Consider the following 917,998-nt stretch of genomic DNA (forward strand, 5'->3'; position numbering starts at 1 on the left):
CTGACAGTTGGGATAAAATAACCTATTTTTAGTGATGAAACCTTCTTATATGTTGTGATAGATTAGTCGTAAAACAAGAAATAATATTCAAACTCAAGTCTGGTTCAAAACTTTTTTTTAAGATCTACAAATCAGTAAGCTCTCACGGGCAACATCATGGTATCCCCCAAGAAAAACTGAAGCCTGAAACCCTATTCTTCAAATATTCCAATTTTAATAAGTACTTATTATAGTCAATGTTATATTCGATCCTGTCTTTCCACACTGATGAATCCTACAACGCTACCGAAGCTGTTGTTTGGGTCTAAACCCAGAATTAATCAAAGCAGAACTACGCCTATCTTGCTCCAAATAGATCTATCTATTAATCTACCTGTCTGTGCTCCCTTATGAGGGAACACAAAATGCAGCTGAATGATGACGTGTTTGACACTTGAATGACTAATGCCGTCTGCACCTGGCCATTAACAGCATTTATCTTTCACGCGATCCACGCGAGCAGCCCATCACATGTGATATGAGGGAGTGTCTCCCTTCCATTCCCTTTTATGGAACTCTGAATTTCGTCTGCTTTCATTGTTGTCCCAGCAAGCGAATGATCATTTCCGCATTTTGTACACTATAGATGATAATAACGCCGAAGAATGAAATGAATAAATGAGGATTGGACTTTTACTGATTTATTGTCATCTGAAGATTAGTGATGAGATTTCTATCAGTCTCATCATAAATAGGGTAATTCAATCATTTATACTCACGATGAAAATATTATGGCCCTCACACTAGAATGTATTTCACTTGTGGAATCGGCAACTCAGATATCTCGTATGTTCGAATTCAAATGGATTCATTTTAATTCGAATGTGTCCCAACTATATCAATTCATATTATTTGTTTTAACTATATTGTTTTACAGTTGATTTCGTCTATGCAGATTACCGTAACAATCTCCAAAAATTTTCGAAACGGTGATTGATCTATTCTAGAGTTTATTCACCTTATCAAAAAATTTGACTATCATCATGAGAATGACAATCGAATCGCTTCAATAGTGGATTAAGGTACAATACTCTCTATCATGTACTGCGTTTGACAACGATCATGTGCTTCTCGAAAAATATTTTCTTCGCCATTAAATCTGGGAACACAACTAAGTTTTTTCCTTTCTCTAACATTCTGATGGAACGTGCACATATTGTATAGATTGTTCCACGCTGTCAAGAAACATAATTTGAATCTAATGGTACAAGTAAGCATGCCTTATCTCCAATGATATATTTTGAATCTTTGAAATATCATGAATTTCATCAAGTTGGGTGGAGAGCAATGTTTTAAGACAGGTTGATTAGTTTTATTATATCCTCATTACTCTCTCGTCTCACTACATGTCAGCTTACTATATTTACTTGTTACGCTTACTGCTATCTTAGGTTACAATATACGTTTTCACATCAATATTATTGATACTACCATTCTTTGATATTGACCTACCTCAGCAACATTGATACGATACAGCTTGAACGTAGGAGCTGGCATGTTGGTAGTGAGCCTGGGATGACATGCGTGGCGGCAATGCACAGCACAGCATCGCATGCATCATTTGACGGGTTCACAGGCATCGAGACACGTCGCTCGTCTCAAGTCGTGCACTGATGTCACCTGATGTTGGCTTTATTAGCTGGTGTTGTTCGGCATACGATCAAACGCCGGAGATGATCGCCGCCCAAAGCCTCAGCCGCAGCGGCTACAAGTCTCAGGGGACACTTGTCATGTTTCCCTGTGCTGATAATTAATTATTGCCAATAGCCGCCCGCTATTGTCAGGCTTCTCTGTTATGACAGACGTGACTGGCTACCTCACCGATGCTAGTACATGTCTCTCGGCTTCACTCATGTCCACATGTTTGTTGATTCATCGCTGACATAGGATAGGATAGGAGAGTGAAAAGATTTTTTTTCTATTGAGTTCCCTCTCGAGTCAATATAGGTGTTGCATGATAAGAGAATGATGAGGAATAGCTTTTTCTAATGGGATACTCACATTTCATTCCCATATGGCTTTCATAAGCAATATTATATTTATGGAAGGATAATGGAAAGGATGATGAAGATAGATGAATAGAACTAGAGTTTGCAAAGAGTTTCAAACATTTTAACCCTCTTTCAGGCTCAAACTGTTTTCAAACAGAGTTGACTACAATTAGGCTTAAGACTAGGGCCACACGAGCGCACAAAGTGCGTCCGTTGCAACTTACTTTTTGACGTCCGTTGTAGAAATACAACATAGGAGTGAATTGGTGACAACACACGAGGTACGTGCGTACCAAGTAACGGAATTCGTAACGGACGGTGATTTTTGAACTGTACAGAAATGCTACAACGCACGTCGAGACGTGCAAAAGTTATTGCTTCGTCTGGTTGAATTGCGTAAAGCCAACTGACGTTGACGCAGCACACTCAACGCTCGTGTGGTGTCATTGGCGACGGCCGCAATAAGTAAGTTGCAACGGACGCAGTATGTGCGCTCGTGAGGACCTAGCCTAAGTTGCAACGGACGCACTATGTGCGCTCGTGTGGCCTACAAGTTGTGTCTACAATTGAAATCTCCAGAATTCTATGACTTATTCATAATTGAGATCTGATACTAAAAATTCTTCACACTTTCAAATTCAATAACATCATTTATATCAACCGCTGATATGACTGATGTTTATCGGTTTGTTAGATGTAAAAAACTAGTTAGGTTTTGTGAGAGATATTAGCATTGGAGAATGCAATCTTTGAATATGAACTAAACCTCTCGACTGTGTTTCTCTTAATTGGATCAGTTTTGGGCGTGAGCCTGTTGTTTGATTTGTGATTGTTTGTAATGTATTCTTAACGAATAAATCAAAGTATATGAAAAAAACATTCAAGTTGGGAATGGGTTGAGAAAGTAGAGCGATGAATATGTGCATGAAAATAGGGAAGAAGAGAAGACAGAGGGAGTTGTAGTACTCTCAGCTCAACCCATTTACAGATAATCAGGAGAGACATTATAGTATTTTGTTTTGTGTCCATGCAGGAAGAGATATATTCAGTTTGAAATGGAACCGTCTTAAGTTTGAATCACAAATAAAAATATATAAGCGCTCTACTTATCCCTCGATAAGTGGCTCCGAACAATTATTACATGGAGAAAGAAACAAGAGATTTTGTAAAAATCGTGTGAATCATGTGAAAGTACTACTAGACAAACTGAATTCACAAGGAGGTTGAAGAGAACAAAGCCTTTCGATTTGGTGTAGTGCTAGTGGAGTGAAAAATAAAAAAGTATATTGAATAAAAGTGTAGTGGAATAATTTAAAGTAGTGAAATTATAGATTGAAACTGTGGGCTTCACTGGGAGATTTCAGCAATAAAAATTAATTCAGGATAAGAAATAACAGAACAAAATTAATGGTTAGTCCTAGTGACTAGTTTTCATAGGAATAACAAAAAAATGTGAAAGTATCTTTAGGAAGAGCTTTCTACATAATGATTATTGTTTGGTTCTCTTCTGCGTTTGAAAAGCGATATCGTTTGGACGGTTAATCTATGTCAATATAACAAGAATTTCGTTCACCAAGAAAGAAATCTTCAAAACATCGAGAATAAGGACAACTGAATAATTCAAGGTTCAATGAATCAAGAGAATCGTGTGAAATGAGTGACATACGTCCAGAAAAAGCTAATTTGAAACGGAAGTTAGCTCCTTTTGACTGGGGATATTCTGATTGAAGACGACTTGGAATTCAAACTTCTGGTGCAATGCAGAGTCAGCTGCTTTTGATTTACTCTTATTAATTTCAGTCATCTGAACTGACAAAGAAATGAACAAAATATGACATTAATTTTCTTTTCGAAAGAGACACCGCTCCGCAGGAAACATGTGGCGCTAGTGGCATCAGAAACGCTCTCTATCAATCCTTTTTATACTTTGCTTTCTTTTTTTTGAAATGTTCTCTCATCCATACATTCCCCTACTTCTTTCTCAACCACTTCCCTGAATTATCTAAGACAGTTAAACATATACCGCGATTTTGAAAAAAATGAACATGAAATTTGTAATGTATGTGATGTGAGAGCGCACAAAAGCACACATACATTGTAACTTTTATAAAAAAAATGAAAACAAAACAAATATGGAAAGAGTAGCAGATGTGGAGCATAAGGATTAGGAACGATTAATGAAGTGTGCTTCAAATAGAAGTCTAACTCGTAAATTTCACGTCAAGAGCAATAATTAATATCAGAAAAGTTTTGATAAAGAGATCATGTGGTTACGATTGAAATATATATCCATGACGTAAGAAACTTTCTATGAATTCGGTTCAGTTCAACTTCAACACATACTAGAATATTAGGTTTGACTCTAATACATTTAATGTACCGTATTTTGCAACCTACGTTTATTGAGAATATTCTCAAATTTTGATTTCATTAATCGATTGACAGATTTTTAAAATATTTTCTTTGTTTAAAGTATACTGTAAATGTGATGAGAATGTAGATCGATGAGTTTTTGGATTATAATGGATGATCATTACACATCGACTGATGAAAATTGGAATGGAAAAATTATTTTTATAATACCAGTAGCCTATCATATTCTTGTCTTATTATCATATTATTAGTAACATAATATTTACCCATAAAACCTGAGTAACATACCAGAATCAACTACAATTATTCCGTTATTGTTTTCAGAAAATGAATAGTAGAAGTATGTCTGGTGAGAAGTAGAAGAGAATAGTTCATTAATTAAGTACATTATGGAAAAATTCAACAAAATTATTTTTAATTCCCTACGAATGTACTCTTTCCATGATTGATATGAATGGTTTCCAAGCCGATAGTTTCAACAAAGTTCAATAATCGCATGTTCCATACTGCCCACATTTCCCATTCCTAAAAACACCCAACAATTTCAAAAAATAATAATTAATCTCATTATTACCTCTATTCTCAGGTTTTGTATCATTGGCAACATTTTATTGACTCATTTACATCATACGAATTTTTCCATTCAAAAGCATCCACTGACAAATCCAATAATAATTGTTCGATTTGCATGCAATTATAGCTTCGAATAATGCTTTTGAAACCTCGCTGATGTAGAATACAGACTATAATTCACCTACAGAGAAAAATAATATTCAGACGTCATGAACAAGCTATGTAGCTTTGCATAGTAAATTATTCAATACTGTTCTTCGTACGGATTATATTTGCACGGGCAATTTGAAGCATAAATTGTGAATCCACTTCAGTTCAAATGCATCAAATCAGTTCTCATTAACCTATAGCTAATAACAAAAACTGTGCAATGACCATGTCGGGGATTACACAATAATTATTATGAAAATTACAATGAAGTGACTGAATCATTTTTGACTCACTTATTTTTCTGAACATTTCGGTTCGAACTGAATTGGATTACTGGACTCTTGTCAATATTGGTCATCCTAATCTGCGTATAAATTAGAATTAGAAGCTGAATATTGTGTGTGAGTTATTCAATAATTATTCATGATTATTCCGAATTTTAAATTTGAAAATCGGAATTGAGTCATCAAGTTTAAATTAAGTTTACACAGAATTAGGCAAATGACCATTATTGAACTTTGATCTACAATATTCGCATAGCAGAGTTCCTACAAGTGCATACAAGTTACAATAGAAGTTTCGATTCATATTCATCTTCTAAACAAACTGAATCATCATTCATCATTCTAAACAATCATAGTCCAACTAATAAATACAAAAATACATCGAATAAAAAACCAGTAACATATAATAATTAATATATTGTTGATTTCACACCTAAGTTTTCAATTATTCTCCTAATAATACCAGTATTATTTCTTGTTTTATGCAATATCATCTTTAATGCATATTGGCTTATTTGAGCGTCTTGCATTCCTTTTTTTCGTAGATTTGACTTCACTTGAAAATTGATGCATTCTGGCTTTTGTAGTCTATGAGGTGACTCTATACACAGGTCGCAATATATCTGGTAAATGCCAAGAGAGACTAGGAACAGAGAAGTTAGAGGTCCTGAGCTAATAATATTATTGGTAGAGGATCAGTTATCGAAGTTTGGAGAATCACATTGATTCTAGAAAATAAGTGTTATATTGGATGAAACATCTACAGAGCAGAGAATCATAGAGAATTCAACTTACTCTGCACTAAGAGAAAAATTACAAGGATTTAGGCAATCTGACCATTGTTTGATGATAGAACACAAATTTTGACCTGGTATCCCACGTTACATTCGGGCAATTGTTTCTTCATCTACTAGCATACTGTAATGGTCCCCTCAGAGCAGTGGTGTCATTAGTCTGTGGCCATATAGTTGGAGTGAGCGGGGTGACAAGGGTTGGCTAGCTCAGCCAACTAACTAAACATCCATCTTGTCTTGTCGTTTGAATGATCATCAATATTTAGGAGCACACCGTCACTTTGACAGATCGTCTACTATACAGGGTGTCTCAGTGTCTTTCAGTGTTTCACCGCTTTAATGAGTCTGTTAAAACCTTTTAACAACTTCCCTTCTCGGATCACCCCCTAGTGTCTTGCCGCTGTCATGAAAGCCAACATTATAAATTAAAAATGGGAGTTTGTGGAACACTTTTAAACGTCGTCTCTGAGGAGAAGGAAATTATCATTTAATGTTGTACTTATTCATTTTAGACCCCTCAACTCATGAAGCGTCCAATAATGTCACTGTAAGGGGCTCTACAGCTTTTAAAAAGTAGTAATACTTGTCAATGAACCTTACAACTTGAAAACTAGCTCTTTCAAACTCACATTATTTGTCCTGATGCTGTTTGGAGATATAGGTGAATATTTCTCAATGACGCGATATTAGAAGTACTCCACAAATTCTGATGCAGTGATATATTCTAGGGTATTGAAAAAGATATGTTCATGTTACATAATATATTTTGATGGTATAATACGGGAGTCGGAAATGATTAATTATGTTGTCGGCGATTTTCACTCTTCTTGTACATCACACTTCTATCTTCTATGAATTTTTCTGTGTACATCTCTACTGAGAACAAACCAAATATTAGTGTTTTGATCATTATTACATCCAAAAATATATGATGTTGGATAGGAACTGTGTGCCTCCCGCCAAACATTCAGCAGCAGTGGCGCAGTTGTGTGCCAAAGAAGATAGATAAGATAATTTTGAATAAAATTTAGAATTTAGAAATAGGCCGACACATCTAGAAAATACCTGAGTCTATACCTAATTCATGCAGGTGAACGGGCTAGAGTCAAGAAAACTTCAATTAATCTTGCCATGCCTGATTTAATAGGTTTATACTATAGAATAACACTACAATTTGAAATAATAGAAAAATACAAACAGCTTCAATAAACATTGGCAACTAAAATCGAACAACAGAAACAATAATTTCATGTTACTTTGGTGACATTCTTCATCTGATTCGGGGGCGCATTACTATCCCCGATTAGATAGCAATACGTCACAAAACCAAACAATATCAGTCATCAAATAACAAGTTCATTTCAACATGGAATTACTCAAGAAAGAAAAGCCCGTTGAACCCAAGTTTCGTCGATAGTAACCCATATAACCCATTTCATAATAATTTTGAATCCCCACTTTTTATTGACATTCTCGAATGAACCTTTGTTTCACTACACTGCACTTTCGTTGGTTTGTACGTTGCTTTATCGTCGGGGTTACAGTACCTTGTTTTTGGCGGTGAGCTTTTACCGGTTGAATTTGGCTTGACGGCGACGTCCTCTTACGTCCCTAGACCTGTCGTCTGAACGGGTGTCTTGAAGCGGTGTTACATAAAGTTGCGGAACCAAAGGGGTGGTAGTACAAGAAGTTGGTTAGGGGACACACATGAACCGCTTAGCGGTTATTTGAAGAAACAATTATTCGTACATGATGAAGAAACACAATTAAACTTTTCAGGACATGGCACTACTAGAAAATTTTAACTTTAATAAAAAATAAAACTAGCTCCTACATTAACTAGTGAAATAAACTTATAAACCTGCCCAAAAAGGGCAAAACATAATGACTACATCTTTACTCTTGTAGTGCTCCTAGCAAAGTCCTCCGGAACGTAATCTGGTCTCTCGACTGGGAAATCCCCACTACTGTATTTAGAAACAGGTCTCCTATTGGGCGAATGGAATCAATTTGACCAATCGTCGCGTGGCTTCTAGAGTCTTTGGACCAAATAGTAACTGCAAAATCGGTAGTTTGTTATAATTTCAATGCTTGCTGTTTTCCAACTTATCACACTTTATGTCGCGACAAGAAGGCTAAGTTTTAGAGATAATTCCATAATCTACATTCCTCGACGACTCGGAGCCACAATTTTCAAATATCTATCATGGGAAACTCGAAGTCATGGCCGTTCATAATAGAGAGAGAAAATAATTTATTTCGCTAACTCACTTACAATAATGGCTCTAGTCTATTGCGTATTAAATTTACTATTATAACTCGGGAAAAGGCCTGAATTAAAAGGAGTGCTCGGCACACTCCCCTTCCTTACGGTGTGAAACACGCAAAAAGAAATCTAATCAGGATATGTTACCATAGAGGCATTCTGTATGATTTGGAGAGTCGAATTTCTGGATTGATAGTAGGATCCAATTTGAAGCGGGCCCTCTTCAAAAGAAATCTCTTTAATCATTCCGAAATTCAGCAAAATGTATAACTAATTGAGATTTGTGGCAAGAGTCTTTAAAACTGTGGCAAGAGTCAGGACAAAACAATATGGGCGTGTCCACTTTTTAAGTAGGTACTAAAGACGGACTGAGTATAATAATCTTGAATACTTCTATCACTTTATTGAGTCCCTGGTTATTTTCTTGGCAAACTCTAACAAGGGAAAACGTTTAAAAGACATCATAGTTTTAATTGCTTCTATGTTACTCTGCTGTTGTAAAATATGAAGTACGTTGATCATAATAGTAAAGGATGAGACTTTTTCACTCAGCTGAATGTATTGAAATCTAACTATCATTACTATAGAGTTGAGAGTGCAACATATTTTTAACAATATAAAGCAATTCAGTAGGCAATACTATTCTACATAGGCTACGATTCAAAGATAATAATGGTTGAAACTGCAACGCTAGCGAGCCATCGGAGAGCAATGACACACGCTTGATGTACATTCCGTAGCTACGAAAATTTTCTATCGATTATTGTATTCCAGCAGGAAAACTCTATCACTGAATTGTATTAAAGTGAACTAAAACGGAATCAGTTGAACTGAATAAACCTATGATAAGATTATAATTATATTAATCACGGAAGGTAAACTAATAAAGAATAGGGATATCAACAAAATAATATGAAATATAAAGCGAATAGAATATAAAATATGAGGCCTTAGACATTATTCTTATTATTTTATGAATGAGAATATATTCTATCTATATGTACTAACTCCTAACTATGTGAATGTATAATTCTTAACTATGAATGGATGAGTATTAAGCTATTGAAAATGGGTATAGTATAGAATATTATGATAAATCGTCTTATGCTAAATAACTTATTATTATTATTAGAGACATCATTTACATACATTGTATTATGACTGTTGATGACTTCAAAAATTGATCATCACCCGATTTACCAAACAATCAATTATCTACTACCGTGGGAAAACTGTACAATCATTTACCACGAGTATGCAGCCGTGCATGAAATAAAATTAAACATAATTCACCTACCTAAATATATTTAATATTACGAAGTTAATAACATAATTTAATGACTAATCTATTTGCGCAAGTTATTTACATTCCGGAATTTCTTCTATATACATTATATTGTCACGTAACAAAATCTTTGACTAATAAACCCTTCATGAACCCGTAATGAATCCTTCTAACAAATACGGTAAATATCTTTATCATAACTCTTTTTCTCCTTTCTCCTTCTCATTCATTAGGAATCATCTCGTTGAGTGTATAGGGACAAGGCTACAGAGTGGCGCCATACTCACAAAAACTTATCCAATTATAACTCACGACAAAAAATCTTGTCTTCAATAGACTGATCTGTTTCCTATTTTTTTCTGATCTGTTTCGGATATTTTTCAACATGACTCAAACGTGATTTTGCATTATAATATCCAGTAGGAAACCTTCACGACAGAACGCTAGTCAAAACAGAACTATGATCAAGTGCCAGGCTTTAATCGACAATAATAATTCTGTATTTCGCTTCTCACTAGAGTACGTGACATTTTCTCTAAACACTGGAAGCATACTTTTCATCGCATGATTTAATAATATGAAAGTTCAGCTCTAACTTAGCATTGTTGGACTGCTACTGCTTGCCTTCTGATTACCAACATTATTGAATTTACCAACACATTAACACATTAATAGGCTACTAATACACTATTACTGATTCTCAAGTTCACTGACATTTTCAACCTTACTGGAGCCTCACATAATTATTCCTCAACTATAAACTTCATATCCAACTAGTTTCAATTACTCTACTAGATCTCAAAATATCTCAACTTATTCACATGGAAAACTTGATTGCAATTTTACTATTCATCATTAAAAAAATTGATCATTTCATTAAAGATTTTCCTATTTTTTTTTATTTATTAATTGTTTTTGACTACTTATCTCTAAAGGGCCCTACTACTGTTAATTACCTCAATTATTTAATTTTCCCAACAAAAATTCTATTTCCTTTTTGACAAGAATTTTCCTACATATTTCTACTTTTATATCCCCAATTAACCTTTTAATCAACCTTTCAACTCTCAACTACAGAATAATTTAAACTCATGCTTAACTCAAGAGATTTTTCCCTTTTCATTTCAAATTCAACTAGAAGAATTTCACTGTTAATTTTATTTTAATTTAACCCGTTCATTAGTGTTCCAATATTTATTTCTACTTTCACTGATAACCATTTTAACATTACCTAGGTACTCGAAAAAGTTTCTCTGTTATTTTATTTGTATACCTTAACTAATCACTTTAAATATTCATTGTCTAAAACCTTCAATTTTCGTTACCATACCAAATTTCTAAGCAACTTTAAACTCAATAATATCCCCCTTTTTTCACCAATTATTACTTGTGTTTTTGCGGCTGACTTTCCTACCAAACTTTAACGAACCTTTTGACTGGGCTTCCCTAAACTGCATTACGCTGATTGTTTTCCTTACAATCACTAAGAAGACTCACTAAATATTCTAGATTTCGGTTTACGTTATTCTACTGACGAGCCCCATAACTCTCGAATGAACCAGACCGTTTACTAGATACAATTAAATCTTAGCTCACACCATCTTCGGTGCCTTTCGCTAAAATTATACAATTCCACCGTACAAATTTGCAAGGTTAGTCACAGCTAAATTCCTTGATTTGTTACATGGACAGCTTTCGGGCAGTGCTCCGTTCTCTCTGGACACGGGCCTACACTCGCGCCGATTACCTAAATTCAACAACAACACACACAGGCAGGACATCCCCTTGTCCTCCTCTAAATCTTGAGTCTCAACTAAACAAACAAAAAAATTCCCCACAGTCTACAGGAAACGTCACCAACACAACGGATCTTTACACTATCACTACGCATGCCTACCGCAAAAATCACACCCTAAAAAAAATATTTCCAATAATAAAACTGATTCACCTTTTCGAGAATAAACATTACTGATAAAGGGACTTAACAACCTCATCTGAATCAACTTATTTTCATACAAATTCCCAATGATTTGATCATCTTTTCAATTTCAATCTACAATACCTAATTATTTAGTTTAAACATCTCAAGGCCAAAACTACTCATCAACTTTTCAAAACTACATATCAACAATAACTAATAAAACAGTTTCCTATTTATTCTCTGATTACCTTCGATCTACCTAAACTTATCAAAAAAATTTCCTATTTTCCTCAAACATTCTCCCATAATAATTTCCGAATTTTCCTAATTTACTTGGGTTGACCTTTAAAATCTCAATATTCCCTTTCACTACTACTATACTATGATGATACTCAAGTACCCGATGCGTGAGACCAGAATACGTACGTTGACATTACAATAATTTCTATCATCATTCACGGAATTACAGAATGCAAAAAATTTATTCAGCACTTAGAATCAGTTGTTTTTCACCTATGCTAGTTTCTTCTACTAATTTTTATTCTACCGTTAAACCTTTAATTTCTCAATGATCAATTTCAATATAAAGTTTTAGAATACTTTCAACTTGAGCTTCAATGATACCTAACTTTATCTTTAAGCACTACAAAAGATTTTCATTTTAATGAATTTACTGAACTGAATAACATTCCTATTTCATCTACAATTATTTAAACTTCAGAAAAATTGGAGTAGCAACTATAAATTATTCAATCAACTCCAAACCCAAAATATTGACAGTTAACACGTTCACAGAATGAATTATTAAGTATCGACTCAGAAAAATTAATCTTAACTAATTAGAATGAGTTAGAAAATTTGATTTTGTTTTTTAAATTTGAATTTCAGAGATATAAAATGCTCTGTAGCAGAGTCGGCGCAGTTGTGTGCAAAAGAAGATAATTTAGAATAAAATTTAGAATTTAGAAATAGGCCGACACATCTAGAAAATACCTGAGTCTATACCTAATTCATGCAGGTGAACGGGCTAGAGTCAAGAAAACTTCAATTAATCTTGCCATGCCTGATTTAATAGGTTTATACTATAGAATAACACTACAATTTGAAATAATAGAAAAATACAAACAGCTTCAATAAACATTGGCAACTAAAATCGAACAACAGAAACAATAATTTCATGTTACTTTGGTGACATTCTTCATCTGATTCGGGGGCGCATTACTATCCCCGATTAGATAGCAATACGTCACAAAACCAAACAATATCAGTCATCAAATAACAAGTTCATTTCAACATGGAATTACTCAAGAAAGAAAAGCCCGTTGAACCCAAGTTTCGTCGATAGTAACCCATATAACCCATTTCATAATAATTTTGAATCCCCACTTTTTATTGACATTCTCGAATGAACCTTTGTTTCACTACACTGCACTTTCGTTGGTTTGTACGTTGCTTTATCGTCGGGGTTACAGTACCTTGTTTTTGGCGGTGAGCTTTTACCGGTTGAATTTGGCTTGACGGCGACGTCCTCTTACGTCCCTAGACCTGTCGTCTGAACGGGTGTCTTGAAGCGGTGTTACATAAAGTTGCGGAACCAAAGGGGTGGTAGTACAAGAAGTTGGTTAGGGGACACACATGAACCGCTTAGCGGTTATTTGAAGAAACAATTATTCGTACATGATGAAGAAACACAATTAAACTTTTCAGGACATGGCACTACTAGAAAATTTTAACTTTAATAAAAAATAAAACTAGCTCCTACATTAACTAGTGAAATAAACTTATAAACCTGCCCAAAAAGGGCAAAACATAATGACTACATCTTTACTCTTGTAGTGCTCCTAGCAAAGTCCTCCGGAACGTAATCTGGTCTCTCGACTGGGAAATCCCCACTACTGTATTTAGAAACAGGTCTCCTATTGGGCGAATGGAATCAATTTGACCATCGTCGCGTGGCTTCTAGAGTCTTTGGACCAAATAGTAACTGCAAAATCGGTAGTTTGTTATAATTTCAATGCTTGCTGTTTTCCAACTTATCGCACTTTATGTCGCGACAAGAAGGCTAAGTTTTAGAGATAATTCCATAATCTACATTCCTCGACGACTCGGAGCCACAATTTTTAAATATCTATCATGGGAAACTCGAAGTCATGGCCGTTCATAATAGAGAGAGAAAATAATTTATTTCGCTAACTCACTTACAATAATGGATCTAGTCTATTGCGTATTAAATTTACTATTATAACTCGGGAAAAGGCCTGAATTAAAAGGAGTGCTCGGCACAGAACGCAGTATTCATATTATAGCAAAACGATGATTTATCATAATTTGGATTCATCATTCAGAATTCACTTCATCACTACTCCAACATGAGCCCATAGAATGACAGTTATTGGAGTACCATTTCAACATCGTGTTCGTGAGATTCCAGCCGATCAATTTTGATGGTTAAAAAGAATGAGCAGAATGCAAATATAACATTTTTTCAACATGATTCTTTGCCTTTTTTCTTATTAACACGTTACTCCGTCCAAACTCTTTTGCCCAAGACTACAATGTAAGGAACGAAAGAAAACAATGATACTATAAAGGTCATCCTTAAACTCAGTAGGCGCGACTTGAATCCGTTCATGAAAGTTCACTAGAGCGGCTGCTTGGACAGAAATGATCTCGTTATGTATCACTTATTTCTCTCGTTTCAGCTGGCATCATTGCTACCATGTTGGTGGAAACTGCTTGCAGCGAAAAATAGAGGGTACTTCTGAAAATAATGAAGTTAGAAGGCGCCACAGGCACTAGGCGATCCCATTGCTCGGCCAATCAAATGTGACGTAATATAACAAACGGACCGTTTTATCAGGCATTGTTGGTGCACCGAAAAGACCTGGACTGCGAGACGAAGAGCAGAGAGCAAGGATGTTGAGATCAAGATTAAAAATATAAATCGAGAAGTGACGCCGCGGGCCAGAGTATAATAGGAAAGAAATTCGCCATTGTGAGTCGAAGAATTGCTTTCATCGCATTAGAAAGCACAATATTTCTCTCTCGCTGCCTTTGTTGTTGTTGCCATTCTTTTCTTTCCTATGCAATTGCTTGTCCGATTACAAAGCACGGCTATAGTGACTAGTGTGCTTCACATATCCTCCCTCGCTGCTGGAATACAGGTGGTTCACGATATTGCGCGGTCAATCCTCTAACTGAACCAAACAATAACAGCAAAAACTCAAATATAATTATCACTTTCCATTTCGAAGAATATTTTCAGATAATGCACATTGAGAATGGGTTAAGCTACCTTGATTGCATTTGGGAAGATAAATTCACAATCATCGAACATCTTTCATTACAGATTACAAAACAAATCTTGATTTTATCAATTTATTAGCTCAAATACCTTTTCTACAATAATTTATCTTGTTCACAACATCAACATAATTCTCAGTTAATCATTTGACATGATGAAATAGATTCTATAAGTATCTATTTCATGATTGATTATAATTAGGTAAGCATAAAATAAGATACATTAATAATCATTGTGGATCGCTGCACTTTACAGAGGCTACTTATTATTATCCGGCAGATTCTTCGGCAGTACAAAATACTCATTACAATGCAGTACTGCTCCTTCATAGTAATACAATTCACCAAACACAGAATGATTCTATTTATAGAATTATTGAGATAACTAACATTGAGAGACTCACAAAGCTGCAAAACTGTAAAAAGTGTGGTTCTATGAGCAGTGTATCTCTGTGTTTATTAAGTTGTGATAATTTCATAGTTTCTGACACATCACGTATGTTATGATTGTGATACATGCCATTCAGTCATCTATATCAGATTGTTTATTGTATGATTCAGTTCATGGAAATATACAACATTGTGGCCGATTATTTGTCATGAATTTCTACCATCAATGAGCCATCTCATTGGTATTACAATACTTATTATACTTATTATTGTTCTTCATTGAAAAGTCTTTTGTCATGGAAGTGATAATTGAATCGATCGCTTGAGCGGGACATACAATATTCAGTAATATAACTGTTTCATACATTATCATTACTCATAAGGGCCAGTGAAGCTTTTCGAACAATGGGAATACCAGAAACTCCCTGTTATGTTGAAAAATCGCTTCTATTCCAATCTCGATCATTTTACAATTTTTTTGTTCAATATGACACGGAATCTTTCCAGTTCCCTCCGATTCTATTTCCTCTTGATCTTGTTTTCTCATCTCCTCATAACGAACGTGTTTGTAGTTTGCAAAAACCCAGTATCAGAAACAGTGAGTGTGGAACGTAATCTATACTCACTGATCAGAACAGAAAATTAGTAAAGCTACTTTTCCTTTTTATTTTTTCAATTATTGTGTTTAAAGTTTGAATACTTCAATGAAAAGGGAGACATACTCATTACTCATCACGCCAGTAACAAATTTGTGCTTCTATCCAAGCATAGTTGAAGCCAGTGAGATAAAAGTTGTTCTTTATTCTAGAAATTCATTCCTGTTTACAGCATTATTTTACACCCTGCTAGTATAATACTTCAAGCGGGGAAGGAAAAACTTGTATCTTGGTGGAGGAACGAGATTGAACGCTGAATTTATAGGCTGTATCACGTGCTCGAACGCATTATAGCGTAATACTATAGTCTGATGTGATGAATAAACTGGGTCGTCAGCTCACTTGGCAGACGCTAGGATTTTTCTGCTACGGAGAAAAAAAACGAGCAAAGCAGAAGACGTTGAGAATTATTAATTCGAATCGGAGTTATCCTCTCGCAAAGCAGAAAATTAAGTGAGATTTAGAGAAGTGAACGAACGAACTGGAAAACTGGACGGCTGGATGAAGGGAAACTGAAAGCTTATCCTTTTGGGAAAAGGATTCTGTGTGAGGAAAGAAGTGTGTGCGTGTGGGAGTTGAAGAAGGATGGAAAGAAAGTAGGAACAGAATATTACGGACGGAAACGTTTTGCCATAACTTTGGTGGATTCCGCGAAGAGCACAGACGTAAAACTAACGATCTTAAAGCACTTTGGCGAAGTTTGCAGGATGGATTTACTCGACCGATATTACAATAACTTTCGACAATGGAATTTCATTTTATTTCATGTTGGACGAAATATTTTTTCGTTTCTATCCCCTTTTTTCTACTTCCTACCCAAATGGGATGAAAGCCACAGGATCTGTTTGTTGCTTAGACAGCTGAAACCTTTCGGCTACTTGTGTGACTTGCTCTTTATCAAGCTGCGGCTGCCGGCAAGTCTTCCGTCCTACCAAACTTTCCACTCAGTCTTTTCCTAAAACAGTTTAATGTCCTCCGCCAAGAACTTTGCAGGAGTTGATGCTCAAGCTCCGCCTAATAAAATTTAATTACATTCTGTGCACAGCTCCCTTGAGATTCATTACTGTTGGACGTCGTACACTATAACCGCTGCAACTACATAACGCTCAATGTAACCAAATACAGTATAGACGTTGTCACGTGGTATTTTAGCACCACAAAATACTTTTGAAATAAGCTATTGAGCTTTAATAGAATTATAAAATAGAAAGAATAGATAGCCTAGTCAAGGTACCGCTCAAGTAGAATCGAATGTTATTCATGATAAAGAGAAATCATGTTATCTATTAAGCGATTAGAGAACCATGCAAAATTGTAATTCAACAATAATGAGAATTCTTTGGCAGAAATAAAAATTATAAAGCGGCTTATTTATTATTGGCAGATCATGAAAAATAAAAGTTTGCATGTACATTTTGAGGTTAGAATGCTTTATTTTGATTTAATACATCAATCGATCTAGGATCAATCGACAGTTTTTTGAATCGATACCTAACAAATCAGCTGTTTGCTAAATCAACCATTACGAATTGAATTATAAGTTTTACTCACAAAATAAATATTATATACACTAGGGAAGGTTTATGTAAATATATAAGGACAACTATTATTGTTACACGAGTATTTATTGCAATCTAAAAAAGTATGAAAACCAAGAGTACACAAAACTCATTTTATAGCATCATATATCGAGATTTAATTATTAAAATACTCTCAGTCTATCACCTAATTCATTTATATAGGAACTTTTTATTTATCTTTGTATAACCAAGTTAGGAAAACCCTGAATCTTAAAGAACCAATTACATTGAGTCTTACTAAGATTAGAAAGCCAATCAGAAGGAAGCTTATAAATAATTCAAGGAAGAGATGAAACTTTTCTAGAAATCACTCTCTCTGGCTTGTGATCTCGATCTGTGAGGAGCACATGGAGATTAGGGTTCTTTCTTCCAATTAATTTTTAAAAGCATCAAGCCAATCCCTTTTTAAATGTGAAGTATATGTAATTAATGTTTGATTATTTGTGAACTCAGTGTTTCTAAAGAGTTCTTAATTGTAATTTATTCCTGTAAAATATATTTTTTATACTGATAGAGATTTATAAGAAATCTGGACCATGCACGAGCCCAGCAGAGACGAAAAGGACCTGCCTAATTAATTATTGGAAATAATTAATTATTCTACAAGAACTACAAGAACATCATCACTGTGAGTGAATTAGTTCTAATGAGCTCATTAGCCGGCCTTTATCAGTGAATTGGGGAATTAATTAAAGCGCTATATAAATTTATTCAAGTTTAAGAAATTCGCAATGTGTCGACTACTATCATATAAGTTATAAAAACTCTTTTATGAATTTATTGATTTATGTAGGAAGCTTATTTCCATGCACGGCACGAACTCATAAACCCTGAGATTATTGAATTGTTATTTTTATTAATTATTATTTGTTCATTGATCAAAGTAATCTACAGACCGAACAGGTTTTGAGTTGTAGAATTCTGGATTGACTTGAAGTCTACGTATCAGTATTAAATATACCTATATATTTTTTAAAGCACACAATATTGTGAATGTTCATGAACTCTGTGATAATTATTCAAATATTAGAAAAGAATTTATTTAACGAAAATTATAGATATAAGAATATTTTGTATATATTATTTTATGGGAATAAATTTTATGTTTTATGTCAGCATACAAAATCTTAGAGGTTTTTATTATTTCCTAACTCATCTCGTGATATACAGTTTGAGCTGTCTTGATACCAAGAAATATTCGTCTGCAGCAAATAAAATCAGTGAATCAATTAATATTGATCTTATTCAGAGCATTTATTACTTATCATCCTTTGATGATAGTCACACTATTCAGCCAGAAATATCATACTGATAATTATATTAATAAGTCTACAGTCTATCATATAAGGATCCAGAGAACTTCAAGAGCAGGCGTTGTAAGTTTCCAGGAATTTCAAAGGGATAAATTGGTGCATACCTGTATTCATGACGAGAGTTTTAAAGATCACCTAGAAAAGTCATAGTTGGTCTTCATTGTTCTTGATTGAATATATGGTTACTGAAAATCAGTCACCAACTATCTTTTTGATTTCCTTATTGGTATTCTTCCAGAACTCAATTCAATTCAATTTTATTTCCATGAAAAAAAACATCAATAAAACATTTACATCTCAATTCAATAACAAATATTTTCAGGAAATAAATATTCCCCCACATAGACTATTGGTCCGTGTGTGGGGGAAGAATTCCTATCTATAATAACTGTAAAATAAAAAATTCTGCAGAATTCTACCTTAATATTATTCTCACTTAACTATTACAATATTGGAAATATGTTATATAAAGAAAAATAAACATATATTATTAATAATTTTTTTTTAATAGACAGAGCATGATGTCGTGGGTTTCTTTTATTAAAGACTTAGTATTATGTTGGAGTACCTATCTCCTAAAGTTTTTAAATTACTTATTATAATGTTCAGAGTGCTGCATCACAGTACCAGAGTTAACAGAGTTTGAATCAGAATCTACATATAGGGCGAGTTTATGAGGGCTTCTGATGCCTCCCGACCAATACCAAGCAACCATGTGACTATCTTCTTTTTGTTAGCAACACTGCATCCCTCAGCCTCTTTTATTGTGATTGGAAGATTGCGATGAAGTAGGTGAGCAATACGAAATGGGTTGTTATCGACCGATGTAAAGGTAGCTCTAGGTGTATCAAACCCAAAATACGTCTAGTGGGGTAGTTATGGTTCAGCTGTGTAAAAATTTCTGTTCTGTACGATTTGATAAAAATAAGAAGAGTTTTAATGTAGATTTGTCTTATGTCAAGAACAGGAAATTCGGTGTAGAGTTGTTCAGTAGGAAATCGGATATTTTTATTTAGAATTATTTTGATGAGTGATCTCTGTGTGACAGCTAGTGGATGCAGCGCGGCGGCCGAGACTCCCCCCCACGCCAGAACACCATACTGGAGCAACGACTGCACGTAGGCAAAGTAAACCGTCCTACACTGACCCACAGTCAGCACCCCTCCAAGCTGCGAAAAGGCGTAAATGAGTTTTCTAAGCCTGTTTTTAACTCCCTGAATGTGTGGAACCCAGGATAATTTATGATCAATTATTACACCTAAATATTTGTATTGTTCCACACGCTCTATGACATTGCAACCGCAGTCCACCGACTGCAGGTCACCACATGTGTAGAGGGCCAGCCCTCTCGGAGCAGGGTCACTGTCACTTCTGAAAAATATTGGCAGATGCTTGGTTTTTTCCACATTTAATGTTAAGGTATTCTGCTCCAACCAGCGTTTGATTTTGACCAAGTCTGTCCCCGCCTGTTCGTAAGCTTCGTCCCACGTGCAGCCGGACGACACCACCGCCGCGTCATCAGCGAAAAGGAACAACCTGCCACCCGTGGAAACCTTCTCTAAATTATTGATGTATATCAGGAACAAAAGCGGCCCCAGTGTACTTTCCTGAACCACTCCATAGTCGATTCCAGCCTTTTCACTGTTAATGCCATTTATACTAACGTATGGGATGCGGTTCTCCAGGTAGCTTATGAACCACTCCAACGATTTAACACCTATGTAATGCAATTTTGAAATTAACTTATGTTGATCTATGGAGTCGAATGCTTTAGCTAGGTCCAGGAAAGTAACCAGGACACGTCTCTTATCTCCAATCTCCTTAGCTATGTTTTTAGAAAACTAAAAAAATGCATGAGACGTGCTCCTGTCCTTTCTAAAACCGAACTGGAGATCTGATATTATTTTCTCACGCTCCAAGTAATCAGCAAGCTGTAATTTAACACATTTTTCAATGATCTTAGATAAGGTGCAAAGCAGAGAAATCGGTCTGTAATTAGATGTTAAGTTTTTTTGACCTGATTTATAGATTGGTACCACTTTGGCTATTTTACATGGTTTTGGAAATTTATTTGTGTTGAAGCTGAGGTTAACTATATGAAGCAAGGGAGTAATCAAAGTGGCAATATTGTTTTTAATAAATTTTGATGGTATATTATCCCAGCCCGGCGCAGAGTTGCCCTTAATGCTCTCTACCACCTCAATAAGCTCCTGCCGTGTAACTGGCCGCAGCCGGAACATAGAATCAGCGGCGTGGTCAGCGTCGTCCACCTCAAGTGGACCGGCGGGGTCGAGAGCCTCAGCCAGCCCGCGACCGACTGATACATAATACCTATTAAACTCATTACCTATTTGTTTGATATCTTCGGAAGAGGGGGGTGCAGTGTTACTATGTCCCTCAAAAGCATTCAAGGGAAATTTGAAGATATTCATATTATGAAACAAATATATACATAATTATGATGCTAAATAATCATTGAAAACAAGAATCCATAGGGAGAGAGAGGAAAAAAGAAACAATCAAAAACCTCGAAGAAAGCAATAACATTTCACCCTAATGTTACATGCTTTCACTATATATTCTCCCCCCATGTATTACTGTAGTACCTCAGCAATCAGGATGAAATAATTATTATTATTTTTATTACATAAATATTGTTAGTAAATAGCTTGAATTTCACGATCTATTGGGTTAAATGCTAGTGATAGTTTATTCAGTTTATTTCACCGCATGGGCTATCTTTGAAACACTCTCACCAATCGTTCTAATGTGTTACTTTTCATAATTATACATATAAAAATATTATTTTCACTGATATCACACTACTCGTGTTTTTGGAATTTTAATGAAGAACTGAGGAAATTGATGTTGTTACCTTGGCTGGAGACACTTGCCTATTGATGCGGCACTCACTTCACTTGACCAGGCTGGCGGTTGAGTTGGCGTTGGTTGCAGTGGGGCGTAGCGGCGCCCCGTCGGCCTGGATGGGGGCGGCGTCTTCCTCGGAGGCGGTTGCGGGTGGAGTCCTCTCCTCCAGGTCCTTTAGACAATTCACTCTGAATGGATGAGATGTTGGAGTTCTCTTGGCCATCACACGTCCATCGTTTGTCCACACGGAAGCCATCTTGTTCTCCTTAATCATACTCCTTGCCGTTTTGAATAGTACACTTGTATCCTTAGTGAGTTGTTCATTCAAATAAATTTGGACGTCTTGAAAATCGTTGTCGATTTTTCTCGCCTTCAGGAATCTTTTGTGACGTCTTGCGAGGAGCCATTCATTTTTAACCAGTCTTGACACGAATGAAACTACAATTGACTGAGATCTCGGCTCGCCCCCCCCCCCGGACAGGGAGCCAATGGGCAGCGTTGATGTCTGTTTGGTAGTATGTAAGTTTCAGGAGTTCAGCTATCTCAATGATAATGGGAAATACATTGGTCCCTTTTGATTGAATTGGGATGCCAGAAATTACTATGTTGTTTTTCCTAGTTTGTATTTGAAGATCGTGAATTTCTCTCTTCGCAACGGCTAATTCTTGATGAAATTTACAATTTTCATCAGCTAGCTGCTGCACCCTTGTTTCTGTACTGGTCGCTTTCTCGACTATTTCGTCCATTTTTGTTTTAAGGCAAGTAATGTCTTTGTTCATATTACTCATCTCTTCCTGTATGCTATCCAATTTCTTGTTGTTAACGTCCCACTGGTTCTTCATATCCTCTTTTAAGGCAGCAATCGCTTTCACAATTATTTCATTAACCCGCTCGTAGTCGATCGTTGGTTTAACTATGGTGTCTGTCTGCTCACTGCAACACTTTACACATTTCCAAGATTTTTGTGAACCACGTGTAACACATTCACTGACACATGAATTATGAAATTGTGCCTGGCAGCTCACACACGTGCTGCTCCCGTCTTTTGTCGGTGCAATGTCCTTTGTACATTTGTTACACTTCACCATGTTGCTGATTACTAATTTCTACTAAGTAGAAGTTCCACTGATTACTAAATTCCACTAAAATTACTGCTACAAATTAAATTCACTATGAATTTTTCACTGCTAACCGGCCGATACGCTGAGACACGCTTAGAAGTTGTTTTTCGACAGCGATAAACTCCGATCCGACTTCATCGGCTGCCCGATAAGAACTGTGGAAGCAGCTTCACGGAAGCAGCGGTAAGAATTATTGATCACCAGTCATTGAACTCTGTGGTGATTAAATATATTTGGAATATTCATGCATCTACTACTGAGCTAGAGCTGTGGTTTGAACCCAGCATATTTGCGAGCCGGACGGCCTTAACTTTTTGCAAATTTATTTGCAAAATAGGGATTTTAGCAACCGCTACGGTATATATCAAATATACCGCACCACATATGAATGGTTGGCAATTTACCACTTTACACAATGTCGCCCAACATGGATGGCAAAAATTCACACCATTACAACGTAGGCATAGAGGGTAGAAATTCATGGCAGATTTAGAAACCAGAATGTATAAGAGAGTTTAGGTGATGGAATTTCAAGGATATCGTAAAACAATCAACGATTCAAGTTTATCTTAGTATTATCACGATTATTGCAAATCTCAAGTCCTAACAAAAATGAGTAATCTATATTTGACTAAAACATGGATTACTCATTTACTAAATCCCTCATTTTACATTATTTACAAACAACAACATGGGAAAATCAATTTCATACAGGATTTTTCAAATTTTACACCACAGAATTGTATTTTATTATCAGCAGTTCATAGTAGCTACATAATGTTTTAATTTTGTTTATTTTTTTGAATGTACATCTTGAACTTTACACTCATTCCAGGTTAGTCGTCAAAGCGGAAAAATATCATTTGACTATTTCTATCCAAATTAAGAGATAGAGGATGTTGGATGTGTAGTTTCCCGCAATCGGGAACTATGTTTGAGAAAACTTTTTTTACATGGAGTAAAACGGAATTTACATTCAAGGGAAAGCAATCTGTTCATTTATGCCTTGTAATAGTAAAACACTAGTACAACTACATTCTACTAGGGAAAAACTGAACTCTGTGACAACTTAGGCCAGCTGCAAAGGATAATAATTCATGACGCAAGATTATTAAGGCGCTTATTAAAGTTGAATCTATGTTGTCACTGATAATTTACCGTGAATACTTCTCGGACAAACTCGCCATTTTGCATAGTAGGTGTCTAATCCTTTTTAAGAGCATTAAATGAATGCTGTCGGGTGCGGGAGGGGTTATGGCTTGGCCGAATTTCGGTGGTCTTTCCACTTGGGTGGATTGTTTCCATGCAATGGCAATGTGTGAGAGAGGATTGGGTTGCAAGAGTGCTAGTACGTAAATCATCTTGGAAGCCATGTTGCATTACGCTCTGGCTAGGAACCTGCAGGTGCGGGGAGGGGTGCAAGGAGACCAGGGGCACCTTTTCAGCTGGAGCAAGGAGCCTGCCCATTATTCACTCAGCATTGCCTGCCTGTTCAACGCTGGCCGTTTTTCTGGGTCCGATAAAGTTCTGCAGACTCTGATGATGCTCATCTTGTCCTCTCACTCCTTCATCCCTCCCTCTTCCTTCTCTTTTAACGCCATTCATCCCCTCATAAGATCCTCTAGGACTTCACCTTGTGCCAGTGCATCTCCGTGTCATTTTCGTGGTAGACTTCTCCTGGAACTTGCTAAATTAATTTCGTTCACGGTAACTTAACAGGCCGCATTTTATTATGTTGATATACTGGCTCAAGATAGCTTTGCGAAACCTCAACGTTTTCAGGGCTTGCAATTTCATACAACTCTAAACTCTAAAATTGAACAATTTTCGTCAAATTGATTCAATCACTTGGAATACAATTAGAATGTCTTTGTAATGTTGGAAGAAACTACAATAAATATTTTCAGTTCTTCTCGCAAAATTTTATATTATTCTGAGCCTTCATTAAAGTTATTGAATAACAACCACATCATGAATCTTCTGTGATAGAAATAATCTGTCTGGTTGATTGATATCGAGACCAAAAGATCTATTCTAATAATAAATCAGAAGAAGCTTCATAGATCTTGTTAATATATAGCCGCTATACTTCACTCACTATGTAAAACACACTGCATCTTTTCAGGATGAGTTTCGATAGATGAATTGATGTTTTCATCGCGCCACTATTACTCCCTTGCTCTTTGAATGTAGGCCTAAGCTGCATCCTACAGTCAAATGACAGTGATTGAAATCCGAAATCGACCTACACTGCTACACATTCTCATGAGTTTTCCATAAAAATGGCCTCGGCTATTATTTCCAATAATGTGATCTTGATTTCTTGAATTTTTCGTAACAATTTTTCGCCTCTAATAATATTGATAGTCAATAATCCTCATCACATATTCCTTCAGCAGAGTAACAGTGCCATGGAGAATGTAAAGTATAGGAAAAATACTTCAAGACTTTGTTCAAATACTTTTGTTCAAAACAAAAAAGAATCACTCCATTCAACGATTATACCCGTATAATACTTCTTATACTCGTTATACTTCTGTCATTCCTGCTAGATAAATTTGATTAATCTGAACTAACTCTCTTGTAATTAATGAAACAATGCAAAAACTCCAACTAGCTTTAAAACAGCGATTTCAACACTTTGAAGTACGTACTAAACAACATGTACATACCGCTCGTATTTCAAACAATAGCATGACACTGGCCTAACGCGCTTTTGCAATTTCAGCCGATGCGCTACGTCGTAAAGTAAATTGGCAATGTTCTTTGAAGAGCTCGTTCGTTGCACTCTCTCTCCAGTGCTCACTCTTCGCACCACAGTCGCTGCTTCCAATTGATTATCAGTGAATGCTTTGTGCACAGCCTAAAGCTAGAGTTTCAAGTGTTTTCTAGGGCAACAACATCAGGCAGTTTGTCAGTGTCATGTTCTTGTGCATCCAGAAATCGATGTTACACGTAAATTGTAAATTAGCAAGATATATTATTCTCCAGATATCACATCATTCTCCAGGAATAGAGACAATAATCTATCTGAAAAGAGTAAAGTATTCTCAAAAGTTCAAGCCAAGAAACTATTTCAAAACAATCATTATTATTTTCAATTTTCCGCATAGCATTGGGTATGATATTTTCTTTATCTTATAATGAAACGGTATACATTTGAAGGTAACTCTGATAAGAGTCTCAAGGAAGTTGTTGAAAACACACAAACGAACAAACAGGGTGCGTACAGACTTACGCGCTGCACGACAGATAAAAGGAACGAGAGCACTACGCAAGATGATCGCAGATCGCGCGTTTCCGCTTCGCGTGAAACAAACTGGCTGAGCTTCCGCCGACAACAATGGAACACGTGGCAAGCTCGCGCTCTGATCTCGATCACCGTAGGAAGTTATCAAATTCATTTCATGCTCCTTAAAAATCTCCCCACACATATTATCAAGTTTGAATTTTCACTTCCCACATGAATTTCCTAAAACACTTTACTGAAAGCTATTGAGTTACCGTTACAAGGAGTCAAACGTCGTCAATACTTGTCAAGTTTAATATAGTTATTTGTGCAACTAGTGCGCAAAGTGACAGTTTGCTGCATCGAAAGAAACGTTCACGCGGAATGGTTTCTTGAGTGCAGCAAACGAACTTTGCGCACGTATTTCACATTAAATTTTTCCTACAGTTACCATTGAATATGAAAAGTGGGTAATTATGGGTAAAATTGCCTGAATAATGTAGTAGTGTTTGAATGGCGAGGCGGCTGTGTGGTGTGTGCTGTGGTGGCACTGTGCTGTCGTTGTCCTTGGTTATAATATCTACTTAATAATTAGCGCGTTGTGCTTCGTTGCACCTCTGCTCACTATAGCAGCCCACTCACTGTTACCAACTTAATTTTGATTTTGCTGCACTGGTGCTCCATATAACCTACTAACTATTTTGCGTTGTCATGCTGCAAATCTGGAGTACGCAAAGTACTCACTTTGCGCACTAGTGCGGAAAAGTGATTCTTTGCAGCCTGCAATCAGTGCACAAATGGTCACTTTTCAGGGTATCTGTAGTAAAAAGTAATTTGTTAAGTTTGATAAAAGTGTACTAGAGGTTTTTTCCTGGAAATGATGTAAACGAAACCTGCACTCCCCCGTTCACTTTCTATCAGTTCCCTCACATTCACCTCAAAGATTGTTGGAAAACAACTCCATTACTAATTGATTCCGTCTTATTGTAGCGTCTTACAAATAAATTGATAATGGCAATTTAAGTGTAATAATGACGACGATGCTGATAGAATTTCGCTGGTGAAAATTGAAAGGAAGCACCGGGTAGCACCGGGTAGTCCTCCGCCTCCATATTATTACTTCCAATTAATAACAGCGCGTGTTCCGCTTCAGGTTACTCTTCTCTCTCACTCTTTCTCTCTGCTCACTCATTAATGGCACCGAATCGAACAGTGGCCGCTCATCGATGCCAATAACCATCCAATATCTTGCTCGATCAATATCTTTACTTTTATTCCTTCATTGCTTCAATTTTTCCTTTTCCACTCCTAAGAAAACTATAGTCGAGTCTCGGAATAATATTTAATGAACCTCCCATAGAACAGGATTGGTGGAAAATTTCATCCTCAAATACCTTGAACCATTAGTGACTTCCTAACTGTTTATTATCGACTGCAATGTGTTTCCTAGAGTATAACATACTCTATAAGTATACTGTGTAAACATATAAAGATTTATTGTTGATATTTATTGACTGACTGTTCTTCATCCACATTTCCTACACTTGTTCTACAAATTATTGTAGAGTACATAAGTAGTGTAACCCGAGAATTACTAAACATAAAATCAAATAATGAACATGATAAAACTAACAAAAAAAATCCTCAATACAAAGTAAAGCAAAATAATCATTAAAAAAATATTTTCATAATTAGCCTCGAATGATAATAATCAATCCTTCTACACGAAAAGTAACGTTGTTAATGAAAATAAGAGATTTTTGGCGCCTCCTGCTAAACAAAGTTTCAGTGCTGACAGCATACATTTAAAATGAAAAACATCAAATTTAGAAAAAATAAATAATTGAAATTAAAATAAATGAAAGGAAATCAATGAATGAATCATTATTATAATATAAATAAAAAGGAGAATAAATTACAATATGAGGTCACCAGGAAGGAATACTTCCCATAAAAGCCCTCTTGACACAACCAAAAATTACAATTCTAATATATTAATAGTATATAGTGTCTGCTGTCTGTGGCTGTCCACCTATTGAACAAGTTGAACAGTACAGGTATCTGGGTGTTGTATTCGATCATAGGCTGAGCTGGGCAGCTCATGTCCAGTACCTTAAGCTGCGGCTTCAAAAATTGAACTACGAATTTGGTCAGCTGGGGCGAGTCCTGGGAGCCGATCACTGCAAGAACGTTTATCATGCTTATGTTCATTCCCTGCTGGAGTATGGAATCTTGGCGTGGGGTGGGGGTGGGGTTTGTTGCCTCATCCAATGTATTGCAGCCCCTTGCAGTATCACAAAGATCACTAATTAAAACACTTCTTTTGAAAAATAATAGAATATACCCCACACATTTGTTGTTCCTGGAATTTCCAGTTTTGAATATTAAACAGCTCTTCATTAAGAACCTTTTAATCTTAAAAAAAACAATTACATATTCACAGAAATTCAACATAACTATTCAACCAGAAATAGATTAAATATTAACATCCAAATCCCTCGTCTCGAAAACTCAATGCAATTGTCAAACTCTTTCCATTTGGCCCATTGGCTTTATCGTAATGCTCCTCCACAAATTCTATCAATTAGTGAGGGGTGTAGCATCGCCGTCTATAAGCCGGGATTGAGCAGGTGGCTTCTCAGTATTGGCCCGGCTGCTCCGGAGGCTCTGTTGCGGTCTCCCTATGTCTAGTGATATTGTTCCTAATAGTCCGTCCTTACCTATTGGTTCTGTTCAGTTTTTTTTGTCCCTTCAACCAAATGTTCCATCTTTTTTATATATATTTTGATTGTATGATGCTTTAAATGCCGCAAATTAATTTAATTTTTTTTCAGTTCGTCACTTAGCTAAAAGATTTTTTATTGTATCTAGTGTCAATAAAGTATAGCTATTCTTTTTCTTATCGATTGTCAGAAGATTCCTCCATGCACACGAACTTGTCATCCAAGCATGGAGTTATTAATTTTTTACTTTCTACTTGTTTTTCAATGTTACAAACTAATGTATCGCCTTTATTTTGTTTTACATGCTATGTAATGTATAAAGTTTTTGAATGAAATGAATTGAATTGATAATATAATATATTATAAGACTAATCTAATATAGAAAATTCACTAAATTTAAGAAAGATAGAAACTAAAATAGTTTTTTAAACTGAAATTGAAGATGAAAAAGTGGAATATGATGATGATGATAAATATAAATTAATAAGAAAAAAGATCAAGATCATGATGTCATTATCACTTTCCTTGCCCTATTACCATAGGTAAGGAAAGTATTGCTTTCCGAAAAAAATTAAGGTACCCCAATTTCTAAATTACTATACGTATCTATATATCCCTGAGTCCAAAAAAGTGGTTTTTGGACATTGGTCTGTATGTATGTATGTATGAATATATATATATATATATTATATATATATATATATATATATATATATATATATATTATATATATATATTATATATATATATATATATATATATATATATATATATTAGTGTGTGTGTGTGTGTGTGTGTGTGTGTGAGTGTATGTGCGTCTGTGTACACGATATCTCATCTCCCAATTAACGGAATGACTTGAAATTTGGAACTTAAGGTCCTTACAATATAAGGATCCGACACGAACAATTTCAATCAAATGCAATTCAAGATAGCGGCTGAAATGGTGAAAATGTTGTCAAAAACAGGGTTTTTCGCGATTTTCACGAAAACGGCTCCAACGATTTTGATCAAATTCATACATAAAATAGTCATTGATATGCTCTATCAACTGCCACAAGTCTCATATCTGAAAAAAAATCAGGAACTCTGCCCCATCTATGCAAAGTTCGATTTTAGGTTTCCAATTATCAGGCTTCAAATAAAATTAAAAAAAAAAAAATTAAGTGGAAAAGATTGAGCATGAAAATCTCTACAATTAATGTTCAATAACATTTCCACCTAGAATTGAAAATAAGCTTGAAATTCGAGAAAATGTTATTATTTCAATTGCAAACTGTTGGCAACTGTTGATTCTATTGAATCATTCACTATGAAGAGATAGCAGACTTCGTGTGTTTTCTGCGTTATTGTCCTGTCACCAGCTGGCGTATTTCTTTGAATAATAGTAGACTGTGATGCGCGTGAACACTAGCGTCAGGTGATCAATTTTCATAACGGCAAGGAAAGTTCTGTGAGTGTGCCACACCAGATTTTTTTAACCAGCAATTGAAGATGAGAACGAGGGTTTGATGATGATGATGATGATGATGATGATGATGATGAGATGATGATGATGATGATAATGACGATAACGATGATGATGATCATCATCATCATCATTACGACGACTATGTTGATGAGTGTAAATTAAAAAGAAAAATAATAACGAAAAAAAAGAACAAGATCATGTCAATAATATATACCAATGGAGAGAGGGCAAGACAACAAAAACTAAAAATAGATTATTACTACCATTGTTCCACATATAATCTCCAGATTACTACCATTATCCAAGATATTTTGCAATGTACCTTGAATACATTTTTAAATGTAGTCTAGGTACATTGATATTCTGTCTTTCTCACTCTTCCAAGTTTCTGACAATCACCGCCGGCATCTCTCTCCCGCAAGCCTTCCACCTCTCTATAATCATTATGATGAGTACAGTCTGAGTGGACTTTCATACAAATTTGAAATGTTTACAGTAAATTTCAACTCATGCTGGTTCAGCCTTGATCTCACTTTAGTTAGACCAGACACTCAGGACTCAATCGAATGCTTAGTTTATTGCCAATAATTAAATCAAGTGAAGATTCACTGAATATCAAGGACTCATATCTTCTGCATGACTTTCATCAATATTAATTTTCAATAATTTATTGATATACACTAAAAATGATATGTTCGAGAGAACTGCACCATTTGGAAGACCATATTCAGATAATGTAGGCTTACTGGTTTCAAGGATCTGTTCTCTTTTATGCAAGTGAATTTGAAATAAATTAAACACAGTACCCGGAAACCTGTTCTATTCTAATGATTAAGAAGTACAATATTTATGAATAACAACAGGTACAGAAACATTCAAATACGAAAAACAACATTCTCCAGTAATTGAGTCAACAATCGTTCTCAAGCTAGTGTGCTAATAGACATTCTAATATCAATATTAGTAATACATTTATTAATTTAGTATTTTTTTTCATCTAGTACTCATGATGATCACTTTAATATTATGTACTGGAGAACGTATCCAATTTTGATGATGTACTCATTGTATGAATCAATTCTATGAATAAAATGCGATGTACCATCGCATTTACGCAATTAGATATGCACACGTCTACGTTCTAGAATAAATTTTTCATCTTCAACCTCATTAAAATAATCCTCTTCTGAAAAAAAATGTCAAACTCGTCACTTCATGATGGAATAGGGCTCAAAATGAGAAAACGAGGATTGGTTGAGCTTATTGGAGGGGAAGAGATTCGTGAATGTATTGGCAAGTTGTACTTGATGTCTCCTGGTCCACTCTCTCCTTATGAAATAAGGAAATCCCTCTACGACAGGCGTCAGATAGTTCGACTCCAGAGTTTCTTCAGTTTAACCCAACATTCTCCTTCTCATTCTGTCTTATAGCACTAATTTCTACCCAATGTTTTCTCCTTTTTCTTCTTCCTTCTTCACTTCCTTCATTCTTCATCCCTCTCTGGCTCCCACTCCATCATCTTCGTTCTTTTCTTAATCCTTCTTGTTCGTCTTTGGATCCACCCCTCGAAAACAATTGGACCTGTCAAAACAAGCTGCATCGTGCCTCACCTTCCAGCTTGTTTGCTTAGGAGGGTAGACCTCCCTTCTGCTTATCCCGGAGCTTTCACAGCATTTTTGTACGCCAAACTTATTTACATCATCAGATCTTCTCGAGTCATATTCAGTTGTAATAGTTTATCATAAGTTGCACAACGGCCTGAGTGAGTGATGCTTCACGAGTTAGTGCTTGCTCATGACACTCGTTGTTTTGTTGTTTCAACACTCCTGCAGGAGCAGGATTAACAACATCAAACTTGTGCTTTATCTTGGAATACTCTTATGATATGGAACGTTCAACGACTTACTTCATTCTATGAACGCATTATACATGTTATAGAATATTATAGTGTTTATTGGATGCGAGGGCTATAACTAAGCTAATATATTGTCCATTCCTCTGGTCCAGTGGTACAATACAATAGTGGTATCACATCGATATTCACAATTCAGAGCTTACAACCTTTTTCTCAAAATAATTGTGAGTTCAAGATCCGTGTTAATCTTTCTCATGGAGCTCGAAAAAGAGAATATTAACGAATTTTCATATTCACAATACATTCTTATTCATCAATTACTAGTTTGCTACTCATTCACAATTTACTTATCCTTCATATCAACTTTTGTAGGGCTGATTAACTGAATAGATTTGAATATGGAGCTACTTCCAAATAATATGTTATTGGTTGGAAATTTCCAAATCAGTTTATCTGAAGCAATCCACACTGCTTCCTCCACTCTTCCTGTTCTTAATAAGAATTCCATTGCAGTATTGGATTAAATCATGAATTGTCATGTTATGAAACTAATATTGAAAATAGTATGGTACTTGAAAAAAAAAATAATATTAATATTCTCATTTGCCATGTGAATCCATTCCTAGCCTAGTCTAAAATCTCCAAAATCAATTGAAACAAAATTTCTGCTCTTTTCAAGAGAGTGAGAGTGAGTTATTATAAGCATGCGAACACTTTATAACCATTCCAAGAAGTAGAACATATTAGAAACTGGGTGACAGAAAAAAGGGGAAGAAAGATTATCACTGAGCTGAAACCAAAAGAACTAAGAGTCAAGTTACTGTTTCCACTGGATCAAAGTAAAAATAACACACAGATCCGATAAAGTGGACATAATTCTTCGATGCAGATGACATTCGAAAATAGATCCGCTACATATATTCGAGCGATTTGGAGTTGAAACTGTGTGACAGCTGGTCTCTTTCGTTCTCTTACCTCTTTCCTCTCACTGTCCGACTCTCTCTGTTGAGCATTGAGAGTTGGTTTTCCAATTCCTGCATGTGTGTGAATGAGAGAAGAGGGGAAAAAGGGACAGAGAACAGAGTCAGAGGAAGAGGATGAGAAAGATTGGGAAAAGGGAAAGGGTGTTATGCCAGGGTAGTTAAAGCGCGAAGTGTGATTACAGCACTGTTCCCTTCTAGCACAACATTAATAATCCCGCCTAAGAGAAGAATAAGAAGATGAAGAACAAACGAAAACCTCCCATTTCCAAAAATAGTGGAGAATTAGTGAGCACGTGTTGTGGAGTACGGGTTTTGAAAAAATCCGTTTGAAGATCACAGATCTTTTGCTGCTTGGCTCGAATACTACCACCCAGATTTAAATGTTCAGTTAAAGCATCAATAAATAGTTCAGTTCCGTTAATCCTCAAGCTTTTATGGACTAACAAATTTCCAGTTCAAGGCTTTCAAACGAGGTGGAAAGCTTGGATGCTTCAACTAATAATTATCACTCAAACATATCTAATGATTCATTCAAAATCTTTCACAGTATCACAGTGATTTTCTAAAATCTCAAATAAATTGTGCTGAAAATATAAGACAATGTTCTAAGTAAACGAAACAAATCTTCACTAATCGTCACTATTCAAATTGTCAGATTCTCATCTATGAATCCTTAATGACTGTAGTTAATTGAGCATGAAGTTTATCCCTACCATAAAAGTCTTGTGAAGCAAGACCAATAGCTGAGCCAAATAGACAATTCGTGTTCTATAGTGAGGTCCACGTTATAATGACAGTATTTGATCAACTTTGGTTTTGCTATCCTTGTCTATCATTCGAAAAAGCCGGTGGTACAACTTTTTTCTCGGTCTACAACGATGCCAGTTATGTTTTTGACAGTGTTGAAATATAATTGATTGAAAAAGAGAATCGGCATCGCTATTCTTCTAACGTGGACCTCACTATAGCTCTATGCTCGTTTGGTGAAATCCTAGTCTTACATGAAGGTCGATCGAAAGCGTGACCTTAACTAAGAGCCTAACATCTTTCATATCCGTACATACCCTAACGATTGTTCAAAATTTTGGTTCCTCCTATGTCTTTTTCGCTATAAGAACTACACAATCTCAACGCTATAGTGCTACGAATTGAAATAGATTAACACTTTATTAAGTTGCACACACACATCGATCTTCATCGATTTACGGACATACAATTTTTTTCCGTTCTTAAAATTGTATTACTACATTAAACAGATGATGTTTGTCAAGTTACGTTCAATCTGGTAAAATACAAGGACGCCAAAAATCGAACGTCCAAAATTCGATGCGTGTGAATGGCTTTACTGTATTACATACTCTGCTCCTGTTTATGTTCGAAAAGGCCTGAACCACCGCAATAGAAACTGGAAGAACATGCGATGTTTCGCTTATTAACTTTTTAACAGTAGTGAATTAAAATTAGCCCGCCTTGCTACCAACTCGAGGGTGGAAGGTGGACCTTACAGGCCGAACACCTACACATGACTGTGCGTCCCTCCAGAAATGCTTTACGTCTGTAAACAAGTTTATTTTCGGAGAAATATTTTTAAATATATCATTCGGAAAGAGGTACTGTAAAAACTCGTAATAAATGACTCTGGATCCTTGAACACGCATGCAAAGCGTAAAGCACACAGCTGCCGAACTACAGTGGGACGCCGGTTGATCTGAGGGCCCCCCGCTAGTAAATATAGGTCTCTAGGCGACCGAATCACCGCTCTCTCAATGTACAATCACACCAACACACTCATACAGTGAAACACACACATAAAAACTTCCTCCTCTCATCGACACAACGCTTTCTCTCACGCTTTGCTCTCATCCCATTCTTCCTTCATCACTATATTTCATTCCACTCGCTCTCGTGTTCGCATGTGGATTCCAATGAATTATTAATTCATTCTCCTATTCATCTATTGTGTGAGCCATGAAACACAATATTCAGGAATTCAACAGGATGTGTAGCCTGTTGAGTGAAATTACAGCTGTAGGGTGTTGGAGTGGACTGAACTCAATTCAACAAATATTTGATTAGTTGATGTAAATCACATTACTGACACTGATTATTCTCAATTCTGTCACACTGGTTTATCCACCTTGGTTCATCCCCGATTAGTACTGATTATGCTGTAATAGTTCAATAATATGCTATAATAGTTTGTGCATGTTGTGGTGCGGTATATTGATATCCTTGTTGGGTGATATTCTTACAAGAAATAGTATATTGGATATATACAGGAGCAGTTGTTAAAATCCCTAGTTTGCAAATAAATTTGCAATAAGTTAAGGCCGTCCGTCTCGCAAATATGCTGGGTTCAGACCACAGCTCTAGCTCAGTAGTAGATGCATGAATATTCAAAGTATAATGAATCACCATAGGGCTCAATAACTGGTGATCAATAATCCTTACCGCTGCTTCCGTGAAGTTATTGAAGAATACCAATAAGGAAGTCAAAAAGATAGTTGGTGACTGATTATCAGAAACCATATACTCAATCGAGAATAATGAAAATCAACTATGGTTTTTCTAGTTGATCCTTAAAACGCTCGTCTTGAATACAGGTATGCACCAATTTATCCTTTCGAAATCCATTGAAACTTACAACGCCAATTCTTGAAGTTCTCTGGATCCTTATTATGATATATTGTAGACTTATTAATGAAGATATCAGTAAGATTTTCTGACTGAATAGTATTACTATCATCGAAGGATGATAAGTAATAAATGCTCTGAATGAGATCAATATTAATTAACTCCTTGATTATATATGCTGCAGAATAAAAATGCTTGGTACCAAGACAGCTCAAACTGTATATCACGAGATGGATTAGGAAAATAATAAAACTTCTAAGATCTTGTATGCTGACATAAAACATAAAATATATTCCCATAAAATAATATATATAAAATATTTCTTGATAAATATAATTTTCTTTGAATAGATGAATTTTCCAATATTTGAATAATTATCACAAGATTCATTAGCATTCACAATATTGTAAGCTGTAAAAAATATATATATATATTTAATACTGGTACGTGGACTTCAAGTCGGTTCAGAACTTAACAACTTGGAACCTGTACAGTCTATAGATTTAACAGAACATACTTTGATCAATGAATAATAATTAATAAAATAATAATTTAAGATCTCAGGGTTTGTGTGTTCGTGCCGTGCATGGAAATAAACTTCCTACATATATCAATAAAATTCATGAAAAAAGTTCTTATAACTTATATGATAGTGGTCGACACGTTGCGAATTTCTTAAATTTGAACAAAATTTTATATAGCGCTTTGATCAATTCCCCAATTCACTGATAAAGGCCTGCTAATGAGCTCATTAGAATAACTAGCACACTCACTATAATGATGTTCTGAAGTTCTCGTAGAATAATTAATTATCTCCAATAATTAATTAGCCGGATCCTTCCGTCTCTGCAGGGCTCGTGTATGGTCCAGATTTCTTACAAGTTTCTATTAGTATTGAAGATATATTTACTGGAATAAGTTACAGTTAAGAACTTTTTAACATCACTGAGTTCACAAATAATCAAACATTTATTACATATACTTGACATTTAAAAAAGGGATTGGCTTGATGCTTTTAAAAAATTAATTGGAAAAATCTGGTGTGGTACACTCACACAACTTTCCTTGCTCATATTCGAAACTACGATCAGACTTTTGTATATGTGTATATATAATTGTTTTCAGAGTACTTTTCGAGAAAACCGTGAAAAACCTGGTTTTTGGTCATTATCCGCCATTTTTCTCAAGAATATTACGGAGCTCATGGAATTTTCCCAGAAATGAGACTCATGCCAGTTGATAGTGCTTATGAATATCTATCCATGGTATGAATTTGAAGTAAATCGTTAGAGCAGTTTTCGAGTAAACGGTGAAAACATGGATTTTTAGTCATTATCCGCCATTTTTCTCAAGAATATTACGGAGCTCCTGAAATTTTCCCAGAAATGAAACTTATGCCAGTTGATAGGGCTTAAAATAGCTATCCATGGTATAAATTTGAAGAAAATCGTTGGAGCCGTTTTCGAGAAAACCGTGAAAAACATGGTTTTTTAGTCATTTTTCCGCCATTTTTCTCAAGAATTTTATGGAGCTCCTGAAATTTTCCCAGAAATGAGACTTATGCTAGTTGATAGGGCTTATAAATATCTATCCATGATATAAATTTGAAGAAAATCGTTAGAGCCATTTTCGAGAAAAACGTGAAAAACATGGTTTTTTAGTAATTATCCGCCATTTTTTCCGCCATCTTGAATTGAATTTTATTGAATTTCTTAATGTCGGGTCCTCATGGTATAGGGACCTTAAGTTTAAAATTTTCAAGTCGATCGGTTAATTAGGAATGGAGTTATCGTGTTCACAGACATACACACACACACACATACACACATACACACACACAGACCAATACCCAAAAATCATGTTTTTGGACTCAGGGGACCTTGAAACGTATAGAAAACTTGAAATTGGGGTACCTTAATTTTTTTTGGAAAGCAATACTTTCCTTACCTATGGTAGTAGGGCAAGGAAAGTAAAAAAGACCCGATTCTGCATGTGCTTCGTATAGGTCGAGATCACAAGCCAGAGAGAGCAGTTCTCAGGAAAATTTCATCTCTTCCTTGAACGATTTATAAGCTTTCCTCTGATTGGCCTTCTAATCTTAGTAAGACGCGATGTAATTGGTTACTTAAGATTCAGGGTTTCTCCAACTTTGTTATACAAAAATAAATAAAAGTTTATAAATAAATAAATTAGGTAATAGTCTGAGAGTATTCCAACAAATAAATCTCAATATATGAAGCTATAATATGATATTCATTTAATTTTTTATGTGAGCTTTGTGTACTCTTGGTTTTCATACTTTTTTAGATTTCAATAAATATTCGAGTAACAATAATAGTCGTTGTAATCTTATTACATAAACCTTCCCTAATATAAAATATATATTTTTTGTGAGTAAAAATGATAATTATTCAATTCATATTAGTTGCTCGAGCAATCAGCTGATTGGTTTGATATCAATTCAATAAATTGTCGATTGATCTAAGATCGATTGATGCATCAAATCAAAACAAAGGATTCTAATCTCAAATTGTACAAGCAATCTTTTTTTTTATAATATGCCAATAATAAACAAGCCGCTTTATAATTTTATTTTCTGCCAAAGAATTCTCATTATTGTTTAATTACAACTTTGCTTGGTTTTCTTATCGCTTAATAGATAACATGATTACTTTTTATCATGAATAATATTCGATTTTATTTGAGTGGTACCTTGACTAGGCTATCTATTCTTTCAATTTTACAATTCTACTAAAGCTCAGTTATTTACTTCAAAATTATTTTATGGTGTTAAGATACAACGTCATAATGTGCATGATTATACACAAACAATACCATAATTAGTCCAGGAAACGAATGCTCAAATAAAGGTATAGAAGGAAGATTTTAGAACACAATTTTCAACTGCACAGCTCTTTTAAGGATAGTAAGAGGATCAACACATCAAAAGTCCTCACCTTTACCCCCTGTGCTAAGGGGGTGGGGGTGGTTTGAAAGTACCATTTTTCGCATATATCTCGGAAACTATGCATCTTATGAACATTTATATCACATGCAAAAAAACTTTGTCCTTTGTCCAAAAAGTTTTGTCCTTTAAATTTTTTCCATATCTCTCATAGTTTATGAGATATCCGCTCTTGAAGGTGAGAAATTTTTTGAAAAAACACTTTTGCCTCCAATATTTTCATCTTATCGGCCTTATAATTTTTGAACGATTGATGAAAAAAATCCGTGCTGATAGAGCATCAAATCATCTTTAATTTGATGTATATTTTCACTATTTCACGCATTTCCCTACGACTGTTGCAAGAGTTCTAGTGTTGAGAGTGAAATTTTCTATTCAGCAACAATAGATCAGTTGACAATGGAATTTGGAGGGAATGTTCGGAACACAATTTTCGACTTTGCAGTTTTGTTAATACTAGTTTGGAGGTGAGCATATCAAAAGTCTCAACTCCTACATCATGTGCTGGAGGGATGAGGGGTGATTTGAAAATTGCATTTTCCACTTATTACTTACATGCTTATATATTGGAAACAATGTGTCTATTGACATAATCAACTACATAAAAATGAAGCTTAATAAATTCCCTACAAGTTTAGTACATTAGGTATTTTCGATAAATCCGATACTTTTCAAGATATTTATGTTCTAAAGTGATGTATTTTCGAAAAAAAACAGATTTTCTTATATTTTTTCGCTCTTTCAAGTCTTATTACTTTTCAACAATTTATAAAGACAAGAATTTACTGATTACGAGATTGTAGAGCATTGAATTATCTTTCATTTCATGAATAATTCGACTATTTCACGCATTCCCATACGACTGTTACAGCAGTTTTAGTTTTGAGTGTCAAATCGCAAGATTCGCAACATGTGCCTTACTTGGAATGTCACACTATTCTGTCGTCATAAATTGGCAGTGTGCCTCAGTATGAACATTCATTTTGAGTATCTATTGGAACGTCAGTGGAACTAAACACAGGGGGTGTTTCTAAACTTCCTACCAAACAAAGACACTCAAAACTGAAACTGCTGCAACAGTCGAATGGGAATGTGTGAAATAGTCGAATCATACATGAAATGGAAGATAATTTAATGCTCTACAATCTCGTAATGAGTACATTCTTGTCTCATCAATTGTTGAAAAGTTATAAGACTTGAAAGAGCGAAAAAATATAAGAAAATCTGTTTTTTCGAAAGTACATCACTTTAGCACCACTCCCACCCCTTTAGCACAGGGGGTAGGGGTGAGGACTTTTGATATATTGATCCTCAAAAGAGCTGTGTAGTTGTAAATTGTGTTCCAAACTTTTCCCCCCCATAATCTTTCGTTGACTGGACTAAATAGATTATGCTATAATAGTTCACTTTCCCATTCATCCAGGTGTCTTGTAAATGTAGATGATCTACCTGTATTCTAAACTTCATAAAATTCATAAAATTTAATTTTATGTGACGTACATGACCTATTTCACTTTTTCAGTTCAAATATAGACTGAATTTGAATTTTCAGATCGGAAAATGATGATGAGATCAACAGATAATTGGATACCGTCAATTTTCATGTTACATCCATCACTCTGTATATCAATTGCATAAAAATATCGGAGGAATATTTTTTTGTGTAGTTGTGAAGTTGATATTGTGGTAATTATCCATATTGAATGAAAAAGACTGAAAAATTGTCAAAAAACCACTGATTTATTGATAATTAGAAAGACCAGTTTCGGTTATTACACCATTGTCAATCTCTGATAATCTCCGAAACCGGTCTTTCTAATTATCAATAAATCAGTGGTTTCTTGACAATTTCTTAGTCTTTTTCATTCAAATATTATTTGGTTTGAAACATTGTTTGATGTGCTAGCTTATTCAATCGCGATATTTTTGTCCTTCAACCATTGAACAATCATAAACCTTGCAAATGAAGTCACGTTTGTTACGAGGAAGCATCTTGAGTAATTCAATTGTGAAGATATAATAGAGTTAACATTAATTTAATACCCAAACCGCATTAGTCGAGCATTGTGTGCTAAATAATAATAATACGCATCAGAAGCTGCTGGTAATATGAGTGGCAGAGGAATGTATGGAGTGCGATTCAAACGTTTGCTGTTGTGGAATCGAGAGGAGCTCACCTTACAAACGTCTCGTTAGATTATTCCAATATTATGCTGGCGTCGGTGCGTATGAGAGAGACGGAAGCATACATGAAGAGCTCCATATTTGATATGGAGTTCCAATGCCGCGAAGGGAGAAGCAGTGGTGTCAGAAAATCAAGGCAATCCGATTCCTTCAAGACGAGTGTTATCGAGCGTGAAATTTCATCTTGCTTCTGGTTGGTAATTATGAATGCTGTGATCAAACGTCCCATTCAACTAGCTCATCCATGTTGAATATGCTTTACATGCTCATCAAAAGGGTTTGTTCACATTTCACAATATTTTCTGTTTTCTGTGGATGGTAATATTTCTAGAACAGTGATGAGGTTACACATCTTGCAATTTATTGTTTCGAACTATAGATTTCATTTTCAAGTTAGACCTCATTTTGATCCAATCGGTAACATGACCGACCAATGAATAGAAGATTAAAATAGTGAAATGTCCGAATCATTTTGAATTCATAGTGGGGAGTTTTTAATGATTGTTTTGAAGCATATTATGGCTTGAAATAGCAATGGTTTATAATTGAACTGAATATCACCAATAGCTGTACTAGTTGCCATCTACTAGATTCCAGCTTCACTAAATTCATCCATTGTCATAATATTCATTGTCAATGAATATGAGGAATATTGAACGTGACACTGGACTTTTCCATAATATCGCATTTTATTGTTGGGTTCATTATAGAGAAGACGTCCCTGAAAACATACTTCGGAAACACTTTTTAATTAAGAAAAAACAACTATTGAAAAGCATAACTCCAAATTTAAAATTCCATGATTCCTGTTGGATCCCATGAGCACAATTAGTCCAGGGCCCGGTTGCTAGGACATTAATTGTATCCGATGGACCTTCAAATTCTTATATAATGGTCTCATGAACATATTAATGGTGGATTCAATAACTGTCCTAGAAACTTCTCTAACGTTCATTAATACACACACATTATAACATACACAGGCTTTCTAAATACAAATGAGGTATTGGTGGCAAGAGATCCAATTAAAGGGAATAATTATCTTCTTCTTTCTATTCAATATCAGTTCCATCAAAGACTTTATGCCTCATCAATCAATGTAATGTTCACCTGCTGTCCCAGTTTGCAGCATATGAGGATGAGACTGATATTTCCGAGTCAAGTATTTCGATTTTCCAAATTAATCTGTTCCGAGTTATTGGGGAAGAGAATAACGAGGTGACGTCACAAGACACAGACTTTGCTTTTATCGCATTCCAGGTCGACATTTCTTTCTGTTTGGTGAGGTGGCAGTGGCAGTGGCAGAGCGGAGCAGTTGCCCGGATTCTGGAGGAAATTCAGGGGAATCCATTCGCACAAGATTTAACGGCGCTCACTTCCCCTTAGCTGGGGGAAAACAATAATCTTCCTTTATCTCTTCCATCTCTCGCTAACCACGCCCCTATCTCGAAATCCCCCCCCAGCGTTCCCCCCTCGCAGCGACCCCTGGTTTGCTTTTACACTTTCGCCTTGATCATTGTTCCGCTAACATATCCTATTGTGCTTGCTTCTAAGGGCGCACAAACTCCCCTGTGCTGTGCAGATCCGATAAAAGAAGTTGTTTTTTGTTAGCAGCGACTTGAATAGAGGAAGGATGTGATACAAATCTACGCATTACTGTGACATTCAAAAACCACCGGAAAGTCACGAAAAAAGAAATTTCATTTAGTTGCTGGAAGAAAACTGGCTACGAGCATTGAGTTATTATGTTTCGTTATACCTGAGGTAATGAATTAACTTAAAAAGTACTTTCTTCGCTAAAAAATGCTAGAAAGCGGATATGAATATAATATATAAAAGTGGATATAATATATATTATTAGCACTCGTCATAGAATTTTGTGTGAGAGGGATCTTCATATCGGGCTTGACATTTTTTAATATCACAAGAAACATTATGATGTATCTATTATTATATAACTGCATATTTTGTTTATTTTGTTGTCTTATATTTTTATTAATGTGTTGAGGAATATTGGAACTGTTTCACAGATTACCTAGGTTCAGTACGGACCAAATTCTTGTAAACAAAAAATTTGTTTCTTTGGAGAGCTGGAAGAGATGGGAACATAATAAAAGCGGTTTCCTATACAGGGTGTTTCAGAAGTAGTGTCGAGAATTTTAGGGTATTGTACCTGGATGCTAGGAGACTACAAATGTCATATTTTAAGTGTCCAAAACTCAGCGGTTATCCTTATAGCTGCCATTTTGTTTTTTTCACTTAAAAATTTTTATCTCAAGAACGAAATGTTGTATTGATCTGAAATTTGGCATGAATATTTATGCTATAAAGACTCAACTATAAAAAATAAAAAAAAATTTTCGTTGAAATTTTTCAAAATGGCGGCCATTTTAAATTTTGATGGCGAATATCTCGAAAACCGTCCATTTTACAGAAAATTTACAAGAGACAAAAAAGTTAGCAAATTTTTTCACGATTCCAATGATACCTAATTTATTAAGATTGGTCGAAGAATAACAGAGAAATTAATTTTTTTCGTACTGCATGCATGACCACTTTTCACCATAAGATCAATATTAATTTTTTAATTCCAGATGTATTTAAGATGAAGCTTTGAAACTCGGTATGGCTCCATATGGGCAAACAGATGATTTTACAATGGTTTTCAGATGATAATGTTTGTCTTGTAAAAGTATTGTTGTTTCATTAAAAGTAAAGAACCAGATGTAGTGCTTCCTATTTCTTAGTCTCACGTTTCCTAGGTCTTATTTCTATCTTAAATTCCAGTTTCAATATTTTCTTACGTTGCTTCTACACAAATATTTAATTATTGTAATGGAATTTAGTTCGCTGGAGTACACCGATATTCACTTCATGTATGGAGCAGCTCTTGGCAATGCGACCGAAGCAAGAAGAATGTATGCAGCTGCATTTCCAAACCGCCGTCTCCCTTCCGACAAGGTGTTCACAAGAACTCACAATCGGCTGAGAGAAGTTGGTTCATTTGAACGGAACAGGGTAATTGCTGGTAGGCCTCGAGCAGTTCGAAATGTTGCTTTTGAAGAGGAAGTATTGCAGAAATTCGATTTCAATCCTAGAACGAGTACGAGAGCAGTTGCAAAGCAAATCAATTCAAGTGCTTCTTCTGTGTGGCGTGTACTAAACAAGGAAAGACTTCACCCCTTCCGCTTTCAAAAAGTTCACTCATTGGTTGAACGCGACTATGAGCCAAGAGTAAACTGTGCCCGTTGGTTTCTTCAGCAAGACATTATCCAACCAAATTTTCTAGAAAATGTGTTATTTACCGATGAGTCCAGCTTTACAAGAGAAGGAATCTTCAACTCTCGCAACAGTCACGTCTGGGCCTTAGACAATCCTCATGAGGTCAAAGTGCGTGGTTATCAGCATAGATTTTCGCTGAATGTTTGGACGGGTATCTTAGGTAATCGCGTGATTGGACCATACATTCTTCCTAATCGTCTGAATTCTCCCACGTACATTACTTTTTTAAGAGACATACTACCAGAACTTTTGGAAGATGTGCCTCTTGCAAACAGATATAATATTTGGTTTCAACATGATGGTGCCCCTGCTCATTTCGGAAATGTTGTTACGGACTTTCTGAACATGACCTATCGTCAGCGGTGGATTGGGCGGGGTGGACCAGTACCGTGGCCCGCACGTTCACCTGACCTCAACCCTTTAGATTTTTTTTCTGGGGCCATATGAAGACCTTGTTTACAGCACGCCAGTAGAAAACGAAGAAGACCTTGTGGCAAGAGTGGTTGCTGCAGCAGGTGCCATTCAAGATGATGAAAATGCTTTTATAGCAGTTCGACGGTCCATGATTGAAAGGTGCAGACTGTGTAATCAAGTTGAAGGACGGCATTTTGAGCAATTGCTGCATTAGTATCAGTGAACCGATTTGAGTGAAATTAATATTTTTCAATGTAAAATAAAATTTGGAGGAAAGTTATTCTTGTATATTTCTGTAATAAGAACGGTTTTCATGAAATTATAAAAAAAATTAATATTGATCTTTAAATGGTGAAAAGTGGTCATGCATGCAGTACGAAAAAATAAATTTCTCTGTTATTCTTCGACCAATCTTAATAAATTAGGTATCATTGAATTGTGAAAAAATTTGCTAACTTTTTTGTCTCTTGTAAATTTTCTGTAAAATGGACGGTTTTCGAGATATTCGCCATCAAAAATTTAAAATGGCCGCCATTTTGAAAAATTTCAACGAAAAATTTTTTTTTTATTTTTTATAGTTGAGTCTTTATAGCATAAATATTCATGCCAAATTTCAGATCAATACAACATTTCGTTCTTGAGATAAAATTTTTAAGTGAAAAAAACAAAATGGCAGCTATAAGGATAACCGCTGAGTTTTGGACACTTCAAATATGACATTTGTAGTCTCCTAGCATCCAGTACAATACCCTAAAATTCTCGACACTACTTCTGAAACACCCTGTATAGTTGAAATATAGGAGGAATATCCTATCTCTCTATATCTCTCGATATTATTAGTTGTGAAAACATAAAATGAATATTGAGTTCTATATGTTGAATTGCTGGAAATTTCAGCCACAGAGTTATCATAAAACACTCTTTCAAAAAACAATAAAGTAATGTAACCAAACATTTGCTCTAGGCAAATACACTATGACAAGTATCTGAGAAGAGATGAATTTCAGTTGTTTCAACACCTTAATTTGTGGTAGTGAGCTGTATTGAGCGGAGAGGGATAGCATTTGCTAAAGCAATCAAATTAGAGGAACAGTTAGTTGGAATGGTGTGAGATTGGATTGAGCATCATGGCAGCCAGTTGTCCGATTGTTTCGAGGAACGAGGAGGGGAAGCAGCCACAAGTGGGAAGGGTGAAGAGTGATACTGCGGAGTTTCGGATAGGAGGGCTGAGGGCCTCTCTGTGAGTAGCAGACGTGCTCAAGCCTCGCTCCAGCTATGCACCACGGATCCGTGCATCCGTCTCCACCCCTTTGCCACCCTGTAGTTGTACTTACTTGTACCTTTCAGAACTGATTAGGCCGGTTTCCATTGTACAGTGCCAGACCGCTGGCCGACCTGCCCCGAGTTTAGTGCGCTTCTGTTCTAATCGAATCCCGCTGAAAAGTTGCACTCTGCATAGTTTCTCTGCCAGTCTGCAGCTCAACGTCCTAATCGTCCATGCTCCGTCCAACAGTAGCCAATTGCTGAGGCAACCGAAAATATTCAAATCATCCTAAACTTCTGCTTCGCCTTTCACCATCATCTCCTCTATTTGACACAAGTTATTCAATTTTGTCAAATGTGAACAGTAAAATTGGAATAAGAAAGTGAGACTTGATATTGATAATACAGTCATGTTCCAAACCATAAAGTGCTTTCGAAATGTAAGAAAAATGAGAGATGTATGAAACTTTATTTGAATCTTTCGCGAATCAGTAAACTCTATTGTTCCACATTCACTTAGTGGAAGTCCAATATAATACCAATAGTAACTATTATGAAATTCAAATATTTACATATTTGTTTTATTATCTTTCACACTTGTTTTCTTGGTTCTTATTTTGTACTGAAGATAAATTTTATTATCATGGCGATTCTGTTGCTTAAGCCGCCATTTTGTCACACCGTTGAGGGGGAGGAGACTGTCTAGCTAGGCTAATGGCAGGCGTTCATGCCCTCGACCAATAGCAGTACTCGCCTACTAGTATAAATTCTGCTTCTCTTGTATTTAGTTTTAGTTTATCAGAGATTGACAATGGTGTAATAACCGAAACCGGTCTTTCTAATTATCAATAAATTTCTTAGTCTTAGACAATTCTTAGTCTTTTTCATTCAATATGAATAATTACCACAATATCAACTTCTCAACTACACAAAAAAAGAAGATGGAAATCATAAGTAATCCATTTATGTAGAATTCTGTTCTAGGGAAAAAGCTTAAGATTATACACCGTGTCCCACGAAGAGGATTACACGTTCAATTTTGTACTACGTACTCATTCAACCACCGAACTTTTTTAAATTTTACACAGTAGTCCGGGCGCAAATGTCATTCCGCGGTCATTTTTGGGTAACAGCCGTGGAAGATGTCTCAATTACTTCGTTAGGTCTAGCATAATGAGGATTGTGATGACGATAAGTCGAAATCAGAGGCAAACATCTCTGAAACAAGATGGCCACCAAAATTTTTAGGATTTTGCTATATCGCTTGTATTTCAATAACCGTTCAAGATATTCAACCGTTTTTTGAACAGAAATAATTCTGAAAGTCTTCCTCTACAAAAGTTTCCTCTAAAACACATATTTTATTAGTTATAACCTTGAAAAACCCAAAAAATGTTTTTCTAAATTAAAAATAATATCTTTTCATTATAACTTTTTTGTGCAAGAGATACAGATGAATTTCAAAACAATGAAATTTAGTTCGTTTCTTCAGCTTTAAAACTATATATAACTGATAAGATTTTTCTTAAGCAAACAGTATTATATTCAATGATCTGTAATATCATTTGTATAATGGAATTTGTCATGTATGTGATATCAATGAATAAAAATTGATTTGATTTGATATTTTCATGCGCTGTACATCAACAAATGTGTTGCGCAAATTAGTTCAATTTCCTTCAAATACACCATAATTATTATTATATAATATGTTACAATTTAGGGGCAACTTTATATCACAGTATGCTGCACCTTTCTTTCACCTTAATCATTATTTACAATAAATGTTGCAGCTTGACGCAGGAGCTTGTGTCAATGAAAACGGATGGGCACTGAATTGAACAGAACTCTACGTCAACCGCTGATTAAATCAAACGCAGACATATTGCATTCTGCTACCGCTAGATGCCAGCACCCGCTGCACCCGTTTAATTACAGTATTGTATCATTAGATTTAATTTCGTTGACAGCATCTGTTGATGTGGGGTGGTTCATGAAATCTGTTCCTTCCGTAATATGGTAGCTGCTGACACCTTACTCACTTGTGAGCAGCTCTCGCTTACAACTAGCGATTATTCGACCACGAAATATGATGCAGTAAACAATTCACAATGATTTAGGTGGGAGAAGATTGATGAGTGATAACAGATTCACAGTTGATCTTGCAATAATATAAATCTTTCGATGTTAGGGAGAGCAATGTGTAACTGGAGAAGTTTTAAGGGAGTGGGAATAATAATATTGTTATCAAATGCAGACAAAGTTTGTGATTAACACCTTGATGAGTTCTTGTCACATCTCTATCCTATGTTCATAATATTCTTTGAAAAGTATTCGAATTGAAGAATGTCTAACTGTAAAATCATGGATGGTTTTGAGAGAGGAGAAAACATAGCTATTGAATTTATGAAAGTTCGAAAATGAACATTAACATAGATAATGGAATAATTGATGAATTATGCAGCCCAGACACATTCGATATACGTAATTTTGAATCCCAATTCAATTATTTGACACCACAAAAATTTAACCCCCATTCCAAACTTACTTTTACATTCGACTGGTGCTGATATTGAGGTATTCTGTTTTCTTTTGTTATAGTGAGTACAATAACGATTTGGGCAGCCGAGGGTCAAGACGCAGAGTTGCCGTGCGATGTGAGCGCTCCTGCCGGTGATCATTTGAACATGGTGCTCTGGTTCAAAGATTCAACTGGAATTCCACTGTATAGGTGAGCTTAGAATGATTATCATAATGATAAGATATTTGACATTTTCATAATAAACTAGTTCCACGATAATTTATATTTTGCTCCACTGTTTTATCTCCAATTCTGTTTGAAAATTATATATTCGTGGAATGAAAATTGTGAGAATTTCAATAATGAACTGAAGTAGTTGAATACTCAATCCGGTTATCATAATTTATCCATAATTTACAGATCATATATATTCACCTCATATTCATCAAAAAATTCATTACAATATCAGCAATAGAAAACTCTCATGAAAAATTAACGTGTAACTCTACAATAAATCTTCAATATATCCGTTGACTAATATAGAAGGCAGAACCAATGGTTCTTACTTTCATAAAAAATATCCTTATCGATTTAAGTCTATAGAATAGTCAGACTCTAATTAGGTGATGTAATAATGATGAGGAGAAATTCTACAGGAGAGAAGAAAATACCCTAATGGTGATGCTAATAATTAATAAAAGTGACATTTTGAGGACAACTTGGATATTTCATTCAACTCGATAGATTTTTTGAACAAAATTAAAATGGATTATGGCCAAGGAGTTCAGGCTTCAATTCTTGCACTTCCAATAGTCTGATTGATGATGAATGAGACTATGATAATGAAGATAATAGTTTATCCACTCCAAGTAGTGATTCTTATCCACCAAAACAGGCTATTCAGGCCAAGAATGAATCAGTATAGAAATGAGATAATAATACAGAGATGATAAAATACTACTATAAAAACGGAAACAGAAATAAATTATGAAACCATGTGAACTTGAGCTTTGAAACGGAGGACGTATCCTTGAAATTTGAGTGAGTTTGTAGTAGAGAGAAAGCTGCGTGTTCAATGAACTGGCGATGAGATGAGAGACGTTTATGATGCGAAGTCGAGCGCGGCTACTAGAATAGATTCAATATTACGAGTTGTAATAAACTTTGAATGCAAGCCAAGTTAGAATGCTGTTGCTGCTAGGAACGTGGAAATCAACTGACAAGTGGGCCGGAAGTCACTCATACGACCTCCACTGTTCCAACTTCAGAAAGGAACATCTGCTATGTAGTATATTATGGAAACTCCTACTGGCAACTACAGGTTTATTACGAATGCCTGCTTGGGTCCTTGCTGCTTACATACAGAAATAGATCAATCACATGGAATCAAAGGGATTGTAGGAAGATTCAATTCTAATTGAGACGGCAACACAAGTCTTCCAACTACAGTTTATTTGAGCTGACTCTGTAACTGTGACATCTGAGAAAAGCTGGTCCCACTCTCACTTCATTCCTCTCTTACATCATTGATCTCCCTCTTAGTGGTGAATTCAAATTATTTTAACTAGTCATAACAGATTAATTGATTCTTGTTTGATGACTTCGATTTAACAAAATAGGAATAACTCTTATATCGTTGTCTTTTTTTTAGTTCCTGAATTAATTACTAGAATTTGTCCTATTCCAAGATAATGAGAGAAATTATTGAGAATGGGTCTATTATTCTCGGTCTTTTATTCCTATTGCTGGATGAATATACCTCAAAAAAGAAGATAAATGAGCATCTGTTGAACTGAATCTATGAAGAAATTTTTTGAGCGGAAACATAACTCTCATTTTTATCATAAAATCCAAGATGAGCTCGAAGAGCCTTCACTATAAGAAAACGGGGATTTTCATTTATCTGTCACTTGCACAAACTGGATTTTGGCATGAGTCGTGTAGATTATAATAAAACATGGGATTTGATAGCTCCTCAAGCACATTGAAATTTAAATTTATTTTCATATTTAATTTTCAATAGTAAAATCAGGATCACTAGAAAGCCAAATGGCGCTGACTGAATGAAAAATCGCAGAGCTTCAGAGTGGTGGAACTTTCCAGTCTCCCCACCAGCCGGCATTTTCATATTAGATTTTCCCACTTTTCCCACTTTTTCAAGTTGGTCTCTTTTGTGCCGCTCCTCCGAACACCCAAAGACTCTGACTGGCCAGGACCTGGACCTTCCTCTAGACCTCACCTTCCAGCCAAAGCTGACGAGATGGTCATCATAAAGGTGATTGGTATTGTACTCAATCAATTATTCATCAATTTATTAGTTATATTGTCATGTTTTTTTTTTTATAGGAATTTGAAAATAATAAATAAAATGTAGAGAAATCTAACCAAAACGAAAATCCTCAAAATATTAAATACCTATATAGTTTTAAAATTTGATCAAATTGAAATAAATAGAAACTCATTTTTATAAAAGATAATTAAGACTTGTTCGATAATAATTTGTTTACCTTTTTTCATAGCCTAATTTATATAACTTTTATATTTTGAAATAATTTTCTTTTTAAATTTTGTAAACCAAAAAATGTTGTATTTCTTAAAATGATTTCATCTTTTTATTCCTTTAAAATATCTGCTCTATCATCTTCAGCTATGTATCTCCTTTGTAACTCTTCGTTCCATCTGGGAAGTGGTGGAGCACCCAATATTTACGAAAAAATTACAACATTGGTTACAAATGGTGATACATATTAATTGTTTTTTTTAATGTTTCGAAATTGTGAAAGCATAATTTCCGATACGTTACAAAATGTAATAAAATGATTCTCACCTCACTGAAACACCTACTGTGAGGTGTGTATTGAGAGGTGAAACTTTTCAAAATAACATAAACAGGTAGCTTCCTGATTTAATGAGGAATTGTTCAAGACGAACAGGATATTGGAATAAGAACAAGGTCTAATACGTCTCAATTTCTCTAGATTTCCAATAACGATTGTCATGTTCAGCTCTATTGAGCTGTTACTGAAATATCCAATGTGTAATAATTATTGATCCTGCTACTTTGTCATGAACGAATGGAACCAGTAAATTCAAAGTCAACATATACATATCACGATCATTTGAAATTGGGAACTCTATTCGTGACAAAACGGTGAATACAAGTACGGGGAGTCCGATCACACTTGGCATCAAACCTGCAAAATTGTAGAAATCAATCTGAAAAGAATGAATAAAGTAAGTTATGAGTAAAAACAATAGCATAAGTAAAACAATAATTCCAATTTGATACATGGGCGCGAATGTATTCAGTAGCGGAAGTGGAAACTAGTGTAACGAATGTTGGAGCCGCTAGCGAGGCAAGATGAATTATAATGTGAGGTGAGGTGATATGAGGCAAGTGAGTCGAATGTAGAATTGGCCGCCATGGTCGATATTGGGCAGAGACAGTGCTGCAGCTGGTAGACCAGGGAAGCAAAGGCGGCCTCAGCAGTGTGTGTAGTCGGTTCATTTCCCAAAGTGGAACAGAAGAATTATCGGCTGATAAATTGGAGGGTGAACGTTTTGAATGGTGAGTTGGACCGTGGCCAACCCCTCCTTCCTCAAATCCACCTCCTCCACCTTTCTCTCCATCTCCTCATCCTCCTTACACCTGACCCAGCATCCAAGATCCCTCTGGACCTCCTCACCACCTGGAACCCAACCCCTGATGTCTGACATCGACCTCTACTCTAGGTGAGGACCACCTTTGGGCCCAACATCTCTTCCATCAATCTGAAGATCTTTGTATTAATTGAGAGGGCGTTTTGGTACGGTGCACCTTTCCTGCGGCCAGAATTATCCTTAAATTCTTATCGAGTAGAACATTAATGGCTATTCTGTCATTCTCGAACTATTGATTAATTCATTTCTCGAATTGGAGATACCTCCAATATTATCATTAATAATAGTTGATGGCATTGCCACCTGAATAAGATAATGTGAATGTGGTGCATGTGTGGTTGGGTACTGATCAAAATTATGACGAATAGTGTCATAAGTAAAACAATAATTCCAATTTGATACATGGGCGCGAATGTATGCCTTATGCTATATTCAATATCATAATAGTATAATATGATACAAGTACAGTGGTCGATATCATAAAATGAAATTAGCTTATCATAATGAAACGCAAGTATGCTGGAATATACAATGATGAGTTCATTGGGTTCTAGAAGAGAACTGGGTGAAGTTTTCATTATTTTATGACTTGGAAAAGTTGGACAATGATGTGCACTATGTTTTACTGCAGATGATGCCCACATGAGCTTTCTGCTCGTGCGTGGGTAATGGAAGTTCGTTTGTGAATCGACGATAACGCCAATGTCATCAGCGAGATACAAACCCACAAACCCAGGCGGTGTCAGCTGACTGAAGTTTGTATTGCTTCTTACCACTAGAGTCCATTCTAGTGACTAGACGAACCCGGCCAGTTTCAATTGAACAAGAAAATTACAGAATCGAAGACACTATTATCAAGTAATAGGCAATAGAAGAATTGTTGCTCAATGACAAGAAAAAATTCACTTATAATACAATTTTCTCAAACTTGATTGCTCTAATACAGAATAGAAGGGATATTTCCTAGTGGACCACCATAGCTGGAGCACAGCTTCAAAGATACAATCCGACAGTATTTATGGAGGTGCAGCAGTTTTAGAGTGCAATTTGTTACAGCGAATCGAGCGGTGGTTACTTTAACAAAGTTATGATATTCGAAACCACTCTGCGCGAAATACGATCAGCTATTTCGGTGGAAATGCGAAAGTCTGTGCTGTGCTCTCGAGATTGAAACAAAACGCCAACTTCTGTTAGAAGAGGACTTAATCTTAGCGCTGGAGAAGCTCTCCCGTAGTCCGTTCAATGTAGGCTGAGCCGCTCGAGCTGTACACAGTGTTGAGTTGCTAAGTTCAATATAAACTTGAATAATTAATATACCTCGTTAGCTTCATTACGCTTCAGCAAACGATGTTCAACTTGTCTTCTTGCCTTGCTGATTCAGCCACTTCTCCAACATCTCTCTCTTAAAATTCGACACTAAGATTGCTGCTACTGATGCTGAGTCTTCTCTTATTCATTCACTATTGGTATTCGCGTCCCTTCTGTAGTGTTTGACGTTAGTTCTCCAGTTGAAATGACTCAACATCTGACCGCAGAGCCACAAATTCAGTAACTGAAGAATTACAAGTGGCTCAAGGACTTGATTGAAAATGCTGTACATTTTCATACTTATTCAAACTTTGATTCTATTGAACATAATTGTTTGAATCCGAATATTAATAGTTTTGAATCACTATTATCATATTAAGTTTGCATTGAATACGTTCCATGAAAACCTAAAAACATTTTACAACTTGAGATCTGTGATGTGGTAAATCTTTATCTACCAGTTCACATAATTATAAAGGCTTATTGATCATGGAAACAGAGCCACCAGCACTAGATTCGCTATTCAATATCAATTCAAGAAATCACTAGATTTAATTCATACAAAAGTAGATCGGTTGATTTCCTCAAAAAATTACAGGGAATTCAAATCCAAATTTATACTCTCAGTAGATTTGAGAGGTTTAAGAATTGGATAGATTCATTTGATCATGATCACAGACGGCTACGGAAGCTATGTCATTTCAACTAGTGTTGAACACAGAATCCTGTGACTAGGATGATTATCACTGCATGGCTGAAACTAACAATCAGCTGATCATAGACAGAAATTAGATAATGAGTTTTTAGTACGTGAAGTACTTGGAGTTTTACGCGCATGGAACAATTTTTCTATTCAATATGACGATGTGTTGTGACCCCATAAAATAATTTCGAAGAAACCAACTAATCTTTAATAGAATTGTGAAATTGAAAGAACAGATAGCCTAGTCAAGGTATCACTCCAATAAAATCGAATCTTATTCATAATAAGGAGTAGTCGTATTATCTATAAAGCGATAAGAGAACCATGCAAAATTGTAATTAAGCAGTAATGAGAATTCTTTGGGAAAAATAAAATTATAAAGTGGCTTTGTTTATTATTGGCAGATTATAGAAAAAAAAGGGGATTGCTTGTACAATTTGAGGTTAGAATCCTTTGTTTTGATTTAATACATCAATCGATCTTAGATCAATCGACAATTTATTGAATTAATATCGAATAAATCAGCTGATTGCTCAATCAACCATTATGAATTAAATTATATTTTACTCGGATAATTGTAAATATTATATGTTAAAGAAGGTTTATGTAACGAAAAAAAACGGTTACTATGTTGTTCGAATATTTATTGAAATCTGAAAAAGTATGAAAACCAAGAGTATACAAAGCTCACATAAAAAAATTGAATGTATACCGCATTGTAGTATCACATATTGAGATTTATTTATTGGAATGCTCAAAGGCTATCATATAAGTTATTTATGTATAAATTTTTATTTATCTTTGTATAACAAAGTTGGAGAAACCCTGAATCTTAAGAAACCAATTACATCACGTTTTACTAAGACTAGAAAGCCAATCAGAAGAAGGCTTACAAATTGTTAGAGGAAGAGATGAGAATTTTCTGAGAACTTCTTCTCTCTGGTTTGTGAACTCGACCAATATGGCAGCATAGGGAGATAGGGTCTCTTTTCAATCATTTTTAAAGCCTCAATCCAGTCTCTTTTTTAAATGTTATATAAGTGTAGTAATGTTTGACTATTTGTGAACTCAGTGCTATTTAAGAGTTCTTAACTGTAATTTATTCCCGTAAATGTATCATTAGTACTGATAGAAACTTATATGTAATCTGGACCATACACGAGCCCTGCAGAGTCGAAAGGATCTGACTCATTAATTATTGGAGATAATCAATTATTCTACAAGAACTTCAGAACATCATTATAGTGAGTGCGAATTATCCTAATGAGCTCATTAGCAGGCCTTTATCAGTGAATTGGGAAATTATGTAAAACGCTATATAAATTTCATTCAAGTTTAAAACATTCGCAATGTGTCGACCTATTAGGTATATGGAACTAGAGCAATCTACAGAAATATATTCAATACTATAGGAAGCTTATTTCCATGCATGGCACGAATCCACATATGTTACCCTGAGATTATAAAAATTATTATTTCTTATTGATTATTATTGTTCATTGGTTAAAAGTATGTTCTATCGAATCTATGTACTGAACAGGTTCCAATTTGTTAAATTCTGATTCAACCTGAAGTTCCACATCTCAGTATTAATAAATGAATAGATATTTTTACAGCTCACAATATTGTGAATGCTAACAACTCCTGTGATAGTTATTAAAATATTAGAGAATTCATTTATTCAAAGAAAATTATATTTATCAAGAAATATTTTTGTCTATGTTATTTTATGGGAATATATTTTGTGTTTTATGTCAGCATACAATATTCTAGAAGTTTTATTATTTTCCTAATTTATCTCGTGATATACAGTTCGAGCTGTCTTGGTACCAAGCATTCTTATTCTGCAGCATATATAATTAGTGAATCAATTAATATTGATCTTATTCTGAGCACTTATTACTTATTATCCTTTGATGATAGTAGTACTATTCAGCCAGCACAATATTACTAATATTTGTATTAATAAGTCTACAATATATCATATAAGGATCCAGAGAACTTCAAGAACTGGCGTTGTAAGTCTCAAGGAATTTCGAATGGTTAAATTAGTGCATACCTGTATTCATGACAAGCGTTTTAAGGATCAACTGGAAAAACAATAGTTGATTTTCATTATTCCCGATTGAATATATGGTTACTGATAATCAGTCACTAACTATCTTTTTGACTTCCTTATTTATAATCTTCAATATCTTCAAGAGAGGAGCTGTAAGAATTGTTAATCATCATTTATTGAAACCCATGGTGGTTCATTACATTGAGAGTATTCATGCATCTACAACTGAGCTAGAGCTGTGGTCTGACCCCAGTATATTTGCGAGCCGGACGGCCTTAACTTTTTGCAAATTTATTAATTGCAAGCTAGGGATATTAACAGCTACACTGTTATATAAAAAATACCATTTCACATAAGAATGTCGCCCAACATGGATGGCTATATATCACTTCACATCAATAATTAATGAACCAATAGAATCATACACTACAACTGAAAGCTAAACAAATCATATAGTATGTGAGATGAAGAAGAAGAAGAAGAAAAGAGAAGAAGAAGAAAAAGAAGAAGAAGAAGAAAAAGAAGAAGAGAAGAAGAAGAAGAAGAAGAAGAAGAAGAAGACTACATTATAATGGTCTTAGTCAAACAACGAAGATATCCCTACAAGGAAAACAGTTTGCCTCGAGTTGGAACACAAATATAGCCCAGCGATTACAAGTTGACTTATCTGAAGTTCCTTCTGCAAAATTCAGAGGAATTGAACTCGCCAAGAAAAGACGGCAGCTGGGTGCTTCTACTCCCTCCAAGGAGCTTCCGTGTAGTTGAGGGGGGGGGAAATGGAGGAGAATAAGAGCTAGTTTCAAATATACGCCAGGAAAGACTCTTGTTGGCGGCACAGAGCCATTCAGGTGTATATTGTTGATAAGCCGCATCACACGCTAAATAAAGCTCAAACTTGGTCTCTTCTCTCTTACATTCAGTTTGGAACGAGCGACAATAATCGCGCATAAATCGCTTTGCTTCCAGGGTCGAGCGATACAAACTCCTCAGACAACTTCCTTAATTACTCAGACAGCAACTGAATTTGTGGATTGAAATATCACCCTCTGTTGACACAAGGCTGGTACACGTGCAATAAACTTTCAGATTTTCTACAGATTTCCTGTTACTACAACCAATCATTGAATTAATAATGTCGGCTATTGGAAGATGGTAGACATCAATCTTCTTTGAATTACTTCAAAGTTATCAAGTTATTTCGAATCTCAATCACAACATCAGAGATAATCAAAAGCTTCGATCCAAACAGCGCTTCCGATGATTAGAGCGCTGTTTGGATCGAAGCTTTTGATTATCTCTGATGTTGTGATTGAGATTCGAAATAACTTGATAACTTTGAAGTAATTCAAAGAAGATTGATGTCTACCATCTTCCAATAGCCGACATTATTAATTCAATGATTGGTTGTAGTAACAGGAAATCTGTAGAAAATCTGAAAGTTTATTGCACGTGTACCAGCCTTGTGTCAACAGAGGGTGATATTTCAATCCACAAATTCAGTTGCTGTCTGAGTAATTAAGGAAGTTGTCTGAGGAGTTTGTATCGCTCGACCCTGGAAGCAAAGCGATTTATGCGCGATTATTGTCGCTCGTTCCAAACTGAATGTAAGAGAGAAGAGACCAAGTTTGAGCTTTATTTAGCGTGTGATGCGGCTTATCAACAATATACACCTGAATGGCTCTGTGCCGCCAACAAGAGTCTTTCCTGGCGTATATTTGAAACTAGCTCTTATTCTCCTCCATTTCCCCCCCCTCAACTACACGGAAGCTCCTTGGAGGGAGTAGAAGCACCCAGCTGCCGTCTTTTCTTGGCGAGTTCAATTCCTCTGAATTTTGCAGAAGGAACTTCAGATAAGTCAACTTGTAATCGCTGGGCTATATTTGTGTTCCAACTCGAGGCAAACTGTTTTCCTTGTAGGGATATCTTCGTTGTTTGACTAAGACCATTATAATGTAGTCCAATATTCTCCCTTGTTGTATTCCAATCCCAACCTCTTTGTATATTTATCTATTGATTATAAACACATAATCATGAAATGATTGGAAATGAAAAAACAGGTTTATAGCCCTTACTATTCCATTCCCGAATTTTCATTGCAAATTAGTCCGAAAAGAGGTCATGATTCTTCAGCACAAACTTATTCATTTTGTAAAGTGAATATGCTGCTCTAGGATCCCCGGATAATTCACAAATTCATAGGGAATTGCTTTTATTCCAAGAAAATGAAAGAGAACCAGGAATTACTATTCTATCCATTATCCATTTCATCTCCTGTTTGAGCTCGGAATATTCTTGGTAAATATTTATGAACTTTTCTTATGATGGAGCGTAATTCAGTTACACACTTCGTATTTGAATTCCAAGAAGTAAACTGGATAAACTGGATGATCTTTAATTTCATCGTTGACAGAATCTTCGTATCCAGCTCTCCAAAGTTCTTGGAACGGTGTTCTACTCGTTAATTCTGAAATCTCAGACTTTACATAAATCATTTCTGCTGAATATTCTTCCATAAAACTCTCCTTCCAGTTGTGAGAGAATTTCCAATAATTCACTAAGTTATTGAAAAAAATATATGAGATTTTCAATAACTTAGTGAATTATTGGAAATTCTCTCACAACTGGAAGGAGAGTTTTATGGAAGAATATTCAGCAGGAATGATTTATGTAAAGTCTGAGATTTCAGAATTAACGAGTAGAACACCGTTCCAAGAACTTTGGAGAGCTGGATACGAAGATTCTGTCAACGATGAAATTAAAGACCATCCAGTTTATCCAGTTTACTTCTTGGAATTCAAATACGAAGTGTGTAACTGAATTACGCTCCATCATAAGAAAAGTTCATAAATATTTACCAAGAATATTCCGAGCTCAAACAGGAGATGAAATGGATAATGGATAGAATAGTAATTCCTGGTTCTCTTTCATTTTCTTGGAATTAAAGCAATTCCCTATGAATTTGTGAATTATCCGGGGATCCTAGAGCAGCATATTCACTTACAAAATGAATAAGTTTGTGCTGAAGAATCATGACCTCTTTTCGGACTAATTTGCAATGAAAATTCGGGAATGGAATAGTAAGGGCTATAAACCTGTTTTTTCATTTCCAATCATTTCATGATTATGTGTTTTATAATCAATAGATAAATATACAAAGAGGTTGGGATTGGAATACAACAAGGGAGAATATTGGACTACATTATAATGGTCTTAGTCAAACAACGAAGATATCCCTACAAGGAAAACAGTTTGCCTCGAGTTGGAACACAAATATAGCCCAGCGATTACAAGTTGACTTATCTGAAGTTCCTTCTGCAAAATTCAGAGGAATTGAACTCGCCAAGAAAAGACGGCAGCTGGGTGCTTCTACTCCCTCCAAGGAGCTTCCGTGTAGTTGAGGGGGGGGGAAATGGAGGAGAATAAGAGCTAGTTTCAAATATACGCCAGGAAAGACTCTTGTTGGCGGCACAGAGCCATTCAGGTGTATATTGTTGATAAGCCGCATCACACGCTAAATAAAGCTCAAACTTGGTCTCTTCTCTCTTACATTCAGTTTGGAACGAGCGACAATAATCGCGCATAAATCGCTTTGCTTCCAGGGTCGAGCGATACAAACTCCTCAGACAACTTCCTTAATTACTCAGACAGCAACTGAATTTGTGGATTGAAATATCACCCTCTGTTGACACAAGGCTGGTACACGTGCAATAAACTTTCAGATTTTCTACAGATTTCCTGTTACTACAACCAATCATTGAATTAATAATGTCGGCTATTGGAAGATGGTAGACATCAATCTTCTTTAAATTACTTCAAAGTTATCAAGTTATTTCGAATCTCAATCACAACATCAGAGATAATCAAAAAGCTTCGATCCAAACAGCGCTTCCGATGATTAGTCGAAAATTAATTGATTGAAGAAGGAACTGTCAGAATGATATGGAATGAGATGTAATGAGCCCTTCTAGCACTAAAGAACTAATGGTTGATTTTCTGGGGAAATTAATTCTAGTGAATTATTATTCTTAAACATAATTTTCTCAACTAGTGACATACAATTTCATTATTTGCGAAATTCCTAATGCGGTTCAATAATAGTCCAGTCACAATATACATTGGTGCATGCAATTCATATTGTAGTTCTGATTTTTTAATATATCATTTGGGTACATAAGAGAAGTCCAGAACCAATTTCTTCATGCAAAATTTCCTTGTGCTAGATACAGGGTGGCCCAAAAACCTCGTATTTTCGGCTCATTTACCAGTTTTCAGCTATTTATGCCAAATCACGTGATCGGACCGGAAAATTTGCTCTTGCCTTTATTTCAGATTATAAAATTCTGAATAGAATGAGATCATTCGGAACTCTCTATCTCCAATGAGTACTGAGTTATGATTTTTCAAAAATGAGTGGAATTTGAAAAGAAAAATCAATTTTGATGAATTTCAGTTTTTGATCAACAATATCTTCCGATTGTCACCATTTGGATGTTTAATTCAAAATCCCTCCGGGCAAATTCTTGTGCTCTACAATCTGGGATCAGGTAGAGCGCTCTATCTTATAAAGATTTCCAGGCACACCTGAAAACAATGCTCCTTGTATTGTGAAAAACACCTAATTTTCAGCTTCAACCATTATCACCAACTACATTTTCCTCACATTGATATTTCACACAATGACATAAGTTCATGATATTAAGTTCTATGAGAATAACCCGTTAGATGCACTTCATTTTAGTATTTCCTAGTGGAGAGGCGCGATTAAGGACACCTCAAGGATCAAAATTTCAAACACATAACTTTTGACACAATGCTCAGATTTTATCGTACTACACTTCATTCTTCTCCTCTCGTCAAGGCGGTCCAAAATAATGCATCATAGGTCAAATTCTGTCGAAAAATGGAAAATGTATTGTTGAGTGTGCTTAAGCCCATATTCCAATACCAAAAAAATGGCCAATTTCTATATTCAAAGCTATGTATCTCGGTAACCCCTTATTATAAAAATCATTACTTGATTTTGAAATGTACAATAGAATTTACCCTTTCATCTGCTGTGAACGATTCATGAAAAAAAATGTTCCTAAAGTGAGTTTTAATTGTTGAAAAAAATACAATGTGGATGGTGATGAAGGTTGAAGCTGAAAATTAGGTGTTTTTCACAATACAAGGAGCATTGTTGTCAGGTGTACCTGGATATCTTCATAAGATAGAGCGCTCTACATGATCTCAGATTGTAGAGCACAAAAACTCGTACATCTAAATGGTGACAATCGGAAGATATTGTTGATCAATTCTGAAATTCATCAAAATTGATTTTTTCTCCAAATTTTACTCATATTTGAAAAATCATAACTCGGTACTCATTAGAGATAGAGAGTTCCGAATTATCTCATTTTATTCAGAATTTCATAATCTAGAAAAACGACAGGAGCAAATTTTTCTGTCCGATTACGAGATTTGGCATAAATAGCTGAAAACTGGAAAATGATCCGAAAATACGAGGTTTTTGGGCCATTCTGTATCTAGCACAAGGAAATTTTGCATGAAGAAATTGGTTCTGGACTTCTCTTATGTACCCAAATGATATATTGAAAAATCAGAACTACAATATAAATAGCAAGCACACCCCCTTTTTTATGTCTATATTGACTGGACTATAAGCTCATGATAATTCATGTGAATGGACTTTGAAGTGAGATCATAATAATCAATCATATAAACATCATTATAAACCTTATAAGGTATGGAGAGAATCAATAATTTATTGTTCTTTTCCATTCCGATAACGTACTTTGTATGAAGAAATGTTTTAGGAGTTAGAAGTGAATGCATTATCTATTTTATTTTCGCTATTTTCAAATTCGAATTCGTTTGGAATATAGTTGTGTTCTTGTGTATGGGATATGATATAAATGAATATCTGTATTTCGAACACAAAACTGTATTGGTTTGAGTAACTTTGATTATTCATGTTTTGTTCAGTCTGAAAATAAAAATGTAAGTACAAGCTCGAAGTGCCTTTGTACTCGCTCACTACGATCATAAAAATGATTGAAACAGTCATTAGTTACATCATCATGAATAAATATGTACGACTACATGTCTCTCCCTTGGAGTATCATGTTAACCACATGTAAATGTCATGTTCATATACTATTTGTTGCATGATAACGACATTATTATTATTCGAATACAAAACCTAGTAGCGACGAATAGGCTACCAGTGTTGAAAAATTGTTCTGTACTGAGAAGAAATACTATGTTGCGTGTACAATGTACGTCCACAATGTATTTTTGTAGCATAACGGACCTCCAGCAAGGTAATCTTGACTGAAGCGCTTGTGTCGGCTTTTTGTATGAAGCTGCGCCAGCTCTGTTGCGTGTTTCATTATGTCTTGGGACTTGAGCTACCTGCGTGCGTCGAGTGAAGTTCAACATTTTTTCAGTCTCATGGCGTTCCAGTCTCACAAACTCCACGCTCACAGCCAAAAACGTAATCAACAGACATCAAGATTATCTTCATGCCTGCGAAACCGTTAATTGAATTCACTTAACATCAGTTACTCACTTATTATCTTTTAATTGAATTATGTCACTTGGATAATGAACGTTGAACTACTGCTAATTTACTGTTCAAGTGTTGATTAATGTGGTACATAGTGTGCTTTCAAGATAAAGACCCAAAGGGAGTCCGTTGATTCAAGTGTGCATTTTTATGGGAACTTACATTGTTTTTTTCAGAATCATATACTTCGTTTCATGGTGTCTAAGAAAAGAGTATTGGAGTATATTATCCTATACCGTGATTTGCCTTATGAATGAATCAATGATTTGAAATTGGAGAATTATTTTGATTGGTTGTGTTTATTTTTGTAGCTATTATCAATCAAGAAAATATAATGAATATTCCAATGAGAAATCATGAATAATTATTGAAATTTTTCATATACTATAGGTGAAGTGTAGTCCTGTATAATGTGGAAGAGTGAGAATTGATGTATTTTAAAAGAGTCTAAAACGTAGGAATCAAGACTCATGACTGCTGCAAAACAATATTTTGCTAGGCTTTTTACGATATGTATCATAGAACCTATACGTTTTTTTATATTTATGAGCTCATCCGACGTATTTATAACTCATGATTGAGACTCAGCAATCTTGAAATGCATTAAAGAGCATACACATTTCAGTATTTAAAATAATAAGAATTCGGCTCTTAGATCACACTTCACTCATTCAATTCTCTCATCTCTGGATACATTGAGTGAATCTGCCAGTATACCAAATAACTTGACTAGACTCGATGGAACTATTTCTTAAAAATCAAAAACAGATTGCACCGTTGTTGGCCAATGTAATTTGGTGTGAGGTAACTACAACAATATGAAACATGCAAAGCGGGATTCTGTGCAAAAGGATCACAGCAGAGCTCACCTGAATACTGAACAGTCCAATAGTCCGAGTAGCTTCACAGCGAATAAGTCGGTTTGCCGGACTATTAATTGAATTTATTGAGATCTATTGTTTGAGCACCAAACTTGTCAAAATTGCAGTCCACTAAATGTTCTGTGTGGATAAGATGCGCCAAAGCCGGGGCAAACAAGGCAACTCAGCTTACATAATTGAATAAGCGATGCAAAGCTTAATCATCATCTACAGCTGGTACCAATCAACTAAACTTCAAGTCCAAACTACCGTATTAATACCACAATTATCAGTACACAATTTATCTGTTCATTACAGCTGGTAACTATAGATGCTAAATCATTTTATCACAAAATGATCTTGAATCATAATCATCTTCCCGTTCTTCGGTAGCCGCTCGGCCGAGAATTTCAAAAACATAGGTCTGTAAAGTGAGATATAGATATAATGTTATTCTATGATTCTAATATGTCCAAGGGTTATTGATGAACGCAACGAGCACTTATGTAGAGCAGAAATCGATCTTTATTATAAGTAAAAAAATAAATTTATAAAACTTTGCATTTTTAGGGTAGTGAATAGTAAACACTAACACTCTGCATCAAGTTTAAGTGTCTACTGACATGAATTTACATGGGTCACAATGGACAGTAAACAAACGGAAGCAAATTCATAGCTAAAACAGAAATTGCCCGGGTCCCTGGGACCCAGGGTCACGACTAGAAGGGGTACCCAATCAGTCATCATCTTTGTATATTAGCTAGAGACAATTATTATTCAAATATGATATTCAAAAGTTTAAATATCATCTCATACTGTAGTCTCTATTATTTTCTATCATTTATCATTTTCAAGTAGTCATTCATCTTGAAGTAGTCATGGAAAATCAATTTTATAGTCCTTGCTACCTCATGCCTATGGAAAAACGCACCAGAAATCATGTAGGGTTTTCTTTAGAGGGCGCTGCAGAACACATTTGTTGACGTACAGCGCATGAGGATATATCATTTTAAAGCTGAAGAAGCGATCTTAATTTTATAGATTTGAAATTTCTAGCACAAAAAAAGATAGAATGAGAAGAAATTTGACGAAAATGGAAACACCTTTTTTGGGCTTTTGGAGGTTATAACACTAATGAAATATGTGTTTTAGATGGAAATTTTATAGAACAAAATTTGTAGAAGAAGTCCATTAAAATATTTTCGTTCAAGAAACGATTGAATATCTTAAACGGTTATTGAAATACAAGCGATATAGCAAAGCCCTAGAAATTTTGGAGCCATCTTTTTTTTCGAGGTCTTTGCCTGTGATTTTGACTCTTATCATCATCACGTTCCTTATTATGCTAGACCTTACAAAGAAATTTAGAAATCTACCACGGTTGTTACTCAAAAATGACCACGGAATGACGCAGTTACTAATTTTGCGCCCTTACTAATAATTGATGAGTTCTCCTTCCATGAATTTGATACCTTATTCAAATTCATATTTGTTTACAACCTAATTGAAAGACAATGCAACAGAAATAATAATAGTATATTTATTTCCGTAAAAATGATACATAATAAGTGACGTATACAATTTCGTTATATGAAACGTAAAATGACGTTTTCATGATACCATAATTGGATAAATCACGTCATGATGGAGTACCAGAGAAAAAACAAAATCAAATGTGACAGAAAAATAGAGAGAAAAGACAAGTAAGCTAGCGCTAATCAAATCGAAAATCATTTGAGAATTCATCACGCAGAATGGAATGCGAGGAAAGACAAATAAAAAAGAATAATCATATTTTTATTATTGTTTATTTCTTATTTTAATTTATTCTATTATTTATTTATATAATAACGGATCAAAGACAATAGTATGATAAGAAGAATTGTGTTGGATTATCAGGAACAAAACTGTATTAAAAGTAGAATCGATTCGCGTGTGTGGAGATAGTGACAGTACTTCACATAGTAATAAGACAAATAGTTAGTGAGTGCACTCTTTGAGGGTACATTGACCAGACACACACCAAACTTCAAAATTGCTTTCCCAGACAGTCGTGTCAATAGCTACTACGTACTTGACTATGCACTCAAGGGGACTCAGCATTGCATTCCTTTCCTCTCGAGCTAAATAATTCTATTGCTCACCTACACGTTGGATTCAAACAACCAATAAAAAAACTCTATAGATTGTAAAAATAATTTTATTTTGCATGTTCAGGCCGCGTATAGGCAGAGAAACTGTCCGACATTTTTTTTCTCAAATTGCATTCTTTCAGCAAAACACGAAATGAATGAAATTTCAACTTTGAAGGAGTTAAACTGTATGACAAGGCGCTCATTCTGCCTATCAACTTTCATCATTTTCGATTATTAATGAGAGCGACAATAACAATGATAGAAATTCGTAAATGGAAGAAATAATAATATGTTGTTGGAAAGTGGCAGCACGTCATTACAAGCCACTCCTTCTTCTCATTTTTCTTCTGGTTCTGATTTCTTTTCTTACTCTTTCTTCGTCTTCGTATATTCGCCTTCTACTCAACTCCCTGATACTTCTCCTTATTCTCCCAGGAATGCGGTGGAGGAGGTTTATGAGGAGGAGTGATAAACCTTCTTTTCCTTCTTCCCATTTTTCCATTTCTCATTCTCCGTCTCCTTCTAAACTCTCCTCCCTCCTCATCCGATCTGATCCAAATGAAGTTGGACAAAATCTTTTCTCCCTCATCCTGCGTTTACCCTAATTCTCACTTCTTTTCGTCTTCTTTGAGAAAAACAATCGAGAAAACAAATTAAGCAGGTCAATACTTCTAATATAAGGACTTCATGAATAAGGTATTATTATTTCGTTGAATTATGGTTTTACTATCCACTATCATTAAAGTCATGATGATGATCATCATTAAATCAATCTAGATGGGGTGTTCAGAATAACAAGGTAACATATGACAATAATCGAGCTTCTTGGAACATAATTACTGCGATCCATAATATTGTGTTCCAGTGTCCACAAATAATTCCAAACTACAGTGTGAAGTGTGATCCACTTGATGCTGTAAACGATGGTTGAATGGTCTGTATTGATATAATTGATAGCAAATAATGATTGTTAGTGTTGTTTCTCAAAAATTAAGATGGGGAGTGCATAGATGGATATCATACTCGTCCTATAATCGTTGTCGTTTTGCTTTCAGTTTAGATAACAGAGTGGGCGGCCTGGACTCTGCGACGCACATGGCAATCAGCAATGAGCTGGGAGCCCGCAGTTACTTCCTGACGCACGGCGGCGCGCGCCTTAGGATATCACGCGTCACGTCACACGACGAGGGTGTGTTCAGGTGCCGTGTCGACTTCTTCAACTCACCCACGCGCAACTACAAAGTCAATCTCACGCTTGTCGGTAAGTTCGGTTCACAGCATGTTCTGTTCACAGACATAAATCAAATTCACTTGACATAAATAAAATTCACTTGGGATCAGGAATATAAAATGTGAGATATAATGGAAAATGTGGAATGTGAACAGATGTAGGCTAAAAAATCAAAATTAATCCGAAATGGCAAGGGCAGATGTGGAATAATGCGGAACAAGATCCGTGAATGAGTTTCTTTGGAATGTATACTACTAGGAATGTGTTGGGAGCTGTTATGTGTACAATAATATTATAAAGAATCAAACAAACGTCCTCCACTGACACATAATTTGTCCCAAATTATTTATTTTAATAATTTAAAAATAATAATAAATTATTTTTTTATTCAATTTTTTTTCTGATATGATGCTTTAATAATATGGTGATGGGAATTTATCTCGAATAGCTAAGGTTGTGCACAGAATTCAGTATTCATTTGAAAATTTCAACACACCTTGAAAGTTCTTGATTTACCAATGCCAGTCTCAGAATAGAAAATCATCCAATCAAATTCTACCATGAGAATATTCAACTTGCTAATACGAATTCAATCAAGAGATAGGATGAATTGATCGCAACAAGATGGGTTAGTATATTATTACGTGGCTGAAATTCGACAAAAATGCGCCTCATCCAACCAATACTCTCACTCTATCACTCTATGCAAAACTGTCGAGAATGATGTCTGCTAAGAGGAAAGCTGCAATGTCCAGCACTGTAAGTTTGTTATGGTTGAGTAGTATAGATTGAAGGACTAATGAGGATAGCGGTTTGTCTCAGTGTTTCCGCTGATAAGCTATCGCTTATGAGTTAAGAACCAAGCACCTTGTACTCCCGTTAAAGGCAACTCCTCTGAATACGATTCATGAGTTGAAAAATCACATGCGACTGGTTCGGAACCCACCCAAAACTGAAGGTCCCCTCATCTCTTATTATTATGAGCCTCATTACCCACGGACAAGCCTAGAGCTCATATGGGCATCACCCTAGAAAAAAGTAGTCTATGTAGAGGCAGAGATGAAAAGATGGTTGCCTATCCTGCCCCTTCCATGCTAGAAGACGAAAATTGGCTTTGTTATACAAACATTTTGCATACGCGACTTCTTTCAACATTCTTTATCACACAGTATTCATATTGCACATGCACATACTACTATGCGTTATTTGAAAAAAAAAAACAATTATAACTGATCCTGTATTCACTAGCTGACTATTTTTGACAAGCTCTTCAATTTATTTCCAGTCAATAAATTAAAGTCTAAACTCCAACTCTAGATCTTAAAGTTTTTTTTTGAAACGTGGCTACAATCCGACATCATTGTTGATGAACTGTTTCTCTGTTAACTCTGTTTCTCATGTAACCCTTTTTACAGTGCCCCCTGACACACCGATAATTCTGGATGGGCGAGGAGATGAAGTAGCGGGGGTAGCTGGGCCGTTCCTTGAAGGATACGACATGCAGCTATCTTGTCATGTGACTGGAGGTGAGTAGAATAATTTCTAGAGAGAATAGAATTGCAATATCAAAATAACTTCAAATAAGATCATTGACTGTAGTCAGAGATCATTGGTGGAGATAATTGGATGTAGTCAGTTACAAGATGACGTGTTGGGCGATTGGGGATTTGAGATTCTTAGATATCATTCTCAGATGTCTGATATCAGATATCATATCATACTTAGTTATTTGGAATGATTCGAAGAAACAGATTCATAAATTAGGATTATCAATAATCAAATGCTAAGATGGATCCTTCCTTAGTCGCCAACCAAAACTTTCGCAAATGGTTGGAGTTATTTTGGAAAATGATGCCATATAGAGAATATAGCGTAAGCTACCACGTATCTCTCCGGTGCTCCTCTCAGTTCCATAACAACTTCTTCTCCAGAGAAGATCTAAAGAATGTCTGATAAATATTCCAAATCTGTATCTTTTGAACAAATTCGTATTTCTAGGTTCATTGAAAAACTGACATCTCTTGATTTTTCTGTATGCTACATTGACCAAACTATTACTATATTCCTGTGCGTAATTTCAAATCAAGAGTTATGCATGTCGTCACTTGGTTTATTCGGTTCCACTGTTACCTGTTGTTCAAAGATGTTGAAATTGTTCTATTTTATTTCATGATTTTACACTCCAATTTGTTAAATTTCACTCCAATTTATAGATTTATGTTTAGGCATAAGTTTCAAAAAAAATTTCTTGCAACCAATTACTCTAATGTATTCACAGAAACGATTCCTTGAAGAATAAATACATTCGAATCCTCTCCAATTCCTATCAATTCATTTTTAATTTCCTTAGTGCAAAAACAAACAAACATGGATTTCAACTAATAGTGATCATTGGAATGTTGACAGGCCAGCCACCACCGACAGTGGCCTGGTGGCAAGATGGCTCGCTGGTTGATGACGTCATGGAGACTGTTCGCGAGCACGAAGTGATGAATCGGCTGTTTGTGGCTAGCGTGCAGCGCAGCATGCGAAGTGCCACACTGGAGTGTCGCGCCACCAGCGCTCAGGCACCTGCTGTCGTCAGGAGGGTCGGCCTCGACGTCTATTGTAAGTTCAAAATAAAATATTTCAGTTTGTTCAACTCTGAGTTCAGTGGAAGTACATGACGTATACCACTCCTACTTGCAAAGATGAATTCATTATTAGAGAAGTAATTGTGTAAGGAATGACTATCTGAACAAAATTGGATTACTTCTATTCAACTGGAAATATTTCAATTGAAATCAGTAGTTGAATATAATTATAATATTCAATTAAAATTTCAGTATATTGGGAAGTGACTTCCCAATACCCCTTTATCATATTTTCATTCTTGGTGAAGGCTATACTCGTATTTAATAAACATTAGAAATCTAAATACCTTTTTCTTTACTTCATTTTATCTCTTCTAATTTCCTCAATTTCTTTTCATTCCCAGTAGTCATTTTTCTCATTTATACTCATTTCATGTAATACATATTATGAAGACTTGGCTTTTATAGTTCAATGTTCAGTTCAATTGGCGCAATCTTAAAAATTTTGGCTTAGAAATCAATTCTATCGAACGATCTTGAAACATATAAATCCAGCAAACACAATTTTAACAACAGTTACCTCTTATCAATCGAAATGAGTTTCAAAGCTGGTTTTTCAAAATTCAGGTGAGATGTACCAATGTATAAAGAAAGATCCCCCTAACGAATCGATTCCTATTGAGTGCGTAATTTCATAATGATCCAATCAGGAGATTGTTGCTATAATATTGATTATTTATACGATTATGTATCAGCCTCAGACAAGAGTGATGAAAGGTTTCTCTAATCTTTAATATAATTCACTGTGGAATAGTAAGGATTTAAGATTGAATAAATAGTTCTCATCAACTTCTCTCAAGCATTACAAATGTCCACTGTGAGCTAAAGTGTCAATAATCTTTTCAATGAGAATAGAATAGCACCAAATGCTTAAAAAAATCTGTCATCAACACTTATCAATGAGAATAGAATAGCATCAAATGCTACAAAAAAAGCTGTCATCAACAATAGGATTCCATTCATCGACACAATTATTTATTATATTCCATGCTATTTTCCCACATTACAAGCTATTCCACAGGCTATTCGCGATTATAGCATGAGAATGGAACTACATTTTTTATGACTAATCAGCACAAGACTATATATTTGATATTATTCTGTTGATGATTATCTCTACAACATCTCTCAGACTAGAATCCGACTAATTCATATTGGATTTGATTTTATAAGACATGAATAGCAATCTTGAGAGTTCCACAAGTTGACCAAAATTTTCGCGATAGCAGCTCTCGAGTTCAAATCATAGAACACTGGCAACGCAGGCACCTTTGAAGTAGACAGACATCTTTGTTGAGAACTTTTATCGCCGGTGATTACTTCTTACTCTCTGCGTTTCGGTTCACCGTTATAAATTTTCAAGTGACTACAAAGTTTAATGTATAAAGTTGCAACTTATCAACCGGCCGATTCAACAATGCGCGCTCCCGGCAAGAGTGAACTGAGCTGTTTGGGCTTATCCGTCCGTCTACGAATCCAAAGTCCTCCAGACTTGGGCTGCCGGCAGGTTCCCCAACTTTGCCCCCTCCCAGAGACTACCCTCTCCACTCCCCGAAACATCAGCAACCACTTCAGCGACCAGCGGCGGTGGCAACTATGCTGGAAGTTTGTCGACTTGTCGCAATACTTCGGAATCCGGCGAGTGAACAGCACCAGAGTCATTCATCAAGTTGAAGCAGCTCTGCTTTGGTGAACTGCCAGCCTATCCTGCCTTCGTGACAAGAAACTTATCGAGTGCCTTCTTGTAATCGGCATCGAAAACACTTTCGTCACAAGTCTTTGCCGAGCTTGCTACCCTTTTCCCCAACAAAAGAATATATAGGCGAATCAATAGGAATATTCATAATGTGATATAGAACTATGATGACAGTTCAAGAATTAGTTGTAGGTGTAGTCCATAGATGTTATAGTTGATAGTTGCTGATCTCCAATCGTACTGGAGTCAATTGCCTATTCATTTACTCAACAATGATGAAACACCTAATCATAAAATGATTGGAAATGGAAAAACAAGCTTATAGCCTTTACCATTCCATTCCAGAATTTTGATTGAAAATTGATTAACTTATAGTAAGCATAAATGGATCATGAATAAATCAATCCCATCTATTCTTATCGAACACGATAATATTATTCACATTTTTATTAAACATGGTAATATATATTTCAGTCAATGAGAAGAATCATAAAATAGTTATTTGTATATCTAGAGTGAAAAGCACTGCTTTTTCTCCCTGAGGGAAAAGTTTGAAGCCCGAGGCAAAGCCGAGGGCAACAATTTTCCTGAGGGAGAAAAACATTCTTCACTCGTGATATACACAACATTTTTCCTCCACCTACATTTCTATAAAAACTGCAAATAAAATAATATTTAAAAAAACTTACTTGATAAGTCCAGTAACAATGTGTTACAACATAATCTAAAAAGTGAACAGATGGAAGTAATCACAATTCACCACCGACAGCGCTACACGCTATCTGTCGGCAAAAGTTGCAACAACAATGGCCGGCTCACATGTTCACGTTCCAAATTTGATGTGAAATATTTGTTGGCTGGTATTTTTAGTATCATGGAATATTAAAAAATATTTCTAAATTTTTATAGTATACTAATATGAAGTATGTAATAGGTAATTTTAGCTTATAAACATATATTTTATACGTTGATCAAATTTCTGTTCGAGGTAATTAATATAGTTGGCTCAATGACTACTATATTATGCTTCGTCATCTGAGCTTAGACCTTCTAACCTATTTCCAATGTAAGTTTTCGAAATAGAGATGCTTTCCATGTTATTTAAATGAATAAATAATCATTTTATTTGTTCACGGACCAGCCATACAAATACAGAAATACAGTTAAATAGTAAAATACATGCACAATTATCCTATAATTTCAACAATAACCTCCAGTAGAAATGAATTCCAAAGTAAAGTGTCAGTTCGTGAGAGATCACGATTTCACTCTCTATGTCTGTTATTAATGTCTCCACTCCATGTGGATTATCGAACAATCAAGACTAATAGAATATTACTGCATAACTGAAAATTTATAACATGAAATATTGTATCAAGACATCAATGGAATAACTATAATTTAAATAGAAACTTGAATAACACAGCAATATAACAATAATAGATCATTTACTCTCGCATCACTACAATTCAAACAATTGCGTTATTTCAAACATTATACGAAAAACTTACGTGAATAAATAATAACTAATAGATAATTGTATAATAAATATTTGTTTATAGTATATAATAGAAGCATATTTTCCAACCGGATTTTTCAAATGATTTCAGACGTTCTAATGGGGAAAGAATTATTCATTTTGAAGGTTATTTGATTTTCTATCACCAACATTAAGTACGAATTGGGACTCTATAGTACGGGACTCTGAGAAAACGATAGATTACGTTTGGGTTCAAGATGAAAGATTCTGGCCTACATGATGTATGATGATTATCCAGCCACTTCATAATCATTCTAATTCACATTCTGAGTAATAAATCTCCAATCATAGAACTCTTGATTCCATACGTCAGTGATTATACTTAATCACACCTCAATGTCATCCGAAGTTTCAAGCTAAATTTGTGGGCATATAGTTGATTTTTCTATTCTTGCAAACTACTCCATCCTCTACTATCTTGCAAGAGAGCCTTTTCCAGACCGTTCCTAACAGGAATGCTTTTTCCTCATCCGCCACTCCTATACTATAAAACTGATGTAGTATAGTAATTGTCAACTAACATTTTTTGTATTTTATCAATCAAGAATGAAGTTCAATTTCATTTATTCAACATTATTCAATGGCAGGGAGGACTTGAAGTTCCAACTTCATCCTCAATGAAGGTAATAGAAGCTCTAGAAGACTTCTAATTTTTTCCAGATCAAATCCCACATTCATTTCATTCTTTCTCCCATTCCATAATTCAATATGATTTCCCATTATTATTACTCATAGAACTTTTTAATCCTAATATAATATAGGCGTTGCCAGCATAACAAAGTTTGTGCGCTAGCAACGAGCATTCAGTAAGCACTCCAATTAGAGAAATATAGAAGAAAAGTAACTGTATTAGACAAAAAATTTAGCAAACAAAACAAAAAATTAGCATACACTTTCAAAAGAGAAATAATACGATATTGGAGTATTCACATGTCACATTTTTTTATCACACTGATTAGTGAAAGTTGCTTATTTTGATATATCCAAATCTTCTGACGTCTGCAGATCGAATCTAAGTAAGTGTTATTTTGTTGTTACAGTGAAGCCACTGAACGTGAAGATAATTACGGCGAACGAAGTGCTTTCCGCCGGAAAGTCGAAGCAACTTGTTTGCGAATCAACAGGATCCGTGCCACCGGCCAAGTTGTCCTGGCTTCTTGACGGCGAGCCAATTAAGCACGCCGCCACTGTTGTAAGTTAACAACAACAACTCACACTAATAGCAGCACTAGCAATAGCAATAAACGTACCAATACCAATCACGATAGCAATAGCTAACACAACATAAATGATAATATGAAAATCTATGGCATCATTTTCTACCAAATCAATACACTTAGCAATATTGATAAATGAGAAATAATCAGAAAGGGTTTTCTAATTACAGTTACACTCTTCGACTATTTGATTAGCTTCCACTCCTAAATGAATAATATGCAGGTATAATAAACAATATGTAAAGAGATGGGAACGCCCGGCATCGTTGGGAAGGGTTTTCTAGTTAGAGTAACGACTTCATGAGTGGCTAACATTTTGTACTGATGTAGTAGATTTATTAATTTTGAGAGTTGATATTATCATCAATAGATGTTTTCAGTTGGAAAGATTCACTCTTTGACTTGTATCCTATTGATTTATTTCAGTTATGAAAGTAACTCGATCATTGAAGTTCACTGTGTTTCTACGTAAATATTTGGAAAACACTTACTTTCGATGAGAAATGAGGAATGCATTTCACTCCAGAGGAGGAGCTTCATCAGCCTATAGATTAGAAGACCAGGAGTTGTATGTTCAAATGAATTGATTTGATCAATTTTCAGTTGCATTTGGCGGCTTTGGCTTCAAACAACCAATTAGTGAAAGAAGACCGCATTTGATTTAGTCGTTGATTTTATTAGATTTTCCTCACACCCATTTTGGTCAAACAGTACAACCCTTGAAAAACAAGCACCCCTTGTGGCAGGAAGATGAAGTACCCCGGGATTAAAATACATTCCACTTTCATCATCAAAAAATGAGTGTTTTTCAAATATTTAAATGAAAATACAGTGTATAGACTACAACAAAGTTATTATGAAGTGTTTCGTCATGGGAAACAACATCAATTAAAATTTAATAATATAACTTTTCTATTATTTGTATGATTCTCCAGATATAAATCAGGTAATAATGAATAGCATAGAATACTTCCATTGAAAGTAATGATAAGCTTAAAAATACCACTACACGAAAAGTTGAGTTCGGTAGTACGGGTAATTCTGCAGGGTACAGATGGACAAGTACCCGAAAAAATTGGATCATAAATCAAGTTTATTATAGTAAAATAGTATCATTACAGTTCCTTCTTTCCCCATAGTTGCATAGACAGAAACCGTATCCATGTGAAGTAAAGAGAACAAGTAACGACGCTAAATAGTTACCGTAGCAATTTATTTATGTATTGCATATTTCTATGGATGATATTATGCTATAATTATATGGATGCATAACAATAATAGAATGAATAGTCCAGTCAAAGGAAGGTTATAGAGGGAGATGTTTGGAAGACAATTTTTGACCCCACAGTTCTGTTTAGGGTAGTAAGGAGGTAAACATAACATTTCCCTCTATCCTCTTTTTTGAAAATTCATTGCCTGGTCTAAAATCAATTGGAGCTTTAATATGTCATCACCTAAGTCGAATTACAATAGAAATAAGAACACGATATGCTTCCGGAACTGTTGAATCTGAACTGTTAATTTTCTCGGTAATGGAGTGTTGTATGGGAGAATGAACTCTTTTATTTCTTGTACAGTCAATAATCCTCCCTATGGATTAATCGACTAAATTCATTGATTCAAATTAAAAAAAAAAAAATAATAATAATCATACACTAAAATATAGAAATAGATAATTTCAAGCCTAAGATTAAAATCTAACTGTTTCTAGTCCAATTTCTTGTACCAATCTTATTTTTCAATCATCAATAATTCATCTTAATAGGCTACTTGTGAGTTCAATTGAATATAAATTACTAGTGCCCTTACCATATTTTTTTGGACATGATAAGTTATTGTATATTGGAGATACAGAAATAAATGTACAATATATTGAAATAAGAAGCTTATTGGTCGTGAGTAGGTTACTGGTTTCACTGATGAACTTACTGGCATGTGCAAAAAGATAGTGAAATAGGCCGATCCCAACCTACTGAGCGTCATCTAATTAGGAGCCACGTCTTCCAACAGAGCAATCAACAAGAGAATTCGCTGTTTACTGATCATAAACAACTGCTTCGTGTCCTGCCGCAATCACCTTTTAGGATGAGTGTTTGGGGCTTGCAAAAGAGAGATGAGATAAGATGAGAGAGCAAAATGTTGAAATGGAGAAACGAATGAGGGAGGAGGCTGGAGGAATAGAATGAGAGGAGAGAGTGTAGAAAAGGGTTGAGAGGGTGAGAAGGAAAGAGAGAGAGGAAGACAGAGTGAGCGAGAGTGTGAGTGAGGAGGTAGTGAGAAGAGGATGAGTAGGAAAGAGGGTAGTTGGCGCTGTACTCACCATTCACCAATGACATCGTTCAATTACTGGCACCGCAATAAAAGCTTTATTATAGGTATTGTGGCACTGATGTTGCGATGAAGCTCTCAACATTCCCTCACTGCTCGACTTAGTGGTTGATGTGGCCTCAGTGGTTTGTTATATCACTCATATATATCACTATTATTTGTCATAGGAAATATCATAAACGATCATAGCTCCGAACTTCCTCCATGTGTTTTAGAGAGTGTTTTAAAGAGTTTTGAGTTATCCTTTTTAATATTGAAATCTCCAACAGAAACATGACTATGCAAATTAATGGTTTTCAATGGGATTACATAGTCTAATTATTATTGGTGATGCGATATTTTCCATATCTTGAGTTCTTATTGGGTTGAAAGCCATGAGTTGAGAGTTGTGTATCTCAATATACGAATCGATGTGTGGTCTCATTACATAAGTTACAGTTTGTCGTTCAAAATCATGTTCACAAACGAATATGAATATCTATCTTCATATGATATGTTAATCATTATTGGTTACATGTATTTTTTATTATGACGTTTCATTTCTTTTAACTTTGACTAATGACTGACTTTGACTAACTTTGACTAACAGATGACTGACTAATATGGAAATGTGACTCAATATAAAGAAATCGGTTATAATAATTCTTTCATCTGTCACTGAAACCCTCAATACTGATATCACACTCAATCTGGTAAAATGATGGGAAATAATAATGGAGTTCAGGCTGATTTTTCCAGGATCACATTCAATTTTGGCTATTTATGTCAGATCTTGTTTAATGAGGAATTAATAAGGTAAAACTATTTGTTTGCGATTTGAATAATTTTGTTCCGCTTGATTAGTGATTCAAATATAGTTTTCATGCAATCACGTGCTGAGTCCAGCAGTATATCGTAATGATTTCAATTTATTTCTTCCGCTCATTATTTTCGTAAGTTGGCTTGATTATCCAATTCTCTCGTTTTCTCGGTTCATCCATTTCGAAATGTTCTATCTTTACGAATTGAATCAATACGATTCAGGTGCGATAGCACATTTATTACGTTTCACATTTTCTGAGTCAAATAATGTCTTGGGCACAGTATCTCGGTTATTCGGAAATCATGAGCCGTAACTCCCATGAAAAATAACGCCAGGTGCAAGATAAGATGAGTTGGCTGCTTGACAAATTAAAAATAATAACAAGATGTTTCTTTCAACTACTCACAAATATGCACAAATAGATGAAAGAGAAAGTAGGTCAATTTAAAAAGTTAATAAACCGAAATATCTTTGCGATACATACAATGTTTGTCGCGTTAAGAAGTAGGTCCTTCTTGAAACTCCGAATCTAGTTCCAAAATCAATTCATTCTGCATTTTCTCAAATAGAATTAATGTTATTATCCTGATCGGTGTTATGATAATTATCTAATATATAACGGTATTATCCTGGAGGAATAAATTTTGCTTGTGTGGGCGAAAGAGACTGCCAAATTTATAATTTCCTGGATAATGATATTTGTTGTGTTTAATAATGGATTATAGGAAAACGTGAGCTTTTAAGTGTAATTTCTAGTCCTACAGACATTCATCGACATTCGATATTCGATTTAGCCAAATTGATGACGAATTCGTGTGACAATTCCTTAGTTTACTTAACCTCCTGATTCATTCCTTTTTTTTCTCAAAATAAACTTATTCTATTTTTCTAGATAAAGGATGTTATTTCATATTGGAAGCGTTGTTCTATCGATGATCAGCATTTGGCTTTGGCTTGATCACTGAACCACAAAATAGAACGATTTCACTCAAAGCGTGATGAGAAGCCACAAGCCTCTTATTAGCTCGGCTCCTTTGCACAAATTGTGTAATTAAGATCGCAAGACCTATCCTGCTTTTCATTGAGAGGACACTCTATCCACCTTCAAAGATGGCTGATGGGTTAGGTATCTGTAGACCCTGCTAGTGAGTAAGATGACAGAGTGGATGACTTCATTGTAGCGTATCCAGGACAGAATTCCAAGGAATACCTCGAGATCAACCAATAGAGCTTGCATTGGAATGAGGAAACCCAGTTGAAGCTTAATGGAACTCTATCCGCAACAGTTAGGGCGAGGGAAATTTTATCCAGAGATGGATTTTTGTTCCTATGATGTTCAATTGCTTAATGTTCCTTGTTTCTTTGTGATTTCAAAAGTCAATTTGGTGATAAAATTAGTGATTTTAATATGATTGAGGAACTCTTCCATAAAATTTGTCATTTCCAGAATCCATATCAATAAATTATATAGATGAGATAAAGGAAATTGATTCATTGAAACTCAGAATGGGATCGATTCGCTTTCCAAAAAGAGAAAAAAATAGTATTTTGGATCATAGAATAACACTGTTGCATTTTCAAATTACGCCTCAGTCTTTGAAACAAGTTTCAGGTGATTCATTAAAAAAAAAATATTCTCAACTTTCATGAATTACCTGAGAATCGAGAATTTGAGAACTCTTGCTCTTGTGCAGGCTCTTCTGCAATGCCTTGTTGTCTTTCCAGATTGTGCAATCATTCAGCCCATTTTTATTTCTTTGGGAAATAATCCCTTGGAGTACTTTACTAATGGTGCCAGTTGCTTTTCCTTCTTGCTGCTAGATGAATTAGTTTCTATCATATTCTTTGGATTAATAGGATTAAAGCACAAGTTATAAGCTCTTTCATTCCATTTTTGTAACGGAAACTAAATTTTTCACCTGAGAAATAATTTCTTATTTTACTACCATTATAAAGATAATAAGAACACAAGGTAGCACAATAAGAACAAGGATGGATATGGAATGACCACGATCATTAAAAAACCTACTAAGTCTACTTCATGGAGGTTACTGAAGATTTTCAATATGATATAGATTTCAAGTCATATAATATAGCCACACATTGCAACTGTTTTACACCTGAGAAATACAAGAGAGATGATCCTACTACCCACGAGAATCAAGCTTATCTACTCCAGCCTTCACTGATATGAATTTTCTATTGCTAAGTTAGCGATAGTCTTGAAGTTGGTCTTCGAGTTTGTCAAAATCTTTATTGATTTTACACTAGTTTGGAACAATGAAAAGCTCTCTCACGTGCTAGTGTGAATTACTGTAAAGGTCAGACTCTGGAATATTTATAGTTTCTTGGATTGAAAACATAAGCAGGGAATTTTTAATTTAACTGAACAAATATAAACTTCCCAAAGTACGTGTTCTGAATTGAACGATAAAGACGATAAACTTCCCACCGTCATTATATTTGTTATATTTGGTATCTTTATCTTACTATTCTATACCAATGTTGATTCGTCATCAAACTTGAATCTAATCTCGAATCAGCACTTTCTGAAATAATTACCTTGTTTATGTAACTAATGGTTGAAGATTTAGAACCACCTCTACTGAAAAACAGTTTTATTGTACCGGCAAACTTCTTGATGGTCTCATTAAAACAGCAGATGCGAATTCATGTCCGGAAAAGCTAGCGCTAACTGAAATTGTGCAAGCTCTTTAAACCGCGGCTGTTCTAGCACAGCGGCTGCCGTTAGAGGCAATCTAATAACTGCCCTCTCTCTCCTCTCATACCTCTCTCTCATCTTCTCACTGCAACCTTTCCCCTACTCTGCTCTCAGACACACTTTATTTACTAATCTTGAGCCGTTAGCCGTTGATTTATGACAAAACTTCCACCGGAAGAGCTTGATACACTCCGCATTATTGTGCATTAAATGTTTATTTCACGTTTTGAAGAAATTTATCAAGCGAGTACATTGAGTTTGCTCTAATAAAGGCTATAAGAAGTCATAAATCTTGGAGAGGATCGCCATTAAAAGCATTTATTGTCGAACGAGCTAGATAGCCCGATAGCCTGTGCATTTTTCGCCGCTGTTGAGGTTGCTTAATAAGAAGACGTGATACGTCTTAACGGTGCGATAAATCCTAATTCAATTTTCTCGAGTGCGGATTATCTGGTTAGTTCAGCAAACGGCAGATGTCTGATGCAATCAATCTTTTCAACTCAAACAATGAGGAATTGAGTTTTTCAAAGTAAATAACATGATTTATTATTTCACTGAGCAATACAATAGTAAACGCTATTGGGTTTGATTCCAAGAATTGATCAGGTGATATCTTATACTAATGATCTATACTTGTGATCATGCACTTCCAACCACAAGTAACAACACAACACACTCCTCTAAAGTCAGTACATGTGGAAATGTTTTCTTAATATGTGAAGAGAAATTTATTAGAATAATCTAGAAACACTCAACCATTATAATATTAATATGGATTGTTCAGAGGGAGACTCATCCGAGAATCTGAGATATACTGCATTCGTTGAGAAACAAGCTAATCGTCGTCAAACTGTTATAGTATCCAATCGAAACTTCACCTGCCCAACACTATGGCGAAATATGAATGAGGAATATCACTTATTATGTTAATAATTATTGTTTAAAATATCATCAATTTGAAGTACTCATGATTCAGATTGCAATTAGTCTGGTTTCCATGCAATCTTTGTATATTATTGAAATGAATAGATGATACTATAAACTATTTTCAGATCTCGGAGACAGCAAACAGCACAAAGAGCATTTTGACATTGAGACCAGATGCTGAGAATGACAAGAAGGAGCTTGCCTGCAGAGCAGAAAACCAACACTTCCCTGGTGGCATAATGGAGGATAGGCGGTTCCTTCGTATCGCCTGTGAGTATTCTCATTCTCATTATTTTATTTGAAAAGCTACTGAGAAACTATCATTCATTCTCACATTCTAGAGGAGTCAATAACATCAAGACTGATTATTTCAATCAATTTATCAAGAATTATACATTTTTGTGCATTTTTATTTTACTGAATCAGGTGACTATTTGTAATGATGATATTTTATCATTTTTTGACTTGTATAATCAGGGCGATTAGAATACATTTTTATTTATACCCTTTGATGTAATGATAAGCAGTATTTTTCTTTTATTGTTTGGGGGTTCGCCGAATTAATTTTTAGTAAAAAATTGGATTTCTGTTCTTTTTTACATTTTTCAATACTCCCTGTCTTTCTGATGACAATGATATATAATATGCAGCTGTTTGAACTTTGTTTTGACGAATAGAAATTAATTTTTGAGACCTCCGCACTGAAAAATCATTCCAATCAAAAATTATTTAAAGTTTTGGATGTTTTGAAAAAATCATTTTATGTAATACTGGAGAATGCCTATGTCTTAGAATAGAGAAATAAAAGGGGAATAAAACAAAAAAAAGTTGTCAACTGGTTGTTGAGGAAAATGTACCTGAATATTGGAAATTTTAACATTGTTGGTATAGGTATTTGCGAACCACCATGAGTTTAAATGCGTTTTTCTCAAAAAAATTTTTTTTTACACTGAGCTACATTTTTCTCAGCAACCATTGGAGATATTTCAACAAACTCAACGTTGTTTGTTGCATACTGGAGATATCTATATTTTAACACAGGATTATAGAAAAATATTGATGCCGAACATTATTAAAAGAAGTTTTTTGTTAAAAAAGTATTTGAAGTTTTGGATGTTTTGAAAAACAATATTTAAAAAATTATTTCATGTAATACGGAAAAATGCCTGTGTCTCAGAATAGAGAAATAAAAGTAGAATGAAACAAAAAAAATTATAGCTATATCTCTACTGGTTGTTGAGAAAAAAGTACCTGAATACAAATACCTTCTTGGTATAGGAATCTGCGAACCCCCTTAAAACTAGACATTAGGACTAACCATTAATTTTTTTCTTTCATTTCTTATCCTAAAATATCAATTTTTATTGCAAAAGTCTTCCAGTGAAGCCTACAGTTCCAATGTATAATTTCACTACTTTGAATTCTTCCACTACACTTTTATCTAATATACTTTTCTCACTTCACGATAGCACCACACCAACTCGAAGGGCTTTGCTCTCTTCAATCTCCTTGTGAGTTCAGTGTTGTCTAGTAGTTGGATGGCTTCGTTGTTGTCGTGTTGATGAAGACGTGACTCATGATTGGCTGCCAATCGTCTTATCTCACTGGTCACATAGGGGATGTGCAGATCTCTGTGCAAATCGCTGTTCCTTATGAACCAGGGCCCATTCACCATGTTTTGCAGTACTTTGTTTTGGAATGTTTGTATCTGATTGATGTTAGAAGTTCTAGAGCAGCCCATGAGCTGAATTCCATACGTCCAGACAGGTTTTAGAATTTGTTTGTGGATCAAAATTTTGTTGTGATAAGCAGTATGATCACAGTTATTATTACTGTTGAATCATAATGTGATTGAAAATTATGTTTTTTTTAGTTATTAATAATTTTTTACAAGGGTCCTCAGAATCATATCACCCTAGGAATTCCATTTCTTGAAAAGCTTCTAGTACTAGACTCATCATCTTCTTGCTTTGTGAACGCGAAATATATCCTTAAACTTGCTTTTAGCTATTCATCAACATTGTCCTCGATGTCCACCTCTCAAAGTACTTGTCGTACAGTGATGCTGCAACGTGAGCATGTTCAAATTGGAGTTGACAAATTACTGTTCCCTGTAAAGTTGTAGTCAAATGGATGGAGTTTAAAGGAGTAGTTGGCAAAATAGAGAGGACAAAATAACCAGCGACCGGGTGGCTATTCGTGTGAGATGACTGAACAGGGTCACCATCTGTCCATGAGGGGGTGAGAGAGGGAGGTGAAGCCAAGAGGGAATTTGGAGACGATAAATAGCAAAAGGAAAACGGAAGCAAAAGCAGCTGAGGACGAAGCAATACAGAGCGAATTGAGAGGAATTACGGGGAACGGTCATCCCACCACTGTTCCACCACTTGCTTCGCCAAACTACAAATGTATTGTTCTTTTGGGAAACCTTCGCCCAGAGTAGAAGACGGTGGTGGTCTTCCTGGTTGGAGCTCTCACTCCTCACTCTCTCATTCCCTATCGCTTCTACGCATCCTCTTTCTCTTTTTCCATGCTTGATCATCCCTCTCCTTCACCTGTTTATCAATAGCACCCCCTCTGTAGTACCCAGGAAGAATACCCCTGGTAAACCTGTCGCGTTAGGGCTGCTGCAGCATGAACGGACCGCCTTATAATGGTGTCTCAGTTGGATTCGAGATGAGTTCATCTCGTGCAGTGGACTAAACCCGGTCTAGCAAGAGAGGTCAGGACCCCTACCCTCTCCCCAGAGACCATTCGTTCCCATGCCAACCCTTTGATAATAATCCCAGTCACGATCCGAGCAGACCAACTCGACCTGGACCTACTACAACACTTGAACAACCCAGAAACGTCTGCCCCATTTAATAAGCTCGTTCTTGCCCATCCGTTTTGTTTTGCGTCTGTGTTTTTGCTTACAATTCAGCTAAGAGCACCGTCTTCAATTAGCCAGCTAAGGATACATCTTCCTTCTAGCCTCTATCTAATTGTGTCGTTACCGACAACAATGACCACTTATTAGATTTTCATCTAAGTAAGATTATTAATCAGGAGTAAGTACTATAACGTTCAATTAATTAGTTGATTGATCAACCATTCATGAATTTATGAGTAAATCGAATAAATCAGGTAGCAATTGAATTGAAATTGTGATTGAACGAGCGTTAGCAAAGTTCCCACTTTTGACTTACTAGAGCTCAAAGTCGTTTTCTGTCTGTTTGTATGTTCGACAAGAATTTTAGAGAGAATTGATAAATAAGCTTCAAATTTTGTAGCTTATTTACGAATTCTTCGAACCTATTTACAGGTCAAGTTCGTTGGACGACAAAATTGGCTCACTCCTTCGTCTTTTTTCAGTATATAAAAATAATATTGAAAGTACATAAGAAAAAAAAATTGTTTTGATTTATCAGTCAGCTGAAGTTATTTGCATTACATGTTAATATCGTGGCACCGAGTTTCACTCGTTATTTTTATTTATTGATAAACAGAACACAATTCTCTAAAATGATCGTGTTTATATTTCACAGCTGGCTATACGTCATCTTATGGATTTCAGGGATGCGATATTTTGATTTTTCACATACTCATGAACCTACTATGTTCCAAATTTCGTGAAAATCGTTAGAGCCGTTTTCGAGATCCGTTGAACATAAATAACCAGATATAAAAATAGCCAGATATAAAAATAACCAGATATATAAATTCAATACAGGAATTATTGCTCGCTTAATATAATAGGATTTCTTTGGAAGTTGTCACACAGACTGTCAGACAGACAGACTTTACGCGCCCACACATGATTTCAGCTAAATAATACACAACATTGATTTATAATTTCTATATTAACTCGCTTCCGTTAACGTTAGTCTGCCTGTCTGTAACACACGTGATCAATATTACTCGTGAAAGCAGTTGCTATGACAAATTTTCCTTGTTCAAATGTTAAAATGTGATTAGAAGCTACTATTAGTGTTTACTAACACTTGATTATTCAATGTATGAAGATACCGTACTGATTCATTTCATTTTTGTATAATTCATTAGTACCTTCAAAAGTTCAGATCATTGAAACGGTTTGAGATATCGATGTGCGGATTTCGCCATAAACTTACCTTTGGAATTCTGTATCGAAATCATGTATCACATGACCATCTTCGCATTTAAGAAAATCAAGTTGGATCCATATGATGGATCCAAGATGGCGGACAAAAGTTTTGAAGCGACAGAAAGTTTTTCTCAATTGGAATAGGATTCCCATGGAACCTAATGTGATACTTGTAATATCATACTAACTTATAAAGATATATTCAGCTGTTCCCATAATAATTTTCACCAACTCTTTATAATTATTTGCGGATCTCAGCGATCAATATAACAGTTCATGAGCGAGTTCTTCAACCCAGGGGGTCTTTAGTCGTATTACTCCTTTTTAACAACTCGAGTATAATTATTAGATTCAGTTTATAGAATCTATCACTGTCTTGTAATGGAATGAATGTATTGAACACTAACGAATTCTACATAATATGGAACTGATATCATAAACTAATCATATTTGTAACATTTTGTATTAGAGCTGTACTATTGTGGTTCAAAACGTTTCAAATAGGAATTGAAAATTATAAAACTATATTATTATGTCGTTTTTCAGCTTTACATCTCAGCAATACAACTTCCAACATCCAAATTCCTGTTATCTTCCAACATTAAATCGACAAGACTTCATTAAGTGTTTTTGAGATTAAGTTCCACTATAATTTCGATTAAAAACGTATATTATTCGAATTTAATATTGTATTACAGATGCTCCGGCTGTGAGTGTCACTCTGGGTTCGGACGTGAATCCCGAGTCATTGAAGGAGGGAGACGATGTCAGGCTAACCTGTGAGATAAAGGCGAATCCAGATGCTGACAAAATCATATGGTATCATGGGGTGAGTACATCGATCACTTTATTTGTCAATTTATAATTCTTAAGAAAGGGTAATTTTCGAATACAAGCATAAGCTCTGCGTAAAATTTTTAGAGGAAACTAAACTGAAACTTATACCTGCTTTATTTGATTGATGAATAATACACTACTGAAGATTTTTTCATGAAGGACGGCAGAATGCATTAACGATCAGATATTATTAGCCTAGCAAGCCTAGTCCACCTTCTTTGAGACTTAGTATTTCTGAGTAGAGAACCAGTCATGTTTTAAAATTCATTACAAACTGGTTGAACAATTTTTTATTATTATAATTATCAGAGATTATGAATGAACTGTAGTTAAATTCCCAGTATAGGAAGTCTTCATTCTCTCATTGACCGAACGTAGTGAGGTCTATGTTTTAACTCGGATTTTCTTTTGTCTGTTTGTACGAGTATGTAACGCGATTACGGCCAAACGCGTTGATAGAATTCGATGAGACTTGGCAGGAATATTCCTTTTTCAACTGCGCGTCGATGTATACACAAGGTTTTTGAAATTTTGCATTTCAAGGATAATATAAAAAGAAAATATCATCTACTCCGAAGATAGGATTAATCAGACTATAGAATTATTCATAATCAATCAGCTGACAAGTGGATTATTCATTGCATGCATTACACATGTGTCTGACCGTGTCTATTTCTATCCCTACAGAGACACACTTACTTTATGCTAACACAGTGAACACACTGGGGTGTTGAACATCCCAATTTAATTTTGCATGTTTCTTTGAAAAATATAGAGAAAAAGTACTTAGCCCATACTTCATCATTTCTTAATAATTTTTGTTCCAAGTGCATACAGGAATCGAAAGTAAAGCACTGCTTATCAATATTTATACTAATCATTTTAGAAGTACGTATGTTCCGCCTGAGTGTTGGAGCTCCTCTGGTTTGAAGGAATGGCTTGATCATTGCCAATGACAACTTCATCAAAAACTCACGCCTCTTCATTCTATTGTTTTGAATCTCAAGTTGTAGAGAATCATAGCATTCATTCCAATCTGATCCATCATCCCACACCACATTCGTAGTGACAATACAAGTAAATCTTTGTGATAAAAGTGTTTGATGAAAGTCCTACGTAAAAGACACGCTGGGGTGTTAGACACCCCAACGAAGAACAAGATGGTCTGGTAACCTTGTAGAATTCTATTACTGTCTGGAAGTGCGGTGGAGAGTAGTTGACAATACCACAAACCTAATTTAGACTGGGCATAAATTCCCATCTGTTTGATATTGTCAACTGCAGAACAGAAAAAAAATCCCTGGGGTGTGAAACACCCCAGTGTGTCTCTTTGCGGCTATAAGGTAGGGTTTCAATATTTTTTATAATGCGTGCTCATCAGTATCAATATTCTCACATTTTAAAAACAAATTTAATAGGTGATTGAATATAAAAAATGATTAAATTAACTAAATAATGCTAAAGAAATTATGATATTCTTGATTAAAAAATAATAATTTTAAAATATTTTTATCAGATGAAAAGATTATCACGGAACTGAATAAATTATCATATGGGATACAAATTCAAACGTGAACTGAGTTCATTAACATAAGTGAGTTTTTGATCTTGGAGAGAACAAATGACAGTTTTCAATAGTAAATTATGATTCAACTGTGAATTGTGATTCAACTGAATCAACTAGAACAGGTGACATCAGATACTTGTGGATGAGAAAACTGCGTGAGGTTTACTGTTCACAGAACTACTAGTATGGGATTGGTATGGATATTCAGTTCAATTATGGGAAAAATCCAATTGGCCTATGGCATTCGCAAAAAATTAGGAATATTGAATAAATCGAGGACCATGGACAAATCCGAAGGTTGAAAGCTTTACTGATGAACGGGAATATACAATACTGTACTTCATTGAATTCATGAAGAAACAGGAGAGAAATATCAATATTGGTGTACAAATTCTGTGAGTGGTATTTCTTATCAATTTGTAGTGCAATAGTGAATATTCCCACTTTCTCAGTGGAAAATTTAACGCTCCATTGTGCATCGAATTAATTTGTGCAAGGATAAGAGGTTCGAGTATGATTCATAAAAGCTGTAATATAATGGAGGTAAGAATAATACTATTTTCATAGTTGGAGTGAATGGCACAGAAAGGGAGAAAAATGGTTGGAGCAGCGTTTGCAAAGAAGCTGAGCTTGGAAGGTAAGGAACGGTGGGTTTTATTCGGTGAAAGCTGCAGCAATCCTGTGGGAAAATAGCTCAACATTCCTGTGATTAAATTTTAAAAGGACACGGTAAGGGGAACGGCAGTTGCGACCAAAAAAGTAAATGTTTCGAGAAGTGGGAGACGGCCGGTCATTTGGATATCCCTTTAGTGCCGTTTGCGTGTCCCGCTTCTGTCGAGTTGAGGCTGTTAGTGGCTAGGCCGGGGCAACGATCAGGCCAGAGAGGATAGGGGAAAGGATTGGAAGAGGGAGAGAACGAAGGAGATGTGATGACGAAAAGAGAGACGGGAATAGAAACTAGGTTAGAGGACGAAAGAGGGTGAAAGAACGGGTTAGTGATCAGGTTTCAGAGAAGAAGTACGTAGCATGGAATAAGACTGGAAGATGAAAAAGTGGAGGAGAGGAGTAGTTGATAAACGGGAGGAGAGAGGGGAAAGAAGCCTGAGGATAGACTTAGACTGAGATTAGACAGTTGCCAAAATCAAAATAGAGTGAGAGGGGTGGAATTTAATGTAAAATAAAATCAGTAATAATGTTCAAATAATCGTAATACTTTATTTCTTCACCGATATAACCTTCAAAACCAGATATATAAATTCAATACAGGAATTATTGCTCGCTTAATATAATAGGATTTCTTTGGAAGTTGTCACACAGACTGTCAGACAGACAGACTTTACGCGCCCACACATGATTTCAGCTAAATAATACACAACATTGATTTATAATTTCTATATTAACTCGCTTCCGTTAACGTTAGTCTGCCTGTCTGTAACACACGTGATCAATATTACTCGTGAAAGCAGTTGCTATGACAAATTTTCCTTGTTCAAAGTGTTAAAATGTGATTAGAAGCTACTATTAGTGTTTACTAACACTTGATTATTCAATGTATGAAGATACCGTACTGATTCATTTCATTTTTGTATAATTTATTAGTACCTTCAAAAGTTCAGATCATTGAAACGGTTTGAGATATCGATGTGCGGATTTCGCCATAAACTTACCTTTGGAATTCTGTATCGAAATCATGTATCACATGACCATCTTCGCATTTAAGAAAATCAAGTTGGATCCATATGATGGATCCAAGATGGCGGACAAAAGTTTTGAAGCGACAGAAAGTTTTTCTCAATTGGAATAGGATTCCCATGGAACCTAATGTGATACTTGTAATATCATACTTATAAAGATATATTCAGCTGTTCCCATAATAATTCTCACCAACTCTTTATAATTATTTGCGGATCTCAGCGATCAATATAACAGTTCATGAGCGAGTTCTTCAACCCAGGGGGTCTTTAGTCGTATTATTCCTTTCTAACAACGCGAGTATAATTATTAGATTCAGTTTATAGAATCTATCACTGTCTTGTAATGGAATGAATGTATTGAACACTAACGAATTCTACATAATATGGAACTGATATCATAAACTAATCATATTTGTAACATTTTGTATTAGAGCTGTACTATTGTGGTTCAAAACGTTTCAAATAGGAATTGAAAATTATAAAACTATATTATTATGTCGTTTTCCAGCTTTACATCTCAGCAATACAACTTCCAACATCCAAATTCCTGTTATCTTCCAACATTAAATCGACAAGACTTCATTAAGTGTTTTTGAGATTAAGTTCCACTATAATTTCGATTAAAAACGTATATTATTCGAATTTAATATTGTATTACAGATGCTCCGGCTGTGAGTGTCACTCTGGGTTCGGACGTGAATCCCGAGTCATTGAAGGAGGGAGACGATGTCAGGCTAACCTGTGAGATAAAGGCGAATCCAGATGCTGACAAAATCATATGGTATCATGGGGTGAGTACATCGATCACTTTATTTGTCAATTTATAATTCTTAAGAAAGGGTAATTTTCGAATACAAGCATAAGCTCTGCGTAAAATTTTTAGAGGAAACTAAACTGAAACTTATACCTGCTTTATTTGATTGATGAATAATACACTACTGAAGATTTTTTCATGAAGGACGGCAGAATGCATTAACGATCAGATATTATTAGCCTAGCAAGCCTAGTCCACCTTCTTTGAGACTTAGTATTTCTGAGTAGAGAACCAGTCATGTTTTAAAATTCATTACAAACTGGTTGAACAATTTTTTATTATTATAATTATCAGAGATTATGAATGAACTGTAGTTGAATTCCCAGTATAGGAAGTCTTCATTCTCTCATTGACCGAACGTAGTGAGGTCTATGTTTTAACTCGGATTTTCTTTTGTCTGTTTGTACGAGTATGTAACGCGATTACGGCCAAACGCGTTGATAGAATTCGATGAGACTTGGCAGGAATATTCCTTTTTCAACTGCGCGTCGATGTATACACAAGGTTTTTTGAAATTTTGCATTTCAAGGATAATATAAAAAGAAAATATCATCTACTCCGAAGATAGGATTAATCAGACTATAGAATTATTCATAATCAATCAGCTGACAAGTGGATTATTCATTGCATGCATTACACATGTGTCTGACCGTGTCTATTTCTATCCCTACAGAGACACACTTACTTTATGCTAACACAGTGAACACACTGGGGTGTTGAACATCCCAATTTAATTTTGCATGTTTCTTTGAAAAATATAGAGAAAAAGTACTTAGCCCATACTTCATCATTTCTTAATAATTTTTGTTCCAAGTGCATACAGGAATCGAAAGTAAAGCACTGCTTATCAATATTTATACTAATCATTTTAGAAGTACGTATGTTCCGCCTGAGTGTTGGAGCTCCTCTGGTTTGAAGGAATGGCTTGATCATTGCCAATGACAACTTCATCAAAAACTCACGCCTCTTCATTCTATTGTTTTGAATCTCAAGTTGTAGAGAATCATAGCATTCATTCCAATCTGATCCATCATCCCACACCACATTCGTAGTGACAATACAAGTAAATCTTTGTGATAAAAGTGTTTGATGAAAGTCCTACGTAAAAGACACGCTGGGGTGTTAGACACCCCAAACGAAGAACAAGATGGTCTGGTGACCTTGTAGAATTCTATTACTGTCTGGAAGTGCGGTGGAGAGTAGTTGACAATACCACAAACCTAATTTAGACTGGGCATAAATTCCCATCTGTTTGATATTGTCAACTGCAAAACAGAAAAAAAATCCCTGGGGTGTGAAACACCCCAGTGTGTCTCTTTGCGGCTATAAGGTAGGGTTTCAATATTTTTTATAATGCGTGCTCATCAGTATCAATATTCTCACATTTTAAAAACAAATTTAATAGGTGATTGAATATAAAAAATGATTAAATTAACTAAATAATGCTAAAGAAATTATGATATTCTTGATTAAAAAAAATAATTTTAAAATATTTTTATCAGATGAAAAGATTATCACGGAACTGAATAAATTATCATATGGGATACAAATTCAAACGTGAACTGAGTTCATTAACATAAGTGAGTTTTTGATCTTGGAGAGAACAAATGACAGTTTTCAATAGTAAATTATGATTCAACTGTGAATTGTGATTCAACTGAATCAACTAGAACAGGTGACATCAGATACTTGTGGATGAGAAAACTGCGTGAGGTTTACTGTTCACAGAACTACTAGTATGGGATTGGTATGGATATTCAGTTCAATTATGGGAAAAAATCCAATTGGCCTATGGCATTCGCAAAAAATTAGGAATATTGAATAAATCGAGGACCATGGACAAATCCGAAGGTTGAAAGCTTTACTGATGAACGGGAATATACAATACTGTACTTCATTGAATTCATGAAGAAACAGGAGAGAAATATCAATATTGGTGTACAAATTCTGTGAGTGGTATTTCTTATCAATTTGTAGTGCAATAGTGAATATTCCCACTTTCTCAGTGGAAAATTTAACGCTCCATTGTGCATCGAATTAATTTGTGCAAGGATAAGAGGTTCCAGTATGATTCATAAAAGCTGTAATATAATGGAGGTAAGAATAATACTATTTTCATAGTTGGAGTGAATGGCACAGAAAGGGAGAAAAATGGTTGGAGCAGCGTTTGCAAAGAAGCTGAGCTTGGAAGGTAAGGAACGGTGGGTTTTATTCGGTGAAAGCTGCAGCAATCCTGTGGGAAAATAGCTCAACATTCCTGTGATTAAATTTTAAAAGGACACGGTAAGGGGGAACGGCAGTTGCGACCGAAAAAAGTAAATGTTTCGAGAAGTGGGAGACGGCCGGTCATTTGGATATCCCTTTAGTGCCGTTTGCGTGTCCCGCTTCTGTCGAGTTGAGGCTGTTAGTGGCTAGGCCGGGGCAACGATCAGGCCAGAGAGGATAGGGGAAAGGATTGGAAGAGGGAGAGAACGAAGGAGATGTGATGACGAAAAGAGAGACGGGAATAGAAACTAGGTTAGAGGACGAAAGAGGGTGAAAGAACGGGTTAGTGATCAGGTTTCAGGAAGAAGTACGTAGCATGGAATAAGACTGGAAGATGAAAAAGTGGAGGAGAGGAGTAGTTGATAAACGGGAGGAGAGAGGGGAAAGAAGCCTGAGGATAGACTTAGACTGAGATTAGACAGTTGCCAAAATCAAAATAGAGTGAGAGGGGTGGAAGGAGGTATGGAGAAGAGAGATTAATATATCAGATGCATCTATGTCGATAACAATACATTCTGGCTTACATTATAGTTTTGATTGTCAAAATAAACCGTTCTGTGGTAATAGGCAAGACATGATTGAAGTTTCGCCCGCATTTGTGTCATGGATTGAGGCTTTGGATGTAGGATTATAGCTGGATTGTACTGGACAGAGAATGTTTCCATAAACAACACATGGAGATAAAATCTCTGCTAATTAAAATTTTCCTTGTTAATATTCTTATTATATAACATCAATGTTCATTTATGCATTTGAGTTTTAGCCATACGATAATTGAAAAAAATATTCAGTTTATAACGATTCAATGAATTTACAAAGTGTAAACTCTCAAAGATGATTTCGGTTGATGATGATGATGATGCTGATTATAAGGTTATCTTCTATTGGTGGATAACGGAGGATGTAATGAGGAGAGTTTATTGAGAGATTAAGAATAAACGCGAGAGGAGTTCCATGAAGAAAAGGTCTAAACGTAATAATAAACAGTAAAGGAATGGTTCAGACAAGGAAAAATATCGAACAGTGATAGGGAGAAATACTGTGAAGAACAAGCTGAGAAAAGTGAGTACAAAAAGAGAATTGGGTTGAGTGAAACTGTAGGAAGGATTTGGTGAGCATGAAAATAGTGTTTAATGGGGCGTAACAAAATGATAGTTTCTTTTTGATTGATTTCCTTCTATGGTGGTTCTCAAAATATCGCGGTCCAACAACAACTTGATAATCTCAAGATGCTTTCTGACAAATCGTAAGGTCATGTCTTTTGGATTGCATCAAGACTACTCCAAGTAACGTGGAGCTATTCTCATCTACTTTAATCAATTGCATAGTGCATATTTCTCTCTCTCCGCTCAACGAACTCCATCTTATACTTCATCTTCATTCTTCATTATCTGTGGACCACTCCTCCATCCTTTTTCTCTTTTTTTTCTGCAAACATAACTCACCTTTTCCCTTTTATATTCCTTTGTTATTTTTCATCTTTCCTCTATCTCTTCTTACTTCTGCTTTCTCATCTCATATTCCTTCTTCCAGTTTTTAATGTTTATTTTCTCCTTCCCTCCTCCTCCTCTCTCTTTCTTCTACCTCTTTCTCATTTCTCATCCTTTTTTCACTTTCCATTTTTTCTTCTTTCTTCCATTTTTCTTCTTTTTCTCCTATTTCTACTCCTTTTTCCGACCACCCAAATCTTAATTCTTCTATATGGGTCATTGATTTTCTTTCCTGTTTTTCTCCCAATTTTATTCTGTCAACTCTTCCTTCATCCTCTATCATTGTCAACCATATTCTGCCAAGTTCCTACTCTCTCTCCCAGTTCCCTTTACTCTTTCCCTTTTCTATTTTCATTCTCTATTCTCTTCCTCCACTCCTTTCTCAGTTGATTCTGTTCTTCTGAGAATGTATCTTACAATTTATTAACTATCATCTTTCCACTTCTTCTACTGAACTGTCTTCTCTTCGTTACACTCCTCCTATTCTATAGTATCCCTCCTTTCCATTTTCTCTCTTTGCCTGAGCTTGTCGTTTATTTCGGTCATTTAGGAGATTGTGTGGGTAGGGGTAGGGTAAGGCTGGTGTAACGCACCAAAGTGTATTCTAAGTGCGGCAATTTCTCTACGCTACCATTGGCTGTAGCGACTCTTTCTATGTGAATGCTCCAACCTGAATTAATGCTATGATGATGATACGGCTACTTAACGACTACTGCTAGTGCTACATACTTGACGCACTATGAAATGGAGCGTTCAACTTTCTCCACCCTACGGTGAACATATCGTAAGCTAAAACATGATAGACCATATACGATGAAACGTGTGAAAATTTGCTGAAACTCGATTACCATATGAGTTTTAATATATGAATTCATTTTATTTATTCATTTATTATTTTCACAAGGATGCACTGATCGAGAAAGAAAAACTGGGGATACTTCTTGTACTATTTCTCTGCCAAATTTAGATAACATTTTAAAAGTCCAAAATAGGGTTATGATTCCACTCTTTAGTCCATTTTTACTCAGAAACAACAAAAACTGAAGACTTTATTCGATCATCTTTGATTGGTTCAGAGAGTCATTCGAGTCGTTCAGTTATTCAATTTGTTCAATCCATTTGATTTATTAAATCATCTATCATCATGATTATGCACTAGATATTTGGTAGGAGTTTTCCCTAGTATGTTAAAATTCTATTAATAGAAGCCAGAAGAATTACCAATTGCATTCAATCTCCTTGACGTTGAAAATCATTATGACATTCACATTGAATTAACTGGTAAAAGTTTCATAAAAACTTTTAAAGAATTATCACACAAAACTAATTTGAAGCAATGGAAATATAAATCTGTAATAAAATGGCTTTGAACAACTTTTTCCTATTGTCAAGACTAAATAATTGATTGAATTTGTGGAAATGTCTTGATTCATTGAAAATTATATCGAATCACGATGAATATTTTGAAGGCTCTGTAATTCTCTAGTGCAGTAGTTTTTTATAAGCAAATGTTATACTTGTTATTCTTTTTTCCATCTGATCGCACTCGAATCGATTTATTCGCGTTCTATACCATCCGATCCAGCTACCCAGCTCCACGGGTTTTTTGAGCAATGTTGCGTCATCTAAATCCCACAGCACATTTCAATTATATTGCATCGGACACGAAGGGATTGCTTCGGCAAGATTCACGGACCTAATTTCCAGCACTAATCCAAAGGCTTTGGAGACACAGACTCATTTTTCTTTTGTCTCTGTATCTCTTCTACTTCTTCTCTCTTTCTCTCATCCCAGCCGAATGTCATCCTCACTCTTACAAGGAGGGAGGAGGGAGGCTTTTGCTTACGCACCAGAAATTACTCCCCAGAGTGGAAAGATGTTCATGTTTAACAAGGGCAACGACAAATCTCCTAGGTTTTAAATCGGGAAAGACATTTCACTCAGTTAACGACCAAGCAACACAGAATGTAATAATTTTATGGTCGGACTACTACATCGGTAGACTCTTACTAACTGAAGAAAAGTAAACTTGAAAATAAACGTCTGTATCAGGAATGTTTTCCATAATAGCACACATTTTCTATAATATGCCAACAGCCCTATTACTTGGGAATATCTGGAACTAAAGATGGACATATCGTCTGTGAATAAATTCATACGGAAAATCATACTATATTGTAGTATTATAATATTTCTCAGAGTATTATACGCAGAGTATTATAATATACAGAGGAATATACGCAGAGTATTATTTTATACTTATTACTGTATGATCACTCATAGTGGTTCGCATTGTCCAATCATTGATACATTTTTCTCAAAAGTTCAACTATTCTACTGATCCAGGAGAAAATCTGCATATTCTATTTGTAATCGAATTCCATGAACTTCGAACATGTATCATAATATATGGTACAAACAAATCAGGAAATTACTTCTTGAATATTAACTTACATAGCTATTCATTTAAGTCCTGTGCAAGGAGAAGTAGCCTCGTAGATAAAAGTATATTTCAAGCAGTGATGAAGCCAGGGATTCAAACATTGTTTGTCATTAAATTTAATAGGTTTCTTTGATCATACTTGCAAAATATTGGAAATTCATATCCTCTTACAGTCATGTATAATTTTAATAAGGGTATAATCCGATTTGAATGATGAAGTGAACAGTTGGTGGGGTAAACCAACATCATTCTTAGAATAATTATATTGTAGGATCCTATTATATTAAGCGAGCAATTTCTGATTTTTATATCTGGATATTTATTTTCAACGGATCTCGAAAACGGCTCTAACGATATTCACGAAATTTGGAACAAAGTAGGAGGTTTATGATATAAATGTTCTATTGCACTAGGTCTCATCCTTGAGAAAACTCGCTGAACGACATTAAAAGGATAGTTCATCCTTGGCTAAAGCAGCTTTGGATAGTAAAAACGTGAGTGAGCGAGTGAGTATGTGAAAAATCAAAATATCGGATCCCCGAAATTCATAAGATGACTTATAGTCAGCTGTGAAATATAAACACGATCATTTTAGAGAATTGTGTTCTGTTTATCAATAAATAAAAATCTTGTGTGCCGCACTCACACAACTTTCCTTGCCGTTATGAAAATTGACCACCTGAGCCAGCTGGTGACAGTTCAATAACGCTGGATACACACGAGATCTGTTATCTCTTCATAGTGAATGATTTAATAGAATCAACAATTGCCAAAAGTTTGCAATTGAATAATTACATTTTCTCAAATTTCAAGCTTATTTTCAATTTCAGGTTAAAATGTTACTGGACATTAATTGAAGAGATTTCCATGCTCAATTTTTTCCACTCGAAATTTTTCGTTTCAATTATATCTGAGACCTGATGATTGGAAATCTAAAATCGAACTTTGGATAGAAGGGGCGGAGCTCCTGAAATTTTCACAGATATGGGACTTGTGGCAGTTGATATAGCTTATCAATGACTATTTTAGGTATAAATTTGATCAAAATCTTTGGAGCCATTTTAGAGAAAATCGCGAAAAACCCTGCTTTTGACAACATTTTCGCCAATTTAGCCGCCATCTTGAATCGCATTTGATCGAAATTGTTCGTGTCGGATCCTCATAGTGTAAGGACCTTAAGTTCCAAATTTCAAGTCATTCCGTTAATTGGGAAATGAGATATCGTGTACACAGACGCACATACACTCATACACACACACACACACACACACACAACACACACACACACAACACACACACACACACACACAACACACACACACACACACCACACACACACACACAGACCAATACCCAAAAACCACTTTTTTGGACTCAGGGGACCTTGAAACGTATAGAAATTTAGAAATTGGGGTACCTTAATTTTTTTCGGAAAGCAATACTTTCCTTACTATGGTAATAGGGCAAGGAAAGTGAAAATAACGAGGGAAGCTCGGTGCCCCGATATTGGTAGTAAAGCTGTCACTGTAAGTCTGAATAAGCATTGTTTTTCAGTGTTCATATCGCCTCTTCTTATTTATTCCATGGACCACTCACTTATCACCAAGCAAACTCTCTTTCCCTAATTTTTTCCGAGACCCTCAATTCTTTTCTCCTTTCCGCAAACAACTTATCGAACGGTGTCCTCTTCATTATTCGTTTTTATTGGCTCTCAAGAGTAGCGCCAAAATTTGTCAACGGAATGGAAATTCCAAAATACAAATAAAAATGCTAATTGTCCGACCGCTCCAAGAGTGTTTCATGAAAATGCATCGCATCGGCATTCATTTTGAACGCGAACTTGCGAAAAGCCTAATTTGGTTAACAAATAGCAATCTCATCGTCTCCAGAAGGAAACCGCTTCGTGATTTTGTTTCGCGTAGGCAGCTCCCAGAAACTTTCATAGTAGACTTTCACCTCCAGTGTTTGGAATGCGTACATGTTTATTACTTCTTCAATACTACAGCCAGTTTGTAAACGAATTAGAGTTCAATCATCACAGTAGTTACAATTTTGAAATTACATTCATGCAAAACCAAAGTAACGCAAAAATTTCTGTTATAAATTTTGACTATGACTGCGACTGCGCCCCGTTTCGGAAAGCCAATTTTCTGACTCTAGCTGTTCAAGTCTTAGCTAAATCCCGAGCTTGGAAACCGGCCCTGTGTTTTCTATCAATTGTGATTATTTTCCCTTTGAATATCAATATCGCGGCACCGAGCTCCACTCGTCATTTACTTTTTGATAAACAGAACACAATTCTTTAAAATGATTGGGGAAGGACTAACAGGCACATCCCAAAACTGTTTATTCCCGAATTTTGATTTATACACTACAAATAGTCCAAAAAGTAGGTTATGTTGCATACACTTGAATTCAGGTCCAATTTTCAGTCCAATCATCAGAAAACAGAGAAGTTTTAATTTAGATTGTCTACAAACCAATAATTGAATAACAAAATAACACTCACTAATCAATTAAAACTGTAAAATAATGATTGAATTTGAAAATTCAGATATACTTTAATTTCGAATGATATACTATGTCATGTGAACAATTCAGATATTTTGATCAAGTTGATTAAAATTTCTAGATAATATTCATTTCTTGGTTGTAATTAATATTAGTCTGATTGATTGATAGCCACCCAGCAGCTGAGTGCATCTGCTAAAAATAGTTTTAGGGTTGAAGGATTAAAAGAAAAATTAACTTTTTTGATGAATTTGGAAACATCGCGAAAATGTGTTTTTATTTCAAATATGATTATTATTTCTGATCAATTATGGATTATTTCACCTTTCAAACCCGGTTTCTTCATCTTTCAGGTCCCGTTTATATTTTACAGCTGGCTGTATGTCAGCTTTTGAATTTCGGGGATGAGATATTTTGATTTTCCACAGATGCACTCCCTCACACACTTATTATCCACAGATGAGTCTCAGCTGTTTTTCCAAGGATGAATTATTATCCTTTCAATTTCGTTCAGCGAGTTTTCCTAGGGATGAGACCTAGTGCATTCGAATTTTTATATCATAAACCTACTATGTTCCAAATTCCGATAAAATCATTAGAGCCGTTTTCGAGATCCGTTGGACATAAATAACCAGGTAAATAACCATATAAATATATACATAAATTGCTCGCTTAATAAAATAGGATGAGACTTCTTCAAATATAAAATTTACTACTATTCCTGCAATAATTTTAGCATGTACTGTGAGTCGATTGAATAGAAGCTAGAATCTAGTAACCAGCAAAAAGTAATTAATTTTATCAAATATTGCTGAAATTCAGTTGAATAAACAAATGCCAGTTCTCTAAGCATTGGGTAGATGCTTACGTGAAATTCTTTAGCAAATGGTCTATGAACTGATACTGATGAACTGAACTGAACTGATACTGATAAGCTCATCTGCATCTCAGACTGGAATCCTTTCAGTTGCTTCAGAATTACTTAGAATTAGCAACTGCTAGTTTCTATTCAGTCCATGTATTCTATTTTGGCGGACGAATCAACTTCAAGCTTCACAGATCACTTTTAGATATTTGAGATGTTAAAAAGTGAGATTCATGAGCTTGATCTCATTACAAAATAGTGCTCTGCAACTTCTGTTAATATAGAAATAGAAGTTTTACAATGATTAATTACTTTTCCGGAATGGTATGCAAGTGTTGGAGGTTAGGCTTCCTCTACCTTAGTGGAATAAGGTGTTGATGGCATTCCAATATAACGTTCTATAAAATTATATTACCATTATCCTTCCGGCAATTACACACATTTTCAACTTTTCCCTACAAATGGGAGTTTTCCTTCACTTTGGAAGCATTCTTTAATATGTCCCGTCCCTAAAGTAAGTAGTCCTTGCTCCCCTGAAAACTTCCGTCCTATCAGCATAGTTTGCACTATTTCTAAGGCGCTTGAGAGGGTGGTACATGAGCAGACGACATCATACCTGAATTCATTCAATTTCTTTGATCAAAATCAGTCTGGCTATAGCTCATCGCATAGTACATCTACAGCTCTTTTGAAAATAACAGATGACATTCGTAATGCCATGGACAACCGTAAGTTCTCTCTCCTTGTCACATTTGATTTCACTAAAGCTTTTGATAACGTTTGCCATTCAATTCTGCTACATAAACTTGCAAATCAATGTAATTTTTCTTGTTCATGTCTCTCCTGGTTTGAATGTTACCTGAGCAATAGATATCAACGTGTGAGAGGAGCTGATGGCAAAACTTCAGAGTGGTTACCTGTTGTAGCAGGCGTTCCTCAGGGAACAATACTTGGTCCCCTCCTCTTCTCTATTTATATGAATAATCTCCCTCGAATTTTTCATGACATATCATACCATATTTATGCTGATGACCTTGTGTGTTACAATCACTTTCCTTCCGACAGTGCTGCTGACTCTATTGCCGCGATGAATGTTAACATTCAGAATTTGATTGTTTGGGCTAATGCGCACTGCTTGAGACTCAATGCAAATAAATGCAAAAGCATCATTATCGCTTATGGTCGGTTGTATAACCAAATAGATTTTAATACACTTCCTCGAGTAATGCTGGCCAATCATGCTCTGCACTTTGAAAGTTGTGTGAAAGTCTTGGGCATACAGCTTGATAGAAACATGAATTGGTCGAATAAGATTGGTGAACTGACAAAGCGAGTGTTTGCCACTATGCATCAATTGAAACGGTTGAAAAATTTCCTTCCAACCCACCTTCGTGTTTCACTAGTACAGAGCTTGGTAATTCCCATCATTGATTACTGCAGCATCTTTTATAACGACATTACTGAGGAGCTGAATTTGAATTTACAACGATCGCTCAACTACGCAATTCGGTTTATTTTTGATGCGAGAAGAGATGACCACATCACTCCATATTACAGGAGGTTAAATTGGATGAAGTTGAAGGAGAGGAGACAATACTTCATGTTGAGTCTTGTTTATCAGCTGATTGTCGGGGGGAGAGGTCCTCAGTATTTGAGGGAAAGATTCACACTCCTGGCTCATATTCACAGCAGGAACACGAGACAGCATGAATACTTCCTTCAAATACCTCGTCACCGCACAGTTATGTATAATAACTCATTTACGGTCACGGCCTCAAGACTTGGAACGATCTGCCCAATGATGTTATTTTTGCGGCAACCTTGGGTACGTTCAGGTCCAGGGTTGTTGCTCTGTTGAATGGGAATACATAGATATGTTTTTAGCCACAATCTTTTTGTAGATGTTGTGAATACTTTTTTATTGGAAATTTGCAATAATCGTTGTACAGTAACAATATTATTTTGCTTGTTTTGCTGGAGTATTGGAGCGTTTGATTGACACCTACTAATACCTGTAAATCATAATATCCAATGGCATTTTATTTTCGTTTATTGTATGTATTATTATGCATCTTACATTCTTTGTTAATTTTTTTAGAGTTATATAGAATTATTATCTATGTATTATCATATCTCTTATTATTATGAGAATGTAATAGAATAATTTATGTTATGTAGCTGTGTTATCATTTAAGAATTTGTATTTTTTTTGTAAGATTTGTAAGAATTTGTAAAACTGTAATTTTGTAACCATGTTACCATAGGCGACAAGCCTAGTAACAATTGTAAAATAAAATCTATCTATCTATCTATCTATCTACCTTGAACTACTTTACTTTGAATATTTGCTAAAATAAATTAGTAAAATATAATTAAGCTGTCAAATAATAATCCAGATAGTTTGTTTTTATAGAGTGATAGTTCATTTCTTTCGGAATTGCGTTATTGATAAAGATTTTCCAAGATTTCCACTGATGTGTTTGGTGAGGCTAGTTTTTCTTTTTTTTTAATTTCCATTCTCCTCTCCATAATCATGATTTTCCAAGGAAATATTGAGCTAGTCGTGACAATATATACATAAATTGCTCGCTTAATAAAATAGGATGAGACTTCTTCAAATATAAAATTTACTACTATTCCTGCAATAATTTTAGCATGTACTGTGAGTCGATTGAATAGAAGCTAGAATCTAGTAACCAGCAAAAAGTAATTAATTTTATCAAATATTGCTGAAATTCAGTTGAACAAACAAATGCCAGTTGTCTAGGCATTGGGTAGATGCTTACGTGAAATTCTTTAGCAAATGGTCTATGAGCTGATACTGATGAACTGAACTGAACTGATACTGATAAGCTCATCTGCATCTCAGACTGGAATCCTTTCATTTGCTTCAAAATTACTTAGAATTAGCAACTGCTAGTTTCTATCCAGTCCATGTATTCTATTTTGGCCGACGAATCAACTTCAAGCTTCACAGATCTACTCTTATGTTTAGAAAAGGGAAGTATGAGCATGGACTAATATTGTCGTTTATTAAAAAAAACACTCATCAAGTGTTATGAACTTATGCTGCTTATTCAATTTGTAAGAAAACTCACATTTTATTCATCAAAAGACATTTAAGTCTTTGAGCCCGCTATAGAATGGAGTCAAAAGGCCTATCAAAACACAAGATGAGGTTATACAGAAGCTGAGTGGGCGTTATCTGCTTAAAGATACCTTTTCGCTCTCTCCTGGGAATTAATTGAAAAAGAAGCGATTAAGGTGTAAGCTGGAGTTTGAGGGGGTTTCCGCCATTTTAAAAATACTTATGTATAAGATGAATTTTGGATAAAGGTTTAAGAATATGAGTGGGTGGCCAAAATTGAGAATTACAATCACTGATACCATAGAGAAAAGATGGCATAATGCTATATTTTCTCTATGCTGATACTACCTTGATCCGGTGATTAATAATTTATCATCAGATTCGATAACGGAAAAGAAGTTGCAATTTGCTCTCGATAATATTAATCTGACGTAATTCTGATCCTGATTCAACTACCTTATTCGTTCAAATTTCTAAAATGTGAAAAATTTGCCGAACAGCTTCCATTTCTATAGAGAGTGTGGATATCTTCTCATAGAGATATTCTACGGAATTCAAGTTTTCTGATTCTGTTATTTAAGTTAAGTGTTTATTAGATTCAAGTTACTAGCGAACAATCATTTTTATTGTATGAGCGATTGAATTGCTATTGGATTGTATGAGAATTCGGGACCAACTGAAGTTTGATGAGCTTCCTAAATTAATTTTATTAAAACTCAAGTATGTTTAAGAATCATCCACATTATTCGTCACTATTGTGGAGGATTGTATGGCAGATAAGACCTGGGAAATCGAAAAATTGAGGCATTTGATCGATAATTGGAAAATCATGTTTTGAAAAACAAAAGAGTAATAGTGTTATCAAAAATAAAATTCTTATCAACTCTGTAGAAGAGGTTTTTTCTGCTGATCATATTGATAGAAGAAACAGGATCAAATTTCGTGACTCTTATCTATTCACTAGGAATATCTCCTATTGTGTAATGTATAGGGGGTGTAAGTTGATCGCATAACAGCTTCCCAAACTGGATGATATCGTGTATCCAGTTGTAAAATGTGAGAAGGAAGAATCGTATTGCATTATGTATCAGGGTTTTGGTGTTCCGCACATCATATCAGGGTTCATACTGCTGTTGTGGAGACATTCTCTCACCAGTAGAATGGCTAGAAAGGAGCTGGTTCTCTAGAAAAACAACCCGAAAACTGCCAGCTTGCATATGCAGGTATTGGACTGTATGGATTTGTACGAAAGAACAGGTCCTGTATATTGTATGGAAAAATCCCGAAAGTGTTTGAGAGTGGATTTGTGTGCCAGAAAGAAGAGATAGGAGATATTGGATTCATCCATATAATAGGAGACGAGAAGAAGAGAATACATTAGAAAATCTTATTCTTCAGCTGAAAAGTGATAAAAGAGTTCTATGATTATCATCTATCATTTACTATTTCAAGTTCTAGAGCTATATGGGATATAAGAAAATGAAAGAGATTATATCGAATAATCACGAAAATATGCTTCAATAAGTAAAGGCGAGCGATTTCACGTATAATCCACTATAAGCTGCATTATAAAATACAAATTTTTGGAATCTTCATGGCGGCGGCGGCGGGAAAAAAGCTTAAGAATATTCTACCGTGATTCAAATATTTCATGAAATATTGTATTTTAAATTGAGCCGCAAAAATATTCTGAATTAAGATTATTAGAAGTTCGATTCAATGAATTGGATAAGGGAGGAAATACAATAAAATTGAAATCTATCTTCCTGAATATTTATCTAGATCAGTGGTTCCCAATAAGTGGTCCACGAGGAGCCCGAGGGAAGAAGAATTTATTTTCCAAGCGTTATTAGTGGTATTCAAATTATCTTTATTTGACTATATTTAAGTGTAATCTATCTCCCTTCGAAAATGTTATACGAAACTCATCGGAAGTTTGAAATATGTTTCCAATCGGTAAAAGAAGTGATATGTTTCAAATTTCCATTTCAATAAGATAGGACTATAAAGTTTGCTTGGAATCTTAATGGCAGATATGTATCACGTGATTGAACCAGACAATCAAAAGCGTGACAGTCAATGGCCATACTGTGGTTATATAGTTACTGTAGTCTGATGGTGACTGGTAGAAAAATAGTGCAAGCCCAACACGGAGAAAAGAGATATTTACATACAGTGACTAATCGGTGTGAGATTTATAAGCAACTATGTGAATTATTTTGACTAAAAGTGACCAATCCTGACTAAACGTGACGAAACGTCTTGTCTTGACTAACCGGTGTACGCCCAGCCAGCTTGCCTTTCCAACCAAAGTTGTAGCACAGAATACAACAGTTCCATAAGAATTATATAATACAGAATTATAGCAGTTTTCTCTGGTTGTAGCCTATTGAAGATTGTCTCGCTCCCGAAGTCATCCCGCATCCTGCTTCAAGAAGTTCTAGGTTCAAAAAGATACATTAATTTTTTATCCTCGATCAAAACTAAAAACATTCGGTATTTAAATGATCAGCTAGTTGTTCAATTTGAAGACATTGTATCAAACGCACTATTGCTTCAAATTCCAGTAATACTTGTGAACCTTTTTCTTGAACTTCTCTATCATTCCCATATTGAACAAGGATAATATCTCACCTTGATATTTCTATAATTCGTAATGGAAAACAGTTATTTTCCAATCATAGCTGTGGTGGACATGCTGTAGCTGTGGTATGCTACCGTATGCTGTAGTACGCCAATTCACAGAAAGTGAGGTGGTAGGTTCAATTTCATTATGTAGTGGAATTTGCTCAATCAATCAATTTCTATTCCAATCAATACAATACAATATACATAGAAGAAATCAAAACACAAAAAAATCACAATCAAAAATACATTTCAAATTAAATACAAAAACGGGGGTGTGCTGAAAAGAAAGAAAGGAGGAAAAATACCTAGCCAACTATGGTTTCCCATGTAATATACTTATTCAATCATTACTGTACTAGGAATAGTCTAGAAGATGGTTGTAGAAGAAGGTGCGTTCACATGAGAATATCCTCTGGGCACAAGACTGGGGAATAGGACGTGAGACGTGACCCACATATGTGTAAAACAACAGGAAATACTGCTGTTAAATTGTAAGATGGATCAGTGGTTGGAAGGGGCTGACGGGTGGAGGCTCACACTCACACACCACAGTTGTGCTCTCGATTTATCTAGGAGAAAGATGTAGATGCGGGTGTGCCTATGAGTGGGGGGGGGGAGGACTAGCAAGTCCATGACAAATTGCAAGCCACGATTTATGAACACACCAAGACACTACATCAAATGAATGCTGATTGTTTTCTAGCATCGAACACCCGCAGGGATATACTCCATTCCACTCCAACTCCACACACAGCGCGGCTGTACTAAATGAGTTTCGCGCTTCCTGTCTACGCACGCGCAATCACGCGAGAACGCGACATGAGAAATGTTGCTCGACACTTTGCAAGATGCTATGCTGTTGCCGCACATTGAGTTGAATGCAATGCGGTTAGCACACGCCTATTGCGAATAAACAACACAGCTGACATTTCATTGTGCGGTTAACTCAATGTCCATTCTGTTGTAAATCGTTGTGAAGCAACTGAACGAATAACTATTGACTCTAATTTGCAGTTTATCATATAAATTATTCTATAACTCTCATGTCAGGGCTCGTCATGAGTGTCAAACTATACTTGTTCATAGAAATTTATGTTCCTTTCCATATTGAGTATGATGGGAATGGTTAAAATAGTTTGACAAGAAATAGTAAAAACTGAATGAAAAATCGTACCTTTATTTTTATTGTTTTCTCCGAGGTAGAACTTTGGAAAATAACACTAAACACTTCCAGTTCTATTGTTTCATTAAAATTGAAACTAAAAATTATACAGTAAACATGAAAATCATTTCTCCTGGAAGTTGAATTATTTCACAAACGTAATATGATGATCTACTAGCTATTTTGGAGTCCAGAAATTTCAGGATGAAAGCTACTAGCAAAAAGGATAGTGATGATGGAGTGATATCGTTGCAAGCTGGCTATTTTGCCTTTCAGAATCCACGTTGGACATCCTCTGTATTTGATGGCTCAACAGCTCATAACTGACATGTGAATGAGTGTTCAGCACTTTTGTGACGTTCTGCTTCAAGCTAGAAAACTTGACATGATTTGATATATTCTCTCTCGAAAAGTTGGTGTTGGTGAGATCTGTTCTGTCAATTGCTCAAATTGATATACGTTTGACCTGCATATTTTAGACATAGCTTCCTCTCACCTGTTTGTCAGTTACAATATATATATAGGATATTATTGTGTTACTATTTGAAGCATGGTTTGTCAAAACTTCGTCAAACTATGAAACTGAGACATTCAGGTAAAATCCCCTTGTTCTCTCATAATGCCCTGATTTTCAGCATTCAATACATGAATCTGCTCATACCACTTCATTTTGTGTTATGACGAGAAATTGTCTCATCTAATTTGTGTAGTTTGCTTCTTATCCTCATACCTTTCAAAATTATATTTTAATTTTCTATTGTTGATCTTGCATTATTTTGTTATTCCAACCCAGCATATGAAAATCATATATTACTGAATTTGTTTCCAACTGTCAGTCCTGGTTCAAATTTCTCATCCTACATAGGAGAAAATAAATCTTCTTTATTAATATCAAATATAAAAAGACTGGTCAAGCTTCTCAAGCTTTTCCAATCCATGACTAAAGTCATGTTCGTCGATTGACTAAAGTCAATTTGTGCATCGTTGCAGTTGCACAGATCTTCAGGAATCGAGAACACAGAGAGAATGGAGAGGGTGGGTTGAGTTAGGTGAGTTGCCTTAATGGAGACCCTGACCCAGAAGATGATGATAAGCTGTTGTTTTCTTGGATGATAATGAAGATGTTCCTATTAGGTTGATAATTATTACGTTTTAGCATAGTTTTTTCTATTTTCTAATATTATGATGGTAATATTTGTCCTATTATAATTATGTTGCTCTATTTTTGATGCATCGAAAGCCAAGTGCTTTTATCTCTTTGTTGTGATTGAATGATTATTGTCCTGAAAATGTATTCTCATCTTTAGTTCATTCATTTATTTATTCAATTTGCCTTTTTAAGATTAATTTCGAAAAGACTAGTATCTCACGTTAATTTTTTTCTATGTCATGTGTGAATTCATCTTTATTTATTTAATCTTTCCATCTTTAAACTCGAATTATATTGTCTAAAATTTAAAGCCCTACAAAACTCTTTTTTGTCTATAAATAAAAATTATCTCTTTTATTTTATCCTTTCATTTTAAGCTATCCATTTATAAATTTATTTTTTTTTTCTATTCTTTTGTTTTTTGTATTGAATCTATTGCTGTAAATGCTGAAAATAGAAAATGCTTTCCTTGTAAAATAGAACTCACTGCTGGCGCTCAAGTTGTACTTCTGCCGGCAGTGCCAAAAAAGTTAATAAGGCGCTATTATTAGGCCAAGATAGGCTTACAAGTATTTTTATTTGATAATATTAAAAGTTGTATTGTGTCAAATTTTGTATATATATTGTTTTTTGCACTTTGTTGCTTCAGTCTGCATAAGAATTTTGTATTTGTAATTTGTTTTTTGGCAATAAAATACATTCATTCAAGAAGAGGGAACCTGGATGAGCGTCACTCACACCACATCATCAAATAATATTAATACATTATTCTCTCATTGGACATTTTCTGACCTATTCTAAATGGTTCCCTATTCGTCCCTAATAATTTGTTGAATATACTCCATTATTCAAGTATATATCAAACAACAGAAAGTTGATGTATTCTATACAACCAAACCACATAAATATTGATAAAGGAGTAATGACAATCTAGTACCTAGGTCACATAACGAGGTGAAGGAAATATGAAATATTGCACCTCATTATGCAAGGAAAAATAACTGGCAAGAGATTAGTGGGAAGAAGACGAATATCTTGGTTGCGCAACTTAAGGGATTGGTTCCAGTGTACATCCAACGACCTATTCAGAGCAGCTGTGAATAACATAAAAATCGCCATCATGATAGCCACCCTCCGCCATGGAGACGGTACATGAAGAAGGAGGAGAAATAGCAATCAAGCGTTGCTTGAAACTCACCTCGAAATTCAAATTCATCTCTCAACGTTATCATCCAACGATTCCTCGTGCACAGGCCAAGAACATTAAAAAAACACACATAGGATAGTAATTAAATAATGCTTGTGCTTGATCGCTCAGCCAGCCAACAAAGAAAAAACTGGAGTCTTTATAAACATGAAGTTCCTCTGAGCCCCCCCAATCGATTGCTAACATGAGAAAAGCCTGAAACAACTTCATAGCCTATATGGTATTTGTACGAACAAACATATCTCCATGTCATCACACCACACTTATAATCCCCTGTTCTTCAGCCTTCAACAGATGAATATACTCATACCACTTTATTATGGTGTTTTGACGAGAAAATTCACTTGATAGAATGACATGGTACCTTCTGCACCAGACGAGTGATTATTGAATTAAGAGGAGTGGATTCAACTTGTCAATTCAATTTAAGTTACACTCTTTCATAAAGTTTCATCTGTCAATGACATGTACTATCCAAATAGAGGGAGAGTTCACTACATTCACTCATTCATCGAAACCATAACTCTTTTGACAAATTAATAGCAAACTGGCGTTATATGTGAGTTTAATAAAACTCGTTGGGAATTGGAACGGATATTCCTTGTGTGCTAGCTGGAAAAACGGGAGAGGATTCCTAGAAATAATTGCGGAAAAACGTAATGGTGTGCACACGGAATACGTTTGTGGGGTTTTCACGTTCGGGAAATCCCTTATGAATGTTGGCCAGCTTTAGAGCGTTGGTTGGCAACCCATTGTTCTTAATCTGGTTTAGCGGCAGATGATACGCTTTTTGGAGGACCTCAATTGGAGCTCACACAAGTGGAATCATTGGAGCTCATCTGTAAATTACGACTCATTTTCTTATGGAATTTATAACATTCCTTGTAGCCCAATTATTGAATAAAAACTGCGTGAAATTCCATTTTCTATTAATCTTTGAGTCTCTGAGTAATTCATAGTTGAATCTATGAGATTGCTGGTCCTAAGTAATTCACACTACGTAAGTTGCCGCTATGATGAAATCGTTCATGTGGACTACCATTACTTGATTGTTAGACTGCTTAAAATTTGATTCAGAAACTTCACAGAATGCGAAAAAGATCACGGAGCGCTAGTTTAACAGCTTTTGGCTTTTAAGGTGCATCACATCAGATTGTTCCATTCTCGAATATTTGTGGCGTGAATTTATCCTCATTAAGACGAGAGTAGCAGTGTAGAGCGGGTTTCTATTTGCTACAGAGTGAGTGGCCTTGTAGCAATCGAATCAGATGAACACATTTTGGTAGCATTCTATCTTCAACTGTAGAGAGCATTTTCATCGCGACCTCTTTATTCACGGGAGTGGATTCCCGTGCATTCATAACTTATTCACCAGCCTAAAATCGTATGCTTCGTATGACCCAGGCTTACTGGCTTTACCTGAATGAATCCGTGAGCCCACATTCTTCTTCTCATTCAACCCAGTCTCTGGGTTGAAAGCATCCACCTGATGAATTGGCATCGCCTTGTGACAATTGAATCCGATCAAAAATCTCAATTAATAGTAGAATATGGATACATGAAATAAGTAATGAGGAGTTATTAATTCATTTATAAATGACTCATCCTCATAATTGAATAAGTACACTAATAGTCTCTCATTATGGCTGTGGATGAATTTTACAAAATACTGTACTCACACTTGGATGATTGTATTCCGAAGATTAAAGTGAAAGAGCACAATCCTAAATATCCTCCTTGGTTCTCTGCAGATATAGTATCTGATCTAAAGATGAAGAATAAATGTGCAGGGAAGAGGAAAGTTTCACCTCATCACGACAATCTTTTTAAAACTTTGAGAACCTCCTTGAAGACTAGAATTACTTTAGCATATAATAACTATATACATTCCATTCAATCTGGTCTGTGTGGTAATGTGAGAAACTTTTGGAGATACGTAAATTGCAAGAGAAAGACATCCTTTGTGGAGTCGACTATGATGACGCTGAGTGGGGAGTCCTACATTGATCCTCATATTGTGGATGGATTTGCACGTTACTTCGAGTCAGTTTATGAGGCTGATACACCTGTTGCATCTGATGAATGCGGGGGTGGTCCGGGGATGTCTGGCGGCCTGGGATTGAGTGTAGGCATTGGTCATGTTTCTTCTGATGAGATCCTATCTGCTATAGCGGGATTAAAATGTGGTTACTCTGAAGGCCCTGATTTTGTTCCCACATTTATTGTTAAGGGTTGTGCAGCAGTTCTTCTTGAACCTTTAAAGTTTATTTTCAATCTATCTATAAAAACTTCTAAATTCCCTGAAAAATGGAAGATTGCTCGAATAACCCCGGTTTTTAAGTCGGGGAAAAGAACAGACATAAGGAATTACAGACCTATTTCTATTTTGAAATGTTTTTCCAAAATTTTTGAAAAAGTACTACATGCAATTATACTTGGACAGGTCAAGAGAGTTATTGCAGAGGAGCAGCATGGTTTCTTACCAGGGCGCTCCGCTGTAACTAATCTAATGGTATTCAGCAATGAAGTGTCCACAGTGTTAGACGGTGGGGGAAGGGTTGATGCCATATATACAGATCTTTCTAAGGCATTTGATACAATAAATCACAGATTGTTAGTTAAGAAACTCAGAGTAATGGGTTTCTTTGATAACTCAGTCAAACTTCTGGAGAGTTACTTACATTTGAGATTGCATTATGTTATGATACATAATCATGAATCTGATTCCTTTTATTGTTCATCTGGCGTGCCACAGGGCTCTAATCTTGGGCCACTACTTTTTCTATTATTCATTAACGATCTTCATTTGTTAAAAATTCTTCTTGCCTCATGTATGCTGACGATGTTAAACTATTCAGAGGAATAAAGAATGTCAATGATTGCATTAACCTTCAGAGGGATGTTGATAGTTTATTAGTCTGGTGTGAAACTAATAAACTGAAAATGAATGTGGCCAAGTGCAAAGTTATTAGTTTCACTTGACAGTTGGCTCCTTTTGAAAATATATATAATATTGGTGGCACCCCTTTGGAAGAGATGAAAACTTTCAAAGATCTCGGTGTAGTGTTTGACCAGTGATTTTACTTTTAATTGTCATGTGGACCTCATATGCAGTAGGGCTAATCAGCAGATGGGTTTCATCTTAAGGACATGCTCACCATTTAGTGATGTTGCCCCTCTCTTATTCTTATACAAGTCACTAGTTAGAAATCTCCTAGAATATGCCTCTGAGATCTGGAATCCATATTGCAATGGCCAAATTCTCATTCTGGAGCGTTTACAAAACAAATTTTTGAGATATATGTATTACAAGAAGTTTACTGTCTACTGTCCATTTGATATTCCAACTGATACGCTGAGGTGTATATTTGGAATTGAAACATTAAAATCAAGGAGGGATGTCAGATCCCTTATTTTCCTTTACAACTTACTTAACAATGAAATAGATTCTGCTTATTTACTTTCTAAACTTAATATCTACATATCATCCATAGCTCGTCATTCTTCATTTTCTTTTCTTGTAACACGCTCCAGAACAGAGAGTCATTATAACTATCCAATTAATAGAATCCAAAGGCTTTTCAATCTCTTTTCTGGGCGCCTAGACGTCTTTGGTGCTCTCGTGGCAGATTCCGCAGCACTCTGAAGGGCTTAATTTAGGATAGATATTTGTAGCCAGGTTTCCGTATGACATTTTTCTTTCTCTCTTTTTTTCTTCTCAGTGCCCACATGATTCTTTGTTATTTCTGTATTGCATGGTTTGTACCCATGTAAGATATTTTAAGTGCATATTTTCCCACCTCCCATATTTTATCTTGGAAAGTAGTTTCCAAGATAGCAATAGATAGGATAAGATAGATTCAGGATAGATGGGAATCCTAGCTATAAGATAGGATTTTTTTTAATAAAAACACATATTTCTCTTAAGATGCTTTTTTTTGTTATATAATTTATTTTGTCCTTATTTTATTTTACTCTTGTTTTATTCTCAGCTTGATGTTAATTTTAAATCTAATTTTTTGAATGAAGAATGTTGTAATGTTTCAAGGAGACATATAAGGGTTTAACCTGTTGTCTCCATGTATGTATTTATGTAAATAAATAAATAAATTATACTCAAAATAACAAGTTACTTGCAAAATAAGATAGAATAACATAAATGGCGGTCACCTATATGTCAATCAGGCACCAGTGGAAAGATTAAAGACGTAACCTGGGAACCATAATAAATGAAGAATGGGATATTACTGAGGGAATAAAATCAAGAATAGGAAAGGCCAGATCAGCTTTCAATATTATGGACGCCATCTTCAAGAGCAAGATTTTCTTCCTAGGAACAAAGATAGAATGTTTAGGTGTTATGTTTTTACAGTCCTATTATATGGTGCAGAGTCCTGGACTCTGAATGAAGCCATTAGTAAAAGATTTGTTTTTTTCGAGATGTGGGCCTACAGAAGAATTCTGAGGATACCGTGGACTGATCACGTAACAAACATTGAGGTTCTAGGGAGAATGGGGAAAGACATTGAGATAATCACCACCATCAAATGCAAAAAGATCTAGTAACTGGGACATGTAATGAGAAATGACGTAATATATTCTCTCTATTACATGTGATTCACCATGGAAAGATTTTTGGAAAGAGGGGCCCAGGTAGAAAAGAAGAATTTCTTGGCTAAACAACATCCGATCCTGGTGTGGAAAAAGCTCCATAGAAATATTTCGTATTGCCGTGGATAAAGTGAAAATCGCCATGTTGATCGCCTTCGTTCGTAGCGGACAGGCACAATAAGAAGAGAAGATACTCAAAAAAATTATATTTTCTGCAACCGCTCGTGAAGTTCTTCTTTAAGGTGCATACAGATATACGCGCCGCGAACATGAGTCATTCACTTTTAATCAGCTGACTATATCTGTATTTTCACAGAAACGGTAAGATACAGATATAAAAAGCTTGGCATCAGCTGATTAAAAGTGAATTGCTCATGTTCGCGGCGCGTATATCTGTACGCACCTTTACGAACCGAAAACTCATTATAAAACAGCTAGCTGTTTTGTAAGGAGCGAGCGAGAATCTATTTCACGCTCGCCAGCTGTTTACGCTCACTAACCGCATCACATACACTGTAGGCTACATGTTTTGTGTAAGCTAGATTTGAAGGTTATCATCATATCAACTCAACAATGAATTCAGCAATGGACATGAGCGATGACGAATTAACTGTAACACCACACTGTTTATTGTATTGGAATCCAATACTGCAGTTGTAGAAAAAAATGTATGTAATTCGAGTGGAAAGATTCTTTATCGTTCTCGTCAAAATTACCACGCGACGCATAGCGGAGTTTTGGCTCGAGCGATAAAGTCGCGTTTTACGCTCTTAATACATAAATAACTTTTGTGATGATAACTATAATTGATTCATATCATTGCATGCATTCCTTATCAACTCTAGATACTTTATTTTATTTTGATGATTGAAATTTCAGTTTTTTTGGCGACCACACATTCTATATTCCTCTAGAATAATAGGTTTCACATTATCGTCCCTACTTGTAACATCAATTCATCCAACTTTTCCAAATATATGCAGCTTATATGTAGTATACAATGCTACTTCAATATTATTCAATTCAATTCCAACTAATTTATTGGATTTATTCATTTCCAATTTTATTAGAAAACTTTCTAATAGTAGTAGTTTTATAAATTTTCCAATAACTCTAGTAAAATTCGAACTAAAACAAAACAAGTTTACAAGACCAACCTGTTCTTCACATTACAGAAAATTAACCTATTAAATCTAATTTATAGTACCTAGGCGCCTTCCATTATTTTTACCACAAAGACTTAGATTGTGTCAGGGGTGATTAAACACTTTTAGAAATGCTAATCACACCAAACACAGTCTGTATTGGCGAACCCCTCCCCATTTTGAAACAGTTCATAATCCACTTCGTTTTCCCGGTTTACACCTTTTCACGATGAAATTTTTTTTCTTATACCTTGTTCCGATGATCGTACTGGGTATTGTATTGATTTGATACTGACGGTTTGTTGCTGTCCCTGACACGTCCTGCGAGTTCGTAGTACAGAGCCCGTTGTTAGAATCCACTGCGGCCATCCTTATAATGATTCGAGGGTTCCTGGTCGATTGTGAAGGCGGTGGGTCGTCAACTCGTAAACCACTGTTTGAAATGAAATAAAACTAGATAATTTCGATGTCTCTAGCGAGAGTTCAAAGCAACTAACACTAATACAAAACACAATTCTACGATCTAACTTCAAATTAAAATCAAAATACAGATGATCCAGAGACTACTCTATGTTTGCTTCAAAGTAGAACAACTACAAATCATAAATACAGCTGTTGCTTCAAGAAAATGTATGAAATTACCCTATTTCAGTTCACAGCAACTTAAGAGCTGAAATAATTTACAAAAACAATAATGCTAAACAAAAATAATTTCAACTCCTTATCTCGCTAAGTTATTCCAGTAGTTATGGTATTATGAGTCCATAAATTGAATCACTCAGTGGTTTTATTGAGTACTCTTATTAAGTTATCTCAGTTAAAATTACTTTCAAGTAATTTAAAATAACAGGAAACAATACCTAACCTCAAAACGGTTACATCAGACGCCCTTGATAAAAGGTTACATCAGATCATAAACTGAAATGAAAAAAAAATTGTTTGGAAAATCAATTTGATGAATCTATAAACTACAAGTTACAAATCTTTTTTATAAAATACGTACCTCTAAGCGGAAATTGTTCAAGGGTAAAATCGAGCCATTTTCGTATCTCTCTCTTTCCTAGTTTACATGAAATTTATTAGAACATAAAAGAAGAAAAAATAATACTAAAGAATATGTACAATTTGGTCACAACCAATGATCGACTACATATTTTTACTAGAAACCAAAACTAGAATAAATTGCAACAAAAATATTCGGGCAGAGATATGCAGATGTTCCCTGGCTCCAAAGTTTTTCCAAGTGACGGGCAACGCCTTAGAAAAATCCCAGATCCAGCTCAATCAGGCTTGCCAATTAATAGAGGACAAAATTAATTCCCCTCATAAGCATACCTTTCTCTCAATAATAAGTGAGAGAGAAGACAAGTTGTGAGACCGATACGCTGTAAACTGATGACATCAGGAAACAAACGATAAGAAAACAAAACTTCACAGACGAGAAAATTGTAATCTATATTACCAAACGTAACACAGATAAAATAATATTGATTTATTTATTTATTTTGGGGTATCATAATTAGAACTAAGTTTACTATTAGCAACATTTGTATGGATAATATAATAATTATGTATATGTTTAGTCAATAAACTCCTCTGGTTGCAATTCATTGGCAATCTAATACATTATTATTGATCATAGTAGAAAAATACAAAATTAACAATAGTTATACATTATAACGAATAATACAAATACAATACACAACATATATTCATATACAACATAGGCCTACTTAGAATCAAGTAGTACTAAATTATACATTACATACTTGAATTGAATAAAACCGAATAAATTTATTCACCCATGCTACACTGATGAAATTATTGAAAAAATGAAAGTTCTCATATCCATTATCATCTGTATTGATCCATTGAATCTTTTGTTCAATGAATCTTCCTAAAATGGAATATTGCGCTTGCTAGAAGTCAGCAATATTATTTTGGAGCCTTCCAATATACATTTCAATATTTTAAAATATCCTTACGATGTTGAGAAACACGATGGAAACATATTAGTAACTTGATTAACCAGATTATTGTACATTGACACAAATTTCGTTAATCTGTGATACCTTCTTTTTTGAGATGAATATCGGGGGACCAAGCTTTGCTCTGGAGTGAAAAAGCATAGAAAATTTGTAACGATAGATTTAATTTATGGTTTATATTTACTTATATATTTTTTCTCGTACAATTATTTTCAAAGTTATATGAGGAGGCACAACAGGCTTATGCCCAAAACTCTCCCTTTTCAAATGTATACTACAGTCCAAATCAAAATCCAGGTTGAGCTAATATTATCACTCATCAAAATAAAAATGTATAAACACTTCAAAGAACAAACATATCATAAATTACAAATAGATATACTATGAATCCGATTTAGAATGATATACAATGTTTGCTACAATATTTGTTAATATACTATCTACTATTTACACTAATAGCATCTAGTTACCATTTTGGACTTTCTGAAGTGAGCATGTTCTCTGAAAAAAAAGAGAAATAAACAAAAATGAGTTTTTCCTCCACCTCCTGTCTAAAGAGCCCACTTTACTCCCTGAAACATAATACTAAAGTGTCACTTTTTCGCTCTCGGTAGGAAAAAACAGAAAAACTCCCTAGAGCTTAAAATTAACTCCATTTAAATAACATGGAAAGCATCTCTATTTCAAAAACTTACATTTGAGATAGGTAAGAAGGTCTAAGCTCAGATGAGGAAGCATATAGAGTAGTCAGTCATTAAACCAAATAAATTCAATGCCTCAACCAGACATTTGATCAATATATGAAAAACATGATAGAATGATTACAAACTACATATCAGTATACTATAAAAATGTATAAATATTTTTTTTATATTCCATGTTATTCAAAATGCCAATCAACGAATATTCCTCATTAACTAATCAAATTTGAAACGGGAACTTCATCATAGTATTGTAGTCGAGTCAGCGGCCATTGTTGTTACAACTTTTACTGACAGATAGCGCTGTCGGCGGTGAACTGTGTGATCACAAGACAGCTGTTTAATTTTTAAGTTATGTTGTAACACATTTTACTGGTCACGTAAGTTTTTAAAAATTATTTTATTTGCAATTTTTGTAAAAATGTAGGTGGAGGAAAAATGTTGTGTACATCACAAGTGAAAAATGTTTTTTCCCCTCAGGAAAATTGTTAACCTGGGTTTCGCCTCGGGCTTCAAACTTTTCCCTCGGGGAGAAAAACAGTACTTTTCACTCTAGATATATAAACATAAACATCTAAACAGAAATTGCTCGTACAGGATAGTCTCTAGATATATTCCGGGCTGCAATGTATCAACAGCAACACACGATTCTGATGGGTTTTTTTACAACGATGTGCAGTCAAATTCTGTTTACTTTCTGACTGGAGTACCTTCAAACAGCAAGTCACAAGTTGGTTTCTCTCAGTAAGTAATAGTACTCCTAGTACCAGTTGCACAAAAGCTGGTTAAATTTTAATCCTAATTAATTCCATGTATAATAGATGAAATGAGTTATAAAATCGCTACCCGGTGGTTCGAACCAACCTAAAATTGTAGGTCCATTCATCTCCCATTATCATCCGCCCCTAGAACTCATTTATAGACATCACCTCCAGAGAAAAAAACAGATTACATTTTTATGTGAATTATTGACTGCACGTCTTTGTAAAAACCCTTCGAATCCTTCTGTTTTTCATACGATAGAGATTTTTCTTGTAGGAGTTTGTTGAAAAATTATAAGCAATAACTTCTAGAGAGAAACTGGAACTGATAACTGATGAATATGTATGTTGACAAATGATATAAACGTTGATTATTTCATGTTGACTGATCGAACTATGAATAATGTAGAACTGATGAAGCTATAAGTGTTGATAATATTTAATGTTGACAGATCGAACTACGAATAATGTAGAACTGATGAAGCTATAAATGTTGCTAACTTAATGTTGACAGATCAAACTATGAATAATGTAGAACTGATAAAGCTATAAATGTTGCTAACTTATTGTTGACAGATCGAGGTGGTGTCTCGGAACAACAGCACACAGGGCAGAGTGCTGCACCTGCAGACCCTGAGACGACAGGACGCCGGCGAGTATGTGTGCGTGGCATCCAACAAGGAAGGCTCAGCTCGCAGTCGTGCCTTATCACTCTCAATACAATGTCAGTACGCTCTCTCTCCTTCAACACACCTCTCCAATGCACAAGTTGATAAGACAGATTCCCGCACAGCAAAGTACAACCACCAGTCATCCGATTCTCGCCAAGAACTTCCCAAATACCAACTTCCATTCGCCAAAACCTTGCCTGATAATTATTATTGTTTGCTCAGACTTCGTTTAGTCCCGCCTATTAATTATCGCAACGGCCACCAGCGAATGCCTGCTCTTTTAATGAGAACCATGAATAGCTGTAATTGTTCCACTCTTGTTACGCCAATGTTAGCTTAGAACGTGAGCCTGTTGCTTGCTGCTCCAATTTGCGTTTGGCTCTCGATTATGATTATTGTAATAGTGGTGTTAGTAAGCATATAGACAATCTAAATAGGCTGTTTCAATATTGAATATGCAATAGGAGAACCGTTCCAAGAATAATAACAAGATACATTGTAGTATAATATCACTTGCTGTTGATTTCATCCAATATTCATGCGCAATACATTATTTTTAGTTATGAAGGAGAATCGGTAGCAAAGATTTCTCATTAGGTATGACTGAACGCCTGTCTGATTATTTGGTGCTCAGGGTTCTATTTATAAAAAATTGAAAAGAAATTCATTCAATGAATCTGTTGTCCTCAATCGTTATTATATACGTTTTGAACCTAGTAAAAACATATGACGGCATAGTTGCCAATTTTCTACTTTCACCGCTTTGTATAGCAAATTCAAGAGCCATCTTGGGATGATAATTGATATAGGATTAATGTTGAATCATGTTGCTTCTTGGTGATAATGATCAATCAGTTCTCAAATATATTATTTTTAGCAAGAAGATATATTTGTTCCATTTAATAATGAATTTTCCAAGTTGAGATTGAATATTCTGGTGCTTCATCACATTTCTTTATAGCATACAAAATATTTGACATCGGTGCGGAGCTAGAAAAGGATAAAATCAGCTTTGTCTAATGACAGATTATAGCATGAAACTCACCTTAATATGTATTCTATCTACCTCATAGTATTTTATCAGTAAAAAATGAAAGTAACAAATGTGGTTCCATATGTCAGAAAAATTACACTTTACATACTACATCGTATAGATACTATTAAACTATTCATATCACATTCTATTCGTGCATTCTCCGAAAACGGGGTTTCTATTCATTCAGCCCATCTGCATGAAATGGCCGTGATGTCATTGTTTTTCCGCATAAGACCTACCTACCCAGCACAGTCCCTTCACAAGACAGTCGTTACTTGCGAATTTAAAAGGATTGCGCAGATGCGAATCTTGTCTGTTTTGTTTTAAATAAACCCGCGCATACAATGGCTATAGACATAGTACCTACTACTGTATATAGGGACTAACGTCGCATAACAACAATATCGCTTTCCAGTTCGCTGGCCTGAGAAAAATCCCTGTAAATAATACTTTTCTCGAACGGATACACACAAAGACAGGAAATAAAAATGAGACGTCAGTCAGGAAACGGCTAAAAACTAAGCTGGCTAGAATGACAAAATGCAATTCATTCTTCTACTTTGCCTTCTCAATCCCAAAATAGATTCTCTTGTTTAATTTCATGAATTGAAACTGATAAATTGTTCTTGCTTTTCCCCATTGAAAAATAGAAGACCTTCATTGATATGATTCCAAAGTTGGTGTAGCGTGATGGATGATTTGTTGACTCTACCATACAAAACGACGTTTGAACAAAACTGCGATGGAGTTGATGAGTAGAGATATTCTGGTAGGTTTCAATCATTTTTGAAGTGGTGAATCAGTTGAATCATGACAATATAATTCAAATAGCGTTAATGAGTGAAAATTAGCAACTATTCATAAAATTCACAAATTAAAAATCTCATGCATGTGTGGCGAAAGAAATTCATTCCCAACAAAGGAAGCAATGCTATCTCTCGTTGACGAACAGCTACTTGCGAGGAAATTATCCGATACAGTTCATTATTAATATAGGAAGCAATCAATATGAGGTAAGTATTCGGAAAATTCCGAAAAAGGAATTACAAAAATGTGATTGAAAATTAATGAATGCAACAAAAACAAAGGTTGCTATATCAAAACTACAAAAAAGAACATACTCATGTCATAGATTAGCCACTTGTCTTGATCTTATTGAACGAATACAAGAGCGCGATAGGAAGCAATTTCATAATAAATTGTTAGAGTTTAGAATATTGCTGTACTCACTATACTCTTCAAGTACAAATGGCAATAATAATAATTATTATTATTTCTCTGATTGCCAATGAATTGCAACTAGAGGAGTCTATTGACAAAACATATACATAATTATTATAATATACATACAAACGTTGCTAATAATAAACTTAATCCCAATTATGATACCCCACTAAAATAATATTTGTCGGGGTGATCATAATATTCTTTTTTGAAACAATAATCATGAGTTTAGACTTTATTTTTATATATTGAGAATAATAGATAATGTAATAAGATCAATCAATATCAGTTTAGGATGTTTAGACGTTTGTCATGGATTGATTTAATAATTTTTCATTGGCAAGTTGATAATCCTGATAGCAGAAGATTGTTCTATCTTCAATTATCACAAAAGCATGATCGACACCAATTATGTTTCAACTACAAATGATCACGCTCACAACTCTAAAGCTCACATGCTCATTGGAAGAAACTAAGCCCTAGAGTGTTCTCCTCGTAGATAAAATTCAATTCAATTCAAATCAATTATTCTTCATTGTCATATACAGTGCACAAGAATACATAGATATATGCTTTTAGTCTATAGGAATGAATATCAATTTACAAAGATGTATTGCATTATCGACCTAGAATATTATTGCTAAGCCATAAAAAGTTTGCAAGTCTCGCAAAAAATTAACAAGACTCTTGCAACTCTGTTATTCAAAATTGCGAGCCATCGGTCGACGACTGCATCGCAAACACGCCCACTATACTGTATATTATTTAATAACAAACAACCACGACACAGCCGCCAACCGATGGCCCAAAACAACTAGCCTATACGAAATAAATATCTTTCAAAATACATCAATGACTTGCACCGACACAACAACAAATTAGTTGTTAGGTATGTGAGCTAAGTGGCCAGATATGAAAATTAATTTTAAAAATAATGAATACAAGAAAGTTACAAGCTACAGCAGTTACAAGCTACAGCATGCGGGAATTCAAAAAATTCCGCAATGCAGAACGCAGATACTAATTTTTCAATTTGTAAGTCACTCAACCATCATCAGCAATGTGAGCTCCGTTCGCAATGTTTCTGAGAAGAAAGAGTTGAAACATAATTTATGAACGTGAGCATTACACAATTTTGTAGGTTGCTATCTGATAGCATGCTCACTCTGTTGGAAAAACGTTCGTAGATTCCACCAAAATTAATAACAATTACGAAGAGAATCCACGCGTAAGACACATAGCTCTGATAAAAAAGAGTAATTGTAAAACTTTTCATTAGCTTTCTCGAATGTCTTACGAGATGATTTATTTCCATGGAGATTTTTGTGCTGAATTACCTTGGTACTCCAGTCGTCGGTGTTTGAAAAAAGATATAAATTACTGAGGGCTAGTAATAAAGTTATACATTTTTGTGTTGGCTAATAAGGTTTAATGGTGTGTTATTTGAGTCTTATCTAAGGCCTCTCCTGTCGACCGTTATCCGTTCAGAGGTTTTTATCATGATGAACAATTAATCAATTGCGAGTAATATTTTCTCTGTGAAGTCAACCCTGTGAAGTAACCATTGAAAATCATTGTTGATATCGGCCAATAACTATAATGATAATTGAATCCATTACACATCTCCATGGTGAGATCCACTATGAACTTCCAACTTTGGTTGGGAAGAATTGATGTTATCTACAATATCAAACATAACCCTCTTCATGAATCAAAGTTCGGCGGAGAAACTGTTTTGGCCTTTCCTTCCTAGAATATTTAACGTTGATCCTTGAATAATATTTAGGGTTAATCCTTCCTGGATCAACTTAATGAATAATTGTGTATCTTGAATTGATAAATGAATGATTTAATATTGATTTCAAGTCATAGTGATATTGACTTCCACTTTAATCTGTCAGAATATCGTTGAATACGGAGGATTGATGTTATTGATTGGGAATATTTATACTTAAGTGGTGGATCTGAACCGTATAGGAATGTTGTTTCAGTCGCGCCGGTGTGCAAGCCAGGAACTGATGAGGTGGCGGTGGGCGCCATGCGACACGAGAGCCTGGAGGCACGTTGCGAGGTGCTGGCCTCGCCGGGCGGACCGCACCTCAAGTTCTCGTGGACCTACAGCAAGGGCAAGGACGTGCTTCCCGTGCCGCAGCATCGCGTCGTCTCAAAGGACCACGTCAGCACAATTCAGTACACACCCGTCTCCGAGAGCGACTTCGGCACTTTCGCCTGCTGGGCCACCAATCCTGTCGGCCGACAATCCAAGCCCTGTCTCGTCAATATTGTACATGCAAGTACGTTTCCAGTTATATCATGAAGTTTTCATGCTTTCATCAAATTATTGATCACAATGTTCAATTCTGCTTCTTATAAGCTGCGTACAGACTAGAGCACCACAAACACTTCAAGTTTTCATCAGCTGATTATATCTGTATTTCTACAAAAAAGGAAGATACACAGAAGGATGAAAAGTGATAAATGCGCATGCTTGTGGCGCTCAAGTCTGTACACACCTATAGATGTGTATGTTTCAAAATAATGCTACATTTCTGTGACATGTATGAACTTACCAATAAATTCCAAAGAACTCCATGAAGGCTTTTACAGGTTTGACAAAGGAACGGTTCCATACCCTTTGAAGAAAACTTTTCGTCTTCTGAAGATCATTGCATATTTCTCTCAATCAACACTCAAAACACGGCAAAAACTATTTCAAATCCTGTTTCTTCAAATATTTAAAAGCAATATCACAATAATATGGCAAAGATATATTTCTCTAGCCAACAAGAAACTCTATCTGAAACTCTCTATAGAAACTCTCTACATTGTTTATCTGATTAAACAGCATCAATAAAAATATTTCAATAGTTCTCTACAAGAAACTCTCTATATTGTTTATCTGATTAAACAGCATTAATAAAAATATTTCAATTGTTTAATTTCGAAATATTCGAGGAGTATAGTGTTTTATTCATTCAAATATTTCCATAAGAGTACGAGTAGTTAATGGTATGTTTTTGATGAAAAAATCTTCTATATTCGTCTGTGCTTCTCCTTTTCTTGATGTAAAGTATGATACACATACTTTTTTGTTGTCTCACCTCCTAAAATGTGTGATATCATAGATGGTGATCATTGGAAGCCATTGACTGCAAGACCAAGCAAGCTGAGATGGAGATAGCATTTATGGAACAGTGTGTTTATACGGCAGGCACTATGTAACCAACCAGTTTCAAATGTGAAAACATTTTCTCCCACAATTTCTGCAGAAGCTCTGCTCGTACGGATGGTAATGTAATGAGAAAGAAGGGAGAGCCATTTGATAGCACTTGCAGAGTGAGGTGGAGAGAGTAGAGAGGTGAAGGAGTGAAAGAGAGAGGAGAAGTTCTATTTGTATAATTCAGCCACAGGTGTTGGCAAGGGCAAATAAAATTTCCCTCTCGGCTCTCTCAGCTTATATATGCGCCTGAATCCAACATGTCGGCCGCCTCCCTCGCTGTGTAATTCTCTCGCAAATCCCAATTCCCTTTGTCCGGTCTATATGACCAATATTGAGATAAGAGACAACGGTAAGCTACGAGCCAGTTGAGTGCTAGCCGAAGATTAATCAGTTCAATTTGCTCTGTTGTGTGATATGCCGACATTTCGTTAACCAAATCCAAACATACCCTTCACCTTCTCGCCACTCCATCTTCCATTTAAGCAACAACTTTTTCGTCAATGGAACTCTCAATTCTATTATTTGCAATTGCATTATTTTCTATCATCCTTTTTCATCATTCAACCCATGATTCTTGTCAGTAGAGCTTATAAATCACCCTCACGATATTGCTCTTCTTATAATAAAAACAGCTCTATTCAAAGAGCAAAACATAATTCAAACGATAATTGGCAAAAACTTCCCACTATGCTTCAGGTACAACGAATAGAAAGCACTCTCTGGATGAAACGTGTCTTATAAGTATTCACTGGAATGATGAAATGAATACCTTGTTTGAAACAGAGATTGATTGACTTCAACAGAGATAGATGATGGCGAGGATAATAAAAATAAGCTATCTACCCGAGATATATGAATCGGAAGTATATCTTTGTTTGTAATTTAAATTTGTAGATAATAAGTTTCTTAACTAATTTGGTGAAGCTTCGATTAAATATGTATTTTTCAATATGTTCAATTCACCAATACAATATATACAGTCATACAAAATAGTTAGGTCTATAAGCCATATATAGACAGTTATACAGTCATACAAAATATTGAAAATAGTGTTTTCGTGACATCAATCACTAGCGATCCAATTATAGAAAAGAATAACATTTATCTTGTCTATAGAATGACTCCGCAATTCAGGGTTCGAGGACTTTGAAAGTTTGAAACACACTCTTCCATCCTCCCGTTGTTTACAAGCGGCGTTGAAATGAAACCACGTGGAAATGTGTCTCATAAGGGGCACATTGAATACAGTGCAGGCAGCTGTTATAATTTGACTCCGGTGCTGGAGAGTCAAACGCCATACTCACACGGAGGTCTGTCGGTGTTTTTGAAAGTGAGGAGTAAAATCAAAAGTGAAAAAAAAATGCTAATAGAAAGCCAGTCTGCGGCTGTTTAAAAGTGCGCTTATTGCCATTTGGAGTCGGGAAGGATAGGCAGTCATGCCATATGTTGCCGCTCCAAATTATCTGTACGCACACACACACTCGTGTGCGTCGTCGGTAAATGGAGGACACGTTGCGTCGTAAACGTCCCGGCCACACGTTTAGCGACAATAATTTTTGTATTTTTTATGCCGCTCTGGACACTGGAGCATAACCAACGAGCTTCCTCCTACTCTACACCTTTCAGCCCTTTGCTTTCCAACACACACACACACACACACACACACACACACACACACAGTCAGCCACCCTCGACGCTTTACACTTCCCAGCAGATGAGTCTCATGAGACATTCAGCATCACTCTCTCCAGGTTATGATTATTTTTATCTGTTCGCGAACTTATGCTACACTTTACAGCTGCCTGGCAGAATTGTTGACATACAACAATTGTCTGTACTTATTGTACAGATTCTTTGACTAATCCATGGAGCGAAGGATGAAATCTATCGAATAATCATGATGCGATGAACTTTGACCACAAAAAGACCGAAAAAACAGAAAAGAATTATCAAACCGAATAGTTCAATATTATTGTTGATTTAGTGGAAATTTGAATATTGATAAATGGTAACTAAAATGGAAACCAAAAAAAAAAAAAAAAAAAAAAAAAAAAAAAAAAAATAGCATTTGAAATGATAATACAATGGTATGAAAAAGCTCTTGTAGACGTATAGCTCTTGTATTCATGTGAATCTACACTGCAATATAATATCGATTAATAGGGAATCAAAAAACCATACAAATACAAGTTGGTACTGAGTGTGGACGAATTTTTTTTTTGCATCGGTGGAATTTCTCAAATCAGTTAATGTGCCAGTATTTATACATCATGATAATAAATCATCTTCATGTCATTCTATTTTTCGTATGAAGGAGTTTTCTTAATGTACTGTGTTTAAATTTTCATTATTTGATTCGACAAATTAACTTGAATTTGAATACATCTCACCTAGTGATCAATATGAATCCTCGGATATCTTCTCAAATTCATACTGGTAAAGTTGTCTCAGTATTTCAATGAAGTCTAATTTCCAAAGTTCATTCTTTATTCTAATCGCATGATACAGTATAAAAGTACTATTCAAGTAATTTCAATATAAATTTCCAATGAAAAGTTCATATTTAATTTCTGGTTTCATACCTTACGTCTCTCACCAACATTTCAAGAAATATACTAAACACAGCTCTAGATTGGATAACTTCAATTATTTATTACTAAAAAAAATAATACTTTATAGATAATAATATAGTAATTGGATGAATCACTTACCTCCATGTTCCATAGAGAGTTATGCAATAGAACATAGCTTAGTCATACAGTATAACCATAATATATCAGTGCGAAGCAATATTTTAATCTCACCTCACATGGTCGACGATGTATCTCTCTCGGGAGACACGGCTGACAGCTAAAGGAATAGAAGGTGAAGATATATACAGTGCACTCCATTATACTCTCGAAAATATTCTCGGAGGATTGAGACGAGTAAAAGAGGGTGACCGTGTGTGTGGAGTGTATTTGTAGTTCAAGAGAAGAACCTGAAGAGAGGGAGAATGATGAAGTGAGAAGAGGTGAGAGAAGAGTGGAAAGATGACAAGGAAGCGTTAATATTTGAGTTGTGCCGTGCAATATGTTTGGCTGTTGGTTAAAGGCTGTAGGCGCGTGCATGGAGGACTGCGTGCGTGCATGCGTTCACATATTCCCTTCGCACTTGGCACTTTATGTCTGTGAAATTCGGTGACATTTGTCATACTTACTTTGAACGAATTAAGTCATACTTTCTTCTTCACTTGCCGGGAATAGAACAGCGAGACGAAGATATACTGCGCTGAATGAAAGCTCGCAAAGGGGAGGCAAATGCTGAGAAACTGGTAAAATGTGTGTGGAATGTGGGTGGAGGCAGCAAGAATAATGGAAGATAGCTGGATCCACGCAGTATGTGCGAAACGTGAGAGAAAATCAAGTCAATGGCTCGTAAGAGTATTCTCGATAGCTTACTGCAATTCCAATGATTGTTAAAGACACGGATTTTCCATGCTGTTTGTTTGATTCGATGCCGCCTCCAAAGCTCTGAGTATCCTCTGAAAGTGTATCAAGGACCATCTACAAGTATGGCGTTGAAGAGCATGATACTTATTGAATTTTATATATATATTTATTTTGAATAATATTTTTTCTGTTGTTTTTTCAGTTCTTTCAACATGCATGAGATTCATCTAAATTCTTTCATCGCAATATTCATACGAAGATTCAAATGAAAATGGTGTACAAATGTAAAATGCCTGTACATTCCAATTTGTGAGATATGGATTAGGAATGATTCGTATGATAGAATCTTATATCCATTGACATAGAATGAACAATCTGTAGTATAAGTTTGTACACTTTCATCCAAAGATAGAGAGAACCCAAAATTTGGGTTATAACACTATCAAATGTTGGTCTTGTTACACACACATCGATTTTTGGACGTCCTTATAAATTCTATTAGATTAAACAGATAATATCAATCAATGATGTTGTTCAAGTAGGTACCGTTTAATCTAATAGAATTCATGAAGATGGCAAAAAATCGAACGTCCTTAAATTGATGTGTATGTAGCTGGTCTTACTTGAGATAGCATGACACTCAGGTAACATTTAGGCAGCATAACCAAACACTTAGTTAATTATTGTTTTTCGATGAGATTTTTCATCGACTTGTTGGATTGTTGCAGAACGACCAGACCCCCCGAAGGGCTGCCAGCTGCAGAACAGCAGCAGCGGCAGCGGACGCCTGGAGCTGAGCTGCGAGCCTGGCAACAACGGAGGCCTGGCGCAACACTTCATCCTGGAGGTGACGGAGGCCGGCCGCCAGGACGACCAGGCTCAAGGATCACCGGGAGTCAGAGGCCCGTCCAACCCGCTCTACCGGCTGACTGGCTTCGTGCCCCGGTTCACACTGCGGGGCCTCCAGCCCGGCACTGAGTACCGCCTTGCCGTCTTCGCCAAAAACGCCATGGGTGCCAGTCAGCCCCCTGTACTTATACCCGGGGTACGCGTGTCTGCCTCCACCGCTCGTCTCACCAACAACGGTCAGCTTCCTTTCAAATTCAAATTTAATTTCAACAAACACAGAGTGTGCAGACCATATAATTTTTACTGCTCTCATAGTATCATAATTATTTTGGTCGTCAATGGTTCTACAGTGTGAGGTTTATAGCAAGATGAAAATCAATGGATAGTCGCTGAGACTAGTTTTGATGACGATAAAAACATTCAACAAACAATATCAATAAACGATACATCAAATCTTTCTGGCCCCCTCGGAAAAAATGGCTAGTTCTAAATAAACTGTGTGGAAATCCGAGAAAAACTAGATCTCATGATGAATTGAAAATAGAACACAGGAATGAAATTGTAACGGATCCAAAAACAATAGCAAATCTATTTAATGATTCTTTTGTTAACATTGGCAGAGACGTTTTAGCTACTTCTTATGGTGCAGCTGATAATGAAAATGACTACCATAACACCTTCAAGGAAAGAAACCATCAAGCGTCTATGTTTTTTGAAGCTGTCACCTATGATGAACTGTTAATTTACATAAAACAATTAAAAAATGGTACTTCTTCTGGAGATGATCTTATATCTTCTAGAATTTTGAAGGAGGTTGCTCTGACCATTGTTCCCATTCTAGTTGATATTTTCAATTGCAGTCTATCTACAGGAATATTTCCTTCTGGGATGAAGCTAGCAAGAGTGGTGCCAATCTACAAATCCGGTTCTAGATTTAAGTTGAACAATTATAGACCTATATCTCTGCTGTCTGTCTTCTCAAAGATATTGGAAAAGATAGTGAAAAGAAGACTTCTCAATTTCCTCAACTCATATAACTTTTTCTATAATAAACAGTTTGGCTTTCGTGAACGCATGAATACTGAAATGGCTCTTGAAAGATTCATGTTGGTTGTTTTCTGTGGCTTCAACTTCAGGCCAGCGCGCTGTGTTGCAGGACTGTTTTTGGACATCAGAAAGGCATTTGACACGGTTAACCATTCAATCTTGTTGAATAAATTATCTAAGGCTGGTATCAGGGGCATGGTTCTGGATTGGTTCTCTTCATATTTGAAGGACAGGCAGCAATATGTATCTATTGGGAGAGTGAAGAGTGAGGTTCAGGGAGTGGACTGTGGTGTACCACAGGGTTCCGTCCTTGGACCAATCTTGTTTCTCATCTTTATAAATGATCTCTATTCGTGTGAGTTCAATGGCATGCCTGTGTCCTTTGCAGATGACACTGCCTTGGCATATTGTGGACTGGATGGCCCCAACTTAGAGAGAATGATACAGGATGATTTGGATAGGCTATTGCTTTGGTTCAGGCACAATAGAATACAGCTCAATCTTACAAAAACAAAATATATATTGTTCACATTAACAACACCATGGACAATGCCTTCTGCACTGAAGTTTCATGGTGCCTGTGATCGGAATGACTGTGACTGTGAGGTCGTTGGTCAGACCAATGCCATTAAATATTTAGGTGTGATTGTTGATGAAAAGCTTAACTGGTCTCAGCATATATCTATCATAAAAAACTATCTGTTACTTGTCCTGCGAAAATTCTATTTCTTGAATAAATTTCTCCCTTTAAATGTTCTTAGGCAGTTATATTTTGCATTTGTTGATCCAAAAATAAGTTATGGTATTAATTGTTGGGGCTCCACCTATGTTTGTCACTTGAAACCATTGATAACGGTGCAGAAATCGATAGTCCGTGTTATAAATAGAAAGGGTAGATATGAACATTCTTTTCCTCTATTTCAGTGCATTGGATGTTTGCCTCTTAGATATATGTATGTGTTTAAGGTCCTGTATATGTTCTTTGTAATGTCTGGAAACGGTGGTCATACGTTGCTCAGGGATGTTCCCAGCTATCAAACTAGGAGAGTGACAGCTGATTTACTGAGACTTCCCAAATCGTATACCACTTGTTTCCAGAAATCGTTTGTATTTCTTGGCCCCAAGTTTTTTAATAACATCCCAATTGAAATCAAGAGGCTTCAAAATCAACTTGTTTTCAAAAAAAGAATTCTTAGATGGCTCAGAGGTCTTATGCCTGACCATTTAGAATCCTTATTCAATGTTATTTCGTAGTTAAAATGTAATTTTGGTGGCTGGCAATAAGCATTAGTAAGATGAGCTGTTTTTGGAAAGTGTGCAAGGTGTGTGAATGTGAGAGTGAATGGTTGCTAGTCTTTTCTTTCTCTTTTCTTTTTCTTTCTCCTTTTATTCATGCATTTAAAATAAGTTGAAGTGATATTCATTCCTGCTTGCAAACGTGGAGTATTGTATACTTCCAGCAGGTAGTATTTTTTATTCCGATTCACAAATTTACCGTATATCTAATAAAACATACCAGTATTTATTTTATTAATCTTCCATTAATTATTTTTTATCTTACTCAGCTGAGTGTTTTGTTTTTCTTATTGATTCTGAATGTGAATATTGTGAGTTTGAATAAATAAAATTTGAATTTGAATTTGAAATTTGATTTGTCTACTTTCTACAGTAAGACTGTTAGTAAGATAAGATACACAGTATTCAGTGAAATAAAATCATCTTGTTGAGAACAGATTCAACCATATCTTGTATTTTTGAGATGAATTTGGAGTAATTTTCCTCTTCTTCCCATTTATACAGTCTAGTGTGTAGAAGCAAATTTTATGCTGCAAAATGAGAACTTGTAGCATCGGATGATCACCCGTTACAATGAATGAATCATTCATGAATCATTCACAAACAATTGAATCATTCTGGACTCATTCCATTTATTTATTTATACATAGACAATAGATACAATTCAGGTGTAAACAACAGGCCTTCACCTAAAACTGCTTCAACCTTGTTTAGTTTCTGAATAAACTTTTCCAACTTTTGCAGATGCAGGCTATCACGACTCAACAATGGCGAGAGCCGCTTTCTGGACGAACATAGTGACGAACGTGATAGTGGCTGGAATAGCGGTTGTCACCTGTATCATAATCATGACCATCATCGTCGTCATAATCTGCTGGCGACGGAGGTCTCGTGACCGACACCTCCCCCGCACACCCCACCCACTCAACAACCTCGCCGACCAGCAGCTCAAACGATCCACAGAATCTTTGGAGGAAGATCAGGGTGGAGGAATGTAGAACTCGCTAACTTCCAAATGTGCAAAAGAGACTGATTAGAATTCTAGTAATATAAGTTTTACTACCTACTAGTAATAAGCTTCGTTACTAGTTATAAGTTTGTGCGGGGAACTAGTTATCAGCTTCTAAGAGCATATAAAACCGGTATGGTTGTACGAGTTAACCAGATAAAATTGAAAATAAAACTAGTATTATTTGAATAAATGTACCATGTAAGATATGATTACCCCCTTCAATACGTTGTACAAAAATAGTAATATAAGTTCTGAAATTGGGAGGTTAGTTCGAAGAATCGAATGTTGTGAATTTTCATTATGAGAATAAGATCTGATCAGCTTCTGTGATTCTGTCTTAAAAGAAATATCACGAGTTTACTCTAGCATTTAACATACAAATGAATAAGAATAGAATTGAAGATGACATCACTTTTTCACTCTTGTTGATCTGTTGCTATTTGATTTGCGAACACTGGTGAAAATGAGATGATTTTCTATTGAAATCAAATTCTGATAAATTATGGAGCTGCTGGACAATAAAGTACTTGAGAGAAAGAGCAACAATGTTCCTCGAAAAATCACTCATACATATCAATGTATAGATTCCACTCTAATCACTGTTAAGGTTTCAACATACTATGCTGGAGCATCATTTAGACAAATAGTTCATTATTCTCAGAAAATATCGAATTACAAGACTTATCGAACATGTTTGACTTGAATCTCTAAACCTCTGAACAGTATTCCGACATCGAGAATATAGCAATAAATCATCAACAATGGTCATGCGGTGAGGAGGATGTAAATCCTTACTATAGAAATAAGTTATATTCCAACTTCCAATAATCCGGTGCTAAATAAACATGAGTTTTCATCTTTTTTGAGAGAATTTCAATAATGGAAGTATTTGAATGATTCCAAATCATATCAAAATGTAATCACTAAAACCTTTAACATTATTAATTTTCTTCATCTCCTAGACTTTGAATAATGTTATTTGTAAGGGATAAGCTTAGGAATGGGGTCACATCATAAATTCGTTGTTTGTGGAACTAATTTCAAATTCGAATTGGATTCGTATATGGAAGAAATAAATAATGGATCTATTATTGCTCATTGACAAGAGGACTCTTTCCTTGAATTATCGATTCATCTCAAATATAATTATTGTGGATTTGTATGTCCTTGATGCTCATTACACCTTCTCATGGGAAATGATAGAAAACAAAATAATAAAGTAAGTTCATCAATATCATAGATATATTTTGTGAGCTTAACTGAGTCGTTTTAATTGAAAAGTTCTGAATCAAGATAGGAGAAAATACAGTGATGGAATTTGTAAATCATTTTCTTCGGAATTTGCATTACTGTGGCATGAATATCGTTCATATCATATTTTCATGGTGAGATCTATGTTTCTATAATAATGTTAGTCGGTGGGGAATAACATCTAGGAATACATTACTATTTAATTCTAAAACTCACACCTATAATAATTTTCTTCCATTCACATCAAAAGCATTTTTATATAACATCTAACATTACATGATTATGAATGATCCATTGTGCCACTATTATAAGAGTATACTAATAATTTCTGAAGTTCCTGTATCATAATATATTATGAATAATCTGTAGATATGGTTATAGATGGAAAATGAAATATATTACTAGCCTTAGATAATATCAAAGATAATTATTTAACCTCTAGGAGTTTGTTGTAGATTTGTTTGTGAATTGCAAGTGTTCCAGAATGAATTATTTTTGTAGAATATTTTTTAATGAGCACTTCCGAATATAACTTATAAAGCCATTTGAAATTATATTGTAGGCTCTATATTGTTATTGAACGAATCTATGAAGAAAGTATAGATTTATCGGTTCTGAGTAATATTGATGTGATTCGTTGAGGTCTCAGCTTTAAGTACATAAACTAGTTTTATATAAGTACTGTGTGAGTTAGTGGTTGAATGATAAACTCCAATGAATTGATAGTTTATGAAGAGTTTAAGAGTATATGATGAGATTATGAAGCAAGTAGGATTCTTCCTCCAAGTTATCAATTATTTAGGACCAATAGGAGATTTTCTCATTAATAAAATACCGTACTCATATGAATTATAACTCTATCGCACATCGTATTTTTGAATTGTTTACGAAATTGTGACTTGAAAAATAAAATCTGATAATTATGAAAGTCCTTATTGTATCGATCCTGTTTTGAAATCCTCATATACCAATAATATTATTAATTGATTTCAAACTCTATTTCTGTTGTTCATCAAGTAACTTTTGAACAATTCTGAGTCATTCGTTAAGAATGATTGTCACCTGAATGACACTAATGTGTTCTAAAAAAATGTATTTTTAATTTTTGGCAATAAATTGAATTCAATTCAATCCAATTTAATTAAGATCATGGACAAACTAACAGGAACTTGCAAGCCTGGAATAATCTTTCAATGTTCATGAACTATTGAGAACTTTGAAGTTGAAGTTATTCGAATAATTATTACTATCATCATTGGTACGAGTATTGTACTAGCGATAATTCTGTGCAGGCAGAGTGCTGCCACTTGTGAAGAGAATCATTCAACAATACGAATTGCCCTGAAAACCTCATGACTAGTAGTTCTGTGAACAGTAGACCTCTCGCCGTCATTAATCATAGCCTCCTCCAAGGCCACAATTAATTCCGGCGTCTTAAATGCGCTGAATGTTTTTTGTTCCTTGGCCAGATGCGTCAATTCCTTGACTCCTTAATAGCATAAACTATAAGAGCGAAACGAACGTTCCCCATAAGAGACCATGCATTTCCTGAGGTCACGTGCAATAAATTCAGCGCGTTCCAATTGGGGCCATAATGTCAACTTGTCAGCCAGAGTTGAAGGCAGAGAAAGATAAAGATAAATATTAATATTAAGGCACTACGTACACTAGCTACTTCATACATCAGCGTTCAAAGTGAGTGTTTTGTCAACTACAAATTTTCAAATTCTGAACAAAACTAGCAAATTGTCATTTCAAAACTGAAACCTATTCCCAAATTTCTCTCTAAGCTATCTCAAACCTTTCATTCATTTCTTCTTTACTCTAATCATGATCCTAACCTCAAATGACGTTCAAGACGTTCTGCGTTCCGGATCCATTCATTGTATACTCGCGACTTAGTTTCCGGACGACTGGACATGCTAGTCGCCAAGAGATGTGAGACTGGAGTATCCTATATGTTCAATAAAGTGATGTTTGGGATTTGAGGTGAAATAAGAACGAGAATACGTTCAAATTTGTTGTGAAAGTAGTATAATTTTTCATTTCACACAATTTATTGAAAAAGTTTGTTGGGAATAAGCGTTTAATTTAACAGATTTGAATAATTCAAATCGAAAGACTGGTACCCACGACTGATTAATTCACGAATGATTAGTCACGCTAGTGTACTCGATCCAACATAGTAGTATCTAAGTGACCTTGACCAAGTTGCACGAAAGCCTGTTACATTGTAATCGTAATTAAATGACACAAGAATCAATCAGAGAAGGCTCTTCCGTGAACAATACATCACTGATTTGTTCTCGTGGCCTTTATTCACGATCAAAATTCAACAGGCTTTTGTGCAACGGGGGCTTCGATGGATGCTTATTGCATGTAATTGATAACTAAGAGTGGTCACCAATGACTACTGAATGGAGATATACAAAATGCGCATGCAATTCATAATCCAATTGACAGCTGATTGATTATGAATAACTCTATAGTCTGATTTCCCCTGTTTTCAAGTGGATAATGTATACAGAGTTGGTGAAAATTATGGAAACTGCTCAATATTCTTTCTCCAAAGATAATTTGACAGTAGGTTTCGTTGGGATCCTATTCAAATTGGAAAGACTATTTTCCTATCGCTTCAAAATTTTGTATGCCTTCTTGTATCCGTCATATTGAATACAACTTGATTTTTTTCAATGAGAAAGAGATAGCTTCTTATAATATAATATGATGTGTTTCAGGTATATCTGTCTAATCGGTAGAACTGAAAATTCCAAAAAAGCCAATCTTGTTGAATACATTCTATTCTTTTTCAGAATAATTTTTAATATTAAATTTTGTATTGTTTTTACTGGTTTTAGAACATTTGTATATGCACCACCCCAACCCACAATACCATATTGGAGCAATGACTGTGCCAGTGCATAATACACTATCTTCATGACTTTCATAGGCAAAACAGAACGTAATTTAACAAATAAATAAATAAGTTTTCTAGATCGTGTAGTAAGCTGCGACAAATGTACATCCCACTTCAAATGCTGATCAACCATTACTCCAAGATATCTGATACTGCTAACCTTCTCTATTTTATTACAATTAACTGAACACCCTAAATCTACATGACTAAGACAATTTGGAGAATGCAAAACAAGTGACATATTAACTGGCTGATTCTGTATATTCAAGGAAAAAGAGATGTATTTTGTTTTGGACAAATTCAGAGTCAGTTTTCTTCTATCAAGCCATGTTTTTACTTCTCCCAGTTCCCTAGCAGCTGAGTCATATGTGCTAGCCCAGTTTTCTTCATGAAAAATTAAAACTGCATCATCTGCAAATGACAATATTTTCCCATTGATTAAATTAAGGTTACAAAAGTCATTAATATAGATCAGGAAGAGGCAAGGTCCAATCACTGTTCCCTGCGGGATTCCCATTTTAACAGATTTATATTCACTAACAGTGTTATTGACTCTAACACATTGTTGCCTATTCTTCAAATAACTGCAAAACCATCCCAGTGCCACATCCTCAAGACCAAGGCTACGGAGACAATCAAGTAGACGATCATGGCAAACTGTATCAAAGGCTTTTGCAAGATCAAGAAAAATAGCTATTTGTCTCCTACCTACATCCAAGTTTAAGATTGTTTCTTGAACAAAAGCAGCAATTGCTTCCTGTGTTCCCATCCCCTCTCTAAAACCAAATTGATTTTTTGACAGAATATTATTCACTTCCAAAAATTTATGTAGCTGTCTCTTTACACATTTTTCAATTATTTTAGCCAAATTCGAAAGTCAACTTATAGGTCTATAGTTGGTAATTTTCCTTTTGTCTTGTGATTTGAATATTGGTTTTACTACAGTTGTTTTAAAAGAATCTGGAAAAATACCTTGATCAAAACTTACATTAATAATGTGTTTGAGTGGAGAGGCAACAATACTTTTAACAGATTTTAAAACAGATACAGTAATGCCATCATGACCAGGCCCAGATGCACCTCTAAGACTCTCGATCGCCTCCACAACCTCAGTCTCTGATACACATTGAAAAGTAAAATAATCTTGCGGATTGAGGGGATTGTCTGGTTGCAAATCGTCACCAGGCTCACTAGGAATATTTTGTACCATTTTCTCTCCTATAGAGATGAAAAAATCGTTAAAAGCATTAGCACATATATTGGGATTGTCCCTAGCACTATAGACATTACCATCAATTTCAATTTCTTCCAAACACTCCTTTCTTATTTTACAACCAGCTACCTCCCTAACTACATTCCAAGTCCGTTTTACATCATTTCCAGCCTCCTCAATTTTTCTGCTATAATACAATCGTTTAGCTTCTCTAATAAGGACTGTCAATCTATTTCGATAACTTCTAAAATAGTTTCTCAGATTTAAATTGAATGGTTCCTTTTCACATTTGTTAAATAGAGCTTGCTTTCTTCTAATAGAAAATACTAAACCTTGAGTAATCCATGGCTTGATTTTTTTAAACCTCGAACTAGATTTGGCTACATTTATAGTATTTTTTCCTAAATTTAAATTCGAAAGCAGCTCAGCTAAAGAGTTAACAAAGTCCTGGCAATTATCATTAGGTGATCTGTAAGCACAAACAATAACCCACTCCTCCTCAAAAATTTTCAGCTCTATCACGAGACAACTAGCCCCAACTATTGTGCATTCCCGCACATGAACATGATCATAATCTTTTTTCAAGTAAACTACTACACCCCCATTTCTATTTGTGTGATTCATTGAATAGTACTGATTAAAACCAGGTATATCACACCCTATGGGCCTAACACCTTGGTGACCCGTCTCACATTAAAAGAATATACTTCATACATTATGAGTCTGGTCAAGAGCAAACTCATTTTGGTAGTGAACGGTTGTTTCGAGATTTTTGCGCGATGGCAGATGTGGATATGAGGGACGTTTAGTATTACAAGACCCGCTTACCTACACTTTTTCGTGAATTTAAAGCTTTATACCACTTTGAAAAAGAAAATGTACAGTGGCTTGCAGACAGATCCTCAGGAACAAGTGATGAAACTCGAGCAGATGCTTTGTTATCTGTTAATAGGATGAAGGTTTGTCTGCGTTATCTCAGTGATTCTGATATAGACTAATTAAACTTGGTAAGATTGGTAGCCTATCAACTGAATCTCGGACTGTGAATACAGTGATTGACAGCATACTTGCACATAAAGGTATGTCCACTCATGCCGAACCGAACCTGGAACAGCGCAGCAAACTAATGAATGGATAAATTCCAATATTATTGACCAAGACCTCTGTAACATGACATTCGTTTAATAAAATTATTTCATTAAGAATTATAAACATCTTATCATTTAATACTAATGATTAATTTAACTAACTGATCATAAATTGACTGTAATAGATTCGGTGAATTCCATACTTTTATTTATTTATTTTTTAGAAACATCTAGCTTTTTCTCGGTTCAAATTGTTCAAATTCGCTGTGCGGTTCACTGCACGGCGCGATGCACGGCGGATTGCGCGGATTGCTGCGTTGTTCGAGTTGGGTTCAACATGTTGTGTGGACTGTGCAATAGGCTAAAAAAATCCTCTTTACTGGTTATATTTTTCTATTTTTCGAAGTTTATTGGTTTTTATACTATCAAGCTATCAAAATAAAAAAAGGTTTCTCGCAAAACAATTTTTTCCGATCGTTATTTTTTGAGATGTTAGAGCCTAAAGTTTCTTGGCAGATCATTTTAAATTCGGCAAGAGATAAATCCGTGAAATTTTGAGGATAAATTCTTCATGATATTGTTGATTGAATGGAGCAAAAATTTCTAAAAATATGAATTTTTGTGAAAGGTATTCAATTTACCAAAAATAACTCAACTAAAAGTTACTTTTGGTCATTTTTAGTAAATTGGATAATTTTCTCAAAAATTTATATTTTTAGGAAATTTTTGTTTTATTCAATCAATAATACAAGAGAATGAAGAATTTATTCATATCGTTTCATGTATTTATCTCTTACCTAATTTTAAATGATTTACTATGAATTTTTAAGCCACTTGTAATACTAAAGAAATGTTCACTAGTTTAGTCGTTAGTTGGCATGATATGTTGGAAAGTAAAAGCCAACCTTTTACTTTTTTGATAGAAGGATATCCTTCAAGTATAAGGTAATCATTATGAATACGGGAGGAAGGAAATGCTTGTACTTCTACCTTTTACTTCACAAGGATAACCTTATACTTCTACCTTTTACTCTGAAGGATATCCATCATTTTTATGAATACGGCCCAATGTTCTATGAGTGTTTAATAAGACTCAAATACCTAACTAAAATGAAAATTCAAATTTAAATTTAAATTCAAATTCGAATTCATTCATTCGCCATAAAATACTACACATTGATAAAATAAATATTCTAACTTACAAAATGGCACTACCGGCAAAGAAAATTTGTGCGCCGGCAGTGAGTTCGAACAACTAGGTACAGCAAACATGACCATAGTAAGAAGAAGAGCTTATTCAAACCACTAGAATGAATAAAATTATGGAAACCAGGTCACATCTCAATTCTTACAAACGATGAGACAGAGCAGCAAAATCACAAGCAAATGACAAACTCAAAAATACCAATTCAAGGAAGCCATGGCAAATATTTTTTTAATTTATAAGACAAGAATGAAACACTACATAATGGATATGAATAATTTTAAATAAACATTTATCCTAATCCAATCCAGTATGAAATTCATCATGGTTTTTGTAATTCTATTAATAATGAATTCAGTTGGGACTTTATTTATAAACAAGTAACACTGATATTCAAACTGACGTCTTCATATACTTAAGCTGGTAAAGTCAATATCGAATTGTAACAGATTGGAGGGACGCAAATTATATGGATTACTCCTTAAGTTGAACGTATCACTATTCTTATTAATGAATAATATCATTCTTTTAACATATGTTTGCCTCACTGTAAGCACCTGGAATTCTTGAAAAAGAAGTCTACTAGGGTACAATCTTGGCCTGCATAATGCAGTCCTGATAAGGTGTTTCTGTAATGTGAATAAATTGTTCATATGGATATCATAAGCAGTCCCCCATATCTCAATTCCATATTGAAAAAGTGATTGCGCATAAGCATAATAAATCGTTTTCATTATTACCATATAAGCTATTTGATTTAGTTTTCAAAACTCATAAATTACATATTTAAGCCGTCTGCACATATATTCAATATGAGTATCCCATTTTATATGATCATACATCATTATACCCAAATATTTCAAGGATTTCACCTTGAGAATGCAAAGCGTGAGAATGCATTTGTAAAGACAAAGTTTGTACTGGTTGACCTATTTCGGTAGGAGAAAAAGTCATAAATTAAGTCTTCTCCAGATTCATGGTGAGTACATATCTATCAAACAATGATTTTACAATTCTCAAGCCCTCATTTTCATTGTTATATACATCTCCCCATGACACACCAGAAAAAAGTAGAGCCGGTCATCAGCAAATAAAATTACCCTGTAGTTGGGTATTTTCAGATTTGAAAGGTCATTAACATATATCAAAAAGAGCAATGGTGAAAGGACTTTGCCTTGAGGAAGACCAAATACAGAAAGATTTTTCAAACTTGTTTTACCATTAATTGTCAAATATTGAGAGCGATTCGTTAGATAACTCGCAAACAGTTCGTTTGCTATGCCCCGAACTCCACAATTATATAATTTTTGCAATAGTATTTTGTGTGGTATGGAATCAAACGCCTTTTCAAGGTCTAAAAAAACTGATAGTGTTTTATGCTTGGATTTGAAATTGTTATTTATTATGTTAGTCAATGGTAGACTTACCAGATTGAAACCCATATTGATTACTATGAATGAATTTTATTTTATCTTGGAAACAAACTAATCTAAGAAATCAATTGTTTTTTTTCTACAGATTTGAAGGACTCATTCAATCCATTTGTATATGATATGATCATTATATGATCTATGGAAAGGTTTGAAAGGTTCGATGTACGGTTTTGGAGTCAATAGTCAGCTCTTGATATTTTTCTCCCTGGAAAACATTACTTACTCTATCCAATCTGCAAATTTAGCTAATCTGTATCAGTCTTCATTCAAACTCGCTCTATCACCTCTCTTCTTTTAATTTATCCGGATGAAATCCCGTTTTTTGAACCAATCATTTTGCATCATTAGTGCAAAAACAGAGCCCGAATTATTCAATTAGCCCCACTGCTATCGCTCTCATTAATGTATCGAAGTCGGCCGACCCAATTCAGTGATAATGCAGTTGCATAATGAGCAAACTGGGATTATTATCCTTGTGATAAATTATTCATGAGCATTGATAGCGAGCACTCGATCAAGCCAAGGACTATATAGTTAAGATTTGCATACCATCAACTGATTATCACTCACCTAAACAATCCTGGCTCATCTATAACCATGCCCGCATTACTGTTCAATTTGTCTCTAATTATATGAATGGAGAAGAATCACTGGATAAGCTCTGGCCCAATTCATCCCTCAAATCCTGATAAATAATTAACTATTCAAATTTGAATCATACAAATAACGCACGTTAATTATACAAATATATTGATTAATTGAATTTATTTATTTCGTCTATTATAATTTATTATTATCCACTATCTCCACCAGTTGCATTAAAAAATACTACAGTAACAATGGTTGAACTGTTACTGTAGAAAATACAAGCTTATATTCTCGTGATTTCCTGATAATCAGCTGACTACCAATATCATTCTTCGTATTTTCTCATGCAACAGGCTTCAGTTAATAATAATTTCTGTTGGCCAGCGCTGCGCTGAACAGCAGCAGTTCATGCTTTTAATACAAGAGAGCTCAATCTATTAGAATTCAAATATGAAACTTATCTATTTACTTCGATAATCTATCGCTGTAAGCATTCAAATTTGACAACTGTGCCACTATGTACTATTTCTGTTACTTAGAAAATCTTATCTGATTTGGCTACAAATTAATGAAAATCCAACATTATAGAATTTTGATATCGCGTAAAATTATGGAACGATTTTCATCCCAGAATAATATCCTGAAACAGAATCTTGAATCGACAGAATAGTTATTTGTGTAACCAGTGCGCAAAGTGATAGTTTGAAGAAACTTTTACGCACGAGCCGTAGGCGAGGGCGGAATGGTTTCTTGAGTGAAGCAGAGAACTTAGCGCACGTATTTCACATTCAATTTTTCCTACAGTTACCATTGAATATGAGGAGTGGTTGATTATGGGTAAAATGATGACTGAAATCCATCAAATGTTTGTCTGTATAATTTTGTTATTGATAACAACTTTAATTTATTTTAAACTTGATAATCCAATTGAAAATTAATAAACAATAATTTATTCAGATTAAATTGATTTGAAAATTTGAATAATTTTGAGTAAATCTTAATTTCTAAATAATTTTCCAACCTAGCAATTTATGAATGGGAAAAATATTTTTTGAAATAATAAATAATCAATACTATTGAAATTGTATAATTCAATGAGTTCTCATTTTCATCTATTCAAAAATCAGAAAAAATATAGATAGATAGAACAAATTCGCATTCAAAATACGCCAACAATGTCAACAGCTGATTGGGATGGCTGCAAGATAATACGCAAAGATTCTTTGCGTTCTGTAATCAGTGAAGGAATGGTCACTTTTCAAGGTAACTGCGGGAAAAAGTATTTTTCAATTCGAATAGGATCCAATGAAACCTATTATCGAATAATCCTTGTAGAAGAAGAAGTTATAGTAGTTATAGTAGAAGAAGTTATTGGTATTAAGCTGTTTCCATAATTCTCATCAACTCTGTATGATGTACGTGCATGTACATCACCTTGTTACTGTTCCTTGTCTTTCTGACCTTCCTCGTCGACCATAATGAGTCAACGAGACATTCTCTAATCAATAGCTCTTGCTAATTTTTCATGTCAACAAAATTAAATGGATTTGCACAGTACAATTGGAAGGTAATAAAACGCCAAAGGCTTCTTTTACAATATGGTAGCACATTTGATGAACTTCATACTGTATACATTCAGTCGATTGTTCTAGCATGTTTGCCATTTCGTAGAAGTGTTTTATGAATTGACAGACATGTGCTATGTAGTCCAGGCATGAGAGGTTGGTGAATTTCAATCTAATCAAGATTGTTGTTGTTTGTTTTGGTACTTGTTGATGTAGCATGTATTGCCAACATCCAGGATCCCAGTTCTGAGACATCATTTTGATGCTTTCAAATTCACGGAATCTACATATTCCTGTTTACCTCATAGCTACGTGACAAGTTGCATAATCAATATGATGCCTGTTAGGGGAATCCAGTATATATGAGAATAGAACAAGTCAACATCAGTCTGATGTGTAGCATAATTTATGCGAAATTCACCACAACAATACACAATCGTTGAATAATATGTGTGTTCAGTTAAGATGTTGAGCTAGAATTTCAGGTTGATGGTAAAGACCTAATAGATATAACATAGCAGATATCACAATGTTCTCTTCCCAAAAATATATGGACCCGAGTGGATAAAATTTATCAAAACAAATTATATCAAGAAAGGGTGCATAATAATACTGTTTATTCTGATCAACAAATTTCATCATTCAATACTGGAAATTTTCTCACTGAGGTATTTTTATCTACAATTTATTAATAACACACAAAAAAATGAGGAAACCAATATAAAATAAAACAATATTAAAAGGACAGTTACAATATAATGATATAACACAATAAAGACAAATTGCTAAAATGATGTGGTGTGATAGACTTGCCAACAATGGTTTCCCATGTAATAGGCAGATGAGGTATAACAGCAAGGGACAAGGTATTGCATGAAAGAGGAAGAGGATAAGTGCTATCTTGGTAGGACTGAGAGAAGGTATGATAATATGTGAAATAACGGTTCAGGTGATAGAGTTACGATAATTTGAAGATTAAAGGTGTAGTATTTCCAAGAGTTGATTCTAGGCTAGTACCTTGTTGCAAAGAGTAAGACTCCTGGATTTCAAGACAGTGCTATAGCACAGAAATCTATCAAGTTATAGCCTACCGTACATTTAGTATACCTCAAAATTAGAAGATCGGAATTTTTATCATCCATACAAATAATTTGAAAAATTCCATTTGATTTGCACTGAATGAGAATGTGAGAAAAATTCGCAGAAACTCCCCTCTCATGGATCAGGTATGCTGCTTTCTACATGATGTGAGTTTGGAAAAATTGTTGGGAAGATGTCGTCTGTAGAGTGTACTTTGAAGTGGTCTGATTCGGAAATATGAATGAATGTAGCAGAGAGTAGTCATTAAAATCAAGTTGCAGGCAGTCACGCGTAATGAATTGCGGAGTCTGCCTAATCGGATACAAGGAAAGAGAAAATATGATCCTGGGGATGGCTGGAGGGAGTGAATGGTGACGGAGTGTGTGAGGGGGGAGCTGAGTAAAATGAAGGATGACGACTGAAAATAAATGTGGAGAAGGAAGGAGACAAGAGATAAGAAGAGGGCTGAAGAGTGAAAGCAGAAGTCAGGTTGAAGATGATAGAAAGAGTAGAGAGTAAAAAGTATGGAGGGAGACTGTCAAAAGAGAAAGTTAGAGCAAGAGAAAGATGTGAAGGAGTAAGAGAAACGACAAGAAAATGAAAGAGCGGAAAATTCGTTCAAGAATAGAAGAAGAATAGAAGAAGAGTAGAAAGGAAAACACTGTAATATTTATGTTTAAGATTGATGTAGTTTAGAGTTTTGTAATATAAAGAGAGAGATTATGGCGATGAAAATGTGAAAATTTTGGGAGAACAATGTTCCAAAATGGTGGATAGACAATTTCTGAAAACAAAGGTGTTGGAAAATTGATTTGATAGGGTTGAGCTGAATGAACAGCTTGGAGTGAAGGATAAAGAGCATTCAAGAAGTGGAATAATAATATATTTAGTAGATGATAATATGGTTGGAGAAAACTGGGATATTGATAGTAATAGTGGGTGAGAAGTGATTGATAAAAAAATGATATAAAAAAACGAAGGGAGTGGAGTGAATTGTGGGAATGTTACAATGCAGAAGAGAACTAAAGAGGAGGAAGAGAGCGAGTCGAGAGTGACAAACATGTTGATAATATAGAAGAAGAATGAGAGCAAAATGTATGTCTAAGGAGTAACAAGATAGAGAAAGGAATAAAGAGAAGAAGATGATAAAAATGTATTTGAAAAGAGGGAGTGAAAAGAAGTGAATAAGAGAGAAATGAATAGAGCGGGAATCATATGTCTTGAGACGTCGTTATGGCATAGAAAAATGTAAAGTGAAAAGCGCCGTCTTGGTGAAAGTGGAGGTGGAAGAGCGATATAAACCGCAGTCAAAGACTTTTATTAAATAAATGTTCGACGTATAAGGGCCATAAAGCTCTTTGTATGTTAAGACGGTGTGCTTCATACCCCGACACATAAATTTTGTCAGTTTCCACGCCTTTGCTTCCACGGTCATTCATGACTTCTCTCTCCTCATTCCTTCTTTCTCAACCGCACCAAGAGTTGCTCTATCATACAGTTACATTGTGTCACAAACAATAAACCACAAACCATTTATGCAATTTATCCATTCAAATCTCTCCACTAGATTGATATAGAGCAAAATCTGATACTGCATTAGTGGCTGTCTAAAAAGGGGTCTGCTTTGTTTTTTTTCTAATCAAGAATTTATTGGGAGGTATATTATAATCACCTTGCAGAAATACAATGTTGTCGTACTAAAAGAATTAAATAATTTGATTCAGGCTAGATCTATGATAAGTTGACTCCTTTTTTTATTTTCCATCATCAATTTCCCAGAAGAAACAGGAAATGAATGCCTTGAGTCCGAAGTCTGATTATATGAATCACTTGTATGAAATTCCAACACAGGTAAGTTCATTTACAATAGTACTTTATTAATCAGACTGTGAATGTATAACATTCATATTGGAGAGGAACGAGAGGAGATACACACACAAAAGCAGGAGTGAGCGTCATGAGGAAGCGCTATTACAAGTGAACGTCGAAATGAGTTCTCTGCATCATTTTGATAAGAGGGATGAACATGTGAAATATGTGGGATTGCTGGTTGAACAACCTGCATGTTTCATTCTCTCACACATTCTCCCTTTACCATCTCTTTTTCATCCACAAATACTCCAACACTTTCTCTCTCCATCACTCAGAGAATTGCTCAGTTAGTGTTACCGAAACGATGCTTGGAGAACAAGGTTATTGTACTTAATCCCTGGGTCGTCCTTAACTAAGTTAACCAGTTTTAACTTAATAGACAATCATTAGCATTTTGAGCTCCACATCCTTGGAGACCGACAAAGTGTAATTTGTTGCTGAGCAGTAGTTACGCTGTTCAGCGGCAATATAACGTGTCGTCTCAGAAGCACACTATTTGGTCCTGGTATGAGAGGTTGGTGAATTTCAATCTAATCAAGATTGTTGTTGTTTGTTTTGGTACTTGTTGATGTAGCATGTATTGCCAACATCCAGGATCCCAGTTCTGAGACATCATTTTGATGCTTTCAAATTCACGGAATCTACATATTCCTGTTTACCTCATAGCTACGTGACAAGTTGCATAATCAATATGATGCCTGTTAGGGGAATCCAGTATATATGAGAATAGAACAAGTCAACATCAGTCTGATGTGTAGCATAATTTATGCGAAATTCACCACAACAATACACAATCGCTGAATAATATGTGTGTTCAGTTAAGATGTTGAGCTAGAATTTCAGGTTGATGGTAAAGACCTAATAGATATAACATAGCAGATATCACAATGTTCTCTTCCCAAAAATATATGGACCCGAGTGGATAAAATTTATCAAAACAAATTATATCAAGGAAGGGTGCATAATAATACTGTTTATTCTGATCAACAAATTTCATCATTCAATACTGGAAATTTTCTCACTGAGGTATTTTTATCTACAATTTATTAATAACACGCAGAAAAATGAGGAAACCAATATAAAATAAAACAATATTAAAAGGACAGTTACAATATAATGATATAACACAATAAAGACAAATTGCTAAAATGATGTGGTGTGATAGACTTGCCAACAATGGTTTCCCATGTAATAGGCAGATGAGGTATAACAGCAAGGGACAAGGTATTGCATGAAAGAGGAAGAGGATAAGTGCTATCTTGGTAGGACTGAGAGAAGGTATGATAATATGTGAAATAACGGTTCAGGTGATAGAGTTACGATAATTTGAAGATTAAAGGTGTAGTATTTCCAAGAGTTGATTCTAGGCTAGTACCTTGTTGCAAAGAGTAAGACTCCTGGATTTCAAGACAGTGCTATAGCACAGAAATCTATCAAGTTATAGCCTACCGTACATTTAGTATACCTCAAAATTAGAAGATCGGAATTTTTATCATCCATACAAATAATTTGAAAAATTCCATTTGATTTGCACTGAATGAGAATGTGAGAAAAATTCGCAGAAACTCCCCTCTCATGGATCAGGTATGCTGCTTTCTACATGATGTGAGTTTGGAAAAATTGTTGGGAAGATGTCGTCTGTAGAGTGTACTTTGAAGTGGTCTGATTCGGAAACATGAATGAATGTAGCAGAGAGTAGTCATTAAAATCGAGTTGCAGGCAGTCACGCGTAATGAATTGCGGAGTCTGCCTAATCGGATACAAGGAAAGAGAAAATATGATCCTGGGGATGGCTGGAGGGAGTGAATGGTGACGAAGTGTATGAGGGGGGAGCTGAGTAAAATGAAGGATGACGACTGAAAATAAATGTGGAGAAGGAAGGAGACAAGAGATAAGAAGAGGGCTGAAGAGTGAGAGCAGAAGTCAGGTTGAAGATGATAGAAAGAGTAGAGAGTAAAAAGTATGGAGGGAGACTGTCAAAAGAGAAAGTTAGAGCAAGAGAAAGATGTGAAGGAGTAAGAGAAACGACAAGAAAATGAAAGAGCGGAAAACTCGTTCAAGAATAGAAGAATTGCTGATATTGTCCATGAATATCCATCTCCATCTATCAAATTTATAGTTTCCCATAATATTCCAATTCTTACAAATTCTCTAATATTATTGAGAACATTTTCGGTACGGTAGCTCTCATTTTATAGTCAGTTTGATGTGAGTGTATACTCACAAAAAAAATCTGGTGTGGTACACTCACACAACTTTCCTTGCTGATTGAACTGTAAGCCTCATTCTAAGACGAGAATAATTTAGGGCAATAACATAATGACGACTGGCGGAAAAATATTTGCAACTACAATCAGACTACTGTGTATGTGTATAATTATATATATAATTGTTTTCAGAGTACTTTTTCCTTTGTGTAAATTGTTAAATTCGATTATTTTTTTCAAAAGTCGTCAAAACAGCTGCTCTACAGATGAAATATCTCGACTATGAGTGTGTTATTTTTATAAACTGCTCTACCTACCTACCTCATGCACCAGAAGGAGGTTACAAAGTCCATTTTTCAAGGATGGGGTGGACTTGAAAAATGGACTTTGTAACCTCCTTCTGGTGCATGAGGTAGGTAGGTAGAGCAGTTTATAAAAATAACACACTCATAGTCGAGATATTTCATCTGTAGAGCAGCTGTTTTGACGACTTTTAAAAAAAATAATCGAATTTAACAATTTACACAAAGGAAAAAGTACTCTGAAAACAATTATATATATATAATTATACACATACACAGTAGTCTGATTGTAGTTGCAAATATTTTTCCGCCAGTCGTCATTATGTTATTGCCCTAAATTATTCTCGTCTTAGAATGAGGCTTACAGTTCAATCAGCAAGGAAAGTTGTGTGAGTGTACCACACCAGATTTTTTTTGTGAGTATACACTCACATCAAACTGACTATAAAATGAGAGCTACCGTACCGAAAATGTTCTCAATAATATTAGAGAATTTGTAAGAATTGGAATATTATGGGAAACTATAAATTTGATAGATGGAGATGGATATTCATGGACAATATCAGCAATTCATTACACTGAAAGTATTTTGAAAAATAGAAATACTGATTTCAGAGCCAAAAACACAATATACCAGGACCAAATAGTGTGCTTCTGAGACGACACGTTATATTGCCGCTGAACAGCGTAACTACTGCTCAGCAACAAATTACACTTTGTCGGTCTCCAAGGATGTGGAGCTCAAAATGCTAATGATTGTCTATTAAGTTAAAACTGGTTAACTTAGTTAAGGACGACCCAGGGATTAAGTACAATAACCCTGTTCTCCAAGCATCGTTTCGGTAACACTAACTGAGCAATTCTCTGAGTGATGGAGAGAGAAAGTGTTGGAGTATTTGTGGATGAAAAAGAGATGGTAAAGGGAGAATGTGTGAGAGAATGAAACATGCAGGTTGTTCAACCAGCAATCCCACATATTTCACATGTTCATCCCTCTTATCAAAATGATGCAGAGAACTCATTTCGACGTTCACTTGTAATAGCGCTTCCTCATGACGCTCACTCCTGCTTTTGTGTGTGTATCTCCTCTCGTTCCTCTCCAATAAGAATGTTATACGTTCACAGTTTGATTAATAAAGTACTATTGTAAATGAGTCTACCTGTGTTGGAATTTCATACAAGTGATTCATATAATCAGACTTCGGACTCAAGGCATTCATTTCCTGTTTCTTCTAGGAAATTGATGATGGAAAATAAAAAAAGGAGTCAACTTATCATAGATCTAGCCTGAATCAAATTATTTAATTCTTTTAGTACGACAACATTGTATTTCTGCAAGGTGATTATAATATACCTCCCAATAAATTCTTCATTAGAAAAAAAACAAAGCAGACCCTTTTTAGACAGCCACTAATGCAGTATCAGATTTTGCTCTATATCAATCTAGTGGAGAGATTTGAATGACGAAAAACGATTTACAGTTGCATAAATGGTTTGTGGTTTATTGTTTGTGACACAATGTAACTGTATGATAGAGCAACTCTTGGTGCGGTTGAGAAAGAAGGAATGAGGAGAGAGAAGTCATGAATGACCGTGGAAGCAAAGGCGTGGAAACTGACAAAATTTATGTGTCGGGGTATGAAGCACACATAAATTTTGTCAGTTTCCACGCCTTTGCTTCCACGGTCATTCATGACTTCTCTCTCCTCATTCCTTCTTTCTCAACCGCACCAAGAGTTGCTCTATCATACAGTTACATTGTGTCACAAACAATAAACCACAAACCATTTATGCAACTGTAAATCGTTTTTCGTCATTCAAATCTCTCCACTAGATTGATATAGAGCAAAATCTGATACTGCATTAGTGGCTGTCTAAAAAGGGGTCTGCTTTGTTTTTTTTCTAATCAAGAATTTATTGGGAGGTATATTATAATCACCTTGCAGAAATACAATGTTGTCGTACTAAAAGAATTAAATAATTTGATTCAGGCTAGATCTATGATAAGTTGACTCCTTTATTTATTTTCCATCATCAATTTCCTAGAAGAAACAGGAAATGGATGCCTTGAGTCCGAAGTCTGATTATATGAATCACTTGTATGAAATTCCAACACAGGTAGACTCATTTACAATAGTACTTTATTAATCAAACTGTGAACGTATAACATTCTTATTGGAGAGGAACGAGAGGAGATACACACACAAAAGCAGGAGTGAGCGTCATGAGGAAGCGCTATTACAAGTGAACGTCGAAATGAGTTCTCTGCATCATTTTGATAAGAGGGATGAACATGTGAAATATGTGGGATTGCTGGTTGAACAACCTGCATGTTTCATTCTCTCACACATTCTCCCTTTACCATCTCTTTTTCATCCACAAATACTCCAACACTTTCTCTCTCCATCACTCAGAGAATTGCTCAGTTAGTGTTACCGAAACGATGCTTGGAGAACAGGGTTATTGTACTTAATCCCTGGGTCGTCCTTAACTAAGTTAACCAGTTTTAACTTAATAGACAATCATTAGCATTTTGAGCTCCACATCCTTGGAGACCGACAAAGTGTAATTTGTTGCTGAGCAGTAGTTACGCTGTTCAGCGGCAATATAACGTGTCGTCTCAGAAGCACACTATTTGGTCCTGGTATATTGTGTTTTTGGCTCTGAAATCAGTATTTCTATTTTTCAAAATACTTTCAGTGTAATGAATTGCTGATATTGTCCATGAATATCCATCTCCATCTATCAAATTTATAGTTTCCCATAATATTCCAATTCTTACAAATTCTCTAATATTATTGAATTTGTTATTGTCGGATCCTTATGGTATAAGGACCTTAAGTCAATCGGTTAATTAGGAATGGAGTTATCGTGTTCACAGACATACACACATACACACACACACACACACACACACACACACACACACACACACACACACACACACACACACACACACACACACACACACACACACACACACACACACACACACACACACACACACACACACACACACACACACACACACACACACACACACACACACACACACACACACACACCACACACACACACGTAATAGGGCAAGGAAAGTAAAAATTATATGATTGAAAAAAAATAAATTGATTTGATTTGATTAAAAAGTGTAGCCTCTTAATGTTAGTCAGTTCGATGATGGTGTATCATATTATCTCAAGTTCAATCCAGATGATAATGTCAGCTTGTCAAGTTAATTCTACAGTCACCGTCTGTCTTATTAATTCCTTTATATTACTATCCTTATTATCTTATTTTTCTTTTGTAGTGTAAGCTGACAATCAACTGTCAAAATTCCAATAAAGTAAACTCAATTCACTCGTACAACATTTGATACAGTGAATGCAATTCCACAATAATTTATTCGGAACAAATTCAATGATAATTTTATCTCAAAACTCTGGAAATTATCCAAGTTTTTAATAAAAGTTTCATAAATTCTATCGCCAATGATTCAAAACTACCCTAAAGTCCAATTGTATATGTCCATCATTCCAATGTATATATTTTTTCTGCTTGATCATTTGTTTGAGAAGTTTTATTATCCGAGGAAAATGATTCGTCTTAACCTTCTCCAGGCTATTAGTATTAAACTATTTTTCTTCCAAGATATTCCAGCAGAGTTTCGTCTTGAGACGGTTAGCTGAGGGAAAGACACTAAAATAGAGACTCAATTCCTCAACGCCACCAACTTGTGAGAAGTTACTCTAAAGTTTAATTATACAATCGAAATGTAGTTGGTTGGAGTGTAGTTCCAGCACACCACTCTGCTCAAACAACTTCTGCCTGCCTGCCGCACATTAACATCCACTATAGTATCCAACTAGTTGGAACAAGTCCATTCCAATTAAAGAAATTTTATTGAAGATTGATTGAGATCAGATGTTGATACATCAAGTTCCATAATTCTTATGAGTTCTATTGAACATCTATCAACGTAAGTGTAGGTTATAGACTTAATACACGCTATCAAGATAAATAGGAACGTGAATTTTCTAGGTTGTATGTACATTTTTTGAATATCTCAAAAACATTCTTGTGAAATGGATAGGGGAGAAATTTTTTTCTCACATGGATTCTGAAGATTTTAAATTGTATCATAATAACATCATACTTTTTTCTTGGCGGGTATCTCTCTTTTCTCTATGAATATTATGCATTTTTATCCTTTTGACTGATAGGCTACATTCTAACTAAAATTCTTGTTTTGACTTGAATCCTAGTGTTGTTTTGGCTCAAAAGTTTTGAATTCTCAAATTTATTGCTATATTCATATTTAATCTTTTTCAAGATTAATTTGGAAAATTCTTTATAAGGCGGAGATAGGAATTCTAAGTCCTCTCTTCCACTCAATCACCTCAAGCTGTGATAGCCTAATTTGTTAGTTGAACAGACATTTAGGATAAATACTTGTTCACATTCCATACTCCAAACATATCTATTATTTATTGGAGCAAACAATTCGGATAAGTAAAAGTAGGCTACTCCCCAAAACTTTCTCAATTTCCTAATTTTGTCTTAAATTGTCCAGATATTATGTAGTTTATGTCTGTATTTTATTGATCTGTATGTTATAATTGCTTGTGAAGGAAGAAGAGTATGACTCCTATTATTTTGGTCGCACAGTGGCGTGTGATACACATGGAAAATGCGTCACAATTACGCTGCACTCAATCAAGCAGCGATTCCAGAACATCGATCGCCTGCTAAACGCATTGTGGCGAATTTTCCGACAGATTTCAATTTTCCATCATACTCGCTACTGATTCATTGTGAGCGACTGCAGCGCAACTCACTTTTCAAAGGAGCGCGATGAATGACAATACACAAAAAATCGTAATCCGTTCTATCAGCACAATTGGGCCGGATGTCTGATTTCCAAAGATGACAAAGCAGGGAAAAAAGTCAGCGGCAATTGTGCAAAGTTTGAGAGGATTGGGATCGTCGACGCGAGCGCTGTCTGGCGCCAGAACTTCTCATTACTCAGCCGCCAAAAGCTCGAGCGAGACAAATCTGAGGCCTTTATTCTTCGGGTAGTATCGTCAGCCAATCCGCAAACAAAGACAGCGCCATACCACCCCACCCTCCCGCCTAACTGCGGTATCGGCTTTGAATTTATTATTCGGAAAAGAATCATTACCGCGCCTCCAGGATTTCCAGCGTTTGCCTCGCGATCCGCCAACTTTTTCACCCAGATACGATTCCCGCCAATTCTTAGCAATTCGTCTACCTTTTTTCTCTTCGACGAGGCACACGCAAGACAGCATACGCACTGCAACTTTGCCAGTGATAAAGACGGAGAAAAACTCGAGGGAGGATCAGTACGACTGATGGATGTATTTCATCAGTAGCACATAGTAGCGCACCTAAAGCTCAACTTTTTCAAACACGAGATGCTTCCCTCGCAAATAGCACAATGATTGGAAAGAGGATTCCATTTGTTGGCTATCAGTATAATCTATAAGATTTCAATCCAATCATCCCTTATTGATTGACGTTTAACTGCTCGCATTTTCCATTATACTTTTGTATACTATTATATTTCATATTAACCCAATCATGGATATGAGGAACAGACAAAAACTCATAGAATTGTGATGGCCACCGTTTGAAATTCCAAGAATTATAGTTGATTTCTTCAGATACAATATCAAATAATATGGCAAGAATCATAACACTCAACCTTGCGGCAGGCGTGCTGTTGTAGAAAGTACAACATTGTCAGTTTGTTTGCTGCAAAAAACTATTGAATAGGGTGATGTCTGTGAATGAGTCACCTATGCATTCAAAAACTTCCCCCCCCCCCACCTTCACACCACTGAGTTGCAGTATCAACCGAGCAAAGGTTCAGTCTTTAGGTGCCATTTAGTCACAACAGTGCATAAGACAGGGAAAGACTGTATAAAGGGGACTGTAAACGAACCAATAACACAGGATTGATGGCTTTGCTTGATGTACCTTATTGGGCTATGAAATGGTAATCATATCCAAATGTTCATAGGCGTAAAATAATCAAAGAAGATGAAAAAAGTAAATATATATTATTAATTAATATGCTCCCAATATTAATCAATATGTTCAAGCGGAAAGAGGAGGAAATTCTCTAAAACCTTGACTTCTTCTCGGATTTTTTAACTGAAGTGTTTCACAAGATACGCAACTTTGAATATACGAAACTGTGAAAATGATTAACATATCACAAATTTCTCGCATATTCAAAGTTGCATATCTTCTGGAACACTTCAGTTAAAAAACCGAAAAGGAGTCAAGAATGTAGAAAATTTTCCGCTACCATTAATCGTTTTACTGATTTCAATACCGTTCAAAAGTTACAGCCAATTGAAAAAAATATTTTTTTCATTTTCTCATTTTTTCTGCGAATTTACTGTTATTCAAGAGTCTCTAAAACGAGTAAGATACATGATAGAAACTTGCGATTGGTCTCAAATGGAAGAGAATTACATTCTTCATAAGCTACGTTGCCTTAAATGCATCATGCATGACTGCTTATTATCGAAAACATATATATGTCGAGATTGTGAAAATGAGGAGAATATCGCGAATTTCTAGATTTTTTAAACAAACGTATCTTTCTTCACGATTATATTTTTACAAAATTCATTTACCTCACATGAAAGAGGGGATTCTGTTTAAATGAAGACCAAGTACTATTTTTTATCATTTCGGGACCACTCCATTTATTGGAAATTTCATTATCTTTATATCTTTAGTTTTCGAGACTAAATGGAAAAATAAAAAAAAGTTTAACATTTTAGGGGTTTTTGGGGGTGAAGCCGCCCTGTGGTGTGTCAGCAAATTTCAGATTCGAATTCAGCGACCCAAAATACATGAAGAACCGTCGAGAAAAATTCTTTCGGGGCTGTTTCCTGAAAAACGACCATTTGACTGGACTATTTGTTGCGATTTTGTTCGAAAGAAATTGATTATTCAAGATTTGATATAAATCAAAATATTTAAAATGTGATAGTTAAGATGTGTTCAGAACTACTTAATATTTTAAATTGAATCAATTTGTATGTTCCCTCTCGTTTTTCATTTTTTTTTAAACACGAAATTGGAATTTATTTCCCAAATAATTTTATAGACATTTCTACAATATCTAAATAATAACAATAATTCTATTCATGTATTTTTCAATAGCTAATATGGAATCAAATAAGAGTTTCCAATCTATAAGAGGACGATTGGAATATTTTGCATACATCCTTATGTTCATGAATGTTGAAGGCTGGTTGATTGATGGCCACTAAGGAGCTGTTCAATTATAACATATTAGTGACAATCATAAATAACATATAATCATAGTCATATAATGATTATGATATCCCATAACCTTTGACAAAAGAACACATTGACAATATTAACATTCGTGTGTTTGCAGGGAGATACAACACTTCTCAGAAGTCGTCCAGATCAATAAGTCATGTTGAACAAGGGCCAGACTGCAGCAGATAGTGTAACCTGGCGTGTACTTTGCAAATGAAGTATGGAGGCAACTCGACTTGTAGTGGGGAACGGAGCAAACATTGCTGTATATTCTATTGTCAAGATTACGACTCAGCTTGGAATGAAATCAAACAATAATGTCGTGCGAATATAATCGTGAATTGGGTGGTGCAGCAGGGGTACAATTAGCATTCGTCTAGTGAGGTAAGAGGATTAGATACTGGCGTCGTTGGGGGATGGAATTGGGTGTTGCTGATTGCTGGGGGGGGGATGCTGAGGAAGAAGGAGACGAAGCACATGGGCTTAGCTCGATGACAAGAGGCTTAAAGGTATAATGACCGATCCCGAATTCGGCGGCCTGTGCCGGGTTAATAGCGAAGCCGAGGTATTGGCAGAAGTAGGGGTCGAGGGGGGCTATGATAAATTGCTCCGGTTTAAAACGCATCGCAGGTTGGGGAATAGAAGCCGGAGAGGATTCTCCTCTCAACGGATATCACAACTACCTTCTCTTCTGCAATACACCACCACCTTGTCCCCCTCCCTCCTTTCACGAATTAGGATCAATGATCATTTCTCTCGACATAGACCCCTCTCACACATTAGTTGTGTAATGATACCAGACAAATGTTCGCCCGTATTCGACCCACTCTTCCAACAAACCTTACCCAACTTCCGTTCTACTCAGCTTTACTCGCCAAACAGGAAGCTGTTACCGAACAACTTGTATCAGCGTAAACCTGCTGTAAACGTTCTTGCTGTAAATAATAGCCTAAAAACTGTTTAATGGATTGGATAGCAAATATTCTCACTGCAGATCAGAATATCTAAGAACATAATGGAATTTTTAATGTTCGAACTCATGTTAACCCTTTGCTTTCATCAATTTTAACATAAATGCAGCTCAAAATAAAATTTACTATTATGCTGTAGATTAAGCCTATCTGTAACAAGAATTCAACTTGAGAATACCCTAGAAGTGTGGGACTGTTCTATAAAAAACAAAAACACAACATTATTCAATCTTTTTCAAATGGGATATCATTAGAAATCAATTATCTGTTTTCTTGAGCCAGATAGGCAATAATAAGATCTTTGTTTGATTTGACAGGTGCTAAAAGAACACATCAAAACGAACTCATTAGAGGAACCTTGAGTATGAGTAGTTTGATGGATAATAATGAACTCTATTTGAATTCTATATTGTTGATCATTCTAACAGCCCCCATAACAAAATAATAGAAATATCATTCGAATGAATGATTCTCAGTGAACTGCCAATTTTTATTTAACGCGTTGCTTCTGCTCTGTGCGAACACGGTCAGGTGGAATGATTTTTGGAGGCAATGGGTTGAGTGATGGTTGGGCCAGAGCAACCAATTGAAATGCGAGTCGAGAGAACAAGTAAATATCAATATTGATAGAGCACTTGCGAATTGGCCGTTAAATGGGCATCCGCTAGTTCACAGCAAATAGGCAAATGCGCGTCTTGTTTATCCAGCTAAAACGAGTGTCCCACCTTCGACCCCTGCCATAACCCAGTCCATGCACAAAACTGCATCGATCTTATTCTGATCACATTGGAAATGAATTCAGGTAATTGTTCTGACATTTTCAACCAATATTATTAGCATATGTTTTTTGCCGTGTTTAACACTGAGATAATTATCGACGGTAAATATTTTCATTAAAAAACGAAAACAATTCACAATACAGTAAGAATAAAATTAAGATTTATACAAATCTATCTATACTTACTTACTCCTTGGTGTTACAGCTCATTCAGAGCCTTGATCTCTTTTGAAAAAAAACTCTCCATTCTTTTCCATCGGTAGCCTTTCGTCTCCATCCCCTGACACCCAGGCTCCCAATGTCGCCCTCCACATCCTCCAGCCTACGCTTTCTCGGACGTCCGTGATACAGATCAGGCAGCTCTTGATTTGATCGTATTCGCCATTCACTATACTGGGCAAAATATCTTTCTCAAAACCTTCCGCTCCCAAATAGTTAATAGATCTTCAGAGTCTATCTATGATTACGATAATAATTTCCATATTATTTCCTGGTGATGGATGATAGTTGATTGGCTAGAACAGTTTTTCAATTAGGAACATGACTTGTAGATAAATGTAAATTCTATTTGAGTTTGAAATACTAGATTTATGAAACGAAAGGTTCTATAAATCATAGAATTTATCATGAAAAACACAAATTGGATTTTTCCAACCACTTTTTTGTAGTTGAAAACTACATCTGACAATATTTCAATTTGTGATTTTCATATTACAAAAGTACAAAAACATCACACACAACACAACTGTAATTAGTAAAAAGTAATTCACTATTATGAAGAAAATCTCTGAAGAGACTATGAGAATTATCTTATGATTCGTCTATTATTAGAAATACGAATAGTTCAATTGTTCACCGTTCGAACGTGGAATTGATTTACTTTACGTGTTCGTTATTTTAAACTGCATCGAGGAAGAAACGCTCCCGCAGTATATGACACGTCAAAATGTAATCTAATATATTACTGATATCCTCCATACATCAAACACAACAGTCAAGAGAACACACCAGATTTCACAAAACATACATTAACCAAAAATTAACCAGCAACACTCTGAGTTTAAACTTTATATATTTAATACAATTCGACTTTCATTTGCAGCAGGAATTCAAAACATTCTCACATTAAATGATGGTCTTATTCAAAATCGTTGATCCCAACTTATCACAGAAATTGATCTTTTAATAGTTGTGTTTTGAAATGCATGTAATTGAAAACGTCCAGCTATAACATTGGAGACATGCTATTGTCAGTTTGCACATGTCGCCCTCGCCTTGAGCCACTCAATTTGAACGGGTCTCGACTCGCACGAGGTGAAGCACTAGGCACTCGATGGCACGTTAGGCCGCTCCTCGAATGTATCGAAGGGACTAACGACTCCCTCCTGGCCCTAACACCTCGTCACCAGGCGCCCTTATAGCCCCGATTAACTGTTAATTGTTTACTTACGACTATTCAATTATGCGCCATAGCCTTGGCCCTTTCCCTGCACACAAGGTAATAACAATTCGGGCTCGGATCTGGTCTTTCTAGTCCCAAATGAATTCGATTCGGCCGTAATGGACTCGGTTACACGGCACCAATACACTAGTAGTTAGTCGACCGGAATCAATCTCCCAAACCATTGCACCGATCTGCGCGAAATTATTTCCAATTGTGAGCACTGACCTAGGTATGTTATGCTCTCGGCTGCTGCATTTGTTACCCAGCCATCATATTGAACTGTCTATGATACAATGGAATGAATATTTCGAGGCTATTTAAAATTATTTTTAATTATTATAAGCATTGACCTGTTAATATTATTATGATATTCATTGTACTACTCTAATATAATAGGTATAGCTTTCTTCTAAAAGTACATATTTCTCCTTCCATGGTTTGGCATGTATTTCTTCTTCTTCTCCTTCTTCTTCTTCTTCTTCCTCTTCTTTTTTTTTGTTCTGGTGCCTATCCATTACCGAATGCTGGAAATAATTCTTGCATTTATAACTTCTTAGACAGCTGCTCTAATGTTCCAGGGTAGACACTGTCAACCTTCTTCTCAACACTTTTTCAGCCAGGAAATTCGCTTCCTATGAACGCCTCAAATATTTTATTGTAATGTATGTGGAAACAAGTGGTGTAGACCAAAATTCAAATATACTCGTACATGAGTACGATGAACGAGATAGAGCGGATTATCATGAATATTATGACTCACAATGATAGGTTATTCGAACAAAAACCAGATTATATTGAAAGGAAATCTTATAACAAGCTACTACAGCTCCTCAAAAGTAATGATGATGATTTGAAGATATTCAAAAAACATTTTGAAGAATGTTCAGTTGATAGGGTATTTTATATTGTACAAGTGGAAAGTTCCTTTCAAACCATAACTAGGTTTGATTCACTAAGTGTTGATTTTGTAAAACTATTGAACTGATTTTTTGTCTTATACAACGTAACTAGAGTCCTCAGGACGTCATATTGGAAATAAGTACCGAACACATTTAGCTAATAAAATATTTGTCTTATGTGAACACTAGTTCTCATTTTAAAACTTCAAAGTTACAAATTTAGTACACATTTCAATATTCACATTAATTATTCATCTCAGTCTTCTTAATGAATTTGTTGTTGAAGAGCCCTATTGTAGTAAATGTCGTATATCCATTTTTTTTCAGGATCAAATGTTTCAAGTATCTTTTTTATTGTTCCAATCAGGACATAAGATTCTACTCTATACAATAAAATAAATTTATATAACATATAAGGAAGGATTGATCAAGGATAACTTTATGCGACTTGAATACCTTCGACATGCTCTTGAACGCTGCTCTCGCCTCTCCAATCCGAGCCCTCACCTACTGAGAATTGTCCCACTGCTCATTCTAAACTGTACACAGTAATGTTGGCACTCGCTCCTTTATCACACAATCAAAGACAGAAGGACTTTGATCACAGGTATCTATGAAACATTCGAACTTGGATGTTGGTTGATAGGGAAACATGATAGAGGATGGCAGTTAGACGTACCAACATTAAGTTAGCTCTTCACTAAAATATTTTTCAAATCTCTCAACGCTATCGTTTTGAGCTGATTTGAGCTATTTTTATTTCGTTTTGAGCACCCACCGTTTTCGAGATATGACGTCTCAAAAATTGGAGAGCCAACTTAAAGCTAGCTCTTCACTTTTCGAGATCAAAAAACAAAACACGCAATTGTTTTAAGCTCGTTTTGTGCTGATTTGAGCAACTTTTATTTCGTTTTGAGCACCCACCGTTTTCGAGAAATTCCCACTCATACTATGCTCTATATACTATATGAGAAAAAAAAACTCCTGAACTGGAAGTGCTAAAACGTGGAAACCTTGGCACAATGGTAGATGACTATAAGGAGCTGCTCTCAGCAGAAATAAACGTTTTGGGCCATCCCAGTTTTCGAGAAATTCCCACTCATAGTATGCTCCATGTACTTTATGGGATATCGAAAGCAGCTGCTCATGGGAATTTTATGCAGGCTCTCACGTTTTGAGCACTTCAAGTTGAAGAGTTATTATTTGTTTCTGTTCCCAATACAGTACATGAAGCATACTATGAGTGGGAATTTCTCGAGATCTGTGATTACTCAAAACGTCGATTTCTGCTCCTTATAGTCATCTACCATTGTGCAAGCTTTCACGTTCTGAGCATCTCTAGTTAAGGAGTTATATATATATATATTATATATATATATATTATATATATATATATATATATATATATATATATATATTTTATTTCTCATATAGAACATGGAACATGCCATTGATGAAAATTTCTCGAAAACTGTGATGGCTCAAAACGTCGATTTCTGCTGAGAGCAGCTCCTTATATTCCTCTACCCTCGCGCAGATTTTTACGTTTTGAGCACCTCTAGTTCAGGAGTTCTAGTTTTTTTCGATTTATCATATAGGACATGGAGCATACTATGAGTGGGGATTTCTCGAAAACTGTGATGGCTCAAAATTTTCGCTGAGAGCAGCTCCTCATAGTCCTTTACCCTTGTGCATGTCTTCACGTTTTGAGCACCCCTAGTTCAGGAGTTCTAGTTTTTAATCTATTTATCATATGGGACATGGAGCATACTATGAGTGGGAATTTCTCGAAAACTGTAATGCTTAATATGTAAATTTTTGCTGAGAACAGCTCCTTATATTCCTCTACCGTTGTGCAGGTTCTCACGTTTTGAGCACCTCTAGTTCAGGAGTTCTACTTTTTTATCTATTTCTCATATAGTACATAGAGCATACTATGAGTGGGAATTTTCTCGGAAACGGTTGGTGCTCAAAACGGGATAAAAGTTGCTCATTTTAGCTCAAAACGATGGCCTGTTCAGTCTTCCGATTTTGAAAAGTGGTGAGTTATCATTAAGTTGGCTCTCCAATTCTTGAGACGTCATATCTCAAAAGCCGTGGGCGCTCTAAACGAAATGAAATTTGCACAAATCAGCTGAAAACGAGCTTTCAAAATATTTTTGTGGAGAGCCAACTTAATGTTGGTGTTAAACGTAATGCAAATGTTTGTCTAAATCAATAAATATTGGATGAAAAGACTGGATATTGTCCACAAGATGATATCTCTACTCTTTTCATTTTATCATAGATAACCATCACAATACCACTCTCTATCTACAAGATAATGAAATAATAATTACTGCGAATCTGCAGTTCCAATAAAAGTGAAGAAGCTGGAGCAAAAGGGGCGAAATGATGAAGAACTGCAGTTGGATGGAAAGCAAATATATTTTTCAAAAAATGTCAAATTCTGGATTGTGACTCCAGCCAGTATAATTCAAGCTCCATAATCCAACAAATTTATCCCGAATACTCAATTTATCAGCTGAACTCGGCAAAGGAGGAAGGAAAAGCGACACAATGATTGTGGTTCTCACAATCCTCTTACAGACAGTAATTAATTTCCTATTCCAGTTACAATAACCATCAAATGGAATTGAGCGTTTGACAGAAACTTAGTTATGCACCTAATTGCTGAGCGGTTACAAGACAAAATGAGGAAAGCGAGAAATCATTGTTCAGATATTCAGACTGACAAGTTCAAATAGATATGAATATGTATATAATGTAAAACACTTTGTTATGTAGCATGCCCTGTCAGCTCCTTTGTATTCAGGTTTAGAGCCTGTGTTGATAATAGCTTGAAATTAGAAGATGAGAGGTTCATATGAATGTTGCGCTTCTCCTCATTTTCAACTCGAACACGATTGAGGAAGGTTCACATTGTACAGCATTTGGGCGCATTCTACAAACATGAATGATTGATTGAATATTCACTTTTCTAAAATAATAATCATCTGGGGTGCTGAAGTCTGATGATTCAAACACTTTGAATACAAATCATAGGACCAAACCAAATAATTGTAGATGAAAGATATTAAAAAAAATCAGATATTACCCATGAGGTTTTCCTGATCTTACAGATTCAACAGATCTTCCAGCTCTTACACAGTCGTGGGGAGAATATTCCTACTTGATTTCTTACGTATCTACTATGCAATTCGCGAATTGAATAGTGAGAATCAATCACATGAATTGGTGATCTATGCCAATATTAACTTTTGATAAAACTCTGTCAGAAATTGCTTATATGACTACTAATCAATCAGATTGATGCTCGAAGGTAAATGTGAATTCAATGAATTCATGTGTGAATTTTTCACTTCTTCACATGAGAAAATATCTTGTAGCCTTCACTGGTACACAATAGAACAATCATTGTAGAAAAATATGACTGACGTTTGTACTATCCCATTGAAGCATTGCTTTCATTCGAGATATTAATCATTTCAATGTATTAATCATATTCATCAGACTTGAAATTATTGAAATCAGATACATTCACAGAAAGTTTAAATATAATCTATGTTTCTAACTGCGTTACAAAGTATTCAGAGTGACATAAATATCCAAATCAGATTAAATGGTAGTAATTCGAATACAATTGATGCGATTTTGAATCCGGGTTATTGGAAAACAACTAAGCACTGTTGGATCAATTCGCATACGCGCCTGACGAGTTGGAGAGCATTCAATACTCCTCCAAGTTCTCTCCATTTCTTCAAATTCTGTTGAAACCTCGCCGTACATTTCGCATTCTCTGTTCGTCGGTGATGACAGGTCGAAGATCGAATTCGTCAGCCGCGGGAATGATGAGGCCACGTCATCTTAACATTTTTATTTACGAGCGTGTTTACAAGATCGACACGCAAATTTATTCGACAGGCCGCCGTCACTAGACGGTTATGAATGTTTGAGGCAGCGAGATACCGGTACGCCTTTCGCATCGCGCCTCCATTAGACGGTGTTGCCAAAACAAACATTCGTTTATGTCTTTCCGATAATTCGATTCATTTATCTTATTCGATTTCCGCGGCGGTGAAGCGACACGATGGATGTCTTTGCGAATGGAATGTGATGGGAGGGGGTAAGAGGCGCAAATCATCTTCCCCCAATCCCTTCTTCCAATCTCTTCTTTATAGCAATAACTCGGTTCTTCATCATCTCATTCCACTTCTTCTCCCATTGCTCCTACGTGCTACTCCTTCTCCTTCCATCAACGTCCTCTTCTCCTTCTTCTTCTATGCACCCGTCTCCTATTTCCTCCAAGTTCATTCCTACCTCTATCTCCTTGGCCAGTTCTGTTTCTCTCCTGGCTCATCCCTTCAACATTCATCTGATACATCTCCATCTCCTTTCTTATTCATCCCTCAACTCCACCTTCATAGATCTTGTCTGTTGTTCATCTCATCTCCTTCTATATCAATCCACCTCTCTCTAATTTATCTCAACATTTTCCTTCAGTTCCTGTGCCTTTTTTGCAGTCATTTCTCTGCACTAAGTTGCACTAAGTCTGCACTTGTTTTCCCCTATGTTCTCCCTCACTCTGAATATCCTATTTATTTCATTCTATGAAATTTATCCAAATTTCTTGATTCCAGTGCCCTCATTTACCTCTTTCCTGTAACTTTCCTTTTCTCTTCCTTCATTTTACCTAGATTGCACTTCCTCTTCATTTCGATCGTTCTGAACTCTCATCTATTTACTTCTACTAGAATTTCTCGTCTAGAACCATCGTCTTTTCTCAAACTCATTCCACTTATTCAACTCCTCTGAACCCTTTAACATTCTGTCTCTCTCTTTTCTCCCCTCATCCGGCATTTTTCTAGTTTCCGTACTCTGTTTTTCCAAAGCTGATTCATCTAATTTTTTATGGTTGTTTCTTCCTCATTACTTTGTTATATACTTTCTGTTGGGGAATTCAGTTTCACAAGATGTCAAAGTATCATGATATAATCTGAAAAACTCTAATTAATACTTCTTGTCACCTCCGGTTACCTGTGTCTTAACCTTCTCTTCAATTCCATTTGAAGACTCACAGGACTCTTCTTTCCTATAGCTCCTACGGCTTCTCAATCTTATTTTGCTCCGCATTTTAAACTTTACCTTCCATCTAGTATCTTCCTCGTATTCTATAAATTCCGGCTCACCCCGATTCGTCTGTCTCGAATGAGGAAGAGGAATGAGAGGAAAAACAGTAACTGGATCCAGACGGGTTACGGTGTGGCTGTGCGTCGGCAAAAACATGCTAGCCTAGCCGACCGTTCGCCATTGCAAGCCACTCGCTTTACATCAAACTCTCACCAACGAAGCATTTTGCATTAGGACTGGCCAACGTGACTCGAATCCTCAACGCAGACTCCTTCACCCCCTTTCATGCCACAAACCACCCTCCCATTCGTATTCGCATCAGTCCGTCGACCCATATTACTCACGTTTTACGACAAACGAGGCTAGGAGGCAAGATGGACGAGGCAAATGGCAAGAGGCTTGATGCAAGGTGCATACGAGTAGTGTTTGGTGAATATGAGGCAAGAGGCAAGAGGCAAGACGTAAGGCATGTAGTGGCAAGCGATTTGTGAGCAAGAGGCAGATCTTGTCTGCCGCAAAACTGCACCGCAAGACGCACTAAATAAATTGACGCCTGACTTTCTATCATTGATATTTACAATGGCACGTTCCATCACCACATGGCTCCGGTCACCTATAAAACCAACGCACTTGCTATGGGGGATGCTCGAATTTAGTCTCCACCCCCATTCATGGAGATACTTGTCTGATATCCACCTAGCTTGTGATGTGTTGAGTCTTGATGAGATTTTTGCAATGAACGAACCTATCGATCCATGAACCATGACATAGACTGTACTGAGTTTAAACCTCGATTATGATTTGTAGTGAGTTCTAAATTTGCAATAGTAGATTTATAGTGGATAAGATTCTGAGATTTCAATTCCAGTAATCCATGTTAAACAGTAACTCTGCAGAAGTACACTATGAAAAATAATTCAACTCAGGAACCTCACCGAGAACCTATGGTATCATTACAATGATAATTGATATCCAATATCCGTTGAAGTATAGTGTTTAACCAGTTCTTGAACATGGAAAAAATATTTATGAACATTCTATTGTAATATCGCAGTCTTGAGTCCAAACAGAGCATTAAATTCATGAATAATCAATTGTTCTATATCAATTTTCACTATTCAATTCTCGTACATGTCCCAAGTTTGTACTAGTGGTGGAAACCTTGGAAAATATGTTTTTTTTTCAATATTACAACTCAATAATCAACTCAATCATCGCCATGGTTGAAGTTACACATGCAATAGTTACACTATAGATTGGCCATGACTCAATAGACGAGTGAATAACTGAGCTTAAAACTTACCTACTCCATAGAAATTCAAAATCAAATTAGTTTACTGTAAAAGATTCGTCAAGAGTATTACAAATAGAGTGACTCGCAACTTTCTATGTTGGAAGAAGAGGATATGTTGTGATGGATTATCATCACTATAGAGATTTAATAGATCAATAATAAATATCGATGATAATTATTATCATCACCATAAAGCGAGATTGAACTGAATATCATAAACTTTGTAGCAGACTTGTTGTAAGTTGGGAGAAATCTCGAGTAATAAAACAGATAAACCTCTTCTTGAATGGTGGAGAAGATGTCGTTAGAGGGAAGATGATGTGAGAAAAAGTGGAATATCAGCAGTGAGCGGCGCCGAGATTGGATAAAAATAATAATGAAGCGACTGCTACTGCGGGTGAAATAGGCCTAGTGAGGTTGGTGATGAGTGTCTGAACAGGCTTTTCTCCAGCAGGCTGTTATGTTTTCCAACATCTTGTTCCCCCAAGGATAAGCAGTGCCACAATTCCCCAGATAACAGTGACAGCAAATTGAGGTGAATAAAAAAATTCTTGCGACTTGCTAGCCGCGTGTAGCCTACCCTGGCTGCCTCCTTGCCTCCCTGCCACTTCCACTCTACTCAGCATCGAAATTAAGAAGCGTTAGAACTTGTTGGCAAAAGTTTATATTGCTGTCAACCGACATGGGAGTGGGGCGAGGCGACCAACTTTTCTGACTTTGCTCTGCGAACTTTGAAGTGGAACGCCGTGCTTTCTCCCCCCACCACCAACCGACACCAACATCATCCACCAACTTCCAAAAAGAACGTTCAATTGCTTGTAGCTTGTCAGCTAGCGCAGCGCTCAAGCATCAGCAGCTGTCGAACTTTAGTCCACTTTTCGACCACTCTAGCTGTGATATCCAAACTTGTGCTCGCTTCATCCTGCAAATAATCCAGTCGCATCCAAATGAGGTTAAATCGCGATTGCGGCCGCACTTGATTATCAATCCGAGACGGTTAATCAGAGTGGGAAATAAGTTGTCGAATCGTTTGTGGTTTAATTAATGTCATCCACAAATTAGCTGACGTTTCCTTCGATTTTGGCATTAGTAGTCTCTCAATGTAAGCAGCGTACAAATCTTTCAGAGAGTTGCAGTTGAAAATGAATAAGGGTTGATTTTCCCATCACATAGTCATTAAATTATTATCTACTAATTTAAAAATTATCTACTAACATTATAACCTACTATTGTATTTGAAGAAAGCAACACATCATTATCATTGTGTGTGCTCATGTTAGTTTATATCATGCAAGCAGAAAATTCCTGTTATATATTCAAAAATTACATTTTCAATAAACCGATCAAAATTACTAGTTTATTACGAATCATTTCCATATGATTTATTCAAATAGCTGATTCTTTCATTAATCACAAAACCCGATTGATTTATATTATTTATTGCCAAATTGTATTGTACAATAAATTGTGAAAGTTGGATTAAAAAGCTGTTCTATCCGTAAGTGGCAAGTTCTCTCCTCTGAATATTCGAGAAGTTCATCGAATATCCTTGTGTCAGTAACATTAATGAACTCTAAAAAAAGAGACTACTCAAATCGTTTTTCAAGAGTCATTATTTCGAGTTGGACTTGTCATTTCTCTGTAGGCAAGATATATGAGTTTTTGAATAGATAAATGTTTTTTCTTGGGAAAATTATTTCTTGTTCAGGATCACATCTCATATTAGAATAGAATAGAATAGCTGCCTTTATTTTCACCCAGGAGGGCGCAGTTAGGCGCAGCCGGCCCTCTCTTACACTCAACCCACACTCATGTATGTTGTCATATGAAATGATAATAAATTATAAAAAAGTACATATTATGGAAATATAAGTAAGATTGATGGAGTGCGATCATGTATTAAGGTTGAGGAAATGTGAACATTGAATGCGATATTTCATTTCTGTTGTTATAATTGAAAATTCAATTTTTATTCGCTTATAATAGGGTCTTTCTAAATGATGGACCCATTTTCAAAAATTGGTATTTATTAAAGTAATAATGCAAAATGGACAACCTCTACACCAGTGGAAAGAAAAAGTCTCAAAGTTTTTTTAATATCTTACAAATGTTCAATGTGGCCTAGAAATGTTCTTCATCCTAGAATATCTCTGGTCCCTATCCTATTGAGAGTGTTGTCATGCCGTCGGCTTGTGCCGCTTGCTAGTCCTGGTTGGGTCGGTGTGGGTCCGGATTGATCGGGTGTGGCCAGCATTGATGATGCTGCCTGGCGTGTTGACAGTCTTGATAATACTAGAGTGAAATTTTCCATTGACTTAGCTTTCTGTCACTCTTTCTGTCCATCTTTGCTTTCTCTTTCTGGTCTTCCTTGACTGATTTCTCCCCTTTTCTTCTTTCAATTTCTTTTCACTATCCCTTTCCATCTAACATGTGGGATTGTAACTCGGGAATTCGTTCCCCCCCCCCCATCAAGGTGCGCCTTGAATAGTCAATTATGCTAAGTCTTTTGGGGAAAAAAATACACCGTCAGTGAGCGGGCTGAGAAGTTGCCATTCGGATCCGGTGGGGCGACACTCACAAGACAGCTGAACGCAGCGCCTGACAACTGCGTGTCCATCAGCAAAAATGAGCTCAAATCAAAGAGAATAACATACTCTGCAGCACATACTATATTCAAGTAATTCAAAGACATATTAATTATAATATAATATAATATATATAATTATAATAATAATATAATATATTCAGAAGACATACTAATTCAATCGTATCATCAGGAAAACTAAAATGTCTTACAGAAACAAAGAGAAAATCCCAATAATGGCATTGCAAGAGCTGAAATCAAAGAGAATAACATACTTTGTAGCACATAATATAAATTAAATCGTATCACCAGGAAAACTAAAATGTGTTACAGACATTTGTAATAAAGAGAAAATCCTGATAATGGCATTACAAGAGCTAAGAAATACTGATCAGAGTGCAATTGAAAGCCAGGGATACAGACTATATAAAAGAATTTCATGAAGAATTCCATGAAGGAAGTTATGAAGAATCGTGTTCCTAATTTTCGATGTGGTTTTTTGGTGGATCTGGAAATAATAGATTCTATTTTGGAATTCAAATCTCAGTCCTCCAGATTGGCCACTTTGACTTTAAAATCTGCAAACAAGATCTATACCTCCAACTAACAAGAAAAACAACATACGAAAAGAGCAGGAAGAACTTCAAAAGTTTTGGGATGAAGCAATAGTCAAAGTACCACCAGATCAAGGGAAAATTTTGGTAGGGGATTTCAATGTTCAATTGGAAAAGGAAAAGAGATTCAGAGATATTATAGGTAGATGGCCAGCACAGAAAAGAACCAACAAGAACGGCCTTCATGCCATTGAAATCTGTAGAAATAATTGTCTTATATCTGAATCAACCTGCTTTAAAAGATTTCCACATGTACTGAAAACATGGAAACATCCGGATTTTAGGAAAAGTGAGTGGCAAATTGATTATGTATTTATGGATAAGAACTTCCATAGAGAGATGTATCAGAATGTAAAGGTATTGAGAGGAACCGATTCCCGATCTGATGATTACATTGTCTAGATAAAAATCAAACTAACACCATCCAGAAGAAGAAGGCCGCCTGTGAGAGTTAAAAGAAGAATGAAACCAGAATCTCTGATAGGAAACGAAGCATATAAGAGAAGAACTGATTAAGAAGTGGGAAGCACTCAGAATTCAGACAACCTCGTTTCTAAACTTGAAATAATAGCAGAAGAGGGTGCTCCAGTAAAGCCTCGGAAGAAATACTTGTGGTAAAATGAGGAATGCAATCTTGCTGTGGAGGAAAGGCACATGGCTTGGATAAACCACCAAACACAGAAAATGGGAAGATCTTATGAGGCTCTTATTTGACAGAGAAAAGTGACCACCAAAGTTATTAGAAACACAAAACCAAACTATCACAAAGAGTCTTCAAATCAGATTGAAGAGTATTTTAGAAAGAATAAGTCGAGAGACTACTTCAAGGTGTTTGGAAGATTTCTGAAACGGTTTGAAACTCCAACGCTAATGTTCAGGTGCTCGGAAGGAAGAATGGCTCATAGTAATTCGAAAAATGTTGAAATACGGGCAGCATTATTCCACTAGGCTTTATAATATGGGAGGGGCCCACAGAGTTACTCTTAGTCGAAACTAGACAGGGGTTATTGCCCAAACCAGAGCAGGCAGAGCCAACATCTATCGATGAAGTAATGCAAGCGGTAACAAAGATGAAGGCATGTGGAGAGGATCAGATTTTTGCGGAATTATGGAAGAATTGCAGTCAAAATACATTAACAGAGTTGAATAAACATTTTGTGAGCATATGAAATGAAGAAATGCTTCCAGAGCACTGGACAACTGGTATCTTTCATGCACTCTTCAAAAAAGGAGAAAGGACAGATCCTAATAATTACAGGGGAATCACTCTGTTGGACTATACGTATGAAACTATTTCCAGAATAATCTTGAATAGATCAAGAGGTGTATTGGAACCTCAACTCGGGGAATATCAGGGAGGATTCAGGCCTTACATAAGTTGTACGGACCAGATAAGATTCTGGCTTTGAAGTTGATAATTGAGAACTTTAAAATCAATAAAAAACAGCTGTTTATAACATTTTTTGATTTCAAGAAGGTGTTTGATTGCATTCACAGGCCAACTTCGTTGAAGATTCTTGAGTATTATGGTCTACATCCAAAGTTGATAAAGATGATAGGATTTGCTTCGACAAATTCACAGTCAAAAGTTAAATTCAGAGGAGAGCTTTCTGAACCTTTCCCAATAAAGACTGGACTGAGACAAGGAGATGGGCTTCCCCCACTTCTATTCAATATTGCACTGGACTATATAATAAAAATTTGGCAAGTAGAAAACCCAGTGAGTACTAGGATAGGGGTAGGACGAGACGCAATAAAGTTCAATATACTAGGATTTGCAGATGATCTGGCCGTATTGTCGGTGAATATGAGAAAAGTTAGATCACAGATTGAGTGTCTTGAACGAATTTCACGGAAGATTGGTTTGAACATATCGTATGAGAAAACGGAAATTATAGCAATAGATCCTTTCTGTGTGGACAAGATCAAAATTAATAATAAAGAATTGAAATTGGTTGATCATTTCAAGTACTTGGGAGAAATTATTCACTGCAGATTGGAAGAGAACCGAACATGGCGGAACCGAATAATGAAAATGAAGAGAGCTCAACATTGGACTTGGAATATTTACAATAAAAAATGTCTCTCTATAAAATCAAAAATTCGCCACTATAATAGTGTCCGTCCAGAAGCGCTTTATGCGTGTGAAACTCTGTTTCAAATCAAAAATGAGATCAAGACAGATCACGTGAGCAAAACAGAGAGACGGTCCATAAGAGCCATCATCAATAAAAGTTATCAAAAGAATGGAGTCTGGAGAATTGCAACCAATGAGACAGTCTATGAGGAAGTAGAGCCCATCCTCAGTATAATAAAAAAACAAAGAATTTCCAATTTTTTCCATGTTCTGCTAGTGCCTGAGAATCGAGTTCTGAAACAGCTTGTAATGCGTAATTTAAAAAAGAGAAAATGTGTCAAGTATGTTGATGAACTGAAACAGGATCTTCAAGAAATAGGCTTGGAAGTTAAGGATGTCATTGATAAAGTGAAAATAAACCTTTCACTTAAAACACACATATTCAATTTGCCAAAAATGCACAGGGAGATTGTTATCACTGATGCAGAAAGACGACAGCGATCTGAGAGAATGGAGAAATATTGGGCTGATCGAAAAGCCAGAGAGCTTCAGAACCAAGGACGTTTTAAGTTGATTGACTTAAGTGGTCCAATGTGGCAAAAAATACGAAAAAAATACCAATTTTTGAAAATGGGTCCATCATTTTGAAAGACCCTATTCAGTCGAGACCTGTAAAGTGTATAATGATGATAATAATTTTTAGTAAAACGATGATCAGTTTGGAATGGTTTAGAAAAGCTGTAGGAGGTCACTCTATTTTTCATCAATTTAATGAATATCAGTGTCCCATAATGTAGAAGGGTTGAGAAAAGCTGCAGGAGGTCACTCCACTTCCCATCAATTTGATAAATATTAGTGTCTCATATAATAGAAAATTCGTTGAATGTACAATATTTCGTTGTATTCGTTGTCAAAAATTGGATGTAGGTGGAGACTTCCTATGGTTCAAGTAAGATGCCATAATCGTTTAAAATTCCTCCTTCTAATCACTTATCCTATGATCGAGGATTTCTAAAAAAAATATATGATTCATCTCTTTGCGGTGATTGTTTTGCCGCAACTAATCCATGCGTGAGGAGGGTCTGAATTGAAACACTTGCTAACAAAATGATAATAATATTTATCGACAATTTATTATTTGAAACATTTGTTATTATTTACAATATTTATATAAAATGTTGAGTTCTATATACAGCTTTCTTGTATGCGGTGTGAGGCGGTGACCACCTCGGGGCCAGTCTTGTGGTTGTGTAGACCGACACCAGGGCGCACCACTATCGAGTTGTTCGCCGTCACTCCTTTGTGCACGCGCAGGGTGCCGCAGTTGCCAACCTGCAATATCACATAAAAATATACAAAATTCAAAGATATATCCATTTGAATTATCAATTATATCCATAAATTTAAATAGGTATGATTCCAATAGCTTCCATAGTTTAAATACAAGAGATAGACACAAACTTAGAATTCCGTTGTACAGTCATACTGAATCACAAAGAAACTAGCACTTCACATCTATCAAATTATATGATTTCACACCTGACCACTTGAGAGTACTCACATTCATACAATTTAGAAAAGTATTAAAAGCAGTGTTAATTGATGAATGTTTGTACACCATACATGAATATTTTAGAGCAGATTGGAATCGTTTTATGTGATTTATATTCTATTTTATTGTACTGATAGCCTTCTGACTGATCTTGGTGTTTTTGTGTTTGTTTTGACTTACTTTAGTGATAAAAAATAGACGAAGTCCATGTATTCATGTGAATATTTTATGACCAATAAAATTCTATTCTATTCTATTCTAATTTCTATTCCTATTCCTATCCCTATCCCTATTCTCATTCCCATTCCCATTCCCATTCCCATTCCCATTCTCATTCCTATTCCTATTCCTATTCCTATTCCTATTCCTATTCCTATTCCTATTCCTATTCCTATTCCTATTCCTATTCCTATTCCTATTCCTATTCCTATTCCTAATCCTATTCCTATTCCTATTCCTATTCCTATTCCTATTCCTATTCCTATTCATAATCATATTCCTATTCCTATTCCTATTCCTTTTCCCATTCCTATTCCTATTCCTATTCCTATTCCTATTCCTATTCCTATTCCTATCCTATTCCTATTCCTTCCTATTCCTATTCCTATTCCTATTCTATTCTATTCCTATTCCTATTCCTATTCCTTTTCCTATTCCTATTCCTATTCCTATTCCTATTCCTATTCCTATTCCTATTCTATTCCTATTCCTATTCCTATTCCTATTCCTATTCCTATTCCTATTCCTATTCCTATTCCTATTCCTATTCCTATTCCTATTCCTATTCCTATTCCTATTCCTATCCTATTCCTATTCCTATTCCTATTCCTATTCCTATTCCTATTCCTATTCCTATTCCTATTCCTATTCCTATCCTATTCCTATTCCTATTCCTATTCTATTCCTATTCCTATTCCTATTCCTATTCCTATTCCTATTCCTATTCCTATTCTATTCTATTCTATTCTATTCTATTCTATTCTATTCTATTCTATTCTATTCTTTTCTATTCTATTCTATTCTATTCTATTCTATTCTATTCTATTCTATTCTATTCTATTCTATTTATCATATCCATTTTTACATGAATATTGATATTTCACGAAGATATATTGAATTTGTGAGAAATGTATCCATTTCATGTGACCTGAATGGATGGACAAACAATGAATGCATCTTATATTCAATTGCTTCCCTAATTTTACATTAATCAATCCCTGGGACTGAAATTATGGAAGCAAAATCAGAATTCACTGTTCTATGGAATGGAACAATCCTGGTTGTGATTATTTTGGGAATAATCATAATTTTGCATTATAATCAGACTTGAATTCAGGATTATATTTATCCACTTCATTTGACTTGAATAAATAAAAAAACAATTTATGTATGTGATATTCAATTGTTGCTTTCCTTATTTCACATTGATCAATCCCTGGGACTAAAATGATTGGAGCAAAATCAGAATAATAATTATTAACTCATTCTACTGTTTCATGGAATAGAAAATTCCTGGTTGAGATTATTTTGAAAATAATCTACATTTTATAAATTATAATTGGGCTTCAGATTGCGAGCTCCCAAATTCGCTTGTATTTCCAAAACATAATTGATTCAGTTATCCAACAATCGCAAATTGACTGCAGCAAGAGAGAAAACTCATTTAATTGATTCAAATTTGTGCTATGAGTCCAGTAGCAACTTACATTGTTGACTTGGTGATTGGAGTCTTTGGATGATTGGTGATGGTTCTGTAAGGGATGAGGCACTACTTCCATCCCACCCCCTCCACCATCCCCGCATTCTGTGAGGTCGGCCAGCTCCCCCTCATCGCCATCGTCGCCATCCCCACCATCATCGTCCTTTTTCCTCCGCCGCTGCGGGGGTGTTTTGTACATCTTCATGAATCCCTTCAGCGGTCGCCTCTCTGCGAACAGAAGCACGTGATCTACATTTAGACAGAAAAAATGAAAAGGAGGATAGTTGAGAAATAACGAATTGAGAATCTACTGTTGCAGATATTATACCGAAGGAAGTGGAATGATAGAAGTGGTCTTTATGCCTGGATTCAGCAAGTTCGTTCAAGACATTTGAACAAGACCAGCCGGGTTCAATTCACAAAAGTGCACTGGAATATTATAATATCATCGATAGTAACACCATCGAATCCTTCATGTTCCAGTGCACTCGTTGTAAAGCGTACCTGATTCGACCAAGTCAAATGTCTTGACCGAGCTTGCTGAAACCGCTCATAAATGTTTCTATCCATAAGAAATCAATCAAGGGCTGTTCACTTTTAACTCTCAAATGGCGTTATAGGATTAATTGGGAAGGTCTTATCAATCTTATGACAGAAATCAATCAATCGATTTTATAATATGTATTTTATATGTAGTCACGTGATCACTATCACTATTTGTCAGTTAGCACTATTTGTCAGCAGCCACCAGACATTTCACTCATGACAAGTCCATATAGTACAATGCTTGTTTATTCCCTGAATAAAAATGATTTTCTACATTTTGTTCTATCGTATGTTTCAATTCAACGTTTCATTCAATAGCTTCCATTTGTTGGTTATACTGTTTTATGTTTCAAATGTCTTGATCGAGCTTGGGGAAACCGGACATAAATGTTTATATCCATAAGATATCAATCAATCAAGGGCTGTTTACTGGTATCTCTCAAATGGCGTTATAGGATTAATTTATTTAAAAGGTCTTATTATTCCAATGACAGAAATCAATCAATCGATTTTATATGCAGTCACTGTGATCACTATCCAATTAGCACTAATTGTCGGCAGCCACTAGATATTACATAATATAATATAATCTCTATTATAACATACACAATATAATCTCTAATATGCAGAATTTTCATTTGTATGAAAGTTCATCTATTGTATCTAGTATCCGAAATATTTGATTTCACAGTAGCTTTAATTAGAGAGATTTCTGCTCAATGCCGTTCATCCGATTTTATATGATCCGAATGGAGGTAACAGACTGATAACATTCAATGATAAGCTGTATTAAATTGAACTCCATATGATAGGAAACTGTGAGGGAGACGGTGTATATCAAAAATGTATGATACACAATGTCTATTAAGTTCAAAGGACGTCTGCATATAATGGGTGATTTCGTCTCGCATGGAATATGGGTAATCGGAAATTCACAGTGATAATAAATTGTCCAACAATGTCTTGTCTTGCCTTGTGAAGAAACTTTCACTTGAAGAACGATCCATTATCGTGATGCATTACGCCTTGTGATAATATAATGAAGTCGGTTATTTTAATATATGTTTATTTCATAGTGCATAACATTTTTAATTGATTTCATGCTGACAATCAATCAATATTATTACAGATCACCAGTTACAAAAGGCATGAACAGTGAGTTTGACTTCAACTAAGAAGAAATGAGACAACAATAAGGGAAATCACTTCTGGTTTTTTTCCTAACGCTTTAGAAGTTTATAATTTATAATCGTTAATTATGATTCGATATAGAGCTCTTAATAAATCCGCTACATATAGAAGATATCCCTTCATATCAGATGAAGGAACATATAGAGTACCCTTTCGGTCTCTTTGTTTCAAACTCAATATCAACACAACTTATATTCCACCATACGGATTATAAAAACCGTGCATGAAAAGAGAGAATGGGAGAAACCTATAAGTGGATAGCTATTTTAAGACCATCCGGGAATAAAACGAGATGAATGATCGATGAAAGACAACCGACAAGGTTATTGCCGTGGGAAGTTCCTGGTCTGCTCACTAGAGCGCACTGATCAAACACACGCGTTCTCCCGCCTTTTCTAATTTTACAACCCCGACCTATTCTCAATGAACTAACCCTCAATGAATGAACAAACTCCAGGATAGCATCCGCTTGGGAATAGCACGGGTTGAGTGGGTGAGTGACTATCCTCTTGCGGGGGATGATCTGTTCCTCTAATGGCTGGGAATAGAAAATTTCACCCACAGCCCGTCTGAGATTACAGCAGAGGCCTACTCATTTACTTTTCTGGTCCGAATGTGTAATTCGATGGAATGGATGCAGTGCGAGGGCGAACACTAATGTCAAGCCTACGATATATTATGTAATAATAATATAATATACAAATTTCCCTGTTACACGATGAGTGAACATTCGAATTCTACATTTTCTAGCCTCATTGAATCTGTTTCTTATTATGCTACCTACCAAGAGTTCTTCAATGTTTAAAATAATGAGGCACGAAGTGAATACTGAATATGAATTGGAGCTATCAACTCTGTTGAATAAAAAACATGTAAAGCAATGAGGCTATCAAAATACCATTGAAGAACTATCAAAATAGTGAGATGCTCCAGCAATTAGGATATGAGAGCTGATTTTATTGGAAGCATAATAAATGACAACTCAATACCCAGCTTTCGTATCATGAGGAACATTGGAAACCGATTCAAATTTCAATTCTAGCTCAATTTCGCTGTGATTCGTCAAAAAATTCGACAAAAAATAATTGATTATATTCTTTATTGAAAATACACCTTGTAATCCCAATGCTTTATTGACGTTGATGATCGGCTCAAGCACTTTTTCTCACTCAGCTAAGTAGCCTATGATTTACGCATGCAGAAAATGTCAAACTTGACGGATCAATTCAAGGTTCACATTGTTGTCCTTTTCCTATCAGAATAGTCACGATTATATTACTGAATGCTGTAATAATTTGTGAAGAATGAATAATTAGAAGTTATTCAGCAAGGGGTCGGATATACTCGGTCAGTCATACGAAAAGCTCTTTATTCTGAATCAGTTTTCACTGTATTCCTTCAAGAAAACCATCAATAATGGAATTTTTCTAATTAATAATTTCTTACAGCTTATTGATAGGTGTGAAAGTTGATACTGACCATATTTGTTGGGTATGATGTCGGGATCAGTGTCATCAGGGGCGGGGGAGCGGTGCGAGGGGGGCGGCGTGGAGTTGTTGGGTGCAATGAGCACGGCACCATGGCAGGCATCGTCACCGTCCACCGCCTCCAGCTTGGTGCCTCGGGGGCCGAGTCGTCCCCTGCCCCCCGAGTGCCGCCTCCGGCACAGGGCTACCACCACACAGCACACCACCACCAGCAGGGCGGCCGCCAGAGCTGCCAGGCCCGACAGCAGTTGTGTTGGTACCACTGCTGCATTATCTGAAAACAAGTGGAACGTGATTAAATGTTCAAGATCTAAAATGTTCTATTATTAGTATAGGGACAAATACATCAATATTTTATAGCATTATTCTTTATTTCTCTTATAATTTGGGAAGTCATCTGAATTAGAAAGAAGATAATTATAAGGTCAGGATTCTTTTGGTGCTTGGCTCACATCTTAGAGGGAACACTTTTTTTGAGAACTTTGTGTCATTAACGCTAGAGGAACGGAGGGTAGACTCATTCCCACAATTATGTTATTCAATGAACAGGTTCATTACAGTACATCTCAATTATCGAATAAGAATATCCATCAACTAATTCCAATTCAAAACAATATTGAACTCTTGCAGCAGTAAAACTGAAACGTTTTTGAAAACTAAAAACTAAAGAACAATTTTTCGATTCCTTTCCTAAATCTGTGTTTTAGATTTATGTCGTGATCCTTATCCATTTGGGTAGGGTAGGATGATCAATTTCTTCAGCTCAAAGAAAGACTCTATCAATTATGTTCCTTTAGTTTTTCCAATTGTGACTTTTTTGCACAAATCTATTCAATCGGACCTGAGTCTGATTTTCCAAGTATAAGAGGAATAGAGTCAGAATCTAGTAGATACAAGTACTTTTCCATGAAATATTATTGATTTTATAATGCTACTTTGAAAAAACAAAAACCAAGGCGAAGTCATGCAAGGCGGAGAGTGAGAATCTTGTCAACCTCAACAACGTTATTCAAAATTGGGCAAGTTGATGCATATTCCTATTGGTTATAGTTGAGGTCACTTCTCTGTAGATGAAGTAGTTGGGACAGTCAACTAGCAAGTTAATTTGCGAATATTGGCGGAGGGAGCAGTGACACATCAAAGCAGACAAGCACAGCGAGCAGTGATGATTGAGGGGCGGAAGGCCAAGGAGACGACGTGAGTCCTTGGTCCTTGGTGCTTGATGCTTGGTCCTTATTAGGCCAGAGTGGACCTCCTTGATTGGGTGCGCGCGCATCGTCAAAGGCTCAATTTATCGTTGGCCGTGAAGCGGCGAGTGTTTGATCGCCGCTGGTAATTATCGCTGATGAATTCGGAGCAGCTCAAGTCATGCTGCTCTGCTTGCCACTTCACTTTGTAGAACAGCGCGCAGTCAATGTAGAGCTCTGCAGATGATAGACAAGAAACACTAGTGGCTGGCCATTTGGGGTCGCCAATACTTTCCTCCTATGATTTACAGAAAGCACAAAATTTTACCTCAAAAACAGTTCTTTTGGTGATGGAGCACCTCCTTTTTCGAGTAATAATCGATGAAGGCATTCAAATTCAAATATCAATATCAAATAGATACGAGTATTCCAGTTGATAGACCACAAATTCAAATTGATAAGACAGTGGCCATTGAAAAAACATTATTGATGAATGACCATATATTATGATATTATAAAGAATATGTGATGAATAATTATGATTATTTGAGTAATAATATATATTATCATAGGAATGTGATGTGATGAGATCACCTTTGAGGAGACTTACAAAAGATAACTTACCCCTTTATCTTGCAATCCCCAACCAAAATTTATGATGTTATCAATACATCAATAACAATAGAATAAAAATATCATCATACAGATTAACATGTTCCACTGTTCTACTTGCATAAAAATTTCTTAGGCCTACATTGAGAAAGCAGGAGGTGTAGTTCCTCATTCTTTTTCAACACAAATTCATATGAGAAGCCTACTTCAATTTCCCATGGATGCTTCTAAGATCATTGGTACCTATACATTGTTCCTACATTGGTTTACATTGCAAGAAGTGTCAAATTACTTCCAATCTGAGAATGGGTTTCTGGAACAGAATCCAGCTTTTTCATGATGATGGAAACATTCAAATTTATATTGTGAAAACAACTTACATGAAGAAATCCAAACTCTCAATAATTGAAAAAGTCATAGTCACATAAACTGAGAGAAATGATTGGAGTAGTGTTGGAAAAGTACTCTGTTATCCAATTTTTGCATATCAATTTCCAGAGAAAAATTCATTTTTTTATTTTTTTCACAATCATTTCCTTCCTCAACTCATCCTGGTGAAAAATATTGATTCCATGAAGAAAATATTGCCAAAGGGATAACATTGAATATCGCTCGCATCGCATCTGGATGTATGCATTGGGATTAAGTGCGGCTGGATTGTACCCGATTGAGAAAGTGAGATTAAATTTTTATTGCCACTGAACTGAGCAATTGCAGAATCCAACAGAGCAGCTCGTCTACTGCCCAGGGAATTCGTTTCGTCTCATCTCAATGAAGTTGAAGCGCATCAATTTCACGAGCCTATAAATTCGAAACTTTATGACGGTAAGTACAGTAATATGCGTTGCGTATAACTGCATGCACCAGTGTCGGGCTGCGAATGTTTTCAACTGCATGTTCAGCATTATTAACCTTTGATTGTTTGCATTTTTCAATGATAGTATGGATGTTTTTAACTGTTGAATAGAAACACAGGAGAGTATTGTGATGGACTATTTTTTCAATGAATAATTCAACACATTATTTTGAATCATTTTCTTGTTCTGGAGCTCGATGGACTATCCAGTCTGATTCACCTTACGTTATATTGTGTGGAATTCTGCTCCCAAGGGGAAATAGATGCCACAGAAAAATAATTGTAGACTTTGAGGTTATGAAAGTGAGCGTTGAAAATGATAGGTTATGTTGATATTTGCACTGTTATACGATAGCATAGGCCGTGGCTGAAGCAGAAGGAACAGTATATACTAAAAAGATCCAATTGAAAAAGTAATTGCTTAAACGGGTGGGTTGACGGTCCAGAAAGTAGCCGATTTTGGAACTAAAATCTTCTAAAATATTGCTATGGCTCAAGGTACAATGAAATGATATTAAATTGACTTCAATGCCAGTATGCAGTTCAATCTGAATCTGCTTGTTATAATCAATGCTGTCACCAGGATCAAGCAGAGATTCAAACTCTGGAATAAATTCACTGACTGGATGACGATCAGAATACTTAAAATCTAGTGTTTTACAGTTGAAGGCGATATCAAATCACATGAGACAACAAACCAAATGGCAACTCCATGCGAACCAGGTCTCTGATAAGTACTATGGTTAATGATATGGCACTGCATTGAACCTGAATAGTATACGTTTCGAGTACCGAGTGTAATATGGATGCTGTATATGTGATTAAATACCTCCCCTTAAAGCATTAGCCGGTTATCACTGCTGGATCCAATAAACCTCTGTATGGTAGCTTGATGGCAGTCGATCTGATTTGATTTTTGAGGATATCTCCAATAAAATGTTTTATTACTTGATAGGAATATCGACTACCATCTACCACCAGATGAAATAATGTTCTAATACTAATTAGGATTTTCAAGAATATCTGATTACTATAAAGCAAGTTGTGTCTTGCACGATCGATATGTGTCAGTTGAGAAAGAACGGATGCTTTCCGTAATGAAATAGATTTAGAGGAGTAAATGGACAAGATAAGAATACATTACTGAAATCGTTATAAATAATTGAATAGCAGAAAATTAAATTGGCAGATAAATTGGTTAGACAATATTTATATATATATATAAGTACTGATAATGACTAAATGATAAATAATAATGGAATTGAATTTTAAAATAACAATTACTGTTTGAGTAATGATATTAAACTGTTTGAATAAGCTGATTGATAACCCTTGTTAAGGGTCATACAACATTCAGAAACAAGTAGGCTAAGTAGGTTTTACAAAAGATATGATTTGATAATATTATAAATGAATAGAAAAATTAATACCTCAGGGTGAGGTTCGCCTAAGGAAATTGACCCTTTGACTAAGTACAGCGCGTAAATATTAAATTTTACTTATGAGGTAGGACTTATTCATATAATTTTCGGTACCCTTAAAGCTACAGTCATGACCTTTCCCAAAACGACGAATTTATACGCTGCATAATTTTCGCAGAATAGCGGAGATCTCCTTTGAGATATTCGAATAACTTACGTAGCCTTTTGTTTCCGTTTTGGTAGTTGAAATATTAGGCCGTAGAATATTTCGTACAGGCTGGATCCTTCACGCGTGGCGAAATTCGTTGATCAGAGCTCACTATTCAAATTTTAGGGACTCTTTAAATGAATTTGTAGAAATGAATATCACATATGATTTTAGGAACTTTAGAACAACTTCTAAAACAGAAAAACAAATATCAAATTACATTAAGACATAAATTAAAGCTTTAAAAATTTTAGATTGTGGACCAGGTCTGTATCCTACACGACGATTTGTCTAATGGCCGAGAGCCTTTCTCTCACAATTTCCACCTGGGTCTCTAAGAAATTATTGCTCTCCAAATTTGCATAATAATTCGGGATTGGTCAGATCCCATGACGTAACAAATACGCCAATTGAGTAGTGCAAATAGATCCAACTTTAAAGCTTTTATTGAAATAAGTTCCGTATTGTAAGCTGTTCTAAATTACCAGAATGTCCCTTTAAAACAATATAAAAACACATAATCACGAATACAAGAACATAAATACATTAATGAGAAAGATTTGAAGGTGGATTAAATAGAACTGGCACTAATTTTGTGAGCTTCAAATGCGCAGATTTGTAAAAAAATATAACATAATTCTAATAAATAAATTGATATGATAATGGACATGCATGTAACATCAACAATAAATATTTTCTTTTGTTTACATTGTTTTTTATATGATTAGATGTCAATCCGAAAGGACTATATATATCCTGGGCTTTGGGGAAGATTGAAAACTTTATAAATTAATTTAGCTTAATGACTACTATGAATTAATATTTGAACCCATTCGGCAGACGAATTTTGATATTTAAAAAACAATATAATTATTCAAGGTTGGTTGACACTGATAACAGACTATTAAGCGAGCTGCCTTCTGAATTGGCAAGTTGTTGGTACAAGTAAGCTCTGGTTTATTTGGGGTTATGTAGCTGGGTTTTTCCAACCTCGAAGCATTCAAAATGCCACTCAAAAAGATGACCACTATAAATAGAATATGGCTTAATTAATTGATTTTCCAAAAATATTATAATTATACACAATTTGGTGAGTACAGTTTCTATATCTCTGATAAGATTTTGATTTGTATTTGACATTGAAAACTGTATCCTTCACTGTGACTGTTTCTGAATTCTTTATTAATTTTTCTAATTCTTCGAATAATTTCGGATGTGAAATCAATCGTTTTGTCAAAATTGGTAGGACACTGATAAACCAAAATGTTAGATTCGAATCTCAACAATCCTGGAATTTAAAAGAGAATACTATTGATGAAAAAACATCTATTACTACGTTGGGAAGTTCAATTTTCTTGGAAAAAATTATCTAATTGAACTTTGTGAGGCACCTGGATGATTTAAGTTTACATCCTATTCATGAGAGTGATGAAAAGATGATCTTTCAAATGAAATTTCTAAGTAGACCGACCATCTCTGTAAACTTTGTTGGGCACCAGATTGAATTAATTTTACATCCTAATAATGAGGAATAAAAAGGTAAATCATCTTCCGACCAATATTTTTGAGTACACCGACTTCTAATTTCCTCAACATAATATTTTTCGCATTGCAAGGCTTGCGGTGTAATGTGGGTTAATGAATGTTCCAAAATATTTGAAGTGTCACATCTTCTTCCGAGGGATATCACAACAAGACGAATGAATAATGCATTACTGCATATGGTAACAAAGAATATAAGTAAATTTAAAGACATTTTAAAGTCGAACAGTTTCCATTAAACAGTCTATGGAACAGAGTATGACCTTTCAATTACTGTGAGTGATCAATTGCATTGCACAAACGGATGTTGACACTTCAAAGCTTGAGAAAATAAATTTATGAATATCTAATCATACTGAGTAGAACTAGTAGAGTAAATTGATCCCACTAAGTAAATTCTAAAGTAGTGTTCTACTTGTACAGTTCAAAAATAGTCATGATTGCAAACCTTAATGAATTCATTTGAAAAGAAATAATAGTAACGATCATTCAGCATCCCTCAACAATTATTATTATTTCTCAATGGTAATGACATCGGCCAGATCCCAGTAAGTCGTAATTTATGAAAATTTTAATACAGATTGATAATGATGTACATAAGGAACCTAATATCACAATATCTTTCATCACTGTTACTCACCCTCACCCCCTTCTCATGGAGCTATACTTCTCACTCTGTCCAATACCTCTTACACTATCATTCCAACACACTAACACTAACATGAATAGTACTCCTCTCTCTTACTTACACATAATCTCCTTATAGTTCCTTTTCAGTCATTACTCTTCATCTCTCCCACCTTACCACATCCTCCATCCTCTCTCGATTTCATGGAGAAGGTATTAACAGGTGAGTTCAGCATGAAACGAGATTAATGAAAGGCCTGAGCCAAGCTGAGCTGAGCAAGATGGCGACTAGTCCCCTCCTCAACCCAACCAAGTAAGTGGGTACCCCCGATTCAAACCACTCTTGACACACTGCTATACCAGCACAGCATCCCACATCCCACTCAACTATAACACCCCATCGTCAAATTCCCACTGTCTTCGTTGATTTATTACATTTACACCTCCACCGTCACACCAAGCCACTGATAGCTATTACCCTGTGCAATCTTTGACCACAGACTGCCCATCATCATATCATCATTTAACATTTTATCTCTTGTCAACCTACTAAGTTCATCGTCTGCTCGAGAAAGTAATCTTTCTGGTTAGATGAATCATTAAATTGGATCCATTAAATACTCATGAGATTTTAAGCAATAGTTTCTCCCCCATTCATTATAGCTTATTTGGGAGTTCCACGACCACTAAGCAAAGGGGATCACATACCCCTATCTACATTTTCAGTTATTATTTGATCGATATTTCCTATCCACACATCTTAAAGATGAATTTATCAAATTAGCCTATTATCATGTTATCTCATTATGGAAATTCATATCGAAGTTTAATCATCATTCAGGCTATCAACTATTTCCACTATTCTTCTGCGAAAAAAACATTATTCCAGTATGAGAGTAAAATTTGAGACATGATCCATTATAATATGGAATCTCAAAAATTGAGTTGCATTATCGTCAAATGAATAATATTTCGACAATCTTGGAATAGTTTATTCATTTGTTTATTCACTCCGTTTGCTTTATGTGATTACCACTCTTTGCTTCTTCTTTGCTCCACCTCATTATTCCCATTCAGTATCTGTTAAATGTCCCTCAGCTTTCTTCTCAAGTCGCTGAAAATTCATATTTCAATTCATTGAGCTTTTTCAAGACTACTCTGAAATTTCAAGTTTAATGATGTGAATTGGATTCACTTGTTGCTTCCATTAGCTAATCCAACTGATATTACTGAAGTATTTAAGATCATTAACAAAATATATGCTTTTAACAACGAGTCACTCATTGGTGTTATTAAATATTTCATACGAAAAAGTTGGGATTCAGGCTATTCCAGGAATGGAGAATGACATTTTCGAACAATTTTCTTTGTTTGGAAGAGCTGAATCTGTAATTTTCATATGGTGATTGCGAAATAATCACAGTACAATCAATTGAAACAAAAATGAATGATAATTTTCCATTTTAGAATATTGACCAAGAAATGCATTAACAATTTTCGATAGATTCAATCCATATTATTTTATGAATCTTATCCTGTGATGAAGATTCCATTAATGAAATCATTAAATTAATGAAAAATTAGGAAAATATTGAGTGCTATAACGTCAAGTCCTATAACGTCACGTTGCCTATGAGCTGGGGAACCATTCCAGACATTGACCGAGCAATTGGCACAGTGGAAAATAAAAAAGTTATCCAAGCTGGCTTAGCTGGCGGAACTGTATAAGATTGACAAGAGAAACCGTCTGTAAAAACGCAACTCCGGCCGCAACCCATTTCTCTCGGAGAAGATTCCAATTATGAATTACGACCCTCTGATAAGCAAGAAAAATGAGTTCTTTAACCCCATTCATTCTTATTTCAGCAATCTTTGTGTTTTATTATCATGAAATTGTCTCTCAACATAAAACAGCCCAAGTTTCATCTTCTTTATCTCACGTTTGAACGAACACCGAGTCACTGTGCTTCCACAAGCTCTTCTCTTCTCATCAACTTACTACGTGAACAAGATTTGAAGCTTCTCTCTAGTATCAAATTCACAAACAAACATACGGCATCAAGAATCACATTCTCTACACAGTACTTAAAGACACGAATTGAATCGTTTATTTTCTAATATCTAAGATAAGGGAGGATTTATAGAGAAGATAGAATTATTCATTGAATGGTATGTCATAAGGCTAAACACCCATAAAAAGGAATTATCATTCTACAAATAGAAATGTACAAATTGAATACTACAGAGAGCATTTAATAATTCATTTCAAATAATTTATATATTTTGATTATAATAAATTAATTATGTTAATTATATATGTTATTATAATTCATATTAATTGATTATATTTTATAATTTATTTGAAATATTTGCATAGGAAAAACTAGTTGATATTACTCTATTTGTATCTAACTATCAGTATCAAATAGAAGCAACCTTTACCAATGACTTTTCAAAAGAGCATGAACCGTTCAACGTACAACTATGTGTCAAAAAAGTCTACTGAATGCCCATTGGGTTAATAGGAAATGAGATTGTATGAACTAATATCATTACCAAAGACTACGGACTACTAGAATAGAATTTATTGAATCAGAATAGTAGTTTATGAAACTACAGAATAGAATAGAATTTATTGAATCACAATGAACATTATGGAGCATTGCTCAGCAGTATGTGAAATGTCAAAAAGATGACGGGATGAAGAACATCATGATTGGCCAAAGTGATACAATGGTATTCTTATAGATCATCAGCAATATCCTATATCAAGTATGACAGTCGTGAACAATATGACAATACCAATGAAGTTTAATCTCATTCATTCTAATGAATGAGTCGAATTTCTGATCTACTGTTCGACCATTGTGACTTGCTAAGAGAGATGGCATTTATACTGCCATATACTAAGAAAGAATGTGACATACTCAGGTCACATCAATCAATAAGGTCAGAATAAAGCAGATTAATAGATTCATGAACAGTCGAAACCAAACTTGAAAATATAAAATTAACACTGATTGATAATAAAAATTTTATCATTTTTCTTTAAACTATTTTCTAGAGATTCAAGCTATACTTTGCAGCGAACCAATAGTAGGAGTCATTGGTGAATAAGATGAATCTCCTCAATAATTACTCATTCCAATAGTGGAATCGATTGTCGAATTTGAGGTTACAGTCGACTTCCATCAACAGTCGCATGATTGTTTCCAAACCAAATTACCAAACAACTTTATAAGACAAACACATCATTCAATAATTCCATGAAACTAAAAGTTCATTGTAACATAAATCAAATCAGTGTCATATTAAAAAAAATATAGATTATTTGAACTATTAAACAACATTACTTCAGGCGAAGACATGAATAATGTGATGAAATAAACTTTATGGGAAGACTAACATGATGGACCTATTGAAGCAACCAACCCAACTGCAGTATATAGAAGACGATGCTTAGTCGAGGTGACAACTACCTGACATGAGCAAAACTTAAGACCAGGCACGTCGATGTACACATTTGCAAGTCTAAAAGTGCGGTGGTCCCTTTTAGTAAACAATGATGACTTTGCATAAATGGCATACATAAAAGATAAACTCGCCTGGAGACGCGACACAGTTTCTGATGAAATTCACAAATTCACAAACCTTCTTGAAATAATAGAATCAGGTCCAAACCTGAGCAGGTGAGGGAGTCCACAGACTGAATAAAACATGAACATCACACATTGTCGCCACTGTATTACACAGCACTTGTTCCTTATTATGAGGCAATGAGCAGGAAGCAAGAATCCCGCCCCTCTTGAATTATACTCTCGTAGTGACGGTGTGAACGATCTCATCTACATCAACAATGCAAGTCACACTGTAACAAACGGTGTACTTGAAAAATAGACTGGTACTGAAATACTCTATTCTGAAAAATTCTCTGAGATACATTATAATACAATACATTCAGATATAGGATTCTAATTAGGTATATCTGTAAATCCATACGGAAATTATGAACTATATTGTTTCTTACTAGTGACTAGTAACAATGATTTTATATTATTAGATCTGATAGTTTCATAAAGAAGAAATTAACCCAGCTAATCAAGATTGGAAATGATAGGCCCATTGATGGCTTGAATTATGAATTCAGGCTAGGGACCTTCCCTTAATGAATCACTACCAACAAAAAGCCTCCGAATTCACTTTTTACAGAAGAGTTAGTTCCAATAATGGAGTTATTTTACCCAACATGAATGATCTTCTTCTAGTGAAATAAATGAAAGCAGTCGAATACAAAGAAATCAAAGCTCTTATCACAAAAACTCGATTGTAAACTGAACAATAAATTGTTTTAATGGCGTAATAATAATAATAATAATATATCAATGTATTGTTTTTTTAATGTATGAATCCAGGGCCACTTTCTTGTATTTATGGAATATAATTAGAGTACCCTTTTAAAATTAATAAAATATAAAAAACCAGAATACAAATGTATTGTATTGTATAAAAATACAAGAATGTATTGTTGTAACAATTTGATATTATCAATGAATACTACGTGTCAAAATTTTTAATAAAAATAAGAAAATTTGTAATTGTAACACGACAGTTTCTTAATCACCAAGTGTGTCATAATATGGGCCAACCATCTAAAATATTGTTATGATTCTACCAATCTTATCCAATACATAGTTCGTACTCCTTTGAATTCAATATCTATTATTCTATCAACCCAAATCTTTGAATAATTGCATAACTATTCATTTTGAAACATGCATTTATTCATAGGATGCAAGTTATTGAACAGGGGATAGACTATTGACAGAATATATGCAGAAGCAGGCATTGAGATGAGAGGTGCACCTGATCCATCAGTTTATTGAATGTAGCACGATTGCTTATAGATTGATAGAAATATTATAGATTGCCTGACGGCAGTGAAGGGTGGCGTCCAAAGCAAATTGGAGCTGTCTACGGCAGAACTGGAGTCAGCAGTTTATGTGGTTGGGTGGTGAGGGGTGGGGGGTAGTGCACATATGAGTCACTTCCTTCTCCTCCTCTCCCATATGATCCCCTGTACCTTCACTCCTTCACCTCCTCTTCCTTTTTCTCCTTCTCCTTCACCTCATCCTCCTCCTCTATCTTCTTCTCTTTCGCCACCACCCCTCTACACCATCCTCAAAGCACTCCTACTCCTTCTCCACCACCACCACCTCATTTCCTAAGGCAGCATAGGTGGCAGGAGGTATATAGTTCAGAACAGTATTTCTTGGCAGAATCGCCAGCAATAGCATAGACTGTGCTTACTCACACTTTTCCTCCTTCTCACCCACACCTACTCTCTTTCTCACTCTTCGTCTCATTACCATATTTTATACAGGTTCATGTTTAATTCAGACTTATAGCAGCCGAGACGCGCCTACCAGAAAAGCGACAGAAGACACGGTAGCTGCTGCTCAATTTCGCATACAATTTTGCTGTGTTTTAGGCTGGAGCGACAGCAGTGTACGAGACCACACTCACACATGCAACAATCTCGAGACTGCGGAGTTTCATCGGCACACACGACGCTATTCTTTAAGCCCACAGTGAACCATTTGTGTCCGGAATGTTGCCAAAATATTTGCAGATTTGCAACGAGAAACCAAGGATGAAGCACTGACTGAATCCTAGATTTTTTTGAATGGTAAGGAAGCCAAAATAAAATAGGATAAGAATCAAGAAAGAGACATTTAAGTACTCCTTCATTACTTCGAATTGAAGGAAGAAGATAACGGATCAATTGATATGCAGTGAAAACCCAATACAAATCGGTTTGTAGAATAATAAAAATATTTGAACAGTGATACAGGACAAAATATTTTAATTAGATTAAATTCTAATATGTGGAGTATAATGTATACTGATGATGGAAGGTGGAATAGGATAACCAAGCATTTTTTTGAAGACGACAGAGATGAATTCGGAAAAGAATTGGAACAAAAGGCGAGTTATGACTTTAGTGGTACCAGGAATGTGAGTTTTTGTGAAGGTGGGGAAAAAGGACACAGTCATATTGCTGAAAAATCAGAATCATTACAATCAATCATTTAGTAAAAATCACCAATTTCAGAGGTATAAGATACATGAAAGAAGGTCATTCTATGGATAATCATGATTGAATACTTGCTCATACATTCTGCATTTTTTAATTAAATTATTGGAAGTGAAACAGTAGAATTCAAATGTGCTCTTCTCAAAGTTTTTCAGAGGACTCACTCTTGTATTTGATACTATAGTAAAGTACTCCAATGACAAGTAAAGGTGACATGCTACATCTTTGTTTGAAGGAGAGAATGGAGGATTTTGAATGAAAGTTTGATATTAGGACTGCTGCAGCATTCAATTTTCATTCTAATTCCATGATTGCATGGAAAGCATTCAAATGAGATAACATTCTTTATAATTTTGCATAATTGTCTCAATAATAACAGATTATTAGTAATCATGATCATAAGTAGCTAAATCCAAAGTGAGTTATTCTATCCGTATTTTTGGTAAAAACAAGAAAAAATAAAAATTGTCACATTAATAATTAATAATGTATAGCATGGGAAGTGATAATCTGGAACTAATTTATCATGATCAAGGAACCCTACGCAAACTTAGTACGGAATCTATAAGAAAATTCATAGCTTATTATTACAGTGTTCTTTGTATACAAACTATGAGTTCTTCCAATAATTGAAATTAACAAAAAATAACAGTCTCTGTATGATATTGATAGATGTTCTCATCATAAGGCGGATAATGTTGATTGGGCAAATTATAAGGTCCATGTTGGATAGAGTGAATAATGATGTCACTTGATCCTTTATACTGTATAATGCACGGACCGGATGCCTTGTTAGTCTAATAAGCTCGCCGGGGTCGGAGGCTGACAGCTCGCTGGCAGTGGCAAGAGAACCAAGGCAAGGAGGAGGATCATGATGATGAGGGGGAAAGAAGGAGGAACGGGAAAAAATGAGAGCAGAAAGGTGATGATGGGGGCCAAAGAGGGGGGCAAATAAATGGGGAAAATGACTTTGAGTCGAAAAGACAGAGGGCGAGAAGAAAGAGACGTCGCTTAGCAACAGTAAGTTCTCAAGAGAACTTAATTTCCCGTGAGCATTGACACAATAAATGTAAATACAACATTTTTCTCGCTATGGAAACACGTCTTGCCCCTATTCCACGGTCTGACTTCCATCGGGCGGAACGGAACTTTGCAAAAATACATTAGATTCTGTCAGCGCAGGGCGATTTCCTCGAGTAGACTGTCAGCTCGCAATATTGAAATGAGGAGGTCGGCGAAATGAAAACCTGCATCTTGCATGTGACGATTGAGCTTATTCTTAGCCGCTCAATGGTAGAGGTTGGACATATTCATCTGAAATGAGCCTAGTTAAATTCGAGTCGTTTCGTGAAAATCCTGTTCATTCATGGAATTAATTATGGTTAGGAATAATCGGAAAATGTTCCCAAAACAGGCACCAACATCTACATTGTTAGAAGACAACTTGGAAATTCGATGGTCATACAATAATTAATATTCGTGAGTACAAGCTTTTGAAAATTCTTGGAAAAATCCTTTTTCGCACACAGTTACTCATTATCTGTCAAAAATTAGAGTACTGCTACATGTTCAAACACAGACAACCAGGTATGTATCTGTGGTTTCATTCATATTTTATTTTCGTATCATGTTCACTGCTCACATAAACTTCACGAAGGGATTCATTGGAAGACATTATTCAATTATCAGAGTCTATTTCAATTTTCAAGTTATTTTGATTTGGGACCGAACAAGTAAAGAGTCAAGTATAACTGTAAAATCTTCCAAATCTTCAACACTGATTTGTAGAATAAGAACAGCTTCCTATTGTCCTTCACTACAAATCATTTTTGATAAGAGAGAGCCTAATGTAATGAATCTATATAATAAGAGAGAGTAGGATTGTGTTTGTTCATGATGTGTTCGTTTGTTTGTTTGTTCGCATCAAAACATGTCAACTTGTGGATTGCATACCGGAAAAACGGAAATGATTTAGATCTCCAAATTTTGAACATAGATTCTAAAAATATCAAAATCGTGCACCTCGAAGCCCAAATTTCAATTTTCTTTCTAGATTTTTCAGAATTAATGTTTAAATTTGATTCATGGAACATCATACTGCATACCTACATTGATGTAGATGTGTTTGTATAAAGGAAGCTCACAGAGAAATTGATACGCTGGTAACAATGTGTTGCAATATGTGTTTCGATACAGGAAGCTCATGTTTCGATACCGGAGTTTTGATACAAATGCTGGCAGCTTATAGCGATTGTGATAATATTATATTATTGTGAGTTGTTAAGTTTTGAATATCAACATTTTATTGATTCTCAATCCTTCAAGTTTTCGAAAAGCTGTTTTTGTCATCTTTAAATATGATATTAAACACTAAAAATCATCTACCATACAACACTACCGCCGCCGGTACGAGCAGTGAGTTAAATATTATGTAAGAGTTTTGATTTTAAGTGAAATCAATACAATAATATAGCCAACATACAATAATAATATTGTTCCGCTGACAAATTCCTAAATTGGTGAAATATTGAAAACTTTTTCTCAACATAAGAGATGTATTTCAAGTATGATGAAGGTTAGGTACGGTATCGTATGTAGCCTACTGAAATCCGTGTACCAGAAACGAAAATTTGTTGAACCCAATTGAAGAGCTATATTATTCAGCTCTTTGAACAAACATTTTAAATAATACGTGTCGGATTATTTTGAACAAAGTGCTATAAATAATCATTTACTAGCTATTTTGGGGGTGAATTCAATAGCAGTCCAAAATTTAACAGCATTTTATTTGAATATTGCCGGCATGTTCTGCAATTTATTTGTATCACTTAATAAATAGATGCAAAAATTAATGGATATCGTTATGAATTATCAGACAGAAACGAATTGAATCTTTATTAAATGAAATATGCCACATTTATTTTCATTCTAGGTAGTAAGGATAATGTGATATAACGTTAGTTACTAGGCAATTCATCTCAACAGCTTTCGTGGAGTATTGGTAAAGAGCTCGGCTTCTATGCGAAAAGTAACTTGGTTCGAGTCCCGAAGAAGTTTTAATTTTTTTGTTCTCAATTTTTTCCCTCGAAACATATTATTATAAATTATTTTTTTAAGGAGGTTGTTTTCATTACGATTGAACTTGGATTTTATCAAATAATTATTCAATGTAAAATTTTGCAATCAAGTTAATTATTAATAGGTATGGTGGTACTATAAGAAAGGAAAGAACTAGCTTAAACACGTATACACGTGTAAAGGATAGTAAAATTATGTTTGACGCATCATCACGTCTGAACTACTGGACTGATTTACTTGAAATGTTTAATTAGCCGAGGATTCTTATAGGCCTATTTTCAATTCTTCTAGATTTCATTACGTCAATTTTTCAGTTTGTCAAGTTTTAAAAATACCCTTGCGAAGCATGGGTTACCTGCTAGTAGTGAATAATTCATGTTTGCGAATGAATAAAGTGTGATTTTACGATTTATTATCAAGAAATCAAATTGTGTGGTACGGTATGCGAATAATAATTTGTTTTGCTGGAACAGATAGGATGAAGATAAAAATAGAAAAAAAAATCTCGATGAAAACACAAATTGAAAAATACTATTAGATCAACATTGAGTGAAAGTAATCCAAACAACAACCATGAACAGTAGTGAATACAAAATAGGTTATTGGATGTCCTAACGGAATACATAGGATACACTCATGGGAGACAGCAGCAGAAACAAAATGCAATCGATACCATGAAACGATCATCGATAAAATTTCACGACCAACAACACAAATGAATAAAACGGAACAATCGACGAAACATTACACACGGCGAGACCGCACACAACGAATAAAAATGATACTCTAATTGTTATAGCGTCTATTAGGGGGATCTCAGCAAGCGGGGCAGACACAATAGGTTTCCAACAAAAATATATAACTTTTACTTCTTTCTCCACCCTGAGTACTCGATTCCAAGAACGTGTGCGTGCGTGTGGGAGAACTGAAAGAGCTATCAGCTCATGAGTGGCTCAAATACGTTCACGATTTTCGTGGGGGATTTTGGAAAAGAAGGGGAATACGCTTAGATACAGGTGGGATATGATGGGATGAGAGGCGGATGGAAGCGATGGGTGGGGGGGTTAATAGGCCGTACCGGTCAGTAGCGAATTTAGACTCAATGATCCGTTAAGAGTGCGATATCATCTTGAGTGATGGCGCCTATTTCACCCTTCAACGATCCCCCTTCCATCCCTCCAACACCACCAAAGACTAGAATCATCGTTCGAGCTCAACCACCAAGGCTATCGCCCCAAATTCCCATCATAAAGTATTTCTCTTCCCATTCAAGTGACCACGAGCTCCATTGCAATTGATTTTTCGCTCAAGGCCCCGTGCAACTCAGTGGCTCCAACTCAAGTTTTTGCTGCCTTCGCTCGGCCCCAGACAAGCCGTCTCCCCCTATATTCTGCCAACCACCAACTATCAAATGGCGTATCTTGGCTTTTTTATTCTATAAATATAAATAAGTCGTCATAGATATCTTGTCTTATCATCATCTTATAAAGTAATTATAATATTTCGAATCAGTCCCAAAGGAAAGGAATTTCTCCATCTTGAGTTATATAAAATGTTTGGTACACTATCAGTACAGTATTAGTGGGATTATTTCTTTAATATAATATTGGTTCCAAGTGATCGCTTCTGCTTCTGTACCTTTGTCAGATATAAGAAAATTCATTGTGCCTCACCTTATTATGTTTCACTTCATTAGTTACCTGGAAATGAATTGCACCAGAGATATTTTGGAATTCCGACTAAGTAGAAAATACTGCAAATGAGAGGAGAATACATAGGCGTACATAGCAGTACAAATTCACGATATAAGATCATAATATATTATTGATACTGGGAATGAAGCAAATCTGATGAGTAGATTCATGACAAACTGTTCAATAAGCATTGACAATTTCCGATACAACTATTTTCTGGTGAATGTGAGGCTCGATAGATATTGGTTATTGAAATTAATTTAATTCATGATAGTGCGAAGGTATTCATCTATTTAAAATATTATACAGGTTTATCAAGAGTGAATGACAAGTAAAATTAGAACAAATGAGGAAATCATTCCGAAAAAATTGTAATGCAATGATAGTAGTCTTATAGTCTACAGGTTGAGAAGGTCAAATCTCAGTAAATAAATTGAGTCCCCTATTTACCGCATATTTCTCTTGCAATCATTGTTCATTTCTCGGAATTAGCATAGTAGCATAGACACTCACTTGCAACATTGTAAAACGTTGAGAGAAACAGATCTTGAGAAACAGAAGAAAGACACGGTAACAGCATCTCAAAGGAACTGACCTCCTTCAAGCGATTACAACAATATGAATATTTCAATAGCTAAATGAAGCGTTCAGGGGTCCATCGTGAGTCGGCTGCTATACTCACAAAAGGGCGGTTAGGGTGGGGGACAGAGAATTATTTTTGAGGAATATTCGAGCAGCTTCTGTTACTATACTGTCAAGCTCAGTCTCTATGTAGGTTACTCGGCAGAAGTCGCCTGCAGTAGCATACTTGCTATCTTCCCCCTCACTCTCACTCTAGGAACCTTCACTATCTCACTCACTCTCTTCCTCGCTTCCTCCTTTCGGTCTCCACAGCCCGGACCCGAACGAATAGAGTACTTTGGAGTAATTAAAGCCTTATGAATATGCAGATTAAGTATTTAGAAGGACGAAATACGTCCACCGAGCTCCTCCGAGTCATGCCACACCCTTCCCCCAAATACTTTCCCAATGACGTCTACCATCGCTAATAATTACTATTGCTCCTCTCTTTCGGCTCGATGTACGGCCGGCCGCGCATACGAGAGAAGTTCCAAAAAAAATTTCCACTCTGCCACCCGCTAACAACTTACTTGAACGCCTACAGACAGGCAACCGCCAAACGCATCCGATAACATAAATTCGAAACGAGTTTTTCCTAAATTAAATGTCTCTCAAACAGCTCGCTGGGATTTTCAATTTTCATGTACCGAAATTGAATATTGATAAAGAACAAGCATAGTCTCGAATTGAATACTGTACTTCTGAAATATTATAAAAATCACCTCCATTTTCAATATTTAATACGAAATGACGATGATCTCATCGATCAATCACTGTTTGCTTGGTAAGAATATTCCCTATCGAATCGTTATTGTTTATCATAATGGTGAATGATTTTTCTTCATGTGTGGAAAACCAGATTGTAAGCTACACCGATGACACATCATTGTTCTCCAGTAATGTTGATTTGGAAATGCTGAGGACTCAGATGAGCAGTGCCAATGAGAATGTATCGGCTTGGTTCCAGGCTGAGTACCTTTCTTTGAATGAAGCGAAACGCAGACAATTATTAACGTGACGAATAAAATTGAAACCGTTAAACTCCTTGGTATAATGTTGGATACCAAGCTAACTTGGACAAGTCACATTGATTGAGTGTGTGGACGACTAAGCAGGGTGGTGTTTCTGTTAAGACGACTGAAAAATCTTGTTCCTCATCAGTATTTGAAGATTTCATACTTTGGGTTTTTCCAGAGTGTAATGATGTACGGGCTTATTCTCTGGGGTGGGGCAGCTAATGTGGGAAGAAATCTATTACTCCAGAAAAAAAAACTGAGAATAATGACTGGTTCAGACTACTATGCGCATTGTCGTCCTCTTCTTAAATCACAACATATTATGACAGTGTTCAGTTTGTATGTTATGCTCCTTCTAATAAAAGTAAAAAATGAGTTGCATACTTTGAAGTGTAGATCAAAAATGCATAGGCACGACACTAGACAGAGTAACTATTTGAATGTTCTATGTAAGATTGAGAAAGTTGCAGTGTCAATCTGACGTTATATCAATAAGAGCTTTCAATAGATTATCGTTCTGTTCCAGGAATCTGAGTATATCTGTTTTCAAACCAAATGTGAAAAGGATGCTTTTGAGAACCCACTGTACAGTGTTGGAGAGTTCTTTGATCTCCCTTGTGATATTGTAAATAATTTCTTCCAAGCTGACTGATATATTTATATAATTAAGAGAATTGTTATGTTATAATTATTGATTGATGTTTATTTATGTGACATGGCCCACTGTACTATTTTAAGTATTTATCGGCTAATAAATATATTTCTATATTTCTTTTTTCATATTTCTATATTTCAAATACCATCTTATGGACCAGTTTATTGATTCCTCATGTTGGAGCATCAATATTCTTGAGTGACATCATTCATTCCAAGGAATAATATACTTTCATACACATCCTAACTATCACAGGTATAGCTTCACTTGTGTGGTCATATTATGTCATTTTAATGAGAAGTGAATGAGGAAGTTCACTATGGTGCAGAACAAACTAATTATGGGTTTCATACGGGTATTCATTATTTCTATTTTTGAAAAATAACTTTATGCTTGTTGAAATATGTCAAAATTTCATGCTTGTAAGTATCCATTTATGTTAAGATAGAATTATAATGACAACCTGAATATACTCAGTATGATAAGCATTATGACACCATACTCCGTAAAAAATCGACTATTAATCTTACTAAAGCTTTACTGATTCTTTATGAGCTCTTATATATTGCATCAAAGTTATTGATTGATGTTACATTAAAGAAGTAGATTTGTATAAATCTGTAGCTTTTTTCTTCATGAGGAGTGCTTACGTGATATACCTGGCCTGAATATATTATTGGAGCTCTCAATGGGCCTTACGACTGTCCATACCTCAGCCGGGTTTTTCGATAGGCTCCCTGATAGAATAAGAGAGCTGCCTCTGGTAGGCTTTAAGGAGAGGATCAAGTCATCGCTGGTCACCAATTCATTATTCTATTCCATACATGAGTTTGATGAGTCTGACCCAAGCACTATATTTTTTGACAGACAGACAGACAGAGAAAAGATATTTATTTCAAAAAAAGGCACTTTACATACAAAGTAATAATCTTATGTACTCATTATCAATATAAAACAACAACAAAAAATAAAAACAACCTCATGGATACAGTAAGCCAAATAAATCTTTAGAAAATGGTCTGCATGGGCAAAAAAAGCCTGTGCGCAAACCAGAGTTGCATATTATAAGTTTGATAGGGAGTAAATTGACTATGATAATAGTTTTTATGGTTTTAGTCTGTCCAAAATGTATTGTGAAAATAGATATAGATTAAAATTAGAATAGGCTGTATAGACTGTGAAAGAATTAAAGTTTAGTAATTGTTTATTGTTCTTCCTGTGATTTTTATGAAAAACCGAATAGCTTTGAAGCCTGCTCTTACACTGCATGTTGTGTATTATCTTTATTCAAGTATTGTTATTGCAGTTTTATTGTAATGACATGACCTAGTGTGTTGTATGTATTTTCTAGATGTAATGAAATCATTGAATCATCCACTAGACCAAGGACTACTTCTATAGTTGCAATAATCATATCGCAATCCAATCATTGAAATATAACGGTTATGGTGGACTCACCAGTATACTTGGCGACTCCCTTGAAAGTAATTGTTTCGAGGGTGATTGGGTCACTGCGACCCTTGGCGTTGACAGCGAACAGGTTCACTCGGTAGGACACACCAGGCTGGATGCCGTAGAGCGCGAACGACGGCGGACCGTGCGTCACGGTCACGTTGAACCGAGACACCAGTTCCGGCAGTTGCAGCAGTTCCATCACAAAGCTCTGCGGCAGTCCGCCATCGAAGCTCTCCGCACAGTCCACGTGGAGCGAGTCTGATGTCTGGTTTGTCACCGAACAGTTGAGCAGCGGGAATGGTCGGCCTGTCGAAAGACGAATAGCATTAATGCTATACAATAGATAAGAATCACTCTCATAATACACTTGTCATGTAAAATGTAAAATTACTTACGTCTAAACATGAATTCTACTGAATCATACAAGAGGATACCTCCATCTAAAAACGTGACTCTTGAGAATGTTGAAAAATATTATTGAAATCATTTAGATATACTTAGAGCTCTCAGATAACTTGAATACTGTACTGCTGTTGAAGATTTAAGGATCACATGGATTTTGTGAGAAGAAAACAAGTTGAAAATTAAGTGGAATAGTATATTTTGCACCTAGGGCCGAAAATGAGACCTTTCCGGCTCGAAATTGGTTTTCAACCAGATTGAGAGCCGGAAACACATTTTTTCCCGTGGTGCGAACGCTATTTTCCGCCACATAGAAAAATAAAACAATATATATATTGTATATGAGAATAATTGTTTTATTAGGCACCTCCGAAAGCAAAACTGGAAGGTCATAGCTCTATAGCAAATCTGAGGTAATCTGAATATCAGGAAATTGTCAAGTATTCTTATTTTTTATTCTGATTTGTCTAAATAGCCTTATATTCCCGGCAATGAATGCTCTAAAAATGGTTTAGAGGGAAATGTTTGGAAAATGATTTTCGACCCAGCAGTTCTGTTTAGGTGGTAAGGAGGTAAACATATCTAAAGTTTCCACCCCTACCATCAGTGCTAAGAGTGTGGGGGTGGTTTGAAGGTGTCATTTTTTGGTTTCTCGCAAAAAACAAAAAAAACCATGACTTAAGGACTTGACTGTCATATAACAAATTAAAGCTTACATAAATTCCTACAATATTCATTTCACAACGTTTCTTATATCTCCTCTAGTTTTTGAGATAACCGCTCTTGAAGGTGTGACATTTTTGAAAAAAAAAATCTGGTGTTGCGCACTCACACAACTAACTTTCCTTGCCGTTATGAATATTCATCACCTGACGCTAGTGTTCACACGCATCTCAAGTCTACTACCTATTGAAAGATCCAAGTCAGCTGGTGACAGGACAATAACGCTGGAGACACACGAAGTCTATCTTTTCATAGTGAATGATTTAATAGAATCAACAGTCGCCAACAGTTTGCAATTGAAATAATAACATTTTCTCGAATTTCGAGCTTATTTTTAATTTTAGGTGAAAATGTTACCGAACATTAATTGTAGAGATTTTCATTCTCAGTCTTCTCCATATGAAATTTATTGTTAAAATTGTATTTGAAGCCTGATAATTGGGAATCTAAAATCGAACTTTGCATAGATGGGGTGAAACTCCTGGATTTTTTACTGATATGGAACTTGTGGCAATTGATAGAACTTATCAATAACTATTCTAGGTATGAATTTGATCAAAATCGTTGGAGCCGTTTTCGAGAAAATCGTGAAAAACCCTGTTTCTAACAACATTTTCGCCATTTTAGCCGCCATCTTAAATTGTATTAGATCGAAATTGTTCGTGTCGGATCCTTACATTGTAAGGACCTTAAGTTCCAAAGCTCAAGTCATTCCGTTGATTGGGAGATGAGATATTGTGTACACACACACACACACACACCACACACACACACACCACACACCACACACCACACTACACATACAAACCAATACCCAAAAATCACTTTTCTGGACTCAGGGGACCTTGAAACGTATAGCAATTTAGTAATTGAGGTATCTTAATTTTTTTCGGAAAGCAATACTTTCCTTACCTAAAGTAGGGCAAGGAAAGTAAAAAAACACGTTTGCCACCAATTTCTTTCTATTTTTTCTTTTAAAATTTTTCAATAATCGATGGGAAAATTCATGTTCATTATAATCATATAGAGCATTGGAGAATTATAAGTCCTGAAAGAGAGAAACATTGCATAAAAACCTGTTATTTCAACAAATTCACACCTTCAAGACCGAATATCTCGGGAACTGTTGGGAATATCTAAAAATTTTACTGATCAAAAAGTGTAGAGAATTTATCAAGCTTCATTTTCGAATGGTTATTTATGTCGGTTGAAGGCATTGTTCTCAAGATATGAGCGTGGAGGCAAAACGCTGAAAAAAAACTTTTAAACCACCCTCATCACCTTAGCACTTGAGTTAGGAATGGGGACTTTTGATATGTTCTCCTCCTAACTAGTCTCATAAAAGCTGCAGAGACAAAAATTCTGTTTGAAACATTCCTTCCAAATTCCATTATCAATTCGCTTCTATTGTTGCAAAAATGGAGATTTCACACTCAACACTGAAGCTGTTGCAAAATATGTAGAGAGACTCGTAAAGTGTGAAATTATACATCAAATTGAAGCGAATGTAATGCTCTATAAGCTTATAATCAACATGAATTTTTTCATCGATATTTGAAAAGTTATAAGAGAAAAAAAGAAGAAATTGGTGGCAAACGTGTTTTTTTTTTCAAATGTCACACCTTCAAGAGCGGATATCTCAAAAACTAGAGGAGATTAAAGAAACGTTGAGGAATGAATATTGTAGGAAATTATGTAAGCTTCAATTTGTTATATGTCAGTCAAGTCCTTAAGATTCATGGTTTTTGAGTTTTATGCGAGAAACCAAAAAATGGCACCTTCAAACCACCCTCACCCCCTTAACACAGGTGGTAGGGGTGATGACTTTTGATATGATCACCTCCTTACTACCCCGAACAGAACTATGGGGTCAAGAATTGTCTTCCCAACTTTTCCCTCTATAACCTTTCCTTGACTGTACTATAAAAGATTATGTTCAATTATGTTTTAATGTGGGAGGTTGAGTTTATACTTTCAAATGAGAATAAGATGATATTGATATAAATAATTTTTTGATTCTTGAATAATAAACACAAATAATGAATTTTGATCAGCTGTTTTACTACACTTGGCCAATCAATTTGGCAATTTGGCCAATCTGAATGTCAACGTCAACAATGCTTGTTGTCGTCGACTGCGGAAGTTTAGGTTAGAAGTTCAATCCTACTCTGAGATCGAATTTGAATAGTTTATGATACATCTTATCTGTATTCCATTCATCCAAAAGAAAAGATAGTGTCTTATGGCATAATACTTTATTCAATTTTAGAAGCATAAACTGATTACGTTTCATAGACTTTTTGTAAAAACGTTCAGCATCAAGGATATTGCCCAAGTAGTTCCAAAATTATCCACCAGGTTTCGTGATGAACGCAGTACTATGAGGTTAGAGGTTAGATTCGATTATACTCTGAGAATTGAATTTGAGTAGTTTATAATATCTTATTTGTATTTCATTCATCCAAATAAAATGATAGTATCTTATTGCAAAATACTTTATTCAATTCTAGAAGCATAGACTGATTCCGTTTACTATTTTGTAAACACGTTCACATCAAATAAAAATCAGCTGACTTCAAGGTTATTCTCCAGCCCTAGGGCCGTAAAAATTTCACCGGCCTGGTCAGAAAACAATCACATTCGGCCTTCATATGACGCACGAAAACCAGCTCATTGCATCCAAGTGGGGCGAAAAATCTTATTCCAAGTAAAATTTCATCATTTTTTCGGATAATAATTCAATGGAGAAGATTTTTAGAACTGTTAGAGGATTATTATATAGAATTATTATTTGAATGATTAAGATACGATGCTAGTAGAAGATTATAGAACATATTATGAATGTAAAGTAGAATTTGAAATTATACTTCGAATAATATTGTACAATACCGTTGGTTGGATTATTTTGAACCTTTTATTATAATCATATAATAATCACATAACATATAAGTGAAGTTTTTAAACTATGTTTTTTATGTAGATTATTACAATATAAGACCAAAACCTTTGAACCTTCATGAACGTTTTTTTCAATTGTAAGGATGAAAATGGAAAAAAGTCATTGCAAAGTGTAATTTACTTTGTATTATCTCACTCAAATTTGAAATAACTCGATGTAAAAGATCACTACTAGATCCAAAGTTCACAAATAATTGAAAGAGTATGAATAAGATGTAAGAACTTATTCAGTGCACCTGGGAATGAATTGAACGTTCTTTTTCCATTATTAGCCCACATTCACCATTTACTACTGATCTGAACTATTGGTACAAATCATTTCTCACTGATCGCAATTCCGACACAATCCATAAAACACAGTGGCAGCAATTCATCCAGCATGAAACCGTTCCCTTGTCAACCAAACACAACCCATATACAAAACGATCAATTCGTTTCAGAGAAACGAGAGCTGAAGATGAAAAGGCAGCAGCAGCAGCAAAGTTTAGTGAGTTGAACAAGTTCTTTCATTCGGTGATTAATCGTCGGCTTTGCTCACTTCGATCCTGCATGCGATGTAGTTGCGGGGAGGGGAAGAGGAAACACGCGGACCAATCATTGAAGCTTATTGATGTTGGATGGTGATGGTGTGGTGGAGGGTAGGGTGACGGAGTCAGGTTATACCTCCCTTGTCGCCTGTTGTAGACATTTGTAGCAAAGTCTACCGCACAATCAAAGGTGTGTGATTAGAAGGGCCAGGCATGTGCCACCGCAAGTCGAGGAAACAGAGTGGGAGGGTAGTCGATCTACGAGAAGTGTTAACTGAGGTTTGATTTTTGAGCGAAAATAATTTCGCTTGTGATTTTCCGGTGTGTTGTGGAGTAGGGGTAAAGAGTAAAGAGGGGGTGCGAAAGTGACAAGGAATGTTGTGTAGAGCGGTGAAGAAGAATGGAGAGGGGATGCTGTGAAGTTGGTCTCGTCCGCTGGCTGAGTCGCTGTCAGGTCCAAATTGAAATCTCGGTTTTTATGTTTCAGTGCGTGCAACTGATAGTCGACAGCCTGACACCGCATTCGAACGCCCTTTCAAAGCGTCACTTGTCTCTCACTCCTTCACACTCCTTCTGTCACTATCTTCTCTCTTTCTCTCTTTCCTCCTCACTCACTTCAAACTCTTCCTCTATCCACCCTTCTCTCCCTGCCACTCACTCACTCACGACCACGTCCATTCTATTACTATCTTTCATTGCCCTATACTGATACCTCCCCGACCCTCACTAACCGTAAATCTCCGTCGCTCCAAAAATTCTCGTCTCTATTCCTAGAACTCATCCTCGTTCTACCTTCTCATTTCACCTATCATCTAATTATTCATCCCGCCTCATCTGGTAATTCGCTAACATTATAAATCTTCACTCTCGTTCGTCTACCAAATGTCACACATTCGCCAAACCATACTGTCGTCTTAATGAGGACGGACGTATAACAGGTCAATGAGAACAAGTTAGTGAGGCTAACCACAAACGAGGTATTTCTGAAAATTTGGATGGCAGATTGATTCAGTTCTTAACAAATCTGAAATATTTCCCATTTATAATATTATGAGATGGTGCAATGACATTGGTCCCTTGTTACTTTAGATTGAATTAAATTCCTTGAATTTTCCAAGAAATCTAAATAGAAAATAAACATGAGGGACACTAATTTTTTTAATTGACAAATTTCCAAGTCCACTATCATCAAATCTGGGAATCTGATATTTTAGGAAATCTAGTCCACCACTTCAAAATTTCAACGGAATTATTTGATCAGTTATGTGCATAATCAGCATTCATTTAACATTAATTTATACATTCATAGATACAATATCATTCTCAACTATGAATGATTGGTAAAATGAATGAGAATATATTATGACTGGTAGATCAATGGATCTACATTATTCAATAATAATTTGACAGAGAACATGTGAACTCGAGTAAGGAATATCACGAAGCGATCCCATTAGGCATTTTATTTGAAGTCTCGAGATCGTTAGCATGAGACGTTCACAAAGAAAGAGCCAGACTCCTCCAGAAATGAGTAAGATGTTAGCTGCCTGCTGCGGGCTACGAAATAAAAGTCTGGTGAGCCTATTTGGAATCCCTCTAGGAATATGCCTCATGATTTTCGTTAGAACGACGTGAATCTCTCTAAAAGTGGTACTGCCTCTAATGAATGTAGCACATAATGTAGGATTAAAAAGAGAAAAAATTGAAAATTCATAGGAGATGGTTAATGGAGATCGAGAAAGTAAAATATGAAAGCATGAGCCCAGGCAAGAGGATTAGCCATAATAAAGGAGCCACTAGAAATCTCTGTTTGCACTGCGGAAAAAGGACCCACAAAAAGCCATTGCAAATGAATAATGCGTTTTAGTGACTAAAAACGAGTCGAATATATTGCGGACTAACAATAGAGTATAGAGTTATATGAGCAAATATGATTTGTTCATTGCGCTGAATTGATGCCTGAATTATATCTTACTATATAAAAAGTGTCCTGCGATTCTACTTTGAATAAAATTCGCATCTATCTTGGAAGCTGAGAAAGATTATGGCTGAGAACTAGAGGAATATATCCCAGTATCCATGCCATTGGTCGCAAATTTATGAATGGGGTCGACTTGTCTAGCTCTTACAACTAAGATTGATAATGGATGTTCCATGTGAAGCGAATAAATAAATGCATTTCATGACTAAAAAGTATCGGTTTCACAAAGTTACAACTGAGCGTTGTAGTTTTCACCCAATAATTATATGAAATCAAGCTATGGACAGTTTTCACTGTAAAATAAGTTCTTTTTGAATTTGTGGATCACACCAACTAACTATTCACGTTCCTATTTGCCGAGGAATCGAATCAGGTTGATGATGATCGATCTGGAGTATGAACATAAAAATAATATGATCTTATTGTATTCTCCAATCCTTCCCTTTGAGGGTACTGTTTCTGTCTTATTTGGCCGTTCAACAGAGTAATATCAATTTCTACAATTACAATATTTGGTAGTGTTTGAGGGATTGATTAGCATAACTGAATCATCTTCCATGGAATTTATCAAACCCGGGAAAATAATTAAACTGATAGGATTCAGATACACCAATGTTTGTACAATGTTGATATAGCAACCATTTTATCCCTACTTAAATTTACAGTGTCTTACGAACTACAAGCGCAAGATATATTCTCAACATATGGCTATTATCACTAATCAACTGCGTTAGTAGTATGAAGGTCAATCAATGTTTGATTGTTAATTGAGCAGTCAATTACCTAACAATTCCTGATACACTCAGATGATAACCATCATACATGAGATAATCAACTCATGATACTGTCAAATCGTGGGTCAAAATCAAGTTAGGAAGGTTCATCAGAAACTCTAGAATGAGTACTCAAAGACAATATAAAAATACTGAGAATGTTCCACTCACAATAAATAAAAAGTTTGTTATTGAATATTTTTCCCAGGGATGCTCACACAAGGTCATGGGCGCACCCCACCTAAATTAAAAAAAACTGCTTCCACTACTCCCTCATTTACAAAAAAATGTCATCAGTAGCCATTACAAACCACGGATGACCACAAACCACTGATGACCTTTTTTGAGACTCCGTGAAGATTCGATTCCCTCAAACTTTCCATGCATCCCATCCATCCAAAAACATTTTTTTTTCATTATTAGTGTATCATTTAACACCGAAAATTCGGGTTCCTTTATATACATCATCTTCTATATTCTACATCCTTACCCCTCACCTAGCCTTAATATCCTCCAACTTGTACCTTTCATATTTTCCACTTCCCTGTAAATTCTCCAGATTTCATTCACCCATCATTTTCATTCTTAGCATGAATTTTCCCAAATATGTTTTATTATGTTCTATTATTGTAATTAATTTTTTATCATGGAAGTGTTATTATTTCGTTTAATAAGATGGTTTGTTTAATTAAGTGTTTGCCACAGGTCTAGTCAGACCTAGCAATGTAAGAAGTATTAAATAAATATCAAATTCCATTCATTTATAATAAAAGGTATGAATCCTTTACTATTTAACGAGTAATTTCTGTTTATACGTTTGTATTTCACCGGATCTCGAAAACGGCTCTAACCGATTCTCACGAAATTCAGAACATAGTAGGTTTACAATATAAAAAATCGATTGCACTAGGTCTCATCCTTGGGAAAACTCGCTGAAGGACATCAAAAGGATAGTTATTATTCACATTTCGAAAAACTGCTGATAATAATAATTATTTCGTCGTCTGTTGAAGATGGAAGTGAGTGAGCGAGTTCATGTGTGTGGGACTGTGTCAAAATCATGACTCAGCTGTTGAACTTTTGTAATCATTCAATCAGGTACTTAGTGCCGGTTGCTAAAAAGCCGGGCTGTTTTCAATCCTGATTAACTCCAGTACATCCATCTTCTTGAAATGGTCTTCTCTGATTTTGTTCTCGTGAAATTAAACAGGACTTAAATTTAAGCGGCTTTGTGCAACCGGGCCTTTGTGAGGGAAATTTTTGCATTCCTCTGGGAATTAATCTCAATTCACTGTGATTAGATAGAACATTAATTTCTGTATGAACTATGAATGTTATTATAATTTATTCTTTCGTAATATATTTTTTATGCTTTTGTACTTCCGAGCGAAGCTCGGTCCCCGAAATTGAATGAGTAAGTCGTGAAATTGAATTACTACTCACCAGCAACCACCACTTGGAACAAGCAGGGCGTTTTCTGTTGACCAACGGCATTGGATCCCCAGCAGGCGAGCGTGCCGTAGTCCATGTCGGAGGCGGGCGTGTAGTTCAGCCTGGAGACGGTGCCAGCGCTAGTGTAACGCGTGTTTGCCACGTCCACCAGGTCGCCTGAATTGTTGAACGTCCAGTGGAAGGTGACTCGCGGCGGATTCGCCTCCACTTCGCACTTCAGAGCCACTGTCTCCTGCTTCAGTGCACCGTAAAGCTCGTCTCGCTCGTCTTTACAAGTTGGAACAACTGGAAAAAACAAAAAAAAAATTGCCAAAAAATTACAAGAGAATATTGTAAGATTATAGGATTGAGGATAAATATCTATCTATGATATAACTATGTATGAGTTCAATGCAAATACAAACTAATAAAATGTTAGTACAATACAATACACAATGAATATATATATGAATATATAGGTGTTCTCACAATGATTGCGTGGACTTACGGTGAACGTCAATACAAACTTATTTAGCGAAGACCCTGAAAATTCAACCGTGGACTCTCCTATGAACTCTTACCTATATTAATCAACTTGAATCTGTTACTGATGTTATTTAAACGTATTAAATTCACCTTAATTAAAGTTCACTCACCCCTCACAAGAAAGTTAAGTTAGGTTGAATGTCTGGAAAGATGACTAATTGGAAACAAATGGAAAAGCTGGAGAACAATCAAACAATTATGTTTAATGATAATTAAACATAATAACTGCGAACAATGGAGGTAATAGGAGGAGTAGATTATTTGAATAATTCAAGATAATGGAAACTAGATTTAGTCTTGTAGTTCAGATTCTGTCACTGGAAGCATATAAAATTTAGAATCATTGAGATGAACAATAGTTGTCCCAAGAAAAGATCTTAGTATAATAGTATAATATTATGAAGGCTATCCCAAACCGAGGAAAGTCATAGCATAATGTTCAGGTGTTGATAGGCAGACCAGTAGACACTAAGGAAGGGTCTGAAAAAAATGTATACACTAATTATTGACAGTGAACGCAAATATGACGAAAACAACGTACAACTATTAATTTAACTATGTATCGTTGTTCAATATTTTGTCAAAAGATAGTGTGGTATGAAAGCCCACATTCAAAGTGTGAGGCCGTTTCAGACCGTCGTAGCATCTTCGGGTGATGTAGCACGTATCCCAGCGTATACAGTTCGAACAAAAATATATTATTGAGTTTGATAACGTTTTGAGCTATGATCGACTTTCATCGTCTAGCACTCTAGTTCTCGCATGCACTGCCCAAAATATGTAGTGACGGATACATTGAGAACCGTAGTATTGTCGACGCTAATTTATTAATTTAATTTATCAATTTCTTAATTTATTTCTGGAGCCTGTTTGAAATGGACACTATAATGAACATTGGGAGGTATAGTAAGTCTTTCAAAAGACGTCGCTCAAGCTATCAAGACGGCGGTCTGAAACGGCCTGCCAGAGAGTTACCAAGATATTAACTACAGAATGTGTAGTTTTTTCAGGCCCCTCAGTAACAATTTAATTTATCAGTGATAGAAAATTTAATTCAATTTCAAAAATTTACTCAATTTGCAAAGTATAATTTTTTTAAAATATTTTCAGTCAGTCTCTATTCTGACCCATCAAGAAATTTCTTAATTTATTCACCAAGTCAAGCATCTTCCATCAAGAATGAATTTGTAGTATTTCTCAAACTTGGAGACCTACAAATCAGTTACAGTGAATTTTCACTTGAGCAACGTGCTATAAGAGCCCTCGATCTTGCACGAGTCTCGGTGATGTGAAGAATCGATATCCTCAACTAGCATCATGACTCCTCGGTTCTCTGGCGACTTGCATCGAACTCAGAATGATATTCCGACATGAGTGACATGTAAGTGCTTTGTTGGCAGGCAAATAAGGTCGAACAAGAGCCATATCGGTTTTGAAGACCGACTGTTCGCTATTGAGCCCTGGCATGCATGGATAGCATGGATAGCCCTATCAACTGACATGAGTCTTATTTCTGGGAAAATTGCAGGAGCTCCGTAATATTCTTGAGAAAAATGGCGGATAGTTACTAAAAAACCATGTTTTTCACGATTTTCTTAAAAATGACTTGACTGATTTATTTCAAATTCATACCCTATATACTTATTTATCAGCTCTATCAACTGGCATGAGTCTTTTCCTGAGAATTTGATGGGGTCCACCCCATCATTGAGAAATGGACTTTGTAAACTCCCTCTCGTGCATGAGGTAGGTAGTTAGAGCAGTTTATTAAAAGAACACATAGTCGAGATATTTCATCTGTAGAACAGCTGTTTTAACGACTTTTAAAAAATCATCGAATTTCACAATTTACACAAAGAAAAAAGTACTCTGAAAACAATTATATATGTACACATTATACAGTAGTCTGATCGTAGTTTCAAATATGTTGCCGCCAATCGTCATTATGTTATTCCCCTAAATTATTCTCGTTTAAGAATGAGGCTTACAGTTCAATGAGCAAGGAAAGTTGTGTGAGTGTACCACACCAGATTTTTATGTTAGGAACAGATATGGTACACAATAAGAAAACATAATTAAGACGGTAGTTCTAAATCAAGAGACTGCAACAGAGTATTGGTCCGATTTAACTTGCTAAGTAATCAAAACTACAATTGCTACAACACGAGTTTGTTCAACAAACTTGTTTAATTAAGTAGAATTCGTCTGACCTTTGCATAGAAGAATTCCTTCTCTAGTTCTTCAAGATCTAGGGACTGAGATATTTTATGTTCGCTAGACCACTCAGACGTTCCTGGGACATTGTTGATCTTAGATATATGTCTTTATTAGCTTTAGTTTGGAAAAGCTTCTTATAAAATTTTACTATTCACATGAAATTTATTATTTATTTGCATTTAAAAATGTTCCGTTCCTTAAAATTTGCCGCCCCCAAAAATCTGCCGCCCTGTGCGGCCGCCCGGTCCGCCCACCCCTGGGGCCGGGCCTGCGGATACATTGAGAACCGTAGCATTGTCGACGCGTATTATATAGCGTCAGCGATGCTGCGCCTGTTTGAAATGGACACTATAATGAACATTGGGAGGTATAGTAAGTCTTTCAAAAGACGTCGCTCAAGCTATCAAGACGGCGGTCTGAAACGGCCTGCCAGAGAGTTACCAAGATATTAACTAGAGAATGTGTAGTTTTTTTCAGGCCCCTCAGTATCAATTTAATTTATCAGTGATAGAAAATTTAATTCAATTTCAAAAATTTACTCGATTTGCAAAGTATAATTTTTTTTAATAATTTCAGTCATTCTCTATTCTGACCCATCAAGAAATTTCTTAATTTATTCACCAAGTCAAGCATCAAGAATGAATTTGTAGTATTTCTCAAACTTGGAGACCTACAAATCAGTTACAGTGAATTCTCACTTGAGCAACTATGAGAGCCCTCGATCTTGCACGAGTCTCGGTGATGTGAAGAATCGATATCCTCAACTAGCATCATGACTCCTCGGTTCTCTGGCGACTTGCATCGAACTCAGAATGATATTCCGACATGAGTGACATGTAAGTGCTTTGTTGGCAGGCAAATAAGGTCGAACAAGAGCCATATCGGTTTTGAAGACCGACTGTTCGCTATTGTAAGTGCTGGCAGGATGCTTTCTGGATGCGATTTGTTGTGAAAATACGAATCTGTGGTGGCGTTCATCCAAAGGTACCAATCGCACCCATTCGCACTCCCTTCCACGCACGCCCAACCCCAAGCATCCGCGCCATTCACTTGCCTGATAGGTTTCCAGCCAGCCTTTCATTTCTCAAATTGCTTTCTTCGGTGTGGTTTTGTATACGAACGCGAATAATCCATAACTCGCAAAAGAGACCGACATCATTCCCAACACCCCCTGCCTCGAAGCCCCCAATCTAAGATAGATTACGCCAGGCTTTATCTCGGATTACTGGACATTTCCATTATCCAATCCTCATCTCTATCCCTGTCCGTTATCCCTTGTCCGTCTTTTCTACACAGGCGAGCCCCGCCAAGAAGATTTTCCTTCAAACTACCTCTCTTTTGTTGAGTTTTCCTCCTCTCACAAAAATACTCACCCTTGTTGTTCGGGTTGATGGGATTAACATCTCTGAAATTGACTCTCTAATGAACAATAATAGAAAATAAACAATAATAACTCATTTTTATCTTAAATTTTTAGGTTTATTTTTGTAACTTTCTGAAGGCAAAAACTAACTACAAGGAAGCATGAACTTAGGCTTCCAGCACTGAACATTATCGGATCCAATAATTAGGCAAAATATTTGTGATAAGAAACTTGTTATTTCATCATGGGACATTTGTGCCAAAAATGATTCCTTACTGATTTGTGCATTTGAAACGTTTGATTGGTTCAATGGAAGCATTGAAATTCCTCAATAAGGTTCTGTTATATTACTCTTTTCAGTAAGTCAAGACCCCTCGACAATCATAACCGTGAAATCCGCTTACAGAATATTAAAGCCTACAAAAACATTATTGAGGAGAATAATGTGAGAGCTTATCATTAGAGAAGTATACCAATCCCGTTCATGCTGTCATAATATCCTATTTCTCCCCTCTAAAACAGAACAAAGCCAGTCCTCAACTGGAATTTCCCCATTCGCATTCGGATACCAATTATTGTGACTGTATATTGTTTCAGGAAGATATGAGTACAATACCTGGCATACAGAAAGAGAAAAACAATAGAGTGCTATGGAGTAAGAATGGATACAGAGAGAGAGAAAGAGAATGAAAAAGGCCGAGAAAAACAAAAACCTGTTCGGTCTATAAGTTTGATATGATATACTTTGTTCAAATAACAAAATTATAATTAATAAGTTATTATTCAAACATGAGATCTCAGGGATTTATATGAATTCGGGCCTTGCGTGGAAGTAAGCTTCCTACATATATCAAATAAATTTATAAAATGTTCTTATGAATTATGTGATATTATTCAACACGTGGTGACTTTTTATTTAATTTAAGTCAATTTGAATAGCGCTTTTTAAATAATTCCCCCACTTTACGCAGAAAATCTAAAACGAGCTCGTTTGACTTGTTCTTGACGGTCTCGTGGATTGAATTAATTATTTCCAATAATTGATTAGGTAGGCTCCTTTCGTCTTTGCTGGGCTAGCGCGTGATCCAGATTCTTATAAGTTTCTTTCCGAATTAAAGATATATTTATGGGGAATAGTTACAAATTACGAACTCTTAGACAGCACTGAGTTCACAGATAATTTAACAGTTAATACAAATATTTCACATTAAAAAAGGGTTTGGCTTAATAGTTTTAAAATTTTAAAAAGAGGAAGAAAGAACCCTAGACTCTGTGTGCATCCTCTCAGGTCAAAATCTTAAGCCAGAAGAAGGAAGTTTTCAGAAAAATTTGTTTCTTTCAAGAATAATTCTGTAAGCTACTCTCTGATTGGCCTTCAATTTAATAAACTCAATACAATTGGTTGCCTTGGGAATCAGGGCTTCCTCGACTTTATAATAGAAAAAATTAAATAAAAAAGAGTTTTTATACAAATATATGGAGTGTTTATCTTAAATTGATTTCCTAAATAAATCATAACATGCGATTTTAATACATTTAGTTTTTTATATGAGTTTTGTATACTCTTGATTTATCATGCTTTTTTAGATTATAATAAATATTTATACAGAGATAATGGGTGTTCGTATTTCTACACATCGACTTCCTTTAGTATACATCCTTTGTGAGTAAATTTTATATAATTGAACCTGTTATACTGGTTGATCGAATAATCAGCTGATTCGTTCAGCATTGATTCTACTAATTATCGATTTATTCAAGATCGACTAATTCTTTTCAAAATGTAAACAAATAATTCTAACCTCAATGTTCGCTATTGTAAGTGCTGGCAGGATGCTTTCTGGATGCGATTTGTTGTGAAAATACGAATCTGTGGTGGCGTTCATCCAAAGGTACCAATCGCACCCATTCGCACTCCCTTCCACGCACGCCCAACCCCAAGCATCCGCGCCATTCACTTGCCTGATAGGTTTCCAGCCAGCCTTTCATTTCTCAAATTGCTTTCTTCGGTGTGGTTTTGTATACGAACGCGAATAATCCATAACTCGCAAAAGAGACCGACATCATTCCCAACACCCCCTGCCTCGAAGCCCCCAATCTAAGATAGATTACGCCAGGCTTTATCTCGGATTACTGGACATTTCCATTATCCAATCCTCATCTCTATCCCTGTCCGTTATCCCTTGTCCGTCTTTTCTACACAGGCGAGCCCCGCCAAGAAGATTTTCCTTCAAACTACCTCTCTTTTGTTGAGTTTTCCTCCTCTCACAAAAATACTCACCCTTGTTGTTCGGGTTGATGGGATTAACATCTCTGAAATTGACTCTCTAATGAACAATAATAGAAAATAAACAATAATAACTCATTTTTATCTTAAATTTTTTGGTTTATTTTTGTAACTTTCTGAAGGCAAAAACAAACTACAAGGAAGCATGAACTTAGGCTTCCAGCACTGAAAATTATCGGATCCAATGATTAGGCAAAATATTTGTAATAAGAAACTTGTTATTTCATCATGGGACATTTGTGCCGAAAATGATTCCTTACTGATTTGTGCATTTGAAACGTTTGATTGGTTCAATGGAAGCATTGAAATTCCTCAATAAGGTTCTGTTATATTACTCTTTTCAGTAAGTCAAGACCACTCGACAATCATAACCGTGAAATCCGCTTACAGAATATTACAGCCTACAAAAACATTATCGAGGAGAATAATGTGAGAGCTTATCATTAGTGAAGCATACCAATTCCGTTCATGCTGTCATAATATCCTATTTCTCCCCTCTAAAACAGAACAAAGCCAGTCCTCAACTGGAATTTCCCCATTCGCATTCGGATACCAATTATTGTGACTGTATATTGTTTCAGGAAGATATGAGTACAATACCTGGCATACAGAAAGAGAAAAACAATAGAGTGCTATGGAGTAAGAATGGATACAGAGAGAGAGAAAGAGAATGAAAAAGGCCGAGAAGACAATTAGAAGAGGAATAATTGGCAATCTATTTGTGCCGGCCAGTACAGTCAGGGGAAATTGGATGCATCATTCATCAGCTGATGACATCGTGTCGGTCATGAAATCGGATTTTTCGGACTGAATTTCAAGGATGCAATTGTTGATTGACTTTCAAGTGATATTGAATCAGTGTTCAGAATAGAATTCAATTATATCTTAAAAACATAAACAATAACAAATTTCAGCAGCGAAAATGTCCATTGATAATAAAAGAGTATAAAAGAACAATAATACACGTTGGATAACGTTACAGTGACTTAGATGGATAGGAGTCTGTTGATAATCAAAGATGAGAATTATTATCCATTTGGCTGTTCATGATAACATCTATTGATTTCCATATTTCTTGTTCTGAGCTGATAAAAAAGGCTCTATCATTTCAAGACAGGATGATTGTTCCACACCTGGATAGAATATTGATATATCATTTTGAAGTTAGATAGAGGTTATAGAATATTCGATTGTAGCATTGTTTCTATCAATCATTAGAGAAAATGCTCAAAAATTCAAAATTGATTGTTGAAGTCACGAAGTTGTTATTCTAAAGATCACAATCCAGCCTCAGGAATAAATAATATAATGTGTATCCAAGCCATGCTGGAATAATATCAATGAGACTTCAAATATTCTGTAATGATATTTATTTCTTCCCTGAGTGAATGAAAATAGAATTAATGGAATCATTGCTGAAGTTGTCAACTTACTGTCTCATAGTTTTCTGATCAATGAGATTCATCCATAAACGCAATTGGAATAAACTTAGCTTATCACTGTGATGGAATAAGCAAATAATTATTTGTTCAATCTTTATTGGAAAGCACTAGAATATGATTTTATATTTGAGTGGAATGAACTATATGGGAACTAACTCAAATGACTAAGAAGATATAGCAAATTGACAAGATAGATAGATAAGAAGTTCTATGCATGATTGCGATAAGAGTAGAAAATTTGAAACCAAGTCGAATGAATGTTTTTCAATTTACTTGTCAGGAGAAGTTGATCGCCTCCTTTCCACCGGCAGTTTCCCTCAGACTGAATATTTAACTATCAAGTTTTCCCATGAAATCCAGCTCGTTGTTAGAAAGAGAGTATGATAGAAGGAGTGAGGGAGAGCGAGTGCGCTAGCTGCAAATAAAATACCGAAGTCTTTCTAGTGGAAAACTCAATTTTGCCAGCCTGGTTTTCCCGGCATAAAAAGTGGGATTCGAAAAGGAAGAAGGTTTATGAAAAGTAATATTTTTGCTATTCGTTTTTGCGGTATCAAGTGTTAGTGGCGAGAAACAAGAGTTCGATTTGGCTCCGTGAAAGAAGTAAAAGAAGAAGTGGCGCGTTGGTCGGTGAAGAGAATCTATTACTAGAGCTAGACGACAGTCGACCTGCTTTTCCCACAATTGGTTTCTCCAACTGCACTTTTGCCCTCCACATAAATCCAACTTGCCCGTTCAAGTAGGCAAATCTCCTGGGATACTCAGAAAGGATATTATGGTCTATAGAAGTGATAGGATGTGTCATAGGAAAGATGTGAAAGAGAGGATTGAATTATCGTAAAGTTCAACGCTACTCTGAAATAATTATGCAATTTAGTTTTCAAAATTCGAAAATACATTTGATGCTGTAATGGCTATATGCAATATCAACATTCAACCCTAACCTACAATTACAAGAATTTGGTGGAATTCATTATAATGTGTTTCATTCCAGGCTTAAATCAACAGCTGATTTATCTCTGTTTAAACCGAGATGGTGCATTATGGGTATAAGTAAATTTACAAACTATGATAGAATGGATTCCAACATGGAAACTATTTTGTTTTTTCAATATTCGCAAAGCATTAGATCTAATACCTCATAATACTCTGTTTTATAAACTATAATCCTATGATTTTGGATGAATTCCCTCCATCTCTTTCACGAGCTCTTGAACAATAAAGGGACAGTTTAGTGTCACCAATCTGGCTCCATATGTTCTTACTTGATGTACTGTGGTTTTCATTATCCTCTTCATTGTACTGTACGTGCATGATTTATCAAATTTAAGATTTGTTGACTCAACTGTGATATACATTGCAAATAATATAATAAATTCAGTTATTCTCCACGGTAAATCATGGGATAAAGTATATACTTAGCTGGACATAACGTGTTATACAGAGTTGGTGGAAATTATGAAACCAGCTTAATATTCATTTTACAGAGGAATTTCGACAGTAGCGTTCATTGGAAATCCTATTCGAATTAAAAAATCACTTTTTTCTGTCGCTTCAAAAGCTTGGATCCATCATTTAGAATCTAACTTCATTCTATTAAATGAAAATATGATACATATTTTCGATACAGAATTCAATTAGAAAATTAATAGCGGGAACTGCACATTGATATCTAAAACTTTTTCAAAGATATTAAAATGTAAAGATACTAATAAATCATACAAGAATGACATAAATGAGTTACAATAATGTTGGAGCCAGCTCTAGTTTTCATTTTTCGTTTTTGAATTGGACGCGCGCTCCTCGTTCAGTTCGTATTTCTTTCACTTGAGTGCGTCGCGCTCACTAGCCGGTAGGCTGTTTCTTTCAGTTCAGTCTCGTTTTGTAATAGCTTGCCTCGAGTCGGGAATTATTCGATTATTATGAGTTATATTATTCGTCTTATTTATGAGTTATATTATTACGAGTTATATTATTCAATTATTATGAGTTATATTATTCGTCGATCATTCCCAGAAGAAAATCGTTCTTCAAATTATTATTTTTTCGTTAATGTTAAATCGTACACCATAAACCTACGTTTGGAAGAGTGTTTGCCAAACTCCCTTTAGTTGAAAGTTTCAAACTATTATTTTTCGATTGGAAAGTTCACCGATCTATAGTCTTTAAAGACATTGTAAATATCTCGTCAGAAATATATGTGCAACGTTATATGATGGAAGCCGAATTTACCAACAGTAGATGACAATTAAGCTTGCCTTTTCACCATCCTTGATTCATCTCCTACCTCGGGGACACCTGAATACCTTACCTGGGAGTTGTAAGCTCAATAATATAAATATTACATTAGGTACTCTGCAGATTTTTGGTGAGTTGTTCTTTTATATATTCATTGCATGTACTTGTTTCTGTAGAGATATCACTTGTTTCTTTTCTATTCAATACAGTCCACTTTACATCAAAATTATTGATTACCAATTTAAAATCAATATAAATTTCGTAAAGTTGAACCTTAGAGTTTACATTGGTCATCCAGGCCGAATTTTATTGGCTATTTTTTATTCAAATATTTGGCAAGCACTTATCCAATTTTATTGTAAATCGTTCGTGCATGCTAGGGTTCAAACCTGTTTGTACATTATGAATTGAGCCGATCAAGTTGGTTCACTCTTATCTCTATTGTCCGATCGGAACCGTTACTTTGCAATGCTGATAACGTTATCACTTAGCTTGCTTCGTCTATTGAGCTTTCTCTGTTCAATTTGTACTAACATTATCATTTTGCTTGCTTGAATCATCAATGAAAATCGTTCATTGTTGCATTCGTAATTTTATTCGAAAATTAGTAAATGAAAATCATTAAGACCTTTCCAATATCCAATCATGAGTGAAAAGAAGTTAAAGCTCAAACGAGCTAAACTTGAGCAATATTTCTATCGTATTCAACGTACTTTCGATTTGTCGAAAAAGGCTTTAAAAGAAGAAGCTAGTGCTAAACAATTTCTAATTCTCTATAGTTCCACTCTTAAAACTGTTCAGGATTATGAAGCTGTTGAAATGGAAATACAGGAGCTTGAAATGGAAAAAGACCCGGAATTTGTACCCAAATTTAGTAGTTCACATAATGGAAATGTTCGAACATATGGAAGCAATTGCTAGTGAATTGAAAAAACGCAGTCAGGTTGTACCTAGTGTTTCTACCCCGGCTCAACCTGTATCTTCCAATAAGGATTTGTCTAATATTTTACCGAAAATTGAAATTCCTGTGTTCGACGGAGATCAATCAAAATGGGCGGTATTCTACGAAATGTTTAAATGCATGATTCATGACAACAAATCGATTCCAAATCAACAAAAGGTCCAATATCTGGTGTCCAAACTATCTGGAGAAGCGGCTAATATTTCACGTCATCTACCACCTATTGCTAATAATTATGAAATTATTTGGGATGCATTAATTAAGCGGTTCAATGACCCCCGCTCACTCTCAAATGTGTACTTGAAACAAATTTTCGAATTCAATTGTCTAAAATCTGAGTCTCGTGCAGGTTTAGTTTCTATAGTCGATCAGTTCTGTGGTTCAATTACTGCTTTAAAACGCCTACGAGGTGAAGATGTATCTGATGCAATATTTCTGTTCCAAGCGTTGAAAATTTTAGATCCTGTTTCTCGAAAGGCATTTGAAGCTTCAGTTCATACTAAGGATGATCCCACATATACTGATTTTGTTTCATTCATCGAAAGGCAGATTAAATCGTTACCGCATGACGAATCGTCTAAACAATGCAAGCCAGTAGTGAAACCAATACCAAAATCCAAAGTGTTGGTTGTTCAATCGAATTCGCAAGTGACCAAATCACCGGTAAAAATATCAGAATGTCTGAAATGTTCGATGACAAATCATAAATTGATCAATTGTCGTCTTTTTCGTCAGTTATCACCTTGGGACCGTTTTCGTTTTGTTAAGGAGAAGGGTTGCTGTTTGAAATGTTTCTCGCCAGCCCATCATAGTAAAGATTGTACTTCTTCCAACTGCGAGGAATGTAGTCAGAAGCATAATTCGCTTTTACATTTCGGAAATGCTTCAAATTCGTCATCAAATTAGGATGCGAAAAAGGTAGAAAATAATACTATTACCTGTTGTTCTATCGATTCGAAGTCGGCACCGTATTGTGTTCTACTATCAACTGCTCAAGTCGAGGTACCTGATAAGAGAGGTAGATTGCACAAAATAAGAGTTTTAGTTGATTCAGCTAGTCAAAGTCATTTCATTACTCGTAAACTTTGTCGTAAATTGCAACTATCGATTTCTCCTTTCCAATTAATTGTGAATGGTTTTGGTGGAAATTCGCAATCAGTTTTTGGTCGTATTTTTGTCACGCTTCAATCTCGACTCGATTCTAGTGTTAAATTTTCCATTGAACCATTAGTTGTCGAAAAAATCATGGAACAGCTTCCCACTAGTAAAATTGATAATTCTAAATTATCAAATTTGTTTGGTCTTCGACTTGCTGATGAAAGTTATCACATTCCCAGCGAAATTGACGCTATTATAGGAGCTGAATTAGTGCCCCATATTTTCCGAAATGGTCGTGTGGAAATTGATTCGAATTATTTGATGGCCTTGGAAAGTGTTTTCGGTTATATTTTGATGGGTAGAGCCCCTATTTTAACTCAATCTTCAGAAAATTCAACGTGTTTGATGACTTGTCTAACATCACCGTTGGATAAGTTAGTTCGAAAATTTTGGGAAGTGGAAAGCGTTCCAGATGTAGGAAAACAACTCACTGCTGATGAGTTGGAATGCGAGAAGGATTTTGCATCATCCGTTCGTCGTGAAAATTCGGGTAGATTCGTTGTCTCATTATCGTTTTCAAAATCCCCTGATTGTCTTGGTAATTCTTATGCTATGTCAGAACGTCGACTCATCAGTTTGGAGAAACGACTGGCACGTGATCCAAACATGCATTTAGTGTATCACGATGTCCTCTTGGATTATCTCAAACAAGGACACATGGAATTGATAAAAAATCAGAGTGATAAAAGTGGTTATTTTATACCTCATCATGCTGTAATCAAAACTCAGAGTCAATCAACGCCTTTGCGTATTGTCTTTGACGCAGGTGCGAAAACTACTATTGGAGTATCATTGAATGATATACTTCATATCGGCCCCAAGTTGCAAACGGATATTTTCGTTCTGTTAGTCAATTTTCGGTTATTTTCTATCGCTGTAACTGCTGATATAAAGCAGATGTATAGACAGATTCTTGTCGATGAATCATGTCGCAAATTTCAGCGTTTGTTATGGAGATTTTCGTCCAATGATCCCATACAAATTTTTGAATTAAAAACTGTCGTATTTGGTCTGAGTGAGTCACCGTTTCTAGCTCTCAGAACTGTCCATCAACTTGTTCAAGAAGAAGGTGAAAATTTCCCTGATGCTAAAGCTCGTATTCCGAGTGACATGTTTATGGATGATTTGGTGACAAGTGTGTCTTCTTTAGGTGAAGCAAATCGTCTTTGTAGTCAGGCTAAAGAATTGTTCGAGAGAGGCGGATTCGAACTTACTAAATGGAGTTCCAATTCACCTGAATTGATGAATGATTTCTCGGAAGATGAAAAATCGACCTTGTCTAAAGATTTCGAGATGGGAAATTTGTTGGCTGTCCTAGGTTTGAAATGGCAACCTGGTAGTGATTCGTTTTGTTTTTCAGTGAATCCTAATCAGTCTCTTCCTACCAAACGTCACATTTTATCGGTAGTAGCACGCATTTTCGATCCTTTGGGACTCTTGTCACCCCTAACTTTGTTTCTTAAATGTTTAATTAAACAATTATGGAATGCTGGTCTTGATTGGGACGATTCAGTACCTCCCTCTATTGCGCTTCAATGGGAGACATGTCAGAAGGAGTTCCCTTTATTGTCCAATCTCTTCATACCACGTCATTTAGGAGTGATGAATGATTCGAAAATTACTGTCATTGGTTTCTGTGATGCATCGACTTTAGGTTATGGTGGTGTGATCTACATGAAATCTCAAATGGATATGCAACCTGCAACTATCACATTGTTGTGCGCTAAATCAAAAGTCATGCCATCTAAGACTTTATCCATACCTAGGCTTGAATTATGCGCGGCGCTCTTGCTCGCTGAATTAATACAGGTTGTTGTCTCTGTTTTGAGCCTTCGTTGTCACGTGACTCGCGTTGTTGCATTATCGGATTCAACTGTTGTCTTACATTGGATCAGGGGCTGTCCATCTAGATGGCAATCTTTCGTCGCTAATCGAGTTACGAAAATTCAAGACTGTCCTATCAACGACTGGTTACACGTGGCAGGAAATTCAAACCCAGCTGATCCCATTTCGAGAGGTTTATCCCCTTCTGAAATAATTAATCATGATTTGTGGTGGTCTGGCCCCTCTTGGCTAATGTTAGAAGAGAGTGATTGGCCCGTCAAGGTCGATCTGGAACCTATAGAGTGTCTACCTGAGGTCAAGGTTCACTCAATTGTCACTGTAGTACAGTCGGAAAATTCATCTATTAATTCGATTCATCTTTTAATTGCTCGTTGTTCCAACTACCAACGTCTATTGCGTATCATGGTGTTAATATTGAAAGTACTTCGTCTATTGCCTAAACCTCATGAATTAGATTTCGATTTGGCGGAAAAACATTTGTGTAAAGTCGTACAAAAAATTCATTTTTCGAAAGAATTACTGGAATTGAAAGCTGGGAAAGAATGTACTTCTCATCTTCAACAACTGTCACCCTTTCTTGATCATGATATTATTCGTGTGGGTGGACGTTTACAAAATTCTGAGTTGAATTATGACAGCTGTCATCCGATTATATTACCGAAAAATGATCCATTGGTCACGCTTTTGATTGATTATTTTCATGAAAAGCACTGTCACGCTGGACCTCATTTATTGGCGTCTATTTTGAGACAAAAATATTGGATTTTATCAGCCCGTGTCCTTATAAGGAGTCATGTACGAAAATGTAACAAGTGTTTTCACTATCGTCCCACTCTTACACCGCCGAAAATGGGCAATCTGCCAGCCTGTAGAACTCTGTCGTCTAAACCGTTTGTCCAATGTGGAGTTGATTATGGTGGACCCATTCGAATCACCATGGCCAGGCGTCGGAATCCTTTCATATTTGAATCGTACATTTGTCTTTTTGTCTGTATGGCAACAACAACAACAGCCGTTCACATTGAATTAGTTTCGGACTTATCGACCCAAATGTTCTTATCAGCTTTTCGCCGTTTCCTTGCTCGACGAGGTCCTTGTAAGGTCATGTATTCCGATAATGGTACCAACTTCGTCGGCGCCTATGATGAGCTAATAAAATTGTCACGGATGCTGAACTCCAAGGAATATCAAATCCTGCTCCAGAATGAACTTGCTGATCATAGCATTGAGTGGAATTTCATCCCGCCAGGTTCACCTCACTTCGACGGTCTTTGGGAGGCGAATATAAAATCAGTAAAGTCACACCTGTTTTGAGTTATTGGTAACCAGTTGTTGACTTACGAAGAATTGAACACTGTCTTAGTTCAAATTGAGGCTGTACTTAACTCACGCCCGTTATGTCAAATGAGCGTGGATCCGAGTGAACCCCTCGCCCTCACACCGGCTCATTTTCTCACTTTGACACCTCTTAAGTACCTTCCTATGTTAAATGTGGAAGATCGTCCAATGAATCGCTTGGATCGGTTTGAATTAGTCAATCAAATGGTTCAGTCTTTCTGGAGTCGTTGGCGCAAAGAATACTTACATGAATTACAAACCCGTGTGAAATGGTGTAAGGATTCCACCCCTCTCACGGTTGGTACAATCGTCCTAGTGGATCAACCAAATGTCGCACCGTTGAAATGGCCTCTGGGGGTGATTGAGGAAGTATTTCCCGGTGCTGACGGTGTCGTTCGAGTGGCTATGGTGCGGTGCGCCAATGGTCGCTTCAAAAGGCCGGCTACAAAGTTGTATCCATTGCCTACTCAATAATTTTCCTTTTGCATTTTTTGTTTTATTCTCGTTTTGTTTTATTTTTATTGCTTTCGTCGTTTATTCATTGTTTTTTCGTTTCTTTGTTCTCTAGCCTTGTCTGAAAATAGCTTTTCAGCCGGGGGGGGATGTTGGAGCCAGCTCTAGTTTTCATTTTTCGTTTTTGAATTGGACGCGCGCTCCTCGTTCAGTTCGTATTTCTTTCACTTGAGTGCGTCGCGCTCACTAGCCGGTAGGCTGTTTCTTTAAGTTCAGTCTCGTTTTGTAATAGCTTGCCTCGAGTCAGGAATTGATATTATTCGTCGATCATTCCCAGAAGAAAATCGTTCTTCAAATTATTATTTTTTCGTTAATGTTAAATCGTACACCATAAACCTACGTTTGGAAGAGTGTTTGCCAAACTCCCTTTAGTTGAAAGTTTTAAACTATTATTTTTCGATTGGAAAGTTCACCGATCTATAGTCTTTAAAGACATTATAAATATCTCGTCAGAAATATATGTGCAACGTTATATGATGGAAGCCGAATTTACCAACAGTAGATGACAATTAAGCTTGCCTTTTCACCATCCTTGATTCATCTCCTACGTCGGGGACACCTGAATACCTTACCTGGGAGTTGTAAGCTCAATAATATAAATATTACATTAGGTACTCTGCAGATTTTTTGGTGAGTTGTTCTTTTATATATTCATTGCATGTACTTGTTTCTGTAGAGATATCACTTGTTTCTTTTCTATTCAATACAGTCCACTTTACATCAAAATTATTGATTACCAATTTAAAATCAATATAAATTTCGTAAAGTTGAACCTTAGAGTTTACAAATAAAATCAGATCAAAATAGTTCTCTTTTCTGATAATATATAATTCAGATGTTCACTTGCACTTGAAAAAGTTGAATCCGATATGGTAGTTTAGATCTTCTAACTAGGGAATACCACGATTCTGGAGAAAAATGAATTACGATTGAATCGATGAGATAAAAGTCAGATAGTTCTGGACTGAATTCATAGGTAAAACAGCTTGGAGCATTAAAAAGATTGTAATCGTAATCACTCATTGGAGTATTGTAGTAGGTTTTTTAAGGCATAATGTATCAGTCACTAATCCAAATCATTTTGTTTTTAAGTAGATTTGGCCAAAAAAGTATTTGAATTTTGGTTACTTGCCAGTCGGATGAACTTTTAAATTGATTACATTGGATTTCTTCCATTATTATCGGTGACATAACACATAAAAATTACACATTATAAATAATAGGAAATTCACATAGAAATTATAGTACATACAACAGTTTCATAATGAGGGCCTTTAACGCACGAGTTAGATATGTCAAGACACAAGCGAGCGAGTGAATTCATTATGATTCAGGATTATGGAATTCAACAACAAACATTCAACAAGTATTTTGGAATCAGCACTGGTTTGACAATAAAATTATTGGTGGTTGCATTATGCCACATCAGCTGACTTCTTCAATTCCAGAATTTTTGCCTAATGCTGCTAATATGTATGCTTTCTAGATTCGAAGATAATACAGATGAAAATAGATTGAATATATTTTTTTTTGAATTAGATGCTGGATTATTGGTTTATGGATAAGAATTTGAGAACAGATAGTGTTCGAAACAGCTGATTTCAGCTTAGCAATAACATTTTCAGCACATACTGTTCGTGGGTAATCCTGCATTGTGATTGGTCGACAGCCTATTGCAAAATACAATACAATATCGAATAACGAAAAGGAAACTTTCCAATAAAGTTTTGAAAATCCATTACGAAAAGGCATCTGTTACGGAGTTGATTGTTATGTTTCAATGTTTAAATTATTATAACATAGTAGTGTATAAGAAAAATTATCTCCCATCACTTCCAAAAAGCAGTAAGAGGGAGAGCTTTCAAAAACTTTACCAATTATTTATTTTATCTGATAAGAAAGTCCTATATACAGAGTGTTCATGAACTCCCTATCAATACTCTAGGTCAATGTTCCTGGGTAAAAAACATATCTAGATATCATATTTAATTTGTCCGGAAGTCTTCAGTTACTCACACAGCGGCCATTTTGCTTTTCTCACTTTTTTTCTAAATAATGGTTGAATATACGAAATCAAAGCTTTGCACAATCATCTACAACAACTAGACCAAGCTACAAAAAATTATAGATTTTTTCAATTTCATAAAACTAAATGGCGACCATTTGAAATTTTGTTTCTCGAATAACTCAGAAACTGTTGGTTTTACAATAAAATTATTAAAAGAATAATTTTTTCAGTAGATTTAATTGCCTATCAATTTTTCTAAGATTGGACCAATATTAACTGAGATATAGCAGCCTCAATGATAGATGACCACTGAAAGTTTGTTGCAGTGCAAACCAAAGCATGCTGATAGAGTCGCCTCAATGATACAACAATCTCTATTTGCATTGCATGTTGATAGTACGCGATTTTTGGTCATTTCAAACAATAAAATGACGTTACAACCCTCTAAAGGTGCGTCACCAACCACTAAAACTGCCATCCCAGTTAATATTGATCCAATCTTAAAGAAATCGAAAGGCAATTAATTTTACTAAAAAAAATTATTTTTTTGTTAAACCAACGGTTTATGAGTTATTTGAGAAATAACATTTTAAATGGTAGCCATTTTGTTTCATGAATTTCAAAAATCATCATAATTTTTTTGGTGGCTTTTTCTAGTTGTAATAAATGATTGTGCAAAGTTTTAATTTTGTATGTAGAATCATTATTTATGAAAAAAAATAATAAGTGAAAAAAGCAGAATGACCGCTGTGTGAATAACTGAAGACCTCCGAAAAATTTAAATATGATATTTGGATATGTTTTTACCCAGGAATAATGCTTGCCCTAGAGTATTGGTAGGGAGTTCCTTAACACCCTGTATATACGTTGATATAGGAAAATTTCTATTCCTAAATAGGATATTTAGTTTTATTTTATATAGAGCCAGAGACAAATAATCCAGATTAGATTAAACGGTATCTTCCACTTTATGATGGAGCCCTCTAAAATAAAAGAGTGAGAGTCCTAGTATCATGAAGCCCTACCGTTGCATAATATTAATGGAACTATCATATTCTAGGGAAAATAATTTTGAATGGATAGGAAAATATTGACAATGACTGGAAAAACAATCAGTAATCAATGAAATTAGCATGACAAAAACTGCTGTTAACTGTTTGTGTGGGCTGTGTACTAATTAGAAGGGACTTGTAAACCAAGTCACTAATATAAACATTGTGCATTGAAATAACCAGCTCAACAGGTATCAAAACACCAGGACGACAATGTCCCTCATGCAATGCACAACTCAACCAAACAACAGCTATTTGATGAACACAATCAATATTAACAGAGTGATGTAACAGGGTTATACCGCATAACAATAGCTGTTCTATGATGTTTTAGACGAAGGTTGCATCACAACCAATCCCATGCATTATGAAGGGAGTCAGGATAATGCATATCAAACATTGAACAGCTTTCACAGAAAATGTATAAGTGCATTGACATAGGTATTTCTGGGAATTACCTATTCAATACTCTATTTCCCAATGCGTTCATGGGAAAATACCAAAATGTACTTCCCGGAAAGTTGATATCATCATAATTAGTGAACAGAAACTTGACATGACACTTGACTAAAAATATTACTGGTTTTGATATAATTAGGCATTAATGCGATGATATACATATAACAGACCAAAAATAACCAAAAAGCACCATATTTTTGATTAGTCCAGGCAATGAATGCCCAAAAAAAGGGTTTAGTAGGAAAAGCTTGGAAAACAATTTTTGAACCAGCAGTTTCTGTTTAGGGTAGTGAGGAGGTAAACATATCATAAGTCCCCACCCCCACCCTCTGTGCTTAGAGGGTGGGGGAGGTTCAAAGGTACCATTTTTTGGTTTCTCGCATATAACTCGAATTTTTGCATCTTGCAGACATGACTGTTCCATACGAAATTAAAGCTTACATAATTTCCTAGAATATTCATCGTACATCTATACGGCTATCTTCTATAGTTTCCGAGATATCAGCTCTTCAAGGTGTGACATTTTTGTAAAAAACGTTTGCCTCAAACTGTTTGCAATTTTTGCTCTTATAACTTCTTGGAAATCTGTGGGTAAAATCCATGCTGATTGTAAGCTTATAGAGCATCAATTCTCTTCAATTTGATTTATAATTTTACACTTTTAGCCTTGTTTTAACAATGCTATATTAAGAGTAAATTTTGAGATTCGTGAAATTTGTAAATATTTTTAAAATGTTAATGTGATTGAAATTGGCAAACTTAGCAAGCGTTTCCACACAAACATGGTTTTCATCTGAATGGTCTTTGGAAATATTATATTGCTGATAGAATTTTGGAAATATTCAATAATTTTTCTTCAAATACTAATAATCGAGGTTGTTGTTACACAAATCAAGCAATTCCTCTTCATGATAGTGTTTTTTTCAGGAATAACAGTAGATGCGGATCATATTTAAATGCGGTGAGAGCTGGATTGAATCTGAATATATTGTCATGGAACTGTCAAGGCCTGGGTACTAAAGTTGACTATCTTGAAGTAATAGCACGTTGAATTTATTCAGACATAATTGCTGTTTGTGAGCGCTGGATGAAAACAGTTGAAATTGATAGTGTTGTCATAGGAAAGTACAAAATAGGATCACATTTTTGTAGGTCAAATCGAATTCATGGAGGTGCTGCCATTTCTGTCAAGGATACTTTTGATTACACTGAGATAACGAAAGTCAGGGATATGTCACAGGAGATGGTGTGTGAAGATAGTGCCATTGAAATTCCAAAAATTAATATTATTGTTCTGCCTTTATACAGGCCCTACAGCAGTGACAATGCGTACTTCGATAAATTCCTAGTCATTGTTGATGATATTTTGAACCATCTTTTCACGTTTAAAAATTTTAATGTTGTTCTGTGTGGAGAATTTAATGTTAATTTCAATGTTCAGACCACTAATAGAGATGATTTAATTAAACTCCTTATTAGTTTCAATATGTTTATAACTACGACTAAGATTACAAGACCTAATGATTCTACGGGTGGCTCATGTATAGACTGATATTGTAACTGATATCATAGCCACCTCTAATACAAGGTCCCGGCCTACGATATTGAAACGTCGCAATGTAGGCCTAGAATCTAACACATGATTGGTGAAAGAAAAATTAAAAATACCAGCTGATCTTTTCCACCAATCATGTATTAGATTCTAGGCCTACACTGCGACGTTGCAATATCGTAGGCCAGGGCCATTTATTAGAGGTGGCTATGCTGATATTAATTCAAGTAGATGGAAAAGTGAAATAGTCTACACGGCTCTCTCTGATCATTTTGCTGTGGGTTTAAATATGGAATTAGATGATTTTCAGAATAACAAACCTATTAAAATAATGTTCAGACAGATAAACTATATTGATATAAGTGTGTTTCTTAAAGGTCTCTCTGATATAAATTGGTTTTCGGTGTACCGTACTCAGTAGAGAGTGTAACGGATCAGATTCATGTATTCCAGAAGTTTATGCACATTGTAAATTTGGCGTTTCCGTTGATGAGACAGAAAATATCTTCTGCTCGTTCCAAATGTGAGTGGTATAATTCGGAGCTATATGATTTGAAAAATAAGTGTGAACAATATTGTATTATTTGCATAGAAGTCATGGTAGCCATGTCACACGATTAGCATAAAATAACTATAATAATGTGAGACGAGATAATCGGGAGGCAATAAAAAAAGCCAAACTTACTTATAATAGTAAATTGATCAAATATATGGTAAAAATAAGACTAAAGCAGCATGGAGAGTCATAAATAAAAACATTAGTAAGAACAGTAAATTATTGGGAGATGAGTGCCAAATATCGAAAAATGATATTAACTCGTTTTTCCTGGACAAAGTGGAACAGATTAGCAATAATGTACCTGATTGTAAGCATGATTCTGTTATTATATGAATAACTGTACTAGATCTAATAAAACCTTCAAATTTGCACATTTCAAGGTTGAAGAGGTTTTTGAAGCAATAATAATATGTTAAACAATAGTAGCTGTCTAGATATCTATGGATTGAATTCTTATATAATTAAATTGGCAGCTCCTAATATAGCTGAAGTCTTAACTTTCACTTTCAATAATTGCATAGATTTAGGTATTTTTCCAGATCAGTTAAAAAAGTCAAGGTGATTCCTGTTTACAAAAAAGGTACATATCCAACATTGGAAACTATAGACCTATATGTATAGTTGACATATTATCTAAGATTTTTGAGAAATTACTTTATTCACAGTTAGCAGCTTATTTTGAAGAAAATGACCGATTCTCTAATAATCAGTACGGTTTCAGGAAAACCGTAGCACTTTTGACAACGTTTTAAAACTAGTGAATGAAGTAATTGAAGTTCTGGAAGAGCATAAGTGCACTTTAGATGTTATGATATGTCCTGTGCATTCGATACTGTTGAGCTTAGCGAATTATGTGATAAACTCTCCTTTTATGGCTTGGAAAAACCTGCTGTTAATTTGATAGGTTCCTATCTTATGAATAGAGTGCGATTTGTATTCAAAAATTCAGAATTCTCAGAGGTTAAAATCGCTAAATTTGGTGTTCCACAAGGCTCTTTCCTAGGACCGCTCCTATTTATAATTTATATCAATGATTTGCCTAGTTCGATAAATTTTTGTAATAAAATTGGCCATTCTTATTTGTATGCAGATAATTTAGGACTTAGAATAGATGATAAGAGCAAGGAAAATTCACAGGCAATGCTCACTGGAAATACCCCAATGATAAATTATTGGTGTGTGGCTAATAATTTGAGCTTGAACGTTGACAAAACGATTGACATGAAATTTAGCTTTGATAGGAGAACAACGGAAATAACATCCATGACATTTCTAGAAATGATGCTTGACACAAATTTAACATGGCATGAACATGTTGGACACATCTCAAAAAGAGTTAACAAAGGCATCTATCTTCTTCGGAGACATTCAACTATGGCGAAATTCCTCATCCTCAGATGTCTTGTTCAAAACAGGCTTTGAGAATGATATGTAAGAAGGCCCCTCTCATTCCATGCAGAGATTTAATAAATAAATTTTGTGAGTATGGGACTGTTGACAGACCATCATTGTAATGGGTGATTTTTTTGAGGTTAGGATTTTCATGCATTAGTATTTGCTCAGATTTTTTTGAGGTTATGATTTTCATGCATTAGTATTTGCTCAGTATGCTTTGACATTTCATCATGAATAGACTTACTAATGAGCAACGCTTGCAAATCATTGAATTTTATTACCAAAATCAGTGTTCGGTTCGAAATGTGTTTCGCGCTTTACGCCCGATTTATGGTCTACATAATCGACCAAGTGAGCAAACAATTAATGCGATTGTGACCAAGTTTCGCACTCAGTTTACTTTATTGGACATTAAACCAACCACACGAATGCTACAGTGCGTACAGAAGAGAATATTGCGTCTGTTTCTGAGAGTGTTGCTGAAGACCGTGAAATGTCTATTCGTCGCCGTTCGCAGCAATTGGGTTTGTGTTATTCGACCACATGGAAGATTTTACGCAAAGATCTTGGGGTAAAACCGTATAAAATACAGCTCCTGCAACAACTGAAGCCGAACGATCTGCCACAACGTCGAATTTTCAGTGAATGGGCCCTAGAAAAGTTGGCAGAAAATCCGCTTTTTTATCAACAAATTTTGTTCAGCGATGAGGCTCATTTCTGGTTGAATGGCTATGTAAATAAGCAAAATTGCCGCATTTGGAGTGAAGAGCAACCAGAAGCCGTTCAAGAACTGCCCAGGCATCCCGAAAAATGCACTGTTTGGTGTGGTTTGTACGCTGGTGGAATCATTGGTCCGTATTTTTTCAAAGATGCTGTTGGACGCAACGTTACAGTGAATGGCGATCGCTATCGTTCGATGCTAACAAACTTTTTGTTGCCAAAAATGGAAGAACTGAACTTGGTTGACATGTGGTTTCAACAAGATGGCGCTACATGCCACACAGCTCGCGATTCTATGGCCATTTTGAGGGAAAACTTCGGAGAACAATTCATCTCAAGAAATGGACCGGTAAGTTGGCCACCAAGATCATGCGATTTGACGCCTTTAGACTATTTTTGTGGGGCTACGTCAAGTCTAAAGTCTACAGAAATAAGCCAGTAACTATTCCAGCTTTGGAAGACAACATTTCCGAAGAAATTCGGGCTATTCCGGCCGAAATGCTCGAAAAAGTTGCCCAAAATTGGACTTTCCGAATGGACCACCTAAGACGCAGCCGCGGTCAACATTTAAATGAAATTATCTTCAAAAAGTAAATGTCATGTACCAATCTAACATTTCAAATAAAGAACCGATGAGATTTTGCAAATTTTATGCGTTTTATTGTTTAAAAAAGTTCTCAAGCTCTTAAAAAATCACCCGTTATATACTGGCATGCCTAACATCAATGAAAAAAAAAATATTAGAGAATATGTGTTGAACAGTAAAGTTGCCTACATAGTTATGGAACTGGGCATGGAAATAATATTAGAGTGAATTATTGTCAGTATGTAGGATCGCAATATTATCTTACATCACAAGACGGGAAGGGGCCTTTTGCAGGCGAAAATGTTGTTTCTAGTTGAGGCGTTAGCCAAGACTAGAATTTTATTCGAGCACTGCAAAAGACATTCACGTCCAAGTAACGTACATTATTTTTTGTAATTATAATCTGAAGAAGAATAATTGAGAAATAGAAAACATAACCTGCTTGTGCTGAAGTTACTACATGCATTCTATAAACGTAACTTAGTTTACAAGTTTCGAACAAGGAATTTCTTGATTGTAGTTGACAAAACTGCTTTCACCTGAAGCGCTGAAGGTGTTTTTTTTTTGTAGCAGTTTTGCTGTTCCTACTTCGGAACTGGGAAACATATGGTTTCATTACAGTACATTATGCTGTAATGAGAATCATATGTTTATTTGTTCTGCAATCAGCTGTTTACCGGCTTGGTTTCATGCATGGAAAACAGCTGAAATTGAATGACTATGACAAAAAAGAATTGGCAATACATGTCTATGAAACTTTTAAATGCTCTCCCTAATGAGATAAGAGTGATTGACTGAGAGTTTTAAACGGATTTTAAAGAATTTGCTCGTTGGAAAGTGTTTATATAAGATAGATGAGTTTTTCGAAATTGAATTTTAAAAGTTATTTGTGTGAATGTTTTTTTTTTTTTGACTTGAGTGCTAGGCAATTGATTTTAAAAATAAAATAGATTAGAATGATGAAAATAAAATGTGATATTGCAGTAAGCTGATGACGTTGCTATGGCATTTCTATGTTTTTGACAATAAATTATTTATCTATTTATTATATACACTTTTCCTTTCGACTGTTGCAGCAGCTTTAGTGTTGAGTGTGGAATCTCCAGTTTTGCAACAATAGAACAATCGACAAAAGGATTTTCAGCACAATTTTTGACTTTGAAATTTTGTTGGGACTAATGAGGAGAAGAGCATAATATCAAAAGTCCCTATTCATACTCCATGTCCTGAAGGGCTGAGAGTGGTTTAAATGTTGCATTTTTCAGTTTTTTGCTTCCACGCTTATATCATGGGAACAATGCGTTTATCGAAATTGACTAACGATTCAAAAATGAAGTTTGATTAATTCTCTACAATTTTTGTTAAGTGAAGTTTTGTGACAAATCCAACAGTTTTCGAAATATCTGCTCTTGAAAGTGAGGAATTGTCGAAATAAGAGGTTCTTATCCACTGTTTTGCTCTTTAAACCTAGCGCCGCAGTGCAGGATGGTTTCTTACAGCTTGGCGTTGTTGTCATTCGAGATTGGTGTCTGGCTTGGAAGTGTTTCGGCCGCATTGCAGGATGACTGTTAACGGTTGCCGGAAGCTCAACAGCTCGATTTTTTTCGTTATTTTTCGTGATAGAGAAATTCTGATTGCAGATTCGTTCTCAGCGACCCCAAGTTTAGCCTAAAGGCTCAGAATGTCAACAATGTTTTTAAATAATTAAAAATCATCATGAAAAGTCATTAATATGGTAGTAAACCACGTTTCTGAGAACTTTTTACTGGTGACTGGAGTTATTACTGACACACAAAAATCAAAATAATCGTGAGAAAGAAAACTGCTGATGAACGCGAATACGACCGCCAATCCATTGTTCTATTGTCTCGGCTGCTTGGCTGAGCCTGGCTGGAGGGATCAAATAACCGACTGGTTTGTTCTTTCGTCTGTCCGCTAGGCGGAACTAAGCCGACCATTGCTGGGTGGAAGATGTTACTGCGGCCGATCGCATTCCCACCAACGCTGCTATTATTTGCTGTCTCAGCGCCTGGTCCGATTCAGCCAAGCAACCAGCCTGCACTGCGGAGCTAGGTTTAGGGCTTATAACTCTCCAACAATGCATTGTAAAAATCTTTGCTCATTGTAAGTTTGCACAGCATTGAATTCTCTTTGATTTGATGTATTATTCCACTACTCCAAGTTATCCTTACATTGTTATAGCAGCTTTAATGTGGGGGTGGAATTTTCAATTTTGAGACAAGTGTCACTCAGCGGTTCCACACCTTTAACAGAGGGGATGTAAAATGGTCCCTTTTGCTATGATCATCTTCCAACTAGTCCCAATTGTGCTGCAAAATCAAATATTGGCTTCCACACACCCCCTTCAAATTGCATTGTCAAATGATTGGTTGTTGCAGAATTAAACATTAGGAAACTCTAGGAAACATGGCTTTTCAATCACAACACGACATCTCATCGGGACAACATTTTAATACTTTTGTGTCTACACTCTAGCTCGTCTACTGTGCTACTGCTTGATGGTAAACTTACACATGACTCTGAGTGTGACAGGATTGCTGGTGCCTTTTCCCTCGGTGTTGGCAGCTAGACAAGTGAAGTCGCCCGCAGTGTGCCTGGTCACTCCTTGCAGCACCAGACTGTGATCACTCAGTATAATGCCAGCCGTCACGTTATGATGGATCTCCTCGCCCTGAAAACAACAAAACGTGATTTTAGAAGTCGTTGGAAAACTATTACAATATCAGATTTGTGCGAAGCACTTCAACATTAGTGAAATGGAGGATGTTATTGTACTTTTAATCCAGAGTTTAATTTATCGAATCCAAACTGTAGATGATGAAAGTTAGCGCTAGACTTAGATCTTTCTCCAACAGTCATCAAAATTGTAAGCTTAAAAATTTTCTAGTAGATATTCCAGGTTTGCTTACATAATACAATAATCTACCCAGCTGTTTAAGGGAAGAGAATGAAGTGCAACATGTTCTATCTTATCTATCAATAAATTTGTATGACATTGATAATTCACACTGGGCCGCTCTGGGTGTACTCGACAAGTACTTGAAAGAACGCATGTGTAACAATGACTGAGGCAAGGGAAATGAGGCGCCAACTGCATGAATGTATGATACAAGAGTCCATTTGGAGGTACTTTAAAGGCGGAACGAATATTTTTTATAAGTGCAGAAAAATGACCTTGATCGTTCATGACTGGGTGTAAAGAACTTGCGAGACCTCCAGGGTTAATTAATACAGTTAACTGAATTCTGATAACTTTCAAATCATATTGATTTTGTATCTTAATAATGATTATTCAATATAAGCCTTTCTCCTCTTCTCAATCATTTTATGATTGCTAAATAGATGAATAAACAAAAAAAATTGTTTACGGCCAAATGCGTTGATAGAATTCAATGAGATTTGACAGAAATATTCCTTTTTTAACTGTACGTCGATGTATACACAAGGTTTCTTTAAATTTTGCATTTTATGGATAATATGAAAAGAAAAGGAGTTCCTCCACTATATATATATATATATTATATATATATATATATATATAATATATATATATATATATATATATATATATATATATATATATCATCTACTTTGAAGATAGGATTAATCAGACTATAGAATAATTCATAATCAATCAGCTGACAAGTGGATTATCCATATATGCATTACACAGATGTCTGGCCGTGTCTATTTCTATAAGGTGAGGGTTTCAATATTTTTTATGAGCCCATCAGTATCAATATTCTCATATTTGAAAAACAATTTTAAAAGGTGATTGGAAATAAAAAAAAAAATATTGAATGAACTGAATAATGTTGAAGAAATAATAATATTCTTGATTGAAAAAAGTAATCTTAAAATAGTTGAGAAATATTTTTATCAGATGGAAAGATTATCACGAAACTGAATAAATCATCATATGGGATTCAAATTAAAACGTGATTTGAGTTTATCAACATAAGTGAGTTTTTGATCTTGCAAAAAACAAAAACTGTGAATTCAACTGTGAATTTTGTGATTTAACTGAATTAACAGGTGATATCATGTACTTGTGGATGAGAAAACTGAGTGAGGTCTTCTGTTCACAGAACTACTAGTTTCGGTGTTTTCATATACAGCTAAAATCTTGACGTATCATGATCCATTCTTGTACAATTTTATGTATATTTGAATAAAGATGATTGATTGATTAACTGTCAGCATTACGTACAGATTAGGCTACATTCTGTCAATGTTGACAGTCCAGGTGAATCACACTATAATGAACAAATGTTCAATATGGCCTACTTTGTCTTCAATATGGTGATCAATTATTTAAATTGAAAATCAGCAGAAATGTCGACTGGCACAGTCAAGATCACTTGAAAATGGCATCAATGTTGAAACATGTTGTGATGAAATAATTCAAAAAGGGTACTGAGATTTTATTTTTCTTTCTATTTATACTACATAAGTATCCCTTTACAAAAAAGAGATTCTGAGATGTCCTCTGTCTTTGCTGACCCATCTGGCCTCGGCACGTATGCACTTTTCCAATCCCTTTTGAGAGCTCCAAATTCTCTTCTGAGAATATATAAATTCTCTTCTGTTCTTCATATAAGTTAGCTCAGGTCCTGATATAATCAAGAGATTGGGGGAAGAAGAATATACATGCTTAAAGACGAACTTCAAACCCCTAAAAACCACCCTTAGAGTTTAAATATTGCTAAAATATTTCTTAGTGAGCACCTAGGACGTATAAGGAAGCTATATTCCAAGTTTTGTTGCAATCCATCCAGTAGTTTTCCAGAAATCAATTTCAATTTATTCGAAAACGTTATACATTACATAGTATGTAAAAACAAAGTAAACGCAATATTAGTTTGTAACATTAATATGGAAAACAAGTAAAAAGTAAATGAATAACTCCATGCTTGGACGATAAGTCCGTGTGCATGGAGGAGTCTTCTGACAATCGATAAGAAAAATAATAACAATACTTTATTGACACTAGATCTATATATATAAAAGCGAAATGGCACTCACTCACTGACTGACTGACTGACTGACTCACTCACTCACTCACTCACTCACTCACTCACTCACTCACTCGCATAACTAAAAATCTACCGGACCAAAAACGTTCAAATTTGGTAGGTATGTTAAGTTGGCCCTTTAGAGGCGCACTAAGAAATCTTTTGGCAATATTTTAACTCTAAGGGTTGTTTTTAAGGGTTTAAAGTTCGTCTTTTAGCATGTATATTCTTCTTCTCCCAATCTCTTAATTATAATTGAAATTTCCATATCATATGTTACTATAGAACTATAATCTAGATAGAGTACCTCTTCGAAACAGTTGTTAACTGGCAACTAAATTAATAATTTTGTCAGGTTGGCATTAAGTTGAGTTGACTTTGTTAGGTTGGCACCAAGTTGAAGATTTAAATGCATTTATCGCGGAAAAATTGATTGGGCACTGCTACTTCAATCCTGGGAATGTTATATTACTAGCAGTGAGGCTCGCTTCGCTCGCCATATCCGTTTAGCCAGCCGTTTAGTCTGGGCCCCCGACTGGATTGTCCCAACATTATGATAAAAATGCCCAAATGAAAAATGCAGGCGAGCGAAGCGAGCCTACCGATCTCATTCTTGGACGATCCAGTCGGGGGTCCAGGGGGCGGAGCCTGACGGCTAGTACTATATAAAACCTAGTTACAAAAAACTTACTACAGTGATAAAATAAGAAATTGGAAATTATAAGCAAGAATAATAGTTTAAAATCGTGATCAGTGAGTGATTGAGTGAGTGAGATAAGAATTTTATAAGTATGGAAGATTTAACCAATAGTCTCTGTTTAGATCGCTGAATGTAATATCTTCAAATCAACAGAGACAATTGGATTCTTCTTGATTAGTATTCAAATTTGATAAACATCGTGATTTTTTCTGTAATAATTCTCAGTGGATGTAATTCTTCCTCAGACCTTCATTCTATGCACTCGTTTTTGTGTGATGAACATCAAATCTTCGAATTTCCTGTTATTTGAATGAATAACAATAATTATGAAGCTGATTTTGGCCTGCTCTTGATGTTCACCTATTGGTCTCTGGCTAGTAACTTGAATAGCCTCCACAATTATTCGGGAGCGGCAGAGTGTTAGTTTGGCAATGGTGTAGGTTAGTGACAAACGGTAAGCAAGTTTGAGATTCGACTTTGATTTGAAAATAGGTTCCCGCATCACTAACAATCACAGCAATCTGATGTTGAACTTCTGTGAAGTGATGCTAACCTTCCTGTGGTGTGATTGTTAGTGATGCGAGAACCTATTCTCAAATCCAAGTCGAATCTCAAACTTGCTTACCGGTTGTCACCAACCTAAACCATTGCCAAAGTAACACACTGCCGCTACCGAATAATTGTGGAGGCTATTCAAGTTACTAGCCAGAGACCAATAGGTGAACATCAATAGCAGGGTGCACTTCCTTTTGAGACTTCTCTTCATTTATTGACTTATCTAGTTTTTCACCTTTTCCAACACTGCGACGACAATCAATTATTTTCTTCAACGAGGCGTTGTCTCGCAACACACGTTGTTGCATTTCTTTCGACCTTAACCCCAATGCAATCATAGCTTTCAATAACTTTTTCTCTTGCTCTCCAAATTCGCATCTTGTCACTAGCCCCTTTAAAGTTGAATGAAATGAATTACCTTCCTCTTGTTCGCAAGCTATGAAATTGTATACATTCATGATCTCATTCTTTTTTGGTAAACAATAGCTCTCTAGTATTTTTTATATTGATTCTACCGTTTCTGGCTCATTCACATCTTCTAACAATTCATACAAAATCAAAGCTTCATTGCCTAATAGGTTTTTCAATCTTGCAACTTGAATTTGGTTGGATTTTTCATTTGTCTCAGTTGCTATAAAATAATTTACGATATTTTTTCTGATTAGTTCAAAATTTTCTGAGACATTTTCCCCGTTGCATAGTAATGGTTCTGGCTTAATAATTGTTGAAATCCATGTTTGTCTTTTAAGAAGAAAAATAATTATACAATGATTACTCAATTTTATTACTCACTCAATCCTGTCGTTATCATTCTCCTTTTCTGTTCAATTCCTCGACTGCGCCATGTTTGAATACCTTATTAATAAATTATTAGCCATTTCATGCAACCAACTTTATTTACGTAGAAAACAAACTAAAGTAAGTAAACAACTTATTATATTATCAAACAGTTACAATGTGATTAAGTAACATCACATGATATACGAACAACTATTTTCAGATTATTTCCATGTGATAATATTTATCACAGCATTTTTTGGAATGAACAATAGAGGAATGATACCGGAAAGTTTCCACTTTGAAAAGATGAATAATTTACAGCAAAGTTTAAAGCTAATCTCAACTAATGAGTTCTAAATATTGTCCACTCTTGGATAATCATCAAGGTCTGAAAAGTTACAACAATGATTCTTCGTCCTGATAAACAGCTAAAGTGGAGATTCATATAAATCCAGCGTATGGAGTTCTAGCCATGTTTGACCCTACAAGATGCAAAATTTTGTTTCAGACTTAACCAAACATGCGAGTGGCGAATCAGCTTACAACATTGAGTTCACAAGAACAAAGTTAATCTCTGCTAGACTACAAGTAACACCATCTTATATTACTCACACCACAAAGTCTCCCTTCTCAAAACAGAGTAAACACACTTTTCACCTCCACAAAGCAAAACTTTCAGATAACGCACTGAGATATTTGCTGGAAACCTGAGTACTCAACACAAACTTCTGTGTTGTTTTGAGGTTGTGAATGAATATAAGCTGAAAACTCAATCTTAAATGATTATGAAGCTTCTACCTCTCAATTGGAGTCTTTGGGTCTTCCATTGTGTTTTTATACAGTAGAGACTTATTCCCACTGAAAAAATGTGCATAGTATGTTCAGATGCAAATGTAGCCTATGAAACGACTGCCGAATACCAACTTCTGTTGAAATGGAATAAATCAATAAGATTAACAAACTATATGTCTTTCTTGAAAAATTTTTATACCGCATAGGTCAAAAGAATGTCAATCCTATAAAAAATCAGATAGTTATGAGGTGAAACTATATTCCATTATACATATTATTCATTATATATTCCATTAACACTATATTATTTTTTATACATTTTTGTGAGAGAAGCATTCCAAGTGGTTCCCAAATGGAATGTATGAAATGTGGCCAATATTTAGAACTCATTAATTGAGATTAGCTTTGAACTTCACTGTAAATTATTCATGTGGTATTAAGTCGACTCAAAACATGATTGAGAAGAAAGCATTATCGGAATATGAGTACCATGAAGCATATGAATAACCTCGTGAACTCTTTGATGATTTTATCAATGATATGTGATTTTTCTACAAACCAGAGTAAAAGTATTTTGAGACAGCAGAGTCCAAGAATTGATACAAAAATATACCATAGATTCAATCCTATATTTCACTCATCTTATCGTTGAAATTTTTAGATATTCATACTTGAATCATACTACTACATCATTCTCAAGATGAGAGTCTCATCTCCCTGTGTTGATTAGATTCATTCACATGCTGTATTTATTGGTATTGTTGACTACAATAAATTATTAACTCATGCAGATCAATTCAATTCAAATATATATACTAGGGAATAAGATTAGTTAAATCTGATTACTCACATTATGGAACCAGGCAAGTTTATAGGCTTTTGGGTTGGCTCTAATGTTGCATTCAAAGTAGACGTCATCCCCTTCTTTGATGTCATCAGGATTCAAGCTGGAGCCCATCTTCAGAGAAACAACTGGCATATCTATGGAAACAAAAATGTTCTATGTTTAATCTTGCTGCCTTTAATAGAATATTGGATTGAACAATATTGCTGAGCAGACGTATCAAAAGTACAATCATCTTCATGTTTTTCCATCAATCCTTACGTCCTTCGTATTAGAGGACTCTTATCCATGGACTCAGGGATGAGTTCAAGATGCTGATAGTTTGGGTTTGCTGCATTATAGTTCTTTATCAATATTAATTGTTTTTCAAATCAATATTATGAAGTTCAAGGCTGATTTGAGTAGATGAAAATATTGTGTAGTATTGTAGGTGCAATACACCTCAAGATGAAACTATACTTTTTGTACAGTATTCATGTTAGTTGATATCCAGTGTGTTTTTCCCTGGAATGATAGTATTATAACATTATTCCAATCATGGGTTGATTGAAACCACTCGATTTTCTCCAAGAAAAGCATAAACATCACTTTATTTCTGGAATTGCTCACAGGAATATTCAATAGACGCTTCCAGCTACAGAAATACCTCAGGAAAATATAGAAGAACGTTATCACAAATGAGTTGAAACAATGATTGATCTTAAGACCAGATTGGATCAGAATTCAAGAATTCTGTCGGGGAATAAATAAAATTTGATTGCTGTTCACATAATTTATCATCGATAACCGATGTGAAGTTATCACCGCGTTTTTAAAATACGATGTGGAACTTATAACTGGAGAAAAAGAAGTTATTGTATAGATGAAGCAGAGAAGGAGGTGAAAATAGGAGCACATCACAATAATATTCTATCCTGAGGTGGTTTGAAGAAGCCTCCTGAGGACGTTGTACAGAAACGATAGAGGAAGTATTGAGTGAGCACACGATGGGAATAGGAAATTGAAGGGGCGAGTAAACAATATGGAATTGAAGATGTTTTATTCACTCCAGGGCTCTCCTTACTCACTCACTGCGACATGGCAGGAGCGCTCCCTTATAACGTACAGTCGACGATATACAACACATCATCATGATATAGCCACCGAATGCGTAGGATGTTGCAATTTCCTCAATTTTAAGATTCGATATTAGATCTGTTGCAAATTACATAGTCACAAAGTTTATTCTTAAAGGACAATAGATTAAGTTAACTAATCCTTAAGTTAAGGATAATAGATAAGTCAACATACTTTTTTGTATCCATAATATTGGAATCCTGATTTATGATGAAAGAATTGTCACTATTGACTAGAGGTAAAAACAAAGAACCTAACTTGAATTCATGAAGGTCCTGAATATACTCGATTGAGCAAAAAGAAGAGTTAAAAACAAAACTCTTGCTTCAAGTTTTTGACAGTCATTAAAAATGTCAATTTCCATGACATTTGGCGGGGACTTCCTTTTCTCAAAAGCCCGAAGGAGTAATAATCTAATATTACATAATAAGAGAAAATTGAATCTCTCATACTTCTCTATCAAGTAAGCAAACAATTTGTTAGAGTTCAATGAGCAGTTATTTTCTTTGTTCATATACATAAAACGGTGATAAATAATTTAATGAATGTTTCATTGCAGTAGCAAAAGAAAACATGGAATGCATTACTACGTCAAGTCAAACAATAACTCATGAAAACAGCAAACATTAGACACATAACAGAATAAATACAACGAATAGAATATTATTACTATCAGTAAAAAATGATATACCCTAATAAATCTTAATAAATCTCCAACCCATCAAAAACTTCCTCAAACTCATCACATTTGGGATACTTCATATTCATATATAAACTCAGCAACATCCACAATAACAAACAAACCCACATTACAATGATATCCAGCCAGTATGAAGACAGTGCTACTGTACAAACTCCACTCTCCAGTCGTCTAGACGTGCAACTCATACGTGGAGTTTACATGTGCGGTTACGAGTGGCAAGAGACCGGCTGCACTAATACAGTGATGGAAGCGCTGCTTATAATGTAGCTTACAGAAGCTCCAATTCAGTTGGCATGCCACATACATACAGTTCAGATCTGGAGTACTGAATATACCTGTATGGGCTATAGAGTAGCAAGCAACTAGAGGCGTCAGGTGTGTTATAAGCCTAACTGGCCGGCCCTACCTGCAGTCATCTCACCCATGCATTGTCGGTAGGGGAGTGCTGGGCCCCACGTTATTACACACGTCCGATATGTACTGCCAGTTTGTTACTCGGTACAGTGCGCTCTGAACGTGATTTCGGTCTAGGCCCAAACTAATTCCCTCACAACGCCCTCTCATCAGGCATGGATGCCCGCATACTCGTCTCATTAGAAAGTAGTTAAGGTAGGCTCAAGCCGATAAGAAGACTTACTGGTGATTAGAAGGTTGCGATATCCAGATGGGACTTCCTCAGGGTTATCCAAAAACTGATCTCTGCCATGTTGACATTTTCATTAATCGAATGATGAGTGTCTGATAAGATAAGAGTTTTTCACTGATACTAAATTTCAAGCCTTCCATAATTTGCTACAATTTAGACTACCTGAATTATTGAATCCTAGCCTCTTCAAACCAGAACTGATTTAATATCGATAATAATTCAAGAAAGACATTAAGATACGCAATACAAATACGAGGTGATTATAAATATCAAATAAAATAACTCTATTTTTATTTATAACTTTATTTTCATTTATTTCTATTCTATTCTATTCTATTCTATTCTATTATATTCTATTCTATGCACACGATGATATAAAACATCGTGTAAATGATACTATAATCATCCATTAGAACGTGGACGAGATAAAGATGATAACTTTTGACTTCACATAGATATATGAAATTATTGGAACTAATAGAGTAACTATAGACACATAGAATTCATTGAGTAACTTATAGACACCATCAAAATTCCACAAAACTGCCGGGTGCTCATGTTACTCATTCGACACCATCATCAATCACTGAAGCATGTGGCCAATGATCAATTCTCCATAAATAACAATGAAATTTCCAAAAAATAATCAAAGTTTATGATTGAATAGTCTTGAACTCTTATCTCACAAAATCATAATTTGACAATCATTGTTTTGCAACTATGACCTATTTAATGAATGATATTCATTCTATCGTACTCTGTCTGCTTTGAGGTTGGAAATACATATTTATGTGTGAGGTAGAAACATACTGGGTGGGTGAAAAGTCCGAGAACAACTTAATATCTCATACACAATGGTAATTAGACAGTGAGTGTGATTGGGGATACTACTCAAATTGAAAATACTACTCTACTATGACTTTAAAAATCTGTTCCGCCATCTTGGATCCGCCATATTAAATGCAACTTAATTTTTTTAAGTAGGAAGGTGGTCATGCAATACATGATTTCGATACGGAATTTTAAGAAATAATGAATGGCGAAAACCGCGTATCGTTATCTCAAGCCGTTTCGAAGATATTCAAATAATTAATCAATAATATTCAAAGCAGAAAGGAGCTATAAAGGTCCGAGAACGGCTTAATATCTCATACACAATAGTTATTTGTATATCTAGAGTGAAAAGTACGACTTTTTCTCCCTGAGGGAAAAGTTTGAAGCCCGAGGCGAAGCCGAGGGCAACAATTTTCCTGAGGGAGAAAAAGTATTTTTCACTCGTGATGTACACAACATTTTTCCTCCATCTACATTTTTTTATAGAAACTGCAAATAAAATCATTTTAATAACTTACGTATTGGTGACAATGTTTCCTAACAACATAACCTAAAATCTAAAACCTAAAAACCGGGCATCTGGGTCTGATTGGCACTGCCGATTGCGCTGTCTAGCAAAAGTTGTAACAATTATATTAGCTGGGTGTCTACCAAAAATGGCTGACTCCAGATCATGCGGTTCAGATTTGAATTGCAGATCAAAAATATTTGTTGGCTGGTATTTTGAATAGAATAAGATATTTTAAAAATTGTATAAATTTTTATCGTCTACTAATATTAAGAATATAATATCATACAAACATATATTTCATGAGTTGATCAAATTTCTGGTTGTGGTATTGAATTCAGTTGACTCAATGACAGACACCTCTTTATGCTTTCTCATCTGAGCTTAGACCTTCTAACCTATTATAATGTGAGTTTTTAAATTAGAGATGCTTCCCATGTTATTTAAATTGAGTCACTTTTACTCCCTAGGGAGTTTTTCTGTTTTTTACTACCGAGAGCGAAAAAGTGACACTTTAGTATTATGTTTCAGGGGGTAAAGTAAGTACACATGAAGGAACATATGAGGGAGGAATGTTGTAAGAACAGGATCATGTAAGAACACATGAAGGAGCATGTGAGGGAGGAATGTTGTAAGAACTATTACAACAAGCAACAGGACGACTGTAGGAATCAATAATTTCAAAATAATATTTTCACATTTCACAATTATCAGATTTGAGCCTGTGGATAGAGATTTCTGTAAAATGTTTTGTTGACATTATCAGCAACAACAAGCAATGGAACGATTCCAGGTAATACCATCAGGAGCAGTCGGGAAATGGAAGAGGCTCACGTTTCAGAGAAATTACATGACTTGCCAGTGAGAGATAGGTGACTTTCAAGGAAATATACAAACAATGGGGAAGAGAGGGGCGATTTTTCCGTCCAAGCGGCACAGAGCCCCAAGCAATCAGTTAAAATAAGATGAACTTCAGTAACAAGGGTTGGTACAGCTTGTTGTTAGAAAGAAAGGAGATGGATGAGAAACCAAGATAGAATTATGATCTCAACTGAGATGAACTGGCTTGCTGTTTGTTCAGTACTGAATCTAGTCGAGCCGATGACGAGTGTTTTTTCACACTCAAGCAGAAAATTAATTGGAGCAGAGAACGTTGTACTTCTTGAAGAATAACCATGATACCTTTGGATGAAGTGACTTTATTTCAGCTGGATATAGTCTCCATAGATCATCGGCTTTTTCAGTGGTTTAGTGTTAACTACATTTTCTCTAATTACAGCAAGATTTACTTTTCCCGGTCTCACCAATCTCAGTTAAGACATTTGAACTTGTACGCTTCACAGGTGTGCACTGGAATTATTGATAGTTACTACCGCCATAGAAATCGTTAAGTTCCAATGCACCGTGATTTGACCATGTCCAGAAGTCATGACCGAGTTAGGTGGAACCGGGAATTGGAAAATCAAATTTCAATGGAACAGAACATAATAAGAAAGAAGTTAGAATATCTTCTGATATGGAATAGTGTTTTCAGAATAGAACTATAGAGTGCAGTAGAGAATATGGTTATAGAATGCCCTCTGATATTACCAGCATGTTTTATCAATCACATCACAATGATACGACATTTTGGACCTTTGTAGAGATTGCCGTGTATGAAAGTTTTTGATAGAGAACGTTTATTCGTAGAGATTCAACGTTTCAATTTCCAATAATTTTAATATGTGGACGTGGACTCAAACGGGAATAGGACAAGTTACCATGTCCATAGTTCGCTTATTTGTTCTATTGTGGTTCATATTAATTATTTGGTTAGCTTGAGTCTTCATTTTTCTTGAATCTCCATTTTTGTCTTTCTCAATATCAAGATATATTTTGTCGCCATGATATTCAATCTCTCATATCCGCATGTATTGCTGAATCCCTCCTTTTTTACCTTCTTTATTGCTGACTAGCAAGTAACCCGTGTTCCGCAAGGTCCAATTCAAAACTTGTAAAACTGAAAACTTCATTAAATGAAATCTTGAAGGATTGAGAAATAGGTCTACAGCCATCCACGGTGAATGAAGAATCTATATGAAAAATTCCAAGTTAATCAGTCTAGTGGTTCAGACGTGATGATGCGTCATTCGTGACTCTCGTATCCCGTACATGTATAAGCCAGTTCTTTCCTTTCTTATTATAGAGATTAACTTACTTTCCTTTTTTATCAATCTCTTGAACTGTTCAAGGGAGATTATATTGTCTCTCCATTATTTTTCTTCTTCATCTCTAACTATTTATTGATAGGAATTTCCTTTGTTAAATTATAATTATTATTTATTATACTATTATATAGAACTCCTCCCCACACACAGATTTGTGCATTCTGGTTTGTGAATCAATTAAATCGAATCGAAAGGTAAGTTTTCTCCTTTCGACCTATATCCACACAGTTATTATGAAATATTACCGATTATGGATAAGATCACAATGTTTATTCTGATGAAAATGGTGTCAGTATAACTTTTGAATACTTTCAACACGACATTCATAGGATACGTCAATATAGAATACTCAGCTGATATTTCATAGCAGCAGTAATACGTTACTATTTATTTATTTATTCATTCATATACAAATCCTATATTATTAAACGAGCAGCTTCTGCTTATATGTTTAGATGTTCAGATGTTTAGATGTTTAGATGTTTTGATGTTTAGATGTTCATATGTTTATATGTTTGTATTTCACCGGATCTCGAAAATGATTCTCACGAGATCCAGAATTATAGGTTTATAATATAAAGATTCGATCGCCGAAGGACATTAAAAGGATAATTATTATTGATCCTTGGAAAAAACAGATGATAATAATTATTTCGTCGTCTGTTGGTGATGGAGGTGAGTGAGCGAGTTCATATGTGTGGGACTGTGTCAAAATTATGACTCAGCTGTTGAACTTTTGTAATCATTCAATCAGGTACTTAGTGCCGGTTGCAAAAAAGCCGGGTTATTCTCAATCCTGATTAATTCTAGTAGATCCATCTTTGTAAATGGTCTTCTCTGATTTGGTTCACGTGAAGTCGATCAGGATTAAAATTTAACTGGCTTTTGTGCAACTGGACCTTTGTGAGGAAAATTTTTGCATACCTCTGGGAATTGATATCAATTTACTGTGATTAGATAGGACATTTCTGTATGAATGTAATTATAATTTCTTCTTCCGTAATAAATTTTTCATGCTTTTGTACTCCAGAGCGAAGCTCTCCGCTATTAAAATTAAGGTAAAAACAACAGGCATTCGCCAAAAACTGTTCTAAACCTCAATTTGGAATACACAGTCTAAAGGTCATGTAAATGATAACTATATTTACAAACTATTTTGAGTCCAAAAAATTTATCTACTCCAATTTTGAATCTATCAGAGTAATTAACTCCAAAATTAATATTGATAATAAAATAAAAATAATGTGGGATTTATGTTTACTCCATAAGATCAAAGTCATATGATATAAAAATCATATAATGTTACCGTATAATCGTTTTCAGTAATTTATTTTAGTACTAGGAGACTAGCTTTTCATGAGAAAATTAATTCTAACCCAGTAAACATTGAATTGAACTGTCACGTGCGACTGAACGTTATACGACACTGACCATTTCTCACATAATACTCCTGGTATAGGTGATGAATGCTATCACGAATAAAATCTGAAGCATGACTGACTCAATTTATGACGTGAAAATGGAAATTTAAAGACAGTTCGACCACACCCGTCCAATCACTCTCAGAAAAGGGATGGAACAGTGATTTTTCACTGTTATCACCGGCTCATCTGCATGAATGTACCTGTTACAAATTGTTGCACATTGTGATCAATGGCCTGCTATCAGTTACTACGCTCCTTCATTTAGTTTCGAATTGCATGCTGCTGATTCCAGCAACTGATAACAACTGAACATTGAATTGGAGCATGAATAACACTTTTTATTACTTTCCTTGCCCTATTACCATAGGTGAGGAAAGTATTGCTTTCCCGAAAAAATTAAGATACCCTTATTTCAAGTTTTCTATACGTTTCAAGGTCCCCTGAGTCCAAAAACATGATTTTTGGGTGTTGGTCTGTGTGTGTTTATGTGTGTGTTTATGTGTGTGTGTGTGTGTGTGTGTGTGTGTGTGTGTGTGTGTGTGTGTGTGTGTGTGTGTGTGTGTGTGTGTGTGTGTGTGTGTGTGTGTGTGTGTATGTGTGTGTGTGTGTGTGTGTGTGTATGTCTGTGAACACGATAACTCCATTCCTAATTATTAACCGATTGACTTGAAGTTTTAAACTTAAGGTCCTTATACGATGAGGATCCGACAATAAGAAATTCAATAGAATTAAATTCAAGATTGCGGAAAAAATGGAAGATAGTTACTAAAAAACCATGTTTTTCACGTTTTTTTCGAAAACGACTCTAACGTTTTTCTTCAAATTTATACCATGGATAAGCTATTCATTCATAGATCCTATCAACTGACATGAGTCTCATTTCTGGGAAAATTGCAGGAGCTCTGTATTATTCTTGAGAAAAATGGCGGATAATTACTAAAAAACCATGTTTTTACGATTTTCTCAAAAATGACTTGACCGATTTCTTTCAAACTCATACCCTGAATAGATATTCATCAGCTCTATCAACCGGCATTAGTCTTTTTCCTGGGAAACTAATGGTGGTTGTACCCCATCCTTGAGAAATGGACTGTGTAACCTCCTTCTCGTGCATGAGGTAGGTAGGTGAGCAGTTTATATAAAAACACATAGTCGAGATATTTCATCTGTAGAACAGCTATTTTGACGACTTTAAAAAAATTAATCGAATTTCACAATTTAATTTACATAAAGGAAAAAGTACTCCGAAAACAATTATAATTTACACATGTACAGTAGTCTGATTGTAGTTTCAAATATGTTGTCGCCAATCGTCATTATGTTATTCCCCTAAATTATTCTCGTTTAAGAATGAGACTTATAGTTCAATGAGCAAGGAAAGTTGTGTTAGTGTACCACACCAGACTTTTTATCTATTTTCATTAAGACTCCGGTGGAGTTCCATGATAAAGGATAACTAATTTATGAGGTATTCTTCAAGTGATAAAGTGTTCAAAAAATAATTTTAGCATACCGATCCAATCTTAAATGTTACTTATTTTATCTTGTTGCGTTCCGAATCACAGAATTCACAAAGCGAATTGTAAAATAATTTACATAAAGGAAAAAATACTCTGAAAACAATTTACATATGAATAATGATAATGACATGAATAGTAATGTAACATATAGTTCCCATCCTGGCTTTGTAGGAAGAATATAACAGAGTAATGAGCAAGGAATTATTTTGAAGATGAATGGGATGGATACCGGTAACCGGGTATCTTGTGAGAGGATTTACCTCCGAGGACCAATACTATGATAACATCATACTGTATGATAAACTCACACAATTATTTAACAATTCTATCAATATTCGAATAATTTGTCGAATAAGATAAGACGAGCTTCTCACATCGCATTTGTCTTGAATGTTGTAATAGTAATGTTATAATAATTATGTAGGGTGTATATTCTTGATATTGTCGTTACTATCTTATCAGTGAACTAATTCAACATTAATTTATTTAGTGAATGACCATCATAGTTTTCCGAAGATTAACAAATGCCAGCTTTAGCGGAGTTGAAGCTTACTGTTGTAGTAGAAATCAGCAACAATGAATGACTACTTGCCTGGAAGACAAATCGTCGGACGTTTTAAAAATGAAGAGAACCATATCGAGAGCGGCTATTTGGAGGCTTTCCAAAACAGAAATCGTGTTTAATATTCCGGGTCGTTGTCGGAGGCAACGTTATTCAAATTACGGGCCGACGAAAAGTTCGGTGCCCGGTTTTTCTTCTGCTGCTTTTCGGGTTTTAATTGTCGCCGCTTTTTTCGGGTAGACCGGCCGGCCATTTTTCTGTTTTTCCGCGGCGATGAAATTGCAGCGTGATTTGGGTCTTGGCTGGAGCGATAAATTGCGAATCTAAATAATAGCCGATTGGACAAGCTGATTGCCACAGCATTGACGACTGCCTAACCCCCTCCCCCCTCTTACAATGATCACCACACCACTTCCCACCATCGCAGCTGCAACACTCTTGATTTTCAAGCGATCAGGCCCAAAAAATGGAAACTACAGCAGTATTCCACATTGTTTATGGATCTCTGAAAAAGTGTAGTTGATTCTTCTACAATGAGAGAGTTTTTTTTAAAGTTGATTTTTCGAAAAAAATCAATTTGAAGTAATTATATTTAATTTATCAATGGATGTGAAAATATTCGTATGATAGAACTATTCCAATATTTATTCTGTCATTTTATTCAATTGAGAATGGCGAATTTTCCAAAATAAACAATTCAAACTGAGTTACAATAACATTAATTACCAATTCATTATTCCTAAGTCAATACAGAGTTGATGTGCTTCCCTGGAATAAACTTCATCCAAATATGATCATCTTCCTGAATATTGTATCGACCATCCATACATGACTGATCGTTGAGGATTTCTTCCTGTTGAGGACCAGTTTCAGACAGAGAACATTTAATTTGGAATACTATTTTTCCAAAACATCAAAAATGTTCTACTTTCAGCCACAGTCTTCTTGTCTCGATTCTATGAATGAAGTAATGCTGTAATCTACCAACAGTGATTACAGTAACACCTGTATAGATATGAGCTTAATTGAACACTCACACCAACGTTGTATTGTGAATAGTCAATTCTGATTACCAGGATTTCTTTTTGATTTTTTTATTCCAGAACAATATTCCAAGTTTCCAGCCTTGAACTGCTAGACTAACAGATTATCAACTCCAGCTGAGACGGCCGCACTGTATGGTAAGATAAAGATATAGGATCTGTATCAATAGTAATGATAATCAATGAACTTACAATGGACATTGAGCCGCCACTTGTCTTCCAAAGCCGAGTCGGAGAAAGCGGGATTCTCAGCTCGACATGTCAGATATTTGCCGTCATCATCGATGACCGGGGTGAACGACAGCATGCTGATGCTCTGGTTGTTGTCTTGTGAGTGCTGTGGACAGGCACAAATGTTCATTTTTTGAGAACGTCAGTAACATGACTATAATAAAGTTGAGAGTTAATTTAATTTAGGCTACAAATTGATGAGATTTGTACCATACAGAAACGTAATAGTGTACATTTGAAATGTTCGAACTACCTCTTGGACAACGAAAAGCAAGGTATGAAATGAATGAACAGAAGTGTTTTTTTGGTCGGTTGATAGACATGAGTCGTATAAGAGATGGAATGAACTCATTATTTTCTTTATATTTCGAAAATTTTGTGTAGGCCTAGCAGGAAAGTTATTCATTACTCAAATGCAATAAATAAACAAGGTCTAGAATCAGAATGTCAATGTACCAGAGAGGTATATACAAGGTAGTAGGGCACTATTTCAGGTTAGAAAAAAATTCATAAATAATTTTTGCAAGTAATATATTTCAACCAATCGTGGAAACACAAATGGAAATTTTTGTTTCATTCATAATAGTTGTTATTTCATAAATATTACTCCAGTAAAGTAGTGATCCTAATATTGCCATATTGTCCAAGTCTCACGCTAAAATACTCATTATAATTATTTCCTAGACGCCAAAGAGTTGTGAACTTTGACTTTTTTAAAGAATCTTAGAATCTTAAAATGGAAGTAAAATCGTATTGAATCTATCCAATACATCAGAATAAATCAATGTGAAATTTCACAAGTGTTGGAGACTTTTTACTGATATCAAGCAATGCATGTTTATACAGTCTTCTATTGTTTGTTGGTGCATTTTTGAATTTTGATTTTGGTACAACAGAGAATGAATATCTTGAAAAGAAAATGAATTGGCTGAATAAGTATTCAACATTGAAACATCATACAAAATAGAAAAACTTCAATTACAGGTTGATTATTTATGTGAAATAAAAGTGGAGGTTGACAAGGCTTCATAGAGAATATAAACTCCGTGAATTGAAGCAAACAAGCAATCTTTGTGAGAAGATAACAGCCAAATAATTCAGCAGAAGCGCAAAATAATATTCAACGGGAAACAAGAAATCAACTGTGCATTTATTCGTGGAATGGTACGCGGTTATCTAGTAAGAAGTCGTGTTGTAGGCCTACACTCTGACAATGGGCGTGTCGTCTTGTTAAATTACACGTCACAGAAACAATGCAGTAACTCTGATAAACACGTTCTTTGTTTGTTATGTGTATAAAGTCGAAAACTCACGCCTAATATATTCAGACGCAGTATTCGTTTGTCGACAAACTTATTTCACTTAGCGCCTGTATGCATTATTCTTGTCCGACATCTTGGTGGGGGCTGAGTTCTTCAGACAAGCAGTTTCCACTTTTGAGGGAGTAAACTTGAGATCATTGTGGAGGGGAATAGTTGGGAGAGAAGTGAAGAACAAGGAAGTGGAGTGAGAGAGATAGGAAGAATGATGTAGAAGGAGTAAGTGAGGTGAACCGTTCGCAGACGACCGCAGAGTTGCGGACTCGCAAAACACTACAAAAGATCCTTCGCATTTTACACGCGGGGGACTTTGCGCACGCTTCAAGACTGTATGCGCTTGCTGAGTTTGAAACTTCCGAAATGTTCTGGCAAAAGTTGTCCCCGAGGAGAAAGACATGTTGTTAGTTGGATGAATGAAGAATGTAACAGATCTTACGGATGGTGGAGGATATGACAAATTACTTATGAGCAGGTGTTAAACATGATTTCTATATACTTTCAAATGAAACTTGTTCTCGACTCTCCGAAATCATTTGAAGGTTTCATCATTGTACTGATCAGTTCACATTATTCATCATACCATGCACTAACACTATTTTATTCAGGATCCAATCTTCACATGACTTGTGTTCTCTCATTTACGGTATCAACAATCTCTCAGATTTGAATTTTCCAATATAGGAGCCTTGAAATATTCTCATTGATATGTTGATCAAACTACAAAGAATCTATAACACAGTTTTTCTGTATAATTGATTGTTAGAATAAAAATAGAATCAAAAAATATTTTATAAAATATATTCAATTTATGAATTAATGAGGATGACATATTCCAAAAATTTGTGAAAGTAAATGGAGTTTAAGATAAAGAAAGGAAAAAAGTGTTAAATGGAGTTTGATCACAAGTGGAAGGTCAAATCCTATGTAGGCTATTCACTCTTCCCTTCACTCTCAACAATTCTCATGTATTAGGAGTTTATCTCGAATAATGACCGATTCAATAATAATCATGTGCCATTATTAATTTGTAAGTTCAATAAAGCACTCACAGTAAAAAATTATATCTAATGATTATAGCATTATAGATATAGCATTATATCTAATGCTATTTTGATAGTACGCATGAAAACATTTGGATATCGTCAAGTGTCTGGAAGTTGAGAAAGGTGTTATATTCAATTCATGTATCAGCTAGAGATAAAAAATTATGAGGAATCAATTTATTTGCAGAAGAGAAATGATTGAAGATGAATAATGAGTAATTAATCTCAAAGCAGGAGGTTCATGGATATTGAGGCATTTTATGATTTGAGTGTATCCTACGCGAATTTGAATATCTTTTGTGAATATAGTATTTTGGCACTCACATTTTTAGCAATTTTCTTCATTTGTCGACTCCCCTTCCACCATGTTATCACAGCATCCGGCCTTGATCCAAAAGCTCTGCACTCGACGTCATATCTTTTGTCGGCTGATATCGCTTGCGGCTTCGTTGTTATCCGCACTTCCAGAGGCTTCACTGCAAGTGACAAAAATCAGGTTAACCAGAATGCTGCTGTAATTTCCAAGAGAAATAAAAACTGAAATATTACTAAAAGTGAAGAATATTCATCAAATAATAATTTATTGTTATTGGCATGGTATCACTCAAATGGATATATTCATATTTGGACAGTTATCTCTTCACATAACTAGATGCGGGCGCTCCTTTGTGATAGACTGATCAAATTGAGAATTGAGAATAATTTCTATCATATAATTGATTACAAGTTGAAAATTATATAACTCTTCATATTGAGAGAAAAATAACTAGTAATTGTATTTGGATCGAAAAAATCTTGTTTGTAGAGTTGAGTGATATTTGTATTGAGATGACTGAATTCTCCGATCAATTGCTACTATTTCCTTTGTCGACTTTTCCAGTGAAAAGAGCCATTGTTCTAATTTCTTACTGAGTAGATGGTTCTCGATTTAGAAGCTGAAGAAATGAAAGTTTCTTGAAACTACAATCTGCTCGATTGTAGGATTTCTAAATAATTATATAAATAGATAAATCATTCTGTAGCAGTTGTTATGTACTGTAGATTACAATATAATGTGTAATATATGGTGGAAATTGATAAATTATTACTATATTCATAAATTGGTGATACAATTCAACATCATTGTCAGAGTGAACAGCTTTACATGAAAACATGTTGTATCATTTTTGAACTTCATATTTTTGGAAATGATTGTGAAACTGATCTTAGTATGCAACGTTCAATTCTGAATACTGCTCTGCTTTGCAGTTTCACAACTATTCAAGTCCTATATCAATCTGCACTATGAAACTCTTGCACTTCTAAAATCTGTTAGTGAGAGAATTGAAAATGTAATATCCACTTTTTAAATTTTTGAAGTTATACAATTGAAGATATCATTTGAATCTGTTATCTGTACAAGCTAAGAAACCTATCTGCTAGTAGGACTCTGCCTATAGTCCGTCCTCTCCCACTTCTGTCTCGATATCCACAGACATCCAGCTTTATAGTAGATCCAGTTCAATCGATTTGCATGGCGGGGATCACAGTGAGACTACCTCGTTCAATCCATCCCTAGCACAGTGATCACTTTCAAACGACAGATAAGAAAAGCATTGTGTCGGTGGAAACAAGCAGAGCATTGACTTACGATTGATGTTGAGGATGACGTATTTGAAGGTGGGTGACGCGAGGTTGGTGTTGGACGCCTGGCACATGAGCTTCGAGTTGAGATGCTGTCGTCCGACATTGGCGAATGTCATCGTGTTGACGGTGAGGCCTGACTCTTTGTGCTCGAAAGACTCGTCAATCACGTTGTTCTCCCAGTACCAGATCACTTTTGGCCTTGGACGTCCTGGGGCAACAACACAAACACCGAACAACTTCAGTCTCTAACCGATATCATGGAATCAGGAAGGTCAATAATCGATGATGAGATATTTTGGTCTATAAGTCGAATGGAGTGCACAAGATTTTGATGCTCTGAATTTAGTATTCACTTGGATATAGTATAATATGACAGTTCTCCTTGTCACCAAGCTGATGGAAATATAATATGTTCATCAGTCCCATTGAATCAATATGTGACGATATTGAATGGGGATAAACCAGCTTTATAGATGAATTACGAGATGAAAATTATGAAGAAGGAAGTAATAGTTTTGGAATGTATTTGTCTTGTGAATTTTGAGATACCTTGATACCTCGTTCATCTCGACACAAAATAAATTTGTGAAAACTTGAAACATTTCAACAGAAATTATTGATAACATGATGATGAAAAGGTGTAATGTAGCTGTAATGTTTGTGCAGTTGAAAGCATCAATCTTGATATTATTCAGTTTCAAGATCTGATAAATGAATAGGGAAACATTTCTCCAAAGTTTTGAACTCCATGCAGATTACTCTGATATACGGCTTATGTTTATTCTCATTGAGAATATGGCAGCTTCATGAATAATAATATTCTATCCTACTTGTCTATCTTTCTAGTCTTTTTTAGAGTAATCCCCATCATTAATGTACTTATGTATTATAATTTTAGTTTTTTATTATGTTTATTAATGTACAGTGCTATTTTATTTCTGTAGCACCATGGGTCTCATCAGATTCAGTGGGAATTGTCATATTGTATATCAAAGATCAATCTCTTAATGTGCAAGAGGCTTTAAACGGACACTGAGATTCTAGGGGTAGGTTTGTATGGAATGGAGCTATGAGTGAGAGAGGATAGGAAAACGAGATAGAGGATGATGCTGGAATTGGTTGAGATGAATACCACATGAGAGAGCTAGATGGAAGTTTGTGAGAGTATTCGAGGTGGAAAGATGGTCTAGTAGAGGAAAAGTGGGCCATAGGGTTTTCTTCCAGATGGAGAGATTATTGAATGATAATTAGAACATTATGAAAGTGAGTGGGATGTTGGGTGTAAGTGTAATGTAAATGAGATGTTAGTATGAACATTATAGGTCTAGGTTTAAAATTGTTTTAGAGTGCAGCCATTATATTTGTTGTGATGAAACATCATTCTGTAGCTATACAGGCTATCGAATCGTAGTCAGAAGTAGATTTGATGAACAGTTTTAGACAAATAACAGGAAAGAATCCAAGATATTTCCAATCACTAAGATATTCATTGTGAAAATTCAAGAATGGAATATTATTTTATTCTATACGTTTTTATGTGACGGGATTTGCTTCTTCTTCCAGCATGTCACAATGTCCAAGGGTAGGCTACTGTATGTCTCTTTGAATCCTATGTATGAAGATATATTATATCAAAATAGAAGTTTCTGAGGAAATTAAACAGGAATTTTTCTTTCCGAATTGCACGTCAATGTAGGTGTACGGTTTTTGGAAAACTTGCAATTCAAGGGTAGTACAAAAGGATAAATAAGTGTTCAATACTATGATATTGATACATTCATAATCTGTTACTGAACTCCTGATTATAAATGGACGACACTATTTATCCAGATCAAGATTGAATTCATGATTATATTAAATTAGACTGTCGTTCCGATTATTGAGCTATTGATTGAGGGAAACTCCATTTCAATTCCTTTTTCATTCTAAAAATAAACTAACATTGGCCTATGTCATTTGGGAGAAATATTATCAAAAATCATACAGTATAATTATGTGGGGAACTTTGAAAAAATAATTGTGTATCATTGAATCAATAAAAGAATAATGAATGAATTGACTTTTTTCATTCAACAGAGACAAACCCACATAATCATAATTTTGGTGTTTGTTGTCCACAAACAGATGATGAGCATAGGAATTTTTGAATGACCAATTCGAAAAATTCATTTTAATAATGCTAATATAACTTATTACTAATAATCAATTTTTAATATATGAATTATCAGTTGCATAGAATATCGTTCAACATGATATTATCCTTCTTGTAATTGAATTTAAAAAATAAGATATATTTTAACTGACCTCCGGACACCTCGCATATGAGATTGATGTCACTGCCTTCGTTGTAAGGCTCCAGCACCTTCGTCCGATCCCTTCGCTTCCCATCGAATATAATTGGCTTGTCTGGAGGAACTGTGAACAGAAAATCAAAGAAACCATTATTGCCAAATAAATGCAACTATCAAAAATATAGAAAAGAGTTGATAATAATTCTACAAATTTCTGGCGGAGATATTGTTATTCTCTATTCTTCCAGCTAAAAATTTTAGTAATGGCAAGTGAAGTCCTTATCCATGGATTGAATTTAATTAGATATTTTACATAACGCTCAGTGCACTAATTAGGGAATACTGGATGTGGGCTATTCATTGTAACATGAAGCCATGACTGTAACTCCAGTGAATGAATAGAATCGGTATCTATGTGTGTATAGAAACTGGTTAATTTATTTTCCGGTTCATTCACCCATTTTTCCATCTCCCTTGCAGACTTGTTAACTCATGGAGTGATGCATTGTGTCGGATTCGAAAAGATAGAATAATTATTTCTATGTACGAGTATTACAAATTTTCCATATCATTATCCACAAATACAGTACTTTTTCAGCCTCATCATCCTATCACTTTCAGCCTCTATCAATTTTTCTGATCGAATGAGAATGAATCATTTTACACACCAGATGTATAATTATTCAAACCGATCAAGAAACATGAATCAAGCGTGAAGTTCTTCTGGTGTAACAGAATAATATCATTGTATCACTGGAAGAGTATTATTTTCTCTCCTGTAGTTATAGAGTTATGTTAACTGAAAATATAAGAGTCAGTCATGGCATCTGCCCAAGAAGAATATCATGTTTTATGCATTCATATAGAACCAACCAGATATTATATGAATACAGTACAGTTATTACCTCTATCCAAGGAAAATAGTTCGTTTCCTGCAGTAACAGAGAGCTATTGAAGAAGTGACACTCATCATTTGAAAAATTCTTACCATTTACTAGCTCCTAAAACTGTTTAAGGGAACATCGTGCCATATTTTCCAATCAAGGAAAATTTTTAACCAGAATTCACAGAAACACTCACTTCATGAATAATACAGAGGATAAAAGTATTATAAATCGGTGGCAAACAAAAGGAAGCTGTTGTAGAGAATCTGTTAGGGACATTCAATAATTGAAATGTTGCCACAATGCCAATAGTAAGTGGATAGTGATGAAGGGAGGGGGTGAGAGGGTCAACAGGACCCAGGGACAAGAGTTCAATCCCTGTGTAATGGCCGTAGCTTATCACTTGTGGAGCTAAGTGCTGAGCTTTGGGCGTAAGTCCAACATCTCTGCATCGCTAAGCAGTTACAGATGAACGCGAGGCGAGGGCATCCTTGACTATTATCACATGTTGCGTTTGGCAACTTGGTTATCAATTATTTGGCGACAAGCATCGTTTCTCACTCGGAAACACTGTAATGGAATCTCTGCCAGAATAAAAGTATCTCCAGATATGGAGCTGAGTCTATTTAGAACCCATAGCCTACAGCAAAGTATTTCCATCCTTGGCATAAGCCAAATTAATTGCTACTTCTGCTTCATGTTTGGAGCATTCGATTGGCTACTGTCATGAGATCCATAACTTTTCTATAATCTGGTTCATGCAAATATGAACCTATATTTCTGCTTATAAGACATATTCTTTAAGAATGTTTATTCGCTAGATATATTACTTCTCTTAAAGCATCTCTGAAGCCTTTTTATTCTCATAAGACACGACCAGTTTCAGCTGATAATATTGAAAAAATTATAGAATGAATTGAGAACTGATAATATAATTTATGAACAACTAAACTTAGTTGTCAAATGAATTCAAAGAGCTGCATCATCACATAGCTTCACACCGTTTATCATACCACAATAGGTCTACCTGATCCATCAAATTGATGATTGAGATTCCACATCATACAATCAACAATTAGCCGCTGAACATCGAATTAGTAGTAGCTTACTCAATCCCATCTTATAAATCAGGCTCCTCCGAAGATTCAAACCGGGAACAGAGTATCTATTAGGCATCACTGATTTGAATCTAATTACCACTGGCTGAGATTAGGAGCATGCATATGCAAATATCCCACCATGCAGCATATCTACAGACGAATAAGCCTACACTACATTCTCTATAGATATCCCACATAATGTTTCAATTTAGATATCATTGTACGGATAGACAGACTGATTAATCCTAATTGAGATGAGCTCTGTGACAAAAAATTGTTAGAGGCTTGACGCATGGAGATTGTAGATTCTAGTGATGTGTCCAAAGAGTTATGAAAGCAAAAATGAAGATCTGGTGTGGCGCACTCACACAACTTTCCTTGCCTTTATGAAAATTGATCACCTGACGCTAGTGTTTACGCGCATCTCAAGTCTACTATTCAAAGATCTGAGAGCCAGCTGGTGACAGGACAATAACGCTGGAGACACACGAGATCTGCTATCTCTTCATAGTGAATGATTTAATAGAATCAACAGTTGCCAACAGTTTGCAATTGATTAATCACATTTTCCCGAATTTCAATCTTATTTTCAATCTTAGGAGGCTGTTTCAACTGTCATATTGCTGAATTATTTGTAGCACAAAACTGATAATTAAAACTATATTAAACAAACCCAGGCTCTATCCAACGGATATGGTTTTTAGTGATTTTGAGGTCATGACTATACGTCAATTATACATAAAAACCGTAATTGAGTACTTAATAAAATATAGATCCGATTTTCCTCTCACAATAAACTCTACTCTTAATTATTATAATCTAAGGGCCACTGCTAACAAATATGTAACCTATAACACTAATATTGAATGTATAAGGAGGCAATTAATTTACATAGGTACTAAAATACTAAACCTCATTCCAAATCACTTTCTCATGGATAATAAGATCAGCGGAAAAATTAAACTGGATATAAAAAACTGGACATACAGTAATTTCTTCTTCCATTTAGATATATGACTCGAGATTTCTGCTCCAGCATTTTTTTTTTCATTAGTTTTTTTTCATTTTTCAGTGGACTCGCTTACCTTTATTTCAAGTACCTATTCCTCTGTTTTTCTTCCTTCCCCCCATTTCTCCCTTCCTTTTTTCCTCATTACTTCTCTTCTCTTCTTTGCCTGCCTATTACATGGGAAACCATAGTTGGCTAGGTATCTTCCTCTCTTTTTTTTTTCTCTTCTCCAACACACCCAAACATTAAGCCCATGGTTTTTTATATTTGTAACATTTTATCGTGTTTTATTTGTTTCGTAAATCTTTGTAATTTTGTTTTGTCTTGTTTTTTGTGTGTTTTTAATAAATTGAAATTGAAATTGAAATTGAAATTGAAATTTTCAATTTTAGGTAAAAATGTTATAGTCCAGTCAAGGAAAGGTTATAGAGGGAAAAGTTTGGAAGACAATTTTTGAACCAGCAGTTCTGTTTAGGGTAGTAAGAAGGTAAACATATCAAAAGTCTCCACCCCTACCTCCTGTGCTAAGGGGGTGGGGGTGGTTCAAAGATATCATTTTTTGGTTTCTCGCATATAACTCGAAACCGATGTATCTTATGAGCATAACTGTTTTATACAAAATAAAAGCTCACATAATTCCCTACCATATTCATCCAACAACTTTTCTCATAAATCTTTTCTAGTTTTCGAGATATCCGCTCTTGATGGTGTGACATTTTCTAAAAAAACGCGTCTTCCTCCATTTTTTCTATTTTTGCTCTTATAACTCTTTGGAAATCGATGAGAAAAACCCATGCTGATCATGAGCTCATAGAGCATAAAATTCTTTTCAATTTGATGTATGATTACACACTTTTACGCATTTTTCTACAACTGTTGCAGCAGCTTTATAGTTTAGTGTGAAATCTCCAGTTTTTCAACAATAGACCAATTGACAAAGGAATTTGGAGAGAATGTTTTGAACAAAATTTTTGACTATGCAGCTTTGTTTAGACTAGCTGAAAGGGTAACATATCAGAAGTTCCCATCCCTAACTCATGTGCTAAGGGGATGAGGGTGGTTAAAAAGTTGCATTTTTCAGCGTTTTGCTTCCACGCTCATATCTTGATAACAATGCTCTCAACCGACATAACTAACGATTTAAAAATGAAGATTGATAAATTCTCTACACTTTTTGTTTTGTGGAATTTTGTGATATTCCCAACAGTTCCCGAGATATTCGCTCTTGAAGGTGTGTAATTGTGAATTGTCTGACGGTCTAGGATATGTGCAATAGATCAAATGCCGTTCAGAAGATACTTCGTGGACAGAATCTTTCAAAGTTTCAGGCTCTATTGTGTGATTTCTTACGCTGTAGCTGTTTCTGCTCTGTGGTAGGAACTTTTATTCCTAAGTTGGAGTAGGGCACAGATAGAAGCTGACATATTAGCAGGTAAGGACAGAGAACGTATGATCTCGATCTGACCCCACTCAATATTTTCACTTAGATCTGTTCCTTTAACCAGATTTGGATCAATTATTTCAATGATCGTTCTTGATCGGTGCTTAACAAGTACAAACGTGCCAAACACAAAATCTGAAGGGCTAAAGGAATAATCGAACTCAGGAAATAAGTAATAAATTTGAAATATAATGAGCAATAATAATAGTTAATAAACAATACAGTTTCAAGATTTGATAAACAAGTTTTGAATAATTTTCTGCTGACAAGCTTATATGAATTAGTGCTATGATGCTAGGCTATCATGCAAGTTATTTTTACAGAGTTTAAAAATCCTTAAAGATGAATTATGATTCCAAATGATTTAACCAGAAAATATTACAATATGTGAAATTTAATCAGGGTTCAGGCAGTGGTTAAGGCAGATAAGGACAGTTAAACGACCACAAAACTTACAATTATGATTCAGTACACTTACACTATTGCGCTTTCGACGTGGCCATTAATAATTAGCGGAGTAAAATTGAAGTAATTTCTGTACTTTTTGAAGCGAAGGGTGGGGCCCCATAAAATAAAAAGAAAACTCATGTGATCCTTCTTGGTATGGTAGTTTCTTTGAATTAATTTAGATTCGATAGTTCGTCCAAACTTTGATCTTCAGCACGTGGGAGATTTTTTAGAAATTAATTATTTCCTTCACCAATCAAAAATTGAATAATAAAATTTAGATTCATGGAAGCAATCAATTGACAGATTAATTTACAAATATAACAAATAGTATTGCCTCAGGTATAGGCTAACAATTAAAATACATGAATTTAACAAATAAGAATCTCACTAGAAAAATGGTGACTTTCAGAACAAGGTCTTTACAGTGAAGGCATTTTAAAAGGGAAGTAGTGTCTCTCTTCTCAAAACTTTAGCTGAGCAGTTCCGTTTTACTTAATTTGCATATAAATTTTGCTATTGGTGGAACCAGTATACATCACGTCAGAGATGAGTAAGAGAACAGTTCTTGCTTCACAATAAATAAACTTAAATTATCTGTCTTTTATTAGTAATTAAATTATCTTCATATTTCTCCTTATTCAACATACAATGTGTTATCGCATATGTTAAGGCCTTTCCTAGTTGCTGATAACAAAAATAGAATATCATGTTCGAATATCATCCCTTTTTGGTGTCATTTTTCTGACCTATGATTGGCCTGAACGGGTTACAGAGATTTTTACATCAGTACATTGTGGTTGATTCTATAATAGTTATTGTATAATATAATATTCTGTACAAGAGATTCTTATTACAATAATAAATAACAAAAAATGAATATTATAATAATTCTTATCAGTGATAATGCTTGTACCATGATCATGCTCGCTTTTTTATAATATCTTACATGTTGTACATTTCCATTAATAAATTATTCCAACAATAATAAATATATTTTTATTTTGAAACTCTTATCCTTATTACAATAATTATTGGTTTTTAGAAGTAATTATATCATCGTTATGAAACGAAAGTTCAGCAGTACAAATAATAATTCATTTTGACTAATTTCTTGACTGCATTCAAAAAAGCTGTTTTAAACACTAACATAAACAAAGTTGTAACCTCTAAAGTTGATGGTTGACTATAAACAATTTACAAATCATTTGCAATAAATTATAATTTTCAATAAATAATTCTTCCAAAATATGCCATATAGAACGGTGCTCTCATCTCAGTCTCAGCTGTTGATAAGTATAATCTTCATTGCTATCAGGTAACAGTACATTTGATACTCTTCCTAGCCTTTGATAATAATAATATCTTCTATTACTTCGATTTATTTTATTTCATGGTCTCAATAATTTTAAAATGTCACAATATGTTAGGAAATTATGTATGCTTCAATTTGTTATATGACAGTCAAGTCCTTAAGATATATAGTTTTTGAGTTATTTGCGAGGGAACAAAAAGTGGTACCTTCAAACCAACTCCACCCCTTTAGCACAGCGGGTAGGGGTTGGGACTTTTGATATGTTCATCTCCTTACTACCCTTAAAAGACCTGTGGGGTCAAAAATTGTCTTCCAAACATTCCCTTTTTTGAGCATTCATTGCCCGGACTATACTGAACATAATTTGTAGAGATTTTCATGCTCAGTTTTTCCCACTGAATTTTTTTTTTTGTTTAAATTGTATGTGGAGTCTGATGATTGAGAATTTAAAATCAAACTTTGCATAGATGGGGCGGAGCTCCTGAAATTTTTACAGATATGCGACTTATGGCAGTTGATGGAGCTTATCAATGACTTTTTTAGGTATAAATTTGATCAAAATCGTTGGAGCCGTTTTCGAGAAAATCGAGAAAAACCCTGTTTTGATCGAAATTTTCTTGTCGGATCCTTATAGTATAAGGACCTTAAGTTCCAAATTTCAAGTCATTCCGTTAATGGGGAGATGAGATATCGTGTACACAGACGCACATACACTCATACATACACACACACACACACACACACACTCACACACACACACACACATACAGACCAATACCCAAAAACCACCTTTTTGGACTCAGGGGACCTTGAAATGTATAGAAATTTAGAAATTGGGGTACCTTAGTTTTTTCGGAAAGCAATACTTTCCTTACCTATGGTAATAGGGCAAGTAAAGTGAAAAAATTGGAGGCGAGCGTGTTTTTTCAAAAATGTCACATCTTTAAGAGAAGATATTTCTAAAACTATGGAAGATGAAGAAGAAGTTGTATGATCAATACTGTGAGAAATTTTCGTGAGCTTCAGTTTCGTATAGAATAAGTCATGTTTTTAAGAAGCATAGTTCCCGAGTTATATGCGAGAAGACAGAAAGTAGTACCTTTGAACCACCCCCACCCGCTAAGCATAGTGGGTAGGGGTGCGGTCTTTCGATATGTTTACCTCCTTACTGCCCTTAATAGAAATGCGGGGTCAAAAATTGTGTCTTAAACTTTTTCCTCTATAACCTTTTGTTGATTATACTCCTAAACAGGTTTTTCCTCATAAACATATGCCATACACTATACCTATGAAATCAACATGATAATCTTTCATTAAATTTCTCACTGATCTGTAAAATTGATTCCATTGAGTAACCCGTCTATTCATTTATTCATTTATTTTAGTACCTTTTTGCTTTCTCTTTCAGGAGTGAAGTGATTTAGTTAATTGAAAGATACTGTAAAGACACTGAAAGACAATTCAGTTTATTTTTTAAGACTCGACTTTTATTTCCTTTAGTACTTTTACTTCCATTACCACCTTGAAATATATATATTTTTCCAATACAACATCTATTAATCAACTTTGTTGATTAATAGTTGATTAATAACATCCTACTGTCGTATTGAACGTACTTTTGACCTTCTGATACGAATTCAATCCAAGAATTCTAGTATGATGGTGTGTTGGAAATACTCATCAGCTTGGTGGGTTATAAAGATGAACGTTCTCATATATGACGCATATACTCACTGGTATGTGCTCAGTTGAACTGCGTTATGGACTATTTCACGTATACTAAGTCTGTGTTCTACGAGGTAATACTCATAAAAAAGCTCTAAAATACAACGAGTAACGGCCGTATTTTTACTGCGCGCTCTATCATTTTACTGAATTGCCGTCCAGAAGTTGGAAAAGTGAATCGGTGTCATAAAGCAAAACCATCATGGCTTCTCTTGTCCTCCATTTCATCGAATTTATTCCACACTAGTCTGCATATGACTGAAGAAAAATTACAGTCACTATGAAGAATTTTTTAATGCAATTTTCAAACTACAAATTATAAAATCTAGAACTGTTACTGAAATTATAGGATTGTTAAGAGTTTGAAGCTGAGCACAGCTATCAATAACAGAAATCATTAGAGTGGGTATCATCTTTTGTTCTTGTATCATTTCCTAATCTTGAAAATTTATTGAAAAAGTTGAAAATATTTTTTATGATCGAAATTATGAAATGGGAAGTATACACATAAGTGTAACGGAAAATACATAAGTATTAAGGATTAGAAAATTCTCAAAATAGAATATCCTACAACTTTTAATAAATTTGTAATCTTTCAAAAGTATCGAGAATCGTTAGTGATATGAATTATGATATTCAAATTATAAAAATTCAAGTGTATGAATGTTCTTCAAAATGAATCACATTTCAATATCATGTATGTAATGGGAAAGAGTAGGCTACTCTCATTGAACGTGGGGAATGATGAGAATGGACCATGAGAATCAACAGCATCTTGGTATACAGACTACTTGTTAAAATCTGATTCACACATGTAGGCACAGATTGCTTATGGAAAGAGCATTTTAGACAGGAATCAAAGTTGAGATGAAGTTTAGAGAAGCTGCCGCCATATTCGTTGCTGGAGTATCTTTTGTTTTGAAGAGGATGATGTGACAGACAGGAGATGAGATGCTAAACTTTGAGCTCGTTTCCAAACTATACAATAAACCACATGACGGGTTTGGCTGCAGAGGTATCTTTACCAGACGTTGCTACTTGGAGAGGAATATTTTTCAATATTGCTGCTTATAGCTATAAAAAAAAAAAATTAGTGAATTTACAAACTAAATCACCTGGTCTGAATAGGACATTGATTATCAGCTATGACACAGTTTTTGAATCTCGCAGTATTTTGGTCAGCAGGTAGGCCTACTGGTCAGCAGTATAAAAAAATATACTCTTTGGTTTTCTTGATAATGAATGGTTCATATTAATTTATTAATACGATAATAATAAATGGTTCAGATAATAATACGAGATAATAAATGGTTCGTATATAATTTGATTGATTCTTTGTTATATCCAATTCCAGTTCTTTTCCAGAGGACTTTTCGTTGAATTATCAACGAATCATTGATTAAATCTATATATTTAATTCCATTTCTTCATTGGTTCTTAATTCTTCAAAATAACTCAATTAATGAACTCAATTAATATTTCTTAAATAACTGAATATTTTCCACATACACTGGGGAACATGGTTCACAAGAACCAAGTTCGCCGATCCAAGTTCCCTAGTGTATGGGGCCCTTAACTGTTCATGAATACAGAAGTAGGCCTATATGGGCTTTTTTTATTCGATTAAATCCATGTTTTGAACAATAATTCATTGTTACGAATGATAAATTGTTAGACCTGATAAATATTTTCTAATTCAAATAAAATAACTTCTGGAAAAATAAAGATTGGATAAATACCAATATTGAAAATTATATTGTTGACCAGGAACTCAGTACAACGGACAATATTCATTCAACTAATTCTGTATTGATGAAATTATAATAGTGAATCTGTACGCACCTTATGAATTGCATCAGGAAAACGAAGTTTCAAAACTATGTTTTTTCTAAACAGATGTTTTTGAGATAAGTTCTTTGATGCAGCTGTTTCACATTCATCAAATTATACAGAGTTTGTGAAAATAAAAATATTATTAATTATCAAAACAATACTATCATAATATTAATAATAATATTATTATTGGAATATCTATTAATCATCAAAACAATATTATTGAGGTTAAGTGGAATCAGGTAGAAGCAATAATAGAACAGCTGTTTTTTTAATTTTATTTAATTTTAATTTTATTCATCCAGAATGCTGGATGAATACCAGAGACTGTACTCTGAGGACCCTTTGGCGAGGAAACAATAGGACTAGGTGTAAGAGTGACCACGACAAGTATGGCCCGACATAATAATGGATTGAAACACTAGAACGTCTAGACATGACGCATAGTAGCAAAATAGCCTGGAATCTCATCAAGAAACAGTGAGACCCTTGTGTAATAAACCTGCCTGGAAGAGTTACCTCAAACATGATTGCCCACCAATTACTCTTAAATGGAAAAACCAAAGGAAAACTAACCCGTAGGAAAATAATACGCAAAGAAGAGTCGGAAACAAATTACTTGAACAACCCATCATGATGGAAGAACTGGATTCCGCTCTAAAAACAATGAAAAATGGAAAAGCCCCAGGCATAGATGATATCTGTACAGACCAAATAATCACTTTGGAATGAAAACCAGAACATGGCTACTGGAACTCTTCAACACATGCATAAACACCTTTGCCTTGCCGAAAATCTGGAGAAAGTCAAAAGTGATCGCCTTATTGAAGCCAGGAAAATCACCAGACCTTGCCACTAGCTATAGACCCATATCTCTCTTGTGTCATCTATATAAAATATATGAGCGTATCATATTCCAACGAATAGGGCCTTTTATTGAGGAAAAGCTGATCCCCCAACAGCAGGATTTCGCCCTGGGAAATGCTGTACCAGCCAAATACTGAACCTGACTGAACACATTGAGACTGGATATGAGGAAGGTACTGTTACAGGAGTAGCCCTTATAGATCTTACAGCTGCGTATGATACAGTCAACCACAACCTACTTATGACAAAACTATACAACCTAACTCAAGACTTCCACCTAGTCAGAACAATTCAGTCTCTCCTTCAAAACAGGCGTTTCTATGTGAGTCTCAATGGGAACAAAAGCAGATGGAGAAATCAGATTAATGGACTGGCCCAAGGAAGCGTGCTCTCACCTCTTCTTTTTAACATATATACCAACGACCAGCCTATAGCTCCTGATGCACGTCACTTCCTTTATGCTGACGACTTGGCCATCGCAGTTCAAAGTCGGACTTTTGAAGCAGTGGAAGGAAAACTAACTGCAATACTATCTGCCATGTCAGTATACTACAGACAAAACAGTTTAAAGCCAATCCATTAAAAACACAACTGTGTGCCTTCCACATACGATCAAAGGAGGCCAGAAGAGAACTGAATGTTCAATGGGAAGGCCAACAATTAGAACATACAGACTCACCCAAATACCTAGGCGTCACCCTCGACAGATCACTAACATATAAAACACACTGCCAAAACACTGCTTCAAAAGTCAACGCGAGAAACAACATAATCAAAAAACTGCGTAACAGCAAGTGGGGAGCAAGCCCAAGGTTCTCTTGACATCTGGAAAAGCACTCAGTTTCTCAGTTGGAGAATATGCATGCCCGGTGTGGTGTCGATCCACACACTCCAAAAAGATAGACGTGGCACTTAACGAAACCTGCCGTATCATGACTGGATGCATGAAGCCGACTCCCATCACCCAACTCTACAAAGCAGCAGGAGTAGTCGCCCCTAACATCCGGAGAGCCACCCATGAGTATCTGGCTTGAATAATTTTGGGATTGTAATTAAATAAAATGGAAGAGAATGATTTATTCATGTAAAAATATCAACACCATTATTCAAAGCCATATTAACTGCATGCGTTTTCATATTGCCGATACAGCATTGATAAAATTGTTTATTCAGCACTGTCTCAAAAAACTGTTCTAGCTGGAAAATTAATAAACCATGCCACGTGTAGGCCTTAAGGTGCGTACAGATATACGCGCCGCGAACATAAGCAATCCACTTTTAATCAGCTGACTATATCTGTATTTTTACAGAAACGGTAAGATACAGATATAAAAAGCTTGGCATCAGCTGATTAAAAGTGAATTGCTTATGTTCGCGGTTCGTGAATCTGTACGCACCTTATGAATTGCATCAGGAAAACGAAGTTTCAAAACTATGTTTTTTCTAAACAGATGTTTTTGAGATAAGTTCTTTGATGCAGCTGTTTCACATTCATCAAATTATACAGAGTTTGTGAAAATAAAAATATTTATTAATTATCAAAACAATACTATTATAATATTAATAATAATATTATTATTGGAATATCTATTAATCATCAAAACAATATTATTGAGGTTAAGTGGAATCAGGTAGAAAGCAATAATAGAACAGCTGTTTTTTTTTTAATTTCTAACATATGATTTGAATGTGAATTCGCCGTATGAGATCGTGTGTTCCATAAATGAAATTTGAACATTAATTATGGAAAATTAAAATATGGGCTTCGAGGTGCAAGAAATTGATATTTTTAGAATCTATGAGCAAATTTTGGAGATCTAAATCATAACCGTTTTTCCAGTATGCAATCCACAAGTTGACATGTTTTAATGCAAACAAACGAACAAAAGAACAAACACAAACCTACTCTCTCTTACTATATAGATAATACTTTTCACAACATTAATATTTCAAAAAATTAGGAGAGAAATGATACATGCTCAGCCTGATTCTTCTCCCATAATTATAATCATATTTATATTATAATATGTTGTACAGAGAACGGAATTGAAATGAGTATTCATTTATTTATTTATTTATTATTCACATTATTTAACAAATATTGAATTTGGAACCAATGACCTGAGTATTTATCTCCAGAATCCATATCTCCTCGATAACCTCACTACTAATCTCTTGAATTATATTCACCAAATATGTTACTATTCACCTTCAAATCACCTTGAATCATTCACCTTCAATTTTGACCACTTAACTTCCAGTGATAAATATTTCTTAATTTTGTTTAGAATTCCAACTGAATATATTTCGCAGTGAGAGCTGGGTGGCGCTCAACAAATAATCATAAATTTACCAAATCATTGAAGATTCGAAACAATCTTAAAAGTTCGAATATTTGTATTCAATATCAAATCATGGATATATATATTACATTATTGGAGCTTGCAGGAAATATACTACAAGCTTATATCTTATATCTTATTTTATATATAAAATTGATTAATGAGAATTTGAAAATTGGTAGATCTTGTGAGAGTACTCTTGAACAGTCATATTATAACCAGATTAGCCTTGTGAAGAGTATCATTTTTATCTCTCTTCTGTACATCACAATGCACAAGAAAATAACGAGTATAACTCAGGGGCTTCAGCTTTGTTCGAGGTAAGCTTTCAAAGATGAGATTGTTAGGAGCTATCTTCAAAGAGCTTGCTGTCTACTAACCGGCTGCGTTTTCAGCTTCTGAAGAGAAAATTACATTTTTTCCTCCCCTACATTCAATAACAGAAACACAAGATATTGAATTATCGTGGGTTTAGTCAAGTTCTAAATCCCTTCAATTTTTTATTTTTATTTTCCAGTGACTTGTAAGGCTTAACAAGCTCATGTTCCATCATCGTTGTATATGAAATTGATTCAAGTGTCATCCACGTAGCCTACATTCGAAGACTATTCTCCCATATTGGATTCCTATTCTCATAGGAGAGAAAAGTCAGCTAATTTTCGAATTCATCCACACTGCAATTCACCACAAGAAATGTTCACATAAATTGAACTTGACGTTCATGGTGAGAATCATTTCAAGGAAAAAAGCATTTCGAAATTGTTTCCACCGCTGTCATAATCAGCATCATAACGTTGATTATTATTCCAAGCAGTGTTGGAAAAAGTTTAATGAGTTCGTTTGCGGAAGAATTGAGAGCGAGGGCTCTTTTTCGAATCACCGCTAACGCCATGTTAACTATGCTAGAAATACTTTGGTGTGCAACTGTTGAATGCAAATTCTCTGCGGAAAGGAAGCGACCCTTGTTGTGAGGGGGAGGGAGAGGCCGGTGAGTGAGTGAGAGTCGTCGTGGTGATCAGTCATTAGAAATTTGATGATTGTAGCGGACGGGTGAAGTTGTAGAGTGAATGATGGAAGAGGGAGAGGAATGCAGGAGTGAGTAGGAAGAGAGTAGAAGAAGGGTGGAAGCAGTGACGGCAGTTCTACCGGAACAAGTTCGTCGTGTCAGAAGTAATGCAGAACCTGAGAGTTCCGGTTCGAATAATATTCAGAAACAGATGCAGACGGCAGTGGCAGTGGCAGCGGCAGTAGCAGAGCAAGGAGACGCTAATTTTGGCGGGAAGAAACAACACACCGGCATCTGACGTCTGCTGGAAACTGGAAAACGGGCGGCAAACAGAGCAGAAGCCGCTCGCAAAACGAGAAGAGAATTGAAATAATTTCCAGCAACCTTCACTCGCGCCTCCGTTCGTCCGCGCGCGCGCTTTTTACTTGTGCGTGTCGTTCTAAAATGAAAATTCCCTGAAACGGACCTTTCACGCTCGACCGACGCCGACAAAGCTGCAGGCTCTCCCAGGACCAACCTCCCGCCTGACCAAACCCCCCCAAACACCACTCGCCATTCACTTCTAATTTCATGTTTCGCCCATCCGCGCATAATAACGCGGAGCAGCGGAACGAAACTCCATTACACAACGTGTGCTCAACAATTTGCACAGAGCCGACCACAAATTCGCTCCCTCAAAACCTCACTCATCAGAGTTTCTCAACGGAAAATAATTCACAAATGTAGAGATGATCTGACGATTCCTTCAGGAAAACAATTTCATATCATTATTCGCAGTCCTGTCGATTCCTGGTAAATCGTGAAGTGAGCATCCATTGGAAGCAATTCTATAATTATTGATAACTTGAAAATCATAATATTAATTTTCGAGCAGAGTGCAGGAAAAAGCATGGATATCTCATTTGAAGATCGTATTCAAGCGAGAGAAAATAAGAGTGTCGAATGGCAAGAAAAATAACAATACTCCCTAAAAGTCTATGAATCTCTATATGTGATCATTGCTTCATAGATCCCTTTTATTGGTTCGTTATATTATCAACTCCGAATTTAAAGTGTAAGAGGTAGTGTATATCAATGCAAATTTACGTGAGTTCTAGAGGACTTTGATTCTTTATTCTTATTAAGAGTTCCTTTGTTCATTATTAATTTTTAGTAACAGACACACCACGATGTGTTAATGACCACGTTTTTGATAATTCAGGTAACTATCAGTTTTCACGGTTGAGCAAGTTTCCTCTCCTATCTTCAATGGAAATAATAAAAAATATAGTAAATTGTACTAATGTAAGAGTTTCTCACTTCAACTATCACACTGCTATTACATCAGCTACTAAGTCTAACCTGCTGATTTGTTGTTTGGAATCCCAACCAAGCAAGCAAGACTTTGAGACTTTTGCAGCTTTCGAGAGCTACAAGGGCTGTTATCATTTGCAAATGCCATCAAATTGACTTTATAGTCGTGTAACCGGTGGCATTTTCGTCAAAATTTATGAGCCTTTCGATTATCTTTGAGAGTATCGTTCAAGATCGCGGATGCAGTAAAAAAACGATTTGCTATGAGGCAGTTGCCGTCCAAAAGAGTACAGGGAAAGCGAAGCGCTTTTTATGGGCCCCTAAAATTTGTCACAACGCCCTTCTTGTATTTATTGGTAGGGTTGTAATCGTCGAGTGGGCCACAGTTCAACCGATCACTATTTATGGCTCACATTGACCGTTATCAAATTCTTGATGAGTCAGTGATTTTGCAGACATTTTTCTTGTTGATAGGCTCTAAGTCTGTCTATGGGTTTCACGTGTGCAACATATGATGGTATAAGATAGTAACTCAGAAGAGAAAGTATACATCATTGTCCAATATGAGATTCGAATTTGTAACTGATTCATCCTATTAAGATCATGAACTGAATAAGATTCGACTAGGAAGCTGAAGATATAGAGAAATGATTTTAGAATACTGTTGATGGTGAGATATTGTGATACCTATCCATAATGAAAACACTGAGTTGTTGTCAAAATATCACTCATTAATTTTGAAAAATCATAAACATTTTTTAACACCAATGTGTCATCTTCAAAAAAAAAATTTTCGCAATTCTCACACTGAAGATGACACCATTGGTGTTGAAACATGTTTGTTATTTTTCAAAATAAATGAGTGATATTTTGACAACAACCCAGTGTTTCCATGATTTTAGGATATTAGCATATGAGGAAATCGCAGGATATCATTTAATGAAAATAAACAGCTGGAAGAAATCCCATTATACTACTAAGCTGACTTTCATTCAACAAATGAAATTTTGACACAAGGAAAAGGCATATTCCTTATTTGCCGATTAGAAGCAATTGGATACATGAACACAGTAAATGATGAATAATAAATGCATTCAAAAAACATTGGAAATCTAAATGGATGTTAATTGATTTTATGCATAGTGCTGACTGGAAAATTATTTCTTCTATGTATGATTCCTGACTTGATCATCTCACTGAATAATTAGGCTAATTGATAAAGAAGAAACAGTGAGATCGATATTTTATTTATTTGATCATAACCATGTACAGTATCATGCAAGAGCTTCAGATTCTTATGCAAACAATTCAACTGCCACCTCTATGAACGCACAGATTAGTAATGTACGTTTTTATGTAGTGAGAGATATTATAGACCCTGTTTATTCAGGCATATATATACAAATGCACTTAAAGTAGACCAAGATTACAATCGCAAACGAAAACTTAGGGACTGGTGTGTCTGTTCTGGCGATTATCGGTGTACCTTGAAGAGCCGAGTGAGTTATAGGCGTACACTTGTTAAGAGTTTAGTGGTGTTGCTGCAGCCTCAACCCTAGAACGATGGGTATCTGGCCAACAGAGCCGAGTGAGTAAATTGTCCAAACTTCAGTAAACTACTGCCTCAGCCGTTATTCTACCACTGCTGTTCAAGTGTGTAGTAATGACTGAGCAGATAAAACTGATAGGAAGTTGGGACGTTACACACCTTCCCATTCCCACCCACGCAACAGCAAGGCTTCGAACTCTGCCTCACTCCTATTATTCTAATGAATTGCTGTTGTTTAATTGTTTTACGTAAGAAACGGCGCCGTATCTTGTAGCCTAATTTATTGAAGCAGTATGCTCGCGACGCGCCACCTCATGATCATTCAAGCCAACGCATGTTGATGGTAAGCCCACATCTTCACACGCATCTACCACTGCTACTTCATTATTAATACATTCATGCTGAACAAACAAGAGTTGGTTTCTCGATGACGACGCTTGTTGATAACATTCCCATGATAACATTTCTAGATTGTACAAAATTAATAGCTCAATCATTTGTAGTTTATTTTCTTTGTACTGTCATGCATTCATAAATCACCTTGGCGTCAGTTGTTGAGATTCCACATGCTATTTTGTGAGTGGTCGCTGTTCAAAATAAATAAAACTCATATAGAATTCCTATTTTGAATCTGCAAACGTGTCTTTCTTAGGCTGAATTATTGATTGAGAATTCATATCTCCATTCTACAGTTACGGTACCAATGAATTCATATTAATTAATTAAATTGTTATACAACCTGTTATAATTTACTCATTTCATTCATTTATTTCTCTTTTCATGCACCTGTTTAATCGGAAAATCTTCTTCTCTAAAATCTGCATGCAGATGGCTCTCTCTCTCTCTATGCAAAATGCTGTCAGAGCTGTGAGCAATTTGAATTATCTGAAGAATAATAATAATGAGCTCACCTATGACAGTGAGGTTGATTTTGGAGTTTCGAGTTGGCGAGTTCTGGAAATCGACTCGACACCTGTAGATGCCCTCGTCGGTCAGCTGCAGATCGTCAACGAGGAGTTCGGCTGGCTTGGTCGCCGTCCGGAAGAACGCCCGCGTGCCGAACGCAGACGGCGACGACCACAGCTTGGCAGTGCCGTACTGGCGACCTCTCACGTCGAAACTGCCAGACAAACACAATCATTGTTCAATCAGGTCAGTAACAATGATTTATGATTCATAAACGTTTTATCTATTTTGATAATTTAACAAAAATCTGTGATTAGTGCTAATAAATAGGAAGGAATGAATCTAAGCAATTGCAGAATTATATTTATTTCTATTTTGCTCAGTTGATTGAAAGGTTACACGAGAATAACCAAACATCAAATCAATCTGTATTGCTGTGACCGACACAAACCATAGCTATGGGAATGATAGCACGATGATGGTGGTGGTTGGCGATTTCTCATCTATTGTCCGGTAGAAACGTTATTACAGTATTCCAGTGTAGATGAATCCTTCGGTATACCGATTTTAAAATAAAAATCTTTTCGTGTATGACTCCTCAGTACGAGTAGAAGAAATAAATTGTTTGTAAATAAACCAGTATCAAAGAACCATTCAATCATATTTCTGAATAAATGAATATTATAAAATCCAAGCATCCCTAAGTAACGTAGAGATCGTATATCTAAATCTAAGTCTATCATAAAACAAAATTTCATAGTATCGTATTTTGGAACGTATCATGAGATTCAGGAGAACTCAATTATTTTGATTCTCTAAACATAGTCTGGAATAACGATAAACAAGATATTCTCCCGACGCAGCTTCCACTGAGAAAATTTTAAATATGTTCCGCTGTTGTGCATCACTCCAATGAATGAAGAAATCAAACTATTCTACTTATCGAATACAGAGAATGTACTTCTGGTTGCAGAAAAAATCCATTACTGTAGTGAGAATGATAAATTCTATTTTTGCAAGCTAATGAGCAATCATCAATAATCCTGAACTGTTTTATCTATGTAGTGAAACTGTAGTTAATCTAATCTACTAGTGTTATGTGACATTGTTACTGGTATCAGATTCTATTCTCATCCACGCTTGATGAATGTGATATTCAATTTTCGTGACATTCAATTAATTAATGTTTCACATCCATAGTTGCATAGTGACTTTTCAAGTGACATATTATTCATAAATACAGTCATATTTCTGAGTAATAAAGTTGTCATTTCAATTGTCAATTCTAATAATTTTATGAAATGAGGCTACGTCTAAAAATAATGTGAAAAACTTTGCATCCAAGTTGGCCCACACACTCACAAAGATCCCAAACTGATGGACATTAGAAACAGAAAGTTATTCTATCTCTTTACATGAGTTTCAATGTCATAATACTATACGTAGTATATTATGTTATTCCTGTACCTCATTTGAAAAGTGCTGTTCCATTATACTGTTAATGTAGAATACAATCGCATATTGTCTCATTGAATAAGTTCATGACATATAGATTACTATACTGTATGCTGTAATACCATAAAATTTTACATAGAGAATATGCAAAGTAACGATTCATTTTGTGTCACCAGTCACACAGTGTCTTTGTCACCAGTAACACATTAACTGGAGTCAAATTTGATATTAATATTCTAGAAATGGAGATTTTTGAAATATTGCATTTATTTGAATGCTAATTGATTTTGGTTGAATATTAATTGCTATTCTAGAATTGAACTTTGTCAATCAATCGAAAAAAAAAATTGACAAAGATACAGAAGGATTAAAATCAAATGTGTTTTTGAAATAGAATAATCATATTATAAATGATGTTTCATATTGCAATAAATCCAGATGAATGTGGATAGAATTGGAATATATGTCTTTGATAATGAAGAAAAATGGATTCTAATTTCAGGACGAAGAGGTCTATCTATTGATTTTCGAAAATATTTTTGCAGCTTTACTTATACCATAATGTATTTTCAATCTTATTATCCACATATATGTCCTTCACTATACTTGCAATGTACTAAAGTTTTTTAATAAACATATCACACTGATTTTCGTCTTCCTCGGAACTTCGGGATGAAGAATATGTTTGAATTGTAACAAGTTTGAACTAGCCTAGCCTGTCCTATCATAGAATGAATCTGTTCATCAATACAGCTTTCAAGAATAGCTATCTTCATGTCACATCAACTATAGGATCTTATGAGTCATGCACATTCCACTCTATTTTACAGGGGAGCCATCGTTTTATCACAGTGGCCTGGCTTTTCTCGTCAGTATATCCTTTCCAAGGAGTCTCATATTTTTTATTGCTGCAGTAAAGCTTGGAGCATTCTATCGCCGACAGAATCTCCGTGCTCTCGAACATAAGATACAAAAATTACGACCTGTTTGTGTGCGAATTATTGTAGCCTGGCCTGCTTTATCTCTCTCTATCAGAACCAAGATTGATGATTATATTCCCAAGAAAGAGAAAGAGAGATTGATTGATTGATTGATTGAGTACTTTATTTATGTAGATTACAATATATACTGGCTTATACACTTATATACAATAGCTTACAATACAGCAAAATTATAGATGAATTTACATAATATAGACTAAGAAAATAACTATTGAACTGTATATGATATGAAAAAGCAATTTGTAATATAATAACTATAGATAATAATCATATTGTTATGCATCTACATAAATTGGCGGAGCTTTGGACATATCAATGTCCATTCTTTGGGAAGAATATTAAAAATATCCTCCCCACTAACTCTCTACCAAAACGTTAATTTCGTTATTTAAACTAAGGATTTATTTATTAATGGAAATATTGTAAAAGTTTTAATCAATATGAATATTGAAGAGAAAAAAAACAGAAAATTGATAAAGTAAAATAATCATATAGGTAGATAAGATCAAATAATTGATTAATAAAATGAAGTAGGCTGAAAGTAGATCAGAGTTATCAAATTTCAGTAATATACAGCAGTATGCAGTGGATAATTGAAATAACATGAGTTTATATAATATATATATATACAATTCGTTCTATAACATGGTTTAAAGGTTTATATTGGTGAATTGGGTGAGGGATGGTTGTCATGTGATCGTTCTAGGGCCGGACAGTTTCAGTCATTTGTTCCAAAATATGTTTTTTTAAAGTCAGGTTGAAGCTCGCTCGGCTCTCGATAGACCTGATAGAAACAGGAAGTGTATTCCATGCACGACAGGCACTGACTAAGAAGGATTTTGTGAAAATAGTAGTTCGATGATTGGGTATCCTTAAAGTACTTTCTCCGGTTCTAGTATGTGAAGCATCTATCCTCCTACCTTCAGAGACAAATTTGAAATCATCTTTAAAATAGTTCGGATTACCGTATTTCAAGATATCTCTAACAAGCTTGACTATTCGAAAAAGCCTCTGATCGGGAAGCTTCAATGTTGAACTAGCAATGTGGGCTGGGGTGATATGATCATGGCGTTGGAGAGAGTAGAAGAAACGTAGACAATAATTTTGGCAACGCTGTAGTTTATCATTCAGAGTGACTTGCATATCGTTAAGAACAGAATTACAATACATTAAATGTGGGAAGATGAGAGATTGAACCAATAATAATTTAATGTTTCTAGGGAGGATATCGTGCATTTTCTTCAATGCATGCATGGCTGAGAATACCTTTTTACAAGTTTTGTTCACTTGTTCTGACCAGTCAAGAGTATTATTCATAATAATGCCTAAATTTTCAACTGAGCTACAGTAAGGAATGGCATTACCGTCTACACTAATTTTGTGAATCGATTCAAGGTCAATATTGTTTATAAGACGAGAATATCCAATTATAATGGGTTGTGTTTTGATGGGATTAAGCTTAAGGCCATTTTTCTTTGTCCATTCCACTATCGAATTGATATCCTGATTCATTATTCCAACTGTTTCATTAATTTTTGTTATGGGACAGCTCAAATAGATTTGAAGGTCGTCTGCATAAGTATGGAAACTGGAGAATTTGATGATGGAAGAAATGTCATTAGCATACAAAGTGAAGAGGAGAGGGCCTAAAATTGAACCTTGTGGTACTCCATGCATAACGTTTTTCCAAGTTGACTTTTTGTCACCGACAGATACACATTGTTTCCTACCTAATAGATAGGACTTAAACCAAACTAACGAGTTGTGACTGAAACCAAGAATAGCCAACTTATTCAGAAGGACTGTATGATCAACAGTATCGAATGCTCTAGAAAAATCAAATAGGGTGAGGATGGTGCATTTTCTTTGGTCCATAGCTAACCTTATATCATCAGTGACACGAAGCAGAGCTGTCTCAGTTGAATGGAATTTTCTAAAGCCTGATTGAAAGTTATGAAGCTTACTATTGTTGTCTAGAAATGTTACAACTTGAGCATGAATGAGTCTTTCTAGCACTTTGGACAATGCAGGTAAAATACTGATTGGTCTAAAATCCTCAACTTTATTGGGTGATGGAACTTTATTTAGAGGGCGAACCAGAGCAAACTTCCAGTTTTCAGGGAAAATGCCTTCTTCAAGTGACTTGTTGAAAATGTATGTAATGGTTGGTAAAACAGCAAATGACATCTTCTTGATAAATTTAATAGGAATTTTGTCTACACCCGTAGCATCACTATGAATACGTTGAATTGCTCTGAAAGTGTCTTCTTCTGAGATTGGATGGAAATGAAATTGATCAGTGATTGGTAAATCTAAGTTTGTAACCTGCTCTTCAAGATCATCTATATGATTAGCAATGACAACTTTGTCGCGTTGGTTAGAGTGTGAAACGAAATGGTCATTTATATTATTAAAAATCTCTGAGAGAGAGAGAGAGAGAAAGAGAGAGAGAGAGAGAGAAAGTTCCAAAGAAAATGGGAACATGATTCTTGATTACTACGAGAACAATACAAGGAGAATCAATTCACACTGTCAGTATTCCTCATAAGAATCAGTGCTTCCCAGTTAACCATAACCAATGCTGGCCCCCTGTGGGTTGGGGGAGCTTTGATCGAACTAAAGAATGTGTTGAGAACCAGAATTCACCCACAGTATTCCTGCTGGTCGTAGGAGGCGACTAAAAGGAACCTCAAGGTTCCAGAAGTTGCCTTGCCTTCAAGCCCACGGGATCTGCCCCATCAGGGCAGTTTCGGAGGGGCAAATGGAAAAACCCAAGAGAACAGAGATGAGTGAAACTCCAGGCACGAATGCGGGTCAAGAGGCTGAGTCGAGGGTGGCCAGGTGCCCTGGAGGTAATTTGACGACCCCTTCTTCAGCGGAAGGACCTACAAAAAGACCAGGAGTGGAACTCACATAGGTCACGAGTTTCGGGTGGAGAGACCAAACCTCACCACTGCTCAAAGAAGGGCGGCCATTGAGGCAGAACTTCTTGGGAGAGCTGAGGCTTTCGACCCTGCGAAGGTTCGGAAGAAAAAAAACCCAATAGACCAGAGATGGGTGGAACTCAAGGCACAAATGTGGATAGAGAGGCTGAGTCAAGGGCGGCCGAGCGCCCTAGAGGCAACTTGGCCGCCCCTTCCTTAGCGGAAGGACCTTCAAAGAAGGTCATGAGTGGAACTCACGTAGGTCACGAGGAGTAGTCAGTCTGAAGAGACTGCCTAGCATATCACACTGGATTACGACAAGCAACCAGGTGATGAATGGGATTCTAGTGTAGTGAAAAACTCCTGGTTCTTGTAAAGGACAAAGATATTGGTTTGCCTAACTAACATACTACGTACTTGGGAAAACAAGAAGCTCCGGATGACGTGTGGGGTTTTCTGAATCTTTGGATCCTTGAATCCGTCCCATCAAAAACAATAAACAATAAACCAATGCTGAAAGATCTGAGAATTTGTTGATTATTCTAAGTAAATTTTTGCCCACACCTTCTTCTACCAGAATTCCCAGTATCGCTCTGGGCCGGCTAAACTCAGTCGGCGTCTGGGGTGGGCCGCAACGTGGGGACGGGAGGCTTGGTGTGGTGTCCGTCAACCACCCTCTTTCGAGTTGGGGGTTGGAACAGGGCCTTGAGTACCTTGTTGGAGTGATTCCCTCTTCTGGGAAAGAGGGGCCGTGCTTTCGCACTGCCTAACAGGGTTGGATTGGGAGAGATAAGAGTAGGAACGATATGGTGTCTTTCGTGAGTTTGGTCTCTGGTACGGGAGAAGCGTTCCCAATCGCCACTGGATGTCCTCTTGCTGTTCCCGATGGAAATGCAAGGTTGAAGAGCCTCGGACCTGGGCGTCACGGTTGGTCACCGGGTCCCTCACCTCGTGTACCGGGTGTTTCTGGCTATCAGGGTCTCGGGGTCGAGAAAGGCGTTCCCAAGCCTTACTCGAGGTCCTCTTGCTATTCCGGTTGGAATTAGCAAGGCAGAAGAGCCTCGGAACTGGGCGTCACTGCTGGTCACCGGGTCCCTCACCTCGGGAACCGGCTGTCTCCTGCGGCCAGGATCGATGTCTCGGGGTCGAGAAAGGCCTTCCTGAGCTTCAATCGAGGTCCTCCTGCTACTCCCGATGGAATTAGCAAGATAGAAGAGCCCTGGAACCGGGCGTCACTGGCGGACACCGAGTCCCTCTCCTCGGAAAACGGATGTCTCCTGCGGCCAGGATCGATGTCTCGGGGTCGAGAAAGGCCTTCCCGAGCCTTATTCGAGGTCCTCTTGCTATTCCCGATGGAATTAGCAAGATAGAAGAGCCCTGGAACCGGGCGTCACTGCTGGACACCGGGTCCCTCACCTCGGTATCCGGCTGTCTCCTGCGGCCAGGTTCGGTGTCATGGGGTCGAGAAAGGCCTTCTCAAGCCTTACTCGAGGTCCTCTTGGTATTCCCGATGGAATTAGCAAGATAGAAGAGCTCTGGAACCGAGCGTCACTAGCGGTCACCGAGTCCCTCACCTCGGGAACCGGCTGTCTCCTGCGGCCACGATCGGTGTCACGGGGTCGAGAAAGGCCTTCTCAAGCCTTACTCGAGGTCCTCTTGCTATTCCTGGTCCTCTCCGTGATGTTCCTGGGTCCAGTCAGGTTTTAGCCCAAAACCCAACTTTTCGCCACTGGTTGAATCAGGCAAGCTGGCTGCTAGAAGTCGCAGAAGTGGTCATACAGTACTCGCCTTCCTGCGAGTGTTGTATCTTGGAGCTTCCTGCGTCTCCTATTAACTCCAGTTAATAGAAGGCGCAATTCGGAGTAGTCGAAGGAGTAGGAGTAGAATCTGGTCACGAGCTGTACTCCCTTTCTCGCAGCGTGCTGCTTCCTTCACCAGTTCTCGACCGACTGACCGTGCTAGAATGTTCTTCTCTGCTACTCGGCTAGCCTCCCTTGGCAGCCGAGTGGGGGTAGATAAGGGTGCGAGGCATAGTTGAGCAGTAGCTCAGTGCCTATCTCGCTCGTTGTACAACGTGATCTTATGATGAGATTACCGAGCGTCGTCAAAACTAGCTCTCTAATCAATTCTCCTCACTAGTTACGATATACATCGTGACATTATATTAAAAACTACCAAATCCAAGGAATTTATCTTTTAATATGAACTACTAGCCTAGGACTTATTCATTGAAATTCAAGTTATCATATGATCTAAATCATGTAACATGAATTTTAATTAAGCATCTATTTCATGTCTTCAACCATATCCATGTCTTCCATATGTATCCATATTCATATTTCAAATATTGATAATCAGGACTTTGTATATAAACATTGATTTCGTAGATATATAAGTTCTTACAATGATATTGATTGTGTATCATCTCATTCCAATCCCATTTGATAATCTCGATTATCAAATCAGTTAATTTTTTTCAATATGATCGATATGATTATCTTCAATCTTGAAGTTGAGTTACAAAATGATAGCTCATTCTCATATTCATCACGAAACTATTGTAATTATGAATGTGATGACATTCCATGTCGCTGAACTAGATAATTAATCCGAAAGCATTCTGCAAGAATGTTTCCTACAAAATCTCATACAAAATCTCAAGGAGGGAAGACCGTAGGCGAGGAGAAACGATAAATTAGATAGTACGTATATCTTGAGAGTGTTCTTGGTTCTGAAAATATATTTTCTAGTGAGATATCAACAGTAAAAACCAATAGCTTTAATACCTGTCAGCTGAGAAGCTTTTAGTGTGGGATAAATGGCTGAGTAAATGGCATAGCGAACAGAAATAAATGGCAAGTCCCATGTCGCCAATGAATACGAACTTTGCTCCACCAACGTAGTATGTTCCTCTTCACCATCAACTCAATCCCCCAACCTACCTCTGCCGTGATACGCTTAACATGATCTAGTGCACCCTATCTATCACTTCAACCGCTTTATTCTTTCTTATATTTGCAACGATCACGCATTCGAATTGGGTGCGGGTAAAATCGAGCTTGCATGAAGCTAAAGAGCGGCATAGCTGACAAATCAACTACTGTTTGTAGAATTCTTTTCACAATCTAACGATACAAAAAGCATTCTTCGTGCTAATTATATGGCTCTATAAACTTTTTGAACTATGGGATACACTCTAACATGGAATCTGCTCTACCAAAGGATTCAATGGGTGAGAAACGATGTTTTTCGATTTGTTCATGAATGTATCATTCTAAGAAACTTTGACAAACTAAGCTATAGGCTTCTATGAAATGTTTTATGTAACATTATCACTAGGAATGGAATGTGATATAAAATGAGATTATTGAATCTCCGCATCCTTTTCTCATGTTTGTTGAATAAATTACGTAGAATGAGTCAATTATTCTTTCAATTATGAAGTTTTGATCAGAGATCGTTCCATCACTGAACACTTTTTCATTGAGAAAACTTTTCACTAGCTTTCCAATTATTCAACTATTCACAGTTGATTTGAACAATATTCTACGATTACTGGAAACTAATAATCCGCTAAGCTGCATAAGAATTGGAGCTTTGGGAAGAACAAATACGAACAGATCAATCAAGATAAGAAAGGATAACACTTGAAGCAATCGCACTACAAATTATTTTATACTGTATAGTTTCAATTTCAATATTCCGAGTAAATGCGATTGATATTTGTTATCCAAACCTTGGATTCATATACCAATCAAGTTTTAGTAACAAATTATCATGAACTTAATACAACTCATCCTATCAGAATAGAAGACTTATAAGTATCGATGCTTGTCCATAGTAGCGGTCACTATCAAAAGCAATTCCTAATAGAATTGACCGTTCTCAGGGCACTACACGTAACTGGATCTGTAGCTTTACTACAGTCTAACTACTTGAGCAAGAGTACTCTTTTTGGCGCGCCTTCAACTCACCACATGCAACACGCGCAACAATCATGGCCTGTCTAACAATAATATTCAAATTTAATAGACTACCACTATAAATCTGATGGCCGGTTGCAGAGTCGTCACATAAAGCTAAAATCAGGCATTTAACTTATTTATGAAGCCATAACTCCACTTTTCGTTGTACAGATGTCAAAGTAAACTATAGCTCCCATAAAACTGAAAATCTGGTGTGGCGCACTCACACAACTTTCCTTGCCGTTATGAAAATTGATCACCTGACGCTAGTGTTCCCGCGCATCTTGAGTCTGGTACTATTCAAAGATCTGAGCCAGCTGGTGACAGGATAATAACGCTGGAAACACATGAGGTCTGCTCTCTCTTCACGCTTATCATTTTCAATTTTAGGTGAAAATGTTACTGATCATTAATTGTAGAGATTTTCATGCTCAATCTTTTCCACTCAAAATGTTTTGTTTAAATTGTATCTAAAGCCTGATAATTGGGGATATAAAATCAAACTTTGCATAGATGGGGCGGAGCTCCTGAAATTTTTACAGATATGGGACTTGAGCTGCAGTGTGACCTATGTGTGATGCCAATTCGAGATATAGCTAAATGGGCTTCCGCAAACGACTGTGCAACGACAAACCATTTATGTGCGTGATTTAAAACTATGTCTCACATAGCTATGTTTGATTTTATGTAACGACTCTGCAACCGGGCATCAATCTCATCAGAAAATATTTTGTTATTCATTCTATTTTCCAGAATATATAATCACATCAAAACAATTGATATGTAGGATATTTAGCGTTGATAACAACATGAATATAAATTTCATCTTAAAAACACTAAAGTATGAAATTCAATTACAACATGAGTTTCACCATATCATAGACATAATAGGCCTATGTAGAATGCTTTCCATAACATAATTCCATCAGAAAAAGAATGAAATTATTGAACCGATATAACAGGAATTCCAGGGCGAGAGTCCAATTATAATGCACATATCCATTGAAGTAGAATAATTGAATATGGAGAATATTGGGAGATGTAGTGATGTCTAATTGAATCTCTTCTGAACTCTATTCATATTTAATGATTGCATTGAGGGATTAAGAATGGAGGTTATATGTTGAGTAGGATGAGTTTTGGTAAGTTATTTCTTCGTTTGTTATATGCAATCATACAGACTAATGTTCCATGTTGATTACATGTTAGAAAGTTCAAAATTTTTCAAATTCTCTTCCATCGTGGAATTACTCTCTCACGAATTAAATTTCAATTGACTAAGCTATATATCGGGAACTTCTTACTAACAAAAATCACGTTCTTGACAAACTTGTACCCAATAATCCAATTGGGCTAATTCAATTCAAAATTATTTGCAAATTGATAGTTTTTGAGATGGTTCATTCATGGAGAAAATGTATCTGATATCCTGATATTGCTATAGAACATGCAAATCAATGATATAAATAAACTACAAGATCCAAATCACACAGATCAACCTCTCCACAAAAACCCAATCGAATGAAAAGTGTGTAATATGGAAAGAAACCACATCGTTATTCGAGAACAACTGGCTCTTTACTCCAATGCCCACTCACTGAGATTCAAAGCCAACTCTAGAGAAAGCATTCGGCCAGTTCAATTGGTTGGGAGTATCAGCCGATAATTGTCCCGTCCAAGATGGCAGGTGATGAGTTGGCCAGGCAAGCAGAAGAGGCCAGTTATAGGGGCGTTAGCAAGCAGTTCTCGAAATGGTGGCGCATCCTCTTAAAGAGGATCTGCTGAATCTCAAACTGCCGTTTACTGATGCTGTGCTGGATCTAGGTAGCAACGACCAACGCAGACCTCTAACTGCCGCTGAAATTACGCTCCATTCCACCAGCCTAGGCCTCCTGTATATCCTTCACATTTTCCTTCACCCACATATATATTTTTCTCGGCGTAAGCACAATGCCCGGATCTGTGTACTCTTTTAGTGGGATCGGCTCACTCGAGCGTTATTCTTCGCATTTCACACCTACACTCAGTTTCCTGTTTTCGCAGATCTGATGATGTCGGCGCAAAATCTCCCAAAGAGCAGATTCTCACCAAAGACGTCTGTCTGTCTAATAAAACCGCTTCCATTCTCGCACCCGCATAAAAAACTCAATTTTATTTGTTTTGGCGCTGATAGTATGCAGAAAGGCAAGTGATGATGGAATTCTATTCATTGAAATTCACATGCAGTGACAGTATCCATTGAGTCATAAAATTTGTACCAAAATCTATTATTCCAAAATTACAAAATGCCGTTGATATAATAGATGTTGTATTTGAATGGACGATTGAAATTTCAATTTATAGTGAATGAGATAATTGATAATGGAGCAAGTGTTTCTGTTATTAAGTGTGATTGATCTTATAATTTATATATATATTATATTATACTATATTATATTATATTATAAATTATATTGATCTTAAATTTCAAGGGAGTGAGATCCATCACAGATCCAATCAATATTGATTCTGTCTCACAGCAATAAAATAGGGAATTATCAATTACTTATGACATTATTCATGCATCATGCATTGATTCCATTGACTCTTATTGGCAGAGAGATCTTCTAAGATGATTGGCCTCGCTCAATAATTTTTGATTTGCCTCAGGACATGGAAAGACCACAGTAAAATTGAGTATAAGAAAACTTAAACAGTTTTGAAAAATATATATTCAATAATGGAATATACTTGGAAATAGAATTGGATTTTATAGATCAAAATAATCATAATAGGTTATGATGATTGGAAAAAATCTCGAATCTCCTCTCTCCATTTGTGAAGTAATTAGAAATTTCTGAATAATGAAAATCATAATAGTCTACCGAATGATTGACTTGAGCATTAATTTGTATATTCATCCAGGAGTGGTGAATCTAGAATTTGAGCTATCAGTAACTTCATTCGATGAATTCGAAAGCAATTCCTTAATTTCCAGACTTGCTGATATCAAGTGATATTTGGGTGCCTTTCCTGTTCACGATTATTGCGGTTCTATTCATGAGAGTCGTGAATTTGAACACATGGCATCAGCTCAACACACCAAAACACAACACACCAACACACCAACATTGTTGATGAAATGAAAAAATAATTTCATCTAGTTGTGATGGGTGGGGTATGCAAAGGTGGAAGCAGCTAGAATATTGTGTTTTGCTCTGCAGTTTGCGCAACAGTTTTTCCTCTTTCTCTTCCTAGTCATCCATTCCGTTGCACATTCTCGCCCCCTCAAAAAGAAGCACCGGTAAGAAAAACAGACGAAGGATGAAAATTGCAATTGTTGGGCAGACATTTGAGAAATTGCTGTTTCCACGTTGCTCTGTTACAGCCACTGTCGTAACAACAACGCTGTGAATAGCATTTCGTGTTTTTCAGATGAAAATGAGAAAAGAATAGTGAATGATATTGAGCAAGATGGGAGAGGGGGAATTCGGAACAAGGAGAGAGAAAATGGAGAAGAATAACCGAGCAAGAGTAGTTGTAGAAATTGAACAAGAATAAAACTTTTTGAGTAAGATGCACAGGAGAGTAACATCAAGACTTCATTACTGGTTGATAGAGAGGGAGGTATATTGAATATTATTGAATGAGATAGAATTAAAAAATCTGGTGTGGCGCACTCACACAACTTTCCTTGCCGTTATGAAAATTGATCACCTGACGCTAGTGTAAACGCGCATCTCAAGTCAAAGATCTGAGCCAGCTGGTGACAGTTCATTAACGCTGGATACACACGAGATCTGCTATCTCTTCATTGTGAATGATTTAATAGAATCAACAGTTGCCAGAAGTTTGCAATTGAATAATAATTACATTTTCTCAAATTTCAAGCTCATTTTCAATTTTAGGTGAACATGCTACTGGACATTAATTGAAGAGATTTCCATGCTCAATTTTTTCCACTCGATTTTTTTCGTTTCAATTATATCTGAGGCCTGATAATTGAAAATCTAAAATCGAACTTTGGATAGTTGGGGGGGAGCTCCTGAAATTTCTACAGATATGGGATTTGAGGCAGTTGATATAGCTTATCAATGACTATTTTAGGTATAAATTTGATCGAAATCGTTGGAGCCATTTTAGAGAAAATCGCGAAAAACCCTGTTTTTGACAACATTTTCACCATTTTAGCCGCCATCTTGATCGCATTTGATCGAAATTGTTCGTGTCGGATCCTTATAGTGTAAGGACCTTAAGTTCCAAATTTCAAGTCATTCCGTTATTTAGGAGATGAGATATCGTGCACACAGACGCACATACACTCATACATACACACACACACACACACACACACACACACACACACACACACACACACACACACACACACACACACACACACACACACACACACACATACAGACCAATACCCAAAAACCACTTTTTCGGACTCAGGGGACCTTAAAACGTATAGAAATTTAGAAATTGGGGTACCTTAATTTTTTTCGGAAAGCAATACTTTCCTTACCTATGGTAATAGGGCAAGGAAAGTAAAAATTGGAATGAGAAAATGAACTGGAATGGGATGTAATAAAAAACATAATTATGTGCTTGGTAGTTGCGTGTTAGGAGAAAACAAGGGTTAGTAATTATAAATAAATGTAGTGCAACGTGAAGTAGACAAAAATTTGAGTGAAGTTATGATAAGGTGAAACGAACATAGAAATTGATGGTGAAGGAGGAGGGAGTTGAGTTATCCAAGCCAACAAATTGAGAAAATGTTAAGAGGTCGCAATCTCATGGATAAGATTCTTTTGGAATGTTTAGATATGAAAGATATTATCGAATCGAGAAAACATCTAGAGAATCTCAAGTTCCATGCAAGAAAAAAGAATTAGAGAGCAAGAGTATTCGAGGATAATGAACGTAACCAAAATAAATTTTGTAGGAGAGCTGAGACAGATAGAAACATACTGATCAGGGAGTATGAGGAGAGTAAATGGTGGAAAAGGAGATTGAAGTTTCAGGAAATGAAAAAACAAAGAGAGAAAGGAATAGTAAAAGATTCGTTGGTTGAGTGTGTACAGGAAAAGAGATGCATGTCATGGATGATGAGAAAGAGGTGTTGTGTCTACTTTTGAGAACGAGAAAGCTGCTGTATCTATAAAGGGGGGAGCAAAGCAAGGCTCCTAATGATAGAGTAAAATAAGAGAAGAAAAACGAGAACGGTGAAGAGCAGCACAATAAAATGCCAGGACGGATTTATTTTCACGGCAACAATCACGCTATCGTTTGACAAATTCGAGTTGTGAAAAGGTGGCGCGGCTCTGATGCTCTGCTGAGAAAAAGTGTAATTGTAGCTTATGTTGCACTCAGAGCAGAGCAGAACAGAGCAGAGCAGCCATTCAACTCGCTCCACAGCGGTGTCGTTATCTTCGCGAGTTCAAAATTACAAAAAAGGTCAAATTTGTCTTGTCTCCTTGTTCATTTCACCTCCTATTCTGTTAACATCTCTATTCGCTGAAGAATGTTGCACTGTTTGATGAAGCTGAAAACGAAGGAATTTCTTATTACTGCTGTAACATGTTTGAAGCCAGTGCATAGCTTTCAGCTAGGCAACATCGTGTTTGTATATAATCATACTAAATTGAACAGACTTTGTCCAATATTCTGAAATGAACATCTTCTGGAACGTCATGATACTATTCTGAACATTGTAATTATGATAAATACTTGTACTTTCTTGAAAACATGACGATGAAGCCCACATTGAGATATGAGAATAATTGGTGAGAGTCTTGTTACTGAATTAAATTCTATCATTGCATGCAATTTTGAAATGAGTTTGATAGCATGTAAATTAATTTAGAAGCATTCCAGAGAATTGTTAGTAAGTCTGGTCCTACATGAAAAACTAGACGCCTGTGATAACGCAGTTTTCTATGGTTCCTTCATCAGTTCAGTTTATTTTCAAACTCATTCAGTAGCACTCAGAACACTACAATCTTTCTCACATTAAAAATTATATGCATAACATATATTGGGTACTGTGAAGTGTGTATCAGAATGATAACAAATTCACTTGTTGATAATATAACATAACTCCAGAGAATGTAAAGTCTGTGTAGAGAGGATGATACAATGTTCCTAGAACTAAAAATCAACTGTATGATAGGCACATTTATCCTCTGGATGAAGACTGAACCTAGCTTTCCTCATTCTATTAATTGCATAGAGATCCAGATTACTTCTATGAGTTTATATTCATGTTGTTCACTCCCAATGGTCATCATGGGAACTTTGCAACTTACAGCTCTGCAGCTCAATAATATCGGCTACATGCAATATTCTACTCGAATTAATCTTGATCACTCCACTTTACTCCATTCAGCTTTGAACCTTCCAGCTTTGAATGTTTTGCCATGAAAAATCGCATTCTAAAATTGAACGATGAACGGAAAGAAACAGGAGATTTGATTGATTATTAATATTGTAAAAGAGAGAGTGAAAAATATTTGAATAATTTTCTGCTGTCATTAGAAAAAAAAACATTGATAATTTGTGCGAAATTATGAATTATTCTGTCATATAAAGGCTTCTCTTGTAGAAATTCTAGATGAGATGCATCAATAAAAAGCGTATTGATCATTCTGATTGATCAATGATGAAGAATATCTGGATGAATGTGGTTGAGAGTTCAAAATCTGGATTCTATATAAGTACTTCAAACTCACCTGTATAAAGGTTCGCCATCAGCCTCTTTGAACCATAGCACCATATAGACGGCATCATTCTTGGAAGATGTTTCAATATCACATGGAAGCGCTGTTTTCTTTCCCATCACTCCGGCCACTTGCGAAATAGGAACTGCAACAAACAACAGAAGTCTATTTGAAGGAAAATCTTTTTGCGATAGCATGGAGCCACGGTACAAAATTTACTACACTGAAGAATCTAGGTCAGGAGTTGAGTCTATAAGAAAAATAGAGAATATTGAAAGGCTTCTCGTTCCGTTTTTCCGTTTTTATTCTAACTAAGAGTACTGTGTTCCAGAGCTTATTGATACTTGTCCAGACATTCAACCAAGAGAATATAATGAATTCCTATAAATGTTTGGTATCACTCTCCAAAATACTTGAAGTAATATTTATATGAATTTAGTCAAATTATTATTCAGTTCATAGAAAATTGAGAATAACTTTTCTCAAATTCAATATCGCTCTCGAAGAGACATTTCAATAGAATAGACACAGGTTCAAGAAAAGTTTATTTTCCTGGTTGGTTGATATTGGAGTGGAAAATTGTGAAAATTTAGTTAGACTGTAAATATTGAAACTATTTATTCTTCATTCTTCTCTTTACTGTTTTTTCATTTTCCTAAAAATAACCTTTCTTATTATTATTCTTAATAGAACATTAATATTTATCTACTAATTTCATAATTTTGCTTGTATTATGAATTTTTACTAATTTTATTATGAAAAACTTTAATCCCATATCAGTGAATGGAGTTCGTGAATAGTAATTATAACATGCAATAAGCAACTAATTACTTATACCCCAACACATCTAATTTATAGTGGGGTGTATATTTATTCATTGAAATTATCATTTAGAATAGAGAATAGAATAGAATAATTGCTTTTATTTGAACATTGTTTACTAGATAATATTATACAAGAACAAAATTTTAGTTATAACAAGCATTTAACCCTTGGTCAACGACCGTCAGGGTGAGGTTTGTCATGAGTAGACTCCATACAGAATTACACATTCTTGTTTTTCAAATACTTCTCCCTTAGTGTTCATTCAACAGTTCACAACGCACTATCCATTGAACTCTGAAATCAAGTAATGTCTGTATTTCCATGCACCAACACAGTATGCACCTATCTTTAGCCAGTCATCTCCGTTCAGGTAGTTCTTCAGATCTTCCCATGACAATGCAGCCCTGCCAAAGTGTTGCCATCTGAACTCGACGAGTATGGGACATTTTCCAATGAAATGCGTGACATCCTCCTCCTCCTTCCTATTGCACAATGAGCAGAGTCTGTTCCCGTTGAATGAATACTTATTGAGTCGGATCAATTCATTTCTTGCTTTGAAGAACCACTTGATGAATTGAAAGCTGGAATTTTGAGAAATGTAATCATTGCAGTGATTGAGCTCTCGACGAATGGTGTACCGCTGGCTCATGGCGACCCGCTGCATCTGTTGATCTCGCAGCTTACTTCCAATTCTGTCAATCGTCTGGTCGATGTTCAAGCTACCTGCTGCTATCTCCTCCCATGGAATGCCAAATAAGTCATTCAGCATCCTTCAGTCATCATACAAAAATAGCCTTTTTCGAATCATCAATTTCAATAGCCTTCTTCGAATCATCAATTTCAATAGCAGACATGGCGAAGAGACAAGGCAAATCTTTGGATTCTTTAGGTGACGGGAAAGCATATGATAAAACAACAATAATGATTGTTATTTCCTGATGCTGTCGCTACAAAATCAACCGGGAACATTCTCAGATTATCAAGGCCCAATTTTTTTATATATATTTGTGGATACAATTACGAATCATATGAGTATGACTAAGAGAGAACAACAGGCTTGACCCAAAACTATTCTATCCTCAAACTTTGTTTATGAATAACATGTTCAAGAGAATAGATTATGTTTCTACTGTTGGAAGTTCAAATTCAAAAATAATAGAATTTTTATTCCTATTTCAGGTACAGAGAGAAGCTGAGCTTGTCAATAATTAATGGTCTTCTCGAATTATCGTGTTTTAATCCCTTCTCATGAATTTCTTGATAGAGGAACGCTCACGAAAGTCTTCAATTCCCTGCTTGAACAAGTTGTTTAGTTCGACCATAGCGTGAAGAATCTGTTAATCAAGAGATTTGTAGTTTGAGAAGTAAGAAAATCTCTTACAGCTGAACGCCGAATCGCCTTTGCGAAGTGAGATTGAAGACAAAAGGCCGTTGAGTGTCGGCTGTTAAGCTACAAGTTAAAAGTTGCGATCTTGTCCTAAAATCTTTTAAGACTCTCAAGGGAACGCGCCTGGATTTCCAGATCGCTGCACTACGATTCGCTATAAAAACACGAACAAAACACCTTATCAGCTCTTTATTTGTCGGAAATAAACGGAGAAAAGCTTTCTGCTCTCTCATTTATGTGTGAGTTCATTCCGATTTCTAATTAAAGAAAAACACTGTTGCCCTCAATCGTTAGTTTAAACAAAGATGGTTCTTTGCAAGAATAACTGAATAAGCAGCCATTTCAGGATTACTCCAGTAATTCGATAAGTTGGCTTGTGATATTAAGTTGTTTATTGCCGATTGGTATAGTGAAATAACTATTCCGCTCTTGATTTGATTTTGATTAAATTTTCTTCCTGGATACTCTTTCTTAAAAGAGTATAGGAAATCGTCAAGGACTTTTTGTCAAAAAATAAAAGAATACATATAAACATATATTATTTACATCACATTCCACAATGTACATTACAATTTAATAATATAAATTGTGAATAATAATAATAATATGTATTATTATTTTATAATATCGCACGAGTATAGAGTATTTTTATACCCAATATTCCATGTAAATGGAAGATTGAGACCAGCACGGTTGATTCAAAGCACGGTATATAGAAGAAGATTCATAGTACCTCTTTTACTATGATGTCACCCATGATATTCAGGCACCACTTTTAGAGTACGCAAATGTTCGTATTTATCCAAGCATTATTGTATGGAATCGTTCAAAGAATAATCAAAGTATGGCAATAACTGTATGTTATTAAGAATGTTTCTGTTATTAATTTACACATGAAGTACAAATTAGCAAGAAGTATATATTATTTTTCATGTAAAATATAAACTTCCATGACTTTTCGATTATTTTCCAATTATTGATGAAAATATCATATTTCCCATCCATTTTCAGGTGAATTTTTATTGCAGCGTATTTTTATTACTCCAGTTAGTGTGAAATGTTTGTATCTGAATATCAATTGACTCTTTTATTCCTTCAAATCTGACAATATCTTATCATTATCAAACGAGAATCCTAATTATAATAGAATCTATCTGTAGACTGACAATATCCTCTGGTTTTCTATAATGTGAGATCTGCAGTGACCATTGAATAAGTCTATCCACATTGGTGAACATTGGATTAGTTCTGTTGAAAGGTAGTTATTTCCTAGTCAGAACGTTGTTTCACAACTAACTGTTCGCGTTGTCTAATTGGAGTATATGAGTTTCGGAATATTTCGGAAAACAAACATATAGGAATTGAAGTAGGCAAGGGAAACTGGAACGACCACCAGTTTCACAATTGATTTTGAATGTTCAAAGTGAAAGACAACTGTTAAGCAAGCCACACACACTCGATCGCAGTCACATCAAAGCGCCGTTTCCGAAAATAACGGCCCAATGGGGCCATTCTCTGCACCCGTATCTCCTTCGCTGTCCAATGTAAGCTAGAATACATGACACTGTCCTTTTCTGTGTCTGTTTGAAGGCATGGGAGAGCGACATCTGGCCTGAGTTGAACTCCAACTGGCCACAAACAAAGAAAACAGAACTCGCCATAGCTACTGTTTAAGCCTATCGTTCCATTCACGATATGCCCCGCGCAAAATAACCTTTCGACAGACAATAATTGAGCAGTGCTCCTGAGAACGTGTTCTATGAGTGTTACCAAACGTTTCCAAGCCTCACACGTCAAATATATTATTATTAATCATTTTTATTGAACCAATATAAGATGATGTTAAATGTTGAATGCATGAAATCAATAGCTAAAAGAGCTCCTGATTCAATAGCTAAAAGAGCTCCTGATTTAATTTATGATAACTGTGATTCTCAGTTCTCAACAACAATGAATTATTTGTTTTTCATCCTCTGCGCATACTAAACTCATGTCACTAAGCTTAAATCGAGGGGATACTATTCAAATGTATTGAAGTAACGTGATGTAACCTACTAGAGGCTTCCACAGCATGAATAGTCTAAGTGTAAATTCCAATATGAATATATTCTCTTCAGGGACTCACACTACAAGGATTCACCTTGTTTTAATGTATGAGCTGTGTAATCAAGATTTTTGTCTCAACAATAGAGGTGTTGGAAAACTCCACAGACGTAGGATGGAAAGAAGATTAGCGTGATATTTGTATATCAAATATATTCAATTTTGATTTCTCTCCACGCTTTGCAAATTATTTATCCACTCAAACACACTTCCTCAGAAATTAATATTCTCATTCTAAGCAATATTACTTATGACTTGTCACATCATCAGACATATTTCCTCCCTTCTTGAATTGGAATAGACCCACACAAAATAGAGGCGTTAAACTTCACACAAAAAGGAGGAAAATCATTATCCTTAGCACGTGCAGGCCCGAGCAAGTTAATTAACTTGAATGGTGTCATTGCTAGAAAGAGAAGAGACGCGAAATTAGAAGGAGTACAGAAGAAGAAAGAGGAACCGGAAGAATGAGAGAGAAAGTGAAGAAGAGTAAGAGAAAGCTTGTTATCTGCGGACTCTCAGGATGTAAACAGGATAAGAGAAGACCTCAATACGCAAAGGGCTTTATTGCTTTTGTACCGACACGTTATTTACACTGGTGTCTGTTAACGCGACGAGCTGCTCATAGCCTGACACTGACTTAAACTTTTATGAATGATGGTGATTTTAATTAGGAGGCCAACGTCTCACAGACAAAGCAGCTTGATATGTCAGTCATTTGGATCCGGAAAGCGAATCCAATAAAGTTGTAGAACAGATAATATAGTAGACACATTGGCGCATTGAAGAGGAAACACGACAAACAAGATGAAAATAGGAGATTTGAATAATTCGACGCTTCTGTTCAACGCGACCGAAGAGGATTATTCAGAAAATTTCAGAACTGTTGCACAGTGGGAAACCTAACTTGAAATTCTTCTGAGTATTCTAGAAGGAAATATTGAAAATTTTATTTCAATAATCACCTTGTCTGAAATATTTCACACATTCGCAGTAAATTTAAAACAGGGAAGTATTGCTCATTTGAATTCATAAAGACGCTGAATATGGAAAATATTATGTTAAAGTTTTTACTCACATGAGTGTTTTATAGTACAATTGTATTTCAGTAGAACATAGAACTCTATCGAACAAACAGGTCACTGGTAATGTTCATCCATAGAATTACTCGAAAAGCATGATTAATTCAATGAATTTTAAGCTGTTATCAAATTCATATTCTAATTGATATGATTGCAACTGTACTACGCTTATATACGCCATAGGAGACCTATGCTATACGCTTATAGCAGACCTCGTTGCTAATCCCGTTAGAATCTATTGACAATCATGACTGTATGATATTGTATTCCACATTACTTGAGGTCCATAATACTCTGCATTGTCTGCAAAACATGACTGTTTCAAAGAGATTATGCGAATCTGAGCTATCTGATCAGCCTGTAACTACAGTAGGTACTGTAGTTACAGGCTGATCAGATATGTCTGTTCCGCCCTTAGAATGATAAACCACTAGCTTAAGCATAGTGGTGGAAGTTTCCAAATCAACAGAAGATCTAGATACAAAAAATACGAGATAGGAGAAAATTCATTGATACAAGCCATATCCTGTTCGAGATAACATAGAGATTTTCTAGTGGAAATTCGAACATTGGAGTGGGTACAATCACAATAATTCATAGAACTTATTCTTATCGAAGTGAGAACATATTTTCTGAAATAAGTGATCAACGTAAATGATAGCCGGTCAAGACGTATTTGTAATTTCTTAAGAAGAGGCTGAGAGGTTTTGATACTTGAGTAAGTTTGGTACGAACAAGAGTCAACAAGTAGAGAGATCGTCTGCAAGCTTGTACCGGCGGAAAGTAGTTGGGCTGGCAACTTTGCTTTGTGTGGCGGGGGTGAAGTGGAGGATTGCAGCCGCAGTGGCCACCAAAGCAGGCCGTCGTTAGGGCTATTAAGTTGTTGAAGGGTCACGTTACATGCGAGGCCAACGGGCAAACGGGTTGAGGGAGGAGAAGGCGCACATCTCCAAGGGCGAACGGGACAGTGTTTTGGGCAGGGTGGGAGAGGCGCTCCAATTTCGGAGAATACGAAGAAGGAGTAGGTGGGGAGGATTTGGGAGGAGGAGGATGGCGAAATAGTTGAAGGAGGATGAGGGAGAGCAAGACGAGGGAGGAGATCAAGAAAAAAGTAGAGGATGAGGAGATGATTAGGATGGAGAAAAGAAAGAATTGGTAGAAAATATTAATAAGAAGTAGAAAAGAGAAGAAGGAGTAGGAAATAGACAACAAGAGGACGAATGGAGGGAAAAGAGAAGACCAGGAGAACAATAGAACAAGGAAAGCAGTGACGGGAAATTATACAAAGAGTGAGTGACGGAGGAAAAGCGGAACGAGAGAGGAATAACGGAGGAGTTGGAAGAGGGAAAAGATAGTAAAAGTCGTCCGCGGATAAAAATATGGAGGATTGATAGAAATAGGATAAATAAGATCGAAGAGGAATCTAGATGTCGTGGGAGAAAAGGAAAATGAAAATGAAATCGAAGGAAATCAGTGGTATGACTGGATTTCAGAGAGGCAGAGAAGTGGAAGAGAATTTGAAAAGGATGAGAAGATCTGAGAAGGTTAAGTTGAGTGAGAGAGAAGAGAGAGGGAGAAAAAAGAGGATGAGCAGAAAATTGTATAGAGAAAGTTGAAAAGGAACAGAAGTGAGAAAGAAGTATGGGGAACGTGTGTTAGTGATAAAACAAAGATGGATTAGAGGAGAAATGACTTGGAAAAGGATGTTTAATAGGATGAAAACCAAGAGAGAGATGGTGTATGGAGATGAAAAATGAAAATAAGAAACATCGAATGAAGAAAGAATTGATGAAGTGAAAAATCATATAAGAGTAGAATAATATTGATAGGAAATAGAAGCGAATTTCACAGAAATGTGAATTGAATATGAAGTAGAAACTAGTAGAATCAAGATGAGAGGTGTGAGAAGAACTGATTGGGATGAATAAGTGGGAAAGAAGATCAGGAAAGGAAGAAGATGCAAAAAAACAAGAGGAAGAACTGATAGGCATTTTACAATATGGAGTTCAAACCTATCTATTAGAAAAACTATGGAAGAAAACTTGTATCTATAATAAATTGTGAGAAAGAGCAGGATATTGAAGTAAGAGGAGGAAGACAAATCACAGGAGGAGGAATGATAGGAAGTGAAATCTGACTCGCATGTTGATGAAGAGGAAAGTTGGTGGCGGATGGGTAGACAGAGAAGATGGCGTTGGATGAGTTGGTGGGAGGGAGGTGAGTTGTTGAGTGGTTGATTACTGTGGTATCGTGGTTGTCTCTAAGCAAAGGGTTGGCCGGACAAGGAATTGCCTGCAAAGACGGTTGAGGTTTTGCAAAGAGCAAAGGACTGCCCGACTGCCCTGCCACAGTTAGGCCTACTCGTATTGCAGCGATTTCAAATTATGCTACAACTGGGAAGTAAGCACTTCAATATTACGAGTATAATTCAATTCAATTCAATTCAATTCAATTTTATTTGCCATATATACAAGATTTATACAATTACAAATTCACATAATAATTGGGTACAACATACAGAAATTCAGAGTATACTCTATTCTAGAAATAATAAAAATAAATTAGATATAACATAACTGAAATCCCAGTAGTACTCATTTTACCAGCAATAATTGCTAGCAGAGACACGTGTCTGATCGCTAGCAATGAATTCAGTTCAAATGATTGAAAGATTTTTTTTTTGACTGAAACACAAAAAAAGAACCAAATCAATCTATTATGTGTAATTTTATGATTAAAAGTCTATTTTGAAAAATATTCTAGTTTTTACCCATTCATCAATATCTTTTGTAAGTTTTTTGTTTATTCTATGGGTGAATATAAGGGAATCATATTAATCAGCATATTGCAGTTGTGTTCATACTGTCTTCTACTTACTGAAAGTCTAGAGAATCTGACCATGAATTCCATTGTAATCGATGGACGAGAATGGTAATTGAGAGCACGGATTGTTGGTAAATGTTTAGTTTTATTGATAGAAAGGATTAAGTTTTTCATATATTGCTGTCTTATTGTGAGAACATTCATTTCTTGGAAAACGACGCTACTAGGATAGATCCTTGGTTTGCCAAGGCTGCTTTGAAAAATTTCTGCAAAATGAAAACTTTCCTTAAATACATAATTCTTCCCACTTCCTTATAACTGTTACCCACAAACCGATTGAGATTATGAATTGAACAGATCCACTCATTAAAGGAGTACAAGAATTAGAATATCTAATTAATGGAGGTCTAGCTCTGAACATGAAAACGTGCCAAAAAATTGGCACTGAAGGCGACTCTCATCCATATTAGTTTCATCCCTTTCAAGTTTATAGTACTCGACTTTTCATTCCTAGTCAATCATACAGAAGTATTTTTAATTTGCATAATCCAACGATCATCAACCATTCAAACGAACCCTAATGGAAACGTGACTCCATTTTATTCGTATACCACTCGGACAACCATTTTGAAAGCACTGCGAATTCCAAAGAGTCGTAAAGGCTCGGCTCGCTCCAGTTTCATTATTTGTTGTCAAGTTGAAAAAAGTTTACACAAATTAAAAGCGAACGATTGAAACGGTGTTGAACAACAAGTTGACTCAATGGGAGCTCATTTGCTTTAATGCGACCCTTATCCACTCTGAATGCATCCAATGCTGCTTTCCCATTCGTTTTATCACGGCGCTGTTTCCAATAAAGTCAATTTCCTGTTCGGGAAAACCGATTGAATGCCACTTCTAGTCAACGGACTCAATAGCCATTATTTTGTCAAATGCTTGGACGTTCATACGTGCGTTAGCCTATAATTAAAAACGCTTTGATCTTGAATCCCTTTCCTTTTCTCCAGTACTGTTCAGCGTGAGTAACAGTATTTTCGATCAATGTGAAATTTTCAATTTCCAGAAGAGAATCTAGAGGAGTATAGAAGCTCTCACAATAACAAGCTATCAGATTACCAATTTCTTCAATTCTGTAATACTTTCAAGTGCTCCCGAACATAACTACCATGTCTGCTAGTTACTAAGCTGTGTCATATTTTCAAATCAGCTTGATTATTCTAGATGATCTTCGTTTTGGTGGTTTTTCAGTTCGATTGTCCCCTGATGGTGGGGGAAGGGGTGGGTGAGGGAGTCGATGAAGGGATGAGGGGCACAATAACCGTGACATTCAGCTTCCATTCCACGGTTAGCAGCATTCACAATCTCGCACCCGGAATGCATTCCCAGCATTCCAGTCGCATTTCTCCAGGCCTCCATGCTTTCTTCAGGCCACAACTTGAATCCAACATCTGTCCTATCCAAATTCGCAGAGAAAAGTGACATTTACTTTCTCCTTTTTCATTCCTTTTACGAGTTCACAACTTTTACAATCACTACTTCTTTGCATGAAAAGCGTTACAAAATATTTTTCTCTCACCTATACTTGATAGACTATGCGGTTTCGAAATTTCGTATGAGGTATCGCTAATAAATAAAAAAAATCATGGCAGAATGGGTGTCCCAAAAGGCTGAAGATTGGATAGCCCATTCAGAGTTCTACTTTAAATAGCATAATATCGAATGTTTTTTAATTATAATTTTGTAACGTATTATTGTATCATAAGTATTCTGAATCTTCTTAGTATTTTTATCAAATTAATTTTTACTCAGGGTTCTATTTATTTTTCGTGTTTAATTTGATCCATTGAGGCTTGATTGATGTTTGATTGCAATGCTTCTTTCTAGGTGAACTGCATTTCTTAGTCTACATGATATCATCATACTGCTATGTCCGACAATAAGTATCAACAATCGAATCTTAATTCATATTGGAGTATATTTGTCACTAAATAACTGGCAGCGCGTATAAAACAATTGATGCTAGTACAATTAATATTCCATAGTCCAGTAGAATGTACTGTTGTATTTATTTTTTAAGGGAGAGTGAATCTGATTTTCTTTCTCAACGTTCACTTTGATTCCAGAAGTGGGCATTCCTCAATCACAGTGAAAAATGACGATTCTGGAAGTTGTGCAGTAGTATTCACCATCACTTGTTTAAAAATTCAATAGTTCTCCTATGAATTGGTTCTAATGAAAAATTATCAAATTTTCCATCAATATAACATTCTCTTTCTTCAATAATCGATTACTATGAAAAAAATCGATTACTATTTGTATATCTAGAGTAAAAAGTACTGTTTTTTCTCCCTGAGGGAAAAGTTTGAAGCCCGAGGCGAAGCCGAGGGCAACACTTTTTCTGAGGCAGAAAAAACATTTTTCACTCGTGATGTACACAACATTTTTCCACCACCTACATTTTTATAAAAGTGCAAATAAAAATAATTTTTAAAAACGTACGTGTCCAAACAATGTGTTACAACATAATCTAAAAAGTAAACAGCTGGGCTGTTTGCAAAAGTTGTAACAGCAATGGCCGCCACAACTACAACTATGATGAAGTTCCCGTTTCAAATTTGATTAGTTAATGAGGAATATTCCTTGGCTGGTATTTCGAATAACATGGAATATGAAAAAATATTCATACATTTTTTTAGTATAGTGATATGAAGATTGTAATAATTTAAGCATACAAACATAAATTTCATATATTGATCAAATGTCTGGTTGAGGTATTGAATTTAGTTGGTTCAATGACTACTCTATATATGCTTCGTCATCTGAGCTTAGACCTTCTAACCTATTCCAAATGTACGTTTCTAAAATTGAGATGCTTCCCATGTTATTTAAATGGAGTTATTTTTACGCTGTAAGGAGTTTTCCTGTTTTTTCCTCCCGAGAGCGAAAAAGTGTCATTTTCGTATCATGTTCCAGGGAGTGGAGTAAGCACTTTAGACAGGAGGTGGAGGAAAATATAATTTTTAACTCCTTCTCTCTTTATTGAAGAAAATTAATAATATAATACCTTTGCTTGTACTCTTACTTGTGCCTCTTTCTATTTTTTTCTGTTCTGTCAAAATAAGGTAATGCTATATATTATCATATTTGGTGTTGCTGCTTGCATATATTGTGATTGCCAAAGATAGTGACGTAGAATTGTGAACTCATATCATATTCTTCAAATTTAGAAGAAAAATATCAATGGTCGTGTAAGAAGAAACAGTTTGACTGCAAAGTCGGGAATAAGTACAGTTGTCTTTCATTCTTTGTTTTGTATCGACTATGAAATGGCGTTTCGAAGGAAATATTAAACTAGTACTGTGGAACAAACTGTCCATTATTTCTGATGAAATAATTTACTCCAGCCTGAAACTCATAATAAGTCTGTCGTACGGTAAGCTAACAGGAAAGTTGACGAGAATAGAAGGGAAATTCCATGAGAGTGCTTCTGGTGTGAAAGAAAAATGTTCATTATTTAAATGTTATTCCGTTGAAAGCTGGCCTGGCCTTTATATTTCTTGTCGACGTTCGGGGACTGGAAGTCACTCCACTTAATTTCTTACGCAGCTCCCCTGTCACTTGCAAAAAGAGCGTCCTTCAAACTCTCTCCCCTCACTCAACAAACCCCAACGAGCGAAAAAACTTCTGCAACAAGAGATAATTAATGGTATTCAATCAAATATTTTAATGGCGACTGCAAAACTCCCGTTAATACCATGGCAAACGCGCCTTCCAAACTTTACTAATTTCAGGAGCAATAAAAAAGTTTTGTCCCGTTCTTTTTTCTAACGCGGATAATTATGATCTCACTTCCCCATTCGCGTTGTATTTACGAGGTGGACATCATCCGGCAGGGCTAATATTGCTACGCTTCGGAAAGTTTCTCTTAGAAAGAGGTAAGCTAAATGGAGATGGAATAATTCGAATTGGACCCACTTGAAATTAAAAGCTGAAATAAGTCTCTCTGAACAAAGCACCGGTAGAGGCCTATTGTTATCATGGAGTATGGATACTGTATTCAACGTTATCCAATGTTATCAATGGATCCTAGGATGAATTGGAGAGGAGAATTTGCATTTTATCACATCCTTATTGTATTTAATAGTAAATAATATATTTGATTTTCGTTTGTTTTATCACTAAGAGGGCATTTCATGGATGCCGTATTCATGATTATTTTCCAGAAATATCATTTGAATGACAAATTGAATACCGTATCATGTTTGTTCCAAAAATCTTCCTGTATGAGCCTCTCAAGACATGTTTCATGCTATGTAGACTACGTTGTCTGAAACGACCTGCCTTTGCGTTACCAAGATATTAACTTTCAAAATGTCTATACATTTTTTCACCCCTCTGTAAATATACTGTGCATAGAGCAATACAGAGAGGATTCTGAGTCTTAATTCGAATAAAACATGAATTATTGTAAGGTGCCTACCGGATGGATATCAACAAACTCTTGCAATGAGAATTTATATTATAATAGCTGGTAATGAAACATGTAGAAACAATTGAACGATTTCTCTCCTAAATCCACGTAATGAAATTTTTTTCCATGAATTGAAGTGAATAACTAAATGATTATTAAAGTTATTTTTCAATGTAAAATACACAAAGTAAAAGAGGGAAGAGAAAGTAAAAAGGATGAATGCGTTATCTTTTAAGGGAGCAAATCATCACAGGGGAAGAACGTCTATTACAAGCTTGAATTGAATTTGACGGAGGCGGTGACGTCACTGCCAAAGGCAGCAGTCCTCTTTGTTCAGTGTGGGAGACATGTGGAGTGGCAAGTGAGCCTTGCTAGTGCCGGGGCCAGCCGGCGAGACGGAAAGGTATTGTTGTCGACTTCCATGTGACATAACGACTCCTCTTGACATAAAAGTTGCTTAATACTTGAGAAACGACAAGTTATCCACTTATCCAGTGTCTGCTACATTTTCACTTTCCTATTCCTTCAAGGGATAACATACACCTCCATTCTATTTTCTTATTGAAATTTAGGACTGATGTTTTCCCTTAAATTTCACTCAACTACTTGCAATACAACAGTTGCACTCTTTAACCATCAGGAAATTCAAATTGAAATTGAAAAACATCTTAATCCTGTCTCAAATTTGAATTTTTGAAAACTCATGACACTCAACTTTGTTTGATGAGAATTCTATAATTTGAATCATCAATATGGAATTACTAGATTCCAAAAAAATAAAAGAAAGGTAGACTAAGCAATAAAGTAGGCTGCAAACTACAAACCAATGTTTCTATTGAAAGGGACTGCTCTCGTAAAGCAGCTCTGGTATCCAAAAAAAATGAGTTGTGAAAAACCTTTAATGATGCAAATTCTGCAAAGAAATCAGTATAGCAAGAACGATAAATATTTGTTCAAAAATTTATGTTCATGATCATGATTAATCCAACATTCAGCTAAAAAATCAACAACTCCCATTCTACAGTAATCATTGAAGAGAGACACAAGAGTGATGAAAACACAATTACTGTATTCTATAATGTGTTTTCTGTGTTTATAATGAAGACACAAGAATATTTATTTTCCGTTGAATTCTTCATTGCAACATTCCCAGAAGCACTGATTATCAATGAAGAAGCAATGATCATCTAGAAGTTCTCGTTTGAATCATGGCAGTGATCAAATATCTCCCACAGCAGAATTTGTCCCCGATAAGGATTAGGAGAAGATACTTGATTGCAATCGGCCCAACCGAAGAAGCATGTCTAAAAAGACCAGCCGAGCAAATCACGCTCTAATTATAGTTGCTGCGCTGTTCAAGAACGAATCTGTCTCGATAGGCGGAAGTCTTTTGGTGGTGTGCTTGTTTCGATAGTGTGTTTGTTGGCGGCGGGGGGTTGGAAGGGATCGTTCTTCGTTTTAATTACTGGGGATCGATGCCAGTTGTTTAACAGGGGCGGTCGCATTCTTAGAAAGGTGGAGAGGGAAGGGTGGGTGTGAGCAATCAGTCATTCTGTCTCCGGGTACGCGCGTGTTTCTGTGTGCGTGTACGCGTGCGGACGATACGAACGACCTGAAAACATCGTTCCTAATTACTTATGACAGCGGACAAAATTAGGGGTGGAATATTCATACGCGCTGCAAACTCCCACCTCTCCCCGTATCACAGGTGTCTTACCCCTTACCCCCCCCCCCCAACAATCTTGTCCAGCGTCTTGCTTCGAAGACTGGCGACCCCACACGTGAAAACGCATATTCTAACCTCATCACAATTACACCACATCATTACTCATATCCTAACAGCAAATATGAATAGCTATCCTCTGCTCGAGGGTGTATATAATTTCTTAGTCTACAACAATCTCTCATCTCCTTCTTATGACTCCATACTGGGTACTGCCGCTGGGTAAGGATATCTAAACCTTTTTTACCATGAACAATATGGATTATGTCTGTCACCATTAGAAGACCACCCAGTTCGGTAAACTTTCGGATGCTAATCGATATTATCTATGTAACCACCTCTAACCTAATGGGATGATTCATAAATTATTTTTTCACTGGTATTGCCTGCCTCTTCAAATAATTCCACTGAACCGACTGTCATATTTTCAATGATATAGGACACTAAAATGACTCTAAATAACACTCTTTTGTTCAATCATCAATAATAAGAGAGTTGATGAAGCATACTGAATCGATCAAATGAAGGGCCGTTAAAGATCCAAACCAACGCAGAGAAGACGAATTCTTACTGATAAGTTCTCGCTGCTTCCTTATCTAACTACTTCTCAGGAATTATTGAAGGTCTCTATATCACAATATCTTGATATTAATATAATAAATTATAATTATAATACATTCCAATTTTATTTAATTAAGATAGTACAAAACATGAAACTTTGATGAACGAAATTGAAATTTTAAAAATGTACCATTTTCAAGCGAGTTTCGAATCTTATTAAATCCTGAAAGTGCATCACATTTAGGTAACTTAACCGTAAAGATTCCATAGCGTCCTTGGAATTCGCTGCTGTAGTGCTGGCTGTAGAAATAGGCAACAAACGTTGTCCATGATCTGAGGTTGCCCCGTTCAGCAGTCGACTGTTCCGTTTTCGAGATTGAATCTGGGAGATTTACGATTGGCAACGCGGCAACCGCGCCAGTCCACTACAAAGAGTTCCCCGTTTGCCCCCTAATAGGAAGCGGATGGAATGGGGAACGGGGCACGGCAGTCAGATAGATGTTTCCCGACTTACAATTCGATGTGGCAGTAGCGACCAAATGAAATGCCTGCCCGAGGATTAAGTATTTGTCATTCGGCGGCCTTTACACCCCTGTACCCTCTTCCATCCCCATCAACCACCCACCTCACCAACAAAACCCACAGCAGCTTTTTAAAACGCTCCCTTTACGCCTAATAAATCCTTCTTGCACATTTAATCCCCTCTGCTTGCTGGCTCCCCACTTGTGGGACCACCGACCTCATCTTCCGGCCTCCGTTCCGGTTTTTGAAAAATTCCCATCGCGAGTTACAGTCTCGTAATATCTGCTGCCACGGCGCCGTTTTTACATTTCATTAAGTCGCCTCCTTCCTCCCGTCGGTTGGACGGCGACTCATTCAGCTTTCGACAATCGCCATTCATTTTTCCCCGTTCTGCTATTCAGTCCAACTCTTTTGGAAACTTGATTTGAATGGGAATGAACTGTTTGCAGATTATTAGCATCACTCGACACAGTAATAAGCTTGCTTGTAACCTATGTATCATATCCACTGGAGTTGGAGTTTCACTGTTCTTCGGACAGATAATTTCTTTACCAAACTCATTCATCAGCCAAATTCATTCACAGAATCATCACCTGACTGATCAATGTATTTTCTAAACTGGGTGTTATCGATTCCTATGTCAGGATTTATTCTCAATTGGAACAGTAACTCCTTCCAACTTCTCCACTCACTCTCATATTAAAGAAGTGAACAACTGATAAAGCTCTCATTAAATTCATCCGCTCCTCCCTTTCAAAATTTAACGAGAGAAGAAGAATTCTTCCAAGCAAGGGGGTGTGATTGAAATTGCTGACCATGTTATTCTATCCACAATAATGTACGATTGTGAACTCCATTATCGTGAAAGCACAAGAAAACGTGTTTGAAGGCAGAGAATGGATAATCCTTACTCAATTATCATCATTGATTCATATCTTCAAAACGTTTAATAGAAAACAAAGTCAAAGTAAGTGTGAAGAATTGAAAATTCATAACACGATTTTTCACGAATATCAAGTGTTTAATGTCGTATAACAAGTGCAATAAATAACAAAAATACAATCACTCCGTAAAGTGACTTAATAAATACATGATATTCCTTGAAGGGGGATTTCGGATTTGATTTCCTAATCCAAATACAAATGTAATAAATAATGAGAATACAGTATCAATAATGCTTTGAAGTTAGCAGAGAGTGTTTTGAAAAATAATTATTCTATGTGAATCCTGTTCATATTGTTCACAATTAAAACGGAATTGATTTATTATTCTCTGCTCTCAACCCCAAAGCCACAATCACACCAGAGTTGTGAACAAAAATCTATGTTGTTCATAAAAAGTTTATTCAAAAACGTTCCTCAACAAATAGCCAGAATCTGTTGAAATTTCAGTTGACATCTCTGGTTTAAACGTGGCTTTACGAATACACTTGGTAAATTGAATTATGAGATAATCGATATATATTAGCTATCCTTTAGGAGAGCACTTTCAATTCCTCTACTTGAATCCTACTAGGACTGCACTCTCAACAATTCAACAACCCAGTTTCCAGTTTGGACCTATTCATGAAACTCCTCACATGTAAAGAATTCGGCACTGAGCAATAATATTGAATGGGTTAATTATGGAGCTGGCTGACTATGATGATGGTTTGCCTGTCGATAACAACTGCCAGTGAAATGGAGGCGTCTGGGGAATCCCCGGTTGACGGAATCAGTCTGAACAGTGGTGACCACTTCACATTCCCTATCAAGATATACATAGTACAGATATTGATATCTATGTACATGTGACTCAATTCGAGCTCCGCTTGCAGCTATTCACTTGTGCCGCCCAAGCAATTATTACCAGTGGGAAGGTCCACCTTGTTAATAATTCATTAGCTCAGTATGTGCTGCGGTATGTGTGTGTTGTGTGGAGGGGGCATAGGGGCTGACATGCACTGTAGCCTTAATGGAGCCCTTAACAGACGAGCAAGACCTGTCGCTCTGTTTCACACCAAAGAGTAGCTATCACATGTGTTGTCTCCGCTTAACTGCAATCGTGGCTTGGAATGCAATCGCTATGTCTGCAATAACTAAAACTTGTTGCGGGATATCGATCAGAATTATTATTTTGCAAGATCAATAGCGGGGGAGAATGTTGGAAAAACGTTTAAAAAACCATTACAGGATGACTACAGCAATCCTATTCTATGACTTCAAATACAATAGAGATTCAAGTATATTAACAGATAAAGATGAACATGAGCATACTAATAAGGAACTCAATCTTCACAGACTTGGAAATTATAGCTTAGGCTAACCATTTCTATTTCCATCTTCTATGTGACAAAGCAAGTATGCGTAGATTATAGATTACAACTTTACAACTATCACGTCGTGAGATAGACTGCTCAAACATAACTAGTTATGGGTACACAACTTAGTCAGACGTATGAAACGAGAAACTAATTTCAATCAATTTCAAAACCTTGAAACATGGAAAAATATGTATATTGTACACATGTATATGTATCTGTTGGCACAGTGGGAATAAAGCGGACTCATGTTTTATGATGCATTTTCCATAATAAGTATGATGATATAAAATTTTAGATGAAGTTTTGAAAGAATGGAGTGAGAAGGTGAATGCAGGAATAATGATGAGACACGAGAGTTTTGTGAATACACTTCTTTTTGCAGATGACCATACAGGAAACAGAGGACAACCTGATTGCAGTACTCCATATATCAACTAACAGAGATATGTGTGGAGTATGACCTTCGAATTTCAGCTACAAAAACAAAAGTGATGGCTTTCAAAGAAAAATGGCCAGTCCGAACAAAATTAGTGGTTGGAGATTCAATCTTGGAGCAAGTTTCGACCTTTATCTACTTATTTGAGTTATACTCTCACCAACAAAAAAGATTAAGATATTTTCAATAAGCCTAAGTTGAAAAAATTCCAAGATATTTGTGGAACAATTCATAGGACATTGAAAAATAAAGTAAGGAGAGTTACAAAGCTGAAATTCGACTGGATCATGGCTATCCCAGTGTTGACTTATGAAAGCGAATCATGGGTTCTAGGTAGAAAAGAAATCAGCAGAATCAAAGCGGCTGAGATGCGCTTTCTTAGAAGTATAAAGGGATGCACAATATTGGATCTACTTCCAAATGAGGACATTTGAGAGGAGCTTAAGGTTGAGCCACTGAAAGAAAAAATTAAAAATTTTGAAATGGTTGGAGAGCGCAAGAATTTCAATAAAATAGATAACAATATTCACAATGTGAAATCATTTAGATTAAAAGAAAATATTACAAGTTGAAAGTTTTATGTAGGTATTCAATGTTTACCAAGTTCGAGTGAATGGAGGAGAATACTCCATGAATAAATTTCAATGAAAGAAGTAGAGCAGTATTTTCCCACTGATACCGGTTGACCATGCAATTTATATGATACACTCATGTACACATGCAATCAATCCCGATCATTTTTAGCCGAACATGTTTTCAGCAAATTAAAACATCGTGTCTCCAACAGAGTGCTCTACTGCCCTGCAATATGGAACCGAGTTAATCATTCCATCATTCATCAGGCTGATGCTATCGTGTTTCACCCTCATTCAGTCAATGCATTAATCCAGCCATTTTTCGCAGTATCCTTCCATTATGGAATAATGCAGCTCTTCGCCCAGTAATAATAACTCAGATCGAGAACAATCCATTCTACAAGAGATCTTGCGATAAAAAATTTCACTAGATTTTTCAACGTCTCCATTAAATAACTGTTTCTGGAGTTTTCATGTTTTAACACTGTGAACAAGATGTTGTTTGGCACAATCTTGGTCTCAAATCTGGGCTATACATCCTGTAATTACGACACGCTTCCATGAATGAGAAATAGTAATTATATTCATACCTATCACAATTACTTACATCAAATCATGTACCCAACCGATCAAATAGCTCTAAGCTCCCCTCGTTTTCGATTCATTTACATCCCGAACTACTATATTTAATTGATTGCAGCGAGTTCCTACTTTTGACTTGAGGCTCGAGTCGTCCGTTTGTGGATTTGTAGGTTCGACGATAGTACTCGAGTGCTTTCATTAATCAACTTCGAATTTAAACACACATTCTCCGGATCAGATCGAGTTCATCGGACAATAGAATTAACTCATTCATCCTTCGTAAGAGGAGAGAAGATACGTATTCAACATCACTATGTATCATGTATGTTTTAGATGAAACCGAGAATCGAAGAGACAAAATAATAAGAATCATCATATATTACGTGATATTGCAAATCGATCCCAACTTGAAATCTCAATAGAACAGCTCACAGAATATAAGCGGCATTTTGGGCGGATTCTTCGGCCCGAGCAACTCACTTGTAGAATATAATCAGTTCTATCAACTCTATAAAATACTCTTATAATTATTACTCTATGAATAAATAACGAAACATGTTTGTTATTTTACAATGAATGAGTGATATTTTTTGACAAATTCCCAGTGTTTTTATTATGGATAGATATCACTACATCTCACCAGTATGTGTAGTTGAATATTAAATACAGAGAACGAGTGTACGAATTGAATTGAGTTTATTCACAATCATGTTCTCAATAGCTAGTTGTGCATAAGGGTGATACATATTCTACTATTTCAATCTATTCCACTGTATTCTTTATACAACGGGATATGAGAATTTCATTCAATTCATTTCAGATCTTGGTATGAGAAAGCCGAGTTCAAGATAATATCGGCAATAATTAGTTATCATTTACTGTCCTATTTAACTACGCATACTGTTGCTGGTGAGATGTAGTGATATCTATCCATAATGAAAACACTGGGATTTTATCAAATAATATCACTTATCTATTGTAAAATGACAAACATGTTTCGACACCAATGGTGTGATCTTCAGTGTGAAAGTTCAAAAATTTGAAATAGTAGGTTAGAATACACAATAGGGTTGTAGAAAAAAGGTTGGACACAAATTAATTATATGAACTTGCATAATTGAATAAAAAGACTAAGAACTTGTCAAGAACCACAGATTTATTGATACGTAAAGACTAATAAATCTTTGGTTTTTGACAATTACCTAGTCTTTCTATTTAATATGAATAATTACCACAATATCAACTTCTCAACTACACAAAAAGGGTAAAAACTTGCATAATGGATAGATAATGTAAAATATCAGAAGAGTAAGCTTTAATACTAAGCTTTTACTAAGTTGGTGATAAAATTATTCAAATTCATCCAAGGATGAAATTCCTGATGAGAGAAATCAGAAATCGGATATCGGATATTTACTGGAAAAACTCTTCACTGCATGTCCAATGTTTCTGACTGTGCATTTCAAACGTAAATTTATTGCCAAAACGGAATCACGACAAAACGATCGATTTAACAAGATGGTCAGCGCAAAAAGGCAGAACAGAACACAGTTTGCAGGCAACAAGTGCACTGATCAATTAGATGACATGGATGCAACCAGAGCAAAGGTTATTGGTGGAGGGGACAGTAGCCAATGGGGACACCGGACACCCGTCGTGTTACATGATTGACACTGACACAATTCGCTGGAGGTGACTGTGACGTCACCAGCAGTTTTGTTAGGCGTCCGTCCTCCCACTGTGAACCTGACACTTTGCTAATCTGCCTGCCAGCCCGGTTGTTAAAAAAGGCAGAACGCAGTTTGGAAGGGATCGCCGGCAACGGTGTGCCAAATTGCAGTAGTTGGATACATGGTCATCGTGTGTGGATGGGGGATGCGCGACAGGACAGGGAAACAAATTCAATTATTTCAAAAACCGCCGACAGGTAGCATTCGCTCGGATGCGACACCCCAATACATACCCCCACAACTCCATGGCACGCCATTCTTAACCGTGTTCATGTCCACTGTACATCAAAACAAATAATGTTTATTGCTTCCAGCGCTCGACGGGCTTAATGAAATTGCTAACTGCTGCTCCAAGCACCATCACTCGCCAGCTCTCTCTCACGCCCTCAGTTCTATCTTTATCTTTATCTCTCATTATTCCACCTCACTATAATATCCTCTCATCGTTCTTTCCCTCTCATCACCCGCAAAAGAATGCTGCCCAAAATAATTCAGGTATGATGTCACCTCTGCTGCAAATGTGCTCACACACTTGCACCTAACGACTCCAGCACATTCGCACCAGGCAAAGTGCTTCTACGAGTACAAACGCAAAAAGGAATGAATGTATGACTCTCAACTTGACACAAACACAGCAATAGAAACCAAACCGTGTCATACTTTGCGAGTATTAACCTCTAGCATTAGACACCTTCAATTCATTGTTATTCCCCTAGATTTTCAGTAACAACACTCGCATTCACTCTGACAAATCACGTTCTACATGTGTGTTGGATTATTCAGGTGAAGAGATGAATATTGTTTAATTAACTTGTTCTAGAATGAATTCGCTTCATAACTATGGACTTTTACCTAGTACTGGTTGAGAAAGTTGGTTAAGAAACAACTTATTGTCATTGAATTCAGAAAAAACAAAATTTTTAACTTTTTCTTTAACAAATAGCACAAAACCACACATGACAACAATGAAGCTCCATAATTGTGATAGAAATTGTAACAATAATTGTAATTGCCCACTAATAGAACGCTCTGACAATATAAAGTATTTAGGAATAATAGTAGATGATTAATTGAAATGGAACAAACACATAACATATACAACTGCCAAAATAAGGAAGCTTATATACAAATTCTATCAATTAAGGCGTATCATAGACAAAGAAATGTTAAAAACTGTATACTTAACATTAGTTGAATCTCTTTTAAGGTACGGTCTGTTAGTTTGGGGTGCAGCTAACTTCAGTTTTATAGATCCATTATTTAAAACTCAAAAACGCATTTTGAAAATAATGGGAAACAGGGAAATCCAGTTTCCAACTGTAGAATTATTTATAGAAAATAGAGTACTCAGCGTTAGGCAATTGTATATATTGTTGTTATTAGGGTATATGAAAAAACATCAAAATAGGAACCATATCATAAATCATAGCCATAATACTAGAATAAGAGAACGTTACAACCAAGAAGTACCAAGAATGAATACAGCGTTTGGGCAAAGATCACTAGGATATTTAGGGCCTACAATATCTAATAGAATACCATTAGAAATCAAAGGAGAGGAAAATTTCAATAGGTTCAAAAGAAAAATTAGACATTGGTTATTCAGTATTGGGATACAAAGTAGTGAGGAACTAATAGTAAATAGGATTTAGATTTAAGCAATATTCTTTTTTAAATAAGGTAATTTATATGTAGAAAATAGTACCTCGGTTTAGTATCTTTGTACTAGGTGATGCTTAGGGTAATAGATATAGTTTTAGATTTTTGGAATTTTTGTATTATCTGTTGTAGCATAAATTAGTATTAATTTGATGATAACCTCGACACATATATTATATAGTGAGGTATCATTTTTGTAAACACTGAATATTGTTATATTATTGAAAATATATGAAAAAATATGTAATGTATGAATTTATGAATAAACTCCTCTGGATGTGTCGTCCAACATCCAGAGAAATTATTATTATTATTATTATTATACTGTTTCTGTTACAGTTCCGGTATGCCGCCATATCGGTACCTCTAAGGGAAGAAATGAAATATATTTTATTGATTTTTTTCGCTCTCGAACAACTTTGAAACACTTTTAAAAAGCCAAATTTTAAAACTTCCCCGGGGACGGGTCATGCTTTTGAATACCCCCCAGACTCACCGGAACATTGTGTTTAGGTAGAAAATATTGTGACAAGAACATCACTGCTTGACGTCATTTGAACTCTTGGATTCTAGAATTCGTGTAATTGGAATTAATAATATTATTGTACCTTTCATTTGATGGAGTTGTTACAATTTTAGGTTTAGGACAAATATTATATGGAAAATGAGGTTTCAACAAAGCAAAAACTACTCAAACGTCACTTCAAAATACGCGTGTAATAATATGAATTCTTGATCAATGACTGGTTCAAGCATGTGAAACCAATTATTTTAAAATTAATGTTTCTGAAAAGTGGGTCAAAGTTGAAGTAGTATGGTTGCGACAAACTTTATAACAACTACTGCTCTTGACAAGCTCGAAATGCATTAAAACTGGGATCCGATTGCAAAGAGCCTGTTATGAGGTTTTGTCCAACAACAAATGGATGACAGCTCATTATAATTTGAACGCGGCATGGCTGTTGCCAATATTAGTTTTTCATCAATTTCGTCTCCAGCAATTGTCATGTCAGCAGTTTTGAAAAGCGCGACTCAGAAAGCTATTTCAACAATCATTAACAGCAGAACAGCACCGTGTATCGTATTGCTTCAATAATATTCCATCTCTCTCATTCTGGTTTATTCATTGGACAGTTCTCAAGTTCGTGTCAAAATCGTGTGATGAAATTCGAACGATATCAATGAGTATTGTTCTGGAGACTACCCTGAATATAACCACAATAATTATTGAAATCCACTTCTGATCTCTCTCAATTTTTCATATCAAAACCAATAGTTCTACTCATCATAATCATAATGTTTCTTTAATCTTCGTTTCAGAATCTCATATTCAATTCACAACTCTTCTTTGATATAATTCTTCCTCTATCTTATTTTATCTTATCCATCTACATTCAAATCAATGATTTTTCTTCCAATCCCCGTTCCATCTTATATTCTATTTTCTCTCAGTTCATTTTTCATGTCGCATATTATCAAAACTTTTTTGCTATTTTGATTACAAATCGCCTTCAACACCCGAAATCTCAACTTGAACCCTTCTTATGTTTTTGATCCTCAATTAACAGATGGAAACATAAGGATTCAGAAATTGTTTTTGATTAACAGTGACCTTACAATATTTAGATCATTCTCTCTCCAACCACCAATGATGGTTAGCAACGATGTGGGCCAATTCACAATCAAAGTAGAGAAATAACATTTCAATGAAATTTCAGGAATCAAAATATGGAATACTGTTTGTTAGCGTAACAACCGCATAAATCGAAACATAACACGGGAAAGCGGCAATCCATATTAACCCGTCCACTGACATGAGTCGATATGCACGTCAGGCAGGTGAATATGCATGAACATGTAGGTTATTCATAGATATGGACAGCACACAACATGGAGGTGCGTTCTGAAATTAACGTGGATGAGTGATGCCCTCTGTCAATAACCTGAAGAACAAAAATTAATAGTAATAGGATACAATTGCTTACAGGGCTGCGGAGTACACTGATAAGTTCCACAGGTGAAGAAATATGTAGACTTTCATGTTATATACTGTACATTACTACTTTTTAGTTACAAGCATTCACATCATCAAATCATTTCATGGGAAAATCGCGTAGTAGTAGCCTAGTTCAGCTGTTATATTGACCCATCAATGTTTGAGGAATCTATTATTAGAGTCATTGTAGTCAAACATCGACTAATATAATAATACATTGACTGCTGTGAAAATATTGACCATCAAACTTTTTTTATGAGTACATGCGTATTTTCAGGTGTATGTACCCAATCAACAATCAAGATTGAGTATGAATCTACGTGCTTAAGTATTCTAAGATTATCATGAGGAACTTTCAAATTTTTCATCAGAAGTGAACATGCATTGTTTCACTGTATTCTTCTAATTTATCCAATAATTCTATTTCAGAGATTTCAAGACGCTTATGAGAATGATGTATTGGTCTCTAGAAAGGATGAGAAGAGTATACCAGTGAAATCTATTCCTATCTTGGAACGATAGACAAACATTGCTACTTATCCCACACGAGCCGTATCACAATGTTGGCCTAACCAAATAAACTTCAAACAGCGATTAATAAACGATCACCGTTAGCGTGTTGCGGAGGTAAGCGGGAAAGTTGAGGTCGTTTAAACTGTATAAACAGACGTTCATCATCCGGATTGTTCAATATTTTTGCATCGACGCTTTTAAACCCCGACTGGGGGACCACATGAATAATCCCTCTGCCGAAGTCCAATGTCGATATAGATCAAGTAGTGAACTCAGCCATCCCTTTTGTGCCGAGCAATTAGTCGGAACAAATTGCACCCTTAGCCCGGTACCGTTGAAAACCGCAATCCATAAATGTTATTAATTAACGCCAAGCACTGAAAGATAAATCCACCCTTGTCCTCAGGGGGTGAGAGTGAGAGAAGGGGCTCTAGGCCTACGCTTGATAATAATTAATATCGCGCGCGCTCGCTGAAAACACATCAAGCTCTGATACATTATAAGAAGGGTGCTCTGTTGTAGTAGCTACTCACAATCTTCCATTATCAGACGGGGCTCAGCCGATAAGTCTGCAGTAATCAACTTTCGCCTGACACTTTTGCAGATTTTCAACGCTGTCGCGCTATTGGTTGCCATACAAGGTCACTGCCTGCTCTTCACATTAATGAAACTTTGTCACGTTGTTTTAATTTGACATTTTGTCGGCCTTGTCAAACGGATCGCATCGGCTTGAATAATTATTATTGGGATGAGTGATGAATGGTGGACCTTACTCCGTTCCTCTCTCTCGATCACTAGTGCTAGACGTTACTACTTTTTGTTCTTATTTATCAAGATCTTCTCAACTTTCTTCTCATTCTAAATATAACACATTTACCTCTATCTCTTATTGATTGTTCATTTGAGAACATTAATCATAGATATTTCTATCTCACTGAGATAAATCTGTGATTGGAATGATCTTGTCTCTAGTTTCAGAAAGATAAATGAAGTATCCATTCCCTGTTTGCTATCGAAATCAGAATCTTTGATTAATCCGACTACATTAATTCATACTTTGAATAAGCTAATAACTCTGTGACAAAGAGGTAAGCTATACATTTGCAGAAATGATTTATTTCAACTTGACAAGGATAGATTTGATAAAAATGCTGATTTTTTATTGGGAACTAGCTGGTTGGCGAACTTCGTACCGCCAAATAGTTAATGCATCCCATGACAAACTGGATGCACAACTGAGGAGGCGCGATGCGGCCTTTTTCATCCAGGTGCTTCTTGCTTATTGGATTTAAATAGCAGATCCTATTATTCATATTATTTCAATTATCAATGCTAATGGATTTTATTTATATCAATAATGTTCAAACTGCAAAATAAATAATTTACTAAAATTCAATTAATTCTAAACACCGAAGACGTCACAATTCTTCAAAACAAAGCAATGTCTTTATCGCATGTAAGTCTTCAACCTGAGGCCGCATTGCTGGATGATTACTGATTACACACAGAATAGTCATTTTGTTTTTAATAGGGGCGTTTGGAATAAAATACATGGGCGGTTATAGAGCAACACACACTCTTGTCTACTATCCACCGACGGCTGTTGGATGACGCAATGATTATAATTTTTATTTCTGTGTATAGCCAGCTCACAAATCTTCTCCCATAAGGATTACATGTAAACTTTGAAGGACCGTGGGAAAAAGTCATGATGTCGGATTATAAATTTGATAAGCCATAAACCTGGTCCTGAACATAACGAACACAACCAAAAAATCATAAAATTCGGTGCACACAAAAGTTATTGAATATCAAAATTTGAGGCTCGATTTTCATTTATAAATAGATAACTAGCCGTCCGGCTCGCTTCGCTCGCCATATCCGTCTAGCCAGAGGGCGCCGCCCTCTGGACCTCCGACTGGATCGTCCAAAAATGAGATCAGCGGGCTCGCTTCGCTCACCTGCATTTTTCATTTGAGCATGCATCATTCCATTAGGAAGTCAAAGTACTGAGAAAACGCAGAAAAGCTGAGAAAAACGTTGGAAAAACGCTGATTTTGGGCGTATCTTTGATGAAATATTAGTCACCGCATCACAAAATTTTTAGACACTAGCTAAACCTTTGTACCAAATTTGAGCATTTTCTGTCTATAGTTATATATATATATATATATATATATATATATATATATATATATATATATATATATATATAAGACAATAGATTTAGGAACTGTAGAGTAAGTACTTTGTAGATCAGAAGGATAGGAAATGGCTAGTCGATACCGGATCTGCAAAGAACTATGTTCATCCTTCACTAGTCTCTCCTGGCGTAACTCGTCAAAAAGAGGATTTTATTGTGAAAACTCCCGTTGGAGAAAGCACAGGGAATGAGTATGTGTTTTGTAATATAGAGCATATATTTTCCGAACCTCATAAGATAAAACTGTATATATTTGATTTTTCGTCCAAGTATGATATACTGCTTGGGAATGAAACCATGCGTGCATATAAAATGCGATTAAACTTTGATAATAATAAGCTAGAATATAATGATGGAGAGAAAGATTTGTTATTTTTGTTCGATAATAAGAGTGTTAAATTGCAACCATGCTACAACGTGATTTCGGTCCCGATTAAGTCAGCCTCGGATATGACGTTAGGAATAATTAAAGAAGTAAATGCAGATAAATATAGAATTGAAGAGGGACTTGTTAATATTGATAGGAATGAATGTATGTGTTTAGTTTTCGCCCATGAACTTACGACCATTTGTCCTGAGCCAATGGAGGTCGAACAAGTAGAAACTATAGTTGATTGTACAGATATAAATGATTCATGTAAATCGAAATTTTCTAAGCTTATAAATGACATTCCAAATCTTCTACGAACAGATCATATGAATGAGGAGGAAAGAGACAACATCTTGAAATTAGTAAAACAGTATCCTGAAATTGTAAAACTAGAAAACGAGATATCAAGTAGCAGGAACTTAATGAAACATAAGATAATTACTATAGATGAAAACCAGCTTCATAAAACAGAATTTTTTACGCGCGAACTGTTGTACTTAGGTCATATAATTTCAGAAAACGGAATACAACCAAACCCCATGAAAATAGACGCAGTGAAGAATTTCCCTTTACCTCGTACTCCTAAAGAAGTTAAACAATTTTTAGGTCTTACAGGATATCACCGAAAAATGATTAAAGATTATGCAAAGATAGCAAAGCCACTCACCACCGTTTTAGGTAAAGAAATGCACACGATAAAGACTTCCAAGCAGCGTTTGAGAAATTGAAACGTATGTTACAAAATGGACCTATACTATAATTGCGTGATTTTCTCGTCAGTTCATACTCACATGTGACGCGAGCAACTTTGCAATGGAAGCTGTTCTTTCTAAAATATTTGATGGGAAGGACCTACCAATCGCGTTTCAATCCCGTACTCTAAATAAACTTGAAGTAAACTTATCAACAATAGAGAAAGAACTACTCGCAATCGTTTATGCCTGCAAACACGTTCGCCCTTACCTGTATGGAAGGAAATTTTCAATTCAAACGGACCACAAACCCTTACAGTGGTTACACAATATCAAGGAACCCAATTCGAAACTAATTAGATGGGAACTCTATTTAGAAGAATTTGATTTCGACATCAAATACGTGAAAGGCCGGACGAATTTCGTGGCTGACAGCTTATCTCGCATTCCAAGTCACCCTGTTAACATGCTCAACCACGAACCAGATGATGATTTAGAGGATCTCAGTCGAGCTGTTTTGGACGAGTTTCTTCGTAAATGTGGAAATGAAAATCAAGATACTAATAATGACGATGCCGCAAGTATATGTGTAACAATTCACTCCCAGGATAGTTCGAATAGTCAAGTTGCAATAATGGAAGAAGACAAAATCATGAATGTAGAACATAATCAGTTGATATTGGAAAGAGGTAAGGATCTTCCGAAAATTCAGAAAATTTTTGACAAAACAAGATTGACTTTCTACATACTTGACCCGTTTGATAAGGAAGAAATCAAGAACAAATGCTTAGAATATCTTCTACCGAACACAACATACGGTATATATTGTTACAAGAAAGGCGCTCTAGAGCTTGATTATGAAGTGATGTATACAAGTTTTGTTAATATCATAACGGACTCGTTTCAAAGAGTCAAACTGAAACGCTACAAGAAGATCAATCTGGATGTTACTGATAGAGAAGAACAGAAGGACATTGTCGCCAACTACCACCGCGGGAAAACGTGCCATCGAGGAATCAATGAAAGCTACAATCACATTCGGAAAACCTACTACTGGCCATCAATGCTTCGCGATATAACAGCCTACATCAATAAGTGCCAAATTTGCTTAAAAGTAAAATATGATAGGAACACAGTGCAAGTAGAATATAAAGTTGCTCCCACACCACACAAACCTTTTGAAAAATTGCAGATAGACACTTTCCAGTACGATAAGATAAAATTTCTTACGGCAATAGATTGCTTTTCTAAACGGTTAGCAGCGTACCCCTTGGAAAGTTTGAATCAAATCGAGATTCAGAAAATCCTTTTCGACTACCTTTCATTTTTTCCAACTCCGCAAATAGTACAAATGGATAATGGACGAGAATTCGATAATAACAGCCTACGAGAATTTTTCAAATTGTATGACATTGAACCATACTATGTGACGCCTGGCCAGCCTGATTCGCAAGGACTTCTAGAACGAGCGCATTCCACCCTCGTCGAACTTCTCAACGCTCTTCAATTGGAAAACAAGAAAAGGACAACACTTGAAAACATGAAATTAGCCTTGATAGCGTTCAACAACACGCTTAATTCCAATCTAAAACTAACACCCATGGAGATTACATATGGAGTTTCGAAGAATCCATATATGAATGATTTGGTTAATACGTTAGTAACAGAGGAACGAACAAATGATTATCTGGATAAACTGGAAACAATTCACAATTTCGTTGAAGGAAAAATAATAACTGAGAAAGAGACCAGAACAACAAGAGTAAATCAAGACCGTGAAAAAGAGATTGAAATTCCGGATGAACCGTACATCAAGACGACGTTCAATAATAAGAATAAACCGAAATATTTCAAAGTGAAATATGATAAGAACACCAATCTAGCGACAAATTCAAGAGCGATCCAGAAACGCCCCTTCAAGATTCATCCCAATCGCATTAAGCGACCACGTAAAGTGAACAAAACTAATGATAATTCGAAACAACCCAAAGATCCGCCACAAGACAAGTCAAAACTGGCAGACTTCGCCCTCCTGATTGTCAGCCTGCCAGCCCTCAACCTGGCCCCAGTAGACGCATTCAAGACGACTGACCTCTCACGATCAGCAGGAGTTGAACCCATCCGAATCCAGGATGCTTTCATCATTAACAGAACCTACACTTACGTGCATAACATCAACATTACAGCTTTACAAAATGAACTTTCTAAACTCAAGAATTCAATACAATTGTTAAATAGAAAAAAACCGATAAAACGAAAATTAAATTACTCCATTTACATCTCGATCAAGTTACCATGAAATTCGATCATATTTTGTTAAATAAATTTCGAATAAAAAGAGGTCTTTTTAATGGATTAGGTTCCGCTATTTCTTGGTTAACAGGAAATATGGATGCTGATGATAAAACTAAATATGATGAAATTTTGACAAAAGTGCATTCCAACGAAATTAGAACATGATCTTAAGAATCATGTTTCAATCAACAAAAATCTAATTAGTCGCTTTAACAATGGAATTGATGTAATCCACGCTAATAATTTGAAACTTAACAATTATTTTAATTCTGTCAACAGTAAATTTGATTCTGTAGAACTGAATGAACAGCATCATATTTTGTTTGACACGCTAACAATTATTCACAATAGAATAGATGATATAGGAAAAAGTTTGGAATTTTGTAAACTTAACATAATTCATTCAAGCATCCTCACTTTTGACGAGATGGCGCGTGTCATCAGAGCTATTAAATTACAATTGATATCCGATGAGCCTAGGGTGCTATGGGCATTAGGAAGTGTTCATTGTTCTAATAATAATGATATTACCTCTTATTTTATTGAATTGACACTTGAATCTAATTTGTACGAAACACTTTTTATGCTGTCTTATCCTGTAAAACCGAACAATGAAATAATTACGATACATGTTGATCCATCATTAGTTATTATAGGTCATGAATTGTATGAAGGCGATTGCCAGTTATTGAATAATAATATTATTATTGTAGAAATGCCACACAAGTTGTTAACAAGTGTGTAGAAGAATTGGTTAGTGATAAGAAGTTGAATAGCTGTAGGACTTTAGTTATCAAAGGGTATAGTTCTTTTATTAAATATATTCCGATTATAAACCAATATTTAATGTTTAACATCAGCAAGAGTTCAATTGTTCACGGCTCAAGAAATATTGTAACATATCCAAAATCTACACAACTAATAGCCCTTGAAAAAGATGAAGCATTATAAAATTTTAGTAAACCTTATATGTTTTGGGAAAGTAATGTTCTATATCCTACTGAAGTACCGACTTATGAAAATAAAATAATCACTAGTTCTGTTTTACTTTTGACGAAATACATAAAGCAAATACTTATTTAGAGCCATTACTGATTCTTGAAGATTTTGTAGTAAGTAGCAACTTATCAGAATATTTAGTTTATATATTAATGGCGTGCTTAATACTTCTTATATTATTTATGTTGTTTCTCATTCTCATGTATTCAATAACAAACTTGTGATTCCAGACAAAAAATTAGATACTGTTCAATTTCACTTGGAAAATTCTAAAATATTTCTTACACCCCAGCTACCCTTATGAAGGTGAGGACACCTTCATCTTGAGGGGTGGAGGAGTTATATATATATATATATAAGACAATAGATTTAGGAACTGTAGAATAAGCACTTTGTACTAGTATTTAAACATCTGTATGATTATTTCTCGTGTCATTCCGTTACCAATAGTCATGCTGCCATTATGTATGTGTTTTATTCGTTAAATAAATCTTTTTAAAAAGTGAGTTGCACGTTCGTTTATCTTATCTTATGACTTGATGAAAAACTGAGAAAACGCAAAAAAAACCGCTAATTTTGGGCGTATCTTTGGCGTTATTTTAAATTCCTCCTAACTCAACATTATTACACCCCAGCTGAGCTTCTGTAGTAAATTTGAACATTTTCTGTTCATTTGTTCTCGATAAAGCTGAGAAAGCGCAAAAAACGCTGGAAAATCGCAGATTTTGGGTGTATCTTTGGCGTTATTTCAAATTCCTTCTAAAACAACATTATTACACCCTAGCTTAGCTTCTATACTAAATTTGAACAATTTCTCAATGGTAATTTCTGTTCATTTGTTCTCGATAAATCTGATAAAAAGTAGGGATGGGTATCGAAAGACAAAACATCGATGTTTTGAACATCGATGTTTTTTTTTCATCCTAACATCGATAAGTGAAAAACATCGAACAGTAAACATCGATGTTTTTGAACATCGATGTTTTTAAACATCGTTTATCGCCCTACGTTTTTACCGATGATACTATTAGTCCAGTCAATATAGACATAAAAAAAGGAGTGTGCTTGCAATTTATATTGCAGTTCTGATTTTTTAATATATTGTTTGGGTACATAAGAGAAGTCCAGAACCAATTTCTTCATGCAAGATTTCCTTGTGCTAGATACAAGATAGCCCAAAAACCTCGTATTTTCGGCTCATTTTCCAGTTTTCAGCTATTTCTGCCAAATCTCTCCCTGATAATATAATTCTGAAAAAAAGAGATCACTCGGAACTCTCTATCTCAAATGAGTACTTTGTTATAATTTTTCAAAAATGAGTAGAATTTGAAGAAAAAATTAATTTTGATGAATTTTAGTTTTTAATAAACAATATCTTCCGATTGTTACAATTTAGATGTATATTTCAAAATCCCTCTAGGCGTATTTTTGTACTATACAATCTAAGATCAGGTAGAGCGCTCTATGTCATATAGATTTACAGGTACACCCGACAACAATGCTCCTTCTATTGTGGAAAACACCTAATTTTCAGCTTCAACCATCATCACCATCTACTTTGTCCTCACATTGATATTTCGCACAATGACATATGTTCATGGGTAAGAATCACCCGTTAGATGCACATAATTTCAGTATTTCCTAGTGGAGGCACGCTTAAGGACACCTCAAGGATCAAAATATTTCAAACACTTATAATTTACTTTTGACATAATGCTCAGATTTCATCGTACTACACTTCATTCTTCTCGGCTCGCCAAGGCGGTTCAAAATCATGCATCAACAGTCAAATTCGGTCAAAAAATAGAAAATTTATTGTTGAGTGTAGGTACTTATTCATATTCAATACATAAGAAATGGCCAATTTCTATATTCAAAGCTATGTATCTCGGTAACCCCTTATTATAAAAATTATTACATGATCTTGAAATGTACAATAGAATTTTCTTTTTCATCTGCTGTAAACAATTCATGAAAAAATATGTTCGTGAAGTGAGATTTGATTGTTGAAAAAAATCGGGAAATTGTAGATATTTTTCTCATATTAACGGTTTTGGCAGTTCTATGATAGCGAAAAGTGATTCAAGATGAATTTTAGGCAACTGAGCTCTTAGAGGATGAATTTATCTACAATTTGTAATCAATCGTAAGTTTCTATGATGTATCAGACTCGTTTTAGAAACTCTTGATCAACAGTAAAATTATGAAAAACTGAAATCGCCATTTTTAAAATCTTAACTTCTAAATTGTTTTGGAATCGAAAGTATTATTTATTGAAGTGGGTAGAGGGGGACAATTTTCACATTCTCACTAGATTTGGAAATTTTATCAGAAGTATTTCACAAGACATGCAACTTTGAATATAGAAATTGGTCATTTTTTGTGTATTGGAATATGGGCTTAAGTACACTCAACAATACATTTTCCATTTTTCGACCGAATTTGACTTATGCATGATTTTGAACCGCCGTGACGAGCCGTGAAGGATGAAGTGTAGTACGATGAAATCCAGGCATTGTGTCAAAAGTTATGTGATTGAAATTTTGATCCTTGAGGTGTCCTTTAAGCGCGCCTCTCCACTAGGAAATACTGAAATGAAGTGTATCTTACGGGTGATTCTCATATAACATAATCTCAAGAACTTATGTCGTTGTGCGAAATATCAATGTGAGGACAATGTAGTTGGTGGTGATGCCTGAAGCTGAAAATTAGGTGTTTTTCACAATACAAAAAGCATTGTTGTCAGGTGTACCTGGAATATGAGATAGATCGCTATACCTGATATCAGATTGTAGAGCACAAAAATAGCTTCTAAAGTGACTACAATTTTATCTGGATCTATTGTTCCAATATTTCAACAGTTACTAACTGGAATCACAGCAATTTTGGACTTGTGGTATTCAAGTAACAGTCTTTCGAATAATTGAAGTCAGGTTGTGACTAAAAAGATACATCGTCAACTCTAGTTCACAAGATTTGTCATCTTCATGGTTTAGTCTGAAACCTCTCGGGATATCCTTGAGGATTCGGTCTTGAAATTTCACCCTAAGCTAATTTTAGCAATCATTGATACTCATATCGTATTCATTTAATACCTGATAGATTTTTTAGGAAATGAAGATGGATTGAGTTTTATAATATGGATATCTGCATTCCTTACAATACGAGGACCTCTTTTCCAGAGCTAGATTAATCAGTGTTAAAAACATGTTGAGGAAATAATTGTAGTAAGAAAAACTCTTTCTTCCTAAGAAACGAAGAATCCGACCTCTTATTCAATTCTAAATAACTAACTATCTAACCTTGACACGGGCCACAGAAGTAATGTAAATCTTCAAGAGTATCCAACAGTCTCACATAAAAATACAGAGAGCCTGATTGAAAAATAAAAATAGCAATCTGCAGGAAATCAAAACTTATGCGAGATCTTTCACAAGAGTGATATTTATCCACAAAAAACACTAAACAGAATACTACACTAAATATGATAGAGATAATGATTGTAATTCTGTTACTATTGCTTATTGCTCTCAAGATAATCCTCTTCAAACAAAAAAATAAAAAAAAAACTTTTTGTGTAGTTGAGAAGTTGATATTGTGGTAATTATTCATATTGAATGAAAAAGACTAAGAAATTGTCAAAAAAACCACTGATTTATTGATAATTAGAAAGACCGGTTTCGGTTATTACACCATTGTCAATCTCTGATAAACTGTTTATAAGAGTAAACTGTTTATCAGAGATTGACAATGGTGTAATAACCGAAACCGGTCTTTCTAATTATCAATAAATCATTGTTTTTGACAATTTCTTAGTCTTTTTCATTCAAAAAAAACTTGTATCAAATTAAAAAATTAGAATTGTTTTTACTTTTTAGTTGGGAAAACATCGGATGATCGATGTCTAGGTAAAACCATCGATAAGTGAAAAACATCGAACAGTAAACATCGATGTTAAAAACATGGATGTTTGATGTTGAAACATCGATGTATCGATACCCATCCCTAATAAAAAGCAAAAAAACGCTGGAAAAACGCTAATTTTGGGCGTATCTTTGACGTTATTGCAAATTTCTCCTAACACAACTTATTACGCCCTAGCTGAGCTCTTGTACTGAATTTGAACATTTTCTGTTCATTTGTTCTCGATAAAGCTGAGAAAACGCTGGAAAAGCGCAGATTTTGGGCGTATCTTTGGAAATTTTTCCAAATCCGTTCTTAGTTCGCCTCTAAAGGGCCAACTAAACATACCTACCATATTTGAACGTTTATGGTCCAGTAGATTTTCAGTTCTGTGAGTGAGTGAGTCAATCAGTCAGTCAGTGAGTGCCGTTTCGCTTTTATATAATATACAGTATAGATGATAATTTTCTGTATCCATTATGTTGATAATTAGTCATGAATATCAACGAATACATACGTTAATAATAATAATCAATAATCTGGTTGTCGCGAAACAGCATGATTCGGTAACCGTAATGAACTTTTGTGTAATTGTGAATACAGAGTGGTTGGAACTTGGGGACCAACACGTTTTGAGACTAAAGAGTTCTGACATAAGAGAGGATGGCTCTCCGCAGGAAGAATCAGGTGTCTCTAACAGGTTGGTTGGACATTCTTCTCCAACAAATATAATAGCTATTCAGTTTCAGGATATTCACTAAAAATATGTATCTATCAAACTTTTATTTATTCTTCCAGATTTCATATTTAAATCATCATTTCCGCTACTTTGATCGGGGAAATTTGTATTTCTAGTTTCCATTCAGTGACAGAAGCGTTTGAACCCTTTTGAGAAGACCGACTTTTGCTTGCTAATTACCTCGCAAACCCCAAACTTGGTTGCAAAATCCTCTTCATTGGTTGATGTCAGAATACATGTTTCTAAACCTTCCGGACACTTAATACAAAGGGGTCCAAAAAAATGTTTTCTTTCCAACAAACACATATTTATTATATCTATTCCACGGTCCATGATATAGTAATAAATTCTATCCACATCTCATGCCCAGCGTACACGGTCCGACTGTTTTGAGACAATCACCTCGCAGGTAGAGAGAGAACCCAGACTTGGTGGCAAAATACCTTCTTTTCCTAGTTGGTGGCCCCAAAGTTTCGGTCATCGAATATAAAGGTGTCCAAGAAATGTTTTTTTCTTACATAGTCTTCGTATTCCACGGTCCATGATCTAGTAATTAATTTTATCCATACCCCAGGCCCAGCGCATACGGTTCAGCTGTTTAGTGACAATGTATTCAAGTGTGGAGGCAACTGCAGTTGCAAAACAGTCGAACAGTGTGGTTTGACCTTTGGAAGGTGGATTCATATAGTGTATAAAGTCGAACTTAGTATTAATTTAACTTATGCCCGGTTGCAGAGTCGTTACATGGAATCAAACATAGCTATGTGAGACATAGTTTAAAGTCACTGACATAAATGGTTGGTCATTGTACAATCGTTTGCCGAAGCCCATTTAGCTATATCTCGAATTAGCATCACACATAAGTTACACTGCAGCTCTAATCACTTTTTTACGTACATCTCCGTACATACTTCTATCCAACCAAAGTCTTGGCATCCGGTAAAGCTTCAATAGGCCTCACTGTCAACAGACCTAAAAGACCTCACATAAAATTGATGAACAACATGGCGACTTTTGGCGTTTGGCGAGATTTCTCATCATATTTAGCGATTTGGAGTTTTTAAAGCAAAGAAACACGGAAAATTCTAGCTAACCGCTTTGACAATAAATTATTCTAAAATTCGACAGAAATTTCATCCAACATGAGTTAATATATTACTATAATGATTGGTTTTCAATTATAATGTAGGACATATAATATTATTAGATTTATATAAGAATTCTATTATATTGGTTGAGCATCTACAAGTAATGAAACTACAATTATATGAGTTGTGGGTAGCCAAAAAACTTGTTAGAAAATAAATACTTACAAATATCTACTTGATAGTAAATACTTATTATTCTTATCAGTAAGTTTTACTCGGTGAAGATGATTTACTCATATTATTTACTTATCGAAAACTTTCGAAGCATCATGAGCTCTAGAATGCATTTGGCGGATGAAAATAGTGAATTTAACAGCACGACATCGGGCCCATAACTTAACTGACCGATTTTAGCGATTGAAGACATGAATAAGCCCCTTCTGACGACTGTGCAACAGAAACATGTGTCTAATCGGGTGGTTTTAGTTTATGTGAGCTATAGTTTACTTTGACGTTTGTGCAACGAAAAGTGGAGTTATTGCTTCGTGGATGAGTAAACTGCCTGTTTTTAACTTTATGTGACGACTCTGTAACCGGGCATTAGTTACATAGGAACTAATATATCGTGTCAGATGTAATTATATTTTTATTTCAATTATCTTCAAGCATTCCATGATACTTCAAAATTCAATATCCAAATATTGCTTACATTTGGAGAAAATTACGTCACAACTTTTATCCAGAAAAGTGAAGGCCTGTGTTGAGAACAATAATTGCGTCTTCGGAAGCAAGAGCTTCAATAATTTCTGCAAGGGGAGAAAATTATCGTTAGACGATGTTTTTAATATAGACGAAATTGAAAATTTCACAAGTGTTCCGGAAGACAGAGCACTGTAGCCAGTGAGGCGTGAACGGCGACGAAGACTGCTCCAAATTGTTGTTTCTGCCAAATGATTTCCTTTTAGGAAAGTGTGAGTGCTGCTGTAGCACTCACAAAGTGCTCGCTTTCTCGAAAAGACTGTCGAATTCGAACTCTTCTCCGGCAGGAGAGAGATGTCTATGTACTTTCAATCGTTCACACTATCAGTACATAAAATTATATGTACTGTATATTATTAATGGAAGAAAATATGAATTCAATTGAAGTTAAAGGTGATGATAGAAGTTCTTGAATCTAACTAGTTTCTACATATTCTGCTGCAATTGGATTCCATCATTTTCCGAGAAATATTCACAACTGCACACAACTCTACCAGCTGCGGATTCCTCTCGTTGACAAGTCAACCGACTTGTTTGGTTGAAACGTGAAGCAATGGCCGCTGATTTATCTGAAAACTGGCACACGCCTGACTAGGTATACTCATCGGCGTCGCCAAGTCTCATTCTGCCAAATTCGACTCGCAATGCGCGATCTGGCTGCGGGCGAGTGAACTAGCCAGCCGTGAATAGGCCGCTTATCTGGCTGCGACTCCACCGCCAACCGGAGATGGAATCCCTCGTCGAGCTTTTGTCAACTCTGGCGGAAAGGGTGGGTAGGCAAACCGCCACTTCTCGCCATTTCTTAGCAACAAACAGGCATGCATTTTACCTTCCGAATCCTCTACCTGCCTTCAAACCATCCATTTCAGTTTCGAAACCTCACAGCTTCAATCGCCTCACATTATTCTTTCTCTTTTACTCTCTTTCTCAACTCTACTTTTTGTACTTGAAGTCATCTTATAACGTATTTTTTCTCTCATTCATCACATACCTATCATATTATTCTTTTCACCATCATTCTCTTTCTATTTGATCTATTTCTTCATTTATTATTCTATCTCTTGTATGATTTTTCTATATTCTCTCTCCCAGAACCCTTCTGGTAACTCTTTCTCCAGCATCCTTCCTCCTGGATTTCCTCCTTCTTAATATTCTCAAAAATTACTGTCATTTCCTAACCATGAATTTTAGTCCTGATATATTCTCATGATATTTTTCAGCTTTTCTTCACTCTTCATCTTCTATCACTCTTTTGCCCTCAATCAGCTACTTCATCCATCAACTTCCTCTTATCCCTTATTTTCTCAGTTCCTGCTCATTTTCCGCCCACACTCATTTTCCCCCTTCTACTATTTATGTTTCGAATCTCTTCCTCTTGCCACTTATTTGGCTTATTCCTCCTTCCTTCCTTCTGCTTCCTCTTCCTCATATCCTCAAATTTATTCTCCCATTCTTCCCTCTTTTCCACTACCTTTCATTCCTCTCTCTTCTTGATATAAGAAGAGAGATATATTCCATTCCTCTCTCATCTATAATTTTGCTGTATTGTAAGCTATTGTATATAAGTGTATGAGACAGTATATATTGTAATCTACATAAATTACTCAATCAATCAATCAATCAATTCTTCCTTTTTATGAATCTTCCTCCACCATGTCCTGATTCTTCTTCTATCTGCAGCTTTCTCAATCTATTCTTCCTTCTTCCCCAACCTCTTATACATTCTCACCAACCGCCGTTCACAAACCATAATCGGCCTTTCTGAATCAACTGTTCAAATGCTATTACTGCAGTATCAATTTAGAGCCACCAACATTCCATCCCAGCCACCCACCTCACAGCAAGCCGCACTCATTATAACTCCCATTCAAATTATCACTGGGTGCTAATCCGGCTAGGCCTACTCCTGTCAGGACTTTCTGTCAAATTGATGTTCCAATAAGATCGATCTTTGAAATTTTCTGATATTCTCACTTATTTTCATTCAAGAATGATTGAGGATTACTTCAAGGATTGTTTTTTTTGGGATGTATTCGTTTGTTTATTTATTTGAATAAAGAAGGATTACTTCAACATTATAGTGATGGAATAATGAGGTTCATATAATATAATAACGTTGAAGAGAATCGCAAATAGTTGGATTAGAAGGCAAAACATAAATTCTGGTCAATCATGAAGTATTAGTGAATGAGCTTAGTGTCGTCACATGATATTGTTTGCAATCACAAATAATGTTGCTCTTCCAACAATAGCGATAATTCACAATCCATATCGAATCTATCACAATTTGGAGAAATTCTTTCAGTAGAAAGAGCCTCATCGACTGCTCATATCTATATAAAAGATTCCACCTTGGCCTTTTTTCACTGAAGGATAGTAGGATGAATGAATCTATCAATTTATTGGAGAAACACAAAATGTGAATTATATTAGAAATTGGAACACAGATTCTGAAGCTTTTGATATTTCTTCATTACTTGTGTTTTGACGAGAAGCAAGTAACACATTATAATATATTACTAGATTTTCTGTCAAGAGAAAATATTTGTCACTGGGTTACGATAATAGTTAGAAAGAATGAATGAAATAGTGAAATTTGAAAATAAGTGAACAAGACTTAATTGAAATGTCGCTTTGGTAAGCATTATTCGGCGATAATTGATTCAAGCGATTTAGGAATAAGATCTCTCTGGAGGATCAGAGACTGAGTTAGCCCAACTGCACGGGGCACGACAAATGTCGTTAGACGTAATTTATAAGGCGCAAAACGAATGGACCGTTCGCATATTTCACAATCGCCTCTCAGAACGCGCAAGAACGCAGAACGGAGACAAATAGGCCAGCGGTGGGCCTCCACAAGAAAGATAAACTGCCGAATAATTTTATTCCTCCAGCGCCAGATACAGTCACACTGAGCTTCGCTTTATTTATAGCTGGCTACAAAATATATCCTTCCTATATCCTACAGCAGCTCATCAGAGAGCCTGCTGCTCAAATACATCTATAACAAAACTGTTCTGCTTGGAAAAGTACTAATGAAGTTAACAGTATTGGCTTGCAGAGTTATGATAACATTTTTAATTTCCTCCTCAAATCACATCAATGTTGGAAAAACTTTGAAACTTCGATATCTTAAAGTAGGCTTATCGAATTTGAAAATAGCACACAAATAGATAAAACTATCGATTTCTATCCACTAATATGGTAGAAATGTATTTCAGGTAGCCCACTTATAGATTTAATATAATATGAATGTACTAAATGTACTATATAACAGGGACTTCAGAGAGAGAAATCGAAGGTGTGTTGGAATATAACATTTGTCGAGGCAGGATTGCAGATCACAATACGCATAATTGAATTCCACAATAATTGAATTGAATTCCACCTCAGAGCAAAACATTGAATTCTCATGGACCATGAGCCTGGAAAAATTGTTGTCCATCATAATCAGAGCTCCATAGTTTTACATCAAGAGCTCATTCTGAAAAATATATCTATCTCTCACTGATACTGCTTGAAAACTGATTGAATGTAGTCATTATCAATTTGGTCTTGGCCTTGGTTCCAGCCCAAGCTCCTTTTATAGTACATGAACTTTGCAGAATGCAAACTGCCTCTCAGTTCTGAGTGATCTATTAAATGCTGAAGTTCACATGCTGAATTCCTTTTTGACTTGATTGGTATAATTTCGTTATACAGACGGCTGAGCTTTTGATAGTGAGCAGTTTTTCGTACCAACATCGCTCCTGGAATCCACTCCGTATCGAATGATTGTATGATTCGTAATGAATGATTTGCTCAATCATGTCATTCAGATTCTCAAACCAAAGCTATTCTTCTTCTTAGATATCAGAGGTAAACAATAATAGTGATGATTAGATACATTTTGAAATGATACTACATGCGAATGAAATGGAAGCTTGACTTGGAAAATGTGTTTTTATTCTTTTTCTTTGTTGTGTTAAAACACAAATTCTGAGCAGTGCTCAAGTGACATATAAGTCATTATAAGAATGGAGTCATGAAGATGATCTATAACACTAAAAAAAAATTGATGATTCATGATCAAATTTACTATCCAATTCGCTTGTGAGCGTGTAATTCGCTCATATGAGATTAATGGATTAAAGGAAATTGACAATTGAAATTGTGAATCTAGATATTCATTGGAATGTAATTATATAGGATTAGAAGCTTAACAAGGTTTCGTAAATCCCACCTTATATTAAAAAAATGGGTGAAAGATTACCTTCTAATTGAATAATTTCAAAATATTTGCCTAGAACTAATGCATAATGCTGGTACTCACTCAGGAACAGATAAGTGGTTAGAAGGATCATTGTTGAATTTACTCACCTGCAAAAGAAAATTAAATTCATTGTTTATTTTCACTACATTCAATTATAAATTGTTTCATGTTCAAAAAAAAGTAGAGACATAGAAAGTTTCAAATTGATTCAATCTCACACATTCTTCAAAAGATTACTGTCACTCAATCTACTTTATAAAAGAATATTATCTTTCCCATGATATAATATTGTTCAGGTGCGAACCCAAGAGTGTGAACAGAAAAAAGTAAGTCGCGATCGATGCTACGATGCTACTAAAAGGCTGGCAATGAAGAGACTTCAAGTCATTGATATAGATGAATAATGGATCTAGAAGGTCGATAGGGAGCTGAAATCCACACATCAACCTGAAGTTCTGTATTGTACTATTTAAAGGACTTCAGAGAAAAATGAAAGGTTTATTTGTCCTTTTTTGTAATTTTCTTCAATCTAATAATCATGGTGGTCTTATCCTACAAGTTTTTTTCAATGGACCAACTTAAACCCTCTATGATCCATTCGCAGACACACAATGTTTCAACTCATTCGTTGATAATGTTACAAAGTTTCTTTTAAATATGATTATTTTTTGCCTGAGAAGAGATCACATTAGTGAAATTTTTCATGTTAAATTTTCTACAGCTATCCTCTGCTGCTTCAACTCCACAGCTACATAATGTAAGCTTTAGGAATTTAAAAATCAAACTGAGAGAAAAGTGCTGTCCTTTTCACCTTACTTTTTTAAATTGATGTTCATTCTCGAGAAGATTCTCAAGGGTGCCCAAATATAAGCCCCCATCTCCTATTCCATAGTCATCAAAGTGTTCATTACTTGATACCATGTAATGAGGAAGCGTCGTTAATTATCTCATTTTGGTGCTTGTCTTGAGACAAGTGCCTTGTTGGCGACAAGGATGTGGCCGTTTCAGGGGGGGGGGAAGTGTTTCGAGTATACAAGGCAGAGTAGGTCGGATGCATGGAGTTCTCTTCAGGAAAGTCCTCCTTCTCCTCAGAAACAACAACGCTAACAACGTACTTAGTGAAAAGTTAAGGAAGACGAGCAAGTTGCTAAGCAGCAGGTGTGGCCGAGTCAAGTGCAAACAATGCCCGCCGATCAAAATAAGTCCCCTTCACACTACTCCAGTGTGTCATCCGCAACTGCCTCATAACATCAGACACTCTAATCAGTTGCCCCAACAACTTACTTGTCGCGCCTCGTCATTCAGGAGCCTCCAACTTGCTCACAACAATGATGCCACTGATATTGCGCCTGACAGATTGTAGCAGATTAGGTCAGAGTGCGACAGTGTTTCACTTTCATTCGTGTGATCTATTTTCGTGACCTGAATTCGAATTGTAACCTCATAAGTCCATCTGTACTTACTGCACATCGTAGAGTTATCAATTATACAGCTGTATTGCCTCTTGTATTGATGAGTACTCAATCCAAATCATAATGTATTATTGATGAACTTCTACAAAAAAAAGATTCTAAAGAATACGATATTAAAGTATCTGAATCAACATAACAAAGGTATTGTTCATGGCTCCTTATTTCAATGTAATAGAGGGTTGAACAGTCGATTATGCATTTTGTTATTATTGAGAATAATCTAGCCGATTCAAATTTTCATATTGTTACAGTAGTCTTCATCATTGAAATATTATGAGGATTATCATTCAGTGAAAATTCGACTTCAGTCGAGTCAGGATTGCAGATCACAATACGCATAATTGAATTCCACAATAATTGAATTGAATTCCACCTCAGAGCAAAACATTGAATTCTCATGGACCATGAGCCTGGAAAAATTGTTGTCCATCATAATCAGAGCTCCATAGTTTTACATCAAGAGCTCATTCTGAAAAATATATCTATCTCTCACTGATACTGCTTGAAAACTGATTGAATGTAGTCATTATCAATTTGGTCTTGGCCTTGGTTCCAGCCCAAGCTCCTTTTATAGTACATGAACTTTGCAGAATGCAAACTGCCTCTCAGTTCTGAGTGATCTATTAAATGCTGAAGTTCACATGCTGAATTCCTTTTTGACTTGATTGGTATAATTTCGTTATACAGACGGCTGAGCTTTTGATAGTGAGCAGTTTTTCGTACCAACATCGCTCCTGGAATCCACTCCGTATCGAATGATTGTATGATTCGTAATGAATGATTTGCTCAATCATGTCATTCAGATTCTCAAACCAAAGCTATTCTTCTTCTTAGATATCAGAGGTAAACAATAATAGTGATGATTAGATACATTTTGAAATGATACTACATGCGAATGAAATGGAAGCTTGACTTGGAAAATGTGTTTTTATTCTTTTTCTTTGTTGTGTTAAAACACAAATTCTGAGCAGTGCTCAAGTGACATATAAGTCATTATAAGAATGGAGTCATGAAGATGATCTATAACACTAAAAAAATTGATGATTCATGATCAAATTTACTATCCAATTCGCTTGTGAGCGTGTAATTCGCTCATATGAGATTAATGGATTAAAGGAAATTGACAATTGAAATTGTGAATCTAGATATTCATTGGAATGTAATTATATAGGATTAGAAGCTTAACAAGGTTTCGTAAATCCCACCTTATATTAAAAAAATGGGTGAAAGATTACCTTCTAATTGAATAATTTCAAAATATTTGCCTAGAACTAATGCATAATGCTGGTACTCACTCAGGAACAGATAAGTGGTTAGAAGGATCATTGTTGAATTTACTCACCTGCAAAAGAAAATTAAATTCATTGTTTATTTTCACTACATTCAATTATAAATTGTTTCATGTTCAAAAAAAAGTAGAGACATAGAAAGTTTCAAATTGATTCAATCTCACACATTCTTCAAAAGATTACTGTCACTCAATCTACTTTATAAAAGAATATTATCTTTCCCATGATATAATATTGTTCAGGTGCGAACCCAAGAGTGTGAACAGAAAAAAAGTAAGTCGCGATCGATGCTACGATGCTACTAAAAGGCTGGCAATGAAGAGACTTCAAGTCATTGATATAGATGAATAATGGATCTAGAAGGTCGATAGGGAGCTGAAATCCACACATCAACCTGAAGTTCTGTATTGTACTATTTAAAGGACTTCAGAGAAAAATGAAAGGTTTATTTGTCCTTTTTTGTAATTTTCTTCAATCTAATAATCATGGTGGTCTTATCCTACAAGTTTTTTTCAATGGACCAACTTAAACCCTCTATGATCCATTCGCAGACACACAATGTTTCAACTCATTCGTTGATAATGTTACAAAGTTTCTTTTAAATATGATTATTTTTTGCCTGAGAAGAGATCACATTAGTGAAATTTTTCATGTTAAATTTTCTACAGCTATCCTCTGCTGCTTCAACTCCACAGCTACATAATGTAAGCTTTAGGAATTTAAAAATCAAACTGAGAGAAAAGTGCTGTCCTTTTCACCTTACTTTTTTAAATTGATGTTCATTCTCGAGAAGATTCTCAAGGGTGCCCAAATATAAGCCCCCATCTCCTATTCCATAGTCATCAAAGTGTTCATTACTTGATACCATGTAATGAGGAAGCGTCGTTAATTATCTCATTTTGGTGCTTGTCTTGAGACAAGTGCCTTGTTGGCGACAAGGATGTGGCCGTTTCTGGGGGGGGGGGAAGTGTTTCGAGTATACAAGGCAGAGTAGGTCGGATGCATGGAGTTCTCTTCAGGAAAGTCCTCCTTCTCCTCAGAAACAACAACGCTAACAACGTACTTAGTGAAAAGTTAAGGAAGACGAGCAAGTTGCTAAGCAGCAGGTGTGGCCGAGTCAAGTGCAAACAATGCCCGCCGATCAAAATAAGTCCCCTTCACACTACTCCAGTGTGTCATCCGCAACTGCCTCATAACATCAGACACTCTAATCAGTTGCCCCAACAACTTACTTGTCGCGCCTCGTCATTCAGGAGCCTCCAACTTGCTCACAACAATGATGCCACTGATATTGCGCCTGACAGATTGTAGCAGATTAGGTCAGAGTGCGACAGTGTTTCACTTTCATTCGTGTGATCTATTTTCGTGACCTGAATTCGAATTGTAACCTCATAAGTCCATCTGTACTTACTGCACATCGTAGAGTTATCAATTATACAGCTGTATTGCCTCTTGTATTGATGAGTACTCAATCCAAATCATAATGTATTATTGATGAACTTCTACAAAAAAAAGATTCTAAAGAATACGATATTAAAGTATCTGAATCAACATAACAAAGGTATTGTTCATGGCTCCTTATTTCAATGTAATAGAGGGTTGAACAGTCGATTATGCATTTTGTTATTATTGAGAATAATCTAGCCGATTCAAATTTTCATATTGTTACAGTAGTCTTCATCATTGAAATATTATGAGGATTATCATTCAGTGAAAATTCGACTTCAGTCGAGTCAGGTCACTGTACAAAGGTAAAATACTTTTTTCTCCAAGTAACTGTAATTTGCTCAGGAGTTCAAGGTCAGTAGAGGATTAGATTTCATCATATCATGAATTTGTTAGTGCAACTCCAGTTACTCATCCTATTATAATGAGACACTTATCAGAATTTATTCAACTACTGCTCTGAGGTAAGGCAACCATGTCTCATCTCTCATAAGCTGGAATTAGAAAGAGTTCAAAGTAAACTTATAAGGTTTGTATATTTCAAGTTGTTCAACATGTTCTTTCCTTTCAATTCTCCCACAACTAACCTAAGAGCCACATTTGAGATTCAATTCATGTAGGCATCTAGGAGCTGTAAATTGCTATAGTCCCTTCATAAACAACCGTGTTCAATCAACCTTCCTCTTTTCATTGTTGAATAATTTTATTATATGTCTCCAGTTTTACGGCTTTCCAGCTTCAGAATTCTTCCTCACCGATGAACTCCAATAGGCACATGAATCCTGAATCTTCATAATTACCATAGCTTTCACCTGGACCTTTTTCATATGAATCAGTTCAAGAAGGCATGTAACCAGCTTCACCAAATATAGACACCTTTTTTCCCAAGAAACCTCATCAACTTTCAGGCATACTAAGTAGTGTAACTTCTTTTCTTTCTTAGCTCTCTTATCACTCACCTCTTATCATTCACTAGAAATTACGAGTACCCTTACCATATTTTCACACATAAACACAACTAGTTTTGAGCACTCATACCATTCTGAAGTGTCAGAAATAGAGTGAAGAGGCTATGAATGCTCGAAACTAAAATATGTCTTCATGTAGAAGACTAGAGGACTGGTATTTTCCATAATAATTGAACAATTCAATTATCCCCATTGAAATACTTTATTAGTACGATTTCCCAAAATTGCATTCGTATTCTATGATAAACATTATTGTGAATCGTCCCCAATTTTCATTCAATTGAAAATTCATAGAACAGATTGTCCCCTCAGATCAATAACAGGACTGGTGCAGCGGAGTTATTATTGGAGCGCGTAATACAGCAGTTTGAAGTTCTAACAGATGAGCAGTTGTTGTGTGAGCGGCAGGAACAGGGAAAGACAGGGATTGAAGGGAACAGCAAACGACACATGGCTGATGGCTGATGCTCTCAATTAGGTCGGTGACGGTGGCCGAATAGGCGGCCATTGTGCATAATCCGCCAGTTATCGACAGTTCGCGGCTACCGCTGACGTTTCACAATAAACCGCATCTGTCCATGCACGCATGCGCACCAACGCACACGTCACATGCAGACGCTCCTCGCTTCATGGACCAGATGGATACTTAATGAACAGCCTCTGTTTACACTCGGCTGCATAATTATTGTTACACCATTGTATTTTGGTAAAGGTTTCTGGGAACAGGGTTTCCAAATTTCGAGGAAAGAGCACAAGGGAAGTAATGACGGAGTTGAGTGATTGGTTTCTGATCTTCGAATAGAGATGGATATCCCATTCTGAGAATATGTAGCAAGGAAACAGAGAAACCAAAAGCATCGAACAATGAGATTTCAAAGTTAAGTGATTTGCTGTTAACTGATAATATTGTTGCATGTAAATACTGAGCATGAGTGGAGATCCGGTAAATTAAAACCATCATTCGTTTAATGAAAATCGAAAAAATGGGCAATACCATAGATTATAGAAATCATGTTGGTTTAAGAATGAGAAAGGCAGAGTGTTGAGAATCAACTACATCACAGATACAGAATCAGAAAAACATAATTTCCATTTCATAATGTGCCTTATCAGAAGAAGGTGAAGTAAGTTTCGCAACTGCCAGTGGATTTAATCAGTTCTAAGTCACATCTGTGGAGAGTATTGTGAATAATATTCCAAATAATATTGCAACCGATCTTCCCAATGCTCTCCAGGGTATTCCAGTTGTAGAAGGAAACTATGAATGGAATCATGTGACACCTGCTGATGTTGTAAGCATAGTGAATGATTTTAGTGTATCAAAGGCAAAAGATATTTATGGAATAAGTGTGGCTTTTCTGAGGCAGATTATTTTTTTCTTGAGTCCAACACTCTCATACCCTATCAATAAGTGTATAGATGAGAGTATTTTCCCTGATGAGCTCAAGATATCAAGAGCAGTTCCAATTCACAAAAAGGGTGCTCTGGACAGCGTAAGCAACTATAGATTTATATATTTGATCCCGGTGATTGAAAACATTTTTGAGACGGTATTGTTTGTTCAGCTGTACAACTAATTTGAGAGTAATGGTCTGCCGGTTCTTGTTCAGTTTGGCTTCAGGAGAGGAAGATCGACTGTCTCTGCTGTGCAGACTCTCATTCAATCGGTTCTGGAGCCATTTGAGAATGGAAGATCTTCATCGCTTTTGCTATGTGATTTATCACGTGCCTTCGACTGTAACTCGCACAATATTCTATTGGGAAAGCTGGAGAAGTATGGTCTGGGAGTCGGTGCTGTCAGACTGATGAGATCATACCTGAGTGATAGGTTTCAGGTTGTGGACTGGAATGGTGAACTATCAAGTCCTGCACCCCTGAAACATTGAGTCCCAAAGGGATAAGTTTAGGGACCTCTACTCTTTCTCATCTCAATAAATAAAATACATTATTCAGTAGATGGTGGTGTTCTGTTATTCACAGATGACACATTACTATTTGCGGATCATAAGAGTTTAGATTCTGCCAGGCTTGCTGTGAGGGAGCTGTATCAAAGTGCGTCTCAATGGTTTGATCCAAATAAGTTGGCTGTTGACAGTGACAAGCCTCAGGAACTATCATTCAGCCTCAATTCTGGGATTGCCATGGGTACTGTGAAGCTCTTGGGGTTTTCCCTGGGAGGTTGACCTGGGAGGCTCACATCAGCCAGCTCTGCAAAAGGCTAAGTAGGGTAATTTTTCTGCTTAGAAGCCTTGTATCATGTGTGCCTGACGGTTTTGTTCGCAAAGCTTACTTTGATTTTTTCCAGAGCCATATTGAATATGGTATGTGGCGAATCATATGATTGCCACTTGTGATGTTTTCAACCGGCATAGTTTGTTTATCACTTGTAACATTTTTATTTCAAAATTTTATCCAGAGTTCAATTTTGTCATTCCAACATTAATATTATTTCATCTTTCATCTAGTTTCATTGAATCAATTTCAACATAGGAAATCAACAAATTAAATTCCTATAGGTACAAGGCTGTGGGGGCACGCTGCGATTGTGAATTGGGTGCTATTAATGCAAGAGAGAGCCATCAGAATTGTGATGAGGGCTGGTTGGATAGATCACTGCAAACCATTGTTTTTACATTTACGAGTGATGACAGTCTACAGCCTGTACATATACGAGTACTTGGTTTCGGTTAGAGAGAATATTCATTTGTACAACAGGGCCAATCTGGTTCACAGTCATTCTGCGTGGGGAAATGGAAATTTGGTCCTGCCCGGGTGAGATTGGAAAGATCGAGGAAAAGTTTTCCCATAACTGGCATCAGATTTTTCAATAGGCTATCTGATGAAATAAGAGAGCTGCCGCTTATGAGCTTTAAGAAGCGGTTCAAGTCATGGCTGGTCGCCAAAACGTTCTATTCCATTCATGAGTTTGATGAGTCAGACTCAAGCACTACATAACTAAGTGAATTGACTGTGTAAAGCACTAAGTAAATTGACTGTGATAATAGTTTCTATGGTTTTAGTTTGTCCACGATTCATTGTAGAAGTAGGTATAGATTGAAATTAGAATAGGCTGTATAGACTGTGATAGAATTGGAGTTTAGTAATTGTTTATTGATATTTCTGTATTATAAATATTATTTTTTTGAAAAACCGAATAGCTTCCTGCTTGGCATCAGTCGGTAAAGCATGAGATTTGATATAATTATATAATTAGGTCGTGGTTTTTTAATAGGATTCAGTCTCAAAAATCTTGATAGGCCTAGATATGGGCTTCTCCTATAACTCTTGTAATTCAATAAAAATAAATATATATAAATATGATACTTATACTATAGTGTTGAGGAATAATAAATAAATTGCACACCATAAACGTTTCATACATATATTACACAAATAATGCAAAAAATAAATTGAGGCAAAAAATATATATAGAGCGATAAAAAATATAATATAAAAATAGAACAATAATTGAAATCAATAAAATATCACAGGCTAAACTTTATATTCTGGATTTATGGCACGAATCATTACCATGTGCCTTTATCTTAAAATCATATGCATTCTGTTGCATGTAGCTGCGATATGCGCTTGCTAATACTTGTCGACTTGGACAATTCAATTAAAAATGTGTGCTTTAAGATCAGCTTGATAAATTAGCCACTAATAATCCAAATATATATATATATTAAAATCTCTAGTACTTAGTAGATTTCTTTATATCGAATATATATTTTTATCTCAGGGTGCAAGATTCGGCACCTGACGGAATAGGTAGAGCCATTCATCTAGTGAATTAGAGCTATAATAAACTATCGCAAATTATATTGCAAAAATTAAATATCATATGCATATGTTTTAATAGCCTAGATTTTGTACTTCTTTGATTTAATAGAAATTTCTGAAATATTGATCTATATTTTTCTTTCAATGAAATACCTTTAATACTAATTTTACTTGCGCAAGTATTACTCTTATTAATTTCTTAATTTATAATAGAAACCCTTTCGGCGAGCTAGCTTTGATCATTAGATTAATTCGAAGCACTAGGGCGCCCATCACTAATTCAATATTAATCACTCACGTGTCGAAAATCTTCTTGTAAGCCGCCGATGTCGATCCAACTCCATGTGGTCCGGGAATATGGTAGCCGGAATCGTCTCCTCCAAGGGGTTATAAATTTATTTAAAAATGAAAATGACTTCTGCTTCACAATAGCATCACGAAGTCTTTTAAGAAATTTAATAATTTACTTTAACTTTAACTTTTACAAAATCATTATCAAGGTACTACGCTCTAAAATATTTGGGATCCTCTTATGGTGGCATTTGGTTGGCGAGTGCTGGTTCTCCTTTCTCAATTTTACAAATCTTATTTCCGACTTTCAAATTAGCATAAAATTTAAATATCTTAGTCCTCCGCCATTTAGGGTCAAATAGATCTTACAAAAAATATCAAAATATTGCTTAGATTGTACGATTAATAATTTCTTTGCTTTCGAGCCATATCGATAACATAGACTATACAACAATTCAACATAGATTCCGAACATTTATAGAAATATATATAAATATTTTTGAATTGGCCTACAATTGCCGCCTATTAACTGCCGTTTTACTATTGGTGCATGCAAATTTTATTCGGTATTCATGCGCCTGGTACCTCTTATTTCCTGAATACATTAATTATTTTTATTTGGTTTATTTGTTATGCTCTGTACATGCTAGCTAATATTCTATACATTAATATTATTTCATGCTACCTAATAATTAGCCACGTGAACAGGTGTTTTTTCACATTGCACACCATCTGATTGCAATAGAGCTCTGCCAAGGGGTTTTGGTCAGATTCTACGTTTCTCGATTTGATCGATCTCTAGGTCACCGATCCGTGAATACATGTACCTAACCTCAATCTTCAAATATTTTATATAATAATCTATTTATGAGCAACAAAATTCCTTCAAATCCTTTTTAGGTTTTTGTACCATTAAGCCAGAACAAGCTGATGCTATCTAATCTTAGTTATTATCTATTTGGCGATATTAGCCGGTTACTTTATTTTCAGACCTATTACTGTTTCGGTTAGGGATTTTTATCTACCCAAATTCGATACCTTACACGCGCCCCTGGGTTTGAATTCAAAATATTTGAGAATCACAATGTTTTTAATGAAAACCCACCCTTCAATACATCGATATACACTATACTTTAATTATAAATTATACTCTCATACTTCTATCACAGTTCGCAGACATATTTGCTGCATCTCCTTTATACCTTTATCAAATACAATAACAAATTCTCCTCCTCAACACACATAAAATATCATAAATATAAACTTCTAAACGCACTCCTCCTGACAACACTTGAAACATAATATTTTAAATTCGCCGCTTGCAGGGCCGCCAACCTAACTACACACATTTCATGATTCTCACAAATGATTCCTTTAGACAATAATTTCGATTCACAAAACTTCTGGGCTTATATCTTATAGTATTTCTTAGGTCTTAATATAAATAATTTTCTATACATCAGGTACAATACTTTCTTTTGCTGATGGCTCTTTGGTTTTTGGTAGCTTGCATTCACTTTAGTTTTTTTTTCAGGTAACAAACGTGGCATAATTAAAAGTAATAAATATAAAACATATAAATAAATATACCGACATTAATAAATATAATAAATAACAATTTTGGGGTAACCATACTTTTTCATAATCATATGTTTGCAGGCATTACATATTTGATTCAGGTGGCCTTGCCCAGCTGGTCACTGGCTCTACAGAATTTGCTGTCGAATTTCATAATTAACCTAACTGCTGCATTTTTTCTCTTTCAAAGGTAATTAACAAATTTTAAACATACTATCCCCGCTTGTGTCCTTTTTTATATGATGTAACTAATTTAATTACATAATTAAAAATTAATCTTTTTCTTGTTGCAGGCTTCTAACGGTTGGAAGGAATTAAAACACTGGATTGTTGCCATGCGGTCCTATGCCAAGATTAAATTTATTAAGGAAGGTTAGTAATCGGTTTGATGATAATGTTTTCCTTGATTTCTTATCATATTTATTTCAAATTCAACGATATTGCATGTGGAAATGTTGTGATTTACTTGCATCTTCTTGCATTCTGTTTGTAGATGTTGTAGGCTGGTGAGGTTATCTGCTGTTGATTTGTGAGGCTGTCCTATTGATAACTTATCCTTCATAAATTTAAAGCCCTGGTATCTTGTATACTCCTTTAAACAATTCCTTGTTTCATTTATGATAATTCCTTTTAATCCATTCTTTTTCCAATCAATCTGTACTCTTAACTCATCCTTCCTTTCATTATCATTTAATATTCTTGATCTCGGTTCATTATAAATTAGTAGGCTCACAACAATAACTATTTTTATAATATTAACTTTCCATTCATCAATACTGGATTCTTTTAATAATAACAATATAATATTTTCCATCCTATCTACAACACAGTCTTTTATTAATATCACAGCCATTATTACAAACATTACACACCATATCAAAACATTTATCAACTTCTTAACAATATAATCACTCAACATATAGCCAGGTACTTCCATTTTATTAGTATAATTCCTTATTTCTCTCACTCTTCTTAGACACTTTCCATTCTTCATTAGCTCCCACAAGTAATCCATTTATTGTCCGCGCATGAATCGATAGTAGTCCTTCTAATAGCTTCGGTTCTATCCATTTATTTGATCCGTTTTTATCCCGTTTCCTTAGCCCATTCTTCCGGTCACATCGCTCAATATCTCTCTTGAAGCGTATGTGCCGCGGATGCACGCCGTCGGTCCGCTCCTGTCCTCCTCGGTGTCGGTCCGGTGTCCTCTTCGGGCGTTTGAACCGTGCATGCGGCCGGTATGCGCGCGCGTGGTTCCTCCGTTTCTTTCGCTTCTTTCTCCGGGCCTTATGATGCATGCCTCTTGTGTCCGCTAGTCCGTCCTCCTCGTCCTGATGCCGGTCGGGTGTCCTCGGGCGCCTTCGTCTCCGGGCCTTGCGGTGGTCGCCCCTCTTGTCCTGGATGCCGTCCTCTCGTTCTTCCATGGGGTCCTTGGTTTGCCGTGTGGTGGAATGATGCGCGGGTGTAGACTCTGTGTGCGGATGCATGGTGGTGTTTAAAACAGGTAGTATGGTGGCGGTCTCCTCCTGGCGACTGTTTATTTTTGGCAGTGGTGGGATTTCAGCATTATTATAGTGTATCGGTTCTTGTTGTAGGGTTGTGGCCGGTAGTGATTCTTCGGTGGCGGGTTGCTCTTCAGTGGGAAACAGAATACTTAAAATGGGTTGTTGCTTGCGGCTGGTTTTAATTGCATGTTTGGCGGCGGTTTTTTGTGGTAGGCTGTCTTGTATTGGCTTCGGTTCTTCTAATACTATTTTCGGTAAATCATTTCTAAGGTGGTGTATGATGTTGAAATATCTTGATTTTCTTTGTTTGTTTCATTGGAGCTTGTCGGTGTTATATCGGGGGTATCATATAGTCCTGGTTTATTAGCTGTAGTTTTCTGTATATCTGGTGGCGGGTCGTTGGGTGCTGGGTTCCGGGTTTTTTGTTGATTCAATCCTATTGCATGTGCTAATGTATAATTTGTACTTACTTGTTGAGGTGGCGGTTTATAATTTCTGTTGTAATTGTTTTGTGTGTGATTATTATGTGAGTTTAATCGATCACGGCCATCATAGTGATTCTTACGATTGCTCTGCTGGGCATAGTGGTTGGTTGTGCGATTTTGAAATTTTTCATTATTCCAGTTACCATTTTGCCTGTGCTCATAGCGGCGTTCAAATTGAGGAGCAGATCGGTAGCGATCATATGATACCGGTTCATAATTTTGGCTGTTATACTGATTAAATTTTGAGTTATGTTGATTTGGTGCGTATCTCTGGTCTGAACGGTGGTTTGATATGGCCATCACAGACTGTATGCCATATAAATGATTTATCAGCTGCTTACAATCAGTAATGGGTTGTGTGGCGAGTGCCATTCTAACTTGATACGGTAGCTTCTTTAAAATAATACTTGCTAATGCCGATTCATTAATGGGCTCGCTCAATTGAGAATTTTTAAACTGTAGGGCAGTGACGAAAGTGGTACATGCACCGTCTAAGTTAGGGTTGAAATCGCATGATATAATGTCCGCTAGCACGTCCAACTGTTTACTTCTGCTCCAATACTGTTCCAGGAAGACAGCTACAAACTCATCCAATGATGTAAATTCATGGGCTCTACTCCGAAAGAACATCAGGGGTTCGCCAATCAATAAACTAGTCAAACGAAGACGCCAAAAATTCCAAGAGGTGGGTGTTAATGATTGAACTAGTTTTATCTGATCTATAAATTCTTTAGGTTGGAGATAGCGGTCTGTATTGTCAAAACGGCCTAATTCATTGAAACTGTGTAGTGAATCAAACGTTGCTATGGGAATAGGCTCTATATTCTCGTGCGGGAATTGATGTATTTGACTTTCAAGTTGTACTATGTTTATTTGTATCAGAATTTGGGTGAGCTATTTCATGAATTTGCGAAGTGTTTTGTGCTGGTAGGTTATCTATTCTTTCGTTTAACTCACAAGTGACAGTATCTATTTTTGCTGTTAAATCGGTTGTAATTAGTTCTTGATTTTCAGCGGTAGATGCTGATATTGTGTCCGCAGTTTCCTTACCCGTTCTTACCGATGTATCCTTCAATGATTCCCGCATTTCCTTCATTTCCACCTTCAAGTCCTTCATTACCATGGTCATTGTTTTTTCTAACTATTAGAAAATGACTTGATCATCCCCTCTACTATAACCCTTCTTATTGCTTCTTGGGAGACATTTAACGGTTTATTACTGTTCACAGGATTCTTGGCGGTGATTGAAGAGATCTGGGCGTTGGACTCCATCGCGCCCCCCTCAGCGTCGATCTCCGCTACTATCGCCGTCTGCAGTGTGTCTGCTACCTTACTTTGCGTGGACGAAAAGAGACTCATATTTTAAAAATGGATTAAGTGTCAAGTGTTTGTTAAAAAAGTGAAAGTTTTGGCCAACAAGGCATTAATAAGGACACAAATGAGGATAGGCCTATGGACATTACAAGCCAGGTACCCTATTTATTACTTAAGCTTATAATATAAAATACTATTCATTGATTTCTGACTAGCAGTTTAGGCCCATAAAATATAATAGCTCTCTCTATAAAATATATTTTTTACAGTAATAATAATATAAAATTTTCTTTAAAACATATAATTTCTCTTATTTAAAGCTATTGATTCCAAAAAAAGTAATACAATTTCACTTCGCCTTTTTCCTCAAACTCGTATAAGTTATCTATAATTTTCAATATGGTTATTGACTTAATTTCAAATAATTATTCAATGAGCTTGGCTCTCATCATCAGTCCCACGTTGGTACGGCATGTCTTTATGTCACGTTATTCTTTTATTTAAATAACGATTAGCCTCCTGCTTGGCATCAGTCGGTAAAGCATGAGATTTGATATAATTATATAATTAGGTCGTGGTTTTTAATAGGATTCAGTCTCAAAAATCTTGATAGGCCTAGATGGGCTTCTCCTATAACTCTTGTAATTCAATAAAATAAATATATATAAATATGATACTTATACTATAGTGTTGAGGAATAATAAATAAATTGCACACCATAAACGTTTCATACATATATTACACAAATAATGCAAAAAATAAATCGAGGCAAAAAATATATATAGAGCGATAAAAAATATAATATAAAAATAGAACAATATTGAAATCAATAAAATATCACAGGCTAAACTTTATATTCTAGATTTATGGCACGAATCATTACCATGTGCCTTTATCTTAAAATCATATGCATTCTGTTGCATGTAGCTGCGATATGCGCTTGCTAATACTTGTCGACTTGGACAATTCAATTAAAATGTGTGCTTTAAGATCAGCTTGATAAATTAGCCACTAATAATCCAAATATATATATATATTAAAATCTCTAGTACTTAGTAGATTTCTTTATATCGAATATATATTTTTATCTCAGGGTGCAAGATTCGGCACCTGACGGAATAGGTAGAGCCATTCATCTAGTGAATTAGAGCTATAATAAACTATCGCAAATTATATTGCAAAAATTAAATATCATATGCATAGTTTTAATAGCCTAGATTTTGTACTTCTTTGATTTAATAGAAATTTCTGAAATATTGATCTATATTTTTCTTTCAATGAAATACCTTTAATACTATTTTACTTGCGCAAGTATTACTCTTATTAATTTCTTAATTTATATAAAAACCTTTCGGCGAGCTAGCTTTGATCATTAGATTAATTCGAAGCACTAGGGCGCCCATCACTAATTCAATATTAATCACTCACGTGTCGAAAATCTTCTTGTAAGCCGCCGATGTCGATCCAACTCCATGTGGTCCGGGAATATGGTAGCCGGAATCGTCTCCTCCAGGGGTTATAAATTTATTTAAAATGAAAATGACTTCTGCTTCACAATAGCATCACGAAGTCTTTTAAGAAATTTAATAATTTACTTTAACTTTAACTTTTACAAAATCATTATCAAGGTACTACGCTCTAAAATATTTGGGGTCCTCTTATGGTGGCATTTGGTTGGCGAGTGCTGGTTCTCCTTTCTCAATTTTACAAATCTTGTTTCCGACTTTCAAATTAGCATAAAATTTAAATATCTTAGTCCTCCGCCATTTAGGTCAAATAGATCTTACAAAAAATCCAAAATATTGCTTAGATTGTACGATTAATAATTTCTTTGCTTTCGAGCCATATCGATAACATAGACTATACAACAATTCAACATAGATTCCGAACATTTATAAAATATATAAATATTTTTGAATTGGCCTACAATTGCCGCCTATTAACTGCCGTTTTACTATTGGTGCATGCAAATTTTATTCGGTATTGTTTGTTCAGCTGTACAACTAATTTGAGAGTAATGGTCTGCCGGTTCTTGTTCAGTTTGGCTTCAGGAGAGGAAGATCGACTGTCTCTGCTGTGCAGACTCTCATTCAATCGGTTCTGGAGCCATTTGAGAATGGAAGATCTTCATCGCTTTTGCTATGTGATTTATCACGTGCCTTCGACTGTAACTCGCACAATATTCTATTGGGAAAGCTGGAGAAGTATGGTCTGGGAGTCGGTGCTGTCAGACTGATGAGATCATACCTGAGTGATAGGTTTCAGGTTGTGGACTGGAATGGTGAACTATCAAGTCCTGCACCCCTGAAACATTGAGTCCCAAAGGGATAAGTTTAGGGACCTCTACTCTTTCTCATCTCAATAAATAAAATACATTATTCAGTAGATGGTGGTGTTCTGTTATTCACAGATGACACATTACTATTTGCGGATCATAAGAGTTTAGATTCTGCCAGGCTTGCTGTGAGGGAGCTGTATCAAAGTGCGTCTCAATGGTTTGATCCAAATAAGTTGGCTGTTGACAGTGACAAGCCTCAGGAACTATCATTCAGCCTCAATTCTGGGATTGCCATGGGTACTGTGAAGCTCTTGGGGTTTTCCCTGGGAGGTTGACCTGGGAGGCTCACATCAGCCAGCTCTGCAAAAGGCTAAGTAGGGTAATTTTTCTGCTTAGAAGCCTTGTATCATGTGTGCCTGACGGTTTTGTTCGCAAAGCTTACTTTGATTTTTTCCAGAGCCATATTGCATATGGTATGTGGCGAATCATATGATTGCCACTTGTGATGTTTTAAACCGGCATAGTTTGTTTATCACTTGTAACATTTTTATTTCAAAATTTTATCCAGAGTTCAATTTTGTCATTCCAACATTAATATTATTTCATCTTTCATCTAGTTTCATTGAATCAATTTCAACATAGGAAATCAACAAATTAAATTCCTATAGGTACAAGGCTGTGGGGGCACGCTGCGATTGTGAATTGGGTGCTATTAATGCAAGAGAGAGCCATCAGAATTGTGATGAGGGCTGGTTGGATAGATCACTGCAAACCATTGTTTTTACATTTACGAGTGATGACAGTCTACAGCCTGTACATATACGAGTACTTGGTTTCGGTTAGAGAGAATATTCATTTGTACAACAGGGCCAATCTGGTTCACAGTCATTCTGCGTGGGGAAATGGAAATTTGGTCCTGCCCGGGGTGAGATTGGAAAGATCGAGGAAAAGTTTTCCCATAACTGGCATCAGATTTTTCAATAGGCTATCTGATGAAATAAGAGAGCTGCCGCTTATGAGCTTTAAGAAGCGGTTCAAGTCATGGCTGGTCGCCAAAACGTTCTATTCCATTCATGAGTTTGATGAGTCAGACTCAAGCACTACATAACTAAGTGAATTGACTGTGTAAAGCACTAAGTAAATTGACTGTGATAATAGTTTCTATGGTTTTAGTTTGTCCACGATTCATTGTAGAAGTAGGTATAGATTGAAATTAGAATAGGCTGTATAGACTGTGATAGAATTGGAGTTTAGTAATTGTTTATTGATATTTCTGTATTATAAATATTATTTTTTTGAAAAACCGAATAGCTTTGGAGCCTGCTCTTGCACTGCATGTTGTGTATTATCTTTATTCATGTATTGTTATAGTAATTCTGTTGGGAATTTTATTGTGTTGACATGGCATAGTGTACTGTATGTATTTGCTGGCTGTAATAAAATCATTGAATCAGAAATAATGAGTGATATTTGAAACTGTAACATTCTATCACAGAGGAAAATCTCAGTAAGAACTCTCATGGATGTCTAGATTGATCTCATTATCGCAGGAAGTCCTCCAAGTTTGAAATGAGTTATCTGTTACCAGTAAGCCTATTTGAGAAGTATACTTGTTTCACAGTGGTTTTTCTCTCTGACCGGATCTGGATATGTTTCTTCCCTTTTCCACTGGTTACTCCCTTTCTCACTCACACTTTCGACCACTCTTTCTCACCACGCTCCTCCATCACTAGTAATTCAATTAACTGATAACATTTTCATTGTAGAGTTGGGCCAATGGGCCTCCTTGCATTCTCACAGCACTCGTCTCCCGAATGGCTTGAGAGCGCTACGCGGAATCTTCCAACCCATTGAATCTGCTCCATGGAAGGGTCAATCTCTTATGACCCAATAACCAACGATATCGAACCATAGCTGACTCATGCCAGGCCATTCACTATCCTCTTCAATGTTTTTATCAACATTCGATCCACTTAGGAAAGTTACCCTTGATGATGGAGTCAATTTATTAGGAAAGGAATAAGTTTTTGTTAGCAGTGAGCTTAGTTTGCAAGGACAACTCCATACTTTCTTTGTTGAAGATATGATGTTATGAATAAACTCATTACGAAAGTATTATTTCTATTGTGGAAAATGGTTCTGACTCTGACATACCTTTTCCCAATCGAACTGAATCAATTCAGTATTGTTGATATCATTGTTATCTTGCAAGCTTTACAAATGTATTGAATGTTAACTGTATATACTGAAGATCATACGGAAACAGATCCCGTGATTTATATACTCACAAGGTGCCCAGTTGATTCATTTGATTCAGAAAATTAGATTTTTTATTCATAAATGTATATCTTATTTCAATTTTATACATCGTCGTACATTAAATTTTCCACATCATTTCAATTGATAATATTACCATTTCTGTTTGTCACTAGATGGGATGGATTATTGAAAATAGTAACTTCAGTAATAAATTCGATCGTTCAATATATTATAGAAAATGTAGTCAATAGGAGAATAAATTACGCAGACCTCTTACTCACAAAAATTAATTTGAAGTTTTCACTCTGGAAAGTCTGCGTTACTTTGATGGAATGGATAATCCAAATAATTACTTGCAACTTGGAAACCGAGTGATTTCACAATACTTTTCCATTCTTTTGTCCATCACTCCGAGTTTATGACATTTTTGATAAAAATAAAATAGTAGGTATCCAGGTTCAGTATACATGTCCTTGTCAATGATAATGGAACGATAGAGAGCAATGATTTTCTTTCCTCATGTGTGCTAACACAATGATGATAAAATGAGAACAAAATCCACAATATGGAAAAGTGGAAATTGGAAGTCATCCATGAGTAGAACAGTGCAGGGGCTTCCTTAATATCATGTTCATCATAAGTGAATCATCATCATAATAAGTTAACAAACCCAGTACTGGGTTTGAGAAATGGAAGAAGGCTGAAACATGATCATTGATTAATTATTTCTGAATGGAAGTACAAACCAAATTGAGCTGTCCCTGGAAACAAATAACTCTCTTAACTGAGGAATCTTAGCAATTTGGCTCTTAACTGATTTTATTCATCGTTTAAATCAGTTGATGGCTCAGCATTTGGCCCTCACCAGCCACTATTGCACCCCCAGACAGGCATTGTTGGTGATTTATAGATGACGATCACTAATTTAGTCTCCCCTGCCTCAATGCTCAACGGCGCATGCGCAAACGAAGCGGTTCCGTGCTGCTTGACAAATTGAGTCTAAAGACATTGGTGACGGTGGTGAGGGATGATAGAGAAGAACAGCCAGCAGGAGTAGAAAAGAAAAGGTGGTGAGGTTGAGTTGAGAGAAGAAGGGAAAGAGGAAGAAGAAGGGGGCGAGGAAGAGGAAAAACAAGGAGAAGAAAAATAGGAAGAAGACAAGTAAAAAAGGAGGAGAGGGTGGCGTAGGAAGGAAGTAGGGGGAGAAAGAAAAGAAGAGGAAAGGGAGCTAGAGGAAGTTCGGAAGAAGGAGAAGAGAGAGAGAGATAAGGAGCACCAGAGAGAGAAAGAAAATGAGACGGAGAAAATAAGAAGCATTACAATAATAATAAAAACATATGTATGAATGAGAAAGACAAGGAAGACTAGTACAAGTATGAGAAGGAGAAAGAGGAGAATAAGTTGAAGGAGAATAAATGAGTCAGGTTGGAGTGACAATGATTGAATCGATATGAAAAAAGGGAGATGGAATTTAGAAGAGAGAAGAAGAAACAAGATAGAATAACTTATGACAAAACGAAAGATGATATGTAATGGGGAATGAAGATCATGAGAAAAAATCTGGTGTAGTACACTCACGCAACTTTCCTCGCTCATTGAACTGTAAGCCTCATTCTTAAACGAAAATAATTTAGGGGAATGACGATTGGCGGCAACATATTTGCAACTGCGATCAGAATACTGTATATGTGTATATATTAATTGTTTTCAGAGTACTTATTTCTGTGAATTGTGGAATTCGATGATTTTTTAAAAAGTCGTCGAAACAGCTGTTCTACAAATGAAATATCTCGACTATGTGTTTTTTTTTATAAACTGCTCACCTACCTACCTCATGCACGAGAAGGAGGTTACACAGTCAGACATCCCATTTCTCAAGTATGGGGTGGAACCCCCATTAATTCCCCAGGAAAAAGACTCATGCCAGTTCATAGAGCTGATGAATAACTATACAGGGTATGAATTTGAAAAAATCAGTCAAGTCATTTTTGAGAAAATCGTAAAAAATATGGTTTCTTAGTAATTATCCGCCATTTTTCTCAAGAATATTATGGAGCTCCTGAAATTTTCCCAGAAGAGAGACTCATGTCAGTTGATAGGGCTTATAAATAGCTATTCATGGTATAAATTTGAAGAAAATCGTTATAACCATTTTTGAGAAAACCGTGAAAAACATGGTTTTTTAGTCATCATCCGCCATTTTTCTCAAGAATATTACGGAGCTCCTGAAATTTTCCCAGAAATGAGACTCATGCCAGTTTATAGGACTTATGAATAGCTAGCTATCCATGGTATAAATTTGAAGAAAATCGTTAGAGCCGTTTTCGAGAAAAACGTGAAAAAGATGGTTTTTTAGTCATTATCCGTTATTTTTTCCGCCATCTTGAATTGAATTCTATTGCATTTCGTATTGTCGGATTCTCATGGTATAAGGACCTTGAGTTCAAAATTTCAAGTCAATCGGTTAATAAGGAATGGAGTTATCGTGTTCACAGACATACACACATACACACACACACACACACATATATATATATATATATATATATATATATATATATACATGCAGACCAACACCCAAAAAAATAATGTTTTTGGACCCAGGGGGCCTTGAAACGTATAGAAAACTTGAACTTAGGGTACCTTAAATTTTCTTTGGAAAGCAATACTTTCCTTGTTAATAGGGCAAGGAAAGTAAAAAATTGAAGGTTCTTTGAAGATGAGAGACAACATGGTAAGAATGAATTATCAATTGAAGACGGGAAATTGAGGATAATGGACGACGAAGAATTGGATTTGAAGTGGAGAAATGAGGAAATGGAGGAGGAGATAGCTCGATAGAGAAGCTCCACAGATAGAGAAGCTCCTCGATAGAGAACCTCCACTTCTAGTCTTCCTTGTCTTTCTCATTCATACATTAGTAGCAGACGAAAATTGGATAACGCTAGTGGAGGAAGAAAAGTATTTGTTCTAGAAGAAAATAGGAAAGATTAGGAAGAAAAGACCGATGTGATGATAGAGGAGATCGGATGGCGTGACGTCACTTAGAATGAGGATAGGCAACGCTGAGAGGCCTTTGTTTTTCCGGTTTGAGGGAAGAGGACGATGATTAACGATGAACTGAAATTGAAATTTATTTATTCTCCTCTCAGTCGCTCCTCAGCCACCTTCAATTTCTCTCACTCTCCTTCTCAAGTGCTCCGGACACGGCACCATCGTTTATTTTTTCCACTCCATCTATCTCATTTTTTCTTCGCAGCCTACAACGTACGTGAGAATAAAAATATCAAACTCTTATCTATATCTTATCTTCTCCATCTTCGTTGGGCAAAGATTTTCTCTTCAGCCGGCTTAGCTTTCCTTCTCAGATTTAATTCCTCCCTTCTCAAGATTCCTCACTCTTGCGTCGTTCTATTCCCCCTATTGCATTTTGTGTCGCTTTGTCACATTTAACCTCCAATAACATTTTGCCGAGTTTCGCTCACTCCAACCCTCGTTATTCGCTTCACTCCGCTGTCAAGACATAGGATCAGGTTCCACTCTCGGATACCGAGAAATAATGGAAAATCCTCCTTGTACTTTTGCGCCATTCATCTTATGATGATATATGATGCTGTCCAAGCAACCGACGTCCTCATTCTACTGCACAAATCACGCAAGTATCGCAAATCAAGAGTAATGTATCAAATGAGAATCACTCATAAGAAAATTAATCTATAGTATTGTCCATACTCCCAAATCTGAGAGAGAAAATTTAGTGGAAATATAAATTATGGAGAATCACCTCCTATTATTAATTTTTCAACGTGTGTGGGAGTACCATTGGAATTCTTATCCGATAGCTGATAGATGTATTATGTGAAAATATCGAACTTTATCATTGAGACTTGATCGAAGGTTAGCAAAGGTAACAACTATAATAATAATAATAACAGCAATAATAGAAATTATGGGAATTTGTTCAACTTATTCAGTGAATAAACTAAATATTTCCAAGTGATTGAAGCCTTCAATGTTGCATTCGTTCCCATTATTCACCTCATTAACCACGCACAAGCCTTGGTTACATGTGAGGATTTTCACAGCAGAATGTAGACTTTTTAAAACCTTTAACATCCCAAAAGCAATTCAAAGTGCTTGAGAATGCAGAAAGGAAATTCTAATAGCTATTGAAAGTGATTTATTCGGATTTTTCACGAACACGTACTTGGAGTGAATACCAGGTAACATCGAGTTGAAAACAACGCTTTTCTTCAAAGGAGTTGGAATATTAGTTCTATCAAAGAATGGAAAGGATATGGAGGATATTGAGTGTCTCTCCAGATAAAAGCTGAATCCAAGCATAGCATCAATCATTCCAGGATTTCAAATGCATAGTGATGCTAGCTACACACACATAGAATTTTGTTCGTACGATATTTTGTATAGCATAATGCCTATTGGAGTGGAGAGAGTAATGACATGCGTTCCTGTCACAAATTCTCAAGACTTTTCCATTCTGAGTGCTTTATATATATATATATCTAACTCTATTGAGTTTTTTTAATTAAAACTGAACTCTTTGTTACAATCAAGCTCCATTTTCAGATGATAAGGAGACGAGTGGTTATGAGAAGAAAATTATCATGAACAACGAAATTTATCATCAATTGAAACAAAATGAAGAAAATGTGTACATTACACGAATTTTCAAGTGTGTATGATAATGCTGCATGGAATAGATAAATACTGATCCATTGCAAGATTGTCAATGGCCTGACAACTCCACCATCGAGTGGGAAATAACAAAGCCAAGAAAATACGCTATAGAAGTGGAAAAGTAGGTCATGAATGAGAATGAGTTTTGTAGATTCACAGTGATTCCAGTTTCTTTGTTTGTGAAAGCCTATAAGCCGGCTCACCAGCAAACGTAGCCAGTAGTAGACCATTTTTGGTGTTTGTATTAACTGAAACTCGGGGGTTGTGGCTTGTTGAGCAGAAACGCACCAACGCTCTATGGGTTGTGTTTGGTGGAGAGGGGACCGGCTTAGAAAAGAAAACCAGCTTGATTACTTTGGCTTTTTCCCGGGCAATAACAGCCCTCGGTGGGCAGATTGTTGGCGTTTTTCAGTAATCAAACTGGTCGAAAGACTCGGGTGAAAATACCCGTGTTATCGTAATTCTCCCGAAGGTAACCTACCTAACGTAACTTCTTGAATTGTAAATATTTTTAGCGAAACCACGATGTAGATGTAGGGTGTTTTCTAGTGGGAGCTATTGTTGGCTAGTAACATTCTTCTCTCCCTTGAGTGAGGTTTCGGCCTCAATAATATTATCTTGACGTTTCGTAGCGCACAAAGGTGCCTTCTATATCACTGAACGTCATGTGATCCAGCGATTAGCCAATCCCCAACACGAGAGCTGCCGTTTGAATAATTACAAGGCGTTACTCGACGTTTGTCGGGGGTCTGTCATAATTTCCAGCCCTTTAAAAAGTGCAACTTCCAACTCCCTCGAGCAAAACTGTCTCACGCCGATTACCTCTGTAACCTATCTCACCCATAACGAGCACCTGCGAAATTGCTGTACATTCACAATGAGATGATCAGTTTCGATTTTCTGCTTGTTCTGTTCTGTTCTGTTCCAAAAGCCTGGGGCTGATTAATAATTCCACAACACAGAATAAAAATACGCCTATAGTAAGACGCACATGCAATACATCCAGCGATCGATGGTATATCATCAATCATATTCATTCATCCTGAGAAAATTTCTTCCTGAATTGCTGCTTTCCAAAAATATTACAATATTGTAATGTGATTCTGCTAGCGCCAACCAATCCTCCTTGACCGTTTCTCAATCAACCGCGTTCTTTACAAAGACAAATCACTCCCGTGTTATCGGATGGGCACGTTAAACTGTCGGTCCCGGCTGAAGTATGACAGTCGTAAGGCCCATTGACGGCTTAAATTATATATTCAGGCGGTGGGACCTTCCCGCAAGGGACTCCCCACCAACAAAAGCCATACGAATTTAATTTAATTCAGTTTTTACAAAGACACTATGGTTTAATTCCGTTCATAATACTCGTAGATTCTTATGTATAGAATGCAAAGCCCATAAAAAGCTGTTAGCCCAGTCAACGAAGTGTTATAGAGGGAAGAGTTTGGAAGACAATTTTTGACCCCACAGTTCTGTTCAGGGTAGTGAGGAGGTAAACATATCGAAAGTCCCCACCCCTACCCACTGTGCAAGGGTGTGGGGATGGTTGGGGGTGGTTCAAAGGTACCATTTTTCGGTTTCTCGTATATAACTCGAAAACTATGCATTTTACAGACATGAATTTTCTATAAGAAATTAAGATGACATATTTTCCTAAAATATTGATTCAACAACGTTTTCTATATCTCTTTCATTTTTCGAGATATCCGCTCTGCACATGTGACATTTTTGAAAAAAACAAATTTTCCCTCAGTTTTTTGCTATTTTTTGCTCTTATAACTTTTTGAATATCGATGGGAAAAATCCATGCCGATCAAGAGCTTATATAGCATCAAATTCTCTTCAATTTTATGTATAATTTCACAAGTCTACGCACATCCTCACGACTGTTGCAGCAGCTTCAGTGTAGAGTGTGAGATCTTCAGTTATGCAAAAAAAGACCAATTGACTAAGGAATTTGGAGAGAATGTTTTGAACACAATTTTTGACTTTGCAGCTTTGTTGAGACCAGTTAGTTGGGAGGTGAACATATCAAAATTCCCCATCCCATAAGACTTCTAGTTGGGAGGTAAACATAGCCAAAATACGCATCTCTAGCCCGTCTATTGAAGGCGTGGAACTGCTAAGTTGACTCTAAAGTAGTTATAGGATATTATGTAAGCTTTAATTTCTTATAGAATAGTTATGTCTGTAAAATGCATAGTTTTCGAGTTATATGCGAGGAACCAAAAAATGGTACCTTTGAACCACCCCCACCCCCTAAAAACATTGGGTAGGGGTGGACACTTTTGATATGTTTACCTCCTCACTACCCTAATAACAGTACTGCGAGGTCAAAAATTGTCTTCCAAACTTTTCCCTCTACCCTTTTTTGAGCATTCATTGCCTGGACTATGTATATTGTGGAGAAACACAATAAATAACCGGATTTTTTATGAAACATAATTCATAGCTTTTCAATTACACGACTGATACTGGCTTTGTTCATACCGAATTCCATCTTCCGTACTAATACTCAGTGCAAAAATGGAATAGTATTTTTTTATCCATTCACAGTCAAATCGGTAATTGAGGAAGGAGAATGTCTCCCATGGTTCTAGAGCACTTCCCTTATCTATTTTATAATAACGTCTCTATAAGAATAAATTGACAACGGTTCCATACTATTTAGTTCACGGCATCATTGATAGACTTCTACTGAAGCTAACTGAGAAATAATACTTCTAGATTATTCTCATAATATTTCAACTTCTGACATCATATGTACAGACTAACCTTGCTGCTTCTATGGTCTCGTAAACTGTTATAGTCTTCTAGTAATGAAAAACTCCAATGATAATGAAGCTCATACAGTTCATTTCTGAAGAAATTGTACCAATTTCACAACGAAAAGTACTATTATTGGTGAGAGTGCTACAAAAGCCATTCCTTCTCTTAGAATGTAGGTCGTTATTTCATTAAATTTTCCATGAAATTCATCGTTACACATACCACAGCGATACGTGATATTTTTAAACAGAATGTTATAATAATTGAACGAGCGTTAGGGAAGTTATTACTTTTGACTTACTGAAAGCCTAAGTCGTTTTTAGTCTGTTTGTATGTTCGACAAGAGCTTTAGAGAAAATTTATCAATCAGCTTCAAATTATGAACACGAATTCTTCGAACCTTTTTACAGGTCAAGTTCGTTGGACAACAAAATTGACTCACTCCTTTGTTCTTTTTCAGGATATAAAAATAATATTGAAAGTGCATACGAAAAAAAATTGTTTTTATTTTATTATTTAGTCGCTGGGATTAATTGCAGCTCGCTTTTGTTGTACGTCTGTCCGCCTGTCTGTAACTTAGACGTAATTAATAATACTACTTGTGATAGCAGTTGCTATGACAAATCGTTTTGTTCAAAGTGTTAAATTTGTGAGTAGAAGCTACTATTAGTGTTCACTAACACTTGATTATGGAATGTATAGGAACTCAAATGTTGAGAACATTGAAACGGTTTGAGATATCAATGTGCGGGTTTCACTATTAATTTTCCTTTGAGATTCTGTATCGAAATCATATATCGCATGACCACTTTCCAATTTGAAAAAATGTAGTTGGATTCAAAATGTAGCTGGATTCGAAAAAAAGTTGGATCCATATGACGGATCAAGATGGCGGACAAAAATTTTGAAGCGACATAAAGTATTTTTTTTTTCAATTGGAATAGGATCCCCATGTACCCTATTACTGTAATATCATACTTTTATAATATTTCAGAGATCAATACAACAGTTCATGAGCGAGTTCTTCAACTCTGGGGGTCTCTAGTACCTAAATCTAGTACCTATTGTCTAACATACTACAGAGGGAACGTGATATTGTTAAACTGAATGTTCCAATAATTTCTAAGAGATTTGTAGTTTCATTCATGAATGACCTAGAAAGATTCCAATTGACAATTGAATAAACATGTATGGTGCAGATATTATCTCCTACGTGTGATGGACTAGATCATAACAAAATATGACAGAGCCTGACTCATCAATATTTATGTGTATTAAACTAACACAGGTGTGGGAGCTTAGGAACTATACCACACGTTGAAGTTTATGTCGGGGCTGTCTCATTGATCCCGCCTGTCATATGTACAAACCATCAGAACTACGCGACCAGATACCAAGCGAAACGAAACTATGGACCAATATCATGTGCTGTCATGAATTTCAATTTAATAGACTCAGTTCCGTCATACAAAGACTCGATTCAAAGCCGTCCCCTATTTCAACCTGGATTCAGTTCCAGCGTGGGAGCTAGTGATTGGGTATTTGGTGGTTGATGTTTGCTTAGAGACACGAGAAAGTGCGAAGTACAATAAATGATGGTGCGATTATTCGCCCACGGACTGAATAATTCTACATATTGACGGTTTGAAAATATTCATATTGTCGTATATATCGAATCTCCACGATGAACGATTTCTCTGTCCTGAAGTTTGTTATTAAAGAATAATATGATAGAATATTACAAAAGTGATTAAGACTATAGGAAGAGATTCTGGAACTAATTTATGAACAACGGGGCTTGATGTTCCATTAAATTTGAATTCACCATTCAATTTCATTAATCGATGCTGAAAATAACGTTCTGGTGAGATACATGATAATGTTCATCTATACTAGGGCCCTGGATTAGGAGAGGATTAAGAGAAAATCAGCAAAACAGGCGGAATAAATTATATTTAGATCAAAACATAATTATTTAATTAGTGGTTTAGTAATACATCGAGCAACAATATCAAGTGAACTCACATTGAGGTGGAATGATGTGAATCATTATCACAAATTCATATTAGATGAATGCTGTAGTGGGAATAATTATTCCTATATAGTAATAATAATGAGCCAGAATAGAGCCTACTAAACTGATAGGAAATTGAGAAATCAGAAAAACAAATATATATCTTTGATATTAGAGTGAGTCATGATTCATTGCACTTTGTATGTTCAAAAGCTATTTCCACTAAATTGACAGTGATGAAAAAACTTGTTCTATTCAGCTCAATAGATTATGATCCTTTGAGAGAATGATTGGATATACTTTGGAAAACAGTACCTATTATTAACCACGAAATATTCGATTACGAGTACCATCAACCATTTACAAACAAGAGAATAGTTAATAAAAACAATATAGAAACTTGTAGTACCCTTTATTATTAAAAACTTAAGAATAGTTTATAGAAAACTTAAACGACTAGTTTCGACCATAGGTCATTTTCAAGTTCAAGAGAATAGTTGCATCAAGATCTACTTCATTTGACATTTTAATCCATCCCATTTGAGACTAATATGGCTGACAATGCAACAAATTGATCCAGATGAACAAAGCATGTTGATGCCGCATGGTAGGCATAGGGGTAGCTCAACTGAGACCGGCAGCTCAGTATAGTGAGTAGAGGACACAGCTTGCCAGTGCTAGCACATCAACTGAATATTTAGGATGCGGTGCATGGTCACCACACCACCGAACATGCACCCAATTCAAGTCAGTGGCTTATATGCATTTGCATCACTGACACTTACCCACCCCAAACGTCCACTATATCTTCATCACTTCCTCATTCCTTTCCCCCCATTCATCCTCTTCCTCTTCCGCTATAATAATATCTCTTTTATCCATTATTGTCTGATCCTCCTTCATCCTATCAAGTTGCATCACGTGGATTAATCTGTCACATTCAAATGTAGATTTGTTATCAGTGCAATAATTTTGTTCACCTTCAAACTTATTTTTTTGTTTCGATCTTTATTCTATTGATTTCGTTGTAGTATTGAGCCATTCGAGGTAAGAAGTGAATAGAATAAACATATTTAATTTACTTTTTCAACTTCTGTATTCCCCTTATTTTTGATATTTAGAACTGATTATCCCATCCATTTCTTATATTGTTCTTCCTATTTCCCTGGCATTCAATATCACTTCTCTTACTCTCGCTCACTACCCTTTTCTCCTTCCTTCTCTTCTTTTTTTCATTTTTCCTCTTTCACACTCACATCCCCTTCATTGAAAGCAGTGAACAAAATAAATTTTTCAGTTGTCATTCTATGTTGATTGAAGTAATTTTCTTCTGTTCCAATCTCCTTTAGTCCATTTCTTCAATATAATATCACTCTATGATTGCTACTATGAAGAACCCACTAGAAATTTAGTCAATATTATTCAACACCTTTCCTTATTCAAGAAATATCATAATCAACAGAACAAGATAACAATAAGAATAAAATTTATATTTCAAATCCTTCTTGCATTAAACTGACTTGGAACGTGGAGTTCACAACATTCTCTTCGACTTAACTTTGAGTCATGATATAATAAACTTTACATATTATTTCTTATATTCGTCATATGAAGATTATTCGAAAATCTTTCATACCCTATACATTTTTGGAGAGTGGAAAACAGATTCATCCTCTCAACAGATCCTCCTTGTTAAGAAACAGGGGAAAAACTCTCCGACTGAGACAGAAGACGAGAAATGTGTAGAATCTCCAAGAACTGTCAAAAGGAAATATTAATGGCTCTTGGACCAGGAAGTAATATTTTTCACTTTGAAAAACAATAAGATATCTTCTCATTTCTCTCAACGTCTAAACAGTTCCAGCATCCAGTTCAATTCCGCTTGTCATTTCTCGATTCCTTAGGCATTTCTCATCAGAGTTGGACGTTTCAACGTTTCTTTTTAAGGCTTCAAAGAAATAATTAGTAGAAATCGGAAGTTTGAGCACAACCTAGAAGCTTTGTCAAAGTTCGACACAATTCACGTGAATGGAATGAAAGAGATATCAAAAATCAGAAGAAAGATGAGAATATTAGTTTTCTAGAGAGAATCGGAGCAGTGAGATTTATTATTTGATTATTAAACTATTGATGAACATATAATTATATTTTTGTATAAAGTCAGTAATCAATTATAATGGAAGAATCAAAAGCTAAATCTGATTTTTCTTATGTTAAACAATAATTTAGAAGAAATAAGATTTTCATCATGTCTCTGTAAGAGTTGTTTCATAAGTATTTGAGAATGAACCAGGAAGATAGTTCGTTCCTTGGCTCACCATCTTTGACAGTCAGATGGAGCAGATAGCGAGATAGCTGTATATTCTTTCTAACTCTGCACCAGTGTCAAAGTGTCACGAATGTTCCCAGGCTATGTGAAAATGATTACAGACTACTTAGGATATTCAACCTCATTTATGGAGAAGAATTAATTATTGAATCATTGAAACATTTTTTTTCTAAATGAATTAAAAATATCCAGTTCAACATCGAATGTGATTATCCAATAAAACTTATAAAAGATTATAAGAAAATATTAATAATATGAGAAGGACAACGATGAAGAACAGAGAAAGATAATTCAAGAAACTTGTAACCCAATAACACCACTAGCTGATTCATTGAAATCGATAGATAGGCTCATGAGGAGAAACACTGTTGGCGTTACTTTGCCATTGACATACAGCGGGAAAATTTGAACGGTCGATTGTGGAATTTCTTGCTTCAGAATTGTTTTGAGTAAGTGAAATGTACGTCACGAGTAAGTGGATCTGGAAACGATATTAATTACAATAAAATAAAAAATCAATAAAGTATCAATTACGGAGTACTAGTAAAAACATTCCAGAGGAAGGAAGGCGTTAGCTCATTCTCGAATAGTAAAACAGTCCAATTCTGTAACATTTATTCCTTCTGAGGGCACATTATAAATTTCCATTCAATCCACCAACAACTCCTGTTTGAGTATTCCACTATAGTTCTCAATGTTAGTAGATACTAAAAATATGCTGAACATCTCTCAACTTCTTTAATTAGAACCCTCACATAGTCTAGAAAAAAATCATTTTTCAATCACCAACATTCTTATAGTTGACAATAGATTCTCCTCATGAGAGAAAAGTAGAATACATAACAAGTGGGATGGAAGCACATTGGAACAAGAGTAATATTCAATTTATCACATTATATTCAAGGATTGGCCATAGCTTAGTGATCAAAGTGTTAATTAGGAAATTTCCTGAGTCTTAACAGACTAACAGAAAAGAATCGAGTAAACAGGGGAATTAGATATTTTGAACGAAATTTAGAAATATTCCCGCTGAAATTGATTATCCAGCAAAATCAGAATTCATTTCAAACAACTCTACGGAGCTCTTGATTTCAAGACAACCCATGTTGATTTGTTAGAACAAGCAACCAAAACATCATCACACAATGGAAGGAAACGAAGGCGATAATTTGGGGTTTGGGATACCGATAGTCGTAAACAACCCTTTTTCGAGTCGGGGGTTTATTGTTTTGGGATGGTACTGCTGTCAGCTCGCATCCCATTCTCCTGCAAATTGTGAATCTGAGACAGGCGACAAGGGGTCTGCGCCAAGGGCACCGCCAAACCACACAACGTTCAACCCCCCTTTGCCGTGCCTTCAACGTTCATCGACCTTCATATTGACCAGATCAACCACAAACCAGAGGCATTTTTTTATATACATGCATCGAATTTGATATGGATCCAATTCGTGGTTTCCATAAAATTCATTGGATAATCTTTGGATGAAACTTCTGTTTGGTTCCAGGTTGATTCACGATTTGAGATACTTGATAAGAGAGATTGATTGCTTAAACCAGAGATGAACCAAATCTATATCTATGGATTTATAAACTAGAATATAGATCAGATAAATAAACTAAATCCAAATAGACGAAACTATAGTCTTCGTTTCTCTTTTTGAAACTTTCTCGTTTCTCTTTTTAAAACTTTCCTAGTTTTAGTTATTTTTCTCATTTCGTTAAAATGGTTTGTAGTGACTCCCATGCTGAAGAAAACTACAAAATAGTTGGTAATCAATTTCCTCTTCGAGGTTTCTTGATTGGTTTATCATTTGAAATCGTTAGTTTATTGCTACAGGGCTATTTGAGTTCTATCATACAAAATCAACAATACAATTCTATTTTAGGTGATGACACAACCGGTTTTGGGTACTTATCATCACACAAGCAATCCTATGAAATAATTATTGTTCTCAAGAATAACATTTCATCAGCCAGCTCAATATATAATCTGTTGAGAGGATTGTGAAAGAGTTGGAAGGGTGTTCTACTATTGACTCCAGAATCAATATTATCAGCTCTTTTTCCACTATACTCATCCAATTAATGAACTGAATTTTGTAATATTATTATAAAGATCATTCATAATCAAGTGATGATTTGGTAATATTCATGATGTGATGTCGAATAAGACAACCTCTTCACTTTGAGCGGATTGGCAAGGCTGAGAATGAATAAACTAAATTAGAAATCAAATAATGGCTGAAATGGTAAAGTATACCTGAAAATTATTCCATATTTCTCGATAAGAGTATATGTCGAGTCTTGTATGTTGAGTAACTGGACACGACATTATTGTCCTAGTTCCTACTTTGTCACCTGGTCATATGGGACATATATATGAATCATATATTTATCTCATAATTGATCAGGATTTTAGAGTTTTAATTTAGAAAAGTTTAATGAACAGTGTTTTTGTCTTTGAACAATTTTTGTCATCGACAGAAAGATTGTTTATTTCATTTGTTGTCAAAATTAATGTAGCTTCTCTTTTGTTTTTTAATAACAAACGTGCCGCTTGTGCGACAGATAAAAAAATGTACTGAAATGGCTTTCATGTTTGGCATTGACTGAGTTATATTTGATACCCAAAATTTTTCTTTTGGTCGGTGTGTGAGCTCGTTCGAGAGGACTGTGAGTAAAGTCCGGCTGTTCTGGTGAAGGGGATAGATTTTGCTCTTGTTTTATAATACAGTTTTCCTGTCGCAGTTCGGGCAGTTTTAAGAGAATTGTATTATTGAATAGGACGGGATCTGAACCAATTTCATTAAATCAGTTATTTTGATTTTTAATTGATAATTAACGCTGCGAAATACCAGTGGATGCCAAAGTGGGAAGCTATTTTCAAAAAGGTAGGTGACTACTGAATCATTGTTCTTAAATTTTTCATAACCACAAACATTGAATCCTCATTAGCAGCAAAGCGAGTAGCCCCTGAAATATTCATCTGATTATTATTATTTCGTAATTTCTAATTATAATTCTAATTTTGTAATAAATAATTTATTGTTTTGTTTTAAATATCAAAAACCTGTACGATCTTTTCTTGTATTTTTTTTCATTTTCCCACCCTTACATATTTGGTGAAGGCATATCTTGCTTACAACTTCCTGATTCAAGAAATTGTAGTTAGCTGTAGAACGTGTTATCAACATCATAATCATTGAGAGTTTTGAAGCATCTTTGGGAATTCAACAGCATCAGTTCAAAGAGCTCAAGTATAATAAGAGGATCAATAGCGATAATATAGTCGTTTTGTGAACAAGAGCTATCACCATGCATTGATTTAAAGTTGCAAACTGCAAACTAATAAGAGACTTGACTTTTCTGTTGAGAAGAGTAATAGTTTGTGTGTTGCTGGTTGACTATCCATCACGGTGGAGATGGATGTGGAGGAGACTGAGTTGCAAGCGAAAATAGAGAGCATGAGAAGGGCGAAGAGCAGAGCCTGGATGCAAAGAAGAGAGAAGAGTGATGGTAGTACGGAGAGGAGGTAGGAGAAGTAGGATAAATAGAAGGAGGATGATAGGATATCCTGATAGCAAGAGCAAATGGAAGAGGCAAGGATAATCAGTAGTACATCCATCACGTGACCTCAATGAGATGCAATGCAGTCCTATCTTGAGTCGAGGAATGGAGTAATCTAGTGCTTGCTCAGCTCACCTGATCGCAGCACTGTTGCCATTATTTATCACTAATCTCACCTCGTGTTATGCCCCACAAGCACTCAACAATAATGGCTTTGCTGCTTGCTGGATTACAAATAAATTAATAAGAAATTTGCTGTTAATCGAATATTGCATTATTTTGCATATAGGTTGAAAAATACATGCATCTGAATAAATGTATGATTCCAAATAAGATGTTTGGGCGCAATAGATTGAAAAGCATTATTATTTAGAATTAAATGTTCTTCCACATCAAACTATTTTTTATGTTTCACCTCATTGTATTGATAGTGGAAGAAGAAGGTACGTTAACATACAAATAAAAATCTCAATTCAGCATTATTTTCTTGTATAAACGTAATCATGGAACCACTTTCATTTCCTCAAAACAAAAAAGAATCAATAAAAAACAAAACGAAAATTAATTTCATCCTCCATGAATAATATGAGGTGAAGCATGAAATCATCTTTTGCATAGCTAATCAATCTTTCAAAGGCTGTTTGAATTCTTCGATCCTTTAGCATGAGTTTAGTAGATGAATGAGTATATGACTCAATAAATGGATACATTCCATTATCAAGTCTAAATTCTGAATAACGTTTGAACAACTTTTCCTCCCAACATATCATTTGTCCTACTTTTCCTCTCTTCACAATCCTGTTCCTTTTTTCCTCACTCTTATACTCTACTTCTTCTTCTTCATTCTCTCATACGATATCACTGTTTCTCCTACTTGTTTTCTGTTGTCACTGAGGTTTTTGAAGCACTCAGAACAGCGACCTGGATATGGACTTGAAGAAAGCGCTTACCAAGCAGAGCAGTGGCGTCTCCATCGAGGAAGGTTGCAACTGGTTGTGAGGAAGGGAAGGGTAGAGGAAAAGCGTCGAGTTATTAGGGATTAGAGGTCCAACACTTTGTAGCAAGAAGTGATGCCCTTGTGCGCGTCTAGTTGTAAACAACCCTTTCCACGCGAATTTCATACGTGGCTGAGGATGAGAGGGAGTAGGTGGATTTGAGGAGGACGCCACTCTATCAGCTGAGGAGGCGCCGTCTAACCGAAAAAGGAAAGCAGGCGCCAGGGCGTGGCCAGCTCTAAATCTTCAAGCTCTTACCATCCAGCTACACTTTCAAGTCTGAAGTTTCATCCCTTTTTCAACCTTTAAGCTCGCTGGCACACAGCAATTGCACGAGATCAACAGCCCGTACAGTTTTATCTGCTCTGCGAGAGAGTTGAGTGGATCTCGATTGCTCTCTACAAACAAGGACAATGGCAGTCTGCGATTGGAATGGAATATAGTGTTCGAGATTATCTAGTACAGAGAGGAGAATGCTGTTAGTTAGAAGGAATGTTCAAAGAAATAAAAATCGGTTTTGTGTATTGTAAGGAGAAAATTCTCAAAATTCCCAATATCAATTTATACAATTTATCATCAACACAGAATATAGAAGCTGGTGAAAATGTTACAAAATGAACAAAGGGAATACGTGCTGGAAGAATTTGTTATTCAGATCTCTTTCCATGGTCGATATAATTTCAATAAGTAGATTCCCAGCTGAAGATCTCCCATTGAATCGTTATACTCAAGGATATGCATGTTACATTTTTCACAGGAATCAAGATATTAAATCATAGCTTTTCAAATTCCAAAGCAATTTATAGTTCATAATCATTTTAAAAAAAGCTTCGTTGTTCATGGCCACCAAAAAATTTCCTCCCATGAAAATTCCAAAATGAGATTTTTATAATATTGTGATTATTCAAGAGCTGGAATATCGATGAAGCCAAATGAAAAATATTTCTGAGTAGATCATTCTTGTCCTGTATCCTCCACTTTCCAATAAATTTTCAACGGAAGAGAAATAATATTCCAAGTCAGTATCTCTGACGTCCTGGTGTCGAAAACGATTCAATACTTAGTGAGTCTAAGTCTGCTCATCACCATCTGCTTCACTTCTTAGTTCTCCATATCACTGCTCTCATCACAGTACCTACTGTGCTCTAGAGAGCAAGAGAGGCTCACTCTCTTGAATACTTTGAATGATGATATACCTGGTTCATTATTCTCCCGGCGAAAATCGAACACAGTATTTGAGAGTATGAAATTATTATTATGCTCGAATTATCATTTGACTACTATGAAGGAACTCGTGATTAGGAACAGGCGATAAGTTATCGAGAATTTACTAATTTTATCCTTGATCCTCTGATTACAATATAATATACAAAGATGTTATCACAGGTGAGTTGAATTATCCAGAGTTTAGAATAAATTTCTAAGAAACATCCATTGAATTGATGAATGATAGTTGATCGACGATTCTCGCTAAATGAAGTGCCGGTCGAACATAATAAACACATCTTGTGGGCCAGAATCCAATCAATTTTCAACTGTTTGTAGGTAATCAATCGTTACCTGATAATTAGGACTCGGGACGAATGCCGGATATTACTGTGTGCTATTACGGAGACTCAAGAGTATTATTATTATCATCAGCCAAATATACAGTGTTATTCGCAAATATATAGTTATTGCCGGCTGAGAACGGCTGAATCGATGCTTGAAACCCATTGGGAAATCAAACAGTTCTCTCTGTTCAGCGCACTTCCCAACTCGGAAACAATGAGCAAGGTCTGGCCTCGACCACCATTCTATCCAAACGTGTTTCTTGACTTCCACCATTATCCTAAATATGTAAATAGGCTTAGCTGTCGAATCAATCATTCCCTCTGTTGTAAACTTCGTCTTGATACAATGTATCCAAATTAAGTACCAGGCTACTTTGTTCAGTAGTGTGTAATGCACAATGGTCATTTTTGATTCAACCATTGATTTTAATTTACAGGCCAATCTGTGAAATTCCATCACCGCTGAGGCTCTTAGTTCAAAACGACGGTCCAGTATTCGAAAAATGTTTTCTATTCAATGTAAGAATATGATACGTACAAATGTACGTACAAATGTACGTATCATATTCTCACATTGAATAGAAAACATTTTTCGAATACTGTACCGTTGAAAAGAGGAAAAGAGGAAAAGAGGTGATTGAGGCTAGGATAACCTCTTATGGTGGGGTAATAGAGATTTATCAGAGTAGCTCATGAGAATAACATTTGGAATGATTAATACATCGTATTATGCAAGAAAGACTGTTCATTGCAGAAAATACGATTCAAAGCTCATATGATTTCGGTCATAGTGGCTGTATCAAGTGGTGGGAAACCATTTTGTAGTCCATTCTGGAGAAGGTACCAAAAATGGAGTCGGATATTCTTAACAATCCATAGTTTGGAAATAATAAAAAAATTCAGGAGCGATACAAGTTGGGGAATTTTGCTATGATAACATAATTCGATGAAAAAAGAATAATATTAATATACTGGAATAGTATAAATAGTAGTCAATGATTGGAATCATGATTATTATGATAACTAATAGCTCTGAATTCACTAAACGGTGCACTTACCATTTGAAGTAACCTTATTCTGTGATCTGAAGTCTCAAATACTCAGCTTGATATTTGTTGAAACAGAGAGAATTCAGTTTTGAAGCTACTTTGTACTACTATCCCTCTCTCCCATTTGAGCTGGAGTGAGTGATTCGATTCATCGGATCAAAGGCTGAGCTCCATTAACGAATGTTTACTTTTTTAACAGTCCAGGCAACTTTTTATCAGATTCCATTAATACGAGTTTCGGCTACTAGAAAGGTAAAAAGTACCAATCAGAGTTTTTCTCTCGAAACGCTAATCGTGAGGTGACAATTTATCAATTTTCAATTGACTGAAACGTGTGACTTTCGCAGGGAATTTGGAATGAATTGAGTTTTCTAACAGCAGATATAAAATGAGAAATGATAGAAAACTTTTTCTGGAAGATCCAAAAATCTTCTAATCATAGTAGATATATTATTTATTATTGATATATATTTCATAGTAGATTATTGAGTCACTGTAAAACTGCGTTTACACCGGAGTTGATAACACGAGTTATTAACAAAAAGTTATTTTTACTTGACTGAATCGTCAAAAATTTCTCTTGACAAAAGTTAATAACTCGTGTTTTTAACAGGAAATTCCTTGATATTAACGAAATCTTGTTATCAATATAATTGACTTCCATATGATTCATTTAACGAGAGTATTCATATGATATAACAGCCGGAATAAAAAGCAAACAATTATCTTCAAAATACTTTAAATTGAAATAGGTGTGATCATTAATATCATGATCTTCATCTGATCTCATGTTAACAAATATTATAATGCGTTTACACCAGAGTTGATAACAAAAGTTTTCAACATAATTATTTTAATAACATTTTCTTTCGGCTGCTAGTTTTGTTATCAACAAAAGTTAATAGCTTGTGTTTCTTCTGCAGCTGTAGTTATTGGGGAACAGCTGTAGTTGTAGGTTAGCGAGGGGGTTGAAGGGAAGATAGGAACCTGTTATTAACAAAAGTAAATGCTATAAAAGGAGGCTTTTATTATTAACATAACACATTTACCTTTGATTTCTACCGACTCTCGATGGATAACATAAATCTTGATATTAACAAGGAAATTTCTGTAAAAAACATGAGTTATTAACTTTTGTTAAGTTAAATTTTTGTCCATTCAGTCAAGTTGATGTATTTTTGTTAATAGCTCGTGTTATTATCTCCGGTGTAAACGCAGCTTAAATGTGCGAACAGAACAATTTGCTTAGATTTGGTCTTGATTGATGCCACTAATCAGCTGTTAATGACAAAACCATTTGAATGTCATCCTGGTGAACCAAAATCAAGACAGCCGTACTATTTACTCTCATGCTTTTGAATGTATTTGTATATAGCATCGCGATCGCGAGCACAACTAAACACCGATCTGAACCTACTGTTAATTCCCCTTAGAAACTGTTATATTGGATGCAAACAAACAATGAACGACTTTCCCAAATAAAAACAGGATGCAAACAAGTAGTGGAAGCAGCAGTGGGATTATTCGTTCGTTTTGGATCCAGTAGTCATTGTTGTAGGGCAAACGGAGTTCAATTGATGTGATGGGGAGATTGGTGGGGTGGGTGGCAGGGGTGGCTGAGTCATTCATTGCGCGAATAGTGAGCTGCGGAAACTGGTGGTAATGGAAAACTCTAGTCGGCGAAGGCAAGGAAAAGTTTGCAACAATGTCTACTGTCGTCGACAGGGCTCATTGAAAAGGTGTGCGGGGGGAGAGACTCAACCAGTACACACTCTACGGACGTCAACGGAAACGAAAGCTCCGGCCATCCATCGAAGGAGGACGGACACATTGATTGGTCACGGCCAGAGTTCGAGTTGGGCGCCTAATTTCGAGCCCCCGAGCGACGACCAACAATCGTAAATTGGCGGCTGATCGAATTTTCAGTTTTTCGACCGAATCGACCCCTCACCCCATCCCATCACCCATCACCTTCGCCGATTGGAGCACCACTTTGAGCCGGCCGTGGCCCAGTCGTAATATCCAGCTCTGCATTAATTCTCTTCTGATAGCCGCGTTTTTCACAGCGCTCGTGAAAATAAATTCCGTTCGCCAACCCTGCGAGAGAAAGTATTCCTTTCCACCGCCAACTTCGGCTTTTTTTTTTGCCGAGCTCACCGAAAAAATCTTCTCAATCGCGAGAAAAAACCGCTCGCCCCATTTTTCCTCCAATCAACCAAGAGATAATAATGCCTTTCCTACCAGAATCCAGATCCTTCCTAAATGAAAATTCATACTTTTCGTTTTTTGTGTCTGATATTTTTTCATCGACAAGGCTCATTAATATCCTTTTGAATGTTTCCTCCAGTGATCTGCAGACTTATGTGAGGTTTGAAATAGGATCATTCTCATTAAAAATGAGTTTGTTCAATCAAGATGGAGAAGAATTCATCAAATAATTTTCTATGGTGATTGAATTTTCCATCACCACTGGAGATCAAGATTAGAAAATTGCTTAGAAGTTTTCAAATTAAAACGAAGGATTCATAAAAAATGAAAATGGGTCTGAAAAACTCATCAATGTAACATGCATTGTCACGTGGTATTTTAGCACCACAAAATATTTTTGAAATGAACTATTGAACTTTAATAGAATTATAAAATAGAAAGGAAAGATAACCTAGTCAAAGAACCACTCAAGTAAAATCGAATGTTGTTAGCGATAATGAGTAATCGTATTATCTAAAGCGATAAGAAAAAACATGCATAATTGTAATTCAACAATAATGAGGATCCATTGGCAGAATTAAAAATTATAAAGCGGCTTATATATTATTGGCAGATCATAAAAAATAAAAGTTTGCATGTACATTTGAGGTTAGAATTGTTTGTTTATATTTTTAAATGAATCAATCGATCTAGGATAAATCGATAGTTATTTGAATCAACACCTAACGAATCAGCTGATTGTTCGATCAACCAGTACAAGTTGAATTATAAAGTTTACTCACAAAAGATGTATTATATATACTAAGGAAGGTTTATGTAAATAAATAGGGACAACTATTATTGCTGCATGAATATTATTATAACAATCTAAAAAAGTACGAAAATCAAGAGTATACAAAGCTCATATAAAAAATTAAATGTACATTGCGTGATAGTATCGTATATCACGATTTATTTATTGGAATAGTTTAAGACAATCACTCCATCTATTTATAAAAAACTTTTTATTTATTTTTCTATAATAAAGTTGAAGAAACCCTGAATCTGAAGTAACCAATTGTATTGAGTTTTGCTAAATTAAAAAGCCAATCAGAAGGAAGCTTACAAATCGTTCAAGGAAGAGATGAAATTTTTCTGGAAATCACTTCTCTTTGGCTTGTGACCCCGATCTGTGAGGATGCACATAGAAATTAGGGCTTTTTCTTCCTGTTAAATTTTAAAATTATCAAGCCAATCCCTTTTTTAAATGTGAACTATTCATAATTAATGTTCATTTATCTGTGAACTCAGTGTTGTTAAAGAGTTCTTAATTGTAATCAGTTCCCATAAATATATCTTTAATACTGAAAGAAATCCATAAGAAATCTGGACCATGCGCGAGCCCGGCCGAGACGAAAAGGACCTGCATAATTAATTATTGGAAATAATTAATTTACTCTACAAGACCTCCAAGAACATCATTAATGTGAGTTTTAGTTCAAACGAGCTCGTTTTATTAAGGTCTTTTAATTAGAGTTGGGGAATTAAACAAAGCGCTATATAAATCAATTCCAGTCATAGAAAAATTCGCAACGTGTTGAGTGCAATCATATAGTCTATAAGAACGTTTTATGAATTTATTTGATTTATGTAGGAAGCTTACTTCCATGCACGGCACGGACTCTTAAAAAACCCTGAGATTTTAAATGTTAGTTTAATAATTATTATTTGCTAATTGATCAAAGCTTGTCCTATTAAATCTATCGACCGAACAAGTTTTGAATTGTAGAATTCTGAATTGACTTGAAGTCCAAGTATCAGTATTAAATATAATATATTTATAATCTTTAAAGCTCACAACTGTGAATGCTATTAAACCCTGTGATACTTGTTTAACTATTAAAGAATTTATATATATTGGAATTATAAAGATAAGAATGTTTTATATATATTATTTTATGGGAATATAGTTTGTGTTTTATGTCAGCATACAAAATCATAGAAGTTTATTTCATCCTAATTTATCTCGTGATATACAGTTTGGGCTGTCTCAGTACCAAGGAAAAATATTCTGCAGTATATAAAATTAGTGAATCAATTAATATTGATCTTATTAAGAGCACTCAGTACTCATCATCCTTTGATGATAGCCATACTAGTCCGCCAGAAAAAATATATTGTTAATTATATTAATAAGATTCCAGCTATATCATATAAGGATCCAGAGAGCTTCAAGAACTGGCGTTATAAGTTCTAAGTTCTAAGTTCAAAGGGATAAATTGGTGGATACCTGTATTCATGGTGAGCGTTTTAAAAATCAACTAGAAAAAACCATAGTTGGTCCTCATAATTCTCTATTGTATACATGGTTACTGATAATCAGTCATCAACTATCTTTCTGATTTCCTTATTGGTATTCCTCAAGAGCTTCACGGAAGCAGCGATAAGAATTATTAATCACCAGTCATTGAACCTTGTGGTGGAAAATTCATGTATCTACCACTGAGCTAGAGCTGCGGTTTGAACCCAGCAATTTTGTGAGCCGGACGGCCTTAACTTTTTGTGAATTTATCCGCAAAATATGGACTTCAGCAACCGCTCTTATAAATATCCAGAGCACCGTATCATCTATAAAGGATTTACAATTTACCACTTCACAGCATTAACTGCAAATCAAATATTCTTTCGACTACTATCAATACACTTCTGTTTACGAAGAATCCACCATCATCAAGGAGTAGTCAACAAGTAGTCACAATATTATCTAATAATTTCGTGAGATGGCGGTAATAATTTTAAACACTCTGTCAACATCAACTCCAATGATTCTCTCATTTTAACGTACAATGGATAGATTTTTTATTGATACTAAGTGAACTTTCACCTACTTTCTTCTTCCTGTAATCTAACAAGGCACCGTTAGTCTTTGTTCCAAGAAATTTAATTTTCGAGCTGTGGAAGTTTGATTTTTGGGTGAGCAATTTTTCAAAATTGGAGCCGCAACGTGGCCCAGAATGGCGTGGCGTCGCGTTGCGTTGCTTTGCGTGGCAAGGGACTGTTATTTATGAAGGGCCGAGGGCCAAAGCATCGCTGACGTTCCAGCGTGAGATATGACTGATCCAATAACGAACCATATTTTCACACAGGCATCAACGCCAATCTGCTATTCTTCATCCCACTTCAACCACCAAACCCTAAATCTTCACCGTTCCTGTTTCAATAATTTCAGTCACGTCACTACATGTTTCAGAGAAAGACAGTGAACGTATTTCATACCGTGTTTCGGAAATCAATCAATATCAATTCATCATACACCTTAAAACTGTTGCATCAGATCAAAATTTATTTTCATAGATACTGGCAAGACATCATTTAGACTCGAGTAATTTACTCTAATTTCATTTTTAAACCATGATAAATAATCAAAATTGTATAAATGAGTATATTATTGTTTAAAAATTAAGATGAAATGAATTATACAATCGCAATTCGATAAAATTGCTTTTTTATCGGCCTATTTGTTCAGCTATGGCTAGATGTATTTGTATCACTAGATGTGCTGAGGTTAAGATTGAGAATTCAACATTGAAAGCTCCCATGCTTGTGTCAGTCGATATTGCATGATATAGTTGTGAAAACAGTCGAAATTAATCATAATCGCTTATTTTGGACAATATGATATTATCTAATCAATAATTGAGAGAGGGATGGATTTGTGTTGAGCCTTATTTCTTGTCACGAAATAGCCATGCAATTGTAATTTGTCGAACGTTTTTCAACTTTTTATCGAGGAGATGTTTGGTGAGGAAGGTGTGAGATGAACTGTATGATAAAACTACGGTATGAACTCAATGGAACATCGGTCAGGTTAATCCAAATAAAGTTCTTCCAGGTGAACATTTTTCAAATCCAACTATTCCAAACGTATTTGTTGACTTTTTCAACCACTGCTGAGCTTTCTGCATAAATTTGCAATGAGTTTATCCTCTATGCATAGAGTGCTGCAATGGAGCTGGCAGAGGTATGTGGCTCGTGCAGATATATTAGCTACCGATGTACCACTAAATATTTTAGGCATACACCTGTTCTGCTAGCCTATTCAATGCGATAGCGGATGCATAAGACAGTATCTGTACCCGCGCTCAATAGAAAACACCACACCCTCCCCTATCCATGAACAATACATGTAGAATGTAAGCCAACTGCAAGCTTCAAATAGCGGCCGGGTCTATTTAAGCGCTGTGCATTGGTTAATAACTGACTCTGAACAGAGTTCACACAACTGATGTTTGTTCAACTCGTGAAATTCACCTTTCAGCTACGGATTACGAAATATATGCATTCCAACTTCTGCTCCAATACAAGCCTCAAACGCCAGTTGTGTTCCAGTAGTGGCGAATCCATTCGATCCGGCTGTCAAGTAGATCTAGTCAACAAGTTTTGGCGAGAGAGTTTATTTGAATGAGATGAGCAGTCATAAAATGATTATTGCATTCTGTGGAAAATAATTAATTGGAATTCTAAAGAATGTTTAATGTCACTTCATATGGGTTTTTGATCTTGCAGCCCTCAAAAGAGTCACACAATGTTATGAACTTATGGAGTATTTATTGGGATTTCGAATAGTTTTTCGAGTGTAGAATTATCCATATCTTATTCCATGATAGTGTTTCCCCTCTCTAATGATAATATTGCTGATTATGACTTTGTCCATCTGATAAAAGTCACTGTGTGCACTTGCAAAGATTTTGTTCCGTTCTAATGATTGACGCAATCTGGATTAAGGATAGTATCATTGGCATCATTGACGTTTCTATTCTCTAAATGATCAATATAAGGAATGAGATTATCTTAGAAATAAGATATAATAAATATACAAGGAATAGATTAGTCAAACTGCAACTGCTCAAACATGTCGTTTTTTCAATATACAAATTAAGTGATGGAAAAAAGAGAATTATTATATTTTTTCCAAGATATTGAGTATCCTAACAGTGATATGGAAAATAAATCATAAAAACGAATATGGAAAATAGAAAATATTTCTAGAAGTTTGCATTGGTTTAGAATTTCAATCGAAAAAGACAATTTTCATGTCTTCTTCAACTTTGCAAAGCAACTACCCACCTTCACTTCTCTATTATAAGCATGTCAGAATCTAGCATACAGTATTATTGTGATATTGATTGTAGTCCATCAATTTCATGCTTTGTGTTGGGACATAATGCTCGTTTCAAAGAATGGAGTCAACCGCAAGAGAAAATGACAACTCAATCGATCAACCAATAACCACCATCAAAGGAGCAAAGCCCCTCTCAGCTTTCCCAATCAAAAATGCGGACAGGTGCACATCACAGATCAGCGACGTTACCTGATGCGACACGACCGAATCGATACACATCATCATTCACAAAGCTTGGAATTTCAGAAATCCAGACAGTTGCAATCTTGACTGAAAATAGACTGAACATCACAATGACTCTGAAATACCTGATAATACGCTTGTACTGCACATATTAGAAGCATTGAACTAACATCGGGAGTAACTTGAATTCCAGCGAAATGATGCGTAATATTATGCAAAGCGATACGATAGCTAGACTGCATACCCGCAAGGTCTCTCTACAGTCTACAGCGTTCAAAGCTGTCAAATGCTGCTCTGACATTTAAAGGAGCACTTGCTTGATGAAGAAGGGTGATATATATGCAAGGCATATTGGGAGATTGATGCGATTAGTGATGATTTAGAGACCTCTAAATTGTGCTCGATGATACTCCTGCGATATGACAATCAAGAGTGTATTCGCAAATGAGCGCTATTCCTCGTGCATATCATCCGATTCATCACCGCTAATTGTCTACTGTGATGTATCACTGGTTGATACAGTGCAAAGATCATAATGATAATAGATCATAATACCTAAGCTCTAAAGTACTTTGATTCATGAATGCGATTCATCAATAGTGATGTTGGTAAAGAGTTTGTTCCAGATTATTTTTTAATATATATTCAACATGTATAACAAAGAATTTGTATGGTCCAGTCATGATCACTGAGCAGCAAATTAAGAACAATGAGAATTCCTGTCAAATAATCAACGTAATGGAAATGTCAGCTATGTAGATTATGCCAATCTATGTTGTAACATTACAATATCATTTTAGAAATCCAAATTGCATTCCATCTTCATTCTGATGAATACTTCATAGTCTTCATACTCCGTGAAATTCATTGAATGATCAGCTATGGGCCTATTGTTATTTATTGTGAAACTGCTTATGGGTCAACATAATATGTATATTGTACTCATGATTAACATGAATTAAGTAGCATGAATAGAGTAATACAATATGATCCAATATGTGATCATATCAAAGTTTCACTCAAAGTAATGCCTTGATCGTTGCAGCCACTCTAATTTGCACTCACTCATTACTCAAATGTCTCTCAATTTGACATTCAACTCAACATCAAACGTTGTCATAAGCTGGAGGTCTGTTATCTCAGTTTGTCCCGTTCTGTCGGCCGCCAACTTTGGCTTCTGCACTCAGACATGGCAATGGATTGGTTGTGCAGCTATTCGAGCCGAGCTTTCGTGTCTGCACTCTCGTCTAGCGGACTGAGTCGGTGTGTATACACGGTGGAGTAGTGAAGTCAATGTCCACTGCGGTAAGCGCTGGCGAATAAGTTTGCGGTTGGAGCCAGCAACTACTGGACTAGTGATAGTAGTTCACCAGTTAATTTCATCTGCCTAGGGAACAAAACCTATTAATATCGGCCTTTAATCTGCGACCGCTGGCAGAATCGCTTGCCACAAACTGCGGCTCGCATCCCTCAGGACAAGCAATATCGCTGAGTCTAACAAGCGCTGTTATAAGTTGACTATGGCGGGCCGCGCGCATTCTACACGCTGAACACGTTCGTTTCCACCAACTATACTCCTCAAACTACTCTTCTCCAGCCACCTCTTGTTCCTCTTCCTTTTCTTTCTTCTCCCTTCGTTTCCATCAGTTCGTTCCCTCCACTACACTACTCTTTCCTCTCCTTGTTCGCCTTCCTTCCCCTTCTTCACCATTTCTCTCTCCACCTCCTTTATCATTCTCCGCTTATTCAATTCGTTAAGTCTGTTAAGTTCGTCATTTTCACATCTTTCTCTCTGATTGTTGGCCCACTATTTCTCTGTTATCTCTCTACCTCTTCTCACAATTGTTACCTTTCATCGTTCATCTTCTTCGAATGTGTACTCTCTTATTCATGCTCTCACTTCACTTCCAATTCCACATTTGTAGCATGTCATCGATTTCTTCATCTCTATTTTTGTTATCCTCTCCGTTTACTACCATTCTCCATTGCCATTCTCTCGCTATATCTCTCAGTGTACTGATCGCCTCATGTAGCCTAAGAGTACTATCCTGTATTCCTTCATTTTCTCGTATTCATTCACTTAAAGCACTTCCTTATTTCATTCCTCTCCACATCACCTCTTGTTAGAATGTTTTTATTCTCTTCAACCTTTGTTTTCTCCCTAAACATCACAATAATTGATTCTCTTCTTCTCCTCCTCCTGGGACACCTCATCTTTCTCCTTCTATAATTTCTCTACCTACTCCTAAGGTTTTTATCCAGTCAACTATCTAACTAAACACCATCTAATTATATATAATTCTTACTCAATTTTTTTCAATTTATTTTTCAATTTTTCATATTATTATGACTCTTCAATTATTTTTCTAATAGCTTTTTCCACTCCTCATCAATTTCATTCTTTTCAGGGGTATGTAGCCTACATCCAAGGCGAATAGAGAAATGTTTTTCACTATTCGCGTTGGCCTACACCTCCTCCATCTACTCTCCAGCTCACTCTTATCAATAATCCAACTCCTCGTTCCTTTCCTCCTTTTCAGTCTCCCTTTTCCTGCCCCCCTCATCACTCTTTCTCACATCCTCTTACTCTTCCTTCCCTTCACCATCCTTCCCAGCAAAGTGATCTGGATCACTTTCGTGTTTCCAAACCCTCCCCCGCCCATGTCACTCGTTCAACAAAGTGCTCTTCTATAGTTGAGAATCATCATCATACCCGATTATTGTGGAAGTCTTATAATTTAGAAGATAGTTTAGTTAGGACAATTATTGAAAAAATTTAATAAAGTTCCTGTGCTTTTGTTTTTTTTCTCTATGCAGCGATAAGGAAATTTTTCTGTTTGTTTTCTCAAAACAAATAATCATAGAACTATTTGAATTGTATATCAAGACTATGTATATATTTTTTTGTTAGATTCACATCACTATAGGAATCCGATTGATTCCAATAATATGAATAATAGTTTCTCAATAGTCTTGAGATCAAAGTCGGAGATAATTTGCTTTGATTTGTATTTATTCTTTCATAATGTATTTTTAGTGTTTAATCTCATTCTTGCTGAAATATACTTGGACAGAATCAAATAGAATATTACTCGTATTCTATGTAAATGATAACATTATGGCATAAATTGATTCATAAGAGAAGTTTTAATTTAAACTATATTATACTTGCAAATTATTGTGAATAATCTGATCTGAACGCCTTGTTATACTGATTCCTTGATGGAAACATGTCAAAGCTAATCATCCTTATCCCTATTGAATTTCCAATGAAATATATGCAGATACTCTCCAGAATAAAATTCAGTCAGAATCTCCTAGAAACTCAGAAAAACTAACTCCGAATCTCCCATCTACAGGTACGATCCAGCTGCTAAATTTATTAATTAACCCTATCAGCGTAAGTTAAAAATCTGGTGCTGTGGCGCACTCACACAACTTTCCTTGCCGTTATGAAAATCACCTGACGCTAGTGTACTCGCGCATCTCAAGTCTACTATTCAAATATATGAGACAGCTGGTGATAGGTCAATAACGCTGGAGACACACGAAGTCTGCTGTCTCTTCGTAGTACATGATTTAATAGAACCAACAGTTGCCAACAGTTTGCAATTTAATAATCACATTTTCTCGGATTTCAAGCTTATTTTCAATTTTAGGTGGAAATGTTACTGAACATGAATTGCAGAGATTTTCATGTTCAATCTTTTCCACTTAAATTTTTTTGTTTGAATTGCATGTGAAGGCTGATAATTGAGAATCTAAAATCAAACTTTGCATAGATGGGGCAGTGCTCCTGAAATTTTTACAGATATAGGACTTGTTGCAGTTTTTAGAGCTTATCATTGACTATCTCAGGTACGAATTTGATCAAAATCGTTGAAGCCGTTTTTGAGAAAATCGCAAAAAACCCTGTTTTTGACAACATTTCCGCCATTTTAGCCGCCATCTTGGATCGCATTCAATCGTAATTGTTCGTGTCGGATCATTATAGTGTAAGGACCTCACATTCCAAATTTCAAGTCATTCCGTTAACTGGGAGATGAGATATCGTGTACACAGACGCACATACACTCATACACTCATACACACACACACACACACACACACACACACACACACACACACACACACACACACACACACACATATATATATATATATATATATATATATATATATATATAGACCAATACCCAAAAACTACTTTTTCGGACTCAGGGGACCTTGAAACGTATAGAAATTGGGGTACCTTAATTTTTTTTCGGAAAGTAATACTTTCCTTACTTATGGTAATAGGGCAAGGAAAGTAAAATCATTCTTGAGTTTCTCTCGCTGAGATCACTTCTTCCGTCCCACCTTTTTATTCCACCTACTCTAATAATTCACTATTAGAAGGTAAAAAGCATGATTCTCGAGTACGGTATTTAATTTTGTATGAATTCGAAGCGTGTATTTTGGATGATCTAATTTTGAATTCACTAGACCCCAGAAAACAATTGAACTGAATCATCTTATTCATTCAGAGTTATATGGGGTGAAACCAGTTACACACACATCGATCTTTGGACGTTCGATTTTTTGCCGTCACTATAAAATTTACTATCTAGTATCTACTAGATTAACAGAACTAGTCAAACACATGAACACATCATCTGTTTGCCAAGACACATCTATTCTTATAGAATTTATAATTTTAAAAAAATTGTACCTCCAAAAATCGATGTGTGTGTAGCAAGACTGACGCTCAGTACGACGAAAACGTCATAATGCAAACGAATGCAATAAATGGGATATGAATATTTATTCGTAACATTGCATTTTATTCTCAGAGCTCTCATATAGCCTAAAAGCTTAGAGTAATCAACATCTTGTTTTATTTCGAAATGCCCAACTGAAGGTATAACACGATGAAATGAAGGTGATAGAAACGGCACTTCAACAGAATTTCATTTCTATAACATATCACTTGAATCATAACTCTATTCAATACACCAGAATATGACCAAATATAACTTAGTTTCAACTTTACAACTAATATGCCCAATCAATCTTACCCTTATGTATCATACATAGATTTCATGAATATGAAAATATAAAAAATTACTCACTTCTTTAAATCCAGAAATACCCGAATGATGAGAGATCTCGCGACAACGAAAGGAATAGAATTCTATCCCATCATCGGAAATGAGTTTTGCTAAAAAATCTGATTGGCAGATTTAAACTGGAACTACACTTGAACATGGTTTTCACATAATGTTCAAATATTTATATACAAGTGTTCCAATAATTCATGGTGGTTAGTATCTACTGCTTCACGAGTTGAGATTCGCTTGGGAGATCAGATTGTAGGGAAATATTCTAAAATGAGTATTTCAAGTCGAGGTGGGAGTTAATCTGAGTAGCTAGCCTCGCAAAGAAGTCTGGCAAAGGCGAATAATTACGGCTGTAGTGTTTTATCGCTGTAGTTGTGTGCGCTATATTAAACTCCACGACGGCACTTTTGTTTATTAAACCAGGATATTTCACAATAACTTTCGCAATATAATTTACGATTTCCCGGCCGAGAGAGGAGCGTAGTTAAAATTGAGCGGAAACTCTTCCGAACAGAGAGATAAAGGGTCGAGGCTTAACTTTTTTACAGCTGATTTTTTTCTCATCGCCCAAGAAGTGTTCGTAGGTCTTTGCTCAACCCTTATCCATATCTTCGTTATCAGGTCGAGGCAACTTCTTTCGTTGTTTGTTTCAGCTGGTAACGAGCTATTAGTGACGAGTGTTTCAGCTAGATTTATATCAGTGTCCATTCTTCGAAGTTCCTACGCAATTTATGTAATAGGGGAATGATATGCAGTGAAATAGATGGTAGATTAGAGCAGAAGCAGATCTAATATACTTCAACCCGACCACCTTTTCAGATAAAAATGTATTATTCAATGAAAATGCTTCAAAGAACATTGTTCTACATTGAGTGGAGGAAGGTTTTCATAGATTCCTTCCTACATATTATATTGCCCATCAATTTCTGTATCAAATAAAGAGAACTATAATAAATCAATCTCCTTGCTCCACCCGCGCCACGCTCAATAATTTCCTTTATATCCTATTTCTCCAATTCCTCTCTCCTTCATTCAGTATCTTTTCACTTGCTTTTCCTTTTTCTTCTAGCATCTGAGAAGAGCGTTGCTCTCACTGACAACTTATCAAAGTTTGATGAACGACTCTCGTGGGTGAACGGCGAAGGCGAATACTGACAACGCCTGAAACCACAAATAAGCCTTCCCCCCCCCCATCAACTCCCACAATAGAAACCTTCCTAATTCCCTTTCATGTCGTAAATTTCATCAACGAATTGTTTCAGCCGTCAGGCTCCAATCAACCAGGATAGTGGACTACGAACATCCATAAAAAATGTATTAGCTATATTTCTTATAAGAAATGGGCTGGGAGATAAGCGGCTGGTTGCACGGACATTGATCAGTACGGACATTTTTATTCGAATATTATTATTCACACTGGATCTATGTGGAGTATTGAGCAAGATCCATCACCAATAATATTTATCATCACCACTCAGTAATCAATAGAATACATCTTATAAACTGATTTACGTATTAGTAGAGTATGTATTATAGAAATTGAATTGAATTAAATAGAATCAAAGTGTGTGTTAATAAGTTGAATAAGAGTGTGTTGAAAAGTTGATGAATATATTCCACTATCCGGAAAAGAAATTGAATAGATCTACAATATGATTAATATAATTATTCTCTACCTTCTGATAGCATTTCCTCAGAAACCTCTCTTGAATAGTTGTGTTTCAACTCACCTGAAAAAGACAAAAAAGTATTGATTAAAGAGGGGAGAGAGCATTCAGTATTGAATATTATAACAGATATGGTAATTGGATTAAGAATGATCACTGAAATGATAATTGGGGTTATCTGATGGAGGATAAGTGGAATTATTATTTGGTGAATGATGACACAACATGAAAAGCTCATTCAGTTTCATTACATGGCACTAAAATCTATCAGAAAACACTCGAGAGAAGCGAGTTTTATCGTTGAAATTGATTGTACAGCACGATAATGACCAATGATTGCAATTTGATGGAGAGTGTTGCCTTTTAGCACACTCGTCGAGTAGAAGCCACTTAATAAGTGAGTCGGTTCGAAGTAAGGGTGGCTGGGAGTAAACGATAGCTGCTGAAACGGTCTCCGTTCCTTTTAGTACGAGAGGCAGTGGCGGTACTTACATAGTTCGAGGCGGGGCTAGGCGCACAATTTATGTGGATACTGGTGAAAATTACTGAGCTGAGGACAGTTCTGCAATATGCGCCCGGTCATACTAGCGCTATTTACTTTTATTAGAGTTTAGTAACAATATACAGAGCTTTCTCACTCCATGGCTCTTCTATTCTGTTTCTTCCACACTACATTACTCTGTATATTTTACCCTCTTCATGGATACTCGCTGATGAGAAAATATTCATCTTTCTATAATCTAAGTTACTTCATTGGAAAAAAATTTCGGGAGAAATCTTCTTATACTAATATTGGAACTTGATTACATTGAAACATGGAAATTTGATTCCCTTTTCCGAAAGGTATGATATTGCTGAAGGTTCTGATTTCATGATTTGTGAGGAACTAGAATTGTAGGTGGAATGTACATTCGAAGAAATCACGAGTCGAAAACAAAGTTACTCAACTCGAAGTAAAAGTAATAGAATCCAATTAAGCATGATTATACGATTTGATAGCATTTCAAGAACTTTAAACGTACATGAAGAGCTTGCTCATGGAATACATGATAGTATCTTGAAGAGACTGATTAGTTCGACGTTAGAAAGGATGATTGCAAAGCTTCTTGATGAAAAAAAAAACACAAAAAAACATTCAAGGAAGCTAAATTTTATAGCTAATTTCATATTTTGAGTTAACACATATGCGATACACATAGATCCTATAAATCAATGTTTGGTTATTTTCAATCTATGAATTTTTGTAAGTTATCTGAAAATAAGATATCTCGTTGATCTCGGCTGCGTTTTGTTAGGTCTAGAGAGGAGCCCTGAAATTCATCAGCTGTGACCTGAGAACTCGGCATCAGACTTATCTACTAAAAATATTCTCATTCACGTTGTTTCATTCGGTTTTCATTTTCTTCAAGAGAGAAGTATCATAGGTACTATACTAAATGATTGTATTATACTCTCAATCCAGAAAAATGTCTCATTCTCGATTAGAAGAACCAAATTTATTCATTGATCGACTGACCCAACCGTATCACCTCTCCTGCTCAATATATAACAGAAAATATTCTACTACGATATTATTTATTGTGTTCGTTCCTCTCAACAAAACAATCTACCAATTCCTCTTCAATGATTCGACTCGAATATTATCTCTTGATATTAAGGTTAGCATTCGTGTTTTTGAGATGGATTTTGTGAAACAGCCTTAAGTTCATACGGTTATGAATATTACAGAATATCTGAGGATATGCAAATTGGTATAATCTAAACCATCACACTCTGATATTAAGATGGGAAGTAATAACTGAAGTCATAATAGCCACCAGGGAGTTTCCCCAGTACAAACTACTCAATACAAGTACATCCATCTCATACAAATGTTGCCTAAAGCATTGATATTAGTCTAGGAACGACATAAGACTAGTTTGAAGGTTCCAGCCATACCAGCCTATAAACCAGCCTATACGAGTGAATCGGGTTGGATTCAGTTTTATAGAGATCAATGAATACAATCTAATATCAAATATTGCGCCACGTACATCTGGCTTTACTTCAATGAGATTCGATTCTAGTTCTTCAGGGGTCAATTGTTTTTCTTCGAATGCAGTTATTGAAAGAAGTTTTCAAAATGCATCTGGTGCTATTCTCCTATATTCCATTCTGCATTTTCACAGCGTGTTTCCAGTTTCACGGTAGAATCAATTCCATAGAGTTTCTTCTTTTGTTTCAACTACAAGTGTCAAGTATGTGCATAGTTCAGCAATAAAAAACTGCTGCGATTTAAACGGGAAAAAGTCACCATATTAGATAAGATGATGATCATTGAACTGTTAGTAGTGCCTCTATGGATCTCTAATATAAGTTTTTGATATTGAATATTGATTGCTCTATGAGATGAAGAGGTGATGAGAAAATCTTAAACATGATCTGGTCGAAAATTGTGATCAATTCAAGGATTTCACCATTTGATCATACTTTTAATTTCATTCTGGTGAATCTGAATAATTATGTAATAAGCTTCTTTTTCCAATTTCTTGAACTTATTACTCCACTTTTTCATCCTTTCGAGTAAACGTGCACTCAGACTTAATATTAATAAGAGTTCTAGAATGTACATGGAACTAAATTCATCACTAAATGAATAAAATGAATAAATGAATAAATGAATAAATAAATGAATAAATGAATAAATGAATAAATGAATAAAGAATAAATGAATAAATGAATAAATGAATAAATGAATAAATGAAAAATGAATAATGAATAAATGAATAAATGAATAAATGAATAAATGAATAAATGAATAATGAATAAAATGAATGAATAAATGAATAAATGAATAAAGAATAAATGAATAAAATGAATAAAATGAATGAATAAATGAATAATGAATAAATGAATAAATGATAATGAATAAATGATAATGAATAAATGAATAAATGAATACATGAATAAATGAATAAATGAATAAATGAATAAATGATAATGAATAAATGAATATAATGAATAAATGAATAAATGAATAAATGAAATAAATGAATAAATGAAAAATGAATAATGAATAAAGAATAAATGATAAATGAATAAATGAATATAAATGAATAAATGAATAAATGAATAAATGATAAATGAATAATGAATAAAGAATAATGAATAAATGAATAAATGAATAATGAATAAATGAATAAATGAATAAATGAATAAATGAATAAATGAATAAATGAAATAAATGAATAAATGAATAAATGAAAAATGAATAAATGAATAAATGAATAAAAAATGAATAAATGATAAATGAATAAATGAATAAATGGAATAAATGAATAAATAATAAATGAATAAATGAATAAATGAATAAATAATAAATGAATAAATAAATAAATAATAAATAAATAAATAAATAATAAATAAATAAATAAATAATAAATGAATAAATAAATAAATAAATAAATAAATAAATAAATAAATAAATAAATAAATAAATAAATAATAAATGAATGAATGAATAAAATGAATGAATAAATGAATAAATAAATAAATAATAAATGAATAAAATGAATAAAATGAATGAATAAATGAATATAAATGAATAAATGAATAAATGAATAAATAAATGAATAAATGAATAAATAATAAATGAATAAATGATAAATGAATAAATGACTAAATGAATAAAATGAATGAATAAAATGAATTAATGAATAAAATGAATTAATGAATAAAATGAATTAATGAATAAAATGAATGAATGAATAAATGAATAAATGAATAATGAATAAATGAATAAATGAATAAATGAATAAATGAATAAATGAATAAATGAATAAATGAATAAATGGAATAAATGAATAAATGAATAAATGAATAAATAATAAATGAATAAATGAATAAATGAATAAATGAATAAATGAATAAATGAAGAAATGAATAAATGAATAAATGAATAAATGAAAAATGAATAAATGAATAAATGAATAATGATAAATGAATAAATGAATAATAAATGAATAAATGAATAAATGAATAAATGAATAAATAATAAATGAATAAATGAATAAATGAATAAATGAATAATGAATAAATGATAAATGGGGTTATCTGATGGAGGATAAGTGGAATTATTATTGGTGAATGATGACACAACATGAAAAGCTCATTCAGTTTCATTACATGGCACTAAAATCTATCAGAAAACACTCGAGAGAAGCGAGTTTTATCGTTGAAATTGATTGTACAGCACGATAATGACCAATGATTGCAATTTGATGGAGAGTGTTGCCTTTTAGCACACTCGTCGAGTAGTCGGTTCGAAGTGAGGGAGGCTGGGAGTAAACGATAGCTGCTGCTGAAACGGTCTCCGTTCCTTTTAGTACGAGAGGCAGTGGCGGTACTTACATAGTTCGAGGCGGGGCTAGGCGCACAATTTATGTGGATACTGGTGAAAATTACTGAGCTGAGGACAGTTCTGCAATATGTGCCCGGTCATACTAGCGCTATTTACTTTTATTAGAGTTTAGTAACAATATACAGAGCTTTCTCACTCCATGGCTCTTCTCTTCTGTTTCTTCCACACTACATTACTCTATATTTTACCCTCTTCATGGATACTCGCTGATGAGAAAATATTCATCTTTCTATAATCTAAGTTACTTCATTGGAAAAAAAATTTCGGGAGAAATCTTCTTATACTAATATTGGAACTTGATTACATTGAAACATGGAAATTTGATTCCCTTTTCCGAAAGGTATGATATTGCTGAAGGTTCTGATTTCATGATTTGTGAGGAACTAGAATTGTAGGTGGAATGTACATTCGAAGAAATCACGAGTCGAAAACAAAGTTACTCAACTCGAAGTAAAAGTAATAGAATCCAATTAAGCATGATTATACGATTTGATAGCATTTCAAGAACTTTAAACGTACATGAAGAGCTTGCTCATGGAATACATGATAGTATCTTGAAGAGACTGATTAGTTCGACGTTAGAAAGGATGATTGCAAAGCTTCTTGATGAAAAAAAAACACAAAAAAACATTCAAGGAAGCTTAATTTCATATTTTGAGTTAACACATATGCGATACACATAGATCCTATAATCAATGTTTGGTTATTTTCAATCTATGAATTTTTGTAAGTTATCTGAAAATAAGATATCTCGTTGATCTCGGCTGCTTAAAAACGTTTTGTTAGGTCTAGAGAGGAGCCCTGAAATTCATCAGCTGTGACCTGAGAACTCGGCATCAGACTTATCTACTAAAAATATTCTCATTCACGTTGTTTCATTCGGTTTTCATTTTCTTCAAGAGAGAAGTAATTTGGTACTATACTCATAGGTACTATACTAAATGATTGTATTATACTCTCAATCCAGAAAAATGTCTCATTCTCGATTAGAAGAACCAAATTCAATCATTGATCGACTGACCCAACCGTATCACCTCTCCTGCTCAATATATAACAGAAAATATTCTACTACGATATTATTTATTGTGTTCGTTCCTCTCAACAAAACAATCTACCAATTCCTCTTCAATGATTCGACTCGAATATTATCTCTTGATATTCAGGTTAGCATTTGTGTTTTTGAGATGGATTTTGTGAAACAGCCTTAAGTTCATACGGTTATGAATATTACAGAATATCTGAGGATATGCAAATTGGTATAATCTAAACCATTACACTCTGATATTGAGATGGGAAGTAATAACTGAAGTCATAATAGCCACCAGGGAGTTTCCCCAGTACAAACTACTCAATACAAGTACATCCATCTCATACAAATGTTGCCTAAAGCATTGATATTAGTCTAGGAACGACATAAGACTAGTTTGAAGGTTCCAGCCATACCAGCCTATAAACCAGCCTATACGAGTGAATCGGGTTGGATTCAGTTTTATAGAGATCAATGAATACAATCTAATATCAAATATTGCGCCACGTACATCTGGCTTTACTTCAATGAGATTCGATTCTAGTTCTTCAGGGGTCAATTGTTTTTCTTCGAATGCAGTTATTGAAAGAAGTTTTCAAAATGCATCTGGTGCTATTCTCCTATATTCCATTCTGCATTTTCACAGCGTGTTTCCAGTTTCACGGTAGAATCAATTCCATAGAGTTTCTTCTTTTGTTTCAACTACAAGTGTCAAGTATGTGCATAGTTCAGCAATAAAAAACTGCTGCGATTTAAACGGGAAAAAGTCACCATATTAGATAAGATGATGATCATTGAACTGTTAGTAGTGCCTCTATGGATCTCTAATATAAGTTTTTGATATTGAATATTAATTGCTCTATGAGATGAAGAGGTGATGAGAAAATCTTAAACATAATCTGGTCGAAGATTGTGACCCGATCTGATCAATTCAAGGATTTCACCATTTGATCATACTTTTAATTTCATTCTGGTGAATCTGAATAATTATGTAATAAGCTTCTTTTTCCAATTTCTTGAACTTATTCCTCCACTTTTTCATCCTTTCGAGTAAACGTGCACTCAGACTTAATATTAATAAGAGTTCTAGAATGTACATGGAACTAAATTCATCACTAGAAGCAATAAACAGATTTGCATATAATACTACTGGGAAAAGTGAAGGCTTTTGTCATTGTTGGACTCTTTCTATTTGCTCTGGCAAGAATACACAATAGCTCATTCAACGATTGTTATATCCCTATTGTGTTGGAGAGAGCACACGCTTCTTCCTTTTGTTGGGTAAGGCTTCTATCCTATGTTTGATGGTTCAGTAATTTGTTTGGCAATCACTTCCAAAAACATCAGAGACTTCTTTTGCCTCTCTTGTACCATGAGTCCAAACTTCAATATGATGGCAATGCTTCTCGGTTGCTCGGTTCATACGGATTTTCATTGAACGTGATATCGCAAGGAATTTGATTGAAATAAAGATTTGCTTCGAAAACTCATGGACGTTATTCATGAATGATACCCCGGAATGCTCCAAGCGTAGCATGCTTTGGTTGCCTAGAATCAATAATGGAAGCTAATCAAAACAATTCTCTAGTCTAATCATCAAGTCACTAGTAGTAGGCCACCAAACGTTACTTGGGTGAGAACGTTCTCATGAATTGTTTATAAATACGTTCCTGGAAATCGAGAACTGAGAGTCCCAATCCTATTAATTCTAGCAACATACACAAAGTAGAAGGAATACTTCTTACTTCTTCTCTGTGCAATATACGAATTCAATCCATTTATTCTATCCATTATAACCTATTCTTTTTGTTGTATTAATTCAATTAATTCTATTCATTCCATCAATTCTATCAATTCTATTCTATTCATAATATATTTTCGTAATGTATGTGTTTTATAATTTGTATAATGGTGTTTCAGGTTCCCAATATCTCATACAAGTATAAATTATGCACTTGGAATCTCATTAAAGTTGTTGGAGCTCTTGTGAACTGGATAAATCCAAGGATAGAAGTATTACTTTTCAACAATTTTCCAGGTGTGCGTATCAAGATCAGAGAAAGCCTCCCGCGTTCGATTGGTGTCCTATTGATGGAGGCCACGTATAATGGTCAGAGCCAATACTGTGCTAAGAATGGTGGCAGGTCGGAGAAGCAAAGGTAGGTAAGCAGGTAGGTAGGTAGGTTGACGGGTATCTTATCCTACCCGTTAGTTATGATGGAATGAGGCAGCTCAGAAAATAGGAAATGGAGGAATGAAATGGGTCGAACCTGAATAATTTCCACTGTTAGCGAAGGAGATTGTTCACTCGCCAACGCAAACACACTTGTATACTAAAAACAAATGCACGTGCATCCAGCCATTGCACATGGATATTACAAGCACAAGTCCTGTCTGTTTGACGATCGACATTCAAGAATCCACTTGCTGACCTTAATATCTTCGAAACTCTTGCTCACTTGGTCAGTACAACTAACCAGATAATATGCTAGTTGAACTCATACATGTTAATTTGATCTGTCCATGGAATAGAATCGTACAGAATAACTCTCGAAGGATAGCTCTGTATAGACCTACTGAAGCACATCACAGTAGAATGGGAGAATGTGAAGTGAAAAATGTTATTGGACCCTTTTATGATTCTATTCGAAGACATTCAACTACTCAGAATTCTTCTCATCCACAAAGCTAAAAATTCGCGATAAACAGATTCAATTTATTCTAATGTGCTGTCTACTGTCGCTGTAACTTCAGATTATTAATATTTTATAATACATGATTAGTATTATTGATGAACTATCACTCATCAAGAAGTATAATTTCACATTTCGCAGTTATTTCAATTATTTTCTACTGTATGTTGATACTGAGCCAGTATGAAGTAGAATTGTAGTTGATCTGTTGACTTCATAGATCTCAAGGAATAAAATTGACTGAAAGGTAAAATATTATTAAGTGACCGAAAAAGCTTTTAGAACTTTAATTTACTTGATTGAAAAATATTGAATAGACCTCTTTGAGTGTCTACCTCAATTGAAAGTCCCCTGAAACCTTGTAGCTTGGGACCCCCCTCACGGCATAAAGTCCTTCCTATCAAACTGGCGGAAACTCGTTTAACCAGTTCAAAATGAAAGAATCTTTGAGAAAAGAATCAGAGGCCATTAAATAGTGAAATCATCAGAGAATAGATGCGTAAAACTTAAAGTTCAAGATCTATCTATTCTTGATGATATCGTTGAACATTTTCAATTATTACGTATCAAAGTTCTCACTTCGAGTTCAGAATTTATTCCATAAAAGTAAAAAAGGTTACAGTTGCCACATAACTTTAATCTGCTGGAAGACGTTATTAGGTTTATCCTATTATGTATCAGGAGTACGTATTATGTAGCGTATGGGCAGTACACTACAATTTGTTGATTAAACATTGAATACTGGTGAACATGATCATTAAGAATATCCCTTTTCTAGAGAAAAAAAGATAAATGGTGATCAAATCTATGTATTTTAGACGGTACATACTCTCAGAGGATGATTGGATATGGGAAGCTGTTACAACTACACATCCATTAAGAGCATTGCAGCAACAGGAGATGGAAATGTCATCTCTTTCTTATAGATTTACACCTTCATTTCTGTACTTTGTACATTTTTCATCAGATGTTCTATCAACATGGGGGACTCCACTCAATGGATGATAAGGATTCAATTAGTTTGAGGTAAAAATTCGAATGAGCGGATTTTCACTAAGAATTGTTCACAAAGAGAGGTAAGTGGGAGGAAGTGTGAGGCTTCCGTTTTTCCCACGAAGCACAAAGTTAGGTCAAAGAATGTTAAATGAAAGGGAGTTGGAAGAAATGTAAGTGGGTCTCGCAATAACTGTCACGAATGCTGTGTCATTTTTCAGTCACACTCTACCCCCACCGGGGAAACCCCTCGTATTACCATCACCCACTTCGTTTACAATTCCATTCTTCAATTCTGTGAAAAAGCGAACGTTTTCTGGAACCGACAAGCAACTCAAATATTGACTAAAATGTCCCGAATCCAATTTAAAAGATATTGACAGACAGACACACTGCTGAGATACGATTTCGACTCATTCTGGCTTTACTATTCCTAGATATATTTCAATGTTGCCACGCAAGACTCGTTGATGCTCGGCTTAATGAGAACATCTCATCAAACATCGATGGTGATGCTTCATCGGCGGAAGCGGCAACTTTGAATATTCTATAAATAATCTATCTTAGCTTTTTACAATCGAAAATAGTAATAGAAACTGAAAATATAATTCATTTCTATAATAGAATATATTCATATAATATTTATAATCTATTTCAATAATTTATTTTTTATGTGACAAACAAAATAGATTATTGAGTATTTTTAACTATAAAATTTAGTTGGAAATTACAGGGTGGAAATTGTCCGAGCGTCTCCCTGCCATAGCCACCAATTAGTTCTGAAGGTTTCTTACTTTTGAGACTCCACATTAACTCTACATTGTCTAGAGCTGAATCGCCACGAAGTTGTCATGTTGGTGGAGTCGCCCTTCATGCCTCTCCTCATGCCTCTGGATCTAGCTGAATATTTTTATGTGTAAAAATTGAATATTATCTCTCTGCTGTTTATTCCTGGAATGAAGCTGGATACGCCGATTTTTGGCGTATCATGAAAATGTTCTACATATTTGTTCTTAATAAGCATCGAATGGTCCTAATGAACATTTCAACTAAATTTGAACGTTTTCGGTCCAGTATAGTTCTAGTTCCGTTGATATGTGACCGAGAAAATGGATATATTTGATGTCAATAGCACAGGGACAGGAAATCTTCAGATTATAATTTCCAGCAGGTTGAACGAACCAATGAACTTTTTTAAAATTCGCTCTAAGAACCAAGATACTTCGACAAAAACTTAGATGACTTCTAGTTAACACTGCTTCCCAATTAGTTCCAACACCCAGAAATTCTCAAGAAGGATGTAGTCGCACTTTCAGACTCTACCCAAAGGAAGAAATTGAAATGCTCTCGGTGTACAGACACCAAAAGCAGCGCCAAACTCAAATATGAATTGTAGATTCGCGTTGAGCGTGAGTTTTGCACCCTACATACCTTCTCATACTAGTGTAACCTTACACACGCTTGCACAAGTGTAATAACCTTGTGGAGCAGACTGCTGGGAGTTTATTCCAGTTTGAGACATGGCTAGCTGCTACAAATGAGTTTATTTATTCCATACGCTGCAGCTATTATTGCACTCTAATTCTCTCACAGAATGCATAATGGAGTTTAGTTATTCAAGAGAGTAATGCCGAAATAAATATTCACTATAAATCTATTAGTGTAGATCTATTCATGGAATGAATCATCAAGTATTCTGGAAAATGTGATTATTTCCCTGTGATTCTGAAAATCTGCAAGATAATATTATGAACTGGAGTAGATAGAAGAGAAAATAATTTACTTGGAAATTTTACTTATTAGAGCTTGAGTTGAGTATTATCCCACTACCTTGCAGAAAAAAGAAAAAGAAAAAGGGTGAAGAAGAAAAGGAGAGAGAGAGAGAGAGAAAACAAGAAAAAGGAATACAAAGAGAAAAGAGAGAGAAAACAAAAAAAAGAGAATGGAATGTAGAAACAGAAAGAAATAAAGTAACAGAAAGAAATAGAGAAAGGGAGAGATGGAGAAGAAGAAGAATAAATCAAAAGAGAGAAGGAGAATGAGACAGAGAGAGTGAAAGAGAAAGAGAAGTGGATAGAGAAATAGTGATAGAGAATGGAAGAAAGGATTTAAGGAAGAGAAAAGCAGAAAAGAGAGAGCTAGAGGAGGAAAGGGCGAGGAAGAACAAGAGGAACTAAGAAAGAAATTTAAATGAGAGGAGGGGGAGAAAAAGAGAGAAAGAAAGAGAAAGAGAGGTAAATTAAGGAAGAGAGAAAAAGAATAAGAGGAAAAAATAGAGAAAAAGAAAGGTGAATAGGAATACAAAGAGAAAGAGATAGAGGAAGAGAAGAAAAAAGAGAAAGATGAACAAATAGAAAAATAAAAAGAAGAGGAGGAATAAGGAGAAGAAGAATATGAAGGAGAAGAAGAAAAGAAGAAGAAATAGATGATGAAGAGGAGGAGGAGGAAGAAGATGAAGAAGAGGAGGAAGAAGATGAAGAAAAAAGAAAGTAAAAGAATAAAGAGAAAAAGAAAAGAAAGAAGAAGAGGAAGAAAAAAGAGAAGAGTAAGAAAAGAAAAATAGGAAAAAAAAGGACGAAAAAGAAGATAAAGAAGAATGAAATGAGATGATGAAAAAGAAGATGAAGAAGAAAAATATAAAATAGGCGTATATGTATTTTTTCAATGACAACTGCTCCTTACATTTTTGAAGAAGTCATCTCGGATGACTTTGCCATTGCCATAACATAGAGATCGGTGAGCTTGAAATTTTCACATTTTTACTTATTATTTGATGATCGGTTGTTTTGATAAAAAAATTATACTTATCATTGCTTATTCAGAGAGAGAGAGATGGGATTATAGGATGGAGTGGAAGAGGGAGAGGGGAAAGAGAGAAAAAAGAAGAAGTGAATGAAGAAATAGAATGGAGAGGAGAAGAAAAGAAGGATAAAGAGGAGAAGAAAAAGGGGAAGAAGGAGAAGTCGGGGAAGAAGTGTAAGAAGAGAGACAAGAGGAAGAAAAAGAAGAAGATGAAGAAGAAGGAAAATAAGTAGAAGAATAAAGAGTACAAGAGAGAGAGAAAGAAGAGGAAGAAGAAGGAGAAAAAGAAGAGGGAAAAAGAGTTTATGAAGTCGCACATTCGTACGACCAGGGATTACCTAGTATCCTACTAAGCTGAAATAAGATTTAATATTTTAAAAATCAATATTTTGAAAGGTTTTGTGAATTCCATGAATTCCAAATATACTTACAGCAAATGGGAAATCTATCGATTATCGTTTATCCAAGAATTATCCACAATGCCTCATAAAAACAGAATTTGCAATAGACGATAGAGTTTTCTCATTCAAGTGACAGTTAGTCTGAATGCTAGCTGTGACAATGAATGTCTAGTCAAGATAAGTAGAATATTTCTGTACATTCAAATTCTTCCTTGCAATATTGTTACAATAAGATTATCACTGATCATCAGCAATGATAATAGTAGACTAAGGAGGTATTCACTTAATCAATAGAAAATAATTCATTTAATACGAATTATATACTAGTAGGAGAAGATTTCTATGCAAACGATTCTCAAATAACCTATTGTTGAAAAGAAAAATGTAATATCATTGATCCACCTTCCCAGAGCTCACTTGCAGCATATAATGTCGATTCAAGACGGTATACTTGGGAGATGATTCACACATTTATGAAAGTTTCAATAAGAATCCTTGAGATAACCCCAACAGAAATGATAGCAGGTTCAGGGGATAGTGTAAGCATGAAGCCCATACATGAGACGGAAAGGGAAGGTAACTTCTTGTTGGAGGCCACTCAACGGAGATGAGGAGAGTCAGGTATTGTGACTAGATAGAATGGTGGTTTCAGATAGAATGATGAGGCTCACTTTCCCCCGGCTGACGATTTTCCTCCTAGATCTTTTTCCCCCTGCCCAAGAGCAGCCCTGTTCCGGAGGGCTTCACATTTTCCGGGGCTTTCCCCAGGGCGAAGCATCCAAGCATCTACGTGCCGTCATTGATCAGGCTTCGCTCGACTACTGAGATAGACCGTTCGTCTGATGAATGCCGGCTGCCCGCTGAACTCACGTTGCTGGCAATTCGTAAACTCTCAACCCCTGAAAACTGCCCCCTCCACAACTTCCCCGCTATCTACACCACTTTACGACCGACACAACTCGGCTAAAGCTGATAAATCACCTCTGGAGAGGATGACTTTGCTGGTCGAGAGAAATACGATACAGAAATTCATAAATATTGCACGTCTATACTGTAATTTAGGCCACTGTTCCTAACCAGGACCTTTCGACTTGCTACAATTCTCCAAAACAGGGATTAGTCTTCAAAATGGAAGACTAATCGAATTCCATGGGGCGTTCAATGATAATCATAACGTGAATAATGAATTACAAGTTGTTTCGATAATTCAACTCAAACGCAGAAGTCTACAATATTGAGCTTGTACAATAATTGAATTTGATTCTACGATTTAAATTGATTTTCACAAGACATAAAAATAATAGATTGTGAAGACACTGATTTCACAATTTATTCAAATGAATGATTCCCAATACTAAAGAAATATGAGAATTAAAAAAATAGTTTCAACAATAATTCATCATCCAATACAGGCTATGATGGAATGTCATGACAGTTTGGGGAAACAATTTCGTGTCTCCATCATTTACTTCATAATTTGGATTTGAAATCCTCATGAAGTATGATTCATTTCCCAACAGGAGCCTAGAAGCATTCATGTAACACTGCAATACGTTCATCTTGCAAGGTAGATCGCTTGTTGATTGAAGTAATATGGATTCATGAAACACTTAGAGAAAAGGATCCCACACGGGAAACGTAGAATCGGAGGAATCCTGATCCCATTGAACTGCAATCACGCAAATTCAATTATTTCTATCACCCGATCTTGAATCTATACATATTCATATTTGTAGTGAAATTCTGATTCAATACCACAATATTATACGAATTCGTATACACTATACACTCAGATTTTCTCTTATCGTGAACAGGAACACGAATAACTCATTTGATTACCTTGGATATACAATTTGAATATACACGACCGCTATCTGCGTCAGAAATATTTTTCACTTGGAAGAGATTTCAAGGTGGAGCTGCATTGCACATGATGAATAGCAATGAGGTGGGACGCTTTATCTCGCCTCTGTTTAGCATGTACAAAGATATTTCGCCTCGCCAGAGACAAGCGAAATATTGCCCGAGTTCTCGAGAGGTATTTGCAAGAAAAATGGCTGAATGTGCCCAATTGTTTTAATTAGGGACGATGAATGATAGCACTCACGGGACATTGTTTCACGGGGCAAGGTTTAGTATGAATGAGAGACACGAGTGATGAAAATTAGGGTGCGCTTTCAGGGTCCCTTGCCCTTTGATAAGTACGGGGCAGGGGTTTATGACAAGGGGGAAGTGAAAGACAGGAAGGATGAGATGAATTGCATAATAAGTCGTGTCTGCCACCTGCCAACACTTAGTGCTAAATTACACTAAGTGCAAATAAATTCAGTACTATGGCCAAACGAGACAATCCTAGTCCACTGCTCATCAGACCCATAACAAACAGCAGTAAAGTTGTTGAGAGCCACAAGATAAACTACGGCTAGACATCTGCAACACTAAGATACGGGCGAGAACATTGTAACGGAGAATTGCTCCACGAGTAGAAGATGGATCAGAGCTGTATGTCACTTTGATGATGTGGATATAGCGCAGCATTCTGGCAATGACAACAGTCTAACACAGCAATCCTTTCCTACTGCAGCTAGCTCCGTTCCAAATGTTTAATAGCTGTAAGTATGCCAGCTTGAATGATTTGATATGCCAAGCCCTGCAACACCCGACACAAATTCATAGCCCTCACCTTTGCAGCAGAAAAGAATTATTTGAAAGGCAAGATAAGATAAACGTGTTGAAGATATAGGGAGCATGTCCTTCCAGTATTTACTATTTTAACAAGCTCCAGATGATATCGGGTTCTTGTGAGATCCTAAAACCGATAATGATTGCAATAATTACTAATTTTCAAAGGCAATGGAATGAGGGTTGATTCTTTCATAGATCAGAAAAAAATAGAATGGATGTGAATCGGTTTTCATAATTTGAATAAATCAATGTTGCTTATAGAACGCATTATAATAATATTATGTATGAACTATGAAGTAATATACTCAAGTATTTCACAAGTCGTATTAGATTCCAGTGAATTAAGTTAAACAATAATAATATATGATAAACCTTCAAATCAAGTGTTTTAACAATCAAGTCTTTCAATACTGTTGAATTTTTCCACCTGTAAAGCCCCGCACACACACGTCGATTTTTGTTCGTACGATATTTTGCCGTCCTTATGAATTCAATCAGATTCAATGGAATTTACATACATCATCTGTTTGAAATCTTCTGTTAAATCTAATAGAATTTATAAGGACGGCAAAATACCGTACGAACAAAAATCGATGTGTGTGTGCGGGGCTTAACGATTCCAGCACATTCTATTCATGAAAGGTATAAAATCGAATACACATTGCAGGAGACTGACGAAGGAAAAAATCGGACGTCTGTGTGCTTTGCAACATTCAAATATCTACGGAGGGACTTTCCTCCGTCTGTCTGCAGATGTTTGCGTTCACTTCTAGAGTTATCAAGTTATCAAGTGCTATCGCTTAACTTGACTTATTCATTCATCTATGTTATCCCCTGCTGCGGCGTATGAGACATAAACTCATATGGGCATAATTATTATAGTAAAATGGAACAAAAAAGTTAGTCCTGTAAGGTCAGAGTGAATATTAAAGAAGAATCTACTAGGGAGAGATAGAGTTATATTGCAATGGAGAGGTGCAGAGTTTTCTTCTACAAAAATCATTACAGGAGAAGAAATTCAAATCTGATTTTCCGATTTTTAAATCTGAAAGACGCGGTTCCACCAGAAGAATTTTGCTCTACTTATACAAATGTCCTCTACATTTTGTTCCTCAGGAACAGAATCATTCCAGGCTGATGATGAACTAAACTTGGTCTTATTCTTACTGTCTTGGAATAATGCGGCGTGTGCAGTTTCAAAGTTTGTCAAGTTTCGGAACACACATCAGATAGTTTGTGATATGTTAATCTATCATTTAAAGATTCCAAACTTGTTGAGTAGAGAAGGTCCTGGTGCACTTTCAGTTCTCTGACGAACTTTCGTCGGTATGTTGTCTATGTTGATGATGATGAAAGTGGTGTGGGGCTGCTCACTCACTATGTTGTGATGTTCGTCAGTGTCCGCCTATTGTTGGCTTTCCAGCGACAAGTTGAATAATTCATCATCGGCATTCCCTCGCTACATGTCAAAACAACCGGTAAAACTTGTACGGAACGTCTACCACCCGCGAAACACCATGTGCGGAATGCGATGCACCAGCTACAACATATCGGCACCTACCCCATTCATCGGGGTTGGCACGCATATTAGCATACAATACACTCATCTCTTCCTCAGTCACATACACACTCAAATTCTAAACAATGTTTGGATGGAAAACAAATACTGCATAGTCGAAAATGGTATTACATCAAGAGAGAGAAAGTTGTCTACAACTTCAAAATCAAGATCTATAGATGGAGAAATCGTTTTTTCTTTAATTAAGGTTTTAGAATCAGTCAATAAATAATAGGCTGACACTAGTGGGTGCTCCCACCAACGACTTCAGCGGCCGCCAAGTGTCACCCTATAAACAACAGTTATTTTTTTTTTAATTTAGCAGCCACTGACCTCCTCTCAAAGGGTATATGGACTTGTCAATCATTTAAATTATTCAACTTGAAGTGTGCATTTATAAAACAAATTGTAACATATAATACTCACAATGGTCTACAAAAAAACACCGTTAACTAAAGCAACTGAAAAACTCCTAATTCGAATAAAAACACTGTCCGTCCTTCCAGTTCTGTCTTCAAATGAACTCTCAGTTTTCAAGCGTTAGACACGTTAAATGTGTTGGCAATGCATTGAATAGATGAGTTCTCACCCTGGTTACCCCTTTCGCATATAAAGCTGTACGATGTGTTTCATCCCTGAGTAAATGTCTATATCTTGTCTCATAGGAATGTATCATAAAACCCTTCTTAAACATAAACTCACTTTCTTATAAGACAAATTGCTTCCAACATATATAAACTAGGGAGTGGGAGAATTTTTAATTGCTTAAGAAAGGGTCTGCATCTGCAACTAGTTCTTATTGACTCTCCTACCATAACGCGAATTGCCCATTTCTGTAACTTAAAGATCTGGCTGACATCCGTAGAATTACCCCAAAATGCAATGCCATATGCCATATGCCATATGTGAATGGAATAGCGTGTAATAGACCTCTTTCGAAGTTTCAATATCCAGAAGATTTTTCATTGTCCTGAGCACATATACAGCAGAGTTTAATTTCTTTTTCAAACATTCTTAATTGGGTTTCCATTAAAGTTTACCATCTATGGTGACTCCTAGAATTTCAACTTAATGAACTCTTCCAAACTCATGATTATTCACCTCCAATGCTTCATTCTTGTTACACCTGAATGCAAGAGCTTTGGTCTTATTATAATTCAGTGCAAATAGGTTAGCCTGGAGCCATTCGTCGAGTTTTTTTCAGGTTTCAACCATTCTGACATATGAACATATTTGTTATTAGATTCTATTATAAATTGTTGATATCTGTCCCCAAAATATGAAACAAACCAATTATACATTACGTCTTGGAAGCCATAAAATTTTAATTTTGCTAATAGTATTTTTATATAAACTAGATCAAATGCCTTTGACAGGTTTGCAATCAAACCGCAAATTGAATGAAAAAGACTAAGAAATTGTCAAAAAAACCACTGAAAAAAAACAGTGGTTTTTTGACAATTTCTTAGTATTTTTCATTCAATATGAATAATTACCACAATATCAACTTCTCAACTACACAAAAAGGCAAACCGCAAATCTCAAAACTGTCATCCATGTGAGTCAATACCTTGTTTATCATATAGGCGTGAAGAGCGTCATTGGTGGATAAACCAGACCTGAATCCATATTGTTTCCCTGTTAATACAATGTTTGAGACTGGTCTGGAATTCTCAGGATTATCCTAATCCCCACTCTTAAGGTGCGTACAGACTTTCGCTCTGCTCCGCAACCGAACGTCACTCCAGCAGAGCGATTGATGATCGACCGGGGAGCAACAGTGGTTCGACCGGGGAACGCGAGAAAAGCTAAAGGAGCGTATAATAGACTGTCGCTCTGCTCCGCAACCGAACGTCACTCCAGCAGAGCGATTGATGATCGACCGGGGTCCAAGAGTGGTTCGACCGTGGAACGCGAGAAGATCTAACATCTTCCGTAACGTTCATGATGGGTGCGTGGGCGGTGCGACTGTGGTTTGATGGTGGTACGAGCGCGGTACGAGGGCGGTACGAGGGAGGAGCGTGCTCGGTGCGGGTTGGAAGCACGAATATGTGTACGCAGCTTTACATCTTCCATAAACGTTCAAGATGGGTGCGACTGCAGAGCGGAGGCGGAGCGACTGCCGTGCGATGGAGAAACGAGGGCGGTACGAGGGCGGAGCGTGCTCGATGCGGGTTGGAGGCGCGTATATGTGTACGCAGCTTTATATATAGGCTTTATCTTTGACATCTTCAATTTAGAAGGTACAATTCCACTAGCCAAAGATGAATTGGATATGTAAGTAAGAGGCTCCGAAATTGAAATGATCGATCTCCTGACCAAGCAGTTCGAAATACAATAAATACATTCAAAAGTAAAATGCCTCAACCTTCTCTGCGTTATAATGTAAACCATGGAGTTTTAAGTTTTAAGTTTTAAGTCTATCATTTCAAACTCTAATACCTTTCCTAATCCATGAAAATTCCATCTGTCTCGATTTTGGACTTTCTGAGGTGGATATGAGTTACAATGATTTAAATAAATCGTGAGGAAGTTATTGAACATGTCATCTACACTTCCAGCATTGTAAACTAAATTCCAATCCACCAAAGATAAATCTTGGTTCAGAGCATTTAAATTAGTCTCATTCATAACTCGGAGGGTTTTGTCCATTTTTAATAATTGTGTTTTTATTTGGCTTGTTTAGTTTTTTTTACTTTTTATGTTACACTAACACCTTCATGATCGGTGAAAGGGCAGGAAAACGTTTCATTGTCACAGAGATCAGCTGGATAATTAGTTATAATATAATCTATTTCTGTTGCACTCTTCTGAGAAACTCGAGTTGGTTCGTTTGTTACTTTGTCTATTTGGAAAGTGGCTAGAATGTTCTCCAGTAGTCTTTTATCTCTGTTATTGGTCAAATAATTCACATTAAAATCTCCACAAATGCAAAATATTTTTTTTCCTTCTTTATTTCAGCAATAGCTGTTATGAGAAGTTCGATTAATACAGTGAAATCAGAATTCGGTGCTCGATATATACATAAAACAATAATCTTACTAATCATCGATTTCAACTTAAACTTCACAGCTGAAATTTCAAAAGAACCTTTGGTTGCCAGCGACTCAACATCTTTTCTTCGATGAGAACTAAAGACAGATTCCTCACTAACAAAAATACATGATCCTTCCCTTTTTTTAATTCTTCTATTATACTGTGATTTTAATTCATAGCCTAGCAGGGAAAAAACATCTACTTCTCCTTCCTTCGACTAGTGCTCCGTAAAACATGAAGAATCAAAATTCTCATTTCTATCCAACAAAATCAATTCTAGGTCTAATTTTGCGCTTGAAAGACCCTGGCAGTTCACGTGAAAAATTTTACTACCTATAAAAAATCGAACGCATTGTCACCATTCAATACTGGGATGCGTCTACTGCTGGAATTGTCAAGACTAATTTGAGCGTTCAATTCACAATCTGTGTAACTATCACCACGTACATTTCTATCTATCAAATAATTCTTGATCAATTGAACAAGCTTTGGCTTCCCTCTATGTTTATTAAAATGTAGTCCATGACGTGTGTAATCGTTCATTTCAAAGTTACTCAGATACGAGTTATAAAGTTATAATACGAGTTAAGTTTATTTAGGTGATTTCACAACACACTAGCCTAGATGATTCATTATTTGAAGTGATCAATTTATATGTTTATTGAGTGGACATGATAAACGGTGAACTTGATAAGGTATCCTATTCCATCATGGAATGTCAATATCACGCAGTATATATTGGGATGTCAATACTCACATAGTGAAATTTCATTTGAATCCGTTAACAATATCGATTGATTCAATCGATAATATTGGAAATTCTATAAGAAATCCTAATATTTCGAAAGATTCATTCCAAGATTTCCATAGTGATATGTTCCTATGATATTTTAAACCTCTCCACTGTTTATTCCAATATCGATTGTATCAAAGGGGACATTCATCTTTGGAATCATAATATTGTACCTATCAAATTCAATTTGTCTAATCCATTATAGCAATAATTAGTTCAAGATCATTTTGGAATTCAATTATGCAATAATTAATTCATATATGATTTATCCTTTCTCTAAAGATAAGCAATCACTATGGTGTGCTTGTGAGTGACTTCCCCAGCACATTAAGCTCCAAACATCACAGCTCTGCTGCTATTGGTATTGCCTCCATCCCTAAATAGAAGGATGGATGCCTTTGAGGTGACATGCACACCTCCAGATGTGTGGGTGTCATGGCAACCGATACACAGCCCATTGTACGCGTAAGTGAGGAAGCTCATTATTGGAGGATCGCAGTGACAAGGTGCACAACAGAAACGGGATGAGCTCGAACAAACCCTGCGCAGAGAATGTCGTCTGCGTTAGAGAAGCAGCCAAACAATCACTTGGTGAGAATTTTGAATTCTCAAGTTTGGGCTTTTGATCTGATAAGACGCGTGCAGTATGACAAATACGGTGTGACAGAGAAGCGAATAGAAGCGTGAAGATAGGAAGTAAGTGAACGGAGGTGGTAGTAGTGGAGCGAGTGAGAGGGAGTGATTCAAATGCAAGAAAGACGAAGCTTAGAGAGATTCGGATTGCTGGAAGGATTGATGGTAAATTGAGGCTGTTGTATGCTCGTTACACTCGATAATAGAGATTCAGAGACTAATGAGATAATGTGCATTCAACATCAATATTGTAATCATTTGACGGAACAAGGAGAACAAACAATATTCCAAAATTTCGAAATACTCTATCCCAAATTTTTCAAGGTTTTAATTTATTATTCAACCAGTGTACTTAACATAGATTTCTTGGTATTGCTATATCAAACGAACCAGCGATAATATAGTGATTATTGCAACATATGTAATGTGAAATCATTTATATTGTGTTTGTCCAAGAGATTTGTCTTCATGGGGTAAATCCTCATTCTATTGTCCAATGCTTGATTATCTATGAGTCAATAGAACACTTTCTGTTATGCTGGTGTATGATCCATGTAAATAGTATGTTTTGAAATTGCAATAAAGTATTTATCTATGAATTCCAATGAATGTATAGCCTAATTCAGGAAAATCGGAAGATAAATACCAGAGAAGTATTCCACTCAATATCATAGGTAATTGACCGAGCGAAGTGAGGTCTAAGATTCAAGTCGACGGTTTGGCATTTCTCTTATGTTTGAATGTTTGAATGTTTAAATGTTTAAATGCTTGAATGTTTAAATGCTTAAATGTTTATATGTTGCGCATTTGCGGCGAAACGCGGTAATAGACTTTCATAAAATTTGACAGGTATGTTCATTTTTTAATTGCGCGTTGACGTAAATACAAGGTTTTTGGAAATTTTGCATTTCAAGGATAATATAAAAGGGAAAAGGAGCCTCCTTCATAAGCCAATATTGGAGTAAAAATCAGACTATAGAATCATAAATCAGCTGACAACTGATTACACAGATGTGTGGAGAAGGCAGTCTATTGCTGTATTTCCATAAGGTCTATAGCTTCAATCAGGTACTTGTGGGTGAGAATACTGCGTGGTGAACGGTGCTGGACGGTGCCTGACGGTGACGGCATAGTGGGTTCCCTGCTTCAGGTCTACTGTTCACAGAACCACTAGTTTTTAAATTGACTCATACTTCTCAATTCTTGAAAATATTTCTATGCTAAGTGGAGCAGGGGATGAATAGTAGAATACGAACTAGTATAATTCACTAATACACAGGGGAAGTATATACAGTTCGACAATTATTATTATTTGATACCTTGAACATCAAATCTCATTCCACCACTCCTCCACTCTCTCCCCTCAAGTTTATAATATTAGTCTGGTGATGACGAATTTGGGTGGAGCACACTCTCATTATAGTATTACAAAGTCATAATAATCATCCATTTGAAGTTCACTGCACTGATCCATTTCTACCTTTTCATACTTCTCGCAATTGAATTTCTTGAAGTAGCACAATGGATAGTAGGCCTACTGATTCATTTTATTATTTATCTGAGTTTGGGAACAGAATAGTTTTGGGCTATGCCTGTTGTTCTATGATTTGTAATTGTATCAAAAAATAGATAAAAAATAACAAATAATTCATTATTCAATTGGCATCATATACGAAATCACCCTTGTTATGCAGTACAATCGCATAGAATTGAGATTGCTTTCTCGTAATTTGTTGCTCAAGAAAGAAACAGGAATTGAAATTGCATTTTGATAAGACATTGATAACAGAGAGCGTTAGAGTGTAAGCGACCTGCATAGTTAACATTCGATTAGTGTCGTCGATAACAACATTGATTTTGCTAAGGTGGCAACAATGGGAATGTAGGGTAGTGGTGTCATGGGCCGTCGCCAACTCCTACCCCACAGCGATTGCATGGCACCACAACAGGGGTAGGTGAAGGTTCGGGAAGGGGAGCAGCTTTTCCTTGCAATTCTATCAGGGAATCTCCTTTTCATCCCCCAAGCCTCTGATCTCGCCTTATCTTCTCCCGGGGAAGGCTCTTCTGCGAGGACCAACCTACCCGCACCTTCTGTATATTCCTAGCATTGCACCAACACACACGCACACGCACATGCACTTAGACACAATGGCGCCCCACATTTACTGTAAACAGCAAACCCGAAATGATCTGATAGCAACTCAATTCCAAGCCGTGATGAGCTTTTAATAGTAATGGAACTGGTGCAGTCTCTTTGATGAGTTGCCGACAAACAAACAATGCACTTGCTTGGTGTTCATTGGCTGTGGAGAGGCAGAGTCACTCCTTTGCGAGTTTTATAGGAATCAATATTGAAATTCCAAACTCATCAAATTTATCACGTTTGTGAATGATATAATGTAATAGTCTATGTCATTCGAACAATTTGAAGATCAGTGATCTATATTCATAATTATCAATTGGAATTCACTTATTTGTCTTTGTTGACATGACCATTTTGTTTTAAAAATGTAGAGAGAAAAAACTGTGAGATGTAATGTCACTATGAATAATAATTGGAATAGTTGCAAAGGGAGAGGCTGTGCAATCAGAAAACTGAGAATATCTACTATTGTGTATGGCAATAAAATTCTTAGAAATAGAAAAAATCGAAGAAACCTCGTAAATAATTATACTTTCAATAAATTGTGGATCAATAAAAATAAAGGATAAATGGTTCTTCTTGAATAGGCTATTCGTCAACAGTGAATCATTTTCTACGTGGAAAAATCAAAGAATAAGTCAATAATAATGAGTTTGTAGTTAGAAGATAGATTAGATAGAAGCTCATCTTTTTTTACGAGTGAAATCAATATTATTATAGTAGAGATAAAAAATTTAAGTAATAATGGATGAAAAATATGTTCGAGAATCGATCAGTGGATTCTCATTCATGCAGGTAGAAGTTCATAGAACAGTAACCATTGGAAAAAAATGACTTGATAATGTACCAATCACTTTTTTTAAAAGAATTTAAGATACTATTCAATCATTATCAATCTCTAGTCATACTATTATCAATCTCCAGTAAGGTAATTCCCACAGAATGTGGATCCAGTAATTCGAAATTCACTAAAATCCACATTGATATCTGAAAATAAATAATAAAATTTTTTGAAAATAACCTCAGGCTTACATCTAGAATAGAGAATATTGATCACTATTCATTAGTAAGATGGAATCAATCGCTTGAAAGAAGATGAGGATTGGAGAAAATAGATTCATAATTTTCTCTCATATCAACATGATATTTGTAAGACTGTGAAATTCATACCAATATGTAATGAAGTGAACAAGAAATATTGTAGCAGAGAACATTGATCGGTGATTGGGAGCTCGAAGCTGCAATATATTCTCAGCGCACGACTGGTTGAACGAACCAAACCAGAAACAGAAATAACAAAGTGATTCGGCTAAATCTTCAACGAGCGGCAAAAAGGTCTTCCCGTTTCGATGCATTATTTATGTGGCCCGGATGTTTGCAATTATAATGATTTCTGTGCGCGTAGGCTCAATTTTTTGGTCCCCTCTCACATCCATCCCCACAGTTCCCAACTAAAGAAATACATTGAGGGAAATCAGTTATCCTTGTTCACCCCACACAACATTCTAGTGTCTTAGTAGAGGAGAGCTTTTTCCATTCTCTGATGGAATATAATATTTGAAATGATATTTTTATACTAGATGGAGGAGATCAAGTAGCCTAACTAGTTTAATGAGGAGTTATTCTCTTCCATGGAAACCATAAGCTACATTTCATTGCTTGAATGAAAAAATCAAGAAATTTAATGAGTGTATAATATAAGTAGATGTAATAAGTATAAGTAGTATGATAGTAGACTGTGATTACAATATGTAGTAGATACACTGTAGATACTGAGACGTGACCTCTCATATTGATTATTTTTTTGACTGATATTAAGTGTTAGAGGGGGAAAAATAGATGAATAATATGGTGATGATGATGATGATGATGATAATGATGTTTTTGGTGATAATAACAGAAAAAGAGCTAAGACGAGCAACTCTCGCTGAAGGAGGATGTTGATAACCTACCCTCACGAAAAAGGAGATGGAATTGTTTTGAAAAGGGATTGATTCCCTTTGCCGCAATGTGGTGACAATTGAAGCAGAAGAGGTATGAGGGTGGTTGCTAAACAGACAGTCTGCGGTCGCTTAGAATTGTATAATAAATTTAACCGACATGGATGTACCGGTTGGTGGGTGATAGAAATTTGGAGCCTGCTGGGGGATGTGATTGGGTATGGGGGATGGTTCGACGGAAGGGGAACATTTTCGTTGGCTCTGGCTAGGTTTGACCCAGGACGTTGAAACAGCTGTAGTTTTTCCCGGGCTATAGCGGATTGATTTCCCCCTGCTCGACCAATACACCCTCACCCTTCAAACCTCCTCTACCCTACTGGTGGCGCCAGGTTTCGGCTCCAAGCCAAGCGACAATAACTCTTTCTACGTGTTTTCATTTTATGCCTCCTAACCTCCTTCCCCCTTCACATTCATCCTCGGTCTCCTCCTCGCCAATTCTAGACTTTCACTGACTCCTATTCGTCTTGTGAGCCACTGCATGATGCTCTAAGACGTTCTTGGAGAGGACAGTAGTGTCACGATTTCGACATACGTTACTGAAAGAAATTCATAAATCAGCTGGACAACAAGAGAGGTCACTTTACAGTGGACGAAGAGAGTCATCCACGAAGTATCAATGCAGTGCTCATTTGTTCACTTGAGTATGAGGTTTCCAATTCGTGAACGAGAAAAATTAAAGGTATGAAAGTACTTTTGAACACATTGAAGTCACTCAAAATTTGAGTTTTGAGAAAATAATGAGATTTAATCCCATTCCAGGAAAATTCAATCTATCATTTATTTCCTCCATGAAGCATCATTACTACCAATACGACCTTTAAATTGGAAGTCCAGCTACGTCGGGTATGAACATTGCATCTAACCTTTGCACTTTTCAGAAAGAGGTCATCTACAGTATTTGACGAATGATTTAACAAGAACAATTCGCCTGAACGGGAGGGGGGATCTGCACTGGGTCCGCCACAAGTTTTGTAACATTCAAGTTGATGTGGCAGCGGAAGCATCTTTTGTTCTTGTAAGTTGAGAGCGGCTCTCGTTGCTCTCCCACTACTTGCTAGGAGTAGAGGGTTACGCTCTCTGTTGACAATCATCATCGCCAGCAATATGCCATCAAAAGGTGACACCGTTGCTGCTCTCTGAGACTGGCACTGGGCGACAATTCCCTTTGATAATTCAAATTCATACTTTTAAATTATAACTTGCGGCCTGCGAAGAGCCAACTTACGACTTGTTCGCGCGAAATGACTTCCGTAGTTGAAAACAAAGCTTTGCTGCGAAAGTTCGGTCGGGATTTTAAAATTGTTGAAAAGTTGGCTACCCAGACAACTACGTCGGTGAGATGGAGAAAGTTTGCTTAAGTTTTATATGAGAAATTTCATCGGATTTTAGACGTTCGTAGCAGCAACTCAACGCAACCTCTCACCCACAATCGCCTAATCTGTGAGGGATTTTCCTCCTCATTTTTCTTTGCTACTTGAATGCCGAAATCATAATCTACAACGACAGCAGCAATAGTGACAAGTGGTAATAATATTTTTTCAGTTTTGAATGGGATGGAAAGTATTTCTGGAGGAATTATCGCTGTTCAGAGCTTCAACTTTCATTTTATTATGAAAGTACCACAACATGTCATAGATTATTATGAAATGACATTGAAAATTGTTATACAGTTCACAAAATTACACATAACATTTTCCAAACAATATGCATGACAATTGATGAACATGATCAACATCCATTGATTTCTCGCGTGTGGGATTTAGAGCTCGAAATATGATGGCCTTTTCATGGAACTCTCAATTTATCTTCACTTCAAAGCCATCAAAAAGTTCTTTATCATGGTTGTGCGTTCATTACGAATTTCACAAGACTTTCTATTGCATGGATTTATGGATGAGGATATTTCAAGAAACACCACGGAGCTCTAAACTTTATTATTTTTTGGAACTTATCCTCAAATATTGATCAATAAACAGTTCATCATAATCGAGTATTTGTCTGACATTGATGGAAGGCCAATATCCAGCAATCGAATCTGTTTTGTTGGGATGAATGGATAAATTAATATATGATAAAAATAATTAAATAGGAGAATTTTCCATTATCTTGGATATTGAGAATGCTGGATTCTAAAACAGAAGACCATTGGAAATTATCAATTCATTGAAAATCACTGTATTTCGATAAAAGGAATATCATTAGTTTTTCTTATTATAATGTTTCACTCCACTCAAAAGTTTAACGTGAATGAGTGAGGGAATTGGGTCACATCATAGTATCAATATGATAACCCCTAGATCAAGATGCATGAGAAACGAAAAAGGATGTAGCATAACCATCTAATAATTCAATTTTATAGCTCAACAACATCATGATTGTGATTGTGAACGAGAATTTCTTTTTTGCTAACGACGAATTTAATTAATAATTGCAGATCGTTGCTGATGATAAAACGCAACAGAAATTAATGTCAAACAGTCCCAGAGAGGCTAAGAGCTTTGGAAAGCTATCACCAGCTAATGCACCCATATCCATTAGGCAGTAGCCCTTGAAAGCACACTAACAAGAACATAATTGAGGCATATCCGGCGTTAACAACTGCTAACAGGCAGGTAATGGCAGTTGTTGGGCCCAATAAATTTATCGCTCCATCTGTCTTTTCACGAGATTGAACCCCAACCTATGGCATTATGTAATCAGTTTGAATCTCGTCTAGCTTCTCCTCATATTACCTGATTACCAGTTTATTGCAAATGCGTGTAGAAGCAACAGCTTGCAATCGTGTTTCGTTAGTATACACAGACATAAAGAACAAGGCGATAAAGAGTAAACAATCAGACTGATCTGTATTTGTGATTCAAATCATCATCATTCCACTGACTGCGAATCAATACATTCACTTTCCCTACTGCTATTGATGGTAGAGTATCTCACCATCTCTATAATTATATTCGTGCATCTCTATTTATAAAAATGGATGTCTGTTTGTTGGTTTGTGTGTTTGTTTGTAAGTTTGTTTGTTAGTTTGTTTCTTCCCTATAGACTTAAAAACTACTTGACAGAACGGCATGAAACTTTGGGGATATGTTGTGTGAATATTGGGGATGGTTTCCGACCAAAAATTTCAATGAGGGGACTAATAATTTATTAATAATTATCAATAGATTTTACAGACTCATGTTTTGGAATTGCCAAAACACGATAATGTTTCAAGATCACAAAAATTAGCGCCCTTTCTCCAAGCCTGAATAGCCGAGTGCTTAAAGCTTCTGATTCTGATGCTAGAGGTTGCAACTTACAGGTCAACTTTTCTAGCTACCAATTTTCTACTGTATTAAAGTTTTATTTTACAATATTTTTGGTCGGACTTTTATAGAAACTCTTCCCCTTTCAACTCTTTTTTTATAGGAAAAAAATACATATGCAAAGAAAAATGAGTGATGAAAGTGTTATTGATTTTAGAAACATTCAATGTGTGAAGAAAAATCTTATCAACGATTCAACAGAGAAAATAAGTTTCTTCATGTATTAATAGAATTTGAAGGAAGTTTATTACTCATAAATAGATTATTTATAAAATATTTGAAGATTGAGGTTATATAGATGTATTCACGGATCGGTGACCTAGAGATCGATCAAACCGAAGAACGTAGAATCTGACCAAAACCCCTTGGCAGAGCTTTATTGCATTCGGATGGTGTGCAATGTGAAAAAACACCCGTCCACGTGGCTAATTATTAGTAGCATGGAATTAATATTAATATAGAATATTAACTAGCATGCAAAGAGCATAAATAAAAAACCAAATAAAAATAATTTAATGTATTCAGGAAATAAGAGTTACCAGGCGCATGAATACCTAATAAAATTTGCATGCACCAATAGTAAAACGGCAGTTAATAGGCGGCAACTGTAGGCCAATTCAAAAATATTTATATATATTATATAAATGTAGTAGATTTTGTGTAAAAATTTGTGTAATCTATGTTATCAATATGGCTCGAATGCAAAGAAATTATTAATCATATAATCTAAGCAATATTTTGGCATTTTTTGTAAGATCTATTTGAATTTAATGGCGGAGGATTGAGATATTTAAATTTTATGCTAATTTGAAAGTCGGAAAGAGGATCTGTAAAACTTGAGAAGGAAGAACCAGCACTCGCCAGCCAGATGCCACCATAAGAGGACCCCAAATATTTTAGAGCGAAGTACCTTATTAATAATTTTGTAAAAATTAAAGTTAAAGTAAATTATTAATTTCTTAAAAGACTTCGTGATGCTATTGTGAAGCAGAAGTCATTTTTCATTTTAATTAATTTATAACCCCTTGGAGGAGACGATTCCGGCTACCATATTCCCGGACCACATGGAGTTGGATCGACATCGGCGGCTTACAAGAAGATTTTCGACACGTGAGTGATTAAATTTGAATTTAGTGATGGGCGCCCTAGTGCTTCGAATTAATCTGATGATCAAAGCTAGCTCGCCGAAAGGGTTATTATAAATTGAGAAATTAATAAGAGTAATACTTGCGCAAGTAAAAATTAGTATTAAAGGTATTTAATTGAAAGAAAAATATAGATCAATATTTTAGAAATTTCTATTTAATCAAAGAAGTACGAAATCTAGGCTATCAAACGTATGCATACAATATTAATTTTTTGCAATACAATTTGCGATAATTTATCATAGTTCTAATTCACTAGATGAATGGCTCTACCTATTCCGTCAGGTGCCGAATCTTGCACCCTGAGATAAAATATATATTCGATACAAATAAATCTACTAAATACTAGAGATTTTAATATATATATATATTTGGATTATTAGTGGCTAATTTATCAAGCTGATCTTAGAGCACATATTTTTGATTGAATTATCCAAGCCGACAAGTATTAGCAAGTACATGTCACAGCTACATGCCAAAGAATGCATATGATTTCAAGATAAAGGCACATGGTAATGATTCGTGCCATAAATCTAGAATATAAAGTTAGCCTGTGATATTTTATTGATTTCAAATATTGTTCTATTTTTTATATTATATTTTTATCGCTCTATATATATTTTTTGCCTCGATTGATCTTTGCATTATTTGTGTAATATATGTGTGAAATTTTCATGGTGTGCAATTTATTTTATATTCCTCATCTCTATAGTATAAGTATCATTTATTATATATATTATTATTATTTATTGAATTACAAGAGTTATTGGAGAAGCCCATATCTAGGCCTATCAAGATTTTTTAAGACTGAATACTATTAGAAAACCACGCCCTAATTATATTAAATCTCATGCTTTACCGACTGATGCCAAGCAGGAGGCTAATCGTTATTTAAATATAAAGAATAACGTGACAGAAAGACATGTCGTACCAACGTGGGACTGATGATGAGAGCCAAGCTCATTGAATAATTATTTGAAATTAAGTCAATAACCATATTGAAAATTATAGATAACTTATACGAGTTGTGAGGAAAACTGGCGAAGGAAATTTGTATTACTTTTTGGGGATCAATAGCTTTAAATAAAGAGAAATTATATGTTTTAAAGAAAATTTTTTATTATTGTTATTGTAAAAAAAAATTATTTTATAGAGAGAGCTATTATATTTTATGGGCCTAAACTGCTAGTCAGAAATCAATGAATAGTATTATTATATTATAAGAGCTTAAGTAATAAATAGGTTACCTGGCTTGTAATGTCCATAGGCCTATCCTCATTTGTGTCCTTATTAATGCCTTGTTGGCCAAAACTTTCACTTTTTTAACAAACACTTGACACTTAATCCATTTTTAAATATGAGTCTCTTTTCGTCCACGCAAAGTAAGGTAGCAGACACACTGCAGACGGCGATAGTAGCGGAGATCGACGCTGAGGGGGGCGCGATGGAGTCCAACGCCCAGATCTCTTCAATCACCGCCAAGAATCCTGTGAACAGTAATAAACCGTTAAATGTCTCCCAAGAAGCAATAAGGAGGGTTATAGTAGAGGGGATGATCAAGTCATTTTCTAATAGTTTAGAAAAAACAATGACCACAGTAATGAAGAACTTAAAGGCGGAAATGAAGGAAATGCGGGAATCACTGAAGGATACATCGGTAAGAATGGTAAGGAGACTGCGGAAAGAATAGATAACCTACCAGCACAAAACACTTCACAAATTCATGAAATAGCTACAAACAGGAACAATAGTCAACTTATTTCCATAAATAAACAACAGAATAGTAAATCTACACAAATAGCTCACCTAAATTCTGATATAAATCAAAACAAAGTACAACTTAATTCATTGGAGACAGCCGTTGGAGAACAGCAATTATTTTCATCTGAATTAAATGCCGAAGTAGTAGATAATGAAACAGAAGCTTCTAGTCATTGGAAACAGGCCCAAGAGAAGTTGGTACAACTTGAAAGTCAAATACATCAATTTCCGCACGAGAATATAGAGCCTATTCCCATAGCAACGTTTGATTCACTACACAGTTTCAATGAATTAGGCCGTTTTGACAATACAGACCGCTATCTCCAACCTAAAGAATTTATAGATCAGATAAAACTAGTTCAATCATTAACACCCACCTCTTGGAATTTTGGCGTCTTCGTTTGACTAGTTTATTGATTGGCGAACCCCTGATGTTCTTTCGGAGTAGAGTCCATGAATTTACATCATTGGATGAGTTTGTAGCTGTCTTCCTGGAACAGTATTGGAGCAGAAGTAAACAGTTGGACGTGCTAGCGGACATCATATCATGCGATTTCAACCCTAACTTAGACGGTGCATGTACCACTTTCGTCACTGCCCTACAGTTTAAAATTCTCAATTGAGCGAGCCCATTAATGAATCGGCATTAGCAAGTATTATTTTAAAGAAGCTACCGTATCAAGTTAGAATGGCACTCGCCACACAACCCATTACTGATTGCAAGCAGCTGATAAATCATTATATGGCATACAGTCTGTGATGGCAATATCAAACCACCGTTCAGACCAGAGATACGCACAAATCAACATAACTCAAAATAATCAGTATACAGCCAAAACTATGACCAGTATCATATGATGCTCACGATCTACTCCTCAATTTAAACGCCGCTATAATCATAATCAAAATAACAGCTGGAATAATAGAAGTTTTCAGAATCGTCAAACAACCATTATCCACAGCAAACCTATGAGAAAGTATTATTATGGCCGTGATCGATTAACACAAATAATGATTACACTCAGAATAATTAAATAGAAATTATAAACCGCCACCTCATCAAATAAGTACAACTTATACATTAGCACATGCAATAGATTGAATCAACAAAAAACCCAGAACCCAGCACCCAACGACCCGCCACCAGATATACAGAAAACTACAGCTAATAAACCAGCTATATGATAACCCCGATACAACCCACACAAGCTCAGAAAAAACAATAGAGAAAATAAAGATATACAGCCTCATATACCCCTTTGTGAACGTTTTACCGAAAATATTAGAAAACCATGTTAATACAAGATAATCACCACCAAAAACCGCCGCTCAACATGTAATTAAAACAGCCCGAAAACATCAACCCCTCTTGAGCCTTATATTCCCGCCGACGATCCATCACCGCCGGAAGAGCAGCCCGCATATCCAGAGACCGCCACCATGTATCTTTGACACGTCACACCCGCGCATCAAGAGACCGCCACCGCACCCGCGCATCATTCGACCCCACCAGGGCACCCCAATGACCCAGGATAGAGACCAAGAGGATGACACCAGGGAGGACGGACTACCGGACAAGGAGCGACCACCGCAAGGCCCGGAGACGGAAGCGCCCGAGGACACCGGACGGGCATCAGGACGGAGAGGACGGCATTCGGAGAGGAGCATGCATCGCAAGGCGGAGGCGGAAGAAGCGACGAAGGAGGAACCGCGCGCGCCGATGGAAGCCGCATGCACGCTTCAAGGGGCAAAGGAGGACACCGACCGACACGAGGAGGACAGGAGCGGACCGACGGCATGCATCCGCGGCACATACGTTTCAAGAGGCAAATCAGCGATGTGACCGCAAAATGGATTGAATGAATGGATTAAAACTGAGCTACTGATAGGACTACTGGATTCGTGCATGGGCAACAAAAATGGACTACTTGTGGAGATTAATTAAGGGAAACGGTGTTTGAGAAGAATGAAGAAATAAAAAGTAATTAATAAAATGGAAGTACCTGACTATTATATGATGAGATTATACTATTAAAGAGAGATAAATGTTTTGTTATGGTGTTTATATTTGTTATGATGGCTGTGATAATATTGAAATGATGCTATAATTAAGACCGTGTTATTGTTGAAAGAATTTATTATTGTTGATTGGAAGTGTTATATTATTGAATTGTTTATTATGAATGATGAAGCCTAATAATGAATTTAAGTGGGGGAGTATTGAAAGAAAATAAATGGAAGACTTTTGATCAATTAAAAGAAACATTAATTAAAGGAACAAGGAGTTATTTGAAGAAAGAGTACACCAGATACAGGGCTTTAAATTCATGAAGATAAATTATCATTAGGACAGCCTCAACAACAACAGCAGATAACCCAACCAGCCTACAGTATAGCTACAAGACAGAAGCCAAAGATACGGAAAATCACAACAATTCTACATGAAATATCATCAGAATTTGAAATAAATATGATAAAATCAAGGAAAACATTATTATCAAACCGATTACTAACCTTCCTTAATAAATTTAATATTGGTATAGGACCTCGTGGCAACAATCCAATGTTTTAATTCTTCCTTCCGTTAGAAGCCTGCAATAAGGAAAAGAACAATTTTTAAATATGTAATTAAATTATATACATCAGATAAAAAAGGACACAAGCGGGGATAATAAAATTAAAATTTGTTAATTACCTTTTTAAGAGAAAAAATTGAGCAGTTAGGTTAGTTATGAAAGTCGATAGCAAATTCTGATGTAACATGTAGCACTCTGAATGTAGAACAGCGACCAGCTGACCAAAGCCACCCAAATCAAATGAATGTAATGTCTGTTGAACATATGTTATAAAAGAAGTACTGTACCCAAAGAGTTATTTATTATTGTTATTTATTATATTTATTAATGTCGATATATTTATTTATATGTTTATATTTATTACTTTTAATTATGCCACGTTTGTTACCTGAAAAGACTTAAAGTGAATACCAGTTACCAAAACCAAAGAGCCATTAGCAAAGAAAGTATTGTACCTGATGTATAGAAAATTATTTATTAAGACCTAAGAAATACTATAAGATATAAGCCCAGAAGTTTATGAATCGAAATTATTGTCTAAAAGGAATCATTTATGAGAATTATGAAATGTGTAGTTAAGTTGGCGGCCCTGCAAGCGGCGAATTCAAAAATTACTGTGTTGTAAATGGTGTCAGGAGGAGTACGTTTAGAAGTTTATATTTATGATATTTTTATGTGTGTTGAAGAGGAGAATTTGTTATTGTTTTTGATAAAGGTATAAAGGAGATGCAGCAAATATGTCTGCGGAATGTGATAGAAGTAGGAGAGTATAATTATAAATAAAGTATAGTGTATATCAATGTATTGAAGGGTGGGTTTTCATTAAAAACATTGTGATTCTCAAAATATTTGAATTCAAACCCAGGGGCGCGTGTAACATATTTAAATCTGTAGATGAAAAGCCCTAACAGAAATAGTAATAGGTCTAAAATAAAGTAATTGGCTAATATCGCCAAGCAGATAATAATCAAGATAAGATAGCATCAGCTTGTTCTGGCTAAATGGTACAAGAACTTAAAAAGGATTTGAAGGAAGTTTATTACTCATAAATAGATTATTTATAAAATATTTGAAGATTGAGGTTATATAGATGTATTCACGGATCGGTGACCTAGAGATCGATCAAAACGAAGAACGTAGAATCTGACCAAAACCCCTTGGCAGAGCTTTATTGCATTCGGATGGTGTGCAATGTGAAAAAACACCGTCCACGTGGCTAATTATTAGGTAGCATGGAATAATATTAATGTATAGATATTAACTAGCATGCAAAGAGCATAAATAAAAAACCAAATAAAAATAATTTAATGTATTCAGGAAATAAGAGTTACCAGGCGCATGAATACCTATAAAAATTGCATGCACCAATAGTAAAACGGCAGTTAATAGGCGGCAACTGTAGGCCAATTCAAAAATATTTATATATATTTATATAAATGTAGTAGATTTTGTGTAAAAATTTGTGTAATCTATGTTATCAATATGGCTCGAATGCAAAGAAATTATTAATCATATAATCTAAGCAATATTTTGGCATTTTTTGTAAGATCTATTTGAATTAATGGCGGAGGATTGAGATATTTAAATTTTATGCTAATTTGAAAGTCGGAAAGAGGATCTGTAAAACTTGAGAAGGAAGAACCAGCACTCGCCAGCAGATGCCACCATAAGAGGACCCCAAATATTTTAGAGCGAAGTACCTTATTAATAATTTTGTAAAAATTAAAGTTAAAGTAAATTATTAAATTTCTTAAAAGACTTCGTGATGCTATTGTGAAGCAGAAGTCATTTTTCATTTTAATTAAATTTATAACCCCTTGGAGGAGACGATTCCGGCTACCATATTCCCGGACCACATGGAGTTGGATCGACATCGGCGGCTTACAAGAAGATTTTCGACACGTGAGTGATTAAAATTGAATTTAGTGATGGGCGCCCTAGTGCTTCGAATTAATCTGATGATCAAAGCTAGCTCGCCGAAAGGGTTATTATAAATTGAGAAATTAATAAGAGTAATACTTGCGCAAGTAAAAATTAGTATTAAAGGTATTTAATTGAAAAAAAAATATATAGATCAATATTTTAGAAATTTCTATTTAATCAAAGAAGTACGAAATCTAGGCTATCAAACATATGCATACAATAGTTAATTTTTTGCAATACAATTTGCGATAATTTATCATAGTTCTAATTCACTAGATGAATGGCTCTACCTATTCCGTCAGGTGCCGAATCTTGCACCCTGAGATAAAAATATATATATTCGATACAAATAAATCTACTAAATACTAGAGATTTTATATATAAATATATTTGGATTATTAGTGGCTAATTTATCAAGCTGATCTTAGAGCACATATTTTTTGATTGAATTATCCAAGTCGACAAGTATTAGCAAGTACATGTCACAGCTACATGCCAAAGAATGCATATGATTTCAAGATAAAGGCACATGGTAATGATTCGTGCCATAAATCTAGAATATAAAGTTAGCCTGTGATATTTTTATTGATTTCAAATATTGTTCTATTTTTTATATTATTTTTTATCGCTCTATATATATTTTTTGCCTCGATTGATCTTTGCATTATTTGTGTAATATATGTGTGAAATTTTCATGGTGTGCAATTTATTTATTTCTCATCTCTATAGTATAGACATATATATATATATATATATTTATTATTTATCGAATTACAAGAGTTATTGGAGAAGCCCATATCTAGGCTATCAAATTTTTTTTAAGACTGAATACTATTAGAAAACCACGCCCTAATTATATTAAATCTCATGCTTTACCGACTGATGCCAAGCAGGAGGCTAATCGTTATTTAAATATAAAGAATAACGTGACAACTTTTTGGCGGTACGAAGCTCGCCGGGTAAGCTAGTAGATATAATTATGATAGTCATGGATCTAATCGATGAACAAGCAATATATTATGAAAAAGGTATGCGAATAACAGGCCCGGAGATTAGGTATTATCATAGAGAAACAATAGCGTAAGTGCTATTGTTCCCTATGATATGATCCACATAGTTCGTGATTAATTCTTCATTATTCAAGAAAGAAATGAATAATCTGCAGAATTTTTTAATGTTTTCTAGACTAATAGCAATTTTGATCGAAGAAATTTAATGTTTTGATAGTGTGGTAAGATATGTTTCCTCCATGGTATGGTATTCCTCCATAGTTTATTGACAGCATTAGACGTCGATATTGTCAATACCAGTATCATTTGCTCAAAATCACAATCTAATTGCAAATCCAGGTTTCATGGCAACACCAGCCAGTCGTGTGCGGCACATTGTTGCGGGTTACCTGATTAAGATATCGATTAATTTTAATCGATTGACATATTAATAATGATTATTACCTATCATGATAGTTCAGAGGTACATCACCTCAATAATAATGCAAAACCATGGATACTATAATATATTTGATTTATTGATATTTGAGTAAATGAAACTCAATTAATATAAAAATAACGAAGGTTTGAATAAACTGTATCAAGCACACTTTAGTATGAGGAGGCTCAAAATAGAGACATCCTGATCCGTGCTCTCCACCACATTACATGGGGTTCGAAGGACATGTTAATCGGTTTGCTCGATAGCTTCGCTCCATACTGCTAGTGACGTAATCGACAGCACAATCGGTACGTACGTACAAAATCATTGTCATCACCTTCACCAACTTCAATATAATCCAAATTATTTTCATGCTCATAATAATCAAATTGTTCAAGGGTTAGAACTCATTCTGATCAATATATTTCAATGCTTTTCATTCAAACAAAAAAATCAATCAGTTTTTTGATCTTATTGTTTATAAATTATCCAAAACGAAGAATAGTATAATTATACTTTTCTATTGGAGATAATCTACGAGTACGGAAATCACCATAACACTGGTATAATAATGACTTGACAAAAACTCTAGCGAAGACCTAGCTAAATTAATATTGAGCATAAATAGCTCAGTTGAGTATTTTTACATTGTTCATTTGGTTATTAAGCTTGTGAGTTTTCCTTGTGGGAGAGTGAGAATCATAACCGTGGTTATTGCAATATGCGAGAAGAGACTTGGATTGAATTAATATCCATGATAATGATCTCAATAATGTTAATTACTGGAAACTTGAGAATAAGGGCTTGGTTAGGAATAAGGAACATCGGTTAAGAAAAAGCTTAGTCATTATAAACCACTCTCGCTTATGATAGAAGAATGCTCAAAATTGAATATGATCGGAATGAGGAGAATTGTAACTAGTTCATTGATCATCGTTTCAAATTCACTAGAGATTCGAGACATTCAGATATTTTTCACTTATTTTTTTAAAAATTAATTGGAATGAAATTAAATATTATTCAAAAATGAATTGATTATTTATAGACACTGTTCTATACTATCGTTGACAATTCTCCAGACATCAGGGCATCAACCGGGAATCTCATTGACTGTTGGACGAAATTATAATACATTGATAAAGTATTCAGTTTGAACGCAAAACAGAACAGTAATGGACGTCAGCGTTAAGAATTTGCCAAACAGTTGTTTGTTAAAAATGCTAGCTATGAGTAAGTATTGTGCCAGAAATTATTCCAGTATACCAGAAATTAATACCATACGATCAAAAATTCAATCGAACGAAAAATTTGATTAATTGGATATTTATTCTATCTAGCTGTACCCTGCCACGCTTTGCAGTGGCACATTGTGATTGAATGTTTATTTTTTTTTCTGTGGCCCCCACTATATATAAAATATGTGTTGGGAAACCCAAATATTATGCTTGTTAAATAAATTATGAACATCTGGTTATGTGAGCTGTTAAATCTGGTTTATTGTGCAATTACAAAACTAAAAGGAAAAATAATGTTTATGTGAGAAATAAAATGAAAAAAAGCAAAATTTTTAGAAAAAAGAAATTAAAATGAGTAATGAATACCTATATATAAATAGAAAATTATTGATGGAAAATAATTAGATTCTAAAAGAAAAAATATTTGAGAATAGTCTCTTAAAAAGGATTGATAAAAAAATGAATTAATAATATTCATAATATCTAGTTGTAATAAGGTCTTCACTATAATTTATTCTATTTTCAATTATCCAAGTTTTTGTTTTTGCTTTAAATATATTACCCAGTACCATTTCCTTGATGTCCATTGGCAGCCTGTTGTAAATCTTTGGTCCTAAGTATGTGACTGTTCTCTGGGCGGCAGTTGTCATCCTGGGGACTGCTAGATCAATATTCCTTCTTCGCGTGCTGTGGGTGTGGTCCATGTTGAGAAAGAACTGCGGGTTTTTCCTGATGAATGTGAGTAATTTGTGAATGTAAATTTGTCGGATGCTCAGTAGTTGGAGCTCTTCATAGAGATAATGAAGGGTAGAGTGGATGTTTCTGTCCCATTATTCTGAGGATGAGTTTCTGACTTTAAAAACAGGATTGATATGGCAGAAATACGTAGCTCCCCATGCCAGGATTCCATATCTTGCTATTGACTCTACCAATGCGTGATATACATTTTAACGTATCCAGTGTGAGTATCTGTCGGAGTTGAATGAAACTGTAAACCAGTTTCCTGAGTTTTGTTGTTTGCTGTATGATGTGTTCCACATAGTTCGTGATTAATTCTTCATTATTCAAGAAAGAAATGAATAATCTGCAGAATTTTTTAATGTTTTCTAGACTAATAGCAATTTTGATCGAAGAAATTTAATGTTTTGATAGTGTGGTAAGATATGTTTCCTCCATGGTATGGTATTCCTCCATAGTTTATTGACAGCATTAGACGTCGATATTGTCAATACCAGTATCATTTGCTCAAAATCAAATCTAATTGCAAATCCAGGTTCCATGGCAACACCAGCCTGTCGTGTGCGGCACATTGTTGCGGGTTACCTGATTAAGATATCGATTAATCTTAAATCGATTGACATATTTTATTAATGATTATTACCTATCATGATAGTTCAGAGGTACATCACCTCAATAATAAATGCAAAACCATGGATACTATAATATATTTGATTTATTGATATTTGAGTAAATGAAACTCAATTGATTATAAAAATAACGAAGGTTTGAATAAACTGTATCAAGCACACTTTAGTATGAGGAGGCTCAAAATAGAGACATCATGATCCGTGCTCTCCACCACATTACATGGGGTTCGAAGGACATGTTAATCGGTTTGCTCGATAGCTTCGCTCCATACTGCTAGTGACGTAATCGACAGCACAATCGGTACGTACGTACAAAATCATTGTCATCACCTTCACCAACTTCAATATAATCCAAATTATTTTCATGCTCATAATAATCAAATTGTTCAAGGGTTAGAACTCATTCTGTTCAATATATTTCAATGCTTTTCATTCAAACAGAAAAATCAATCAGTTTTTCGATCTTATTGTTTATAAATTATCCAAAATGAAGAATAGTATAATTATACTTTTCTATTGGAGATAATCTACGAGTACGGAAATCACCATAACACTGGTATAATAATGACTTGACAAAAACTCTAGTGAAGACCTAGCTAAATTAATATTGAGCATAAATAGCTCAGTTGAGTATTTTAACATTGTTCATTTGGTTATTAAGCTTGTGAGTTTTCCTTGTGGGAGAGTGAGAATCATAACCGTGGTTATTGCAATATGCGAGAAGAGACTTGGATTGAATTAATATCCATGATAATGATCTCAATAATGTTAATTACTGGAAACTTGAGAATAAGGGCTTGGTCAGGAATAGGGAACATCGGTTAAGAAAAAGCTTACTCATTATAAACCACTCTCGCTTATGATAGAAGAATGCTCAAAATTGAATATGATCGGAATGAGGAGAATTGTAACTAGTTCATTGATCATCGTTTCAAATTCACTAGAGATTCGAGACATTCAGATATTTTTCACTTAATTTTTTTAAAATTAATTGGAATGAAAATTAAATATTATTCAAAAAATGAATTGATTAATTTATAGACACTGTTCTATACTATCGTTGACAAATTCTCCAGACATCAGGGCATCAACCGGGAATCTCATTGACTGTTGGACGAAATTATAATACATTGATAAAGTATTCAGTTTGAACGCAAAACAGAACAGTAATGGACGTCAGCGTTAAGAATTTGCCAAACAGTTTGTTTGTTAAAAATGCTAGCTATGAGTAAGTATTGTGCCAGAAATTATTCCAGTATACCAGAAATTAATACCATACGATAAAAAATTCAAAATCGAACGAAAAATTTGATTAATTGGATATTTATTCTATAATTCAAATAATTTCTCCATCACCATCCATAATTGGCCCCCTACTACTCCTCATCAACCACATTCTCCTCCTCTTCCAGCTTCCACTTCCTCTTCCACCATAGCCTCGATAATTTGTACCTTCCATAATCAGTATCATATACTTGACCCCGTTTTATATAGAGTTGATATGAAGGTTATACTTGTAATGTAGCCGATTATTTGACATGAACTTTCACAATCCCAGAGTATCCATTGTTTAAAAATTAAAAGTGTCGACGACGGTGGAAATTCATGACAAGTAAAATTGGACTGAAAAAGTATGCCTCTTGGCAGTCGGTTACGAGGACGGGACCTGGAACTATCTACAGCAGATAATCGGGCCCGGCTCCATCCCTCTATTCCGAGACACCATTCTCCAGATTCAGTGAGCTACTAATATTATTATCATTATAATATATTATTCATACATTTTCAGTCCAATTTTACTTGTCATGAATTTTCAACGTCGTCGACACTTTTAATTTTTAAACAATGGATACTCTGGGATTGTGAAAGTTCATGTCAAATAATCGGCTAAATTACAACTGCTTATGAGATTGGAGTATATTACAAAGATTTCGAAGGAGTGTATTTAATAAGAAGAGAATGAGCCTATTGCTGTGACCTGAACTATATCAGGGAGAGAAAAAGATCGCATAGTCTACAGGAATGAGTGAAGCCAAGTGCATTAAATTAGGCAACATGATATTATACTTTTAAGGTGACATCTCAAGTTTAAAAAGATTTGAACAATGCCAAATTCATTTCCGCCACTGGAGGTGTGAAATGCAATGCTTCTTCAAGGAGAACCACTTTTCGACGAAACAAAACTCTACTTTCACACCTCTGGAGGAACAAAAATAATAATTACCATAAAAGACTGGTGCATTTCAGTGGATGCACCCTCCACATGGTATCAAGGCGAAAAAACTGCTTATGTAGGAGGAATAGGAGTAGCAGCGTGAGTCAAATTGCGAATAGCTTATTAAAAAGACAGGCAGTGTGTGTTCTATCTCGCTCCAATCACCGTCTCAAGAAGTCAACGCTGAGAGCAAACTCACGAACAAAGACCTATCAGCTCGCTCACGGATGTGCTGCCTTCAGACGCCCTCCTCACGCAAATCCTTTTTTCCCGAGTACTTGAGAGCTTTTTAAGTAATGCTTCGACCTGTTCTCGAACGAGTGCATCACGAAAAAAGAACACCATTTTTTTACTCTCCCTCTCATCTGGTAAATTATTATGCAATGCGCCTCTATTGTTACAACGATACGCTGCTCGCCCCAGGGGCATTTCTTTTGCTTTTCAATTAGCAGATGAGGCAGGTGATCAAGCTCAGGAGTCAGGAGAAAAAGGATTCACCTCCCAATAGCTGCACTAAGATCACGAGCCCTCAGGTAATGGATTATTATTAATACAAAGAGTGTACGCCCTCAACATGGAGGTCGAAGCAAAAAACTGACTTTATATTCGGATTATTCTGTGCACATGAAGCTTCGCATTTATCGACTTAGTAGAACAATATTGATATCATATCTGATACGGTGTGATTAACTATATATTCTGCTGAGCTCCATGATGAATAAGCGGGAAAAATGTAGTGGAGAAAGATTGATTGAAAAAAAAAATGACGAGCAAAAATACAAAGCAGAAACTGCAGAAAAGAGGCAGATAAGCGGTACAGATGTTGATTACCCGTACGTTGTGGATATGAAGCTGAGGAGAATTATGAATTCCATGATGATGATGACGACGAGCAAGAGAATAAGTAGAAGAAGGTAGAAGCGCAAAAATAGTAGTGGATCTTTGGAGGAGTAACAGGAAGAATATAAGATGGAAGTGCGAGAGGAAGGAGGAAGAACAGGAGAAAGAGCTGTAATATACCCAAGAGTAATGAATTTAGAGTATGACTGAGAATATGAATTTGTAAATGTATTCTGCTTTGTTCATCGAACCAATAGAATTTGAATTGAATTTCAAATTTTCTGAGTATTTAAGAGTTGATCACACTTAGGATACAGTGAGAAAAAGAAGTGAGATGTTTCTGTTCTCTCAATAGATTGCCATCGAAGCTGAGATCGGCAGATAACAATTTAGTTGGTTCCAATTTTCCCGGTGATCCGTTTTCACTTCCAACTGTGCAAACTAAACTGGAAAGCTTTGCTGGAAAATGTTTTTTCCGCTAGTTGGGCGGCAAGCCAAAAATTAATACGACTCACAGCACAGAGCTTCCAGGAGAGAAGTTGGAATTTTATGGACGACGAGTCAAGACCAGTGGAAGAACATTTTTTTGATTTTGGACGAGCATCTATTATCTTTGTGTCGCCAGAATTGAGAGCTAAGCAAGACTGATTGCTATTAGCTTGCGAGTGGGGTTTGCCGATGGATTATGGCTCAATTGGCGTATCTGATCCAATATCGGTTGTCATGACAACAAAGCGTTCAATTTTCGGGCACGATTCAGGATGCAGATCACGTACTTGTTCTTCTAATGCACATCATCAGCGTACACTTCACCGTGCAACTTATCAGTTACATCCACAGATTACAACAAGTTTATTCTTCGATAAATGACATCAGGCATTTTTTCAATTCATAATGTATTCCCTAATATTGTGATTCATTGAACAAAGATGCATCACTTCTCTTCTTCAATTGAATAAAGTACATTTCCATGGTTCAAAAGTAATGCTAAAAATACGATTAATTATTGATCGGATATGATCATTCTGCCATTTTCAATCAGTTATCTCTAGTCGTCTCCTATTGATCAATTCTACCACAAACACCTTCATCATCGTTTATACATTTTCTCTGTGATAAAGTATATAACCATTTTAACTCTATTTTTCAACTCCACAATCAATCAGATGAGTTTCTTATAGTGATCAATGATTTCCTGAGATGATCTTTTATCACCTCTCCTACATAATCGTGAAAATTGATTATTGTAACAGAGTTGTAATCAACCTGAAGACTCCAAAACGAAAGGAGAAGATTGATAGCAACAGAAGCCTACCACATCCTTCCGATCTTTTCACCGCAAATTACAAAAATATTACACGAGGCGGAATAGCTCGGGTAGGCAAACAGCAGATGCAGAAAATGGGGAACAATGTGCGGGGACTGCGAGGGAGAGAGAACGCAAAACATGGACAGGATATCAGAGAGCGAAAAGTCGACATGAGACATCAGCATTGTGAGAGTTCCACAGAGAAAACGAGTGTCGTACTCAGTAAGCATGGAGAGAAAGAAGTATAAAAACGAGAGATAGGAGGAGAGAGAGTAGGAATGGATGGGAGAGAGTGAGAGAGAGTTTGAGAGGGAGTGGACGTGTTTTGTCGCGCGCGTTTGGCGTTGGTAGCGTCGCGACACCAGCGCCGTCCGCCACAGACTTCCTTTATTGCATTAATGTTTCACCTGGTGTAATTACCGGCCTGCGCCAGCATATCTCACGCAAGAAAACCGCGCTAAAACGCACCACCATTATTTATTGAAATTGCCAACGAAAGTAGAGTGCTTTTAAAATTACTTTTGCAACGTTAAATCTGAAAGAAATACAATGCTCGTTGTGTATCCACAGATACATTGAAGTGGGAAGATCATCGCGTTCTCTATGCCGGATCAACTACTGTAGCTCCGCAATAATCTCCTGTTTGTAAGATGGATGGAAAATGATTCCCGTTTCGATGCAGGAGCAGCAAGTATTATGGTTCTGCAATAATATCCTGTTCGTGAGATGCTTTGAAACTTTAATCTCAAAGCATAAGCATGGCTAGGATGCAATATAAATTGAATGAAATAATTGTAAAAATCAAATATTAGTCTCAACTGAGGAGTTAACTCTCAATAATAGTAAAGAATCATTAGAGATCATGAATACAATCTTATTGGGACATTATTATCATTGAAAATGCACATCAGCCACGAAACCTTAGTTGATTTGCAACACTCATTATAGTTCCACAAGTAACATGCCATGACATTACTGAGACTTTCGAATGTGATTGGAGAAGTAAGATTTTTTTGAACTACTGGATGTAAAATGAATGAATAGCTCAGACCCCTTCTAATATTCTTCTGATATTGAAAAACACAAAGAGCTTTCTTGAAAGTACATTACCGAAACTTTCATTTCAGAGAGAAATTCTCCTTTGCTACAGTATTCTCTATCTCCATCTTTACTATCTACATTTCATCTTATCATATTCTTGGAGACTACCTTAGTCATTGAATAGAATGCGATTTTGTGATGCAGAATGGGGAGTACTTTGTAGTTTGTGGCTGGAACTAGCCGGATTTGTACTGGGAGTTAGCTTCAAGTTTGGGATCAGTCGATATCTGGCGAAGCTTATCGTTGAAGGCATTACTGAGGGAATAACAAAGACAATCTCAACACGCAGGATGGCACACAACACAAAACAAAGGGCTGTTCCGACAATTTACTTTCGCCAAAAGCTTTTCCTTTCTCCTTTCCACGGCCGCCTTGATCCGATGGCGGAACTACATTATGTCGGGATATCAGTTTGTATTTATAATATTAGAGTTTCTGGCACTGGAAGAGAGAGGACGACGCGGTATGAATAGAAATGGTGTCGTAAAATGAACGAGGTGAAACAGAAGACCAGGAGAACATGAGATCGATCGAGGAGGTTATTTCTCTTCCTCTCCTCGTTTATCTACTTCTCCTCCTCCCCACCTACTTTTCCAGGATCCATAACGTTATTTGGCATTCGCTCTCTGTTCCCATTATGTATTCATTCGCGATAGTTATTACATTCGTATTTTGAACAGGAGCAGAAGGCATGGCACGTAGCCAGCGGCGCAGGCACTCTCTAAATACCTTACTCCACCCTCTCATCATAACCTACAATATCTGCCCTGCCCGCCAACTGTAGGCCAACCTTCTCATCCCAGCAGCCAGCAGCCAGCAGCCGAACATGAGCTACGCTCCACGTAATGCATAGCAGGTCAGCCGGCGTCACCCCCTACCCACAATTACAACTACTGGATAAGGTAGAAAAAAGGGGATGAACCTGTATTACTTGGACAAAAGTTCACTTGAATTGACCTACTTTGTCTATATTGTCCCTATTACAGATTGAAAGGACGAGTGAAGGAGATTGTTGCTAGTAGTCGGGAAATGGAGCAGCTTTTACAAGAATATACAGATTTGAAATGAGTGAGGGAGTAGAACACATGGCTATAATTTACGAAATATTATTAAGGTACTTGGAAAATTCAATAGAGAGAAGAAAGAGCTCTTTGAATAGGAGTTGATATCATTGATAAAGGGAAAGGCTACAAACCGTGAAATATTCCCTATTTGATTTGCTGATATCTTCAAAGAGGAATATACATGTACAATATAATTCCTTCTTTTCAATTTAAACAATTGTTCTTGTAATCAATCACCAGAAACACCTGGCTCCTCATAGCAGAGAATAGATTGTAAAATAATTTTTCAACATTAACCTTGCATAAATGAATCGTATTGTCTGGTACCGTAATTAAAATTCTACCAAATTTCAAATTCAAATTTTATTTACTCAAACTCACAATATTCACATTCAGAATCAATAAGAAAAACAAAACACTCAGCTCAGTAAGATAAAAAATAATTAATGGGAGATTAATAAAATAAATACTGGTATGTTTTATTAGAAATACGGCAAATTTGTGAATTGGAATAAAAAATACTACCTGCTGGAAGTATACAATACTCCACGTTTGCAAGCAGGAATGAATATCACTTCAACTAATTTTAAATGCATGAATAAAAGGAGGAAGAAAAAGAAAAGAGAAAGAAAAGACTAGCAACCATTCACTCACCTTGCACACTTTCCAATAACAGCTCATCTTACTAATGCTTATTGCCAGCCACCAAAATTACATTTAAACTACGAAATAACATTAAATAAGGATTCTAAATGGTCAGGCATAAGACCTCTGAGCCATCTAAGAATTCTTTTTTTGAAAACAAGTTGATTTTGAACCTTCTTGATTTCAATTGGGATGTTATTAAAAAACTTGGGGCCAAGAAACACAAACGATTTCTGGAAACAAGTGGTATACGATTTGGGAAGTCTCAGTAAATCAGCCTTCACTCTCCTAGTTTGATAGCTGTGAATATCCCTGAGCAACCTATGACCACCGTTTCCAGACATCACAAAGAACATATACAGGACCTTGAACACATACATATATCTAAGAGGCAAACATCCAAGGCACTGAAATAGAGGAAAAGAATGTTCATATCTACCCTTTCTATTTATAACACGGACTATCGATTTCTGCACCGTTATCAATGGCTTCAAGTGACAAATATAGGTGGAGCCCCAACAATTAATACCATAACTTATTTTTGGATCAACAAATGCAAAATATAACTGCCTAAGAACATTTAAAGGGAGAAATTTATTCAAGAAATAGAATTTTCGCAGGACGAGTAACAGATAGTTCTTTATGATAGATATATGCTGAGACCAGTTAAGCTTTTCATCAACAATCACACCTAAATATTTAATGGCATTGGTCTGACCAACGACCTCACAGTCATAGTCATTCCGATCACAGGCACCATGAAACTTCAGTGCAGAAGGCAGTGTCCATGGTGTCGTTAATGTGAACAATATATATTTTGTTTTTATAAGATTGAGCTGTATTCCATTGTGCCTGAACCAAAGCAATAGCTTATCCAAATCATCCTGCATCATTCTCTCTAAGTTGGGGCCATCCAGTCCACAATATGCCAAGGCAGTGTCATCTGCAAAGGACACAGCCATCATACCTTACGTAAAGATTACTGACAATATGATAAATCCATACTGTATAAAATATGTCAAAAATTTATCCAGAGATTTTTTACTGGAAAAATTCTCTTGCAACGTAGAAAATTAAGGTAGTATTCCAACAATGGAGAAAAAAGAAAAAATCTAGTGAATTTCTTTGGGCTAGCGCTGAGGGTTTTCATCCCTTGCTAGAGCTGACAAAGCATTTACTTCGGCCAGAGAAAAGTATTTTCTCTTCTAGGCACGTTTCACCGTTGTAATTATGATGCTTGTCAACTAGTCACGTGTTGCCTCATTGTTCTTGCAGACTCCAGACCACTCAAACTGCCTTTTTTCCTCCACCTCCATCAGACATTCCAAGTATACTATTTCAGTTTTTCAAGTTGCTCATTTTTACAACCGGAAACTTCCACGGCTTCTTGCTTCATTGCTGAATGAGTTGCATGCTTCCATAGAGAGGAAGCTGTCTTAGAATTGAGTTCTTTCTCGAGACAACAGAAAGGGTTTCCACATTTGAGATTTTGTGACCTGATTTCTCGCAAACCTATTGTACAGTCAATGTCTGTTGGTCGGGCAGTCAATTGGATCATAGAATGATAAGTAAATAAAGAGTTCTCAATCAGGCGAAAGGGGAAACCAAATTCTTATTTAAAATACTTGAGTCTCATTCGAAAGAACAATCATGATCTATATTACCTAATTACAAAACATTATTAATTTTCTCACGCTTCATGTCTATCATGCTTGGAAGTTATTAATTTTTTATTCATCTCAAGATGAATTTCAATTCGAAGCACCATGAAGAGAATGTCAATAACATTATTCCGTTCCTTCCATAGATGTTGACAGTAACAGATGGTTAGTGAATAGTAAACCATGATATTCCACTAGACACGAATATTCATAGTGTTTTCTCGGAAGTAGTACTTGAAGCTTGTTTTTCTCAAGTAAGACAATATAATCTCTTTCAAAACCCAGTCTCTGGTTCACGTTTTGATGTATACAGTATTTTCGAATGTTCGTGTCAGCCTCAAGGTGAATCTCTGAATTCAAGAATCATGTTGAGAGTTATGATGTCATGTAACAATCAACAGAATGAATTCGTTAAAAACTGATTGGGTGGCTTGTCAGTGACTATTCCAAAATTATTATTGACAACTATTCTCTTAACTCAGTCATAAAATTTTCAAATATCTATTTCTTCTCTTTCTACTCGTTTCAATTAACCTTTTTCTGTTTTTCTATATCAGTTTTGTTTTAAATTTTTATATTAATTCCTATTTCTGGAAAACAACATTTCTATCATATTTTTGAGGTGAATCAGTTTTGTTTTGGTATTGAATATGTTTGAGTTTTAATATCATTCTCGTGAGAATATATCTTCTATTAATATAAAATTCAAGGTGGAAATAATCTTTTCCAACTAACTACAAAAATATTACTGTAGAGTCATGTAAGATTACAATTAGACAAATATCAACAAGTTTATCATCGCTTGGTTCCAATTATCACCTTTAATCTTCCACTAATCGCTGATTAATGATGCTCGTAACAAGCAAAGCCCATTTTGAATGCGGTTGTATGGACGGACACACGAAACAAACTACAGTAGAGCTTCAATTATCCGAATTAATGGGGACCGGGAGCCATTCGGTTTCGTTTTTTTTTTTTGAATTGCCATCGGAGAGAAAAAAAGCTAGGTTATGATATTGCACTATTTTTCATTGAATTAATAAAAGAAACATGATATTTTCACATGTTATAAATATAAATAAAATGTACTTACGTACAAGGGAAGGGCAATAGTGAGCGAACACGCAAACACTGTCATCGCGGGGGGAATAATTAAAGTGCACTTGGACTTTTTTTTCTGAAAGTGATTCGGATAGTCGGGGTTCGGATAATTGGAGTTCTACAGTATCAATGTTTGATACTTGATGCGAGCTCCGACTTCATATTCGGTCAGACCATTATAGCAATCCCATACCACACATTACAAAACCACACAAGTAATGATAACGGCATTATCTGACACTGAAAGGATGCTTTAATGTTCTTGTATTGTTGTAGCACAGACCTCTGTACTTCGCAAATAACTGTGGGATGAACCTAATAGCTTTCAAATTCAGTTGTAACAGTGAGCGGATTGAATCATTATCACATCAATATGAATATCATATCTGCTGAATTGAACATTGGTGATACTTAGGAAACTCCAAAGATTATTATTTAAAAAATTTATGTATTCCAACGATACCTACTTTTCAATCTGAAATTCGATTGTAGTAATTGTATGAATTTATTTATTCAATATATTGATCGATTTATCTTATCAAAATCCTTTGTTTGCACAAATGTTTTAATCTCCAGGAGACGTTGAAAATATCAGAGGAAGATAATAATTCACCAGTGAAAATCTGGAAATGAGTTGTAAGGAGTAGTATACATGAAATTCCAATCAATAAGTGTGTGTTGTTCCCATTTTCATTCCATGTATCTTCCCCTTCATTGCATTTTCTTCTCCCCTATTCATCACTGTATTCTCTTTTTCTCTATCTCCTACAAATTCTTTATTCATTTCAGCTCTCCCGATAAAATGTGGATCCTACCACATTCGTAAATTACACAGCACGTTCACCGTGTAATTAAAATCCGATCGCATCTCGCCACAGATTCTTTCAGAGAACTTCACCCGACGATTGAAAAAGGTCGCTGCATAGGAACGCTGTCTACTGGAAAACTTTACAACCTCGACTCAAATCGAACCGAACCAACCCATCGACAAATTTGCATCGAGCAATGCTGAACAAGAAGATTTCAAAGTGCGCAACACTCAAAGTCACACTAATTGGACAGGCATTGAAATACGACGACTCTCTGCGACAGGTCACGTGGGTACTTCCATAATTATTATAAAATGAACGAGCCATTTCTCTTCTATCAATTCAATATGATATTTTATAGTAGAAAACTGCACAGATGTAACAATTTGACTGTCGAAAAGAAAACACTGTTTCGGAAACTGGGATCGAAAGATCAGTTATCCTTTATATTATTGAAGTATAGTGGAGTACACGTTATAATGGCAGAAAAGATAGAGAGGAGAACAGCGTTGCCGAGTCTGCTTTGCCACAATACCTTCTATAGTATCTATTCATTGTTGTTCTGACCTATATCTGTTCATATTTCTTTACTGTTCACTCTTGTTTGAAATAAGTTATATTTATTTCGTCAAGAGAATATATTTTTCAATGGTTATAATATGATACATTTTTATGATTAGAATTGAATGAATGAATGAATGAATTTATTTCGCCAAAAAAGCACATTACATCATTAAAATAAAATGAACAAAATGAAAATTTAACTATACAAAAACAGAACGATTTCTAACTAATTATATTCCTACTTCGTGAATATGAACTTGATATCAGTTCGGGATGAATCTGTTACAGGAGTGGTATTTTTAATTACAAGGTACAACATACATTTTCACTGGAAATGGGATTCTTTAGAAGGACCTATCATGGAGATCATGCACGTTTTAAAGCTTGGAATGCATTTGATAAAACTTTGAAAGACCTCAAACGAGACAAAACTACTAATGAATCGACCAAATTCCAAACAAATTTGGAACGTTTGCTAAGTTTTGTGTGATTGGAAAGAATTGGAGAGAATTCTAGATATCTGGTTGGAATAGCAGATCCGATACCTGGAAATACTATTCAAGGAAGTTTATCCTACTAACTTCAATGGAGCGTTAACCGGGATTTAGTCGTTTTTCACGAACACATTTTCACTTATTTTTCTAATAGAATTCTCAAATCTCGACAAATCAACAATCGTCTATTGTCAGCTCTGAATATCAAGCATTTGAACGTTTTCGAAACGCAAATAAAATGCATCATTACGCATTCATCGGTATATATCTATGATAAAGCGTGGATTCTAATTCTATAGGATGGTGTTCTCAACAAAATTGAATGGATTTGTTATTCGCGATGACTGACAGTTATTATTCAACCAACGAATTGAATTTTGGTTTTGATCCAGCAGACAAATTATGAACCAGTCGGCAGCCTGTCATTCACAATCGTTCCGCTCGGAAAATTGTTAATCTCTCGTCGAAAAACAACCAATGAATATTCATTTTCGTCCAACAAATCCAGAAATAAATTCGGAAACTGTCAAAAGAAACTAGACAGTCCATTGTTGTCATCAAGTTATGAATAACACCACTGTAGAAAAACGACAAACGAATAAACCTTTCTTCAACAAATTGACCAAAAATAGAAGGTTAGGGAACATTCATCACTCAAGCAACTTCCTAAATTAAATTGAATTCTTTTTCTCACGGTAATAATAACATAACTTAACATCCTCATTCAATGGCAGATATTCCATTACCGATAGAAAAAATTCTGATTGGAAACACTACAAATAGAGCTACGCAGAAAATCTATTAATTTTATCACGAAAATGCAAAACATATTTAATATTGGTTGATGATGGAATACATTGGTTGTGATTGAGAAATATTGGTTGTGAAGGCATTCAAATAACTTGAGAAATGAATAATTTGAATTGAATTCCAGCATGTGATAGGTCGAGTTGCATTAATACGGTGACGGAACGTCCTGATAGAGATGAGCTTTTAGGAAAATTCGTTTCTCGCAATACATTCTATACTGGACAAGACATAATTTGTTGACCACTAATGGAATCATAATTAATATTCTGACATAGAGTGTATGAGCAATACGTGTGGAAAGCCACATCACTTATAGAGCATGTGACGACAATGAGAGTCAGAGCATCGAATTCAGATTCATCAAGTTATATTCAGTCCAATCCGGAAAACCTTTCAACCTACTCTACTACTCAATCAATCTGCCACATTATGGATGCATGTTCTATTATCACGTTACAAGAACATTGAATGCAGGGTTATTGAAGAATGTTGTTATCTCACAAAACATTGATTACTCCATTAGCAATGATTAATTAGGTTTTCATAATATATTTCACGTTACAGTATGGTGTAGATGTAATGTACCTGAGTTAGATAAAATGGTGAGATTCACTGAATGAATGGCGAATGATTTATTGAGTTTTCAAGAGGAAAGTGCGTCTGAAGAATATAATATATATCCAAAAACTCCAAACATTCAGGTCCCTTCTCCCATTGTGAGAGGTTGGAGACAATACAATGAATATTAAGCATTCGGTTCTTTCATTGATGAGTATCATGTTTGAAAAAAATCCATTCTAGTTTTAATCGATCATCCACTCCACTTATTTTCTAATCAAGATGATTGATATTCGAAGTGATAAAGTGGAAAAACTTTCCTCAGACAAGATAAGTTTATTTTCCTGGCCATTGAATAATTATTACAAGTATATTGATCCTTTAATGAGCATAACATGAATGTTTGCATAATTTATTATACTATTGAACTCGATAAATTTCAGCTGTCTTGTGAAGCTTCTGATTAGAAAAAGAGTGATTTTCTCCCCTACAAGTTGAACTAATATTATTCTTGGTTTAATGAAAAATATGAAGATGGAACAATAACATAAGATACGAAAATGTATTTGTTATAATTTCACCTAAAAATTCTTCATGCTCCACAGATGCACACTCCAACCAGCCTTCACCCATACTCAACAGTGGAGTTAATCATACACACACTCGCACAATCGCAACAAAACACACATACACACCAACACGACGAACATTCTCCCTCAATTTCGGAATGCAGAGTTTGAATCGCTGCTAATCTGTTGACAGAGGCACAATAGAAACAAAGATACAGCAGCGTCGAACACCTCAATTAGGATGTGAAATCTCTTGCGAAACAGCAAATAGCATGCGCGCGCACGCACATGAGTGACAATTGTCGTTTCAAGTGCAACTCTTTGACGAGGCGCCGCATCTCTGTGATGGGGGTACTGCGAGCAATCTACCAGCCCGGGTCTAAATTAATTGTTGCTTTTCAATTTGGAGACAAACCCGAGAAGAAGGCTGCTCGTCATCCCCACTAGAGTGCACCACCACACACGAACAAAGCTTATTGCTTCAGCCGTTCCTCGTCTCATTCCACAATGTATAACTGGTAGATCTCCTTCCAAAATCAATCATCCTTTGAATGAATAGAATATTTTCGGATGTTAATCTTTTCATTTTTTATTGAGTTGGACTCTCAAAAGTCATCACTTATTTCACTACCTAAATGAAAGGAAATCCTGTGTAACCTAAATGAATGCTGTGTAACATTTGATATTGATCAAAATGAGTAAGCCTGAGTACTCTACAGTCATCTTTTTGTGATAATCTCAATGTTCATAAGTAGGCTATTATCATCATGAGTATCTCACTCACCTAATTTAGATATTGACGCAGTCTACTCGATACTCGAATACTAGCTGAATAAACTTCCATTTGCAAGTGATTCATTATTGCTCAATTCAACACATAATTGTACGAGTAAATATTTATAATATTTTTATTCGAGTAACAATATTTTTGGATTTCCCACTCATATTGTTGATTGTTAGTAGGGGCTGAATCTGGTGTCAATCGTCAAAGTTGTTGACAGACTGCATTGCACAGTGGGCGGTTAAGAAGGCTTTCAAGGATGCGAGGAATTGTTTGTATTGAAGTATGGAGTCCAAACCACCCCTCACCAAATTGACAAGCTTAAACATTAACACAACTTACGCTTTTTGAGATGAGAAGAATGGCTCGACTCACCTGAAAAAAAACAAGACATTGTTAACATTATTCCTGAATGAATCATTTCTAAAACCATCACCAACATTAATATTTAATAATTCAATAAATGCTTATAAACATGCTGTGCTATTAAAAAAACAATATACTGGAATTCCGAGTATCATAATTCATTATGTTGTAAATCAAAGCCCTTACATGTTGAAAATCAAAGCCTTTTCAAGCTCCCTAATCACAGATAAGATATTTGATTATTCAGGTTCCAGATAACCTTTTGCTATCTGAATTGATGAAAAGGTGTTCATTGGGGGGTACACCGATCCATATTGATGGCAAATAAATTATTTAAAAAAAACCTAATAATTGGGCATGGATGGGTCAATTGCTAACATTTTTCTAAACAATAATAATTTCAAAAAGACTCACTTCTGAAAATACGTTATTATCATGTAGGTGTTTTTTTTCTTCTATCGGAACTGACAATAATATATATGCAGCTATGAGCTAATGAGGGGAAGTAAGGAGGTAATGTCGACCGTTGATTGGAAGCATTGCTCATTCTCAAGCTCTATCTGAGCTGATCCCACTTCCTAATTTTCTACCTGATCCCACTTACAAAAATTCAAGAATCCTTCATTTTAAAAGTGGAGTCCATCTCCAGATTTCTCTCAATTTCCAATAACATTCACTTGCCATTACTACTGTACAATCTATACAAAAGGATATGTACAAAGTACAACACAAAGCATTCAACTTGCAGCTGTAATATTGAATCATATTTCAGTTTCATCACATTACTCATCTAATCTGAGAGTGAAAGATTTATTGATTGATCGAAACTTTGTTTATGTAGATTACAAAATTATAAATGTATACTCTACTGGCTTAATACACTATAAATGATAGCTTACAATATAGCAAAGTTTAGGATGAATTTGCATATTAGGAACAGTTTATCATTTCAGTTATAAATGAAATAATCATAATTATTGAACTGTATATGATATTTTCAAAAAGCAATTTTTAATGACTATAGATAATATTGTTATGTATCTACATAAATGGCGGAGCTTTGAACATATCAATGTCTATTTTTTGGAGAGAATCAGAGAATCACGAAGTCATCGTAGCGGATTGGCAAAAAGTACATACTTAGAAAAACAAACTCCATGGCAAAAGGCAATCTCAATGTACCTGCATTCGAAGATCACGATTAAACTCAGTGAAAGTGAGTGAGAGAGTAGATCGGTAGTTGGAGCAAGAGACTGACACATATACGATTCTTCATTACAGGTTGATTCAACGCTTCTATAATTTATCGGATGTATAGGTGATGGGTGTGTGAGGCCAATGTATATCCTTTATTCTCTTTGTGCAAGTTGTGAGTCTCAACGCGCCTCTTGACCGGTCCAACAAAATCCCAAGAGTTGCGCCCGATCCATTAAATTGATCCGCACTCAGACTCTCTCAATTACTCTCTCCTCTATCCCTCTCTCTCTTCCTCCCAGTTATTCTCTCTCTGCTACTCGTCAGATCGTTAACGAATGCTGCGATGCGTCCAAACGACGAGTGTGCCAGGGGACCTGACGAGAAAACAAAAGAAAAGCGCGAGCGAAATGTGATCGGCGGCACAACTCTCTCCGGAGAACAGTGAGAGAGAGGGTGGGCGAAAAGACGAAGAGAGCCTGAGGACAGAATAGAGTGAGCGAGAGTTCGAGAGTGATCTCTCCACTTGAGCAAAAAGGATTTGCCACTGATATATTCGACAGACGTCGAAAACTGTAACATTTGTTGTACATTACTTTCCCCGGGAAGCACTCAACATCTCATGCTCCCTTGACTGATATCAGGTCTACCTGTGTGTATAATCCACAAATGGAACAGGCTAGTCCCCAATGTAGGCCTACTATACTTATCAAGATGGAATGGTTCCATGTAGGTCTTATTCCGTTGGGTACCCAAAAATTTCGAATGATTGTTGGCGGGGGAAAAATTTCATGTGAGCACAAATAGAAAATGTGCTGCTCTCGTTTTTTCTGTGCTCTCTGTTATATCATAATCTATATTAATATTATGATTGGTTTTGTCAGTTGGGCACGTTGGTTTGTCGGTCCCGGCTAATATAAAAATCGTGGGGACCATTGACAGCTTAAATTAATGAGCCAGGCGAGATGAAACTTCCGTCAGGGAGTCCCCACCAATAGAAGGTATACGATTATTTGTTATTGCAATTTCACAATATTATTGGATATGAGGTGAATATTCACGTTTATGTGTAATTATGATAGAGTTCCAGGTGTCAGTTCCGTTTCCTCGCAAGAGAGATTGTGTAACATTATCCAGTCTAGACGAAAACCAAGCTTGATGGTATGATTTTTGATAACAGTATTATTCATTTCTAGATTCATTATCACATCAAATAATCCATATGAATAAACTAGTTCTATGAAAATAGTTATTCTCCAATTTTTGTACTACGTGGGTATCATTAGCAAGAGATGTTAACAATGTGAATCCACACAATCATTATTTTTCTGTGAGAATCCATGTGGAATGCTTCTTCTAGGTAAAGGTGCGTACAGACTTTCGCTCTGATCCGCAACCGAACGTCATCAGAGCCTTGAGCAGAGCGATTGATGATCGACCGGGGAGCAAGAGTGCCACGCGAGAAGAGCTCACATCTATCGTAACGTTCATGATCGGTTCGAATACAGAGAGGCGCGTATATCTGTACGCAGCTTAAGACATGCATAGAAGCTACGATTTTAAGTTACGTTTATCTTCAGTTCGTTCTTCCATTCAACGTCCTTTATCATCATCAGTTTCTCATTCTCAATCTTATGACTCCATCAAATGTATCTTTAGAGCCGTTTTTCATACTTATTTTGAATGATTCTTTGAGCAATAGGTATACATCGAAGAGTCATAGAATTTGATGCATCATTGAATGAATTTATTTATTCGCAATTACAATCGTAATATCAATTATCATGGAAAGTTCGTTTGCCGCATGATATTATGTCAACGATAGTCGATGATCAGTAGCAATCCTACCATGCGCCACAACCATGCCAGATACACACATTATTATACATTGGCCTACACCTATACATTGGACTGCGGCATAATCAAGTTGCAGTTGACACCCATAAACAAATGAAACCACCGCCACCATCAAACTAACCCATAACCCAACCCGACAACGGTAGTAATTAGCAGGCAATCTCTGAATAATTCCACTGCTATCCCATTCCCTTTCATTCCATCACTTGCTCACAAATCATTCGCTCAACTCTACCACACTCACTCACTCTTTCTCATGCTCTCTCTCTCATCTTCCCACGTACGCTCACTATGTTTAAAAGTGCAAATGAGAAGACATTAATCCATCCAACTATTTTTCTCACTCTAGTTTTACCTTCATAATTCATTTCTTGTCCAATCATTCAAGTGATCAAATAAAACATTCTCCTGTATCAACCAGTATTTAATGAAATTCTTGAAACATACCTCGACAATATTAAAAATCAATAACATTAGCCCTGTAGTAGGAGATCTGCTCCTAAGTTGAAAAGTTGAAGTTGAGTACAGATAAAAGCTTATATTTAGCAGGTAAGGACAGAGAATATATCATTTAGATCTGACCCCACTCAATATTTCCACTCAAGTCTGTTCCTTTATCCGGATTTGTATCAATTATCTCAACGATCGTCTTTGATCGGCTCCTGACAAGTATGAACGTGCCAGGCACAAAATTTAAAGGGCTAAAGAAATAATCGAACTCAGGAAGCAGATTATTTAATTTGAAATATAATGGATAGTAATAATAATAATTGATAAACAGTGCAGTTTCAGAATTTGATAAACAGGTTTTGAATAATTTAATGTCAACAGACTTAATTGAGTTTGTGCTATGATGCTTTGCTATCATACACGTTTCTTACTAAAGTTTTGAAATTCTTATAAAGAAATTAAATTTCTAAAAATGATTCAACCAAGATGTTACAATATTAGAGAATTAATCAAGGTCGTGGTTCAGGCAGATAAGGACAGTTAATCGAACACAAAAGAAATTACAGTTCTGATTCAGTATGATTCTTGAAACCATAGCGCTTGCTGACGTGGCCAATCATTTATTAATTCATTTATATTAATTCATATGATCGGTGGCTCGTCCAAACTTCCGTCTTCAGCACATGGGGATTTTTTGAAATTAATTATTTCCTTCACCAATAAAATAATGAACAATTAAAATTCAAATTCATGGAAGCAATCAATTGACATAATAATTTAAAATCTAACAAATAATATCGCCTAGAGTATTGGCTTACATTAAAATACATAAAATTGAACGAACAAGAATCTCACTAGAAAAATGGTAACTTTTAAAATAAGGGTCTTTACGGTGAAGGCATCAAAAGGGAAGTGTGTCTTGCTTCTTTAAGCTTTTGGCTGAACAGTTCCGTCGTACTTAATTTGCATAGAAATTCTGCTATTGGTAGAATTAGTAGTTTAAGTATACATTACGTCAGAGATGAGTAAGAAAATAGTTCTTGTTCTACAATAAATAAGCTTAAATTAAAGGCAGATAATTTAAGATTATTTATTGTAGAACAATGACTATTTTCTACAATAAATAAGCTTAAATTATCTGCCTTTATGAGTAAATAAATTTTCTTCATATTTCCCCTTATACAACGTACAATGTGTTACCACATATTATGATAAGACCAGTCTAGTCGCTGATAACAAATTAGAATACCATGTTTGAATGTCATCCCGTTTTGGTGTGAAATCTTCTATTTATCCAATTTATTCCATTTCATGGTTTCAACCCTTCAACAATTCAGAATGTCACACCAGCAATAGCAGGAAATCTCTCCATACGAAGAAATAAATTCTTTAACAGAATAGTATCACAGCTCCTAATTTCTGAATGAAATATATGAGTTAGTCATTAAGGAAGAAACTTTTCATCGCTGCGTTAAGTCATGCAAAACATACAGTACGATGAAGCTCATTGAGAAAGTGGTCAAGATCCGTGATCCAGTAGTTTGAGGAATAGAGAATAGAAAGTGCACAATAAATAGCGCAAAAAATAGTGCACAATACCACAATAACTCACCAATACAAATCGACCAATCCCATAACTGAGTCTAAGGTATACTAAGGTCAACTGGAAACTTTGCATTGTTTTGCGGAACTGATGGTGACGAACAAAGATGATTAGAGAGTTTGAATTGAAGAGGATTTGGTGGACTGGAACTGGAGCACTCTCGCTGCTTCTACACTTTCAGCACTTTATTCTTGCAAAGCAGCAAACATTTCACTGCAGAATATGCATGAGTTTGGGTCGTGGTGAGGAGATTACGACAACACTTTTAAAGAAGATTTACACATTGCTACTTGTTCTCGGAGACCATCAACACTATGAAATATAAATAAGTATAAAAATCAAGTCTTCTGAGCCCTCTGGCTACTTGTTTCCCACAAACTTGTTCTACACACAATCCTTGCAATGCGGTCAACTTATACAATGGGTTTCTCAATAATATATGGATCTACTCCATTATTATCAAGGGTGTCACACAAAACTCATTCATGACTGAATTATTTATCTATTTGGAATACCTTTTATTCATGGATAACAGGATATTACATATGAGATAGCGAAGTAAGAATATGGATAAGTTGGAAGTCGGAAGTGAAGAGAAATTTCAAAGCCACAGTCGTGAACTATTTCATAAAACGTATTTTATGAGGCCGCTTTAAGAAACAATACACGTTCCAATCTTGAGAACGAATCAGAAATATCTAACCAGTAACTAGAACTGTTCTGTTATCATTCCATGGCAGAGATCTACATTTTCATCTCCCGAATCAATGATGACTCTTAAAAATGTTTTGGATGAATAACGATCAATTTTGTTTTCTATAAATAACTTGATATCCCCTGGGTTGAAGAACTCGCTCATGAACTGTTGTATTGATCTTTGAGATCCGCAACTTGTAATTATACAGAGTTGGTGAGAATTATTATGAAACAGCTGAATATTTTACAATTATGATATTACAGTAGTAGGCTCCAACTTCATTCATTCAAATGGGAAGGTGGTCATGTGATACATGATTTTGATACAGATATTTCAAAGGAAAATAAACGGCGAAACCAATATCTCAAACCGTTCCAATGATCTCATCATTTGAAGATACTGATAAATGATACAACAATGAAATGATTGAGTACCGATACATTGAATAATCAAGTGTTAGTGTGAACAATCATAGGGGATCAGAAGTTCATTTACTGAACGAGCGTCAGCGAAGTTCTCACTTTTGACTTTTCTCGTTTCCTGCCTGTATGTTCGACAAGAACTTTAGAAAGAATCGATCAATCAGCTTCAAATTTTTAACACGAGTTCTTCTAACATTTTTACAGGTCAAGTTCGTTGAACAACAAAATTGATTCACTTCTTCGTCTTTTTTCAGGATATAAAAATAACATTGAAAGTGCATGAGATAAAAAAATTGTTTTGATTCTATTATTTAGTCATCTGGAATTAATTGCATGCTATTTCTTCAATTTGAATAATCTGGTGTGGCGCACTCACACAACTTTCCTTGCCGTTATGACAAATGATCAACTGACGCCAGCTCACGCGCATCTCAACTATTCGAAGATCTTAGCCAGCTGGTGACAGAACAATAGCGCTGCAGACACACGAAGTCTGCTATCTCTTCATAGTAAATCACAGTAAACAGTTTACAATTGAATAATCACATTTTCTCGAACTTGGAGCTTATTTTCAATTTTAGGTGAATATGTTACAAAACATTTATTATATAACTTAGATTTTTATGCTCAATCTTTTAACTCGATGATAATTCGGAATCTAAAATCAAACTTTGCATAGATGGGGCGGAGCTCCTGAAATTTTTACAGATATGGGACTAGTGGCAGTTGATAGAGTTCATAAATGTCTTTTTTGGGTATAAATTTGATTAAAATCGTTGGAAACGTTTTTGAGAAAATCGCGAAATCCCCTGTTTTTGACAAAATTTTCGCCATTTTAGCCGCCATCTTAAATTGCATTTGATCAAAATTGTTCGCGTAGGATCCTTATAGTGTAATGACTTTAAGTTTCAAATTTCAAGTCATTCCGTTAATTGGGAGATGATATATCGTGTACACAGACGCACTCACACACACACACACACACACACACACACACACACACACACACCACACACACCACAAACCACTTTTTTGGACTCAGGGGACCTCGAAATGTATAGAAATTTGGAAATTGAAGTACCTTAATTTTTTTCGGAAAGCAATACTTTCCTTACCTATGGTAATAGGGCAAGGAAAGTAAAAAGCTGATGCTATCTGGGAGATATCACACAGACTGTCGACTGCGCCGACACATGATTCCAGCTAAATAATCCAAATATTACAACATTAATATATTATAACTTCAATACTGACTTACTTCCGTTAACGCCTGTCTGTAACAAACACGTAATTAATAATACCACTTGTGATAGCAGTTGCTATGATAATTTTTTTTGTTCAGTTATGATCAGATGTGGTCCCCTCCACCCCTCAATTAGTTATCTCAAATTTATTTGATTTCTACGCATAGAAGTCGTTGTAAACCCCTCCCCCCTCTCAACAAGGATCACAAAGTCTTTTGATAAAATTAAACTCTAAAAATTCTTCTTGTCATAGCAGATATGGTATGAGGGAGTAATGTGTACTGCTGAAATGATCCTTGAAATGATATTGTTTCGTTCCAAATGAGATTACATTCAATTCACAGTGCGTATAGTTCCAAGGGTTCAATATAATATATTGTAAAACAGACGCGTACATGTGGTAATTACGCACGTAACTATTGCCACCTAGCAGTAACGCCCAATTCAGGCAACCATCACTCACTATGGGAGTATTCAACACTACTTACGGGCTGCTTTTAATTTGACAATCTGGGATCGAGGTTGAAATTGTCGTGTAAAAGTGTGCTTATCGTGCGCCCACCCTCAACAGGGCCTCGGAGAATCACTAATAAACGTCCCTTCTCGGTTCGACCGTCGTTTGGCTGTCATTGTTTTTTCACGCTCCACAGAGATGTCCCCGTTTGAGGATATAATTAAATCCCGCTAAACAATACCCTTTTCCCCCTCTCACACTCTAAACCCGTCGATACTTTCTCGAAGCAACACTTCATCTCACTCCAATACCACTCTGTACACCTTCAACAGGTTTTCTTTCTCCTTGTTCCAACACTCCGTCCTCTCTGAACAGTCCTAACCAAATAATTTGACGCTTGTCCGTCCACAATATCTAATTGGTCACCTTACAAAATTTTCCGCTGTCGACGTTTTCTCTACAATGAGAAACAATAGTCCGAGAGCTCCATCAATAATTACGGGCCACACTTGAATGGATTGGAGAGAAATTCTTCTATGATTCTGCCACTCGCATGTACAGGTACTTCTGATCAACGTTTTGGTGTTCATTCGTTAACGTAACAGCGAAAAAACGGTCCATTTGGATGTTCCGTTGTTGGTTGGCACGTGCACCTCAAAATAATTGAGAACTTCTGAAAGGGACACATTGAAAATAGTTAATTACTTACCAGTAATTATCTCACGAGAAATGAGAGTGGTTGTACAACGGTATAGATGACATCATGATATAATATGTAAGAAACATTGTACATCCATCTAATTTAATTATCTATGACGATGAAAAGATAACAGAAAGTGATAAACGAAAACTATCCTCACTACTTCACGGGAAAAAGAAAGCAATTTGTGAAGGATAACGGCGGATTTCTTTACTTCTTAGCATCTAGTGTGAGCAAAATTCACAATCCATGTAGCTCACCTATTACCTACATGAGAGGTGTAAACTGTTGGTGTGCACGTATCAGTGCGATACTGGATAGAAGGGGAGTTGGATCAGGTGACAGGTTAATAGATGGTATAGAGTAGTGGTGGTGGTGGAGGTAGAGGCCCTATATCAAGCGTAATGTTGCCGAATAATGGCCGGGTAGTTCATATTACATGATCGGTACATATTTAAACTGTGCGCTCAAACCAGCTCCAGCGCTTGCGCAGTGAACGAATGATTATGAATGCATATTTCGAGCTGAGGCTTGAATGAGGAGGGTAAAAGGAATTTCGCACGAGTCGCTGCTCTTGGAGCGAATGAGATTTTGCATGATTGGTTACCTGTGAATCACCAATCAGTGACTGCTTGATATATGTCTACCAAGTTCCAAACAGCCCAAGCACATCTGCAAGTCCATTAATTTTTTATAATCGCCTCCATATCCACCAGCTACCGAATCGCTCACACACTCTTCCACGTGAGCCTCTCTCACATTGACCTACATAACAAACCCTTGCATCACATATCATAGTATTATTTTTCCAATGACCTACATCGAACTGTCCCTATTTGAACTACAACTACAACTGGAATAAGAATTTAAGGTAGTAATGTTGATGACAGAGAAAATTCCTGAAGGCAGTGAGGAGCCCAGTATCACTTTAGTCAACAGTTATCTATAAGTGATGAATTGTTACTCGTTTGTTAAATAGCCAAACACAAATTCTTGTTGATCGCGGGATTATTATCAGCAATCATTGCATTTTTTTGGAGTATCATCTACATCTTGAAAATCCAATAAAGCTGAGCCTCTAACCAAAACAGAATTGGAACATAGTGCGTATTATAATTATCAACTCTTGCCATCTCTTACAGCAGTTGTATGAGTTATCACTCCTCTATAAAAACAATGATTTTTGAAATTATTTTAAAATTTTATTAAAATAGGTATTATGTTATAATTATTTGTGGATGGATTTATTATATTGTTCATCAATTATCCGATTAATATGTATCAATAATCCAAATTATTATTCGTATAATAATCTTAAGTATGACCTAGGAATCACAGCTACTCTTACATATTACAAAATTATCATGGAGACTTCCACGTTTTCCAAGTATCCACTGATAGGGTATATGATATAAAGTGTAAAAATACCACGGATCAAGATGCCAAGAAAATGCTTTGTCTGGGCGACAAAAAGAGGTCGAGCTTGGAATGCATGCGATACTATGCACCCAGAAAATCTTTCCACTTGATTAGAGAGAAAACAACGAGCTCAACTACTCAAGAGCTTCAACCGCTCTACCCCTCTGCACCGCCAGCACTTAGTCTATCACATAGAGGAGTGAAGTGGCGGGTTTTGAGGGGTGGAGAGGGAAGAGCAATCTGAATATTTTATAGACGAAGAACGAGTTAATATTTTCAGCAGGCTCTTGCCACTCGAACTGGCAGAGAGAGCTCCAATAAGCCGGAGTGCGTCTATAAAATGGAGCTGCAAGTGTGGCATGGATAAAGATGAGGCGAATTAGACGTGTCCGAGAAAGAATGTGTGAAAAAAGTGGAAAAATGATACTTGCCGTGGAAAGAAGGAGAATGGAGAGTGAAAATAGGAGAGATTGTTAGAAGAGATAAAGTGATTGAGAGATACGAGAGAGATTTAAGATACGAGTGAGTGGAGCGATAGAAAATAATAACTATTATTATAGAAAGGTGCATGAAATGTTGCAGGAGTGTGTTTATATTTTGTATGTTATGGCATTTGAAGAATATCAGGGAAAAAGTGGATGAAGGAAAGATGTAGTTGTTGTAGACGATAGAATACCATTACCAAAAGCAAGAATTTTGAAGTACATGTTGACTCTCTGGTATGGTATGAACAATATCAAGTGATTGATCATTTGATTAATTTTGCTGACTATAGGGCGCAGATGGCCCTCTTCCACACTTAACCTCCCAATCACTCCCTCACAGTGATCAGAGTAGAACTGATTCGAGATCATTAACAAATAATATTGAAAATTTATAAAATAAGTAGCATCAGAGGTTTAAAAGTGAAATATGAGAACGAATGAAGAAATACGGCTTTTAATACTGTGCTCTTTGGACAGGATGAGAGAAGTGGGAGCTTTAAAGCGGAAAATTTGCGAAAGCATATGAAATCCAAGCTTTCAGGTGAGTGTTTGAAGTGGATGGGAGAGTCTACGATATTGCTAGGAGAAGACAGTAAGTGCAATAGAAAAACGAGAGAACAGGAGAAGATATTAGCCATTGTACGGAACTGATAATTTGAGACAGAAGCGTGTGGATGTAGACTTGTGAGTGGGCTTGAGAGATTTATGAAATAATTGAAATAGAGAATACTGAGAAGCGAAAGAAGAAAGAATATTAAATAAAATGAATAAATGTTTATTTCCCAAAAAAAAAAAAAACTAAAACTACAACATCTATTACACAAAATATCAGATAAATTACAATATTACATACAATAGTTAGTTACAAGAAAATTCTTATAATGTGTCCTCTACTTGTTTAGTTTTTTCTGTGTGGGAATTGACCTACTCCACTATGGCGTACTATGTTCTAGAGTAGGTTTTCTTAGTATTTTGTGCGTATTATTAATTAATTGGTGTTTAGTAAGTCATTAGGTGGTTAGTTGTTGTTTGAAATAATGTTTTCTATGTTCTGTCTTCCTTTGCTCATCATTCAATTGTGTACCATTGTTTTGAACTCTCTAGGATGGTTAATCTTTTTAAAGTTTGCAGGAAGTAGAAATATAAATAATAAAAATATTGGAATATATATTTTATATGTTGATTCAGATTCAAAGAGGAAGGAGAAAGGAGATTGAAGCAAATAAGGAGGAAAAGTGAGTAACAGAGAATTGAGTGAGAGGAATAGAGATTCTCAGAAATCAGTTGGTGTCAAGTGAGAGATAAAGATGGAAAAACAGAGAGATAAAAAAATTGAGTGAGAGGAGAAAGAGAGGGTGGTATAGGTGTATGAGAACGATGTCTTGTCAAAGTGAAGAACGTAGAACAAAAATATATATGCGATCCAGTCGGAAGGGTGTGCGATCCAGTCGAAAGGGTAACCTTGGAGCAGATCGCTGTTCAAATAGGCACCGGTAAGCAGCGTTGCCTGTGCCCTATTCCCTGTGCCTGCGTCCTCCCGGCCGTCAGCATCAATTATGCAGAGGTGCTCATGCTCATCCCTATCCCGGTCCGGGTCCCGAAACGCACCGTCATCCCCAGGGAACCTGCTTGATCTGTGACTGTGACTGTGTCACATGTGAGAATCACAGAGAGTGTCTTCTCTTGCCATCGTATGACGTCACGGCATCAAACGATCTCCTTCAATCCTTTTTTCCCGTTGACTGGTTTCGCCTCAGCAACCCATACGTCTTCCAAGGAGGTCTGCCGACTGCGTAATCCTGTGGACGCTTTGGGAATAAATCTGTCGCCAAGTTGCGGTGACTGGAGGAATCGAATAGATTCTATGTGGTTCAGTCAAGTTTGTGTACGAAGAGTAATTCCACTTATTGATCTATTCCTATTGGATCAAGTGAGACATTATCCAATGTTATAACAAGTTATAGAGGAGAAATGTCACCATTAAAACTGGAATGACAATATATCTGATTGATTATTGACTATTCAAAAAGACTTTCAATAAATAATACAATCAAACAAGAAGCACAGATTTGTAAATATTGGACTATTCAGATGAAAAGCCACCTTACGCTATGCTTCAAGGATGAATTTTCATTTTGATAGTGATGACAGGTCAAGGTGTTTGATAGATGAATTTTGAATTGATTGAAAGAATACAGACACTGTATTATAAATCCTCTTCTCCCCAAGTATATTAATAGAAATAAAAAAATCGAGTGAACGGGCTGGCTCAGGTCTGGTGTCAGAGCTTTCAGGTCGCAACTGATCAATTTTAGGGCCTCTGATATGACCTAACGACTGCTCCTTAGGCAGTCGGGACCGACGAATTAACTTGTTGTTAATAATTATCATTAATATCATCAAGAAGACAGTACTCGTGAAATAATAGAGAATACTCAAATACTTGATGTTAGTGTTGTGAGATAATATGCGAAAAAATTAATTGAAAATTTCACTGAAGAGTTACTCTCCAAACAGATTATTCATGAATAAATCAAGATTGGTTTTTAAACTCCATAGGAAAGTGTAGCTGAAATAATAACGGAAGGTAGTTGATACATCTATCTCAGTAGTTCCATCGCCGATTATGATGTTGCAACGCTAAGATGAGCCTACTGTATAAGTACTGTCGGGAAAGCGCTTGAGTTCTTTGCAGAGCTGCCGCAATAAATAGGAATCTCACGTATTATTTACTGTAACTTGCAGTGAAATTCAAGCTCAGCCGCAGTTTTACTGCAAATAAGACCCTGGGAAAACACAGTAATTTCTCGGTCCACGTGAGTTGCGCAGTAAGGATGAGAGGGGATCATGTGTAGATGATGATAACAACAACGATAAAAAATCAAGATGGAATGAATGTGGGAGAGAAAACTGGAGAATGGATAAGGAAGGGGAAATGGGGAAATTAGGTTGATGAAGTCCTTGCACACTCCTCACTAGGAATTTTTTGGGAAAAAACAATGTTCCAATATTCCTTTTTGAACAATAATATGAAACATCGCAGTTTAAAAAATCTGGTGTGGCGCACTCACACAACTTTCCTTGCCGTTATAAAAATTGATCACCTGACGCTACGGTAGTGTTCCCGCGCATCTCAAGTCTACTATTCAAAGATTAGATCCAGCTGGTGACAGGGTAATAACGCTGGAGACACTCGAGATCTGCTATCTCTTCATAGTGAATCATTTAATAGAATCAACAGTTGCCAATAGTTTGCAATTGGATAATCACATTTTCTCGATTTTCGAGTTTATTTTTAATTTTAGATGAAAATGTTACTGAACATTGATTGTAGAGATTCTCATGCTCAATCTCTTTCACTCGAAATTTTTTGTTTGAATTGTATCTGAAGCTTGATAATTAAGAATCTAAAATCAAACTTTGCATAGATGGGGCGGAACTCCTGAAATTTTTATAGATATGGGACTTGTGGCAGTTGATAGAGCTTATCGATGACTATTTCAGATTTAATCAAAATCAATGGAGCCGTTTTCGAGAAAATCGCGAAAAACCCTGTTTTCTACAACATTTTCGCCATTTTAGCCGCCATCTTGGATCGCATTTGACCGAAATTGTTCGTGTCGGATCCTTATATTGTAAGGACCTTATGTTCCAAATTTCAAGTCATTCCGTTGATTGGGAGATGAGATATCGTGTACACAGACGCACATACACTCATACACACACACACACACACACACACACACACACACACACACACACACACACACACACACACACACATACAGACCAATACCCAAAAACCTTTTTTTTGGACTCAGGGGACCTTGAAACGTATAGAAATTTAGAAATTGGGGTACCTTAATTTTTTTCGGATAGCAATACTTTCCTTACCTATGGCAATAGGGCAAGGAAAGTAAAATGAATGTAATAAAATTACAAATCGTTTATCAAGAAATCTATCATATATGAAGTTTTTCAAGAAGATTCTGTATAATGATGCAATTTCAATGTTATGAATAACGTGTTCTTGAAACTTAAACTTCATCAAAGTACAAAAAGTGAGACAATCATAATTTTATGATAATTTGTCAACATTCAAGACGTGAGAATCCTAGATAGTATGAATTGGTCACAAGTACTCCTATTTTAATACATAAACTATTCGCATATGTGCCAGCTTCCAATTGTTCTGTCTTTTCCCACTTATAGTTTGTGATTATTGGAATGTGACCTAGTTCTCCTTAGTTTTGTTAAGTTTAGCTTTTTTTAATGAGCTCTCTTCATCTTTTTTTTATATATGTTCATCATAGTTGTTCGAACTCTCTAACGGCGCACAAGTTGGATGTTTTTTGCCGGTAGTGCCGCAATTGATAATATTTTATCAATTTGTATGTAATAACCATCATCATAACTGAATAAATTTGAATTTGAGATGTTAGCAATCAGTTTTGAAATCATTCAGCATTATTCTCCTTTTTAGAGGACTATTCCAATTCAATTTGAATGGAGCCAAGGTAGCAAACTCAATTAATGTTATTTACATGTATCTAATCTTAATCTCTTGCTCTCCCAGTCATTTATTTATAATATTGTAACAATATTCATTGTTCCAATTGTGAATGGTGAGGATTATGCGAATTATCATGAAAAGTCAGTCTGTAAAACAGTTTGTTTCGCTGCTTGGCTTTTCTGAGTTGTGTAGTGTCGACTTTGTTAGTGTGTGTGTAGAAGTTATGGTACCAAGAAAATCAACGATTTTCCTGGAGCATCAGTCTGGTTCATGACCTTATAAGGCAAGGAATTTGTGTCCAATTGATCATCAATCATGCCTTATTTGGTTAGGAATTTGGAAAATAGCTATCACTTGGTAGGAGAATGTATCTTAGATTGTAGTTGTACCGTTCCTTTCTATTGGCGTAAATTTTTCTAGAAAATAGTAACTGCCAATCACAGTTAATGTTGGTTGGGTTCCTATCTAGTGAGGCCGTTTACAGCTGTCCACGACAAGACGACAGAAGCGAAGTGCATTCACTCAGCGTCTATCCTCTGTCATAAGCAGTACAAAATGTAGTCACAGTATTTTGTGTTAATCATGGCTCTTATGCCAGCTTTAGGCTTGGTAGTATTTGGCTCTGGAACCTTCTGTTCCAGTAGCATTTTTAGTTTTTCCGCCTCAGTAATTGCTTTAATTGAGAAGAGAGGGTATCAAATTTGTCACCTTACAATGGAAATTTTCCTCCTATAACAGCTACTGAAGGTATGTCATAGATTTATAATATAATTAAGGAAATTATTATTGATGAAAGCTTCCATCAAAGTATTTATTCTAATGTAATTAAAGTATAATAATTGAGAATAGTCCTTTTGATTCTCTTGTGTAATGGAAGGTGGTATTTTTATGTTCAAACTTATAAATTTTGGAAGAAAATGAACGATATATGTTTCGTAGAAATTATGAGTACCTATTAGAAGGAATTGAAATTTTTTATTATAAATTAATTTAGAAGAGGAAGCTTTTAACCTAAATTTAAATGACCGTATTTTTATTATTTATAGATTTTATTTGTTTTGCTGATTCTAATGGAAAGCTTCCTTGATTCTTGAGGAAACACCTATTATGTAACTTATTTTTTAAAATTACACTATATATGTAATTTATGTAAGAGAGCAGACTGAACAAAATAACTACTATACTCGAAAGATCTTATAATGAAAGGTTATTCCATATACTAGTGAATTAAAGTATTGTATTATGGAATGCTATGTACCCATCTCTTTGTATAAAGGGCATGACCCTAATTACAAATAAACTCTTTTCTATTAAATCAAGATATTGAAGTAGGTAATGTCTATTTGTGTTTTAAAGTAATAAGTATTGATTTAAGTTTTATATAACCTAAAGTAGGTTGACTTTATGATATAACTGGAGTTGAGTTAATTTGTACTATCCTAGTTTATTTTTTTATTCTAACAGCGGTCAAAGTATGGGTCCATCAATGTACGAGTCCATCAATTTACGGGTTCATGAATGTCTCGTGAACGTGTGTCTTTTAGCCGCTGAGATGCCTCTGAATCGATGGCAGTCCTAGAAGCTTGGGGTATGCTGTCTCCTGTCCATCTGGACGTGTAGAGCTCGATCACCGAGCCTAGATTCAAATAATTGAAGAAACAGCTTTGACGTAACAACTTTTTCCAAATCAAACAATCATCCCAGGAACTCCGGATGTGACAGAATGGGTTTTAGTGACTATAGACTTTCAAAAGGGAGGGGTGTAAAAGTGGACCATTTGATCAATTGAAACGTGCGGAATTAGACTTTTGTTAAATCGTAACTTTGAGATATTATTGGGGATGGATGGTTTACAAATCTTATTAATTTGGTTTGAGTAATAGATTTTCGGTTGTATCTTTACATTGGAATGTGAGGCCATATTTTCTCTGTAAGGATCCAGCTGGGAATTTCAGTTTTCTCTAAGTTTATATTTTATAATCTACTAAACTACTAAAAGTTGAATTAGTATATGAAATGTTTAATGGTCCCTTATTGATAAATTAATGTTTTAAAATAATTTTGGTCTTAAGTTGTAAAGGATCGAATAGAAGTTTCAAGGACCCTAGCTTTTCTAAATTTGTTTTGATATCACATGTTTTGAATAGTCTTCCTATGTAGAATTCCGTGATGTGATACTTGAGGAATATTTGTCTTTGCAGCTTTCATGATATAAATATACAGAATAGATATTATTGGGGATTATTAATATTTGATACTGTTCTAAAAGTTTCCAAGTGTGTTCTAAATATTCTAAGAATTTTATGAATTTTATGTTGATCTTTCTTTTAAAAGATGTATTGTTATTTATGATTGACTTCTGAGAAATATCTATGATAATTTCCAATTCTTCTCTCTGAAATAAGAGTCCTTTAAGCTTCTTTTGATTCAATCTAAAACGTTTTCAATGTAGAGCAGACAGAGTAGGATACTATTGAATTAGCTATATCGGAGATAACTTTCTAATTTAGTGATTGTATTTTCGGTTTTCATGATGTAACTTCATTTTGTTTTAATTTACTGTTGAATTTAACTGTAAGAGGTGACAATATATTTGATATCTTCTCTCTATTTAGTTGTCTCTCTTGTCAATTCTGGATTCCTGTTCTCCAGCACTAGGTATGTTTATCGAGCATCCCTTTTATTAAGTTATATTCTGTGTGTGCTTCTAAATTCTAAATTCCAAATTTACTTTCTAAATTCATAGCACGGCACAATATGATATGTCCTTTGATTCATGAGCAATATAATAAAATGAAGATTCTTACCGAGGGATGTGGAGATATTCAGTTTACGTTTAGAAATGAATGATTGTAGCTAACATCTTCGATTCCAGATCTTAAAACCTTCTCCACGTAACTTCATAAATCATTCTAAACGATACTGTCATTCAGATGAGAAACAGCAAAGAGGCCACGCAAGTAATGCACAAGTTATCAAAACAAAACTTAAAACGGCAACTTAATTCAGACTCTTGGAAGAGGGAGGAGAGACGTTTAGCAGAGTCTTTTCGAGAGTGCCGTCAAAACTCAACAATCTGCTACAAGAGAAATTGCACACGTCAGCGAATGACTTTGACTCGCACTAACAAACTTGAAGTTATGCAAATGAAATTATATACGCCGACTGGCGGGTGACTGGGGAATTTGAGACGCGTTAACTGAAGGGGTGAGCGCGTGCGCGTGCATACTCGCGAACAAAGATTCGCGCGTCTTATTTCGTGTAGCTGCAACTCGTTACACGTTCATGGCGAACGTTTTAATAACTTCGTTAAGGTGTTCGCCGAATAATTCCGTCTCGAATGCATTCTCTAAACGCTCGTCGAATTTGTAATTACATTCAATTAGAAGGTGAGTGGGAATGGTGTGCAGAGCGGTATTTGTTAGTAAAATTGAATGCTTATGCGTGTAATAAGGAAACTCATGGGAGTGCAAGGTTAAAATATTGGGTCTAATAACTGGAAATTTTATTGTTGGATTTCTTCGATAGATTAGATGGGCTCATACACAAATTTTGCTTGATAGGATTGAACACTATCTTGTTCAAACTTTTTATCATTGAAAGGTGCTAATCAGTGGAATTCAACTCTTTTCCTTCAGTGGAATTGAACTTATCATTTCTTAAGCTCCGTTCACACTAAAATTGTTAACAAAATGTTTAATTTCCAGTCCTTCTAGATTCTATTAGATTGAACGGAACTTGACAAACACATATGTTCATCATGTATATGATAAGGTATGTTCAATCCAATAGAATCTAGGAGGACGGAAAATAAACATTTTTTTAATAACCTTGGTGTAAACGCAGCTATAGTCAACTTACACGTCTCAAATTCTACGATACTGTAATAGAATATTATTGACTAGCAGGTTACGCAAGGGTCTATTTAAAACTTGACAAACTGAAAACTTGACTTGATGAGATTTTGAAAAATTGAAAATAGGCCTATAACCATCCTTATCATGTTAATTAGAAATCTATATGAAAAATACCAAGTTAATCAGTCCAATAGTTCAGACGTGATGATGCGTCAAACATAATTTTCCTATCCCGTACGTGTATAAGCCAGTTCTTCACTTCTATTTGAGTTGCCTGATGATGAATAATACGAGTATGAATATGAAAAAGTATGATAAACAAAAAGAGGTTTATTTTGACATATGATATAATAATTATTGATAGGTTCACTATATCAATGAACAGCAAGCTGTATAATATTATTCTTACTAGCCTACTTCATTCCATTCAAATTATAATCAATAATCGAGGCTCAAAAGATAGATTCCAATTTAAAATTAAGATAGATGGAACCATATTTTTTTTTAATTTGGTGATGATTCGAGGATTTTTCGCAAAACTGATATGAATATTGTACTGTACAGTCTTGTTACCGACAACGAAAAAATGTAAATAGAGTTTGAAAACAAACCAAGAGTAGAAACCGAAAACAAACTAAACTCCCCCGCAATAGCAAGGAGCATCCAGTCAACACTCAACACTCCCAGCATTAAGTAACTAAACGCACTCTCAGTCAACCGAGCACAGAACGACACGAGTTTATTACATTTTTAACAGACTGCCACGATTCACTTCCAACCACTCGATTTTGATTTTTTGTAATATGCTCAATTTCACGCTCGAAATCCCCTCACAAGGGAAGTTGTAGTAGGGGTGAACGAATCAGCCCTCAGTGGATTGGAGTTGGAGTTGCCCTAGCCCAGTAGGAAGGTTTGCTGGGCTGATTCAACAAGGGGAAATTCAATGAGAGAAGACGCGCTTTTTCCACACATTAATTCGAGCGGTTGAATTAATAGAATAACAAACGCTTCCACTGGAAGTAAAGTTCACAGATGGCACATCTCTCAACAGCCCTGCATTTTTTCAAATGTCACGATAATAATTTCCAACTAAAAAATCTCCTAGCGAAATTCCATGCGAAATTTTTTTCAAACTTCGTTCAACGAAGTAGTTTGTTCTGTTTTTATTTCAGAATCCGAATGTAAATGCGATTTCGCAGCTGAATATTGTGCATCCTATTACATTTCACTTGCAAATTTGCGCTACTTTTCAAAAGAACTCTCAATATTATCATGCATGGATGGTTGTCGAGCAGTTGTGTGCATTCAGGATTACGAGTGATTCAAATTGAAAACAACTTCAATCCTTCCGTTGGATGACTGGTCAGTTACGACTTTTGTGTTTATCTGAAAGCTCTCATATCTGCCATGAATGGAGGCCTATCACTCCAATAATGGATAAATTTTTTAGTGGTATTGCGTTCAGGGATTGTAGTAAACCTACCTGTCTGGAATATGTATATCATACTTCTTGGTACTTATTTTCTCCTGTGCTCGCTTACTGTTCGAAATAACATGTGAGTCTACCCCATCACAATATTATCCAAGAACTCGATTCTGACACTGGTATGTTGTTTACAGTAGCTATTTACGAAGGTGTCATTGTAGTATTATTTTATTAAGGCTATGCAAAGGCTAAAAATAAACATTCTACTCGTGATATTTATAAAAGTTTTTCGATTTCTGGATCATCAAGCTATAAAATTGGAAAGTTTTCTCGGGAAAACATTTTTTCCTATCATTTCTTTTTGAGATATGAGCGCGTGAAAATTGAATTTTTGGGACATAACATTTCAAATTCGGTAAGATATAAATACATGAGATTTAGAGGATGGATTTTCGATGGTATATTGTTGATCTAGTAAAACAAATATTTTCTGAAAATATTAATTTTTGAAAAGTTGTTCAATTTACCAAAAATAACTCAACTAAAAGTTATTTTTGGTTATTTTTTGTAAATTGAATAACTATCTTAAAAATTGATTTTTTCAGAAAATTTTTGTTTTACTAGATCAACAATACTATGAAGATTTGAAGAATCCATCCTCTGAATCTCATGGATTTATCTCTATCCGAATTTGAAATGTTCTGTCCGAAAATTTTAAAATTTTGGGCGCTCATATCTCAAAAAGTAACTTAATGATCAGAGAAAAAATATTTTCCTAAGAAAACTTTCTCATTTTGATAGCTTGATGATATACAAATCGGAATTCTTTGAAAAATATCAGGAGTAGAAAGTCTATTATTAGCCTTTGCACAGCCTTAATTTGCTGTTTCTTAATTATCGTTATTTCAAGCTTCTATTATTGATATTGTAGAATAAATTTTCAAACCAATGATAATGTTCTACTGTAGGATAAATACGGGAACATTCAGTATTCTACATTCATCTACCTCAATATGATTGACAAGAATTGCCAAGAATTGGAGGAAAGTATTGATTCAGAATGTTATTCATTCATTCAGCCGAAACGGCTCTTGTTTTGAGAGAAATTCGACTGTTACAACTAGTAGTTATGCGAACAGTAGACCTCGCTCATGAATACAACTCTCAATCTAATGAGAAGGGCCAGTAAGTACAGTATATTGTGAAGATTTAGCACTGTCATCTATTATTTTCTCCATTTAAAGTGCTAGAGACACTGTTTGCAGGGACACCGGACTTATCAAGGAGGTACCTTTATATCGTCTCCATATTCACAATATAAACATATATCACAACTTTTCTAATAATTAATTATAAAAAATCGATCAACTGACGGGAAAATGAAATGTGCAGTAGGCAATTTAGGTGATGAATCGTCTCACAGACGATGGTGAGATGGAAAATGATTCTAAATAAGATGGGTTTGTTGGTGACAATGACAGGAGAGTGCTAATGATGTTTTTAATGAAAAGTGGATCCAGTGTTATGGCTTGTTATGCCTATGCAGAGTGTTAATGCTCACAAATCGGTTTCCGATCTCATACCAAAAGGAAAACAGGATACTTGACACTGAAGAGCGACACAAGAATGTACAAAAAATGCATACAATACAATAATTATTGTACCCGATGAATTGAAAATTATTCAGTCAAAAATAGCTTAAATAAAAACTGATAGTTATGAATAAAAGAAGTTGGAGATTGAAGAAATGTTCATGATGTTAAATATTGTCTACAACTAAAATAGTTAAGTTATCTGTAACATAGATAATAATAGTTATTTATGTATTGATATTAAAGATTTTTTTAAAATAATTTATCCAATCAATTTGATAAACCAATTTAATAATAATAATAGGATGATTCAATTAATTATTCTATAATGATAATTTTATAATTATATATTATTAGAATAAGATAAAACAATTAGTATCGTCTGCAAAAAAAAAAATCTGGACGGAACGAGATTTGAATCTGGGTCCCACGGTGTGATAAACTACGCTCTTACCACCTTGGACACCATGCCCTGGTAACAGTTGTTGCGGAAAAGTAGGAACATGAATTGCTGTATCTTCAAAGATACGAAAAAGTAACTTATGAGGTTATTTTACAGTTTTTTAAATATTACAAAAAACCGGAGGTCTTAACAAAAATCGTTACACATACGTTTCTGCGCCTTGTTTCTAAGAACTTGCATACCGAATTTCATTCAAATCGGACAATAACTGCGACTGTAAAAGCGGTACAAACAAATAAACAGACAAAAGCCGATCGAGTCAAAACTAAGACATCAGCTTCGCTTCGGTCAATAATCCTACTCATATTGTTTCAAGTTATCTTGAAGAACAGGTTGAAAAACATAATTCATTTTATTCAATTTTATTCATAATTTTACATTATACATTTTTTCCCAAGAATTACAGAAATAGGAATTCCAACAACAACAATCGAACCCTTGAATTCGTGTTTCACCCCTGACATTGATTATTCGGGGATATTATTGGTTCAACACATTAGAAGAATGTTTTGTTCTCAGAAATGAACTTTCATATTGTTGCCAGACCTAATGACTGTCATGAGTCGTGAATTACTCCATAGGAATAAATCAACGCCATCTCTCCTCTGAAGCACAGCCAGGTACGAGTAGCATCGTACGCATAATAATGTTTGATCGGTGCTTCTCATGATGTGCACAGGGGATCGCATGCATTATTGGTCATATACCGAGAGTAGATTTTGTCAAGATAAGGTAGATTTTGATGGGTAAATCGATTGAACAGACACTGTAGTCGCAGCAGATTCCACCAAAACGGCGCCTAGTGGCTGTGATCTGAACTATCAGCAAGGCGAGATATTCGAAACGAGGCAGGATTACACTGTCACCATTCGCCATGCGGAGGGACATCACCCACTGTTGTAAACCAGGCTCGGCACTAAAACGTTCAGGTAGTAAAGTACAGTAGATAAGACAGTAAACAAGCCGTATTCGTCTTTATAACGCTCAGTTACGCGGCCGTGTGTGTGTTGGTGGATTGGTGGCCGGACGTTTCAATCTTGGATCTTGGCACATCCGAGACAGTGCTTCACATTAAACAGGTCCATCATGAGTCACACGGAAACGTCCTTCACACTAGCTCAGCTCGTCAAACATGCCCGCAACCGCACTAACATACTAATTACAACCTCTCTAGACTATTTCCAACCTTCGCTGAGTACTCATTCCGAAAAAAGACCCACTCATTTGAGAAACAGATAACGCCAGGAGAGAAATAAGAAACATGGAAAATGGGAAGAGAACAAAGAAGTGTGAATAGTATTAGAATCATGATAATATTGTTGGTAAGAGAATATTAAAATGTGGAGGAGTGTCTACAGGTCATCTTTCATTCTTCAATAAAAACTTATAGTTATTGGACTATAGCAAAATAATATTTATATCTGATTTATGAACATTATTACATCCTCTATGAGGGAATATTGAAATTGACATTGATACAAGTTGAGAACACTGTAGCGTATGCCGGTGGAGGATATTTTTTACTTGGTTCGTTTGCAGAGTGTAGAATGCGTGCAGCAACTAATAAAGCTATGTGATCAACTTCCAGCCTCAAATGATAAGGTGGGAGGAGTATAATAATAGTGTGATAAATAACTTAATCCATAAGTTGTTTACTTTATATCTAATAATAAACACACGAAAAAAAATGGTCTGGAGGTGGAAGGCTTTTTTTCCTACAGTCTATGGAGTGTTGTGTGTGTGAAATTTCGTATATAGAGTACAGTAATATCGATTATTCAACAGAACTGATTATTATTATGGAACAAAATCGAGAAAAGAGCTGTAAGAGTGATTCCCTCAAAAACTCCAGTAGAGAGTAGATAGATAAGAACGATTCCAGGGATCTCGATTGAGGAATTTAAACAGAGAAAAAACAACTCTATATATAAACGACTAGCAAGAACCCGTGCTTCGCAAGGATCTATTTTAAAACTTGACAAAATGAAAACTTGACGTAATGAAATTTTGAAGAATTGAGAATAGGCCTATAACCATCCTTGGTTAATTAAGAATCTATAAGCAGAATTTCAAGTTAATTAGTCCAGTAGTTCAGACGTGATGATGCGTCAAACATAATTTTCCTATCCCGTACGTGCATAAGCCAGCTCTTTACTTTATATACGGTAATTATTATAGATATAGTTAACGACTGCAAGAGATAGGACTGTGGAACAGAATAGTGGTGAAACTATGATAGCGCCAAAAGTGTTTCAAACACAATAGTAGGTACTACATGAAGTTTTTGAAAGTGATTTGAAAAAATGTTAAAACAACAGAACTGAATCCTTATCATTCTACCTTCATTTAGAGAGGCTTTTGTTTGAGCCGAATGGAAATCTATTTATAAAAAAATGAATGTCTGTTAGTGTGTTTGTTTGTTCTCTGTAGACTTGAAAACTACTTGACATAACGGCTTGAAACTTTGAGAATATGTTGTGTGAATATTGGGGATGGTTCCTGAACATAAATTTTAATAGGAGGGCTAATAATAATTATTTATTAATCCATTTTACAGACATATGTTTTCGAAATTTTCGGCCGAGCGGCTACTGAAGAACGAAAAGATGATCATGATTCAAGATCATAATTATTATTGTGATAATATGATTCAGCATCTAAAGTTACCAGCTGTAATAAACATATCACCCTGTGATAAATTATTTTGTACTGGTATTCAAACAGTAGTTTGGAGTTGGAGTGTAGTTGATTGGTACCTACCAGCTGTTGATAATGGTTCCTTAGAAGACCTATACAAATAATTTCACTCCCCTATCATTGAGAAACTGGAAAATGTTGAAAAAAATTATTCACCTAATGAAAGAGAGTATATATAATATATTGTATAGTATTCATATTGCATTCATTAATTACTGAAGAATGAAAGAATAATTTACAATTTTTTGAATTCAGCTTAGCTTATATTCATCCTAAAATGGAAAGAATATGGAATTCTGTGTGATTCATCGTAGATCGCATATTTCCTGGACCATATATCGACAATCTACAGCTATGAAAACATTGAATATTTTTCTTTGAAACACTGATATAACCTTTTTTTTAATTGAAAACATTACTGATAGATATTACCACCAATTGATTGAGAAGAATAATATGTTTTCGGAATAGTGAATGCTGCATGACTAAGCACATAGGAAGTCCGTATTGAGATGTAAATGAACATGTTGATTGTCAGATAAATTTCATGATTCACCAAATAAAGTCAAGTGTAACATGAGATACATTGGCGGTACGAAGTTCTCTGGGTAAGCTAATTGTAAATTAAGCTTTATTATTGATAGACAACGCTGAAAAAGACAGGCTAAATCACCAGGAATATTATAAATAAAACGTTTATTATTATAAATCTATGATAAATCTATATTTAATAAACTCACAGCTAGTACTCAAGTTTGTCTTTTTCTGGCCGTGCTACAAATAAATGTAGGTATATGTTTGACATTTTGTTTCTGTAATCTTGTTGTCTATTAAGAAAGTTTTCAATGTGATTCTTGATGGCAATAAAATTTGAATTTGAAAAAAGAATTATCAACAAACTCCTAACCAAAGAAAACCTCTGTGCTCTGTTCTAATCGGAGTGTATGAGACTCCATATACAGCTGATAGAAGGCGCAAACCGAACTGGCCAAGCATACAACGATGGAACAAACACGTGCTAAGCTCGCGCTCTCAATTAACGCAAAATCAATTCGATCAGCTAATTGATGAAATTGTTTTGAGCTTTCCAATGATTACAACATATTATGTTAGAATATCATGTGTCAATTATCTCAGTTCCATATGGAGTTCACCTTACCATAAGCTTACTTAATAGGATCCTTTTTCATCCTTTGAAATCCTTAGAGGCAAAATATCTCAAAATCCGTTCTTAGTGCACATCTAAGAATAGTGTTTAGTGTTTAGAATATTTGTGCAAAGTTTTAAGTCTGTAGGCCAATTAGTTTTAGCTGTAGTGTGATTTTACATCTAAATTTTCGAAAAGTGCCCTCTACTGAACCCCCCCTGTGCTTCTGATTGGAATTTTTCTGCATAGATCTGATTTTTTTTCGTACCTGAACGAAAAAGTTCCTCATGACTTTGCTGTGCAATGAACGGTTAAAAAGTGAAAATTTTGGGGGGCCCAGCTCCCTCAGGGGGGGGGGGGGCAGATTTCTGAAAATCCTTTTGTAGTGGATGTTTTGAGGCTACAATAAACAATTGTGCAAAATTTCAAGTTTTTAGGCTTAGTAGTTTGGGCTGTGGTGTGATTTCAGTTTGTCGGGGCTCAGCCTTTTAGATATATGTAGAAGAAGAAGAAAAAGAAGAAGTAATGTGTATATTCTTCTAATAAGAAGAATATAGATTATTATATTGCTTTGGCCTGTGATCTGTATAAATGTCCTGTAACAACTAAAGGTGCTTCCACACATGCCGAACCGAACCTCGAGCCGCGCAGCAAACCGTGCATTCCTCCGAAATCTTGCCTTTCAACGAACATGAGCATATGTTTCATAATGTTAAAAATAAGCTGTTAATCATTCGCCGTTCCGCACTCCGAACCATTCGCCGTGCCGCTTGCCTCTGTTCTAACTGCTCGCCTCACCTCACTCCGAACGCTGAACTTCAGCCAATCAGAGCCCTCGATTACAATTCGCCGTGCAGCTCGCTCCACAATATTTTGGCTATCCATCACAAGTGGAAAACATGTGAACATGAATACAGAAGTATTGGCTATTTTTTATTTGATTAAATTCATGTTTTGAAGAATTCATTGTTACGAATGATAAATTGATAGGAGCTTATAAATATTTTCTAATTCAAATGAAATAACTTCTGAAAAAAATAATGATTGGATAAATACCAATATTGAATTATTGTTGACCAAGAACTCAGTTCATCGACAATTCATTCAACTAATTCTGTATTGATAAAATTATAATCATTTTCTCTATTGATAATCAATTTCATCACTAATCATCAACTAACTGAAAATAGTACTCCAATTTCCATGAATTTATTAATAGAATTATATAAATCTAAAGTGTAGGTCATATCTAAATTGACAAAGAGTTCAATTCTTGTTGGCAAGATAGATGTTATTCAATGCAGAAATCATTGTTATTTTACTAAAAGATAGGATAAAATGAATAGTTCTCTGTCAGGTGGAGTTTTGACAACCCACAAAACTCATTTTTCATTTGAAGAAATGATATCAAAAAGATGCATAGGACCTTACTTTTTTGTTCAGCTTGCCAAAATACCCCTCATTTGAATATTAACATTTTCGACTGACTGTACAGTGAGTCAATCATTCTATCAAGGCTTGAATAATTTTGAAATTTTAATTAAATAAAAATGGTAGAGAATAATTATAATGTAGATATCAACACCTTTATTTAAAGACATATTAACTGCATGCGTTTTCATATTGCCGATACAGCATTGATGAAACTATAAACGTTTATTTAGCAGTCTCAAAAATCTGGTGTGGCGCACTCACACAACTTTCCTTGCCGTTATGAAAATTGATCACCTGACGCTAGTGTTCCCGCGCATCTTAAGTCCACTATTCAAAGATTTGAGCCAGCTGGTGACAGGGCAATAACGCTGGAGTCACACATGAAGTCTGATATCTATCTCTTCATAGTGAATGATTTAATAGAATCAACAATAATTTGCAATTGAATAACCACATTTTCTCGAATTTGAAGCTTATTTTCAATTTTAGGTGAAAATGTTACCAAACATTAATTGTAGAGATTTTCATGCTCAATCTACTCCACTTGATTTTTTTCGTTTCAATTGTATCTGAAGCCTGATAATTGGGAATCTATCTTCATTGATGGGGCGAAGCTCCTGAAATTTTTACAGATATGGGACTTGTGGCAGTTGATAGAGCTTATCGATGACTATTTTAGGTATGAATTTGATCAAAATCGTTTGAGCCGTTTCCGAGAAAATCATGAAAAACCCTGTTTTTGACAACATTCTCGCCATTTTAGCCGCCATCTTGAATTGCATTTGATAGAAATTGTTCGTGTCGGATCCTTATAGTGAAAGGACCTTACGTTCCAAATTTCAAGTCATTCCGTTAATTGGGAGATGAGATATAGTGTACACAGACGCACATACACTCATAAGGTGCATACAGACTTTCGTTCCGCTCCAAGACCGAACGTCACTCCAGCAGAGCGATTGATGATCGACCGGCGAGCAACAATGGTTCGACCGGTGAACGCGAGAAGATCTACCATCTTCCGTAACGTTCATGATCGGTGCGAGTAGAGAGCGGAGGCGGAGCGATTGCTGTGCGATGGTGGTACGTGGGCGGTACGAGGGAGGAGCGTGCTCGGTGCGGGTTGGAAGCACGAGTATGTGTACGCAGCTATACACACACACACACACACACACACACAAACACATACAGACCAATACCCAAAAACCAGTTTTTTGGACTCAGGGGATCTTGAAACGTATAGAAATATAGAATTTTGGGTACCTTACTTTTTTTTGGAAAGCAATTTATACTTTCCTTACCTATGGTAATAGGGCAAGGAAAGTAAAAAACTGTTCTAGCTGAAAAATTAATCATACATGCCACGTGTAGGCTTAAGGTGCGTACAGACTTTCGTTCCGCTCCAAGACTGAACGTCATTCCAGCAGAGCGATTGATGATCGACCGGCGAGCAACAATGGTTCGACCGGGGAACGCGAGAAGATCTACCATCTTCCGTAACGTTCATGATCGGTGCGAGTAGAGAGCGGAGGCGGAGCGATTGCTGTGCGATGGTGGTACGTGGGCGGTACAAGGGAGGAGCGTGCTTGGTGTGGGTTGGAAGCACGAGTATGTGTACGCAGCTTTATACATTGCATCAGGAAAACGAAGTTCAAAACTATGGTTTTCCTAAACAATATGTTTTTGAGATAATTTCTTTGATGCAGCTGTTTCACATCCACCATTATAAATTATAATATAATTGAATATATAATTATATAATTATAATATTATAATATGTTATAATATATATATTTAATATAATATATAATAATATATAGTTATAATATAATATAAATTATAATATAATTTATAATGGTGGATGTGAAACAGCTGCATCAAAGAAATTATCTCAAAAACATATGTTTAGGAAAACCATAGTTTTGAACTTCGTTTTCCTGATGCAATGTATAAGCCTACACGTGGCATGTATGATTAATTTATAATTTAGTTTATATTATAGAGTTTGGGAAAATAAAAATATTTATTGATTACCAAAACAATACTATTATTATATTAATGATAATAATCAATTATTAAAACAATACTTTTATTATATCAATAATAATAATATTATTAAACATATTTATCAATTATTAGAACAATATTATTGAGGTTGAGTGGAATCAGGTAGAAAGCAATAATAGAACAGATGTTCTTTTTTGAATTTCTATCATATTATTTTGTTATTTCCAATGATTACAACATATGTGAGAATATCACATGTCAATAAATAAATTATCTCATTTCCATATGGCACTCACCTTACCATGTTCATAACCTTACTTAATAGGATCCTTTCTCATCCTTTGAAACCCTTAAAGGCAAAATATCTCAAAATCCGTCCTTAGTGCGCGTCTAGCATGTTTGAAAAATATTTGTGCAAAGTTTCAAGTCTGTAGGACAATTAGTTTGAGCTGTAGTGTGATTTTACATCAAAATTTTCGAAAATTGCCCTCTCCTGGACCTCCCTGTGCTCCTGATCGAATTTTTTCTGCATAGATCTAATTTTTTCTCGTAGCTGAACAAAAAAGTTCCTCATGACTTTGTTGTGCAATGAGCGGTTAAGAAGTACAAAATTTTGGGGGGGGTCCAGCTCCCTCAGGGGGGCAAATTTCTGAAAATCCTTTCTTAGTGGATGTTTTCAGGCTACCATAAACAATCGTGCAAAATTTCAAGTTTTTAGGCTTAGTAGTTTGGGCTGTGGTGTGATTTCAGTCTGTCGGGGCTTAGCCTTTTATAAGTATAGAGAAGAAGAAGATGAAAGGATAACATCTGTAATGAAACTCACTATAATGGGAATATAATATTTCGAAAACATCTGCTCATATTCAAAATCATAATTAATTGAATCGTTGATTCCATGTATTCCCCACACCCAGACTTGTTGTCTTTGTGGGGAATATTCACTATTTATCTAATGTTTCTGCTGCTGTATTACCTTTCTTTTGTGAATAAAGATCATTTGAATTTGAATTCGAATTTGATTGCAAAAACAACCCGAGTCCAGAAAGACCTATTTTTCAGGAATCAATAAAAACATTTTTATTTCTGAATGAGTCATTTTTATTTTAGAATGATTTCTAAAAAATACACTAATTGTAATTTTTTTATGTACATCCAACAACATTAGAAATGAGTCTGTGATATCAGAACCAAGCTTCTATATCCACATATTTTGAAAAAAAATCTTTCATGTGATGGACTTAGGTTGTTTTCACAATCACTGATGATATTACACAATTTAAATGAGTCACTCACCTCGGTTTATGTTTCTGCATTTATTTCTGGATCATTATTTGACAGGTAATTGTTTCGATGAAAATTTAGCTAAAAATTGTTTTTAATTCAACTTATCTACCCTAACTCTTCTCAAATTAAGAACACTCACTAATCATCACAATCTTCAGTACTGTTAGTACGCCACTGGAAGATCTCATTCCAGAAATCTTCCTTCTCTTCATCTGGAACATAGTGAACACACTTTATGATATCATTCATTTTTTTCTCATTAATTGGAAGTTCCTCCATATAGGCTCTACTAGATGGCAAAACCACGTTGATGTACCCTCTCAATTTCATCGGAAATGTATGGATTGATAGTCCACCAATGTATTCACGAGCAGCCACTACACCTGGCCATTGTCCATCGTATTTGAAATGATGAAATTTTGAAATAGTAAAGCTTACTCGCATATTTCGTGAGATATTACGTTTCTGAGTCTCCAATGACAAGCAATTCTTTACGTAGAACTTGGACCACCAAGATTTGAAATCGATAATGTCTCTAGATTCGACTAAGTGAACAATAAAATCCAGTTTCTCACTGGACTCTACTATTCCTTCAACCAGTTGTTTCATTGTATAAATCCTATCTATTTTCTCAAGATGTCTTTTTATTACTCCAAAACCCCTATCGCAGGGGAGAAAGGAATGTCCTCTAATGGGGAAATAATGTTCAATAGACGAAAATCTTCTGGTTTCAACAAGGGCCAAGCACAATCGTACCATGATTTGATTTTTTTTTGTCCTGGACAATTGTCACTAAAAAGAATAAGGTTTTTGCAGTTATCATCAACGTATTCCTTAATATATTCCATTAAAAAAGAGCATACATCATTCGGCCCCTTCTTCGTATTTCCTTAATGATAAACAAACAAAACAGGTTGCTCTGTTTTCATATTATAAACACAAAAAACTGAGACTGTTAATTTTCTTAAATAAAATAAGTCCTGAACAGGTATTTTTGGCATGTTGACATTCTGCATGAAATCGAAGCACAAAGCTACTGTGTCACTTTTTTCTTTGCAAATTTTCTTAGCATTCTCATGAGAAGCATAAATTTTTTCCGCTTTTCGTTTGTGCACTGTCAGTTCTGCTTCAGCTACTCGTTTGGCAACATCATTAAGAGATTTTGATTTTATTTTCACTGATAGCTGTTCACACTCGCAGCAAGTATCAACTTGTGGGCGACCAAAGGTCGAATTAAAGTTTTCTTTTAGAATGTTATTATAATACTCGTATCTAATAATAGATTCTGGATAAGATATTTTGAAAAGATCATACATTTTTTTTACAGTTAGTTCACTATCAAGATAATGAATGTTTTTCCCAGAATAGTGGCTTTCCTTCACTGGGAACGAAGATATGTGGTTGTGAACAAGAAGAATTTGTTCACCAGAAATTGCGTTAATACTTGTCTGTTTGCCTCTTTTGTCCTCTGGAATTTTTCCTTCACATAGTAGGCGTCTTATTCGTTGGACCCTTTCATTAGTAATGGCATATAAACTAAAAAAAGCTTGCCGACAAACCTTTGTCGCTTGATAATAATATAGATTCGAAACATTCCAAACTACATGAGCAAGATTCACCGGTTTTCTTGGCTGGCACTAGCTTACCTACATGATATGTTCGATTCCTTGCAATTTCGCTTTTTTATGACGTTCCTCTTGCAGTTATCCGAGTTATTTCTTCTTCTTTCCGGTTCCCGTGAGGTGTTTTCAGCTTCCAAATTCATTCTTCACAAAAACAAATCATGGATCACAAACTAACCTCAAAATGCCGACACTGAACTTGTAATCCACTGGCTGACTGTTGATGTGTCACTGGTCAGGTTAGCCAACACTGAGTGTAAAAACAACCCAAGTTCAGAACTTGGGTTGTTTTTACACTCAGCTGTTTTCGAGTGCATTGAGTTGGCAATGTTCTGACAGTGCTAGAAGGTTGTTTTTACGCTCAATCGATGAGTCCATCCTATTTACATGGGAAAACAACATAAAATCAAAATGGCCAAAAATTGGACTTGGGTTGTTTTTGCAATCAGCGATTCATTATTCTATTCCATTTTTTCTTGATGATACATACTCTCAACATTTACAATTTTTCAAAGCGAAGATAGTGTCTCATTAACACCTACTAGTAAGAGGAATAGTTTATGGCAAATGGGGATTATAATATTGAGAGTGAAATCAGGAATTATTTTCCATGTACTTGAAACTGGAAAACAGTATTTCAGTTTACATTTTATGAAAATTTTGGATAAGAATTGACGGATTCATGCTGGAGGTATATGTTTGAACCAAGAGGTGATGAACAAGGGAACAGAGTTTCTGAGAAACGCCAAAATGACGTACAGGGACATGACACAACAAACACTATTACTCGGCTCTGACAAACCCATGAATAGCATAAACACAGACGCTTAATAATTCTGAGACAGTTTGGAAATTGACAGAGGATACACCTTTGACACAAAATCCCCTCACTAATCGATAGCGAATTTACGTAGAGACATCAGATCAAAGTGCTCGTGAAAGCCAGGGGCGAAATCCCAATAACATGAATCAATTTGAAGCTCAACCAAGTCCGCAGATGAAAAATAAAGGGTGTATTCACTCAAATACACATTAATTGTTAAAAACATCGATTGCAGCTCCAATCCAATCAAATAGGTTTAATATACTGTATTTCCATTGTAATCGCGCAATCTGTATTGATATTACATGCGTAATAGAAAAGAGCAGTAATGGAATGAACATCAATGAGAAGGGTTGTAGTGAAAGCCCTTCAAGTTGAAAGCCAGCTTCCAATTAGTTATTGATACGGTGTCAAGTACATGAAATAAAATTGACTCGCTAATTCTATTACAGCCACTCCAATATTATGTTCGTTACAGTGCAGTATCAATTTACTTACGTTGTATTAACCACTCTCTGTTTCTCTCATCCAATCTCTCTTCCTCTATCTTCCTGTCTCATCAGCTCTCTCTCTTTTGGTTCCGGAATTTCATCTCTCATAACAACAACAAACATGTAATCAATACTGTCAGCTGCTGGCTGTTGGGATTTTTTTCACAAAACCATGAAACTCTGTTCTAAAGAATGTTGAAAGTTGTAGTAAAACCATATTATATTCATGCATCATTTATTGTGAGTTTCTCACAAAAACATAAGTGGAGAAGTTCAGCGTTCTCTTCAATCCCTGCCTCAATCCTCTGTTAGGTTCAATTCTATTATTTATACAGAGTGAATCCTCAGAGAATGATTATTATAAGTGAAAAATGGAAAGAATGAAGAGATAGATATAGGGCTCTATAGAATATATTATTATGATATAGCTGAATAATTTTACTGATTGGTAGCCCAGTCAACGAAGTGTTGTAGAGGGAAAAGATTGGAAGACAATTTTTGACACCACAGTTCTGTTCAGGGTAGTGGAGAGGTGAACATATCAAAAGTCCCCACCCCTACCCACTGCGCTAAGGGGGTGTGGGTGGTTCGAAGGTACCAATTTTTTGGTTTCTCGCATATAACTCGGAAATTATGCATTTTACAGACATTACTATTCTATAAGAAATTGAAGGTTACATAATTTCCTGCAATACTGATCTCACAACTTTTCCTATATCCCCTTTACTTTTCGAAATATCCGTTCTAAAAGATGTGACATTTTTGAAAAAGCACATTATCCTACATTTTTTTGATATTTTTGCTTTTATAACTTTTTGAATATCGATGGCAAAAATCCATGCTGATCATGAGCTTAAAGAGCATCAAATTCTCTTGAATTTGATGTATAATTACACAAGTTTACGCACATCCCCACGACTGTTGCAGCAGCTTCAGTGTTGAGTGTGAGATCTTCAGTTATGTGAAAATAGACCAATTGACAAAGGAATTTGTAGAGAATGTTTTGAACACGGTTTTTGACTTTGCAGCTTTGTTGGGACATGTTAAGGGGTGAAAATATCAAAAGTCCTCATTCCTACATCTTGTGCTAAAGGGATGGGGGTGGCTTAAAAGTTGCATTTTTCAATGTTTTGCTTACAGGCTCATATCTTGATAAAATGCGTTCAACCAACATGACTAACTATCCAGAAATGAAGCTTGATAAATTTTCTACAATATTTGTTCCGTGGTGATTTGTGATATCTCCAACAGTTTCCGAGATATACCCTCTTAGAGTGTAAAATTGTTAAAAAAAGAGATTTTAATCCTATTCTTTGATTTTTCAGGGCCTACAACTCTCCAACAATGCATTGTAAAAACGGATGTTCACCCTAGATTTGTAGAGCTTTGTTTTTTCTTCAATTTGATGTATTATTTCACTACTTAATGTTTTCTTTCTATTGTTTTTGCAGATTCAATGTGGGGGGTGAAATTTTCAACTCTGCAACAAGTGTCAACTTAGCAGTTCCACACCTTTAATAGACGGGCTAGAGATGCGTATTTTGGCTACGTTTACGTCACAACTAGTCTTCATTAAGCTACAAAGTCAAAAATTGTGTACCAGATGTTCCAGACTCAAATCTCATTGTCAAGTGATCAATTGTTACTAAATTAAAATTTCAACCCCCACATTGAATCTGCTATAACAATAGAAGGAAAAAATCAAGTAGTGAAATGAGAAAACCAAGCTCTACAAATCTACGGTGAGCATCCATTTTTACGATGCATTGTTGGTGAGTTGTTGGCCCTGAAACATCAAAGAATAGGATTAAAATCTGTTATTTTATCAATTTCACACTTTTAAGAGCGTATATCTCGGAAACGGTTAGAGATATCACAAATCACCACAGAACAAATATTGTAGAAAATTTATCAAGCTTCATTTCTGGATAGTTAGTCATGTCGGTTGAACGCATTTTTCTCAAGATATGAGCCTGTAAGCAAAACATTGAAAAATGCAACATTTAAGCCACCCCCATCCCTTTAGCACAAGATGTACGAATGAGGACTTTTGATATTTTCACCCCTTAACATGTCCCAACAAAGCTGCAAAGTCAAAAACAGTGTTCAAAACACTCTCTACAAATTCCTTTGTCAATTGGTATATTTTTGAATAATAAATGAAGATCTCACACTCAACACTGAAGCTGCTGCAACAGTTGTGGGGATGTGCGTGAACTTGTGAAATTATACATGAAATTGAAGAGAATTTGATGCTCAATAAGCTCATGATCAGCAAGGATTTTTGCCATCGATATTCAAAAATTTATAAAAAAAAAAAATCGAAGCATAATGTGTTTTTTCAAAAATTTCACATCTTTTAGAGCGGATATCTCGACAACAAAAAGAGATATAGGAAAAGTTCAGGGACCCATATTGTAGGAAATTATGTAAGCTTTAATTTCTTATTGAATATTAATGTCTGTAAAATGCATAATTTCCGAGTTATATGCGAGAAACCAAAAAATGGTACCTTTGAATCACCCCCACCCCCTAAGCACAGTGAGTAGGGGTGGGGACTTTTGATATGTTCACCTCCCCACTTTCCTTAACAGAAATGCGAGGTCGAAAATTGTCTTCCAAACTTTTCCCTCTATACCCTTTTTTTGAGCCTGGACTATGGGGAGTTATTTCAAAATAATGTCTCACCATTAGATAATAACTCATCTATATAAAAAATAATTCTATGTTGTCAATAAACCGTTCGTGATGATAATAATCATGATCCCATATTGAATAGGTGCAACAAAAAAGGCCTAACAATTCATTGTGATGCGAATTTCTCTATTTGCATCTATTCATCCAAGTTGTCGTAATCTCCCACTTGATTGTTCTGTATGGATAGTTTGATAGATCACTTTTGACATTCGAATATAATATAATTCACTATTAATATGAACATCACATATTTAGAAGGAGAAATTTGAAAACTATGGAATCGAATTGGTGCTTTCTTGGAAAGAAAAATGATCAATTTCAAGATTTTATCATTAATTTACATTTATGATACTTGGGAGGAATAGATTCTTCCTACATAACCTACACATGCATGATTTCTAAAATGGGATGGTACAATAGCTATGTCATATCGAAAACCAACATACATCAACTCTATCTGGGAGAACTGGTATTCAACGTGAGTTTCCAAGAGTAACAGTCACTCCCGACAAGAGCACAAATGAAAAGTGTGCGAGTGAGAAGAGTGTGACACAGCACAGTGAGGCAGGCTTATCTGTGAAATATGTTTGGGTAGCGAATGGACGGACCTCCACAGCGTCTGTTACTGATCTGCGGCTGCCACTTTTTCTACACGCATAAAACTGTTTTATCACCTCGGCGGGCTTTAATTGACTGAGACCCCTTGAATTATCACGCATGGATCCCAACCATTCATCTCGTGTGCTGTGCTGGTTGCCGTTCTGCCGCACACACGGCGCTACTGCCTAAACAAAGTACAAAAACTCGCCGACCTCTCAACGCGCTATCTGAATCATTCCCGTAATGCATTACAGCCGCACACAATACACTCCTATGTTTACGCTCATGTGCAATTTACTTTATACATGTTTGTTGTTTACTCAAGGCCTCCGTAGAATAACAACAAACCTGACAAGCTCTTTGCAATATTATGTTCCATACCGGGAACAGTCAAAAGGGATAGATGCTGTCATTGCTATACTTTGACAGAAGCATTAGGAAATCTAACAACGGATCAAGTTGAAAGCATGAGTTGATATGAAACGAGAAATACAGCCAAAGTAGAAGTAGCTTTGCAAAGCAATCAGGGAAGCTGTAATCCTGAATATTGCTGAGAAGCGATCGTTGTATAGTGTAAAAAGCAGCTGTGGCCATATATCTCAGCTATCTTGACTTAATATATAATACTACATTCTACTAAACTGAGTCCTACGAAGTTTCTAAATCACAAACAATGTATGTAAGGGCTCCTAATAAGAGGGAAGTAATCTCAAGTATTAAAATCAATGGGATGGGTGAACTGTAAGAGAGATTGTATTCAAATTTTGAAATTACACCAATTCCAGAACAATATGGCAATATTGGATAACTAATTATTTTTATATTGCTCATCAGTAATATTACTCCTCCTGATAATTCCATGCCACTTGAATAGCACGAGTATGAACTTTCTGCAAGTAGGAAGTCATCACTATGTTTTAGAAAAAAAATTATAGATCAATTAATGCGCCCGTTCAAAATCGACTGTCTTTCTGCTCGATAAAATGAACAAACATTACTGTGACAAGCTATCGTTATATGCTTTGGGAGCTCTTTGCCACACTGGCACAAATTTGCATTTCACACTTGAGCTATTTGCAATGTTTCTGCTGTGCAGGTTTCGGAAATTTTATGATAGTGATAGTGATGATTTTGTTGATGGTGATGTTGTTGATGATGATTATAGTTCCTGAATGAGTGTGTGTATTGTATTTGGTATAGCATTCAAAGCTGGAGGCTGCTACGTCGACTCTGCTACAGGACATTAATTTAAAGCTGTCATTGCAAATTATAAATTCATACAGAAAGGCACATTATCGGCAAGTGGGGTCAATCACGTCAGTGCGTTCATGTTACTAAGTCAATGAAGAAAGATGAAAGTAGTGTGAGCAAGGGAGAGAAGTAGAAAGAGTGTCAGAAAGCTGCATAATGACAAAGAAAGATAGTAAGAGGTAGACGCAAATGATAGATAGTTTTGAGCAGCAGCGATATATTGGACAGACGAAAAATAGTTGAATAAGGGTAGAGAGAGAGGCATACTGTAAGGGACAATGAAGAACAGAGTATCATCAACACAAGAAATGAAAAATTGAGAAGGATGTAAGGGAGATTCATTTAGTCATAAGATTAGAATTGGAGAAAAAAAGATGCAAGTTCAAAAACGATCATAACGTTAACAGTGAATGATGAAACTATAGTAGCCCAGTCAATGAAGACAAAAGAAAGGGGTATATGGAACAGATTAGGGAAGAGCTGAATATTTGCATGGTTTTAGTATACATAGTAAATAATCGTTACATCGCTTGCTTCCCCGACAGGGGTACTTGTCGTAGTTCGAAACTGCAATGGGTATGTAAAACAAGTATATCTCTACTCCAAATATCTATCTGACTCTGGTTCAATCCTTTCAAGGATGTACAATTCATGTCACATAACATTCTAAGTTTACCTCTTCTTCATCAAGTTATTCCCTTACAAAGCATGGAAACCAAGAAACCTTCACCTCATAATTTTATCTATTGTCCAATAAAAGTATACGCTTCCGTTTTTCGAGAAAAATGTTTTGTTTTTCGAAAGTTATATCTCGTTTTGATGATGTATGATAACTCTAGCTTTTCTGATGTCCTATAATCTCAATTGTCCAGTTAATCTGCATAATTTACGTTTTTTTCTAGATGCCCATTCTAGTAATACTACTACCAACAGGTGTTTTTGAATTATTGTATTATTGAATTTGCTTTTTCCTGTTCTCAATGCAACCCTCCTCGGATGCCTTTGATGATAGAAAATTGAATTTAGTCTCAAATTGTAGACCAGAATTATTTCTCTCTTCTGCATAGTGATAAATCAAGAATAAATAGTTTTGCAATTGATAAGGTGAGTTCAAAGAAGCCAAAAATTTCAAGAAAATCATCCTTTACACAGAGTTTAAGTCATTTTTCAAGCAAATGGAGTGAATAAAGACAAATTTGAGACTACAGTGCTTAGAGAGAATAGAATTTCTCTACAATTCTATACTAATAACTTGTTTTATATTCTATTATTCTCTATGTACTATGTATATTAACAACCTGCAATAATTCAGCTTTCTCTTAATTTGTTGAACATTGATGTCTTCATTGACTAGGTTATAGTGATAATTATTATGAGCTGAGATTGGAAGAATAAACAAACATTTCGATTCGAGGGAAAAGACATTGGAGAGGCAAGTATTCAATGTTAGATGATTCAATGGAAGTTCATATGATATAATATTGTAATAAACGTGTAATAATATTGATAATTTCTAATTATCATTGCTCTGGTATGATGAAACTAGATTGATGACTTGCCCTTCTCCTTTTGATACAGCAGCGGCTTGTGGGGTCCAACCTCAATATCCACTTACCTGAAACAAATACAACTGCATATTAATAAGATAATACATTTTTCATTGAATAAGAATACATAGAATATCAAGAACAAACTTCAAATTTCAAGAATATCAAATCTATTCTGAATTATCAAACAAACCATTCTCAAGTTGGATTAGTGAAAATCAATAAAATCAGAGTAAAAATCATATCTGACTGGATATGTTTTTCCTAAAATACTAGAATAATAAATAAAGGTATTTTTCATTACAGACCCTTGTGTATTTCAATGTGACACTTTGGATAAAACATTTCTTATTGTTAGAGTAAATATAATAACACATTCAAATTTACTGACTATCTTTATCATTTTTGTACGATTGTAATATGTAATAGTTGAAAAGAAAATATCTCTCACTGAATCTATTTCGATTTCGATATTGTAATATAAACCAAAATGTAATGAAGCATTGGCATTGTTGAACATCATTACTCAGCCATGAAGTACATAATATTATTATTGGTTGTTGAGCTTGAGCTCGCTTTTCCAGGGTAAATGGAGCCTCAGCAGTCAGCACATAACACACTCGCCGAATGTTTGACCAGTAATTGAGTTTTGACACGGCGGCGCTTGTTGCACGCAATTTGATACAGTTATTTGTACAGTGTATCAAATCGTGTTACCGACTTCCGAATTCAATTTGATGGCCTGATGCCTTTACTCGCCATGATTTCAAAGATGGCTTGGCGGGTGGCCGGTTATCCGATAATCAGTCATCAAGCACTCTGCTGACTTTGCCTTGCCAGTCGCCATGTTTAGATCAGGGTGCGTGCGTGCGTGAGCTCTACTTGCTTAATGGAATGTCAATCTGAATCAGGCACCAGGACGATGTGTGAGCAAGTGCTCTGCTCTGACCCGACTTCACTCTATTATCCTGCTAATGTTTTGTGTCTAGCTGATGCAACAGTAATTACCGGCAATTCACGTCAATCATCAACCAACAACATGGAAGTTGCATGCTAGTAGTTGCATGCTCGATTTATTCTGTATCATTGATGTGACATTAATTTTATAACTGAGAACATCTCGTATTTCACCATGGTTTACTCTATCTATAGTAGGCTATGGTTTTACTCATTCTAACGGATCATTCTATCTTATTGGCAAAACATTGAGACATTATTATCAACATTTGAAGTATGAACATTCTCAGCTGACAACACCATTCATTTGAGAACACGAAAATGAGAGCTTGAATACTCTTGTAGGATAATACTTCTACTACAATCTCAATTTAAATAGTTCTACTAAACTACTATTACTTGATGAGGTAGCAAGTGAATGATAGCAAGTAGCTAGAAATGAGTTTCGATTATAGTTCATTCAAGTCTACTGTCAACATTTCTGAATGAAGAGCAGTATTTATAACGGGATGTATTTAAATAAGATATCACAGTCCTTCTCCGCACTAATCTTGCAAATCTACATTATATCTGTAGCTGGAGGGTTGCAAATTCAAAACAACATTGCCCTACATTGATATTAAATTGGCCAGGCCCTCATGATAGGATAGAGGGTGGTGTGGGCGGTGGGGGGAAGGGGTAGTGTTGTCGCTAACGGTATCTACAACGGGCAACAAAGAAAGCTCAACAATGGAAGTTGCCTGCGTAGAACTTGTTTTATGCGGGAATAAAACACAAAAGGAAGGAAGAAAGAAAGGAAGAGGTGGACTGGAGAAATTTATGAGGTCGAGAGTGGAAGAGAGTCTCAGGATGAGATAATATGAATCGTCCTTCGTCCTTTACTTGTGATGCTTTTGAATTCTTTTCCACTGGTGCACAGTAGCACAGTAACCTCCACAGCAGCATCCGAATAACATTTTCCATTTAGGCTCGTGTGCGTGTGCGCCCGTGCCTGCGTCGCCTGCAATTCTCTGGTGCCAGCAAAAATAATGAGAGTATGACGAACAAAACAGAATGGATAACGATATCTCCAGAATCACTTCCACAAGAATGTGAGAATCAGTGACATACTCTCTCCCATTGTATTAAAATAATAAACGTGACACAAGCTCTCTTATAATTTGATTCTCTAAGAAAGGTAAAAAATACTTTTCTTTGTCTTTTAATTCCAACACATTATTAAAAACCAAATTGGTTATAAACATATCACAAAATGAATTAATCGAATTCATGAAAGTTACTTTTGCATAGCATGAATATACTTAATATTTCAAACGTAAAAGCAAACTGGAAGAATCGGTTGTACAGGGAACAAGATGATAAAACTGATGAATTCAGAGGAATAATTTTCGTTTTGTTCCTGTTTTTGCTAAGTACTTGAAGAAAAGTAGTGTTATGACACAATACTTGCATTCTAAGATTCTTTAGATAAAGACTAAGATATTATGAGAATTTACTTTTTTCACTATGAAAATATACAATGTATTAGAATATACAAGCATGTATGTAGCATTGTAAATTATTATTGTAACCAACCAATCAAGATTATCTCACTTTCAATACGATTATCAATCACGAATACCTCAAAGAAATTGTCTCTCATCCCAGCCAGAGTCCGTCTTTTAAGTTCTAAGAAATGAATTCGTGTTTTGTCTTCAAACAATTTGTCTCATGAACAATAAACTGATGGACTCGAGAGAGGAGATGAATTTTTTACCAATTCAAGTTTGATGCAAGGAACTTCGCATTATATTGGTTCATATTCTTATGAATGTGTTTGACCCACTTCAATTCACCAATTTTTGTATATTAATTCAATCCAACTTGAAGAAAGTTCATAAAAAGTTCAGTTTTGAAATGTTGAAACTCTCTATCACGAGATCTACAATCATTTCAGTTACAGCAGAAATTACTTCTATGATATCCTGAAAGCATATCCATGTGACTCTAGTAAGCTGTTTCAATTCAACGGCTTTTCCAATAATTAAAATCTGAGTAGTTTGCAAAGCTTTTGTTCGATTAGATGCTGCTGCAGCGCAATGGATCAATGTGCTTTTTCTCTTATTGCTCGCAAGCGAGTAGTTTTCTTCATCCGCAACTTTGTCTTGAAACTAACGATTCCCATAATGCATTTCGGTCTCTGCTGCCACCCTGCTATGATCGATGGCCATTGTCACAGAACCGTCCCCTTCCCCCTCTCACACTTCAAACCCTTTCCTGTCGACCTAGATTCTCACTTCTTAATTAATATGTCCCAGTGACAGGGTCGGAAAGGGTAAGACCGTCATCATCACTATCGTCATTGATACTCAGTCACAAACTAAGGACAAGAATCTCATTCTCAACCATCATCATCATCACCTTGTTCTCCATCACAGCGATAATTTCATTCATGCACCCTCCTCCGTGAAGTGCTTTTCTCATCCAGGTTTTCATACAACATAAACATATATACGATAACACATACTCAAACATAATCCCAAACATGCACTATCGCAAGCCCATAATTTTTTTCAATCGGATAAATATTTAGAATATTATTCATTTCAAATTGGGGTTAACAACAATTCTGGGCTAGTGCCTGTTGTTTTCACCTGGATTGTAACTTTTGTCCAGGAATAGATGAATAAATAAATTAATATTACACTTATGCAAATTCATGCAGAAGTAAATCATTGTACACTATAATTATCATGGAAAAGACTGATTACAATTGCGTCAATATTCGAGTCATCAATGAGTGAGGAAACCATGAACTAATGCATGTGACAATATTGAGATAATTGAATGTAAAAGACTAAGAAATTGTCAAAAAACCACTGAGTTTTATCATTTGAGTTTATTAGAGATTGACAATGGTGTAATAACCGAAACCGGTCTTTCTAATTATCAATAAATCAGTGGTTTTTTGACAATTTCTTAGTCTTTTTCATTCAATATGAATAATTACCACAATATCAACTTCTCAACTACACTAAAAATATTGAGATAAAATACAAGGATTGAAAAAAATGAAAAAATGAGAGATTGAAAGCTCTCGACAAAAAATGAAATCATATCAAGAAACATGCTGAAAATTGTATAAGAAGGATCTTAAAGAAAGAAACCCTCTGGTTGAGAATATTGTAAGAGGCGTTAGTTATAAGGAAAAGCTGGCATGCATCAAACGATCCCCCTCGCTGTCAGCTTCCGAATATAAATGTTGCCATTAATATCTTATTATAGGAACCTTTGAATAAGTAGCGGTGTAAAAAATTCAGTAAGCTCTGTTAGCATGTTAAAAGCGAACATTCGCTTCGAATCTCGGCAAAAGTAATTGAATGATTTCATTAGGAATTCATACGGCCAATAATCCACTACAAACACATGAATTCGTAATCAGTGCTGGTACAACCACGTCTGCATAATCGCTGTGATATTAATTTTATAACTGAGAACATCTCGTATTTCACCATGGTTTACTCTATCTATAGTAGGCTATGGTTTTACTCATTCTAACGGATCATTCTATCTTATTGGCAAAACATTGAGAAATTATTATCAACATTTGAAGTATGAACATTCTCAGCTGACAACACCATTCATTTGAGAACACGAAAATGAGAGCTTGAATACTCTTGTAGGATAATACTTCTACTACAATCTCAATTTAAATAGTTCTACTAAACTACTATTACTTGATGAGGTAGCAAGTGAATGATAGCAAATAGCTAGAAATGAGTTTCGATTATAGTTCATTCAAGTCTACTGTCAAAATTTCTGAATGAAGAGCAGTATTTATAACGGGATGTATTTAAATAAGATATCACAGTCCTTCTCCGCACTAATCTTGCAAATCTACATCATATCTGTAGCTGGAGGGTTGCAAATTCAAAACAACATTGCCCTACATTGATATTAAATTGGCCAGGCCCTCATGATAGGGTAGAGGGTGGTGTTGGGAAGGGGGGAAGGGGTAGTGTTGTCGCTAACGGTATCTACAACGGGCAACAAAGAAAGCTCAACAATGGAAGTTGCCTGCGTAGAACTTGTTTTATGCGGGAATAAAACACAAAAGGAAGGAAGAAAGAAAGGAAGAGGTGGACTGGAGAAATTTATGAGGTCGAGAGTGGAAGAGAGTCTCAGGATGAGATAATATGAATCGTCCTTCGTCCTTTACTTGTGATGCTTTTGAATTCTTTTCCACTGGTGCACAGTAGCACAGTAACCTCCACAGCAGCATCCGAATAACATTTTCCATTTAGGCTCGTGTGCGTGTGCGCCCGTGCCTGCGTCGCCTGCAATTCTCTGGTGCCAGCAAAAATAATGAGAGTATGACGAACAAAACAGAATGGATAACGATATCTCCAGAATCACTTCCACAAGAATGTGAGAATCAGTGACATACTCTCTCCCATTGTATTGAAATAATAAACGTGACACAAGCTCTCTTATAATTTGATTCTCTAAGAAAGGTAAAAAATACTTTTCTTTGTCTTTTAATTTCAACACATTATTAAAAACCAAATTGGTTATAAACATATCACAAAATGAATTAATCGAATTCATGAAAGTTACTTTTTGCATAGCATGAATATACTTAATATTTCAAACGTAAAAGCAAACTGGAAGAATCGGTTGTACAGGGAACAAGATGATAAAACTGATGAATTCAGAGGAATAATTTTCGTTTTGTTCCTGTTTTTGCTAAGTACTTGAAGAAAAGTAGTGTTATGACACAATACTTGCATTCTAAGATTCTTTAGATAAAGACTAAGATATTATGAGAATTTACTTTTTTCACTATGAAAATATACAATGTATTAGAATATACAAGCATGTATGTAGCATTGTAATTATTATTGTAACCAACCAATCAAGATTATCTCACTTTCAATACGATTATCAATCACGAATACCTCAAAGAAATTGTCTCTCATCCCAGCCAGAGTCCGTCTTTTAAGTTCTAAGAAATGAATTCGTGTTTTGTCTTCAAACAATTTGTCTCATGAACAATAAACTGATGGACTCGAGAGAGGAGATGAATTTTTTACCAATTCAAGTTTGATGCAAGGAACTTCGCATTATATTGGTTCATATTCTTATGAATGTGTTTGACCCACTTCAATTCACCAATTTTAGTATATTAATTCAATCCAACTTGAAGAAAGTTCATAAAAAGTTCAGTTTTGAAATGTTGAAACTCTCTATCACGAGATCTACAATCATTTCAGTTACAGCAGAAATTACTTCTATGATATCCTGAAAGCATATCCATGTGACTCTAGTAAGCTGTTTCAATTCAACGGCTTTTCCAATAATTAAAATCTGAGTAGTTTGCAAAGCTTTTGTTCGATTAGATGCTGCTGCAGCGCAATGGATCAATGTGCTTTTTCTCTTATTGCTCGCAAGCGAGTAGTTTTCTTCATCCGCAACTTTGTCTTGAAACTAACGATTCCCATAATGCATTTCGGTCTCTGCTGCCACCCTGCTATGATCGATGGCCATTGTCACAGAACCGTCCCCTTCCCCCTCTCACACTTCAAACCCTTTCCTGTCGACCTAGATTCTCACTTCTTAATTAATATGTCCCAGTGACAGGGTCGGAAAGGGTAAGACCGTCATCATCACTATCGTCATTGATACTCAGTCACAAACTAAGGACAAGAATCTCATTCTCAACCATCATCATCATCACCTTGTTCTCCATCACAGCGATAATTTCATTCATGCACCCTCCTCCGTGAAGTGCTCTTCTCATCCAGGTTTTCATACAACATAAACATATATACGATAACACAGTCATACTCTATCATCCCAAACATGCACTATCGCAAGCCCATAATTTTTTCCAATCGGATAAATATTTAGAATATTATTCATTTCAAATTGGGGTTAACAACAATTCTGGGCTAGTGCCTGTTGTTTTCACCTGGATTGTAACTTTTGTCCAGGAATAGATGAATAAATAAATTAATATTACACTTATGCAAATTCATGCAGAAGTAAATCATTGTACACTATAATTATCATGGAAAAGACTGATCACAATTGCGTCAATCAATATTCGAGTCATCAATGAGTGAGGAAACCATGAACTAATGCATGTGACAATATTGAGATAATTGAATGAAAAAGACTAAGAAATTGTCAAAAAACCACTGAGTTTTATCATTTGAGTTTATTAGAGATTGACAATGGTGTAATAACCGAAACCGGTCTTTCTAATTATCAATAAATCAGTGGTTTTTTGACAATTTCTTAGTCTTTTTCATTCAATATGAATAATTACCACAATATCAACTTCTCAACTACACTAAAAATATTGAGATAAAATACAAGGATTGAAAAAAATGAAAAAATGAGAGATTGAAAGCTCTCGACAAAAAATGAAATCATATCAAGAAACATGCTGAAAATTGTATAAGAAGGATCTTAAAGAAAGAAACCCTCTGGTTGAGAATATTGTAAGAGGCGTTAGTTATAAGGAAAAGCTGGCATGCATCAAACGATCCCCCCTCGCTGTCAGCTTCCGAATATAAATGTTGCCATTAATATCTTATTATAGGAACCTTTGAATAAGTAGCGGTGTAAAAAATTCAGTAAGCTCTGTTAGCATGTTAAAAGCGAACATTCGCTTCGAATCTCGGCAAAAGTAATTGAATGATTTCATTAGGAATTCATACGGCCAATAATCCACTACAAACACATGAATTCGTAATCAGTGCTGGTACAACCACGTCTGCATAATCGCTGTGAATTATTCACAAAATGAGAGGTGTGCTCGACTGCACTGTCTCCTCTCGCACTCTGTTTTTCAGCTGGGAGGGTTATGGTAGCCACCCACAGCATCGGAAAGTTCATTCAAATTTATTGTTTCCTTGTACACGCTACCAGTCTAATCGTATTTTTGTTTCTATTCAATAAACACCGTAATTCTCCACTCACTTCTCAACGAACGCAGTAGAAGTCCTACTGTGATTTCAGCATTCGAAAATTATAACAAACATTATTAATGGGCGGTCTGCTAGTAAGCAAGAATAGATACAGTGATACAGGAGTTAAAAAGTTCAAGACATGTAGTAGAGTCGATGTATCTAGTACTTGTATTCTGCAACGCGTTGTGGCACATGCTACAGATCGATGATAAGTTAGGTTGTCACCAAATAAGTAATAACCTAAGCTGCAGTTGTATTATTTTATTGCACTTGTTAGAAACTGATTTTGCTCGTAGTTCGAAGACTAATTAATTGGCAAGATAAATGGGAAACTCCTTTGTGTTGATACACATCTTAATCCTTTTGCGAGAATGTTACTCAGTTTTACTTCCCTATCCACTTTCATAGAATTGTTCGTTTTTAAACCAACAACTGCACTACACAAGCTATTCTCATTTAAATGTGATGTGAATATTATTGACTGTATCACTAACGTTCAATATGATACTCTCTTCTGAGTTTTCAAATGATTTGTCAGAGTCTCTTTTTAGAAAGGCTTGAGATCAAAAATCATTAATTACGAAGTTGCATGCTTCCTATAAGACAGAGTGTCATCATTATGTAGGCTTAATTATAAACAGAATTGTATTTGCCACTTACAAGAATGTTGTATTTGATATAATAAAGAATAATGTTGAATGAAATCGAAGCACATATTAGTAGATAAGAACCTTCGATTAAAACTTGGTTATTCTATTATTAAACTAAGTAATAAGAGTACTAAGTTATTCTTGATTGAAGATCTCTCTCACAATTTGGTCCAAATGACCACATATTAATTCATTTAAATCGAAAAAATTAATTTTCACTCAAATCTTCTCATTATTTGAAACTAATTACGAAGTCACTAATTCGAATATTCATCCTAAATCTAGCTTTATTAGCACTAACACTGACTGCCGGCTGAAACTAGCGTCCTAACCAAGGCACAGCTTAGTAGTGCATTATTAGGCGCATTATTCGAGCCGAAGCACAGAATGTGCTGGCAGCCAACAGGCACAATGTAATTTGCGATAAAGCAGGCAGCGAACCTCAGCTTTACAGCAAATATATGCACTAAAGGGTGATGCACAACTACTGAGCTACTGAGCCCACCACTGCCAACATATTTACTTGCAACAAGAATTCACTCAGTTTACAATGGCTGGATGCAACAATGTTCGCTCTTTGTTGCTCCACTGCGATCAGGAGCATGAAGAGCAAAATGGATGGAGGGAGTTGTGGTGGGCGGTTGATGTTCAGGAGGGCAGGAAAAGTTGATCAAGGGAGTGAGGCGGGTTGTGAATGATGTAGAGGAGGAAACAGGAAACTGGGTTGGAAAGTTGCTAAATATTGTGATGTGCAGTACACACTTTGCGTTATTCAAGAGTGCCTGAAAGCTTTTGGTCAGTCAGTACAGCTCGATAGTACCAATTGCCCATCCTCCAGCCTCTGCACACTTTGTGAGCATGATTGTTTGCAAGTCTGACATCATGATTTCAACACTTCATCACTGATTGGAAAAATGTGCTGCTTAAATTGTTAACATTGAGAGTATACAGAGTTGGTGAGAATCATGGAAGCTGATTATTTCTTTTACGAGGATAATTTGACAGTAGTTTACATTGAATATCATGTTTGAATGAAAAAAATTGATTTTTTCAATTTTCAGACAAGAACCGCACATCGATATTTCAAACCTTTCCAAAGTAGTAACATGTTCAATAATTATACTAATAGAATGAATGAATAGAATGAATAGAATGAATGAATAGAATGAATGAGTACTTTGAAAATCTAAAAATATGTAAATAATATAAATAAATAAATCACTTTCTAATAAGTGTCAGTAAACACTCAAAGTATATATATATATATATATATATATATATATATAATATATATATATATACTCACATATTAAACACTTCGAACAGTATAATTTGATCTGCCAGATTTTATGAGTATCATTAGATACCAAGATTCGAAATATCCATTTATTTCATTTTTATTCGATCAATGAATAAAAATATTAATGAATATTAATGTGAATATCGATGTGCGGTTTTCGCTATCCATTTTTTTCTTGAAATTCTGTATTGAAATCATGCTCCATATATCCACCTCCTCATGAAAAAATCTTTTTAATACATTGTGAATGACATCATGACAATAAATACATGAATGGAGTCAATAATTTCATATTCGCATTGTTGTTTCCGAACCATCGATGTAATATTATTTGAGGAATCTGTTTTCATCATCACAATCCAAAAACTAAAGAATCTTGCAGGCATGAACAAAGAATGAGAGTTTAATAATCTAGGGTGAGAGAAACGGATTCTTTGAGTGCTATGAGAATCATTTCCAAATTCAATTTTCACGTTCGTAAGATTTTTGTGCGAGAATTGGAACAACAGTCCTCTTTCTATTCAGTGGTGAAGAAAGCTATACAATATCAAAACCAATCTGTAATCTGTAAGTAGTGTTTTAGCAAGAATCTCACCTTGCAAGATGTCAATCAAGAAAAATGAAGCACAAGCTATGAAAACACATCCAAAATAAAATACGAACCTAGTCTGGTTAATGATGAGAGGTCTATTCAGTAAATAATTCACTTCATCCATAATAATATTCCCATGAATTTTAAGATCATTATGTTGCCGTACGCGCGATGATTTATCGTGCATCCATAATCAATCGACTGGCAGTTGATCAATTTGTATGTTGAATGAACAGCACGTCAACACAGAGCAAGTGAAAAAGACACAGGTGAGCGTGTATCGGTTCACAAGATCGATAGTTGTGTGTTTGGGAGGCAGAAGTGGACCTGACATGCGGTGATTCAATCACTGTTCTGCTCGCTTTCAGGCCGATCCAGAACAGTGCATGCAATTTTAATTGAAATCACTCGCATTCGACCAGGGCACAGCCCAGGGCCCACTCTAAATAACACTCGACGATTCCTTTTATGGCAGAGGAGACTTTGGATAATTATAAGGTGGGCAAAAGCGCATAAATTCGATGCCTTTGTGAGGTGGTGAGGGAGTATGGATCATCAGGTTGGCGCTAGCTTGCATATCATTTTCAAGAGGTGCTGCACTGGACGTAATAACTCCCGTCTGGTCTCCACTCCAACTTGTGGAAATAAAATTAGATGATTCTCGATCACGGACCCGGAGCCGTGCCGTGCTGTGCCGTGCTGTGCAGGTGTAATGAAGGGTCAAGTCCTTCGGCCTTCATCATTCACCTCTACTCCTCCTACTTCTCCTCTTCCTCATCCTTTTCTATCAACCACGTGACCCGGAACATAGTCCGATTCAGTAACGAGCATCCATCCTCACCTGAGTACGGTCTTTCGGTTTTCACGCTCTCCCTCTTACTCACACTCCTTCTTTTCTATCCCCCTGCTTTCTCTATCACTCAACCTCTTCCATCCACTATCACTCTCTCGCACTTTTTCGATCACCCACAAACCCTCTCACTCTCTTTGCTCATACTCACTCTCTCTTTCTCTTCGCCAAGTTGTGATTTATTCGCTCATCTACCGGCCGCACGAACATTTGCGTGCTATGCGTACAAAAATTTCGACCAAGTCAGACCTTGTTTTTCATCTCCTTCATTCTACTTTCCATCTTCCTTCACCTTCCCCTTATTACTTTCTCCTCTTATTTTTTGTATCAATCTTTTCAATGATGATTCTCCTTCTCCTTCACCTATAATAATTGCTGTTCCTTTTTTTCATCAATTTCGTCAATTCGAATATTATACTCCTACTTCTTCTCATTCTCCTTCACTCTCAGGAGTTACCTCCTTCTTCTCATTGCTAATTTCCATTCTTCCATATCACTCATCTCCTTATTATTCATACATGTTATTCGTTTTAATTTGTAATCATCAAATATTTTTCCTAAAATTTCGCATTCGATTCTACGCTATTTTTATTTTATAATGAATTATTATCGTCCCTATCATGTCCCTTGTTTGTATCCATTCGAAATAATTTTCTTCATTCTACATTCTTCCATTACAATTATTCTCTTTCTTTATCTAATAATGATCTCATCAACTTCTCATTTCAATTTTCAGTGCATCTTTTTTCCTCTTCATGGATCCTTTCTCTATAAATCTTAAGATATATTATGTCCTCATTCCATCCATTATTTATTCTTTCTACTCTTGCAGAATCTTTTTTTTTTGTTACGAGTTCCTCTCTCTTGCAATCTGACAATAGACACAACAGGAGTTGGTTTTCGTTCAAGAATGACCAGCCACTGACAAGCGTATCATATTGAGTTCTACTCATGGGGGGTCTGGGAAAAGTATGTTTTAGGATCCGTTAGTCAGCACGAAGAATTATTTCAAGTTATAATAATCATCATACATGTTCAACAGGGAAGTACAATCTTATTCGTGTCCCACAACATGATTTATGAATTTAAAGCCAGTAAAAAAGATGGAGATTGGATATTTTTCAAATTGAACTACTGCTGAATCATGTAGACCTACTTTTATTATATATGTTTCATCCATGTATATAGAACAGTAATCACCTTTGAAATATTATTCCATTAACTGACATGATTCCTGAAGCATAGTTGAGGAATAATCTCCCATATTTACTCATACTGTCCAAGTATGAAAAAAGCATTCTAGTGACAATCACGAATTTGGATGGGAATCAGTGATTTTCGGAAAAAAAAATTGACTTTATAATGATGTTTATTCATATCCATCGAATTTAAATTCTCATTGCCGCTCAATAAATTTGAGACTTTATTTGAAAATGATAGCTTGATTTTCTAGTTTCGCCTTGTAGTCTACAATATGCCGGCCAATTTGGTCTAGTGGTCTAGTCTAAGATCTTTCAAGCTTCAGTTTTGTAGCACCGTTTGTAGGTTCGTGGGTTTGAATCCCGCCCGCCGGTCACATTGGGTTGGTCACATCATAAACTCGCCGACGCTCTTTCAATTACCCGTACACAGGAAAAAATCTCATGTGGAAATCATCAGAAAAAATATTTTGTAAGAATTCAGGATGTATTATCATCTTCACTAGGTAATAATGATCATTTGGGAATAGATCAAGTTGAAGTTTAATCAAATTTACAGCCCTTCATTCAATTTGTGAGCTCATTGTGTAACAAAAAAAAACTGCAGTCAAAAATCAGAAGTTGATCGAAATCAAGATAACTGCAGCTAGACCCTCATAATCAACCTATTTTTAAAACAGAATACCAGCAACTAGATATAAATCGTTCAAATACGATGTTTCTATGATTTTGGCACGCTAGTTCGCGTGATTCGAGGAGTAGGTCTACTACAGGACTACACTACTTGCGATCGCTTTGTTCAAATCCTTTGTTGCTATTCCCTATTACAATGTGCTAAGAGCACAGGACAGAACAACTCTAATTCAACTAATGTTCCTTGTACGAATCCAAGATTTATTCTGAAGTTCTTCTGGAACTGTTATGAATTCGAGAGCTGTATTTTCCTACATCACATTGGATGAGAACAGATCGTTTCTGTTCATTGAATCGATAAAATCATATACAACTCAGTCTGATGTATTTTAAAGAGTATTAACAACAGATGAATAAACAAGCTGTTATCGCTAATCCAGAATCAATAGAAAGATTTGAGAATATTTGTTGAATAACAACTCTATCATGATTGAAATCCTTTTTTTCTTTATCTTGGGAAATTATAAATTAGTTCGTACTTTTTCACTGGTTCCCCACAAAACGATCATGATATTTTCAACAAATTGCATCTTATCTCATTCTCCATATCTTTGAATACATCTAAAGTGAACTAGTTTTATAAATATCTTATGAAGTGGTTCTATCCAATATACATATACTTCTGATATCATGATTATTTCCATTTATTATAATCTAGGACCTAGGACCTGAAAAGGAACCTACTGAGCCCGCAAGAATGTAGAAATTGATTCTCGAATCTAATTATTGAGAAAAGATCCGAGATTAGCTGAACACATTGCAGAATCATTGTTTTATAAATTATTTTGAAATTCATCTATTTGCAAGAATAACTATGTTATGTACGAACATCATATAAAACAAATTGTATAAACAATACATCACACAGAGAAAGGTCTCTTTCACACGATAGGAGACGTGCGAATTGAACACTGAATGTGTTCAAGACAAATGTACAAACATTACTGCAAATAAAAGTTTTTGCGCTGCCAACAAAACACCTTGAGTGTTGCCAGAAAGCCACGTGAATAAAATAAAAATTAAGCTTTCAAAAGTTCATTTCTGTTCTGATAAAGTCATTGAAAGGAGAACAATGTTCTCCTCCACACATCGTTATGAAGAATCAATCTATTATGAATCAAGAAGATAATGCATCTGAAATCATTCGACTCCTAGCCTACACGTTCTATTTATGGAGCTATGGGAATAACAAGGGTAAGATAGTTGGATTCTTTGGATATTTGTGATGTTTGAGATTGAGATCATTCCAAGGCAGGTGAATGTCTGTTCCTGTACCTATTAGGGAGAAGGGATCTCCGATTGGATGGTGGGGTGGAAGGGTGTTGATGTCGATAGCTCGGCAGGCATGAGGAGCAGAGAGGAGCAGCAGCAGCCATTGTGTGTGTTCTCGTCGCTATTCGTTCAATTTGTCCTCTCATTAGTCACTGTCTGCTAGACGATTTTTCACTCTTCTGCCGTCTTCACCGTCTTCCAAAATCCACGTTCGGATCAAGACACGATCGTAATTAAGATTTTAAACGTAGTCTTGCTCTGACGCAGACGTCTCTCATAAACCCGTCGTCGACCATTCAAAAGTGACAATAATTGTGTTGAGATGGTGGCTCAGAGAATCAGGTGGTAAGTTTATTCAAGTTGAACATGAGTTTATTTTGAAACGAAGTCTTCATATTGTTGAATATTCTATTCTAAGAAGATAGTTCTCAGTTAACATTAACATTTTTCATGTGCATATTATATGGAAACTATAGAAAATAGAATTTTCGAATGGACGGACATCAATTTAAAGAAATTGAAACCATGATCTTTCATCACATCATTTCATTCTTGTTCCAATTAGTCTCTGCATTTCCTCAACATCTGAATCTTGATTCTCCTACATTGTTGATGAACACAATAGGAAGGTAACATTTATAATAATATTATTGAGTTTGTAATATTAAAGGAGATCGGCAATAAAGACACTCACAACCATGAAAACCCCTTTAAATAATGTTAAAAATCTATTTCCAATACCTACAGACACTATAATTGGAAAATCTCTCACTGGATAATATTATTTTGTATAAACATCGTTTTTTATTAAATATATCATTTATTTATTGAATCGGATCCTGAAAATAGTCGTCGAAGGGTCAATGATACAATATTAATCTTACATAATTATATTACAATATAGTAGGTTTATGATATAAGAATTCGATTGCACTAACTCTCATCCCTAGAAAAACTCGCTGAACGACATTGAAAAGATAATTCATATTATTACTTGGAATATGCAGCTTCACATATAATCACAAAAATAGTAGATCTCTGATAATGAACAGCTACAATTTAACATTTTAGTAGTAATAGTGAGGAAGTTATATCAAACAAAGACCTCGAACAATCTGTCCCCAGTTAACTCCCACTCGGGGACAGTTTGATTATTGGGGTTGGTGGGGAATAGTAGACCTCTGACCGTCTCCAAGAGCAGTTGGTGAACTTGCATGTTGTAAACACGGCAAGACAAGTCTCCCTGGGGCGACAATTGCGCAGGATGACAGTTGTAACACAGTGAGCCACTTGCTAGTGGTCAACTATCACCTTGTAATAATAACAATGCTCTGCTGAACAGTTATATGATGGTGCCCGGTTATAGGGTGAAGTGGTCATCATTATGATCATCATCGATGATGATGATAGAAGGGTTTCTACACTAATAAAACACTTTGAGCCAATTTATACTGATCAGATTCATTACTTACAACACTATTGTAACAATATTCATTGTTTCAATTATGAATGATGAGGATTATGCTGATTGTCATGAGAAGTTAGTCTGTTATGAAAATTTCTTTCTCTGCTTTGCTCTTCTGCATTTTGTGGTGTCGACTTTGTGTGAGTAGAAGGCACGCTACTAGGAAAATCATCGATTTTCCTGGAGCATCAGCTTGGTTCATGATCTTATAAGGCGAGAAATTTGTGTCCGATTGGTTATCAATCATGCCTTATTTGATTAGGAATTTGGAAGACAGCTGCCACTTGGTGGGAGAATGTATTTTAAATTGTAGCAGTACCGTTCCTTTCTATTGGCGGAAATTCTGTTGACTGATTACTAGAAAATTTTAACTGCCAATCACAGTTAACTTTGGTTGAGTTATAATAATCGAGAATCAAGTATGGCTGTTACAGCTGTCCTCGGCAAGACGAGGAAAGTCTTGTGGCTTCACTCTGCGTCTGTCCTTTGTTGAAAACAGTTCATAATTTTTGTGTTATTCATGGCTTTTATGGTCGTTTCAGGCTTGGTAGAATTTGGCTCTGAAACCTCCTGTTCCAGTAGCATATTTTAGTTTTCCGCCTTAATAAATGCTTCAAATTATGTAAGGAGTGAGGATATCAAACTTGTAGCCTTACGGTGAAGATTACCCTCGAATTACCGCTACCAAGGTACGTCATAGATTATAATATAATTAATGAAATCTTGTAATCGAAGATGGTAATTGTAATTCAAACTGTTGAGTGATGGAAGTAAATGAACGGTATGCTCTTGTAGAAATGTAGAGTACCTATTAGAAAGAATAAAGATATTTTTTTAGTTTGAGGTTTTGAGTGAAGAAATGTTGGGTTCGAATTATTTATGAAAAGGAAGCTGTTATAATTTATAATAATAGTTCTGTCAATAGATCTGTCAATTTGTTGTGAGAAAACTGTGTTTTCTGATGTTTGTAGTATATATTGATGAATTCTATTGGTGATTTTATCATCTTTATTTCAATGATTTGATTAGGAAGAAACCGCCTATCATATAATTTATCAAGAGAACATTTCAAATGAATCTTTCTTCATTGGTATTGAATCAATAAACAGATGAATGAACAGACTGAACAAACTAACAACAATACTCAAAAAGACTTATTATGAGAAGTGATTCAATTAACTAGTGAATTAATGTATTGTATTATTAAATATCATGTACTCACCTCTTCGTATATAGGACATGGAGCTGATTACAAATTAATGCTATTCTATTGAATTAAGATATTAAAGTAATGGCTATTAAAGTATTCGAGTTTTGTATTTGGAAAAATCTAAAGAATGTTGATTCTTATGATATAACCAAAGTTAAGTTAATTGCTTTATCCTAGTTTTTTATTCTAAGAGCGGTGAATGTACGGGTCCATGAATGTCTTTGAAGGCATCTCAGCATGCCTCTGAACTGATTGCGGTCCTAGAAGACAAGCCTTAGGTTGGGGTTTGCGGTCCCTGTCCCATCTGGACGTGTAGAGCTCAAACACCGAGCTTTGATTCAAATTGACGAAACAGCTTCGAGGTAACATATTTTTTCCAAATTAGACAAATGTCCCAGGAATTCCGCATGTGGCAGAATGGGTTTCAGTGACTATAGACTTTCAGAGGGGAGATGAACGTGGAGAGTTAAATCAATTGAAACTATGGACTCGGGGATCACGTAAATTTACTAAATTTTATATTATTGCTTGTATAATGGATTCTTGGTTGTATCTCTACTTGGAAATATGTGGCCATATTTTCTGTGTAAGGATCCAGCTGGAGATTTCAGTTTTCTTTTGAATTATATTCTGTAATAGCACAAGAACGACAAAAGTGGCCACCGCCAAAACAAGACTGATTTTCAGTGCTAGAATGGATATGTCTGACTTTGACGGTGGTGTATCCTGACATCGCCCCAATTTTACATAGGAAGACTATTGGAAAATATGTGACATCAAAACAAAATTTATAAAAAAAGGCTAGGGTCCTTGAAACTTCAATCGATTCTTCACAACTTCAAGGTGAAAAATATCATTTCAAAAATATTTAGGAATAATGAACATTTAACCAAAAATATACCAATTCAACTCTAATACGCAATACTCAATACTCACTATGGGGCGATGTCAGGATACACCACCGTCAAAGTCAGACACATCCATTCTAGCACTGAAAATCAGTCTTGTTTTGACGGTGACCACTTTTGTCGTTCTTGTGCTGAAAAAGAAGTGTCTTGTTTTGGCGGGGCGAGTCCGTGACTAATTTCTCTACCTGGAAAACAGTCTCTCGTTGTCGCTATCAGCTTTTGACGCTTATGACAGAATAGCTTGGAAGTAAACTGGTTTCAATTTTGTCACAGACTGTACTTTCTTTGAAATATTCTTTTTAGAACTTAGTGTGACTGTAGAAGTGTGTGTTGTGACCACCTGCGTGGTCATTGTACTATACTCCTGCGTGACATTGTATCTTATCTCAACCATATTTAGTTCTATTGCTTCCTTTTCTCTTTCTATCTGATTACTTTCCACTAATATCCATATTTGATATTCGGTTCTTTCTCACATTAAATCATACTATTCCTCTTCCATTTTATGCAAATATTATTCATTATCAGTTGTATTATGTATCTTTTCTCAATTGATAACTTTCTTCAAAGATCTTTCGTTTCTCTGCTGGCTTTTTCTTCTCTTTTGCAGTTTTTAATGGATCCCTTTTCGCTCTATCTCCACCTTGAACACGATCTTCCACTACTGGATTCCATCTCTCTCTATCTCAAATTGGACTCGATTTTCCACCACTGGATTTCATCTCTCTCTGTCACCACTTGGACTCGATCTTTCCACTACTGGATTCCTACTCGCACAATCTTCACTTTGACTTGATCTTCCACTACTGGATACCTTCTCGCTCTACCTCCACTCGGACTCGATTCTTCCACTACTGGATACTTACTCGCTCTATCTCAACTTGGACTAGATCTCCCACTACCAACTCTTCCTCAATCTTCATCGTATTCACCATTAGGTGAATTATTCATCACCGTAACTCCACAGATCACAACATCTACATCTTATTGATGTGTTTAGTGAATTTTTTGAACTAGTGTTTTTAAATAGTGAAGGGAGCCGAACTGTCAAGGCATACAGGATGCACTCGAATCAAGAGACTTTTTCATTTAGGTTAAGTTTTATCAGTTTCATCCCCATTTTCCTCGTCATGTGTCGTTCTGAGGTCGGTTCACGATTGGTTTGCTGCTTCCATGATGCCTCTCACTGACACGTCAGCTCGCTCGCCCTCAAGTAAGTATGATTATTTCAATAATAGTAATAATGATGCAGGTATGTTTCTAGCAAATAAGCTCCACTCTTCCAAAAAACTTTTCAAGGCTGCTCACCTTAACGTCCAATCCCTCAGCTGCCACATTGATGAACTCAGAGCAATCTTCCGTTTTCAGGACTTCAATATAATTGGAATTTCCGAATCATTTTTGAAGCCTAGTATTTCATCAAATTTTGTTGCATTACCTGGATATAATCTTTTCCGGAATGATAGATTAAATAAAGCTTGTGGGGGTGTAGCAATTTATGTGAAAGATGGTATCAAAACAAAAGTTTTAATCACATCTAAACAAGAGTATTGTTCCAGACCAGAGTTTATGCTACTTGAATTATCCTTATCTAGTACTGATAAATTACTCGTTGGTATCTGTTATCGCCCACCAAAAATAGGCCATTTTACAGATTTTGAAAGTGCCTTGCTTTTTCTTATGCCTTGTTATAGCCGTATACTAGTTATGGGGGATATGAACACCGACTTGAACATGAAAAATCGTAACTTTGACTACTTTCAACTGACTACTATTTTCCAATGCCTAAACATGACTATTTTACCTCTCGATCCAACTCATCATACTAATGTATCTGACACACTCATTGACCTTCTCATTGTTAGTGATCCTAACGAGGTTGTTCAAGCAGGCCAAATCCCAGTCCCAGCTATTTCTGGACATGATTTGATCTACTGTGTACTTTCCCATAAGATACCTAAGCCAGAACAGAAAATTATCACTTATAGAGACTTCAAAAACTTTGATGAAGCCGCCTTCCTGACTGATGTGGCTCAGACTCCATGGCATCAAATTGAAGCGTTACCCTCAGTTGATGACATGGTCAAGACTTTCGAGAATTGGACTTTGACTTTGTATGACAAACATGCACCTTATGTGACAAGGAGGATAAATAGAAAACGACGAGTACCGTGGATGACATACTTAAGATGATGGGACGTAGAGACAAAGCACATAGAAAATTTAAAAAGACATTTGACTTTGACAGTTTGATAGAGTATAGGAGCCTTAGAAATAGAGTTAAACAGGAATTACGGAACTCAAAGATTAGGTACTTGAATTCGTTTATGACAAACAATAGACAAGACTCTAAATCACTTTGGCAGTGAATAAAAGAATTCGGGCTTGGCAAACAGAAACCGAATCCACAAATAAACTTACCATTGAACAATATAATTGACCATTTCGTTTCACACTCTTACCAACGCGACGAAGTTGTCATTGCTAATCATATCGATGATCTTGAAGAGCAGGTTACAAACTTAGATTTACCAATTACTGATCAATTTCATTTCCATCCAATCTCAGAAGAAGACACTTTCAGAGCAATTCAACGTATTCATAGTCATGCTATGGGTGTAGACAAAATTCCTATTAAATTTATCAAGAAGATGTTATTTGCTGTTTTACCAACCATTACATACATTTTCAACAAGTCACTTGAAGAAGGCATTTTCCCTGAAAACTGGAAGTTTGCTCTGGTTCGCCCTCTAAATAAAGTTCCATCACCCAATAAAGTTGAGGATTTTAGACCAATCAGTATTTTACCTGCATTGTCCAAAGTGCTAGAAAGACTCATTCATGCTCAAGTTGTAAAATTTCTAGACAACAATAGTAAGCTTCAAATCTTTCAATCGGGCTTTAGAAAATTCCATTCAACTGAAACAGCTCTGCTCCGTGTCACTGATGATATAAGGTTAGCTATGGACCAAAGAAAATGCACCATCCTCACTCTATTTGATTTTTCTAAAGCATTTGATACTGTTGATCATACAGTCCTTCTGAATAAGTTGGCTATTCTTGGTTTCAGTCACAACTCGTTAGTTTGGTTTAAATCCTATCTATTAGGTAGGAAACAATGTGTATCTGTCGGTGACAAAAAGTCTACTTGGAAAAACGTTATGCATGGAGTACCACAAGGTTCAATTTTAGGCCCTCTCCTCTTCACTTTGTATGCTAATGACCTTTCTTCCATTATCAAATTCTCCAGTTTCCATACTTATGCAGACGACCTTCAAATCTATTTAAGCTGTCCCATAACAAAAATTAATGAAACAGTTGGAATAATGAATCAGGATATCAATTCGATAGTTGAATGGACAAGGAAAAATGGCCTTAAGCTTAATCCCATCAAAACACAACCCATTATAATTGGATATTCTCGTCTTATAAACAATATTGACCTTGAATCGATTCACAAAATTAGTGTAGATGGTAATGACATTCCTTACTGTAGCTCAGTTGAAAATTTAGGCATTTTATGAATAATACTCTTGACTGGTCAGAACAAGTGAACAAAACTTGTAAAAAGGTATTCTCAGCCATGCATGCATTGAAGAAAATGCACGATATTCTCCCTAGAAACATTAAATTATTATTGGTTCAATCTCTCATCTTCCCACATTTAATGTATTGTAATTTTGTTCTTAACGATATGCAAGTCACTCTGAATGATAAACTACAGCGTTGCCAAAATTATTGTCTACGTTTCGTCTACTCTCTCCAACGCCATGATCATATCACCCCAGCCCACATTGCTAGTTCAACATTGAAGCTTCCCAATCAAAGGCTTTTTCGAATAGTCAAGCTTGTTAGAGATATCTTGAAATATGGTAATCCGAACTATTTTAAAGATGATTTCAAATTTGTCTCTGAAGGTAGGAGGATAGATGCTTCACATACTAGAACCGGAGAAAGTACTTTAAGGATACCCAATCATCGAACTACTATTTTCACAAAATCCTTCTTAGTCAGTGCCTGTCGTGCATGGAATGCACTTCCTGTTTCTATCAGGTCCATCGAGAGCCGAGCGAGCTTCATCCTGACTTTAAAAAAACATCTTTTGGAACAAATGACTGAAACTGTCCGGCCCTAGAACGATCACATGACAACCATCCCCCACCCATCCCACAAATACAAACCTTTAAACCTGTTATAGAACGAATTGTATATAAAAACTCATGTTATTTCAATTATCCACTGCATACTGCTGTATATTACTGAACATTTTATCATCTTATTAATCAATTATTTGATCTTATCTACCTATATAATTATTTCACTTTATAAATTTTCTGTTTTTTTTTCTCTTAAATATTCATATTGATTAAAACTTTTACAATATTTCCATTAATAAATAAACCCTTAGTTTAAATAATGAAATTAACGTTTTGGTAGAGAGTTAGTGGGGAGGATATTTTTAATATTCTTTCCGAAGAATGGACATTGATATGTCCAAAGCTCCGCCAATTTATGTAGATGCATAACAATATAATTATTATCTATAGTTATTAAATTAAAAATTGCTTTTTCATATCATTACAGTTCAATAATTATTTTCTTAGTCTATATCATGTAAATTCATCTATAATTTTGCTGTATTGTAAGCTATTGTATATAAGTGTATAAGACAGTATATATTGTAATCTACATAAATAAAGTACTCAATCAATCAATCAATCAATCTAACTCTCTCTCTTAACCGGTTGTGTGCTAATGCTCTCCTTTCTTCAAAATGCTCTCCTTTTCTCTATTTCTGTGATATAACCCTTCAGGAATATGTCTTTGCAGTTTTTTTATATCTGGGACTATTAATATTTAAGTTTTACTGAGTGTTTTCTAAACTTTATCTTGATGTCTACTAAATATTGTTATTTATGATTCACTTTTAAGAAATATCTATGATAACTTTCAATTCTTCTTTCTTAAATTAGAGTTCGTTAAGCTTCTTATGATTCAATCTTGAACTTTATATGGTAAGGCAAAGTAAAGCAGATAGATTACGATCGTTTTTCAGTATATGCAATCGTTCAACTTTCTAAATAAGGGATTCTATATTTTCGGTTTTCACGATGTAACTTAATTTTCCTTGTTTTGTTAACTGTTGATTTCTACTAAGGGCGACAATATATTTTATATCTTCTGTCTATTTCGTTGTCTCTTTTGTCATTTCTGGATTCCTGTTCTCTAGCAGTGTGTATGTTTATCGAGCATCCCTTTTATCAATTCATATTGTGTGGGCTTCTTAATTCTACGTTCCAAATTAACTTACCAAATTCATAGCACGGCACACTATAACAGACGTAGGTAAACAAGAAACAACTATAAACTGATAACTAAGTAATAAATACACAGAATTATCACAAGTTTACGTGAACTAATATAAATAACTGTTCAAGAGTAACTGTCACCAAGAATATTATAAACTGTATAAGCAACTACAGAGTCCCACAAAAGTCTGTTATCACTTTAGTCTGTCACGATAAGAGAAGAATCGAGCAATACGACTCTAGTCTGTCAGCTGCCCTGCCGACTGAGATACGCCAGATATAAGATATAAGGCGGGCAAGAATATCTGGAAAGATCTAGAGATGTGGAAACGTCCGACCAATCACAGTGCATGCAAACTTCTTATAAACAAAAATTTTCACAACAATGTAGGCTATGCCGTATAAAAGTTTATGTCCCATGAATGAATTTGGAACATTGATTCTGAAAAATCTAAAATTTGGGCTTCGAAGTGCACAAGATTGATATTTTTAGAATCTATGTATGAAATTTGGAAATCTAAATCATCACCGTTTTTCCGGTATGCAATACACAAGTTGACATGTTTTGATGCGAACAAACACAACCCTACTCTCTCTTATTATATAGATGTAGAGTGCTCCACCGTGTAATGATGCGTGGTTCGGTAATCGAGTCCGCTGAGAGTTGGAATTCATTTTCAGTGAATTTGAAGAGAGATCATGTAAACTGAATTTCCTGTTGAGCCTTCCTCATCATGCTCTGCATCCTTCGCAACATATTATTATCGGATTCATGAGCATGTACAAGAATTGTGTTTACTTAGCCGTTCATGGTTTACTATTGCTTTGGTATCGGAAACTTTGGAATAACCGAGTTTCGGATAAGCATGGTTTATAGTAATTATTGATCAGTATAGAAAGAGAGAGAGCATCTAATCAGAATGGAGATTAGCCTAGGGCTAGGAACTCGGTCGCCTACGCTTCAACAATCAACCTTGGGTTCCACAAATCGGGACTACTTTGAACCAGTGATTGGTTCTCCAAATTGAATCAGTTATTTTTATATACTTCATTTCTAATTCATATAATGTTTGTATAACATTATCAGGGTGAAGTTGGGATCGAGCATTGTTTGGAATGTTGATAATGTAGCCTGAAAAGCCGTGAACTAATAGTATTTTGCCTACACAGCTTTTAGAAAATAATATCACCAATATTCTTTGATTATCAATTCATCAAGTTTATCGGTATTGTTCATACTTGAATATGATTTAGAGTCCGATTGTGTTTTCCGTAGCTTCAGATTTGACAACTTTCTTCATTGGCCATTTAATATTAAGGAATGTCTTTCTGAAAAGATATCAGACAAACTGCACACAACCGCAAATTCATCTCAAAAGCTTCACTATGGAGGATGCAAGGGCAATACCAAAACCAAAGCCTTGATATCTGACATAGGTCCGCTTTCACGCTACTTGAAACAAGTGAATTATTAGAATAAACCACAACACAAACACAACAGATCCGCTGTTCGCCTTGGAGTCGGTGCGTGGCTTTGGGCGGCAGGACCATTAGAGACACGGTTGTCTCTATAATATTATGATGTTGGTAGCTGATGTCCATCAGATCATTCATCACCTCAGATTATGTGACGCGTCGATGCAATGCGACACACAAAGGCCACACAAGCCTCACACTGACACAACATCGGCTCAAGGCATCTGCGTCTCACTCACTACTTATTAATGAACATGTCTGTCTCTCAATCGAGCACTGTTGCTGCTGCTACTGCAATAAGCCCCTCAACCGCCATCAAAACTGGCACTTGGCCTAATATCGACAGCGGAAACGCTGCTCACCGGAATATCATATTGTCACACAGATTACCTTTCAATTAATCATCATTGGCCTGCGCTTCTGTCCTGTGACAGTGATGGTATTAATTGAGTCCAGCCCCTGCAACCTGCCAGCTAGGCTACTAGCCCATCATACCAGAAAGGATCACCGTTATTATCATACACACGTCAGTGAATTTGCTGTCGATAGCCGTATCTATATTTATCATCCAGTCGATTGAATTGGTGAGCTACTTTGAAAGATAACAAACATTACTATGTCGTGTATACCTGTGATACCATGTCCATTTATATATTTTCATGATTCATTCAAGTGATGAATATCAATTATTGAGGTACCTAAGAAATTCATGACAGTTTGGGTTGATCGTCTCAAATTATTCTTTCAATCATTTTCCTGCGTGTTTGAAAACGAATAGAGCTCATACTGTTGGAAAAATTTCAGTTTCATTCCAAATCTATGAAGATTACAATCAGGCAACCTGCACTAAAAGTGTTTTCAAAAGTTTCCAATAGGAACGGAGTGAAACCAAATGAGATTTTTTCAGCTCGCTTGTGATTCAGCAGCGAACAGAACGAAAAGTAAATTGCATATTCAAGTCGTGTTCCAATTAATAGAGAATATCGGATTGTCTGTGCCGGGTACGCGACAAAGTCGCTCACACGACTTGATGGGATTTTGAGGGGCCACCACGTCTACACGACGTCAATACCTTTGAATAGCTGCGAAGTAGGTAACCTATCGCCCTGAAAGCGCTGAGTTCGAAATATTGTTTCTGTTGGCGTCAATTCATTTCAAGTAGCGAGCTACGAGCTACTCATCAGTTTCTATGTTTGTTCTTTGATGTCCTATTTCATACTCCATATCTCTCCACATTCGCAAAGTTTTCCCAACTCTCATTCATGGAACGCTGCTGTTACATATATACGCCACTTTTTTCACATCAACTCGGAAGAAAGCACGTAATTTGCATCACTCTCTGACGAAATTTTCGCTTTTCACAAATTCCGTAGCTACGAATCAAAGAAATGTACTTCCACTTGCACTGTCGTTTCTATCTCTGTCCTAGCGCTCGCTTCCGTATGCTTTCTCCATCAGGACACTCTCCATCACTCGAAAACAGCATGGAAAAGAGTGAAAAATAACAAACAAAATAACGTCCGCCTTCTGTCCAGGAAGCATTTGCTCTTTTCAAAGTCAGCGCCCTCTTTTGTGCACACTTTTCCTATTGCTCTCATTTCTGTCAGATGCGTTTCCCATGTTTCTGCTGTAAGTAGCGAATTTTTCGATAACTGTATCAGACCTTCTCTTATTGAGAGTTATTTCCTACTCAGTCTAGTTGAAATTTGAAATGAATATTGAAAACCAGAACAATACTATCAATGAGTCATCCAACAGTGAATATTTCTTGTGTGAGAAATTGTTGAGAGTCCACAAATATGAATCAATGAAAGGATATGAACGGGAAGTGCTCCATCATTGCATTCCTATGAGAAGAGAAGCAAATTCCACCACAATTTCAAAGAAAACCTTTTTTTTATAGAGAGACCTTGGATACAAAGAGGTTTCACCATCCGTGGAATTGGAAGCTATCTTATTATTTGGGAATATATCTATGAGATTCCAAATAAGAGGGGAATAAATCTATGTCGTCACATTGTAATATGGCATTATTCTTAGAAATAGTTTTGCATGAAACAACACAGCCCCATAACATCCAAAATGACAAGAGTTGGTCTCTTGGTAATATCAGGATATATAATTATTTCTCGCCATAAAAATATTTCAAAATCTGAATTTTCCATAAAACACCCATGGCATGGAGAACATAGAGATGCATCTCATTATTATTCATTGTAAAACATGAATCAACGTTATAAAATTCCCCTTATTATTCAATTTCAATGAACGATCATTCATTTACACTAATGAAATAATTGGGCGTCTTTTGAAGGAAAAACTGTCGCTAATAAGATTGTTTCACGCTACAAAACAGGACCAAGTTTGATTAGTTGATGAGTTCAGAAATACTAATCCAACAATGACCTAGAAGGGAGAGAAGGCTTTCTCTGGATGATGAGTTGTGGAGGAGGGGTGTGTTGTATCGTGTGGGAGGAGGGAAGGTTTGTGGAGTGGGGGTCTCACTAATCGGGCCTAAAAGAGCCGGGAAATTTGCAGCTCGGCCAACTTTTTGCGAAAGTATAATTAATTGCCTGGCCTGTCTGACGGTGATAAACCCCTTATTTGAGGCCATCCGCTAGTCTTTCAATCCCAGCCCGGCCAGCTTCAGATAACGCTGAATAATTTGCTCACAAATTACCATCATCCTTCAACGCACGCGCCGACAATAAATATAATGGCCTAACAGGTGTGAATTATTGAAACTGAACTTTGTACTGGACAAAAACATTATCTAATTTGTATGGTTTCGAAAGTTTGGAAAAGATAATCAATGAGAAATGTTGTTTGAAATAATGATTACAGTATTATGATAACTGGTAAATCCTGGTGTAGCAAATAAAATATTTGTGAAAGGTCCAATAATCAACAAGCCTGCTGAGACCAGTGACAGATGGGATGGATGAATTCATCGTGGAAATGACCAAATAAAGCTATTTTTTCACCTGGGATGATTGACAAAATTGGAAATTTAATTCGCAATTGACGGAGAAAATTTTTCTATTAATGACATAAGAGTGGGTTTTCTGTTTTTAAGTGTTCCTGTATATTTCAAATACGAAGAACAAAAAAAAAGTTACTCCAGGAACATTTGAAATCTGAGCTTTCCATATTGATACCGTACTATTGATAGTCTGTTATTTTATAACAAACACGACTGCAGAGTCTGGATGGAGGTAACCTGAGCTGAGAAATGGTAGAAAATAATTTATAATAGAGTATTTTTCAAACCATGTGTGGATGGTTTAGTGTGGATTAGCTATAGTGTGGATAGATAGGGTAATTGACTATTTAATACTCATCCAGAAAATATCATCTAATAATATTTTAATTATATTCAGTTGGTTACACAAATTCATCAATTAAATTATCCAATGTGGAGTGTATGGCCCAAAGGAGACTAAAGGGAGCAAATAGTGGAACAAAATTTGCTAGTTAATTGATAAAGAAGCTGCAATAAAATTATGAACTGAGCCTCTTACTGTATATGTGTTGAATCAGATATATGTTATGTATCAACCTGTGATATTCAAATATAAAGCCCATATTTGCATTTCGATTAACCATTCTACAACCCATAATTATTATTCAATTGATATTTCTGTATTGGACAGTTATTTTATTTTTCGTCAAAAATATAAATGGAATTCATGAACCAAGTGTTTGTATATAAATTCTATTACTTAATACAAATAATACTAATTATTCATCTGTTCCCAGAAATATCCCCATATTTTGAATTCGAAACTATATTCTATCATTCTCTTATACAAATCATAGGTCAATCAAATTCCAAATTACAACAGTTCATTACATTTATTCATAACAATGGATTTTTTCATTTCAATACTGAGGAAAGCTGATAAGCTGATCATTCACACCATTGAGTTGAAATAATCGTACTGTAATATGTAATTGTATATAACATTATTGTGATAGCCAAATTAACAACAATCATCCATTTGACAACAGCCACCACGAGAGTGCTCACTGATTATTAAATTGTGTGCCGCACCCACATTCTGCCTGGAAGCCAGCTGAGGTTCTAAGGTAGCTTACAGGAATGGAAAATGTTTCACAGTCCACTTCGAACCAATAGAGTTGATTATGTTTATCTTGGATCGGAAACAACGTGTGCCAGAAAACAAATGTAATACATATTCACAGACGCGAGTAAATATGCGCTGAACAAATATAAGCACTCGAACAAGAGTCGGACAATACGCGCTCGCTGGAGTGTCTATGTGTTTAGGCATGAGTGTGCTCGTACAAGTGAATATTCGTGGTACGAACCAGTAGACATCAATTAATTTCAAAATGCATCCGCGTAGATGGAATAGGGGTGTATTTCACAAAGTGGCGCAAAAGAGGCTGATTCTGAATTTCAACGAACGGCTTGTTTGATCCTCACCCGTTGTTCGTGTTGAATTTATTACTGATGGTGCGTAATGTAAAAACATACAAATAACCAAAGAAAACGGTAACGCCCCAAATAAGCATTTGTGAACAACATCTGGATAGTTGGGAAATTTCCACAATGCTATTATAATACGTCTCATTCAACGTATTACCTTAACGTTCAGTGGTAGTGAGACTCTATTAAGCATTTAAATTTTCATATAACTTTTTTTTTCAGGCGACCAAACAAGTTGAACTCATATTCAAGATCAGCAAACTAATAGAATTAGTTGATTTTGATTACTGTAACCCAGCAGCCCAGATTGGTAATCAATAAATTCTTATCAATACCCATAACCTGATGGAATTATAGATCCATCTTAATACTGATCAGGATCCATTTTACTTCTGCAATATAGATTCCTCACCAATTAGAATTTGAAAACTCATCTGGTATAAATAAATTAAGGTAATAATCCAGTGGAAAATATGAGTCAATGAATGAATAAGTGTATATAAATTATTATTATGGGCTCATAATTGAATTTTCTAATAATTATGCTAAAATAGTAGAGTTGTTACCATAGACTTCAAACTTGTTTGTACCAATTCTTGACTCATGTAATTATCACTCTTTACAATGTGTGGAGCCAAAATAATCCAGGGCATTATATTACAATATGGAATAGTGGAAATATATTCACAACTCTAGTAAGTCAAGAATGTAAAAAGCTACCCTATTATATTAAGCGAGAAATTTTTGTATATCTGTTTATATTTTTATATTTCTATTACTATTTTTGTGTATCTATTTTTGTATTACTAATTTTTGTATATCTTTTTATATTTTTATATTTCTATTTCTATCTCTATAACCAACCTATTATATTAAGCGAGAAATCTTTGTATATCTGTTTATATTTTTATATATCTATTTCTGGTTATCTGATTATTTTTATAGTTTTATATCTGGTTACTTATGTTCAACGGATCTCGAAAACGGCTCCAACGATTCTCACGAAATTTGGGACATAGTAGGTTGGTGATATAGAAATTCGATTGCACTAGGTCTCATCCTTGAGAAAACTAGCTGAACGACTCTAGAAGGATAATATTCATCCTTGGCTGAAACAGCTGAGACTTTTGTCGTCTGTGGATAGTAAAAAGTGAGCGAGTGATTCTGTGGAAAATCAAAATATCGCATCCTCGAAATTCATAAGCTGACGTACAGCCAGCTGTAAAATATAAACACGATCATTCTAGAGAATTGTGTTATGTTTATCAATAAATAAATATAACGAGCAAAGCTCGGTGCCCCGATATTTCGCAACTAAACAATGAACTAGGTGACAGTATTATTTGATTTAGAAAAAGGAATCCAAAACAGATGGTCAAAGACAACACAGTCTCACGTGGAATAATGATTTTCAAAGTCTTGCTATCAATATAGATTATAAGCTGCAGCTCTTCTACAGCCAGGATTTAAATCTACTACAGTATATCCATAGAACTATATTATATCACCTATCGATTTCGTGTATAGATCTGCTGTCTGCGATACGATAATAGGGCGACAGAAGGCGATAAATTACACTGAAAACATTGTATTTAGGGCTGGACGGCGTCTAACAATTTATAAATGTTTTCTAAGCGGCTCTATTATTCGACGGATATGGTCGCTAATAGCTCATCGATGATCCTCCTCCAAAATTCTTCTGTTAGAGGTTCATATCTGTAGATAGTAGTAGCTCCATAAAAATATATATATTTTGAACCGATATAGGTACCAGATTTTATCTGTCCCGTACCCTGATCTCGTGACCTTGCCATGCTCCGGCCTACATCAATCATCATGACTGATTGTTGAACGATGCAGCCGTCTCATTGTCCATCTCATCTTTCTCCAGATCTTAATTGAAAGGTTAAACATCATACTCACTCTATCTGTCCATCTATCTTTTTTCTAATATCTATCCGATCGTAGATTCTCGTCTGTTTCTTCTTGTGTGTTTCATCGATCATTCTTTTGAACATACTGTTATCTTCTTTATTTTGCCGCTGGTCAGTTTCGTGAAGAAGAAACCATCTGCTACTCTCTTAATAGATCCACTATTGTTCGCTTGTGTTTGTTTCAAACGCTCAGAAGAATCCAAGAATGAAGACATATTTCTAGTAAATACTGGAGGCAATCGTCGATTTGTTCTAACCATCAGGCTTATCAAGATAATCTACATACACCCAAGATACCTTCATAATACAAATGAGATAAATCCCGATATTGTGATAAATTCTTTACGAACTTCTACATTTTTATTGAGTCTGAAGACTTCTGAGTCGACTCACTGTTTCAATTACGATAAAAGATGGTTTGTCAATCCAATCATGATATCGTGGAGACTGAGCTATGCTCATTACAAAGGTACAGGAGCAGTAGGTACCAACTATTGCTAGTCGACAACTATTGAGTTCATTGCACGAAAACAATCTACCTAAAACCCTCAAATCGAATGAAGTTCCTCTTCAAAAACACACGACCAGAAGAAACTTGAAGGTAATGATTCACGCATTTTTCCACAAACGAACTGATTGGTAATTTAAAAAACTATATCTATAATGTTCTGAATTTGAAAAAAGATATGCTTTCACTTTTAAGATCAACTAGCAAATTAAAGCTTGTTCATTGACGATTCAATACCTTCATTTGTAGGATGAATTCAACGCACATTGTGCGGAGTAACAAGCAGTGAGTGAAATATGTGTACCCCCACTAATTGACTACGTCTTGCTTGTTTTGACTGCGAGCTCTCCACTTCTACTCTTCTACTCTTCTACCCCGCTATTTCTCATCTGCTTCTCAGCACTAATCTTTCGAGGCCGTGAAGAACGATCCATCCTATATACAGTATACCCAATATATCACTCTATATCCATCATCCATCCTTTGTCCGATGGTGGCCTGAGTAAAGCTTGGCCGCTCTCAAAACATGACCAATTTGGTGTATCTTTAATTAATCACTACCAAGATGGCCGCTCAGCTAGTGTTACAAGGGTGGGTTCTGAAGGGATGAATAGTTAGAAATACACGATGGACATTCTACCACCCACACTTCCGCTCCTTCATCAGCTACTATACACAAATATTCTTCCCTTCAGAACATCATTCGTTCTTCATTTCTGCCTGTCAACGAAAACCCTTCAACCGACGCACACCCTCACCGTCTCTCTGGTTCCGCATCTATCATGCTTTCTCTCTCCACCTATTCTCCTCTATCACAGTCATCATCTCTTCATCATTTACAAAAATGATTTCGTCCATTTTCCTTCCCTCTCATTCCATTCAATCACCCTCACACCCATACACTAATTATTCCTGACAGAATGATAGCCCTCCACCTGAATATCGGTCATTATCAGATCTATAACAAATAACAAGTTCAGTTTTCCAGATTATGGCTCAACGTACAATGAGTCTAGTTAGGTGGTCGATGAAATAGCCTTTTTTTCAACTGAACGTACTGTACCGTAACTACCGAGATGGTTAATCATCTTTATTGTACTTGATACACAAACATTATCTTCTATTATTCTTTCGACCGTATTTTTCATTCCTTTTATGATTAATGAAGGGATGTTTTTCATTGCAGGTTTCTCCCACTGAGAAACAGTATGCTTGCTTATCTTCCCACAGTAGTTGCATTGCATCACTTCTGCCTGTTGCATAGGCTACTCTGAAATGGAATGACAATAATTATATTTTATTAACGGATTATTTCCCAAAATTTCACATTTCATACTATCACGAGAATAGATTTAATGTTTGGATATAATTAGCACGCTAAATCTGAAGCTCAATTCAAGCTGAATCAGCTTGGTTACAAAAAATATGAGGATTCTTCTTCTCAAACTACCCTGACAATGTATTAACAGTATTCAATAACAGTGAACTATTACGGCTGAATTATTGCGTAGTGCTAAGTTATTACACCTTATGTAATATGTCAGATTTGATATTGATTAACTGATATTCTTACACTGATTAACAATATTATTGTGAAAAGGCAATCTATATTAGGACAATAATTGGAAGTTTAGATGAAAAAAAATATTCAGGTGGAGAATTTAATAATCATATTTTGTACAATAATTGCTGAGTTCCAGGTGACTAAATAGTAGGTTCATTGATCAAATTGAATTGATAATATGTGAAATTTGTCTCATTGACTATTCGAAATATTTCAAATTTATTCATTAGACTATAGTTACAATAACATGACATGTTGGCTTCTATTTAGATTAGTGGGCGTTGCAAAGGCTCATATAACACTGATCGTAAATGAAGTGGCTATAAATCAAGCGAATAACTCGGCAGCAAACATGGCTAAGCGTCTTTTTAAATGGTGGAGGCTCGACCGGTATCGCAAGAGGAGGCAGACCGGACAGCCTAATGGCTCTATACAAATTAATGGCACGTACTCCAGTAATGATACGGTGCAGCTATTTTTCGGTTATCGTTGGCATCAAGTTGGCGTGACTGTTGTGCGTATGCGAGTGCGTGAGTGTTTGTGTGTTGGTGAATCCAGCTGAGTTTTGATCTTTGAAGGCAGAGGACAAATAATGAGTACGCACCTCACAGCTGGCTGTCCGACTCCTGCGGTTCCTTGCTGCTAAACGCGTCATAAATCGTTTACAAAGTAAACGCATTAAATTACGACTCGTGTAAACCGACCGAATCAATCTGCGTGGCGGCGTAAAAACGCGCCGCAACGAAGAGAGCGTCGCGTGTGCACACTGCTTGAGCGGTTTGTAATTAATGCGAGCGTTTATTTCTTGCCGGTAAATGCTCGCTTCCCCCCACAAACTTCAAGAGACCCCGAGCATTAATTTGGCCCAAGTCTCAGTTCCATAACTTCCCCCTCTTCTCCTGCACACCTCCCAATTTACCTTATTGAATTAGAGAGTAAGGTGAGGCATAGCATAGCATAGGTGGAGCGTGCCATGGAGTGGTGGCTTGGCGTGGAGTTCCCCATCAAAGGCATTTATTTTTAAGAGTGTCGTGCAAGTGACATAACCCCCGTCAGGTTGCGCTGCAAACCTGAGATTTATCGACGAACACTTGCAGCTGGCGACGCAGGGAGCACAGGAAACAAAGCCACACCATTCATATTCAAGGGCTACTTAGATAAGGCTTTATAAGCCCATTTGTACTTGAATAAATGTGAAAATTCATGCGGAAATACTGTAGTGGAATGGAAAAATTAGAATTATGTCTTTCCTTAGATTCAGAGACCTGAGAACCAGATAAAATGGGAATTAATTTCCGAAATGAGAGAATAGGCAGATAAGTGAACTAAACTAAAAATAATGAAAAGAAATTTAGCTTTTTTTTGAAATGTAACCTATCTTTTGGAAATATTACGGATTGAAAAATTTGGGAGAAGAGCAGTTTTAAGCAAAGACTGTTGCTCTCTCGTAGTCATAGTTATTTGTAATAATAACATGATTTGTGATATTATTGTATTAATAAATGAATGAATGAATGGAAATGAACATGCTTATTGGTAAACTTAAACGTATTCATAGAATTTATGAATAAAAAAATCATAAGATGAGCACTGTCAATATTGCTCTAGAGTGAATATGATTGGATATCTGAATACGTTGAACCAGAGACAAGAATATCTTGGTATCTTGGATACCTAATAGAGGAAATGATGTAGATGATGGCTACATCTATGGTGGGATGTTTTCTGAAACTTTCAGAAATCCTTACTGGAGTATCATTGCTTTCCATAATGCTAATAGTCTAAAGTCTATGTCACTTTTGCTAATGATAGAAATTGATTGATAGAATAATATTTTGGCCTATTCTGTTATAAAGAGGAGGTGAAAATAACAGAGTAATCGACATGTCTTCAATATACATTGCTGTAGAAAGAAATCGTTTGAAAAAGTCTATGTCACTATAGCTAATGATAGAAATTGATTGATAGAATAATATTTTGGCCTATTCTGTTATAAAGAGGAGGTGAAAATAACAGAGTAATCGACATGTCTTTAATATACAGTGCTGTAGAAAGAAATCGTTTGAAAAAGTCTATGTCACTATAGCTAATGATAGAAATTGATTGATAGAATAATATTTTGGCCTATTCTGTTATGAAGAGGAGGTGAAAATAACAGAGTAATCGACATGTCTTCAATATACATTGCTGTAGAAAGAAATCGTTTTAAAATGAATGGGAGTGAAGATGTTTATGTGAGGGAACTGAAGAGGTAATCGTAGAGCTTTGTTAATAACTCAGGTGACGTGTTTGGTCACGCCTTTAAGACGTTGCTCAATAAAGTACCATAGACGTCGGATTACCGAAACGATAGAAGAAACCTAATGAAAATATTATGATATTTATCGGCTTTCAAAAAGAAGTACTCAACTTTGTCGGATGTTATCCTATGGTTTTGTTCTTAGCCGGCACCTGTACAACATATTATCTGAAACGTTAATAGAGATCATTCGTTCCTAATATGCTGCCTTCTCTCTCCACAAAAAATAGCCTATTTTTATTGATAGGATTGGTTTTAAGATTGTATGTAGATGGTATTCGACTGCCTCAATTTTGATTAATAGGATTGAAGTGTGTGGTTAAATACGAGTAGTATTCGATCACCTCAAGTGATAGAATTGACACATGGATCTAGATTACTAACTCGAAATGTCAGATATTGATTATCACCTCGTTGATAAAGCGATTAAGAAGTGATTCATTTTTCAAGCGGCTCGTGAACTGGTTTGCCCTGGAGGCGGCTCGAGCATAAAGCTGGCTGTCATCCTGTAGTTGGCTTGGAATTTATTAGATCAAGACCCACAGAAGTTATAATAGAACATTGGTGCACAACGTAGATTCTGAACGTCGTACCAGAGAACATTTTTAAAACATCTTTTTCGTTCAGTTCACTTTTAGCTGTTTATTGTACCGTAATTATTAATGAAACCTCATAATGATAGAGGAGAGCCAAAATTAATTTTCAATTTATTGGATTACAACATCTTAAATGTATTTTGAACATTACTTGGCTGATTTTGATATGCATTTATTGTGAGATTCAATATCATGCACTTTCAATCGAGTTCAATTGGGAATCAAGTGGCTTTGAATACATTGCTGCATACAATGATTTTTGGTCAAGAATATTGAACAATATTCATTCATATTTAGTAGAAGGACTGTATGGAAGGATATTGGATGGAAAAAAATGATCAATAGAATACTATCAATACTCAACAAAATTACTATCAATAGAATACAGTCAATAGTTTTCAAATGAGCTGATTATGAGATACAAGCTCATGTACCTGGAAACCTTTTTGCAGGAACCATTCCACAGAATCTTCTTGATAGAATCAGATAAGATTTTCACAACTTTTCAAGTAACAATATTATTCATTTGACATTGGGAACCCTGGAGAAAATGTATTCCAATCTCGTAGAATAACAGCAGGTTGATTGGAAAATATGACCAGGACCTTCCTTTTGTCAAAGTCATTCATGATATCCCTTACTCCATAATCATATTCTATGAATAAGAATATAATATATTTGATTAAAACAAAGAAACAACTAATTTACTCGTTCTCTATGAAATACTATACTAGTTACTTGATATTGATGTGAACCTGATGTGATACTATAAGTTTGTATTACATTGTTCTTAGCCACAGTCTTTAGAAAGTTGCTATCTCATCACCTAAGGTTCATTTGATTAAAAATTCAAATTTCATTCTCATTTTCCACTGATAACAGGAATGTCAATTAATTTTTCAAATTCCTCATTCTTATGAGCAGGCTTGCATCACATTTGTGTCTCATGAAATACATGGAACTCATTTTAATTCTTACACTCTATTCTGTAGTTTCAGGGAACCCAACAAATTCTTAGATAAAAATTTCATCTTTGTATCCCAATAACGAGCCGAAATTATCACATTTCAGGAAATCAGTGTGAATAACACCATCAAAGTGTGAAGGAGAGAGCCACTTGACCAAGTCGGTGTGTCTACCCGACATCATTGTCAAGTTGGAGGCATAAATCTTCAGCGGCAACTAGATGGTGACTTTGATAGTTACCTGCTTTGCAGCAGCGGAGCACACAGCGCCCGGTATATGAATATGTAAATCATTATGCAAAGCAGCAAGTCTGGGATGTCTAAGGCAGGTAAATCAAATTATCCCCGGGGAAGCGCAAGGAGATGAACTGGGTTTCTGGATGAAATCCACGGCATCGACAACAGTCGTCTCCGTCTCGCTCAGATATCGCTGCATTTAGGACTCCCCAGATAACCACCCTTCTCCTCCAGACCAAACCGTAAACCCTAACCACTCCCCAGAGTCAAAGCAACACAACGAGGTAATTATCTTGACGAGTAACTTGTTTAGGCCTGTTCATTATATTTGAATTGTAATCTACATTGTAACCGCCATTAAAATACAATCATGCGGTAACTTCAATTCACACAAAGCTGCTAAAGCAAGATGAGATACTCCACTGCTGTCTCATATCGATAAATGTTTCCGACTGCAACTTGTACTGTTATTAGAAGTTTGAAATTGTTAGAACGTGAGTAGAGCTCTTCATTCTCAATTATGTAAGACCTGCATTTCAGGACGTCATAAAATAATAAAATACATACTGAACAGCCTTTTTTCGTATTTAAAGAACAATGAATCAATTGAAGAAACCATCAATTCCTTCCCATACTCTGGACTAGAAAATAATATGTAGAGGGAATTGATTTCAATGGAACATAATTATAAGTTTATTCAATTCTCTATGAAAATTCAAAGCCACTTAATATAGAATAATCTATTTTTAAAGGAATAGTTCTGCTCTCAAAAAACTCAAGTTTTGATTCTCTGTTCTTATTCTATGATGGAGTAATCATTGATTCTACAATATTTCGGACAACAGTGTTCGAATTCAAATATCTTTATTATTTAGCCTAGATACACAACATATAATATAAAACTCATAAGTTCCGAATATCTACATGATATACACTATATTTCCAATTTCTTTGAGGTGTTGTTAGGAGAACATAAGTTTGTCTGACGGCCATATATTATTACGCTGTGGCTACAGTTACGGTAACCGTAACTCCATTCGCGTTCCGGTAAACATTTGCGCAGGCGCGGCTACCGCTATTTACATGTGCATTGTGGTGTTGATGGTTTTTGGTGACATGGTTATGATTTCTAAGTAACTAACTAACTTCATTATTAACTAACTTATTTCTAACTAACTTCATTGAAACGATAGGTTATCATAACCATGTCTCCAAAACCATCAACACCACAATGCACATGTAAATAGCGGTAGCCGCGCCTGCGCAAATGTTTACCGGAACGCGAATGGAGCTACGGTTACCGTAACTGTAGCCACAGCGATTGTTTGCTAGTTCATTCACTGAAATTTGAGATGTTTCCTCCCAATAGAGAAACGAGTAAACTCTAAGAGAAAGATTTGTACATCAATCAAAGTAGAATCTGATTTTTCAATGATAAAGTATGCTCATCGGTTCCTTATCAATAGGAGAAGGATATTGTCTTTTTTCTTTAGGGCTAATCTAAATATAAAAAAAGATATGAATCACAGTACCGTTTCAAGTCTTGAAAATGGCATTAATGTCAGAAACATGTTATGACAAAATAATTTTAATGGGTACTGAGATTTATATTTTTATTTTAATACTTTTTCTCTAGTGAATGTAGTTTTCTATATCAGCAAATCGTTTCAAAGAAAATCAATTCAAAATCCAATAGATAAAGTCGTTTTTGAAAGTAATTTACAACTGGGAAACGTCTTGCAAAATGTTATAACATTTCCTCACTTTGAATTCAACAAAACAATTACAGGGGCAGCAATCGTTCTCAGATGATAATCTATCCTCACACTAGCACCAATCGAAGAACTCAACTCAAATCTTGATATCATTACCATCAAGATATCAAATTCCTGCTCCAGACAAACATTGTTAGTTAGTCTGAATGAGGGGGCCACGTACTTGAAGAGGCGTACAAAATCGCTTCCATAAATAACCAGTATCCCGAAAATAACAGCTTTTTTTACAAGTTATTGGTGGTTTTGCACAGTCTGGTTAACAAGGTGAATATTTACGGCGATTCGACCCGACGATTATCGGCAAAGCGCACTGCACTCAACTGCCGGGTACAGCAACGATGTGTTAATAAGCTGACAAAGTGCCGGCCGGCCGGTCTTAACCACTCATTTTGTAAATTGGATGACTTTATAGCGCAGTTCACAGACGCTGCGATTCGGCTACGATAATTCGCCAAAGTATACAGCCGTCGGCGTCATTTGATGATTATGGTTGATGTAATTCACCACTCGTAAAAATGTTTCATCGAAATTAAGATACAAAAGAAAATCGTGGACTGGTCGTTGGAAAATTGTGATGTTCGCCACACGGTACCTGGAGAGAGTGGGTTTATGGAAAATTAATTGCTGCCTACTATCTTCAAACAAAACTTCTTCGCAAAGGAGGAGGCTGTCTTTAACGAGCAGTTAGGTAATAAAAAAAAAGAGAAAAAAGATTTCGAAACCAATAGCTCTTGTAGGTAGTGACGATGGTGATGATTTTTGAGATGTTGGAGAGGATGATGATACTAATAACTATTTTATCCCCTCAAAAGGTGCGCCGGGTGATGAGAAAATAATAAAAAACGTCGTAAATAAAGTCCCGTCCATGATGAAAGAGTGTTATAAGACAGGGATAGAGCTACGATTACTGCTAATCCAAGCGATCGAGTGTTTGTGTGAATAACGACACAGGTAATGATTGAGAGTTCTAAAAATTTATGCTACGAGGCGTGTACAGATTTTTTTAATAGTACGTCTAGGCGTTGAAAATGCTGTACGACGAGGATATTAGGTGTAATTGGATGTTGAAGTGTGAGTGGAGAATGCGGAATCGAGTGAGATGAAGAACTCCTACCCAATAAGGAAGGAGTCACGATTCGTCATAAAAGAAAGAAATTTAGTAATGATTCATGTTGTTGACATTACATGATGTTAATCCAGATTGGATAATGAACAATTGGTCATACATCAATTTTTCAAAATCTGGAGTGTTGTAAATATTCTCAGATCATCCATTTCTACAGGATTTGTGAGTGGAACTAGGAAACTGGGAAGCTGGAAAAAACAAAGCTAAGAAGCAAACTATTCCTTGAATTTTCCTATTCCATTATGAATTCATTGCTTTTAGTATTGGTTGAAGATCTTTGAAAACTTTACTTCTGAATACTAATTATGTGAGATTTCTTTGCACACTACTCTTTTGAGAAATCAATGTTTTATTCGAATCAACAATGATTCAATCTCAGTGAATGAGAAAATTTAATATTATTTCGTATGTATGAAATCAACCAAGATGTGGACAAATATGAGAGTTATCATATAAAGACAACTCAATATAGGGGAGGTGATGTGAATAACAAAATCTGATGAACAGTCAGTGTACCTCACAGATAATGATGAACAGAAACGATAGTAAACTCTTTGAAATTGACGAATCTATGAAATCATTTTGTGAAACAAATTATCGATGTGTGATGTGGTACATATACATAATATGTACGGGTACATAATAGTACCAATCATCTTTTGAGAACAGTTTTCCAGTGAAAACTATACATGTGTGACTATGTTTGTAAATTTATGCAAACGGATTTATTAAGAATTCATTTTTTCTCTTCGGATATAATTGTTCCTTGAATTTGTAATCAATAATCAATCTCACTTCGAATACCCCGATGAGTCTTCAATCTCAACAAACCGATCAATCACATCTATCTTGCATTTTTTTTGTCTACTTCAATATAAATGAAGATGTCTTCAAGATGTCTTGCGTCTAGTTCAATTTAAATCGTTGCTGGAAAGGGAAACCAAGAATCAATGTCTCACATATAGTGGTGTAGCGTGTAAAAATATGTGCAGGAAGTTTATGAGTTCGGTTCGTATTAAATTACAGATACTCCAGGGAATACTGCAAGCCAGATGCTAGAATGTGCCGACTAGAATAATCACCAAAAACAATGAGGATGAGCAACCAAATTGTTGAAATGAAATGTACATTTGCTCGAAAGCAGAAGCAGTTGTTGATTCAATTAGATGGATTGTGCAACTGAGAAAAAAACTAAACAAAAAAACTCTTCACAGAACTGGGATGAAAGGGACGTAAAAAGTGTTAAGCTACGAAAACATCAAATCACGAGACAGCCGCATAATTTCGAATGATTTTTGTCTTTTTTCCTTAGCGTTGCGTTCTCTCGCCGAGCAATGATACAAACACAACACCTGGAAATTCTCTCCAAGTTTCCAAGGCTTGTCTGCGTTGTTATTTATATATCATTAGGAGATGTAATAAGCTGCTTATTACACAAGGCATTATTACCGGGCTCAGCAGGAAAGGAGGGTCAGTAAGGCAGTCGAGCAATAACCATTGCTGTCTCTCTTGCAGCCTCACTTTCCTCCATCAACCCTTCTCTCTTGCACAGCCCTTTGCAAACTCACTCGCCGACCAAATAAGAGAGAAAATAATGATGCCAGAAAATGGATTGAATTCAATATTTGGCGTGGGCTACTTGAATCAGAGCCAAATGAATCACTGTTTCTCTAAGAACCCAATGACCAATCTGATTCTGGGGAATGACATTGTTAAAATTTCAAGAGATGTTTAATTTCATCAGTTCAACGATGAAGTGAGAATATATTTAATCAGTATTGAGATATAATGGAGGGATGAGGAAAAGTGTAATGAGTGTTGCTTGGAAAAACAACACGTATTGATTTCAAGCATACAATGAAGTCCACAGACGATTCCTGAAAATAGTCCACTTGGTAATACTACAGCATTAATGTATACAGTATCAATGTAACGAGGAAAGAGATTATGAAGTATTGTACTTCCAACTCCTGAGAATAATATTATATTATTTCGCTATTCCAATTATCAACCAAAAAAGGTTTTTTCGAGTACCACTATTTCCTGATACTGGTATCAATAGCTGATTCCATGAAAATTTAGATAGAGCTACTTTAAATAAATAGGTAAATTCACCTCTTATTCGAGATGCAATATATGATATGCTAAATAATTTCAGTTATCGTATATATGATATATAGTTTGACACCTTGTGGGACCAGATACCCACAGCCGGAGGAGTTTCAAAAGATGAATTCCATGTGTCAACGTCTTGTTTCTTTGTATATCAATTCTTACTTTCAACTGTAATAATAGAAAACACTGTAGCCTACTGTACCCCAAACCAAAATCGATTCAATACAATCTACTTACTTAGTCATCACTACTACACTTGTATTTCCATCATCAATGTTTATGATCAAATTATTCACGAATCAGTTGCCTTAAAATTCTATTACAAAGATTGATAAATAAGAAGATAAAAAAGATGTAAAAGATAAAAGGATCAAATGATTTATGATCAAATTATTCACGAATAAGATGCCTTTGAATTATATTACAAAGATTGATAAATAAGAATATCAGAACAATGCAACAAATGGGAGGATCGAAAGAAAAATACAGAGCTGTTAATCTTCTTTAAAAATTGAAATGATTGAAGAATACAATAGAGAAATAAGCAGAATCTGCTTGATTGGTTATTGTTGATCCTTCTTGATTGTTGGTCTATTTTGAACATTATCCATGCTAGTAACACTTATCGACTATTATATCTGAAACGTAGCTAATCTATTCATTACTCGGAAGAAGTGGGTAAACATTTTTAAATGAAGATGGTGATCTTGAATTTGAACCAATGAATTCAATGAATTTATGAATCCGAACCAGCAAAGAGACGAATTAAAGGAGATGTATCACATCAAAATCAAGTAGCAATGCTGTAAATGGCTGAAAGAGTTCAGGGCGGCTGTCATACTGGACCAACAGAAGACAGAGAGGAAAACGGTAAAAATGAGGTTGATCTGAAGAAAAAGGGATATATATAGAGAGAGAGAGATAAAGAGAGACAGAGAGTGAGAGAGAGAAAGAGAGAAAGAGAGAGAGCGAGTGATAGTCACATGACGAGAATGCGGTTGAAAATAGTAAACGAGCACCAAGTGAAAATTGTAGAAGTCGGAAAGGGATGAAAGAAGACGAGTGCGATCAGTCAGGTTGACCGGAAAAGAAAAAGGGAATAAGAAGAAGAAAGAGGAAAAGCATAGGGGGTCTTCAAGGCAATTACCCTGCATTGCAGTAGGCTATACAGCGGCGTTCGGAAACTGAAAAAGAAGTCAGAGACTCGGACCTCCTCGATTCCCTCCAACTTGGACAGACAACCAATACTCCACCTTCCTATGTAACTCACTTCTGCAATCTGTTCTCTCCCAAACGTAGATTCTTACTCGATATAAATCAACAACAGTGATATGAGGTGTGATGGGACTTTGATCGGAGAAACATACAAGAAATAGAAAAAAAATTGGCTTTCGTGACCTTCATCTTTACTGGGAACATTTTAAACAACAGAAAAAAGATCCCAATGAGCTACTGATCCCTACTGAGCTACTACTGAACTATCCAACTCATATTGGTAATATTGTTTTCATAGTTAAAATAGTTTTTTCTTGTAGTGTATCAACACAATCCATGGAAATTACACAAATTTCATCAATTCTTCACTGTTCTTTACTCCCATCTTCATTAAATATTAGTTCTTGAAGTTTGAACTCAAGCAAGACATTATCCTACCATCCAATCATCATCGTACACTAGAAAAAACAAGCTTCTCCCTTTTTATCTTTTCTTATATGGAACCGCAACAAACACAACCGAAAGGATAAAACAACAAATTCCACGTAACATACATGAAGCAGAGATTATCTTTCAAGGAACTCTGCTGATTTGTACAGACATAATTGAATAGGAAATTCTCCTAGTGTTTTTTTTTTTAACTTTAAGCACTTATTAATTTTTCTGATGTGAGTTGTGAGGGCATTGGATGTTTTCTCTCCCATATAAAACGGATCACTTCTTCAGTCTTCTCGCACTACTGCCTTGAGAAAAGAGAGAATAGGCCAGCTGGAAAGCACTAGCACGTAGTGAGAGATTTAATAGATTGATGAATAATATCTTATTACTCATGACAGCGGCCTCAGGCAGAATAGGCTCTTCCGTTCACATGGATAGGCTTTGGCTATACAGAGTCTTTAGTTCAATTCTATATTAGATTACAAATATTTTGTTCCGACGTAACTTCTCTCAATCGTCGTCCTCACTTACTTCTTATTTCTCATCGTAGTTATATTCCTATACTTCTTGCTCCACTAACTACTTTCTCACTGAAGGGTCGACTACTGTCGTAACTAATACAGCTGCTATCTCTCTCACCAGAGAGCGAACAGTTTGGTGATAATGATACTATAAAAAGTCATCATTGAGGTTGTATCTCCGGTCTGAACAGACAGGGCTGCCCTTAGTGGGCTAACTAGTTGCCTACAGACCGCAGAGTAGTCCCTTTGTTGTATCCGCCACCAATATTTACCTGCAGGCCTTCTCCTGTCATCTTAACTGTACTCCCTATTACTAATCCATTAATAATAACAACAACAATGTACCAGCACAGTTCTCTTTATCGCTCCCCTCCCACCATCTGTCTCACTCAATCCCCATCTAACTTAAAAGTTATTCCTTTATTTCTTCTACATTATTTTTAAATCTTTTCGTTAGCCTATATCCTTGATTTCCTTTTTGATATCACTCGTTTCTGTACCATAATTTGATGATTCACTTATGTTTGTTTTTCGAATTCCCACTCAACATTTCCCCTTTGTTGCTCTCCTTTTTCTTTTATATGCATACTTCTTAAAAGAGATGTGTTGTTTTCTTAATATGAGATATTAAAATAATGGAACTTTATCTTCCACTTGTCAGCTTCTCATCAAAATCAGACTTCCTTTTTCAGTCTACATAACAGAACTCCTCTGTCCTCCCCTTCCATTCTCTCTATCTAAATATGAAAATTCTCTATTCATTTCTCTCACCCACTCTCTCACTTCCACTCTGTCATCTCTGATTCTCTCTTGGTCTCTCTCTCTCTGATTCTCTCTCGGTCTCTCTCTCTCTGATTCTCTCTCGGTCTCTCTCTCTGATTCTCTCTCGGTCTCTCTCTCTCTCTTACTCTCTCGACGACTTAAATATACATTTCCATCCCTATCTCTCTCGCTCCCCATCCTATCCCCTCGAACTTGAACGCCAGCACCATCATTCGATAAACACAAGGTATCGATGTCTCGTATATATTGAAGCAGCAGCAGCAACAAACAATGGATCAACTGATTCAGTTCGCCAGCAAGACAACGAAGGTTCATATTTTATGATGTAACGCGAAGGAAGAATAGCTTCCATCCATTCACCATGAAGCTCCAAGATAACGTGTACATTAGTGCTCTATTCAGGAACTAGGGCAACTGCACTACACCGAATAATAATTATTGTATTCATTACCTGGCTGAAACTGTACTCGTTATTCTTCAATACCCAAGATGCTAATCAGGTAATTTCGATATTCAGTTATCACATTAATGCACCAACGTCTTTTCTCAAGCAAGTGGAAACTAGATCCAATATCTTTCCAATTACACTGGTTGCATTGAAACGAGTAAGATGATCCGAGCAGCATTGGTTACTGCATTCAGCGATCTATGCAATCTTGCATCATAACCTAGAAAACTGCAACACCATAGATCATGAATAGACACGCAAGTGGATAAAGGTAGCTAGGTTCGAACGAATAATACTTTGCATAATACAAAGATGTTCATGAATTCAGATAGACTATAGTTAACATTGTTCTCAGTAGATGATAAAAGCTAATCCTTTGGGCATTCAAAATATTGAATAATCTATAGTTGGAAGAGATGAAAAGTCTTGTCCAACTTTGGTCCAGGTCAGTCCAGGAAGATGACTCATTCAGAATCGATTGAATTTTTTTACACCTAATCGCCTCCAATGACTTCATTGATAACTGTAACTTCTTTCTTGATATTCAGTAACAAACATAATTATCATATTTCCCTTGTACATATTCAAGAATTTACGTGGAAAAAAGAGCCCCTTCTGAATTTAACTCTCTATGAGTTAAATGAAAATCAACTCCACTATGGATTGAATGACGGTGTATTCAATTTTTATAAGTGATTCATTCCAATGGAACTCAATCACTTCAAACCATTGGAATTATTTTCTAGGGATTTCAATATGTATAGAAGTACCTTCAGAGCTCTCTCACTCAAACTGTTCAATTCGTGAGAGTTAGAATGGAAGAGGTCATCAGCTCCATTCTACACATTTACATGGGTTGAATCATGTTCAGAGTAAGTTTATAGTAACTCTGATGAACAATTCCAGTAACTGATATAGGAAATATGGTGAGGATAATAGAATAAAATTAAGATAATAGATAATTGAATTGTTTGAAAATAAAAAATATCAAGTACCATTCTTTAATTGAAAAAAAAATTATTTCATGAATTTCATTATTCATTGTATCATTCGCTCACTTGAGAATCGTATTAATTATTGTCGGAACATGTCGTGAGTAGCCTAATAAAGTAAAGTTTCAAAAAAGGTTATTCGATTTTCTTAATTTTCAGATTAAAACGAGTTTTCCACGTTAAAATGTTCCTCGTTCTTCTAAATTAATAATAGTTTACTGGCTATAAAATATAAATGGTGTTTTTTTATCCAAGTGATGATACTCAGTGAACAAACAAATATCGGGGACCGAGCTTCGCCCTGGAGTACAACAGCATAACAAATTTATTTCGAAAGAAGAAATTATAATAACATTCATACAGAAATGTTCTATCCAATCACAGTAAATTGAGATTAATTCCCAGAAGAATGCAAAAATTTCCCTCACAAAGGCCCAGTTGCACAAAAGCCTGTTAAATTAAAATCCTGATTAACTCCACGTGGACTAAATCAGAGAAGACCATTTCAAAAAGATGGATCAACTGGGATAAATCAGGATTCAAAATAACCCGGCTTTTCTGCAACCGGTACTAAGTACCTAGTTGAATGATTACAAAAGTTCAACAGCTGAGTCATAATTTTGACACAGTCCCACACACATGTACTCGCTCACTCCCTTCATCACCAACAGACGACGAAATAATTATTGTTATCAGCTGGCTTCTTCTTCTCTTTTTCAGTTTTTACTGGATCCCATTTCGCTCTATCTCCACCATGAACACGATCTTCCACTACTGGATTCCTTCTCGCTCTACCTCCACTTGGACCCGATTCTTCCACTACTGGATTCCTTCTCGCTCTACCTCCACTTGGACCCGATTCTTCCACTACTGGATTCCTTCTCGCTCTACCTCCACTTGGACCCGATTCTTCCACTACTGGATACCTACTCGCTCTATCTCCACTTGGACCAGATCTCCCACTACCAGTTCTTCCTCAATCTTCATCTTATTCACCATTAGGATTATTCATCACCGAAACTCCACACATCTACATCTTATTGTGTTTAGTGAATTTTTGAACTAGTGCTTTAAATAGTGAAGGGAGCCGAACTGTCAAGGCATACTGAATGCACTCGAATCAAGAGACTTTTTCATTTAGGTTAAGTTTTATCAGTTTCATCCCCATTTCCCCCGTCATGTGTCGTTCTGAGGTCGGTTCACGATTGGTCTGCTGCTTCCATGATGCCTCTCACTGACACGTCAGCTCGCTCGCCCTCAAGTAGGTATGATTATTTCAATAATAGTAATAATGACGCAGGTATGTTTCTAGCAAATAAGCTCCACTCTTTCAAAAAACTTTTCAAGGCTGCTCACCTTAACGTACAATCCCTCAGTTGCCACATTGATGAACTCAGAGCAATCTTCCGTTTTCAGGACTTCAATATAATCGGAATTTCCGAATCATTTTTGAAGCCTAGTATTTCATCAAATTTTGTTGCATTGCCTGGATATAATCTTTTCCGGAATGATAGATTAAATAAAGCTTGTGGGGGTGTAGCAATTTATGTGAAAGATGGTATCAAAACAAAAGTTTTAATCACATCTAAACAAGAGTATTGTTCCAGACCAGAGTTTATGCTACTTGAATTATCCTTATCTAGTACTGATAAATTACTCGTTGGTATCTGTTATCGCCCACCAAAAATAGGTCATTTCACAGATTTCGAAAATGCCTTGCTTTCTCTTATGCCTTGTTATAACCGTATACTAGTTATGGGGGATATGAACACCGACTTGAACATGACAAATCGTAACTTTGACTACTTTCAACTGACTACAATTTTCCAATGCCTAAACATGACTATTTTACCTCTCGATCCAACTCATCATACTAATGAATCAGACACACTCATTGACCTTCTCATTGTTAGTGATCCCAATGAGGTTGTTCAAGCAGGCCAAATCTCAGTCCCAGCTATTTCTAGACATGATTTGATCTACTGTGTACTTTCCCATAAGATACCCAAGCCAGAACAGAAAATTATCACTTATAGAGACTTCAAAAACTTTGATGAAGCCGCCTTCCTGACTGATGTGGCTCAGACTCCATGGCATCAAATTGAAGCATTACCCTCAGTTGATGACATGGTCAAGACTTTCGAGAATTGGACTTTGACTTTGTATGACAAACATGCACCTTATGTGACAAGGAGGATTAATAGAAAACGACGAGTACCGTGGATGACTGAAGACATACTTAAGATGATGGGACGTAGAGACAAAGCACATAGAAAATTTAAAAAGACATTTGACTTGGACAGTTTGATAGAGTATAGGAGCCTTAGAAATAGGGTTAAACAGGAATTACGGAACTCAAAGATTAGGTACTTGAATTCGTTTATGACAAACAATAGACAAGACTCTAAATCACTTTGGCAGGGAATAAAAGAATTCGGGCTTGGCAAACAGAAATCGAATCCACAAATTGACTTACCATTGAATAATATAAATGACCATTTCGTTTCACACTCTAACCAACGCGACGAAGTTGTCATTGCTAATCATATAGATGATCTTGAAGAGCAGGTTACAAACTTAGATTTACCAATCACTGATCAATTTCATTTCCATCCAATCTCAGAAGAAGACACTTTCAGAGCAATTCAACGTATTCATAGTAATGCTACGGGTGTAGACAAAATTCCTATTAAATTTATCAAGAAGATGTTATTTGCTGTTTTACCAACCATTACATACATTTTCAACAAGTCACTTGAAGAAGGCATTTTCCCTGAAAACTGGAAGTTTGCTCTGGTTCGCCCTCTAAATAAAGTTCCATCACCCAATAAAGTTGAGGATTTTAGACCAATCAGTATTTTACCTGCATTGTCCAAAGTGCTAGAAAGACTCATTCATGCTCAAGTTGTAAAATTTCTAGACAACAATAGTAAGCTTCATAACTTTCAATCAGGCTTTAGAAAATTCCATTCAACTGAGACAGCTCTGCTTCGTGTCACTGATGATATAAGGTTAGCTATGGACCAAAGAAAATGCACCATCCTCACCCTATTTGATTTTTCTAAAGCATTCGATACTGTTGATCATACAGTCCTTCTGAATAAGTTGGCTATTCTTGGTTTCAGTCACAACTCGTTAGTTTGGTTTAAATCCTATCTATTAGGTAGGAAACAATGTGTATCTGTCGGTGACAAAAAGTCAACTTGGAAAAACGTTATGCATGGAGTACCACAAGGTTCAATTTTAGGCCCTCTCCTCTTCACTTTGTATGCTAATGACCTTTCTTCCATTATCAAATTCTCCAGTTTCCATACTTATGCAGACGACCTTCAAATCTATTTAAGCTGTCCCATAACAAAAATTAATGAAACAGTTGGAATAATGAATCAGGATATCAATTCGATAGTGGAATGGACAAAGAAAAATGGCCTTAAGCTTAATCCCATCAAAACACAACCCATTATAATTGGATATTCTCGTCTTATAAACAATATTGACCTTGAATCGATTCACAAAATTAGTGTAGACGGTAATGACATTCCTTACTGTAGCTCAGTTAAAAATTTAGGCATTATTATGAATAATACTCTTGACTGGTCAGAACAAGTGAACAAAACTTGTAAAAAGGTATTCTCAGCCATGCATGCATTGAAGAAAATGCACGATATCCTCCCTAGAAACATTAAATTATTATTGGTTCAATCTCTCATCTTCCCACATTTAATGTATTGTAATTCTGTTCTTAACGATATGCAAGTCACTCTGAATGATAAACTACAGCGTTGCCAAAATTATTGTCTACGTTTCGTCTACTCTCTCCAACGCCATGATCATATCACCCCAGCCCACATTGCTAGTTCAACATTGAAGCTTCCCGATCAGAGGCTTTTTCGAATAGTCAAGCTTGTTAGAGATATCTTGAAATACGGTAATCCGAACTATTTTAAAGATGATTTCAAATTTGTCTCTGAAGGTAGGAGGATAGATGCTTCACATACTAGAACCGGAGAAAGTACTTTAAGGATACCCAATCATCGAACTACTATTTTCACAAAATCCTTCTTAGTCAGTGCCTGTCGTGCATGGAATACACTTCCTGTTTCTATCAGGTCTATCGAGAGCCGAGCGAGCTTCACCTGACTTTAAAAAAACATATTTGGAACAAATGACTGAAACTGTCCGGCCCTAGAACGATCACATGACAACCATCCCTCACCCATTCCACCAATATAAACCTTTAAACCATGTTATAGAACGAATTGTATATATATATATATATTATATAAACTCATGTTATTTCAATTATCCACTGCATACTGCTGTATATTACTGAAATTGATAACCCTGATCTACTTTCAGCCTACTTCATTTTATTAATCAATTATTTGATCTTATCTACCTATATAATTATTTTACTTTATCAATTTTCTGTTTTTTTTTCTCTTCAATATTCATATTGATTAAAACTTTTACAATATTTCCATTAATAAATAAATCCTTAGTTTAAATAACGAAATTAACGTTTTGGTAGAGAGTTAGTGGGGAGGATATTTTTAATATTCTTCCCAAGAATGGACATTGATATGTCCAAAGCTCCGCCAATTTATGTAGATGCATAACAATATGATTATTATCTATAGTTATTATATTACAAATTGCTTTTTCATATCATATACAGTTCAATAGTTATTTTCCTAGTCTATATTATGTAAATTCATCTATAACTTTGCTGTATTGTAAGCTATTGTATATAAGTGTATAAGCCAGTATATATTGTAATCTACATAAATAAAGTACTCAATCAATCAATCAATCAATCAATTCTCTCTCGGTCTCTCTCTCTGATTCTCTCTCGGTCTCTCTCTCTGATTCTCTCTCGGTCTCTCTCTCTTACTCTCTCGACGACTTAAATATACATTTCCATCCCTATCTCTCTCGCTCCCCATCCTATCCCCTCGAACTTGAACGCCAGCACCATCATTCGATAAACACAAGGTATCGATGTCTTGTATATATTGAAGCAGCAGCAGCAACAAACAATGGATCAACTGATTCAGTTCGCCAGCAAGACAACGAAGGTTCATATCTTATGATGTAACGCGAAGGAAGAATAGCTTCCATCCATTCACCATGAAGCTCCAAGATAACGTGTACATTAGTGCTCTATTCAGGAACTAGGGCAACTGCACTACACCGAATAATAATTATTGTATTCATTACCTGGCTGAAACTGTACTCGTTATCCTTCAATACCCAAGATGCTATCAGGTAATAGCATGTAATTTCGATATTCAGTTATCACATTAATGCACCAACGTCTTTTCTCAAGCAAGTGGAAACTAGATTCAATATCTCTCCAATTACACTGGTTGCATTAAAACGAGTAAGATGATCCGAGCAGCATTGGTTACTGCATTCAGCGATCAAAGCAATTTTACTTCATAACCTTGAAAACTGCAACACCATAGATCATGAATAGACACGCAAGTGGATAAAGGTAGCTAGGTTCGAACGAATAATACTTTGCATAATACAAAGATGTTCATGAATTCAGATAGACTATAGTTAACATTGTTCTCAGTAGATGATAAAAGCTAATCCTTTGGGCATTCAAAATATTGAATAATCTATAGTTGGAAGAGATGAAAAGTCTTGTCCAACTTTGGTCCAGGTCAGTCCAGGAAGATGACTCATTCAGAATCGATTGAATTTTTTTACACCTAATCGCCTCCAATGACTTCATTGATAACTGTAACTTTCTTTCTTGATATTCAGTAACAAACATAATTATCATATTTCCCTTGTACATATTCAAGAATTTACGTGGAAGAAAAAGCCCCTTCTGAATTTAACTCTCTATGAGTTGAATGAGAATCAACTCCACTATGGATTGAATAACGGTGAATTCAATCTTTATAAGTGATTCATTCCAATGGAACTCAATCACTTCAAACCATTGGAATTATTTTCTAGGGATTTCAATATGTATAGAAGTACCTTCAGAGCTCTCTCACTCAAACTGTTCAATTCGTGAGAGTTAGAATGGAAGAGGTCATCAGCTCCATTCTACACATTTACATGGGTTGAATCATGTTCAGAGTAAGTTTATAGTAACTCTGATGAACAATTCCAGTAACTGATATAGGAAATATGGTGAGGATAATGGAATAAAATTAAGATAATAGATAATTGAATTGTTTGAAAATAAAAAATATCAAAGTACCATTCTTTAATTGAAAAAAAAAATTATTTCATGAATTTCATTATTCATTGTATCATTCGCTCACTTGGGAATCGTATTAATTATTGTCGGAACATGTCGTGAGTAGCCTAATAAAGTAAAGTTTCAAAAAAAGGTTATTCGATTTTCTTGATTTTCAGATTAAAACGAGTTTTCCACGTTAAAATGTTCCTCGTTCTTCTAAATTAATAATAGTTTACTGGCTATAAAATATATAATGGTGTTTTTTTATCCAAGTGATGATACTCAGTAAACAAACAAATATCGGGGACCGAGCTTCGCCCTGGAGTACAACAGCATAACAAATTTATTTCGAAAGAAGAAATTATAATAACATTCATACAGAAATGTTCTATCCAATCACAGTAAATTGAGATTAATTCCCAGAAGAATGCAAAAATTTCCCTCACAAAGGCCCAGTTGCACAAAAGCCTGTTAAATTTAAATCCTGATTAACTCCACGTGGACTAAATCAGAGAAGACCATTTCAAAAAGATGGATCAACTGGGATTAATCAGGATTCAAAATAACCCGGCTTTTCTGCAACCGGTACTAAGTACCTAGTTGAATGATTACAAAAGTTCAACAGCTGAGTCATAATTTTGACACAGTCCCACACACATGTACTCGCTCACTCCCTTCATCACCAACAGACGACGAAATAATTATTGTTATCAGCTGTTTTTCCAAGGATAAATAATAACTATCCTTTCAATGTCCTTCACCGAGTTTACCCAGGGATGAAACCTAGTGCAATCGAATTTTTATATTATAAACCTACTATGTTCTGAATTTCGTGAGAATCGTTGGAGCCGTTTTCAAGATCCGGTGAAATACAATAGTATATTTCGCACCTAGGGCCGAAAATGAGACTTTTCTGGCTCGAAATCGGTTTTCAAGTCCGAGGCCGTAGGCCGAGGACTAGAAAAGATTGAGAGCCGGAAAAACATTTTTGCCCATGGTGAGAACGTTATTTTTCGCCACACAGAAAAATAAACAATATACATATGAGAATAATTGTCTATTATAAGCACTTCCGAAAGCAAAAGTGGAAGGTCATAGCTCTAGCAAATCTGAGGTAATCTGAATATCAAGAAATTGTCCAAGTATTTTTATTTTTTATTATGATTTGTCTAAAAGATTATGTAAGAGGTTGAGTTTATACTTTTTATTCTTTCAAATGACAATAATATTATTTCATGAATTTCATTATTCATTGTATCATTCGCTCACTTGAGAATCGTATTAATTATTGTCGGAACATGTCGTGAGTAGCCTAATAAAGTAAAGTTTCAAAAAAAGGTTATTCGATTTTCTTAATTTTCAGATTAAAACGAGTTTTCCACGTTAAAATGTTCCTCGTTCTTCTAAATTAATAATAGTTTACTGGCTATAAAATATAAAATGGTGTTTTTTTATCCAAGTGATGATACTCAGTGAACAAACAAATATCGGGGACCGAGCTTCGCCCTGGAGTACAACAGCATAACAAATTTATTTCGAAAGAAGAAATTATAATAACATTCATACAGAAATGTTCTATCCAATCACAGTAAATTGAGATTAATTCCCAGAAGAATGCAAAAATTTCCCTCACAAAGGCCCAGTTGCACAAAAGCCTGTTAAATTAAAATCCTGATTAACTCCACGTGGACTAAATCAGAGAAGACCATTTCAAAAAGATGGATCAACTGGGATAAATCAGGATTCAAAATAACCCGGCTTTTCTGCAACCGGTACTAAGTACCTAGTTGAATGATTACAAAAGTTCAACAGCTGAGTCATAATTTTGACACAGTCCCACACACATGTACTCGCTCACTCCCTTCATCACCAACAGACGACGAAATAATTATTGTTATCAGCTGTTTTTCCAAGGATAAATAATAACTATCCTTTCAATGTCCTTCACCGAGTTTACCCAGGGATGAAACCTAGTGCAATCGAATTTTTATATTATAAACCTACTATGTTCTGAATTTCGTGAGAATCGTTGGAGCCGTTTTCAAGATCCGGTGAAATACAATAGTATATTTCGCACCTAGGGCCGAAAATGAGACTTTTCTGGCTCGAAATCGGTTTTCAAGTCCGAGGCCGTAGGCCGAGGACTAGAAAAGATTGAGAGCCGGAAAAAACATTTTTGCCCATGGTGAGAACGTTATTTTTCGCCACACAGAAAAATAAACAATATATATATGAGAATAATTGTCTATTATAAGCACTTCCGAAAGCAAAAGTGGAAGGTCATAGCTCTAGCAAATCTGAGGTAATCTGAATATCAAGAATTGTCCAAGTATTTTTATTTTTTATTATGATTTGTCTAAAAGATTATGTAAGAGGTTGAGTTTATACTTTTTATTCTTTCAAATGACAATAATATGATATTATAAAAAATGTTTTAATTATTGAATGATAAACACAAATAATGAAAAGTTTTTGATCAGCTGTTTTAGCACACTTGAAATTTGGCCAATCTGAATGTCAACGGAAGTTTAGGTTAGAAGTTCTATCCTACTCTGAAAATCGAATTATTTGAATAGTTTAAAATATATATCTTATCTGTATTTTATTCATCCAAATAAAATGATAGTATATTATTGCAGAATACTATATTGAATTCTAGAAGCATAAAATGATTCCGTTTATCCACCATGTTCCGTAATAAACGCTGTAGGAGGTTTGAGGTTGGATTCTATTATACTCTGAAAATTGAATTTGAATAGTTTATAATATCTCATTTGTATTCCATTCATCCAAATAAAATTATAGTATCTTATTGCAAGAACTTTATTCAATTCTAGAAGCATAAACTGATTCCGTTTCATAAACTATTTTGTAAACACGTTCACATCAAATCAGAATAAGCTGACTTCAAGGTTATTTTACAGCCCTAGGGCCGTAAAAATTTTACCGGCCTGGTCAGAAAACAATCACTTTCGGCCTCCATACGACGCACGTAAACCAGCTCATTACATCCAAGTGGGGCGAAATAGTATATTTCGCACCTAGGGCCGAAAATGGGACTTTTCTGGCTCGAAATCGGTTTTCAAGTCCGAGGCCGTAGGCCGAGGACTATAAAAGATTGAGAGCCGGAAAAAACATTTCTGCCCATGGTGAGAACGTTATTTTTCGCCACACAGGAAAATAAACAATATATATATGAGAATAATTGTCTATTATAAGCACTTCCGAAAGCAAAAGTGGAAGGTCATAGCTGTAGCAAATCTGAGGTAATCTGAATATCAAGAAATTGTCCAAGTATTTTTATTTATTATTCTGATTTGTCTAAATAACCTAAAAGATTATGTTCAATTATGTAAGAGGTTGAGTTTATACTTTTTATTCTTCCAAATGACAATAAGATGATATTATTATAAATGTTTTGATTATTGAATGATAAACACAAAGAATGAAAAGTTTTTGATCAGCTGTTTTAGCACACTTGAAATTTGCCAATCTGAATGTCAATGGAAAGTTTTTGATCAGCTGTTTTAGCACACTTGAAATTTGGCCAATCTGAATGTCAATGGAAGTTTAGGTTAGAAGTTCTATCCTACTCTGAAAATAGAATTATTATATTATAAACTTACTATGTTCTGAATTTCGTGAGAATCGTTGGAGCCGTTTTCAAGATCCGGTGAAATACAAACATATAAACATATAAACAGAAGTTGCTCGTTTAATAGTATAGGATAGAATATTGAATGTAATTTTTTGTAAGATTTTAGTGGAAACAGAACCATTCAAACATCTGTTTTCCTTTTCTCATTAGAGGAGATTAACAATATCATGTTTTCTGCAGGGAAAATTAGTATATCAATTACACTTCATTGCACATGTTGGAATATATTACGTTTGTTGAGTGCACTCAGAAGTTTTAACCAGCGGTGTGAAAAATACATGTTTTACAACACTCGGTGAGTAATTGAGATGTCGGGTGGCGCCAAAAACACCTACATACCAGCTCTGTGCTTCACATTGAAATATGACGATTAATTTTTCATGCTGGTGAAAATGAGCCAATTACGCACGTCCTACATGCTCGAGAAGTTACCCTTCAGGACATGTGCTGCTCATATTTATTCGGCGATAACAATTTGCCGGAATTAGCATAATTTTATTGCAGTGTTTTGTCAACGTGCAGATGAGAATTAGCTAGGCGCAACAAACGCGAACTTTTCTTCTGCCTGTCGAAGGCTTTTGATTTGCTTCGTGCCGGCGCCTCTGGGCTCAAAATCTGACTCCACTTTCAAGTAGTAGCCTCGAGATCTTATTACTGCCGCTATATTTCGATCACGTTAATAATTATGTACATGTTTCCCCTCCTGTCCTTCCCACCCCTCCCATCACAACCACCTGAACCATCGCTGGCTCTGAATCGTATTACGCTATTACTATTTTAAAAGGTTGTTGAAAGCTCCTTCTCAAGTGTTAATTCGGGATAATGGTCCACGAACTTGGGTCCGCTCGAAAAAATCAACCTATAACATCCTACGCACTTTACACTGTCCATATGTACGCCATATGAATAATTCAGTAATATCTCCATTAAAGTAAAATGTGCATGGAAGGGAAATCTATTATCCTGTTTTTTGATCCAGGTTCAAATTCACAAAATTATGAAATTCATGCGTCTTGACAGGTTGATTATTTCATATAGTTTGTTGATTGCTCCATTTAACACTTCTCAATATTGCAATAATGAATTATTACATTTTTCTTGTGATATGGATCGATTTCTGTCTGATACTCTGCTGATTGATTGTTGTTGTCAGCAATAGCATGCTGATAAGCAGACAGGGTTTGTTTTCAATGAGAGACTATTGAATAATATATTCATTTTTCAGAATAGACATTTTTGATGAGACAAATTCAGGCATTTGAAGAATGATTGAACACCAGTGAATGCCAGTGAAGAAGTCAACAATGAAGAAGAGGATGGGCAAAGGACGAAGAACAGACAATCTATGGGATCCGAAGTTGATCATATTACGTTATCATGATGCAGATGCAAATGCTTTTATAATTATTACAGGGGATAATAAATGTAAAATTTTTGATAAGGTATGATATAAAAATTTGGATTGATGGAAAAATATAATATAATCATGGATGGCATGTTGAATGAATAGTAAGTGTATTGGATTCAACATCCAGTATTTTATGGAATATGGAAAGTGTGCGATATTAATTATACTATGAGGAAAATCAAGTAGTGCGTATTCAAGTAGTATATCATTGCCTAGTATGGTTTATGTTGGCTATAGCATCACACTTCAACAACTTGATATTCCTCCAAAGAATGTAAGGTTACTGTGAATTGAACACCTTATTGAAAACAAACTCATCCTTATATCTCTCTTCTAGAATGTCTAACGTACTAGCATGCAAGTATTTACGGTGATTCGATAACGTAGTACGGAGTTTATTCACTTGAAACAGTAACATCAACAACTCTACAATGTTCATATATATACAGTATTCAGAGATCCGCCATCCCGATGCCGTGACTTTCAAGTTGCACAGCGTTGTATTGCAAATAAGCAGAACATTTGACATACTTCTTTTGGATCAGCCCGCGAAAAAATACAGCAAAAATTTTCTTTTGTCAGTGAAGAATATCGAAGAACATTATTTTTTGTGGCTGGGGCCGCGTGCATCACGAAACCGACAAATGTCTTGGCACAATGTACAACTTCTTTATGGAGAGTTGTTCCGGATAAAGTTGCCTCAACAAGTCGTGGCGTCTCTGGTAGCTCGTCACGGCGGGACGGCAGCAGCGTCACGGCCTCCACTTTTCAGCTGCTCACTTCTAAGCTCAACCGTAAAATATTTTACTGTTGCAATATTTTCACCCGCGAAACTTTCTGCATAGCCTTAATTCGGACAAGGCAACAGACTTCGCCTTTGTTTGCCTAACCAAACAGTTTACAACTTCATACAAGCACCACCCTTCCTCCTATCCGCGAGACTTCATTACGCGCACACTCGCGCAGCCGCCACACTTCTTACACACTCCCCAAGGTACAAGTCTTTCGGAAACCACCTTAATAAATGCAATTTCTCGGCGAGAAAGGAAAAGGATTTTGTTTCAAGCTACTACTAGTCTGCTACTGCTGCTTCTGCCACTGCGCCGCGGGAACAAAGCCTCTTACCCGGTGCACGCCCAAAATTTGATATTCCACACTTTGTTTCCCTTTCTCTTTGTTACTCATCCTAACGCGATTGCCTGTCTCATACTTCGCATTCAAGTAACCAAATATATCCACAGTTATCGACTCGGTTCTAGTTTATGGATCCAGTGAGAGGTTTTTACTTAAAAGTTGCAAATATCTTGAATTGGCGTATCAAATGGCAAGTTTCAAGCTTCTGGAAAGGTTCTCATGAATGAGGATCGAATTATTTGTAGTTTATACTTCATCCACACATCCATGTTAAATACCATTCAATAATTCAGTAATACATCTAATTATCGACCAATACAATCAGAAACAGAATAAATAAAATAAGCTAAAATTATTCATCAAAAAGCCTCACGTGTGCTTATTGAACGAGGGAGAAACATCTCGAAACAACTTTGCATGTATTGGAGAACTGAGAATACTGCTTTTTTATAATTAACTAGTTACTGATCTCCAATTGTGGAGGATGGAGAAGTATCTGGTATAAGACTCTATCAATTGGAAAGTTCCTGTCATGCTTTGAAGAGTGTTATTCATGACAGTTTTGTCAGATTGGATAGGAAGGTCCAATATTCCAGAATATCAAAGACTCTCTGGAAACATTGCGCTTGTGGAAATCCAAGTTTGTGGAATTACAATGTCCCTGGAAAGGCATCCTCGTATACCCCACAGTTTAAGGCCTAATGTGACCATAAGAAGATAAGTTGATCAGCTCGGCCAGAACACTTTTCGAGCAGTAAAAAAGGTTGAGCAGAGGATTGCTTGGCAAAGTTATATTAAGGCGGAACGGGAAACCTTTCAAGATGACGAGCCGAAAAAGTGTTTTCCGATGTTTTTCCTAGAAGGGATTTTGTGCATTCAGGGTTTTCTGTGAAAACCCCTTTCCTCACGCGCACATTCTGAATTCCGACGTGGGGACGCATTTCAATTCGGAAAGCGAGTCAAACATTTGTCGGCGGCAAGTGATGTATGCTATCGACAATGGACAGGCGGAAGGATGAGAGAGGCGGATAAGCACCTCTCAAGACTGGGCAGTTCAGTAGCGAAGGTGAAAGTTCACGCATATCCAAGGACACACACAAATAAGGATAGCGTCGTCTGAATAAGTCAGAAGCAGCAGCAGTAGCACCAAGAATAAGGATAAGGAAGAGCTTCCGTCAGCGAAGGCCTCTCTGGGCCACTTGTGCGGACTTTACGGTCCCCGGTGGCCACACCAGCCGCCGCCATTGCACTTTACGAGACCTAACCTAACCATAATTCACCCAAACCATCTCACTCAACACCACCCCTCTCACACTCTCTATATTATTTCTCTCCCTCACTCTTAGCAGCAATTTTCGACATCGACACATCGGCGCAACCACACACACACTTTACACTTCCATTTACACCTCACCACAAACTACAACCAACTCGTCCACTTTATAATTCCAAGAACAAGGCAACCAGTGAAGCAGTGTCCTTCACCTGTATTTCATTTCGACAAGGTAGACAAGGTAGCCTGAGTTGAATATGGAAAGCAATTGAATATTTTCAAACTTAAAGCAAAAACCTTGTTGGATGTTCATGTTTGAGGAAAATGCCTATTATTCATTTGTTCATTAAAATCATTCAGGTAAGATCCTCTTATTAGTGCTTTCCACTCATTAACCATCACATGACGTTTTTCAACATGTTTGATGGCAGACTCTTATGTGAATGCAACAATTTCATATTTAGTTTGGAGGGATATCCAAGAATTCAACCTTCTTACAGGATTGGTAAGGATGATCATTTACCGTGTTTGTTCTCATTATATTGTAATAAATTGGTTCACTTCTGTTTTTGTGAATAGAAATGAATCAAAAATGTATCATGTCACCCTTCATCTTATCAATAATTCGTTATAGCGTTGGAATAAAATTGACAAATTAACATTATTTATCTTTGAGAAATAATGTGAAAACTTATATTTTTCAGTAATAATAAGTTACAATAAACTTTATGATGTTTGAATGGATGTAATTTTTCAGAGACTAGAACTATTGTTGACTGCTCAACTGTTTCATGATTCAAAAGCATTCATAAAGCTCACATAAACTACAAGGTCCAATGAAATAGGCAAAATTCCTTGTTGGCAGGAATCAATTTCATAAGAGAAGCAATCCAGTATGATTGGGAATCAATCAATGGATGTCCATACAAAAAATCCGAATGTAATAGAGGTTTCGATTTTGAAGTGTTTAACGGACGTCAGACACGTACATCAGAGGGCAGAGATAATTTCGAAAGTCAAACCCCGGTGCGTTGCAATGTGATCATTGGGGTGCTTCGCTGAAAACGCGCTGTTTCCAGTTTTGGGAAGGGAATTTTGTGAAATCATAAGATAAACGCAGCATTACGTGTTACGTGTCAGGTGGTAACTCGACCGCTATTTCAGGTTTTCGTTCGTTTTTCGTGGGAAAGTGTACAGCTGGCTTGCCATCCATTAGCACGTCTAGCAGGAAGAACACCCCCCCCTCAACCACCCGCTGTGTGCTTGCATTATTGCCCCCTACCATAACACCCCCCTCAAAAACCTCTCTATCAAAAACCAAAATGTTTCATTCTCCTTATTTACCCGCTACTCTCTGATTTTTACAACCCCTTCCTCACCCTTCTCCATTCGAAACTTTCCTCGCTCGGTAGCCCTTCGCTTCTTCTTACGAAATGGAGCTCACCTTCACTGCTGCTACAGAAAAAGATGATTTCAACTGATTGAATTATCCTCAAATCTTAGAATTAGGCAGACAGAAAACGGTGAAAATGAGATAAGTTGAGGTTGAGGTCGTATTGAATTCCTGGATTAAGCTATGAAATCTATTGAATCCTCTGAGTTTTTCAATGTTATCTGATTATATCTCCAGAAATGAGTAAGCCTATTCCATAGCCTTCCATACCAGCAAAAACGTTTTTATTGAATCCTCGTTGAGGAATACCTTCTGTTTTCTTGGAATTGTAATGGAAATATAAATATTTAATTAAAAAATTGATCTAGCATCACAATTTCAAGAAATTGACGAAAGAGAGGCAAATTCGAAATATTCTAATGGAATAAACTTGGACACAACTTGGAATCGTACACAATAATGGGATAGTGTAGACTCTATTGGATGGCTTGTTCATCTGTAACTTCCATGGGAAAATCGATTTAGTTTCCAATCAACATCTCGCGAAGAAAATGAAAGAGAATGACTGAACTACTAGGCCTATGTCACCAAACGTTTTTACCTACTGCGACTTGAAATTTGACTCAGGGTGACGTGCAGATCCGTTCACTTTATTAAATAGGGAAGCAGCGGCAGCGGCGCAGGCGCAGAGAACACTGCGATGGCACTGTGCTGTGCTGTGCAGTGCGCAACAATTCCCGGGAAACCGAAATAAGTCTTCTTCGAGGCAATATTTTAAGCATCTTTCGCGCCAACTTGAAACCATTTTAAAGCTTATAAGATACCCTTGGGCGCTGTGAAGAGCAGGCCCTACTCGCAGTAATCTTCATTGCAAAATAGATTGAATGTCTTTGCCGTAGCGCGTCGGTGGTTTTTAAACAGCAATCTCATCTCGTAGTGGCTCTCAACTCTACGTGTAACACGTTACAACGTTTTCAACTACTGCTCGAAACGAGCAGCCTCCCAATGGTGTCACGTGACACGGCAGTAATGACGTTATTTTACAACGATAGGCATTTATTATTCAATTTTAGCGAACACATAAATTATTTCAGTAAGCGAGTGGATTTTATCAGTCGCAGACAACTATAGTTCCAAGCTATAGGGCTGCCTGTTTACAACCGCAAACATTATTGAGCAGAGGAATAATGGGAGGCGATCATATTATTTTGAGGCATCAATTAAAATAATAACAGTAATTGTTGGAATATCCTCCATTCAGTTTAAACTTCTCCAGAATCCACTATAAGGCAATATATCGAACTATGTAATCTTTCATCTTTAATTAAGGGTAGTTTAGATCATTTGACATTTTTGACATCGGGAGTTGGTATTCAGAAACATGGATGAAAATGACATGAATTGAACAATTGGATATGATAGAGCTGGAACTGAACAGTAATCTACATAATACAATATGATAAAACCTCATACAACAATCTCGTAAGAATGATACACTAGAAATAATGAAACAAAAAAATGCCATAATAAATTTAGTGGGATCAGTGACTGAAGCTATTCAACACTAATTTTGTAATGAACTAATATCATCGAAATTCGAGAGTTATATTTTTCGACTCAAAGACCATTCTGATTTCAGTAACAAGAGATTTTTCTGTAATCGAGTCATATGAGAGGCAAGCAGATTCAAAATTATCGACGTTGGAGTGTTGTGGGAGACAGATTTTTGGGAAAATACGAAATGACGGTGGTGGCTTCCCTGGTGTCAAACGTCAGAGAGCAAAGGCTTCATGCATTGGTGGGGGGAGGAGCGAGAGAGGGGTATGGAGCGTGAGTTGAAGGCTTCATAATATTCAAGATTGAATTCCCTTGTCAAAACTTCATCGATTTCAGTGCGACGTGCAGCTTTCCTATACAACCAACAAACAGGCTTTCACCCAACCTATAACGTACGTCAACTCTACTGTCGATTCTAAACACAAATAGTTTATTGTATCCTGTATGTTCCATTGCTAACGAATTTCATTCACTGAGAATTGATACCTTGTCATGGAAAAAGTTATTTCTATCTGCTGAATAACTTCGCATTTTCCAAACTAATACGAATTTCCCATATTATAGAATGTGAGACCTAATCTGCCTACTTAACACATATTTGGTAGACATCGCTGAGAATTTCTCAATCATTGGAGCATTCCTTTTCCAAAGTTTGAATGAATAATTTATATATTGAAACTGTATTCAAATAATCTGCCCCTGGTTGACTGGATATATGGCATACATCAAACTTACTGTATGAAATATATCAAGGTGAGGCTTTAAAATATTTAACTGTACATTAAATGTTCATAATTAACGGCAATTTAGGATTGAATACTCTATGGAGCAACACTGTCAATCAAATTCAATCACACGAGAACTCTCAGGGTGTCGTCTGATTTTATTCAACACAATATTTCAATAGTCAAGAAATTTTGAATAATATAAATTTTATATAGAGCAAACAGAACGGATAGAGGTCTAGCTCTTCACATCTCCGTACATCGATTTAATTTACAATAAGAACGCCAAGAATTTTCACACTCTCCCACCTCAAGCAAAACTATTTTTTCAGTGTATGAAATGGGGTTCGATGAATTGACTTCTGAAAAAACATAACAGATGATAGTCATATTAGATATGTTTACTACAATCGCGACAGAAATATTTGTAACTCCTTGCTGTTATTTATAGTGAATGCACAGAATAAGAAATAGACACATTCAGGAAAAGCTATATGGAGGAAAAAAGATGTAAAGAGAAAGTTGGCTAAGAGTTGAGATATGGAAGTAGAAAGGAAGTGACGACAGCAAGGCAAATAGGAGACGCAGAGAAAGGTCAGAGATGATTGATGGAAGTCAGAAAAAAGGAAAAAGAAAAAATGATCTGAAAGATGGCAGGAAAACGAAGCCCGAAGGATTAATGTTGTGCATGAAAGGTTCATGAGAACAAAAAAGTGTCTGTGATTCCTCAAACACGAACTGCGCGACGCGACGTGTGCCGTCTTCTAGATTCTACACCATTTCCATCCTCATTCCACGGATTTCCTTCTTGGAATTGTTTTCTATTCTCACCATTTCCGGTTGCTATGTTTGAAAGTGAGGAATAAGAATGACTAATGAGTGAACAATTGATGAATTGAAGCTATTCTCTGGATAGATAGAACTCTCCCTCATTTTTTCTATGATGACAGTAAATGAAATACTCAAATACTGAAAGATCAACTCATGGAATATTTCACTTTGAATATTCTTGTTCAGTTCTAGTATCATCAATTTAGGATAACCATGCCATAACAATTTTTATTCAGATGAAAATTAATGCTTTTCAAATAATTGTCTGTGAGAAATACTGTAAATTATTAACTATTAACTGGTGCATGCAATGCACTGCATAAGCAAATGATCTAACACTGTGCATGCTACACAACATTCAAGAAACATTTGCCAAACTTTCCACTATGACATCATTGAAGTTATTGGAGAGATGGTTGTGAAACTCACTAGAATAGGATCAATAATTCATCAATATGCTGAACTAATGTGAATTTATGTAAATGCTTGACTACTCAATGAAGACATTGGAAAACTTCGAGTCGAATCCCCCAGATTCAGAATCCTTTTGAGTTGGAACAAAAAAATTCTCTTAAAGACGCAGAAGTTTGCCGACCACAACTCAGCAACCCGACCAGAAAAAGGCCCGAGTTGGTTTCGCGTCTTGACGCTGAAGCGCGTCCAAACATGGGCAGCACTAAATTACACAGTGGATGGCAGTTTAAGTGGTGTGTACTTAGTCGGGGCGGCCAGCAAGACTCTTTCATTTGTATTCCACCTCCGAGTTTCAGCACTCATCCTCCAGATTGCGCCCCCATAAATAGTTGGTCTTGATGGGCAGAAAATCCATACTCGCAAATACCGATGAAACGAACTCACCCTTCCCCCTCATACCATAGCCGACAAGCTGAGGTTTGCTTGCTCATCAACGTCAATGGCCGTAATTAAATTTAGCGGTGCTCGTCTCATTAGGAATTCATGATTCCATTCAAAATTATCTAGGGTTGTAACCATCTTCTCTATCAATAAAGCATAATTATTTATTTCAAGCTGCCTTACCACTCCAATAGCGAACGATTTCCATAATGAATTGCGGTTCATTCGATTTAAAATATTACCTTATTCAATTATTATTTTGTCAACATAATTATTACAATAAACCCAATACCAGGATTATTCTACCTTTAATAGATGATCAATACATGTACTATAGCAATTTTCATTTATACTGAAAACTGATAATCTCTGAGAGAGGATAATAATTATACATCTCTACTGAAACTTTCTCCCCTCACAAAATGTTAACATAGGCGGTGATAGAATCCGAATATTGATATCATTGAACCATAGACAATACTTGAGCATGATATTCTTAGAATTATTCCATTAACTATTGTATTGTGTAGCGCATAGCTTACAAAGTCAATCACAAAACAATGTTGAAATAACAGTTAATCTAGACTCTAAGCTGTTCAGGAATGTTCTTAATCATTCCAAAAATCATCCTCCAAGATGAAGAAATATTTCGAAATGGATAATTCAGTTATGAATAATGAGAGACAATTTCACATATATTTCAAATTAATCGTCAAAAGTGATAATTGACACACCTAATACTGTAAATACACCTAATTGGCACGCATCTAACAAATGCTGTGATTCGATTGTACGAGAGTATAATTTCTGATCTCACAATAATTTATTTCTATTTTCCTCCATGTAAATCATCCACTTTCTCCTGGACTTGTCTGAACACAGATAATATTGATCTGCAACGAATAACGTCACCTACCGTTTCATGGTGATGCTGTCTATCGATGAGATAGGTATTAATGAACGTAATGCAGTGTTATCGACTGACCAGACAGAAATGGGTTAGCAGAGGCAAAGGAGTCATCTCTAGCCGCATTGACAGAGCAGAGGATGCAATGGTGGAGACAGTGGTGTACTCACCTGGAAAACAAGAAAGCTCGTTAGTCGACAATAAATCGATCATCAACACAAATGCAAAGTCGACATCAGCTATTAAAAGCATCAATGGCACGTCTATTCCGCCCCAGCCATGACAACAATGACAGTCTCCATTGGACAGATGAAGTATACTCTATCAGCTATCGCACCAAATTCAGCTAGATGTAGGAGATAATTCAACTCGAATACATTCAAGATAGAAGTAAAAAATAATCAAGAATTGAATAGCAAGCTTCCAATCCGATCAATTTGAATTAACTCGTACATACCAGCTAAGTACAATGTACTCTCCATATTTTTATTAATGCAAATATTATTTTGGATATGAAAAATGACTTATATCGAAAGATAATAATCATTTGAAAGATAATTTAAGATAATTAACTATTATCGAAAGATATAACAATTATTCTTCTTGTACGAATAGACTGAAATAATTGTATGTTACTTATATTCTGTATGGACAATGAATGTTTCGATATCCATGTTGTTTTCGAATGAGAGTAATCACTGAAATATAGACTGTTTCATTTCATTTGATTTTTTCATTACATAACAATTATTTCAAATGCGATTGAATTCTCTGCGAAAGATGGAAGAGTGAAAAGACAACCCAATCTTATTTTTTCAAATTTCGATAAGTTCATGAATGACATAATTTCATTCGAAAAGCTGAATGACAAATAATTGCTTTTATAATGAGTGGAGATTATTTTTTGTCAGTCATTCAATCTCAGCTGTTCTCCATGCATGAAATCAAGCCGGTAAACATATTATGATTCTCATTACAGCATACTGTACTATATGGTTTCTTTACAGTCGAGTATGTTTTCTAGTTCCGAAATAGGAACAGCAAAACTGCTACAAAGAAAACCACCTTCAGCGCTCCAGGAGGAAGTTTTGTCAACTTCCACAAACTTCCTGATTTGGTATTTGTAAACTCTTTTATTAGAATGCATGTAGTACCTTCAGCACAAGCAGGTAATGTTTTCTATTTCTCAATTATTATTCTTCTTTAGATTATTATGACAAAAAATAGTGCACGTTACTTGGACCGTTGATCGTGAATGTCTTTTGCAGTGCTCGAATGAAACTCTAGTCTTGGCTAACGCCTCGACTAGAAACATCATTCTCGCCTGCAAAAGACCCCTTCCCATCCTTGTGACGTAAGATACTATTACAAGTCATTCATCAACAGTAATGAAGAATTTAGCACTAAAGATCATCACAGAACTATAATTCATCACAACTATAATTTATTTAATCTATCAAATGTAATAAGAGTGAAATTTATGAGCTAGCTAACAGTTTGGCACACATTTATAGCTTTATTGAGCCAAGTCGTTTATAGATTGAAGCCACATGTTGCTCTCACAGTTTGTTGAATGAAGGCACTGTCAGACAATAATTCTCCTGTTGTGTAAGAGAATTCCAAACAACTTGGATAGGAACCAAGTCATTTAGTCGCAAGCAAGGATCCACTAGGCATTTTGCTGGTCTAATGGAAAGAAACCCCAATTTATTAACTGTGTATTCCAGCTTGGTTCGGACAGTTATGAGCTTCTTCCGTTCTATATGATTAAGTGATCATGAAAAAGTGAAAACCCCGCTCGTATCCGATAGAATGTCAGGAAGGGGATGGATTTTAATTTTTAAGGAATGAATCCATTCAATTCATGGAGATAGCTTACTATTATGGAACAGTAGTTTTGATATAAATCATAATATAATGTTATAAAAGCCTCAAGTTGTTAAAAATACTTTCACCGGGATGCGACTATGATATCGGTTCTGCAATATTACTATGGATACACCAGAATCAGCCACTCATATAATGTACAAAGCATATTCTCCTTTAGGAATGCTTTTCAAGTGAATTGGGTCATAATTGATTCATTAAAAATGATAATCTATGATTTTGGTGAGTATATCAGGAAGTATTCATATCAGATAAATAAGGTTCTCTGATGTAAATGCACCGCGTGCTATTCTATTTCGATAATGAATTGATCATGCAATTTCATTCCAGAATATGGTAAGGTCAATGAGAATTTAATTGAAAAATGATTGAATGTAAAGTAGAAAGCAATCAATTACTAATGTTTCTGATCGAGAAACCAAAGAAAAGTAACCGCAAAGTATTTTAAAATTCATATGTTGTACTTTATTTACATGAACATAACTATTATAATAATATCCATCATGTACACGTTGTTAGAGTGTGAATACTCTTATTTCTCTTAAAGTGGAAATTTTAATATAATAGACCACATTCCAACTCAGAAACATCGCTATGCATTAATATAACACAAATCCATTCCAAAACTGTCGTATCAGAAAATCATAATCAAAGAATCTACAGCACGACTATTCAGTTGGAGCATCATAATGAATATCAATCCATTCCAGGAAGTAATATGGGTTTCTAAAAATTTCATTAATTGTTTGCCAATCAAATACTATCCTGATTGAGATTACTATTGAATATAGCTTAGGTCGTTATCACAGATCCGGATATTAGGAGATTTCCAAATTCTGCTGAAAACACAAATCACTGAAAAGCACTCACATACGGTTTCGAATTCCATGCATGGAGCCAAGTTTGCGTAAAAAACCGCCGATTGAATTAACTGCGAACGCGAATCAGAATCGATAACAAATTAATTTTCTGGGTTTGTCGTGTCTGTGCTAACCAAATGCTATCAATTCTAATTGAACGATGATTGGTCGGCTTTCTACCATCCCAACTCACGCATGCACACGAACACCAGCACACATACGGTATTCACGTTTACACTAGCAAACCATTTCCACAAATGGATATTTGTTTCATCTGCAGTTTCAAGACAGTATCGGATCTTAATAGACATTTTGCTCATGAGAAATATATACGCTGTAAACGTGAACGTTTTTCTCATACTTTTGCAAGTATTCATAGTACGATAAATAATCTGAAATAATATTAATTTGTTCAACGTAACTCGAGCATTAATGAAATATGCTACAGATCTTCGCCAGAGCTAAGGTTATCCGCTCACAGGAAATTCCATGACAGTATTCATAATTCCTATAAATATATAATATGGATTGGGTAGTCATCTCTGGATTCTTATCCATGTATTTCAAGGAACAAAGTGACAAACGCTTTCTCAGATTCTCTTGAGAAAGAGAAAATGGAAAATTAACAGGGAAAAGTGTTCTAATTGGTAAAGATGCTTTAGATTTTTTACATTTCCTTTCTGTTTGAACTACATCTCATACTTCTCTCTTTTCAATCCTTGAAGTAGATAGTTTTGTGAATCATTTCATCATTTATAACTGGAATATTGGTTCATGCTAATTTATCGTATAAATTGTAAACATGATTCTATTGGTCAAAATGCTATAAAAAATCACATACACTATTAACAACGATTTTGTACTCGAATGCAGTTTTCATGAGAGTCGAACAACCTACCATGTGCTCTTTCTTATTAAACTCTGGGAGCCCAAATTTTAATTTGACAGCAACACGATCAAAGGCTTGCTTGGTGAAGCTGGTTGACGCGGTTTCAAAGCCATGGAGAGATTGCCATCCGGTGAGGGAAGGAGAGGATGTCGTGGGCCCTTCGCTGATAATTTATTTGCAAAGTTACAAGGCCAACCAAACACCACAAACGACGGGGATCAAAAGTGCAACGACCAGTTTTAGCGGGAATCGAACCCGGCTGACAGGTCTCGATAAAAGCCTTGTGGTCGAGGGTGGAAAGAGGACTTTACTTCCTTCCGAGAAGCTTGCAGAAGCACCACGATAACTGAAAAGTCATTGCACACACTACTCACTCGTAGTCCTACACCACTGGCTTTACGACGGATACAACTAAGTCGCAACTTGTCTCTGAAAGTCCAAAGTTATCGAGTTTTAAGCGTCCTCTTTCACCCTCTCCATCAACCCCCAGACCTAGTGGCCTTGTTTTAATCGCAGCACGCAATCGTGTTCCACAGCTGCCTCTCACAAGACCGATACAAGCCGCCGAATCGTTAACCATACTTCCACTACTATGACTGCAGTGCTCTGCCACTGCCACAACAAACCCAACAGGAAGCTAGGAATTTCTTCGCGTTCAATGAATGGTCACGATCGCCACAATATAACTAACAGAGAATCAACATAATTCGATTAACCTTGTGGTCGATATTGTGAGCAAGTTACCGAAATTGAATAGTAGCTTGATGTTTTTTTTAGCGATAGGGTCAACATTATGACATATTATCAACGAATTGAAAATATGATTTGAATGTGATATGAACTGAATAGGAGCTTCATGACACGGTTACTCTCTTGTACCAAGGTCGTTCATTCAACAGTATTCAAATAGAATGGATTGGCCAACCTTTTGTGGAAATGAGGAAAGAAAGAACCAATGCTCGGCTACGATCAAAATTCTCTTTTGAAGAAAGAATTTGTTTGAATTAATTCACGTCTGAATTGACGTTTCATGGAATTATATCCATGTAACCTTCGAAAATCGATGACATCACTTTTGATCAGTAGAAGGGTAAATAGTTATATTCATGAAGTATTTCGCTTTGAGATTGGTAAGAAGATAACAGATAACCGAGAAGTTTATTACATTATACAGAAGGAACAATAACAAGTTTTATGGGGTTTTTCAGAATGGTGGTATATTAGCAATATCTCTAATGATTTTCTTTTAATGTGGCTCTAAAAAAACACCATGAAATAACAAAATGCTGTTTCTCTGTAACAACATACTCTGTTCCATGTTATACATTGCATACTCTGTATACATTGCTCTCATGGATATTAATTAATATTCAACATAATTTCAAATGGATTGAAGATCAATCTTCAAGTGTTTCTTCAGTATGAATAAACATTCATAATTGAACAATAATTCATTGGAGAGCGTAATAATAATTGTAATATGTAATAATTCATAATTTAAACAATAATTCATTGGAGAGCGTGATAATAATTGTAATATGTGATAATACATCGATATTTTCTAAAATTATATTGTTTAGGCTATATAGTGAATAACTATACTGAAAAAACCACTTATAGTAAATGATTAAGTTCCTAGACAACACGAGGATTCTGATTCCTGGAGAATGAATGGACTTCCTTGTTCAGAATTAGATTATCAAAATTCAATTGCTTGGGACTGATAATGAATAATTTACGTTCCAATCAACAAACGAATAATACGATTAATGGATCTTCAATGAATCCAATGGGAAACTTTTCAGCTACGATAAAGAGCCTTCCGATAATGTAATGGTTAAGTTGTTGATGGATGCTGGAATCAACGTCACCAGTAATTTCCAATGAACATTTTCAACATCAAATTCAAGTAATAAAGTAGGAAAGAAAAATTAAATTAATTTACTAGACGCTCAGTAAGCACATTTTGAACAGCAGTGAAGAGAGCAGAAAGAGTCTCAGCCAGACTAATAGTCTCCTGCCAAACTTTCCTTTTGAAACTTCATCGCTATAAGACCCTCTTCGTTTTAGAGACTTTCAAGTGCGCCTCTGATTTTTCCATCAACCTAATGAGTTTCTCAACCCCTCCCCTACACCCCCACTCACCTAGAAGCGAATTACAGATATCAACTTGTACAAAGCGAGAATCCACGCTGCTCAATACACTGACGAGGGGTGTTCGAAACTTGAAATGACCAAGACGGATTTTCAACTTACAACTCTCTAATGGCCTGCATCACTCTTGACGAACGAGCTGAAACTAGAGGGTGGCAACTAAGCGCAACCAAGATATAATCGTTAAGTTTCGGTAATAAAGTGGTTTCATTCTCTTGCGGCTGAATTTATTCCCCCATGCAAATCTCGCAGACTTGATTGTCACATGCAAATCAGTACTTGGCTAAAACTGAATTACAGCGCTGATATACATGTTACGGATCAATTACTCTAATATCCAGAGAGTGAACTCAGTGTTCGGAGATCTATATTCAGAAGAACCTATGAGATAACAAAATTTGTATAGTGTTGATCAATCTTGATGAATGATAATACTACAAAATTTATCTAATCATCATCATAAGCTACTACATTATAGCATAGAGAAACAATAGCATAAGTACATTTCCCATGGTGTTTATGTCGTAACTTTTTTTGTTATCTCAAGCCGATAGTCCACGTAGTTCTTTCCCATAAAGCTATGTGACGCTGGTAGTCTCTCATAGTGTGCCGTTCATACAATCTCACCCCAACAAAACAGTAAAAATCTACAATAATCAACAGTAATCGGCTTGAGATAACAGTAAAAGTTGGCGCATAAACGCCCTATACCATAGGATATCTACCCACGCTATTGTTTCTCTATGATTATAGTCAACTATCTCATGATGATTTGGCTCAGTACAATCTTTATTTTAATGAACCAGATTTGCTGGATTGGAGAAACTAGTAAATCAATGAATCACAACATGCATGCCAAACAATATGGGAGTTTTCAAAAGAATGAGAATAAAAATATATTATTCTATTTGTCATACTACGATATGAACATAAATTTATGGTCAACATTTCATTGAAGATACCCATCTGAAATAAGCCTATTTATTTTATAAATTCATAAGTCTGTAAAGCAATGATAAACAATAATTATTGTGTATATTGATAATAATATTGCCAAGTGACCTGGCTGGCTCAGGACTGGTGTCAGAGATTTCAGGTCGCACCTGATCAAATTCAGGGCCTCTGACATGACTTAACGACTGCATCTAGGCAGCCGGCACCGACGGCTTTCCATCCGGAACACAGGAGTGCCACGGGAAAAAAACTTGTGCCCGGGATTCAAACCCGGGCCTCTGGTTTACATAGCCAGCTTTTTCAGCCTACATACATACATACGACTACAGCCACTCCATATGTTATATCCAATTGTATATTCTGATAAACTAGCGGTCCCGGCTGCAATATCACAGTCGTAGAGTATCAGTCGTGAAGTACCTAATACAGTATCAGGTTAAGGATAAGGACCTCAAGGACTTTTCCGTGATTAAGCTTCAGGACCTTCCCTGAGCGGCTCCAGCCAACAGAAAGCAATAAGAACAATTTTTGTATATTGTTTATATAAATAGCGGTCTAACCGTATTCCGAAGCTTAGCCTGATGAACAATATATCATAGAAACAAAAAATATTATTAGCAATATCAAATAGAATGTTGTTTGCTATCAAGAAAATCATGGTGGAAGAGGGTGTCATGGTCATGCGAATTTCTATACAGGCACAACATAATTGAACAATCAAACTATCAATTACGAACAGCTGAATACTGAGAATAGTGTGGTTGTTATGATGTGATCATACACGCATACAACAACAGACCGAATGCAATCGACAATCGCCAATCCACTGTATTTGATTGTGATTGTTGTAGCCGTGCATTATTGGTGCAGGCTGGCTGGTTCCCATCAATCCCGTTGGTGCGGCGCTAGTGAGGCTCGCGCGCCTCACTGAATGATGTGTCATTGACAGACTGGCAATTAGCTAGGTTATGTTCCCCCAACTGTGATTTATGCTGTATGCGTGCATGTGTGTGTGTGTATGTGAGACAACAGTTTCACCATCATTGAGTGGGTTGATTTGACCCTCGGGCCATCCATCGACATGATTTCTCATAATTAAGGTTTGGATATGGAGAGAAGGAAAATATTGTAGTAATGAAATGGGGAAGTAGCAGTTTGGATATGAGCAATCCAAAATTAAATACTATTTTCAAAATCTCTTCTTCGAATGGTCTCAAGGCTGGCTCAGTCTTAACAAACGAATTCTTGTTTGGAACAAATATAATTATCTGTAGTTATCTTTTTCGGAATGAATGTAATATTATTACAAATATAATTATACAATTATAAAATCTGGATACACCCAGCTGTAAGCCCTATAAGAGCTGTAAGTGGATCCATACATATTTGGAGATGTATTTCCTCTTATTTCGGATTGTTCCTATTGTGTTTCATGCATCAAGATTTGTGCTAAGATGTTTTATAGAAATTCATCTATAGAGAAATTTATTGGGAAGACCCTAAAAAATGAGGGCGACCAAAACTAGTGGAGAAAAACAGAGTTTCTTATGCAAACGGGGACATTTCTCTATCGAACCTATTTTGAACAGTAGAAAGGACTGCACTCCTCACTATGCAAACAGTTTGGAGCAGGCAAGTGGTACGAGAATTTATGCTGTTTGCCACCTAATCTGATAAACATCCTAATCTCTTCTTTTCTCGCCCCTCGTATTGCGCCCTCAGGGAGTTAAGTCCTCTTCAAAAGTAGGTTATGGTGGCTGACTACTCCCAGTAAATAACCGATTCCCATTTTACAGAGTGCGCTCCCCATTTCCTCACTGTTTACTCGCAGTAGTGAGATGTCCCAGTATTTTATAGAGTCAAAAGGGTGGTGAAGCTGAAAAAAATGCTCATAGATGCAGTTTGGTGGACGTCAATAAGTTTGAAGTGACTGAATGATGTTTTGATTTGATTGCAAGAATAGATTTGAATAGATTTTTCACATAAATGGGTTTTATAAAACTGTAGGTTCAGGTAGAAAGAAATCATTCTTCAGTAAGAATGAGTGAACTTTATCTTCGTACAAACGATCTGTTATTTACGGAGCACATAGACATCAAATAAAATGAAAAATGTGATCATCCCATGAATCCAAAATGCATATTGGAATGTAACATAAATTAGTATTTTTCTCACTGATAGGCGGATGCAACTTTGAACAACACTTTTTCTCTTGAGAGTGAATTTGATTAAATCCAAGAGAAACAAGTTCCATGGTAATTTTAGATTTTGTTTGCCAATAGCTTGTTTGAGAAACGACCATTGAGCAGAGAATTACTGTTCAAAAGAATAAATATATTCTTCCTAATCATGAATTTCAATGATTCTATTATCATATAACTATATGAATGGAAATATCTCAATTAAGTCATAAAACATCCTCGAAAGTCATGGGGATTCATTCTTTGAACTGGCAATGCTTCTCCGAAGTCATTTTCCGTTTTTCATGCACAATTTATTGACAATGACCTGTCAAACTTCGGAGCTCCATTGTGAGTTGAATTTGTTTGCTACAATAAATGCTCAAAACCCACTGCAAATATTCAATACATATGAATACCAAGCGATATTCCGAGAAGAGAAACGATGAATTCGTTAACAGAAGAACTACTCGATATTGAAACTTCAGAATACAAAGTTTCTCAGATAAACTGAATACTACTTTGAAGTGGAAGTTATTTATTGGCCAAACTTAGTATCAGTATGAGAGGACTTTTCTCTGCCAGACAGAAACTTTTTTCTTTCGGGGAAATCTTGAAGAGTGATCCGAATAGTGAACATTACTCGACGAGCAGAAAAGATAGCAAAAGAGTGCAATGGTAACCTAGAGATATGATATCTTTGTCGATTCTGCTGTGCTGTGCGACCCTCCATGTAGTCTAGTCACTTCGGGAGTTTGTTTTATTACTGCATAAGTCTTACAAGATAGTGTCATAAATTTGTATGAGCAGGATCGATACCAGTCGTATTCACGGAGTAGAGCAAAGTTGTATGAAAGACAATCCAAGAAACGTATAATGCTCCTAATACATGTTACAATAGAACTGAATCAGTAGTAATGTCCCATTATATGAGAGAGATCCTGACTGGAATGTTTGAAATCTCGAACCACCCCAAACTTCAAAACCATAACTTGTACTGCATTCAGTAATAACTAAACACTAGTAACAAATCTTTGTATCAAACTTGTAACTTGTTTACTTGTCTCAAATAGCATCATGCATTAAATATAATAGTTCAACATACAGTACTGTAATTACATTTTGAGCCCACAAAATAAATCGAATAGAAAAATGAGATAGCAATGTTCTTAAGTTCATGTTGTATCTAATTCGAACATATCAATATCTCTGATATTTATATCGAAAGCAATTTACATAGGGATTCATACAAGATTGTTATGCATTATTATTGAGAAATTATGAATATTCTGTGACTGATTATCCAGTATTCAGTAAGAATAGTGATTAATTTAGCTGAAAAAAGTTGCTTCCACCTCAAAACCATAAGGGTTAACCCTTTACCATATGGTAACAGCAAACATGGGCACATTCAAGCACGATGGGAAGGCTTCTCTGTATGTTTTATGTTGAGTGGAAATTCTACATAATAAGTAATGCTTCCAAAGATATTAGGGACATACTATGTATTCAATTGTATATTCTTATTTCATCTTCCAAGTGTTATAATTATTTTTCTCTATTATGATAGCTATAGGAAAGTATTTTATATTTATGGAATATTTATCAAGATCCCTATAGTTTATTAATCAATGCTACCTCGTAACTTTTACTTTGATGGAATGATAAGGATTCCATTATCAGCTTTTCCATCATTCGAATTCGCAATTGAGACCAAATTCCTTTCTGGAGTTTCCAGGGTAACCACGACAGCATTTCAGGAGTAGCTGCAAGATGACTATTATCGGCTGATGAGGTTGACGAGTAAAAGAGTAAATTGGCCGAGATAATGTAACAGCTTAAATGATGGACTGGGCTGACTGGGCACCAGGTAATGTACCTCTGCTCTGAAGACGGAACTGTGATTATGGCTTGGCTGCAATTAACACGATCACAGGATGCCAGGTAATTCAAACAATGGGTCGATTCCAAGTCGCCGGTGACTGTCATGGGCGGCATTAGCCATTGTCACTCAAGTTTCCTCATTTCCCTATCCTCTCACTTACTCCTTATTACCTCTATCTTCCTCTTTCACTTGTTTACTCCCACTTCCTCTCTCCTATCAGTCTTTCTCCGGCTCTCTCACACACTCTCATTCTATCTCAAGCTCATGCTATCTCATTCTCATTCTGAGCTTCTACTTGTGCCAGCTAATCGACCAAATCCTTGAGTCTTATTCAATTTCCTTTTGAGTTATTAGTGCGATGAATACCTTAGCTAATTGCTTTGTAATCTCCCTGTCTGTTGGAAATCTTCAGTTCCAGTTATATTGTTTGGCGTTGGCTTGTGACAAGTTAGAGGTAAACTGAAACTCCTGCATGTTGGAATATTATTGGGACGAACCTTTCAGATGTGACGAAATCTTCTCCACGAAAATGTTTTCTCCATATAATATCATTGCGGAGAAAATTATAGAGAGAGACCTTCCTTGGATGAATCTTTCCATTTCTATCGGAAAAGTTTATTTTTTGGAAAAGTATCACTACATGCTCACAAAAATTATAAATAATGAGGAAAATACATGGAATTATCTTGTAGGGTAGTGGGCATTGAAATATTTGAAATATATTACATTGAGTGGCCTATTGTACAATAAATAAGAATGAATATTCTATTAAATCTTATATTATTATTATTTTATTATTTACTAGCAGGTAAACTATGCACGGGGGAAGATTTTATGTTGTAGAATGCAATCTTGTTCAAAAATAGAATAATTAATTATTCATTATTCTGTCAAAATTATATGAATGATCTTCATCAGAGGCTAGAGAGTCTACACCTTCGATCAGACTTGAATTGAATAGAAAACCACGTTAGCCAGACTCTTGATAATTAAAATTAATTCATTGTTGATCCGATATTTTTTTATCAAAAAATTTAATATCATAATAGTAGAAAAAGTTTCCCACAAAAGGTGTAACAGCCAAAAAAATTTGATAAAATTTTATTTTTAACAAAAAATCTATATATATATATATATAAAAGCGAAATGGCACTCATTCACTGACTGACTGACTAACTCACTCACTCGCATAACTAAAAATCTACCGGACCAAAAACGTTCAAATTTGGTAGGTATGTTCAGTTGGCCCTTTACAGGCGCACTAAGAAATCTTTTGGCAATATTTTAACTGTAAGGGTTGTTTTTAAGGGTTTTAAGTTCGTCTTTCAGCATGTATATTCTTCTTTACCCAATCTCTTATTTATAATTGAAATTTCCATATCATATGTTACTATAGAACTATAATCTAGATAGAGTAACTCTTCGAAACAGTTGTTAACTGGCAACTAAATTAATAATTTTGTCAGGTTGGCATTAAGTTCAGTTGATTGTGTTAGGTTGGCACCAAGTTGAAGATTTAAATGCATTCATCGCGGAAAAATTTATTGGGCTCTTCTACTTCAATCCTGGGAATATTATATTACTAGCCGTCAGGCTCGCTTCGCTCGCCATATCCGTTTAGCCAGACGTTTAGTCTGGACCCCCGACTAGATTGTCCTTACATATATGATAAAAATGCTCAAATGAAAAATGACGGCTAGTGTTCAATAAATTTCTCTTACATCGACATTAGTTTTCGAGATACGGTATATCGATTTTTCGTTATTTTTGAAAAACGTCATGAACAAAAAACTAGAAGTTAAAATCTAATTTTAATATGGTCGGAAAGAGTAAGGAATTTTTAACAAAATTTATATGATTTGTTCCTTTTTTGAACTTTTTATGAGTGCTACAACTAAAAAGTTTAAAAACATCAAGCAAAGGAATACGTTTTTTAAATCGTATTGGGAATTTCCTCTTCTCAACCATATCCTTTTAATCAGTTTTCCACTGTAAACAACCAGTTTTGTAAGTAAACTATCAGATATTTTGACAGTAAACAAGTTCTATAGTTATTGCCATTTTTCGAAAATATCGGAAAAATTATATATCTCGAAAACTAAGGTCGATGTGGGAAAATTTTACTGATAATTTTCTGTTGCAAAGCCCATGTGGAATATATGCACCGTGTCCCACGAAGAGGTTTACACGTTCCATTTTATATTACGAGCCCATTCAAGCACCGATCTTTTTCAAATTCTACACAGTTCACAAAGAAGGTTCTAAAGATAATTTGGGAAAATGTCAACTCCCTAACCTTCGTAAAAACAAAATGGCGGCATATTGAAAACGATACTTTATGAACATTAAAAAGGTGTTTTTGGTTATATGAAACATGTTCATTGTTGCATTTTAGGGCAATATGACTTTTGAATAAAAAACTTGATCACAGCCTAATGAGAAACCTAGCCAAAGTCCAAAATTATTCATATTGAAATCCATCCACAGCAACACACTGATAACAGCGCTTAAGAACTGATTTGTAAGCTCTTACAAAGAAATTCCGCGGTATCCGCGGTAAATTAGGTGGAGCACCATTTTGTTGGAAGGTTGCTTGATCTATTTCTGGTGACATCAAATGAGCCAAGACTACTGCAACGAAGTAAACAAATCAGATGACAACTCATGAAAGTAGTTTTCATAGGGAGCGATTTGGTAAAATTTCCAATTAGCCGCCATTTTGTTTCTATGAAGGTTAGGGAGCTGAAATTTTCCCAGCCTATTTTCCGAAACTACTTTGTAAACTGTGTAAAATTTAAAAAGTTTGGTACATGAATGGGCACGTAATATAAAATTAAACGTGTAAACTCTTCCGTGGGACACTCTATGGTCTTTGGCTGTTACACGTTCCGTGGAAGACTCTGTATAATTATAACCATTAACATATATAATAATTATTTTATAACAATTAGAAATTCCGAGAAATTGATTTTGTAGTAATTTCTAAGGAAATCGTGAGTGGGTCTTCATAACATACAGTTGGAGGCTAGATCCATTGAGAAGCATGTCACTCACTCGTATGCGAACCAAGATAAGAATGAATCCGGCACTCAGCGATTGAATTAATAGGTGACACGGGGCTGCCACTTACAGGGCTGGCGTTCTGATTCAGTCACTTTCTCATTACGGATGTTGACAGTGAGCTGAGCGCTTGCCTGCTGCGATCCGCGTTGCTTCAAATATTGCGCGATCTGATGCAAGATCTAATTAGAAGCCGGAGAAGTGTGCTGGTGCTGATTCTACTGCTACTGCTACTACTGCACTGGAAAGCGAATAACAGCATCGCTGGAGACCTGCGTCTCTATGCCTCTCAGTAATTGCGCCATACATTATTGCAGCCGAGTTCTGAATTCACGACATCAACCCCACTCTCAACCCCAACCCGACATCTAGGGCCAAACTCTTATCTACCGAAGTTGCGGCTTTATCGATCAAATGCTCTACTAACTTGTCGCACGTGAAACGCTTGCAGTTGCTACAGTTTTCCAGCTGATGTCAGCAGGAGCCAGTCTCAAACAACTTTATCTAACGAATTTATGTCCTCTGCAACTCAAACCTGATTAAGAAATGTTTTAGTAGCTTCGTACATCTTTTTCTGATCTGGAAAGTCAGAGAATGTATAATCATACCAGAGCAAGTGAAATGCATACAAGCTCTTGAAGTCCAAAGTAATAATTATCAAGTGATAACCGATGTATCGTGGACGTTCTAAGATGATATTATTCTGCTACATTACAAATTTCAGATTCCGACACATATATTAAGAGAAGTTATTGAATGAGATATTGAAACTCTCATTCATGAACTGGATGAATAGAAGGAGTATATATTTTAGTAATAAAATATAAGACTCTTCTTGGAATAAACTTGTTGCGAATGATGATTGGTAAGGTGAATGTGTATCGTGGTCACACTAATGATAAGATGGAAAACATCATAACCTTTACTTGATCAATGTAGCGTTCATCTGGATACTGGAGTACACAGAAAAAGTTATAAAATGGCAATTGAATTCAAATTATCCTAATGTTATGAAACTTTCAATCAACATATCAGTTTTGCAATTAATCATAAAAAATCTAGCAATTACTGACTTTTCAAAAACTGCCGAATAATTCGACCAGGGTCTCCAACAATGGGCCAATCAACAGTCATTGTCAATCAACAGTCAATCACAAACATTCAACTTTCTCGAAAAAAACATGAACATCAAATTAAATATCAATCGTATCGAGTTTAATCACAATTGCTTTCCCTCTTGAATTTGAGGATATCACGAAAACAAATCTATACAGAACAGTTATGCAGGTAACAACCATGAGCTCCAATTGAATCGCCTGAATTGTAGAGCCAAATTTCATAATCTGCACCTTGGTGATGGGCATTCACTAATCCGCCCAATGGGATTCAGAGCAACAATAGCAGGAAAGTATCACTGTGCCAAATTATTGTAATGGCATCTATTGATGTTTGCAGTGCGTTAATTTCGAGACAATACGTTTGGAGACTCAAACCGTTCCCCGGATAATAATAGCAATGCGAACATAATAAGCAGATTGGCAATTCAAAATTTGGACACTAAGCTTGAAAGCGTGTGAATGGCATTTTAATACGTTTTGCCATTCGAATTGTGCGCGCTTTATATGAAAATATAATGGCCGTCACGTCGACGAGTTGCGTTCGATTAGAGTGCCCGATAAACAGATCCGGTGATCGAAATTGATTCGCACCTCAACGATTTTGACTATATCCAATCATAAAACCCATCTTTTGACTGTCCGTTCCAAACCAATAATACCACACTCTCAGTATCACTTAACAACTGGCTCTGAATGATTTAATATACTGAATTATTATATCTTTTTTTCAAATTCAACAAGAAGAATACCATGGTATCCGATATACCAGCAGAGGATGAGATAGGTTTTCTAATAACTTGAGCTCTCAGTACCTCCCATCTGTTGTATTCCAGTAGAAGCTGTGGAAGCTGTTATATTCCATTCCCCATCCAGGATGAATGAATAAGAACGTTAGTTTGTAATAATTATTGTCAGTAAGAGCGTCTAAATTGGGAATAGATTTTACCCTTGATTTGTAGTAGTAAAAATAAATGAATATGAGTTTAAACAGTCAATCTGACTAGATTCAATTTCTTCAATTGCTCAAGATAGTGTTCACAATCGACTAAGAATTTGATACATTTTGAAAATGTGAATTCAAAATTGGCTTTGATGAATTTGTTACTGTTCAACAAATCATCACATCGCCTTGTGAAGACGGCCTTCTTATCAATCTAAACATCCCGTGAACATTTATTCAATACTGGCTGGCACGGCGAACTTCGTACCGCCAAATAGTTAATGCATCTCATCCAACTTTAGCTGGATGCACACCTGAGGAGGCGCGATGCGGCATTTTGCACCCAGGTGCTTCTTGCTTTTTGGTTTCGAATAGCATAATGCTATATTTCATATTATTTAAATTATCAATTTTAATGGATTTTATTTATATAGATAATTTTCCAACTGCAAAATAAATAATTTACTAAAAATCAATCAATTCTGAACACCGAAGACATCACAATTATTCGGAACAAAGCAATGTATTTAGCGCATGTAAGTCTTTAACCTGAGACCGCACTGCTGGATGGTTACACACAGAATAGTCATTTTGTTTTTAATCGGGGCGTTTAGAATAAAATACATGGGCGGTTATAGAGCAATCCACACTCTTGTCTACTATCTACCGACAGCTGTTCGATGACGCAATGACTATAACAGCTGATTTTTATTTCTGTGTGTGACCAGCTCACAAATCTTCTCCCATAAGGATTACATGTAAACTTTGGAGGACCGTTGAAAGAAGTCCTCAAGTCGGATTATAAATTTGATAGGCCATAAACCTGGTCCTGAACATAACGAACACAAATAACAAAAATCATCAAATTCGGTGAACACATAGAAAATATTGAATGTCAAAATTTGAGGCTCGATTCTCATTTATATATAGATAGATAGATGTGGGTGTATATGATAATTCGCTGTTCTACTAGAGTTATATGTTTCGGGAACAAATTTTGGTCGATTCCACTGAAACTATCAACCACTATTGAATCTCTCAATTCTATCATTAGAATCAAATATTATGAAAGAGTGAACTCAATTCAGTTGAGGATCATTATTTCATTTTTGATCATTCATCATAACTGGAAAAATTTCTAGCAATCTCCTCAAGCTGCAACCTGACCTTATTCGACAACCGATAACTTGAAGAACAAGCAAGCTGCTAATTTAGAAGTTGGATGCTGCTGTCAAGACATAGCAAATGACCCCCAACGTTTATTTGGGGGTGGTTTTGGAAGGCCTCACTGGCGTGTGGGGTGTGAAAACGCTCAAGGGCTGTGTCTGATGACAACATTGGCTGTGGAGGGGTGGCATAGGAGAGCTGCTAGTCGAAGGCGAAAGCAGAAAATATGTCAATCATGTTTATGGCCTGTGCCGGTGCAATGTCATCTTGTCTTACAGCCCGGCCGCCGCCGATTGAAAACCTGATAGGCAACATTACTAAGATGTATCGACCCAAACACACAGGCCTGAATCTCTTTCCTCACCAGAGCAAAGAAGAAAGCACACACTTTTACACATAACACATTTACAAAAGCCTCTGTAGCACTTGTGCAAATAAAACGGGTATCTATCAATCAGGATGTTTCACTCTCATATAACTCAAGAATATTGCTGAGCTTGCTTCAAAAAAATGACAATTTTATGAGAAGACTTGTAGGGGACTTTCAAAAATTGAAGTAAATACGCAAGTAATTCCATTTTTTTTCATCTAAAGTGATTTCCGGCTGAGTCGAGGAAAGTGAAAAAATAATTCCAAGTCCAAGAATGTTGAAAAAATGGGATTGGATGTTCAATACTTCAAACTTAACAGAAGAAGATACCATATTATCAACATTGCAGTGGTTGACATTATAAAAATCATTTGGATGAACAATAATATAGTGATAGTTACATGATTATGCAAAATGTTCTCAATCTTTTATATCATTGAACGATTTGAGAATAATATAGACAGTAATATTTAGACAAACTCTTCGTTAGAGCTTTCAAAATTGAGTGATCTGCTCCATTCAAACACAACTGTTTAGTTCTGATAATCAGCAAAATATTATGATAGAAACAACGTTAAGTTATATAGTATTCATAATTATTCTAACTTGTTTCATATATAATATCGGGGCACCGAGCTTCGCTCGTTATTTTTATTTATTGATAAAAAGAACACAATTCTCTAAAATGATCGTGTTTATATTTCACAGCTGGCTAAACGTCATCTTATGAATTTCGGGGATGCGATATTTTGATAACCCACATGCTCACTTTTTTACTATCCACAGCTCTTTCAGCCAAGGATGAATTATCCTTTTAATGTCTTTCAGCAAGTTTTCTCAAGGATGAGACCTAGTGCAATCGTATCTTTATATCATAAATCTACTATGTTCCAAATTTCGTGAAAATCGTTGAAGCCGTTTTCGAGATCCGTTAAACATAAATAACCAGATATAAAAATAGCCAGATATAAAAATAACCAGATATAAAAATAACCAGATATAAAAATGATCAGATATATAAATACAGAAATTGCTCGCTCAATATAATAGGATATTTAGTTACCTGCTTCATCCAGTTTCAGTGTTCAACTATTCAGTTTCTTCAATGTTTGATTCCATTACGAACTACTTGTTAAATAATCACTTTGAACAATTAATTACGACATAGCAGTCAGGTATTTATGAATAAAAGCTATTAGCTTCTACTTACATTAGTGTAGCGCTTTCGGACACTAGTTCCTTCATCAACACTGGCTGTCACTTCCGTTGTTGAATACATGTGGTTATTAAGCAGCGTGGGTTGTGGGAGTGGCATAACCATATGTATTCAACAACGGAAGTGACAGCCAGTGTTGATGAAGGAACTAGTGTCCGAAAGCGCTACACTAATGTAAGTAGAAGCTAATAGCTTTTATTTATAAATACCTGACTGCTATGTCGTAATTAATTGTTCAAAGTGATTATTCAGTTTCGTTCTGATAACAAATGAAATTTTTTATTGGCATAAATAGAAAATTACAACATCTTAGAAATACATAATAAAAGCAATACAAATTTGAAAACATGGGAAAATACTATTACAAAATAAAATAGTGCCAATTGAGTATTTTTACAGCTCGAGGTACGGTACTAGACCTGTTTGAGATAGTGAAATAAAAATTGATTACAAAACTAGCGCTAAAAAGTAGTTACTAAGGCCGACAGCCTCAAATTGCAGCACGATTATGGAAACTTTGCTGAAAATACTAGGACAATGGTTTAGTAAATTCACTCTCTTCAAAATTATTGTAGTATTCTCACGAATATAGAACTAAAGATCGGCTCTACTTGAAGGATTTTCCATACTACAACTTCTGGTTTTAATGTATAATTGTGGGTTTCTCGATTATCCACATTCCACGATTTAAATAAGTATTGATTGCTTAATCGATTATGAAATATTTTGTAGCATGAAGCATCTTTGAATGAGGTCACAATAATTGATACTGGTAATCAAGTAGATCTAGGAATTGATAGTACTTATCCATCATAATAGTCATTATGAGCGTATTTGGATCATGGGTTTCTCATTGATAACTATAATCTGGTCACAGCGAACCATAATGTATCATAATGCATCCCACTCTGGAGATCAACAGTGGCTCATCATGCATTTAAATTAGATACTCCTCAGGCCATTCGCATTAACATAGGTGTATAGCCCTGCATTATAGATGAGCCAATTTACCTGTGGATTGGTGTTCACACTGACACACAAAATAGTCGCTTCTCATGATTGGAACATCTCAAAATAAACAAACAAAATTCACAGTGTAGTTTCATTATTATATAGTAAGTGATAATAGGCATTGTTTCAGGCTTGTGGGCTTTGATCAATAATTATGTAACTTTGTGACAAAAGTTGAGGTGTTCCCTCATTATTCGTAGCATGCAATACTGCCTTTTACAGTTTATGATAGGAGACCTATTACTAATGAATTGCTTCAAAATTTGCTGTTATACTTGGTACCCAAACTCATGTTGATTCTCCAGACTCAATCCAAATATCATTCATAGGATTATTTTTAATTTATATGCTGTATTTCCAACATTCAAAGTGAGAGTACTATAACAGAGTATTTATTCACTCATCTATTTGTTAAACGTAAATGTGTTTTTATTATAAGATTTATTTTCATACGATTTAATAATATATGAAGTCATTATATATCCTTAAGTTTCTAGCAAGATAATATGAAAATCACGGAGGCTCGAAGAACCAAAAATTTATGAAATTGCAGCCATAGTTCACATGCGAAAAGAACAGCAGTCATGATAGAGTCTTCAGTTCGCTCTTTCATGTGCAGAAATATAGCTCCATAATAGCTCTTCTTCAAAACAATACTAATAAAACCAATTCAATAGCTTTTTTCAAACCCAGCAGTAATTTTTTTCACGTACAGGAATAGCTTTTCTTCTGTATTCCATGATTTTTTTTCAAAACCAAGTAGCAAGCTCCAGTTATGACTTCAATGACAATCCACCACAGGAATGGATCGCCGTTATATTTCTGGTTGGACTTGTGCATGGGGAGAATCCGATTATTGCTAGGGGTTGCTGGAACTTGTAACTGGGTGGTTGACTAACGATTGTGGGGAAATAATTACACAGTCGGTAAGACTACTGTTGTCAGCAAATCTGAGTTACAACCACTGAACACGTGATCAGGGGGATTCTCATTTTGTAGATTGAATTCAGGTCGTTTGCAATTGCGTTACCAATTTAGCCAATAGCTGTAGAGTAACATCCGATCCCAGTTGAAGAAAGAAACGAGAATCATAGCCCAGTCCCGTCCAAGCAATTTGTATAATAAGCATCAATCAATTTGAAAGAATTGTGTGATAGTAACCGGATCACAGTTATTCAGGAAAGATTTCTGTTTCAGGCGTGTTCAAATGTCGACAATATCATCCTTTTTAACGTTCCATCTACACAATATTCCAGGTGTTGCACTAATGCATAATACTTCAGTATAATTTAGAAGGATATATCCACATAGAATTGAGATCTGACTTCTTGTTAAAGTAAATGAACTTGTCCATACTGTTATGAAAAGATTCTCATTATCCTGTAAAAAACATTGAATCAAAATGACAAAAATAATTCTATAAAGGTCACAGAATTACAAATTCATTGAATAGTATAGGCAAATGAAGAATTATCCCAATATAGATCTATTGCTACTGTGTTTATTCTGTTCTCGAAAAAATAGATTTCTTTCTCTTCGACTAACTTCATTCACAATTCACAATTCATTTTTCGAAAACCATTTACGTAATGAAAGAGATGGAAAACTGAATGAGCTCAATAAATGTGAATTTCCTCGTTGTACTTGCGCATAGTTGAAGGAAGTAATTACACTTGCACATATTTTGATTCCTCAATTATAATGACAGAAAGTAACTCCCAAACAAATTATTAAAAAGCCATATCAAAAGCAATGATCCTTCCAAAATCGAAATCACCTTTCGAGGGTTGTTCAGTGTTTCGGATGAGAAGAACTAGCTGATGTGTGTGACACAACACACTCAACACTGTACCGAATCATGTTCAGATTTGATCTTAATACTCAGGAAAAAATATTATTCCACTCATGAGATCAAAATTTAACGATGCTTGCTGAGCGAGTAGATTACACACGTTGTGTATTGGTGATGATGCTAACCTGATACGAAAACCACTCACAAAGTACGTTGCACATAATTTTCCGCGACTTTACTCTCTGAATTCGAACGCGATTTGGCGGCGCTTTGATCGGCAGCAATAGTGTCTCGAGGTCTCCACCTCTTCACGCTACAACAGCCGTTTCCCGAGTCAGCCTCAGCCCCGTCACAGCTTATGATTTCGACATTTCAATTTCCATTCCGATCTGCTTTGCGACGACTTATACTCTGATTTTTATCCTCTCCCGCATCCTCCTCCTCATCCTATTTGCATCCGCTCTCATTTCTTCCCCAACAAGGCACCTCTTCTACTTCCATCCTCCACAATTTCACACACTTTCTTATCCTCCTCGTCTACTAAAAATCTGAATTTCTTCCTACCTTATTTTCTCCATTACATCCTGTCTCTCAGCTTCACTTTCTAGTGCCTTAAAATCTACTTCTCTGACTGCTGATCTTTCAGTTTCCTATATTTCTCCTTATTCTTTTTCGCTGATTTCTTCCAGCAATCTTCCAAATTTTTTATTTTCTCATGTTATGTACTATGTATCTCATTGTAATCATTTCTCTTTTCACAATATATATTATTGAATGTTTTCCTTCACACACACACTGCTATCATACATTTTCGAGTAAAATCATTTTCCTCTTTCCAACTTATTGATGCTTTCTCTTTTTCTTCCTCCCACTATTCATCATTCTCCATCACAACATTATACTCCCGCTCTCTTCGTATCCTTCCAGCTTCATGAGCTACCACAACATATTAAACAATGCTACAATTTTACCTCAGTACACTCCTCTCAATCTTTCCATCCATCATCCTTCCTTATCTTCCATTCTCAAATCACTTTCTGTACTTTCTCTACTTCTCCATCAAGATATCATCCTTCTTCGATATACTTTAACTCTCTCATCAACCATTCTTCTCTATTCATCATATTCCTCAAGTTTCTGTCCCCCTTGCACCACAACAATTCAGAGAACGTTGCGGATTTTCGCTTTTCTAAGACGATAATTCTATGATAATTGTCGAAGGGGAGCACGATTACGATTACTTTGATGACGAATACAATTATTATTAATGTGCACGGGGAAGACATGGTTCGCTCTCTGTACGCCAGAGGGAGCTGCTGGATTCTATTATGTTTCCCTTCCTCGGAGACAGCACTACACCACTACTAGAGAGCTAGAGAGACAGAACACCACTTAGCTTCCTTTTACGTGGAAAACACAAACTTAATTAACTTGCTAGCATCTCGACGGTATTGAGATTATCCACCAGAATCCCCCTTCCACATCTTTCGTCAGATCTTCTTCTGGTGCGCCTGCGCACATCCATCCCGCCACTATTCATTCCATTTTGCCTCCTTTTTCTTTTCTCATCTCCTTCTGTATTCCCGGTAATTCTCTTCCTTCAATCGGCCAGGCCAGCAATGAGGCCTGAGTGTCAAATTATTATTACTGCAGGGAATTGAAATCCCCCAGCTGCTAGAGAAGTTAGCTATGAACAAGGGAACCCCAAACAGAGAAAATAAAGAAGAAGCGATAAAAAAAAGTTATGGGCACGTAAGAAATTTAGTAGAAAAGGCGACTTCCCCTTTTTTCACTCAACTTTTTGTCACTTAATTTGCAGTTCATTCAATCATTTTTAGGCATTTTTTCGAGATTCATCTCCAAATCATGAAGAAGATGTTTCACCCTAAACATTGAGTAATATGGAATGTGCCAATGGATGGAGGAATGCTGCTCGAGTCTTCCTCCACCTCTCTTCATTCAGGATCACGATAAATAATTCATAATATTTGTTTTGATAACTGCTGAGCATTTACGAACAAAAGAGAACACAATTTGGTTAGAAATGGTAAATTGAACGCTATTAAGTAATTTTGACTGAGACTGGAAGTTGTTTCAGCAGGTAAAGTTGGGAGCAATAAGATCGGTATCGGCTGTTATCGCGTAAATGAAATCGAGTGAGGAAGAAAGGTCAAGCATTTTTTTATTTGATGCTTTGTACACGCCAACTTCGAATAAGGGAATCGTTTGGCAGCCAGAACAATTCATATGCAAGCCATCATGCAGCCTATCATAGAAGTAGATGGCTTCATTTCAGTTCCACGTATAGGAGTGAGAGTTCAACACCGAACACAATACAAGGACTTTTTACAATTCATTGTTCTTCAATTGTGAGGGACACATCAATCAACAGATTTAGGATTTTTTGATCGATCATTTCGTTGGAGAAGGTCAATAAGGTTTTTTTATATTAATTATACTACAAGCGACTTATGCATCAAAGGCAATAATGTAATTGAACTCTATTAAATAATAATAATATAATCTTCGATGATTACGATAGTATATTACGAAGCAAGAAAGCCTAGAGTATGGAATAGACATAGTATTTTAACAGTATGAGATTGGAAGCTGGAATAGGATAATAATATTTTTTTTTAAATTTATTTATCTCATTTGAGGTTACATAGCATCATATACATACAGTGTTTTGTTGCTCCTCTAGCTTAGAGCTAATTGAGGAGTATTCAAATTTGATATTACATCATAATCGCTATAAATTCTATAAATACTACAAATGAAAATTTTTTAAAGTGTTCAATTTATGTTTATCATATTTTTCATCTGGGATTCGATATACAAAGTTGTGAATTTATATAATAATAATAATAATAATTTTTTTTCTATTCAAATTTTTCTCACATTACATAATATGATAGTTTACATATAAGAGTGATCATAAAATAATAACATCTTATATTCTATCACATACGTCGTGAGAATCTATTAAGATCTCCATAATATAATAATAACAATAATAATGATAACTCTACGAACTAAAAGAATTAATTAAGATCTCCTAATGATGTTTTTTTTTCTTATTCAAATTCTTCTCACATTACATGAATGATAGATTTTACAAATTGAATTAATCATTATACATATATCATCTTATATCTATCATATAAGAGTGAGAATCTATTAAGATTTTCCTACTATAATTGTGCGGCTGCCCCATGAAGCTAATTTTAGCTTATATTGGGGCATTGTACATGCATAATAATAATAATAATAATAATAATAATAATAATAAATAAATAAATTTATTTCCTTTAGAAAATACAATCAAGCAATTAGAACATACAAAGTAGAAAATATCTACAATACAATAGGCTTATGAAAAAATATGGAATTTAATTCTATTGGAAATTAACCTACTCAACTATGGGAAACCCATGTACTGGAACAGCTGTATTGAACTCTACCTGAGATAACATCAGTCTTATCAATATTCCATTTCCATGAATATCAGCTGAACATAGGAATAAGGAATCATTCTGATAACGCCCTCATTATTCTGATAGAAATTAGATAAGGGAAAATCTTCATAATAATCAAAATAAAGATTTAAATCAGTCTTGTATTATTATGTTTAATTATTTTTTTCGTCTTATTGTTTCTCATTATGTTTCATTATTAGTTTTTGTCAATGGAAACGTTCCAATATTTGGTTGATATGAATTCTAAATTGAAAAATGATAATTTTAATCCGAAAATTCATCATCGAGAATAAGTTCATATTTACAGACGTACAGAGTCCTTTTTGAGCTTTAGAGAATACAAGAAGAGCCATGAACTCGGAAAATTTGTGCAATATTGATCGCAATCCTTTAATTGAGCTACAGTCAGATTATTCACCTTCTCGATAGTCCACTACAATAATATAAAGCAATAGTTGACTCGGGTTTTGAGTAGAATATGTGTGGTTGAGTGGTGGCACACAATGAGGGCAAATGTAGCAAGGCTGGTCAATCCACTGCACATTGCGGATAATGAGGTCCCCCGAATATTCCACATGAAATATCGAAGCTATCGGACGACAACCGACCGTTACGAAGCACCCAGATCCGTTTCAAATGAGCTCACCAACCCCCCCCCCACGCAATACCACCACCACCCAAACTTATCATTATTACTGCGGAGCGTCCTATCAACCCCCTTGAAGCGCCATTACTCTATCCACTATACCCGCTCAAATCAAGCGAGGCAAAAATCAGGCACAAACGCTGTAATTACGACTTGATTTATTTAGGGTAGCGCCAGCATCAGCGCCGATTGCAAGTCTCCGTTGCGATATTTATAGCCGCCGAGTAAAACACAAGATTTGTTAGGTTACGCTTCAGCCAAGAGTGCCTTAATCACTATTTGCATATCGAAGCATGTCTCGTTAGACTCGTTCAATTAACGACAAAAATAATGACTGCCATTCAACTGTGTTAATGTAATTGGCTGTTAGCTTTTATTGCGGCGGAATAACCCACCTGAACGATGTACTACAGGGCTTGTTTGTAGGGTTGAATCTGTATTGATCACTAATAACCCAATAAAGCAGCATTACCCTTTTTCAAAAACCTTTACTATACTGATGACTAGTCAACAAGTTTCTCATCCGCTTCAAACTTTCCAAGTGCATATACACTTCACATTTGAAAGGAATCAATGGAGCATCAATGATTTTCAACTAAATATCTAATAGTGATAACACTGATTTTTCCACGGACCATACGCTTCACACAACATTATTTCAAAATGGAAAACTGTTCATCAAAAGCGTTATCAATCAATTCCCCTTTCAAACTTGAAATGATGATACTATTTTAATATACATCGCACATCATCTTTTCGTCTGTTAATATTAGGCAGTTGAAAAGTAAAAAGATAATGAGAAAATTTATTGAATGCAATAGTAACAAAACATTACTAATGAATGAGTTCTTCTCTAATGTAGAGGTTTCTATATGCTAAAACCCATTTAAAAAATTCATAATACAGATTCGATATCATCTTTCCTATTTCTTATTTCTTCTGGATAATTAATGGGAAAACAGTCATGATTTCTCCAGAAGAAAATATAATGAACTATCATGTACTGAACAGGATTTATTGTAGTGCAGTGAAAACTTGAACTCATGAATTCCAAAGCATCTACAATTATTCAAGACAGTCGTTTCAAAAAAATTGTGGTAATTCTCATTGTGGAAAAGATTTCAGCATCTGATGCTCAACCGGCAACTGAATACAATGGACGTTTTAGTCTTTTTTAGTGAATGAAATCCCTCCAGAACGTCCCATCTTCATCGAAAGCACAGAAGAATAGAATTGCAAATTCGCTATTGAATCAGTGATATTCGAAATTTCTAGGCATAACTTCATGGTAAAATATTGACGACTGATTATCATGTTATTTCATGTGGAAGGATGAGAATGTCATACATATTCGAGTAGACGACATTTCATATTCAGAAAATCCTTTTTGGTTCCTTGAAAAAGCAACATCCAGACCACACAATGTGCGTCCGTGTCATCTGTTCGATGAATAAAACCTTTCATTTTATTTCGAAGTTGAAAAAACTTGTTTTTTCTTCTCTGCTCCACCAAAAACGAGGCACCAACCTATCAAGAATAATATTGAACTATTGACAGTTATTCCAGGTTACAATATTCCATTTTTGCAATTCTCCAATATTGTTTCTTACTTCATTGTTATTAGTGTCTGATTTTAAAATAAGAAGTACATGAATATAATAAACTGTTGCAATCAACATCCCATAGATTAAGATTGAATCCAACAGGAGAGTCTCTAGTAGAATATTGAGTCATTTCAATGAAAGATATGACGTTCTAAGAGTTCGTTGGTTGAAAGTAAAATGTTGTTTTCAGTCTGGGGTTTATAAGATTATTATCAATCGACATTGAATTATGTTATATTTTGGCAGCCATAGATGTAATTTGATGAAAATAAAGAAGCATCAGTTTACATCAAATTATTTGTGCAGGCGGAAACTTATGTAACCTGAAGTGTGTGTTCAAACAAGTTGAAAAGTGGAGACAATCCAATAAAATATTTACTCACCTATCAGATTACATCTCTGAAGATTGCATTGAAACATCAGGAAGAATAGTAGCTACCGAAAATTGACTTACCTGGAAAAGAGAAATATAAGAATCATATAAATTTATGTAAGAAAAGATGATTTAATGAATCCAATTGATAACACACTGCACAACATACTTAATGGGCTCACAAACCATAACCAACCAATCCGAATCTCGTTTGCACAGACCAATGACAAGAGCCTAGCGCTTATAACATTGATTGATTATTTACATTGACCATCATTTCCACAAACTATATTGAGAGATAGGGATACAAAAATGGGCTCAGTACAAGAGACACAGTAGCTGATAGGAAGAATGTTCACGATGAGAAGAGTATTATCCTTATTGTTCTATATACTGAGAACAAATAATAGAAGAACGATGGAGAAATTCAAAGGTAGAACAATCAAAAGGTAATCAAACGTGAAGAGGATAAAGGAGGTTGGGGAGGAATAAGAAGCGGAAAAGAAAAAGGAAGACGAGGAGGTGGAAGAGGAGGAGGAGGAGGAGTAGGAAAAAGATGAGGGAGTGATGGAAAAGGATGAGGAAGTGGAGTAGATGAAGGTTTTGGAGAGGAAGAAGGAGAATAAGTAGAAAAAGAAATGTAGGAAGAAAATTCAGTGTTTGGCGAAAAAAACTTGCAACTGAGATGGGACTGAAAGCCCGCCAGACTGAGTTGGACGCTTGGAACGGGCCTAGAGCACGCTACACCCACAAACCATGCATAGAATATAACTTTGTATTATTTTCTTGTCATATATTTGTGTGCCGTCTATCGACTTATACCCGCGAATAACAGTTGGCAAACAAATATGTATCTATCACACTGTCGGCTGTTGGCTGCTTGCTGCTGGCTTGTCCCAGAAACTTGTGATTGCTTGCTATGCTTGTTTCACTCCATTACTCACGCAGTTCTGCCCGTGCCAGTGCAGCCAACGCACGAGCGCCGCCGATTACCATCACAAAACTCACAATGCTACCCAATGAATAACTTTTGTCGGATTCTTGCAACAATTCTATTAAATTTAGCGTTGTTCTGTTTTGTCTAAAGTTTGCGTTGAATAATAACTTACATTAAGGATTCTAATTTATCTCTAGTTTTTTGTATATGTACTTCTGAGCTCACTAGTTTTGCAACGTTGATAATTCAATCCTAACTCAATCATAGCAGATTCCTATCATCGTGATACTCCCAAAGTCAAGTGTTGTCAGCGAAGACTTATACAAGTTTGTTTTATTCTACTGTTCATTAGAACAATTTTTTAGTGGTACTTACAATAATTTATCGAGAGGAATGAATTTTCCAATCACCATAGAGAGTACACAATTTCTCCATCAATTGTGTGACATGTTGGGTTAATACTAACTTGACCTGTATCTACGTGGATTCTAACCCTGAGTAGTATTTTGGCTTTCAAGAATGAGAAGAAATGACAATTCGCCAGTTTGAGGTGAAAAGTGCATTATTGAATTCAAAAAATGGATGTGAAATCTTACGAAAAAATTGGTAGTTCGTCAAATTGGATAAACTGGATATGATGAAACACACTGCAATGATATGCAACACCACCGGATTTGGAGGTGACGACGGATGATGACGGGTAGGCCTAGTTAGGCACATTACCACCAGAAATAGACCAGACAACACTCCAACAAACATGTGCTGACCAAGTTGTGGGCAAATATTTTGATCTCAGTGCTGCGACAGTTCATATATACAGCAAAATGGTGTTGGGATCGGGACTGTATGTTTGTGTGTGTGTGTGTGTGTGTGTGTGTGTGTGTGTGTGTGTGTGTTGGCGTGCAATAGGAACAGACAGGTTGGAATTTCGCCACTGTTACATGATACAGCCCCTCTAGGAATCGCTGGAAATATAAGCCACGTTTCGCTGCCCCAACCCCGAGCCAGGTCGTCAAAACAGGCCTTAAACGTTGAGGGTGCGTGCAACGTCCTGTGTCAGAGGGCGTGATAAATGTGAAACGTAAACGCTCTCACTGTCAGTCATTTGTTTGTTTCGACTCTTCTTCTGTTAACAACATACACCTTCGGGAATAATCTCTATTATCTTCGCCGCCATTGAGCTGCAAAAGTTTTTCAACTGTGATTATTCTGCATTGGTCTCATTAATAACTTTCCTCCTCGTTGAATAGCCCGCTACTACATCATTAGTACATTCTCCATTAGCAGGTTTGCTCTTCATTTCCTGCTCTAATTACCTGTGTGATGTTATCATACTATCATCTATTTGTGCTTTATTCCACTTTAAATACACTGAACCTAATCATGCTGACATTCAAAGCAAAATTGACTTCGATCATTATGAACATCATTATCATTGTCTGTCCCTTGTTGGTACCATTGGATGAATTTCATTCATTAAATATTGATTAATCATCTCATTGGAATTAATGGCTAGCTTTCTATCATGTTCTAATCTATATTTAACCCTTAACTGGTATGGTCGGGTCAAAACTGATCCTGCCGACTACACTTTCTTATCTTTTGCAGGAATAATCCTGTCGATCGCCCTCTCACCCTTGTATTCTCCTACTTCCGCCACCACTACAAATTGCAAGTATGCTCTAGCTGCTCGTGCGTGTAGTTTGCGATTTATTAGCGTTTTGGGTCAGTTTTGACCCAGCCATACCGTGAGTAGTGAATTCGGTTTTTCAATTTCTGGGTCACGTTTGACCCAACCATACTTTCAATAGTTATTCTTACAGATAATTACACAAAGGCCAACTAAATTCATTCACCGTAATTACCATAATATATTACTTATTACTTTATCAATTACTTACTTACCTACTTATATATCACATAATGATATAATTACCTCATAATCACCATATATTGGGATTTTGGTGCATTGGCTCCATCAAATGATGTAATTTTATACCAATTAAATTTTATTGGCTTTTGTGTAATTATTATTATTATTATTGATAATATTATTACTTCTTTCATGAAGGTAAATGATTTTTGGGCCCCAATACAATTCTACAGAAAGACAAGTTCAGAAACAGAAATATCGCTGGGTCAAATGTGACCCAGCCATACCATTAAAGGGGATTCAATCTGTGAATCTATAAATTCAATTATCTATAAAAAATGTGTAAAAGATTTTTATAAAAAAATAGTGTAACACAAAAAGAGAACATCAGGGATATTATATTCAATAAAAAAACTGGGATTTACACAAGTAGAGAGAACATTTCCATACAAAATGTAAGATTTTTTGAAAATTTTCAGTACATAACTTTTACCTATGTCAGTTTTTTTTGTGAACTGATAAAAACTATGTTATTACAGTTTTTTTTGGAGATGGCAAAGAAGAGACTTATGACATAAAAGCAAAGAAGAGACTTTTGTTCAACAGGATGTATTTTTTTTATTTTTTCAAAAATAGTATTGCACATTCTTGACATGCTTCAGATTTTTTCAACATAAATATTTTTTAAACTGTAATTTCATATTGTAAATGGTCTTGGAACAACAAGTAGACTATGTTCTTATTTGATTTTAAATATAGAGACTTAATTATACATTGTGATGAATCTTTCAAATAGATCTCATGAAAAGAGAGAAAAATTGTGATTACCTTTTAAAATGAAAGAATTTGCTAAAGGAATAGTTAGCGACCGAGCGATAAAGCTTACTTATCAATAACTGTATATTTGATAAGAGTACCGTTCTGTACTGAATATTTTTCTAGGAAAATTATTCAATAAAATTATAATTATTTTGCAAATAAAGCACAAATTGTTTATGAATCGCTCACTGATTTTGAGGTTACACTTTGTTTACTATCGATCAGATGTTTTAAAAACAGTTCGAACGCAGCTGACTGATTCGAAGTATCGTCAAATGTCACGCTGGCTTCACGTAAGATATAATACCATCTCTAAAAATCAAAACTATCCATAAAGGATCAAGAATCTCAAATAAAAAAATAAAATGTATGTGTTATCGTTGAAATTATTTATTATTTAAGAAATTATATTATATGTCAGGTCTTATTGTAACTAAATAGGTCATAGCATGAAATTATATTATTGATAAAATGGCAGAAATTAATTATAATAATCTCAAACCTAATAAAAATTGTACAAGAATATTAATTTATTAATAATTTAATTCAACTGAACCACATGGTAATTAAATCTCTTTGGTAGGTCTAAGCCAATCACAGTGCATAGAAATAGCACCAAGAAGGTGATCGTTTGAAAGCAACACATGTTAATCTATTATCAGACACCAACCCTGCCTTATCAGTTACACTAGCACGTGTACATTGTATGAGAGGAACTATGTCTAGAAGATTAAGCAGTTTTAAGGATTACATAAATTAAATTATTATTGTAATTAAAGGAATTGTATTCTACTACTTGCCACTGACGTCATGTTTACGTCACAAGCGTTCTACCAATGGCAAATTTTTATGCAAATTATTACATTGAGATTCTGAGAAGCAAGGTCTAGCCTAAAAGCTTAGAGAAAAGAGCAGCACTTCCCTTTTGAAATCCTCACCGTGCAGATCTCTTTTTATAGTTACCAAAGACCTATTTGTGAAAATTTCTTGTTCGATTTTAAATGTTCTATTTGTGAGCCGATATTTTAGGCCAATTTATTTGTTATTCGTAAATTTCTGTTCTCATCAATCGATAAATTTAAAAGCTTAAAGTAAATTATCCCTTAATTAATTCGGTGAAGGAGATATTTAAATTAAAATTCCCCACGTGCTGAAACCGAAGCCTGGATTGCCGCCGATCAAACGATTTTTTGATCTAAAGAAGAAAACCACGACGACCAAGGAATTTCACGTGAGTTATAAGTCATAAGGGGCCCCAATCTACGCTTCGAAAATATCTCAGTGCAGAAAAACATAAATTTTTCTTCGTTAAATTATTGGCCACGCCGACAAGCGCTTTTAGTTATTAAGAGCCTAAAATTTATTCATATTTAATTTCTAAGAATTTGTAGTTGATTAACTATCCTCCGCTGCCTGAACCACGACCCCGAGCAATTTTAAAATATTTTATAATTCATTTTTTCTCACTATTTTTTTTTTTTTCAAAACTGTTAAACTTTATCAATTGTAAAATTCTGTTGAATCACGCATGGTATCATGCAAGCACAAGAAATTTTTTAACTATTCTGTTAATGCTAAATTATTATCAACCTGTAAATCAAATTCTGAACCTGCACTGTATGATTACATATTTTATTGTAATATATTTCAGTTTTGTTAATTCGCTTTCTGAGTTCGATTATTTCTTAAGCCTGTCAATTATTGTGTCTGATACGTTCTATATTATCAAGAACCGATCGAATACGATCATTAGAATAATTGAATTAAGCTGGATATTGGAACAGGTCTAAGTGGATGTAGCGAGTGGGGTCAGATCGAGATATTTATTCTTTGTCCTTACCTGCTCATATATCAGCTTTTATCTGTTACCTACCTCGACTTTGGAGCGAACGCATCAATTGTACAGCAGTGGCAGCCATAGATCATATAAATTCCTACAATAGAGCTTAAAACCCGACAAGACTCTGTTCTCGACGTATATTCTGAACGATATTTGGTTCAAATACCATAATTAGGTCTATATTGAAACAATTTATAAAAATTTACAGAAAAGAGGATTGAAGCTATTTACATTTTTAAAAGTTTTTAAAACATAAAGAGGGAAGTAAAATTAAATCACGGATATATTGCGGAATAATTCAAACAAAACACTGCCCCTTTTGTATAAAATTGTGCAAAGAACACTAGCCTATATATTGAATTGCGGCAAGAAATTATAAAAGTAAGATATTTATAATAATAGTAATAATAAATTATAAGAGGCGTACCTGTATTACCGCATAAGTGTTCACTGTGTATCCTGTGTGTCCTTGTCATTTTTATGTTAACGATATTGCTAACTTGACTCATTTTATCACTGAACACATTGCTAAACCATTTTTTCCGTATTTCACTCACTACGAAGCTATCACAATTTCTATTGGATTTCTTATTAATTATTTTATATATCACAACACTTTCACGTTTATTCACCACACACGTTCGTCGCATTATTCTCTCACAAACTATGGCAGGAAACGACCAGGTCAATCCAAGTCTGTCGGACACCGAGGACATCTCACCCGATTGTTCGCCGCCATCCGCATCTGCCGCCGCATCCGCCGATTTCCATCCCAATGTACTGGATGATTTATCTTCGACGCAGGCGGAGGAGAGCTGCATTCTGGTGGAGGATACGTTGGTAGCCCAAGAGCCGGAGGATGAAACATCAGAAGAGCACTCAGTCGATGACGTCGCAGAAACAGGAACTCCCATTTCTCGCACCGTTGCTCGGATAAAAAACCAGCGGCTAACCGATAACCATGCACCCGCTCCCGCCGTTGACTGGACCCTCATCCTGAAAGAAATAAGGAAAACCAATGAAGCAATAAATAAAACAAATGCAGAAATAAAAAACTTAAATGAAAAAAGCGACCAAACAAGGAAGAATTAAAGGAAGACAACAAACAATTAAAGGAAGATAACAAACAGGCAAAGGAAGAATTAAAGGAAGACAACAAACAATTAAAGGAAGATAACAAACAGGCAAAGGAAGAATTAAAAATGGAAGTTCAAGAAGCAAAGAAGGTAAGCGAACAGGGTTTGGAGAAATTGAGTCAGCGGATGGATGTAGCATTCCGTGACACAGATAAAACCATCAAAAAATTAGCTGAGTGTCTGGATAAATCAATTTTAGAAACAAATAACCGATTGGATAGGATATCCGAAGATATGCATATGGGAAAAATCAACGTCGAAGTCAGCATTAAGAAACATATACATGTGGAGAAGGATACAATAAAGGTGTTAAAAGTCAAACAAGCAAGCGAACATGACACATGTATTGAAAAACCAACCCACCGAGAATGTCAGGACTGAAGTCGCGCCGCACCCCGCAGAACGCCGAGAGGGACCAGCCGACATCACCCGCCAGGACGAGGACGTCATTCAGGGCATAGAGGGACTGCCCATACCACCGACCGCAGAATGCCAAGAAGAGCTGGACGACATCACCTGCCAAGCCGAGGACGTCATCCATGGCATAGAGGGGCCAGCCGTACCACCGCGCGCCGGACACCAGGAGTCCAAGGACGTTGCCGACCACGTTGAAGAGCAGCCCGGACCGCCGACCGCCCACCTCATCGTCCATCCACCGAGGACAGCGCCTGCAACATATGAACCCAGCATTCATGGAGATCGTTCACACAACAATAGAAGTAAAACAGAAATCTACAACAAATCAAAATCACAACTGAAAGTAAAAACCTACAAATCAAAACAACATCCAAGTGAAATAGCAGCTCCACGGAAAAGAAAAATAATGTCAAGAAGAACCTATCTACACCGCCGTCATGTTAGGCTAAAATCTGACATCAAATCTTTTACCAGCATGCAAGAAAAAAGGAAGACGGTATCAGAAAGGACCTACAATCACTGCAGTCATGTCCGGTTAAAATCAAACAGACTGTACACCGGCATGCAAAAAAGAAAAAGATTATTCAAAAAAACCTACAGACACCACCGGCATGTAAGGTTTAAGGATATCAAACTGCATGTCACCGGCCGACAAAGAGGAGACACGTATGTAAGAAGTGATTTACACCACAGGCACATTCGTTTTAAGCCAAGTTTGATAAAACGGATAGTCGCAAATTGGAATCAGACCTTGGATAATACCGAAATAAAATTTAGATGGGGGCTTAAGAAATAATCTTTTAATTAACTGAAAGCTACATTTGTGGATTATATCAGCTATCAAACCTCTTCATAGTCACAGCCTACCCATCAAATCATATCTTTGCAGACTAGCCTCTTTCTACTACAGCCTAATAATCAACATAACCTAAACTTCGCCGCATCTCAGCTAATAAGGAAATATTATTAATCCACATCAAATGAAGAAATTGAAATCAACTTTAAGTCAAGAAATTAAAACTACGAAACAACCTTAAAAATTTACCAACCTAATCAAGCCATCCGCCTCATGCTACAGTCATCACCGAAACAATCGCCTGGTATCATCTGCACAACTGAAAAATAGAAACAAGAATCATAGCATCCACGGAAAATAATTATAAATTAGAAATAACATGAAATTAGTAGTGAATAGGAGGAAAGAAAATAAACAAAGTTTATTTGAAAAAATGTGTAAATCTAACCTCGAAATACAGAATCAATAGAAAAATCTATTCAGAACCAACGCCTGTTCGATAATTTTCTTCGTCCCACCAACCAATGTGTACGAAATCCTAGAGTCAATGTTAATAGAATCAAAGCAATATCGTTAGTTAATTATTGTAACCCATTATTTAATGTGGAATTATAAGTAAAAAACGCAACCAAAAATATATATTTATGTTAATTTGCACGAAATGCGCATGTTCTGTGTTATATGAATGTATCTCTAAAAAACTCCAAAGAAAATGAAATTCTTACCTTTAAATGTGAAATTTATTACTGTTGCATCAAAAGATCATGAATTGAAATTCAAATTGATAAATGTAAGACTTAATATTTGTAACCAACATTGATAAAAATCAAGAAAGCCATTTCAAGTGTAACCCTGTTTGTACGCAACGTACTAAGCGCAAATAAGAATTGCTCGAGTCAAACGGTAGACGATTGTCAAGTCACCGAAGTAAAATCACACTCTCACCCAATTTATGTAAAAGCCAAACCAAAGAGTCGAAACCTGTAATAACTATGAAAAAATGATGAAAGTCTATATTTGTTGCAAATACTGTTCGAATCTTAAGAAGTAATATGTGAAATTTTGTATATTTGTTATAGTTATGGGTCTGCTCATAAGCCACCCATGAATGGAAGTTGTGGAGTTGTTTTTAATGAAGGATCCTAAGAGACCTCATTAATTATTGTATTTCGATTGTATCCAATGGAAGGAACAATCAATTATTTATTTTCTCGTAGCCAAAAGTGCACGATATATTGTTTTTAGTGTTAAGTGTTGAGTTTTCGTAGAAGTAAGGAGATGAAATAGTGTATTCATCACAATATCGGATTTTTCAAATAGTCATTGTTTCGACTCGTCTCCCAATTACCTATTTAAAATATCCTGGGGGCTTTTGTGTGATGAATCTTTCAAATAGATCTCATGAAAAGAGAGAAAAATTGTGATTACCTTTTAAAATGAAAGAATTTGCTAAAGGAATAGTTAGCGACCGAGCGATAAAGCTTACTTATCAATAACTGTATATTGATAAGAGTACCGTTCTGTACTGAATATTTTTCTAGGAAAATTATTCAATAAAATTATAATTATTTTGCAAATAAAGCACAAATGTTTATGAATCGCTCACTGATTTTGAGGTTACACTTTGTTTACTATCGATCAGATGTTTTAAAAACAGTTCGAACGCAGCTGACTGATTCAAAGTATTGTCAAATGTCACGCTGGCTTCACGTAAGATATAATACCATCTCTAAAAATCAAAACTATCCATAAAGGATCAAGAATTTCAAATAAAAAAATAAAATGTATGTGTTATCGTTGAAATTATTTATTATTTAAGAAATTATATTATATGTCAGGTCTTATTGTAACTAAATAGGTCATAGCATGAAATTATATTATTGATAAAATGGCAGAAATTAATTATAATAATCTCAAACCTAATAAAAATTGTACAAGAATATTAATTTATTAATAATTTAATTCAACTGAACCACATGGTAATTAAATCTCTTGGTAGGTCTAAGCCAATCACAGTGCATAGAAATAGCACCAAGAAGGTGATCGTTTGAAAGCAACACATGTTAATCTATTATCAGACACCAACCCTGCCTTATCAGTTACACTAGCACGTGTACATTGTATGAGAGGAACTATGTCTAGAAGATTAAGCAGTTTTAAGGATTACATAAATTAAATTATTATTGTAATTAAAGGAATTGTATTCTACTACTTGCCACTGACGTCATGTTTACGTCACAAGCGTTCTACCAATGGCAAATTTTTATGCAAATTATTACATTGAGATTCTGAGAAGCAAGGTCTAGCCTAAAAGCTTAGAGAAAAGAGCAGCACTTCCCTTTTGAAATCCTTACCGTGTAGATCTCTTTTTATAGTTACCAAAGACCTATTTGTGAAAATTTCTTGTTCGATTTTAAATGTTCTATTTGTGAGCCGATATTTTAGGCCAATTTATTTGTTATTCGTAAATTTCTGTTCTCATCAATCGATAAATTTAAAAGCTTAAAGTAAATTATCCCTTAATTAATTCGGTGAAGGAGATATTTAAATTAAAATTCCCCACGTGCTGAAACCGAAGCCTGGATTGCCGCCGATCAAACGATTTTTGATCTAAAGAAGAAAACCACGACGACCAAGGAATTTCACGTGAGTTATAAGTCATAAGGGGCCCCAATCTACGCTTCGAAAATATTTCAGTGCAGAAAAACATAAATTTTTCTTCGTTAAATTATTGGCCACGCCGACAAGCGCTTTAGCATTTAAGAGTCTAAAATTTATTCATATTAAATTTATAAGAATTTGTAGTTGATTAACTATCCTCCGCTGCCTGAACCACGACCCCGAGCATTTTTAAAAAATATTTTTTATAATTCATTTTTTCACTATTTTTTCAAAATTGTTCAATTTTATCAATCGTAAAATTCTGTTGAATCACGCATGGTATCATGCAAGCACAAGAACATTTTTAACTCCTTCTGTTAATGCTAAATTATTATCAACCTGTAAATCAAATTCTGAATCTGCACTGTATGATTGCATATTTTATTGTAATATATTTCAGTTTTGTTAATTCGCTTTCTGAGTTCGATTATTTCTTAAGCCTGTCAATTATTGTGTCTGATACGTTCTATATCATCAAGAACCGATCGAATACGATCATTGGAATAATTGAATCAAGCTGGATATTGGAACAGGTCTAAGTGGATGTAGCGAGTGGGGTCAGATCGAGATATTTATTCTTTGTCCTTACCTGCTCATATATCAGCTTTTATCTGTTACCTACCTCGACTTAGGAGCGAACACATCAATTGTACAGCAGATGCAGCCATAGATCATATAAATTCCTACAATAGAGCTTAAAACCCGACAAGACTCTGTTCTCGAAATATATTCTGAACGATATTTGGTTCGAATACCGTATTTTAATCCTTCAGAACTTATTAGAGACGCAGTCCCGTAAATTAGCTACATCGGGATTTTTGCTCGACCTGTATGATTTTGTATGCTCATTCTTCACAGGTAATAATTTTAAGGTATCCGTATTCAGTGTTTAGCGATCGCTACACTACTTATAAAAATTTCATCACAATACTATTTGTCATTAGAAGAATCAAGGGTGAGCGAGCGTTTAGGCCTCCCGCGATTCCGACAATTGTATTGAATCTTGTAGTGAATCAATCAGTCTGGTGTACACTCAGCGTCCACACACGCAATTACAAAATTTATAGCCGCTACACCATTGACTCAGTACAAGATTCACTCTACATGTGTGAAGCCTTAAAAAAACGCACCACATGATTTGCCGGCCCAACGTGAGGCATTTAGATACAGCATTACATCACCCTACGTGTATTGTCCTATCCTTGGAGGTGAGAGTGACTCCCCCAGGAAGAGCTTTACAACATCTAAGAGTATTTTTTTATTTTTTTAAATTTGGGGTCATTTTTGACTCAACCATACCTTGAGTGTGACCCCAAAGACACCATACCAGTTGAGGGTTAAATAAAAATCGAGCCTCAAATTTTGACATTCAATAACTTTTTCTCCCACCTACTGTCTAAAGTACGGTACTTACTTCACTCCCTGAAACATAATACTAAATTGTCACTTTTTCGCTCTCGGTAGTAAAAAGAAAAACATAAAAAACTCACTAGGGAGGAAAAGTGACACCATTTAAATAACATGGGATGCATCTCTATTTTAAAAGCTTACATTGTAATAGGTAAGAAGGTCTAAGCTGGATGAGGAAGCATATAGAGTAGTCAGTCATTGAGCCAACTAAATTCAATACCTCAACCAGATTTGATCAACATATGAAATCTTATGTTTGTATACTAAAATTATTACAAATTTCATATCACTATACTGAAGAAATGTATAAATATTATTTCCTCCACCTACTGTCAAAAGTACTTACTTGACTCCCTGAAACATGATACTAAAGTGTCACTTTTTCGCTCTCGGTACTAAAAAACAGAAAAACTCCCTAGGGAGTAAAAGGACTTCATTTGAATAACATGGGAAGCATCTCTATTTTAAAAACGTACATTTGTAATAGGTCAGAAGGTCTAAGCTCAGATGAGGAAGCATATAGAGTAGTCATTAAACCAACTAAATTCAATACCTCAACCAGACATTATTTGATCGATATATAAAATTTATGTTTGTATGCTAAAATTATTATTACTAACTTCATATCACTATACTAAAAAAATGTATATATTTTTTTAATTTTATTCCATGTTATTCAAAATATCAGCTAACGAATATTAACTAATCAAATTTGAAACTGGAACTTCATCATAGCTGTAGTTTTGGCTGTCATTGTTGTTACAACTTTAGCCGACAGATAGTGCTGTCGGAGGAGAACTGTGATTACAAGCCAGCTGTTTCTGTTTACTTTTTAGATTATGTTATAACACATTGATAGGTCACATACGTTTTTAAAAATTATTTTATTAGCAGTTTTTATAAAAATGTAGGTGAAGGAAAAATGTTGTGTATATCACGAGTGAAAAGTGCTGTTTTTTCTCCCTCAGTAAAATTGTTGCCCTCGGCTTCGCCTCGGGCTTCAAACTTTTCCCTCAGGGAGAAAAAACAGCACTTTTCACTCTAGATATACAAATAACTATTTCATATTCCATGTTATTTGAAATACCAGCCAACGAATATTTCTCATTAACTAATCAAATTTGAAACGGGAACTTCATCATAGCTGTAGTTGTGGCGGCCATTATTGTTACAACTTTTGCCGACAGGTAGCGCTGTCGGCGGAGAACTGTGATTACAAGCCAGCTCTTTCTGTTTACTTTTTAGATTATGTTGTAACACATTGTTTGGTCACTTACGTTTTTAAAATTTATTTTATTTGCAGTTTTTATAAAAATGTAGGGGGAGGAAAAATGTTGTGTATATCACGAGTGAATAATGTTTCTTCTCCCTCAGGAAAATTGTTGCCCTCGGCTTCGCCTCGGGCTTCAAACTTTTCCCTCAGGGAGGAGAAACAGCACTTATCACTCTAGATAATCAAATAACTATTTCATATGTGTACCGAATTTGATTTTTTTCAGTTGTGTTCGTTATGTTCAGGACCAGGTTTATGGCCTATCAAATTTATAATCCGACTTCAGGACTCTTTCCTACGGTCCTTTAAAGTTTACATGTAATCCTTATGGGAGAAGATTTGTGAGCTAACCACACACAGAAATAAAAATCAGCTGTTCTAATCATTGCGTCATCCAATAACCGTCGGTAGATAGTAGACAAGCGTGTCTTCTGCTTCATAACCACTCATGTATTTTATTCTAAATGCCCCGACTAAGAACAAAATGACTCTTCTTTGTGTAACCATCCAGCTGTGTGGCCTTAGGTTGAAGACTTACATGCTCTAAAGACATAGCTTTGTTTTGAATAATTGTGCTGTCTTCAGTGTTAAGAATTAATTGATTTTTAGTAAATTATTCAGTGACAGTTGTTACATATTTTAGTTATATTAGTCACATATATTCAGTTACTTATTCAGACTTATTATATTAATCGATCTGTTTTTCAAGTTTCTTTTTCCTAATTCACAAAATTTTGATTCCTTATAATGCTGCGGTACGAACGACATCCAAACTTGGATCATATAACTCGAAATGCTGTGAATTTAGAATATGCTTGGGAAAATCAGCAGCAAGGAGATATACCATTCAATTCCCAGCGAGATGCATTCAGCTGTAACTCGGCAATCGAGTACAGTTCACTGTCAATAGTTGCTATTGGTACAATGAACATTGTATGTCAGTACTGTGGGGCATATAAGTATAGAAATGAAGTACCCGGATTGTGTTGCGACAGTGGTCAAGTCAAATTGTTTCAATTTACTCCAACACAAGAACAACTTCATCCATTGGGTTCTCCACACATTTATTGAAAAATATCCAGCAATACAACAATTGCTTTCAAATGACATCATTTGGGGCAACAAAAATTGTTCAGGATAGATTTATGCCTACTTTCAAAATTCAGGGACAAATTTATCACTGAACTGGTTCCCTATTGCCAATCACAGATAGTGACTACAAATTTTTGCAAATCTATTTTATGGGTGATTTAGAAAAACAAGTCAATCAGCGTTGTGCACACAACACTTCGATAAAAAGGCCAATTGTTGAACAACTCCAAATATTTTTTCCATCAACACATGCATTGATGACTATACATTCAAGACTGTACTAGACCGCATGCCATCTGATTACCACAAAATTGTCATCAGAGGTGATAAGACACCTGCCGGACAACACCCAAGACGTTTCAATGCCCCTACAATTGACGAAGTGTGTGTGAGTGCTTCCATTCAAAACAATAAGCAAGAAGCACCTGGATGCAAAATGCTGCATCGCGCCTCCTCAGGTGTGCATCCAGCTAAAGTTTGTCATGAGATGCATTAACTATTTGGCGGTACGAAGTTCGCCGGGTTACCGAGATACATAGCTTTGAATATAGAAATTGGCCATTTTTTGTTTTTTGGAATATGGGCTTAAGCACACTCAACAATACATTTTCCATTTTTCGACCGAATTTGACTTATGATGCATGATTTTGGACCGCCTTGACGAGACGAGAAGAATGAAGTGTGGTACGATGAAATCTGAGCATTGTGTCAAATGTTATAAGTGTTTGAAATTTTGATCCTTGAGGTGTCCTTAAGCGCGCCTCTCCACTAGGAAATAATGAAATGAAGTGCATCTAAGGGGTGATTTTCATAGAACATATTCTTATGAACTTATGTCATTGTGCGAAATATCAATGTGAGGACAATGTAGTTGGTGATGATGGTTGAATCTGAAAATTAGGTGTTTTTCACAATACAAGGAGCGTTGTTGTCAGGTGTACCTGGAAATCTTTATAAGATAGAGCGCTCTACCTGATCTCAGATTGTAGAGCACAAAAATACGTTCGAAGGGATTTTGAATTACACATCTAAATGGTAACAATCGGAAGATATTGTTGATCAAAAACTGAAATTCATCAAAATTTATTTCTATCTTCAAATTTCACTCATTTTTGAAAAATCATAACTCAGTACTCGTTGGAGATAGAGAGTTCCGAATGATCTCATTTTATTCAGAATTTATAATCTAAAAAAAGGCAAGAGCAAATTTCTCTGTCCGATTACGAGATTTGGCATAAATAGTTGAAAACTGGAAAATGAGCCGAAAATACGAGGTTTTTGGGCTATCCTGTACCTAGCACAAGGAAATTTTACATGAAGAAATTGATTCTCGACTTACCTTATGTAGCCTACCCAAATAATATATTGAAGAATCAGAGCTACAATATAAATATATTGCAAGCACATCCCCTATTTTGTCTATATTGACTGGACTAAAAGTAGGGGGTAACATTAGATTATCATTAGAAAAAAATTCACCATAAAAATATGCCAATCAATATGCTTATTGCTAATGATGAGCAAGCTTTGTCTGGCTTTCAAGCATTCTGAAACAATACTGATCCGAGTGTAGGTATTGATTATCTTTGACTGTAATTAGTATAATTCAAAATATAACTACATTGACCTTCCATGATAAAATTACATTTCACTGATTTTCACATATTCAATCCTATAACGATTCGTAAATGTACGTGTAGAAGCTGTATTGGGAATTGTCCTGGTTCGTAATTGGTAGATGTTTCGAAATGATGGAGCAAGAGATATGAAATCCATTACATAGCCAAACTTCCATTCCAGGATAACGAAATTCAAATCCACTATCTGAACAAGCAATCGAACTATCCGTTCAAAGTCCAATGAAACATAGGATGGAATTCTATTGCAGTAGGAAACTATTCGATAATTTGACGATTCGTAACTAAATATCACTGCGGCGAACGGACCTGCGGATGATGATGGCAGTGGAACTAGTTTACAATCAAAACAAACAACGGAATAAAATAGAAACTGGTTATCTATGTGGAGCGCTAATAGATTTTTGGGACGGGCTACATGGAGCTTCCATCAAATTGGGAAATACAATCATCCTAATAACAGGTTGTACGCTCAGAAGCAGGTAAAAATTATTATTATTCCAGAAAAATAATCTGAGTTGTTATTTCAGAAGTGAGCAGAAATTCTGAGATGGACAAATACTTTCAAATATGATTTTACAATCGATAACAACACATAATTCCCAAAGTATATTTTCTCCGACTGCAAAATAACCCAAATTATTTATCAATTTGCGGATAAAAGTGATTGTAGGAGAAAGAAGTGGATCTTTTGCAGTCCTCAAATTGGGTCATGTAAAATAATTGAAGTGATCAGTATTTTTGTGTACGAGGACTCTCTATATTTTTTTTAGTTACCAGTTTCAACTCATAATTATATTGACTAGCCGTTTGTTTTGAAGCGTTATGGATTTGAAAGTTTTCGAGATTCATTGAGATGTGAATGAATCAAAAGTGGGCTTTCAAATCGTTGGGGAGTAGAAGCACTGATCCTGAACGATAAAATTTGAATCGTATCATTTATTTTGACTGAAGACATCAAATGCTGCATAATAAATCGGCTACTTGTGGATTGCCTCAGGGTTACGAAGCGGTGAATGGACGGACGGACGGCCTAGTCAAAACAATGATCAAAATTCTAGAATCAATATATAATTTTACTACATCAGTGACCATTCAAAATCAATCTGCATTAATTTGGAAACAAGCCCGCTCTCAAATAGCCTTTTCCAATCCAAATACATCAATGATGAGAACTGATTTTGGAACGCGGTTTTTCACAAAGAAGCCTCTGTATTATTGATGATTGGTTTATCACTCGGTTTTGCCGCCAATTTCATACTCATAATCATTAATAATCAAATCAAAATTATTCATATCATGAAATCAACCCTAATACTGGGAGCGATGAGAGAACTCATTTATGGAACGATATATTCATTGTAATTCATGAAGCAATTGAGTAATAAAAATATGGTGGAAGCAGATAAGCAGAACAGGATTTTGATTATCTTCTAAATTCACCTGAACATCTGTCATGATCCCTTAAATCAGAAATCAAAAGAAATTTAATCCAAACTTCAATGGGGAAATGAAAAACAGTTTTTAGAGAAAATTGGATAAACTTGCGAAGCGATTGGTGTCGAGGTCGCGCTGATATAAGTTATCGATGCGCCTGCTTCTCCCGTTGTAAAGGTGACCGACCACTTTAAGAACCGAATCTTTCAAAAATCGCTATTTGATGGTTTGAAACCCACCTGAAGCTGTGAGTTCACTTTTATTTCAACATTATCATCATCATTATTCTCATAACCACGCACAAGCCAGAGCTCATTTGGGCATCAGCCTCAGAAAAAGAATCATCTTCATTAATTTCAACAGTTGGAGCAGTGAGCCGAGACCTCCTATTCTGCTCGATACCCTCATAAACCGTTGAATAAATGTGAAGAGTATTCGGAGTCCAGACATTTGTATTTTGAGAATTTTTTATTTTGTAGTGAGTACCTGTTGCATCGATGATTCAGCTGAGTTGAATTCAACTCAACTCAACTGAGTTTATTTCAATCATCAAGTGATGAATGACGTGACAGGAGAGCTGTCTGAAGAGCCACCAGCAGCTTCCCAAATAATGGCACTGTAACGGAGAGCTCATCTTGATGATTGGTTTATCTGGTAGAAAGCAGCCACTACAGCAGCCATCCAGTCTGAATAAAGCTGAAATGGACGGAAAATGGAAGAGAGGATCAACGCACAATTGAGCGCTTGGTTCACTTGATAAGCGAAATATTGACAATTGAGAATGACCTGATTCAATCGTATCGAGCGAGTAAAGGGAACAGATACTGGAGGGAATTCAATTCACTCGGAGGAAACTGATGAGAAAAAGCTAAGATCCAGTTTGTTTGTTTTCCGCCAAGAGGAACGAAGAAGGAAGAGTACGAAAGAAGGGTTGAAGAGGGAGAAAAGATTACAATTGGAGGGATGGTTAAAGTATTGGGTCTATTATGGACGAGTAACAACGTTCATTCCATCACGGCTTGTTCTTCACCCGTATGAAGAATTCTGGCAGGCGAGGAAGAAGATTGCTCGAGCATCCGACAGAGAGAGATCGGGTAGGGAGAGAGATATTGATGACGTTGATCTGGAAAAGGAGGAACGAAGCGACAGTGTTGCAAAAACGGCTGCAGTTCGGGAAGAAATGCTATACAGAGATGTTCGTTCTCTAGAGAAAGAGAGATAACCAGTGTCATGGAAGTATGAGGAGGTGGAAAAGAGAAGGAAGGGTGAGTGATAAAATGAGAACGCTGGCCAATCTGTAAAGAAGGACGTGAGTAGAATTCATTCCAACTCAAACCGACGAGGGACATCAATGAAAAAAAATCCTTCGTTAAAACCGATTCTACTTTTTTTACCTTCAAATCAATTATCAAAGGATTTTTTCGGTTAAGTAGAATATCGGTCTTTTGACAGCTATCGCTTCCAGAACTCATAATCCGCAGTAACTTTGCCGGGAAACAAACCAAAGTTTTGCCCGATACACATCTTCGACAATGAGTTCTCCAGTCAAACTTGGCCATTTCTGCAAAGCTCTTCTTAAACTGTGCTAATGAAGATGCCAGAGTGATTCTCAAACTCGATTCTTAGCCACTCTGATGTCTAGTTATTGCCTTATTTAGTTGAAGAAATGATAAACATGAATAATTGATTTCACTGAACTTATATTGGTTTCGTTATCCAGACATGAGAATCCAAACAATCCAGCAAACGATTCTAATATTTGTGAAATTGCCTCCTTCCAAGGTTTAATTCCATATCATGAATTTGTATCGAGTAATATTATTGTATAATCCCACTCACTGTCGTACATTTCACAATCATTTTACTAACTCATCAAACTGATAATTGTAATAAGTGTAAGAAAAAAGTGATTTTGAATTTTCACTAGTTTCGAGAGTTGATCGATGGATGTGTGTAATATTTCAGTTACTAGTCCTATCAATTTTGACATCATAGTGAAATTATTAACCTTGACAACACCTGGGAGAATTATACACTCGTATAACACTGGAGTGTGGTACATCGCAACTCATTTCTTAAATTTCTCTCTTATGAAATTCGATAAATTTGAAAAATGCTTTCCACAGATCTTTCTTTGTTATATTTCGATGGCCTGATACCAATCTTAGTGGTATCACTAAGATTGAGGACAAAACATTCTTGGAAAAGTTTTTACTCGGGTTTTCGTTGATCAATGTTCTTTTCATTTATATATTTTTTGGTTCGAGAAAGTATTTTTTCACAATTTTGATAATAATTCAACCCACAAAGTGAGATACTAAATAGAAACTTTGAAAAGTTTTCTTGGTGGAATGACGTTGATTAGCATAATTCAAAAACTATATAGATTATTTATAACAACTGCAATATCAGATTGGTGTAGTCGAATGGAAATCTGTTCTGTATAGAAAAGAAACTCTCCACTCTCCACAGAGTGGAGCTCCGTTCAGTGAGAGCTGCACTGAAAGAAGGACTGTGCCTGCTGTAATTCACCTGTGAGACAAGTTCGATTGATGGCCTAGCCTAGTCTGCTGTATCTCACGTCTGTCCAGTTTATGTAGCAGCGTGTTTATAGCCCAATGATTGCCGCTGCAAATAGGATGCGAGTTTTTCAATCGGCAAAACAAAGCAGCCAAAATGGGATCCAAACAAACAGTTTCAACTTCACCTCAACTTCTGTTTGCTTTGGAAATGGCATTGTGCACTGACACACACACACACACACACACACACACACACACACACTCGCAATCACAATCCCTGAACAGACTCAATCGCCGCTATAAATTTTTGGAATCTCGAAAAATCCACGATAATATTTTACGCCAGTGCAGATTGAAGTGGATTCTGCTTATAATTATCATTGACTGAATTGGCGAAGATTGTTTGAGAGATGAGAATCATCGTAGTATTCATCATACAGTATGACATCTATATAATAAGATAGAATAGGGTTGCGTTTGTTCGAATAAAAACATGTCAACTTGTGGATTGCATACGGTACCGAAAAACGGGAATAATTCAGATCTCCAAAATTTGCACATAGATTCTAAAAATATCAATTTCGTGCACCTCAAAGCCCAAATTTCAATTTTCCTTGTCGATTTTTCAGAAATAATGTTTAAATTTCATTCATGGAACATCATACGGTATATCTACATTGTTGTAGAATGTGTTTGTATAAAGTAAACTCATAGAGAAATTGATGGTAACAAAAAAGCTGGTAAAAAGCTGGTAACAATGTGTAGCAATATGGGTTTTGATAAAGGAATCTCATGTTTTGATACAGGAGTTTTGATGCAAATGCTGGCAGCTTATTATAGCGATTGTGATAATATTATATAATTGTGAGTTGTTAAGTTTTAAATATAGTATATTTCGCACCTAGAGCAGAAAATGCGATTTTTTCGGCTCGAAATCGGTTTTCAAAGATTGAGAGATTTAGAGAGGTTTAGATAAGATTGAAAGCCAGAAAAACATTCTTGCCCGTGCTGCGAACGCTTTTTTTCGCCACACACAAAAATAAACAATATATACATATGAGAATAGTTGTTTACTAAGCACTTCCGAAAGCAGAAGTGGAAGGTGATAGCTCTAGCAAATCTGAGGTAATCTGAATACCAGGAAATTGTCCAAGTATTTTTATTTTTTTTCTGATTTGTCTAAATAACCTAAAAGATGATGTTCAATTATGTGGGAGGTTGAGTTTATACTTTTTTATTCTTTCAAATTACAATAAGATGATATTATTATTAATGTTTTAATTATTGAATAATGAACACAAAAAATGAAAAGTTTTTTGATCACCTTTCTTAGTTCCATGTTAGCGGCTAGAAGGGGTACTCTTTCCGGCCTAGGCCGGAAAGAAACCTGTTCTGACGTCAGACGAGAGTCGTCTGCAAACAATGTCTTTCAGATCTACGTAGGGACTGGAAAACCGCTGCTTTCTGTGCAGTGTGGCGGAAACAACTTATCGATTCTCAATCTTTCAAATTTTCGAAAAGCTGTTTTTTGTCATCTTTAAATACGATATTAAACACTGAAAATCATTTACCATAATTCATACAACAATACCGGCGCCGGTACGAGCGGTTGAATATTTCAAATCAAATTTTTATTCACAATAAAAACAGTTGAGGGTCCTGCCAAACCCAAAGGTTTTTCGGCGGGTGCCCAGTTACAGGAAAAAAATGAGTTACAAAAGATAAATGAACTTAGACAAAATAAATATTACACTTCAAAGATTTTAAGTAAAAAATGGAAGAAAACTAATACAAAATGCAAAAATAAAATAAGAAATATACATAATATTTTGATACAGAATTGATAAAAAAGGGAAAAATGAAATTTATTAGAAAGGAATGAAATAAGGGAAAGGGAAAAATTGTTTTACACAAGTAATAGTACATTTTCATCGTTGAGGCAGGCGGCAGTGACAATAAAAGGAAAATTTTAAAACTTCAGCCAGCAAAAATTGAAAAATTCTAATAATGTAATAATGTATTCTGTTATAAAAGTATGTAAGAGTTTTGTATTCAAATGGAAACAATACAATAATTTAGCCAATTAGCCAACATACAATATTGTTCCGCTGACAAATTCCTAAATCGGTGAAATATTGACAACTTTTTCTTGACATAAGAAATTTATTTCAAGTATGATGGAGGTTAGGTAGGTACCGTTATGTACTGAAATTCATGTATCAGGAATGGAAATTTGTTGAACTCAATTGAAGAGCTTTATTATTCAGCTTTTTAAACAAACATTTAAAATAGTACTTGTTGAACTATCTTGAACAAAGTGCTATTAATAATCATTTTCTATTCTATTTTGGGGGCGAATTCAATCGAGGCCCATCCTAACCTATGCTTTCAACTGCATATTTGAATATTTCCGGCATTTTCTGCAATTCATTTGTATCACTACACAAATAGATGAGAAAATTAATGAATATCGTTATGAATTATCAGACAGAAACGAAAATGGAATTACCACATTTATTTTCATTCTTATCACTGAAAAGATATAGGTAAGGATAATGCGATGGACGTTATAACGTTGTTACAAGACGTTCATTTCCAAGTGAATCTGTGACGTACTGGTAAAGCACTGGGTTTTGAAGTGGAAACCAAAGCTTCTAGTTTTTTTGTTCTTATTTTTTTCCTGGAAACGCATTTTTATAAATTAGTTTTTAAAGGAAGTTATTTCTATCACAATTGAACTTGGATTCCATCAATGAATTATTATTTAATGTAAAATTTTGCAATCGAGTTAATTAATTATTAATCTATCTATATATATATATTGTAACATATTTAAATCTGGGTAGATAAAAAGCCCTAACAGAAATAGTAATAGGTCTAAAAATAAAGTAATTGGCTAATATCGCCAAGCAGATAATAAACAAGATTAGATAGCATCAGCTTGTTCTGGCTAAATGGTACAAGAACTTAAAAAGGATTTAAAGGAAGTTTACTACTCATAAATAGATTATTTATAAAATATTTGAAGATTGAGGTTATATAGATGTATTCACGGATCGGTGACCTAGAGATCGATCAAACCGAAGAACGTAGAATCTGACCAAAACCCCTTGGCAGAGCTTTATTGCATTCGGATGGTGTGCAATGTGAAAAAACACCCGTCCACGTGGCTAATTATTAAGTAGCATGGAATTAATATTAATATATAAAATATTAACTAGCATGCAAAGAGCATAAATAAAAAACCAAATAAAAATAATTTAATGTATTCAGGAAATAAGAGTTACCAGGCGCATGAATACCTAATAAAATTTGCATGCACCAATAGTAAAACGGCAGTTAATAGGCGGCAACTGTAGGCCAATTCAAAAATATTTATATATATTTATATAATTGTAGTAGATTTCGTGTAAAAATTTGTGTAATCTATGTTATCAATATGGCTCGAATGCAAAGAAATTATTAATCATATAATCTAAGCAATATCTTGGCATTTTTTGTAAGATCTATTTGAATTTAATGGCGGAGGATTGAGATATTTAAATTCTATGCTAATTTGAAAGTCGGAAAGAGAATCTGTAAAACTTGAGAAGGAAGAACCAGCACTCGCCAGCCAGATGCCACCATAAGAGGACCCCAAATATTTTAGAGCGAAGTACCTTATTAATAATTTTGTAAAAATTAAAGTTAAAGTAAATTATTAAATTTCTTAAAAGACTTCGTGATGCTATTGTGAAGCAGAAGTCATTTTTCATTTTTTTATTAAATTTATAACCCCTTGGAGGAGACGATTCCGGCTACCATATTCCCGGACCACATGGAGTTGGATCGACATCGGCGGCTTATAAGAAGATTTTCGACACGTGAGTGATTAAAATTTGAATTTAGTGATGGGCGCCCTAGTGCTTCGAAATAATCTGATGATCAAAGCTAGCTCGCCGAAAGGGTTATTATAAATTAAGAAATTAATAAGAGTAATACTTGCGCAAGTAAAAAAATTAGTATTAAAGGTATTTAATTGAAAGAAAAATATAGATCAATATTTTAGAAATTTCTATTTAATCAAAGAAGTACGAAATCTAGGCTATCAAACGTATGCATACAATATTTAATTTTTTGCAATACAATTTGCGATAATTTATCATAGTTCTAATTCACTAGATGAATGGCTCTACCTATTCCGTCAGGTGCCGAATCTTGCACCCTGAGATAAAAATATATATTCGATACAAAGAAATCTACTAAGTACTAGAGATGTTAATATATATATATTTGGATTATTAGTGGCTAATTTATCAAGCTGATCTTAGAGCACATATTTTTGATTGAATTATCCAAGTCGACAAGTATTAGCAAGTGCATGTCGCAGCTACATGCAAAGGAATGCATATGATTTTAAGATAAAGGCACATGGTAATGTTTCGTGCCATTAATCTAGAATATAAAGTTTAGCCTGTGATATTTTGCTGATATAAAATTATTGTTCTATTTTTTATATTATATTTTTTATCGCTCTATATATATTTTTTGCCTCGATTGATCTTTGCATTATTGATGTAATATATGTGTGAAATTTTCATGGTGTGCAATTTATTTTTTATTCCTCATCTCTATAGTATAAGTATCATTTTTATATATATTTATTATTTATTGAATTACAAGAGTTATTGGAGAAGCCCATATCTAGGCCTATCAAGATTTTTTAAGACTGAATACTATTAGAAAACCACGACCTAATTATATTAAATCTCATGCTTTACCGACTGATGCCAAGCAGGAGGCTAATCGTTATTTAAATATAAAGAATAACGTGACACAAAGACATGTCGTACCAACGTGGGACTGATGATGAGAGCCAAGCTCATCGAATAATTATTCGAAATTAAGTCAATAACCATATTGAAAATTATAGATAACTTATACGAGTTGTGAGGAAAACTGGTGAAGTAAAATTTGTATTACTTTTTGGGGAATCAATAGCTTTAAATAAAGAGAAATTATATGTTTTAAAGAAAATTTTTTATTATTGTTATTGTAAAAAAGAAAATATATTTTATAGAGAGAGCTATTATATTTTATAGGCCTAAACTGCTAGTCAGAAATCAATGAATAGTATTATTATATTATAAGAGCTTAAGTAATAAATAGGTTACCTGGCTTGTAATGTCCATAGGCCTATCCTCATTTGTGTCCTTATTAATGCCTTGTTGGCCAAAACTTTCACTTTTTTAACAAACACTTGACACTTAATCCATTTTTAAAATATGAGTCTCTTTTCGTCCACGCAAAGTAAGGTAGCAGACACACTGCAGACGGCGATAGTAGCGGAGATCGACGCTGAGGGGGGCGCGATGGAGTCCAACGCCCAGATCTCTTCAATCACCGCCAAGAATCCTGTGAACAGTAATAAACCGTTAAATGTCTCCCAAGAAGCAATAAGAAGGGTTATAGTAGAGGGGATGATCAAGTCATTTTCTAATAGTTTAGAAAAAACAATGACCATGGCAATGAAGGACTTGAAGGCGGAAATGAAGGAAATGCGGGAATCATTGAAGGATACATCGGTAAGAACGGGTAAGGAAACTGCGGACACAATATCAGCATCTACCGCTGAAAATCAAGAACTAATTACAACCGATTTAACAGCAAAATAGATACTGTCACTTGTGAGTTAAACGAAAGAATAGATAACCTACCAGCACAAAACACTTCGCAAATTCATGAAATAGCTCACCCAAATTCTGATATAAACCAAAACATAGTACAACTTAATTCATTGGAGACAGCCGTTGGAGAACAGCAATTATTTTCATCTGAATTAAATGCCAAAGTAGTAGATAATGAAACAGAAGCTTCTAGTCATTGGAAACAGGCCCAAGAGAAGTTGGTACAACTTGAAAGTCAAATACATCAATTTCCGCACGAGAATATAGAGCCTATTCCCATAGCAACGTTTGATTCACTACACAGTTTCAATGAATTAGGCCGTTTTGACAATACAGACCGCTATCTCCAACCTAAAGAATTTATAGATCAGATAAAACTAGTTCAATCATTAACACCCACCTCTTGGAATTTTTGGCGTCTTCGTTTGACTAGTTTATTGATTGGCGAACCCCTGATGTTCTTTCGGAGTAGAGTCCATGAATTTACATCATTGGATGAGTTTGTAGCTGTCTTCCTGGAACAGTATTGGAGCAGAAGTAAACAGTTGGACGTGCTAGCGGACATTATATCATGCGATTTCAACCCTAATTTAGACGGTGCATGTACCACTTTCGTCACTGCCCTACAGTTTAAAAATTCTCAATTGAGCGAGCCCATTAATGAATCGGCATTAGCAAGTATTATTTTAAAGAAGCTACCGTATCAAGTTAGAATGGCACTCGCCACACAACCCATTACTGATTGCAAACAGCTGATAAATCATTTATATGGCATACAGTCTGTGATGGCAATATCAAACCACCGTTCAGACCAGAGATACGCACAAAATCAACACAACTCAAAAAGTAATCAGTATACCAGCCAAAACTATGAACCAGTATCATATGATCACTCTCGATCTACTCCTCAATTTAAACGCTGCTATGATCATAATCAAAATAATTGGAATAGTAGAAGCTTTCAAAATTGTCAAACAAACCATTATCCACAGCTAACCTACAAAAGAAATTATTATTATGGCCGTGATCGATTTAACACAAAAAATGATTACACTCAGAATAATCATAATAGAAATCATAAACCACCACCTCATCAAATTAGTACAACTTATACATTAGCGCATGCAACAGGAATAAATCAACAAAAAACATGGAACCCAGCACCCAACGACCCGCCACCAGATATACAGAAAACTACATCTAAACAATTATGTCTACATGATAACCCCGATACAACCCACACAAGCTCAGAAAAAATAGATAGAGAAAATAAAGATACTCCAGCCTCATATACCACCTTTGTGAACGGTTTACCGAAAATATTAGAAAAACAGATGTTAATACAAGATAAATCACCACCAAAAACCGCCGCTCAACATGTAATTAAAACAGCCCGAAAACATCAACCCCTCTTGAGCCTTATATTCCCCGCCGACGATCCATCACCGCAGGAAGAGCAGCCCGCATATCCAGAGACCGCCACCATGTGTCTGCACGTCACACCCGCGCATCAAGAGTCCGCCACCGCACCCGCGCATCATTCGACCCCACCAAGGCACCCCAATGAACCCAGGATAGAGGACCAAGAGGATGACACCAGGGAGGACGGACTACCGGACAAGAGGAGCGCCCACCGCAAGGCCCGGAGACGGAGGCGCCCGAGGACACCCGACCGGCATCAGGACGAGGAGGATGGACTACATGACCGAAAAAAGAACATGCATCGCAAGGCCCGGAGGCGGAAAAAGCGAAGGAGGAACCGCGCGCGCCGATGGAAGCCGCATGCACGCTTCAAGAGGCAAAGGAGGATACCGGACCGACACCGAGAAGGACAGGAGCGGACCGACGGCGTGCATCCGCGGCACATAAAATGGAGCTACTGATAGGAAAACTATGATTGATTCGTGCATGGGCAACAATAAAATGGATTACTTGTGGGAACTAATAAAGGATAAACGGTGGCTAATAAGATTGGAAGAATTAAAAAATAATATTAAGAAAGTGAAAGTACCCGGATATTATGCTATTGAAAAGATGATAAATGTTTGGATATGGTGTTTAATATTTGTTATGATGGCTGTGATAATATTGAAAAGTGATGCTATAATTAAGACCGTGTTATTGTTGAAAGAATTTATTAGTGTTGATTGGAAGTGTTATATTATTGAATTGTTTATTATGATGATGAAGCCTAATAATGAATTTAAGTGGGTAGTATTGAAAGAAAATAAATGGAAGACTTTGGATCAATTAAAAGAAACAATTATTAAAGGAACAAGGAGTTATTTGAAGAAAGAGTACACCAGATACATGGGCTTTAAATTTATGATGAAAAAATTATCAATAGGACAGCCTCACAAATCAACAGCAGATAACCTAGCCAGCCTACAACAGCTACAAGCAGAAAACCAAAAGATACGGGAAAGCCACGAAATTTCTACAAACCATATCACAGAATTTGAAATGAATATGATAAGAAAATCAAGGAAAACATTATTATCAAACCGATTACTAACCTTCCTTAATAAATTTAATATTGGTATAGGACCTCATGGCAACAATCCAGTGTTTTAATTCCTTCCAACCGTTAGAAGCCTGCAATAAGAAAAAGAATAATTTTTAAATATGTAATTAAATTATATACATCAGATAAAAAAGGACACAAGCGGGGATAATAAAATTAAAATTTGTTAATTACCTTTTTAAGAGAAAAAATTGAGCAGTTAGGTTAGTTATGAAAGTCGATAGCAAATTCTGATGTAACATGTAGCACTATGAATTGTAGAACAGCGAACAGCTGACCAAAGCCACCCAAATCAAATGAATGTAATATCTGTGGAACATATGTTTATAAAAAGAAGTACTGTACCCAAAGAGTTATTTATTATTGTTATTTATTATATTTATTAATGTCGATATATTTATTTATATGTTTTTATATTTATTACTTTTAATTATGCCACGTTTGTTACCTGAAAAGATTTAAAGTGAATACCAGTTACCAAAACCAAAGAGCCATTAGCAAAAGAAAGTATTGTACCTGATGTATAGAAAATTATTTATATTAAGACCTAAGAAATACTATAAGATATAAGCCCAGAAGTTTATGAATCGAAATTATTGTCTAAAAGGAATCATTTATGAGAATTATGAAATGTGTGTAGTTAAGTTGGCAGCCCTGCAAGCGGCGAATTCAAAAATTACTGTGTTGTAAATGGTGTCAGGAGGAGTACGTTTAGAAGTTTATATTTATGATATTTTTATGTGTGTTGAAGAGGAGAATTGTTATTGTTTTTTGATAAAGGTATAAAGGAGATGCAGCGAATATGTCTGCGGAATGTGATAGAAGTAGGAGAGTATAATTTATAAATAAAGTATAGTGTATATCAATGTATTGAAGGGTGGGTTTTCATTAAAAACATTGTGATTCTCAAATATTTTGAATTCAAACCCAGGGGCGCGTGTAACATATTTAAATCTGGGTAGATAAAAAGCCCTAACAGAAATAGTAATAGGTCTAAAAATAAAGTAATTGGCTAATATCGCCAAGCAGATAATAACAAGATTAGATAGCATCAGCTTGTTCTGGCTAAATGGTACAAGAACTTAAAAAGGATTTGAAGGAAGTTTACTACTCATAAATAGATTATTTATAAAATATTTGAAGATTGAGGTTATATAGATGTATTCACGGATCGGTGACCTAGAGATCGATCAAACCGAAGAACGTAGAATCTGACCAAAACCCCTTGGCAGAGCTTTATTGCATTCGGATGGTGTGCAATGTGAAAAAACACCCGTCCACGTGGCTAATTATTAAGTAGCATGGAATTAATATTAATATATAAAATATTAACTAGCATGCAAAGAGCATAAATAAAAAACCAAATAAAAATAATTTAATGTATTCAGGAAATAAGAGTTACCAGGCGCATGAATACCTAATAAAATTTGCATGCACCAATAGTAAAACGGCAGTTAATAGGCGGCAACTGTAGGCCAATTCAAAAATATTTATATATATTTATATAATTGTAGTAGATTTCGTGTAAAAATTTGTGTAATCTATGTTATCAATATGGCTCGAATGCAAAGAAATTATTAATCATATAATCTAAGCAATATCTTGGCATTTTTTGTAAGATCTATTTGAATTTAATGGCGGAGGATTGAGATATTTAAATTCTATGCTAATTTGAAAGTCGGAAAGAGAATCTGTAAAACTTGAGAAGGAAGAACCAGCACTCGCCAGCCAGATGCCACCATAAGAGGACCCCAAATATTTTAGAGCGAAGTACCTTATTAATAATTTTGTAAAAATTAAAGTTAAAGTAAATTATTAAATTTCTTAAAAGACTTCGTGATGCTATTGTGAAGCAGAAGTCATTTTTCATTTTTTTATTAAATTTATAACCCCTTGGAGGAGACGATTCCGGCTACCATATTCCCGGACCACATGGAGTTGGATCGACATCGGCGGCTTATAAGAAGATTTTCGACACGTGAGTGATTAAATTTGAATTTAGTGATGGGCGCCCTAGTGCTTCGAAATAATCTGATGATCAAAGCTAGCTCGCCGAAAGGGTTATTATAAATTAAGAAATTAATAAGAGTAATACTTGCGCAAGTAAAAAATTAGTATTAAAGGTATTTAATTGAAAGAAAAATATAGATCAATATTTTAGAAATTTCTATTTAATCAAAGAAGTACGAAATCTAGGCTATCAAACGTATGCATACAATATTTAATTTTTTGCAATACAATTTGCGATAATTTATCATAGTTCTAATTCACTAGATGAATGGCTCTACCTATTCCGTCAGGTGCCGAATCTTGCACCCTGAGATAAAAATATATATTCGATACAAAGAAATCTACTAAGTACTAGAGATGTTAATATATATATATATTTGGATTATTAGTGGCTAATTTATCAAGCTGATCTTAGAGCACATATTTTTGATTGAATTATCCAAGTCGACAAGTATTAGCAAGTGCATGTCGCAGCTACATGCAAAGGAATGCATATGATTTTAAGATAAAGGCACATGGTAATGTTTCGTGCCATTAATCTAGAATATAAAGTTTAGCCTGTGATATTTTGCTGATATAAAATTATTGTTCTATTTTTTATATTATATTTTTTATCGCTCTATATATATTTTTTGCCTCGATTGATCTTTGCATTATTGATGTAATATATGTGTGAAATTTTCATGGTGTGCAATTTATTTTTTATTCCTCATCTCTATAGTATAAGTATCATTTTTATATATATTTATTATTTATTGAATTACAAGAGTTATTGGAGAAGCCCATATCTAGGCCTATCAAGATTTTTTAAGACTGAATACTATTAGAAAACCACGACCTAATTATATTAAATCTCATGCTTTACCGACTGATGCCAAGCAGGAGGCTAATCGTTATTTAAATATAAAGAATAACGTGACAATATATAAATTAATGTCTGTTTGTGTGTTAGTTGTTAGGGAAAATAGACTCGAAAACTACTTGACAGAACGGCATGAAACTTTAGGAATATGTTGTGTGAATATTGAAGATTGTTTCTGACCAGAAATTTTAATAGGGAGGCTAATAATAATTATTTATAAATCCATTTTACAGACCTATGCTTTCGGAATTTTCGGCCGAGCGGCTACCTATAATTTAGCATCTAAAGTTACCAGCTGTGTACTGGTATTAAAACGGTATTTTGGAGTTGGAGTTAGTGTAGATGATTTGCACCAGCTGTAGATAATCGTTCCTTAGAATACCTATACAAATAATTATCACTCCCCTATCATTGAGAAACTGGAAAATGTTGGGAAAAATTGTTCATCTCATGAAAGAGAGTTGTTCATATTGAATTCATAATTAGCGAAGAATTACAGACTAAATTGAATTTTTTTTCTAATTCAGCTTAGCTTATATTCATCCTAAAATGGAAGATGGAAAGAATATGGAATTCTGTGTAATTCATCGTACATGGCACATTTCCTGGACCATCGATTGACAATCAACAACTATGAAAACATTAAATTCATCTTTGAAACACTGATTTAACCTACCGGTATCTATTTTTTTAATTCAACACTTTACTGATAGATATTACTACCAATTGATTGAGGAGAATATGTTTTCGGAATAATAAATGCTGCATGACTAAGCTCATAGGAAGTCCGTATTGAAATGTAAATGAAACTTTCATTGTCAGATAAATTTAATGATTCACCAAATAAAGTCAAGTGTGACATGAGATACATTGACTTTTTGGCGGTACGAAGTTCGCCGGGTAAGCATTAATACGCCGGGTAATATACATCCTTTGTGTGAGGAATAATTTTATACATGAATGACCAATAGGTGAATTGAAAATAACTTCTCGCCCCACTTGGATGTAATGAGCTGGTTTACGTGCGTCATATGGAGGCCGAAAGTGATTGTTCTCTGGCCAGGCCGGTAAAATTTTTACGGCCCTAGGGCTGTAAAATAACCTTGAAGTCAGCTGATTCTGATTTGATGTGAACGTGTTTACAAAATGGTTTATGAAACGGAATAAGTTTATGCTTCTAGAATTGAATAAAGTATTTTGCAATAAGATACTATCATTTTATTTGGATGAATGAAATACAAATGAGATATTATAAACTATTCAAATTCAATTTTCAGAGTATAATAGAATCTAACCTCAAACCACCTAGTACTGCGTTTATCACGGAACATAGTGGATAAACGGAATCATTTTATGCTTCTAGAATTCAATAAAGTATTCTGCAATAATATACTATCATTCTATTTGGATGAATAAAATACAGATAAGATATATATTATTATGAACTATTCAAATAATTCGATTTTCAGAGTAGGATAGAACTTCTAACCTAAACTTCCATTGACATTCAGATTGGCCAAATTTCAAGTGTGCTAAAACAGCTGATCAAAAACTTTTCATTATTTGTGTTTATCATTCAATAATTAAAACATTTATAATAATATTATCTTATTGTCATTTGGAAGAATAAAAAGTTTAAACTCAACCTCTTACATAATTGAACATAATCTTTTAGGTTATTTAGACAATCAGGATAAAAAATAAAAATACTTGGACAATTTCCTGATATTCAGATTACCTCAGATTTGCTAGAGCTATGACCTTCCACTTTTGCTTTCGGAAGTGCTTATAATAGACAATAAATTATTTTCATATATTTATTGTTTATTTTTCTGTGTGGCGAAAAATAACGTTCTCACCATGGGCAAAAATGTTTTTCCGGCTCTCAATCTTTTCTAGTCCTCGGAAAAGTCTCATTTTCGGCCCTAGGTGCGAAATATACTATTACATTCTCTAATTATAATAATTTATACACACCGTTCCATGGGAATAATTAGTAATACCATAAATCATCCATATGAAATGATTCATAAATAGGTAGAGGCATAATTCAAAACTATTATTTGTGTGTTAATATGCAGGTTTTCAATGTAATAGTTGAACTTCAAATAGCAGGAAATTCCCAGTGAACAATAGGGTAGTATCTCAGAAACTATAATGATGATATAATCTTATTATCCTCGCAAAATAGTAACTCAGAAACTATAATGATTATCTAATTATTATCACCGCAAAAAATGATACAATCAATACAGACAAGATGTGCAAATATGATATATTTTGAAAGTATTGTTATCGAGCATACATAGTGATGACGCTAATTCATAAATCTAGCCTCTTGTCAACCATTGAATATTATTCTATAAATTCAATCTAATATATATATATATATATATATATATATATATATATATATATATATATATATAATATATATATATATACCGTATATATATTGAGTGAACCTTTCTTCGAAACCACTCTTTCAGCTTCAAGATTGGAACTAATGTTTCCAATGGGTTTTTGGAAATTAATTTACTATCAGCATCCGTCTATAATACAAAATTTATCAACTGACTGATTAAACAGCACCTGGATCTCATATTTGGAATGTTCTGGCCTTATCTGTGAATAAATCCTGAGAATATAGATATTATTAGGAATGCCATAGAGATTAAATATGACATGTTGAGGCTACGACAATCGCTGGTATCAAACTGTTTATTCCTGTATCTATATTTCAAACATTGATGATGCAACTTTTCAATCAGATTGATTCAATCTACGTTTCGATTCCACTTAATTAACACAGGCTGGGAAAGTCATTCATTAAAAAATTCTCCGTACCGACTATACATGAAATATGTAGTATCCAATCTGTCGCTATGATTACAGGCAAGCTAAAAGCCAACATGAAGTATTGCGTTATCGTTTTCAAATCAATTGACACGTAAAAATTCATAAATCGTTGCTATAAGCTCCATCCAGTTCAAACAAACCAGACCACCACTCCAGTCCAGTTAATCTGATCATTAAAAAAATCTTTTTCGAAAGCGGAAACTCTTCTCATGCGTTTTATTCAGTAATAACGCATTATTTGTTAGCGGCAATATGCTCTACATCAAACAGCTCGTTTACCTGGAGGCTACATCCATTGATGCATCTCATTTTTTGGTAATATTTGCTCAAAGCATTCAAAACTCCGTTGGATTCTATCTTCGAATGTATTCCATAGCATTCGATATCGTTTTTGCCGATTTAATTTCCCATTTTCTTCAAGATTTTCATTGTACATTTTTTCATTTCAATTCTCCAATGATCCTAAATATGAGTATAAATGGGGTAATATTTGTGAGATCTGAAATGAATATAAGCACAATAATTGCGATACTGTAGGCCTATTGACGATTGAGGATTGAAACAATTACAATAGAATAAGAAACTGATGATTACCATGTCTATTATTTAACTAGATAATATTAAATATCATAACTGTTATTCTATTAGTCTTCTGAACATAGTAACATGATGATTATACAATTGGAAATGATATGATTGAGATCTCAAATAATATTGAGATCTAGAATATAATGATTGTCTCGTATCATATTACATTTTATTGTCACACAAATATGGCATTCAAGCTTTTGGTTTTGATTCCCTATTGAACTTCAGTGAAGAGTGAAAGCAATAATAATTCGAGTGTTTCATTATTTCATCAATGATCTAGATGAATGGAATACTTTTGTGCGATTCTGTTCATTCAATAAAGACTACAATAGAATACAATGATCATTTTATTTGATTTGACTTGGTAAATCAATGATACTTTTTATCTGTGTTACTCCTAAGATGCGACATATTTCAAACATTCACTTATCACAGTTATTGACTTGCGATTTGCAAGCAGTAGATTAAGCCAGTTGAAATCACGAACATTGACTCCTACTTGACCCGCAGCTAATCATAAAAGATGAAATCGTTGCACGACGGAAAGTAGAATTGGAAGGGCCCGGATGAAGAGAAAATTACACTACTTCTCGTGAACGACAATAATAACTTGGGGCCAAGTCAGAGATCGATGCAACTACCAAATTCCACAGTATTTTCAGAGTTTCTCGATAGAGCTTGGAGAAAAGTACAATGTACAAACAGTGTGGTAGAAAGCGTTCCAAATGATGAATGAATAGAAGTTTGGCCACTTGGAATCTAGCTCGATTAACATCAAAGACTCCCATAAATTATTCACAATCAACTGTTGGTAAGTAGTAGACTTTTAGCCTCATTCATGACTGACTTATTCACAGTGGAAGCAAAGATTGATTCCTCTTTTGTATATTTTAAAAGGCGTGAGTAAAAAGTTCCACTTGGAAACAGTGTTGTAATTGATCAATAAGACCAATGTGCCTAACAAGTAGGCCTAGGCTATTTTCGGTGATGATTAAGTTATGAGGAATCATCGTTTCCACATGCACAGTGATTATTTAATGAGAGAACGCGTGTCGATTGATGAAAGTTTTCGTCTGTTACTGTAGATGAGACGAAGAGAAAACAAATTTGAACTCGAAGTTCGCTTCATTTGTTCAGTAATGATTCCTAGTGTATTATCATAGATTTTATACTTGAAAATTACAATACCTTTTAAGTCTAGTGGAAAAACATTTCAGGATTTTTTTCCAAAAGTGAATGAATTGAGATCAAAAGGAGAAGAATCAAAGAGGAGAAGAAAATATAAAGAAGAGAAGATGAATGATCAAATGAGAGCAGTGACGGTAAGACAAAAGCTGAAGAGGAAGTCAAAGAAATAATATGAATGATGATTTTCCCATGATCTTTTCCTGTTCTCTGGATTTCAGTTCACAATGCATCCGACATTTGATCAATTAACTAACTGATGAAGTTCTGGCTCTATTCATACATAAATGACGAGATTTTTTTCTGTGTTGGAAATCAGAGCGAATTGTATTCTCTGTGCCTAATGAAGCAGTTGATTCCAATCATTCAAATGATGCGGAAAAATTGAAGAGAAACTGGAATGGATAGAATTCAGAGGAAGGAGGAAGTAGGAAATGGAGAGGGATAATTGAATAGGGACAGGTTTGAATAGGATAAGAGAACATGATGAAGAAGAGGAAGAGAGGGATGAATAGAGAAAAAGTGATGGTAGGAGGGAGAGGAAGCGTTGGGGGAAAGCTGAAAGGAATGTGCCAGGGGAAAGCCTTCATAGAAATGGTCCAGCTGGACATGGTTGGGGGTTGGGGGTCGGGTCCTGTCAAATCGTTAGAAAAGGCTCGAATAACGTACTTGGTGATCTGTCTGGTCTCCCTTCGACTCCCCCTAATTAACCAGTGGCGTCCAATAGAGGCAGCCAGAAAAAATATCCTTCCAATTAGTCAAAGCTCACGAGGACAGCGTAACCGGGCCGACAGTCGATACGTTCGTTTGTTGGTTCGTCAATTAGAGGCAAACCCCATTGGCTGCAATTACTTTCCGTATCATCCAGGTAACCTACATTGTTCTCACGCATTCCTCTCTGCACATAAATGTCAGCACTGTCTGTCAGCGTTGCTGAAAAACTGACAGAAACTGAACTTCACGGAATTTGTTCGTTCTTGAGAAATAGGAATCGTCAAAATAAATGCAGATTTATATAATATACAAGGATACCGAGAAAATATAAAGTAATTATATAAGGCACTGTAAGAGAAGCAAAAGAGATACTCAAGCGAAAAAATAGAGCATAACGATGAAACATCAAGAGAATGGGAGTTAGATTTGCGAATTAAATTCGATTCTCTTTTTCAACTATCCAATAACTAACCAAACATAGGGGTGCTCACTGGAGCGGGGGTTCAGACGCAGGCTGCGTCCTTAAAATTCTCACTCCTTAGGGGGATAAAAATCACAAAATCAGGCTAAAAATCAAATCTTGAGGAGGGTCCTCAAAATGACTACTGAAGAAATTTTCAATTTTCTTGTATAGGGTTGAGGGGTTGGAGCTCAATATATTGAGAATTCAGGGGTGGGTACGACCATGGTTCATGGTCTTAGGAGAGGGGGTCACCCCTGGCAAACAGGTATGATCTCCATATTGTAAATATATACATGTTGAATTGGAACATTTCAACGTTACAAAGTGCAGAATAAACAACACACAATTCGTGCATCACTGATCCACTGGCCATATTCAAACCTATCTCATCTGATAGTAGTCCACATCACCTGACCAACTAGAAATGAGCAGTACAGTTGAGAGATAGAAGTGCACTCATTAATAATAATCGAGTGGTTGCAGTGTACAGTGTTCAGCATACGCCCCCGTTCAATGATGATGGTGTGAACACCTTTTGTATGCAAATAGGAGAGTGTTTAGCTGTAGCAACAACAGAATCAACCAACTCATTGGTGAAGCAGCAGTGGAACAATGGCATCCCTATGGTTACTTAGTGGCTCAGACAAAATGTTCCAGCAATGACAGTAGTTAGCCGCGGGATCCCATTGTATTCTAGCTTGAATGAGCCCCTACTTCCTCCCCTTCACCCGAATGAACCACTTACAACCCCCGCCGCCGTTTGTTCCAGTGGCTATCTGTTGTTGTTAGGAGTCAGTTAATAAGCGGCCAATAGGAAGGATCCGTTCACCTTCACAACTCGGCAGCTACTTGTCTTATTGAATGCCATCTGACCGCCCAATTAACATTCAAATCGAGTTCCCGCACTGGAACAAGTCCTTGGTCAACTGAGACGTCCTGTCTCTATCACAGAAGAAGCACATTGATGGTTGTCTTGCAGGTGAAATTGAAAATATAAGAATTTGAGATCAATAGTCACATGAATTATTCTCGAAAATAGTATTTTCTATCTTGGTCTTTGTTACTGGCTAATATCGACATTGTAGCTCTACAGGGTGATTCATAATTATGGTAAAATAATTTAATACGTGATAGTGGAGGTAAAAATAAGAAAAAAAGTTCTTATAAACATATATCCATAAATGCTTCATTAGCGAGCTATACAGGGTGAAAGATTTCGCCCGGAATTCATTTCCTCTGGTGAAATACAACGATGCTGAATTGTTTCGCGACTAGTTTTTGAGAAACTTATGCTGGATTCATATGGAAAAATATCTGAAAAATTGAATAAAACTAGTCTGGAAGCTGTAGTGTCAGTAGTTTTTGAGAAAAAAGTTGAATATGAAAAAAATCTAAGTAGAAAAACATAGACTTCTACGTTTGATGCCCAATAACTTTCTTTAATGACCAGTAAACAAATAATTTTTTACAATTTAAATTGTAGATAATTCAATTCTGAAAAGAATGATGTAAGCTGTGTAAACTAAATTTGAATAAAAGTTGAATAAAATGTATTCTTATGTAGTACATTACACCACAAAAATTTGCTGTTTTATGAGGAGAGAACTAATAACTCATAAGTTGTAGCTGATTGCAAATAAAATATTCGGTTTTTTATGAAAAGTTTTTTTAATATGAAAGTAGCATATCTAAATGACAGTAAACTTATACCAAAAGACTAGTAGATTATGCCATTAAGCCTGGGAGGAAGCTCGAACAGAAGTAGATGATCTCCTATGATTCCTGCCCAAATGTTTACTGAAAACTGATGTTGTGGAAGATTAGGATTGATGGCATGAGGATTCTCAGCTGCCCAAATATGTTGGTTGTGGACTTTAACGATAGCTGTTTTTGTAAAGTGTGCCTCGTCGGTAAATAAAACGGTTGTTAAAAAGTTTGGGTAAACAAGTTTTACTAAAAACCATCGGCAAATACCAGCACGGGGAATAGTCTCGTGGCAATAGAGTATGAACTTTCTGGAGGTGGTATGGATGTAATAGTTGCTCTTTTAGTATCCTCCAAATAATAGATTGATTGACATTAAACTGCACTGACAATTCTCTCGTGCTTTCTATGGATGTTCATAAATTTCATTAAGAACTTGTTCTTCTAACTCAACAGTCATAGTAGATCCTGGTCTGCCTGCATAAATGTGCTCTTTGGATATCAAAGAATCTGTTTCAGACAGACGTTGATGAATAGTGGCAAAAAACCTTGAACTTGGACATACTCGGTTAGGAAAGTTCTCTTGATACAAACGTCTCGCTTCAGTACTTTTACAGTAGTGTCCCATTCCATACATTAAATGCATGTCAGCGGAGTATGAATAATGTCTAAAATTACCTGTCATTATTGAAAAAGTTAACACTTAACACAAAAGCAAAGTGGAATAGTTACAAATAACTGGTTAATAGATTAAACAAAAAACACAGAGCGGTTACAGTAGGCCTAACTTACAGTTTGTTTTTTTTTTGTTCAACAGTGAGCTAAAATATTTCTGAAAATAATTTTCAGCTGATAATTTATTTTAAATATTTTCTTATTTAGAACATAATAAATCAGTTGTTTTGGAACAGCTGTTATTAAAATCCATGTTTTATTTGCAATCAGCTACAAACTATGAGTTATTAGTTCTCTCCTCATAAAAACAGCAAATTTTTGTGGTGTAATGTACTACATAAGAATACATTTTATCCAACTTTTATTTGAATTTAGTTTACACAGCTTACATCATTCTTTTCAGAATTGAATTCTCTACAATTTTTATTGCGAGGAATTATTTGTTTACTGGTCATTAAAGAAAGTAATTGGGCATCAAACGTAGAAGTCTGTGTTTTTCTACTTAGATTTTTTGCATATTCCAACTTTTTTCTCAAAAACTTCTCACACTACAGCTTCCAGACTAGTTTTATTCAATTTTTCAGATATTTTTCCATATGAATCCAGCATAAGTTTCTCAAAAACTAGTCGCCAAACAATTCAGCATCGGTGTATTCCACCAGAGGAACTGAATTCCGGGCGAAATCTTTCACCCTGTATAGCTCGCTAATGAAGCGTTTATGGATATATGTTTATATGAACTTTTTTTCTTATTTTTACCTCTACTATCACGTATTAAATTATTTTACCATAATTATGAATCACCCTGTATAAGCGAATGATCCTGTTGATAGTGGTAATTTATTGGTGATACGCGTATAGCACATTCCAAGTTTCCAACTATAAAGAATCAAAATCCAATGATGATTTTAGGAAAATTATTAAGTTCAATATATGTAATCGAAGCATGTAATCGCATCAACATGACTAGACAAATATCATGATCGAAAAAAAGGGTTCGCTCATCAATAAACTTTGAATCGCTAATGAAGCGTATAATATTGTGGGCTTTTAGTGTGTCTCTAGTATACTGATACACTTCAAGTAGTATAGTAGGTTTAATTTCAAGTAGTAGGTAGGATCAATTCGAGCTAGCAATAACAGTTTCGGAAATATTTATCCAAATCTAGAACAAGAAAGGAGAACTTTGAGCCGATACTTAATGAATATGAATTCTCGTCTGATTGCATCATATTTTTGTGACACATAGTACACACAATTTTGTGGATCCTCAGAGACGAAATCCATTAATACAATGATGATTCAAACCAAAATTAGACAATTCTCAGCTTTCCGATCATAAGAGAAACCTTCTAATAGCCATTTCAAGTTTCGGAAATGTTCATCATACCAATATTTTTAGGAATTCAGAGAGCCCAGATGTATCTATCAAGCCAGATTGTTTGATTACAATTTTCGCTGCAAACATAATGCGAGCCAATAGATCGCTTGACTGTCCCCAGAAATCGAAATACACTACATTGATCAACTTCATTAATTACCAAACATGGTCTGCAATAATAGCTACAGCCACATCTGGACAGTATATAATAGGAATAGAATGTTATTGGAGCTAATATTGACAACGAAACGAGCTGGAGTAATGATTGGTTTACTCACAATACCTTTTAATACCCAGTATGCACCAATGAAATGCCAGCAAAACTGAGCAGTAATAGCTTATATACCCTGTGTAATAATTACTTTTAGTCCATTGTTTTCGCCACAAATGGGTTTGGCCGGCTTTGTCGCATGCCATGCTGTTGGTCACAATGTTTTGTCTCAATCATGCAACAAACTCATTGGCTCAAGTATCTAAAAGGGTCCAGTCTCAAACATGATATGATTGCTATTGCTCATTATAATGTTACCTAGTATGCCCACTTTGCCTCAGGCAGCTAATGAGCTGTTTGCAATTGTTTTATTATTCAGAAATAGAATGTAACGCAGAAATTACATGCGAAATTATGTGGAACCGGTGAGATTCACGGAAATTATGATTACACACATTGAGAGGTGCATCAAATGTTTAATAACCAAATACAAAACACCATTAAGGACGAATACAATCCCTGATGTTACTGATTGATCATTTCAAGGTATACGCTTTCTAGCCTCTATTGCTTTTCTTCGAAGTTTTCTTCAACGTCCTTATTGTTCTGAATCTCAATTCAATAAAATAGGAGAACAGTTGCATATAGGATGAAATTTGTATCATCTGTTAAGCTGATGGTCATCAGGAGGTTCTACCGAACCAAAAGAATATACTATCCTCTCAGAATAGGAATAGGCAATCAACATTATCACTTAGTGAGTTACTAGTTTGTTTTAACTTGCATCTGACAGTTAGGTAATAGCACCAATTAAGTTTGTTCTTCGTAACTTCTAGACAAAGTTTGGGAAAATAGGTTCTACTAGGAATACTATCAGTTCTACTCTTAGTTCTATCAGGAACCAATAATTGAACAATACAGTTGTTAGAACAGCTGTTAACTACTGATAAAGTTTGTAGGCTAGGTGGTTCATGGAGAAACCTGTAAATAATCTGAAACTACTGTAACTACTATTGCAGGGTGGAGAGGAAGAAAAAAGGAGGAAATAGAGAAGTCACTATCAAGATTAAGATATAGTGATGAATTTGGTAGAGGGAGGCAGGATAGATAATAGGAAAAGGAACAACCAAGAATAGAACAATTTATCGGGAGATAAGAAGTTAAGAGTAGAATGGATATAGAATAATTTATTTATTCATTTATTCATGGAGACAACAGGTAAAAAACCCATTTTGCCTCCTTCACACATTACAATAATTTTCAACATAATACTTTTTAATAAAAAGAAGATGGAAAATATGAGAAAAGAATAAACTATAAAAATAGCTTATTACAGTAAGAACAACAACAGTAATACAGTAATTCCAGTAATACCAGTAAGAAGACAACAACTACTGTTAGAGAGTTGGAAAAGGAGGAAATGAAGAAGAGATAAAGGACGAGAATGCAATGGTGGGGGAGAAGGAAGAGGATAACGAGAAGGTACAGGAGATTGGTAAAGGGCTTGATGTTGGAGTACAGCATAGAATAATAATGTAGATGTATGAACAGGAGAAGAATGAGTGTTGTTCTTTGTGATAGAAGAGTAAATATTGTTGGATGAAGGAGATTATGAAGGTCATAGAAAGAATAAGAAAGGGAAAAGGAAGAAACGGAATACAAATAAAAAAGGAGAAAAAAAAGGAAGAACGAATATAAGAAAAACAAATAGAATATGAAAAAAATGGGAGATAAAGATATGTAACAAGATAATTGGAAAATCTAATGAATTATGTAAATGTGAATGACAAGTTAGAATACAAAAGGAGGATGAGAAGATAGAAAAGGATGGTGTGGTGGATAGGAGCCCAATTACCTGTTTGTCTTCATGACTTGGTTGGGTGTTGGCAGGGGGGAGGAGGAGTCGATTGAACAAAGTTGTATAGCTGACGTGACCAATCAGGCGGCAAGTTTTGACCAACTTTTCCGTTTCTGGTCAGTTGGAACTTTTCGACGTCGTAAACTGGTGACGCCGGAAACGCTGTGCCTTTGTCTGCCGCTACAAGTCGCGAGAACAAGTTGCGACGCGACAGACGTCTGAACGCGAAGATCCAATCGCCGAGAAGTCAGACATACTATGATCATGAAACATGCATGAGCTCCCGTCGCCTGCCACAGATAATGTCTGCTCACGACGTGACAAACGATGCTAACACAAAATTTCACAAGAAACATGCGTTTGAAATGCTGTATCCACCGGAATAGCTACGCAGAACCGTCTACGGTATCCGGTTAACAGTTCAAATGACAAATTTCATATTTCAAACTTCAGTACTAGATATAATATCTACGCTCCTTGAAACAGAGGTTTTCTGTACATTATTGTGGGTCTGGGAATACGAAGGCCCCCCCGCCCGTTCGTCAAACAAGATTAACATAGCAGTGGGAGATAGCAACTTGAAATACATTGGGCAGCGTTAATAAGTAGTCTCTTTAATAAGGTATTGATAAAATAATTCAAGGTTCAGGCGCTACTCCCGCTTCATGAGTACCACTTCAAAAACTCCTCTGAATAATATCATGTATGAGTTTAAACATTTTTCACAGTGATTGGAAACCTACCTAAATCTGAATCTAATCTCGTCTCTCATCATCACTCATCTCATTTCGCACGAACACAAGAATAGAGCTCATGTGGGCATCACTCTCAGCAGAAAACATCACTTATATATGCAATACGTGTGAAGATGATAATATATTGATGGATATGTGAACATTAAGAAAATTCAATTACTTTTTTCAACCTTTTCATTATCCACTTATTTCATTTTATCCATCATCAAAATGGTTTATATTGAAGTATAAAATAAGAAAGTAACCTTCCTCCTACAGTCAATATTTTCATTCATTGCATCAGAAAGTAACTAGAATAGCCTATCTATTGAATCCAGAATTCGAGATTTCAGACGAATGTCAACAATGTTAAATTTTGATGAGAGAAGTAAGCAGTCAATTGATTCTAAGTTGGAGTGCAACTCCCCCTATCATCATCGAAATATTATCTTAATACGATTATTAGAACACTCCTCGACACCGAGGAGCACATTCTTATTACGCTCATTTGCCGACGACAAATCGATGCCATCCAGTTTTAATGTGGACTGCGACGGCAGAGAGAGAGAGAGAGAGTGAGAGGAAATTAGGTTTCCCTCTTTGGCGAAAGATGTATTTTGAGAAGTGTGCGAAGTTGAAGTAGAGGAGTTGACGGAGAAGAGGAAGGAGGAGTTGTGATCCGGCTGCCCATTAGAGCAACGTTCATTATTAATTTTCTAATCATAAAGGCGTGTCTTGTCGTGCATTATTGAGACTCTTAAGCGGAGTACTTAGCAGTTGGAAAACTAATCAGCGGCTTTTAAGAGCTGCGACATAATTGAAGAACTTTATAGTTGATTAGGTTGGCAGCTCCGGCGCTCATTAAAAATGGAACGGGCTTCGGGGATCGGAGCTTATAGACCAGTGTGCAGCGCCGAGCAGAGCAGAGCCGCTCGGCGACAACTTTGGAAAACGCTTGAGGGAGCTGATCTTTGGAACGCGCGTCTGCTCGACACCTCGACTGTTCTGGTCCCCCTGGGACACCAACACAACATCCTGACCATCTTCCTCCTGTCTCCGATTCGATCCTATTTTCTTATGGCGAAACTCGTCGCAGTCGAAAAGTTTGAAACGCCAGCTAACTACTCTGCTGCCTCGTCAACAACTTTCAACGCTAACTCGGTAAGCACATCGACTTCCGACGTTCTTCTTACTTTCTCCAGGGACGCAACACACAATGTCCGTTTATAATATTTTGCTGCCTCATATTTATAGATAATACAAGAAGGAGTCAAAAACTAGACGAGATTATTTATCGAAATTATCAGTCAGAGTCAGTAGTACAAATCTCTGTTAACTCTCATCATGGATTTCAATTGTTCAGAACAACATTTCCACTTTTAATGAAATTTATTTCCTTCAAAAAATGTTGATAGGTTGATAGTATTAATATTAAACTGGTTGAAAATATTCGATGGAATGTAATCTTAGAAAATAACAAAGCTTTTGGGGCACCCCACAATTCAAAAAATGCAGCAAACTTGCTTCTATATCTATCTCTGAGCATTTTCAGATCTAAATTTAGTACCAGCTAAATATTTTTCAAATAGACCTGGAGATACCGCATTTGGCATTTGTTTCACATGGATGGAGACTGGAGAGTATGTAGCGCCCGATGTCGTTTGATTGGAGAACTTTTCAAAAGAACTTAGAATCTAGATTCAAATTTTGACGAAAATTTTATTATTCTATTTAATATCCTAGAACAACATTATTTAATGATGATGATAAGCTAACAATAATAATAATGCTGTGGTAATGATAATGATGTGACAGATTTGTCACAAGTTCATTACTGAACCTCTAAGATTGAGTCTCAGGTTGATCGTTCATCTAAAAGGAATTGACATTCATCACATAATAACACTGTTAGAAAGAGTGTCAACTTGATCTAAAAGTAATTTGATATTTATCAAAAGATCGATTCTTCAATATCATTTGTGATTGAAAAAAATGAATCTCTTATATATTATATTATATTTCGGCAATCATATCTGATAAACTAGATACAATTCTGAAGCATGCCGTTCTTTGGATAATTCTTGATCCATCCATGAATGAGCCAGGTTCAACCTCTATTGAGTGAGACAAAGCATTCAAAACAAGCATCTCGTGAGAGAATCGGCCAATGAAGTAGGCCTACTGTAATACTAACCATCCGCCTGTCGATGCAATCTGAAGAATCTTAATAGGCGAGTTGTTCAAACAAGAGATCCATGTTTGGCAAGATTACTAAGGCGGCATTTTTTGAATCCAGATGCCTTCTTGGCTGACAGAGGGAACACAACGCGATTGTTCCCTATAATTATCTCAATGTCCACTCCTTATTATTGCCGCGATTCCAGTCTGGGAATGTTTCTAATCTTGCAGACAAACAAATCGTTCATCAACAGGAAGTGACCAGATCAACAATCAGACAGATTGATAGCTACTCTTCTGTTATCTCAGGATGTTGAATACTGGAGGGAATTGATGGAAAGAGTGATCAAAAACCAGTGATCCAACTAATAGGGTAAGTATTGATTCTCGCACAACTTGGCAATTACGTACTAGAGCTCTAGAGGAATGGAGTTTTTAGCAAGTAAATTGAAGAGAAATCATAACTTATAATTTATTGTATTCATTTTTTTGAAGAACATACTCACTTCAAAGGAACAGTTAATAACAAAAATACTGTCTATTGAAAACTCAGATTAACAATAATGAATTGACTGGTGATCCATTCTCGAATTTTTCATAATCCGAAATAGCAGCAAGTTCAATCAACTGACGAGGGTGATTATGGAACAGTATAAATAAATAAATGGATAATGTCGGATGAATGGGAATAGGGATGTGAAATAGGATTATCAACAAAGGATTATAATATTTTGTCAAAACTAGAAAAAATACAGCTATTTGTTTCAGGCCTACCCTGAATTGTTTCAGGCCTAACAAAACAGGGAATTGCTATGATGCGCAATTCAATGAGGAATCCTATTTATTACTGTGATAACATGGAGAATGGACGTCATGCCAAATAATCATTACAATGATGAAATACAATACAAACTGATGTTAATGGAACTCTGTAATACTATGTCAATATTAATATTATTGTTCAGCCGTTGAATGCTGGCCTATACTAATACTATCATTAAAGGTATGACCTAAAAGCTATTTCATGTTCCTTGAGCTAGAAAAACACTTTTTTCTTCAAATATTCAAATCTGTAACTGCTCTATATCGTATTTATCTCATATTTTAGAATCGAATGACTCAGTGTTATTTTGTCAGACTAGAGAATCAATTATCAATTATATTTTTGAATATGCCCTACATTTGCAAATACTGTATGTAGCCAATAATGCATGCATTCTTCTCATTTGTGAGCATTAACCATTGCGAGGAAACAATGTAGTATGCATAATTCAATAGGCTTTTGCTACACGTAGCCTATATTGACAGGCTGTCCTCCCACTCAGAACAACTCTACCTCTGCCATGCACTGCACTAGGCATTTTTTGCTCTTACAAAAACGGTGCGCTCGTATTTAATGAAATTTATTTTTATATGGTGCTGTTACCACGAGATCACGTATAGTCATTGTATCGACTTTCTTTCGACGTCAATAAAAATCACATTTAATTGAAAACTCTGCGCTGACATGCTATCTATTTGCATATTCAAATGTGCTCCTCATTCACTGAGTCGAAGTGGGGATTGTCGATGTTTCAGGTCTCATGAAAAAGTCCACCCACGGCCAGCAAAACTCGAATTCGGAGATGCAGTCGGCTACTTCACTGATGAAGAATTGACACGCATCAGAGCTCCGAACACAGAAGCTCAATCTGCCTGTTACTTTGACTAGGATTTTAAGTATACTGTTATGTCGAAAAGTATTTTTTTGTCGAAAAGCTCTCTGGCTCTTTCATTACAACAAATCGTATACAAATAGGCTACAAGTTTTGCCTGAAATTGTTGGTTAGAATGTTTGATTCACCAGTTCTGTAGAATTTTATTGAGTATCATTTTGAAATTGTGATTCAGTTTTTCACAAAGCATAAATCAATAAAAAATAAGTTGATAAGTTGGACGCTAATTATTGCTCGTAAGATTAGAATTAGAGATATTTGTTATTATATACAGAATGTTTACGAACTCCCTACCAATACTCTAGGCCTCTAGGGCATTGTTCCAAGCTAACAAACGTATCTAAATATCATATTTAAATTATTGTCCGGAAGTCCTAAGTTACTCACACAGGGGCCATTTTGCATTTTTCACTTATTATTTTTCCAAATAATGATTGAACATACGAAACAACTAGACTAAGCTACAAAAAATTACTATAATTTTTCAAATTCATAGAACAAATTGTCGGCTATTTAAAATTGTGTTTCTTAAATAACTCAGAAACCGTTGGTTTTACAAAAACTTTTAAATAATTCTTAATAAATTTAATTACCTATTGATTGGTACCTGACGCTTTGAGATTGGACCAATATTGACTGAGATATGGCAGCTTTAGTGATAGGACACAGCTGGGGGTTAGTTGCAGTGCATGCCAAGGCATGCGGCTAAAGTCTGCCACAACAATCCGTCAGCTTTGCATGTCATTTGTACGCTAACCTATTTTAGATTATTTCAAACAATAATTAATGTTACATAATTATTGTTACACTAGCAGGAACCCGTGCTTCGCAAGGATCTATTTTCAAACTTGATAATCTAAAAACTTGACGTAATGAATTTTTAAAGAATTGAAAATAGGCCTATAACCATCCTTGGTTAATTAAGAATCTAGCCTACATGCAAAATTTCAAGTTAATTAGTCCAGTAGTTCAGACGTGATGATGCGTCAAATAAAATTTTCCTATCCCGTACGTGTATAAGCCAACTCTTTATTTTATTATAGATATGGTTAACGACTGCAAGAGATAGGAGTGTGGAACAGAATAGTTGTGAAACTATGATAGCGCCAGAAGTGTCTCAAACACCATAGTAGGTACTACATGAACTTTTTGAAAGTGATTTGAAAAAAAATGTTAAAACAAAAGAACTGAAAGCTGTAAACCTTATAATTCCACCTCCATTTAGAGAGGCTTTTGTTTGAGCCGAATGAAATCTTCTATCTCCTATATATATATTTATAAAAATGAATGTCTGTTTGTGTGTTTGTTCCCTATGACTTGAAAAATATTTGACATAACGGCATGAAACTTTGGGAATATTTTGTGTGAATATTGGGGATGGTTTCTGACCAGAAACTTTGATAGGGTGGCTTATAATGATTATTTATTAACCCATTTTTTACAGACCTATGTTTTCGAAATTGTCGGCCTAGCGGCTACCGAAGAACGGAAAGATGGTCATGATACAAGATCATATAAGGATAATATGATTTAGCATCTAAAGTTACCAGCTGTAATAAACACGTCACCCTATGATAAATTGTGTAGGCTACTAGTATTACAACGGTAGTTTGGAGTTGAAGTATACTTGATTGGTACCAGCTGTAGATAATGGTTCCTTAGAAGACCTATACAAATAATATTCACTCCCCTATCATTAAGTAACCGGAAAATGTTGAAAAAAACTAATTCACCTGATGGAAAAGAGTTGTTCATATTGCATTCATCAATGGCAGAATAATTTCCATTTTTTTAAATTTAGCTTAGCTTATATTCATCCTAAAATGGAAGATGGATAGAATATTTAATTCTGTGTGATTCATCGTACATCGCATATTTCCTGGACCATCTATTGACAATCAACAACTATGAAAACATTGAATTCATCTTTGAAACACTGATTTATCCCATCTATTTTTTTTAATTCAACACTTTACTGTTAGATATTACTACCAATTGATTGAGAAGAATATGTTTTCGGAATAATGAATGCTGCATGACTAAGCATATAGGAAGTCCGTATTCAGATGTAAATGAAAATATTGATTGTCAGATAAATTTCATGATTCACCAAATAAAGTAAAGTGTGACATGAGATACATTGACTTTTTGGCGGTACGAAGTTCGCCAGGTAAGCTAGTTGTAAATGAAGCTTTATTATTTATAGTCAACGCTGAAAAAAGACAGGCTCAATCACCAGGAGTACTATAAATTCTATGAAGGACCAGTAAGCCAATAATTTCGAGTAGTTCAATCACTTCCATTATGGACACTGGATACATTATGGACAATCAATACGTATGAAATTTATTAGCTACAAAATGAAAAACTTTGATTGAAGTGTCCCAGATGAATTAATAACCATTTAGATCAAATATAAGAAATTACTCACATCTCTCATTAACTCGTACTTTTTGTTCACAAAATATTAACACAAAAATATAAGTTATATTGAATGAACTCACGTCTATGGTAGCCTACTCTAGTTTGTCTTTTTCTGGCCGTGCTACAAATAAATGTAGGTTTGACATCTTGTTTTTGTAATCTTGTTGTCTATTAAGACATTTTTCAATGTTTTTTTTTTTTTTGTTTGCAATAAAATTTTAATTTGAAAAAAGGATTATCAACAAACTCCTAACCAAAGAAAATCTCTGTGTTCAGTTCTAATCCGAATGTATGAGACTCCATATACAGCTGATAGAAGGCCAAGCATAAGCATACAACAATGGAACAAACACGTGGCAAAAAGCTCGCGCTTTCGATCCACAGAAAATTAACTTCGATCAGCTTTGATAAAATTATTTTAAGCTTTTCAATGATTACAACATATGTTAGAATATCATGTGTCAATTATATCAGTTCCATATGGCATTCACCTTACCATGTTCATAACCTTACTAAATAGGATCCTTTTTCATCCTTTGAAACTCTTAGAGGCAAAATATCTCAAAATCCGTTCTTAGTGTGCGTCTAGCATGTTTGAAGAATATTTGTGCAGAGTTTTAAGTCTGTCGGCCAATTAGCTTGAACTGTAGTGTGATTTTACATGAAAATTTTCAAAAAATTCCCTCTCCTGGACCCCTCTCTGCTCCTGGTCGGATTTTTTCTGCATAGATCTGATTTTTTTTCATAGCTGAACAAACAAGTTCCTCATGACTTTGCTGTGCAATGAGCGGTTTAAAAAGTACAAAATTTTTTGGGGGCCCCAGCTCCCCCAGGGGGGCAAATTTCTGAAAATCCTCTCTTAGTGGATGTTTTGAGGCTATCATAAACAATTGTGCAAAATTTCAAGTTTATAGGCTCAGTAGTTTGGGCTGTGGTGTGATTTTAGTCTGTCGGGGCTTAGCCTTTTATAGATATAGAGATTATTAATGTCTGTTGATTCTCTCCCAATCATTAATTTGATGTTATGATTAAGGAATGTAATAAATGTAAATGTAAATGTAAATATAATCGGTGTCCTATCACAAAACCTGCCATATCTAGTTATATATCTTATCGATAATATTTTAGTATCGACTTCACCTCATCGCTAGTATAAAAATTGGATTTGAGCCTTTGAGCTAAAGATATTCATGTTGACAAAATCCTGATTATAAAGGGAATTGTTGATTGTTTTGCAAGGAATCATGAATGACAAACGTAGGCTGTTGTCAAAACATGGAGAGCTTTGAAAATCTCAGAGAATTTCTCTAGGTATGAAGAATGGCCTACAGCTTGAACTTTTTCCATGTTTGAACGTTTTAAATGAATGCTGAGATGAATGCTCCCCTGTCATTGTCGAACTTTCACCTTGACGAAGTCCAAATTTGATTCATAGCTCATGAAACTCATATCTTGGTGAAGTTCCAACACATGAACTTCCTAACATCTGTGATCGACCTATCCTTGGAGGTGAGAGTGACTCCCCCAGGAAAAGCTTTACACATCATATTTACATATTACTAACATGAAAATAGGAACTGAATTTCAACTCAAATTGAAACTTTAGAACTTGAAAACAATTATTGGAAAACTGAGAAGATATTGTGTGTAAAATGAACCTGTAGATTCAAGAACGGAGATGATAAATTCACGGAATCACATGATATTATTTAGTATTCAACAGTGATAAATTAGCCTTTCCAGCTTGATTTTCTTTACGAGTACTTCGACTACTGAATCATCTAATTACATAAAATTTTCTCCTAGACAAGCTGTCTGACCTGGAAAGCTTGAGAATCTGTACATCGATAGATTAAACAGTGCATTTATGTTAATTACATAGAAGCTGAATCAAATCTGATAAAAGAATGTTAGAAGCGGTGGCTTGATAATTGGATTCTTCGATCTGACTACCAGTTCCGCCTCTGCTACCCGACACTTTTGATGGGAAAGTTCTAAGAAACAAGAAGTTGTAATGAAATATCATCAACTGGTCAAGAATATCACAGTGAGAAACTCCCAGTCTGAAGATTAAGTACAGGATGCCAAGTTTCGTCTGATGAATCAGAGTAGAGAAGAAAGTAAGATTGTTTGAGATGGTGACTCAAAATGAGACGTATTTCGAATGAAATTTGTTAAACCTGTTGCAATTTCTTCAATTGCAATCTAATCTTGAAAGTTCAATGAGTAATAGCTATCGAGAGTGAACCATGATTTTCATTTTCAGTGACTATGTAAAATCAGATGTATGCAATATGCTCTGTATCAATATACTCATCCATATAGTTCTATAAATTTAAAATAAAAATAATAATTATATTCGTGTTTATTTAAAAAATAGGAAGAAGCATTGCAGGAAAGCAAGATCCTCACTTTTTCATGTAGAACCAACTCCAGTTAGAGGTTGACTTGAAATTCTTGAACATTTTTCAAACGGTCCTTTTATTCCTGAAGATCAAATTAACAACAATCTATGAAATTATATCTTGCTGAAGTCTTATTTATTTTCTGATAAAAGTGCATTTTTCGACTCTATCGACTCTATGAATGCAGAATGAAGCATAGTCTGATAGAAAGATTGATATCATTTTGAAAAAAAAACACAGATTTTCCAACAAAAAAGTATACAGGATGCAAAAAATGAACGTGTATGTAAAGTAGTGACTCGCGATGAGTCACTCAACCCGGAAACTCACAAAAACTCGATAGGCCGTACTAAAAACCCGGAGACTATTCCGGACTGATTGATCTCTGACAAATTGACTATGGATAAGAATTCCAACGAATAAAGCATTGACAAATGAGCGGCGGCCGAACTTTGATGACATGAAACTCATTTTGCAACCTCGCCAAACCACTTCGCTGCATTCATTGGCGAGCGAGAACAATGGTAATGGGAGTTGAATGGAATTTCATTTCCAATCAAGCATAGGAGGAAAGAGAAGAAACTCATTCTCAAGAAAGAGCAACAAAAGGAATGAAAATGGAGATTGTATCAGGAGAAATTGAGAAGAGAACGCAATAAGAGAGAGGAAGAAACAGGAAAAAGAACAGGGGGAAAAATTGACAAGGAGGAAAATGAAGATGATGATGATGATGATGATGATGAAGAAGAAGAATATGAAGAAGAAAAATGAGGAACAGTGGTGAAAGACAAAGCAAAAATTACAACGTAATGGGCAAAAACAACGCCGATCAACACAATGATGTTTATAGGGTTGATGGGCAGGAATACTGTAGTAATGGAAGTAATAAAAGACTCGTTTGTGACAGAGCAGCAGCAACAAAGGTTGAAGATGATGTGGAATGTGACAAAGGCTTGTGTGTTGGTCTGTCCAGTGCGCGGCAAATCTGAATGAAACCTGTATGACGCGACGGGAATACAAATGGAAGCGGCTGCAACGGTAGCGGCCAAGTCTGGAGTCTTGGTCAGCAGCAGCAGCAGCAGCGACGGCGGCCTATATCGACCCAATGCCATCCAATTCGCATCACGTTCCGCCTGAAATTGCAGTGCGGTTCCCACACACTGCTCTGCTGCCATACTTTAACAGTCTCCACCTTGGACCTAACCCTTCTAGTTCTACCACTACTAGTCCGAATTCATCACTCTTATTATTCAAATTTTACCATTGATTTTCCTTTTTTTCCTTGACTAATCAGGATATAATACTAATTTATTTCATTCAATTCCATAAGATTGACCCATCACGATACTCTTCTTGACTTCTGATGTTTTAAAAAATTATCAGTACAGTATTATGAAAAAAGTCAATTTATTATGTCAACGATGCTTCACGCAATTCACTTGCAATCCGTTTCCCATTCTCATAACTATATTTTAGGGCTGTTTTGTACAACTGTTTTTTGACAATTCATTTCCATCATATTTATCTTCAAATTCTTGTTTTCTTCACTCTCCTTCCTCATTGCTTACCTTTTCTCCAGTCTTATCTTTCGTCACTTGCATTCTTTCAATCTCATTTCCAGGTAAACAGTTTTCTTCATCAGTCTTCTTTTTTTCCAGAAAGGAGAACAGTGAAAATTAGATAACCAGCTGAGAACAGCTCAGAGAAACGGTGAGAATGTTTCAACCAATTAAATTACAATGATTGAAGATCTTGGAGTTATTGAGTGTTAATGAACATTGAAACATCTTTGATCGGGTTATTTTGCAATTTCTTGATTCCAACCATGAACAATCATCGGATAAGGAGATGTTGATATTATAGGGAAATGAATATAATTGATGATAAATGGAGAACATGATCATTGCATTTCAACAATTCATTCCAAACAATCTTTCATATAATCCAACCAGTGATCGTTACAACAATTGGATTATATAAATGTGCACCATCCTCATTCATTACAACGATCTGGTTCTTGGAATACAAGAGCAATGTGGGCAATGCAACCTATTTGGAATGAGTTAACTGGACGTCACTTCCAGGAAAAACGGAAAAAAGTATAAGCTTTTCCAGTTTGCCCAAATTGGTCAAATTGCCCAGTTTGGCCTGGGGAGCTACAAATTGCCCAGTTTGGCCTGGGGAGCTACAAATTTCTGCCACATCGATCCTATCTTCAATGTTCAGAAGCTAATTTTGAGGATAATAGGACGCAAACATCCACTCTTCCCTTCAGTACTACTATACTCGGAGCTCCGGCATCCTCAGCATAACACAGATTTACATTCACAGACTTCTAACATTCACCAGAAAGAACCCTCAATTCTTCATCAATTTGAATCATCCGCAAGGAACACGCAGAAGAAACATGAACTTGGCAATTCCCAGGATAACAACATCAGCTGCTCAGGTCAGCCATATATTTAGGACCAAACATTTTCAATAAACTGCCAATAGCTATTAAAAAACAGTTCCAATCAATTCATTCAAATCGAAAACAAAAAACTGGCTCCTGTCCAATAGAATCAAACATGGAGAACAATTAGTTCTATGAAAAAAATTTTCCATACTGTTTCATTCTTATTTTTTTCATATCAATGATTTTTTTCCCATTAGTATTATAAATGTTTTTTATGGTAAATGTTTATAACATCTCTACATCTTAGGTTATCAATTTTCTTTTTTAAATTTGTGCATATAAATGTGGTTTTCATGAACTTCTATGACTCGCAAGATGTATCTTTATTGGAATTTTTTACTTTTGGCATAAAATCTTAAACAATAGCAGAATTAGTTGCATCCCGACACATATTCATATAAATAGTGGGGGCCACATTTTCTGAGATCAGTAAATAATCAACCAATTGTTTCAATACTTTGTAAATAATTGTAGCTTATATGCTTTTTGTAATCATGTCTATAATTTGAATAAACTCCTCTGGTCGTGTTGTACTCTCGACCAGAGACATTATTATTATTATCATCATTATCTTCCATTCTCCTTTTTTTCATTATAACTATTAAAACTCCAGAAACTTTCAGAACAATAATTCAAATAGCATTGTTGCATCAAATTCGATTCTTGGAGTCTCTTGATTACAAAATTAAACTTCCTACACATTTTTAATGAGCACAGCTCTTTCATGGATGTACAGTTCCATCTGTTTATCTATTTTAACTTCAAGAATAGAAGAGAACTGATGAATCGAGTATCTGAATCCATCTCTAATGTAAATAAACAAGGTTTTTCTCCAACAATTTATTATATGCTCTACAGAAGATGCTTGAATATCATCAAAAGTAATTATTTCAAGTCATAATCTTCTCATCCATGGAGCCCTGCAATCCTGTAAGATACCAGGGTATCTCAACAATTCCAGAAAATCACAGTCCACAAGTAATGATCACAATCCCAGATCAACTTGTCTTTGTTACAATATTCAGGATTGGAGCAATATTAATAATAGCAAGTTTAATGAGAGAGGCAAAATATAAATACTTTTTTATACAACAAATATTTCAGTATTACTATTACAATCATTGTAAATATATCCATGTCACTTTCCACCGGATTTTGGATTGAAAGTAATTTTTGATTGTGTTTTTATATTAAAAATAAATTACGTTCAGCAAAGTTGATTTTACGTTCTGCAACATAACCGCAATCATAATTATTCAATATGATGTGAATTTGAGTTAATTCAAATAATTGTAAAATTTTCAACATCGATAGCTGTCAAGATGAGGAGTGTTCAAAGATTGGACAAGACTCATCAAGAGTCAATTAATGCAGCCGTCAGTGTGTTTGCAGCCTGGTTGTTTTGTGATGTGGACAACCGACAGAAGGACCACGTGGTCAGATCAGCTGACAGAGTACACCGCAGCCCTGCAAAGGGTCAATGCAGATTAGCCCAACCTCGACCTCACAAATCACTGCAAGCCAGAGCCAGACAAAGGGCAAACGACCTATCCCAACGTCACCGGTCCACACATTCACTTGCTCAACAGTCGAAATGCTAGCATAACTACAGAAATCAACGGCTCAGATTTTCAGAGTGATTTATATTTCACCAGTACAATATAAAATTCTCAGTGCAACCTGAATGGAACACTATTCTATACTATTTCCACATAAACTTCAATTATTAATTATTATTTCAATGAGTATAATCATGAACTCATATTATATATGATTATGTACTCATAATTGATTACAACTTCACTCGAACACTACTACTTCAAAACATTTCCACATAAACTTCAATTTAACCCTAGAGAGGTCGCGCAAGTGAAAATCACATGAGGGGTCGCGCTGGGTGAATTAGACCAGGTGCAGTAATATGTGACAGAGTACGATAAAATTTGAGATTTTATTGTTGGATTTTCTAGTCTTTCTTGTTCACTTACATCTTTCCTCTTTTTAACACTTTCTAAAAGTCTCAAAACTCGCTCCTCTTCCATTTCATTCATGTTTGAGAAGTAAATGTAGCACACACAAGGAGTCGCTTTGAGAAGTAAATGTAGCACACACAAGGAGTCGCGCTGGGTTGATTCGACCCATATGCGGAAAACGCGACAGGTCGCACTGGGTGTATTCGAACAGTACTTGTTGAAAAGCGTGTGTGACAGTGACTGGGACAACGGAAATAAGGCGCCAACTGCATCACTGTCTAGTGGGAGAGTACATTTGAAGGTACTTAGGAGGGGAGATGCATACTTTTCATGAGTGCAAAGAAATGACCTTGATCAGTAATGACTGGGTGCAAAAGACCAGGCGCGACCCCTCCCGGGTTTTTCATTTCAATACCTCCTCATTTCTCTCGATACATTGAACCTGCATCAGATTTCTCCAATTTCTCCGACATAAACTCCAACTTTCTAGACTTGAGATGGTTATAATAATAACTACCCTAACTTATAATAATTTAAGTTGAATAATAATTGGGAGTGAACTTAATTTGATTGCTTTATATCGCATTTAAAAATTTGGATCCCTAAACTAGTCACGCATGTACTTCAACTTTCTATGATTCAATTATTTGTATCAAATTGAAACCCACCATTTTTCAAGTACGGATGAATAGGCTACATCCGTACTTGAAAATTTTAAGGAAAGCTCTAGTGGCTTAATCAATAATTACGTAGAGATGTTAGAGTTTTTTAACTATGACAATGTCATAGACACCTCTAATACAAGAGTTATGATATTACCCGGCCTACGATATTGCAACATCGCAGTATAGGCCTAGAATCTGATACATGATTGGTGGAAAATATTTAAAAAAATACCATTTGATCTTTTTCACCAATCATGTATTGGATTCTAGGCCTACACTGCGACGTTGCAATATCGTAGGCCGGGGCCTTCTATTAGATGTGGCTATGACAATGTACATTAGAGGTTTTATGTTTCAAGTAATGTTGCAAAGATTCTTAGAGGAGGAGGTTAATTTACTACCGTTGATTAACAAAAAAAAAAAATTTAGGGAGTTACAAGATAATAGAGCAATATTAAAATATATGACAATGGAAATTCAAGAAACGAGAATACTTAAAGAAAAATCAAAATTCTGAATTCAAATTCTAGGTGGATTCTAGCTCCATCTCACATTGAAATTGCATAATTAGATTGCAGAAGCCAAGAAACCTTCATTAATACAATAATAATGATAATAATAATAATGTAATATCATTCACACGTCATAATATTATTCGGTCATTCATATATCCTTTATACAGTCACAAACTATCCAGAAAAATCCAACTATCTTTTATCATCATTGAAGAAGTGCACATTCGAATAACCTTCGAACACAAGAAACTGTGATTTTGCACACTAATAAGATAATTTTCTAAGTGCATTCTATTATGAGAAACTAATAATGCATTTAGGCTATAAATCCTATTAAACTCAGGGAAATACGCGATAATTGAGATGCAATCAGGACTTAATTTCGATAAAACTAACCAAACTTGTGTGTTTAGTTGTTTTAAAACTGCCAACATAAGGTTAGCCTATAATCAGGAATAAACCATGCTTATTACATAAGTTTTCTGCAATCATACTATCGCAAGTACAGTTCATGACATGTTAACATTCAATTCAACCAGCATGCAAATTGCCATGTAAAGTTCAAATGCAAATAGTGCTGGTAGTTTGTATACCTGTAACAAGGAGTCATTACTTGATACGAAGCTAGTGGGAAGGCCCATTATCTTATGATATTCAGCAACATCAACCACTATCATCATTAAAATTCCCATTCCTGAAAGGCCATATTATCATACTCCATGGTAAAATTAAATAGTAATCAGGGTATGGGAAGAAAGTGGCATTTGTTCGAAAATCTGTCTCATGATTATTGGTCAAACTTAGAACTTTTCTTTCAATATTTCGTAGTGAACTAATAGAGGTTTTTAAATAAGTGTTTTGAAAAAAGTAACGTTGAATAAGCTACTTGCTCATCTTATGGCATTGTGTGAGGAACATTTCAATGGGGCCAATGATTATGCGAGTTTTGTACCCTTTCGATGAATAATCGTTGTCAATTATGATTCCTACATCAATTATGTTCTCTCTCTACAGCGATGACATCGCAAAATGCATAAAACACTGCAAATTTCATCTGTATGCTGATGACCTTCAGATCTATAAACATTTTTCTGCAGGTGAGTCTGATGCATGTGTCGAGAGGATGAATTCTGACATTGATGCTATTAGTGGCTGGGCATATAATCATGCATTGAGATTGGATGAAGGTAAGACACAGTGTATCATTGTGACCCATAACCGATTCAGAGCTCAGGATGTTCCAAGGTTGAGGTTGAATGGCATTGAGTTGGAGTATTCTGAGAGTGTTAAAAACCTTGGTCTTGTAATCTTTAAAACACTCTCATGGCTCAATCAGGTTGAGATTGTTTGTAAGAGGGTGTTTGCTTGCATCCATAGCTTGAAACGATTTGACTTGTTTCTTTCACTCAACATCAAAATCATGCTGGTCAAGTCAAGACTCTTGTGCTGCATCACTTCAGCTACTGCGACACTGTCATGAACGACATGACTGTTGAGCTCTCTAACCGACTGCAGCCTACACAGAACTATTGTATTCGATTTATTTTCAATGCTAGACGATTTGATCATGTTACACCTTTATATGTACCTGTATATGATAGCTATCTCTCCTAAAATTGAATGATCTTCGTACTTTGCACATATTGACTCTGCTTCACTTAATAATCAAAACCAAATCTCCATCTTATCTGTCTGAGAGCTTCAGATTCCTGTCTGAGATCAGTGAACGTGCAACAAGGCATGGCATGGCAACCTGCTGCTAGCTTTTCCCATTCATAGAACGACGACTTTTGAGAGATCATTTACTGTCACGGGTTGTAGGCTGTGGAATAAGGTCCAGGCCATTGATGGGCGTGCTCGCTTTGGGGTGGAGGTCAAGCGGATTTTGTTGGCGGGTCAGCGGGGGTAGCGTGTGGTTGGCGCTTGGAACTGGTCTGGTGGGCTGTGTGAATGTTGTGTGAATGATTATATCAAAAATTCCTTTTTTTACTATTGTTTGTTTTTTCACTACTGTTTCTTGAATCATATAATTGATTTTTCAGTCTAAATGCAGATTGACTGTTTTGTTCCAACTATGTTTCTATTTTGTAGCGATATTATTTAATGTATTTTTATTTATATATTAAGTTACACTGTATTTTTTATTCAATTGCATTTGTTAGGTTGAGTGGTAGAGAGGACTTGAAAGTCCTAACTCCACCTCATAAAGAATTTTTTCATTTCATTCCACCCGTCACCAGAGAAAACTTCTCTACTGATGTATTCTGTGCCCTCATTATAAAAACAGTTTTCCTTGTATTTTCTATAAAAAAAGTATTTTTATTGTGCTGAATTGAATAGTGACTAAAAATAGTTGATCAACTACGTTTCTGCTTCTGAGATTTCTTATTGTTCAGTATTATCATCGACATCATTTAAAAAAAATCATTTATTATAATATTGATTCTGACCAGTGAAATTAATAATTATTAATATGTCAAACGAGAAAAATATAAAAATAACACATTTCTATGATATCTTTTTTGGGATCTGGCTATTTACTTTTTTTACATATAATTTACGGCTCACCATTTCCTGATCAGAAATTAAGAATGTGGAAATCACAGATCTCTGTAAATTGGCAATCAATAGAGAAGTGAATATATAGTGATTTATACAATTTTCTATTGGGACTATTTCTCAGCTTCTACAAGAAACATTATGCATTAGACTTGAATAGTTGGCTAGCTGTTTATCTCATTGCATCCTTTTCACACCTCACCATGGGGCCTGTTTTGTTGTATTTAAGAGAAAGATGTATTTTTATTTTTATTGTGGGTCTGTGTTGAATCAAACTAGAAGGGTTAATACATAATGTTCTGTTCTTGAGATCCTAATTGTTCAGCAAATAGTGAACTGTGATAAAACGAAACTTTAATAAAACGGAAATAAATTGCACCGCTATCCAACAATACTTTTAATAAGAGATAAACAACAAGCTGATAGACCCAAGAAAGTTGGTCTGTAACACTCACCCAGATTTCAGGCCTAGGAAAGTAAATCATCCATACAGCCAGATAAGGATGAATTCAAAGTTCAAAAGCAGTGCAGATTGAATTAGCAAAGTCACTCCTTCATCTCCCGATTTCAACCTTCTCCTAAAACACCTCCTCTATAAGTCGTCGAACTTTAATGGGCTGTTGAATTTATTATAACTCTTCTTAAGACCGAGTTGCTGAAGGTAAGTGAAAGACACAGCTATGCCAAGGAGGATAAGAAAAGGCGGTAGGGCGAGGGTGGTAAAAGGGCGTCGAAGGGTGAATCAAGAAGAGGAAAGAAACTGGAGGCGAAATAGAGTGAGATGCAACGTTGAGCTTTTGGATGAGATGATGATGAAAGCACCCATTTATGTTACAACTTAGTGAATTATCACGTCTTGTATAATCGGCTTAGCGTGGCATTCACCAAGAGAGGTTTCAAGGGAGAGATTTTCAAGGGTGATAGTGAATTAACAGAGGCTGTATTTCAATATATAAATTTATTGGATGTTGACAAAAACTCACGAATTCATCATTAAAAATTAAAAGTTAATCATGGTTATAAAGAAGACCATGTTGATCGAGAAAACACCGAAAACTGGGCGGAATAAATAATAGATTTTTATTTATGTATGTTAAGTATAAAAAATTAAAATTTTCAAACTACTAAGCTGACAGAAAATACAACGGGATATACTGTATAATAATCGTATTGTATTGTTATTTACTTGGAGGTATTGAATTTATTCACCCAAATTATTTTTCCTTACCAAAATTACAACACTGTTCACTGTTGTGGAGTGAGTGACTGGGTTGGTCGGGTTGGTCCTCCCTAAATTGAAAATCCAAACAGGCTTGCAGCCGCGAAATGGGCGGGATAAATCTACTGCTTTTCTTTCTCATTTTAGCCTCTGATCATTTACAAACCAAACATAGTAATTAGAATCTATAATGAACAGCTTATCTTCCACTAATAGAATTTTGGGAACCGGTTATCACTAGTGCACATCACTAGATAGCAGACCCAAAAAAAAGGAAAATTAATAACAAAACACTAATTGTGACGAAATTCACGATTTACATTATCGGAATGCCTATTATCTTTCATAATCTCCTGTAATCATCTCACATAAGCAGTTCTACCACTCATGAATAAGTGTTAGTTAAAAAACGCATAGTGATAAATTATCAGATAAGAGATATTCGAAATTATTCTCTGAGGCTAAACATTTGAGAAGGCTCTAGGAAGTGCCTAATCATTTTTCAACTTTGTCCCTAGCTTGTTGTAAGTCTATGCTAATCGCAACCATTCTTTTGGAGATTACTTATTAGTTATATCAGGCTAAATGATGGCAGTCCAAACAGAAGTAACGTCATCTCATCCATGCCTCAGGGTTTTGCAGCGTAATCATCTTGATTACTCTGTGGTTTAATGATAATCATACTCACTATATTACTGTTTATGGCTGTTTTTGGTAGAGGGATGCATACTTTGAGTTGGCCGCAGACACACACCTTGACACAAAAAATACAACATCCACAACAATGTTCCTTATGAATCAAATTAAACTTTGTTATCCATCAGAACAAACTTGATTTTTTCTTCCGTCATGAATTCTTCATTCATGGAAGTATCATCAAATGTGTTTTACTATCATAGAGATTAATGAGGTGGTGGAGAAGTTGTCAACAGAAAATAATAAAAATTTATCATTTTCTCATCATCAAAGAATCTACCAATAATGCATTATTATCGGAATAATGGGAAAAGAGTTCTAGAAAAAATGATATTATTTCAAAACAATGATAAATAATTATCTAAAAAATGTTTGATTGATTTAAAATAGTTTTTTACTCAAACACATAGTTTGAAAATTAGAATTTCAAAATGATTTTTAGTGCAATCAGTAATCAATGATATTATTGAATAGGTACAAGAGTAAGAACTGATAATCATCAGTGAGCAAAAACATAATCAACAATATCCAATATCGTATTCAATTGATAGCAAGATCCTCTCAGATTGTCTGATTCATGGAGCAAATTTTGATCGCTGGTTTCTAATCCTATTGGCAGCAAGTGATGACTGGTTCCTTTATGGTATTCCTGCTTCAGACTCTGCATAATGTTTGTGAAACTACGTACTAGACAATAAATAGGTAATGATATTACAATTTAGGTTTCAAATTAGTGTAAAGAAAATATAAACTAGAATTGTAGAGGCTTATAAAAAATAACTCTCATCCTACAGAAAATCCACATTCTTGTGGTAGAAGATAAAGATATCATTTATCAGTGTAATTCAAATAATTCAACCAGCATGAACAAGATTCCATGAAGATTCCAACAAGTTGGAATAAAACTGACGATCAGGGCAGTCACAATCGTGATTGATTGAGATTGACTGCTACTGCGTTCGGTCTGTCGGGAGGCCGGATTAGAGGTCGTCCCGGTCACAATCAGCGTTATCGCCTTTGCCGCTTTAATTAGACAAAAGTTCCACCTCAAACGCCCAGCTCAGAGGAGATCAAATTAAAAGGAAATGTCCTCCTCCTCTTCTCTCTGTGAGTCTCATCGTTGTCAACATCTTCACCCGGCACTCCTTTCTTATTTCTTATCATTAATTTTCTTTCCCACATCTCTTTTCTCCATATTCATTATTATTCATTTTTCAATCTCGATCACTTATCATTTGAATCTACTTGCTCTTTTCATTTATTTTCATTTTCATTCACCTCTCTCAATCAATGATTCTTCCTATCACCTTCCACATCCACTTCTTTCTTTCAAGTCTTCTTCAATTATCCTCTTCCATTTCTGCCTACAGCCTATGATAAGGGTGAGACGGAGATTTAGACCCCGCAAAAGATGGATGTGATTTACAGTTTGAAGTAGAAAAAGGCAAATGGGCTAATCCTTGTACGAAGACGAAAAAGACGAACCTTATCATCCTTCTTCATCGCCTCTCTCTCCCATGATTCCTTTGGTCCTTTTGCTCTTTTCCCATTCTTTTGTCTCATCTTCTCTCTTGTCTCTACTTTTTCTTTCACTTCTCATACTCTGAATTCTCCTCCCGTCTTATAATTCAAATATTTATTCTTTCTCTTTTCATTCTTCGAATGATTTCCGTCCCAGAATTCTTCTCATTGTGATTTTTCCCTCTACCTCAAACTCAAAATCTTCCTCACTGTCTTCTTCTTCTTCTTCTCTTCTTCTTCTTCTTCTTCTCCTTCTTCTTCTTCTTCTTCTTCTTCTTCTTCTTCTTCTTCTTCTTCTTCTTCTCTATCTCCTTCTTCATCTACATCTTGTACTCGGACATAGAACCATTGACTATTGGTAGTTGTATTTCTGTAGCGAAATGTTTGTGAAGAATTAAGAGGTGGAGGAAGAGGAGGAGTTACAGAAGACGATAAAGAAAACACGGGTGGAAGACACGGATAGTCAGCCAGACTAGGTGGAAGAAAGAGAAGAACAACACTGTAAACAAGTTTAAACAAACTGAGCTTCGATCTGAGTTTCGTAAACTTTCTAATTCGCGCAGCAAAGCTATAGGGTGTTAACAACTTTGCAACTTAGACCGAAGAGCAGATGCGAATCATCATCCATCAATTCGCGTGTGAATTCAAATGTTTCAAGTTATAATTAATCATTCAAGAAGAATGGCTGTCTCTCACTCACTCGTATTAGCTTGACTAGAGGCTCGCACTCACACCACTGCTAGCAGGCCTAATCACACAGCAATAGCTCAACTTCTGCTGAGGTCCCCTCTGCGATTCGAACACCATCGCAAGCTGATTGCGATGATTCGGTTGAATAGGTTATCAAAAAAGTGTTGAGTTGAATACAATGACGGATTTTAAAAAAACTATGAAAAACATCCAAACAATACTATTTACACAGTAGAAGCATTGATAAAGCATACGTTATTATGCTAGGTGGAAGTGATTGTACCATCTATTAAAGATTCGAAACAGGGAAGAATTTTACTGAAAATTTCAGAGAATAAGATCTAGGTTATATTAATGGATAAATATATAAAAATGTATCTCGTATGAAAGTTATAGATGTAATTTATTCCGAAATAGGTGAATTCGATAAATATAGCGACCACATTTTATATGAACCATGGCTAGCCGGATTCAAAGTACATACACACTCACCTATTCCACTTGAATGCAATGTGTATGGCAGATTCACCATAGATTCATTGGTCATGTTGATGATTGGAAGGAAATGGAATAGCGCCAAGATCGGTGGTTAAACCGTGATCGACGAATTATTGTCGTAACTGAAGCCAGAATCGAGCACAATTCGAAATTGACGTGCGGTAATTAATTGCTCCTGACAAAGATTAAATAATATAGAAGTGAGCATCGGACATTGAGGTGGCAAAAGAGAAGAGAAAGAGCGTGAGATTGATTGGTAGAGGAAAAGAGAGAGAGGTCAGAAAGAGGGATGAGGATTGTGCCTTCCACACAATAAAATATCATCCTGTGTTTTTCAGCTGTCAACCGCACTAACACATGATCTCTCTGGAACCAACCAGCGTTTCTCTCTGCTGCCATTATCAACCATATGCCAACTAAAATAATTGCACTAAATCTTTCTTTAGAGAATTCATGGCTAATCTGTGGCTATTTATTGTCACTCGCTTGCCTGCAAGTCTTCAATGTAATGGATAAATACTAATCTCCAGAAAACGAGAATCTTTCGTCATCCATACAATGTTTTTCTGGATGGTTGAAATTCCTATTATCAAATTGGAACATAGAATATTGATCCAAGGATTGAGTGGCCTGCTCAATCAACGAGAAACCAGATATTTTCATTCAGAATCTTAGAGTATAAAACAGCGTTTTACACCACGGATTCGTGTGGTCTCTGGTCAAAGAGTTTATCAGCATTGACAATGGTGTAACAACCGAAACCGGTCTTTCAAATTTTTATAAAATCTGTGGTTTTTGACAATTTATTAGTCTTTCTATTTAATATGAATAATTACCACAATATTAACTTCTCACCACACAAAAAGTCAAATAAAGGACTAGGAGGATTAGAACTGTGCGATTGAGGATAATCAATTGCAGAATAGTGTGACCTGGAATTTGTAGATTAATGGAAAGTGTCTTGTCAGGAGATATTTTCTTGAATCAGGGAAATATTTCAAAGAATGATAAAGAGATAATTTATTGAACTAAGAATGGAACCATTTTCAAATGCACTTTGTTCATCATTCCCACTCATGATTTCGGATTTTAAACTCAAATAGTTCTTCTTCATTGTCCGAGCGAAGTGAGGTCTAAGGTTCAAGTCGATGGTTTTGCATTTCTCTTTATGTGTATATGTTTATATTTTTGTTTATATTTATGTTCCGCATTTACAGCGGAGCGCAGCAATAGATTTTCATAAAATTTACAGGTATGTTCCTTTTTGAATTTCGCATACATAAGGTTTTTTGAAATTTTGCATTTCAAGGATAATACAAAAGGAAAGGAGTCTCCTTCGAACGCTAATATTAACGTGAAAATCAGACTAGAATTATTCATCATAAATCAGCTGTCGAGTGGATCATAAATTGCATGCAATGACGCATTCAATTTATATCTCAATGTAACTTGGTAAAAAATCAGCTGTCGTGTGGACTATTAATAACAAGCGATGTAGCATGCAATTGATAACTCGAAGAAGCATATCATTTTCTCCCGACTTTTCTCTGCTTTCAACTTGTTAAGCTGGAGATTATTAAAAATAAGTTATTGGGGTATATTTCAAAAAGTATAATACATTTTGTCCAATAGCGTTTTCCATTGAAACTTCGAGGTCAACATTTAAAGTCAAAAATTAAAAACCAGAAGATCCATTAGAGCATTAATGTTATTGTATGAAATTCTAAATAATAATCTATTCATGCCAGATTTCATCAATTTGTAAAATTTCCATGTTCCATGCAATAGACCAAGACTTTATAAGCTATTTCAAATACCGTTTGCAGAACCGCACACCATTTCAATTCCTACCTAAATAGAACAATAGACTAAACTCATTAACTGACCCCCCCCCCATTCTATGATCGCTTCAATACATTCAAATATCTTGTGAAAAATTATTCTACTCAATTGATGATTGAATTATTATTTTTGAGCTCTTCTTACTCTTCATTTTTTCAATCGTTTTCCATTCTTTGTATATTCATATTTTTCATACCCCTTTTTTATACCCCTCCACTAATTTTCCTGAATCTAACTCAAATTATCGTTCTCTACTAATCTTATTAATTATACTGAATCGTTGTGAATATTCAATGAAGTGCGATATTATTTTCTTTTGTTCTCTTTTTTAACTTTGAAATTATAATTATATAACTTTACACCGACACCGACACGTCAGGACATGTCATAATTCACTCTGATGGACAGTATTAGAGGAGGCTGTGGTTTTTAACTGCGCGAGGTTTACTTTTCACAGAACTACTAGTATTTTTCAAGTTTTATGAGTATAATGATGAACTATTTTTTATCTACGGATTCCACAAAGAAATGGCATCAAAATAATAAAATGTTAAATGTAGCACTCTCATAATTATCATCATGTACCGTTATGACAACTTTCAAATGTTCGATTATCATGTATTAAATATTAGATTATCTGCTTAAAAATAATATGAACAAGTAATATGCCTTTAAATGATAAGCAGAAATAGTAGAAATAGCATAAGTAGAAATAACCTCCTGTACTCATGATACATGAGTAGAGAATGGTTAAATAGTCTAGTGACTGGAATAGAATGTATTAAAAATATTCTTGTGGTGCAAATAATTTGAGACAAAAGCTGCGATAACATAAACATATTTTTTATATCTTCGGGGTAAAATCAACATGAGAAAATAATTGTTGAATAAGGTGATAAGAACATTGAGTCGTTCTACAAGAATCAGTCGATTACATAAGTGATTGAACAAGGACATGTCGATGCTATACTGTATATGAAATGGAGTGGAACCTTCTTTATCGAACTGAAAGCAAATATTAATAATAGGCATAGTACTAATCCACACTTGCTTCAACGGCAAATGATGCAGAGGTACAAATTCAAGGTAAACAGGACTTCACTTGGGTCACGATAACTTCTAGTTGAAGGCAGCGGGGTCAATCTATTAGTCACCATAGTAAACTTGCTTTCTTTGTGAGCAAAGCTACTTACAATAATAAATAATTTGCCAGCAACACAAGAGTGGTATCAGTACGAAGCAACCAGATTCCATATCATGAGGATTTGCTTCGTACCCAATTTTCCCTTTTAATAACTATAGTTGAACAATGAAAAAACTTTGTTGAGTATTCTTGATTTTTCAAGTCGGTATCTCAGCGTATGAGGAGAATATACTTTGGAATATTTTTATGAGAATCATAATACAATATAATCTATCCTGGAATGATTATTTGATCTTCTTGAACTGAAACTTCAAGCTCTCTTGCCGCTCATGCATCATAGAAATAAAATAATTCGATTTTAAACCACCAGGACCATGATGTCACTAAACTAATCATGATCTTGAGGACCATGGTGACTTGGAAATCACAGCTGACATCTATGGGAATCTGGAATAATGAATCTCACTTTAACAAGAATTGACTTCTCCTATCACGAAATGCGAATTTCAACTTCTGATCAAGTTACTTTGAGTAACCCACCAGTCGAGAGGTCCATTGACGGCTTGCGTAAATTAAAAATTATATTTAGGTGAGACCTTCCCTTGAGGGACTCGTCAACAAAGAGCCAAATGCATATCATTTTTTTTATTATCACTCAAGACTAAAGTTAAGTAATAGTATATTCAATAAATCCTATTATATTAAGCGAGCAATTTCTGTATTTATATATCTGATTATTTTTATATCTGGTTATTTTTATAACTGGCTATTTTGATATCTGGTTATTTATGTTTAACGGATCTCGAAAACGGCTCTAACAATTTTCACGAAATTTGGATCATAGTAGGTTTATTATATAAAGATTCGATTGCTCTAGGTCTCATCCTAGGGAAAACTCGCTGAACGACATTAAACGGATAATTCATACTTGGCTGAAACAGCTGTGGATAGTAAAAAAGTGAGTATGTGAGAAATCAAAATATCGCATCCCCGGAATTCATAAGATGACGTATAGGAAACTGTGAAATATAAACACGATCATTTTAGAGAATTGTGTTCTGTTTATCAATAAATAAAAATAACGAGTGAAGCTCGGTGCCCCGATATTATAATATAATCGATCAACTTGTACATTATTCCACCTGTTTGATGTACCTCTAAATAACTGCTTTTAACACTTGATTAGAGGAATACAAGGCATTTGACGCTCCATCGTTCATCCTCAGTTCTAATCAAAGTAGAGAAGCATTCTTGGAATAATGATCTCGTGGAAAGAAGAGAAACATCCAAAAAGCTGAATTGTTAGCTTGATGAAATAAATTAAAGCGCTGTTTACAAAGTAAACTACTGAAGAAGTTGGTCTGATCCGATCTTTATAATTTCAAAAACCGTTAACAACTTCACGACCCGTGAATCGGGTTAAATCGAGGGATATTGCCACAGGTATATAAGGAATATATAGATACATTGATGTAGAATAGGTACTTTGATCAGGTGTTGGTCAGAATATCAATGCCGCCAAACTGGTATGAATCGAATGACGCTTATTAATATTCAGCTCAGTCCTCACTACTCAACGTCGTATTTTTAAAGGATCCATCATTCACTCCTGTTATGGTGCTGTGAATGAAGAGTCAGACGACCTGTCAACGCCATAACTAAATTGTATTTGCAGTCTTTGTTCATTCAGAAAGAAATGTTGCAACCTTGTGCGTAAATCATCATCAGTTAACACAATGAACATGAAATTGCGTGCTTTCTTGAACTAAGATAACTAGAATCATTATGATCTTGTACAATTTTATGATATTAACCTGTAGTGTAGGATGAAAACAGTCGTTGAGCATAAACATGAGAGGAATCAAGTTAGATTAATGAGAGAGAATAAAATGTTTATGGTAAGTGTATTGAGACCTGATGGAGTTGGTGAGGAGAAAAATTGATAATCGAACACTATAATAATGGAAAGTCATTAGATGGATGCTTGGATGAAAAAGGATTAAATGACTTTCTCCGTCTCATCTTGTTTCAATAAACCAATAATACTCTGGATTGGAAAACAAATGTTATCAGATTTCTCCAGATGCTTTTGACACAACAGTTACTTCAAATAGCAGCATAGCATAGGCATTACAAGCATTGCCACCCCTGAATACTGGGTATCCAAGATGGGTGTGTAGAGGAAAATGATTTAGGAAAAATGGAACTTTCTAATGCGTCGCATCTGTCATTCACTTTTCACTGGACCGTCATATCATGTTGCCTTGAGCGTAATTTTACTACACTGCACAGAGTCGGGACACTTATTGATTATTTATTCATTCGTTCAGGAATTCGGCTTGCTGAATGTAATCGGACACGAAGAGAATAGTAATTACATTAGAAACTTTTTTCTTATCAAGAAGAAAGTTTCCGTCCATTTTTTGCAAGATCTGATAGAGAACATGCAACACGAACGGAAAAACACTAGATAATTAACAGTGCCAGGTTCCTCTTGCAAAAACACAAACAAAAATACTTTCCTACATAGGTTTTTGATAAGTAAAACATTATTGATCAAGATCAAGTCCACAGTCATTAGCTCTGACAGTCCAGTTCGAATGCAGCTGAAGAACTAGTATATAGTACTACCAATCTATTACCAACATTGAAGAAAAACTTCCATAAATTAACTGCACGTGAATAATATATCCAACCAAAGCGCTCGTGTTCCTCTAACTTATACCCTAGCGATAAATCTTTGATGAATAGTGCTATCAACATGTAAAATTTGCAGGAGAAATTAAGTATGCATCTGAAACTAAATTATTCTTTTAGTGCATATAAACTTCATTATACTAGCTTTAAAACTAATAATAATCGGAACCACAGTAATAAATCAGTTTCTGAGTTAAAAACAGATATGTAATTATTGGGAGGGTGGATATAATTATATATTGAAATTTCATATTCAACAGCTTTTTTCAGAATACGAAACACGAAATTTTCCTGTGAGCTGAAACTTCAACTTCTTATGAATTGAACTGTAGAGGAAATGTTGACTATTCGAATAAGTATTCTTGTCGTAAGAGAGAAGAGTATAAATTTTAAGTTTCCAATCAGAACATCATGTCTATTCTATCACTCATATTCCAATACACTTATTAAACATTGTTGACAGACTGAGACAGAATAATTGAAAAAGTACTACTTTGGATCTCTTGAAGTACGGTATTTGAAATAAGAACTGGTGATCATTGAATACGTTCAGAAGAGACTAGACAGTAGACAAAGATCTACAGAAAGTACAACATCGTTTCCCATCAACGGCATTGGCTCAAGATGAAATCAACAAGCACCTTGGATACAACCGAAGAACATTAACACCCAATAACAGAATACATTAAACATTGAATCCTTGCGAACGCTCCCATGTTTTCTAATCGATGAAAATCGCAAACACCACTTTCTGCACACGAAAAAAGAGAAACAAAACTCTAACACCTATGAAGAATGCAAGACACGCGAAAAAGGCGGACACCGACTTCTGTATGCAAAGATCTGCCGACAGTCTGAATATTTTATCTTGTATTACAAGTTGGAAATGAAACGGTAACTCCTTCAGCGTCTGGCAGCCATCTCCTATTGATATGCTGAACAAATGCAACATTCTAAAGTAGATACCAGTTGTTGAATACCAATCTTGACTCTTGTAGTTAAACGTTTATTTGTGAGAATGGAAAATCTAACTAAGTTGTTCTTACTAAAACTTATATGAGATGAAATTACATAATATAATGAACATAATACAGTATATTATTTCATAGGTGATCTCGGATTCGTAGATTGGTGCACTTTGTTTAAAATGCAGTACGAACTCAATCCAGATCATTAAACTTGATTACTTGATTAAAGAAACCAACATTATAAACAGAACAGATTAATTGAATATTCTTCCAGCATAAATATAATACAGTCAAAGTCTGACATTACCTATCAATAACTCACATTAGTGTTTCATATTTTCACAGTCTATATTTTGCATTTCGAAGTGGGGAGTTTGATTTAATTTTAAATCGTTGATATGATTTCTGAATTATTCAATGTAAAAGCAAATAAATAATGTTCCATCTAAACGCTTTTACTACACAATAATGTACAACTAGCATCCATTTCAATAATATTGACAAAAAAAATCTTCATCTATATCCAACTCCCATGAAAATTGCCGTATGGTGAAACAGAGTAGTGGGGTCATCCCGGCAAGTCTGCTCGTGATCCAGTGGGTGCTGCTACCAGGAAGTAGAGAATTTAAATTAAATTCTATACCCTCTGTCTGCTACCTAGCAAAGAATTCATATTATACTAACAAGTACATGAAAGAAGAATGTTCAGTAAATCACGCCATATGCCTCAGATCGAGACTGTGGGAAGCATTTTTGATAGATTTGCCTTCCAATTTTAAGGACACTTTGATTACCTACTACTCATGTACTAACCTACATGACTTTCAGTGAAGATGAGTCCATGAGATCAAGGAAAAATTTTCATTTCTTGGAATGTCCAATTGAAGAGTTGAATTCATCATTCACAAAAGACAAGTGAAGATATTTAAACTTTCTAGAATTTGAGAAGTCTGAATTGTTTTATTGATGATGAATCCAACCCTTCAAAGTATAATTGAGAAATTACATCAATTTGGGATTTTTCCATGATTCCGTGAGTTGCGAATGGTTAGTGAGCTTCCACGATTGTTAATTATCGGTGTCTCGTAGCAGAAGAGGTCAAATTTGCAAAAAAATTCTAACCTGATGACGCAGATTTTTTTTAGCGAGAAAAGTAACTAACCTCTGGTATAGTCAATTGAGAATATTCTAAATATGATACAGTATTTAGTTATATAAAAATTATTTATTCCCCTGAGTTCTATGAGCGAGGGATAATGACTCAATAATTATTCGTGTTAATCCAAATCTAGAGTAATTATCAAAATAGAACTATCAGGATTATTGTAAGTGTGGCAAGCACGGGATGAAAAGTACATTATTATTTTTAAAATGTTGATATTAGTGACAGCAATCAACGTTTTGAATAAGCTCAATGTTATTATAGCATCAGTTAAATGACAGTACAGCATGTCTTCTATATTACAGCATAAATGAAAAATCAAGTACGGCTCTTTCGGATTAATTCTGCTATAAATGAAACCATTCCAGTTCTCGCAAAACACATGTTACAAGTCAACCAAAGCTCCCTCAAATCGATCATAATCGATCTCAATCATACTCATTGATAACGATCCTCAGCACAGCACCATCCAATTGGTAATCAATTTTGTTGAGAACATTATACGTTCCCAATATGGTGCGAACTACAGGTAGCCGTCTTATCTGCAACGTATAATCAGGATCAATCTCTGAAATGATCCAATATCATGTTCCAAAGTATCATTACCTAAGTACTCAATCGTCAACCGGTAGCATACTATATTATAAATGCTGTCTAGCCCAACTAGATTCCTTTCAAGTTCTTGTTGATGGCTGATCCTATTATTACTCTTCTTATTGATATTAATTGTAAAGCAGAATTATGCTGCTACAAGTCTTTACAAATTTTCTTGAATTATTCACTAGCAGTACCTGGTGAACGTAGGCGCATCGCCCGCGTTGATAATAATTGCGGTACAAAAGGTTGAGGCAGTTTAATAAAATGCCAATGAGCGTTTTGAAAGGAGGCTTGATCAGTGGCATAAGAGTAGCAATTATACTGAATTAATTCATGATGATCATTTTCTGTAACAACTGAATAACATGAGATTAACTGAATGCTCAAGATGTACCAGTACCAATCACTCTTGTATTGAATCAAGAGCAGAAATTGTAGAGTTTTCAGCACATACTTTATTAATATATTCTTATTTTTGTTTCTTTATACATTCAAATATTCAAATAATGTGAAAAAATATATTACTGTATATTTCATTATAGTTCATTCATAAAAACTAGAATTTTAAAGATACAGAAATTTCTAGAATGGGTGAATAAGTTAAGAACTTCAAACTGTTTCGTCTTCCAAAATTTTCACAAGGATTGTTAAAAAAATGTATTAGTTTGAACTTATGATTCTATCAATTTTTCTGCAATTCAGTGAAATCTTTAATAATCTTCAATTTTCAACCATATTTCTCACAACACGAGAGAATACACAATAAATAATTATGCTATTGATAGAAAGAAGAAGGTTTTATTTAGGAAAATATAGAACTTATTTGAATAGCACTCGATGTTAATGATGAATGATGATGACCGAAACCTGTATGTGAGTTCAACAACCACCTCCTAGGTCAACTTGTTAATTTCTTGAATCATTGACAAATAATGTTTTGTTAACAGACAATGAATAATCCTCATTGGAGTCAGTGACAAACTGGCTCTGAACAACATCATAACTTATTGAGTCGAATACTTCAACAAGATAGGAATACTTCACTGGACCACCAGAGTTATGCCGGATCTGTATGATTGAGTGTTCTCTCGCCACATTACTCTTATGGAACAGGAAAACCTGTTGTTTGAATAACCTGACTTCGACGAAACTATGCCAAAGATTTGTTCGTAATTATGTAACCCTCCAAAACCAATCAACCAGACCTTCTTGAGAAAATATCACTGGAAATCGAAACTTCCACAACATTTTCTCTGGATGCATCACTTATCACGAATACAGACATTGGAACGTGTCAGAAACCAATTCCATCAATGGAATTTTGTGTAGGTGACTGCACAGAACAAGATGTACCGTATCTTGGGATGTGTAATTTCCTTGTTATAGCCTTTTACTACGTCGATATGTGCATAGCTAGCTGTTCATCCCAAGGGAAACTGGTTTTGCAAGATTCGCGAACTTGAATTATAAACATCTGCGATTTTATGCTATCACACGGTTCTGTGTCAGGAGGATACGGTGTGTTACTCTTGAAATAGAAGAACTGAACCTGCAAGGAACCTGAAAGGCGAACTGTGCTCTACTAGTAAAAGAAGTGTCTTCGGTAAATAAAATAAACATTTTCAAATGAAACAAAAATATCAAAAGCTACAAGCAATCATATGAATTTCAACAGTGATGGAGATTGCCAATATGATTGGAACCTGAAGTTGAATATCAATACTGCAATATCACATAAAAATTATTGTTAACGCAATATTTCATTAAATTCATAGGTATTATCACAGTAGAAATTCCAAAAATCACATGTAAAATTCCAATTATTATATCTACATACAAATCAAGTCAAATTTGAAATATAGAAGAAGAATACTTGGCGTTTGGCTGAACGATAGGATTATAGCCAGCATTATATTCCAAATGAGCTTGGTCATTCGTTTCGAAACACTAGAATTGAACTAATGATGTTCAATGCTGATCAGTGGTGTCTACAGAGGGGTCCAAAAAAGGTTAGTAGTGTTCAAATGTTTTTCGTAAAGGAAGAGGTGGAAGCCGATTATTTTTTAATTTAGGGGGTGCGTCCATGACCTTAGGGGGAGGAGTTGTTCACCTCTGATGATCAATCCTGTTGAATTGATTATAACATTCGGATAATGGAATCTTCATTCAAAAGCTACAGCATCTTTTTGAATGTTGGGTTGATTTGAATATCAATTTCAATCACACATTTCAGAATAATTGAAATAAATTTTGAATAAATGACAATAGTGAATCAATATTTTGATCATGTTAAAGCCTAAACAAGAAATCGAAAGTGTGTTTTACATGGATCCTTATTGCCTGGTCTAAAAATGAGTATAGAGGATTGAATAATAAAATACCGTGTTTATCATATCATTGTAAAATTATCTCAATTGATAGGATAGGTTTATTACTTCCCGAATGAATGAACAATGTTGATCACAATATCTCAACTCGGGAGATATCGTTGGAGAATAGGTGGAGAGGGAAAAATGGCAAAGAAATAGAAGATATTCGATTGAACCGAAAACAAGCATTATCCAATAAATATTTGGCAGACAACGATGTTATTCTCTCCACTCTCAGTCATGGATGCAGACACACACCTCCTTGTGCGGAGAAATCCAATAGCAGATAAATCCAGAAACAATTCGCCTAGGGCAGACGGAAAACCCGGAAATAAAAATCGGGCCCGGTAAATCGGGAAAATCAATACAATTACATCCCTTTGCAATGTTTCGCACGAGTTGACACCCCAAACTTGACGTCTACCGCGTGCCTCGCTTCAGGAGACACCAGAAATATAGGAGGCATTTGCCAGGCAATGGGGAACACGATTGAGGAACGGCTGCGTTACGGGAACGTGACTAACGTAACAAACAACGCCTGCCAGGCCACCACGTGAAATCCACACCGGCACACATCACTCACCAGCAAACCCTGACACATTGGCATCCAACTTTTACACCATTATAGTGCAACTTGCAAGTCACCTTACTTTAGTAGTAGGTAGTATTACAGCAGTATAAATAGATAGCACATATTCAGAATAATTCTCATTGCTAGGAATATTAAATATGATGATCCATATGCCTTATATTATATTTTCCTCCATATGATCTTCAAACATACCTATATAAATATTTTTACAAAATAACTCGTCATATACTACAGTGATCAATATTTCCGACAAACATTGTGAGAATAAAATCCATGAATGGTAATTGTCGTTTTAATACTTTGTACCTAATAATTTGTCCATAATACTGGATACTTCGTCATTTTATTAATGAATATTCTGATTTGAAAGATTCAATCAGTAATGTGGTGGGCTACATGTTTTACAACTTATTGGGATTATCCTTCGGAAGAACAGATAGCAACCGATTGTCCTACAGCAGAAACTTCAAGTGCAAATTATCAATCAATTGGTTATTGTTGATGCATTTAGATTTTCTAAACGTGAACTAGTATTTTCATATATGAAAACAGAGGATATGTTTTGAAGCTGTGATATTTTTTTGATAAGAGATAATGAAAAGCCATCCCACATGATTATGAGAATTATTAACATTTTTGTTGAGAATTACAGGCTAAGTGATTTCAATAAATGTTTTAGTTTAAGTATTAGTTCGAGAAAGAAGTGCTATCAATTGGAGACAGCATTATCAGCACACATTCATAAGCATAGAAAATTAATTAACAAGACTTTCTAAGAACTGAGTGTAGGCTACTTCCACGATAAGATATTTTGTTCAGTTATGATGCATTTCAGTGAGATATACTGGATTATGAGTAATGCAAGTAATCATTCATGTTGATAAAACGTGACAAATAATAATAAGATATTCAAATTATGGCGTCTTCGGTTAATGAACTCTGTAATTCAGTTATTTAATTCAATTCATTATACATTTATCGTCCACGCTTTGATTGGAATTTTGCTCTAATTAAAATCTTAAACGCCACAAAGTAAATCTGTATAATGAGAAGTAACTCCAGGTAACTCTAATATTTCCGTGATCTGTATTCACGAGTAAATTTATGTAATTTCTATCTATGGTTCCTAGTTATAGTTGCCCGTCCTACATAACTACAAATTAGACAACATGTATGCATGAGAATGCACAAACACGAATGATTCAAGGATGGAATATCAATATCACGAAGGAAAATGTTCCATAGAAGCCACATGATATTTGGATTGAGATTCTCAGGTTAACAAAAGCGTCCAGAGAACTCAACTATGATTGCAATAAAATCAAATTGGGAATTGAAATTTATAATCAATTTTTCATTAACATTGACATTTTTCGGAAGATTATGACTGAAAAAATCACACCTTCAATGAAATAATAATTATTATTCTTTCTGAGAAGCAAAAAGCAAACAGATGGAAACCGAAGTGAAGAACGAAGAAAGGCGTTAATCATGTAAATTGACGAGGAAAATATTTATTATTTCATATTTCTAGCACTTATTTCCAACAACATTCAATAGTGGAAGTTCAAATGAATATTTCATAGATCAGAGCTTCAATAGAACCACTTCAATAAATGAAAGCGTAATTACTAGTAGATCTGTGAACAGTAGACCTCACGCAGTTTTCTCATCCACAGGTATCTGATGTTACCTGTTCTAGTTGATTCACAGTTGAATCATAATTTACTCTTGAAAACTGTTATTTGTTTTCTCCAACATCAAAAACTCACTTATGTTGATAAACTCAGTTCACGTTCGAATTTGTATCCCATATGATAATTTATCCAGTTTCGTGATAATCTTTCCATCTGATAAAAATATATTTCTCAACTATTTAAAAATAAACTTTTCTCAATCAAGAATATTATATTAATTTCTTTAGCATTATTTGGTTCATTTGATCATTTTTTATTTTATTTTCAATCACCTATTAAATTTGTTTTTCAAATATGAGAATTGATACTGATGGGCACGCATCATGAAAAATATTGAAACCCTACCAGACACGGCCAGAGATTTGTGTACTGTATGCAATGAATAATCCACTTGTCAGCAGATTGATTATGAATAATTCTATAGTCTGATTAATCCTATCTTCAAAGTAGATTATATATATATATATATATATATATATATATTATATATATATATATATATATAGTGATGTCAGAGTATGGAGTAACTCCTTTTCTTTTCATATTATCCTTAAAATGCAAAATTTCAAAAAAACCTTGTGTATACATCGACGCGCAGTTGAAAAAGGAATATTCCTGCCAAATACCATCGAATTCTATCAACGCGTTTGGCCGTAATCGCGTTACATATAGACAGACAAAAGAAAATCTGAGTTAAAACATAGATACATCCAATTAAACTCCGGTCACTCCCTCTACAGTAGTAAAAACTTTCAAAATGATTGAGGATTCAATTATTGTAGAATGAATTTTCTCAAACTGACATTGATCTTGACTTTACGATTAATTTAGAAATAATTGGAAATTTATAGTCTACTATTCTGGTTGATAAACTTACTTGGTCTATCCAGTTCCGAGAGGACATCGTCCGATCCACCAATCACAGAGCGGAAGAGAGCTAGAGCTACCAGACAGAATACAATTCTCCACCCCATACTTGCAACTAATCCATTCACGTTCAACACATTATCACAGAAAATCACTTGTCAACTTTGTTACAATCATTCGCACACATCTCATAACAAACTTACACCGAATCTGCTCTATACTCAATATAGATGACGTTGAACCTTTCAGAACGTGAAAAGTTATGTTCCTTGTTATAATTAAGAAATATATCAATTCTTAGACTGTCTCAATTATCTAGAAATCACGCTAAATCTAACATCACATCGATACTTGAAATGCAAATCGAAGAACACAGATAAGTTTTGTGTTTTTGAAAAGTGGTATAATATTGTATTAGAAGGATTCGACGGTTACACTAACAATATTGACTAACAATCAAGAAGATCTCCATACTGGTAGAGGATACTGGTAGAACATCAACAGCTTGAATGAATATAACGAGTGAGAACTATCTATTCACTTTTTGTGAGTGGAATACCTCTCAATGCAGTATTCACAACGAACATACATATAGCTTCTTATAAAAATTCAATACACGGAGAGATTACAAGAGTCCATATGAATAAAAATGTCACATTTTAATATAAAAACATTTACCATCAACATTTATAACTATTTTATACATATATATTATAACACGCTAGTAGATTTTTAGGAATTGAACAAGAGTTTGAATTGACAATTACGTTCAACAATTCGGCAGAGTTGAATTCAATACCACATATGAATGAGATATGAATTCAAATGAAGAGATTCAAGAAGGACCTTAGGGGTTCGATTATTGTTGCTGCCCGTGAGGAAGAGGTTCATGTTATCCTGATTTATACAACTTCTATTGAATTTTTAAATTTTGTTTTTCAATCCACCACTTATTCTACATTTTCAACCTTGTTAACTGAATAACATTGATCTCCACGAAACAATTCTCACACACTGTTAATTTTCGACGGAAATCAAATTTCTTCAACACATTTAATTTCTACATTGTCTAGTTAAATTCAAGTAATATCTGTCACAGTTAATAAGAACAGCCATATATACCCACTACATATTCTCACAACATATTTCGGAATATTTTTGGTACTTTTCAACATAGCTGTCTCCAATCACACGTTTTTCACTCCTCGATGTACAAATTGATCTATGGGTTTTAAATGTCATATTTTATCTGAACGAGTTACGAGTTTTATATAGTTTTTCTTTAGCAGCTGCCCGCAATGAAAAGAAGCCGAAACCCACCGTTTTTGTCACGAGTTGTCGAGGCTGGTAGTTTGGCCGCAAAATTTTGGCATGTGTTGGAAGTTTTTGTGGTTTGGAAGATGAGTTCACTCATGACTGGATGTTAGTGTGCGGCCGGCTAGCGAGGACACGAACGCGCAGATACAACCTTCCCGGACCACGGCTCGCCGAATACTGGCTCACTGGCTCACTCTTGAGCAGCGCCTCTGCGCGCACGCGTTGCCTGTATCCTGCGCACCGAACCCCCCCCCTCCACGACACCCACCACCCCTGCACACCAACAACCCTTTCCTAGAACTTCTCTCTTCTCCCATCCAGCTAGTAGCAACTCTCAAGAAGAAGGCCCAGGTGAAAAATTTGTTACACTCTCTTGACATTAAATGTGATTTCCAAAGGAAAACTTCCAGTTAAGAATTTGTTGGGAATGTTTTATTCGACTAAGATGAGAAGTTGTTGTGCTCTTTTCATTCATATACATTGAAATGAGTAACTCTGTGCTCTATCTTCAACTCTAGAGGTTTAATCTAGAGGTGTATGGGGTAGTGGTTAATGAATCCATGAATCGAAGCTATAGACAATTATTTGAATACCGAAACTCATGACAAACAAAAAATTCATTTATGATAAATTTGTAGTGATGATCAGGTGAAATAATGAAGTGGAAGAAATTAACAGAGCATGCGATACTATATGGTCGAGCGCGATACATATAGCATCAAAGATTGTCAAGTCTTGAACAACAAAGGGTTACTTTCTCCAGAAGTTTTGAACCTAGCTTGAGCCATCAGTTGAATCAATTGGAGGACATAGTTCGACCATACATTGCTTAACGAGTTCATTAGCCAAACCAACTTTGGAGATAGTGACGTAAGCTTTAAATAATGAAGAATAAAGAACCCTCATACTCAATGTTTAAACTCAAAGGATAGATATCCTTGAGACAATTACCAACAAAAACGCATCCTGAAAGAAATATTGCACAGCATATTGAGCTTGAACAAGTTTTCAAAACTTATCGCTTGTCAACAATTCTACAACTCAAAAAACGCATACCTAGAAAAGAGACCACGATTCTTATTTGGTTGTAGAAACAGGTGGAAGTGAGTTCGGAGTTCGATCTGATAAGAATTATCATTGTTGTCATAAAACAAAGAGCTTATGAACTTATAGTATTCCATAAACTTAAGGTGCTTCAGGAGCAGCGAGGGATGGCAATAATAGTTTGCTGGCATTTATTGGAAAATGTTCTCAATGGGAAGTTAGTATATATGTGTGTGCAAAGAGAGTTTGGAGCAGATGAAACTATAATGTTGGCGCAGCAACACGAACAAAGATATCAGCGATCAAGTGCGGCTCCATTGAGAGCATAGCAAGCCGGAGTTGGAAGACTGATTGGAAAACCTTTGATCCGCTGGGAATTTGTGTGTTGGTTCAGATGAGATGTGTGGTGAGTTTATGGAGGAGAGGCAATGGTTTGAATTTCTAGTCTGTCGGATCTGAGTAGAAAATGGTGCTCTCTATGAGTGTGCCTATTCTCAACCCTTGAATCGTCGGTGACCTCTAGAGGAAACCGAAACTCCTTCAACGTCCCCCTTCTTGACCATTTGCACCCGTTATCATTTCCAATGTAATTTGAGGTTGTTCGACAGTAAAACCACTCACGCTCTCCAATATTCCTGATTGCACCATCCATCAATTCTAACAATGGAGAATGTGCTCAAATCAAAATATTTTTTGACCGAGCGAAGTGAGGTCTAAGATTCAAGTCGACGGTTTTTCATTTATCTTTGTGTTTATATATTTTTATGTTTTTATTTTTTCCGCATTTACAGCGAAATGCAGCAATAGATTTCCATGAAATTTGACAGGTATGTTCCTTTTTGAATTTCGCGTCGACGTGTACATGAGGTTTTTTGAAATTTTTCATTTTAAGGATAATACAAAAGGAAAATTTGACAGGTATGTTCCTTTTTAAATTTCGGAAAGGAGTCTCCTTTGAACGCCAATATCACCGTGAAAATCAGACTCTGGAATTATTCATCTCAAGTCAGCTGTCGAGTGGATTATGAAATTGCATGCAATAGCGAATGGAATTTATATCTCAATGTTAATTGCTAAAAAATCAGCTGTCGTGTGAACTATTAATTATTGCAAGCGATGAGGCATGCAATTGATAACTCGAAGTAGCATATTGTTTACTCCCGACTTTTTCTGCTTTCAACTCGGTAAGCTTTTGATGATAGTAGCACATAATTGTTTACAACAAATTATTGTCGATACAACAACCCAAACAGACATCATCCAACTCATATTATATTATTACTGTTATTATCTCTTCTAATCTTATTAGTTATACTGAATCGTTGTGAATATTTAATGAAGTGCGATAATCGTAAAGCTAAATCGTAAAGTTATATTTATATAACTTTACACCGACACCGACACATCAGGATATGTCATAATTAACTCTGATGGACAGTATTAGAGGAGGCTGTGGTTTTCAACTGCGCGAGGTCTTCTGTTCACAAAACTACTAGTTTGAAAGCTACAGAAGTGTGCGAGAACTAATAACACTTTTTTCATGAGATTGATATAGTTCTATCTATTTCCAAGTTATTGACCTCACTCGTTATTTTATAAGCAGCTTTTTCCGCATCTGTTTCTGTCACTAAAAATGATCAAACTCACAAAGCCTTTTCCAAGTCTAATTGACATCAGTTTGTATTCATTAGTTTATTCGATATAGTTGATCAATTGAAATGAAAGTTGTGAGTGACCTGGCTAGTGTCAGGATAGCATCTGACATGACTGTTTGGGGCAGTCGGGACCGCTCACTTGACATGTCCAGCCAAAACAATGGTGAGACTAAACAAATTCCTCGGTTAAACTTGGACCAGAGTCCTTCGAATTACTAAATCAGCATTCCATGCAATTGGACGGAACTATAACTTCAGAAAATGATAAATTGAGACTGTAGTTTGAAATATTATCCGATGTTAGACTTCTGTGTGATAAATTTTGTGTACAGAATCTATTCAAATATTTTGAACAAATTATAAATACATTTTTCTTCAAGAAAGATAGAGATTCACTCGCGAATGTTCTTGAAAAAATAATATTGCATCACTGAATATCTTAGAACTCTGGAGTTTCAAAGAACTATTCCACCCTTTTCCGTTCAAATCTGTCTTTTCCCGTGACAACCCTTCCTGTGAAAATTGCCTCTATTCACCCCTGCAACTCTTGCGTGATTCAGTTTGCATTTAAAGTGTTCGTTACCAATATAACACTGATTACACGAGTTAGTGGGGTAGGTATGACAGCTAACTACTGCTCCAACTTCAAACAATGACTTCAAGACTGCTTCCGATGATTTTTCACTGTAAAAACACAGGCACGCAACGCAACGACCTGCGAGCTAAACTTTCCAAATTGAAAACTTCTGACGGACGTTGAGAAATCTAATTAAGAGATGATAACAATCAACGAATTGACTCTAATTAACAAATGATAACATTGCTGAGATTAATCAGTCACCGGGAACAACTGGAATAAACAATCTGTGAATAATTTATCTCCAAAATAACAAACAATTGCTTAGATTTTCCGTAAAATAGTATAGAGTCATACTATTTATTCACATTTCAACCACATACATAAGAGTCATTGACTGCATTAATTATTTATTGGATGGCGCATACACTACAATTATTATAGTCAGAAAAGAAAAAACAGGCTATTGGTCAGAACTTCTTCTATTCCTTGTTTTTCTCAAATCATTCATTTGCAGACATACCGTATTAAGTGTTTTATTCTTGGTTCATCATGTATATTCTTCCTTAATTGGATTCATGTTTACTTAACTGAATTAAATGTCAATCTGAATCATATAGTTGATTATGCATTATGCATTGTCACGTGGTATTTTAGTACCATCAAGTATTTTGAAATGAACCAGTGAATTTTAATAGAATTATAAAATGGAAAAGAAAGTTAGACCTAGTCAAAGGATCAATCCACTTAAATCGAATATTGTTAGCGATAAAGAGTAATTGTATTATCTAAAATGATAAGGAAAAACATGCATAACTGTGATTCAACAACTAAGGAATCAATTGGCAGAATTAAAAATTATAAAGCGGCTTATTTATTATTGGCGGATTATAAAAAATAAAAGTTTGCATGTACATTGAGGTTAGAATTATTTGTTTACACTTTTAAATGAATCAATCGATCTAGAATAAATCGATAGTTATTTGAATCAATACTGAGCGAATCAGCTGATTGTTCGATCAACCAGTATAATAGGTTGAAATATAAAAAATTACTCACAAAGGATGTATTATATATACTAAGGAAGGTTGATGTATAGAAATACGGACAACTATTATTGCTGTATAAATATTTATTATAATCTAAAAAGCTCGAAAATCCAGAGTATACAAAACTCATATAAAAAACTAAATGTATATTGTTTATTAACATCGTATATCACGATTTATTTATGAAATTAATTTAAGATAAACACTCCATATATTTGTATAAAAGCTTTTTATTTAATTTTTTCTATTATAAAGTTGAAGAAGCCCTGATTCTGAGGCGACCAATTGTATTGAATTTACTAAATTGAAGACCAATCAGAAAGAAGCTTACAAAATTGTTCTAGGAAGAGATTGAATTTTTCTGAAAACCACCTTCTTCTGGCTTATGATCTGGACCTGAGAGGATGCACATAGAGTTTAGGGTTCTTTCTTCCTTTAAATTTCAAAAATTACCAAGCCAACCCCTTTTTAAATGTAAAATATTTGTAGTTAGTGTTAAATTATCTGTGAACTCAGTGTTGTTGAAGAGTTTGTAATTGTAATTATTCCCCATAAGTATATCTTTAATTCAGATAGAAATCTATAAGAAATCTGGACCACGCGTTAGCCCAGCAGAGATGAAAGGGACCTGCCTAATTAATTATTGGAAATAATTAATTCAATCCACGAGACCGTCAAGAACTTCATTAATGTGAGTCATAAATCAAACGAGCTCGTTTTAAGGCCTTTCTACGTATAGTGGGGGAATTAACTAAAAGCGCTATTAAAATTTACTTAAATAAAAAAAAAATCACAACGTGTTGAGTACTATCACATAGTTTATAAGAACATTTTATAAATTTATTTGATATATGTAGGAAGCTTACTTCCATGCACGGCCCGAACTCATATAAGACCCTGAGATCTCATGTTGAATATCAATTTTATTAATTATTATTTTTGCTAATTGATCAAAGTATATCATATCAAATCTATAGACCAAACAGGTTTTTATTTGTAGAATTCTGAATTGACTGGAAGTCCAAGCATCAGTATTAAATATAATGTGTCTATGAATTTGAAACTCACTATTGTGAAAGCTATTAAACCCTGTGATAATTGTTCAGATTTTAGAAAAGAATTTATTTAAAGAAAATTATAGATATCGAATATTTCATATACACTGTTTTATGGGAATATATTTTGTGTTTTATGTCAGCATACAAAATCATAGAATTTTTTATTATATCCTAACTCATCTCGTGATATACAGTTTGAGCTGTTTTGATACCAATAAATATTCAGCAGCACATAAAATTATTGAATCAATTAATATTGATCTTATTAAGATCACTCAGTATTTATCATCCTTTGATGATAATCATTTTAGTCTGCCAGAACAAGTATATTGAAAATTATATTAATAAGGTTCCAGTTATATCATATAAGGATCCAGAGAGCTTCAAGAACTGGCGCTGTAGGTTCTAAGGAATTTCAGAAGGATAAATTGGTGAACACCTGTATTCATGACGAGCGTTTTAAGAATCAACTAGAAAAAACTATAGTTGATCTTTATTATTCTCTAGTGGGTACATGGTTACTGATAATCAGTCATCAAATATTCTTTTGGTTTCCTCTTTGGTATTCTTCAAGAACTTCATAGAAGCAGCGGTAAGAATTAATAATGACCGGTCATTGAACCTTATGGTGATTAATTGTATTTGGAAAATTCATGTATCTACCACTGAGCTAGAGCTGAGGTTTGAACCCAGTAATTTTGCGAGCCGGACGGCCTTAATTTTTTGTGAATTTATTCGCAAAAGAGGGAATTTAGCGACTGCTCTTATAAATTTCAAGTATATCGTATCATTTGTAACAGATTTGCAATTTACCACTTCACACAATGTCACCCAACCAGTTGGGCAAAGGTTTACCACTTTACGTAAAGGCTTCACAACGTGGGACTCTATCATAAGATATAACCCCTCAGGAAGTAAAACTTTACAGCATTGACTACATTAATTATTTATTGGATGGCGCAAACACTACAATTATAGTCAGAAAATAGGTTTGGACCTCTTAGTTGATCAAGGATTCATGGATTCATGGAAAAAAGACAAGGAATCTCTTGTTTGTAATGTAATTATACTTGGTCAATAGTAAATTGGAAGCTGACCAGACGGTTTAAGTTTTATTGAAATAGTATCACTTGGGTTTGTATCTTGTGAGTTTTTCTCTAATATAGAGAAATAAATCAGTGATAATTCATGTATCCATTATCACTAAAATATGAGATATAAAGGAAGGATCCGCGTTGTCTAGTGGATAGAGTGCTTGCGTAGCAGATCCCCGGTTCAAACCTGCTCATTACCGAGAGTTTAACACTCCTGTGTTATCGGATGGGCACGTCTGTCGATCCCAGGTGAAGTATGACATCGTAAGGCCCATTGATAGGCTCATTGAATTAGGTATATATTCAGGCGAAGTGGAACTTCGGTAAGGGACTCTTCACCAATGAAAGCTCTACAAAAATATTATTAAAATTATAAGGTATAAACTTATTATACTAAAATATTCTAGTGATATTTTCAATTTTGAAGAACTGTCTGGTTATAGGAACAAATTATATTTTCTCCCAACAGTATAAAATCTCAATCTTACCCACCAACAGACTAGATGAGACTCCGTGTTGTTAGTGAAAATGATTGGGACAAAAACAATCACTGGATCACATGTGACTTATTTTAAAATTACCTCCATTTGCTACCGTGATGATGAAACCACTGAATAATACAGGACATTGTTTACATCCCGTACTTTCAATAGAGAGTTACCTTTCTCTTGTAGACTTGAAGTTTTAAATCATACCATATTCAATAAAAGAAGCTTTAATTCTATTAATTATTAATATTACTCTCGTATCCATGCAGCTCAATTCCTAGTGATGGTGGTGGAGTATCAGAACAACCTCTATTCTATTCAATGAAAATTCATCACTTGACTTAATACCAGTAGATGATTTAACTGCAGCAAAATTAAGAGGGATAACAATAATCTTCTCTCTCTATACTTATAAAAGGCTAAGCCCCTACAGACTGAAATCACACCACAGCCCAAACTACTGAGCCTAAAAACTTGAGATTTTGCACGATTGTTCATGGTAGCCTGAAAACATCCACTAAGGAAGGATTTTCAGAAATTTGCCCCCCTGAGGGAGCTGGGGCCCCCCCAAAATTTTGTACTTTTTAACCGCTCATTGCACAGCAAAGTCATGAGGAACTTTTTTGTTCAGCTACGAAAAAAAATTAGATCCATGCAGAAATATTTCGATCAGGAGCACAGGGGGGTCCAGGAGAGGGCATTTTTCGAAAATTTTGATGTAAAATCACACTACAGCTCAAACTAATTGTCCTACAGACTTGAAACTTTGCAAAAATATTCTTCAAACATGCTAGACGCGCACTAAGAACGGATTTTGAGATATTCTGCCTCTAAGAGTTTCAAAGGATGAAAAAGGATCCTATTAAGTAAGGTTATGAACATGGTAAGGTGAGTGCCATAATATGGAAATGAGATAATTTATTTATTGACATGTGATATTCTAACATATGTTGTAATCATTGGAAATAACAAAATAATATTATAGAAATTCAAAAAAGAACATCTGTTCTGTTATTGCTTTCTACCTGATTCCACTCAACCTCAATAATATTGTTCTGATAATTGATAAATATGTTTAATAATATTATTATTATTGATATAATAAAAGTATTGTTTTAATAATTAATTATTATCATTAATATAATAATAGTATTGTTTTGGTAATCAATAAATATTTTTATTTTCACAAACTCTGTATAATTTATAATGGTGAATGTAAATCAGCTGCATCAAAGAAATTATATCAAAAACATATGTTTAGGAAACCCATAGTTTTGAACTTCGTTTTCCTGATGGAATGTATAAGCCTACACGTGGCATGTATTATTAATTTTTCAGCTATAGTATAGCACCTGAAACCGTAAATATCGAAAAGTGAAACAAAAAAAAACCACAGCCTCGATTTTAATCTTTAATAGCTCAAATTGTTCGTTAGGATGTGTAGAAAAAACGCTATAAGTCTTCAGGGCGGGGAAAATTGAATCTAACCCTTTAAGGGTTGAAAAAGGGGTAAAAATGGGTAAAATAAAAAAAAGTTATGAAATTTCGAAAAAAAATGCGAAAATAATTAATTAAAGGCCCAAATTTTTTAAAAAAAAGTTATAAAATTTCGAAAAAAATGCGAAAATAATTAATTGAAGGCCCAAATTTTTTTGAAATATTAAAAATTAGTTAAATATCAATGTGAGATACAAAATGAGCCCAACGTAAGGGTTAAAAAGGGCACATTTATGGGCAACATTTGGTAACTTTCGTTATATTTCAATAAAATTTTTACTGCGTGTGTTTAAAAGGGCAGCGATTTGAAAAATGAATTGAAACTTATAATTATATTCCATCATCCAAAACCCAAAGAGCAGCCCTTAAGGGCAAAATGTGTATGTAGCGTTAAATTATCATAAAAATTCATTTGAATGTTGTTTTAATGGGAAGCAACTTAAAGAATTAGAACAAAAATTTTATAAATTTAATTTTCCCTGCAATTTTATGGGTCAAAGGGCAACCCTTAAGGGCAAAAGTGCTAAATTGCATTCGATTTTCATGAATTTTTTTTTTATTTAAAGGGTACCGATATAAAAAATAATTTGAAACAATAATTAATGAAACCAAAGTACACTTTATTAATAAATAAAATATTTTTACAATTTTTTAAATTGTTTAAAAAGTTACATTATTTAAAATATTCAAACAGTATTATCGTCTCCCATAGTAGTTGCTAATTGTTGTTCTAGAATGTCAGCGTTGTTGTTGAGGATTGGTTGTGGATTGTTTGTACAACCAAATTCTCTGCATTTTAAGCAAGCTGATGAACAGTGTACAGAAGTAAAAACAAAATTTTTTTGTTGAAAAATAATTTATAAAAAAATTACTTGTCGTTAGTATTTTTGTTTTTCAATACAAGACTTCTCAGCTTGAAATTTATGGACAAAATTGGAGCAATTAAAATTCAATTTAGGGCTAAAAATGGCCATGTTACAAGATACGCGGGTCCTACACGGGAAAAAAAGTTTTGGAAAACTCGTGGAAATGGCGGCAAACATAATTATGTGTAATTTTATTGTATACTGAATACATTTCCCACTCTTATTTTCTCTGGAAAACTGTAACATTCATTGAAAAAATGCACGTTTCGAATTACATAAAATTGTCTGGATCAAAAAGTGTATTTAGCAAGTACATCAAAATTTGTGTGAGTATGTGAAATTATATGTTTAAGCACCTGCTATTTGGATTTTCAGTTCGGAAATTTCCCTCGCTTTCCACAGGCCATTTTCTTCCGGCCAAAAAAAAAAATTTTTTTTTTTTGGTCATAACTTTCCTTTGAAGAAAGTTAGATACCTCTAACTGGTCTCAATTTGACCCATTTTTATATATTCAAAAAAAAAGGTCCTTACAATTTTTTGTGTACAAATTGCCATTTCTGAGAAAATTGGGGGTAAAGAGTGAAAAATGAGAGTTGTCAGTGACAGCGCCATCTTTGATGAACTGTAACTATTTTCCCAATAGCCGCCAAAAAAAAGCTGATTTTTTCCAGTTTCAATTAGCTTTCTTTTAAGCCATTAACTTCATTTTCTGACGTGTACTTTTCGATTTATTAAGGGAAAACCGTGGATTTGAGGGGTGAAAATTCAAATTTTCAAACCGCTGTAACTCCAAGGGAAAGCATTTTCAGGAAAAGTCGTAAGGAAGTTTTTTTCTTCAAATAATATGTAAAATACGATTCCGTTATTTTTTTTTATTTTCCGGTTATGGCTTACGGGGGGGTTACCGCCCCACGGGAGGGAGAGTCCCCACCCTTAAAATATATAGCGAATACTTAAAACATACTAACAAAACATTTTAACTACAAAAAGTTTTAAATAAACCTGAGAAAATTTTATGCAAGGTCTAAAGCTTCAGGTGCTATACTACTAGAACAGTTTCTTGAGACTGCTAAATAAACGTCTACAGTTTTATCAATGCTGTATCGGCAATATGAAAACGCATGCAGTTAATATGTCTTTAAATAAAGGTGTTGATATCTACATGATAATTATTCTCTACCATTTTTATTTAATTAAAATTTCAAAATTATTCAAGCCTTGATAGAATGATTGACTCACTGTACAGTCAGTCGGAAATTTTAATATTGAAATGAGGGGTATTTTGGCAAGCTGAACAAAAAAGTAAGGTCCTATGCACCTTTTTGATATTATTTCTTCAAATGAAAAATGAGTTTTGTGGGTTGTCAAAACTCCCCCTGAAAGAGAACTATTCATTTTATCCTATCTTTTAGTAAAATAACAATGATTTCTGCATTGAATAATATCTATCTTGCCAACAAGAATCGAACTCTTTGTGAATTTAGATATGACCTACACTTTAGATTTATATAATTCTATTAATAAATTCATGGAAATTGAAGTACTTTTTTCAGAAGTTATTTCATTTGAATTAGAAAATATTTATAAGCTCCTATCAATTTATCATTCGTAACAATGAATTCTTCAAAACATGAATTTAATCAAATAAAAAATTGCCCATACTTCTGTATTCATGTTCGCATGTTTTCCACTTGTGATGGATAGTCAAAATATTGTGGAGCGAGCTGCACAATATAATCAAGGGCTCTGATTGGCTGATAAGTTCAGCGTTCGGAGTGTGGTGAGGCGAGCAGTTAGAAAAGAGGCAAGCGGCACGGCGAATGGTTCGGAGTACGGAACGGCGAATGATTAACAGCTGATTTTTAACATTATGAAACATATGCTCATGTTCGTTGAAAGGCAAGATGTTCGGAGGAATGCACGGTTTGCTGCGCGGTTCGAGGTTCGGTTCGGCATGTGTGGACGCACCTTTAGTTGTTACAGGACATTTATACAGATCACAGGGCAAAGCAATATAATAATCTATCTTCTTCTTCTTTTTCTTCTTCTTCTTACTACTCTTCTTCTTTCTCTTATTCTTCTTTCTCTTCTTCTTTCTCTTATTCTTCTTTCTCTTCTTCTTCTTTTTCTACTTCTTCTTCTTTCTCTTCTCCTACCTATATCTAAAAGGCTAAGCCCCGACAAACTGAAATCACACCACAGCCCAAACTACTAAGCCTAAAAACTTGAAATTTCGCACAATTGTTTATTGTAGCCTCAACACATCCACTACAAAAGGATTTTCAGAAATCTGCCCCCCCCCCCTGAGAGAGCTGGGCCCCCCAAAATTTTCACTTTTTAACCGTTCATTGCAAAGCAAAGTCATGAGGAACTTTTTCGTTCAGGTACGAAAAAAATCAGATCTATGCAGAAAAATTCCAATCAGGAGCACAGGGGGGTTCAGGAGAGGGCACTTTTCGAAAATTTTGATGTAAAATCACACCACAGCTCAAACTAATTGGCCTACAGGCTTAAAACTTTGCACAAATATTCTTCAAACATGCTAGACGCGCACTAAGAACGGATTTTGAGATATTTTGCCTCTAAGGGTTTCAAAGGATGAAAACGGACCCTATTAAGTAAGCTTATGGTAAGGTGAACTCCATATGGAACTGAGATAATTGACAATGATATTCTAACATATGTTGTAATCATTGGAAAGCTTAAAACAATTTCATCAATTAGCTGATCGAATTGATTTTGCGTTGATTGAGAGCGCGAGCATACCACGTGTTTTACGTGGTAAACGCTCTACAGAATGTCACGTGGTACTTTAGTACCATCAAATATTTTGAAATGAACCAATGAATTTTAATAGAATTATAAAATGGAAAAGAAAGTTAGACCTAGTCAAAGGATCAATCAACTTAAATCGAATATTATTAGCGATTAGGAGTAATAGTATTATCAAAAACGATAAGAAAACATGTATAATTGTGATTCTACAACTATGAGAATCCATTGGCAAGATTAAAAATTATAAAGCGGCTTACTTATTGTTGGCGGATTATAAAAAATAAAAGTTTGCATGTACGTTGAGGTTAGAATTATTTGTTTACATTTTTGAAAAGAATCAGTCGATCTTGAATAAATCGATAATTATTGGAATCAATACTGAGCGAATCAGCTGATCATTCGATCAACCAGTATAACAGGTTGAATTATATAAAATTTACTCACAAAGGATATATTATATATACTAAGGAAGGTTAATGTGTAGAAATACGGACAACTATTATTTCTGTATAAATATTTATTATAATCTAAAAAAGCACGAAAAACCAAGAGTATACAAAACTCATATAAAAAACTAAATGTATTATCTATTAAAATCGTATGTTACGATTTATTTATGAAATTAATTCAAGATAAACACTCCATATATTTGTATAAAAACTTTTTATTTAAATTTTTCCTATTATAAAGTTGAAGAAGCCCTGATTCTGAGGCGACCAATTGTATTGAGTTTATTAAATTGAAGGCCAATCAGAAAGAAGCTTACAAAATTGTTCTAAGAAGAGACAAATTTTTCTGAAAACCTCCTTCTTCTGGCTTAAGATCTTGACCTGAGAGGATGCACATGGAGTTTAGGGTTCTTTCTTCCTTTTAAATTTTAAAATTATCAAGCTAACCCCTTTTTAAATGTGAAATATTTGTATTAAATGTTAAATTATCTGTGAACTCAGTGTTGTTGAAGAGTTCGTAATTGTAATTATTCCCTATAAATATATCTTTAATTTAGAAAGAAGTCTATAAGAAATCTGGACCACGCGTTAGCCCAGCAGAGACGAAAGGAGCCTGCCTAATTAATTATTGGAAATAATTAATTCAATCCACGAGACCGTCGAGAACTTCATTTATGTGAATGATAAATCAAACGAGCTCGTTACAAGACCTTTCTAAATACAGTGGGGAAATTAATTAAAAGCGCTATTAAAATTAACTTAAATCCAATAAGAAGTCACAACGTGTTGAGTATTATCACATAGTTCATAAGAACATTTTATAAATTTATTTGATATATGTAGGAAGCTTACTTCCATGCACGGCCCGAACTCATATAAATCCCTGAGATCTCATGTTGAATATCAATTTTATTAATTATTATTTTTGCTAATTGAACAAAGTATATCATGTCAAATCTATAGACCAAACAGGTTTTTATTTGTAGAATTCTGAATTAACTGGAAGTCTAAGCATCAGTATTATATAATTATAATATATTTGTAAATTTTTAAAGCTCGCTATTGTGAATACTATCAAAACCTGTGATAATTGTTCAGATTTTAGAAAGAATTTATTTAAGAAAAATTATAGATATCGAATATTTTATATACACTGTTTTATGGGAATATATTTTGTGTTTTATGTCAGCATACAAAATCATAGAATTTTTTATTATATCCTAACTCATCTCGTGACATACAGTTTGAGCTGTTTCAGTACCAATAAATATTCAGCAGCACATAAAATTATTGAATCAAGTAATATTGATCTTAGGCTATTAAGAGCACTCAGTATTTATCATCCTTTGATGATAATCATTTTAGTCTGCCAGAATAAGTACATTGAAAATTATATTAATAAGGTTCCAGTTATATCATATAAGGATCCAGAGAGCTTCAAGAACTGGCGTTGTAAGTTCTAAGGAATTTTGGAAGGATAAATTGGTGAATACCTGTATTCATGACGAGCGTTTTAAGAATCAACTAGAAACAACTATAGTTGGTCTTTATTATTCTCTAGTGGGTACATGGTTAGTGATAATCAGTCATCAAATATTCTTTTAATTTCCTCACTGGTATTCTTCAAGAACTTCATAGAAGCAGCGGTAAGAATTATTAATCACCGGTCACTGAACCTTATGGTGATCAATTATATTTGGAAAATTCATGTATCTACCACTGAGCTAGAGCTGAGGTTTGAACCCAGTAATTTTGCGAGCCGGACGGCCTTAATTTTTTGTGAATTTATTCGCAAAAGAGGGAATTTAGCGACTGCTCTTATAAATCTCAAGAACATCGTATCAGCTGTAAAGGATTTGCAATTTACCACTTTACACAGTTATAGCTTCATAACGTGGGGCTCTATCATAAGAGATAACCCTCCAAGGAGCACAACTTTACAAGATTTATAGTATTCCTGGTGATTGAGCCTGTCTTTTTTAGCGTTGTCTATTAATAATAAAGCTTAATTTACAACTAGCTTACCCAGCGAACTTCGAATCGCCAATGTATCTCATGTTACACTTGACTTTATTTGGTGAATCATTAAATTTATCTGACAATCAACATGTTCATTTACATCTCAATACGGACTTCCTATGTGCTTAGTCATGCAGCATTCATTATTCCGAAAACATAATATTCTTCTCAATCAATTGATAGTAATATCTATCAGTAAAGTTTTCAATTGAAAAAAAGGTTATATCAGTGTTTCAAAGAAAAATATTCAATGTTTTCATAGCTGTAGATTGTCGATATATGGTCCAGGAAATATGCAACGTACGATGAATCACACAGAATTCCATATTCTTTCCATTTTAGGATGAATATAAGCTAAGCTAAATTCAAAAAATTGTAAATTATTCTTTCATTCTTCAGTAATTAATGAATGCAATATGAATACTATACAATATATATATATATAGACTCTCTTTCATTTGATGAATAATTTTTTTCAACATTTTCCAGTTTCTCAATGATAGGGGAGTGATAATTATTTGTATAGGTCTTCTAAGGAACCATTATCAACAGCTGGTACCAATCAACTACACTTCAACTCCAAACTACCGTTTTAATACCAACACAATAATTTATCACAGGGTGATATGTTTATTACAGCTGGTAACTTTAGATGCTAAATCATATTATCACAATATGATCTTGAATCATGATCATCTTTTCGTTCTTCAGTAGCCGCTCGGCCGAAAATTTCGAAAACATATGACTGTGAAATGGATTAATAAATGATTATTATTAGCCCCCCTATTAAAATTTCTGTTCAGTAACCATCCCCAATATTCACACAACATATTCCCAAAGTTTCATGCCGTTATGTCAAGTCTACAGGGAACAAACAAACACACAAACAGACATTCATTTTTTTATAAATAGATTTCCATTCGGCTCAAACAAAAGCCTCTAAATGAAGGTAGAATGATGAGGATTCAGTTCTGTTGTTTTAACATTTTTTCAAATCACTTTCAAAAAGTTCATGTAGTACCTACTATTGTGTTTGAGACACTTCTGGCGCTATCATAGTTTCACCACTATTCTGTTCCACAGTCACGTTAACTATATCTATAATAATTATATAAAGTAAAGAGCTGTCTTATGCACGTACGGGATAGGAAAATTATGTTTGACGCATCATCACGTCTGAACTACTGGACTAATTAATTCAAATTTTGCTTATAGATTCTTAATTAACCAAGGATGGTTATAGGCCTATTCTCAATTCTTCAAAATTTTATTACGTCAAGTTTTCATTTTGTCAAGTTTTAAAATAGATCCTTGCGAAGCACGGGTTCTTGCTAGTGCATTATATAATATTATAAACATTCGATTCAATAGGATAATTGGCTGTTAATATGTCAGTCAACTCCTTAAGACAGAAAAAGGAGCTTGAACAACAGTGCTGATCAAGTTGGCTTACTTCTTCTATGTAGGCAAAGATTTAACGGTATTTCAATCATTAAACAAATTTGTGAACTTGATTTGATGTTTCGATACGTTATTAATAATTTATTTCTGCTTTCCATCATAATTACTGTCAGAAAGCTGACAACCAGTTTCTGCGAGATAAAGAAACCGTAGACGAAGATAGGAGGATGCTCATAAATCAAGGCCATCTGATTGCTGATGAAGAGGCAAACACGTCGTCCTTTAATTAAATTGCAATTATTTCGACATTCATCACCGAGGAATACTCCCGAATACTTCTAGTAGGTACTGTACCTTGTCAAAACGATAAATTGATGATCGAATCGCACTTTCCAATAGGAGGCACCATCTGCGGAGAGTCTTTTCTAATTAACTCGTTCGATTCGATTTGAAATTAGTAGGATAGATACCTATAAATGGTGTGATCTAACCTATTTTCATAACTTGAGATACAATTAACATTCTTAATGACAAAGATAGTTCATCTCTCATGATAGTTGGTTCCTCACAGGTTGGAGATTTTCGCAAAATGTTTTCAAAGAAATTCGACCAATTCTTGAAGTGGAGATGGAAATGATGATTTAAAAACAAATTTCATTGTTAATTTCTTATCAACTCCATATTATATTATTGATTTGATTTATAATCTATCATTCATCTATTCCTGTAATTTATCATGATAATAATACTAAAATTTCTCAAATATTCTTCTTCTTCTCCTTCTTCTTCTTTAAGAAGAAGAAGAAGAAGAATTCTCAGTCCGAACAGCGTTTCTCTACAAAGTGGGTTAGAGTGAACCAATAGTATAGTATACTAACTAATATAATATTATTCTTGCGTGAGTGAACATAAATATCATCTTTTGCACAAAAATGACAAATCATAATAACAGCACAGATAATAACAGCAAAGCAGATCAGAGTGCATCGCTGAAAAACTGGAGAGATTCGAAGATTGATTCCATAGAATATGTGTGGCACTGATATAGTGGAACTATAGAATCCTTACATCTGATAAATTATTTAGCCATCATGTGCATTGTGCAAGCAGCAAAATGGTAGCAGCGGATGGATTATACATTTGGGGAATAAGTGCAGCTATTGAAAATGGATACGTATATTGAATAGCAATCAGCAAATCGGTATCAAATATTAACGGGTCATCGCTGGAGATGCGAGGAAGCTACATGCGATTCGTGATCAATTTGTGCAAATACTGCAGGTGAGAGCTCTGGGACTCACTTTCCAGTTATTTGTAACATCATAAGTTATATTCCCAGCACTACATCATTCAATAACCAATATAAAGAATAACCAGAATCGTTTTGGTGTGACCGGTGTTCTTTTTCCTGCTCCTGCATTCGTTGTTTGTAATTTCATCCATCAGTCTGTGAGAACTGATGTGCTAATACACCTACGTGATTGACTTATCACATGCATGCATTATCACTTCATGATCATGATTACAGAATTATCAATTTGATTAAAGTATCAAAGTTATGGAATCTTTACATGATTTTGTTTTTGTTATTGGAATAAGCTGCAATCTTATTGATACCATGAAGATCACGTACAGTGTGAATTTTGTATAAATCTTGCGCAAGTTCTATTGGTAGATCAAGAAAGAGGCTCCAAGTAGCTAGAGTGAGCAGAAAGCACTTTCAAGCACTATGATGGAAGAGGGAATACAGAATTCTACTTATATTAAGGTAATATGGTACTTCTTTTGATACTATTTCCTGTTTCTCTAGCAAAGTTAGTCTGAGATTTTACCTCTTCGCAGCAATTTTATTCATTTATTGTTCAAAATATATTTTACTGTGATCAATATAATATATATGAGTGATTCAATTTTTGCTGATGGATTAAGATGATTATATGAGATATAAGTTTAAATATAATTCTATTTTCATACTAAGAGCTAATGTAATTGAAGAATGTCAAAGTGTGTTCCATTTAGGGAAGAGTTGGACATTTTTCCATTAACTGTGAGTAGTGGAAAAATCGCAATCACAAAAAAAGAACAATATTATATCAAACATTGACTGATAGTGCGCAGGAATGAGGAGGTGTACAATTTTTGATATTCATATCGATTTTTTATTTCTTTACCACACTGCATAAACTCTAGCTAGTCTCGTGAGAACTGCAGATTGTATAGAAAAGATTGAAAGAAAGCTTGGAAAAGAGTAAACTACAAATTTTTGCATCTATTCCATGTTTCTTTGAATGAGTTTTCTGAGCTTGAAATAACCATGATGGATATTTCACATTTATTAATTGATTTATTCATTTGTGGATAAAATTACAGACCATATTTCGTCTACGAAAGTCTTAGTAATTCCACAATCGGAATTCCAGAGATCTGAATTTTGTAATAATATTATTGAATAGCATGACTTTTTTTAGGAGACGAAGAGCATAACTTTATTCTTAGTGAATTTTGGTTGTTTTTTTCAGAAAATTGTACTCACTATTGAAACATGGGGAATCTTTTACTTTCCTTGCCCTATTACCATAGGTAAGGAAAGTATTGCTTCCCGAAAAAAATTAAGGTACTCAAATTTCTAAATTTCTATACGTTTCAAGGTCCCCTGAGTCCAAAAAAGTGGTTTTTGGGTATTGGTCAGTATGTGTGTGTGTGTGTGTGTGTGTGTGTTGTGTGTGTGTGTGTGTGGTGTGTGTGTGTGTGTGTGTGTGTGTGTGTGTTGTGTGTGTGTGTGTTGTGTGTGTGTGTGTGTGTGTGTGTGTGTGTGTGTGTGTGTGTGTGTGTGTGTGTGTGTGTGTGTGTGTGTGTATGAGTGTATGTGCGTCTGTGTACACGATATCTCATCTCCCAACTAACGGAATGACTTGAAATTCGAAATTCAAGGTCCTCACAACATAAGGATCCGACACGAACAATTTTATTCAAATGCAATTTAAGATGGCGGCTAAAATGGAGAAAATGTTGTCAAAAACAGGGTTTCGAGAGGTTTTCTCGAAAACGGCTCCAATCATTTTGATTAAATTTATACCTAGAATAGTCATTAATAAGCTCTATCAACTGCCACAAGTCCCATATCTGTAAAAATTTCAGGAACTCCGCCCCATCTATGCAAAGTTTGATTTTAGATTCCCAATTATCAGGCTTCAGATACAATTTAAACAAAAAATTTTGAGTGGAGAAGATTGAGCATGAGAATCTCCAAAAGTAGTGTTCAGTAACATTTTCACCTAAAATTGAAAATAAGCTCGAAATTTGAGAAAATGTGATTATCCAATCGCAAACTGTTGGCAACTGTTGATTCTATTAAATCATTCACTATGAAGAGATGGCAGATTTCGTATGTCTCCAGCATTATTGTCCTGTCACCAGCTTTCTCAGATCTTTGTTTATAACTAGACTTGAGATGCGCGTGTACACTAGCGTCAGGTGATCAATTTTCATAACGGCAAAGAAAGTTGTGTAAGTGCGCCACACCAGATTTTTTAGTTTATTTTCAACATACATTCTTGATTGTGATATTATGTAATAAATTACACTGCAATCACATTAGCATCAAGAATAATACTGTTACAGATCGATCTACATCAATAGGTATTTGCGATCCATATTCGCCTATCTACCTGTCTAGTCCAGGCAATGAATGCTCAAAAGAAGGTATCGAAGGAAAAGTTTGGGAAGACAATTTTTGACCCCGCAGTTCTGTTTAGGGCAGTTAGGAAGTAAACATATCGAAAGTTTCCACCCCTACCACCTGTGCAAAGGGGGTGGGGGTGGTTCAAAGGTTCCATTTTATGGTTTCTCGCATATAACTCGAAAACTATGCATCTCACAGACATGTTCCATAAAAATTGACGCTTACATGAATTCCTACAATATTCATTCCTTAACTTTCTTTATATCTTAGTCCGGGCGCAAATGTCATGAATAAGGCATTTGTCCGTGGTCATTTCTGGGTAACAGCCGTGAAAGATGTCTCAATTACTTAGTTAGGTCTAGCATAATAAAGATCGTGATGATGATAAGTCGAAATCACAGGCAAACACCTCGGAAAAAAAGGCCGCAAAAATTTTCAGGGTTTTGCTATATCGCTTGTATTTCAATAACCGTTCAAGATATTCAACCGTTTTTTCAGACGAAAATATTTTTAAAATCTTCCTCTACAATTTCTGATTCATAAAATTTTCCTCTAAAAATAATATTTTTTTAGTTATAACCTTCAAAAGCCCAAGAAAAGTTTTTTCTAATTTTTCTCAAATTTCATTCCATTATAACTTTTTTCGTGCTAGAGATACAGAGAAATTCTAGATCCATTAAATTTAGAGCGTTTTTTCAACTTTGGAACGATTTATCTTTGTGCGCAGTACGTCAAGAAATGAGTTCTCCAGCCCCCCTCCAAAGGAAACCCTGCACGGTTCCTGGTGCGTTTTTCATACACATGAGGTAACAAGCTAGAGCTTTAAAATCGATTTTTTTCATGAGTATTCCAAGATAGAGACTTGCAAATGGTCTCAATCTCTTCGTTCCAACAAGCCAAATAAGATTATTACTGATGAATACAACGGAAATATCCGACATCATTAAAAAAGTCAAGATGGCGGTCATTATTGACAGAAATGTTTGTATCGCTTGCTATTTAGTTATTGTGGAAGACATCGGATTGGTTTTACGACCAAAGTGCTCAGAATTGACCAAACTATGATGTTCGAGAGAATCGACATATTTCGACCACTCTTTTCATGATTTATCTAACTTCAAAAACTTTAAACATACATTTTTCTGGGACAATATTTTACTTTCCACCTTGTAAATTTATTCGCAGTAGACATACACTAGTGTTATTGGTACAGTGTTTTAGTATATTTCTGAAGCTTTAAAATGACATCTGGTTGGAGGCTGAAAGTCCATATTCCATGGCTGGAGTGTAATGATGTGTAGAAAGAGATTATCCAGGATGTCAATCTCAAAAATGTTTGTCATCATGAAAAGAACAAGAAGACGGCAAAAATATGTTGATTTTCAAGAAATCGTCTGTAATTCTAATAATGTCGAGGACATCGTATCAATTCAGCCATCTGGAAGCTCCAAAATAATCATACTACAATATCCGGAAGATTTATCCAATTCCAACAACTTTTACTATGGTGGATATAACTCCAAACATTTGAAATCAGATTTTTGGCCGCCATCTCGGATTTTTCTATGATGACAAAGATTTTCTAGATTGCCATCATGGATAATCTATTTCCACACATCTTTACATGGAGATTGATACCATTTTCAAGTCTGTACCTTCAAAGGGTCATAAGCTACATGGTTTTCTAATTGTTCAGGTTTGGCATAATATGGTGAAAAAAAGAATGTTTTCCACTGCGAACAGTAGTTTTTTCTCTTTTTCCAATGACGCTCCAGCCGTAGATGATGGACTTTCAGCCTCCAACTAGATGTCATTTTGAAGGTTTAGAAATATTCTACTTCTACAACACTGTGTCAATAATTTTGGTGCTTGTTCACAGTGAATATATTTACAGGGTGAAAAATAAAATTTTGTCCCTAGAAAAACTTATTTCAAGAGTTTGAAGTTATTTTCACCATAGTAAAAGTTGTTGGAAATAGATAAATCTTTCGGATATCGTAGTATGATTATTTTGGAGCTTCCAGATGGCTGAATTATTCCGATATCCTCGACATTATCAGAATTACAGACGATTTCTTGAAAATCTGCATATGTTTGCCGCCATCATGATTTTTTTATGAAACATTTTTGAGATTGCTATCATGGATAATCTTTTTCTACACAAAGAGATTGATACCATACCCAAGTCTGTACCTTCAAGGAGGCATTTGGTGGAAAAAGCGTGTTTTCCTCAGCCAACAGTACTTTTCTCTCTTTTTCCGATAACTAACTAATAGCGATAACTAAATAGCAAGCGATACAAAAATTTCTGTCAATAATGAACGCCATCTTGAATTTTTCAAGGTTATAACAAAAAAAATATTCGTTTCATGGAACAAAAATTGTAGAGGAAGATTTTCAAAATATTTTCTTCCGAAAAAACGGTTGAATATCTTGAATGGTTATTGAAATACAAGCGATAAGGCAAAACCCTGAAAATTTTTGCGGCCTTTTTTTCCGAGGTGTTTGCCTGTGATTTCGACTTATCATCATCACGATCTTTATTATGCTAGACCTAACTAAGAAATTGAGACATCTTCCACGGCTGTTACCCAAAAATGACCACGGCATGACATTTGCATATAATTTCACTCTTTTACGCATTTCCTTGCGATTGTTGCAGTGTTGAGTGTGAAATCTTCAGTTTTGCTACAATAGCCAATTGACAAAGGAATTTGAAGGGAGTGTTTTAAGCACAATTTTTGACTCTGCAGCTTTGTTGTGACTATTCGGGAGGAGGAAATATCAAAAGTCCCCATCACTACCCCATGTGCTGAATAGATGAGGGCGGTTCAAATGTTGTAGCATTTTTTAGCTTTTTGCTTCCACGCTTATATCTTGGGAGAATTAAGTTTGATAGATTCTCTACAACTTTCGTTTAATAAAGTTTTGTAATATCTACAACGTTTTTCGAGATATCCGTTCTTGAAAAAGTGGTATTATCGAAATAACAAGCCCATATCCATTTTTTTTTATCTATTAGGGCTCATAACTCTCCAACAATGCATTGTAGAAACCAATGCTCATTGTAGTAGGTTCGTAGAACATTGAATTATCTTCAATTTGATGTACTTTTTTACTATTCAAAGTTCTCCTTTCATTGTTATAGCAGCTTCAATGCAGGGGGTGGAATTTTCAAGTTTGAAACAAGTGTCAACTCAAAGGTTGTTCAACACTTTTAATAGAGGGGATGAAGATGCATACTTTTACCTTCCATGTTCACCTTCTAACCTAGTCCCAATTGAGCTGCGAAGTCAGATATTGGGTTCCACACATCCCCTTTGAATTTCATTGTCAAATGATCTATTATTGCAGCATTTAAAATTCAACCCCCTTGATTCCTTTGGTACCTTAGCACAGGATGTAGGGGATGGGACTTTTGATATGTTTACCTCCTTACAACCTCAAACAAAACTGCGAGGTCAAAAATTGTCTTCTAGACTTTTCCCTCTACAACCCTTCCTTGACTGGCCTAGTCTTAGTACTGATACTGATCAAATCATTATTCTGAAGAGCCACACAAGAGAATATTCTAAAGAAAAGAGCAAAAATAATGAGAGAGAAAATCGACAGAATATTTCATTATTCTGCGTTACATTGTGTCACAGGTTGTGAAAGGAAGGTTACAATGATTGAAAAGCTGACTGACGTATTGATGATACTGTTTGTTGGCCTTTGGATGAGAACTGGCAACAGAGTTACTGATATTGCGAGAAAAGGATTCAAGGATGGAGACGCCTGGCTTGTACAAACACAAGAAACAGAAGAGAGGAAGAAGATTACGGGGTGGAATAATATCGTGGAAAGAAAGAAAGGAATAAGTTGTGTTGATTTTGCTTGTTCGTCTCGGGCTCTTCAGCCGCTCTACAGGGCCCGACTTCTCTTTCGTCTGGTAATCGAGAGATATTTCATTTTACTCTCACCGAAGCCCTTTTTCCACTGCTACCCGCTCCAAGATCTACGAGGAGACTGATCGAATAAGACCCTTGTTTGGGTGCAATGACATACCCAAACTCCAATTTGAAAGCCAGCTACATTTGACTTGAAACGATGGATTCCTATTCCAATTTTTGTAAGAATCCCTATCAATCGAGATGTACATCATGTAGAAGTGTGTTACGTTTTAATAAATGTAGTAAACACGTTATAACTAATGATGAGGGGAAAAGATTAGGGGACAAAGATTGGAGATTGGAGCAATATGTCACGCATATGGAGATAATTATTTCATTCCGATAGGTTTATAGGTTTTTTCATCATCATAATCCATCATGGAATAGGCTTATAAAATATTATTCTTGAATGAAATTATGTTATGTTTAATAACAATTCTGACTTCTATAGAAAGAAACATATTCAGTGAGTATCTCTGCTATATTAGTACAGACCTGTTCAAAATGAAATAGGTGATGAATCATAATGGCATGATTTGGACCAATTTTATAGCCGATTTTCGTCCTGCACTTATTCCGCAACACCGGGCTCGAGTACAAGGCTTTAGATATTAGAAAAATTCCTCCTCTATTACTAACCAAATATTTCTTAAACATTCTAACCCTCTCAATTTTATAAGAAAAGCACTAATCTAGTTCCCTTCACTGAATTCCATGCCAATGTATGGACCGATCAAGAAATGCTTTCAGGTCTTTCGTAAATGACGCAACCTGGGGCCACAGGGCCCAGTATAACAAGAGTCAAATGTCGTACATTACAGGCTAGTTAACTGTAGTTAAAATTTCAGACCCGGCTTACACTGAGCAGTGAGCAGTGAGCAGGATATTTACGGCGCACCATTAAACATTGTCATTTGGGAATTGAGCCTGGTTTGGGCAGTTATGCAGCAATCTGTTGGCGTTTTCAACCCTCAGCTGACAGCTAGACCACGATTTATTCTCAGCCACTTCTTACCGCCGCTGCTTCATTCTCGTCGACAATATTGCAATACAAGAGCCATTGCAAGGCAGACTTTAAGCCTAATCTGATCTCACATAGTCCATAAAAATGCCTGATTGGCTTGAAATTTATACTATAATAAAGTAAATAACTGGCTTATACACACGTACGGGATCGGAAAATTATGTTTCACATCTGAACTACTGGACTGATTAACTTGAATTTTGCATAAATATATTCCTAATTATGGATGGTTATAGGTCTATCTATTTTCAATTCTTCAAGATTTCATTACGTCAAGTTTTCAGTTTATCATGTTTCGGAATAGACCCTTGCGGAGCAAGGGTTTCCTGCTAGTCTATAATAATTATAATGAAAGGAAGACTAGGCTTATACACGTACGGGATGGGAAATTCACGAACGACGCATCATCAGGTTTTTGAATTTAGATTCTTAATTCACCGAGGATGGTTATAGGCCTGTTTTGAATTCTTCCAAGTTTCCAGTGAATCAAGTTTCCAGAAACTTGACGTTTCAATTGTACCCTTGCAGAGCAACACAATTCCATGAATGAAGCAGTTCAAAATAAGTTAGTAATATTGAACGATTTCATAATCATGATGATTTCAAATCAAATCTTTATTTGTCCCAAAAAACATAATTACAATGAAAAAAATGTTTACAATACAATATGAAATGAAAAAATAAAAAATAAACATTAAATAGGATTATACATAACTATATTAAAAACGGGAATCCCTGCAAGGTTCGAGGAACCTGAGCGCAGAGGCCGAGTGTTCAATGCTTAACAGTAGAAGAAAATGTTGATGGGATATTATTAAGAAATAGGGAAGAGAAAAAGTAAGTGTGGAAGGGAAGAAAGAGAGCAGAGTAAAGGCATACGGGGAAGTTGAGAATAGTTGAAAATTACATAAAAAACATGAGAAGTCTTTATACTAAGCTATGAGGAGATTACATTGCCAAAATTACATTGTTTGAATTTCAATTAGCAGTTTTCTTTCAAATTCACTAGTGATAAAATGGTTGGGAATAACATTGATGAGCCGATATAAAAATTGTTTTCTACAAATTGACAAAACAGTATCTGTAATTTGAAAAGTAATAGATGAGGGACGGAGGTTATACGGTGAAACACGCAGGGTGAAAACATTCATATATGTTTATTTATGTTGATGACTGATTAAATTTTTTATGTATAGCTGCCTGACAGTTGAAACATCTAGCTCACTAAACGAGTGGGTACTCACTTGGATAGAGTCTGGGTTTTCCCAATAATCTTATAAGGTGTTTTTGGATTACAAAAAGTTTTTCCAAGTGGTTTGAGTATGTTCCACCCCAAATTTGTATTCCATATTGCAGAAATGATTGAATGTAGGCAAAATATATGAGACTTGGGATTTTTTTATTACCAACTTGGCTGATATTACTGAATCTACTTATCCAATGTCTGAGTTTGTTACATGTACTATTGATGTGAGCCTCCCCACGCAAATGTTGATCAATCATTATACACAAATATTTAACAAGATGTTCTCTATTAAGCTTTGAGCATGTACAATTCATCCAATCAGAATCGTTGCAATATACATTATGGATTTTAATGAAATCCAAACTTTGCGGCTGGCCTATAGAATTTGGGGATAGACATGAAATTACTTTTTTTTGATGTTCAATGTTAATATTATGATCATTATATGATCGTTATATGATCGTTATATATCATCAAACCAGGATTTTACTATTTTAAACCCGGATTCTGCTGTTTTTTTTTTGTTTTTTTTGGTATCCTCCCAATTACTTCACTGAATAACAATGAAGTGTCATCAGCAAAAGCGATTGAAACATCATTTTTTAATTGTAACTTCAGAAGATCATTTTTGTAGATTAGGAAGAGAATCGGCGACAAGACTGTTCCTTAAGGAAGACCGTAATCAGTGAGTTGTTCAAGGCTGGTTCTATTATCAATTTTGAGCATTTGGAATCTTTTTTTACTTTCCTTGCCCTATTACCATAGGTAATGAAAGTATTGCTTTCCGAAAAAAATTTAGGTACCCCAATTTCTAAATTTCTATACGTTTCAAGGTCCCCTGAGTCCAAAAAAGTGGTTTTTGGGTATTGGTCTGTATGTATGTATGTGTGTGTGTGTGTTGTGTGTGTGTGTGTGTGTATGAGTGTATGTGCGTCTGTGTACACAATATCTCATCTCCCAATTAACGGAATTACTTGAAATCTGGAACCTAAGGTCCTTACACTATTTTCTAAATTTCTATACGTTTCAAGGTCCCCTGAGTCCAAAAAGTGGTTTTTGGGTATTGGTCTGTATGTATGTATGTGTGTGTGTGTGTGAATTTGATCAAATTCATACCTAAAAAAGTCATTGATAAGCTCTATCGACTGCCACAAGTCCCATATCTGTAAAAATTTCAGGAGCATCGCCCCATCTTTGCAAAGTTTGATTTTAGATTCTCAATTATCAGGCTTCAGATACAATTTAAACGAAAAAAATTTAGTGAAAAAGATTCAGCATGAATATCTCTACAATTTATGTTTTGTAATATTTTCACCTAAAATTGGAAATAAGCTCGAAATGCGAGAAAATAAGATTATTTAATTGCAAACTGTTTGCAACTGTTGATTCTATTAAATCATTCACTATGAAGAGATAGCAGACTTCGTGTCTCTGCAGCGCTATATATTGTCCTGTCACCAGCTGTCTCGGATCTTAGAATAGTAGATTTGATGTGCGCGGGAACACTAGCGTCAGTTGATCAATTTTCATAACGGCAAGGAAAGTTGTGTGAGTGCGCCACACCAGATTTTTTAAATAGCTCTTGAATAATTCGAGGGCTATTTCTCGAATACTCAACTTTTCCATTTTTATCAGAAGTTTTGATTGAGGAACAGTGTCAAAAGCTTTAGCTGGGTCTAAAAATATGGCTATTATTTTATTTTTGTCATTGAAATTTTCTTAATTGGAAGAGATATTGCATCTACTGTACTTTTTCAGACTGAAACCCGAATTGATTTTTGTGAATTATATTATGCTCTAGGAGGTAGCTAACTAAACAGTTTTTTATTTACTTTTCAACAATTTTGGAAAAAATGCTCAACAAGCTGATTGGACGATAATTTGATGGATTTGAAGCGTCACCTGATTTGAGTAGGGGTATGATATTGGCCAATAATTTTAAACTATCAGGGAAAAAACTCTCCGCAAAACATAGATTTATTATCACCTTCAATGGTTTTATAATATGTGGTGAAATAATTTTCAAAATCCTATCGCTAATATTGTCAATTTCTGGAGCTGAGTTATTGTTTAGAGAGTTTATTGAAGCAGTAATTTCATTTTCATTGGTAGGTGTCATGGAGAAAGAGTTGTAATGCTCCAATTAAGAGTCCTTGAAATTATTAGATGTTGTTGCAATGGGATTATTTGACTTCAATTTCTCAGCGAAACTTTTCCTAACTGAATATCGATTTAGTGTTTCAGCTTCTATTTTTGGATTTTTTTCAGTATGTCTTGTACTTAACAATTCACGATTGGAACGATTTATTTGATACCTAACGATTTATTTGAGTAACTTATTCGAAAAATGAAGCGAATAGTAGTTTTAGTATTGATTTCAACAAGGAATTGATTCATAAGTATCCTAGAATCATATATAATTCAGTTATTCACAATAAGATTGATTCATAAAATTTCTCACGCTGAACAACAACGTAAAAATCACGTGAATATATTATATTTCAAATGGATTGACATCATTTGGAAAATGAGAATCTTCCAAAATTGATTACTTTTCAAGTTTCCATCATTGAAAATATTCTCCACTTCAATAATTCAAATACAACTTAGAACGAAGCAATCCTAATTGGAACTCTAGAGCAAAATTTCAACTAATTGAAATTGTTCACCAGTGTGAATTACGCTACAACTACAGCCCACCGAATTCATTGACGTGCATTCTGGGTACAAGTCATTATCAATTCATTCGCTTTCAGGCAAACCTTCTCATCCTATCAGAAAATTTGTATGGCAAGTGAGTGACTGAACGGCATGCTTTACGCAATCAGCTATAACGTCGATATAATTTGCCATTAATCAGGTAGGCGCTCTTAATTACCACCCCTTGTCCAAAGCGACCTCTCCAGTCTCCACTCGTATTTTTAGCATTGTCAAAGCAATTTATATACTCACCTTATTTCAATAAAATACCAGGCTTGTCCCTAATGGGAGACAATGGCTAACTACTCATTTGTTGCATGGGCTTCAGTGGCGGGGCCTTCTAACAACTAGTTCATTCACAATTGTTGCAGCAAATTACCGCGAGAGTCCTGTGTAACAATATTCATTGTTCCAATTATGAATGATGAATATTATGCGAATTATCATGAGGAGTTGGTCTGTTATGAAAATTTGTTTCGCTGCTATGCTTTTCTGTGTTGTGAGTATCGACTTTGTTAGTGTGTGCGTAGAAGGCACGTTACTAAGAGAATCATCGACTTTCCTGGAGCATCAGCCTGGTTCATGACCTTATAAGGCAAGGAAGTTGTGTCCGATTGATTATCAATCATGCCTTATTTGGTTAGGAATTTGGAAAATAGCTGTCACTTTGTGGGAGAATGTATCTCAAATTGTAGTTGTACCGTTCGTTTCTATTGGCGGAAATTCTGAAGAATATTTTCAAGAAAAATTCAACTGCCGATTACAGTCGACTTTGGTTAAGTTGCAATAATCGAGAATCTAGTATGGCCGATTACACAGCTGTCCTCGACAAGGCAGGCGTACCATCGCTTCACTCTGTGTCTGTCCTCTGTTGAAAGCAGTTCTAAATGTAGTCTCAGTTTTTTGTGTTAATCATGGCTTTATGCCTGCTTTGGGCTTGGTAGTATTTGACTTTGGAACCTTCTGTTCCAATAGCATATTTTAGTTTTTCTGCCTCATTAAATGCTTTAAATTAAGTTAGAAGAGAGGATATCAAATTTGTCGCCTTAGGATTAACCTTCAATTACCGCTACTAAGGTATGTCATAGATTATAATATAATTTAGGAAACTATTATCGATGAAAGCTTCCATCGAAATATTAAAATTATTGTAATATTAGTAAAGTAATTGAGAATAGTCCTTTTGATTCTTTTGTAATGGAAGATGGTAAGTGTAATTTAAACTGATGAGTGATGGAAGAAAATGAACGGTATGCTTTTGTAGGAATGGTACTCTACATTTAGAAGGAATGAGGATATTTTTTTATGTTTTGTTTCGTATTACTTCTGAAGAGGAAGCTATGATCATTTTTATAATAATAAATACGTCAAGATATCTTTCAATTTGTTTAGTAGCCTCTACTCACAAATTTTTACACTTTGAACAAAAAAAATGTAATTAAAACTGCTATCTCAAGTAGTATTATTAATTACTTGTATGTTACAAACAGGCAGACAGACGTTAACGGAAGCGAATCAATATAGAGCTTATGAATTAATGTTGTGAATTCAGCTGAAATCATGTGTCGGCGCAGAAAGTCTATCTGTCTGACAGTTTGTGGGATATCTCCCCAATAGCATCAGATTTTTTAAATGGATGGAAAAATTGAAGAGATAGCATGCAATTTATTCCAGCTGACCAAATAATAAATTGAAACACATATTTTTCCTATACACTCTCAAGGTTATTTTTATATCCTGAAAAAGACGTAGGAGTGAGTCAATTTTGTTGTCCAACGAAATTGACCTGTAAAAAGGTTCGAAGAATTTGTGGTCAGCATTTGAAGCTTATTAATCAATTCTCTTTAAAGTTCTTGTTGACACATGCAAACAAAAAATGACTTTGACCTTTAGTAAGTCAAAAAATCTGGTGTGGCGTACTCACACAACTTTCCTCGCCGTTATGAAAATTGATCACCTGACGCTAGTGTTCCCGCGCATATCAAGTCTACTATTCAAAGATTTGAGCCAGCTGGTGACAGGGCAATAACGCTGGAGACACACGAGGTCTGCTATCTCTTCATAGTGAATCATTTAATAGAATCAAAAGTTGCCAACAATTTGTAATAATTGGATAATCACATTTTCTCGAATTTCGAGCTTATTTTTAATTTTAGGTGGAAATGTTAATGAACATTAATTGTAGAGATTCTCATGCTCAATTTTTTCCACTTGACTTTTTTTGTTCAAATTGTATTTGAAGCCTGATAATTGAGAATCTAAAATCAAACTTTGCATAGATGGGGCGGAGCTCCTGAAATTTTTACAGATATGGGACTTGTGACAGTTGATAGAGCTTATCGATGACTATTCTACGTATGACTTTAATCAAAATCGTTGGAGCCGTTTTCGAGAAAATCGCGAAAAACCCTGTTTTTGACAACATTTTTGCCATTTTAGCCGCCATCTTCAATCGCTTTTGATCGAAATTTTTCGTGTCGGATCCTTATAGTGTAAGGACTGCAAGTTCCAAATTTCAAGTCATTCCGTCAATTGGGAGATGAGATATCGTGTACACAGACGCACATACACTCATACACACACATACACACATACACACACACACACACACACACACACCACACACACACACACACACACACACACACACACACACACACACACACACACACACACACACCACACACACACACACACACACACACCACACACACACACACACACACACACACACACACACACACAACACACACACACACACACACACACACACACACACACACACACCACACACACACACACACATACACACATACAAACATACAGACCAATACCCAAAAACCACTTTTTTGGACTCAGGGGACCTTGAAACGTATAGAAATTTAGAAATTGGAGTACCTTAATTTTTGTTCGGAAAGCAATACTTTCCTTACCTATGGTAATAGGGCAAGGAAAGTAAAAAAAGTTTGCAAATGCTCGTTCAATGATGGTTTCCGGATCCATTCCGAACTGCTATGTATTAACTGAGTTACTAAATAAAAAACTACAAAATAGTGTAACGATATAGATATCATGAGTATTAAGAAGCAAACATAGCAGACTTACTTAAAAAATTAATCAAAATTCACATCAGCAACAACATGAAAAACTGTCAACTATAATCAATAGTTATCATTTCATTTAAAGATCAATAATGCAAAAGAATCATTGAACAAAGAAACATTTGAGCAATGTGTGACTATTTTGAATGGAAACTCCCAATTTGACAGCAAGAAATTATAAATGCAGCCATTCTACTGCACAGGCTTTGTTCAACTTTAAATGCTTCCCTCTCGCGAACACAGTATTCTACTGAATCCATCACCGTACTTTTGCAAACTATGTTATAATATCATTTTCAGCAAACGGAAAATCCGTCGAATTTTCCACAATTCAAACTCTACAATACACTCAACTACAAGAAACAAAAAACCAGATGCTATTGATAAAGTTGAAGTTGGACATGGACGAACGGAAGCGGACGCGTTAATGCATGAAATATTGTTGGCGGGTGCGGGTGCGTCGCGTGCGTGCGAGCGAGCGGCAGCTCTCAGATTTATTCATCCAAATCAATTGGCAAACTGTGTATATGAAGTATTTAGTGATCGGCTTCACGTGCTGTTGAGTCGCAATGCAATTAGAACGATGAATTCGATCCTTCGATCGTTCACTAGTCATTCATAATAAAACAGCCCCATTTTCATGGGCTCCTTTCTCCCAGTCGGCTTTTCTTTCATTAGAAACCGTTTTTCCTTTCACCGACCGATCTTCACAAAACCCAACTCACCATTGTTTCAGTCTCCAATCACACAAAATGCTCCCTATAGACTTATTGACAACAATCTGATATGAATTCTTTTTCATCATTTCCAGGTAACGATCAATAGGCAGAATATAAGTATGCATGCACATATCAATTATTATGGAAGCAATCTGTGCAGTATCGATGGACGCTGCCCAGTTGCTATTCAATTTAAACCACGTTTCACTTCACCCTTCTTTTATCAGATGTATTCGGCTGTAAAAAACATTGAACAATGCTCCCGAGAATTTTTCAATAGTGAATTGAAGGATACCATTCTACAAAACCACAATTTTCTACCAGGAAAATTGGATTTTTCCAAAATACGAGTAAATACTGAATACTCTCTTTTATAAAGAGTTTATATGGAATTCACACTCGACGGACATTTTATTCAACTCTTTTAGATTAAAAGCATGAGATTTTTGAACAATATACATACCACGCAAGCTTTCCTCGACTATGAACGTGGATGAGAGTTGTTCTTAGAAATCGTTAGAACAAGATTGGAGAAGAATTTCAAGGATACTCTCAATGCTAAGAAATGCAATCATCATGAATTGTTTTTAAAGAAGTTCAGAGTGTGATATTAATTGTAGAGTGGCGTTTCCTACGAACCAGAATTCAATAGATGGCATTCCTACGAAGAACTACCACCTGTACTCACCTTGTTTGAATCCCCTCAACAGGCGGGATTCATAATGTCGCGATATTTTCAAGGGTATAAAGAAAATTCCATAAACATTGCAAAATTTTTTTAATTAAGCTTGATCAAAATTAATTCAAAATAAATATAATTTTTCAACTTGAATGAGACTCCTTGAATATGACATTCTTTATTATTGCTCTGGAATAGGATTGTGAGTATTGTAACTATGTGAGTAGAATTGGAAAGTAGTTTTCTTAGTCGAGCCTTGTTTATGTCTTGTATTCAATAATCAACTTCCGTGATCCACAGACTTCCCAACTACTGTAAGTAGGCACTATGGCTAGCCGGCTCTATAATTTTGTAATAAAGTATAAGCTATAAACGTTTGAAAATGGAGGACTCAATGTTCTAAGACCCATGCAATATCCGAGAATAATTCTAACATTTTTTAGAACTTGCCGGAATATTAATATGACATCAACATTTCTTTTTCACGCCACATTATTATTCCATCTCACTTTTCAAATTTCATTTTTGCAGGTTTGTTACCATGTCCTTTGAATACATACTCTCCACACCATCATTTGATTGCATTAGAGGTCAGCGAATTTCAGGCGGCTATTTAGAATAACACGTACGTATTTGAAAAAATGCGAGTGGAGACAAGCTAGAGCGCACAAGTGGAATGTGCAATGAGGTGGCAACACTGTCTGACTTTATTCGAGCATTTAAAACCTGCGCTCCTATTCACTACCACAAAACTTTGTGCCGAACAAAAACTCTAAAAGGCAAAAAACGCATTAGCCCCGGTTGAGCCTTCATTGTCATTGCACGAATGTTACATTGGATATGTGCTGCGTGGGGGCCATTTATACGAGAAGATAAATAAAAATATAACTCTTTTCCTGAGCGAAATCTAATTGAGTAATCGCGTCATTCTAATGCGGTGGTATTATTTTTGCAAATGAAAACAGCTCACCCTCCTGCCAACTCTCACCCTACTAGCTTGCAGCTGAGTAGCCGTTGGTGGGAGATATCTAGGCAAGAGACCATGGTCAAATCCATGCAATAACACCACGTCAGTTAAAAAAGGATTTTGTTGGAACGCTCTCAGCCCTCATCTCTGCTCCCACACACGCCATTAGAGCACACTTAATTGTCCTTTCAGCATCCCATATTATAGTTTATTAGTCACATTCTGTACATCCATAACACAACTGGATGGAAATATGTGATCATTGTCGCTGAAAAGTATAATTGAGAATTATACCATGATCATACCTCTCCTGATTCTTCTGTGATGATGAACTGTTGCTGTATAAGATTTGGGTTGAGTGATTTTTTTGGGACTCGTGATCAATCAAAGAACGATACATTAATCAAAGGTGATTAAAGAATTCGAATTCTTCATAAATTTAATACAGATTCACTTCCTCCACACCAATCCCCTTAACAAATATCTAAAGGGGAGCGAAGTATCACACTTTGCCAGTCCATGATATCAATTTCAAAAAACAGGTCCAATATATCATTATTTTGAGTTTTTATGCAAAAAAGTAAAACATTCCAGCCAGTTTTCTTGTTTGGGTTTTGTATGAATTCTTTGAAACCAATATACCTTGATTGGAACTCGTTTATTCGATAGCTACCAGCAGTTTATTGAATATTTCTGGTTTCAAAATATGTGGCTGACCTCTGAGCAGCTATGTTGTCATCCTATGAATTGTCAGGTCCATGTTTCTTCTGCGTGTTCCTTGTGGCTGATTTAGATTGCGGGTTCCTTTTGGTGGATGTTTTGAGTCTGTGAATGTTAATATGTGTGATGCTAAGATTGCTGAGTTCTGAGTATAGTAGTACAGAAGGGAAGAGTGGATGTTTGCGTCCTATTATTCTCAAAATGAGCTTTTTAACCTTAGACAGGATCGATGTGGCAGAAATTCGCAGACTCATTTTCATCATGTTTGTTGATAGTAGTTGTCGGGGTTGAATGAACTTGTGAATTAATTTTTTGATTTTAGCTGATTAATCTAAGATTTCATCATGTTTGTTGATAATGGATTGAATCATAGCCTACTATTATCTAAAGTAAGCCATGATTGAATGGATTGAATTGAATCTACTTTTGTGTTCATTTTCAGATTTCAGCTGTTCGATGTAGGATGTGTTTATACCTACGAAGTTATTCATCTTTTATGACCCCTAAATATATTATACTAGTAGTTCTGTGAACAGTAGACCTCACGCAGTTTTCTCATCCACAAGTCTGATGTCACCTGTTTGAAATGTAAACTAACTCAGTTCACGTTTGAATTTGTATTCCATAATATAATATTATGATATAATTCATCCAGTTCCGTGATAATCTTTCCATCTGATGAAAATTAATTTTTTACAATAAAAAATATTATAATTCCTTCAGCATTATTTAGTTTGTTTGATCATTTTTAATCACCTATAAAATTAGTTTTTTTTTCAAATGTGAGAATATTGAAACCAAAGACCAAACCAAACCAAACCAAAGATGCATAACTCTTTAAGGTCTTTGATTGAAACGATAGACCTTATAGAAATAGACACGGCTTCTCCAGATTCTGTGTAATCCACTTGTCAGCTGATTGATTACGAATAATTTTATAGTCTGATTAATCTTATCTTCAGAGTAGATGGTATATAATAGTGATATCAGATTATGGAGAAATTCCTTTTCTTTTCATATTATCCTTAAAATGCAAAATTTTAAAAAACCTTGTGTATACATCTACGCGCAGTTGAAAAAGGAATATTCCTGCCAAATCTCATAGAATTCTATCAACGCGTTTGGCCGTAATCGCGGTACATACAAACAGACAAAAAAATCAGAGTTACAACATAGACCTCACTACGTTCCGTCAATTATTTGAGCGCTCTTCTTCTTTTTCTACTGGTTCCTGCTCCTAATGGAGGATGGAAATCATCAATGCGATTCTCACTCCACTAACTACCCGGAAAAGTTATTTTGAGTTGTAGCAATATCAATCTCTCAAATTACATAGCCAGGACAATCTTTTACGTCTTACACTCCTCTTTCCCCAGATCTTGCCCTGCAACAGTGAGCCTCAACAGTTCATACTTCTCACCCCTCATCACATGTACAGAGTATTCTAATTTTCTTTTTTTATCGTTGATATGATTTCGCATTCCTTCGACATAAGTAAGAATGCATTTCTATGTGTCACCTTTGCCGTCCATCTCATCCTCCACATCCTCATGTTGCACCACATTTCAAATGCCGCAATGCTTTTGAAGTTTGACTTTTTCGGAAACCATGCTCCCATGCCATAGAGTAACATGTGTATTCTGACTTGCAAGTCAATATCTCGGCTGCAAAAAGAATACTCACATCTATTAAGCGCTCCAGTGAAGGACACATTCAATTCATACTCTCCAATTTGCAATGATGAAGTAGTCTGAGCTTAGAAGGTGTCTTGGTATTTGTAAATATCAAATACTTTTATCATTCCTCAAACAGTATTGATGACTTAGTAAAAGTGACAAATAGTTAAATTATTATGGGAAAATCGTGATTTCTTTTCAAATTTAGAGGTGAAGTACTACGAAAACTGTTCATTTAATAAAATAACAGCCAATACCTTTGAATGACATTCAAGATTTTGTATTCCTGAAGTGAGTTATTCACAAATGAGAGATAATAAATTACAACCAGCAATTTGTATAATTTGAACATTTTACTGTCTTGGTTCAGATTGATATCATTTTAATTCTCAGGGATTGAAACAGATCTTTCGTCAATACAGTGTATTCTATGTTATTTATTGGATAGCATTTTCTTTGAATCTCAATTACAAACAAGCTCTAAACATTGTTGTAGCAGGTTCTCACACCTCCTCACGTGACGTCAAACCCATAAATCTGAGTAGATTTCTCAAAATTCCAGTAGAGCAGTTACGTTTAACTATTTCTCGTCTCCAAAAGGCGTGAGACATCAACTTATCATCAGCTTCATTATTTGGCTTATTACTCACGACAAAGGCTAATACTGTCGGGTAATTTGCAGGAGAGAATCCTCCCTGCGAAAAGTGGTAGCCGAGCTCTCTGTCTTTGGCATCACCTTGATAATGAGCTATACTTATGACATCATAAACTTGAGATACTCTTGCTTGAACAGGCAATTTGTATTTTATCGCTCTATAATAGCCTTATTAAAGTGGCATCGTGCTGGAACGCATTATTGAAAATCACGCTCAACTGTTTACAAAATAACGACTGCTCTCCCAACCCTCCTAATATACCCCCTTCTCTACGCCCTAAGTACGATTTTTACCAATAACCATGAATGGTATGTGATGTCATAAACATCGATTTTGCATCGAAACCAAACTGTTTTACTCTTATAGCTTGCAATTTCCGCATCCAGCCCCCAAGGAATTACCTTTTTCATACGGGCCACAATAGAAGATTGAACATTATTTTGCTTATGGAGGTATCATCCACAGTTGTCACATGGTTTATTTCCATTTATTCCAGTGAGTTGAACTAACAGAGCTTGGAAATGGTATTGGATTATGAAAGGTTCTACTGATATGACTATCAGGCATGCATTTTTATTCAATATTTTTAGAAGAGCTTCATCAGATCAATTCCAACAGGCTTTATTCATTTATGATCTATCTGAGTAAATGGATTTTGTTATTCTTATCAATTATTGCAGCATGATATGAGGCATGCATAGCAACACCGTTTGATCGCATGTTATCAAGCAACTGAACTTGCACTAAGCTCGCCTACGCATACCAAAGTTAGGTGCTTTGTAAGCAACTTTTCCACCTGATTCCGAATAGTGTATGCATAATTTTTCCATCATGTACTACACGTGAGCAATGTAAAAATTTGGCGTGCTCGTGAAATGGTTGCATAGAGAAAAACTATGTTATATTATATACACTGTATGCCGCACAAACATTCAGTTCGGGCAGAATATAGAATTGCCGTGCTTCAAAATTAAAGCAATTTGTAAGCAGCAAGACGCTAGACTATTCGTGATAGACGGCAATTTATTTTCAACTAGCTTTCCTACCATGAACTGGAGAAGATCCAATGCCAAATCCGAATCAGAATCAATTCTCTCCAACAACCACAACAGCGATTTCTCATCAAGACACAGACAAACTGTTGACAATTTCTCGCTTTTGATCGTTGTTACACATTACCAACAAATGCAGCACTTCCTCCCACAGACTACTCTCACATTCTACTTACAGCAAGTGAGTGAAGAATAAAGTCACATTGAACATATATATTTTTTCAATGCTCTCTCATAGTATACTATGAGATAATATATGTACGGTAATTCGAATTGTTATCCAACCTTTAGAGACTTCTTCAAAAGTATCTGACATGATGAAATCTCCAGGAATATTATCTTCCCCATGTCTGGAACTGGGCCTTGGTCTAATTGAATTTATTCTCTATCAGTTTTGGGCGGAGAGCATACTATTCATCTATCATTGAAATCACACATGGATAAATTGTGAGATAAAAAGTGAGTGATCGGATGAATAAATTAACAGCAATTAAATATACTGAACATCATATATGTGATTAATGATCAACAATAACAATGGGTCGATAAAGAAATCAAAATAGATTGACAGGTTGACTCTCATTTTTAAATTCAATTCTGTAGAGTAAAATTTGGATATTTTTGAAACCAAAATATCATCGTCTCCACTTAAAAATGACCCACTTGAAAATTAAACTACACAAATTTCAAATACAGTATATAATACACGAATTTCTGGCCCTTTAACTAAGCGCAAACAATTCTGCTCCAATATGAATTGTTAAGCCACAATGTTATTAGTGGTAGTGGAAGACATTAAACGACTTTGACGTTGGAGTCAAGAGAGCATCTCAAAGATAACACCGCACTGTTATGTGGTCGTATACTGGCCGGACTTGTACAGTGCAAGTTTAATATCGGCAGTATGGCCTCATTGTGTGGTTTCTCACCCCTCTTACGAGGCGGGCCACCTCTCTTCCGGTGGTCGTGTGTGGTACTTTGCCTCGCCAAACAGTTCACCAAGTTTATGAACTGCGCTTATACTGTACTAACGACAAGAAACATTCAATTCTCTCAAACAGGAAGAATGGAACGTGGAAGCTGGTAATTCTGCAAAGAATAATGGCAATAATCTATTTGGGAGCAACGTGTTGTGAGATTCAGTGTGATCAATGTTTGTTTTCGTCCTACTGTTAATTTATCACTATGATTTTATACGGTAAAAATATAACTTGAAGGTTTGAGGACATTATCATGAGAGTAAACATTTCTACATTACCTAGTGGTTAGTACAGCATGATCGCAATTCATTAAAAAAAGTAATTTCCTCTAGCTTTTCACTTGTTTGTTAGCGATTTACTTGCATTTTTTTAACAAATCGTTTTAAAGTATAGATATTCTTAATGTTCAAGTGAGTACTTTCTTACATATATTGTTTTAGACAGTTAAAAATTTGACATTTTTGTTATTGTTAGATATATTCCTCTGTAGATAACCAATTGCATAACTTCTCGTATTATAATTTTCTATTCTCAGGAATGTTCAAACTGGTGTTACATAAGTAATTCAACTGTTGCCGACATGATGAGGAGTTGAATCAACACACCATTTAACACAATCGAGCAATACAAGCAGAACACAGAGAAGTCAAAAGTAAATAACAAACAATGGCCTCACGCCTTATTCATCCACTAGACTTTTGTGTGCAAAGAAAATAAATATTCAATCATTGCGAGGCCTACAACTCACCTGCCCCTGCCCCTGCCCCCTTCAGATTCACAGTATAGTGTCTGCTCTCTGTTTATTATTTGTAGATGCGTACGTTTGGTTTATTTTCTAACACGTCGTAAAACTTCTAGCCACATGCTTCACTGACACTTTATGGAGTAAGATTTTTGGTTTACTTCTGGTTTGTATGCAGCTTTTTTGTGCGATTGATCTAGGAACATGAGTTCCCACACCTTCATGAATAATTCGAGGGTTTTCATTTATTAGATTAACATTGATGGGAGTCCAACTGTTTATATTGATGCAGTATGAACTATTCAGTTAAATTCGGCTCCAATTCGGCTGAAAATATAATTTCAGGGATAGAGAAAGATGGAGCAATGATGAAATTCGTTTGTGATGACGAAAGGGAAATCTTATTTCAAGAATCGAAATGTAAGCAATGAGAAAGATTGCGTGAAGAATCATGAAGTTTCTCAAACAAACTACTGATCTGCTTCACTATAATTTTGATTTGGCTAATTTTGTAAAGAATTAATATTTTCTCCATGAACGAATAAAAACGTACACTCAGTTAATCGAAGGTAAGAAAGGTTGGATGCAGTTGTATCCGTCGTTCGGTGACGTTGGTTCTATCGCTACGATAAGTCAGGATTCATGCGCCTGCTACACCTATTGGACGGATAGAGAAACCAACACCACTATACTCTGTACAAAATTACTTTTGACTTAGGATGGACATGCGCAGCAGAGGAGCCATACAGCGGTAGCGATACAACGGCGGTGATGTTGCCGTTCTGAACCGGTCAGCGTTCTCTAATTTATAGTGAGTATTCAAGTGCTCTTGTTAAACTTAATAAGTTTCCTCTCTGCAAACACTGACTCGACTGATTCTAATCGACAAATTAGCAAATGCGCTTCCATCTATGACTCTATCCATCACTGTAATTGGCTGATCTCCCTCCATTTATCTGCGCCGCTTTCTCCAAATCAAAAGTAATTTTGTACGGAGTATAAATGTATTTATAATTGTTGGAAAATCGCTTCCTAATAGTCCGGAACCCACCTTGAGCTGTAAGACCTCATCTCTTTTGTCTCTTCCCTTTTCCAAGTCATACCTGAAGCTGTTGTTGGCATCACTTTCAGCAAAAGAAATTTTTAAAAAATAATTGGAAAATATTTATTTTATGATCTACATACTACCCTCCCTTTCCAACAAACTACCTGCAAACATATAAGAGACTACTCAAAAACAGATGTAATGATCTATGTAATAAACAATTCGCTCTCGATTTCAATTCAGTGAAATCAAAATGAGAATAAAATACAGTGATAATAGAACTCTGAAATAAACAATTAATATTCATTATCATTATTTGAATAATAATTCCTAATAGGCCTGTTCCATGATTTTTTTTCCAAATTATTGTACCTGTTGTAAAGTCACTGCCGCCAGCCTGAACGACTAATAACATTTAGTAATAATTAATATTGTATAAAATAATTCCTCCTTCTTTCCTTCCTTCTTTAACACCTTTTAGTTCTTCAATTAACTCCTTATTTCTCTTTACTCTAATTATTATGTTTATTATAATTCCTCATTATGATTGTAATCCTTTCATTTCATTTCTTGTATATTACTCTTGATTCACGACAAATAAGCTATTTTATTCTATTTATACTTAATTTTAATTTAAAGTTGAGAATAATTTTATTTTGATCTGGCACCTGCTGAAAAACCCGCGCGTTTAGCAGTACCCAACAATGTGAAAATGTTTTTCCAATAAAATTGATTGATTGATTGATTGATTGATCAGAGTATGTCCGAAACTTGTATATTAACAAATGGAACACTTTCGTAATCACATGCTCGACAATTAGGAAAACTTTTAAAACACTCTCAAATTTATAAGCAGGGATTCAACACTTTTTCAATTTCTAGTTCTAGAACTATTGCTGCTTCTCATTATTATCTACTTTTTAAATCTTTTTCATAGGCACATAATATAGTGCAGTAGTTTCCTAGTGGATGGCAATTCTCAAGGGGCATTAGTATGGGATATGGGAATGAAGACACAGTTGCAGTGAGCTCATCCCTTCACAAAATCCTATTCGAAGGCAGTGTATTCTGGACCATTCTTTTCCTCGAGAAATAAAGATTAATAGGACTTTGTCGGAAATACTTGACGGCGTTTTGTAGTTTGGAAACAGACACTCAGCAGGCAGGCAGTGGTCTGACGACGACCTTGTTATTTATAACCTGGTGAGGATTGGAGTGGCTCCCTCTCTCACTACTCAGCACTCAGTCGGTCAAACAGGATAAGCGGATTGGAATCACCCCCACCCTCCCGTCATTGTCATAAGAAGACTCAAAGTAGTGAAGGAGGTGGCGGTTTATCTTCAATGACCTAGTTTCCACTGCTTCCTTTCAGTTAAAGAGCTACCAGCATCATTTTATAATTCTACTGAATTATGCTACGAATAAATTCCTTGAACATTTTAAGCTAGAAATTAAATTTTACTAGAATAAACCTTATGGGGAAGAATATACCTTATCAATTACAATTAGGGGTTACTTTCTTAGTTCTTACTCCACACCACACCAAGTGATATCACTGAATTATATATGCTCGGAAAAAGACATCTCAGAAAACATTATAGGTTCAATATTTGGTAATTTGTAGGCCTTTGGAAGATATCTTCTGCTATCAGACCGACTACAAGTACCGTAAACATCGCTTGATGGCACTTGTACGTGTGGGGAGAACTTTGAATATGATGTTGCAGCCGTCTGTGAACTCTTCGTCATCGTGTACTTCTTCCTCCTTCTCTTGCTCGTTTTCTTTTCCTCGTCCTTTCCTTGTTGGGGCAATCGATCACTGAGTGTCAGCAGTCGATTGCCAATCCATCACGCACGTTAACTTGGGTAATGCAGTAAACGACGCTAGATATCCCTTAGAAACATCTCTCCTCTTCCTCCTCAGCCCGCTCCTCTCTCACCCATCAGCATCACTCTCAATCATCCTTAACACTTCCCCCCCCCTCACACCCTCAACACCATCCGAAGCAGCACTTGGAGGTCGTTACTCGTTACTTGGCCCAGATGCTTCTCTCACTACTTGTAAGCCGCTTCTTTCCGACAAGACCGAATTTTGTTTATGCCTTGCCGCTTGCTTTCATTCATAGCTAACATGATGAACGTTTCTGTAAAACCTTTCAATTTATTTTGGCCCGTCGATTTCCTGGATCACAAACAAATGTTTGAAATGGATTCGTCTTCGTCATCGAGTGATAAATGTTCTATTTATAACCTATTCGCGAATAGGTCTATAGGTGTAATCTTATTGACGATAATCGTGTGCTATGACCTACCTATAACTTGAACTAAGTCTTCTTATCACAGAAAGCAGTGATTTTTTTTCTTTTAAGAATTTATTGATTTATTGTGGAAATTGGAGAGAGCAGCGGAATGTCATATTTAATGATGAATTGGAAATATCAAATTTGATTTGTTTAGCTTAAAAACTTGTGAATTCAACATGTCACTATTAATATTTCAATTTATATATTTATTTTATAATATGATAGTATTAATATTATGATATAATAGAATTTCTAATAGGATATGATATATTGTATTATAATATGATATTTCAATTTTTATGATATGTTGAAGTGTTTTCATATCCATTTGCCTCCTCTTAGTAAAACGTTGCTGAGTGACAGCTAGTCGCATATTGAGACGCGACACCACGTGACGCGAATATGCTAGATGAGTTGATATCATAATAATTATGATCATTATCAATGATGACTCGAGGCAAAGTAATTATTAATGTTTACAAGTGAACATTATAATATAATGATCATTATGGTATAAACTCATCTAATAATAAATACAACAGATTCGCGTCACTCACGTTGCAACTTTATTTGCGACAATCCTAAACACACTCACTTTCTCGTCCATATGAGATACAACTAGTAGACTAATATTTGTGAATTATTATTAAACACAAGATTTAGTATTACCCTCTTTTGGACGACTATGAGACTTGCAATTGTATATTAAATTGGAATAGAGCTTTGATAATCCGGTACCAACAATGTAATTATTTCATGCTGTGAATTCAATATCATTCCACTAATAATCGAATGTGACGCAATACGATGTAATCGATCATAGATTAATGGGGTTTTAATTCAGATGCCGCAGGATCTTGTCAGCGCTGATTTCTTGGATCACATACCTCATTATCCTGTTCGATGCAAACAATCCCTTTTCAATGGAAAAATCTTGTGCATTGCAGACAAAGTCTGGATTTCTACAAGTTCAACGATGGGCTCAGTGCTGCACGACAATGGAGCTCGAGCTCTCAGCCAAAGGCTGTCAGCCAGCAACAGTCGAGCCGTGTTCAGGCAGAAGCGGCCTCAGGGTGTAATTCAGTTATTCAAACATATGCTCTTGTAAGGAGACGAGACCTTCGATAAAAATCGAATGTAGTCGTAACATATATGTATTTTCAGAATGTATGTGTATAGTCGAAGATACATCTTCCTTTTCTTGACTTGTGTATTTTTAATGAGAGCGTATGAAAATTTTATGAAGAGTATCAGTACAAATAGAGTAGTTCTTCTGTCGGAAAGCAGGGCATGTTTCGCGAATGAGTGAGCAAACACTGTTGCTTGAGAATGTGCGTGCGCGAGCTCTTATTTATTCAAGTGGCCCGTATGTATTTGTAATTTTGATAGGGGGGGGAGCGGAGGGGCGTCGGTGCCAGAGTCGTTTGAAGTTTGAAAGTAAAGTATCTCTTTGGAAGCCGCCAACACAGAAACAACCCCTCCTCACGTGACTTCATTTTGTCGCTGCCTTCTCAATCAGTCTCCCTCACTCTTGCACCTATTCTTATCAATTCACCTTCTCGCTTCTTCCTATACCCTCAGCATTTCAATACATCTTGCCTCTAATTATGAGAAGCGTGATTTCTCTCCCATTTGTCATTCTTTTCTTTTCAGTGTCAACCTTTTGACATTCACTTATTCACGTTTTTCTTTCATCCTCATTATTTCTTGAATCTGTACTGCACTGATGAATCAATCATTGACATCGTATGGTTGCTATTGGAGCAAGTGTTAGAAAGCTCCATCATGATTTTCGATATAACCATTGAATTTCGAATGGATCTTTCATTATATTTGGTATCTTTTTCATTATCTTTATATCAATCCTCTGTTTCATATTCAAATAGTAAGTGTATATTTATCAACGGTAGTGTGGAAATTCTCTTCGTGGTACTTTACATCATGCTGATAATTATTGCAAACTTTTTAATAAAGTGGACATCACTCCCAAATGAGGAACATATCATGTGGACGGATTTATTCTATCCTCTATTGAGAATCTCAGATAAGCTACAACTGAACATTCTGTATCAGCCTAAATATTCTCTGCAAGGAGCAATGAAGTCAATATTGGATACGATAAAAGAATACTCTTACTGGAAAGATTTTATGAGATCTATGTATGGAGGCGATTATAAAATAGGATAAGATTAGGATAAGGTTGTTATTTACAATATTAATTATTTGAATGAACTCTAAAATACGCTTTTCAACGATATAATACATCTTTCTAACACATTTCCTCTACACCTTTTCCAATTTTATTTGAGAAAGTATCAATTGTATTTGAGAATAGTCACTTGTAATTGAGAGATTGTCAGATGTAAATGAGGAATAGTGAATTATTGTTTTTGGGAAGTCATCACATGTAATTGAGAGTAGTGAATTGGATTTGAGAAATCATCAAATGTAAAAGAGAAGATATCAATTGAAAATGAGAAAACTTTCCAATTGACATGTCGTGGCTCTTCTGTAGCCTACAGTACAGGTTTGATTTGAGCAGGAAGGATATTGTACTATTATGTACACAGTATTCCAATTACTACCGTAGGCTTTGCAAATTAATATGGTGAAATTATTTCCCTTGTACTGTTCACGATTGATTATAATGAGTATCATTTTTGTGTATGTATTGGCAACACAACTTTTCTCTCCAAACATTTTGTGGAATATTGCACTCAATGAAGATCAAATTCTCTATGTTCGAGGCGCAATTATTGAACTTTATCATCAATCAATTGAATCTCTTGATCAAGCAATTCGGCAATTCTTCAATGGATTTTGGGACTTGAAAATTATTTTTTATTCGAAAAATAAAAGTTTTATTGGAATATTATTATTATTACTATTATTATTATTATTATTATTATATTATTATTATTATTATTAAAATTAATTTACATCTAATGTATTCTCAAATACAGTTGGAGAAGGTGTAGATGAATTATTATATCATTGTATTCCTCCATCCTGCATCATCTACACTACTGCATCTGTTACCTAATATTTGAAAGATATACCCACTCTCACACAACTAGATAAGGATTTGAATAAAATCGCAACTCGATTAAGCTTATGAAAAGAGGCCACATTCACACCCTCATTTTCTCATTCATATTGAGGATGTGGGTCAATGTTACAGCACTTACTGAAGATCACTGTATCTCTTGTTACATACACTCAGTGTCCTGATTAGACAACACACTCATCCGCAAATTGAGTCTCTCCCAACTGAGGTCAGGGTATCTCCTCCCCCCCTCCACCACAACGGTACGAGGTGTCGACCTGGAGCCCAACCTTCGACACACTGAGTGTACAACTGATTAAGAATTGCCAGCACCCGAGTCTGGCTGGACTTTAATTACAGAATCCGAAAGACGATGGTTGGCTACTGTATGGCTAGAGGCCTAGGAAGGGACCAACAACGATGTGGGCTGTGTTTACGTGATGTAAAGGGTTTTTAAGGGCTGTTTTAAGGGTGTTAAAGCGGCAAGGGCAGTGTGGAGGGGGAATTAGAGGCCCTGCGACATAAAAAGGAGGCGGCTTAGCGAGGAGCACGCGGGTCCAAGCCCTTAGCCCTTTTCTGCCGGTTATCTAATTAAGATAATTAACGACCCTAGTCCACAGTCGCTAATGAACAAGCCGTTCTGGACTCGACTATTACACACAGCTACAGCTGCAGTGAAATCGGCTGCTCGGCTCGGTCAGGGCAGGGCAGATAGCATCGCTTATTTATTGCTTCTACCAGCCTCGGGCTTCCAATTGACAGGCCTCACAATTTAAAGTCATTTTCATTGTTTAAACCAGTCAACCGAGAACCCGGGAGCATTGATGTTCATAATTTTAGCAAGAAACAAAGGTAGCAATTATCGCACCAACACATACTTCTTCATGATCAAACATTTCACTGAATCATGGATCGTGTTGGTTACTTACACCGATAGTTTGGTACATAAAGTTTTAAATGTTTTTCTAAACAAACGGACATTTCACCCTAGTTGATGAATGAGAACATTTTCCAAGCACAGCTATCTTGACTGACTGAAACATGCTCATATTGAAGTCAGTTCTCGTGCGTAAGGGATACAATGTATACGCTGTAAGGTTTTTTATCTAACATCCCTATTTCGGGAATGCTATGTTGTAATGGATTCTACTGAAACTTGATGCTCCGGATAGCCTTAACGGAAAGTTAACGGATTTCTATTTTTATCAATAATAATAAACTGTTAACTTTTTAAAAAGAAGGTTATGATGACGAATGAAATTTATTTTTGAAATAGAGGAAACTCCAATTAGGAGAATTGATATTATGTAGGATGATTATGGATGAAAAGTAATAATTAGGTCTGGGAAGCATGGATTGAATCTGGCAATAACAATTAATAAAATAATGTTTATCTTCGTACTCACCGATGATGTTAATAATAGATTGCATATATGCACACGGTTTTTCAGCGAACTTCATGTATCTGGATATTTTCGACAAAATGTGGTTTTTTCGGCACGACACACGGCAACACGAGAGACGATACGGAAACTCTCTACGCAGCAGCTTCCGGGACCGCACTGTACACTTTCTCGTCACTGCTGATTCGTTTCCTATTATCATTTGCCAGTAAGGAATGGGGTAAAGGATAGAGGTGCCTAAATTGTTTTTGAAATATTATCTCTTAGAGCTCGGCTAGAGCTGCCTTATCTGCTACTGTAGTTGGCACAAAGCAGGGTTGAAACTTTAGTTTAGGTTTGGATATTCGACTGTGACACTATTTTTATATTCATGAAAATGGATCGTTACAACGCATATAATAATAATTATTGGATATGATAGAGGGATATAATATAAAATGTATCCAGCAATCTATACGGTGAGAGGTTTTCATCGTGGAAATGAGTGAGAGTTCACTTTCCTAGCAGTAATATCAAGTATGCTCCTATATTACGTTTGTATCAAATAAATAAATATCTTTGCTAATTGCTAAATACGAAATTGTTATTCTCCCCTTCTTTGCTCTAGGTTCGTGTGTCATTGGAGAAAATAAAGTTTTAGGTATAGTCCGAACCACCGAAAAATACTTCTAAGTTTATAAGGGGATACCCAGTAACCCCCTATAACCAGTACAAAGGGGAAACCAAAAACAATGCGCTTATAGACATGTTTTAAATTGATCAAGAGTGGTGAAATTTCTTCCAATATTATTTACCACCACAGTTATTAAACCGATGAATTTGAAATTATTCTCCAGTGGGAAGTTCAGAGAACAATAGCCTGTTGCATGTTGCAAATGTAAGTAATAACTTGGAATATGGACTTAAATATATTTTTACATCCAACTACGTCTAGTGCCAAAAAAATGGAAAACGTAAAAGGAATAGACAAAGTTATTTATATTATTATACACAGTGGTGTCCAGGTGCCCACAGAAAGGGGGAGGGTTGGACGCCCTTGAAATTCTTGGGGGCGGGACTCAAAATAACCAAATCAAATCTTTGAAAATGCCAGCAGTATTTAAAATGACTACTGGACGAATATCAATACGATGTACGATTTGGAGAACAAGTTATAAAGTTGTGCAAAACAATGAATATTGAATTTGAGAAATATGAGGCCTAACTTGCTTAGAAATAACATACAATAATATTCAAACAAAATTTTAATTAATTGTGAACTTGTTGAATTAGTATGGACTGCAATTGGAGCAAACAAATGTTAGTCAATAAAGAGACAACATTCATACTCCATAGTGATTGGAGACTATAGTTTAGCAGTCCATAGTTGCGCAGTAACCAAAGATCTGATTCCAATTGAAAATCAAGTTAACAATAAAAATGTGATATAAGTTAAAAATTTCACAAATCCTACATGTCTAACTATCAAGGAAATAGAGAAGTTTATAAACAGAAAACTTTTTTCCCTCATATTCCAACATTTAACATAATTATATTAACTGACTTCAAAGTCTGGGAGAAAAGCCAGACTATAATTAAATGACAAGAAAACGGAGTCAGAGCTGTCACAACTACACAGTTGCATAGTATTTTGGAAGCTATTTCTGAAGCCGGCTACAACCTTGAATGTACTGGAAACTGGAACTAAACATGAGCATTATAGCAGTGCATACCATATCCATCGACATCACCACATCCAAATCAAAGTTATTAACACCATCGGCTGGTCGCTTATCAAATTATCAACCTGCAAACTGTTGTCTGCATTCCATCGTAATGAATCATATCAGAAGTTGACCCAGACACGATGGTTTCCATCACAGCCTCCTATATCAGAGCTGGCTGTGATCCTATTCTAGTCTGTATTGTAATACTTTATGACTACCGATCTCATTCTCCTCTACAATATTTGTTAACTGGCTAATTCAATCTTCTGCTTGATTGGTTTTGACTGACAGTAAGTTGACCGCACTCTCTAATTTATTACAGTGACCAAAATTAATCATTTCATTTGCAAGAGACGACTTCGGCCACCAATAATCCAGGACTACCAGGAGTTTGGATCGCCATCAGCAACTTATAGAAAATCCAGCACGTGAGTGAAAAATATTTGGAATAGTGATAGGGCGCCCTCAGTGCTTCGAATGAAATAAGAAATAAAAGCTAGCTCGTCGAAAAGGTTTTAAAAATTAAGAAATTAATAAAAATACTTGCGCAAGTTTTAAAATGGTATAAGAAATATTTTATTGAATAGTAACGAGTCAATTCATATATCAAAAGATACACCAATTAAAAGGAATACTAAGTTCTAAGCTGATAATACAAATGTTCACATGATCATTAATTTTATAATGTAATTTGTGATAATATAATGGAGCTCTGGTTCATTAGATAAATTGATCTATTTCCGTCAGGTGCCGAATCTTGCACCCTGATATATATATATATATATATATATATATATATATATATATATATATTTGTTGGAAACCGTAGGAATTAATTTATATTTAATTATTGATTTGTCAATTTATCATGCTCTGATTTGAGAAGTTAATTTATATATAAATAGGATTATCCAAATCGACAAGCAACAGCAAGTTGATGTCAAAGCTACATGCAGATAAATGCATTATGATCAATGAAGTGAAAGCACATGGTAAAGTTTCGTGCTATAGAACTAAAAAAAATAGTATTAATCTGTATTAATACTATTTTTTTTAGTTCTATAGCACGAAACTTTACCATGTGCTTTCACTTCATTGATCATAATGCATTTATCTGCATGTAGCTTTGACATCAACTTGCTGTTGCTTGTCGATTTGGATAATCCTATTTATATATAAATTAACTTCTCAAATCAGAGCATGATAAATTGACAAATCAATAATTAAATATAAATTAATTCCTACGGTTTCCAACAAATATATATATATATATAATATATATATATATATATATATATATCAGGGTGCAAGATTCGGCACCTGACGGAAATAGATAGATCAATTTATCTAATGAACCAGAGCTACATTATATTATCGCAAATTATATTATAAAATTAATGATCATATGAACATTTGTATTATCAGCTTAGAACTTAGTATTCTATTTAATTGGTGTATCTTTTGATATATGAATTGACTCGTTACTATTCAATAAAATATTTCTTATACCATTTTAAAACTTGCGCAAGTATTTTTATTAATTTCTTAATTTTTAAAAACCTTTTCGACGAGCTAGCTTTTATTTCTTATTTCATTCGAAGCACTGAGGGCGCCCTATCACTATTTCAAATATTATTCACTCACGTGCTGGATTTTCTATAAGTTGCTGATGGCGATCCAAACTCCTGGTAGTCCTGGATTATTGGTGGCCGAAGTCGTCTCTTCCAAAGGATTAAAAATATTTAAATGACTTTTGCTTTACTATAGCAACACAAAGTCTTATGAAAAATTGATAATTTGATTTAACTTTAAGTTATTAAAAAGGTACAGTAAAGATCTCAACCAATTACAGAGTGAAAAATATGAATTTATTTACAGCTCTTCAAATTTTAATGTGAATCGCTATTATGATATCGAATTCATTGTATTTCTTTTTTGGCCAAGCGATGTGAAGTCCAAGAAGGTCGACGGTTTTGCACTTTATGTTTAGATGTTTAGATGACATGTTTATATGTTCCGAATTTACGGCGAAATGCTGCCGTTAGGCCGCGAAATATTGAACCCCCCCCCCCTGAAATAATGGATATGAAGAAAAATCAGTACAGTAATTACAGTAAAAAGTACAGTAATCTGAATTTTTGACGGTAAAGGAATTTTTGACAGCCTGACGGGTGACGGTAAAGTAAAAAAAGCGTTCAGCGCAAATTATCCTCTGAATATGAGCAGCAAAAGTGTTATTAAGTATCATGTTACTTGAAATCACTTAACATATCATTAACCTTGCCCCCCCCCCCCCAAAAAAAATTCTATACACGCCACTGGAACGCGGCAATAGATTTTAATGGGATTTGACAGGTATGTTCCTTTTTGAACAAAACTTTTGTTCCTTTTCGAACAAACTTTTTGCTTCTTTTTTTTCGACGTTTATGTTATGTTTTTGAAATTTTGCATTTTTAAGATAGAACAAGAGAAAAAGGAGTCTCCTTCGAACGCCAATATTACCGTAAAAATCAGACTATAGAATGATTTATTCATCATAAATCAGCTGTCGAGTGGATAATTGCATGCAATGACGCATGCAATTAATATCTCAATGTAACTTGGTAAAAAATCAGCTGTCGTGTGTACTATCAATATTACGTGCGTCATTGCATGCAATTTTTATGCACTATTAATAATTGCATGCAATGACGCATGCAATTAATAACTGAAAGTAACATAGTATTTTCTCTCGACCATTCTCTGCTTTCAACTAGGGCTGCCTTGTTGCCAATATGTCTTGGAGGAGATTAGCTTTTAATGTTAGCATTTTTGAATCACCAACCCCAACAGCCATCAGCCGTTTTCACATCGATATCTCGCCGACACGACATACAGACAGGATTTACTCTGATGGACAGTATGAGAGAAGACTGTGGTTTATAACTGCTCGAGGTCTACTGTTCACAGAACTACAAGTTATTCAATTCATTCAACGATAATTCAAAATTCTAAGGAAAAGAATGTCTATAAAAACTGAATATTAGCAATAATCCTTTGAAAAGTGGAAAATATTACTTGCACTTTGCACTTGATCGATATTGATTATCAAGAATATTAAGGTTTCTCTCAACCTTAACATACAACGGAAAATCGATATTTAAATAAATTATAGTCAAAATTTGTAAACTATTTTTTCATTACAATCTAAGGGCTATGATATTAGATCGATAATCATAATGCAGCACTGTAGAATATCATTATATTATAGTTGACCGAACGCAGTAAGGACTATGTTTTAACTTTGATTTTCTTTCGTTTGTCTGTATGTATGTATGTAACGCATAAACGGCCAAACGCGTTGTTGAATTCTATGAGATTTGGCAGGAATATTTCTTTTTAACTGCGAATCGATGACTGTATACATAAGTTTTTTTTTTAATTTTGCATTTTGATAATATGAAAAAAAATGAATTTGCTCCATACTCCGATATCACTATATACAGTATATCATCTATTCTGAAGATAGGATTAATCAGACTATATAATTATTCATAATCAATCAGCTGAAAAGTGGATCATTCACTGCATGCATTACACAGATGTCTGGAGAAGCCGGTAAACAGGTGACACCAGATACTTGTGGATGAGAAAACTGCGTGAGGTAGACTGTTCACAAAACTACTTGTTATTGGGCTATGTAAGTCTTCGAGTGCATACGTTAAGTTTTGATAGTGTTTAACTGATATACTAAGTTGTTGTAGATGTTTATAGTTGTTCAACTTGGAAATGATGGTATTATAGTGGTTAAAAGGGGAGTCAGTGATTTAGTTATGAAAGAAAGAGATAAGGATCTTGATAAGAAAGGGGGGAATGCGGAAAATTAATGAGAGTGGATCTACGGGTAGCAAGAAACTATCATGGGAGTTCAGTACCCAGTGAGTTTTCTATTGGGAACGATAAGCCCCACCATAGATCTATAGGAAAATCTGTGTCCCTTGATATGGTTGCAAATCCTGTTCCTCATGGTCTTCAGAACGTGGGTTCAATATATATGCAGCAGCGCTGGTAATTTCGTCATCCAATGATGTGTTTTTAATTTGTTATGACTTGGCGTTTAGAACGTCAACATGTTGTCGTCGCTGGAGAGAGAGGCAGACAGCCATCACAAGTGTATCGATTGCAGCTCTTCCACTCTCTCTGTCACCCTCGCCCAGTTACTAGCACGCATATGAAGGCTTTGGCCATACATTAATCTTTCCATTCTGTCGAAAACCGGGTCATGAATGTCATGCATAAGCGATAGCATCGTGTCTGGTCCAAGTGATGGGGCCGAAAAAAGTAGATAAAAATGTTAGGGAAAAGGGAAGTTGCCTCTTGTCAGTGGTGGATGTCGAAAAATAAACAAACTCAGTCCCCTCCACCTAGAAAAAACGTAGCCGTGAATACAAGTATGACGTTTTAAAAATGGATACGTTAAGGAATCTATCCGATGGGGAGCAGAGATTAAATCGTCACAATAACCGGCGGACAGGACCCGACAGTCACACGGTGACAGCTTGCCTGCTTTTGAGTGGCGGTCGGCTTACAAACGCTTATGCCCAGTTTTACATGAACCGAGAGCGCAATCACTGGAATCGCTGGCCCACATTACGCCCGATGAGAGGCTATCACCCTGATGGACTCTGTCACTCAGCCTCTGCTCAATTGTCAGCTGACTGATGCAAATGCTTCTCTTTTATGTAGGGGAACGTATTTGTATACGTTTCATGTATATGTTCGCTGAGATGTTCAAATTTGTAATTGATGAAAAGCCTTAATTTGAACATGAATATCATATCTATTGATTTCAAGTGGTTTCATTTTTAATAGGTTGAAACCTGAGATTATATTGTTTCGATTTAACACTCACATGTAGATTTTTGTATTTGTTATCAATCGATAACCTCAGTCACTTCAAAACTCACTGTGGAACGTAACGTAAAAATCAATCCTTTCCTCTTTGGATTGCGCTTACATACATTCTTCACAGAGGAGATTGATCTAACCTGATAGAATTAATTCTAATCTAAATTTTATTCAGAGAAGAAGGAGATGAGATACATCCTGATGGATTAGAATTTCGAGAGAGAAATATTGATTACATCGCTACTATTCTCTCTGCTCATTCTGCTTGGATTAATTCAAAATTTTCCAAGAAATATATTGAATTTTTCACAATTGAATAAGAACTCTATTGATTATCCAATCAAAATATCGGGAATACAACTATTTGAATGAACAGCGATTTCAAGTAGGCCTATTGAGCTCTGGCAGACTGAAAGGTCATGTACAAGTTGAGAGTACTCGGTGTGAGTGAGATTTCCAAGTTAATTCTCGCGAGAAATTTGAGAGCAAGGACCGGTCGGAGCATTTGAAAGGGCCATGAGGGAGTCAGATAGGCAGCAAGCCTACCTCTTCCCTTCACCCTCCGCCCTACGCTAAGGCCATCAGTGCGCTTATGTACAGAACGTTCTTTTGTACACAGCTGAGCCCTCCACTAAGGGCAAGGGCAGCGCCGGTGAAAAGATAGGAAAGCACTCGCATCTTCTATTACCGTGCGCTCTGCTCATAAAGACCCAAAGAATTTGGCTGTTCCTACTCTGTTTGCCTGGCCACTTGTTAAATTGGCAAAGCCAACCTACTTTCGCCAGCAAGATCCATCTACAAATTCAATTCAACTGTACCGAAAACACAAATCTTCTAATAAACAGTTCACAGCTCTTTGCGCTCTGATTTATTAGTTAACTCAAGGTCCTTGAATCAAGCCAAGGTAATTAGCTACATACGTGTTCCATCTCCACATATTTGCACAAATCTAAATGCGGATTACACTTATCAGTGGAAACAGCCCACATCCAGAGACAACTCTTGATGTGTAGGATAAGGTGCTCGTTTTCTCTTTTCCCACTGTTTAATGTTGTGATTTGAAATGTTTATTGACACTTGAATCACAGCAATCTTCATAGCCTAAAATATTTTCAACTTGTTGCATCCTGATACCATAACGTAATGTGAGTTAGTAGAACTCAGTAGTGAGTATTGAGATATCATTATAGAGTGCAAGCAAAGGCAACATGCAAATATTATAATTGTTCAATGTTGAATTCTTGACTCAACTGCTCGACCTACAAGTAGTCATTTTCTATCAAATTGGATCGCTTGTTGAAAGGATTATATTACGAGATGAATCACATGTATGTATGAAAATATATGCGTGGGAGAGTATTGTAAAATGTAATAATGTAGAATAGACTCGAACTCAAATAACAATAACCTGTTTGTAAGTCGAAACAGGCAATAGCCCAATTCTTGCACGTAATCTATTCCATTCTATCGAGTAGCCTCTAATAGATAGCATTTAAAAGAGTGTTCCCGGTATGATTTTTCTGGGTGACATGGTTCCACGACTCAACATTGCCTGCCAACTTTATGAGCTCGAATGACTTCAAATGTCTATATATATCAGATTCACTCTATACGAGTATTGTATCATGAATTGTTGGAGTCTCTCCGGAAAACAAATTTAATTCTACAATTTATAATCAATAATATATAATAATCTATAATTCAATAATAATCTCGCACTAGTCAGTCTTTTGAAATAGTCTAAAACGTCTTGTTTTGGATCCTCATTTCCAGGACTTCGACATTGTTTTGGAAAAAAATTATTTGTGTGCTCATCATAATAATTATTTATTGAGCTAGTCTTAAGCTGATGAGTTGTGTGATACACTTCAGGTAATATTATGGGACGTTATCAATCGATTAGAGCTTAAAAAAGTTCTTTCCTCATTTGGAAAATCTTCAGTATTTGTAAATTTCTTATAAAAGTATATATTAATCTGGTCTGGCCAGAGAATTCGAATTTTTAGCGCCAGAATGCCAGACTATAGTTCTGCCAATAGCAGGCTTGTGTTTGCGCCGGCGCAGACCGTCCTGCCGCTTGGCATTGTGGATTTTTTTGAAAGGCTTCAGTCTTGTCTGTCTTGTCTCGTCAGCCCGTTGTCTTGTTGCAAGACCAAAATTGTGTTTGTCATGTAATTTCGATCGGAAATTTCTTGTAAATAATTGTTTGAGTGTCGTGTGTGTGAATTATGAATATAACAGCGTAAATAGTATTGAATTGAATTAATTTGAATCGGATTTGAATTTATAAAGAATCCAGTTTGAGCTTTGTTTGAAACACAGTGTATGACCTGCAAGTTGAACACAGAATCAACGAGAAGGCAGCCCGTAAGCAAATAACCTGTCTATTCCCCGATTTCGTCCCACCCTGAACCTGACCAGAACACCTAATAAAGGCTTCGAAGGGCAAGTAGTCAAGATTGGAATAAATTTGGTGAGTTTTTGCTCTTTTTTATTGTTCATTAATGCAGAGTTTAACTGTACAAATAACCTGGCTCAAATTGAAGATTAAATTTTGCCCCTTGTTTGTATTTGATTATTTAAATAGTAAATTACAGTCCTCTGGTAGCTCTAGCCTGAGCTTTGTTCAGAACAAAGAATAAATATCCCGATCTGACCCCACTCGCTATATCCACTTAGATCTGTTCCAATATCCAGCTTAATTCAATTATTCCAACGATCGTATTCGATCGGTTCTTGATGATATAGAACGTATCAGACACAATAATTGACAGGCTTAAGAAATAATCGAACTCAGAAAGCGAATTAACAAAACTGAAATATATTACAATAAAATATGCAATCATACAGTGCAGGTTCAGAATTTGATTTACAGGTTGATAATAATTTAGCATTAACAGAATAGTTAAAAATTTTCTTGTGCTTGCATGATACCATGCGTGATTCAACAGAATTTTACGATTGATAAAATTGAACAATTTTGAAAAAATAGTGAAAAAATGAATTATAAAATATTTTTAAAAATGTTCGGGGTCGTGGTTCAGGCAGCGGAGGATAGCTAATCAACTACAAGTTCGTATGAATTAAATATTGAATAAATTTTAGGCTCTTAATAACTAAAAGCGCTTGTCGGCGTGGCCAATAGTTTAACGAAGAAAAAATTTATGTTTCTGCACTGAAATATTTTTCGAAGCGTAGATTGGGGCCCCTTTTAAAACTTATAACTCACGTGAATTTCCTTGGCGGTCGTGGTTTTTCTTCTTTAGATCAAAAATCGTTTGATCGGCGGCAATCCAGGCTTCGGTTTCAGCACGTGGGGAATTTTGATTTGATATCTCCTTCACCGAATTAATTAAGGGATAATTTACTTTAAACTTCTAATTTATCGATTGATGAAAACAGAAATTTACAAATAACAAATAAATTGGCCTAAAATATCGGCTCACAAATAGAACATTTAAAATCGAACAAGAAATTTTCACAAATAGGTCTTGGTAACTATAAAAGGAGATCTGCACGGTGAGGATTTCAAAAGGGAAGTGCTGTCTTTTCTCTAAGCTTCTAGGCTAGACCTTGCTTCTCAGAATCTCGCTGTAATAATTTGCATAAAAATTTGCCATTGGTAGAACGCTTGTGACGTAAACATGACGTCAGTGGCAAGCAGTAGAATATAATTCTTTTAATTACAATAATAATTCAATTTGTGTAATTCTTAAAACTGCTTAATCTTATAGACATAGTTCCTCTCATACAATGTACATGTGCTAGCGTAAATAATAAGGCAGGGTTGGTGTCTGATAACAGATTAACATGTGTTGCTTTCAAACGATCACCTTCTTGGTGCTATTTCTATGCACTGTGATTGGCTTAGACCTGCCAAGAGATTTAATTACCATGTGGTTCAGTTGAATTAAATCATTAATAAATTAATATTCTTATACAATTTTTATTAGGTTTGAGACTGTTATAATTAATTTCTGCCATTTTATCATAATATAATTTCATGCTATGACCTATTTAGTTACAATAAGACCTGACATATAATATAATTTCTTAAATAATAAGTAATTTCAACGATAACACATACATTTTATTTTTTTATTTGAAATTCTTGATCCTTTATTGATAGTTTTATAATTTTAGAGATGGTATTATATCTTACGTGAAGCCAGCGTGACATTTGACAATACTTTGAATCAGTCAGCTGCGTTCGAACTGTTTTAAAAAACATCTGATCGATAGTAAACAAAGTGTAACCTCAAATCAGTGGGCGATTCATAAATAATTTGTGCTTTATTTGCAAAATAATTATAATTTTATTGAATAATTTTCCTAGAAAATATTCGGTACAGAACGGTACTCTTATCAAATATACAGTTATTGATAAGTAAGCTTTATCGCTCGGTCGCTAACTATTCCTTTAGCAAATTCTTTCATTTTAAAAAGGTAATCACAATTTTCTCTCTTTTCATGAGGTCTATTTGAAAGATTCATCACAATATATATATATATAATATATATATATATATATATATTATGCACGAGTAGGCTATTTCAGAAAGTGAAATTGTGAAAGTAAATTGCGATTGATTGTGATTGAGAGTAAATTCATTCATACACCAACTTCCAACTTATTTTTGATAATTATAGTTACTGTACTAATGCTGTACGGTGATACTATTCGAAATAGTATTTGAACGCCATAGAAGCCATAGCATATAATTTTTTGAACATTGCTCTAGCTGTGAGGACCGCAATCTACTAAAGATTTACTTCCGGACAGTTAAACCAATGATTTTATTCTACAGAAAATCAAATCACATACTACTTATCTCTAGTTTAAATTAAGAGGAATTCTCCAAGGAAGTCTCACCATAAATCTAATTTCAAATCCTTCAAGAAATAAATAATATGTGTTTATGAGCGTGTACCTTGGAGAGAAATAAGTGAACGATGAAGCGTAAGTAAGCTAGCGTTCCTAGCTTTAGATCGATCCCAATCTCATCTGTTTCGTTTGCAGCTTATTTCTTTTGTGCTGTGCTGAATCCAAGACCTATCGATTGCAAGATTAACGTGGAGAGGTAGGTAGGTGGATAGGTTGGAGGTAGGCGGTAGGCGGTAGGTGAATGGAGCACAGGTGTTCGTCTACACAGATAATAATTGCCATTGAGTGAAGCCGTAGCTTGAAGCTAGCAGATAGCTGAAGGGTCGTTCGGGGACCTCTTGCTGCAATCAACCTGCTTGTTCTTTAATAAAATGCTTGCTCTTCACTCTCAAATCGCTTCAATGGTCTTCTGGGATCAACTGTTGATCTTGATTGGGAGAAGCCAGAATAGAGTACTGCATATTTGAAGAGGGCACCACAAACGAAGGAGTGTATGATACAATAGCGTACAGAGAAGAACTGGAATGAGCAATTAAAAAGAGAAGATTGATGGAAAACTGGATTTCGTATTATCCATAAACTAATAAAAACATCCTTCCACATACTTTTCTACCATAACTAAAATATAATTTTCAATGACTTTTGCATTTCAACTTAAATGTCACACAGCGATACATTGCTTTCCATTTCTTAGTAATCAGCATGTAGGGAATCGGGAGAAACCAATCAACATTTCGATCTTTGGTCGTCTAATGATTGAATCACAACTTTTCCACTCGTCTAAAAATGTTTATGGCAACTCATTTATCCTGAATGCAAAAACGAGATTTTTCGCTTTTCCAATATTTCCCAATATTCATGTATTCATTCAGTCATGTACAATTATTACACTTATATGAGAAGGCACAATAGGCTTCTGCCCAAAACTGTACCTTTTTCACAGAATTAAACAAATTATGATTGTGATGTAAAATTTGTAGGCTACATTATTAGAATTGAATGATTATAGATCTTGACATGATATTTAACTATTTAGCAAATTTGATTCATTCTAGATAAACCCAGTTGAATGTTTCTTTACCGTTATTGACTATTCATAATACTATTATTAGCTTCCTTACCTATTCTACAAGATTCATATTCCAATTTTTCTTGCGATTTGATCATGTTCAATGCGTCTTCTCGACTTGCATGCTGACGGCCTCTTTTACCAATCGAGTGTTTCAAAGCGATTTGCTCCAGCTCCTCATCAAAGCTACTGAGGTACCTGTTTTTAGCAAATATTTATTTTAAATTAAAAATTTCAACTTTTGAAGAAATATTGTGGCATAACTTAATAAATTAATAGAAGATTACCAAATATTACATTAATTTCAAAAGGAATTATTTCAGAAATTTTTCTAAAGCCTCTAATGCCTTTTTCAAAAAATTAATTGATTTAATAGAATAGAATAGTAGCTACAAGTAGAATAAATAGGAGTCAATAGAAATTAAATGAATAAAAAAAATAATTAAAAAATGTACTGCACTTAAGAATTGAGATAAAAATTAAAATAAGCAATATGAAGACCAAAAAAAATCAACTAGAGTACATTGTAATAATAGTAACAAGTAAACTTTGAATATACAGTACTTCTATTGGATAAAATTACAAAAATACAACAAAGGAGTTTTGATGCAAAGCAAGTTTATATAATCTACTAGTGAAAAATATTTGATCATGGCAAGGAAAGTAGCGTAGTGTGAGTGTGCCACACCAGATTCTTTTAATGTTGAAATAAACTTTATTAACTAAATATTCAATCTCATTTCATGTATTTATTCAGTCATGTACAATTATTACACTTATATGAGAAGGCACAATAGGCTTCTGCCCAAAACTGTACCTTTTTCACAGAATTAAACAAATTATGATTGTGATGTAGAATTTGTAGGCTACATTATTAGAATTGAATGATTATAAATCTTGACATGATATTTAACTATTTAGCAAACTTGATTCATTCTAGATAAACCCAGTTAAAATAATCAAGACAAAATGTTTGAATCTTTAAATCGAGTTACAGTAATCACCTTCATTGAATATTTTCTTGAAAGACATTTACCATCCATCTGTATTAGCATACAGGTATCCCTTCCCCTCGAAAGCTCATGGACGCACCCCCCTTACCAAATTTCATGTGAAATTTTGGTGTTCACCCCTCTCCCCTCACAGATCATTTTGAGCCCTAATTTCAAACGTCCAAGTTCATATCCATATTCTAGTCCACACCTGATTTCATTTTCATGGAATGATTTTGAATATCTCATCAGTTAACGGCAGTACATTGAACAGATTACACTTGATTTACATGACTTGAAACTAATACAAGAAGGAGTAATGCGGCTTAAGCAGTGAAACTAATACTTCGAAGTGTAGGAGTTGTATACCGCAAATGAGGTTATAAATTTCCAAGAGGCTGTTGGAGAGGCTGCCAAACTCGAAATGGTGGACAATCATGACAAAGAGTACAAGAGAAGATCGGGAGGAGCCACTCCCAGGTGAACGAGTGGGGATAAGGGTGTTAAGAAGAATTGCAAACAACGAATGTAGATGGCCATGCAAAGGCATTAATAAAAGCCTAGTTGGTTGTTTCGCTGTGAGATACTGCAAGTAGAAATACATAGTATTTATGTAATGTAATAACGTAATACATTCTTGCGAGACGACAATTTCTTTGGCGTTATTTATCAGGGGACATGCTGGAGGAAGCGACGACGCTATTACCCTGTTAACAGCTTTAAGCCGTATGAAGCATCGGATACGTGTAGTGTTAACGGTAACCCTATTATGCAAAATAGATTGAATATGGAAAGCGGTGTGCTAGCTAGACGGGACGGTGTCGGTGCCGTGCCGTGCCGTGTCGTGCTGCTAGCGTCGATTACAAGCTCTCCAATTCGATAAATTGTTTTATTTCGACGCGGTGAAATTACTGAGCCACAGCCCTGTGCAACCCCAAAGAGGTCTAGCGTTAGTAATCCCCCGCCGTTCGCCTACTCTTTGATGACTCCGCCGTATTGATGAGATGAGATGAGACATGTGAAACTGAGAATGAGGTCGATGTTGCATTTCCCGAATCTCGTTTACATCCCCACACCACCCACGTTCATACATATCTGTGCATGAGCCAAATCAAACTGTATACGTAACCGTTTTCAATCCCGTTCAATTTCAATCCATTCCCAATCGCTATTGATGATAAGTAGTATACTAGATGCTTAATAAGATTGCAATCTTGGACATGAGCGTCAAATTCGCGGCACGGATGAAGGTACTTATTCACACTACACACAAATGCACACTTTGATGACATTCTATTTATATTCCAGTCGCTGAACAGATAACAGTATACTAGTCAAATTGTCATTTTTCAGGAAACAGCCCTGAAAGAGATTTTCTCGTCGGTTTCGAATGTATTTTAGGGCGCTGGATTTGAATCTGATTTTCAAAAAAGGTGTATTTTTAAAAAATTCTGGAATATTACTACTTCCACTCTATACACATTATACAACTTGAAGAGTATTATGACGTAATGATGATGAATCACATATTATGTGGAGGTACAATCAATTCTGAACAAGATTCCACAGTAGTTTCAAAATTTATTATTTGTGGGGAGGGGAATACTACCAAAAATAGAAAGTCATGTCCTACAGCCAAAATATGCCAAACCTAACAATTAGAAAGCCGTGTAACCCTGAAAGGGTTCATGACTCAAATTCATGACTCCTGAAAGGTAGTCATAGTTGGATATGGTATCAATCCCTTCGTAATGATGTTTAGAAAGAGAATATCCATGATTGCATTCTCAAAAATTTCATCAAGAAAAAACAAGATGGCGGCAAAAATATATCGATTTTCATGAAATCGTCTATAATTCTATAGATGTTGAGGATATCGGATCAATTCAGCCATCTGGGGGTTCCAAAATAATTTATTATACTACAATATTCGAAAGATTCATCTAATACCAACAACTTTCTTCTTCTTAGGGTGCCTATCCGGTTCGGATGTTGGCGACCATCAGTGCAATTTTGACTTTGTTGGTTGCGATGCGAAACAGCTCTGCGGATGATTTGTCATACCACTGTCTCAGGTTTGCCAGCCATGATGTTTTTCTTCTTCCTCGGCCTCGCTTGCTGTTAATTTTGCCTTGGAGTATTTGCTGCAGCAGTGCGTATCTCTTCTCATTCCGCATAATGTGACCCAAGTACTTCAACTTATTCATGCAACGCAGGACCACTAAATTAGTGACCTTTTCCTTCCAATAGATCCGCAACATCCTCCTGTACAGCCACAAAGGCCTCCAGCCTCTTAGAAAGTTCTTGTGTGACTGTCCATGTTTCAATTCCATATAGCAACACAGTGAAGACATAACATCTCATAACATCTCAAGAAGTGGACTTTGTGGAAAGAGTTACGTAATGATTCTCAAATAAGGCACTCATTTTAACATATATTGCTCTTGCTTTTTTATTATAGTTTCCAAGTTTGTGTGATGCTTTACTCTTTCTATTCTTCATGTTATTGACAGTGATATGGACATTATTGATTTCTTCCTTACTAACTATTGAAAGTTTTGTCTTGTTGACGTTCATTTCTAGTCCATATCTTGCACTTACTTGTACAACTTTGTTTAAAAGTGCCTGCAGTCCTTCCGGTGTATTTGCAAAGATTATGGTATCATCTGCATATCTGATATTATTGATAACCAGGCCGTTAAGGGATATGCCTCCTTCTATGTCTTCAAGTGCTTCTCTGAAGATGAATACAGAGTATAAATTAAAAATGATGGGTGAAAGAATACATCCTTGCCTCACTCCACGTTCAATATTTATCTCCTCCGTATGCTCTCCCTGTATTTTGAGTACCGCGGACTGGTTCCAGTACAGGTTTATTATTATGTTTTATTTTTATTATTTTATTATTAAGGTTTATTATTATTGTTCCAACAACTTACACTATGGTAAATATAGCTTCAAACTCTTAAAATCTAATTTTTTGGGGACAAAATTTTTTTTCACTCTGTGAATGTGTTTGCAGTGAACAAACACTGATATTATTGGCACAGTGTTGTAGAAATTTTCTAATGCTTGAAAATGATATCTGGTTGGAGGCTGTGCATCCATGTTCTAGGGCGGGAGCGTCATCGGAAAAAGAGAGAGAAACACGCAGCGGAGAACTAGTTTTTTTCACCATAATATGCCAAACCCAAACAATTAGAAAACCATATATCTAATGACTCCTTCAAGGTGCAGACTTGGTATCAATCACTTCGTGATGATGTGTAGATAGAGAATATCTATGATGGCAATCTTTGATATATTTCATGATGACAAATATCGAAGATTGCCATCATGGATATTCTCTTTCTACACATCATCACGAAGACATTGATACCATTCCCAATAAAAACAGCTACCACGCCCCGTTGCGGAAAGCCAATTTTCTGACTCCAGCAGTCTAGAACTTAGCTAATAATCCCTAGCTCGGAAACCGGCCCTTGAGATTGAAGTAATTTACCATAGTATAAGTTGTTGGAATGAGATGAATCTTTCGAATATCGTAGTATAATTATTTTGGAACCATAACAATTTTGGCGGCCATCTAGCTAGACCTAACGGAGAAATTGAGAAATTTTCCACGGCTGTTACCAAAAATGACCACGGAGTACCTTTTTCATGACATTTGCGCCCGAACTATAAATATAAATTTTTCAATTTTTCTCATCAAATTTCACTTATTATACATGATTTCGAACCGTCTTGACGATCTGAGAAGATTAATGATAAACCTGTACTAAGAGAAGATTAGATGTGGTAAAAGAGAAACTTTTGGGGCTGTTTTCTGAAAAATTACCATATGACTAGACTATAGTGAACGGAATAATTTTGTAGTATACGAAATTAAAAATTATTCGATACCATAGGCAAGAGCCTTGTAACAATTATCAATAAATATCCATCTATCTATCTCTTATATAATAAAGGGAATAATTGGATTATACACGAACAGGATTGGAAATTCATGAATGACGCATCATCACGTCTGAACTACTCAACTGATTAACTGGAAATCTTGCATATCAATTCTTAGTTTACCGAGGGTGGTTATAGGCTTATTATGAACTCTTCAAGATCTCAGTGGATCATATTTTAAGTCTTTCAAGTTTTTAACTAGATCCTTGCGGAGCACGGGTTACCAGCTAGTCATAAATAAATCACTTGACTTGGACAATTTAGTGACTAGTAAGCAGGGATTACGTGAAACAAGTACCTAAACTCTCACCATTAGTGAATAACTACATGGAATTCAAAAGTGATTGACAACTACTATATTATTATCATGTCATGCAGTGGAAATCCAAGTCAAAGCGTGAGTAGTTATAACTCAGTTATAACCTATAATAAGTTCATTGCCAACTGGTTCATTTGGAATATGAACTTGTCACATTTCATCTCCTCTACATGATTTTTGATGAGCAATAAGAAATGGATGTCAGTATTATTTACAGCAGTGGGAAATGAAGCTATTGGGAGTGAGTGAGATCTCCACTAAACGAGAGTCAACCATACGTGGTGTGAAATTTAATGGAAATACCAATAATCAACTTTATTCGGATGTAAATAATATCAAGTGACAACTGTATGTGTATCTCCAACTGGATTCACTTGCAGTCACCCTCAGCACTCAACTTAGGAATCCATTTCATTCAAAGCTGAAGGTGTCCGTTGAAAAATTCACAGCCTCTTTTCTGATGATGCTGAAAGCGGCACGAAAAAAAGAGATGAAAGTCGGGCTGAAATTGTGCGAATACAAAAGTGGATGAGATAAAGACTGAAGTGAAGTGAACAAGGTGATAGTTGAGCCCTGGCTCAGCTCATTGGATGAATGTAAACACCGGCAGTCGTTGAGAAAAATGAAGAGGCTCCCCTCAAAAATGTATATTCATGAGTGGCTTAACTATTTCTTTGATCATGGAGTCTCCATAACTGTTATGTCGGTGGAGATAACGCGTATTGACGCTACTGGATGGCTCGCCCGCCTTATCGCAGTGAGGCTATTACATTCTCAAAAGACCGTTTCCGCCCTCAAAGACTGCACCAGCTAGCTCCTGCGAGCGTTTCTTGATTTTCAATTACTGAACATGACCATCCAAACTGTTTGTCGGGTTGGAAACGTTTGATGTTATGAGCTACTTTTTGTTGGTAGATTGGTTCCAATGTGAACTCCACTTCCCGTACTGGGTTCAATATTGCAATAATTATTATAGTTTAGCAACGTCGCACTCTTCTTGTTTTTCATCATATTTTTATTGCAAGCAGCAAAATTAGGGGTTTTAGATTCTCTCTCATCCTCGAATAATGGAAATTGGAAACAAACTATTATAAGAGTTTTTTATTCGTGGAAATTTATTTCTATTGTAATGTAGGTAAATCTAAATAGATAACTGCATCTTTCATACACTCACAACATCCAGTATCAAAATGTCATGTCATTTATTGAAGATCACTTATCATCAGAATGATATTGTGAGAGGAAAAACAGGCGAACCCCTTAATATTCCTCTTCCAAATTCAAATCAAACTTGGTTCGTTTTCAGAGGAGTTACTGCCACTGTACACTCCACATCACAATTTTTTTATCCAGAGTTTTGTACTTGAACATTGGAATTCAGAACAACTGAATAGACAGTGTAACTGAGATAACACAGCTAACGAACCATTATAGGGTTGTTGAGTGGTTTCTGAGTAATTTCCGAGGATAGAGTTTGTAGATGGACCAAACACAAAGACAACAGAAGTGATGCTGCATTGGCGCATCACACATTATGCATCGCGCATCATACAAATTTTCTTCTTGTCATAAATATATCAATAACGCATTTTCAAGTATCAATTTATAATATATACTCTAAATCATGGTAAAGAATAATATTCTTGAATATATTGTGAAACGGATGAAAAAGTGTAATCGAGATACTCTCTCTAAATACATTCATCATGAAGCATCATCTTTATTCCCGCCAGTTTCTGAAAAGTATAAGAGAAAATATTCCAAAAAGGAGCACATTTATTCAAACTAAAATACATTATTCCTCCTCTGGTGTTAAGTGGTTTATTAATTAATTTGATTAAGAGGCAAATCGCTGGAATAAATCATTAAGAAAATACTATTATCTGGTAGCTCATAAATGTATTTATAGAATTTTGATATTTTCATTTTAAAAAATTTACCGAAAAATATATTTTTCCCAAATGAATGAACTCTGAGCCACGAAGTAGCATCAAACACGATGACAAATTAATAAGACTCCTATAGATTACATAACATTACAGTCATTAGGGCTTACCCGTAATTTGATTCAACTGAGAGCCCAGAAGGATAACGCAGCCTCCTCTCACCCCGAACACGTTTCTTATTACCGGTTACCCATAAACAATGCGTCTGTAATCAATAACGGCCAGCGAATCCTTTTAGGCCGAACGGAGGCCGCCGAGAAGGAGGATGGATGCTCACAAGCTGATCTCTTTCCATAGCATGCCGTGTCGATATTCGGCTGGAGAACGGTGCAATATTCCCGCTGAGCTAAGGGCGATTGCCTCGTACCCACCGGGCTACCGCACGAGTGGACGGTCCATCAATTATAACGGATTGAATGATCTGAAATCGAAGGGTAGTGTGGAGGTGAGAGGAGGGATAAGCGGCACTTGAGAGATAAGGGGACTGAGAGGAGGTGAAAGGAAGAATATGAGATCAGATAGAAAGAGAAAGGTTGGAGAAAGGAAGTGCAGAGAAAAAAAGGGAAAAACGGATATGGAGGAGAGGGTGGATGAAGAAGCATAATGAATGTGTGGAAAGGTGAATAAGAGAAGTATAGAAAGAAGAATACGAGAAGAAACTCATGGAGGAGGGAACAGGATGAGATTGATATTTGGAAGAATGGAAGGATCAGAAAATGAATGAGGATGAGGGGAGAAACATACATAGTGATGTGAAAGAACCTCTGATAAGGGTATGAAAGTGGAGGGGTATGACGATGGAAGTTCAATAATATTATTAATAAGGTATATGAGATAAGGAAAAATAGAAGAAAGAAAGAATGAGAGAGGGTGAGTTGAGATGAGGGAATTATATTTGTGTGCCTAAGAAGATAATTTTGAATAAAATTTAGAATTTAGAAATAGGCCGACACATCTAGAAAATACCTGAGTCCATACCTAATTCATGCAGGTGAACGGGCTAGAGTCAAGAAAACTTCAATTAATCTTGCCATGCCTGATTTAATAGGTTTATAGTATAGAATAACACTACAATTTGAAATAATTGAAAAATACAAACAGCTTCAATAAACATTGGCAACTAAAATCGAACAACAGAAACAACAATTTCATGTTACTTTGGTGACATTCTTCATCTGATTCGGGGGCGCATTACTATCCCCGATTAGATAGCAATACGTCACAAAACCAAACAATATCAGTCATCAAATAACAAGTTCATTTCAACATGGAATTTCTCAAGAAAGAAAAGCCCGTTGAACCCAAGTTTCGTCGATAGTAACCCATATCATAATAATTTTGAATCCCCACTTTTGATTGACATTCTCGAATGAACCTTTGTTTCACTACACTGCACTTTCGTTGGTCTGTACGTTGCTTTATCGTCGGGGTTACAGTACCTTGTTTTTGGCGGTGAGCTTTTACCGGTTGAATTTGGCTTGGCGGCGACGTCCTCTTACGTCCCTAGACCTGTCGTCTGAACGGGTGTCCTGAAGCGGTGTTACATAAAGTTGCGGACCCAAAGGGGTGGTACATGAAGTTGGTTTGGGGACACACATGAACCGCTGTAAATAAATGTATTACAGCATTAATTTCTAACTCTTCCTACAATTCATCAAAAGCTAAAACAGGAGTTATCTATTGATTACAATTAATTAAATTCTCTCATTCTATTTGAATCCTCATTTTATATAGATTTTTATCTTTAAACTACTGATTCTTTTTATCAGAATTAATGGATCTTTCTTCACAAATAATTCAAATTGAAATGATGCTAACTTATATGATATTTTTCGTTTGGTTTGCGAAATCAATATAATTTTTCATATAGTAGCTCGGCTAGTATTGTTGGAAACTTGTGCGCCAGCCAACATTTATTTTATTTATTATTTATGAACTATAGGACGCAATCCAAGTGTAAATAACGGGCATTCGCCCAAAACTGCTCAGAACCTTGATTAAAAATGAACATTCCAGAGTTTATGATTTGATTTACCTACAAATACAAGTCCAAAAACTAGTATCAACTGAAATTATGAATTTTTCACCTAATAAAACAAGACACTTTATAACACAATAAAAGAAAAAAATATTGAAAATTTCACTTTAAGGAAAGATAATGTTTGCCTTATAAGATTCATCTTGTGGATAGTTTTTACCTTTAATTAAATAAAATTAGTAGACACATAGAAAGTAATTTAAATTGTATTAAAATTTGAACATTCATTAATATTAATTTCCTGGAAAAGAAAAACTTTCTTCTTCGTCTATTAAGATTTCTATCATAAAAAATTTACTAAATCATTCGAAAGCCTTAATGACATAAGAAAACAGAGTCTGAAAAATATAAATTATAAAATGTCATAAACTCAATATGAACATAATCTTAAAAATTTCATTCCAATTTAAAGGCTATCTTCCTGACTTTCAGCAATACTCTACGATAATATATCTCCAGAAACAATAACTCAAATGTAACGTAACTGAAAACGTTCTATACTTCTGTAGAAAAAAAATTTATAATTATCTTCCATCACTAATAAAATCAAAAGGATTATTCTCAATCAATATTATTAACTTGAAAAATAACAGGCTTTGTTGATAAATTACTCTTATGGAAGTTTCAATCAATTAAATTCCCTAAATTATATTTTAACCTTATTTTACGTACCTTAGCGGTTATTTGAAGAAGCAATTATTCGTACATGAAGAAGAAACACAATTAAACTTTTTAGGACATGGCACTACTAGAAAATTTAAACTTTAATAAAAATAAAACTAGCTCCTACATTAACTAATGAAATACTTGTAAACCTGCCCAAAAAGGGCGAAACATAATGACTACATCTTTACTCTCGTAGTGCTCCTAGCAAAGTGTCCTCCGAAACGTAATCTGGTCTCGCGGTTGGGGAATCCCCACTACTGTATTTAGAAACAGGTCTCCTATTGGGCGAATGGAATCAATTTGACCAATCGTCGCGTGGCTTCTAGAGCCTTTGGACCAAATAGTAACTGCAAAATCGGTAGTTTGTTATAATTTCAATGCTTGCTGTTTTCCCACTTATCGCACTCTATGTCGCGACAAGAAGGCTAAGTTTTAGAGATAATTCCATAATCTACATTCCTCGACGATTCGGAGCCACAATTTTTAAATATCTATCATGGGAAACTCGAAGTCATGGCCGTTCATAATAGAGAGAGAAAATAATTTATTTCGCTAACTCACTTACAATAATGGCTCTAGTCTATTGCGTATTAAATTTACTATTATAACTAGGGAAAAGGCCTGAATTAAAAGGAGTGCCCGGCACACTCCCCCTCCTTACGGTGTGAAACACGCAAAAATAAATCTAATCAGGATATGTTACCATAGAGGCATTCTGTATAATTTGGAGAGTCAAATTTCTGGATTGATAGTAGGATCCAATTTGAAGCAGGCTCTCTTCAAAAGAAATCTCTTCAATCATTCCGAAATTCAGCAAAATGTATAAATAATTGAGATTTGTGGCAAGAGTCTTTAAAACTGTGGCAAGAGTCAGGACAAAACAATATGGGCGTGTCCACTTTTTAAGTAGGCACTAAAGACGGACCGAGTATAATAATCTTGAATACTTCAATCACTTTATTGAGTCCCTGGTTTTTTTTCTTGGCAAACTCTAACAAGGGAAAACGTTTAAAAGACATCTTAGCTTTAATTGGTTCTATGTTACTCTGCTGTTGTAAAATATGAAGCACATTGATTATAATAGTAGAGGATGAAACTTTTTTACTCTGCTGAATGTATTGAAATCTAACTATCATTACTATAGAGTTGAGAGTGCAACATATTTTTAACAATATAAAGCAATTCAGTAGGCAATACTATTCTACATAGGCTATGATTCAAAGATAATAATGGCTGAAACTGCAATGCTAGCGAGCCATCGGAGAGCAATGACACACGCTTCATGTACATTCCGTAGCTATGAAAAATTTCTATCCATTATTGTATTCCAGCCGGAAATCTCTATCACTGAATTATATTAAGTGAACTAAAACGGAAGCAGTTAAACTGAATACACCAATGATAAGTTTATAATTGCATTAATCATGGAAGGTAAACTAATAAAGAATAGGGATATCAACAAAATAATATGAAATATAAAGCGAATAGAATATAAAATATGAGGCCTTAGACATTATCCTTATTATTTTATGAATGAGAATATATTTTATCTATGTGTACTAACTCCTAACTAGGTAAATGTATAATTCTTAACTATGAATGGATGAGTATTAAGCTATTGAAAATGGGTATAGTATAGAATATTATGATAAATCGTCTTATGCTAAATAACTTATTATTATTAGAGACATCACATACATACATTGCTACATAGGATATTATGACTGTTGATAACTTCAAAAATTGATCATCACCCGATTTACCAAACAATCAATTATCTACTACCGTGGGAAAACTGTCCAATTATTTCATTTACCGCGAGTATGCAGCCGTGCATGAAATAAAATCAAACCTAATTCACCTACCTAAATATATTTAATATTACGAAGTTAATAACATAATTTAATGACTAATCTAGTTGCGCAAGTTATTTACATTCCGGAACTTCTTCTATATACATTATATTGTCACGTAACAAAATCTTTGACCAATAAACCCTTCATGAACCCGTAATGAATCCTTCTAACAAATACGGTAAATATCTTTATCATAATTCCTTTTCTCTTTTCTCCTTCTCATTCATTAGGAATCATCTCGTTGAGTGTATAGAGACAAGGCTATAGAGTGGCGCCATACTCACAAAAACTTATCCAATTATAACTCACGACAAAAAATCTTGTCTTCAATAGACTGATCTGTTTCCTATTTTTTTCTGATCTGTTTCGGATATTTTTCAACATAACTCAAGTAATCATCTTTCAAATTGCTGTTTATGGTGGTTTCAACCGTTGAACATTTTGCATTATAATATTCCAGTAGGAAACCTTTACGACAGAACGCTAGTCAAAACAAAACTATGATCGAGTGTCAGGCTATTATTTATCGCAAAACTCAAAGTACGTGACATTTTCTCTAAACACTGGAAGCATACTTTTCATCGCATGATTTAACAATATGAAAATTCAACTGGAACAACTATCTTAGCATTGGACTGCTACTGCTTGACTTCTGATTATCAACATTATTGAATTTACCAACACACTAACACATTAATAGACCACTATTACACTATTACTGATTCTCAAGTTCACTGACATTTTCAACCTTACTGGAGCCTCACATAATTATTCCTCAACTATAAACTTCATATCCAACTAGTTTCAATTACTCTACTAGATCTCAAAATATCTCAACTTATTCACATGGAAAACTTGATTGCAATTTTACTATTCATCATTAAAAAAAATTGATCATTTCATTAAAGAGATTCCTATTTTTTTTTATTATTTATTAATTCTTTTTGACTACTTATCTCTAAAGGGTCCTACTACTGTTAATTACCTCAATTTGATTTTCCCAACAAAAATTCTATTTCCTTTTTGACACGAATTTTCCTACATATTTCTACCTTATATCCCCATTTAAATTTTTTAATCAACCTTTCAACTCTCAACTACAGAATAATTTAAACTCATGCTTAACTCAAGAGATTTTTCCCTTTTCATTTCAAATTCAACTAGAAGAATTTCACTGTTAATTTTATTTTAATTTAACCCGTTCATTAGTGTTCCAATATTTATTTCTACTTTCACTGATAACCATTTTAACATTACCTAGGTACTCGAAAAAGTTTCTCTGTTATTTTATTTGTATACCTTGACTAATCACTTTAAATATTCATTGTCTAAAACTTTCAATTTTCGTTACCATATACCAAATTTCTAAGCAACTTTAAACTCAATAATACCCCCTTTTTTTACCAATTATTACTTGTGTTTTTGCGGCTGACTTTCCTACCAAACATTAACGAACCTTTTGACTGGGCTTCCCTAAACTGCCTTATTCTGATTGCTTTCCTTACAATCACTACGAAGACTCACTAAATATTCTAGATTTCGGTTTACGTTATTCTACTGACGAGCCCCATAACTCTCGAATGAACCAGACCGTTTACTAGATACAAAAAAAATCTCAGCTCACACCATCTTCGGTGCCTTTCGCTAAAATAATACAATTCCACCGTACAAATTTGCAAGGTTAGTCACAGCTAGATTCCTTGATTTGTTACATGGACAACTTTCGGGCAGTGCTCCGTTCTCTCTGGACACGGACCTACACTCGCGCCGATCACCTAAATTCAACAACCACACATATAGGCAGGACATCCCCTTGTCATCCTCTAAATCTTGAGTCTCAACTAAACAAAAAAAAAATTCCCACAGCCTACAGGAAACGTTACCAACACAACGGATCTTTACACTATCACTACGCATGCCTACCGCAAAAATCACACCTAAAAAAAATATTTCCAATAATAAAACTGATTCACCTTTTCGAGAATAAACATTACTGATAAAGGGACTTAACAACCTCATCTGAATCAACTTATTTTCATACAAATTCCCAAGGATTTGATCATCGTTTCAACTTTAATCTACAATATCTAATTATTTAGTTTAAACATCTCAAGGCCAAAACTACTCATCAACTTTTCAAAACTACATATCAACAATAACTAATAAAACAGTTTCCTATTTATTCTCTGATTACCTTCGATCTACCTAAACTTATCAAAAAAATTTCCTATTTTCCTCAAACATTCTCCCATAATAATTTCCGAATTTTCCTAATTTACTTGGGTTGACCTTTAAAATCTCAATATTCACTTTCACTACTACTATACTGATATTCAACTACCAGACGTGAGACCAGAATACGTACGTTGACATCACAATAATTTCTATCATCATTCACGGAATTACAGAATGCAAAAAATTTATTCAGCACATAGAATCAGTTATTTTCACCTATGCTAGTTTCTTCTACTAATTTTTATTCTAACGTTTAATTTCTCAATGATCAATTTCAATATGAAGTTTCAGAATACTTTCAACTTAAGCATCAATGATACCTAACTTTATCTTTAAGCACTTCAAAAGATATTCATTTTAATGGATTTAACATAACTGAATAACTTTCCTGTTTCATCTACAATTATTTAAACTTCAGAAAAATTGGAGTAGCAACTATAAATTATTCATTCAACTCCAAACCTAAAATATTGACAGTTAACACGTTCACAGAATGAATTATTAAGTATAGACTCAGAAAAATTGATCTAGTATGATTAGAGTAAGTTATGAAAAATTTAATTTTTTAGAAAATTTGAATTCCAGAGATTTAAATATCTCTAGACAGCAGAGTCGGCGCAGTTGTGTGCCTAAGAAGATAATTTTGAATAAAATTTAGAATTTAGAAATAGGCCGACACATCTAGAAAATACCTGAGTCCATACCTAATTCATGCAGGTGAACGGGCTAGAGTCAAGAAAACTTCAATTAATCTTGCCATGCCTGATTTAATAGGTTTATAGTATAGAATAACACTACAATTTGAAATAATTGAAAAATACAAACAGCTTCAATAAACATTGGCAACTAAAATCGAACAACAGAAACAACAATTTCATGTTACTTTGGTGACATTCTTCATCTGATTCGGGGGCGCATTACTATCCCCGATTAGATAGCAATACGTCACAAAACCAAACAATATCAGTCATCAAATAACAAGTTCATTTCAACATGGAATTTCTCAAGAAAGAAAAGCCCGTTGAACCCAAGTTTCGTCGATAGTAACCCATATCATAATAATTTTGAATCCCCACTTTTGATTGACATTCTCGAATGAACCTTTGTTTCACTACACTGCACTTTCGTTGGTCTGTACGTTGCTTTATCGTCGGGGTTACAGTACCTTGTTTTTGGCGGTGAGCTTTTACCGGTTGAATTTGGCTTGGCGGCGACGTCCTCTTACGTCCCTAGACCTGTCGTCTGAACGGGTGTCCTGAAGCGGTGTTACATAAAGTTGCGGACCCAAAGGGGTGGTACATGAAGTTGGTTTGGGGACACACATGAACCGCTGTAAATAAATGTATTACAGCATTAATTTCTAACTCTTCCTACAATTCATCAAAAGCTAAAACAGGAGTTATCTATTGATTACAATTAATTAAATTCTCTCATTCTATTTGAATCCTCATTTTATATAGATTTTTATCTTTAACTACTGATTCTTTTTATCAGAATTAATGGATCTTTCTTCACAAATAATTCAAATTGAAATGATGCTAACTTATATGATATTTTTCGTTTGGTTTGCGAAATCAAATATAATTTTTCATATAGTAGCTCGGCTAGTATTGTTGGAAACTTGTGCGCCAGCCAACATTTATTTTATTTATTATTTATGAACTATAGGACGCAATCCAAGTGTAAATAACGGGCATTCGCCCAAAACTGCTCAGAACCTTGATTAAAAATGAACATTCCAGAGTTTATGATTTGATTTACCTACAAATACAAGTCCAAAAACTAGTATCAACTGAAATTATGAATTTTTCACCTAATAAAACAGACACTTTATAACACAATAAAAGAAAAAAATATTGAAAATTTCACTTTAAGGAAAGATAATGTTTGCCTTATAAGATTCATCTTGTGGATAGTTTTTACCTTAATTAAATAAAATTAGTAGACACATAGAAAGTAATTTAAATTGTATTAAAATTTGAACATTCATTAATATTAATTTCCTGGAAAAGAAAAACTTTCTTCTTCGTCTATTAAGATTTCTATCATAAAAAATTTACTAAATCATTCGAAAGCCTTAATGACATAAGAAAACAGAGTCTGAAAAATATAAATTATAAAATGTCATAAACTCAATATGAACATAATCTTAAAAATTTCATTCCAATTTAAAGGCTATCTTCCTGACTTTCAGCAATACTCTACGATAATATATCTCCAGAAACAATAACTCAAATGTAACGTAACTGAAAACGTTCTATACTTCTGTAGAAAAAAAATTTATAATTATCTTCCATCACTAATAAAATCAAAAGGATTATTCTCAATCAATATTATTAACTTGAAAAATAACAGGCTTTGTTGATAAATTACTCTTATGGAAGTTTCAATCAATTAAATTCCCTAAATTATATTTTAACCTTATTTTACGTACCTTAGCGGTTATTTGAAGAAGCAATTATTCGTACATGAAGAAGAAACACAATTAAACTTTTTAGGACATGGCACTACTAGAAAATTTAAACTTTAATAAAAATAAAACTAGCTCCTACATTAACTAATGAAATACTTGTAAACCTGCCCAAAAAGGGCGAAACATAATGACTACATCTTTACTCTCGTAGTGCTCCTAGCAAAGTGTCCTCCGAAACGTAATCTGGTCTCGCGGTGGGAATCCCCACTACTGTATTTAGAAACAGGTCTCCTATTGGGCGAATGGAATCAATTTGACCAATCGTCGCGTGGCTTCTAGAGCCTTTGGACCAAATAGTAACTGCAAAATCGGTAGTTTGTTATAATTTCAATGCTTGCTGTTTTCCCACTTATCGCACTCTATGTCGCGACAAGAAGGCTAAGTTTTAGAGATAATTCCATAATCTACATTCCTCGACGACTCGGAGCCACAATTTTTAAATATCTATCATGGGAAACTCGAAGTCATGGCCGTTCATAATAGAGAGAGAAAATAATTTATTTCGCTAACTCACTTACAATAATGGCTCTAGTCTATTGCGTATTAAATTTACTATTATAACTAGGGAAAAGGCCTGAATTAAAAGGAGTGCCTGGCACATATTATAGAGTATAATGAAGAGGAAATAAAAATAGAGATTTTGTGGAAGAATGATTAGTGATATAGTTAAAAAAAAGGTGAGTGAAGAGGTAATAGTATATTTCGCTCCTAGGGCCGAAAATGAGACTTTTCCGGCTCGAAATCGGTTTTCAAGAGATTGAGAGCCGGAAAAACATTTTCGCCCGTGGTGCGAACGCTATTTTTCGCCACACAGAAAAATAAACAATAAATATATGAGAATAATTGTTTATTAGGCACTTCCGAAATCAAAACTGGAAGGTTATAGCTCTAGCAAATCTGAGGTAATCTGATTATCAGGAAATTGTCCAAGTATTTTTATTCTTTATTCTGATTTGTCTAAATATCCTAAAAGACTATGTTCAATAATGTGGGAGGTTGAGTTTATACTTTTTTATTCTTTCAAACGACAATAAGATGATATTTTTATAAATGTTTTGATTCTTGAATAATAACCTCTTCAGGCCGGTGGGGGGTTTTTGTCCTCAATCGAGGACATTCTATTCCAATCTATAAAAAAAATTCAGATTAACTTATCGAAGAAGAGCCGGTTGTGTCCAATCAAGGACGTTCTGAACTGCACTCTAGCGCCAGTTTTTCACACTAAAAGTTGCAGGTTATGTTTGTAGGAGCGAATTTTCTTGAAAGGTCACGTGAAATGGATCAACCCATGAACATTGCTGGTAAGTCCTTATTTTTCAACAAACTTGTGGATATTCCCATATTTATCCATTCTCTATGTATTTTTTCATCATTTGACTGCATATTAAGTTAATTTTTATTATTTTTTCCATTATATTTGGGCATATGAGAAAAACGTACTCATTTGAGGACAAACGGCGTCTTCTCTTCTATGAGTATTCTCTAACCAAACTTTTGTTGTCCTCAATTGAGGACAATGAGCTCATTATCTCAAAGTTACAATTACTGACTGGACTATACAACTTTGCATTGAAAATTTAATTAATAGGACAACAACAATTTTAAAATGTAGAATTTCTGCAATAAATGATTTATAAAAATGCATCCATATTGGGAAGAACTGATTTTTCAAATTACAATGCCTGTATGCTGATAAATTCATCAATCCTGCGGTTGCAGCCTACACATTTTACAAAACACACATCAGAATAATTTTGGTACAGTACTCTATAAAAATTTGGTACATTTTTTCTAAGTATTTTCATGATTGAACTCTTATCTTTTCTCATCCTTGCTTTTCCACAGATCTGAACGAGAATGAAATTGAAGAGATTCTTTTGAATGGAGACTTATCCGAGCTGGAAGATGAAGGATGCGATGGAGATGGAGGTAAAGTATTTTTAATCAGTTGTCAATTTCTTACTAATGTAAACTAGTTATTATTATATTGAACCATAAAATAAAGATATATACTTGTGGTTTGCCAGCTGTTTTGCTTTGACAATCTTTGTTAATCTTGGAACCGGACTGTATCAAGCCTTGAGGTTCTTGATTAGAGTAAGGTGCTGTTTGTTACACCAAGTATGATTCTCGTGTATTGGTACTGCACAGTTCTGTTCATTGTCGACAGTCTCTGACAAAGCTCCATGTAAAGTAAAAAACCTATCACACAACAAATATATGTTTATTTTCTACTTCAAAGTTATAATATCAAGTTTATTTTTTGTTTTGTGGTGAGATTGTTATTCTCTTGATCTATAATTCGAAGAATATTTTAAAACTTGATATAAAGTTTTTTGAAAAACAAATAACAATTATGTATCTTCTTTCTCTCTGACAGGTGTCACAGAAACTGATGATGCCTTAATTGAGGCGGCATTGGCTGGTGAATATGATGGAGATGGATATGAAGAAGATGATACTAGTGCGCCAGTGTGAACTTAGAAGAGCATTTCCTAGAAGTACATCCAAAATTGACAGTTCTGGATGCAGAATCGATAGTTCTACAGTTCCTGAAGATTTATAACGATAGTTCCATTTAAATAGTCGAAATAAATGAATTTGAAAAAATGCTCTTCCAAGTTCCACTAGAAAAATGTATTTTTGTCAGCAGAACACAGAGAAATGCTTTAAGATCCTCGAATATGAGAGTTCTAGGCAGAGGAGGTCATCCTGAATCCAGAACAGCTGAGTTCCAATTGATAAATTCAAAAGATGAATTTTTATGGCTATTTGAAATTCAAAAAACGAGATAATTCACGTTTTCACCAGAAGAACACAGAATTCAAATATTTGAGAGGTGGAAATTATAGTTCTAGGAAGAGGAGGTCATCCTGAATCCAGAACAGCTGAGTTCCAATTGATAAATTCAATAGATAAATTTTTATGGTTATTTGAAATTCAAAAAACGAGATTATTCACGTTTGCACCAGAAGAACACAGAATTCAAATATTTGAGAGGTGGAAATCATAGTTCTGGGAAAAGGAGGTCATCCTGAATCCAGAACAGCTGAGTTCCAATTGATAAATCCAATAGATAAATTTTTATGGCTATTTGAAATTCAAAAAACGAGATAATTCACGTTTTCACCAGAAGAACACAGAATTCAAATATTTGAGAGGTGGAAATCATAGTTCTAGGCAGAGAAGGTCATCCTGAATACAGAACAGGTGAGTTCCAATTGATAAATTCAATAGATAAATTTTTATGGTTATTTGAAATTCAAAAAACGAGATTATTCACGTTTGCACCAGAAGAACACAGAATTCAAATATTTGAGAGGTGGAAATCATAGTTCTGGGAAAAGGAGGTCATCCTGAATCCAGAACAGCTGAGTTCCAATTGATAAATCCAATAGATAAATTTTTATGGCTATTTGAAATTCAAAAAACGAGATAATTCACGTTTTCACCAGAAGAACAATGAATTCAAATATTTGAGAGGTGGAAATCATAGTTCTAGGAAGAGGAGGTCATCCTGAATCCAGAACAGCTGAGTTCCAATTGATAAATTCAATAGATAAATTTTTATGGCTATTTGAAATTCAAAAAACGAGATTATTCACGTTTGCACCAGAAGAACACAGAATTCAAATATTTGAGAGGTGGAAATCATAGTTCTAGGAAGAGGAGGTCATCCTGAATCCAAAACAGCTGAGTTCCAATTGATAAATTCAATAGATAATTTTTATGGCTATTGAAATTCAAAAAACGAGATAATTCACGTTTTCACCAGAAGAACACAGAATTCAAATATTTGAGAGGTGGAAATCATAGTTCTAGGAAGAGGAGGTCATCCTGAATCCAGAACAGCTGAGTTCCAATTGATAAATTCAATAGATAAATTTTTATGGCTATTTGAAATTCAAAAAACGAGATAATTCACGTTTTCACCAGAAGAACACAGAATTCAAATATTTGAGAGGTGGAAATCATAGTTCTAGGAAGAGGAGGTCATCCTGAATCCAGAACAGCTGAGTTCCAATTGATAAATTCAATAGATAAATTTTTATGGCTATTTGAAATTCAAAAAACGAGATAATTCACGTTTTCACCAGAAGAACACAGAATTCAAATATTGAGAGGTGGAAATCATAGTTCTAGGAAGAGGAGGTCATCCTGAATCCAAAATAGCTGAGTTCCAATTGATAAATCAATAGATAAATTTTTATGGCTATTTGAAATTCAAAAAACGAGATAATTCACGTTTTCACCAGAAGAACACAGAATTCAAATATTTGAGAGGTGGAAATCATAGTTCTAGGAAAAGGAGGTCATCCTGAATACAGAACAGGTGAGTTCCAATTGATAAATTCAATAGATAAATTTTTATGGCTATTTGAAATTCAAAAAACGAGATAATTCACGTTTTCACCAGAAGAACAATGAATTCAAATATTTGAGAGGTGGAAATTATAGTTCTGGGAAGAGGAGGTCATCCTGAATCCAGAACAGCTGAGTTCCAATCGATAAATCCAATAGATAAATTTTTATGGCTATTTGAAATTCAAAAAACGAGATAATTCACGTTTTCACCAGAAGAACAATGAATTCAAATATTTGAGAGGTGGAAATTATAGTTCTGGGAAGAGGAGGTCATCCTGAATCCAGAACAGCTGAGTTCCAATCGATAAATCCAATAGATAAATTTTTATGGCTATTTGAAATTCAAAAAACGAGATAATTCACGTTTTCACCAGAAGAACACAGAATTCAAATATTTGAGAGGTGGAAATCATAGTTCTAGGAAGAGGAGGTCATCCTGAATCCAAAACAGGTGAGTTCCATTCGATAAATTCAATAGATAAATTTTTATGGCTATTTGAAATTCAAAAAACGAGATAATTAACGTTTTCACCAGAAGAACAATGAATTCAAATATTTGAGATGTGGAAATCATAGTTCTAGGAAGAGGAGGTCATCCTGAATCCAAAACAGCTGAGTTCCAATTGATAAATTCAATAGATAAATTTTTATGGCTATTTGAAATTCAAAAAACGAGATAATTCACGTTTTCACCAGAAGAACAATGAATTCAAATATTTGAGAGGTGGAAATCATAGTTCTAGGCGGTTTAATGCCCCTGTTTTGGATTCAGGATGACCTCCTCTTCCTAGAACTATGATTTCCACCTCTCAAATATTTGAATTCTGTGTTCTTCTGGTGAAAACGTGAATTATCTCGTTTTTTGAATTTCAAATAGCCATAAAAATTTATCTATTGAATTTATCAATTGGAACTCAGCTGTTCTGGATTCAGGATGACCTCCTCTCCTAGAACTATGATTTCCACCTCTCAAATATTGAATTCTGTGTTCTTCTGGTGAAAACGTGAATTATCTCGTTTTTTGAATTTCAAATAACCATAAAAATTTATCTATTGAATTTATCAATTGGAACTCAGCTGTTCTGGATCCAGGATGACCTCCTCTTCCCAGAACTATAATTTCCACCTCTCAAATATTTGAATTCTGTGTTCTTCTGGTGAAAACGTGAATTATCTCGTTTTTTGAATTTCAAATAGCCATAAAAATTTATCTATTGAATTTATCGATTGGAACTCAGCTGTTTTGGATTCAGGATGACCTCCTCTTCCTAGAACTATAATTTCCACCTCTCAAATAGTTGAATTCTGTGTTCTTCTGGTGAAAACGTGAATTATCTCGTTTTTTGAATTTCAAATAGCCATAAAAATTTATCTATTGAATTTATCAATTGGAACTCAGCTGTTCTGGATTCAGGATGACCTCCTCTTCCTAGAACTATAATTTCCACCTCTCAAATATTTGAATTCTGTGTTCTTCTGGTGAAAACGTGAATTATCTCGTTTTTTGAATTTCAAATAGCCATAAAAATTTATCTATTGAATTTATCAATTGGAACTCAGCTGTTCTGGATTCAGGATGACCTCCTCTGCCTAGAACTATGATTTCCACCTCTCAAATATTTGAATTCTGTGTTCTTCTGGTGAAAACGTGAATTATCTCGTTTTTTGAATTTCAAATAACCATAAAAATTTATCTATTGAATTTATCAATTGGAACTCAGCTGTTTTGGATTCAGGATGACCTCCTCTTCCTAGAACTATAATTTCACACTGGCTACTAGTGCTGCAGGAGAAACAGGGCAAGAGGAAACAAGACAACAAGAAACAATTGCTTCAGAACAACCAATTCCTTCCACCAGCACTGGGAATCACACAAAAAGAACACGGTGGCGACATAGAGAGGAATTCAATGGCCAGATACAAATGAGGGATGAACCCAATACTGAAGCTGGAACTCGAGCAGATTGGAGTTCTATGAACTATTTTGAACAATATATCACAACCGAAACCTTCATGTCATTCGTCAATTTCACCAACCTCAGGTATGTCCAAGAAAAAGGTAGAAATCTAAATGTCACGTTTGAAGAGATGAAAATATTTTTTGGCATCAACCTTCTCATGAGTGTATTGAGGTATCCAAGGCTGAGGATGTATTGGCAGAAATTCACACAGGTTTCAACTGTCACATCAAAAATGTCCAGAGATAGATTTACACAAATCCGCACAAATTTAAAAATTGTGAATGACCTAGATGTGTCCCAGGACCAAAGAAAAGCAGACAGACTTTGGAAAGTGAGACCATTCCTTACTGCAATAAGAGATGGATGTCTGAAGATGATTCGCCCAGTAAGAGTATGCATTGATGAGCAAATGATACCTTTTACTGGTACTGTCACAAATCTTAAACAATTTCTACGAGGCAAGCCCAATCCAGAAGGAATGAAAAATTTTGTTTTGGCAACACCGGAGGGTCTGGTTTTAGATTTCTGTGTGTATCAAGGAAAAGGCACTACCTTTCAAACAGACTGTCACCTGACTTTGAATGTAGCAGAAGCTGTTGTGGTGAAATTGTCAGAGTCTGTTCCAGCCGGCTCTTGCATCTACATGGACAGATATTTTACAACTGAAAAATTGATCGATCTGTTAGGAGAGCAGCAAATAGCTTGCACAGGGACAGTAATGAGGAATAAGCTTCCAAAATGTGATTTCATTTGCAATAAAGATTTTTCTCGTTTGCCAAGAGGTACCACTGAAATGTTTGTTTCTCAAGATTTAGAAAAGGTGTCAGTTGCTGTAGTGAAATGGAATGACAATAAGCCAATCTATCTTATGTCGAGCAAAGAAGGAAAAACTCCTATGGATGAGTGTAGACGTTGGTGCAAGAAACAAAAAAAATACATTGACGTGTCAAGGCCCAATATTGTAACAAGTTACAATCAATACATGGGTGGTGTGGACATGAACGATAGGCTCATATCCTATTACAGGAACTTCTACAAGACAAAAAAGTGGACATTGAGAATTATCATGCATTTTTTCACTCTGGCTGTTGTCAATGCTTGGGTGCAATACCGCAATGATCAAAAAATTCTAGGGAGACCCAAAAAGGAAATTTCTGACCTTATGGATTTCATGATGGAGATTTCCGAGCATCTGACAGAGTCAGGAGACAAGGATAGTTCAAGTGAGGAAGAGCTTGAAGAAGAACAAGGACCTCCCCCCCAAAAAAGAAAACGTCTTCCTCCTCTACCAGCACGACTGAAGAAAGCCGGACATATGCCAGAAGCTCTTGAAATGAAGAATCCTGCAAGGTGCAGACGACCGGGATGTAGTACTGGCAAATCACGGTTCAAATGTAAGAGGTGTGATGTTTTCCTCTGTCTCACAAAGGATAAAAATTGCTATGAACTATTTCACCAATAGATTATAAATTTGTGTTCTCAATTTCATTTAAGTATAATTTTATCCACTGAAATTCTAATTTTTCATTGATTTTTATTTGTTATTTTTATTCCTATGTTGATGTCTATGATTTTAATGCTTAAATATATAGTGATAAATATTGAATGACTGAGATAGATGAAGGATGCTCTTATTAGAATTTTTGTGACACAATATTGATTTTTATTTTTATGACTAAGCATTCATATTCAGTGAACTTCCTGTACATTGATTGGTGAGAAATGCGAAAATTATTTTATTAATTTTCAATAGAAAACACTGGAAATCCATTCCATACCATTTTCTTGAATGTTCATGAGCTATTCATAGAATAAATGAAAACATAATTTTGTTTCCAATTAGAAGGATTTTGAAATATTTTGATATTTGTATAGGCCTAATAATTGATAGATAAATATGAGTGGTTTTTGAATTATTTTGCAGTTTGTTTTGTTTAAATTCCTCAAAAAACTGTAAATTGCAATTAATTGAGTATAATGTTGTAATTTTCATTATTCATTTTCAAATTATAGTTGGAGCCGATTGTCCTCAATTGAAGACATTTTTTTTCTTCAATTTAAATAATTCAAGTTTGAAGAAAAATTTTTTTCTTATTTTTCCTATATTAGAAAAATGTTAAAGAAACTATAGAACCAGCTATAATCAGTTTTTGTGAAAAAAAAATTTCCCGGCCTGAAGAGGATAAACACAAATAATGAAAAGTTTTTGATCAGCTGTTTGCACTCTTGAAATTTGGCCAATCTGAATGTCAAAGTCAACAATGCTTGTTGTCGTCGACTTCGGGAGTTTAGGTTAGAAGTTCTATCCTACTCTTAAAATCGAATTTGAATAGTTCATAATATCTTATTTGTATATCATTCATCCAAATTAAATGATAGTATCTTTACTTTCTCAACGGAAAAAGGGGACCTGGCAGAAGGAGAATTTCATGGCTGGCAAATCTGAGGCTATGGTTTCACCAGTCATCTGCAGAGCTGTTCCGTAGCCCCGTCGACAAAATCAGGATAGCCATTATGATCGCCAACATCCGAAACGGAGCAGGCACGTGAAGAAGAAGAAGATCTTTACTTTATTCAATTCTAGAAGCATAAACTGATTCCGTTTCATAAACTATTTTGTAAACACGTTCACATCAAATCAGAATCAGCTGACTTCAAGGTTATTTTACAGCCCTAGGGCCGTAAAAATTTTACCGCCCTTGTCAGAAAACAAATCACTTTCGGCCTCCATATGACGCACGAAAACCAGCTCATTACATCCAAGTGGGGCGAAAAAGAGGATTACAGAGAACTCACTAGGATAAAACATACGAGGCTAAGGAATTGTTATAACTGTTGCAATCTTCTAATAATTTAGAAGCAATGAGATACAAGTAGTAGAAGGGGGAGATCAAGAGGAATGATGAGGAAAACTGAAGTCGGAGCGAAGGAGATTTGGAGCATGAAGATATTAGGTGATAGTGACCTGTGGGGAATTAAGTACTTGGCGGACGATGTCCAGTTGCCGAATCCCAGTAAAGTGCGACGTAATACAGACAGACGATAGTTCGAGGAGCACTGATGCACCACAAACTGTTTGAACTGTGTTAATTTCAAGACTTGAGTGGGCGTACTGTTGATGATGCTTCTTAATTATACTTCACTTTATCAGTTTACACTTTAATGCTACCTCTTCAACATCATGTTTGAGGTCTGATCAATAGAGGCCATTCGATTCATACTTATCGAGAACACTCATTATTTAATGGTTCAACACAACCTGTAGAAACTTCATCGCCTTTCATGGTTTATCATATTGGAATAATCTTTACGCAGGTTTTTTCAAATGGAGATTGGTGAGAATTTTTCATCGAATATTCTTCTATTGAAGGTTTTCTAGGTAATAATAATAGTGTACTACTACAATTCAGAATCTATGATCTTTGATGATATATATTTATAAATCACCAGAAACCAAAACGACCAGCAATTTAATCAATTACCAGAACTAAAAGCAGTTGATTGAGAGCGAGGTAGTCAAAATTACTCAACTTTGCCTCAAAATTGGCACAATTTTCTTATTTGATCATACCATCACATTACCCAAGCACAGGCAAGAGCAATATCCAATAAAAATATACAGAAATGCAAAATTTTCTTGTTTCAATCACACTAGGGCGCGGATAAAGATTTAAATTCTGTGAATAGTGATCACAGTTTATTAATATTATTTTTCAAGATTATTACACTATTCTGCAAGAATAAAGCATAGTTAGCTCTAGAATATATTTTTTTGAATCAAGCGGTCAATTTGAATATGATGTCAATTGAACTTCAAATAAGATGCTCAATTATATGGTAAGAAACAAATATAAGTGATGTGTATATATAAGCGAGTTAATTTCACAACTCTAGCCGTTTCTCGCATCCCATCTGCCATTTATTGTGATTATTCCAGTCTCCCTGGACCAGATTTTTATTCATCATACAAGTATAAACTTATTTGTTCCACAGTTCGAGCGGTCTACCTCTCCTTCTTTTTCCAGGTGAATCCCAATTCAGTATCCTTTGGGCCACCTCATCTCTCATCTCATATCTCATCTCTCATCTTATGTGTATGTCCTAACCATGCAAGGTGCTTCTTTCCAATCGGCTCTACTGTTGTATCCAGTTTCCCTGTTCTGCTCCTTATCACCTTATGATAAGAGACATACCTTTTGAAATAGATGAATTGGAGAATAACATCAATTCTAATGAACATCATTCCTCTCGAATAGAACCTGGATCTTTGGGTTTTATAGTTGAATTTCAAAATAGTCAATTTTGAATATTTTTATGAATAGTCAACATTGAAGATTTTTATATGTGAAGATAAGACATTTCGATCACCATTATCATGATTCCCCCTATAATAAAGGTCAAATCGAGCACATATGTATATTATGACTATTCTATTATAAAAGCTCAAACGATGTAAATCTCTCAAATAAAACCATAGAACCGTTGTTCTTCCTTTACAAAAATCCCAACACCACTTCTCTGGGGTAACAAAAGTAAACATGTAGAGCAGCGTTAAAACACGTTGACAATGGAGAAGAAGATGAGGGTACAACGCCGGAAAAAATGCGAATTGTCTAGAAGCGGTCGTTTTTGTTGGTGGGGGCTGAGGGGGGTGAGCTTGGGTCAGGAGTGAGTAAAAGTGATGCTGCTCGTTACAGGTAGTATCACGACTAACTAAACAAACATTAATCCAGCCACTTATCTTTAAATATATATGCGACAGCAGGCAAACTGGGATAAGGAGTGAGAGAGAAAGGAAATACAGAGGAGAAGGACAAAACAAGTTGAAGAGCAAAAAGCGGCACCACCACTACCACCCCACCACCACAAGTAGTGAGAGTGTGCGTGTGAGCTTATTTATTTCCTTCTTTACTTTATTCTTACGGCATAATGTTCTTCTGGGAGAGTCAAAGTTTGGCGACCTGAGAGCACATCTTCCACTGCTAGCTACTGTGATGCGATATTCATTAAAAGCGGTTCAAACTTCTACGTGGATGCAACTCGAGCTCTCTCTTCCGGCTCACTCCTTCTCTTATCTCTCTCCTCTACTCCTCATCTCTCGCATAGTCTTTTTCGCAACCTCTCTCCAACACTCTTTTCAGATTTCCCCTCTTCATCCCCTTCATACATTCAAATATACGCATTTCTCTCGACAAAAACACAAGACAACACTTGTCTGTGAGTTTTGCTATCTCTTTAACACTTTCTCTTCCTTAATTTCTCTCTCTTACTCTTATGAATACATATACAGTTTTCCACAAGAGGAAATTTCTCCTCTTTGTTTTGACTCGAAACACATTCAAAGTTTTAAGCTACATGAGGTTACTGCTGGTAACTGCCAATAAGAAGACCAATCAGCAAGAATTTTGATTGAGTAAAGTCCAGTTCAACTGGATGCTGGAGTAATTTAAGTAGATTCATTTCGTATTGAATTCACTGACAGAGTGTTTCTCACAATCTTTCACAATTAATATAATACTCTCACATGTAAAAGTAATGAGGCCTATATGGTAAAACATGAAAGAAGAGAGCACTATACTATGAATCCATATTTTCAACTATCATTAGGTAAAAATTCTTATAAATCTGAGGTATGTGTAATATGTGCAAATGGCAATACGAAAAACTGAAAATAACTTGGTTCCTCATGCATATTCCAATTTCCTAATGAAGCCCAACTCACATTCGATGTTACAAGTTCAATATTATACACCGAACAACAAATTACCAATCAAGCTCGCTTCATTTGCCGCATGTTCCGAAAATCATAGTCCCGAACTTGGCAAACATGAGTCAACTGCTAGAAGCAAAACAATGTTGAGATTGAAGGGCAAAAGATGGAATGCTCACTGAACAGTTGGCAGTTCATCTCATCAGTCTTCGATTGCGTTTGTCATGTTTGTTTGTTGTAGGCGCGTAGGCTCATCGAGTTGGGTCGCCTTTAGTCTTATACTGTACAACTGCAGCAGTCGGGGGTGGAAATCCGGCTGTGTGTTGACTAATGGATCTTCGCTGCATTTGTAAACAAAGGCTGTTTGTGAGACATTCAAGTAAGCCTGTTCCAGTCTTGACTCTATTTCCCAAGCGATTGTTCCCATTAATCCATGATTCCTTATATTGATGATCCTATTCCTCATCCTGTGATTTCTATCATGGAAATGATTATATTGGTATTTCAGATTTCCTTGTCATTTATTGATAGTGGACGAAGAGCTTTAAAAGTCTTCTCAATTGTCATTCGCCTCAACAGTTTTTAAATAAATCAAGAATTTATTGAGAAACAAATATACATCTCCTATAATCGTGTCACCAACTAATAACCTTTGAATTAGAATTTCGAATTTAAAATTACAGAAAAGTGAATAGCGATGTCACCTTCATTTGAGCGGGAGAAATTGATGTGCGAAGAGATGTTTAATCAACTTTGTTCCTTCTTGCTTCTTTCTAATTTCCTTCTGACTTCAAAGTACCCTGCAATTGAACAAATTCATTACAGTAATTCAAGCTACTTCCAAGAGAAATTCTAAAATATTTATGAGATCATCGTGAGAGAGAGGGAATAAATAAACCGACAAAGACCTGAATACAGGATTAGTAGAATACGGTACCTTACGAATAATCCCACTGAACTGTTATCGGTGTTTATCATAGTTGAGTTGGTATAGAGAGCGTAAACAGAACTCATTCAACTTTCTAAACACAAAAAGAGATCAGCTCGACAGTTCACTACTATCAGCATCTACTATAATTAATACGTAAATCATACCATTTCACATCAACTAATAGTACGTATCAGTTATAACTTGCTCCTAGCAGCGACTACATGGTATTATAGTAATGGCCTACATTGTCGCTAATAGCTTCCAGTAACTTCTGCCATGAATACAAGTCAAAATAGTCGTCCAACTTTAAAATAATGTGAGGTGCCTTGACATGTCTAGCTCTCTATTGCGAAATATTGTAGATCATAATCGGAGTATTGCTCGCAGACACAATTTGTTGTCTCACCATATAAGGGCTGTTGTAACACAGGACTATAGAATGAGGATAACAGTCTGAAATTTATCTCCAACTTTAATCCTCTAGACGTTTATCATATTCGACGGAGTTTAGGCATGGTAGATCAAAATTACAGCATCAATTTGTGTAATTCTAAAGTTTGTAATTGAACAGGATGAAATAATAAGATAGCTTTGATCAATCTTCATCTGATTATTGAGTTTTTATCTCATTTTCTTCGAAACTCATAGAATTCAAATTTGTTCATATTTTTCACCAATCACACACAAACTCTAGAGTACGTATTATTTCATTAACGACTCCTGAAGATCATTAAAAATCCTGTTAACGAAGGACTTATGTAAATTATGATTGTCAGGTTTCGACTCATTTAGTTTTTAAAATTCTATTGAAATTCAATTTCCTACATTCTACTCACCGTTACTCATATCCAGTGCAGCTTTGTGTCAATTTTACAACTATTTTCAATTTATTTTTGTTTGTCTCCCTGCTCTTTGAATTTTCTCCTTCTGCTCCTCAGTCTTGTCAATTTATTGCTCTATCCATTCAATTTACATCTCATCATATTCCAAATTGAAATTCCGCTTTGAGGAAATCAAATCAAGACTATCCCTCTGGTTCATTATAATAATTGAAAGTTTCGTTCTAAAATCAATACTTTTAAAGGAAAGTTTGTTCAACTGATATAATCATGATTTACCTGAAAAAATTGGCGAGTGACCTTCACTTATAATATTTTTCTGTATGTTTCTCTCTTGACCTCCCTTTACTCGATAATTAATTTGCATATCTCCTAGTTTGTGATTCTAGAACGTACATCAACTGAGATGAGAACACGTTCAATTATACTAATGTTTCAGAGTAAATTAGCCTTTCATGTAAATAGGCTACTTACTATTTCCAATACTTGGGACACTTAGGAACAATGATGAGATGGATGCCCTAGATATTTTCCAGAAGCGTGTAAAAGGGTTATGGATGGATTCGGGGGCTGAAGGCCTACTGGCGAGGAATATCGATGAGTTGCGTCGATGAAAAAATCCATCAGCCGATGAATCCGCTGCCGCTGTGATGTATGAACGAAACGTCTCTCTTGCAACTCGTTCATCGTTCAGCGGCCCTAATTCATCGCTGCTGCTGGGTGCTGGGATGCTGCATTAGATAACATGTAAACACTGCGACTGCCTGTTTACGTTTGCAGCTGCCAGCAGCAAGTAGTTTATTTCCGCCTGCAGGCACTCAGCTCACAACACGCACCTTCTTACCCTTTTCTCCCCCCCCCCTCAACAACCACTCCTTCCTTAACCTACCCCTCCACCCACTTGGCCACAACGGAGCACCGTTTATTGTTCTCAGACTCAGGGGAGTAAAAGAATTCTATTATAGAGACAGGAATGGGAGAATTTCTACGAAAAATGTAAACGTTGTGGAAAGAAAGTTTACTCGTAGCAAGAATTTTCCCTCCATATCCAACAACACTACCGCTTCATAGCGCATAGTGCTTCTCTATTTCATAGTACTATCATCGCATTCTATCTTTCAATTCATCCAGTGAGGGAAGTAAGAGGAATAGGGAAATTGATACTGATGGAAAATGTATATCAGACGATAGAACCGGCATCTTTACAAAGTTGATTCTATTTTCTTATTTCTATTTCCAATAAAATTTCTGATTCAAATTTCAATTTTATTTTTGTATTGGAATAGGTTTGCTGGAAAACTTCTTCAGAGATTAGGAGGCACCTTAAGTATCGATTGTGAGAACTGTCCCATTAACTATCAAATTTTTTTTTACAGCATATGCAGAAATGAAGGAATTTTGAAATATTTTTCATTTGACAAAATAAGTATCATATTTATTCAAATATGTTCCTATATGATATGTAGAGGAGTAGGTAAAGAGAAGTAGAGATGAAAACTGACCAAAAAAGACTGGTTTTTCAATATTCTTGGAAGGTAATGTATCTTAATCCTAAGGTTGAATTTCAATTTCAAATCTTATTTTCTCAACACTATTACCATTTTTAGGAAAATATACAAAGACATTATAATATAATTATTTATGAAATTGAAATTAATCAACTTGATATGACTGAGATAATGAAATTATCTGAACTGAATCAATCATGTTCGAGATTATCAAATTCCCCATGGAAATATCGAGTAATGTTGATGAAGACTGATAACCTGCTAATACTGGTGTGAAGACAAGATAGCTAGAATCAAATTATCAGAGTTTGAAAGAAAACGTCGAAGCAAGTATTAATTCATCTCTCTTAGAAAAATTTCAGGTAGTTTTTCTGTGTAACAATAGTTTTGTGTTATCAGTAGGTTGGTGAGAACAGAAACCAAGCAATGAAAGGAATTAGAACACTTGTTGTTCTTTCTTTAAGGTTATCGTTACACATTTTCTTGTGCTGCTTTCAAAAAAGGCATCTACTGACATAAATGGTGTAGAGATATGAGACGATCACAATGGCTAAATGGGTTGCAAATTTGAAAAGCTGGCAGAAACTATGCATCCACTATTGCATTCAATTGTTTGGGTGGACGCAGTGGATCTGAAGTAGAATCAGAATCTAGAGCGAGTTTTGAAACTTAATAAGTGCCGAGCCCAGAATGAACAATCGGCGAGGTCGCAAACTTTGTGCCAAAGACAATCTGAGAAGATCCTTGGTAACTTTTTAACTGGAGAACAATGGAGAGATCGCTTGACAGTATCATCCTCCAAGGAGAATAACGGCCAAACTGCTCGGATCCTGCAGCTTGGACTCTCTTCGTGAGTTCAACTCAAACTTGTTTTACATGCCTTTGTTCAGTGCTCAAATTGAAGCTAGCTCGGCAATTATGGCCGACTTTCTTATTGAAACGTTATGAGTAATGGCCTAACTAAGCTTCCCCTGTTTTCAAAGCAACTAAGTTCGCTAACAAGTCCTGACTCCTAGCGGAACTAGCTGGGTGCGATCAATAGCTATTTGTCCAATCAATTGCTTCTACCTGGAATCAACCATTTGAAGTTCATATCCTATTGCAGGTCTCCATTACTATTTTATTGTACTTCCATATACTAACGAATAACCAATTACAGTTGCAGTACTACAATGAAACCTTGACCACAGTTACATTACCATAGCTGTTGTGACAGCGCATTTCATAAGCGATCTGGCAGAGCTCAAATTGATAGATAACAAGCAACTGGAATCGATAAGATAAGGTGCCAGCCAGTTATCATTTGTCCCATGCAGCTTTAATGTGATAAGACTTCAATTCTATTTTATTATAAATGTGAATGTTTTTGTAAAATTATATTTTTAATAATCATTGTTCCTCTCTCGGAAAGGTGTTCTTTGAATTTCCCCTCTGGCTTCATGATTTTATTTGGTTTTGTGGAGATTCTCTTACATATCTCTCACTAAATTGAGGGTGCTTATTCACTCCAACTATAACTTTGTGGAAGAGTGCTTATAACCGATGAAACAGTACTGTCACCAGGCGACTTGCAACGGAGCTCGACTGGCTTCGTTCTCTCTGCTCTAGAATCTCTCGTTGTATGGTGAAGTATGCGGACCGCGATTTGTTTGTTCGGTAGTGCAAAAACTGGATGAACATGATATATTGGTGCGTGCGTGTAAAAAACTGATGCCAAAACCCGATGCTCTACCGACTGAAGTACATCCGTGGACAAATCTGTGAGTCCTTTCCAATGGACTCATTGGAAAGTCATAGGTGGGTAAGTCAATTTCCACACTGTGTATCACAGCTCTATAGAACTAAGAGCTGATATAGTTATTCAAGTCTCATATTACGTTAAATTTGATATTATAGATATATATCTATTGATTAGTGATTTGGAGCTTTTCAGACTGATTTCACTACTTCTAGATGATTTACATTTCTTCCTTATTGGAAGTAATGTAACTTGAGAAAATAATTGGCACTGCAAAAACTTCAGCTTCAGAAATCATTTTCTTCCTGTTTTGAAATTCTGTGAAATTGTTGTGTTTAATTTTTTAAAGCACGTAGTCATTTTTTGTACTTTCTAAAATTTTAGCTATTTTAGAATGTTTTGTGTGACTCCCCTCGATGGAATTTCATAGTTCCATATCCATTCCTTCAAGAATGTTCTCTATGTCTGAGAAATTTTCTCCATGTCTGTGAGAATCGTTACTACCTTGTGCAATGGTGACCACATAAGGCCTTGAAGGAGTCTCGATAGACAGGCTCTATCACTCCTGCTGAGTCACTCAGCACATCTTCATGTATTCTTACTGTCGATTGACCCGTCAGCTTTCATGTTGACTCAAATACCGTTGAACTTGCTATAGCGATCGCTACATTTAACTTCGACATTTCCAACTTTAATGCTCGGTTTCATCAAGCTCGGTCGAAAAATTCGAACATGATCAAGCCGGGCACGATACACAAGTGTGCACGGCAATTATTCATAGTAACTATCGCCATAGAATCATAACGTAAGTGCACTTGTAAAGCGAACCTGATTCGACCATGATCAAAATGTCTTGACCGAGCTTTGTGAAACAGGACATAAAAGACCTATTGTAAACTTAACATGACATATTCACCTTTATTACGTCTGGTCTGAGTCAGTTAATATACATTGAACTCTGATTATTGACAATTCTCAAAAGAACGCGATAATTCTGAATTTTTTGTAAGACAGCTTTATCTTTTACTGATAAGGAAGCACCGAACCAAGACAACCGCTTCTCTTGACTGCTCGTCATTTACTCAACTTCTCAGGAACATTCATTCAAACTAGCACGAGACGTGAAGCAAACCGAATTAACGACGAATACAACTTTATCAGAAATATTCCAATTGTTCTTGCAATTATGGCAGTCACAGTTCTCATTTGGCCGCAAGGTGAACAGCCAGCTTTTCCAATTAGGTGGATGGAAGAGGAGCAAGAATCAAGTAGGAAGCATCTCTCCACAGATTAGGCCTACTACCCGGCGCCGGTGGCAATCAAAAACCGTCTACCATGTTAAAGTTTTATAATCGCCAGTCAAGTGCCAGTTAAACAAATTAGCAGCACTCCAGACGCTTCAAACGACTTGACGTCTTCATTCCGGTTATAATTCCAGTAAGCTACTGCATTCGGCTGATATTTCACCGAGTCGCCCCCTCACAAGTAGCGGGTCTCAGTCATCATCATCACCATCAACACAGCCTACCATTGCCAACAACAGCAACAACGTTCGCTTGCTCGATTCGACAAGTTGCAACAAACTTTTCCTCTTGTTAAGATAGGGAAGAAGTTTCCAGATTATATATAACGGCTCAAGTTATTCGGGTTCTTCTTTATCTACCCCACGGTCCTTTCACAAGGAACAGTCCATGGTGGCATTGTCGGTCTCCTCCACCACCACCCCCCACCGACAAATCTCTCTCCATCGTCATTCGATATTCATTTATCTCGGCTTATTTCCCTCCCACTCTTCTCAGACCAAGCCAAGCGTAAAACGGAATTCCGTTGCTCGAATCAACTTTTCTCGCCCGATGTGCACAACTGGAAAGCTCCAGAGATTGTTTCGAATTTTATCGCGACATGCTTCAGCTGGCTCCTCTCAGACATCCACTCGCGATTCTCGGACTGGTCAATCGGAATAAGCGCGATAAGGTTGCTCCTTTGGAGAGCACTTGAGCCAGCCGCTTATGCAGATAGTGGCCGACTTCAGCCATAATTCACTCAGGGGTGGGTTTACCTCAAGGCTATTTTCAGTTTGCTATATGTTTTCTACCGTTTGTCGTACCAACTGAGGTTGTTGGAGTGGAATATCAATGGGAAGAAACACCAACCAATACTTGAGAATGGTGTAGAGAGAAAAGTGAGTACAGTCATTGGCCAAAGCCAGAATAAATGGGGAAAATCCCTATGGAGCTCATCAATTTTTGATGGATTCATAAAGCAGAATATTAATTGGAATTATGATAATGTTGTTGATCGACAACTCTTTTCGAAGAGCTTCACTCCTATTGGCGAAATGAATTCGCAATAAAATTATTGTATGAATGTTGAAGATTATCCTGAAAGCTTCCTTTATCATTGAACCACTTTCCAATTCCTCAAAATCCCATACACCCCTCACGGAATAAGAAGCTGATTAATTGTCCACCATGGAAACTATCACTAACTTATGATGAGTTCTTTCATCTGAGAAGCCTCCATCTCATAACTGAAGACATCTTGTCCACCATAATCTTTCACACCATTTAAAAAATTGAGCTTCTACAGACTGATAGAATGGATTGAAAAGAACATGGAGACATAAGGCTTTTTATGGAGATATAATTACAAAATCAAGAATTAGAAATTTAAGGGATTCAGAATAACTTGATAAATATCAAACGTTGACTCAGTTATTCAAAAACTCTATACGAATTAAGCTCTGAATGACACAGGAAAAGATGATGACTGATGGGTCGGATTCTATTCCACTACATTCTTGGCATTTGTAATAGCAATTTGAAGTTATAGTACAATCTCCAATGACTTACGAGGGTACTATGTAAAAATACAGAGAGGTTTCGAAAACTCTTCAGTTCAAGAAAAATTAAGCTCAATGAACATGCATTAATTAAATAATCAATTAACAAAATGCTGCATAGAAAGGATTACATTAAAATCTATTAGCTAAGAGCCTAGGGAATTAAAATCATTTGAGACTACTTTGCTGAAAATTAATAACGTAGATCAATTATTATGAATGAAGAGGATCTCTTGTTCTGCAGTTTAGTTTGTATGACCACCACAAGAGTTATCTAGATTATTAACGGTCTCGAAGAAGACTAACACCACATTAAAGCTTGATTGTGTACAGGGTCTCACAATGCTAAGCCCCGAAGACTTCAAACTTATTACGGCTCTAGTAGGATTTAAAGCGGGGATTGGCAAGGATTAAGTTGTAAGCTCTCTCAGCAGTATCCAGCGACTAATCGCATGGTAATGTGTTGAATGAGAAATAACACAGACTATCATCTGCTTCAAATTATCCTATTTGACGCCACTTAGCACGCTCATGCCATGTTCGCCTAATCGTACCTATTCGCTATCGCCAAGGCCAATAACTAATTTCCATGACTAACGAAATCCATCAAGACAATCGTTTTCAGTCGTTATCAACTTCACGAACATTGTTTCCACAGACAACAACTGGTTATTATTTTAAACACCATGAAATATGCCACACGGCAATATACTGCACCACTGTGAAGCAAGAATTTTCATCCTCATAAACAATTCCTGATTCGACAATATTGTAGTAAGTCAGGTGTAGTTTGATGATTAGAAGATGACACAGTTACTTGCTGTTGCTATGTTCCAATCTCTCACCTTTTTAAGCTTGCAATCTCTTGTGCAAGTAACGGATTTGGTGATGAGGAAATATCAAACATTGAAATTTTGCAATGGCCTATTATAGGTTTTGTTATTGATGAGCATTCTATTCAACATCTCTAGAACTCCGTTTTATTCCTCCAGAACTATATATTTCCAATTCTAGTAATGTAGACCATAATAATAAGATAAAGATGCTTAAAATAATGTGAAATATATAATAAACTATGGATTTGTATGATGACCAACAACAACCTTTTTAACTTGCAGACCGTATGATGATGTATTATTTTCTGGATTTTTCGCTAATTAGACAAGCATTTGAATAATGGAGTTGAAGGATGAGAGCTTCAAGAATTTGAGATCAAAGACAGCGTTTTATTATTTGCTCTTCTGAATTGAATTGTTCGTCAGTCTCGCTGAAGAGCATATACTGTACATAGAGAATATAAACACTATCTATATCCGATGTTCTTCCGAACAAACATTATAAATCCAGATCCGAGAAGATCTCTCTTGAAACAGAATACTCTACCATAACTTTCAATATACTTCCGTGAATTTCAATTATTTTCTCCGATGTTCCGGAACAGTAGCGAGTTCTCCATTTCTAGATCGCTTGCAAAAACAAATTATTCAAACATCCTTTCAGAATGAGATATGCTTCGAGTCGTCGTCGTAGTCAGTTGAGAGAAGAAAGATATTAATTTCCTCGAAAAATATCTCATATTTCTTCAGAAAGAAAAGAAAGCTTGGCCTTTAGCTTGCTGTAAGGGCAACACTTGACTTCTCTGTTTGCCCTTTCTTTCCTTCGACTTCCCACACAATAAATCTGCAATTAGAACGAACGCCGAAAAGAAGAAGGCAGATAGGTTATCATGGCTACGGAAGAGGAATGAAGGTGTTGCCAGGCAGGAGAGGCACCCTGCTGATCAATAGTCATTTCCACTTATCTGTGTCTTGTAGCTACGACTAGTAGAGTTCAATGCTCGCTTTGAGGCGCCAAATTTGAATTTTGCATTCCAATCAAAATAGCTCGCCGATAACAAGATTTGCTTTGATGGAGGGGTGAGGATGAAAATATAATACTCTGGGATCACTCTAGGAATTATTGAACTCTAAAATAGTGAACTCTAAGATTCATTACAAATTACAACCAATTCAATCTCATCTCAGTTTGTTTTAAAGTAGGATTGCTGTGTGAATATATATTTTCCCGTGCTGGAGAATAGAATAGTCTCGTACTATATATATTATTATGGAACACATGCGATCACAGCCACCCATAATAAAACTCAAACCCTAGCGAGAATAATAACGTAACATAGTATTGACTTGACATAGTATAGTGGGTTGACTTGGATTCTTTCAACTTGTCAGTCCGAGTTGAAAAGAGTCCAAGATGGGTTTGAATGCATTGGATTCCGCAGCTAACAGATGATTCACACCTATGTGAATCAGTTGAAACAGTAGTTTCATATTATTGTTTTCACAATACAATGCTTCTTGTTTTATCAAATAATGGGCCATATGAATAAAGTTGAGCATTTGCTTATACTTCTAAAATATGGAGCATAACTTATGCTTCATTTTCTACGAATAAACGTGAGCAAAACATTTTGCTCATGCTCATCAAAAAAATAGTTTGAGCATTAGCTCAAAAGTGAAAGCTTATGCTCAAAATTGTATGAATTAACTAGAGCATTTGCTCAACTTTCGAAGCAAATGCTTCAAAAAAGGTGAGTCCAGTCTGGAGGAGCTTTTCACCTTTTGCTCATAGTAAAATGACTCAACTAATTCGTGTGAGGAAACTATACCAAATACGATCACAATCAATAGTTGAGAACTATAAAACTCTTTTTAGATTCAACCATTATATTCTTCTTCTTATTGTGCCTGTCCGCTACGAACGTGGGCGATCAACATGGCGATTTTCACTTTATCCACGGCAATACGAAATATTTCTATGGAGCTTTTTCCACACCAGGATCGGATGTTGTTTAGCCAAGAAATTCTTCTTCTACCTGGGCCCCTCTTTCCAAAAATCTTTCCTTGGAGAATCACCTGTAATAGAGAATATCTTTCGTCGTTTCTCATTACATGTCCCAGATACTGAATCTTTTTGCATTTGATGGTGGTGATTATCTCAATGTCTTTCCCCATTCTCCTTAGAACCTCAATGTTTGTTACGCGATCAGTCCATGGTATCCTCAGAATCCTTCTGTATGCCCACATCTCGAATGACACAAGTCTTCTACTAATGACCTCATTCAGAGTCCAGGACTCTGCACCATATAATAGGACTGTAAACACATAACATCTGAGCATTTTTATCTTCGTTTCTAGGGTGTAAATCTTGCTCTTTAAGATGAAGCCCATTCTATTGAAAGCTGATCTGGCCTTTCCTATTCTAGATTTTATTTCCTCAGTAATATCCCATCCTTCATTTACTATGGTTCCCAGGTAGCTATACCTCTTTACTCTTTCCACTGGTGCTTGATTGATATATAGGTGATCTCCATTTATGTTATTCTTGCTTATAATCATGAGTTTTGTCTTCTTCACATTGATGTCTAGACCATATTCATTACTACATGCCGTTATTTTGTCCATCATGAATTGCAAATCTTCTAAATTATCAGAGAAAACGATCGTGTCATCTGCATAACGGATATTATTGAGTCTCAAAATTCCTTTCTCAATTTCATCCAAAGCCTCACCGAAAATTTCTTCTGAGTATAAATTGAATATGATGGGTGATAATATACAACCCTGTCTCACTCCTCGCATTATTTCAATTTGCCTTGTATGCTCACTTTCAATTCTCAAATTCGCTGACTGGTTCCAGTAAAGATTTCCAATTATCCTCAAATCTTTATCATCGATGCCCGCATTTTTCAGAATAATCATGTTGTACCCTATCAAAAGCTTTTTGATAGTCGATAAGACATGCATAAACATCACAGTTAACGTCCCTGCATCTCTGGAACTAATGTCATTGTGGTAACCATTATATATATCACTATTATTCCTACAAAAGAATAAATACAAAAGATACATATCCGATATAAAGAAAGCCATGCTTCAATTCAAAGGATAATGAACTTACCGATCTATCAGACATGAAGACTTCTCTTCATAGTACGGAGATTCCAACCAATAACATTATGGAAATGACGTACGGATGATACTTTGAGAACAGCTGGTGGGATGCGATGATTGGAAGTCGGCTCTTTCGGTGATTGTTACAGATTACGAAGTAGGCAGTTGTGTACTCTCCTGACCCTGTTCCTTGCAGCGTTGCCCGGTCTTACAAGATCCACCGAGTTCATTCCGTCGCCAGATTTCGTTCGATATTAATATTCGAAAGCCGGCCATCACTTTTCATCGCAACTCCCACCCGAAACACTTCGTAATTCCTGGTTAACAGCGTCAGCTGCCTCAAAGCGGACACCTTGTTTGTTATTGTCTATTATCATGTAAATTGATATTCCGTAGTCGAAAGGGCCAGCCAGCACCGATCAAGCAGCCTATTCATTAAATTCTCACCTTCCACTCAACAGCTCCTCACTAATAGTTTATAAACAAAAACACCTATCACGGTCGATATCGGCTTGTATAAAATATATCGACTAGCCAACAGTTTTAAGAGCACGTATTTTCTTGGAAGATGTTAGTTATCATGGTAGCGCTGTTCTTTGTTTTTATAATTTGGACGTGTTGGAATGTTGGAAGGTTGCTTCTGAGTGATATCATTCCTTTGCCTTTACATTGCTAATTTTCTTCTTAGTCCTACAATATTAAGAATATATGAAGAATTGAAAAGTCGCACATAACCTTTATTTGGACAATTTATTTTAATAAATTGGGATGAAAAGAAGTTTTGGACTGTAGTCTGTTTCTTGTCCTTAAGTTGATTGTAAATGATAAATAAATAAATAAATACACCGAGAATTATGAATAAACCGTAAGTGATCATAGAATAGAATAAGCTGTAGCTATTAAGAGAGTACATTGGAAATACATCATTGAAGAGAATACTGGCTTATACCATACTGATATTAACATGAAGTGCATTGTGAGTACTGCTGTGAGAGTGAAAATCCATTCTTAATATACTTCATTAACCACAAAATATAATTTTGAAAATTTCGGAAAATTGAGCAATTGTTTCATGAAGAAACGTTATTATTGAAAATTGAATTTACAAAAATAATGCCATTCTAAATCCATTACAAGGTGCACGGATTTGAGCTTTGAATTATTTCTGAATACTACTGGTTTTCAGTATTAATATTGAATATTCGAATTTTATTGGAATATGAATAGAAATTAAGTGCCATGTAAACTCAATTTAACATCCATTCAATCGATGGGAGGGATCAATAATTGTGATTGAGGCTTTCGATCGAAATTTATGCTTTAGACATCAGAAGATAATTATTTTAATTTTGGAATTAATAGGAAACATTGAATCCGAAACATTCGAATTCTATCGAGAGTCAAAAACATTATTATTTAAACGAGACAGCCCCAATAAATCCAATCCACAATGCTTCACCTCTGTCAATTATTTTGGTCTGCTTCATATCTCAACGAGTAGTCGCCCACTCACAGAGTGAATCACCTCAGATATCAGTGACCAGACATAATATACACTGACTGACATGAATAACCATGAAAAATAACTTCACAACCAAACGTGTGGTTTCCAGCTCGTTAGAAACTGAAACCAACGATACAGTCATATAGATTGAGTGAAGGCACACTCAAAGTACATATAATATAGGCTCATGTCCTATCATGCTCCTTTATTTATTGCTATTCGAGTTATTCAACATGCCTAATGAATGCTGAACCTGAAACGTATTATTATTTTGAACTCATAATTCGCAAATCCAAATCTTATATTACACAGGACAGACTCTCCGCAGAGAGAGCTCTCCATGTGTTGTTCCAAGTACAATAATTATTCAGATTACAATTTCTAGATAATATTGATTTGACAGTCATTGAATAGAATAGAATATGTTTTTATTTTACAGAAAATCAAGAATCCTATTTATTATTATGTATTACATTGGAATATTAGCTCAAAAAATATGTTGAAAGTTCAACTGATAAAAGATAATTATGAAAACGATTATTTGAAATTGGGCCAAAAAGAAATATTTATAGCCATTGCTTTATGCTAATATTAAGTGATAGCTTGCAATTCAAATGATTATGCACAATTGGAAATTTTAGAAAATTTGAAATGAGCTTCTTGATTATACACAATTAAACGGATAAATTTTGGAAAACAAAAGAGATAGAAAAATGTTGTTTGATGAATGATAACACCGGTATTGTCTCTTATATGCCCAGAAGTAAGAATAAGGTAATTTTCATACAGATTCAATTTTATTACCATACAATAAAATTGATATATTATCCATCTATTTCTCTGTAAAACAAAATTTCTATCAACAAAAAAATAACAATAATTCCATTTTTTCTGTTGAGTTTTATTTTTTCTGTTTCATTTAATTCCTTTTGACTAGTTGAGTACAGTAATATCAAGAGTAGAGAAGCATAATTTTCAATACACTCAATGTAAACTAAATGAGTTTTTCATCTCTGATGGTCACATCAAACCCATTAATTAATAACTTGTTAACTAAACATCGCATCTGTGGAAAAGGATGAAAAATAGAGATCGAACAAGAGATACGTTTGGCGTGACGTATTCAAACATTATGCCTGATGCTGTTGGATGTGTATTACTCACAGATTGAAAGATTAAAGCCACAAATTTGTGGCTGGATAGCGGAGTACCAGACTGGTTCTTGTTTGAAGGAGAAATATGAATATTATTTTTCTTTCATTTCCATGCGAAAGCTATTCATCACACGTTATCAGCGTAGGTTTGGCAGCATTCAGCTGGTAATTACCGGTTGAATTTTTTGATTTGAAGAGATCTCATCTCTCAATTACCAGGCTCTGTATACAATCAAAAGAGATTATCGGCTCGCGTAGTGTCTGAAAGGCGATGGCTTTAGTCTATGCAACCGCTGCGGAATAGCCTTTGCACAAAGATCGCATTGAATCGAAAAGACTGCCTATTCAGGCGTTTGCATCTCTTGACAAGGGTAGAATAACGAACATACACGTTTTCAAATTATTATTAGAGTCTATCAGGTCGGATTAAGTACGTACTCAAGCCGAGATCTCGACAAGCGAGCTTTCAAATTGGTTTAGGTGCATGCGAGTACGGGAGCCATGCCTTACTATACACTCACCACCAACTCCAACCAAGCTCCCCCTATCATTCAATAGTCGTATCCTTCAGGCATCTCTCATACACTTTCACCGCAATAATGAGACGTCTATTACTGTACTGCAACCACTATTCATTTTTCACTGAGTAATGGGTTCATTCTATACTGCACGTGGGTCTCAGAAATAAGTTATTGTAGAACCGCAATTGATTTCCTTCCAAATCGAAGTATTTTTTATCATATTTGTTGATAAAGAATCACGGCTAGAGGATTTGTAACATTAGCGAGAGTAGTCATCATTCTTATTCCAAGATATACGTTTCCCATTAAACTCTTCAAATCTTTTGAATCTCAACAGAATCAATAAATGTTTTAGGCAATTAAGTTATTTTTCAAACTTTATCTAAAAAGGAAATATTATAATTGGATTTTTAGTTTTATTCTGTATTAGTCTCTAGTCTCCTATTCAGATTTCTTCAATATACTCATTAAAAAATCTTCAATTTTTATATCCATATTTCTCTGAGATAATATTTTGTTAATTTGAAGAGTTTTGTGCTATTTATTTTTAAGGATAGCGTATTTCTGGGCTAGTATCATCTTTATCTTTAGATTTTAGACTTCTATTATATTATAAGCCTCATTGGATTGGCCGGTTGATTTATTAGTTGCAAACAAGATTTGATGTTCCTGCCAACGCATGAGCAGAATTCCATGGAATTCATTCAAATCGTATAAATTAATGATATAGAACTTCATTCACCACTACGACCAATATTGATTTTCGCCTGAATCAATGCTAAATACTTATTCATCAAAGAAAAAGAGCCTCTTCCCCTAAATATCATTGGCTCGAAATTGAGGTCCACTTTCCAGTTCCTGAATCACTTGATCCAAAGGTCAAGAGCCCACCTTATCATTAACACAAGATTACTAAGGATAACTATTCATAGTTTAATTTTTCAGTGAACGTGCTCATCAATTTTGGTTGATCAAGAATTCAGTAAAGAAGAATTTGTAATATGATTTTCAATATGAGGAATGAATATGAGAAAAATTATGTCCCATGTAAAAGAGTGTTCTCTATAAAAACAAAACAAATATACTAAAGTATTGTAAATTGTGATGGCCCTTTGGATCAGTACCTGGAAAGGTACCTATCCAAAAACTGTATAATTTGTCAAACAGTTCTTCCTCATTGCAAGTGCATTTGGCTTCCAGCATTGACTGGAACAATGCACTTGAAGCTACCGCTCAATATAAAACAGCGTATAGAAAGACCTCACGTGTAAGAAGAAATCTATAATAATTAACATTGGAATACTTTTAAATTAACAATTCAACAATCGCTTCTGGGCCTGTTGGCTGAGCGACAGTGTAGTATCAGCTCATCAACAATAATTTATTTATTCAGTGAATTAAACAAAGTAGTAGAGGTGAGTGTAAGTGGTTACTACGAGATTCGGTCAAGTCTCCAAATTATTTATCCATGTTCAATTTTCCTCTTTTGGCCGTTCAGACGTAATAACAGCATTTTGTCCTTCCGTGACGGAATTGCTCTTTTTAATGGTTCCTCATTGAGCAGATCTACGTTGAGGGAAACGCGATTTTTCAAACCACTGTACAATTGACAAAAAAGAATGTTTGAATAAATAATGTCAATCGAACCAGTTAATGTGGAAACGAAGACGGAATTTCTAATCTGTCAGTTCTTTTCCGTTATTTGAGTTGGATCAGTGGAGAAGTATACTATTCAATGAGACCTACTACAATCGATTAGTTTACAATGTACCTTTTGTTTCCAAGACATTCACTATTCATTCATTAGTAGTAGAAGACTTATTCATTATTGCTATGTTACAAATAATGCAGCCTGTTTTAAATATCTCACCTCTTTACATCACGTTTGTCAAGCTTGGAGAAGGACTTATACTTAGAAGAAGTACAATATATATCTTTATGTAATGTTGATAGAAGAGGAGTAGGTCATTTAATCTATCAATACACTCTATTAATCTTCTTCCCATCTCCCTTACAATAATAGGAAATAAGTGAGCCTACTAGATCAATACAGCTGAGAATCCCTTTTGAAAATTTATTTTAAGCCTTCATGCTGAAACCTTGTATATTACTTAGAAATATCTTATTATTGTATTATGAAGCCTTATGAAATATTATTTAGAATCATAATATATCATATTATGAGAATATTATTACAATATATTATATTAAATGAAGGGATTTTATTATATCGTTTGAAAATATGAAATATCGGGTAACGAGCTTCGTTCTGGAGTACAAAAGCATATAATAGAAAATTTATAGCGATAATATTTCTCATGAGATCAGCGGATTGAATGCAATAGTTAAACAGCTAAGGCTTAATTTTTTCACTCCCACACAAGCACTCGCTCACTCGCTTACATTATCGACAGATGACGAAATTTTCAGCTGCTTTTCCAAGGATGAATTCCTATCAATGTCCTTCAGCGAGTTATCCCAGGGATGAGACCTAGTGAAATCGAATTTTTAGATCATAAACCTACTTTGTTCAAAATTTCGTGAATCCAGTGACATACAGACATTATGAACAGAGATTATTGCTCGCTTAATATTATAGGATGTAGACCTATCCCATTGATAGTGGATGAGAGAATGATGGATGGCTGTAACTGTAAGTTCAATGGCATTCATTACAGCGACACTTTTCCACACTGTACTGATACTAACGTTGGTTAGGGCTACTCTTAATAAATTATCAAAAAAAATACAAGTACCCTTTTTAAAAATGTCCAATCAAACCAGGTCGCAACATTAATGTCCTTTTCAAGTGAGTGAGAATATTTCAGATTTTTATTTTTTATTTTTGATACTGTATGGCAACCACGCTCACTTCAAAATCTTTCAGGAAAGAACTTTCAAATTCTAAAGTTATATTATTTGAAAGCATTTTCGGTATACAGGCACTGAATAAAAATGAATAGTATAGCATTCTATGTACAACAAAGTTTCATCAAGCTCAAGTAGGAGTTGACAGACTTGAAATGGCATCCCACGCGCAAATCAGTCACAGCGAGTTGCCAACTCGAAAAAGCTGGATGTGTCAAGTCAAGTAGTCTCACCAGCGCAGTTATTGGCTGGCGACAGCGAATGCGAAATAGGTCGCGAAGCAAATTTGGTGACGAAGAGAAATGCACGAGTGACAGAGCAGGAAGAGTAGCGTGTCACACGTTCGTGGATATTGTCTCGGCCTCTGACAACGCCAACCCCATTGTCAGCGAGAAACAGCTGATCCTTTCAACAAACAATTGCGATCTCGTAGTGCATAGGAGGCTCTTGGTGCGTGACGATACACGGCTCGTTACGTATCACGCTGTCAAATCGACGGAATTATCCATGTCTTAATATGCCATTGTTCGTGACAATCTAATTCGGGTAATCGAGCATGGCATCTTTATGCGCTCTGTATGTAAATGCGGCGCCCACACTTGACTCCACTTGTCAACGCTTGTGTTTGTCGCGGCAAATTTGCCCAATGAATACGACAGCATGTCGACACAATTGCATGTACAACAAAATACGATATTATCTTATTGATGTGTAGAATTTAAGATTTAAGGCCGTATCTTTGAATAATAATATGTTAATAATAACAGTATTATACTGTACTTAGAACTATCCTACAGTTTGAATGGTTGCACATTCTCATTGGTCCATAGACAAATAATGTTCGTTCATGTTTGAGAAATGTTTTAATGATTGAGAAATGTTTCAATGTTTTAATGTTTGTCAACTAACAGCATATTTTCTCTACCACCGATTTACGCTTTGATTGTCTAGAAATCAATCACCAGGAACCAAGAGTGATCGTGAAATCAGCTATTAAAATCGTACTTATTGATGTACAGTGTCCTGCTTGGTGTTATATTTCATTGAGGGGGCTACAAATAAATCAAAGAAGTGACTATGTCGAGGCGGGGTCTCTTGGTCAAAACTTCAAGACCTTAAATGGAATATATTCACTGTATGGAATTTCTCTTTTCAGCTTCTTCACAGAAGATAGAATCTTTTGGAAGATTCAATGCTTCAATTGCAGGATTCAAGATTCTTACAAGATAACAGATCATACAATAGGATAGAATAAGTGGAAAAAGATAGGGTGAGTGAAAATTAATAGATATAAAGATGGATAGGATAGCAAGATGACTTCTTCTTGTTCTCCCTTCACTCCCAAATCTTCATCCTAATCAAAGAAGAAAGAAATCTAGAAGACATAACCTCATTTCGGATGTTTAATGTTACCTATATTTGGGAGAGAAGTAGTAAAAGGTATTCTTAGTTTTTCTCTCCCGATCTGTGCTTCATTGTAAAGAAGAAGAAATAAAGAATTCATAAAGGAAACCTATATAAAGTACTGTTTGAATCCTTGCACAATATCAGTCCTCTCGTTATCCATGATCCATCTTTCTTCATAACTGATCATGGAATCCCTGATTTCCTCACTCTCTCACGCACTCATTCTCACTCTCTTCCTCATATCTTCCTTTCTCTCTTTCACTCTCTCTCTTTCTGTCTCTTTCTCTCTCTCTCTCTCTGAACAAAACTTTAAGTGAACAAAACTCTAGTGAACAAAACTTGTAAAAAGGTATTCTCAGCCATGCATGCATTGAAGAAAATGCACGATATCCTCCCTAGAAACATTAAATTATTATTGGTTCAATCTCTCATCTTCCCACATTTAATGTATTGTAATACTGTTCTTAACGATATGCAAGTCACTCTGAATGATAAACTACAGCGTTGCCAAAATTATTGTCTACGTTTCGTCTACTCTCTCCAACGCCATGATCATATCACCCCAGCCCACATTGCTAGTTCAACATTGAAGCTTCCCGATCAGAGGCTTTTTCGAATAGTCAAGCTTGTTAGAGATATCTTGAAATACGGTAATCCGAACTATTTTAAAGATGATTTCAAATTTGTCTCTGAAGGTAGGAGGATAGATGCTTCACATACTAGAACCGGAGAAAGTACTTTAAGGATACCCAATCATCGAACTACTATTTTCACAAAATCCTTCTTAGTCAGTGCCTGTCGTGCATGGAATACACTTCCTGTTTCTATCAGGTCTATCGAGAGCCGAGCGAGCTTCAACCTGACTTTAAAAAAACATATTTTGGAACAAATGACTGAAACTGTCCGGCCCTAGAACGATCACATGACAACCATCCCTCACCCATTCCACCAATATAAACCTTTAAACCATGTTATAGAACGAATTGTATAAACTCATGTTATTTCAATTATCCACTGCATACTGCTGTATATTACTGAAATTTGATAACCCTGATCTACTTTCAGCCTACTTCATTTTATTAATCAATTATTTGATCTTATCTACCTATATAATTATTTTACTTTATCAATTTTCTGTTTTTTTTTCTCTTCAATATTCATATTGATTAAAACTTTTACAATATTTCCATTAATAAATATATCCTTAGTTTGAATAACGAAATTAACGTTTTGGTAGAGAGTTAGTGGGGAGGATATTTTTAATATTCTTCCCAAAGAATGGACATTGATATGTCCAAAGCTCCGCCAATTTATGTAGATGCATAACAAAATGATTATTATCTATAGTTATTATATTACAAATTGCTTTTTCATATAATATACAGTTCAATAGTTATTTTCTTAGTCTATATTATGTAAATTCATCTATAATTTTGCTGTATTGTAAGCTATTGTATATAAGTGTATAAGACAGTATATATTGTAATCTACATAAATAAAGTACTCAATCAATCAATCAATCAATCAATCAATCAATTAATCAATCAATCAATCAATCAATCAATCAATCAATCAATCAAAACCCTCTTTCCCACTCTCTCGTTCAATCATCTTACATTCTATCCCTCTAGCAAACATGATTATTGTGTTATCTACGCGTTTTCTTTCTGTGAGCGTGTATTTGAACTCTCATCGAATTTTGGAAGTATCTGTTTCCAATCAATGCACCAGAATATTTACAGTGGATGAAATCCGATGATCGCCATCTAACGATGCATGCAGCAAACTCTACTGATCAGACCCTCAACCGAACACAGATCAACTACTCTTGAAATGTATCATTAGTTCATCTCTATGATATTGGATACGAGGAAGATAAGCGCTGAGATATTTGAGAAGTTATACCTTTTCAAACTACCGTCATTATTATGCTCTTGGAACTGCGATAGCAACTGTGGAGATCTAGTTTCATGCAACAGAATCAAGTTTGAGTGTCTATTGCAGCATGTTACAATGAAGAAATGCAATATTATTTGTAATGACAAGATTCCTGTGTCGATTCTTCATCACATCGATGAAATCAAATTGCACCAAGAGCATCTTAACAATATCAGTGGTATCTAAAAATCATAAGGAGTCTCGAGAAATTGTTTCATGATGCAATCTACAGATCATACGTCGGTTTACTGAAAGCTGGTTCCATATACCTCAGGTATGAGACATCAGGACATCTTACAAAATCATTCTTGTAAGTCAACCACGAATAGTAGAATCATAGAGAAAATATAGTTGACTATTCTATGCTAATATACTCAGAGAGATAATGAGCATTCGATTTGGAGGAGTCTCAACTGGAGGATTGGGCCTTGAGCCATTGAAAGCGCAAAGTTATATTCAAAATATCCCAATTAATGTGAGCTTTAATAGCCTACAGGAAACATTTCAACCTTTCCCTAGTGCTATTATCAGGTATCTGAGCTACTCTCCGCCTGCATGCATAGTATAAGTGAATTCAATTCACACAATGGACCCATTGATGCGACATTCATTGGGTACAAGATCGTAACAATAAAATAGCATTCCCATTAGAATTAATGAATCTATACGAACAGAATTTCGCATAACCGTCCCTCACACGTTGGCAGAGAGAGAGAGAGAACTGTATAATTATGCAGGTTTGTTAGCCACACTGTAGAATGACACTGGTGCCGAATATACAGTCATAAATAGACGATGATAGTAATTAATTAGGGCGCTATGCAAATAATCAAGCCATTTTATATGCAAATGAGCCGGCGACTAAGTAATCTCACATTGCCCCCGTCTATTTGTTCCGTTAATAGAATTGAATAGGTTTCGGGGTCATTCGACCAGCATGTAAGAATGGCAGAGTTGGGTGAGGATCATTGTAAACATTGGACATTTTAACAGTGGATACATGCAGGGAAAGCATCAGCACTATTGATCGACCAATCACAATTGCCCATCATCCATGCCCAGCCCTGCTCTGCTCCTCAGCCTCTGCTTTCGCACTGTAGCTGACAGGTGCATTACCATCGATATTACGTCATCGCAACATTCGCAGTATACAGTAATTGATGGTCTTTCTCACACACTCCTTTCTTACTATCAATTTGACTGTCTCTCAGTCGAGTGTTATTGGAGATAATATTTTGGAGTATCTTTTCCGAAAATGAAAAATGAGCAAAGCCTAGATAGAAAACAATATTATATTATAGTGATTTGAAATCCAATCCAATCTTTTATAGTTTAATACCAGTTCTTCATAACACCCCCTGTGTGGTAAGGGCAGTATAATTGTACCCACAGTAATCCCTGCTTGTTCGTATGAGGCGACTAAAAGGGAACCTCCACTTTCCAAGCCCTTCTTCCCGTGACCTTCTTCTTCTTCTTCTTCTTCTTCTTCTTCTTCTTCTTCTTCTTCTTCTTCTATATGCTTGGATCTTTTACTTCTAGAATGGCACCTTTCCATTGACTTAGCTTTGTCATTCTCTTGCAGTGCGCGGCTGGAGGAATGATGGAGGCACTTACTTCGGTAAGGTATAAATCTGTCATCCTGATGGTCGCGCGTTGCTCTATCTTTTTCTGTCCTGTCATACCTACCTTGGGCAAATTCTTCTTTCTTCATTTCATTTTTCCCATAGATCGGCCAACGGTCCTGAAGGCAGACGATGACTTAGCTAGTCACAATGGCAGAAGGAGCGGAAGAGCCAATTTGGTCCTCCTGAAGGGGGTTCTGGCGTTAGGCGTTACCAACCTAGCACGTGCAAAACAGTAAAGGAAGAAAATATGGGGAGCAAAACAAAAAAATTATCTCCGGGTGGCAATCCACAGCTCTTCAAGAGGGAGCCTTCATTCGGATACGGGGGAAGGCAGTGATGCTCAAAATATTGGAAGCCTATTTAGAAAATTTAATCCAGAGAATCCATCAAGATAAGATAAGATAAGATAAGATAATCTCTTTATTCAACACAGCATATAATACAATATACATTTGAATATCGTCTAGTCACAGGTCATTCCTTGAGGAATTGTTGAAAATATACTCACATCAATGGACATAAAATAAGCACCAGTACAAAGACATCAGATACATAAAGTAGGTTTTAAAAGTAGTGCAGGGCATAGAAAATTATTATTACTAGATGCTTCAATCATGTATTACAGAAATAATCATTGAAACTATAATAAGCTTTAGCAACAAGAAAGCTGTATAACTTCTTTTTGAATGTATTCTTGTTTGTTAGGGACTGCAGCTCTATTGGTAAATTATTGTAGAGCTTTGAACCAATGTAATAAGGCATTTTCTCAAACAGTTGAAGCCTGTGCTGTCTTAAAGCTAATTTATTTCTGCCTCTAGTATTATGATTGTGGATGTCAGCGTTTGTGGCCAGATCTGAGATATGGTCGTGAGTGAAGACTAATAATTTGAAAATATAAATTGAGGGTAGAGTTTGAATGTTCAAATAGACGAAAGCCTCTCTACATGACTCATTAAATTTGAGTCCAGCCTAATAGCGAATAGCTCTTTTTTGCAATTTAAATATTTTTTGGAAGTGCAAATCTGCAGTGCTTCCCCATAACTCTATCCCATAAGCAACATGGGAGTGAAACAATGCAAAGTAAACCATCTTTGAAACAGATAATGGTACAAATTTTACCATATTTCTTATCACAAAAAGATCTCTACTCACTCTATTAACTATTACATTTACATGCTCATCCCACACAAACTTGAAATCTAGCTCTTGGCCAAGTAATTTCACAGAATCTGCATTTCGTATACAATCATTCCCTATAAACAAATGTGGCTCAATCGCACTGTGTCTCAGACTAAAATTTATTAGATTACTTTTTTTTGAATTTACTGTCAGGGAGAGCGAATCAAAATACTGAACAACCCTATTAAACAGAGAAAGAGAACGACAGCAAACGATGTAGGTGGGTAGCTGCTGAAATTGAAAAACTCCTATCTATTCATTTTCCCTTCAAATTTATTTTATTCATTTATTTACAATGCAAATGACATTAATGTAATAACATTGAAAGATAAAATAATAAGATAGTCCTTGAGCTATTTTTCTTCCAAATTTATAGGTGAAAAGTCCGAAATAAGGTTAGAATTTCACGTATACAATTCTGATAAAATTTTAGTCCAAAACAAAAATGAAAACTATAAATTTTGAATTTAGATGGCTTGAATTAATAAATTAATTAGAAATATTCCACTCAATTACCACTTGTAACGAATAATATTGAGTTATTTAAGAAAATTTGGAACCATTCAAGCAACACAAACTTGTAAACACTAAAGCTCTGCTGATATCTATTTTATTTATTTATCTATTTATCTAAATATTTGTTTAGCGTATGGCATATACACAACAAATATATTTCTCATGAGTCTTAAATGCCTAGATATACACTGTATATTTCCAAATTCAAGTTTTCGGTCAGGAGAACATAAGTTTGTCTGACCGCCATTATTTGCTAGTCCATTTAGCGCAATGTGCCCAATGTGCACCATGGAGGCGAACCAGCATTACACATTCAAGTTAAAAATCTGCTGGAAAAATTTTGAGGATGAAGAAGGTTTAAACTCAATTTTGAAATTGAAAATATATTTTTGAAAATGTCGCATGTTTTGCGAAATGGAACAACAATTAACATAGTAACATATTTTTGCTGTGAATGACAAATCAAAAGCATGGAAATAATGTATCTACTATTACAAGAGTGTAAACTTTACTTGCAAGTGCCTTATTTTATTAATGAGAATGATCAGCTACTCTTACGAGTAAGAGTACTCTTGACTTTTGAAATCGTGCACTCGTGTAAGCCTACAAACTGTGTAGCCTACTCGTGTAGCCAAACTTCAGTTGTAATTAAATGCATCATTGATCAAATAATGTATACTCACTTCTAATTGAAGGGCCGTATAAATCGCAGAGGTAGGCCTATTTTCATGATATTTGACAAACTTACAACAGATTCCAGAATCACCGCTCGATGGTAATTTTATCTGGACAGGAGCTAGATCAGCAACACACCCCTACTACCATAACATCTCTCTCTCACTTCTCTTCCTTTCTATCTATCTATCTTTTTCTTTCCCTCTTTCTTTCTCTGTCTTACTCACTTCATCTCATATCACTTTGTCACTCTGGTAACCTACCCTCGATTCTCGAATACTGATTCACCTCCTCACTTAATCTCTTATCCCCACTTGTCGCCTTGATCCAGTGCGTGTGTTGTTCATCTCGGAATAGGGGAATGGAGGTCGGGCAACTTGTCGCCTGGAATTGTGTTGTCTCAGGGGGATTGGAGATCTCTTGGACCAATCCTTGCACGAGGATCAAAGTGGCAATGAATCAGTTAGAAACAGGCTCGCGGTTCTGTACGGGGGATTAGGGAGGACTAGAGGAATACATGCTTTAGGGATCGCGAAGGGCAACCAGAGGTAGAAACTAGGGACAATCTTTGAGGCAAATGCTGGTCAGGAGAGCCAAGGGTTACCTACCCTTCACCCAAACCACCCACAAGTCGTTTAGCAGAAGCCGTAGCCGCGTTACCCGGTATTGCCGTGAAAACAGAATCTATGAGCTTGAATGCTTCCGCTTAGGGAGAGTCGGCCTCTATCCACTTGATTTCGACTTCAGTGCCGGCCTACCTCCAAATTGCCTCCATCTACAGCTACACGCCGTCTTCAAATGCCCTAACGTATCCACTTCTGTATTTACCTCATAAGACGTTCATTCAATGTTTGTAGAATCCCGATCACTATAACTATCAGTCAATAAGAATGAACCAGCATAGTGATATTGAATTAATTGTGCAGGGGAGGAAGTTTATTTCTTTTAATTCCACTTCAAGTAGCTAAAAAAAGTTTGAATTACTGATAAAATCACACATCTATAAATGCTCATGAAATTCGTGTACAAGAATCAGGTTTCTAAAGCGTGTCTAACAAATTCATCAAGAAAGAGTATTTTTTAACTAGATGTAACGATGATACGATTCAGAAAATGAGAAGCATTACATTGTATACGAATGAATAAGTAATCCAAGTACAGAAATTCAGTAGTTAAGTAGATTTATTTCTCACGTACTGCTCATTTCTGTATATAAGAACTCAATCGACATGAAATATTTGAAAGCGTCATAAACTTTGTATGATCGATTTGTAATAACGGAGTATACTCGGAATGTGAGTCGCTGCTTACTCGTAGGAATTAATCAAGAAGATTGATTGAAGCAGTTTGCTCCATCTCTATCAGAGCTGTTCATACAGTTTAGATTACATGAAATCATAATTCTATCAACTTTGGTAATTGAGTTTATTGAGTTAACATCAGGTAAGAAAACGAGATGTACCTTGAATTGAAAAAAGGACAAGTGTAGACAGTTTTTAGTAATAAGTTTGTAGAAAATGAACTACTCGATAACAAAACAACACAATCAATTCTTGAATAAGTAAAGTATGTCATTCTTGATTAATTAATATTGATGACTTTCTGTCTACAGAAGAAGCAAGAAGATGAATTTTTCCAAGTCACCATGAAACTAATTGCAAGTTGAAGAAGTGTTGGACCTCTACAAAGGAACTAGAAATCTGATTTCTTTTCATAAGCTAGCTCAGAAGAATCCGAAAATAGTTTGGGTAGAAAATCGGATCGGACAACCTGAGGCTGAACACAGAATCATACGCCGTCGCTTGTTTTAATAATAATGGCAGAGATCTGTGCTAGCATGCGCCTTTTGAGAGTTGAAATTTATTATTAATACAGTTTATGCTGAACGCTGTGCAGTGCAGTGCTGTGTTGTGTGTGCCAGTGCTGTTAAAAGTTTAGATTGGTTTATAAAGTGTGGCGGAGCGGTTACGGAGCTAGGGTGGCTGCGGCAGCGGTGCAAGCGGTGAAATTTCAAGAAGCCAGACTTTGAGGAGCGCGCTTGGCCCATGAAAACTCCTATTAACTCTTTATGGAGGACTTGCACGGCGACAGTATACTCTAAGATACGTCCTTGTCATTCCCCTACCCATCCATATCTCCTCACCACCCTTTCCCAACCTCTTTGCAAGCTGCCAAAGAAGAAAACTGGAAGCGTGTGCAGATATTCCGGATCACGTACTCGCTAAATTTTCTCTGCCATCGACAAAACAAAATTCAAAGTCACCTCACTTCAGTTATAAACAGTTCACTGATAGGCCCACTACGTGAGTCTGCACAAGAATTACGGAAAAGTTATGAAACAAGGCATATTTTCATATAAAATTAATTGAATTGAACGGCGAAGGATAAAAGTGATATTTCTATATAGAAACTTGAGAGGAAAAGTCGATATTGGTAGATTGCCAAGTTTCTTCTGCCTCCAACTTTCATATATTTATCAAGCTTGACCTATTTTTTCATGAAGATCCTCTTCTACGAAATTTCAAATGTAAGATAAAAATTCTCCCTATTGAATTATCAAATGCAACATTTTCAGTGTTTAATGAACCGTGGAAATCAGACAAACCATATTTTATTATATTAAAGTGAGCTGGAAGTATAAAAGGTAACCTTCCTAACTATCTGGAAGATCCTGATAATATTCTGTACAGCCGCTTCCACGATCTTAATTAATTTTCTTTGTTCGTTCATTAATAATGCGAATAATTCCTAATGAATCGAACTTGAAACCTGTGCTTCGTTGAAACTCAGGCTTGAGTTTCAAACCTGTCAATAAATATCAAATTAAATTACGAAAATTATAGCATTTATCCTAATTTGGATACCCACTTTATCGTCAAAGTATTTTGCAGTCTTGATGACAATATTGTAATCATTAATGTTCATATAATCACCAGAAATTTGGTAGAGATTAATGAAAGAATCTATTGTATCAGGGAGATGTGGATTTTGTTCGATTTCCATGTTTGTTGCAGGTTCTCCATAATAATGCGTATCTGATGTGAGAATATTGGGAAAGAGAGAGGTTTAATGTTCTATCGGACTGTTCGAGGGTGAAAAATTACGTTGATCAACGAATACAAAACCAATGAGGTTCTATTTATGTTAAATTGATTATTTCAATTTGATTCTACAGAATACGTGCTACTGAATAATTTATTGTAGCTATGGCAACAAATTGTCAAGTATAGAGTTGCGGTGAGAAGAGGGTAGCGCAAAAACTCACTAATAATGTACACGATTGGTGAGGTGGGGTTGTGGTATGTTGACATCTAGGGGCTGTTGAGGAGGGGTGAGGAGTAAGCTCAAGTTGTCGTCGCCATTATTCTTTAATTAAAATCGACGCCGGGAAAAGAGACGCGTAATTACCATTTTTGGAATTCGACAAATTTGTACCGTCAGCCGAGAGGAATTTCAAATTCAATTATTTGTTCTACTAGGTTTGCGTGCGTACGTTGGTCGGAGGGGGGTTGGCCAGGAGTTGTCGAGAATATATTAAAATGAACGAATTGGAAAGCAATAAATGCAAAAGAGGGATTGACAGTGGAATGCATAATGAGAACAACTCTGAGATGACGGTTTAATTGGAGAAGCGACAGCAGCGGTGATGTTCTTGAGGAATATTCTCTCATTCCTTCCATCTCATTCTCGGACTCACAATTCTTTTTATCAGGTGCAAGGGGAAGAGTTGCTTCTTGCAGTGTCCGGAAGCTGGAGTCACGGTCCAAGACAACGCCTATCCCAATCCTGGAGCCTCTCAGGAGTCCTGGAACAGCTTCCAGCCGACGACACATCCAGTCATGGACGGCAATTTGTCCGGAAAAGAGGAAATGAAAAAAAGACGGCACAACGCGGCCGGCATAAAGAAACAAGACACTTTCCGCCCCTCAACCCCCAGGGGGATTTATAAAATATCCCTTGGAGAGTGTCCCTCTCCCACCCCGCTTGGACCAACATTTCACACCATCAGCAACAACCCTTTTCGAAATCCTCCCTCCACCCATCAACAATGGCCAGTGCCAGAACAAGCCTGTAAGGTGGTAAGCGATACCCATTGCTCCACGTCAGCCGGAATCTCCTCAATAGCTCAAGGCGTCTTAAAACATGTCCACCTTCTTTTCACCTCTTTTTTACCGCCAACACAAAATACAGTAGGATCAGCAGATACGATTTAAAACAATGTTGCCTCTCTTATCACACCCCTTCACAGCCTTCCGTTACTCTCTATTTCGACTTGGAACCTCAACTAATAAATGTTGTTATTGTACCTGTTTCAAGTTGACTTATAATAATAATAATAATAATAATAATAATAATAATAATAATAATAATAATAATAATAATAATAATAATAATAATAATAATAATAATGTCGAGTAACCTGGCTGGCTCAGATCTGGTGTCAGAGTTTTCAGGTCGCAACTGATCAATTTCAGGGCCTCTGACATGACCTAACGACTGCTTTTCAGGCAGCCGGGACCGACGGCTTAACGTGTCCATCCGAAACATGGGAGTGGCCCTAGATAAATATCTTACCCGGGCTGGGATTTGAACCCGGGCCTCTGAATCATAAAGCCAGCATTTGATCCACTCGACTACGGCCTCAGTCGACTTTATTATTTATTAATTTATCTGTGGATACAGATTTTACGGATATGATTAGGGTAAAACAACAGGCTTGGACCAAAACTATTCTCCTCTCGAATTTTGTTAATGAATCACATGTAAAAAAAAAATTATGTTTTAACTGTTGAATGTTCAAATCCAATTTTCGTCCAAAAATAGGCATATATTTGAGTCAGAAATTTTCAATTCAGAAGGATTGAAACACCAAGTTATATTCAATTACTACACTCAATAATTATCACAGCACATTGAATATATAAAGTTATTTCAGAAAATGTCAAGCCTAAAATACACACCTTGGTCTCAAACCACGATCCTGACGAAGAAATCCAAGATCTCTTATCTGGCTTGTTCAAGCTATAAGATAATATAGATTGGATCTGTGTGAGTAATGTGTGGAGACCAGCCTGCTATTGTGTGCAAACAAAAGAATAAAGTCACCCACAAGATATGCCACGGTTGAGATGATAGGGAGAAATAATACTGTGGAGAAAATTGAACGGGTGATGAAATTCGTGAAATTTGTTTTCAAAATGAAGAATATTTATCTTCTATAAGAAACAAGAACGATAATGATAGAGAGAGAATAAATATGAAGTGTGGGGTTGAATGTTGAATGTGGAAGATCGGAATGGTATTTTGAAATCGATGGCTTGAATGGTTCGATTCATAATACTATTATTCTATAAGATTGAAGAAGAAAGACCCATTTTAGGAAGTTCTATCCGAATGCAGCTGTCCATAATTTGCAAATGAGTTGTGAGCAACATATTTTATGTAACTTATCTGTAAGTTACAGAATTCACTCGCAGTATATTGTAGTATTGTAGTACTCGTAGTATTGGAAGACATTCCCTACTCATTGGCACTAAAGTTTCATGGGATGATTGTGGGGTAGGTCAACTTGAATATTGAAATAAAACAGGAGACAGAATGATGAATGAGCAATGCATCAATTATTGGCGTAGTTCTCATTTTATTTTTCTTTGACGCATCTTTTGATCGATTTGACAAATGTGGCATCGACAATGTAGACAAGAGGGAGAATGGAGGAGCGAGACAACATGAGGTTTTGCAATCTCATGAAATGGGTGAAATAAGGTGACGAGGAGGATTCCGATAAATGAGAGGGGGAGAATGGTAACGAGAAGAAAGATGAGTGGGATGAGGAGATGATAATGAAGGAGAAGGAGGTGTATGAGGTGATTGGGAGGAGGGTGAGAAGTAGGAATAGAGGAAGGACATTAAATAGAGTGAAAAGGAGGAGGGAAAGAGATATGTTTTTGAAGGAGTGAGAGAATCGTCTCGAAACGTGATTGATTGAGGTCGCTGACTATGTGGACATGCTGGCGCCATCTCACAATATGTATGTATATATGTATGAATGAATGAATGTATGTTGAGTTACCGCCATTCCATAACCGTTCGGAAGTAAACAGCGACCCACATACTTCAACATTCGACCCTCCCACCAACCCAACTTATTCCGAATGGATTGATTTGTCTAGTGTCTACGGGATGATAAAGTATTTTTCTGGAAGAGAACATTGATGAAATTGATTTCAGAAATGCAGTTTTAGACGAATTTCATGTGTAGTGAATAATTTCGCACTAGAGCAAGGATTCAGTGTCTTTCGATAGCCCTCCATAGATCTCCAGCATGAATCAAAAAATGGGAATAGAATTTCAGAGAAGGTATTCATTTCAAAGAACAATCATCAATATTCGTTGATCTTGATGTGTTTACAAATGCATCGGAAATCTCAAATCTTCAGCTCACATCTCACTGAACTTTAATCTTGTATTTCTTATGGAGTTAGTCCTCAACACTTATTAACAATAATAATGTATTCTTCTGAGTACAATATAAATGTGTAGAATTTTGAAATTGAATTCACATAAGTTTCTCATCCAGTTCTATTGATTTGGATATGATTTGAGAAACTTAAAAACATTCCATACCTCCTAATTTTATCTAGTTTTATGAATAAAACATATCAACTGTAATTATATCTTCATTCCAACAATATTGGGACATAATGAAATCTTATGCAGTCTTCTTTTTCGTCTTCTTCGATGGCGCTACAGCCCAAATTGAGCCTTGGCCTTCTCAATACTGCACCTCCATTCATCACGATCTCTTGCCTTCATTCTCCAATTCCTGATGTGAAGAAGTTCTGCTGCATCTTTTTTATGCAGTCTGATGAAGTCTAATCACAGTATAGGTGGAGCATGAGTGTGTAACTCCGTAACTGGAGTCCTTAGGACGTAATATTGAAAAAAGTTATAATTAAAAAAAAACATCAGATGGAAATACTAGCAAGATTTTGAAATACGGGTGAAATCTACTCACAATTGGGGAACAAAGTCTGAATTGGTTTCAATCTCCAGATTTACTTTTGCATCCACTATACATCATTATGATTATCGAACGAAAAAGATAAGTATAATTGTTCTCATTATTACCAGTAATCAATCTGCAGAAAAAAAATGTTAATAGATGATAATGAAAAGTGAAATGACATGTTATTAAAATTAGCTAGATGACTCGAATTAAACAATGAAAACAATAAAAGCGGAGCTTTGCTTGAAAGTACAAAGGCATACTTAATACTAGGTAATACTAGGATGTACTTAATACTCTTGGATTGTTGTACTTATTGTACTTATTGTACTTATTGTACTCATTGTACTTATTGGATTGTTCACAGTCTGAGGGATTTTAAGCATCCTAATAAGCGCCAAAAGTATTCTACTGCAGTCATCGAATCATTATGACATTTGATTATGTCTTTATGTACTGTCACGATATCCTTCTTTTTAAGGAACTAAAATTGACAAATGAATTATAGGAAAGTCAAATTATAGAAAATAGAAATATTTCTATCATGAGAAGTTTTTGTAAAACAATACAAGACCTAGCTAATGTAACTACTGCTATTATCTCACCTTATGTTTATAATGTTTCACTATGTATCTTATCTTGTATGTCATTTTTATATAATAATGAATTTATTGTGCACTCTTTTCCATATAAAATTATTATTATGAATAGGAATAATTAGAAAACTAACCTCATTTAGTCAACATGTTTTTAAAATATGACAAAGGAGCTCAGCCTCATAAATTATTTACCTGTCAATAAGACGAGAAGAATGTTCTTTATTTTTCATATTTGAATTTATAAAAATATATTGAAGATGTTGAATTAGAGAATATTGAAAGACAACATGCAATAAAATAAGTAAATTAGAGTTGTGTTTACTCACCGGTATATAGTAGTTGAATTTATTGTGGTTATAAGCAGACAATCACCTGTCAAGCGCTTATCTTTGTACCGTTATTATCAAACTTAGCCTCCCTTGCTATTGCTTTATTTTCTTTCGTAGACTTAAAATTTATTATTTATTGTAATTATTTTTTATTTCCTCGCACTTCACATCACCGTATCACATGGCTTGTGCCAATGTTATCGTAGGTCAGTGATTCTCGTAATCACCACGTGAATGTGATGTCTGATAAGGGAGAAGCTAGCTTCATACGGTATGTTTTAGTGATAAGTTCGACTTCTGTTTGTATTAAAAAATATCCCTGTTTCAAATTTATGTAAATTACTGATTTTGAATCACCACATCTGGGAACTACTTTCTTTATTTGCAAACGTCATTGTGATGAAAGCCATTTTGAATTAAATCAACAAACCAGAAGCCCGGATTTATTTATTCAAGGGTGTATGAACTTAGTATTTTCAAGAATAACCACTTTCCAGATGATCATCTAGCGGTAAACAACCATGGTTGAATGTTCCCCGTTTAATTGTTTAAAATGTTAAAGTAAAAGTCCCAAATAACTGTAAATCAGCACCAATATTTTTTTATTAATTACGGAGTGAAGTGGAATATAAAAAATTAAAACGTCACTGAAATTAGCCGCCGACACACTGCCTGTGCCACACCGTGAGCGATCCATATCCGAGGTCCAGTCAATTTTCATCCGAAGGCATCAAGTGAGTAATTTCATTTCATCATTTTGTATTGGGCCCAATGCACAGTGCAGTGCATCGATAAAATATAACAAAGCGCTAACGACGAATTATTTGAAACTAAGAGTCTTTGACAATACATGAAATTTGTATTAATTGTAATCTCATTCCTTGCTTTCCACACCAGCCCCCTGAGTCTCAGTCGCTCAAGGGAAGTGATTAACTTATTTTTCAAATATTATCAAATCTCTCCAATTCAATATCTGTACTTTGTTCAATCAAATATCCTGCTGAAAACGTTAAATATAGTAACTCTTCAAATTATCATCACAGTGTTGAATGTTGTCACGTTATTTTTTTATAGTTAAATAACGATTAGCCTCCTGCTTGGCATCAATCGGTAGAGCATGAGAAATATTTCAATAATTACAAAATCTGATCGTGGTTTTACTAGGATATAGTCTCATAGAAATCTTTATAGACCCAGATATGAGCTTCCACAATAATACTGATAATTTATAAAAAAAATATATATACATAAAACTTATATCCTATAGTAATGAGGAATAGAATGAATCATACACCATAAAAAATTTGATACATATATTAAGAAATATCTCAAAAAATAAGTCAAAACAAAAATATATAGAGCGACAGAAATATATAATATATAACAAGAAACGAAATCAAAAAATATCACAGGTTAATACTATAGGTATATTTAGGTTCTATAGCACGAAATGTTACCATGTGCTTTCATTCCATGATCATATGCATCTATTTGCATGTAGCTTCGATATCAACTTGCTGATACTTGTCAACTTGGACGATTCTATTTCGTATATTAGTTTCTAAATCAGCATGATAAAATTGACAAACTAATAATCCAAATATATATATTAAATTCTATGGTTTACAATAGATTTCTTTATAATAAATATTTTTTTTATCTCAGGGTGCGAGATTCGGCACCTGACGGAATAGATAGATCAATTCATCTAGTGAATCAGAGCTACATTATATTATCGCAAATTATATTGCAGAAATTAATGATCATATGAATATTGTATTAACAGCCTAGAACTTAGTATTCTTTGATTGATGGATCTTTTGATATATGGATTGATTCGTTACTATCTAATAAAATACCTTTTATACTATCTTTACTTGCACAAGTATTTTTACCAAATTCTTAATTTATAAAAAACCCTTTCGACGAGCTAGCTTTGATTCTTATTTCATTTCGAAGCACTGAGGGCACCCTATCACTATTTCGAATATTTTTCACTCAGGTGCTGGAATTTTCTATGAGCTGCTGATGTCGATCCAAACTCCTGGTGGTCCTGGATTATTTGTAGCCGGAGTCGTCTCTTCCAAGGGGTTAAAAAATTATTTAAAAATGACAATCAATCGCTACCATTTGATTGGTGCATGCAAATTATTATAGTATTCATGCGCCTAGGAACCTCCTACTTCCTTAATACATTTATTTTTGTTGGGGTTTTTTAATATGCTTTATACATACAAAGTAATTTTATAAAGGTTATAGATTGATTCTTATATTACAATAATTAGCCACGTGGAACTTTTGGTTCCTCAAGTTGAATACTGTTTTGTTACAATAAGTTTCTGCCAAGGTGTTTGGTCAGATTCTACGTTATGCGACTCGGTCGATCATTAGGTCGCCGATCAGTAGATGTTTTGCGCCTAACCTCAAATTTTCAATATTTTATATAATATTATAAGGTAGCAAACATTTTTTATATTAGTATATTTATATTATATTTTTTATATATAAAAAAATATTTTTTGCTAACCTTATGAATAAATAAATAAATAAATAAATAAATAATTTATTTTCATTTCTATTCGGCTGTTGTACAATTTGGCCATGATGCTTGATATTATCTAATCTTTAACGTTATCATCTTTGGCGATATTAGCCTATTATTTCACCTATTATTTATAGACCTATAAATCTCTTCAAATAGGAATTTTTATTTATCCATTCGGATTTTGAACGTTACAATGTGTTGTACAAATTAGACTGTGATTTGTTTTATAAAGTGTGGATTTTTTGTGCGCATTATATTTGCAGTTTATTATCAACTTATAGCAATTCATTTTATACCGTGTTTGGCAAACTCACAAGGTATAGTTATAAGTCGAGCAAAGGCCTCCCTGAACTATATTCTTGGCTGTGGGAGTCAGCCGGAATTGTTGAGCTTATTGATATATTCGCAAACGCCACGTTACACCACATTCCATCATTTGTGATTGGATATTATCTTTATATTTTTATTGAGTTCTATGAAGACGGTGTAATCGAATTGAAAGGAGAGAATAACCAGCTCTCAGACCGATTACTCCGGACTCATTCAACTCTTTCTTTGTATTGATCAGGAAGATCCCGGGCGGAGGTGAACCTCAAACAACGTGGAGATCATTACAAGAGGTAACCCCCCAGGAAGCCCATTACAGTACAAATATAGTGAGTGAATGTGAAAATGCAGCGAGAATATATAAGTTTCGGTTAAATGGAAAATATGTAAGCAATATTCAATATTCAATTTCTTTTTTGTTGGTAGTGCAGAAGGAAATTTAATTTGCAATAAAGGTTTATATGATGTATTTATTTGTACAATTCTTGTTTTATTTATTTAATCATTTATAATTACACAACTTACAGAAAAGTACCACAAAATGAAAGTACAATGTTATTCATGATATTTGTAACTAATTTAATTCTTCAAATGAGTTCAAATTTCAATTATGCACAAACAAAAAATCTAGTTTCATTAGTCGCTTTGCTATTTATGCAACAGCATTACAGCAGCAAACATGAGAGTTTCACGACTCTTTTTTATATTCTTGATTGTATGTGATTTGAGTGATAATTTCAATTATGTGATTTTTTAACGTTAAAGAATAGAAGAATAGAGAAAGATGTTCTGAGACAAAGTTTGAGATGTAAGAAAAAGTAAGATAGTGATGACAACAATCATACAGTTGAGTTGAGATTTGCCAGGTAGCTTTGACTTGTGACCTGTGACTGTGACTATGACCACAACTGAACAAACCAATGTCTCTCTTTTGTCATCGTTTGATGACTTGTGACATCCAGGTGACGAGAAAATTCGTTCTCTTCCAATGAGAGACAAAGAACGAGAAATAGTTGCACACAGCAACCAAACTTTACAGAATGGATGGCTTTCAATTGGAATTGATTGCACTTTTTGATGCACTCACTATGACACTTTTTTACCTCACTATGAACATTACTTTCAACTTATGTTAGTAAGTTTTGAAAAGTCAATAGAAATTTGCGTTGCGTTTCTACCACCTATAGTCTCTCTCTGTGCCTTTCAGATGTTTCTTGTACCATTCAATGTTTACAAGTAACGTAGTCAAAGTTGATATTTCAACAACTTTTATAATATTTTTACACTCGCTCACAGTATCTTTGTCTCGTTTTTATCAGACTATGGAAAAATCTATCTCGATAGCCACTCGAAGAACAAATTAATCCTTATTAAGGTTCTTTAGTGAGTTACACCTGACATTGGACCTAATTTGAATAGATCTTTGTGTCAAATACTTACTATTTTTAAATCTCATCGGAATCGTTGAAAACTTTTTCGAGTTCTATTGGACATACAAGCATACAATTAGAATTGCTCGCTTAATATAGAATAGGGTACTTGACGTTTTTCAATATTAAACTAATCTAATATAAGATTTATTCAATACTTAGATCAAAACAAAAGAAAATTTAGATAAAAATGTAGAAAATCCATTGCAATACAATTAAACACTAGAGTCAATACTCCACATATGAGTCAATTCCTGTGAGGAAAGAGCGATTTATAATATTTAAAGTAGAACCTAAACTTTACCTACCTGGCTCGTCAGATTATATGGTACTACATTTGAAATGAGTGAGAGATTAAACAAATCGTCAGAATCAAAGAGTGTATGAGTTTGTCAATTCTCTATAACTAAATACTAATTTATTGATACTTCAATGTAAGGCTATTTATAAATCTGATTGATAGTGGCATGTCTCACAATCAAAAACTTGTCTACCTCGCTTTCCAACCAGTCACCATAAATTATCGCTAAACACGAAAATTGAAAGCTGAAAATACGAATTAGGCAGCTTGGCCGATTGCTATCGCTATCCATTATGTGTACAGACTCCAGTACGGCTCCATGCAGTTGGTTTCAATCGTTCGCCTTATTATTGGGCTGGTCTCATCTCCACAAAACGCATGCTTTATAAAACACTTAGCCGGTAATGCGTATCATTTGACGGCCGGCTAATTGAACGGTTTTGCCGTTCAATTGAAGGGCGGTGGATTAAAAATGGATCGCCTCCGGCTGGTGGAGCCTCTGGCTGTGTGAAAGCGGCCCGCTTCGGCTTGCGAGCGGATTAGAGGATCAAGGCGGACGCATGTATTTAGAATGACCACCGCTTTGTGATCGTCTGCTGTGCGGCAAGCCGAGTGTTTAGATACGGCGCATGCTAATCGAGCGCATGCCGCATCATTTAGCGCACGTCCACTGCTTCCGGTGAGCGACACGGTGAACATCACTGTTTTGCAACAATAAAGCAACTGAGTACGACTAGTAGTTGTAGTACATGAGTAATAAATTTGATTCATTTCAATGTGTAAGGTTCACTAGTTGCAGTACGTTTGACAAAACATTTTTTCTCAATATTTCTTCTTGGATATTTCCCAGTTGTTCGAGAATTTCATTCATTTTTCATTTCATGTTTAAAGTGCATGCATTTTGTTGGTGTGTTTCCTTGTTATTTGCCTGGCTACCCAAGTCAAGTGTTTTTTTGGGGGAACATAAAACTATATTATGAATACGAGTTATCTAAATAACATGATAAACCAACAAAAAATCCATGTTCTAAGAGCAATGCAATAAAATGTTAATAGCCAAAATATCAATATTGTATTTGGTTGATCAATTGATTGACCTTCAAGTTCATATTCGTGAATTACTTTTACTCTCTTTTTAAACCTATGTGATTCATTCTCAAGTTATTATTCATTTTCTTTTATACATTTCTCTAAATATTTCAATTCTACTGCAACCAAACGATGACCTGCTTGCTCAGATGACCCTTTCAATCAGTTGGAAAACCTTGAAAGTCCCAATTGACTTATGAACGCACTTTCATCAACTTGATCAGCAGTTGATGCGTAACGCTATTCAAACTTCATTTGTACGTCCAAAAACAGAAGTCACGTCAATGTAGAGGTAGTCGAGTGGAGGAACCTTTTCAAGTTCTCGTCGAGTGGATATGAGATGATGCTGTTGCCGATCTGAGGGCTTTTCAAAGATCAGACAGTATATCTCGTAGCGAGTAACCTATGTTAATTTATACTCACACGTTCAATGTAGTGTTTTGCATATGAAAGAGTAGCTTCTAATTCAGTCGAAACAACAGAGACACTCTGACGCCGTCTGTCAAGCAATAAGCCGCCGCCTCTAGTGATGTTTGTTTTGAAAGGTTGCTCTCTCACTCCGACATTAAATAAAACGACAATCGTAGCCTACTCTCGCACATGACGTCTACTTCCAATTTCAACTCGAGAGTTGGAGAGTTCGACCTCTGTTGTGTCAAAAGGAAGAACGATCTGTTGGGTGAAGGAGGAGGAGGAGGAAGAGGAGGAGGAGGAGGAGGAGGAGGAGGAGGAGGAGGAGGAGGAGGAGGAGGTTGAGGATGAGGAGGAAAAGGAGTAGGTGATGAGTGTAATGGAGAGAAAAGGAAGTGTGTGCTCAAGAGCATCCCGGTCCTGTTCCCATTATCGATAATTGGCAATCTCATTCGATTGTTGGCAATAAATATTACTTTGTAACTCATATTCGACTCCACCACCCTCGACTGTGCAAATTTGCAAGCCCTTGTTTTGCAACCGGTGATGTCGATTGTGTAACCTTGTCAAACGAAAAATAATGACTCCTCACATATGTTTGATGTTGTTCTAGAGAATGAAGAAAATTTGTAATGAAAATCATTTTTGTGAAAACCTGCGATCTTAGTGATTGGACAAAATGTAAATAGTAGGAGAATGATACTTTGAATGGAAATAGCTCAAATTGCATCATAATTGTTCCATCAAAATAAAAAAAATGTAAAACTGATCTTACTGAAACTTAAAATACCAAGAGCTTCTAGCCTATTCCCAAAGTTTATTCAGAAGTTCAGAAATGTAGCTGGCTGCCAGATGCCTGAACACTAGAGAACAATAATTTTTTTACTAGAAAAAATGTATTACAAGATTCTTGAATGTTCATGTAACAGGCCTCTAGAATTATGTAGAATTTGTTTACAAACGATTTCAAATCCAACTTGATGGAAGTCACATGAGATTCGTTTGATGAAATTGAATTTTTACATACTGATTTCGACAAATGCTTCTTGATTGTGACATGTGACACATGCATGAGGGTGGGCAGCATGTACTGCAAATGAAAAGCAACAATTTCGAGCTCTTTTCGCACGACTGGAAAATTTTTTATCCTTTTTTTAATGTCAGGTTTTGGCAATGTGGTCTCCGACCGCCGCTTGTAGAATTCAAACAAGCTTGCAGTCCATTATTAAAAATTTAATCTTGTGCCGGCCATTTATCACCGAAAACAAAAACGGGGCAGGTCATCACGTTCCTCGTTTTAATTGCATTACGATGCGAATTTTCCGGAAAAACTCGTGTTGCCTTACTTGACATCATGCGCTTTCACTATCTATAAGTACACACATTTGTTCACATCGTAAATAAGAGGTGGACACTTCAATTTCGGTAAGCTTCATAGATAATGATTAACAATTTTATTATTGAGAGACGTTTGTTAGAGAACTTTTACGATCTCATTAGAGATATACGATCTAATAATACGATCTCATTAGAGTCAAATAAGTACTCAATTCATTTAGCAAGCAGCCTACTTTCATTATTCTCAAATAGAAAGCTCCAGATTAAGTATGTATTATTCAGCGTGGAGAAACGTTCCATTTTCAAACAGTGTAAGATATAGTTCGTTGAAAATTTCAGTATGACTTCTTCCCACTTATAAATAATTGCCTATCTCGCAAATACCGCCTTTAAACAATCTTAGGAATTAATCTTAGGAGTTAGGAATTTGAGAATTGAAGAATATTAATAAAACCTAATTTCATACTCCATCGTGAGTAATGTGAAGAGTAAAGAGTAAGCGTATCGATAATTGTTCGAGTGAATATCCTTCCTGAAAGACTCTTGCCAAATCAAGTGGAATACAGCAGTTTTGCTACGTTTCAACAAGTAAGGTGTAATAAATAAGTTCATATTATTTGTTTCAGTTTCAGGTAGTCTCGGATCCGAATAAGAGAGATTGCACAATCTACTACCCCCTTATTACACCTGAGCGTGTAAAAAACTGATATGATATTACCAGGAAACCAGGGTGGAGTAGCATTACACATGAATATCATGAGATAGATCTCAATATTGATTGAAATTTGGCGTTTTCATCACTCTGTTCAGTTATAATAGTTACAAAATTACACCAATGTATCATTAAAGTTTGATCACTAACCCAAATAATTTCATCTCACAAGTTCGGCCAGAATCTTAGTATATCCTTCATTCAAGAGCGGATCAAGTGAACTTAGGATTGAACGTTTGCAGCTGATTATGTTGACAATGGTGCAACGAGATGAAGTTTTTACGGTTATAACAAGAAAGCTCTTGCACAGTTATTAGTATCGAGTTCGTGATTGAGGTATACCAGCTTTCGGTCGTTATTTCAAGTTATAAATGTGCAGACATGCAGTGTTGTGAATGGAGCCCATACTCAAACACCCACATACACATCAATGGGCTTCAACCACGATGTCACGCGAGATTGGAATTACTCACTGAATTTTCCTCCTGCAATACAATCCAAGCTGCTCGTAATTTATTCCATATAAGTTAGGTGTGTTTCAAGATAGGAGGACGGTGCAGCTACATAGTTATCCTGAATATATGATTCTCAAAAGCATCGTAATTCGAGATCTCAACCTTGACTGCCGAACTTTAGTGATTGAGAATTTCACAAAGATTAACTTCACCACTTCCCCACTCCGATCCATCCACTCCATCCAACTAATCGTTCAATTTACGGTTTGTTTGAGTACAAGCCAGCAATCTCAGTAACCAGAACTGGAAGAGGTAGTTGAAGAGGGTTGTCCATCAAACTTCCACATTGTAGCCATCGATTATAGCTCACTAATTTCAAGATGGCAACTTCTAAATGACCGTACTAATTAATTTACTCAAGATGGAGAGGTTGAAGGGTCAAGCTCTGGTGGAAGATAGCCTTAACTCCACACACAACTATCCCCTCTCTAGAAGGATTGAGTTCAACTTCTTATTTGATCGAAAAACTTTTTTATGTTTCTTATTCTTTATATTATATTATATACGACTGGATTGCTACAACAAACTAAAACTTTTTACAAACGCAGGTGAGGAGACGAGAAACCGGTTTACTCAAAAGTGTTTTCTACAATCAGAACCAGAAAATAATTTTTATTGCCCAGAAAATATCAGAAAATGTTTTGCCTTCCATGACATAGTAAGACATCAGCTGTGGTTTTTCGTAAAGTGTGAAGTTTTTAGCTTAAAAATTTCTAGTTTCATTCAAGATTTAGACTTTTTGAATAATAATTATTAAGTTACTGTTTTAGATTTTTCGATTCTAGACTCTAATAGTATCTATTTGATTCAAAAATTTGCTCGTTTATCTGAGTATTGAAGAGCGTAAATTGTATTTTGAAAAGTGAGAGTGACATAACCAACTTTTTGATTTGGACAGTATATAGTATAAATTGGAAATGGGACAGTTTTGGGCAAGAGCCTGCTGTGCCTTTCCTCATGTTAAGTATGTGTACACAATGTGATAAATAAATAAATAAAGAGTACAATGCCCCTGACGGCCTTTTTGAGAGCATCCTACCACGGAATTAACAATCTTTGAATTGTTTATTGAACTGTTAATTCTATGCCAAACTCTCTCTCAATCATATCAATCAATCAATTTTGCCCTCAATCTCACGAAGACCAGAAGTGCTATCTTTGGTTTCCCTAGACTTCTCAACCGTATTGATCTAGAGACACTTCCTGCTATTGTGATTAGTGATGTACAAATAGTTTACTCCAAGTGCCTCAAAATCCTGGGTGTTCACCTCGATCAAGGTCTTAGCTGGAAGGATCAAACTACTCATGTGTTTTTGCAGGAATGCACCAGTTCAAAAGACTCAAGAACTTCCTTCCTAGGAGCATAAGAGTCCTATTGGTGAGAGCACTGATACAGCCCTTGCTGTATTACTGTTGCTTGGATTACATTTATCTTACTGCTGAGCACAATAATAGACTGCAAAGATCACTAAATTATGCAGTCAGTTTTATTTTTGATGTTGGGAGTGATGTCCACATCACTCTATTTCTTTGAGGAGCTGGGCTCTTTAAGGAGTGGCTCAAGCTGATGGAGCGCAGAATGTATTTTCTTCTGGTCTTGACTTACAAGCTGATTGTAAGAAGTGAGGGTACTGGCTATCTTCGAGACTCCTTCACACTCCTCGCTCACATCCACCCCAATGGTGGCACTAGGTCTCATGAACTCAAACTCCAAATACCACTTCAACGAACTGTTATTCTCAACTCATCTTTCCTCACATCCCCCTGCCGAGCATGGAGCTCCCTGCCCCACCACCTCATCCAATCCAATTCATTGACTTGCTTCAAGAGGAATCTGTTCAAATATTTACTTAACGGTGACTAAATAATTATTATCCTGTTTGTTCTTATGTTAATTTCATTTCTCTGCGTTTCATTCATTATTATTCACTTAAAATGATATTTTCATTTTTTTTTATTTTATTAAAGAATTTATTTTTGCTCAACACAATATACAAATCAAATAAACAGATTTATACAGAAAACATTCCATTCATTTATATTCCAAGCATATTGATAAAATTGCAAAAATGCTATAGGCATAGCTGAAGCCGTCAGCCAGAGTTGATAGCTGAACTCCTTTCGCTTCCTACTTTAATCTTAGTGAAGTAACCTACTAGTAAACATTTTCCTTAAGAGATAACAATGGAACCTCCTATAAACAAATGGAATCATAAATAAACCAGCCTTCTTGATTATTTTGGTAAGATATCGCTGCTAATCTGTATTTCCACCTAAAATAATAGGTACAACTATTATCAACATAATTTGATACTTATTGGTTTCAACACTAAACGGACACTCATCATGATAAAATTCTCTACTAAGTTTCTCGGATCATCTGCCAAACAATTGTAACAACATATTGGTCTTTATGAAAAGTTTATAATAATGACTGCTCTACAATATTTACGAAAAGGAAAAAAATCACATCTAAAAAATAGAAAAACAGAAGGTTTATTATTAGAGCTCTCAAATTAATAATTGAATTCCTCTACGAGAATATTCCTATATCTTAATGCTTCCTTCACATAACCAACAAGATTAGATAGCATCAGCTTGTTCTGGCTAAATGGTACAAGAACTTAAAAGGATTTGAAGGAAGTTTACTACTCATAAATAGATTATTTATAAAATATTTGAAGATTGAGGTTATATAGATGTATTCACGGATCGGTGACCTAGAGATCGATCAAACCGAAGAACGTAGAATCTGACCAAAACCCCTTGGCAGAGCTTTATTGCATTCGGATGGTGTGCAATGTGAAAAAACACCCGTCCACGTGGCTAATTATTAGTTAGCATGGAATTAATATTAATATATAGAATATTAACTAGCATGCAAAGAGCATAAATAAAAAACCAAATAAAAATAATTTAATGTATTCAGGAATAAGAGTTACCAGGCGCATGAATACCTAATAAAATTTGCATGCACCAATAGTAAAACGGCAGTTAATAGGCGGCAACTGTAGGCCAATTCAAAAATATTTATATATATTTATATAAGTGTAGTAGATTTTGTGTAAAAATTTGTGTAATCTATGTTATCAATATGGCTCGAATGCAAAGAATTATTAATCATATAATCTAAGCAATATTTTGGCATTTTTTGTAAGATCTATTTGAATTTAATGGCGGAGGATTGAGATATTTAAATTTTATGCTAATTTGAAAGTCGGAAAGAGGATCTGTAAAACTTGAGAAGGAAGAACCAGCACTCGCCAGCCAGATGCCACCATAAGAGGACCCCAAATATTTTAGAGCGAAGTACCTTATTAATAATTTTGTAAAAATTAAAGTTAAAGTAAATTATTAAATTTCTTAAAAGACTTCGTGATGCTATTGTGAAGCAGAAGTCATTTTTCATTTTAATTAAATTTATAACCCCTTGGAGGAGACGATTCCGGCTACCATATTCCCGGACCACATGGAGTTGGATCGACATCGGCGGCTTACAAGAAGATTTTCGACACGTGAGTGATTAAATTTGAATTTAGTGATGGGCGCCCTAGTGCTTCGAATAATCTGATGATCAAAGCTAGCTCGCCGAAAGGGTTATTATAAATTAAGAAATTAATAAGAGTAATACTTGCGCAAGTAAAAATTAGTATTAAAGGTATTTAATTGAAAGAAAAATATAGATCAATATTTTAGAAATTTCTATTTAATCAAAGAAGTACGAAATCTAGGCTATCAAACGTATGCATACAATATTTAATTTTTTGCAATACAATTTGCGATAATTTATCATAGTTCTAATTCACTAGATGAATGGCTCTACCTATTCCGTCAGGTGCCGAATCTTGCACCCTGAGATAAAAATATATATTCGATACAAATAAATCTACTAAATACTAGAGATTTTAATATATAGATATATTTGGATTATTAGTGGCTAATTTATCAAGCTGATCTTAGAGCACATATTTTTGATTGAATTATCCAAGCCGACAAGTATTAGCAAGTACATGTCACAGCTACATGCAAAGAATGCATATGATTTCAAGATAAAGGCACATGGTAATGATTCGTGCCATAAATCTAGAATATAAAGTTTAGCCTGTGATATTTTTATTGATTTCAAATATTGTTCTATTTTTATATTATATTTTTTATCGCTCTATATATATTTTTTGCCTCGACTGATCTTTGCATTATTTGTGTAATATATGTGTGAAATTTCATGGTGTGCAATTTATTTTTTATTCCTCATCTCTATAGTATAAGTATCATTTATATATATATTTATTATTTATTGAATTACAAGAGTTATAGGAGAAGCCCATATCTAGGCCTATCAAGATTTTTTAAGACTGAATACTATTAGAAAACCACGCCCTAATTATATTAAATCTCATGCTTTACCGACTGATGCCAAGCAGGAGGCTAATCGTTATTTTAATATAAAGAATAACGTGACAGAAAGACATGTCGCCCAACGTGATAGGCCACGGATACGACAGAAAGACATGTCGTACCAACGTGGGACTGATGATGAGAGCCAAGCTCATTGAATAATTATTTGAAATTAAGTCAATAACCATATTGAAAATTATAGATAACTTATACGAGTTGTGAGGAAAACTGGCGAAGGAAAATTTGTATTACTTTTTGGGGAATCAATAGCTTTAAATAAGAAGAAATTATATGTTTTAAAGAAAATTTTTTATTATTGTTATTGTAAAAAAGAAAATATATTTTATAGAGAGAGCTATTATATTTTATGGGCCTAAACTGCTAGTCAGAAATCAATGAATAGTATTATTATATTATAAGAGCTTAAGTAATAAATAGGTTACCTGGCTTGTAATGTCCATAGGCCTATCCTCATTTGTGTCCTTATTAATGCCTTGTTGGCCAAAACTTTCACTTTTTTACAAACACTTGACACTTAATCCATTTTTAAAATATGAGTCTCTTTTCGTCCACGCAAAGTAAGGTAGCAGACACACTGCAGACGGCGATAGTAGCGGAGATCGACGCTGAGGGGGGCGCGATGGAGTCCAACGCCCAGATCTCTTCAATCACCGCCAAGAATCCTGTGAACAGTAATAAACCGTTAATGTCTCCCAAGAAGCAATAAGAAGGGTTATAGTAGAGGGGATGATCAAGTCATTTTCTAATAGTTTAGAAAAAACAATGACCATGGTAATGAAGGACTTGAAGGCGGAAATGAAGGAAATGCGGGAATCATTGAAGGATACATCGGTAAGAACGGGTAAGGAAACTGCGGACACAATATCAGCATCTACCGCTGAAAATCAAGAACTAATTACAACCGATTTAACAGCAAAAATAGATACTGTCACTTGTGAGTTAAACGAAAGAATAGATAACCTACCAGCACAAAACACTTCGCAAATTCATGAAATAGCTCACCCAAATTCTGATATAAACCAAAACATAGTACAACTTAATTCATTGGAGACAGCCGTTGGAGAACAGCAATTATTTTCATCTGAATTAAATGCCGAAGTAGTAGATAATGAAACAGAAGCTTCTAGTCATTGGAAACAGGCCCAAGAGAAGTTAATACAACTTGAAAATCAAATACATCAATTTCCGCACGAGAATATAGAGCCTATTCCCATAGCAACGTTTGATTCACTACACAGTTTCAATGAATTAGGCCGTTTTGACAATACAGACCGCTATCTCCAACCTAAAGAATTTATAGATCAGATAAAACTAGTTCAATCATTAACACCCACCTCTTGGAATTTTTGGCGTCTTCGTTTGACTAGTTTATTGATTGGCGAACCCCTGATGTTCTTTCGGAGTAGAGTCCATGAATTTACATCATTGGATGAGTTTGTAGCTGTCTTCCTGGAACAGTATTGGAGCAGAAGTAAACAGTTGGACGTGCTAGCGGACATTATATCATGCGATTTCAACCCTAACTTAGACGGTGCATGTACCACTTTCGTCACTGCCCTACAGTTTAAAAATTCTCAATTGAGCGAGCCCATTAATGAATCGGCATTAGCAAGTATTATTTTAAAGAAGCTACCGTATCAAGTTAGAATGGCACTCGCCACACAACCCATTACTGATTGTAAGCAGCTGATAAATCATTTATATGGCATACAGTCTGTGATGGCAATATCAAACCACCGTTCAGACCAGAGATACGCACCAAATCAACATAACTCAAAATTTAATCAGTATAACAGCCAAAATTATGAATCAGTACCATATGATTGCTCACGATCTACCCCTCAATTTAAACGCCGCTATAATCATAATCAAAATAACAGCTGGAATAATAGAAGTTTTCAGAATCGTCAAACAAACCATTATCCACAGCAAACCTATGAAAGAAATTATTATTATGGCCGTGATCGATTTAACACAAATAATGATAACACTCAGAATAATTACGACAAAAATTACAAACCGCCACCTCATCAAATAAGTACAAACTACACATTAGAGCATGCGTCCAGATCAAATCACCAAAAAACACAGAACCCAACACCCAACAACCCGCCACCGAAGAATCACTACCGGCCACAACCTACAACAAGAACCGATACACTATAATAATGCTGAAATCCCACCACTGCCAAAAATAAACAGTCGCCAGGAGAGACCGCCACCATACTACTACGCTTTGAACACCGCACCCGCGCATCAAGAACCGCCACCGCACCCGCGCATCATTGACCCCACAGCAGACCAAGGACCCGGACCAAGAGGACGACACCAGGGAGGACAGCATACAGGACCGAATGAAGAACATGCACCGCAGGCCCGGAGACGCAAGCGCCCCCGAGACACCGGACGGCCGACATCAGGACGGAGAGGACGGCATTTGGGAGAAGAACATGCATCGCAAGGCCCGGAGGCGAAAGAAAAGGAGAGCCGCGCGCGCGCAACCGGCCGCATGCACGGTTCAACGCCCGAAGAGGACACCGGACCGACACCGAGGAGGACAGGAGCGGACCGACGGCGTGCATCCGCGGCACATACGCTTCAAGAGGGCCAATCAGCGATGTGACCGGCAAAATGGATGTAATAAATGGAATAAAAACGGAGCTACTAAAAGGACTATTACGGATTCGTGCATGGGCAATAATAATGGAATGGATTACTTGTGGATATTGATGACAGAAAGTGGTCAATAAATTAAGAGCAATAAGGAATTATATTAAGAAAGGAAAGTACCTGGATATTATATGATGAGAGATAATACTATTAAGGAGATAATAAAGGTTCTGATATATTATATACTATTTGTTATAATGGCTGTGATATGGATAAAATACTGTGTTGTAGATATGAGGGAAAATATTGTATTGTTATTATTAAATGAATCTATGATTGATAATTGGAAATTTAATATTATAAAAATGTTTATTGTTGCAAGCCTAATGAGTTATAATGAGCCGAAATCAAGAGTATTAGATGAAAATAAGAGGAAAGATGAATTAAAATTACATGATGATTGGAATAAGAATGGATTGAAAGGAACTAGAATTAATGAATCAAGGAATTGTTTAAAGGAGTATACAAGATACAAGGGCTTTAAATTTATGATGAATAAATTATCAATTAGGACAGCCTCACCAACGAATAGCAGATAACCCAACCAGCCTATAGTATAGCTACAAGAAGAAAGCCCAAAGATACGGGAAAAATCACAACAATTCTACATGAATATCGTCAGAATTTGAAATAAATATGATAAGAAATCAAGGAAAACATTATTATCAAACCGATTACTAACCTTCCTTAATAAATTTAATATTGGTATAGGACCTCGTGGCAACAATCCAATGTTTTAATTCCTTCCAGCCGTTAGAAGCCTGCAATAAGGAAAAGAACAATTTTTAAATATGTAATTAAATTATATACATCAGATAAAAAGGACACAAGCGGGGATAATAAAATTAAAATTTGTTAATTACCTTTTTAAGAGAAAAATTGAGCAGTTAGGTTAGTTATGAAAGTCGATAGCAAATTCTGATGTAACATGTAACACTATGAATTGTAGAACAGCGACCAGCTGACCAAAGCCACCCAAATCAAATGAATGTAATATCTGTTGAACATATGTTTATAAAAAGAAGTACTGTACCCAAAGAGTTATTTATTATTGTTATTTATTATATTATTAATGTCGATATATTTATTTATATGTTTTTATATTTATTACTTTTAATTATGCCACGTTTGTTACCTGAAAAGACTTAAAGTGAATACCAGTTACCAAACCAAAGAGCCATTAGCAAAAGAAAGTATTGTACCTGATGTATAGAAAATTATTTATATTAAGACCTAAGAAATACTATAAGATATAAGCCCAGAAGTTTATGAATCGAAATTATTGTCTAAAAGGAATCATTTATGAGAATTATGAAATGTGTGTAGTTAAGTTGGCAGCCCTGCAAGCGGCGAATTCAAAAATTACTGTGTTGTAAATGGTGTCAGGAGGAGTACGTTTAGAAGTTTATATTTATGATATTTTTATGTGTGTTGAAGAGGAGTTTGTTATTGTTTTTGATAAAGGTATAAAGGAGATGCAGCAAATATGTCTGCGAAATGTGATAGAAGTAGGAGAGTATAATTTATAAATAAGTATAGTGTATATCAATGTATTGAAGGGTGGGTTTTCATTAAAAACATTGTGATTCTCAAATATTTTGAATTCAAACCCAGGGGCGCGTGTAACATATTTAAATCTGGGTAGATGAAAAGCCCTAACAGAAATAGTAATAGGTCTAAAAATAAAGTAATTGGCTAATATCGCCAAGCAGATAATAAACAAGATTAGATAGCATCAGCTTGTTCTGGCTAAATGGTACAAGAACTTAAAAGGATTTGAAGGAAGTTTATTACTCATAAATAGATTATTTATAAAATATTTGAAGATTGAGGTTATATAGATGTATTCACGGATCGGTGACCTAGAGATCGATCAAACCGAAGAACGTAGAATCTGACCAAAACCCCTTGGCAGAGCTTTATTGCATTCGGATGGTGTGCAATGTGAAAAAACACCCGTCCACGTGGCTAATTATTAGTTAGCATGGAATAATATTAATATATAGAATATTAACTAGCATGCAAAGAGCATAAATAAAAAACCAAATAAAAATAATTTAATGTATTCAGGAAATAAGAGTTACCAGGCGCATGAATACCTAATAAAATTTGCATGCACCAATAGTAAAACGGCAGTTAATAGGCGGCAACTGTAGGCCAATTCAAAAATATTTATATATATTTATATAAATGTACTAGATTTTGTGTAAAAATTTGTGTAATCTATGTTATCAATATGGCTCGAATGCAAAGAAATTATTAATCATATAATCTAAGCAATATTTTGGCATTTTTTGTAAGATCTATTTGAATTTAATGGCGGAGGATTGAGATATTTAAATTTTATGCTAATTTGAAAGTCGGAAAGAGGATCTGTAAAACTTGAGAAGGAAGAACCAGCACTCGCCAGCCAGATGCCACCATAAGAGGACCCCAAATATTTTAGAGCGAAGTACCTTATTTTGTAAAAATTAAAGTTAAAGTAAATTATTAAATTTCTTAAAAGACTTCGTGATGCTATTGTGAAGCAGAAGTCATTTTTCATTTTAATTAAATTTATAACCCCTTGGAGGAGACGATTCCGGCTACCATATTCCCGGACCACATGGAGTTGGATCGACATCGGCGGCTTACAAGAAGATTTTCGACACGTGAGTGATTTAAATTTGAATTTAGTGATGGGCGCCCTAGTGCTTCGAAATAATCTGATGATCAAAGCTAGCTCGCCGAAAGGGTTATTATAAATTGAGAATTAATAAGAGTAATACTTGCGCAAGTAAAAATTAGTATTAAAGGTATTTAATTGAAAGAAAAATATAGATCAATATTTTAGAAATTTCTATTTAATCAAAGAAGTACGAAATCTAGGCTATCAAACGTATGCATACAATATTTAATTTTTTGCAATACAATTTGCGATAATTTATCATAGTTCTAATTCACTAGATGAATGGCTCTACCTATTCCGTCAGGTGCCGAATCTTGCACCCTGAGATGAAAATATATATTCGATACAAATAAATCTACTAAATACTAGAGATTTTAATATATAGATATATTTGGATTATTAGTGGCTAATTTATCAAGCTGATCTTAGAGCACATATTTTGATTGAATTATCCAAGCCGACAAGTATTAGCAAGTACATGTCACAGCTACATGCCAAAGAATGCATATGATTTCAAGATAAAGGCACATGGTAATGATTCGTGCCACAAATCTAGAATATAAAGTTTAGCCTGTGATATTTTTATTGATTTCAAATATTGTTCTATTTTTTATATTATATTTTTTATCGCTCTATATATATTTTTTGCCTCGACTGATCTTTGCATTATTTATGTAATATGTGTGAAATTCATGGTGTGCAATTTATTTTTTATTCCTCATCTCTATAGTATAAGTATCATTTATATATATATTTATTATTTATTGAATTACAAGAGTTATAGGAGAAGCCCATATCTAGGCCTATCAAGATTTTTTAAGACTGAATACTATTAGAAAACCACGCCCTAATTATATTAAATCTCATGCTTTACCGACTGATGCCAAGCAGGAGGCTAATCGTTATTTTAATATAAAGAATAACGTGACATGGTGCAACGAGATGAAGTTTTTAGCTTAAAAATTTCTAGTTTCATTCAAGATTTATACTTTTTGAATAATAATTATTAAGTTACTGTTTTAGATTTTTCGATTCTAGACTCTAATAGTATCTATTTGATTCAAAATTTGCTCGTTTATCTGAGTATTGAAGAGCGTAAATTGTATTTTGAAAAGTGAGAGTGACATAACCAACTTTTTGATTTGGACAGTATATAGTATAAATTGGAAATGGGACAGTTTTGGGCAAGAGCCTGCTGTGCCTTTCCTCATGTTAAGTATGTGTACACAATGTGATAAATAAATAAATAAAGAGTACAATGCCCCTGACGGCCTTTTTGAGAGCATCCTACCACGGAATTAACAATCTTTGAATTGTTTATCGAACTGTAAATTCTATGCCAAACTCTCTCTCAATCATATCAATCAATCAATTTTGCCCTCAATCTCACGAAGACCAGAAGTGCTATCTTTGGTTTCCCTAGACTTCTCAACCGTATTGATCTAGAGACACTTCCTGCTATTGTGATTAGTGATGTACAAATAGTTTACTCCAAGTGCCTCAAAATCCTGGGTGTTCACCTCGATCAAGGTCTTAGCTGGAAGGATCAAACTACTCATGTGTTTTTGCAGGAATGCACCAGTTCAAAAGACTCAAGAACTTCCTTCCTAGGAGCATAAGAGTCCTATTGGTGAGAGCACTGATACAGCCCTTGCTGTATTACTGTTGCTTGGATTACATTTATCTTACTGCTGAGCACAATAATAGACTGCAAAGATCACTAAATTATGCAGTCCGTTTTATTTTTGATGTTAGGAGTGATGTCCACATCACTCTATTTCTTTGAGGAGCTTGGCTCTTTAAGGAGTGGCTCAAGCTGATGGAGCGCAGAATGTATTTTCTTCTGGTCTTGACTTACAAGCTGATTGTAAGAAGTGAGGGTACTGGCTATCTTCGAGACTCCTTCACACTCCTCGCTCACATCCACCCCAATCGTGGCACTAGGTCTCATGAACTCAAACTCCAAATACCACTTCAACGAACTGTTATTCTCAACTCATCTTTCCTCACATCCCCCTGCCGAGCATGGAGCTCCCTGCCCCACCACCTCATCCAATCCAATTCATTGACTTGCTTCAAGAGGAATCTGTTCAAATATTTACTTAACGGTGACTAAATAATTATTATCCTGTTTGTTCTTATGTTAATTTCATTTCTCTGCGTTTCATTCATTATCATTCACTTAAAATGATATTTTCATTTTTTTTTTTTATTGAAGAATTTATTCTTGCTCAACACAATATACAAATCAAATAAACAGATTTATACAGAAAACATTCCATTCATTTATATTCCAAGCATATTGATAAAATTGCAAAAATGCTATAGGCATAGCTGAAGCCGTCAGCCAGAGTTGATAGCTGAACTCCTTTCGCTTCCTACTTTAATCTTAGTGAAGTAACCTACTAGTAAACATTTTCCTTAAGAGATAACAATGGAACCTCCTATAAACAAATGGAATCATAAATAAACCAGCCTTCTTGATTATTTTGGTAAGATATCGCTGCTAATCTGTATTTCCACCTAAAATAATAGGTACAACTATTATCAACATAATTTGATACTTATTGGTTTCAACACTAAACGGACACTCATCATGATAAAATTCTCTACTAAGTTTCTCGGATCATCTGCCAAACAATTGTAGCAACATATTGGTCTTTATGAAAAGTTTATAATAATGACTGCTCTACAATATTTACGAAAAGGAAAAAAATCACATCTAAAAAAATAGAAAAACAGAAGGTTTATTATTAGAGCTTTCAAATTAATAATTGAATTCCTCTACGAGAATATTCCTATATCTTAATGCTTCCTTCACATAACCAGCTAGGTATTCCCAGTTTTTTTCCATTTAAATAGTCGAGCACCGTCTCTTCAATCATCATCGGGCTCCCAAACCATTTTACTCGGAATTCAGATAGGACCTTACATTTCCCAATAAAATTATAAGGGTATTCAACTTCCTTTCATTGCACAGAGAGCACACATAGCTATTCTCCCCCCTGTCAACCCTGAAATGTAGTGGCAGGAGTGATCGTCTTGCTTTGAAAATTGCGCCCAAAGAGCTTCTCTTATTCATATCACTGATATAATCTCGCTTTACTCGATCACCTATTTTCAGACTGTAGTACAAGCGATGGAATTGAGATTTCGCGGCCCTCGTTCACCACTCTATCTGAATCTTACGCCGCAGTTTATTCACAACTTCATTGCATTTCACACCCCACAAATTCGGTCTAACTATCTGATCCACCCACTCTTCCCAACATTGATGAAATAAATCGCTCCACTCTCTCCACCATCCACTCTCCCTTTGTGCCATTAGAATAGTTATCTTACTGGGGAATCTCGAATCAGACAAAGAAATTGTTTTCATTATATATTTGTAATTAATTTTCAAAGTCATCAGCCAAAGTACGTCTCTCCCACTTTCGAGATATAAAATATAATTTGGAGTACTCTGAGGTATGCCAAACAATCTTTTGATAAAAAACCGGTTGAACCGTTCAATTTCCTCCCTCTCTTGGTAGCCCCAAACCTGGCCTGGATACGTTATTGTAGCTCTACTTACTGCCTCAAAAACGTTCCATTTCGTACTTTGATATTCTCATCTTTATTTCTATTCACTTATTTTATTTGCTCTATTTTCTCCAATCTTTTATCTCCAATTCTTCTCTACATCTTATTGTGTTTAGTGAATTTTTTGAACTAGTGTTTTTAAATAGTGAAGGGAGCCGAACTGTCAAGGCATACAGAATGCACTCGAATCAAGAGACTTTTTCATTCAGGTTAAGTTTTATCAGTTTCATCCCCATTTTCGCCGTCATGTGTCGTTCTGAGGTCGGTTCACGGTTGGTCTGCTGCTTCCATGATGCCTCTCACTGACACGTCAGCTCGCTCGCCCTCAAGTAGGTATGATTATTTCAATAATAGTAATAATGACGCAGGTATGATTCTAGCAAATAAGCTCCACTCTTTTAAAAAAAACTTCTCAAGGCTGCTCACCTTAACGTCCAATCCCTCAGCTGCCACATTGATGAACTCAGAGCAATCTTCCGTTTTCAGGACTTCAATATAATTGGAATTTCCGAATCATTTTTGAAGCTAGTATTTCATCAAATTTTGTTGCATTACCTGGATATAATCTTTTCTTGAATGATAGATTAAATAAAGCTTGTGGGGGGGTAGCAATTTATGTGAAAGATGGTATCAAAACAAAATTTTTAATCACATCTAAACAAGAGTATTGTTCCAGACCAGAGTTTATGCTACTTGAATTATCCTTATCTAGTACTGATAAATTACTCGTTGGTATCTGTTATCGCCCACCAAAAATAGGTCATTTTACAGATGTGTGTACAGATGTACGTACATACTAATGAATCAGACACACTCATTGACCTTCTCATTGTTAGTGATCCCAACGAGGTTGTTCAAGCAGGCCGAATCCCAGTCCCAGCTATTTCTGGACATGATTTGATCTACTGTGTACTTTCCCATAGGATACCTAAGCCAGAAACGAATATTATCACTTATAGAGACTTGGAAAACTTTGATGAAGCCACCATCATGACTGATGTGGCTCAGACTCCATGGCATCAAATTGAAGCGTTACCCTCAGTTGATGACATGGTCAAGACTTTCAAGAATTGGACTTTGACTTTTTATGACAGACATGCACCTCATGTGACAAGAAGGATTAATAGAAAACGACGAGTACCGTGGATGACTGAAGTCATACTTAAGATGATGGGACGAAGAGACAAAGCACATAGAAAATTTAAAAAGACATTTGACTTGGACAGTTTGATTGAGTATAGGAGCCTTAGAAATACAGTTAAACAGGAATTACGGAACTCAAAGATTAGGTAATTGAATTTGTTCATGACAAACAATAGACAAGACTCTAAATCACTTTGGCAGGGAATAAAAGAATTTGGCTTGGTAAACAGAATTGAATCCCCAAATTGACTTACCATTGAACAATATAAATGACCATTTCGTTTCACACTCTAACCAACGCGACGAAGTTGTCATGTTGTCATCAATCATTTCGATGATCTTGAAGAGCAGGTTACAAACTTAGATTCATCAATTACTGATCAATTTCATTCCTATCCGATCTCAGAAGAAGACACTTTCAAAGCAATTCAACGTATTCGTAGTAATGATATGGGTGTAGACAAAATTTCTATTAAATTTATCAAGAAGATGTTATTTGCTGTTTTACCAACCATTACATACATTTTCAACAAGTCACTTGGAGAAGGCAATTTCCCTGAAAACTGGAAGTTTGCTCTGGTTCGCCCTCTAGATAAAGTTCTATGACCCAATAAAGTTGAGTATTTTAGAACAATCAGTATTCTACCTGCATTGTCCAAAGTGCTAGAAAGACTCATTCATGCTCAAGTTGTAAAATTTCTAGACAGCAATAGTAATCTTCATAACTTTCAATCAGACTTTAGGAAATTCCATTCAACCGAGAAAGCTCTGCTTCATGTCACTGATGATATAAGGTTAGCTATGGACCAAAGAAAATGCATCATCCTCACCCTATTTGAATTTTCCAAAGCATTCGATACTGTTGATCATAAGTTGATCCAATTTCTTGAATAGCTAAGAATAATTTTTCTCAGTAAATCCATTATTTGTCAAGGGGATCCTAACTCTGAAACTGAGCAACAAGCATTTTTATGTTGAGACCCTTTCTTAAGCAAACCTCAGCACTGAACCCCCCCCCCCCACAAGGGTGGTTGGGGGGGCTTGACCCTCTGCCTTTAACCTGAACTACTTGAAAACTCACCTCAGGTTGTATTGAGAAGAAAAAAATATATAATAAAAATGTATAAGAAACAAGTCAAGTCAGATATATTACTTGTTGATCAGAGTGTACATCTTGATGAGAGTATTACCAAATATGAGTATATCACTCACACACCATATATTCAACAGACATTTAATTACAATGATGAAATTTGAATTAGTTTAAAACAAGAAGATATTTATACACTTCCAAGTAGAAGTTTTCTCATAATTGAAGGCGAAATCAAAGTGAAAGATAAGAATGATGTTGAAACCAAGGACTTTTCACTTATCAATAATGGAGTTGCATACCTATTTGATGAAATCAGATATGAATTGGGAGGGGTTGAAGTTGATCGCACATGTAATGTAGGATTGACAACAACCATGAAAAACTATCTATGTCAATCAAAACTCAATGAAAAAATTATGGAGAATGCAGGATGGAAGTTGACTGGATGGAAAAGTTTAGATAAATTCTGCTTTTGCATTCCTTTGGATATGTGGTTAGGTGTAATGGAAGACTATAGAAAAGTTCTATTAAATGTTCGTCAGGAAATTGTTCTATTAAGATCATCATCAGACTTAAATTGTATTGAATCAGAGACAGCAAAATCGGTGAAAATTGATATTACAAAACTACAATGGAAAGTACCCTATATACATGCTTCTGACACTGTTCGTCTTGATCTGCTGAGTTTAACACATAGTGATATACCAATTACCATTCCATTCAGATCATGGGAATTGCATGAATTTCCACAATTACCTGAAACTACTAATCTTCAATGGACAGTTAAGACAACTTCGAACATATTGAAACCTAGATTCATTATTCTTGGATTACAAAAGAATAGGAAAAATGTTATAACTGCTAACAGGTCACATTTCGATTTCTGTAATCTGAACAATGTTAATCTCTATTTAAATGCTCAATCATTCCCCTATGAAAATATTGTTGGTAATAAACATTTATTGTATCACATGTTCTCTGAATTCCAAAATGAATACTATCCTTATAACAGCAGTACATCAATTGAGTATAAAACATTTGATGAATATGCACCATTGGTTGTTATAGACTGTAGTAAGCAAAATGAACTATTGAAATCTGGTGCAATAGACATAAAGTTGACATTGGAAACAACAAATAATTTCTCAGAAAAAACCAGTGCCTACTGTTTAATCCTCTATGATAATGAGTTTGAATATACACCACTGAGTGGAACAGTAAAAAGAGTATTATAAATCTTCTATAAAATAACAAAGAACTAGACAATATTCAAATCAAAAGTATTATCTACAAATGTATCAATATTTTACCTTCAGTATCATCCCATTGATTTGTAGAATTGTTCTTGTCTTGATCTCAACCATTTTCTTCAAATTTAATTTTAGAGCATTTTATATTATTATTCAATTTATCAGCTTCTTTCAAAGCAAAATACTGACTGTGATGATATAGTGCTATCTATATAAGCTTAGATTTTTTATTAAAGTTGAATAATATTCTTGGTCTGGGTAACCAAACCTATATTTTTTCTGGGTGTACTCACCTACATCTACAATTTCTTTCTGGGTGTACTCACCTAAACCTAAGATTTTTCACCTATATTTATCACATTTTTTTCATACCATTCTTTAAAAGAGATTCCAGAAGAGAGTGAGAATTGTTGGATTAAGTTTGGATCAGTCATATACTTCCATTCTTTTTCATTATTGAGATTGATGTTTGGTATGAAAGTTGCAGCTAATGGTATACATTGTAAAAAATGGAAAAAATTCTGAATCAAATTTTTGATATCAACATTAATATCTCTATTATTATCTTTATCATACAAATATTGACCAAATTTATCAACACTCATGATCTATTTTTATAATAAATGTTTAATACAACCTGAGGTGAGTTTTCAAGTAGTTCAGGTTAAAGGCAGAGGGTCAAGCCCCCCCAACCCCCTTGTGGGGGGGGGTTAGTGCTGAGGTTTGCTTAAGAAAGGGTCTCAACATAAAAATGCTTGTTGATAAGTTTCAGAGTTAGGATCCCTTGACAAATAATGGATTTACTGAAAAAAAATTATTCTTAGTTATTAAAGAAATTGGATCCACTTTTTCCATATTTTCTGTTCAATCTTAACAAATGGATTCGTTATTAGATTTACTGGAAAAAGTTATTCTTGTAAATTTTTTGTAAAATTAATGGTTTCTTAGTTATTGAAGAAATTGAAAAAAGCTGGATCTAGTTTTCCCATGAGATCCTTATTTTTTGTTCAATCTTGACAAGAGTATTGTTCCAGACCAGAGTTTATGCTACTTGAATTATCCTTATCTAGTACTGATAAATTACTCGTTGGTATCTGTTATCGCCCACCAAAAATAGGTCATTTTACAGATTTCGAAAGTGCCTTGCTTTCTCTTATGCCTTGTTATAGCCGTATACTAGTTACGGGGGATATGAACACCGACTTGAACATGACAAATCGTAACTTTGACTACTTTCAACTGACTACTATTTTCCAATGCCTAAACATGACTATTTTACCTCTCGATCCAACTCATCATACTAATGAATCTGACACACTCATTGACCTTCTCATTGTTAGTGATCCTAACGAGGTTGTTCAAGCAGGGCAAATCCCAGTCCCAGCTATTTCTGGATATGATTTGATCTACTGTGTTCTTTCCCATAAGATACCTAAGCCAGAACAGAAAATTATCACTTATAGAGACTTCAAAAACTTTGATGAAGCCGCCTTCCTGACTGATGTGGCTCAGACTCCATGGCATCAAATTGAAGCGTTACCCTCAGTTGATGACATGGTCAAGACTTTCGAGAATTGGACTTTGACTCTGTATGACAAACATGCACCTTATGTGACAAGGAGGATTAATAGAAAACGACGAGTACCGTGGATGACTGAAGACATACTTAAGATGATGGGACGTAGAGACAAAGCACATAGAAAATTTAAAAAGACATTTGACTTGGACAGTTTGATAGAGTATAGGAGCCTTAGAAATAGAGTTGAACAGGAACTACGGAACTCAAAGATTAGGTACTTGAATTCGTTTATGACAAACAATAGACAAGACTCTAAATCACTTTGGCAGGGAATAAAAGAATTCGGGCTTGGTAAACAGAAATCGAATCCACAAATTGACTTACCATTGAACAATATAAATGACCATTTCGTTTCACACTCTAACCAACGCGATTAAGTTGTCATTGCTAATCATATCGATGATCTTGAAGAGCAGGTTACAAACTTGGATTTACCAATTTCTAGACAACAATAGTAAGCTTCATAACTTTCAATCAGGCTTTAGAAAATTCCATTCAACTGAGACAGCTCTGCTTCGTGTCACTGATGATATAAGGTTAGCTATGGACCAAAGAAAATGCACCATCCTCACCCTATTTGATTTTTCTAAAGCATTCGATACTGTTGATCATACAGTCCTTCTGAATAAGTTGGCTATTCTTGGTTTCAGTCACAACTCGTTAGTTTGGTTTAAATCCTATCTATTAGGTAGGAAACAATGTGTATCTGTCGGTGACAATAAGTCTACTTGGAAAAACGTTATGCATGGAGTACCACAAGGTTCAATTTTAGGCCCTCTCCTCTTCACTTTGTATGCTAATGACCTTTCTTCCATTATCAAATTCTCCAGTTTCCATACTTATGCAGACGACCTTCAAATATATTTAAGCTGTCCCATAACAAAAATTAATGAAACAGTTGGAATAATGAATCAGGATATCAATTCGATAGTGGAATGGACAAAGAAAAATGCCTTAAGCTTAATCCCATCAAAACACAACCCATTATAATTGGATATTCTCGTCTTATAAACAACCTTGAATCGATTCACAAAATTAGTGTAGACGGTAATGACATTCCTTACTGTAGCTCAGTTAAAAATTTAGGCATTATTATGAAAAATACTCTTGACTGGTCAGAACAAGTGAACAAAACTTGTAAAAAGGTATTCTCAGCCATGCATGCATTGAAGAAAATGCACGATATTCTCCCTAGAAACATTAAATTATTATTGGTTCAATCTCTCATCTTCCCACATTTAATGTATTGTAATTCTGTTCTTAACGATATGCAAGTCACTCTGAATGATAAACTACAGCGTTGCCAAAATTATTGTCTACGTTTCGTCTACTATCTCCAACGCCATGATCATATCACCCCAGCCCACATTGTTAGTTCAACATTAAAGCTTCCCGATCAAAGGCTTTTTCGAATAGTCAAGCTTGTTAGAGATATCTTGAAATACGGTAATCCGAACTATTTTAAAGATGATTTCAAATTTGTCTCTGAAGGTAGGAGGATAGATGCTTCACATACTAGAACCGGAGAAAGTACTTTAAGGATACCCAATCATCGAACTACTATTTTCAAAAAATCCTTCTTAGTCAGTGCCTGTCGTGCATGGAATGCACTTCCTGTTTCTATCAGGTCCATCGAGAGCCGAGCGAGCTTCATCCTGACTTTAAAAAAACATCTTTTGGAACAATGACTGAAACTGTCCGGCCCTAGAACGATCACAAGACAACCATCCCCCACCCATCCAACAAATACAAACCTTTAAACCTGTTTTAGAATATTATATAAACTCATGTTTTTTTAATTATCCACTGCATACTGCTGTATATTACTGAAAGTTGATTACCCTGACCTACTTTCAGCCTACTTCATTTTATTAATCAATAATTTGATCTTATCTACCTATATAATCATTTTACTCTATCAATTTTCTGTTTTTTTTCCTCTTAAATATTTATATTAATTAAAACTTTCACAAAATTTCCATTAATAAATAAATCCTTAGTTTAATTAATTAAATTAACGTTTTGGTAGAGAGTTAGTGGGGAGGATATTTTTAATATTCTTTCCGAAGAATGGACATTGATATGTCCAAAGCTCCGCCAATTTATGTAGATGCATAACAATATGATTATTATCTATAGTTATTATATTACAAATTACTTTTTCATATCATATACAGTTCAATAATTATTTTCTTAGTCTATATTATGTAAATTCATCTATAATTTTGCTGTATTGTAAGCTATTGTATATAAGTGTATAAGCCAGTATATATTGTAATCTACATAAATAAAGTACTCAATCAATCAATCAATCAATCTTTGGTTAGCATCTCTCCATGTCTCTCTGCCATCCGCCATACTTTTGAGGTTTCTGTAGTTGACACATCTCAGTACCCATGTACTTCAGCAGTCTTGGCCTTCCACGCGCATTCCTTCTTCCAGTAATTTCCCCCATCATTCTTCTTGTTTGACCCTCATGTCGAACAATAGGGCCAACTTGGAGCACCTGTTGGCGAACAAGTTTCACTTATGCCAGTAGTGCCTTTTTATATAAATTTGATGTATTACTACATACTTACTTACTAGAAATTATTTTTGTATTTATGAAAGTAATTGTATTATTTATATAATTACCGATTGTGAATTGTTATGGCAAATAAAATCTTCATTCGCTACATTTTCTTCCCAACTGATCGTCAGCATTCTTCTGTAGCACCATGTGTCAAAAGGAGAAATTCTGTGCTACTACGCATTCCCAAATCAAACATTTTTAGTGTAAAATGGACCTCTCCTTCAGCCACCCAACTCATCAGAAACGATTGGTTATTCCATAATAGTTGTACCTATCGTTTGAAGGCCTTATTTGGCTCAGGAGTTTTCTCTTCGAGCTCTAACTATAGTTTTAGAGCACCTCTAAAAAATTACTGTACATTGAAATCAATTGACATTAGTGAGCATAACAATATTTACGTTATAATGTCATTCAAGTAGTCAAAACTTGGATAAAGCAGTGAGCAGACTTCACAAATCAAATCGAATAACAGAATTCTCCATCAGAATAGTAAGATTGGAAAATGTTAACATGATAAATATATTTATTGCATAGACCATCATGAAATTTTGTATCAAATCAGTGTTTCTACAGGATTTGTGAAAAACAAATCCAGAAACCAAGAAACTACTGACAATGTACTCATTTCATGTGAATGAGAAATAATAATGTTTGAATCGAGTACATAAATCACTGATATCTTTTAACGTATTAGTATTTATTGACTTTAATAATAAATTAATGATATTTTGAAAAGGTTTATTCGTATGTTGATGGATTGATGACTCAATAAGTCTTGATGAGTGGACAAGTGCTATTTCTGCATCCAGTTATTCGGCTCAACACGATCTTAATCTGAAAAGCTCTTGTTAGTCTTTCAAATTTTGCAAACTTTGTAATTTCCAGACTGATTCCAAAGAGTCCTTGTGTTCAATGGAGTGTAATTTCAACTTAATTCATCGAGAATGAAAATTAAACTTCAGTGAATGAGATTTCGCTTACTTTGTTTGATTTCGGGAAAGATAGCAGTAACAGGCTCGAAATCTGATGGAAGAGAGAAATGTTGCAAGAGTTAGCCGAACGAGTTTTGCTGCGCTGTAGAGAGAGCGTGGATGAAATTGGAGAGGAGTTTTGTTGATCTTTGATTATTATTGAGCACAGAAAGAAGGAAAGATGGATGACGTGGTGTATGACGAATGGCTCGAAGAGGATTTGCAAGGGGGTAAAGGGGGGTGGGAAGGAAGTGCCGCAGGGCACAAGGACAGGAAGGGAGGAAAAGAAAAGTGCCCCCCACACCCCGCGATCCTTACGTAGTTAGTCAAAGTTCGAATCCCCCAGGACAGGAAATTCCGATAGGGAGTCGTCAACACAAAGGCATTCTTCAGGAGAAAGCCGGAGATTTCAGTACGACGCCTCTGACCCCTCCATCAGCCTACCCCTCAACCCAACCCACACCAACACCCTCAATGTCGACAGCAGTCAACATCGTCAATCGAAATGTTTCCGCTTCAAAAGCGTTGTGTCGATACTATCGATACATGCTCTGAAATCGATAGCTGCCAAACAAAAACACTCGCATCAGTGGCCCAGCTAAGACAAGTTGAAAGGACTCTCTCATGAAACAATCACATTCCTGTTACAGAAGATGTAGTGGTCAATCTAAGAGGACATGAAGTGAGTAAGCATGCGATAAAAGAAATATTATCCATGTGAAATTTTCAAAACTGCAAGATGCTCATAAGACATAATCTATAATATTATAAAGGAAAGAATTTGCTTATAGGCCTACATGTATGGGAAAGGAGATCGACGAATCATCATCACTTATGAACTGATGAACTGATCAACTTGCTATTTTACATTAATGATATCGGGGGACCGGGCTCCGCACGACTATTAATAGGCACAGATATGGAAAATTCAAAAGGAAAAAATCATGAAATTATCCTTAAAAATTTAGTATTTGCTTGAAATTTACCAGTATGTACTGTCCAATAACAATAAAGAACCATTTGATTTGAACTGTCATATACCGTTTTTTTTAGAGAATGGAGAAATAGATGATGAGGATGAATATAATGAGGGAATAAAGAGGGAATTCTTATTTTCAGTTTTGTCCTATTCCCTCATTACATTCATTTTCGCAATTGCAAATGGATAGGGAATTAAGAAGGAATAGTCAATTGAAATGAATGTAATGAGGGAATAGGAGTTCTTATGTTCAGTTTTATCCTATTCCCTCAATACATCCATTTTCGCAATTGAGAATGGATAGAGAAAGGATAGAGGAGTAGATGATGAGGATGAATGTGATGAGATTTCTTCTTCACTTTCTTTGAAGAAGAACTCAAGAACACATAAAATTCTTCTCACAAAAAGACTCATTGCAAAAATGTCCTTCGAATATTTATTATTTATATTGCCATACTGGGATGCAATTCGGGTAATGAAAGATTAACATTTGAAGAAAAAAAATTGGCAAACCGGTGAAAGAGTTTGTTTTGTTAAACAATTCAAATTTAAATTCTTTATTCAAAAAAATAAATGAACAATCAAATACATTCCAAAAAGCAAATACAATATTGTTTCCTAATTTCTAATATGTGTTCCCTATAGGCTACACTCTTGAATATAAAATAATAAAATATCAATATACAAATTTAAATATTATATCATGAATAACATAATAATTGAATATGATATTATATTGAAATAAATGAATATGTCAATTTATAATCATTCTTGCACACATTCACACGCACACACATTCACACATGCACACACACACATAAGTTACACAAAACTTAAAATTATGTCCGGAGTGGCTGTTCATATTTAGTTCAATTTAATTCAAAGTTAACGTTTCGTTTTTTTCAAAGTGCTGATGTAATTATTACATAAATGAATACGCTTTTTCGAAGAAAGAGACAGTGATTGAAATTTAATACTGTCTTACTGTTTACGCATACCGGATGGGATTTGTGAGTTAAATGATCTTTAATTGTTGCAATATTCATGTCGTGTAATGTGTAAATTATACTAAATTTAGACCTATATTTATGTAGTAAAAAATTCATTCGCGTTGTCTAGTTGTAATTTTAATTTCTTGATTACTTTTCTAAATAACTGACGTGACGTTATTTTCCCAGTTGTTACTGGAAGTGAATTGAATATTTTTATAGCTATGTATTTGAAGTGTCGTCTGGAATGTTCTAATCTTGGTTTTGGGAGGTTAATGTCCTGTGAATTCCTGAGGTTTATTCTTTCTTTCATCTGTTGGATATCGAAATTATTTTCAGCTAAATCCAGCATTACTTTGAATAGAAAAGAATGTCTCACTGGTAATATTGATAGTTCTCTGAAGAGCATCATTGAACTATATTGTTTAGGTTTATTACAATTTCAAACAAACACAATAGATCAGAGCTTCAATAAACAATTATTATTTATTTATTCATCCATTTATTTATTCATTTTGAGGATAACATGCTTACAGATATGATAAGGTTATTAGAATTAGGTAATGAAATACGTGTATAAAACAGTAGGGTATAAACAGTAAGGGTTAAAAGGACGTTGTTTCCATAGGAGTGTGTTTTGTTTCACATCATCAACCCATGCTACTTTTCTTAGAAAAAGAAATGAGTTTTCTTGACATCCAAAAGGTTCAATGAATCTAATAAAAGTGATTGGTTCTAGAAAAATCAGAACCACTGGCGTTCAATGCGCTTCAAAGTCCCCATGAAAGGGATTGGTACGCTGATAAGGAAGTTTGAAAGCACTCTCATTTACAAAAATAGTGAGAAATGGCTGTTTTCCACTTTGAGACTTTCAAATAAACGGAGTTGAAGAGCTTAGAGTAATGTGAATCTAATGCAAAATAAGGAATAATTCTGAAACCGCTCATTTCGGATCGACTGATAAGGCTCCTCTCTTTCCCGTCACGAACGCTCGGGTTTTTTCTCGTTTCTGGCTCAATAGAGCCTTCACCCTCAGCTAAACCAGAAAGTGATTTGCTTTTGGTGAAATTGGACGAATAATGTCGGATTAAAGGGAAGACTATTGTGTGATTGCACATAACCATTCTACCCAAACCCTGTTTGGATTTATGCTCGTTAAATCATACACAATATTGATGTTTTGCTAATTCTTAGCAACTTCTGTACAGCATCAACTTCCAATACAAAGCATCTAATTCTCAATCTGCAAAGATTGTCAATCGATGACTTGCCAGAATATTGAGAATGGAACTTGAGAGCTTCATTAATTGTCGGTCAAATTTTGTAAATGCATCTTTGCTATAAAAGGAGTGTTACATCATTCGAATCTTGAATGATTTAATAAATGAGATGGAGCAGTTAATTTCTGAACAGTTGAAATTAGTCAATAGTTGAAGTGAGTCAAGATAACCACTTTCTTATGTGGAAACCACTTTAACTATTAGAAAAAGTTTTGATAGAGGTTTAACATGATTCCAAAACATTCATCCGACGAAGTGAATAATTCATGGGGGAATATTTTTGAGTTAGTTGTATTGGTTGATATTTCATGATCGAGAGTAGTGATGAATAATATGTGCAGTATCATGATCATGGAATGGAGCATAAATGAAATTAGACTTGATAGTTTAAGAAATCCACGTTTACTTCAGAAAGCGATCAATAGGATTTGATTAGGTAATATAAAAAAGTGATAAAATGAACATAGGACATTGGAGAAGAAACGACGAGCCGTACGAGAATGATCCCTTGGCTTATTTGAGAATAGGAAATTCATCGGCCTTTCCCTTGGCCTGAAAGTTTTCCCAAAATGAAGCAGTATGCGCCTAAAACGACCAGAAAGGCCGTCCTAATGGTTTAGCCTGGAATTACTCTCTCATATTTTCCCAAAGCAATCAGAAAAAGAGAATTCCCACTTTTTTGAGTCGAAAGAAGTGCGTGCTTCAATCCGCCTCAATTATTCTTTTTCCAAGACCGATAATAAAATCCAACTACCGCAAACGAGTTATAATTCTTCGCAATCAATATCTTTTGCAACTGCGCAGCTTTCTGAGCTCATTGAGTTTTCTCAAAGGGTTCATGCACCAAACTGGATTAACGAGCAGATAGAAAGAGATGGAGAGAATGAATAATTGGAAAAATTGGACTGTTTGAATTGAGTTACTAGAGGTTCACCGTGGGAATAGATAAGTTGATAAATTAAATATGAGTGTATCATCTATGGAAAAAAATGATTATAAAGTGTGATACACGCATAGCTTGCTGATCAACCAAAAAGATAGTATGCAATATGCGTATGCAAATATGGCATTCAGTACCATCCTCATTAATATTTTTATTTGAATTACTACTCGAAATCTTCTTATATTTTTCTAGATGGACAACATTTTTTGGAACTAGTAACTTTATACCGATAAGATCCATCGATTCTTATGAATGTCAGAAAAAATGTATTTCTCTCGAACTAAGTTCATGCGAAAACCTTCTATTTTGGATTTTGCACAGTTTTCCCAATTTTGAATAGAGTGAGTCCAGAAGTACAATTTATTGTTTATTGGAGCACATTCTCCTCTGGAAGAGGTTGTGATTTCTGAATTCTTCGTATAAGTTCTGTATTTTAAATCAGTTTTTAGCATTTGCACAAGATAATTGAAAAAAATTATCAAGCAAATAGGATAATTACAGGATAATGTGATAAGCAAAATATTCTTATTGCCGCAAGGGGTTATTGAGTATTTACTTTGAACAAAGTGTTGTATATCACCGCTTAAAATCGTCCCTCACATCACCCAAGCACAAGCCTATGAATTATAATTGACCGAACGAATTGAAGTCTATGTTTTAACTCGGAATTTCGTTTCTACTTTCCTTGCCCTATTACCATAAATAAGGAAAGTATTGCTTTCCGAAAAAATTAAGGTACCCCAATTTCTAAATTTCTATACGTTTCAAGGTCCCCTGAGTCCAAAAAAGTGGTTACTGGGTATTAGTCTGATTTTTACTCCAATATTGGCGTATGAAGGAGGCTCCTTTTTCCTTTTATATTATCCTTGAAATGCAAAATTTCAAAAAACCTTGTATATACGTCGACGCGCGATTAAAAAAAGAACATACCTGTCAAATTTCATGAAAATCTATTATCGCGTTTCGCCGTAAATGCGCAACATATAAATATTAAGAGAAATGCCAAACCGTCGATTTGAATCTTAGACCTCACTTCGCTCGGTCAATAAGGTCTATGATTTCAATATTCTGTTTTGCTGTCATGGTATTTATGATGCGTGCCCATTAGTATCAATATTCTCACATTTCAAAAACAAATTTAATGGGTGTTTTAAAAAAATGATTGAATGAACTAATGCTAAAGAAATTATAATATTTTTAGTTGAAAAAAAATTAAATTTTAAAATGTGTGAGAAATATTTTCATCAGATGGAAAAACGTGGAACGTGAACTTTGATCTTGGAGAAAACAAATAACAGTTTTTATTATGATTCAATTGTGCATTGTGATTGTGATTCAACTGAATCAACTGGAACAGGTGACAACAGATACTTGTAGTTTGTGGATGAGAAAACTGCGTGACGCCTATTGTTCACAGAACTACTAGTATATAATCCGTCATAACAAGATAAAAATAGTATCTCATGTCATGGCAAAATTGCTTAGGTCTATTATCATTAATATTGAGACTCAAAGTAGACTATTCTTCGTCTATTGTTGAATCTGATCTGATCTTTTGTCAGTGAACAAAAATATTTTTCGCAGATACTGTACTTTGAAAACGGAATATGAATTTGTTTTTATCATTATTATCACACAGTTTGGCAGAAAATAAAATCTGATCAATCTTATTCACCTTCCCATTATCCTTATTTCTCTTCTATATCGTATTCTCAATCAGTATCATTCCTTGCCACATTACTGAAGGTCTATTAGTTCCTGACACTCAAACAAATTATAAAGAACGTTAGTAAATAATTTATTGAGGAATGTAACAAAACTAGGCAGTTGCTGTTGGACGAGAGAGAAGTCAGTGGTCCAATTAGTCGCTATCAGCTGCACATTTCCATCCGATAAGCTCGAAAGCTGTGGAAATCGACTCTGAATGGTGGTTAGGCCGGTGCCTATTTTTGCCGCCGGACAGGCGAACAAAGCGCAGATCATATCGAGAGACGCGATTGTTCATCTGTCAATCGATAATTTGTTGTTTGTTTGTGCGAGAGGATGCTACTTGGCGTTAATTCCAGTGTCGGTGGCCATTAATCACATTGAGAATCACGAGCTTGTTTCGGCGATGCCGCTCCGCCGTCAAAAAGGCAGCGCAGTGCCACAACGAAGAGACGCGCTCATTAATGTCAGTCGAGATGATTCGATCGATTGTCGCCAGAGGGCAGGCCGGTCGCTCTGGCTTGTCGCCGATAAATCGCTGCCTGTCAATAGGAATACGTTGGCTTGCACAGGAAATCTGCCATCTGATCACTGTTAACTCTCAGCTCTTCAGTAGTTCCAAAAACGAGAAAATTGATTCACGTTGCTGAGAAAGTGAGGAGTGATTTTTGAATGTGATTCCTAGAAAGTCGTTGAAGGAATTCTGTATTAACATAATGAAAACAAATTGAAAATAGAATGAATATGCTATACTAGTAGTTCTGCGAACAGTAGACCTCGCTCATGAATACAACTTTCAATCTAATGAGAAGGGCCAGTACAGTAAGTACAGTATATTGTGAAGATTTAGCCATGTCATCTATCATTTTCTCCATTGAAAGTGCTAGAGACACTGTTTGCAGGGACACCGGACTTATCAAGGAGGTACCTTTATATCGTCTCCATATTTACAATATAAACATATATTACAACTTTTCTGATAATTAATTATAAGGAATCGGTCAACTGATGGAAAAATGGAATATGCAGTAGGCAGACATTCAGGTGATGAATTGTCTCACTGACGATGGTGAGATGGAGAATGATTCTAAATAAGATGAGTTTGTTGGTGACAATGACAGGAGGTTGTTAATGATGTTTTTCATGAAAAGTGGATTGTGAAGTGGCTTGTTATGCCTATGCAGAATGTTAATGCTCACAAATCGGTTTCCAATCTCATACCTAAAGGAAAACAAAAGACTTGACACTGTAGAGCGACACAAAAATGCACAAAAAATGCATACAATTCAATAATAATTATTGTACCTGATGAACTGAAAATTCAGTTGAAAAGTAACTAAAATAATAACTGATAGTTATGAATGAAAGAAGTTGCAGATTAAAGAAATGTTTATGTTAAATATTGTCTACAACTAAAATAGTTCAGTTATCTGTAGCATGGATAATAATAGCTATTTATGTATTTATATTGAAGATTTTTTAAAATAATTTATCCAATCAATTTGATAAATCAATTAAATAATAATATTAATAAGATGATTATATTTAATTATTCTATAACGTAATAATAATAATTTTATAGTGATATATTATTAGAATAAGATAAAACAATTAGTATCGTCTGCAAAAAAAATCTGGTCGAAACGAGATTTGAACCTGGGTCCAACAGTGTATCAAACTACGCTCTAACAGTCTTGGACACCTGTATGACTGTTTTCTGATTGTTGATGATTGATCATACAGTTTTGACTCACATGTTTGGATCAATTTTGATCGATTGAATAACTAAATTAATCACAGTTATTATCAATTGAATAACTGTAAGTTATTTAGTTTATTCTCCAGACCACTTGGCTCTTTCTCTGGATCCTCTCCTACTACTATCATCAATATTAATTGTAGTAGGTCCATTGTACAATTATATAGTTCACTTTGCGGTATAATAATAATATCAATTTCAGGGCCTCTGACATGACCAGATGACTCCTTTTTAGGCAGCCGGGACCGACGAGTTTATGTGTCCATCCGAAACACGGGAGTGGTCCGAGACAAATATCTTACTATGCGGTAACTATGCTTTTCAAACTATTTCCATTGATATTACTATTTTATAACATTATTATGTACTCACAACCATGATTATCTGCAGGCTAGTTAATTCATCATACAGGATGAATACAATCATAAAACAAATAGTCTCCCTGATCAGTGATGACCCACTTTGAATTCGGAATTCGTCAATGGACTGTGTCAATCGACAGAGTACAAACAGTTGGAGTTGGGCTCATGAATTAGTGCTTGCAACTTGTAGGCAGGCAACAGCTAACAGGCATGGCTCTGGCCCAGGCCCAGTCTGGGCAAAGCAACGGCAGTCCAGCATTGGTCGATTGAGATTTGCCTGGCTTTGAATGGGCGATAAGCGACATTCTTGCTGAGGATTATTGCTGTGAGTTAGTAGGCTATTGAATGGTCGCAATTCACACAGTTCCACGTCTTCTGAATAATTCATAGAGCAATTTCCGTCTCCTGTGCCCAATAAATAATGCAAGACTACACGTTTTGATTGGCAATTACATTAATTTTAATGAGAACACCGCTATGCATGTGATCAAACGCTGCTCTCCCTCTCTTATTACCTCAACTCACTCATAATCAACCATCTCTCTCCACCTGCTCAACTCTTTCTCAATTTTACTCACAATGTCACAACCCATTCCACTCACTAAGAGAAACGATGAAAGGTCCCCAATTCCCCTACTTGGGCAAGTAAGTACTCCAGTCACGGTTTGTGATTTAATATTCTTTTTCAGTTGGGATAGTTATAAAAATAGCTATTGGAAAGAAGAACAGTTGGTAATTCGAAGGCTCTTAAATATACATCTATTTGAAGCAAAGGTTCGTGTTTGATATTCCAGTAGAACTGGAATTTAGATGAAAATAAGTGTTTGGATTCTATTAATAGTTCTTTTATACCTGGAGATCATGATTGAATAATACTCATTGAAAGAACAAACCATCATCGAGTACCTAAGAAATGTTTTTTTTTTATTTCCTTTGATTGAGTTACTGGAGAATTCCAGTTACTGTTTGTAAGAAATACGGCAACTTCATTACAATTCTCTCGGGTTGATGTTCTTCTCATAAAAACATTAACACTTATTTTCATCTATAAGTGAATTCAACGTACAATGAGTCCATTTACACACATCGATTCTTGGACATATAATTTTTTTCCGTCCGTAAAAATTTCATTAATTAGTTGAAAATTCATATACATGAAATTGGAAAATTTTATTCGATTGTACATAACTTGGCAAACAGGTGCTGTGGTAATGTTTTTGCCAAGCTCCGTTTAATCTGGTAGATTTCTTATAAAGGGCAAAAAATCAATATCTGTGTGGCTTAATGTTTTTGTTTTTAATTCGTTATATAAAAAGATCTCATATTATGAAACATTCCCTAGACAGTTTTATTTCTCATGAATAGAAATTCTTAGAAATCGAATCATGGAATAGTTCTGATACAATAGAAATAATTCAATAGAAAGGGTGAGGAACCTATGTAAGCAAGTTGTTGGATGTGGTTTTTGCCGTGACTTGTCCTGAAGATTGCACGCCAAAAATTGATCATACTATTTTGTCGGATGAAACATGCTATTGGAATGACATTTCTCAGAAAAATTTAGCTGTCTCATAAATTCTACAGCTGCCTGTTCGTCGCCGCTTTTATGAAATTTCATTCCAGAACAGAAAGTAAAAAGGATAAGGAATGGGGTGTGAGGAGGTGGTAGGGAAGGGGTGGAACAGGATGAGAAAAGAACATGCTCTATTCTCTACTTTTCATATCCCGACTTCTCATCTTTGCAATATGAAATGCTCTATCGCTGCACATCCACATTTCCCGGGAACGAGTCTGTGGTCGCGTGTTCAAAATGAAATTAAATTACCCAGCAGCAACCAGAAACCGGCAACCTCACAGCAAATGGTTGGATGAGTTTTTCAACGCGCACTCTGTATAACGTTTGTTTGCCAGCCAGTAATCTGATCAAAACCTTTTCCACCGTTTTGACGCACTCAACGCCGTACAGCCGCCGAGCGCCAACCGAATTACTCATGCACCAACACTTGCTCAAATGAATGTCACGGATTGTCTCATCAACAACCATGCAGCACAACTCTACACTTCTCTGCAATTTACATGTCTCACATTCTCAAATTAGTGATAGTATAATAACAGTAATAACTGTTGAGAGACCTATTGGAATCAAGTTATAAAAATTGCAACGGTGTGGGCAGTAGGCCTACTTAATTTTACTAAATGGGCGAGTTGAGCCGCACAATCTCAAATCTCAAAGACGAATTTCTCAGACACATTTTGCATGATGCTAGAAAAACATGGATAGCAATTGGACTCATGGAGGGAAGAGAACGTTATCATTATTGCAGTGGGACAAAATTGATAAATGCACGTTAACAACCAATGTCTTGACGCTAGGGCTAGGTAGATCTTTGGATGAGAGTTTAAATAAATCTTTATAGCAGGTTAATGATCTCCATCTGCAGATACATCATTCTTCAAAATTAGTATTCAACTTTTCAGATTATACTGGATCCGCTTTTCTATTCAAATCGATATTATAATTTACAGGAGTCAAGCTTTCCTTTTCAAATTTTTAGCTCCAGGAGGAGTTCAATAACTATGTTTCAACTACTGAATTCAAAATTATCAAACGTGAAAGATAAACTGATTCACTTCAGTAGGATGACGATAACCAGACTCTTATGAATTTGAGAGAGATTTTTCTTTGAGGGTGATCAGAATGAGAAGTTTGAGAGCCTCCTTCCAATTATATATCACTATTGATATATGATGATTTCAATACATTGATGAGTTAATAGATGGATTAATTTAGAAATATTACTCTCAACAACTCAACAGTCAATATACAAGTTTTCAGATGTGAATACTGGAGCAAGAATAATCTCATGAATCGACTTTGTCTTCTTATGAAGGTAAGTAAAACTTTTTTTGTTATAAATTCCACCAGGTATCCTATAGTTTCAATGATGTTGTTGACAAGATGATTCCAAAATATTATAAACAATAATATTCGCCAGACACCAATTTATAGAGCACAATACTAGATCCCTTTTTCATATTTGCACATTCAAGTATCCAGAGTTAATATTTAGAAATTAATTGTATAAGACTCAGTGAAGTTGTATTATAACAGGAGTCATTGATATTAAATAATCCCCTAGAAGAAAACGACAGCAGCCCATCAGGAAGGCCATGGACATCGAAACAAATCCGGATTGCCATCAAAATTGTGAATTTCGACACGTGAGTTCATTTGAGAAATTATTTAGGAGGGCCCTCAGTGCTTCGAATTATCATAATCTATAAACGCTAGCTCGTCGAAAGATTGTTTAAATATTAAAAGTAATATCAAAACTTGCGCAAGTATTAAACGTAAAGGGAATATTTTTTAAGAAACGTTTATGAGATTACTATTTAAATATACTTAGAGGGAATATCTATCAATATTTGATTTATTGTAATTATACGCTCACTTATATATCTTTATCAGTAATTTATTAGATTTTTACAAAGCTCACGTTCATAAGATAAATTGATTTTTTTATTGAGAAGGGAAATTGGGATGAGAGAATGAGGATGTAGACAATGAGAATGCAGGATCTTTGTCAGACAAAAGCGCTGATTCAGTTGTTTTGGTGGAAAGGCAAGAAAAACAAGACGAATGCAACTGAAACAAGTGACCCTCTACACTCTACAAGGGCAAATGAGGACTAGTTTGAAATTAATGTGTCTGCTGCTCGGTTGATGTTCTCTCGATAGGAAAAGGAACGAGAGAGATAGAGATTAATTGTTTGAGTACTTTATTTATGTAGATTACAATATATACTGGCTTATACACTTATATACAATAGCTTAGAATACAGCAAAATAATGGATGAATTTACAAAATATAAATAAAAAAATAATTATAGAGCTGTATATAATATTGAAAAAACAATTTGTAATAACTATAGATGAAATAGATAAAATTGTTATGCATCTACATAAATTGGCGGAGCTTTGGACATATCAATGTCCATTCTTTGGAAAGAATATTCGAAGTATTCTTCCCACTAACTCTCTACCAAAACGTTAATTTCATTAATTCAACTGATTTATTTGGAAATGAAAATATTGTAAAAGTTTCAATAAGTATAAAGATTTAAGAGAAAAAACAGAAAATTAATAAAGTAAAATGATTATGTAAGTAAGTAAGATCAAATCATTAATTATTTAAATGGAGTAGGCTGAAAGTAGATCAGGGTGATCAACTTTCAGTAATATACAGCAGTATGCAGTGGATAATCAAGTTAACATGAGTTTATAAAATTTGTATATACCATTTATTCTATAACAGGTTTATAGGTTTGTATTTGTGGGATGGGTGGGGGATGGTTGTCATGTGATCGTTCTAGGGCCGGACAGTTTCAGTCATTTGTTCCAAAAGATGTTTTTTTAAAGTCAGAATGAGGCTCGCTTGGCTCTCGATGGACCTGATAGTGACGGGAAGTGCATTCCATGCTCGACAGGCACTAACTAGAGAGGATTTTGTGAAAATAGTAGTTCGATGGTTGGGTATCCTTAAAGTACTTCCTCCGGTTCTAGTATGTGAAGTATATCCTCCTACCTTCAGAGACAAATTTTAAATCATCTTTAAAATAGTTCGGATTTCCGTATTTCAAGATATCTCTAACAAGCTTGACTATTCGAAAAAGCCTTTGATCGGGAAGCTTTAATGTTGAACTAGCAATGTGGGCTGGGGTGATATGATCATGGCGTTGGAGAGAGTAGACAGAACGTAGACAATAATTTTGGCATCTCGGTAGTTTATCATTCAGAGTGACTTGCATATCGTTAAGAACAGAATTACAATACATCAAATGTGGGAAGATAAGAGATTTTGAACCAATAATAATTTAATGTTTCTGGGGAGGATATCGTGCATTTTTTCCAATGCATGCATGGATGAGAATACCTTTTTACAAGTTTTGATCACTTGTTCTGACTAGTCAAGAGTATTCGTAATAATAACTAAATTTTTAACTGAGCTACAGTAATGAATGTCATTACCGTCTACACTAATTTTGTGAATCAATTCGAGGTCAATATTGTTTATAAGACGAGAATATCCAATTAAAATGGGTTGTGTTTCGATGTTATTAAGCTTAATGCAACTTTTCTTCGTCCATTCCACTATCGAATTGATATCCTGATTCATTATTCCAACTGTTTCATTAATTTTTGTTATGGGACAGCTTAAATAGATTTGAAGGTCGTCTGCATAAGTATGGAAACTGGAGAATTTGATAATAGAAGAAAGGTCATTAGCAAACAAAGTGAAGAGGAGAGGGTCTAAAATTGAACCTTGTGGTACTCCATGCATAACGTTTTTCCAAGTTGACTTTTTGTCACCGACAGATACACATTGTTTCCTACCTAATAGATAGGATTTAAACCAAACTAACGAGTTGTGACTGGAACCAAGAATAGCCAACTTATTCAAAACGACTGTATGATCAACAGTATCGAATGCTTTAGAAAAATCAAATAGGGTGAGGATGGTTCATTTTCTTTGGTCCATAGCTAACCTTATATCATCAGTGACACGAAGCAGAGCTGTCTCAGTTGAATAGAATTTCTCAAAGCCTGATTGAAAGTTATGAAGCTTACTATTGTTGTCTAGAAATTTTACAACTTGAGCATGTATGAGTCTTTCTAGCACTTTGGACAGTGCAGGTAGAATACTGATTGGTCTAAAATCCTCAACTTTATTGGGTGATGGAACTTTATTTATATTATAAGGGCGAACCAGAGCAAACTTTCAGTTTTCAGGGAAATTGCCTTCTTCAAGTGACTTGTTGAAAATGTATGTAATGGTTGGTGAAACAGAAAATAACATCTTCTTGATAAATTTAATAGGAATTTTGTCTACACCCTGTAACGTATCAAAATCTGATGGGTAAATAAAATCCCTACTTGAAAGAAATTTATAGGTCTAAGTGGAATAATAGGCTAATGTTGCCAAATGCGATAACATTTTTAAAGATTAGATAATATCAGGTATCATGGCTAAATTTAGAACAGCCGAATAGAAATGGAAATAATTTGCTACTTATATAATATTATATAAAGTATTGAAATTTTGAGGTTAGGCATAAAATATCTATTGATCGGCGACCTAATGATCGATTGAGTCGCAAAACGTAAAATCTAGCCAGACACCTTGGCAGAAATTTATTGTAATTAAATGGTATGCAACTAGAGGAACCAAAAATGCACAGGGCTAATTGTTGTAAAGTGAGAAACAACCTATAATCATTAGAAAATTATATTGCATGTAAAAAATGTACTAAAAACCCAAGATAAAGATAAATTAATGTATTAAGGAAGTAGGAGGTTTGTAGGCGCATGTATACTGTAACAAATTTGCATGAACCAATCAAATGGTAGCAATTGATGGGCGGTAATAGTGAGCCGATTCAAATGTATTTGTATATATTTCTATAAATGATAAGAGTTTATGAATTATTGTTGTTCAGTTTATGTTTTGGATATGGCCCGAAGACAGATATAACGTCAGATGGGTGACATGAGAAATAATTTGATAAATTGGCACAAACTATTTGAGCCTGGAATGGCGTAGTAACGAATTATTTAAATTTTACGCAAATTTGCAAGTCGGAAATGAAAATTGTGGAAAAGAGAGTAGAACCTTGCCCACTTGCCTGCCAACCATGACCATGGAATGTCACCAAAATTTATAGAGCACAATATCTTTTACTGTACATTTTTAATGACTTAAAGTTTAATCAAATTATTAGTTTTCCATAAGACTTTGTGATGCTATAGTAAGGCAAAAGACATTTAAATATTTTTTAATCCCTTGGAAGAGACGAATTCGGCCACCAATAATCCAGGACTACCAGGAATTCGGATCGCCATCAGCAACTTATAAAAAATTCAGCACGTGAGTGACAAATAGTTGAAATAAGAATAGGGCGCCCTCAGTGCTTCGAGTGAAATAAGAAATAAAAGCTAGCTTTTCGGAAAGGTTTTAAAAATTAAGAAATTAATCAAAATACTTGCGCAAGTCTTAAAAATGGTATAAGAAATATTTTATTGAATAGGAACGAGTCAATTTATATATCAAAGGAGGGAACGCGGAATTGGCTAACTGGAATTTGGCTAACTGTGGTTGTGGAAGTGACTGGCTAGGAACTCACTGATTCTGTCGCCGACAGGACTGGCTAACTCTGGAACCCGCTGATTCTGGCCAGAGAATTGTGGAGAATTGGAAATGGCTTACTTTGGAAGTCGCTAACTCGCAACTCACTGATTATGACGTCATCGTTTTCACCTTTCTCCTTTCATCATTGTGTCCTCATCATCCTCATCCACCTCCACCAACCCCTCTACAACCACTAACCAATATTATTACTGTTATTATTATTCTTATTTTATATGCTTCTTTTTTGTGCTTTTTTGCTCAAAAATAAGTTCCTTACACAGAGAATACATCAGCGAAAGTAACTAACTCATTATAACGCATAAAATAATTCGATGAGAGAATCAACTTCCACTCGGCAGTCGCAACTACTTGGCTGTTGGATGCCGTGATTCAATGCTGGAGAGGTTTGCCTTCCGCTACTGAATAAACAGTAAGGCCGAGTTTTTAAGTCTCGTGAATTGACCAGGAATAATTTCAGAAGCCACCTCAAGGAAATGTGAGATTCTAACTTGCAGTTTTGCAGTGACCAGAAAAAATTGGACTCATACAAGTTCAGAAATATTTGGAGTCAGCGTGAATTAATTCATTCATTGAATCTATGGAACAACGTACAAATAGTACGTTTAATAAATAGCATTACAATTTAAAATGAATTTCTCTCAATTCAATAAACTGTCATTCTACAGGGTAATTTATCATAATTTTCTGAACAAATCACTATAAACAGAAATATTATGTGAAAATTTTCAAGATAACCTGGAAATTCTAGAAATCTTTCACTAGAAAAACATGAATCGATAAACTCCCATGGTGATGATTTTATCACAATAAATGTCAACTAAGGGTTGATTCTATAATTATAAATTCAACCAACTTTTGGAGAATGAGATTCATACTGACTTTCCACATACTCAGTTCACTAGTATGTCATAGTCGTTTCTCTTCTTATCTCTATCACTATACTCTTTCGATTTTATTTTCCAAAAACATGGATGAGCTTTGTACAGTTCAATGAAATCAATAATGAATTCGCGTGGGTATGGTGGCATACCCACCATACCCAAATGGTCGAATCCCAAATGATCGAAAAGTTTTAATAGTAATCCTATTTGGCCGAAAATCTCAAAAGGTCGGAAATTTCATTTTCCCATCTGACCGATTCTCAAACAGTCGAATCCCATTTGATAGAAAAATGTTGTAGTTCGTCACAATTGATCGAATCTCATCGGCTAGATGGGATTCGACCATATGGGAAAGTTAGTATACTCTTCGACCTTTTGGGATTCGGTCAGATGGGACCCCACGGTGGGTATGTGCGTAAATCTGACATAATAAGAATAACTATATAAACCAACTAACTGATAAATAAAATTAAATAAACAAGAATAAGACTGATATATAGATACTGGAAATTATTAATACTGATTCACCACAGGCAATTGTTTATTATAATAGCGCGGACACTTGACAGCTCAGTATACACACTCATCGAGAAGTTAATGAATACTGCAATCTGCAATAGAAACCAAGTGATGTAGGGCTTGTAGGCTACTGTATGTCCTGCGTATGTCATATAATAAACATTGGCAACAAGCCAAGGGTATTGTACTTATACAATACAAGGGTATTGAGTGAAATAATTTTCATAATTTCATGGTTGGTATGCCTGTCATCGCCTTGACAATGATGTTTGACTTCTGTCAATGACCGATGGAAATTGGGATTGATATAGTTCATTGAACCTGAATTGTATACGGTTGACATATATCCGGTAGATGAATAATAATTTATATCGTATTTTTTCGCTGATTCAACTGGATAATGCTATATTTAACAACATAATGACAAAAATATTACTGTTAATTGCTAAATGGCTTTGTTCACATGTCATATCTCGAGACGCAGTGATTGTAAATGGATTGAAATTTGTAGATAGTATTCTGATCAACAATACAGTACATCTTATTATAAACGTGATAGCAAATCATAATATCAACATCAAATTCTGAGAGTATCATGAGAATCAAAAAAGGGTTATGGCGTTATATATACAATCGATGAAAAAAACTTGCTTATTTTAAAGTAATCGTGAGGCATTTTATTAATTTGAGGGCTCTGAATCCGAATCTGAAATCAAAATTTCTCTATCTCCATTTTTACGCGATTTAGGTTTTGGTGGATAGGCAAAAGACGGACGGTTTGATGGAAAAAGATTCCCGGCCGATACATTTTAAGTTTGACGACACCCATCCGTTTTACCGACCAGACGCAACGACTTACATGTTCCGACTTTTGCAAAAGACAAGCTAAACTTGAGCATCTGGACCGGGCTTTAGGGCTACTGAAAGTAGTGAACACATCCATTGTGATTCAATGACCCCCCACATGAAAAGTTCAAGAATACTGGAAAGAGTTTGAACTGTATTATTATTACAGAATCTGGGTTGATCTCTTTATTCATATTTCAAAGATCCAATTTCATATCAAGCAATTTCGAAAAATTTCTTCAAACACCATTCAGTCATCTCTTTGATAATCCGTTTTTAATATCAACAGAGTAGAAGATGCTGAGTAATAAGATTGGCAATAGAGAACAGCAATGAATAAAGTGAAAGAATAAAAGACAATGGTGCAACCAGAAAGGCGTAAGCAATAAGCATTGGAGGGAACTCAATCTGATGTCTTGTTTAAACAGTCGAAATAATCTATTATTTGCATTCCATTTAATTATTTCGATGCGATGCCTTTGTGAATGGATTTCAGCAAGAGATCATCTGAAAAGATGGACCTTTTCTCCTTGTTCCCTTTTCAGATTGTTCCCTGTTCCCGGTCTTTCAACTTTTTATCAAAGAATAATCTTAATTCTTTTGTAATATCATCACTCACTAATTATCAGTACTGTTCATTGAAATCCTTTGACAACTGCTTGGTTGATGAATCTATTGTTTTCAACATCTAAATCTTGTTATTCTCAGCTCTAAATTCTATCAATTTGAATTTAATATGATTCTACATCGCATAGACTCAACAAGTATAATAAAGGAATTATATAACAAAGATCCAAGCTTCAACAAATATAATAATGGAATTATATGATAACAAATATACAATGGAATTATGTAATGACAAATATATATAATGGAATTGAATTGGACCGGAGAAGGATGAAATAGCTTTTAGACTTTCTCACGTCAAATTAGGAGAAATAACTAAATTTAAAGAAATTCAAGAGTTCATTACCAAAATGTGAGTTCAACCAATACATAGGATGTGTATCATGGGATCAGGTGGAATGGATAATTCCATTATTCACTATATAATGTAACAGAAATTCTTTTTATAAGAGGTAATTGTCATTTAAGAATAGTTTCAGAAGTTATTACAAAATTATAGGAATAATTCAAGTTACTCTTGAATTCAATTCAAATGTTATGGAACCTCATGCTCCATTCTTCTAATTAACTAATGAGAATGAATTTGAGGTGATTGTATTGAACTCGAACGAAAAGTTGTGTAGAGAATGAATAAGTATGTGAATGGGGAGGAATTATTTTATAGGGGAGAAGAATGAGTACGGACGAGTATGAACTATTAATGATGAAGAGAAGGAATGTTATAGGGACTGAAAACAATCACCACTTTGACAATGACTATTGTAGCACTACAACCCTATCTGGATCGGTGATAAGCGATTAATAGTCCAATAACATGGCAACAGACTAGATTACAAGGTGAAAGGTCTGTTGTATTAGTCCTCAAAGGGATGAATAGTTCATGGGCTTCTACGATTAGGTGAATCTACTATAAAAGCGAGGTAATAAATGGGTTTCTATCCATTAACCTTATCATAGAAGTGTAAAATATGAGACTCATGCATTTTGCGAAATCCCATCTATTTGAGCTTGCCTATTGGCTATCTTTTATGAAACACCAAAGTTTGTTATATTCTCTGAAGTAGTCTCATCACTACCAAATAGCTTTTTCGCCTATTTTCAAAATATTCCTTCTTCATCACTATCCATTATTCTCTAATACAATCTAATTTCTTCGTTTCTATGTTTTGTTTTGTTCTGTTCTTATACTACTCAAACAGACTCACAAATCATCAAACGAAACGTATCACACATACCATAATCTCTGATGAGCAGTAATCAAACAGCAATCAATCTAAACGTCATGCAACCATTTGAATTTGATCACACATTTCATGAATAATAAAGAATCGGAATTATTGTCATCACGTCCAATAATATTGTTAATGCTTTTTGTTCTTTCTACTGTTCCTCCATTCCGACTCTGATCATTTCTGTTCCCTTCCTTGATATAGCCTTGCTATTACATCCCCTTCTCCTCCCTTTCATCGCTCCTCTCACCTTCTTTTCCCACCCCTATCATATTTCCTCTTCCTCTTCCATTTCCATCTTCCTTTCTCCTCCTCACCCTCCTTTTCACATTTTACTTCATTCCTTTCTCTCATCTCACCCTTTCTCACCTAACTCTCCACGAAGCCCGTCCTTATAATTTCACCGTTGTCCTATACAACAGGCGCGATTCTACCAATACACAGTGACTCTCTCCTTCCTCGAGGCCAGCAATAATTTAGTGAGAGATATGATGATGGCATCGCTGGATGTAGCCATCAGATAACAGGTCACTACCAACAACTACTGTGTGGTTTAGTGCTTCATTAACACCCCCACACCACCAAAACGCGTGCACGCCCACACCCACATACCTCACTTCCTGTTACACTGACCTTCAATAGTGCCATGCCATCTATTTCATCCTCGCTACGTGATATACCCTTACGTTCCCTCAATAAAAGGAAATCGTGGAATCCACAGAATCTCTTATTGCAATCTTCAACAGGCAAGAAACAGAGTAAATACATCATGCACCAATCAAGATAACAATATCGAATAAGATCTTCATATTCCCCTAGACATCATTTCCAAGGAATAGCTGGGCTGGTGGTTTTCAAAGTTAAGTATCGTATTCTCTCAAATCTCTAGAATTGAAGTTTGATATATGATACATCAAGCTTCTGAAGTTTGATGTCTGAAGCATAAATATATTATGTGATATAGGAACTGTCCAATTAATGGTTTAAGCCCTCTCTAATCAACAATTGAATTTTTTAACGAGCAAAATATGCATGTAATAGCATTAGTTAAAACGTATTTCAGGCATTGAAAACTAGTTTTTTGTCGAAAATTTAATGGTGATCTTCAATAAATAAATCAATAAAATAATTGATTGGGTGTAGAGGTCTGGGCAGTTCACTTCTTGTCTCAAAGGCAGATGTTTTGGTTCTATTCAATGTTTATTTCTAGACAGTTTCCACGATCGGTGGAAAGGAATTACATGTGCGAGTGAGAGAGACATTCCACTTCTACCTTCTCTTTTACAGCGTTTTACAGAGGCCAAGGATCGCAACTATTCACGAGGACTCTAATGAATGATGATCATCTGCATGATCATGTAAACATTTGTAGAAGATGTAAGACTAGGCTTTATTAAACGTTTTTGGTTCGTGATCCCAGTCAGCAGTAAGGCTTGATTCAAGGCTTGAATTAGAAGCAGCCTTCACTTGTCAATCAAGGCTGAAGTTGAATCCAGCTGGAAACGATGTTGCTTGACATTCAACTCGAAGTCCCCTTGAATTTCCATACTAGAATCGAAAGCAGCATACCCTTGTTTTTCAAGGCTAACAAACTTGGTTGGAATCGAAATTTAATATGGCATGCTATGTATTCGTTCGAATTTAGCTTTTATTGCATGGGTCAAACAAGTCTTGACTTTGCCTTGAATTTCCCTTGTCAGTCAAAGCTAACAGTTTTGATTAGAATCGATCTTGAATATGGCTCGAAAGGTATTCGTTCGATTTCAGCTTTTATTGCATGAGTCAAAAAAGTCTTGACTCTGCCTTGAATAACCCTTGTCAGTTAAAGCAATACCTACTATATTACTTCAGGCCCCACAACTAATTAATGACGTCATAACATGTAGATTGATTCTTCCTAGATTGTAGTAGATTCTACTAGCTTATCAATGTAACTTTTGTTACTGTATGGATTTTTATTGGATGGAATACTATCTAAATTTCAAATTAAAGACACTTGTATTTTAATAAATAGAAATTTTATTGAAATAAAAACACTATTCCACAAATGCAATAATTTATCCATATTTTCAGATTGATAGACATAGGCCTACTCAATTCAGTGATAGAGCTATTGATAAATTCATCTCAACCAAAAATACTTAATAATAGCCTGTATCAGAGTCGAAGGAGAGGTAAATCAAAGATAAACCAAATTTCCTAACTCTTTTTTAGGAAAGAGGCTCCCACAAACTTGATCACAATTGATCTGTAGTACAAAGAAACCCATCAGGAGATGTTTTTCAGTTAGGTAAAACCTTCAATATTTTGATGTTATGGGCAGTTCCAACACTTTGCATTTACTTTTTAATTTATTAATTCAAAAGTTCTTTCACACACTTTATTCACACTGTTCTTCCACACTCTAATTACACTGTTATTTCACATTTTATTCACACTGTTCTTCCACACTTTAATTAAATTTTCCACTCACACTTTATTTACACTGTTCTTCTACACTTCATGTAAACCGTTGTTTTGTAGAATTGAAGCTCTTTCTTCTTATCGCTCGTATCCATTTTCGTTTCAAAGTATCATCTTTCGAAAAAGTAAAAAAACCGTTTTAAACTTTAAAACCGTATGGAAACTTTTGGAATCTTGTTATAATTCCCGCAACAATTAGGTACCGGTACACAGCAGTATCCCAATGATTTAAAACCCCAAATTCATTATTACTTTTCACAAACAAATATTAGAAGAATGATGAACAAACCATATTCATTGAAATGGAACACCGTTAAAATTGAATTTGTAATTCCAATTTTGTTGATTACCATATCAGATGTGATAACAAGCATCAGCGCCCTTATTCAATACCTACTATTACTTACTCGCTTGCTTACCGCCAGTAGATCATCGATGATCTACATGTGATGACGTCATAGTTTGTTAGAGATCAGTTGTGGGGCCTGAAGTAATAGTAGGTATTGGTTAAAGCCGATTTGAATCGATCTTGAATATAGCTTGCTACGCATTCCTTGAATTTTGTTTCTATTGTGAGTGTCGAACAATCCTCGAGTAGCCTATTTTACATTGTCTTCTTTACATTGTCTATTTCTCATTGTCACTTCCAAAATCTCCTCTAATACAGGGGAGAAGAGATCAACCTGTAGTGTTCATCCCACACAGCACAAAAAGTTTAAAAAACGTTTAATAAATTAATAAATGTTTAAAATGTATAAATCCGATAAACGTTATGAAAACAACGTTCAATAAACGTTAGGGAATTTTACTAAAATGAACGTTTACTCTATAAACGTTTAATAAACGTCTAGAATGTATATTGCTGATAAACGTTATGAAAACAACGTTTGATAAACTTAGAAATGTTTACTAAAATAAACGTTAGAAAGGTTGGTACAGTATGGAATTTCTACAGTACCTACCCAGTCAACACACTAAGTGAAAATGTTATAAGTGAAAATCAAACATTTTTTTCAGAAGGTGTCTCCTCCCCCCTCACCTGCGTATCTTAATCCCTAAAAATGTCTCAATTTAGGCTTTCTGACCAATATTCCTAAGTGGAATTGAATTCCAATCCCTTTCTATCTTCTTCAAAAATCGTCTCCAACTCACCGTTATCGAGATAAAGAAAATGTTTTACACAAATTAAGACTGAAATTTTTTTGAGTTTTCCAAAAAGTCTCATTTTAAGCTTTTTGTTAATCAATTCAGGTGCAGAATTGCAATTCAAATACTTTTTGTCTTCTGCGAAAATCGTCTAAAATGCATTGTTAACGATATAATTGACCTTTTGCGCTAAATCCAGAGGGACTTAATAAATTTGCCAGATGTTCAAGTTTCCCAAAAAAGTCGAAAAATTGTATTTCTAATCAATAGTTCGGATGCAGAATTGAATTTCAAACACTTTTTGTCTCTTGCGAAAATTGTCTACAACGTACTGTTGATGATATAATAGACCTTTTGCACTAATTTTAATCCAAATAGGGACTTGGAAAAAATTTGATCGATTTCTAAGTTTCCCAAAAATGTTCAAAAAAGCAGTCTTTTATCACTCATTCGGCTACAGAAGTAGATTTCCAGCACTTCTTCTCAATGCAAAAATCCCGTCAGACGGGCCGTTGACGGGCTACTAACGTTTAAAATTTTAAATAATTGGTAATTGATGATGGAAAATTTTGAAAAAAATAATTAACGATTCTGTTCATGTTATAAACATTGTCCTAGAATTTCAAATGTTTCCATCCAAAATTGAGAAAGTTATATCATTTTTTCAAATTAGATTCCAGTTTGTGCTGAAAATCATGTCACACACCAAGCCTATGAAATAATTTTCAAGTTTCAAATTCAAATAATAATAAACTAGGTACTATTTTATTGATTCCAACATTATTTCAGTGGAAGCACAAATGTCCCCATAAAGAAATCATTAATCCATCCCAGAAATATGGACTGTTTTAATGTTAACAATAAAGATTGTCTATATCAATAACTTTGAAACTCCCGGGGTGATTCGTGCTTGTGCACTACTGTGCTTGAGCGACAGCCATTAAAGATGTCCTCGTCCTGTCTTCTTCAGTTTTCAGTAGTTGAAGGTGAAGTATTGCAGTATTGGTTTGTTGTTTGTTTATCCTTTATTTTATCGCGTCATCAAGTTGATGATGATTTTTGATTGCTGAAGGTCTTAAATTAAGGTAAGATCATTCATTTATGTCTAGGATATTTATTGATAAATTTAATAGCATGAAGTTACCTACTAAACAAAACTGTTTAGCCTAGTGATGGCAAAGCGTTCCCCAGACAAATTTGTAAAGCACATGTTGTTTTAAAAAGCACTATGGTAAATAATTATTATGTTAGGCCCTATTAAGAACCCTGATACAACATTAATTGCAATTTTTAGTGTGTATAAGTTAATTTTTTCCATTTTTAAACCTAAACAGTTGATTTAACCAACTGTTAACATTGTTGGTACCTTAAACTTGTAAAACAACTATCAAGTGTGGTTTCGATTTTATGATTTAGTTAATAATTTTTAAACTAGTGATTATATGATTCAGTAATATCATAATAGATTGATTTAATTATTATGAATGTTTAAGATATAAGAAGCTATTGTAAAATGTTACAATAATAAAGCTAATAAGAGAATAGGCCTACCCACTAATAATATTAGTTATTTATAGGCATATTAGTGACTATGGTTACATTTGACCTAATTAACTTTTTGAATACAGTATTTTGATTAGATAAAACATTATTTCAATATGACTAGTAGCCTATCAAATCAACCTCTTGAGAAATACTCTAAATAAACTGTAAATAGCAGCAATCATTCTTATTGATAGGCTACAATTTAATAATTAGTTCAGTACTATGTAAGGTCCTTAAATACTCCCTTGTATTGGTTTACTGTTTTAATACTATCAATTTATTAAAACCATACTAAATTATTACTTCAAAATTTCGGTGTAAATGCACGTCCAGTGCCAACATACCTGTCATCAAATTTTTGGTTGGGATTGATTATTAAGTATGCTATTTTGAGCACAAAATCACAAAAATTAAACGGCGGTCACTATTGTTTTTGAAATAAACTAAGTTCAAAGTAGCACAATTTTACATGCATTTAACCTATGAGTAGCAGCCATTTTGATTATTGAAATCATCAAATTATGATATTCCTAATCTGAGTTTTCCTAACCCAAAGCTTTTCCTAACCTAAGCTTTATTAACCTAAAGCTTTTCCTAACCTTAGCTACTTATGGTTGCTACTTATAGCATAGGTTGAATGCATGTAAAGTTATGCTACTTTGAACTTAGTTTATTTTGAAAACAATAGTGACCGCCGTTTAATTTTTTGATTTTGTGCTCAAAATATCATACTAAATCGATCCCAACCAAAAATTTGATGACAGGTATGTTGGCACTGGACGTGCACTTTAGCCAAAATTTCTTTCAATTAGATAATTGCTTTCATACATGTTCCATTTGATTTCAGACAAAGGTGGGAATAGAACTGCAGATACATATTATACTAAAATCCACCATGACAGATGAATATGATGCCAAGGATTAGATTTGAAAAAAGTTCTTCTCCTCTCTACATTTGATGAAAGCCATTTTCAGTAAGTTGCACTCTACCTCCTTCAATAATCAAATTTTTCAACATACATAAACAAACTTACTTGTAACCTTAACAAACAAACTTAGGCTACCTACAATAGCCTATATTCAAGAATTACTGGAGCAGTTTTAAGATTTTATGTCAAACCCTATTAATAACCCTAATATAACAGTAATTGCAATTTTTAGTGTGTATAAGTTGAATGTTTATCATTTTCAAACACTAAGGCCCGGTTGCACAAAAGCCGGTTAAATTTTAACCGTGATTAATTCCGCGAGAGCCAATCAGAGAAGCCGTTTTATCAAAAACGCATTCTCTGATTGGTTCTCGTGAAGTTAATCACGGTTAAAATTTAACCGGCTTTTGTGCAACCGGGTCTAACAGTTGATTAAACTGTTACCATTGTTGGTTAACTTCAAACTTGTAAAAAATCTATTAAGTTAGTGGTTTTAATTTCATGATTCAATACATTTTAAGCTAGTGATAATATGATTCAGTAATATTATAATAGATTGATTCAATATCATGGATGGTTATGATATAAAAGAAGCTATTGTAAAATGTTACAATAATAGAACTATTCATAACATCATAATAGGCCTACCTACTAATTATTAGTTATATTTATTAGGGACTATAGTTACATTTTTGTTAGGGACATGAACTAAATTTTTTTCTAATATTTTGATTAGATTAAACCATATTTATTCCAATATGACCAGTATAAAATAACCCCCTTGAGAAATACTTTAAATAAATTGTTAATAGAAGCAATCATTCTCATTGATAGGCTACAATTTGATAATTAGTTCAGTACTATGTAAGGTCCTTGAAAACTCTCTTGTATTGGTTTATTTACTATCACTTATAAAATTCCTTTCAATTAGAAAATCGCTTTCATACATTTAATGTATCATTTGATTTCAGGCAAAGGTGGGAATAGAAGTGCAGACGCATATACCAAAATCCACCATGACAGACGAATATGCTGCCAACTACAGTTTTAGATTTAAAACTCCTTTCTACATCTGATGGAAACCATTTTCAGTAAGTTGCACTATACTATTTCCTAATAATATAAGACTTTATTAATTGACATATACCTAGAACCAATTTAGCGAAATCATGGAACTGTTCACCATGGTTACAAGTTATTTTTAGAACGTTGAACTGTCTGGTTACTAATAATTATTTCAGTTGTCTACTGGAAAGCGTAGTGCCAACACGTTGCTCTTGTATTGTGTTTTTGTTTCTGCTCAGTGCAGTATTATTATTATTATTATTGACGATTATTAGTATATTTTATTGATTATTTTCATGGGACACAAATTTACAAAGGGAATACCATATATTATTCACGGTAGTATGATATTTTTTATTTCAATGTGTCCATGGGATACTTATGAAGGCAAAAAACACTTGTGTAAAGCAAGAATAGATCTTAATTATAATTTAAATAGTTCAACAAATTATAACTTCAAATAATATAACATTAATTATTCATGAAATTATTTAACTACTTTACAGTACAGTAGTGTAATGCGCTTTATTTTTTGATAAAATAACAGCATTAAAGTCATTAAAAGTCATGATTACCTATTTTTTTATCATAATTGGGATAAATAAAAATCTTTATAATGTTTAAATGATGTTAATATATTCTTAGGGCTTATCTAGACTGTTTATTTTTGTGATAAAGCTAGGCAACCGTTGATGGGTTCGCATTGCTATGTTTCAGGAGTTGATAAAATAACGTTAATATCCTGAAATTCCTAAAGAAGCTGTTAGTTCTTTCCACAGACTTCATAAGGATAAAATTTCTAAATGAGAATAGAATCTGTCTAAGAGAAACAACTAAAACGATGCAGAAAAAACTAATAGAAAGTACAAAATCGTATTTGAAATGGTATTATCAAATCAAATTGTGTGTTCAAACGATTTGTTTTAGACTCGCCGGTAACATTTATAGGATTTTTACTGAAAATTAGTTTGATATTGTTTCAAAGGGGATAAAATGCTGAACATTTTGATGTCAATCACTTCTATGTAAAGTTGATGGTTGATTTGCTATGAGGGCTCAAAGTTGGCATTTTTACATTTGAATGCATGTTAAGCCAGGGCGAGAGGTCGCAGCATGACGTCACACCATAGCAGGCTGCGTTCTCCACGCGTCTTATGTGATCAAGGCAACCTACTATTATACTATTCTTGAGTGTAAACCACCTGAACCAACCCATTTTTTTTTTCAATTATAAGGAAATAGCAGTATCATCAAAGGCCAATGACATACATATACGTACACAAAATTCATCATTAGTAAATTATTATTATTGATCATGTTTTCAAAGTATAAAAATAAAAATCCAAGAAAATATTTGACTTACAGATAGAAAATTGAATTGTCCAATATGTTGTGAAATGAAAATAGTTCATTCAATAAACTTATTTGTGAATAAAACAATCATGTCAAAAAGGCTTTCTTTTATGAAAGTATGGAATGATCATAAATTAGTAGTCCCAATACATGTGGAGAAATTGCAAATCAGTTACTTGAATCAAAGAAGAACTCATCGTTTCGTACACTTCACCGCTTGCTCCCAATACTCTTTTCAAATTTCTTCTACATGTTTGCCTTTTTGCAACCAATGTCCAATCACTGCTACCCAAAGACGGAACCTCCTTCAAACACAGTTTTTCAAAAACCTTTGAAATTCAACAATACATATGCACATATACAGAGTGAGTCATATGTATGGGAACCCTTCAATAATTTGGAGACTGTTGTAGATATAATTCTGTAACTTTCAGGATAAGTTATTGATAGAATACTCTACCTTTTAATGTACAAACGAGTTCCAACCCCACATAACGGGTTTACTTGGGAGTTGTAACTGGGATATTTAAAATGTAAACACCCATTGTGTGGTTAATCATTTTAAAGGTATTTTTAAAACAAGAAAGATGACATCAATAATAATGTTCTATGATAATTGTATCCAAAATGGCGGCTGATTGAAGTTTTAGTTTTTGAAGAAATGAGGGTTTGTAACTCAAATATTTAAAATGTAAACACCCATTGTGTGGTACATAATTTTAAAGGCCTTTTTAAATCAAGAATGACGACATCAATAAAAATGTTCTATGATACTTTTATAAAAAATGGTGGCTGATTGAAGTTTTAGTTTTTATAGAAATGATTGATAAAAGTAATAAAACTTAAAACAACACTTTTTTTGATGAATAACGAAACACATTGAAAAACTGATTATTTATTTAGTAATCTGTTTGGTACCTACTTTTTACTTTCCTTGCCCTATTACCATAGGTAAGGAAAGTATTGCTTAAGGTACCCCAATTTCTAAATTTCTATACGTTTGAAGGTCCCCTGAGTCCAAAAAACTGGTTTTTGGGTATTGGTCTGTGTGTGTGTGTGTGTGTGTATGAGTGTATGTGCGTCTGTGTACACGATATCTCATCTCCCAATTAACGGAATGACTTGGCATTTGGAACTTAAGGTCCTTTCACTATAAGGATCCGACACGAAGAATTTCGATCAAATGCAATTCAAGATGGCGGCTAAAATGGCGAAAATGTTGTCAAAAACAAGGTTTTTCGTGATTTTCTCTGAAACCGCTCCAACAATTTTGATCAAATTCATACCTAAAATAGTCATTGATAAGCTCTATCAACTGTCACAAGTCCCATATCTGTAAAAATTTCAGGAGCTCCGCCCCATCAATGCAGATAGAATCCCAATTATCAGGCTTCAGATACAATTGAAACAAAAAAAATCAAGTGGAGTAGATTGAGCATGAAAATCTCTACAATTAATGTTCAGTAACATTTTCAACTAAAATTGAAAATAAGCTTTAAATTCGAGAAAATGTGATTATTCAATTGCAAATTATTGTTGATTCTATTAAATCATTCACTATGAAGAGATAGCAGACCTCATGTGTGTCTCCAGCGTTATTACCCTGTCACCAGCTGGCTCAAATCACTGAATAGTAGACTTGAGATGCGCGGGAACAATAGCGTCAGGTGATCAATTTTCATAATGGCAAGGAAAGTTGTGTGAGTGCGCCACACCAGATTTTTACATTTCATTTCAAAAGATGCTCCCGAAATGCTCCCCTTTATTCTCTCGTTTGACAGTGTGCAAAACTGTCATAAATGTAAATGAGATGTCCTTATGAAGGTCTAAATCAACCACTTATGAGGGGTTAAAATTCATTTATGTATGTCAAAAGGTAGAGTATTTGACCAATAACTTATCCTGAAAGTTACAGTATGTATATCAGTCTCCAACTTATAAAAGTTTTTAAGCTACATAATCAGCATTCTGAGAATTGATTACCGAGAAATTTTATATTTTACTCATAATAACCTATTAAGTTATCCCACTAAACTGTACATTTCATATTTTACAGGACCAAGAGCAGAGAGACTACGCCTCATGAAGCTCAAATCGAGGACGATAGCAGTTCAAAGTAAAAATATATAATCAGTTATAAATTTAAAGTTCAATTTTTGTAATATTTAATAAAAATCATTGCATTTTATTGAAAATAATGCTTTCTTATTTACATTTTTCGCTCATATAGATATACTCTGAAGTTAAGCTTTAAAGAGAATAAACTAATATAGATATTAATATATAATATTTAATATTTTAATAGATATTCAAAGTAATAATTGATGTGTTACTCAGATGTATATGAACTGTATTCCATTTGAGGTGTTGCAAGCATAGAGGGCTGTTGAACTAGAGCAGATTTGATTTAATTAATTCATCGAATGGCGAGTGACTCATGCACTGCTCCCTCTCAGGACAGTCTGCAAGCTGTTATTGGTTAGCAGAGGTCGATCTCGACTCAATCAATACAGCTACAGAGACAGTTTATAGACTGCCCTGACAGGAGAGAATGAATAAGTAATTTGCCATTCACAGGAGAATTTTAAAGAATATTTCAATTTGAATAATATTAAAAATATAAAATATATATTAATAATCTGATTCACTGCAATCCAATATAAATGCTTAATCATAATTCAAATTTCATCCAGAATTTGAAATAAATCTGTAATTCTTATTATTCATGATTCAATTATTCTTCCAAACTAATGCTCAAATCTTACTATTGCCTTAATACTCTATTCTATACTCAGTGGACATCCATACATTCTATATATAGATGAAATCTATATAATATATATAGTCTATATATATATATATATATTATATAATCTATAATTATATAGAATGTATAGATGTCCACTGAGTATTGAAATAGAGTATTACGGCAATAGTAAGATTGGAGCATTAGTTTGGAAGAATAATTGAATCATGAATAATAAGAGTTACAGATTTATTTCAAATTCTGGATGAAATTTGAATTATGATTAAGCATTGATATTGGATTGCACTGACCTTAAATCAGGATTGATTCACTCTAAACATCCAGCTTGAATCCGACTCTAATTGATCTAGAATCACACATTTCATGAATCTGATCACACATTTCATGAATAATAAAGAATCGGAATTATTGTCATCACGTCCAATAATATTGTTAATGCTTTTTGTTCTTTCTACTGTTCCTCCATTCCGACTCTGATCATTTCTGTTCCCTTCCTTGATATAGCCTTGCTATTACATGCTATTACATCCCCTTCTCCTCCCTTTCATCGCTCCTCTTACCTTCTTTTCCCACCCCTTCTTTTCATATTCCTCTTCCTCTTCCATTTCCATCTTCCTTTCTCCTCCTCACCCTCCTTTTCACATTTTACTTCATTCCTTTCTCTCATCTCACCCTTTCTCACCTAACTCTCCACGAAGCCCGTCCTTATAATTTCACCGTTGTCCTATACAACAGGCGCGATTCTACCAATACACAGTGACTCTCTCCTTCCTCGAGGCCAGCAATAATTTAGTGAGAGATATGATGATGGCATCGCTGGATGTGGCCATCAGATAACAGGTCACCACCAACAACTACTGTGTGGTTTAGTGCTTCATTAACACCCCCACACCACTAAAACGCGTGCACGCCCACACCCACATACCTCACTTCCTGTTACACTGACCTTCAATAGTGCCATGCCATCTATTTCATCCTCGCTACGTGATATACCCTTACGTTCCCTCAATAAAAGGAAATCGTGGAATCCACAGAATCTCTTATTGCAATCTTCAACAGGCAAGAAACAGAGTAAATACATCATGCACCAATCAAGATAACAATATCGAATAAGATCTTCATATTCCCCTAGACATCATTTCCAAGGAATAGCTGGGCTGGTGGTTTTCAAAGTTAAGTATCGTATTCTCTCAAATCTCGAATTAAAGTTTGATATATGATACATCAAGCTTCTGAAGTTTGATGTCTGAAGCATAAATATATTATGTGATATAGGAACTGTCCAATTAATGGTTTAAGCCCACTCTAATCAACAATTGAATTTTTTAACGAGCAAAATATGCATGTAATAACATTAGTTGAAACGTATTTCAGGCATTGAAACTAGTTTTTTGTCGAAATTTTAATGGTGATCTTCAATAAATAAATCAATAAATTGATTGGGTGTAGAGGTCTGGGCAGTTCACTTCTTGTCTCAAAGGCAAATGTTTTGGTTCTATTCAATGTTTATTTCTAGACAGTTTCCACGATCGGTGGAAAGGAATTACATGTGCGAGTGAGAGAGACGTTCCACTTCTACCTTATCTTTTACAGCGTTTGAGAGGCCAAGGATCGCAACAATTCACGAGGACTCTAATGAATGATGATCATCTGCATGATCATGTAAACATTTGTAGAAGATGTAAGACTAGGCTTTATTAAACGTTTTTGGTTCGTGATTGAGTTCAGAGATTATAGACTGTATTATCCAAGTGTATTGTGGAAAATGCATTGTCACGTTACTTTTGGTGGAGTACGCTTAGCCTCTTGCTTGGCGTCAATCGGTAGAGCATGAGAGTTATTTTAATAATTATAAAATCTGGTCGTGGTTTTACTAGGATATAATCTCACTAAAATCTTCATAGGCTCAGACATGAGCTTTCACAATAATATAATACTGATAATTCATAAATATATATATATATATATATATATATATATATATATATATATTATATATATATATATAAAACTTATATCCTATAGTATTGAGGAATAAATGAATAGTACACCATCAAAGCAAAAATATATAGAGCGACAAAAAATATATAATAAAACAAGAAACGAAATCAATAAAATATCACAGATTAATACTATTTTTTGAGTTCTATAGCACGAAACTCTACCATGTGCTTTCACTTCTTGATCATATGCATTTGTCTGCATGTAGCTTTGACATCAACTTGCTGATGCTTGTCGATTTGGATAATTCTATTTCATATATAAACTTCTCAAATCAGAGCATGATAAATTGACAAATCAATAATCAAAATATATATTAATTTCTACGGTTTCTAATAAATATATAATATATCTCAGGGTGTAAGATTCGGCACCTGACGGAAATAGATAGATCAATTTATCTAATGAATCAGAGCTACATTATATTATCGCAAATTATATTATAAAAATTAATGATCATATGAACATTTGTATTATCAGCTTAGAACTTAGTATTCTTTTGATTGGTGTATCTTTTGATATATGAATTGACTCGTTACTATTCAATAAAATATCTCTTATACCATTTTTAAACTTGCGCAAGTATTTTTACCAATTTCTTAATTTTTAAAACCCTTTCGACGAGCTAGCTTTGATTTCTTATTTCATTTCGAAGCACTGAGGGCGCCCTATCACTATTTCAAATATTATTCACTCACGTGCTGGATTTTCTATGAGCTGCTGATGGCGATCCAAACTCCTGGTGGTCCTGGATTATTGGTGGCCGAAGTCGTCTCTTTCCAGGGATTAAAAAATATTTAAATGACTTTTGCTTTACAATAGCATCACAAAGTCTTATGAGAAAATTAATAATTCGATTCAACTTTATGTTATTAAAAGGTACAGTAAGATATTGCGCTCTACAATTTCTGGTGACATCTCATGGTAGTGGTTGGCAGGCAAGTGGGGAAGTTCTCCTTTCTAATACACAATTTTCACTTCCGATTTCCAAATTTACATAAAATTTAAATAATCTGTTCCTCCGCCATTCAAGGCTCAAATAGTTCGTGCCAATCTATTAAATTATTACTTATGTTACATCTTTGATAATTTATCTGCCTTCGGGCCGTATCCAAAACATAAACTGTACAACAATAATTCATAAATTCTTAACATTTATAGAAATATATACAAATATATTTGAATCGGCTCACTATTACCGCCTATCAATTGCTACCATTTGATTGGTGCATGCAAATTATTATAGTATACATGCGCCTAGGAACCTCCTATTTCCTTAATACATTAAATTATTTTTGTCTGGGTTTTTTAATACGTTTTTTACATGCAAAGTAATTTTTTAAAGATTATAGGTTGATTCTCATATTACAACAATTAGCCATGTGGATTTTTTGGTTCCTCAAGTTGCATACTATTTCGTTACAATAAGTTTCTGCCAAGGTGTTTGGCTACATTCTACGTTATGCGACTCAGTCGATCATTAGGTCGCCGATCAATAGATATTTTACGCCTAACCTCAAATTTTCAATATTTTATATAATATTATATAGGTAGCAGAATTATTTTCATTTTTATTCGGCCGTTATAAATTTAGCCATGATGCCTGATATTATCTAATCTTTAAACGTTATCATCTTTGGCGACATTAGCCTATTATTCCACTTAGACCTATAAATTTCTTCAAGTAGGAATTTTTATTTATCCATCCGAATTCAATACGTTACAGCATATATTGATTATTTCTCAATAAAGTACAGTGCATCTCAGTGTACCAGTTTCTAGCCAAATATTGACGGAGACGTAGTGAGGTGAGCATCTTCTCACAGAGCAGGTCTTGTCAAGACTCGGCATCAGCACTAGATTTATAGGGGGTTGCCGGTTGCTGCCTATCGCTCCCTCCCTCTCCCTACCCCCTCTTCCACACTCCTCGCGCAGCCTAAAGAGTGCACAATAAATCTATGAGAAGAGATCTTTTGGACAGGAATAAAGGAGGTCGACACATCAGAGAAGGGTGTGATGTCGGAAGAGCCGCCTTTGAAGAATAAGGAATGAGAATAAGAACGGAGCTGGAAAGATTGGGAAAATGAAAGAAAATGGGAGATAGGGAATGACGGGAAAATGAGAAGATAGAGTATGAATGGGAGGATAGAAGATTTGATGATATTTATGTTGGGAAATTAAGAGAGAGTAATGAGATGGAGGATTCCAAATAAAGATAAAGATAAGTTACTTATCTGATACTGTATCAGATACAGTATATAGGATTATAAGATATACGAGAATTAGAGAGGGTTAGTAATGAAAGAGAAGGATACTCGTTATCATGACGACTCGGTATCAAGGAAAAAATATGGGAAATATCACGAAGATACTCTGGTACAGAACTTGGGAGTTCTACAGGATAAAACATGGACTGTCAGAAAAGGATTGTCAGAGATTCATTGGTGAGAGATGTTATCAATTTTGATGGCATGGTTGTCAATGACAATACTCAGTGACTTGAGTTAACTGCAGTACATCCTATGAATATCATCCAAAATAAAAGCTTTAGTAGAAAAACTGTAAAATGAAATTGAAAAAATCTTTATTAGGCGGAGATTGGACTTCGTTCTAATGTCTTTGGCTTTGATTTTTGTAAACTGTAATAATGTAACTATGATTATTGGATTATTTTTTGTAATACAATAAGGCACACACTATACTCATTCATCTCGAATTGGCCCCTTCAATTCAATCCTCGAGCAAATATTGGCATCAGAAGAGGTGGGAAAACTGTGATGCAAAACGGAGTCGAGAAAAGATGGTATGAGGTGCGGAAGATCGAGTGGAAGATCGAATGGGGACAGCGTGAAAAAGGATGGCAGCTAGAGAAAAGAAGACGGTCCTCGATCTTTGCTCTTGCCATCAAGAAGTCTCAGCGTTGTAAAGAGTCAGACGACTGATGACTGACTGGTGTTTCGAGCAGTGGGATAAGAGAGTTCAGAGTTAGGTGAGTCCGGCACGGGTCACTAGTCACAGGAACACTACTCCCCTCTCCCTCACCCAGTGAATGAATGAGGGGGAGGGTAAGGGGTACCATCCATCCTCGTGTCAATTTGTGTGCTCTAACGAGTAGAATGTCATCCTCTTCTGAGAACCCCTTTCGTCATCCCCTCAAACACCCCTGCAACCCTCCAAGACAACCCACCCTGCTCCCCTGGCATATTTTATTTCCCGAAGCCTGACGTTAGCTTTCTCAACAGACACGCACAATTCTAAAAAAATTAATCCCCGGGGAGATGTGCCCTGTTGTACTCTTTTATACAGAGTCCTCCGAAAGTCACGCTACTTGTTGCTAACCTGCTTTAAAATGCCCGCCAGTAATGAGGTGAAAACCATAAATAACAGGTAGTTTATGTTTTTGCTTACATAAGCTATGTTGGGAAACTAACTGAAGAATTTGGGCTCATATATCATATCAACCCCAACCCACAACAGGAAGGAAGTTGCTTTATAAAATGTTTCATTCCATTTTTTACATTTTTCCAATGAAATTTCCTCCTATGGAATTCAAATCTATTCGTACTTGTATCATGTGACAGGTTATCTTTGCGTTATTTTCAAAATTCTGCAATAACCTCTCTTGATGGATATTGGAAGAAATTGGTATGAAAAGAGAGAGGAACTACTATTGAGTCTATTCATATATAGAATGAATATTCTATCAGGGACAACGTTGTAAAATGGATTTGTTACATAGAAAAGATTCTAACAAAGCATATTTCTATTTTTGGATTTATGTTCAATTTTTGTGATACATTAAGGAAATAAAGTTAATTTCCATGTGCACTCTCGGTAAAATAGGACATACAACTGGAGTAAGACAAACTTTTTTGATATTGTTTATGTGCATTGTCCAATTGAATTCGAAGATGATATAATTATTACGAAAGAAATAAATTTTCAATTCTTCGTGGATTCCCGCATTACAAAAAGAATACTACAGCACCATTCCATTGGAAAACAATTGAATAAAACCATCTGCAAGTAACTGAAATATTCAGTTTTCCATCATGCGGTGTCAGAAACAAAATGAACAGATTTGCTGATAGAGGCTTAGCAGTTACATTCGACATGAGGGGGGGGACAGAGGATGAAGGGAATCTGTTTGAGAGTGACTGTGAGCGACATGCGGCTCTAATCTCTGCCAACGTTGTTTCCTGTGAACAATATCATGTGCCACCAGGTTGAACGATAGCGACATCCGGTCTCTTTGATTTTTCTCGTTTCGTAAAGGCTGGAAATTTATTTTCCAAGCGAGAGATTGAAGGGGGAAGGGGGTTCTCAAATTCGATTACAAAAGACCAAAAAAAGATAGGAGAACCTTGATGGGATGCGTTTGTGTGTGTGAGCCTGAAGGGATTAGTCCCCTTAGTGTCGGAGCCGTTTCCGTCTTCAGTTGGCAGCAGTGTTGTGGTGGTTTTGGCGAGAAGGGAGCGCATTGGCCGAATGGGAGGACAATCAGATGAAGTGGCGGCGGCGGCGGCAGAGGCGCTAGAGTCAGTCGCGCAGCGCAAGGGGTCAGAGTTTAACAAGCAAGGACAGACAGCTTCCCCGGCTTCCTGGGGCTGGAAGTCAATTTGTGCCGCAGGACACCGACTCTCAATTTCCACAGCCGGATTAAATTGTCCCAAACTCCGTTTCCATTACAATACACTGACCCAATCCAATAACGTCGCCTTGACTTAACCCCTCCCCGTCCCACCGTGCCACTCATCCAATCTCTCTATATCGAACGACACATGACACTAGGCTACAAACGCTTGTTGGACAGGAGATGGTGGAGGAGGAGGAGGAGGAGAGGAGGAGGAGGAGGAGGAGGAGTGGTTGATGGCAGAGGCCACACAAGACACAAGAGTCAAAAGGATGATGAGCCAGGAAATAAGAGGAGCAAGCAAGCAAGCAGTCCAAGGCAGAGTGACCTTTTTCGCGCTGCTACGACCTGTGTCCTCGGATGGAAAACGTTACAATATGTAATTCCCTTTGACTATGTGACCCTTCCGAATAAGATTACACGGTGAACAAACCGGGTTTATCCTCTTTTCGAACTAGCATCCTTGCAGCTCAAGCCAACAACTTCATATTCGTGAGGACGATTTGATTTTATGAGTACAGTGCACTGTATACTAGTGTCACACTGTGACCAGACTATCGCACTTTTATTTCGCCACAAGGGAAACCTCTAGTGCCAGACACATCTCAAAGAAAATAGAATGCTGATGTCAACAGTGATGCCGATATAAAAACCTATCAAATTTTATTATTATATTTCACAATAGTGCTTTCAACCAACATATAGCAGACTATTTGATGAAAGTAAACGGGACTCATGTGATTCGATGTTCTTGAAAGGTTAAACTCCTATTCTCTTGAAATATAGAGTTAAGAAACTTGTTATATAAACAGGAAAATGCTATTTCAAATCCCTTGGTCCTGCTTGAAATTATTCATTATGCATCAACAGTTTTCAAAAATTGCATTACTATCGGTTTCAGAAGTATGGAGCTCTTATTTTTCATTGATATTGATATAATGATACATTGTTACATGATTTTAGGAAATATTCTTATTCTAAGAATAAGCTGCTTTGATTAGACCACTAGAAATAAAGTACTCTTCTAAGTTCGATCAACACAAATTAACGCTGTTCACACATGAAAAGCTGTACCCAATTTGTAGAGATGTCATCGGATGGAAAGAACAAATATGTTGAACCCTAATCAAGCTTCGGCTGGTTGGAAGCTTCGAGCTAATAACTTCCACAAACAACCACTGATAATTCTTTACTCTGCGTCCATTCATCAATGCTATTGTTGATCACGCCACTTCATCTATCACAATAAGCTTTGTCTTTTGCTTCTGTTTGTGCTTGCACTGCTCTAATTAATCTTTCGGATGTCTGCTTCCTCTTGCCTCACTTCAAATTGAATCTGCATATTATTAATACCTTTGACAAGAGTCAATGGTATTATTCTTCATTCAAGGTTTGAAAGAGTCAAGGGTTATGAAGATTTAAGAAATCTTTCCAAATTTTGAATATCTATATCTCTTGCTCATTGTTCAGATTGTTTTATTCAGAACGATAAGATAAGATATTCAATGACAATTGTTACAAGGCTGTTGCCTATGGTAACATTTACAAAAATTCACACTATAAAATCAAATCAAACTTTAGAAATAAATCATCATTTAACAGTTCAGAATCAGTAATAATCAATCACAAATATCAAAGAAAATAATATAATTAAAATATGAGAAAGTTTCTGAGAAAATAAATAGTCACGAGAGAACTCCTTTCAAATGTTATTGGAGACAAATCAATTTGAAAAGACTCATTTGTATAGCATGATCGTGTTTTCACTCAAGATAATTCTATCTAAAATAAATGTTCAGCAAAGTCTATCCGTTAAAAAAATCATATCCACAAAATAATTAATGTGATCCCATATTAAATCTTCAGAGTTCCTCAGGCAGGAAGTTTCAAATAACATTTTTAATTTTCCTATTACTTTCCTTACCCTATCACCATAGGTAAGGAAAGTATTGTTTTCCGAAAAAAATTAAGGTACCCCAATTTCTAAATTTCTATACGTTTCAAGGTCCCCTGAGTCCGAAAAAGTGGTGTGTGTGTGTGTGTGTGTGTGTGTGTGTGTGTGTGTGTGTGTGTGTGTGTGTGTGTGTGTGTGTGTGTGTGTGTGTGTGTGTGTGTGTGTGTGTGTGTGTGTGTGTGTGTGTGTATGAGTGCATGTGCGTCTGTGTACACGATATCTCATCTCCCAATCACCCACCCAATCAACGGAATAATTCGAAATTCGGAACTTGAGGTTCTTACACTACAAGGATCCGACACGAACAATTTCAATCAAATGCAATACAAGATGACGGCCAAAATGGCGAAAATGTTGTCAAAAACAGGGTTTTTCGCGATTTTCTCGAAAACGGCTCCAACGATTTTGATCAAATTAACATCTAAAATAGTTATTGATAAACTCTATCAACTGCCACGAGTCCCATATCTGTAAAAATTTCATCATCTATGCCCCATCTATGCAGAGTTTGATTTTAGATTCCCAATTATCAGGCTTCTGATACAATTCAAACAAAACATTTCAAGTGGAAAAGATTGAGCATGAAAATCTCTACAATTAATGTTCAGTGACATTTTGACCTAAAATTGAAAATAAGTTTGGTTGGCAACTGTTGATTCTATTGAATCATTCACTATGAAGAGATAGCAGACCTCGGGTGTCTCCAGCGTTATTGTCCTGTCACCAGCTGGCTCAGATCTTGGAATAGTAGACTTGAGATACGCGTGAACACTAGCGTCAGATGATCAATTTTCATAACGGCAAGGAAAGTTGTGTGAGTGCGCCACACCAGATTTTTATATGTTATTGCAAAATGTTGTAGTACATCCATACTTTATGTACACTTTGTAAAGCTTCAGCCATTAGAGAATTGATCCACAATATTATTTATAGTAATCCTTCACCGACAGTGTTGTATGTTTTAGATTTTTTCGTGAATTTATATTTTGTAGAAACTCACATCTACTCGGTGTCGTGTGGAAAAGCACTGTTATTTTGTAATGTTCCAAGAACAAGAAGGATTTCTCAGGAATAGGAAATGAATGAGGAACTTCTTTCATTCCCAACATTTCGTGACTACTAGCGCAGCTCTGGCGAAAGTTATAATTTAGTATGGTAGTAGTAGCTTTGTTCCACTGGCGTAAACGGAAAAGTTGTCTTTTGTTGTTCGCTTCAATAGAAAATTCGAATCGAATCCAGATTGGCTACTTGTGTCGGCTGTTGTTCCACATGAATTGTTCAGACTTGGTCTGCGAATCAGAATAGCTCATGTTCTACATTAGACAACATCTGGCCTGTAACAATCGACCTGCCAGAAATTAATGTCACTGGGTCCACACAGGAATGGAGAAGTAGTTTATTGTTACGTTCTAATAGTATTTATGATTAATGACAACCTGCAAAGAAAGAAAATAATAAATCTAATTAATTTGAAGAACAGTTTGAAAATAATTTCAAGTGGGCTCTTTCATGATTCTGTCTTATTTTTTATATCATACAGGTATTTCATAAAGTTACTGGTCTACCTCACTGAGATTTATTCAGTAAGAGCGCGAAGAGGTTTTTGTTTCTCGACTTCATCGTACTGAAATTTACATTGTTAGACAACATTGAAATTTAATGTTTTCACTAACTATATAATTTGGATCATGTCTGATTAACACAACCAATTTCAAAAGCAAATTCAATGTTGATTAAATACCGATTTCATGAGTCATTCTCATGTGTTTAAAATTTTTAAATTAGTTGCATATTGAATTTGAAAGAGAAGAGCAGATAGCATATAGCAGAGGAACACATTAGGAAATTTGAATAACAGAAAAATCAATAACAAAGAATAATTTCTTGTCATGAGTTAATAATATTTTGGAAGTAATGATGTTCAAAGAAATCCAATGACATTTATAATAAATATACATAGAATGTGAGAGCAAACTATCCATTCCTGTATAAGATGAAAATTGCAGTTTTTTATATAAGCAAGAAACGTTCAGTTGTATATCATCATCTAAATTAGTAGATAAAATGATAGTTGAAAGCTGTAATAGCACCATAAATCTTCCAAGAGAAAATTTCAGTGAATTTTTTTGATTAATTGCAGTAAAGAAGAACCTTGATCAATATTTGACTTATTTAGAGATCCACTCCTGGCAATGGTGAGAAATGAGAGCGGCAAGTCTGTTTCGAATTGAAGAGTAGAATGGAACGGAGTTAAGTTGAATTCGGCTAATGGCTTTCTGCTATTATAAAGACATTTATCTTTCAGTGAATGTACTGCATTCGGTTTAAATATGCAAATGAGGACATCAGTCTTGGAAGGCAGGCTGAGTGTCGACCTCCAGCTTCCCCTAACTTCGCCAGCCTTGGTCACGCCAGCCTGTCAGCATCTTCGGTCTGCTCTGCCTTTCCAATGAATTGATGATGGTTTCAATGCCGTTTGGATATAGTAGTTCCAGATTCATGCATCAGCATGGAAATTTGTCACTGCGATAGGCTTACACTAAAGCCAGTGAAAAATTATATAGAATCTGAATATACAGAGTGTTTCAGAAAAAGTGTCGAAAATTCTAGGGTATTGTTCCTGGATGATAGGAGACTGCAAATGTCGTATTTGAAGTGTCCAGAACTCAGCGGTTATCCTTATAATTGTCATTTTGTTTTCTTCACTTAAGAACTTTTATCTCAAGAACGAAATGTTGTATTGATCTGAAATTTGGCATGAATATTTATGCTATAAAGACTCAACGTAAATTTTCAAAATGGCGGCCATTTCAATTTTTTTGTTTGCAAATTTCACGAAAACCGTTTACTTTACAATAAATTTACAAAAGACAAAGAAGTTAGAAAATATTATCAAGATTTCAATGATAACTTATTTATTAAGATTGATCGAACAATAACAGAGAAATTAATTCTTCTCGTACTGCATGCATGACCATGAACTAACAAGATCATGAAAAACATCGTAAAATCAGCTGGATGGCCATATGGAGCCATACCGAGTTTCAAAGCTTCATCTTAAATAATACAATAATATTGATGTTTAAGACTCAAGTCACACTTACGCGACTCAGGTCGAGAAGAGGCTCGACTCTAGTCGAGAGCATGTGTTTCCAAATGGTGACACTCGACCAGTCGTTTCTAGTCTCCGCGATTATCATCATTTGATAACACACCCATGCTCTCGACTAGAGTCGAGTCTCTTCTCGACCTGAGTCGCGTAAGTGTGAGTTGAGCCTAAATGGTAAAAAATGGTGATGCATGCAGTACGAAAAAAATAATTTCTTTGTTATTCTCAGACGAGTCTTAATAAATAAGGTACCCTTGAAATATTGATAAAATTTGCTAACTTTTTTGTCTCTTATACATTTTTTGTAAAGTGAACGGGTTTCGTGAAATTTGCAACCAAAAATTTAAAATGGCCGCCATTTTGAAAATTTATTTTATTTTTGAAAGTTGAGTCTTTATAGCATAAATATTAATGTTAAATTTCAGATCAAAACAACATTTCGTTCTTGAGATAAAAGTTCTTAAGTGAAGAAAACAAAATTACAATTATAAGGATAACCGCTGAGTTTTGGTAACTTAAAATACGACATTTGTAGTCTCCTATCATCCAGGAACAATACCCTAAAATGTTCGACATCACTTCTAAAACACTCTGTATTTCGTGTTATCTTCTTACGCTACTCAATACTTTCAAGAATTACTAGCAGGTAACCAGTGCTTTGCACCAGGGAAAATATTGAGGTGTGAAAGGCAAGCACCTTATGTCAAGAAAACATAGAATAACGATTAATTTATTATTTTGTCAAAATTACGTGGGATATCTTCATCAGAGTTGAAAATTTTCAGCAAGAGAAATGAGTTTGATTAGTTTGGAACCTTTTTTTTATGAATCGCGCATGCTCCCAATTACTCTACGGTTTCACTTGGAAAAAGTTTTGTTTCGTTGGGCCAAACTTTGGATCGAGTAGGATGTTGCGGTTCCGAAACTGTGGTAAAAATTTTGTCTGCATAGTTTTCCCAACATTTGAAAAATGCCCATTGAGAAAAATATATCTGGTTCTATATCAGGTATTCTGATCAGCTTGGATCGTTTGTGTGCAGCATTTCTTCAAAACAGTCATAAGACTGATTCGTTTGGAATGTTGCTTTTCCGTGATAATCTATATTTTATCACGCAGCACCATAATATCATTCAGTTTTTTTAATTGATTATTCAAGCTATTGAGAAAAGGATCGGCATTAGAAGATCGAGATCTGTAAACAGCGATTAGAGTTGAATAGGCTTGTTTGATTTGTAATCTTATTATCAAAGTATCAGCTTCTTCAAACGTTCAATCAATATTCTCTACCTTAAAATCATCCCTGACGAACAGACATAAAAGCCATTATTTTTATTCAATTGTCCTGGACTATTGATTTTGAGTTGGGCATTCGAGTACAGTATTATCAGTGATTCAAGTTTCAGTTAGTGCAATTATATCGTACTTCACATTGTAATTTTTTATCACTGACGCAAACTCGTCGATGTTACGGATATGTATTACTGGTATAATAACTTACTGTTCTTGTCAGTGTATGATCTCAAAGCTGTATTTCATAATTATACATGATGATATTGTATATTGAAATAATTATGGGAAAAACACTAGTAGTTATTATTAATGAAAGTGGTTATCTGAAATAGTAGAAGGTATCATGGAAAATCAATGAGGGAGAAGAATGAAACAATTGAGTAGAATGAGAAGAAAAAAAATTTGGAAGAAGGAGCAGCAATCGATTAAGAACATAAAACCTACGATAAAAATACTACTATTAAATTCATAAAACAAGCTGAGAATATTTTTGAGCATCCCGATTAGATAACAAAGTGTAAAATAGTGACAATAGTACAATCTGAAAAGCTGGACTGAGTAGAGGCAATACAATTTGTAATTAATTCAAGAGAGATCAAGTTGCATCCACTGCCCACCTAATCAGATAGATTTGGAACTTGTCAAAAAATCTGAATGGTCGCGAAAAAATATACATAGCCTACGGCGGGATGCACACCGGAGAAACGCGTTTCGTGAAAAAAGTTTCAGGAAACGTGAAATGAAAGTTGCTCGCAATCGACTGATTAGATGAAGCAGGGAACGTTTCTTTTGTATGCATGCGCGAGTGAAACGGATTGCATGAAACAAGTTTCATGAAAGAGGGCTTCACGAAATGCGTTTCTCCGGTGTGCATCCCGCCTACAGTAACAAAAACAACACACAGGACAAGAAAACATTATTCAATTCATGTAGAGTAATGATCGATGTAGGCTACTCTTTCTTTGTGTAGAAAGTACTCTTGGAGGAATCGATTTTTAATTTAGATTGAACGCGCGTTCATCCATATTCTTTATCAAATTTGAGCTCGCGTTCATTCATATTCTTTATGAAACATGAATTTGCGTTCATTCATATTCTTTATGAAACCTGAACTCGCATTCATCCATATTCTTTATTAAATCAGGTAAAATATTGTGTAATTGGATGGCAGAGCTCCTGATGCCTCTCTTATAGAAAGTGGAGCGATGCATCTCATCTCTTAACAACTGATCTCACATAAACTGATAAGGCGTAATAATTAAAGATTGTTTTGAAAAATTCCAAAATAGAATAGAAATCAACGGAAACATATAAAAATTATATGGAATAAAAGTCATTTGAAAACTTTGATTACTCACCAAGTAAGTAAGTATCATCAGATTTTCTGCTTATGATAGTGAGCGAGAAAAGTTAGCATATTTCTTATAGAAAATTTATGCCATGTTTTCTCCGTGGGGGAAATATGTCATCTGGGGGAATAGGACCTAGATCACCGTGCTTATTACTGGGGTTATGAAATGACTGTGACACAATCCTATCAAACAAAATACATTTATCCTGTTGACTTAAAATGCATTAATATTGTTTATCGTGCAATTTCGTGTGACAATGTTTCATGAGCCATAGTCAAAATATTTAATCTGAATTATTATTTAACAGAATGTGTATTATTCTGTATTATTTTTTAATGTGTATTATAATATTGTTTATAATACTGTTTGTTTATGATATTGTTTATATTGTGTATAGTTGTTCAGTGTGTATTATTATTCAACTTTTTTAACAGAATGTGTATGTTAGAGCATGAGTCTGTCATATTTTGATTTAAATAATAGGATTCGAATTCTTGTCTCCTCTATGTAGAATATCTCCTGAACGAGAAAATAAACTTATTGCTGGCGTAAATCCTTCAACTTTTCTCTCTCCAAACAAGTCAATGGAAAGTTCCATTTTTAAAAGTACTTATCCAATAATTCAATTTACAAGTTGAAAGAACTCTTCGCCAGCAGAATTAAGCATGAATCGCTCCACTCACAAAGCTGCAATCAATCTTGAAAAATTTGCCAAGAGTTCAGGCCTAGAACACTGATATTGATAATTATCGATTCTTCTTGTTGGAGAGTTTCTGCAGACTCTTCCCTCTTCCCAAGTCGGAGTGCCAAAGAGTTAACGGATAGTAATTGGGTCAGCAAGTTAAGCTGCCAGCTTCAACGCTCAAAGTTTTTCCAAGTTCCAAACAAAACAAAATTATCAGATTGCTAGTAGGGGAGTTGACACCATTTGCAAATTATAACTTCGCAGAATCCAGAACGGATTCTCATAATAAAGTCTTTTTTCAATAACTACTCACACTGAATTGATACTTTAATCTCAGTTCATCTGTATTAAATTTTAAATCAATCTTGATTTGTTGTATTGATTTTACTCTCATTTCCGAGTAGGCATCAAGTAACTGAAAAAATAATTGATACCTTATTACGTGATTTGAATAGTCCAATGTGATAAAATAATACAAAATGACAGAAATATGATAATATAACATAATCCACTGGGAATCATGATTTATACACAGATAAATATATTTAGAATTTCTTATGTATCCTGCACATACAGCTGTACAAATAGACATACAAAATTGAATGCTTGATAACAAAACTAATTAACAGGGGATAAATATGAGAGAAAACAGTCTGTGGAAAGCCTAGAAGAGTACTCTCTCCTAGTTTTTCAACAATTTTTTTGAAATAAAATAACTTGCCTCGAATAAACTAATATCTTTTTTCTTGATCTGAAAATAATTGCCTCGAATACACTAACACCTTTGTCTTGATCTAGAAATACTGGCAAAGAGATCTAGCAAAGAAATGCCTATCAATAAAAGCAGATATGATACTTTTGTTTTAGTTGGAAAATAACACTCACATTCAATTATTAGAATCATCCACTCTCATATAGAATTTAAATAAAGCCTGGGAAGTATTTACATACATTTACGAGCCTAGGAAGTACTCTACAACATTTCACTTTCATCAGATGAACATTTATTTCGAACATTCAACGTTTATCTTCTGTTCAAATAATAAGATTGAATTTTTAGGACAAACTTGAACAAAATGCTGTTATCCGAAAAGTAAAAAATACATTGTCAAATTAACCCCAAACTGTTATTGCTCAACAATCAGGTATCCTCGATCTGTCAAGAAACATGAATTTATCAATTTTCACATTCCATCAGAAGGTATAATTAATTAGTTGAGTCTATAATATAAACTCATGGAATTATAGGCGGTAGATTTTTTAGTTATGTGGCAGTAGAATTTGATTGAAGTGCTTCTAACAGCTACATTTTTGGAGAGATGATTTAAAAACTGTATTAAGAAAATCATTTTTCAATTCAGAAAGTAAACCCAAGCACATTGCCTGAATTCTTTTTCGTTTCCCTACGAAGATACTGAGAAGAGCTGAGTGAGGAATGCAAATTTGCAAATTTGCAAATTGCTTCAAACCTTTGCAAGTACCTTTCATTTTTGCGCGTACAATGCACGCGCCCTAATATAAAGAGTGCAAAAAAAAGATTCGAAAGAATGGCGAAAATATACTAGAGGCTGTGGAACGGCTCCGGAGAGCTTGTAGAATGCATTTCTTTTGATCAGAGCTACCTGTTCCTGAGTTTCCTAGCCCACTTTCCCCACGTTCTCATTTCTTTTCAGATTACCTTAGACCATTGTATTTTTTCGTTAACACTTATGTCATTCAAACCTCTTCATACATTTTCAGACTGTGCAGCACTGTTTTTAATTCAGGCATTTTCCCAAGTTATAATAGTAATTTTAATACGCAATAGGCTGGAGCCATTATTGTGAGTTAGCGAAGTGAATTATTTTCTCTCTATTATGAACGGCCATGACTTCGAGTTTCCCAATGTAGATATTTAAAAATTGTGGCTCCGAGTCTTCGAGGAATGTAGATTATGGAATTATCTCTAAAACTTAGCCTTCCTGTCGCGACATAGAGTGTAAGGAGATAAGGAGTAAAACAGCAATATATTACAATTATAACAAACTAATGATTTTGCAGTTACTATTTGGTCCTAAGGCTCTATAATATTAGATTATTAAATAATGTGGGAGTTAGTTTTATTTTTATTAAAGTTTGAATTTTCTAGTAGTGCCATGTCCTGGAAAGTTTGATTGTGTTTCTTCATCATGTACAAATAATTGTTTCTTCAAATAACCGCTAAGATACGTGAAATAAGGTTAAAATATAATTTAGGGAATTTAATTAATTGAACTTCCATCAGAGTATTATGTATCAACAAAGCCTGTTATTGTTCAAGTTAATAATATTGATTGAGAATAGTCCTTTTTATTTTGTTAGCGATGGAAGATAATTTTTTTTAAGAAGTACAGAAATAGAGATGAAAGTTTTCAGTTATGCTAAATTTGAGTTATTGTTTCTGAAGATATATTATTGTAGAGAATTGCTGGAAGTCAGGAACGTAGTCTTTGAATTGGAATGTAATTTTCAATATTATGTTGAGTTTGAGACTTGCTGAAGTTTTATATTTTTCTAACTGTGTTTTCTCATGGCGTTAAGGCTTTTAACTGAACGCTAATTTATTAAATTATACCAGCACTTTTGAATTTTTTGTGAAGGAAGATCCATTATTTCTGATAGAAAGAATTTTTAGTTTAAAGGTAAAAATCTATATAAAATGAGGATTCAAATAGAATGAGAGAATTCAAATAATCTGTAATCAATAGATAACTCCTGTTTTAGCTATTGATGAATAGTAGGAAGAGTTAGAAATTAATGCTGTTATACATTTATTTATAGCGGTTCATGTGTGACCCCAAACCAACTTCATATAATTACCACCCCTTTGGTTCCGCAACCTTATGAAACACCGCTTCAAGACCCCCGTTCAGATGACAGGTCTAGGGATGTAAGATGATGTCGCCGTCAAGCCAAATGCAACCGGTAGAAGTTTACCACCAGGAACAAGGTACTGTAACCTCGACGATAAAGCAACGTACAGACCAACGAAAGCGCAGTGTAGTGAAACAAAAGGTCCATTCAAGAATGTCAGTCAAAAGTGGGGATTCGAAATTTATGAAATGGGTTATATGGGTTATTATCGACGAAAATTGGGTTCAATGGGGTTTTCTTTCTTGAAATTTTGCATTGAAATAATTTGTTATTTTATGACTGATATTGTTTGGTTTTGCGACGTATTGCTATCGAAACGAGGGATAGTAATGCGCCCCCAAATCAGATGAAAAATGTCAACAAAGTAACATGAAATTATTGTTTCTTTTGTCCGATTTTAGTTGCCAATGTTCATTGAAGTTGTTTGTATTTCTCAATTATTTCAAAGTGTAGTGTTAGTTTATAGTAGAAACCTATTAAATCAGGTATGGCAACATTAATTGAAGTTTTCTTGACTCTAGCCCTTTCACCTGCATTAATTACGTATAGATCAGGTATTTTCTAGATGTGTCGGCCTATTTCCAAATTTTTAATTTTATCCCAAATTATCTTTTTTGTTATCTTTCAAATGGCAAGGCACATGACATATCCTTTCCAATCATGATAATTGATCATTTTCAGCTGATTTGTCATCTATCTCTGTAATTGCCGTATAATAATTATTAAGAGTTGTGATTGTCAATGAAATGAATTAATAAATAAATAATATGAATTACAAAACTTAAAATAAGAAAAAGGAGAGTTAAAAATTATATTTGAAACTTCCTGCACTGAGGAGCTCTGAAAATTTAATACGTGCTCACATTAATTATTTTGTGGATATGATTATTTTAGTGGATAGACTTTGCTGAACATTTTATTTTAGATAGAATTATCTTGAGTGAAAACATGATCATGCCTTACAAATGAGTCTTTTCGAATCGATTTGTCTCCAATAATATTTGAAAGGAATTCTCTCGTGACTATTTATTTTTCTCAAATCCTAATATATGTTATATTATTTTCTTTGATATTTGTAATTAATTATTACTGATTCTGAACTGTTAATTATTTCTTGAGTTTAATTTAATTTTATATTGTCAATTTTTGTGAATGTTACCATAGGCAACAGCCTTGTAACAATTGTCATTAAATATATTATCTTATCTGAATCTAGGAATAAAACAATCAGAACAGTGAGCAAGAAAGATGGATATTCAAAATTTGGAAACATTTATCAAAAAAACATATAATGCATAATACTCTTTTTCAACTCTTCTGTCAATTTTATTTCTTCAATAACTAATAAATTGTCGGAAACAATCGTCAAACTAGAAACAAGGTCAGTGACAATTTCACAGCTAGCGGCAGGGCTCGGAAACACTAATAAGGGTATTCAGGAGTCCCTTAAAAATATAAATAAGGCGGTAGACACTATGAAACAAAGTGAAAGTAGGCCTATGTTAAGCTATGCTGATATGGTGCAGTTGCCAGGAAAATTGAAGGACAATAAAGTTGCAGGGAACAATGTTAGGAAACTACAACCACAGGAGCATATAGTTATGTTGCAGCCAGTCAAACCAGTCCTGAACGAAGTGGAAAACAGTAGAATTATTAAAAATGTATTGCGGGAGAATATCAAAAACAAAGACGATATTAGAGTTAAAAAGACCGTGAATGTTAGAGGAGGTGGCCTCATGATTTTTCTGAATTCGGAAGAGGACAAGAAGAAAATCATTGAAAATGAGGCGTTGAAGACTGGAAATATGAAAAATTTGAAAATAGTTGAACCACAGAATAGGAAGCCACGTTTAATAATTTACGATGTCCCTAGTGATTTAAGCAAAGAGGAACTAGCCGAGAGTATTTTCAACAAAAACTTTGCTATCTCTGAACTAGGAAAAGAATCATTTTTAAACGGATGTAAGCCTCTCTACAAGGTTGGACCAAAGAACAAGGAAGTAGTTCATTGGATCATTGAATGTGAGCCCGAGATAAGAAGAATTCTAATAAATAGGAAACGAGTCTTTGTCGACATGACTTCTTGCAGGTTAAATGACTTTATTTCGGTTCAACGGTGCTTCAAGTGCCAGTGCTTTGGTCACGTTTCAAAGTATTGCAAAAAAGAAAGTGAAGTCTGCGGTCACTGTGCTGAAGATCATAGTACTAAAGATTGTCCAAATACCGCCAAGGAAGCAATATGTAGCAATTGTAAGAAGAACAAAAAGCCATCAAATCATAAAGTTCACGATCCACAATGTCCTAGCCACCAGAAATCATTGCAGCAATTGATTGAAAAGACTAATTATGGGATTGTTTAAAAATATATATTGTTCTCAAAAAATAATAAATCAGACTGGAAATATTGTGATGGATATTAATGAAATTTTAGGTAATTTGAATTATACATATAGAGTTCAACAAAGATCAAAAAGTAGGACATCACTCGTATTTAATTTTGGAGGTTACACTGACCTGAATATTTCCTTCGCCAGCGTAAAAAACGGAAAAGTAAATATTTCCAAGGGCATTGCTACCGTAGTAAATAGGAAATGTATGAGCATTGATTACTTCAATAGTCTAACTACTATATTTTCACAAACAAAGCAAATTGATGCGTCGGTGAAATTCGACGAGACATTGAAAATACTCAATTTGTTTTTATTGACAGATAATAGTAACTTGCTTTCCAATCTAGAAATATTACTATCTATGATCGATGAATGGGCTTCAGATAAACAAGCTCTGACAGTTGGAATTGATTTTTTTGGAACCATGGCTGATGTATCTTGTATTGATCTCTTAAGTACTGTCTTGGCAACAAAACACATTAAATATGTGTTTTACTACAAGGGTATAAATAATCTTACATTTTTAAATATTCCAGAAGAGAAAAACAATGAGAAACCATGTCCAACGGGATACTTACCTGAAAAACCACCCAAACATGAATTTATAAATAGTATGCTGGAGCTCAGAAATCTTCTGAGTCAACATGATCAGATAAATTCTATTATTTACTATGAAATTCTGACTAACATTACAAAAAAAAACTTATTGAGCTCTAGAACTTCAGTTCTCTTATTCGTACCTAATAGAGATAAAGCGTAAAGAGATGAATATTTATGATAATAATCTAAGAACATTTCTATGGCCAACTAGGAAAAGTTATAGAATGGGCTTCTGCTTGGATAACGAAGGAACCTACGTGGAATTCAACGAGAGTAATAAAAGATTCTTAACAAAAGAAAAATACATTCTTGTTAGTAGAGATACACAACTCATGTTAAACGGTGAGCTGTATCAGAAAATATCATCAATTGACATTTCTGCTTCAAGTCTTCCTAATATTACGTGGATAGATGGTGTGCCAGGGTGTGGAAAGACGTTTGAAATACTGAACCAGCATAAACCAGGAATAGATTTAGTTCTCAGTCAAACAAGAGCAGGAATCAAAGACATCAGAGAGGCTGTCATTCATAAGTACGGTAAGGATTACTGTAGAAAGATAATAAGATCAGATTACAGAACCGTTTCATCTTTCATTATAAATGGAGTGGGCAAGAAATATCATCGTGTCTTTATAGATGAGGCTGTACTGATGCATGCTGGCTACATTGGTTTCATTGCGAAATTATCAGGATGCTCCGAAGTTTTCCTACTTGGTGATTCTAAACAGATTCCTTACATCGAAAGGAGTGGACTGAAAGTTAGATGGTCTCATCCTTCAGTTTTTTGTGAGTCCACACGGAAAGTGACTTTAACTAGAAGATGTCCGATCGATGTATGCTGCGCACTATCCAAATTCTATGGTAAAATTGAAACAACTAGTGGAACTCTTCGCTCAATTAGGAAGACCATCTTTAACGGCGGTCTTCCACAGCTTGATCCAGAAACACTTGTATTAACATACACGCAGAATGAGAAAAAAATTATTCAAGAGTTACTAGGTGACAGGATTGATAAAACAATAAAAATTCACACGATACACGAAGCACAAGGTCTTACTTATAGAAATGTTATTCTAGTGAGGACAAATTCAAAGGATCTAGAGATCTATAACAGTGAAAGTCATGTGATTGTAGCACTCAGTAGGCACACTCATAGTTTCAACTATCTAACAACAGCGGAGAATGATCTCATATCATTGCTTATAAAAAACACATTAAGCTTTGATGATAATATATAATGAGATGGCAGAGGAAAATAGAGGAGAACAAGCATGGAGGGGTGCGTATGAATAAGCATGATGATGAGTAATAATAACGTGCTGGATGTGGCAAATGAACTTGATTCCGTGGATGAGATAGAGGACAGTGTGATTGAGGATAAACAACAACTCCACGTTGCTCTTCAACACTCTAATATAACTGTATTTTCTCTCAATATCAGAAGTATTAGGAAGAACTTCGATGACCTGATGATTCAACTACAGGATATGTCCCATGATTTCGATATAATAATACTAACAGAATGCTGGATCAAAAGAGATTATACACAGAAGCAACTGAAGGACTACAATATTTTTCACTCTTTGAATAATCGTACTCAAAATGATGGAGTAATTGTATATGCAAAGGAAAATCTCAATGTACAATCGGTAGAACTAAATATCAGACAGGCCAACGTTCTTCATCTACGACTTCAAACATCAAAGGAGAGATATAATATATTAGCAGTGTACAGATCACCTTCCTACGCCAGCATAACAGAGTTTTTAGAGGACTTTGAAACAGTGCTTGGTAGACTGAGAGGTCAACTTATTATTTGCGCAGGAGACTTCAACATTAATACGCTACAGCCACATCAGCATTATCAACTTGATGATTATTACGACTTATTGAGTGAACACGGTTTGAAGAACTGCATTAAAAAGGCTACCAGAGTAACAGCGGGAACGTCTTCTTGTTTGGATCATATGTTGACCAACTGTAAAAGTAAAATCCATCCAATCGTGTATCACTCGAGTATCACAGACCACTTCATTACAATTCTTGGACTGGAAGAACATCAGTTAGACAGAACAAATGGGGATGAACAGAGCTCAACTAACTGTCAACTCTCAACTAACTGTAAATCTGTCAACTTGAACGGCTTGAGGAGAGGACTGCGAGTGGAACAATGGACGGAGGTTTTTGAGTCAAATAACACAGACTCAGCTTACGAAAAGTTCCTAGAAATTCTACAAAAACATATGGAGAGCAATACACATCATTACAGACAAAAGAAGAGGATCAAGAGCATAAAACCATGGATAACACGAGGACTTATCTCAGCTATAAGAACAAGGGATTCTCTAAATAGAAGAAGGAAGCTGGACCCAGAGAACGGAGAACTCGCTAACTACTACCGAAGATACAGAAATACACTGACGTCACTCATCCAAACTACAAAAGAAAATTATTTCAAGATGCAACTAAATGAAGCAAACAATGATGTAAGGAAGACATGGAAAATAATCAAGGATGCTACAGATTCAGATCAGAAAAAGGATATACAACTGAATGCTTTGAAAATTAATGGTGACATAGTCACACTGAAAGATAATCCTAGAGAACTATTGAGTCATGTAAATAATTTCTTTGTTAATATTGGAGAGAGTATGGCTAACAAAATATCTGAGAGTCTGAATAAAAATATTAACGAAATTATAGCAGATAATGTACCAGAATTGCATGTACAGAGTAATATGTTTCTTTTCCCCATAGATGAAAAGGAAATAATAAACACAATTGATTCTTTACACATCAATAGTGCACCAGGCCTAGATGGATTAGATAACAGGACCTTGAAAGGAATAAAAGATTTAATTTCTAAGCCTTTAACTCATATTTTTAATCTGAGCTTGTTATATGGTACTTTTCCAAGAGCAATGAAGCAAATCTGTGTCAGACCTATACATAAAGCAGGCGATAAACTAATTATTAGTAATTATAGACCTATTTCACTGATTAGCAATGTATCAAAAATTTTAGAAAAACTAGTTAAATCAAGATTAATAAGCTTTTTAGAAATTAATAATATTCTTTCTCCTAACCAATTTGGCTTCCGCAAAGGTATAAGTACAGAATTAGCTGTACTAGAATTATCAAAATTTGTAACTAGCAATTTAGAGGAAAAGAATAAATGTCTAGCAGTATTTTTAGATTTAGCAAAGGCCTTCGACTCTGTTTCCCATGACTTATTAATAAAAAAGCTTGAGGCAATAGGTATAAGAGGAGTGCCACTTGAATGGTTCAGATCCTACCTCAGCAATCGACAGCAAAAAACAAAGGTTGAGAACCATATGAGTGCAGAGGGTTCCATGAAGTTTGGAATACCTCAAGGAACAGTTTTAGGACCAATTTTGTATTCGATCTTTGCAAATGAGTTGTGCTCCATTCAAATTCAAGGTAGAGTTATAGCCTTTGCTGACGATACAGCACTCCTTTTTCAAGGAAAAAACTGGAAGAAGTGTTCCAAACAGCAGAGATAGAACTCACAAAAATCACTAGTTGGTTAAGAAATAACTTATTGTCATTGAATTCAGAAAAAACAAAATTTTTAGCTTTTTCTTTAACAAATAGCACAAAACCACACATGACAACAATGAAGCTCCATAATTGTGATAGAAATTGTAACAATAATTGTAATTGCCCACTAATAGAACGCTCTGACAATATAAAGTATTTAGGAATAATAGTAGATGATTCATTGAAATGGAACAAACACATAACATATACAACTGCCAAAATAAGGAAGCTTATATACAAATTCTATCAATTAAGGCGTATCATAGACAAAGAAATGTTAAAAACTGTATACTTAACATTAGTTGAATCTCTTTTAAGGTACGGTCTGTTAGTTTGGGGTGCAGCTAACTTCAGTTTTATAGATCCATTATTTAAAACTCAAAAACGCATTTTGAAAATAATGGGAAACAGGGAAATCCAGTTTTCAACTGTAGAATTATTTATAGAAAATAGAGTACTCAGCGTTAGGCAATTGTATATATTGTTGTTATTAGGGTATATGAAAAAACATCAAAATAGGAACCATATCATAAATCATAGCCATAATACTAGAATAAGAGAACGTTACAATCAAGAAGTACCAAGAATGAATACAGCGTTTGGGCAAAGATCACTAGGATATTTAGGGCCTACAATATCTAATAGAATACCATTAGAAATCAAAGGAGAGGAAAATTTCAATAGGTTCAAAAGAAAATTAGACATTGGTTATTCAGTATTGGGATACAAAGTAGTGAGGAACTAATAGTAAGTAGGATTTAGATTTAAGCAGTATTCTTTTTAAATAAGGTAATTTATATGTAGAAAATAGTACCTCGGTTTAGTATCTTTGTACTAGGTGATGCTTAGGGTAATAGATATAGTTTTAGATTTTTGGAATTTTTGTATTATCTGTTGTAGCATAAATTAGTATTAATTTGATGATAACCTCGACACATATATTATATAGTGAGGTATCATTTTTGTAAACACTGAATATTGTTATATTATTGAAAATATATGAAAAAAATATGTAATGTATGAATTTATGAATAAACTTTCTACTGGTGATATTTTTCAAAGTTGAATTAGAATTGAAATTGAAATTTATTCACAACACTGACATGTTTTACAAATATTTTTTCCTACAGATACCCTGAAAAGTGATCATTTCTGCACTGATTGCAGGCCGCAAAGAATCACTTTTCCGCTCTAGTGCGGGAAACATTTTTTCTGCTCTCCAGATTTGCAACATGGCAACACAAAATAGTTAGTAGGTTATATGGAGCACCAGTGCAGGAAAATCAAAATTAAGTTGGTAACTGCACTGACTGTGGTATAGTGAGGTGCATGTTATAATAATATTAAGGCAACGATGACAGCGACAGCCACCACATGAGTGACAGCCGCCTTCATTCATTTACTACATTATTATTCAATTTTAAATAAATTAAGGTTTTTATTAATAATGAAATACACAGAAATACATTTGATGGATTTCAGGGAATTTTACCCATAATTACCCACTTTTCATATTCAATGGTAACAGTAGGAAACATTTAATGTGAAATACGTGCGCAAAGTTCCTCTGCTGCACTCAAGAAACCAAGTAAATGTTTCTTTCGGTGCAGCAAACTGTCACTTTGCGCACTAGTTGCACAAATTACTATTACAATGCAATTATTATAAAGGTACAGTATCATGATGGAAAAAAGGAAAAAAACTTCAGTAGCTTAACAGCTGTGGTTGAAGTTCTACACTATTGTTATTGTACATAATTATTATAATATGAACGAGACAGTCACTTGATTTTGATTACTTGATTTTGAATATTATCAAGTTTTTAGTAAATTGAATAACTTTCTCAAGAATCTTTATTTTCAGAAAATTTCTGTTTCACTAGATCAACAATACCATAAAGATTATATCCTCTAAATCTCATGGATTTATCTCTTACCGAGTTTGAAAAGTGAACTTGAAATTTAAACTTTAGGCGCTCATATTTAAAAAAGTAATGATCGGAAAAAAATGTTTTCCTGAGGAAACTTTTTCATTTTGATAGCTCAGTTATATACAATTAAAAAAACTTTGAAAAATATCACCAGTAGGAAGTTTATTTTTAGCCTTTGCACAGCCTTAAGGAGTTTTTTCTATGGAAGGATGTGGGTTCTGAATTTCTGATTCAATCATTATCATCAATAAATCGTATTGCGAGTATACACACGACACTACCCATTTAGCCTTCCTCTGTCACAGTTCCTGATGATTAATAAATACCACCCAAGTCCTCCCATTCTTAGCGTCTGCTTATCCTTATTGTTATTCTGAACAATGGATCGCTCAGTGGACTATTTTTTGCCGAATCGCTCATCGGCCGACACCATTCTATTGAGTCTGTGTTTTTGTTGAATACATTTTTGTTTGTTGGATTGTGTTATTGCAATATGTATGATTGGTACTTCAAATAATAAAATGTGACATCAAAATAACCTTGGATCAAATTTAACAGCTTTCAGAAAGAATGAAAGTGTTCCTAAAAATTATCCATGAATTAACTGAGTGGAATATTTCCTGACAGAAAAAGTCACCAAAATGCTTGACAATTTCATTTTTAAACAGTAAAATCTCAGTGAATCCTTGTCCTGATGGAGAACACAGTCAGTAGTGGACAGTACTGGTGTCACAGTACTGATGATAGTTTGATGAGGAAAGCACATGAGATCAGAGCAGAGTGTATCATTGGAGAGAAGATAATACTGATCATTGATGTCACTTATAATCCATGATTTGTACTAAAAATATGTGTGAGAAATCTTTATAAATAAAGGGAAACTTAGATAGAGAAAAAAGTAGGCAAACTATATATTATTCTATATAACTTAATAGTCCAGTCAAGGAAAGGTTATGGAGGGAAAAGTTGGGAAGACAATTTTTGAACCCGTAGTTCTTTTAAGGGTAGTAAGGAGGTAAACATATCAGAAGTCCCCACCCCTAACCACTGTGCTAAGGGGGTGGTGGTGGTTAAAAGGTACCATTTTTTTATTTCTCGCATAAAACTCAAAAACTATGTACGGTATCTTAAAGACTTGACTGTCATATAACAAATTAAAGCTTACAAAATTTTCTATAATATTCATTTCACAACTTTTTCCATATCTCCTCTAGTTTTCGAGATATCCGCTCTTGAAGGTGTGACATTTCTGAAAGCAGCTTCAATGTTGGGGGTGAAATTTTCATTGCTGCAGCAAGTGTCAAGTCAGTGGTTTCACACCTTCAACGGAGGGAATAAAGATACGAACTTTTGCTATGTTCACCTACTAACTAGTCCAATTTAAGCTGCAAAATCAAAAATTGAGTCACAGACACCCCCCTCAAATGTCATTGTCAAACGATCAATTGTTGCAGCAATGAGAATTTCACCCCCTACATTGAAGCTGCTATAACAGTGGAAGGAATACTTGGAATAGTGAAATGATACATCATTTCAAAGACAATTCAATGCTCTACAAACCCACGATAAGCAAACGTTTTTATGTTGCATTGTTGGAGAGTTATAAGCCCTGAATGAGGAAACAAAACATTGGATAAAAACCTGTTATTTTAACAATTATACACCTTCAAGAGCGAATATCTCGGGTATTGTTGAGAATATCGGAAAATTACACTGATCAAAAAGTGTAGATAATTTGTCAAGCTTCATTTTTTATAGTTATATATTAGTCCAGTCAATATAGACATAAAAAGGGGATGTGCTTGCAATTTATATTGTAGTTCTGATTTTTTGATATATTATTTGGGTACATAAGAGAAGCCCAAAACCAATTTCTTCATGCAAAATTTCCTTGTGCTAGATACAGGGTAGACAGAAACCTCGTATTTTCGGCTCATTTTCCAGTTTTCAGCTATTTCTGCCAAATCTTGTGATCGGACAGAACAATTTGCTCTTGCCTTTTTTCTAGATTATAAAATTCTGAATGAAATGAGATCATTCGGAACTCTCTATCTACAATGAGTACTGAGTTATGATTTTTCAAAGATGAGTGGAATTTGAAGAAAAAATCAATTTTGATGAGTTTTAGTTTTTGATCAACAAAATCTTCAGATTGTTGGCATTTAGATGTATAATTCAAAATCCCTCTGGGCGTATTTTTGTGCTCTACAATCTGAGATCAGGTAGAGCGCTCTATCTTATAAAGATTTCCAGGTACACCTGACAACAATGCTCCTTGTATTGTGAAAAACACCTAATTTTCAGCTTCAATCATCATCACCAACAACATTGTCCTCACATTGATATTTCGCACAATGATATAAGTTCATGAGATTATGTTCTATGAGAATCACTCGTTAGATGCACCTCATTTCAGTATTTTCTAGTGGAGAGGCGCGCTCAAGTATTCCTCAAGGATCAAAATTTCAAACACTTATAACTTTTGCCACAGTGCTCAGATTTCATCGTACTACACTTCATTCTTCTCGTCTCATCAAGGCGGTCAAAAATCATCCATCATTAGTCAAATTCGGTCGAAAAATGGAAAATGTATTGTTGAGTGTACTTGAGCCCATATTCCAATAAACAAAAAATGGCCAAATTCTATATTCAAAAAATCGAGGGGTACCTCGGTAACCCCTTATTATAAAAATCATTACTTGATCTTGAAATGTAGAATAGAATTTTTTCTTCCATCTGCTGTAAACGATTCATGAAAAAATATGTTCGTAAAGTGAGTTTTGATCGTTGAAAAAAATCCGGAAATTGTACATATTTTTCTCATATTAACGGTTTTGGCAGTTCTATGATAGGGAAAAGTGATTAAAAATGAATTTTAGGCAACTGAGCTCGTAGAAGATGAATTTATCTACAATTTGGAATCAATCGTGAGTTTCTATGAGGAATCAGACTCGTTTTAGAAACTCTTGATCAAAATTAAAATCACAAAAAATGTAAAGACTGAAATCGCCATTTTAAAAATAATCTGTAACTTTCGAATTTTATTGGAATCGAAAGTATTATTTATTGAAGTGGGTAGAGGGGGATAATTTCCACATTCTCACAAGATTTGAAAATTTTATCAAAAGTATTTCACAAGACATGCAGCTTTGAATATAGAAATTGGCCATTTTTTGTGATCTAAACCAATCTTCGGTGACCTATGCTGAACTATTGCATAATTTTAAGTTTGCTGAGGGTATTAATAGCAGCACTCTTGAATTCTCATTCAAAGTGGTCAAACCTGAAACTGTGATATCCATTGTGAATAATTTAAGCTCCTCAAAAAGTGAAGACTGTTTTGGTCTATCGAATTTTATTTTAAAAAATATAATTGAATCAATTTTGACACCATTAACTCTGATGATAAATATAGTCTTACTCACTAGTCAATTCCCCAATTGTTTGAAACTATCTTTGCTCAGCCCAATCTTCAAGAAAGGTGATCGAGAATTACCAGAAAATTACAGGCCAATAGCAATTGTACCTATCATAAGCAAAATAATTGAGGCCTGTATTTTCTATCAAATGTACGAATACTTCTCAATCAACAAATTGCTGAATGTAAACCAATTTGGTTTCAGACCTGACTGTTCAACTGCAATGGCCGTTGAAAAACTAGTCAACTTCATCCTGATGAGTTTGAAAAGAGAATGGTTGTAGGGGGAAAAATGCTAGACTTGAGTAAGGCTTTCGACATTATACCACATAATATTCTCTGTAGGAAGCTTGAATACTATGGGGTCAGAAACAAAGAGCTTAAATTGATCGAAGACTACCTTAGCAATAGATATCAAATTGTTAAACTTAATGATGAAGGATCTGAAGCAAAGAAAGTATTGGCTGGAGTGCCGCAAGGTTCAGTCCTTGGACCTTTTCTGTTTTTGGTCTTTGTTAATGATTTTAATGATAATGTACCTTGTTTTTCTGTGCTATATGCTGATGACACCACCATTCTTAGTGCCAACAAGAGTGTAGACAATGTGGTGGACAGTTTAGATGCATCAATTGCAAGTTGTAAAGAGTGGTATAGTGCGAATTGCATGGTTCTCAATGAGGGAAAGACAGAAAATATAATTTTCACACTTAGAAATAACTTAAGCGATATCCACCAAACATGTATGAAACCTGTCAAACTATTAGGCATTGTATTGGATAGTAAATTAAGCTGGTGTAGTCACATTGAGCACTTATGCAAAAGGCTATCAAGAGTCATTTTTCTCTTAAGAAAACTAAAATCCCGCGTTAGTTGTGATACTTTGATTCTTACTTATTTTGGTTTGTTCCACTCGCAACTAAACTATGGTCTTAGACTTTGGGGTAATAGTAGTGAGGTGAAAAAAATCCGGAAATTGTACATATTTTTCTCATATTAACGGTTTTGGCAGTTCTATGATAGGGAAAAGTGATTAAAAATGAATTTTAGGCAACTGAGCTCGTAGAAGATGATTTATCTACAATTTGGAATCAATCGTGAGTTTCTATGAGGAATCAGACTCGTTTTAGAAACTCTTGATCAAAATTAAAATCACAAAAAATGTAAAGACTGAAATCGCCATTTTAAAAATAATCTGTAACTTTCGAATTTTATTGGAATCGAAAGTATTATTTATTGAAGTGGGTAGAGGGGGATAATTTCCACATTCTCACAAGATTTGAAAATTTTATCAAAAGTATTTCACAAGACATGCAGCTTTGAATATAGAAATTGGCCATTTTTTGTGTATTGGAATATGGGCTCAAGTACATTTTCCATTTTTCGACCGAATTTGTCTAATGATGAATGATTTTGGACCGCCTTGATGAGACGAGAAGAATGAAGTGTAGTACGATAAAATCTGAGCACTGTGTCAAAAGTTATAAGTGTTTGAAATTTTGATCCTTGAGGAGTCCTTGAGCGCGCCTCTCCACTAGGAAATACTGAAATGAGGTGCATCCAACGAGTGATTCTCATAGAACATAATCTCATGAACTTATATCATTGTGCGAAATATCAATGTGAGGACAATGTTGTTGGTGATGATGATTGAAGCTGAAAATTAGGTGTTTTTCACAATACAAGGAGCATTGTTGTCAGGTGTACCTGGAAATCTTTAAAGGATAGAGCGCTCTACCTGATCTCAGATTGTAGAGCACAAAATACGCCCAGAGGGATTTTGAATTATACATCTAAATGCCAACAATCTGAAGATATTGTTGATCAAAAACTAAAACTCATCAAAATTGATTTTTTCTTCAAATTCCACTCATTTTTGAAAAATCATAACTCAGTACTCATTGTAGATAGAGAGTTCCGAATGATCTCATTTCATTCGGAATTTTATAATCTAGAAAAAAGGCGAGAGCAAATTGTTCTGTCCGATCACGAGATTTGGCAGAAATAGCTGAAAACTGTAAAATGAGCCGAAAATACAAGGTTTTCGCATCACAAGGAAATTTTGCATCAAGAAATTAGTTCTGGACTTCTCTCATGTACCCAAATAATATATTATAGAATCAGAACTATAATATAAATTGCATGCACCAATGAATATGTTGACTGGACTATAATATGTCGGTTAAATGCATTGTTCTCAAGATATGAGCGTGGAAGAAAAACGCTGAAAAATACAACTTTCAAACCACCCTCAACCCCTTAGCACAAGTGTTAGGAATAGAGACTTTTGATATGTTCTCGTTCCAACTAGTCTCAAAAAAGCTGCAGATTCAAAGATTTTGTTTAAAACATTCCCTCCAAATTACTTTGTCAATTGGTCTATGTTGCAAAAATGGAGATTTCACACTTAACACTAAAGCTGCTGCAAAAGGTGTAAGGAAATTCGTAAAAGTGTGAAATCATACATCAAATTGAAGAGAATTCAATACTCTATGAGCTCATAATCAGCATGGATTTCTCCCATCGATTTTAAAAAAGTTATAAGAGCAAAAATAGGAAAAATTGGTGGCAAACGTGTTTTTTTTTTTCAAAAATGTCACACCTTCAAGAGCGAATATCTCGAAAACTAGAGAAGATATGAAAAACTTTGTCGGATAAATATTCTAGGAAATTTTGTAAGCTTCAATTTGCTACATGACAGTCAAGTCTTTAAGATACATAGTTTTTGAGTTTTATGCGAGGAAAAAAAATGGTTCCTTTAAACCACCCTCACCCCCTTAGCACAGGGGGTAGGGGTGAGGACTTTTGATATGTTCACCTCCTTAGTACCTTAAACAGAACTGTGGGGTCAAAAATTGTCTTCGAAACATTTCCCTCTATACCCTTTCTTGAGCATTCATTGACTGGACTATAAGCTGGTAATTCATGGAAGCAGGTGGAATGTAAAAGTGCAGAAAAAATTTGTTTTAGTGGTGAGGCGAAGGGTTTGCAGCAAAAATATTCGAGCGTTGAGCCCTGTAGCCGGTTGTAGGAATAACGAATAGTAAAGATCAAGAGTGTTATATTAATTATGAAAATAAGGGAGACGTCAGCGGCTTTTATGAGCATATTTATGCGCCAGAGTTGAGGTTGTTATGGATTGGCACGCCTGGCAGCAGTAGCAGCACATGGCGGGTGAAATGGTTAATTGTTTAATTTTATACTTTCGCATCATTTGGTTCCGGCATTTTGCCGCGTTTTTACGACGGGCTAAGCGAATTTATGAGCTCGTTTGAAATTTGAACGTCGACCATTGGGTCAGATGATGGGTGGGGGTGGGGGAGCTCATGAATAATGGCGGAGTACCCCCCTGACCGACTGTCAACCTCGACTCCCTGCCACCCCTTGACAAATCCATACGTACTATACGTACAACCGTCTGGCTGGAGGCCCAATCTACTTTTTCCAGCCAACGATCCAGAAAAATAAGCATGTTTTACAATCTACAGTTTTGTCTGAAATTCTGTAAGGTTTACAAATGACAATAATAATAGCTTGCTTATTATTTCTTCCATCCATACCCATTAGCTACTAAGCTACATACATACTTTCCAACAAATTTGAACCCTGATAACACTGATTTATAAATTGAAAAAGTATCAGATCTCTCTTCATCAGAAACAATATTTATGAATTTTCATTCTGCCCTACATTCATACATTTATCTATATAGTAGTTACGGTACTGGACTTATGGTGAGGTCCACGTTATAATGGCAGTTTTGATTAACATTGGTGTTGCTGTCCTTGACTACCATTCGACAAAACAGATAGCGCCATCCTTTTATAGCTCCACAACGTTGTTTAACCATGTAAACATATAATGCATTAACAAAATATTCAATTTCAATCATGAAAGTTTATTATTTAATATGTGAAAATATATTTTCTCGATAAATAAAATATAATTGGTTATTTTAAACAAGAAGCAATAGTGCTATCATGGTATGCAAGAATGTATCAGCTATCTTCTACAGAAGACAATATCGAAAACGAATCATGAACGATGGGAACTATGGATCGATGAGTTTTTAAACTGGTAAAATGAATCATGAGTGTTGAAAAATGTTCACATTCTCTTATTGCGAACTCTCTGCTAGTTCTCAATCTTTGTTAGTAAACTGACATGCAAAATAAACAGTGAGTGACATGATGTAGCCAACTTGTCAATGACAAGTGGAAGTTATGACAAAGTGTAGTCGCCTTGTCAAATTGATGCAGGGAATAAACAAAAAAAGGAAAATACCGAAAATTGCCTTGCACATTTAACAACAAGTGAACCTCCCAAGTTTTATTTGCATGTTTGAGCGAATGTCGTTCCCCTTTTCACTGTTCAGGACGCTCTCCCTCCCATCAAAACAGATGTCTTCTTATTACTCCCTATTTTATATCGTCACTTCTTGCCAATTTCCGATCATGTCATCCTCTTCCCTCACCGTTCTCTTCCTACTCTCACCACTTGGCTTCGTCCCTCACTCTCGTCCCTTTTCTGATTTTCTGTCACATTCCTCACACTCAAACACACACTCACAAGCACTCAGCCTCCGGCAATAGGCATTCGCGCCCTTCTGCCTGCAGAGTCAATCGGATCCACAAAGAAACACACGTGCTTTTCCAATTTTCCATCTTCCTGTTGCTTCTTCGGCTGCACCCAAGCCACGCAGCAGCAAATTAACTCCTTGCAAAGTGGCAACACCGCACTTCGCCACTCCTCAAAGGGGGGCTCAACCCCAGCCCCCTAACCACGCCTATCATTCACCTATCATTTCACTTATCGAACAAACGGCCTCAAGCATTTCTCAAAGGAGAAGAGAATAACGTTCTCCTTCCAAATGATATGTGTGAGTGTGTGTGAGAGTACGCATGAGCCGGAAACTAACTCATTCCTTACGATGAGATTGGATGATTGATTTTCTTTGTGCGTTTCAAACAAATCATGCACTATCATACAGTATGTGAGATTTTATCATAGTTTCCATTTGAAGTACAATATATGGCTCTTAATTAACTTGAATTATTGATAGATGCAAGACCTTATTAATGAATTCTCCTCATTCTTGTAAGACATACTTCATCCACAATTATTCGTCAGTAGTTCTCAAAGAAACCCACTTTCTTAAATCACCTACTAACTACTTCTGGACTCCTGTAGTAGATAATTGAAGTCTATTATGAACTGCTTTGGAATGGATTTATTTAAATCTTCTTCAATACGAAGTTCTTAGCGCCTAGAAACACCTGAGCATAGACAACCCGCACTACACTCAAGCTGTTCTATTCCTGAAATAGGTAAATCGATAGGATGAGCTATAACATAACATTTAATAAGGTATGGCGATTCCTTAATGGTCATAATATGACCTACAGCACAGAGTAAAAAAGCAGCATTGATCTTTACTTTGTTGCTATGGCATAACCATTCCGAACTGTCAGCATTGATTGAATGAGTATCATTAATGTTATTATTTATAATAAATGCAAACAGTTAAAAGATAAACTCACAATAATAATTCACGATTGTAATTATTCAACACTTTGCTAAATCTGGAGATAATACTAGCTGAGGCCACTTCGCCAGACCAAATACTGACTGGTCTAATGACCCCTGGAACATAAAATATCAAAAGGTAGCTGAATTGTTCCTACAGTGTGAATAAGTAGTAATTCTACCATCCGTAGAGATGGGTGAGTCTTACAAAAATCAACGATTATCCTACTTTGAAGAGACAATGTAAGACTTGTGAGACTATTATTGATTAGTGTTCGCCATAACTGATAGGATTTAACTTTGAATCTGACTAAGAAAGAAATTCTAAAATCTCGGACTGCTTGATAAAGTAAGTAATGACAGCACTCTACAAACGGTTGAGCTAAATCTTTAATAAGAAAAGTTGTTTTCCCTCAACAGAAGTGCCGCTTTATTTCTATACGGCAGAAATGCGAGGAAAATAAGTGCGAAATTGATGGCTACAGTGCGACGTGTGAATTACGTGCCTTGTAGAAAGAAGGGATATGAGCAGGATGCCATCTTCTTTTTGTACTGTATATCTGTATTGTGCAGAGCGTATATGTTTGCTGCTGCGAGATGATACGTTATGTTGCGCTGCGCACCCTTTTCAGCGTTACATTTCTAATGGCAGAATGCGTTTGACATCCAGTTCAAATTGAACATTGTTATGAAGCTGAGCCTGAGCTGTGTAAGGTCGCCCAACTGACTTCCACCTTCACTTCAACAAATCTCTTTCTTCTCTCTCCTTTCAACACAGAGGTCATCATTTCTCTGCCATTATTCCGCTCTACGCCTCTAAATGATTGGTTCTCCCTCTTCCTACTCAACCTTACCTCGTCCAAGCCAACCTCTCCAACTCCCAACACCCTTCGGCCGTCATGTGAAATCGAAAGGAAAGAAAGCTTGCGTCAAACAGTTCCGCCGACACCGTATCTCGCTCTTTTTCTGCCAGATCAAGCAACAATTACCGCCCAGTCAACCAGACTAAAATGTTCAAATTGGCTGGAACAAAAGTGGAAAATTGATATTTTTGAAAATCATCTCGAAACAACACTCACAGAATGTCTCAAAAATACAAGCACCTTCGAACTTGCAGAATCTAATCTAGTTTTAGAATCCATTATGTAGTACGCAAATGCTTGATATAGGAAGTATACAGTTAATAATTATACAGTGTCAAGTAAATATATCAAATCACAAATTACAGTGAAACCCAGATACAAACAGTCTTAAAGAACCACTCGTTGTATAGAGATTCTACTGTGATACTATCATTGCCGAGAAGGGTTGCAAAAATCTTCTTTATTTAACAAGAAAAGTATCTTTGTCAATTAATAGTTAGTTATAATTACTCATTGCTTATAGATCAAACTTGAGAAACAGATGAGTAATCTGCAGAATTTCAACTGCAAACAGAATTCTCTACTCAGTAGATTCATTATCAATCAGTATAGTTTGCTATACGTCTTCCTTGAAAACCAGGCTACCGCATTATCTCTAAATGAAATAGCTTACATTGAACTCTTCTCTACTGGAAAGTGTCATCACACTCTCAAATTAACCTCTTCTTACATCTCTTATCTATTCTTCTTACAAGCATTTAGTTGTATATCCATAATATTTGTTGAGTCTTATATTTCTTATCACACATAAAGAGAACACAACATACTTTGATGGAGGAATGGATTGCAGAAGACGCAGAGTGGAGCATAGCATAGCATTAGAGGAAAACTGCAGTGCGGAAAGAAGAAAAAATGTGAGCAGTGTTGGGATTTCCATGGTGGCGGTCGACAGGGGATTATAAGTCGGAGTCTGGCTGTGGACACCTCAGGCTCAGCGCTCAGGCCGAGATAAATAGCCTTGCTGTCGTCGGATTTTGCTGAAATTGACTTGGAATTGTCCCATTCTAGTTGACAGCAACGAGACTCTCATTTTTCCAGGCAAAAATTAAAAAAGCAATTTCTCGCCCGGCGTTCATCTGTCGGTTTACTCTTCTGTTCCCTTCTTTTTTCGAGAGGAATTATAAGAAAAAGCCATTAAGAAAAGAATGGACTACGGAAAGAATAGACGAGCTCTGCCAATTATTTTCCTAACATCGTTAGAAAGGAAGTCTCTGAAGTTCTTCATGGCAATTCACAATCAGGATTTGATTGAGAATGTTTTCAAGCATGGAACTTGTCCAATTCTTTGTGAAAGAAGGTAAAATGTCTCATAATATTCATTGTCCAATTAGAAATATTTCAAGAGAAGAGGAATAAATAAACAATCAAATTCACTCTCTGGAACGAATATCCTATATCCTAGCTTATTCTGGTTATTATTGACCAGATGGATTTGAAGGATCAAATACCTGCAACAAATACTAGATGAAATAAATATCGGGTGGTACTTAACAATATCAATAAAATCCGTTATTAATTTTATAGTTATTCATCACTTGCCGGAATGAAATCTGAGGAAGAAGTGCATGTAACTCTCAAATAAATTCTTATTGAAACGAGTATGGTTTGGAAATTCACTTATTCCGACTATCATTCATTTGATGCATTAACATTAGGTATAAAACTCTTCTATGTTGACTCAAATATTTCGCCAAAACCTTCACGAGTGTGATGAGATATAAATCATACAAATTATGGATTAGCCTATGAATTATAAATAAAAGTAGGGAATGTACCCCTTCACCCTTCACTTTGTGTCAACTGCCCAAAATTGAATTGTTCTAATCAAGTTTCTTCTAATGCATCTATATAATAAAAAAGACAACTATCAAATGTGAGGTCACGTCGATCTACATTATGCTCTGGTTATTAATATGACATGGAATTTTAAAATTTACATGTTGTGTGTAATGAGGTGAACTGCCAACCATTCATATGTGATGTGGTATTTTTGATATAAACGGGAGCAGTTGCTAAAATCCCTAATTCGCGAATAAATTTGCGAAAAGTTAAGGCCGTCCGGCTCGCAAATATGCTGGGTTCAGACCGCAGCTCTAGCTCAGTAGTAGATGCATGAATATTCCAAATATAATTAATCACCACAGGGTTCAATGACTGGTGATTAATAATTCTTACCGCTGCTTCCGTGAAGTTGTTGAGGAATACCAATAAGGAAGTCAAAAAGATAGCCGGTGACTGATTATCAGTAACCATATATTCAATCGAGAATAATGAGAATCAACTATGGTTTTTCTAATTGACTCTTAAAACGCTTGTCATGAATACAGGTATGCACCAATTTACCCTTTTGAAATTCCTTGGAACTTACAGCGCCAGTTCTTGAAGCTCTCTGGATCCTTATATGATATACTGTAGACTTATTAATATAATTATCAGTAGGATTTTTCTGGCTGACTAGTGCGACTATCATCAAAGGATGACAAGTAATAAATGCTCTGAATAAGATCAATGTTAATTGATTCACTGATTTGATATGCTGCAGAAGATTTTCGCTTGGTACCAAGACAGCTCAAACTGTATATCACGAGATGAATTAGGAAATAATAAAAACTTCTAAGATTTTGTATGCTGACATAAAACATAAAGTATATTCCCATAAAATAATATATATAAAATATTCTTATATCTATAATTTTCTTTAAATAAATAAATTTTCTAATATTTTAATAATTATCACAAGGTTTGTTAGCATTCACAGTTGTGAGCTGTAAAAATATGTATATTCTCAATACTAATATATAGACTTCAAGTTGGTTCAGAACTAGACAAATTGGAACCTGTTCAGTATATAGATTTACTAGAACATACTTTGATCAATGAACAAAAAATAATTAATAAGAATAACAATTTAATATCTCAGGGTTTATGAGTTCATGCCGTGCATGGAAATAAGCTTCCTACATATATCAATAAATTCATGAACGAGTTTTTATAACTTATATGATAGTAGTCGACACGTTGCGAATTTCTTAAACTTGAATAAATTTATATAGCACTTTAATTAATTCCCCAATTCACTGATAAAGGCCAGCTAATGAGCTCATTAGAACTAATACACTCACAGTAATGATGTTCTTGGAGTTCTTGTAGAATAATTAATTATCTCCAATAATTAATTAGGCGGGTCCTTTTCATCTCTGCTGGGCTCGTGCATGGTCCAGATTTCTTATAAATTTCTATCAGTATTAAAAATATATTTATGGGAATAAATTACAATTAAGAACTCTTTAGCAACACTGAGTTCACAAATAATTGAACATTAATTACATATACTTCACATTTAAAAAGGGATTGGCTTGATGCTTTTAAAAATTAATTGGAAGAAAGAACCCTAATCTCCATGTGCTCCTCACAGATCGAGATCACAAGCCAGAGAGAATGATTTTCAGAATAATTTCATGTCTTCCTTAAACGATTTATAAGCTTCCTTCTGATTGGCTTTCTAATCTTAGTAAGACGTGATGTAATTGGTTCTTTAAGATTCGGGGTTTTCCTAACTTAGTTATACAAAGATAAATAAAAATTTCTAAATACATAGGTTAAGTAATAGTCTGAGAGTATTCTAATAAATAAATCTCGATATATGATGCTATAATACAATATACATTTAATTTTTTATGTGAGCTTTGTGTACTCTTGGTTTTCATATTTTTTTAAATTTCAATAAATACTCGAGTAACAATAATAGTTGTCCTGATCTATTTGCATAAACCTTCCCTAGTATATCTCTATACTTATAGAAGGCTAAGCCCCGACAGACTGAAATCACACCACAGCCCAAACTACTGAGCCTAAAAACTTGAAATTTTGCATGATTGTTTATGGTAGCCTGAAAACATCCACTGAGAAAGGATTTTCAGAAATTTGCCCCCCTGAGGGAGCTGGGGCCCCCCCAAAATTTTGTACTTTTTAACCACTCATTGCACAGCATAGTCATGAGGAACTTTTATGTTCAGCTACGAAAAAAAATTAGATCTATGAAGAAAAATTTCGATCAGGAGCACAGGGGGGTCCAGGATAGGGCATTTTTCAAAAATTTTGATGTAAAATCACACTACAGCTCAAACTAATTCTCCTACAGACTTGAAACTTTGCACAAATATTCTTCAAATATGCTAGACGCGCACTAAGAACGGATTTTGAGATATTTTGCCTCTAAGGGTTTCAAAGAATGAAAAAGGATCCTATTAAGTAAGGTTAAGAACATGGTGAGTGCCATATGGAAATGAGATAATTTATTTATTGACATGTGATATTCTAACATATGTTGTAATCATTGGAAATAACAAATAATATGATAGAAATTCAAAAAAGAACATCTGTTCTATTATTGCTTTCTACCTGATTCCACTCAACCTCAATAATATTGTTCTGATAATTGATAAATATGTTTAATAATATTATTATTATTATTATTGATATAATAAAAGTATTGTTTAAATAGTAAATTATTATCATTACTATAATAATAGTATTGTTTTGGTAATCAATAAATATTTTTATTTTCACAAACTCTGTATAATTTATAATGGTGAATGTGAAACAGCTGCATCGGAGAAATTATCTCAAAAACATATGTTTAGGAAAACCATAGTTTTGAACTTCGTTTTCCTGATGCAATGTATAAGCCTACACGTGGCATGTATTATTAATTTTTCAGCTAGAACAGTTTTTTGAGACTGCTAAATAAACGTCTACAGTTTTATCAATGCTGTATCGGCAATATGAAAACGCATGCAGTTAATATGTCTTTAAATAAAGGTGTTGATATCTACATGATAATTATTCTCTACCATTTATATTTAATTAAAATTTAAAAATTATTCAAGCCTTGATAGTATGATTGACTCACTGTACAGTCAGTCGAAAATTTTAATATTGAAATGAGGGGTATTTTGGCAAGCTGAACAAAAAAGTAAGGTCCTATGCACCTTTTTGATATTATTTCTTCAAATGAAAAATGAGTTTTGTGGCTTGTCAAAACTCCCCCTGAAAGAGAACTATTCATTTTATCCTATCTTTTAGTAAAATAACAATGATTTCTGCATTGAATAACATCTATCTTGCCAACAAGTATCGAACTCTTTGTGAATTTAGATATAACCTACACTTTAGATTCAAATAATTCTATTAATAAATTCATGGAAATTGAAGAACTTTTTTCAGTTAGTTGATGAAATTGATTATCGATAGAGAAAATGATTATAATTTTATCAATACAGTATTAGTTGAATGAATTGTTGATGTACTGAGTTCTTGGTCAACAATAATTCAATATTGGTATTTATCCAAACATTATTTTTTTCAGAAGTTATTTCATTTGAATTAGAAAATATTTATAAGATCCTATCAATTTATCATTTGTAACAATGAATTCTTCAAAACATGAATTTAATCAAATAAAAAATTGCCCATACTTCTGTATTCATGTTCGCATGTTTTCCACTTGTGATGGATAGCCAAAATATTGTGGAGCAAGCTGCACGGCGAATTGTAATCGAGGGCTCTGATTGGCTGAAAAGTTCAGCGTTCGGAGTTAGGTTCGCACCTTTAGTTGTTACAGGACATTCACCTCAAAACATCCACTACAAAAGGATTTTTAGAAATCTGCCCCCTCCCTGAGGGAGCTGGGCACTTTTCGAAAATTTTGATGTAAAATCACACTACAGCTCAAACTAATTGGCCTACAGACTTAAAACTTTGCACAAATAATCTTCAAACATGCTAGATGCGCACTAAGAACGGATTTTGAGATATTTTGCCTCTAAGGATTTCAAAGGATGAAAAAGAATCCTATTAAGTAAGCTAATGGTAAGGTGAACTCCATATGGAACTGAGATAATTGACACATGATATTCTAACATATGTTGTAATCATTGGAAAGCTTAAAACAATTTCATCAATTAGCTGATCGAATTAATTTTGCGTTGATTGAGAGCGCGAGCTTACCACGTGTTTGTTCCATCATTGTATGCTTGGCCAGTTCGGTTTGCGCCTTCTATCAGCTGTATATGGAGTCTCATACACTCCGATTAGAACAGAGCACAAAGGTTTTCTTTGGCTAGGAGATCGTTGATAATATTCTTTTTTCAAATTCAAATTTTATTGCCATCAAAAATCACATTGAAAACTTTCTTAATAGACAACAAGATTACAGAAACAAAATGTCAAGCATATACCTACATTTAATTGTAGCACGGCCAGAAAAAGACAAACTTGAGTACTAGCCGTGAGTTTATTAAATATAACTTAATATATATATATTTTTTTGTTAATATTTTGTGAATAAAAATTATGAGTTGATGAGAGATGCAAGTAATTCCTTATATTTGATCCCAATGGTTATTTATAATACAGTAGTCGGGGTCACTGCAATCAAAAATTTTTTATTCTGTACAGTAGCTAATAAATTTCATACGTATTGATTGTCCATAATGTATCCAGTGTCCATAATGGAAGTAATTGAACTACTCAAAATTAATGGCTCACTGGTCCCTCATAGTTTTATAGTATTCCTGGTCTTTTTGCCTGTCTTTTTCAGCGTTGTCTATCAATAATAAAGCTTAATTTACAATTAGCTTACCCAGCTTACTTCGTACCGCCAATGTATCTCATGTTACACTTGACTTTATTTGGTGAATCATGAAATTTATCTGACAATCAACATGTTCACTTACATCTCAATACGGACTTCCTATGTGATTAGTCATGCAGCATTCATTATTCCGAAAACATTATTATTCTTCTCAATCAATTGGTAGTAATATCTATCAGTGAAGTTTTCAATTAAAAAAAAGGTTATATGTGTTAGTGTTTCAAAGAAAAATATTCAATGTTTTCATAGCTGTAGATTGTCGATATATGGTCCAGGAAATATGCGATGTACAATGAATCACACAGAATTCCATATTCTTTCTAAATTCAAAAAATTGTAAATTATTCTTTCATTCTTCAGTAATTAATGAATGCTATATGAATACCATACATATAATATAATATACTATATATATATATATATATATATATATATATATATATATATATATATATATATATATATATATATATATATATATACTCTTTCATTAGGTGAATAATTTTTTTCAACATTTTCCAGTTTCTCAATGATAGGGGAGTGATAATTATTTGTATAGGTCTTCTAAGGAACCATTATCAACAGCTGGTACCAATCAACTACACTTCAACTCCAAACTACCGTTTTAATACCAGTACACAATAATTTATCACAGGGTGATATGTTTATTACAGCTGGTAACTTTAGATGCTAAATCATATTATCACAATATTATCTTGAATCATGATCATCTTTTCGTTCTTCAGTAGCCGCTCAGCCGAAAATTTCGAAAACATATGTCTGTAAAATGGAATAATAAATAATTATTATTAGCCCCCCTATTAAAATTTCTGTTCAGAAACCATCCCCAATATTTACACAACATATTCCCAAAGTTTCATGCTGTTATGTCAAGTAGTTTTCAAGTCTACAGAGAACAAACAAACACACAAACAGACATTTATTTTTTATAAATAGATTTCCATTCGGCTCAAACAAAAGCCTCTTTTAATGAAGGTAGAATGATAAGGATTCAGTTCTGCTGTTTTAACATTTTTTCAAATCACTTTCAAAAAGTTCATGTAGTACCTACTATTGTGTTTGAGACACTTCTGGCGCTATCATAGTTTCACCACTATTCTGTTCCACAGCCCTATCTCTTGCAGTCGTTAACTATATCTATAATAATAATAATAATATAAAGTAAAGAGCTGGCTTATGCACGTACGGGATAGGAAAATTATGTTTGACGCATCATCACGTCTCAACTACTGGACTAATTAACTTGAAATTTTGCTTATAGATTCTTAATTAACCAAGGATGGTTATAGGCCTATTCTCAATTCTTCAAAATTTCATTACATCAAGTTTTCATTTTGTCAAGTTTTAAAATAGATCCTTGCGAAGCACGGGTTCTTGCTAGTAATATTTATATTTTATGAGTAAAAAACTATAATTCAATTCGTAGTAGCTGATTGAGCAATCAGCTGGTTTGTTAGGTATCGATTCAAAAAACTGTCGATTGATGTATTAAATCAAAATAAAGCATTCTAACCTCAAAATGTACATGCAAACTTTTATTTTTTATAATCTGCCAATAATAAATAAGCCGCTTTATAATTTTTATTTCTGCCAAAGAATTCTCATTATGGTTGAATTACAATTTTGCATGGTTCTCTTATCGCTTTAGATAATATGATTGTTCCTTATCACAAATAACATTCGATTTTACTTGAGCGGTACCTTGACTAGGCTATCTATTCTTTCCATTTTACAATTCTACTAAAGCTCAGTAGTTTATTTCAAAAGTATTTTGTGGTGCTAAAATACCACGTCACATGTGTAAAGCTGCGTTTACACTGTGTAACTTTGTTATATATAACTTTTGTTAGAGAAATAAGTTATAAAACTTTTGTCATGCAACAAAAGTCTGATAGACAAAAAGGAATTTGTAACATGTTATAAAACAAAAGCATCAGTTTGTGGGTCTCAATATATTATGGCAGTCATCATGGCGACTCCAGACGATGATATCAATGCTGTTCCCGTTCAGACAACTGCTGACAATATTAATGATGAATGCCACCGTAGAGCAGCTTGGTTGTGTGCCAGCGTGCTTCTAAATAGCATCAATGCTATTCTCTTTCAACTAATGCTGACAGTATAAGGGGAATCTCACTATAGAACAGTAGCAGTAGCAATATTTGTAGCAAGACAATTTGGACGAATGTTGTGTCCATACATGACATCAAAACCCATTCAATTTTATCATTGAAATATCCTTTCGTGAGTTGGAAATCTAGTCGCAAATTTAATTATTAAATGTAATTGATGAAGCGAGATTTGGATTTTGTAGGGAAAAATTGATGTTTTGATTCAAACTGCTTCTTTTAGTTTTTTTATATATTTATTTAAATAAGGGAGTGCTTGTAACCGGACCTTTGGGTATCAGGCCAAGGGACAATTTCAAGGTAAAGTTAAGATAATAGTTCATTGTACATTTTTTCCAGACCCATAATTTTAAATAATAATTTGTTTTTATTCAAAACCCTGAACGACCACTTTAGTCATTTCTTTCCTTACACCATTACAGTTGCTTCTACAGCTGCCCGTTTGTATGTCTCAGTATGTTACAATATATTCTGCATACACTAATTTACAATAAATGACAGTTATGCTATTTCTTCAACGAATCTCACGAAATTATTATAATGATTAGTGAGAATGAAGATTGAATGCAATTTGAATAACGATAGCATAAAATATTGTGATGTAACTACATAAATCGGCGGTTTTTAAGTGTTTGCAAAATCTCTATGTTTGCAGCTTTTATCCTTGAGGTGTCCTTATGCGCGCCTCTCCACTAAATTAAGAGCATCTAACGGGTGATTCTCATAGAACATGATCTAGTTACTAGATAACAACTAACAAGTTACATGAATTTTTAACATTTTTGTTAAAGTTGTTATAAAACCGAAGTTTTATAACAAAGTTATACAGTGTAAACGCAGCTTAACAGCCGTACTCGAACGTTCATATATACAAATTCTATTGAATCCTGAAACTGGATTGAAGTTTGTGCTCATTTCTAGTTGAACCATCATGCGAAATAATTTCTAGACGTTTCTGCTTCTGTTTGCACTTTACTTGAAAATTATACTCGAAGTTAAGCTCATTTGTACTCACTTATCAACAACAAAATACATATTTGTCAATCAACATCAATCTAAGATCTCTAAGAATCATTCTACAGTCAATTCAATGAACAACGACAATATTTTTGCAATAATTGAATGCCCTATTCTACTAGGAAGAATATTTGGAATCAACCAATATACAATTACAGTATCAGGTGATACAATTACAGTATAGTATTCTTGTACAATACACGGAGTCATAACACAGTGCAAGTACAACGTAGTTTGTACCGATTTTTCAGCGGTCTATTGAATCATCCACAATCCGTGGACAAATTATACGTTGACAATCCGTAACTTATTGACAAAAGTCCCAACGTAAATAACAACCGTAATTTAATTACCAATGTGAATTCAACAACCGCTTCACAGTAAAAGTCTATCTCTGTGAAGCAAACTATGAAAAGATGAAAACAACGTATCATCTCATACTAGCAATACTTTTCACGCAGTAATTCCAGGAAAAAATACAATTCAGTTGACTAGTGTTACAAAATTTGCCCTAATTCCACGGCTCATTCATCCAGAGCAGCGAGAAAGAAACAAATTCCACAGAATTTTCTGCTGTACTAATTAGAGGCCCTGTGTGTGCGAGGTGGTTGAAAATCTGTACTCAGCTACTGACAATGACGATGGCATATTTTCCGGGTGAGATTAAGCCTTCACATGCTGTGTGCCAAAAAAACTGACATTTCTATCGCAATCGAATCGAAAAACGACGAAGCTCAATCAGAAACAGGAATGAATGCATGAGCTGTGCCAGCGGAATATTATTGTCATTGCTGCACTCCCGTTGTTGAGCTGATGACGAGCAAGTGAATATCCAGAAAAATGAATTTGTTAACAGAATAGATCTGCACTCCTCAATGCTACTGAGGCTAATACAGTCTAGTTTATTTTTAAATTCAAGCTGATTAATTTTTTATTTCATAATTTGATTAAACTGATTTACAGATTAAATGATTCAAATGATTTAAAATGATTTGAAGTATATGGATAGCTAAAGAATCAAAGCCAAATTGATGAAGTAATGTTGATATCAAGGAAATCAGTACGCTTATTTATTGTTGAAAATAAGGTGAAGTGGGGAGTACTGTACTGCCTACTGCTACTGCCTATTGCTTAATGCCCAATGCTTAAAAGCTGTTTTAAAGAAACCAATCTAGAAACTTATTCATCCAGGAAAACTTTGTTGTGCCAACTGATTTCAGTATAAATACTTATTGAGTGTTGAAACTGTATTATCCATTGTGGAGAGAGAATTTTGTTTGGAAAACAAGAAGGAAAAAATAGTTGACTCAAAATTCGATTCGGTTTGATTATTTTAAGCAACAGCCCGGTCGAATTACGTATTTGCGGAAAGACGCTTGACTGCAAGACTAAGAAGAAGAATCAATTCACAAACCGAGCTACTTTGTATTCACGAATTGGCATTTGCCAAGAAGAGAAGAAAAAAGAGCAAAAGGACATGCCGATGAAAGCACAACCAAAAGCGAATCAATCAGTGGAATAGCAATCGATTTGTACTGAATGGGCTTCTCTCTACGACCTGAATAAATGAATAGACGGTCAGGCAACGGGGGATGAAAGTGAACACAAGAGAAAAAGGCTTAGAAAAAGGGATGAGTGGTTGTGAGAGAGAGGAGGGAAAAAGGCGAGTGGTGACTTTGTAAGAGAGGAGAGATTTGGTTTGATTTAGAATCTACTTAGAATCCTACCGATAGATAGAATTATTCTGTTGGGGTCCAAGCCGTTTGAATACAAATCACATCTTTTGACAACAATTGAAAGATACATTTAACGGACCTTTGGGTGGGGTATTTGCAAGCAACTATTCATTCACTGATCTCATCCGCATTCGAGAAGAATGTTCAATCTATAATTTATTACTATACTTTAATAATTTCGAAATATTAGAAAATAACTTCATGAATGATGATGAAATATGTTGTTGCGTTCCTTAATAATCTTTGAGTTTTTGAAGTGATCTAGAACTTGTTTCAATGCTGACAAATGATTGAAACAACATGTTACAAGAAGAGTTCTGTATATCTTACATTGAGATTCTTCAATATATGAATATAACACGAGGAACAATTTGTAAATCGATTAATAGAGAATAACTTTCAAATTATCAATGACAATAATTCTTTGATCAGTCAATAAATTACAGCAAACAGCCACAAAATAGACAAGAAGTTTTCTTGGAGGATTGTTGACAAGAATTATTGCTATCAAAGTACCCACAGCTCTAAATCGAAAAAGGATAGGATATAATGGGCTTATGTCTGTAATAATATGGCATTAAAATTAAATTCAGGACTGAATTTGATCGTCAATTATTTAATTCTTATTACTTCTTCACCTCACCATCTTCTATCACACATTATCATATGAATACTTAGAATACTGTTTCTTCACGAGCACTAGTTAATACAAGAAACGACTACACTTTGTGAAAAACACTCTGTTTAGGAAAGCTATCGTTGATGACCTTTGCTGACTGACCAGCTGACCTTACAGTTAGATGGGCTTTTTACGACGCCAGACGCCAAAAAAAGAAAAATGTCCGCCGTCCAGTCTGGCATGTCCGTTTTGCAGCGTCGCTTTCTGACATTTGCAATCAGCTCAACCGGCATATCTCCCTGCCGACGCGGCGCTTCAGAAAAACCTTCTTCCACCAGCACACGGCCCCCTACTCACTTGCTCTTTGTTTACCCTAGAGAGACACACTTACTTTATGCTAACACAGTAGACACACTGGGGTGTTAAACACCCCAATTTAATTTTACATTTTTCTTTGAAAAATAAGAAATACTTCATCATTTCTTAATCATTTTTGTTCCAAGTGCATACAGAAATCAAAAGTAAAGCACTGCTTATCAATATTTATACTAATTTTAGAAGTACGTATGTTCCGCCTAAGTGTTGGAGCTCCTAATACGGTTTGAACGAATGGTTTGATCATTACCTATGACAACTTCATCAAAAACTCACGTCTCCTCATTTTATTGTTTTGAATCTCAAGTTGTAGAGAATCTTAGCATTCATTCCAATCTGATCCATCATCCCATACCACATTCGTTGTGACAATACAAGTAAATCTTTGTAATAAAAGTGTTTGAAAAGTCCTACGTAAAAGACACTCTGGGGTGTTAGACACCCCAAATGAAGAACAAGATGAGCTGGTGAACTCGTAGAATGCTATTACTGACTGGAAGTGGTGGAGAGTATTTGACAATACTACAAACCTAATTTAGACTAGGCATAAATTGCCATCTGTTTGATATTGTCAACTGCAGAACAGAAAAAAAATCCCTGGGGTGTGAAACACCCCAGTGTGTCTCTTTAGGGTTTAGTAGCAAATGAGATAGTCGACATTGTCTAACAAGCTGTTGGATTGGTACAAGGCCATCAGGAAATGGGAGCTGGTCGATTGCCTAGGGCGTGACGGTCAGTAAGGCGCCCCAGAATCGATGAATTTGAGGGAAAAATTGATGGAATTGAGTATAATTTATTGATGCAATGCAATTATAGCTATTAATTTAGCGATCAATAGTGAATTTCAAATTTCAGCTTCATTATCACTCAACACCAATAAACCTATAGGTCCTCTCATGAAACTATGATCTTCCATCTCAATCTCATCTTTACCTACCTACCATTAAGGAAAATAGCCTAGTAATTTTATGAGAATCATCCTCAAAAAGAGTGATTTTCGAACATGAAGTAATCCTGTATTGCCAAGACTCGGATTATCGATACTCTACAGTTTGTTCTTAAAAATTGTCCACGATAGGACTTTTTACCAAATTTGTAACTTTGGAAAAATGGGAAATCACTAGGCTACTGCTTGTAATTTTCCAATCATGCATGCCCTACATTTCGAATGGCTGAGGATTTCAATGAAATATTCCGTGATCTCTGAGCAAAGATAGGGCGATGAAAATTGTTCAAATCAATTCAATTTTACTTTGAGCATAGTGCAAGATGAGAAAAACGAACTTCCAAGAGATCCTTTATTTTCGAAATCATGTCAATATCATTTCGTTACGAGATTGGAAATTATTGTGAATATCAATTTCCAATCACAAGTCTAAACAAAGAGAGATGTTAGATGAGATGTTGCGTTGAGTTGCGAGGCCCCGAACACCCAGATTGAGTTGAGCAAGGCGAACGTAGCACAAAATTCAATTATTCTGGTTTGTCCCTCGATACTCATCACAGTTTCTTTACAAAGTTCTTTTCTCTCACTTCAATATTCATCTTCTCTGTAAACAGCAATCCAATAATATCATAGTTTTTTCTCTCTATAAATGACGTTCTCTGCAAAAGCTTCCCTCTATTTCAATTGATAAAAAAAAAAAAAACTCTAAACAGAATTAGAACCAAGCACGGTCGATGTGGTGACTTGTTGTATAAATGGGGCAAAATACCATCGCCCTCCTGTGAATGTGGGGAAAAACAAACAATTGACCATATAGTGAAAGAGTGTGCAATCACAGCCTTCAGAGGAGGAACAGAAGAAGATTTCTTGATGGCAACTCCAGAGTCAATAGCTTACTTAAACGGACTGGACATATGACAAGGGATTATTCCAATGATGATCCTGAAAATGGAATGGATACTGATTGATACGTCTTGAAAGCCATACGCTAAATAAATAAATATTTCAATTGGACTCCTAGAAGTATTTTCTTGGGAATTGATAGGTAGTAAATTGGTATGATTTTTTATAACTGTGAAAATGATTTCTAGGAATATACCATTTGAAGATGAACTTCCACTTATGATAACAGAACTTGCCAAAGAAATTGAAATGAATATTACACAAGATATTTCACTGCTGACACAAATCATAAACTTGATTGAGTTGTTCAAGCGTTATCAACCATAACGGGGTATCGTGCTTCGCTCAAAAGTACAAAGGCTAAAGCTGGTCACACACTGATTAGTTAAGACAAGTCTAGTCACGTCTTAGTCACAATACTTCACATAGTTGCTTATGGAGTCATGTCTAATTGCAATGACTAATCAGTGTGTGTTACGTCATAGGCAGCAATGTGTCTAAACGTGACTAGTCTTGTCTTGACTAATCAGTGTGTGACCAGCCTAAAGCTATACTCACACCAATTAGTCAAGACAAGGCAAGACATGATCAGACACGTTGAGTCACAATACTTCACATAGCTGCTTGTGACGCAACTCACACTGATTAGTCATTGCAATTAGACATGTCTTCTTAAGCAACTATGTGAAGTATTGTGACTGAGCGTGTCTGATCATGTCTTGTCTTGTCTTGACTAACTGGTGTGCGCCCAGCCTTAGGAAACTCGAAGGTGAATGAGCATGCTATTGAATTTCTGTTGAAATTGACAATTTTAGTATTTATACTCATGCATTACCCACAGAAAATGATACGAGTATGTTTGTTTTGTGTAATGTAAAGGAAGGTATCAGCAATTGGGAAGGAAATTGGAGCAGTTGATGATTTTTTTCTTAATGTAGCCTAGATTTTCAATTATGGAAATATTATAATCTCTTTATAACTGCCCACATTAAAATAGCAACGAAATAGACACTGGAGCAACTCTGGTTTTCAAATTAGTCTCATTGCTATCTCACTCTCATTGTCATCTCACTATGAACATTACATTGAACCAGCATACTGTATTTTTAAAAAGTCAATAAATCAAAATTTACGTTATGTTCGCTCTGTTTTATCCTTTCAGATGTGTCTGGAATCATATAACGTCGAATATAAAATAACGTCGAAAAATTTGGTAACTCAACAGCTGTTTTTCCACACGCTCACACTCTGTCTCGTTTTCAACAAATAATGATAGAGAACTCTCTCTAGATCAGCTGCTAATCAAAGGACAAATTGATCCTTTCTAAGGACTTTCAGCGAGTTTTCCCAGGGATGAGACCTAGTGTTTCTCTGTCTCGTTTTTAACAAATGATGGAGAATTCTCTCTAGATCAGCTGCTAATCTAAGGACGAATTAATCCTTTTTAAGGACCTTCAGCGAGTTTTCCCAGGGATTGACAAAAGACCTAGTGACTCGAATTTCTGTATCATAAACCAACTATTTTCCAAATTTCGTAAGAATCGTTAGAGCCGTCTTCAGAAATACACCAGAGTGTTTCAGAGAAACGGGAAATTTTGAAAGTTAAATAATTTCAAGAAAAACAAATCTTTAAATAAAGCTTTTCATATCATTCAATATTGAAAATAATGCCATTTTAGAATAAATAATACCGTAACATTTATTTTTTGAAGATGACATCTTGCAGGTGTATTCCTTTTCTACGTAAACAATCCTGTAGTCTCTTCATCACATTTTCCATGGTTTGACGTGACATTACAACTGGAATTTGAAATCGCTTCTCGAATCTTGGCTTTCAATTCTTCCGTTGTTGCAGAATTGAAAGCCAAGATTCGAGAAGCGATTTCAGGAATTCCAGTTGTAATGTTACGTGAACCATGCATGGACAATGTGATGAACAGACTACATGAATGTTTGCGTAGAAAAGGAACATGCCTGCAAGATGTCATCTTCAAAAAATAAATGTTACCGTATCATTTATTCTGGAATGACATTATTTTTACTGTTGAATGATATGAAAAACTTTATTTACAGATTCGTTTTACTTGAAATTATTCAACTTCCAAAAATGTCCCGTTCCTCTGAAACACTCTGTATAAACAGATAAACATATATGAACAGAAATTGGTCGTTTAATAGAATAGGATTCTAAAGAATTATCTTAGAGTTTGAATTCTAATCATTTTAAACTGAATATACATACAGAAAATGCACATGACACGAAACAATCAAAATTTCAGATTATAAGAATAATAAGGATGATGAAGTATCTTGAAAAAGTACTGATAAATATATGGAGCATCACTACTTAAAGCAATCTACCTTTTCAGACATGAAGCATAGGTACACTAACATATTGTTCTGCAATCTTGAAAATGTATATGTCCTCACTCACAAGAGAGTATTTTCATAATATAATGTATGAGTGTAGTGTTCAAATATTTCTACCGTTAGCCTGTACCCTATAATATATCAATTTGTTATACTTTGTAAAGTATTTGAAATTTGGGTAGATGTGAAAATCCCTAGCTGAAGTACTAATAGGTCTGAATAAAATAACTGGCTAATATCGCCAATGAGATAACAATAAAGATTAGATAGCATCAGCTTGTTCTGGCTAAACGGTACAATAACCTAAAAAGGAATTGAAAGAATTTTTTGCTAATATATAATATTATATAAAATTTTTGAAGATTGAGGTTAGGTATAAACATTCAGTGATCGGCGACCTAACGATCGACCGAGTCAAGCAACATAGAATCTGACCAAACCCCTTGGCAGAGATCTATTGCAGCAAAACGGTATGCAATTTGAAAGAACAAATGGTCACGTGGCTAACTATTACGAAGCATGAAATAAATATTAGTATATAGAATATTAACTAGCATGTAGAGAGCATACTTAAAAAACCTAATAAAAATAATTAAATGTATCCAGGAAATAGGAGGTTACCAAGCGCATGAATACTGAAACAATTTGCATGCACCAATCGCATGATGGCAGTTAATAGGCGGCAATAGTATGCCAATTCAAAAATATTTATATATATTTCTATAAATGATTGGGATTTATGTAAAATTATTGTATAGTCTATGTTATAGATATGGCCCGAAGGCAAGAAATTATTAAACATACAACATAAGTAATAATTTAATATTTTAGTACGATCTATTTGAACCTTTAATGGCGGAGGACTAGGATATTCAAATTTTATGTAAATTTGAAAGTCGGAAATAAGAATTGTAAAATTGAGAAAGGAGAACCATCACTCGCCTGCCAAATGCCACCATGAGAGGACCCTAAATATTTTAGAGCGTAATACCTTGCTATAACTTGTAAAAGCTAAAGTTAGATTGAATTATTAAATTTCTTAAAAGACTTTGTGATGCTCTTATAAAGCAGAAGTCATTTTCATTTCTAAATAATTTTTGTAACCCCTTGGAAGAGACGATTCCGGCTACCATAGTCCAGGACCACCAGGAGTTGGATCGACATCAGCGGCTTATAAGAAGATTTCGACACGTGAGTGAGAAAAATTGAATTAGTGATGGGCGCCCTTAGTGCTTCGAATTTATCTAATAATCAAAGCTAGCTTGTCGAAAGGGTTTTCTTATAAATTAAGAATTTAATAAAAAATACTTGCGCAAGTAAATATAGTATTAAAGGTATTTTATTAAAGGAATAATGAATCAGTACATTTCAGAAAATTCTAATAAACCAAAGAAGTATAAAATCTACACTATTAAAACATATTCATATGATCTTTAATTTTTGTAATAATTTGCGATAATTTGTTGTAGCTCTAATTCACTAGATGAATTGCTCTACTTATTCCATCAGGTGCCGAATCTTGCACCCTGAGATAAAATATATATTCATTACAAGGAAATCTACTAGATACTAGAGAATTTAATATATATATTTGGATTATTAGTTGCCAATTTATCAAGTCGATCTTAAGGAACCTATTTTTAATTGAATTGTCCAAGTCGACAAGTATTAGCAAGCTCATATCGCAGCTACATGCAAAAGGATGCATATGATTTAAAATAAAGGCACATGGTAATGTTTCGTGCTATAAATCTAGAGTATAATGTTTAGCCTGTGATATTTTACTGATTTCAATTATTGTTCTATTTTTTATATTTTATATTTTTATCGCTCTTTATATTTTTGCCTTGATCTATTTTTTGCAATATTTGTTAATATATGTATCAAATTGTTTATGGTGTGCAATTTATTTTAATTCCTCAACACTATAGGATAAATATCATATATATATATATATTTATTTTTTAATGAATTACAAGAGTTATAGGGGAAGCTCATACCTGGGCCTATAGAGATTTTTATGAGACTGTATCCTATTAAAAAACCACGACCTAATTTATATAATTATATCAAATATTTCATGCTCTACCGACTGATGCCAAGCAGGAGGCTAATCGTTATTTAAATATAAAGAATAACGTCAGAGAAACATGTCGCCCAACGTGATAGGCCACGGATACGACAGAGAAACATGCCGTACCAACATGGGACTGATGATGAGAGCTGAGCTCATTAAATAATTATTTGTAATTAAGTCAAGACCCATATTGAGGATAATAATTAAAGACAAGTCTAGTCATATTAAAATTTGTCGTGGATGGATAATGAAACTATAGATATATGAGTATTGAGGAAAACAGGCGAAGTAAACTTTGTATTACTTTTTGGGGAATCAATAGCTTTAAATAAAGAGAAATTATATGTTTTAAAGAAAATTTTATATTATTGTTATTGTAAAAAATATATGTTTTATAGAGAGAGATTATATTTTATAAGCCTAAACTGCTATTACTTTCTAGTCAAGAATATATATGTATTTAAGCCAGTTGGGAAATGAGTCACAGTCTGTAAACTAGTCAGGAATTAATATTCAATATTGGGGGCGCTAGAGCATTATAAAAAACTTAAGTATAAATACCTTATTTTTTGGATATCCAAACACTTTGCACATAACTGTTTCACTGTAAGTCCCGGTTTGTGTCTCTTTTTTAAGCATTTTTGCATATTATTCATCACTTTTTTAATTAGCATTTATCATATTTGACACAATGAATCACACTCCCGCAAACTCTGAAGTTTCATATATGTACGGCGGTTGCACAGATCCCACTTTGTCGACTCCCAGCACATCAAACCCCACAATGGTAGATGCCAATACGCCACGAGAAAGGGAACCAGGAAGTGTCGGGTCGATAGTCTTCGATCCACAAGGTCTGCAACCTCTATCATCCACTTGAATCGACACCGCTGACACACCATTGAATCAACGGATAGCAGAGATCAACTTTGAAGGGGGCGTGGAGCAGCCTGCAGAACCCGCATCTCCAGAGGCCGAGTCACATCTGAGCAAACAAAGTCTATTTTCAGTCACAGAGCTAGATCCATTTAAAAAGGTAATAATGGAACAAACTAGCAGTATGTTCAATATTATGTTACAAAACACAATGGATAACATGATGCAGGAGATTAAAAAGGAGAATGCGGCAATAAAAGAGGCAAATAAGCAAACAGTGGAACAGGGCATGAAAGAGACAGCAGGCGCTATACAATCAGTAGAACGATGGTTAGATACTATTGAGAGTAAAGTAGAGAATCATAGAGAAGAATTAAAAGCAATGATAAATCTACAGAAAGAAAGTCAGGATAAAGTTACGGCAGGATTATCGGAAAGGTTGGATGCGGTTACCTGTGAACTAAACGAAAGGATAGATAACTTAACCACACAAATCACTACACCTATTCAGGATTTAACAACTAACATTAAGGCCGATTGCCATCAAGAAATCAACAAACAAATTACCGTTGCCAATCAAAATTTAACGACTACAGTTGATAAAAATATTAACAGTATTAAGGAAATACAAAATAAACAGATTAATATGTCCACAAAAATGAACCAACTGCAAGGTAGTATCAATCAAAACACAGAAACCTGTAAGGCTTTGAACAGAACTCTATTTATCAAAAATCCACTCTGACTCAATTAGATCAAGAAATAAATGCTAATAAAATTACACACAATAGTCAATGGCAGATGGCACAGGAAAAAATAACAGTATTAGAGAATTATATCCAACAACAACCTCAAGGAATTCAAGCAGATAACATCAATTCACATAGTATATTGCAAGGACTGGGTAAATTTGATAATACTGATCGCCATTTGCAACCTCAACCATTCATTGATCAGATAAAATTAGTACAAACTCTTGCACCTACCTCTTGGAGCATGTGGCATCTTCGTTTGACTAGTTTATTGATTGGCGAACCCCTGATGTTCTTTCGGAGTAGAGCCCATGAATTTACATCATTGGATGAGTTTGTAGCTGTCTTCCTGGAACAGTATTGGAGCAGAAGTAAACAGTTGGACATGCTAGCGGACATCATATCATGCGATTTCAACCCTAACTTAGACGGTGCATGTACCACTTTCGTCACTGCCCTACAGTTCAAAAATTCTCAATTGAGCGAGCCCATTAACGAATCGGCATTAGCAAGTATTATTCTGAAGAAACTACCGTATCAAGTTAGAATGGCACTCGCCACACAACCCATTACTGATTGCAAACAGCTAATAAATCATCTATATGGCATACAGTCTGTGATGGCAATGTCAAACCACCGATCAGACCAAAGATACACACAGAATCAACATAACTCAAGAAGAAATCAGTATATCAGCCAAAATTATGAACCGGTATCATATGATCGCTACCGATCTGCCCCTCAATTTGAACGCCGCTATGAGCACAAGCAAAATGGTAACTGGAATAATGAAAATTTTCAAAATCGCACAACCAACCATTACGCCCAGCAGAGCAACCGCAGGAATCACTATGATGGCCGTGATCGATTAAACTCAAATAATAGTCACACTCAGAATAATTACAACAGAAATTACAAACCGCCACCTCAACAAGTAAGCACAAATTATACATTAGCGCATGCGACAGGATTAAATCAACAAAAAACACGGAACCCAGCACCCAACGACCCGCCACCAGATATACAGAAAACTACAGCTAATAAACCATGACTATATGATACCCCCGATATAACAAGCACAAGCTCAAATGAAACAAACCAAGAAAAGCAGGATATTTCAACGTCATACACCACATTCAGAAATGATTTACCGGAGACTTTGTTAGAAGAAACCGAGAAGGAAAGCAGGCTACCGGATATCCAAATGCAAGTGTATATCGATATCGAAATATATGGAATGAGGGTTCAAGCATTAGTAGATAGTGGTTCACAATGTAGCCTCATACAAACAGACATATTTCAACGTCTGAAAGAAAAAACAAAATTAGCTACTCTACCGTTAACCAACGTATATGTATCAGGTATCAGTCCAGGACGGCGAATACATATAACTACTCAATGCTTACTGGAAATAAATCTTCAACAACAACGATTCGCTTATACATTTCTCGTGTTACCTGTATCCGGTCCACACATAATAATAGGTACAGATTTTCTACAACATTTCCAGGCCTGTTTAAATTTCCAAACCTCGAAATTTCATGCTTTTACCGAAACCGAAGCATACGAAGTTATAGTACCCCTTGATCTGAAGAAACGCACTGAAGGAATTGCTGAGGTACATTTCGCTCACTACATGGAAGGCGCACCGAGGAAGTGGGGTATCCACGGAATTGAAAATGCTATGGAGTATATGGAGGTATTAAGCCTAACAACGAAGGACCGAACACCGTCAGGAGCAGACTCTAGTACCGAAGAATTGTTAGAGATACTGATAAATAGAATCCATCAACGTACCGATTGGCATCCTGACATTAGACAGGAAATAATTCAAGTATTCCGTAAAAATGCAGACGTTTTTTTCGAACAACCTGGTCTAGCTACTCACTTCGAATGTTCACTCAATGTTAAACCACATGACACGTATTACCGCAAATCATACCCCATACCTTTACCTATCGATCCGCCGCCATAGCAGAAATCTCTCGCATGGAACAACTAGGAATTATAGAAGAATCCACAGCACCCTATAGTTTGCCGATTGTGTGTGTAGCAAAAAAGGATGGAACAGTAAGACTATGTCTGGATGCTCGCGCCTTGAACCGTATATTGGATGATGACCGAGAAGGACCAGACCAAATTGAACAAGTTATGCAAACTTTCCATGGCAAGACCATATATTCAACGGTAGATTTGAGCGCAGGATATTGGCAAGTCCAAGTAGCACCGGAATCACGCGATTATTTATCCTTTCTGTTTAATGGACGCAATTATAGGTTCACTCGTTTAGCATTTGGATTAAGGAATGCTATGGCTATATTCATATGGTGTTTGAGACAGGCGCTAGGAGACGATATCAGAGACTACTGTACATAATACGTGGACGATGGATTAATAGCCTCACAGAATATACGTGAACATTGCCAGCATTTAGATATAGTATTTGATTGATTGATAAATTGCGGATTGAAACTCAAACTATTGAAGTGTGAATTTTTTGCGAGGGAAGTGAAATATCTAGGACACATAATCACACCTACTGGCATATCACAGGACCCGGAAAAATTATTAGCCATCAGACAATTTCCATCACCAACCAACCGTAAACAATTACAAAAGTTTATTGGATTTTTACAATTCTACCGCCGCTTCAACAAACAAATGTCACACTACACTGCTCAACTCAGTCATATATTGTCTAGTACCAAGCCTTGGATTTGGACTAACAAAGAAGAGATCATATTCCAGCAACTAAAAGAAGCCTTCCTAAATTCTGTCGTGCTGAAACACCCTAACCTGAAGAAACCTTTTTTCTTGAATGTCGATGCCTCAGATTACGCGATAGGCGCAGAGATTTTCCAAGAAGATGATCAAGGAGAGAAAAGAGTGCTAGCATTTTTTAGTAAGACACTCAACTCAGCACAGCGTCGATATTCTGTGACCGAAAAAGAGTTGTTGAGTATTGTGGAAGTATGTATTAAATACCGGACATTGTTGCTCGGCAATAAGATATTTATCAATACTGACCACAAAGCCTTAACATTTTTCAAAACAGCCAAATTAAATCACAACCGCTTATCTAGATGGTTTCTTGCGCTTCAAGAATACGATATCAAATTGACCCACCTGCCAGGAAAGAAAAATCAGATCGCCGACTTTCTATCCAGGGAAATAGATGCTACATATTGTCAAGATACCAACCTGAAATGTTTCGCCGTAAAGAGTGGAGAAAGCATACCATATCCTCCCAACATCCAACCACAAATTCATACTGCCGTATTAACCCCTGAAAGAATCCACATCGCCCAATACGAAGACCCAAGACTGTCCCAGATCCGCAAATTGATGGAAGAAGGAGCTGCCGAACCGCCCGATTACCTGCAATTTATGTTCCACCGACCGGCTAAAAATACTTATGACTGGCGCCTAATCATCCCCGCTAATATGGAAACAGATTTGATAAAAGAAGCTCACGAACGTATTGGACATTTTGGAACTACGAAGACCCTCCACCTACTAAAAGAAAGCTGTTATTTTAAAAGCATGCATAAAAAAGTGGCCAAAATAGTAAAAGCTTGCGATATATGCCAGAAAGCCAAATACCCGCAATACCATATCAGGGGCGAAATGAATCCCATTCTCCCTAGTGCACCATTGGAATTGATATCAGCGGATATATATGGTCCATTGCCCATGGCACAATACGGAAAAAAATACATATTCGTGCTTACATGTGTTTTTTTCAAAATATACAATGCTATTTCCCATAGGTAAATTGACCGGAGAAGTTTTGGCCCGATGCATAATGGAAAGATGGACAAGTGAAGTAGGAAAGCCTAAACGAATCCTATCTGACAACGCAACCTTTTTTTGTAGCAAGCAGTGGAAAGAAATACTTCACCTGGCTAATATTAAATGGTCGAGGACATCTCTTTACAACCCCAGCGCTAATCCAGTAGAGCGATGTATGGCAGAGATCTCTCGTTTTATGAGGACTTACTGTAATGAAAAACACCATCAATGGGTTAGATATATACCATTTTTAGAAGAGTGTTATAATAATAGTCTAAGTGAAAGCACCGGTCGTACGCCTTACAAAATCATATTCAGTAAAAGAAACACTACATTTATCGAAAAGTTAATTGATTTTCCAAGCTCAGAAGTGAACAAATTAACAAACCCTAATATCCATCATCTAGTAAGGTTAAAGCTAGAGCAGAAGGCAAGTAGTAGAAAGAGATTTCACGACCGAGCATATAAAATATTTCCATATAATATTGGAGATGAAGTTTTAGTGAAGAGCCACAGGTTATCAAATGCTTTGGAGAAAGTAACTCGTAAATTCTTTTCAATTTATTCAGGGCCATTCACTATCATAGCCATATCGCATCACAACACAGTCCAGTTGCAAGAGAATGAGAATACGCACATTGTTTGGTGGGAAAATGTAGCCAATATTAAACCATATCACAGAATTTGAAATAAATACGATAAGTAATCAAGGAAAACACCACTATCAAAGAATTACTGACCTATCATGATAAATTTAATATTGAGTTGGACCGCATGGCAATAATCCAATGTTTTTATTTCTCCCAACTGTCCAAAGCCTGCAACAAGCAAAAGAATAATTTTTAATTATGTAATTAAATTAGTTACATCAATAAAAAAGGACACAAGCGGGGATAGAATATTTAAAATTTGTAAATTACCTTTAAAGAGAAAAAATGTAGCAGTTAGGTTAATTGCGAGTTTTGACAACCAGTTCTGACGTAAGCAGTATGAAATGTAGAACAAGTAGTCAGCTGGCCAAAGCCACCCAAATCAAATTAATGTAACGTCTGTTAAACACATGATTATGAAAGAAGTATTGTAACCCAAAAATGTTATTACTGTTATTTATTATATTTATCAATATTAGTATATTTATTTATATGTTTTATATTTATTACCGTTAGTTATGCCATGTTTGTACCCTGAAAAACCTAAAGTGAATGCTAGTTACCTAAAACCAAAGAACCATTAGCAAAAGAAAAGTATTGTACCTGATGTATAGAAATTATTTATATTAAGACCTAGGAATTACTATAAAAAATAAGCCCTAGAAATTTTGTACATCGAAATTATTGTTTGATAAGAATCAATTATGAGAATCAAGAAATGTGTGTAGTTAGGTTGGCGGCCCTGCGAGCGGCGAATTTAAAAATACTATGTTCTAAGCGTTGTAAGGAGGAATGTGTCTAGGGGATTATATTTATGATATTTTTTGTGTGTTGAGGAGGAGAATTTGTTATTGTATTTGAGAGAGGTCTAAGGGAGGTGCAGCAGATAGATCTGCGAACTATGATAAAAGTTTGAGAGTATAATTTATAAATGAAATATTGAATATATCGATGTATTGAAGGGTGGATTTTCATTAAAAACATTGTGATTCTCAAATATTTTGAATTCAAATCCAGGGGCGCGTGTAAAGTATTTGAAATTTGGGTAGATGTAAAAATCCCTAGCTGAAGTACTAATAGGTATGAATAAAATAACTGGCTAATATCGCCAATGAGATAACAATAAAGATTAGATAGCATCAGCTTGTTCTGGCTAAACGGTACAATAACCTAAAAAGGAATTGAAAGAATTTTTTGCTAATATATAATATTATATAAAATGTTTTGAAGATTGAGGTTAGGTATAAACATTCAGTGATCGGCGACCTAATGATCGACCGAGTCAAGCAACGTAGAATCTGACCAAACCCCTTGGCAGAGATCTATTGCAGCAAAACGGTATGCAATTTGAAAGAACAAATGGTCACGTGGCTAACTATTAGGAAGCATGAAATAAATATTAGTATATAGAATATTAACTAGCATGTAGAGAGCATACTTAAAAAACCTAATAAAAATAATTAAATGTATCCAGGAAATAGGAGGTTACCAAGCGCATGAATACTGAAACAATTTGCATGCACCAATAGCAAAACGGCAGTTAATAGGCGGCAATAATATGCCAATTCAAAAATATTTATATATATTTCTATAAATGATTGGGATTTATGTAAAATTATTGTATAGTCTATGTTATAGATATGGCCCGAAGGCAAAGAAATTATTAAACATACAACATAAGTAATAATTTAATATTTTAGTACGATCTATTTGAACCTTTAATGGCGGAGGACTAGGATATTCAAATTTTATGTAAATTTGAAAGTCGGAAATAAGAATTGTAAAATTGAGAAAGGAGAACCATCACTCGCCTGCCAAATGCCACCATGAGAGGACCCTAAATATTTTAGAGCGTAATACCTTGCTATAACTTGTAAAAGCTAAAGTTAGATTGAATTATTAAATTTCTTAAAAGACTTTGTGATGCTCTTATAAAGCAGAAGTCATTTTCATTTCTAAATAATTTTTTGTAACCCTTGGAAGAGACGATTCCGGCTACCATAGTCCAGGACCACCAGGAGTTGGATCGACATCAGCGGCTTATAAGAAGATTTCGACACGTGAGTGAGAAATATTGAATTAGTGATGGGCGCCCTTAGTGCTTCGAATTTATCTAATAATCAAAGCTAGCTCGTCGAAAGGGTTTTCTTATAAATTAAGAATTTAATAAAAAATACTTGCGCAAGTAAATATAGTATTAAAGGTATTTTATTAAAGGAATAATGAATCAGTACATTTCAGAAAATTCTAATAAATCAAAGAAGTATAAAATCTAGGCTATTAAAACATATTCATATGATCTTTAATTTTTGCAATAATTTGCGATAATTTGTTGTAGCTCTAATTCACTAGATGAATTGCTCTACTTATTCCATCAGGTGCCGAATCTTGCACCCTGAGATAAAATATATATTCATTACAAGGAAATCTACTAGATACTAGAGAATTTAATATATATATTTGGATTATTAGTTGCCAATTTATCAAGTTGATCTTAAGGAACCTATTTTTAATTGAATTGTCCAAGTCGACAAGTATTAGCAAGCTCATATCGCAGCTACATGCAAAAGGATGCATATGATTTAAAATAAAGGCACATGGTAATGTTTCGTGCTATAAATCTAGAGTATAATGTTTAGCCTGTGATATTTTACTGATTTCAATTATTGTTCTATTTTTATATTTTATATTTTTATCGCTCTTTATATTTTTGCCTTGATCTATTTATTGCAATATTTGTTAATATATGTATCAAATTGTTTATGGTGTGCAATTTATTTTAATTCCTCAACACTATAGGATAAATATCATATATATATATATATATATATATATATATATATATATATATATATATTTATTTATTTATTTATTTTTTAATGAATTACAAGAGTTATAGGGGAAGCTCATACCTGGGCCTATAAAGATTTTTATGAGACTGTATCCTATTAAAAAACCACGACCTAATTTATATAATTATATCAAATATTTCATGCTCTACCGACTGATGCCAAGCAGGAGGCTAATCGTTATTTAAATATAAAGAATAACGTCAGAACTTATTGTAAAAGAATAATTTAGATACGAAAAATAGCTACTTACCTTCATGCTGCTCACTTCTTTATTTGAAAACGCCTTAGCCCGCACATACACATCGATTTTTGCTCGTACGATATTTTGCCGTCCTAATGAATTCTATCCTATTATATTAAGGAGCAATTTCTGTATTCTTATATATTTATATCTGTTCATTTATGTTCAACGGATCTCGAAAATGGCTCTAACGATTTTCACGAAAATTGGAAAATAATTGAAATGTTTAAATGTTTAAATGTTTAAATGTTTAAATGTTTAAATGTTTAAATGTTTAAATGTTTAAATGTTTAAATGTTTAAATGTTTAAATGTTTAAATGTTTAAATGTTTAAATGTTTAAATGTTTAAATGTTTAAATGTTTAAATGTTTAAATGTTTAAATGATTAATGTTTAAATGTTTAATGTTTAAATGTTTAAATGTTTAAATGCTTAAATGTTTAAATGTTTAAATGTTAAATGTTTAAATGTTTAAATGTTTAAATGTTTAAATGTTTAAATGTTTAAATGTTTAAATGTTAAATGTTTAAATGTTTAAATGTTTAAATGTTTAAATGTTAAATGTTTAAATGTTCAAATGTTTAAATGTTTAAATGTTTAAAAGTTTAAATGTTTAAATGTTTAAATGTTTAAATGTTTAAATGTTTAAATGTTAAAATATTCAAATGTTTGAATGTTCGAATGTTTGAATGTTCAAATGTTTGAATGTTTAAATGATTAAATGTTGAAATGTTGAAATGTTGAAATGTTTTTATGTTGCACATTTATGGCAAAACGCGGTAATAGATTTTCATGAAATTTGACAGGTATGTTCCTTTTTGAATTGCGCAACGACGCATTATCGCCAATATTACCATAAAAATCAGACTATAGAATTATTCATCATAAAACAGCTGTCTAGTGGACTATAATACTACCCATTCAAAAACATTGAACATCTTGAAATAGTATATTTCACACCTAGGGCCGAAAATGGGACTTTTCCGGCTCGAAATCGGTTTTCAAGTCAGAGGCCGTAGGCCGAGGACTAGAAACGATTGAGAGCCGGAAAAACATTTTTGCCCATGATGCAAACGCTATTTTTCACCACACAGAAATATAGACAATATATATATGAGAATAATCATGGTTTATCAAGCACTTCCGAAAGCAAAAGTGGAAACTCATAGCTCTAGCAAATCTGAGGTAATCTGAATATCAGGAAATTGTCCAAGTAATTTTATTTTTTAATCTGATCTTTCTAAATAACCTAAAAGATTATGTTCAATTATGTGTGAGGTTGAGTTTATACTTTTTTATTCTTTCATAAATGTTTTAATTATTGAATAATAAACTCGAATAATGAAAAGTTTTTTGATCAGCTGTTCTATACACTTGAAATTTAGCGGCTGGAAAGGGTACTCTTTCCGGCCTTAGCCAGAATGAAACCTGTTCTGACATCAGACGAGAGTCGTCTGCAAACAATGTCTTTCAGATCTACATAGGGACTGGGAAACAGCTGCTTTCTGTGCAGTGTGGCGAAAATATATCTTTTGTAGCAGTATTCATTGTTCCAATAATTGTGAACGATGAGAATTGTGCGAATTATCATGAGAAGTCAGTCTGTATAACAGTTTGTTTTGCTTGTTTTGCTTTTCTGCATTGTGTTGTGTCGAATTTGTTAGTGTGTGCATAGGAGTTATAGTACGATTTTTCTGGAGCATCAGTCTGGTTCATGACCTTATAAGGCAAAGAATTTGTGTCTGATTGATTATCAATCATGCCTTATTTGGTTAGGAATTTGGAAAATAGCTGTCACTTGGTGGGAGAATGTATCTTAAGTTATTGTTGTACTGTTCCTTTCTATTGGCGGAAATTTTTCTAGAAAATAGTAACTGTCAATCACAGTTAACGTTGGTTAGGTTCCCATCTAGTGAGGCCGTTTACAGCTGTCCACGGCAAGACGACAGAATCGTAGTGCATTCATTCAGCATCTGTCCATTGCTGCTAACAGAACTGAAGATGTAGTCTCTCAATAGACTTTGCTTGAACTTATGTAGTGATTTGATATTTATTATGAATTTCGGCTGGCTTTAGTCTTTCCTTTTATTGGCTCTGCAACCTTCTGTTGTAGTAGCATGTTTAGTTCGCTTGCGTTTTAGAAGTTTTTTCAAAAGTAAAGAAGAGAGAGAGTATCAAAAATTGTCACCTCACAATGGAGATTTTCCTCCTATAACCGCTACTAAAGGTACGTCATAGATTTATAATATAATTAAGGAAATTATTATCGATGAAAGCTTACATCAAAGTATTTATTGTAATGTAATTAAAGTATAATAGTTGAGAATAGTCCTTTTGATTCTCTTGTGTAATGGAAGGTGGTATTTTTATATTCAAACTGATAAATGTTGGAAGAAAATGAACGGTATATGTTTTGTAGAAATTTAGAGTATCTGTAAGAAGGAATTGAGAATGATATTTTTGATTTTAAATCTTTTTTGAAGAGGAAGCTATTAATCTAAATTTAAATGACAGTATTTTTCGATAAAGATTTTATTTGTTTTGCTGATTCTAATGAAAAGCTTTCTTGGTTCTTAAGGAAATTCCTATCTTGTAATATATTTTTTAAAATTACACTATATATGTAATTTATGTAAGAGAGCATACTGAACAAACTGACAACAATACTCGAAAGACCTTGTTATGAAAAGTTGTTCAATCAACTTGTGAATTATGGAATACTATGTACTCATCTTTTTGTATAAAGGGCATTACCCTGATTACAAATAAATTCTTTTCTATTGAATCAAGATATTGAAGTAGGTAATGTCTATTTGTGTTTTAAAGTAATAAGTATTGATTTGAGTTTTATATAACCTAAAGTATGACTTTATTATATAACTGAAGTTAAGTTAATTTGTATTATCCTAGTTTATTTTTTTATTCTAACAGCGGTCAAAGTATGGGTCCATCAAAGTACGGGTCCATCAAAGTATGGGTCCATCAATGTACGAGTCCATCAATTTACGGGTTCATGAATGTCTCGTGAACGGGTGTCTTTAAGCCGCTGAGATGCCTCTGAATCGACGGCAGTCCTAGGAGCTTGGGGTATGCTGTCTCCTGTCCATCTGGACGTGTAGATTCAAATTGAAGAAACAGCTTTGAGGTAACAACTTTTTTCAAATTAAACAAACGTCCCAGAAACTCCGGACGTGGCAGAATGGGTTTTAGTGACTATAGAATTTTAAAAAAGGGGAGGGGTGTGAAAAGGTGAACCATTTAAATCGATTAAAACGTGCGGAATTAGACATTTTGTTAAATCGTAACTTTGAGATATTATTGGGAATGGATAGTTTACAAATTTTATTAATTTGGTTTGAGTAATAGATTTTCGGTTGTATCTTTACATTGAAATGTGAGGCCATATTTTCGCTGTAAGGATCCAGCTGGGAATTTCAGTTTTCTTTAAATTTATATTTCATAATCTACTAAACTACTAAATGTTGAATTAGTATATGAAATGTTTAAAGGTCCCTTATTGATAAATTAATGTTTTTAAATAATTTTCATCTTAAAGTTGTAAAGGATCTAATGAAGTTTCAAGGACCCTAACCTTTTCTAAATTTGTTTTGAAATCACACATTTTTTGAATAGTTTTCCAAGGTAGAATTCCGTGATGTGATTTTTTTAGGAATATTTTGTCTTTGCTGCTTTCATAATAATTATAAAGATACAGAATGGAATGGATATTATTAACATTTGATAGTATTTTGATAGTGTTTTAAAAGTTTCCAAGTGTGTTCTAAATGTGCTAAGGGTTTTCTGAATTTTATGTGGATCTTTTCTTAAAATATCTATTGTTATTATTTTATGATTAACTTCTGAGCAATATCTATGATAACTTTCAATTCTTCTTTCTGAAATTAGAGTCCTTTAAGCTTCTAATGATTCAATCTAAAACGTTTCCAATGTAAAGCAGACAAAGTAGGTTATTACCGAATTATCTATATCAGAGATAACTTCTAAATTTAGTAATTTTATTTTTTCGGTTTTCATGATGTAACTTCATTTTGTTTTATTAATTGTGGAATTTAACTGTAAGAGGTGACAATATAGTTGATATCTTTTCTCTATTTCGTTGTCTCTCTTGTCATTTCTGGTTTCCCGTTCTCTAGCACTAGGTATGTTTATCAAGCATCCCTTTTATTAAGTTATATTGTGTGTGCTTCTAAATTCTAAATTCCAAATTAACTTTCTAAATTTTCATAGCACGGCACACTTTGCTTCAACGTTAGTAGACAGTTGACTATTTATAATACTACCCGTTCAAAAACATCGAACAACTTAAAAATGTATCTTTCCATCAACGTTGTAGACAGTTGCAGCCAGACCTGATAACAGCGCTCACACTCACATTCCGGGACGACACATCACGGTACGAAGGACAGAAAGCTCTATATTTATTTAGGATTTTTTCTAGACATTTTAAACTGAAAAATTATTTATTAATTTTTGAGAAAACATAACAACAGGTCAATGTTACTTACTGAGCGCGAGGTCTACTGTTCACAGAACTACTAGTAGGTTTATGATATAAAAATTCGATTGCACTAGGTCTCATCCTTGAGAAAACTCGCTGAACGACATTAAAAGGATAATTCATTCTTGGCTGAAACAGCTGTGGATAGTAAAAAAGTGAGTGAGCGAGTAGGTATGTGAAAAATCAAAATATTGCATCCCCGAAATTCATAACATAACATAATTACATAGCCAGCTGTGAAATATGAGCACGATCATTTTAGAGAATTGTGTTCTGTTTATCAATAAATATGAAAATCTGGTGTGGCATACTCACACTACTTTCCTTGCCGTTGAACAAATTGATCACCTAGTGTTCCCGCGCATCTCAAGTCTACTACTATTCAAAGATCTGAGTCAGCTGGTGACAGGACAATAACGCTGGAAACACACGAGATCTGCTTTCTCTTCATAGTGAATGATTTAATAGAATCAACAGTTGTCAACAGTTAGCAATTGAAATAATCACATTTTCTCGAATTTCGAGCTTATTTTCAATTTTAGGTGAAAATGTTACTGAACATTAATTGTAGAGATTTTCATGCTCAATCTTTACCACTTGGAATTTTTTGTTGAAAATGTATCTGAAGTCTGATAATTGGGAATCTAGAATCAAACTTTGGATAGATGGGGCGGAGCTCCTGAAATTTTTACAGATATAGGACTTGTGGCAGTTGATAGAACTTATCAATGACTTCTTTAGGTATGAATTTGATCAAAATCGTTGGAGCCGTTTTCCGAGAAAATCGCGAAAAACCCTGTTTTTGACAACATTTTCGCCATCTTAGCCGCCATCTTGAAACTCATTTGATCGAAATTGTTCATGTCAAATCCTTATATGGTAAGGACCTTAAGTTCCAATTTTCAAGTCATTCCGTTAATTGGGAGATGAGATATCGTGTACACAGACGCACATACACTCATACACACACACACACACACACACCACACACACACACACACACACACACACACACCACACACACACACACACACACACACACACACACACACACACACACACACACACACCACACACACACACACACACACACACACACACACACACAACCACACACACACACACACACACCACCACACACACACTTTACAGATGATAATATTTTCCAAATTATTAAAAAATTAATGTAATTTGGAATAAAATAAAATATCAAATTCCATTCACCACCTATCCTATGTCCTTCCTTAATTTGGCAATTGAGTGTGACGTCACATCTTGGAAGTGCGGTGAAGAAAATATTATCGTTTGTCGGGTGTGTGTCAGATCGTGCCATATGATGATGTGCTGAGAACTGAACGTGCTTCATATGTGAAGGAGAGATAACACATATATGTCGCTGTCATATCGTGTTGACCGGTTTTATGAGGACTATATAATGTATCAGTAAGTTGATCAATAATATATATATTGCCAAATTTTCCTGCATATTCCATCACCACCACATGTGTAACTTAGGCCTATTAATTGATTGAGTTATTCGGAGCAATCATGAAATACAATGAACCTTTTAAAATATGGAACTAATTAAATTTATTCAATAAAAATAGGCCAAAGTAGTAGTGGATATTTCTAAATTGGGATTTCAAGATTATAAACCCCAACAATATCTATCCTCATATTAATCCATCATACTGTTCAATTCCTCGTTTGTAGTGACTATCCTACTGCAAGAATTTGAAATTCTATTCCTCAACATGTAATTCTTTCTGTTTTACTTAGAGTTTTCAAGAGAAGACTTTTCAAATTACTTTTGGAGGGAAAAATTAGTTTTCGTTTTTCTCTTTTCAGAGGGTTTCTTATTTTCAAAGGCTGATCTTCAATTTTTGAATCAACAACCCACCTGACAAATTCATTACTACCTGGCTCTGTGTAGTCCATGATAATACCTATTACTAGTAATTCTGTGGCCAGTAGACCTCGCGCAATTATAAACCACAGCCTCCTCTAATACTGTCCAAAAGAGTAAATTCTGTCCTGTCCTGTCGTGTCGTGTCGGCGAGATATCGGTCTGAAAAAGACCAATGGCTGATGGCTGATATGATCAATAACACTAACCATTTATTAAAAAGAACTATCACCAAAAGCTCATTTCCTACAAGACATACTGTCAACTGGCCGCCCGAGTTGGAAGCAGTGAGAGGTCGATATAGAAAACAATATTACTTTGAGTTATTAATTGCATGAATCATTGCATGCAATTTATTAATCATTATCTTGACCGCTGATTAATCATCTATATAATAAGAGAGAGTAGGGTTGAGTTTGTTCGCATCAAAACATGTCAACTTGTGGATTGCATACCAGAAAAACGGCAATGTTTAGATCTCCAATTTTGCACATAGATTCTAAAATATCAATCTCGTACACTCGAGGCCCAAATTTCAATTATTCCTTCTAGATTTTCCAGAATTAATGTTAAAATACATTCATGCTACCATACATGAAATTCTATTCAGCATACATTGTTGTGGGCCTAAAATGTGTTTTTTATAAGGAGGCTATAATGTTGTTACAAGACATTCATTTTTGAATGGAGCCGTGTAGCTTAATGGTAGAACACTTGGTTGTGGAGCGAGAGTTTCTCAGATGAAATCCCGATTCTTCCGAATTTTTTGTTCTTAATTTTGTTCTGCAACACTTCTAGACTTAATTAAGGCGTTTGATATTGTGGATCACACTATTCTACTTGGAAAAATAAAATACTATGGAGTGAGGGATATTGAATACAATCTTTTGAAATCTTACTTAAGTAACAGGTTGCAAACCACCAAGATCGGGAATAAAAAGTCTTGGCTACTTGATATTGGAAATGGGGTCCCACAGGGCTCGGTCCTCGGACCGTTCCTTTTCCTGGTCTATATAAATGACCTTCCTGATTAGCAACTAAGGGTAAATGTATATTGTACGCAGATGATACTACATTTCTGATGAATGATAGAGATCCAGGAAAGCTTGGCCAGAAAACAGCGCTCATTGTCTCCTATTTCCGATAACAGAGAGCGCTCCTTCCATACAGCTGATAGATTGATCAGCCAAAAAAATATTTTACAGATGATAATATTTTCCAAATTATTAAAAAATTAATGTAATTTGGAATAAAATAAAATATCAAATTCCATTCACCACCTATCCTATGTCCTTCCTTAATTTGGCAATTGAGTGTGACGTCACATCTTGGAAGTGCGGTGAAGAAAATATTATCGTTTGTCGGGTGTGTGTCAGATCGTGCCATATGATGATGTGCTGAGAACTGAACGTGCTTCATATGTGAAGGAGAGATAACACATATATGTCGCTGTCATATCGTGTTGACCGGTTTTATGAGGACTATATAATGTATAAGTAAGTTGATCAATAATATATATATTGCCAAATTTTCCTGCATATTCCATCACCACCACATGTGTAACTTAGGCCTATTAATTGATTGAGTTATTGGAGCAATCATGAAATACAATGAACCTTTTAAAATATGGAACTAATTAAATTTATTCAATAAAAATAGACCAAAGTAGTAGTGTATATTTCTAAATTGGGATTTCAAGATTATAAACCCCACAATACTATCCTCATATTAATCCATCATACTGTTCAATTCCTCGTTTGTAGTGACTATCCTACTGCAAGAATTTGAAATTCTATTCCTCAACATGTAATTCTTTCTGTTTTACTTAGAGTTTTCAAGAGAAGACTTTTCAAATACTTTTGGAGGGAAAAATTAGTTTTCGTTTTTCTCTTTTCAGAGGTTTCTTATTTTCAAAGGCTGATCTTCAATTTTTGAATCAACAACCCACCTGACAAATTCATACTACCTGGCTCTGTGTAGTCCATGATAATACCTATGTACTAGTAATTCTGTGGCCAGTAGACCTCGCGCAATTATAAACCACAGCCTCCTCTAATACTGTCCAAAAGAGTAAATTCTGTCCTGTCCTGTCGTGTCGTGTCGGCGAGATATCGGTCTGAAAAAGACCAATGGCTGATGGCTGATATGATCAATAACACTAACCATTTATTAAAAAGAACTATCACCAAAAGCTCATTTCCTACAAGACATACTGTCAACTGGCCGCCCGAGTTGGAAGCAGTGAAGAAGGTCGATATAGAAAACAATATTACTTTGAGTTATTAATTGCATGAATCATTGCATGCAATTTATTAATCATTATCTTGACCGCTGATTAATCATCTATATAATAAGAGAGAGTAGGGTTGAGTTTGTTCGCATCAAAACATGTCAACTTGTGGATTGCATACCAGAAAAACGGCAATGATTTAGATCTCCAAATTTGGCACATAGATTCTAAAATATCAATCTCGTACACCTCGAGGCCCAAATTTCAATTATTCCTTCTAGATTTTTCAGAATTAATGTTAAAATACATTCATGCTACCATACATGAAATTCTATTCAGCATACATTGTTGTGGGCCTAAAATGTGTTTTTATAAGGAGGCTATAAGTTGTTACAAGACATTCATTTTTGAATGGAGCCGTGTAGCTTAATGGTAGAACACTTGGTTGTGGAGCGAGAGTTTCTCAGATGAAATCCCGATTCTTCCGAATTTTTTGTTCTTAATTTTGTTCTGCAACACTTCTAGACTTAATTAGGCGTTTGATATTGTGGATCACACTATTCTACTTGGAAAAATAAAATACTATGGAGTGAGGGATATTGAATACAATCTTTTGAAATCTACTTAAGTAACAGGTTGCAAACCACCCAGATCGGGATAAAAAATCTTGGCTACTTGATATTGGAAATGGGGTCCCACAGGGCTCGGTCCTCGGACCGTTCCTTTTCCTGGTCTATATAAATGACCTTCCTGATTATGCAACTAAGGGTAAATGTATATTGTACGCAGATGATACTACATTTCTGATGAATGATAGAGATCCAGGAAAGCTTGGCTAGAAAACAGCGCTCATTGTTAATAAAGCTGAGTATTGGTTAAGTGTTAATAGGTTGATCGTTAATAGAAACAAAAAAGATTCCTTACTGTTTAGCTTAAAATCTGCTAGAGAGAACAAGAATGTGAAATTTTTAGGCATACACTTGGATTCTAAGCTGAGCTGGGATGCTCATACAATAGACCTCTGTAAACGTTTATCTAGATGACATATTTACTTGGCAAGTTGAAATATTGTACCAGCTTTGATTTGGTCATCAATGCCTATTATGCATTTTTCCATGTTCATTTGTTGTATGGAATTCTGATCTGGGGTAATGCTCCTGGTGCTAAAGATGTATTACTGTGACAAAAGAAGGCTCTGAGAAGAATGATTGGCATCCCATCCACTGAGTCTTGTAGGGATCATTTTTCAAGTCTGGGAATACTCACTGTACCATTCTTAATTGTTTGCTTTTTGCTAAAGGTAATCTTGAAAAATCGATGCAAGGGAGCAATATTCATAGTCACATCACAAGAAATAGGTATCAGCTGCAGGTAACGCAGGCTAGATTGACCAAGACTCAAATGAACTAGAGATGATGCTAGAAATGTTAGCTTAAGAAAATTTAAAGCTACAATGTACAAGTTCCTGGAATCCAAACCACTATATTCACTCCAAGAATGGCATGATTTTAATATGGAGAGCCTTTCTTTTTTATGATTTATTCCAATGTTTAAATATATTCATAGACTATATCTATTTAAGTATCATTTATGTATAGAACTCATTTTTTGTTGAAGTTTATTGTGATGTGTGTTCCGACTCCATATTGACTTCTGTGAAACGCTTTATTTTGTATTTGTCTGTGTGACTGTTGTATGTTTTATGTTTCCTGATGACTATGTCTATTGCACTGTGTGTTTAATGACAATAAAGAATTCTATTCTATTTTTTCCCTCGAAATGTATTATTATAAATATTATTTCTTGAAGGAATTTATTTTCATTACAATTGAACTTGGATTTTATCAAATAATTTTTTTTTAATGTAAAATTTTGCCACCAGTAAAAATTAAATGAGCATATCATAGCTGTATCATTGAAATTCATAAGAAAAACATGAATAGATCACAATAAAATTAGTAATCTATATATATAAAAGCGAAATGGCACTCACTGAACGGAATCACGAAGCGAAATCGCACTGACTGACTGACATACTGACTGACTCACTCACTCACTCGCAGAACTAGAAATCTACCAGACCAAAAACGTTCAAATTTGGTAGGTATGTTCAGTTGGCCTTTTAGAGGCGCACTAAGAACGGATTTTGAAAATTTTCAAAGATACGCACAAAATTTTCAAAGATACGCCCAAAATCTACACCCAAAACGTTTTTCCAGCGTTTTTTAGCGTTTTCTCAGCTTTATCGAGAACAAATGAACACAAAATTTTCAAATTAAGTACAGAAGCTCAGCTAGGGTGTAATAATGTTGTGTTAGAAGGAATTTGTGATAATGTTAAAAATACGCCCACAATTAGCGTTTTTCCAGCGTTTTTTTTTTTTTTTGCTTTTTCTCAGATTTATCGAGAACAAATGAGCAGAAATTGTTCAAAATTAGTACAGAAGCTAAGCTAGGGTGTAATAATGTTGTGTTAGAAGGAATTTGCAATAACGCCAAAGATACGCCCAAGATTAGCTATTTTTTTGCGTTTTCTCAGTTCTTGCATTTTCTCAGTTCAGTACGGTACTTTGACTTTCTGATGGAATGAAGCATGCTCAAATGAAAAACGCAGGCGAGTGAAGCGAGCCCGCTGACTCATTTTTGGACGATCCAGTCGGGGGTCCAGTGGGCGACTGGAATGAACGGGGGTCCAGGGGGCGACTGGGTAAATGGAATGAAGCATGCTCAAATGAAAAACGCAAGCGAGCGAAGTGAGCCCACTGACTCATTTTTGGACGATCCAGTCGGGGGTCCAGGGGGCAGAGCCCCCTGGCTAGATGGATATGTTGAGCGAAGCGAGCCTGATGCTAGAAATTTTTATTTTTCAGTTATAATGTACTATCAGAAACAAATTCGGAGTGAAACAAATATTATTTTGTTTGGAATTGTGGAAACAAAAGGCTGCCTGAGGAGGATCTAATCGATACTAAAATTGATGTATTGAAAACATCAATAACAAAGTTCAAATTTTTATTCAACATACAAACAATTGAGGGACCTGCCAAACCAGAAGGTTTTTCGGCAGGTACCCAGTTACAGAAAAAAACGAGTTACAAAAGATAAATAAACTTAGAACAGGATAATATACACTTCAAGGTTTTAAGTATAAGATGAAAGAAAACAGATACAAATTGCAAAAAGAAAATAAATAATATATATAAGATTTTAGAGATTTTAAGAAAATTAATAAAAAAAAGGGAAAATAACAGAAATTTATTGGAAAGGAATGAAATAAAGGAAAATGGAAAAATTGTGTTTACAATTGTACAAGAGTAATAATACAACTACTTTCCTTGCCCTATTACCATAGGTAAGGAAAGTATTGCTTTATAGTTTATTCTACTATAGTGAGGTCCAAGTTATAATGGCAGTGGAGAAAGATAGGAAAACAATGTTGCTGATCCTGCTGTTGCAGTCTTGTCAATGCCTTCTATGGAGGGTAACTGATACCTGTTTATTGGTGTAATATTAACAGTTCATTCTCGTTTAAAATAATCAATTATTTTTCATCAAGAAATAAATTATATTAATTCTATGATGAATTTTCATAATCAAGATTAAATATTTTGTTAATATTAATTATATTTCTACATTGTTTCTGGTATGACGTTGTATTTTGGCACCATAAAATAATTTTGAAGTAATAACTGAGCTTAATAGATTTGTGAAATTGAAAGAATAGATAGCCCAGTCAAGGTACCGCTCAAATAAAATCGAATATTATTTATGATAAATAAAAAATCATGTTATCTATTAAGCAATAAGAGAACCATGCAAAATGGTAATTAACAGTAATGAGAATTCTTTGGCAGAAATAAAATTATGAAGCAGCTCTTTATTATTGGCAGATTATAAAAAAATTGCTTGTACATTTGAGGTTAGAATCCTTGTTTTGATTTAATACATCAATCAATCTTAGATCAATCAACAATTTATCGAATTGATATCGAGCAATCAGCTGATTGCTCAATCAACTATTACGAATTAAATTATAATTTTCACTCACAAATGTATATACTATATACTAGGGAAGGTTTATGTGATAGATAAGAACGATTATTATTGTTACTGGATTATTTATTGAAATCTAAAAAAAGTATGAAAACCAAGAGTACACGAAGCTCACATAAAAAATTAAATGTATATAGCATTATAGCTTCATATATTGAGATTTATTTATTGGAATGCTCTCAGGCTGTTGTCTAAATTATTCATTTATAAACTTCTATTTATCTTTGTATAACAAAGATGGAGAAACCCTTAATCTCAAGTAACCAATTACATCACGTCTTACTAAGATTAGAAAGCCAATCAGAGGAAAGCTTATAAATCGTTTAAGGAAGAGATGAAATTTTTCTGAGAATTGCTCTCTCTGGCTTGTGATCTCGACCTATGAGGAACACATGGAGAATAGGGCCTCTTTTCCAATTAATTTTTAAAAGCATCAAGCAAATCCCGTTTTAAATGTCAAGTACATGTAATTAATGTTTGATTATTTGTGAACTCAGTGTGTGTTAAAGAGTTCACAACTGTAATTTATTCCCTAAATATATCTTTAATACTGATATAAACTTGTAAGAAATCTGGACCATACACGAGCCCTGCAGAGATGGAAGGATCCGGCTAATTAATTATTGGAGATAATTAATTATTCTACGAGAACTTCAAGAACATCATTATAGTGAGTGTGCAAATTATCTTAAATGAGCTCATTTAATTATTATCCATTGATCAAAATATGTTCTAGTGAATCTATAGTCTGAACAGGTTTCAATCTGTCTAAATTCTGAACCGACTTGAAGTCCACGTATCAGTATTAAATATACATATATAATTTACAGCTCACAATATTGTGAATGCTAATAAATCTTGTGATAATTATTCAAATATTAGAAAATTTATTTATTTAAAGAAAATATATTTATCAAGAATATTTTATAATATTAATGTTATGGGAATATATTTTATGTTTTATGTCAGCATACAAGATCTTAGAAGTTTTTATTATTTCCTAATTCATCTCGTGATATACAGTTTGAGCTGTCTTGGTACCAAGCATTTTTATTCCGCAGCATATAATTAAAGATTAATTATTATTGATCTTATCTCATTTATTACTCATCATCCTTTGATGATAGTAATACTATTCAGCCAGCAAAATCTTACTGATATTTATATTAATAAGTCTACAGTATATCATATAAGGATCCAGAGAACTTCAGAACTGGCATTGTAAGTTTCAAGGAATTTCGAAGGGATAATTGGTGCATACCTGTATTTAAGACGAGCGTTTTAAAAATCAACTAGATAAAGCATATTTGATCTTCATTATTCTCGATTGAATATTATGGTTACTGATATCAGTCACCAACTATCTTTTCGACTTCCTTTTTGTATTCGTCAATAACTTCACGGAAGCAGCGGTAAGAATATTGATCACCAGTTATTGAACCCTATGGCTCTACTTTGGTATCTACTACTGAGCTAGAGCTGTGGTTTGAACCCAGCATATTTGCGAGCCGGACGGCCTTAACTTATTGCAAATTTATTTGCAAACTAGGGATTTTAACAATTGCTCCTGTATATAAATACATTTGAACCAATTGTAAATAATATTAAGAGTGGTACTAGTAATCTTACCAATAGTGACCATGTGGTTATTGTAGGAGGAGCAAATAATGTTTACTGTAATCAGGCCGCTAATTATTTAAAAAGTATGCTTTCCCTTCTTCAGGTATTGAGTTTCACTAATGTATTAATTTCAACAATACCTATAAGACATGATCTACCTGAATGGTCTTGTGTAACAAAGAGATGAGGAAAACTAATAGTAAAATAAAAAGGTATTGTGGAAGAATGCATATTTTCAGGTGATAGATCTTACTGACCTTAAGAGGGAACATTTTACCAGGCATGGGCTACACCTGAATTGGAGAGGTAAGAAGAGGATGACGGAAAAAATTATTGCATTGATGGAAAATAAGATAAATGAAGAAGTTATTGGTCTTGAATATGACCTCAACTCCCCGGAAAACTGGTGGTTGGTCCTGTTGATATAAGTATTAACAGAAAAATCTTGGAAGGTAATAGAAAACAGGACCGTAGCTCTAATTTTCCACCTGCTTCTGAACCCACTCATAGTAGTAATTTGAAGTATTTTCACTGGAATGTGCAATGTCTTAGGAATAAGTTGAATTCGATGAGTACTATTTACATTCTAATAGGATTGATATTGCATGCTTGGTTGAAACCTGGCTCGAAATTGATGAGGTGGAGTTGTATAAAATTAAAAATTACTCAGTTGCGAGTTCATATTGTAGGTCTCTCAGGAGACATGGTGGTTCAATTATTTATGTTGAGAACAAATTACATTTAAGCCACTTGAGGTTATTAACAGTATGTCTCTGGAAATGGTTATTGAAGTATCAGCGGTGTTGCTAAACAAGTATAATACTATAGTGGTATCGCTATATAGACCTAACAAATATACACGGCAATGTTTTATGATCTTCATGGAAGGTTGGCTTGCATTCTTGAATATTTGAGTAAACACCATTCTAAAATAGTTTCTGTGGAGATTTTAATGTTGATTCAAAAAAGAGGTGACATTGTTTCTGAATTGAAAATATTTTCTATCTTATGGATTGAGTTATTGTTTTGAGGGTATTACTAG

At 35.2% G+C, this 917,998-nt stretch overlaps 3 protein-coding genes and 2 long non-coding RNA genes across 12 annotated transcripts in view; 3 read left to right on the forward strand and 2 right to left on the reverse strand.

Moving 5' to 3' along the window:
* LOC111047814 (neural cell adhesion molecule 1) overlaps positions 1 to 133,815 on the forward strand; it is a 150,044-nt gene extending 16,229 nt beyond the window's left edge. For 5 of the 6 annotated variants that reach the window (XM_039426960.1, XM_022333664.2, XM_039426959.1 and 2 more), the window contains exons 3-13: positions 48,512 to 48,641; positions 66,780 to 66,985; positions 68,371 to 68,481; positions 69,362 to 69,562; positions 73,865 to 74,016; positions 80,946 to 81,090; positions 85,624 to 85,754; positions 118,429 to 118,576; positions 122,775 to 123,077; positions 128,163 to 128,519; positions 131,371 to 133,815. In XM_039426960.1, coding sequence (XP_039282894.1) covers positions 48,512 to 48,641; positions 66,780 to 66,985; positions 68,371 to 68,481; positions 69,362 to 69,562; positions 73,865 to 74,016; positions 80,946 to 81,090; positions 85,624 to 85,754; positions 118,429 to 118,576; positions 122,775 to 123,077; positions 128,163 to 128,519; positions 131,371 to 131,624 — 2,138 coding nt within the window. In that variant the 3' untranslated portion in view covers positions 131,625 to 133,815. Of the gene's footprint in view, positions 1 to 48,511; positions 48,642 to 66,779; positions 66,986 to 68,370; positions 68,482 to 69,361; positions 69,563 to 73,864; positions 74,017 to 80,945; positions 81,091 to 85,623; positions 85,755 to 118,428; positions 118,577 to 122,774; positions 123,078 to 128,162; positions 128,520 to 131,370 lie in introns of those variants that run through there. The other variant, XM_039426964.1, reaches the window with a different exon arrangement.
* Positions 133,816 to 172,583: 38,768 nt separating this feature from the next.
* LOC111047815 (hemicentin-1) lies at positions 172,584 to 655,482 on the reverse strand. Of its 3 annotated transcripts, XM_039427125.1 has the most exons (15): positions 653,997 to 655,482; positions 440,915 to 440,947; positions 291,603 to 291,735; positions 275,550 to 275,758; positions 257,841 to 257,951; positions 255,541 to 255,744; positions 254,235 to 254,386; positions 251,510 to 251,654; positions 240,761 to 240,891; positions 234,580 to 234,739; positions 207,824 to 208,117; positions 199,020 to 199,322; positions 177,943 to 178,224; positions 174,734 to 174,954; positions 172,584 to 172,807 (listed from the first exon to the last, which is right to left on the reverse strand). In XM_039427125.1, the coding sequence occupies exons 1-15, from the start codon at positions 654,091 to 654,093 to the stop codon at positions 172,661 to 172,663; spliced, it is 2,622 nt and encodes an 873-aa protein (XP_039283059.1). In that variant the 5' UTR covers positions 654,094 to 655,482; the 3' UTR covers positions 172,584 to 172,660. The 3 variants fall into 3 exon arrangements, with proteins under 3 accessions (XP_039283059.1, XP_039283061.1, XP_039283060.1); XM_039427127.1 differs by lacking the exon at positions 440,915 to 440,947; XM_039427126.1 differs by lacking the exon at positions 440,915 to 440,947 and having other exon boundaries at positions 174,734 to 174,975; positions 653,997 to 655,477.
* LOC120351115 lies at positions 580,888 to 582,646 on the reverse strand. The gene is made up of 2 exons (XM_039427128.1): positions 582,217 to 582,646; positions 580,888 to 581,713 (listed from the first exon to the last, which is right to left on the reverse strand). The coding sequence occupies exons 1-2, from the start codon at positions 582,545 to 582,547 to the stop codon at positions 581,709 to 581,711; spliced, it is 336 nt and encodes a 111-aa protein (XP_039283062.1). The 5' UTR covers positions 582,548 to 582,646; the 3' UTR covers positions 580,888 to 581,708.
* Positions 619,462 to 622,402, forward strand: LOC120351116. The gene is made up of 3 exons (XR_005571176.1): positions 619,462 to 619,696; positions 620,945 to 621,086; positions 622,292 to 622,402. It is a non-coding gene; the product is annotated as an uncharacterized LOC120351116 (long non-coding RNA).
* Positions 655,483 to 831,626: 176,144 nt separating the features above from the next.
* LOC111047291 lies at positions 831,627 to 837,728 on the forward strand. Its single transcript, XR_005571177.1, has 4 exons — positions 831,627 to 831,782; positions 833,090 to 833,216; positions 834,143 to 834,262; positions 837,646 to 837,728. It is a non-coding gene; the product is annotated as an uncharacterized LOC111047291 (long non-coding RNA).
* Positions 837,729 to 917,998: the final 80,270 nt, after the last annotated feature.

This window comes from Nilaparvata lugens, chromosome 4, assembly GCF_014356525.2.
Source record: "Nilaparvata lugens isolate BPH chromosome 4, ASM1435652v1, whole genome shotgun sequence".
Taxonomy (NCBI): Eukaryota; Metazoa; Arthropoda; class Insecta; order Hemiptera; family Delphacidae; genus Nilaparvata; species Nilaparvata lugens.

Bases quoted from the DNA above. Each gene is read 5' to 3' on its own strand.
- LOC120351115 (XM_039427128.1), bottom strand. From the start codon at position 582,547: ATGAATGCTGGGTTCATATGTTGCAGGCGCTGTCCTCGGTGGATGGAC.
- LOC111047815 (XM_039427125.1), bottom strand. From the start codon at position 654,093: ATGGGGTGGAGAATTGTATTCTGTCTGGTAGCTCTAGCTCTCTTCCGC. The intron at 254,387-255,540 runs GTAAGTCAATGC...TGTCACTTGCAG, and splicing joins CGTCATCCTCAACATCAATC to TGAAGCCTCTGGAAGTGCGG. The intron at 172,808-174,733 runs GTAAGTTGCTAC...GTGATATTGCAG, and splicing joins CCAATCACCAAGTCAACAAT to GTTGGCAACTGCGGCACCCT.